The sequence below is a fragment of the Manis javanica genome, chromosome 6 (genome assembly GCF_040802235.1).
Source record: "Manis javanica isolate MJ-LG chromosome 6, MJ_LKY, whole genome shotgun sequence".
Taxonomy (NCBI): Eukaryota; Metazoa; Chordata; class Mammalia; order Pholidota; family Manidae; genus Manis; species Manis javanica.
The window spans coordinates 23,550,468-24,703,900 of record NC_133161.1 but is presented as its reverse complement, the minus strand read 5'-3'; the positions used below and the strand labels follow the sequence as shown (position 1 = coordinate 24,703,900).

The window sequence follows — 1,153,433 nt, the reverse complement described above, 5'->3', positions numbered from 1 at the left end:
GCTTACGTCAGGATGCCTTCCGTCTAGGAAGTTCAGCAGACCTCCTAGCCACTGGCTGCCATACTCTGGCCTTGATAATGTCTCTTTTTGCTTTTATTATTATATTACATAAAGTGATGTCTGCAAAGTAAATGCTGGGTTTTACTTTATGTAAAATTTATCAGTTTTCCATAATAGTAATAAAACTAGAAGAACCTAGCATGCCCACATAAACATACCTATGCATTATTCAGTGGAAACTCAAGTACAGTGTTCTTTTCAAGCTCAAAAGCCCTATCAACTTTGTTTCTTTAGAAAGATATTTAAGGCTTCCAAATTGATGGAGTTGTTTGATAGCAACCTAAACACTACCTTGGAGATTTTAACACCATTGTCATAGCAAGAAATGAAAAGTAGAGGGTTTAGCAAGGAGGGATAGTAGTGGCTTGTCAACATGTGATGTGCTTCTGAAATAGCACTCTCCAAGGTAGCATTTCCAAATGGGTTTGAGAGAAATAATATATTCCTGAGAATTTACTTTGGCAAATAAGCAAAGGCTATTTTCAATCAAAATATCTAAGAAATGTCATTTTACCCCCCTCTCGAAGAGATTTTTTTGATGTACCATACCTATTTGCATTTTTAGATACAAAAAGAAAAATAAGAGTAAATTGGCAACTTAGTTTGAAAAGAAATTGCAAACACATAGTGACATCTCAAGTTAGAGCTTTGATAAAAAATGCAATTTTGATTGTTTACCATGGTCTTCTAAATTAGATAAAATAATACCAAATTTATTTTAATTTGGACAGTTCTAGAATGAGTTGATTGACCCCCCCATCAAGCTTAGTTCCAATGTATAAAGATGTAAAGCACATTTGTCCTAGTCAGTGATTAGCTTTCTTAATCTTTTTAATTTAAGTTACAGAAAATAAAGTATAACTTTTTGTTGATAAAATAAACATGTGTTTCAGATCTCCTTGTTTTTAATTCTGGACTACAGCTTTGTCTGCCCTTCCCTCAATTCTGTCATCCTCTCTAGTAATCACTACACTTTTTAATGATCTTTCTTCCATATTTCCCAAAACAGATTACATAAACAGGTTACCAAATTTCTGCACCTGAATCTGAACTTGAGATGTTTTTTTTCCTTCTACATGATATAGTGAGAAAAATAATTAAAAATTCAAATTATGTTTTCAACAAATAAATAATCTTCCACTATATTAAGTACCTAACATTTGATTTTATTGAGCAATTGATTAGATAACAGAAATCAATAATATTATAGGTACATTTTGGATTCCAGACACCACAGATTTTTTTTTTTCAGAATAGAAGAAAGTATTGTTACAAGAAAAATAGCTGCCAGGCCTCAGTCTTGAGAGATACCTAGAGCTCACGTCTAATTTTTCCTGGTAACAGAGAATAGCCAACAATCACCTCTCATATGTTACTTCATACCTATTACTTGTGGAACTTTTCTTCTGGAGCAAAAGCTACAAGCCATGGCTAGAGGATTACTGGGCATTTTTGGGGTGATAGTCTGAGCAGCCCCACAATGGTTTGGTTTATGTGGTGTGTGTGCTTGCCCTGTGTGGATTGGGTAGGGGAGGCAAGGTGGCTAGTCAGTCACATGAAAGAAAGAGGACTAGCCCTAACACTTATTAAACCAAACTCTGTGCTAGATACTCTCTTTACTTATTACCCTCATGTACTCCCCTCCATTAGCTTACAAAATAAGTTTAATTCGTGAGCATGTGTCATGTTTTAGTTCCCACAGAAGATGGTAGATGTCAGAACTGGAATATAAACGCAAGACCGAATTCTCTCCGTTAAGCTGCAAGTGTCTCCTTCAAATTAAAGGGTCATGTTCTACAGAAGTGCACTCATATTCCCTGATTGAAGAACTCTTGAGTCATCAATGCTGTGAATATGATAAGCAAATGAGATAAATATGTTGTCACTTTATACTGAGATGTTATAGAATATATATACCTTGGATTAGAAAAAGTTCAGCTCTTAAAGTGTAAAGACTTAAGATTTATTCCCTGCTTTATCATTAGTTGCTTGCACTTTACACAAATCAGCCTCTCTCACTGTCCCTTCATCTTCAATTCTCCCCTCTTGGCAATGTTGTGAGAATCAAAGGAGATAATGTGTTTAATGGGATTTTTAAACCATAAAACATTATGCACATCTTTATTATGGATAGAGAATTACTATTGGAGTGGTAGTCCCATACTCAAATACCTGGAGTCCAGGTATTATAATGGCACCTTAAATTTTATTATCTCAACTATGGATGCTTTGATCTTGAATATTAAATATATAGTAATATTATTCACTTACAAAGAGATATATAGTTTCCTTCAACTTGTTTTAAAATCATGCTCTGCTTTAGATGTATTTTACTTTATTTTTTTTGTTAGAGATGGGTTTGTTGTACAGGAAACATTTTTCTTTCTTCTTGACTTTTTACCATGAGAAAAACAGCAGCATACATATAAAGAAGGAAAATTGGCAGCTGATGCTTGTCCTCAGTTAGGACACCACAGTGAAGGCTTGACACATTGGCAGCCTAAAAAGCACATGCCCTGGGGCTGTGTGTTAAGATGGATCCGGTGTAGTCAAATTTCCAGATTGTTAAAAAGGAGTTTCTGATCCAGAACTTTGCAGTTAAATCTAATAATGAAAGATCTCCAACTAATAATATACATTACGTATGTCCATATGTTTGTATATGTTGCATATGTGTGTTTTAATAATGTAAAAAATGTTATTTTATGTATATATAAAGGGTAGCTAACAGCAACAATGGAAATCCAGATCAAAGGTTCAGCAATCATGTTATAGTCAGATGATAGTGACCCAGGCACTAAAGTGAGAAAGTAAAGGAAGGAAGAATCACATGGATCTGAGATATTTCAGGAGTAGAATTCATGCAATTGACTGATTAAATGCAAGGTGAAGGAAAAGATTGCTTAAAACGTGTCTGTAAGGCTTTTGACTTGAACATCTGTATAGATAATAGGTTTTACCAACACGGGGAACACTGAGGAAAAGCTGATTTAGAGCAATGGGATCAATTGTTTGTTTTGGCTGGCTTAAATTTAAATGTTTATTTGTTACACAACTGCAGATTTCAAGTGTGTGTGTGTGTGTGTGTGTGTGTGTGTGTGTGTGTGTGTGTGTGTGTGTATGTATTTCTAGTAAATACCAAAACATGTACTGAACTGGGTCTCCCATCACATGTAATCTGAAAAGAATTTCTACCATTATTAAAATGGGACAGGAAAGGTCATTTAAAGGTATTTAGGCTTATGAGTCAAGTTTCAGTCAGCTCTGCAGCATCACTAAGCTCCAACTGAAGACGGCTGCAGAGTTCTGTGTGGATTTCAGAGGCCTAACTCTGTGTCTAACGACTGTAGAGATGGCACATTTTTGGCATGTGTTTGACCAGCAGGAACTCTGCATGAGAACATATTCTTCCCTGCTGGCCAAAGGGAAGACAGTGGTTGAATGGCCTGCTGGGCAGTCTCTCCAGGAGCCAGAACAGAGCTTTTTGGTGCTAACGAAAATCTCCCTGTTTTGAGTAAACAAAGCCTGCAGAGGCTGTTTAGCCAGGAAAATGGTGACTTACAGGTTTTTTTATGTAAAGAAAATCATACAATAAATTGGAGGCTGAAAAAGTTGAAACTATTAATAGAGGGTCAGGGAGGACTCTGTAGTACCCTTTCACACAAGAAGTGCTAACATCATCAGAAACTGGTACCAGTGATGTCAGGTGCCTGCAGACCCAAGGTAGGTGATGTACAAAGGGACTGTCTGAACCTGCTGGCAAGAGTTCTCCTTGCTTGTCCACCAAAGCCTGAGTCCTGTCCACTTCTGGGGCAGAAACAGTTCTGGCTTCTGCTTCCCTTCTCCTTCCCCAATATCAGCACTAGTCTATTTGGCAAATCCTAAGCTGGAACTCAGGTTGTAAGGGGGTTTGGTAAGTGGTAGACACAGAGAAAATCACAAGAGAGTTGTTAATTAATTAATAGGCAAATTAATATGAAATATTATGCATACATGAGTGCTATCAATAAAACAGAGGAAGATAAGAAGAGAGAGATAGTCTGGGAGTGGGGATGTGCTTCATTAGTTCAGGTGTCAGAGAAGACTTCTTTCTCTGATTTGCTGACTGCTACAGACTGAATGTTTGTATGTCCACAAAATTCATTGAAAGCAGTCTTCTAGTGTCTCCTAACCTTCAGTGTAATAGTATTAGGAGATGGAACCTTTAGGAAGTGGTGAGGTCATGAGGATGGAGCCCTTGTGTAGGATTACTGCCACTATAATAGAGATCCTAGAGAGCTCTCTTGCCTACTTCTGCCCTATGAGGACACAGCAAAATGACTACATCAGCGAAACAGGAAATGATTTCTCACCAGGTTCACATGGTCTGCTGGATCTCTCGATATTATGTTTCTAGCCTCTAGAAATGTGAGAAAGAAATTTCTGTTATATATAAACCAGCCAATCTATGGTATTTTGTTACAGCAACCCAAATGGACCAAGACAGTAACTTTTTTAAAGTATGTTCCAAATATTTTCTCCCACTCTGCTCTTTTTATTTGAACTTTATCATGAATTTACATATATACTTATTATCATTTTGATATTGTCTAAAGTCAAAATCAATTTCTATAGTTTTGTTCTAAAGAATTTCTATCCCTCAACATCATAAATGCATCCTATTATGTGTTTTTAAATTCTGTGTGAATAGCAAAAAGTAGGGTTGTAACTTAATTTTTTTGGATTTGAAATTTTTTTTCAAATTATTTTTTAATTAATTCTTACTTCCCTACATATTTTAATGCCAGTTCAATCATTAAGTTTCCATATGCAAATGCTTCCCTAGTGTATTTGTTTTCAAGCTTGGAATAAGGAGTGGGAAGGTGTAGAAGATGAAGAGCCTGAACTTCCCTGGACCATGTTTATTTGAGGGCATGCAGTGTCATCAAAACTCTATAAATAAAGGCTTTTCTGAAGGTATACCCATGAGGCTGATAAACACTTTGAAAAAAGGATGTGTTTTATATTTTTTGAATAAGAGGCAATTTGACCATTAGGACTAAGTATCTACAATTTGCTTTGTAAATTTAAAATAAGATTTTCCCAATTTCTTTCTTACTGTGTTTTTTCTATGACAATTTATTAGTATGTGGGACTTATTTTGATTATTTAGTGTATGTAAATCATTGCTAATAATTACTCTCCTCACCCTCCCTTCCATGGAAAAAGAGAATATTTCTTTACATATAATGCTATCTGTTCACTGGATTCAGCAGTAAATATTATTTTACATGAAAATAGAGTTGAATATCTTTATAATGTGTTTCTTCTAAACCTAAGTTCTAGGGAAAAATTACATCTCTGGAACCAATATGTTCATTAAAAAAAGAATTCTCCCTTAGTTGACAATGTAAAATTTGTATTTAATGATATTTTTTCCTTTGAGCACAAGAAAATACTGAACCAATGTGTAGCCCAATTTTAAAAACTGTATTTGACTCATATTTGCATATTTGCTTAATTCATACTCATATTGCTCATAATGTTCCCTTTGCTCTGATTTTTTTTACTACACTGACTGTATGCTAAGAAAACTGCCTCAAATTTTCTGTTAAATGAATCTGAACAAGCTTATATTTATGACACATCTAGGCAGCTTAAAACACAAACAGCACAACAGTGTAAATATCTGTGGAAATAGGATTGAAGTGTATTAATGGTAAAATGAAGCCAGGGATTGAAACACATGCCTTAACATTCAACACACTTGTTAGAGCTGAGCCACAAATTTGCTCTGAACTTCAAGCAATCATAATCAAAGGAGAAATATCCTCAGATCCTCAGTTACATGATTCAATTACAGTGCCCAAAGTTAAGACAAAGTTTGGAAAGTCTATTCCTGTTTCTAAGACCTCAGTGAATCTTGTTCCATAAATTCTCAAAAGGACCATACATTATGTTGTATAGAACACTATCATCAACAATATACCTACAATAAATAACTCCAACTCCTCTTCTCTGGCAAATACCCAGGGAGCAGAGATTTTATGTTGCTAACCTAGAGAATTTCATACATTTTTTACAGTAAGCTAATAGTGGAGAAAGTTGATTCTCAGTATAAGCTGTGAAGCCAAATGAAGATTCATGCCTGAAGAGCAGGCTGCTCTGCCTACATATAATTAAAAATGGATGGCATAAATATACAAACAAATAAATAAAAATTCCAGTGTTAGGAATATGTACAAGAGTCTCTTTAGAGACTGTTTTAGAGAACTTGCATGTACATGGCCTTCCTTACACAGTGGGGGCATATCCAATGTATTATCACTCTATATGCAGTAGAGCAAGATATTTTCTGATAAGGTTTAACTGTGATTAGAAATGAGTAAGCCATTTAAATTTTTCTAAATGAAAAATAGAATTTATAGCACTTACCCAAGAGATATTATAAAAATAAGGGTAGTGAGTGCTTGAGAGGCATTACATATGTAGTTTCTGTAAACTTTCTCTGCAGTGCATGTATTTGATGTAAAACAAAAATATTGACAAATTTTAAGATTGCTGGAGTTATTTTTAATTACTTAACTTCTGTATTATAATACATATTTATTATGCTTTTAAAATTGCATCTTGCGCTTCAGTGCCTTTGAACCAAGGCCTTGTAAGATATATAATAAAACTACCAAAGACATTAACAGCTAGAAATCACATCTCCATACAATACCTTTTTAAGGAGACAGTATATCATTGCTGCCTTGCTTGAGTAGGCACTCATATAATTGTGTATTTTGCACAGCAAGTACTTAAAATATTTCCTCTGAGTTAAAACTATCTCTGGACAGCATAGGAAGTGAATTGGTGTGAAGAATATTGTTCTGTATTCAAGAGGCACATGTATATAAGGTCTTTGAACTATGATAATATTGCCGAAAGTCCAGCATCATTGTATCTTGACATGTTTTTGTAGAGTCTGTTTTGCTTTGATTCAAACACTTCTTTCGTATGGCTAATTAAACATATTGGCCCAACCCTAAATTTGAATTTATAATCTGTGACTAATTAAATAAGAATTAAAACTGCATTGATTAAGATTACGTATACAACTATCTTAGTTTGGTTAGCATAATTAACTAATCAACTTATGTAATCAGGCAGGACAAAATATAATTCTGCCAAAAAAAAATACTACTGTATTTCTGCATTTCATATTATGGGAAGTAATTTCCCCTAATTTTCTTAATAAGAATCTGTATTCATTAATATTCTAAATACCCAAAGTTCAATAATCATTTTAGTTGTCTATTTGATGTTAAAAAATACAAAAATATATTTCTTAGATATTTCAAAGAAATTGAGGATCATTATTCTGATATAAGAAGTTCATACTATAGTCCTGTTTATCTTATATCACATAAGTGCTACATTAATTTTAGTATTGCTTCAGATGTTAGTATTTTGTGGGAGTTCTTTGAAATTATTTTCAATACAGTTGAAGAACTCATATTTTTATGTAATACAAATTATTACAGAAGCAAAAGACATCAATTTTTTTCACTTTTGAAATAAAGTTGAACCCTACTTTTCTTTTCAGAGACTACATACTTTCAAAATTTTCCTTCTCTTATATTTTAGTAAACTGAATTTTAAAATTACTCATATTTACCTCTTGCATAATTAACCTTGTTTCAAATCTTATAATTTAATAATTAAATCATATTTTCAACTATAGATGTGAGGAAATAACTGATAAAGTCAATAATTCTTACTCAGAACATAAATTGATAAAGACTTTTGTTTTATTAAAGCTTAGGGAATTTCTAATTACTTCAATGTAATTTTGACACTAACTTTTGTTCCCAAGAAGGATAAATACCAACTGCAATTGTATAGAGGATTATCAACATTCTGTTGTCAACATCTGGAATGATCACAGAGGACTTGTGAACATAACATTGAAATAAAAATTGGGTACAGAAACTCATTGGTCACTAAGCCTCAGGAAGGAAGGAAGATTATCTCAACTTGAGTTTACTAGAAGTAAGAGTAAGTACTATTCCAGGAGTTTACGCTTTATTTTTTTTAAAGCAGCACTTAGTTTATCTTTACAATTAAATTATTTCAAGTAAAATTCACTATACAATATACTGTCAGATTAAATTTTCTAACATATCACTTTCAGTTGGTCAAGCCCTGTAATGTTTCCCAATGAAACATTTGTAACAAGTTGAAGTTGATATTTGTATCTTCTTTTTGTTAAGTGATATTCCTCACTGTCTTACTAATAGACTTTTATTTCATTTGAGTAATATATTCTGAGTGAATAATATGTTTCAGGAACACACCAGGGGACAGCTCTGACAAGATTCTATTAACCATGTTAAAGAGTATATAGGGAGTCGGAAAAAGATGGCAGCATGAGAAGTGAGGCAGAAACCTCCTTCCAAAACCACATAAAACATGAAAATACAGCAAATAGAAATAATCCTGAATGGGTAACCTGAAGACTGCAGAACAGACTGACTACATGTGGGGAAAAAGAAGAACTCACAGAAAAGAGTTAGTAGCAAAGCTGGGATCCGGAGGGACTCAAGCCCTTCCACACTCCAGCCCACAAGCAGGAGGAAGAGAAGCAGAGGATGGAGGGAGTAGAAGCCCAGGACTGCTGAACACCCAGCCCTGGAGATCTGCTCTGGGAATACAAATCCACATTACACAGTGCTCTGGAGATTAGTGTGGTTGGAAAGTAAAGATGGGCAGAATCCTGGGAGAGACTGAGGTTCTAGCTGTTTGTGGAGAACAGGTGTGCACAACCAGCCCTCTGAGACAAAAGAAAGGCAGGTATTTTGAAAAACTACCCAACAGCAAGAGGGGTGTTAAAGGAGCATAGCTTACTGTTTAGGAGAAAAGGCAGGTGGACAGATTGTCCCAGGACACTCAGGCCAATAGGTTGGAAACTCTCAGGTGCTTCAGGCATTCCATCCCCTGGGAGGCAATGTATCCCTGAGGATCCCCACTGTGGTAAGCAGCCTGCCACTCCTGCCACCCTGCCATTGCCACAGGTAACTGGAAGATCCAGAGAGTAGAGCTGGGCACTGGAGGGTGCTGCCTACACAAAGTTATTATTCCATAGTAATCATTAGAAATATGAAACAGCAAAAGAATCTTGAACAAGTGCAAATCCCTCAAACAACATAAAGAGGGCTAAGTGAAACTGAAATCCCCAATATTCTTCAAAAAGACTTCAAAAGAAAAATCACAAACATGCTCATGGAGCCACAGAAAAATATTCAAGATCTCAGGGAGGACTTGAAGAAAGAAAGAGAAACTTAAAAAATACAGTATCTGAAATGAAACATACAATGGAGGGATTTAAAAGCAGATGAGGTAGAGGAGATGGTAAATGAAATAGAAATTAAAGAACAGGAAAGAAAGAAGCTGAGGCACAGAGAGAAAAAAGGATCTCTAGGAATGAAAGAATAATAGGAGAATTGTGTGACCAATCCAAATGGAACAATATTAGCATTATAGGAATCCCAGAAGAAGAAGAGAGAAAAAAATGAATAGAAACTCTCTTTGAAGAAAAAATTGCTGAAAACTTCTCCAATCTATAGAAGAAAATAGTCTCTCTCATGTCATAGAAGTTCAGGGATCTCCCAACACAAGGGACCCAAGGAAGATAACACCAAGACATATAATAATTAAAATGGCAAAGATCAAGGACAAGGAGAGAGTATTAAAAGTAGCCAGAGAGAGAAGAAAGATCACATACAAAGGAAAGCCCTCCAGGCTATCAAAAGACTTCTCAGCAGAAACCTTACAGGCCAGAAGGGAGTGATATATTTAATGCAATGAAACAGAAGGGACTCAGACCAAGAATACTCTCCCTAGTAAGATTATCATTTAAATTTGAAGGAAGGATTAAACAATTTCCACATAAGCAAAACTTGAGGGAATTAACCTCCCACAAACCATCTATTCAGTCTGTTTTAAAGGAACTGTCATAGATGGAAGTGCTCCTCAGGCTAAATAGCTGTCACCAGAAAAAATAAAACCACAGTAAATGAATTTGACCAATTAAATATTAAGCAAATGCAAAATTATACCAACTACTTACAAAATCAGTCAAGGGATATACAAAGAATACAGAATATGACACTTAGTCTATAAAGACTGGAGGAGGAAGAATAAGAAAGGAGAAAGAAAGAACAGTTAGACTGTGTTTGAAGTAATGTGAAAAGCAAGTTAAGTTAGACAGATAGTAAGGAAGCTGCCCTTGAACCTTTGGTGAACACAGATCTAAAGCCTGCAATGTCAATAAGTACACATCTGTTGATAATCCCTAAATGTAAATGGTCTGAATGCACTAATCAAAAGGCATAGAGTTATAGAATGGATAAAACAAAAGACATACCTATATGCTGCCTACAAGAGATGTACTTCAAACCCAAAGACATACACAGAGTAAAAGTGAAGGGATGGAAAAAGATATTTCATGCAAATGATAGGGACAGAAAACAGGAGTAGTAGTGCTTATATCAGACAAAATTTGACTTCAAAACAAAGAAAGTTAAAGAGTCAAAGAAAGACATTACATAATGATAAAGCGGTCAGTCCAACAAGAGGACATAACCAATATAAATATCTATGCCCCCAATATAGTACTGCCGACACATGTGAAAGAAATGCTAACAGAATTAAAGGGGGAAATAGAATGCAATGCATTCGTTTTAGGAGACTTTACACATCAACCACACCAAAAGACATATCAACCAGACAGAAAATAAGAAAAGAGACAGAGGCACTGAAGTATACATTAGAACAGATGAACTGAACAGACATCTATAGAATCTCCACCCAAATGCAGCAGGATACACATTTTGTCAAGTGTACATGGAACCTTTTCCAGAGTAGATCACACACTAGGGCACAAAAAGAGCTTCAGTAAATTCAAAAAGATTGAAATTGTACCAGCCAGCTTCTCAGATCACAAAGGTATGAAACTACAAATAATTATGCAAAGAAAATAAAAAGACCACAGACACACGGAGGGTTAACAACATGCTCCTAAATAATCAATAGATCAATGACCAAATGAAAACAGAGATCAAGCAATATGGAGACAAGTGAAGGCAACAGCTCAACAGTTCAAAAACTGTGGGATGAGGCAAAGGCAGTTCTAAGAAGAAAGTATACAGCAATATAGGCTTACTTCAAGAAAGCAGAATAATCCCAAATGAACAGTCTAAACTCACAATTAGTGAAACTAGAAAAAGAAGAACAACTGAGGCCCAAAGTCATTAGAAAGAGGGACATAATAAAGACCAGAACAGAAATAAATAAAATTGAGAAGAATAAAACAATAGATAATAATCAATGAAACCAGGAGCTGGTTTTTGAGAAAATAAACAAAATAGATAAATCCCTACCCAGGCTTATCAAGAAAGAAGGAGAGTGTATACACATAAACAGAATCAGAAATGAGAAAGGAAAAATCACTGTGGACTCCACAGAAATACAAAGAATTATTAGAGAATACTATGAAAAATTATATGCTAACAAATTGGATAACCTAGAATAAATAGACTATTTCATAGAAAAATAAAACCTCCCAAGACCAATTTCCAGCAATGAAGTTGAATTGGTAATCAAAAAACTACCTAAGAACAAAACTCCTGTACCAGATGGCTTCATCTCTAAATTTTATCAAACATTTAGTGAAGATCTATTACCCATTCTCCTTAAAGTTTTCCAAAAAGTAGAAGAGGAAGGAATACTTCCAAACTCATTCTATGAGGCCAGCATCACTCTAAAACCAAAACCAGCCAAAGACACCACAAAAAAAAGAAAATTATAGACCAATTTCCCTGATGAACAAAGATGAAAAAATCTTCAACAAAATTTTAGCAAACCAAATTCAAAAGTACATCAAAAAGATCATCCATCATAATAAAGTGGTATTTATTCTAGGAATGCAAGGATGGTGCAGTATTCGAAATCCATCATCATCCACCACATCAGTAAAAAGAAGGACAAAATCAGATGATCATCTCCATAGATACTGAAAAAGCATTTGACAAAAGTCAACATCCATTCATGATAAAAACTCAACAAAATGGATATAGAGGGTAAGTACCTCAACATAATAAAGGCCATATACAACAAACCCACAGCCAGCATCATACTTAACAGCAAATAGCTTAAAGCTTTTCCTGTAAGATTGGTAACAAGACTAGGATGCCCACTCTCCCCACTGTTATTCAACATAGTACTGGAGGTCCTAGCCACAGCAATCAGACAATACAAAGAAATAAAAGGCATCCAGATTGGTAAGGAAGAAGTTAAATTGTCCCTGTTTACAGATAACCTAAAAATGCCTAAAGAATCCACCCCAAAACTACTGGAAATTATAACTGAATTCAGCAAAGTTGCAGGATAAAAAATTAATGCACAGAAATTTGTTGCATTCCTATGTAGTAATGATGAAGTAGCAGAAAGAAATCAGGAAACCAACTCCTTTTACAATTGAATCAAAAGAATAAAATACCTAGAAATAAACCTAACCAAGGAGGTAAAAGACCTATACCCTGAAAATTGCAGGACATTGATAAGAGAAATTAAAGAAGATACCAATAAATGGAAATACATCCCATGCTCATGGATAGGAAGAATTAATATTGTCAAAATGGCTATGCTGCCTAAAGCAATCTACAGATTCAGTGCAATCCCTGTCAAAATACCAATGGCATTCTTCAATGAACTAGGATAAATAGTTCAAAAATTCTATGGAACCACAAAAGACCCCAAATAGCCAAAGCAATCCTGAGAAGGAAGAATAAAGTTGGGGGGATTACACTCTCTTACTTCAAGTTCTACTACAAAGCCATGGTAATCAAAACAATTTGGTACTGGCACAAGAGCAGACCCATGGATCAATGGAACAGAATAGAGAGACTAGATAAAAACCCATACATATATGGCCAATTAATATATGATAAAGGAGTCATGGATATACAAAGGGGAAATGATAGCCTCTTCAACAAATGGTGTTGGCAAAATGGAACAGCTACATGTAAGAGAATGAAACTGGATAATTGTCTAACTCCATACACAAAAGTAAACTTGAAATGGATCAAAGACCTGAATGTAAGTCATGCAATTATTAAACTATGAGAAGAAAAAACACAGGCAAAAATCTCTGGAACATAAACATGAGCAACTTTTTCCTGAACACATTTCCTTGTGCAAGGAAAGCAAAAGAGAAAATGAACAAATGGAACTACATCAAACTAAAAACCTTCTGTACAGCAAAGGACACCATCAATAGAGCAAAAATCCATCCTGTAATATGGGAGAATATATTTGTAAATGACTTATCCAATAAAGGGTTAATATCCAAAATATATAAAGACCTCATACATCAACAACCAACAAACAAATAACCTGATTAAAAAGTGAACAAAGGATATGAACAGACACTTCTCCAAAGAAGAAATTTGAATAGCCAAGAGGCACATGAAAAGATGCTCCATATTGCTAATCATTAGGAAAATGCAAATTAAAACCACAATGAAGTTTCACCTCACACCAGTTAGGATGACCAACATCCGAAAGTCAAGAAACAACAAATGCCAGTGAGGATGCGGAGAAAGGGGAACCCTCCTATACTGTTGGTGGGAATGTAAATTAGTTCAACCATTGTAGAAAGTGATATGGAGGTTCCTCAAAAAACTAAAAACAGAAATACTGTTTGACCCAGGAATTCTACTCCTAGGAATTTACCTAAAGAAAACAAGTTTTCAGATTCAAAAAGACTTATGCACCCCTGTGTTTATCACAGTATTACTTACCATAGACAAGATATGGAAACAAACTAAGTGTCCATTAGTAGATAAATGGATAAAGAAGATGTGGTATATATACACAATGGAATATTATTTAGTCATAAGAAGAAAACAAATCCTACCATTTGCAACAACATGGGGGGAGCTAGAGGGTATTATGCTCAGTGAAATAAGCTAGGCTGAGAAATGCAAATACCAAATGATTTCCCTCATTTGTGGAGATTAACTATGAAGCAAAACTGAAGGAACAAAGCAGCAGCAGACTCACAGACTCCAAGAAGGGACTAGCGATTACCAAAAGGAAGAGGTTGGGGAGGGTGGGTTGGGAGAGAGGGAGAAGGGCATTAAGGGGCACTATAATTAGCACACACAATATAGGTAGGTCACAGGGAACGCAGTATAGCACAGAGAAGACAAATGATGACTCTAAATCATCTTAGTACACTGATAGACAGTGACTGCATTGGGGTGTGTGGGGGGGACTTGAGAATATGGGTGAATGTTGAAACCACAATGTTTCCTTCACATGAAACCTTCATAAGATTATATATCAATGATACTTTAATTTAAAAAAAAAAGAATATATACACTACCTTAAGTGCACTCATATTCTATTGATTTCTTCTGAGGGAAGTAATTATTTGCTTTTTAGAATGATCTTTCTGATTGAGGAAAAATGATTTGAAGGAAGACAAGTCTAATTTTGTTGCTACTTATTGAATCATTATTCTTCTCATCTCATCTAATCTACTATGCCCAGTTTTCTGGCAAATCTATTCATTGGGTTCTCAATTTAATATACTATAGTTCAGAGTATCTATATAATTGTTTTTTATAGATTCTAATTCCCTATTGAATATATTTATCCTTTCATTTATTCTAGCTATCTTTTCATATATTTTGTTTACCATATTAATTATACTTATTTTCGAGCCCTTCTATATAGACTCCTATATCTACATTAATTATTTATGTGTTTTCTTTTTTTTGTAAAAATAAACAAGGAATTAATGGGCCAGAACTAGTCAAACTGATTATCTGTGGATGAAACTGATATGGAAATCATATGTCAGCATATGGTGAAAGTCAACATACAAAGAGAAAAGGCTTCTCTGCCTACACCTTTTGTTTTACATATTCAAAAAAATAATACAGTAAAGATTCAAGTTTTTCAGTATGATGATCTCTATTCAGAACAGCTGAGAAGAGAAAAAATAATGGTAGCATGGGGCAAAATGCTTCATGGGTAGCAAGCAGAAGATAATTCCATCAAGGAGATAGAAGCCAATAAGAAAGAGACAGAAAGGAAGTAGAAAGATAGTGGCTGACTTTTATGATGGAAATCAATAAAGGGAGGGCATTGTCCATTCAGTGCTACAGGAGAGTAGATGACAGATATTAGGATTGTCCATTGGACTTGGCAATTAGGAAATTACTAGCTAAAAGACAGGAGGGAATTGGGGGAGGGGAGGAGGACAGGGGAGGAAAAACTATGAATCAAAGCAGCTCAAAATGTCCCTCAAAGGCAAGTATTTCTATGTTATTTTGCATAAGGCTCATTCCAGAATTAATATATTTGCTGTACTTGTTGAAGTCCATTCTTTGATGTTAATATAAATGAGGGAGGAGAAAGTAAAACAAAACAAAAAAACAAAACAAAGAAAGCAAATAAGAAACTTTCAGATAATTGCTTAAATCAATCTCCTACAACAGGATTTGTTTGAGGTTTTCTGTGCTTCTCTGTGTTCAGATCTGAGCCTTTGCAGGAAAGTGTGTTCAGGGTTAGAACAATTCTCCAAAGGCCTGGCACTGGAAATCCTTTCAGGATGCTTTAGTCATCTTCCTGTGCATAGTGCGCTTTGCCTCTGAGCCCATTGTTTGAAAACGTCTATTGCTCTTTGGGTCACAGAAGAGCAAATCTTCCAAAATGGACATGCTGGCTTAGCCCATGGAGAGAAGAGTTGGCATACAAGACATTCAATTACTGTGAATTTAAAACAGAAAAATGTCTTTCTAAAGTCACAGTTATCTTTAACTAGAATGTATCCACATCTCAAAAATGGCACTTTTCTGTTTTAAATTTACCAGCGTTGCTATCCTGCTGCTCTCCCAGCAGCTAAGTCGGCTCTACCAGTTGCATTCCTGTTCTCTGCTGTGGCCAGAGTAGTCACGGTGACTTCACATGTGAAATAAAAATATCTGCATACACGAACCCCCAGGAAACACCGCTGAGGATATACAGAAAATAGATGATAGATAAATACATACATATGTAAATGGACAGATAGGATGGAGAGGAAATTAATGCTATCTGAAGCCATCATAGGAGTGGAAACTATAAGGTCTTTTGGTTTTTGTTTTTATGAAATCAGGAGCATCTCTTAATAGAGGAAGCAAAATCTAACCCTGAAAACAAAAAAACACACATCATATTCTAGTTGGAGCTTAATCATGGACCTCACACTCATGACATTTAAAGAAACAAAGAAATCTATGGGTCCTAGTGGCAATATCCCAGATTTATAGTTCTGGACCTAATCCTTAGCATTGCCAAATATCCTAACAGTCTCAGTGATGTCCACAGAAGGAAGTATAGGTTCAAAAGTGAAAATCTTCGTTCAGTCTTGACTAAATGTCATTCTATGCTAGCTTTATATAGTTAGAATGCCCATGTAACTTACTCTCAAATTTAGCCCCTTTTGAGAAAGAGTGAGCTGGAAGGAACAAATTGTAAAAAAGGCAGGATTCCAAAAAGACAAAGATAAATCAGAATGCAGAACGTGTCCTATGTAAACCAGAATATATGTAGTTATGTAATCTATAGTCTATGATCTGTGCACACAAACTTAATTGGGAAATTTGTTAAGAAGTTTGATTTTTAACTGTTTTACCATACCTAGAATGGGCTTGGGTACTGGGTAGAAATCTACCTATGCCTATGGTCTGTGTCATTGAAAATTACAAGTCTCTTGCAGATATTATCTATTTATAGTTGTAGCATTTCAAGTTACACATCTTATTTGAAAATAAGAATTTTCTAAATCTTCTACTTTCCATTTCTAGCTTGTTTGAGCCTTTAGCTATTTGTGAGAAACATCTTAAATCTTGACCTGTAGTGGCCCTGTCACCTACCTCTTGCAAGGAGGAATGGCTTAGACCACTAAAGCCTCTTTCCTTGGGAAGAATTTCTCCTTGGTTTGTTCCAAAGGAAGTATCTCCATTAGTAGATTAATGAAATGAAACTTCTTAAAATGTGCCTTAAGCCCGTATCCCTAGAGTCTAAGGAAAGGACTTATTCTTATGACATAAACCTTTCAAAAGAATGTCTTTGTCTGGAGACTTGAAGATGCCAGTCTGTAAGTAGCGCATCTTTCTGGAAGGCCTTCACTTCCCCTCCATTCCCTTTCTCTCCTTTCCTGTCCTTATTCATAATCCTTGGAGGTTCAGGTTAATCTATCTTCCCTGTCTGGTAATATGTGCTCTTCCTTCTCCTTAATATTGTATCACCTTGAAGTTCACTCAGTAGTTCTTTGAGTATTTTGTATTAGTTTTCTCAATATTTTTCTCTTGAAACTTCCAAATTTCCTTCTATTTGGTTTTTCTATTAAAACCTACAAGAAATATTAATTGAGTCTGCCTGCTGTTGGGACTCTATCTGCAAAGGTAAGAGGTATATCCCAATAGGTTCACTGCTTCCAACTCATTCTTGAACAGTGATATCAGGATGAGCTCTAAGATACTGTCTCTCTTCCTCTTTTAATTGTTCTGGCCTCTGCCATTATATAAGTCAGGATACCCATAGCAAATAGAGATCAGACCCAAATTAGGATAATTCAGTAAGGACTAACAAGGGACCATCTACAACAGTTTGGGCACAAACTGCACCACAAGGGACAGTGTGGTACCCCAGGACCAGGAACGGCAGACAGTTACCACATTTAGCCCTAAATGGAGGAGGAGACAGAGTGATTAATAGAGATTGGAAAGGTAGAGTAGTGCCATCAGTACCCTGAAGCCCAGGGAGATGAGGGCAGGGAGCAATTACCTAAAGCCAGTAGAAGCTGTCGTATAGAAAAGGCCCACTTGAGAGGAGATGTGACCTTCAGCAAAGGGCTACAGCCAACTTAAGGGAGCAAAAGAGAAAAAAATCAAGGTAGGATAATTCCCAGTGCCACCCAATGATGATTCTCCCTCCATCTGGTCTCTTCAGAGAGCTCACTATTGTCTGCATCAAAACTGAAGCCGGATGGCAGGGGAGCCCTTTCCTGCAGCCTTTGCAGGTCAGTTTCTCAAGACAGAGCAGGAGGAGGTGGAGGGTGGTCCTGAGGGACAGTTGGAAGATAATTGCAACAGTCTACATCTTTCACCCTTCAGCAGCCAGCCACTCTCTTTTCTGTAATGAATCATTTGTGCCTCAGTCACAGAAGATCCACAAATTGCCATCACATTATGGCATCATCTCAGGGTGGTATTATACTCAAATAATGAACAATACAGTATCAGTCATGGTGGGTATTCTCACTTTCTTTTATTAAAAAGTATGTCCTGGTAGAAGGCAATATTGTAAGAGATGCCATGGCTGTGTGTAAATTATTAAGTGAAAAACCAATAGTAGTGGCAGAACCACTGCAGAGGGGAAAAGCAAAGCCAAGCCTGGAATATACATGTGTTCTGGTAACAGAAGTGCCATGTCTCGGTGAGAGGAGGGGTCAGACATAAAGAACTCATCCCTAGGAGGCCAGTTGGGTTCCCCAGAGAATGGTGATATATTAGGGATTAGCACTTGTCTCTGCTGCTGGCCAGTTGGGTAATCAAGCAGTCTCTCTTTTCATGTTAGATGACTAATCAGACTTCCCACCAACATGTGCCGACTGGGAAATTTTCCCTTCAGTGTGTAAGATAAGATCATTGCTAAATGTGGTGGTGGTGTGAAAGCCATTGACTTTACCTGGGCTGTATACCATGAAGGTTTACCCATAACCATGCCACTGCTTTATTCTCCTACGTTAACTGACTGTGAGACCAAAGATGTGTCTTGAGATAGAAGCAGTGAAGTAGTAACTCTAGGAGTTTTTGCTCTGATTCTTCATTGGGGTTTTCCAGATGCTTTTACAGTGTAACTCTCAGCCTTAAATCTTCAAGTATTTTTGAACCTGTGTAGTCTTATGATCCAAGTGGTAGGGCATCTCATACTACAGCCTGGACCTGCTGCAGAACTTTGTGCTCCAGGTCTCAATCATAGTCGTCCTCCACAGGGGTTGTCTAAAAAATGGGCAGAGCAGGACACACAAATGTAGCCTGTGTTGCTGCTTAAATCTCAGTGGCCTCACCAAGTTCTGTGCCTCTTTCTTTCGGTGGTGGTGCAAAACAAAGCAAGGTTTCTCTTACTTTAATTGGCAGTATCCCTAAATGCTCCATACAACTGGATCCCTGGAAACTTCACCAATAGAGTAGGTCTTAAGTTTTTGAGGGTTTTTTTAACCACCCTCCTGGAAATATAACTAATAGGACCTCTAGAATTCCTGCTTCATATTGCCTGCTAGATTCAACTGGCATAATGTCAATGTAATGGATCAGCAAGATATGAGGAGGGATATCAAGATGACCAAAAGTCCTCTAAATCATATTATAACAGAAAGAAAGAACAAGGCAACAAAGGTATACTCCTGTCCTTGCTACATAAATGCAAACTGTTTCTGATTCTCTTTACTTATGGAATGTAACTGACAACATTTGGCAGGTGCCCAGATTCTGAGTATTTTCCCCAGTAAAATATTGTTCCAGTATGGCAGCTGCAGTTGGTATTGCCATCTCACTAAGTTTATGAAAACCTATCTTCCCAAGCATATTGGAGTTTGCATAGGCCAAGCAGGTGATATAAATGGGGATGTGACAAGATTCAGCATCCCTGCATCTTTCAGATATATGGTGGCAGTTCTATACATGACACTTGTCTTCATGAGGCTGTACTGTATTTGATTTACTATTTTGATAGGGATTGATGGCACTTCCAGGGTTTTTACTTGCCCCTTCCTGCCATAATGACTCTCACTTAACAAGCCAGGAAAACAACACAAGGAATCTGACAGTTTATATTTTTTCTCCTGTTCAATCTGAAATAACCACGGGGTGGATACAAAATAACACTGTCTCCTCTTGAAGCTGGACTTTCTTTCGCTTCAGGTTATGATAGGAACTGAGGTGAACACAGCCCAAAGAGACCTCCAATAAGCCACGCCTCTGTATAATTCCCTCCCCATAAAGGGTGGTGGAATCTGTAACCTGCTTCTAACTAATTGAATATGGCAAAGGAGATGGGATACCACTTTCATGGTTATCTCATGCTCTGTGGTCTAGGAGAAGGGGTTTTACAGATGTAATTAGGGTCTTTGATCATTTATTGATTTCTGGTTACCAAAAGGAGAGATTATCCTGGGTGGGTCTGTCCTGAGTGAGCCCTTTACAAGAGGACACAGGTCTTCCTTAGTTAGAGATTTGAGGAAGAAGCTCTTTCTCTTTCTCTCCCTCCATTTTCTCAATGAGTTCTGCAGCCATCATGAAATGAATTCGGCCAACGACCTGAGGGAACTTGGAAGCAGGTCCTTCTCTGGTGGAGCATCCATATGAGAATGCAGCCAAGCCAGCGCCTTGAGTGTAGCACTGTGAAACCCGGAGCAGAGACCTCAGAACCCAGCCGATCCACGTCCAGACTCCTATAGAAACTGCAAGACAGTGTGTTCACAGCCTAGACACAGGAACTGCTACTGTGGTCCTAGAACAGGTCCAACCGACTTCAGTGCTCTGGGATTTTTGCCAAATAATTGTTTCGTTTTGTTTTGTTCTGTTTTTCAGGGATTGTCCTATGCATAGTGGGATGTTTGGAAGCATCTCTAGACTCTATTTATTAGATGTCAGGAGCACCTACCTTCCCAGTTGTGACAACCAAAAATGTCTCTAGACATTACCAAATATCCCCTGGGGAACAAAAATAATTCCCAAAGCTTTCTAAACAGATAAAAACAAATAAGTCCCTCTTTATTCAAATTAGAAAGTTTGACTTCAGTTCAACAGGTTCTACCTGTGTGTGTGCGTATGTGCATGTGTATGTATTCAGTAATAGAACATTCAAACAAACCCTTACTATTTTTTACTCACTTGAAAACTTTCCAGTGAGAATATATGCAGCATTTACAAAGAAAAGAACATCGTAGACTACTACGTGCTACATATATGACATATATGTACATGCACTACATTATATAATATATTGTACTATGAAGATAAGTACACCTTAGCAGGCTAAGCTATGAAGACATCTTTAATTTTGCCAGCATAATATTTACAAATCAGAAACACAATTGTAATTCTACAGGTTCTAAACTTAGCAACTTAAAAATGAATTGTTCTTTATTCATTGATGGGAAATTAGTCCTAATAAATGAAATGTACAGATTCAAAAAAATGAGTATGGTTTTTACAGTGTCAACTCTCTTCTGTGTCTCTTTGTATAAATAGCCTGAGGCAGGCCTGAATATTTTACTTTCATTTGAAATCAACCAGTGATTTTGTATTGTGCATTCCCTGGTGCCACCAGCAGCAACACCAATACCGCTACATACAAATGTATGTGCGCATGTATGCATGTATGTGCATATGCATGTGTGTGCTTGTAGCATGTGTATGTGTGTGTATATGTGTATGCACATGTGCATGTTTGTATGTATTTGTATGTATGCATGTGTGTATGCATGCATGTATTTGTAATTTAAACTCTGTGTCTTTAACCTAGTGGTGGAAGCACAGTTCTCACAAATCAGAGCATTGAAATTATCTACATTTCAAGCATGAGATGTAGGGAAAACAAATGAAAAAGAGATAAATCAGAATCACCCTACAAACAATCTCATAATTCCCATCTTAGCCCTGAAGCATAAGTTCTTGCAAACTCCAGTGTTAAATGCACACTCTCTTCCATCTCCATCTTTATCAGGTATTTACCTCACATACCTGCACAGGACCCTGGCTTTCTACCTTGTATACTGCTCTTGCTACATATGGCCCCAAAACAGAGGAAGGAATGAACATTGATAACAATATAGCTATATTTGCAAACATATTTTAGGAATCTGCGACCTTTTGTGTTTTCTTGCTCTTTGGGGACTGTCCTTTGTGAACAAGTAGGTACTCAGTACTTGAGGATACCGATCAGCCAGTACATTCTGTTCTCCCAGTGCTCTGATTTGGTGCCAGAGTGTGCATGTGGCTCAAGTAGAGTGAATTAGGGATCTTTTGAGGAAATTGATGTAAGGCATGGTTGATAGATTGTCTCTTTCCTTTACAGAGGGTGAGTTCTAAGGGCCATATAAGCCTGAGTGGCCACAGAATTATTTCTAGCACGGGCAGACCTCTCATTGGGAATGGAGCCAGATAACTGAAAGCAGAGTTAAAAAGGTGAGTAAAACACACAGTGACACCAATTAATTGCTAAGAAAGCTGATATATTTAATTTTTAATTTGTATTTATTTTTTGGACAGAATATTTTTTTTATGAAGCTATCATTCATATACAAGCTTATGACAGTTTCACATGAGCAACATTGTGGTTATGACATTCCCCCATATTATCAGGCCCCACCCCCAGCCCATTGCAGTCACTGTCCATCAGCATAGTTAGATGCTATAGAGTCACTACTTGTCTTCTCTGTGCTGTACTGCCTTCCTGGTGACCTACCTATGTGTGCTAATTATAATATTTTATTTTTTATTTTGTTATGTTTTATTGTGGTTTTCAAAGTCTCTTTGAGTTGTTTTATGACATTTGAAACTGAAAGACTTCTGATTAATATAGCTGCTCTGTGTAACTTAGTGTATATTTCCTCCCTACAAATCAGTATTACATTTTGGCCTAGTCATTTTTTAAGAGATATGAAGTACATTAATAACACTCCTGGCAGGAAACAAATTTGGTATTCCCAGTGGGTACACTGAAAATAATTATTGAAGATACTACTTAATAATGGTGTGGGCAGAGTCAGAGAAACCAGAAAAATATGATGAAGGTAAAGTAAAAAATTATTCTGTAGGTCATAATATCTTAAAAATTAGCATATTGTTTGGCATATGCAAGATATTTGAGGCATTTTTCCTCTCACTAGTGAAAATTTTATAGAAAGAATGTAATGATAAAATTTTTATACAGTTTTGTATACTCTTCCTAAAATTTCAAATGCGATAAATTGAAATATTTACTAAAATACATTTTTCTTCTCAAGAAAATGCATTTGCCAAATCTGGGGGGGGGAAAGTGAAACAGAAGTCCGCATGTATGATATTCCTTAGCCAAATTAGAATCTTTACAACATTAATGATTTTTCATTTCATAATATCTGCACAGGAAGAATAAGTGAATATTTAGAAAGTTTTTGTGAAGATATAATACATATTTCAGACAGGTTTCTTAGACAATGAAAATTGCCAGATTTTCCTTAAGCTTATTAGAAATCTCTATTGTACCTTGCATGAAAAAGAATCCTCCTAATTAAATAATATCCATTTACTTTAGGTGTAAATCACAAGTGGTTGAATCATTTATGGAAAATAAACACTTAAATTATGAAACCTGTTTTGTAAATAAAATGAATGATTTATTTTGTTGTAAGTTATATTTACAACTTGATGCTAGCTTGGGATGGAAATAGTCTAAATTATCCTAGGTAAGTTATTTTCTTTTTTTTAATTTTATTTTGGTATCATTAATCTACAATTACATGAAGGACATTATGTTTACTAGGCTCCCCCCTTCACCAAGTCCCCCCCACATCCCCATTCACAGTCACTGTCCATCAACATAGTAAGATGCTGTAAAATCACTACTTGTCTTCTCTGTGTTGCACAGCCCTCCCCATGCCCCACCCACACTATACATGCTAATCGTAATGCCCCCTTTCTTTTTTTCCCACCCTTATCCCTCCCTTCCCACCCGTCCTCCCCAGTCCCTTTCCCTTTGATAACTATTAGTCCATTCTTGGGTTCTGTGCTTCTGCTGCTGTTTTGTTCCTTCAGTTTTCTTTTGTTGTTATACTCCACATATGAGTGAAATCATTTGGTGCTTGTCTTTCTCCGCCTGGCTTATTTCACTGAGCATAATACCCTCTAGCTCCATCCATGTTGTTGCGAATGGTAGGATTTGTTTTTTTTCTTATGGCTGAGTAATATTCCATTGTGTATATGTACCATATCATCTTTATCCATTCATCTACTGATGGACATTTAGGTTGCTTCCATATCTTGGCTATTGTAAATAGTGTAGCGATAAATATAGGGGTGCATCTGTCTTTTTCAACCTGGAGTGCTGCATTCTTGGGGTAAATTCCTAAAAGTGTAATTCCTAGGTCAAATGGTATTTCTATTTTGAGCATTTTGAGGAACCTCCATACTGCTTTCCACAATGGTTGAACTAATTTACATTCCCACCAGCAGTGTAAGAGGGTTCCCTTTTCTCCACAACCTCGCCAACATTTGTTGTTGTTTGTCTTTTCGATGATGGTGATCCTTATTGGTGTGAGATGATACCTCATTGTGGTTTTTATTTGCATTTCTCTGATGACAGGCGATGTGGAGCATCTTTTCATGTGTCTGTTGGCCATCTGAATTTCTTCTTTAGAGAACTGTCTATTCAGCTCCTCTGCCCATTTTTTAATTGGATTATTTGCTTTTTGTTTGTTGAGGTGTGAGAGCTCTTTATATATTTTGGATGTCAACCCTTTATAGGATCTTTCATTTATGAATATATTCTCCCATACTGTAGGATACGTTTTTGTTCTATTCATGGTGTCCTTTGCTGTACAGAAGCTTTTCAGCTTGATGTAGTCCCACTTGTTCATTTTTGCTTTTGTTTCCCTTGCCTGGGGAGATATGTTCAAGAAGAGGTCACTCATGTTTATGTCTAAGAGATTTTTGCCTATGTTTTTTTCTAAGAGTTTTATGGTTTTATGACTTACATTCAAGTCTTTGATCGATTTTGAATTTACTTTTGTGTATGGGGTTAGACATTGATCCAGTTTCATTCTCTTACATGTAGCTGTCCAGTTTTGCCAGCACGATCTGTTGAAGAGACTGTCATTTCCCCATTGTATGTCCATGGCCCCTTTATCGAATATTAGTTGACCATATATGTTTGGGTTAATGTTTGGAGTCTCTATTCTGTTCCATTGGTCTGTGGCTCTGTTCTTGTGCCAGTACCAAATTGTCTTGATTACTGTGGCTTTGTAGCAGAGCTTGAAGTTGGGGAGTGAGATCCCCTCCACTTTATTCTTCCTTCTCAGGATTGCTTTAGCTATTCGGGGTCTTTGGTGTTTCCATATGAATTTTTGAACTATTTGTTCCAGTTCATTGAAGAATGCTGTTGGTAGTTTGATAGGGATTGCATTGAATCTGTATATTGCTTTGGGTAGGATGGCCATTTTGATGATATTAATTCTTTCTAGCCAGGAGCATTGGATGAGTTTCCATTTGTTAGTGACCTCTTTAATTTCTCTTAAGAGTGTCTTATAGTTTTCAGGGTATAGGTCTTTCACTTCCTTGGTTAGATTTATTCCTAGGTATTTTATTCTTTTTGATGCTATTGTGAATGGAATTGTCTTCCTGATTTCTCTTTCTATTAGTTTATTGTTACTGTATAGGAAAGCCACAGATTTCTGTGTGTTAATTTGCTGAATTCCAATATTAGCTCTAGTAGTTTCGGAGTGGAGTCTTTAGGGTTTTTTATGTAAAATATCGTGTCATCTGCAAATAGTGACAGTTTAACTTCTTTACCAATCTGGATTCCTTGTATTTCTTTGTTTTGTCTAATTGCCATGGCTAGGACCTCCAGTACTATGTTGAATAACAGTGGGGAGAGTGGGCATCCCTGTCTTGTTCCCGATTTCAGAGGAAAAGCTTTCAGCTTCTCACTGTTCAGTATGATGTTGGCTGTGGGTTTATCATATATGGCCTTTATTATGTTGAGGTACTTGCCCTCTTTTGGGGCAAGTACCCATTTTGCTGAGAGTTTTTATCATGAATGGATGTTGAATTTTATCGAATGCTTTTTCAGCATCTATGGAGATGATCATGTGGTTTTTGTCTTTCTTTTCGTTGATGTGGTGGATGATATTGATGGATTTTCGAATGTTGTACCATCCTTGCATCCCTAGGATGAATCCCACTTGGTCATGGTGTATGATCCTTTTGATGTATTTTTGAATTAGGTTTACTAATATTTTGTTGAGTATTTTTCCTTCTATGTTCATCAGGCATATTGTTCTGTAGTTTTCTCTTTTGGTGGGGTCTTTGCCTGGTTTGGGCATTAAGGTGATGTTGGCTTCATAGAATGAGATTGGAAGTATTCCCTCCTCTTCTATTTTTTGGAAAACTTTAAGGAGAATGGGTAATATATCTTCTCTGTATGTCTGATAAAATTCTGAGGTAAATCCATCTGGCCTGGGTGTTTTGTTCTTTGGTAGTTTTTTGATTCCTGCTTCAATTTCGTTGCTGGTAATTGGTCTGTTTAGATTTTCTGTTTCTTTCTGAGTCAGTCTTGGATGGTTGTATTTTTCTAGGAAGTTGTCCATTTTTCCTAGGTTTCCCAGCTTGTTAGCATATAGGTTTTCATGGTACTCTCTAATAATTCTTTGTATTTCTGTGGGGTCCATTGTGATTTTTCCTTTCTTGTTTCTGATTCTGTTGATTTGTGTTGACTCTCTTTTCCTCTTAATAAGTCTGGCTAGAAGCTTATCTATTTTGTTTATTTTCTCGAAAGACCTGCTCTTGGTTTCATTTATTTTTGCTATTGTTTTATTCTTCTCAATTTTATTTATTTCTTCTCTGATCTTTATTATGTCCGTCCTTCTGCTGACCTTAGGCTTCATTTGTTCTTCTTTTTCTAATTTCGATAATTGTGACATTAGACCATTCATTTTAGATTGTTCTTCCTTCTTTAAATATGCGTGAATTGCTGTATACTTTCCTCATAAGACTACTTTTGCTCTATCCCACAGTAGTTCGGGCTTTGTGTTGTTGTTGTCATTTGTTTCCACATATTGCTGGATCTCCATTTGGATTTGGTCATTGATCCATTGATTAATTAGGAGCGTGTTGTTAAGCCTCCTTGTGTTTGTGAGCCTTTTTGCTTTCTTTGTACAATTTATTTCTAGTTTTATGCCTTTGTAGTCTGAAAAGTTGGTTGGTAGGATTTCAATCTTTTGGAATTTACTGAGGCTCTTTTTGTGACCTAGTATGTGGTCTATTCTGGAGAATGTTCCATTTGCACTTGAGAAAAATGTGTATCCTGTTGATTTTGGATGTAGAGTTCTGTAGATGTCTACTAGGTCCATCTGTTCTAGTGTGTTTTTCAGTGCCTCTGTGTCCTTACTTATTTTCTGTCTGGTTCATCTGTCCTTTGGAGTGAGTGATGTGTTGAAGTCTCCGAGAATGAATGCATTGCATTCTATTTCCTCCTTTAGTTCTGTTAGTATTTGTTTCACATATGTTGGTGCTCCTGTATTGGGTGCATATATATTTATAATGGTTATATCCTCTTGTTGGACTGAGCCTTTTATAATTGTGTAATGTCCTTCTTTCTCTTTTGTTACTTTCTTTATTTTGAAGTCTGTTTTATCTGATACTAGTATTGCAACACCTGCTCTTTTATCTCTGTTGTTTGCATGAAATATCTTTTTCCATCCCTTGACTTTAAGTCTGTGCATGTCTTTGGGTTTGAGGTGAGTCTCTTGTAAGCAGCATATGGATGGGTCTTGCTTTTTTATCCATTGTATTACTCTGTGTCTTTTGATTGGTGCATTCAGTCCATTTACATTTAGGGTGATTATTGAAAGGTATGTACTTATTGCCATTGCAGGCTTTAGATGTGTGGTGACCAAAGGTTCAAGGTTAGCTTCTTTACTATCTTACTGTCTAACTTAACTTGCTTATTAAGCTATTATAAACACGGTCTGATGATTCTTTATTTCTCTCCCTTTTTATTCTTACTCCTCCCTTCTTCATATGTTGGGTGTTTTGTTCTGTGCTCTTTTTAGGAGTGCTCCAATCTAGAGCAGTCCCTGTAAGATGCCCTGTAGAAGTGGTTTGTGGGAGGCAAATTCCCTCAACTTTTGCTTGTCTGGTAATTGTTTAATCCCTCCTTCATATTTAAATGATAATTGTGCTGGATACAGTATTCTTGGTTTGAGATCCTTCTGTTTCATTGCATTAAGTATATTGTGCCATTCTCTTCTGGCCTGTAATGTTTCTGTTGAGAAGTCTGATGATAGCCTGATGGGTTTTCCTTTGTAGGTGACCTTTTTTTTCTCTCTGGCTGCCTTTAATACTTTTTCCTTGTCTTTGATCTTTGCCATTTTAATTATTATTTGTCTTGGTGTTTCCCTCCTTGGATCCCTTGTCATGGGAGTTCTGTGTACCTCTGTGGTATGAGAGGCCATTTCCTCCCCTAGTTTGGGGAAGTTTTCAGCAATTAGTTCTTCAAAGACACTTTCTATCCCTTTGTCTCTCTCTTCTTCTTCTGGTACCCCTATAATGTGTATATTGTTCCATTTCGATTGGTCACACAGTACCCTTAAAATTCTTTCATTCCTGGAGATCCTTTTATCTCTCTCTGCATCAGCTTCTCTGAATTCCTGTTCTCTGTTTTCTAGTCCATTAATGGTCTCTTTTATCTCATCCATTCTGTTTTGAAGTCCTTCCAGAGCTTGTTTTATTTCTGTATTCTCATTCCCTAGTTCTTGCATATTTCTCTGCAAGGCCATCAGCATGGTTATGACTTTTGTTTTGAATTCTTTTTGAGGAAGACTGGTTAAATCTATCTCCCCAGGTTCCTTCTCAGGGGAAAATGTAGAAGATTCAAAGCTGTCTGGGTTAGTCTTGTCTGGATCAAATTTTTTTGCCTTTTCATGTTGATTGGTTCAGTGGAGTGCTATTGTCGCATCAAGTAGATGGGAGAGTCAAGCCTCTTTCCACTTGGCTACTGGCCTTTCTTTACTGGGACAACTGCGACCCCTAGTGGCTTGTTTTGGGCAAGTGCGTGTAGACTGGTTCTCTGTATCTTGCCTAGCCGGTATGGTTGAAGCTTCCTTGCTGAGGGCGTGGCCAGCCTCAGGCTGTTGCTCTGCTATTGCTGGGTCCCAGATGGGTAATGGATGGGGGGGGCTGCTTGGCTGTTTACCTCTGTGAGGGGTCTCAGAACTGTTGCCCAGGGGGTTAGTGTGCCCGGAGTTCCCTGGAATTTCCAGCTGCTGGACTGTGACCCGAGATGCTTCTGTCCAGCGTTGGGGTCCCTTTCCCTTTAAGACTTTCAAAAAGCACTTGCTTTTCTTTGTCCCAGGGGTGCCGCTCATCGGTCTTACTGTCCTGCTTCCCTAGTTTCCAGCATCCTATGCATGCATGCACTGTGTGTGTGCTCTGGTGCGGATGGCTAGGGCTGGGTGTTCAGCAGTCTTGGGCTCCCTCTCCCTCCCCTCTCCACCTCCTTTCCTCCCGCCGGGAGCTGGGGTGAGGGGCCTCAGGTCCCTCCGGGCTGTGGCTTGTATCTTACCCCTTTCACCAGGCACTGGGTTCTTGCAGGTGTGGATGTAGTCTGGCTGTTGTCCTGTGTCTTCCGGTCTCTCTTTTAGGATTAGTTGTATTTGTTGTATTTTCAAAAATATATATGTTTTTGGGAGGAGATTCCCACTGTCCTACTCACACCGCCATCTTGGCTTTGCCCTATGCTAGGTAATTTTTAAAGATATATTCTAAGAAACAAGAAAAAACAAAATTCTATTACTTGTGTTTCCTAAATATGCAGAATGTACTAGATTCACATTTTAATCATGTTAGAGGAGAAACTTCTGCATTATTAGAATATTTGATTGGCTTCATTTGCTTTATTCACTCAATTTTCCTAAATGAAAAGTAATAATACCATCTGATAGTAACAAAAACAAATGAATCTCCAGAAACTTGGTTCAGCATATTTGAGTATTGCTGTCTTATAGGGACTAGCACGTAAGTGTCAAAGTGGATTCTTATTGTGTCCACATATACTCCTGGCATTCAGTTAATACTGAGTTCTATGTCAAGATTAGAACTGGGTATGTTAGACTTAAGAGAACACTAGGAGACTGCTTGATTTTAACATTTATTAAACTGAAGTACAGTTTAATAAATATTAAGTCCAGATAGCTTAAGGAACTTGTTTAAGAGCACATAGCTGCTTAAGAATAAACCAGGTATGAATTAGGAGTATGTTTTTGGGTACTTGGTAGAGATGTCACCAAAAAGTAATTAGACCTATCACAGTACAAATGGCTTGATCCCTGTAATTAACAAGTGACTGAGAATCATTAAGTTATTATAGTTTCCCTGGTGAATTTAATCATTTGTATTAGTCTCTATATGCTGGCTTTAAGAATGTTCCATGTGGTGCCCATCTAGGATCTCCTTAGTACCTCTTACAGTGGGCTGGACCTTGTAAGTACTGAATAAGAAGCTATACTATGCATCAATGTCAGCCTTTCCCAAACTCAGAAGTCATGGCTGTAACTGTTGGGTCCATTTTTACCACAGATCTCTATCCTTGAAGCACAGATAATTGAATCTTAAAGTTAACAGTGCCTACTATCTTTTTCCCTAAACCAGGGAACCATTACATGTAGGTAATAATTTACTTTGGTAGGATGTTGATTTCTAAATATTTTGAACTGTGATTTCCTAACAGATGCTAGTGAATATATATATATTTTTAATGACAAGGAACATACAACTATGCTTATGAGACAAAAAGACTTCATTCATAGTGGTAATAAAATGATGTTGAATATTTCATAGTATAAACTGAAAATTCTGGGTCAAGTTGATATAATTCATATTGCTGAAAATTCTGAAATGATAGCTAATATGAAAGTTCAGCTTTTCTAAAAAGCCCTTTAGAAGTTGAGGAACTGAGAGTTCCCCATTAACTCAGAGATATTGGTGCAGCAGGAAATTTAGCTGATGGCTTGAATTAAACTTCTTTTTCATGAAAAGAGATTAGAAATTCAATATAATTGTAGAATAGAGATCTGCTTATTTCTTTTTACTGAATGCAGGGGAGCAGAGGAAAATTCAATGAAAGACTATTTTAAAAAGAGCTTCACAGTTATGAGGAAATTGTTTAAGTGTCATTTAAGTTGCATTAGAATTAAGATGTAAAAGCAATAACAGAGATGGTAATACACAAAAATAATTGTTTAGTGAGGACTGGAACATCAGGAAATGTTTCAAGGAAAACATATGAATGAAGCTGGTATTTGAGGAATAGTTACAATTAAAGTATATATACTTAATTATGTAAAATAAAAATATATGTAATAGTTATTTTATAATGATAAAATGGTTACGGTTTGAGCTTGGTTTGGCTAAGGGTGACCCAGATAAAAAAATATTATACTGATTATCCTTTTAGTTCCCCAAGAACAAACATGCCATTTTGTATCCTTTTTTTTAACTTGTGGATTTCTTAGACATTATCAGTTGAAAACAAATTAAGCAACACTTATTAAAGCAATAAGTGGTTATATATATGTTTTTCTACAATTAAATGCAGTTTGAAGGATTTTTGACCCAGGGCACTTCCTAAGTCCCCAGAGCAGTAATATGAAAGATGAGCTTCTGGACCAGTTGTATTTAATCAACTACATAGGCAGGTATAATTTTTTTTGGCTCTTACATTAAAATCAGAATGATTTTATATCATTAAGGTACAATATGATTTTAGGAGCTCATGGACTATGCCCAGGGACATCTATGTCATCTATTTCTGTCAAGTAGGGAAATCCACGTAACTGAATTATATTGCAGCATATGTAAAAATAAAAACTGAGCAAAGTGACTACACTGGCTGTTTGGCTTCTATGAGAAAAGTTAATATAACTCTTTAAAGAAGAACTATATTTGCTTAGATGATTGAAACCTGGTTTACCTCTCATGGTAACACTCAGCTAAGAATTATTAAGTGATGCTTCCCAATTCCATCTTAGGAGGTGCATAGAGTTGTGACTGATGCATTTGCTTCTCTCCATAATGTTTCTAATAAATATGGCTTATTCAAAAGCAACTGAGCTGGCCTCTGAAGCTGGGGAACAAAGCTTTTGGATCAGTCATTCTTAAAAGGCCCAGTAACTTTGTATAAAACCCCAAAGCCCTCAATATGGCTTCATTTCACATTCTTTTTTGTGCATGCTATTCTCAGCATGTATCAGTTCCTAAAGACATTACAACTGTGAGATCCAGGAAACCTTTGGATCAAATAATTATTATTTCCTTCATTATATATTAATTCAGGATGGTTTCCCTTTTGTTTCTTAAGCATAAATGGTGCTGTATTTTTTTCTGAAACAGTTGGAATGTGCTTTTGTTCAAGGTTGATGTGCAGCTGCTTAGGCAACCAATTCCTTTTGGGTGTTTTCCTTGAATAAATGCTAAAGGACATTGTTTGGGAATGAGAAGATAGGAGCAGGTGATTTCCAAATATTCTTCTTTTCAAGAATGTCATTTATTATCTCAATATCTCTAGAAAATTGATATCCAGTACTCCCATTTTCACATAATGTTTCCTACAAGGTCACAATAATATATTAAGACATATGTACACATATACATGCACATATGCACCTTGCTCGTTGGGACAATAGAGCAGACACCTACATGATGACAGGTCAGATTTTATTACGACAGTTTTTAAGCAAAAAAAGATTTATAATTTAAGATTTAAGCAGTCAACAGACATGCCTGCTGATGTAATATAGACCTATTATTGTGCCTTCGTGTGAAGTAATTAGGAAAGGATACAAAGTAAAAAGCACCATCCCTGCTCTTGAGGATAAAACAATCCAATGTGTGAAAGAGAAGTAAACAGTCATAACACAATGAACTGAAAGCTCTCATGGAGGCATGCAGGAGAGGAGGCTGGCTCTGCCAGAGGCAAGTGAGTTGCGGTTAAACTAAACCTTGAAAAGTGTGTGAGAATTTCATTATCTGACAACGAGGGGAGGTATTTTAAATACGGCTACCACTACATGTAAAGTCCTATAGACATGAAGAAAAGTGTGTGAGAATCCCGTTATCTGGCAGGGAGGGGAGGTATTTTAAATACGGCTACCACTACATGTAAAGTCCTGTAGACATGCAGAAAATAGAAGGACCTTCCTTTAAAAGAAATACCAAGCAAGTAGAAATCAGAGTGGAAAATGAGGAAATTAAGCACTGATTAAAGATAGGAAAGATGATTATGGCTGTTTTTTAAAAATAAGTAAACTTGCACTTAGAATGTTAGAAAGATGAAAACAAGATTCAGGTCCAGACCACGAAGATAAATATCACAGCACTCAAGTAAGGAATTTTCTCAACTAGAACCAGAGTAAAAAACATGTGGCAGAGGTAGCTTTACTAATAAGCTATTGAGACATAAGGTCTAGTAGTCTTCATTTTCTGGGCCCTTGCCAGGAATCCACTAAGTAAAATGTTATCACTCTGAATAGATATCCACTTACATACTTATTTTTTATTTGTCATTTCGTAGTATATATTTTTAGAGAGTGCCTCTGGGTTGTGTAAATTTTGGACCCCACAAATCCTGGATTCACCCTTACCCAGAGGATAAATCCAAGTCCAAAATAAAAAATAACTGGAAGTCAGCAGGTTGAAGTAAGTGGCTTAATTTTGGAAATTAATTAAATTATAAAGAAATGTTATTGCTATTAGCAATCCATAGTTGACAGAACAGAGATATGTTTTTATCCTCACTTCCAAACAGGAAGTATTTCTTTCTTCTTACCAACTAGGATTTACATGTTGCCTTCAACCACACATCCCAGCCCCAACTTGGGGAAAAATCTGCCTCTGATCACAAGAGTTCCTATTTCCTGATTCCTCAGAGATGTGAGTTATAGAAACTTCAAGCTCAGGAATTTTGAAATGTGGTCCATGACAAAATTATGCAGAACATACAGGAAGGAAGCAAAATCAGTTGGTAAAGTCTCTAGTATTAAAAAAACTGTATAAACAGGAATTAATTTTAGTGAGAAAGGTCCTGAGAAATGGGGATAGTAGTGCAGAATAGACAATATAAGATAATAGCAGTGAAAAATCCACAAGAAGGAAAAAAAGATCAGATGACTCCAAAAGGTTCAGGATCCAGATGTCAGGGAATTGTACCAAGGATGCTTTACAGATTTTTAAAAATACTCAATGTCCTGAATTTTCTATGCTTGTAAGAGTTGTTTATTGTATTTAATTATTAAAATCAATGTATACAAAGTTGGAATAATCGAACCTATTCAATGTTGAATGTAAAATAAACGATGGCACTTACTAACAGATTGTAACTAGAGCATATATACAGATAAGTGGCATATGTCTTCATATATGTAACCTCTTTATATACATACATATATATAACCATATGTAAAACCATTAATTTTCATAAACAGGATGCTCCTGTGTAATCAGCACCCACAATTAAAGTGCAATATTACTAGCACCTCAAAAAAATATCCTGCGTCCCCTCCCAGACATCATTCTGACCCAAAGTAATCACTCTCCTAACTAGTTGGGAATAATTTAAGAGATTAGTTTTGTCTAATTTGGAATAATACATCCTCCTCTTTAATATCTGATATATTTGTTTAATACTATATGAATAAGATCCATCTCTGTTGAATACACTGGTGGTTTATTTATGTCCATTGCTGTATTAATTCCATTGTATAAGTAAATATTTCAAAATGTATTCTTTTCCATGTTGACTGACATTTGGGTTGTTTCCAGTGTGGGGCTATATGAAACCTCTGCTATGAATATTCTTGGTTATTACTGTGACTGTATCTAAAATTTCTGTTGTGTATATTGCTAGCAGTGAAATTTTTGGGTTATAAAATAAGCATATATTCCATTTTAGTAAATAATGTGGAACAGAATGCTTATCAAATTTATATTTCCAGTATCAGTGTATATGAATTTTAGTGGTTCTGCACATCTTAATTATTGTCATTGTTTGGTAGAATCACATTGTTTTAATTTTCATCCCTCAATAACAGTTGAAGTTGAGCCCATATCCATATGTTTATTGGTCATTTGGATATCCTCTTTTTTAATGTGGCTCTTGTTAGTTCATTTCCCTATTGTGTTATCTGTTTCTTCTTTTTGATTTGAAAGAACTCTCTATATATTCTGGATCAAAGTCTGTCAGGTAAGGGACAGTAAATATCCTCTGGAGCCTTGTATATATCACCCTCATAGAAATACCTTTTGATGAAGAAACAGTTTTAATTTTAATACATTGTGATTACATTTCTCTGATTTTTATGACTTTCAAGTAAACATTTTGTTTAAGGTAAAGGATATGTTGTCCTACATGCATAACATAGCATCAGTTAATTCTTTTTAGAGACTAACATGTAGTCAAGAGAAAATGTTTGGGTTCTGTATGGCAAAACAACAGATAAGTAACCATTTTTTAAAGATAATTTAAGTTCCCCTTAAATAACATTATTACTTATTATTTACTTAAAAAGGAGGAGCACACAATGGAAACAAACTATTTTTTACCATATGTATCTCTGCATGCTTTATATGTTTTTATTTATTTGCTTTTATATTATGTACCTATGCATAAACATGTAAAAGTATATTTGTAATTTGTGAGAGATAATTCTCTTCAATTTTCTGACTAAAGGTAAAAGTATGTCAAAACTCTTAAGTGAATTTCCAGTCAGCAGTTACTTTTTAGTGTATACATGATAAAAATACCAAAAACAAAAACAAAAAAAAGGAGGAGGAGGAGAGAGAAGGGAAGGGGAAGAAGAAAGGAAAGAAACAAGGGGAAAATCATATAGGCTCTTGATTTGAGAGAACAGGGAAAACAGTATGTGTACAACAATGAGAATCCCCTTCCTATAGTGATGTAGTCACATTATCATAAAATATGTATTCCACCATCTGCTTGATGAATAGAAAGATGTGCTTGATCCACAGCTGCTGCAATAAATGCTATTTGTGAATTGAATTGGACCAGTTGTATTGTTCTCAAATTAAACATATAGTTCCAGGTGACATGAACCACTTTATGGACATGCTGCAGAAAATATTAAGTAATTATATGGCAGAATGTTATCTCCAGGTTTTTCTTCCACCATTCACAAACATAATGCCTTCTTTTTAATACTTGAAACAATCATTCCAATAACAATCCTGATAGAAGAACTCTGGCTTTCATGCAATGTGGAAAGATGCTTAGAGTCTCTATTCCATCGTTATAACAGATTATAGGGATATGTTAATTAGCTTGATTGTGGTGATCATTTCACAGTATGTACATACATAAAATATCCAGTTATACACCTTAAATATATACAATTTTTGTATGTCAGTGATATCTCAGTGAAGCTGATTTAAAAAGGAAAGAAATCTCATCAAATCCTAATATTTTCCTTGAAGCAGATGAATGACTAAATTCTCAAAGTCGGAGGGTTGTCATTCTCTGCTTAATGAACTCTAGCAGTACATCCCCTCAAGCTCTGTCAGTAGAACCTCCAGGGTTTTATTTTTCTTATTATCTAAAATGGCTTTTCCTAGTGTTTAATGGAAATGACTCTGGTTGTAGAAATTTCATGAATGTGGTTATATATTCATAAAATCCCCTATTTTACTTGTAGCCAATAATTAAGTCAGTCCCTAGTCTTAAATTTTTTCCTTGCTTTAAGGTAGATAGATCTAAATTAAGCTAGATAGATCTACTGTGACCTTTCTTCATAATATTTGAATTCCATTCATTTGTCTTTTTTTTTTAAGTATTGTGAATCATGATAATTATCACTGTTCTCTTTTCTGGATTAGCTGAAATATTTTCATTCATTTCTTAAACCGGTTATTGCACCAAGAGCAAAAAAAAAGAAATTCTAATAAAAAGAATAGTACTAGTACTCAATATTCCTACTGTTTTTCCCCATTGTATGACTTATGCCGTATAATTTTCAGTGCTTAACGAGCCTCTCACCATTGCTTTCGTTTTTGTTTTCATTTTCACTAGGGGTCAACCTTCAAACTCATCTAAATTGAATTTAACTCTTTAAATGATAAATGGAGTGAGTATATATGAATAGTAATGCTTTATTTTCAGGTTCAATGACTTTGAAAAAAGATGCCCGCAATAGTTATACAAGGATCAAGGAGCCAGAATACTGTGTGCTCTGCAGTGACCCTCACTATATCTTATGTCTCCTTAGCAGTGTTAGGAAAAGATCTTAGCATCTTACATTCTTGGATTCAAATGGCACCCCACAACTCAGGGAGCTCTTGATGAGTTTCCCCACCCCAGATCATTAGACGTCTAAGTCAGTCCTCTCCATCTCTGTGGTCTTCATACTTCCATAACCCTGGCCCCTAGCAAAAACCTACACCTCCTCCAATAAGCTCAACTCCCCCATATGCCTATAATATTAAGGATTATTATTATAGGGCCTTTATCTCTGTTTATCTCTGTTCACCCCAAGAAGGCAAAAATTGCCACCCATTTGTCCCTCATTCTCTGATTCTAATATATATAAGTCTGTGTTAGCAATGAGTAAGTAACCTTTATACCATACTCCATCACAATTTCCTACTTAATATCATCTTGACAAATTATATGTTTTACTTAATTATTTGCTTTTCTCTCTTTACTTGAATGTGAGGTCTAGGAGGCCAGAGGTTCTAACATGTTTTATTCACTAAAGTATCCCGAACAAGTAGCACAGTGCCTGACACTTAGTAGGTAAATATATGTTAACTTTCTGTATGGGTTTAATGAATATCTGTCATTGCCAAGGCACACTATAATTATGTTCAGGCATAGATAAATTTTGTAATAATTTGCTTGTATTTGTTACACAGCACTGGAAGACCAATGCAACTATAAAGTCTCTAAGAACTATGTTGTTTCATCTACTAACAACAACAACAATTTGCTTAAATTAATACATGTATGCCAAAACATATACGTATAAGAACAGTCATTTTACCTAATGAAAAATACATCACAACATGTTAATAGTATTTTTTTTCCCATGGAACAAGCTAATTGTGTAATAAGAGTGCATAATCCTCCTGTTAACATTGCTTGTATCCCGTTTCCTGCTAAGACACTCCTGGCTTTGTGACAGTCAAGAGATCCACCTTTTTTCTGGGAGTATTTTCATTTTAAAATGTCTCCATAAATGAGAACATTTTTTCCTGAGCCATACCAGATGATGGCACCACCCCAGAATCTTTTCCTCTGATCCTCTTATTGATAGAGAAAGAGAAGGATGGTAGGGGTGGGAAGGAGATAAGAGAGAGAGAAAGAAAGGGGGGGCAGAGAGAGAAGGGAAAGGAGAAAGAGCAGGAGGTGAGAGGAAGAGGGGGAACAGGAACAACAATATGTCATGAATGGTTACATTGGGTGGAATGGGGAGACTAAAAATTTTTACATAGTATTTCCATTATTTTTTTTTATTCTTATCACATTTTTTTCTTTGTAAGAAGAAAACATTATAAAGGGAAAAATGTAGCAGCATGCCCAACTGGAATCATAGAGGAAGGATAGCTGTACCGGGATTTAGAATACATATCACCACAAAAAACAGCTATATATCTTGATTTTCACACTGGGGATTCCCTGAAAGAATTTGAACACCTTCAATTACAGTTACGGTTCTGTCCTAAAGAAATATGATAGATCCAGTTTGTGATTTTGGATGATTGGAGTCAGATTATAGGAAAGGACAATGGACACTTGAAAATTAAAATAAATAAGCATTGAGGAATAAGTTATGATACAAGAGATTCAGCAGTTGTCACGTACATGAATAGAGTATGTTTTATTTATCAGAAAACACAAAGGGAAGCCTGGAGTTGGTAGACACTGAGAGGATTATGGAGTCGGTACTACTAAGCTGTAGAAGAATAGAAATGAATATATGGGAAGGGAAAAAAATGCAGGATATAAAGGTAACTAGGTGAACCAGATGTGGAGGACCATGTAGATCACATTACGGATTTTTGAAACATATCTGAATGGTTTAATGAACCATCTGAAACAATCTGATTTTTATTTTATGAAGATTATCTGACAGCAAGGTGGGAAATGGGTAGGAGAAGTAGAAGACTGAATGCCAGGAGACTGACTTAGAGGTCTGAGTTTGTTCTCCATCCTTGTTCCACAAAGAATTGAAAGGCAGAGACAAAAGCAAAGCAGAGCGCAAGTGTTAGTTGAACACACTCCAAGGGAGGAGCGGGCCAGAGTCAAGGTAGACAGAGGCCCCGGTCCATTAGGCGGGAGGCTTTTTTATTACATTCTGGCTAGCAGGCGCCTCTTTGATTGACAGGTTGGGTTATTTGATTGACAGACCCGTCTATATAGTCATGCCTCCCAGTGAGCATGTCCTTCCAGTGATGAGGTGTGGTTTGGGCAGTTCTTAGTTCTGTCCAGGTGTGCCCACATCAGGATGTGACTGGGCAGGAAGTTACCTCTCTGCAAAGCCTTTATTGTCTTCACATGGGATCCCCTACCTGGGCAGAGTTTGGGCTTTTCTTTCTTCGAACCTGATCTTCCCCCTCCCAGGATGCTCATGTCTCTCTCTCCCTAACACTCCTAACGTTGAGAAGACGTGTGTGTCTGTGGTTCAAACTCATGTGATGATGATGATGATGGGGTTTGAAAGATGTAAAATTTTTAGATAATTTCTAAGAGCATGGTCTTACTCTTGTGATACCATAGTTTAGTCAGATTGTCATGGTTTTGTTATGTTAAAACTCAAGAATAAATTATTACTAAGCTATGATATTATAAACTTTCGTATTTTAAAACTTGACTGTGTTGCCAGTTTTCCAACACCAGGATCGAAAAATGCTAATTTCTGATTGCCACTGTCTGGCAGAGTGAAAGCACAGTCCCTATGCCAGAAATTTAATCGTCTGCCTTTGTTTTTACAAGAGGACAGTAAAAAATACCAATTTGAATATCCTTGGAATTATTATTCATTATCTTCATTCAGGTGAATAATACACAGTTTTGAAAGTACACGGTACATATTTTACGGTAGCATTTTATAAGCTTCCACAGGGCAAGGATATTGTATTTTTTATTAGTTTATACACCCCTTCACAAATGCGGGTAGTGTTGTTCACCTCTTTAAATGCTTCCCTTTTCCTATCCTCCCTTGTGTGTCAAGACGACAGAACAGTGAGGCCGGGGAAGGAAAAACTGTGGTATTTCATCCTACTGTATTTTGGGAATAGAATAGTTCCAAATTTTTTAGAAGCCTGATTATCAAGGTCATCAAACCAAGGTCAACATATTTGGATGTTAATTTCTAGAATGTAAAATTTCCAGGTTAACTTTGATTTTATAAAAGCATGTGAACACATTTTTCAAGGAAAAAAATGCAGATGTTCCAATATACACCCAAGGAGAGACAAGTTGCCCTTTTTGACAGAGAGGTGGAAGAAACAAGGACAGAATCACCAGAAGTGTATCTAGGACTAACTGTAGCAAGGAGGAAGGAGAAGGGACAGGTGAAACCAGTTGTAGGGTACAATTTAGAAGGGCCAACTTGGCATGGATGGTGGATATAATGAAAAGAATGGGTTTAACTTCAATTGTATTGTGTTTGAAGTTGCTTGGGTGGGGGGTCTGTAATTCAGGAGAGATTTCTTGGGAGAAATGTGTATAGGAATACTTACTGCCAGCTATAGTAAATAGGTTTCATTATTACTTCTAAACTCTCCCATACAAAGTATAATACAGGATGGCGAAGAATTGAAAATGTCAAATCCAAAATCTGATTCTTCTGTATAGGGTTCTACCTACGTAAGAGAAAAACATGCTGTTCAGCATAATCCATAAATTCTACCGCTCAAGTTTAACTTATTGTAAAGGCCGTTTACAGTTTCATCTCTGTGAAGACATCTCATCTTCAACTGTCTGTCCCCATCTGAGCTCATTGTCATTTTCTAAAATTCTCCATAAGATAAACATGACACTCTTTGTATAGTTATTTAAAATGTAAGCAGTTTTTGAAAAGATAAAATCTTTGAGTTATTAGCACCTTTTTACATGTTACTTTTTCCTAATTTTTTCTTTATTAAGAATGTTTTATAGACTATTTTAGATGCACAATTATATGACAAAAATCAGGTATCTACAACACACATGAAGAAATAAGTAATTATGCAAATATGGCTAATTCCTTCTATGCATCCCTACCTAATCATCCATCCTTTCCACCCTCCCCCAACACACACACACCCTTCAGGTAACATCTTAACTTTGTAGTTACCATTGTTCTGAATGTCTTTACATTTTTATGAAATTGATACACATTCTTACACAATATGCATGATAAGATTTTACCTCTTTATACTTCTATAATAAATGATATCCTATTTATCTTACATGTATTTCATATTTCAGTACTGTATTTGTCACATCATATGCAATGATAAATTGGTAACAATTCTGTACATTTCATTATGTGAGTATACTAAAATTATTTACTGATTTTACTTCAAATTGGCATATATGTGAGTTCCTATTGTTGGTATTGCACATTACACTGGTATAAACACTTTTATATATTACCATGAGGATTTATCTAGGTATATCCTGTGAATAGAATTATTGTGTCTTAGATATTGCCAAATGGCTGTCAAAAATCTTTATAACAAATAGCACTCTTACTAGCAGTGCATAAAAATTCACACTGTTCCATATTAAAAAAAAACTCAACCAAATATTTTTCCAGTTTGATGGTATGACAGGGTAACTATGATTTTTATTTCGCTAACATACAGCTAGAAAATAGCTTTTTGTCTATATAGTTCTAACAGATTGATAGATTCATGTAACTGCCATCTTAATAAGGATAGAAAATAATCCCATCTCCCCATCTCCCCAAATTCTCTCCTGCTGCCCCAGCAGAGCCAAACTGTCCTCCCACCTCAACACCTGGCAACCACAGATATGTTCTCTGTCCCTCAAATTTTTCCTTTTACAAAATTTCATATAAGTGGAATTATATAGTAAATATACTTTGAAACTGGCTTCTTTAACTCAACAGAGTGTCTTTGAGATTCATCCATGTTGTTTGGTTATGAATAGTTTATCTTTTTAAATTTCTGAGTGGTATTCCACTTTATAGATGTACTATAGTTCATTTATCCATTTACCCATTGAAGGGCATTTAAGCTGTTTGAGTTTAGGAGCAGTTATTAATAAAGCTGCTAAAAAAAAGTTATGTACAGCTATTTACATGAATACAAGTTGTCTTTATTCTAAGGAAAAAACCTAGTAATGTGATTTCTGAGTATTATGTTTAGTGTGCCAAGAAATTATAGAACTATTTTCCAAAGAGGCTGTATCATGTTTGCATTCCCACCAGCAGGCTGAGAGTTCCAGCAGCCTTACACTTTTGTCAGCACTTGGTGTTGTCAATTTTGTTCATTATAGCCATTCTAATAGGTGTGTAGGTATTATTATCTCTCCTTGGTTTCATTTTCAGTTTTCTTAGAATAAGTGTGTTGACCATCTTTCCTGAACATATTTGTCATCTGCTTCTTTGGTGAAACAACTATTCAAATTTTTATCTATTTTAAATATTAAATTGTTTTCTTATTGTTTTGTTAAAGTCCTACTTGTCTCTAATTTTAGGATTTTGCTTTACTCTCATATATAAGAACTTTTTGCATAAACCAAGGTCATTGAGTTTTGTTCCTTTGATTTCTTTAAATGTTTAAAATTTTTATATTACATCTTTAGATACATGATCTATTTCCAGTTATTTTTTGTAAAGGTGTGAAGAACACATTTTCATCTGTATATCCAATTGTTCAAACATCATTTGCTCCAGATGTTGTTTTTTCCTCCATTGAATTTCCTTTGCAACTTTGTAAAAAATCAGTCAGCAATATTTTTTCAATTCTTTCTTACTATTCTATGGTCTATCCTTGCCCTGGTATCAAAAAGTCTTCATTATTGTAGTTATATTGTAATCCTTAAAATTATATAGTATAAGCTCTCCCAACTTTATTTTACATTATCAAAATAGTTTTGACAATTATTTGTGTTTCTCTTATAAATTTAGAGCAGATTTTCCATATTTACAAAAAATACTGCCATAGTAGTTTTTGGGGGTGTCATTTGTTTGGTAGTGCAGCAGTATACTTTAATAAAATAAATTGAGTTGTTTTCCATATATTTCTATTTTCTGAAAATATTATATATCATGTTCCTTAAATTTGTTTTAGTAATCCATTTGTTTTGAAGACTCTGGTTGTGTTTCCACATTCTTTTAATTGCATTAAATCTATACATAAATTTGGAGGATTGCCTTTATAACTATGCTGGGTCTTCTAGTTCATGAGCTTGGTATGTCTTCTTTGATAGTAAACCTTTGATTCTTTTATGTGCATTTTTTCTTTTTAGCCTGCAGATATTGCATATTTTATTAGATTTATACATTAGTATTTCAGCATTTTGGAGATACAGTAAAAGGTATGATAGATAAATTGGATTCTAATTGTTGATTTTCCAACATACAGATATAAACTCAATTTTTATATGACTTTGTACTCTGCAACATTTTATACTCATCTGCCTTAAGGAGATTTCTTATAGATCATTGGACTTTTTATTTGAACAGGCATGTTGTCTGAAAACAGGATCAGTTTCATTACTTTATTTCTAACCTTTCTCACCTTATTTTCTTACCTTAATTCATTAGCCAGGACTTCTGGTCCATGTTGAATAGGAGCAATATTCCCAATTTCAGGGGAAATGATCTCAGACATTCACAATTAGTAATAATGTTAGTTTTGATAGATGCCATTTATCAGGCACTTCAATGTGGCAGAGTTTTGAACATAAGTAATGTTGAATTTTTTCAAATGCATTTTACAGAACTGATAGGATTTTTTTCCTGATTTACTTTCTTGCAATGGTGAATTAAATTTATTTATTTTCAAATAATGAACAATCTATTCATTCCTGGAATAAACTCCAATTGATCATAATGCATTTTCTAATTTTTGTTTCTTTGGTTATTTGTTTTAAATAGTATACATCACAAATTTAATTTGTTAAATACATTCATTCATAAATGTTTATCTGCCCTACCTATAGAATATAAGCCTTTGAAAGCATGAATAATTTTCAATTCATTTTACGTACTGTATTTATCCCAGTACTTGGGACAGACTTGGCAGTCTACGCATATCTGAAGGAAGGGAAGACAGAATGTATGAAAAAAGAAAAAGCAAGGAAATTTGTGTTTCCATGAAAGTATATCCCCATTGGGCCCCGTGATCAATATTCTGTGCCCTAAATTTTATGTAAAAATCATTTGTTGGAAGTGAAGTTAAAGTTCAGTCAATTTAAACAACCAGTTAACGTTGTGATATCTAATAACTCAACAATAACTGAATATCACAGAAAATCATGTTCTAAGACATCCAAAAAATTATCTTAGGAAAAAAGTCTTATACATTTTCTAGAATGCCACATACTCAACATAAAAGCAGTATGAAATAGTAAATAGTATGAGAATTACAATCTTTCTTTTTTACAGTTAGAAAAAAATAAAGTGGGTAGTTAATAAAAATATAATGCATTATTAATTCATCAGTGAAGTATCATTTTAACATTATTGTAAGAATATGTGTCACATAGATGTGTTCATGCATACATTACACACAGATATTAAAACACACATAGTGTGTATGTAATATGAAGTTCAGACTATATAAATGCTGATTATTAATCATTAGTTGTTAATTATTGTAAATGTGATGTTAAATTACTATAACTTTCTTATTAATCTTATAATACCCTCCTCTATTTCATGATTATATGGGACTTGTCCTGACACTTAAAAAATGTTGCCCATCTTATGTAATAATCACATCTACATTGTATCTAATGTTTTACATGATCTCCAATCCCACCTGATTATCCTTTATCATAAAACAAAACCACTCTCTATTATTAAGGATGCTTTTCCTTAGTGCAATATCATAGAAACACCAATGACATGTAATTACATTTCTTTGCATATGTTACGTGGGATTGAATCAAAGTAGTACTACAAAATATTCTTATGGCTTTGAACACTGGGTCTGTATAGTACAAAATTTTGTTTGAGAATATTCTACACACTGAGAGTGCTCTCTGGATCCATAATGGCACTCAACCTGATTTTCTGAAGACTAAACTGCCACACTTAGAATTTTGTTTCTTTGGTTACATTCTCTATCTATAAATGAAAATACTCAGTAAAAAATGTATTAAGTATTTTCTATCATTTATACAACAATATTTTAATGGATAAATACCTTCACCTGATAAAAAGATTAATCAAAATTGGAAGGGAGCAAGAAGGTCACTGACAATTGAGCCAAGTATCACTACCAAAAAATGGTTCTGGAACTTTCTAAGTTTAATGTTTTCTGTGTCAAAGTCTGGTCTTATCCAGGGTGGTAGGTGGCCCAAATGTTCCTAATGGGGGAATAACTGTAATCCAGCATTGCTAGAATCATATGGAAATCCTTTATGAAGTATTAAATTCACTTTTAAGAATCCTCTCACTGAGATTTTCAGATGAATAGTTGTGGGTGACTTTCATTTTTCCACTTGGGACCAGATGGAATGGGATGCACTTTTAAAATCCATCTGTCATGCACCACCTTAATCTTCTTACATCAAATAAAGGAGAATAAGAACATCTGACTTTGCAGAGGTAAACTTAACATGACAAGATGTCAACCACACTCTTTTATATGGTGCTTCCAACATTCTGTCATGTCATTCTGAGATCTTTTCCGTAGCTGTCTTATGGGCTTCAGAAAACAGAGAACACAATGCTTATTTTAGAAACTGAAAATGTCATTGCTTCCTTGCCAATATGTTTTTTTGTTGTTGTTGTTGTATTCATTTAATTCTCCAGAAGTTCAATCTGAACTGAATTTTCCCCCTTTGGTGGGGATATCACCTAGACTACATTTATTTGAGTATCACCAACTTCAAAGTCATCTTTACATCCTTCACTTAAACCATTGAGTAATTCAGTGTCCCAAAGGTAAAAGTAGTACTACTAAAGTAATTGAGGGAATTTTAATGAAGGGACTTTATTTTCAAAAATGAGAGTAGGATTATGAGAAAACGTCAAAGCAAACGACCCAGAGCTAGCAAGAGCCAAGAGGGTTCCCCACTCGTAGTCCTGAAGAAACCAGGGAGGGATAGGCCTCCAGATTTTAGTGAGACCTAGAACTGAATTAAAGGGGCCACTTAAAAAGGAGCTGTGTTTTTAGGGAGAGGAAAGTAGTCACTTCCTGTTTAAACCTATCAGGAAAGGAACTAGAGGAAAATGTACACCGACCTCTCTTTTCCCCTCTCTCTCATCTTACTGCAGCCCCCTTTTAACTAAAACCACACAGAAGCTAGAGGACAATAAGCCTAGTTGATGAAAGACAAGTAAGTCATCTTGTTCCATCATATTAAATTATAAGGAATGGTAGAGAGTGGATCTATAGTGAGAATTAGAAAACATATCTAGCATAGTAATCTACTACAGGCATTGTATTCCCTTTTTCATCACCTTTACATGCACCAAAATATTAAGGACAGAGTGGGGGAATTATTCAGTCAATTTACAACTGGAATACAGAAAAAATTTAATCATATGGATGTCTGCTGAGTAGATGCATCAAAATCTCAATCTTGAGGATACTGGTAGCGTTTTCTAATGTAACAACGACATATAAGTGTTCATTGAGCTTATACTAGATCACAATATTGGGCTCTACATTTTGAGGATATTGGAGATACCGTATATAATACCTGTCCTCAAGAAGCATATTCTCTCGCTGGAGGAAAATAACATAAAAAATAATTAAGGATACAAGAACAAATATAGATCAGTCTTTGTATGGTCTAGACTTTAAATATCAAGAGGCAATAAGTACACATATTAGTGGAAGAAAGTTTACTGAAACATCTGTTTCTCTAATTGAACTTAAGACTATGAAGCAAAAAGAAGACATTCCAGAAAATTTTAAGAAGCAAACATTAAATATATGTAATTAGAAATTGGAATACATTGATTCAAACATGTTGAGAAATTTTGGAAAAATACTTTTGGGTAAGTTGTTTAGGTTCATAGGGGGAAAAAAGACTGCTTTGTGTTTTTAATTGATACATATCCAGAAATATTTAGCTCTTCATGGCATATTAAAAAAGCCCTAATAAATATTTAGGGAAGGGGGAGCTGAAAGGGAAATCTGTCAAAGTCTAGGAAAAGTACTACTTCCCTCCCCATGAAAGATCTACACAAAAACAAATAGATCACCAAACTAATGCAATTATTTTTTCATAAATTCACTTTCCCAGGGCATATGTATCTGAACTTGCATCAATTCTTCAAAATAATCCTGAAGGAAAATTTCAGTTAAGCAGTGAACATCCATATGACTACATCAGTCAATTATTATCAATCATCAAGTCCCTTTTCTTTAAGTTACTAATGTCATTATAAATATAAATTAGTGGATGAATCATGCTGTACCAGATAAGAATTAAAATCTGCTTGAATAAGAATTATTTTCTTATTTACAGTCTGACCATGAAGCTACAGAGGTGTCTGTTTGCACATTAAGATGTCCAGAAGTCTGAAATTCACAAACCTTATATATAATATTAGTTTTCATTATTCAATTTTAATCCTCAGGGAGAAATTATCCATAAAGTGAAATGTGAAAATGGTTCTTATCTGGCCATATTTGAAATCCGAGTTAGAGATGCTACAGCTAAGATCAGAAAAAAAAAGGGGAGAGAGCTACTAATATGGCAATTTTAAGATTCTTCTGGTATTCAATCACTTTTATTTCACTTTTTCAATCAGAAGTTGTAAATTTGAAGAAAAATTAGAAAAATAGTTCTAGACCAAGGGAACCCAACAGATATAACAATAATTTCAGCATATATTATCTACAATTGTTTTTTCTAAGTTGTTAGCTATGATAATGTAAGATGTGAATAGCAATAATATGTATGTCACTACCTTTCCTTTATTAGAAATATGAACAAGTCCCAGAAAAGTAGCTAAGATCATGAATTATACTTAGAAGCCATTGAAGAAGAACCATAAAAATCTCAAAATCCTTTCAGTTTGTTTATGCTTTGGTGGCAATAGTTGTACTGAACAATTAGTTCACTAAAAGCAATCAATCAGTTGCCCTTCAAGTTGGTTATTTATTTTAGCTTATTCCTAGTGATGAAAATTTCATTTCATTTTTCATATAATAAAGATGATCTCTGTTACACAGTACATGTTGTTAAATAGTTAGAAAATAAAGGCATCTGATACTATGTATAATCAAATTGTAAGATAGTAAGATATGCTTTAAATGAAAATGTCCCTATGTTTTATTATCATTTTTGATACATTTGTAGTAAAGATTAATGATGCATACAAAGTCTGGATGTAAACATTTGAATATTGATAATGGATTGACAATTTTAACATTTTGAGTGTCCCTTGTACTCACAGGAAATATTCTTTAGTTTGAAGTCTATTTTATCTGACGTAAGTACAGTAACTTCAGACTTCTTCTGTTTTACTGTTTGTGTGGTTTCTTTTTCCAACCACCTATTTTCAGCCAATCTATATAACTATATTTAACATATATCCTTGAAGACAGCACATAGTTGAGTATTCTTTTTAAATGTTTTGTTGGTCTTGGCCTTTTAATGTTTATTGAATGTATTTATTTCATTAAAATTTAATAAAGATCATATCTGCAATTATATTGTTTTAATGAAATAAATAAAACATAAAATGGGTCTACCATCTTATTGTTTGTTTTCTGTTGGTCCCTGAATTTTTCCTTTGTACTTTCTACCCTGCCTGCTCTTGAATTATTGAATGTTAAATATAATTTCATTGTAATCTGTATATTAAATTTCTAAATATTTTTGCCTTTATTTTTAGCAATTTTTCTAGTTATTACAATAGACTTAAAATTTCACATTAAGAGGTAATGTTTCACTTTTTAATGTAAAATGTATAGACCTTTCAACTGGGTAGTCCTTTTTTGCTATGCCCTTCTTTATGCTCTATTTGTCATGTGCATTACATTATATATATCAGACAAACTACATATGACAATATTATAACTGTTGCTTTAAGCAGTACTCCATATTTTAAAGAATTAAGAATAAAATATCTTTTATATCTGTTGAGGTATTTAGCATTTTCAAAGCTCTTCATTTCTCTTTGGAGAAACAAGTTTCCAAATGGTAACATCTTCCTTCAGCTTCAAGGAGTTCCTTTATTATTTCTTGTACTGTGAGTCTGCTGGTAAGTTTTTTTCAGTTTTATTTTATTTGAAATAGTAATTCTTGAAATAATTAATTCTTGAAAAACATTGCTGACATGTTATTCTCGTGGTTCCTGATGAGAAGTCTGTAAACAATGAAGTTGTTGGTAGCTGAGGTGTAGCGTGTCCTATTTCTCTGGCTGCTTTCAAGATTTTCTCTTTGATTGTGGTTTTCAGTAGTTTGATTATACAAACATTCCTGACTTAAGATTTTTCAAATTTACAGTGATGTGTGAAAGCACTATGCATTTACTAGAAACCATACTTCAAATTTTGAACTTTGATAGTTTCCTGGGCTAGCAGTATGTGGTAGTAACTTACTAGAGATTCTGGGCAGCAACGGTTGGCTGCAGCTCCTAGTCAGCTGCGAGCACAGGGCAAACATCCTGTACAGGTAACAACCATTCTGTACCCATACAACCATCTGATTTTCATTTTCAGTGTATTCAATAAATTACATTAGATATGCTACACGTTATTATAAAATAGGCATTGCGTTAGATGTTTTTTTCCCACCTGTAGGCTAATGTAAGTGTTTTGAGCACATTTAAGGTAGACTTGGCTAAGCTGTCATGTTCAGTAGGTTAGGTGTATTAAATGCATTTTTGACTTAATGATATTTCAGTTTATGGAGGGTTTATCCAAATGTAAGTTTACCCATTGTATGTCAAGGAAGACCTGTAATACTCCTAATTACGATATTTTTTTTCATATTTATCCTGTTTGGAGTGCCCTGAAATTCTTGAACTTGTAAATTTATATTTTTCACCAAATTTAAGGAATTTTTGACATTATATCTTCAAATGATTTCTTCCTCTTTTGTTTATCCTCTTTGACTCCAGTCATACACATGCTAGAATTTTTTATGTTGCTTCACAGGTCCCAGAGGTTTTGTTCATGTTTCCTTTGATATTTTTCTCTTTATTCTTCAGTTAAAATCTATTGAAGTAATTTAACACATTACTGACTCTTTGTCATCTCTTTTTTGTTAATCTCATGAAGATACTTTTTATTTAAGATATTTTATTCTATATTTTACATTTGATTTTTTTTAGTTTCTATTTTTTGCTGAAATGTCCTACCTTTTCATTGATAGCATATTTTAATTTACTCTATTGGCCGTAGTAGTAATAGCTGCCTCAAATTCTTGCCTATTGATTCCAATATCTGTGTAACCTTGGAGATAATCTTGACTTGATTGTCTTTACTCTTCTGAGTGTGTTATGTTTGCTTGGATTTTCATTTGGATTGTATCCTGGGCATTGTGGGCAATGTCTTTGGAAATCTTGGATTTGTTATGCTCCTCTAAGGAGTGCTGATATTTTTGATGTGGCATGGAATTAATCAGGTTAGACTCAAACTCCAACCTCTATCTCTAGCTCCATATCCCAAATCACATTGCCCTTAAACACAAACACAAATTAAGCAAATTGTGTTTAACTGTGCTTCTTTGAGTCTCCCTATGCATGTGTGAGTCATGGGTCAGTCAGTGACTAAGGCAAGTTTCATTCACAGCATTTGAGTGAAAGACCAACTGTGAGGCCAAAGGATCTCTTTCAAGCTTAAATAGAGTCCCTCAGACCAACAGTGGAAGAACAGTTTCAGCTGAACATCAGACTGAAGCACTGATAGAGTCAAAGAGCTACAAAATGCTGAAATACATCATGCAAGGGTGCTGGACTCATCCAAGGCAAGATCAGGCCTTGATTGAGAAAACCTGGACCCTCAAACATGGCTTGGAGCCATGTAGATGGATACCCCTGATGATATGGTTTTATAGATCTGTCTTAACCAATAGTTTGCGGAAGTCATCTTTTACTCCTCTCCAGTAGAGATAATACTTCCACCATGTGAAAAAATGTACAGAGGCCTCTCCCCACAAGGCAGAAGATGCCCTCAATTGTTCCTCCTCTCTCCTCTTTTGGATGCCACAGTAATAATTAGGGTTAAATGCAAGCATATGCTAGCTGGATCTGATAAGGGAAGAAAAGAGATACTACAAGTGCTAGAAGAATTACTTACCATATATTGTCAGGAATAAGAACATTATTCCTAGAATTGGAGTTAAGGACACTTGTTCAAGGAGGTTGAAATATAATTCTGGATAAACAAGGATTCACTGATTTGGGGCATTCTCTCAAGACAAAGGGTTTAATATCCTGGAAAGACCAGAAAATGGAGCAGATTTGCTGATAGGCTCTTAGAAGCCTGGTGAAAATAATGGTCACTGCTGAAAGAAGTGCAAATGCCTGTTCCCTGAAATGTAGTAATGGGCCCTATAAGGTGGCTATGAGAAGTGGTCACACTTAAATGGAATGTAATATAATACCAGAAGAACCACTAGGGGGTTGTTTCTTATAGGAGGGTGCAGAAAACATAATTCACTAGGCCACCTGAGACGTGCTGGTCAGGGGAGAACCAGCATCATTAAGAAGTTCAGTGGTCACTCTCTTCAGACCAAGGGAGATAGTAGGAGAGACTGTAACACAGTTGGACTTCTTAATTACCAGAGGATGATGAGACTCTAAAAACAATAAAAGGCAAGTGGTGTTGCTTAATCACCAAAAAGCCACAACTGCATAATTACCAGCAAGTTTGGAGGGGCATCCAAGGGGACTTGACCCAGTGAGAATAGTGGGAATGGCTTTTAGAGCATGACACACATAGCAGTAAAATAGAGGTCAAGCAGCAACAAGGGAGCTAATTAATATATACAACTAGGAAAAAAAATAAGAATGGATAATAGGATGATGAAGATGGGCAGTTCAGTAAAATGTTAGAATCCTTTGCTCAGTTCTCAGACAGGAGCCAGTTTTTAAATCACCAAAGAGGTGGCTGGGTCCTAGGAGAAAGGATGCTGCAGCATCGCATCAAGTATGTCGTGATGTGATGGTTCTGCCCTCACCTGTGCCCGTGTGATGGAGTGACTATAGACATGTTGAAGAACTGTTGAGCATAAGATCTGAGTCAATACCGATATCCAGATAACCAAACTATTGCCATGCAGACCATGTTAGCATTAGGGTTTATTGAGGCCAAGTAAAGAGTCCTGGCTAAAGTCTGCCTAACAGTATGACCATTTGTGAACAAAGTAGTAATACTCGTTTTCAGTCTTCCTGTGTAATTGGAATCCGACCTTTTGGTTGTGGGATAAAATCTGTCCTAGTGGGAAAGGCCAATAAGAAGCCTGTGAAGCAGCTCTTCTCACTTAAGGAAGTATATTCCTGCCAATACTGCATGTGGGAGGAGGGGGTAATAGGGGTTAGCAATCATTAAATAATTAAAACATGGAGAGTTGATGTTCTTATCATATGTCTCTTTAATTTGCCAGAATGGTCCCTTAAGAAACTGGATGTATGATTCCTGAAGAATGACTGTTGACCACTGCAGGCTCAATGGACTTGTAGCCTTCAGTATAGCTATTCGGCCAGATGTACTTTTGCTAGAATGGATTAATAAGGCATGAAGATCATTGTTTACTTGGTAAATTCTTTATTTTTTTTCTGTTCTGGTTAGAAAAAGGATCAGAGGCAATTTACATTCATGTTGGATGAACCACAATATTCATTTGTACTTTGCCTGAGGGCAATGTTAACTCTGCTGCCCTCTGCCCAGATACAGCCTGAAGAGGTCAGGACCACCCGAACAACCCACAAACATTACACTGATGTACAATGCTCAAATGCTATTCAGACAGGATCAATACGATGTGGGGAGTATGCCGGAGACCTTGATATGACACCGACATTCCACAAGGAGAGAGAGAAACCTACCACTCTGAAGTTGGGAGGGATCTAGCAGTCGGGGATATCCCTTGCAAAGTGAAAGCAATGGATCCATCTAAGCCTCCACTACCACAAAGAAGTAAGGGCAGCAGGTGAAAGGGCCTTTTTAGGTTCTGGAGATAAAACATTTCACCTCCAAGAAGATGTTCGAACTCAGGTATCCAGTGATATGGAATGCTGAAAGTTTTGAGTGAGACCCAGAATACGAAGGGGAGTAGAGCAGGTTAAGGCTATGATATGAGAAATTTTTTTAAAAATATTTTGCTAACATATTGCCATAATTACTGCATTTTATAATTTACAGAGCATTTATATCAATCATGAGTTTTTTCATTCCTATTACTTTGCTCTGTGATAATGTCTTAATGCAGTGTATCATAACGGCAAAATTTCCGTAACACAATAATTGATAATATTTACCATCCTACTCCCAAAAGAGATTTGATAAAAATATACTTAGCTAATATACATATTAACAATCGGGCAAAAGATTGATAGAAAGTAATATGATGTTTTGTATTCATATCATTATTAGCATCTAAGAATCTGAGCTATTCCTTTTAAGTTTTAGAAGATGGTTTCACTCTCATCGTCTCCCACTGATTTCAGAATTCTATTAATATTGATATATTTTAATTACTTCTAGACAAAATAGAACTAATATTTTTTCCATTTGTCTCTTCCAAAAGGAATTCAGTTTGCCTGCATTAGAAAGTTTCTTTGACCAAGTCATGAATTATATCATGGTTTAGTAATTTAAACATAATAATATAATAAAGTTGGCAGGCAGGAAAAAATAATTGCTCATCTCACATTAGGAAAACCGAACATTTTTATCTAAGCCTGGCAATCCATAAGTAGATATTTTGAAATATAAATTGAACTTATAAAAGTAACCTCTAAAAATGATAAAATAATTTTAAGTTGAAAAATTATGAAAAAAAGAAGTCAAGAAAGTGGGAAGTCATGAAGTACATTTTTCTGCTTCCACTCAGGCATTAAGAGATATCAAAGGTTTTCAAACAGAAAATAAATGTACTCATTTATTGTTTAAACAGTTTTCATCCATATTAAAGCCACAACAGAAATAGATAATATTGTTTAATTCTGGGAAGGAAGGCTGAAAAATAACTTGATGTTGCATTTTATACTGAAGTACCTGGAGAAATAATTTTATGTTGCATTTTATACTCTGTTTATTTTACTATGCACTTACATTAATTTTGTATTTCAAAATATATTTTAAAAGGAAATTCTTTGTTAAGAAAAACATATATTCGATTTATTTAAACCTCTTAATTACAGAAGAATAAAATTGATATACTGCACAGAGCAATCTATTTTAGTACAATAAAAAAGGACTACTGCCCTGAAATCTAAGAGCAAATCTTTGAAAATCCTAACTATTTAAAAGAAGTATCCCACTTTCTTAGTCTTTACATCAACTCTGTAAGAGTTATCGTTAAAGAACTTGCCCAAGACCCCATAGCCTGTAGTAGGGGATGACAGCAGACTTTAAGGTCTTAAAAGGATAAAGGCAGATGTGCAGAGGGAAGTTGCATAAAATAAGAAAAGAATGGCAAAATTAGAATCTATATTGCTAGTAATAAAATACACAACTGACAGTGGTTCTAAAACTATTTATGTGGAGGGCATTATTTAAGGCTCTTGCAATAATACAAAATAAAACAATCAAAGAACAAGTAGGGAAGAGGAACCAAACTTGCAAAACCAATTTAATGTTACTTTACTGAAAAAAAGTACCCCTCCAAATAATTATTTTACTGAAAGAGAGATAGTAAAATAGATTAAAATGGTTCATAGAGTTCTAAGCATATATAATAAGAAAAGTAATCTAGAAATATCATGGAAAGAATGTGAGCACGTGTGCACTCATGCACACAATCATTTGTGTAAACTGCTTTATTTTATAAGCCATATTGAAATATAACTTATAGGCAATATATTATGGACGTCTAGAGAGTATCTTTTGATGAGGTTCAACAAAATATATACAAATACATAACCCAAACACAAGAGATTAACTCAGAAGTTTTTTTGTGCACCCTATGCCAATCATAACTACAGGCATGTACCTGCTGTCATTATAAATTAGCTTTATCTTTTCTAGAGACTCATATAAATGGAATACCACATACTTGCTCTTTTCTCTTTGCCTGCTTCTGCTCAGCATAACTGCTTTTGAGTTTCATCTATGTTGTATGCATCTGAAAAGTATTGCTTTTTATTGCTGAAAAGAAATTCCATTCAAGTAGTAGAGTACATAAAAATGCTTTTATCCATTCACTTACATTGGGGCTTCAATGAATAAAATTGGTAGGAACGTTCATGTGCAAGTCTTTCTGAACACGTATGTTGTTCACATCTCCTGATAAGTACATAGGAGTGTAACAGCCAAGTCATATGTTAAGAGTATGTTTAATTTCAAAAAAAAATTGTCCAGCTGTTTTCTAAAGTGGCTGCATCAATTTGTAGCACAAAAAGCAATGTATGAGCTTCAGTTGCTCCACAGTCTGGCCAATGCGTAATATTGTCATGATTTTATGATGTTAGCCATTCTGAGAAATGTTAAGTACTACCTCATTATGTATTTAATATGGAGTTCTGGTAGGCTAACAATGTTGGACATGTTATTCGCTGTTTGTGTACCTTATGAAGTATGATTTCAAATATTTCACACATTTTAATTTATCTTCTCACTAATGAGTTGTAGGGCTTCTTTGTATTGTGAATAGATGCTCTTTATTAGATATATCCATTTCAAAATTTCCCCCATTTTTGGCTTGCTTTTCATTTCAAAGTATTTCAAAATGCAAAAACTTTTAGTTTTGTTAAAAAACATATTATCCATTTTTTTGGGTGTCTTCCTTTTTTTAAATTTTTTGTTCTACATAAGGAAAATTTGTTCACCTCCAAGTCACGAATATGTTTGTATTTTCTTTTAGAAGTTTTATACTTAGAGAATATCCTTTCCAGTTGATAATACAATTAAACCAATTTTTCTGTGTTACATGTTGTAAAGGTCGTTTCATTTTTCCAATCAAATATTCAATTGCTCCAATACCTTTTATTGAAGTATTTTATTTTACTTATTAATCTTTTATCCTTTCTATCTCACATTATCTTAGAAGCTTTGTTACATAGATTGATTATACAAGTATAGGTCAATAGGACGACCCCCATTCAGTACCATTGATCTTTATGTCTTTCATTAAGCTAAGAATATATTAGGATAATTTACATGGCTTCATATTAAAAAATAAGTAATTTAAGGTCTATAATCATGTCTTTCTTTTTGTTTTGGTCATGATTGATCCTTTGCATTTCCACCTAAGTTTAAGAATCAGTTTATCAATTTCTAAAAGAAAAATCCATTGTGTTTTCAGTTGGGAATGGTCTGGATCTATAGGCAAAGAGAGGGATAATTGATATCTTAATAATACTGAGTCTTCCAACTCACAAATATATTTCTTATTAATGTAGGTCTTTAATTTCTCTCAAAAAAGTTTTGTTCCTCTCATTGAATAGATCTAAAATGTATTTCTTATATTTATTCTTATTTCTGCTTTATGATGTTATATAAACAGTATTATTTTAATTTTACTATCCAACTGCATATTGATAGTATATAGCAATCAAATTGATTTTGTATATTAGCCTTGTTTTCTCCAATCTTACTATGTTTACTTATTAGTTCTAGAAGCTTTTCCTAGATTCCATATTTTTATCTGTAGAGTAGCACATCGTCAAATAAGGAGAATATTACTTCTTTCTTATCTTTATGTATGTCCTTTTATTTCTGGCCTTATACCAATAGCTATGACCTCTTTCACATTTTTTAGAAGTAGTAAGACTGGCCTTGTTCCAAATTTAGGGTGAAAACATTTAGTATTTTTTCATTGACTATGTTGCTCGCAATAGATTTTCATAGACATCCTTTATCAAATCGGTAAAGTAACTTAATTTGATGAGACTTATTGAAATAAGTAGTATAGACTTGTATCTTTGTTCTTCTGTAGATAATGTGCCTTTTTTTCCTATAGCTGCTTTAAAACTTTTATCTTCATCAGTACTTTCCAGCAATTTAGCTTGTTATAGTATTTTAATACTTATTATTGAGCTTCTTAAATATATGGGTTTATAGTTTTAATTGAATTTATGGTATTTTTCCTTACTTTTCACATCCCTACATTTAAAGACTATAATTTAATGTTTAATATGATCTCATAGTTCACCAAGGTTCTGTTCATTTTTTTCATCTTTTCCTTCTTTGTGCTTAATTACAATGTCTTGAAATCCATCAGTCTCTTCTTTTTAGAGTCCAATATGTTGCTGAAACATCTAGTGATATTTTTGTTACAGATAATTATGTTTTTTATAGCTAGACTTTAAATTTGGTTCTTTGTTATAACTTCCATTTTACTTTTCATTGTGTTCATGCTTTTATTTACATCCTTGAATTTATGGACATATTTATAATATCTTTTTTAATATATTGGTCTGGTAATTCTATCATTCCTATAATTTGTGAGTCTTTTTCTGTTGACTGGTTTACCTTTTAATTATGTGTAAAATTTTTCCCTTTTTAAAAAATATCTATCCAGTTATAATTGAATGCCAGATACTGTGACTTTTACATAGTTATTTTCTGGAGTTTGTTTTATTCCTTCAGAAAGTGTTGGTCTTTGGTCTGTAAGCCAAATAAGATTCATATTATTTCTGCTGCAACTTCATCAATCTCTAATCACTAGAATAAGCAGGATAGTTGGACTCTACTTGGGTATCTTTTCTTGAATCACAGCCCAGATTTTAAAAGCTGAGACACCCAACTCCTTTGCTTTGAATTTCAAAGTTATTAAAATGACTTAATTATTGGGTTAACTCAGGCCTGGAACAGCTGATGTTCTAGATAGTGATCAACAAGCTCCCTATGATAAAATTAACTAGGAAGTTATAAAAACTGATCTAAAAGTCTATCCTCTATGCCAAGGACCAAAATTTGGGGGAAATGTGTTTTCTGGTTTGTGACGCAGCTTGTAGAGAATTCATTATCATGGTGGAAATTTTATATTCCAAGTAGGTGGCTATGCAACATGATAGAGCTGTGAGTGTGAATTCTACCAATACTTTATTTTTCCTCCAATTGTTTCTTTAACCTTTTGGGTCTCATGATAATGATACATGTGTTTCTCACTTTAATCATTCTTTACAAAATACAAATAAAAGTTCAACAAAAAAATTTCTGAGCCTTAGTAGAATTTCCTAGTGGACTATTTTATTGAGGAAAAGGATTTTATTATGTGAATATTAATAATAGTATATGTTTTACTACTTTCTGTTTTTGCAAGGAAATATCTTATTCAAAACAAAGCTCTTTTAAGAAAACAAATATACAAAAAACTCCAAACAACAATAAAAACAATGTGACCCAGTGCTGACTACAACTACAAAAAAAAAAAAAGTACAATTGATTAATTTTACTCTCAACAAGAAACTCTTACTGCATAGCATGTATCCAATGAATTTAGGTTCATTTCTACTTTAGTTTCATTGCATAATTAAGTAGCAAAGTCAGTGCTCTGAGGAATTGACCTCTGCTTACTCCCATTGGCCTACAATACATTTTCTGTGCACTTACTCCTGCTATTTCTGGTTCTACCATGTACAGAAAATCATATCTATTTAAACTCCTAGGACAGGAAGTCTTCTCTAAAATCCGAAAGTCCAGTAATAACAAGACAAAAACATCAACTTGAAATGTGGAAACATCTTACTGCTGTATCATTGTGTAATAAAAGAGGGAGTGAACTCAATTTAGTCCAATCCTGAACATTGAAGATAAGGGAACTTAAAATCTGTACTAAAGAAGATTGCAGTGAGAAAATTAGGCAACTTAAGATAAAATCTTCAGAAAACTAAGAGCTCCCCAATAGGGAGAAAAATGATGAAGGTTAATAAAGCATAACTTCATCTAAAACTGTAAATACCATTATCCTTTACGGATACAAATAGAACTATGGGTTAGCATCAAGTGACATCTAACCCATTATATGGAGATTATAATTCCTCTTTTAATTCTTTCAGTATCAATGATAAATTACTGAACTGTAAACTCCGTGAGGTTTTCAACCTTTTAACATATTGCTAGCAGAGTGTTTAGCTTTTTCAGTACAAAAGCAGCTTGTCAATACATATTCAATCGGTGTAAGAATGAATTAATGCATTGATGGAAGTACTTGTGTTTACAGATTTCTGTATGCATGTTGATGTTACAAGAGAAACAAACTATTAAGTCTTTCCCTTTTCCAGGTTTATGGATAATTTTGCTCACTTGATATATCAGTAGAAGCTTTAGATTAATTCTTCAGTTCTTCAGTATATTCGCCTTTTCAAAATCCGTACATGTTCAAAAATACTGTTGTCTGCCTCTCAAGTTGTTCAAAGTATTTGCCTCAGGTTTTCTATTTTAGCCACTCTTCAAAAATAGAATGAAACCTGCATTAATATTAGTGAAATATTGTTAAATGTGGAGCAAAGTATAGACGTTGTGGCATGGCATTCACTATTAAACTACAACAAACGAACCCAGTGACCAATGAGCATCACTTGTTTAGAGACACTGCGTCCTACCCCTCCTCTGCTGAAATCCTTAGAGCAGTCACCGCAGGAGTTTGCTGAATGCAGCCTCATTGCCAAATGCTAGATGATCTTTAAGCAAATATTTAAATCCATCACAAACTGGCTAACTAATGAGACCTTAAAAAAGCAAATTATTTTTGTCTGTGAAACACCATTTGTCTATAGATTTAAACTAAGAATTTCATAATAATGGATTTATAGTAATGCTTCCATTATACTATGTTGACAAAGACCAACGTTGAATTTAGCAATACTAGGGGAAATATATATTTAGTCTTTTTGGCTTTACTGGAAAAGGGTTTTATTTTTGTTTTCCTCAGTTGTTTCTTTATTCAAGACACTTAGCTCATCTCCACTTTTCAGAAACATGCTTGAACTAATTAAAATACAATTTTATATCTTATAATGTGTGCATAAATTATTTGACCCCTAAGAAATATTTTTATATTTCATATTATCTATAATTTTTGTAAGTTTACAATTTTATTTTGAATACATCATACAAGAAATGTTTAAAAAGTCTTGTTTTCTTTGCTTGCCAGAAAAGGGGCAAGAGCCATTTGACCTTTCAAGAGTACTAGTAAACCACAGTGACTCTAGTTATATCATAACTTAGGATGTTAACAGCTATATTCTGGTGTACAGGGGCTATGTGTTAGAAAAAGTATGTAAATAAGTTAGAGATGTTGAAGTCCACAGTCAGCTAGGATTCCACACCTTCCTGTTATGATTTATACTAAACTCCAGTTAACATAAATGATTCTTGAAGTGTTACCTCGGATCTGGTTTAAGCAAGTAGAAAGTACAGTAGCCAATACAAAAAGAATCATTAAAAAAAATTCAGGTGTAGCCGGTCCAGTAATTACATTTTATAAACAACTTTCCAGTGGCTATCTTAATATGAACTCTTCCCGTGTATAAAAGACTGTTGTACAAGCATTTCAAAGGCCAAAACCACATGAGATATACAGCTCACTCCTCTATATGAAACACTCCATTAAGATGTCTGATGATACTGCCAAACCTACTGCTAGCATAGTTCTATTTACCCCCCTGTAATGTCTATGCCAAAGACTTAAATTTGCAGTAACAAGTATTGAAGTATGGGATGCTTAAAGCACAGTTAACAAAACCAGTTTTATACTAGTCCATGTAATAAAAATTCTGTAAGTGCCCTTATATTAGGTTGCAAGGGCTAGCATAACAACGTACCACAGACTGGGTGGCTTAACAACAACAGTTCATTGTCATGTAGTCCTGGAAGCTAGAAGCCCAAAATCAAGGTGTCAGTATTCCTTTAGATTGCTGTGAGGGAGAATCTGTTACAGGCTTCTTTTCTTGAATTCTGTATCTCCTTCCTATGTCTGTCCACATTTTCTTCTCTCTAAATGTGTCTCTGTGTCCATATTACCTGTTAGTAATGACATCAGTCATGTTGAGTCATACATGTGGAAATCATTATTTCATTCATTCTGTTCAGTTTCCCCTTGTGCTAAGATAATTGTGACAATGTAGTCCCTATTACTCCCTGTGGCTGAAAGCAAAAGTCTTGCGATTGAATCTGCCAAGCATTTCCTCATTTATCTTCTCTTCTTATGTACCACCATTTATTATTGTATGTAATTAGCTCTTTGTTATGATTACTGTGCTGCCTAGCGTATTCATCTTTATAAATATATATAAAGCTGATAATTTTTTTGTCTATGGTGAAACCCTGAAATAGCAGAGACACTGTCATGTCAAACACTTTTTATGACTGTCTACATATTTGTAATTGGCTGTCACAAACTGACAAAAGCCAATTTTTCATTAGGTAAATGACAAGTCCTTTTGGTAAATATCAGGAGCCTTTGATGATTGAATGCAGGTGGGTCTGAATGTACTTATCTCTGAATGTTGCTACTAGGTTGTGCATCACAATGAAAGCAAGTGCATATTTTGCAATTCTGCCAAAAGCAGAGAAACACGGTTTTGCATATTGTCTGTAGTTCATGATAATCTCTCTCCCCCTTTCTTTGACCTCAGAGTCACAGACTAACACCTTGGGTGATATGACAATGTTGTTACATTAGCAACAACACTGTAGCTGAACTAGATGACATATTCTTCCATGAAATGGAGGCATTTAGAGACCAATGTGGTCTAGACCCCAACTGCTAAAATAACAGAATGTTTGCTTTCTGTAATATTATGACTAATTTAAGTCATGATAATTTTACCAATCACAAGCTAATTTTGTAATTTCTCATGGTAAATTTATCAAAGTCTATAGTGTTATTACAAATTTAGATCGAATTGTTTACCAAACACCCAGCTTATAATACTCATACTGAGGTATTTACCAATAAATCATCATTAGTAAAATAAAGCATTGCCCTGTCATCAAGTAGAAAACTATTAATGATAATTTTACATGAATTTCCTCATTCTAAATATTGTTTTTCAATAAAGTTCTTTACTGAGCTGAAATATATGGATTTAGGGAACCTGTACTATATACCTGCCCTAACTGCAACTTTTCAAAAATTGAAGCACAAATAAAAATTGTGCATTTTCTTTCTCGGAGTGATTTATGTAGATATAGTTTTGCTAAATTTTATTTATATCTACTCATTTTATTAATGTTTGGGAATGAGGATTTTGTAATTAGAACTAACTTTCCCACCCTGTTCTGAGAATAGGCGATAAACTCTGGTGATTGATAAAGCAGGAGTAATTTTCTCTGTGTAACTAACTCTCAGACTATTAAAAAAAAAAGTTACAACAAATGTATAATTGTTTTTTTGTAGCCTTCATATCTCAGACATGTGCATTTCATACAGTTCTGGCCGAGCACCTTATAAAATAGTATTAGAGCCCTTATAAAAATGGTATTAGAGCCCTTATAAAAAGACCCAGAGAGACCCCATATCCTTCCCACCTTCGGAGTTTACAGCGAAGAGGCAGCTATATATGATGTGGTTGGATTTACATTTCTCACTTTGCTGTCATTTCCTACAAATCCCTGCCTTTCTCTGTTGTCTTTTATTCCTCTATGACTGTCTTATTATGTGTTAAATAATTGTGCTTTAGTTATTCCTCTATTGATATTTCAACTGCAGTTTTTGAGGTACTTTCTTAGTAGTTGCTCTAGATGGATAGGTAGGTAGGTAGGTAGGTCAATCGATCAACTGATCACACACACACATATGTACCATAGCTCCATTGAGTTATAATTGACATACCTAATTTACCTTTTCTAAAGGAAACAACTTGACAAGTTTTGACATAGTTACATAGCCATGAAACCATCACCACAAAAAAAGGTAATATTCATCACCCGTGAAGTTTCTTAAGGTCTCTTTGTAGTTCCTCTATTTTGACACTCCTAACCCACCTCCCCAGACAATGCAGTACTGATGTGATTTCTGTTACAACAGACTTTTTTTTTTCATTTTCAATAATTTTCTATACATGGACTCATTCAGTATGTACTTTTTTTTGGTCTGACATCTTTCACGAAGCAAAAGTACTTTAAGAATCATCCAGATCGTTGTTGGCATTACGTTGAGTAGTACTGCTGTCCATAATATAGATATAAAACAATTTTTTTAGATGTTACTCCTGATGACACACACACACACACACACCAAGAGGTGATGTAAAGGTTTATTATGTGCACGATTGAGGATTTCTGGAAAGAATAGTGTGGGCCTCCCAAGATGGCCCAAAAATGGCTTGAGAGAACAAAGAAATGGTGCTGGATTGGGTTTTATTGTGGCTTGACAGGAGGACCAGGGTGAAGGCTCCCAGGTGCAGGTGGGAGCTTGTGGGGCTTGGCCTCCTGCCAGCACCAAACAAGGCAACATGTAGGCTTCCTATCAGCGTTTCCAAACATGAGGCAGAAAGGGCAGAGAAGGGACTGGGCATAAAGGCTCTCAGCCATCAGACATGAGAAAATAAGGCCTGACTCTTCAGAATAATCGACTAAAGAATAATATACTAAATTAATTCTAATTTGATGAAATAAATGAACTACAGGTTTTTGGGTATATAGGTTAATATTTTTCATCAAGTTAGAGAAATTTTAGCTATTCTTTTTTGGAACTTCTGGAAGCTGAATGCTTACTACAAGACACAGACCCTGCCAGCCTGACCGCCTGAGTGGCTGACTGTGCGTGTCCAGCCCGTGCCAATGGCCCCTCCTGAGCTCTGCGTGCAGGCAGCTCATCCACCCTGTACGACAGTCTCATCACCAGGCCCTCACGACCACCACCAAGATGCTCCAGACTGGGACTCATCATTCCCCACACAGGATCTGGAGACCTGGAGTAGCTCTCTCGTAAGGATCTCTTCAATTCCACTGTGAGGCCTGTTCTCTCCAATGCTGGGAGAGTTGCCAGAGGTGGAGACTTTGGTTTTCTAGACATGCTCTCCTCAGGTCAGTCGCTGAGCTCTGCAAGGCCTCTACCCTGAGAGGAGCACTAAGGCAGTGGCGGAAAGGGAGATGGAGGTTTGACAAGGAACCTCTCTTCTTCCACAACTGGGGCTGAAATAGGAGGTGGAGCCAGGAATTGGGGCCATCCACTTTTAAGCCCCTGAAGGGAAATGGTGAGTTCCTTTCTTGTGCCCAGGCCAGGCCTTTAAACAAAGCTTCTGCTCTTGGAGGGACAATGTCTGGGGACGACAAGACAGTTTGATACACAGCTGACTCTGTTTACCCACCACCCACTACAGGGACAGTACCAGCAGGGCCCAGAGCCTCCTCTTGGAAGAAGGCAGACCTCCCAGGCCTCAGACCTTACTCCAGGCCACTGCAATGCCACCATCTGCCCCTCTGCTGGCTCCCCTGGCTCTTAGGAGTCACCCACCTGCTGGCTCCCCTGGCTCTTAGGAGTCAAGGCACTACGGGAACCTCTGGAGACTCAAATCTCGGCTGCTTTCCTCTGGGAAGCACTGATTCTCCCTGACATAGTCACTGACCCCACCAGCCTACGTCTGCTAGTTCCTACTTTCAGGACATACATTACCCAGAACTCTCAGAAGATAAACAAGTATTTAAATACATACTATATTCAGTGTAGATGTACACTATAAAGAAGTAAAAGGGGGTGAGTAGTGCATATAACACCACCAAAAATATTGTGGTCCACAGTAATGTGTCCTTTCTGCCCATCAGCAAGGAACTGCCTGTTCATTAAGGGTAAGAATGTTTCAAGTCTCAGTTCTTTCATGGGCAACTCATACTTTACCACAGCAACTCAGCAAGTAAAATGATAATGTTTTTTGTTTTTTTTTATTTTGGTATCATTAATCTACAATTACATGAAGAACATTATGTTTACTAGGCTCCCCCCTTCACCAAGTCCCCCCCACATATCCCTTCACAGTCACTGTCCATCAGCGTAGTAAGATGCTGTAAAATCACTACTTGTCTTCTCTGTGTTGCACAGCCCTCCCCATGCCCCACCCACACTATACATGCTAATCGTAATGCCCCCTTTCTTTTTCCCTGCCCTTATCCCTCGCTTCCCACCCATCCTCCCCAGTCCCTTTCCGTTTGGCAACTGTTAGTCCATTCTTGGGTTCTGTGATTCTGCTGCTGTTTTGTTCCTTCAGTTTTCCTTTGTTCTTATACACCACATATGAGTGAAATCATTTGGTACTTGTTTTTCTCCACCTGGCTTATTTCACTGAGCATAATACCCTCTAGCTCCATCCATGTTGTTGCAAATGGTAGGATTTGTTTTTTTTCTTATGGCTGAGTAATATTCCATTGTGTATATGTACCACATCTTCTTTATCCATTCATCTAGTGATGGACATTTAGGTTGCTTCCATATCTTGGCTATCGTAAATAGTGCAGCAGTAAAATAGGGGTGCATCTCTCTTTTTCAAACTTGAGTGCTGCATTCTTAAGGTAAATTACTAGAAGTGGAATTCCTGGGTCAAATGGTATTTCTATTTTGAGCATTTTGAGGAGCCTCCATACTGCTTTCCACATGGTTGAACTAATTTACATTCCCACCAGCAGTGTAGGAGGGTTCCCCTTTCTCCACAACCTCGCCAACATTTGTTGTTGTTTGTCTTTTTGATGATGGTGATCCTTACTGGTGTGAGGTGATATCTCATTGTGGTTTTAATTTGCATTTCTCTGATGACAAGCGATGTGGAGCATCTTTTCCTATGTCTGTTGGCCATCTGAATTTCTTCTTTAGAGAACTGTCTATTCAGCTCCTCTGCCCATTTTTTAATTGGATTATTTGTTTTTTGTTTGTTGAAGTATGTGAGCTCTTTATATATTTTGGATGTCAGTCCTTTATTGGATCTATCATTCATAAATATATTCTCCCATACTGTAGGGTAACTTTTTGTTCTATTGATGGTGTCCTTTGCTGTACAGAAGCTTTTCAGCTTGATATAGTCCCACATGTTCATTTTTGCTTTTGTTTCCCTGGCCTGGGGAGATATGTTTATGAAGAAGTCACTCATGTTTATGTGCATGAGATTTTTGCCTATGTTTTCTCTAAGAGTTTTATAGTTTCATGACTTACATTCAGGTCTTTGATCCATTTTGAATTTACTTTTGTGTATGGGGTTAGACAGTGATCCAGTTTCATTCTCTTACATATAGCTGTCCAGTTTTGCCAGCACCATCTGTTGAAGAGACTGTCATTTCCCCATTGTATGTCCGTGGCTCCTTTATCATATATCAATTGGCCATATATGATTGGGTCAATGTCTGGAGTCTCTATTCTGTTCCACTGGTCTGTGGCTCTGTTCTTGTGCCAGTACCAAATTGTCTTGATTACTGTGGCTTTGTAGTAGAGCTTGAAGTTGGGGAGCGAGATCCACCCCCACTTTATTCTTCCTTCTCAGGATTGCTTCAGCTATTCGGGGTCATTGGTGGTTCCATATGAATTTTTGAACTATTTGTTTCAGTTCATTGAAGAATGCTGTTGGTAATTTGATAGGGATTGCATCGAATCTGTATATTGCTTTGGGCAGGATGGCCATTTTAACTATATTAATTCTTCCTAGCCAGGAGCATGGGATGAGTTTCCATTTGTTAGTGACCCCTTTAATTTCTCTTAAGAGTGTCTTACAGTTTTCAGGGTATAGGTCTTTCACTTCCTTAGTTAGGTTTATTCCTATGTATTTTATTCTCTATGATGCTATTGTAAATGGAATTATTTTCCTCATTTCTCTGTCTATTAGTTCATTGTTAGTGTATTGGAAAGCCACCGATTTCTGGGTGTTAATTTTGTACCCTGAAAATTTGCTGAATTCCGATATTAGCTCTAGTAGTTTCGTAGTGGAATCTTTAGGGTTTTTTATGTACAATATCGTGTCATCTGCAAATAGTGACAGTTTAACCTCTTCCTTACCAATCTGGATTCCTTGTATTTCTTTGTTTTGTCTAATTGCCATGGCTAGGACCCCCAGTACTATGTTAAATAACAGTGAGGGGAGTGGGCATCCCTACCTTGTTCCTGATCTCAGAGGAAAAGCTTTCAGCCTCTTGCTGTTCAGTATGATGTTAGCTGTGGGTTTATCATATATGGCCTTTATTATGTTGAGGTACATGCCCTCTAAGCCCACTTTGTTGAGAGTTTTCATCATGAATGGATGTTGAGTTTTGTCGAATGCTTCTTCAGCATCTATGGAGATGATCATGTGGTTTTTGTCCTTCTTTTTGTTGATGTGGTAGATGATGTTGATGAATTTTCGAATGTTGTACCATCCTTGCATCCCTGGGATGAATCCCACTTGGTCATGGTGTATGATCCTTTTGATGTATTTTTGAATTTGGTTTGCTAATATTTTGTTGAGTATTTTTGCATCAATGCTCATCAGGAATATTGGTCTGTAGTTTTCTTTTTTGGTGGAGTCTGCCTGGTTTTGGTATTGGGGTGATGTTGGCTTCATAGAATGAGTTTGGAAGTATTCCCTCCTCTTCTATTTTTTGGAAAACTTTAAGGAGAATGGGTATTATGTCTTCTCTGTATGTCTGATAAAATTTCAGTGTAAATCCATCTGTCCCAGGGGTTTTGTTCTTGGGTAGTTTTTTGATTACCGCTTCAATTTCTTTGCTGGTAATTGTTCTGTTTAGATTCTCTGTTTCTTTCTGGGTCAGTCTTGGAAGGTTGTATTTTTCTAGGAAGTAGTCCTTTTCTCCTAGGTTTTCCAGCTTGTTAGCATATAGGTTTTCATAGTATTCTCTAATAATTCTTTGTATTTCTGTGGGGTCTGTCATGATTTTTCCTTTCTCGTTTCTAATTCTGTTGATGTGTTTTGACTCTCTTTTCCTCTTAATAAGTCTGGCTAGAGGCTTATCTATTTTGTTTATTTTCTCAAAGAACCAGCTCTGGTTTCATTGATTTTTTCTATTGTTTTATTCTTCTCAATTTTATTTCTTCTCTGATCTTTATTATGTCTCTCCATCTGCTGACCTTAGGCCTCATTTGTTCTTCTTTTTCCAATTTCCATAATTTTGACATTAGGCTATCCATTTGGGATTGTTCTTCCTTCTTTAAATATGCCTGGATTGCTATATACTTTCCTCTTAAGAATGCTTTTGCTGCGTCCCACAGAAGTTGTGGCTTTTTGTTGTTGTTGTCATTTGTTTCCATATATTGCTGGATCTCCATTTTAATTTGGTCATTGATCCATTGATTGTTTAGGAGCATGTTGTTAAGCCTCCATGTGTTTGTGAGCCTTTTTGCTTTCTTTGTACAATTTATTTCTAGTTTTATACCTTTGTGATCTGAAAAGTTGGTTGTTAGGATTTCAATCTTCTGGAATTTACTGAGGCTCTTTTTGTGGCCTAGTATGTGGTCTATTCTGGACAATGTTGTATGTGCACTTGAGAAGAATGTGTATCCTGTTGTTTTTGGATGTAGAGTTCTATAGATGTCTGTTAGGTCCATCTGTTCTAGTGTGTTGTTCAGTGCCTCTGTGTCCTTACTTATTTTCTGTCTGGTGGATCTGTCATTTGGAGTGAGTGGTGTGTTAAAGTCTCCCAAAATGAATGCATTGCATTCTATTTCCTCCTTTAATTCTGTTAGGATTTGTTTCACATATATTGGTGCTCCTGAATTGGGTACATATATGTTTATAATGGTTATATCCTCTTGTTGGACTGAGCCCTTTATCATCATGTAATGTCCTTCTTTATCTCTTGTTACTTTCTTTATTTTGAGGTCTATTTTGTCTGATACTGGTATTGCAACACCTGCTTTTTTCTCTCTGTTGTTTGCATGAAATATCTTTCTCCAACCCTTGACTTTTAATCTGTGCATGTCTTTGGGTTTGAGGTGAGTCTCTTGTAAGCAGCATATAGATGGCTCTTGCTTTTTTATCCATTCTATTACTCTGTGTCTTTTGATTGGTGCATTCAGTCCATTTACATTTAGGGTGATTATTGAAAGATATGTACTTATTGCCACTGCAGGCCTTAGATTCATGGTTACCAAAGGTTCAAGTTTAGCTTCTTTGCTACCTTACTCTCTAACTTAACTCGCTTATTTAGCTATTATAAACACAGTCTGATGATTATTTCTCTCCCTTCTTATTCCTCCTCCTCCATTCTTCATATGTTGGGTGTTTTGTTCTGTGCTCTTTTTAGGAGTCCTTCAATCTAGAGCAGTCCCTCTAAGATACCCTGTAGTGGTGGTTTGTGGGAGGCAAATTCCCACAACTTTTGCTTGTCTGGAAATTTTTTAATCCCTCCTTCATATTAAATGATAATAGTGCTGGATACAGTATCCTCGGTTCAAGGCCCTTCTGTTTCATTGCATTAAATATATCATGCCATTCTCTTCTGGCCTGTAAGGTTTCTGTTGAGAAGTCTGATAATAGCCTGATGGGTTTTCCTTTGTATGTGACCTTTTTTCTCTCTCTGGCTGCCTTTAATACTCTGTCTTTGTTCTTGATCTTTGTCATTTTAATTATTATGTATCTTGGTGTTGTTGTCTTTAGGTCCCTTCTCTCGGGAGTTCTGTGTGCTTCCGTAGTCTGAGCAACTATTTCCTCCCCCAGTTTGGGGAAGTTCTCAGCAATTATTTCTTCAAGGACACTTTCTATCCCTTTTTCTTTCTCTTCTTCTTCTTGTGTTCCTGTTCTCTGGTTTCTATTCCATCAATGGCCTCTTGTATCTTATCCTTTCTGCTTTAAATCCTTCCAGAAATTGTTTCACTTCTGTAATCTCCCTCCGGACATCATCCCTTAGCTCTTGTGTATTTCTCTGTAGCTCTATCAGCATGTTTATGATTTTTATTTTGAATTCTTTTTCGGGGAGACTGGTTAGGTCTGTCTCTGCAGGTCCTCTCTCAGGTGTTGTATGAACTATCTTGGTCTGGACTAAAATTTTTTGCATTTTCATGGTGATAGCGGTGGCTGTAGGCAGGTTGTGGGTTGTCAGCTGGGAGAAGAAAGTCCTTTCCTGCTTGCTGGATGCCTTGCCCTTCTCCGCTGTCTGTGTCAGTTGCCCACACTCCTGGAGCAGCCACCGGGTTAATCCCCTAAACTGCTGTGGGCGGGGTTTCCGTCAGAGCAGCGCAGAGCCCTGCGGGGAGTGTCAGGCACATCAGGTGTACTCCTCCGCAACAGTGGCGCCCCTGCCAGGCAGTTGTGTGCCAGCAGCGGCCTTTGGGTCTGGCTTGGGTGTCTGTGCATTGGGCTTGGATTCTGGTCGGCTGCTGGGAGCATGAATGCTCCCTCTGGCACTGCTGCAGGTGCACACAGGCCTCTCCCATGCGGACATCTCCCAGGCTCCTCTGGCACCACTGCCACCGGCGTGCACGGGCCACACCTGGGTTGTTCGGCCACTGCTGCGGTGGGCTCACATGAGCTGCTCCCGGTCCCCTCTGGTGCCACCGGCACATGCAATCCTCTCCTGGTCCCCTCAAGCGCTGCCGCCCCCGGCGGGCACTGCCTCTCTCCCACTACTGGGCCAGTGTGTCGGGGTCTGCTCCAGTTGGAGGAATGACTGGCAGGCTGCTTAGTGCCATGAGGCGCTTCAGAGCTATGCTGCCTTCCCAGTGTTTAGGGTGCCTAAAGTTCCCCAGGATTCCCAGCTGCTGGCTAAGTGTGCCAGGATGACTTCATCCATCTGTGGGGTTCCTATCTCTTTAAGACTTGCAGAAAACACTTGCTTTTCTTTTGTCTCAGGGGTGCCGGTTGTGTGGACCTGCCCACAGGTTTTGCTTTTCCATTTCTCTAATATCCAGCACCCCATGCATCTTGTGTCTGCGCTCCGGGTGCGGATTTCTAGAGCTGGTTGTTTAGCAGTCTTGGGCTTTCACTCCCTCCCCATTCTGAGTCCTTTTTTCCTGCAGAGCTTTGGGGTGGGGAAGCATTCGGGTCCTACCTGGCCATGGCTTGTATCTTACCCCCTTCACGTGATGCTGAGTTCTCGCAGATGTAGATGTATCCTGGCTGTTGCACTGCATCCACTGGTGTCTCTTTTAGGAATAGTTGTATTTATTGCATTTTCATAAATATATATGTTTTGGGGAGGAGATTTCCACTGAACTACTGAAGCTGCCATCTTCCCATGATCCCCAAAATGATAATGTTTTATCTCCTTAGATTCCCAAACATTTGTACAGACACTGCCAAGTTCCCCTGGGATGGCTGGAAGTGGCCCCTGATTGAGAACCATTGACCCATAGCTATATATTTGAAAAAAAAGAAAAAAAGAAAAAAGAAACTCAGAATAACCAAAACATTCACATGCGATCCTCTCCTGGTCCCCTCAGGAGCTGCCGCCCCCGGCGGGCACTGCCTCTCTCCCACTACTGGGCCAGTGTGTCGGGGTTTGCTCCAGTTGGAGGAATTCCCAAACGTGTACACTTTCTGATTTCAAAACTGAATACAAAGGCTTAGTAATTAAAACAGTGTAGTTCTGGCATAAGAATAGACACAGACCAATAGAATATGGAATGAACATTCAGAGTGAACCCTCAAAATTCCATCCAATTGATCTGTGATAAGGGTGCCAAGATAATTCAATGAGAAAAGAATAGTCTCTTCAACAGATGTTGCTGGAGCAACTGGAAACCACATGCAAAAGAACTAAGTTGAATCCCTGCCTCACACCTTTACAAAATTAACTGAATATGGATTAAATATCTAAACAGCAAAACCTACAAAACTCTTAGAAGAAAACTTGAGGGAAAATTTTCATGACCTTGTATTAGGTAATGGTTTCTTTTTAAAATTTTAAATCCTTATTTAATTTTAGAAAATACAGAATGTATTGCAAACAATTGCTCCAGCAAGATTAAAAGTACCTGTTTAGATTGATGTTTTGCTCACCAAGATAGCAAAACATTCCTGGATTGTGTTCATGCTTTTGAAACTGGAAGCCACCTGAGATGTCCAGTTCCCATTTTTCGTCCTCATAAATGAAAGGATGTTGAGGACCTCTGGCTGGTATCAGCTCTCTCTCCCATGGTTTGGCCCTGTGATGCCTGGATGCAGGTAATCTTTGGGCCTACTGACTCACCTGAAGCAGGTACTAGAGAGCTGAGAAGTAAGTTCAAATTCAAAGCCACACTGCTGGGAACAGAGCCGAAACTTGGGCTTTTGTCTCCATCGCAGTACAAACCCTTCACCTTCCAAGCAAGGAAAGATGAGAAGTGGCATGAACACATTCTGAGTAGCTATTAATCACTTTAATTTGACACCCGACAATAGCTTTTGAGTCTCGTGCTGAGTTTCTGTATTCTACGAGGATAGCAGATATGAATGTCAGCTCTGAGAAATTGTGAGGAAACTTTGCATTTAAAGATGAACTAAGTACACAAAGGAGCACAGATGGGTTTAAACTTAAATTACCAAAGAGCCTTTTTTGATGCATATGTCCATTCATATGACATTAGATCTCTAGGACAAAAGAAAGTGATAAGAAAAATCACTAAGTGATTTCCTGTGTTATTTCTACCCTGGCCTGTCCTTAGCAAAGATTCTAATTTTTTCTAATTCTAGCTTTATTGAGGTCTGATAGATAAACATCATATATACTTATGGCGTAAACAAAAAAAACTGTCCTGCCTCTTTCTCTCTCCTCCCATCCTTTGTTTCTTATTTCGTGTCTGTTGGTTCCATGGGTCTCTGAGCCTCTGTTTATATTTCTCCATTTACTTTTCTCAAAAGTTTGAAAAGTATCTCAGACTGTAAGCTGGGGAAAATGTGAAACTTATCTTTTTTAGTCCTTTTCCCTTAGTAATTCACTACCTGTTGCCTAATAACAGAAAACTGTCATTTCTTCATTTCACATATATTGTCCTATTTTATATGTGTGGATGGTGAGAGGAGAAATCTTATAGCAGTTAATAATACTTCAGTCCATTTTTTTATTATGTGAATATTCTAAGTTTATATCCCCATTTCTCTATTACAAAACAGGGTAGCTATATTATTTCTCTATGAATTAAAAAAGTGTACTAGCTTCCAGTTGCTTCTAGAAATAAGAAAAAAAATAACTTCTGCATTTAAAACATAGATAACACAACATTCACAGAAATAAGTATTTTGTATGTAATTTAAGTGGATTTTTAACTTGTTCCTTATGGAAAATTAAGGGTCTAGGTATTATATAAAGGCAAAATTGGCACCTGTGAAATAGGCCCATTCAAATTCATCAGTTCTTCAAGTGAAAAGCACACATTAAAAATAACTGGTGCAAATGATATGTTTTTTTTTTTCCTAATGATTTGTGATCCTGTGGCTTCATTGACTTTCCTACTATCTGATGTTACCACTCTAACTTAATCCACCTACCGTAATGATGTTGGTAGTGATTATGTCCCACTGGCTTCTCTCACAATGCTTTCATATGGCTAGTCTTTTATTGCTCTTCCTTGCTGAGCTTTTTTCTCAGCCTTTTAAATTCCCTGCTGCCTTTATTTAAAGTTACTGAAGCATGTAAGCAAAAAATAATCACTTTCTTTGAAAACAGCTTTTTGAGACTAGTAAAAGTTCCAAACTTTTCATTCATTTTTGGGAAGAAAACTCAAACTAACTCAGTATTATTCGCATAAATCTTATAATAAAGGACTTGTTCATAGAATATATATAGCAATTTGAAGGACTACCTAGAGCTTTGGAAAACTAAGCTCTGGGTAGGTATTATCTTATATTGTGGATAAAATACTACTGCAGAGAGCACACTAGAATGGTTTAAGATATTTGCACAGCAACAACAACAAAAAACTAGTGTTGGTTTTATCACTATCCAATTTCAAGTCCAGTTTTGGAGATTTATATTCTTATATTCTTAAATCAAATAAAATATTGTCTATAGGACAAATCACAAAAGGCCATAAGTCCTCTTGAAGACATCTCTGAAAAGGACAGCTTTCAACAGAATATGTTCAAGATCCAGAGATTTTATGTTCTTAAGAGTTATTTGGTGATATTACTGGAAAATCAGCAGGCACAAATGATATAGTTGTCCTTAAAATATATTCAAATAATAATATTTAAACATTTACTTTTTATAACAGCTTCATTGAGATATAATTTGCATATTAAAGTACACATTTTTAAAGTTTACAATTCAGTATTTTTTACCATAATCACAAAGTTTTGCATCATTACCACCATGTAAATTTAGAACCTTTAGTCACTCCTAAAAGAAATCCCATACCCATTAGCTGTCACACTCCATGTCTTCCTCCCCAACAGCCAGTGGAAATGACTAATCTACTTTCTCTCTTTATGGATTTTCCTATTATGGACATTTCATAAAAATAGAATCATACAATATATAGTCTCTTGTGTCTGGATTCTTACTTCCAATTTGTCCCTATGTCACAAAACTTCTAATTCCCAAGTCCTCCTCCAATATATTCATATCCCTCCAATATTATTACTAGAGATCTATTTCAAAACATCATAATTTCTTATACAATTTCCTATATTCATCTATGAGTTTATTTTTTGATTATCTGTGTTTACAATCACTTTGCACTTCTCAATAAGCTCATTAAGAGAGAGGGAGCGAAGAAGAGTAGGGTGAACAGGAAGAGAATGAATGCTCATTTTGTTTTTATGTGCCTGCGTCATTGATCAACACACAAGAGGTGATAGCATGTTGAATAGATATGTGAGTGAGTGAATGAATGAATGAATGAATGAATGGTTGTATGAGTGACTAGAAGGGTCTATACAGGCTTTCTCCTGTAGTATGTTACCATAGTGATTTTTCTAAGTGTAAGTCTAGCCATACCACTCTCAAGCTTAAAATCTTTGACCCATGACCTTAAATATGAAACCCACGATATGCAATCTAAGAACATCTATTGGCATTGCTTTCACCAATCTTCCACATCACCAATATTTAGCTTACACTCAACCCTTTGATTTTTTTCATTCTCTAAAACCACTGTCTCTATGCACAATACACATACAGCACTTCTTTAGGCATTCGCTTCCTGAAGGAAGCCGAGATGTTGCTTACCTCTATTATGGGACTACAGAGTTCTACTCTGATTTTTGTTTCCAGTATTTGGTGCCTCTGCTTCCCATTAGAAGGAGAAACTTCCCAGGTAAAGACGGAATCTGTGTAAGCCCCGGGTCTTATAGATGCCTCTACACTCACTATACACATGATATGTACTATTGAAATTTTAAAAAAATTAGTGAGCAAACAAAGTATTCTAGTGCATTCAGGTATTTGCACAAGGTTTAATTTGGGCTAGACATCCTTGTATTAAAGGCCATTTTCTTTCTTTTTTTCAGGTATCCTGGCAATTAAATTGTAGACTTAAAGTAAGATAGCTGATAATTGAGACCTGAGGAAGTTAAGGATTAATATTTCTTCTTCTATGTTGATAAAAATAAAAATTACCAGAATATCCAACAAAGGTTGAGGAAAGCATGGCCAGAGTTCTCTAAGAAAATAGTACTTATTGTCCTCATATACTTGAAATATGCATATCTTACTCAAAAAATACCGCTTATAATTTTGATACATATTCAGACATTATTATCTCTGTTTTAATTCAAGGAAATTGAGGCCTGAGACATTAAGTTGTCCAATTTTACACATATAAAAAGAAAAAAACACCAGCCAATGCTTCGTTATCCTTCTAGACCCAGAATAGTGGAACAGCCACTATTTTAATTTTGATGGTCTCTATAACACAAAAGTGAGATGTCTGGAAACTTTTACACCAACAATTAATCTTTTGTCTGGGAATAACTCATATTACTTCCATTAACAACTCATTGACTGGAATATGGCTACATTTAGAAGCATATATGCTTGTAATTATTATATTTTCCTAAAGATTTGACCCTTTTTAGCATTATAAGAGCTCCTTTTTTGACTTTAATAAAAATTTCTGTCATAAAGTCTATGATATTAATAAAGTCTGATACTAGCAGAGCTCTGTCAGCCATCTTTTGGTTACTGTTTATATGGCATATCTTTATCTATCTTATGACTCTTAATCTAATGTATCCTTGAATCTAAGCTATGTCTCTGAAAGACAGTATATTTATATAATATTTCTAACTATTCTGCCAGTCTCCAGCCTTTCTCTGGGGAGTTTATTCCATTGACATTTACTTACTGAAACGGTTGTACTTGTCATTCATTTGCTATATATTTTCTATGTACTTCATATCATTTTTGTTCTTCTATCCCTCCATTCCTACCTTCTTTTGTGTTAAATAGATGTTTTATAGTATATCTGTGTGAAAAAGAATTAACTTTACTCAAAGAAAAATCTGGCCTTTGCCCCCAGTTCCTGGTATATAATATCTAAACCTTTGGAATGTCATACTGATAAGAGTATCTGTGTTTATGTGGCATCTCTGAGCCCAACAGGTAGTAACAAGGTGATTTATTGTGAAGATTTTGGGTTGTGAAGTATCAGCTTGACCTTTAGTGGGGCTAGAGGATAAGATCAGCCACACATATGGTCAGCCATTATCTACATGCCAAACACCAGCAAACCCTGGGTACCCAGGCTCTGGCGAGCTCACCGGTTGGCAGTGATCATGCAGATTGTCACACATTGTTGCCAATAGAGTCGACTGACCCTGCTGGAAGAGGACAGCTGGAAGTTTCATGTTTTTAATTATTCTGGACTCTGGCTAGTGTCTCTTCCCTTGGCTAATTTTAATCTATATCCTTTCACTGTTAATAAACTGTAACAGTAAGTTTAACAGCATTGGTGATTTCTGTGAGGACTTCTACTTTAATTGTCAACTCTGAGAGTAGTCCTATGGATTACTGAATTTGCAAGTGGTGTCAGGAATGAGGGTGGTCTGTGGGACTATCTCCTAACGTTACCATTTTAATTCCCATGTTGTTGTCCCTCTTAATGTAATCTAGTTTGAACTGACACCAACTTAATTTCAATAGTGTAAAAAATTTTGCTGCAGTATAGCTATGCTCTCCATTTTTATGCTATCAGTGTCATACAAATTACATCTTCAAGCACTATAAAGCTATTAAACAATTTTACACTTATTGCTTTATATAAGTGTCCTTTATATAAGAGAGAAGAAAATTACAAACAAAATGTTCATCCTCTTTTTCATAGCTACCTACTTAGTTGAACAGTACTCTTTTTGTGTAGATTTGAATTATGGTCTAGTGTTCATTTTTTGTTTTTAATTCAAGCTAAAGAAATCTATTACTTATTATGGAAAGTGTATGCTAATGACTATTTCTGTCTATTGTTGAACTGAAAATAGATTAATTTCTCCTTCATATTTAAAAAAAGTTTTGCTGGATATGGAATTCTTGACTCTGACTATGCCATCCAACTGCCTCTGGTTCTCATGATATCTGAAAAAAATTAAACTGTTCATCTTATTAAAGATCTCTTGTATGTAATGAGTATCTTTCTCCTGCTTCTTTCAAGTTTTCTCTGTCTTTTGTTTTCCATAGTACAACTCTGATGTGATTTAGGTGTACTATACTTTGAGTGTATCCCAGTTGGAATTTAAGATTTGTGGATGTGCAGATTAATTATATTCACTAAATGTGTGAACCTTATTGGCTATAATTTTTTTCAAATAAACTTTATGCTTCTTTCTCTCTTCTAAGACTCCCATTGTAAATATATTGGTGTGATTAATGGTGTCTCTTAGGTCTCTGAGACTATTTATTTCTTTTTTATTTCTGTATTCAGTTAGGTAATGTCAATCAGCCTATCTTCATGTTAACTGATTCTTTCTTCTACCAGTTCAAATCTGCTCTTGAGTTCCTCTAATGAATTTTTTTAATGTCAGTTATACTTTTCAACATTATTATTCTTTCTTTTAGTCTTATATCTTTATTGCTAATCTCTATTTGCTGAAACATTATTCTCATATTCCTTTTATTTTCAGTTTTATTTCCTTTAGTTATTTGAATATATTTATAGAAGTTTATTTAAAATCTTTCTGTAGTAAGTCCTGAATCTGGACTTCTTCAGTAACAGTTTGCTTGTTTTTTGTTATTGTTTGTTTGGGCTTTCGTTGTTGCTTATGTATAGGCCATACTTTACTGTTTCTTTATGTGCCTCATAATTTTTTTGTTGAAAATTGGACATCTTGAATGATGGAATGAGTCACTCACCCCTGGAATCAGATTTTATCTAATTTATTTGGGTTTGCAGTTGTTGCTGCTTGTTATAATCATAATAGTTCTTGATTATGATAATGTAGCACTTTTTCTGTACTAATTCTTTTTATTTTATTTTATTTTATTTTTTATTTTGGTATCATTAATCTATAATTACAGAAAGAACATTATGTTTACTAGGTCCCCCCCTTCACCAAGTCCCCCCCACATACCCCTTCACAGTCACTGTCCATCTGTGTAGTAAGATGCTGTAAAATCACTACTTGCCTTCTCTGTGTTGTGCAGCCCTCCCCGTGTCCCCCATGCACTATACATGCTAATTGTAATGCCCTCTTTCTTTTTCCCTGCCCTTATACCTCCCTTCCCACCCATCATCCCCAGTCCCTTTCCCTTTGGTAACTATTAGTCCATTCTTGGGTTCTGTAATTCTGCTGCTGTTTTGTTCCTTCAGTTTTCCTTTGTTCTTATACTCCACATATGAGTGAAATCATTTTGTACTTGTCCTTCTCCACTTGGCTTATTTCACTGAGCATAATACCCTCTAGCTCCATCCATGTTGTTGCGAATGGTAGGATCTCTTTTTTTCTTATGGCTGCATAATATTCCATTGTGTATATGTACCACATCTTTATCCATTCATCTACTGATGGACATTTAGGTTGCTTCCATATCTTGGCTATTGTAAACAGTGCAGCAATAAACATAGGGGTGCATCTGTCTTTTTCAAACTGGAGTGCTGCATTCTTAGGGTAAATTCCTAGAAGTGGAATTCCTGGGTCAAATGGTATTTCTATTTTGAGCATTCTGAGGAACCTCCATACTGCTTTCCACAATGGTTGAACTAGTTTACATTCCCATCAGCAGTGTAGGAGGGTTCCCCTTTCTCTACAACCTCGCCAACATTTGTTGTTGTTTGTCTTTTCAATGATTGCTATCCTTACTGGTGTGAGGTGATATCTCATTGTGGTTTTAATTTGCATTTCTCCGATGATTAGTGATGTGGAGCATCTTTTCATGTGCCTGTTGGCCATCAGGATTTCCTCTTTAGAGAACAGTCTATTCAGCCTCTCTGCCCATTTTTTAATTGGATTATTTGCTTTTTGTTTGTTGAGGTGTGTGAGCTCTTTATATATTTTGGATGTCAATCCTTTATTGGATCTGTCATTTATGAATATGTTCTCCCATACTGTAGGATACCTTTTTGTCCTATTCGTGGTGTCCTTTGCTGTACAGAAGCTTTTCAGCTTGATATAGTCCCACTTGTTCATTTTTGCCTTTGTTTCCCTTGCCTGGGGAGATATGTTTATGAAGAAGTCACTCATGTTATTGTCCATGAGATTTTTGCCTATATATTTTTCTAAGAATTTTATGGTTTCATTACTTACATTCAGGTCTTTGATCCATTTGGAGTTTACTTTTGTATATGGGGTTAGACAGTGATCCAGTTTCATTCTCTTACATGTAGCTGTCAAGTTTTGCCAGCACCATCTGTTGAAGAGACTGTCATTTCCCCATTGTATGTCCATGGCTCCTTTATCAAATATTAATTGGCCATATATGTTTGGGTTAATGTCTGGGGTCTCTATTCTGTTCCACTGGTCTGTGGCTCTGTTTTTGTGCCAGTACCAAATTTTCTTAATTACTGTGGCTTTGTACTAGAGCTAGAAGTTGGGGAGCCAGATCCCCCCCACTTTATTCTTCCTTCTCAGGATTGCGTTGGCTATTCAGGGTCTTTGATGGTTCCATATGAATTTTTGAACTATTTGTTCCAGTTCATTAAAGAATGCTATTGGTAATTTGATAGGGATTGCATCAAATCTGTATATTGCTTTGGGTAGGATGGCCATTTTGATGATATTAATTCTTCCTAGCCAGGAGCATGGGATGAGTTTCTATTTGTTGGTGAGTGACCTCTTTAATTTCTCTTAAGAGTGTCTCGTAGTTTTCAGGATATAGGTCTTTCACTTCCTTAGTTAGGTTTATTCCTATGTATTTTATTCTTTTTGATGCTATGGTGAATGTAATTATTTTCCTAATTTCTCTTCATATTAGTTCATTTTTAGTGTATAGGAAAGCTACAGATTTCTGTGTGTTAATTTTGTATCCTGCAACTTTGCTGAATTCCAGTATTAGTTCTAGTAGTTTTTCAGTGGAGTCTTTAGGGTTTGTTATGTACAGTATCATGTCATCTGCAAATAGTGACAGTCTGACTTCTTCTTTACCAATCTGGATTCCTTGTATTTCTTTGTTTTGTCTGATTGCTGTGGCTAGGACTTCCAGTATAATGTTGAATAACAGTGGGGAGAGTGGGCATCCCTGTCTTATTCCCAATCTCAGAGGAAAAGCTTTCAGCCTCTCGCTGTTCAGTATGATGTTAGCTATGGGTTTATCATATATGGCCTTTATTATGTTGAGGTACTTGCCATCTATGCCCATTTTGTTGAGAGTTTTTATCATGAATAGATGTTAAATTTTGTTGAATGCTTTTTCAGCATCTATGGAGATGATCATGTGGTTTTTGTCCTTCTTTTTGTTGATGTGGTAGATGATTTTGATGAATTTTTGAATGTTGTACCATCCTTGCATCCCTGGGATGAATCCCACTTGGTCATGGTGTATGATCCTCTTGATTTATTTTTGAATTCAGTTTGCTAATATTTTGTTGAGTATTTTTGCATCTATGTTCTTCAGGGATATTGGTCTGTAGTTTTCTTTTTGGTGGGGTTTTTGCCTGGTTTTGGTATTAGGGTAATGTTGGCTTCATAGAATGAGTTTGGGAGTATTCCCTCCTCTTCTATTTTTTGGAAAGCTTTAAGGAGAATGGGTGTTATATCCTCTCTGTATGTTTGATAATATTTCGAGGTAAATCCGTCTGGCCCAGGGGTTTTGTTCTTGGGTAGTTTTTTGATTACTGATTAAATTTCTTCACTGGCAATTGGTCTGTTTAGATGTTCTGTTTCTCTCTGGGTCAGTCTTGGAAGGTTGTATTTCTCTAAGAAGTTGTCCATTTCTCCTAGGTTTTCCAGCTTGTTAGCATATAGGTTTTCTTAGTATTCTCTAATAATTCTTTGTATTTCTGTGGGGTCTGTTGTGATTTTTCCTTTCTCGTTTCTAATTCTGTTGATGTGTGTTGACTCTCTTTTTCTCTTAATAAATCTGGCTAGAGGCTTATCTATTTTGTTTATTTTCTCAAAGAACCAGCTCTGGTTTCATTTATATTTTCTATTGTTTTATTCTTCTCAATTTTGTTTATTTCTTCTCTGATCTTTATTATGTCCCTCCATCTGCTGACCTTAGGCCTCATTTGTTCTTCTTTTTCCAATTTTGATAATTGTGACATTAGACTATTCATTTGGGTTTGTTCTTCCTTCTTTAAATATGCCTGGATAGCTATATACTTTCCTCTTAAGACTGTTTTCGCTGTGTCCCACAGAAGTTGGGGCTTTGTATTATTGTTGTCATTTGTTTCCATATGTTGCTGAATCTCCATTTTAATTTGGTCATTGATCCATTGATTATTTAGGAGCATGTTGTTAAGCCTCCATGTGTTTGTGAGCCTTTTTGCTTTCTTTGTACATTTTATTTCTAGTTTTATACCTTTGTGGTCTGAAAAGTTGGTTGGTAGGATTTCAACCTTTTGAAATTTACTGAGGTTCTTTTTGTTGCCTAGTATGTGGTCTATTCTGGAGAATGTTCCATGTCACTTGAGAAGAATGTATATCCTCTTTCTTTTGGATGTAAGTTCTATAGATGTCTATTAAGTCCATCTGTTCTAGCATGTTGTTCAGTGCCTCTGTGTCCTTACTTATTTTCTGTCTGGTGGATCTGTCCTTTGGGGTGAGTGGTGTGTTAAAGTCTCCCAAAATGAATGCATTGCATTCTATTTCCTCCTTTAATTCTGTTATTTGGTTCACATATATTGGTGCTCCTGTATTTTGTGCATATATGTTTATAATGGTTATATCCTCTTGTTGGACTGAGCCCTTTATGATTATGTAATGTCCTTCTTTATTTCTTGTTACTTTCTTTATTTTGAGATCTATTTAGTCTGATACTAGTATTGTAACACCTGCTTTTTTCTCTCTGTTGCTTGCATGAAATATCTTTCTCCAACCCTTGTATTTTAATCTGTGCATGTCTTTGGGTTTGAGGTGAGTCTCTTGTAAGCAGCATATAGACGGGTCTTGCTTTTTTATCCATTCTATTACTCTGTGTCTTTTGATTGGTGCATTCAGTCCATTTACATTTATGGTGATCATTGAAGGATATGTACTTATTGCCACTGCAGGCATTAGATTTGTGGTTACCAAAGGTTCAAGGTTAGCTTGTTTACTACCTTACTGTCTGACCTCACTCACTTATTGAGCTGTTATAAACACAGTCTGATGATCATTTCTTTCCCTTTTTTCCTCCTCCTCCATTCTTCATATTTTGGGTGTTTTGTTCTGTGCTCTTTTTAGGAGTGCTCCCATCTAGAGCAGTTCCTCTAAGATACCCTGTAGAGGTGGTTTGTGGAAGGCAAATTCCCTCAACTTGTGCTTGTCTGGGAATTGTTTAATCCCTCCTTCATATTTAATTGATAATCGTGCTGGATACAGTATCCTTGGTTCAACGCCCTTCTGTTTCATTGCATCAAATATATCATGCCATTCTCTTCTGGCCTGTAAGGTTTCTGTTGAGAAGTCTGATGATAGCCTGATGGGTTTTCCTTTGTAAGTGACCTTTTTACTCTCTCTGGCTCACTTTAATACTCTCTCCCTGACCTTGATCTTTGCCATCTTAATTATTATGTGTCTTGGTGTTGACCTCTTTGGATCCCATCTCTCAGGAGTTCTGTTTGCCTCCGTACTCTGTGCAACTATTTCCTCCCCCAGTTTGGGGAAGTTTTCAGCAATTATTTATTCAAAGACTCTTTCTATCCCTTTTTCTCTCTCTTCTTCCTCTGGTACCCCTATAATGCGGATATTGTTCCTTTTGGATTGGTCACACAGTTCTCTTAATATTATTTCATTCCTGGAGATCCTTTTATCTCTCTCTGCATCAGCTTCTATCCATTCCTGTTCTCTGGTTTCTATTCCATCAATGTCCTCTTGTATCTTATCCATGCTGCTTGTAAATCCTTCCAGAGTTTGTTTCATTTCTGTAATCTCCCTCCAGACATCTGTGATCTCCCTCCAGATGTCTGCAGTCTCCCTCCGGACTTCATGCCTTAGGTCTTGCATATTTCTCTGCAGCTCTGTCTGCATGTTTATGATTTTTATTTTGAATTCTTGTTCAGGGAGTCTGATTACATCTGGCTCTGAAGATCCTTCCTCAGGTGTAACTATCTTGTCTGGACCAGACTTTTTTGCCTTTTCATGGTGATTGCAGTGGCTGTAGGCAGCTTGTGGGTGTGTCAGCTGGGAGAATAAAGTCCTTTCCTGCTTGCTGGCTGCCTTGCCCTTCTCTGCTGCCTGTGATGGTTACCCGCATTCCTGGAGCAGCCACTGGGTTAATCTCCTAAGCTGCTGTGGGCAGGGTGTCCATCAGAGCAGCACAGAGCCTTGCGGGGAGTGGCAGGCACACCAGGTATGCTCCTTTGTGCTAGTGGCAACCCTGCTGGGCAGCTGTGTGGCAGCAGTGGCCTTTGGGTCTTGCCCGGGTGGCTGTGCTTTGGGCTGGGATTCTGGTTGGCTCCTGGGAGCGTGCCTGCTCCCTCTGGCTCCGTGCTGGTGTGTGCAGGGCTTTTCTGCGCAGGCTTCTCCCAGGTTCTGGCTTCACTGCCGCTGGTGCACACGAGCCACGCCCGGGCTGTTCGGTCGCGCTGCTGCAGGCTAGCCCTGCAGCGCACAGATCTGCTCTCAGTTCCTTCTAGTACTTCTGCCCCCAGCACACACTCCCACTCTCCTGCTACTGGTCCCATGTGTCGGGGTCTGCGCCAGTTGGAGGAATGACTGGCAGGCTGTCTAGTTCTGTGAGGGGCTTCAGAACTGCACTGCCTCTGTTTAGGGCGCCTAAGTTTCCCCGGTACTCCCACCTGCTGGGACAACTTTATCCAGCTATGGGGTCCCTGTCTCTTTAAGACTTGCAGAAAGCACTCGCCTTTCTTTTGTCTCGGGCACTGGTTGTGGGGACCTGCCCCCAGGTTTTGCTTTTCCGTTTCTCTAATATCCAACACTCCATGCAGCTTGTGTCTGTGTTCTGGGTGCGGATTTCTAGAGCTGGTTGTTTAGCAGTCCTGGGCTTTCACTCCCTCCCTGTTCTGACTCCTTTTTTCCCCACAGAGTTTTGGGGTGGGGGAGCATTCGGGTCCCACCTGGCCACGGCTTGTATCTTACCCCCTTCATGTGATGCAGAGTTCTCACAGATGTAGATATATCCTGGCTGTTGTACTGCATCCACTGGTATCTCTTTTAGGAATAGTTGTATTTATTGTATTTTCATAAATATATATGTTTTGGGGAGGAGATTTCCACTGAACTACTCACACCACTATCTTCCCGTGATCCTCCTGTACTAATTCTTTATAACCTGTATTCTTTGTCAAGTGCAGCCACTAAAATCTCTGCCTCATGAATTCAGTGGTCAGATAATTAGGAAGGGATATCCTTAAATACTTTAAACTAATAAATCTCCCAGTCTTTGCCTGTGAACTCTGCATGATGTGTGGAATGCTTTTAATGCTCCACTAGGAAGTTTAAAACTCTAACTTAACCTTCATCTTCTGCTTGTACAAACCTCAAGGTCAGCCATGAGTAAGCACTTCTGAAGACTTCCTTATACATGCACACAGTCCAGCACCTATGTGTGGCCATTATGTCCTTGAGAGTACATCAGCTCTGTGCCAAGCTACACATGAATATCTCTTTCTCAGTTAGTCCTTTTAAGACTTTTGGTCAAACTGTTATTAGCTGCTGATTATATTAACAAGTGTCTTAAAGATGGGGCTACTCACAGAGTTATTTCTCAGTCAGATCAAGTAAAAACAAATCCTGATAATGGAACTTGTCAGGGAACTGCCAGACATTTTAAATAGTGACAGTTCTCTCCAAATCCAAATTGCTAATTCTGATGACTGAAAGGTTTCTTGTTTACACACTGCCTTACTTGCAGTGCCTTTGGTTTTCAAGGATACCCCAAAGCTGAGAAGGAAAGTATGGAAATTAGATAAGTGAAAATGTCACAAAGTTCACTTTCTAACCAAGATTCAGCTATTCTTCCTGAATTAACTCTCCTGGGATTGTTATAAGTCTTTGGCTCATTTCCAAAATTCTGAAAAGTATTGATTTTGATTCTTGTTGCCAGTGTTCTCATTATATTTATGGAGGAATGGACTACCTCTCTACCTCTACCATTCTGAAAGTGCTTTCCCAGAGCAATTTTTTTAAATTGACTACTTTTGAATATTAAATAATTTGACCCAATATAAAACATGAGATTGGCATCATACACTATGATGCAGACTGGAAAATAATCAAAATAGGAAGAAAAGTAAGTGAACAGTTAGATTTTGATGGCTCATTTTAATTTTTATTGCCAATTCCAAAATGAGTGACTCTGTGTATGTGTGTGTGTGTGTGTGTGTGTGTGTGTGTGTTTGATTCACCAGGCTTTGAACTTTGTGAAATAGGTCTTGATGAAAAATGAGATCAATATCCTTCATCATCTCATTATCCTGAAACTTTCAGGGGTTAATGAGATGTTTGTAATAAGAAACCATTTTGGTCATGTTTATACTGACCCATATAATATCTGCCAGTCTAATAGAAATACACCATGGCAGGTTCCCCTGTAGTCTGCCGATAGCCAACAATGCAGTGGAATTTCAATTAGTCAAGTGACAGCAGCAACCTCAGAGGAATGAGATCAGATAATATGCAGGATGATATCCTTTCATTTGGTCTAAAAAGCTTAGTTGTGAATTGTAATTAAAAGTGAATACATTCACTATTTAGTAACTGTATTATTAGTGTACATGCTGCTTTGTTAGTGAATTCTGGAAATATCCTTTTCTTCCATTGAATATTAATGACCTTGCATCTCAGAGTGTGGTTCAAACAGCCCAGGATTCTATTGGAAATGAGAGAGAGCGAGCGAACGAGAGATCACAACAAGCAAAACAGTTTATGCCAGCAATTCTGAGACTCTTTAGGGAAAGAAGTCTCCTTTCATTTCCTATGTAATAACTATAATTTTCATTTTGAAACACAGTATTTAATTCACCTGGTGGTTCTGGCTCTAATCCAATCTGTGACTAAACTACTAACTTGATAAGGCAAGGTAAAAGAAGTTAGAAAAAGAAAACCTAGATTGCTATAATTTACGAATGTTTAACGAGATATCTCAAAGGGGAATTTTTTTTTCTCTAAGGAAAAGCATAATTTATTATGGTGACTTTGATATTTTTAAATGTAATGTTTGCTTGGCCTACATTTGATACTGTGTACTAAATGAAGATAAATGATACAGCTATGTATAATTATATTATGTTCTCTCCACAATGGCCCAAGTAATTTTGATGAATTTACTGTTATCATTATATAATCTTAAGATACAAATAAGTATGTGAAAATGTAACCAAATAATTTAGATTTATAGGGACTGGTTTTCAGTTGTTCTGCTTTAAGAATCCTAATATTCCTTACATGCCTAAATTAAATCAGACACATTTCAAGAATGCCATGTATACCAGCAATGGTGGCAATATAAATCTCAAAGTGAAATCCAAAAGTCCTTTATTTCAAAATAGCTTGTTTTATCCAATTAAATGTAAAATGGTGTTGAAACCAGGAACACAAGACACCTGCTACTAACCACATTCAGGAGCTTCATCTCTACCACTCTTCTCATTTACAGTTTACATGTTTATTGTCCATGGTCTCTTCAGATTTCTTACTTGAACTCATAGTGTGGCTATGATGAATCTAAAAATATTGATGTAGCATAGTAGCTTTGAAGAATAATTTGCATTATTAAGTGTGTTACAGAAAACCTGGACTGGATTGCTGACAGAAGAACCAAGTGGCACTCGGAGGTCTTGGAGGGTGGAGGTTTATTTCACACCAGTGGGCTAAGAGAGTGATTTCCAAAGGTCTGAGCCCTGAGCACAGCAAGGCCATGCCTTTTATACATTTACTATAAAGCTAGGGGGGAGTGAGCTGCAGTGGGACCATTGCACTGGGAACTATTAGGCCACTATAGGTGTATTCAGGATGCTAGTCATATTTTAATCTATTTCTGTAAAGGTTACCCAGATACCGTATTATATAAACTAATGGGCTTCCATGACTGATCGACAAGCTGTTCCACACCACTGAGTCCCGGTTTTCAGGGGAGAATACATTGTCACATTGTTGTAATCCCAAGCATCGAAGCACCTTGTGATTCCTCCACATTACTGAAGTCTTAACAGAAACCCTGTTTCCTTGGCTTCCTTGGCTTCCCACCACACCTGCCAAGAGAGGGAGGGATTTGAGAACTTTCTGAGTATTTCCTCCTCAAATGTATTACTTAAATTCACTGAGAAGATAATTTGTTTCAGCAAAATATCCTATAAAGAGTGCTCCTCTCCCTGTTTAGTATACATTTAATGATGTACCTTGTATTTTTGTGTTTTTTTTACCAACACAAATCAACATAAGCCACATTCTTCTATTATCAGGTAAAGAAATTTGCTTTTGAGTCAACACAAAGTGCACTTGCCTTCATAGTAACCTACATATAATCCTTGAATTTGAACTCCAAATAGGACAATAATTCTTCTTGTAACTGGCAGCAGTATTTTCATAAATATGGAAAATGCTGTATATTCTCCATGGTTAGAACTGGATATCAATAACTAATTGTATTTTGTGTATTATGGTCAGGTACTTAAATTCAATAAACTTGTGTCTTTACAGTGGGAAATTAATATACTTTGAAATTAATAAGTAGCAAAGCATCCTTTATTCACTACATTGCTTGCTTTATTCCCTACATTGCTTGTGTAGTGTATGCACATATGTTTCTGTTTTTGCATGTTTATGTTAAATTTCGTATTAGTTAAATAATTTACCAGGCATTCTATGATGATTTTAGACCTATGTTTTACTCTAGATTAACTAGTAAACAAATCAGACAGATGTTTAAGAAGTCCTAAAAAAATTTACTTAAATTACCTTATATAATAAGGGATTTAATGAGAAGTTATTTCATATTAGTTCCCAAATACCCATAATTATTTTGATTTTACATATATACACACATGAATGCATAATCTCAAAGCATATTTGTATGTATATATATTCCTTCAAATTATCCACAACTAAACTGTAGATATTTATCAAATATTGACAAATGCAAACTGTAAAGATTATCAAATTGCTGCTAAATCATTAAATTTATTGAAAATAAATTTTACCTATTAGGTCATTAAATTTATTGAAAATAAATTTTACCTATTAGGTTTAGGATCCAAAAAGGAAAAAAAAACTCATTTGAAAATATTTTAATTTTTCTACAAGTGGAAATGCTACCTAAATCATTTCTATAGTACAATTTAAAATTTTCCCTATTTGTTTAAATAACAGTTGGTATACTAGACATTTTTAAATTTCATTTGTACCGTTAAGATACCTGATCAAGTATTAATATCAGAGTTCTCTAGAGAATCAGAATCGATAGGATATTAATGTGTGTGTGTGTGTGTGTGTGAGAGAGAGAGAGAGAGAGAGAGAAAGAGAGAGAGAGAGAGAGAGTATAATCACATCTATTCATACTATATAGATACAGGTATGGACATAAATATGGATAGATAGATTTATTCAAGTAATTGCATGCAAAGTAGTAGCTGGTAAGTTTGAAATTTCTAGAGTAGGCTACAATTCCACAGAAATTGATGTTGCTGTATTGTGGTAGAATTTCTTCTTTTCCTGACAGCCTCAGGTTTTGCTTTTGAGACCTTCAACTGATTGGATAAGGACCACTCACATTACTGAGGGTAATACTCTTTACTCAGAATCAACTGATTTCATTAGCACACACCCACATATTAATCACATCAAGAAACAACCTTCACAGCAATGCTTAGTGTTAGATTATACCGCTAGATATGATGGTATAGACAAGTTGACATATAAAACTACGTACCATAGGTATTTATCTATAAAATGTAGCAAGTTGAGGTCTAATTACCTTTGGTATATATACTTTTCCAATCTCAATAAATTACACCCATTAGATGCTAAATATTTTCTGCAAGAAAAGAAGTTAAGTACACAGAAAAGAAATTTGTAACTAGTGGTTAATGCGTAGGTATCTGATTTTGGGGTAGCCAAGCATACTATAAAGCATAATATTCAAAAACAACTTTGGATCAGATATGTGTTCAAAAGTCAATTCTGTCACTTACTAGTAATGTATCTTTGAACAATATGTGTAAACTTTCTAAACTCATTATCTTCAACTGGAAATAGAGATAATAATACATTTGCACATAGTATGTCCAGCACACCATAAGCGCTCCCTAGATAATTAGTTTTAATAGAAGAGGAAAATATTTTTTTATTTCATTCAAGATCAAAAAAAGATGTTTTTACTTCTGTCATTTTAACCTATAGCCCTTCTACTACTGTTCCACCATCATCCCCTCTACTCTGTCTTTTCTAAATCAGGTGGATATTAATAATTGGAACATCTATTTCCTGAACACAAATTAATTCACAGTATAAGAACTTTCACATTCTTAGAGGATGTTAATTGTTGGTTTTGAAAAATCCAGGGCAGAACTAAATAAATTTACATGCAAAATGAAGGACCAAGAATAAAATGTTTGAAGAGGCTTAAGGCTGGAGCCAACAAGCTGGAGGCTGGGGAAGTTGACTGAGAATCCAGAAGGAGAAAGAATTAGAGGAAAGCAGTTTTGATAGAGGAGCAATATTTAAGGCAAATTGTTAACCATTATTACTGAATATTGCCCCTTCCTCTGAAACACATTCTCAGTACTAATTCACTATTTGCTTTGTCTTCTGGAATATATTTAATTTTAGAGAAATAAAAATACCTGTTGAATCCTGCTGCCTACTTGGTGCCAGGTGATAATAATGGTCATAATAGCAGCTGCTCCAGGAGCAGAGGCACACCGGCATTTTTATGGTAATCATTTGGTCCTGTAATGAGAGGAAGAGGAACCAATAAAAGAAAAGAGATGGAGTGTCTAGAAATAAACTTGATTATGTTTGTAGAAATAGTATAGGGGGCAGGAGGCATTTCAAATAAGTGGAGGATTTATTCACTACTGTCAGATGAAATGGGGAACATTTTGAGGAGGGGGAATACATTACACCCAATAATTTAAAAATAGATTATGATTTTCAATATATTTCTTAAATGCCATAATTATGCTGGAAACAATCCAAGCGTTTATGAGGGCAGGGATTTTTTTTTTTTTTGGTCCTGTTTATTGACATACACTTCACATTTCATTCCTAAAACAATATCAGGCACATGGCTTGGTATTTAGCAAATATTTCTAAAATGAATGAATAAACACAGTGAGAAATACCTTACAGCCTACTTTTTTACTTTGCCAGATTGTTTATCCTAAAATTGATTAAGTAAGGACTAGCCAAAATGTCTCCAGCAATTTTCTTCTAATAGTTCTAGATGTGAACTAAGTGCCCTTTGAACCATTTCAGCCGTTAGAGTCCGCCTCTTTCCCACTGTTCCCAGGAATAATGCTTCTTTACTTTCACAGTCAGTATGTCTAAACAATCCTGGAAAAAATTACAGACTCTTCAGTAAAACCTAAAGAAATATTTCAAAATTTGTCGAGTGCAAAGGGAAATTTTGTTAACTAATTTTAATTGGTAGCATTCCCCATTATCAGACAACTAGTCTAGCTTTTAGTCTAAACTTAATAAGCATGTTTAAAATTAAAGGATGGTCCAGAGTTGATGCAGTTTTCCAAGGTGTGCTTCATGGAGGCAGTAAATTCAAAATCTCAAAGAAAATGAGACAGTCCTTGGTGGAGAGAAGAGAACAGAGCCTTTCAACTAGTGGCAGTGAAATGAGACATAGGTAATTAAGGATTGAGTTTAAGTTAGAATGTTGAGCCATCCCCATGCACTTCAGTGGGGGAAGTAATGCTGAGCCTTCAAGACCTGACACCACTTTCTGGGAGCCTCAGGGGACCCAGCTGGCATGCAGTAGCAGCAGGTTGGCCTGCCACTATGAGATGGAATCGTTTTTGGAGTGTGCCAGGGTGACCTTAAGCTTTGTGAATGTGTCAGTGAGGTGCTGAAACTATAGATTTACAAATGGATTAGTCTAATCAAGAAATTCAGATTGAGAAAATGGAAAATCATCTCTCATGACCAAGTTAACTAAGCATAAAGATATAATTGAAAGTGAAAGTATAAAGTATAGAACTACCTGTTAAACATCTCTGTTATTCCCTAAAATTGCAATGCAAGAGGGTTTTCTTACAATATAGAAGTTCATTAAGATAGTATAGAGTTTGGGGCTTGGCAAACATTTGTATAGCCTCCTTAAGCTAGCTTTTGTGATGTTATTGTTTCTGAATTAACTAGAATAAAGTGATTATCTTCCAAGCATCAAGAGCCCAGTTGGTTGGTTTGCTTGTCTGTCTCTGTATCTCTGTGAGGGCTTCTTGTTATTAATCATATGAAATATCTATATCCTTCACAAATGATTTGTGTTTATATTTTATGAATTATATATATTCATAATTATAATTATGAATAATTTATAGAGAATTTTGAACCTCAGGATTTTTAAAAGTAATATGCTATGGATAATACAGAAGACCCAAAACAACTAAAAGTCCCCAGATAATAATTTATCCCATTGTTCTGTACTGGTGAGGAGGTCTTCTCCATCACAAGGGAAATTGCTGACACATAGCAACATATAAGTCAGATTAGCATTGTTCATGTGACTTCATAAAAAATACAGATATAACTGTTGAAGATACTATCACTTTAATATTTCTAATATTCTAATATAAAATGTTATTTTGAAACTCACTTAGCATAATAAATTTCAGTTTTATTATTGTCTAGAAACAATAGAAAGACTATCATATTTTTCCTTTTAGCTTTCTCAGTTATAAGTTTATATTTTTTAAGCAAATTTCTTTACTCCTTCAAGAAGCCATAATTTCATATTCTCTTGTTACTGGAAACTGTCATCCTCTATGAGCTTATTTTGTTGTCCTTTAATGTCAGTTGATTTTCTTTTCTATTGATTAAACTGAACATTTTCTCCCAGGGCAGCATGCTTACTAGTGATTTTATTTTCACTTTGTATTATCATATTAAATTCAATATTTCAGAAGAACTAAATGAGGTAATTTTCTAAATCAAAGACTTTATTCCCAATAAATTGAGTAGTAGCCACAGAAATTTTGCCTAGGCCACACAGAAATTGATTTAAAATTTTTGTTTTAATTATGAAAAGGTTCATGAATACAAAAGAAAACAGTTACATGATAAGTATAAATATTAGGAAAGACATACACATCCAGTTACCCAACAGCAAACATGGAATAGAACAGAGCTCATATTTTGAAGATTCCAGGAGCCTCTTCAGGATATTATTAGCCCTCCTTGATATAAATAATATTTCTAACTTTGAACTGACTGTTCGATTTATATATATATATATATATTATTGAAATATAACATTAGCTTTGTCTATGTTGAAATTTTATATGCATGAGCCCTACTGTGTTTGGGTATGAGATGTACTAAATAGTGTTTATCTTGCTATAAATATTTTTTTAATGGAAAAGATCTTTTGACAACTTTATCATTGATCTAAATTGATGCTAATATTTGGAGAAAATTTTCTCTCATTAGTCCACACAAATGTTTGCCAAAGTGCCACACTTGGTGTCATGGGACAGCAAGTGTTTAGTCTGATATGTATCTCTAGTCTTACAATCTTGAATTTTTCAGTTATATTTTAAAAGCATAAGAACACTGTAAGTTAGTTTAGACGGAGACTGTAAGTCACAGTGAGAGGTGAAAAAATGTTAAGAGGTAATGAGAAGTATTTCAGCCCTAGTATGACTGAACTGGTTCTGTGAGATAAACAAACTGGGCAAAATGATTTAATTCTGTGACCATATTCTAACCTAACCTGAAAGTGTTTACCATTACTGCTTTTATTCCAGAATTTAATTGAATTTGAATTATCTATTAATTGACAATTTTAATATTTTTGAGTGCCCCTTACCTACTAGGTCCTGTGGGTAGACACTGAGACAATCAAACATGAGCCTGAGTCAAAATAGAGTTCATCATAGATCTTGTAAATTAGTATAAGAAAAATAAATTAATCAAACAATTATGTAAGTAATTGTATGCATATAAACCATGTTTGGGTTCTGAACAAAATCTTATTTGAAGTAGTGATGTAGCAATATAATGTATATCACTGAAGATTGACAATAAGAGGAGAAAACCATAATTTAAGGTTAGCTTTTGATTCTCACCTACAGTTTTCTTTGTTACCAAAAGATAAACAAACAAAAACACCTAAAACCAGCTATATATAGTCTCAGTTATTTCCTGTAAGATGAATTTACAATAATTTTCACTATTGAAATAATCCCACAGAAAGAAAGAGAGAGAGAGAAAGAGGAAGGGAGAGAGAGGAAGGGAGGGAGGAGGAGAGAGAGACAGGAAGGAGGGAGGGAGGGAGGGAGGGAAGGGGAGAGGAGAGAGAAAAAGAAAGAGCTCTTAGATCTTCATCAGACAATAAAAGGGAACTATTAATTTTGCAATTCTATCACTCAAGACTGCATTTTTTTTTGAGAGGGCATCTCTCATATTTATTGATGAAATGGTTGTTAACAACAATAAAATTCTGTATAGGGGACTCAATGCACAGTCATTAATCAACCCCAAGCCTAATTCTCAGCAGTCTCCAATCTTCTGAAGCATAACGAACAAGTTCTTACATGGTGAACAAGTTCTTACATAGTGAATAAGTTCTTACATAGTGAACAGTGCAAGGGCAGTCATATCACAGAAACTTTCGGTTTTGATCATGCATTATGAACTATAAATAATCAGGTCAAATATGAATATTTGTTTGATTTTTATACTTGATTTATATGTGAATCCCACATTTCTCCCTTATTGTTATTATTATTATTTTTTAATAAAATGCTGAAGTGGTAGGTAGATGCAAGATAAAGGTAGAAAACATAGTGCTATAAGAGAGCAAATGTAGATGATCAGGTGTGTGCCTGTAGACTATGTGCTAATTGGAGCTAGACAAGGGCAATAAAACATCCACGGATATAGCCACGGATATAGGGGGTGAGGTTCTAAGCCTCCCCTCTGTTGGTCCCCAATTTCTCTCCTGATGGCCCCCCTGCGACTGTGCCTATCTTAAGTTGTTCCTCCCTTGAGGAATCTTACCCATCTCTGGCTAACCAGCCATCTTCCAGGGCCATACAGGGAAAGCAATATTCTTTGAAAAGGTTAGCTTTTTACTTCTTTGCAGATTTATGCCCTGTGGCTTCTATGCCCAGCATTTGTCTTGAGGTATCTTTACAACTTGGAAGAATTACAATACTCGGTAATTTTTGATATGAGACACTAATTCTACTAAAGGGTTGTAATTAGGAAGGAAGAAGAAAAGCTATAGAAGTAGCAGATGGAAGAAAACATGGGAAGATTATTTCTTTGACATATCTTTTTGTAGAGTAACATAAGCATTTATAGTTATTAAACTACTAATTAAATTGTGCACATACATTAACATAATAAGAATACAGCTACATAACTAAAGCAGACCTACAATTACCAGCCATATCCAGTGAAACCAAGAAAACCAGTTAGGTACCCTAGGCATTTGTGAAAACTTATCAATGATATGATGGATATTGCCTAACTGAATTTGAATAGTTTGAGAAAAATTAGACAAATTAAAACAACACATTCCTGGGAACTGTTCACATCCCATGTATTCTTTTAACAGTAGATAGTCTATAGTCGCACGATTTTGGAGCGCTACAACTTGCACTTTTCCTAATTCTTGGTTGAGTTCCAACAGTATAGATCCAGTCAAATTTGTTGTTTTACTGTATGTACAGACCCGCTTGGATATCTCCTTCATTCCAATTGCAAGTCCAGGAACCGGTGGAATGACTGCAGCTACAACTGCAGCACCGCCAGGATCTTTGTGAAGTTTTTTGATGTTGATCTTCTGGAATGACTCTTCCGGAGGATGTTGATGTTGGAAGTTCTTCTTCATATCGTATCTTAATTCATTTTCTGTGTAGCCAAATTAGGCTTTGATCCTCCGTATAAACACAAACAAACCCTTTGCCCACACTTTGATATGACCTTTATACCATTGTGAAGAACCTATTGGAGATCACCACACAGGAACTGCTTTTTTTATTCTTTAAGAGAAAGGAATATTATCAGAAAAATGAACTTCCATAGCTGATCATCTGACACCCTTTGAAAGATCAAAATTAACAATATGTAAAGCATGCATTAATAATTGATTTGTGGTTAGTTTTATCCTATCAGGGAGTAATATGCCTTTTCTTTCTCTTTTTTTTTGTTATCATTAATCTACAATTACGTGAAGAATATTATTTTTACTAGGCTCTCCCCTATACCAAGTCCCTCCCACAAATCCCATTACAGTCACTGTCCATCAGCATAGCAAAATGTTGTAGAATCACTACTTGTCTTCTCTGTGTTGTACAGCCCTCCCCTTTCTCCCACTCCCACATTATGCCTGCTAATCATAATACCCCCTTTCTTCTTCCCCACCCTTATCCCTCCCTACCCACCCATCCTCCCCAGTCCCTTTCCCGTTGGTACCTGTTAGTCCATTCTTCGGTTCTGTGATTCTGCTGCTGTTTTGTTCCTTCAGTTTTTCCTTTGTTCTTCTACTCTACAGATGAGTGAAATCATTTGGTATTTCTCTTTCTCCACTTGGCTTATTTCACTGAGCATAATACCCTCTAGCTGCATTCATGTTGTTGCAAATGGTAGGATTTGTTTTCTTCTTATGGCTGAATAATGTTCCATTGTGTATATGTACCACATCTTCTTTATCCATTCATCTACTGATGGACACTTAGGTTGCTTCCAATTCTTGGCTATTGTAAATAGTGCTGCGATAAACATAGGGGTGCATCTGTCTTTTTCAAACTGGAATGCTGCATTCTTAGGATAAATTCCTAGGAGTGGAATTCCTGGGTCAAATGGTAAGTCTGTTTTGAGCATTTGAGGAACCTCCATACTGCTTTCCACAATGGTTGAACTAATTTACATTCCCACCAGCAGTGTAGGAGGGTTCCCCTTTCTCCACAACCTCGCCAACATTTGTTGTTGTTTGTCTTTTCGATGGTAGCCATCCTAACTGGTGGGAGGTGATACCTCATTGTAGTTTTAATTTGCATTTCTCTGATAATTAGCAATGTGGAGCATCTTTTCATGTGTCTGTTGGCCATCTGAATTTCTTTTTAGGAGAACTGTCTGTTCAGTTCGTATGCCATTTTTAAGTGGATTTTTTGTTTTTTGTTTGTTGAGGTGGGTGAGCACTTTATATATTTTGGACGTCAAGCCTTTATCAGATCTGTCATTTTCAAATATATTCTCCCATACTGTAGGGTTCCTTTTTGTTCTATTGATGGTGTCTTTTGCTGTACAGAAGCTTTTCAGCTTAATATAGTCCCACTTGTTCATTTTTGCTTTTATTTTTCTTGCCCAGATATGTTCAAGAAGAGCTCATTCATGTTTATGTCTAAGAGATTTTTGCCTATGTTTTTTTCTAAGAGTTTTATGGTTTCATGACTTACATTCAGGTCTTTGATCCATTTCGAATTTACTTTTGTGTATGGGGTTAGACAGTAGTCCAGTTTCATTCTCTTATATGTAGCTGTCCAGTTTTGCCAGCACCGTCTGTTGAAGAGACTGTCATTTCGCCATTGTATGTCCATGGCTCCTTTATCAAATATTAATTGACCACATATGTTTGGGTTAATGTCTGGAGTCTCTATTCTGTTCCACTGGTCTGTGGCTCTGTTCTTGTGCCAGTACCAAATTGTCTTGATTACTATGGCTTTGCAGTAGAGCTTGAAGTTGGGGAGCGAGATCCCCCCCACTTTATTCTTCCTTCTCAGGATTGCTTTGGCTATTCGGGGTCTTTGGTGTTTCCATATGAATTTTTGAACTATTTGTTCCAGTTCATTGAAGAATGCTGTTGGTAATTCGATAGGGATTGTATCGAATCTGTATATTGCTTTGGGCAGGATGGCCATTTTGACGATATTAATTCTTCTCAGCCAGGAGCTTGGGATGAGTTTCCATTTGTTAGTGACCTCTTTAATTTCTCTTAAGAGTGTCTTGTGGTTTTCAGGATATAAGTCTTTCACTTCCTTGGTTAGGTTTATTCCTAGGTATTTTATTCTTTTTGATGCTATTCTGAATGGAATTGTTTTCCTGATTTCTCTTTCTATTGGCTCATTGTTAGTGTATAGGAAAGACACAGATTTCTGTGTGTCAATTTTGTATCCTGCAACTTTGCTGTATTCTGATATCAGTTCTAGTAGTTTTGGAGTGGAGTCTTTAGGGTTTTTTATGTACAGTATCATGTCATCTGCAAGTAGTGACAATTTAACTTCTTCTTTACCAATCTGGATTCCTTGTATTTCTTTGTTTTGTCTGATTGCCATGGCTAGGACCTCCAGTACTATGTTAAATAACAGTGGGGAGAGTGGGCATCCCTGTCTTGTTCCCGATCACTGAGGAAAAGCTTTCATCTTCTCACTGTTCAGTATGATGTTGGCTGTGGGTTTATCATATATGGTCTTTATTATGTTGAGGTACTTGCCCTCTATTCCCATTTTGCTGAGAGTTTTTATCATGAATAGATGTTGAACTTTGTCAAATGCTTTTTCAGCATCTATGGAGATGATCATGTGGTTTTTGTCTTTCTTTTCGTTGATGTGGTGGCATATAGGTTTTCATAGTAGTCTTTAATAATTCTTTGTATTTCTGTGGATCCTGTCGTTATTTTTCCATTCTCATTTATGATTCTGTTGATGTGTGTTGATTCTCTTTTTCTCTTAATAAGTTTGACTAGGAGCTTATCTATTTTATTTATTTTCTCAAAGAACCAGCTCTTGGTTTCATTGATATTTTCTATTGTTTTATTCTTCCCAATTTTGTTTATTTCTTCTCTAATCTTTATTATGTCCCTCCTTCTGCTGACTTTAGGCCTCATTTGTTCTTCTTTTTCCAGTTTCAATAATTGTGATGTTAAACTATTCATTTGGGATTGTTCTTCCTTCTTCAAGTGTGCCTGGATAGCTATATACTTTCCTCTTAAGACTGCTTTCGCTGTGTCCCACAGAAGTTGTGGCTTTGTGTTGTTGTTGTCATTTGTTTCCATATATTCCTTGATCTCTATCTTAATTTGTTTGTTGATCCATTGATTATTTAGGAGCATGTTGTTAAGCTTCCTTGTGTTTGTGAGCCTTTTTGTTTCCTTTGTAGAATTTATTTCTAGTTTTATACCTTTGTGGTCTGAAAAGTTGGTTGGCAGAATTTCAATATTTTGGAATTTACTGAGGCTCTTTTTGTGAGCTAGTATGTGGTCTATTCTGGAGAATGTTCCATGTGCACTTGAGAAGAATGTGTATCCTATTTCTTTGGGATGTAGAGTTCTATAGATGTCTATTAGATCCATCTGTTCTAGTGTTTTGTTCAGTGCCTCGTGTCTTACTTATTTTCTGCCCAGTGGATCTATCCTTTGGAGTGAGTTGTGTCTTTAAGTCTCCTAAAACGAATACATTGCATTCTATTTCCTTTTTTAGTTCTGTTAGTATTTATTTCGCATATGCTGGTGCTCCTGTGTTGGGTACATATATATTTAGAATGGTTATATCCTCTTGTTGGACTGAGCCCTTTAACATTATGTAATGTCCTTCTTTATCTCATTACTTTCTTTGTTTTGAAGTCTATTTTGTCTGATATTAGTACTGCAGCCCCTGCTTTCTTCTCGCTGTTGTTTGCCTGAAATATGTTTTTCCATCCCTTGACTTTTAGTCTGTACATGTCTTTGGGTTTGAGGTGAGTTTCTTGTAAGCAGCATAAAGATGGGTCTTGCTTTTTTATCCATTCTATTACTCTGTGTCTTTTGATTGGTGCATTCAGTCCATTTACATTTAGGGTGATTATTGAAAGATATGTACTTATTACCATTGCAGGCTTTAGATTCGTGGTTACCAAAGGTTCAAGGTTAGCTTCTTTAGTATCTTACTGCCTAGCTTAGCTCATTTATTGAGCTGTTATATATACTGTCTGGAGATTCTTTTTTTCTCTCCCTTCTTATTCCTCCTCCTCCATTCTTTATATGTTGGTTGTTTTATTCTGTGTTCTTTCGTGTTTCCTTTAACTGCTTTTAGTGGGTAGTTGATTTTATTTTTTGCTTTTAGTTAGTATTTGGTTGGTCTCCTTTCTTTGCTGTGATTTTATTTTCTCTGGTGACATTTGTTTAGTCTTAGGAGTGCTCCCATCTAGAACAGTCCCTCTAAAATACCCTGTAGAGGTGGTTTTTGGGAAGCAAATTCCCTCAACTTGTGCTTGTCTGGGAATTGTTTAATCCCTCCTTCATATTTAAATGATAATCATGCTGGATACAGTATCCTTGGTTTAAGGTCCTTCTGTTTCATTGCTTTAAATATATCATGCCATTCTCTTCTAGCCTGTATGTTTTCTGTTGAGAAGTCTGATGATAGCCTAATGGATTTTCCTTTATAGGTGTCCTTTTTCTCTCTAGCTGCCTTTAAAACTCTTTCCTTGTCCTTGATCTTTACCATTTTAATTATTATGTATCTTGGTGTTGTCCTCCTTGGGTCCTTTCTGTTGGGAGTTCTGTGTATTTCTGTGGTCTGTTCGATTATTTCCTCCCCCAGTTTGGGGAAGTTTTCAGCAATTATTTCTTCAAAGACACTTTCTATCCCTTTCTCTCTCTTCTTCTTCTTGTACCCCTATAATACAGATATTCCTTTTGGATTGGTCACACAGTTCTCTTAATATTGTTTCATTCCTGGAGATCCTTTTATCTCTCTCTGTGTCAGCTTCTATGCATTCCTATTCTCTGGTTTCTATTCCATCAATGGCCTCTTGCATCTTATATATTCTGCTTATAAATCCTTCCAGAGTTTGTTTCACATCTGTAATCTCTTTCCTGGCATCTGTAATCTCCCTCCAGACTTCATCCTTTAGCTCTTGTATATTTCTCTGCATCTCCATCAGCATGTTTATGATTTTTATTTTGCATTCTTTTTCAGGAAGACTGGTTAGATCTGTCTCCTTCTCTGGTGTTGAGTCTGTGATCTTGGTCTGCCTGTAATTTTGCCTTTTCATGGTGATAGAGATAGTTTGCAGAGCTGGCACGAGTGACGTTTGGAAGAACTTCCCTTCTTGTTGGTTTGTGGCGTTCCTCTCCTGGGAGAACAGCGACCTCTGGTGGCTTGTGCTGGGCAGCTGCACACAGAAAGGGCTTCTGATTCCTGCCCGGCTGCTATGGAGTTTATCTCCGCTGTTTCTCTGAGCATGGCCTGCCTTGGGCTGCTACTCCAATATGGTGGAGCCGCGTTGGAGGGGGAACAGTCAGGACGCTATTTATCTCTGTGAGGGGTCTCCATGCTCCCTGCTTCCCAGGGGGTTGGGGTGCCCAGAGATCCCCAGATTCTCTGCTGCTGGACTAAGTGTCCCAGGACACTTCTGTCCAGCTGTGTGGTCCCTGTCCCTTTAAGACTTCCAAAAAGCACTCACTTTTCTTTGTCCCGGGTGCAATGTCTTCAGGGACCTGCTCACAGGTCTTACCGTCCTTTTTCCCTAGTTTCCAGCACCTCACGCATGCACTGTGTCTGTGCTCTGGTGTGGATTGCCAGGGCTGGGTATTTAGCCATCCTGGGCTCCCTCTTCCTCCCAGCTCCAACTCCTCTCCTCCCCCCAGGAGCTGTTGTGAGGGGCGCTCGGGTCCCGCCAGGCCGGGGCTTGTATCTTACCCCCTCATGAGGCGCTGGGTTCTCACATGTGTGTATGTGGTCTAGCTGTTGTCCTGTGTCTTCTGGTCTCTCTTTTAGGAAGAGTTTTCTTTGTTGTATTTTCAAAAAAATATGTGGTTTTGGGAGGAGATTTCCGCTGCTCTACTCACGCCACCCTCTTGGCTCCACCCCCATCAAGACTACATTTTTATTCAGACTTTCACTTCTAATAAACTTCCATCTAGTTAGTTTCTGTTTATGTCTAACTAAGCATTATGTGGTATGCAAAATCAAGTAGAAATCTGTAATTTCGAGACAATGATGGTAATGAAAAGTGTGTTTGTAAGACAATACTAATTGTAGATTTTCTAGATGCCATAATTTCTTAATAGCAGTTGCAAGCTGGACTTACAATACATAAACTGAAAACAGTTTATGGACCTCTCATTCTATGATCAACACTCCAGAGATGATCTTTTTTCCCATTTTCCAATTATTTTCTATTCCCCTCCCACATTGCTCATGAAGATTCTTTAAGAATTTAACAATAAAACATCTTTTAAAATTACCACAGAATGATTTATAGAAGTACTACTTTCTTTCTTGTATTACATGATTATAAAATCAATAGAAGCATGTCTTTCTCTTGCAGATTGTAATGATAATTGTTCAGATGTCTTCAGTATCAGTATATAATCTTATACGTTCATAAGGATAAATATGATTCCATTTAATTTAGCATTGACTTATTAGTTTCACAGTCTATTCTCAATTTTCTCTTTTCTCTAACAGCAGTAATTTTGCAAAGATATAAATGAGGATAACCAGCATTCAATATTCTGATGATTTTTAAATGTATACTTGTGAGTATATTAATAAAATTTTACATTAATTCTAGGATACAATTTGTCTGATTACCCTGATGATAATCAAAACAAGACAGACATCTTTGTAACTAATCCTTGCCCTGTGTATGAAAAAGAGAGTTTCTTCAAGGTATATGACTTGGTAATATTTTCAACACTCTAAATTAACAATAATAATAATAAATTAAAACGAGTGTTATCAGGTGGTATTTTCTAAAGGCTTTCCCATATTGCCTACAAAATTTTTCTCTGGGTGATAAAAAGGAAAGTGCATAAAAAGGTTGGCCTCACTTGCTGTAATAGTTCCTGCCCATGAAAATAAATGGAATGGACTGCAGTTACACATACTAAAGGCAATATAGATAATTAAATTAATATCTTTATAAAATACTGGAGCTGCACATATCAGTTCATAATAGGAAAATTTGTTTTAGTGTAAATCAATTCAAAACAATATGGTTATGGGAATTCTGCATTTTTCAAATTAGAATTTGGTTGACAAAATATTTATCAACTATCTACTAATGTGAAAGATCCCAAGCCAAGGGCTATAAGAAGAAAAACCATAAAATTCAAGTATTTTTCACCAAGTAACCTATAGTTGCAACATTATATGTGAATAAATAAAATAAAATAAAATTTATTTTTGGATTAAATATGCACATGAAGATCAAAATACATAATCAGTTTTTATTCTGTGAAGTCAGGTAAAGTTGGCATTACAATGCACTGCATTTATTGTCATATTTCTATTTAATAAGCAGTAACTGCATGTTACTTTAAAATAAGAAATATGTATAATTAGGAAACTAAAAGAAAATATAAACATAATTGTACCATCTAATGATATAAAACAGAAGTGTGGAATAAAATATTTGTATTCATTAATAAAAATAACTTTATATTACCCATGATTAAGAAAGAGCAGAAATAATGCAATATAGGTTTGATAAACTCTCCTATATATAAAAGATTAAGAACAGAGGTAAGGAAAAGATTAATGGCAAGAAATAGAATTAAATTGTTCACATTTATTGTGCTGTTTCAACAAAATTATTCCTAAGAATAAGTGGATGGTGAAAAGAAAAAAAAAATCAGATAACAAAAGGAATGCAGAGATCAAGGGAATAAATATATATAACTTGACAAGTTTTTAAATGTTAGTTTTAGCATTAAGAAAGTTAACTTCAAAGATCAGCTCTGAGATGTATAGAGATGGAAGTCATCAACCTCATCCTTAAAACAAAAAAAAACATAATCTGAATGAGTGAAAATCGATGACTTTTCTTGGATCCATCAGTTCACGAAGTCACAAGGCAAACTACCAACCAAAAGCCAAAAGTCTGAAGAGACAGGCGCAAGCAGAGACACGGCTGAGGTCTGTTGGAGCCAACATCCCTAGAGCCATACACTGGGAGGAACGATTGAATGGTAACTTCACTGAATTTCTGGAGCCTGAGTGTGGACCACGGTGAGGGTGAGAAACCCCTGGGGGGACTTTAAGGGGAATTCCACAATTTCATGAGTTTTCCTTCCAGGATATCTACTAGGTTCCCAAACAATAGATCCCAGAAAAATCCCTTCTTGGCTCTGAAAAGAGAGAATTGCTCTGTATGAAGGGGTACCTCTTACTACCCCTGAAGCCATCAGATGGGCTAATTGACCTTCTATGTTTCCATCTCTCAGCAGGCTCTTCTCATTTGTGTGTAGTTATCCATTCTTGTTATTTTCCTTTTGTTTAAAATTCACCTTCCACTATTGTTTTAATTTATTGAGGATTCTGAAGAGATGCCAAGTGAATGCTATGCCCATTTGCCATTTTAACCTTGAAGCTTGATTGTTTTTCTTTAAAATGTAATTGGGTTAGTAAATACCAAATACTCATATAAATTATGTACTTGAAGTGGATAAATTTTATGATATGTAAGTTATATTCATAAAGTTCATTAAAATAATCAGGTAACAACAAGCTTAGTAGGCCAATTATTATTAGTTTTTTATGATAATTCACCAATATGAACAAATTGGTTTGGAAATAAGTTTGATAAAATAATTACCTTTTTCTAACTTCTCAGAAAGACCAGAGTGATGGAGAAAACGGGCTTTCTCCTTCTCTCTCAGAATTAATAAATAATTTTCTCTTCGAGGTCTGCAAAGAAGGGTAACTTAGTTTAGATGGATGCAAGGTCCTTCATCTATCACAGAACTACACATTCAGGGCTCTGCCAACATAACTCAGTAAGGAAATGATAAAAGTAAACCAGTTGGCTTTATTAAAAAAACATAATCCAGCATGCATTGTTCCAACATCAAATAGGTAACTTCAAATTGCTTAGGAAGAGGCATACTTTATTAAATTAAATTTTTGCGAAACATGTAACAACAGAAAAACCTTCAGCCTTTAAAATATATATCATCTTTTCACAAAAGTTATAAAATTTTCTCCCAATTTATTTTATAACAGAAAGCTCCTCCTCTTTTCTCTTATAACAGAACCCCTTTTAAAAAATGCCTAATGCATTCAATATTGTTTTGTTTTGTTTTTCATATATGGTTTGTTTGGAGTTGATGTTTTCATCCACAGGGGAAGGTATATGACTCAGATCTGATCAGTTAGAATACAGCATCTGGGTAGCCACCTTTGCCACCAATTTGAAAATATCAGACTGAAAATCAGAAAAAAAGGTCGTAAAAGGACAATTTCTTAAATCATTTGAACTATTAAATCATCAGGTACCGGAAAGCCCTTGGGACCTCCCAGTTACATGAGTTAATACATCCTTACTGCTTTAACCTACTTTGAGTTGGGGTTTCTTACAAATTCCAACAAAAAATAATATAATAGATAGAATTGGCTGCTTTGTCAATTAACATTGTGCAGACTATATATGTCATAACCATTTGGAACATTCATAGTAAACACATTAGTAATTATCTGAGCAATCCAGCTTCATTTTGTTTTACCCAAATACATTTGACAAAAAGTTACCCCACCTCTGTTTTCTCCCCCAAAATGTATTTATGTCTACCTTTCTACAAGACATTCTTTCAGAATTAATATATTTTAAGTGGTAAATTTTTATTTAGCCAGTGACAAGAAAAAATTATGTAATAAAATAAAAATATATTACTTTATGCTAATAGTTATTAATTGATAGGGTAGAATGAAAAGGGAGTTGCTCTATTCCCCAGTATAAAACCTTGGAAATATTTATACTTAGAAACGTTACTAAAGCCCACATATCAGAGAGAAAATTAAGTATCTTTAATAGTAACCTAGCTACAGAATTTGTGGCTTATCTAAATCTCCACCCGAGATAACTAGGGAACTTTATGAAAATAAAACTGAAATAAGATTAGATTCAATATGCTAATATTTTGTTGAGGATTTTTTGTCCATGTTCATAAGGGATATTAGTCTATAGTTTCTTGTAATCTGTGGTTTTAATGATGCCTTCATATTTTCTGAAAACATCTGTGTAGAGATTGTATTATTTCTTTAAATCGTTAGTGAAATTCACTTGTTAAGAGACATTGAAGGACTGGAGATTTCATTTTCTGGAAATTTAGTGGTGAATTCAGTTTCTGTAGTAGGTGTAAAATAATCCAGATTCTTCTTCCTGAGTGGAATTTGCTAGTTTTCCTCAAGGAATTGGTCCATTTCATCCAACTCGTCAAAGTTTTTGACAAGAGAGTCCTTTAGTAATATCCTCTTATTTTTCCTTTCATATCTGTGGAGTCTGAAGTGATGCCCTCACTTGCAGTACTGCCTTAGCCATTTTTGTCCAGTCCTCTTTCTTTCTGGATTATGTGTCTGGAAGTTTATCAATTTCAGTGGTCTTTTTAAAAAGCCAGCTTTTGGGTTCACTGGTTTTCTACACTATTTTCTTGCTTTTAATTATTGATTTATCCTCTTATCTTTGATATTTCCTTCCTTTTGCTTTCTTTGGGTTAAATTTGCTCTTAATATTGTAGGTTCTTAAGGTGAAGTTTAGATTATTGATTTGAGACCACTGTTCTTTTATAAGAATTTAATTCTACAAATTTATCCATAAGCATTGCTTAATTGTGTCATTGTTTTATTTTCATCAGTTCCAAATAGGTTTTAATTTCTCTTGCCAAGTCCTCTATGAACCATGTATTATTTAATAGTGTGCTGTTTAATGTCCAAATACTGGTGGTTTCCAGATGTTTTTCTTTGTTATTAATATTTTAGTTTAATTCTATCCTGACATGACAACATATTTTATATGATTTTTACTCTTAAACTTCCAATGTTTTCTTTTATGGCCCAAAAGATGATCTATCTTCGTGAATGTTCCATGTGCACTTAAAAATTTTGACTATTCTCCTGCTGTATGAAATTTTTCTATAAATGCCAATTAGGTCAGGTTGAATGGTAATGCTGCTCAGATCTTCTAAGTACTTACTGATTTCATGCTGATTTGTTCTGTCAATTACTGAGAGATGGGTGTTGAAGTCTCCAAATGTAATTGTAGTTTTTGTCTATGTATATGAACATTCTGTTGTGAGATACATACATGTTTATGATTGTTATATCTTGTTGGATGATTGATCCCTTTAACATTATATAACATCCCTCATTATTTCATATAACCTTCCTTGTTCTGAAGATTTGTCCAAAATTGATACAGCCACTCCAACTTTCTCTTAGTTAGTATTTGCATGGTGTATCTTTCTTGACTTCTTAACTTTTAACCAATTGCTACTTTTAAATTTAATATGTAGGCAACAAGGATAGAGGGGTTTATTTTATATACAATCTATCAATCTTTTAATTAGTGTGTAGGGACTTTATATTTAAGGTGATTATTATAACAATTGAATTAAAATCTAGCTACTTTCTGTTACATTTTTTTTGTTTCTATTACCCTTTTTTTCTATTTTAGGTTAATTTGCTATTTTTATGATTACATTTTAGCTCCATTTTTTAATTTATTATTGCTACCTTCAAAATTGTAATATTTGTACTAAGATTTCTGATAGATAGACCTCTTTAGTCAGATTATACCTTCAAATATTATTGTACTGATTCACACGTAGTATTTCTTACAACAGCATAATCTCAGTTCTTTTCTCCCATCTTTTATGCTACCATTGCTATACATTTTAACTTACTTATGCTGTAACACACAGCACAGTGCTGCTTTTTTTTGTTCTAGGTAGTTATTTTTAGAGCAAATAAATTTTACCTTCATTTATTTAATTTTCATTAATTTTTCATTGTATGTGTATAGATTCAAGTTTCTGTATATATCATATTTCTCCTGCCTTAAGAAGAAAGAATTCCTTTAAAAATTTTTAATGTTGATCTATTGGAAATCAGTTATCTCCATTTTTGTTCAATTAGGAAAGTCTATCTTGCAACTTCATTTTTAAAATCTTAGTTTCACTGGGTAATGAATTCTGTGTTGGTACATTTTTTATTCCTTTCATCACTTTAAAGGATTCCTCCAGAGTCTTCTGGCTTGCATGGCTGCTGACAAGACGTCAAATCCTCACCACGTTGTTTTGTGAAGGCACCTGGTTTAGTCTGTAACAGGAAAGCCTGGTGGAGTGGGTAAATTCTGCTCTATCTTTGGCTTCTAGATTTTTTCATTTACTAATTCACAATTGGCCTCCACTAATTTGTTAATTATTGTATCTAAATTCTTCCTATCAGTGCCCAACTATGTCTCCCCAGTTGAGCAGCCATCTCCTGCCTCTCCCCGCATGTGATTGTCTCATACTTTGAGCCACTTGCTTGCCCTGCATCCTCTGTTCTCAGAAAACATGTACTAGTTTGTACATGTGGAAAAGTCTATATAAACATAAAGTAGGACTGTTAGGTGTCACTTAGCAGTCAAAGTTTTAGCAAATAAGTCATTAGTTCTATATGCTCTCTTGGATGAAGGGGGGATGGTGTTCTTTGTTAGCACAATATAAATGTATGATTCTTATTTGGCCGGGGGAGGGTTCGTATTGTTATCATATGACAAAAAAATTCTTTATTGCATGCTTCTACATTCTAACTAGAAGTTAAAGTTCAAATTCCTTAAAAAGAAATAAACAGAGAGCTCTAAGCAGATGGTTACTAGCTAGATAACAGAATTTACTTTTTCTGATTCCTTGGAAAGTGCTTTTTCATACACTGATAACTTTTTAAAAACCTAAACAACTTCAGGAACTCCAGAAACATTGAAAAACAAAACAGTCATTTGCTCAGATAGAGCTAAACAAAAATATCTGAGTGCTATGTTCTCCAGAATTTTATTTCTTAACGGTATATAGAGCAGCTAACATACTGAGGACTCTAAACCACTCTCAATCATATAGGAACTCTTTGACAAGCTTAGCTAGCTGTCACCTCAGTCTCACGATGAATAATGTTGTCAATCAAAACAGAGATTGCTTTTTAAATTGTCTCTTTAAACATTGCTACTGAAAAGAGGAATTGGAAGAAAGCAAGCTCTGGATAACAGATATCTTTATTCTTTTCTGAATGAAAGAAATCTTACTAATACCTTTCAAAAAGAACATATAGGCATATCTGATACATAGCTCATCATAGCCTACTTGACAATTCAAGAAGAGTGAAGCCAACACTTGATGGGAATAAAATCTTGCAGGATTGCTCATTTGAAACAATTAGGAATATGATAATACTTTTTCAATTAACTGATCTTTCACTTTGATGGGCAAAATAAATGTACCACTTATTAACACAGTATTAGTGTTCTCAGTACTGTTTAGACAATGATTCATCCACTGAATTCTCCGAGATAAAATGAAAATATGTTCTATGCTGAATGCTGAGAACTAGATTTGATTACAAATTAATTATGGGGTGTTTTAGAAAAAGACTTGTTTCTCACATTCCCAAATGAAAGAATAATCTTGCTTTATACATTTAAGTTATCTAGGTAAAATATGCTGGGAATAAGGAATTGGGAAAAGTGAGGCAGTATGACTATTATTAATTTGTTTTGTACTTATTCTAATGCCTTGAAAGAAATAAGATTTGATTATTCCGGATGCTATTCTAGAGTTCAGTGTTTTGGAAAAGAAACTAAGAAGTCAAAGTCATGTGCAGAATTTAAGAATTATTATCATTTATTAGTTTTTACTATGTACCAGGCACCATTTGAAGTGTTTTACATGCATTATCTCATTTATGTAAAAGGTGTGATAGCAGTTAATTACTGTTCAAAGGGGCTAAGGTCCTGGGAAAGGAAAAGTTCTGTGCCATAGGGAGATAACAGGTAGGTGGGTTTGAAGATAAAAGTTAAGAAGGCCAGCTTTCTTTTGAGATGCTTAAAGAATTCACTTGCTGCTTTTATGTAAAAATGTAGATTGTTAGGGGAAATTGTCATCATATAAAAGGAAAAGATACTTCTTAAAAGATGATTGCATAAGTAACCTAAGGTAAAAGAAATTCTCAAGTATTTTTGAAAAAATTTAAGGCTATATCTGACTTTCACATAATGGTAATTTAAACAGCTTAGAATTTGATTTCAAAACTAACCTCTTTTTTTTTTAATGAAATGGATCATGTAGAGAAAGGAGTTATTTTTTGAGATAGGAAAATATCATGAAAGTACTGTAGCTCTTTCAAAACAAACTTATTACCTCAACAGCTCTTTGAGAGGAATTTTGATGGGTTCTGAGGGGTTATAAGAGTGGTCTCAAGAAATGTGTGTTCCAGTTGGTAAAACAGAGCTTCACATGATGAATTTATGAAACATCCTTTTAACACTCAAGATATGTCACAAGTAAGAAAATAAGAATACTGAATGCAAATGTCTGAGCAGAGGGTGTTGTGGGTACTTCACAGGATAAGGAGTCAAAATAGATTTCAAGGACAGATAAGAGGAGAAAGAAAGATCCTTCTGGTGCAGGGAACCCTGGCAAGGACAGAAGGGTATAGCATTTTATTTTGTTTTTCTCAAGATTATTCGTTATAGTAAACATGTAATTTTGTAAGCTACTTAATTTACTTGAAAATTAAATTGAGCTCTATATATTTACTGTAAATACTTAATTTTAAATGAAGAACTTTTTTGGTATATCTCATTATCATTTCTAATGGGTTATTTTGTTTCATAAAAAATCATCAGGGGAGAACTCAATTTAAATTATACCAGCTTTCTTGTTTTAAAAGAAATGTGACTTTTATATACAAGGTACAGTTTGATAGTTATCTTCCATCTTTAATAATTACAATAGTCCATAAAATTTGACCTATCATTCTTATTCTATGATTTAGTATTTCTGTATTTGTAAGATTTCCAGCTTTGATTATTAGCTGTTTTTGCGACTTCCATTTAATATTCTATAACTGCATAAAGCATGAAGTTTGAAACAACATATAAGCTAAAGTAGGAAAATTCTTTTAGCTATAAAGTAATGAGAAAGACCTGATTAAGAACATGTTCAGATTGATTTATAGGTACACTAGGCTTGAGAGCTCTGTCCAATTAGAGTAGAAAACTGGATATATACATTTTTTTTCTCTTTTGCAATCCCTTGGACATCAGAATCATCTTATATGATAGAGAATTATTTTTCTCTCCCTTTTTGTAGTTGAGAACTGAGATTCAGAAAAATTCCTGCATAGTCCATATCAGCAAGGAAAGAAAACAAATGAATAAAGTTAAAATTTCCTACTAGAAGGAATCAAATCATATTCATGCCAACCAAAATTCCACATTTCTAGATTAACCAGTGAAATGATTAAAATAAAAGAGATAATATGCAATCCAATTCTAGTTTCCTGAGCCAGGAGCCAATGCTAATACAAAGAAAGGACATTGCACCTGAAGCCATAGCACTTCAGTTTGAGGACTGGTTTTACCATTTCCTCGTTTTTGTTAGTCACTAGAGCTCTGAGTTTGTTTTTTTATTTGCATAATTATACATCTCATCATTTGATACCTTCTTAATAATTTCATTGCAGATATTAAATGAGATAATGTATATGAATTTAAAGCATGAGGTACCGAGATAAACTTGTCTTTAAGGCCATTTGTGTAGGTAAATGAGCATAATCTTTTTTAGTATTTCTGTTATTAAAATTCAGCTTTGGTTTCCAAAGTTGTTCTTATATTAAGCCTTCAGAATTGGAATTACAGTATTTTGTTGTGCTTATTTTTTTCTCTTATTTTGTATGAGTTATGTATTCATTATATTGTTTTCCTCTTAGAATATTTTCAAACTCAGCTAGTGAAAAGTTCAATGTGAATAATCTATCTATAACAGTTTGTTTTTATATTGCACTGATAGGAAGATGTGACTTACCACCTCCTTTATGAAAGATGATGATTTAGCATTCTCGCACTACCATATTAATCATGGATGTACTCAGCAAATGAAATTAAAGGAGAATGGCTAAAAAAGGTTTCATCTGGAAATGGGCCTAAAGGTGGGAAGAGAGGATATGAGTATGCATTGTCTTAAATTATAAATATCTCTGTGTTTTTTAAAATATTTTTCCATCTGCTTATGTTACTTTGGCATAAATAAAATTTTAAAATCATACGATAAAGAGAAAATACTTCCTGGTTAAAGAACATGAGTCAATAATCAGATGGCTTGGACCCAGCACTTGAAATATAATGGTATGAAAGGCTTGTTATTCCAAGACACTTGGTGTGTATGGGGAGAAAGGAGAAACATTCTATTTGGGGCATTTATTTGCGAAAGGACAGAAAGTGTTGTGTAGCTTCACTGTTTGGTCTTACCTATTTTTTACCTTAATCTATTCAAAAATAGGTGAAGGTGAAAGTATATACAGGGAAACTTAATTCAACTAATGATTTATTTATTACCTACTCTATGCTGTGCATTGTATTGTACTGGATATTATGGATACAAAGATGAAAAGATATGGTACACTGCCCCTAGGAAGTGGAGAGAGAAAAATATGGGAAGCTGTACAAGTTGCTGTTTTATCATCTATATTTCCTGTCAACTGTAGAATTCCACAGAAAATTATAACTGCTGCATGGCAGGAAGAATAGGGTGGAGGGAAACCAGATTAGATGAGGTGGTCACAGAAAGGAGAGAGTGGGTATTGGGAGCAGAGTAATGCCAGAAAAATGAGAAACTGACAGCCATGTGAAGAACTGAGAGAATTATCGAGAACAGGGAGGCCAGAGGCCCTCATTCGGTAACACTTTTATCATATCCAGAGAGGGAATGATGTCCAGCATAGCAAGCGGTCATTCAGCCAAGAGTGGAGTGAGAGGAGGTCAGAGAGGTGGTGGGGGCCAGACTTTGCAAGACTGTGGAAGCCATGGGAAGGAGTCTGGGTATCATTCTAGGCACAACACAAGGCACTGGGGGAGAAGGGGCTAAAGCTCAGCATTCTCTGAAAAGATGACACCAGCTGCAGTGAGGGGAACGGAGGGTGAGAGGAGTGGGGAGGCAGAGCTCTCGGCAGAAGGCATGTTGCTCTGTTGGCCAGGACAGCACGACTCATCCTTTGATAACACCACCACCATCTCCATGACTCACAGCAGCAGAGGTTCATTCTTTATTCACACATCATGTCCACTGTGGGTGCAGAGTTCTCAGCTAATGCTGTCACCATCCTCAGGCGGGACTCAAGCTTGCTGAAGCGTGTATTCTCTGGAATATTGTCACTGTTTCAGAGGAGTAAGAGTAGGTAAAGCATAGAGTTATATCTCAAAGTTTCTGCTGGGAAGCGGCAAGTCTCACCTCTGCTCATATATCACGTGCTAAAGCAACCACATGGGCAGACGTGCCTCCACTGGGCAGGGATGTAGAATTCTCCCTCCGGTGAGGGAGCTAGTGACCGACATTATTACTATGTACTGCACCAAAAAGGAGATGGCGGTGGCTTTGATTAACGTAATGACAATGTGATAGAAATAAGTGGAAATACTCCAGGCTAGAACCAACAGGATTTGATGAAGAATCAAATGTGACAGGGCAAGGAAAGGGCAGACTCAAGGATATGTTTTTTGGCTTGAATATCTATATAGATAATAGTGAGCCCATTAACCGAGATGTGGAAAACCAAGGGGACCAAAATTAGGAGAAGGCAGAAAATATGAATTAGATACCAAGATGTCTATAAGACATATTATCTGAAAAGATCATTTTATATCTATATATCTCTATATCTATGTCTATCTATCTGTCATCTACCTGTATGTTTATGTATATCTTCAATTCTGATGCCCTTTTTAGCTCCACACTTAATATCCTACTATAAGCAGGGGTCCCTGCTATGATATATATGTCTTATTAGAATATAAGATTTAAGGCCATGAGACTGGTGAAGATCACTGAAGAAGACAGTTCATATAGACAAGAAAAAAGGGCCCAGAAGAAATTCCCAAAGTATGCACGATTTACCAGTAAGGCACAGGAAGAACAAAGAGAATAGAAAGCTGTGTTGTAGCTGTCAGTTAAAATCGTGTACAGATGGTGACTGTAGTTAAGAATACTGGATTGCATATTTGAAGTTGCTAGGAGATAGGTCTTCAAAGTTCTCTTTACAAGAAAAAAAAATGTGTACTTATGTATGGTGACAGGTGCTCACCAGACTTGTGATGGTCATTTTGCAACGCATACAAATATCAAATCTTATGTTGTATACCTGAAACTAGTATAATGTTAGAGATCAGCTAATCTCACTTTTTGAAAAAGATGAAAACCAAGAGGAAAGTGTGTCACAAATACAGGATAAAGCCACTGAGTGAAAATGCTGTTGTGAAACCCATAGGGATTAAAACAGAAAAAAAGCCGCTGCATTTGGCAGCATAGTTAAGGTGTTAGCGACCCAGCCAAAGGCAATTTCAGTGGGTGGAGAGAAAGGTTTGATTTAAATAATGTGGATACACCGGATGTTAGAGCACATAAACCTGCAGGTGATATTTGAATCCATGAGATTGGATTAACTCATCCATAAAAATATATTTAGAGCAAGTGGGGAGGAGTTCAGGAAGCTAACAAACACCAGTGTTTAAAAGGAAAGAAGAGGGAGATGAAGAGACAACCAACGCGAAAATAGAAGATAGGGAAGAATTAAGAAAATTAACATAATATGCTGGCATAAAAATCAAGAGAGTAGAAAGGTTCAACACAAAAAGAATAAATGAATCTGTCAGACGTGAAGCTCCCTCAGATTATCAGTGAACTGAACTGATTATTAATGCAATCTCCCCTTAGAGTAGTTTCAAGAATGAGGCATAGGTCTACTCGTCTGTGTGCGAGAGTAGGTGAGAATCAGCTCCCTGGACAGACAAAACAAGGAGCAGGCCAGCAATGGCTACCTTAATATTACCTGGCTTGGGAATATAGGGTAGAGTTTAAGATGGAACCAGCCCCAAATGCCAGAATAAGTTTTAAAAACAAACAAAACCCCCACAGTATGGGTGACAACATTGAAGATGCCAGACCACACGTCAGTTTGGGATGGAGGTGTAGGTGGAGGCAGATGAGTTTGCAAAGCGGCAGTGTTAGGGTGAGTGACTGCTGAGTGAGAGTGCTTCCTGTACTGCATTTTCCTAGTATTTTTGTCCTGCTGCTGCTCAAAACCCCTCACATGGCACTAATTCCCTGCCTCCCTCTGTTCATCCTATATGTCTTTTTCCTTCCTGAAATGGACCTTACACATCTAGAGGCTCACTGAATTACACCCAAAGTAGAGCATAGGATGGGAGAGGATTGGGCTATAATTGCAAATAGTAAATTGAGGTCATAATGAAAAAGAACTGAAGAAATAAAATAGGTATTAATTTGAGGGATTAGGTATATCCTAAGTGGATAGGAAGATGACATCTTTGTGGAGCAGGAAAGATTTAAAAATAGAGATAACAGAGAAGGAAGTAAGTAAAGACTAACTATAATGAGAGATAAAGGTAAAAGGAATGAATAGAAGTTAAAAATAAAAATGAAATCAAATTTTTAGTCACTGAAATTGAGTAAAAATGTTAAAAGATAGACCTTGAAACTTGTATGCATGTGATTAGACACAGAAGATATGTGAAGAGAGAATAGGACAGTGTAAGAACAGAAATCCAGCTACCGTGAAAATAAGTTAATTGCATTCTGAAACCTAGTGCTGTTAGAATAAAGGGATCATATAGTTTCTCACAGTGGTATAGGTTTTAACAAATGCAAAATGTTTTAAGAATTTAGTTTAAGCAGAAGAATGCAAAAAGTAGCAGAAAACTTCACATTCCCCCAGCATTGGTTAAAACCTAGTAAAATGCATTTGCTTTATTCCACCCAGTTCTCCAAATAGTTACCTAATGAGAAATGATTATGTATAAATGTCCCTATCATACATAATCTAATACCTTAAACTCATACTCAGAATCAATTTGTAAATTTCAGAGAAAGTATTTTTGCTGGCATGGGAATTTTTTTTATCATTAAACATACTTGAAAGACTGAATCTGGTAGGGCATGTTGTTACTTCTATCCCTTCTGGGCTCTTTCTTGTTGTGCTATTTCATGTGCTAAAATTCCTTGATGTCAGAATAAAATCAGACTGATTCCAAAACACTATGCAATCGTTCAGCTAACTTCTCTGGAAGTAATCTGTTGCTTTTTGTCTCTGAAAGTCCTGATATTAGTGTAGCATATGTTCCGAGTTCCCTTTCTGGCAGTGGAGGTGGAATTGCACTCTACTGCCAACTCTCACTTCAGCTATTTATTATGAAAAATCACTGCTTTAAAGGTTAGCTTGTGAAAAGTCCAAGACCGAGGAATAGGACCAAATTAGTTTTCATGGGGATTAAATGCATAGCTCTATTTTTCTCTTGGTATATTCTAATTGAGCCACATAATGTAAGAACAGTCATAAATTATTTAATTGAGGTAGTGTGCTACAGCTAGCCCAGGTTTAAAAAGATGAAGTGTAACTATGGAAGTGAGATGGATTTGGAATAATATTTTATCCATTTACATAATATATCATAGAAATAGTGACAAGCTCATGAGTCATTGGAGTATATTATTTGAGTACATGAGAAAGCCATTAAATAAGTTACTATGTTCTGAGACTTGGTGCGTTTAGAACAGGGATCATATAGTTTCTCAGAATACAAGGCAAATAAATCAAAATCATTATTTAACTACTTCAGTATTGTGCTTATATAAAAATTGGAAATTAAACCAATTAAAGTGCCTTTTATTGGAAAGTAACAAATTTCTTTTGTTTGAGAAATGAGAAAGACAATCATATTTGCTGAACAAAATAGAATGTAAACTTTCCATTTGAGATTTTCATTGCATTTGTAGTCAGTCAATAACTATTAGTATTTTTATTTCTGCACCCAATTCCAGTGTGTGCGTGTGGCTTGGGGGCAAGGGGGTGTTTCCTCCACACCACCAAGCAAGGTTCAGGACACCTGCTGGGTGTTCTACAATTCAACTCAATTTTGGCACTACCTACCTGAAGTTAGCATCAGGGTCCAGGTAATGGCTCCATCCCACAAAACAGCCCTCAACTTCAGACACCAGCTGCAGTCCCATGTTGTTAGCCATGCTTCTGACTGACCAGCTACAAAATCAGACGTTCCTGTGACCGCCCCCCACCACCACTCCCCAGTGCCTGGAGCTCCATTAATTTACTAGAGTACCTCACATAACTCAGGAAATCCATTTACTCACTAGATTACTGATTCATTGTAAAGGATATTAAAGGAGACAAATCAACAGCCACATGAAGAGATATGTAAGGAAAGCCTTGAACAAAAGAGCCCCTGTCATCCTGGCGTTCAGGGCCCCAGTAGAGTGGTGGGTGGAATCATTCTGATTCCCCAGCTTTTCCTCATGCTTTTAAGAAAAGGAAGAAACAGCACTCCCTGCCACAACCTCAAACTCTTCTCCTCCAATAAACTCTTGTACCGAACAGCCCTCTTCAATTTCCTCCTAAAGCCCAGTAAAACCTGGCTTCCTCTTTGTCTCTTTAGACTTGTCTTTAGTTCCATATAGCTTGCATGTCCAGAATTGCAATTCCTCTGCTATTCCTGAAAACTCTCTTTTTTTACTTAAATAAAATTTCTCTTTGTTCTATTTAAGGTTAACACCAGTAAAGCTAAACTGTGTAGAAGTGTTTGTTCACAATCTATTAAGTACTCATGCATACAGCTTCCATTGTACAGTTTTGGTATTTAAGTCTGACCTTATCTGATGCAACTAGGGAAAAGAAAACAGAACAGATATACAGAAGATTCTATGATCCCTGCCCACTTGTATCAGTTATTGCACTTTATCTAAAACAGACCCTCAGCCTTCATTATTTTTATATACTTATAGTGCAGAAATAACTCGTAAGTATAGGCCATGGCACTAGTAATTAAGCAAAGCTTGCAATATTATTTTGGTGAGTCTATGGCTTGGATAGATGGGTTCTAGCTTTCAAAATGAATTTGATTTTTTATAATACAATACTTATTTCATCTTAGCTTCCATTGTGGTGTCCAGTGTTTTAACTGCTGCAGTTTCAGTGAAAATTGAGTATATTATCTGCACAAGGATTCTCATTTTCAAATAAAGCAAACATCACCTAGATAAAACCAGTCCCTTCACTTACCAGAAGCCTCCAGAGAATAAAAACAAAAAAAAGTATGGAAGGATGATTTGATATTTTGATATCCTGCTTTACTCAAGATACAAGGACTGAAAATATGACAGAAAATAAAGCAGTTTTGAAAAGTTGGATAAGGTGAAAAAATCGAATCAGATGATGACAGTTTTAGAAAGTACCACCTTCTGTGAAAGACCACTTATCGAAATGGATTGACTAAGTTTAGTGAGCATGTCCAGAATATAAAACAATGAAACAGTAGTAAATGCACATAATAATAATTCTTCACCAAAAAAAAACCAGAATGATCTTTGGAAATAATTTTCAATATGCTATTTCTTTCAGCATATTGGAAAAGGAGTATATCAGAAACAAGCATCAATGTTGTTACTACTTAAAAAACAGTGATCGTGTTATTTTCCTATACTTGCCAGAATCAGCTGAACTTAATCAGAAAAAAATACATTTATCCCCCCTTATCCATGGTTTCAGTTACCCATGGTCAACCACAGTCTGGAACCAGATGACCCTCCTGATATACTGTCAGAAGGCCACTAGTAGCCTAATGCTAAATCACAATGCCTATGTCATTCACCTCATTTCATCTCATCACATAGGCATTTTATCATCTAACGTCATCACAAGAAGGGTAAGTACAGTACCATAAGATATTTTGAGAGAGAGACTACATTCACATAATTTCTGTTACAGTATATTTTTATGATTGTTCTATTTCATTATTATTGTTGATCTCTAATTGTACCTAATTTATAAGTTAAACTTTATCACAGATATGTATGTATAGGAAAAAAACATAGTATATGCAGTGTTAGTACTGTCTCTGTTTTCAGGCATCCACTAAGGGTCTTGGAACATAAAGCCATGAATAAGGAGGGACTATGGTATATTTCATTTCCCATTTTACCATGCAGCTGGTGGAAGTGAAGCCATCTGTTCAAAGATTTTAAACTTATGTCTTCGGTCAATAAGTTTTTCTACACGCACTGTGTATCCAACATTGAAGAAACACACACACACACAATCACTAAAAGATGATTTCTCTAAATATCAACTTTTACAATTCTAGGAATATAAATGTATAAGCTGCCTTGATTAAATAGAACTTAATAATGATGATTACATTGTTTTGCATTACTTGTTTCTTATAAGTCAGGAAAAAATACAATAAAAATGACTAAGTCCTGTCCAGACCAAATGACAAAAACCAGAAGAGTTCCTCAAGAAATTTGCATTTTGCACAGATTTTTTAATAAGTGGACAGTAGAGAAATTATACAAGAACAGGAATGGTTTCACAGAAGAATGTGTAGATGTTAAAAATTATTCTTGGTTCTCTAGAACCTGCTATGATAACACCCATTTCCTTTTTCTCGATATGCTTCTTTTTTTAATCAATAGACTTCAGGTTGTTCATATTTTTTTCTAAAACTACTTTCAGTTGAACTTGATGTAGTGATAACAGAAAGTAAGGCTCCTTCTGAGTGTGTCTGCATTTAATAAAAATGCCTCAAAAAGATTGACAGGCTTCCAGAACCACCAGAATAAAACAATAACAATGATGGAATGAAAGGATGTGACAGAAATTCAGGAAGAAAGAGTCCTGTCTATTATCTCTTCAAATCACTCAAATTAAATCTGCTGTCAGGACAGATTCCTTTAGGAAATAATCTTCAGCAAACTAGAAAGAATATGATCTATTTGTTAAATGCAAGGGCAATGTAGAAAATAAATCAATCATATATTTCCAGTGTAGAGGGAAAACTTTATAAATACTTGGTATATAAAGGATGTCTAGTGTGTCTTCACCTCCAAAAATCAAAATGATGTAGTTTTTGGCTTCTGAGCCTTTGAGGCAGGAATAGCTTGATCCCAGTCTGTTTGGATGGGAATTTTCACCTAAGGCAAAGGCTATACATGCTGCCCCTTCTGAGCACTTTGAGAAACTGCGTGAGATCTTCTGTGGCCTTCAGAAGGATCTTCAAGAAGTGTTTTGAGTGGCTACAAAAGACCACAGAAACTGAAAAGAATCAGGGACTTTAAGAAAAAAGGAAGAGAAAGTGATGATGACAAATAAGGAATTTTTTCAGGAATTCCATGAATGACAAGTTGCATACCCAACAGAGGGATCTAATGTGCAAATGGCCTGTACATCCTTTATAGGTGTGGCCGGAGCCGGAGCGAACATGACGTGCAGGGAAGCCACAACAAGCACATAAATGGGCTTGAGTCTCAAAGACACTATTGGCCTGAGTTGGCTTCCCAGATGATTTTGTGGTTTAATCAGCAAGCTGTAAAACGATTGGCTCAGAGTTCTCAAAAGTCATGGCAAATATGTTGATGTCTCCTACTGTTATCTTCTGAAGCTGCTCATCTTAGTGACCTTATTTATTATGAATTATTTTCCTAGAATTAAGCTATGTGTCACTGGGTAAAGTCAGATCTCCATATCTCATCCTTTTTAAGGCTGGGTTGGTGTTAAGGAATTAAGGCAAAAAGAATGTGGGTTCATAACTCAGAGGCTCACCGCAGAGCAAGAGGCAAAGGACGGGGGGTGAAAGGTAGACCTTCATAACATATGAAGTACTGACCAATGAGGTAACAAAGGCTGTGTTCATGCATTTCAAGAACAAAGAGGAGAAGAGGAAGAGGAAAAGGATTGAAAAGAAGAGGAGGATGGAAAGGGAGCGGGGGAGGAGAAGACGGAGGAGAAGAGATCTGAGCTGTCAGAAGAAAAATGGTACAAGCGTGAACCAAGCACAGATACTGGACAAAGCACTGGGTAAGCGGGGAGGCCATAATGATTTGCTTAACGGAGAATGGCAGCTCAAACTCGGGAGCAGGGCTAAGGGTAGGTCATAGTAAAGCTACTCACTGCCATTCCCTGAGTGGGTAGTGTGACAAATGCAAGGAACAGTCACGGGATAATAGCTTTTCAGTGTGAATTGGAAACTTAGAAGTTGGCAAATTTACCCTCCAGTTAGATGCTATGGTACCTGTCAAAGATTAATCTTTCATCCTAGCTACTGGAATGAAGAAAAGTCTGAGGTTTATTAATATTAATTTCTTAATGATTAATTTAACAAAATGATTAATTCAAACAAAAGAAGGCTCCTCCCTTGTGAAAGTCTCAAGTTTCATAAGTTAGAAAAATCGTGGTAAAATGAGAAATATTTGATTAAGTTCGTTGTCTGTCTAAATAACCAAGACCTCATTCATTTGTTATTAGGTTGATTTTTCATTAATTATCTTCATAGAAAATTCACCTACACCAGCCTAAATGATCATTTAGAGAAACCCCAGCTCAACATAACATATGTCTTAGCAGTGCTCTGGAAAGGATACTCTACTCTCTAGGCTGGAGATGTGCTTCTGCAGTGTAGACAAACTGAAGGAGGATACTGAGGCTGAGCAAGTCATGCAGCAGTGACACAAAAGGCATAGTTAGAATACCATGGGAATGCAATGTGATTGACGCTGTCAGAATTTAACTTTACAAGAGAACATAGTTCTGAACTTAATACCTCCAAATGTCTGTTAAAACTTAAAGGGAAAAAAGTAGCTATATTTGGGAGTCTCTTCTGAAGGATAGTCAATGCATCCACTCTGCTAGACTCTTACTCCTGGAATGGCAAAGCACACAAGACTGGGTGCTGTACATCGGCACTGTTTGATTAGCCCCCTCTGCCACACCCCATTCCCATTACACCCTAACCAAAGCCACACATTCAGGTGCATGCACCACACACACTACATCCGCATGGCCATGCACTGAACTGTTTTTACTGATTGTCCTTTGGTATGAGGACGTGAGGAACTGTATTAAGGGTCAGAGTGAATCTTGCTACTAGAATTATTGTGCAAAAGCCACTGAAGTTGAACTGCATATTAAATTATTTACTTTATGAGATTCTCAGGAGAAGCTTCTTTATGTTCTTAGTATCATGAATATTTGTGCCTTTTCCAGTTAATTACTATACTTTCTGTTTTGGACACTTGTGGAGTTATATAGCTGGTCAACTTTGTCTCAGTATTGGTTAAAAGAAAGCTGAAGGTTTATTAAGGTTCTACTGTCAACAAATATAAAGTAGTAGTGGCATGCATCAATTCTGGCTTCATGTAATATTTCAAGCTGTGTTTCTTTCCTAACTAGTTATTTTCATCTATTTGCAATGGTTGGCACTGCTTCATTTTATCTACATTTTATGGACATTAAAACACTTTTATAAATCCACTTCTATCAAGAACACTCACCTAAACTGAGAGATAGAAAGAAGGTAGCTTTTCTAAAAGCAAATTTCTGTTTTTCCATCAGCCAGGTATTTGAGGATGGAGGATGGGAATAATACTATAAAAATTTAAATAGGCAATACTTTCAGAAAAGCAAAATATAAGTCGTTAGAAAAACATACTCAATTGAGAGCCTTCTATTACTTCATAAACAAACTAGCTACTGAAGAGTTTCAGTCAACAAACACTTTTGGAATCTGATTTTTACTTAAGATAGTTAAGCTAGAAGTAAACCTATAGACTTAATTAACATAAGGGTAGACCTATTTTTAATAATTTAAATACAGTTGAATAAAACCTTGCATCTTTTCTTCTCTGCAAAGCCCTGATCAAATCCATAAGGAGCTAAGGTTCACTTTTCTTCATTCTGAGTACACACAAAGACGAAGTATATGTTTCTTCTGCAACTGGCTAGATTTTTAAAAGTACCAGGTTATACAAAATACTGGTATATTAATGTTTGGTCCTATTAATATCATATGAATGGGATGATTTTCAAATGATATTAGGGAAAACAGTGAATCTAGCCCTCCTCTGGTTATATAGATAGAACAAGTGTTCTAGTTTTATCAGCACTATCTAACAATCACATTCCCTAAAAGAAATTAAAACATAGTTTTACCAAGATAATTTAAAATTATATTTTAAAGAAAAATCTGTGAGGATACTCATGTATCACTTTGCTAAATAAAGTATATGTGATTATTCAAAGAGATTTTCAAGAAACATAGGAAAATATGATAATCCATCAATTAGCCCTCAGAGTCTCATAGTGTAGTAAATCATCATTTTGTAGCATCATATACCTCCTTTAGGCCACTAGAATGCCATTTATAAATTTTATTAAGCTAAAATACATACTCAGATCTCATTCACCTTACATATTAAAGTATTTACTGTATATCTCTAGGATTATAAGTTTCACCCATGTGAAACACATCCTAGTTTCACCCATGTGAAAAAGCCACCAGAAAACATCTTTCTATCTCATAAGGGAATTGTGGCAGTAATTTCATGAATTTTTACTGAGGAAAAATGGAAGATATGATTTATGAATTTATTAATTGTCCACTAGTAGAACCATTTGTCCTACCTGACATATAAAACTTGTGGCTTTGTAATTCTTTGCAAGGAAACTTCTTGTAGATACGAAGATTGACCTTCCTACTTTGCTTGCTGCATTTTCCACCCTTGATAGAGCGAAATCATTGTATGACCTTGTGAAATGATGTATTAAAGAAAAATTGTTTCCAAATAATACTGTTATTATTACATGGCAGCTATGATTCTCTAAAATTACTTTTTCAAACTTTAAATAAGGAATGAGAATCTGGCCAAGAGTTGATGCTGACCAGGGTTACAAAAATTTAAATGAACAGACTTATGCTTTAAGACTAGGGTTGAAACAGTTACATTTACTAAAGAATCTGCAGTATAATCTATGTATTTCAGGCTCCCTTTTTTCCTGGAATTATACTTGCTCTTTGAAAGTACCAAATTTATTTCACTTCTTGAAGTGTCTTACCAATAATTACTTGACCAGTGTGTGAAATTTGTCTAAAAGAAATACCCAGAAAGTTCAGAGAGTTGACTTACTATGAAAATTGTAATAAGAAATCTAGATGTCAGTGTTAGGATTTCATATTAAAATAGCATTACAGATAATATGGGTAAATGTAGTAACCACATTGCTTTTTCATGTGAAACCTTCATAAGAGTGTATATCACTAATACCTTAATAAAAAATTAAAATAAGATAAGATAAAATAGCATTACAAACTCTTACTCTTAGACTAATGTGAAAGATGAGAAAAATAAATGAACCTGCCTATAGAAAATATATATATATAAAGTAATCAAACAAGAAAAGGAGTGTAATTTAAAAAATGGATCTCAAAAATCAGTGAAATAAGGAAAAAGGAAAATAGAGTTTAGGAATGGAGCAGAGAGTGGCAGCTCACCTCAGCTCTTTAAATCACTCCTATTTCCCAAAGCCATACTGAAAAGGTGACAAAATTCTTAAAATTCTTTTTTTTATAATGAAGTTTCATTGATACACAATCTTCTGTTGGTCTCAAACGTGCAACACAGTCATTCAGCCGTTACCCATATGATTGAATCCTCACCCCCTCTAGTGTGGTTACCATCTATCAATGTAGAAATATGTTACAGAACCGACTATATTCTCCATGCTGTACTACCATCCCTTGACCAACTAATATTGAGATTGCAAATTATTGTGCCCCTTTATCCCCTTCACCCTCTCCCCACACAAACCCCAACCGCTCCCCCTTGGTAACTACTAGTCACTTCTCAGTGTCATTCTGTTTTGTTTTGTTTTTATACTCCACAAATAAGTGAATCCATATGGTATTTGTCTTTCTCTGCCTGGCGTATTTCACTGAGCATAATACCCTCTAGATCCATTTCTATTGTACCAAATGGCAGGATTTCCTTTTTTTTAATGGCTGAATAATACTACATTGTGCATATGTACCACATCTTCTTTATCCATTCATCTACTGATAGACACTAAGATTTCTTCCATATCTGGGCTTTTGCAAATAGTGCTGTGATAAACATAGGGGTACATATGTCTTTTCAAATCAGAGATGTTGTTTTCTTTGGGTAAATTCCTAGGAGTTGAATTACTGGGTCGAATGGTATTTCTACTTTTAGATTTTTGAGGGACCTCCAAAGGGTTTTCACGGCAGTTGAACCAATTTACATTCCCACTAACAGTATAGGAGGGTTCCGCTTTCATTGTGGTTTTAGTTTTCATTTCCTTGGTGGTTAGCGATGTGGAGCATCTTTTCATATGCGTTTTGGCCATTTGTATTTCTTCTCTGGAGAAATGTCTGTTCAGGTTCTCTGCCCATTTTTTAATCAGGTTATTTTTTGGGGGGGTGTAGCGGCATATGAGTTCTTTATATATTTTGAATGTTAACTCATTATTGGATAGATCATTTACAAATATATTTTCCCTTATTATAGGGTGACCTTTTGTTCTGCTGATGGTGTCCTTTGCTGTAAAGAAGCTTTGTAGTTTGATATAGTCCCACTTGTTCATCTTTGCTTTTGTTTCCTTTGCCTGAGGATATGTGTTCAGAAAAAAAGTTGTTCATGCTTATATTCAAGAGATTTTTGCCTGTGTTTTCTTCTAAGAGTCCTATGGTTTCAGGACTTACATTCAGGTTTTTGATCCATTTTGAGTTTACTTTTGTATATGGAATTAGACAGTAATACAGTTTCATTCTCTTACATGTAGCTGTCCAATTTTGGCAACACCAGTTGTTGAAGAGGCTGTCTTCTCCCCATTGTAATTTCATGGCTCCTTTATCATATATTAACTGACCATATATGCATGGTTTATATCTGGGCTCTCTATTCTGTTGCATTGATCTATGAGTCTGTTCTTGTGCCAGTACCAAACTGTTTTGATTACTGTGGCTTTGTAGTAGAGCTTGAATTCAGACAGCATAATCCCCCCAGCTTTGTTCTTCTTTCTCAGTATTTCTTTGACTATTTGGGGTCTTTTGTGGTTCCCTATGAATTTTAGAACTATTTGTTCATTGAAAAATGATCTTGGTATTTTGATAGGGACTGCATTGAATCTCTAAATTGTTTTGGGCAGGATGGCCATTGTGACAATGTTAATTCTTCCTATCCATGAACAGGGAATGGTTTCTTCTTTAATGTCCCTCATGAGTGTCTTACAGTTTTCAGAGTAAAGGTCCTAAGTATTTTGTTCTTTCAATTCTAATATTGTATTAGTTTCATGTGGCTTCTATAATAAAACCTGGTATCTTAAAACAACAGAAACTTATCTTTTCAAAGCTCTGGAGACCAGAAGTGTGAATCAGGAGGGTGAACCAAGGAGTCAGCAGAGCTTTGCTCCCTCTGCAGGCTCTGGAGAGAATCCATTCCTTGTCTTTTCCAGCTCTGGGCATCTGTTGGCATTCCTTGGCTTATGGCTGCATCACTCAGATCCCTGCTTCCATCTCCACTTATCTTCATGTCTTCTACTCTTATGTCTATGTGAACTCTTCTGCTTTTCTCTGGTAAGGACACTTGTGATGGCACTTAGGGCTCAAACTGATAATCCAGCATAATCTAATCATCACAAGATGCTTCATCACATTTGCAAAGATCCTTTTCTAAATAAGTTAGCATTTGTTCCAGGGTCTAGGACTTCATATCTACAAGAGGCTATGTTTGATTTTACACTGACTATAAAATTTAGAGGGAAGCAAAGTAATTTATTTTCTTTAGAAAAAGAACAAGGAATGATTGCTAAGGAGAAACTGACAACATATGGAAAGTAAACATGTCTGAGAGAAGTGAAGTTCAATGACAACATATTGGGTTGAAGATACATCCCACAGTGTAAAGACCTTATTGTTACTATACCTCTCTAAACAAGATGGATACTAGTACACACAGCATTTAACAAATGCCTTGGAAGAGAGAGCAGATCCTGTGCTTTTTATAGGCAATACACTCCAACTTTTTAAGCTCTTTCCATGCCTGGCCCTGCCTTCCACACCTTCATTCCATCAAGCTTCAGGATGGTGTAAAGGACACAAAATTTTTAGTCTCAATCACTCTCAGATGAGAAAACAAATTGTTTTAAATGCAAAGAAAAGAAATGCAAGATTCGCCCATATTTTATCAGATTTAACAGAATTGCCAAAATATTAGTAAGTTAAAATAAAATAGCATTGCAAATATAACAATGAAAGGTAAGTCGGGAAGTAGGAAGGAAGAAAGGAGAGAAGAAGGGAAAGAAATGAAGAAGGAAGGAACAAAAGAATAGTACCTGCTAGTGGGAAAACACTGTTATGAAAAGATGGAGTCTAATGTATTAGGTCAAAAAATAAAATCCAACTACATGTTATTTACAAGACACCAATCTAAAGAAATTTAAATAAAGCAACACATAAATCAAGTAGGCCAATACATTTTAAGTATACAATAGTCAGCAATTCATTTATACCAAGCAATAAATAATTTAAAAATATAATGGAGATAAACCATTCCTGTTGACAGTAAGAATATACTGACTAGGAATAAATTTAATATGAATTATATAAGAGATATCTGAAAAGTATACATAAAATAATACTAGCTTATACTGGAAGCATTTACCAGCAGCCAGTAAAAAGTTCAGTGTTGATCTTGACTAAGGATGGTATCATGAGAAAAGACATTTTCTCACCTTTACCCTTCCTGTTTTAGAAATTCTGATTTGATTATAAAGATAAGTAAGCCTCTAGCTAGATAGCGGGGAATTACTACAAGACTGTAGGTAAAACCAAGGAGATTAGTTAACAAAACCATATAAATTAAAGAATGGAAAAGTTGATACTTTCCTAAAACTAAAATATAAAGACTTTTGTGACCAAGTTGTACAACATAACTTTGTAAATTATAAGAAAGATTAATTTAAAAGGCATAAGTTGAATTCAGTCCAACTAACTTTTCTTTTGATATGTTTGTAATATGATAAATGAAAAAATGTCATAGGCAAAGCATCTGAATCTTCAATAGACATTAGAAAGGTTCATTATTATATCTTAACACAATGAGGAAATGAGGAACTGTTAAGTAGACTGGCATATAAGTATATGGACTCATACATTTGAATGACCACACCTGAAAGAAATTATTTATTTAATGTTAAACTGGAGTGAAGTCTTAGAGAAAAGTAAAGTTTACCCTTTTCAGTTATTGTTCTAAATTTTAATATTGCACTGAAAAAAATATGTAGAAGGCCTTCTTATTATATATCAGAAATACCATCTTATAACATTTATCATATATAATCTTTCATCAAATATAATTTTTAATCATATGATTATTTTGAAATTAAAATAGAACATGAAGTATATTATTCTTCATGTGTTTGAGTCAACATTTGAGGTAATAGGAAATTTTGCTAAGTCAGCATGACCTAAAGAGTCAATTCTAAGCCTAAGTCTCAGTAGGGGATTCTCCAATTTTTCTTAAATATTGCTATGTAATTTAATCACTTATAGAGGTGAATATGCCATGGGTCACCTGTCTATACTAAAATAGGCAGCATAGCATAACTCTAAGAAAGAAAGGACATGAAATTGTAGAGAAGGAGGACTTTTATTTTTAGTTTATTTTTTTATTATTTTTATCGCTATACTTCACATAAAACTGTATAAATTTAAGGCGCACTTGTTACTTCTCGCATGTATATATTGTAATACGATTGTTACTGTACTGTAATTAGCACCTCTATCCCAGTACATAATTGTCCTTTCATAATGAAGATTTTAGATGGATGACAGGGAGGCACCACCAACAAGCTTCACAAATACATTGTTTGCCTTCTTCAATTTGACTACCATTATTGAAAAGACATTGTCTGTTCCCATTAATTTGGGCTGGACAATTGTTGGAATGAAACAGTATACACAGATACATATATTTAACTAATATTTATATTACGTATGTTCAGAATATAATAATTTTGATACAATATTTGCAATACAATATTCACAATAAAATATTTATAATTCATGTATCTGACAAAAGATTTATTTCCAAATATATAAATAGCTTTTGTCTCTCAAAAGGCAACAAACAATCTAAAACATGAAGAAAATATTAGAAAAGACACAGCAAAAGAACATACAGACTAGGATACAAGCATATCAATTTATGCTCAACATCATTAATCATTAAGAGAATTACACATTAAAAGCTCAGTGAAGGACTAAGGTCAAACTGTTGACATATGTAACAACATGGAGTAACCTCAAAACATTATAAAAAGTAAGCCAGACACAAAGTAGCATGTACTGTATTATTCCATTAATATGAAACTTGAGAAGAAACCTATAATGTGTCAGAAATCAGATCAGTGGTTGCTTGGGTCTAGGATTTAGAGTGATGACTGGAAGAGGATACAAGGGAACATTTTTTGGTGATGAATATGTTTTAAATCTAAATTGCAGCTGTAGTTATGTGTGGTGTAAATTTGCCCAAACTCACTGAAATACACAATTATGTGTAGCTTATTGTATGTAAAATATACACAAAGTTGACATAAAACATTTTATAATAGCATCAAAAATGGAAATACTTAAAGGATAAATTTCACACAAGATGTGAAAGACCTCCACACTGAACACATGTAAAAACATAACTGAAAGAGATTAATGAAGAGCAAAATAAGTGGGAAAAAAATAACATGTTAATGTTTTAGAAGACTCAAGATTGTTAAGATTTAGATTGTTTTAAAAAATGTTCTATAAATTCAGTATAATCTGAAACAAAATGCCAATGTGATTTTGGGTAGAAATTGAGCTGAAGTTAATTCAAATAGGGATACAAAAGACTTAGCATAGCCAAATAATCATGGAAAAAAGAACAATGTTGGAGAATTATACTACCTGTTTTCAGGATGTACTCTACAGCTACTTTAATTAAGAGAGCATGCTATTGGGCAAAAATAAATAGAGCAGTGGAAATAAATTGAATTCAGAAATAAACCCATATATAATTCAGCAAACTGGTTTTTGACAAATGTGCTTAAGTAATTCAATAGGGAAAAGAATGACCCTGAATTCAGTTCAAAACATGGTGTTGATACAACTAGATATCCATACAGAGGTAAAATGAATTTGATCCCGTTTCTCACACCATACATAAAATGTAATTTAGGAAGATTATTATAGATCTAAATCTAAAATCTAATTTAAATCTATAAAGCTTCTACCAGAAAACACAGGAGAATATCTTTGAGACTTTGTGGCAGGCAAACATTTTTTGTCTTTATACATAAAGAACAAAATATTAAAGAAATAGTCAATAAATTTGACTTCATCAGAATTAAAAATGTCTTCTCATCAAAAGTCACTATTTAGAAAATAAATAAAATACTGATAGAGGATTTTCCCATAAATGTATCTGATGAAAGCCTTGTAATCCTAATAAAAGGGGTATAATATAAAAGCAAATGATTTAATTAAAACTGGGCAAAATACTCGAAGAGATATGTCAAATGAATAATTAATATGCACATGAAAAAGTGTTCAATGTTAGTCATCAGATAAATGCTAATTAAAACTACAGGGAGATGCCTTTACATTGTCACTACAATATCTAAAACTTAAAAAGACATTCGTGTGGACAGAGATGTGGAACAACCAAAAGTCAGACACAGACATCCACTGAAAGAGCTCCCAAAGCTGGAACAATTTGAGCAACCAAATGAATAAAGCACTACTCGATTAATACCCAAAGGATAAAATAAATAGCCATGAGTTCAGGCTGATACAAATGAATAATTGAATAAATAAAGGGGAGAGAAGAGGCAAGTCTCTGCTGAGAATTCCAAATAATTTATCTAAGTACACTACCTCCAGGAAGAAGGAGCAATAGGGAAAGAAGGAGAAGAAAGTAACCTCACAGTAAAGAAAGATGACGGACACTCCTCTGAGCAAGGTGATCAAGGTGCACATGAACAGTGATGAGCCGTGTAGCTAGTACGTACCCTTGGTAGGACGTGATGGAACTGGTATGTTGCCTCTGTGGTCTTCCTCCCAAGAAAACATAACCCAAGTTTAAAAAAGAAAATCAGGTAAAACCCAATTCAGGAACATTCTGCAATATATACTTGACCAGTACTCCTCAAAACTGCCAAGGTCATCAAAAAACTGTTACAGACACGAGGGGCCTAAGGACACATGGCAACAGAATGTGGTGTCCTGGATGGGATCTTGGAACATAAAAAAGAATATTAGGTGGAAATGAAGCCTATCTAAATAAAATATGGATTTCAATAATAAAGGATTAATATTGGTCGATTAATGGAAACAAATGTGCCTTACTAATGTAATATGGTAGAATGAAGGAAAATGGGTGCAGAGTATATCTCTACTATCTTTGCAGTTTTTCTGCAAATCTGAAACTGTGTTAAAACAAAAAGGTTATTTCAAAAAAAAAAAAAAGAAATACTGGGAGAGCTGCCTCATACAACCCTTCACTTCTCAGCACTTTTTTCTGGTTTTGCGATGGGGGGATTGGTTGGTTGGCTTGGGCCAGCTGTGGTTCAGTGGTAATTGCCCAAAAACAGGTTTTGCTTGAAATTTATTGCAACTGTGTATATGCTTTTCTCAATTCCTGAAACTGCCTTTAGGCAGAGGTTTGATTAAAAGTTCATGACTGGTGAAGTGTAAATTTTCAGTGTCCAAACTGAAAATCCAGTGTTCGTTCAAGCAGCAGGAATTCATATCATGCATAAGTGTATTAAATACTCTCAGGCATTTTATTAATGATCACTGCATGCTCAGCATCTGTGGGAGAAGAAATACTTATGTATGTCATACATTGAGGGTAAATTCATTTTAGGTATTGAAAGAATTGTGCAAACCATGAAGGCATGTGGGATTGGACTGTTTTAACCTATTTCATACTGAAAGAGATCTGGTGCCATGGAAATTCTAAATGACTGGGTTCTCCCAGAGGACGCTCTGCCTGCATGCTTGCTGGGAATAAGAAATGTCCTGGTGTGCGGTACTTTGCGAACAAGGAGCGTGGAGGCCGTGAAAACAATTTCCTAATCTGTAAAGTGGAAAAGTAATGATAGTGCGTGTCTCATAGGGTCATCGTGACCATGAAATGGAATCTGTATCGGAAACAAATTAAACACTTAGTAAAAGCTGCTATTATTATATTCAATGGCAGGGCCAGGTTTTCAAAACAGGAATACTCAAGGGTGGTAATTTCTCTGCAGGTAGACGAAACCAGTTTGAGACTCTATTTGTAAAGCAATTTAAGATTGAGAAAATGTCCAAGTACGTATCAAAGAATGGGGCAGAAAACTGATGCAGCTTGTCGGGTATTTAAACTCCACCAAACCCTGGCTGCTGTCACCATTATTATCTGTTATTTTATGTTACCACTTCATGAGGCATGAGGAAAATATGTCATGCTAAATTCTGGTAGTTGCCAAATTTTCCAGCTTTTTAGTATTGTGAAAAGAGAACTGATGATGAATGTAAAATGACTCCCCTCAAACTCCTGACTGATTTAAATGAAAATACTGAGAAAAAAGAGAAGCCTTAGTAGGAAATCTCACTGCCATCACTTATTCATTCATGCATTCATTTATACACTCACCCATTTGTATGTCTATGAGGGACATTAACGGAGAAGCACACATTTCTATCTCAAACTAGCGCTATTATAATGATCAACTTAAAAGCTAATTTCTGAAAAACCAAGTTCTCTTTAACCTCATGCCAGGGCAGGAAAGAAAAACAGGTTGCTGAGCAAGTTGTGTCCTGAGAAATAGAAAAAGACAATGCTAAGTCTGTGTCAGTCAGAGGGCGACTCTGTCAGGGAGTTTGTGTGATTGAGTGCAGTGGGGAGAAGTAGCAGGATAGAATTCTAAATTAAACCCGGGTTGATTTTCTTGAGCATTTTAGAACATTCTCCATAATTAAATCTGAATGAGGAGGAGAGTGGAAAAGGCAAAACTGTCAGAAACTATAAATTGCTATTTAAAATTGTTAACTGCATTTATATATAATTGAAGGCTCAAATGTGGTCTGTGTAACTTCCTTGTAGCATAGGAATATCTCTCATGAGGTCACATCACTGTAACAGTAAACTTCTTTTCCCTCTGTAGTTGTAGAATTATTATTTTGCCACAATGTCTATTTGTTTGTTTAATTTTAACTTGTCAATGTTACCTCATCATTCATTTCTGAGCCCTATCAGTCAGGCAATGAATTACTCAGAATCGTCAGCTTAGCCACCAATACCAAGCACGAGTGTACCCTGAGTTTCCCAACCATTCCAAACTCTGTACTCTTCTGGGGGTTCACTTGCACTATGAGGTCCCCACTTGGAAATGGTAAGATCTGAGCACAAGGGGAGCAGTGTTTGTGAAGCTCTGCATTCTTCTGTGACTATTTCTCCCTATTGCCGGTGCATCTTGTTAGTGCTGTGCTTGAAGCCACACCATTAGGACAGTAACATGGCTGCTGTCATTCTCAGTTGTAGGGCTCCTTTCTCAGAGATCCACTCTGAGAAAATGCCTCTGCCCCCATTTTATTACCCAGAGACAAAAACTCAAACACTTACAACCAATTATTTGAAGTCTTCCCAAGGCGCATAGGATAGGGTGGGTCAATTGCCCTTCCAAACTCAGAAAAAGAGCTGAATGGAGGAGGATAGGAAGGTCAGGGCTGATCAAAACTAACATTCAGACAGGAAGGACCAATTAAGAAGAATACTGGAAGGGAGGGCAAGAGACCAGAAAAGTAGGTGTTCTGTTTTCAATTTGAGAAAATTACAAGTAAAATTTCCATTAAATCCACAATTCAGTGAGTTTTATAATTTTGAATATATATCCCCTGTATATTGCAGGCAACAAAAGAAAGATTATTCCCAATATGTGTGCAATGAATTAAAATGTTGATAAGAATTTCTTTATATTAGGAAGAAAAATATGGAAATAACTTTTCATGGATTTAACTACACTTTTGTTAATGAGAGTTTTTAGATAATTTAGAGCCTTGTTTTGAAATTCAGTAAAGATAATTTGAATGTTTATATTTTGGTAATGAAGCTAAAATTACTCTAAATATTATTTCTCAACCATGGCTGCACTTTGGAATCCCTGGGGAGGTTTACCAACTACTTTACACCAGTATAAGAGTAAAACACTATTCAATTCAATTATTACTCATAATTAATTATATGATGCACCCCAATATCAGAGAAATTAAATACAGAAAAAATAGTGAGGGCCAGAACTGATAATAATTGTAATGTTGGCTTTGAAGGTTAACAGCTAGGGGAGATACCTAATCAAACTATTCCTGACTTTGGGAAAATGGGTACAGGAATGGTGAATAAAAAGCCAAAATAATTGTGAATAATTTTCTCTCTCAAATTATGATGTTTTAGGGAAAAATACTCATAGTTGGCTAAAGTTTAAGGGGTTTTATGACATATGACATTAACTGGAAAAATAGTTATATAATCATATAAGCAGTGTGATTATGTTGTGTGATTAGTGTTCTTTTCCTTCCAAAAATCTCCCTTTAGCATTTTTTGTAAAGCAGGTCTGGTGGTAGTAAACTCCCTCAGCTTTTGTTTAGTCAGGAAAGTCTTTATCCCGCATTTGTTTCTGAAGCACAGCTTCTCCAGGTATAGAATTCTTGGTTAACAGTTATTTTCTTTCATATTTGCATATGTCATCGCATTCTCTCCTGGCCTAAAAAGTTCCTGTTGAGAGATTCACCCATAGTCTTATGGGGATTCTCTTGTATGTAACTTCTCTCTTTTCTCTTGTTTTCTAAAAAAATTTTTCTTGTCTTTGACTTTTGACAATTCAAGTATATTGTGATTTGGTATAGCCCTATGCTGGTTCAACTTATTTAGGGATCCTTTGGACTTTATGGGTCTGTATGTCCATTTATTTCCCCAGGTTCAAGAATTTTTCAGCCATTATTGCTTTAAATATGCTTTCTGCCCCTTTCTCTTTTTCTTCTCCTTCTGGAATTCCCATAATGTGAATATTGTCCTTTTTCCTTATTTCCCACAATTCCTATAGGCTTTCTCCTCTTTTTCTCATTCTTTTTTCTTTTCACTCCTCTGACTGGGTAATTTCCATGTCCTATCCTCCAGGCCACTGATTATTTCTTCTACATGTTCAGGTCTACTTTTGAAACTCTCTGTTGAATTCTCCAGTTCAGTTACTGTCTTTCTCAAGTCTAGGATTTAGCCTTTATGTTTTTGTTTGTTTTTGATGGTTGCTATTTCCTTTTCTAACTTTCTGTTTTATTCATGCATTGTTTTCCTAATTTCATTTAGTTGTCTGTTTTCTTGTAATTCACTAAACTTTCCTAAGAGGATTATTTTGAATTCTTTGTTTGACAGTTTATAGATCTCCATCTTTTTAGGGTCAGTTTTTGAAGCTCTATTAGTTTCCTTTGATAGTGTCATATTTACCTGATTTTTCATAATCCTTGATTCCTTACAGTGATTAGTTTCTGCACATTCAAGTAATCAAGCTCCTCTTCCAGACTTTACATGTTCACTTTGACAGAGACAGTTTTTTACCAGTCAACTCAGTTTTAGTTTCTGGTTTGTCTGCTGGCAATATCCTTGGACAGTGGTGCCTGCTTTAAGGTCTGTTTTGGGGTAAGGCAAAGGTTTGAGCTCTGAGGACAACGATTTGAGAGGGGAGGATGCCTGACTCAGAATAGTTAGATAGGACTGTGGCTTTGTCACATAAGTGAGGCTGTAGGACAGGCTCCAAGGCTGCCTGGATTCTCTGGTCAGGTTTACTAGATGGTCAGTAATGGGTACTATATTTCTTAATAGCTGGGGCTATGAATTAGCTTCTCTGCCCTGGCAGGACAGGACTCAGAGCCTGTACCACTTGTTGTCTGGGGACTTGAATCAGACCAAATGTGCACTGAATTCCCTGGTCAGAGAAGCAACCAGTTTTGCTCTGCAGATGGAAAATACCAACTATACTCTGTGTTCACATGCCACTAGTTGAATGGTCTATGCAACTTCCTGTGTGCTCTAGTTAGGTCCCTGCTTAGACAGGATGAAGGCTGTATTTGGCAATGATTAGGGCTACAATTTAGATTCCCTGCCTGAGAGCAGTGGGAGAAAATAGCTCTAAAGCTGGTAAAACTCTTTGTTTGTTTTTCTTAATTCAAGCCAACCCACACCCCAAATTGCCAGACTAAACAGAACCATGACTTTGCTATGTAAACTATTGGCTCTACTCACCTGTCTCAGCTTTAGTGCCATTGGTCAGATAGAGCTGAGGATACTTTTCACAGTGGGTGGCACTATGTCTCAGCCCCCTTGCTTAGTGTGGAGGGAGGGGGCTGCTCTAGGGTACTCTCAATTTCTAAACTGGCTCTGTGTTTGGGAGGGGCCAGGAGCTATGCTCAGGCTCGGCGATGAGTTAATCCTCCTCCCTGAGCATAACCCAGGAATGTTCTACCCCTAGTACTGCCTTCGCTCTGGTGCACTCAGCTCTGCTCACATGCCTCTCAGCTGCAGCACCACTGGGACACACAGCTTCCAGGAGTTGTCACCAGCCCTTAAGGTCAGATAAGGCATGAAGACACTTGCTATAGCAGATGGGGCTGTGATTCAGCTCCTTGCCTGGGCATGGGTAAACCAGGCTCTAGGGCAGCAAAACTCCGTGCGTGGATCCAGTCAGGCAGATCTGTACCCCGTCATGTTCTCTGGTCAGGGTGTGCCCCCAACTTGGTTCTGCAGATGAGCAAAGTCACTCACTGGTTAAGATACCGTATGAGCAGTGTAGGTATGACCTCGGTCTACCAAGATCCGTGTGCTGATTGTTGCAAGCCCCCTCTGCCTTCCCTATCACAGACTAGTGGCTGAGCCTTGCAGATTCTCCTGCAATCCTCCTGCAAAGGCCTGAGATCAGAATAGGGGCTTCCACTATTCTGGGAGGTGCTGGTTGTCTCCCTAGGTTCTCTTTTCCCACTGGAGGAATCAGTGGCTCAGGGGAGATCTCTCTCTCTGACTTTTTGATGGCCTGGGGGAGGGACAATGCAGTCAACATGTAGCTGCTTCTCTTACCCTCTGATGCAGTCTGACTTGGTCTCTGTGGCAGAGGGGAGATGCTTCAGCCTCACCCAAAGTTGTAGGATTCTTCTTGAACAGATGTTCTACTTGTGAGGGTAAGCGAAGTCAGGAATGACCTATGTCATCCTCTTGGTGATATCACTCCCTTTTAAAAATATAAATGTTTTGAACTTTATGTGCTGATAAATTCTCACATATTGTGGGACAGTTTTCACAGCCAAATAAATATGTCAGGCAAAAATGTCAAGACTATGTGTTACATTATGATCCATTTTTAGTTTTTCTAAAAAAATGTGACATTGACAGCTTCTCAGAACAGGTGTCCTGTCGGTATACATCTTCCCCATCACCAGTTCACCTCTTCTGTTTACATGGCGTTTCTTCATTAGAGAAAATATTTGTGCTGTGTAAAAAAGCAAGGAAGCTATTATGTATAAATTTTCAAGATAAATATTTACCATGTACTTCATATACATACATATTCAGTTATTTATCCAAATCCATTCTGTGATTTTAAAATGTTGGAAAAAGTAAATATAAAGTTTATTTTAAAATTTCTGTAAGCTTCGACTGAAGATTTTCACAAGTAGGAATTTATGCATTCATTTATTACATATTTACTCTCCACCAGGTATTCTAGTACATGTAGGTGTATATAGCAAAGGAGAAAAACTAATTCCCTGTTCTTGAGATTTCTTGATCCTGCACCTCATATAGTGTGGTTAACCATGAGTCTTGGTTTTTATCTGTAAATAACAGCACACTCTATTCAAGGGAAATGAGCTTGCTCACACAATGGGAATTCAGAGGTAGTGTCAGTGTCCCATGAAACATACTGTGGCTATAGCTCAAGTTCACTCTTGGCTGTGTCCTCTTCCATGTGTGGCTATAGCAATTCTGGGCCTCATATAATGATAGAAAAGTCCAGAGAAAGAGAGAAAGAAAGAAAATGGTCTCTGGAACTCTCTCAGAAAATTGCTTCTCACATCTCAGTGTGCCCAAATGGTTCTACTCGTTGGCCAATTACTAGCAAAGTGGGCAGGATTACTTTTAAACCAATTGTATGTACTTCAGGTGATGAATATCATCATTTTTTACTGAAACCGAAAAGTCTCATAGGAGAGTAATGGATTCCTGAATGTAATTATTCTTTTAGGAAGGCAGATGGGAGAATGGATGTTGGGTGGGCAAAAAACAATGTCCGGTATAAGAAATGATCACGACACCAGGATTTGTAATATGGAAAAACTGCAAACTTACATGCTCATCAGGGGAGGTTTTTAAAAGAATATTATATCCATATGATGAACTATATGTACTAATAGGAAGATGACTACTAGATGCTGAATAAAAAGCAACATGTTTATGTTTTTATGAAAAAAAATATGTATGTGTCTAGACATATATCAGTACATGTGTATGGTATCTACTACACACAGAAACAGAGAGATATTGTTATTTAGGGATAGAATAAGGATTATTTTTTAAATATTAGTAATATATCATAGAGTGAAAAGTCTAGGTAATTTATATGTCAATAGATAATTGAGCTTCATTGTGTACACTTAATATTGAAAAAGCAAAGTGTCACAATAGTTTAATAATTATAAAAGCTGTTAATTTTTATAAAAATGACTAAGAACTAAAATAACTAAATAGAAAAATAGATTTACTGCTAAAATGAACATTATAAAAGCACCTTTACTAGGTAACTACAAAGAACACTATGTCCCTTTCAAGTCAATAAATCGAGTAAATTATTTAAATAATAATACAATGCTGAAAAATAGGTATTAAACATATCAATTTTATAATGTTACATGATATAAATATGTTACTAAAAATAATAAATCTTATAACTGTACTTAATATATCTAGTTGTTTAATTCAACATAAGATATACATTATATGGGAGAAAATCTCCAAAATCATGCATATCAACATCATAAAAAAATCACAATTACAATAATAATGTGAAGAGTTGAAGAAAGCAAGTATTTGAAAAAAATGAAATTGTTCCCATATCTATTAAAATCTTTCAGTTCCACTAACATCTAGTAAAACTGAGCCTCTATTTAGTTTTGTAAATGGAAGATGTAAGAACCACAGGATCACTCTGGCATAGAATAGTGCTGAGAATTTATTGTACCAGCATTATAATTTCAAATGTGGAATGTGTATAAGTAAAAACATTAGTAATAAAGTTAAAATAAATATTTTAAGTAAAACATCAGATTTATCCTTTATTATAGAAGTCCACTATACAGTGATGATACTTCGCTTTGACCTTGGTTTGGTCAAATATTTATGCTCATATTTGACTGTATCACCTGGGACCAAATGGTACTTGGAGGGACCTCTCATATTTGTATGTGTCTGTGTGTGTATGCATATATATATATACACACACACACGTATTTTTATGTATTTACATATATGTATATATCTTTACATATGACATGTGAGTACATAACTTTTGTGTGTATATGTTACATATATATCTAGCGAGAGAGAGAAAGAGAAAAATTCTGAAAAGCTTTATGAACTTTTAATGGTAAATATGTCTTCAGGGTGTCATCAGTGGAACTTTTATATCCAGCACATATATTTCTATATTGAATGTTTATGTCTAACATTTATACATCTCTAATGAGGACAATTTGACTAAGGGAAGGCACAGTAGACTTTAGTTTTACAAGGTAAAGGCTAAATTCTTCTTAAGAGATCTTATTAGAGTATGTTCACACTGGAGCAATCATCCATTTAAGTCTGAGAGTAAGGTTAAATCCCATTAGGGCAATTACTCAGTTAATTACTCTGGTGTGAGTATAGCCTTAGTTTAAGAAATGTAGAACATGAGCCTGTATCTAAAGGGGAAGGAGGTCAGGGCCATATCCCCAGTAAACCAATTTAGAAGATTTACGTGAGCTGTTCCATAAGCCAAGAAAGAATTACTTTTTGAAAAATTAGCATTTAAAAGGAGGGCACACTTAATTAGTACTGGGCACAAACCCCAGACACAGATTTATCACCAGAGAGAAATGTCAGAAGTGGAGTATTTTTACAGTAGAATGGCCATTGGAGCATTTCTGCCTCCTTATCAAGCTAAGCACAAATTAATTTCATAAATCATTCATTCACTTTCTGTTTTCTTTATGCATGATGTAAATATTTACTGGTGTTCTATAGTGCAGATAAAAGGTTTATCTGCGGTGTGAGGTGCTGGTCAGTCATGAGGAGAGAGTCAAAGAAGCCTAAGAGACAGAGTGGGTATTTCCCGCAGCCACGTGAACTGTAAGGACCCAAAATGCTATATGCATCATCCTGGATTCACAACCAATCTTGAGTAACGACTCACAATCACTTCCTTTATTCCAAGGACCTTCTTTTTACCTGTGCTTACTGAGTTTTTGTTTACCTTTGTGATGCCTATCTGTGGTCCTTTATATGGCAAAACCAAGCCACTACTCACTCAGTCATGATGCAAAACTCCAGACATTTGTTCCCATATACCACAAGCAGGGTTATACAGCTAAAGTCTAGGAATACTTGCTTTGCCTCTGTAGTGATTTTAAGTCTTAAAACAAGCCAGACTACTAGAGTTTCATCCTCTTTTCTCCTTCCTTCTCCCCACCCCCACCTGGTTAGTCTGGAATTGGATTTGCAAGAATAAGAAAGTACGGCCTTTTTTTTTTTTTTTTTTTGTCTTACAATTTCTGCTTGGCAAAGTTCATGGAATGAAATGGATTTGTTTCCCAAAAAGGGGAAATCAGATTTTTTTGTTTTCTAGCATTTGGAAAGCTGCTCAAGGGTGCATCTTACATTTAAAAAGAGACTCTGGGTTTATTCAGCTTTTTGAGATTCAGAACAGGAGGAGAAACATGCTGTCTTTTAAGAAAACTACAGGAGTGATTCAGTTTTTAGCCACTATAATCATTGCTTTAGAGATTGAAATAAAGTTTATTTCCAAATTATATAATTTGTCATGTTTTTCATTAGCATTAACTGCAAATTTGAGTTTCATTGTATCTAGCTAAAAATACTACTGCACTGTTGTTTATTATATTACTTATAAAGTTACTGAAAACACTGTAAGTCATTCCTTCTCTGAGAAAAGGAAATAATTAGCAAATTGCTAGGCTCTGTATTGATCTGCTTAGCTTCATGCCTCTTAACCCTGTGGAGTTTGAACTGCTCGCAGAATTTTGGTCCTGCCCCAACCCCTAGAAGCAATCCTGTTTCTAGACAGGAAGAAGAATAGGACTCTTTCATCAGTAACCCATGAGATTAAAATCAAATCAGAATTGCTTCTCCTAGTCTGAAGTTTTAGCTTCTTCCTAGTCAAATATTTCCCTTTCATTGACCTGTATCAAAGAGAGTTATTTAACCTCATTTTCAATAATATTTTTGTTTTCCTTATCTCCTTTTGAGTAGAGTGGAATATCATATATGTGATTAATTCATATAATTTTGATTATGTAATTTTAAAAAGTAGCTGAATATGTACTTTATATTTTGCATATTTATTTTTCATGTATATATTGCCCATAATATATATATGCTGTATACTATTTTACATATTGTGTATTTATAGATAAAGGTTAATATACAGGGCCATATAAACCAGGTCATTTTTTCACTATACTTTATGGACCACATATATATCAATGTTGAATTTTTTAAATTGAATTGAAGTCAATTATTAAATTTTGCCTTGTGGGCTGAATTTAGAACTTAACTTCTAACATATACCTTCTGTATCTTTCATATTAATTTTCTGTTATTGTGGTAATAAATTACCATAAACTTTAATGGCTTAAAATAACATAAATTTTCTATCTTAACAATTCTGTAGGTCAGAAGTATAACAAGGGTCTCACTAGGCTAAAATAAATAGTACTGGGGAGGGCTGTGTTCCTAGCAGCATGCTCTGTAAAGGATCGAATACCTTGTCTTTTCCAGCTTTGAGAGGTCACTGACATTGTTCAGCTCACAGCCTTTCCTTATCTTCAAAACCAGTGATGACAAGTGGAGTCTTTCTCGTATTGCATCACTCTGACCTTCTCTTCTACACCCCTCTTCTACTCTGAAGGACCATTGTATTTACACTGCGCTTACCCATATAATCAGTGATCACCTCCCTATGTCAAGGTTCATACCTTTAATCATATCTGCAAAGTCCCTTTTGCTGTCTAAGATAACGTATTTACAGGTTCTGGGAATTAGGACATGGGTCTCTTCAGAAACCATTATTCTGCCTACCATACCTCCATTTAAAGTTTCTAGCAATATAACTGCTGTGGAAATTGCCTCTCCCAAGAGCTAATAGGGTTCATTGCCCATCAGCTGAAGACACATTCTTACAGTTATGTTCTCCTCTGTTTAACTTTTCTACCATCCTGAACCACTTCCCAAGGTCTTCCATACTAAAATTTATTTCTATAGCCCTTGTAAGTTTCAGCCCAGATATTCCTTTCTCTTTAAGGTCTTCCATAATTCCTGCAGGCAAACTGAGTTATTCTTTCCATTCTCCTCCATATTCTAGAACATAAGACCTTGATCATAAGTTTAAGTACTAAATTGGTAAATATTATTGTTTCTCTTTACCTACCATAAAGTGTGTTCTCTGAGAATAAGCACTGTATCTCTTTTGTGTTAGCTCTCTTATGTCTAACACAAAGCTTGACATAAAGATGCTTAATAAATATTTTTAACGATTGTATGAACAAGTAGATGGTCTCTTCTGCATCCACTGAAATCCCAATTTAGTTAGGATTCATCGCATTATTAGGATGGCACAGCATATCAAATCCTCTTTGCTCTAAGCATGTACTCCATTCATACCCTACCCCCATCCAGTCATGCTTTCCTACATAATTCAGGAAAATGAAGAGCCCACAAGCATGCTAGGTCGGTTAAACTTCTACCATTTAGAATGCTCTTGCAGTTCTTCCTAGTTGTTTCCTTACAGGTTTCCCCCTAGTTCTCAATCACATTGTCTTTCCTGTCTATCTGGCTATGTAGATTGCCCCTCGCCAGGGTCTTATTATCCGGAGATGGTCAAATCTGTAATACAAAATATGTAATAGAAAAATGGCAGTGAGAATTACCTACCTATGAATGGAACCAGAGTTCTTTACCTTATTAATGGGAGTGCTTCTTTGGCAAGGAATTGTCTGTATTCAAAGAATGGAATACCAGTGGGAGCTCGTCTTGCCCTCTCAAAACAGTTTTCAACCCTTTAGTTCACAATAATTTTTCTCTCTTTATTTCAGTTGCTAAGAATTGGGAATTATCTTCTGTTATGTTATATAGTGTTGACAACACATAGAAATAATCGCAAGAAAAAATCTAGTGAAATTGATCACGATAAAATCCTCCCTTTCTTATCACATTTTTCACTCCACTGCATTACTTATTTCCTTCTCCTTTGGCATGATTATCTTATTTCACAGTACTGCTAACACGTGATGCACTTACCTGTTTTGTAATCTTTAAAAGGTGAGTGTGCTGGGATCAGAGAGGTGCAGAAACAGCTTTAGATCCCCCAGGACCTGTTATTTATAAACCTGATATCCATACTGAATTTCTTCATTCATGATTCCATGTTATGACCTCTCCTGATTGGGCTTTCATCATACTTCCTTCTCAGTTTTACAAGTTTAATCCAGAACATCAAAAAAAAAAAAAGTCAAGACAAGGCTCAGAATCACATCTAAGAAGTATATGTTTCATGGGCTCTCATGTCAATGGTCTCATGGTAGAGCTGCCATATTTCAGTCAACCTGATATCTACCTAGATTGTAGGTGGTTATACTAGACTAATAATCTTCAATTCCATTAAAAGTGATAGCATTTTTCTCTTCACATTATCCCCAGAGTTCAAGAATGTTGTATTTAAACTTATCTGTACATGGGCATATTTTAAAATATAAATTATCAAACTAAGGAAATCATAAAAAAGTACTCATATAGCATGAAAATAAGAACTGTGATCTACAAAATTATGAAAGTTTATTTATTGACTTGAGGTATCACCCTATAAAGTAACATGTGAAGTCAGAGCTACAGGGAGATAAACAAGTATAAAGCTGGATGATCGTATGAACAAGTACACGGCCTCTTCTGCATCCTAATAATGGAATCGACTTAGATAGAAAAACACTGAATTATTAAGAGAAATGGCAATCAGAACTAATTTGCAAGATTGAGGGTCCCTCCATTTGAACATGAAATTATTTCTGTAACATTCACAGAATGTTTGGACAGAGAAATAATCTGTTGTGGAATGAGATAGAGATGATGATGAGGCTGGTAATGAATGATGTGGAGAAATCATATTTTTTCCTATTTAAAGATGGTGCTGCAGATGGTATTATTGACTTCTGAATATAATTAGGATGGTCAAAAATAAGCATTGGTGACCTAAAGTTCTTAACATGCTGAGTACAAATCTGTCTTTCTTGGTCTGTTCATAAAGACCTTGCTATTGGTAACTTTCTCTATTGGACTCAGAAGCTACATGACACCTCTCCAAAGCAGGTGCCTCATGTATGGATTGTGCATTTTAGAGCCACCCACTTATAGCTGTTCCTGAATTATTGCCTTAAGGATATTCAAGGATATTCTTCTAACTGTATGAAATAATTTTTTAGGATAACTAAAATTTTAAAAGACAGAAATATATCCTCATATATTTGTTTTTGGATTCCGTATATCATCTTCCAGCTGACTTGAGCACACATCCTAGATTTACTGCAATACATCAACATACTACTGATTTAAGGTAAATTAGTTTAACACAACTAATCTTATTTGGTAACAACCTAGTTAATTGTATCTCTTTCAACCACTCAAAAGCAAACGTCTTAGGAAATAATATAGTAAACTGTCTTGAAGAATCACATTTAAAGACTTTAGAAAAAAATTCAGGATTCACTTTAAAAGATGTGCATCTTTTTATTTTGTCCTCTTAGGATAATAGCAAGCAGTGGAAATTTAAGATCAAATGATCTGTGAAATGTTCGGCATTAGAGCAGGTGCAAAGAAACAATGGTGCTCTTCCGCAGTGTCCCAAAGCGGGTAACATTTATAATTAAGGAAGTGAAAATTAGATCATGCTTAACAGTACAATAACATACAGAGATCACTATATTTAATTGGAAATTACAGGACAGAATCAAGACAGGAAATTTTCCTGCACATTTGAATAAAGGGAAACACCTCAGGTCCTAGTCTAGGACAGAGGTAGAGATTAAAGAGCCTAGAAAGATGGTCATTTGGACAAAGAGTAGTTTCTAAATATTAATTGTTTAACCAAATTCCTTACTAACTTCCAAGAAATACTCTAACCATAAAAATTATAGTTTCAAATTACAGAAACTAGTCTTGATTAAGGAAATAAAGGATATATATTTTAGTATAGATGTATTCTCATTGTAATCTGCAGACAACAAAAGACTTAAATTTTATCATTGTTTCCCAAATTATTATCAAGCATTGCCTAGGTCCCTTTGTTTTACCAATTCACCTTTTACTTATATTTCTAATCATACTTTATTATTAAATAAATCTACTTCTCATAGACTCTTAAACTTTTCTTACCCATGTGACATTTTAGAGAAAGCTTTCCCCACTTTCATTGTATTCTGTTTTAATAGAATCATTAGAAATAATTTTGAGCTTTATGTATCTCTGTAATCCCCACCACTTCCTTCAATTCCACTCCGCGAACCCCTCCTGAGTCCCAGCTGGTCCCTGGGTGTGCCGCAGAGCACCAGAAGGGAAATCACGAGCAGAGTCCTTCAAGTCGAGCAACTTCAAATATGTAATAGGATTATTGGTTCCTGTCAGTGGAAGGTTTAGTTACTAGAAATACATTTGTTTAAAAAAAAATGAATGAGTAAATATCTGGTAAAATGTTACACTGTGAAAGTGAGCACAGAAAACATCAACCCACGTGACAGCATGCATTAAAGTTTAGCCATAATGATGGAAATTTTACCAGATTTTGAGAACTTGAATTGTATTATCCTTATTATTTATTATAACAATATTATGAGTTTGGCACTGTTATCCACCCTCTCATATAAAATGGTAACAACTGAGGCTCTCAGAGCCTGGGCAGTGTGTTCAGGGTTGAACTGCTCGGGAGCAGTAGTGCTGTCGTAGGAACAGGCCATGCTCTTTGCCCCAGGGAGCACTTGCCAGTTTGCTTTGAAACCATCGATGAACCTGACAGTTTCATTGCATAAATGCCTTAATTGTCCTTTTATAGTGCATTTCCTCACCCTCACCTAATCTCTACACAGTGTCCTTAAGGCAAACTAGATAGTGGTTAGGCTTACACTCTTAGAGCATTTCCTCCACAAGGAAATATTTCCAGTGAGGTTCAGAAGTGTGGGCTGCCAGCACAAACTAGGCCAGGAGTAAGGAAAATGGATATAATGTGTACAAATTTATAACATTGGAAATGCCAAGATAAAATGAAGGTTGGTTCATTTAATAACTTCAATTCAAAATACTAATGAGTTTCTAACATCACCAAGGATCAAGAAATAGAGTGAGTAAGAAAAGGAAATGAAATGCAGTAATAGAATTTAGAACTTTTGCCTGTCTGGGACAGTTGTGGACACTTCTGTGATATTACCAACTAATGTGCTAGGGTTCTATTTTGCAACACTATTTCAAATGAATTATTAGAATTCTATCCTGTAATGTAATTATTATTAAGAAATAGAAAGGATATATACATTATTCATACTACATTGTCTGAAGATATTTTTAAGCTTCATACTTTTATTGAATCTTAGTATACTTGTGGAGTTTTTAAGAGATAATCCGTTACAACCCCATTTTTAATATGGTAATTAATTATGTTCTATAATTATAATAATATATTTTACTAACCTACTTATCAAGTACTTAGTGAAAGCTACTAGGAAAAGGATTGGACACAATAATATAATCAATCTTCTAAAGAAGTTTATAGTCTAGTAGGTGAAACGGCATGGATATACTGAGAGAGAGAAAGAGCAGGATACCAGGACCTGAGACAGGGTAGAAGGCCTAAGTATAGTTAAAGAAGTGCTCCTGGCTGTTTCATGGAGTTTCAGCATATCCTTGAACAGTGTGTACTGTTCTAACATACAAAGATGAAGATCATGTAAGTCAATGAGAGTTCACAACACAAATGAAAGCATTAAGCATGTTCAGGGAAAACCAAGTAATGTGATTTTGGTATAGGATACATGATAAACAGCCTTATAAGATGGGACAGTTTAACATCATATTTTTCAAAAACTTCAAATGAACATTTATTATGAAACAGAGAATTGGTGAAGAGCTATAAAAAGGGATTGAGTATATAATCAGAATGGTAATTTGGGAAAGATTATTGTGGCCATTTCCTGAAAGTCTGACTAATGAGTGGAATGGACAGAAGACAAGGAACCGTTTCAGCAATAATCCAGGCATGCAGAAATGAGAGACCAGAGTGGTGACACTAGGTGTCACAAGTCAGGGACTAATGCAGAGCCCAGAGGTAAATGTGGCATACATATTAAAAATTTATAAATAAAACAAGACTTGCAAATGACTGGATTAGGAGTTAGTTCCAGGTGTGAAGGAGTAATTAATGAATCATGTGAATTTTCAAGAACAATAATAATAATAAAATTTAGAAGCCACAGGAGGAGTTACTTTGTAACTGAAATTTGAACATGGTATTCAGTAGTCAGTAAGCAAATTGAAATGTGTGACTTGAGCTTGGGAGGGTAATTGGGAATGAAAGTCCTAATTTGGGAATTTAAAGGGAGATGGTAACTAAGCCAGTCCAATTAAAACAACAGCTGTAAAATATCCACAAAGCATGGGAAGATTACCTCAGGGGAGGTAAGAAGCAGTAGCTTGGAAGGTAAGATGGAAAAAGAGAGATCAGGGAATCAAGGGAACCTAGGTGAACATTGTTTCATGTAAGAAGAGTGCACTTAAGGGTGACCCAGTGAATAATATGAAATGGTGTCTATAGATATGGGGGCAGCGTGAGCACAGGGCATCGGTGCAGCAACCTTAGTGTGCCTTGACTCCAGGGCTGCTTTACTCCCTCCACGTTGAGACTGTGCACTGTCTTCCCTTGTGGCCTCTCCCAACTCCAGCCTCCATTACCACATTCAAAAAGTTTAGAGACTAGGAGACCAGATTTTAAACCAGGCAAGAATACACGGGTGTGTATATTTTTTTCACTTAATGGGCAAATATCATCATTTTACTCTAAATACAAAAAAAAAGGAATTATTTCCTATTTCTTATCCAAGTAGCCTATGCAGGCTTTCTTACCCTAGCACTGCTTTAATATTGTAAGATCAACACAGACTTGTCTACCAAATAATGGAATACACAATAAAGGGCAGTCTGGTAACTGAATGAGAGATTTTCAGGATAGGGAAAAAGAGGTATGGAGTTTTCAATAGGTGGTAAACTAAGGGATCTTGCTTTTTGTTTATTTGTGTAAGAGGCAGTCTTACAAGATACTTAGCTAAACTCGGATTCACAGTGAGCAATAGTAGTAGACAATACAAAGCACCCTGGCATTTTTAAGCATTTAAGTAGCTCTTATTTTCCCCATAAGTCCCAGAATCAGTTTGTATTGGTATGCAGTGCCAGCTGAATCAAGGTGCATGTTGAGAAGATGTGTGTGAGAGAGAGAGAAAGAGAGTGGGAGAGAGAGAGAGAGAGAGAGAGAGAGAGAGAGAGAGAGAGAGAGAAAGGTATAAGAGCGAGACTGAGACCAAGAGGTCTAGAGAGACAAAAGAATAAGAGAGTAAAAAAGAGAGACGGCAGAGTAAGGCACTCTACTGTTATCTCAATATTACTTATTTCAGAATGATATAGCTCTGACAAGTAGAACTGTGATTTCTTAAAGTCTCCTCGGCTTTACAAATTTTCTGGGTATTTAATGCAAAAGAAAACTCACTTCTAACAAAGTCTAGCTGCCCCAGTACTCACAGAGTGGAGGCTATTTATGTTGCCATTTCCTTCCTTCAACACTTTCTGTAATAAAATAAGGCAAAGAGGGTGGCTGGCCTGATCCTCAGGGTGCCCTGCTGGGTGCTACGTCCTGCCCACTCTCATTCCAGGCCTCTGGCTCTGAGCCACGGCTCCGCCTCCTTGCCTATGTCCTGGCTTTTACGGAGCAGTGATAAGTGACCAAGTAGTAAGCTGCATTTCTTTTGGCTTGTGAAAAGATCATTTATTCATTCATTTAATCACTACTTTTGTAAGTCACATAATTGGAAGAAGACAGACAAAAGTCTGAACAAGCTACTTAGGCTAGACCTCTGAATGTGATTATTTATGATTTCTTGATTATGGCTGTTCTTTTTCCATCTGTATCCCTTCTTTTCTATTGGCCTGGCACACAAAAGAAATCCAATTACATTTCAGATAATTGATACCTCTACTTATCTTGGCAAAAGAAGGAGGGCATATTATGGGTCTCATTACAATGCGGAAAAAGTGTAATATGACTGAGGATGTGGAAACCGTCTTAGCTCAGCTTTCTGTAACTAGTCTGGTGATCTGAAAGCCTGTTATTAAGAGCATTCACTTTTTCGAAATACACACACACACACATTCATACTTTCAACAATCTTATATCCAATACTATATACCTGATCACCATATGTTAAAGCACATTGTTATTATTAGTTATCAGGATAATTCAGTTTTAATGGAAAACCTAAGACCTCAATGTGAGAGTAAACAAACTCATGGGACAGACCCTGGGGTCATATGAGATATAAATCCTACAATAAGATATCTATACTCTGAAGAGAAAGATAGCTGTATTCCTTGCTACCTTTGTATGCATTTCCTGATCTCATAATAGCACATCAGGGACTTGTTCTTTCGTCAGTGTCAGATGTCTTCTGGCTAAATCCAAGTTGATATGCAGGAAGCATTGAATGCATGTTTTGAGAAACACTGGTTTTTTTACATGGAGATTTTTTAAATTAAAAAGCTCCCTACAGTTCCTGGAAATTCTACTATTTCAGATCCTTTCCTTAGGATTAGAGAGCTTTATAAATATACAGCTAGAGGCATGGGTCAAATAATAGATTAGGGGGTAACAGACCATGGCTTCAAATTTCATCTGCACTGGGGCAACTCACTGTATGCCTGTAGGCAAGTCACTTCTATCAATGCCAAGTATCTTCTGAACATGCTTTCAATATTTTGTTGATTTTCGATTTGATGATTCCCACTGCACCGAAGTAGAAGCTGAAATGTGCCTCTCCTGCCTTGCTTAGAGATGCAGTATAGGTATGTGACCTAGATCCCTTCAAAGGGTCTTGCAAGAAAAGAACAGCAGTACGGTGGTGCTGAGCAGGTTCAGTATTGCAGGAGAGGGTCGTGGAAAAGCTCTCCGCAGCAGTACCAGAAGCCCAGGGTCGCTGCCTTGTTATGCCTGCAGTGGAGCCTGTGTGGCAGGCAACGGAACACTGATCAGCACATGGCTGGGATTTGGCTGTTGTTTTCGACAGCTTAGCTTCCCAGCCAGATGTCCTGCTCCTTGGACAGCTTACATAAACTATCTGCTACCCTTTATCAAATTGCTTTTGTTAGATTTGTTAGACTAGGTTCTAATGTTTATAAATAAGCACCCTAACTGAAATACATGTTAAGGAACTTGTAGTTTCTCATGCCTGTAGGCTAGCATTAAAATCTCAAATGCCAATGAAAGACACATCTTCTAAGCAAAGCAAGCCTGGTGTGATCTATTAGTGAGTGACAGGGAACTCAGAGGGGACAGCAGAACCTAGCTCCAGCCATTGGGTCATACAGATACACTGGCCCAGGGACAGTGGGTCTCCTAACTTATGAAATAAACTGGAAGTCCCTTCTGTTACTGAAAATCTCACAACTTTATATTGACAATTAATAAAAATGTTTTAAAACATAGTGGGATCAGAGAAAACATACCTATATTCTAGAGGAGGCCTGTGGGCTGCCAGTTTTATAAGCATAAAATGGTTCCTCATGCTACTCCCTCTCTCTGAGATATTATTAAGCTGAAAAGGCTCCTCTCTCAGTATTTCCATCACCCCACCTCTTGGCAGCAGGCAGTGAGTAGGGAGGGAGATGTGACAGGAAGACTGAAGAATCAGACACAGGACTCGAAGGAGGGTATGGGTCGGATAAGCACTATAGTGGAAGAGAAACTGTAATTTTGATTTAGATATCACTAGACATTTTGAACATGAAAAAGAAAAGTCTGGGTCATACTAAACTTTTTCTGTAAACATGAAAATGTTAAAGTAACAAGGAAAAAGTCCCTGGAGGATAGATATATATGTATTTAGGTGAAGATAGATATATATACATACATGCACACATGCAAGAGGTAGGTTTTTTCTTCTGGGGTTAAAGATAGAGATTGAAGAAAAAATAAATTTACGAGTTTCTTATACCTCAAACAGTACACCAATAAAGAAACAGAATCCATGTTTCCTGTTGACCATTGCATCCCTAATGCCCCAGCTGAGTAGAAACTCAATACTTGTTAAAACAATTATCATAAATTTATGAATTCACACTAGAGAATAAAAAGTGTGTGCTCTGTTGGAAGAGCTATTTGTTTAGGTAGAATTATTGAACAACAGCCATTCAGAACCAGAGGGAATTTTAGACATAATCCACTATAGCTGCAGTAGTTCATCTATAAGAAACAGATGTAGTGAAATAAATGAACTTGCCAAAGTCACAGACATTTCCTTAGTGGAACTGGGACAAAGTCCCTCAGACCCTCTATCAGAGCCCTTACCTGGCAATAGAGCTGAAGTTTATTAGATAGCCTATAAAAAGTAAGTTCTTTTATTTATTTTTTAAGTTATCATTGATATACAATCTTATGTTCAGGTTTCACATAAGCAGCATAGTGGTTACTATATTCCCCCCTATTATCAGGTCCCCACCACATACCCTATTACAGTCACTGTCCATCAGCATAGTAGGATGTTATAGAGTCACTACTTGTCTTCTCTATGCTATACTGCCTTCCCTGTGCCCCCCCTATATTATGTGCACTAACCATAATAACCCTTAATTTCCTTATCCCTCCCTTCCCACCCACCCTCCCAAGCCCCTTTCCCTTTGGCAACTATTAGTCCATTCTTGGGTTCTGTGAATCTGCTGCTGTTTTGTTCCTTCAGTTTTTCTTTGTTCTTATACTCCACATATAAGTGAAATCATTTGGTACTTGTCTTTCTCCACCTGGCTTATTTTACTGAGCATAATACCCACTAGCTCCATCCATGTTGCAAATGGTAGGATTTGTTTTCTTTCTATGGCTGAATAATATTCCATTGTGTGTATGTACCACATCTTTTTTATCTATTTATCTACTGATAGACAGGTTGCTTCCATTTCTTGGCTATTGTAAATAATGCTGTAATAAACATAGGGGTGCATATGTCTTTTTAAATCTGTGATCCTCTTTTCTTAGGGTAAATTCCTAGGAGTAGAATTCCTGGGTCAAATGGTGTTTCTATTTTTAGTTTTATGAGGAACCTCCATACTGCTTTCCACAATGGTTGAACTAATTTACATTCCCACCAGCAGTGTAGGACAGTTCCCCTTTCTCTGCATCCTCACCAGCGTTTGTTGTTCCTAGTCTTTTCTATGTTGGCCATCCTAACTGGTGTGAGGTGGTATCTCATTGTGGTTTCAATGTGCATTTCTCTGATGTTTAGCAATGTGGAGCATCTTTTCATGTGCCTGTTGGCCATCTGAATTTCTTCTTTGGAGAAGTGTCTGTTCAGATCCTCTGCCCATTTTTTAATTGGGTTATTTGCTTTTTGGGTGTGGAGGCGTGTGAGCTCTTTATGTATTTTAGATGTCAACCCCTTGTCAGATATGTCATTTATGAATATATTCTCCCATGCTGTAGGATACCTTTTTGTTCTGTTGATGGTGCCCTTTTCTGTACAGAAGCTTTTTAGTTTAATGTAGTCCCACTTGTTCATTTTGGCTAAATATAAGTTATTTTTTAACAAGCATATATGTGTATCTTGAAATTAATGGCTTCTAATGGAGAACATGCAAGTCCAGACACTTCACATATGTGCAGCACGTTGAAATAAACACATGCATAACCACATACCTTGCATTTGATTTAGCCTCAATTAAATATTTTTTACAGTTATTCTAAGTGTAATGTAAAATATTAAGAGTTCCTTAACATCAATTTTGAAAATATTTTTTTGAGTATATCCTATTGGTAAGAACATCTCATAGATGTTCTGGAATGCTCTTTAGTTATGTTTCCATGCCAGCATTTTCATAGTTTTGCCATGTCCTTTCCTGTTGATTGCTTCCCTTCCAAATGGCAGGAGGCAATCTCCAGCCATGCCCTTGCTGCACACTCATGCATGGGATGCCAGGACACACAGCCAGAACCCATGACTACTTCCTGCGGGCATTTATTATTGGAATCCCCACATTCCTCAGCCTCTCTAGAGACATACTCCACCTCCCACATTCATTCTCTTCACATAAGTCTTACAACTCATTTTAAATTATGTTTTATATTTCTTCCCATGTTGTTAAAAATCTAGAAAATGTCCTTAATTTAATAATAAAACGTTTATTCAAGAAGTTTGTTAAAAATAAATCACTTTATGACTGCTTACTTCTAACACCAGTGAGGAAGTATTATGAACCAAAGAATTTAGAGTTAAAACTAGTTTAAAATGCCAATGACTATAACCTGGAGCAAATTAATTCTACTCAATAAGCCTCAGTGTTCCCCTTTGGAAAATGTTGATAATGGTGATAGTTTTGCTACATTTCTAATAAGATAAAAAAACAGTTTCATTTGATCTTTATTTTCTCTGAAACTTTGCATGCTAATCATAAAATCATATTTATATATTTTTTCTACAAAATCCCAACTAGTACCACCCCTTTCTACAACCAAAGGTAACAGAACTTACGTTTTCCTCTTCATTTTTAGGAATGTCTTGCAAGCAACTGAGTCATTCCCTCAAAATAAATTTGATGGAATATAGGTTTAATTCTAAAATTGATATTTCTGGGTTTTATGAGGACGTTTTCTCTCTCTCTCTCTCTCTTACTCTTGCTCTCATTGTCTTGCATATGCTCTTTCTCTCCCCAAATAGACCATTTGTAAGAGAATTTAAATTGCATGAATTCATATCTGCAAAATCCCCCTCGCTAGGTGATGGGGCATTTCTGGCAGCACAGAGAGTAAAGGTTCTGAGAAAGAAGGGTAGTGAAGCGCATTCTTGTTAGTGTACATGATTGTCCATGTGTTGTTAATCTCAAAACTGAAGAGATGGCAGTTATTTCAGGAAAACCTACATAGAGCCAGTTAGGAGTATAATTTCAACAGTTAGTTTAGAATACTTAACTCTATCCACATTTTGACTGTTACCAGGGCTCCCTGACTACATTGCAGGTCAGCACACTGAGTTGTCCTCATTTGAAGAGGAGAACAAGAGATGTAGCTGCTAGTGGAACTTGTCATATAAGACTCTGGGAGGCCTTAGTCCTTTAGTTATGTATAAGAAGCCTGTATTTTCTAAACAAGAACACACTGAAAACTCAAAAGATTAAAATACTTCATATTTCGCACTCTTTTTCCGAAGATAACATTTCCCTTGGGCAAGTTTACAAATTTGAAATGATTGGGATGGATCCTTTCCATTTCTAATTAGCAACATAAACCTCTGTTAAGGTTATATTTAATAAATTGTTTCTAATTTTTTTATATGATACATTTCCCAGGTAATACTAAGGAGAAACCTTTAAGGAATCCACCATTTTTTTTTTTTTTGCTGAATTAAGTGAATAAATACCTTATAGACATGAGTCTGAAATCATAGATATATTTTTATATAAAAACTACATTTTACTTATGATCAGTTTAATCATATTCAAGTAGTAAGCATAAATAAACCATACAGAAATGTTTTTTCTTTATATATATAGCCCAAGAGTTAAGCATATATATCATGACTCCAAAATTAATGTACATCATCATATGAGGAGAAATTATTTGGAAAGATAAAACTAGCAGGAAAGAACACCAAAAAAAAATAAATCTAGCCCAATCTACCAAGTGTATAGCAAATGTTCAGTGGTGAATAAAGAACATGCAAGAGAAGAGAAAGAAAGGTCAAGAATATTGCTCAACTTGTGATCTGAAAAGTGAAACACAATCATATTCTTTGTAATTTTTAATAACACCACTCAAAATGCACAGAAAACTCCACACATATAATCTAGTATCTATGTGCTTAGGTTTGCTTTTGTTTTCTTCCCAAGTATTTCCTACATTTAATATTGACATTTTTTGAAGTATACTTTATTAGTGTAAAATGCTGCTAATTCTGCGATATCATCTTCTTTTTATTTTGTCAATATGTAGCCTAGTTATAAAACAGAGACAAAGAGAATTGTTATAAGGTTAAAATTACATGGCTTAAAAATCATCCCTTTGTGAGCTTTTATTCATGCTTTCATTTTCCTCTGCTTGAGCTTGTCACCTTCTACAGCACTCAAAACCTTATTTCTATATAATTACAATGAATAGCCAATAGAAAGGAATCCTTTAGAAGAAATTCTTGGTTCTGAAATTTCCAGTATATTATTTGAAATAAATCACCAGCTGAGTTTATCATTAAGATTAAAAATTCATCTAGATCTTACATATTTTATTATACATGATCTTATTTCCTCATCAGAGTAATAGCACAAATATTTATTTTTTATATTTCATTAAACACAAACACCAACCCAATTAGAGCACATGTTGTCATATCTTTAATATTTCTGAATGTCAAAATCTAAAACTATGCAGCTATTTTTTTTCTGGCCCTAGGAAATTTCTAAATGACTACTCCATCACCATTGATAGAAAAATCAAAAAATTATTAGATTTACCAAGTCTAATAATTCAGTAAATATTACTGTGTTTTAGCTATATCAATTTTCCATTTTAAATACATTTATTTAAAAATCTCAAAAAACAAAATGGCTATTTTAATATGTGCAGGAAAATTCTTACGGCCTGTTGCAATTAAGAGGGATTTATTAAAACATTCTTTGTATAATGCGTCACAATCAAAATTCTTAATGTAAGAATTGAATGGAGAGGAAACTTTTTCTAACATATCTCAAAGTACATGTTGCTTAATTTAAAAAATCACATAACTGTATTAAATCTGCTATGTAAGAAATATCTATGTGTGTGTATATATTCATTTTATGCAAATTTATATGTAATTGACTTGCATGATAACTTCTTACATATGTCAAGAGGCTTAGCTCCCTGCAATCTAAATTACCTTCTTATTTAGTAGTACACACATATGTATACACACAGGTATGAAATACAGAATATCCTTCTGAATCCAGAATTTTGGAACTTCAAAATTGAATTTACAGATGATTGTGCTTAGTGAAGTATAAGAGAAAAAAATTTGCAAGTTCATGTAGCATTCTTAATCTGTGATTAAAAAAAAAAATCTCTGGGCTACATTTGCCCCAATTAACTACAGTCCAGAACAACAGAAATTAAAGTGCTTAAGCACAAACACTAAAAAAAGTGACAGTGATGCTCTTGAACATAACACCAAACCCTATATTGACACTGTTGCTTTGTCTTGGTATATACATTGCTGAGAGAGGAAAGTAAGTATCTGGCAAGTGGATGGCACTCCCAGGCTGACCTTGGTGGTCCCCCAAAGAGCATAAAACATCTCTACAAAATATTAACATCAGTCAAGGACCACTCTGCGACCATGGTGGATTAAGACAAAAACAAGACCCCTCAGAAATCACATCTAAAAACAGAAAAAAACAAAAAGAAAAAAAGAACAATGTTCATACCACAAAAACAACCAAATATTCTCCTATCTTGGCAAATATGAGTGACTGTTGCTTCTTAACCAGTTACAACTTTAGCCTTATTCTATTGTTTCCACCTTCTAGAAAAGATTTATTATGATAATCAATCATAGAACTAGCCCTGCTTTCTGACAGCCAATTCAGAGCAAAGCCTCACTTCTTTAAGACCTCCCCAAAACCACCAAAACAAGCCCCCATCTTACCATAATCCCCCCATAATACGCCCTTCACTATGACATCCAGTGGTTCCCCATGGAATTTGATTTTCCTTGATGCATAGATTAATAAACCCAATTTGTTCAACTGGGAATCTTTGGCTAAAGGGCATTGACATGTCATATCAAATAATCAAATAGATATTTTCATGTATTTATGTTTATGCCTGATATCAAATTTATTATTTCTAATCCTCTTGCTATTTATTTTTCATATATTTTATGGTGCTAAAATATGAAAGTATCCATAATACAGCTGCTATTTTTGATTGAGAAGTGGTTGCATCATACTTATTCACAGAGATTTGTTAAGCTTGTTGCATAACAGGTTTAGGGTATAAATATATAAAACCACATGTTAGAAGTAAAGTTAGAAAAAAGTAAATGATTATTGTTTGTATATGGCATGTCAATATAAATAATTAGTATTATGACCATATGTTTGGTAAGTTAGAAAATGAAACAGAATCTATTGGAACTAAGGAGATAATTCAATGGATTAGAGAAAAAGCAAACATTCAAAAGTCAGCAGTCTCCTGTGTATCCAGGAGTTTAGATAGTAGAACAATATTCTCATATGCAACAATAATAACAAATACATAAAAATGCACTCAACAAGATATATTTGGAACATATTTGGTGGAAATTTTTAAATTTTATACCCATGTGTTTATAAAGAATGAATGGAGATATGCGTGTAGGAGGGGTGTTAGTTTCCCTTTGACTAATTTATAGGATCTGTGCAATTGAAATTAAATATCTAAAGAATGTTTCTTGAACTTATTAGTTCTAAAGCAGTTTCTATAATAAATAAATACCAAGAACATTTTAAAAAATAGAAGTTACGAGGAAACACTAGGCCTGCCAGAAATCAGAGTATGACATAAATCAGAAAGAAAATGTCACAGCATGATAGCAGGACCAGACGTAACAAACCAGTAGAACAGAATGAAAGCCTCAGTGACAGATCATGGCATGCAAAACAGTCTAACAGAATATAGTTGGTAGAATAATAGTCTCACTCCCAAAGATATCTATGTCCTTCTCCCTAGAATGGATGAACATGTTCCCTTATGTCACAAAAGACACTTTGCAGATGTGATTAAGACTATGGACCCTGAGATGGGAAAATTAGTATAGATTATCCAGGCAGATCCAATCTTATCACACGAATCCTTAGAAACAGAGAACCTTACCTGGCCATGGAGATAAAGAGAATCAATGGTAGTAGAAAGGTCAGTTCAATGTGACATCAGAGGAGGACTTGACTCACTCTTGCTTTGAAGACAGAGGAAAGGAATCATGAAATAAAAAGCCTTCTAAAAGCTGGGAAAGGTAGGGGTGGGGGACAGATTATACCTGGAGAATCTAGAAACAAATGCAGCCTTGAAGATACCTTGATGTTTATCCAGTGGACCTGTGTTGGACTTCTGATTTACAGAATTTAGAAGCTGAGTGTGTGATAATTTAATCCACTGAATTTGTGTTAATTTCCTATAGCAGCAAAAGAAAAGTAATGCACAGAAGATATTGCATCTTCATGAATCCATATGCCAAAAGTGTTACCTGATAAATGGCATTGAGACAATAGGTTAAATTATCTTAAAGGAAGCAAAATTCTAGATTTCTATCTTATACCTTATATTGACAAAACCAATATCAGTTATGAAATTAAACAAAAAAAGAAACCGTACTAATCAGATGATGTAAGGACCCATTTATTTACTCTTAGGATGGATAGATTCTTTAAAACACAACAGCAACTGAAAAGCAATAAAAGAATAGAATAATAGTCCATGAAAGTTATAATGGCTGAACATCGAGAAACACTGAGAAATACTAAAAGGCAAAGGGAAATGCTAGGGGAAATAACTTTAAAATAAATACAACAAAGGGTTAGCTTTCCTAATAGACCAAGAGCTTATATAAACGAATAACATCAATATTCCTGATTTTGCATGGTCAGACCCATAAATAATTATTGAAAAAGTAGAAAAATATTATGAAAAACAGTTAATCCTTCTTATTTGTCGATTCCTTTATTTGTGACTTCAACTGCTTGCTAAACTTTATTTGTAACCCTGAAATTGACATCTGTGGCATTTCCACAGTTGTTTATAGACATATACAGAGCAACAGCAAATTTTTAACCAGATGCACAATTTCCCAACTGAGATCAAACAAGGAGTCATTCTGCCTTCCTGTGTAGCTGTCATACTGTAAACAAGTGTCCTTGTCATGGTCTGTTTAGGGCCACATTTTTCACATTTTGTGCTTTTGCTGATTTGACCGTTTGCCCCAAGCAGAGAAGGGCCCCCAAGTGCTGCAGTGCTGTGTTGTGTTCCTAAGCACAAGACTTGATGGACCTTTCACAGAGAAAATACATGTTAAATAAGCTTCATGCAGGCATGAGTTACAGCACCATTGGCCATTTTGAGTTCAGTGTTAGTGAATCAATAATGTATAAGGTATCTGTAAACAGAAACATACTTTTTTTCTGTATGTTTTAGAAAAGATTATGTAACAAAGATTATGTAACAATCAGCTGATACAAATGGCTTGACCACAGGCTTGCAGGAACCTAGTTCTCTATTTTCCCTGGGAGCAAGGGTCAGTATTCACTATTTCAGTATTTACAACCATTGTATAGAATTAACTACCATGAAGAATGAAAATTGACTATAATTAACACTATCAAAAATATCCACTCTCACTAGTACAGAAAATACCATTCATACAAATTACATATATTTTAAAATTTCCAAGTGGATGAAATGGTCTCTTCTTAAATACTTAAACTTAATATAAAAAATAAGATATGCAGACATACATTGTGTGTGGAATTTAGTAAAATCATCACATAAAAAAATGTCTTAAAATCCCTAGTCACCTTGATATGTCTAATAATTAATTCTAAGGATTTAATCCAAACATGCAGATTCATATAGGCTCCTCTTTATTCCAACAATACTTGCAAAAGTAAAAAAATCACAACTTAAATAAATGTTTCACAGGAGGGCAGTATGGTACATCTATATATTACAAATTTTGGAAATGAATAGAAGATACCCATTTTATCATTTTATTAGAAAAGCAAAATATAGAACTATGTTCAACATTATCCAATTTTTTAAAAAGCATACATGTAATGTACATATATATTTTATGTGTTTTATATATAATCTAAAAAAGGAAAATATCACAAATACTGATACTTTAAAAATTAACAGTATTGTGGGTTAAAATGACTATCGGTGATTTGATATTTTTCTTTCTAAATATGTTTTCTAAATTTTCTTCAATATGTGCATATTTTGGAAGATATTCCAAACACCTGTCCGATCCTTAATGATCTGAACATCAGCTGTCATAACAATCTGAGGATTCATTAACCTGCTGTGGCACAGGCAGAGCGAGAGCCCATCCACCATGTTTTTGACCTGTTCCAAGAACTGAAAAGGCCTAAGTAAAGGTGGCTATGCTGTTCTTTCCATTTAAGTATTTTGAGTAAAATTCCATACCATAGATTGTTGGTTTTGTTTCAGTGGTCGCTTTTGCCCATCTTCCCACTTTCAGTCTTTGGGAATCACTTTGATTTCAGTCTGTCTGCCTCCTAGAACTGGTTTTGCTTTGTGGTCCACCTTGAAAATTGTTTTTCTTGTAATAGGCAAGTTTCACACATACATTTATTAACCTTACTGGCAGTTTACTTAGCACTAACATTAATTGATACTATGTATCTTCATTTATACAAGAAAGTTTGTATTTTTGTTTCAGTCATTGGCTTTCATGGAGTATTTGAGCCCTTTGTTTTTAAACAGTACCTATTTCTTGCCTATTACCTAAATAATTATGATTTAGCCTGTCTTTTCCTTCCCATCCCCCTTTCACATCCAGTTTAAACAGTATGATTATCTCCATGTTTGCCATTGTACTGTTAATGTACTTACATGTCTACAACTAGATTTGTGAACTAGCACAAATGAGGCCATCAGCACAATTCCTGACCACCTTCTTCTGCAGACTCCATGCCCCAGCCCCCATTGTTATTATTTATATCACTTCTATACTTGATGGATACATAATATAATATCTACATTATATTCAGTTAGCTTTCTGTGTACCTTTGTTTTGTATTAGATTTGCAGTAAAATATGTTTGGACCTTTTGCTGAGATTTCCCTGAGGGACTTCTGTTTTGAAGTTTAACTTCTAGTTATTTCCTAAGAAGAACTCATGCGGACAATATCCCATGAGGTCTTACATGTTCAAAACTCTAGTTGTAGCATTCATACTGTAAGCACTGCTTGATATAAAATGCTTGGCTTGTGCATTCTTTCCTTGAGTATATTGTAAGTGTTCTCTTCTGGTTTTGAAGTTAATATACAGGAGTGTTAAATATACAGGAGTGATTCTGATGCATGTTGCCTATATACAAGCTATGTACAGAAATGTTTAATTTAATAAATTTTATGCTCAAAATAAGGAACTACCTCCTACCTCTGTAGGAGAAATGTCACAAGGAGAAACTATACCTCTAATAAGATAATTGCCCTAAAGCCTATTTTTTTCTGAGGAATGGCTTCACACCATGCTATCAAAAATCATACAATCGCAACATTCAGAGATGTCAACTAAAATCATGCTGTATTTTCCTATATTTAGATATTTAGCATAAAATAACATTATCAAAAGAATCTCAGTTGTAAAATTTGGCCATAAAGTGAAAATTTTGTCTGTATCGTCATGTGAATTGTCTTTAAATAAAATGCACCAGCAACGGATATTTCTGCTGTAGCAAATAAGTTGTTTAATTACTTTGTGGCATTGGACATTCCGATAAAAAATGAAAGGCTTCTGTTAGGAACATGTGTTTATATAGATAAATTAGCAGGCCAATTGACATCTACCCAAGAGTTTTGAAAGAACTCAAGGGTAAAATTAGGAAACCACTGGCCAAGATCTATAAACTGTATTATAAAAACTATACTGTGGAAATAGATAATTTTTTATCAGATTATCCATATACAGCAAGGTTGCAAAAACCCTGAGAGGATTGCTATGACTTTCTTATTAATCTCCCAGCCTCTAGATGACATTCCTATAATTCAGCCTATACACAACAGTTCTTATTCCCAAAATATCGTTTTGTGTATCAATCCCTGGCTCAGCAACCACTTACTGAATAAAAGTTAAACTCCTGAGTATTTAACACCCTATTCAGTATGATACCAATCTGTTCTTCCAATTAAGTTCCTAATCATTTTTCTCTTAAATTAGACCTCTTTGAAAGGTGTAATCATTACTTATGGAACATATAAAACACAGTTACTGCTTTGCTTATATCCTTTCGTGTTTCCTATCCCTAAAGCACCCTTTAGGATGTCCCCATCTCCTTCCCTTCTCTCTGAATATTGATCATTTCACTGAACAGCCAGTACAAACCCTACAACTTCTGTGAAGCTTTACATACGTTCTGCCACTCTCCATTGAAATTCTCTAAGTCTTGTTGTAATGGAAACCAATAAACACTAGATTTGGAAGAGACTTACTGAAAATAGGGCATACTTAACAGTACAGCTTGAACTTAATAAATCATGTTTTTAAATTTAGAGGAAAAGAAGGATAAAATATAATTTCCAAGATTCTGCACTTTTAATTTAGCACCATATAAATTGAATAATGACCAAATAGGGTTAAATTTAAGAATCAAAGGATGTTTAAGTTAAGACGTCCATTTTTATATTTTACCAATTCAACAGGCCAATGGCTGAATCAGTTATACCCAGAGATACCAACATACTTTATAAGCATGTAAATTCTGATAATTGCTGTTAATAAACTAGGAATAGAAGATACTTTATCAGCATTTATCTCAAAGCACCTGTAAAGTCATCAGTGATTTTCTGAAGGTATTTCAGTTAGGTGAGGGACAAGATAAGAATGCTGCTAGCATAACTTTTAAAAACATTTCCTGGAAGACCTAGGCAATAATATAAAAAGAATAAAAATTAAAAAATTATTGTATCCTAAAGGAGATGATAAACACAACTGTTTGTAGGTGATAGAATTTTCTGCCTAGGAATCCCAATAATACTAACAATATAATACATATTTAAAATGAATAAATAAAATATAATAGGTTTCCTTTTTATTAGTGAAAAAATAGTTTCAAAATAGAGGTTACAATTATAATCTGATAATGATTTAATGCAATTGAAATGAAAATCAATAAGGAAACAGTAAATGCTCCAATAGAAAAATGTGTAATGACATGAAAAAAAATACCCACTCAATTTTAAATAACAAAATATCAGCATAATCAAAGAAACACCATTGTCTTTTTTAGAGGGTGAAATGAAGGTGATTATGCTCAGTGTGGAAATAAAGGCCACCCCCATAAGAATAAGTCTATTTACTCAGAGCTTCTATAGCAAGAGAGTCAGCCACCATCTCTTGAATTTGGCAGAGAATCAAAGGCAGGCAGAGGACAGGGAAAACTCTATAGTGAAAGGAGGAAAAGGCCTCAGGTGTGCTGACAGGAGGCTATTGGCCTGGGGAAGTTGTAGGCAGGTTTAACTAGAAGCAGGACTTCCTGTGCCATTGGTGGGGGTGCATATTTTGCTTTCTCTGGTTGATCCTAAACTGGAAACAGGGGCCAAGCCGTCAGTTATTCGAAGTCTTGGTCATTGGGGTCAGATTGTACAGGAGGAGTTTGGCTTCCTAGACTGGTTCCAAGGGATAGGGATTGGCTTTTTGCATGTTTGGGTAATAAATAGTAGCTTGGCTCCTGGGATGACTGCTGCAGACTGTGGGTCAGAATTCTCTTTTTGTATATTGTCTGGACATTGTCTCTGTGTATTTAGTCTCTCACTATATTTTATAAGGAATAGGACACGGATACTCTATCAGCAGGCATGCAAACCAGGAAAGACAATTTGGTATTAAACATTGAAAGCCTTAAAACAATGCATACACTTTGACATGGTAATTCCACACCCAAATTATGCTAAAGAATTTATGGGCAATACATATACAGGGATACTTACTGCAACAATGTTTAAAATAATTTAAAATTAAAAAGAAAAAGCTAATATTCAACAATGGGGGGAGGGAGGAATAGATTGAATAAATTAAGTTAATCTATAATGAAAATACTAAATACTAACTCATTTACTTATAATCAAATAAAACTATTGATTGGCAGAATTATTTATTGGAGAACTTTTTGAAGAATGTACATAAAGTTTATAAGCAGTCTAAAAAAGCAAACTGCAAAATGTCATTATAGATAAAAAGTGAAGAGAGAGAAAGAATCGGAAAGAAAGAGGAAAAGGAGGGAGGGAGGAAAGAAGGACAAAGATTAAGATAGATTCTAGAAGGAAAGTAATAATTTTTGGTTCCTCATAGCTGAAGTAGAGTTTTATTATTTACCAGGTACTTTTCTAAGCACTTTACCTGTATTAACTCATTAAATTTTTATTTCAACCTTATAAGGAAGGTTCTTATTTTACAGATGGGGAAACTGGAACTCCCCAAAAAAGATTTAAAACTTGCCAAAATGACAGAACAAAGAAATATTGGAATTGAAATTTGAACTTACTTTATCTGACTCTATATTCCAGCAAGTAATTTTCTCCTTTAGGTGTTTTGATGTTGACCAAGTGTTCTGCAGCTGTTTTTTAGTTTCATCCTTCTTTAGAGGGTATTTTTTGAGTGAGCATAAAGCCTTTTTTCATTTCAAATATATAACACTGATGTTTCCCCTGTATTTCCAATGAATAGGTGTCCCTCTAGAAATATATTTCTCCAGACTGCCATAGTGCCTTTAGCATAAATAAGAGCAGTAAAAATTTGAGAATTTATAGCAACTACTTTTAATAATTGTAAATGTGTTTAAAACTAAAGGACATTGCCCCCAGTACACAGTAAGTACAAAGATTGTAATAAATGATAAATAATGATTAAATAATAAATGAATAAGTTGAAGTATCGATTAATTAATAATAAGTAAGTAATAACCAATGCCTATGGGGTGCTATTACATTAACAGTATATAATTGATATTTAGAGTTTCTGGTGGTATTTTGAAGTGTAAATTGTTAGAATATTCACATATACAATGGTCTATACTCGCTAAATAGGAAAAAAGAAAAGAAAAGCACAAGACCCTTGTCCTTGACTTACACTTTTTTACTGATAAATTGAGCAACAGGGGGATGACTAGCAGTGACTTTTTTCTTTATGCTAATTTTATTTAAACATAGACATTTTATGCCATTGTATAAAGATACAAAATTAACTTTTTCTCAGTTTTGTAATTAATATCAAAGATAGTATTCTAAAGAAATACTATTGCATGCTCTGGGGATTGTGTAAAGGTTAGAAAAATATTACACATGACAAAATAATTATTCTAAAAAATGATGGCATTTTGGGAAGAGGGAAAACATGCATTCCCAAATGCACTTAAAAACATACATTAAGTTTTGTGATCTTGATAGCTTTAGGTTAGCATAATAATTTTAATATGGTGTTAATGATTTTATGAACTGATAAAATTTCTGTAGTTCAAAATATTATATTTTCTTACATTATCTAAAGAATCTTGAGATGAAATTTTTAATTATAAGAGTGTTTATACTAAATAAGTTACTTAATTTTAAAAATGGAATATTCTAACACAAAAGGATGGGAGTTCTGTAGAAAATAATATAAAGAAATAACTAATGAAAATGAGCAATTAAATACAACTCTGCACCGCCAATTCACTATTATAATATTGTCTTACCGGCTTAGGATTTTATGAAAAAAACTGGACATAAATAGGACCTTTAAATTAATCTTGGAATAAACAAGTCAATGATACTTGAAATAATGAACAACTTACTGTTTCAAATCACATAAAAATGGCTCTAGTAGGTGGTATGAATTTCAGTCTATAAATGTAAATTTTAAGTATTCTGACTCCTAGCTCCTCTCCCAGTCAGGTGGAAGGAAATTCCATCTTCCACATTTTAGTGTTCTCCACAATTACAAGGATCACCTAGTCCCAGAAAATAGTGAAGGTAGGTAATACAATATTTTTCAAACTACTTAAACAAGAGTGAAATAAAATATTTATGAAATAATGTTAATCCCACTAGAGTTGTTAATATCTATTAATTTAGCTTTTTCTAATTTAATGAAAAATTCTGCATGCAGCCCTATGCAATGCATATGGCCTACTGAAAGTTGGTGACCCACAATTTGAAAGTCACTGCTCAAATGGGGGTATTTCCCCCACTGATATTTCCAACAACCTACCCCATAGTGATCCCTTGCCATCCTATGGCATTGTGCTTCCTTCACTTCTGTTGGATAAATGTGTATTTACTGAGGCAGGACACCCCATTGCTTAAGGTTCAATCCCCTGAGATATATCATATAACTAACATACCTGACTGCCTATTGCCTAATTTCTCAGAAATGTAATCAAATATTTTATTTCATGTCACTCACCGGATCAGGCGAAGTGCCTTTCCCTCTTCTCGCATAACCACCTTCCACTACACATTAACAGAACCTTTAACAGACTCTCTTCTTGGAGTTTGCCTTTTATAAAACAAGTGAAACATGAGTTTCACATGTGCAAAATTCCTGAGGCAAAATTTATTATCAAGTAGCTTCCCTTCTGGAAGAGGAGTTATGAGAAAACATGGAATGAATAATTTTACCAGCATTTGTGCAATTCAGTCATTTGAATTTTCTAGCTCTTAGTCCCCACTTTCATTAATAAGTTTTGTGAATGTTTTAGTGATCCAATTTAGCAATTTTGCATGATCCCAGCAGTCTAGGTAGCTTAAGACCATATATTTAAGTGTATATACACACACAGACTCAGTTCCCTTCCATTTACTCACTTATTGAATGGTTATATAGCAGCTAAAAATGCTCATAAATTATAGAAGCAGCCATAATATACAGAAAATATTGCTACTGTCCATGTAACTTTGAGCCGGTTACTGAGGCATATATGCTAGGTTTTTGTATATGTATTTTGGGAAAATATACCTATGCCAAGGGGGTAGTAATTTAGAAGATTAACTAATACATTACATGCAAGATTCCTACTGAGGTATTTGTGAACTAAATGAATGATAACCTCTTCCTCCTGCTCATCACCCATATTTATTATTATCCTCATCATAATCATAAACATCACTATTTTTACAATCAATGTACATTTATTTTTTCTTAACACATGATCAGGGATGGTACTGGGTTAAAACTAGTGGCTACAATGTGAGTGAAATTATACCCCAAAACCAAATCTACAATCACAAGTCAAAATATCTGTCTATCCAGAAAAGATAAACTGTATTTCAGAATAATGGAACAACATGCTAAGGCTAATATCAATTATTTAAAGAATTCACTCTCAGGATCTAACCTCTGAATATCTGGCCATAAGCCTGGATGGCCATTTTTCAAATAGTGTTTGAAAAAACTCACAGTCACAGAAGATGTGCCTGGGGAATAAGAGCAGGATTCCATGATAAAATAAATTGGGAAACATTATATTGTATTTCCTTTGGAAATTCACAATGCCTACTAGCATATTAACATCTCTGTTTTCAGTGAAAAACTGTACAACTGTATTTATACACAAAGCATTAAAAAAATTACTTGACTGGCAATCTTTTTACATTATGACTTCTGACATCCTTTGGAGCTACTGTTCTGTATAGATACCTAATTGTTACCCAACAAATTATCAGTAAAATAAATTAGATCCTTTCTATAAGACCTATATGAACTTCAAAACATCAAGTCAGTAAAGAAGTTTCACTAGCATAAGAAGTATTTGTGGGCATTTGTGTATATGTTCATCTATATACATATTTCAAAGTGGTAGATCAGTCTTATTAAGATTTTATTTTATTTTTTATTTTTTATTTTTTGGAGGGGGCATCTCATATTTATTGATCAAATGGTTGTTAACAACAATAAAATTCTGTATAGGGGAGTCAATACTCAATACACAATCATTAATCCATCTCAAGCCTAATTCTCGTCAGTCTACAATCTTCTGAAGCATAACAAACAAGTTCTTACATGGTGAATGAATTCTTACATAGTGAATAAGTTCTTACATGGTGAACAGTACAAGGGCAGTCATCACAGAAACTTTCGGTTTTGATCACGCATTATGAACTATAAACAATCAGGTCAAATATGAACATTTGTTTGATTTTTATACTTGATTTATATGTAGATCCCACATTTCTCCCTTTATTATTATTGTTATTTTTATTTTTAATAAAATGCTGAAATGGTAAGTAGATGCAAGATAAAGGTAGAAAACATAGTTTAGTGTTGTAAGAGAGCAATTGTAGATGATCAGGTGTGTGCCTGTACACTATGTGTTAATCCAAGCTAGACAAGGGCAGCAAAACATCCACGGATGCAGAAGATTTCTCTCAAAACAGGGGGTGTGAGGTTCTAAGCCTCACCACTGTTGATCCCCAATTTCTCACCTGATGGCCCCCCTGCAACTGTGCCTGTCTTAGGTTGTTCCTCCCTTGAGGAATCTTACCCATCTCTGGCTAACCAGTCATCTTCCAGGGCCATACAGGGAGATGTAAAGTTGGTAAGTGAGAGAGAAGCCATAGTTTGAAAAGGTTAGCTTTTTACTTCTTTGCAGATTTATGCTCTGTGGCTTCTATGCCCAGCATTTGCTTGAGGTATCTTTACCACTTGGAGGAATTATGATACTCGGTAAATTCGATACGAGGCATGAATTCTATTTAAGGGTTGTAATTAGGAAGGAATAAGAAAAGCTATAAAGGTAGCAGATGGAAGAAAACATGGGAGGATTGATTATTTCTTTAACATATCTTCTTGTAGAGTAACTTAAGCATATATAGGTTTTAACTACTAATTAAATTGTGCACACACATTAACATAATAGGAATACAGTTACATAACCAAAGCAGATCTATAATTACCAGCCATCTCCAGTGAAGCCAAGAAAACCAGTTAGGCATCCTAGGCATTTGTGAAAATTAGTCTATAATATGATGAATATTGCCCAACTGAACTTGAAAAGTCTGAGAGAAATCAGACAAATTAAAACAACCCATTCCTGGGAACTGTTCACATCCCATATGTTCTTTTAACAGTAGATAGTCTGTAGTTGTAAGATTTTGGAGCGCTACAACTTGCACTTCTCCTAATTCGTGGTTGAGTTCTAACAGTATAGATCCAGTCAAATTTGTTGCTTTAATGAAAGCACAGGCCAGCTTAGATATCTCCTTCTTCATTCCAATGGCAAGTCCAGGAACCGGTGGGATGGATGCAGCTACAACTGCAGCATTGCCTGGATCTTTGTGGAGGTTTTTTGATGATCATCTTCTGGTATGACTCTTCCAGAGGGTGCTGATGTTGGAAGTTCTTCTTCATATCGTAACTTAGTTCATTTTCTGGGTAGCCAAATTAGGCTTTGATCCTCTGTATAAACACAAACAGACCCTTTGCCCTCACTTTGATATGCCCTTTATACCATCGTGTAGAACTCGTTGGAGGTCACCACACAGGAACTGCTTTTTATTTTTTTGTTATCATTAATCTACACTTACATGATGAATATTATGTTTACTAGGCTCTCCCCTATACCAGGTCCCCCCTATAAACCCCTTTACAGTCACTGTCAATCAGCATAGCAAAATGTTGTAGAATCACTATTTGTCTTTGTGTTATACAGCCCTCCCCTTTCTCCCAACCCCCCATGCATGCTAATCTTAATAACCCCTTCTTCTTCCCCCTCCTTATCCCTATCTACCCACCCATCCTCCCCAGTCCCTTTCCCTTTGGTACCTGTTAGTCCATTCTTGAGTTCTGTAATTCTGCTGCTGTTTTGTTCCTTCAGTTTTCCTTTGTTCTTATAATCCACAGATGAGTGAAATCATTTGGTATTTCTCTTTCTCCACTTGGCTTATTTTGCTGAGTATAATACCCTCCAGCTCCATCCATGTTGCTCCAAATGGTAGGATTTGCCCTCTACTTATGGCTGAGTAGTATTCCATTGTGTATATGTACCACATCTTCTTTATCCATTCATCTACCGATGGACATTTAGGTTGCTTCCAATTCTTGGCTATTGTAAATAGTGCTGCAATAAACAGAGGGGTGCATCTATCTTTCTCAAACTTGATTGCTGCATTCCTAGGGTAAATTCCTAGGAGTGGAATTCCTGGGTCAAATGGTAAGTCTTTTTTGAGCATTTTGATGTACCTCCATACTGCTTTCCACAATGGTTGAACTAATTTACATTCCCACCAGCAGTGTAGGAGGGTTCCCCTTTCTCCACAGCCTCACCAACATTTGTTGTTGTTTGTCTTTTGGATGGCAGCCATCCTTACTGGTGTGAGGTGATACCTCATTGTAGTTTTAATTTGCATTTCTCTGATAATTAGTGATGTGGAGCATCTTTTCATGTGTCTGTTGGCCATCTGTATTTCTTTTTTAGAGAACTGTCTGTTCAGTTCCTCTGCCCAATTTTTAATTGAGTTGTTTGTTTTTTGTTTGTTGAGGCATGTAAGCTCTTTATATATTCTGGACGTCAAGCCTTTATCGGATCTGTCATTTTCAAATATATCCTCCCATACTGTAGGGTTCCTTTTTGTTCTATTGATGGTGTCTTTTGCTGTAGAGAGGCTTTTCAGCTTAATATAGTCCCACTTGTTCATTTCTGCTGTTGTTTTCCTTACCCAGGAAGATATGTTCAAGAAGAGGTCACTCATGTTTATGTCTAAGAGGCTTTTGCCTATGTTTTTTTCCAAGAGTTTAATGGTTTCATGACTTACATTCAGGTCTTTGATCCATTTTGAATTTACTTTTGTATATGGAGTTAGGCAATGGTCCAGTTTCATTCTCCTACATGTAGCTGTCAAGTTTTGCCAACACCATCTGTTGAAGAGACTGTCATTTTGCCATTGTATGTCCATGGCTCCTTTATCAAATATTAATTGACCATATATGTCTGGGTTAATGTCTGGATTCTCTAGTCTGTTCCATTGGTCTGTGGCTCTGTTCTTGTGCCAGTACCAAATTGTCTTGATTACTATGGCTTTGTAGTAGAGCTTGAAGTTGGGGAGTGAGATCCCCCTACTTTATTCTTCTTTTTCAGGATTGTGTTGGCTATTCGGGGTCTTTGGTGTTTCCATATGAATTTTTGAATTATTTGTTCCATTTCATTGAAGAATGTTGCTGGTAATTTGAGAGGGATTGCATCAAATCTGTATATTGCTTTGGGCAGGATGGCCATTTTGACGATATTAATTCTTCCTAGCTATGAGCATGGGATGAGTTTCCATTTATTAGTGTCCCCTTTAATTTCTCTTAAGGGTGACTTGTAGTTTCAGAGTATAAGTCTTTCACTTCTTTGGTTAGGTTTATTCCTAGGTATTTTATTCTTTTTGATGCAATGGTGAATGGAATTGTTTTCCTGATTTCTCTTTCTATTGATTCGTTGTTAGTGTATAGGAAAGCTACAGATTTCTGTGTGTTAATTTTGTATCCTGCAACTTTGCTGTATTCCGATATCAGTTCTAGTAGTTTTGGAGTGGAGTCTTTAGGGTTTTTTATGTACAATATCATGTCATCTGCAAATAGTGACAATTTAACCTCTTCTTTACCAATCTGTATTCCTTGTATTTCTTTGTTTTGTCTGATTGCCGTGGCTAGGACCTCTAGTACTATGTTAAATAACAGTGGGGAGAGTGGGCATCCCTGTCTAGTTCCCAATCTCAGAGGAAATGCTTTCAACTTCTCGCTGTTCAGTATAATGTGGGCTGTGGGTTTATTATATATGGCCTTTATTATGTTGAGGTACTTGCCCTCTATACCCATTTTGCTGAGAGTTTTTATCATGAATGGATGTTGAATTTTGTCAAATGCTTTTTCAGCATCTATGGAGATGATCATGTGGTTTTTGTCCTTCTTTTTGTTGATGTGGTGGATGATGTTGATGGATTTTCGAATGTTGTACCATCCTTGCATCCCTGGGATGAATCCCACTTGGTCCTGGTGTATGATCCTTTTGATATGCTGTTGAATTCTGTTTGCTAATATTTTATTGAGTATTTTTGCATCTACATTCATCAGGTATATTGGTCTGTAATTTTCTTTTTTGGTGGGGTCTTTGCCTGGTTTTGGTATTAGGGTGATGTTGGCTTCATAGAATGGGTTTGGGAATATTCCCTCCTCTTCTATTCTTTGGAACACTTTAATGAGAATGGATATTATGTCTTCTCTGTGTGTCTGATAAAATTCCGAGGTAAATCTGTCCAGCCCTGGGGTTTTGTTCTTGGGTAGTTTTTTTTTATTACCGTTTCAATTTCGTTGCTCGTAATTGGTTTGTTTAACTTTTCTGTTTCTTCCTTGGTCAGTCTTGGGAGGTTGTATTTTTCTAAGAAGTTGTCCATTTCTTCTAGGTTTTCCAGCTTGTTGGCATATAGGTTTTCATAGTAGTCTTTAATAATTCTTTGTATTTCTCTGGAGTCTATCGTGATTTTTCTATTCTCATTTCTGATTCTGTTGATTTGTGTTGATTCTCTTTTTCTTTTAACAAGTTTGGCTAGAGGCTTATCTATTTTGTTTATTTTCTCAAAGAACCAGCTCTTGGTTTCATTGATTTTTGCTATTGTTTTATTCTTCTCAATTGTGTTTATTTCTTCTCTGATCTTTATTATGTCCCTCCTTCTTCTGACTTTAGGCCTCATTTGTTCTTTTTTTTCCAATTTTGATAATTGTGACATTAGGCTATTCATTTGGGATTGTTCTTCCTTCTTTAAATATGCCTGGATAGCTATATACTTTCCTCTTAAGACTGCTTTCGCTGCGTCCCACAGAAGTTGGGGCTTTGTGTTGTTGTTGTCATTTGTTTCTATATATTCCTTGATCTCTATTTTAATTTGTTCATTGATCCATTGATTATTTAGGAGCATGTTGTTAAGCCTCCATGTGTTTGTGAGCCTTTTTGTTTTCTTTGTAGAATTTATTTCTACTTTTATACCTTTGTGGTCTGAAAAATTGGTTGGTAGAATTTCAATATTTTGGATTTTGCTGAGGCTCTTTTTGTGGGCTAGTATGTGGTCTATTCTGCAGAATGTTCCATGTGCACTTGAGAAGAATGTATATCCTGTTGCTTTTGGATGTAGAGTTCTATAGATGTCTATTAGGTCCATCTGCTCTACTGTGTTGTTCAGTGCCTCTGTGTCCTTACTTATTTTCTGCCCGGTGCATCTATCTTTTGGGGTGAGTGGTGTGTTGAAGTCTCCTATAATGAATGCATTGCAGTCTATTTCCCCCTTTAGTTCTGTTAGTATTTGTTTCACATATGCTGGTGCTCCTGTGTTGGGTGCATATATATTTAGAATGGTTCTATCCTCTTGTTGGACTGAGCCCTTTATCATTATGTAGTGTCCTTCTTTATCTCTTGTTACTTTCTTTGTTTTGAAGTCTATTTTGTCTGATATTAGTACTGCAACCCCTGCTCTCTTCTCGCTCTTGTTTGCCTGAAATATGTTTTTCCATCCCTTGACTTTTAGTCTGTACATGTCTTTGGGTTTGAGGTGAGTTTCTTGTAAGCAGCATATAGATGGGTCTTGCTTTTTTATCCATTCTATTACTCTGTGTCTTTTGGTTGGTGCATTCAGTCCATTTACATTTAGGGTGACTATTGAGAGATATGTACTTATTGCCATTGCAGGCTTTAAATTTGTGGTTACCAAAGGTTCAGGGTTAGCCTCTTTAGTATCTTGCTGCCAAACTTAGCTTGCTTATTGAGCTGTTATATACACTGTCTGGAGATTCTTTTCTTCTCTCCCTTCTTATTCCTCCTCCTCCATTCTTCATATGTTGTGTGTTTTGTTCTGTGCTCTTTTAGGAGTGCTCCCATCTAGAGCAGTCCCTGTAAGATGCCTTGTAGAGGTGGTTTGTGGGAAGCAAATTCCCTCAGCTTTTGCTTATCTGGGAATTATTTAATCCCGCTATCATATTTAAATGATAGTCGTGCTGGATACAGTATCCTTGGTTCAAGGCCTTTCTGTTTCATTGTATTAACTATATCATGCCATTCTCTTCTGGCCTGTTGGGTTTCTGTCGAGAAGTCTGATGATAGCCTGATGGGTTTTCCTTTATAGGTGACCTTTTTCTCTCTAGCTGCCTTTAAAACTCTTTCGTTGTCCTTGATCTTTGCCATTTTAATTATTATGTGTCTTGGTTTTGTCCTCCTTGGATCCTTTGTGTTGGGGGTTCTGTGTATTTCCGTGGTCTGTTTGATTATTTCCTCCCCCAGTTTGGGGAAGTTTTCAGCAATTATTTCTTCAAAGACACTTTCTATCCCTTTTCCTCTCTCTTCTTCTTCTGGTACCCCTATAATACGGATATTGTTCCTTTTGGGTTGGTCACATAGTTCTCTTAGTATTGTTGCATTCCTGGAGATCCTTCTATCTCTCTCCATGTCAGCTTCTATACCATTCTCTTGTCTGGTTTCTATTCCTTCAATGGCCACTTGCATCTTATCCATTCTGCTTATAAATCCTTCCAGGGTTTGTTTCACTCCTCTAATCTCCTTCCTGGCATCTGTGATCTCCCTCCGGACTTCATCCCTTAGCCCTTGCATATTTCTCTGCATCTCTGTCAGCATGTTTATGATTTTTATTTTGAATTCTTTTTCAGGAAGACTGGTTAGGTCTTTCTCCTTCTCAGGTGTTGACTCTGTGATCTTTGTCTGCCTGTAGTTTTGCCTTTTCATCGTGATAGAAATAGTTTGCAAAGGTGGTACGAGTGACAGCTGAAAGAGCTTTTCTTCTTGTTGGTTTGTGGCCTTCTTTTCCTGAGAGAATAGCGACCTCTAGTGGCTTGTGCTGGGCAGCTGTGCGCAGACAGGGTTTCTGCTTCCTGACCGGCTGCTATGGAGTTTATCTCCGCTGTAGCTGTGGGCTTGCCCTGGCTCAGGCTGCTGCTCCAAAATGGTGGAGCCCCGTTGGAGGGGGAGTGGCCAGGAGTCTGTTTATCTCCGTAAGGGGCCTCTGTGCTCCCTGCTGCCCATGGGGTTAGCGTGCCCAGAGAACCCGAGATTCCCTGCCTCTGGACTAAGTGTCCTGCCCTGCCCCTTTAAGACTTCCAAAAAGCACTCTCCAAATCAAAACAACAACAGCAACAAAAAAAAATGAATGAATGAATGAATAAATAAATAAATAATTTTTTTTAAAAAAGAAAAAAGCACGATTTTCTTTGTCCTCAGGTGCCGGTCTCAGACACTCGCTCACCAGTCTTGCTTCCCTGTTTCCCTAGTATTGGGGTCCCTGTCCCTTTAAGACTTCCAAAAAGTACTCGCCAAAAAAAAAAAACAATGGCTGCTCCCATTTCTTTGTTCTCCGGCATCGGCCTTAGGCACCTGCTCACCTGTCCTGCCACCCTGTTTCTCTAGTATCCAGGATCCCATGCATGCACTCTGTCTGCGCTCTGGTCTGGAATCCTGGGGCTGCATGTTCAGCAGTCCTGGGCTCCTTCTACCTCCCTGCTGACTTCTCTCCTCCCTCCAGGAGCTGAGGGGCGCTTGGGTCCCGCAGGGCCGGGGCTTGTATCTTACCCCATTCGTGAAGCGCTGGGTTCTCTCAGGTGTGGATGTGGTCTGGATGTTGTCCTGGATCCTCTGGTCTCTATTTTAGGAAGTGTTGTCTTTGTTATATTTTCATAGATATATGTGGTTTTGGGAGGAGATTTCTGCTGCTCTACTCACGCCGTCATCTTGGCTCCACCTCTATTAAGATTTTATTTTAAAATACTTTTCTCAGTTATCCTGATTTTCTATATTGAATAAACATTTCTTAAATAAATCAGGAAAATGATTAAATAAGTTATGAACTTATAATTTAACTGAATATTACAAATTAAAATCTAATTTAGTAATTATACATGTGCTAGTATGAGAATTGATAGATAACAAAAAATTAACTTCATAAATGAGTGATAATCATTGAAATGTTCATATTCAGTAGTTGTATAATAAAGAGTTAATACATTTTATTATTTGTTCTTCACAGAAAGATATACTTTTCTAATGAATCCCACATTCTAGACACTATACAATTCAAAGGCAACTTAAAGTACTGATCCACAGGTCTCAAATAGTTACCTTTTAACTGTAACACTGGCTTAATAACATAAAGTAAAATTGCCAACTTAAATATGAGACAACCATGAGGTACACCGTATCATGATACAATAAACACATTGACTACATTGATTACTGTAATTTAAATATATTTCTTGTGCCAAGAGAACAAAAATAGAAAATCATTCACTTTTATATTAATTAAGATTTAACTCATTAAAAAACCATTTGATTCAATATTATTTTAATTAGTTTCATGGTATCTTTAGTAGAAATTAAATAGAGCTGGTTATTTCTCACTAGAAAAGAAAATTTACAGCAACTTTGTGGTGCTTAAACATAAAAATAACAAAAAGCTAACTATAATAAAAAAAGATTTAAACGTAATCTATCTTTTTATATAGCTTGGTAAATCAAATGAAATGGACTATGTTGCCAGCCATTGATAGAAATTCACTATCTATTCATAATCAATGATATTTATGGAGTGCCCCAAATTTTTCAGTTTCCAAAGTATATAGGGCAATAGCAATGTTTATATTTATTTGCCTGTAATTCTTTCACATCTTCTCTCTTTAAGAATGTGATCACTCTAGGAAGGATATGAGAGTTTTCATAGCTATTCAATACACATGCACACACATACACACACACACACACATATACATATACATATACATATACATATACATATGTATATAAGCTAAGTCATGACACAGGCATAAAGGTATGTCTTACATATTCAAAGCCATCAAGATCTTGAACTGATATTCTTAATCAGGGGCACTTCTTACCTCAGCAGTGTGCTAGCTCTTTTTGTCAAAGCCTTGAAACTGAAGCAAAATCAAAGGAAAAAGTAGCACTCTGCTGCTCTGAGAAATTTTAGAATTACCATTAATGGGGAAAGATATTTGAGAAGGTTGTCTTCTATTATTCTTCTTTTCTCCAATATGTAGGACTCAGTGAATCTGAGTGTGTGTTTGTGTGTGTGTATGTATCATTGTTAGGGAAAGAAGTCAGAGTGCGTCATTTCTACAAAACAGGAATTAGAATCTATCTTCTTTGTGAGGGGCTTGGTCTTTGGACTAACGTGTAAATCAAGATTGACCAAAAATAATTGAAATCTAAGAAGTAAAGAAACTTTGCAAGACCACTTCCCTGACCTAAATGAATTGAAGTTCTGCTGTCAAAAGAAATTGACTCCAGAGCACTATGGTAATACACACAAGAGAAGATGTCACTTACTCTTAAGAAATTATGTATTTTTCATAAGAATGAGGCCAGAGAAAAGTTTAGTTTACAATTTACAGAAAGAATAAAAAGATGGGTTCTGAAAAAAAAAGAAGCAAGCCAATAATATTCGGTACTATTTCTGAATACTATTTTATTAATCTATTTTTCATTGTGGTGAGAATATTTAACATGAGATCTACCCTCTTAACAAATTTTAAGTGTATAATACAGCGTTGTTAACAACAGTATGCACAGTATTGTACAATGGAGTCCTATAATATATTCATCTTTTATAACTGAAACTAAGATTTTTAAATGAATTAGTAAAACGATAGGTTGTGAGCATTTTGCAAGCAGTAAAATTCATGAAGACCAAAAGACATACTCACTAGAATAAGTGAGTTCAGAGGAGGCTTATTTCCTTTTTCTGCCAGGGTTTCTAGATTAATGGATGAAAGAAGAATGTTACAACCAGGCCGACGATTTCATATGATTCTTGAAATAAGGGAGAAGATTTGATTGAATAACCATTTTCAGAGAGGTGGATTGATGGACTGATTTATTAGAAATGGGGCATCTTTGGGCATTATGTAAGCCTTTCTTGATTCATTATCATGCATACATTATCACATGACTGCAGTATGCCAACCAATATGCTAAAGTCCTAGACAAAAGGGGTTTACCATCAACAGGGGAGACTTGTGCATATAAAGAAATTACAGTGTTGAGCATGACTACAGGTGAAAGTGGAGGGGATTCAAGGGAAGATCTACAAGAGTCAGTTCCCAAACTGAGTTGCTGAGTAAAAGCAAAGTTAAGATTACTTGGAAACTGACAATGATGCCAGGGGAAGGGCAAGTAGCAAATACAAATAAAGTAGGGCAAGAGGATGCAGAGTTCACTCAGGAGGTTGCAAGTATGGGAGAGTCGGTAAAGATGTGAGCCTAATAGTGTGGTAGTAAGGATTCAGAAAAAAGAGGGAAACCTGAGCCATGCTAAAAAGTTTACACTTCATCTTGAAAGCTATAAGAAAATATTTAAATGATGATACAGATGATATTTGTCGACTTGAAAGATTACTCTAAGTAGTTGGAAGGGGACTTGAAGGTGGGAAGTAGGAAAAACAGTAAAGAAGTTATTGCAATTATTGAGGTAGGAGACAAAAGTCATGGCATTAAGGATGGAGGGAAGGAGACATCTTTTAAAAAGAGTATTTGATGATTCTTTCAACAATAATTTATTAAGAATTTACTCTGTACACTGAGCGAGGCACTAGGGCTTCAGTGCTGAGTATCACTGATTGAATTTTTGCCGGGTAGTGAGTGCTTGCCAGTTTCCCAGTACTGTGCTTAAGGCACATTCTAAGATCATCTAATTCTATTTTAATCTTCATACCAACCCGTGAGGCAGATATATACTTCCCAGACATTGAGATGAGAAACAAGAGGCTCAGAGAGTTGTAAAGGATCGGTCCCAGATCACCAGTGATTTTGGAGATGAGACATGTCAATCCAAAGACTCCATATATTTTTTCTTAATTGTTGAGATAAGTTTGAGTTGCTAACACAAGGACTTTATTAATCAGGCTTCAGAAAGTAAAAGTAAATTCATTCCAGTTTGTTAAATGGGAATAACAAATGGTTGTTGGTTTGGAAAATACTAAGTTAAAGTATTCTGAAGGAGAACTGCAGAGTAGAGAGTCTTAGCTGAAGAGTTCTTAGAGGGGAACGTTTCTCTTTGAGAGTCTTTGGTTGATGTAGATGGTAGTTGAAGCCATGGGCATGTTTGAGACAATTTAGAGAGAAAAGAAAAATATAATGTCAAGATGTCCTCAGAATTATATCATCAATTCTAACTAGTGTAAGGAACAGCAAGTAATAAACCACTCTGTAACATTTTGTGAAAATACAGCTTCTATGGATCAATAGGCATAGAGCAATGGAGGTGAGCTAAGTGGTCTGTGAAGGGCCCTCTTTTGTCCATTTAGTGCCACTAATGTTCAGTGAGGTAAGTAAAAGCAGGAAGCACAAGGGAATGGATGAAGTCTCGGCCTTTTAAAACAGTTACAGAGTAGCTATCAAATGCGAAGAGTGTGTGAAATACCAATCCTAAAAAACAAATTCCCCTCTGAAATTTCAGATTTTACTGATTCAACAGATTCGTATTTCTGTAAACTAGCTAATGCTTGCACTTTGACTTACAAATAACCAACCTGTATATTTTAATTCATATCTTGATAAAATTAGTTTATACAAAAGTAATTTTATTGAAGAGATTGTATATATATACACACATATATGTAACAGGTGTTAATATATAATATTAAAGAAGTTTACCTAAAACAATAATAGGTACTAATTTGAAACCCCCCACAATAATCTGAAGCAAATACATGATACATGCAAAAAGTTACAGAGGGAACATTTCTCAGTTCAAAACATTTTAAATATCTCATACAAGCAACACCTGAAAATTAGTGAAAAAAGATGTAGGAAGCTATATATTCATAATCACAATAGTGAAAACCAGAAACTTTTCAGATTACTTGATGAATCACAGAACATTTTAAAAATAACTGGGAAATCATCAGCCAAAGAAAATACCCTTCCCATCAGAGCAGTTCTAAAATATACTAATATGCAAGTTATTTATACACACTCACCCATTTATGTATTTTAAGAACTACTCAATATCTTAAAAGCAATCATAAAATCAGTCTTTAGCTTAATCCTCATCTGCATTTTAATGATTTCAAAATATAACCACATTCTAGAGCTTGAGGTTGCATTTGCTACATTCCTAGTTTCATAACATTGTGACTTTCCAGCTTGGTAGCAATAAATTCTAGTAAACAGAGCCATTAATAGCATTTTTATAGGGTCAAATGGAGCTATGGCCCTACAAGTGTGGTGCTAAGTAAAATTTGAAGGCTACTATGTTACATTCAACTATTTATTAAGGCATTAAAGTCAGGTCTTCTCAGGGGTGTTTGAAAGTTTTTCGTGATCTTGTCTCCCCTTGATAGTTCTAGCTTTTATGAGGCAATTTTGGAAGAAATGATTACCTAAGGTTTCACAGAGTTTGAAGTTCTCATTAAAATATGAGCTTTATAAAAGCATACAGTACTTTGAATAGAAGTAATTAAAGCTAGGGGGTGAGTAAAAATGTTCATGATCATATTTAGAAATATCTCTTTTAATGATTTGAATAATGGTAATAAGGACTTTGAATATGAATAACACATGGAGCGTCTTTAGTAAAATTCAACGAAACTGATTTCCTAGTTCTCCAAAATGCATCAAAGATTAGTTTTGTCTTTCTAAAATGAAATACCAATACAATCTTGCACTATAAAACCATCCTTTAGTTCAGAAAATTGTTCCCTACTTACTAAGGCATCTTTTTAAAAAAATTTTTTTTTTGGTATCATTAATCTACAATTAGATGAAGAACATTATGTTTACTATGCTCTGCCCTTCATCAAGTCCCCCCCACATACCCTTTCACAGTCACTGTCCATCTGCGTAGTAAGATGCTATAAAATCACTACTTGTCTTCTCTGTGTTGCACAGCCCTCCCCGTGCCCCACCCACACTATACATGCTAATTGTAATTTTTTTCCCCTTTCTTTTTTTTCCCCTTTCCCCTTTCTTTTTCCCCGCCCTTATCCCTCCCTTCCCACCCATCCTCCCCAGTCCCACCCATCCTCCCCAGTCCCTTTCCCTTTGGTAACTGTTAGTCCATTCTTGGGTTCTGTGATTCCGCTGCCATTTTGTTCCTTCAGTTTTCCTTTGTTCTTATACTCCACATATGAGTGAAATCATTTGGTACTTGTCTTTCTCTGCCTGGCTTATTTCTCTGAGCATAATACTCTCTAGCTCCATCCATGTTGTTGCGAATGGTAGGATTTGTTGTTTTCTTATGGCTGAGTAATATTCCATTGTGTGTATGTACCACATCTTCTTTATCCATTTCATCTACTGATGGACATTTAGGTTGCTTCCATATCTTGGCTATTGTAAATAGTGCTGCAATAAACATAGGGGTGCATCTCTCTTTTTCAGACTGGAGTGCTGCATTCTTAGGGTAAATTCCTAGAAGTGGAATTCCTGGGTCAAACGGTATTTCTATTTTGAGCATTCTGAGGAACCTCCATACTGCTTTCCACAATGGTTGAATTAATTTACATTCCCACCAGCAGTGTAGGAGGGTTCCCTTTTCTCCACAACCTCGCCAACATTTGTTGTTGTTTGTCTTTTCGATGATGGTGATTAAGGCATCTTTTTAAGTTGTAAAAAATATAACAAGCTTTATTACACACAAGTAATTTCACATGAGCCTAAAAAACTGGAAAAAACGATGTAAACAAGTTTTTGATTTTGACTCTCACTTTGAACACAGAAAAATGACTTACTCCTTGAAATAATAGAGTATACAATCATATCCTAAATATCTTGCAGTATCTTTTAGGTTTTAACATAATTTGGAAAGATCACTGGGGTTGAAAACAAACCTGATGTTGTATCACTTGTGACATGACAGATTATTTTAGTTTGGGCACAGGAACACATGTTTTATATAAGCAAAATATGTTTATTTTAATGGAAATTAGAAAAAATATGAGTCAAACTTTACACACATGATATCATAGCTTCTATTACTTGGAATGAGAATGAAGTTAGAATGTAAGTTCTAGAAACTGAGTTGACTTAAAATAATATTCATTGAGTGTAACCAAAAATGTCACATTAGATGAATAAAACCTTGAAGATCACATGTGAATAACTCAGTATGAATAACTAAATAACATGTGAATAACTGATATCAGAAAGATATGGATGTCATCCATTTGGTCTGCATTGTTATATAAGAAACTAAGGACCAGAGAGATTAAATAACTCACATAATTTGACGAAACTCTTAAATACAAGAACAAGTCGTAATACCTGCCTTGTAGTACAAGTACCTTTGCTTCAACGATAAACTGCCTCCTCTCTACTGTCCCCTTCACAACTGCACCAATTGGAATAAAATTAAGTGGACAAATTATGAGTGCACTCCTAATCCTTTTAAGAAAAATTTTAGACACTGCTCCAAGCAATCAACTCAAACTCAAACTATCCATATGTACGTAATACATATGGTGGTACTTTCTAGAAGTAAAAGGAGTGATACATTGTCTTATCTGTGTGGGTTTTCAGTGTAAGAGTGCATGATCATTTTTACCAAATTTTGACACAATTGTTCTTGCATTAATTTTCTTACTAAGTTAAACTTTTAAACAAGCATTTGTTTAAAAACTGACCTCCCAACTTTGTTCCTGGTTTTTTTTTTTCCTGGTACTTTGTATGCCATTCCATACATAATTATGCATAAAATGCATTCCTTAATTCAAACAATGATCAACCTGAATTTAATTTACATATACTCCTTCCTTAAATGTGTTAATTAAGCAGAGCAATTTGGGTTGTGCCTACATTATTGATGTGTTCTCTCCAAAATGAATACAAGAGTGAAAATTCAGTAGGTGGCTAGTAGCATTTATCCTGCTTTTTCTATAAAACTTCTCCCATTGGATCCTAGAGGTATTCTTTATAAGATAATTTTTAAAGTATTTTGCTGTTTGTATTCCATTCCAGAGAATTTATAATGAGTTATGCTTTCATAAGATGTCTCTCAGGATGAGCAACCCTTTTACATAACCAGAAATTTTGATTATTGATTGATTCCCGCATAGTAGAAATCAGCAGATTTCAATATAAATAACTTGCTCTCCTTTTTAAAGTCCATAAAAATAGAAACTTTTAATGGGTATTCTTTTATGTGTCGAAGTCTGTTCTAAGGTCTGTTACCTAAGTCTGTTCCTCATTATCAGGGAAAACATTCTTAGTTTACACATACATACTTTCATATGTGTGTGTGAAGCGTATAAAGAAAATCTGCAACCTGTGTGGCAATTTCCTGAACATTCAAAATCCAGCTATGTAAGCTTTTTATGGGATGAGAATGTGCCCTAATCTTTCCCCACCTCCTTCTACTCCTTCAATTCTATAACCATTTTATGTTTGACACACCCATAGCAGTGGGAAGGAAAAGACAGATGGAATAAAAATGTAATCATATTATTTGATTACTGTCTGATTTAGCATTTAACCAAACTTTCCCAAACTGAAATGAAGGATTTTAATGTAAGAATTCCATATGTGAACTATCCACAGCCTCTTTCAGGAGGCCAATTAAAATTTTATAGTAACTAATTAAAATTCTAAGATACTACCACATACCTTTTAGAATGGCTTTAAAGATAAAATGACCATAGCAAGTGCTGACAAAGATGTAGATAACTAGAATTCACCTACCTCGTTGATGGGATATAAAGAGGTATAGCCACTTTAAACAAGTTTTTCAGTCTCTTGTGACATTAAACACACATTTGCCATATTACCCCGAAATTTCCTTCCTACATGTGGACCCAACTGAGAGGAAAAATTCTTCACTAAAAAGCAGTATATGAACATTTATAGCATACGACTCCACTTAGGAATGGATAGACATATGGGTAAATACTCAATGATGGAATACTACTCAGCAATAACATTAGTATAGCACAGATGTCATACCAGCACTATAGGTGGATATCAGATGTGCCATGAAAGTGAAAGAAACCAGCCTTAAAAGGCTGGGTTTTAATAATTTTATCTCATAGGCTTATTATGAAGATGATAATGACATCACAGATATGAAAGTGCCTTACAAAAAGAAGCAGACACTCAATAAAGTTGATTTCCTAAAATAGTAGGGTGATGAAGCTATTCCACTCTCTGCATCTATGAAATGCAAACAACTCTAGCATTTCTACAAAAAATTATGGCCTGATAATAGATGACAACTGGTAAATAATGTTTCAGTGAAATCACCTACATTTTATTCAAGAGCACCAACTATGTGAACACTGAGGTCTACTTAGCACAGGAAATAAGGAGGGACAGCGTACTTTAGGCTTAGACTAAAACTAACCTACAAGATTTGAATTTTTATTGCAGAAAATGATTCTGCTTTATGTTCCCACAGAATAGGACACATGTTTTATAATATTTAGCAGCCTGTCCAGAAAGAAATGTCTTATATTCTTACCACATGGAAATTTACCCAATATACTAAGTAATTTGTCACTAAATAAATGAATTGGGCACTAATTTAAGTTTTTAACTGCACTATGTGGTAAACTTTGAATCTCCGTATTTACATCACTGTCTACATTTGTGACGCCATTCATTCCATCTGCCATGCTTAAAGGGAAAGTAAAAAAGAACTTTGAATTTTATTTTGAACTTTCTACAAAAAACATTTTTGGTGCTCTCCTGCAACAGGAGAGTGTATTTCACAACCCAACAAGTGGTCTTCCACTGGACTAAATGCAGTGTGATCCGTGTATTGAATTTAATACTGAACAAGTAAAACATTTTACAGCTCCAAAATCAAGTGAGACAATGTAGCCAAGGCAACATCCAGGTTTTGGGAATTTTTTAAATTAGCATACTTCTCCCAGTGAGGTAGTTTTATAACTATAAGACTTTACATTATTGTTCCAAATCAGAGCAATAAATGTATCTAACAATTTCTTAGGATACAAATTCAATGTATAAAATGTATCATGTTTTTATATTCTAACAATTTAGAAATTGCAACATTTAAGAGAAAAGTACCATAAACAGCATTAAAATGATATTTTTAAAGGGATAACTTTAGCAAAATATGCACCAGACTTGATCAATAAGACATACAAAATATTTCTGAGAGAAATTTCAAAAAACATGAATAAATGAAACAACATTAAAAACATAAGTGAAAGACTCACTATTGTTAAGATAGCCTTTCCCAAAATGAACTGTATATTAAACAAAACCCAATTAAAATCACTTTTTTGTAGAAATTCACAAACTAATTAAGACTTCATATATAAATGCAGTGCATTTAAAACCAAATAATTGCAAAAAAAATAATAAAGTTGGAAAATGTATACATATGAGTTTAAAACTTACTGATAAGCTATAGTAATCAAGATAATGTCTTTGAGGTAAAGAAAACATATAGCCAAGTGGAAAAGAAAAGTATTGACTAAACAAAAATAATTGCTTAAGAACATAAAGTGTATATCATGTTAAGATCAGATTAAAGACAGGCAAAACTGAATAAAATAGTGTTTAGGGATATACACAGATGTTATAACTGATAATTGCAGACAGTAAGTGATAAGGAAACAAAGTTATAAGTGCCTCTTGGAAGGCATGAAGATGGAATTGGAGAAGAGAATATAGTACCTTCAACAAAAAAGTAATGTTTTATTTTTAAAGTTGGTATTTGTTATTAATTAGAATTATGATTCACAATTGCATATGTTTTAGGTATATTATCTATGTCCATGAGTAAGATTCTTTTAATAGGTTCATTTAATCTTGAGCTAAGCCTGACATACTACATTGTCTGCTGCCATAATGATACATTTCCCAAAGATTTTTGAGCAGAGGACTTCGCATCTTCTTTATATTCTGCTGAGACTGCATATAGTCACACTTATTTAAAGTGGGAGGTATCATGAGGCAGTATTATATATGGTAAGAGTTCCCTAATAGTATGATCAGAGAAGAGCCCATATTGGAACCATATTGGATCCATAGTAGGTGTAGGTGATTCTTCAAAAACCAACATAATATACGTAACTGTAATATATGCCACACAATTGTCTGTGGCTCTTAGTACATTAGACTGAACCATTGAACCCACATTATTTCTTTCCACTGTTCTATCAGTCTCTTCTCTAAGCAAACACAAGCAGTGGCTTACATGAAATATGCCCAGAAATTACACCACCAACATCCATTTTTGTGGGGGGAAAAATCAGAAGCAAATTAAATTTATCATTCTACTTCTCTCATTTAGGCTTCCAAGTGGTACTTTTTAGACCCTTGCAGATTCATTTAAGCTCTGGTGATGCAGTGCAGGATTTATTTTCATGACTGCCCTGTCAAATTTAACAATCAGGCAGTAACAAGAGACTATATATTTTCATGGCATTCTTTCAGGATATTGAAATATAATAACTTTCAATTCTGACCTTATTTTCAAGGTCAGATATACAGTTCATGAAAGCATCTTTATGGTTCTGTAATAGAATATTTGATGTTAAGCACAAATAAAATACTCTGTAGATTTAAAAAGGTATCATCATGGGTGTATTTTAATTTCATAAGATCCATTGTTGGGTGCAGAGTGATATAAAGACTATTATTTGATATTCAGCCTCAGGGGAATGATCACAATTGAAATTTTGGCAACATTAGTGATGTTCTTTATTATTTTCTAATTACCTAGCCCTTAATTTTAATTTGTATTGGATTTAATGTCTTTCAAGCTTAAGACAGCTTTGTAAAAGAGTTAATACACTCCACCCTTATTATTAAAGGAACCTGTAGGAGTCATATATTTTGATTGTAATAAGTAGGGTGTGTTATGTTAAAGACAATTATCATTGACAATTTAACATGTTTGGAAGCCAGTAAAGAACGAGTGGTTTTATATGATATAAATGCTCTAAAAGGAAAAGAAATATGTTCTCTTTAGTTGATAGGACAACTTCCTTGAGTCTCAATAATAAAATAAAATAAAATAAGAAGAATTATAGCTTAAAATGTGCTTGGGCTTTTTTTTGTGTGCCATCAATAGAATAAACCTACTACCTATGATAAATCTACTGTTACTTTATGTTTTTATAATAAAAACAAAGGAAATATATATAAAATAACAATTTCATATCAAAATACCATACTTAAAACACTGTATCATTAAGAAGAATACTATTATTAATTACAGGATATCCCCATATTTATTTTACCTTCCATGGATACAGATAGTAATAACAAATGATGAATTTAAAAAATTACTTTTATGTTCTAAATACTCAAAAGAATCATCCATATATGTAAAATGTCTCTAATAGTAATTATTTAAGAGTTATAAACATGTGGTCCTTTGGGATGTAATGTTCATAGGACATTACCTAGAAGACCAAGGGTCTCTAAAGTTTAGAGATGCCTGACTATGTTCTATAATTCTGGTTCACGGAGAAAAGTTATTATAAAAATAACCCTTCCACAAATATTGCAGTTACTTCAAATAGGAAAAGATAACAAACACCCCACACTTAGATGCTAAAAATCTAAAATGGTGAAGAATGGATCATTTTCTTACTAATACAATAATCTCAGCACTTTCAAGTTAGGGACCCTGAACTCCACTCTCCATTTCTTCCGTGATGTGTCTGCAGTTTGTAAAAAATGATATGGAATCCCCTAGCCTTGTTGGAATGATGTTTTTCACCCAATCACTAGTGTCCACCAGTCACATAGATGACAATTTGAAAATTAGATTGCAGTTATATCCTAGAGTTACATAAGCTAAAATGAAATCGAAGAAAGTAAGAGGGATCAGGGTTGGAGTGTAAAATGACAGCACCGGAAGTTTCAAACTTACGCCTGTTGCAACTACTCTATTCTAGGTCTCAGTGAAGCAATTGTCTCCCACTCTTGTACCTCAAAAATATTATCCAAAAAATACAGCTTCACTGGTTAATAAATATGCACACAATTGAAAATGAACAATTCGATCCTACCTTTTTCTAATTGGTATTTCTAATTTGAATAAAATAAGAGGGTAGCACATATAATGCCAAGTACAAAGGTTCTATCTGAGCTCAATTGAAAAAATAAAAATTTTAGGGTAAAGGCACTAGGAAGACAGTTTCCTGGGTGTTCACCTTAATTACAGCTTTCTTGATTCCTCACCTTCCCCTCTCCTCCCAACTTGCCCCACTTGTGACAGGACAAACCAGGAACTTCAAGGTTTTCCTGTAAGTACATGATGGGGCACAAAAGTGGTGGCCCTGTCATCTCTGAATTGAAATCATTTTCCCTGGCAGCAGAACAAGTCCAATATCAGGCATGCGGTCTGAAGGCACGCAGATAATTATTTTCAAAGTAGACTTACTCCTAAATAAGCTTTTGGAGGCTTGCCTCTCTGAAGGGTACAATATGAAAAACCCTAAATTAAGAGCATGGCATGGGAAGAAAAATAAATAACTTGTGTCCAATTCCTCTTTCATGTTTTGATTGTTTTATTTAAGAAAGGTAAATATACTTTAAAACTTCTACTTTAAAAATTAAAATTTAAATAATATTGAAAAGTACCTGTCTTATTAGGAATTTTCTAAGTTTGAAGACTTGCATGATAATGTTTCATCTACCCATTTTTGTGCAACTTTTATAAAGAGTATAAACTTGGAAGAGTCAGGTGCATTTTGTGAAAAAGTAAGTAATACACATTCAGATCTTATTATAGATATCTTATGATGAATAACAACTACAGGGTAAATAACCAGATATCTAAAAGCCTTGTTGGAAAAGTCATCACAATTATTAAAAATTAAAAAAAAGAAAATAGAACTACCCTAGATCTGCTTGTCTTTTGCAAAAAAAAAATTAATCAAATTCATCTGATAATGTACCATACCACAGCAGGTATTTCTGGAAGAGTCTATATAAAACTGGGCACAGAAAGATTTTTGTTGCTCCAAGGCACATTAAAACAAAATTTAATACATCAGTAGAATCTATTTTTCATTGTACTTACTGTATCTCCCCTAAGATAATGAACATTTTGATAGCTTAAATTCGAAAGCGTGGATGAGCTCCAAGGTGGGAGGACATAGGAAGGCAAGATGTAGGACGAATGTCTTTGTAGGTTAATATCCTGCCAAAATCTTACAGAACTGTCTCACGGATTTTAGGGTATCAGAGCCAGTTCTCCTGATGCTGACAGAAATCTCTGTGTCTCTAATTGTTATATAATTGTAGAGGAATAGTATCTCCCTGCTTTGATTTAGCCAATGGAGTTTTCTCCAGCAAACTCTGTATCAAGGTTCAAACAGCTCTACAGCTCTTCCATGAACCAAATAGAGGCAGGCCATTAAAGCACAGACAAAATTCCACACTTTCTAAGCTCCTTTGAAACAGAAAAGAAGCACTTTCTTCCTAGTGTGAATCATGTGATGTCCTCTCAAGGTCATTTTCAGTAGAATCAAAAAATCAAGTTACAGGGGGATTTCTTCATTTTTCTCTTATGATGGTCAGCATATAAATGACTAAAACTAAGCTGAGAACAACAGTCATCTCCAGTGTTTTAAACCCACTCTGCCCACAGTGCCTCATGTATTATGAATTTATAAAGCCCTCAGTCAGCCAACACAGACCCCAGCAGAGAGGAGCCCTCAGTAAATGTGTTGACTTCTTCTTGGACTTCTTTTTTTTTCTTAATCACACTTGCTGAACTAATTTTCAGCACAAGTAAGAATTTTTTTAAACTACATTTTAAAATTTTGGACGGTAGTGAATGACTTTCAACAAAAATGTAGAAAATATTAGCACTCCCCTGCCCTACCTAATGTCTCCAAGATTCTTGATTTTTTTAAATTATGGCTTTGGTATTAAAAGTAGGTCTCAATTAAATAAGAACTCAAGTCACAAGTTGTACATTTCTCAGGATTACAGAAAGAGATGTAATGCAGCACTTTAGCTCCAAGAGCCTCATGTGGAGGAAAACAAGTAGATCACAACAGCACACGACCAGGACCGGCTGAGGTGATGCAGGGCTGGTCAGCTTGTGGAGTGTGTGAGACTTTCCACCCCAAGATGCAGAACGCTGTGTTGCCATGGCAAATAGGGCTGCATAATCCTAATTATTGGTATGAAATGAGAACATGTCAGTTCTAACCTGTGCTCTTTTTGAGGCTGTAACTCCCAACTTTAGAATTTCCAACCTCTCTATGAATCTTTTTGATGAAAAATGTGTGAAGAACTTGGAAACTTACAGGGCCGGGAGACTAACTTTTAAGTCAGTCATGTTTATAGATGTGGAATTTATCCTCACACATGTCTACTTGCATGGGATTCTTTGTATGGCCAGAAGGGCACCTGAGAGAAGGGAGTTCTCTACATATCTGGGAGACGGGGTGAGAGCATATTAGTGAATGGATAGTTTTCCACTCTGTACAGCATAGAGAACCCTCTAGGATTTAAGTAACAATGGAAGCATTGAAAATGCAGCAGCAGTGAGCTGGAGTTTGGGGGAGGAATGCCCACTGAAAGGTGGCAGTGGCTGTCTTTTGCTGATCAGAAATTTTTGTAAAAAGTTACCTTGTTGAAAAGAATGCATGAGAATACTCAGACATACTTGTGAGTGGGGATGCGGAAACTTCTCTAGTGGCCAAAAGTCCTAGAGTTGAGCTGGTTAGAAGGAGGAGCTGAGAAGATAATAGTCTGAAAGTAAATGCAACCTCATTTGTACCCACAGGCTAGCGGTAGCTGGGGAAATTCGAGTTACTTTAGAAAGAGTCAGGTAAAGCTTTCTTTCTTTGATCAATTTACCCAGGGACTTAATTAGGTGACTAAAATATGCAGTTGCCTAAAATGATATCTGGATACTAGAGGAAGTACAAGTGGCCTCATTTCACTAACTCCAGGGAGCTCCAAGAGAATACTTTCCAGGAGTACATATGTATGGAAATATCAGCCAAAGAATCAATAAAGTACCTTGAAAATTAACTTTCAAAACTTTTTGCTGTAGGATGTGCAAAAATAACCTTCCATAATTCCTTTAATTGGTGGATCTAGATTTTCAACTTGAAAGGGCTCTTAGCTCTTTCATTTATCTTCAAAGTAAGACTTTAGGTATAATAGGTATCATGTTTTAATAGTATATCTTTTTTTTGGTATTTTGTTAAAACAGACTTCACAGTCACAAAGCATTTATTGAAAACCACTGGAAACTACACCTGGAAAAATACTATAATGCTTTTAGTAGCAAACTTACAAAGGGAAAATTCTCTAGTGCAGTAAACAGCCAATAAAGATCAATGCAATTTGCCTTTTGGAAAAATAAATCGCATGGAAAACCTCCCTTTTTCTACTTTCCCTTGTGCATTTTTATAAGAGTGTTTCATTGAATTTAATCAAGAGGATGAGGTGCAGGTGAGATGAGACTGTTTAAACAACTTTGTTACAAAAGATCAATTGATGTCAGTTTGTGAAATAATTTTAACATTGTGAAGGGAATTAAGGATGAGAAAGGATGTTTGCCTATATTGCATGTATCCTAAAGAATTGGGAGAAGTTTTGAAGGGACAGCCTTTCTTTATTAATGGATGAATTCACTCTAGTAACATTACTGAAGCCATATAATGTGTTTGATGAAAATGTGTTAAGTGATAAGGTTTTAGATGAGTATTGTTTTGGATGAGATGTACTTAAAAGAAATGGAGCACTGGGTGGAAATGGCATTCTGTCACAGAAGGAGTTAATTTCTCACTGGCCTTAGTATATTTTTCAAAATGGTCCTGCAAATAAATTCAGAGTCAGAGGCTTGCCTCTTTCCAGAAACAGAAATATTACATCTCATGCAACAGAGATCACCATCACCCTTCTCTTATTCCTCTTCCTCATCTTAACATCTACCATTTATTGACTATCAAGGGAGCCGGCAGCATGCTAAAGAGATATCGTACATTGTTTTAGTTTTTTAGTTCATTTTTACAACATTAAGCCAATACTGTCATCTTCAAAATATCTTTTCCTTAATTTCCTCCAAAGATAATAGAGCTGGTCATTGGGGATAATCATGGCTCCTATAAGGAAGGGTTAACTTACAGGTTGACTTAGAATGATAAATGGAGATTCTGAATTTTGTAACCAGGTAAAATATGACTGAACACTGGCAGTTCAACATTTTACAAATTAGCCAACAAGGCATGGCAATAGAGATTTGTATTTAGAGTTTTTATATAGTTAACTAATATTCACAAGATCAAAGTACCTGGTGCATATTGGAGACTTCCATTGCTTAGCTTAAAAATATTATTCCTATTCTCAGGTATAAAATATATAGTTTATACAAGGAGTGTGGAAAAACGAAGACTATCTCAGAGTCTACAGGCAGAACCTTTATGACCAGAGATGTAATCTGTTCTCTTGAGTATATGGTAGACACTAGTCACACGTGACTATTAAGCTCTTGAAATGTGGCCAGTCTAAATGCAGATGCACAAGTATACAATGTACACTAAATTTTGAAAAATTATTATAAAAATATAATGAAATATCTCAATAATTTTATATTGATTATACACTGAATGATAATATTTTGGCTATACAAGTTAAATATATTTAAAATTAATCTCATCTGTTTATTTTTACTTTTTAATGTAGCTGATAAAATGTTTAAAGTTTTATATATCATTCACATTCGTGGCTTACATTCAAATTCTCTTGGACAGAACTGTAAATACAGAGATAGAAGATTCTGGAATGAAAATGATGCCAATGAAGTTGGATTAATGAAAATCCTAGTTGTCCTGGGGAATACTTTAGAGTGAGACTGTCTAGTTCAAATGAGAATGTGAAACATGACATACTAAGTCAGAAGTATTTTAATAAATCCAACTTAAGAGCATATAAATAATGAATCTTTATTTAGTCTGTACACTTTTTAGGTGGTATTAACAGTAGCTATTAACACTGGTCTTCATTCTGTGATTTCTTGCACCAGCCAGCCATTTCATAGACATATGTCATAAACAGGAAAGAGCACATATACATATATATACATAATTATATGTACATACATATATGTATTGTGCATACACATATAATTTATTAAATACATATTTATTACTTATTGAATATATAATGCAAATATTAAATGTGGCATAAAATATGTATATCTTACAATATTTATTTATTTACTTATTTGGACTGACTCAGGTTGTAAGGAATTTCTGTACCTTAAGAAAGAGCTTGGATTTTACCACGTAAACAGTAAGAAGAACATTGAAGGACTTAAAACACAGCAGCAGCATGATTAGATTTTATTTTATCTTGTAAAGATCAACATTGCAAAATACTGACTTCATAGAGAACCATAACCAAGAAGACAACATTTTGTAATGGTAAAAAAAATAAAATAAAAAAGAGACACACAAACACACACACACACAAACACACATATATATATATGTATGTATATATGTATGTATCACTGTTAACCCTCCAGAGATTTTGAGCCCAGCTGTTTAATCTCCCATTCACCACCCCCACTGCTTCAGCCTCAGATCTTGCAAATATCTTGTGTGGAGAGCAGTTGTGTATTAGAGGCACACCCCCTCGTTCTAGATGGGCTTGGTCTCCTGAGAGCAATATGGCTTGGAAAGATTTAAGTCTTCCTTTTGGGAGCTGTAGGCTAGATTTGAGCCTCTCAGAAATAGCACCAAACATAAAATATCCCACGGGAAAAGTGGCTTTAGTTGGAGGCTCCCGAAGTTTCCAGTCTGTCTTGCCATTCTGTGTAACAGCCAGAAGCCTTGATGGATTTTTCTGTCCCAGAGACCCCCCCACCCTATGTATGTATCAAGCCTTCATATTAGGATTTAAAAGAAACAAAAAAAGGCAAATGGTGGTCAGCTTATCTTAAAAGGATCCCCTGTTTCTGGAATTTCAACTCATCTTGTGATCATTGTTTCCATAACTCTTTGCTGTCTTTAAAAATATGATTTTTGTAATTTTCCAGCTCATTCGAGCTGTCCCAGAGGAATATTGGCCACCATGGCCTCTTTTATCCCACCTAGAAGCAAAAGTTTTAACCATCTTTTGTTTTTATACTTCCTGCACAAAGAATGTCAAACTGACTTCATTCTCTTTGAAATCAGAGACTGTCATGTCTTTTTTGTTGGGCATCTGGCAGATATTTACTAAAGTTTGATAAATTAATGAATGACTATAGAAACACATAAAGAAATGGGTGACCTGTTTGGCTAGAACACTAGAATAAAACTGATTTGGAATCTGTATCATCCCTAAGGAGGGTTGGACTTTGGATACTAATATAGCCTCAAATATTTCAACTGTATTATTACCTTTGTTAAAGTAGCTCTTTTGTGAACTAAATGAGATCATGGCATGTTAAAGATTTAGCAGATAGCTTGGCATATCATAGATGCTCATTATTTGGTAGTCATTCTTACTATGAAAATATGTGCCACTCACTAAACATCCCAAAAAAAAAAACATGAATCTTAACAGAATTTTTTAGATGAGATTCACCAGGTCCAATAATTCTCTTAAAATATTCTGACTTTCTTTAACCTAGAACTTAAAAACAACAAATGAGGATAATATAGAGTGCTAAAATCTCTGTTACTAAATTTAATATTAGTTAAAGAGTTCATCTAGCCAATGTTATATGCAATAAATCATAAATAGTACATGATTTACCACATTTCCGCATTTACCACATTGCCAGTTCCACGTTATACTCTAGAGAATAACGACCCAAGTATGAGTAAGGAAAATGTTTCTCTTCTGGTCTAGTTTGTGTCTACTTCTTCCCTCATCACCCATTCCTCTTTTTAGTCACACACTGTAACTAACTCATGCAGTCTGACCAAACAGTCATTCCGGTTCATCAGTTTTGGTATCAGTTAAGGTGAACTCTCAGTCTCTATTCTCTCCTTTCATATTTCCAGTGCACATCAACTGGCTACTCTGTCCTGATTTGTCCTCACACAGAAGTCTTCCTTTTTTACAATATGCCTGTAATTGCTGGCTGCAGAGTAGTGGTCAGAAACTAGAGTGCAGGAGGCAGAGCGTGTGGAGTTTAAGATCCTCTCTAAATTGTATGGCTCCTCAGAAGTTACGTAACTTCTCTGTAGTTGAGTTGCTCCATATGAAAGATGAGTTTAAAAATAGTACCAGGAAATGCCAATCAATTTGTGGTTACCATGGGGCAGGGGTTGAGGTGGGAGGGCGGGGAGGGGAAGGGGGATAAAGAGGCACAAAAATCTCAATCATAATATAAGTTGGTCACAGGAATAGTAAGTACAGCATGGAGAATGTTGTCAGTGATTCTGTAACATCTTCCTATGTTGACAGATGGTGATGTTATGTGTTTTTTACCACACTAAAAAATAACTTTAAAAAATAGTACCCAGGGAGTGGGGGGACAAATAATAATAACAATAACAATAATAAATAAAAATATTATCTAGCTCATGGGGCTAATGTGAATGTTCAATAATACATATAAATGTTATATTTAAGAAAAATGCCTGACATGGTATTAGTATCCACTAATTCTCAATTATTATTACTACTTTAGAACTGAATTTCTGCTTTGTCTGCCGTTTTTCTTTTGTCAATGCTGTAATTTGCTGAACAACATGGCTTATTGAGGCAATGGAAGAATTTTATACATATTTGCTTTTATAATGGAAGAATGCTTCCAGGTTACTCCATCTAAGAAATATACCCAAAACAAGCGTAATTTATGTCTTAATTCCCACTATCAGGAATTTCTGGCTCCCCCACACTTGGATTTTTGCTGTAGAACCATTTCATTTCTCTTAAATATAGGCTACAAAAATTCAACTACACAAAATAAAAATGTAACTCATAATACATATTTTCTGTGTGATATTTTCCAAACTCACAGTTTAGAATGGGACTTAAATAGGTCACTTCCTTAAAATTACCTGAATATTACTATAGCAATATGTGGACAAGGGGTGTTTTTATTTTCACTCTTTATTTTTCCTTTGAGATATATTGTTCTTGACCACCTTCTGTCTCTTCACTTATAATTTATGGGAAAAATGGATAAAATCAAGATGAGAGTCTTTTTCATGTGTGTAGAGATTTGAGAAAAAATTGCAACTATCAGACATAGGTGTGATTTCTATCATAATCTATGTCTATATGTAATGGCAGAATTTGCAGTTTTGCCTTACATGTAAGCTTACCAAGATCGCTCTTTGCATATGATTGAGAATTGCTTTGAAATCAGTCGCTGTGCTACAGTTTCCTGAAGCCTGTATTAGCCTGTCACTCTCTAGTCTGTTGCTCTGAGCAAAATACATACATAGCTCTGAGACACGAATCTTCATCTTCAGTGGTGTAATGGGCTACAGATGAGTAATCTAAATTTTTAAGATGAAAAAAGCAAGTAAAAACCTATTCCACAAAATGTCATAACATGCCGTATACCTGAGAAAGAACTCTTATGGAAACCCTTCATCATTGTAGCAGCTGTGATTGTAATCATTTTCAAATGTGTTCCACTGAAAGGAGTTGATCACATACTTTATGCAAAGTTAGAGTACCCGAATATATCTCCTTGTCTTGTTTTGTCATCAGATGAATGAAAGCTTATCTTCTACTCTTTATAACGTCTAAAAAAATTTCTGTACACCTCATCAATGTAAAACAGCTTCTACCCTTGAAACCTAGCCCTGAATTACTCAGCTGTGATCTATGTGTTTGATGTGTTTCTTAGAATAACAAGCTATAAATACACACAAATGACATATGGCTTTTTAAAAAATGTATAATAACTCTAAAGCTTCCTAACTAATTACAGCAATATCCTGCTGTTAATAAATTTGAATTAATATGTGGATGTGGTATCTTCTTTTAAAATGTTTCTAGAGAGTACCAGATAGTCTCTTTTATCCATAAATTGGAATAAATTAAATAATTTTTGTCATGGTAAGGACACCACCATTGTGTCATTTTGAAAACTGTAATGGGGAAATAAAGGTAGCATGTCTACTACATGTCTATTCTATAGATCTGGAGTGTATAACTTCACCAGAGAAATTCTTGATGCATCCATAGAATCATAGATATTTTTTCTGTAAGTGTTCACACAAGATCTACCCCTATAAGAATGGTCCACACCTTTGCCTCGAGAAAGTTAAATGTACCCACTTATGGGTTTCAGCACTTCCTACACTCAGCCTTCTTTTGGCACCAGCCACAGAGGTTATAATGTGGCTATCTTTAACCACATGTCACAGGACATCTAATTCTAGATATACCAGAACACCCTCCTCAAGTACCTATAGCTTCCCTTTTGGTCATCCCCTGTAGCCTATTTGGTTGGAACCCAGAGTCAGCACTAACTTACGTTATTTTCCTTCTCTTTGATGTGGACTCTGATTTAAATTTGCTTTCTACACACTCCTGACAGCCAATTTTCCATTAGCAGAGAAATCGTGGTAAGAAAATCCATGTAAGACAATTATCACTCACAAAACTCTCAAACTTTCAACTGTCACCCAACTGCCTACTAAACCCTACTTATCTGCTTACCTGCTCTGCATAACACATCTCCCTGTGTGCTGAACCACCTGACTCTGTTCTTCTGCTGTGCTTCAGAGTCTTAGTAGGTTATTTCAGTCTATTCCTAGAAGCAGGTTTCCACCATCATCTCTAATCATTTCTTCTTGATGGAGTTGTATTGATATGAATACTCTCCATACCTCATGCTTACACCTGTCCTGTGGCATGAACCATAGGAATAACAAATTGTTTAAATTGTGCAGTTCAAATTGTTGCAGATCTCCAAGAAACTCTCCAATGTATTTATTGAAAAATTTTCACATGTAAGTGGACCAGAGCAATTCAAACCCATGTTTTGCAAGGGTCAACTGTATGTTTGGTCTTGTCCCTGTTTCTGGCACAGAGCTCCTAAACCACTGGAATTTCCCAAATGCTGAGAGCTGTAAAGGTGTCTTTTGTAATATTAATGAGGTAACTTTTGGAAAGAATGAGGGCCAGTTGCCAAAGTAATTTTGTGAATGGAGGGTTGAAATGATCAGTTCCACCCCTAGAACCTCCCAAGGAGGGAAGAGAACATGTCAAATCAATCACTAATGGCCAATTATTTAATAAATCATGCCAATGTAATGAAACTTCCATAAGAAAAACAAACAAAAAGGACAGAGTTCAGAGAGCTTCTGAGTTGGTGAAGATATGGAGATTAAGAGTGACATGCTTGGAAAGGTCAAGGAAGCTTCCCACCTTTTCACACATACCTTGCCTTCTTCTATCTGGCTGTTGATTCATATCCTTTAATATTCTTTGTAATAAACTGGTAATCTAGTGAGTAAACTGGTTTCCTGAGTCCTGTGAGCCACTCCAGCAAATTAACAGAATTCATGGAAGGGGTCATGAGAACCTCTGATTTGAAGTCAGTCAGTAGCACAGGTAACAATCTTGACTTGCAGTTGGCATCTGAAGTGGAGGATGGTCTTACTCTGTAAGATCTGTCACTACATCCAGGTGGAAAGTCTCAGAAATTAGCTGAACAGTAATGTTGGGATGAAACTTGGTTTGGAGCTGCAGGGAAGTCAGAGTAAGACATGAAACCAAAGTCAAGAAAGCAAAGCAAGTCTTACTAAACTCTGTAACAGTGGGCCTGCCTAGGTCAGACAGGCCCTGACTGTTTACTGTGAGGCTTCTTTTATGGGGTTTTTGGCAGAGAAAAAGAAAAGTCCTTAATTGACAATACCTGGCCTTGGAGGCCAGATCTAATTGGTGAAACGAAAACAGGCTGTGCTCTGAAGTTTCTCATCTGGGGTGTGCCTGTGCTCTGATGTTTTTCTTTATCTGAGGAGGGGTTTTTCATCTGAGGAGTGTCTGGACATGTCAAGTCACTCTTGGACCTTGAAACTTCATCTCATTAACTCTGTGAGTCCTTTCCAGCTTGGTTTTATCTGATTACCTCTTTAAGTCTTTTACTCTCTTTCCACCCCACTCATGTCTGTCTTTGTGTCTAAAGTAGGACACCCAGCTAGTGTTGGAGAGTTGCTTGTTGGTATGGGGAAAAAACACACTCACACATATTGGCATTAGTATCAGATTCTTTAGCAACTATATGTGATTTTTACTTGAATTAATTATTAATATGGAAGTAGCAAAATGGTTTTTCTCACTGTTAATTCTCCCATATTTGTTTTTAGCATTGTATTATTAAAAAAATACAAGTTTTCTCCTTCCCCTACATAAATGTGTTTGTATACAGTATTTTAATGACACTATAGATTCATAGATTATACTTTAAATCAATATAGTATAATCCATTTGCATTACTCATTTTGATTCTTTCTCTCTTTGTCACCCAGATTGCCTACTACATCCTGCTTACCTGTTCTGCTTATCACAGTTGCCTGCCATTGTAAAGATTTTCTGTCACTATTTTTTTCTTTCCTGTTTTTTTTTGGTATAATGTATATAAGATAAAATGCAAAAATCTTAAATATTAGTTCAATATGTTTTTAAAAATTGTATGCCATTATCCAACACAGAATATAAAACATTTCCATCAAGCTAGAGATTTCACTCATGTCCTTCTGGGAAATTTACCCCTTCCAGAGGTAGCCACTTTCACACTTTGCTTAGCATGGTGTTTGGATAGAGCTAGCTGTGTTAGTGTGTGTGTGTATATACATATTATATCCCTTTTCATTCAACAGGGTGTTTCCATGTTGCTATGTGGATCACTAATAAATTCCTTTTCATTGTCAAGTATAGTTTTATTATATGAATATAACATAATTTGTTGAATTATTTTCTAGATGAAAGATATTTGTGTTGTGTTTTGGCTACCATATGTAAGGCTAGTATGACCATTCATGGGTAAATACATAGAAGTGGACATGTAATTGTTATATAATAGAATGTGTTTCATTTACAAAAAATTGCCTATTTTCAAAAATGATGTGCCAATTTATGCTCTTGCTAGCTTTGTATGGGGTTCTAGCTATTTCATTTTTGCCAGCATTTGCTATTGGTACTCTTTGATTTTAACCAATTTTATGTATTTTGATTTGTTGCCCCTAATTAATGATAAACATCTTTTTCATGTGCCTATTGGTTTTTGTGTATCTTATTCTTTTAAATATCTATTCAAATTTAATGTTTCTTTGTGGGTGTGGTTGATCTTTTGATGTTGATCTGTAAGAGTTCACTATATAGACTAGATATAAATCCTTCTCAGAGAAATGTAATGTGAATCTTTTTTTCCAGTCTGTGACTTGTCTATATATTTTCTTAATGGTGTATTTTAGTTCAATTGCTCACTTTATCTCTGAAAACCTGGTTTTAGGTTTTTCCCCAGAGAGTATTACATAGTGCAAAGATCTCGGCAGGTTCTTAGGAAAAAAAGAAGGGCAGGTGAGGGCAGCCTGAGCACTTCCACTCCTGATTGAACCTGGAGGTGCAGAATCACTTCCACTCAAGCAGCCTTGGCTTGAAGTAAGTGCTGACCTAGAACTGCCCAAGATCCACAGTATGACAAAAGAATGTGCCTAGCCTTTTTTACTCATGAATTGCTAAAATAAACTTCCTAGTTTCAAAGCACTGTTTCTGCAATTGCAATATTTAATATTAAATAATATTTGTGACCATATACTGCATATCATCAAAATAAATAAAATTATATGGAGGTTTGTTTTTCATTAAGTTTATTCCTTTCAAGTAACCAAAAAGAATAAAGGAGTATTAGGCATGTGCTAGTGAGTTGTTGGGTTTCTGTGAGATCAGCTTTAGCCATAGGAGTGACTTTCTTCCTTTTTTTTAATCACTAAACTTTTTCTTATATAGCCCTGGTCACAGGTGAATTTGCCCTTTGTGTCCTCCAAGCAGGACTACTGTGAGGAATTCTAATCAAGGGTTTCTAGAAAAGCTTCCTGTAAGTTTCCTGAGTTGCAACCTGGGGAAAACACCATGTAGAGCTTGTTAACTGCCTCGGATCCCTAACAATGTGTGTTCTGAAGGAACACTGAGGAGTCAGCCTCTGAATAATGCCTCCAGCTATGTAAACCTCCCCAGGAGCTTCATTTGATATTAATGGCTGAATCAAAACTCCTGTTTACTGGAAATCCTCTTTTAGTCACTTAAAAATGGAGAATTTAAAAGCATTATTAAAAAAAAAACATTTTTTTAAAAGCTCCTACTTTAGGGCTGTTCCATTTTCCGTATTTTATCCATTTCAATTTGAAAGTCAAAGTCAGGTCAGCCTGAAAAGAAAAGGTAAGCCTGCATATTCCACCCCCCTCCACTCTCTTTTTTTAAACCACAGGACTGCTTAGTATTATGTTACTCTTAAGACAGAACAAGCAAACAGAATATATTCTTAGAACAATTAACCTTAAATATCCATCTCTTTGAAATATATATATGTGAAGAATATACATACTTATGTTTATGTATAATATGTAAATATATAGTATCTTAAATACACACAAATGGCAAAGATTTAACAATCAAAATTGTAGCCCCAAGTGGCAGAAATTAATGGTGTTAGTTATAGCACATTTTGGCACAGCTATCCTGAAGCCATTTGATGTTGGAGTACACAGACCATAAAGTTAAGTATTTATAGCCTATGCCTTGCTTAGCTTCCATGAATGAGGAGAGGATAAATGGGAAAGTAAAGCTTGTTCCCTAACAGATACTTTACAGGGCTGCTAACAAGAAGTCACATACAGAATGGACTTTTATCCCAGCTCACATCCCTCCTTCCTGCTCACACTCTGATGCTAATAAGCACTGCAGTGGCCAAAAGGTCTGTTGTAAGAGCCAGAATAAAAAACTAGGATCCTAGATGATGGAAAAATTTGAATAAATGGTTCTTGAACCAGTCAAATCATTACTTAGGTTGTCGTATATGAGCCACGTTCTGTTTACAACAAAGAATGTAGCTCAAGCTAACAAGGTAGTTTATTAATCCAAATTCACAAGGTTGTTAATCTTGTTTGTGCTTTTGTAGGAAACAAGGCATTCTAGCCCTCTGAAGACTACTAAATAGTACATCTTTGATGTTTTATATTTGTAAAATACACCAACATATAGAAATGTCGTTCGATCTGTTTGGCAGTGTTTTTTTCTTTTGTAATTCAGGGAACTGAAGCTTAGAGAAGTTCTGTAGTTCTTAATCTTACACAACTGTTAAATATCTGGTTATTAATTCAAACATTCTTTTTAATCTGCATTTATAGTAACTATTTATATAGACAAACTTTATTTATAATATCCATATAACAACAGTGCCAAAAATTGGATCTTTAATAGTTAAGATATTGGCAAAAGGAAAACAGAGATCAAAGGATTGGGGGTTGTAACTCCAGGGGGGAAATTTATTCCCAGCCTGGAGCAAATAACCTTTGAAGCCAAAGTCATTCAAAGGGAGAAATAAAGTGGGAGAAACCTGTTTATTGCCTACAAGCAGTTGTCCACTTCTGCTCACCTATGTCTCTCACAACCAGGCTGCAAAAAGGGGACCCCACCCAACCTCTCTGGTCCAGATATGCCCTTGCTGGCCCTTGTAATTACCTACTGATACAGAGATGGAGCACTTGGAAACGCCTATTGATATGGAGATGCACTAAGGCCAGGCAAGAGATTCTGACAATATTGCAATTTTGCCACACAGAGAACTGTGCAAGCAATTGCACTAGAAAGGAATGATGAATGCACTTAAATTCCTGAATCTGATTTAGAAGATAGAGCCCCAAACTGGGATTTCTAAGAATGTGCATCATGCAGCAGGGCTAGATTCTAAAGAGAGGAGTGTGAAGGGACAGAGATGTAGGTAGGTAGGTGTCTGGGCCTCATCACACGTTTTGGGCCTAAGGACAGGTTTCAGCCTAACTGGTATTAATTGAAAAAAAAATCGGAAGCCAATGTCTATGAAAGCTGACAATGGATTGTTACGAGAACATACTCCACATGCTTAGGTATAAATAGTTGGGAAATGTGAAAGGACTGAATTTCAGATATACTGATGTGGCAGAGATACACCATGTAGATACTTAGTTCTCAATTGTTGACTCCTCAAAAGGGCCACCAGAAAAACTTGATGATCAAAGTTAAATTATTAGATATACTACAGTAAGTGAGAACACAACTTCGGTAGTCTTAATAGTATTGAAATGGGGAATTAAGGGAAGATATTTGCAGAGATTTACAGACTGAACTGGGTCACTTTAAGAGCGGTCTTCCAAGACTAGAAATTAGTCAGAATTTGGTAGCATTTAAGACATCCTAACTTTGGACTGGTGGGTACATAGAGAGGCAAGGGTCTTAAAGCAAGTTTTGATTAGGAATCTGTTAGCTTTGATAAGTAATCCATTTAGTTGGTTCATACTCTTATCTTCTAGAAGCAGGTATTTCCTGGAGCATGCAGCTAAATTAATTCTGCTTGGTTCCAGCATAGTTAACACAAGGCAGGGAATTATCTTAGATTCAGTTCTTATAGCCTAGAAGAATTGAATTCCAGTGGCTATGTGTGTATGTGTGTGACTGAGAAAGAGAGAGAAAGGAAAGGGAGGAAAAAATAGTACCTAAACCTTGAGGACAGAGTGAAAGACAGACTAAGGAAAGATTATAATTTAATGAATATTGATAATCATCATCCCCCTAATTGTTGCTGAGTTGCTGAGAAGCAAATCATAATTCTGATATTCCTTCAATTATCTCAGTCCTGTACGCTGAGCATATGATTCACATATCTAAAGTGTTTTTTCATAAATTATGATTTATAAACATAAAAACTGATGGATCTGGTGAATCAGTTGAAGTAAAAGTGAAGGAATGGAAATATCTTTCAATCCTGGAAGGCTTAAGGAATTTTCAAAGATCAGTTTCCTGTTGTAATTTTCACCTCACATGTTGATCATAGAAACCCAGCCTGCATTAGTTATCATTCAGTGCACCAAAGCCAATGGCATTGGGCTCTGATGTACTGCCTTCTGCAGTCTAAGGAAGCCCAGAAAGAAAGTAGGTATATGGCCTTAGCGAGTCCAGCTAATAGATGCAGAAGGGAAAGCTCACACCTGATTATTTATAACCATCACTAAGTCTTACACAAAGAGGCAGACAGAGGTAAGGATGGTAATGCTTCCTGGGCAGAGGAAGTTTATTGGAAGGTGTGGTAAGCCCCAGCAGAGTACATTACGGATGACTATAGTGATTATACATCTCTATCAAATATTTGACACTCCTACGCAAATGGTCAGTGTCTCATATATCATTCCAAGCCTAGAGAAACAAAATCAAATATTGTAAGCATTATGAAAGCTTTTATTCACAGTTGCTTCATGTGCCCCCAAAATATATACTACCAAATTTAGATAAGCTTCTTCTTGCTTCTAGGTCTCTGACCTCCCTTTCCTTAGATCATTTATTTTAAAAACCAGTACTTATAAATTCTGATCCCTTTGAAATATAAAATTTTAAAAGCTTCCTATCAGTTTTACAGTCCAAGGGAGATGAGGGTAACAGGGCCACCAGTGTCTCCTTATCCATCAGGCTAGTCCAGGGTTGACTATATGCAGGTGGCAGAGTTCTGACAGCAGAAACAAACATGACATCTGGACATGTCACACTTGCTACATTCTGTAAACATAAGTGTATCTTAAGACTAGCCCAGAATGGAGAGGTCAGGATGTTTACTCTAACCTCTTTATATGAAATGTTGCAAGGTCATATTTCAAGAAGCATGAACACAGAGAAGGAAAGAATTGTGGTCACTGTATGGTCGGCCACAGTGGTGATACAGAAGGCTTCTCTGAGATTTCAGAGTGACGCTTCTTTAAAAAGAATACTCTTGCAGGAGCAGGTAGGTTCTATCAGTGGAAAGACAGTCCAGGGTGTGGTGAGTAATGAAATGTTTAGTCTATTGTGGTTGGTCAAGTGTAGAAAAAAGAGTAGAGGCCACCAAAGAAGAAAGAATGTACAAGATGGGATAAATTATGGGTAATAGGAAGAGTAAGGTTCCTACTAAAATTCATTGGAGCTGAATTTTATTTAAATATGGATTTTATTCAAATTCATTTTTATTGGTCAATTAATCTGTATTTAAATTTGGCTGTTATTATGGATTCAAAGAAGCATTGAATATTAGTCTTTGAAAAAGGCTTCAAGGCCATCTAATCCAGTACCCTTATGTAACAGATAAAAAAATAGAATATATTGCTCAATTATACATTGAAGTGATGTCTTTTTAATCCATAAATAAGAGCATTTGGCATAACATAGGCTATAACTCAAAGAAGTCTACAGGTATTATAAAATCCAATTTTCATCATTAACTTCAACCACTTTCTTTTTCAAGTCTTTAATAACTGATCTACATATTACCCTAAATCATAATATTTGAGAATGGATGCAACCTTGGAGAAAAATCTAATTCAGTGGTAAAACTGTGTTTTCAGGGCTTTACAGTTAACACCCTATGTTCTGCTGAGAGGACAGGACGTAGACTCAGTCTAGAACCCAGAGCAGTTCTCCTGGTAGCTGCCTTACACAGAGGAGTTTATAGTAGGTTTTTTTAGGAAAGTTTTTTGAGGGTATATCTGCTTTTTAAAAAATTAAACCACACAACTATATCAAGCTGAAAAGCTTCTGTACAGCAAAGGACACCATCAATAGAACAAAAACATATCCTACAGTATGGGAGAATATATTCAAAAATGACAGATCCGATAAAGGGTTGACATCCAAAATATACAAAGAGCTCACACACCTCAACAAACAAAAAGCAAATAATCCAATTAAAAAATGGGCAGAGGAGCTGAACAGACAGTTCTCTAAAGAAGAAATTCAGATGGCCAACAGACACATGAAAAGATGCTCCACATCACTTGTCATCAGAGAAATGCAAATTAAAACCACAATGAGATATCATCTCACACCAGTAAGGATGGCTACCACCCAAAAGACAAACAACAACAAATGTTGGCAAGGTTGTGGAGAAAGGGGAACCCTCCTACACTGCTGGTGGAAATGTAAATTAGTTCAACCATTATGGAAAGCAGTATGGAGGTTCCTCAAAATGCTCAAAATAGAAATACCATTTGACCCAGAAATTCCACTCCCAGGAATTTACCCTAAGAATGCAGCACTCCAGTTTGAAAAAGACAGATCCACCCCTATGTTTATCGCTGCACTATTTACAATAGCCAAGATATGGAAGCAACCTAAATGTCCATCAGTAGATGAATGGATAAAGAAGATGTGGTACATATACACAATGGAATATTACTCAGCCATAAGAAAAAAACAAATCCTACCATTTGCAACAACATGGATGGAGCTAGAGGGTATTATGCTCAGAGAAATAAGCCAGGTGGAGAAAGACAAGTACCAAATGATTTCACTCATATGTGGAGTATAAGAACAAAAGAAAACTGAAGGAACAAAACAGCAGCAGAAGCACAGAACCCAAGAATGGACTAATAGTTACCAAAGGGAAAGGGACTGGGGAGGTCGGGTGGGAAGGGAGGGATAAGGGCAGGAAGAAAAGAAAGGGGGCATTACGATCAGCATGTATAGTGTTGGGAGGGCACAGGGAGGGCTGTGAAACACAGAGGAGACAAGTAGTGATTTTACAGCATCTTAATATGTTGAAGGACAGTGACTGTGAACTTGGTGACAAGTAGGATTTTACAGCATCTTACTATGTTGATGGACAGTGACTGTGAATGGGGATGTGGGAGGGACTTGGTGAAGTGGGGAGCCTAGTAAACATAATGTCCTTCATTTAATTGTAGATTAATGATACCAAAATTAAAAAATTAAAAAATTAAACCACACAGTGGTGTAGTCCAACACACTTTTATATGGGCATGTTAGACAGAAATATAAGTAGTCACTTGCTGAAGGTAATAGAGCTGGCTGTTGGCAAAGCTGGGGCAAGGATGCATTTTACCCAACTCCCCAACTCTGCCGCCTTCCTCTGCTTGAAGAGAGCAGAGGAGCAATAGCAGGGAAAGAAGGAAAATAATAAATGGTACTCAGAGGCAGAACATGAACCCCAGAAGATTGCCTGGGATATTTGGAAATAACTGCAGCGAGAACATACATTTGTCATGTAAATACAGTGATATGTGCAGTTATAAACACAAGCACATATTGTGTGTGAATGTCACTGACCATTGTCTGTGCTTTCTCATCATAGAATGCAGACCTTCAGATTCATAGATGCATGGAAAGAATCCCTGTAAATCTTTTATCATACCCATTTTTGCCTTATTTTCTTCCACAGATAGTAGGTGGCTAATCAGAGTTCTGTTTAATCAGGTATTCTGATTAATAGTAGCTGTGCATATTTTACAGATAATTAAATTTCCAAACATTAGAATTCAAGTAAATACCTTTGACATTAAGCTTAAACCAAACAAAATATAATTTTTCCTTGTTGAATCAACAGCCCTAATAGTTCAGGGTAATTATGATGAGCATCATTATCATCTCATTGCTGAATTGCAAAAGGGTCTGTCCACCAAGTTCACTGAGCTCCAGAGTACCACACAATAGGCAGATGGTGCATAAAAGAAAAAGAGAAAGAAATTTCCCTTTCTGTACATCCTGCATAGAGTTTTCTGTTTCTGTTTATAAATTTTACACATTTCCAAATGTTCATTTTGGATTGTATATAAAGACTGAGGGAGAAGCAGCCTACAGATCTCGGTAGTTAACAACAGATGGCGTTAGCCATGTGGGAATGCTTGGAACACAGAAAAATAAATTGTTACATAGTGGGGGCTCAATTCTTGGTATAATTCTTGATGTCATGCAGATAAATTACTTCTTGTACTATTCTTGATATAATGCAAATTCTTGACATTATGGAAATCAACTACTTCTTGTAGTATTTTAAGATGAAAATCTTGGTTACTAAGAAGTAGGAAATAGTATAACAAAATTAAGTAATAAGCATGTAAAATTAAGTATTCATTCCAGATGTAAACAGAATAATAGAATTTAGTAATTCTCAGTCTTTAAATATCTTTGGAAGGTACATTTGAAAAGCAATATGATCTCCAAAGCAGGTAGTTTCTATTAAAACAATAATTTTATTCAAAGAAGTGAAATTTCCCTGTGATTAGAGTATAAGCAGCTAGAAAAACCACAAGCCAAAAAGATTATTGAAGACCAGTTTCCCTCACAAGGCAGATACAGGAATAAGAGGAAGAATGTCTGAAGGTTGAAAAACAGGAGTTATATATATATATATCATTTTCAAAAATGAAAAATAAAATTATAATGGGATCTTTCTAAATTGAAAAATAAGGCTATTTTTAAGAACGTGTTTTTGCTTATTTCCAAGAATAAGGGTTTTTCTGTACATTAAAAATTGTCAAATTTTATATCAACAAGCTAGGACTACTTACTCATTCAAAGAACATTTACTCCATGCCCTCATTGCATCAGGCACCATACTGAGCAAGAGTATAGCACAGAAGGATGGTCTCTGTGCATGGGTCAGTGTTGGGGGTTAGGTGTAAGGGAGGGCTGGATTGCCTTGTGATTTGGGAGAACTTTATGTTTTTTTGTTCCTTTTAATCCACCAGTCATTATTAAAGCTAAATATTTAAAATAAGTATGATAATTTTAGGTTACCCAGATCAGACATTTTTGTTAGTCATCCTCCAGGTAAAGTACCAATAGAAATAATAAATACCTGATGTCCTCTGCACATAAACTCAACTTACAAATTCCATAAATGGAGTGCTGGTTATTTGGTCTGTCCATTGGTCTTCAAAAACTTTGTTTATATGCCTTTTCTTAAAAAGATTTTTAAGCCCGTGAATTCTAATTCTATATCCCCAATTTCTGATCTCCCAGGGCCCTCCTGTGGCTCCCACAAAACTCCTAAGATCCCACAAATTCAGGCATCCCCTGGGAAGAGCGGGTTGGGGCAGCTGCTCCTCAGGTCTGATTCTGCCATTCTCTCAGCTGACCCAGCATTCCATATGTCCGAGTCCCTGCTCTCCCTACCCCTCCATCAAGACCCATTTATTCCCCTACCACCCAAAGCCACATAGCACAGCCCATGGGATCCAACTGCCCCCTGCTTGTCTACCTGGGAAACCCAACACTACAGTCACCCAGACCAGGCATCTGCCTGGCAGGTGGCCATCTGCCAGGGTGTGTGCAAAAGAAAATAATTACTTCCTGATGCAGGGACTTGGGTGAAGAGGCCAATCCTCCATGGCAGGTTAAAAAGAAGTTACAAAAATGTAATTTCTTTAGAATCATAAAGATATGTGTCCAATGGTCCCTAGTACCCACAGAGAATTGACACCCATCACCAAATATTTTAAAATACACATGATCAAGGTTACTTTTAATGGTCAGAAATTACATCATTCTTTTTCTCCTTTAACTCATATTTCTGTTCCACTTCCTTCACAGACTTAACGTAATATGAATGCAGTACATTTTTATTTTTAGGTATTTTTCATTGATCACCTTATTAGGCCACTGTATTGCCTAAACCAGAGGGCATCATTCACATAATACACATTATTTCTTAATTCTCTGAAAATAAAGTATATTAATTTATATTTATTTCTTTAAATTTCCTGTGACTGTGGGCCCTAAGATTTTAAAAAGTTTCTTTAGAGGTTATGATTACAGCAATGACTAGTACACAAATCATAAAAACAGTTACATTGCATATTATGATAATTTGAAATAAAAACAAAATTATATTGAAAATTAATTTTAAGCCAACTGGGCTTTCTTTTATAATTAATTACATGCCATTGACTAGTAACATAATTGCTAGGATATGCAAGAGTTCAGTAGCTGTTCTGGCCTTCCCTCTTCTCACCTTCAAATGTGAGAGCTGAGGTATCTTGTTTGTGTAAATATGTTGATGTGTCTTGGAAGAATTTTGCAACTAAATTCTCTAAAGTACCGAGTTACATGCCCAATAGCAACTGGACAATTTTCATCAGACCTAACTTTAATATCTGTTAGTGGATAGTTGATTGGTTCCCCCTTTAATTTTGTAGGGACACATGAAGTAAACACGCCTGAAATGGAACATTATTGTTCCCCATCATGAGACTCATTCACTTTTTCAAAACCAATTCTTTACTTTAGTGCCTCCAAGATATTCTTTTATTCCTTGAGAGACACCCTTATCTTTTGTACAGTGTGAGATGAATATCTCAGTTTGACCAGAAGACTAGTCTCAGCTGTTCTCTGCCCCCTTTGCCAGTAATGTGCTGAGAAGGTATTGCTATATAGGCCCTATTAACCTCACCCATTCCAATATGTGCAAAGGCAGTGAGGATATGATTACAATGGGAATGAAGAAGTAATGAAAGTGTTTTCAGAGAATGATGAATGTTGCATGAGATAAACAGGATAAAACATTCCATGATAGGAACCATTCTAAAAAGCAGAGTGCAAATCATTCAAGAAGATAGCTGTGCCTTATTTTAAAATAACCAGGGACAAAATGTATAAACTTTTCCTTAACAATTGAGAACTTATGAATAATTTTTTTGGAACCTAAGCCACTATTGGTATAAAAGCTTCTGTATCTCCACAAAATAGGGAAAAAGAAACTGTTCATTTTATGATAGCCAGTGCCTATTATTCCCATATTGACTCTTTAGTAATCTGAACTGGAACAAATGGCTTAAAAAACAGCTAATGGGCTTGTACCATTTCTCAGATTTAAATATTAATGCCAATAACTCCCAAGTATCTAACAACTTGTGTGAGAGGAGAAAGAAAATATAAACTGGCTCAAACTATGCCCAATGAGACAAATCTAGGCTCAGCTTTGCCCATTTGCTGTATGAGTGTGGAGAAAGACTCTGAGGTCACCATACTCATCTATGGCATCATTTAATGTGGAATAACCCTGCTAACATAAAGTTGAGCTAGCAAGTGTTTAAAATATGACCAAATTAGATATTTCATTCTATTAAGTAGGAATGAGAAGATGTAGAGAGAATCACCCCAATAATACAGGACAGTAGATTGATATGTCTACAAAGAATGACCAACCACTTTCATTCCAGGCATTATAGATGGCTGCCCAAAATGCTAACTAATAGCCAAATGTGGGTGTTTAAGTTTAAATTAATTAAAAGTAAATAAACTTAAATGTTCAGTTCTTGAGTCACACTAACCTCATCTCAAGTGCTTCATAGCTGCATGTGGCTAGTGGGTAACACATGGGATAATGTAGGTATAGAACATGTCCCTCCCTGGACAGGGCAGGTAGAGAACACATTCCTTCCTGGACAGTGAAGGTATAGAACATGGCCCTCTTTGGACAGTGCAGGTATAAAGCATGGCCCTCATGGCAGGAATATTGCACTAGGCAATCATGAAATGGGTGGAAAGCCAGTTTCAAATTTTTGTACAACAGACACATGGGTTCTTTGTAATGTAAATATTATATGACTAATATATGACTCATCCCAAATAGAAAGGAATAGATAATATTTTAATGGATGTTATCATCTTTAAAATCAGATGAATATCAATCACTTGAAGTATGGAAAGATGAGATTTTAACTCTACCCCAATGGCCAGCCAGTTAATAAGCTTCCAAAATTGAGCAATTTACACTCTTGCAAATAAGAAAAGCTCAGATCTCTTGTGTTTAAACCAATCTTATTATGTGAAAATAATTTGTACTAAGCCCTTCATGTAATATAGGGAAATGGAAAATTAAAACAGATCATTGTATAAATAATAATTTTAATCTTGACTTTAAGGCTTTAAACATATGATTATGATATCATAGTATAGATGTATGTGTGTGTATGCATGTATGTGTGTGGTTGTGTATCTGTGTGTGTTAGGTTTTTTTTAATCAAACTTTACGCTTTACAGTCTTTAAGTGAAGGCTTGGTGAATTTTGATAAGTGCATGACTGTGTAATCATACCACAATCAGTTAAAAATATTTCCATCGCTCCTAAAGCTCCAGTGAGCTGCTTTGAAGCAAGTCCCAGGCCAACACCAGTCCCTGGAGAGCACTGATCCACTTTATATCACTGTAGATTAAATACATCTTTTCTGAAATTCCATAAACATAGAATCATACAGTAAATACTCTTTTGTGTTTGGCTTCTTTCATTTAGCATAATATTTGAAAGAATAAATCATGTGGTTTTGTGTATTATCAGGTGATGCCTTTTAATACTGAGCAGTGTACATTGTATGCCATAATTTGTTAATCATGACAGGGTGATTGACAGAGTGTTGTTTCTGTTTTTTGGCTCATACTGAATAAAGCTGTTATGAACACTTGCACACAAGTTTTTAAGTGGACATATGTTTTCACAACTCTTGGGTAAATAATGGAGAGTGAAATTTCAGGATTATGTAATAAGATTAACATTAAAGACTATTCCAAACTATTTAAAAAATTGTACTATTTTCATTTTCAACAGCATTATGTAAGACTTCTGTGCAATGGTATGTCTTCAGATTGTCATTTGCATTTCCGTGATGACAATAGAAGGGTCCTTTTGTAAGTCCGTGGTCATTTGTAAACCTTATGTGAAGTATGTGTTGAAACTTTCTTGGATTCTCTTATAACTCAGTCATAAATATTCCTTATTCTTCACATATTCTGGATACAAAAATATGTTCATTGTATAAATATTTCCTCACCGTCTGTGGTCTTCTTTTTTTTTTTGCATTTTCTTAAACGTGTCTTTCAAAGAGCAGACCTGCAGACTGTCGAGAACTCAGCCTGAGCCACCTTGCTTTTTACTGATGCCGATGGGGGTACAGGCTCAGCTCATTGCTAGAATCCACTGACTCCACCTGGGGAGGTATTGGAGCATTCCCTGTTCCTTCCAGGAGGTGAATGGAAGATTAGCTCTTGTTTAGCTTTGGAGATACCACCCGGCAGGGGAATCTGAACAGATGTTTCACAAAAGTTGTGTTCAAATGGTCCATAGTATACAAAAAGGTAATGCAATACAGCGAAACACCCACCATAAAAAGTAAGGTTAAAGAAAAAATGGACAATGACTAAGTATTGAGAAAGTTATTCAGCAAGTGGAACTCTCATTCACTTCTCTGAGAAGTTTGCATACACCACTTTGGAAAACTCTGTTTATCATTATCCATGAGCATGCACGTTGTCTGTGATGCAGCAATTCCATCCTATGATATATATCTCTCAAAATATGTGCACTTCTTTATCAAAACATATATAAAAGAAAATTCATAGGAACACTATTTTTAATAGCCTAAAATCAGGATCAAGAACTCGCATACATATTGTGCTATCCATACAAATACATGCTGTACAGAAGTGAATTAAAACTACAGATACACCAAACAACATGACTTAATCTCACAAATAGGCTGAGCCAAAATGCATACTGTAGACTCCATTTACACAAAATTTTAAAACAAGCATACTGATCTGTGGTGTTAAAATTCAAGATGATGGTTTATAATGTGCTAGCGAGATTTTATGAGCAGAGAAATGTAAGGAAGTCTTCTTTGCACTGATAATGTTTTATTTCTTTATTCAGGAGCTCGTTATGTGGTTGTGTTCAGTTCTGATTTACGTGTGCTTATGCTATACTTTAGTACATTTGTTTGTGAATAGGTGTGTGTATATGAATTTGGTCACCCCAACATTGATACTATCTTTGTGGTTCAAGCTGTCGTTATCCATTGCCTAAACATCTCTGTCATTCTACCCCTACCCCATCCCACACTGTATCATTACTTCTATCCCAGCTTCTCTTTGGTCTAGTGCCTATGAGCAGACAGATAGATCCTTTGAAGCACAATTAGATCATTCAATTTCTCTGCTCAAAGCTCTTCAACAGCTGCCCATTCTACTACAAGAAATAAAATTAGGCTAAATGTTCCTTACATATTTCTACAAGATAATTTCCTTCCAATTTCTTCACTCAGGCCCCAGCTATTTAGACTTCCTTGCTACTCCTCGACCACACTTAGCTGTACTCCTGCTTCAAGGCACTTACACTAGCTGACTTCTGCCCGCCATGTCCTTCTTCCATATATCTGAGTGGTACACTCTCTCACCTCCTGCAGGTTTCTGCTTAAATATCACCTTAGCAGAAATGCTTTTCTTAATCATGCAATAAAATTACCACCTCATTCCTCCCAGCTTTCCTTACCATCCTTAGACTGATTTACCTACTACTCAGCAATACCTAATATATCGCATCTAAATTGGTTCATGAATTTATTGTTAGTTCCCCATGACTAAAAAGTTTTATGGGGGAGAGAGTTTTTGGTATTTTCATTCATGCTTTATCCCCAGAGAAAGAACATTTAAAATAGCACTGGGCTCAGAATAAGAACTAAATAAATATTTGTTGACTTAACGAATCAATATCTTTATATGGATAGGTAAGTGAACAATGTTTAGACTTTTTTCTCCCTGGATTGAGGTTATAAACTTGGAATACATATTCAAGAATCCTAGGCATATTTTTCTTCATCTTGTCTCCTTCAAAACCTCAATTGCTATTAAGTTTGCTAACTTAGTCACCACAATTCTAAGATTCACACAGCCTTTCAAACTCTGACTGGAAGGTAGAATGGTTAGCAGCAGGAAAGGAGAACATTGCCTAATACTAGGTGACCAGAGTCCACCTATTTAATTGACTTCTTCTTTCATTTGCCTGGTGTGCTTATTGGAATTGCATTGAAGAGCATTGAATTACAGGGATTCAATAGATGTAAAGCATTAAAAAGAATCAAAGTAATTCTTAAACCAATCACCATGTCAGATTTTAGATTAGAAGAATCAAAAAAAAAATCAAAGAAAATTTCAGATTTTAGATTAGAAGAATCAAAAGAAAATTTCAAATTGTACACCTTTTTGTGAAACACAAAAGAAGGAAAAGGAAAAATATAGTGCCAAAAGTTACACTGTCTAGGTTTGTAGCCTGGCCAATCTGAGAGAATAGTAAAAATCAGGCACCGTGGAATGTAAATTGGTGCAGCCACTAAGAAAAGCAGTATGGAAGTTTCTCAAAAAAATGAAACATAGAAATACCACAGGACCCAGAAATTCTACTTCTGGGAATCTACCTAAAGAAAACAAACTCACTAAATTGAAAAGATATATGCACACCTTTATGTTTGCAACATTATTTATGTTAGCCAAGATATGGAAGCAACTGAAATATCAATTGATAGATGGATAAAGAAGATGTGATACATATAAGCAACGGAATATTACTCAGCCATAAAAAGATTGAAATCTTGTCATTTATGACAACATGGATGGACCTAGAGAGCATTACACTAAGTGAAATAAGTCAGTCAGAGAAAGACAAATACTGTATGACTCCCCTTACATGTGGAATCAGAAAAGCAAAAGAAACAGAACAGAAATAGACTCATAAACACAGAGAATGGACTATTGGTTACCATGGGGGAGGCAGAGGTACTGGTGAAAAAAGGTGAAGGAGATAAAGCGGTACAAACTTCAAATTGTAAAATACATGAGTCAGAGTGATGAAAGTACAGCATAGGGAATCTAGCCAGTAATATTACACATTGTCTGTGTAATATCTTCGTATGTTAACAGATGGTAATTATACTTACTGTGGTGAGCATTTAGTAATGTGGAATGGTGAAACCACTGTGTTGTATATATATCTGAAACCAACATAATATTGTATATCAACTATATTTTATTTATAATTTTTAAAAAAGAAAAAGAAGTGCCTCCATAAAGAGTGATGAGCCACTGTGACAACATGAATGCAAGAAGCTCTACTATGTTCACCTTGCTTTTCTGGTATCTGTGCTGTTCCAAGCAACCACAACCATGTTAACCAACATTTCTATAAGGGGCATATGGAAACTTTTAGTTCAGCGTGTCTCATACAGACAGAAATTAAGTCATATTTGGCCCATAGATGTGTGTGTATATGTACATGTATGTGTGTATGGTGTGTGTACATGTGTTTTGGAAGGGGGAGATAGTCAATATATCCTTATGTGTGTATCATTTTTTAATTGTCCTAATAACTAACACTAAAAATTGGATGGTTTTGCATAAAAGTTTGATTTCTAAGTTGGTTTCAAAAATCAGAATATTTTCAAAGCATATTTCTACTTGGAAAAAATAGGCTGTAATTGACTAGCAGTCGTCCTTAGAGAAATATGTTTTTGCTAAGTTCCTACACATTCCTCACTCCTTCACCCCTGTTTCTGTTATAACCAGTTTGCTTTGCTCAGTTGCTTTTTCCTGCTTGATACTGATAGGACTTTTTGTTTGAGAACTTCAAGTGAATATATATTTCAAGTAATATATTATCTTCAAATATAACTAACCTACTTTCTCTTTTTTTTTCTTTAACCTCTTTTTAGACAACTCTGGTTTATGATACAGATAGAATTACTCTTAAAACAAAACAAAATAATAAAACAGTCATTCAGTGGTCATGTGGAGTTTGCAAAATTTAAACAGTTATGTATCAAGAACTTGAATGTAGATCTCCTCCTTGCAATTTATAAATATCCTTTTTTAATATGAGACAACTCTTAAGAACCCCAGCATCTGGCAGAACTTGATATTCTCCATATCTTCAAGAAAGAATTTTAACAAATAAATCAATTTTCTGTAACAAAGTATTTCTGTAAAATGTTCGCCATCCAGTTTCCTGAAATTCTATACTTTAATAGAATGCCCTTTATACTTTTAAACCATTACATCCTCATAACTGGGTCAGTTTCTTAGTTCTTCATCCAGAAGAATTGTGAATGACTTATATTTATAAATTCACCATTAGGAACAATTACACATTACAGTGGATCTGAAAATTATTGGATTTTCAGTAAGATACAACAGGCACTAGATTTTAAACATCCCTTAATGCTCATCATATAAAGCAAAATAACAATTTACAAAAACTTTAGTTGTTCTTATGACTTGTTAAAATTCAAGTCTTACTAAAACTAATTTCTTGCAAATATTTGCAGAGCATCGGTTTATAAGGATGGCCATACTCTACAACTATTAAACTTCATTAAGAAGATATTAAGGTCTCTTTCACAGAGGTAATTAAATTCAGTTCTCACTAGTATACATTTGTTTTGCAAGATTGATTAAGATTTGATAACTGAAATGCTTTTTGGAGAGGCTTAATCAACTCTAAAAGGTCACCAAGAGACAGGCCCTGAGCACATGTGAGTAAAATCAATAGTTTCCCACGTTGTGTGATTTGAAATGCTCAGCAAAATCAGTGCATACAAACCCATCCCCCATTGATTCTACCAGCAGAGTTGCAATCCAGAATCCCCAGATATTCAAAGACTGGAGTTCTGTGTGTTAAGGTATAAATGTTGCCTGAGATGATATTATTTTAAGTCAGTTTTCAGCTGTTTACTTCTTATTACATTGATTAATTAAGCACTTGGCAAGAACCCAGAGACTTGCCCTTAGAAGTAATAGATTTTGGTAGGGATAGAAGAGGTCCAGAGTATAACATAACAGGCATCTTTGGGCATTGTAGCCATGAGGCTGAGCACGCAGAAGCAACCTCAGACCAACAGGCAGAAAACGTAGAGTAGAAAATAGGATATAGAAGAATGGAAATAGAGACTTAAAAGTTAAGTCCATATGCTTCAATGCTGGGATGTATTTTACTATTACACTGATGTTGCAGGATCTTTTTTAGAGATGTTTATGGATTCATCTTTTCAGGCTATATATGCAGGTCAATATTCGTTGAGCAGTTTAATGTTGTATTTATCCCATTTTTGAATCTATGAAATTTGCCATATCATAGGAGGAATACTAGTTTGTTGTTTCACACAACAGGTTGGTTGTCAGACTCTACTGGATGGGGGAGTCTTCTGATTCATCTCTGTGTATTACACAGATATGTTTGTGTGCTTGATGTCAATTAACAGACATACACAACTGTATGGAACTTATTATTTATCATGGCATACATATATCGGTATTTGGATTAAAAAAATGAGACAAATAAATCCAAAGTTTGTTTTTAGGATCATCATTTCTTTTTCCCAACCAAATAATTTTTCTCCCCTTTGTGTTCTATAGATAGTTAAAAATGTGGCCTTTGGTTCAAAGGAGAGGCAAGGAGATACTGCCATGTCTGCTTCATCTCCTTTCTCACAGTGCCATCAGTTAAGAAGAAACTCAAACCATATTGACTGCTGCCAGGAATGCCCTAGGAAAAATAATTTCATTAACAGCATTAACATGCGCAAGCTGACTGTTCAATGCTCATTCTTGGCCATATCATTCTCTATGCATAGTAAAATCAAAGCAATTAAAGTCTCTATGTCACATTCAAAGTATGTGTTGTGCTAGTGTGAGGACCAGTGTGCCTTCCTCCCAGCTTCATGGAGATCGATAGAGCCAGAAATATTTTTGTGGGGAGTGAGGGTTGGTAGTACTTAGTATGGTTCAATAATAATATTGATTATTCTTAAAATTTCATATAAATTACAAAGCTACTTACTACTTGTATATACAGTCAGGGGGTAAAAGAAGAATGTTTCTGATCTTCTGTTCTTGAAGCAGACTCTTACTATCTGCAAAGTGAATAGCAGAGAATGGGATGCTCTAAATCACTGGGAGGGAAGGGATAACTTTAAAGGAAATGTGTTAATCTGTAGACAATGTTCTCAAGTACCCATGCAAGCTATTGTTATATACGGAATTAATACTAAAAAGATGAAAATGTACTCTGCTTGGCTTGGGCATGAAGTTTTCACAGTCAGTGGGGGTTTTCTTTCAGGGTGGGGCCCTAAATCAACAGAACAAATGTTATTCATAGAACCACAAGGGCAAGAAAAAGCTGTCAGCTGTACAAGCGAAACTTCATGCCAATAAAGCTGCCAGCCTATCTGCAAATGAATGTTTATTGAGAATGTTTATTTAGGAAATACTTATTTAGAATACTTATTTAGCAACTCTCAAGGTACTGTAGACACTGCCACTTGTACTCAAAATCTGATCCCAAAGTTGCTGCTACTCCATCTTGACATGAAGTCCACCCACAGATAAATGACTCCTGTCTACTCATTTGTCTTCCTTTCTGTGGCACTATCAGAGCTGTGCCAAATTTTATGGTTAATATTTTTATTTAGTATTTACCATGTAATGTTTTACTTTGAAAAGTTTACCCTCATTACTCAATTAATTGCCATAACAATCTTATTAGACAGATATGGTTGTTACACTCATTTTATACAGAAGGATAAACAACAAAAGAGTAATTTTCCCAAAGTCACACAGTTCATAAGTATGAATCTGGGTGTAGAATCCAAGGAATGTTTGACCTAAACTGCCATGTCTTGCTGCCTCTTTAGTACCAGCCTATGATGTATCAAAGATGAGTGAAAAGTAGAAATATTATTGTAGTAAATTCTAAGATCCTTACTGAATATGAATGTTATTTGTTCATCTGATAATATCCTCAAAGGATATGTCTAATAGGGACTCTACCTGACAAAGATAAAATACTGTGTTTCTTCAGGATAAAAACATTGCATGTTTTCCCAATAAGGACACAAATTCTCAAAAAATATTTGCAGTGAAGAAATTAATGACAGGGTTTCTAGTCCACAATCTAAAAACCTTGCAGGTCACCAAAGTAAAAAATAAAAAGCTGAATGCATTGAAAAACCAACAATTCTTTGAATGTGTAAGAGAAGTGAAATCTCAGGGCAAACTGCTGCCCCCTAAATTGGAGCAACCCATAGGTGAATGCAGAGAATCACAACTTACTTGGAGCAGAAACCCATGAATAGGAACTGGTGCTGGGGAATTAAAACACGGACTGTAATTAATGAGTTGCTGGAACCTCAGTGTGGACAACTCTGTGATTTAAAAATTCCAAGGGGACCCACTCATAGGAGGCCCCACACTTTTCTTAGTTTAACCTCCAGGATCTTCCCTATGTCTTCACAGAAAGTACATTCCCTTATACTGTTGGGAGGAGGAGGGGGAAAGGAACACTTTTAATATGGTAGAACATTCCGTTCTTCTTGACAAGGTCCGCCTCCAAGAGAAACTATTTAATTAAAGCCTAGCCTCCTGGGGTGAGAAGGTAAATAAATACCCAACTCCAGCCACTGCTGGCCTTCTGTGCCACTAAGGAGTGGGAGTACTGAAAAGCACGTGTGAAGTTTGCAGCCCAGAAGCACAGATTCACTAAAAGACTAAGACCTAATTAATCAAAGAACTATAGAGTGATTCCCCTCTCTTCACTTAACGAACACATTACCAAAGTCTATTTATAGTAGTTCATTTTACCCAGTACATCATGCCTGACTTGGCTATCAGGAAAAAAATTACACTACTTGAAGACAAAAAATACAGCTTGAAGAGACAGAGCAAGCATCACCACCAGACTCTGATATGCAAGAATGTTAGAATGATCAGATGAGGCATTTAAAACAACTATGCTTAATGTGCTAAGGAACTCTAATGAGTAAATTAGCTTGCAAGAACAGATGGGCAATGTAAGCAGTAAGTTCGAAATTCTACGAAAGAACCAAAAAGAAATGCTAGAGCCTAAAATGTTTTAATGGTAATGAAGAATGACTTTAATGGGCTTATTAGACTGTAGATGGCTGAGGAGAGAACGTCTGAGCTTGAGGATATCTCAAAAGACACCTCCAGAACTGAAAAATAAACAGAAAAAAAGACTGCAAAAATCAGAACAGAATATTCAAGAACTGTGGGAAAGCTGCAGAAGGTGTAACATACATGGAATGAGAATACCAGATGGAGAATGAAGGAACACTAAAAATATTTGAAAAATAATGACTGAGTATTCCACAAATTAATGTTAACACTAAACCACAGAGCCAGGAAGCCCAGAGAAAACCAACCAGGAAGAGTACCCAGCAAAGAAATGCTACATCAAGGTATATCATTTTCAAACTACAGAAATTCAAAGATTTAAAAAAATCATGAAAGAAATCAGAAGAAAAAGACATATGAGAGAAAAGAAGACCAGAATTACATCCAACTTCTCAGAAACAATGAACACAAGACAGTACAGTGAAATATTTAATGTTGAAAAAAGAAACATCAACCTAGAATTCTCTACCCTATGAAATTACCTTCCAAAAGGGGAGACTTTCCTAAACAAGCAAAAATCAAGGGAATTAGTTGTCAATAGACCTAACTTGCAAAAAATGTTAACATAATATCTTTAGGTAGAAGGAAATGATATTAGTCAAACTCCGATCTTCATAAAGAAAAGAAAAACATTGAAGAAGAAATAAGTAAGTTAGAAAGGTAAACTTAAAACATTTTTTAATATTTGATTGATTAATTATATAACAGTTGAGCCATGGAGAACAACCTTCAGAAATTGAAAAGTTTTAAAACTGAAATGGAAAAGAACACAGAGATTAAAAATATTAGATTGATAACAATAAAGACACCAGATAGTCAACTTATACATAACAGGTGTCATTAAGGGAGAAAAGTAAACAAAATGGAAAAAAAATATTCAAAGGTAAAATTAGGTAAATTTTTCTCAAGTTTAGATTTAAAAAATGGAAAGAATGTAACATATCCAAAGGAAAAAATAATACAATCAAGTCAAACCAAGGTATAAATTAATAAAGATATGGGAATTCAGTGATTCAAAAAAGTCTTTGGATGTCTAGATAAATATATTAAATCATCTAAATGAGCAATAATCACATTTTTCTGAAGAGTTGGAAAATGGTAGGATAATTATTTCAAAGTCCTAAAGGAAGAAAGTATGAACCTCTCAGAATTTTATATCTAGACAGTAAGGAAAAGGGCAACAGACAAATATTTTTACTCATTCAAAACACCTTGAATTCTAGAAAAGACTATAAGGGGACACACCACCTGAATAAGAGATGAACAGAAAGGCTGTGCTGAAGGATGCATAGTAAACATTGAATTCATTTAAATACAGTTAAGTCTATACATATTATGGGAATTTTTCTTACATAAGATAAAATTTTAAAATTCATAAATTTATAACATTCTGCAGTTTACACTCTGAAAATAAAAAGCATGAGAAGGAGGGAGTGTAAGAAGAGACTAACAAATATGACACTTGGACATGATAAACTGAGCATTACAAATACAAATGTGCATTTTAAATATAAAGGAAACCACTAGAGGACTAGAATTGTAACAACTTAAGAATATAAATACCAGTCTCAGGAAGGGGAGGAAGGGAGGTAAAAGGTACTGTAAGTACTAATTATACCATTACATGGAATGGAGAATCAATACATACTTTTTAAAAGTGAAAAATTATACCCTGTAATATTTCTGTTATAAAGTTAACCACAAAAAGGATTAACTGAAGTTCTCCGAAAGGGCACATAAGCACAAAGCAAGCAAAGCAAACACCATCTCATACAGCGAAAGAAAGAAGAAAGGAAAGAGTAAGAGGAGAAAAACAATAAAAGCAAGAAACAGCAGCATAAAAAGGATAACAAAAAAGGAAGATAACACTTAGGCCAAATGCATCTGTAATAAATAAATAAATAAATAAGGTAAATTCATTGCCATAATATGTAAATGGCCAGATTGCGCTTAACTCACAGAACAAAACCAAGCTCTGTGTTTATGTAAGAAAGGATCATGATATGGACATGGACACACACACACGCAGTCCTAGTGCTACATCCTGTAAATGTGAAATAAAATATGCATTGTCAGGAAAACTCACAAAGAAAAAACAATGTGCTTTGGACCTCATTCTCTTCCCATGCTCAGGCAAGAAATACATCGGTATCTGGGCACCATGCAAGGGGCTTCAGGAGAGCGCACTTGCCCTAGAGCATGTTCCTATTTATAGAGAGAGGAGGGAAGAAACAATGGGGAACTTCTAATCAAAAGTGGCCTTATTACCAGAGGCCTCCAGAGCACTACCCTGACATCAACTTATTTGTTCAGTCGGATAAATTGAGTATTAGAAAACATAAATAATTATTTTAACTCAGCTTGAACTAACTCAGAGCTGCTGAGCCCCTGTGTGCTCAGCTCAGCTGCCTAAACATGGAAGGGAATGAGCTTACAGGGCATCTGGGTTTGTCTCCCCTCAAACCCATCTAAAATAAAATCAGGCAAAATAGTTACAAATCAAAGGATAGACCTAGTGAACAGATACTGAGAGCAAAGTCCAATACCACAAACCTTGGTACAAAACCATGGTTTAAACTCAGAGGAAAACACACTAGGAAACAGTTTGTAAAATTTATAAAAGTAAGAGTATTATCCACAACAAATTTTTCTTACACGTATGTTCAGGTGTCCTAAAACATTTGCCAATATCAACCACATGTTAAGGTGTAAATAAGTCATCAATTAATTCAGCAAAGTAGAAATAATACAGATGCCATTATGTGCTCATCTAAGGAAACTGGAAGTTAATTACAATTATAGGTCAAAGAAAATGAACATGTAGAAACCCTACCATCTGGAAATAATGATGATAATGATGATGATGATGATGTAAACCCTAAAAATTATAAAATATTTAGAAACTTTTTGCTTCAGTTGGGTATATGAATTTTATGTAAGGAAATACAGGTAAAGTACTCAAAAAATACCTGGCATTTAGTATTTCTTCATAGATGCTAGTTTTTATTATAAATTGATGATGATATAGATGATTAGCACTGTGAGATAGTTGACATTTTTTTGTAAAGTTTGGGTTGGCAGCTCATTTCACAATTTTTCATCATTGTTAGAGATCATAAGTATTTTGATAATTTTTCCAGAATCCTGAATATGCCCAGGAACAGAGTCCTGCCCAGAGTGGCCGACTGCTGGACAATAACATGTGGGCTAAAACAGAGTAATTGGTAGTAAATTTATTTCTCCTCCTGCATTGTGTTTTAATTACCTCATTAGAATATTTTTTAGTTATGCATACATATCATTTTAGATATGAATTTGTGCATTGAGTGAAGCCCATGAGAACAAAGACAGTTAATTTTTAATCTTTTTATCTCCAAAAGTTAATTCAGTATTCAATGGGTCAGAAGGAAATGTTAAAATATACAATAAATAATGAATAGAGCATTTTAGTCAAAAAAACCACTCTAACTTGAGAAAATTGTTTGCTGTCCATAAAGAAGATATTGACTTACATTTGTTCTGTTGGTTTAGACTCTACATGTAGGGGAAAGTGGGGCAATAATACCATAGATATAATTGAGAAGGGCACAACTCCAGACTCCCAGCTCCCCACTCCCACTACAGGGCATATAGTGAGCCAGGGAGATCAGACTGCCAGATGCTTTTGTGTTTTGGTCTTTGTGACCTAGTACAATGACAGGGACCTAACAAGAGCTTGACAAATATTAATATAAACAAATTTTTTTAAAAAAGAATAAGTGTTGACATTGATACATGCATTCTGATTCTCAGGTGTCAAACTAGGTATGTGTCATCGACTCTTTTACGTAAGAAGCTGAGCCTAATTAACTTAGGTTTGGAAATGCATCTAATAGTTAAAGTAGAAATTTACATTAAACTCATAAATAAAATAAATTTATTCATCTGCTTTTGTATACTCTAAAACCAACTTTTTTGGTTGAGTAATTTGCCTACTTTAGACTATTTAATAGTTCCCTCATGCCTCTCCGCCTTGACCTGACTCCAAAGGTCATCCTATAACGGGGCCAATGCTTACCTCTCTGGCTTCTGTTTACCAAACTCACTTTAGTTCTTGCAACTGGTGTTCTCTCTGGCAGGAATTAAAACAAATATTTGTTGAATGAGTGAATGAATGAGTGGGCTTCTAAGAAGTCTATTTTCTGTTTAAAATATAAAATTTGGATCATTCTTTAGGTTTTTTAAATGCCCATCTCTTGAGTTTTGTTTATTAACTATCTCATTGTGCACAAACCAGCTTAGAACTTTTTTAAGGTAATATTGCAAACTCCAATTCTAGTCATTATATCACCATGCAATTGTCTGTCTTTTTCACATAAGTGAGTGATATTTCAATGCAATTATCAGGTAATGTGAGAAAAAAAGACAACTGTCTGACGGGGCAGCAGTGTGGGATAGAAGGGATCTCTTGGGATCTGGACTGTGACAAGCCTTTTCTGGAATATGGCAAAGGGCATCATCATGCAACTTTCTTCAATGTTTTTAAGGCAGAAATATTTGAATAATTAGGACAGCAAAAGACTGAAACAGAAACATTTTGACTTAAACTTTCCACTTAGAGAAGAAATGAGTTAATTTTGCAAAACATTGGAATGCATTTTTTGGCATTATATTGAGATAAACACCGTTACTGAAAGCTTGGACTATAGAACAGCCCCTTAATTGCCATAAATTAAAGCAAATTGTCTGCATTTTTACTGTGATAAAATACTCAGCAAGTGCCAGTCTCATGGAAGTGACCCCAGATTGTAATACAATAAGCTTACTTTTTCTTGCTTCACTTTAATTACTATTCTAATTGTAAGAAAGAAATATGGTATTTATGGGTGACACAAAAGAACATGGAATACTATTCAGCCATAAGAAAGAAACAAATCCTACCATTTACAACAACATGGATGGAGCTAGAGGGTGTTACGCTCAGTGAAATAAGCCTGGTGGAGAAAGACAAATACCGAATGATTTCAGTCATCTGTGGAGTATAACAACAAAGGAAAACTGAAGGAACAAAATAGCAGCAGACTCACAGACTCCAAGAAGGGTCTAGTGGTTACCAAAGGGGAGGTGTAGGGGAGGGAGGGAGAAGGGGATTGTGGGATATCATGATTGGTGCACAAGGTGTGTGTGGGGTCACAGGGAAGAGAGTGTAGCTCAGAGAAGACAAATAGGGACTCTGTGGCATCTTACTACATTGATGGACAGTGACTGCAATGGGGTATGCAGGAACACTCGATAATAAGGGTGAATGTAATAACCACATTGTTTTTCTTGTGAAACCTTCATAAGAGTATATATCAGTGATACCTTAATAAAAGCATATTAAAAAATAAACATGTATTAATTAAAAGCTTAGGTTATAGAATAAAAAGCATATATCACTAAATGATTAATCACTAGAGTAAGAGGTGAATGTGTCTCTATTTATAATTATTTAAACTTGATCTGAGCAAAACACTTAAAAACTGTCTGAACAGCAAAACCTCTTACATAATTGGTTTTATCAAAGTGTAGATCTTACTCCACACCGAATTCCACCTATTTTGTATTGGTAAGACTAATGGGCTATTTAAGCTGAGCATCATCAAATCAATTTATATATTCTGGTTATAGTAAGCAGGTAAACAAGTTTAAATGATGGTCGTATTAGTAGCAGAGCAACAGTTAATGTTTATTAAGCACTTACCATGTGCTGCTTTATTAAGAATTTTATATCTACTAATTTACTTCTCCTGTTATATTCTTCTCACACATGCCTTGCCATACATATTATTATCCCTCTTTTCCAGGTAAAGGAACTGTCTCCTAATGTGCCCAAGCTCATGTAGCTAGTAAATAGGCTACTAATACAGAGTGTCAGACCGAAAAGCTGCCCTCTTAACCACCACACTGTACTTAATTGCACAGTGTATATACGTGTGAAGTAGTCATGAGAAGCTAACTTATTATAGGCAAACTCATAAGAGAATGATTTGCAATCCAGTGCTAATTCATTTATTGATAACCTGCCAGCACACTTGGTTAATTGCACCTGCGCATGGCTCTTTCTGGTGGAGTGTTTGACAAAACCCCAAATTAGGTTGGATCCTAATTGTTTTGTGAATATAGCATCAAAACAAGGGAGGCTAAACATCATTAAGGGACATTTCTATCAAGTTTCATTAGTCTGATGAACTGGTCATTCATCCTTGGGATGTTTTTAAAAGAAATAGTGCCCTTAAATCTATGGTTATTTCTGGGTAATACCCTTGTTCTTGATATCATATCAGTATTTTTCCCCTGACAGAGATACACTTATCACTTCTTTAAAATAAGTGATGAAGGATTTTTTTTCTTTTCTTTCTTTAAAACTTTCCACTTCTGGCAATAGAATATGAATTCACTTTTATTAACAATAGTTTTAAGTATCATTATCTTTGACTCTAATTTTCATGGTACAAAAACTGGAATTGTGCTCCCTCATACCTTAGAAAGAAATATAATTCTATAGACTATGGATGAAATTCAGAAAATAATGAATCTGAAGAATGGAGTGAAGAATTTCCTGAATTACCAAACTAAACATCTATTAATGACTCAATCTCCAAACTTATCTCAAAAGTTAACAGAGATTATGGGAATGCAGAATTCCAAAAAAAAAAAAAAAAAAGCAGAAACACAGACAATTCTATTTAGTAGAATAAATCAAATGATATAAGGAGTTCAAAATACCATGCCAAATTCTGAATCACCTATGACATAGCATGTGGTCTCCTAAGAGGAATGGGAGCAATAGCCAGAGAAGGGTAAAATTAAGTAGCATTGGTAAGATTACCACTAATTTTTCTTCCTTCTAAATTTAGATGCACTTTCAAGAAAAACCATGAGCTTCCAGGAACATCTATTAATACTTTCCCTATTCCCTACAAGAATCCTCTCAGCAATGGCTTCTAGTCGTTAACTTCAATGTATCTTATTACCATTGTCAAAACTGTACTTTCTATTTTAACCATTTTTTTTCATGTTATAAAAAATGAAAACTAGAGGTTTGGGGAAATTTTAAAGTGGAAAATTTAAAGCACTTATATTTCTTTAACCAACATAAAACAAATTCAAAATTTTAATGTACTTCCTTTTTTATATTTAAATGAATGCTTGGCTTATACTTCATATGTTTTATTATAATTTGCTATTTTTCATTTTAACCTAATTTTCTAAATAACTTTCTATGCTACAAATCTTCACAAACAACCTGTAGGGTTTTCACTGAATGAAAAGATCATTCTTTGAGCATTTTCTTTTTGTTAGGTATTTTTGTTGAGTACAATTTTCGTATCTGAAACTAATAATACAGCGATCGTGTTTTATATCCATAGTTGTACACATCTCAGATTATTACCTTAAAATGGATTCTTAGAGATGTAACTAGTGAAACAAAGGATATGCATTTTTTTTTTCCCCACACAAGAGATTTTATTATCTGAAAGAGAAAGTGGCTGCCCCCAGAGAGAGGGAGCAGCAGCTCGGGGGTGAGGAAGCGCGTTTTTAAGGAGTAGGGGTGGGTTGTGTTCTGCGTTGGGGATTGGATCTTAAGGGGTGGGGGTCTTAGGGCGCCAGAATTTGCCTTCATTCTCATCTTTTTCTATTCTTAATTGGGCCTCTGGGGAACTGGGCGTAGCATCTCATTCTCTAGCTACTTCCTGCTGGAAGGGGGCGCAGATTCTGGGGTTAGCCAGGCCGTTGCTGTAGAGTTGGGGAAGGGTGGGCATCCTGAGATGATTCGTGATGTCATCTTGCTGGTTTCATTATTCTTCATGAAAACGCCTTGATAGCTCTCAGAACCTCAGGAGACATGTCCACGCAAGAGATTTTATTATCTGAAGGAGAAAATGGCTGCCCCCAAAGAGAGGGAGCAGCTGCATATTTTTTGAAATCCAGTTTTTTTTTATTATTACATGAGAGTTGTTTTATTCCACACTCCTTCCTGCATTATATGAAAGTTCCCACACCACACCTTAACTAGCATTGAATATTTGTATTAGAGTTGTCCAAAGAAATGAAATACATACACATACATAGTTATTGTAAGATAAAGAGATTTATTGTAAGAAATTGACTTACGTGATTATGAAGGCTGAAAAGTCCCGTACTCTGCCCTTTGCAAGCTGGAATCCTGGGAAAACCAGGGGTGCATTTCTAGTCCAAATGTGAAAATTGATGGTATAAGTCACAGTCCTAATCTGGGGGCAGCAGAATACTAATATTCTAACTCAGGCAGGCAGCATGAACTCTCCCGTCCTCGGTTTTCTTGTTCTATTCAAGCCCAACAAATTGGATGACGCCCAACCACGCCGGCCGGAGAGGGCAATTTGCTTTACTTAGTCTATCTGTTCAAATGCTAACCTCACCAGGGAACACCCTCACAGACGCAGCCAGAAATAATGTTTACCCCATGATCAGTCAAGTTGACACATAACATGGACCATGATAGCATTATTTCTATTTTCCTCTTTTCTACTTCATGGGTAAAAGCTGGTCTTCTATTTTTTTTCAGTTTGATTTTATTTTATTATCGATCATATTTTAGTTATTAGCATTGTGTTTCTCTTAGTTCAGTCTGTACTCTTTTCTTTCTATAAAGGTGTTAATGTTCTGCTTATTTTCATTAATTCTTTGGATTATAAATGCAATGCATAACTATGTGCGTCTAAATATTACTTTCAGTTTGACATCTCAAATAATTTTTATATGTAATTTTAATCGATTATATTTTAAGCATGTCTGCTCCCAAGGAAGAGTTAATCTTTGTTTCACCTGAACATTCCAGAATAAGTAATGTCTGGTAACTTCTGAGAGTAGTTAACTATATTTGGAGAGTGTGGATCTGTGTTCATTTCAGTGTTATTTTGTGGCACCTGTTGACTTTGTATCTCCATTTTTCTTTAATTCAGCTTTGATAGTTTTAGCCTCTTATTTGTATTCTATGAAATCCATGCCACAGAGGCTACTTTCAGTTTAGACATAGTCACAAAAGGCAAAGAAAATCTTCACACACAAAAGTGTGTAGAGAAAAGAGGATGCTCATTGGTGGATGTAGACTAAAAAAGCTGACAATGGACTAACTGACCTGAGGCCAGTTCAGTCTACCTCTGAGAAATGATCCATGGATAAACTCAGGCTTCCGGTGTCCGCTATAACATTACCCTGCCTTCTCTTCACTCTCTTTCTTCTTCTCAAGGAACAGTCAGAAATTCTCTTAAAATATCGTGTGTCTTCATTTCACTGCAAAGCATTTATGTAAAAAAATAAAACATAATATGTATTTTGTAGAAGAAAATTAAAGCTTGTGCCTGAGAGGACAATGGAGTTCTATAATCATACCCAAAGAAAGAAAAACACACATCAGTCTTACTCTTCCCCCTAATTATGAGCTCTAAATTTCTTCATGTGTTTGTGGCTTTCTATTCTTCCTGCTTGTGTTGGTTGTCTATGCACATAAGTGTAATTTGTTGTTCGTGCAGCAAAATTGCTGGCATGGCTCAGCAGACTGTGTTTATTTAATTCCAACATGTAGTCGGTGAGACATGCCCAGAATTATTACAAAATGGCCAGTGAGACATTCCCAGAATTATTATGAAATGGCCAGTACTACTTGACATTTATGCCATTCATTTCCACAGCTTGCACTAAACCCTCTGGGGTCACTTGGAAGGAGGCATTTTCCACGGCAGAACCTTAATGAAATCCAGGGAAGGATGGATCTCTGCCCAGGTGACCAAGGATGCCTGATTTCAGGGCACCTGTAGGCTTCCATGACAGGTACCTGCATAATGTTATTTTGGAGGAAGAAAAGAAAATCTTGAGAGTGAGCTTTAACTTCTCCCCCTATTTTAAATATTTTCATTTTCTCAAAGTAAATTGTATAACATACCCCATAGCTGTTTAATCAATCACTAATGCTCTTTAAGACTTCCTGAGATAATCTTTTCCATAATATAGCTGAAAGCATACACAAAAAGCTTTTATTTAGTAGATCATTCAAGAAAAATTTTGTTTACATTGATGTTTAAAATAGTAAAGCCAATTGCTAAGCTATCAGGCTTTAATGTTTATATATGAAGATAGATACAGCTATAGGAAAGCCAGTATTTAAAATGAGAGGTGAGTTATGTGGTATGAATTGATGTTATCAGGAAGTGATCCAATAATACCTCCCCCCTTACCCCCATTCTACAAATGCTTGATGCTTTACTATTAGACCTCTGTTTTGTTTTTCTGTTTAATTTAGATGAAATAGAAGCTTCCTGCTGCCTTCATATAAAGTGCAAACATGTTGCTTTGACATATGATATACCCATAATAGAGTCCCTGCTTACCTTTTTAGCATCATCATCCATTTCTTTCACATTTTTTTCTAGGCTCAGAGTGATCATGTAATATCCAGACACGGACATTTGGGACCAAAAGTTAGTACTGTTACTAATTATGCCAGGGTAACAAGTGTGAACTAAAAACCTTGTCACTTGCTCCAGACTTCATGCATCACTTGCACTTTCCCGAATGGATCACAGCATCCTCACCCCTGTATCTCTAGCTGATCCCAGGCTGCTCCTTCTGACTGAATTGCATCCCTCCTCCCTCAATTCAGTACACCCATATGGCAAATCTCCTTCTATTCCTAGTTCAAGTGAAGCCCTTCCTGTGCCACTGCTGTGCCCAGTACGTGACATCTCAATGCACACGTGATATGGGGAGTAGATGGTAAGGTGTTTGTCCAATAAATAGTGTTTGTATAGAGGAGCCCAACAAATAAATGGATTGAAACACATTCCATGCATTTAGAATCATGAGTCATCTATCTCAGAGTATTGATAAATTTACCTGGTCTCCCTGAGAGAATACTTTAATGAAGAGAAGGAGAAGAAATGTAGGTGCTGGGTGCCTTGTAGAAAAAAGAAAAAGTGGCATCAATTTAAAATGGAAGAATGTTCAGTCAAACAGTAAGCACAGTGAGGCTTTGCCTCCTTCCGTTTCACAAAGGTCCAGCCCCATCTGAAGCTAATCATCCTAGTTTATTGTTAGAATGAAGTATTTTGTTTTAATTGAATGAGCCTAGTACTCATTTTGCATTTTAGAATAGATTCTAAATTAATTTTTTCACTCCCTCTTGACATCCGAAAGCATCTAAGGTAATGCAATTTCCAACAATTTAAAAACAAATGCTTCAATCCAACTGGCCATATTTTATGCCTTTTAAAAAATTAACTGTTATCACAGCTCAGTGTGCCAAGTGTCAACCTTATCAAATTTCTCAGTGCCCAAGAAAATGAATGTAATTGCTTCCTCTCTATGATCTATTGTATATAATTGGCTTCCTATCACATGGCAGTTGGAAAATATTCACAGACTCTGAAAGAAGTCTGCGTCTGCATACAGATCATAGGCTCGTATGTACATTTTCACTTCAATGTAAGTTGTGACAAAAGCAAAAATAAAGTTTTGGTTGATATAAGGGAATGAACAGAAACAAATAGAAAAATCCATTCATACTATTGAAGAGTTCTATTTTTATACATAAATAAAGCTGTTGAGGTTAACCCTATAATGTCTCTGACATTTTATATTCCTATGAATGTAACTGAAATTGCATGTCACTTCAGATGTTTTAACCCAAATAGGAGGACTCCTATGAAGATTTAGATGTTTTCTATAGTACTTGGAAACCTGTATGGAACCTTGATGTCAATAATGACATTTTTTCAGCTGTAATTTGTGGAGCACTTGTAGTTTGTGAAGGCTGCTGGCTGAGAGCTTGTACCCCTTATTTGCTTGATTGTGCCCCCAATTAACTTGCATGCTAATGTGTGTTTTGAAGTCTGTTTTCCTGGAAACCCAACCTGCTGCAGTTGGATCTGGAAGTGGTTGAGGAGAGCAGATTCTAGGGTGAGATTCTGGAGCTGCATCGCACACTGCCCGCCTGGCAATGAGGACCGCTGGCAGTAGGTGGCACACCAACATACACTGGAACAAGGCAGTGATATGATTCTTAAAATTATCATTAATGGTAAACTCGGATGGTGTCCTGAAGGAAGGAAATGCACTGGTTAGTAAAATGTATCCGATGGCTGAAAAACTAGTAAGCTGACCAGAGACAAGCCAGCTCTGCCGAGGGAGGGAGGGAGTGGGGGACACAACGCTGAAGGCGCTGTGGCCCCCAGCCATCTCATAGGGGCGGGAATCATGGAGTACACAGGGGACTGGATTCTGAAGGTGCTGGAGGAAGAGGGAAGGAAAAAGATGGAAGTTAGATGAGGGAGAGTTTATCAAGGTGGAAACTCTCTCCTAAGATCTGGATTCAACCTCCTGACATGGACCCTAGGAGACACCGTGAACGTGCTGTGAGAACGGCTCCTAGAAGCTTGGAGAAAGTGATGGCCGCACCAAGTGACGGAGAAATGCCAGAGCCGCGTGACAGCCAGGGTGGGGCGGGAGCAGACCAGTCTCTGGCTTTTCTTCTTTTGGTTGTTCAAGTACACAAAGAAGCCATGAATTCTGGAAAGAATATGGAGATAAGTCAGTCCAACATCTTCCCAAACGGAGGTATTGTATATACATCACATACATTTGTTCCTGAGAATCTACTTAACAGTAAACTTAGAAAGTATTATTTATACTGAAATGTGTGTGTTACAGTGAAGCAAAACCAGTCTCTGTCTTACAAATGATGTTTCTTTGTAGTGAATGTATATTAATAATCTGCTGGTAAATCAGATAACTAACCAACACCAGTCTTCTAAGTCAGGATTTACCTCTGATACACACACACACACACACACACACACACACCCCACACACGAGGGTGCTTCTCCAGAAGTTAAACCTATTATTCTTCTGGAAAAAAGAAATAGAGTGTTCCTGTGGCAAAGTGCCTTCTCCATGCAGTTTGCCAGCCCGAAAATTACAGGTATCACTTTCTTCTTATTGGCAAGATTAGTCTGAACACAAACAGAACCAAGGATTCTCCATTTCCGTGATACATGCACATATCTTATCTTGGTGACATTTAGGAGCTCTTTAGTAATGCTTGGAATGTGAAAGTGAAGGTAATGATTGAAGGGCCAAAGTACAATGATGGTGCCTGACATAAAGGACAGCTATGGAGTGCGAGATGATAAGGGATCCGAGGACACTCAGTGTAGGGGTTGTCCTTTGTCTTGCCCCATGTCTGAATGCAGAATGGGGAAGCACCAGCTAGAGAACAACCGGTGCAGTCCTTGGAAGTTATCTGCCAACAAAAGCATATCTTGTCCTCGAAGACGAACCAAGATGCCTCACGCTGAAAATAGGGAGACTTTGAGGACGTGTGAAAACACCACCCCTGCTTACTAAGCAGATTCTAAGAAAATTAACAAGATGTTCTGGCCTGTCCCCCTGAGAAGGGAAAGATGAGTATAGCACTTGGCTGAGGTCCGAGAAAGGCAGTATAAAAATAAAGGTGCTGCACCACATTGGGGCTGCAGCCATTGTCTGTCTATTTGTCTGTGTTGCCTGTGTTTTTTGTACACTCCCATTTCACCTGAGAAAACACTGAAATGAGAGGCATGCAACACTCAGCTCTCACCTCTAGTAGCTTACTGGACACAAATACAATCAATCATCAGAATCATCAGCCACATCAGAGAGAAATTTGTTGAGGCCAATGCCTGGAGAAGTCTTGTGAGAATCACCAGATCTAACTGGGCTTAAAGAACTTCACAACCAATCCTCTTTACCTCCAACCATCACACGTGCATGTTTGTGCATGTGTGCACTTGTGCGTGCATGCGCACACACACACACACACACACACAATGTCACACATCTCTCCAACTATAAGAAGGTGGATGGTTACTACTCAGAGTAAATAATTATCTATCCTCATTGCCAAAAACCTGATATATTAGAATCTTCATCTGCCTTTATTTTCTTTAATATATTTAAATTTCTTATTTTGAAAAGTGTGTCCTTCTACCTAAAAGAAGATATAATTATCTTTAAGTCTTAATGAAATAGTCATATGCTTAGTATCATTTCAAATAAAATCACTTATTTAATATCAAAATAATTCGGAAATACTGAGATTAATTCAGTAATTAAGCATGTCCAAATAAAGAGATGCAGGGGATTGGAGAAAGTAGATCACAGCTGAACAGTCACTGACATTTGGTAGTCTGGAGATTAATTCAGTTTCAGTGTTCTTATCAGAACTCAGGGTTTTTCATGTATCTCTTGAATTAACCCTTTTTTATAGCCCATCTTATAGTCCCTTCCAACAATGTACTGCACAGGATAGGAATATTTTAATTAACTGCTTTATTGTTTTAGTTGGAAATACTTCCTTAAAATTTTATATAATATTAATTTGAAAGATGAGATGGAAAAGCCAAACTCCAGGCGTCTGGTTTTCAACCTCAGACAGATTACTGCAACTCGACATGCCTCATTTTCCTTGACTATAAATTAGAGATAGTAATAGTTCCTAGTTTATGAAGTTGTAACAAGAATAAAATGGATCAGTGTATGAAAGCATGTAGCCCAGTGCCTGAAACATACTAAGTTTTCACTAAATGTTATCTTTTATTCCTTAGTTTAAAGCATGAGAAAAGATCATGTGCATACCTGCTCAATAGGAAGGAACAAATAATTATTTAAAAGTCATTCTTTGTTAAATACACTCTACTCCTGTCTCTTCTATAGCTAAGATTCATTAGCTCCATAATACTGATAAAGAAACTGATAGCTATAGAGGCTCAGACGTCTTCGGAAGAATCACAGAGAATACGTAGAGCAATAAGGGTTCAAGCCCAGGTCTTCCACACCGAGAAGTTTTTACCTTTTCACCATCTCTCATCGCCTTTCACATTATGTTGGCAATGGGGATGAAAATCACCATGGACTGAGAATATTTAAGTGCTGTATTTTCTGGGATATGAATTTCGAACTCATAAATATGGTTCTTTACGTCCTCTCCACAGCAGACAGTTTACCCTAAGGATCAATTCATATTTAACAAAGATCCCAGGCAAATGGTTTGTAGCTTCTGTAATGTGTCATGATTATTTCTTCCCCCTTTCTCCCTTTCTGCCCCAGAAGAAAACATTAAAAGAAGAAAGGTGGGACAGGGAGGTATAAAGAATCTATAAATCACTCTCTGCTGGCATTGGAGAAAGACAGCCTTCACCAGGATTGGCTGGACCCAGGCAGTGCCAGACTGCTGGCAAGAGGACTGGATGCTAGCATCCTCCTCGGGGAATTTCAGCATGAAAATGGTTGTGATACTGTGCCATCCTCTAGAGGCCTGGAAAAGCATTAGAGCCAGCTGGACTCAGTCCTGTCTTCTTAGTGAAAAATGCCAGCTTATCTGATCCTCCACACCCTTAGGAATACCCCAGCCATCTCCTCAGTAATGTGGATGTCCTGCATGAACAGATGGTTCTTGTTGTCCTCACATCCATCTGCCAGGAGTGAACGCTTTATACAGATTAGTTGACTAAATAAACAGTGATGGAAATAATTGATGTATTTTGTGAATGCCACCCCCCACACACATGCATACATTCTGAGAGCATACAGTAAGGTATATCTGTGTGTATATTTGTTAAAAACACATCAGTTCTAAAAACACATCAGTTCACGTAAGTATGTCATTCCGAACATTACCAATAGGAATGACATTCTGAAAATTCTTTGTACGTTTTTTGGGTTTTAAGCATAATGAAATATATCTCAAAATAAAAACAAAATTAAATTTCTGCCTGTCTTTTTAAAGATGTTGAATCAACTTGAAACATCTGGATGGCTAATTAACCAAATTTGCATGATGTTTATAGAACAGGACACGTAGGGTGCTCATGATTCTGTTCCAAGTATTCTAACTGAGCACCTCAGAGAAAGAAGCAGTCATTTTTCAGAAAATGAAAAATATGCTAGTAAGGTGTATCTTCTCACCTGAGGTGACACCCTATAAATCATGACTAACTGTGGTTTCAACTACAAACTCCAAGCCTTGATGGCTGGCTGATCCTCCAAACATGGTTGCTGGTTTGTAATCAAGCCTCTTCTGACATGGACAGCTCTATATATTGCACTCCTGGCAGCCCAGGCTTATGGTGGTTAACAATAGTCTCACAAAACACTAAGGATTCCAGGTAAGTGGGGAATCAAATTAAATTATAAATAAAATAGATCATGGTATTTACAAGTTCTTTATCTTCCATGTAATATAAAATATAATTTCTGTCTGACACTTTTCTAATTCCTTGAATAACTCCCTCCTTCTCTCTTCTCTTAGGATCAATGTTTGGTTTGCCCATTTCATAGACGATACTTGGGAAAATAACATCAGGAAGAAAAAGAAGGAATCTGTGAGTACAGGTAAAGTTTGGGATTCTGTGATTGTAAATAAAATAAAGGCACTGTCTAACTCCATTGCAGGCCTAGGGCTTTACAGTTTTGCACTGATGCAACAAGAGTTATTGACTCCTCTAGAATCCTAGAGGATTTGTGAAGAAGAATGGAAATTGTCGATGTAGGTTTCCTCAAAATGGCAGCATGTATTTGACAAGAAAACTGGAAATTCCTCCTTAAACTCTCCTTCTCCAAAAAGTTTCTCACTCATTGTAGCTGTTTAAAATTGTTCACAGTATCTCCCTTCTTTCAGCGCTGCTGTCTGGAATACAGACTGTCTCGAGGCGCGCTCCCTCCTTCCCTGTGCCCTCGCTTTGGTAAGTACACAGTTCTTATGCTTTCCCCCCGGGAAAGAGCTCCTCTCCCTCTCATGATCCTCTGAGATGACTCTTTCTCTCATGGTAATCAGTCTTCTGCTGTCAAACCACATGTCTCCACCCACATACTGCAGAGTCATTTATTTTCACAGCCCTAAGCAATATTTCCTTTGATTCCTCTTGAGTTGTGTTATGAAGAAAACGCTTTTGGAGTATGTAACATGCTTTCTCTCTCTCTCTTTTTTAATTTTTAATTTTATTGTAGTCATAAGACTTATGAGACCCATCATCTTAACAGGTTTTTGAGTGTACAATACAGTATTCTTAACTAAAGGCACAGTATTATATAATAGGAACTCAATCTGGTCTAACTGAAACTTTGTACCTTGTACCTGTTAATTAGCAATTCCCTATTTCTCCCTCCTCCCATCTCCTAGCAACTACCATTCTATTTTCTGCTTCTATTAGTTTGACTATTTTGTATACCTCATATAAGTGGAATCATGCAACGTTTCTCTTTCTGTGACTGGTGTATTTCACTTAGCATAATGACTTCAAGGTTCATCTACATTGTCACATTACAAGAGTTCTTTCCTTTTTGAGACTGAATAGTATTCCATCAAGTATGTATGCCACATTTTCTTTATTAACTGAAACAATCTTTAGGTTGTTCCCACCTCTTGGCTATTGTAAATAATGATGCAATGAACATGATGTGCTAATATCTCTTCGAGATCCTGATTTCATTTCTTTTGGATAAATACCCAAAAGTGGAATTGCTGGGTCAAATGGTAGTTTTATTTTTTAATTTTTTAATTTTTGAGGATCCACCATACTGTTTTCTGTAGTGACTTACATTCTCTCTATCTCTCCTACCTTTAAAAAAAAAATGTATGTCATGTGACAGTTTTACCAATAAGCTACTAACAGCAAAATGAACATAAATATGTATTATGATATTATACTGCATGTATTTTTATACATCATTCATTACATTTATTTATTAAACATATGTTTATTGAGTGTTAAATATGTACTTGGCATGATGTAAGGCTCTGGAAAAACATGCGTGAAAATAATAACAAAAATCTGTGTTTGTGGAACTTCCATTCAGTTGGGGAGAGTGAGGGGAACACTGGTAATAAAATAAAAAAGGGAATTTATAGTATATTAGAAAGTGAAAAGTGCTTTGGGGGGAAAATGAAAAATAGAGTAATGCAAAGATAGAAATTTTTTATTCTAATGAGGGTAGTTAGGGCAGGTTTTACTGAGAAAGAATCACTTTAGCAATGATTTGAAGGTGGTGAGGAAACTCTTTGGAGGGATCGTATTAGAGACAGAAATAACAACTTGTATGAAGTCCCAAAACAGGGCCACATCCCAGGGACAATAAGGTGGCTCGTGTCACTGGTTCAGGGTAGTGGGAAGAGGGTAAGAAATGTGATCAGAGAGGAAACATGTTACTGGCAGGGTAAGGCGTGGCGATGCGCATCAGGACCTCATAGGCCCTTAGATAGACTTTGGTTTTCACTCCAGGTGGAATGGAGTGCCACTGGCTGGTTCGTAGGGAGGCGGGCAGGATCTGATTTATGTCTCAATTAAGTCATTCTGGGTCTGGTTTGAAAAGAAACTGTAGTAGCAAGAACGTAAGTTGTGAGCTCAGTTGAGACTGTGCTGCAATAATGGATGTGAGAGATGGAAATGATGGTGACTGGCCCCCCGATGGTAACAGTAGCGGAAGTGAGAAGAGCTCATGGTACAGGTTTTGGCCTAACAGCAGGAAGTATGCAATTGCCATGATCTGCAGTGGGGATCACTGCAAGTAGAGCAAGTTTGGGGGAGAGTATCAGGAGTTCAGTTTTAGAAATGTCATAGAGGCGCCCTCTCTTCACATGGTGGTCTGGGTCTGTAAAATGACCATGCAAGCTGGAACAAGGCAAAACGATTGAAAAAAACAATGGGAAAATTAAAATTGTGTCAAGTTTTTATCAAAACATTTAAAAACTCTCACTGTTATAAATGTAAAGGGAAATGACAAAAGTAGTGAAAATCATATTTAGTGCACTAATTAGAAACATTGAAAATTAAAATGTTCTGTAATATAAAACATTAGAAACACTGAAAATTAAAATGTTTATTTTCTATAGAAAAATACTTACCAAGAGTGCTTACTTTCTCTCAGCATGTAACTTATATGCTGACTTGGAAAATTGTCATGTTCTTTTCCAAATTTGGACCCTTTGAGCTTGCAGTGTTGTGACATTTCTGTGAGAATTTCCTTAATATGAATTTCTTTGGGGACATCATTTCTTCTGAGACATCTTACTCTTTCCGATTACAATCACTTCCCTCATTTTTGTCAGTAGGTTTCCCTTTATGAAGCTCCTCTGGCTGCATACCTAGAGTCTCCCAAAGGCAGATAATGTTAACATTCACGAGGTCAACTCTTTTTTCTATAAGTCCATTTATGTTCTTTTCTGGTTTCACTTCTAGTGTTACCAGCTATGATTTTCTTTGCTATGATTCCTTCTTTGTCAGCCAATTTCTTTTCTCCATTACCCCTTTTTGTAAAATAGAGTGTGGGTTTATCATTGTGAGACAAGAAGTTAACACAACCACATGCTTTGCTGTCTGTGCATGAGATGAATAACGAATGCACAGTGCCCAGTCACTAAAAGACTCTGAAAGAAGTGGCATGATTGGTCACTGATAATGAAACATGCCTCTTATTTATATGCCTATTTGTGGCCAGATGAGCTAGCAGCAAAGTCTGTACTTTACGTCATCATTTACAGTGAGTATACTATGGTAAGTGGAATTTGAACTGTGTTGTTAGGAGAGTGACATAATTTAACTAAAATGTGGTGAGTGAAATTTGGATATACTGGGACCACACAAAGCAAGGACTGCATTATTTATGACATCTCTTAGATAGCCTCATACATATGTCAAGATAAACAAGTCTGAAATTCAGGAAAGTAATCTTGGAAAGGGATGAAAATTTGGAGTCATTGAAAGCAGGAAGCAGATGATGTTCCAAAACAATATTAGGATTTTCTATTATGTATATGCTGCATTCCAAATACATATACTTGATGTTTTATTCCCAACTTTAGATGCTACGGTTCTTTATCTAATTTGAAAACTATCATTTCCCAGTTTACATACTTAATACAGCACTTAATGATTTCTAGCCAAGCAGTTAGTGGGGAGCCTCACAGCTCCTAGATTTATACCTTCTTAATTGATTCGACCATAAACCATCCTATGATTGTCTAGGGTGATACTGATATGAAATATGTATTAACTCATTTTGGGTCATTTTATTTGTTGGCATAACACCTCATTTGAAGAAGTTACATTTAATTTATTTATTCCCTCAAGGTAAAATCCAAGAACTTAATTGAAATACTCTAAAAACTTTTATCCAAATGTGTCACTGAGGAGAAATCCTTCATATCTCCATAGCATATTAATTCCAAGAAACATAGTCCAAAAATCATGTCACACTACCTGTGTGTAATAATTTTCATAAGAACTATTTACTGTAAGATATAGGGAAGAGTAAAACCAGATATAAGAAACTACTTTACCTTAATTTCTGGTGGGCATAACTACTTAAAACTCCCTATTTGAATTCTTTGATTCAAAAATTAGGAGTAAGTTTCCTGTAGGTAGGCTGATACTAAGCTAAATTAATATTGAAAGGTATCCTTATTCTTATACTAAGAAATTTGCTTATTTTATCTTAATAAGTTAATTCTTAGGGATCAGAGTATATTGAGACCATGCTCTGTAAGACCTTCAGTTAGAGAAAAAAATATTCTGGCTTTATAGACAAGGAACTCTGTTATTCTCCCTACTACCTGCCCCATTTATAGAGCATGTAGATTCTGGGCACCACTGCCCAGTACACTCTCTGCAGCATCCTCCTACTTCCAATGTTACCATGTCTCCGTCCTCATGAGGGTGCCTCTTTCCCCTGGATTCCCTAAGATCTTTATAAACCACGCCCCTTCCTGTGAAGCTATAACTGGTCTTTCTGCTCCCATATTCTGTATCTTCCCTCCTTCATCTGCTCTCCTCAAAATGTACCTTACTTGTCCCAACACTTGAAAATTGGTGTAATAAATTGATAATACCTAATAATAGATTAGTACCTCTATGGAGATTTACATTTTAATCAGAAACCACTATATATACACTTCAATCAAAAGGAATTTTGCTCGGATGGTGGTATTTCCACCACCATGCCTGACTACTTGAGAAGATATTACTGATTAATAACCTGAATCACTGTGCAGCAGGTTTCCTTGGCAACCACTGCAGTAAGTTCTTCCTTGAAGTTTTTTTTTTTCTCCCCATCTAAACTCTGACAGGGATCTTGAACAATATTTGCTTTTATAAGGACACTGGTGGAATTTTTCCCTGAATCTGAAATCATAGATTTCAGAGCTTCAAGGCAACTTTAAGGTCACCACCCTTTAATTTTACAGGTATAGAACTTGAGACCCAGATAGACTAGATGATTTACACAGGGCCCCAAAATTTCCTAATAGAACTGCTTCTTAAATTCTTGGTCTCTCTCTACTGTGCCTTTCTCAAATGCAGAAATGATTTTAAATATGTGGTTTAGATACAGAGCTTTAAACAATGCCTCCGTCGCTGCCAGAGGAGTATGGAATGCTGTAGGTTCTTAACAAGTGGTTTTTGAGCAGTTATCTGGGCACCACAGCTTCAGCGATGGCTTAGGATGGATTGTCCCTGTAGTGGAGAGCTGCCACCGCTCAGCATTGCTTTAGGCTGCACAAAGAGTAAGACATTTCGGTCAGAATTTTCATTTTCAACAGTTAATAGCCTGAGCTCTGTCTTTAACCACAAAGTATAGGAGATGAGTGAACCAAGGGTAGATTCCTGAAGAGTGAGGAAGACGCTGAAGGCAGGTTGGTATTGGGATCAAGAGCCCATCCACACAAAGAATGGCAGCAAACACCTTCCCACATCTAGCAGTGAGCAATGAAAGACAAGACTATTTATTTTTCCTGAAATGCAAAACACACTGAAGATATTTGTAGCATGTGAATGCAATTCTAAATTGTTTAGGCTACAACTTGTTAACTCAGAGCATACCATACAACTAATGAGGTCCAGGTCGCAAATTCACGCCTTTCAGGACAAGTTTAATTTTATTCCATTCATGCCCTCTGACTGCCAACTGCTATGGCTCTTAGGGAGCCAGAGGAGCGCTCTGCTACCGGGAAAAATAACTTGAGACTGCATTCCTGTCAGAAAAAAAACACAGGATCATTTACATATTGGCATTGGGTTCTTTTCTTTTGCTGAATAAACCATTTAATTTATACCCAAACTCCTATGAGCAGGATGTTTAGTTTCACTTCCTTTGAGTCAGTCAACCTAGTTGTATAATGTAAACTGTATGCAATAATTAGAAGGAAAAATCAAATTCTAGTTTTTAAGACTAAACGAATAGATAGGCACTTATAAATATCTTACTTCTGACTCCAGGATCACCTCAGCACATTTATTTGACTCATCAAAAGTGCAGTCAAGACTGACATTGCAACTGGATTTAACAAGTGTTTTAAGTTCTCTTTTTAAATGGCTTAAATCAATTGCCGAATGAGGAAGATAAAGAGGATTAGAATCAAAACAAGGATGAGAAAGAAGGGGAAAAGAAGAGATGAAAATCCCAAATACAGTCTTCTACATTTTCTTCTATTAACTTCGTAGTTTCATCTTGCTTACCTGCAGATGCCTTAAAGGGTATTCAGTCTAGAGCCTACTTACGTTAGTTTAGGTAGGAAACCAGTGATAACTCATGAGCCAGTCCCCCACCAACATCGAGCGAACTCTCCTGCTAACGTTTTAGTTAACTGTTCACATACTCTTCACTCTTCCATATACATTTTATGGATCTCACAAAACAATCTCACTGAAAATCTTAAATGTATGGAACAGGAATCTTTATAAAGTCAAATGGTACCGTCCAAGAGCATGACTGTCTGCATTTGTTCAGACCATCGCCTATATCCTTTACCATAGTTTTGAAGTTTTCTTCATTCTGTAAGATAATTCCCTGTGGTTTGCTTTATATAAATATTTAGGCTTTAATATTTTAATATGAAAATACATTTTCTATCACCCTTATATTGCTTTCCAAACTCCTGCAAGCTGTTGGTATAATTATTAAGCCAAACAAAGTTGGAACATTCTTTGAATAATTATTTTAAGGCCTTACTACATAGACTGAGCCCGAATGTAGGCTGTACTCTTTGGGATACAATGCCTAAGACATAAATCCAGTACAAAATCCTGAAACCTTCACTGACTGCCATTTGCACTGCATTTGAGTTGCATCAAATCCCTGGTTAGGGTGGATACTTTATTGCCAATGAAGAGCAAATATAGTTCCTGATAAAATTAGCATAATATAAACCTTCATGCATCTGTACAACTGATGTGAAGATGGCTAATTATAGGCTTGGATTGGGGAAAACATATGCATCTAAATATATTAGAAAATACACAAATAAACATAACTGAAGTGTAAATCCAGTCAGAGAATTGAAAGGCAGGTGCTTGAAATAAGACCTATATTTGATACCTTAATACTTTCAAAAGTAAACAGACAAAAAGTGCCTACTAACTGTTATTGGGAGTAAAAAATAAGGATACTTTACAAAAATCAGTGCAACTAAATCCCTGAGTTGAGCTAGTAAATCTCCAATGAGAGGGCCACATAGCCATTTACTTCAGTATTTTACAAAGTACTTGGCATCATAAAATAAGCAAAATAAGTGATTACTAAATTTCTTGAAATAAAGCAAAAAATAAAAATGCTAAATAATGTTTTGTAGGGTAATAAGGTAATTATAGAGATGTTGGCCTTTAACCTCCAGAATTCTAAGATACTTTCCTTTAACTGCAATTTTCTTCCTTGCCCCAGTTCTCCTCCATTCAGTTTTCTAATTAACTCCTACTCCTTTATCAGATATCAGCTGAGGTTTAATTCCAACATATAATTCTTACTAAGAACTCTTGCTTGATGGCTAACCTTCAATCAAGATTTGTTGAATAAATGAATGAATGAATGAATAAATAAATACCAAGAATGGAAAAGCCCAGGAACAGAATCATATTTCTTTTTCTCCCCTTCCTTCTCTATCTCTCTTATCAATACACAAATAAAATTATCTAGTATTATGATTGATCTCATCCAGGTTATGTCAAGACTATTTTACAAACATAATTAACTATATTAACATCATTTAAAGATCCCATTATGAAGCATGGAAAAATTATGGGTGCACTTTATCATTCACCTTGTAAAGGTATATGAGACTCAGAAGAAAATAATGCATATGTCAAAATAAATGAAAAATGAATAGGGAGCAGAAAGTAAGCATGGTAAACTGGGAATAATATTTCAGTGGATTACTTCCCAATATCAGGGCCAGGAGGCAAGTTTTGGACTGATCCAAGTTGGGAAGTGGAAAAAGTTGCTCACCTAAAGCCTGAATTCTCAAAATAATGATCTCAGTAAAAGAGTAAACTGTAAATAAACAGCTTAAAAACATATTAATGGGGGTGCAGGAAATGGGGTGATATTGGTCAAAGGGGACAGTTTCAGTTATGCAGGATAAATAAGTTCTTGAGAGCCAATATAGCATAGGGACTATAGTTAATACTGTATTGAATACTGGAAATTTGCTATGAGAGTAGATCCTGAGGGTTCTCACCACACATACACAAAAATGGTAACTATGTGAGGTAACGGATATGTTGATTAACTTGACTCTAATAGTCATTTCACGACATACATGTATATCCACAACTCATGTTGTACACCTTTAAAATATACAGATGTATAATTAACGAATGAAAACTCAATATTGTAAAGAAACATTCTGTCCAAATTAACCTACAAAATCAATTGAATTGCCATAAAAATTCTGTTAGTCTTCTTTATAGAATTGACCGTGGTGATTTTAATTTTATGTAGATGCAACAAAGGACCAAGAATCACTAAGGTAATTTCGATGAAGTGGAACAAAATAGGAATATTTGCCCAAGCAGATATCAAAACCTCTTGTATAATTACTGTGAAGGCAGTGTGGCATTGATAGAAACAGAGGTATATTGTCCAGTGGATAAATAAAGATCTCAAGGAGAGAACCATAGGTAAAGTTGATATGTGATTGAGATAACTGCATTAATAGGGAAAGAATGAATTATTATATAAATGCCTCTAGGCAATTGGATGTTCATGCATAAACTTTTAAAATTGAATGTCTTATAAAACTTGTAAAAGTCATTTCCAAGTAGATTAAAGCATAGTTTTGTCTTACTTAGTAATACTGAATACTGAATGGTATAGGACCCAAAAATACTATTGTAAATTATATACTCAAGAAGAAAATATTGCACAAATGTATACAACTAGTTGCAAGAGAGTATGTTTTTGTAATGCTCAAAATAGGAAAAAAGGGAAATATCTATGAACAGAAAACTGGATAAATGAAATGGTCTATTTAGAGAATGAAATGATTTGTAACAATGAAAATGAACAAATATGAGCTACAAGTAACATTTTGAATAGTAACGTAAGTATAAATATAACTAAACCAGAAAACACCTTTCAGGAAGGATAATGCAGTAAAATGAAATTTATATAAAGTTTTAAAAACTTATAAACCATAAAATATATTTGGGGAGGTGGTAAATATGCATGCATATATGCATGAGAAAGATAAACAGCAACATCAGGATAAAACAGTCATTGCTGCTGTTCACTAATATTTCTGGTTCCTGTGCCTTCCAAGTACATGGTGAGTCGGCTCTTTCTTGTGCGTTTTTGCTAACGGGATCACATAATTTGTTCCAGCAAATGATCTGTGAGTGGAAGTAACAATTTCTTTTCTGGAAAAGCATTGAGTTGGGTGTGAGTCTCTCCAGAAATCTCACTTTTCTATCATGTGTCTTTAGAAGTTCAAAATGGTGACTGTTCTGTCATTTGGGGTTCCTGAGTGCCTACTCACATGGACTTTTACCAGGAGTAAGAAATAAACTGCAGTTGTGTTATGTGAATAGGACTGGGGAGATAGTTTATTATCTAGTCTATCCTGACTCATGTACAGGTGTTGTTAGCTCTGATATGACTGTAGAGAGATGTAAGATTCAACTATATGTTTTATTCCTTTAATCAAATAGTTTTGATTATTTTTCTCAATTATATCTGATTTGATTAAAACATTTATGGCAAAATAGCAAAGTGAAATATTTGATAAAGCTAGCTGTTAAAAAAAAAGTTGATAAGAGGTAGGCTGTGTAGTGAAGTGAAGAATGCCCATGGTTTTGGAATTAGCATTTCTGACATACATTAGAACCTTATTCTGCTTTTTCCTTCATCTGTCTCATTTTCCTTTCTGTTTCATGCAGTCCCTTCACTTCCCTCCCCCATACCATTTCCTGGGTTCAAGAAAATTTAGACTGAGCATTGCCCTGCACCAATGGGGAGCATGTTCTTTCAATAGCTCCTTGTACAGGAATATGTGTGGGTCAACTACTCATCTGGAATCCACACAATTTCAAAAACAAAATGATAAGGTAGATGATGATGATTCATAGACATAAACATGGTAAAATTTTAATGTATCTCATAGAGACCCTAAGGAGGTATTAGTCTTATTCTTGAATAACATTACTTAACTAGATCCCTTATTGTGGGTAGAAAAACAACCAACTTAAAAGTGCTTCAAGAAATAACAAAAGCAGAGAAAATATGTGAATAACACAACTGCATTTCATAAAATGAATAGATCTTAAAAATCAAAAGCATTTTTAAGTCATGAAACTCCTTTCTTAACTCTGGGAACACAGCTGAAACAATGTTAATTACTTGCTTTCTACTCAGAATACTTCCAATTTATTTTATAGTATCACGTTATTGTGGTATCTGAGCTGAATAAACAATTGAATGTTAATTCCCCATGGTCATTCAAGAAATCAGTGAAGCAATCCTCTTCAAGAAGAAACAATAAAAACAGTTATCCAATCCATTAATGAATCATATTTATCCGTTTCTCAGGAGGGACTTCTATTTAAAAATCAATAGTTTCTTCTCAATGTGCACAGTTACCTAGAACTTAGGTATTTTGTGCATGAAGATTTTGTCATAGAAATAATGTAGTAGTTAAGTGCATAATTTTGGGATCTAACTAACATATACTCTTCCTATCACTCATTTGCTATAAAATCTGAAGCAATAATCTTTGTATACTCAAATAAGCAAGTCAATAATTCATGTATTTTGCAGGTTAAATGGATTATACAACATGTTAATCATAAAAGCTGCCACAAAATGGCTAAATAAGTGACATCAGCATCATTGACAGTGAATTAGACATTATTATCAGGAGCTTACATTCGAGGACATTGAGGCTCTGAACAGTTAATTAACTGGTCCAATTTCATACAGATGTACAGAGAAAACACTGGAGTTGCCAAATTCTTCTAGGTCCTTATAGAGCCAGATCATTAGTTTGTAGTGTGAATACTCATCTAAAACTGTCCATAGTACTTCTAAATATGCAAATTCAAATATATACAAATGAGCACATTAAGTATCATTTTCTGAGGAAAAAACATCTGTGTCCATTTAATCCCAAACTTTGGTTGGAAAAACCTGTAATTCTTACTTAGCAATCTAAATCAAGGTTGAAATATTAAGTTTCCGCTTCTTCAAGTCTTCCTTACTTTTAAACTACCATTTAAATAACTGGATACCAGGGGGAAAAAAAAGAGCACCTTCAATCCAATGATAGAAGTCTATCCCAAATTAAAACTTATCCAAGTGCCTGGAAGCACCCATGTAACCTTTTGTGGTATGTGTCATGGTTCATTCATTTTTTTTTCCATTCAGTAAATATATATAAGAAGTCTACAAAAAACATGACAGTCTGTAAGGCGCTGGGCACACAGAGACTACCCTTCCTTGGACACGATCCTTACCTTTCCAAAGTGGGAGGGCAATCCTGAATCGGAAAGCACAATATACTCAGTAGCCCCATAACAGAGGTAAGTGCGCGCTTTACTTCCTTCATGAAGTAAATGTCTAAAGTTCTATGAATGTATTTGAACAAAAAGAATATTATGTATGAAGGCATGGAGGTGGGAAACAGAACAGTACTTTTAGAGGAGGACAAAAAGTCAAATGGTTGAAAATAAGCTAGGCACTATGTGAAAGAATGGTGAAAACTGACATAAAAGGTGTTCCTAAATCCCACATCAGGCAGGCTTCATGTTTAAGGCCACAGAGTTAAAAAAAAAAAAGCAAGGATAAAAGTGACATGTTCAAATTGACATTTCAAAAAATAACTATGACTAACCCTGAAGGATGGCAACTTAAATACATCTTTCCAGTCATACATACAGCCTTTTATTCACTCATTCATATGCATATTACTCAAACATGTTTTGCTCACCTATGACACATGGAACAGCAGAACTACATTGGAGGTACAGTGAAAACAAGCATTCATTCTCTTTCTCTCATCTTTCCTCTTTGTCTCCCTCCTTCCTCTCTCTTGCAAAGTTTATTGAGAAATGTTGGAGACTGATAGTAAACAAAGATGGATAATAAACAAAATAATCTACTAGATTAATATAATTATGTCCTGATTTAATAGTGAATGGTGATGAAACAAATTATGAGGGTTTGAAATAAATCTGTACTAATAGGATTCGAGGGGCCTGAATAGATCAGAAAAGTATTTAGAAGGTAGAATTTGTGGGACCTGGAAGCAAATTGAAAAAGGTAGAGGAAAGAAAAGTTAAAAGGACTCTAAGGTCTCAATTCAGTCATTTTGATGAAGCCAAGACACTGGCCTATTTTATTCCTTTACTAGATAATCTAAGTAAAATTGTTTGGTGCAATTTAAGACACCATTCTGAGTTTCAGGTATTTATTTACAGGTAGCCCTTCACTCATTTGGCAGGATTAGAATCATTAGCTCATGCTGTTGACCATTGCTTACGGAGGTATATTAAGAAAGGAAGTGAATGCATTTGAGTTTCTTGTACCAACTCTTACTGGCTCACATTTTTCTGAAGATACGATGGACCCAGCACACAACTTGCAAGTCTAAGACCACTCCTTAGCCCAAGGCGAGGAAATGAGACTCCTATGTCAGGATCAAGTTTGTGGTGGCCAGGGGCAGTAGGGAGAGTGGGAATTACAGAGCATTTAAGAATATCAAGTAGGTGAAAGGAACAACCTTGGTGGAAGCCCAGAGCATGGTCTATGCTCATAGGCATTCATACAGGTGTGGGTTTGTAAAGTGGATATCTCTTCTTAAATAAACACAGCCTGGAAGCCAGGAATCTTCAAATCGGCCCACATGGTCATGTATGTTAGTAAATATTTAAGTTACAAGTGATAGGCTTAAATGCGGCACCTTTGTGCAGTGTACGCATCCCTGAGGTGTAGTCCTAGAACCAGATACAACTTCTAACTTTCTGATTTCCTTCATAACTTGTACTGTAAATTGTTTTCTTAAGAAAAATCTTTCTTACTGAACTAAAAAAAAATCTTTGACAAGCTCAAATTTTGGACCCAGCTTTCATCCTTTTTTAATAACTGTGACTTTCACATCAGCCGCTTACTCCCAAGCCAAAGAAGCAGAGATGTACAATTGTGCGGCTTGCCTTTCCCCTCCTCTTCACTTCTCCCCTGTCCCGCATACCACCTTAGGTAAAGTGCACCCAGGTCCTGAGCTGCTATCTGTGTAGAGCCAGGAGAGTGCAAAGGTCTTTGAGTTCCTGTCTGAGGTCATTCAGGCCACTTTGAATGGTGCACGCTGCTCTAGAGCCCACTGTCTGTCCATCATGGTCTCCTTGCTTCCCTCCCACTTCCGTCTTCAACCTCTCCTGCCTTCCACAGAGCCCTGAAAGCAGATTGTCGGGGAGCCAAAGGACATACTGCTACGTTGGTACCGCACGTATTGTGGGATTCTTTCACTCAACCCCCTCTTCCAAGGAAGAGCAAATAGCCATCTGTCTCAGTTCTTTGGCACGGAGATATTCAAGAGCACAAGTTGCTAGTGCAGTTTCCAGAATGCATGTTCAGAGTTTGGCTACCATTTCTGAATGGTCAGGAAAAGTCCTTAGAAAGAAAAAAAATAGTGACAGAAATATCTGAGAATAAGATACAACAGTACCCAATTTTTGAACTTGAGAATTAAGGACTTTTTATAGAGAAATTATTGACTTTGTAGCCTAAATGAGGGGTAGAAACATGCAGAAATCATATATGCAAATATAAGCAGGAGACACAACCTTTATGGGTGCATCCTAGCTATGATAATTAATACCTTCAAGGTAAATGGCCATCAATATGGGAACCAATTTCCTAAATAGAATTTTAGAAGTAACTGATCTACATTTACCATAAAAATGATTTATTCAGGTTCAATGCACACTTTTATACTTTCATAACCTGTTTAATATATGGTCAAAGACAGCCAAACACCGTAAAATGAAGTGACCAAATGCTGATAAAGTGAGCACACCGGACAGAGTCTACAGGGGGTATTATCTCCCTAAGACCTTCCCTACTCTGTTCTAGACCCGGCTAACATTTCAGTCAACCTGGGTTGCTTTGGGTCACAGTAATTACATTAATTAACAAAAGCTAGCTACTGCAGCCTTTCAAATATGTGAAAACAATGTATCAGCTCACAGAACATTTTTCAGCACTCTGGCAGCAGACAGAGCACATAAATAAAACAATGTAACAGTACCCCGCAGCAGTGTGGCGGGTTGGGGTGGGGGCAGATGCCTTTTCGCTTATCATCTACTTAGAACCACTCTTTAAAGTGAGCCTGACCCCACATAAAGCTTGCAGGGTTTTCTGTTTGTATTTCTTCACAGAAACCTAAGAATAGTTGTCTAAAAATATTATTGAGTCACTTTGAGAGAACTTTTATTAGGAGCATGCGTGACTTCTTGTGGGTATCCGTGCATTTAACAATTACACAGGGGTGTCTACTTTGCTGAGAATACTATGTATTGGGGCTATGTAAAGGAATGTAACACATTAAAATTCTGCCAGAATGCATTTCTTTCCTATGTACTAGTAAGTACACCAAAGACTATACAAGCTATAAGAAAGATACCAACATGTGAACATTAAAAATACAAAATAAATATTGAAGAAATGTAATAAGGCATGTATTTAAATGGTATTAAAGGAACTAAATTCAGAAAAGGAGAGATTAAAGCAGTAGAGGGCAATCAAGAAAACTTAAATCAACAAATATATATATAACTGTAACCAAGTGAGTGTAAAGGATTATGCCAGATAACATTGATTGTAGAAAAATTTTATACAGGATATAATCAGTGTCAATGAACAAAAACACAATCAATGTATGATAAATGCATAATGAGTGCAAGGGACATAATTTCTACAAAATTTATAAGAGACAGGTCAGCAGTTATAATAATGAAAATTTTTATGTAGGAGGTAGGTTTGGTTTAAACTCTGAATAATGGTTATAATTTGATAGAAATTGGACATTTTAGTTATAAGGACTGTTTCCAGCAAAAGCTTGTTGTTGCATTTGAATGAAAGTTCTGTAAAGCTAGCATTTGCCTTGGAGATGACACCAGTAGTAGTGACTAGAGCCTAGGCTTGGTTCCACATGTTCAGATATTTGATTTTGTCAGCCTTCCAAGAGTAGGTCAGCTGCTGAGGATGAGACTCACATTAATCAAATTTTGAGAGCCTGAAGTATAAATGAGGTTATCAATTTATTAATTTACAACACAAGCAGAAGAACTTGGGAAACCAACTTATAGGAAGTTTGCTTGGTAAGCAAGAAGCCAGAGCAAGAATATAAAAGGATTTTGTAAATAGTCAACACTGGGTTATGTTAATCACTTACCTCCATCTCCAGAAGAAATAAATTCCTGACAAAATTAATTGAGTCTTGGAGCCTGCAGGTCAGCCTTGAGTGGGGAGGGGCTGCTTGTGGAATCGCACAGCTGGGCTGTGTTAGTCTTTGTCTTCCTCAGTCCCGTTTATCTGTGCCTCCACATGTCCACTCAGCCGCCTACTGAAACACATTCTTTAATGGGGAGGAAATGTGTCTAATTTTATTCCAAATTTGATAATGCTAGGCAATTCAGTTAGAACTGTAGAATATTACAGCGCTCAATTCACCACTATATAGTAAGTAGTCTTAACAGCAATACACGTTCATTACAAAAAATTTCAGGAAATATTTAAGTATTCAAAATAAAAAATGAAAATCTCCTATCTCTACTCACTGCTGCCTTAATTCCTCTCCAGCTGTAACCATTGTTAGCGACTGGGGATATTTTTTCCAAACCTTCTTTGCATGCAAATGCAAATAAAAGAGCATGTGCATATGCTATTTTTAATGTAATCAGACTACATATACTGATCTCTAACTCGCTTCTTTCACTTAAAAATATAATTATGCATAATGTTCCTATGGTAAAACAGCCATAACTCGCTCTTCATTGATCGCTCCACAGTATTGCATTGTAAGTATGTAACCTTATGCACACAATCCAATATCATTCCTATTGCAGTGAAAATCCTTGTATATTTAATGAGCACTTATTGGAGTAAATCTTATCATAGACTTAATTCCAACTGACATATGTGTTTTATATTTTGAAAATTCACAAAGTTTCCCTACAAAACTTGGTATGAAGCATCTATACACTTCATACACTTCTGGCAAAGGGGGAAACAGGGATGGCAGTACTGATTTCTCATGTTTTAAATAGCCTGGAATTTTATAAATGTTTACAATATTTTCCCAGTCTAGTTGGTGAAAAGGCAACTAAACTTGTTTTAATTGACATAATTTAGTTAAGTGAGGTGAGCATTTATACCTACTATTACTCATTTATATGATGTGTGGGGGTGGGGTGTGGGTGTGAGAGAGAATGAGAGCAAGAGAACTGACTTTCCAGATCCTGTGCCCATTTTATGCAGTTCATATTTTAAAATAAATCATTAATACTTTTTTATAGATTTAAGAATTTATGCTATGTGTATTATAAGCATTTTTAAGAGTTTATTTTCTGTTTTCAAATTTTGCTGACATGCATCATTTGGAATTTTTTGCTTAAGAAAGGTAAGAGTTCAGCTCTTATTCTGCAAAACATAGCTAGCTACCCTAATCCAATATATTGAGTAATCTGTTTTTCCATCACTGAGGTTTGAAAACCTGTAATTATCATGTACTAAATATCACATATAAATGGTTCTATTTTTGTCCTCTCTATTGATTTGTCAGCCCCTAAGCCATTATTGCCTGGTTTTAATTAGTACAACTTAGTATATACTTAACAGGAGTAATTCTCTACCATTAAAAAATCTTCTTTGGCTTTTTCTAATTCTTACGTATTTATTTATATGCAAAAATTTTAGAAAGTTTTTTTTCAAGACTGAAACCAAGAAGTAGAATGAAGAGGAGGGAGAAGATAATGGAGACTTATAATAGTAATTGTTTAGGTATATTCAATTTACATTTGCATTTACAATGAATTGATGTGCCTATTTCTATGCAAGAACAAGATACACTCTCTAGTTTTTAAAGTTGTCTTTCATGTACCAATAAAAAAATTGAATTGCATTTACATACATTCAGCAAATTAATTAGGTTTCTTTCTAGGTGTTTTGTGCTTTATTATCATTTTAAAAGGCATCTTTTCTATGTAGGAAAGCCACTTTTTGGTTAAATTGACTTGGTCACACTACTTACTGCTTTCAGCTAATGGCCACCATTAACGCCACTCTTTCCCCATACCTCCCGAATCCATGACTTTGCTAGTTTTCCTACAAATGCCTTCTAAAATTGAAACTCGTTGTCATGTATTCTCTGGACTACCTCATGTTCAATTTCATCCTTGACTGAAGTGTTGAATCTGTGTATTTCAGTTCCATCCTTAACATTCTTCAGTAGTTTCCTATAACATATATAAAGGAAAAAAAACCCAGGTTTCTTAAGCTTGTATCAGAGTCATCCTCACTCTTGACTTTCCTTAATTCATATTTCCTATGCCATAAACACCCAATCAGGCTCCGTGAAGTTTCTGGGTACTCGGAACTTCCTAGAACACACTGTCTGTCTGTCACCTCTCTCTTCACCTAACTAGCTCTACACCTCCCCCTCTAGAGTAAGCAAGGACCTTCTTCAAAGTTGCCCCAGCCCCAGACTGAGCTGTATACATTTTCTCAGTGTTCCCATCCATCACCATGCACAAATTTATTTCATATTACACTTTGCATTATAGAATTATTTGTTCAAATGGTGTCAGCTAGCTACATAGAATCTTTGAAAACAGATTCTGTTTCTCATTTCTCTGAGAATTTTTTGTATATGAATTTATTTAAGCAACAGATGAATGAATATAAAGATCAAATAATACTGAAGGCCTATTATGTTAGGCACTCAGTTCTGGGTTCTGTATATACAACAGTGAGCAAAACACAAAAATGCCTGTCCACATTGATGTTGCATTCTAGTGGATAAAGGCAGTCAATCAAAAGTAATTAAGTAAGTATATAGTATATCAGGGATTTGTACAGCTGAAATAAATGGAGAATATAACATCATGGAGAGAAAGTTTCCATTTTGTAATGATCAGATTATCTCAAAACTGATCAGTACATTTTCATTTCAATTTTTAAAAATCCAACACTTTTAAGAATTGAGAAATTGATTATATTTTATAATAAAAATAAAATTGAAAATTTCAAAAGGTCGTGTAATTAATGGATTGTGGATCTTGGGGATTTGAAAAAATTGTCTTAGTATAGGTAGTAGTGATCTGGAAAAGGGTACAAAACACAAGTTCAGTTTTTTTTTATTATTGCTAGATTTAATGGGTGTTTAAAAATGGTTCTGTCTAATTGCTACAGAAGTGTGTAAATGGCCGCTCTCAATTTCTACTCTCCTCTCTGTGGACGAGATAAACGAAGCAGTGAGGTAGGAAGATCATCTGTGTTTGCCTGGGACCTTCCGGGAGGGCAGAGAATGGGATAATTACAGATACTGGTGATGATAGATTTTAGAACATATCCACAGAGTTGGAAGTCTCAGGAAGAGTCAAGAGCAAGATCATTAGAGGTCAAGTATCTGAGAGTCCCATTTCTCAGGAGAATCACCTACATAGATACTAAAATCACTAAGAACCATGACAGGAGCAATTGTAGAGAAAAATAACAGAGAACCAGGAGGCTAAAATCTTTAAAGGATGAGGAAGAACACGCTGAAGTTGTGTGAAAAAAATGTCCCTGGAAATGATGGTCCACAGCTTTGTGCTACTCACCCACACTAAGGGAAGAACAGAATTTGAGAGCAGCCATTTACACACTTTTGTAGCAATTTGACAGGTTTGTTTTTTAAAACTCATTAAATCTGATAATAATCTGAAAAACTTACATGTTTTATGCCTACTTTATTTCATTATCTGTACTTTATTATTTTTTATTTTGATTGATCCAACATTGATTGAGGTGGAAAAAGCCTGGTCCTTCCCCACAGGTTGTTTGCTAAGCACTGGCGATTTGACTGCAATAAGAAGAGGTTTTGGTTAGTATTCTAGGAAAACATGAGAAAGCTGGTGGTATATATGAAGTATGGTGAATGGTCCAAACGTGGCAGTGAGGTAGCATTTTCACCTCATCCAGATTTGCCTGGGGACTTTCCTGGTTACAGCTCTGAAAATCCCAGGTCCCAGGAAACTCCTAGGTCCCAGGAAAACCTAGACAAAAGCAGGTGACATCTACTCTACCTCCCTACTCAATGGTACCATTAATCACGGAGAAAGCACAGCCACCCCCTACAACCTTCTAATGCTATTACTAGTAGTGCTTGTATCCAGCTGAGACTCGTGATGGGGATGGTCTCATCTGGGAAGCCAGGAACTGTGTGACTCCCTTTCTAAGGCTGTGCACAAGTTCTTCCTTCCTGTATCACAGAGACAGGGGAATGGCTTCCCCACATCCGGAGTGCCCTGCTCCCTTCCCACTGCTGCCAAGGACAGGGTGGAAGTTGGGGAGGCAGTTTTACCTGCAGCATATACAACAAAATTTCTCTCTTAAAGATGGCACAGATCAAGCACAATAGTCATTTGAAGTTCTACATTATTATTGACCAACAAATAGTTGAGTTGGTTAAGGAGTTAACGCTAATAGGTTATTTTAGGCCAGCTCTTTTAGAATGTTCAGCTTGATCTCAGCTACTCCTCATCCATTGTCCAGTGTCTTAACTTTAGCAATTTCTAAACCTATAGGTCAGCATGATAAAAATTCACACCACCCACATTTGCCCAAAGAGATTTGCAACAGAAAGCCATTTAAATAATTTATAACAAGGACTGAATTGATGTACCATCTGGTTAAATACATCTTACCAGTTGGGAAACTGACCTGAGAAGGTGAATTAAAGTAAGAAAAGGTTGCCTGATGAATTTGGGATCAGAACATGGGTAGTAAAATGGCCTTAAGCAGCTGTTCATCAAACAGTGATTTGGTGAGACATTGTCTATTCTAAATAGGTATTGCTCTCCGGTGCAGGGAATATTTCTGGTGACTGGTGATGACACCTTCTCCTCTGGATGGTGCTAAAGAGACAAAGATAGATTCTTACTTTCAAACTCCTGTTTTTTTAGGGTCCATGGGTACTATCACCTTTCAGTTTGCATTAGTCATTAGAGCATTCCATATTCTAACCTACAAGTTCCAAGTTAGTAGATTATTTCTCATCGATTGCATTTTAGGATGGCTGCTGCATGGTGACATATAGAGGATGCACTTAATCTTACCTCTAAGTTGCCTTAGAATGGCACCATGCTATCAGCTGCCTGTGAGAAGCTTTTCAATAGACAGAATTGAACCTCATAGATTGGCAGCTACTTTCACACATGCGATACACAAGCAGTCTTATAAATTCCTATCATGACAGTAGCACTGTCTGCCTTGTCCCTAAATGAAATGTCCTATTGTAATACCAATGTAATTACCTCTCCATAAATAATAAATCCCCATATGTGCAATTCCCACCTCCAGTTCATCTTGTTAAATTGAAAGTAAAGCTGTCGCGTCCTGTCTCAGGTTGCACCCTACAGTACTTCAATGCTGATATGTTGGCAGTGCTTCTCAAACTTTAATTCATAGGTAAATTATCTCAAGATCTTACACAGATTCATAAGACTTGTTATAATGCAGATTCAGTGGAAATGGGGTTGGCCCTGAAATTCCACATTTATAACAAGCATTGGTAATGCTAGTCTGCAGACAATACCTTGAGTAGCAAATATTCAGGGGCTTTAGAATCAGCATCTCTCAATAATACTTTTATGCAGGTTTCATACTAGCAGGCTTCCTCCAGGGGCTTGTAGTCGTGATGGTTCTCAGCAGCTCAGTCTCTCTGTAGCTCTCTCCTGCTTTCAGTTTTCTCTGTCAGGTGCTTCACGTCTCTTGCCTCTATGATAAGTGCCTTTAAGCAGATGGGTTGTTCAGGGCAGCACAGTTGTTAAGTGCCTGGCACTGCGATTTAAATGTAAAGTAACTTTAGGCAGTTGTCTTAATATGTATAAAGTCTCAGTTTCCTCAGTTATAAAGTGGATGAAATAGTAATGTGATAATAATAATCATCATATACTTCCCAGGAGTGTTAGTTATCAAGATCAATGAGATGATGCATATAAAATTCCAAATATGTAGCTCTCAATACATATACATTTCATTGTTACTGATATTATTATCACTGTTATCTGATTTTGTATTATCTCATGGAATCAGTATCACAGCTGCCTTTTGATTCTCCTCTGAATTCTGAGGCATCATATCCAGCCTACCTTAGCCTAATGTGAGGTCTCATTCCCTCACTGGGCTGTACAGCAGGCATATACTGTAGTATCATCCATACACCTTAGCAATATCAGAACTCAGACTTCAACAAAACAAGTTACAGAATCTCCTTCATTTTCTTGTCCCACTTAAAAGCTTAGGGTATCCCTACACATTAAATTTGAGACATCCCCTAATTTTCCAAGGTACAGCTACTACATTTAGTGATAATTAGGAAAAACAATTCTTTACTTAGAGCAGAAGCCATCATTCGATGTACACATTTGGCAGCTGCTGGGTGAATGTTAAGTGAGAGAGATGAGTGAGCATAATTCTTTTTCTTAGAGTGTTTGCCTATGATTAGTTTGATCTTTTTCTGTATTTAGCAACTAAAAGAGAACTTCAGGAATGGCTTAATTAATCTTTAAGTCATGTCAATTTTACCCTCCACTGGATAGGCACTAAGAATTTGTATTTAATAAAACTCTTTCTCATATATCACCTGCTGATTTCTGCAGGAGACCTACCTAACCCGGTAATTAGTATTCCTATTTTTAAATTATGTATAGCCAACATTAGGTGACTCCTGTTAATAGACATCTCCAGGTGCGGGAACAAAGGGTGTCTTTCCATTTAGCCGCAATGCACACTTCTGCTCTCACCACTTGTGTGCAGTCTGGAGTTCATCGGTTTGCTTATCTGTGTACTTCCTGAAGGGCTCCCCTTTTTATCCTAAGTGAGGCACATCATCTGGGATTCGCAGTGTTTTAGATAGTACAGCATTAAGTTTTTCTCAAGTTCCATCACTTTTGGTCACAGCTGTTCCTGGCAAGGACAGTGGTCATTTTCCTAAATAAGCAATAAATTACCAGATACTCTGAGATATCCCACACTGTCTCAACTAATAACCTACATCAGAGTTCTTTACTTTCTGTGGTGAATGAATAAATCAATACCATTAAACGAGAGATTTTAGAATTTAGGCTGGGAGAGATGCAACTGGCTCGATTCACAGAATGACTGAGGTAGCCCTAAGGCAAGTGTCACGGGGGTTACAAGTCCTCTCAGACTTTGCATGCAACCGATGGAATGCAGAGAGCAATCCAACAAATGCTCACACGTAAGATCAAGTGCCCTTTATTCGGTCCTCATCTCCCAGCCAAATTTATAGTCAAATTAGTCAGCCAGTGAACCTATGGAAAGGAATTTTACAGAGGTGGGACCGTGGTGTGATAGCTAAGCAGGGAGGCCTTGCAGATGTGAACCTTGTGTTTCAATCTTACCGAGAGTCAGCATCCCATGTGTCAGGGCTGGAAAGACGAGGTTAGTGCTGGTCCAAAACTACTGTCATTGTATTTTCTCAACTCTAAGCCCATAAGCTTTAGTCAACGGACCTCCTCAGTGCTACTTAGAACATTTTCTTTACTAAGGAAATTGTGGAGTCATTTTAGAACACTGTGCAACAATAAGTACCACATTTATCACAACTGGATACTCAGCATCTAAAAGGGAGTGTTTTTCTGAAACAAAATTATTTTTAGTGAACTAGCCATTCATTGTAGCTGTTCCAATCATTTAACTAAAAACACATTTTTTTCCAGAAAACTGTTACTGGGTTTTAGGATGTTTTGACCAGCACATCTTTTTAAGCCTGCTATAAATATCAGTATTCTCTTCCAGAGAGACAGGAGCCGAGCATCCTGAAAAAAAATGCCAGTCACGCCTATGACTGTGTAGGTTACACATACAAACTGGTTGACTTTTTTGAAAGATTTGTCTACTGGAAGGGTTCAGAATGATCCAGCTGGTACAGTCGTCAACCTAAGTATCAAATGTTGTCAGGCTTAGTTAAAAATTAGCATACTTTCTTAGCATCACTAACAGCTTCTTACTACAGCTGCTACACCGCCAAATATACCTCCCTGGTGTCTGAGATGCTGATGTGCTGGAAGGACTTATGTTATATACCTAGAAGAAATGAGAGAAATACCACATGGGACATTAATGGAATTTGCTGTTTTCTGACTGGTACTTGATAAATAAGCTATAAGTAATCTCAGTCCTTGTTCTACCCTTTTATGAGGAAGATGTTTGTGTTAACCCTGTAAGGGGTGGATGTATGTGTGTGTGTGCTCAGAACTTTGGAATTAAAGTTGTACTTTCTTGAGTTCTACATGAATTGTGTGATTCACACAGTTTCTTCAAAGTACACACAGACACATTTGCTTTAGGTGAGAGGTTTTGTTTGATAGAGCCATTTCTCCCAAATCTGATAACACAGAGTTCATCACTAATTAGGCAGATTTTATCATTTCAGCAGCACTTGTTCATATACTGTCTCTAATTATTTTCTAAAATTACTTCAAATATCTATTTTTCTAATCAACAATGAGATTTTAAGTCTATAGTAATAACTGTCTGCCACATTTTTTTGTATTCCACAAGCACTGAAAAATGTGTTGAGCACAGAGTAAATTCTGAGCTTGATAAATAATAAATACATACAAATGTATTTATTGAATGTTCCTATATGTCACATATGGGCATATGCTTCACCAAAATGAACCTACATATTCTTTCATATTAGTATCCTACATATTCTTTCTTCAAACACACACATACACACACACCTGTAGAAAAATTATCTAACAAGACCACTTAATATACAGTTATGCTTCTTGATTTAAATAAATAGATTGTCTTCCCATGTCACTATGTACATATCAACTTCATTCTATTTGATGGCTGAGGAGTGTTATATTGTGGCAGTGTTCTGTGAATGACTGAACCAGTTCCCTGTCACTGCCATTATTTCCAAACAAAGTTATAATAAAGATCCTAAAACAAATATAATGGCATAGTATAGCAGGTGTATCTATAGATAATTCCTATCCATAGAATTGTTGTCGCAAAGAGTGTGACCATTTTTCAATCTGATAAATATGGACTGTCTGCCCTCCACGCCATTTATACTGATTTAAGTGCTCAAGGTGCATCTCTACTCCCCAGTGTTCACATTCTGATTAACTGTAGCCCAACTGATAAATTTAAACTGTCAGGGAATTTCTGTCAAGATATTTCTGGATAGCTCAAATCAAGATTTTATAGAGACCCCACAGCAGAAGGCTTTAACTCTGCACCCAGGATCCCTGGACACTGCTCATGTGGGCACTTTCATTTTTACCCAAGAAAAAGCCCATAGTTTTTATTAGCCTTTTGGATGTGTTTATGACCCTCTCCCACCTACACTCACAAAAGTCTACCTATTTCCAGAAAAAAAAATTAAGAAATGCTATAATTTGATTCATTTCTATTAACTCAATCTAATTGTGACAGTGACTAATTTTTACTTTTTCTAAATTCTTGATTCTTTAGTCTTACTAGTAGGAAGACAATGCACCCCCCAAAAAAGAATGTGACATCATTTTGCTCATTATGTTAGGCCTTTTTAAATCTTAGAAAATGCCTCACTGATTCCAACAATAACTAGACCACACTGACTCCCATGCAGGTGCCCCCTCTTCCCCCTCTTACCACCCCCACAAGCCTGTCCTCACAACCACCTGTGTCATCCCTCCGGCCTTTGCTGGCAATGATGCGTTTGCTGTTCCCAAGTACTCACTTAGGTGATATAAGTGTCAAATGGGACAGTCATCTTGTGGTGTGACTTCAGGGTAATCCTGATTAGTTGGGATAATTACTATGCTCAGTAGCGATAACCCTAATATCTCAGTTGTTAGAAAATGCTCAGTTCATTCAGGCTGCCTGAGCTGCACGCCCCACCCCACCATCTTAGCATATGTCTTGCAATCTCTGGAGAAGGACCGCAGAGAGTGCGGAGAATCAGATGCCAGCTCTTCAGTTATAGCTGATTGGTCAGAACTCAGCATGTGCTCCTGCCTGACTGTCAAGATATTGGAAAGTACAAGATGCAAATGTAATATTTGAACGTAATTACTGCCTCTTCCACAAGCCTCCTTCCAAGGGATTTTTAGTTACAAATACCTAGCATTTAGGATTAGCATGTGTCCGATGCTGTTCTAAGATACTTGCATGGATTATCTCATTTAATCCTCATGGAAATCCTACCTTAAATCTGAAAATTGAATCTGAAAATTGCTCAATACCATCCAGAGAGTACGTGGAAGATACAGAAATCAAAACCCAGTAGCATGCCTCTAGAGCTCCTGATTTTACCCACAATTCATACCGCCTTTTTCAATTTTTCAAATATTTTCAAAATATACAGTATTTCTACAAATACTTCCTAAGAACCTGTGGTGTATATGGTTCCACAGTGTGTGCTAATGATACAGCTGGTCCTGGTCCTGGGGAGCTCAGATCCTTGTGGGGCACACAGGTCAGTGGGGGTGGGGAGGCCTTCAAGGTGAAGAGACTGGAGTATGTCAAGGTGAAGAGAAGGAGGAGTATGTTGGGGGCCTAGGGGAGCCTGAGGTGCAGTGTGAGGGGAGGAGTGACAAGACAAATGAATGGAAAGATAGGACCAGAACATAAGAGCTGCTATTGCCTGCTCTTTTTTGCATTGCTCAGTTAAATTCAAACTTCCTTAAGGAGTAGCCTCTCTAGGACAATCGTGTTCACTGTCCCCCGGCCTTGTTTTTCTCGAGGCACCTTCCCTTAGAGAAAACCCTTCTTACTACTTCTCCGTGGTTTGGGGAAACTCATTTATGTCTTCCGATAGACTGCCATGATTGAAGGACTTGTGGCCATGTTCATCCATGCATCTCCAACGGAAAAGCCAAAATGACATGAAAGCTCCTTATTTTTACTCTCTCCCTTCTCCTAAATGACAGGATATTTCCCAAGGCCTCAGTTGCCTTAGTCTAATCATAAAACACACTTGGCCCTTGAACAACATGGGTTTGAACTACCTGGGTCCACTTAGATGAGAATTTTTTTCAATAAATATATTGGAAAATATTTTGGAGATTTGTGAAAATGTGAAAAAAAATTTCTTTTCTCTAGGTTACTTTATTGTAAGAATATGGTATATAATACATATAACATACAAAATATGTGTTATTCAATTGTTTATGTTATTGGCAAGGCTTCCACTCAACAGTAGGCTATTAGTGTTGGAGAAGTTAAATGTTATCTGCTGATTCTCAACTGCATAGAAGTCAGTGCCCCTAACCTGTGCATTGTTCAAAGATCAACTGTACTGTTTTAGCAAGAAAAACGTCTTTCTTGCTGCTAGAATTTGGTATCATAGAAAATATTAATGAGTAAAAATATCCAATGTATTAGCTAGTCTTCAATCATGGAAAGAAAGAGTAAGATAAATAGAGGCCAAGAAAAATTCACACTGCCTAAAATACCTATCTCTGAATTTAATGAGATTTTTTTACTCTTCATATATAAAAGAGAGAGCCTTGTCAAGTTATTCACCAAATAAATATTTTGTGAGAAAACTGAAGTTGTAGGTGCTTCTCTGAAAGATCATCTCCTGGTACATCATTAACCAGGTATATCTCTTACTACTCATCAATTCCTAACCTGAAAACCTTACCCCAAATAATTGGGATAAGGAGAAAAAGATTCTCCCTTAGATATCAGCACCTATTATGTTCTGAAATATCAATAAATGTCAAATAAATTCAAGGTTGCAATTTAAATTACTTAACTTGTCTGTTGGCCAGAATGAGCGATTACATTTTCAGGTACTATGAACAAATACAATTTTAAATCATCTTCTTCTGCCTTTTAGGTTTAATCTAATTTTCTTCTCCAGTGTATTTATTAAACCATCAAAGACTTAAAAATAATTCTAAAAAATAAAGCACCTGATCCCTGATACTATACTCTTCGGTCTTCAGTGACCATGTCACAGAGGTGACGGCTGCCTCATGTGTGGTCTGTGCCCATCTTTACTCAGCTTCTGACTTTGGAGACATCTCTGTGGAACAGAAACCTGAATTGTATTGAGCCTGTTACCTCCAGCTGATTTTTGTGTTAACGTGACATATCCTGCCTTTTATATCGTTTTGTTTTCCCAGTTTCTGTTGAACTGTTTGAGAGAGAAATCTGTTCCCCTTGGCATCTCTTTTTATCAGAAGCATAAACATAACCACAGTGTGGGCACCTTGTTTCTCTCAGTCTCACTTCAGTTCATCTGAACAGTGTCTATGTGCCTGACCTTTGCCTCTTCTCATTTATACTCTTGTACCTTTATAAAACCTAGTGAAGATATTCCAATTTATGTTACCCCCTAAGGGTTTTCCAAGAAGGATCGTAAGGGATAAAATGCTGGAAACTTGGCTATAACTTGGTTTATTGATAGGTTTCTTTAGTGATAAGCTGCTAACTAGAGATTCTCAGCAGTGGAAATGGCTAGCAAATGTGGAAACAGCAGCTTCATTTTGCAGATAAGTGATCAATGCCCTGGAGAGTTTGGATGACTGTACACAGTCCCGTAGTGATGCAAGGCAGAGCTGTGAATGAGAGCCCAGGGAGGCAGTCACTGCCACCCCCACACCACACAGCTTTCCTCTTCTGGAATTGCCTCTGGTAGATATTTAAGTTTTATGATGGCCAGGATTCATTGTCATGTGCGTGGGAACCTAAAGGTAAACAAGAAGCCGATCCTGTCTTGATTGAGTCTTGAGGGTGTGAGACAAAAGGAAGGGTCCGTGAAGGATCTGTTATGGCCCACAGGGGACTGGAGGCTCTGTGGTGGTGTGACAGGAGCTGAAAGCACAGGAGTCCAGCAGCAAAAGGGTAAGTGGAGGGGATGCCAGTTGCAATGGCAACCGGCCCCTGTTGGTGTCCGGGTAGTCTGGGCTCTGCCTTGCTTGGCTCTTGCCATAGCCTGTGTCTGGTCTTCCTGTAGGCTCTGTAAGATTCCCCAGCAATTCCAACACCCGTTTTATATTCAAGTCAAACAGATTCCTTTCTGTGTTTTGTGACTACCAGGGCAGATATAAAAAGCCCAGTAGGGATACTGCCGCTAATTTCATTGGAACAAAGACAATTTCTCTGCCCTCTTGTGTATTGTAAGATCTTGCTTTTTGTTTTTATTCAGATTAAACCCCCTGCCTATTTCACAGCACCTGATACTATAGAAATACTAAAACAGCAGCTGTAGAAGGAGGAATGAAAGGAATAAAAAGGGAGGAAGGCAAGAAAGGATGAGAGGGAAATGAAGGGAAGGAAGCAGGAGGAATGGAAGGTAAGAGAACAGGAGGCCCCGTGTTCTCCCTGTTCGAGGCTGACCCTTAAGTTAGGACCAGCGGCTCTGATCCAGCGGCTCCTGACTGTTTTAGGATCGTGTCTCATCCTTGATCCTTTTTTTAATCTCTTGCTTCAGTGGTCCCTTCCCGTAAACTTCACATGGATTCAGTTCTTTCCCATTCCTAAAAATAAAGTCTTCTTTAGTTTATCACCTTCTTAAATTTCCACTGTATTGTTTTTTTTCTCCCTTTCACGTGCAGAGTCTTGAGATATTAATCAGTATTTCTGACATAACCATTAAATCTCTACAGACTGCCTTTGATCTCTACTATTCATCCATTCTTTCATTCACATAACATATGTATCAGACATTTACTGTGCCTCGGACATTGTTCTAGACACTGAGAACCCAGTATCACTGCTTTTTTATAGATGACCCTGGAGAGAATAAATAAATAAAAAATACTAGTAATACACAGGAAAATACAATGACTATACAGACAAATAAAACTGGGTGGCCACTCCTGTCCGAGTGGTCAGAAGAAGTCTGTATGATATGATGACAGATTAGCTGTAAAAGATCTAAAAGGTGAGGAGTTGCTTGTGGAAGCCATAAAAGTATGAATAAGGATATTGAAGTCATCCATGCAAGATACTGTGGGGTGTTTTGGACCAGGAGGATAGTACATGAGACAGTAAGTAATAGAGGAATTTAGAAGATATTTCAGATATGAAGGCCTCAGGACCTAATGTGGGATCTATTGGATAACATAAAGTAGGAGTGGTGCAACCAAAATTACTCATGGACTTTTGGCTTCAGGAACTGGATGGATATTGGCTGAAACTGAACTAAGGGGAGACTCTGAGAGAAAAAAATTATAGGTGGCAGACAGGACACAAGCAAATCAAAGTTCTGTTTGGGGTGTGGTAAGTCTGGTTTGCCTACTTGCCATCCTTCTAGCTCCATCAGGTTAGTGCTTGGGTAACTTTTTATTACAGACAGAGTTTAGAAGTCATCAGCCCATTGATAACATTCTAAACCAAGGTAGTGGACAGTATTACCTAAGAATAAAGATAAGACAGGAGTGGAAGGGCGGCCAAGACCAAATCCTGGGAACATTCCTACGTCCACATTCCAGGCAGGGGAGGCAGGTCCCATAAAGAAGACGGAGAAAGAGAAACTACAGGGGACACTTCCAAGATGTGTTTGCAAAGAGAAACTCAGGCAGGGTGGTAACCACACACGCGTTGTTAGTGTGCCCCCTGGGGGCTGAGATCTTTGTGTGTCCCTAACCCTCAGGCTTCTTCTGTCATTACTTCAGTGTCAGTGGGCCCCAGTATTTTATTTGCAGACTCTTTATGATCGATTTTACTCACTTTGATTGCTTTGATGAATTCATACACTGAATTCCAGTTGCTTCCTTTCATCTAAATACAAAAGTCTCCAAACCCCTCAACTGTAACAGCCTACAGTGTCAGGAGAGCCTCACACCGGCTCTTTCATGGGGTCCCTACCTTGCCGACAGGAAATGCTCAAATCTTTTGTCCTGACAAATCCTGGGGGTGGAATGATGATCATTCATTCCCATCTGAGCAATTTCTCCTTTGCCCTGTTGGTTACAGTTAGCCAGCTCATCTCTCAGCTTCTATGTATATTTTATACAATAGGAATAAGACACCCGTCCAGCAGGTCTACCTTCCGCATCTTCAGGAGACACTATCACAGTCTCCTCGTGGTCTCAGGGAAGCACCTCTCTACAGTCTTGAGGCGAGTTGCTGGAACTCTCCACATGCAGCACGTTTTCCTCCTTCATGGCAGTGATGAGGGTAGAGGGCTTACAACACATTTCAGAAATCATCCTCAAAAATACTCTTTCCCTACAGACTCTGGAGCTTTATATCTAAGATGGCAGAATGTTCTCAAAAGCCCTGTATCCTTTTTATAGCTAAAGCCTTAGAAAATGTCAGTTATTTGGGAAGGAGAACCTCTTAAAACAATAAGAAAATAAATCTGTGTTATGAAATATGATACAAAATTACCACACACCCAGAGACACATAATAACATTAGAACTATTATGTGGCATCTATTGCATTTCTCATTGTTACAGAATTATTGAAGCTTTAACCAAAAGTGACTGAGGGAAATGTATGTTCTTATTTGTTTCTCCCTCAGCTAGGTACCATATTGTTATGTATATACCATTTAATCTATAACAAGATGACCTCATTGACTTAGAATTTCCTTTTATTCATTAAAGTGTTAGTCTCCTATCTATTGTTGCTCAAAGAGCATATTTGAATTATCTTCAAATTCTGTTTGTCATTCTATCTCTGTGTCTTATTTATTGCCAATTAATTGATGCAATACTCTACTTCAAAAAAAAAAAGCAAAATTCTTCAAAAAGGAAAGAAAGATTTGGACCAGGCACCAAACTGAGGAAGAAGAATCTCTCTTTCTAGGCTGAAGCTTTCTGGGATGATCTGTGAATGCCATTCATGACTCACTGTTTCTGCTCTGAGCTGCAGCAGGGGGATGGCAAATATAGGCATTCTTGGCTTGTGATATTAAGATTTTTAGTCTGAATCCCCCTGAAGTTATTGCTCCTATACTGTTTCCTGTGTCACACTGCGAAATGAAGTCCTCTGTGAGGGAGCCTAAGATTTTTCCATTAATCACCAGCAATGGCTGCAATAATTGCTGCTTCTTTGCTTAGATGGAAAATAAGAAGGCAAGTTTTCCTTCCAGCCTTCTACCCTTTTCAGGAATGAAGGGGCTTGGGACTACTGCTTGGTAAGATGATGGGCTTTGAAGTAAATTCTCCAACCTGAAGCAAGAGTAAGAAATCAGGAAAAGGCTTCTGAATTCATCTTTTAGAAGGACAGGAACTATTAGACTCTGCACAAAATAAATAGCAGTTACAGAATGTATGGAGGACTGGAGGTTGGATTCGAGATGTCAGAAATAACTAAGGTGTTCATTTAAGGGCTACCAGAGGGGAAAAAAAGGATTTGAGTTGTTTGTCTTAGCTGAAAGCACTTTAAATGGAGAAAAGCAACTTGAACACTTATTTATAAGTTTAGGTAAAGAACTAAATTGAATTTCATTGGGTCCTGTGATAGCTCTTTCCATGGACTTAGCCTATATTTTGTTGGATTTCATTCTAAGACCACTTTTTGACTAAATGAGCTTTTCCAGAATAAAATATTTTAAAGTAGCATCATCCCTACCTTTCTCTAGAAGATGTTTTATTCCTGTTTACTACTGTAATGAATAGATCCATTTTTCATCAACTCCCTAGAAACAAGTCACACTGCTTAATTACATAATAGTAATATTTTTTTTTTATTGAATGCCCATGTGTTATGCCCTGCAGATGCATTATGTCATTTAATCTTCACAGACATTTGGGAAAGGTACAATATTTTCTGTAGTTTATTAGTGAGGGTCAGAAAGATTAAGGGAATTGTCTGTGGATAGAAAACTCCTTGCAGGCAGTACCAATGCCTGAAGTCAGGACTGTTTGATTCATGGCGATTAGCACCCGGGAGTAAGATTTAACCAGGCATGTATGTCAGAATTGCGTGAGAGGATTTACAAAATGTATAGCTCAGGCTCCACTGCAGACTGAGGACTAGAACTTTAGGAAAGCTGCTTGTATGGCTAAAATGTCTTCTCTATGGGAGGAAGCCAAGTCTCATCCGTGCAATATCCTTGCTCACAAATCATTCTGAAGGTGGCACTCTAGGCCACGCATACATACACAGAATATGTGACAGGACCTCTGGCTTACGTCCTATTGGTCTTATCACAGTTGAGTGCCTAATGAGTGTAAATCAAGCAACAATTTCCTTTACCACTGAAGAGTGGGCAGGGCCAAAGTGCTGGGGCCAAGTTTTATTTACTCCATCCAAGAAGGGAACCAACAGCTTGTGTGAAAGGGAAGTCTCAGAAGAGACTGAAAAAGTTATTTTTTGAATAGCATTCTGGGAAATAAGAAAATGCTATACTGGTCTTTCTTTCTGGAACCATAGTTTCTGATTAAAGTGGCCCAAGATGGCTTGAATAGCATGGTCTGGAATGATCACTGGGGCCGTAACATTGGGGAGAGGACACAAGTGAATCATCACAGGGGAGCACCGTGTAGTTGAAATCCCCAGGGGTGTACTTTAGTAGCAAAGAATGATATGAAAAATTACTTAAGCAAAAGACAGTGAGTCATCTTTGGTAGCTTCTCCCAGAGGAAACAGTTCCAAGTAGGGGCAGTTTATGCATTTATTCATGTATTAAGCAAGCATTTACTAAATATCTTTGTGCTTATACTAGATGCCTAGGTTGCAAAGCTGATTAATGAGCCCGATTTTCAGGGAGGGAAAAAAAGCCTTTTAACAAATAGGTGTGTTAGGAAGGAAGCAAGGAACTCGGCTCAGTGTCACAGGGAAGTCAGATGTAGTGAGACGAGAGTCCAACATAAAGAAAGCAAAGAAAGTTTTAATACACTCTGTAAATAATAACAAAGTGAGCCTGCCTAAGGTGAGACAGGCCCTGTGCTGATTCTGAGGCTCCTTTTAGGTGATTTTGGCAGAACATGGAAGTCCCTGATTGACAGGTACTAGCCCTCTAGGCTTGTTGTGGTTGGTGAAATGAGGACATGGGCTGAGTTGGGCCTGTGCTTCTAATGTTTCTTATATGGGGAGACCCGGACATTTCCTGAGTCACTTTTGGACCCTGTGGCTTCATCTGATTAGCTCTCTGAGTCATTTCTGGCTCTCAGGTTCTATCTGATCAACTCCCTGAGTCATCTTTGGGGGGCCCCCTCTCCTTTTCATCCTGCTCTTTCCTATCTTTCTGCCTAACAGGTGTGGCCAGTTTTTGAATTGCTGATAATTCATTTGTACTTTTGTAGTTGCTGTGTTGGCTTTGAAAAGAAGCTCTCCTGCACATTTGTGGGGGTGGGAAATGTATCAGGAAGTAACAAAATAATGCCCACTTCCCTCTAGGGTGGGAGTCCAATCTTTCTGCTTCTCAAAACTAGCTGATTAAGGCTTTGTGCTCTAAAAGCTGTGGTATCTTTATTATGGTTGATCAAGTTTTGTTCTTTTATTTTGGATGAATCATCAAGCCCAATTAAGGGAAGGAACAGAATTATGGGAGGAAGGTACTTTTTTCCCCATTTGCTCTTGCAATATACTGGGAAAAAATTATAGGGAAAATAATCTTGGGTCCTTGAATTTAAATATGTGGGTGCCATTTCTGTAATAGCTCAGCCGGTCTGGGAGTGGGATTAGGAAGAATTTATCAGGAAGATAGATTACTCTCAGTGACGGGGCTGGGGTAAATCATATTTTCTACTGTGTCTGGAGTGGTAAGGTACCATGACTGTCAATACAATCAGACAATGACTAGAACAGGGGGAAGAGGAATGGTTTCCCAAATAAAGGTCTGTAGGGCAAATATGGATACTGGATAAACTGGTGTTAGGTAGACAGTGAACTCAGTTGGAATCCCCTACATTTATTGCCAAGGTATTTGAAATTATCTGTCCATTCATAAAAATACAGAAAAAATATTAGTCCTTGATAATAGCTTAATAAATATTAATACACTTAGTGTAAATTGAAGCTAAAATATTTTAGATATATGCAATGTGTCCCTTCTTAAACTTGAAAACTTTGGTTTGAGGAAATTGATTTTTAAGTAGCATATTAAAAGCAGACATAGAGTGTTCAATAAGTGGTGTTAGAACACCATGACCTGTAATCACACCTATAAAGTCTCCTTTCCACGGTAAATTAACATAGTCACAGGGTCCAAGAATTAAGGGTAACTCTTCGGCAGCCATTATTCTGCCTACCAAATACATATCCATGTAACTGGAGTACTAATGTTTCCTCAAAAATTAGGATACATACTTACGATAAAAAAAGAAAAGTAGTGCCAGAATGATATGTAAAATCATCAATATTGATTGCCTGAAGGGAGGAGGAATACCCAAAACGAGCCAGGCCATATTTTCCCTGCATTCTCTTTTGTACCATTTGAATTTTGAATCATGTAATTTATTATCATACAAAACCTAGATGTTTTTCAAAGGATAAAATCCAGCCTCTTTGCAAAGCATAAAATGGAGATACACGTAGACTGATTTCAGTCCAATCAGGAACTGTGAACTCTAGTATTTGATTCCTAATACTTGTGGCTTAGAAACCCTCCAGGGCCCTCATGGAGGAGCGCCCAGTGGTGAATGAGCTCAGGGAGCAGCAGGAGGATGTGGCCGCCGGAAGAAGGCAGGAAGAGCGGGGGTTGCCTCACTGATCTGGTCCTGCTGCTCAGCTCTCCCTGTATTTTTATGTCAGCAATTCCATAAGAGCTTGAAGAAAAACTTGCATTACATCTGGTGGCAAGAGAGAAAGAGAAAAGGCGGAGGGAGATTCCTCTCATTTTATTAGCATTTTCGCATTCAGACTCTGTGCTGCTGGGTGGTCTGATTACAAGAGAAGACTATGGGGGCTGGGTTAGGAAAGTTGGGCCCTCTCTCTAGTTCTTAATACTTAACAGGGTACTGTTCAGTGTATTTCTCTCATGAAAGAAAAATAGGATGTATGTTAGCTTATACAGAAGAGTCTTTAAAATATTATTGAACATTTGCAGCCACGTGAAGTGAAAAAGGAATTCCTCGTTCTTTTATTAGTAACATTTGTATTCTCTGCTTTGCTACTAGTAATCTTGTTTCAAAGAAATAGTATCATATATCATATTTAATAGTAATCTCTGTTTATATGAAAGTGAAGATTCATGTTTGTGACTTGCATAAGGGTATATATGTGAAGAGGAGAAATTAAAGAGTAGTGTCACTGCTATTATGTACTATTTCAGGAATGACTGGGTTTGGCGTTTTTCCTGAAAGCTTTGAGTGCCACATGAGAGCGTGGGTCAAAAGAACTGGAAGCCAGGAACTCTAGAGCTGATCAAAGTTATGGTGCCATCTTCTCTTTGGTATTTTTCACTTGTGTTATAAAATAAGGACTTTTATCTTATTGGTGAATGAGCTTTTGCCTAATTGTGAAAAACATCTTAATAAAGTATTTTTAAAAAAGAAAAAGGAAAAGAAAAAAAATCCCTAAGGGCTGGAGACACAGTTTTTTATATAGGAAGCTAAATACCAGTGATATTATAGCAAAAGGTCTTCTGGAAATTTGGTTTGTTAACATTGACTAGAGATATTTTCAAAGTAAAGAATGTAGTAAAAAATAACAAATAATTACAACAATGACAAATAGAAAGTTAGGCGAAAATGACAAGAGGAAATTCAAAGTTGTGAGAACCTGAATGGCTAAAAGACACATGAAAAATTTAGCTACAATTTTAGTGAAAATTAAATGAAAATCCAGGTAGAAAGACCATTTCACACTCAGTAATCTGGCAGTTTTGAAAATTTGGCAATGCTAAGTGTTGCCATGGATGTGGAAAACTTTAAACTTTATAGTGGAATTTGGCAGAAACTAGTAAAGGTGAACACACATATACACTATGACATAGAAATTCTACTACCAGCTACTTAGTAATGAACTTGTCCTTTGTCTACAAAAAGATGTGTCAAGGTTGTTCATAACATTGATTTTTATGTGAAAAAATAGAAATAATATGCATGACCATCAAAGTGAAAACAGGTAAATGAAGTAATATAGTACCTACTGGAGTACTGTAGCATAGTGAAAACTCAGGAACAAGAGGAAGGAATGTCATCAAGGATTAATCTCAAACAATCATAAATTAGAGAAAAACCTGGAGAAGACTACATACAGTTGGGTGCCTGTCCTTTTGTAACAAAACACTATACACTGTGACCTAAATAGTAGACATTCATTTCTCACAGTTTTTTAAAAGCCTTTAAAAGGCTGGGATATACAAGATAAGGGTCCTGGCAGATTCAGTTCCTGGTAAGAAACCTCTTCCTGGCTTGCAGATGGTGTTTTTTCATGGTGTCCCCCATGGTGGAGAAAGAAAGAGAGGAAGCGGACTCTTTGGTGTCTCTTTTTATAAGGGAACTAATAGCCATGATGAGGGCCCCACCCTCATGACCTTATCTAGAGTTAAGATCTCCATAAGGCCACATATCCAAATGCAATCACACTGGGGATTACAACCTCAAGATATGAAGTGGGGCAAGGTGGGGAACCCTGTTCAGGCTATGGTTGTGCTCGACCTATTAAATTTAAAAATCTGAAACAAACAAACAAACAAGCCCATATTATCTAACTTTGTCATAAAAGTATGATCACATGCATGGGAATGAGGAACATCAAAGTCAGAATAGTTATTCTTCCTTGGAGACTGGGGCATGTCAGATGGGCAGGGACAAAGAAATCAGTAAGTGATAAAGGAGCAAATTCAAAAGCAGTTGAAATATCTTACTCTAAGTTTGGTGGTTGTTTTGAGTATTTGTCATATTCTTAATATCTATTATTATTTACAGCTATGTCTCATATTCTAATTTTAGTAAAACTTTATGGAACCAAACACAAGTGTTTCACTGAAAAAGGAAACTAAAACATGCTCCTTCTGTTTCTTTGCTCTACCACCAGAAGGAGCTTATCATGTGATACCACCCTTCTTCTGTCTGGACTGTCTAACCTTCCCAGTAGCATAGAAAACACACAAGACTGTGACTTAACCAAGACTAAGATATCAGTTTGTTTTTTCTCACTGAATGATAAACTTAAGCTCAGTATATTTTTTAGTTTCTTCTTTCAAGTGAAACTGAGAGTTATGTTTGGTTCCATAGATTTTTACTAAAATTAGAATGTGGCTGAAAAAGTGCAAGCCAAATATGTCTTCAAGATATTTTTCCACTTCTTCAGCCAAGTCAGCTGATCCAGCTTCAATGCTACATCTACATTTCAGCCAGTTACTAGAAGGAAAACAGAAGACATGACCACATTACTACTACTTGCATCCCATTGGTCAGAACTGTCACATGATTTTCCCCACCTGCAAGATAGTCTGGGAATAGTTTATTCAAGGGTAGTTGTGTGCATTGGTCTCAAATGTTACTTGCTGTTGCTGTTATGAACTTTATAAAAAGATTTATTATATATATTTATTATATATTATATGTATTATATGCAATAAAATATGCATAATATTACAGTGACTATGCATATTAATACAGTGAAAATGCATAGTATATTTTAACCATCTAATATGTAACATATTTTTATCTTCCTGTCAAATATTTATTTGTTCTTCTAGATGAAGTTTACAATCATATTACAAGTCTTTCCGTCCAACCCTCCCTAGAAATTTTCATGTACTTTGGGGGGTTGCATATATTTTGGGGCTAAGTTTTTGCATCATTTATTACAGATGATATAGCCCAGTACCTATTAAAATATATTAGTATATATCAAAAAAATGTTTTTCCTTAAAAAATCCTTGATATCTCTTTTTCAACTTTAAAAGAACATTAAAATTTTCTATCTTACTCACTTTGAACATCTGTCAAAGGCTAAGATCCATGCTAATATTTGTCTTCCACAGCAATATTTTGCTGTATTCCTTATATTACTATGTGGTCTATATAATTTGATTTTTTAGCACATAAAAGTTCATTAAATGGATTTTTACTTTAATCAAAGTGAAACAAACTGCTGTCACTTTTTATGCAGTTTGCCTTGAATTCAACTTTTTCATAAATAACAATCATTATTTATGTGTTTTATTTGTAGGTTCCTGATTAACCTCTCTGCATCCTTAATTTCCAACCTCTAATTTTAATAACAATCATTATTTATGTATTTTATTTATAGGTTCCTGATTAACCTCTCTGTATCCTTAATTTCCAACCTCTAATTTTTCTAGATGTGTTTCTTATGAGCAGCCTATAGTGAAATATGTTTTTAAATATTACATTTGTAGAAATATTTCCATAACCTATGTAGGTGGTTATATTTCTCTCACCTAATTTTATTTCTTGCTAATTTCCTTTGTTTTCTATACTTTGCTCTATGAACTATGCCTTGATTCCACAGTGATTTGGAATTCACGCACTTAAAATTCTTTAAGTGACTTCCTTATACTTTTCTCAAAAACATTATTCAGTATATACTTGTCAAATTAATCAATCAATAATAAGTCATCTTTTGCCTATTGTTTACAAAAGAATATAAATCTAAAGCCCTTTATTTTTATCCATTTCACCTCTTTTTTCTCCTTTCTGCCAATCCAAACTTAATCTTCTTTGTAACAGAATAATCACTTATACACAAATAATTCCTATTAAATGATACCAAGTGACATTTTTTCTTTTTAGTTATCCCATTTTCATAACTATACATTATTATTTAAACTTATTATTTATATTATAAATAATTATTATATATAAAATTATTATTTAACAATAATTTTAACCTTATTTTTATCAGTTTCAATATCCAGCTGCCTTTTATCTCACTGTATTCCTATTCCTGTGCTTTTAATCTTGGTTCATGTTTTGGTTGGCTGAAGTAAGTTTTTTCAAGGTCACTGAAGCCATGTATTTCTGAAATATTTTATGTCTAGGATTGTCTTCTATTTCTATCTTACATGAAAGCAATCCTCCAAAATATAAAACTTTTTGCTCATAATCTTTTTATCTTGAATTCGTACCTGATCTGTGGTTCTTAACCTTTTTTGGTTTCAAACATCTTTAAGAATTTGATGAAAAGTACAAGCCTCTACCTAGAAAAAATTGAAAAAAGGATTTATCTATTCACAATATTTTTATATAGGATTTTTATCATTCAAGAGCTGCCTGAAGCTGATTAATTAATCTTCAAGTTAAGAATTTCTTAAACAGATGTTTCTAAGGGACATTGCAAACTAATCTTCCAGTCTTTGTGGGTAACATACTTTACCTACCAAATTGTTTATTTATAAGATCAGAAAAGGTCATATTTTCTCATTGTTTTTGTTCAAGTTGTAATTTGGTTAATTTTAATTTCTTCCACCCTGTATTTTAGAGGCTGATCTAACTTACGGGCACTATACCAATAGCTCCCTTGCCCTCCTGATTTTCAGCTGGATTTTACCTAAGGGTACACCAATAGGAGATTGGAGAACAGGAGCAAATGGCTATGAGAAAGTACCCCCCAAGCTCACTGACCCATGCTGTGTGGCTGTAGGTCGGCAACATCCCTCACTACAGGCAGCTCAGGACAGTGGTCCTTCTTCAGAAAGCTACTCTCTTTGGGTTCTGATAGCCACTCCCTCCCTTTCCTTCAGGCTTAAGGCAACTACTCTCCTGTTACCACCCAATGTTCTTGGTTTTATCTCATGATTTCTGCTACTTTGTGCCCTCTGTTGATGCTTGCTTTCTATTGACTACATTTACTCTGCCTTTTCCTTCCGTCCTTCCCTCTGACTGCTTTGTTCTCTGTGTATTTCATAAGGGAGAACTTGAGCTATCCATAGATATATCCACCATGGAGCAACCTCCTATCCCCACCAGCCTACAAACGGATGATAGGGAGACAGCAGTCACTGACGCCGTCTCATAAAGGGTGGTGAGCAGAGTCATGTAATAGAGTGAAACACTGAATAAGCAGCTTCTCAGAGGTAGCCTAAAAGCATGGTGGAAGCACTGCAAATGAAAAGAATAGAGCACATGAATATCAGATGTCCAGATCCGCTTAAATTACTCTTTTGATTTCCGATATTAATCTGAGACTCCTGATTTAGAGTTGGATTTCTGTGTTACTTTTGCATTCTCTAAGGTTCTGACCACTCCTGCAGTGACCCTCCCTGTTGCACCCATGCTCACACACATATACATGAGTGCACATATCACCCCAAACAGAAAAGCCTCCTCTCTTTATTTATTTCTATGTCCTAAATTTTGAAATGTTGTATTTAATCTGTTTTTTTTCCCCTATCTTAAGGAACGTAGCATTTGGATTGTAGCCAGAGATATATGAGGGTTTTTTCCCCCATTGTTTTTACGTAGAAATCAGAGAAAAAATTTTTTAAGTATTTGAGTGATTATGGCTTGTCTTTGTTGTGATTCATATTAGGATTTTTCCAAGTACAACTTGATTATTGCTCCTGTTCCAAATTTTGGATTTTTCTTCCTTCAGAAAATGTATTCTTCTTAGTTCTGATCTCTGTCCTCCAAAGTGAAATTTGTCTTTCTCATTATTTTCTTCTTTCCATCTTTGGTGAATTTATAGATCAGTTATGTTGCTTACAGCTCCCAGTGAAGATTTCAAGCCCATCATCACATTTTCAGTTCCTTTCTGTCTTCTCTTTCTATTCCTTTTTAATCTCAGCTTTGCTGCCTTTTCATCTTATTTTGTGCATTTTTTTAAAGTTCATTCTACTGTATTTCATCTCAGTAATTCTTTTCCTAATGACTTTCTACTCCAACTTCATGGGTGCCTCATCTTAATTAACTTAAACTTTGTTCTAATTACTGATGGACTAATAATTTTTAGACTTACATTTTTCTTGTTCACTATGTAATATAATATTTTTCCCAAAACTTCACACATTTAGTTGCTGTTGTTTCTGTTTGCTTTTCTTCAAAAGAGACGTCATCTGATTCAGAATTTGCCAACCTGGAGAAAATTTAGATTGTTTCGTCCCTACTCCTTTTCCACTTAGATGCTGATCAGATCTTGTTCTTAGAGTTGGGCATGGATATTATTTCCTTAGCCCAGTTCTAGTGTCTTGCCAGCTCTCATCTCCTGCAGGTCTGGTGGACCATGATGGAGTCTTTCTGGAAGCTTCAGTCTCCACTTTGATGCAGGCAACTGGGGAAACGTGGCCGTCTTAGATGGCAACAGATGTTGAGAGAGAGGGACATCGAAGTCGAAAGAAAGACAGCAGCATAGAAATATTTCCCGTGTAATAAAGAGAGGACCACCCCATTTTCCCATGGGTACAATTCTGCCCTTATGAGTAACTAGGCAGAAAGTGGAAGAAGGCTAAATTGTCCTCTCCTATATTCTTTATAGATGGACAGATTGCTCTTTTTATGAGGTCAAGCCTAGGCAAAATTGCTTTTCTCCAACAACATCTATCATTTATATTTAGTAAAAGTCCTATGAGAGTTGAGGCATTTGGTTAATTTCCAGAGTTAGTTGATATTTGATTTTTGCTTTTCTTATCTTGAGTTTCAGATGAAATTTTAGTGTTTTCAAATGCAAGTCAAGGTCTAATAGCGAGGCACAATTTTAGAAGCAACTGAACTGGAATTCTTACATAAAAACAATATATTTGTGCTGGACAAGTTAGATGATAGTCGACAGATGGATAGATAGCTAAATAAATAGATGAGAGATACAGAGGTATAGATATTCTCCTTTCTACCAATCACTTTAATTTCAATTGTATTTGTCTTATAAACTTTTATTATCTTAAAGAGTAGACTTGAAATTTCGGCCAGGACATGTTATCATGTCAGTAGAGCTAGTGATTTTTAGAGTGCCATGGTATAGGTATAGACATAGGCCACTAATGTTGCTGCTGTGTAGCAGTAAGTTTTACATATAAAGATAATTTTAACAGTTATAAAAAAATTGCATGAGATTTGTACTAAGTGATCTGAAGATACATGTTTTCACTCTGGTTTTGTCAGCAACTAGCTGTATCAGCTTGGGAAGATTGCTTCACTTACAAATTTATCAATTTCTCCCCTCTTAAAAGTAAAAGTACCTCCCAAAGTTATTTTCCAGAATTATGATCATATAAAACAAAGTACAAAGTGGTTAATAACTGGGAACTAAAAGTATTGACTGAATAGTGATTTATTTCAGATATCTCTAAGTGCCATTATGTACCATTTGTTTATCTGTGTAGTGCTTATTTCTCCTAACTAGAATCTATACTCTATAACGACAATCTTTTACTGTCTTGGTCCCTTCTGTATCTCAAGACCTAAGGATAGTTCCTGTCCGATAGCAGGCACTGAGTAACTGTTGAATAAATAAATGAATGAGTCAGCAGGGCACTGGTGACATAAACATAGTTTATAGTTCTTGACCTGTTGAGTCTCACATATAATTTATTGTAAGTTTAGAACTTTTCATGTAAATGTATCCAAATGAAAGTTCACAAACATAGCAATATGCTCATTAAGAACAAGTCCAAATTCTGAGAATAACAACGTGAGCTACTGGACCAATTCCTCTTTTTTCTTTGGAATAATTTTATTTTGATTACCATTTCTCACTTAAAAGTCCAAGTCAACTACTAACTACTCCTTATTTAAAAGAAATATATTACCTGCTTCTTGAAAATTTTATTTACCATATTTATATTACTTCTGTGCATGATTCTTTCATGTTGTATATCCAAGAAAGGCTTGAAGATGAATATCAGGCCTACTATTATATTATTTCATTCTGAGTCCATATTTAATAGAATGTTTTTGATCTGAATCTAACTTTCCTTAAGTGTAAACAGCTCAGTCATTATTATGTTGTGAATTTTACAGTTGTTCCACCTCTTCCAAATCCTATCAGGTCTTTGAGAGAACTCAGCTTGTTTCATATCTAAAGGTTTGTCAGTTTGAAGTGGAAAATCAACCTCAAATTTTGAAAAAAAAATCATTCTCAATTAATTATGAATAATATATCATCCAAATATATACTGTAAACCAGCATGTCCTAGAGCCAAATTGCTCGGTTTCCAAATCCTGACCTTCAATTCATACAGTTATTTATCCTCTCTAAACCTCAATTCCTCATCTGCAATTGGAAATAACATTAATACTTCCCTCACAGTGTTTTGTAAGGCTCAAATGAGAAAATGCAGATAAAGAACAATAGTTCACAGTAATTGCATTTTGGAGCACTTACTTATTGCAAGGCACTCTTCTGTGTCTCTCTCTGTCATTCATTTAATCCTCACAACCTTCCTTTTAAGTAGGTACAGCTCCTATACTCCCCAGTTTACACATGAAGAGCTTGAAGCACACAGGGTTGCACAGCACATAGTAAGGTCAGGGTGTGGGCATCTTGGAGGGAACAGTATTCCATCTACTGCACATACTGAAGGTAAAATGCAAAGTACTTGGTGACTGATGAGGTGAGAAAGGAGAGAGTGAAGGAAATGGAAGATGATTCCTAGGTTTTTAGCTAGTGGAAATATTAAATAAGTTATGACAAGGGTCTAAAAATGCTATACACAGAGCAATGGGCCAAAGACCATGGTAGCTTAGAGAAAGAAACCATTAACTGCTGGTGAGACCTGGAGAAAGATTCCCAGAGGAAATGGAATTCTTCCTGGCTCTTGAAGGGTTACTAGAAACTTACCAGGCAGAGAAGTGTGGGAAGGGTACATTAGAAACCAACTGGGTAATGCCAGGGAACATAATGCGAGGTACCAATCCCCTATGCAATTCCAATTTTATGTTTAATCTGGTTATTCGTGAACTTTGTTAAAATGGAGTTTCCCTGAATCCTGAATTCATACCCGAAGCAAATAGTGAGCTATTCCAGGGACACCAAGACCAACATTACATATTCCATATGCTCCATTTCACTACAAATGAGCAGCTTTACAACCAGGCTCCCTTGAGAGTCTTCAAATAGAGATTTAATTAGAAAGCATTAGAGAAACTCATCCTATAATAACAAAGGCAGTGGTAGCCATAGGAAGACATTACCCTGGTGAGAACTTGAAGCACTCACTGAAGATTCTATTAAGAAAATTAACAAACGAGAAGATAACCTCCCAAGACAGTGATTGTGATCTTGCCATATCACGAGAGGGATTGGCATATGTAATTTACCTTAGGATGATACGTATTTTTAAAATGTATTTCATTCAGGAAAACTTAGTTTAATTAAATTCTGCATTTTCTATGGAAACACATCAAAAAGAAGACTAGGACAGAGTAAAACAGAAGCAAGCGCTCTGAAAATGATGATTTCTTTCTTTAATTATGAGTACTTTATCACAATTAAAAATATGCATTATATTAAATTACCAGCATTATAGTAAATACTTATAAATATGATCTAAGTTTTTTGATTGATAAATGACTGATACAGCTATCGATTTTATCCTTACTTCAATACAGTTGATCTAATTTCTAAGTTTAAATGATCTCTTCAGAGGCAAGTATTCATTATGCAAACAGGGCTAAAATACATATATGCATGAGGTTGTAATTGCTATCTATTCCAGAATCATAGATAAGCTCTATTTGGGGAATAACTGATTTTTTTAATCTAACACAGGAAATAAGGGATAATTATCTTAAATCACTTATCCTCACTTATATGGTGAAACTTACCTGTGGGCCATACCATTTTTGAAATCCTGCTCTAAACAACAGTTGCCAAGAGTTTTTAATTCCTAAGCATATTTATGTGAATGTCTGGGGATGATGAACCCATATTTGAAGTGAAAGTATTTCTTACCTACTGAGCCATCAGTACAACCTAGGGTTTGGTAGGAGAGCTAATGGAATAATACATGGTAAAAAATAAGGTAGGTGAGAGTGGTTCTGAAGATGGATGATAATCATGGGAAGGAAAGGAAAAAGAGGGAAGGGGGGAGAAAAAGGGGCAGCGGTGCACAGACCTATTAATAATGAGGAATTATATTATAATTATCGTCACAGTTCTAAGTGAGCTTTCACATTAAACCAGTGCGTGAGCATCCACTCTGTGCCAGGCGCTGAGGATGCAGCAGTGAACATATGTCCATGAACTCACGGTGCTTACAGTGTGTGTGGGGAGACAGAGGAAACAGGAGGGAATCTGTATCAGGAGAAAACAACCCGGATAAAGATCACAGGGAAGTGAGAAGCGAGGAGCAATGTCCCGGAGGCTCCTCCAGGATAAGGGAGCATCACGATAGGGACACATCAGCAAAGATGGAAAACAGTGATAGTGACCCAGGAGGATATTTGAGGACAGAGCATTTTGGCTGCCACGGAGTAGCTACCCCAAAAGTGCCCAGATGTTCCGTAGCTACAGGGCTGGCGGCGAGTAGGTAAGGTGGAGAATGGTAGAGATGAGGTCAAGGCATTTATGGGAAGCAAGGTCATGGACAGTCTTGCTGACTGGACTAAGGGCCTGGGCCATAGGTACTACAGTCACTGACCAAATGTCCCTAGGGAGCACTTGAAATGTGGTGAGCATGACTGAATTTTCATTTGCTTTAATAATTGATAGTGCATTTAGTTATTGGGAAACTTCTCAATTTGTTTCAAACAACTTGGGTATGTGAATATATTTTTTTAATTGTAAATTTAATAGATTCTAAACAGAAGCAAGTTTGATGATTAAAATTCAGTGTCTGAATTGAGATGTAGTGAGTGCATAAAACACACACTGATTCAAAATTTAATACCAAAAGAAGGACTTTAAAATATCTCAATTTTTATATTAGTTATATGTTTAAATGACAATAGGTATAGTATGATTATAAAGCATCCTAATAGGCAGAGGAGTATTATTGTGGAGAAATGAATACTGATAAACTTCTGTTGGGAGTGTATACTAAAGCACATTCCGCAAAATAATTTTTGAGAAAATATAGCAAAAAACTAAACCATGAGCCTAACTTATTTATCAAGCAATATCAAATGTAGAGATGTATATACAGAAATAAATATTATAAAAATGAAGCTGTAAATTTGATCCTTACAACTTATTTGAGATAAACCATACTACATAGCCCCAAATAGGTGACCTGTTACATTGTGTTATATTCATACAGTGAAATGCTAGGAGTCATTTAAATGATAAGTATATATGTATCATATGCAGCCATAAAATCAAATTGAAGAAGCTTATTACCAAACAGTCTGTACATACAACATACTATAAAATCTCATAAACTATTAATAATTTCATAGAAACACATATTCAACTTAATTTCTATCTATCTTCTGAGGGGTACATGCCAAAATTTTAACAGTGGTTTTTTATGTGTAGTAATAATACTGGTAGTTTTTATTTTCTACAGTTTCTTATACTCTAAAACTGAATACATTTCATAAAGATCTTAAGACTGTCATAAGACCTCAATGATAATTAATGATAAAAACTACTTATTCTTATTATTTTGCTGAGGGACTTCAGGAGTACAATTTTTTAAAAAATGAAAATATGTCTCAAAATCATAGATGATTGTTGAAGTTTAATGGTCTCCTTTTAGTCATGGAGATGAAATTTTAATAGGTGCCATCACTGGTAATGATCCCATTTTTTATAGCTGAATGAGTTTTAAAACACATATTGTTAAATAGCCTTTGTATGTATCAATGAAGTACTAAGGGAACACTTCTAACACAATAAAATATAAGCTATTGTATAATAACGTAATATAGGTTATATAAAAAAAGAAATAAAAATAACAAAAAAGAATCAGTTTTTAGTTTAGGAGAATTCCATGGTGTCATAAGCTCGATTTTAAGTGACTGTTGTAGGCTCCAGTAGACTCTGCTTTATTTATGGCCCATTTTGAAGTTTCGCTGACCATACTAAATGCAATTTTCAGATGAGTAAAATATCATTGCAACTTTTTTAGTGGGGAAGAAAAGGGAAAATTCATTCAAAGTATAGAGAATATGATTAAAGGTAACAAGAGGCAGAAATGCACAGAATACAAGGAAATGACATTAATGTGGCCTGCACAATTTAGAGTGGGAGAAAAAGCATGGGCAGATCAAAATGGTTGATGGAGGTCCTTGAGGACCAGCGCTGAGGAACCTGAGTGTGAAGAGTCCAATATAACTATTACAGAAACCCCTGAAGACTCCTGATCAGGGGTAGAATATTGACAGTCTCTGACAGTCTTTGGAGGTGGACGCTACCACTATTAGAGTCACTGAAATTAATAATGCCTGACTTGGAGTCTATGTTTTTTAGGTATTAACATATGGGCACATGCTCATGCTCTATCCAGTTCCACAAACCTGACAGTTGTACAATATGATAAGCCAGGGGTTAAATAAAATGCTATATTTTATTTGCAATAAAGCCCTTCTATTGTATGGTAATACAGGCCAAGGATTATAAATGTAGTGATAGGCCTTCCATAAAAGAAATACATATTTTGTACACACAAAGCTTATGCAGTTGACCTTCAGCTTAACCCAAACAACAGGACAATGAAATTGCTTTTATTAGGATATGTCTTTCTGATTTTCCTTAGGTAAACGCTAATGTCTATCTTCTAGGGAAAATCCTTCAAGATTCTACTTAAGCTCTCTTGATCTCCTTTACCTTGGTGATCTTTAAAAAAAAAAAATCACTCTCTTTGAACCACTCCCAGTGAATTATGTAAACCACATTTACAGTGTAGGACCAGATTCAGAATTCATAAACGACACTTAAGAACACATCTTAATCTCAAATTTACTAAATTGTGTTGAAGTTTAATAAGGGTACTAACATAGATATCAGTCAAGTCAGCAAAAATGTTTAATCAGAAAGAATACATAGTTTAAATTACAGTCTTGTCCCATGAAAGTTTTCTACATTTTTCTTTAAGGCAGAGCCAAGAGAGAGGAGTGAAAAAGGAACTTAGACCTTTCAATCCTGAATGTGGCTATGTCATTTGCATGTAAAAATGTAGAATAAACTTGGGGTATTTTCTATAGTTTTGTTTATGACATGGCAAGGCATCAAACTGAACGACCTTGCTCAAAGACTGGATGAGCCATAGCAAGGTGCTCACAAAAGAAAACACAGGAAATCACTAAAAAATGGAAAGGCTCAAGCATGAAGGATCCCTGAAAGGCAAGCCAAAGCCTTCAGAAGGGCTAAGGAGAAGCTTCGGCTCTAAGTCTCTGATATTAAAATGACCTCTGTCCTTGCAAGCTCCAAAAAGCTATGGGTTCAATTCTGTGGCGGAATGACTTCATTAGCGGCTTGAGTCAGGCCAGAATTCTCACCAAATCCACAATTAACTTTTACCATCACCATCCCAACTAGTGCTGGTTAAAAGGGCTCCAAAGGCCTGTTAGCAGAAAATTAAGATAATGAGTTTTTCATTTTCCACGTTGAAGTAGTTCCTAATCGCTTCTCTCAGCTGTGACCACTCAATCATAATATAGATTAAAATAGACTGGCTGTCTCACTCAGTAGCAAATGGGAGTTCAAATGGACTCTATTCCTGTTTGGCCCATTAATAATAATAATAAATCCACTGCAGTAGCAGAGACGTTATGTAGATACTTCTTGTGGAGGAGCACAATGCATTTCACATTTACTGAAAAACGTATCAGCTAGAAGTTTGCTCAGAAGTAGCTAAGAAGCAGTGTCATCAACATGGCATCGCTTCACATGATTATTTCATATGTACATTCTCCATTATCTGTCTCATTTAGTGCCTTATTTCAAAGCATGTCAAATACATTCTCAGTTTCAACTCTATTCAAATTTTTATCAAGTGAAATTTTACTAAATATTATTTATCAATGTATATAGATAATTTTACTCCTCTTCCCCCTCCCCCCTGAGAAATTCTGATACAGTCTATTAGCAGATTGTACCTTTTATATGTGAACCAACTATATGTAGAATCTAAAAATGCCAAACTCGAGAAACAAGGGAGTAGAAAGATGGCTACCAGGGGCTGGGGGTGCAGGGTGATGGTGGTGGAGGGATTAGGGAGATGTTCCTCAAAAAGTGCAAACTTCCGGTTAGCAGATGAATACATTTTGAGGATCTAATGCACAGCATTGTAACTGTAGTTAACAGAATTGTATTGTATACTTGAAAATTGTTGAGAATAGAGCTTTAATGTTGTCACCAAAAAGAGAAAAAAAGAAATGATGGTTATGTGATGTGAGGGAGATAATCATATTGCAATATTTAAGTAATACTATGTTGGTAATCATATTGTCATATGTAAGTGTATCAAATAGGTATGTCGTAGACCTTAAACTTGTACAGTGTTATATGTCAGTTACCTCTTAGAAGGAAAAAAGAATCACCCTTTATATCTACTCTATCATTTTTTGATAACTCATCTGCTCTAAGTCAATGATCTCTTTAAACTAAATTCTCTGATCTTCTCTCATTAGATTCCCTTCCCACTAGGTGTAGCAAGATTTCTCATTTACTTCATAAATGTTTTTATCCTGAGCACAACTTTTCTCCTGCACTCCGTCCCCACCGTGGGTTCTGTCTTGTACTTGCTCAGCTCTGCCTGCACCCCTGCTGAGAGCTGACTGCAGTCCTCTCTTGGACCAGCACACCAACCCATTTACAATATTCTATCTCTTTTTGGGCCATCTCAACAGTTTTATGCTTGAAGCCTTCTGACTGTCAGCCAGGCAATAGTTTCTCTGGACAGAGTTTTAGGTACAGCTTCCCAAGGTGTAACAATTAAAAACATCCAAACTGTTTCACTGGTTTACAGATAATTGGCAATATAATATAACCTCCAAATTCAAGGAAATTATGTGCTTGCTTTGAAATATAAACTTCCCAATACATTCTTCTATCTTTATATCTACATATGATTCTAGAAGTGTATGCATAAATGTAAAATCCCCTTTATAGCTATTTATTCTTTGATATAAACTGGAAATACATAGGACTAAAAATGTCAAATATATTTAAAGGCAAATAGTCTGCCAAACCAGCAATATTACATTCAAGGAAGATAATATGTTTGCTTGTTTAAAAATACTGTCGTCCCCTCTTATCCATAGTTTTGCTTTCCACCATTTCAGCCACCTGCAGTCCACGCTGGTCCAGAAATAGGTGACCCTCCTCCTGATGAATCTCAGAAGGTCAATAGTAGCCTGACCTCACTTTATCTCATCACGTAGGCATTTTATCATCTCGCATTATCACAAGAAGAAAAAGAAGGGTGAGTACAGTACAATAAGGTATTTTGAGAGAGAGAGATACCACATTCCTGTAACTGTCATTACCGTCTATTGCTAGAAATGTTCTAATTTTTTATTAGTTATTGTTAATCTCTTCCTGGGCCTAATTTATAAATTAAACTTTATGATAAGTATGTATGTATAGGAAAAAACACTGTATATATAGGGTTCACTACTACCTGTGGTTCAGGCATCCCCTGGGGGCTTCTGTAAATCAGTACTTACCTCACATACATATGCTTGAATAAATAAAATCAATTATTCAGCAACTCTCTGGGTATCTAAACATTTTTTGAAAGCTAATTGTCAAGTTTCCCCTAGTATTCCCAGCTATTTCTTAATTTCCAAGAATTACGAATTATTGAGTCTAAGATTTTTATAGATATGTATGTTGTAAGAGTATGTGTTGAGGGAGCAGAGAAAAACCTCCAAAACACAGATTTCTTTCGTATGGAAAAGCATAGAAACTATAAAACTAATTTTTGTTTTGTTTGTTAACATTGCTTTGAGAGTCAGGCCACACAGCTTGGCTATTGAAGGAATTCAATTATAGTTGGTATTTTTATATGATGCTGACAGATATTTATCAACTCAGAACAGAACTGCACTTAGTTATAATTCAGCCTTCCATTAAAATTTTAGAGGAGCTGAAGCTCATTTTTAGCATTACCATTCCTCACAACCTGTATTTTTTTTTCCCTTCTCGGTAATCAACCATTATCTGTTTCCTTCCACAAATACTTACTCCCCTGACAAGTACTCTCAATCCATTCCAGACCCTTGGATTTATACATATTTATTTATTCAGAAACTATAATTTGTTAAGTTTTAAATACTCTGACTTACTGGTAACAGTCTCTGTGTTACCTTCTGCTATATGCTACTGAATTTAACAAATGAACAAAGATTTCAACTAAAATAATGTAGCTCTGAGAGAGAACTCTCATGTTTTAGTAAAGGGTTTGGGGATGGGATAGTAAATTAAGTTATTTTCCTACATCCTTGGAATAAGGAACTCTACTATGTATGTACCTAAAGCCAATTTCTATCTTACAACCTGAGGCACAAAAGACTGTTTTATGGTAATACTTTAAGGAAATTCTTTCCCTCCAAGCACATTTTTCATATCTCATGAAAAGATATAGATCATTAAAACCATGTCAAGATTTTAAATCTTTCAATTTCATATTAAATCATTTTTTTCATTTGTGAGACAAGGGTAAACACACAGGCATAAAGTATATATTATGGTGCTATGAACATTTAATAAGTGACTTTGAAGTGCCGTGTTGCATAAATGGTAACAAAGCATTATTCACCTGTGTTAACCATCATATCAGCCTTAAGTTTATTTGCTTAATTAAGAAACCATTTCTCTTTTCAAACATTTTCTTCCTTTTTTAAAAAAAACTTCTTTTCCTTACTGTAGCACAATTTCATAAAATAGAAGTGTGTTTGCCATAAAATGAAAGCAAATTTCCTATGATAGAGAATGGAAAATAATGAAATAAAAAGATAAATTAGGGACTTCAGGTTTCTTTACTGATATAGCATTTTACATCAGTCTAGGCAAACCCGGTAAACTCATTTCGGATTGCTTTCATGAGTGCAGAGGAAAATTCCCAGGTGCCTCTTCCAGCTTCCGGTGACTTTCAGCATTTCTTGGCTTATTATGACCACAGCCCTACCTCGGTAGTCACAGTGCCTTCTCTCTCCTCTTGCGCGTGTGTGCGTGTGCGTGTGTGATCTCTTTCCGCCTCATTCTTATAAGGATTTAGGACTTAGGGCATCTCTTCTCAGCAGTCATTCTGACTTCCTCTGATAGGAAGAGGCAAGGGATAAAAGAACCACCTTCATCTCTTATTCTAATTAGGAGAAAGTATGTGTGATAGAAACAGAGTTACACACCTCCGTGCCCCGCCCGAGCCCCACTAATCTAGTCCCTCTTCTTTACTAAAAGAATCTCAGTTTGATTCTAGAGATGATACACCTCGTCCCAGATGGAGAATCATGGTTTGTCAAAGCCAAAGCCACCCACGGGGCTGCTGGTCCTCGCCCACTTCCCCAGGCTTCCTGCAGCCACATTAGACCCCTGCATATTAAGGGGGTCTGCAACAGGTCCTCCGGGAGAGGATTGTGCTTTCCTAATAACAACTTCAAGCTCAGAATGTGCATGTCAGGAGAGACAAGAGGTAGGCAGAGGGGAAAGTCAAACATTTTGACCTAAATTGCTGCTTTTCACTGGTTAACACTTCAGAAGTTTATGGTGTAGGAATATATAATTTATTGCCAAAGAATTGCTTTTGCTTGTGTTCCTAATTGATAAGTTTCGTGAGGTAATTGAATTAAGAGATTTTTATGGTTTTACCTCACTCCTCCGCAGTGACCCTGGATATTCTACCTTGATTTGAAATAAATGTGTTTTGTACTGCATATATTGAGGGCAAAAAAAAAAAAGTATATCTGTGATTTTCCACCTCATCCAGCTTTGGAAATATACCTATATGAACACATGTAACTATGATCCATGATAAAGGAGATAAAGCAAGTTGATTCTGATGCTCAAAGAATTTTTAAAATATTAAATCTTACTGAAATCTAAAGATGGTGCTAAAAATTGAAATGCTGACCAAACAGAAAGTTAAGTTTCTAAATTATGATATAATGTCTGGATGTTCATAAGGAAATGTGTTCTGGATTTTCACTCTCAGAAATAAAGTCAAACAATAGTAAACTAAAAGGTAAACAAAGTTAAATGCTGCAATGGAGCTGTATGCAGATAACCTAAAGGGTATGTGTAGTATCTAAATGTGTATATATATATATATATATATATATATATATATATATATATATATATACACACACACACACACACATGCATTCTCTTTTCATGTTCTCTTCCCAAAATTGGGTATAAAAAATTATTTTATACTGTCTGACACAGGGTAGTGAAGTCTTAGTGATCTACAGTGGTGCTTTTAAAATATAAGTGCTTTAGTTGTGTAACACTGAAGAAACATGCGTAACAGAACCTGTTTCTTTAAAACAATAAAAAAAAATCACTGAGAACTGTTCCTAATGGCAAAAACTCAAATGATGCTCAGAAAGTAAAACTGAAATGACTTGGGAAGTCTAGAAATCGCAACTGAAATTCAGAAGGATTTGTATTTGCTGCATAAATTGGCTGATGTGGCAAATCATGTTTAATGCTGACAACTGTTAAAAATAATGATAAATGAAGACCAAAAATAAGCAGATAAATGAAGCAAGGAAACCAGAATCACTGAGCTCCATGACACAAAGCTCTGACATGGGTTGAAATCATTTGAATGGTAAGAAATGTGGGAGGGTGGAGGAAGCCGATTTACAAGTCTCATGAGTTTGAGTTGTGAGTGTGTATATTGTCTTCACATTAATATTTTATCCATCTACTCTGCCTCAAGTCATGGCTGAAGTGGTACTAAAATACAGATCATATACCTTTTTAGATAAAGAAATATTCATATTTATAAACTTATAGACAAAAACTAGTTCAAAAGGACAATTGTTCAGTCATATTTTTAAAAACAAGTTTTCCAGCAAAGGTTCCAGAGTAATTGGCAAACCTTAATGCTGCTTCCCACTCCATCCTAAAATACCTAATGTTGCCAAATACTGCAGTTAGAAATCTTGTCTTGCAGTTCTTAAGATTAAAAGAGCATTCCAAACTTGATTCATATTGAGGTGAGTACTACACCTGGCTGAACATTGCCTTTCATATACATGGCCAAAGGAAGATGTTTTGAGGGTGCAAATGGTTTTATGAGTTAACTGAGCATTATAACAGGAATTACCTGTAAGCTTTTTCAATTAGTTCTACATAGGATATGTTGCCAAGAGAGTGTATCAGATGATGGGTAAACGTGGTAGAATAACTGCAGGTCTATTCAAAAATAATTTCATTGGAGAAGACTGCATATTTCTACCTGCTAGATCAAATATCTTAAATGTCTATGAAAGTGCTTTACAAGGTTCCAGTTGGTTATCACTGTGACAGAGCATATGCCACAAATGATTCTGGGATGGTTCCTTCCAGCCAAGAAAAGCCTTGCCCATTTACCCTAGGTTGCTAAACAAATATGATCATTTCTACATATGCTATAATGTCAAAATTGGAGAAACAACAGATAATCTAATACAGGATTGTATAATTGATTGGCTTCATCAACAGAATACTTAGTCACAAGCCCAAGATTTGGCTGACAGTACAAGATTGATCATTGCTGCTAATAGATAGCAATATAATTTATCTCTGCATTTTGATCCTATATCCTGCCACCCTGCCAAACATGTTAATTTTAGCAATGTTCTGTAACTGAATCTTATTTCTATGAAAATAATTCTATCATATGTGATAATGGCAATTTTGTTTTTTCCTTGACTAATCACATATCTTTTTTTGTCTGCTTAACTGTTATTAGTATGTTTGTTGACCCCTCCAGTAAAATATGAAATAGATGTGGTTATAGTTGATATCTTTGCTTGGCCTGAGTGAATGAAAAAGCCTTCAGCAATAAACAGAATTTTGCTGTAGAAGATTGGTCCAGAGTTTAACAAGTTAAGAAGTTTCTTTTCTTCCTAAGTTACTAGCCATTTTTATCATGAATGTGTGCTGAGATCTATCAAATGCTTTTTCTATACTTTTTGAGGTAACAGATGATTTTCCTTTCATCTGTTTCAATGATGAAATGTCATTTATAGTTTTTTTAAAACCACTTTTGAATTCCTATAATATACCCATTTCAGTCATGATTCTTGATTATGTTTTCTGTAAGTCCCTAGATTTAATGTTTTCCTATTTTGCTAAGGAGTCTTCAAACAAGTTAAGGTGTTTATTGCTCACCTTTCATATATCATCCTTACCTGCTTTTAAGGTTCTAGGTTAAGCCAGCTCACAATTGAGTAATGTTTTTTTTCTATTTTCTGTATTTTGTCACAGTCTGTATGATACTAATCTCTGACATTGTTGACACTTGCATTATGGCCATGTGCACAGTTTTTGTGTGTGTTTCTTGCATATTCGACAAGAATATGGCTTGTCTAATAGTTGCATGCAAGGCTCTATATTGGTCTATTAAATTAAGCTTACAGATTGTCCTGGTGAACTAAAAGAAACACTTTATTATTTGGTTTACCTCTTACTCATACACATTAGGCCCCACACTTGGGTGTATGGCGACTTAAAGATACAGATGGCTACAATACAGTACCGACTTCTCATTATAAAACTTCATTGCCATTTCTTGAAGAAGCAGTAGAGAAGGAAGGAGAAGGTTCACTAGTATCAGCTGGAGGGGGCTCATGCCATTTCTGCTCATACTTCATTGACCAGGGTGAGTAACATGGCCACTGAGGGTCAATGAGGGGCTTAGCACCATGTTATTCTCCCTGGACCTGGTGGAGGGAAGCTCTGTTTCTAAGCTTCTTTAACTGTGAAGGTATAAAAATGAAAGATGGAAAACTATGTATTAACTTTGAAAGCTTTCACCTGGAAGTAACACATTTTCCACTCACATTCTATTGGCTAAAAAAAGTCACATGGCTATGCCTAAATTCAAATGGGGTAGGGAAATACATTCTTAATATGCCCAGGGAGGCAGACAGCTCAAAATACTTATTGAGCATAACTATTGATTCACATTACTTAACAAATAATGATTATATGGACTGAGGAAACGGCAGAGATGGGCATAAATGAATTTATTTTAATATATTTGCATGTACAAGCAACAAAATGTGCTAAGTGATTAGATAATGACATAAGTGACTCTTCCAACTGAGTGGGTGGTTAATGTCAGTTAGAGTTTGCAGTGTGGAAGAATGGAGAGAAACAGGTTTTATTTTCACGGAGGCAGGGGAGAGAATCAACATTATTTTTAATTATAGAACTAAAGTTAAAAAATGTATATAACCTTGTATCTACTTTTTTTCTTTATTCACATTGAGGCAAAGGGAAAATTAGACTCATCTTTAATTATAGAAAGTAAGAGCAAAATAACAGATTGTATAGCTATCCATGTTCTTATTTGATTGCATCTACTTTTATGAATTTGGATACCCAAAGCTCTCTAAGAAATTATAACTAAAAGGAAAAACCTGAATTCTTTAAGTAGCTATAGGATGAAGGAGGTTTTTTAAAAATGAAAATCTCCCATATTATGCCCAAGGCCACATCAATGTCTTGGTTGTTCTCCTAGTTCAAAGTCCACTTTTTCTATGCCTCTTTAGGAGGCACTTGTCAGTTTAAATTTCTTGGCTGTCAGATACAGTGGTGATGTGTTTCATCTGACTGTGTCAAGCACATCACTTTATTCTTGTTCACAATGAGAAGATTTTAGCTGGAAAGGCATGCTTTGGCAAAGACTTCAAACCAACTAAAACCAGACTCACCTTTTACAAAGATTCAAATTAAGTTTGATATGAAGTATAGCATCCTGGACCATTCAGATCACAATTAATTTTGACACTGTTCAGTTGATTACATTTTCCATTATGATTGTACATATTAAAACTTTCAGAATGTTAGCTATCCAAAATTTAGGTCTTCTTTATCTCTAACTGCAAGGGCATATAATTTGACATTTGTCATAAAAATTATTTGTTCCTCACATAAAAAATCCTAGATGTCTCCAGAATGTTTAGAGGAAAACTTTTAGCAATTCAAAATTAATCATTTTCTTAGCTCAAAACATACTTTCCAGCCTTTTTTTTTCTCCCAACCACCACACATGCAGACACACATCCACATATAAACCCTCTTAATTTCAGTTTAGCAAGCCTTAAAAAGACAAATAAGTTCAGAGTGTTATCAGAGTTCCAGTTCTGTCTCTTCTCTCATCCTTTCAGCAACACCTCCCTTCCTCTAGGGACTCCAGTCAAGCCGTCCCTACTCAGGGTAGCATTGCAACGTACCACCCAGAAGAGAAATATCACTTCCAGTAGCTCCTATAGAAAGGAAATGAAGCTCATATAAGCCAAATATCTAGAGAACATCTCCTTTAGTTTATTTTGCCCAAGCTGGGTTGCATGTTTACATACCCTGAGGCATTCTCTGCATTTGGAGCATGAGTTTGGCTTTACTCAAAGTCACTGTCAACAGAAAGTGGGCATGACTGAGGTCCGTCTGTATCAAATGTGAATAAGGAGAAAAGGCTAGAGATTTTTTAAGAAATTATGGTCAAACCCTTCCCCAAATTGATGAAAAACATTAACATACACATTTAAGAAGCTCAACAGTCCCAGTAAAATGAGCTCAAAGAGATCCACGTGCACCATAATCAACTTGAGAAAAGCCAACGACAAAGAGAGAGTCCGGAAAGTAGCAAGAGAGAAACAACTCATGTGCAGGGAGCCTCAATAAGATTAACAGCTGACCTCTCATGAAAAACCGTGGTGACCTGCAGGTAGTTTTTTTAATCAGTTCAAGCTGCTATAATAGAATACCATTATTCTATTACAGTGGCTTACGAACAACAGAAATTTATTTCTTACAGTTCTGAAGGCTGGAAAGTCCAAGGTCAAGGTGCTGGCAGATTTGGGGTCTGGTGAGAGCTGTCTTCCTGATTCCCAGACAGACAGCTTCTCACTAGGTCCTCCTATGGTGGAAGGATGGGAAGTACTCTCTGGGGTCTCTTTTATAAGGGTGCTAGTTGCATAATTAAGAGCTCCACTCTCATAACCTAATCATCTCCCAAAGGCCCTACCTCCTAACACCATCACACTGGGGATTAGAATCTCTGCATATGAATTTGGAGAGAGGGGCGGGGCACAAGCATTCAGTCCATAACAACAGCAGGATGACATATTCAAAATGCTGAAAGGAAAAAGTGGCCAACCATGACTTCCTAAGCTCAGCAACTTTCTCTCAAATATAAAGGACAAAATAAGCATTTGCAGAAAAACAAAAATTTCAAATGATTTTTAGACAAAATATAATTCAATGGGGAAAGAGAAGTTTTTTCAACAAATGGCACTGAGACAACTAGATATCCAGATTCAAAATAATGAATTTACACCCTTACCTTATATCATGAAAAATGAGCTCAAAATGGATCAAAGACTCAATATAAGAACTAAATTAAAAACTCTTAGAAGGGCACATAGGCTTAAGTCTTCATGTTTTAGAATTAGGCAATGATTTCTTAAATGTGACATCAAAACCTTAAGAATATTAAAAGACAGCCTATAGAATGGGAGAAAATAATTGCAAATTGTATATCTAAGAAGGGCCAAGTATCCCAAATGTATACAGAATTCTTATAGCTGAATAAAAAAATAATAACCCAATTTAAAAATGGGAAAATGACTTGAATAGACATTTCTCCAAAGAAGATATAGTATGGCTAAAAAGCACATGAATCAATACTATAAAAAAAAAAAAACAGACGATAACAAGTGTTGGTAGTGTTACTGAGTATGTGGAAAAAATGGAACCCTCAGACATTGCTGGTGAGAATGTAAAATGGACAGTAACTATGGAAAACAGTTCATCAGTTTCTCAATAAATTAAACACAAAATTACCATACAACCCAGTAATATCACTCTTAGGTTTATACTGAAGAATATTGAAAAAATATTCACTTAAAACTTGTGCAGGAATGTTCATAGCAGCATTATTAATAATAATCCCATAGTGAAAATAATCTAAATGTCTATCATCTCTGATGAATGGCTTAACAAAAATGTGGTATTGTCCACACAATGGAATATCATTCAGTCATAAAAAAGGAAGGAAGATAGCACTGATACATGCTGGGTGAACTTTGATGCCATGCTAATAGAAAGAAGCCAGACACAAAAGACCATAAATTGTATGAATGCATTTACATGAAATGCCCAGAACAGAAAAATCCATAGACAGAAAGAATAGTGTTTGCCACAAAATGAGGCAAGGCTGTGAATTGGGAGGTTAGTGTTTCTTTTTGGGGGTGTTAGAAAATGTCCAAAATCAGATAGTGGTGATGGTTTCATTACATTGTGACTATACTAGAAATCACTGAACTGTGCAGTTTAACATGCTCAAAAAATTTGCCCTCAGATGATCAACCCCCACACCCTAAAATGCATTTATGGTCATGTTTGGGAGTTATCCTTGTCCAGAAGGATGCTGTTGCAATGAAAGATGCTCCTGTGTAGGCTGGTGCGTTAAGTCCCACCATGGCAAATACAATTAATCAACTGCCCAGAGTAAGGCAGCTGTACAATAGCAGCTGTGTGGATAGTGAAATGGCAATGAGGTCAGCTCCCAGACACATGATCAGTTAACTTCTGCACAAGGAAAACATTAAATGAACGCAGGGGTAGAGTCAAAGGCAAAGTGCTGCAGAAAGAAGCAACATCTCTTAATAGAGCATTTTAAAGGAATCTTGAAATTTAAGGAAAATGAAATTATGAAGTAAAGAGGGAAGGACATTAAGAGTAGAGGCAACAGCATGAAGACACATGGGAGAATGAAGCAGTGTGACCAAAGGAAATGACACAAAGAAGGTACAGTGAGAGGAAGCTGGTTAGATCAGCTCCTCAGAAGGGACCGTGAATTTAAAGGACCATGAAAAACTCAAACCATAAATTTAGATTACATTTCTTATTACTAGTGTTATTCATATTGTTGTTATTATTATTACTAACATAATTACTATTTTAAGCAAAGAATACAAAATACTTTTACAATCGCTTCATTTTCCTAGTGGAATGTCACTCTCATCTCTAGGATGTGGTGGGCGATGAGAGTCATTTGCCAATGACTGTACCAGAAAAGTCGGAATTTTTTAGGTCTGAGAATCTTAAATTTTTGCTGTATCCCAGTACATTTATAATTTGGATTCTCATCAGTTTTCAGGAAAAAAATTGTATTCAATCATTTTATGCTTTCAATAGAAAAAATTACAGGCAGCTGGGCTTTCTTACCCTATGCTCAACTTAACATTGACAGGATCAGATTCTATTTCAGGGTAAAAGCGATTTCAGTGCCTGGCATTCCTGGTTTCCCTTCTACACTCCACAGCCGTCCAACCTTCCAGAAAACTATTTGCCTTCAAAGTAAGGATGAAACCAAATGACTGAACACCTTGAAAGTTACCCTGGGAAGTTAAATTCCTTAAGTAATGGTAATTGGGAAGATTGAAGAAGGGGGTACTATGGCTCTACATGTGGATCTGAGTACACTGACTTTTTAAAAAGCTGTGAGTATGTGTTTCAAACGGAGTCCCAGACCACATGGTATTAGAGATATTGCACTGGATTTGCTCCTTATAATAAAATCATTACGATTAAGTACGTACTTCTTTGGGCCCTTTGATTCTCACTACCCAGCTGGAGAAACTAGGTGACTGGAAATGTAGGAATATCTGAGGCAAGCTGGTCAGCCGAAAGTCAGGTAAAGTCTCTTGCCGGGACAAAAATATTACTGCACTGTTTTTGTATCTGCTCATCAAACAAATCACATTTTGTTTGATCAGGTACTTCAGATTATATATTATTCAAAGATCCTGTTACAACACAAACCAGTCATTTTGAGATAGAGGAAGCAAATGACATTGTAATTCAACACAGGCTGACAGGTTTTAGATCAAAGACTGGTTCCTGGCAATTTTTGTAATTAAGAAAGTATCTATAAACATGAGGCTTGCAATACTTAATTTGAATTCAGCATGGACCCCTTTCTCTTGGTGCATACAGAAATGTGTCACTTACTTTTAAATGAATAAACATGAACTTTAGTAACTTAATTATTGCATCAAAGAAGATATGCTGATTATTCTTTTAAAATTACTTTTATTTCACTACGTTCAGCTGGTTAGGTCATGGCGCTCATGAGAGTCAGACACCTAGTGTGGGCCAGTTGGTTTCTCTTTACTCCATGGTTTTACACAGCATGCCTAAGCCTGGCTTGTTACTGCAGAAACATTATGACTGGTCCCAAGGAGGAACAGGTTAAATAAAACCTTACATCTTTTAGTGAAAGTTCAGCCTTTGGAAAGGAAAAAAAGAGCAGTTTACTATGGAAAACCAGTTTATGTCCCTAACCCAAATAAATTTCCCCTATTGCCCTGTCATGTTTTACATACTTTGTTTTCATGTTTTACTGGAATTGAACTTTAACTGAGCGAACATCGTGAAATGTTGCACTGGGAACAGATTTTTTTCTTCCTTATGCATTCTTTAATTGAAACAAATACTGAGCAGCAAGGTTAGAGAAAGTCATGTCGTATTCCTATTTCGTTCACCTGGGAAATACAGTATCAGCCATTTCCTGAGATGCTGGTACCCAGACCAGTTTTTATCCTCTTTTATTACACTTCCAAATGCCAAAGGAACCTGCACAGTGTCAATAATAACCCGGAGTGATTCTTATTGGGCATTTAGTTCCCAATGCTTTAGGCTACTGGGAAGAAAGCTGCTATGAGTAATGCATCTGTAATCAATACTTAGGTGTTCATTTTTTTTTCAATCAAGACAACAGAATCTTACTTCAAAAGAATAGTTTGTGAGGCTGACTTGAAGAATTAACTTATGAGGTGGGAAATGACAGGTTTAGTTGACTTTGGGCTGAGGGTAGAGGACGAAATGAAGGAGTTGAGAAAACAAAAAAATGAGGCAGGGGAGTGAGTCTGAAAAAAAGCATGGTGGACGTGCTGTATTGTCTGTGAATCTCCCTAAAATTCTTTGTAACCAACTAACAAAACCCCAAAGTTAATGTACAGCATTTAGAATTAGTGACATGCCTCTTCTCCGTGAACTCCAGAACACAAGAGAGAGGGAAAACGTCACCAACAGACTCAAGACATGGTGGTGTTGGCCTCTGCGTGGGACGGAGCAGAAAGAAGCAGAAGTAAGCAAGAGCCTGAGAACAGGAGAACGCCGTGTTAGCCGACATGCCTGCCCCGGGCAGCTCATCAGGGCAGACTAAGGCCAGCAGGCTAGACAGGAACTGTTAGATAGATGAAGGATGCACGGGGCTCACTGTGGAGTGGGGAGCTGAACACTTAACATCCTGTGAGCTCTCAAAACTGACCAGCCAGGGCTCCCTTGGCAGGGACGGATGGTGGAAAGTCATTTCTGGGAATATGATTAACATTAAGCAGGTTTGGAACATGGAGAGGAAGGGAGGGATGATCCAGGTAAAAGTAGAGAAGGGAAAATCCTAGAGAGTCAGGAAATCTCAGAAAGCTATTGTAAACAACACTTCTCTCTGAAACTTCAGGAGGACTAGTTTTTCACACACAAAAAAATGAGAAAGAGAAAGGATTTGAAGTCAAATCCCATACAAAGTCATTAAAAGAAAAAATAAAATAAGGAACACACCCACAAAAAAATTAAAATAATCTAATGTTTTCCAAAATGAAATAATAAAATGTTAAGAAATGATACCAAATATAAGAGAATCACATAAATCAAAATTTCAAAACTCAGAAATAACAACTCAGTACAGGATTACAAATAAAAGGACAAACTTCAGAAATGAAGTATAAATTAGGAAGAATGCATTAAACATTCTTTAATTAAAAATAGAAAGCAAATAATTATTTCAGAGAAATAAAACCATGAAAAGTAACAAAATACTAAAATTTAAAATGAATAGATGCAAGTGTTTCAAAAGAAAAAAATATATCTAGAAGGTATACACATACACACACACACACACAAAAGATTTGGCATATTTATAATTAGGATACCTGAAGAAAACTAAAGAAAAATAATAATAAAAATTATAACTAAAGAAAACTTGCCTAAAATTAACAATAAATAATTTTGCAATTGCATATTCTCTGCATAAAGAGATCAATGGGTTCTAGAAAAAGTAAAATTGCTGGGTTCTGCAGAAAAGGGAAAACAATGCTTTAGGAATCTAAACAAAAAGAGCAAGTGATGTGTAAGAGACCAGGAATTAGATATGTGATACTTTCCAAAAAAGGCCCAATAATTCCTGTCCTCAGTCCCCACCCTTAACTTCAGACTTCCTATACTTGTACGTTGAAGCATGCCATCTCTTACTGCTCTTGAGAACCCTATGACAGTTGGGATGAAGCCTGGGCGAGCCTGCTGGGTGATGAGGCACATGGCCCAGTCATCCTCATCATCTAGAACCAAAAGCCAGACACCTGACTGAAGTTGCAAGTAGCCAAATACGGGGCAGCGCGAACTCCAGTAAGGATACTGATTGCAATGAACTAAAACCACTGTTACGGACTGAATGTTCCTGTACTCCAAAATTCATATGTTGAAATCCTAACCAACCTGCAATGTAATGATATCAGGAAGTGAGGCTTTGGGAGGTTAGGTCATAAGAGTGAAGCTCTGATGAACGGAAATTGTGTCCTTCCTTATAAAAGAAACTACGGAGACCTCTCTTGCCTCTCCCACCTTGTGAGAAGTCCTCAGTCTACAAGCTGGAAAAGGGCTCTCCCCAAAACTGACCCCCTGATCTTAGACGTCCCACATACAGCACTGTGAGAAATAAATTTCTGTTGTTTATAAACCACCAAGTCTGTAGTATTTTGTTAAAGCAGCACAGTCAAGGACTAAGACACCCATCAACTAGGTTAAAATCAGAGTTGATAACGGTGCAAAAAAGAAAGATATCTGCTAGTTTACTTACAGATAGTGGTTGGGTACAAATTCATTATTGTGATAAATGGGAAAATAAAAGGAAAGAATAAAACATGTATCCAGCCTTACCAGTATTATTGGGTACCAAAATAGTAGTTGAGGGAGAGTGTCTGTGTATAGAATTATTCCAGCCAGTATAGAGAAACAAAGGACAGCAATAGGCTATCACCACTTTACAACTCCCATCAAATCCATGGATCTAGTCATAGCTGCTCACATCACAGAAAGAAGGACAACAAAACAGCATGTTCTCCTAATAAAAGAACACAATGCAATTTGCACTGTTGCCAAAGGCACTGAGCCTCAGTCTAATCAGACCTCTGCACCAGCTACCAAAATGTGGGAAATACAGAGGACAAAGGAGTATTCAAAACTACAGGTCAAATGGACCTCATTCTTCAAAAACTAAATTGTATGAAGTAAGGGATGGAAGGAAAAACTATGGAGTCATAATAACTTAGGAGACACATCCAAAATATCATCAAAGGGGAAAAAAAAACAAAAAAATACAGAAAATGGTTGAGATTAAATAATAGTTTCAGGATGCACATGTGAGAATACATCATTAATAACTTACCTTGTTGAGAAACTTACTGAATACATGAAATTGGCAAGGTCTGGCTTAGTCACTAAAATGATTAGGTGATAAAACAATAAAGAAAATGCAAAGATGTAATAACTATAAAAGTAAAGAATTTAGCTACTTGAGGGGTGGTGATTGTGATGGATGGAGCATGTGCAGGGCCTCCTGGGGCTCTAGGCAGAGTTCTGTTTCTTGACATGAGTAATAAGTACTAGGTGTTGGTCTTATGATAATTCTTTAAGCTGTATGGGTTTTTTTTGTATTTTTCTGTATCTGTGTCATACTGACATTTCAGAAGTCAAAAAAAAAGACTATAGGCTAGGAAAAGTAACTCTATGGTCAGATACAGAAATAAAGCAGGAAGCTGCCATTTTTACTGCTTTGACCTTTTCTGGTCCTGGATGACATGGTCCCTCTGCTGGTACCCAGAATTGAACTCTCATTTCTTGGGTGATTACCTGCTTTAGTTTTCCTGCTCTATCTCTAGTGACCATTACAAAGACTAGCACATAGTAGGTGCTCAATAAATACTGGATTAATTAGTATTTAGGTTTGAAGTTTTTAAAAACCCCTTAAAATTTTTAAATCTGAGAAAGGATGCTCTTTTGATGCCAGCTGAGAAAAAAACTGTCCTTTGCAAGATTTAAGAGGAGCTGGACTTTAATTTGAACTCTTCATCACAATAAGATATCTATTAAGATGCTTTCATGAATGTGCAGTTCCTATTTTCCTGATAAGTTTCCACATCATCTTTATTACATTACCTTTTGCTTACATAAGTAAAAAAAACTAAATCATTGTTTTTGTAAGTTAGGTTCATCAAATGAATCATGGTACAAAATGTCCCTTTTTCAAAGCTAAACAAATTATAGCTGAAATCCTGGCAAATATACACATCAGAGGGTCAGAAAACATTGAGCCAGTGACCAATGGTGTGCCATTATCTAATTTTTAAAGTCATCTTATTTTCAATTTTATGATGGAAAGATTTACTGTCAAATAAGTATTTTTTGTTATCATTTTCCAATATCACTTCATATACATAGATATGAGGTTTCTTTTTAATCCAAGTGGCATTAAGATTATAGCCAGTATTTCCAGGCTATTAATAGTAAATAAAAACAAAAGGCCAATATGCCCTGGTAAACATTAACTATTTTCTTTTATATTCCCACACTGAAGCCTGTACCCAGAACAAAATGGTAAGTGATTTCAACAGAAGTACATACATTTTTAATAGCTTTGATCATATCCAGAGTTTCAATTTCCCATCTCCTAGAAATAATGGAGCAAGGGCATAAATGGAAATTAAATGAAAAAAGTCCAAGCAGATGTCAGAAGCATCTTTTCATAAGAGATCAGTAACAGTTAAAAAAAAAACAAAAATCAACAACAACAACAAAAAAAACAACCTCCAGGCAAGGTTGTTAAAATCTCTCTAACTATTCAAAACACAGCTGTACTAGCTGGAACCCTGAGGGGATCAAGGAACCCCAACACTGAAGGATAAGCCTCTACAGGCTGAGTGATCCTTGCACTATCAAGCCTTTCTTTGTTCTCCCAAAGATTCTCTTGTGTTTACATCCTTGTGTGTCATTGTGTGTCAGTCCACAGATTGGGCAGTCAAATTTGCTTCCTGCCTGAAAAGTACACAGCATAGGAAAACAATTAAAGCATACGTAAAAGCCTTCAAATGGCATTGATGACTTGCAGTTGCTGAAAGGACAAGATGGGGTGAGGCCAAGCTCTGACTTCCCTGAGCAATTTCTGGCCTTTGACTTTTCATCTAAGTGGATGCATTTCTCTTACAATTTGTCTCCACTTGTCATAAAGTTGACAGGCTCATGGAATGACAGAAAAATCATTCAGGCCCCCCCAATGGCGACCCATTTAGTGGGTTTCCACTCTCTGTACAAGGTTATGCAACTTCCGAGGTACAAAGACACTTCTCAGTCTCCCCAGATACATAACCTGTTTCAAATCTATTGAATAAAACTCCAGTAGCAATGTAATCTGAGTCCAAATGTATCCTCAGTGAGGTTATTGTAACTTCTGATTGATGGGATTTAGAGAGTCTACTCGGTTTTTGTCACAATTTAGCAACTGCTAGCACTATTGCATTAGGTATAGACCACTCCTTAGTGATTTCATCCTGAATTATTTGTTTACTTAGAAAATAAGTGTGATCAGAATTCTATTTTGTAAATCATTAATGTGCTTTCTTTACTGCATTTCTCTTTGACCTTCACCTAAGGCATCCATCTTTCTGGGGCAAGATTAGGTTTTTCGGAATGCTTAGATAAAGAAATGAAATAATATTTCTTTTTTGGCATTACAGATAAGATTTGCAGTGAGACAATGACCCTGCAAACAAGGACATTTTCTTAAGAGATGAGTTAGTTTCCAGTTTCTTTTATCCTATTCAATACACCAAGGGTTAAATCTGGGGGACTTACTTCACAGAGTTCTCCAGTAATGAAGTGGTGGGCTCTGAGACCAGGAGGTCACCAGGCCTGGAGATCAAAGGGCAGAGAAGGCTGAGGCACAGGTGAAAGGCAGAGAAGAAAAAGGATAAAACTGGCCCTAAGGCAGAGTACAGAGGAAGGTTAGAAAGTCTGATGTGATGGTATAGACTTTTCACGCACACGTGTCTGCAGCTTGGACTGGGAGAAGTAACAATTAAATAACTAAGGGGGGAAGGAGGCATCTTGACTTCACTCCTCATTTGGAACCTTGAAAGGAGGCTGTTCTCATTGACCTTAAGTTCAGGTTGAAATGTAACATGCAACAAGATGTATCCCAGTCCTCACCCTTCTACAGCTAAGCCTCAGGTCTGGCCAATACCTTATAGCTGATTCCCAAGAATTCTCCCAAGAATTCATCACACCTCACTATCACTTTGAGCAAAAATTCACCACAATCTTAGGGATAATGGAAAGATAAATGCAAAAGTAGATTAAGGGAAAAAAACATGGATAGTCCTAGTCATGCACCTCACAGGTTCTCCTACTGGATGGAGGTGGCTCTTGACCACACACGCCTACTCTGATCCAACAGCTTGGGACAAGTATTTTATTTCTGAGCTTCAGCTCCAAGATTAGTAAAGATTGTGCAAAATTCTTTTTAATATCCCCTGCAGATTTAAAATCTGATGATGGGTTTACTTAAAAAAAAATTATGTGACTTCAGTTTGCTATTGAAAAAGACGCTTCTGCTAAACCTATACATTTTATTCTGTTGTATCCCCCTATTACTTGCACTTATCTTTTAACAAACAATGGAAGTTCGCTGAATATATTTTGCAAGAAAGAAAATATTTATGAAAGTTAAAGAATCACAATTTTTAATAATAAAAGAAACATTTCTTCAGGAGTCTTATGAAGTTCAAAAGTAGAAATGGGTCAACAAATCACATAGATTACAGAGAAAATAAAATAGGATCTGAACAAAATTAAATAGATTATGTAAAGTTATAAATGTGAACATCTCAATTCTGTCTATGTCTTACCATCAAAAATGTTTTTCCTCTAGAAACCACATATTTTGGGGGAAATTTCTCTTTGAAGAGCTTTATGACCATAGTTGGGAGAAATTGAGTTTCTACTTTTTCTTCATATTACTCTCTCCGTGCAAACAAGAGATGAAAATCACACACTATTAGGTGTTGGGTTATTTTCCTCCAGTTTAACACATTTTCTTAACTAGAGCAGCAACTCTCTTTTTCTTAAATTTCCGCATGATTGAATTGTCCAAAGTCTACCTTGTGATCTACTCAAAATAAGTGATATATCTTACCAAAATCTAAAGCATTCCTACATAAATATCTCACTTCATTTAAATTATTTAAACATTTGATTTATTATTAACAGCAACAGATGACTTTCCTAATGGCCACTGCAATGAACTTGAAGACCAACTCTGACCTTGCCTTTACTAGGAAGGTCCAACTCTCATTCTAATAAAGATGTCCTTCTCCCGGTCCTTGGACTTTCAAGGAGGAGAAAAAGACATAGCTTTCCTAGGGCTACACTTGTCTGACTCATACCTACTTAAAATAGCACTTTCATCCACCACTTGTTCTGGTCAGAACAAACAGTATTAGGGATATACTTAGTTAAAGAAGCTAAAGGCTAATTAGGATATGTATAGACAAAGTAAATGAAAATTTTATGGAGAAGATAAAGTGTGATTTAAGACAGGAAAATCAAGGTCACAATCCATGGCTGGTTATCATTGAACTTATTTATACAAATCAGAGGAAGAAAGGGGAAAATATCAGATCATTAAAATGATACATATTTTATGGGAAAAATCACCTCCCAAGAACAACAATTTTTGAATGAGCACCAACAAAGTTAGGGCATATGGTAGAAAACCTTTAGAAATTAAATATTAGATATTTAGAAATTGAAAATATAGATAAAAAATTAAATAAGTCAAGAAAAGTAGAGTAAAACAGTTAATTCAATTATTTGATGATTAAGAACAATTACAGACAAAAATACGTGCTGTTGAGGAAAATAAAAAGATTTCCCCATATTATCCAAGTTGACTGGCTACATTAATCTAATTCATTGGATTGATTAATCACTTAGCTTTGTTTTTACCAGCACAGCCTGGGTGTCCTAAAGCCTTACCCTGTGGGTATACTTTAGTCTCATTCTCTTCAAACTGAATCTTTGAATCGATTAATCACAAAATGCTATAGTGCTCCATGGACTCGTGTCTTACAAATAATACATTTGCAATTAAGATGTATTTTTCACATAAAATCAGCACACCAAAAGAACTATTTCTTTTTTGAAAACTTTTGGCTCCATAAACAATAACATTTATTAAACATCTACTAATTATACACTAGCTCTTTATTCATTTAAGTAATGACCTTTTTGAAACAAACAATGCAGTTCAATTTAAATAATGTATCTGTTTAACCAGATATTCCTTCATAAGCCATCTTCAACTTCAACTTCTCCAGCCTTTGAAGTTTACCCTTTTACTACCCAAATTGCCTCTGTTATATTTGGTCAGAGGAAGCCAAGTCTTTGTGCCTTTCTATTTTTGGGAAATCCCAATAAATGCATTTATTTTGTGCAGCTTGATGTTCCCGTACTCCCTCTTTTCTCATGGTCCTCTGCTCTGCTGGCCAAGTTCAGATATCCACTCCCTCCCATGCTGTGTCATTCTGAAGGACACACACACAAACCCTTCTGTTAGGTCTCCCAAGAATTCATCACACCTCACTATCACTTTGAGCAAAAATTCACCACAATCTTAGGGATAATGGAAAGATAAATGCAAAAGTAGATTAAGGGAAAAAAACATGGATAGTCCTAGTCATGCACCTCACAGGTTCTCCTACTGGATGGAGGGGGCTCTTGACCACACACGCCTACTATCATTTCAAGAAGCCACTTCACCAAACCCAAAAGAGCAACCCCTCTCCCATGCTACCTGCCTGAAATCTAGACCCGCATTCCAGTTCCTATTGAGAAAGCAAGAGCCTCCCTCTGTTATTTTATGTTATTTCATTGTTTTTATTTCCCAGAATGTAACCCATCTAAAAGATGAAACTTCATATAAAAGAAAACAAACTTACCATTATTGTGCATTTTTTTCATTAATATTTAGCTTTTCCTTACCTCAAAATATTCCCTTCCAGACTAGGACATTGGCTTTCACATTAGAAAATCAAGAAACCTACAAAGGCTGTTCTCTTCTCCCCCAAAGTTAAGATGCAGACTGCTTTCGAAATTGGATTCAAATTGTCATATTCTAGAGAATATGGGGGGAAAATTAACAGTTTCGAAGCTGCTGTTTTTCCGCCACAACTAACCACTTAGCCTTCAATGAATATTTGGGTCCTGTCCCAGCTACAGTTCTCATACCACATTAGAAATTACTTACTAGGTAGTTAGTATCCAGTTATTCCTAAAATTAATAGTTGTACATACGAATGAATCAGAGAATTTCTAAGCCAGTTTGCATGTGGAGTTCAGTAATATTTTTGAATTTATGGATGTTTATGGAGTTTTTTGACAATGTCTGTTATTGGCCCCATATGTTGGAAACTTGAAAAACGCAGGATGGATATTGACTTTAGCTGAATATTGCTGGTTATATATGGAGCTGTTAGGTCATTTATTATCTAGCTTAATCTCACCTTTATAAAAGCACCATGTGGGAATTTTTCAGAGCACATTAATTATTTTACAGAATAGAAAAAGCTCTATACACATAAGACATTGAATTGTTCATTTAATTTCCTTTCCCCAAGGAAGAAAAAGATAAATCATCCACAACTTTCTATGTAAGGCAGAGAAGTACAATTCTTTTAAAACCTTAGATACTTTTGGAAAAGTATCAAACATGTTGTCTTGTTCCCTGAAAATAGCATGCATCCCACACAATATAAAATTCTTCAATTTACATAAAAATGAAGTATGAATTATTCTGTGCATAAAAGGCAGAATCTAATTGGACCCTAATCCAAAACTTGAAAATAGTTTTTGGTTGGAAATTCTTTTACAATTAGCACAGAATATGATGGTCAACTCCTCAAAACTCCTGAATAAAATCCATAATTTGTGAGTGCCCTGAATAGATCAGGTGCAAACATAATAGAATTTATAGAGCTATTTCTTTCTGTGTCATGACTGTTAGAAATTTCTTAAGAATCACATTGGGAAAATGAAGAGACTAAGGAAAACAAGAAGGAAAATTATACAAAGAGCAGTTTAACAATGAGGAGTTAAGAATGTTTGATTCTTTTAAAAGTACAAATATGTACTTTCCAAATACCCAATTATTTGTTTTACTTGATTTCCTCAAATTAGTTTTTGTTTGCACATAAGCCCAATGCAAGCTTTTCTTCTCTGGCAATCTGTTTAGATTTATGATAAATTTATAATTTTTCTCACCATGACTTGTTCTTTCATCTCTCCATACCCAATTTCCCTGGAAAGTACTTATCCAACCTTGCTCCAACCCTGTGCTGTATTTAGTAGTTTATTATTCTGTAAAAGGCATGGAGGGATTAGAGCTAGCTTGGCAACAAGGGGCAAGCTTCTAACACCACCATTTATTTTCTTCATACATACATTTATTTATTCACTCAATGAACATTCAATGAATGAGAATGGCGGTACCACTGAGTTTATTTTCTGTGTTCAAAAAATAAACATGGGAAGAACAGGACCATATCTGTTAGATGAGTGTCATCATTTGTCAAGGGATTCTTAGTGGTCTAAGTATTGAAATTTCTACATATTAATTATACAGAGAATATTGACATCCTATCACTAACAGTACTACTAATATAACTAAGTAATGGGGCAAATTAAATCTTTTCTCTTTGTTCTCTTTATGATTGTCTTTCTTGTATTTCATCATAACTAAAACAGGTTAAAAAATAGACATGACTTTTAGGTAGCTGTATTTTGTTTGATAGGTGAAGAACTTAATACTTAATTGGAATAATCATAATGTCTTGTGCTGTGAGGACATATTAATCCATTCATTGGAATGGATTACATCTTCTATGATCCTTACATTTTCTAAAGAAACTGCTCTATTAGTTAAGCAATACATCCAGAATTAAGTTGGATGTAGGGGTACAATATAACATCCTATACTCCAGAACTATGTGATAAATACTTAAAAGATATTTAATGTAAAAACCTTAATTTGGGAGTCATATATAATTCTAATTAAGAGGAATGAAATGTGATATAGATAAAGGGATGAAATCTGCATGGTGTGAAATGATAATCACAAACCACCGACCCTTACCACGAAAGATGATGCTGTGAGTGTCCGTGAGAGGAGAACACAGCGGGGCAGCTTTTGGGGACCAGCGGTACTCCTGAGAGGGCCACTTTGTATTGTAAAATACACCACCAAGGATTTTACCCTAAACACAAGTGTATTGATAGGACAGTCTTTTGAACAAGATCAATTTGTTAAATTACACTTCTGTAAAAGGAAAAGGATGGGGTATCAATTATAAGGTGTATATTAAATTTTTAAATGTGTAAAGGGGAATGTATGAAAGAGGACGCTCTGGGATCTGGATGCAATATCAAATCAAAGCCACTCAGCACTCCCAAACATTGTCTTAGTCCAGAGCCAGACAGTTGCACAGCTCAGGGGGAGGTGAGTTTCCATAGCATGGGTAAGAATCCGTGGGCTCTTGAAATTAACTCTTCTCATCCCAATTACACTCTCATGTTAAAGAGAGAAAATCACATAGTGTATATATTAGTATTACAAGTATGATAATGAAATTTTTTTTGAGGTTCTAAGACTTTATTCAAGAAATACAATGACAGGTACATCAGAAGCAGGATTAGAATCTGAACTAATTTAACTCCAAAATTACCATGGGATATAGGATGAATTCTATTTTAAAATCTATACTAAGGATAAACATATATAAGTGGACAGCCACTTACCTGACCTGCCTCATAGAATCTTTTTTTTGGCATAATTAATAGACAGTTACATGAGCAACATTGCAGTTACTAGATTCCCCCGATTATCAAGTCCCCACCACATATCCCATTACAGTCACTGTCCATCAGAATAGTAAGATGCTACAGAATCACTACTTGCCTTCTCTGTGCTACACAGCCCTCCCCATATCCACCCCCCTACATTATGTGTGCTAATCATAATGCCCCTTTTCCCCTTCTCCCTCCCTTACCCCCCACCCTCCCCAGTCCCTTTCCCTTTGGTAACTGTTAGTCCATTCCTGGGATCTGTGAGTCTGCTGCTGTTTTGTTCCTTCAGTTTTTTCTTTGTTCTTATGTTCCACAGATGAGTGAAATCATTTGGTACTTGTCTTTCTCTACTTGCCTTATTTCACTGAGCATAATAAAATATTCTCTAGCTCCATCCATGTTGTTGCAAATGGTAAGATTTGTTTTCTTCTTATGGCTGAATAATATTTCATTGTATATATGTACCACATCTTTATCCATTCATCTACTGATGGACACTTAGGTTGCTTCCATTTCTTGGCTATTGTAAATAGTGCTGCAATAAACATAGGGGTGCATATGGCTTTTTGAAATTGGGCTCCTGCATTCTTAGGGTAATTCTAGGAGTGGAATTTCTGGGTCAGATAATATTTCTGTTTTTAGTTTTTTGAGGAACATCCATACTGCTTTCTACAGTGGTTGAACTAGTTTATATTCCCACCAGCAGTGTAGGAGGGTTCCCCTTTCTCCACATCCTTGTCAACATTTGTTGTTGTTTGTCTTTTGGATGGTGGCCATGCTAACTGGCATGAGGTGATATCTTATTGTGGTTTTAACTTGCATTTCTCTGATGATTAGCAATGTGGAGCATCTTTTCGTGTACCTGTTGGCCATCTGAATTTCTTTTTGGGGAACTGTCTGTTCAGATCCTCTGCCCATTTATTAACTGGATTTCTTGCTTTCTGTTTGTTGAGGTATGTGAGCTCTTTGTATATTTTGTATGTCAACCCCTTATCAGATATCATTTATGAATATATTCTCCCATACTGTAGGATGCCTTTTTGTTCTACTGATGGTATTCTTTGCTGTACAGAAGCTTTTTAGTTTGATATAGTCCCACTTGTTCATTTTTGCTTTTGTTTCCCTTGCCTGTGGAAATTTGTTCATGTTTATATTAAGGAGGGTTTTGTCTATATTTTCTTCTAAGAGTTTTATGGTTTCATGACTTACATTCAGGTCTTTGATCCATTTTGAGTTTACTTTTGTGTATGGAGTTAGGCAGTAATCCAGTTTCATTCTCTTACATATTTTTGCCATACTTTGTCCAGTTTTTCCAACACCAGCTGTTGAAGAGGCTGTCATTTCCCCATTGTATATCAATGGCTCCTTTATTGCATATGATTGACTATATATATGCTTCGGTTAATATCTGGCTCTCTATTCTGTTCCACTGATCTATGGGTCTGTTCTTGTGCCAGTACCAAATTGTCTTGATTACTGTGGCTTTGTAGTAGAACTTGAAGTTGGGAAGCAAGATCCCCCTGCTTTATTCTTCCTTCTCAGGATTGCTTGGCTATTCGGGGTCTTTTTGGTTCCATATGAATTTTAGAACAATGTTTTTCCAGTTCATTGAAGAATGCTGTTGGTATTTTTATAGGAATTGCACTGAATCTGTAGATCGCTTTAGGCAGGATGGCCATTTTGACAATATTAATTCTTCCTATCCAAGAGCATAGGATGAATTTCCATTTATTAGTGTACTCTTTAATTTCTCTTAAGAGCATCTTGTAGTTTTCAGGGTATAGGTCTTTCACTTACTTGGTTAGGTTTATTCCTAGGTATTTTATTCTTTTTGATGCAATTGTGAATGGAATTGTTTTGCTGATTTCTCTTTCTGCTAGTACATCATTAGTGTATAGTAATGCAACAGATTTCTTTGTATTAATTTTTTATCCTGCAACTTTGCTGAACTGAATTCAGATATTAGTTCTAGTAGTTTTGGAGTGGATTCTTTAGGGTTTTTTATGTTCAATATCATGTCATCTGCATACAGTGACAGTTTGACTTCTTTACCAATCTGGATGCCTTTTATTTCTTTGTGTTGTCTGATTGCCATGGCTAGTACCTCCAGTACTATGTTAAATAGAAATGGGGAGAGTGGGCATCCTTGTTTTGTTACCAATCTTAGGGGGAAAAGCTTTCAGCTTCTCACTGTTAAGTATGATGTTGGCTGTGGGTTTGTCATATATGGCCTTTATTATGTTGAGGTACTTGCCCTCTATACCCATTGTGTTGAGAGAGTTTATCATGAATGGATGTTGAATTTTGTCAAATGCTTTTTCAGCATCTATGGAGATGATCATATGGTTTTTGTCCTTCTTTTTATTGACGTGGTGGATGATGTTAATGCATTTTTAAATGTTGTACCATCCTTGCATCCCTGGTTTGAATCCCTCTTGATCATGGTGTATGATCCTCTTGATGCATTTTTTAATTCTGTTTGCTAATGTTTTGTTGGGTATTTTTGCATCTATGTTCATCAGGGATATTGGTCTGTAGTTTTCAGTTTTTGTGGTGTCTTTGCCTGGTTTTGGTATTAGAGTGATACTGGCTTCATAAAATAAGTTTGAAAGTAATTTCCTCCTCTTATGCTTTTAGGAAAACTTTAAGTGTCTGATAAAATTCAGTGGTGAATCCATCTCGTCTGGGGCTTTTGCTCTTGGATAGTTTTTTGATTACCAATTCAATCTCATTGCTGGTAATTGGTCTGTTTAGATATTCTCTTTCCTTCTGGGTCAGCCTTGGAAGGTTGTACTTTTCTAGAAAGTTGTCCATTTCTTTTAGGTTATCCTGTTTCTTAGCTTATAGATTTTCATAGTATTGTCTAATAATTCTTTGTATTTCTGTGGTGTCCATACTGATTTTTCCTTTCTCATTTCTGATTCTGTCGACATGTGTAGATTCTTTTTCTTTTAATAATTCTGGCTAGGGGTTTATCTATTTTGTTTATTTTCTCAAAGACCCAGCTCTTGGTTTCATTAATTTTTTCCTTTGTTTTATTCTTCTCAATTTTATTTATTTCTCCTCTCATCTTTATTATGTCCCTCCTTCTGCTGACGTTGGACCTCATTTGTTCTTTTTTTTCCAGTTTCAGTAATTGTGAATTTAGATTATTTGTTTCTGATTTTTCTTCCTTCTTTAAATAGGCCTGGGTTGCTCTATACTTTCCTCTTAGGACTGCCTTCCCTGCATCCCACAGAAGTTGGGACATTGTGCCTGTTGCTTTCATTTGCCTCCATATATTGCTTAATCTCTGTTTTAATTTGTTCATTGATCCATTGGTTATTTAGAAGCTTGCTGTTAAGCCTCCATGTGTTTGTGAGCCTTTTTGTTTCCTTTGTACAATTTATTTCTAGTTTTACCTTTGTGATCTGAGAAGTGGTTGGTACAATTTCAATCTTTTTGAATTTACTGAGGCTCTTTGTGGCCTAGTATGTGATCTATTCTGGAAAATGTTTCATGTTCACTTGAGGAGAATGTGTATCCTGTTGCTTTTGGGTGTAAAGTTCTGTAGATGTCTGTTAGGTCCATTTGTTCTAGTGTGTTGTTCAGTGCCTCTGTGTCCTTGCTTATTTTCTGTCTGGTTGATCTGTCCTTTGGAGTGAGTGGTCTGTTGAAGTCTGTTAAAATGAATGCATTGGATTCTATTTCCTCCTTTAATTCTATTAGTATTTGTTTCACATATGTAGGTACTTCTCTGTTGGGTGCATAGATATTTATAATGCTTATATCCTCTTGTTTTACTGACCCCTTTATCATTATGTAATGTCCTTCTTTGTCTCTTGTTACTTTCTTTGTTTTGAAGTCTATTCTGTCTGATACAAGTACTGCAACACCTGCTTTTTTCTCCCTATTGTTTGGATGAAATATCTTTTTACATCCCTTCACTGTTAGTCTGTGTATGTCTTTGGGTTTGAAGTGAGTCTCTTGTAAGCAGCATATAAATGGGTCTTGCTTTTTTATCCATTCTGTTATTCTGTGTCTTCTGATTGTTGCATTCAGTCCATTTACATTTAGGGTGATTTTCAATAGGTATGTACTTATTGCCATTGCAGGCTTTGGATTCTTGGATACCAAAGGTTCAAGGGCAGCTTCTTTCTATCTAACCATCTAAATTAACTCACTCATTATGCTATTATAAACACACTGTGATGATTCTTTATTTCTCTCCCTTCTTTTTCTTCCTCCTCCATTTTTTATATGTTAGGTGTTTTATTCTGTACTCTCTGTGTTTACCTTGACTGACTTTGTGGATAGCTGATTTTATTTTGCATTTGCTTAGTAATTAATTGGTCTACTTCCTTTACTGTGGTTTTATTTTCTCTGGTGACAGCTATTTAGCCTTAGGAGCAGTTCCATCTAGAGCAGTCCCTTTAAAATACACTGTAGAGATAGTTTGTGGGAGGTAAATTCCCTCAACTTTTGCTTATCTGGGGATTGTTTAATTCTTCCTTCAAATTTAAATGATAGTCTTGCTGGATAGAGTTCTTGGTTCAAGGCCCTTCTGTTTCATTGTGTTAAATATATCATACTATTGCCTTCTGGCCTGTAACGTTTCTGCTCAAAAGTCTGATGATAGCCTGATGGGTTTTCCTTTGTAGGTGATATTTTTTCTCTCTCTGCCTGCTTTTAATACTCTTTCCTTGTCTTTGATCCTTGCCATTTTTATTTTTATATGTCCTGGTGTTGTCCTCCTTGGGTCCTTTTTGTTGGGAGATCTGTGGACTTCCATGGTCTGAGAGACTGTTTCCTCCCCCAGATTGGGGAAGTTTTCAGCAATTATTTCTTCAAAGACACTTTCTATTCCTTTTTCTCTCTCTTCTTTTTCTGGTACCCCTGCAATGCAAATACTGTTCCATTTTGGTTGGTCACACAGTTCTCTTAATATTCTTTCATTCCTAGAAGTTCTTTTATCTCTCTCTGCCTCAGCTTCTCTGTATTCCTGTTCTCTGATTTCTATTCCATTAAAAGTCTCTTCTACCTCATCCAGGCTGCTCTTAAATCCTTCCATTGTTTGTTTCATTTCTGTTATCTCCCTCTTGAATTCATCCCTTACCTCTTGAATATTTCTCTGTAGCTCCATCAGCATGCTTATGACTTTTATTTTGAATTCTTTTTCAGAAAGATTGATGGTTTCAGTCTCACCAAGCTCTCTGTCTGGTGTTTGAGGGATTTTGGACTGAACAAGGTTCTTCTGCCTTTTCATGGTGATGGGAGTGGTCACCAGTGAGTGGTGCATGTTTCAGCTGGGGAAACAATCTCCCTTCCTGCTTGCCATTCACCTTGCCTGTCTCTGCTGTCTGTGCCTGTCATCCCCTGCAGGGAGCAGCCTCTGGGATAATCCCCTGAGCTGCTGTGGGTGGGGCAGCCCTCAGGATGGCCTAGGCACTGGCAGGGGTCACAGGCGAGTGACGTATGTTCTGCTATGAAAACAAAGACCCTTTGTACCTCCCGGACTGTGCAGCAGTCTCCACTGTCTGTGCCAGTCTGCCACGCACAGGGAGCAGCCTCTGTGTCTGAACCGGTTAGCCACACACAGAGAAGCCTCTGTGTTAAGTTGTGTGGTTGCTGTATGCAGGGCTGCTCTCCAGCTATTCTGCAGCAATGGCATGTCAGCCAGTTTGCTTGCAGCGCCAGCGGGGGGGAAGGAATGGCAGTTTGCTTATCGATGTGTGGGGTTTGGAGCTGTGCTGCCACCCACGGGGTTAGGGTGCCTGAAGTTCCTTAATGATCTCAGCCTGCTGGGCTGAGTGTACCAGGACAATTTAAATCCTTTTCCCTTTAAGACTTTCAAAGCACCTGCTTTTCTTTTGTCCCAGAGCAGCCGGTTGTGGGAACCTGTTTGCAGTCTATTTCAGATTTTGCTTTTCCACTTCTCTAATATCCAGTGTATCATGCAATGTGTGTCTGTGCTTCTAGGGCAGATTACTAGGGCTGGTTATTTAGCAGTCCTGTGCTTCCACTCCCTCCCCATCTGATTCTTTTCCTCCCACCAGTGAGCTGGGGTGGGGGGAGTGCTTGGGTCCTGCCAGGTCACAACTTTGTATCTTACCCTTTTCATGAGATGTTGAGTTCTCACAGATGTAGCCTGGCTCATGTACTGTATCTTCTGGTCACCCTTTTAGGAATGGTTGTATTTGCTGTATTTTCCAAATATATATGGTTTTAGGAGGAGATTTCCACCACTGTACTCTTGCCGCCATCTTGAGAATCTCCTGATAATGGAAATTAATCATGCATTTAATTTTTTATGATTTGTTTTTGTCACTCCATGACCAGGAATGTTTTATTTCAACTTTTAAATTTTTGAAATAATTGTAGCCTCAGACTCACAAGAAGTTGCAACACTAGAGTAAGGAGGTCTTGTGTATCTATCACCCAACTGCCCCCAATGTTGACAACTTACATAAATACAGAGCATTATCAAATCCAGGAAATTAATTTAAAAGTACAATTAAGTAAACTGTAGACTTAGGTTTCACCTTGTTTTGCACTCATTTTTTGTATGTCTTTATGATTAATTCTATGACAATTTATCACATACATAGATTTGTTTAACCATCACTATAATGAAGATAACATCAGTTTCCATCACTAGAGTGCTTCCCTCTGTCACACTCTACCTCCTCCTCCCTATCCACAGGCAACACTAGTCTGTCCTCCATCTCCATGATTTGCCATGTCAAGAATGCTTTATCAATGGAGTCATACAATATGTATATTTTTGAGACTGGCTTTTTTCTGGCAACATAGTGCCCTTAAGATTGAGCCAATATGCCTCAAGTTCTCTGTTCTTCATTCCTTTTTTTCCAGGTAGCAGTCCATTGTCTGGATACACATAATTTGTGTAACTAACTACTCATATTGAAGGACATTTGGGTCATTTCCAGTTTTGGGCTATCACAAATAAAGCTGTAATAAATATTTATGTACAGACTTTTATATAAACATAAGTTTCATTTTCTAGGATAAATGCCCAAAAGTACAAGTGCTGGGTCATATGGTAAGTATATGTTTAACTTTGAAGAAACTGCCAGATTAATTTCCAGAGTTGCTGTGTCATTTCTATTTCCACCAGCAATATATGAGACATCCAGTTTTTCTTCACAACATCATCAGCATTTGATATTATCTGTCTATATTTTTAGTTTTTTTAGCTATTCCAATAGATCTGTAATAATATCTGATAGTGGCTTTAATTTGCATTTCCTAGTGACCAATGTTGAACATCTTTTCCTATGTTTATTTGCCATCTGTATATATTCTTTGATGACATGTCTATTGAGGTCTTTTGCTTATTTTCTAATTGGATTATTTGTTTTCTTATTGTTGAGTTCAGAGAGATTTTTATATATTTTGTGTGTGAGTCATATGTCAGCTAGGAGATTTGCAAAAGCTTTCTCTAAATCAGTGGCTTGTCTTTTCATTTCCTTATAATTTTTCAGAGCAAAAGTATTTAACTTTGATGGAGTCTAATAATGTCATTTTTCTTTTATGGATCATGCCTTTGGTGTCCTATCTAAGAATTTGTCACCTAACTGTTGGTCTTGAAGATTTTCTCCTATATTATTTTTTTAAAGTCTTAACAGTTTTACCTTTTACACTTATACCTATGATCCATTTTGAGTGAAATTTTGTGTGAAGTGTGGACTTTAGGTCAAAGGTTATGTTTTCTTTATCGATGCCAGTTGTTTCAGCATCATTTGTTAAGAATATTCTCTATTTTCATTGAATTGGTTTTCTTCTTTATCAGAAATCAGCCAAGCATATTTTTTCACATCTGTTTTAAGCAGCAAAAAGGTAAAGAAAAGAAAATAAGGTCCATGCTAACATGAGTTACAAGGAGATAAGAATTACAGTCTTTATTATAAGTGGGCATGTATCCAACTGAGAATTGGGGTGTCTATTACTGTAAAAGAGGATAAAAAATATTCAGGGACAATTACAAGTCTCAGCCAGAGCAGCCAACACTTAAAATCAAAAACAAAGTTTAGCAGGTTTTCCTTCTCATGGAAGCCTGGCAGAGAAGTGCCATGGCTGATGACGTTGGGGGCCAAAGGTCCCCAGGTCCTTTCTGCTGCCTCACCATGCAAACTTCAATATTTAATTCCAGCCCTGTGCCTCCCTCTCACCTTAATTATATGCTGACTGCAGTATCCAGACCCAAGCCTGGTAAACCAATCTTCATTTCTTTCCGGGGACTGTTTCACTCATGGTTTGTGATCTATTTCTGCCTCGATTCTGCTCAAGTTTATATGACATATTATCTCACAACTTGTCCTTAAAGTCCAATATTTTTGTACTTGAGATTACTTGGTTCAGATAAAACACCATAAAACTACTCAAACGGAAGAGCCATGGTCCCTGTCCCTGAACATTGACAGTTACGAGAGAAATGAGAGGTATAGTTGGAAAGTAGACCTGTACTGAATCAGAGGGCAAGCACACACTTACCCCAAGAAACCTTGGGCTGAGGCTATGGGAGGCTGAGAGAGCGGGATTTGATCTTTCTCGTTTTTATTGGTACTGCTTGTGCACCGCTTCATGTTTAAAAGGTGCTGAGGGATCCCACATTTTTCACTCAGGTGAGGAGCAACTGAACATTATTAGTAAATCTTCCCTGTTTAATCATATGTTAAGTCCTCTTTGGTACCAGGAAAGGATTTGGCTGCTCAGCATCCAGTTAGTTTGGCACCAAGGTGCAGCTGGAATGGGAGCCTAGAACAAGGAATGAATGTTATCAAAAGATGAACCTGATTGCCTGAGACCCACTGTGTGAAAATTGATACTCCTGTTTCTTTATTATGTGTTTTCCTTCTAAAAGGGTTACATTTTGTAAATGTATGCTAAGCTTTCACATGAGTGACAAATGGAGAGGTAGATTGACACGAGAATTCCCAAAGGTGCCCTGGAAAGATGACTGTAGCTCTTTTTTAGTAAGGCAAGAAGGAATATTTATAGACCCAAGTCCTTTTTAAATTGCAGAAAACTGAGAAGTTAGATCATCCAATAATAACTATATCAGCTTTAATGCTGGTTTATATGAATATGTCAAAAAAACTCACATACATATCAATATCAAGTAGCATATCTTATCATTAATGACAGATGCATTTTGACACATTTGTCATTGAGCTTTGACACATATCTAGGGAAGATGTTTCACTATCAACTTTTATTTACACTTCACTATACTAAAAAGATGAGTGTTAGGTAAAGGGAAATGACATAATCTGTGGATGTTATGTGGTTATGAGTGTGGGCTTTGAAGTCAGAAGGACTGAGTTCTAATATTGGTGTCACTATTTAAAAGATGGTCACCTTCACACAGTTTACAACAGTCAAGACAACCTAAGCGTCCATCAATAGATGAATGGATAAAGATGTGAGATATATATATATACAATGGTATATTACTCAGCCATAAAAGAAAAGAGATCTTACTGTCTTCAGCAACATGGATGAGCTTCAATGGTATTATGCTAAGTAAAGTAAGTCAGACTGAGAGAGGCAAATCCCTTACATGATTCCAAGTGTGGTGGAATCTAAAAAAAAAAAAAGACAAATGATCAAACAAAATAACAGAAATATAAATCTACAGAACAAACTGATTGTTACCAGAGGGGATGGATGTTGAGGGATGGACAAAATAGGTGAAGAGGATTAAGAGGTACAGTCTTCCAGTTACAAACTAAGTAAGACATAGGGATGTAATGCACAGCATAGGAATTTAGTCAATATTGTTAACAGCTTTGTATAGTGACAGATGGTAACTAGACTTATTGTGGTGACCATTTCATGATGTATATAAATGCCGAATCACTATATCGTACACCTGAAACCAATATAATATTGCATGAGAATTGTTCAATAATAAAAATGATAACCTTAAATGAATTACTTAATCACTTGTGCCTCACTTTTTTCACATGCAAATGAGAGTTATATTATTAAATACCAAGTGCAATAGTTACAGAAAAGTAGATAATCCATATAAGTTGTTTGGACAATTGTAGACTATTTTATTTTTATGCTCCGATATTTCATAAATATTTATTCATTCATTCATTCACTCAATAAATAGGTAAGTACCTAAGTACTTGCCATGTACTTCTTGATCTCATAGGTTAGAATTTATCTGTGAATAAAACAGAAGTAAACCTTTGCCCTTGGGAAGTTTTTTAGTATTCTTTCTTTCAATACTTGGAGTTCCACTGAATATCCAAAATTTTGCTTGACTTAACTGATTTATTATAAAATGGCTCATTTTCACTGCATCTGAAACAGTTGAACTTCAACTTGCACATTATCATTTGCACTTAATCACAGTCTTCGTTTTTCAGAGATGATCCAGAGCAGTTAGTCTCAATTCTAATACTGACTCTACTTAATGGCACTCTCCCCACCCCCACCACCCTACCCGCTTGCAAAAGAAAGCCTTTAGAAAGGTGCTGATCTCAGGACAGAGGCATGTAGTGACACCAACTTTCATTCCTTTGCCCTTGACTCCACAATAACTTTTTTCTTCATGCAGCATGTTTTTAAAGAGAATGGAACAGTGTGTCCCTAGCTGCATTCTGTGCTGTCACTTATGTCATGATGGATGAGAGTCAATAAACCTGCAACTTGTCTTGAAGAATATAAGAAAAAAAGTTAAGATTAAAAGGTTAAGAGAAGATTAAAAGCCCTCAGATGTGCAATGGTAACTGCATAGAACTGTTTTTCATCAAGAGACCTATTTTTAGAGAAAACCATATGTTGTTTATTTTTTATAGAAACGAGTCTTTTTTAGCAGTTATTTAATTATACTGCCAAAACCTGACAACTGCATAGGACTTTTATTTCTATAGCACCATCTTAGTTTCCCTTTTAACATGTATAAATAATCACTTCTTTTATAAAAATTAAAAAGTCATTTTATCACCAGTTTTAACATATTAATGTAAGATTTTTCACACCTTTAATCAGTGTTCCTTTTCACAAAAAATTTCAGTGACCCACTGAAATTTTCAAAGTATTTGCCAGCAGATCCCTCTCTCTTTATTGTACTGCACATGTATTTTGAAATCGGGTAAAAAGTATAGAAATTAGTTCTAGGGTCTTATTATAATGTTTTAGTTTCTCCAGATAGAGTAAAATTATTCAAAGTGGCTCCTCACTTTCTCATGTCCTCTTGCCAGATCTATTTTCACTAAATTTTTCTTCTTTCTCTTTCCCATGCCTCTCTACTGCCGACTCTCTAATACAACATGACTGAAGAGCCAGGCACATTTAATTCAGGCAGTAAGCAGAGGAGAAAGCTTCATGTCCCTCGTCTCAGGCCCACAATGTAGATATATATGTAACAGTCAATCAGTTTTAAAATTGCTTTGTGAAATACTTCAGTTTTTCTATGATAATACGTTACCCAACACAAAAAACTACCTCCTACAACTCACAATCATTTATTCATAATTAATTTGCCCAGCCACTTCTTGATAGCTTCAAGAATCCTATTACTATTCCCAAAAGCAATGTAACATTTTGCCTCTCACTAGCAAAGCAGAATATACTGAATTCACTAAGTCAGGTATGTTTGATCCAAGACTTTTTTGGGGTTTTTTTGGCCAAGGCCATCTAGACTGGCTGTATCCATAGCTCAAAGGTGGCTGGGAAACTGGACAGCCCTCTGCTTTTTGACAGAGTAAATATTGACAGTGTTAGCATCACTGGTAGTTCTAGATGTTTTCTTTTCGCAGGGGACAGGAAAGATGGTGGTTCGGTGGAGTCTGTCATTTGGTGCTTAATCAGATTGCCAAAATATTTGCACTGAACTTGGATAATTTAGTTTTAAACCAATCACACCAATCTCTACGTATTTTCTTCTGTCATAGATGAATAGGGATTAAGCTGACACATGTGGCTGACTCCCTAAAGCCAGATTTTGTAGGTTAACAGAGCCACCTTGAGCATTTGGGGCTTCTTCTTTAACTCACAAACCCACATACAAGGAAAAATGGTCAGGTGACCCACTGTTACATTTTAACATTGAGAAGATTCTCCACAGCAGTATTTTCCTTTAGGTCAGACGGTATCATTGTCACACTGTAAGTTATAGTCAAAGACGAGGTTTGACCAAAATATTCAAGTCATTATGACCATCTTTGGCTCATTTGCCTCCTATTGCCACTGCTCAGTTCAGCCCAAGTCCAAGAAACGGGTGTCTTATTTGGTAACTTCATATTTAAGTATCTGAATCTCCACTTTCTTAGGCTCCGTCCCACAGCTCCCCTTCATAAACACCGAGTATTTAGTATTATAATGGGCCTCAACAGTGGATGCTAATATATTTCAAACATATTAGTTTTCTGCAATTGTGTTTGAATTTCTGTCATTTGCAAAAGTAAAGCAGAAGTAGGCTTTAAAAATATTTTTCCATCTAAAAACAAAGGAACATAACTTTGTACTATTGTCAAGGGTTACTGATGTGAAGAGAAATATACAGTCTAATTTACTTGAATTTATTTTGACCCTGCTATTTTGTGTAGTGTTTTATTCTTCCTTTTTTGGTCTTACGCCATTTTCATGCAACATTTCATTTTCTTAAATGCAGAAAGAGATTCAGAGAAGCAGTCATTCCAAACAGTCTCCAGAACACAATTTCAAGCTACTGGCCCAAAGTATTTGACACTGTAGGCAATAATTTATAATCCTCCATTAGGCTATGCCATTTGAAGTAATCACAGTTTTGTTATTTTATCTTGAGAATTGTGTTCCCTGGGACTGCCATTCAAAGAAAAATGTACCAAAATGTAGATAAAACCAATCATTCTGTCATTCCCTGCTCTGCATCTTAGTGGAGATGGTAGTGACAGATGAAAATTCTTTGAAAGAAGGATTGCCTCTGTATATCATCAACTCAAATGTAACTTGTTTTGCATTGTCAGATAACAATGCTGACTGGAGTAAAGAAAAAATAAACATGGGCAGGGGCATCAGTGGAAAAGTCCATCACTCAATTTCTCCCAATAATAAATAAATGGAGAAAAAAAAATATATTCATTACATGGTTGAAAGATCCCAAGCCCATAACATTTAGAAATGCAATTTCCAAACATCCTGTGAGCGTTTTCAGACACTGTAGCTGAATATCAATAGGATTCGTTCGCCCCCAAAGTCATGTTGCTATTTTTTTCCCCCATGTTTCAGTATGGCACGCTTCCTTTACTGATCCCGTTAGACATAAACCTTTACAAGGTGTGGATCAGAACTACCATAAAACTGACAGGCCTGTTGGAGAAGAGAGAACTGGTGAAACAAAGTATCTATCATGGAGAGATGACGATATTAAAGTTAAGGCAATTTCAAACCTTTCAAATTAAACAAGTTTTACTATTGGTCAGCTGACAAAAAGTCAAGGCTCCAAAAGTTTTGCAGCCATGTTAGCAAGATGCACTGAAGTGTCCTGGAATGACAAATGTCAGACAAAAAGTCATAAAATCATTGGCAATCCTATGTTGTATTTTGAGGATTGTATTCTGGAACTAAATATAAACATTAACTGCATTTTTTGACTGATGTGACTGGGCTGACCAGTAAGTAGTCAGACCAGTACTTGAAATGGAGAAGTCAGCCTTTGTAAATGAGATCCAGTCTTCTTCAAAATCTGGCAATCGAGTGACACATGAGGGCAGAATTCTTAATAGACAGTTGGTACATTTTCAATTCTAGCTAAAATGAATTTATTTTCTCTACCTACTGTTTCATTTTCCTCAAAATGAAAACAGTCATCTGACTTCCCGGATATCCATTGAGTATATACATTTTGCTACTTAATGTTTACAATATCATTCTCACAATTTCTTTCTACACCTTCCCTGTTTTATAACATGGAGCAAAACAAAACTTGTCTCAAGGTATAGAAGCTCCTGAGAAGTCAATTGAATCTGGAAATAGGTTGCTGCTTTTCAGCTCCCTGACTTTGTTTATAAGTACCCCATGATATCCGGCCATCCAAGGACTAGCTCTGCCTCCCACAAATGTTGGAGAGACTCCACTTTGGGACAATATAACAAATTCCACCAGGTCACCTGTCATTAACATTTTCACAGGAAATTCAGTTAGGAGCGTTCAAGCTTAACAATGCAGGCTGAAAAGCACAGGCTTCTTATCTTGTTCTTGCCAAGAAACGTCTCCAGGTCAACAACAAGACAATGGGAATTGAGAGTACTGAAGAATTTTTGTGTGTGTTATTTTCTTGAGGTATAAAATTTAAAAAGCAATATGAAAGATTTCAGGTTAGATATAAAACTAATCATTATCAGAGAGATTTTCAGTCACTTCAAATGATAGAAAGCAAAACACAAGAATTTTGCTCATTTTAGGTTTGAAGAAACGAACTCAAAAAGAAAAGGGCTCTAATATCTAAATTCCTCTGGGTTGATGTCATATGTTATGTATAGATTACAAGGAAACTAAACCTACACATGCAACAGCATTAGAGAAGGCAGGCCCCTCAGAGAAAGAAAGTTTGAAGCTCCTTACTGGAGGTCGGAGAGGTTGTAAAAGTCACTTGAGACAGAACTGGGACCCAACCATGTATCTTTCAAGTATTCAGACTGAAGATATTTATCAGAGAAGAGTGGTATTAATTCAGGTTCTGCTAATGTGAAATGCTATCCTTTGACCTGGTCTTTATGCAGTTCAGGTTTATGCTCTCTCTTAAAAAGCAAAACATAAAGAATATTATAGAAAATATGTTTGACCCATTTGAAAGAATTGTATTTAACTACTTTATCACATTAATTAGTATTATGTAACTAGATGCTGCTACTATAGGTCAGGATCTGGAAAGATCCTCAAAGATCATCTGGTCTAGCCCTCTGCCTCCTAACTGGTGAAATACTCTTCTATTCATTTTGCTGGAAAAATCTGTTGATTTAAAGAAATCACTCAGTACCTGGAAAGATCTCATGAACAGTTAGTTTTGTTTGTCATCGCTTTGTTCTGAGTATAACATGACCATGTTCTCAACTTTTTCAATAATTCAGATTTTTCTCCCAGATTAATTATCTTGCTTCCCAATTCATAGTTTGGAGGAGTCCTTCTCTGTCTGTGCTTGTTTTTACTCAATTGTTATGTACAGAATTAGACCCTAACTTAGATAAGTCATTGTTGCTGTGTTTTGCCTATTGCATTTAGAGCTGTAGTCGATTATTGTTTTATAAACGATCAAGGCATTTTAATTTTTACCTGATATCTTCCTGGCCCATGCTGTGACATTACATTGTATGCTATATGAATGACAAGTAACATAAATCTGACATGGAAAATGTGTGTAGTTACAAGATACTGCTGTAAGTTAATGATATTGATTAGATATGTAACTTAGGAATCGAGTTCTATAATTTTATAACTATCGTTTATATGGTTATAGATTCATTTTTCCCCAAACAGTTAATATTTACAGGGAAAACTGCCCTTCAGTCTCCTCAGAAACAGAGTTGCTGATAAGTAAATTCAGAAATACAGCACTGCTGACACTTTGCAATCATCCTATTCCGGGAGCAGATCATGTAAATTGGACTGGACTGGTGGAGCTCATAAAGGCCTTCAAGCCAAATAAGCAAAGCCAAAAAAAAAAAAAAAAAAGCTGTCAGGGCAGCTGCTGGTATTTGCTAAATGATCTTCACTTACTATTCTATTTATTAAAACTGACCCCCTTACTCAGGCGCAGCTCTCTTTATCCCACGCTCATCCGAGAGAATGATAATACAGAAACTGGGAAGATAGGCTGACCTTCCATACCTATTAGGCAAATGGCCCCTGCTTTGCAGAGTGAATCGGTACAATGACCAGGAAGGAGAGACAGTGCAGTAAGTACAATAAGCTCAAGGGACAAAGGAGTTTAAGGCTGTTGCCTAGTTATGTTTGCTTAATGGAGTTCGCTTATGACTGCGGTCTTGGATTACAAAGTGAAGGAAGGAACCAAGTAGAGACTAGCAGGTAGCTTGGTGGGAAGGGGCGTCAGTGGCTCTCTGGGTGATGGTGAGGCAGAAGCTGACAGCAGAGAGAAGCAGTTATTATGGAGAAGTCTGTGATTATAAAGCTGTGTCCCTGAAACACCTGAAGGCCAATGGGGCAGGATTCCTTTCACCTTCTAATTGACCTTCAACTCAGAAGCAGGCATTCTGTGTCTGAGTCCGCTAGTCGGCATCTATAGGTGACAGCATCACTTCCCTGTTAAGGGATTTATTCTTGCTAATATTAGATTATCACCGCTCCCTCCCTGCTAACTCTGGTACCTCCAGCTGTGTGAGAGTGCTTTACGTTTGCATTGTCCTGGATTGCAGCCCCTGGGCCACATGTGACTCCTGAGCACTTCAAATGTGGCTAGTGCAACTGAAGAACTGAAATTTTAATTTTAATTGATTTAAAGCTGAATAGCAACCTATGGCTATGGATTGAAAATAGCATTGATTTGGCTATATTACTTTGCACAATTTATTAGGGCGTACCGAACCTCAGTTTACTCTCCTGTACAAGGGTGACAAGGTGCAACCCTCGAAAATAGACAGCCTGAGTAGCAAGAGGTGACCACCTCTAGGGGGAGCTCGAGCCCTTCTCTCATAACTCTCACTTCCAGGCAAGGATAAAACCATTTCCTAGTTAGATTCCCTACCAGATGGCATCAAATATTAATCAGGGTTGAAAACACAGATGTAAGCATGACCAGTGAATATGGAGCAAAAAGATAATGGTGGCAGCGTCTTTCTTTGCTAATATCCTCAGAACTTGAACAGTAAGGATTCAGCTGATGCTCGATGGCCAGAAGGGAGGAGACCTGCCCTCTACCTCTCTTTGCTGCCCTGTTCCCTATATTCTTGGACAACAGAAGATATTGAGAAACCCTACACACTTAAACATTATGGCGTTTCATTCATGTATCATTATAAATGAAACGACATTGGAGAGTAAAATAAATGTGAAGAGGGTCCTCAAAGGTTTTCCCAAAATACTGGCACGCTAAGCTCAATGGGGCGTCTGCCCTGCAGGTAATCAGGGATTGCCTGTCTCCATCCCAAGCACTTTTTTTTTTGTCAACCCAACAGTTACTGCCCTCCTAGAAAGACCTCTTGGTCTTCTGGGCAGGCAGCCCAGACCAGCAACAGCTTTCTCCCATTCCCTCTCTCACTCCTTTACCTCCAACTTGGGATCTGTGCCTTCCCCCTTTCTGATTGAACACTAACGACCTGGGATAGACTTTGTACAGAGTGGGGAGGGAAGACCTTGTGGCTGGTGGCCATTGTTCTTGTTGGTCCTTTAAGTCGGGGGTTCTTAACCTCATGCAGTACTTCACAGTCACCCGGAGGGCTTGTCAAAACACAGACCGCTAGACTCCGCTCCAGAACGCCAGACTTAGGAGGCCTGGGGTGAGTCCTGACAATGTGCATTTCTAACAAGTTACCGGGCGATGCTTATGCTGGTCTGAGGACCATACTTTGAGAACAACTGCTTTAGGTTTTGCTTTAGAATTTAGGGTTCAAATGCCAGCTGGTTGGTGAGTTGCCTCTACCCCTTTGCCAGCTCTGCCACGCCTGTTTGTATGTGCATGTCTGTATTCCCCGGGAACTCTTACAGGAACAGCTGTGGCTGTGGGCAAGATCCAGTATTTCTGATTCTCTAACCAAACGCAGCCTTTAAAATAATTTTTTAATGACGCCCAAGCAGGACCCAAATATTGCTTGTATTTTCTATTCGCTCTTCTTTCATGTTGCCATCTTTCATTAACTCTGCTTTGGTAGTCCTTTGACTCTGAGATACTGCACAGGAAATTAAAAGTCAGGGATATGGGCTAAAAAAAACCAACAAGTCAACCGATTGCTTCTGTTTCAGTGCGCCTGTAAGAGACAGGAAAACCGAACTGGCCCCCAGGACATCGCCATTTTTTTCAGAGCCTGAGACAGCAGTTGCTGTGTTGATGATAGCTCTTTACTACCAAACTTCTTTCTTTGGTTTGAAAGGGTAAAGGTTTAATTGGAGGTTTTAAGTAGTTATGGAAAAAAAAATATGAGGTCACCTAAGACCATTTCCTAAGAGGAAGAATTATCACTGGGAAATCACCTGCTCCACCGAAGCTCATCTGTGAATGGGCTGCTCTCTGGAGTGCCCTGTGGGGCTTTCTGAAAACACAGCAGCCTGGGCCTCTCTCCTGGAGGGTCTGATTCAGTGGTCTCATTTCTTACACAAGGGGCCTGAGAAAATTTATTTAATTTCACACGTACTGGCATTGTTGAGTCTGAAATTCAGTTGTCTGAAACAACCTGTGCTTTTTCCACATCTGCTGCCTCTCTTTAAACTGGATGACACGAATGATTCTCCCAAAACAGAAAAATCTGTCTCCATCCCCTCACTTTATACTGGCTGCATCGCTGGCGGCTGGCACTGCTGGGAAAGAGGAATTTTAGCTTTCTGAGCCTACCACAATGTCACAAAGCTATAGAAACAAGAAGAGTGTACTATGCTCACCTCTTCTGAGTATTCCACTTTTGTAAGTAGTCCACATATCTTAGGGCTCCAAAGGCACACTTTATAAAAGTCCAGATGTTCACAGACACTCAGCAATCAATTTCAACCTTGGATAATTGCACTCTTCCGGTCCAAGGGCCGCTTCAACAGGATGTGATATATTTTGTTTTGGCTGTCGGAAGTACCAATAGCTCACGAAGTGCTGTTATAATAACCCACTTTACCCCAGCTAGTGCTGATCTCCAGGGAGCTAAAAACATTTTATCATTAATTCCGTATTAGTTATCAAAATTGAGGTCTCTCTGAAGGAGATGAAAGCCCCATTACTTCCATTTCACAGATAAAGCAGGCAAGACCCAAAGGCCAAATGCTTGTTTTGTAGCCTCACAGAATCCGGAGCCCTTGTGATTTTGGGATCAGAGGTCTAAGATCTGGAGATAAAAACAAAAACAAAATCCTGTATGAAATAGCTTGTCTGGTCATCGCCTAAGCCTAAAAAAGAGTGAAACTAACCTTCTAGAAAATTCATCATAACTTATACTTAATTCATGGATAACAAAAGCATTTTTCTTTCTCTCATTTTTTGCTATGTTTTAAAAAGTAGGTTTAGGCATGTGATGTTGTTAAATTTCAACTTTAAATAAAGTTTAACTTTTATTTTTCTTTTGTATTAATCATCAGTTATATTTAGATAACTCTCCCTGGATCTGGAACTTTGTGAAAGCCTATGTGGGACTTGGAAACCCAATGCTTCTCCATCTTTATTCTGTCCTATCTTTGTGACAAGTGTGACCATATGTAAATATTGACAGTCCAAGAAGAAACTGCAGGTTGGGCGCCTCCTATTTGTGCCCAGAGCTCCTCATTCTGGCTTCTAACACAGTGCCCATGTGAAGCTCATTTTTTACTTGTCCAAGTTTCTGGAGGCAAGAATCATTCCCTTTATCTCTGCCCCAAATACACAGAAGAAAACCTTGTACACAGAAGGCCCGTGTGCCTCATCTCTGGAAGCACTTTCTATCTTTACACACTGTGGTGGGAGCCTGGTGGCGGGCCTGCGTGGAAGCCGCCAAGGAGCTCCCTTGGGTTCAGGAGCAGGAGAGCCACGGGCGGAAGGACAGTGGGGTTGAAGCGGGTCTTCCGCTATCCCCCGCTCTTCTGGGTTGCGTGGGTTGGTGTTAGCCAGCGGCTCCAAGCCACACGACAGCATTCAGAAACATTTCATGATTCTTTGTTTAGAAATGACAGCCATGGACTTTTAAGAAAAGGAAAAAAGGATAACAAAACAAAAACACATACTACTTAAATGATCTTCTTTCTAGAAACTTGAAATTTGTCCTAGACTGAGTCAGAAAACCTTTTAAGGCAATTGATACAGTTTTCTGTTAAAATACAGATTGAGACTTTTAAATAAGTTCTCATGTACTCATAGTTGCATTTTCACAAAATTTATTATCAGTGAATTATACACGTGTACCTGAAAGAGACCAGCTTCAGACTGATATATGATGAGCCATTCTGAGCAGATCATTTTTTAATTGTTCTTTCAAGACACCCTACAACCTCCCATTCTGCCTGTACCAGTCTGTGTGGTCAGGGCATACTTTTAAAGTCCTAGGGGACTTCTCTGCTGTCGAAGATGATTTGGTTCTAGGTTACTTATCGTTGACAGTTTTGGAATCCTTGTTTTATTTTACTCAGTGTCACAGTATCAACTGCATGACAAATCTCAAAAGGCACACATGAATCAGAGATTCTTAGAGATGAAATATTTCCCAACTTTGAAACTCCATAGGATTTTTTAGTTTTTCCTTTCATATCTGTCACAGTTCAGGACACAGATCATGTGTTTATTCCTCTGGGTCCTTTGCAGCCCTTGGCAGAGTGACTGGCACATTATAGATACTCAGCCCAAAATTGCTGGAATAATCTCAGGGGGTAATCTGGTCACACCTTATAATATAAAGCAAGAAACTTAATTTCTTAGAGATGGTTATATAGCGTCCATCTGGAATTTTGTTACACTGCCAGGCAGTTCAGTCCTTCTTCTAAGGGCAGCTCATGTACCTGGAGCCAGTTATCTTGCTTTTTCTCTTTACTTAAGTTGACTTTTCTAACTTATCACACTCGTTTGTTTTTTTTTTCAAAACTTCCTACAGTATAATGATTTCAATTTATAGTCATCTCATTGTACTTCGGTTTCTCACTCCCTCTCTTCAACTAGGATCCTAAATATAACTGACAGATTTGGTCTGATTACTATAGGTTGTGGCAAACCCCTCCTTTCATGTTCTGAACACTGTGTGCATTTTAATGCTGAATGAGATTCCATTGCCCCCAAAGGGTGAGTCATGCATTATAGTCACCTCAATGAAAAGGCAACTGTTAGCATTCCTGAGAAAAGGCAGTGGTAAGCTCAATCACACACCATTATCCAACTGTTCCGCCAGAGAAGAGGTGCCTCTTCAAGAGGGTTTACTAAGGTCTGAATTCTCAATAGAGAGAGCATCTGTTGTCAAAATAACTTGTAGCCTGTGTCACTAAGAGGCAAGGTGCTGAAAAAACACATCGTGAGTACATTAGTTTCTTTTTTATTTGTGCAAAAATGCATTCCATAGACCACTGAAAAAAGATTGGGGACACGAGGCAGTAAATATGGACCAAGAAGAGAGATGACATTAAACCTACATTTGCACACAGGTCAACATTTTTAGAATTCTTAAAGATTAATTTGTAATTTCCATAAAGTGGACTCACTATCTATTACTATTGTAGCCAATAGTTAGAATTGAACAGGTTTTGCATGCCATATTTATTCCCTAGGAACTCACAACAAGACAAATTATATCTATTTAGTTTTTACTGCTTGCTTGAGATAGAAGACCATAATATTGGTGGGAGGAGGAACTCTATTTTTCTTGTGATTTTTTAAATGCAGTTTACTGGTGGGAGGGTAGGTAGAGTAAGACCAGAAGAAAGTCTTCTCTCATTTGCCAGACTGAGAAGTCAATGCTATTGGCCCTAGGATATAGTAAGAGAAAGGTAAGTTACTACTGCAAAGACTTTTCATTAGAACAAGAGAAAAGCCAAGATAGAGTCTTCATATCAGATAGGAAATATAAATAGTCATGGCCATTGAAAACTCTACTATAATTTCACAGTCAGTGTAAAATTATAAAGTTAAATAGAGGAAAACATCACTTCACACCAGTCAGAATGGCCACTATCCAAAAGACAAGAAATAACAAGTCTTGGCGAGGATGTGAAGAAAAGGGAACCCTCCTATACTGTTGGTGGGAATGTAAGTTGGTGCAGCCACTGTGGAAAACAGCATGGACATTCCTCAAAAAACTAAAAATAGAAATACCAGATGACCCAGTAATTCTACTTCTAGGAATTTACCCAAAGAAAATAAAATACCTGATTTGAAAAAATGTACACAGCCCTATGTTTGTTGCTGCATTATTTACAGCAGCCAAGTAGAAGCAACCAAAGTGTTCATCAGTAGATGAACAGAGAAAGAAGATATGGTACATATACATGGTGGAATATTATTCCGCCATAAAAAAGAAAGAAACCCTGCCATTTTTGACAACTTGGATGGACCAACAGGGTATTATGCTAAGTGAAATAAGCCAGGCAAAGACAAATATGATTTCACTTATTTGTGGTATATAAAAACAAAACAAAGCAAAATGAACAAAATAGCAATAGACCCACAGACACTGAGAAGTGACTGGTGGTTATCATGAGGGAGGGGTTGGGATAGGTGGGTGCAGAGGGTGAGTAGGATAAAGTTGCACAAAAACCTCAATCCTAATATAAGTTGATCACAGGGATGGGAGTGGAGAATTTAGCCAATGGTTCTGTAGTATCTATCTTTCTATGCTGACAGATAATAACTGCACTAGTTGGGGTGCAGATTTAACAATATGTGTAACTGTGGAACCACTGTTTTGTATGCTTGAAACAAATATAATATTGTGTGTCAACTGTACTTCAATAAAGAAATTGCATGTAGATATGCTAGTGACCTTTGCTCAACCTCTGTACAGAATATCTCCATTAAACACGTCAGTTCCATAGTATGGCTGAACTTTGTCATTCCTTCACTTTCAAAGTGATTTAAAATATTTATTTAGCTTAATTCAGCATGGGTCATTTCATTCTGGGTTTCAATGCTAACCTCAAAACATATAATAATTGAAAGAAGAAATCATTATGTATTAGTGGTTAAAAAGAAGTTAAAATATATTTAACACACAAATTTCTAATGCTGACAGCAATAAGGAATATAGTAAGACATTTTCTCTTTATTATCCATATTAAATATGCCACTTTTATGTTCTGTAGGCAGAATGAGGTCCATAAATGTGGTAATTATATTTGAATACTGTGAGGTCAATATACTTAGAAATTAGTTTGAAGCAGCTGAATTCTTCTCTTACTGGTTACTAGTAAAAATAAATAAATAAATACCCCCTCCATTGGGGACAGCTGTGTTTGTTAGTTAAAAATCCCAACTGTATAAATTGCTACTTAGGTACTTTCTGACAAGTAAGGTTTTGGCTACAATAGGCTATTATAGCTTCTTCATAACAGTTAAGGGCTATCACATAAACCCTTCTGTGTTCTGGTTCACTGACATACTTCGTAAAGTCATTATGGACCCAGCAGCCCCAGGGACCCATTAAAGATCCATTTCAGATCTCAGATAACCTGCTGATGAAGACACATGTTCTCAAACACCAGCTACAAAGCACAAATATGCATGATGACTTTCAAATTTAAAAATTTTACTCCAGCTGGTCTCATTTTTTTTTCTTAAAAATCATCACAAATGTTAGAGTGTATGTTGGTCAGGATAGTGGAAGAGGACTGGCTAGGATTCAGACTGTCACAATGTCAAAACACCTGGAAATCTTCCTGAACTGGCTGCTAGATTACATATAGCAGCAATGGCGATTGTCAGAATATAGATGACTTCTGATAGCAGCAATTCTACGCTGTGGGCCCCATAAATAGTTATTACATAATAGTAACATTCGGTCATAACAGCGTTCAAGACAGAATGATGACGACTGGGGTCACTGTGGTCTAAGAGAGGAGGTATTAGCCCGGCATTGAGGATCACAAGGTTCTATTCTTGGCTCAATGACTGGTGGCTGATTTGACACTAAACTTTAACAATCTTCAGCCCTGATTTTCTGTCTGGATAATGTCTATATCTTATGAAGGTGATCATGCACCAGTTACCAAAGAAACTATTTGTGCACGAAAGAAGCAATCATGGCTTGCCATCTTAAGGGTATAATAAGAACACATTTGCAAATGATTTGAACAAACTTCTGAATAAAGTTACTTTAAATATAGCAAATTATAAAACTAGGTGTGACTTTAACACTAAGTTGTAAATAAGTCCCTCAAGTAGTCTTGCCATTGTTTTTTCTTTCATGGGATTGGTGGATGAGGGGGATAAAGAGGCATAAAAATCTCAATCCTAATATAAGTTGGTACAGGGATGAAAGTGCTGCATGGTGAATACAGCCAATGATTCTGTAACATCTTGTGTTGACAGATAGTAACTGTACTAGTTGGGGTGAGAACTTAATAATGTGGGTAACTGAATCACTGTGCTGTATACTTGAAACTAACATAATATTGTATATCAACTATGGTTTGTTTAAAAAAAGAGAAAAATTTTAAATGAGATAAATCATGAACCATGGGGGAAAAGGCTTATATTCTGTAACTGGTCTGGTGATATGCATGGAAAACTTTAAAAACTGCACATCAGAGGCAACTCAAAATTAAAATGAAAATTCAATCAAATGAAAAAGTTGGCACTAACTACCATATATCCAAAGACTATCCCTCCACCTAAGTATTTTTCCCAAAATTTCCCAAGTATATAAGAAGTTTAATAGCTGTCCTAGACAGGAGGTAATGCATGATATGCTGATACCAGAAATCAAAGCAGGATTTCAGGAACTTTTATAGACTTGTGCCTAATTTTCCAGCTGACCCAGATAGTATTTTGTCCTGCCTCTCAGCTGACACATTCTATCTGATGCTGCAGGTCTGCCCAAGTTCCCGACATATGTGTTGTACAATCTCCAGCAAGCTAGCTAGCCAATCTTTGTCTCCATTTCAACAACTATAAACAGGGTAATTACCTGTCCCACAAGGCAGTTGCAAGATTTACTCCAGTTTAGCACTTAGCAAGCTGTCTGACATAAAATAAGAACCCTATAATCTTAACTATTATAATTTTTATTATTATTGTTATTGTAGTTGCTATCATTATTAGGTGTCTTACCATCTCAACCAGCTCTTTGAATCTCTACACTGCTACACTACACTACACTACATCTCTACATTGCTCTTATTGAAAGAACGAATAAACAAATGATTGAGCGAAATAACAAAAAAAAGGCAAACCCATGAGTGACAGGGAGCTTGTGTACTAGAAGGCAACATAACGAAAATAGTGTATTCCTGCAGTCCCTTATTGTTTATGATTTCAGGCCCTATCTCCTTTCTTTACTTATTCTGTTTCAGGCAGATGGTTTCATATGCCTCTTGAGAAGGCAACTGACCTTCTTGGACATAAGAGAGTCTTGATTGAGATAAAAGATTGGGGGTAAAGAATAATTTTTCTGGGGTTGATTCTGAGAAGCACCATTCTCTTTTAAGTAACTCAGAAGCCAAGGAAATAAAAAGGGATTAAAGTTGACACAAGGACTCAAAGTCCATTCCTTGGGGGAAAAAACAACACAATATCAGCAACAACTACAACAATAATAAAAATTTTTAAAATAACCACAAAAAGTGGGTTAGGCCTCAGGAGGTCGGTAAGTGCTACAAAGAGAAGCTAGGAAGAAAAAATATATAAACTCAGGACTTAGTCTGCAAGAGAGGGGAAATGATTTGAGACCTTGCTGAAAATACCTCAGGAGAAAGAAAGGCTCATTTTCATAGTATTTCTTATCCCTAAATTTATCCTGGAATTCCAGGGTTATTCCAACTAGTGATCTGTATCTTTAAAAATGCAAAGTAAGAAGCCTGAGGGGGAAAAGATACTGAACATTCACACTTCAGTATGAATTATATTTCTCTCAACTCTTTCTTCTCCATCTCCCCCATCGCAGTACAGAGCAGCACCATTCGTTCAGTTGCTCACATCAAAAGCCCTGGAATCACCCTTGTCTCTCAATGCACATATAATCCATCAGCAAACTAGTAGGCTCTTCTGTCAAAATATAGTTTAACCACTTTTCATCACCTCTTCTAGTGATTTTAGTCAGCCTAATCTGCATCATCTCTTCTCTGGATCATCCGTCTTCTAACTGCTGTCTGTGCTTCTGCCATTGTCTCCTGGAGGCTAATCTCATCTCACTACAGCAGTCAGAAAGACTTGGCTAAAATTAAGACCCATTATGTCACTCCTTTGCTCAAAATCCTGTGATGCCTCCTTCACCTAGAATAAAAGTTAGTCCTTTCACTGACCTATAAATAGGGGCCTACAAGGTCTTGTCCTCCAGCCCACCCTACACCCTTCACTTTACCCTGGTCTAGATATACACCTGCCTCAGAACCCACCTCCTTGCTGTTCCCTTTGCTTAGAATTCTCTTCCAGTCAAGCCCTTGTTTTTTTTGTTTTTGTTTTCAGGTCTTTAATCAAAGCCACTCCTCCTAAAATTTCAACATTTTATTCTACAAATACTACTTCTTAACATTTCCTATTGACATTCTCTGATTTTTGTTTCTTCTCAGCGTTTATCACTAACACACTTTTGATATTTATATATTTATCTTGTTGACTATTCATCTCTCTTACAAAAATAAATGCTATGAGGGCCAGAGCTTTTTTTTTTCCTCCTGTTTTGTTCTCAGCACCTACAACATCTGCTACATAGCTGCTGGTCCTCAATAAGTTTCTAAATAAAATGAATGATTAAGGTATCTTAATTATATGGTTGTTACTTAAAACCCAGATGCAGTAGCTTCCCTAGGGGCCTTTATATGCCTCATTGATATCTGTGTGTGTGTCGGTGTGTGGGGAAAACTTTGACAAAGAAAAGTAGCTGGGGTTTGAGGCATTGGAGCACAGCAAAGTATGAGTCCAAAGGTGGAAAATGGGAAAAGAGGGTCTCTGAATACCTAGAATGTACCCCGAAAATACTAGTCAACTGGGTGATATCTTCCAGAGGTATAAAGCTCAAGGGTATTATGAGAAAAATAAAAACAGAGCAATCAGTAAGCCACATTTCATCTATTTCATAATTTTGCCTCACACAGGCTGCCTCTGCTTCCTTCTTCCAGATTCGTAAATATTCTCAGAAGAGACAGTTGAGCTGACTTGCTTCTAGCTCCATTCAGAAAGTGGATTCCCTGTGAGAAGAGAGCCCCATGGCTGTACTCAACATCGACCAACTCTGTAGAACCTAGGGTGCCAGGGAGAAGTGAAGGGCGTGCTTAAACTCTAGGGTATTTCTGGAAAAGCAGAGCTCTATTCTGTCCCCTTCCTGCTCTGCCTTTGAGAATTCATTCTTGCTTCCCCTGCTTGCAAGATGCCAGGGGCAGGATGTGAGAGGGGCCAGGTTTCCTAACCACTGACACATGGAAGCTATGCATGGATATAGGGTAAATTATCCATGGCTTGTCATCTGCAGGGATATTCTTGAAAGTGTAGCTTCCCCTTTCAGGGAGAGAAGATGCCTGTTAGAGCTGACAGCACCTGGGAGGCAGAAGACGCCACACTTCCTCCAATTATTCGTGGAACTGCCAGAGAGGGAGCTGTTGGCTAAAAGCAGCTACCCATTTTTTCACATTTATCCTCCGTAGCATCTTCTTCATTCCAGCCTGTGACTTGGAGCTTTGGTAAAAAGTAAAGATAGGAAAGAGTAATTAAAACCTTACTCCATCCCAGAGCCACCTTGGATTATCTTAATATGATTTTAGGTGTATTTGTGACTTTTGTGACTTGTATTCAAATACTGGTAATGTAATGCTTGAAATGAAGGGAAGTAGAACAAGGAAGTATCATTTACCAGAAAAATTATCTAAAACTTGGAAATAGGCAACAGATATTAATGGCTATTCTTTGTGTACAGTGCTGCATTTCAATTTCTGTCAACATGGCTACTTTATAGTTGTGTAAGTATAGGGGTTAACTTGTCATTATTTATCCAGTAAATTAAAATAGTATCTGTCCAATGGAATAGGTAATCTCAGTGTTTATGGTTTATTATATGGTGAGACACTAAAGTAGTTTTGTATCCAACCTTCTGATTTATCCAATACTTATTTATTAGTTAAAGAGTTGAATAAAATCCTTGACTTTTTCATTTTACCTGTATGAGACTTATATTTTTAACTCTTTAAAAATTATTAACACTCTATATTTTATATTTTTATAATAATTTTCACTAGCTCTCAAATATCACCCTATGTTCTAGTATATTTACCTAAGTGGACATAATTCATTGGTAAATAATTTCTTATATTTGCTTCAAAAACTGAAAAATATTACACTGATGATTTTCCTTTCCTGTTTTCTGTAACCACATCACCTACCTCCCATCCAAGTCATTACACAATCAGTACTTATTTTTTCACAGGTCCCAAACCATGCTTAACCTTCATGACTCTGTAACAAGTCATTTGTCTCTTAGCTTTGCCTAAGCTATCTGATTAAGAAGGCAATCAGAGAAAAGTATTTAATAAATCAGTCCTTTTTCCCTATCCTTATCACTCTGAAAACAGATATGTAAGTCAAAATATGATATGAGATGTTACACTGGTAATACACTGAGTTCAACTGGCAGAAACATATTCTCAATGTCCTAATGAAGGGTTGAGTTAAATGGGAAATAATGGCCACCCAAATTAATAACACCATTAAAGGTTATGTTGGAAAAAAAATTAAAAAGGAAAAGAACTGAAGTTGAACAGACATAAAAAGTAGTTTTTAAAAACAACTCTTGTTCAGCTTTTTGCTACTACACCTATAATATGACACTTTCCAAGAGTGACAGCGAGTTTCTGAACATTCATAGCCATCATTTCTTCTTACAGAAAGCTTTTCTTCTCGCTGTGGTCTGGCTTTTCTTCGTCATTCAGATCTTCATTAAAGGGAACCACAACAAAGGCAAAAGAAACATTTCTAAAGATAATTATATGTGATTAGAATATTCTAGAATTTGGTACTATTTCTTACTCATCCTTTCATGCAACCTAATTCTTTTTAGTAATTTTACTCTAAAAGATGATGAAAATACTAACATTAAGGGAAGTTAAATAAATGAAATGAGAAAAATAGGTAAGGTTGTATAATAGAGCTTCAAATGCCATTTTGTTCCACTTGCTGGTTGAATAAATGTCAGTGTTGGCTAATACCATTTAGAAAATTGTTACTATTCTTTTTATGCTGTCATTGGTAAATAATGGAGAATATAGAGTTAATAGGGGGAGAAAATATAAATAATACAAATGCTGCTCCTAGTGAGATTTCCTGTAACATGGTATTTAAATTAAAAAAGTAAAATCCTGTTCACCTGAGATGCCAAATTTTCTCTAAAAATTTCTGATAAACTTTAAAAATTAAGTTAGCCATTCAATTACTATTCATGTCCCAAAGGACATCCTTCAAGTTTAAATTAGTTTTCCTTAAAAATTAGTTTATGATAAATCAACCATCTCTGATTTAGATACCTTTAAATATGAACTGGTAATAACCTAATTTTTTTTTAATGAGGTCAGATTTGGCTCAAGGTCACACTAATGCACCTCTCATTGTCTTCTAGTGACATTTGCTGAATATTACCTTGAGCTACATTTTTAGCATTCCTTCTGGCAAACTAAGATTAGATGTGACATTTCTTGGTCAGAATGAAACACAAGGACGATTCTAAAGAATCTAATACAATATTTTTTCCATGCAACTTTGCATTTGCTTATCTAGAGTACACAGGCAGTTCATTTTAAAGTATGGATTTAGGAACCACTGCTAGCACATGCTAAACCGTTCTCCTCACAGGATGCCTCCCCACATTGTCCCAGACTGTTTCACCACCCCCTGAACCCTCAACAAAATCCCTGAGAAAATAACCACAGTTGAGGTCAGAATTCTCCAATGCCTACTGTACTAGATTGAGGGAGTTTATCCTCCCACTGCCAGGTTCACCAAGGAGAAAGTTTCCCACCGAGATAATGTTGTAAAGGATGATTGGGAAATGTAAGTCCACAAGAACTATTATTCAGCTTACAATGAGTTTCAATTTTGTAGAACACCAAACAAGTATCAATTATTTATAAAAGTAATTAGAGAGAAAAATTCCATTGGTAAGTTTGTAATAGAGTAACGATTCTGACATGTCATAAATTATGCTTAATATTTCATTTTTCTTCCTAAAGCCTTAAAAGAAAAAAAGTTATCATTGTCGTAACCCACCTTTAGCCTCAGCACCAGCTCTGCTCTCATTATTACCCTGTTGCATCCTTACCCTGATTAGAGTCAATGAATAATGAAAATATAAAAATATACCTGAATTTTGCTCTCTGAGTAAAAAGCAACGCTTCTAAAATTCAAGCATTTTTTTCAACTAAACATATGAATACTAATTAAAAAGTCAAAAAACTTAAAAACCACTAACAATCCCCAATATGAAGAGAACTATTAACTTAAAAATTACACTATGCATAATTACTTCTCTTGGTAGTATGGCTATTAGTTCTGAGCTATATGTCACAGGAAAATATACTGAATATGCAGTGATGAGTTTATGTTGTTTTAAACTAGTTTTTATCTAGAAAGGCACATCTAGAGGTGGGATTAAGGTCCTGACTACAGGATTGTATTTATCAATAATTCAGATTATCTGAAATTTTGAGTATTTGATTTAAACATTATCTATAAACAACAAATACTATTAGGAGGAACCCAACCAAAAGCCAATAAAGCACACATTTCCCTCTGTGTGCGGCTTTCTGTCTGTGTAGGTCCCTAGGAAATGTTACCATATGCTACAGAACTCTGAGCTATGCTACTTCAACCCTCTCTATTAAATAAAGTGACTGTCAATATCGGGGTTGAAGTTACAGAGCACAGATAGCTCTTTATATCTATAAGGAGTGTAATGAGGCATCCACGCTAACTCAGCAGAGAGAACATTTACTAACAAAATGATTGTAGAGACCCATTGACTTGATGGATGACTGGGATTGTACAGAATAGAGGAGCCCATGACGAAAATGCTAACAGATCTGAAAGCCTTTCGCAGGCACCTTTTATCTCTCCTAGTGTGGGTTCTTAGCATGACGCAGGCTCCCTGTTTTCTCTCTTTAATGATACTGTTCTATGAACCAGTGAATGTTTTCACTTGGAAAATAAGAAAGCATTGACATGTTATCTGAACTGTGATTTCTTTAGTGATGCCAAGGGAATAAATATTCTAATTCTGGGCTTTGAGGAATGTACTGGGTAAGGCCCATTACTCCACTGATTTCAGTAAATACTAGGTCCAGGTGAGAAAAGGCTAATAGTGCATACCTTGGAATATTTGATTATGCGAAACTTTTGACTTAGAAAATGAAGAGTTTCAGCAACACTGTATATACCCTTAGATGCTGATTTGCATATTACATGCTCCCAAGTGAAGTTTACCTCATCATTTGTTAATTTTAATACCTGAAGCAATTTACCTCAAGCTATTGCTTGATTCTTCATAAAAAAGCAATTACTATGAAAAGTTACCACATAAATTTTGAAATATTCGCAAAATCTTACACACATAATGCTCTTTCATATAGGAAAAACAGACAATCTTCTTCATATACACATGAATCTCTAATCTACAAAAACAGATTCCTCAAGGAAAACCAATTTCCCTGGAACATTAGGGCTTTTACATAAAGAGTTAAGTAACAGCAGAAGTGCCAAATGGAAAGAGTTTTCCCTGGCTTTAAAACTGGAACGAAACAACTCTCAACATTTGCAAAACATTCCTTTATTATTAGAAATAAATTATTTGTATAAAAAATTGCATGCGTCAACCATTGCATTTATTTTTAGCACAACCCAGGGCTTCAATCCAGTCAGCCATTACAAGAAACAGATCCATTGTCTTATACAAGTTGAACAATGTGGGACAGGAACGGGAGTTCTCACAATCACAGAAAAGTACTTACAAGAATAACATCAGACATGGTTTATTTCAACAGTATTTTTTTTCACAAGCTAGCATTAGTTTTCCTTTTGTGATTTTTTTTTTAACTGCTCACAAGTAAGCAATACTTTAGCTTGACACTCATTGGTTGTAGTGTATGATACGGGATTCTTCACTCTGTTCTTGATACTTTTGGCTCATGGCTCCTTTTTGTTCCTTATAAGACTGAGTATTGATTTGATTGATTGTAGTCTACAGAGATCTCCAGGAGTGCATTTTTTGGCTGTGTCATGTTCATTGTTTAAGATCACACTCCAGATTTCTTCATATTGTGTCATTTCGTTGTTTCAGATTGAATGATTGCTGTAACTGATATATGTTGTCTTGGTAGATGAAGCTGTTAAGACAAATTAAGACAAATTAACAGTATATAATAAATTATTTTGTGAAGATGATTTTATAATTCAAGTCCTGTAATGACTTTTTATGAGTCAGTTCTTATAACATTGTAACATTATTTTTTAAACTGTGTAGTAGGGATTCGGTGCTCATAGGAATGAAATTGCCATAGCAGTTTTAATCTGTAAAACCAGTAGTCTCATTTATAGTATAGGGATTTGACAGAACATTGAATATTTTCAAGTTCTAATCTTTAATAAAATTAGGTGAAATTCAGTTTAAATGTGTGCTTTGAGTAACAAAGATTTACAATATGAAAAATGGAAGAGCAGATAAATTATGTATCCTAAAAATACAAGAAAAAATTTACAACCTAACTTGATGCCTCAATTATTTGAGTCTGACTGGATGACCAAAAAAAGGGTCAGTAATTAATAACTAGCTGTGCCTTGAGAATGAATGTATCCTCCACTTAAAAATAAAGAATACTTTTAGATTCTAGAAGTGAACATAGTAAAATATCAAATATACAGAATTTTTGTTAATATTAAAATAAATATAATATTGCCAATACATATTTATGGTCTGTTTTCAATCAAAGGACACAAATGGAAGTGTTTAAAAATAAAGACTCAAAGAAGGAAATAAATATTAAATTATTCTGGTGCCAACTTACTATGAAGTAAAACCCATTATTGTAAGATGATTAGAAAGATAAGAATAACAAAATATTCTAAGTCAAGTTTATATTCATGCTTAAATTTTCAGAGAATATAAATCAATACAAATAATTCCTTTGGTTTTTTGAAAGGTGTGACAGACTAAATCACATCTTTTCTAAATTTTAAATACGATGGCCTATTTTTCAGTGGAATTCTGAAGTGAATAGTCATAACACAAAAGATATGAAAGTAATATTAAGTACATATGTATCTCACTACATAAATCCAATTCAGAGTGAAACAGATTTTTAGAGAATTATTTACTTTTTGAACATTATACAAGGAAATTGTATTTCCATTATATAAAGAAAACTCCTCCTCTGAAATAACTCATAATCAGACTCATTCAGTTTTAGTTAACATCAACACTGGGATTCACCAGACAAGTTTTCACCAGAAACCAAGAGCATACAAAGTTTGTGATCATGAAAATAAATGCAGATAGCCCAAGAAAGTGCTAATTATATATGCTTTTGCTATTTTTTATTTCATTGAATATTAGGAGTTTTATGACAAAAAACAGTGACATCCTGGCTCACATTATCTCACTGCTCATAGGTTATAATTGTGGCCCAGTGAAAAGGAAGTAGAGGTTTTAGATTACATTCAGTTCCCTACAAAGTGGGTGAGAAAAGGTTACTGAACCAGGTCACTGGGCCTCAGTTTCACCATTAGTCCAAAATCCACAATCTTGGGTTTTGTGAGGATGAAGACAGAGTAGATTTGTTGCGGAATGACTGCTGTTTGGAAGAACTAATATACAGCCTCGTTTTCTGTTTACCCCTTCCAAAAGGTTAGATGTCTGTTATATTTGGTTTGGTGTGAAGTGAACTACAATAACTTTTATGCCCATTTTTATTTTTTTATTTCTAATTTATATAATGCTCTCATACACCTCTACATTTCCTCAAAGAAAATAAAAACTGTACTTCAACTATGTTTCTGAAGGACTTTCATATAATCTTTAGAGACAAGATCAAAACAATTTCTCATGATAGAAAAATTATCCCTAAAAGTTGCTCAACTTTCTGCCTGATTATCTTCAATAGTAAGTAAAGATGGGGAGATAGCTGTCAAATGTGTAAATAGCTAGAAAGAAAAGGTATGAAATGATTTTGAAATATAGGAACAAGAGCCAAAAAGACCTTGAAGATGATATTGAGAAGATCTTCACTCAACAGAAGGTGATTTGGATCATACCATCTTCAAGGATCATTCCAACTTTGAGACTCTATAGGTAATTCAAGATTCAAATTTCTTTTTTTTAACTCTTAGAGGTAACTTCCAGGGAAAAAGATGGGAGCATTCTATTGAGACTTGAGACCATAATTCACGAGAGGAAAGTAATCTTAATTTTTCAGTGGTTACCAGAGGGAGTACAGGGTTGCCAATATGGATGAATTAGCCAACGTGAAAACATGGATGAGAGGAAACTGTAAATGGCAGACATCTTGCAAGAACCTTTATCCTGGAAATATTAACAACAAAATGGATCACAGATGTACATATAAGCTACTAAGGAGTTTTTACAGGGGCAATGAATATGCTTATGTGAAAATCAGTTTCTGAACACAGCAGCAGTACATTTCCTGTGCACACCACACTGTTCATAAGCCCTAGAAAGCAGAGCTACCTCCTGCAGCAGCTGTCTTTATGAATTATTCATGAACATAGCTTAAGGAATACCATGTCACAGCATTTGTTAATTGGTACAGGTGATAAATTCATACATTTCAATTTTGTTTCTAACTCCCTTACCACACTTACGTGAAACGACCCTTGACCATTTTTTGTGTGAAGTGTAGTATTCTGCAAATTCAGTAATTAATCTGGTCTCATTGCTCTCCCAACTTCATGTTACTTATTTTTATTCTCTGTTTCTTTTGAAGCTCTAAAACCTTAAATGTGTGACCAGAATTTCTGCTGTTAACAAGTCATCTTTAAGATGAAGTTTCTGAGTATAATGGACTTGTAGCGCTCCATGGTCATGAGGAAAATTAGGTACCTCAAATATACAGCTAAGTGGTCAGGAAAAAAATAATCCAACATGGAGTAGTGACCATAGTCTTTAAAAACCCCCAACTATTAAAAAAAAGAAGAAAGAAAGGGATACTAAAAAAATAGCTTTTGAATTTTAAGCCTTTTCTAGTACAGACCAATCTATATTTTTATGGCAGCAATGCTACATTTGCCTTCATACAGTGATTGATAATTTATAGAACACTTCCATGTATGCCATTGCCATTTCCTCATAGTAATGGGGATTTATCAAAAGCCTGGTAGTGGAAAGTATGAGAACACAGTAATGTGGGTATGTTCCAATGGGTTAACCAGCCCTCCAATTATTGAGAATAGACTCCACCCATTTTGAGAGGTGTTTCAAATCTGAGTTACAGGTAGCTGAATGAATGACAAAGGCTTTTCTAATATGCAATTACACCTTTGAAGATATAAGATACTCATTTAGAAGAAAAATATTGCATTTAGGTTATTAAGGTCAATGGTACTCTTTTTGACTCAATTATAGCCACTGTACATGTCCTAAAGGTAATAGAGACACAAGGAGTCCGCCATACCCAGTCGTGTGCACCGCAACAAGTCGGCAGCAGTTACCTGGAGTGGGGCTGTGGAAGGACGTGTCAAATTTTCATACATTTTCTCTCCTGCATGTGTAAACTATAATCACTTCATCTGTGCCCAATTTATTAAAATCCAAACTACTCTTGTAAAAGATGAATACACCAAAATCTCCAGAATAAGATTTAACATTCTTTCAAGTAGTAATTGACTTTGTCTGGATGCCCCTTTTTAACTTTCTTTTCCTTTTCAAAAGTGAGCACCTGACTCTTCCAGAATATCATAGACTTACCCTCCATAAAGCCCCACATTTATAATTCTTCTTATAGAATAAGAATAAATTCATTTTTATTTCAGACAAAACAGGGAAATGCATGCTTGCAACATGACTTCTTTTTCAACATCAACAGAAAATGATAGAAGGAACACAGAAAATGTATGAGACATTTCTATAATATAGAATTAGCCTTTATCAATACTGGGAATATCCCTCTTCAGGGAACCTATTTATTTTTTAAAGGGATGGAAAAACTCTATTAAATTTTTTTCCTCACAACTTTCCAGAGATGAGTCTGGGATGACTGGTATTTGTTTTACTACATATTTGGTTCTTCCCATTTGCAATCATATTAATGTGAAGTTTTCTGGATGGCTGCTAAAAAACAAGTACAACTATAGACTCTGGTGAGTTACACTGAGAAATGCCAGTGTTCAAAGTATATCACTGGCCAATAGCACTTCATTGGCATCCCACTGTAGGTTATAACTGCCTGCACTGATGCTTTCAAGGTAGAAAAATACAGATGAAACTATGGCCTCAAATCCAAGCATTCCACTCTGATGCCTTTTATGGTGGTTATAGTCCATCTTTTGCTAAGAGCCCAAAATAGGCCCATAATTACTAAGTTGCTTATCTATAATCAGAGATGATTATAACGATTTGTTACCAAAACCTGTCCTTTTCATTTCTTTTCTTACAATTCAAGGGCTCCATGGTTGCAGAAAGGTGAATATGTGGGGTGTGTTTGTGAATTCTTAAAGGGCTGAAGGTAATCTTCCTAGAGGATCTAATCAATAATTTCAAGAAGTCTGAGAGTAATTGTAGCCAATTAAGTTTAATTAATCAATACTTCTATTCTAAGGATGTTCCTGCATACAGGGCATTAGAGTAGACAGTGTTCATCAGGAAATCTTGATTTGTAAATCTAGTGAAAGTTTGTAAATCTAGTGAAAGCTGTAAGTTGTTATAATAAATAAGTTAGACAAAGAAAACCTCTTAATCTTTCCTGTATTTTGTGTCAAAAGTACAGAGAATGGGGGATAGCACTTGCTAGAGGAATCTGAGAGGAAGAGAATATTTTTGCATAAGGTTTTATCCTTAATTACTAAGTATCTGTGTTATGTTCCTAATGGACAGGAAACCTAATGTCTAAGACAAGGATCTTAGCTTTTATTTATTTTTAATCCATGTACAGAACCTAGTAAAGGTTGTATTTCTTTTTGTTACTATACTCAGCTTTCTGTTATTTTACAATATGAATCTTCAACCAATTTTCTACTCTTGCACAAATGCCAGGATAGACTCGAATAGATCAATTAAACTCTACTGGATTAGGTGGGTGCCAGTGTATCATGATCATTGGTTCCTCAGGATAATTATAGAGAAGAGGAAAATAGGTGAGAAAAGGCAAAGTGGGATGGTGGCTGTGGAAAGGATCCCATTTTTGGGGTCATGAGGTTTTCACAGAAGAGCTCTAATTATCTTTTATCTAATGTATCCGAGAAGGAAAAATCCAGGGAAGCCAAAGAAGGGGCCATTTGAGGGAAACAAGTATTAACTATGACTTCAACTAAATGTTAGCTAACTAGTTTTCTCATTTCCCTAAATACCTAAATAACATATCATTTATTGGTGTGAGTTTGACAGCATGCTCCATAAATATTAGTTAACTATTCATTCTATAAAAAGCAACCAATATTGAACGACCACAGATTGGAGAGCAGTTCCTTAGTGTTAAGGTTTTATAAATGGAAGGACAGTTCCAAGCTTCAAGCTCTATAATGCCTCAAGAGAGAGACCTGAGTGCGACACTTGGTAAAAGAGATTTGTGTGTGCACGGGTATGCTGTGGAGAAGAGCGACTCGCCTTGTGGTCGTCTGGTAAGAACCAAATGCTCCCACTGCTGTGATGGCCTCGTGGTGTGCGAGTGCCACCGCGCCCCTGGAACCAGGCAGCACAGTCCCCAAGACTAAGAGAAGAATGTTCAACGTACATCCATTAGGAAGCGCTCCCGCTCTCGACCATCGCAAAGTCTATGGATGACTTACTGTTGGTTTCAAGACTCTCACAGAGTTCGCTTTTCACCTCTCCGTTTGGTCTGTCATTTCCTTTTTGGATCAGTTTGCTTTGCATGGTGGCCGCTGTCACCACAGCCTTGAAGCTCCTCTTGCGTTTTTGAACGTTCTGCTCTGGATGAAAAATTATAATATAAACCTTGGGCATATAGAGCATGCCCAGAGACACCGAAGCACTTAAACTCATGGAGACAGTAAGTGTTGTTGTCTGGATGTACATCTGAGGTGAGGGGGAGAAAAAAAAGAAGAATCAGTGTTGGTGCCTGATTGGAGAGAAAGCAAATCATATAACCATTTTCTAAAATTATTTCAGCTTCTCTTCTCCAGGTGTATTAGAAGCTACTGTTAGAAATCGCCCTTAATCACAATGAAGCATTCCTTTATCCCCCTGCAAATCCAGGTAAGGTCATATTGTTTATGAAGCCCAATGCTTTAAAAAAAAAAACAAATAAAGCTGACAGAACTTCAGTTCCCATTTTTAGATTATCATTAAACATATATAAAGAAGGAAGCAAAACCCATCTGGCAAGACTAACTTTATGCCGCACAGCCCTTCTTCAGGGAGGTATCACAGTGTCAGTTGAAATTCTTTTAACAATAAAGTTAACCTAGAAGATAAGTTATACATAGTGGAAGTAGAGGAAGAATGAAATATCCCAGAACATCACTAGTGCACACCATTGGGTGGAGAATGCTTTTGTTTGCATTTTCACATCATTAAGTAAATTCCAGCTATCAAACCTGATAAATTATGAGCATGCCGTGTGGGTTTTCTTTTTTTGACAGCCCTCCTAAAGAACAATTCCTGACCATTTCTCGATGGTCATGTCCAATCAAAATAAATATGGGTGCTTTTATAAAATATGCAAGGCCTCCTACCTCCAAGATTTAAATATGCTCTCTGGAGATAGGGTCCTGGCATCTGCACCTTGAAAATTCTCCCCCTCTGCTCATTCCTTACCCTCATTGCACTGAATTGACTGCTCTGGTAGGTACAGAGAGAGGGCTCTCTGCTTTCTAGAGCTTAACAAGCTGAAAACGCTGAACTTCGAAAAGCTTTTGGCTTTTATGATATGAAAACAGGATAGTATTTTAATCTTTTTTTCTTCCTCAGTGTTACTGAGGTATAATTGAAAAACAGAAATTGTATATATGTATATATATATGGGATAGAACTTCATGTTTTGATAAACATATAGTGAAATGATCATCACAATCAAGTAACTAACATATCCATCAGCTCACAGTTACCATTTTCTTTCATTATTTTTTTTTGTGATGATAATGCTTCAGATCTACGCTCTTGGCAAATTTCAAGTACACTATACAGTATTGTTAACTCCAGTATTGCTAACACCATGCTGAGCATTAGATGTCCAGATTTATTCATCCTGCATAATTGAAACTTTGTACCTTTTGGCCAACAGATCCACGTTTCCCCCCCCCCCCCCCCCCCCCCCCCCCCGGCGGCCACCTTTCTACTCTCTGCTTCTGTGAGTCTGAGTATTCCACACGTAAGAGCATGCCATCCTTGTCTTGCTGTGTTTGGCTAATTTCATGTAACACAATAATTCTTACAGGTCCATCCATGCTGTCACAAATGGAAGGATTGCCTTCTTTTTAAAAGATGAATAGTATTCCATTGTATGTATATATCATAGCTTTAAAAATAAAAACCTTTGCTCTCTTTCCATTTTTCATGTTCTGAGTTCAAAATATAATTTCTCCCAAATAACATAGAAGACTGAGGCCACAAAGAAGCCATGTATTACATTATGAAGAGCTCCCCTTTATCACTTCTAATTTTCGCTGATACCTACCTGTTCACTCATATACCTCTGGAGATGTTAAGTTGTCAATTTGTATCTGGTAATCCTCAGGGCCCAAAGTTAAGTGCGTCTTTTTAAATGATGGACTGAAAATCATTCACTTTCAAAAGTTGATACCTGAATCAGCCTCAGGTTGCCTTTTCCTAGGAAAGGTGTTTCTCTTAGATGACAAAGAGAACTGTCCAAACCAGGAGGAGAACTTCAGGCACCAGCAAAGAGACTGTCCTTGTCTGTGAAATCATACCATGTAGGATATGGGGTTTTCTGTTCAATTCATCTACCACTAAGGCTGTCCTTCACATCGTGAGCATGGGAATACCCTTTCTCAAGATGATAAAAGATTGCTTTGTTCCATAGTTCACCTCCTCCAGGATGCTTTCCATGATAAATCCTATCTAAATTATGTTTTTTTATTTTGCTTCTAAGCACTATGCATCAAAAATGAACACAATGAAGCACTTGCTAATGTTTACCAATGTGATTATAACCACTTATGTGAACTGTGTAGTAAATTATATTAAATATACAACTGGGGTATAAACTTCCCTAGAGTGTATGACCTACATGTTTTTCCTGTATACCTCTATAAAACTACATAAGATACTAGACACAATAGTTACTCAGAAACTGCTCATTACTTTTAAGTATATGATGGTTTTTAAGAACATCTGATTTAGATAAAATTTGATTTATAGATTCAAATCTTATAGAATATATGTTCCATAATTTTCCACCTTATCAAATGGATGTCAGTAATTATTATGACACAGGGTTGATAATGTTTTAAGTAAGAAACACAAAATGAAGAAATATAAATCCAGATTCTAAATTGAGGTCATGTATAGTGGGCTCATGCATATCAGCCTTAAAAGAGACATGATTCAAATACATTGCTCAGTAAAGTGATGTCACCACATGTCATGACCTTTTATGCTACCTGCTGGTAAATGAAATTCCATGTTAAATTTGAGAGAACTGAGGATTTACTACAATTAAGAAGGTGCTGATAAAATGAAGATATGTGCCTTTAAGTCTCATAAATCTCCCTAAGCTTTGCCACCTACTTTTAAGCAACTTCTTATTATGAATACTGTAAGCTTCTCATGTTTTGGTTAATCTCTCTGAATTCCTACTTACTCTCCAGCTAGCGCTGTTGTGGAAAGCCTGAACGGAAAATGGCCTTCAGGGAAAGGACATAAAGATAAAGAAAGCACACAGCTGTATGCCAACCACACACATAAATATTCCAAAGTCACTCAGATACGTAACCATCAGTTTTGTCCCAGTCAGACTCTGCCAAGTAAATTTAGCTTAAAAAACAAGCAAACAACAAACAAAAAACCTCCAGAGGTCAAACAGCCATGAAATAATGAATACCCACACTGATCGGTTGGATTGTTTTATATGTCTTAATCTGTTGATTTTGTTAAAATGTATAGTATTAGTCCATATAATACATAAATACCTTTTGATTTTGTAAATCTCGTAAATCTTCTCTGGTACCATAAATATTATTGATATTTTCTTCCCTTATTCAGAATACTTTCTGTATTATATAGTAAGCTCAATCTTGCTAAATATTAGGCAAGAAGATTCTGGAATATTAGTTTCCATATTAATATTAAACATATTAGTGCAGTTTATCCTTTTGGCAAACCAACTCAATAGAAGATGTGATAAACATAGACATGGGATTAAACAGTACCATGCTTGGTGTGACAAACTGTCCATTAGACACTATGCTTTCAAATTACACCAAAACGCTGGCCTTACTTGTGTGCTCTCTAAACAGCTTCTGAAAATTTTTAATGTAAATTTAATACAGGATAAACATCTATACAAAATTATACCCTAAAATCCAAAACCTTACAGTGGCCTGCAGTGTGAATAGACTAAGTTTTTGGACTTTGTCTTTGAATATTTGTCATATAGATCATAACCCCAATGAAAGCAACAGCAGAAAAACAAGCGTAAAAATAAAAATGCCATCCACTTTCATTCTAAGAGAAACTAAATGTTTAGCATCGTGGATTATAAGATTCTGACTATCTCCCACATTTAGGAAGAAATAGGAGATTATATTAAAAGATTAAAAATGAGTATTTGAGTCCAAAAACCACCACTTACAATGTTGTTTTATGTTGCTTTTTAAGATAAGAAGTTTACAGAGACTAAGGAGTTGTCTGTAGGGTAATAAAAGTTCCAAGTTGACTTACTAGGTGACAGTCCAAACTCTAAGAAAATTCCCCTGGCTATTGGACGATGGTATGATCTTTTCCTCTCTGACTTTAATTTCTTACCTGTGATGTAGGGGGAAATAATATTTTTCTCATGGAAGATTTATAGGGTGGAATGAACATAATATTTATAAAATATCTCATAGGCACAAAATAGCAGTAGCTCCATAGAGATTTTTGCCCTACAACTTTGAATCTAAAAGGACACTAACAAAGCATCCTTCCAGGTACAGAGGATAAGAGAAGGGCCTATGAGCCAGTTATCCAAAGAAGTTTTGTTCACTGGATAGCTGGCAGCTATGCTCCAACTATATGATGTCAAGGAAAAGGACTTGGTAATCTTACATCAAAGCGGACAGAATAAAATTTTGCCCAAAGTCAACTCTATTTTCTGGTGTCAGGGTCATAGTCAGTGTCTGTGCTACACTCCTAGAATAATACACTGGCTCTCTGTATCCAAGTTACAGCCCACCAGGTATGGGAGGGAACAATATTAACGTCCTTTAGACAACACAAATCTATGGAGAAACGCTGACAATAGGATCAGCTATGTTAATGTAACCTTCTTTCTTGCAACCATTTTTTATGCACCACCTTCTGCCCCCGGTCACTCCAAAATAATAGTATCTGGAGGAAGAGGAGTATCTTTCCTATGACATCTATTGATAGTCTGTCACTTCCTCTACCTCCACGCCCCATGGCCACTTTGAACCTGAAGCGGTCAGATGCACCGAAGCAGACTTAAATGATCTCTGGGTAAGACAGGGAGGAGGTGGCACAACAGAGTATACTAACATGACATCTTTTCTGGGACCTGTCACGGCTCCTTCTTCACTTTCTGAAGGGGTCATTTGTGTATGTCCAGGGTCTACTGAACATAGGCCATGGCCTGGAATCATTAAAGACTCCAGGAAGGGTTAAGGGGGGAGGAGATTGTGTTGGTCCAGGAGAAAGGTCAGTCTTTTACTTTTAACCAGCTATCTGCACACAGAGCTCCACAGACTCTGAAACCCAACTTGGTAAATTTCCAACCCCTTAGTAATGAAGGTACCCTGTTATTAGACCTACCACCCAAGGCAGACTTCTGTCATGTAATAAGAAACAAATTCATTATTTACTCCTGAATATTTCTGCCTTGCCCTGATGGTCAAATCTCCCATTTTGCTAGAGTCAGCCAGATTCTGTTTGGCTGCTTTGCACACTGACCAGTTAGAAAGCTACATTAACACTTAAAGCCTGCTTTTTTTCCTTCTGTTACCTATTCCCTCATTTTTCTGCAGGGTTCCAGCCAATGGACTCCAACATCTCATTAATGGCTGGAAGTGATTTAAAATGTTTTTAAAAATAGAGAAGTTAACAGATAAACTCTGGAGTTGCCTTGTGGGTGGTAAAAGCCCCAAATCAACCCTTCAGGCAACAATCCAAACTCTAATCAAACTCCCCTGGCAGCCGGACACAGCGAACACCAGAGGCAACAACGCAGGTCTTTTGGCTGAGCCTGGACAACAGCGAACGGCCAGCAAGTCCCTATCAAACATTTGACTGTTGCCTGTTTTGCTTAGTTCAAACACCTTGCTGGTTTCTTGTCGGTTCTGAGGGATCCTCCTCCTCTCTCTAACATTTGTACACTGACGTACCCTAGAACTCATTCCTTAGACATCCATCACCTGTCGGTCCACCCATCCAACCACGTTAGTCTCTCAATCATCACATTTGGAACTGTGGCCTGAAACCAGGACTAGCATCCTGTGTGTGCTGCCTCTCCCCAGGTCCCTTGCCCCAGAAGGGCCTCACACCTGTCTGCTGTTGCTGATTTGAAATTTTTAATAATTTTTAAACAAGTCATCTTGCTTTTTCATTTTTCTCTGAGCCCCACTAATTATGTAGACAGTCTTGCCTTAAAAACCATTTACATGCTGACAAACTCCAGGCTCCTGGCAGGAAATCCATTTGCCCTCTGGATAGCTCCCCTCGGATGCCTGATGCATACCTACAGCTGAAAGCATCTGAATCGCATCTTCATTTCTAAACCTGCTCGTTCAGTGGTCTTCCTTGTCTTATTAATTCCATTTTTCCAGTTGTTGGGACAAAAACCTTGCAATTATCCTTGAGTCCTCTCTTACCTTCCTCATCTATGAAGAATCTTGTAGGTTCTATTTTCAAAATTTGTTAGGCCATTTTCCAGTATCCCCACTGGTACTGCACTGGTCTAGGCAAAATCATCTCTCATGTGGATCATTGCTACAGCTGTCCTACTTATTTCTCTTCTTCTGTCCTTGTTCTCTGTGCCGGATCATCTGATGGATCTTAACATGGCAGTCAGAATAATCTCATTATTCATGCACTGGGTTAGGCCACCCCTACTTTCAAATTTCTCCAATGACTCTCTATCGATGGTGACCCTCCAGCGGCCTCTGATCTGATCTGGCTTTACTCTTTCCCTCATTCATTCTCTCCCCCACATGCTGCTCTCCTGGCTGATCCGGGAACCTACCAAGCATGCTTCCACTTTGCAGCTTTTCCATTTGGAGGCTTGTTCCTTCACTTCCTTCAGGTCTATCCTCAACTGTTCTTTCTCAGTGGAACTTCCCTAAACATGCCATTAAATGTTGTACCCCCCACCCCTCCACCAGCATTCCCTAGCTTTGTTTTACTCCTCAGTATTTAACATTTTCTAGAATAAAAGTTTCTGTATTTTACACATGTAACTTAAGTATTGTCTATTTCCCCTAACTAGAATAAAACTTCCATGAGTATAGGGCTTTTTACCTGTTTTTTTTTTTACCACTGTAAACTCAACACTTAGAACATTGCCTGGATGACATAAATTTCCTATATTCTTTGAGGTGGTGTAGGCCCTACACTTGATTTGACATTTTAAGGAAATAGCCCATCAGTTTCAAGAGGGAAACAATAAATCAGATTCTAAAACTAGAAAAGAGAAAATTTGAATTCCCCCCCCCCCATATCAACATCTAGGCTGGAACATAAACTCTTGGACAGATAAACATGATGCTCTTTTAAACTGTAAATATGACAATAATGGGCTGTTTTGTTCTCTCAACCTAGCAATAGAAAATGTAAATAATAAGTCAACTGTCCTCACTCAGGGAATTTGAGAGCTCTGGGCTGGCCCTGGATCCCACTCCCACACAGGAACTGTGTAACTAAGAATACCGCACTCACACAATTTATGAACTTCCATAGACTTAATTCACAGGGTTTAAAGAGACAGTATGTGCAAAATGTTGGCAGAGCACCTGGCATATGTTAATCAATAGCCAATACCTATTACTGTCACCCCTTGATCCTGTACCCCATTCATCCTCCTCATGCCTCACACAGTACCACTTCACAGCATTACTCTCTCCAAATCAGCCTCGAGTATTTTGGGTTTTTTTTTTTTTTTAGCATTTTTAAGGAATACACATACAGATAGAGGCACAAAATATTTATTCAAAGGAAATATGTTTTGTGCTTGTGGGAAGCTCTAGGGTCAACACATTTAAAGAATCATAATCTAGTTTCATTCTGGGAAAAATTACCATCCTGAGTGTAGTATTTTTCTTGTTAGGTAGAAATCATAGTGTTGCAGAATCCATAGGTCAGAGACATTACATTGGGTTTTCTTTGAAAGACATACAGGTGGGTTTGCTGCGATCCATTTGCAGCCTCTCGTTACATTACTTTTCAGTCAGGACACATGCTAGCAAAATGAAGAGTCAGATCAATGGATACAGAGCTAGGCTGGTTAACCCTTGGAGTCTGAATCTTTGACCTTGGACTTGCGGGGTATGGTGGGAACCAGATGCAGAAAATAATAAAGCATCACCCAACAGGAAGAACCCTTAGGTAGGAAAGGGCAGATTTTAGGAAACTCAAGATCCTCTAAAGAGGAAGAACAGATATTGGCTTTATAATGAGTGTTTATGATTAAATATACATGATATTTAATATTTGGATGATAAATCATTTATTAAAGCCTGATAGACATTTCATAAAGTACAGCATTATTAAATAAAGTATGGTCTTTAATTTTCAATTACTCTATGTAAGTATTATTTATAGAGCACAATAAAAAACAACTTCTCAAACAATGGTGTTGCATTTTCCACCGTGACATGCAAATGAATAGGAGACATCTACTTGCTGGGTGTTTATTGATTTCTTCTTTAAAGGTATTTTTCTCCATATTTCTCTCTGGGAACTCCTGCTTCCATGCTGCCTTTTAGCACCTTTAATTTATTATTTTGCACAGCATGGTCAGAACTGAGAATCAGAGTAATGGAGATACACCTTTAATTATTATGATTTGAACAGATACAAACATAATAAACATAATATGTACCTGAAGAGAACAAATGAATAAAAGTTATAAAAATGTTCAAAAGAAGCAAGGGAGAGGAAATAATTACTGCAAGAACAAAATTTACCTGTAAGCTACGTATTACATAGCAATCAGGGAAAAAGTAAAATATTTTGAATGTTATAAGTTCCAGTCTGGAGATAGAAGCTTTGCTGGAATTTAAATTTTAGAAGAAATTTGTTATTTAGATTATATTATTGAAGGAAATTTGGTCAAATAATAGAAATGCTTTCAACTATAATTTTGTAAAGGGCATTAGTAACTCATTGCTCAGCTAAATACTTCCTGTATAACCCTTGCTAAGGACAAAAGAATTGGATCAGTGAGGCACTGATGCAGGAGCTTCTGTGGAGGCATAAGATGTTACAGAAATACTATTTTTCTCCTGGTAGCATTACTTAATAGAAGAAGAACCAGGAGGAATAGTATTGTGGGATGATTCTGTCCCCCCTCCAAATTCACATGTCAAAGTTCTAACCCTCATACCTCAGAATGTGACTGTTGGAGATGGGGTCTTTAAAGAGGTAATTAAATTAAAAAGAAGCCTTTGGGTGGTCCCAAGCCAGTCTGGCGTCTTTATAAGAAGAGTAGATAAGGGCACAGAGAGTCATAGCAGTGAGGTGTGTGCACAGAGGAAGGACCTTGTGAGAACTCCGAGAGGTGGCCATCTGAAAGCCAGAAAGGGAGGCCTCAGAGGGAGCCAATGCTATTGACACCTTGATCTTGACTTCCAGTCTCCAGAAGCATGAGAAAATAACTTTATACTGGTTAAGTCGTCTAGTCTATGGTACCCCGTTATGGCAGCCCTAACAGGTTAACACAAGTAGAGAGTTCATATCACTCAGGGTTCTAAAAGTTCTGTGACTGTAATTGGTTTGTGCTTAAACATACTGATAGTATCTCAAAGATGTTTATGTTAATTAAAGAGATGTATTTAGGTTCTGTATTATAATTATAACCATAATATCAGTTATTGAGGATGAGATATCAGCATACTGTAGAGGTAACAATATCCTCTAACAATAATCCTCTAAGTTAGAAATGTGTCTATTTTGGAGGATTTAAATAACATTTTCAAAGTTACGCAATTCATGAAGATAAAGCCAAGATTTAAAACTGAGTTCGTCTGACTTGAAAGCCCATGTCCTTACCACACACAGGTGGCCCCCACAGATACCCAGAGATGCGAAAGAGCAGGACTGCTCTGACTTGAATCCTCACCAAATCGGCATATCATCCTTTAGCTAAGAGAGTTGGCCAAATTTCTTAAAAATAACCAAGACTCAGTTAAAGCACTTTAGTTAAAATTTAATTGAGAATTCAAAAGTTCGTGTTTTTTTTTAAGATTGCTCTCATCAACCAGCTACTCCACTCATAAAAACCTTCACTGTGGATCCTAAAGGAGCTCTTAGAACTGTAATTTGTTGTGGTTGACAGAAACACCTAGCTGGAAATATTGACTCAAACAGCTGGATAAATACATATTTTTAAAGGAAGATATTTGGCATTGAATTTCCACTGACCAGAGCAGTGAAGGAGCTGATAGAACTGGTGACAAGCAAAGGACAAGGATTCCTTTCACTCGGAGGACCCGTGGCCAGCACACGGTTCCTGCATGGGGAGCAATCCAGGTCCACAGCCACCAGAGGCAGGCAAACTGGGAATCACAGCTACAGATGATCAGAAGAATAATTAGCAAATACTTACGGAGACCCAGTACTATGAGAGGGAAACATAACATTTCACAAAGAGAATGACAAAACCCAAGGTAATAGATCCAGTCAAGTTAACGGAAGAAGACCTCAGAGATAAAAATAATTATCATCTTTGTAAATTTTAAAAGAGTAACACATCCAGAAAAAGTATCAAATAAGTACTGTGGGAGTTAACATTTTTATTGTTAAAATTAAAATCTCAATAGATGAAGGACTTCTGATTTTGGCTATGAAGGAGTAGCTATAATCAAATCAGCCCACCCACTGAGAATACACTGAGAATATTTTATAAAGTATTGGGTTATAAAAGAATCATAGTTACAAAAAATAAAAGCATATTTGGAGGCATGAGAGAGGAATGAAGGCAACAAAGATCACGAAGCCAAGATCCCAGGAAGAAAAAAAAAAAACACCTTCCTGATATGATCCAGGCATTTCATCCACTGCTTTCATCCGCAGGGAGTGCACTCGTTTCAATGTACGAGCATTAGAATGCCAAATGTGCAGGCAAACGGCAGCCTCGTGGGACTGGGGAGACAAAATGCTGTCGTTTGGGGTTACCAATGCAACCAGGACTTAAGGATCCAAGATTCCAGGGTACTACAGAGACATGAACCTGGTATTATAGACCAGGTTTTTTTTTTTCTTGAGTTTTTGCTGAATTTCAAGCGTGAGGAACAACAGAAAAAGCAAAAATAATAGGAATCAAACATAATTGAAATTCAGAGGCTAAAAAAAGCCAAGTATGCAGCAGTATTGCAGTGCTTGGGATATAAAAGTTGGAATTTAGGTCCATTAAGGAAGATGGGTAATGATAAACATCTTGGACTTTTAGCTAATATAAATTGACTAATAATTTTCTTTTGATAAAAGAAATATCAAAAACAGACAAACTCATAGAATGCCTGAAACCTGGTCTCAAATTATCCCAATTCTCAATTATATCAAGGTGAACTGCCTCTACTTTAACTGCTGATTAGTAGACATTTGAAGCTTCTCTGGAGGAAAATAAAACATCCATGACATCTGTATTTTTTTTTATGTACAGTGTCAGGTATTCAATTAAAGATTACCAACCAGGCATGCCAGGACACAGGAACATAACCAAAACCGAAAGAAAAAAGTCAGGATGTAGAAACGGTGCCACTAGATATGGGACTTTTTAGACAAAAGTTTACAGAAACTTGAACATAAATGTGTTGAAAAAATATGTAGTAAGACAAGAGAATTTCATCAGAAAACTGGAATGTATATATTTTAAAAGTCTAATAAAAATAATAACACTAAAAAAATACACTAACTGAATTCAATGGTGAGCTTAACAACAGATTAGACACAGTAGAGGACATGACTAATGAACTGAATGGTAAGTCAGTAGTAAACATCCAGGCAGATAGCGAAGCATGCAGAGAGTAAAGAATTCAAAAATACTGGAAAAAATGGTATAAAAAATGATACAAAATTTGAATATAGGTCAATTCGGAGTCTCAGAAAGAGAAGAGAGATATAATAGGTAAAAAGAAAAACTTCAAGAGATACTGGTTAAGGATTTTCAAAACTGATGAAAGATAGTCTGCTAAATTGCAGAAAGAAAATTGAGTAAACTAAAGTCAGAGACATAACTAATAAAACCAAGTCATATTTGATAATATTTGATTCAAAATGAGCAATGAGACACTATTAATATATAAATTGTAGAGGATATAAATATCGATACAAATTAGATTTTCAAATTATGAGAACATATTATTCATAAATCTATGCCACTAAATATGCACATCCAGAAAAAAGGCAGTATTGCCCAGGGAATAGATTTCAGAGTTGAGTGAAAAAAAAAAAAAAAATAACTTGATAGACGGAAACAATGGGGGGAAAAATCAAAAAGATAGTACGTGATTGACAGTATAATGCTTCCAATATAGCTTGGAGTCAAGACAAGGGAAGCGCCCCCTCCCCGCTTCCATTCCGGCCCCACCTCCCACCCAGTGATGTATTTACATCAGCATTTTTATGGTGCTTTGACCTTGTAATAGCTAAGGCCTAAGAACTTAGGAAATTTACAGTCCTTTTCATCATTGGAGATCCAAGTGCTCAGAAAATACATTGGCAGGGACAACTTTTCTTATACTCAGTCTCCTCCTTTGGTCTCCTGTAGGCCTCATGGCTGTTTGGAAAGGAAGAAATGGTGAGCACATCTTCCAGAGTTGCTGAGGAGACCAGTTACAGTAAGAAGATCTGCCATCACCCATTATCCACAGACTATCTCTGGGGAGCCTGAATATTAAGACTGGCCCCTTTATGAAGATGGTCCTAAGAGAAGGTGATTGTGGAAGATAAAAATGGAGTTCCTCTGAAAGGATGGAACTCCACACCCAGCTCGGCCTCAAAGCCACATAAGCCCCTCTGGGTCCCAGGCCCCAATGAGTGGCATCTGTCAGAACTCAGGGATCACGACTCCCTTGTCTCACCATTATTTTTACCTATTCCTGTCATGTGCATGCCTAAATCCTGGCAGTTCTGGACTGATTACACCACCATTTCTGAGACAATCTATAGAAGGATGTCTTTAGGTGTCAGGAAATCTTATTCCTAGAACTGGTGCTTCCAGAAGATACAAATGATGGTAGAAGCGGCCAGATTTCTATGGAGGAAAAACCTCAGACCTAACATTGTTTTAGACTCTGTATAACTACCCCCTATACTGCCTGATACAGAGACATGGATCTGCATGCATATCAGCTAAAACTGAAATATTCAGGAGAATTAAAATTTTACCCACACATACAGTGTCCTCCCTCAGTAACCTCATGTTGGAGATTCAGTTCTTTGTGGTAACAACAGCTTTCAGGAAAACGGGATTATTTCAAATGGGTCCAAGAAATTGAAACACTCAGCAATCAGACCCTAAAGAAGTGTGGGGGTCAAGTAAGAACCAGTGAATGGTGGAGAATGCATTCAGTAGGCTCACATTTCTGGGACACACCTGAAGGTCCTCTTCTCACAGATTATTCCAGAACCTCTACAATTTGAAAGAGAGCGTGGCTGTTTGGCAATCTCACCTAAAGCTGAAAGCTCCCACAGCTGTAACAAAGGCATATACTCTGAATGAAGCATCCAGAGGTGCTAAGATTACCACAACCAGGCACCTGAAGAGGCCAACACAGAGGGTGAAGGAGAGGAGCCTCCTTACAGTCTTCCATGAGAAACTAACCCAAGGTCCCTCCCACAATGCTTTGAGCCAGCCACCAGGACCCTTTCTGGACATTCACGTAACACTCCTGGCAGTTCTGCAAATGAAAAAGAGGCTTGTGAAGTATGAGTTAGAACCAAGAAACCTGTAAAACATACTCTAGAGCCAAGAATCAGCCAGAAACCCAAGCATCTAAATCTCCTGGGAGAGTGAACCCAGAGGTCATCTCAGATTTCCCTCCTTCCAAAGAGTGTAGCTCCAGTGGCCTCACTGATACACTGGATGCACCTGTCCCATTTTGTCCCCCATTCAGGTCAGTTGGGCCACTGCCTAGGTCCTGAATGGCCTGACCCATTGGTAGCTGACCATGCCCTCTCAAATCGAGGTCCTAGGTTGTTCTGTGGAGACTAAAGCCATTAGATTACTCTATGATCCTCCATCAGCTTCCAAAGTGATGCAGCTTGGCATTCAATGTTCTACGGAACCGTCAAACGAAGACTGAATGTTCTTGAAGTCCATCCAGCTCTTTCCCCTTCCCTAACCTGTATGCCAGCTATAGCCTGTCTGTAACACTGTGCTGTTCTGCACACACTTCATCCGCAGCCTCTTCTTCCTGCCCCCACCCTGTGGTTCTAACTGAAACCTGTCCACTCTGAATAACGTATTGTTTCCCCTCCAGTCTCTCAAGTGATGGCAGTTTTTATTCTCGTCAGCCATATCCCTCGGGGAAGACGATAAGGTTGGAACATTCCTTCTTCCCCATTGCTGCTTTTAGGTCATTACAGACTCATCCTTTTCCTCAAATATCCTATCTTATAGGCTATCTTAACATTCAACTGCATATCTTCTCTCATCGTTGTTTCAATAAACAATCTGCCATTATTTGCCCTCATTCACTGGGGTATCTAGTCTTGCTCTCACAAACAATGTGATTATTTTGGATGAAGTCTAGATCCATGTAAATGATTGTTCCACCCCCTCACCTGTCATGTCCTTAACCTCCTCATTTCCAATGATGTTGTCCTTTCCTCCCATCTCAGCCACTCACAGTCATGATCACAGTGCAGATCTTAAATATTCTTTGCAGTTTCTTGTAATAAATTATATAAAATACTTTTGGTTTAATCTAATGGTAAGAGATTATTTATATTACGTTATATTTTCCTTTAGTCATTCCATCTTTCACTCAGAATAAATATAGAGCTATGTTCACAGGCTTCAGTGATGTGAGCACTGTTGCCCAGGAGTGACAAGTAGCTAATATCCAGAAGGCTTGGGTATTTCTCATTTCTCATAGTGCAAGTTTCTGTATGAAAATGGCTTGCCAGGCAGCTTATTAAGGTACCAGAATTAATGTAAATGTGTATAGGGACGTTTTGCAATAAAGCTGATTATGATTTGTTTCAAGTATTTTAAAATCGGGGCTGTTAACTTTGACGGTACTTCACTATGATGGAATGTGGACTTTGCCAAGTGTAAAAGCACAAGTATTAAATGGTATAACTTGTATTTTCCTCAGTAATAAAAATGAAAACCCAGCTATTATCAAATAAGGTATGTGTAGTTATAATAGCTGTTATATGCATTATAGCATCAAGATAATTAAATATTTATATTCAGAAAATGACTTCTCATTTCTAGCTTTTTTAATGTTAATTACAAGCTTCACAACAAAATATTTACTACAGTTTCATTGCAAAGTTCCTGCATCTTAGTTAGGTGATAGGTTAAATAGACTATTATGGATAGCATGAAGATAATTGCCATATGCACTACTGTATGTAAAAAACAGTATCTCAAAGACTACAAATCGATTATAAACAGAATTTTAGAACACAAATTATCCTTAAGTTGGAGGACCATCTGGATGCTATTATTAAAACTGTGTTCCTCTAAGTAGGAGTACAGAATTATGTGGACAAATTATTCCATTGGTAAATCTGATAGACTAAATTTCAGGTATGTTCAATTTACTGAAGACTGAAATTTTCATAATAACTGCACTCAAGTGAAACCTTTAATGACCACAGAAGAAACAGCATTGAGTACTCTTTCTTTTAATGTTATGGAAAAAATGGTCTTGTACTTTTTTTCCCTTTTATTATCTTTGCCAAGCAACTTCAGGTCTGAAGTTATAAATATAGAAGCTTATCAAGGAGAAAATTATCGGGAAGAAGACATTTTTAATTGGGAAAATGGGTGTAGCATAGGTATGAAACTGTGCCCTCCTCCTCCCATTTTATGGAATTGTTTCTGGAGAATGCCTGACCAGACAAGGACTATTCTGGCTAGAACTAGTATAGCCATCTGACTAGTTTACAACCAACATAATGGGAACAAAAATGCCAAATGGCATAAAAGTGGTTTGCAAAATTTATTACAAGAAACAAAGAAGTGTGTATACATTCTCCATAAACACTTTCCCCTTTTTGCTGACCGGGTGTTTATGATAATGAGGCACTAGAGGATGGCCCAAGTATCACATACAAGAAACAGCGTTCCTGAATCACTACATGGAGGGGAGTGGTCGGTCAGCCAGAAATAGTCTCAGATGTTATATGAGTGGAAAATAACATTGTGTACAAAAGAGCATATACTTTGAATTATTTTCTACAGGCGGTTTTGTATTGAACAACTGGTTAGTCAGCCCCTCTGGCTAATGTGTGATGGCTGAGCAAGGAGAAGGTTAAGGTATACAGCTATGGAAGAAAAACAGTTATAATATCCTCAGATGGATTGTAACAACTGACCTTGTTCACGTCATTACTAAATTCCAAAGGAATTGTCATCTAGTCTGTCAAATATAATCCTAAACCATTAAATTTATTCCTAGGTTCAGCGACCTTGGTCTTTGGTTAGGGAAAGAAAAAACAAAGCTAGATTTTCTATTAAACTTTCAAGAAATGTTCAGTTCAGGCACTTTATGTAGGCTTCAGTACCTGAGGGAGTTTATAGGAAAGCAAGCCTATATAACTCTGCACTTCCAAAAGGAAGCTGAGCTGTCAAATTAATAGTCTAAAATTCCGAGTCAGCAATTTAGCACCACCTGATGTACAGCTTTCTCTTTTGACCTCTTTCCCTTAGCTAGTTCCTATCTGACACTGCCTCTAACCAACTTCTTTGTCACTGGAAACAACTCTGGCCAATCTCAGGATACCTAAAAAAAAAAAAAATTGAGCTACAGAATTTTCATTGAGAGTTCTTTCATAGAGTAAACTTTTGCCAAATTCCATAACTTTTTATTTCTTTGAACATTAGTACTTCTTTGTTTCTGCTGTAAAGACATTCCCTTGTGTCCTTTTAAATTCATAAATTTCTGTTGTATATTAGATTATTGCCCTAAATTATTTATTATATCTAATTATCTATTAAATTATTTATTAGATTATTTAATTATCTGCCTTCCCCTGTAACATCATTACACATCTTTGCCCATTGTCATATGATTTCCAGAACCATTCTTAGGGGAAGAGCTTTCTTCTCCACCCCAGCCTTGTCATGGTTTAGCATGTGGTACATTTTAAACAGTGAGCCATAGACAGATATAATGGATACTATGCCTGAGCAGAAGCATTAGGCATCAGTGAGTGGTTGCTGCTTGCTCTTTCTCAATGCCAAGAGAATGGTATACCCACATGGAGGTTATCCCTCAGGAGTACAGCTGTCATCACTGACAGGTAATGCAGGTGAGAAACAAGCCATTATGGTTTGCAAGTCCCTGATTTTTTGAGTTGCTCATTGTAGCAGCATGCACTAATGAAGGCTAACATAGTCTGGAGTCTTAATTTGGTGCAATTGAAAGATCATTTGATTGAGAGCATCAGAAAGTCAAAATTAAATGCTTAACTTTGCACCCGCCCTCCCACCCCAGTTATGGTAACTCCAGGCCAATAAATTAGCTTCTATGAGTCTCTTTCCCCCATATGTAAAATAGGAAAAAGTATTCCTGACCACACAAACTAACAGGGTTTAATATGACAAATGTATAAAAAACAAAGTGTGTTGAAGGTAGTGAAGTAATATATGCCAGCTGGGTATTAATACATGCAGTATTGCCATCTTCCCTCAAGTGTGTGTCTGCTTCCAGGCTTTCTGTCAAAATATAAGGGATATAGGAACCTCTGGCTTTCCTCAAGTGTTGATGTGGGGCAAGAAGACTACAAAACAAAGCCAAGTCAATAAGGTAATAAGGGGTAAAGAGCAGGTAGGTCATCTGGCCAAGACCATGATCCATTTAGGACCTCAGAAAACCCTATCAGGGTGGGGAAAGCAAGACTTTTCTGGCATACACACTGGGACAAAAACCCTAAGTCAGAGTGAGTACCAGAAGGGAGAAGAATCTAGAAATCTAAGATTATAATATCTATTTGCAACAGTGTTAATTATGTGGCAGGCTCTTTGTAAGCATTTTATATGCATTTTTACTTAATATGAATTCATACAACTTTTTCAAGGAACTATGTTTATTTGCACTTCACAGATGAAGAAATGAGACACAGAAATGTTAGGCCACTTGCCCAAGGTCAGAGGGTGAGAGAGTGGCACAGCTGGGATTCCAGCCCAGATAGTCTGGCTCCAGTCTGTTTACTTCCCTTTGACCAGATCAGTGATTCCATGGCTCTGAAAGGGAAAGGGAGCAATGGCCCATAAATTCTGAAAATAATTGGACTCCAGGGAAGAGTATGAAAGAAACTTGGTAATAAGTAAGGTAAACCTATCCATTCCTTGCTAAGGAAACCTTCCTGCCATCAATGTTTACAATATGAGGAGAAATGAAAAATGCTAACCTGATTATTTATCATTAGTCAAGTCAGTAATTTCCCATTGGGAATATATCCTATTAAAACAAATAATAGATCAGATTTGTGGACAAAGATTTATTCACAAAGATGTTCATTAGTAATTATTTATAAAAAATTAAAAATTAGCATAACCTAGTGACCAAAAATAGAATGGATACATAATAATGGCACAGCCATGGGAAACAATATAATTTAAAGAATAATATTTGTTTAGACAGAACTGCATCTATGCTATGAGCCCAAGACATATTTATCTCTAAGGCCAAAGTTAGAAGGAAATAAATCAAAACATTAGCCCTGACTGTTCTTATGAGGTGGAATTATGGGTGATGTTTATTTCTTTCTGTTTTTTGATGTAAATTTTTCAAATTTTCTACAATGAATATAAATTGCTTTTACAAAATGAAAAAAAAATAGCACCTAAACAAGGGAGATATGCTCTTCCTTTTACAGGTGTGCATGTGTGTTTTGTGAAAAGCAGTTAAGAGGACCTAAGGATAAGGATATAAATGAGGCCATCTTTCAGTAGCTCCTTCTTGCCCCTGTGGAAGTGAGATGACGTAAACAAAGCAAGCCACATTCACTCAATATCCTTTTTTAATCAGACAAATATAAATAAATGCGATTGTATTAGAATTTGTGTGACTCTTTGAACATGACAAAGAGTAAAGTTAATTGCCCTCAAAGAGAATTATTCCTGTATTTGATATAGGGGTTATCTTAATGAATTCTAAGACAAACTTTTTAAATCTGTAGTTCTCTATTTAGGAATGTATTAAATAGCTCTTTGAAAATAGATACTTATGGACATATGTATTGTTAATTTTGCACTCTTTGAACATTAGTTTGCATTTATCAGTGTATTTCCATAAGGTCAATAAACATTTCTTTATAAAATGTCTCTTGCTTCAAAGAACTATACATTATATGCATTTGGTCCATTAATATGTATGTGACCTATTTCATATACTTATTTACATTTACTGCAAGACTAGGCAATATGAACTTAGAGTTCTACAACATTCACTTTCTGATGAATTTTGGTGTGCCAAAAGATATAGTTTGTTACCATATGTTTTCCTTTTATTTTAGGAAATCATGATCTTTTCATGAGTCTAATTTCCATTTTAACTAACTCATTTTTAGCAAAATACTTTCAGTTGTCACACTTTATATAATTATGTATATTTTATACTATATTTTAAATGAATATATGTTTTACATAATTAGAATACTGTGGATATTAAGTATTTGGCTGCAGACATTTAAAAGTACACCTTAAATATTTTCCATGTTTATTAATCTAATTTTAATAGCTGCATAATTTAACCAGATTGACAACATACATTTTTTAAAAATCTTGATGTTATATATTTAGATTTTTGTTTCTAACTTGGGGCTGTATTACCTAAAATTGTACTCCTCATCAATCTCTATCCTTATTTCAAAGCCTGAACTTTCAACCCCTCGTTCTTTCCTGCTTACTACATACCTTATACTTCAGCCACATTTTTATAGATTTTTTTTCAGTATTTTTATTTCAAATACAAAATTTCTTTAGAATTATTCCTAGGAATGGATTCATAGTTAAAAATATGTGTGGATTGTATCAGCTAGGATTCAAGCATAGCAGCAGAACCAACTCCTAAGATACAGATAGAAGATACATGGAATAGGTAGATAGATAAGTTGACAGATAAATAGAAAGCCTTGGCTATCCTTGCTTCTTTACAATTTCATATCAATTTTCATACACAGGGCACACACACGCACACCCCTACTGGGATTTTGATTGGGATTGTAGTCATGTATACATCAGTTTGGGTATCTGATACCTTTACAAAATTGAGTCTTCCCATCCAGGAATGGGCATGTTATATATTTCCTTTTATTTAGGTCCTTTTAATATATATCTATGTTATTTTGTAGTTTCAGTGTAGAGGTCATGTATTTCTTTTCTCAGATTTATTTCTAAGTATTTGCTACTTGTGTTATTATACATGATTTCTTTTTAAAATTTCATTTTCTATTAATTGTTTTTATATACAAATACAATTAATTTCATATATTGTATCTTATTAAATTTAATTATTAATTCTAGCTTTTCTTTGAATACCTATATATACAATTCATGTCATCTGTAAATAATGAGTTATTTTTTTCCACTCTAAACTTTATGCCTTTTATTTTTCTTTCTTGTTATCTTGCAACGGATAGGAACACTAGTATGACAGAGAGCAACAGTGATAAGGGACACTTGGTTTTTTTTCCAAATTCAGGAGAAAATTTTCAATCATTCACCATTAAGCATGACATTTGCTGCATGTTTTGAAGTCACTAGCAGATTAGGAATGTTCTATTCTTAGTTTGATAATAGTTTGTAAGTTACAAATGGATATTGATTTTAATGAATTTCAGCTAATTTATGAATTGGCATTTTTATACTTTTTCAAAAGTCTTCATGTCTAAACAAATACATTGTTTATCTAAATCTTGCTTTCAATGGAGTCCTGTAATTTTCTTAAAACAGGAACTATATTTTCCTGTTAGAATTATTCTCAGGATTTAATGACTGTTATAAAAAGGGTGTGTTTTACTCTGTTACATTTTCTAACTGATTACAGATAGGCTATAAGAAAGATGTTGAGTTTTGTTGGTTTTTGTGTTTTTTTTTTTTGCTATTTATAATGTACCTGGTCATGGTATTGCACCCTAAATTTCTTATTAACTTAAGAAACATTTATTTGACATGTTTTAATACTCTAGGGATATGACAGTTGAAAAAAAGTATTTTCCTCCTTCCTAGTCAAGAACTAGAACTCTTAATTATATTTAATGTCTAATTACACTGGCTTAAATTTATGGAAAAGTTCTGAATAAAATTGATGGTAATAAGTACTCTTATTTTGCTGCTAATATTGTAAAGAATGACTCTAGAATCTCATCATTATGAATGATGCTAATTTTTTGAGGTACATATGCTTCATTATAAAGTGGGAGTGTTTCCCTCTTACTTTTCTCACAGATTTTTTCCGTTAAAAAAGAACAGGTATTGAAAGTTTCATGTTTTTTTTCATAATCCATTGATAGGATATTAAGGGTTTTATGATTTGATCAGTTAATTGGATACTCTGGTATATATATTATCTTCTTATTTTGAAAGGGTTGTAATGTTCTGTTAAATTGTTGTTCTCTGTATTTTATTTACTCTTTTATATCTACATTCATAAGAACAATTACTCTTACACCTTTTAAATAACACATGCATTTTTAATAACATATTGCCTTACTAAGGCATCATAAGAATTATTATATGTTCTTAAAAAATAAAAACATGTAGTGTTTAAGGACAAGACAGAAAAAAATGAAAGTGTATTTTATAACCAAACCAAAGTGTGTTATAGAATTTAAAAACAATACATGTTTTTATCATAAATTCCCACTGCATAAAAATGTGTATGTAATGACAAGGCTTTTATAAAACATCAAAGAATGGAGTGTGTATGTTTGGTTTTGATACTTCATAAATTTTTCCATTTAACATTTTCAAAACATATCCATGTGGAATATGTTTCCATGGAAGACTTTGTCATTTCCTAACCACTCCAACTTTAGTAAATGATTTAATATCATCAAACTTCAATTTCTTCATCTATAAAACTGTTATAACAATACTATCTCTAATTGCCTCACTAGATAACCATGAAAATAAAATGAGTTAATGCATGTGAAATTGCCTCATAAACCATAAAGGCCATAAAGTGCTGTAGGATATTTTGGATATGTGATGTTGCCCATAAAATTTCAATATCTGCCCTTGCCACTTGTCTAAAATCAAAAGACACAACTGTTGCAAATAGAATTAAAATGCTGAATAACAAGAAAAGAGATAATGTACCATTTATGTAATATTGAATATTTACCAGACAAATTATTTCTCTCTTCCATTATTGTTGTTGACGTCAATATCTAAATTTACATTGACCCAATTCCATGGCTTCTCCATTTCTTGCATTCCTCACTTGCAATAAAAGAAAATTCTTCATTCCATTTGTCATAATAATAACTGCACACTTGCCAAAGTTTCAATTTCAAGAATCCTAGGTTCTGACCACTAACCCTCTTTCAAGCCTATTCCTTCTGTACCAATGTCAATAACTCTTCAACTTGACGATTTCCTCCAATACACCATACCTGCCCTCTCCTATTCCTCTACTCTTTCCATCTGTCTTAGATTTCATCATCTATCATTAAAAACATGGCTTTGTTAATACCCTCTACTTACTTATTCCTCTCTCCTGTCATTGCTTATGCCCAGAAATTAGAATTCAAACCTGGTTTAAATATAATTCACTGCTGCTTTTATGCTTGGGCCCACTAAAAAGCTAAGCAAGCTTGTTGTAAATTAGCCTCATTTCAAATTGTTAATCATAAGCCTTAACCAGCTTCAGCCTTCAATTCTATTAGATTGTCCTCCTCAATTCACTATCTCATGCTTCAAGAACGTGACTAATTCACACCTCTTTCCTCAAAACTACAATACCCACTCTTCTGTCTTTCATCTGATAAGCGGTTCTTTTTCACTCAGAAAACAGAAAAGATAATTAGAGAATCCCCACACACTTCCATATCACTTTTAGTAACCTCCTAAGTTCTGCAGTAAGGACTTCCACCTTTCCTCTCAGTACTCTGTCTGGCTCACCATTTGGGCACAAAATTCCATCTCTTTGACCTGCTAAAGGACAGCACTTCTGATTTTCTCTCTCTTCCCTACATTTTCTCTTTTGTCAGTTTTCCCATTTCTAGTGGATTATTCCCCTCATAATAGAAACAGGCTACCATAACCCATCTAACGAAAAGCCTTCTGTGATCGCCTAATTTTCAAACATTGAAAAAAATATTTTCACCATTTTACAGTAAAATTCAGTGAAGTTGTCACCATTTGCTGAATCCACTTGCCTTCTTCCCATTCTCTCCTGAATTCCCTCCAATCAGGCTCTATGAAAACTGCTTTTTGTCAAGTTCACCTCCATGTTGCCAAATCCAAATGACCAGTTCTCAGTCTTTACCTTGATTTATCTCTCAGCGACATGCAACACATTTAATCAGTCCAAACAGTTTAAGTGCAGTTATTGTCCTCAATTAGCAATATTCTATTTTTCACATTCCAAAGTGAAGTATAGACCTCCAACTAAACAGGATTTTCAAAGGAAGTGTTCAATAATTGTATATATTTTTAATCCTTAGCTGACTACTCACCTTCATCCTCAAAAGGAGTTTAAGGAGGCCTAGAGATGGGCCAGAGGTTGGACAGAGAATTTTCTTGGAGAAAGCTATTGTGCCTCCACAGGTTTTTCCCTACTAGCTTTGTTGACAAGGGATTTTTCCCCTCATGTAAGACCAGTATAAGAGATACACAGAAGAATTACGTCTCTCTTGCAGTTTGTGAGACACAGAACAGAGTAGAGTTGTGCCAGACTTACACCTTAAGGGGCAAGAGGATGATTGAATTGGCCTTGGAAACCAGAGAAAAGGTTTGGGATTCAAGAAGTTATTAAACTCCCACCAAAAATAGTCAAGAGTACACATTTTCTGTGAACCAGATATGGGCAAAGAGAGAGAGAATAAAGAAATAGAAGAGAGAAAGCAAGTTTCTTTGGAGCATCCTTAAAGGCATTTTGTCCAAAAGGGATGCCTAAGGAAGAAATGGGACTCCAAGGAAAGAAAGTCTACATGGAGAATGCCTGCACACACATATGGGTCTACAAAAGAGTTATAGTCATCAGCCAAAGAGGGCATCCCCTATGACAAAAAGTCCAGATGAGATATTCCAGTGATAGAGAACTCTGGAGATTCCACATAAATGCCCCATGGAAAATTAGTCAGTGCAGAGTAGGAATAATAGCTCATAACAGTATCAGCCAAGTAAGACTTCTCCTGCCCCAGCACCTCCATTCAATCCTCTTTGGACCTATAAGCATCAAAAATGAGGCACTATAAACAAAGTGGGAGGAGTGGGAGAGGAACTCCATTTAAGTGTTCTCAGTCATGGCATCAATCACTAAAATACGCAATGAAAACCAATTTTTTTTTCTCCATTCATTAACATCATACTTGAGCTAGCATGTGGCTGTAGAACATAGTGCAGAAGAGCATGAACTCCATGGATAGATATACATACCTAAATAAATAAATAAATGGAGGAGAAAGGACAGCTCTTCCTTACAGAAGAATTCTAACTAATGAATGGAAAAGGAATGAAGGAAATAGAAAATCACTTTTAGAACATCATAGTAAAAATTGCTGCAGGCAACATTAGTTATGGGTGCAAAATATTTATTTGGGGAGATCTTTAAGACTGTGAAAATACATTTAAGAAAAGTATCTCCCCCCAAAAAAAATCAAATACAGTGAGAAAAAACCATACCTTTATAGTGGGGAAACCTAGAAGAAACCACCTTAACCAAATGATCAAGGCTGATTCACCAGGCATAAGACATATTACATAAGACTCAGGTCCCTACTATGATGCAACAATAAGAGCATATTACCCATGTGATATTACTCCCAATAATGCATAAATTCAGTATAATCCTGAGAAAACTGAGGACATTTTACATAAATAACTGGTAAGTATACTATTCAAATTTCTCAAGGTCATGAAAATTGAAATAAGGAACTGACACAGATTGAAAGAGACTAAAGAAGTGTTACAGCTAAAGACAAGTGGGATCCTGGATCAGAAAGTAGAAAAACTGTTGAAATCTGAACAAAACTGTAGTTTACTTAGTATGTTAATTTGTTACTTGTGATAATTTTACTGTAGTTATATAAGATGTTCACATAGGGAAAAAGCATATGGGAACTCTCTGTGCTGATTCCACAACTCCTCTAGAAGTCTAAAATTATCTCAAATTAGAACCTTAGAGGGAAAAACAAAACAAAAACAAAAAACAACCTGATTCAAAAATGGGCAAATCCCTTGAATAGACATTTTTCCAAAGATGTACAAATGGTCAGTAAGCATGTGAAAAGCTGTTCAACATCACTGATTATTAGGAAAATGCAGATCAAAACCAGAATGAGATGCCACCTCACTCCTTTAGGATGGCTACCATCAAAAAATACAAAAAAAGGCATCATGGGAAGATGGCGGTGAGAGTAGTTCAGAGGAAATCTCCTCCCCAAAATATATATATTTATGAAAATACAATAAATACAACTATTCCTAAAAGAGACACCAGTGGATGCAGTACAACAGCCAGGATACAACTACATCTGTGAGAACTCAACATCACATGAAGGGGGTAAGATACAAGCCGTGGCCAGGCAGGACCTGAACGCTCCCCCACCCCAAAACCTGGAGTGAAGAAAGGAGTTGGAATGGGAGTGAAAGCCCAGGACTGCTAAACAACCAGCTCTAGAAATCTGCACACAGAACGCACACACAAGGTGCTGGATATTAGAGAAACAGAAAAGCAAAACCTGTGGGCAGGTCCCAGCAACTGGCACCCCTGAGACAAAAGAAAAGCGAGTGCTTCCTGCAAGTCTTAAAGAGACAGGGACCCCCATGGCTGGATGAAGTTGTCCTGGCACACATAGCCAGCAGCTGGGAATCCCGGGGAAACTTTGGTGCCCTAAACCCCAGGGAGGCAGTGCATCTCTGAAGCCCCTCATGGCATTAAGCAGCCTGCCAGTCATTACTCTAACTGGCATGGACCCCAATACACCAGCCCATTAGCGGAAGAGTGGCAGTGCCTGCTGGGGATGGCAGTGCCGTAAGGGACCAGGAGTAGATCTGTGCGCTAGTGGCACCAGACCAGAACAGAGAGGCTTGTGCGAGCCTGCAGTGGCACGACCGAACAGCCCGGGTGTGGCTCACGCACACCGGTGGCAGTAAAGCCAGAGGAGCCTGGTAGAGGACCGCACGGGACAGCCCCATGTGCACCTGCAGCGGAGCCAGAGGGAGCAGGAGCGCTCCCAGCAGCTGACCGGAATACCAGCCCGATGCACAGCTGCCCCGGCCAGGCACAAAGGCCACTGCTGCCACACAGCTGCCCAGCAGGGGTGCTGCTAGCAGGGAGGAGCACACCTGGCATGCCTGCCACTCCCCGCAGGGCTCCATGCTGCTCTGACAAAAACCACGCCCACAGCAGCCTAGGGGACTAACCTGGTGGCTGCTCCAGTAGTGCGGGTAATCGTCACAGGCAGCGGAGAAGGGCAAGGCATCCAGCAAGCAGGAAAGGACTTTCTTCTCCCAGCTGACACACCCACAACCTGCCTACAGCCACCACCATCACCATGAAAAGGCAAAAAAATTTAGTCCAGTCCAAGACAGTTCAAATAACACCTGAGAAAGAATCTGCAGAGGCAGATCTAACCAGTCTCCCTGTAAAAGAATTCAAAATAAAAATCATAAACATGCTGACAGAGCTGCAGAGCAATATGCAAGAGCTAACGGATGAAGTCTGGAGGGAGATTACAGATGTCCGGAGGGAGATTACAGAAGGGAAATAAACTCTGGAAGGATTTACAAGCAGAATGGATAAGATGCAAGAGGCCATTGATGTTATAGAAACCAGAGAACAGGAACACATAGAAGCTGACACAGAGAGAGATAAAAGGATCTCCAGGAATGAAACAATATTAAGAGAACTGTGTGACCAATCCAAAAGGAACAATATCCGCATTATAGGGGTACCAGAGGAAGAAGAGAGAGAGAAAAAGGGATAGAAAGTATCTTTGAAGAAATAATTGCTGAGAAATTCCCCAAACTGGGGGAGGAAATAGTTGCTAAGACTACAGAGGCACATAGAACTTCCTAGAGATGGGACCCAAAGAGGACAACACCAAGACACATAATAATTAAAATGGCAAAGATCAAGGACAAGGACAGAGTATTAAAGGCAGCCAGAGAGAGAAAAAGGTCACTTACAAAGGAAAACCCATCAGGCTATCATCAGACTTCTCAACAGAAACCTTACAGGCCAGAAGAGAATGGCATGATATATTTAATGCAATGAAACAGTAGGGCCTTGAACCAAGGATACTGTATCCAGCACGATTATCATTTAAATATGAAGGAGGGATTAAACAATTCCCAGACAAGCACAAGTAGAGGGAATTTGCCTCCCACAAACCACCTCTACAGGGTATCTTAGAGGAACTGCTCTAGATGGGAGCACTACTAAAAAGAGCACAGAACAAAACACCCAACATATGAAGAATGGAGGAGGAGGAAAAAGAAGGGAAAGAAATAATCATCAGACTATGTTTATAATAGATCAATAAGTGAGTTAAGTCAGACAGTAAGGTAGTAAACAAGCTAACCTTGAACCTTTGGTAACCACAAATCTAAAGCCTGCAATGGCAATAAATACATATCTTTCAGTAATCACCCTAAATGTAAATGGACTGAATGCACCAATCAAAAGACACAGAGTAATAGAATGGATAAAAAAGCAAGAACCATCTATATTCTGCTTACAAGAGACTCACCTCAAACCCAAAGACATTCACAGATTAAAAGTCAAGGGATGGAGAAAGATCTTTCATGCAAACAACAGAGAGAAAAAAGCAGGTGTTGCAATACTAGTATCAGACAAAATAGACTTCAAAATAAAGAAAGTAACAAGAGATAAAGAAGGACATTACATAATGATAAAGGTCTCAGTCCAACAAGAGGATATAACCATTATAAACATAAATATAACATGTATTGCACCCAATACAGGAGCAACAACATATGTGAAACAAATACTAACAGAATTAAAGGTGGAAATAGAATGCAATGCATTCATATTGGGACACTTCAACACACCACTCACTCCAAAGGACAGACCCACCAGACAGAAAATAAGTAAGGACACAGAGGCACTGAACAACACACTAGAACAGATGGACCTAATAGACATCTGTAGAACTCTACATCCAAAAGCAACAGGATACACATTCTTCTCAAGTGCACATGGAACATTCTCCAGAATAGACCACATACTAGGCCACAAAAAGAACCTCAGTAAATTCCAAAAGGTTGAAATCCTACCAACCAACTTTTCAGACCACAAAGGTATAAAACTAGAAATAAATTGTACAAAGAAAGCAAAAGGGCTCACAAACACATGGAGGCTTAACAACATGCTCCTAAATAATCAATGGATCAATGACCAAATTAAAATGGAGATCCAGCAATATATGGAAACAAATGACAACAACAACACAAAGCCCCAACTTCCATGGGGTGCAGCGAAAGCAGTCTTAAGAGGAAAGTATATAGCAATCCAGGCATATTTAAAGAAGGAAGAACAATCCCAAATGAATAGTCTAATGTCACAATTATTGAAATTGGAAAAAGAAGAACAAATGAGGCCTAAAGTCAGCAGATGGAGGGACATAATAAAGATCAGAGAAGAAATAAATAAAATTGAGAAGAACAAAACAATAGAAAAAAATCAATGAAACCAAGAGCTGGTTCTTCAAGAAAATAAACACAATAGATAAGCCTCTAGCCAGACTTATTAAGAGAAAAAGAGAGTCAACACATATCAACAGAATCAGAAAAAAGAAAGGAAAAATCAACAGACACCACAGAAATACAAAGAATTATTAGAGAATACTATGAAAACCTATATGCTAACAAGCTGGAAAACCTAGAAGAAATGGACAACTTCCTAGAAAAATACAACCTTCCAAGACTGACCCAGAAAGAAACAGAAAATCTAAACAGACCAATTACCAGCAATGAAATTGAATCGGTACTCAAAAAATTACCCAAGAACAAATCCCCCAGGACAGATGGATTTACCTCACAATTTTATCAGACATACAGAGAAGACATAGTACCCATTCTCCTTAAAGTTTTCCAAAAAATAGAAGAGGGGGGAATACTCCCAAACTCATTCTATGAAGCCAACATCACCCTAATACCAAAACCAGGCAAAGACCCCACCAAAAAAGAAAATTACAGACCAATATCCCTGATGAATGTAGATGCAAAAATACTCAACAAATTATTAGCAAACAGAATTCAAAAATACATCAAGAGGATCATACACCATGGCCAAGTGGGATTCATACCAGGGATGCAAGGATGGTACAACATTCGAAAATCCATCAACATCATCCACCACATCAACAAAAAGGACATGATCATCTCCATACATGCTGAAAAAGCATTCGACAAAATTCAACATCTGTTCATGATGAAAAGTCTCAACAAAATGGGCATAGCAGGGAAGTACCTCAACATAATAAAGGCCATTTACGATAGACCCACAGCTAACATCATACTGAACAGCAAGAGGCTGAAAGCTTTTCCTCTGAGATCGGGAACAAGACAGGGATGCCCATTCTCCCCACTGTTATTCAATGTGGTACTGGAGGTCCTAGCCACGGCAATCAGACAAAAAAAGAAATACAAGGAATTCAGATTGGTAAAGAAGAAGTTAAACTGTCACTATTTGCAGATGACATGATATTGTACATAAAAAAAACCTAAAGACTCTGCTCCAAAACTACTAGAACTAATATCAGAATTCAGCAAAGTTGCATAATGCAAAATTAACACACAGAAATGTGTAGCTTTCCTATACACTAACAATGAACCAATAGAAAGAGAAATTAGGAAGACAATTCCATTCACAACAGCATCAAAAAGAATAAAATACCTAGGAATAAACCTAACCAAGGAAATGAAAGACCTATACCCTGAAAACTACAAGACACTCTTAAGAGAAATTAAAAGGGACACTAACAAATGGAAACTCATCCCATGCTCCTGGTTGGGAAGAATTAATATCGTCAAAATGGCTATCCTGCCCAAAGCAATATAAAGATTTGATGCAATCCCTATCATTCTTCAATGAACTGGAACAAATAGTTCAAAAATTCATATGAAACTGCCAAAGACCCTGAATAGCCAAAGCAATCCTGAGAAGGAAGGATAAAGTGGGGGGGATCTCACTCCCCAACTTCAAGCTCTACTACAAAGCCACAGTAATCAAGACAATTTGGTACTGGCACAAGAACGGAGCCACAGACCAGTGGAACAGAATAGAGACTCTAGACATTAACCCAAACATATACGGCCAATTAATATACAATAAAGGAGCCATGGACATACAATGGGAAAAGGACAGTCTCTTCAACAGATGATGCTGGAAAAACTGGACAGCTACATGTAAGAGAATGAAACTGGATCACTGTCTAACACCATACACAAAAGTAAACTCCAAATGGATCAAAGACCTGAATGTAAGTCATGAAACCATAAAACTCTTAGAAAAAAACATAGGCAAAAATCTCATGGACATAAACATGAATGACCTCTTCTTGAACATATCTCCCTGGGCAAGGGAAACAAAGGCAAAAATGAACAAGTGGGACTACATCAAGCTAAAAAGCTTCTGTACAGCAAAGGACATCATCAATAGAACAAAAAGGTATCCTACAGTATGGGAGAATATATTCATAAATGACAGATCCAATAAAGGATTGACATCCAAAATATATAAAGAGCTCACACACCTCAACAAACAAAAAGCAAATAATCCAATTAAAAAATGGGCAGAGGAGCTGAATAGACAGTTCTCTAAAGAAAAAATTCAGATGGCCAACAGGCACATGAAAAGATGCTCCACATCACTAATCATCAGAGAAATGCAAATTAAAACCACAATGAGATATCACCTCACACCAGTAAGGATGGCCACCATCCAAAAGACAAACAACAACAAATGTTGGTGAGGTTGCGGAGAAAGGTGAACCCTCCTACACTGCTGGTGGGAATGTAAATTAGTTCAACCATTGTGGAAAGCAGTATGGAGGTTCCTCAAAATGCTCAAAATAGAAATACCATTTGACCCAGGAATTCCACTTCTAGGAATTTACCCCAAGAATGCAGCACTCCCATTTGAAAAAGACAGATGCACCCCTATGTTTATCGCTGCACTATTTACAATAGCCAAGATATGGAAGCAACCTAACTGTCCATCAGTAGATGAATGGATAAAGAAGATGTGGTACATATACACAATGGAATATTACTCAGCCATAAGAAAAAATCAAATCCTACCATTCGCAGCAACATGGATGGAGCTAGAGGGTATTATGCTCAGTGAAATAAGCCAGGCAGAGAAAGACAAGTGCCAAATGATTTCACTCATATGTGGAGTATAAGAACAAAAGAATACTGAAGGAACAAAACAGCAGCAGAAGCACAGAACCCAAGAATGGACTAATAGTTACCAAAGGGAAAGGGACTGGGGAGGATGGGTGGGAAGGGAGGGATAAGGGTGGGGGAAAAAGAAAGAGGGCATTATGATTAGCATGTATAGTGCATGGGGGGCACAGGGAGGGCTGTGCAACACAGAGAAGACAAGTAGTGATTTTACATCATCTTACTATGCAGATGGACAGTGACTGTGAAGGGGTATGTGGGGGGGACTTGGTGAAGGGGGGAGCCTAGTAAACATAATATTCTTCATGTCATTGTAGATTAATGATACCAAAATAAAAAATAAATAAATTTTAAAAAAAAGGAAAACAGAAAAATAAATGTTAACAAGTATGTGGAAAAATTTAAACCCTTGCATACTGCTGGTAGGGATATAAACTGCAACAGTTACTTTGAAAAACAGTATGGCATCTCCTCAGAAAATTAACAATAGGATTACTATATTGTCCACCAATTCTATTTCTGGTTATATGCCCAAAAAAATTGAAAGCAGGCCTTAAAGAGATATTTGTCTATCTATGTTCATATTAGCATTATTCATATTAGCTAAAACATGGAAATAACCAGAGGCCATCCACAGGTGAATAGATACACAGAAAGTGGTATATTCATATCATGGAATATTATTCAGTCTTAAAAAGGAAGGAAATTCTGATATCTGCTACAACATAGGTGACACTTAGGACATCATGCTAAGTGAAATCAGTCAGCCACAGAAACATAAATACTGTGATTCCACTTACAATATAATAAAGCAAAATGATGATTGCCATGCACTGCGGTACAGAGTTTCCATTCTGGAATATGTCCATGACCAAGGGCAGATACTTGTGAGATTATAAGGGTGTTTAGGAGTTTAATCTCAGAATAAAGTTTTAGTAAGTTCTATGAAAGGCTTATGTGGCAATTGGTCTCATAACTTTGCTCTTCAAATATTTTTTGACAGGGCTCACAGTAAGAAAAATATTAATATTTGATGTATACACATAATTAAAATTTCATGAAACAAAACTTACCCTTGCACTCACTAAACATTCTTTTCCATCTTCTTCCTTCCTCCCTCCCTCCTTTATTCTTCTCTCCCTCCCTCTTTCCTCTGCCCACCCCTTTCAATGCTAATCAAGACTCTTTACTGAAAGAGATTTACGATCAACTAAAGGAATTACAACAACCAGTAATGTGACCCTATCCAAAATGTGGTCCACAGTGTAAGTAACTACTACTCATTATCTATTTATCAAATTTTCATTTTTCTAAAACCCTTTTATACAGACTGGGGCATCAGCCTAGCACAGTGTTTTATCTCAGGTACTTGAAGAGCGCTCTGCCTCAACAATAATTACTCTATCAGAAAACCTCAATTTATAAAGCATTCAGTTACTCAGTGCTTATGACGTAAATGCCACAGTTCAAGTACCTGATGGAGAAAAATATTAAACGAAGTGCACTTGTTTTGAAGATAATTTCATTTAACATCTCCAAAGCAGGGCATAATTAAGTTAGCCTGTCATACAAAATGATGGAGGCTTTAAATAAGTAACAGCTGGTTACCCCAGTGATGCGCAATAGGAGGGCAGTCCTTGGCAAGAAAGCTGTGCACACTCCTCTCCTGTAGCATGCTAATAGAACCATATTATGACTACAGAAATAGACAAAATAGAAGGAAACCTGGAAAAGCAATCAAATAAGTCCCTGTAGCTCTAGCATGCACTTCACTCATTACACATTCCTTCTACACATTCACGTGTAGAAATACTAATAATAAATACTTATCTGTCATTGCTTTTTTGTTTTTTAATTGGAATAAAGTTGATATACAATATTCACTGGTTTTAGGCGTACAACATGGTGACTTGATAATTATATACATTACTAGATGCTTGCCATGATATGCAGTTATGCCATTACCGAACCAAGATACTACAGTGCTATTGGTTATATTCTCTATGTTGTACTTCCATTTCTGTGACTTATTTTACAATTTGCAGTTTGTACTGCTTTACCCCTTTGCCTACTTCACCCTCTCATTCCTATGGTCGAATGTGTTTCTTCTGTCCAGATAAATTTAAAGTGGTACGGCAATGAGTCCATTTGTTAGAAAGCGCCCTCATTTAAAAATGTAACTACTATTTAAGACCATATTCAATCCAAATAAGAAATTTAATTTATTCATTACTTTAATATTAGTACAGTGATGTTTTAAAGTGTTATGTGATAACCCTATTCCAATCCAGTCTGATTTTTATTTCCTTAAAATGTCTTGCACAGGTTTTTGTGAAATCAAATTTGCAACAATGACCTAAAAATGTCAGAGTTGGCCTTCATAATAAAACAAATGTGCTATTAAAAATGTTAAGTAATCGCTTCCCTTTTTGAAAAGCTGAGTGTAGTTTGGTTTCCCTGAATCTGCTGTTCAATTTTTTTTACAAAACTTGTTATTGTCACTTGATGCATGCTGGCAAGTTGAAAAAGGTGAGTTTGATTTATGTACTTGTTTTGTCTGTTTATCAGAATTATTTTTAAATATTATTGACCTTTCTGACTTGAAATCATTTCATAGCCAGTTACCAGATTAACTCTTCTAATTAATATTTTTATTGTACCATTTTTAGCAAGAATGTATTATCATTTATTAAGCAAGCCTTATTAAATAAAGCAAGCATTTTTAGATGACAAGCATGTATTAGTCACAAGGACTCTGTCCTCAAGAAGCTTACCAACCATGAGAGAAAGCAGGTGCAGAAGCAAGAAATGTCACAGCAATACATCAAGGGCTAAAATTAAGATATAAGGGCATGAAAAGAACCAGAGGACCCTGACAGGGAGTTTACTTGAACTTTCCTGTGGAATATGGGTCCAGTGGAGATCTTGACAGACAGTCAGACAGAGAAGGGAAAACCTGGGCAGGTGGGGGGAACATGAAGGGTTTTCCAGGCCAGGGACACAGCAGGAGCAAAGGCACAGGGCTGTGAGACAATGCAGTAGGGCTTGTCCTTGGTCCCCATTAGTCATTCTAATATGTAACAGTAATAATGATGTTACTAGGTAAACAGTAATATGTAATATTTGAAATGGTTAGTAGTATCTGGGGGAGAAGCTAAGGGATTTTCATAGGGGCCTTTCTTTAAGGGGATTTAAAAGAAATTGAAACCACAGTTCTCGACCACTCTATAGGCTGGGTGTTAAGGAAGACAAAATGGAAGACTCAGAGATCTTCTGTGGTTGCCCATCTGCCAAAGCCGAGGTTCTTAACCTTTTGGTTTCAAGAGTTCTTTAAAATCTTACAAATTATTGAGGATACCTAAGTGCTTTTGTTTATTTGGGTTCTATCTGTCAATGTTTATAATATTTGAAATGAAAACAGAATCTTAAAAAATATATATTTATGAATGAACTTAAAAATAGCAATGTTTAAGCCATTGTTTGTTAAAAAATAAATATTTTTAAAGAAATCTTTATTCATATTTATTTAAAAATCAATAAGTAAATATGTATTTACTTAAAAACAGTATTTAGCACTGACTTTTTGTTTTTTATATTTTTGCAAATATCTTTCATTCCTGGCTTAAAGAAGACAACTAAATTCTATTTACTTCTATATTCAAACGATGGTCAAATGTTGTTTAGGTTATTAAACTATGTAAATAAAACAGTTTCACACAGTTAATGTAGTTGGAACATGCAAGTGTGTTTTAATAATTATCTTTCAGATAATTATAGATATTCTTCTTTGATAATTTATTACTTGACTGTAGTAGTTTCTTTAAGATTAGTTGTAATGTAGACTGGGAAACAATGTCAACAAACTTTCCATAAACTCTTACAAAAATCCATTGGTCTGTTTTGCACTTTGAATGGATCTTTCATCCAAGCATGATTTGGTAACACCATGTAAATATCATTGGGTAAATATTGGTTCACTGTTATTCAAGTCTTTCATAATGACACATTTTATTATACAATATCAAAAAATTACATTTGTTAATATCACCATTGATCTCATTAGAAAATCTTTAAGAACTGAAAAGCTATCAAGCTCATGGTGATAGTATACATTTTCCAAAATTCTTTTTCCTTGAAAGCTCAAATTTTTATCTCTGACAACAAATGCTATCAGTTGTGTTCCTTGAAGTGACAAGCTTTCCCCATTCATTTCCAAGGAGGTATCTGTCACATACCCAAGTTTGAATAACCATAATTTATCTCTCAGTCATTCCTTCAAGTAAAATGGCATGCCATGAGAAATGCAACTCAGCTTGCAACTCAGTATCATAAGAGTCTTTCCCTGAGACAACCATCATAATTTGGTAAGTATTAGAAGTGCTTCTTTTTCCACCATGTAGAATTTTGGTTAGTTGAAACTGAATAATTCTGACTGCTTTATCAATGCCATTAATAGTGCTCAGTTGAAACTGTTTTGTCCTGTTTTTTTTTCCCTAAATGTAAGTGCATGGTGGCAAAGAATACAATGACCAATATACATGGTTTTGGTGTCAATATCTCATCATGCTAAGATACCAGCACTTTCACCCAAAAGTGCTTTAGTATCAATAGTGTAAATAGCATCCCAGTGAAAAAGACAAATGATATTTTATCATTATTATAAAAATAATTTTTACTTGGCAGGCACCTAAACTGTTCTGGTGGGCCTCCAGGAGTCTTCAGGCCACACTTGGAAAAATGCTATGCTGAAGTCTTAGTCTCAATTCCTGTGACTAACATCCACATGTAATCTGGTTCCACTCAACTATTGAATTAAACCAATTTTTCACTTCTGAAAAACAATGTTTTTTTCTCACCTCTTAATTTCATGTCCTTTCCCAGTCTTCATCATATATAAACCTTTCTAGCTTTCAAGGTCTAGCCCAATTCATTTCCTTTTCACATTCCAGAATACATTTCTATGTTATCACACTAGGCAAATGATTGTACACCATGATTGCTAATTTTATGCATCAACTTGACAGGCTAAAGAATGCCCAGATAGCTGGCAAAACATTTCTGGATATGTTTGTGAGTGTGTATCTGGAAAATATTAGCATTTTACTCATTAGACAGAGTAAAGATCTCCCTCACCAATACATATGGACATCATCCAGTCTGTTAAGACCTGAATAGAGCAAAAAGGCAGAGGAAGGATGAATTTCTATTTCTTCTCTTTGCTTCAGCTGGGACATCTGCCCTTACATATCAGAGCTCCTCGTTCTTGGACCTGAGGATTCAGGACAGGACTTGAATCCTGCCCCTTCCCCATTCTTGGGTTTTGGATTTGGACTTACACCATTGGCTCACCTTTATTCTAGGCCTTCAGACTAGAACTGAATTAAATCACTGAACTTCCTGGTTCTCCAACTTGTAGATGGTAGATCATGGGACTTCAAGGCTTCATAATCAGATTAGCCAATTCCCATAATAAATCCCTTCATATATAGATATAGATTAGATATATAGATATCCTATTGATTCTGTCTGTCTCATCTCTCACCTGGCCTTAGTGCATCTCCATATCAATAGGTGTTTCCAAAGGATGGAGAGGAAAGTCTGTCTCCATAACAACAGATGATTACAAGGGGTTGGGGGTGGGGTGGGGGGTGGAGCCAGGGCATCTCTGGACCCAGGAGGTGTGGTGGGGCCTTTCTGCAGCCAGGTTGCAAGAGACATGGGCGAGTAGTAGAAAACTGCTTGTAAGCAATAAATTGGTTTCTCCCACTTTATTTCTCCCTTTGACTGATTTCGACTTCAAAGATTATTTGTCCTGGGGTGGGAACATATTCCACCCCCAGCCCCAGAGTTACATTGGGCAATCAATAAATATCAAAGATGTACTTAGTTAATATGGAATACTGGTTTATAAAACAATGCACAACTTATATAAATATTATGATAATGTGGCTATATATAGTGGAAAGAAAAGGATTAGCAGATAGAAAATCCACATTTACATGTCCACACAATATAGAGATAGAAAATCACATGGACTTAGAGCAGCTATAGAACTTAACTTGAGTCCCAGTGGCTATAACAGTGAAATGCTCCTATTTACTGTGATATTTAAACAGAAATTTAACAAGAAAGGTTTTTTTTTTGTCAACAAAAGTAGTATACAAATGCAGTCTTCTAATGTAAGTATTACTCTGAAACTTGCATATTAATTGCAAACCACTATCAGAAGATGACAAGATGCACAGCATGGCAATTAGGAGAACTTTAGACCCATAAATGAGATCTTTGAGCATTCAATCCAAAAAGAGCTGAGGCATACAGAGGATGACTTGAATATTGTTTAAGTACTGTGTGTGTACGCATCTCATATGTAACCCATGCAAAGCTGAGAGGATTTAAGATCCTGTATAACTTTGAAAGCTTGGAGAAATAACAAGTCTCTGAAGAGATGATGCAGCTCTATACAGTGCACCACCCAGGAAGATTTCATAGAAATTGTTGGATTTTGCTTTTTCCCTTTAAATTTTATCCTCATCCTTTACAACCCTCATGTCTCTGAACATTACTCTTGCCAGCATGATGTGTCCTATTTGATTCCTTTTTCTCATCCTCCCTAAGTTTTCTAATGTGACCACTCCCTTCATCTCAGCCTGGTCCCTGGTAAAAACATTTTCCCCCCATGAAGACTATTATTCTCTTGAAAATGGCAGCAGCATTCTGCTGAATGAAGTCTTCCATCTTGTACAGAAACCTCTGAAGACTCAACAGTGGAAGCTGAGCCTTAGAGAGTTTTGCAGTCACTAACACAGCACCTTGACCAAAAAATGTATAAGCATGTGACATTTCTAAAAATGTTAGGAAAAGGAAATCCTCACAGAACATAAACTGTGCTGTGGACAAATGATTTGGCTCTTCTGTTATGCAAATGGACACTCAGGGGAGACAGTTCACAGTCTCAGAGTTCTTAGTGGGAATGAGGCCCTCAGGGACTCTGGACAGACCCATTTGTACCTCTGCTCCGTTGTTGTCTCAGTCATCAAGCTCCCTCACCCCTACCTCCTGATATTTCATTTCCAACAAACTTCTTGCTCTCAAGGCTTTGTCCTAGCCTTCTGCTTTCTGGGAAATCCATACTCAGACAAGCACTATCTTTCATGGAGCATGTGCTACATTCTAGATTCCTCACATAGATGATCTCTAATCCTGCAATCATGCTGCTCGAACTAGATCTGCATTTTAAAGATAAAGAAATAATGATTTAGAGAGATTAAGTAATATGTTCAGGGCCCCATACCTAACAGATAACAGAACCGAGACATGAGTATGTCTTTGGACCACTGAATTCCAAAGTTATACTATTTCTTCTATACTACTGCGATTTTGTCACTAATCACAATATGAATTGAATAACTCTTATATGCAGTATCCTTAGGAAGGACAGTTCAGATGATTAGGGAAGTTTGTTTAATTCAAAGTCTGATGTTGGAAGTTTCTAACCACATTGACTTATCTTGAGATTTCAAAACTAAATGTTGCTCTCAAGCACTAGTACCGTTTTATGGGTTCATGAAATTATAGACCATTTCACAGAAACACAATTTCCCTTTTCACACACAATTTTCTCAATGTAGCCCTTCTTCTTGTTTTATTTTAATGAAACTTAATCCATCACAGTTATAAATGTTCAAAAAGAAACAAGTCTTAAAAGTGTGTTTCTATTATCTTCATACTACAGACAGTATATTGAAGTGAATATTGGTGTTTGTCATTTAAGTTTTCATAAGTACTTTATGTGCTTCTTCGTGGAGCTTCAGTTTAAGAAAGGACTTACAAATTTTGAGTACTTGCATTTTATAAGTATGTAAATGTAAATGTACAGAACTTAACAACTTTTATACAGTTTCATTGTGTTAGAAGTAATGGGGCATCATACAAACAATGAACTGGAAGTGAAGAGCCTGTGAATTTGCCTTCTTACCCCTTTCCTATAAAGTCCATAAACCATTGGTCAATTTATTTTATTTAGTCTTAGCCTCAGGTATCTTATTTGTAAAATAAAGTTAACCAAAAGAACTGTTGGAAGATTAAAATAAGGTTGGAAATAACCTTAGAAATATGAGAAAATAATAAATCAATGGATATGGAAATATTCCCAGTGTTTCCAGCCTAGACTTCAAGAACATTTTTAATCATTCATGCAGATGTTTCTATGAGACTTGATGCCTTGTTTGTCTACCTGAATTGATGTCTAAATAGGGAAGCTGACTTCAGAGAGGAATAATAAAACAAGATACCCTTTCTTTCATTTATAGTATTAATTATGCTGGCTTTCCACAAGCCTTAAAAATACAGTAATTGCATAACCATCATTTATGAAGCACTTTTAATGTGCCAGGAACTGTGCTAAGAACTTCACATTCATTAATCTTCTTCTAATTTAATCAAAGCACAACGGATGAATCACATCTTATTATTCACATTTTACACATGAAGAATTTGTACTACAAAGGGGATAACTGATTTGTGCAAAGCTGGGGTCCCATGGTGAATCATGCGGCTGGCTTCCATCCCAGGCTTTCTGTCTCCTGAAGTTTTGTTCCTGCTACTTCATCTCATGCCAGTTCTTTATCAGTATGGTTGGGTCTTAGGAACTATAGGGTAATCTTTAATCAAATAAAATTATTTTCCATAAAATTTAGATTGAATTCATATATAGAACTTAGGTAGTTTAATTATACAATGATCCTTGATTTTATAGATCAAGATGTAGATTTATAGGTAAGTATTCCTTATACATAAATCTCAAAATTGAGTAATTCTGCCATTATGTAAACTAAACATCATTTCAAAAATGCTCTTTTCCTTGTCAAATCTGATGTACATATACTAGAATTCTGAATATCTGGTAATCAAAATAATAACATAAGCAGAAATCACAAATGAGTGCTTTAAAATCCATTTAAATACTTCCTGAAATACTTCTCAAAGTCCATAAAAATATTTTTGCTCGGAGAAGTGTAAAGCACATCAGAATAGGCACCAGCGTGAATGGGGAAGGAAAGGGGGAACTAGGAAGGTCTGTTTGTTCACTGATTTTGCTGGGGAATGTTGTGAAGCATTTTGTTCGGTTGTTCAGTTGGTGTTTATTAGAGAATGGATAAACTATTTTCTTAATATACAATAGCCTGCTACGAAATCCCCTTTATTTTTATTTTATTTTATTTATTTTTTGGTTATCTTAATATATTTAAGGAAGAAACTGAGGGTTAAAAACATTTGACTTTAAGAAACCAGGGGCTACATTACAGAATGCAACTGGAGTGGTAACAGGAGAGACAGGGAGCCAGTGCAGAAGCACGGAACACAGAATGTGTGCCACGTGGTGAGAGAGGGCAGAGCGGGAGGCAAGGAGCAGGGTGGAGGACAGTGACCACCCGGAAGACTAAGGAGACCCTGGCTGAGAGACCATGAGGGAAGTTTCAACCAGACCAGGGAAGCATAGCGTGCACCAAAAGACTGATAGGGATATGCTGTTCTTTCCCAAAAGAGCAGATTTTAGCAGAAGATAGGTCTAAGCTGTGGAGAAACTTCTGTGGCAGCTTCTGTGTGTGGAATGAGCAGATGTGTGCATTAGCACAGGTTTGGAGCTGTGCTACTTCTAAGGCAGTCTTGCTGAGTGGAACCACTAAAGCTTTGCTCCACCAGCTACTCCATCTGTGACTTTGACTGAGTCCCTAATCGCCAAGAGGCTGCTTTCTCATTTTCTAAATTGGAATAATAAAGGCCATCTTGGAGTTTTCATCTACCAACCTGTATGGATTCTCCCTCATCCATCTCTAGCCCAGACACCTCCCCTATGGTTCCCTGCGGAAGGGGAGTGATTTATGTGTATGGTGAGATTAGGTAAAGACACTAAGAATGCACAACTCAGCTCTTTCCAGGCTCTCTTTTGGAGTCAGCTGACTGTGGAAGGCACATTCCTCTCTCTGTGGCTGCTGTTGTGAGGAACTGCTTCGCACAGCATGACTGACAGGGGAAGTCTCAGTACTACAGGCCTGCTAGCTCTTTCACAATGAATCCCAAGATCCAAGACTTGATGGCCACTGGGGAAGGGCAGGGCATTAGGAAGCCAGCATTCAGCTCTCACATCCAGGCTGTATTTTCCAATCTACATTTACCAGTAATGAAGGTGATCATTTCCTTATTTATTTATAACTGTATTCATTTTGCAACTGGTTTAGCATCTACAGGAAGAGAGGAGCATGACTGTTATTCTCACTCACACATTAACAAGTCTTTTGATGTAAACAAACTAGTGTAAGTCTGTCATCACTTTTTAAAGCAATCTAACCACTACCTCAAATGGATGGGCACACTACTTAGCATTAGGTAAACTAAGCATCATTTCAAAGACTTTGAAAGTCTGCAAATCATGTGTGGCTTAACTGTCAATGTCATGCACTTGCTTCTAAAGATTTTTAAGACACCTTTAATAGCTCCTTCCTTTTACCGCATCATGAATACTCAGGTCTTTGTGCACATAATTTATAGTTGCATCTCTTTAAACAAACAAAATCAGAAAAAACATAAAGCAGTAGTATGGTAGCAGTAGTAAATGTCTGCAAGCACTTAGATAAGCCCACCTGAGGAAAATGCTGGGGGAAGATAGGTAAATGCACACTTTACTTTGTTTTCCTTTTTTTCAAAGAGACCCTAGCATTTCCTAAGGCATCACCAAAAAAATAAAAGAAAGAGGAAAACAACTCAAGTGTTCAAAAATAGAATTGTACCTTTGAATGCCACTGCCATTGACTGAAAATGCAGAATTGCAAATTGCACTTTTCTTGAGAATATGTTGCCGTTCTGCTGGCCCAAGTGACAAAAAAATCACGAAATGCAATGTTTAAGAATGTACAAAATACAGTCCCTCCAAAGAAAGCTGAACACAGGAAAATGTTACCTACTTGGTTAAAAAAGATGACTGCTGATGAAAAATACACTCAATTAAGCTCACAGCATAAATAATTTCCTGTGAACATTTACTAATGGACTTTTTAGAAAAACAAAAACATTAAGTTAAAAATCAATTGAACAGAAAAACACAATCTTTATATGTTATATAACTGTTTATTCTTTCAAGTGGATATGGCCCATTAATCATAAAAACATTTGCAAATTGTGCTACAGCACTAGGGCAGAGTCTGTGGCTTGAGTCAAAAGGCCAGGAATGAAATGAGAATATGACAGTGCCACCAGCAGGACTCAGTGAGACATCTGAAACAGTGTCTGAAACCTCCAAATCTGAAACCCTCCAAAGCAGGGGTCAGTCGGTGGAGGGCTTTAGAACAGAAAGCTGGGCGAGAGGCAGCTCAGCAAGCCAAAGTCATAAGCAAATGGCAAAGTCAGAGACCAAAAATGTAGGTAGAAATGAATAAGACCTAAATATTATAGAATTAAGTGAGGTAAGTAGATTAAAGCCATTACTAGGGGTACACTACTAAAACCACATCAATGATAGTTCAACAGTCAGAATAGATGTGACATGAGGAAAAGGATCAGAAGGTCTTGATAATTTTTCATTCTAAGTTTAATAATTGACTGTATTTTAAGTAGAGACCAGCTATGCAGGAACTTAAATGTGGAATAATATTTGGTATCTCCAGATTGAAGAAAGCATATGAATAGCCAGGGCTTGCTGAGTAATAAAAATTTAAAACTACCTTGTCATTCAGTCTCCTTCATTAGGGGTTCTTAAAATACCAAAAGTTGTGTTAGCAAAGAGAGCAACCATCAGTTAAATCATGATACTGAGAACTGATGTGTGAAGATGGGCCCAGCTTATTCATGTGACAACTGTTGACAAACATCTTGTTAATGAATATTGGCAAATGCACCTAGATTTGTCTACTTCATAAGATAGTATTTAGATGTACATAGAGGTGTCTGTGTGTGTGTGTGCGCGTTGTTGCTAAAAACTCACTCACGAGGTGACCAGGGATTAAAATATCCTCTCTCTGACTAGGCATATATGCACAGTAGCAAAACTGCACAATAACTTCTGGTCAATTCAGTCATCCCTTCAAAGTGGAAGTTCCAAGTCAAAGACTTTAAAACTTGGGAGGGAATGAGCTCAGTGGTATTCTAAGTGGGTTCCACAGGGCTCCTTAATGATTGCTATGGGACAGGGGGAGTAGGAAGCTGGAGTGGTCCTGTGGCCAGAGCCATGCCTCTTCCCACTGCAGATGGCATGAATGAGAGTGCCCTCTCCTAAACGGGGGGAGCCCTGAACACCCAAACCAGCCATAAAGGAGAACCACCAAGGGGGCATTTGCCAGTAGAGCTTAGATGGGGACCTCCTGCTTCTTGACTGGAACACAAAGGTCAGGGGAGTGACCTTTCTGAGTGAGGAACAGGAGATCATGGCTAAGACAAAGAAATGTGTCCTAGAGGTGACAGGAGACAGATTGGAAAATTTACAGAACTTAGGCACATGGTTAGAGGATTTCATGATGAGAGGTGGGCTCTGAGGCCATAAACATGCTCGGCATTTCCCACAGGGCAAGGGACTGCTGTGTGTAGTGAGGGACAGCTTTGCATATTGAGGCTGCAGCTACTTTAAGAAACTCACTTGTTCTGATGCTATATTCTCACCTAGAATATTTTCTCTTATATAAAAAAAAAGCCTTGACTCTTCATCATGCTTGAAGTAAAAGGAAAATGGTATCTGGGGCCAAAGAGAAGCCCGATCTCCTGATCAAGACCACAAAGCAGAGTTATCAGCCTCTTGACCTCTGAGCGTCGCTGGGGGCCTCAGGAGCTCAGCTTCCAGTGGGGTTCCATCTTGCTAGACCTCACCTTTCTGGCACACCACCAGGGCAACTGAAAGCCAGTTTCCAGAAAACACTCAGCCACACAGGAGACACTGTGTCTCCAGAAAGGTGGGGGGGAATGAGCCTGCTGGCTGGCTCTATTGCTTTTGTCTGATTAATGAGTTGGCAATTAATATTAAATATTTTATAGCATAATTTACTTCTTCACTTTTTCCACCTTACTTCTGTGCTGTTCTATCCCAATACTTCCAAGCTTCACTTTGGCAGTACCTGTAAAAGCTGAGCTCTAATGGACAAAATGTAGCTGTGGTGTCAAATTAGGCCTTTTATTACACAAAATTTGATTATGGGTCATAAATTATGTATTTATCTTGCATTAAGTGATGAAAGTAACTTGCTAATTAGGAGAAATCAAAGTTATTGACCTATAGTGAACCTCTTCTACATTTACTGTTGGCATAAAACAGGATATTATGACATGAATACAAATGCATATTTATTTTGTTACTAGTCATATATCTTTTTTTTTAAGACTCTGGAGAAACAAATGTAGACCTCTCCTCTTTGCGAGAGCATATGAGAGATTTACTCAGAATTTAGATTTATCATCTTTGCAAGTCATGATGTTGGCACTCCAGCTCCAAGTCCATCCTTATATACACTCTGGTTTCTGATGTTGGGGCAGGGTCCTGGTAAACTACGTTCCTTCTTGTTAGCTGGATTTCTGCTTTCCTGTGCTCCCCCCTCAGAGGTCTGAGTCCCAGCTCAAAAGGCACCTCCCTGAAGCCTGCACTGCAAACCCCTCCTGCACCCCAACACCTGATGTAGATCCACAGGGCCCCTCCTTCCACTGCTAGCTTCTGATAACCCTAGTTGTTTCTCTTTTATTTCTCCAGCCCTAGGGAGTAGTAGCTGCTTCCTGAATGCATTACTGTATTACCTTTAAACTTTTTCTCTCTTAAATATTTTCTGTGTTACAGTACCCACTTTTTCTATTTTCCTTGCACAGACCCAAACTGAGCAGAGCATGCGTGTATCAAAAAGCTCTGTCAGATAATTAGATAAAAAGGGCCCCAAATGAACAACTTTGATCTATCCAATATTTAACAGCTTTGTTTTTGCTGATTGTCTTGTTTTGAATGGAACAGAGCACAGGACGAGGGTTGCCATCTTTAATAACTGGCTTCTCTACATCTCGGAACTGATTGGAATCTTCGACTTTATTTCTTTTGGTTTTGTTACTTTTTATGGGTGTTTAAGATAGATGGGTTAATTGATGTATAAGATAAACACCAAACATGCACAGAAAGTATTAATCTTAGATTTACAGCTCAGTTAATTTTATATAGGTAGACATCCAGATTCAAATGTAGCACATTTTCAGCACCAGTGCCTTCATATTTCGTAAGACTTCTCAATAGCAGATGATTCTTTATAAGGAGACAACAAAGGAGAACACACTCAGGTTAATGTCCAAGACAGAGCATAAAATATTTAGTGGTGTCAATGTGAGGCTAGTTGTTTGACCATTTTAGTAAAAATTATAACTGATATGACTGTCCTTCCCTCCCCACTGTAAGTTAAACAACCTTGTTCCTGTCTTAAAGCCATAGTGTTTAGGTACATTAAACTGTATTATCAAGGGAACTCACGAAACATCATCCATTCTTTCATTCAGGAAAAACTTTTAAAAATCCCCCTTTGTGCCAAGCATCAGGCTAAATATTAAGGACATCAAGATAAATCTAACATGGTCCTTGTACTGAATATAGCTCCAGTCAATGGCAAATACATATTCCTAAAGAGTGGTACAGACTAAGTTTGACAAGGATAAGAAGAATGAAAATAAGGAGTCTCTAGAACATAGGTTTGGTGGTCTCCAAAGAGAAGAGAGAACATGTTTTTTACTGAAAACATGTTCAGTAGCAATAAAAATTTGAGAATGGCTGAAGAATAAGGAGCGATGTGGACTTAGGAGGGATATAGTACCAGGAAGTTTGGACCTTGGGAAATACATGAAAATTTTTCATTCAGAAGGCTTTTCTTTCTTTCTCTCTTGTTTGATTTTTAGGAACATAACACTGGATGCAGAGTGCACAACAGACTTTAGGGGGCTGAGGGGACGAGTGTGGTTAGGAGACTGATAGATTTTTATTAGTTTAGGTAAGAGAGAAGGAAGCCTTGAACCTGCTGGGGCAGTAATAATGGAGAAATAATGAGATTTAAGAGGTTTCTAGAGAATTTGGAACTCAGAGATTTCAGTGACAGAATCCACGTGGGGAATGAAGGAGACAGGGTCAAGGGCCCCTGGGGTCTGAGATTAAGCCATTAACAGATACTAAAGACTGAAGGAAAGGTGGTCATTTCCATTTTTGATTTGTTCTCTTTGAAATACCTTCCAGATGTTTGTGTCGATAACTCAGTGGTAACTGGAGATGCAGTTCTGGTGCTCAGAGGATAGGCCAGAGATCAAAATGACAGGTTTGGGAAACAACATCAGGAAAGGGGATAAAGGAGTTCACCCAAAGAAAGAATACTGTGCTTGAAAAGTTGAGATCCAAGAGCAAGAATATAAAAATCTCCAACTAAGGATAGGAGAGAAGAGCCAGCAGAGACACAGAGAAGGAATTTTCATAGAGGTTGGGAAAGAACCAGGTGAGTGTGATGCTCTACGTCAGACAGAGACAGCATGGCAGGATGATTAAGAGTGTGAATCGTGGTGTCACCCTCCCCCATGGGCTTGACTCTGTGCTTTACCACCTAAGACTGTGTGACTCTGGACCAGCTGCACTCAGATTCCTCAGTATAGTATGGCATAGTGCTAACTACCTCCTAGGAGATTGGGAGGAATCAGTAAGTTACTGCATGAAGAATACTCTGAACAATGTTTGGCACATAGTAGTAAGTGTGAATAAGCATCAGCAATTGTTATGTACCAGAGGGTCCTTTTTTGCTAGTCATCTCAGAAGGTCTTCCTTATGTAGCTTTCAAGGCATTATAATATAAATTATGAGGTGCTACATCAAGCCAAAGGGTATTAGGCTTACTTTCATTGCATTATATCAAAGTACCATTGTGTGAATGTTTGCCTATTTTCTAGACCATTAAGTTATATGTCATCTGTTATGCTCTCCTTAGCTTTTGTTTATCAAACTATATTTAATTTTTCTGACCTTTCAAAAATAAATCATTTTTAGTACTGTACTTTATTCTCATAATTCCTTTCTGAATGCTTTCTATTCTGTTTACATCCAACCAGTAATAATAGACTAATTTGAATAACGGTAAGACTGTACTCACATCACATACTTTATGAAAGGAATGTTCTGCATGAGTTGTTTATTTTTAAGGCAGGATAGTTAGGGAAGTAAATGTTTAAGCATTTCCATCTTACAGATTTTAAAAATGAGTTCAGAGCTGGAAAATGATGCTTTAAAACTCATAGAATAGTTGAGGGAGCATGGCTTCATTACGGAGGTGCAGAGAAACGAACCTTCAAAAGCCATAGAGTTTCCAGAGAAAGAAAAAGTTGATCAAGGGAACAGAAGTGCTCATTCCATACCAGACTACCCGTATGCTCACAGCTGAGGAGATCTGAGGCTCCAAAAGTAACACTCGGTGTGCTGAGATTCGATAACCATGCGAAGCTGAAGAAGAGCGCGGAAAATGGCAGCCAGTCAAAACAAAACAGGAAGAGCAAGCAGAAAGGAGAAAGGAAGGCTGCTAAGTCAGCAGCCATGGCAGAGACCATATTTATTAGAAACAACATTGAGTAAAGGGCATATTTAATAAAAGGGCAAGCACTTATTATGGGGTCGGGAGGACTCTGGACCGGATTCGGTCAGGTCGAACAAGTGCTAGAGCCCCGTAAGCTCATCACGCGGTCCAAACTCCAGGCCCGGAAGCAGGTAAGGCAGCAAGCGGGTGTCAGAGAGAAACAGTCAGTGACGGCCAGCACAGGAAGGGGCAGTGCGGTGCCCTGGGGCCCAGGAGCGGTCAGTGCTTGGCCGATGACAAGTGTTCAGAAAGTGCTTTTAGGATTTGATCACTAGAACAGGTTAACTTTTCAGAGCAAGGCTGGATGGATTAGAGTTACCATATGAACTGGTGAGATTAGTTATAAACTGTCTTAATGGTGAAAAACCTGCCATTATAAAAGTAAGTGACATTCTTTTTAAATATTTGGGCAGCAGGAGCTGGGAATGTTCATTCCAAGAATGAAAAAAAAGGAAAGAAAAGAAAAAAAACGTTTTTATAATTTGTCCATCAGTGGGGAATGGAAGAAAATGGAAAACAGCTCACTGCCCTTTAATTCGATAGTGGTGGGATGCACAATCAGCCTCCTCTATGGTAACAGCCGAAGGAACAACATAGTGTGGTAGCCTGTTTGCTAAGCACCCAAGCGTAGTGCAACCAAGCTGAACATAGTTTAGAAATCTTCCTACAGAATTTGTTTACAGGAGAGGAGAGAAAGAAATTCCCAAAATTATCTACTTAAAATGTCATGGGTAGACCCCATTCTGGTTATTCTCTTTTTAATATACAAAACTGCTTACTATAGCATGTACCAAAAAACTCCAGTTTTAAGGAGAACAATGAACATTAATACTTGAAGCAAAATACAAAGTTTGATAAAATGTTGACAGAAAAAGAAAACATTGGTTCATGTTCCAATCAGACTCTTAGTGAAACTCTGCTGATTCTTAGTGTTCTAAAATTATTATGTGTACATATATATACATATGACATATATAGATATATATGTATACACACGTATAGTGAAATAGTCCAAAATAGAGCTTCAGATTATTCTTCTTTATGAGTTATTCTTGGTAAAGAATTTGAGAATGCTCTCTCCAATTTATTGCTTAATTAATACATTTGAGAAGTTAGAGACATAAAATGCTATTGAGTGAAGGTATACTTTATAATAGGGGGTTTAGAGTGTCTAATATGGACTCGGAGTTAGAAGAATAGATATAATTATCAAACATGATGCAGAGGAAATAGGTTGAAGGCACCTACTGGTTCCTCTGGGAACAGGCCTGCTCCGCGTTCCAGGTTGCTCCTGGTGCTGTCAAGCAATGAGCCCTCCCAGCCGGCCACCAGAGGATGATCCTGGGTCCCAAGTCCTTCATTATTCTTCTGGTCAGTGGGACTTGCTGCAAGTCAGGGAGTGAGCCTCAAGCAAGACCAAACAGAGTGGTTCACAGGAACATATATTATCAGATAAAGAATTTCTCTTTCTGCTGGCATTGCTAAACTGAGAGGATGTGATCTGGGATCATAAACCCTCATCTCCTCCATGAAGAGGAAGCGCAGCTGCCACCTGAAGCCCACAAGAAGAAAAGCGGGAATACAGCGAAGAGGGACAAGGTGCAGGACGGGGTCAGAGCGCAGGAATGTGAGGTGAGGCTGTGGCTCTGACCAACTGACCAGAGATGAGGCTGTCATACAACTGATTAGTCTAATATTTCCTTAACAAACAAAAATTTGAGAAAGCAAAAGATGTCGACCAAATTACTTAGGTTTTTGGCACATCAAATATTGACATGCATCGCATCTAGCACTGAAAAGCTAGAATATCTGGCCAGGAAACAATGACCAAATCATGATTTTTCTTTTTTATGAAAGAGTTCCTTTTAGCAACCAAATACGGAGGTACTTTATCAGTAAATATTCCAAACCTGGCTTTTGTACAAACTAGACTTTAAAATATTTTAGTTTGACATGTACTTCAGAAATATGAAGTATATATTTAATTGAAAACATAAACTATACATTAAGAAACTTTGAAATTAACCACCATGGCAAGAGACGGTTACTACTCAGCACAGAGCCTGTGGTCCCCCACCATCCCCAGGCTCCAGGCAGATGGCGGAGGATACGAATAGGCCAGACTCGTGACGGGGGGAGGGGGGGGGGCACAGGCGGAGCACTGAAGAACCAGTGCTTGACCCTCCTGCTGTCTCTTCCTCTGCCACGGTGACTGGGGAGGTTACACTCTGAGGCAGTGCATCCAGCAGGTAGGAGCACTTTTCATTGCAGAGCCACCATACAGAGGACAGTGGCTCTGGAGTCCCAGCAGGCTCTGCATGAATGAAAAATAAACCTCTGTTCTGATAAGCCGCTGAGATTTGGTGTTCTTCTGATGACTCAGTCTATCTTTACTAGTATTTCCCTTTTGAGTTCCCATTTCATTTTACTCATGGGGCTTCATTGACAATATCTGAGTAAGGCGTTTCCAAAAAAAAATATCCAAAAACTCTTTACATAAGTAGCATTTTGGAAATGTAGATGTGATTTATGGAAATTCTATTTTCAAAGAATCATATAGATGCTTAAGAGTTGTCAAATGTTTCATAATTAATTACTGATCAATCTATGCATATTACATTTGAACAAGGCACATCTTATTAAATTTAAAATGAAATTTAAAAGTTTCATATTTCCACATTAATTCAGGTTTTATTTTGGTAGTATAAGTCAAAACTTTTCTTTCATTGGGAACATGGACTTTCTGCCCACTGATTTATCTTTTCTTATTCACTGCATTTATAATGATGATATGTATATACAGCATCAGTGTACTGATTTTACAGCTAATAACTGTTTTAACTTTTCATGTTTCAGTAGACACAAAATATTATCCTTTTCATCAATCATTTCACCAATTATTTTCCAATTATTCTGCTAAAACTACACATTTATGTAATAAAAATAAATTAACTATGGCATCAATTGATTGTCCCTAGTTCTCCTTTTTTTCCCAATAAATATTTACCAGTGTTTACCAAGATTATATGGTTTTGTGCCTGAAATCTTACAAGTGTGCTGAAACAGAACTTCTTGCCCACTAATTTTCAAATAACTAAGTTTTTGTTACTAACTATAGTACAAAAATATCAAGTTCACAAGCTAGTGAGTAATGGGAACTAGTAGTGGAGTGAAATTATAGCGGTTTTTCATACGAAGAAGGAAAAACTAAAGGTCTTCAATTGTTCAGGTGGAGTCATTTTTCAGTTTCAAAGTGGAATAATGAACAGGAAAAGCAACTCTTGTCACCAGTTTGATTTCAGATTGATGGATGTTAAGCAAACCCTTACTAGGAGTAAAACTGATTGTGTATAAGCAGACTTGGAGACATATAAAAACCATAACTATTCTGCTCTCCTCCTCTCGCCACCTCAGTTTCCTAAAGTGTCTTAACTGTGTAGGCTTACTAATTAATCTAACCACTAATTAACATGAACATCAACTAGAGTGGCCCCAATTCAAAATCTTCAGTGTCTTCTGGGATATCCATAGGGCAGATTTTTCCATGAAATTCCTTATAGAAGTTAAATATTGATAGTTTTCCCCTCATATACCCCCAATCTAAAAATGGTTCCTATTCCGTGGAGACAGTCCAGGCTAGCTCTCAGAGCCTTGGCTAAGACAAGTGTTCCCAAAAATAATGAGAGCAAGAAAGGAGAAATTGCTCATCTCTGCAAACTGTGTTAATCTGTAGTTGAAGGTAAATAGAGTCAAACCAGGAAAAATTAAGTAAGCAGAGCTTCAGTCTTAGTCTGTTCTTCCTGTGTCCTCTGCCCCACTTCATAATGTCTCTTTCAAATGCGTCCCTTGGAAAACTCTTGACTTGGCAATATGGACCTTATATCTGCCTGGAATCTCCCTGAAGAGACTCTCCTATAAGCCCCTTTCCATCTCTGAAAGCCATACTCATCATTGATAGCCTCACTAATTCATTTATTCAAGCAACATTTCTTGAATGTGTTTCTGTGTGGCATCTACTAGGTAACAAGGATAAATAAGTGGAAGGCAAGTCCTCCCTTCAAAGAAATAACCTATGGTGAAGAAAGATGCAAACTGATTATAAGATACAATGCAGTACATTACATGGGCACGATATACAAAAGCACAAGGACAGGGAGGTAATGCGACCTGAAGAGATTCTCAAAGAACTCTGCCAAATGACCCGTAAGTCAGGTGTAAGTCAGGTAAGTGTTTGTCCCTCTTCTACTTTCCCCATGTTATTCCTTGTGCAGTGTACATTGTGACTAAGAAACTGGTTCTGAAGCCAGACAGCATGGCTTCAGATCCCAGCTGTGCCACCTATCTAGCTTTGTGACTTCATGCAAGTTACCTCCCCTCTCTATACATAACTTTCTCAACCATCTCATCTATAAAATGGAATAACAACAGCACAAACCTTATGGCATCAGTGTGAGGTCTAATTGGGTTAATACATTTAGAACATTTTGTTAGATCAGTGCCTGGCCTTTAGTGAATACTCAACAAATATTGGCTATAAATATATCATTTTCCTCTGTAATCAATTAGACATTGTTATTAGTATAACTATAACATTTAATAAACTGTCATTTCCTTTGGGGAACTTCTCTACATTGCCAAAATGTAAAAGCAGGAACTCACTACTTTTGATTGGTACTTTTTCTGCCGACACTCCTGGATTCTTCTCTTTCCTGAAGTCTAATTTGTATTTGTCCTTGACTCCAGCAGTACTAAAGTAGAAACTTTCGTTTGAGCAAGTCAGAGATGATGGCCCAGGCCTGGAGGAAGCATCTGTTCCTATTAACTGTTTTTTTTGTTGGGGCCTGTTCCAGCTTTGCAAGACAGGCGTAGAGTGGCAACATGCGAGCATGCTTAACAAACCCTCATCCTAGAGTAATTAGTTAGGACTGAGGAAGAAAACTAAAGATAACATATATAAGGGACAGTTAAAGAAAATTTTATAACCCTAGAATGGAATGAAGTATATGAATAAACTCAATGAATATATGTCCCACTGAATAAAGTAGGACCATTAGTAAATAAATACCAGACAATAATTGTATTTGCAAGTGCCATCATCATAATGAACGGAGGGCATCAATGGAGGTGACTCTACGTAGACCCGACTGAGGTGATCTATGTATGATTGTCTCTCTGTAACACAAACCTGGATGTTGGGACTTAACAAATTTGCTCATTTTCTAATGACTCCTAATTATCCTAGGAAATAGGTGTGGGGACAAACTGATCACAGAATAAATTTGGGAAGCATATTGGAACTCTGAGGACAGGGTCAGGAAAGTGAATATTTGAGTATAAAAGTTATTTTTAATAGTATTTTCCTTCTAATTTATGGTTAAAATACTGGAATAGATATGTGACTGCTGGAAGAGAATGGTTGGCTGCATAGATAATGTGATATTATGGGATTGTGATTTCTGGGAAGTTGTTATGATACCAGAAAGACAGACCCTTAGGAGGACAAAGTACATCATTTTGGAAGATTCAGAAAGTATGTATTTGTCCAGAGAATGGCTGATAAGATAATAAATAATTTAAATTCAACCTGGAGGAGAGAGATGAATAAAAGCCCACATTAGGTTGTGAAATCAATTACAAATCAAGCACATTATGAAGATAAATGCAATGTAGAAACCACAATATAAACAAGTAATAATAAGAATAAGTATTATTGCCACTTATTGAGTGTTTGATAATTCCCAGGCACTTGGAAGATATCTAATTCAATGTTCCAATGTCCCTTTGAGGTAGGTAATTATTGTCTCCAGTACACAGTTTTAAATGAGGCTTAATTAATTTAAGTCAACTACTAAAAAATCAAATGGTAGAGATAGTATTTGTTTTAGGGGAAAAAAATTCCTTTAGAAGGAATGCATACAGTCACCATCCTGAGGCTTTGAAGAACCGCAGCACCAGTCTGTGTAGAGGTAGAAACAGGAAATACCGCGTGGGGATTTCATCAAAGGCTGATGAAACTCAGGATCCCCAACTCAGAAGTTTTACCTTCCATCACTGGCTCTACCTGCTCCATTTCAGTATTAGCATTTGTTAAAGCAGGACTTGTTTGGAAAGTTCAGTGGGGCACTAACAAATCTGAACCAGTCCGGGGGAACACCCTGCTCACACAGCCGCTGCACAGTTTGCACTGACTCTGTTGTATACGTGCGTTCATTCTCCACTTCAAGTTCCTCTACTGACTGTTACTGTCCTATTGTCACAGCCTGCTTTTTCCTTCATTCTCACTGCTCTTCCCCTCTCCGTACTTTCATCCTTAGAAAACTGGATCTCCAGTGAAACCTGTTTTTCATGGTTATGAAATATAGATACACACTGAGAAAGTGGGCAGTGAGAAAAGGAAGATTAGAGACCTGCTGGTCCTCATTACTTCACCATCAACCTACATAATTTAATACTCTCAAATCCATCAGTCAGATGCATATATTATGGAACATACAAAAACTCTCTTCGTAAATTAAAAGTGCCCACACATTGCTTTGTTCAACGTTCACTTTGGGTGTTTCAAGATCAAAATTTCAACCACCAGTTTCTAAAAGTAAACAATGGAGAGAAAGAGTTGTTCATGCACTCATGCACTGGCTTATTCCTTCTAGAAAAGTTCCCTGGGTACGTATTATGTGTCAAGCCCTGTGCTGGGTACAGGAAACACAGAGATGAAGAAAATAGTCCCCCACCCCCAAGGAGCTCAGTATCCAGCAATCTAACCAGCCCCAAAAAGTGCTGCAGGTGCTGGAGTTGTGGTCCATCTGCTGTTTTTCTCTGGTGGACCTGGAATCGGAATACCAAAAAGTAATTGGATTGCACCCTATACAGGGGTAGGTGCATTTCAACTTCTCTCTGGTTTTATGTAGCCCAGTTCAATAAAGGTGTAGTGAATGCTACAATGAAGAAGTCCAGAACAGTTTAAACAGTTCAGACTTTGGAAACGGCAGGCTTAAAAGCCACATCTGTTTTTAAATCCCAGATTCACATCTCACAAAGTTCTGTGAAATGAAGTTTTACTATGGGTAAAATAAGGGAACATTTATGATATGACTTTTGTAAACTGTGATCATTTAAACCATGTATAGAGCAAGTCCTGAGCTCAGTATCATAGGCACTCAATAAATGCTAGCAATTTTCTTCTCTGACTGCATGCTTCTACTCAATACCTTGAAGACAGAGAATGAAAAGTTAAATGAGATCAGGAATGTAGGAAAATGATATATAGCAATGGGAGCTTTGAGTATGACTTTAAAAGTTTTTAGACTAGAGAAAAAAATCTATTCATATAATTAAATAAAAATGTATATGAAGATATAAATGAGGATACATATTTAGAAAATAAATTTTAAAGAAAAATTTGTATCTTTAGCCATCATACAATTTTCATTATACTAAATAAAATTCTAAATACTATTGGAAAAGGATAATAGTTCTGTGTCAACTGGATTCTAAGAATTTTTTAGCATTACATGCAATATTTGATAATATTTGATAGTACTTTTTAAAACAGGCTTAGAGATGAGCAAGAAAATTCAATATATACTGAACTAGCAACAAACATAATACTTAACATCTATTTTATTCACCTCATTATGGTCATTATATGAAAGTCTTTAAAATTTGCCCATTATTGCTCATTTTAAGTCTGTGACATATATATCATTTACAGCTTTCATTTCACCTATATTTTGGATTTGTTTTTTGTTTGTTTTTGCAGTGACTGTATATCATTGTATATCAATTAAAGCTGGTTTTAAATTTTCCTTCAAAGTTATGTGGCTTACTAATCCATATCAGAGTTTTAAAGATCACCCTGTTCTCCAAAGTCAGTACAAATTGTAGTATTTGTTTTTCAGTTACAAGTTAGTGTGTGTATGTGTATCCAAAGGCTTACAAGAATGCATGAAACCTGGAACTTTCTACAGTGTTGATCTGAATTTGGTTTGGTATCAGTAATCACTAAATCACATGTCACTTTGAGAATGCATATCATGATCCATAAAAATGTCCTATTTTTGATTGTATAGTTATTCAGGGAACTTACTCCGAAGTAACAATGAAAATTGTGGAAATGACTAAAATAAAGAATGTATTGCAAAACTATTTATAATAGTAAATATTCAGAAGAAACAATGTCCAATAACAGGAAAATGTTTAAATATACCTGGTATACCACTGTTATGCCTATTTGATATATTACATAATCTTTTTAAAAAAGTAGTTGAAGAGCACTTTAGGAAGAAAACATTCTCAAAATATAGGAGTTGCTTTAGATGGGTAGGATTATAAATGCTTTGTTTTCCTTTTTTCTATTTTACAGTTTTTCTGTAATGTGGATGTTTTATATTTATAATTAAAATATATACTTTAAAATAAAAGAGTATCACACTAAAGAACTTAGAAAATATGGCAGGCAATTCATATTTAATTGTAGTTTTCTTCTTGTTGTTATATAAATTTGTTGAATAAACACATTTTTAAAATTTAGTATTTCTTTACCACTCAAGAAAGTGGGCCAATAAAGAATATAAGCAAATCTTGTGTGTATTAAATAAAAGATTGATATATGAAAAAGAATGAAAAGATGGAACAGCTTCATTCACTATGCATGTGATTACATGTAAATTCAGATGTTTAATGTACAGCATATCAGCTTAATACACTTTCAAATTGCACATTCTTATAAAAATATTTTAATATTAAACATTCATATAACCATTATTATTATTATTATTATAAGAAAATTAGTTTAAGGAATGGTATGCCATGTCTGAAAATGGCAGAAAATCACACAAGAGTCACCCGAAGTAATAATGTACATAGTACTTACCTATTAATTAGTTCCTTATTGCTGTTATAACAAATGACCAGACTCAGTGGTTTAAGACAACATAAATGTATCTTGCAGTCCTAGAGGTCAAAAATTGGCAAGATATTTTTCATGCATAAATCAAGATGTTGGCAGGTTGTTTTCCTTCTGGAGGCCTTAGGGATAATCCCCCCTTTTTTAATTTTTAAATTTTTTTTGCCTTTTCCAGCTTCTAGAGGCTGCCTGCATTCTTTGGCTCAAGAACCTCTTTCAGTATGCAAAGCTGGCAATTGCCAGTGGAACTGTCGGTGGTGGCATTACTCTGACACTGCCTTCCTCTCCCACATTTAAGGTCCCTTGTAGTTACAGCGGACCCACTCAGATAATCCAAGATAATCTACCTACTTAGAGTGAGCTGATTAGCAATCTTAATTCCTCTTTTCCATGTAACATAACATATTCACAAATTCAGGGATTAAAGTATTCTTATCTTTGGGAGGCTTTTATTCTGCTTACCACAACTATTAATCATCAAATTTTATCCCATCTACTTAATGAAGACTAGTCTGTTTTAATATATCTTCTCTTGTTATTTAAATTTGTATTTATACTGTTAATGTTTCCGTGCCTTAAATCCTTAAATGTATATATATATATATATATATATATATATATATATATATATATATATATATATATATATATAAAGTTCTATAAAATTCTTATAGCAAATAATTTTGAAGATTTTAACTTTGTGTTTACATTCATCTCATAAATCTAGTCTCATCAACTGAGTCTAGAGTTGCCTGACAAAATGCAGGACACCTAGTTAAATTTTAACTTTAGATAAACAACAGATAATATTTGGGAATGTCACAGATATGCACAAAGCATATTTATACAAAATAGTCATTGCCTGAAATAAAAATTTAACTGATCATCTGCAATTTTATTTAATGAATTTGGCAACTTTAACCTAATATTTTCTTAGAAGTAAGTTTGGGAAATGATGACTTAATATATACTGAGTTGAGATGTTAAATGGAATATTTTTTGGTTATTAGCCCTCCATACAAAAACAGAATATTTTTCAATTAAGAGTACTAGTAATTTTCCTTCTATACATATTAATAATTTGCTCTACTATTCAAGGACACTGTGATTTCAGGATGTTATGATATAATTATATTTTAAAATACAGTTATTTAACCCTTCTTTTGATGTTATGATATATATAGTATTTAATTTCAATAACAGGAGAGACAACTTGAAATGGACCAACTGTTCCAAAATAAGTAAAGTAGTGAAATTGTGGAATAAGATATGAAAAAGGGAATTTAAACTATTGAGAAAAATATGCAATTAGTTCCTTTGTTAAGTTGCTCTTCACTGAAAAGAGAACTAATAGAGGGAACTCTAGACATTGTTCCTCTGGGGAACTGAAGGAGAACTTGTGGGACCCCTCCAGGGACCCAATCCCAGTGTGTGTGTTGGGGTAAGGGGGTTTTCCAATGCATGACACCATGCAATTCTCAAACACCAGCAGGGTGTCTGAGAATCCAACTCAATTCTGACACTATCTGCCCAGAGACAGCACCAAATTCCTCAGGTTAAGAACTCCGTCCACAAGACTACCTTCCAGCCCCTACTCCAGACACCAGTCTCAAGCACCAGTCTGTTACCTGTGCTTCTGACCTTCTCACCAATGGCAACAGATTGGAGGTTCCAACGACCTCCCCCTTAGACTCGATTATTTTGCTAGAATGGCTCACAGAACTCAGAAGAACACATATTTACTGGCTTAATAAAGGACACTGTAAAGCATTAAAAGTTAATAGCAGATGAACAGACACATAGGGCAAGGTCCCAAATAAAGGAGCTTCTGTCCTTGTAGAGCTTGGGGCCTGGCTCCGTGGCACATGGAAGTGTTCTGGGTCGCCAAGCATGGAAGCTCTCTCAGACAGGGAAGCAGGATCCAAAAAAGGAAGAGAGGCAGAGCAAAATGCTCTTCTCATGGGTTTTTGTGAGGGCTTCACTGCATAGGTATGATTGACTGATTGACTAAATCACTGGCCACTGGCTGATTCAATCTCCAGCATGCCTGTAGAGGTTGGGGGCTGGAGCTGAGTTCCCACCCTCTAATCACCTGATTGGTCCCCCTGACAACCAGCCTCTCCTCTTGGGTGGGGTCAGAAAGTGTCTCTGTTAACATAACAAGACACCCATTTGAACTTTATGGCCCTTTTCAGGAACTATGCATGAAATATATGTGAGAATCTATTTTGGTCACCTGAATGACCAAATATATATTTATTATAACTCATTATATCACAAGGATCATCTTGTAAGACCTCTTATGGGAAACTAAGACACAAATATGAATGCAACTGGTGATGGAATAGTTTCAAATAAAAGCCAACATTTATATTTTTAAATGACTGGAAATAAATATTTGGCTACTAGGATTCAGAAGGAAGCAGGCTGCTATGGCACAGGGGACTAAACTAAACAAACACCTCTGCCTTCCTGATACAGAGCATGAAGCCAGTGGTAGAGTGGTGAGAAAAGGAACCCTTTGGTGTAATACCAGATCATATAGAACAGCTTGAAATTATGGTAGTAGTCTGAAAAGAGAACATATGAAGCAACTTGAAAAAGAAGGCATGCTTTAGGAATTTATAACATGAGGGGTTTACACTGAAAAATGCTGGGACTTACATAAACCTTACTTTATCTAAGATACGCTCCAGAAGTTATGTCAAAGTGAACTTCACTATGTTGGAATACATTTTTTGCATGGATTGACATTAAATTGAGGTTGTTTTCCTCTAGAAAACATATTGTTCATGCCTTTTAATCATATATTCCAAATGAAGCAATTTCTTTTGAAAAATCACAGTTAAAGGTTATTTCCTGATAGAATATATTATTAGAGTGCGGAGAACAGGAAAAACAAAACAAAACAAAATTTACACACAAATTGTGCTATAATAGCTCTTTTCTTTGATATTAAATACTTAGAATCTAGTCTATTCAGCCTGATGAAAATGTGAAGCATTTAGAGACTGTTTGGGCTAAGTCTATACTAAAAGAATAGGATACTACATTTAGGGCAAGTGTATGTAGAAAGAATATAAACTGAAAAAGTCTGATGTACCCAATACACCAGCACAGATGGTAAGGAGCGAAGAGGATGGAGAAAGTCAAAGCAATTCAGGCTGGTTGGCCGAGGGGAATGAGCTCACCATCATCACCATCATAGGCATGGAAGTAAGAGCAGTCATCCCGAGGTAGAGAGAGGAATGGCAGGGTGAGGCAGACAGGAAGTCGGAGGTAGCTTAACCAGCCAGACATGGGAACAATGGGCAGAGCCCCCTGAGACTGATAAACAAGATGTGACAGAAACTGGCTGGTACAAGAGCGAACCAAGATGGTGTCCACTTTGACCCAGAATAGAGCTTTAACATCATTAAAATCTCATTTACATAATAAAAATCATGCCCATCAGCTCCATGACAGTTTATAATCGTCATGACAAGCCCCAGAAGAGACCTAATAGGAAAAGCCCCCACTCCCCTCTGTGGCCAGCAAAGTCCTCTAGGAATCTTCCCAGAGAAATCATAACTGTTCCACACCGCTTTACATACTCATTCTACTTCCCAGCAAGAGCTAACAAACCACCAGGGAGGGCCGCTCTGCCAGCGGAGTGCTCGGCTTCACTTTGCTGCCTAATCTGTATCTTCAGTAAATCTGCCTCATGCTGTACCTGGCTTGTGTTTGATTTCTAACCTGTGAGTAACCAGGAACCTTCCCATTGCCATGGAGGCCAAAGGGCTATGGCCTCCTGCTCTCTCCTTCAACGGTCTCACTTAACTCTAGCCAATTGTGTCTGCTAAAGACTGTTGTTACCCTCATTTTTCAGATGAGAGCTGAGACTTACAGTAGTAACCTATGCAGCATATAGCACATGGCTGAACCAGGATTTATAATCCAGCAGCCAGGCTTGATATCCATGCTTGTATCTGCTACACCATGCTGCCTCCATGCAATTAGACTGAATGCAATTTCATCCAGGGTATTGTTTAAATTTTTTAATTAGTGTATGATTTATAACTATTGTACATGGTGGCCAGCTAGAATTAACTCTAAAATATGCCCTTTATTTTTCTAAGTAAATGTATATTTCTCTGTTTTCCCTATAAGGTTTTCAACCAACAGGAAGAAAACTCTTGCCACCTACATGGCTGCCATATTTGAGTTAAGTCTTAAACTATCAAGAATTTCTTTTCAAGAAAGAAAATAACAGCTTTTCTTTTTTCTAGTTACAGAAGAACTTTAAAGTACCATCTTTCTCCCAGGTCAACAGGATGAGTGGAATTAGGGGGAAAAAAATCAAATAAGAGGAAAATTCAAAGATGTACAAGGAACTTCACTGGTTTTTGCTACCAACACTGCAATTCATCATGAAAGGGCTGCTTAGTAGACATAATTTCCTTCTCTCTTCCTAAGGCATTGTGGCAGAGCGATTTATGATATTGCATTAACTGGAAGTACAAGGAAAATGTGGTAGAAGGGGATAAGGAACTCACTCACATGAGGTGAAATCAAAATCAATCTCTAACCAGAGATTACTTAACACATTAACTTCTCTGGGGTCACATCACAGTCTTCCAGCCAGTGGCTCAGCTCGGGTACTTCTAGCAAGGGAAAAATGGTTTGAATAATAATCAAGGAGTAATGATGGGCAGAATGTGCCAAAGAAAAGCCAGGTAGCACTAAACTAGCAAAACCTGATGAACTTGGAGATGTCTACAGACAGCTAACACCTTAGAGCTCACCCTTTTTTTTTTTTCAATTACAGAGCAAAGGCATTTAGAAATTAATATGAAGTATTGAATACTAAGTGCTTTTTTCATTTTCCTGCCCAGGATATCTCAGTAAAACTGAAAGAAACATATGGTGTGAGTACATGCCCCAAAGGGCTTTTGGAAAAGTAATTCAGATTCTGGATCACATGTTTGTATCATGCTATGTTAATGTGAATACACTTGATTAAGGTTTATGAGACTGATGACTGCCTCAAGCACATTTATGTCCTAAAATGCTTTGTGCATTAATTTGCATCCTCCACTACATATGCATAATAATCTTCATGTGCATTTGCTTAAAAATTAGGTCACTCCTCTCAGTGGTTGACCATTTCCTATATAACTGGCAATCTTCTTTACAATGAGAACATCTTAGAATTAGCCAGGGCCTTAGAGAAGTGCGATGAAAACAAAAAAGGGGGCAATTTCATCCCTAGGCTCTAACATTCCAAATGAGATTTGAAGAGAGACTGCCTAGTCAAGAGTTCACTGTATTGGTGAGAGGACTGCAATTCAGAGATGATAACTTGTTTTACCAAGGTCACAGAAATGTGGAGACAAGAACCATTCAGTTCAAACATTTTCCCCACTTTTGCCTAACTCACTTTCTGGCACACACTGACTCAGAATTGGTTTAAAAATATTTACCACTTTCCTGTCCATCTAATTCAACAAAAACCTTTTAGCTGAAAACTATTCGCAATATACTTAGACAGGCATTGTGGGGCTAGCAAGGAGTGAGAATGAGGGAAAACACAAAAGAATTAGGATTATTATCTCTTCCTGAAGAGTCTCTGAATGGGGATACAACCACAGATACAACCATGGATGCACAAGAGCCCCGAGAACAACATGTAACATAAATCTGGAGGTGTAAAATAATGGGTACCTAGATACAGCATGTAACTGTTCAGACTCTGTAATGTTTTGTAAATTAGAGAAGACTTTATGGGTTAGTTGATTTGGTAGAAAATTGATTTTGCTGAAATGAATGGCTATAGTAGAAAGACAAAATTTGAAAAGTTTAGGTTTAAACGAATAGTCAAGAGGAAACAGTTTTAGTTTAAGAATGCCTCGTAGCATCTTTGATAACACTTATAACAATTTTTATTAAGTAATGATTCTATAATTATCACTTTAAAGTCAGTCTCCTCCAGTAGAATTCAAGCTCCATGAAGGCAGGCCACATCTAGATCAACTGACACTCTCAGCATTGAACAGTGTGAAGGCATTAAATAAAAATGGTTTTTTTAAAAAGTGAAAGAGTAGAAGTGTGTGGAATAACTTAAGGCAGGACTCTGGAAACCACTCCCAAGGACCAAATCTAGAACTTTGGCTCTTGTGTCACCATGAAGCCCAGATTTAGACTAAGGATTTGACCTTGGAAGTGGAATGAAAAGATGGATCTAGGAGGAGTTTCAAATGAATAATATAATACGTTGACAGAGTACCAATGGGGGTGAAGGGAAGAGGAAGTCTGTGTTAACTCTCAAGTTTGGACCTCTGAAAAACAGATAACATTGACAGAAAGGAGGAATTAAAATAAAGAGTAAGTGCAGTGCAGAAAGATAAAGTAGCAGCTAAAAGCATAAGACTTTAAGTCAAAGGCAATTGGTTAGCCCCAGGTATATCTCATAGTAGCAGTATGGTTGTAAAAATTTTTGACTTAACCTCTCTGCATTTGTAAAATCTATCTGTTACAGATGAAAAGAGACTGTTCATACACCAAGCGCTTAGCCTGGTTTTTGGCACAAAGGAGACATTCAGTAAATAGCGACCATTTCAAATACAATATATTTTGGTTTTAGGTATTTGAATTTTACAATTTGGGTTTCAGATTGCTTTCAGATTTTGGTTTTGAATTGTTTAATTTCACAGTTTTGTATATGTGAAAAAGCAGGGATTGAGAAAGAAGTTCAGAAGCATGAATATAGCTTTTATAGCAGGTGAATGATGAGTGCTTCAAGGGAACAGTGTCTGAGGGAAAGGCCAAAATCAGGGGCAAGTTGAGCAGAAGGAAGATGAGATCAAAAAGACTAAGAAACAAAAAGATTCAAAGCAATATCATTTCCCATGGTGTAGGAGAGGGGAAAAATGAGATGGGGGTGTCGTGAGTAATCATGAATATATGCATAAAATACACTATAAAATAATAAATGGGAGAGAAGTAAGTAAACTGAGGGCCTTCTTTGGAGACAAGTACTTTATAATCCTGTGGTACTGACTGACTCTATTCATTGCTGTTTTCTTGCCACCTTGTACACATATTTTTCTTTTTCATTCCAAACATAATTATTTATTTCATGCTTGTCATTGTCACTTTAAACAAAAAGTAGGCAATATAACCAAATGTTCAAAGCATTGCAGTTTGATTGGACATTTTAGCAGTGGGAAAATGTTTTGTTGAAGAAAGGGCAGTACTACAGTGATAAGCTGCCTGCTGATGTAAACACTTTATGGTTTTACGACAGCCTCTCAATTCAATTCATGTGGATGAGGATTTTAGAGAAAACAGATGGCAGGAGAAACATATGACATTTAATCTTGCCGGAGAACACAAAATCTTGCATAAAACTATATGTATGTGTGTGTATGAAATGTCTGTGTTTGTATATACACAGGCTATATATGGAGCTGTATTCTACAGGTTTTAGGCCAACAGACAGCAGAAAACATTACATGCCTTTGTATTTTTCCAGAGATATACTTGAATGAACAAAAATTCAGTGAGTCTATAATTCTGATGAAATCATTCAACTGACTGCAATTGTTGAACTAAAAATATTCTTTAAAAGAAGAATTACCTTAAATCATCTTAAAAACAAACAAAACATACAATTAGTGTTGTAGGTTTTGGTTGATTTAAAACTACTTCTGCTGTGAACAACATTCAAAACATTGCCAAAAGGCAGAGCCTGGTAGATTACCTTCAAGGTACTAAATACATGACTTTTTATAAATTATTTCAAAGATAAACAATATAATTCAAAATTAATTTATTCAGATTTTATATGCAAGGTTCCCAAAGTTACTCAAAAGTAAGTTGCAAGGAAAAAATATTGAAAGAATTTGGTCATGACCATGACAAACAGAGAAAGCCAATATTATCCTAAAATTTGCTCAAGATCACTAGAATATAACATCCATTTAACATCCAAACTTATATAATGACAATGGTGATTATAAATTTAAATTGGATTTGTAATCATTTAGAAATAATACGCAGTTTATTCTTAACAGATTGACTTCATTTCAACTACCAAAATCCATTTGAATTTTATTTAGCAAATTTGTTTGCTGAAAACCATAGTCTACCAAACAGTCTTGTCCTTGTATTCTTACTTTTGCTTTTAACCACACAAACTGATTTTTACCCCAGTGTTAAGATTTTGGGCCCAAATACCCTTCTCCATGCTTAGCTAGGTGCAGTCATCAGCAATTAAGATGAATTGCTTTCTCTACTTTAGCCTAGACCAGAGGGAAAGCTATGAGCTCTTTCTCGAAGTCTGATTAGATAAAGTCTTTATGGCAGCCACAGAGACGTTTCAGAATCACACACACAGCCGCAGACTGTATGGGGCTAGTGCCTCACCTCCCACTCAGTCTTCTGTTCCCATTTCAATTGGAAATGCATCTCTTCTTTCCACGTCGACTGCCACATGTCAGGCCCCCAATATTTCTTGCCTGGATTTCTTCAAATAATTGTGTTATTGTCTTTTTTCTTTTCCTTGCACACTACATCTACATCTGACTCCCCACTGGCAGAGGAATCTCACAAAATGTAACCACATTGAGAATGCATCCATGCTCAGAAAGGTTCAACACATATTCACATCAGTACAAATGTGGCCTAAGTCCCACCACAGATGGCTGCCAGCTATCTGACTAGTGTTATTTTGTGAGTAGCCATATAATTTACTGGTTATTCCCACTCTGGGAAATTCATTTTCAGAGAATAAGGAACTCTTATTAACAACAGGGCAAATAGGGACATATGGTCACCCAGCTCTTCTTGTAAGTGAGCTAAATTCCAAACAGCTCTTCGGTCACAGGCTTTACACACAATGTCCTCATTCTGTCTTTCTGAAAGTTTAAACTCCTATTGCCTAGAAGGCTGCCTCTATCGTATTTCCCCACCTTCAAGGTCTGTTTAATTCTTACCTCCTACATGGAGACTTTCTTGACCCCTCAGAAAGACATGCTACCTTCCTCCTTCCACCATCCCTGGCCCCAAGAGCTCATAGCAGGAACTTTGCCTCCATTCATTACTCGCCCTCATATCAGTCATCTGCGTGCTTGGTTTGGCTCCTGCTTAACTTGAACAACTTGATAGAAATTGTCTTACTTTGCATTTTTCCTAAATACCAAAGATCCTTGCATACAGCAAACATTTAATTAATATTTTTGATGAAATGCAATCACCAGCTATAAGCTGATACTCAAAGTGGCCCTTAAAAAATTTTTACTTAGTAATGGCATTGGCTCTGAAGAAAAAGAAATCCTTAAACCATTTGTGACAGCCAAAGATCATAAATCATTTGACAAGTTCAGAGTCACAAGTTCCCAAAGAAATGGGTGCATTTCTGCATCTCAAAGATTTTCTCAAAATACATATTATACATCAAAAGTATGTGACTATTCATTTATGTTGACTTACTGAGTTTTCTTAGAGACTTTCACTTAAACCCTTCTGCATGCAGTGATTTCTATTTTTACCATAAAAATTTATTAAATAAAATAAAATATGAGTATTTATTAAATACAATCAAAACCCTCCATCACCTGTCTCCGCCTAGCCTGATGCTATTCTATAGAATTAACATGTTTAAGTAGATTTTGTTGTTTTTGCTTATTTAAATAATGCACTTTTGTCTCTAGGGTCATCTGTTTAGATTGTGCCTGTTGACTACTCACAGTCTCTTAGGCTGTCCCTTCCCTCTTATGATTTCTATGCAAATCAGACCCATCTGACTTTTATTTTTCAGGATTTTCTCAAATGGTTTTACCTAATGTTGGCTCTAAAAATATAATGACCTCATTCTCCCTCTTTTATCATCCTTTACTTCCCATTTTTCTTTTCTTTTCCTTTCCTTCTTTTTTCTTATTTTTTTCATTTCATTTTCACCTCAGAGGGAAGGGATATGTGTGCTTGTGTCGACCCCTATCTTGAACCAGAAGCCAGACTAAATTTCTTCTTTTATATTTAATGATGCAAATAAGTCTGCTTTAGATTTATTCTAAATAGACTGGAATTTATCCTAATATTTGGTCAACTATTTTTCTCCACTTTGGGATGGGTGGTATTGAGACAGGGACCATGGGTGTAGTCAGAGTAGGGTGAGGGCCTCTGAAAAAAACAAGGCAGGATATTTGCAGTCAGAGCAATCTAGGTACATGCAAGGAAACTCCCTACCAAAACTCTGTGTTAAACATTAAACTCTAGAGTCATACTTCAGTGAGATCAGTTAATATTCCACAGATAAAGGAAGGTAGCCCATGTTTTTATTATGCTAATCATTTGTGATCATGTGTAACATTCACTTTAACATGCTAAAAGGCCCAGGCCTAGGTGCTGTCTTTCCTCCTTCAGACCTGATGAGGTAATCTGCAATCTGGGCAATTAATAATGGAAAGCAAGTCCTGCCATAAACAATATAGTAAAAGGCAGGAAGGATTCCACCTTAAAGATAAGATTGCATTTTAATACCCAGGAAGTATGAAGATTCTTAACTTACTCTTTAGCAAACAGTCAATACCTCAGCCCACGGTGGGGACTGGGCAGGTAGTGTTTGATATGCTCCTAGACCAAGATACTGTATCTCAGGGAGAAATCAGAGCAGGAAGTTCCTTGTGTTAGGTTAATTCTAAATATTCAGGGACCACTTAACAAGTCCACACCCTTAAGCCTTTTTAAGTACCTTAAAATCCTCAACTGTCCATAAAACCCCTAGACAACGCACAACTATGGGCTCTCTTGTCCCCCCCCTGGCATGAGCCAGGAGCGCTGTCCTCTCACTTTCTAAATAAAAGCCTCCCCCTGGCTCTACTACCTTGAGTGTTTGCTACATTCATTCTTTGACTCCACAAACAAGAACCCAGAATCAGTACTGCATACAGAGATTTAAAAAATTTCTCAACATAAAAATGTGTATTTGGTTATAGCACAAAGAACTATTTACTTTCAATCCGCTCTTCCTGTCTGTCACCCTGTGTGCTCCATGAGATATAAGCATCTACTGAATCATGGAAAATGCAATTTCAAGTTACACAAGTAAATTAGTCACTGCATTTTGTACTATCACCAGTCTAGGTCGTCATTAAAGTTCTGTCTATATAGAAAAAAATTAAGTCTATTTATATGGCATTCCTCTTAAACATTTTGAAATAAAGTCATGGTTACTATGACTGAAAATATTCACATTTTAGTCTTAATCAAATCTAGTATTCTAGCATTTCAAATATATGAAGAAAGCTAAACCATTTTAATGAGATGTGTTAGCTCTAGGACTAGGTCCCTAGGTTGTCGATCTAATTGTCTAGTTAACTAACTTTTTATAACTTCAGCCTAGAAAATCCAAACCCTTTGTAAACTCTATTTCAATAAAAAAAAATGAATGTGTAAATACCACAGTCTCATTAACAATCAAATGTTTAAGTTAAGTAGCTCTGGACCTCACAGCTTCCTCAGAACCCAACAAAGTGCAATCATCGAATCTAAGCAAGGTTCACTGAGCAAATATTTCTTTGTGCTGTCAAATCAGATAGGCATGCCCCAAAGACTGCCCTCTGTGTGTAAGCTGGTAGTTCTCTACAGCGATAATACATAGCACAACCAAAAAGAATAATAATAAAATAAGTCTGGCTAAGGCAGCATTCCCAAGGAGAGCTGCTTAACAGGTGCCTAAACTGTGCCCTAGAATCTTACTTCATTTTTTTCTTCTATATCATCACAAGCATATCATTTTAACTGAGTGCGTAAATCCAATTATGTAAGTGTTTCTTTCCTAGCTGTTTTTCCTTTCCCTTGTTGTATTTGCTTTTACCCTTCCAGAGTTTATCTCAACAATCTGATATGACTGATCTTTTCCAGACACAATCTACCACAATACCTGAAATAGTTCTATAACTTGGGGCACTGTGAAGCTTCCAAAGGGATCAGCTTCAAATGACTCTAAGTTGACAAGAACACACTGTACTGTTTGCAACAACACTCAAGAAGGATACTGATCACCGTTGTCACTTGTCTCCTCTCTAAGGAGAAGGAGAAATGTTAGGAGACAGGTGTGGCTGGAGAACAACTACCTCTGGTCTGATCTCTTGTGAAACCTCCTTCCATTGTTGTTGTGGTGATGCTGACACTCTTAGCCCAGGTTTCCCAGACTGTTCTTTCCTCACCTGGACTATTCCTTAAAGGAGGAATATTATTGTTCTTTTGAGCATGACCTCTCACAACTCTTGTTGGAGTTGTTTATGTTCACTTTTCAAATTTTAACATGAGCCTTTCAGCAACTGCTTTCTGATGATACTTTGCTTTCTTCAGTATTTTCTGCTAAATGAATGAAGTCAGTTACCTACTGCCTCAGGAGGAACTCTGTTCTCTTTCTTCTAGTCCTACAGATTTTTACAGCCCTCTTTAACTGTAATCTATATGATCGACACCCTCAGGCAGGTCCCTGTGTTTGAGAAAACCCCTCCAGATGAGGTGTCACACAGATAAGATCTAAGTGGCCAGAAAAGTGGAGGCAATTATCTGGATAAGTTTGAGTATAGTTAGTCATTAAACAAATATTTTGGGGGAAACTTTTCTGGGCCCAGGCCTCAGTTAGGGCCATAGATATGATGGTGAGCAAGACCAAATGAGGTCTTTGCCCTTGTGACTTATAGTATAATAGTAATAATAGCTAACATTTATTGATTGCTTATTATTTATTCAATATTTTTCATGACTCATATCATGTAATTCAACAAAACTAGCATGGGGTATCTACTGGGACCAAAACATACCATAATGGGAAGAGGAGTGGTCTTTTATTTCAATTAAGAAAGGAATATTATCATCTTTCTGTCTTATGAACTCTAGTCTGTAATAGATTGAGAGTAGGGCTGGCCTCAGATGGCAGCTGACTGCCTTATATTGTTTTCTATCTCACTTTGCATTCTCCAGGAGAATTTATTACTGTGTTCCGAAGTATAGCACTTGCCCACATTTTCTCAGCTACTGTAGCACAGTCAAGTTTGAACCCAAGTCCTCCTCCACCAGAGCTTATGCTTGTCCACTCCTCTATCTCTGCACCATTCACTATACTCTCTGCCCATCAATAGACACATACAGTAAAGAAAAAAGGGGAGTCATGACACGGCAAAAGATCCAGACAAGCCCATCAGTTGTTCTTTGCTTATGTACTTGAGACAGAACTATAATTCCTTTTTGCCTTTCTCCCTAAATATTTAGCAGTCCTATTTCAGAATAAGTGACAATGACAAAATTTTAAAAATAAATATTCATGGCCCATCACGGAGATGGGACAACTTGTTTTTCAGAAAACAAAATTGTTAGGATCACAATAAGATGCATATTTAAGATTCCTGTTATGCCACAGTGTAGCTTAAATTGTAAATAATATTATTATATTATATATTATTGTGCAAGGTACTCCATACATCATTGAGAATGTACTACATGAAAGGCTCTATGTTAAGAAACACAATCATTCAGATATACATCAGACACATACTGCTTACCCTCCATGTATTTATAAAGGATGGCATTTGAAGGAGAAAAAAGGAAATTAAGTGGTGGGAATGTGTGGAGGGAAGACTCTAAGATGACTCCCATGTTTCTGACTTGAGCTACAAGAAATGCTGTGCTATTCATCCAGAGGGTGAAGAAGAAAGGCTGGTTCAGATGGATATATGGGGTTTTTTACATTTTTCAGTTTTATTTTCTCTTCTGCTTTGAGGGTGCTTTGTTTTGTTTCCCTCGAATGCTCTGGTTGAAGCACTCTGCTCCTTGGAGCTCGGCAGTGTCATAAGCCTTGTCTGATTATCTTGGTTTTGTGAGCCCAATTAAGGATGGTAAAAGATATATTTAAGAGATTTCTGCCATCCTAACAACTCCTGGGAACCCCTGAGGATTCTTTTCCTATTACAATAATTATATGCTAATGTTTTGTCTTTTCAGCACAGTTATGAGAATTTGTGTGAGTCCATGCCCACGCCTTGGCAGGCCCTCTCTCTCTTCACACCACTTTTCTATGGGGAAAAAACTGCATTTATACTGTGATATAGTAGAATGCAACAATTAAATGATGTCATTGAAACTTTTTGGAAAAAACATTCATCTTTATTTCAAAATTTGAAAAGAAAATAAATGTGGGGAAATTGAACAGTGTTTTATCATTGAATGAAGACATACTTTAGAGAACGTCTTCATGGATACCCTAACTGCCCTTTTACAACTTGATTTTACTCAGAGGTGCTCCAAAACATCTAAATTATTCAACTAGTTTTACTTTTTATTCCAACTTCTCATGTAATTTCAGAGAGATCTATGTGGTTAAATGAGGTTTCTTGTATAGCCATTACTTTAAGAAGCATAATTAAACTCATATTAGAAGAAATTTTGCTCTTCCACCGTCTTCCTTATAAATTCTATGCCACTGATGTACAGTTACAGGATAGAAAGCTCTCTTCTTTGTTTTCTCATCTCAGATCTGACTCCTAACCGTCATCCCCCTGCTCTTGAGCCTAATCTTCTCCTGCCCTTGAACCTAACACCTTGCTGGTACTGGCAAGTGTCAGGCCGGCACCGGCTGGAAGCCATACCGAGCCTTAGAAGGCAGGCTCGGGGACCAAACTGACATGGGCTCAACAGTTAGCGCGATGCTGCACACAATGCTCAATAAGGATCTACTGAATTAATGGATGTGTGTGCTACCTAACTGTTGTAAACCCTTCAAGTTGAAAATGTGGGGCTAACTGGCTGACATTATAAATGAGAACGGAGGACTGACCAGTTCTTTAGTCTTCCAAAGTCAATAGAACTTACTGAAAGCCTTGTTTTAGAGATATAAAGTTTTATTCACTCTTAATATCTGTGTCAATAATTTTACCAATGTGAAAAAACATTCTCAAACATTCTGTGCATTATCCTCAATAATAAGATACTTTGACAGAACATGACAGGCAGCAAATTTAAATGTGAAGTGTTAGGATGACACATAATTGTGTTACATAAAGTATGTAAACAGCAAAATGTTAGCTACTCAAAATAGGCTTTTGATGCAGGGCTGGTCTAAATTCAGCAACTCTGAAATTAACTAAATAATATGACGATTTAAAAATGTTCTGAAAATTCCTCAGATTAGTGTTTTTCATTGATTTCTTCAGGTTTTTCCACACTGAATCCTTTCATGAAGATAAAATAAATCTCAATTGACATATTTTATAACTTGTCTTAGCATGTGCTTCTTTGACTTACTTTGATTCTATAAAGTTGAGAAGGAAAACAGAATTTTGTCTAGCATTCAGTCATATCACAGTAGGCAAGGATATATCCACACCCATAAGTATATGCATAAACTCCAGGTCTTCAGCTGGATGATCAGCTGCAACAAGCTCAACAGCACCCGGCAGCTTGTACCCCCGAGCACATTCATGTGTCCACTTCATCCTGAACTCTTACTACCTCTACCACTGCTTCTAGGGGGCAGCTGCAACTCTGCAGAGTTCTTGTACTGACAGATGTTGATCATTTTTTTCTATTACTTGAAAAAAACTTATTAGTATGGTGCATGTTTGAATGCTACAGCTTGAGGATTTTATTGATTCTAAAAACAGAGGCACTGAAAGAATTATCTGACTAGAAACAGTGTCTTTTTAGCATTTGTATTTGCCCCCACACACACCCTTGAAAGTCACATTATGAAAAGAGTAGGCTATCATTCATAAAATGTAAAGGAAGAGAAAGACAAAAAAGGAAGTTAGATGTCAGAACTCAGGAGATTTTGTTTGGGTCAATATTTATCATCCACAAGAAAGCAAAATAAACAAACTACTTATGGCCCTTTTCAGATAAAACAGTATTAAAAGGAGGCAGTTCCTAGGTTCAAATTCAAATACAAGTACTACTTAAGTTCATGTTATTAATAATTCACATTCTGAATTCAGTCTGAAAAGCATTGTTTTGCCCCGACCAGTCCAACTAACCAAATCAAAACAGACCCAAAAGTCTTTGAGAGAGGTCTTTTCTGGCTCACACATTCTCACCTAGGTTAAACTTATGAATCTAATCCTAATAAATTCCTGTGTGCATATGTCAAAATGTAATGTTATCTAGTTAATAGGTTTAGAGTCACAAACTGTCTTATTTAACTTTCCTGCCATGTGCTTGATCTACATAAAATATTCATGGACTTTCATCAGGCCATCCAAGTCACGAAAGGGCACAAGTCTGGAACCCATGGCAAGTTTGCTCTATTCAGCAGAAAGTTGGCTGAAGTACATTTTTATCCAAATGTGGTGAAAGCCACATTGATCTAACAGAGGATGAATGCTCAGACAAATGAGCTCTCCATGCCCTTCCTGAGTACCCTTTCCTCTGAATCAGCCGGGATTTTAAGAGTCATGCAAGACCTCACTTGGAATGTTAGAGGCCAGGGAATGTAATCGTCCCCAAGATGCTTGATTTCATGACTTCTGATGATGGAGGTTAGAGCAATCTTGAAATCCTCAGGTGGAGAGAAACACTTTCTTATATATGTTCATGAGGGCTATCTATCCATTACAGAAAGACAGCATTTGCCTTTGTTTTATAAGTTGGCCTGTGTCCATCACACTACCCAAATTCTGAAATTCAGTTAACATTAGTTCTTTGCTTTCTGGTACCTAGAACTTCACATATCTGGTTCAGCACATATTCCCTTTCACATAAAAATGTTCTTTACCTGCAGTGTTTTATGTGGGAAAGGTTAATGGAAGATCAGCAACAAAAGAAAATTATTTGGATTCAATTGATCTTCACTTTTTAAAATATTATAAACTGCTTTTATAACTTTTATATCACTTGAATCCCTCACCATCATCTTCCACAAATGGAAAAAGAAGAAGAATGGGGGCTGAGAGATAGTAAGAGAGAGCAGACTGAACTAGTCCATTTCAGTTTCTTTTTGTTGTTGCTGTTTTACTATAAACTCTGCTTGCATGATGAAAACCATCATAATTCTTAAGGAATAGCTTTTTTATGCAGAGTTATATTAGAACCAGAAGAGGAGGCATTTGCCACTCATTGGGATATCTCTGGGCTAGTTCACCCTTGTGAGTTATGTGGGCCATCTCTCCCTTCCTTTTTTAATTCATATTTGGAAAAGAACAGTTACATTAGTAAACAAAAGAACTAGGAGGAGAGACCCAGAAAGTCATGTAAACCCTGTCAATCTTGAAACCTCACCAAGGAGGACACACTAAAGTGTGCTTCATGGAAAATCAACCTCAGTCAATGCATATTCAAAGCAAAGTGGTGTGAGGGTATATATGTGCATGCGTGTGTGTGTGTGTGTGTATATATTTCTAAATAAGAATGACACATACTGAATCATCTTGAGAGGATGTAAGTGAACCAGAGAGAAAGGCAGGAAATCATCCTAAAGAAAGATGTTAAATTCAGGAAAAGGGCTGGCAAATACATTCCTCCTGCTTACCTTTTCTGCTGACTGGGCTGTACCAAAAAAGATGGGGATGAAAGCTAACCAAATGATGCAGGTGGTGTACATGGTAAATCCAATAGGTTTGGCTTCATTGAAAGTCTCCGGGACTCCTCTTGTTTTAATGGCATACACAGTACAAGTGACCATCAAGAGGATACTGTACCCCAGCGAACAAATGAGCGAGAGATCGGAAATGTCGCACTTGAGCACCCCCCTGGCGCTCTCTGGGTCCAGAGTCCGCTGCTCTCCATAGTCGATGATAATGTGCGGCGGGTCCACCACAAACCAGACACACACTCCCAGGAGCTGGATGGAGATGAGGCTGAAGGTGATCACCAGCTGGGATGCTGGACTGATAAACTTGGGTGCCGTGACGGATTTCTTGCCCTGCTCAAATATCCGGTGGATGCGGTTTGTCTTGGTAAGAAGGGCTGCGTAGCTGAAGCACATGCCAAGTCCCAAGAAGATCCGGCGGAAGGAGCAGATGATGGTATCTGGTGCTGCGATCATTAAAAAGGTGATTGAATAACAGAGAAAAATCCCTGTCAGGAGCACATAACTAAGTTCGCGTCCTGAAGCCCTCACAATAGGCGTGTCGTTATAGCGGACAAAGGTCACGATCACAAAGGAGGTGGCGATAATTCCCAGTATTGCCACGAACACTGGCACCACAGCCCAGGGAGAATGCCATTCCAGTTTGATGATGGGGATAAGCTGGCAGCCTGTGCGGTTGCTGTTTGGTCTCTGATCCAAAGGGCAGAGTTCACAGGAGAGCTCATCCACCTGGAAGTTGTAGCCTTCACAGCGCTCACAGTGCCAGCAGCAAGGGACTCCTTTCACCGTCTTCTTCCTCTCCCCGGGCTTGCAGGGCAGACTGCAGACAGACGCTGGGTGAGTGTGTTCTCTCTTAGCCCACTGCATGTCTCCTACCTGTGGGCATAAAAAATTAATGAGCCTTCCATTTTTCCCCCATTTATAATACCCTAATCCTAGCCACAGGTTTGTAATAAATTACTGAATGTTGACAGTACAAATACAGTTTACCATAATAAGAACCCAGTTTCTTTCCCTGATATTGACTTTATGAAAGTGTTAAATGATTGGATCCAATAAATCATTCACATCATCGACTTGATGAGTGTCATTAGTTTCCATTTACCTCCTCAGTGTTGACCAATCTGACATTTGGAGAAAGATTTATTGGCCCAAACAGTCTTAAAACTAAAAAAGAAAAAAAAAAGTCCACATGGAAATATGTTTTAGAGCTAATTATAGGCATAAATGCCAGAGTCCCTGACACACTGGCTCAGAGTATAAACATACATAGAAATGGTGATCCAGGTCTTTCCACCATATTTGGGGAAATTCATATCAAATTGTGTCAATTTTGAAAGGAAATGACAAAACTAGCTACTTTAATCTCTGATACTCCTCATGTGTTCATGGTGATAGCTATGTAATGTTTTCAACCTCTGTTTAAGTTTGAAATAGACTTTTTTCCCCCCAGTCTTGCATTTCCACAATAGGAAAAAGCTGAATGAGAGAGCTTGATGGTAATGTTTCCCATTAAACAAAAGTTGTTTAGGTGACCTGAAGCAGTGAAACTGGTACAAATGAGGGAGTTTCCCTTCTTGCTTAGAATCTGCTTCAAGGCCTTAAAGTTCCACCTCACTCTCTTAGATTAAATTACAGAATACCTCTATTAAAATAAAAATGCTATTTTAAGGGAATTCTGAATAGCATTGACCTCTTACCTTGAATTTGTTTACTAAAGTACTGGACTCAATGTGTTTTGGTGGGAAGAGAGGTTTTCCCACACCACCAAGCAATTCTTGGATACCAGCCAGGAGTTCTACAAATCAACTCAATTCTGACACTATCTACCTGGAAATAACACTAGATCCCACAGGTTAGGCTCAGTCCTACAACACTGTCCCTCTCACTTTAGATGCCAGCTGCAAGTCCAGGTTATCACATGTGCTTCAGATTGACTGGTTATAGACTGGAAGTTCCAGTGACATCTGCCTTGGGTTCATTAATTTGAGAGAGCAGTTTACAGAACCCAGAGAAACATTATACTTACTAGATTATCAGTTTATTATAAAAGGATTATAACTCAGGAACAACCAGATCAAAGAAATGCATAGGATAGGTGCAGAGCTTCCATACTCTAAGCACCACTGTCCCCAAATCCCCACCTGTTCAGCATCCTGGAAGCTCTTCAAACCCCACCCCTTTGGGTTTATACAGAGGCTTCATTATATTCAAATAAGTGTGGCTATTTAAATTATTGGCCATGAGTGATTGATTCAACCTCCAGCTCCTCAAGTCTTCCTGAGGTCTGAGGTGAGACTGAACATTCCAACCCTCTAATCATGTGGTTGGCTTCCCTGGCAATCAGCATCCAGCCAGAGAGCTTTCCAAAAGTTGCCTCATTAACATAAAAAAGAGACCTTTATAGCTGTTACCACAGAAAATTCCAAGGTGTTTAGGAGCAGTGTGGTCGGAACAGGGCCAAACACTAAATTCATATTTCTTATTATAAATCACAATGCCACATTTACCTTATTAGAAACACAAACACTTTAACAGAATATTAATAGGACAAATCTGGAAATTATGGATCATAGGAGATGACTTATTGTGAAAAGCAGCTACTATCAAAGCTAAGCTCTATGAAGGGACGGATTTCTGTTCACCAGATGTGAACAGTGATTGACACACAATTTGCCTTCAAATATTTGTTGCATTTGTGAGAAAGTTAGGATGGGAAGGACACCACAGCAGAGCCCTGAGGGAGAAGGGGCCAACTTAAAAGTACTGGAATCTGGAAATCAAGGGTTGCTCTAAGTGTCACAGAAAGCGAAGTTAAACGAATGTTTAAAAAACTAAACATAAAAAACCTTATTTTCCCAAGATCAGCTTTACTAAGAACCCAAAAGAAGAATGACCATATTCTGTGGTAGTCTGGCACCATGATGGCCACCAATAGCCTCACCTCCTGTAATTTGTGGCTCATGTAGTGCTCTCCCACTTTTAAATGGGCTGATTTATGGAAACAATGGTATATTCCAGAAATGAGTGCATATTTCTGAGGCTACATCATAAAAGGCTTTGGCTTCTGCCTTGCTCTCTTTTGGATCACTCACTCCAAGAGAAGAACCACAGTGTCATGAGAACTCTCAAACAGTGCTCTGGTAGGGAACTGAGGCCCTCTGCCAACAGCCAGTACCCACTTGCCATCCGTGTGAGGGAGCCACCTAGAAGCTGAATTGTCTGGCCCCATTCAGTCCTTCAGATGACTGTGGCCCCAGCTGACATCCGACTATAACCTCATGGGAGAGCCTGAGCCGGGACAACCCAGCTAAGCTGCTTCTGAATTTCTAATTTACCAAACTGTATGAGATAATAAATGTTTATTTAAGCTGCTAAATTTCAGAGTTGTTAGGCAGCAATAGAAAACTAACATAGCTTAAATTAAGCTTACCTACCCATTCCGTGACCACTACCAGTGAAGTCATCTATTGAGAATCTACTGAGAAGGCAGTGATGACTATCATGAAGCCCCCCAAAATGTTGCAAAATGTCTAGTGTCAGCAATATCCTTTCATCACTGTAGGGGTTGCTTCCTTTTTGGGAACTGTATGACCGAGATGGTTTTCATAAATAGATCTATTACTTAAGGATGCTTTCCTTTCTTAAGTGTGGTGTGAATGGGTGAGGGCGGAGAATTGTAGTCCCCAAGTTCAATACTTGCAAAGGGCTGTCAAATCTCCCCAAGGTGGAGTACAGAATTCATGCATGTTTAATTTGAGTATCCTCCCTTGACAAAGTAGATGGTAGTTCATGTGTCATAAGGGCACTCAAAACTATTAGGTCTATCCTATTTGTTCTCTACAAAGGAAAAGTAATCTGTCAAAACCCTGTTATTTTGCTGTTAGGTTTTAATGATTAGAAAAGTTACTTTATTTATGTATAGGGCTCCATTAGGAAAGTAAAAAAGATCTAAGTTAGAAGCATATAGGGGCTTCTCTCAAAAATATTGAGAAAAATTAAATGTTCCACTGAATGATTAAATTATTGATTTTAGACCCTAATGGACTCTTATAATGCAATAAAATACTCTTTGTGAAGGTTATGTTTCAAAGCTAATTATTATAAAACCAAAACTGCATTTTGTTTAGACCTTCCATAGATTTATGATGTTACTGTAAAAAAAAAAGTAGCAAAAAACCTCAGAAATATCAAACTTCAAGATTGGTAGAGACCTTAAAGGTCAGCTTGTCTAACCACATGTCTAATTCTTTAATTCTCAGTAAACTTTATTTTCCAGAAGGAAATAAGACTTAACAAAGAAATATACCTATACCAGATAAGCCTCATTATATAATATAAGTATTTATCATTACAAGCTAAATACCAAATTTTCCTTGGTTTGTTTTCAGTGTACTGAATTAAATGGAAAAATATTTTTTATAAATAAAAAATGAAGTTATAAGATAATGGAAAATATCACAATTTTTAAAATATTTCTGAATATTCTTTAAGTAAAAAATATATTCAAGCAATGCATGTGACTTTTATTTTAATGGAGAAAACATTAAGTATGTTTTAATAAATATATAAATATACATGATCCCATTTTCTCAAGGAGTCTATTTATATATAACTATACTGTGTTTTGATGCCATAGTGGAAGTCTGGGAACCAACTGATATTTACCTCAAGGAAAGAGAAACAGCAAATATTTGTATCAGTATCTTGTAAATACATTAATATTTGAGACAAGTAATTTATTTTACATACATTGCTAAATGCAATTAAAAACAATACTACTTGTGAGTAGACTAAACTGCCTAGTTTCACAACAGTGCTATAAAGCACAAGCAAGGATCATTTAGCCCTTCTGCATTGCTATGTTAACAAGTTATAGATCTTTCATGAGTATAGAGAAGCCTTACCATAGAACTTCTCTCCCTCACCTTTGACATTATTCTGGTATTAGGATTTTTCTTACCAAAATATGTAGTCAAATAAAAGGCTGATAGTTACATAGTTAGATCTCCCAGGGACAAAACCATAGCCCATCCCTGTCTTGACAGTGTTTACCAGCAGTGATTCATTTTGTTGGCTCTGATCCAGTACATTGCATAGAATGTGAGCCATCAACTACTTTCTGCTGTCAAATCCTGTTATTACTGCAGACAAACCAACAACCACAAAACCAAAACTTTCTGAGTGAATGTGCTTTCTGTAATCTTTAATCTTTCCTGAACAATCTAGAGGAATGCTTCATAAATTTTTTAAATAGACATTATTTTTATAGAATAATTTTCTTCTGTGTAGTTTTAGTAAATCCTGAAAAAATGATTACAATGTTTCCTAATTAAAGGCCTACTTATAATTAATTATTTCCAGTTTTCATTACAAAATTCTCAATATAATTCTACTTAGTGTTTTGTCCACATATTAAGTGGTATCTTCATTGATGTAACTACTATACATGTAGAAGAATTTTAAATATAAAACTTAAAAGACAACTCATATCTAGTCATATTTCATAATTAGTTCTTTTCATCTTGCTCTATAAAAAGGCATAAATTAATAATCATTTTGTTGACTAGTTTGCCATGCCAGTATTCAAAAACACAACTCTTCATTGATTTCTATAATGACAGATTATGTGTAAACATTTCTGTGAAACTGGGCAATTTTTGAAAGCTTTACTAAGTGTGGGTAAAATTGTAATATATCCAGAATCTCTTGCCAGGCCTTAGTGCATCTCATTTACCAATAATATTGATAGGTGTTTCCAAGGCATGGGGAGAAGTAGTCTATCTGCATATCAGTAGGTAATTACAAGGGGGAGCAAGGGCATATCTGGACTAGAGAGGCTGGGTGGGGCCCTTCTTTTTGCAGCCAGGTCACAAGGGACACAGTTGAGCAGAAGTGGATGACTGCTTGTTGGCAATAAACGGGTTTCTTCCACTTTATTTCTTCCTTTGACTGATTTTGGTTTCAAAGGTATTTTGCCCCAGACTGGGAAAATATTTTCCCTCTGGATTTACTTCCGGTGGTTGTCAGCAGGACCTCTGAACATGAAATGTGTCTTCATGGGTGTGACCCTTGGGCAGGCTGCCCCTAGAGATGGTGGGGAGATACCTCGAACCCCCATGGATGGTGAGGAGGCCCCAGTGGCTGCAATGGTAGAGGGTGTAGCTTCACCCGGGAACCCCCTATCTGTGGGGCTTCCAACTGGGGAGCCCCTAGTGGGGAACTGGTCTAGGGTAAAGCACCTCCTAGAGGGTGGGGCCTTCCCCAGAACTGGGGAAGAGTGGAGATAGTGGAAGCTGTGGAATTAGCCCTCCATAAGATAGAAGACTACTTAGAGGCCCTGAGTGGCAGTGTAGCAGCCAGGATTGTGGGATGCCTGTTTCTTGAGATAGTGGAAAGGGTTACTGAGTAAAAAGACACACTGCGGCATCACCTGAAGGAGCTGTGCAATGACCTATGGGATGCCCTTAAGAAAGAGACCATTATCGAAAAGACAGGTTGTGCTCCTGGAAGATACATTAGCAGCAAGAGAGGAGGCAGCTGGAGAATCCACATTGCAGGAGGTTGTGGGGAAGGGGGGGAGGGGAAGAGCAGCGCTTTCAGTCCTGGAGATGGTAGAGGAGATGTTGGGAGAGGATGAGGGGGTGTGGCAGTGGGCTGATCTGTTGCCCAGGACACCGCCCTAGGCATCAGATTCTCCCGCATTAAAGGCCTGCCTGGTTGTAATTAAGAAAATAAAAACTCAACAACTGTGGGCTCCTCAGGGGGAGGAGATGCCTCCTCCCCAGGTTGTGGAGCACTCCGTGCTCCACGCCAATACCCAGGTTGAGCTGGTGGACCTGAGCAACCAGTTTCTTCAGAAGCTGTTGGAACCTCTGTCTACATGGCTTCTGCGTCTCTGGGGTATGGGGGTGGAAAACATTGTTATACCAGGTTCTGAAATGGTAGACTGACTTCTCTGACAACTCGCCCTTCCTTCTGGCAGGGTTGCAAAGTGCCCACCACACCTCAGGGAACCAGGCACTTCTGGATTGGCTGACAGCAGACATCTGGGCAGTTTGACCTAATCAGGGTGATTTACCATACTTACCCACTAGCTGGAAAACGTAAGCAGACCTCCAGCAGGTGTTGTAGGAGTTGGGCATGAAAAATAACATCTATAATATGAACCCCTATGATAATGAGTTGTTCACCATAGGAATGAGAAATGTGGTGCTCCATACAGCTCCCCCATCTCTCTTTGGGTCCCTAGTGACTATTCTTGTCCCCTACATGTGGCAACCTATAAGTGAGGCTACTTGTACCTTAGCAGATGTAGGGGAGTTTGAAACAATAGAGCACGGAAGGAAGTACGGGCTATGATTGAAAGGAGAGGTGCAAAGGGCCCCATGAATGTCTTGAGGACCCAGATGTAGGTTGATTTGATAAAGGCCGTGGTAGTAAAAGAAAAATTTGATGGGAAGCCCAATAGGATCTTGTTGGAACTGTGCCACCAATTAAAGCCAGAGCAGCAGTTCCAGCCACTGAGGTCCAGGACACGGAAGCCAGAGGCAAAGCCCCATGTCTGGCCTGTGTCCCTTCAAAACTTCCTGGGGGACAGTACTCAGGGTCTGCCTGGGACCCCACCCCCACAAGAGGATGATTGGGCATTGTGGTTCAACTGAGGGAGGGTCAAGCCCCCCACTTTGGGGAAAGTGATGGGGACTGGATGCCACATGTAGGATTAGCAATTCATTGTTCACCCATGAGTTTACAATGTGTCCTGGCAGTGGTGGACACAGGAACTGAATGTTCTCTGATTTATGGCAACCCTCAGCATTTTCCTAGGACTCCTGCTGTGACAGATGGCCATGGGGGTAAGGCAATTAGAGTGAAGAAACCCAAAATCCCATTGGGGATAGGTCGTTTACGCCCAAAGGAGTATATGTGTACATTTCTCCCAACCCTGAATATATTTGGGGTAGATATCCTGCAGGGCCTGTGGTTACAGACCACCACAGGTGGGTTCAGATGGAAGTTACATGTGGTAAAGGCAGTTCTGAGGGGACATGCTGAGCATCTGCCTGTAGCTCTGTCTGTACCTTGGTGGGTGACAAATACTAAGCAGTTTAAATTGCCTGGGGGACACAAGGAAATTGGAGAAACTCTACAGGAGTTGGAGAAGGTGGGCATCATAAAGCCTATTCATGGTCCTTTTAATTCCCTAATGTGGCCAGTGAGAAAGCCAGATGGCTCTTGGTGTATGACTGTGAGTTACAGGGAATTGAAGAAAGTCACAACCCCTTTTCATGCTGCTGCCCCTCTATAGCAGCCCTTATGAACACCCTCAGTCATGAACTAGGGAAGTATCATTATGTAGTAGACCATGCTAATGCTTTCTCCTCTATTGACATAGCACAGGAAAGTCAGGGACAGTTTGCCTTCACATGGGAAGGCCGGCAGTGGACATTCGGTATCCTTCCACAGGGATACCTTCACAGTCCCACCATTTGTTACAGACTTGTAGTCCAGGACTTGGCCACATGGAAGAAAACACAAATGGTGCAGTTATATCACTACATTGATAACATCATGCTCACATCCGATTCTATTGCAGATTTAGAAGGGGCAGCTGCTAGACTGCTACAACATATAAAGGAGAAAGGATGGGCTGTGAGAAGCACCAAGGTTCAGGAACTGGTGTAAAGTTCTTGGGGGTTGTCTGGTCAGGTAAAACTAAAGTATGCCAGAAGCAGTCATAGACAAGGTCCAGGTTTCCCTATCCCAAACTGTGGCAGTATTACAGGAGTTTTGGGATATTTGGGGCCCTTTATCATTTGGCACAAATTCTGAAGCCCTTATACCAATCAACACAAAAGGGCATTAGGTGGGACTGGGATTACACTTCTGCAGATGCTTTTACTGCTGCTAAGTGAGCAGTCAAGGCCATACAGGCCTTTAGTGTAATGGACTCAACAAGGCCCTGTGAGCTAGATGTTCATGTAACCAAAGATCATTACGGATGGGACCTTTGGCCACAGCTTGAACAGAGATGCCAACCTATTGGATTCTGGTCACAACTCTGGAAAGAAGCAGAGGTCTGGTACACCTTGATAGAGAACCAACTGGCTACTGTGTACCATACCTTACTGGCTAAGGAGCCCATTACCGGAACATCTCCGATCAAGGTAATAACTACCTATCCCTTTGTAAAGTGGGTACAAGACAGGATCCAAAGGCCATGGAGTGACATGGCACAGATGCCTACACAGACCAAATGGGGTGCATACTTATAGCAGCATAGCACCCTCTCCAATAGCCCCTTAAGTGGAGAACTCCAATGCTTATTGGAGCCAGTGACATATACGAGTGGAAAGCAGGAAGAAATTGCTTTTGAGCCATGGGTTTAACACAGTTGAGTGGATGTGGCTTGGGAGCACGTAAGAGCATATTATGGGGGAGTTCTGTTTTATCTTTATGGCCAGTGCACATACCTTCCGTAGCTTAGAGTCCTTATCAGAAGGGAGAAGCCCCTATATCTGAAGATGCTTGGTACACCGACAGCTCCAGTCGTGGGCAGACCCCAAGTGGAGGGCTGTGGCTTTCCATCCTAAGACTGAGACAATATGGATGGAGGATCGAGAGGCGAAGAGCAGTCTAGTGGCTGAATTGTGGGCAGTATGACTCGTGATCACCCAGGAGCCCTCCCTTATAGTTGTCAGTGCTGACAGCTGGGCCATCTATCAGGGCTTTACCCTGTGATGACTGACATGATACCATGCCAACTGGATGGTTGGTCACTGACCCCTTTGGGACAAGTGCTGTAGCAAGACCTATGGGCCTCTGGTCGGACTAATACTGTTACTGTATATCATGTGACTGGCCATTTACCTTTGGTATCCCCAGGGTATGATGAAGCAGACACATTGGCCCAGGTGCGTTGGCTAGAAGGAAAGCCTACCTCTGATGTAGTCCAATGGTTGCATCAGCATTTGTTGCACATGGGGCAAAAGACAATGTGGGCTGTAGCCCATTGGTAGGGCTTGCCATTGACCTTTGAAGAATGGGCGTAGCAATTGGGAATAAAATGAAAGTTTTATCTACCATATAATCCTACTGAAGCAGTCATAATAGAACGGTACAATGGTTTGTTGAAATCTGGCCTGAATTCGGACACCAATAGTCTATGGGGCTGGTCAGTTCGTTTATGGACAGTGCTACAGCATTTGAATGAGAAGCCCCAAAAAGGAGCTGTAAGCCCTGTGGACATGCTAACACACATTGCTGCCTCTCCTATACAACTGTATGTGCAAACCAAAGAGGAGTTATTGAAGCCAGGATATGGCCAGCAGAGCAACATCCTGCTGCCAGCCCCAACTTCATTAAACCCTGGACATGGCCCTGGACATTTTGACACATGGACCAGCAATGGTTGGTCCTTTGGCACCTTGGGAAAAGACCTGGAAGCTGCTGGCCTCCTGTGTGTTCCTGGAGTAACATCAGAGTGGCCCCCAAAGATCATGGTAGTGTACCCAAGACATCCGGGAGGTAAGAGCATCTTACAGGGAAGTTTTGTTTTATCTTTAAGGCCAGTGCATGTACCTTCCATAGCCCCATATATTGGCCCATCTGTAAATCCTACACAGAGGGGTGTGAAAGTCTGGTACAATAAACTAGGACACTGACACTGTCCTACCACAGGACCACTATCTTGCATGCACCTTACCTGATGGACAGGATTTGCCTATGCTGATGTCATTCAAACATGTATCTTCTCACCCTTAAAGTTATTTTCTTCTACAGTGATCTGGACCCTTCCCCTGGCTGCAGCTGCCTTATGATGATTACTCTGAACTCCCTACCAATTCAGCTACTGGCACCTGTGGAATGGGCGAGCCATGGATTTAATCTGCATAGGACTTTGAACCTAGTGGAATCCTTTGGCTAGGATTGAGGATTATCATGATTTTATTGCTGTTGCTATTGTATGTTATTAGTCTGATTACAATGCTACAGTTATCTTGCACAAGGGCCATTGCATAAGATGGAAAGCAAGTAGATTGTGAGGCAAGATTTCTGGAAGGGTGGGCTGTGGGTAAAATTGCAATTTTCCAGAATCTCTCACCTGCCTTTAATTCATCTCCATACAATAGGTGTTTCCAGGGGGTGGAGAGGAGTAGTCCATCTTCATATCAATAGGTAATTACAAAGGAAATTGAATGCATATCTGGACCAGAGGGGTTGGGTCTAGCCCTTTTCTTTGCAGATGGGTCACAAGAGGCACAGGTGCGTAGAGGTGCATGACTGTAAGCAATAAATGGGTTTCTCCCACTTTATTTCTCCCTTTTACTGATTTTGGTTTCAAAGGTATTTTGCCCCAGGCTGGGAAAATATTTTCCCTCCGGAGTTGCACTCACTAAATTACATATAATCAGCAAGTCTAACAAGTGTACTTAATCAGCATGACTATTTAAAATGTCCAAATTTGGTATCATATTTTACGAACCATGATTCACATATGAATGAATATACATTGCACAGTTCATTTTATAAAGAAACTCAAAATTTCTTGATATAATATATACATATTCATATATTTTAAAGAAATTAATAAATACATATATTCATATATAAATATATATTGCCTCCATAATATTCATCCATTTGCTTTAGGTCATGCACAGCTTTCTACTCCTATTCATGATGGCAAGTGGGCTTAGTGTCCTTTGAAAATCTACTATGTGTGAGATGATATATAGATTGAAGCCCTGGTTTTATGTGGTTTCACAATTCTACATAACCTTTAATAAAGCAAAGACTTCTCCTACATAAAATGACAATTTAAAATGAAATTAAGAAGATTTTGCTTTCAATAGGATCAAAAAATAAAATACTTAGGAATAAACAGGTGAAGTGCAAGATTTTTTTCACTAAAAAACTATAAAGTATTACTTTAAAAAATGAAAGAAGATCTAAATAAGCAAAAAGAAATCCCATTTTAATGGATCAGAAGATTTAATATTGGAAAGACAGAAATACCCTGTAAGATTCAATATAATCCCTGCTCCAATCCCATCTGGCTTCTTTGCAGAAGTTGACAAACTGATCCTAAAATTCATATGGAAATGGAAAGGACTCAGAATAGACAAAACAATCTTGAAAGCAAAGAATGAAGTTGGAAGGTTCATGTCTCATGATTTTAAAACTTAGTACAAAGCTATAGTAATGAAGACAGCATGATACTGGCATAGTAATAGACAAATCAGTTAAGAAAAATTGAGATCCCAGAAACAACCTCTTACATGTCTGCTCAATTGGTTTTTGACAAGGATGCCAAGAAAGTTTATAGAGAAAGAATAATCTTTTTAACAAATGATTTTGGGACAAGACATGGCACCAAAAGAATAAGCAACAAAATAAAATAGATAAACGAGCCTTCATCAATATTAAATACTTTTGTGACTGAACAGATGTCATTAGGAGAGTGAAAAGACAACTCACACAGACTGGGAAAGAATATTTTCAAATTCTATATCTGATAAGGAACTTGTACCCAGAATGTATACCTAAAAACTCGTAGCTTTAAACAGTTAAAAGAGAAATACTCTAATTAAAATGGGCATAAGAATTGAAGAGACATTTCTTCAAAGAAGATGTATGAATGGCCAATATGTACATGAAAACATGCCCAACATGGTCAGTCATCAGAGAAATGCAAATCAAAACCACAGTACCCACTAGGACAGTTATAATAAAAGATACAGATATTATCTAGTGTTATTGAAGATGTGGAGAAATTAAAATCTTTACATTGTTGGGGGCAATGTAAAATAGTGCAATTATTTCAGAAAACGGTTTTTCAGTTCCATGAAAAATTAAATATGCAGTTGCCATATGACCCAGGATTTCCATTCCTCAGTAATTTCCATCCAAGAAAACTGAAAACATATGTTCACACAAAAATTTGTACATGATTGTTCAGAGCAGCCATTTTCATAGTAGCCAACAAATGGAAACAACCCAAATGCCCATTACCTGATGAATAGATAGACAAAATGTGCCATATCTATACAACTGAATATTAAAAAGAAATAAAGGATTAATATGTGCTATAAAATGTATGGACCTTGAAAATATGCTAAGTGAAAGAAATCAATCACAAAGAGCACATATTATGTAATTTTATTTTATATGAAATGTCCAGAATAGGTAAATCCATAGACAGACAGTAGATTGGTGACTGCCAGAGGATAAAGGGAGAAGGGAATGGAGCTACTGTTCAAGGGTACAGGATTTCCTGGGTAGTAGTTAAAATGGCCTAAAATTAGATAGTGGTGATGGATGCACAATTTTATGAATATACTAAAAACCATATATTCACTTTTTTAAAAGGTCAAATTTACAGCATGCTCAATATCTCCATAAATCTGTTGTTTTTAAAATATGTAAATTATTAAAGTTGATACATTCAGGAAGTATTAACACTCCATTCTTTATTTGCTGTAAAAATTAAAAAACTGCATGTCAACTCTGTTCAAGACATAAGGTTCAATGTGGCAATTCAGCAGTGGTCACGACATGGTCCCTGGCCTCCAGAGATAGTGTAGGTGGTAAAGAGATCAGCAAAGAGCCAATCACAGCTCAGCTTTAGATGCCCTAAAATGTGGTGAGGAAGCGGTGATGCTAGAGGGGCATCTAGCAGGGCCACCGAGCCCATTCTTCATGGATATGTCAACAGCAGCCTGAAAGACATGTAGGCGATAAGTCAGGGAAAATGGTCTCAAGGGTGCAACAGGCAAAAGGAAAAAGAAAAAAGAAAAAAAAAAAGACATTAAGACCTAGGGGCAAGAAGCTATGAAAATGGAGAAACTAAAGATATAAAGAATGCAGAAGTGTAGCTTAAAGCACTGGAGTTTGGATGTTATCTTGGGAGCTGGAATCCTCTGAAGGGTTATAACAAGGACAGGGATGATGAATTTCATTGTTTACAAGAATCTATGGGCTGCAGGGTATAGAGAAAACTAAAGGAGACCAAGACTACACACGTCAGTCCCTGGAGATCACTGTGGCGACCGATCAGGGAAGAGGGTGCTATAGAAGGATAAGCATTAGGGGAATAATGTGATTCCATGCAAGAGTCTATGAACTATGTTAAAAGCAGAGGCTGCTGCAGAATTCCAAATGAAAGATGACAACAGGAATCTGAGGAATGACAGTGGGCATGAAGGACTTGGTAAACAGCACCGGGTTGTCAGGCTTTATTCTCAAGGTCATAGAGAGTGATTAAGGATTTTAGTGCAAATATGTGACACGATTTTATCTATACCTATATATAATATACTTTATTTTGGAGATCAGTGTGGTGACTGATCAAGGAAAAGGGTAATATAGAAGCAAGGATAAGAATTAGGGGACTAATGTCATAATTTCATGCCAGACAAGAGCCTATGAACTATGTTAAAAGCAGTGGTGATGAGGATGGGATGGATTTGAGATATATCATAGAAAATAGAGAAAAGGGTGGAGTGAGGGAAAGAGAGGAACCAAAAGATGGCATTGAGACCTCTGATGTGAGAGTCAGCTTAGCATTTCACTTACTTCCACCCGTCATGTCTAACTAGTCACCACCTACATGGCCATGCATGCATGACCTTGTCCCTGTCTAACTTCCAGGAAATGGCTGATGGTTACATATCAGCCCTCCTTACCCCCATTATATATTTAACAGCACCTTGTACTGTTGACACTTTTACAGCATGTAATTATATATTTATTTGCTTGATTTTCTTTTTATTTAAATAAGTGGTTTCATGAATTCTAGGTTATGTTCCTCAGAATCATGTAAGTGGTTTCCTTAAAATATACATCCCTGGGCCCCAGTTCTTCGAGATTACAACTCAATAGATCCGGGAAAGAACCTCAACTTGACGTTTTTAAAAGAGCCTCTTTTTCCAGGAATTCTGACCCACAGAATTAGTAAACCATACCTTGTTAAGCACTGATTCAAATTTATTTTTCTCAGGAGAGTAAAAGCCAGGTCTGTTTTTCCATGGTTGCATCCAAGAAAGAGCCTAACTAACCTCTATCAGACATCAATGAATAGTTGTTGAATAAAGAAGGAATGAAAGGTCACAGGTGCTGGTGTTCTGCACTGAACAGGGGCACATAAGGTTTTGAAAGGTAAATTATGACTTGGTGCCCTCTGGGCCCTGTGGAGCTCAGAGTCCCAGTGAGGTTTCCAATCCAAGAGCTCATTAATTAGACGAACACATGAGCTGTATTCAGGAGCCAAGTTTGTCAGAGGCAATGATTTCAAAGGCACATGCAAGGCAGTTGAGACCATGAATATTAGTGAATTCTCACCCACAAAAATGATGGAAAGTGCAAAGGGGAAGTGGCACAAATGGCACCCTGGAAAGGGCAACTTTAAGGAGCAGATTCAGGAAGATCAGTAAAGAAGGAAAAAAAAAATATGGCCCTGATGGAAACTAGGGAAGGATTCAGTTCTAAGTCCAAGAAGCCAAGCATGAATGAGGAAATGGTCCATGATGGCCAAAGACACAGTAAAATTTCACCTTGACAGAATTTGAAAATTGAGAGTCCTCAGTTACCTTCATGTAAGAAAAGTTAGCTTTTCTGTGAAGCCTTTTCTGATCTACCCCAAAGCAGTCAGGTAGGTATCTTCCCTGTATTTTGTTATATTTCATTATGTATTTTATTATATCTTCTTGGCATTGTACTGTGATTATCTGCCCATGTATCCATTTCCTCACTCTCAGGGACAGATAGTTTTACCTCTCATTACCTGTCTTAAAGCCTAGGATGCAGGAAGAATTCTATGCTTGATACATACATAAATTGATTAATAAATAGAATGTGTAGTAATCTACGTTGCATGGCATGACTATTCCAAATTTATAATTACCCTCTATTTAGTGTTTGGAGAAGGTAGGGCCTTAGTCAGTAGGTAGATGTGACTAGTAAACGTGTTCTTTACTGAATCCGTGTGCTCTCCAGATTGTTTCAGCCATACCTCAGAGAAACTAATTCTGGGGAGACCATGCACTCTGACACATACCTCACAGATAGGTTGGAAAGATCTAACAAGTTAGTATCTGTGAAAGTGTTTTGTGAACAGAACATGTGTGTGTAAGACAGGTAGAAAACCCTGCATATACCCTGATTTATGACTGAAAGGCAGACCTGGGAAGAAGATAATCACTCTCCATCTATAATTAAATATAGCTGCTCTTCCAAAAATTGTTAGGAACAAAAAGCAAAAATCCTCTGTCTTTAGGATTTCAGGCAGATCTGCTATTTCTTACTTTTTATTTTCCTATAATCTCAGCTCTTAATGTCAGTTCCTGATAATTGCCACATGGATATGCAAAGAAAACCAGTCAGGTGAGTGCCTTTTGCCACAGCTGTGAGGTTGGAGAGGGTGGCACCTGTGAATGCATGTTGGGGTATGTTTGTGGGTGGGCAGCTTCAGTTAAGAGGGCAGAAAGTGAAACCTACAATACTTTGGATGAACAGGATGCCCTGTGATAGAGTTTCACCCCAACATGATGCATATACAAATAACCAGGGAGTGTGAGGTATTTGTAGCAATAGTATTGAAGCAGGGAAGTTATTTTTTCCTTAATTCTAAATCTATGATAAAGTTTGGGTTTCCATTCAGTAAAAATGGTCATTTTTAATCACAAGCCACTGAGTTACAATTGTGTTACTATGTCCTTGATTATATTCTAAATGACCAAAGTTAGAGTTTCAGATAATTTCCTTAGATAAAATCTTTCCACTTAGGATTGATTCATCTGAATATTTACTTTAAAAATGACAATTTTAACCTCTCAGGATGATTGGGTATGATAGATCTTTTAAAAATATATTTAAAAGCATTCATATTTTTAATTTAAAAGTTAGTTAAATCTTAAAATATGGTATAAATGAAATACATGATAGCTACATTAAACACATTATGCCAGTATTGTGTGATGACTAAATTCAACTGAGCAGATCCTTCATTGCTAATAATAACTAGAAGCAGGTAGTATGAAAATCAGCTCAGGACAAATACTCTGTAATACAATAGGCAATTCTGTAAACTCTTAGAATATTCCTTTTAATTATTCACATTCCTTATTTTTCCAGCACTAAGTCGATTGATAATGCATGCAGAAACTAAGATTCTTCATTATAAAACATTCTGTAATATTTTGAAAAAAATAAAATAGACGTTCAGTGCAGTAACACTGCTCCATTTCGATGTCAGCACCTGTCAGTCCACGTGCATTTAACTCAGTCCCTGGCAAGGTGCAGGAGCTTAATGCCGTCAGAATGTGAAAAGGTAGACTGAGGGGTTTGGCATGGTGAGCCACTTTATATTGTTAAGCAAACAAAACATGAAAGTGATGATGACGATGATGACAGCTAACATTTATTGAAGGTGTACTGGGACTTAGGTTCCCCCACCCATGCGCCACTCCTCTGCCATTTTGTTTAAAGGGATGTGGAGCACTAGGTAACGTGCCCCACCTCACCCAGTTATTCAGTTGCAGAGGGGGACTGCAGGCACACACTCAGTCTTAGCATTTTGCTGCCTCCACATAATGGCTCGCAAAAGCACCACATGGCATGTGAAAGCTGGTCAAAAAAAATTTTACATTTTTTATTTAAAACTGTATGGACATCCAGAACAGGGAGCAGATGAGAAAGGAGACAGTGGAGCAGATACAAGGCATCTGAAATAACAGTCCAGGGAGGAAGTGTGTGGACTAGAGAGGAGAGGCCCTGGACAAGAGCAGAAAAGTGAGTCCATGGCAGGTGGTTTACTGGAAATGGAAAAGAAAGGGTAAGTCTAAAACAGATTTAGAAAGGAGAACCAAATTAATTTAATGACGATTTACTTAAGGGATTTGTTCACACCCAATGCAATGCAAAGACCTTAAGATAAACATTTGCTTCATGGTGAGTATGCTAAGTCGAGTGATTCCTCTCCCCTCATAGCCATTACAGCGGAACGTTTCCAGCTAAGAGTCTTCTAGCTATTTCGTTCCATATAAGAACATCATAAAGGTAATTTTATCAGTTTTAGTATGCTTTATTCAGAGTAACCTTAAACTGTACTCTTCCTGACTGAAAGGTGTATATAACAATCCTGAATGAATGCATGCAAAATATGATACTTTATTTGAATTAAAAAGAGAAGACACCAATTTTAAAAAAAAGCTCTATTCCACATTGAATTCTTAGGGATTGCATGACTCTCTCTATATTCTATCCACTTAGAGATAGACATGAACTGCTAAACATCAACAAAAAGGCTCCTGGAGCCAGGAATAGAGCTATCACAACCGAGACACATCATAAAAAGAAATGACTTCTGAAAAATGGCAAGAACCTGATGTTGCCTTTCAGCCTGAAACCTAGAGACTAATGACTCTCCCCACGGAGTGCAGTACAGAATAGAAAAACAGAGAGATGGAGACAGAGCTCACTTGGATTCCACATGAGCAAGTGACCAAGCAGAAAAGAACAAATGAGAGAGAAATTGAATGGCAGGATGGGGGACTATGGCTGGCACTTTGGGGGAATATGGTTCACAAAGATGCACTTTAATATTTTCTGAAATTGTTTGTATCTATGCTGCAGTTATTAGGATGAGTGGTAACTAGAGCTATGGAAATACAGTGCAAAGACTTGCTTAGAATGTGAACACTGAACAGCAGACATAAAAGTAAAATTGTCTGGAACTTGTAGGAAAAACCTCCATGATATTAAGATACGTTTATTCTGATACAGAAATGACAATGTATCTAAACAAAGGCAACAAAATAAGAAAAGGAGATCTAGGACCTCAGAAGAGAAACATTTCCAGTAAGCCATATCTGGCTAAGGGTTTCATCAATTTATGAAATAATCATTTGCTCAAAAACATAAACTTTCATAACAGCATGATCAGCAAGGTATGTTCTAGGATATAAAGGTGAATGTAGCAACATTTGTGCACAGAAAGAGCTCAGCCAATTTAGAGGGGATTGGAATTCAACACTAAAATCATGTGATCAAATTTTGATGTTTGTGAAGCTGGGCTACTTCCTTTCTCCTTGCCTGGCAGAAGACTAGAGATTGACTATCTGGAGAAGATTAAAATATAAGGTCCCTTGGAGGCAGGACAGCTGAAACAATGGATCGGAGAACTACACTGAAATTAGTTGTGGTAAGCAAAAATATGAATATCTAACTGTGAGTTTTCCATTCCTCTTCTCCTACTTGGCACACAGAGTACTATCCCCCAACCAAAGGATTTGAAGATTCAGCTTTGGGAAACTTTTAGATCTATAAGCCTAAAAGAAATGCTCTAAACATTCTGACAACAGGTGATTTCTCAATGATGTCTACTGTCACTAACACATCCATGCAGGGTTCTCATTAACCTTTATAGTGCACCCTTAAATATGAGTGAAATCCAGGGATCACTAGGCATGAAGAAATTTTCTACCTTGCAAAATAGATAGTAAATCAAACAAATAAGAGAATAAAATCAATTTAAATAAACTGGGTGTATGCCTGGGGGAGAAAGCCATCTAAGAATTATTAAGTTCAGAGATTTTTTAAAAATGCGTGCATAAAACAAGAATTTGTTTCTTTAAAAAATGGAACATTCAGAGAGCACTGAAAGCATTTATAAACCAATCAAAACAATAATTATAATTAATACAACTACATTAATTATAATACGTAACTATTTATAGTTCTAGATAATGGAATTCATTATAATTCTGAATTATAATTTCAGAAATGGAAATCAATAGAAGAATTAGAAGGTAAAGTTGAGGTAATCACTCAGAAAGTGGATAAAAGAGACATAAGGAAAGAAATGAGGAGAGAATTTTAAGATCAGTCCAGGAAGCCCAAGATCTAAACAATAAGAATGCCAGAAGAGGAAAATGAAGAGTTGGGATTATCAAAAAAAAAAAATTTTTCCAGAAGGAAAGGATATGAAATTCTAGATTAAAAGGTTTTACAGAGTGCCCAGCGCAAAAAAATAAAATGTGCACGTATTGGGATATGCTATGTTCAGTTTCTGAATAATGAGGCTAGGAGGAGATCTTAAAAGATTCTGGAGATGGAAAAAAAAAAAGTTACAAAGAATCAGGAATCAGAATGGCCTGGGAGCTGGAAAACAAGGAAGCAGTGACTTCCAATTCTAAAGGAAAATGATATACAAACTAGACTTTGGCAATCTTGTTTAAACATAATACTAAAATGAAAGGCATATATATATATGCAAGTTCTTCAAAATATCTTATCTTCCATTTTCAGCCTAAGGAAGATATCGTTTGACGTGCTATACCTAAACAAGAGAACAAATGAAGGGAGATGGGGGAGCAGGGTTACAGGAAACAGGAAATGCAACACAAAAGAGATGTGAAGAAATCCCCAGAATTATGGTAAAAGGAAAAGGGCGGTGGTTCTGGGATGCAGGCTGTATACTGCACAGAGTACACTACTGTACCAATCAAAATCACAGAAGCTGGAGGGATGTCTCTAAGATCATAAATACAGCTGACTGTATTTTCCCCTAGACAAAGTTTGAGAGTAAATTGGTTTTAAGTAAAACAAAACAAAACACAGAGCAACCAACAATTTTCTCATTGTTGAGTATTAGCTACAAGAACAACAAAAAACTTTCCAGAAAAGCAAAGGTCATTAAGGCATGCTCGATGACACATTGCTTACATGTAAGCTATGCAGAACAGGAAGTGTAAATAGCAGAGAAAGACAGGTGTGTAGTAGATAACTCCTCATATTCAGTAGAAACTGACATAGCAGAAACATAAGTAGAAATTAAGCGTGAGCAAGTTATTTAGAAATGCAGAGTAAAACACATCGAGGAACAATTAAAGAGTTAAATGTAGCCATCTTTGGTCATCTGAAAATAGGGACAGATATACTGGGGGGCTGTAATCTTCCAAATAAGAGAGTTGTAGGACTAATGCGCTTTTACAAATCTTATGTACAAATAAATTTAATAAACGTTTAAAATAAGAACAGGTTGAAATTAAAATTAACTAGCCTAATTGTAAAGGAAGAAGGTTAGATACAGGGAAGTGCAGGAGAGCTAAAAATCAAATGCCAACTGAAAATCCATATAGGAAACAAGGAAGTGAGGGTTGAGTTTGCTTAAAATAGAATTACTGATGTAGAGACCAACTTGTAAAGTTTCTCATTCCAATGAGGAAAAAACAAATACAGAGATGGAAACAATGGTAGAAAATATGGAAGGAAATAGTAGAAAGAGACTATGAGAAAAAAATGTGGGTAACTAACATATCTAAAGGTGAAACCAAAGCACTTGTTATAGGAAAATGTAATCAAAGAGATGAGGAAAGAAAACATTTCTCTGCTGAAGAAACATCTGTGTGAATGTACTGAAAGGCAAAAATCAAGACAAGGGACTGATGATACAAAAGACTTTTTGGAAGGAGGTACAAGGTTAAAGAAAAACTCAATATAAATCAAATGACTAAAAAAGCTTATCTAATAAAAAAATAAAAATGAGGATAGTTTCAAATATTTCCACCACAACACAAATGCAGAATAAAAAGAAGTATACTATTTTTTAGGAGAAACACTTATGATTACCTAATTATATAAATAACTGCCTAATTTTCTTTCACATTTGAGGACTAGAGGAAAACTTTGTCAGATATGCCATCACTGAGAAAACATAAAATTTTTAAAAGACTTTACTGGAAAATATTTGCTTGAGTATGTAATCCACTCTGCTGAAAATTAAAGCAAACTTGAGAAGTCCAGAAAAGGAATCATAATATCAAAGATATGACCCTGATCATTGAGGTATGTGAGAAATCTATATAAAACCCATAGTTATAAAACTGGACACAGCAATCAAGAATTGCTTAAAAGTATATACAGCATAAACCCTGCAAATATACAATTACAATAATCTGGATCCCTAATACCCAGTTTTGAATGAAAATATAACTTGTATTTGCTTTTATAGGCAACAAAGCAAATGATGAGAAGAAAAAAAAAGTATTAGAAAAATTATAAATTGACAAATTTTAGAGCTGAGAGAAAATGCATTTTAAAAATGGATCATGAAGATATTCTTAATAAATTAAAATAAAATGAAACAACCTTGTTTAGATTACATTTTCTGATGACAGTTTCTAGTAAGGCTAGCAATAAACTCATAAACATAATGGCAACCACTTAGAAATTAAACAGTAACTCTCTTCAGAAAGTCAAGTCAAAACTGCAATTAGGGCTATTTAGACATAAAAGATAATGAGAATGCTGCATACAATGTTTTGTACTTTTAAAAAAATTGTATTCTTAATGTTTTTATTATAAAATAAATAATAAAAATAAATGAACTTAGTATTCAACTCTAGAAGCCAGGCAAAAATAACAACATAAAACTGAGAAAAGTAGAAGGAAGAATTAATAATAATAAAAGCATGCATTAAAGACTTAGATGACAGAATAATGGTGAATTAATTAAAAACAACATACAAGAATAGTTTTCATGGAATAACCAAGACAGTTTACAGACAGCTGGTAAATCTAAGCTGTGAGGATTAAAAATGTTCACGGGCTTCATTGTGAAATTGTAGATGTAATCACAGATATCAAACAAGGGGGGGAAATAACAAAATACTGTGTAATCTATAATAATGTAATATATCATATTGCTTTATAAACATACCCTGAATCTCCCAGATGTGGAAAACAGTCTGTGACATAGTGGTATTCTTTAGTGGCTGCTTGCTTTCTCTTTCTTGACCTATCCTGTAGAAACAATGTTTTCTGCCCTCTGCAGCATCATCCCCCATGCAAACCAGCTTTTGCAATGTACTCATCTCAAACATCCTGAGAAAACATCAGCATTCAAATTCAATGACCTCTCTTCAATTTCTCTCTTTTATGAAACCTCCTTCCTGGCATCTTGAACGCTGTCACTACTGTTTCTCTCCTACTGTCATGACTGCCAGTTCTCCCTTCTTCTCGGCCCCCCTCTCTGTCCATGGTTCTAGCCTTAATGTTTTTGGACTTACCTTTCTGTATTAGACATCCCAACCATTTCCTGGCTTCAATTATCATTGCTCTATTTCAATCCTAATCTTGTTATTTGCCAACTAGTACAACATCTCCAATGGCCTGCTGACCAAGCAAAGTGAGACAGAGCCAAAATACAAGAAATGAAGTTCATCCTGCCTAAAAACGTGTTCACCACCTACTGTAAGTAGTTTTCTTCTTGATTTCTCTAATTCTGTTCACTGAATTTCATCCCCAGTATCAGCCACTATATAATTTTTTTTCTTTTATCTACCCATTGTTTTGTCCAGCCCCACTGCAGTTATTTATCATAATGTCACCCTTGACCACCATAAAGAGCTTGCAACTGGTGCCCTTTCTCTTCTAATCCATCTTGCACATATAAATTAGGACCAGATAAAAATATACTAAATATCCTCTTTTACTTGTTTTCTTTCCTGAGAGAAAATTACAATACCTTCGCACTGATAAAGAGCAAAAATAAAAATTGTTAACATAACTGTAAGCCCTCAAAGCCTCCACCCCAATCTGCCTTTTGATTGTTACATAAAATAAGCATTCAGGAATTATATGCCTCACTCAATTTTTTTAACTCATCTTCCTTAAATATATACTTTGGCTTTCTTCCTCTGACTACTTACTCCTGTTTTGCCTTTGCCTAGAATATCATCTTTCCATTTTTGGCTATCAGAACACTATTCAGTTCTACATGTGAGGAACTGGGAAGTCACCACTCCATCCTAACAGGTAAAAGCTTAACAGAGAAATTAACACCGCTCCTGAGATCCATAGACAGATGAGGACCTAGGACAGACCACTGCCCCCAAGATCAGAGAGACAAAAAGGCAAACAGAGGAGCCTTAAAGGAGCAGGATTCCCTCGCAGAAATCACTTCGGGAACCAGTGCTGGGTAGGAAAACCTCAACTGTACTTGCTGGAGGCTCAGTGTGGACAACTATGAGTTATTCAAACTCCAGCGGGACCTAGTCTTAGGCGGGGGGGGCAAAATTTTGTGAGATTTATTTTCAGGAGTTCAAATAGGTTCTTGCAGTAACTATCAGAGAAAAATTCTCTTCCACTTCCTGCAGCAGGAGGGGAAAAGGAAGCATTTTGAAACATGTCAAGTACCCTGTTTTTCTTCACAAGGTCTGCCCTCAGGAGAAACTGGTTAATGAGAGCCTGACCTGCCGGGTGGCTGAGCCTAATTGACCTGGAGGACAGGGAACACCAACCGCAGCCCATTCCAGCCATTCTGTCCCACTGAAGCGGGGAGAGAAAACCTGAGAGACACTTGTCAAGTTCAGCGTCCAGAGGCACAGACCCACTAAGGGCTGGCGCAATCATGGGACTACACAACACTGTCCCCCGCCCACATTACTAAAGGCCTATTTACAACAGTTCCTTTTACCCATTCCATTTTGTCCAGCTATCAAAAAAAATTAGCAGGCATACTGTCTCACCTGAGGGTGTCAGTCCCGGACAAGTTCACTGCGGATTTGGTGAGACTGAAAAGTGACAATGGAACATTCTTGGGGTAAAAGTAATTATACCTGGCTTTATTCTCATGGCAGTGTGTCAAGCATTAGAATCACGTCTGCATCCGAAGTCTGCACGTCTGTGATCCTCCTCCATCTCTGCCTCCATCCAGAGCCCTGGGCAGAGCCCTTCCTATGAGTGACTCAGTCAAGGATAGCTTATTGCCTACGGGTGTGGAAGCAGTAGCCTAGCAGCAGGCCAGTTACATCATCTGATAGTTTGGGGTCAGGTGAAGGTACTGGCCATAGAAACTTTCATTTTCCCCACACATACCAAAAGGCAAGAAACACAACTTGAAGAGACACAGCAAGCATGAGAACCCAATGTGGCAGGGATGTTGACATAGATTCAACAGTAGTTTTGGGGATAAGATCATGATTTAAATCTGCTTTATAACTTACTAATGCATTTCTTCGACCTTTAGTTTCCCCATCTGTGAAAACAGGTCACTAATACCTTACTTCAAATGAGCTTTTGAGGCCTGTGTGAATGAATTCCAGAACAGGTAAGTCTGACCGGCACAGTGCACTCCATCACCAGCCAGCACCTCCATTCTGCATCCCCTTCACTTACCTACTTGCTTTGCCAGTCATTCTGGCTGCTGTGATTCCGTCTCCCAAAACACATTTGATATCTCCCCTACTCCCTGCTTGAATAATGTTCGATTCCCTACTCTAAAATAACTATAATGAACAACAGATAAATTATTTGAAAAAAACTCAAATATTCTGTTCTTTCTATAAATTTTTTCCAGAAAATGTATAGCTACAGTATATCATTGCTATAGTCTCATTACTGTGTGGTTGACAGTTTCTATGTACTGTTTTCTTTTTGGTGTATTAATTAAATAAGCACAGTGATACTTCTACTTTATGTCAAATAGTTTCTGTTATTCAGAGATCTCTGTACACCTGTTAAGTTAATGATGCAGCTCTAAAAATACCTTTCAAAATTGGATATATATAGAATACTGAAATGTCAGCTTTGTTATTTTGTGTTCTCTGAAACAATATTTTGTTGGGCCAAAATCAATTCAGAAAGATGAATTTATCATATGAATAAATGAGAGCCTCCATTGATTAGAATGTGTCTCTGTTTGCTGAAGCATGACATGGACTTCTTACTACATTCAGTCTAGCCTAGTAATCTGAACTCAGACTCAGATATTAAGGTCTTAGAGATTAACCCAATTGTATTTATTACAATATGTGAAATGACTCCTTTGATTCCAGCATATAAACTTGTTTTACTGTCTCCAGAGGTTTGTTAGATGATTACCTTCATGAAAATTACACACATATAACTGTGGATATAGCTGGAAAGCAAATCAATGACAGCTTACAGATCAAAATATAAGAGTACACATAACTTAAGATAAAAGCTGAATGCATTTTGGGTTGTCAGTGGTGGGGTAGTTATATTTCTTATACCCAACTACAGATTATGTGAAACTGGTATTAATCTCCCTGCTCCTAAGTCTCATGGTACCCTTCTGTTGTTTATTTTTTTTCAATTTCAAAAGCTATCTTGGGCATGCACATATATCATTATTTATCAATGTTTTATATTTATAGAAATATATCATATATTTTCTCAAATAAAGAAGATTCAAATGAGTTAAATTAAATAGGGCTTTCCAAAAATGTTTAAGATTTTGATTTCAGTTTGAAGGAATACAGAGTTGCATCCCTGTAATCAGTAAATGTAAGAGTTCAGACATAGGACTATGAAAAAATTTTGTGTATGAAATCAAACATGTAAAGTTAACTACTAAAGAGTAAATCAAACAAAAAAGTGGTATAGAAGAAAAGAACAAGCAGAGGACAAAGAACATTGGTGTAACAGAACCTAGAAATAATTTTCTGGTTTTAAGAGGAAATAGAATAAAAAGTAGCTAACAGAGTGAAAAGCTTTGACATCTCTACTTCATATTGTATCTGTCTCCTTTGCTGCCTTAATGTTTGGGTCAAAAAGCTTCTGCTCAGCCCTGCAGCCCTGCATGTAGGGCTGTTAATCATCAAAGGAAATTCTGCTCATGACTTAAGATTAATGCAACCAGACCCTTACCTGAAATTCATCTCCCCTGAGGAGATCAAGAAATATGTATAAAAATGACAACTGGATTGTCAAGGACTTATAGGATCATGGCCAGACCCATGTCAACAAAATGATCAGCCAACTAACCAAGGACAAGGAGTTTCACAACTCTCCTCAGACTCCTGCTGATGTCCAGATGTCTGAGGTCAATTGTCATTTACTGGCCTCAACCCCTTCCTGATCCCCCCCTTCCCTAACACAAAAGAGGCTTGACATTACCCTAAGTTAAGATGGTTCTTTAGGATATGAGTCCACCATCTTCTCAATCTGCTGGCTTTCTGAATAAAGTCACTTTCCTTGTCCCAACACCTTGTCTCTGGATTTACTGGCCTGTCATACAGTGAGTGAATCAAGCTTGGACTCAGTAACAAGTAGAGCTAGTTAAAATTATATTTTATAATTCTTTAGAAGTAGTTTTTCTTTTTTTTTTTGTCTGATTTTTTCCGGTCTTCCTGTGAGGAAAATTGAAGCTCCTATGGCCAGAATCCCCACCTGAACCTAAACTACTTGATGATGTAATTGGTCTACTGCTAGGCTAATGCTTCCACACCCTACCTAGGCAGTAAGCTCTTATTGACTGAGTCACTATATAAAGAGCTCTGCCCAGTACTCTGGGTGGAGGCAGAGACAAAGGGGGATTACAGACCTGCAGATTGTTGGATGTAGACAGAATCCTGGTGATTGACCTGCCATCGCTGGGAAATGAACCCTTTTACCCCAGGAATGTTCCATTGTCATTCCTTGGTCCACAGTGAATTTGTCCAGGGTTGAAACCCTCAGACAAGACAACTGGCACAGTTGGCAGGATTCACTGTAGACTGAAGAATGGAATAGGCTGCCCTCATGGGCTTGATACTTCAGCAGGCTACCCCTAGAATGGGGAGACATTCGAGTGTCCCCAAGTGGGTATACGGTCTGAGGTGGCTTGGTTCCTAGAGGGCTGGGCCCTGAACCAGGACTCAAGGCAGTGGAGATGACACCTGAGGCAGTATAGGTGTCTCTTGGCATAATAGGAGGTCCTTTGAGAAACAGATTGCACATGAGACAGCAGGAACCATGGGTTGGCTATTTCTCACAGTATTAAAAAAGTCTACAGATGAGAAGAACATGCCTCTGAGAGAGACATGAGAAATGGCAGCATGAGAATGTGAGCAGCAAAATGCTGTGAATTCATGGAAAAATGAAAGAGCATTGATACAAGAGGAGGCAGCATAAGAATGCAAGCTATGCGGTGCTGTGGAGGAAGTAAAAGATTTGTTTAAAAAGTGAAATGGTGTTCCTCTAGGCACTGTGAAAGAGATAAAGGTCATGAAGGAAAAGGATGCACCCCTGTGAAAAGCACAAGAAGAGGCAGCATGAGAATGTGAGCTGCGAGGTGCAGTGGAGGAGGTAATAGAATCTTTGCAGGATGGGACAGCAGCACTGCAAGGTGCTGTGAAGGAGGCCAAGGCCATACTCTAGCAAGAAGCACAGGAAGAGGCAGCATGAGAATGTCAACTGAGAGGTATTGAGGTGAAGGTAAGAGAGCTGTTGAAGACTGAGCTAGCATTGCTGTGAGGCACTGTAGCAAAGGTAAAGGGTATAGCAGAGGGTGCACTCAGGGGAGTGGAGAGAAAGGTGCCATCAGCTGGGGAAGGATGAATGGGTGGTGCTGGAGACACCAACTCCATCTCTATTGAAAGCATGCCCTGTGATTTCAAAGAAAATAAAGACACAGCAATTAAGGGTTTCTCTGAAAGAGGTGCAGCCTCCTCCCCAGGTCATGAAGCACTCTATGCTCTGCCCCTATACTCAGGCTGAGCTAGTGGATTTGGGCTCCCAGTTTTGGCAGAAGCTCTTGGAGTCATTATTAGCTTGGCTCCTGCATCTTTGGGATATGAGGGATGAAACTGCTCTGTCTGGCTGAGAAATGGGAAAGCTGGCTTCCCTGACAGTTCATCCTACCTTGAGGCAGTAATTACAAAAGCACACCAGACCCCAGGAAACCACTCCCTCTTTGATTGGCTTATGGCTTCACTTTTTGCTGTGTGGCCCAATCACAGTGATTTGCCATCCCCCCCCTGCTAGATGGCAGACATATGCTGCACTCCAACAGCTATTAAGGGAGCTAGGTAAGAAAAATGCCACCTATAGTCCAGAGAATTATGGCCCAGGTGAGGAGCCTTTTACTGCAGGGATGGGAAATATGCTTCAAATAGCTCCCACATTCCTCTTTGGGCCCCTAGTGGCCATTCGTGCCCCTCACTTGGGGCAGCCCATAAGTGAGGTTACCCATAGGGTAGCAGACTTGGGAGAGACTGAAGCAATGGAAAAAAATAAGGTATGCTACTCAGAGGAAAAATTTAAAGGGCCCTGTGAAGGTTACAAGGACTGAGATATGGGTTGATTTAATAGGGGCAGGAGCAGGCAGAAGGAAATTAGATGGTAAATCAAATAGAATCTTAATGTAGCTGTGGCAACAACTGAAACCAGAGCAGCAGTTCCAGCCACTAAGAATGAAGAGGCAGATGCCAGAGATAGAGCCACAAGTCTGGCCTGTGTGTTTCTAAGACTTCCTGCTGTAGAGTGAGCCCACCTCACCTGAACTCACACAGGAAAATGATTGGGGGAGACAATTTGACTGAGGTCAACGTAACTGCCCTGAGGACCAGGGGTTACTGGAGGCCACATGTCGAAATATCTATCCACTGGTCCCCAGTGAACATACAATGTATTCTGGCTCTGGTAGACACAGAAGCTGAATATTCATAGATTTATGGTGACCCTGAGTGGTTCCCAGGACCCCTGCTATTATAGATGGATGTGGGGTAAGGCTATGAGACTCAAACAAGCCCAGATCCATTTGGGAATAGGACTTCTACCCCCAAAGGAGTATACTGTATATATATCTCTCATCCCTGAATATATTTTGGGGATAGATACCCTGCAGGGCCTATGGTTGCAGACCACTGCAGGTGAGCTCAGACTGAGGATATTTGTGGTGAAGGCAGTTCTGAGGGGACAAGCTAAGCACCCACCCATTGCCTTGCCTGTGCCTCAGAAGGTGACTAATACTGAACAATACAAATTGCCTGGATGGCATAAAGAAATTGGAGAAACCCTACAGGAACTGGAAAGGGTGGGTTTTATAAAGACCACCCATAGTCCTTTCAATTCCCCACTGTGGCCAGTAAAAAAGCCAGATGGCTCCTGGTATAATGCTGTGGATTACAAAGAATTGAATAAAGCCATACCTCCTGTGCATGCTGCCATCCCCTGTATTGCAGACCTGATGGATAACCCTTAATCAAGAACTAGGAACATATCATTATGTTGTAGATCTTGCTAATGCCTTCTTTTCCATTGACATAGAACCAGAAAGTCAGGAACAAGTTGCCTTCATGTGGGAAGGACAGCAATGGATTTTTACTGTCCTTCCACAAGGATACCTCCACAGTCTCACCGTCTGTCATGGACTTGTAGTTCAGGACTTGGCAGTATGGGAGAAACCACCAATGGTGCAGCTGTACCATTATATTGATGATGTCATGCTCACATCTGATTCTCTTGCAGATTTACAAGGGGCAGTTCCTAGACTACTGCAATGTCTACAGGAGAAAGGATGGGCTGTGAACAGCACCAAGGTCAGGGACCTGGTTTTGTCAGTAAAGTTCTTGTGGATTGTCTGTTTGGGTAAAACTAAAGTTATCCCAGAAGCAGTCACAGACAACGTCCAGGTCTTTCCTACCTCTACCACTGTGGCAGTATTATAAGAGTTTTGGTCTTTGGGGCTACTGAAAAGTGTTTATCCTGCATTTGGCACAAATTCTGAAGCCCTTATACCAGTTGGTATGAAAGGGCATCAGGTGAGACTGGGATAAGACATGTTCATCTGCCCCTTTACTACAGCAAAACAGGCAGTCAAGGTCGTGCAGGCCTTGAATGAGATATACCAATCAAGGCCCTGGGTATGGGTATGGCTCATGTCTCTGGCAGTGGCTTGAATGAACTTGCCAACCTATTGGATTCTGGTCGCAACTCTGCAAAGGGCAGAGGTACAGTACACCTTAACAGAGAAACAACTAGCTCCCATTTACTACACCATGCTGGCTATGGAGCCTATCACCGGAATGGCCCTGATGAAGAAATAACCAACTATCCCATAGTAGGGTGGGTATGAGACTGAAACCAAGAGCCTCAGAGTTGTGCAGCACATATACCTACATTGTCTAAATGAGGTGCATATTTATAGCAGCATAGTGCCCTCTCTACTAGCCCCTTGAGTGAAGAACTCCAATGCTTATTGGGGCCAGTGACACATACTAGTGAAAGGCAGGAAGAATTTACTTTAGAACGATTAGTAGCAGGGTCCTTATTGGAAGGGAAGAGCCCCTATACCTGAAGATGCATGGTACACAGATGGCTCTAGCCATGGGCAGCCCCCAAAATGGAGGGCCATAGCTTTCCATCCTAAGACTGATACAATATGGACAGAGGATAGAGAGGGGAAGAGCAGTTAATGGGCAGAGTTGTGGGCAATGTGGCTTGTGATCAGCCAGGAGTCCTCCCCAATAACTGTCTGCATTGACATCTGGGCTGTCTGTTGAGGCTCGACTCTGGCTACTGACATGGTACCATGCCAGCTGGTTGGTTGGTCACCAACCCCTTTTGGGGGCAAGAAGTGTGACAAGACTTATGGGCCTTTGGTCAGAATAAAACAGTTACAGTATGTCATGTGACAGGTCATGTGACAGGTCATTTGCAGATGAATTGGCCCAGGTACATTGGTTAGAACGAAAGCCTGCCTCTGATTTAGCTCACTGGTTACAAAATTGTTTGTTGCATGTGAGGCAAAAGATGATGTGGGCTGTAGCTCATCAGTGGGGCTTGCTCTTGACTTTTGAAGAAGTCAGCAGAGCCCAGCAGCAGTGCACCGTATGCTCTAAAAGGGACTTACACCAAGTTCCACAGCAACATGGGACAATAGCTAAGGGGCCAATACCCCTTGTCAGGTGGCAGATAGACTATACTGGGCCTCTACCCATGTCAGATGGGTACCAATATGCCATGACTTGTGTGGACACAGCTAATGGACCTCTGGTTGCTTTTCCTACACATTTTGCAGACCAACGTGTGACCAAAGGATGCCTGGAGCATCTCTTTACAGCCTATGGTCCACCACAGGTAATTGAGAGTGATCATGGCACCCACTTTACTGGACATGTACTACAAGAATGGGTGCAATACAGAAATCAAATGGGAGTTTCATGCACCATACAATCCTACCATGGCAGGCATGATAGAGAGGTACAATGGTTTGTTAGAATCTGGCCTGAAGTCAGATACCAATTGTCTGTGGGGATGGCCAGCCCACTTATAGACAGTGCTATGGCATTTGAATGAGAAGCCCCGAAGGGAACACTGAGCCCCACAGACATGCTAACACATATTGCTGCCTTCCCTATACAACTGCAAGTACAAATCAAGGAGGAATCACTGAAGCCAAGGTTTGGCCACCAGAATACTATCTTGCTGCCAGCACAACTGCACTAAACCCTGGAGACTTCATTGAGTGGATGTGGCCTTGGACATTTTGACACATGGACCAATGATGCTGGCTGGCATCTTGGGAACAAGGCCTGGAGGTTGGCTTCTTGTGTATTCCTGGAGTAACAGCAGAGTAGCCCCCAAAGATCATGGTAGTAAATCCTAAATAGCTGGAAGGTAGGAACATCTTACCAGGGAAATTTGTTTTATCATTTGGCCAGTGCATGCACCTCCAGTAACACTGTATATAGCCTCCTCAGTAATTCCCATGGGGAGAGGAGAGGGGTAAAGGTATGGTATACTAGACCTGGATGAGACCCCCTTCCTGCTACAGTTCTATCAGGGGACCACTCTCTTGCATGCATTCAACTTGATGGACAAGATTTGCCTATGTTGGTGTCATTAAAACATGTGTCTTATTGCCTTTAAGGGCCTTATGGATTGGGAACACACCCTAGAAAATAATAATAATAAAATAACTGCTACCCTCTGTGGTGCATGGAGCTCCCTATCTGTACCACTACTAAGTGTGAGTCATGAATGCATCTGAATAGAACTGGTTTTGAATATAGCTGAAATAACCTCCTCAGGCTTGAGAATTATTATAATTTTTGTTACCTGCATCACATTTTTGTTATTATCTCTATGTTGTTGTCATCCTCTGTGGCTGTTGTGGAATCTTGTTACAATGCTCCAGCTTTCTTGCACAGGGACCATCGCAGAAGTTTGAGAACATGAAGGTTGTGAGGTGAGAATCCTGGAAGGGTGGAGTGTGGGAAAAATTGAAGTTCCTATGGCCAGAATCCTCATCTGAACCTAAACTACTTGATGATGTAGCTGGCCTGCTGTTAGGCTACTGCTTCCACACCCATAGGCAATAAGCTATTAACTGAGTCACTATATGAAGAGCTCTGCCCAGTGCTCTGGGTGCAGGCAGAGACAAAGGAGAATTACAGACCTGCAGACTGTTGGATGCAGATGCAATTCTAGTGCTTGACTTACTGCCGGGAGAACAAAGCTGAAAAATAAACCTTTTTACCCCAGAACATTCCATTGTCATTCCTCAGTCTCACTGACTCTGCAGTGACCTTGTCCAGGGCCAAAACCCTCAGGCAAGACACTTCCTTTTTATTGTCATGTGTGCCATTTTCCAAGGCATTAAATTATATAACTTTGTTTAGAATACTTTATGAATATCACATCAATAATATTTGAGATTCTTAAACAATTTTCTATCTCCTATTTGGATAGTAATAGAATAAATGCAAGAAGAAAATATTAAAATGAACATGAGATTCCAGTTTGTGGATATAAGTTCCTCTTATCTTTAGAAGAGCATCATGGAAATGAAGAACGGGTTGCCTATAACTCAAAATGAAGGGGTAAGAGCAGTTAGAATAAATTATGATCTCAAAACTCAAGGAAACACTTAAAACCAAAACAACTACAATGAACATAAATAAAATTATTTAGAAGAGAGACAGCAACAGAACAAAAGAGATGCAATTTATCTTCTTGCTAGATTCATTGAAAGCCCAATCTGGCCCATGTGAATAGAGCAGAGTGAGGTGTAATTTACAGCCTAATCCCATGACACTGTGCCAAGTTGCAAACAGGGCATCCATAGCTAGAAGTGAGGGAGCAAAGTGTGCAAATGACAAAAGGAGCTCAGATGAATCGCTCAGGCCAAGATACATTCTGCATAGCTTGGGTTAAGAGCTAGGCAGAATCCAGAAGGGTCCGGCTAGGTTTACCTTATTTCACTATTACCCCTTTACACACTGCTGCAACACCTGTGAACCAGAATCCCTGCCTTGTCATGCAGAAACCACTCTGTAGGACTATATTAATTAGCAGAAAATGAACCATTATCACAAACACCAGCACTTACTGTACTTGCTGTATTCCACATTCTTGTCAGTTGTTCAAATTATCAATTTATTTATAATTGTCTCCTAATTATTATAACTATAATTGATTATTACATTAATTTGAACACAAATCATTTATTCTGAGGGTTTCTGTATTTGACACTCCAGATCATTAAATGAAGACCCCACTAGCATTTTGTTACGATTGTTCAGTTTTTATAGCTTTGTTTTGTTTTTATGTTTGGTGTTTATTTGCATAGCTGTGAATGCCCTCATACTTTATTCTTCCTACAGTAAAACAGGGGTGGAATACAAATGCTCTCAGAACGCATTCCTCTTTGAACACTACATTTGAGTTTTCTCTGCTTAAAATTTGGTAATGTCCATGAAAAGCAATTTGATTTGCTGTAAAAGGACATGCCAAGGAAAAGTCATATCTCAGAATACTAACATAAAGTACAATGGCTCTGCCTATAAAACACCAAACATCCAGTTGAAAAGTGAACATACTCTCATCTCTGGAATGCCAAGAAAACAGCTTGAGTGCTTTCTTGCCCTTTATTTCCCTAAATAATTAGTTATTCTGAGACTAGATATATATAGCTAGACAATATCCCCCTTTGTCTAAAGTTATTTGACTGAGAGACAAAACACTTTGTGTCCATGAAATGTAATTATTCATGAGAGAGATGCATGTTTGAATAATTTCAGTTCTTAAAGGGAGGCAAGCAGTTAAAAACAAAGTTATTGTTTTGCATTTTTCAGATTGGCACCTATATTGCAAAGCTTTCAAAATATGGCTCAGGGATGACAATGAAGCTAGAGCCACAATGGAGAAGCAGTCCTCTTCAGAATTAAAAAAAAATGTACATGCTTTTATAAATTTCAGTTAGAAACTTTTCCTCATTTTCAGAGGGAACCTCCAGACTTGCAAACATCAATCATGCTTAGACTATTCAAAAAAAGAAAAAAAAATACAAAGAAAAGACTCTGGATGTAATGTATTTTTTGACCCAAAAAGTATTTTGCCTCTGAAGAGATTGTTCCTTCCATTGCATTGTCCTCAGTGTCTTTCTCTAATCAGGTATAAATGACAAGGCTTCTTCACTGGTGTCTCATTTTACTTAGAATCCATAAGTATGTATTAAAATATATGGATATAATAAGTACTGTTTTGAAGAGAGCAGTTAGAGAACAGCATAAAGAAGAAATATAAAGAAAAATACAAAATAGAGCCCTGTGCTGGCCCTGGTAAATGAGCGGTCTGCAGGGGGGCTGCTCCCTAAAGAAGGGGTGAGGCATCTTTTCCTGACATTCACTGGAACTCTGTCTCCTGGCAGACTTGCAAGTGCAGACCTTACCAGCGCCTCACTGGTGGCTTCCTTCTCATCAAGATATTTCTAAGAAGAAAACTTAAACATTTTAAGACAGTCGTATTGAGGTAAGACTTGGTAATGTTCAGGGTCCAGTGTTACAGGGATGGCAAATACATAGGCAATCTAACACTCCCATGTGACAAAACCAGACTCAGGTGTCCTGCTGCCTTCTTAGGGAAGAGAGACTGGGACTGGTGCATTTTGCCACAGCAAACCCTGGTGTGTAAGTGGTGCGGGTAAGGTGCATGAGAGGAAGGGCTGCAGGTAGCTGGAGAGGCAAAATAAGCCCAGCACTGACCTTGAAAGAACCATCATCTACTCGTAATTTCAACACCAGTTGAAGAGCTTCAACTTTAACGAGATTCAAACCTCATCTCAATTACTGTCATGCTGGATAATTCTTGAACGGGTCACATTGTCTCGTTGTGCCTCAGTTCCTTCTAAAATGCCATTTTAATGGTCTAATAATTTATAATGAGACAAGAGTGGGGAGAAATGTGTTTAGAATCAGAACTAAAAAAATGCTCAATTGATTTGGGGAATTCTCCCAAATGTATAGGAATATTTGAGGAGAAATTGGAACATTCAGAGTCCCACATAGTATGAATGTAAACCATTATTTTAAATTGGAACTGAAAATTTCAATCTTATGTTTTCTGTTGTGCAGGCTCAGTGTAAGAGTAGTGAGTTTAATGCCTCTAAAAGTGACATGTGCTTCCATTTGCAACTGAGTATATTACATTTTCTCTTTGAAATTTTATACAAGGCTCTCTGGTCTTGAATAACAGCATCCGTAATTGTGTCAACAGACATGATCATTCTGTGATCTGAGAAAGCTGGAGTGACAAATACATTGCCACTGAAATCCGGCTCAAAGAGAGAAAGCTGCGTTGTCAGAAGGGAAGGCTAAGCTGTGCACATTTATCAGCAGCGCCACTTACACCCTGTTCTGCCTTTGCTTCATTTTTTAAAGGCATGACTGAATTTCTGTTTCAGATGAAAGACCATAAAAATGTTGAACAGTGAGGTTTTCAAACCCATATAATTTTTAGTCTGTACTAGTGATGATATAAGTCATGGCTTTTTAACCAGAAGTCAAGTTAGTAGCAATTCTTCTAATTATCATGAATTGCTAATATTCCATCTGACTAAAACAACCCCAAAATAATATTGATCTATTTAATGGAAAGGTAGCAAAGTATAGAGAAAAAAATTATATAAAAACTATTATAGTCTTGATTCAGAAATTGTAAACAGATGTTTACATCTCGAGATTTCAAACAGCAGGGGCAAGTATTTTTAGTCAGCCTTCCATTGCTACTTATAAAGGAGTCAATAAATAAGTGGAAATCTCTGCACAGAGATGAAATGAACCAGCAAACTACCGAAGAGTAGAGTTTAAAAAAGAAACACCACAGATAAGATTTACTGGTCAAAATATGTCCCTTTTGGATAAGAACACAGTGTAATGAGTAGTTAGGTCTTATGTAATAAAGACATTACTTTCTAATGGGTTTCTCCAAAGAGACCAAAAATATTATTAAGAAGTGCTGTCATAATTCTATGAGTGCCACTTTGAAATATTAGCATTCCAGTTTTGAGATAGGATTAAACAATTCTGGGATGATGGCATTTAGGAATAGGATGAGGAGAGTACTGCTCTTCAATAAAGATGGATAAAAGGTCTATTTACCAAGTTGGCTAAATAGAAATGTTAACACAATGCAGCAATGAACGACAATCCTGTGTTTAATTAAATTACTATAGTAACCTGTGAGGTATGAGAGTTTCTTCAAGGCCTCTCTTTAATGTGAGTTATTTTAAGAAAATGGAAGCTCACTACTAGAAATCAGCTTTATCTAAAACTTTGCTAATCAGCTTTTCCCTCCTGTGACAGACTCATTATATGATCTACTGATTCCACCAGCTGTCCATGTATTGGAATATATATTCTATTATTTATTTCACCTGGCTCACCATAATTACTATTATTGGCTCCCTCCATCTTGTACCTCTTTAGAAAAGAAAGTTAAAAAAGTAATAATACCAACACCAACTCAAGATGCTATACCACTGAATTACCAAAATGAAAATGTAATATAATGGTCTATAGATTCTTCCTTATTCATCCATGATTTTTTTTTCACTGTCTTTAAAGATGGGTATGTGATATAGAAGGCATTTTCTTTTATACTTTCAAATCATATATCCGGGTTTGGCCTTACACAAAAAAAATATTTTCTGAAGTCCTAAAATTTGGCAGTGTGATCTAGAGGGTACATATAAGTCATAGATGATAAAGTCATAAAAAGACTGAACTAAGACTGAAAGGTGAGGCATCGCTGCCCAAAGCAGAGTATGGGAGAAACAGGAATGATACTCTTTGCATCAAAGGCATCCCCCAGACCCTGCCATTTTCTTCTGGTAAAAAGAATGTGCTCACCCTCCATTTATCCCAGACTACTTCCCATGGGTGACTGGTGATGACTAGCTAGTCTTTTAATCAATTTTGTTAGTCTTAATTGATCAGGAAATTCTGGCATGAGGAATATTTGCTGTATTGAGTAGCATCCAAAGACATGCAATACTAGGCGTTAATTGTTGAAGAGACGCTCAGTTAATGTAAACTAAAAAAAGAAGTTGAAATGTGACACTGGTTCAAGAATTTAAATTGAGAAATGAAACTTAGGTATAACTAACCTTAAAAATGAGAAAAGATTTTAAATAAATGAACTCTAAAAGTAAAAAAGGTGACTAAAACAATTACTACAGAAATGTATGTTAAGGGGTTAACATATATTTAAAACATTTCAGTACTTTCCACTGTACATTATGTAGATAGTGTTTTTAAGCTTAAAAGCCCATCATAAATGATGTAGCAATCCCATAGCCCTCTCGGCACTTACATATACAGCTGAACTTTAAACAGCATGGATTTGAATTACACATGTCCATATACAGATTTAAAAAAAGAAACACTTTACAGTAAACATATTTTCTCTTTTGTATGATTTTTTTCATATTTCCTTTTTCTCTTACTTTTATTATAAGAATACAATATATAATACACATAAGACACAACACATGTGTTAATCAACCGTTTATGTTATTGGTCAAGCTTCCAGTCAACAGTAGGCTATTAGTAGTTAAGTTTCTGGGAAGTCAAAAGTTCTACATGGATTTTCGACTTCACTAGGGGTCAGCACTTCTAACCCTGCATTGTTCAGGGGTCTACTGTACCTCCACTTGTTATATCACAGTTAGTAAGGCATTTGATCCTGTAGACTACACAGGCACTCCACTCCACTCTCAGTTAGTTATGACATTAGAGGTATTTTTCAATTCTGATGTTTTGAACCATTCTTCTTAAGTTCCTGGTTATAATACCAGAACTTCTGCTTGTCTATGAAGTTAAAAGAAGCATATTTAGCCATCAACATTCAGTGCACCTCATGTCACCAGTGAAAATACTAAGAAATCATAGTGTAACAGAATGTTGAGTGGGTCTTTTACTTTGCCCTGGAAATCCAACTAAGACTCAAAGCTGAAAGATATAAGAAAAGCTGCTCCAAAACCCTCTGATTTACATTCTTAGGAGGAATCAGTGAGCTATCCTGACAGCCATCTAAGATGTTCCAGATGCACCCCACGTCAAGGATGGATGCCCTCACCACACCCTAACCCTCACCTCTCATCTACACAGGGAGAAAACTGATGGGCAGGAGATCCACCTGAGACTCACCAGCTTGGAGAGAAGGGCAATACTCATGGTAGAGGCTATGGGCTCCCTTCCTCAGAATGAGGGCTCTCCAACCAAACCTCATGTAGACATTACTGGTATTGGCATGAAAAGATGTTCTGAGTGGTTGTTTGTCAAGCACCAGAACCTACAGGTCCACTTGATGTTACCACTAGACAGAGGATGGTGAGATGGTTTTTTAGAATCTCTTGATGTATGTCCTGATGTGTGTGAGAGTGTCAGCAGAGGAGGCCTTATTGCCAGAGGTCACTGAAGGCTAGAGATCTCTCGGAGGATCCTGAACCAGTGGGATAAAAATGATGAAAACAGGATTTCTCATCCAGTCCAGAGTAGAAAGTTAGGATGATGGGTATGGTTATGGTTACCGTTAGGGAAGGTAAGTGGCTTCCAGGACCACGGAGATGGGACAAAGATTTTAGTAGTTCATGGCTCCACCTTTAGGTGAAAAAATACAAAACTTAGGTAATGGGCAGTTATCACAGGCTTTTCCAGCAGCTTCTGAGTCAATAAGACATCTCTCCTAGTCAAAGAGCTTTGATTGGATATTTTGATGAATAGCAAGGGTCAAGGAATATCATGGCTACTGTTTTCTAAAAGGTTCCTCATCAAAGAAGCTGTGGAGTTGGAGCTGAACTCCAGGAAAATCATGCACTCTACTGATTCGGAAACTACCTGTTAGCCAAGGTCACCAACAAATGAGACCAGACGGAAACATAATGCCATCAAAGATATTTCTCCACTACTGACAAGACTCCAGTAAAATAAGATGAACTAAGTCTCACCTATTGCTCCTCCTTGTCCCCAACCAGCTATAGAAAGAAGTAAATAAGATGCTGAAAAACACCAACTCTGGACACCACCCTCAACCCCTGCCCACAAGCCCTCTCTCACACTTCAGTTGGCCAAAACGACAGCTCTAGCCTATGCTCGGAATGCAAGGGGTAGAGCTTTGAATAGGATATGAGATTGCAGTCCTAAATGATGCTGAATTCATTTTGACAGCCAAAAATGATCAGAAAGCTATGGAATCTGCACTGGACTTTTCTAAAGGGCAGGAAAAGAAGAAATAAACATGTTTTATTTATAGCCCCAGTAAATCAAAATTATTTAATAAATGAGTTATAACAATAAAGGAAAATATTTGGCTACTGTTTTACATTAGTTTGAGGGTCTCAACATTGGAGTGAAGAACAGAACAGAGATGAGTGAGGAGGCAAAAAAGGAGGAAAGCTTCATCTCTTTATATCTCCTCTTGACTCGAGACGTTTCCAATATGAATTCATTACTCTATTCAAAGTTTAGTGAATTTTCATGACATCCAAATATATTCACATTTACATTGATGGTAACAGGGAAAAAAAGATATCTATTCCAAGAAACAAAATATTTCTAAATGAATCATTTAAAAATTTTTTCTGTTAACATAGGTAATTCAGAGCTGATGTTAATCTTAAAAACTAACAAGTTAGGGTTATCTGATTAGCATACAAAGCATACAGTTTTATGATGTACATTTCTCCATGTAAACTGCATGGCTTGATCTCTCTGTGCCTCATGTCTCTCTGTGGACTATCATTTTAACTTCATATAATTGCAAATGTTAGGAGTTTTAAAAAATGACTTTGAAAAAAAATGACTGACTTTGGGTAAATGATTACTCTCTTAAATTTATATGCAGTCTTCTGAGAAGTAGTATAAAAATGTACAATGTTTCCCTCATTTCAGTTAATGTCTACCTTAAAGTTAAAAATGTTGATTGAATTAAAAAATAAATGGAGCTATGTTTCCATTGTTTTTTTACAACATAACAATTAAATTTTAAAAAGCGTGATGCTAGATCCTAGATGGTGGCTTCGATATTGTGAGAATATCTGTAGCTCTTTAACCAGTTAGAAATCATGACTAAGGGATTTGGATCTAGCTTGGATGAAACATGCCAAGCAAAGGTGAAATCACTCTCAAGGCTAACAGTTTTGAAAGGGAAGTCAAGGAAAAGTAAGAGCAAATCAAGACACTTTCCCCTCTGAAAATAAAACCAGAGAAGAACAACGCCTTTGCAAATAAACAGCTAAACAGTAATGACTTAGCTCCATTTTCAGGATTCTTCAAAATTCCAATTTATCATACCTAAGCCATATTTTTTAAAATTTATACCCAAAAGTTAAATTTATAGTCCAAATGAACACAGAAAAGATTCACAAGTATCTAATAAGGAAAACGTTGTTTCTTCTCTCAAAACAGTGGGCCATCTAAAGACTGAATAGCTTCTAAATCCGGTATTGTTTTGTGTTTTACATAATGGAGCCACAAGCCAATGTTTCCCCAATTTGTTCCCTACAATGAAGCTGGCAGAAGTGCCAAGGAGCTATTGTTTGCTAAGAGGTACTTTCCAACTTGAGTATTTAACAACTGTGACATCTCCTTGTAACAAAAGTTTTGTTCTGCCAAGATATATTGAAGTTCTCCAAAATGCTGAAACTGAATTTTATTTTTAATTTTATTCTACTACAAGAAGAAAGGGACACTTTGTTTTTAGATCAGAGCTGCCAGTCAAATACTGACAGACTGATACTTTGCAGGTAGTGTTAACATGTTGTCTCCAAAAATTGAATGAAACCAGATGGAGAATTCTCAAGGAAGCTTTCCTTGGCTGGTGTCAGTCAGTTGTGCTGTAACCATGGAAGGGGACAAGCCGCTTCTCCTGGTATTATGTGGTAACGTGTGTCTTCTCCTACACCTCTCCAAAAATGTGTTATCCAAAAACACAGCCTCATCTGTGTTTAGAAAGGAAACTCTATGATCGGCTGCAGTGTTATGACTCTAAGCTGAATGTTGAAAGGCAAATTATAGGTGCCCATATGAATACCACCAGCTCTGTCAGTTTTTCAGATCTAGACAGTATCAATCTTAGACATCATTCCTTTTCAAAAATTCTTAGAGTTTTCATTCAGGGCTTCAAGAATAACTTATCCTGGTAAGATAAAATTTTCACCCTCTGCAGTCACCTGACATGTGAGTTGATTGCTTATTCTCTTAGATTTCAAGTCCAGAACTTTCTGATTTTACTCTTAACCCTTCACTGGCTGCAGACTGCATCACGTTTTTCCAAACTTCTTGATTCCTAAGGTAATTTGATATTTCCTTTTGGTTTCTCTTGGCCTCTTTTTTCCCCCTTTGCTTCTTCTTTCTCATCTCATTTCTTCTCAATCAAAACTTTACCACATACCCATTCTCTACATCATATATTCATACTCTATGGCCTTCAATCACTTTATATTTGATTTCATTTCACTTGCACTCTCCCACGGGAAGACAGTATGAAATAATGTTGGATGAAAAATCCTTGCATCAGTGAGCTTGAAGTGGCGTATGGGTCCTAGACCTCTGTCAGGTAGGATATTTCTTGAATTATCACTTTAGGGCTCAAAGTATTAATTCTCTCTAGCTGCACCAGCCAACTTCATTGTATGAATATCATAAACTAGAAATCAGAAATTCAAAATATCTCCTAAGCTCCTAGTAAACGGGCCCACTGACAAGGACTAGAAGTTTCTAAAGAAGTTTTTATAAGTGGTAACAATGAAAAATTTAGTTTAGAACTATTCCTAGTACCCATTTATAGGAAAGTTGAAGATCTTCTGACAAACACCTTCTCTTGCCTCAGTGCCTCTGATGCTAAATTATAAAGCTATTAAAAACTTTAGGATCATTTTCTGACATTCCCCCTAATGCCCCCACCCTTAAAAGTTACCATAACAACACTTCCTATGCTACCTCATTCTAGGAAAACCAGACAGGTGGAAAAGCAAAAACACCATCCAGAACTTTCTGGAAAGTATTTGTCCAGATAATTCATATATTCATTCATACTATCCCAACCAAAAGCTTGCCTTAAGGACATATATTTGGAATGTTGGCAGTATACATTCTAACAAGACTCAAATATCATTCCTGTGACTTATGACACTTCTTTTCTAAATTTAATAATATACACAACTAATAGGCAATGTCTCTCTTCACAATTAAGACATTTCATATGGTTACTTTCAAAACCACATTCCCACCACTGCTTTAGGATAGTCTAGAATGGAATCTGCTCGCCAGTACTACAAGACCCAGCTGTAGTAATAATACTCTAGCTGTAAAACAATCAGTCACTAGAGACTATGTAATTACACAAAATGTAAAAGTAGTTGTTACCAAAAGATCTTTGGTGAATAGCAGAAATACAGAAAATGGAGACTCATAGGTTGCCAGATAAAAATAAGTAGAAAATTCATAACCTAAAATATACTGTTAGGGGGCTTCAAAGGAAACCAATTTGCCCAAAGCAAATCCTGTGAAGACATAATACTCAAACACAAGTAACTAGAATTTTATGAAATGTAAATGATATTAAAACATTGTGCTGAAATAGTAGATATGGAAGATCATTGATAGTCTATCTTACAGAACCAGGGTGGGACATCCATCCCACTCAACTGGCATTTACCCCTAGGCAAGAAACCAGTGGGCTCTTCTTAGAGAAACTGAACACAAACCTGGGAATACTAAGACTTCTGGTGTGTATGATGGCCCTTCTTAGGAAAAAATTCCCTTCTCTGTTCAAAAGATATGCCCCACCCTCCCCTCATTGCCCTGAGTTCCTGGTCTGATCTTTGGCTCAGAGGTTCAAGGGGAAAAACGTCAATCATCTTTTCTAGCAGCAAAGAAAACTTGTTCCAACTATCTAGGAATTTCGTAAACCAAGCATCACCAGAGGAGAGTAAAGGGAAAGAGAAAATAAAAGTTAAACAAACTGAAAACTCTGATCTTGGAGGAAACTGTGGTACTCCACAGAATGAAGAGGAACTTTAAAAAACTGTAAAGAATGTATTTATAGAGTTTCAAATAGAAAACCTATAATATAGGTTATAGTATTATAATATAGTATAATACCTATAAATACAAAATAAGATGCTATTAAAGGTGAACATCAGAGATAGAAAATGCTACTACTAGAGATTAAAGATATAATTGCTGAAATGAAAAGTTGGCAAGACTAGAAAATAAAACTGAGAACATTCAGAATGTATAAAGAAAAAAGACCAATATGAGAGAAAATGTAAGAGAGATAAAGGATCATCCCACAGGGTATGATACTTAGTTAACAGAATTTCAGAAAGAAGTATCAGAGAAGATTGAAGAGTGGCATAGTATCTAATAAATAATGATATGAACAAAGAAAAAATAAAGAAATATTCCAGTGCTTAGGACATGGGCCTTTACATTGAAAGGGCCCACTGAGACTCCTGAACAGGAATGACAGATGACACCAACTTACCCCTAGTTTCTTACAAAGGTGTTTCTTGCTAGCAATACTGGGTATTAAAAACAACCAAGTAATTCCTTCAAAATTTGGATGGAAAATAATTTTCCATCAATGCTTTCAAATCCAATCAAACTATCAATTAAGTATAAACCAGATTAAGCTATTTTTTAGATATACTGAGATACTTTTCTTTCCTTGCATCCTAGCTGGGAATGGGAAGAAAGACATTCTCCCTTCCTTTGTCCCTAGATTGACTGAACTCGGAAACATGAATTTATTTTCCAGGTTAATGGGTGATCATAACAGTGTCATTTAAAATGTTTTAGGTTTTACTTTTGAGTTTCTTTTGAAGCTTTTATTTTAGAAAATTCCTTGAAATGGAAAGTAAGAATATCTGATTGCACTTCTCAGACCATGGACCCAATGTACAGAGTCGATCTGTACAGAAAGGATATGTCCAAGGGGGTTGAAAGACCCATGAGGATAACGAAGACAGAGAGAGAGAGAGAGAGAGAGAGAAAGAGAGAGAGAGAGAGAGAGAGAGAGAGAGAGAGAGAGAGAGAGAGAGAGGGAGAGAATGTTAAACTGTGCAAGAAGAAAAACAAACAGAACAGTGATAGGAAAAATCAGGACAAATTTTTTCTAAAGTCTCAATACAAGACAAAATGCATTTGAATGTTCAGCAATAGTGTAAGAAAAGAGAATCCATTTGACCTTGATGCCAGCAACATTCTCCCTTGGGTGGCCCAGATTTATGTCATCAAATCTTTTGGAGTAGGAAATGAAGCCCAGAACTTAAATGATGTTTACATAGTAATACTAATGTAATTATCTGTGTTCTAGAGTCAATCTAGGGACAAAGGAAGGGGAGAAGCGGTTGTCCTTATAGGACAGAATGTCAATGTTACCAAGTTAATATGTAAAAGCTAAAGTGTGGTTCCAAAAAATACAGCTGTATACATGGGAGGAAAGAGCATAACATGTTATGTTTTAATATGTTTTTCTTCGAAAACATGGCGTTGAGATACATGCCATAAGGTACATGTCTAAAGGTTGGAGCTAGAAATAGAAGCTTAAGTATATTCTTCCACTGTCATGAAATTTACAATAAGAAAAAAATAGAATCTCAAAACAATACCATAAAATAAAATAAAATAACAATACTGGGAGGAAGAGAGTGAAGGGTAGCAAAAGTGAACTAAACCTCTATTTTTCTTACCATAATGTCAGTAAGTGATTTGACATATGAAGAGTTCAAGACATAAAAATATCTAGAGGAGGGCGGGAGCCAAGATGGCGGCGTGAGTAGAGCAGTGGAAATCTCCTCCCAAAAACACATAGAGCTATGAAAATATAACAAAGAAAAATCTTCCTAAAATAGAGACCACAGGACACAGGACAACATCCAGACCACATCCACACCTGCAAGAACCCAGCGCCTTGTGAAGGGGGTAAGATACAAGCCCCAGCCCGGCGGGACCCGAGCGCCCCTCCCCCCGGCTCCCGGCGGGTGGAGAGAAACCGGAGCAGTTTTTTTTTTGGCGAGCGCTTTTTGGAAGCCTTAGAGGGACGGGCCCCCGTTGCTGGGGAGGCAGGGTGGCGGGACCGGTGAGGAGGTGCCTGGGAACAGCGCCGGAGGACAAAGAATATCCCGCGTTTCTCCCTGCGAGACCTGGGGGCGGGTGCCTGAGACCGGTGCCTGAGGACGGAGGAGGTCGCGCGTTTTTCCCCTTTTTTTTTTTTCTCTTTTTGGCAAGTGCTTTTTGGAAGCCTTGAAGGGACGGGGACCCCAGTGCTAGGGAGGCACGGTGGCGGGACTGGTGAGCGGGTGGCTGGGACCGGCGCCTGAGGACAAAGAATATCCCCCGTTTTTCCCTGCGGGACCGGTGGGCGGGTGCCTGAGACCGGCACTTGAGGACAGAGGAAATCGCGCGTTTTTCCCCTTTTTTTTTTCTCTTTTCTGCGAGTGCTTTTTGGAAGCCTAAAAGGGACAGGGACCCCGGTGCTAGGGAGGCAGGGCGGCGGGACTGGTGAGCGGGTGCCTGGGACCGGCACCTGAGGACAAAGAATATCCCGCATTTTTCCCTGTGGGACCGGTGGGTGGGTGCCTGAGACCAGCACCTGAGGACGGAAGAAATCGCGCGTTTTTCCCCTTTTTTTTCTCTCTTTTTGCCAAGTGCTTTTTGGAAGCCTTGAAGGGACAGGGACCCCGGTGCTAGGGAGGCAGGGCGGCAGGACTGGTGAGCGGGTGCGTGGGACCAGTGCCTGAGGAGAAAGAATATTGAGCGTTCCTTCCCTGCGGGACCGGTGGGTGGGTGCTTTTTGGAAGCCTTGAAAGGACAGGGACCCTGGTGCTAGGGAGACAGGGCAGCAGGACCAGTGCGCGGGTGCCTGGGACCGGCACCTGAGGAAAAAAAAAAAAAATCGCGTGTTTTTTCTTTTTTTTTTCCTTTCTGTTCCCTCTCTCATTGTTGCTGTTGTTGTTTTGGTTTGGAGAGTGCTTTTTGGAAATCTTAAAGGGGCAGGACAGGTCACTTAGACCAGAAGCAGGGAATCTGGGGATCTCTGGGCACTCTAACCCCCTGGGCAGCAGGGAGCACAGAGGCCCCTTACGGAGATAAATAGTCTCCTGGCTGCTCCCCCTCTAACGGGGCTCCACCATTTTGGAGGAACAGCCCCAGCCAGGCCAAGCCCACAGCAACAGTGGAGATAAACCCCAAAGCAACTGGGCAGGAAGCAGAAGCCCTGTCTGCGCACAGCTGCCCAGCACAAGCCACTAGAGGTCGCTATTCTCCCAGGAAAAGGCTACAAACCAACAAGAAGGGAAGCTCTTCCAGCGGTCACTTGTACCAGCTCTGCAGACTATCTCTATCACCATGAAAAGGCAAAACTACAGGCAGACAAAGATCACAGAGACAACACCTGAGAAGGAGACAGACCTAACTAGTCCTCCTGAAAAAGAATTCAAAATAAAAATCATGAACATGCTGACAGAGATGCAGAAAAAAATGCAAGAGCAATGGGATGAGATGCAGAGAAAAATGCAAGAGCAGTGGGATGAGATGCAGAGAAAAATGCAAGAGCAGTGGGATGAAGTCCGGAAGGAGATCACAGATGTCAGGAAAGAGATCACAGAAGTGAAACAATCCCTGGAAGGATTTATAAGCAGAATGGATAAGATGCAAGAGGCCATTGAAGGAATAGAAGCCAGAGAACAGGAACGTATAGAAGCTGACATAGAGAGAGATAAAAGGATCTCCAGGAATGAAACAACACTAAGAGAAATATGTGACCAATACAAAAGGAAAAACATTCGTATTATAGGGATACCAGAAGAGGAAGAAAGAGGAAAAGGGATAGAAAGGGTCTTTGAAGAAATAATTGCTGAAAACTTCCCCAAACTGGGGGAGGAAATAATCGAACAGACCATGGAATTATACAGAACCCCCAACAGAAAGGATCCAAGGAGGACAACACCAAGACACATAATAATTAAAATGGCAAGGATCAAGGACAAGGAAAGAGTTTTAAAGGCAGCTAGAGAGAAAAAGGTCACCTATAAAGGAAAACCAATCAGGCTAACATCAGACTTCTCAACAGAAACCCTACAGGCCAGAAGAGAATGGCATGATATACTTAATGCAATGAAACAGAAGGGCCTTGAACCAAGGATACTGTATCCAGCACGACTATCATTTAAATATGATGGTGGGATCAAACAATTCCCAGACAAGCAAAAGCTGAGGGAATTTGCCTCCCACAAACCACCTCTACAGGGCATCCTACAGGGACTGCTCTAGATGGGAGCACCCCTAAAAAGAGCACAGAACAAAACACACAACATATGAAGAAGGGAGGAGGAGGAATAAGAAGGGAGAGAAGAAAAGACTCTCCAGACAGTGTATATAACAGCTCAATAAGCGAGCTAAGTTAGGCAGTAAGATACTAAAGAAGCTAACCTTGAACCTTTGGTAACCACGAATCTAAAGCCTGCAATGGCAATAAGTACATATCTTTCAATAGTCACCCTAAATGTAAATGGACTTAATGCACCAATCAAAAGACATAGAGTAATAGAATGGATAAAAAAGCAAGACCCATCTATATGCTGCTTACAAGAAACTCACCTTAAACCCAAAGATAAGCATAGACTAAAAGTCAAGGGATGGAAAAACATATTTCAGGCAAACAACAGTGAGAAGAAAGCAGGGGTTGCAGTACTAATATCAGACAAAATAGACTTCAAAACAAAGAAAGTAACAAGAGATAAAGAAGGCCACTACATAATGATAAAGGGCTTAGTCCAACAAGAGGATATAACCATTCTAAATATATATGCACCCAATACAGGAGCACCAGCATATGTGAAGCAAATACTAACAGAACTAAAGAGGGAAATAGACTGCAATGCATTCATTGTAGGAGACTTCAACACACCACTCACCCCAAAGGATAGATCCACCGGGCAGAAAATAAGTAAAGACACACAGGCACTGAACAACACACTAGAACAGATGGACCTAATAGACATCTATAGAACTTTACATCCAAAAGCAACAGGATATACATTCTTCTCAAGTGCACATGGAACATTCTCTAGAATAGACCACATACTAGCTCACAAAAAGAGCCTCAGTAAATTCCACAATATTGAAATTCTACCAACCAATTTTTCAGACCACAAAGGTATGAAAGTAGAAATAAATTCTACAAAGAAAACAAAAAGGCTCACAAACACATGGAGGCTTAACAACATGCTACTAAATAATCAATGGATCAATGAACAAATCAAAATAGAGATCAAGGAATATATAGAAACAAATGACAACAACAACACTAAGCCCCAACTTCTGTGGGATGCAGCGAAAGCAGTCTTAAGAGGAAAGTATATAGCAATCCAGGCACACTTGAAGAAGGAAGAACAATCCCAAATGAATAGTCTAACATCACAATTATTAAAACTGGAAAAAGAAGAACAAATGAGGCCTAAAGTCAGCAGAAGGAGGGACATAATAAAGATCAGAGAAGAAATAAACAAAATTGAGAAGAATAAAACAATAGCAAAAATCAACGAAACCAAGAGCTGGTTCTTTGAGAAAATAAACAAAATAGATAAGCCTCTAGCCCAACTTAGTAAGAGAAAAAGAGAGTCAACACAAATCAACATAATCAGAAATGAGAATGGAAAAATCACGACAGACTCCACAGAAATACAAAGAATTATTAAAGACTACTATGAAAACCTATATGCCAACAAGCTGGAAAACCTAGAAGAAATGGACAACTTCCTAGAAAAATACAACCTCCCAAGACTGACCAAGGAAGAAACACAAAAGTTAAACAAACCAATTACAAGCAAAGAAATTGAAACAGTAATCAAAAAACTACCCAAGAACAAAACCCCGGGGCCGGACGGATTTACCTCGGAATTTTATCAGACACACAGAGAAGACATAATACCCATTCTCCTTAAAGTGTTCCACAAAATAGAAGAAGAGGGAATACTCCCAAACTCATTCTATGAAGCCAACATCACCCTAATACCAAAACCAGGCAAAGACCCCACCAAAAAAGAAAATTACAGACCAATATCCCTGATGAACGTAGATGCAAAAATACTCAATAAAATATTAGCAAACAGAATTCAACAGTATATCAAAAGGATCATACACCATGACCAAGTGGGGTTCATCCCAGGGATGCAAGGATGGTACAACATTCGAAAATCCATCAACATCATCCACCACATCAACAAAAAGAAAGACAAAAACCACATGATCATCTCCATAGATGCTGAAAAAGCATTTGACAAAATTCAACATCCATTCATGATAAAAACTCTCAGCAAAATGGGAATAGAGGGCAAGTACCTCAACATAATAAAGGCCATATATGATAAACCCACAGCCAGCATTATACTGAACAGCGAGAAGCTGAAAGCATTTCCACTGAGATCGGGAACCAGACAGGGATGCCCACTCTCCCCACTGTTATTTAACATAGTACTGGAGGTCCTAGCCACGGCAATCAGACAAAACAAAGAAATACAAGGAATCCAGATTGGTAAAGAAGAAGTTAAACTGTCACTATTTGCAGATGATATGATACTGTACATAAAAAACCCTAAAGACTCCACTCCAAAACTACTAGAACTGATATCGGAATACAGCAAAGTTGCAGGATACAAAATCAACACACAGAAATCTGTAGCTTTCCTATACACTAACAACGAATCAATAGAAAGAGAAATCAGGAAAACAATTCCATTCACCATTGCATCAAAAAGAATAAAATACCTAGGAATAAACCTAACCAAGGAAGTGAAAGACTTATACTCTGAAAACTACAAGTCACTCTTAAGAGAAATTAAAGGGGACACTAATAAATGGAAACTCATCCCATGCTCATGGCTAGGAAGAATTAATATCGTCAAAATGGCCATCCTGCCGAAAGCAATATACAAATTTGATGCAATCCCTCTCAAATTACCAGCAACATTCTTCAATGAATTGGAACAAATAATTCAAAAATTCATATGGAAACACCAAAGACCCCGAATAGCCAAAGCAATCCTGAAAAAGAAGAATAAAGTAGGGGGGATCTCACTCCCCAACTTCAAGCTCTACTACAAAGCCATAGTAATCAAGACAATTTGGTACTGGCACAAGAACAGAGCCACAGACCAGTGGAACAGATTAGAGACCCCAGAAATTAACCCAAACATATATGGTCAATTAATATTTGATAAAGGAGCCATGGACATACAATGGCAAAATGACAGTCTCTTCAACAGATGGTGCTGGCAAAACTGGACAGCTACATGTAGGAGAATGAAACTGGACCATTGTCTAACCCCATATACAAAGGTAAACTCAAAATGGATCAAAGACCTGAATGTAAGTCACGAAACCATTAAACTCTTGGAAAAAAACATAGGCAAAAACCTCTTAGACATAAACATGAGTGATCTCTTCTTGAACATATCTCCCCTGGCAAGGAAAACAACAGCAAAAATGAGCAAGTGGGACTACATTAAGCTGAAAAGCTTCTGTACAGCGAAAGACACCATCAATAGAACAAAAAGGAACCCTACAGTATGGGAGAATATATTTGAAAATGACAGATCTGATAAAGGCTTGACGTCCAGAATATATAAAGAGCTCACACGCCTCAACAAACAAAAAACAAATAACCCAATTAAAAAATGGGCAGAGGAACTGAACAGACAGTTCTCCAAAAAAGAAATACAGATGGCCAAGAGACACATGAAAAGATGCTCCACATCGCTAATTATCAGAGAAATGCAAATTAAAACTACAATGAGGTATCACCTCACACCAGTAAGGATAGCTGCCATCCAAAAGACAAACAACAACAAATGTTGGCGAGGCTGTGGAGAAAGGGGAACCCTCCTACACTGCTGGTGGGAATGTAAATTAGTTCAACCATTGTGGAAAGCAGTATGGAGGTGCATCAAAATGCTCAAAACAGACCTACCATTTGACCCAGGAATTCCACTCCTAGGAATTTACCCTAAGAACGCAGCAATCAAGTTTGAGAAAGACAGATGCACTCCTATGTTTATCGCAGCACTATTTACAATAGCCAAGAATTGGAAGCAACCTAAATGTCCATCTGTAGATGAATGGATAAAGAAGATGTGGTACATATACACAATGGAATACTACTCAGCCATAAGAAGTGGAAAAATCCAACCATTTGCAGCAACATGGATGGAGCTGGAGAGTATTATGCTCAGTGAAATAAGCCAAGCGGAGAAAGAGAAATACCAAATGATTTCACTCATCTGAGGAGTATAGGAACAAAGGAAAAACTGAAGGAACAAAACAGCAGCAGAATTACAGAACCCAAAAATGGACTAACAGGTACCAAAGGGAAAGGAACTGGGGAGGATGGGTGGGCAGGGAGGGATAAGGGGGGGGAAGAAGAAGGGGGGTATTAAGATTAGCATGCATGGGGGGGAGGGAGAAAGGGTAGGGTGGGCTGCACAACACAGAGAGGACAAGTAGTGACTCTACAACATTTTGCTAAGCTGATGGACAGTAACCGTAATGTGGTTGTTAGGGGGGACCTGATATAGGGGAGAGCATAGTAAACATAGTATTCTTCAGGTAAGTGTAGATTAAAAATTTAAAAAAAAAAGAAAGAAAGAAAGAAAGAAAAGGGGGATTACTCCTTAACAGGATAAAACTATTGGTAAATCAAAGATCAACGCATGCTTTAAATATCCTTAATGTTGATCACTTAAAGGGTGTCAGATGATCAGCTATGGAGGTACTCTTTTCTGATAATATTCCTTTCTCTTAATTAAAAAAAAAAAAAAAAAAAGCAGTTACTGTGTGCTGACCTCCAATGAGTTCTGCACAGTGGTATAGAGGGCATGTCAAAGTGTGGGCAAAGGGTCTGTTTGTTTCTACGCAGAAGATCAAGGCCTAGCTTGGATACCCAGAAAATGAACTAAGATACGATATGAGGAGGAGCTTCCGGCATCAGCACTCTCTGGAGGACTCGTGCCGGGGGATGATCATCAAAAAGCCTCCACAGGGATCCGGACGATGCTGCGGTTGTGGCTGCATCCAGCCCACCATCTCCTGGACTTGCCATGAGAAGGAGGAGGGAGATGTCTAGGCTGGCATGTGCATACAGTGAGACAACGAATTTGACTGGATCTGTACTGTTGGAACTCAACCAGGAGTTGGGAGGGGTGCAAGTTGTAGCACCCCAAAATCTCATGACTATAGACTATCTATGGTTAAAAGAACATATGGGATGTGAACAGATCCCAGAAATGGGCTGCTTTAATTTGTCTGATGGTTCAAGTACAGTTGGAAAATATCCATCATATCATAGATAAATTTTCACAAATGCCTAGGGTGCCTAAATGGTTTTCTTGGCTTCACTGGAGATGGCTGGTGATTATAGATTTGCTTTGTTTATGTCACCGTATTCCTATTATGTCAATATGTGTGTGCAAATTAGTAGTTTAAAACCTATACATACTTAAGGTACTACACAAGAAGATATGTCAAAGAAATAATCAATCCTCCCAAGTTTCCTTCATATGCTACATCTATAGCTTTTCTTCTTCCTTCCTAATTACAAACTTTAAATAGAATTCGTGCCTCATATCGAATTTACCGAGTATCATAATTCCTCCAGGTGGTAAAGATACCTCGAGACAAGTGCTGGGCATAGAAGCCACAGGGCATAAATCTGCAAAGAAGTAAAAAGCTAACCTTTGCAAACAATATGGCTTCTCTCTCACTTACCAGCTTTACATTTCCCTGTATGGCCCCGGAAGATGACTGGTTAGCCAGAGACGGGTAAGATTCCTCAAGGGAGGAACAACCTAAGACAGGCACAGTCGCAGGGGGGCCATCAGGTGAGAATTTGGGGATCAACAGAGGTGAGGCTCAGAACCTCACCCCCCCTGCTTTGAGAGAAATCTTCTGCATCCGTGGATGTCTTGCTGCCCTTGTCTAGCCTGGATTAATACTTAGTCCATAGGCACACACCTGATCATCTGATCATCTACATTTGCCTTCTTACAGCACTAAACTATGTTTTCTACCTTTATCTTGCATCTACCTACCACTTCAGCATTTTATTAAAAATAAAAATAATAATAATAATAGGAGAAATGTGGGATCAACATATAAATCAAGTACAAAAATCAAATGAATATTCATATTTGACCTGATGGTTTATAGGTCATATTGCATGATCAAAACCGAAAGTTTCTGTGATGACTGCCCTTGTACTGTTCACCATGTAAGAATTTATTCACTCTGTAAGAATTCGTTCACCATGTAAGAACTTGTTCGTTATGCTTCAGAAGATTGGAGACTGACGAGAATTAGGCTTGAGATGGATTAATGATTGTACATTGAGCATTGACCCCCCTATACTGAATTTTATTGTTGTTAACAACCATTTGGTCAATAAATATGAGAGATGCCCTCTCAAAAAAAAAAAAAAAAAAAAAAAAAAAAAAAAAATATCTAGAGTTACCTCACACACACAAAACCTTATAAACAAACAATTAAGAGATAGACTCTGTACATTGGGTCCATGGTCTGAGAAGTGCAATCAGATATTCTTGCCTTCCATTTCAAGAAATTTTCTCAAATAAAAGCTTCAAAAAAATTCAAAAGTAAAACCTTAAACACCATTTTAAATGACACTGTTATGATCACCCATTAACCTGGAAAATAAATTCCTATTTCTGGGTTCAGTCAATGATGCTGCTTAATGTGCTAACACTGAACATTAACTATGGGCTTAGTAAATAAACCATTACATCAAAAACTTACTATTTTTACTGGCAGAATAGTAAACTCCTCATCATTGCTGGACATAGGCAAATTCACTGATTTCAGCTGGGGTAATAGCTGTTTAACAGGTAACCATGGAGCTTATTATGGTTGAGTGGAGGCTTTGGCAGCAGTCAAGTAACCTGGAGCACTGACTGAGGGGACATAAGAAAGGGATGTGATGACTCTGGAAAGCCACATATTCATTATGAACACATTCTGATACTGGTTGTAAAAGTGTCTTTTCTTGGGAGCTAAGGATTTTACCACCTATCATATGGTCCTTGATAAAGCTATGCCTTCAAGACTGGGCCTTTATTTGAAATCTTAACCTAAATTTTCAGATGAGTTTTCCAGCTCTGTTCTCACTGTTTTTCTCCTACAAAGTTAAGTCTTTAAGTGCTTCCAGATCTGAAATCCCTCAGGGCAAATAGAGCTCCATTTCTTTCATTTTCATTTTTCATTTTTTTTTTTAATTAGACACTCACAAAGTGCAGTACACTATTTTTTTTTTAAACAGGCTCCTTTTTTTTGGATTGTTTTGCAGACTAGCCCAAAGACTACCTCTACTGTCTGGTGCTATCGATTAACCTGGCTGTTAAGGCATGAAATCAACACTTCCTGTGCAGAACTCCCCTGATGAATACTGACTCTATTAGGCAAGGACAGCATGAGATGACTTACACTCTTCTGTCAGCCCTATTGAATTTGAAATTCTGTCTCAGAACTGGCTTATTTGCTATCCTCCTAAATTCTCTGGTGGCTCTTTTCCCCCTGGTGAAAAAGGTTTGAACTACCATACGCTGTAAGAGTAGACAACAAATCCTTTAGAGAGTGAAATAAAATCTGCTACTTGACCTATGAGTCTTGTCTTCAAATCCAAGGAAAGAAAGAAAAACATTAACCAAACCGCCATGCTTGAATAATCAGATGTCACTGTGAGAGTCAGGAACACTCTATTTGTTTAAATACATTGTATTTTTTTACTTTGTAAGCCTTGATACTTTTATATTTATGAGGTACCAAACCCTTAAAAGAACATTCTGTGCCCTAAGGCACTATGTGGATTATACTTTCTTGTATTTATGTCTCCCTTACTTTGGCAACTCAATTTCCAAGTGGAATTTTAGGTCTTATAGCCAAATGTGTTTCTCTCACACCCAATTATTAGCCCCCCACCCTCGGGCTTTCATCCACTTTTCTCCCAGAATGACTAATAACAAGGACCACTGTGGAGGCCAGTGGAGGCAGCCACTGTATGATGCGAGCAACTTAAGTCTTGGCCAAGTGCTAGAGCTGGAGGATCATGGGTAAGCCATTTCTATTTTCTGAGCTTTGGTGTCCTCATCTGTAAATGTGTTTCACACTTGCAAAGCCAGTGCACCGTGCAAACTGGGTCCACTATTACATCATATTTAAAAACTAAATTCCCACCAGAATTTTGAAAAATGATTAAAATACTTACTGATGTCACAAATACCAAAAAAGGACTGAAATCATAGAACAAGAGTAAAATTTGTGAAAAGCCATCTGCTGCCATTTTTTTAATGTTTTCTAATACTTGGAACTGTCTCCAAGCCTCTTCCTTCTTTCAAAACTGCAGAAATGCCTCCAGAATCCAGCTCACATTGTTTCTTTCCTTCTTTTTTGGCTTTCTTACCTATCTTTATTAGATGTAGATGAAAACAATGTTAGTAGCTCTTTGGGGACCATCTGGAATTCCAATTCTTAGGATTTGTTTCTTAAAAAGATTACTGTAAAATATGCAGCTATTTAAAGTAGTAATTAACAGTAGATATCCCCTCTACCATCATCTACTATATTTTTTATTAAGGTACCATTGATATACAATCTTATGAAGGTTTTACATGGGCAACATTGTGGTTACTGCATTCACCCATATCCTCAAGTCTTCCCACCCACCCCATTGCAGTCACTGTCCATCTTAGAGAGTTTCTTATCTCTTTTTCTCTCCTTTTATCTTTTTTGATATTTTTATTTTCTATTCCTCAAAAAGAGTGAAGAGTCTGACTTCACAGACCCAGGGTATAAATTCTCTTCTCTCTGAATGCAGAGCAGAGACTTCTTCCCTTATTATTAAAGCCCAATTGTAGATTAAATTTACACTCCCAGCCCCGATTAACTCTGCCATTGCCTTTGTAGGCCAGGGAGGCAGTGTTCTTCAGAAGCACTGCTTGTGGAATCTTTCTACCCAGGAAAACATTCTAGAGCCAAAACCTGCAGTTTCTGACTGCGGTCTCCAAGGCTTATCACAGCTATCCTGTGTCCGTAGGAAACCCTCTCCATAACTCAGAGGCCTATTTTTCTGTCCTTGGCCATCAAGTCTTTAAATTCCTAGTGTCACTGCTAGTTTCCAAGCCTAGGAGTAAAACATCAGTCAGGGGAATAGGGCTTTAAGCCACAAACCAATCCAGACTGGGGTGTCAGACCTCCTGCTCCATTCCAAATGATGACTCATTTCTTAAGATATTTGATATCTTAGGAGGTAAGGTTAAAAAGCCAATTTCCAATCTGTAGTTATCTAAAGGAACTTCCTTGGCCATCTTAATTTAGTGAATTCACTTAATACCAAATCAAATAGCAGATTATCATCCCAAACCATTATTCTAATCTCAGAGTAGTACCTAAAGGTTCCCTCTAGCTTCCATATAGTATTCCAAGAGCAACCACAAAAAACATCTAGTCAGCTGGAAGTTTCTGTGAAATTTCTGTAAAACACTGAAATTCCACTCTAATCTACATTCTAGGTGATGACTTACTCCAAAAAAAAACACTAGATGACAGTTTACATTCAAATGCTATAACCAAAGAAAACTAAGCTGCCTCACGGCACTTCAGCAAAGTGACTAAATACCCCTAAAATAATTTGAAGCAATTTAAATATTCATTGAAGTTTATCCACAATTCCAAAGATTCATCTTTGTGAAACCTGGTTAACCAAGCACAATTTCTTAAAATCCTTTTTGCATCCCTCTTGAACATGTGTTCTTCCATAGAGGGTCTCTTGATCTCAAGTATTCATTTCCTTTTTCTCTGTTTTGCACTTTGCAGCTGCCTGAGAGACTCTTTCTTCTTTCTTTACTCTCACAATCCCCCACCTAACCAGCCCATGCTCCTTGCTGTATGCCTCTCCCTCCCAGATGCTAGCTACATTCATTTCCTTCTCTAATCTTCACAATGTAAATCAGTCAAGCATATTTCAGTGATTCCGGATTTCTCCTCTCATTCACAGATCTCATTATGGACAACAAAGAAGTTTCTCCTTAAATAGAAGACTAGAGTAAGAAACTTCTATATTCACATTGTTCCTGTTAGATACAAACAGCAAGCTCATCATAGAGGGCTGATCTGAAGTCAAATGAAATGATGCATTTACATCTATTTCTGACATAGGAAGAACTTTGAGTTAAAGAAATAAAAGTAGAGAGATGGGAAGCACAATAAGATTTGTCCAGAATCCTGCACGCCCCTGGGTACAGCAGCCCTCTCCCTATCCTAGTCCCACTGAGCATCCTGAAGAAAGATGCAAATAAGAGGAGAAGGATAAAGGAGGGCAGAGAAGAGCAGTGATTTGTCTGAGGAATGAGCAACTGGTGCTGGAATACAGCTTGGCTTGGGGTGCCTGCTGCTCCATGAGTCGAACTGTGTATTTGCAAGGTGGTGAGGAGGGCTGAGCAGCCAGGACACTCCAGAACAGCTGTTCTGTCTCCTCTCGCACTCCAGTTGGATGGTCTGCGCAGTTGAGGGGCAGCCACCAGGGAGCAGCAGCAGATGGCTGCCTTGCTCCAGAGTCCTACTCTTGCACGGCAAGTGCTCCAGTTACAAAAAGCAACTATATCTTTTACATGCCAATAAATATGATCTCCTAAAGGGCTGCAAAAAGGCAGATACGCAGAAAATTACTGTTTTTAATTTTGCTCTTTTGTTCTCTAATTTTACTAGCATTTTATTTTATATATCAGCTATAGGACACTTAGTAAAACTTAAAAAAATTAAAAGAAAGAACGTATTTTCTCTTCCCATCTGGCTTTACCCATGTGAAGTAAGAGCAAAGTAGTTGAGTGACAGACCTACAAGGGAGTTTTTCAGATTCAAGCCACATTTCCTGAGAACCTACTCTGTCTGCCAATTATGGTACCAGAATTGTCCATGGGCATTATTTTATGCAAGGTGGATATGAAAAGTTCTTTTTCTAAGTAGGGGGTAAAAGATTCCAATTCATACACACACCAAAAAAAGACACAAAAATCGGACAAAATTAAACATTAGAAGTTCAGTTGTGTTGAAATGTATGCAAATCCAATTCCAACTAAATTTTTACAATATATGTCAAAAATCTCCCAACTGAGAAAATGACAAAGTTAAGTGTTTTTTTTTTGTTAATATGACTTTGTGTGGCTGTTATTCTCTATACAGAATGCTTATGGCCCTCACAAATAATAGCTAAAAATTCTACAGCATTTTGAAGTTTACAAGGTATTTTCACAGACAAAACTCTTCTGATCTTTAAGAAGATTCTATAAAATAGGAACCTTCAATTTCTAGCTGAGGAAAGATTTCAGAGCTATACTGTGCTGACTGGAGTTGGCTTTTATTCTGGTGACATTTTCATAAGCTTGTGGCAGGCAACAGACATCTTAACAAGGCTTCGCTCTCATGCTGGTAGAACATGTCACCATTGGCCATCCAGTTTTATAGCATTTTTATGGAAAGAGCAAAAACAGTTGCTATTTTGGGAAAGTAAATTTTACCTGCTTGTCTTCTGGAGGGCTCCAAGAGTGTCCATAATTTGTCACCTGAACTAAACCCTCAGCCCCAATGTTTCTGAATGTGTTACTAAATCATTCACTTATATATGTGGCATTTAAAGGCTTAAAAAAGATAATACAAACTGTAATATATCTACTTAGTCCCCTGTTATTAACCAATATTACAGAAATTGTGACTAAATAAATTGTTGCTATCCTTAACTTAAAATTCCCTAAATTCCTTAAAGTAAGATCACTTCAAGTTCAAGAAAAACACCTCAGAATAGACGGATGTGCTTTGTAAAAAGAACATTTGCTTGTCCCATTTGAAAAACAAACAGAAAGTTGTGCTTAGAATAAAGGAGAATTTTAAAGTAAATAAGCCATACATTCAAAGCATCCTATACACAAATAATTTAAATGATCAAGTGGCACCGTTAAATTATGATTGTCTCTAAAAGCAATCTTTCTATAGACTGATAAAAATTAATTTTTCTAATGTCCAGTTGTGATCATTTCTTTACAGTGACTGATGCCAGTTGTAAGAGGATATCCACACTCAAGCTGAGATCCAAATTCCGCAAGCCATTTTTTAAACAGATCTTCCATAATTCCCCTTCCTATTCATTCCGTTCTTCATGAAAATTCTGAGACACCCTGTCTCTGCCTCTGTGCAGTTCATTCCCTACCCTTGGTAAGCCCTGCCTTTATGGCCCTTGTCCAGAACATTCAAAATCCATCTGGCTTACATGTGACTTCCTCCTTGAAGCTTTCTGAGATCTTTTTCCTAAAATATTTCTCCTGCATTCTCATCTACTGAAGAGTTTTCATGAGCTCCACCTTTTCCTGGTTTCCCATATCCAATCATTAACCAATTTCTTCAGTATTCCTAAAAGTATGCACACTGGAGTGGGATCTATAAGCCCATGAATTTCCTATGTTTCCACTAGATAAGTGAATTTAAATAAGCAATGTACTGCTAATCTCAGTTTCCTCATCTATAAAGCTCCAGTCTCAGAGTGTCAAACTCACAGGGTTATGACGAACATTAAATGAGTTAATAAACATAAAATTCAACTTAGGGGGAAAATTCAACATAAGCTGACATTTCTTAAAGTGAGTTTCGAAGAATACTAGTTTCACACAAGGCTCTTCAAATAAAAAGGGAGTCATAGTTAAATCAATTTATTAAATAGTATATTCATTGCCTACTTCTCAGTCAGCTATGATGTACATTAGCATATTAAAGACTTCACAAAGTCTTGCAGAAAAACAAAAGAAAATAAAAACAGTTGTCCTAATATTCCCTAAACTTATTTTATTTGAACAGAGTCTTTGTATATTTAGCAGCCTTTTAAAATCCTGCAGAACCAGTGTCCTGAGGAAGGCGTTTGAGAAAATGCTGACTTGGAACCACAGTTATCATTTTGGAAGTTATTTCAGCCTCAGGTGTCCAACAGTTTTAGAAAAAGAAATTGTTTTTGTGAAAGAGACTATCTCCTAATGTTGAAAGTCAACATAAACTCTGAGAAAAATAAACCAAATTGTCCTGTGGGAAGCTGTGTCAGAAGGTAGTAGAATGGTATTGACTTTCTAGGGCCAATTATTTCTTAACAATCTCTTAAAGGATATGAAAAAGCTCTGTTTTTCCATGCAATGACCAATAATTGCTTATCTAGCTAGTAACAGATGTGAAACTTCATCTCAGGAGAAAAACTTAACATACAAAAATGTGAAAATCTGATAAAGAATAGGAAGAACACTGGAGAGACTCGGGAAATGGATAAGCGCATGCCTGTGATGAAGGCACAACAGAGATGTGATCACTATGCCTGAATCCTAGTACATCTACCTCCAAACATAAAACTTTCCTGAGTATGAGATAAAAGGGCAATAAATGCCTATGGACTGATTTTCTCAATGTCACAAGCCGAATGCAACCAAATTGTAGATGGCACAGCGGGAATTCTAAAATCATTTTACTTTTCTCTTTTTATGGGAGCCAAAACAAGCCTCGCTCACATTTATTGCACATGTGTGGCCTGTTCTTCTCCACCATGACATCCCCTAATTCTTCACATAGAACCTAGCTTTCCTTTTATCATCATCCAAAAGTGTTTTTCACATAAACTAGCATAACTCAAATCACATTAGTCTTTCCTACTTAGCCGTATTTGAATAGTCTGTTGAATAGGATCAACTTAGCTTCCCTGTAGCACAGTACTGTTTTATAAAGTATATTATAAAAACCTGCTGGTGTAAGAGCAAAACTAATATAATAGCTATTTTTAACAATCTTTGCATTTTTATGAAACCAGGGTAAGCAAAATAACTATGTTGTCATGTGTTAACCTCTCCCATTTGTCTTAGTTTGGGTAGGCTCTAAGCAGCCATGCTTCTTTAAAATAAATACCCCAAACTGAAAATAATCACATAAGGAAGACCTCTGATTAGTGAGGTTTACACTGTACCATCATTTCTGGAGCAATGAGTGATTGAAACTTCACACTTATTAGGGTACCTTTTAAATCTAAAGCACAGTAAGTAAACAGGGAAACACATCTAACGTAACTCACTACCTGAAGCATCCAATTAGAGAATTAATAGATCTGAAAGAAATTTTAATGGATAACTATAATAAATTCCTAATTCTATCAACATGGAAACCAAGGACCCAAATATTAAGTAATAAAGCACAAATGTATCTCAGGATTAGTGAGAGCTCAGGCTAAAAACAAGGCTCCTCATTTCCCACTATGCTTTCCACACCATCACAGAGCTTCCCAGGGTCTGTCCATTAAATCCATTCATACCTTAAACACCATGAAATCACACCCCTATCATGTATTTTATGGAGACCATTTATAAAAATCAGCTGATTTTTGATAAACTAAGGCTAGGATGATTAGTTACTCAACTGTAAGGAATTTAATTCACAGTTGCCAAGCTTAATGTTCTTACTGGGAAATTTATATTGCACATGCCAACTGCGGTGTCCTTGTGGGTTCCCTTGAAAATACTTTACAAAGAGAATTTTACAAAGAGGTTAGATCAGTAGTCTCAAAGGTCATATAGTGGCTTAAACTAGAAGTCATGTCTGATTATTGGAATCTAATAAAAATGGTCTGAATGCAGAAAAACACATTACTGATGGATCTGACAGCTACAAAAGCAGTCAAATAGAGAACTAATTATAGCAAAGCCTAGCAGAGTGTTAGAATAGCCTAAGAAATGGAGCAGGGACAACTTTGAGGAAATCTTAGAAATTCAGTTAAGACTTTGGTTTTAGTACGACAGACGCCAATTTTTGTGTAATAGAAGGGTCAGAAGTCCCTACAAGAAGAAAGAACGCAGGTCTCTTCCACAACCTACATGCTATGTTAAAAGGAGCTAGGCCTGGGTGCTATTACTTTCAATGAGAACTTTTTCTCTTTAGGTATTTTTGTGGCAATTGTAAGTGTGCCACAGCCAAGGTCAGGACGTCAGTTACACAGGAGCTGAGGTGCATGCTGTAGCAATGGTTTCCCTTCCTCATCTCCTAAAAAGTATCCTACATTGAAGGGCCAAATCTAACTTCTAAAACTGTCATGTAAAAATGATTCACTTCAGTTCTGAGATAAGACATCACTCTTCCCTGCTGTTTCTCCCTACATACAACTCAACAAATTGACTCATAGCAAGTTTGTTCATAATTATTTTGCAGGTGTTCTTCAAAGGGTAAATGGTTAAACACAATTTGGTTCATCCATACCATGGAACAATACTCAGCAATTAAAAAGAACACAACAACTTGGATAAATTTTGAGGGAATTAGACTGAGTGAAAAAAATCCAAACGCAAAGCATTATATACAGAATTTCATTTACATTCTTGAAATGACAAATTTATAGAAATAGCATACTGCTTGTTGTTAGGTACTGGGGGAGGCATATGGGAGGAAAGCAGGTGTGGCTATAAATAGGCAATACAGGGGATCTTTGCCATGAGATAGTCTGTATCTTGTCTATAGTAGTAAATTCTGCAATATACACAGGTAACAAAACTGCACAGAACTAAACACACGCACACTTTTAGTTTACGCTAGTACAGTAAAACTGGGCAAATTTGAACAGGATTGGTGGGCTGTATAAAGGTCATTATTCTGGTTGTGATATTACGCTATAGTTTTGCAAGATGTTATCATTGGAAGTACCTGAGTAAATGGGACACAGAATCTTTACTATTTCTTACAACTGCATGTGAATCTGCAATTATCTCAAAATAATTAGTAATAAGAGTTAAAAATGATTTGGGAACAAATAAAAGCAACCAAATACTAGTAAAATGTATTTCTTTGCTATGTCCTTATTTCATCCCTCTGTCATTTATTTACAGATTGAAGAAAAAAAACATTATTTTACATCTCAACCCCTGAGATTACACACAATCACCCATCTTGGGGAAGTCAATTGGAGATAAGGATCCATAACCTCATTAAAATTGTATAGGGACGTGGGGAGGAATCCAGCTTCCGCCCCTATTTTCCTTCCTTAAATAGTGGACGCTTTGAGGAAAAAGGTATGTTAAACTTTTGATTCAGTCAAAAGAGGTATTGACATTATTCTTTTAAAGTTTCATGCTCTTATCAGCTGGGGGCTACATATTTTGTTCGTATATAATACTTCTCAGTTCTTGTAATTTTCTTGTATGCTGTAGATTTTACATAATACTGATGTGTCCATTGAGCTTTTTAGAAATACCCTAGGATACAGGGTTCATTATATTGTAGTAGATCTACCATAAGAAAATGATTTTTACCAGTTATTCCTCTATTCTACATTATCATTTTATGTTTATAACCTTATTTTAACCTTACTTATTCTACTTGTCATGTTAAAACTGCACTTACTTTACTCCTCCCAAAGTTAAAATAAATTTTAAAGTGTCATTTGTTATTAATATTATTCCTTTATTATCCCCATAAATGTCTAGAGTCACCATCTTCCTTTGCTCTTCTTTGGTGTTGGTATAAAGAGGCATTTTCTGTTTTATTATGTCCTTCCAATTGCATCATATTCTCTCTAAATTGCCTTTTCTAGTTTGACCTCTGTCATTTTTTAGCTTTCCTTCCCTTTCCTATGCCACTTTCAGAATTACTTATTGAAACAACTAATTAAGCACTTGTGACCTTTCCTATTTTTCATTAATAATGAAAGTTTTTTTAAATGCCCTACTTATAGTTTCACTGATAAACTGCTAGATTCCCTGGACACTGTTAGATTACTCCAGAAACCTGTCTCCAACTAGATCCAGATAATGAATCCAGCCTCTCAATTCTAACTTTATTATACCGTATTTTATATGGCATCTTTTTGTATGGTCTTATTTCTTATGCTACTGAGCAACCTAAATGAATCTATTGGCTATCATTATTGATAAGAGAGTCAAACATGACTACTAAAATTTAGTAACTCTTATTTCTTTCTAATTTACTCATTCGTTTATCCTGCTATGACAAAACTATTTTAGTAAGTTCCTTTAAATATCTTACAGAACAAGGCTCAAAACAAGTAGATAGACAAACCAGAGAGAATCTGTCAGACAATCAGGTAAAATAGAAAAGAAGTTAATTCCTAATTATGGCTCTACTAAGTAATGGAACAACCTCTTCTCCAGCCAACCTACACTTTGCTGCCAAAGACATTTCCCTGAAGTTTAAAGCTGAGAATATCTCTGCTGAAAAGTTCACTATAGCCTAAAGAGAATCAACTTGTGTTCTCATAGTATTAGAGATGCTATAAAATTTAGCTTCAAGCCATCTTTCTTCATTCCCCATAATGTCCTTTGCTCACACTGTCATCTGTTCTGGCAGTGCAGATCACATTCATTTCCCTCAATAAAATGTTTTTCTTTTCTACCTCCCTATGAAAGCCTAGGCATCAGTCCTCATTTCCATCAATGCACTTAAAATGTGCATTTTGAAGTCCTTGTGCACGCAGGGTAGGCCTGCACATCCAATAGATATTGCTCCTCAGAGGTAGGCATCAGAAGCCACTCAGCAAGCCACTCAGCAAATGGCCTGGCCGGAATAGAAGGCAGCCATAATAGCAACGATGAGTCCTGTAGAATTTTATCTGGGCCCCACACAGGCTACTCTCCTTGCTCCTGTGTGTGATTTTGGATTTTCTCAGTTTTTATGGAGCTTGATTACACAGATCCTGTGAGTAGATTCTTCATTCCAGTTTTTGTGTTTGAGTTCATCCTTGGCTATTGTGACAACAGCACCTAGCTTTACCCCTGAGGGTGTCAGGGTTATATCTTATCTCAGGATGAGTATCTTAGGGTGGCTCTCCTTTACGGTCTTATGAAGAGAGCAGTGCTTTTTATTCTTGGTTCATTAATTTATTCAGTGAATATTTGGTGAGACCACATTGTGCTAATTGTCCAAGATTTAGAGACAAGTAGAGTAGTTCCATTGCTCTAAATTATCAGTGCTGCTCTGAGAATGAATGGTAAGGGGCTGCTGAATGTCAGCTTCCCCCATCAGGCCATCCAAACATTAAGGTCTTCCCAAACTACCTTCGTGGGGATATTGCAAACCAGTTAGATTAAAACAGTTGCTAATTGCCCTATCTCCAGACCAAGAGAGAACATGCCTCTTTGTGAACTCTGATCCTAATGACAAGGTAATAAGAACATGTGTTTCATATTGACAAAAATAAAGGAACACAGCTGGATGCATTGTGGACTCGTGAAAAGGCGTATCCTGGGATGCTGCTCCTGCAAAACGCCACGCCCTCAGGGGAGGCACTCAGGACTGAACCTGAACCGCCTCCAAATCATTCCACATATAGCACAGCAACGGCACATCAGAGGCACTTTTTTCTGGAATGGATGGATAACTAAATGGATAGATAGAAGGATGATGTTTTTTTCCATAGCCTATGCACTCTTCTGACCATTTGTGGACACCAAAGTAATTAAAGATCCAGTTTGAATCGCATCTATCAAGACACTTTATCCAGCCCCCCTAGTTGGAAGTAATCATTACATCTTGTGAATTCATAGTTTATTCTTTAATCTGTACCTGTCTAATTATGCTTTCGCTGTAGTTATTTAAGTGTATGATTTGCCTTCAATGGACTGCAAATCCTTTGCTCTCTGGAAGTTTATTTTATTGAACCTTATATTCATCAATGGCTTAGCATCTTACCTGGCAGGGAGCAGTCACTGAATAAATAATCTGTGCACAAGTCCACTTCTTAACCAGTAATCTTGGATCATTGCTCCATATTCAATTAGTATTTAGAAAATATCAGCATATTATTCAAGACATAGCCAGCAAATACTTATTGAGCACCTACTCTGGTTAGCAAGAACACAGTTAAAATTTAATCACCCTGACATTTGCTCCACATGTCAAAAACATAAACCTATTAAATGCTTGTTTTCTTATTAACAGAGATGAAAGTACTAACACAAAAAATGGCTTTTTTTGGGAAAAGAGTAAATTTGCACCTAATAAACAAAAATATGGTTTTGAAAATTGATCATCTCATTGCAGGAAAGGAAGCAGAATAGTCTTGTGGAATAGAGGAAAAAGGCAGGAACTAGAGTGGCACTTAAAGTCCTATTGGAATGTATTGAAAGGTCTTAGAGAATGGGCTTCACATTCATGTTTTGGAGATGAGGGAGAGCTATATATATAATGCTTGTCTCACAGGGTAAACTATCTTTTCTATGAACTGACAATAATATGAAAGAGCATTTTTAAATGCAGGCAACTTTGCAAACGGGGAAATAGAGGCAAAGAGAAAATGTGTGACTCCTAAGGGTCAAAGCAAACAGAGGGTCAAGTCTCTCTTCCAACACTTTCAAGGGCATTCAGTCCACTGCTACTTCAAGATTGTTTTGGTATCCTTCATACAGAAAAGTAATTCCTCTATGATATTAATGAATCTAATGCTTTTGCTGAAAAACTTTTCATGTTTATCAACAGTAGTAAATCCATGAGGTGAATGAGGAGACTCAGGAATTCCCCCTTTCTATATGTATTTGACTTAACATCTACAGGCAAAGATACATATTCAATTAAAATATCATGCTATAAATACTACTACAGTACACAGCAAAGATGGACTTAATTGGGCTAAATTCCACCAGATATTTGACAATCATGGAGCCTGGCAATCATGCAGCCTGCTTATTTTCATACCAAAACAAACATTTTGGGTTTATCATAAAGGCAGACAAGTTGTCATGGGGTGCACCTCTTCTTACAATGACTCCCTACTCAGAACATCAAGAAAAAGGCAGAAAAGGCTTTTCTTTTCCGCATATATGGGGTTTCAGATTGAAATATTCTTTATAGGCCCTCTTTAATCGGCTGGTTCTACTAGCAAAACAAAACAGAATAGTTATTACCATACAACACTGACTATGTGGGCATGCAGTGTGCTATCTAGGACATCGGTATACGCAATTTCCTTAATTATCTCAAGAACTCTCTGAAGTAGTAATGATTATTTCCTTGCAGAGGAAGAATCCAAGACTAAAAGAGGTAAAATAATGTGCTCTAAGACTATGAATGGAAGGTTCAAACACCTTTCTAACCTTTCTTACTCTAACTACTATATTCCATTGAAATTTAATCTTCATAGTAAACCTGTTGATTATCACCACTTAACAGATGAGAAAACTGAGGCTCAGAATTCTGCACATTGTCAAGAGCTACTTTCTTATGTGGAGTGGGTCACTCAAAATTAAACCAAGGTTAATGAAGCCCTTCTTCGAACTGCCCTTTCCAATTGACGCTGTGCTGCTACTCTGAGACACTCTTATGAAAATCACTGTTCTTTACTATGGTTTTCTTCAAATTATCCACTTGAATAAAAAGAGAAGAGAAAACAAGCAAAAATGTGTCCCTCATTCTTATAGTAATCTGAAAAAGTAGCTCTGGTTGGAAATATAAAAAAGTGAGCCTTGAGTTATTTTAGGCCCATCCAGTAATCCCCAGATACCTTCCCCCTGTGGACTTGAAGCAGCATATGTCTGTTCTTTTCTCAGTTCAGGCTCTGCTCTTTACTCTGGACCTCTGGGTTACAGTATGTTTTGTAATCATTAATACGGACCACCTGCCTCTGGAGGGATTCAGCCTAACAGGATGGAGAGGCCTAATTGTTCAAATTTGCTCTCAGGTAGACAATTTGACCTTCAGGCATGGATTGAGATTACTGAATAGAAACCTTAAATCAAAATAAATAATTATACTAACTCAATCTAACTGATAAATTAAGAACACATGTCCATTCCATAACAACAAAAAAGAAAACAATAATATTTAGAACAATAAAGACAATACCTTTGAGGAAATAAAATACCTCATAATCATCCAGGAAAAAGAAAAGAATAACCTAAGTGTTTTAAAAATTCTTTCACTCCACTAACCTATATTCAGGGCCAATTTGTTGCACCCATACATGCTTAATCATACACTACCTGTGTGCAAAAAAGTATCCTATGGGTGAATTCAGTGAGAAAAACAGGCTCTTTGAAAATAAGCAAAATTCAGCCAATAACTGGCTGATAAATGCTTACCACTGAGAGTGGGACATCTGTTGTAAATCTGCTTGGTCAGATAAAGGAGAGCTGGAGCACATGGGGAAGAGTGCCTTCCCCTGCTCTTCAACACACCCCCATAGGCATTCAGGCCAGATTAGAAACCACTGTGTAGGCTGCCACTGCAAAGCCAGGGACATGCTTCCATCTGGACACCTGTCCGGTGGCACCAGAATTACTGGTTTGCGTATCTGCCTATCCTTGCAGTCAGCGGGTGCCCTAAGACTATCCCCCTCTAGTCCCAACATGGCACAGAGGGCACACAAGATTGTTTTATCAAATTCATTCAAAAATAACTGCTCAGGTAACAAGACCTAGTCATAGGTTGCCACAGGAAAAGAAACTATGTATTTATCTTATATAAAGTTTACTTTTTAAATGCAGATGGGTGTTTTATAGTATTAAGGCCAATATAAAAGACAGGCAAAAACAATGGGCTATGGGAACAAACAGCATTTTAAGTGAGGAGGTTCTTTCAGAACTTTCTAAAGCCAACTCGAGCGCCTCTTCTCACAGGACCTCCAGTTTTCTATTCACCGCACTCACTATCAGATCTCCCGCTGTCCATGTAGAATCATGAGACACTGGATTAACATCAGGTAAAGTCTGTGGGTTTCATGTGTGCAGGCTCTGCACTAAATGCTTTATTGCATTATTTCATTTCATTCTTATTGCAGCCATTTATAAGATAAGTGCTACTATGTTTCCATATTACAGATGATGAAACTGAAACAAAGCATTTGTTTATGTCTTACCTAAGATCTAAGCAGAACTTTCAGACATTGGTTGCTGTCCAAACACCCTGTATTTCCTTCAAACAGGTGACTGACCCAATGCCGAAGGAGCAACCATCATTTTGTTTGTTCTGACAAACTCTAGAATTCAGCCCTTGACTTACACTCTCTCCCCACAGTCTAATCACTCTCTCTTCTTCTGAGATGCATTCTGTTTCAGTAAAGCTAGCACCGCTATCCACTCATAAGCATTCATAACCATGCATGAGAAATAATTCTTACAAATTGTTTTGATATAGTTTATGAACAATAACACAATAATAAACATAAAACTTTCACGCGCCATTAAGTGTACATAAAAGAGCAGCTTGAGATTCAATATGAGGTTTTATAATAAATATATCATGCATATATATACAGAGATTGTGTATGTGTGTATTTGTGGGTATAATTATTTTATATTTTTTACAGTATTTATATCCAAGTATTCCATGTTAGTGCACATATTTTTCAACCATTGAATTTTTTTATGTAAATCTTTAATCATAAGTCTATAATAGACAGTTTGGCATTAATATAGATCAGATTAAAAGAAGCTTCTGTTTTAACCCTTATCAAATTTTCTTTGTTGTGCTTATTTCATTTCCCATAGGTCCATTTCCAAAAGGTCTTTTATCAAAAAAGCCACTGATTTTCAGATTGGCATCAATAACCTGTAGAGTTATCGAAGCTATGTTCAGTACATGTCATCTTGGGTTGCACAACAATAGATAAAATTTCTTCTGGCTGCTACATGTGGTAACCTGCAGATACGTGGTCTTACATAGCACAGTAGTTGGAAATATAAGCTGTCTTTGGGCATTACTGAACACAGAACTGTGATAATTATCAGGAAGTCAATTCAGAAATAATAAATCATAAATATCTTAGTTTTGTTACTTCTCACCATCTGCTTCTTTGCTGAGAACTTTGTGACCAATGCTGCATAAACACACCACTTCAGGGGCTACATTTGGATATACAGAAGTGAACATGTATTAAAAATACCAAATTGATCTCTTTTAAGTGGGTTCAAACCCAGGAAAGAACATGCATACCCTGTTACACACATACAGACGAGTATGTTCTCTCTCCCCACCCTCACGTATGTCCTAAGCTTCTACCTCCTGGCTAGGATAAGCTGTAGCTAAGAAGTAAACTTAATTACTCATTTAGGAAATGAACTCAACTCCCACAATGTTATAATAGTTTTGAGAATCAAAATTAGGAGATAAGCTCATTAGAGGAAAGAGTGCAATACACATTAGAATAATAGAACAGTAGTGGAATATGTTTCTAGTTTATTTGAAGCATTTTAAAAGCACCTTACTATCTACAGAGGATTCCTCAGCCACCCAGTTCTGTAAATCATCTGTGTTACAGACAAACAGATGCTGTATGAATGAACTCCAATCCTTAGCTGAGACTACAGGGCACACTCCTTACTTTTCTATACCTGAAGAAACATGTGCACTGATGTGGCACCATGTGAAATAATTCTTCACCCAGGGGTAAGCAGATGCTGCTCCAACAACCCTTCCACCCTCCCCAGATAGCCACTGCCAGCCCCGTGCCCTGCAACTTCCTAGCCCTTCCTTATCCTTCAAGTTCAGGACTGGCTTCCTGCTCCAGAGTCCCTTACGATTGGTGGGTGTCAGTACCAGGTAGCTCTCGTCAATGTCCCTTGAAAACCTTTTCCATAGAAGAGCAGTTTTGGAGTGCTACCTGCCAGCCAGGTACATCTGACGAAGCTCATCTCTCAGCCTCCTTCCCATGTGCTACCCCCACTTGTCCCACTGGCCCAGCAGGAGGAGACAGTCCTCAGTGGCAGCATGGTACCGAAGCAAATGCCCAACCACCTCTGGCACCACCCCTGGCCTGTGACCTCTCTTCAGGCTGGGACTTCCAAGTTGGGATCTCCAAATCATCCTCACATGGCCACTTTGCAAGAACTGCAAAATCTATAGACTTTGGGCCCTGAGAGCACCTCATGCAGACAGGGACAGCAAGCAGCCCTAGAGCTTCCGAGTAACGTGAACATCACCTCTGGGAACATTAACTTTCTCTGGTGTTGCGATTCAAAGAGGTGTTGTAAATACAGATCATGATTCACTTTCATCAGTCAAATGTAGGCATATGGAAGGTGTCAACTTACTATGTAGCAAGAGTGAAATATACCATATTTAAGCCCAAACTTTATCATTCATGACACACTGTGTCACTTGTCCCAGGTGCACACACAGTGTCCAAACACTTGAACAAGTATTTCAGAAAAGGGCAAAATTTCCCTAAGTGTATATGCAGTCACTTAAGAAGAAGTTAGATCTTTCATTAAATGCCTACTGATATCAGATTTCTCTACAGACATTTAAGACTTTCTGTAACATTTTAAAGTTGAAGGAAGGATTAAATCATAGTTTCTAAAAACATTTGCAAGAAAACCAATTCTAAAAGCAGTTATATTATATACTTAAAAATAAAGCATTCCTCCTTAAAAACTAGATACATTCATATAAGTTTATATTGATACTTGCTTTTAGATGGAGTTTATTGGTCCAGTGCCCAATGACTTTGTATTCGGTACTTTTGTTGGTTATTTGATACTGGAAGATATCATAACGTCCAGGGGCGTCTCCATTTTCATTAAAAGTAACGGGTGTCCCAGCACTACCTATAAACGTTTAGAAAAAATGTTAATAAAGCTTTAGTAAGGTAGTACACTGGGCTTATTTTTCCCTGAGAAAAAGTGGTAGATAAAAATAAATTGTGTTGTAAGAGATACGAAGATTGTAATCTATACAAGGTCATTTTTAATAGCAAAATATCTTTTACAGGAAAAGAAGCCCAGAAGTACATACAGGAAAAAGACATGCTTTATTATGCACATTAGAAAGTAAATGATGAGTATCAAAGCTAGGCAATGTACATAACAGTTAAGCAAATAAAAGCTGATTGGCCAAATATTCGGTACTGGCTACAGAGAGTGACAGTTAATAGAGAAGAGTGTAAATGCCTTGAAATGTAACAGCTATTGTGCAGTATGAACTACAAACAGCAATTCAAAATGTGGCAGGAGAACATCCGAGCCAGATTCCCTAGAGTTTGGCTTTATTCAGACTTGAACTCCACTCTGAAGCAGTTGCCCTGTTCAATTTCTCTTGTCAGTGTCTGCTTCTGCTTCCTCTGTCCCAAGGTATGTCAATGTGGGCTACTGGTAGGGACCCCTCAATTGCCACAAGCAGTGATCACTGCGAAGTCCCAACTCTACTCAGATCATAAAAGTTCCCCCAGTTCCCTGTCACAAGTGTGATGGTGGCAGGGCAGCAGGGCGCAAGAAATGTAGTCTTTTCGGAACTCCTGTTTTTCTCAGAAGCTTTCATTTTTTTTCTCTTAAAGCTTCTTCTCACTTTAATTTTCCCTCTTATTAAAACTTGTATATAATCACAGGTTCAAGAGTAGAAATGTATCACCACTCCCAAAGTTCTCTTTTCCCATCGACCCTATGTATATAGCCCTTCCTTTTCTGTAACAGCCTTTAGATCCCCCACTACTCCCACCGCACCGCTTCATCTTCTTGGATTACTCTTTGCTATCTTGACAAATTCACCTGACACCAGTCTCTTTGCTTTGTGTCTGTCTTCTTTCTGCAGTTCCCCTTCCCTGAATCTCTTCTCACAGCATATCAGATTTAATTTCTGTACTATACCAGAAACTGGCCCCTGCTTGCTATTTCTTCCACATCATACTCTCCAAAAATATATACTATTAATAGTTACTCTATGTCAACTCTATATACTTCCATCTTATAATGAGTTTCTCATACCATTTTTATAGTTTTTAACTAAAATGGATAATCACAACACTCTAAAACAGTTAACTTATCAAACAAAATAGATGATTTCAGACAACTTGCACATAAATTAGGGCACTTTTCTAGTAATTAGTGGAAAGATGTCTAATATCCTCTGATCTCTGGAATCATCCTAAAATTTGAACATGGTGTGAAGTTTCTAATGAACAACAGATACAATTTTTCTGCAAAAACTGCTAGGGCCACAAGAGATGGTACACGGTGGGGGGAGAGCACCAGTCTGAGCCAAGAGCTGCCTGTCCACACCCAGTCCACTTCCCTAATTATCTTCACAACTTGTGTATGTCTCCTTCACTTGTCACTAGAGACTTAACAATGAATATGAACATATTTTGAAGTCCTAAAAGAGCTGTGTGCATTTAAATTATTAAACTATTAGTAGCTCATGTGGGAAATAACTATACATCACTCCAGAAACAAATGAAGAGTTAGGGAATAAAATAGGGGCTCTCTAATCAACTGGTACTATCTTAACTACTCCTAGATACTTAAGTGAAAACCCATTTGCCATTCCTGACCAACCTTTTCTAACTCCTAGTGACCCTGAGCAGGTTAACCTTTAAATCTTCAGTTTCCACATCTATAAAATAGATGACATTTTCTTATAGAGCTTTTGGTGAGAATTAAATGAGCAAATACTTGTCAAGTGCATAGCATAACACATGGGATAATTAGATGTCACATTAGGATGATTATTATTCACCCTATATGGATTTTCAGTACACGCCAATTCAGAATAATAAATAGGGTGTTAAATGATATCTAGGCAAAGGATTATAGAACTTCAAATGGGAAAGGGATTCCTGGGTGGAAAAAAATGTGTATCAGTTGTGAATTACACATTAACAGCATCAACAATTCTTGACATTTATATGCCACTTCAATAAATTCTGATGTCATGTTCTTCGTGAATACAGGGATATCCAGTTTTCTCAAACTAAAATCCCCAGTGCTGCCACATCCTTCCCTGAGTGGCTCCTTACCTCCTGCACTAGCAGTCCCAATATGTTTTTTACCAGAATGATTCCCGAGATAGAAGAATGCCACTCATGTAACTGAAGATTCTCATGTATGTACTCTGAGTTACATCTAATTCCTAGTGTGCCAGCTGTTTCTACATCTCTTTCCTCCAACTCAAGAAAGTATATTGGAAAGCAAGGAATGAGAGCTGTATTATCACAAAAATAGTAGCTGTCCAACTTAAACACTTCAAACACTGTTATTAATAGCAAGTGACAACAAATTCGACACTGAATTAAGAGGCAATACACTAAAGTGGTTAGGAATGTGGGGGTTTGGAGCCAGATTGTTTGGTTCAAATCCCAGCTCTGTCACTTATTAGATGTGTGATCTCAGGCAAGTTACTTAATTTCTCTGTACCTCACTTGTCTTGTTTATAAAATGGCTACTATCAATTCCCAACTCAGAGGGCTGTATGAGGATTAAATGAATTAATATATGTAAAACATTTAGGACATGGTAAACATTAGGTAAGCATTAACTATTGTTTTCTTTATTGTTTAATGGTAATGCTGTGTGTGAGTTCCAGTGTTTATACAAAAACATAAGAACTTTCAGGAAGCACATACAGCTTCCGTGAAGTCACCCTTACTAATCTTCTCCTTTAATACAATGCCACATATACTTACAATCCAATTCTCTAAATTCTCCAGGCTCTTTCTCACCATCTTGTCTTTGCATTTGTTATTTTTTTGTAAGATCCTTTCCTCCCTCTTCTTAACCCTTCTTCTCTCTAAAATATGCCTTCAGGATGTGGCTCAAAGGTTACACCTTTAGAAACTTGATCTTTCAAACTGGAGCCGGGGCCCCAGTGCCCCATCATGTCCTATCCTGTCCACCAGGGCACTCACTACCTTCCACACACACACTATTCATCCCCAGACCTGATCACAACATTTAGCCATCAGATACTGAGAGCTCATTACGTGTTCAACATTAGGTGGACACTCCGTCTTCCTCACAGAATGATGGCCTCCTTAATAAAGGCAAAATGTAGCTCTTTATCTTTGTAAGCACTGCACCAAGGACAATGTGATCAATAAATTACAGTAAAGCAGGAAAGAGGCACCCATTAATGATCCCAAGCAAATCCAAGCTCCCTCTCTTCATGACATCATGAACTTCTTCCATCACCTCTCATCTTTATATTCACCAGTGAGGGAACCAAATCAATCCCTTTCACATTACTATCAGTGTGATGCTAGAAACTACTCTAACAGAGCTGCTTCCTAATCTAATTTCTGATCTGGGGCTAAGCATGCAGCTTAGGTACTTCAACCACTTCACACGAAGACTTAACTCATTGTACACTGGCTCATGTCTAACGACTGCCCGGTACCGTGGTCTGTGTGGCAAAAGGCATCCTTCAGTAGCCAGGAGGGGCCATGCTGTTCATTAATTTCTACAAATAGAAATTTAAAATATCCTCCATAAGATACCGAATCTGGTCACCCTGAAAAACAGAATTAAGTGGCACTTTTTCAGGAAAAAAAAAGTCTCAATATACCCATCACTTTATTATGTTTATTAACAACACAGGTAAGAAATAGAAAAATATTTGATTAGGCTAAATTCACATATATATAACTGATGTATATATGTGATTTTATTTATATATATATATATATATATATATATATATATAATTTATTATGCTCCAGCAAATTTTCTTGTTTTGTTTCTTTCCATCCTAATTTTAGCTATTTCAGAAATTTTGAAGTGCATTAATTTTTTCAAAAAAACTTTTTCATCAACGTGCATGAGTAGAGAAATGGAAATAACATGGAGTTTGAAGTAAGCTTTACTTGTCAAGTACTGCTCTCAGAGTTCACACATCTTGACTATTTTCTGTCCAATAAGAAACGCATAGAATAACTAGATTTTTATTAGTAGGCATATCAAGCATTTCAACATGTGTTTGTGGAAAAATGACAGACCCAATGAATATTTTATTGGAAAATGTTGGCTATGTTGAATATTGTTTGGGGAAGAGTATGGCTTGGGATTCAGGGTTTGGAGTTTTGATTTGTGGCTCTGCCAATAACCTGTGTGATCTGGGCAAGTTACCCTCCCTAAACTTGTTTTCTCAACTGTCGAGGGAGCATAATAGCCTAACCTTCCTGACTTTTACCAAGGTCATATGAGATGATGCATGTCAAGTCTTCAGAGTGTGACTGGCACACAGTAGGTGTGCAATAAATGAAAACTATCATCATCATTACCCATTCCTTTGCCTACATTTACGCTCCCTTGATTTGCCCTTTCTTGTTTCCACAATGCAAAGAGCAATACAATAATTATTCATTTACCTTTATGGGAAAATGTATAAAAAAGTGTTAGCTACTCAGTTTGTCATGTTTACTACTTTCCTTCCTTCCTCTTGCTATGAAACTTTACCCATTTTCCTCATCAGAACCACCTACAATATTGGGTAAGCAGGAAAAAATGAGAAAGCAAGAAATGAAATCATTTAATTTAGCAATTTTTAGCACCTTTAAAAGATGAATGAATATATGACATCTAAGTCACTGACCAAATGCCATAGGAAATAACAATTTTCAGCAGAATCTCATTTATTTATGCTCTCCCTTTCCTTATCTAATTTATTTTATCAAGTATTTATTACAGTCAATAAACAGAACTATATATTTGAATTAGAATCATGCTATAGTTTAATTATGTAGGAATCAGTCAGAATAATCTTACAGATATCAGTTACTACACCTTCGTTTGTCGAAGACTTTAGAATATGACCCATGTACTCTTCTCCCTCTGAAGTCTTGTCTTTATTTCTGGTGGCCTCATCATCCTCCTGGATGACTCAACATCCTGGCCTTGCAGTAGCTGACTTCCTCACTCTCAATGATACCTCTCCTGCATCTCACCACCCACCATGCTCACACTCTAAAAACTGTCCTGTCAATGAACTACATCATCTCTTAAATTTTACTCTCTGGATACACCTTCCACCCAATTGCAACAGTTCTATGAGTCCCTAAATTTACTGATGCATTTGTCTCCCCAGTTTGTCATACTTTACCCCCATCACAGTTTCTCTCCCCCTACATCCTCATGATGGTCCTTGAAAATGCTCTCTGTCCTCTTGTACTTCTCCGTCTGCCCAATTTTATTCCTCTGCCAAATCACAATCACTATTAAGCTCAGTTGTACATCTTCTTTGCCTCTAATCAAGGAGGTGAACCTTGTTGGAGAATGTGAATGTCTAGTAAGGCCAGGATGAGGCTGAGGTAGGTGAGGGCCTGACCGAGAACGAGCACCTCCCTAACTTTTGCATGTCAGGCTCCTCCCTTGCTGCAACTAGTCCCAACCCTGCTGTCTGGTGTAACTGTAAATTCATGACCTTAGATTTCAAATGCGTAGTCAGCACCGCTCTGCAATTCTACCACACTTCCGCAGCTAGTCTGCTCTTCCCCTTCCTGGATAACTGACTGCTTCCTGTCTCACACATCCAACATCTTCCTCCCCTGTCATTTCAGTTTGTCTCATGCTTTCTTATTGAGAAATAGCAGCAACAAGACAAAAAAATCCGTCTCTCCACCACAAAACCTACAGCATACTCACATCTACACTTTGATTATCTCTTTCCTCCTATTTAAACACATGTCTCTGCTCCAACTGAAGACATAATGTTCCACTAGTACTAGGACCCTATTTGTTTACTTTCTTCATAGCACTTAAAGTATCTAAAATATGTGGCTTATTTAAATGCCTGCTGTTTATTAGATTTTAAGCTCATGACTATGAAACATTTTTCCATTATGTTTGCCACTATATTGTAGAAAAGACCATTGGCTGAACACCGAAGTCCATATTCTTTTTTTCCTGGGCATATAGCTAAGCTATATTTCTAGTCTTCTCTGTAGTTAGGTTTGGCCAAGCAATTAGCTCTGGCCAATGAAACGTGAACAGAAGTGACAGGTACTGCTTCTGGGCCTTGCTCATTAAAAGTTTGTTAAGTGGACTTCTCTGGTCTTTTCTACTTCTGGTCTGCTAGAATGGAAATGGCACGCTGTGCAACTGGGTAAGCTACACGTTAAAGAGGGCAGAGCTTGCATCAGCCTGGATTCATTTGTCTGTGCCTGGAGGAAATCTGTGCTAGTAACCTGTTCATCCATCCCATCCATCTAGTACTATTACCTGAGGAAAACAACAACTTCTATCCTTTTTGAGCCATTATAGGTTGTGAGTCTACTTCTTATAGTAGACAATTATAATACACCAGTATCTAGAAAAGTAGGTTATCAATTAATAGTTATTAAATGAAATTTTTAAATTATATTAAATTTGGAAATGAATGCTTCACTTCATATCATAGTACAAAGCTTTAAGAATAGTATATAGAGTTTTATAACTGAGTTTTAAAGACATTTGCATGGATCAATGACTACTTTTAGATTCTTCTTTAGGGTTAATACTGACTAATGCAATGTGGTTACATGTAAAATGAAGGTGGAATCCAGAACGTGTAACCATACTCCAAAATTTTACTGTATAGTCTCCATATTTACCTTGGCTAAAGTATTCACTCAATTTGATGTTCTCATAAAAACTAAATATAAAATTATTAAAAATATGTGCCTGCTTTTAGGAATTATGGGTTGAAATGTTTTTCCTTTAACTGATTGTTTTTAGTATATGAACTAAATAGGACAAAGAATGTAGTCAAATGGTATTTTTAATTCTCTGTCAACCCTCTTCGATTTTTCCATTAAGAAATGGAACTGATGATACTTTCTCTTGTGTAAATGTCTTTATGACCCTTGCATTAAAGGTGCTTTAAGATGCAAAGCCTCATTATCTAACCACTGAACACTATTTGATAAATACAAACTATAATTGCATTAATAGTACTCAAATGAGTTTGATTGACCTTTTAAAATAAGAAAAGAGCCATTATTTAGTGATACACAGTTCAGAGAAGCAAATGAATTAGGAGGTTTAGAATAAAAGCTATTATTAAAAAAGTGACCAGAAAGATTATTAAAATATCAAATGTTCAGTTAAAGGAAAGAAACAGAAATGAATATGTAATAATTATGCCAGATTAAGTAACAGATCATAAGAGGAACTTGGCAACAAACTGAAGTGTGTTACAATATTCTGAATCCAGAATATTTTCATTCTCTGGCAGAAGACCTCTCTTTATCTCAAGCAATTTAAGCCCATTACTATTTCTTTTGGGGGAGGTACTTAACACTATATATATATTTATTTGTACACATGACTTCCATTATAATTGATTAATCATTCTATCTGTAGCAGTGTTGAGCACAGTTATGAAAGAGAAGTGTTTGTGTATATGCATGCGTGTGTGTATTTATAGAGAGAGGTTTATAGATGTAGATATTGTGCTGTTAGATTCAGTTAGCTAAGATTTTGTTTAGAATCTTTACATTCATACTCTTGAGTGAGATAGAGCTATAATTTTTGTTTCTTACAATACATTTTCTGGTTTGATTTCAGGTTATACTGACTGCAGAGAATAAATTGGAAAATATTCCTTTTTTTCCATTCACTGCAAGAGTTTGTATACAATTGTGTAAATCTTTCTTGAAAGTCCTGTAGAACCCACCTGGAATCATCCCAGATACCCTCAGACACTTAATAAATCAGTTGTGGTATATAGATTTACACAATGGAATATTATACTACAGTTAAAATGAATGAATTACAGAGATAGCCATAAATATGGATGAGTCATAGCAATATAATATTAAGTGGAAAAAGTAAATATTAAAAATACATTTTCCAAAGGTATAAATGATTAAAATTTTGTAAATTTTGTGCTTGGGGGACACAATAAAAATCTGTTTTAAAAGGTAAGAATGTTGATTTTCAGGACAGATTGGGGGACGGTTTGGTGATAGGAACATATGTTTGGATATATCTTTTTGTCAAATTCTTAGCTTTTGGGGGCAGGGGATTATTTTCATAGGTGCTTATTATAGTCTATGAATAACCAACTAGCTAACTAAATGAAAGTGGACTTTGTATAGACCAATGATGAGCAGGTCATTAGCAAAGGAGCCGAGAGGAAGAAAGGAAAAGAGAGACAAAGAGAGGGGAGCGAGAGAGACAGGGGGCAAGAGAGTGGGATGAAGGAAAAGTAGACATAATGGACAGAAGAATGAAAGAAAAGAAAAGGGAGAGAACCACATTAAAAACTATAGAAAAGGAAGGGTATATTGAAAGACAGTTCTGTAAATCTGTGAATTGACTGAATGCTATTCTCAGCCTTGTAATTGTGCCTTTGGAGGACGGGAATCCTCTCTACAGGTGTATGGACCCAAACAAAATAGGTCACGTGCAGAACTGCCTTCACCCAACTCTCTAAAGCATCTTTTCTATAGATTTTTTTGATTAGTCAATCTTCTATCAGAATTCCCAGCTTTTTGTATAACTGTCTGGAATTAGAATCACAGTATATTATTAAGCTAAAAATCCTAATTCACTTTATCATAAAGAATATTTTTCTGAAGGGTAAGATAAGGTTAACATTGACTTCTTACCCATTGAATCATTACATCATTTCTCGCTGAATGTCAAACTACTCTTTTGTCTTGGGTTTTGCATGCCTTTCTAGTATTTCATTGTATGACCTATCTTTAAGGTCTTTCCACGTATTTCAGAATTAATATTTTGTTAAAATTGGCAGAATTACTGTGAGAAAATTAAACACAGATGACTCTATGGGACTAGATGCCAAAATGTCTAAAGAAATGAGTAAAATATCAAATTAGGAGAGGTTTACTCATTTCTGACAATAATTTGTGTTGAATTTACAAAAGGATATCAGATCATTTCTTTATAATGGAAGTGATTTTCTATAATCACACAAACTGTCACTGTGTATTAGGTCCCTGTGTAAATGTGTATTGTCTATGTTAGCAAGGAGATCTGAGGTGTTACCCTTCCATCCTATATGCATGACAATTTGGAACATAATTACAAGAAGGTGCAATATATAAGTAAAAATCTGTCAAAAATTTAAAAATAAAAGCATAGTCTGACTTTTGCATATCTCTTTAAGAAGCTGATGTAAACAGTATTAAATGTTTTATTCTCAAATATTTATGAAACATTTACCAAAAAAATTTTATTCTGCCAAAAACAAAATCCAAATAATTGTCATAAAGTAAAAATCGTAATTCATTTTTTTCTGACCAGTATTCAATAAAACTTGAACTTTTTGGTTTTTTATTAGTAGATATATAGTTATTTATTACCACAATGATGTGCTGTGTAACAACCAACCACAAAAATCTCGGTGGCCTGTAGCAATAAATGCTTATTTTTGCTTATGAGCTTATAAATTGGATGGGTGTTTCTGCTAATATTTTATTTTCATTGAAGTATACTTGATATACAATATTCTTTTGGTTTCAGGTATACAAAATGATGATTCAACAATTATATACATTATGCAATATTCACCATGGTAAATGTAGTTACCATTTGTCACCACACAAAGATGTTATAATATTATTGACTATATTCCCTATGCTGCATATTTCATCCCTGTGACTTATTCTTAACTGGCAGTTTTTAACCTCTTTATTCTCTTCATCTACTTTGCTCATTCCCACACACCTCTCCCTTATGGCAACCACCAGTTTGTTCTCTATGTTTATGAATCTATTTCTATTTTGCATCTTTGTGTTTATTATTATATCTTAGATTCCACATATAAGGGAAATCATATCATACTTGTCTTTCTCTGGCTGAGTGATTTCACTTGACAAAATGCCATCTAAGTCCATCTATGTTGTTGCAAATGGCAAGATTTTATTTTTTATGGCTGAATAATATTCCATTGTATATAGTACTACATCTTCTTTGTCCATTCGGGCTCTTAGGATGCTTCCATACCTTGACTCCTCGAAATAATGCTGCAGCAAATACAGAGATTCATATAGTTTTTCAAAATGGTGATTTTGTTTTCTTCAGTTAAATACCCTGAAGTGGAATTACTTGGCTGTATGGTATTTCTATTTTTAATTTTGTGAGGAACCTCCATACTGCTTTCCATAAGGGGTGGGTCAATTTGCAGTCTCACCAGTGGAGCACAAGTGTTCTCTTTTCTCCACATCCTCACCAACACTTGTTATTTCTTGTGCTTTGGTACTAGCTATTCTGACTAGTGAGGTGATAACTCATTGTGGCTTTGATTTACATCGTCCTGATGATTAGTAAAACTTGAACTTTTTAATGACAGCTTTTAAAAGATTGAAAATTTAAACCATCAAGGAAAAAGAAAGATCAAAAACTCCTAAAGAGTTATGAAAATCAATTAAACACTCATGTCAATTGATTCTTGAGTCAATGAGAAAACTAAAACTAAAATTACAGATTATTACTTAATAAATAACAATATATTTAAAGGATATGGCCAAAGCTGCCCTCAGAAGAAAACTTAGAGAATTAAAGGTTTTTATTGTTACACAAAATCTTATATATATATTTTTGGAAAAATATTTTATAATCTTGAAATAATAAGTGGCTTTAAAGCACAATATCAAGTATAAAATATTAATGAAATGATAACTTTAACATAAAATTAAAAGTATCTAAATTTCAAAAACATCTTAAAAAGAATCAATCTAAGAACATGTAACAGGAGATTAGCATTCTTAATATTCAAGAAGCTACTGGAAATAATGAGAAAAATTTAACACTTCACCTAGGAAAAAACAGAAAATTACAAAAATAAAACAATTGCAGTAAGCATATATGCAATGTTCCATTTAGCTAGGAATAAAATCATCGATGAGATATGAATGTTCACATTTGATCCAAGAATAAATATAGGTGAATACAGGGTAAAATTGACACTTTCATGATCTGATAAAAATCCAAATTGATAAAACTACTCTGAAGGCAATTTTCAAGATTTAAAGCACACTTATTCTTTGACCCAATAAAAGAAATTCATGCTATGAAAACAGGTAGTGGACTGTACAAAAGACATATGTAGAACCATGTTAATTATACTATTGTTTCTGTATTAGAATAATGGAAAAAATGTGACAATCTAAATAGACACATATATTAATCTTAGTCTAGTGTACTTTATTAGAGGGAAAATTGAAACAATATAAACAAGTCAGGGCATGGATAAATAAGGACACATCCATATAATGGAATACAATGTAGCCATTACAATTATAATATAAATACATATTAATAATATGGAGAGATGGCATGGTGTATTTTTACTTTAAAAGGGATTACACACATTCACTAGGGTGGATATATTTTTAAAAATGGAAAATAACATTGCTAGTGAGAATATAAAATGGTATAGCCACTGTGGAAAAAGATTTGTGTTATTTTTCAAAAAGTTAAACATGGAGTTACCATATGATCCAGCAATTTTCCTAGGTACATACCCAAAAAAACTGAAAATGTACATTCACACAAAAACTTGTACATACATATTTATAGCAGCATTATTATTATAGACAAAGGGTGGAAACAATTCAAAAAACATGAAATGATGAATGGATAAATAAAATACATTTATTCAATATTCAACTATGAAAAGCATGATATATGCTACAACATGTGTGAACCTTGAAAGTACAGTCACAAAAGCCTGCATGTTGAATGATTCCACTTATATAAAATATCCAAAATAAGTAAATCCATAAAATCAGAAAGTAAATTAGTGTTTTCAGGGGCTAAAGGGGGGAGAAAAGAGGGAAGAGTTTGTTAGTAGGCATGGAGTTTCTTTCTGGGATGATGAAAATATTCTGGTATTAGATAATGATGATGGTTAAACTATTCTATGGACAAAGAAAGCTTTAAGTTGTATAGTTCAAAATAGTGAATTTTATGGTAAGTTAATTATGTCTCAATTTTTAAAATTACAGATTAACATATAACATCACCTCATTTTATATTATATACATGCAATATAGGTAGATTCATGGATTATGGACAGATGACAGATAGATAGGTAAAGAGCTAGAAAGAATAGGATATAGATATGTATTTTGAAATACAGGCACCAAAAATAAGTTATCTCTGGTTAGTGAAATGAAAACTGACCTCCATTTTCTTCTTTATTATTTCCTGCAATAAATGCCTTATATTCATTTTCAAAAAAGAAAAAAGAAAGGAAAAAAATGTGTTTTTGTTAAAATACAGGAGAGACAGAAGACCTAGTAGACAGAAGTACAGATGCCTTTTGGAAAATGCTACACTTCATATCAATGGCTAACATGCACACAGATACTAGCAGTTAGAGATAAGAAGGACCTCTCAGATCCTGCTGAAAGCAATGTTCTCCTTACACAGTTGAGAAAAAGTTTGGGAGAATCCAGTTCAGTTACTCTGGTTCTGTAAAAAGAATTGCATTTGACCAATGAGTTCAATTCAGGTCGGTCAGGTGGCCAACCTCCTAGAAGAACCCCAATAGTATTCCCGTATATTTGTCTAAAAGATGTTAGCACCTGGAAAATAAAAAGATGTATGTTTCATAATTAATGATAGCTAGCACTGACATTCCTGAAGACCTTGGTATTATATGCTCTGGGTCTGGGTCTGCAAATATAAGCTACTTGGAACGTTGGAGTAACAAAATCCTTTTGATTAAGATGAAAACAATTTATGTACCAAGACAAGTTGTTGAGATAGTATTCATAACACTGATATTCTTGTATAATTTAATTGTAGATTTGGAGCTTTAAATAGCGAAAAGTTTTTTTTTTCCCAAAAAGCATAAGGAATTGAGTCCCATATCCAAAACGAATGTATATTAAAACAACCTCTTCCTCTTAATAGCTATATGGTACATACAGAGTATCCATATTAACCAGCAATTTAAGTCTCCATTTTACAATTCAGTTTAGCCTTTATGTCAGCTCCAAGAGAATGATCAATTTCTCTTATTTTTAGTACACTTATCACAAGTGTAGGAAAGAATAACTTTGATTAAAACAGAGATGCTTTAAATCTATGTTTATAGAGTTTTTTTCCCAGTATATTTATTATAGTTTTATACTGAATTGCTACATAGAAATTGGCTTTATTAAGAATAAATTTCTTGGTACCATTTAAAATGAGAAGTGGGTATATTATTCATAATCATTAGAAAACAACCTGTTGCCATTTTAAAGTTTTGTTTTATGGAAACACACTGGATTTAAATACTAATCAAGGAATTAAGAGCAAGTAGACATGTTTTAAATCGGTTCTGAATATGTCTGTGAAAATAAAAAGTCAGTTCTATACCCATTCCATCATCAGCTCTCTCTCTTTTTAACTAATCCTAGCATTCTCATATCCAGTTCCACAAAATATAAGTCATGCGGAATATCTGACCTCACCATGGGAAATTTCTCTAGGCTTTGCCTACTTCCTCCTCATTTATCAACTAAATGGGTTTCCTAATCCCACAGGCTGTGAATCTTGGTTGCTCATTTCCCTTGTTTCCTTTGCATTTCAAAACTCATCTCCAGACACCTGAATCTCAGTGTGGACCTGAACCACACTTACGTAGGAGGGATCTGCCCCTCGTGATTGCTACTGACTACAAGCTCAAAATCAGTACAGCAGTCAGTATAGCTGGAGTGCTTTCTTAACCCAGCTTTAGTGCTCCCCGACACCTAGAACCAGGCCCCCATCAGCCTGCTCCCCTAGGCCTTCCTGCCCTTCCAGGGAGTTTGAACACTATCATCATCCCATTGACATTATCACCAACATTATCAAACCACTACTGCAGCAGTTCTTGCTGGACGTTGTGCACCAACATAAGGCTATCCTTTACTGAAGATGATCCCTGTGACCTAGTAATTTTATCTGTAAAACATGATGTTAATGCTGACTTCTAATAATGGCATGTTCAATGATGAATAAGAGGGTCTAGACAGCTACCCAAAGGGAGAAGGGTCCTGTGGCAGAAACAGCAAAGGCTTTGGAATCAAACCCACCATCACTATGAGATCTCTGAAAAACTTGTACTGTGAATGTTCCCTCTTCTGAGTGAAGTGAGTATCACCTACATCATAAGGGGGCTGGAGGATTAAAAGATACAACATTTGAAAAACATAGAATATTATCAGTAATTATTATCATCTCTGTCCCTCAGTGTTATGTCTATGAATGTAAAAAAATCAATAATGTTGTTCAGCCAAATTGCAGTTAACTAAAAAAATTATCTTCTTCCCCATTGATTTAATCAATGTTGTAAAAAAAAAATTGACCAAGTTGACATTTCATTTTTGTCAACATGAATTCCCAACTGAAAAGAGTTAATGCCTTAAAGCTATTTATATTCTTATTGGTGATTAATACTGCATTTCACACTATATTTAGCTAGTTGAGAAATGTATCTGTTGAATCCTACCAAATTTAAGAAAATGGAATAATCAAAAGCCTTAAACCCACCTGACCCTTTACTTTGAGCTTTACTGCTTTCTGTTGAGACCCATGTTTAACCAAGGTTCAATAAAATTATTCGTTCTTGAAAATAAAACTGAAATTTCAGTCCACTGAAGAACATACCCTCTCAAAAACAGAATTTTTACACCAGATAAACTCTGAGGAGTCTATTTTCTTTTAATTTGCTGTTATGAATCTCCCATTTTAAAAATACCTCTACTGAAGAAGTCTGGCATATTACTAGAATTAGAGCAGTAGGTACAGCAGCATATCCAAATGCATAAGACATGTGATGTACCTGCTGATCATGTCACACGCAGAGAGGAAACCAGCCCCCTGCATTGAATGCGCTGAACCGGGACTGCAGAGAACCTGTGAGAGTCCTGGACCAGCGTCATCCGCTCAACCACCAGTGCTCACTCAATGGAATAATTAACTTCTGCCTTACTGAAATACTAGATTTCCTAAATACATACAAGCATTTACATATCATAAACTCATAAAAGAAGACACTTGAGAATAGTGGCTATTAGGGGTTGGGGGGAGGGAAATAGGGAGGTGTTGGTCAAAGGGTACAAATTTCAGTTACACAAGATAAAGTTCTAGAGATGTACCACACAACATATGGGCTACAGTTAATGATCCTGCATTGTACACTTAAAAATCTGCTAAGAGCGTAGTTCTTATAAGTGTCCTTACCACAAAAGAAAAAAATATTAAAAAAATAAAAGGTACAGGAGGAAATTTTTGGAGGTGGTAAGTTTATGGCCTTGATTATGGTGATGTCTTTACCAGTGTATACTTTTCTCCAAACTCAATGAATCACATACATTAAATATGCCAGCTTTTTGTATATCAGTCATCTCAATAAAGTGTTCTAAAAAATCCACTACCAAAACCATAAGCATTCTTCTTTTAGAAAGTTGATATCCCAGGTTAATGGGGATAGCATTGCAAATTTTTTTTATTCATAATGTGAAGTTCTGTATGTTCCAAAACAAATGTCTGAAAAGAATAATAAAATATTCTTTGGAATTTTTATGAAGCTGTTTTTCTTTATCTGAAATTGCTCAATGCTTTATGCTTTCTGAACTAAATGTCTTCTGAAATTGAGCTCCTACAGAAGTTGATAGAAGCACTTAACTTTATGACTAAAAACCCTCAGAGACATATGTAAAAATATACATTTTGTATTTTTAAATCCTGAGAACAGCCTAGGGGAATAGTGTATATAATATATATTAGAATGCAAACCCTGCAACTCCCTTTTATCTAAAGGAAAACAAAATCACGGACCATACGTTTGTTTTTTTCTGTCATCTGAGAGCTTGTAGAAATTGTATCTATATCTGTTAACCACTTCATAATTAATTTGTTATTATATGCTAATTAAATTCAAATACAAAATGGGGAGTTAGAATAAAATAAAACACACTAAAGCAGTTTTAAAAATTTGAGTTCCTTACAGTCTTTATCTTTGAACAATATGTGACTTTTGAAACTATCTTTTCACTCATTTCCTATTACATTTCATTTCTGTCACACTAGTTTCTAAGGTTCCCTATTTTTTCAGTGATAATGACATTATTGAAACAGTTATACCAAATTTAAAGGATAGGTTGTGATGGTACCTTGGAACAACAAATAATCAGATTATCTCACTGGGGAAAGGGAAAATTTATGCTCACATTTTCTTGCTCCATAGTTTAGTCTGTTGTTTATCATAAGAAGAAAACTATATCCAAGGGCCAATATCCAATAGGATACACTCCACCTATTTATTGCTCTTTCAAGACCAAAATCATGTAATTGTCTATCTTTATCACTGAAAATAGGAAGAGGCAGAATATTGTCAAACTTGAGATAAAAGGAGTTGAATATTTAGTCTTAGAGAACATGCTGGGTTTTTTTAACTTAAAACATTCATTATAGAGACATTCATATTATTGTAAAGAAAGAAAGCAGAGATAAGCAAAAGGAAGATAGGAGAAAAAAAGGGGAAAGAGAATATTTGACCACCATCCTATTACTATTTAGTGATAGTCATGGTTATTTTATGAACTATAGTCTTTCTCATTACATCTACACTATCTAAAAAGACAGTGAGACTGAACGAACTGTGCAGTTTTAAATCCTTGCTTTTTTCAATTAATGCTAATTATGGAAAACTGTATGCCAACACATAAAGATCATTAATATAACTTTATTGTCTATACATTACTCTCATATATATATATATATATATATATATATATATATATATATATATATACACACACACCATAATTAAGTTTACTGGTCCCATAATGGTAGATAACTACATCATTGCCAATTATTTGATCATATAACAATATTACCAAAAAATCTCATGCTTATTTCTTTGTATAATCATCTGGTTTTTTAAAATTATTCTTCTGGATTTTCTGTGTAAAAGTATTTCAATGTCTGATACAACTAACTTCTTTTTAAGAATTTTACCTCTAAATATATCAATGTCTATGAATAATGACTAATATTATATAATATGACAAAGCCTTAAGAATTATTCTAGGTCAAAAGGGAGCCAAGATGGCAGTGTGAGTAGAGCAAAGGAAATCTCCTCCCAAAACCACATATATTTATGAAACTATAACAAAGACAACTCCTCCAAGAATAGAGACCAGAGGACATAGGACAACATCCAGACCACATCCACACCTGTGAGAACACAGAGCCTCACGTAGGGGGTAAGATACAAGCCCCAGCCCGGCGGGAACCGAGCGCCCCTCACATCAGCTCCTAGCGGGAGGAGAGGAGTCAGCAGGGAGGGAGAGGGAGCCCAGGACTGCTAAACACCCAGCCCTAGCCATACGGACCAGAGCGCAGACACAGTGCATACATGGGGTCCTGGATACTAGGGAAACAGGACAGCAAGACCAGTGAGCGGTTCCCTGAGGCCGGCGCCCGGGGACAAAGAAAAGCAAGCAGCTTTTTATTTTTTTTAATTATTTAATTAATTAATCAATTAATTTTTTGCAAGTGCTTTTTGGAAGTCTTAAAGGGACAGGGACCCCAAAACTGGACAGAAGCATCCTGGGACACTTAGTCCAGAGGCAGGGAATCTGGGGATCTCTGGGCAATCTAACCTCCTGGGCAGCAGGGAGCACGGAGGCCCCTCAAAGAGATAAATAGCCTCCCGGCCGCTCCCTCTCCAATGCGGTTCCACCATATCAGAGCAGAGGCCCGAGGCAAGCCACGCCCACAGCAACAGTGGAGATAAACTCCATAGCCACTGGCAGGAATCAGAAGCCCTGTTTGCGCACAGCTGCCCAGCACAAGCCACTAGAGGTCGCTGTTCTCCCAGGAGAGGAAGGCCACAAACCAACAAGAAGAAAAGTACTTCCAGTCGTCACTCGTGCCAGCTCTGCAAACTATCCCTATCACCATGAAAAGGCAAAATTACAGACAGACAAAGAACACAGAGTCAACACCTGAGAAGGAGACAGACCTAACCAGTCTTCCTGAAAAAGAATTCAAAGTAAAAATCATAAACATGCTGATGGAGATGCAGAGAAATATACAAGAGCTAAGGGATGAAGTCCAGAGGGACATTACAGATGCCTGGAAAGAGATTACAGAAGTGAAACAAACTCTGGAAGGATTTATGAGCAGAATGGATAAGATGCAAGAGGCCACTGATGGACTAGAAACCAGAGAACAAGAACACATAGAAGCTGACATAGAGAGAGAGAAAAGGATCTCCAGGAATGAAACAATATTAGGAGAACTGTGTGACCAATCCAAAAGGAACAATATCCGTATGATAGGGGTACCAGAAGAAGATGAGAGAGAAAAAGGGATAGAAAGTATATTTAAAGAAATAATTGCTGAAAACTTCCCCAAACTGGGGGAGGAAATAATCTAACAGACCATGGAAATACACAGAACTCCCAACAGAAAGGACCCAAGGAGGACAACACCAAGACACATAATAATTAAAATGGCAAAGATCAAGGACAAGGAAAGAGATTTAAAGGCAGCTAGAGAGAAAAAGGTCACCTATAAAGGAAAACCCATCAGGCTATCATCAGACTTCATGACAGAAACCTTACAGGCAAGAAGAGAATCGCATGATACATTTAATGCAATGAAACAGAAGGGCCTTGAACCAAGGATACTGTATCCAGCATGATTATCACTTAAATATGATGGAGGGATTAAACAATTCCCAGACAAACAAAAGTTGGGGGAATTTGCCTCCCACAAACCACCTCTACAGGGCATCTTACAGGGACTGCTTTAGATGGGAGCACTCCTAAAACTAAACAGATGTCACAAGAGAAAATAAAATCACAGCAAATATATCAGACCAACCAAATACTAACTACAGGCAAAAAAATTAAATCAACTACCCACTAAAAGCAGTTAAAGGAAACACGAAAGGGCACAGAATAAAACAACCAACATATAAAGAATGGAGGAAAAGGAATAAGAAGGGAGAGAATAAAAGAATCTCCAGACAGTGCATATAATACCTCAATAAGCAAGCTAAGTTAAGCAGTAAGTTACTAAAGAGGCTAAACTTGAACCTTTGGTAACCATGAATCTAAAGCCTGCAATTGCAATAAGTACATACCTTTCAATAGTCACCCTGAATGTAAATGGACTGAATGCACCAATCAAAAGACACAGAGTAACAGAATGGATAAAAAAGCAAGACGCATCTATATGGTGCTTACAAAAAACTCACCTCAAACCCAAAGACATGCAAAGACTAAAAGTCAAGGGATGGAAAAACATATTTCAGGCAAACAACAGATAGAAGAAAGCAGGGTTTACAGTACTAATATCAGACAAAATAGACTTCAAAACAAAGAAAGTAACAAGAGATAAAGAAGGACATTACATAACGATAAAGGGCTCAGTCCAACAAGAGGATATAACCATTCTAAATATATATGCACACAAAACAGGAGCACCAGCATATGTTAAACAAATACTAAGAAAACTAAAGGAGGAAATAGAATGCAATGCATTCATTTTAGGAGACTTCAACACACCATTCACTCCAAAGGATAGATTCACCAGACAGAAAATAAGTAAGGACATGGAGGCACTGAACAACACACTAGAACAGATGGACCTAATAGACATCTATAGAACTCTACATCCAAAAGCAACAGGATACACATTCTTCTCAAGTCCACATGGAACATTCTCCAGAGTAGACCACATACTAGGCCACAAAAAGAGTCTCAGTAAATTCAAAAATATTGAAATTCTACCAACCAACATTTCAGATCACAAAGGTATAAAACTAGAAATAAATTGTATAAAGAAAGCAAAAAGGCTCACAAACACATGGAGGCTTAACAACATGCTTCTAAATAGTCAATGGATCAACAACCAAATTAAAATGGAGATCCAGCAGTATATGGAAACAAATGACAACAAGAACACAAAGCCCTAACTTCTGTGGGACACAGCAAAAGCAGTCTTAAGAGGAAAGTATATAGCGATCCAGGCACACTTGAAGAAGGAAGAACAATCCCAAATGAATAGTCTAACATCACAATTATCAAAACTGGAAAAAGAAGAACAAATGAGGCCTAAGTCAGCAGAAGGAGGGACATAATAAAGATCAAAGAAGAAATAAATAAAATTGAGAAGAATAAAACAATAGCAAAAATCAATGAAACCAAGAGCTGGTTCTTTGAGAAAATAAACAAAATAGATAAGCCTCTAGCCAAACTTATTAAGAGAAAAACAGAATCAACACAAATCAACACAATCAGAAATGAGAATGGAAAAATCATTACAGACTCCACAGAAATACAAAGAATTATTAAAGATTACTATGAAAACCTATATGCCAACAAGCAGGAAAACCTAGAAGAAATGGACAACTTCCTAGAAAAATACAACCTTCCAAGACTAACCAAGGAAGAAAAACAAAAGTTAAACAAACCAATTACGAGCAAAGAAATTGAAACGGTAATCAAAAAACTACCCAAGAACAAAACCCCCGGGCCGGACAGATTTACCTCGGAATTTTATCAGACACACAGAGAAGACATAATACCCATTCTCCTTAAAGTTTTCCATAAAATAGAAGAGGAGGGAATACTCCCAAACTCATTCTATGAAGCCAACATCACCCTAATACCAAAACCAGGCAAAGGCCCCACCAAAAAAGAAAACTACAGACCAATATCCCTGATGAACATAGATGCAAAAATACTCAATAAAATATTAGCAAACTGAATTCAAAAATATATAAAAAGGATCATACACCATGACCAAGTGGGATTCATCCCAGGGATGCAAGGATGGTACAACATTCGAAAATCCATCAACATCATCCACCACATAAAAAAAAAGAAAGACAAAAACCACATGATCATCTCCATAGATGCTGTAAAAGCATTTGACAAAATTCAATATTCATTCATGATAAACCTCTCAGCAAAATGGGTACAGAAGGCAAGTACCTCAACATAATAAAGGCTATATATGATAAACCCACAGCCAACATTATATTGAACAGCGAGAAGCTGAAAGCTTTTCCTCTGAAACAGGGAACAAGACAGGGATGCCCACTCTCCTCACTGTTATTTAACATAGTACTGGAGGTCCTAGCCATGGCAATCAGACAAAACAAAGAAATACAAGGAATCCAGATTGGTAAAGAAGAAGTTAAACTGTCACTATTTGCAGATGACATGATATTGTACATAAAAAACCCTAAGGACTCCACTCCAAAACTACTAGAACTGATATCGGAATACAGCAAAGTTACAGGATACAAAATGAACACACAGAAATCTGTGGCTTTTCTATACACCAACAATGAACCAATAGAAAGAGAAATCAGGAAAACAACTCCATTTCACAACTGCATCAAAAAGAATAAAATACCTAGGAATAAACCTAAGCAAGGAAGTGAAAGACCTATACCCTGAAAACTACAAGTCACTCTTAAGAGAAATTAAAGGGGACACTAACAAATGGAAACTCATCCCATGCTCATGGCTGGGAAGAATTAATATTGTCAAAATGGCCGTCCTGCCCAAAGCAATATACAGATTTGATGCAATCCCTATCTATTACCAGCAACATTCTTCAATGAACTGGAACAAATAATTCAAAAATTCATATGGAAACACCAAAGACACCGAATAGCAAAGCAATCCTGAGAAGGAAGAATTAAGTGGGGGGAATCTCACTCCCCAAATTCAAGCTATACTACAAAGCCATAGTAATCAAGACAATTTGGTACTGGCACAAGAACAGAGCCACAGACCAGTGGAACAGACTAGAGACTCCAGACATTAACCCAAACATATATGGTCAATTAATATTTGATAAAGGAGCCATGGACATACAATGGGGAAATGACAGTATCTTCAACAGATGGTGCTGGCAAAACTGGACAGCTACATTTAAGAGAATGAAACTGGACTATTGTCTAACCCAATACACAAAAGTAAATTCAAAATAGATCAAAGACCTGGATGTAAGTCATGAAACCATAAAACTCTTAGAAAAAAATATAGGCAAAAACATTTTAGACATAAACATGAGTCACCTCTTCTTAAACATATCTCCATGGGCAAGGAAAACAACAGCAAAAATGAACAAGTGGGACTATATTAAGCTGAAAAGCTTCTGTACAGCAAAAGACACCATCAATAGAACAAAAAGGAACCCTACAGTATGGGAGAATATATTTGTAAATGACGGATCCGATAAAGGCTTGATGTCCAAAATATATAAAGAGCTCACACACCTCAACAAACAAAAAACAAATAATCCAATTTAAAAATGGGTAGAGGAACTGAACAGACAGTTCTCCAAAAAAGAAATACAGATGGCCAACAGACACATGAAAAGATGCTCCACATTGCTAATTATCAGAGAAATACAAATTAAAACCACAATGAGGTATCACCTCACACCAGTAAGGATGGCTACCATCCAAAAGTTAAACAACAACAAATGTTGGCGAGGCTGTGGAGAAAGGGGAACCCTCCTACACTGCTGGTGGGAATGTAAATTAGTTCAATCATTGTGGAAAGCAGTATGGAGGATCCTCAAAATGCTCAAAATAGACTTACCATTTGACCCAGGAATTCCACTTCTAGGAATTTACCCCAAGAATGCAACAGCCCAGTTTGAAAAAGACAGATGCACCCCTATGTTTATCGCAGCACTATTTACAAGAGCCAAGAATTGGAAGCTACCTAAGTGTCCGTCAGTAGATGAATATGTTGTACATATACACAATGGAATATTATTCAGCCATAAGAAGAAAACAAATCCTACCATTTGCAGCAACACGGATGGAGCTAGAGGGTATTATGCTCAGTGAAATAAGCCAAGTGGAGAAGAGAAATACCAAATGATTTCACTCATCTGTGGAGTATAAGAACAAAGGAAAAACTGAAGGAACAAAACAGCAGCAGAATCATAGAACCCAAGAATGGACTAACAGGTACCAAAGGGAAAGGGACTGGGGAGGATGGGTGGGTAGGGAGGGATAAGGGAGGTGGGAGAAGAAAGGGGGTATTATGATTATCATGCATAATGGTGGGGATGGGAGAAAGGGGAGGGATGTACAACACACAGAAGACAAGTAGTGATTCTACAACATTTTGCTATGCTCATGGACAGTGACTGTAAAGGGGTTTGTGAGGGGGACGTGGTATAGGGGAGAGCCTAGTAAACATAATATTCTTCATGTAATTGTAGATTAATGATAATGAAAAAAAAAAAGAAAGAAAACGGGGTTACTCCCTGATAGGATAAAGCTAACTGCAAATCACCAATTAATGCATGCTTTAAATATCCTTAATTTTGATGATTTAAAGGGTGTCAGATAATCAGCTGTGGAAGTATTTTCTGATACTATTCCTTTCTCTTAAAAAAAAAAAGCAGTTCCTGTGTGGTGATCTCCAATAAGTTCTTCACAATGGTATAAAGGGCATATCAAAGTGTGGGCAAAGGGTTTTTTTGTGTTTATACAGAGGATCAAAGCCTAATTTGGCTACCCAGAAAACAAATTAAGATACAATATGAAGAAGAACTTGCAACATCAACATTCTCTGGAAGAGTCATTCCAGAAGATGATCATCAAAAAACTTCAACAAAGATTCTGGTGCTGTTGCAGTTGTAGCTGCATTCATCCCATCAGTTCCTGGACTTGCCATTGGAATGAAGAAGGAGATATCTAAGCTGGCCTGTGCATACAGTAAAACAACAAATTTGACTTTATCTATACTGTCGGAACTCAACCAAGAATTAGGAGAAGTGCAAGTTGCAGCGCTCCAAAATCTTGCAACTATAGACTATCTACTGTTAAAAGAACATATGGGATGTGAACAGTTCCCAGGAATGTGGTGTTTTAATTTGTCTGATTTTTCTCAAACTATTCAAATTCAATTAGACAATATCCATCATATCATTGATAAGTTTTCACAAATGCCTAGGGTGCCTAACAGGTTTTCTTGGTTTCACTGGAGATGGCTGGTAATTGTAGGTCTGCTTTGGTTATGTAGCTGTATTCCTATTATGTTAATGTGTGCATGCAATTTAATTAGTAATTTAAAACCTATACATGCTTATATTACACTACAAAAAGATATGTCAAAGAAATAATCAATCTTCCCATGTTTTCTTCCGTCTGCTACTTCCATAGCTTCTCTTCTTCCTTCATAATTACAACCCCTAAGTAGAATTCGTGCCTCATATTGAAATTACCGAGTATCATAATTCTTCCAAGTGGTAAAGACACCTCAAGACAAATGCTGGGCATAGAAGCCACACAGCATAAATCTGCAAAGAAGTAAAAAACTAACCTTTTCAAACAATATTGCTTCTCTATCACTTACCAACTTTACATTTCCCTGTATGGCCCCAGAAGATGACTGGTTAGCCAGAGATGGGTAAGATTCCTCAAGGGAGGAACAACCTAAGACAGGCACAGTCGCAGGGGGGCCATCAGGTGAGAAATTGGGGATCAACAGAGGTGAGGCTCAGAACCTCACCACCCCCCTGTTTTGAGAGAAATCTTCTACATGTGTGGATGTTTTATTGCCCTTGTCTAGCTTGGATTAATACTTAGTCTATAGGCACACACCTGAACATCTACATTTGCCCTCTTACAGCACTAAACTATGTTTTCTACCTTTATCTTGCATCTACCTACCACTTCAGCATTTTATTAAAAATAATAATAATAATAATAATAATAACAATAATAATAATGGAGAAATGTGGGATTCACATGTAAATCAAGTATAAAAATCCAACGAATAATCATAATTGACCTGACTGTTTATAGTTCATGATGCGTGATCAAAACCAAAAGTTTCGGTGATGACTGCCCTTGTACTGTTTACCATGTAAGAACTTATTCACTATGGAAGAATTTGTTCACCATGTAAGAACTTGTTCATTATGCTTCAGAAGATTGGAGACTGACGAGAATTAGGCTTGGGGTTGATTAATGATTGTGCATTGAGTCCCCTATACAGAATTTTATTGTTGTTAACAACCATATGATCAATAAACATGAGAGATGCCCTCTCAAAAAAAAAAAGAATTATTCTAGGATGCAAATACACACACACTTTGTTCTCTGGCCTATTTGTGTGTAGTTCTAGTGTGCACACAAATCACCTGGGAGAATTTTAAAAGGCAAATTCTAACTCAGGGGGTCTGGCCTGGAGTCTGTGCCTCTACTTCTAGCAAACTCCCAGGTGATGACAGTTTTGCTGATCTGCAGACCACGCTTTGAGTAGCAAGCCTCCAGGTCTATGTATCGTTATAAGATCATCAAGGAAAGTTTTCACCTCCACATCTGCACATCACTGATTCCTAAATTCCATTGACTCCTGAGGGGTCTATAAGTAAGCTTTTTGTAATTTTTACACCATCTGTAATGGTTAGTAAACAGCATGCATGTGAAAATGCATTATTCTGGAGGGAACAAATACTTTAATCCAATATTCAAAAGGGTTATGACATCAAAAGGTTTGTTGATATTTTATTGTGTCTTAAGGAATGGATGGAAGTACTGATCAAGTTATGTTTCACTTTCCCTTCTATACACCAGATCCTTTCTGCAAAAGTCTTTTCCAAAGAAACATATGGTAATGAACTCACTGCGAGTCCATGCACAGCAGCCTTCTCTCATAGTGCATTTGTGTGGCACAAAACAGATAATCTAAAGACAGGTATTTGTTGGCTTAAGGAATAAATGAATTTTTAAAACATTTGGGAAAATTTAAATCACTCCTAAAGTACTTCCCTCTGAAGCTGCTATGAAACATGCAGATATCAACTCCATACTGTTGACTAGGAATGGCCATAATTACAACCACTTCACAGTGAAATTATTAGCAGCACAGTCCTGGAGAGGCCCAGCAGTCCTGTGTTTCTCAAATCAGGATGTCAATTCTATTGTGCTTAGTGGAATGTGTGATTTATTTTTCTCAAAGGAACACATTTTGAATTGAAAACCCATTTGGAAACAGTCACAAAATTTGGTGGGAGAAGGCTGTGAGAACCATAGTTCTTTAAGTATACACAATCATATGAACAAAACTGACTATGAAACAAAAATAAGGACTCTTATTCTGGAGCTAGATGGTGGTGATGGTTGCACAACTGTGCATATATACTTAATGCTACTGTTCACGTAAAAATGATTAAAATGATAAATTTGGTTATGTATATTTTATCACAATTTTAAATGAGTAAATAAATTAAACAAATAAATGATGAATAAAAAATAAATAAATAAGGACTCTGGACATTTCCAGATACCAAACAACTAAAAAACAAACACAATAATGGCTTAGAAACTGTTGATCCATTCAAAAATGCCTGTTTCTCCTCGTCCAGAAAATTACAATGTAGAACATTAATGTCTCCCTGAAACATGTGGCTAGAAAAGAAGCATTAACTTGTTGTTTAGGCCACATTCGATTTGGGTAATTATGTTCTAGTTGCCTCAAAGTCCCCTAAAGTCTCTCATAATCTGTGTCACTTCTACACTTAACCTGTTTACAGCAGTCTATCTCTTTCAAGTGGTCATTACCATCTGCCCCTAAGGTGGCTGCATTTCAGCAGGAGGGGACTTGATTCCTGTATCACAGAGAAGTGCCAGCATGAATAATTATTGCTCTGAAAGTTGATGATGCAAATTTACCTGTGAAAGACATGGAAAATATTCATAAAGATAGGTCACTGTTAGCAGTTACAATACCGGCCCCCTGTTCCTCATAACTCCTGAAGTTTGGTTTAAGCAACACTTTTTCATGATGGAAGTACACTTTGAAAAAAACAAAAGCATGTATACCATACTTCCCTGTAATATGAGTGTCTTTTGTATCATATAAAGGAAAGACATTTACATTTTAAAAATAAACTTTTATCAGGTGCTCAAGTATATTTTTTGTTTTATTTTGCAATCCTGGGTTGCCTAAATATCATAGTTAGACTTTAATAATGCTTTCCTTTTTTCCCCATTACCTCTCTTTAAAGAGCTAACTCCATCCAGAAACAGAAGAGATTCACCTTATATGACCCAGAGACCTCCAGATATCTTTCTACCTGCTCTAGCACAAAGCAGAGAATTCCCACTATTAGCATAACTATTTGGATTAGGCAGAAGGTTATGTGTAAAATGTGACAGGATTGCTCTGGGAGGTTAACTCACTAACTTGTTAATATATCAACATGAATGATTTTATCTTTACCTCAGCACAGCATCCTGGTGGTAGGATGCATATGGACAAGTAGGTTTCTGTACAAAGGCAGTTTGGAGTATTACAAGTGCAGCCTGGGTGGGCAAGTAAGGACAGACAGCCAAAAGGCACTGCAGAATGAGATAGAGAGCCCTAAATAGTGCCATCGGAATCAAAAAACAATTGCTAAGTACAGATCACCAGCATGTGCTTAAGATGACATTTACCTGCTTTATAACTTAGTCTCTCTTGCTTCTCTGCTGTATTTACAGGGGCTAGTCCACTTCAGAATAAATCAGCAACAACCCTCCCAGTCTAGATGCACTGGAGTTCTCATTGTCTCTGAATGTTCGTCTCAGTTTCTCCACCAAGTATGATTTTCCTTCTTTCCAATCCCATGACTTCAGCGCTTAAAACCTGATCTTACTACTCAACCTCTGATGCCTCCCTACTGCCAAAAGGACAAACGTCAGTTTTGTTTGGCTGGCACTGTGAGCACCCTCGGGCCCTTGTACTCCAGTCTGGCCTCACTGCCATTTCTACGGCACTTGTCACTGAATCTTACTGCACGAACTACACTAGCCACACTGTCTGCAGACTACACACTAGATTCCCACGGCACAGCATCTGCTCTCCCACGATTGTGCATGCTCTTCAAACGGCCTGAAATGCATGTCTGTCTTTTCTGTCAACAACTCCTAATCCCATTTCAAGTTCTTGTCCCAGTGCCATGTCCTTTGTGCTTTCTTCCTTCCTCACATTTGGTAAGAACTTCAGCAGTTTGCTTGCATCCTCTTGACTGCACCTACTTTATTTTGCATGGAAGTACATCTACAGCCTAATCTACTATCTCACACACTATGCACCATATGAAGTTAGGATATGTCATCTCATCACACAGCATAGTGCCTCCTATGTCCTCTCATCACGTGGTATAGTGCCTTATACGATGCAGATGCTTAATAGTCATTTATTTGAATTCATTTCCAGCAGTGTAATTTATATCCAAAGGCCCAGAGAAAAGCAATCTGACAAGAGTAAAGGGGCAAATAAATAGAAGGGACTTAGAGACAAGGCCTCACAGGTTTTCCATAGGTTTATCTCTTGGTTTCATTGTACCTTCCACAATGGTTTTCTCAGTAATCTCATTACATTAGTAGGGGTTCCATAAAACTTCTGGAAGTCAGTCTCCAGAAGGACTAGCTAATTTTGGAGTTATAGCCAAGCAAGAGGAGGCACTGGCAGGGGGCATGCCTTCCTTCCAAGCCTAAGAAGGATGGCATTGCAAAAGCAAAAGGTAACTCTGGGCTAAATTAAAGTAGCATGAGAGAATATTAATACCCATCATGACAAAGTGAATAACATAGCAATACGTAAATTTTCATTAGCCAGTTCCTACAGTAATAACCTCATGTTGAGCAGGCTCAGAAGCTGTGATGTGAATGCGACCTTACGCCAGGAAGCCAGCACTCTCTGGTCGGATGATGTGAAGGATCATTAACCACATCTTGCTGAAGAACATTACAGGTTATAAAAATGTCATCTAGACCATGCCGACAAGCCCATCTGTATTTAAAGCTGAATCCCTTTGAGATAAAAGCATTCTGTGTGGCTCAAATGGGGCTGTGATTTCAGATGTCAGAACACTATTAACACGCAACTGGAGCACACAAGCTATAATCGAGCAGTTGAAGGAAATGTGGGATATGATATCTTTCCAATTGCCTCACTTAGAGCCTAAGTACTCATCAGAAGACTACATCTTAGTCAAGAAAAAAAAACTTTAAAAATATTTAGCAACATATCAATAATATTAATCAGAACCTAAGACAGTCTTTTGTGCAATTAATGGCTGAGGTTCTATTTTACAGGATGGTGAGCAGGAGAGCAAAAGATATTTATGATGGGCATTGTCTACCATCTGCCATGGGGTAAAAATGTTTTTGTGAGAATCAGCTGGAATAACTAAGAAGAAAATATAATTTCAAAGTGGGATAACACCAAACTGTTCTTCTTCTAGAGTAACATCAAAGGGATAGATTGATGTCTGGGAGGAATGAATGATTCTAGTATCTGTGCATATTGACATACACACGCACACACACATATACATAGCTGTGTATTTATATTGCGTCCTTCTGTCTGTCTCTCAAGGTGGTCCTATAAGAACATGGATTAAGATATGCACGCACATACTTGCTGGTTTTTGAGCCTCAAGGAAATCAGTAGTAAACTCTCCGATCTACCTTCTTGCCAGTTTATTACTCCCATCCTGTCACTCTGCCTACTGTCCCTGTCCTCTTTTGAAACTAGGGAGCTGTTCTGGAACAACTTTCCTACACTTCTTTCCTCCTACCGTGTTTTCCCCTCCCTTCTCCTGCTCCCACCATCCTTATTTCAGGTACATGCAGGTGGGAAGGCTCACGATGAAAAGAGCGGCCCTGGGTTGTATTTCAGTTCCCTTCCTACTGTAACAACCTCATAATAACTAGAAGAATAAACTTCTGGGGAATGTGTCCTCACAAAGCTTAATTACTTCTAACCGAGACCGTTTTACATTTTACAATATTGATCAATATATCCTATTATTACTAGCAAATTAAAAAGTAACTTGGTGTAAATGCACCATAAAATATCATATCAACTGCTTTATTCCTTGTGACTTTTGGCACTGCAAAAAGACCACATAGTCAACATCAACTTATATTTAATTTTGAATCATACTTTCATAGTGCTCTGTTAGCAAGGAAAACTCATTATCAGTGTCTCTAGCCTAGATCTGTTTACTTGCTCTTTGTCCCTAGTGCAATGATCTGTGAGTATTCAATAAAACCTTTTAAATTGCCCATTTACTATTCTGAACTCCCAAAAATATCGGTCTCCAAATCTGTGAAATAAATTAAGATGGGCTTAACCTCTTAAAAATATATATTTATATATATATATATATATATATTTGATTATGTATGTTTATGTATATAGTGTATGTATGTGTGTACACATAAGACACCTATCTAGTACACATATTTTATACACATATACACATATTATATATATATATACATAATAGAATACATTGTCACTATCATTATTTTAAAGAAACATCATCACTTAGATCAATTAAGAATATGAAAGAGTTTTTAATTTATCTTCACTTATCCCTTTTTCAATGCACTTCCTTTCTTTATGTGAATAGAGCTTCTGAGACCTATACTATTTTCCTTCCCTCTGAAGAACTCCTTTCAATATTTCTTGCAAGGCTAGTCTACTGATAACACATGCCCTCAATCTTTGAGAAAGTTTTTATTTCCTTCACTTTTGAAGAATAACTTCTCAGAGTACAGAATTCTAAGTTAGTGGGGATTTTTTCTTTCTCTCAATACTTTAAATATTTCACCCCTGTCTCTTCTTGCTTGCATGGTTTCTGAGAAGTCAGATATAATTCTTATCTTTGTTCCTCACAGTAAAGATGTTTTTATTTTTTGGCCTCTTTCACTAGTGTTTATTTATCTTTACTTTTCTGCAGTTTGAAAACACTATGCCTAGGAGTAGTATTTTTGGCATTTATCCTTCCTTGTATTCTCTGAGCTTCCGGGACCTGTGGTTTGGAGTCTGATATTAATTTGGAGAAATTCTCTGTCATTATTGTTTCAAGTATTCCTTCTGTTCCTTTCCCTTTCTTCTCCTCGAATTCCCATTACACAGATGTTACACTATTTGGATATTCTGTTCTGCTTAGCCAGTCCTCGGGTATTCTATTCTGTTTTTGTCAGTGTTTGTTGTCTCTGCTTTTCAGTTTTGGATGTTTCTATTGATATATCCTCTATTCAAATATTCTTTCTTCTGTTGTCTCCAGTCTACTACTGAGCCCATGAAAAGTGTAATTCATTTGTGTTACAGTGTTTTTTATCTCTAGCACTTCTTTCTGGTTATTTCTTAGGATTGCTGTCTCTCTTCTACATTACCCTTCTCTTCTCGCATGCAGTCTACTTTACCCATTAGAGCCCTTAGCATATTAGTCAGAGTTGTTTTAATTCCCTGTCTGCTGATTCCAGTATCCCTGTCATGTCTGATTCTGATACTTTCTCTGTCTCTTCAAATTGTGTTTTTATTGCCTTGTGGCATAGTATATGTGGTGTATATATAGGCACTGTATATGTGGTATATATATCTTGATAGCTAGATAAGCCTTTCATAATGTGGCAGTGAGGTTTGGGGTCGGGAAATGTCTTGTAGTCCTATGATCAGTTCTCAGTTTCTTAGTGAGCCTATGCCTTTGGACTGTAAACTTCACAGTGTTTCTTAGTTTCCTTCCTTCCCCTCTAGATGGTACAGGTAGTTGGAGGGGCCTAAGGCTGGGTACTTCCCTTCCCCAGGTGAGTTAGGCTCTGATGATACCACAGCAGCTTAGGCTCCAGTGTACTTGTTTCCTCTGAGGACAGGCCTTGTTAAGAACAGTGTTGCAACATATTTTGAAATGGTTCTTTATCCCCTCCCTGTGCCAGAAGCACAAGGGGATTTTTCTCTGACATTTACTATAGGAACCTGGTTGAACTCTTGGAGGTAAATCTCACAAAACTGTGGGATCCCCTTTATGTCAGGTACTCCTTAAACTTTCAGCTTTTCACACTGAACCTCCAGCAATTCAACAACCGCAGTTAGTTGGTCCGGCCCTGGCCTGGCTCCTGCAGTGGTTTCCAATTCTGAGTCTCTGCTCCTCTAGGCCACGACTCCCTGCATCTGCCTGTCTGTCTCTCCGCTTTTGGGACCACGGTTTACTCTGTGGCCTCCTTATCTCTAATGGGTTGCAGAAGCACTGTTAATTTTCAGTCTGTTCAGCTTTTTAATTGTTAGGGCAGAATACTAACTTCCAAGCTCTTTATATGTGGAACTGGAAACCTGAAGTCTCACAACATGTATTTTAAGTGCAGGGAAAACATAAATACTATGAGCAAGGGACTTTGGCTTCAAGAAGCATCCTTTATTTGTTAAACATACAGATATTGTTAATCAAAATAAAGAAAAAATAGTAAGAGGCATGGAATAAGCATGGTACAAAGTAGCCCTCATAGGAAAAAGACCAAGGTCACTTCCGCTGAGTATCTAAAAAAGCTTTGAGAAGCTGATATTTAGCTCCAGGTACCACATGAGGCAGTTTTCATACATTATTCCATTTAATCTTCACATTCCTGACAAGAAGTAGGTAGTTTTAATCTCTCTTTTACTGGAGGAAAAAAAAAAGCTTAGAAAAATTAATTGATTTGATAAACAAACAAACCAACAAACAAAAACCCTTGGTCATTTTTTCACAAGACCTCTTTCTACCACACCCTGAGATACCATAGCTGAGTCAGAAAGGTAGGTGACATCTGGGGAGGTGAAACTAGCAGAGTATACAGAATGAGCGGAGGCACATACATCCAGGACATGTTCAAGGAATCAGAAAATATGTCTCTTGTTGCAAAATTGTTCTTTTCTATATACAGAAAAAATCTTCCCTAGACTACCAGCTATACTTCACTGGCTAGAACTGTTATAGGACCACTTTTAGACAGAGGTCGGGCGAGCACATTGCCACCTCAGAGGTGAACTGAATTGTATTAGAATCGACATGATGAGTGGCTATTGGGTAGAATTATCTGCCACATATAAGAAGCACTGACAAAACGGTAGCTCTTAATTATTATTATTGTGTTTTGTTGAGGCTAAGTCACACACCTCCCACTTATTAATATTTCTTAAATCAGTATATGTTCTATGATTGGTGTTGGAAGAAACTCAGGCAACTTGGCTCTCTGTTAAAGATATTTGATACTCATCCATGCATCACCAAAGTGAGGGTATTTTCACTGTCAGCACCACATGTAATTGAACTTTAAAATTTTATTTGTAACTGTGATTAAAATGTCAATAGAAAGATGACGTCATGATACAGAAATCAAGCAAAGGACTGTCATCCCAAAGAAGACAGAGATAAAGCTGAAGAAAATAAATTTTAAGAGGCAGTATTGTTAGTGGTCAAGAACACAGGTACTGGAATCAGAAGGTTGTTCTGGTTCTAGCCCTTAGGAACTGTGTGACCTTGAGAAATCTGCTTTATTTCCTGAGGTCTAACCGTAAAATGGGGTGACAAGAAACTCAGTATGAAGATTAAATGGGTTAATGCTGATGAGACTGCTAAGGATGATGTCTGACACAAAGTAATGCTCAATAAATGTTAGCTATCATTATTTAATTAAAACTGAAGCAATGAATCACCACAGAGGAATACATGTCCTGTTCAAAATTAAGTGCTTCTTAATTTCTAAGAAAGAACACATACACATGTAAATGATACTGTGTGTATATGTATATGTGTAAGTACATACATCTATGTATATGTACAGTTATTCAAACGAAAAATCACCTAATTGATATAAGGAAGAATAACAAAAGATAATAAAATTGTCAATTGTCTTGGAATATATCATAGGATTTAAAAAACTAAGAGAAGTTCCAGACACCCATAGAATTTCATTAGAGACTAAGACTCAGTGTAGCCAAAAGCTTTCAACTGATATTCAGGAGAAACTGTTTAATACCCAGCAATACATACTTCCATTATGGAAAAATCAAAACTGTGAATTCCACCAAATAGGAAATGCAAATAAAACCTAGCATTCTTAGGGATGGTTCAAAATTATTCTGTCACTCCTAAGGCAAGTAAAACAGTCAAGGCCATACATACAAGCTTTAGGAAGCAGCTTGTCACTGTGCTGCCAAAGGCCGAAGGTCACAAAATATGTAGACCATGAATATGATGAAGACTTAGACTCAACTGTTGATGGTGATACAGAAAAATCAAGTCAAATGAAATCATTTGAATGAATGTATAGAAAAGTGAGATAGTTTAAAGAACTGTAAAAATTAATTAAAGGGAAATCTCCTTAAGGAGGAGTCAGGAGGCTAGAAGGGGGAGCCATACAACTCCATGTCAGTTACAGGAAGGACTGTCATTACAGACCCACGGAGAAGAATCCTTAACAGGAAGGAATCATCAATTACATGCCCCAAAAGGGAAAATGTAGGTTGCATCTCCTACAAGAAATTGACTATACCTGCAACTCAGCCAATGAGAAACTGTCATCACCCTGACCTCTTGCCTTTCTCAGATGGACTTTCCTTCAAAACAACCCTTCCCAGCTTCTTCCTTCTCCATAAAGTGGTATTCTTCTCCTTCATTGGATTTGCGTATGGTTTTGCTGTAGTTTGCATGTCCCTAATTGCAATTCTCCACTATTTCCAAATAAACACATTTTTGCTGGTAAAATAAATGACACTAACAAAACATAATGTACATTTAATATAGTGTTCCTTCTTTTCCAGAAATATGCTTATTATTGTGAACCTTACATTATACGGTATCTTGGAACAATGTTATAATTCCAAGATTTGTCCACTTTAAGGGCTAACTGTAAATAAATCAGACTGAACTTTCTTTTTAGAACCAAATTCAGTATTAATACATATTTTATGTTGTCAATTTAAAAATTTTAATCATAGATCACTCCCAGATTGCATGAGTGGCAGCCTTATTCTTCATAGATAAATGTTCTTTTTTCATATAATCTGGTTGAGTTTTTGGAAAGAATATAGACAAAGTGTGAGAACCCATATCATCCCTTGGCTTCTCTACTTTAAGATCCAATTTTCAAAGATTAAAAACATCTGATGCCATGGCCATATGGCAGTGTTTCCCATGGACAAAAATGACATATCCCCAAGCATCCTAGTCATACTGCAAAAGAGGATGATTTTTCTTCTTTTGAAAATTAGTCTGTTCAATCAAAATCTCATGGAAACAATTATTTTGTGTATATAGCCCACACTTCACTTAGAGTAGACTGTTGCCTGAAAATTTCTTATTCTGCAACATTATATATGCCACACAAGTATAATGTGTTACACTCAATATCATTGTAACTCCCAGAGTGGGGAAAGAAAAACTGATAACACAGTGAGTTATTTCAGTTTAACATTCAGTTCTCAAGACAAATTGCCGGTTGTTAAAGGCAAGTATTATGCACTGGTGATGGTCTTCAGTAAATGAAAATGTTAACAGATTTCAGAGTTATTTTCTGTTTCACAGGTACTTTATAGGTATTTTTTCTAATGCTAAACACTTAAATCAAGGCAAAATGTCCTGTTTAATTATCTTGGGGAAGGAAAATTATCACAGTGATAATGTTTACTTATCTTTCTTATTCTTTCTCCACTAAGAATATAAGCGATCACTATTTATTTAGCTATATGTTTACATTACATGGAGTACCGAGTATTTAATGTACCTTTAAAATATACCTCTATACATTCAAAGTAAATGAATTCCTCAAAGACGTGAGGGAATCAGCCTGGATGATTGGCTAATTGGGTGTCTCAGTAGATAGATGATGAAGTAAATGAGGGAAAAATTTCAGAAAGAGAGCTCACTCAGCCCTCTCTACTGAGATACATTAATTTATTATACTGTAATTACCTGTGTATGTTTCTGTTTCTGTCATTTAACTGGGAGCGTCTATCTCAATGCCTGAACTATATGTTTTGTACAATAGTCATGACCCAGGTCCATAGGATCACACTCAGACAATGTCACAATAGCCATTTTCCAAAGGGAGGAATCTTTCTCTGCAAGGATGGTAATGTCTCTCAATCTAGTCTCCACACTCTACCCAGCATTATACTTTAGAACTGTCTTTCTGGGGATGGGAGGGATAAGGCAACATTTTCAATTAGTATCACTTTAATTTCATGATCATTAACATTCAAAAGACTTCAACACTGCCTGGAAATCTTGCTACAATTCTCTGTCAGCTGGCTTTCTATTACTCCTGCTCTACAAATACTGCCTGCCTTCACCCCTTTACTAAGTCTCCAACCACTCCCCCACTTCCTCTTACCTCAGCTGATGATCTCACCCCACATTCCATAGGGGAAAACTAGAGAGGTCGTGAAGCACAGCCCTACGTTTATCCAACAACTGAGTTTTCAAGGCCTTTTACCCCTTCCCCATCTCCATCTCTCTAGCTGAAGTAATGTCCTCCTCTCCACGTAGGCTGGTCATGACCTCCCCCACCTGCTTTGGGGTCTCTCCTCACACGTTATCCGTCTCTTACTGCCTCCTTAACCTCTTCTTCATTAAGGCTTCCCTATCAGCATTCAAATGTACACTAGTTCATTTTATGATTTGGGGAAGTAAGAGACAATGAGAGGGAGGGAGGGAGGACAGAAAGAAGGAAGGATATCTGCCTTTGATAGCTGGCTCTTCCTTCACCTACTACCTTATCTTTCCACTTCTCTTCTCAGCCAGAGTTCTTGAAAGTTACCTAAAAAGTCTCTCTGCGCTCCTTACCCTATCTTCCCTGACTCTTCAGCCCTCTGTGGTTCCCTCCCTTCCTGAGAACTGAAGCTTCCCTTTCAAAGTTACCAATTGCATGAATGTTCCTAAAAACCAGGAGACACCTATCAAATCTCACTTTCCATGGCCTCCCAACTGTATGTAACACCACCCTGCTTAAGGAAATGAGTTCTTCAGTCTTAGGTGGGTTGGAATCCAGTTCCACCGCATACTGGATGCGTGATTCCTTTAAGCTTTCTCGTCTATAAATGAGGCTAGCAATTATTTCCCTCTCATGGTTTCTTTGTGGTGATTACATGATAAAATCCATGTGAAGTATTTGATCTGGTACCTGGCACAGAGAAAGGATTCTATAGCTGTTGGTTGTATAATGGTGATAGTATAGGTGCTAATTCGTCCTTAATCAAGGCTGGTGCTCTCTGTACTTCAAGTGCCATGACTTTTCCTACAGGTGGAAGCATTGCTGTCTTTCCTGAACAACTTCTGTGGGGTGATTTTGGGGCCTCTTCCCATGGATACACCTGGAAAGTCTGTGAAGTTTCCCATATCCTTCAAGAAATCTCTTTTTGAGTGAATTAGCCATATTTGGTTTTTTATTGCTGCAACTGAAACTCCTGATAAAATAATCAAATTTCTAACTAAGGTTATTCTTCTCTTCAAATTTTAGATTCATATGTTCAACTATGCTCTTGACATTCCCCTTAAGATATTTCAGAGCCATCTCAAATTTAACATGTTCTCTCTCCCCACCTCAAACTGCTGACTCCTAGCACACAGCAACATATCAAGAACCTGGAGCTATCAGCGAATATTCTCTGTGACCCTCTGCATTTTCCAAGTGGTCAATTTTGCCTACAAAAACACATTTTTAATTTGTCTGCTCATTTCTGTCTCCATTTGTTACTGCCTGATATCAAATCACTATTGTCTCACAAGTGAACCAAAACACGAGATTCTAAAATTCCTCACTCTTTCCCTACCATTCCAATGCATTCTCCTCAAACAAAATTTCCCAAAACAAAAATCATGTTATCCCCCTACTGAAAATTTCTCAGTGGTGTCCCCTTGTTTGCATAGGAAAAAATTCAAAATCCTTACCATCTCTCCCCAAAGCCCTGAAACTATTTAAATTCTGGCAACTTCTTTAGCTGCATACCCCTGTTGCCATTTATTTCACTAAGATCCTCCTCCAGACCTCATTTCACTTCTTTAAAATAGATCGGCTTTCCTGTTACAGGACCTTTACACATGCTGTTTCCTCTGCCAGGAAGCCTCTGCCCACCCAGCGGGGCCTCACCCTGACTTCAGAGAGATCTTCTTATCATGGCAAAGTTAATGAAGTGTTCTTAACATACTCTCTGGAGCCATACTCTGCTTTTCCTTCAAAGCACTTAGCATACTCGGAAAATAACTATCTCTTGATATACTTTTTCATAAGGATAACTGGTATATTTTGTTGATCTCTAATACTTCATGTCTAGGGTAGTGCCTGGTGCACAGATTTTCTGTTCAAAAATATCTATCCGATGTTTGAATTAATCATTCCCAGTGATAACACCCCATGATTGCTCTGCAGTCTGTGGTGATTCTTTTCTATGGTTTCCTGTCACAATTAAATAGAAGGGTAGGAATGATGAGACCATCTGACAGGACAGTTTCTATAGCTGAACACCCAAAACCAAAAGCCCAATCTGGTTATTTTCTCAGATGACTGGATACAATCATGCTCCTGGACCAGGATGAATGTGTTTGGTAGATGCCAACAAGCTGGTTATTTCAAAGTTCTTATTATCTCAAACATACAACTAATGCCTTAAACAGAAAAAAAAAACTACTATGATTTAAACAATATGTTTAAATTAACAAATGGTGAACAATGACTATAATGTTATTATTAGGATGCGAAATTTAGAAGGAAAATACTCTATTTCCACCATAGTTATTAGAGGAGTTACTTTTATTCCTGTGTTACCCACAAGGTGACAGTATAATCTGGGGACTTCGTTTACAAGTCACTTGCAAAATGATTGTGGGAAGACACCTTCAGGGTGATAGGTTCAGGCTTTTAGAAATCATGATGGCTCGGTGCATTTTTTTATTTAACTAAATCATTCTATCTTCAACTGTGTATAAAAATGTAGATTCCAAATGTGACTAATCTAGAAGCAATGACAGAGACAAAGGAGGGAGAACAACTGAAGAGGGCTTATGTTCTTTATTGTACATGTTTGAGATCAATCCTATGTATCTCTCTTTTCCCAATGTCAGCAACCACTTTAGCTTTGAAGAACAGTTTTCCTAGTGCATATGCACTATGGTTGGTGATAGTCACAGGAACACTGACCTCACCCCAACGCAGTGGGGATCCTTAAGGACAGAAAGGACTCCCTGAAGAATGGAGAGCTGTGCACCTTAGGGAGAATTCTCTAAAATGTGTAAAGATAAAGGTTCAAAAGTGGTCAAGAGAGATAAGTGATGTCAATGTGGCTTTAGTCCATACCTGTCCACCTAAATGCCTTACACTCACTCATAAGGGAGATACATATGGAAGGTAGGAGGGTGAACCCAACCAAAACAGGTAATTCCATTAGGATGAAGGTCATTCAAATCACTTGTTTGACCACAATGGCCAAATAAGTGGCTTTGTCAAATAAGAAGATAAAACTCTTTTCCACTTGCATCAAAATAGCTAAGTACATCTCAAATTATACTAAATGAGGAAACTCCAAACAGATACAAGGAGACAATTACATTGATTACATAGATAAGAATTAGTTCATAAAAGCATGAAATCTTACCATTGAATATACTTATCCATATTAAAGTGGTTCACTTTTCAGCTGCCTCTATGGCTTACAATAAAAAAAGGATTATGTTATATGTGGAAAACCTCAAAAACCACAAACCCAAATAAAAATTACAGTCCAGGGCAAGTAATCTGTAACAAGAATACCCATGAATACTCTTGGTATTTATTTTTATATAGTTCAGTGCAATAGGGTTGTTTGCTTTCTAATCAAAGAGCAATCTGTATTTCTATTTATTTTCCTCAAAAGTAGTAACGGAGCTTATCTTGGTTATATCCACTGTGGGGAGAAAGGGAAAGTAATTGGACCCAGGCCTATCTCAGATGATCCAAAACATATACTCTGATATTTCTCAGTAGCTCTCAGAACACAGACTATAAACAACTGCCAGATTTAAAAGTCACAGTGGCATAGTCCTTGAGCTCATGTAGCAGGATAAGAGGGTCACAACTTTCCCTAGAGTGATGAGAAAATGCCATCCATTAGAATTACAGTGACCTCTGTCTATAACCATTTTTAGAAATAACCAGAGCTGCAAGCAGGTACATGCATATTCTAATACTTCCTCTACATCTAGATTTGATTTTTGACATGAGGTGATGAGGTTTATTTTCAGATCAATTGGTAGGACTATACAGCTTATGATCAGAGTAAATGCCTGGTGTCCAGTGTGTGGACAGATCTCCAAACAGTCAAATCCCTGGGTTCTGATCTGGCTTTGTTACTGTCCAGTTCTGCAAACTTAAGCTCTCTTGGTTTCAGTTTCTGTAAATTGAAGAGAAAAGGAATACTTTAACCTTAAGATCAACTTCCAGTTCTTTAATCAGAAAAATTACTGTAATAATTTTTGAGAAAAATTATTCTCTTAAGAAACTAATTAATGGTCTACAGAATTAAAATCAAAGAGATTTGCTGAGGTAAACAACAAAATTTGCAAGGGATAATGTAAGGTTCATTTTCTTTAGCCTGGGTGAACTTGTACCCAGTATTTATGTGGACTTGAAAACTAGAAGTGTTTTTAATAAATTGAATCTAAAATGAAGGCATTTAAAATTATTAGCTGCTTATCAGCATGAAACACTAAGAGCACTGAAGTGTGAGATTTTTCCAGCGAAACTCATCATTAAACTTTCACTAACAATGCCATCATCTCTTTTCCCCACAGCAATCACACCATCTCCTGGGTACAATCTTAGGTTTAAAAGTCTTAAAACTAGGCAAGACTAGAAAGCTGAGCAGGCAAATCAAATGATTAAGTTTTTAAAAGTTTTACAGGTATTTAAGCCTTGGGAGAGCTTAATTAAAGTTAATGAAGAATTTTAAACAGGAGTGAAAATTAAAGCAGTAGGAAATGTTAAAGAAAAAAATTACTGTTCAGTTGAAAAAAAATCCAGGTGGAACCACAGGGAACTGATGCTAATTCTCATTGGTTGGAGGAACTGGCTCTGGCAAATGCAGGAAGTGACCAGAAGAGGAAATGTGGGCAGAAAAGGACAAGTCAGGGAGATACATAAAATGGAGGGTGCAACAGAGATTTTATTTTTCAGACAGAATATTGATTTTGCTTAAATGTGCTTTTCCTAACTTTCATATTATCACACAGACAATCAGAATATCCTCAGCACTTCATATTCATTCACTGATTTATTCATGCAACATCACATTCAGAGTTCAGTCTATCAGGATGCTGGCTGAGTCCTGTCTCACCAAATTCATTACCAACTTATCCTACGAGAATAGATCCCAATTGCATCCCAAATCCTATGAAATAAAATGTAAAACTTAAAAGATCACATCCTTTTTGGTTCCAGTTACTGGTTACTCATCTTGAACCAGGCTTAGTCCTGACTGATACTATCTATAAATAAAGACATAGTATCAATACGACATTTTCTGGAATATCTTATTGCAAACATATATTAGGCATTTGAATCAGTGGTATTGTTTCAATTCATCAAATAATATACAAAATATACAGATAATAGATACTAAGTAGCTGATCCAAAGTTAAAGAAGGCACTCTTTTGTGTTCAATCACAATAGGAATTATCAAACCATCTATATGGGATTTAACTGAATCCCAGGATATAGATATATTTCCAAAGCATGACTTATGGGAGAAATACAGCATTGAAATCACCTTACAGGGTAACTATGTTTATAGAAATGTACAGAAAATGGGCTTTCCTTGGCATTCTTTCCTGTTGCAGGAAATACCGAGTTCAGCCATTTCTTTATGGTTGGCAATGTGACATGAATAATGAAAGTTGTCTTAAATAGTCCACCAGTTATCAAAATCAAGAACTGCCCACTGAACTTTTAGTATTACTTCTTTTTTTAGGAGGTAGGTGGAGGTTACAGAATAGAAACTAGAAATAATAACCATAAAATAATACTAACAGGCATTAAATGCCAACATTTTGGGGGATCTTACCTTGTCTCTTCTGATAGTCAAAGCAGTGAGGAATGTGAGGGGTGGGCACAGTCAAAGGCCTGCCTTGATCTCCTGGAGCATCTCTTGGTGTGCCGACTGGGGAGGAATCTAACAACAGTGACTTCTCCTCATCTTGCCATCTTGGAAGCAAGGCCCACCAGGCAGAATTACAGCCATGAGATGGGGGTCACAGTTAATAGCTGAGACGAGGTGGGATATCCTTGGTTGTGGGAAATGCTTGCTTTCACAGACAAGCTATGTTTACTATTAAAAATTAAAAACTTAAAATGTACTGTTTCTCACCATAGCATTGCCTTGAAGACTACGTGTACTTAGGGAAACAAATTCATCCACATCTGACATCATTTACAGGGTTACCGTTGGCAATAAATCAACGCATTAGCTAGGAACCCAAATGAACAGTGCTTATGCACATAGTACAACGGCGATGATTTAGTAAAGTTCACACAACAATTTATATTTACTGAGTGCTACCATGGTTTCCATTATTTATTCTTCAAGACAGATCCATGAGGTACATGAGGTATTATATCCATTTTTAGATGAGAAAGATAATGCATCAACTAGTTACTATGGAATCATAGAGATTGAGTCAGGCTGTATCCGTACACAAAAAGAACAAGTTTTTGGAAAATAAAAATGAGCCTAAAATGCTTGCTTGACATTAAGCAGACCAGTGGCATTCAAACATTTTCTTATTAGTGAAACTTTTTTTTTCAAAATACTGTTACATACAATTCTAATTTATAAACAAAATAACAACTACATTGCATGAGTAGAAATTTTAAGCATAAATTTCTGACATTTACATTTTTTACATTACATTAATTAGGACAATTACATTACATTAATTAGGACAATTAATGTTTTTGTGAATATTAAATTTAAAATCAAAGATAATAGTTCCAGGCTTCTATCAACCTCAACATCTGTAGGAGCTGTCCAGCTGGGGATGGGGTGAGACGGAAGGGCCACTAGGAGAGGCACCAGCCCAGCGTGATTGAAAGGGTGCAGGAGAGGAGGCTGTGGCCCATGGGAAAAACTCCTCCCTGGTGCTCATCATAGATCTGTGCTCTCTCAGGGAAGAAACGAAACCAAAATGAGGTAGAGATGCAAATGGTTCTATTAATGTTTGAAGAAGAAACAAGCTGATGACCTGGAGGCTAGAACTGTCTCAGTCTGCTAAGAAAGAATGTAATGGAACTAGAGCTTTAAGGGGCACACGAGTTCAAAGGGAGGAAAAGGGGGCAATGAATAAAGAGAAGCAGGCAGAAAGAACAGGTGAGATTCAGCTCATGGAGCTGATGGCATCGTGTGCGCTGAGACCACACACTTTCTGAGGGCAGCTCATGAGCCGAGGCTGAGTGACGCTTCACCGAGTCACAAAAGACAGTTCTCAGTGGAAGCTAAATGTGGGGAATCCAAATTCCAGAAAGATAGGCCATTCATCTCCAGCCACCAAAGGCTTGGCCTTGCACATGAGGCCTTGCACCATGGCCTTGCACATGAGGGAGGAAATAAAATGGATTACAAAGAAGGACAGGAACCAGTGAGCAGGGCTGCATGAGCAGAGAACAGGATCCAAAACCGTCAGACTTTCAAGGGGCCCGACAGAGCATCATTAATCCAAGAAATATGGGGATGATACATTGGGGCATACATATGGCCTTTTAGCTCTGTCCACAGTCTATTAAATGCTTCACACCTGGACCAAGGTGAGTAATGTGGCCCTGGGTTACTACGCTGCTTTGTATGTAGGCTTTCAGACCAAGTTTGGTTCTTTTCGAAAGGGGAGGCATGGTTGATGCGCTCTAAGGAATTAGAAGGGAAGAATCATTTAAATAAGGGTGACTAGGAATTCCAAAAATGAATTCTATGGAAAAGAACTCTCTTATTCCCCAAATCTGTGGAATAGAAAATTCAGCTACTACAAGTGGTAGCAGAAACCCACCTGGGTTAGTGTTTCTATTAAACAAGAAAGTATATGTGATTGAGCCTTGTAAACTAAAAATAACTAGAAAAGGAAAATAATACTGTGAGGTGGCTCTGGATTTGAATCCTTATTTCACCAAGTGTGTGTGTATATTTTTCCTGCACATAAATGTGACAGATGTACATTTTAGAACATTTGGAAAATTGGGATGGGAAGGAATACTAAAAAAAAAAAAAAAGAAAGAGAAATATTTAACTTTAAACCTTCCACTTAGAGATGACCACTGTTAACTGGTGCATTATATGCCAGGTTTATTCATATGTACACCTGTGTCTTGTTTATAAATAAAGTTGGGAACTTAATTTTTTTTTACTTGCCCATACATTGTGTACTTCGCCATTTCATTATAATCTTAAAATCTTATTTTAAAGGCTACAGGACGTTCTATTACTTCTAAAAAACCCCTAAAGCTAAAAAACTAGGTCCTCAAATTAACAGTATTTCAAATAAAGTTATGGATTAATGTCCTTGATTTTACTTGCATTTATTTGGTCACTGGTAATATTGATCATTTTTCATGTTTTGGGCTATTTGCATTTCTTTTGTGTATTGCCTTCAAGTCTACTATCCATTTTTCTTCTGAGGTATTAAATTTTTATTAAGAGCTCTCTACATATTACGTGTATTAATCTATCCTCTGTTGTACATATTTAAAATATCATGGATTTGCCTCGTTTCATTTATGGTATTTTTCTACTTTTAGGACGCTTTACAGGTTTATATAGCTAAATTTTTTCCCCCATGGTTTTTGTTTTTCATGTCAAGTTTTCAATGCTCTCCTCTGTGCCACAAGCACACATACTTACTCTCAGGTCATCTCTTCCAGTTCTTGCAAGGTGCAAACAGTTTGGATTTTGGAGGCTGGAAGCCACTCCTAACTCTCACCTTAATGCTGTGCTCTATCATTCTGAGGGTTAATCCACTAAACTCAGGGTTAATCTGATCTGTGCTTTAACTTCCTTATTATAAACTATTATTAACATGAGAATCTACCTTACAGGACAGTTAAAAATAATAAATGGGATAATCCATGTAAAGTACATGGCATACATGAAAGCCAGCAAATAATACTCAATGAACCTTAGAGATTACTTAACTCCCTACCACAAGGGAATATTATTTTGCAGAACATGATAAAAATAAACCTAAACTTAAATTTTTTCAAATTTGTTCTAGCACTACATTTTGAATAATACATATTATGCCCCACTACTTTGAAATTCCACCACCATTGCATACTAAATGTGTACAGGTGTTTGGATATATTTCTAGAGGTTTTATTGAAGTCCATTGATCTGTCTGACTAGTAATGCAATACTGCTACAATATTAAAATCAGTGGCTCAATAATATTTTAATTACTTTTAGGGCAATTATCCCTCCATAATTATTCTTTCTTTAGAAAATGCCCTTGACTAATCAGGCTGCCAAAATTCCTGGTTAAAGGTCCAAAAGGGGAATTAACAAAAGTATATGAAAATATTATTCCTCTTAAAGACCACTGGAAGTGCTCCCTCTAAATAATTAAGGTGAACTTTTCTGTCTGCCTTAATCCTATGTTAACCCTAATTACTGCCTAAATTCTGTTCAGTAGAATAGAACTGTACAAACGTCACACCAACTGTGGGAAAAAAATCAAGTTTTTAAAGTTTCTTTGTAACAACCAGATTAAAGACACCTAACTCTAGCGGCAAGGCCCCAAGGGACTTTCATTCATCACAGGATGGTGGTCAGCCAGCCCAAGCAGCCCCTACCTACTTCATCCATTACCACAAGGAGGAAGAAAGCAAAGCCCTGCAGAGCCTGAGAATGGGCAGTCCAATTGCCAGCTCTTTCTTGTAATCCTCTGTCCTACGGGAAATGCCTTGGGGGCGTGGGGTTCTTACCTGCCTCATTCATTCAGTCAGCCATCATTCCTGCCGACTGGGAAGCTAATGAAGTGGGAAGATAGGGGCCCCAGAAGTACTGTCATACTACTCCTTGCAAGAGATGAGATTTGAAAATCCCCTCATAGAAATGTAAGGGAAAAAAGGAGCTCTTTAGCAACTGGTTTCAAATCAATATGTGCCGTTTTAATGAGAGAAAGTTTCCACATCTTCACATTGGCTTGATTTCTGTACTGCTTCTGTTTTAATGATTCTAAGGATCTGTGCACAATGCCTGTGTTTTGATAGATCACTCGTCATTGACTATTAAAACCCCATGTCCACATTCCTATTCCACTCAGTTCTTATTTCAGTTTCCGAATTACTCTGAATTTCCATTTTCTAACAGGTTCTTTTACCTTCTCCAGGGTCTAGGAGACTTTAAAGGAAAATAAAACTGAAAAAGGATCTCTTAATAGAAATGTGTAAATTATGCTTAAGGTAGAATAAGCAGTGAGAAAAACTGCTATTTTTCGAATTAATTCTGGCCACCAAATAGGTGGGAGTGTGAAATGACGAAATCCACAGGAGAAGTGTCTTGTGACACCTTTAGGCTCAGGAGAGCGAGCAAGAGGCATGCTAAGTCTGATCAGAGGTATAGAAGTCAGGAAGGGAGCTTTCAAAAAGCCCTGATAAAGGGAAGAATGAAAGTCCAGCTGAGATTCTGGCATGGAGGAAAGCACAGGAGGTTTATTAGGCTATTCAGAAAGAAACTTCAGTTTTTCTTTTGCAGATAATTCAGAAAACAAAGAAAAGAGTAGAAGATACATGTAAAGAAGTCAACAGAGCCTGCGATGACCTCAAATTTCATGAGAATTTGTGCATGGACAGAATGGCAAATAGTAAAAAGGAGAATATTGCAAAATACAGCATTGGGAAAGCTAATGTATAGAATAAACTAAGGCTTGAAAAATACATATGTCAGGAAATATATCCTCCTTCTCACCTACCTCATCATGTTCTTCCTTCATTCGCTTCAGGAAGGGCCAAAGGCAAATGCCTTTTGTTGCTCACAGAGGAAATGATTAACAAAGGTTTAGGGGTGAGGAGTGGGGTGCTACTCTGCTCATTCTCCTCTGCAGCAGAGTATAAGTGTTGAACAGAGATGGTTGGGGCCAATATCAGCATGAAGCTGCCAGACAAGGAGACTGACTGCCCAAGGCACTTCCTAATTCTGAATGAACTGAAGACTCTCAACCATGGTCCCTTATGGGCGACCACACATCCTGGTTTACCTGAAATAGTTCCAGTTCATGCCTACCTTTCTGGCATCCTTATTAACAAACACCCTTTCTCTTCTACAGATATCTTTTTTTGCATGATAAACGATATGAACATCTTCAACATATATCAGAACGCTAAGGGGATTTCACATTTAATTGTTTCAGTAATCTTTGAGAATCAATGGAGAAGTGGTACTATGCAAGTTGAGATGAGCAGATGTTTTAATTTTCCAAAGCGGTAGGAACAAATGTGTTGCTATATCTAGACAAAGAATATAGACTTGTTAATCTGAGTGGCAGGTTTTTGTGATGATTTTGAGAGAAAGCAACCACTAAGAGGGAACATGGGCTTATAAAGACTAATTAGTGAGCTCCACCTTAATTCTTTCTTTATTCAGGTGGCTGTAGTACGTGTCACGGGATTTCTGTAGACAGATCGAATGTGGAATTTAGTAAGACCTCAGACAAAGATCTTCTTGACATACTTAGAGACAAAGATAGAAATCGGAATTGTCATACAGTTTGATGGATTTTAATTGGTTGAGTGACTATTCCAAATAGTGTTGACTAATGTTCACTAATGAGCAACATTAACTCTGCCCTTGGCACTGTCCTTTTCAATATTTTTCCTCACCAAATTGCATTAAGACATGCTGATCAAAGTTACATCTGATGCATGGCAATAGCAGATACCGAGATGACAGAGTCAGAAGCCAGAGTCAGTCTCATCAGACTGGAAAAATGAGCCAGGATTTAAAAATTAAATTTCATGGGGAGAAACAATTTTCATAGGAATAAATTAATTTTTCCAAAACCAGTTGGACAATAACAAGAGAGGACATGAGATTATATAGTAGCACATGCAAATAAGAAATAAATGTTTTGTTGACTGAAAATCATAGTATGATGAGTTGGCCACATTAATATCAACATCAAGAGGGTGATATATCAAATCTACGTTTAGCCCAGCATGTCACACCCAAAATAATATGTTCCATTCTGGGAACTCCAGCTTAAGCAAGATTGTGTCAAACTGGGAACCATACAGAAAATAATCAGGACAGTAAATTGCAATAATTATTTTAAAAAAGAATGAAAATAATACCACTAATAATAATACAGATTTGTAATCCCTCATCTACAGTTCTAAAATCTCAAAAGTTAGAAAACCAAAAGTGTTTAACTCAAATGTTGCCAAATCCTTACCTGGAATAAGAACAGAGAGGCTGTCTATAGTCTTTATCTATTCCCACTTAGTATACATATTCATATGTTTATTTTCAGAAATATTAATTTTTTTATGGCATTCTGCCCTATGCCCTATTGGAAACATTACATAAGATCACCATTTATCTCTGTATTGTCTTTTAAATAAAAGTCCAATAATAAAAATTTCAAGATACATCTGATCTCAAAGGTTTGGGGTAAAGAGTTGTGAACTAATAAAAATGATAATAACAACAATGTAATAACTGCTGATATAATAATTATAATATCAATATAATATAATAGTATATATTATAAATAATATAATATCATTAAAATCATAATAACAGCTAACATGTAAATGGTGTTATGTATAACTGAGGTGCTCACAACATACAGACCAGCAAGGGCATCACTGTGGCAGAAGTCAGGACCAAAGAGCAACATGAAAGGCCATGAAAGCAATGAGTGCAGACTGTCAGACCTCTGCCTCCCTTCACTTGTTGTTGAAAACAGAATCCACACCCTCTGTGGACTGCGTGTACCCCCAACATACTTGGAAAGTTTAGGGAAAAGACCTCAACTGGGAAATAAAGGATTTATAAGGCATACAGGGGTATCTTGCAAGGTGGGTTCCTTCAAAGTAGCCATGGTATGCACCAAGGTTTGGGACAAATTCTACTGTGCCACACAGAGGAAAAGGGAACTTATAAAGACAGGATCAGCCAAGCAGAGGACACATGGCTCTGCCAGCATCCTACTGACTGTCTTTAGAGGGGTGTGTGGTGCCTGAGTGAGCTGCTAGTCACAGTGTGGCTTGTTATTGTTTTTCCTTTTAAAAGGCAAGCTCATACTTCTCAAATTTGTTATGGCACATGCTGAGTTTTAATAACTGCTAACTTATTAGTAGTTATTTTGAGTGCTTTAATCCCTGCAAATGTGCTGTTCCAAATTCTAACATTTAGAAGTATGTCTTGAACATAAAAGTTTACAGAGACATTAGTGGGAAAAGTAGACTATGTGACCTCTAAGACACTTTCCAACTCAGAGTGTCTTTGGTTTTATGAGATGCTCTGGAGAAGTATTTCCTATTATTAATATTTCCCCTAATCTTAGTTGGCATTCTATTAGCCTTCTTCACTGATACTGCACTGTGAACAGAGAACATAAATGTATCAATATAGACCTTTGTCCTCAATTCTATTAACTGATTCAGTACAGTATAAACTACACTCAGGTTGAACATCATTCCTAAGTAACTCAAACACTACAAGTCAATCTCTTCTGATTCTTATTCCATCTTTCAACCTTCCAGCTTCTTTCCATTTATTTCCTTCCCCCACTCATGTTTCAGACTCAACAAAATCCATATTCTAGCTCTACTATACTGCTTCCAGAGATTTGATAATCCCCAGATAGCAACACAGTAGATTTATAGCTGTCTGACAACTGAGGGATATAAAAGGTAGTGTGTTTTTCCCCTAGTCATAATCCTAAAATGCAGGTGATAACATTTCCTGTGATATATTTGGTATTCTTTACCCCTTAAATAAGAGAGTACATTGTCTTCTTGCAATGGGTGCTCATACCCCCAAATCTGTATCTAGAGAAACACTCAGGAAGTTTGTGTCTATATTCAAAGCATCTCAATGGTGCCAGCTTCACAGTAGCTATGTTCAGTCTGACTGCTGAAGGGGCAAACTTAGATTTCTAGGAAACCTAACAGATGCTGTGCACTGTGTTAGATATTGTGGAAAAATTAGATGTAGTTTCTGGCCCCCAAGAACTACCAATATAAAAATTTTTTTAAACTATAATTTAATGTAATAAGTATAATGAAGGAGAGAGTTGCAATTGACCAGCCAGAGGGTCATTTAACCCCCAGACAGGAGGAAAGATCCTTTGTTCTAAGCAAGTTACCATGGCAACAAGAACAGCTGCTGACCATTTAGTCAGATTACATAGGTGAAAGTCATCTAGCAACTGCCATAAAGTTTGTACACACCTGAGCACAAAACCTGGGTGTGGAGAAATAATTGAAAAAAAAAAAGTAAGTGAATCAGAGTTCTGGTCAAATTTCTAGGCAGAGACCTAAAGTACACTGATGTGCCATAACTGAATGGATTGATGTGGGTCAAGCCTTCAGTCTTCAGAGTGATGATACACGGTGAGGAAAGGAACTTCCAGGCTTATCACTTCAGGCTCAAACAGCCTCTTTGTTTTACTCCATGGTAAAGCCATGTAAATTAGCCAAGTAAAGGTTTGTGTTTTCTATGTGTGCCATAAGATGGATGTGGGAAATGGGAGGCACTGGAAGGATAAGTAAGCCTTAGAAGTTTAGGAATAATTAAAGTTAAACTGATTAGTTGATTCACCAATTTATTGTTTCCTTGATAAATGCATTAGTGGGTGTTCTTGGTTTGAAGCAGCAACACTGATGAAACTGAAATGTAAGCAGCACTAAGATTTGATATTTAACATTGTAATTTTATCATATCCCTTTTTAAACTGCTTCTGGGGATAGGATTTACATAGATCTAAAAAAATACTGACTTCTGATCTTTGATTTTGTTTTTTATATGCAAGACATATCTATTATAGTTATAGTTAATAATTAGATATAGGCTAGTATTCTGAATTCAAGGAAAATAATCAAATAACAATGCAAAGGAGTCTGATTTTTAAGTATCCTTGGTCCTATTGCAATGGTTGAGTAGCTCAAGAATTTCATTCATAAAAAGCCATCTAGTGTGAAGTTGGGAATCTTATGAAAGATTCTCTGGGCAAAGAAAAAATAGCAATTCAGTAAAAGGGAAATATCTTTATCTGAGCTGCTTAAAGCACTTTCACAGCATTAGTTCTACTCTTTCCAATAAACTAGGTGCACTCCTTGGAAGTAATCTATCAATCAATCAATCAATAAAAAACTTTTATTTTGTAAATGATCTTCTGTTAAGAAGTACTGAACTATTTCCTCTAGGATCAGGAACAAGACAAGGATGTTCACCCTCATCATTTTATTGAACATATTACTAGAGGTCCTAGCCGTGGCAATCAGACAAAAGGCATAAAAATTGGTAAAGGAGAAGTTAAACTGTCAGTATTTGCAGATGACAATGAAAACCCTGAAGACTCCACCAAAAAACTATTAGAACTAATTACTGGATTCAGCAAAGTTGCAACATACAAACCAATATACAGAACTCTGTTGCATTCCTATATACTAACAATGAATTAGCAGAAAGAGAAATCAGGAAAATAACTACACTTAAAATTGCATCAGAAAGAAGAAAATACCTAGGAATAAACCTAACCAAGAAGGTGAAAGACCTATACCCTGAAAACTATAAGACATTCATGAGAGAAATTAAAGAAGAAACCAATAAATGGAAATATATCCCATGCTCATGGATAGGAAGAATTAATATTGTCAAAATGGCCATCCTCCCTAAAACAATCTATAGATTCAATTCAATCCTATCAAAATATTGACAACATTCTTCAACAAACTAGAATAGTTCTAAAATTCATATGGAACCTCAAAAGACACTGATAACCCAAGCAATCCTTAGAAGGAAGAGCAAAGCTTGGGGTTACACTCCCTAATTTTGAGCTCTACTACAAAGCCATAGTAATCAAAACAATTTGGTACTGGCACATGAATACATCCATAAATCAATGGAACAGAATAGAGAGCCCAGATATAAACCCACACATATATGGCCAATTAATATACAATGGATATACAATGGGAAAATGACAGTCTCTTCAACAAATGGTGTTGGCCAAACTGGACAGCTACATGTTAGAAAATGAAACTGGATTATTATCTAACTCCATACACAAAGTAAACTCGAAATGGATCAAAGGCCTGAATGTAAGTCATGAAACCATAAAACTCTTAGAAGAAAACAGAGGCAAAAATATCTTGAATATAAACATGAGCAACTTTTTCCTGAACACATTTCCTCAGGGAAGCAAAACAAAAGCAAAAATGAACAAATGGAACTACATCAAACTAAAAAGCTTCTATACAGCAAAGGACACCATCAACAAAACAAAATGTCATCCTAGAGTATGGAGACCATATTCATAAATTGCCTATCCAATAAAGGGTTAACATCCAAAATACATATGCTTCAACACCCAGAAAGCAAATAACCCAATGACAAAATAGGTGGAGGATCTGAACAGATACTTTTCAAAAAAACTCAGATGACCAACAAGCACACAAAAAGGTGCTCCACATCACTAATTGTCAGAGAAATGTAAATTAAAAATCACAATGAGATATCACCTCACACCAGTTAGGAAGGCCAACATCCAAAAGATAAGAAACAACAAATGCTGGAGAGAATGAGGAGAAAGGGGAACCCTCCTACACTGTTGGTGAGAATGTAAATTAGTTCAATCATTGTAGAAAGCACTATGGAGGTTCCTCAAAAAACTAAAAATAGAAATACCATTTGACCCTATAATTCCACTCCTAGAAATTTACCCAAAGAAAACAAGATCCCTGATTCAAAAAGACTTATGCACTCCTATGTTTATTGCTGTACTAATTACAATAGCTAAGATACGGAAGCAACCTAAGTGTCCATCAATAGAGAGATGGATAAAGAAGTGGTACATATACACAATAGAATATTATTCAGCCATAAAAAGAAAACAAATCCTACCATTTGCAACAACATGGATGGAGCTAAGAGGGTATTATACTCAGTGAAATAAGCCAGGCAGAGAAAGACAAATACCAAATGACTTCACTCACTTGTGGAGTATAACAACAAAGCAAAACTGAAGGAACAAAGTAGCAGCAGACTCACACAGACACTGAGAAGGGACTAGTTACCAGAGGGAAGGGAGGGTGGGGAGGAAGAAGGGAATTAAGGGGAACTATAATTTCCAATCACAATGTAGGTAGGTCACCTGGAAGGCAGTACAGCACAGAAAAGACAAGTAAAGACTCTATAGCATCTAGCTACGCTGATGAACATGACTGCAATAGAAGGGGTGAGGACTTGATAATATGGGTCAATGTTGAAACCACAGTGTTGTTTATGTGAAACCATCATAAGATTGTATATCAATGATACTTTGATTTTAAATATACACTATGAAAAAAAAAGAATCATTGGCTGCATTTTCCATGCTGCACTTCCATCCCCGTGACCAACCTGCTGCCTTCTTTTTGACTGATAACTCGGGTGGTGGCTACAGTTGCATATAATATATCATTTTCAGGAAGATAGGGAGTTTTTTCAAAATTGACTCATGGTGGGGGTAGGGAGGCCTGCAATCAATCACTCTGTCTCCCCCATTGTTTTAAATTTGGATGATAAAAGATACTATTATAACTAACAATGTGAAAACTATTTTTAAAGTCAGAAATGTCTGTCTGAACCTCTGTAAATCTTTCTTATTAAAGCTTCCCACCTGAGTACCTTTTTCTAATCCTGTTTTTCCTTCAAATTCCTGAGGCTTCTGTCTATAAAGCACTCCATTACATGGTTTGTTTCTTACTGGTTCCTCCTACTTATTCCCTCAACCTCCCTTATTAATTCAATAAACATGCTGTGCTGGGATCTATGCTAGAAACTAGAATGAAAAATATGAGTAAAGCATGGTCCCTCTCCTGAAGGGACTTAAAAATCCAGTGGAGGACACTCTGCTAGCCTATTTTTTTTATTAGTTCACTCGTTAATTTTTATACTCCTAAAATTGTTGTGTGAAATGTACACACTACAGGAAATCTTTCCCAAATTGATACTCCACCTACTATTATTCTTGAATGCATGGACAATTTACAATTAAAACCTGGAATTTCCTCTGATATAAAACCTTAATTGAGGATACATTAAAATAAATTTAATCACAGAATTTTAGGGCTCTGTAGAGATCTTTTAGTGTAATGTTCTCTTACTGATGGAAACACTGATGCCTGGAGAATGAAATAATTTTATTTACTCAATAAGTATAATTGGAGCATCAACCATATGCCAGGCACTGAGGTGAAAGCTGGAAATACAGTGATAAATGATATCCACACTACCTGACTGTGTAATTAATAAACAATTACACAAATAATTTAATTACAATTGTAATAATTGCTATAAATAATTGTTATAAATAGCAGTAGTTGATGCTGAAACAGTACAAAACAGCATGATGAAACCCAATCTGTACATTCATGGGCTCCTTTTCTCAGGGGTCTCACTAAAGTTGGGACTTAATGAGTAGGAGGCTCTCTCCAGTGCGCATAGCTAGTGAGATGCATAACTATACCCGGTACCAAAATTTCTTAAGGCGTAAGTGGCATATCCTCTGCTATGAATTGTGAAGTCCCCTACTGGTGGTTATCTGTTGTGCACTGACAATGAGATTGTCAGTAGGAGATTGTTTACTTAGTTTATAAACTCACCTCTAGTCCTGACTGACCCATCTACTCATCCTTCAACAAATTGTTGACAATAGGTATATATATATAAATCCACATTTCTTTGATCAAAACACTTACTGCCACATGTTACAGTCTCCAAAGAACTGGAACTTGATCTTTAGTTGTTATATATCTTGAATGCCTTTTATATCCAGAAAAAAATGATTATTAAATCATTTTGTTTTGTAATAGATGAGAACAGAATTGAGGGAATGTAGTATATGTACATGCATGCAGTAGTTGTATGTGTATTGGTCCAATTATTCCTTTCTGATAATGAGGTCTTGCCCCTCTGTGCCATGCAATACAATCCATTTATCATGCCAAGTAAGAAAGAAGCATTTTAGATTTATAAGTCCTATAATTATCACTATTTATTTATCACTATTATACCCATTTTATCATTGTCTAACTAACATTACTGGTGTACTGCTTACTAACATTATTCATAGTGTACTTTGCTTAGGTGGATGCAAGGATAACCAATTTTGTGCTCTTCACCCAAATATTTGTTACCTCCCACTTCTTGGTGATATTCAGGTGCCATTCATGGTAATAATGAGCAAATGCTCTCAGTGCTTTTCAAAAGCAGCCAGTCATCTGACATCTCAAATGTTTGTTGCTCTTCATGTTATCAATTTAATCTTACTAATTCCTACAAACACACACACACCTCCATGCGTCTAAATTACACTACCATCTTTTCTCTCTTCCCTCTGCTAAAGACAAGAAAAAAAAACCTATTTATTTTTAGAATTTAATGAGAAGTGATTCTGGAACTTATAAATAAGTACTTCAAAAATATATGAAGGAATGGTGAGCAGGTAGAGAAAACAAATGGTTAGGTAGGCACCCTGTTCTTTGACTCCTTAATCCCTGAATTTATTATGTCTCATCTTCAGCAGATTCTTGAGCAGAACAGCCAGAACCTAACAAATTCCCCTCGTTATTTTAGGATTCCCAAACAAGCATCTCATTATTTAACAAAAGTTGCTCTTCAATGGCTCTAGTGCCCTTCAGATATGGACAGCTCTCTGTCCATCCTTTATATCCACAATCCCCCCAGAGCTGGTCACGCTACTAGTTATCCTATCAGAAGAGCTGAATCTACCAAAGGTGCTTTCCCAAAGATCCCAAAGCTACCTCCTCACAATGACAGATTAACACAAGATTGCAAAGTAGCTGGAAAGTACCATGCATAATTTTATTCCAGCATCTATTCCTTATCAGGAAAAAAAAAGCTAGGCTGAAGTTCAAAGATTTGGAGATTTGAGGGGTTTCCTCCAAACTGAACCAATCACGTGGGGGAACCCTGTCTCATTCCCAAGTATACAGACTTCTAGTTGTCATGCTGACTTGCGTTTACTTTCAGTCGCTAGATACACATTTTTTAGAGGCAGATACTGGAAGATCATTCTCAAATGGCAAGTTCAGAGGCACATTAGCTTGAATGATCACCCCTTTCCTAAATCCATATTTCTAATCGAAAATGATTGTGTATCCAGGTAGGTATTCCATGAAGACAGAGTTTTTTTAAACTCTGGAAATTATTTTTCCTTTCTCCTTTATTCACTGTATTCATGATTTTTAGGCAATTCTCATAAATAATCCGCCCCCTTGACTGTACAAATGTGTTTTACTTCATTTTATAGCTATCCCAAACTCAATATATAGAAATAAACTAGAAACTGCTCTTTAGGTATAATGAGCCTCATTCAAAGCCAGGAAGCTTCAAGACTACACTGATTTTACTCTTACTAGTTCCAAAGCATTTTTTAATTAAATCTTTCTTAGCACTCATCTCACCCTATAGCTGTACATATGTTCATTTTCCCTCCTATACTATGTGAATCTCTTGATCATAGATAGACATTATGGTTTGTTGTATGTTCACCCAACAAAGTAACTGACTCATAATAGGCACTCATCAAATGTCCGCCCAATGACTAACTGAATGAATTAATGAACAAATGAATGAGTGACTAATAACAACAGCTTTCCTTTATTGAAGATAGATACAAACCAGGAACTATGTTGGACAATTTTTATAAATGATGTGGTTTAATTCTCATGATACTATGGAGCAGGCATTATTACCCCCAGTTTGCAGATGAGAAAACCGCTGCTTAGAAAGGTTAAGTGGCTTGGCAAAGGTTACAAATCTTGCAAATATTGAGTTTGATTAGAACTCAAGGCTGTACTCCTACTCACCAGGACGGGGGTTAGCAGAGTAGGTATGGCCTATATGCTTTTTGCCTGCCACTGTTTTGACAAATCAGTTTTTGTTGCCACACAGTCTTACATATTCCTTCACATACTGTTTCTGGCTACTTTGGGCCACAGTGCAAAATTTGAGTTAGTTACAATGGAAACTGTCAAGCCTTCTAGCCTGAAAGACTAAGAGCTGTATTAGCTGGCCTTTTCCTGGAAGGGAGTGTGATCCCTTCCTTAAGATATACTGAAGGAGCCGACAACAGAGGCAAGAGGCATGGAGAAAGCAAAGCAGGGAATCCTGTCCAAGTGAGAGACTTGGTTTCCATACTGGCAGAATCTATAATTTTCTCCTGCTCTCCACTCTAATGCACCTGGGCTATTGTGGGATTGAAAAACACCCAGGCAAGGACCTAATTTAAACTTAACCAGCTTTAGGTTAACATTGGTCTCGTCTCCTGCTGCCTTATCTCAAATTTGCCCCTGTGCGGTGCTGCGTCTAACTCATCCCCAATGAAGCCTCTGAGATATTTCAAAATGAGAGCAGTAGAGAGCTGAAACTCTTGTTAGACAATAAATTAGACTTTAGACTTTCAAAGGGCAGAGATAACGTAATCACATTCTTCAGCTCTCCATGTATAGTATGAAAATATCTCAGAACTTGGTAAGCTTTTTCCTTCTTCTCTTTTTTCTCCTGGGTGTCCCTTTCTCCCTTCCTTATGTCTTCTCTTCCCTCCCTCTACTTAGCTGTCTATATATAGAACTTATTGAATATCAAGTGTTGGTTCTATTAAATAAAAGTCAATGCTCCTGTCTTAAAATTAAACCAGACATTTAAATTTGTTACATGATACATGTTACACAGACAAGATGTTTTTTGCCCAGGCAAGGGACTAAAGATCAGTTCCTTTTGTTGGAAAGACTTAACGGTCTGTGGATAATAGGCAGATCCTTCTCTCTCATTGTTCTTTGTGTCCATGAATGATGAGTTAATTGTAGATTAAAGGCCCCTGGGAGGAAATTAGTTTGGACTGCGTTCCCTTTTCTGTGAGACAGTTATTAAAACATTGCTGAGGTTCTTGGATAACCCAAAATAAGGACAGAAAGCAGAAAATTGAAATCTCTATGACAGAAGGAACATGTTGATTTTTTTCACTGCTCTATTTTACATTGCCTGGCACAGTCCTTGGCATGTGGATATTTGTGGGTGAAGGGAGGTGAGCAGGAGGGAGGTAAGGGGAGGGGAAGGGAAGTTGGGAAGTGGAGAGAGGGAAGGAAGATGAAGAGAAGATCAGAGACAAAAACAGAGGGCAGTTCTTTAGAGCAGCACCCATGGTAATGGGGGGATGGTCTTGGCTGAGATTCTGGACCTGGCATCTCATTCCTAGGAGGGAAAAACTGGTAAAAGTCATAGTAGACTGTGGCTGATGCTAGAATCCCCCCTGGAACCCTGCCATCAGCTTGGGGAAATACCCATTCTGTGTATCATCACACTTGGCCTCCAGTGATTTTTGGTATGACTTGTTTCTTTCTGATGTGAAACTATGGAAAAGAATATTCTCCTCCACATTTTGATGGATGAAATTTTAGGGAGAGTGGCAGAACCCTGCACCTGGGGCAAAGGTTTTCTCAAGCAACACACTGAAATGATCAGGAGACAGGGACTTAAGTGTTCCCATATCTATAAGCCAGTCAGACCTTAACTGCCCTGAGACTCCACGAGGAGCAGCCTGAACCAGTAAGCGGCCTGTCCGGCGTCAGTGTCACAGAGTCTGGCCTGGAGAGGTTTTGGTGCTTTTCAGCACATGGAAACAGATCCATAACAAGAGGGACAGGTTTATTGTGAAATCCAACCAATCCCTCAAATTCTCAGGATTGTCTGGGTAGAGCCTGGATTTTCTGCTAGTTTGAGAATTGGGAGTCCATGCACCTTGTGCTTTCTGTGTTTTGTTGGCCTTATTGTGTTAGTTACAGGTTGCTGAAATCTAAAGCTCGGTTTTCATGTCACCCTTCATTGCCTTTCTACACTGTGATCTCAGTGGAAAACAATACACCAACATCTGGACTATGTTACCAGTTCCTCCAGCCCAAAGATATCTGACAAACTGGCCAAGAAATCATTGGCTTGTCTCATCCTCCTCAGGGTGCCCATCACTCAAGTAGTTCACCTGCCCATTTTTATCCTTTAATTTATATAACTGCACATATACAGAAAACTGAACAAAATCTAATCATACACCTTAATGAATTATTACTAAACAAACCTCTGTGTAGCCCCCACATGGGTCAGGAAGCAGAGCACGGGTGGCACTTTCAGGTGACCACCCCACTCCCTGTGCTCCCTGATGGCGTCCCATACCTTTTCCCAATCGCAAATCTCTCCTCCTCTCCAAAGACAGTCACTCAAACCTCTAAGGCAATATTTCCCTTGAGTTGCTTTTATCATTTCCACCTAACTGTGCTCAGGTGCATCCCTAAACTTTTCAGTTTCATTTTGGCTGTTTTTTTTTACCTTTATGTAAATAAAACCAAATTTTATTTTCCTGTTTGAACTTTATATAATGGACTCAGTTTAATCAGCTCAGCTATTTTTCATTTTGGCTGTGAGAATCACCTTCACTGTTATGGTTATATGTAATTTATTTCTGTTCGTTGATGAATAGTATTCCATTATACAAGCACACTAAAATCTGTATATCAATTCTAGTGTTAATGAACATATGAGCTATTTCTAGTTTGGCTATTATGCACATTAATACTGCAACCATTATTCTTTTATATGTATCCTAATACAAATGAAAATATAACTAAAAATGAAATTGGTAGATCAGCTGTTATGTCCATTTTTAAACATAATTGATAATACCTATCTGGTTTACAGAATGGTTAAGCCAGTTACATTCTTATGAGCAGTTTATAAGACTTCTGACAGCTTCAGATGCTTGCCAGTATTTTTTTTTATCTAGCTCCTCTTATAGATAGATATTGCTACCTTATTGTGGTTTCAACTTTCATATCCAAGATATTAAATGGGATTTAAAATAACTTTAACTTCTGTGTGTGTGTTTATGAAATATACATTCAAATAACATATTCAATTTTTTTTTCTATTGGGTGGTCTGTTTTTTTTTCTCATTGATTTGCAGGATTTTTTAATAGGTAACCTGGAATATATATAATCACTTCAATTATTATGTATTTTGAAGATATTCTGTTGCATTCTGTGGCTTGCCTTTTTTCTGTCTAAATGCTCTAAATCCAATAGCAGAAGACATATGTTAAGGATTTGTGGCAAGTTCTCTGATAAGCATATGTTCAGAATACTGTTGAATACAGAAGAGTTGTAAATTAAACCTAGGAGGCACAGGAACTCAAAAAAATCATATGAAGGTAAATGTTAAAACTATACATTCAAAATTTCCAGGAAATTAATGGGGCTTCCATGAATAGACAGAAATGAGAACAAAGCAAAAAAGAATGGTCTGAGCTTCACAGATGATACTTGGGGAGGAAATGAGGTTGTGAAGGAAGAATGGGTAATAGAAAAGAAAGGATCAAACCTTAGCAGTTATACACAGAGGAGCTGCCCAAAAAAATTCACAAAGGAGCAATAAGACAAGAAAGTTGGTGAGTGGTCCCTGAAGCAGGAATAAAATCAAGTCAGGAGAGTATCAGTAACAATCTGAATGGCAGAACCGCACTAGATATGACATTTACTTTTGTGTACCAACTTGGCTAGCCTATAGGGTCCAGTTGTTCAGTCAAACATTTGTCTAAATGTTGCTATGAGATATTTTTTAGTTGTGGTTAACATTTAAATCAGTAGAATTCAAGTAAATAGGGCTCTGCTTCACGATGCGTATAGGTCTCATCCAATCAGTTGGAGGCCTGAAGTGGAAACACTAAGATCCCCGGAGAAGAAAGGAATTCTGCCTCATGACTGGCTTTGGACTGCAGATCACAAATCAACTCTTTCTTCAGGCCCAACCTCCTGCTTGCTGGCCTGTCTGGCAGATTTTGGACTTGGCAACCCCCTACAATAGTATGCGCCAATTCCTTGAAATAAATGTCTCTATAAGTCTGTGTACTCTATTGGTGCTGTTTCTCTGAAGAGCACAGACCAATACTCCAGATGATCTAGAAGTCCTAAGTATGCTCATGCCAATGTGCAGTTAAACAGAGGTGGAAGCAAGGTTTATTGGAATTAAGAAAATTGAGGCAGTATGATGTGTGGGTTAATTTCAAAACCAGTGAGGATAATGAGAAATCATGTGTTTAGCATTGAAGTTGGGGAGAAAAATAAGTGCTCTAAATGGGATAAATGATACCAACAAGAACTGGGGAAGAACAGTATGTAAGGACGGCAGGGACTTTTGAAGAGGAGTAATGGTTGAGTGATACTGGAACAGGGTTCTCAGTGCAAACAAATACGAAGATTCCTCCATCTTGTCTTATTAATGCAGCTGAGAGAGCAGGGCTTTGGCTGAAGAAAGTTTCCAAGAAAGGTCTATTCATCATCTATTCAGTGATCAATAACAGCCTTGGCATAATTAAGGAATGGTAAAAGGAGCCTTTAAGTTTCAGAACCATATTTTCACTTACAAATAAATATTCCTGTGGTTTAAAAAAAGGTATGAGAACAGGAGTGGGTTGTCCTGTTGTGGAGTATAACTGAGCTGGATGGCAATGAAAGTGAGTCCTGGAAGCTGTGGATAGAAAATAAGAAAATAGAAGCCTGACAGGTGTTATAGGCAATGAATAGCATATCAGCATTGGAGTCACAGAGATTTGGGTATCGATTCCTCACTTCTCCCCCAGACCCCTACAACACACAAATGCTTACAACCTGTAGGACTATGGTATGTGAAGCAGAATTTTCAAAAGTGACCCTGAATGCTCTCTCAGTCATGTGAACAATAGAGTAGCTGGAGTTGGGACCTTAACTTCTCCCAAGGATTGGGGTCACTGTGTTCTCCCCATCCCCAGGAGAGGGGCTGCATCTTTCCCCTGGGTTCTAAAGTCCCCAGATTCACATAACCACGGTGAACAGCTGACAACTAAATGCAAAATATCTATCACCCAAAAAAATCTATTTGTACTATCTTGACAGGTTGCTCACCCACTGACCCCAAAAAAGAGAGAGCAGTTCGAGCCACCATTCCTCCACTGGAACATGAACCCACTATGTGGGTACCCAGCAGTGGGCTAGCCCTTATCCACCCCTCTGTGGGATATTGAGAGGCTCCAGGAATGTGGTCCTCTCTTACTGACATCGGTTTGCCAGATTCCCAAATAAAGCCTTTTCCTTAACCACGTGATTCTATAGAATTCATCTTGAGCCCTGTTGTACAACAGCAACCTGAGACAGGCAACAACCATCCTCAGCTTTGTTATATTCTTCTTTAAAATAGGAATTATGCCAACTACAATGATGAATTATTGTGAAGACTGAACAAGATAATCTGTTTAGACGCTTAGCACAGGGCCTGTTTTATACAGCTAACAGAAAAAAATTTAGTTACAGCTAAAATAATTAAAATCAAGTAAGACTCAATTTCCCAATTGAATAATAATGCCATGGTTCTGGCCTCAACAAAATCACCCTGCAGATAATTGAGCAGAGAGCACCAACAGAGTGTGAGGGGGGTTCCCCTGGGAGCAGGGTGCCTGGAGAAGGTATTTACAAAAATGGGGGGCCTGGCCATAAGCAGACTGACCTCTGCAAACTTATCCAGCTAACAATTGTAGATTTCATTATCACTTGTAATCATGACACAGTGATTACTTTCTTTGTGTTTATATATATACATACAATTTATATACATACCAAATATATAAGTAGAAATCTTCGGAATGACCATGGATAAATCTGTTGCCTGTGCTGTATGACCAAACTCCAAGAGGACGTATGTGTCTATAAGTTGTTGGATTGACTGACTACCATTTGGAGGGCTCTGTTTTCTTCTAGATGACATGGAAAGACAACTAAGAGGTGGGAGATTCTCTATTATAAGGAAGCAGTCCAGAGGAAAATAAAAAAATATGCTGTAATTGTGTAAATACACTAATCAAAGCAAAGACGAATTCTTGTGTTGGAGCTACTTCTGAATTTATTGCTACTACTACTTGGGCTGGCCACAAGAACAAAGCTTGAGATTTGAGTTCAGGAAATACTAGAGTAATGAGATTTCCCTTGGGCCGGTGAGATGCAGTCCATGTGCCTGTATAGAGGACACTGGGGCCCAGGAAGAAGGAGGTGAGCACATGACCGGGGGAGTGAGAGTGGAGCCAGTGGTTCCACAGCTTCACTGTGTGTGTGTTGCCTTTGTTCAAGAACAGAGCTGTCTGGGTAGGAAGAGGGGACACCAACCACCATAAGACCACCTTCAGACAATGCAAGAGGGTCTACTCAGTCAGAGCTTAATCAGTAGGCTACTCAGATCTTGGAAAGTTTTAGATGTAAACGGGATCAAGAGTGATTGAAATACTAGATGAACTGTATTTAGGTCTGGATGTAAAGGAGTGTAACAAAGCTTTTTCTCAAAGGAGGTTGAGGAATGAGATGGAGAGAAGACGAGTTCTGGAATTCTGAAGGAGAGAGAAACAGGCTGGGAGGAGAGGGAACTGGAAATGAAAAGACAAAAATGAAAAAGACATTACCTACTCCGAGCATGGAGCCAGGCTTTTCCCATGAGGAGGACTTTGACAGTAATGGGAAAGCTAAGAGTCACTATTTGAACAGTAGTCAGTCCTACCCTGTATCACTAACATCAGAAAAACATCCATGATACCAGAATTTTAATTTTCACATCACAATCTTTTAAGTTCTGCTGTAATTGGGTCAAACTCCAGAATAATGGTAGGTATATAGACATGCTGTAGGATGGGAGGTCCCAAAGGCCTCTAGTTGTCAGCCACCAAGAGTGACAGCTAAGGCCACTCTCTGTGTCCCTGCTGTCAACACTCAGTGATGTGTGTTAAAGGTGCTGAGAAGGGAGGTGTCAGTCTTCACAACAAAGCACTACTCTCCACTTGGAAGGTGTGTTCAATATGCCATCCTGGGAAGATGGAACTTGCTCAGAAGCACATAATGGAGAAATACTATGGCACTGAGCAATAAACTGAGGATATTTTAGAACCCCAAAGACTACACCCAGTATTGCTTTTCCTAAATGAATAATACAGAATTGTACACTATTCTAACTGGAAAACAAAACAAAACTGCAATTTTCCCTCTTCCCCACCATGGAAGACCTCCTTGCTAACTTTGAGTTTAGTTAAGGTTACTTTAACTGAGTAATTTCTTCAAGAGTTGATTCCTACCAAATGTCAAATCCTGAAAAAGTAAAATAATCATCTTCCAAATACCAATCATGTAAAACAGATGCAAGAGGAGAAAATTAGCAGGTCATACTTTATAAGCAAATTATTGTCACAGCTTAATGTTTTGTTTATTGAACTATCCTCATTAAATTATCGTAGCACAAATAATGGCGTTCCTCGCTCCCTGCCCCACCACTCAAGCCTCAACAGGGAAGAGTTGGCTGGAGAAGTAAATAGTAACCACCTCAAATTTCACTGACTTTGATTAGATATGGACCTCCCCTAAAGATCACCGTAGTCATTTACTGAAATAACAAGGGACAAGACAGAAAACCAAACTGTCAACATGGATACCAAGAATTTGCTAACTTACTGGGGGTTAGTAGATAATAGGGAGTGTTATATTAACATTATTCCTTTGTGATCCATTATCAGCCAAATCCTTTTATTAGCAATGTTTATCCTCCTGAATTTTCAAAGTAATAAATGCCCCTTTGGAAAAGCAAGGGGGTAGAGAAAAATGCAAGAAAACAATAACAATTACCAATAAAGCTGCTAACCATTTGCACCCATTGGAGTGGGTCAGATTCTCCTTTCAGTCTTTTTGTATGTATAAGACTACACATCATAGCACATATATGCTTTGCATTTTATACTTATAAGGGTGTTCTCTTTTCATTACATTATTGTAATCTTAATGCATGTATTCTATTCCACTTTAATGTCATTTTGTGTATCCTTTTATTCTAATATAAAAAGATTTAATAAAAATCTTTATGCACAAACACTTTTTTAATTTCAGATTACTTGTTAAAGTAAAATTCCTGGAAGCAGTATTCCTACCCAAAGGTTAAGAAGAGAATGACTGATGAGTTATTTTCCAGAAAATTTTCTTTATTCAACCTTTGCATTTTAACTTATTTAATCTTTTACCAGCTATAAAAATGAACACTCTCATCAACCCACAATATTTCTTCTGAATCTATTTTCTAATTTAATAGAGGGAAAATTATGTTGCAAGTTATACTATGTTTAATCAGTTGTTTCTAAAGCTTAATAGTTTACATAAATAGATAAATGCAGTTTCTTCTGTGAATGTTTTGAATATGTTCTATGTTGATTTATATTTTAGGATTTTGAGGGATGTTGGTAGAAATTTGTAAGACATTGTAAATATTCAATATATTAATTTTCTCATATTTGAAGCAATTATTTCTCTTACTTGTTCTTTAAATTTATTCATAGTGTCTAAAACTTTTGTTTAGTTAAACCTATTTTTATTTCCCTTTATGATTTTATTCTCAGTTCCTTTAAGTTTAGAAAACTCCTTCCCTTCTACAGATTAGATATGCACATCTACATTTTTTTAAATAACTGATTTATGTTTTGCTATTGCACACAAGACCCTGATCTTATCCTACTGGAATCATATTGGTTTATGGCTTGAGGTGAGAGTTAAACTTGAGTCTGTTTCAAATAGGAAAATGCATTATTTTCCCCACTTATTGGTGATACCACTTTTTTCCCCAGAAATTCAATTCTAGTGTATTCCAGGATCTATTTCTGTATAAGCCAGTATGATTTTATTTTTAATGTTGCCTATAGATTTAAAAAAAAATACTGCACTTGCTTTTTGTTATTAAAATTAAATGAAACTGAAACTTGTTAATGAAATTAGCTAACAAAATTTTCCACTGCTGACCAGATATTATAAAAAACATTGAACCTATCATGTTTAATGGTGCATAGATTTTCCCAAGCTGGGTAACTGTGAAATAGAGTGTAACCAATGATTTGAGTTGTAACTGTGATTAAACTTTCCAATGTTGGAAGACACTTTTAATGGAAGCTATTATCTACATTTATAGCAGTTTCATTTTTTACTTCAGCTGTTTCTTACTCAGTTTTTTCCTCTTTTTTTTGTAATCAATTTGCAAAAGTATTCCATTAATTACTTTGTAACTGTCATATCTATGGAAAATTCTTAGCATACCTTAAAGTGATCAAGAAAACTCCTGAGTGTTAAATATACTGTCTTATTTTAGACCTCCATTTCCACCCAGGTTCTTCTTAGACAAACCTAGTTAGATTTAATGATGCTATCATGAATTTGCAATTAAATTATATCAGTCATTCAGACCCTTGATATATGTTTGCTCTCTGGATTACTTGGCTGGACTAGATGTGCATGCAATTCTTGTTAAGCTCCAAAGTCCAGCCAGAGGCACTTAATCTGGCCAACAATGATGTCTTGACTTGGTTGAAAGGGCAAGCTCCCAGATTCTATTTCAGCCAATTGGGACCCAGATCCTACCTCAGCCAATCAGGACCTGGATCCTATTTCACCCAATCGGAGCTTGGTCTCTCTCCTCTCCATTCAGCAAAGAGCTCATCCCTAGATCCAGCCAATCCACCAGAGCCACGACCATCACCAACTGCCCTAGAACCCCATAAAATCTTTGTGGTATTGAAACTCGCTCTCTTTCTCTGGCATCTTGCCACTGCATTGGTGTGGATGAGAGATTGAGCTCAAGCTAGCTCAAATAAAATAAAGGCTCTTTGCTTTTGCATCGGTGTTGGCTACTTGGTGGTCTTCTGGGATTCACGACTTTGGGCACAACATGGTGATGTCATGTATCTAGAGTTCTAGGCTTAAGGATGAGGAACAGAATCTGTGCAGCCCTATCTGATGCTGAATAGCTTTTGCCTGAATCCCTATTCTTGCCTTATCGATCTCCTGTGAAAAACATCATGATTTGTAAGGATCTGTCTGTGTTCTTACTAGGATTGCCTGAATAGGGTGACTATGCTGGGACAAGTATGGTATAGGGATGGGAGGGATTGAGATATCTATATTCAAGAACAACAAGTTCTAGGCAGATAGACACATCATGATCCATACAATACTAGATTAATAATATATGAAGATATTTTAAAGAATTTTTTGTTTTTATTATAAAGAAAAATGATATCCAGATTAATGTCTTCTAGAATTTGGGATATAACTACTTTGTGCCAAGAACATATTATGCACTAGAGATACAGCACTAAAAGATACAGTCCCTGTTCCCAAGTAGCTAACAGCACGACTAAGAAGCAGTATAAGAGCTGGGAAAGGGAATATATAGGAAGCAGATGGAATGGATGTCTTCCTTGAACTGTAAACACCTGAAAGACTTCCTGGAGACTGTAATCCATGAACAGAATTTTAAAGGAAGAGAACTTCAGGCAGATGAAATAGCACCTTGGAATGCTCAAAGCTGTGAGACAATAGCCCGTTTAGGGCCCTGCAAATACTCCAGCAAAGGTCCTAATGGGTCAGTGGTATGAGATGAAAACAAAGGGTTAAACAGGGCCAAATGATTACGGTTCTCATACATCTTGCTAAGGATTTTGGATTCTAGTTTAGACCAAAAGGAGATACTTAAGGATTTTAAGTAGTCAAGGGGTATGATTGGACTTGCTTTAGAAAGTTTTCTCTGGCAGCAACCGTGTGACTGGAGAAAATTAGGGGAACATACTGGCCCAAAAAGAAAAGATGATCCTAGCCATTCAGAAAAGAAATGATGAGGGTCTAATTTTACTCTGAAGAAAGATATTAAAGAACTAAAGGGGACAAAATGTGGTTGTTGACTATATGATTGAGGAGTTAAGGATGAGGGAAAGAGTTAAATCATGTCCAGGATGTCACAGATTTCTGGCTTGGACCCCCAGGTAAAATGTGATGACAGTCACAGAAATAAGGAGCAACAGCATGAGAGGAGATGGGGCTGACGGTGGATACAGTAGCTTGAGTGACCTCCCGAATGTTCAAGAGGACATGCAGGGCCCAGAGTGGGGTGAGACGACTGAGGCTGGTGAGACATTCAATTGGATGCAAATGCAAGGTGCAGAAAATGCTCAGTAATCAGGATAAAAACTCATTCCATGAAAAAATCTTTAAGAATCAAAGCTAAGGCAAAAATCCAAATACAAAATATCAAAATATTAAATAAAGGTGGGATCCGTCACACTGTCCTGCCAGGCCATGGTGGAGCAAAAGAAAGATGAGGATCACCTATCCTGGTATCAATGCCGTGGCAACAGCTGGCAGCCTGCACTCCTTCCTTCAAGGACGCTGTGATGGAGAGAGATCCCAGTACCTGGCTAGGCAGAAGGTTTAAAGAACCTGGGGTTCTTTGTGGCATTTTCTTTTTCAGCTTCACTGAGGTATCACTGAGAAATAAAATGGTAAGATAGTTAAAGTGTACATTGGATGATTTGATGTACATAAACACTGTGAAAGAATTCACTCCATCTAAATAACGCAAGTGAGGTGTTTTCATTTCTTTTTATTTTTCTTTCATTAGAGAAGAAATTTGAACATGTTTATTTTCTAAAGTTAAAAAGGGTTGGTGACAGAGGAAGGGCATTGAGAGCAAGAAGCCAGAGAAGCCCAGGGAGCGAAGGAGGCTAGAGGGAAGGAGGCAGAGATGGGGACAGGTGCAGACAAGCCAGTGAGTAACCGTTTCCACTTAGGAACTGAAAGAGAAGGAAAGAGCTTTTGTTGTCTGAGTAACACATCAGCACTTCTCCCGTGTTTTTGCTTTTGAAATGTTTATAACATTTACTCACGTCTTTCTGCATTTCTCCCCATCCTTAAATTTAAAGGAATTAGTACGAGTCCTACTTAACTCCTGAACCCCTCCCCCGGACTCTTTTGAGCATCAGTGAGCAGTTGCTAATGAGAGCTTCAGCAAGGGAAAAACAAAGCAGCACAGAAAACACTGTTTGAGGGAAATAAAAGAAGTGGTGCTTAAGTGCCACTCTCGTGGCTTCAAAAATGCTCTTACCCAACCTTCAGGTGGAAATTATACTCAAGGCGCAGTGGCTGGATCCTCAAGTTTACCACAGCTCTGTACCTCAAAGCAGTTTTTCCATACAACAGTTCTTTTGTTTTAGTGATAAAATATCTACTAAAAAAGGTGAAAAACAACACAAGGAAATGCAGTAAATGTTTGTGATTCGGGAAAGCGAGTTATCCCTTTGTGCTCTGCTATTGTTTGAGAGACGTTCCAGAGGTTTATACCAATGCAAGAGAGTGCACGGGGAACTGCTCTCCAACAGGCTAAGTATCCAGGCTGCCAGGTTAAAGGAGTCTCCGAGGCTGGCGCTTCACTGGTCAATTTTAATTAGGCAATACTCTAGTGAAATCCTCACAATTAATCTTAAGAGTTGTTTTCCCCTACCGCATATGGAAGGGGAATTTTTAAAGTGTGGGTAGTAGCTTGCTCTTTGTTACAATTTTATTTAGAGAAGTGTTAGAAGGATTGAAATGTAACAAAATTGTTCCCTTCCATTTAGGAAAAACTAAACAAATCCAAATCTGAAGGAAAATGAACAAAACAGATGCTTATCTTCTATAACACAGTTTTATCAATATTTCACTTACATTAGATTTTTTTCAATTGCATTCATGTCACAAAATCAGGCATATCAGTGTATATACTACTCACTAAATAGATACTATGCCTTTCTACCTCCAGTATTTATTTGAACGAAAGAACATCATATTTCTTAAACCTGCAATGACCCAGACTTCTCTGCCTGTTAACGCTTTATCCATCCAATGCTACTTACAACATAAACCTTTCCTGATCAGGCTATTTTTCATTAACTTAAGAGTAACTGACTGCCATAAATCCATGAGTAAAACAATAAAGCAATGAATCAATCAATAAATGTGGCAAAGTCTATGAACTACATGTTTGTAATCCCAGTAGAGCCTATTGTAGTACCTGGAACATAAGCACGCCAACTAAATATTTACTGAGTTATTAATTATATGTGTATTACACAAATTAAAATACATTTATATTTACTTCAAGAAATTCTCCCTAAATTATCATTTTAGCTTCTGAGGAGAAAAGCATATATTTCTAGCAAACAGGTCTTTAAAATCTTCATAGGCATTTTTTCTATAAAGGTCAATAACTTTTCTTTTGAATGTGGTGGAAGAAGCTGGTAGATGATTTCTGAATGACTGGTTTTATCATAAGGCTGGTCACTGTTTTCAAGGTTTAGCAATCACTAGAACCCGAGGGACTTTTATCTAATCTTAACCCTGCACCTGACTGCCAAGCAGAGCTAATCACTTAACTGCCAATGAATTAATGGGTTCATCTGTAATACACGATTGCCATCACAGGATTGAGAGGAAAAGATAGAATGAAGGTAGATTTAAAGATTGAACAATGTTATCAAAATCCACGGCAAAGACATTTTCCATACTTTCCCTCAATTGTAACCACATTGCTTTTATGAAGATTGAATTCAATAAGAATAAGCTTATTAAAGCTCTGCAGTGCTACTTTGTATCTGCTGGGTTGATACCAAAAGCAAATCCCCTTGCCTTCAAAAACAAAACGTATCACTTTGAAAACTTATGATATTTTCATTAGATGCCCAAGGACTCTGGACTCTCATAGACAAAACACATCCCCTATGACTTTGATAAGACTGCAAAGAAAAAAAGCAACTCACACATTTCTTTTTATCACCTTCTTCCTCATCTCTTTCCTCTTTCATTTTTCTATTACATTTGAATTTGACTTTCATGTTTCTTTGTATTTGCATTTTCCACCCTGAAGCAACTGGAAGAGTTTTGCAGGCTTCAGGAGGCCATTTTCAGTGTCTGATGAGGTTCTCCCTTTGGTGTGTGTCAAAGAATCATTTCCAGATGCCAGATAAAGAACTAGACTGCCCCAGAAATGCCCGAAGCCCACTGGAAGCTCACTTGCCTGAGCTGGCTGCATCTTGCTAGCTGCAGGGCATAGTTTTCAGGGCAATGATAAATATTGGCTCAAAGGAGAATGATGGAAAGTATTTCTCAATTACATAAGATCTAGGTCTAGTGAAAAACTGATTTTTTTCCAAGGCACTATCACATCTGTTCAAGGTAAGTAAGCATCACTCAGAGAGGAGGGAAAATGGTAACTGAACTGGTGTTTTGTCCACAATGAGATGGAAGAACAGCAGAACCAAAGCACACATCATTCAGGTAGTTAGTAGGGTTATTTTCATCATGCACTTAACTTTACACAGCAATTGGCATATGTGAGAGATTGGAACAACTGGAAATTCACAATTTGTAGGCCACTAATGAACATAAAAAAGCTGTTTCATGTGCCAGTATCTGAAATAAAGCATGTTGGACCTAAATGAAATCAAGAATTCAGTTGAATGAAAATAAGGCTGAAGACTGTAACAGAACTGACTACAGCATGCTTCTCCATTCTAGCAATTAATGATTGGTTTTTAAAGAAAACCTGTTTCTGTGAGAATGCCAAGCAATGGCTTTGTATCTCACTTTCAAATAGTCCTTAGCATTTTCTCACTCATTGTCTCACTCGGTTCTCTTGACAACCCTATAATAAAAAAGTTATTATAATCTACATTTTAGAGTTTAAAAGGTTGAAAGAAACAAATTACATAATTTGATAAGCATTGTGAAAGGGCCTCTAGAACTCCAGTCCAAGTTTAGTTCACACTGCCAAAGACCATTATTACATCAACCTGTTATATCATTTGATGAAATAAAAATGTCTACTAAATTTAATTCTAAGTTATGTTCACCAACCTAAGCTCTCAGATACCTAAAAGCCAGCTCAACAAAATTAAAATTTTGACCAGTCACAATACAGTGGAGGACATAATGCTCTCTTTCTTCTTCCCAAGAGACTTTAAATGTTTATGTTCCTAAGTGAAAACTGCATCCCGAACTAAGAACAACCTATGTGTGCCTATGCTGTATTCCCAAATTATTTCAAAACTCGGTTTCTTTCTTCCCTCCTTCTTTCCTTTCTTCCACCCTCCCTCCTTCTCTTTCTTCTTTTAATAAATATGTTTGAACAACGAATAATTACCAAGCACTTACAACACACAGGGCAGCATGTGGGGCTCCGCATTACGAACATGTAAAATACAGTAAGAGCAACAGGAAGCAATGAAACGAGTCAGCTATTCTTGGCGTCAGGTTAGTCACGGTGGGTCCGGGCTGCAGGCCCAGCATGCTGGGTAGGGCCCCTTGTGTTGCAACCACATGCAGTACAGATGCATAGGGGGCCTGTGGCCCGTAAATCCACGCAGCTGGCCTGTTTACAGCTGTTACCTTTGTTGTGCCAGTGATTATATATGGAAGAGGTAGTTACTAATCCCACACCAAATATGGAAAAGATTTCTGAGACTCCCAGCCTCAAAAAAATTTTTTCACCACCTAATATAGTTACTATCTGTCACATAGAAAGATGTTACCGAATTACTGAATATATTCCTCATGTTGTATTTTCATCCCCATGACTAATTTATATTATGACTGAGATTTTGTGCCTTTTTATCCCTTTCACCTAGTTTAGCCACCCACCCCAATCCCTCCCCCGTGGCAACCACCAGTCACTTCTCATTGCCTATGAATCTAATGCTGTTTTGTTCATTTTATTTTGTTTTAGACTCCACATATAAGTGAAATTATATGGTATAAATGGTAGTTTTATAATGAATCTATTCTTGAGCTTCACCAAGGAAATCAGTAAGTACAGAAAGGAAGTTAAAAAAAAATCTGTGTTTCTGGTAAACTCTCCCAGTGATTGCTGAGTGGCCTCTTCAAAGTGGCATTGGAAAACCCTAGATTATAACCCTGGTCTTAATTTTTATTATTACAAGAGCTAGAATCAAGTCAAAGTAGTCACGTTTTATGAAAGATGGTTTAGCCTTAGAAATACCACATCAATATCATTGTAGTGGTACTTGTTTCTGTGGCTGCTATATATTGAAAACTGGCTGTATCAGTCATTCTTTGAACATATACTTTCTCCCCACCTAAATATGTTAGTGTATCTGAAACCTTTACAGAGAGAATGTACATGGGTATATGTGACACACCTATCTCTACATTTATATGTATGTTACAGACAATCTGTGCATGTGCCTAATCAAACACATATATATGTGTGTTAAACTAACATCTTGTTATGAATGTGTTACTCGAATTCATAGCAATTGAAAAATGCAAAACTTTTAAGATTTCACTATCTGAAAATATTGGACTGCCTCAACAAGTTTAAATGTCCAATTTCTACAAGAAAATTTTTCACTATAAAGAAAAAGAAATATCTTGGCATATTTATTCAGGAATAGCAGTAACAGAGGAAATGTTTCCTTCAGGAGTTTTCACTCTATTAACTTCAAACTACTTCTTACTTTACAGGATGTCTGGTTTGTTAAAACCTAATGTAAGTAAAGAAAGCCCAAATAATCATTAAATAAATCACTAGGAAATGAATTTTAGATAAAACTTCCATTATTTTAAGATAGGAAAAAAACACATAATTCATATTCATTTTAATGTCACTGACACTATATTTGATAGGAAGAAGATATATGCAAGTAACATCTGAATGATGTTTTTTCTTTTTTTTCAAATCTGTGTGAACCTGAGAGAAACTGCCTATTAAACTGGGAGAATTTATACAAAGGAGGGGTGTTAGTCAGGGTTCTCCATAGAAACAGAACCGATAGGATATCTATATATGTATTTCAATATATACATATATTGAAAGAGATTTATTAGAAGAGATTGGCTCATGTGATTAGGAAAGCTGACCCAAGATCTGCAGGGTGCAAGTCAGCAAGGTGAAGACACAGGAGAGCCCATGGCTCCCCAGAGAGACCTCGCACAAGGCTGAGAACTAGAGAGTCAGGAGAACTGATGGTTTAGCTCCAGTACAAAGGCCACCAGACTCCAAATACGGGAAGAATAAGTATTTCAGATCAAGTCTGAAGGCAGGAGAAAGCCAATGTCCCGGGAGAAACCAGTCAGGCAGGAGAAATCCTTTTTGCCTCAGGGGAAAGTCAGCTTTTGTGCCAAGCAGGCCTTCAACTGATTAGACAAGGCCCACCCACATTGGGGAGCAATCTAGTTTTTTCATCCTACCAGTTTAAAAGTTAATTTCATCCAAACACCCTCATGGAAACACCCATAATAATGGTTGACCAAATACCTGGGCACCTCATGGTCCAGTCAAGTCAACACATAAAGCAGATCACAGTAAGTCAACATACTCTCAGGATGCAGTACCCTTTTTGTCTTTACTCAAACTACATATTAAAAGAAAAAGTGAGCACAAGTATTCACTGCCATAACAGTATAAACTAAGTCTGGTTTTAAAAGTATTATATGTATTCTCCTCATATCTTTATCATTATCAAGGGCCCCAATTTTTCAATATGCTTAACTCCAACCCAACATCTGCCATGTCTACTGCAAAAGTGGATGAAACACTCACTAATACCTTGGTCCTCGTCACCTCATACATAGCCCTATCACCAATCTTTTCATAATAATCCATTTCTACATAATTATTAGATAAATCTTCACAAAACACTGCTATCACCATAACCTTCCCCTAATCAAGAACCTACCATAGCTCACCAGAACAGCAAGGCAGATTAACTTTCACCCCTACAAAGAGGCTATAATGATTATTAAATAGTAGACAATTTTTTTTAAATTAAGAGTCGTTAAGTTCCTATAGTCACTTTCAGCATCTGAAAGAGGAGTTGGAATTGTAAGCAAATTGGAAACAAGATAACTCCTCTAATGACACAGAAGGTGCGCTTTTGAAACAGCCTGAGTCTGCCACAGGGGTGTGGCAGGGGGCAGGTGGAGTATCAGGAAATACTTTATTTAAGTGATCTTTCTTGCCTTCATCAAACATATATTTAATCTATGCCTAGGTCTATGCTGTGGATTAGGGTTTCAAAACGTTAAAGACATAGCCCCTAACCTTATGGAGCTCAGGAACTAGCAGATGATTCAGTAGTGACACATCCACTTACAGAGCGCTAACTTTTTGCCAGACGTGCTCATCATTTTACCTGTATTATTAAGTCATTTAATTTTCACAATAGCCCTATCAAGTAGGTTCTCTTATGACCTCCATTTCACACATGATAAACAACTAAGAGACAGAAAAATTGAATAACTACCCCAACATTACTCATTAAGTGGTGTAACCAGGTTTTGAACCCAGACAGTCTTACCCCAGAGCCCATGCTTTGGATCACAAAACTCTACTGTGGAATGGACTAAAGAAAGGTTTGCCCAAAAGTGTACGGAATCCCAAGTGCAGAGTGTCCCTAGAAGTGACTTCAAGGAAAAGTGACTTTCCCTCTTTAAGTATTTTGTCTCCATCCTTATCTCCCCAACACCAGTATTGAAAATTAATTAGGACAGGCCCCTATCCATACTCTCACAGCCAAGTTTCACCCTCCAGGCCAAGACACACTAGCTCCCCTCTATTCTGATACCCTTTCCAATCCCTCCTTTGGCTTTTCTTTTCCATTTCCTTTACAGATAATTCCAGCCAACACTTTCTCTTTCCTGACCACCCTTACATGTTACTAACTGAGCACATATTTCACAGATGGTTGTACTCCGACTCTGTTCTCTAATTTCTTTCACATAAATTTTTAACATACTGCATAAATCCTATCACCTGGAACAAATTTTATATCACTTTGTCATAAATATATTTGCATTCTCTAGAATAGCTAAGTCTATAATAGGTTTTGAATAATAATCTTTTGATATGTTGAATTGGATTAGAAAACCCTTAAATTTAGGCATGCACACTTAATAAACATCAATTTTTTTCCCTTCTAAAATGCTAGCCTGATTTCTTTTTCGAACACTTTTTTTTTCTTCCTTACATATAGTCAGTTTGAGACTCCTGACTTTTCAGTCTAATTGGCCTAATTTAAAAATCATGTTGGCAGCAACATTTCTCTAACTTCCTGGAATTATGGAGCAGTTAACCAGAGAAGTATATTTGAAAGCTAAGTTATTTTTCTACAAAAATGCACTGAAATATATGTTATCAGTTAGACTTGTAATATCTACTGTTTTTCTGTTATACCCTTTGTTCCCCTGTGACATCTGCTTATGTCATTCTCCCAGAGTCCCAAAGGTGAGTGCTTCTAGAAAGTATGATCTCATGATGCATCACACCCAATATTCTAGCAATCCTTTCCTGAATGCCCCTATAGAATGTCGGTTCTCACCTGTACTCTCCAGTCACACACCTTCTTTGTCCAAAACTCCAATTCACCTTCTATTCCATCTGTGTCTGTGCCCAGAAACTTCAAGAGCTAAGAACTTTCAGTCTCGCTAGGGGTGTTTTTAAGGACCACTCTGCTCTCGTGCATAGACAGAATATTTGTAGACAGAAGGTAAAGTATCAGTGGAGAGGGAAAGCCTGAAGAAATGGGAGCCATAGAAAGCATGAGAGAAGAGGAAGGATTATGAGCATGATGGAAGATTTATTCTTCAAACAAGGACAGCGAGCTCCTCCGTCATCGATGCAGAAGGTGGTGAACATCTCAGGGGAGCAGGAAGAGGGTAAGAGTTTCTTAAAATTTTTCTGAGGTGGAGCAAAGTAACTGCATGAGACCATAGAGTGCCCAAACATTTCCCTTAAAGAAGCAGGGAGTAAGATCATTTGCTTGGGAAATGCAGCAGAGTACGTAAAAGACTTCAGGCCACCTCCACCAGAAGTACCTTGGGCATCTATAAAAAGTGACTAATTGTGATGCAGGCTAAAATTGAAGTGGACAGCACAAACGTGTGAAGGTGCAGTCACTGGAAGCCTGTAGCTCTGAGGCATTTCTGGACTGGGAAGAGGAAGAAAACATGAACAATTGAGCTGATCTTAGAGGCACATAATTTAGAGACTGGAAATGGAAAGCATGAGTGTGACTAACTCGGAAGTCCAGGCTTGGGATAATGGAGGGGGATGCAGGAGTCTGCTGGGTCCGCACACGCTGTGTGTGAGCCATCCAGGGACTTGAGTGGTGGTAGTGACAGAGCTCAGCAGACACAGCCATCTGTTGCTGCCCTTTTGCAAGGAGAGTGGGTGAAACTTGGCTGAGACAAACAATTATGGACAAGTTTCCCCAAAAGAGACAATGAAGAAAAACACAGTAGGTTAATAGCTATGCTTTCTCTACATACAATTTCCAGAGGTTTTGTTTTTACCTCCACTTCAAAGGATTGTGACACCTAATATTTAAAAATACATGTTACCCTATATTACCTATTACTGATTTACCTATTTGTAAAAAAATGAAATTTACAAAACAATTAATTTAATCAAAATAGCAATAAATCTTAAGTTTCCAGTTCTTTTGGTTAATATCTGAATAATTTTGGAGAAAAATTTATACTTAGAAACTGCTGAGAATATGAATTTAAGATTAAACTATTTTCTTATTTCCAGAAGTAATTCTTCCATAAGAATACAGTTGAATAGATGGCTTAATTTGAACTGTTAAGCCTTTCAGAATTTTAACAGATTATTTCTATTTTCTCATTTTTTCCAAAGGGAAGGCTAAGCTTGCCCCATCTTGGGAAGCATTCTTCAGAGACCAAGTGTGTTTATACCTGACTATTTCAGGATCAAGTTCTAAACAGGGGATAAGATCTGATTCACAGAGTTTTTGTTTTTTGATCAAGGAATTCCACAGCCTGGGGTGAGTCAGGTAAAAGAATTTGCAGTAACAAGCTTTGCCTCTGTGCTGTTGAGTTCATTTGCTGGCTTGACATAGGGTCTAGGACTTGGTAGAATCCTCACTCCTCTACTTTGTAAGAGCATCGTGGCCAAGGCAGGGTCAGAGGCAGATGGAACTAGATTGGAACTTTAAATTTTCCATTCGCTTTCCATTTCCAGTCTCTAAATGATGTGCCTCTAAGATCAGCTCCATTGTTCATGTTTTCTTCCTCTTCCCAGTCCAGAAATACTTCAGAGCTACAGGCTTCCAGCGACTGAGCCTTCACACATTTGTGCTGCCCACTTCAATTTTAGCCCTAATCACAATTAGTCACTTTTTATAGATGCCCAAAGACACTTCTCATGGAGGCAGCCTTAAATCTTTTTCATAATCTTCCCAACCAAACAACTTTACTCCCTACTTGTTTAAGGAAAATGTTTAGGTTCTCTATGGTCATCTTTCATGTAGTTATTTTCTCCACATCAAAAGAAAATCAATGTATAATCAGTATTATCCATCATGAGGGAATGGAAATACCTGGCTTTTGCAATCAAACAGATGTGAGTTCAGTTTCTAAATTAGCCACTTAAGAGACAGGAGTTCTTAGGAAAGTTATTTAGCCTCTGTGAAACTCAGATTTCTTACCTATAAAGTGACTAATATGTACTTGACACAGTTATTGTGAAGAATAAATCAATAAATGAGATAATATATTTAGGCATGTTGCATAATTCTTACCACACAGTCAAAGTCACTTATTTTAAACTTATTGAGTCCTTGCAATAGAGAAGCATATTCTGAAAGTATTTCTTTTTAACATAAAGTAAAACAGATTTTATTTTCTAAACTTTATTAAGAGATCAAAGTTGAAATGTTTACTCAATAAAATATTCATCACTGTAACTCATTTTAAACCCACAGGAATTCTGCTGCAATCAAACACCAATAACTGGGAGGCATAGTTCAGGTATTGTACTAAAAGTTATCATAAAGTAGGTTGTAAATGATTTTGTCAAGCCTTCAGTTCATTCCCACGAAAGTACATTACTGTAGTCTGACAGTCAACATGTGTGAAAGATGCCAATACAGGGTCTTGTGACCACTGAGCCCTCTTGCAGAGGTGTATTATTGGAAAGCTTTGTGATAGCTGGAGTTTACTCAGGCTGTGATCCACTATACTTCTTAGCTGGGTAATCTTTCTCTAGAAAAAATGCCACACAATTCACCAGACCTCCAGGGAACTGGGAAATTACAAATAGATAGAGCCTTGAGGAGTGGGTGGGTTTTTTTCTTCAAAGCAGCAGCTGTTAGGATAAAAGGCAATCTTGAGTCTTTAAAAAAGAAATCAAGAAATACAAGGTGTTTACTGACTTCTATAGCAAGTTCTATTTTTTCTCTTCCTTAATGTCTTCCTTCTAAATTCCAAAGTTGTATTTTTAAAGCAACATTCATAACTTGCACTTCTCCCCAATTTATAATGTCCCTAGAAAATGAGCATTTATGTCTATGCCTCAGAAACCTGTCCTTCCTCACCTTGACAACACTCTCTATTGCTCAGCCCTCCCTTCTTTCCTTCTCTCTTCCTTTTCTTCTTTCTGATATCTGCTTAACTCATTTGATCCTCAAAAGTCATCTCTGAAATAAGTAGGTGGCTAGTAGAGCCATTGTCACTGTCACAACAGATCACCTCTCTGACAAGGACACAATACGTGACTATAAAGAAAGGAAAATTTGATTTTTAATCAAAACTGCTACTGTACGACCATTTTTAAGAGATGACATAGGAAGAATAACTAAATGACTTTTGAGACCCTCTACCATCTTTAAAATTCTAAGATTTCATAATTCTAAGGAATGTAGTGGCAAAATACAAAACTTTTCATGTTAAAATATAAATTAGGAAAAACATGGATAGCATTAATAAACTGAATTTAATAGAATATAGTCACACTGCCTTGATCAAAACTATTGCCTTATAATTCCTGCCTTATTTTTACGAATAAGGGGAAAGAACACTTTGGATGGGGAGGGGTTTTCATCGGCATCTCTAAAACGTTTAAGGAGACTCAAAGCTTACAGATGGCTTCTTGGTAAACTGCCTTGTGACTGTTTTGGTGCCTCCCTTCACTTTTTCCTTCTAGCAAACACAGGGATTAAAGATCAGTGTGTTGGCCATTCTACTGTCATCAAAACATGAAACGTTTTCTGCTTTCTTGAGCTGCCATCTCATCAGCACTAACAGTTTGACCTTACACCCCAGCGGTATACAGGATACACCTGACTTTAAAATGTGTGAACCGAATTGTATCTGCAGTGATTTTTCTTTTTATCCTTTGATCTGTCAGTTTTTCTTCACAGTGTCAAAAGCCTCAGAGCTTGGCTTGAATAGTGATCCAATTCAAAGGCCCACAATTTGGGGTCTGATCCTGAATCTACACAATCAAAAATCTTTTCAATTCAGACTGAAACTCTGCCCTATGCCTTACAATAGTGAAGCGCACTCATTCACTGAAGCACTGCTTTCTCCTTTAAGCTTGCAAAAACTGAACATAAGGAGGTTATAAAGAAATGAAACAGGTTCTTGTACCAATTGTACTATTATACATGCATCTAAAGAAACACTGTCCTTTTGTGACCCCCTTGGATTTGAACACTTGTCTTGGTGCTGTTGTCATAGCCGAGAACACTACTTTGGAATTCCTCTTTGGAAATGACTTGAAAGATGGTTTCCTAGGTTCCTTGGAAAATCAACATCACCAGTTTATTTTCACGGGACATTCAATTGACCTAATACATTTTCTTCCTCTCATTCTTTTTTTCTGTCTCTCTCCACTTAGACTTGTCTGCTCACACACTCCTCTGCCTATTGATTCACTTTCATTTAATGAACATTCATTGGAAGATAAACTGTCTGTGAGCAGGGTTTCCCTACACCATGTTAAATTGCACTGTCATATAATATTTCTTCTTCCTACCTCCACCACATTCTCCAGTTTCTGAAGAGGAAATACTGGTAGGGAAACCTCTTTTCTTTTCTAAGCCTAATCCTTACCTCATTTTGTAGATTTTACTGTTTTGATTTTTTGTTGTCACTGTTTGCTTTTTTTCAGGAATGAACTAGGACCAAACCTCTATAATACTAGACTTGAAAGGCTGAGTTGTATCAATGGACATCTTTGGAGATGCACATTAGAGGTGGCTAATGGATACCTGTGGTCTGACAACATTATGCCCCGGGCAGAAGTCAATGGACCATCAAATCTGCATTTAAACTATATTTTCTTAACTCTGCTCCTGAACTTCATGTTTACTTACTTTCCAACTGGACCTCTACCTGACTTCCCCAAGGTAAATTCAATTCAACATATCCAAAGCTGATATCTGTATCAGCTTTGTATCTCTGTAGATCCACTCTTCCTTTTACACTTATTTTAATTATAACACTTACATCACCTAAAAAAAAAAATGAGTTATCCTGTCCCCTATTTTGTTTCTCCTTCCTCTTTCAAGCATTACCAAGTGCCATAAAATCTGTTTCCCATGTAGTCCTTGAATCTGCCCCTGGCTCCAGCTCTCATCATCACTCACTGGGCATTTGTCATAGAATTTTAGATCTCCTTACTTCCAGGCTTATCCCTCTCCAATCAATCCTCCAAAGAGCTCTAAAGAAGATCTTTCTAAAAGACAAACTATTCATGTCACTCTATAGTCTAAAAGGTCTTTGTTGCTTCTCATAGCCCTCGAGATAATTTTCAAACTCTTTGCCATTGCTCATGGTTAGCTAATCCTACCCTTTTCTCACTAAATCAATCAAACTCAATGAAGAACGCACCCATGACAATATCCTCTCTCTTCCAGCCCTTCACCTGTTTTCACTGTCTTAGTATTATAATACTTTGTGATTCGTCTCCATCACAGTATTGTCACTCCATAAATGGTTCTCTTGAGTAGATGTTATAAGCCTTAAGGACAGGGCTATCACCAATGTACTTTTGGTAAAGTGCTTGTGGTAGGCAGAATAATGGCCCCCTCCCAAAGGTGTCCGCATTCTAATTCCCAGAAACTGTGACTACATTACATCATATGGCAAAGGGCAACTAAAGCAGCAGATGGAATTAAGGTAGCAACCTTAATTTTAAACAGCTACCCTGAAAATAGAGTGATTAGCGTGGATTACCCAGGTGGGCCCAATGTAAGCACAGGGTACTCAAAAAGTGAAAGGAGGCGGCAGAAGAGGAGGTCAGAGTGATTTGAAGTAAAAGGATTCCATTGTTGCTGGATCAAGAATGAAGGCTTGGAGCCAAAGAATGTGCATGGACTCTAAGAGCTGTAAAAGGCAAGAAAACAGAATTTTCCTAGAGCCTCCAGAAAATAATGCAAGTCTATTAATACTTTAATTTTAGTCCAGTGAGACTAATTTGGACTTCAGACCTCAGGAACTACAAACACTGTTTTAACCACTAAATGTGTGGTAATCTATTACAGCAGCAATAGAAAATGAATACAGGACTCATTCAACTACCCTGTTGATTCAGAAAATAATACATATTATAAATATTAATTATTAATAAATAATAATGTGCTATAAATATATGCAACTACTACACATTTTGTATGACTAACACTTCCTTTCTTTAACTTTGTTCATTTGTCTTGTCAATGGGTTTCAGCCCCAGGCAAGTTCGCTATGGATTCAATGTGACCAAAAAAGTTGACAGCAAAACGTTCTTTGGGGTGAAAGGGTTTATTACTCGGCTTGTTCTCCTGGCGGTAGGGTGAGCAGTAGCATCTCTGCCTCTGTCCAAAGCAGTGGGCCGAGCCCTCTATATAGCGCAATAATAGCTTATTGCCTAAAGGTGTGGAAGCGGTAGCCTAGCAACAGGCCAGTTACATCATCAGGGTGTTTAAGTTTAGTGAGGATCCTGGTCTTAGGAACCCCAACTTCCCCACATCATTTTATAAGTTTCAGGTTTACATAAAGCATAAGATATGAGAGACAAGATATACAGATATATATAAGATTCAAGAGTGGAAGTGCTTATAAATACATTTCTCAGTGATATTTTTAAAGTTGCAAACAGACAGCTATGCTACATGGGCAACAAATAAAGAAGACAGAAAAACACAAATAAATAATAAACAGTGGCATGAAAATGGATCGCAAATAACCTGTCCATTCAATCACTTCAATCCCTAAGATGCAAATCCATCTTAAAACCCACACAAGCCAAAATATACAGGTTAGTTCTAGAAGAACTACAGCTAATCTAGGCCATTTCCTAATTTCAAAATCACCTTTTGAGGCCTAGTCCAATCCCTCTGAGTCAAGGCAGCCTTGTTGAAAAAAAAATAGACCCTCCAGTCTTTTTGTTTGAAAGAACAAGAAGAATTTTTCCACATGTAATAGTTCAAGGCTAGGGCAACGGGGTGACTCTTCTCCACACAGCCATTCAGACTCAGAATGACGATTTTTTGCCTTTTTTAGTATGTGACTCCAAGGTCATGTTGGTGTTCAATTTGTCAGTCAGCTGGAAAGAGAAGCTGAAGGTGTGCATGGGACAGGCTGCTAGGCGTCACGTGGCCCACACCCACTCCCATGCACGGAACCTGGAGCAGGGGCACACTTACACACAGGCAGGCTGCAGGATGTAATCTGGACTGTGCTCATGAAGACGGAAGACGTTGGTGGACAACTAGTGGTTCCTGACACAGCCTCACAGCATGAAAGAAGGTTAAGGATGGGGACGGCTGGGAGAGATGAGGGTCTGAAGAAATTTGAGTGATGGAGCAATTTCTGAATTAGTTTCAGGAAGCATGAAGTATGACTAATAATCTCTGACATCTCTCTGAAGATTTCCAGGGCACATAGGGGCTAGACTTCTTCCATTTTCCAGCAAAAGGCTCGAATAACCAAGTATATTCACTTCTCCTCTTGGCAAGAATACTTCCCCTGGAAGTAGTGACTGAAATTGGGATGATACATGGATGAGTAAAGCTACATCAGGCTGCCCATCTTACAGGTGCTGCTTGGAGAGCTCTTGCCCCACTATTAAAATGACCAATTCCCTTGTTTTCTCAGAAAGAGGTGGAAATCGAAGGGTTTTAAGAACTCTCCTGCCCCTGCTCCCGTATCTAGGGCTGCAGATGTGTTAGATGCAGGCAAGAATATGGTTGGAATATCTTCTTCACAATTATGCTCCTTCATGAAATTTCCTACATTTCTTCATTTACATATATTTTTAATTCTGTTAGTGATTCCCTTTTGCTGTTAACCTTTAGCTTCATTTGAAAAGTTACTCCAAATCTGGTCTGGCAACCAAAAGAATAGGCCATGGGTGGGAATGGAGCCCCCAAACTAATCTGGGTTAAAGAGTGAGTCAGGCAAGCATTGAGGAGCCCCATGGGTACTGGAAATCGGAATACCGTGGAATCACCACAAAGGCCTGGGAATTTGTGGTTATCAATGCTCAGAGGTAAACTGAAAGAGCTTCACTTTAGACAAGAGAATAACAGCAGATCAATGAGATCAAGGGAATCAGTGTTTATATTAACAGCAACACTGGGCAGCGGAAAGAACAGTTACACTAAAAACAGCAGGTCAGCAGAGGCACTTTCAACCTGTCTGGGTGAGAAGTAAGGGTGTGACTGTCAGGGGGATTTTAGATTTGGGAGTTTAAGAGAATTTTACAATTAACTGTATCTTAGTGGAAATCATCTAATCAAATTGTTTTTCTCCTAACTTGTACACACCCTGGGGAGTAGGTGAAAAGTGAGAGCACTGCAGAAACTGGGATCAGGGTTAAAAAGCACAAGTGATCAGAAATGGCGATGAGAAGGAAAAAACCAAAAACCGTTATTTTCCCAAAGTGGAAAGGCCTATGGATACTATCCTGGGCCTCCAGGAGTTCATGCTCAAATGGAGGGAAAACATGTTTAAACAGGTGTTTATGCCAGGTCATTAACTAAATGTGTTCTGTTTCCTCTGCTTGGGGATAGCACACATTCACTAGAGACCTACTCTTCAGGGGATAGAGAGAGGGAACGAACTAAGCTACTGAACGAGTTCTCTTTAATTAGACATATCAAGGGAGCTTATTTTCCTCTTTGAGTGAGGGGCCGGGCAGTTATGTTTCCCAGCATCCCTTGTAGTTACGTGTGGCCATGGCTAAGTTCGGGCAATGAAATGTGAACAGGAATGTTGTGTGAACCTTCCAGTCCTGCCTCTGAAAGACATTCTGCTGGATCTCCCATCGTTGCTCTCCTCCCTTGATGACTAACCAGATCTAGTCAGACTAGCAAAGATCCAGTAGGAAACTACAAGGCCCTAGGGGCTGGCAAAGTGACTATGTCAAAGGAATCTGAGTCCCTGAATGACTGCATGGAGTCAGTCACACACCCTCCCTCAGCCTCACTAACCTACACAGGACTGTGACATTTATAAAAAAAAAAAAATCAACCTTCCTCACATTAGTCCACTGAGATTCTGGCATTGCCTATTACAACAATGATCTACCCTAGCAAATATGTGTATCTTAGGGAGGCTTCTTGATGATCGCTTCTATTGCCCCCTTTACAGGTGGAAATCCTATGATTTAAAGGCATATTGGCTTAAAGCACATTTTAAAATATGGGCCTGGAGAAAAAGAAGTTGGAAGAATGCATAATAAGCTTCTATTTGATAAAAAAAAAAAGAGAGAGATTTGAGACTCTGGTTGTTTTAATACAAGTCTCCTGTAATCATCTTCAAAACTGATGTTAAGCAGCACTTTAAAAGACTGAAAAATTGATGGCAGCTTATAATGGGACTTGGGAAAGAAAAGGAATGAAATAAAAAGATGTCCAAAGTTACTTAAATTGACGCACGTTCTTACATGTAGCTAGAAATGGATAGTACCTTCTGTCAGTCTTTATAGTCTGTGGGTTCTCTCAGATGAGGTACATGCTGTGAAAAAGAATTGCAAAGAAAATGACAAGAGCAGATGTTTGCTCAAGACACTGGAGATTTTCTGAAAGCATCAAAGCACACAGTCCACAAGTTAACAAACAGACAGGCAAATGGTTGCTAGTCACAAACCTCCAGATTTGCATCTTCAACAAAGTTGACTTCTCTAAAAATAATCTCATTATACTGAATAATGAAAGAAAGTGATCTGTTCTCTGTGCCACCTTTAACTTAGATTGTAAATTGCCACATGCATAAATACAGGTAAATGCACACACATTTCAGTCCAGGACATCTTGCTTTACAATTTGCAGTGCAAGGCACATGCAATAGGCAGGACCCTGATTGTGAAGCTCAGGACCTCACGAATAGCAGGAGGCCCTGTCTGCCCCTTCCAAGACTCACTCCTCCCCTGCTAAAGGTCCACAATCCCTATGCTGCTTAATAATAGGGCTAGGAGTGGGGAGTATATAGGAGAATTGGTCCACAACTAGTTTAAGACACTGACTGCAACAGAAGGTCCACCGGCTTCTGAAAAGAGAGAGCATAACCGAGAAGTTCAGAATATAAACTGGAGATACAGTTCCTCCAACTGACACATCAGACATTTAAATGTACCTCTCTGTGCCTCAAGTTTCTTCATCTTTTAAATGGAAATAGTAATGCTTCCTCATAGCATTTTTATGAGAATATAATAAATGCACATTAAGCACTTTTGAAAGAGTGTCTGACACTTGGTAGACTCTGTGCCAATGACTGTCATCGTCATCATCATCATCATTAGTGGATCATGTAAAAAAACAGTAGGGTAGGCCAGTCCCTGATTTTAGCGGCGATCACAGATACCTTGCTCTGTGATTCTTAGAGTGGCAGGGAAGAGAGCAGGCACGGGAGATCTCCATGGCTTGCCTGCTAGACTGGCCAAGCCACACACAGTCAGCGGTTCTTCGTTCTTCCAAACCAGAACCTCTCACAGGCATATGGATCCAGACTCTGAAGTGCATCTGGCATCTCTGTGCCCATGTAGATGAGAAGTTACCTGCTCTGGCCATTACTCTTTGAGGTATAAGGCTTTTCCCAGTCCCCCACACAATCAGCTCTTTCTGTCGTTTCTCCTGTATTTGGCCTAGAACCAGGCTTAGGACCTAGTCCTATGGTCATATCACTATTGCCTTCCTGGAACCTTCTCTCTGGAAGGTTCTGATAGCCCTTCCCTGCTACTGGATCTAAGTCCATTCTGATTCAGAACAAGGAGGAGGAGTTTGAAAGCATCTGCCCCTGCCTCCCAGAAAAATCCACGGGTTTATATGAAAGTCAGTAAATCCCATGGCAGAGCTCTACAAAGATGAAATCAGTTAAAATAAACTGTAAGTGTAAATCAGGCAAATTTCCCACTCTGTCTGAAGAAAATTCTGATGAAACCAAGATTTGTCATCCAAAATTTGCTACAAAAGGGTTGATAAAGTTTCTGGTTTGCATGAATAATGTATCACCTCTCAAAGGATATTGTCAAGCACTTAAACACATAAATTTGTATTTCTCTATATATCATCTTTCCTCTTTAATAAAATAAGATTTCCCCAAAGTATATCACAGTATTTAATTACCTATGTTCCAATTACTGTACAATATAAAGCCTATAAAAGAGTATTTTAAATATTGAATATACTATTAGTAGGCATATGAACATATTTAAACAATCTGTAATTTAATAATATAACTATACAAATATATGTATGCATATATAATTTTAGCTAGTATCTAAATATATTCAAGTAAAATATTGAATTAGTTAAATGTAATATAAATATATATTAGTAAGTAGCAATATAAAAAATCAACAAGACAATATTTAAAATATTCTATAAACCTCAGTGGGTTTGGGTAATAGGTATATGAGTACATTAAGAACATGTTTTTAAAAAAGCTCTTGATACTCACAAATTAATACATGAGAGCTATATAAATACAGAAATAATATTCAGATATTTGTTGCCTCAGAATAATATGGATTTTTAAATGCAGTTTTTGAATCTGAAGCAATATAAATGAAAAATCTAGCTTTATTGAATTGGCTCAATGAGTTAAAAATGAAAACTCAGTGAAATAAATTGTCATCTAGGTAGATGTCTTTGAATACAGACTTTTACAATTTCCCACTAAAATAACTAAAAACACTGGGAAAAAGTGAAAAACAAATAGATTATCTAAAGAAAGTACTAACAGTAAGACTAATCCCAGGATCCAGAGAGAATTTTAAGATGGCTTAAAGTAGGTTTAAAAGTATATGTGGCGGAGTGCCCAGGAAAGAAAACACCTCCTCACCTGCAATGATACCAAATGATAGGTCCTCCCACTGCTGTTGGCCATCCCAGACCCCACAGCACCCCCCACAATCTTTACAACATGATCAATTTTTGCAACCTGAAAACAAGAGTAGCTGGGCATTCACTGAGAAAAGCTGTGAGGTGTGTACCAAGTAGTTTCTTAATAATATTATTACATACACGAGCACAATTACATCTAAGATTACATTAGTGTGTCACTTACTAAATTGGTAAAAAAGGGCTGGCGTTCCCGCTAGTTCATTAAGAACTGTACAAATGCCTATAGACCATTAAGGAAGTAGGTTGTGCATGAGAAAATCATTTTAAGAAATTCCAGGGAGAAAATAATTGTTATGAACCCATCAACTGCACAGCCGCTTTTGAGGCAGAAAGTGTAATGTAGGCCCACCACTACTGTCCTGCATGTCCACCCACTGCCTCGGCCCTGCCCCCTATCACCACTCCTCTTCACAAACCCGGTGCCCTGCCAGGGCACTCCTCCTGACCGTGCCCTTTCCTACGGCACTGCTCTGAGGCTGGCTGTGCATAACCACTAATTTACCTTTACTTACTGAAGGAACATGGACCCTAGCTGGCTGGCTCACAGTGGCAGAGATGAAAAGATCTCACTACAGAGCAGTATTGTTGCAGGAAAGGAAAGCCTCCCAGAGGCTGGGACACAGGCTTGGAGCTCTGTGCATTCCCCTGCTGTTTCTCAGTCTGCAAAAGACCAGACAGAGGAGCAGAGAAAGATCACAGAGAAGCAACATACCTACACAGGCTCTGGTCAGGATGCCCCTGCTACACAAATGCACAAACAAGAAAATAAAAACATGGAGGGCCTCTGGGAAACATTCCAAAATAAGGGAAAATAACTTGTTTCTGAACAGTCATACAAAGAGAAGACCTCTGAAAACATTTCAGTAGAGGAACCAGATGAACATCTTAGAAAACCAATACACTCAAAGGACGATGAGAAGGAACAGCATCAATGGTGTTGCCCTAAAACACAGGAAGTCTTATATGAGCTTCTGGGCCTTTATGATATGGCCCCTGGCTGCCTGCAATATTTCTGTACCTTAAAGATGCCAGATACTCTCTGAGCTGGAAGGTTCTTTCCTGAGGTTACCCCTAGGATCCCCTCCTCACTGCAGTTCTCTGTTCACAGGTGCCCTCTGCAGAGAGGCTTTCCTATTGAACAGCAGCTTCCTTCACTCTTTGTTGCTTTATCCTGCTTTAAAGTAGATAGACTCTTCACAGCACTTGAACACAAAGGCAGCCAATCGTAGTGATTATGGGCCTGAATTCAGTCCTGGATCTATGACTTCCCAGCTGTGTGACTTTAAACAAGTTATTTACCCTCTCTTTGCTCCACTTTTCTAATTTGCTATTAAGTGTAACCCATGTTACTGGTGCCCCACTCCCTCAGCACTCACCAGTCTTGTGCCCTCAGATGGCTCCACACTGCAGCACTGTGGGTAAAATTGTAATATTTCCAGAATCTCTCACCTGGCCTTAGTGCATCTCCATATCAGTAGGTGTTTCCAAGGGGTAGAGAGAAGTAGTCCATCTCCATATCAATAGGTGATTACAAAAGGGGTGGAAAGTGAGCACATATGGGGACCAGAGAGTTTTGGTGGGGTCCTTTTTGCATCCAGGTCACAAGAGACATGGGCAAGCAGGAATAGACAATTGCTTGTAAACAATAAATGGATTTCTCCTACTTTATTTCTCCCTTTCACTGATTTTGGCTTCAAAGGTTATTTGTCCAGGGTGGGAACATATTTTCCCCCCAGAGTTATTCCTGGCAATAGTTGGCACGATCTCTGAACCTGAAATCTGTCTTCATGGGTGCGATGCTTAGGTGGGCTGCCCCTAGAGATGGTGGGGAGATATCCAGAAACCCCCCTGTGGATGGTAGGAGGCCACAGTGGCTGCTGTGGTGGGGAGTGATGACTTACCCTTCCCTCCTACAGCAGTGGTTCATGAGGCTTCACTCAGGAGCCTCTGTAGGTGGGGTTTCCACTTGGGGAGCCCCTAGTGGGAAATTGGTCAAGGGTAAAGCACCTCCTAGATGGGTGGGCACATCCCCATAACTGGGGAAGGGTGGAGACACCTGAAGCTGTGGAATTAGCCCTCCATGAGATAGAAGACTACTTAGAGGCTCTAAGTGGCTGTGTAGAAGCTGGGACTGTGGGATGTTTGCTTCTTGAGATACTGGAAAGGGTTATATGGAGAGAGACACACTTTGACATTGCTTGGAGGAGCTGGGCAATGACCTAGGCCCTTAAGAAAGAAAGACCATTATTGAGAAGACAGGTCATGCTCCTGGAAGATACATTAGCAGTGAGGGAGGAGGCAGCAGGGGAACCAGAGTTACAGGGGGTCATGCAGGAGGGGGAGAAAGGAGCAGTGCCTTCATCCCCAGAGATGTTAAAAGAGATAACAGGGGAAGATGAGGGGGTGGGGCTGAGGCTGGAACTGTTGCCAAGGCCCTGTGAGCTAGATGTTCATGTAACTGAAGATGATTATGGATGGGGCCTTAGGCAGTGACTTGAATGGACCCACCAATGTATTGGATTCTGGTGAAAACTATGGAAAGAAGCAGAGGTCTTGTACACCTTGATAGAGAAACAACTGGCTGCTGTGTACCATGCCTTGCTGGCTATGGAACAGCTCATCACCAGAATAGCTCTGACCAAGGTAATAAGCACCTATCCCATCACAGGGTGGATGCAAGACTGGACCCACAGACCATAGAGTGGTGTGGCACAGATGCCGATACTGGCCAAGTGAGGCACATATTTACAGCAGCATAGCACCTCCACTAGCCCCTTAAGTAGAGAACTCCAATGCTTATTGGGGGAAGAATTTGCTTTTGAGGGGAAAGCCCCTGTACCTGAAGATACTTTGTATACAGACAGCTCCAGTTGTGGGCAGCCCCTGAAGTGGAGGGCTGTGGTTTTCCATCCTAAGACTGAGACAGTATGGATGGAGGATGGAGAGGGGAAGAGCAGCCAATGGGCTGAGTTTTAGGCATGATGGCTCATGACCACCCAGGAGCCTTCCCCTATAGTTGTCTGCACAGACAGCTGGGCTGTTATCAGGCTTGACCCTGTGGCTACTGACATGGTACCATGCCAACTGGATGGTTAGTCACCGGTCCCCTTGGGGGCAAGAGTTGTGGCAAGACCTATTGGCCTCCAGTCAGACTAAGACTGTTACCATGTATTATGTAACTGGCCATTTACCTTTGGCATCCCCAGGGAATGATGAAGTGGACACACTGGCCCAGGTGCATTGGCTAGAAGAAAAGCCTGCCTCTAATGTAGCCTAATGGTTATGTCAGCATTTGTTGCACATGGGGCAAAAGACAATGTGGGCTGTAATCCATTGGTGGGGCTTGCCATTGACCTTTGAAGAAGTCAGCAGAGCCCAGAAGGAGTGACTTGTGTGCTCTAAGGACTTATACCGAGTCCCACAGTAACATGGTACAACAGTAAGGGGGAAAATACCCCTTGTCAGGTGGCAGATAGACTGTACTGGGCCTCTGTCTATATCAGAAGGATACTGGTATGCCATAAGTTGTGTGGACACAGCTACTGGACTGTTAGTTTTTCTCCTGCACATTGTGCAGATCAGCAAATGACCAAAAGGGGCCTAGAGTGTCTCTTTGCAGCCCATGGCTGACTGCAGGTGATTGAGAGTGATCAATGCACCCACTTTACTGGACATACATTACAAGAATGGGTGCAACAATTAGGAATGAAGTGGAAATTTCATGTACCATATAACCCTACCAGGGCAGGCATGACAGAGAGGTACAAAGGTTTGTTGAAATCTGGCCTGAAGTTGGACACCAATAGTCTACCAGGCCGGTCAGTTTGCTTATGGACAGTACTATGGTGTTTGAATAAGAAGCCCAAAAAAGGAGCCTTGAGCCCTGTGGACATGCTAACACACATTGCTGCCTCTCTCATACAACTGTATGTGCAAACCAAAGAGGAGTTACTAAAGCCAGGATATGGCCAGCCAAACAACATCCTGCTGCCAGCCCCAACTATGTTAAACCCTGGAGACTCTGTTGAGTGGACATGACCCTGGACATCCTGACACATGGACCAGCGATGGCTGGCCTTTCTGGCATGTTGGGGAAAAGGCTAGTGTCTGGCCTCCTGTGTATTCCTGGAGTAACAGCAGAATGACCTCCAAAGATCACAGTAGTATACTCAAAATGACCAGGAAGCAAGAGTATCTTACAGGGAAGTTTGTTTTACCTTTATGGCCAGTGTATGTACCACCTCCCATAGCCCTATATATTGACCCATCTGTAACTCCCATGGGGGGAGGGGGTGTGAAAGTTTGGTGTACTAGACCAGGATGAAATCCCATTCCTGCCACTGTCCTAACACAAGACCACTCTCTTTCATGCATCCTACCTGATGGACAAGATTTGCCTATGCTGGTGTCATTAAAACATGTATCTTATTGCCCTTAAGGTTATTTTCTTCTACAGTCCCTGTGGCCAGGACCTGCCCCTTGGCTGCAGCTGACATGTGATGATTGCTCTGAACTCCCTACCTGTTCAGCTACTGACCACTTGTAGAATGAGTGAGCTATGGACTAAGTCCTTATAAGACTTTGAACCTAGCTGAATCCTCTGGCTTGAGGATTATTATGGTTTTATTGCTGTTGCTATTGTATGTTAGAAGTCTGGTTACAATGCTCCCATTTTCTCACACAGGGGTCATTGTGGAAGATGTGGAGTGAGTAGATTGTGAGGTGAGATTTCTGGAGGGGTGGGCTCTGGGTAAAATTGCAATATTTCCAGAATCTCTTGCTTGGTCTTAGTGCATCTCCATATCAATAGCTGTTTCCAAGGGTTGGAGAGAAGTAGTCCATCTCCATATCAATAGGTGATTACAAGTGGAGTGGAGAGCAAATGGGCACTGGGACCAGAGAGTTTTGGTGGGGTCCTTTTTGCAGCCAGGTCATGAGAGACATGGGCAAGCAAAGTAGATGACTGCTTGTAAGGTTTCTTCCACCATATTTCTCCCTTTGACTGATTTCAGCTTCAAAGGTTTTTTGCCCTGGAACATATTTTCCTCCCGTAGTTACACATACCTACAATCTTCAGCCAGAAGACAACCTATGTACAAGGCAGGCCAGTAGTACCAAGGAGTTAAAACTCAGGGAAGGGCCTCCAGACTATGTTGAATGAAGAATCTAAAGATATATAGCTTCACTTCCTCACTCCTTGGGTGGAACAACAGAGGCTAGCTCTATACCAGAGGTCGACAACTGAACAGAATCCACACCCGTGTAGTGGCTTTCTTCTTCTCCTTTCCTTCCCATATCATTTCTCCATGCCCTTACCAGTCACCAGTCCTTCCTGAGATCCCTTCCCACTTAAACTTGTTGCACTCAAATGGTGGTCTCAGGGTTTGGCTCTGAGGCAACCCAACCTATGACACCTACATTATAAGGTAATTGCATAGATTAAATGAGCTGATAAGCAAGTACTTCAAATAGTACCTGGGACAGAGGAAGCATTCAGCAAGGATTCACTTTATTATTCCTTGTTATATCTCAGTGTCTAGAGCAATGCCCGGTAAAAAAGTACATGAATATTTCGTGGAATGAATAAAAAGAAAATAGAAAGACAACAGTATGAGAGAAAAGGGAGATAAAAGAAATAAAGAACCATAAGGAAAACAAATATATGTGGTGACTCTATTATAATTCAAATTAAAGGATAGTAAGGGTCTGAATCGACATGAAGAAATATTATGTTTGGAATATAGAAGTAGATTTAAGAGGCTATTCCAGAATATAAAGAAAGGGGACAAAGAGGTGTAAGTGACTAGACTGAATATGATGAATGGGAAGGACAAAGAATGAAATGCAAGCTAAGAATTTTAGGAATTTCTAAGGAAAAAATCAAAGTTCTCCATATGAATAATAATAACCAATGGAGGAATAGGCTCAGTATTTTTTTTAAAAAAGGAATGGGAGAGGGCCACATGTGCAAAGGGCCATTTCTACTTTCTTCATCCACTTTGCTGCTTTCCACAAAAGCTTTGAACTCATCTGTTTGGATGGAGCCCAGTACAGTCTTTGGCTACATTTTACTAATGGGAGAAGGAGGTTGGTTCCTGTGCCTTAAAAGAGAGGAGCCTGCCCAAACGCTCATTCCCCACTTGCACGTACTAGGAGACTCCTGGAGCTTGGCCTCTGGGCAAGCTGCCCTCATCTGTGTGGCTGGCTGGATCTGTGAGCTCAGTAAGCAGGTAGCTTCACTAAGCCATATAGAGTAAGTTGTTCTTGGCAGTTTAGAAATAACACATTTGGGGGATGCTGAGTGATGGAGGAGCCCAAAATAAAGTGGGGCATCATTTTGCATGTGATGACCTTGTTTCTTCTGGGATTTTTACCTCATCCAAATTCTCAGAAAGAATTCAAGTCCTGACAACTCACACCTCAATACATTTTAGCAATTATTTTTGGAATTACAAAGATAAGGAAATCAATGTCCCTCAAGCTTTGTGGCAAAAATGAATGAGTTTTTCCTTAGTGCAATGCTGTAAAGGCTTCCTCTAAATAAGAGATAACATTTATTTCCTATTTGGGACCTAACTTCTTTTGATATCAGAAGAATTGCCATGGGGTATACACTCTGGGAAGCTACCATAAGGACTAGCAGCCCTCAGAATAAAAGTACCAGCAAATCCTAATTAGTTAAATGTGTCGGCAGTTTTTCCTTTTATACAGTCATTAACCAAATTTAGTTTGTGGCTAAAACAAATATCACCCTAAAAAAAAATTTAACATAATTCAAAATAAGGTAAATCAAAATGTAACTGAAAAACAGCAGGCAGGTTATTATGGATGATAAAAGGTAAGTAGTAAAAGAACATCTGTTGTAAAAATTAAAAGCTCCATTAAGAAATCTAAGAAATTATGTAATTAACTCTTCTACATTTATTCAGAGCAGTAGGATCTCTAAATTATCTAAGAAAATTCAAAGTCTCCAATGAACAACCTTTTCCTATTCTCTTAAATTTTACATCTTGTATGAGTTTCTACTTTGAAAGTTAGTAGTAAAATCTACCCATATCCTAATTTAAAGGAAAATGTATTAGTGAAGTCATCCTCTCTAGCTGGCTACAATGACCTAAATCATGAAAGAAAAAAGAATATTTTTATTGTTTCGTCAAAAATGTTAATATATCAGATAGAGTACTTTATATTATGTATTTTTAAGATTTATCCATCCTACTTTGTACAGTTCGAGTTAGTAATTTATGCTTAGTTGAAAGCCGGTTCAAATGTGCTAATAGCAAATCTATCCATGAAAAATAGTAGTGTGACAAAAGTACCTTCTTTGCCTTACCATTGTTAATATTTTTTAAAACAATGATTTATTATGTTTTCACATAGCAGTTTTCTAATTTCTACTGAATCACTCTCTTCTGTACCAAAATTTCAAGGGATGGAAAATAAGAATTTTCTTAATAAAGAGTAAAGAATAATCCAGTTCACTTTAAAGGCATACTGAAGCTAAAGCAATTATTCATCTTAGAGATTGTCTTTCTTTTTTTCTCTTTTCCCTAACTCACCTAAATGGGCAATATCCTTTCTGATAAATTAAGTGAAATAAAAACATTAGAATTATTAAGGCACATTTTTACACTGACTGATGAAATAAAGATTAGCAAAGCAAAGATTTTCTTTTTTATTATTTTCTTCATTTTATTGTATAACATACGACATTGACAACATCATATAATAATGTATTATGATGTCAAGCTATATGTTTGGCAATGAGCAGTATTCTTTCTTCCTAACTAAAAAAATAACTTGCTATGGAGATAAAAAAAGAAGCCCTACAACTAAATCTTATTTATACATATGAATGAAAAATTCTTTAATAAAATACTACATATAAACAACATTGATATAGCATTATATTAAAAGAACAATACACTATCTCTAAAAAGTGTTTATTCCACAAATAAGTTCATATTTAGACATTAGTGGAAAAAAGTTACTCTAATAAATTCATTAATAAATTAAGGGACAAAAATATATTGTCATGTCAATAGTTGACAAAAAAGCACTTGACAAAATTCATATTGACCATGTTTTCAGAAAAACTCTGAATTAGTAATAGTTTTTAGAATACTTAACAGTAACTATCAGAGATCAATAGTAAGCTTTATACCCCCCAAAATATGTAGTATTAAAGGCAGTGTCATTAATGTGTGGGTCAAAACAAGGATGCCCAGTATTATAATCAATATTTCAGTCATTCTGGATATCAGAACCAATGCAATAAGACAAGTAATAAAGAAAAGATAAATATATGGAAGGAAGATAAAAAAAATCATACTCATTTTCAGATGTAAATGGTTACTTGATAAAATAATTGAATCATCTGAAATTCCATTAGAATTAAATAGTAAATAAAAAAGCTTTTTACAAAATCCTTATTTTAAAAATAATAATAACTTTCCAATATACCTACAATAATTACCTTAAAATATTATGGGACAAAGATCCCATTAATAATTACATCAGCAAATATAAAATAGTCATAAATAAATGAGAATTTTTCAGAACTATATTAAAAACTGTTGATATATCACTGAGAGCCACAGACAAATTGAAAAAAATTTTATATCACTGCCCAGCATTCTCTCCAAGCTGATTTATTAATTCAGCCTTTTTCTAAAGAAAATCCCAATTCATTTTGGGGGGAACTTCATAAATTACACCTGATGTACAAGAATAAAGCCAAGAAAAATGTGAATACTTATGGTGGCAACTTGTTCTAGTCAATATTAACATATACTATGTAACTACAATATTTGAAACAGTGTTCTATTAGCACAAAAAATGGATAGTCAGATCACTAGAATAGAAAATTCATAACAGATCCCAGAAATGTAGTAAAGTAGTACAAGATTAAAATGGCATCAAATAACTGAAAAAATGTATGGCTTTTTCTTTAAATAATGTTGGATGCTGGTTATAAATAATGTTGGATACATAAATTTAAACATTAAATGTTTACTTTGTATCTTACAGTATAAAATGAAGATAAATACAGTATTTATTGTGAAACAATGACATGTAAAAGTTACAAGAAAATATATTTTTAAAGAAATAGTAAATAATTAAATGAGTTTCGATATTGTGATATTCTATGTAAGGGTATTTTTTTTAACTGAAGTATAATTGATATATAATCTTATATCAATTTCAAGTATGCAGTACAGTGGTTCACCAGTTACACACATTATTAAATCCTCACCCCAACTAGTGCAGTTACTATCTGTCAACAGAGAAAGATGTTACAAAATCATTGACTATATTCTCCATGCTCTACTACCATCCTTGTGACCAACTTATGATTAAGAATTAAGAAAAATATATTTTTAAAATAATTCTGAAAGCACAGTATATCTGTCTTAGTCTAATTTAAAACTAATTTCCTGGTTGAATGATCTCACTGTGGACAGGACATAATAGAGTACATAAACTCATTAGATATGAGTAAAACAAAAGGGTTTAGTTGACAGTTGCCCCCCTAGAGGCAGTGGTGAGAAAGGTGAAGTGTCTCCAGCACCAGCAAAGAGAAAGATTTTTGGTAATTAACCTATAGGAAGTGATTGCTGTATACTAGCTGAAAAATGTGGGAAAAACAGGAAAGGCATGGAAGTAGCCATCAGGTAATTGTAGGTCTAGGAGAAAGTTGGGTCCATCTCAATAGATCAGAAGAGAAACAGCATCTTGTAATAGTAATAGCAGGGATCAGAATACACGGTGTGTGTGTGTGTGTGTGTGTGTGTGTGTGTGTGTGTGTGTGTGTATGCATGCATGTATGTTTGTTTCAGAGAAAAGAACAGAGGACAGTTTCCTCACCTCCTGGAGTTAACTTGGAGTATCCATGCCTCCTGTGAGTGATCAAACATTCACAGGCTAGCCTGCATATGCACAAGTGACACATGATCCTCTGAAATTGCTTCACTAAAATCAAATTACATCCTTGTAACAAATATAAAGAAAATTTCATTTAAAAGTAATATTTTGGGAGGCGGAGCCAAGATGGCGGCATGAGTAGAGCAGTGGAAATCTCCTCCCAAAAACACATAGAGCTATGAAAATATAACAAAGAAAAATCTTCCTAAAATAGAGACCACAGGACACAGGACAACATCCAGACCACATCCACACCTGCAAGAACCCAGCGCCTTGCGAAGGGAGTAAGATACAAGCCCCGGCCCAGTGGAACCCGAGCGCCCCTCCCCCCGGCTCCCGGTGGGTGGAAAGAAACCGGAGCGGTTTTTTTTTTTTTTTTGGCGAGTGCTTTTTGGAAGCCTTAAAGGGACAGGGACCCCATTGCTAGGGAGGCAGGGTGGCAGGACCGGTGAGCGGGGGCCTGGGACCGGCACTTGAGGACGGAGGAAATCGCGCGTTTTTCCCCGTTTTTGTTCTCTTTTTGGCGAGTGCTTTTTGGAAGCCTTAAAGGGACAGGGACCCCGGTGCTAGGGAGGCAGGGCGGTGGGACTGGTGAGAGCTTGTCTGGGACCGGCGCCTGAGGACAAAGAATATCCCGCATTTTTCCCTGCGGGACCGGTGGGCAGGTGCCTGAGACCGGCACCTGAGGATGGAGGAAATCGCGCGTTTTTCCCCTTTTTTTTTCTCTTTTTGGTGAGTGCTTTTTGGAAGCCTTAAAGGGACAGGGACCCCGGTGCTAGGGAGGCAGGGTGATGGGACCGGAGAGCGGGTGCCTGGGAATGGTGCCTGAGGACAAAAAATATCCCGCATTTTTCCCTGCGGGACCGGTGGGCGGGTGCCTGAGACCGGCACCTGAGGACGGAGGAAATCGCGCATTTTTCCCTTTTTTTCTCTCTTTTTGGCAAGTGCTTTTTGGAAGCCTTAAAGGGACAGGGACCCCGGTGCTAGGGAGGCAGGGTGGTGGGACTGGTGAGAGGGTGCCTGGGAATGGTGCCTGAGGACAAAGAATATCCTGCGTTTTTCCCTGTGGGACCGGTGGGCGGGTGCCTGAGACCGGCACCTGAGGATGGAGGAAATCACGCGTTTTTCCCCTTTTTTTTTCTCTTTTTGGCGAGTGCTTTTTGGAAGCCTTAAAGGGCCAGGGACCCTGGTGTTCGGGAGGCAGGGCAGTGGGACTGGTGAGCGGATGCCTGGGACCGGCACCTGAGGACAAAGAATATCGCACGTTTTCCCCTGCGGGACCAGTGGGCGGGTGCTTTTTGGAAGCCTTGAAGAGACAGGGACCCTGGTGCTAGGGAGGCAGGGCAGCAGGACCAGTGAGTGGGTGGGTGCCTGGGACCGGCGCCTGAGGACAAAAAAAAAAATCACATGTTTTTTCCTTTTTTTTTTTTTTTTTTCTGTTCCCTCTCTCATTGTTGCTGCTGTTGTTTTGGTTTGGAGAGTGCCTTTTGGAAGTCTTAAAGGGGCAGGACAGGTCACTTAGACCAGAGGCAGGGAATCTGGGGATCTCTGGGCACTCTAACCCCCTGGGCAGCAGGGAGCACAGAGGCCCCTTACAGAGATAAATAGCCTCCCAGCCACTCCCCCTCCAACGGGGCTCTACCATTTTGGAGGAGCAGCCCCAGCCAGGCCACGCCCACAGCAACAGCGGAGATAAACCCCATAGCAATCGGGCAGGAAGCAAAAGCCCTGTCTGCACACAGCTGCCTAGCACAAGCCACTAGAGGTCGCTATTCTCCCAGGTGAGGAAGGCCACAAACCAACAAGAAGGGAAGCTCTTCCAGCGGTCACTTGTACCAGGTCTGCACACTATCTCTATCACCATGAAAAGACAAAACTACAGGCAGACAAAGATCACAGAGACAACACCTGAGAAGGAGACAGACCTAACCAGTCCTCCTGAAAAAGAATTCAAAATAAAAATCATGAACATGCTGACAGAGATGCAGACAAAAATGCAAAAGCAATGGGATGAGATGCAGAGAAAAATGCAAGAGCAGTGGGATGAAGTCCGGAGAGAGATCACAGATGTCAGGAAGGAGATCACAGAAGTGAAACAATCCCTGGAAGGATTTATAAGCAGAATGGATAAGATGCAAGAGGCCATTGAAGGAATAGAAGCCAGAGAACAGGAACGTATAGAAGCTGACATAAGAGAGATAAAAGGATCTCCAGGAATGAAACAACACTAAGAGAACTATGTGACCAAGCCAAAAGGAATAATATTCGTATTATAGGGATACTGGAAGAAGAAAAAAGAGGAAAAGGGATAGAAAGTCTCTTTGAAGAAATAACTGCTGAAAACTTCCCCAAACTGGGGGAGGAAATAATCGAACAGACCATGGAAATACACAGAACCCCCAACAGAAAGGATCCAAGGAGAACAACACCAAGACACATAGTAATTAAAATGGCAAGGATCAAGGACAAGGAAAGAGTTTTAAAGGCAGCTAGAGAGAAAAAGGTCACCTATAAAGGAAAACCCATCAGGCTAACATCAGACTTCTCGACAGAAACCCTACAGGCCAGAAGAGAATGGCATGATATACTTAATACAATGAAACAGAAGGGCCTTGAACAAGGATACTGTGTCCAGCACGACTATCATTTAAATATGATGGCGGGATTAAACAACTCCCAGACAAGCAAAAGCTGAGGGATTTTGCTTCCCACAAACCACCTCTACAGGGCATACTACAGGGACTGCTCTAGATGGGAGCACTCCTAAAAAGAGCCCAGAACAAAAAACACAACATATGAAGAATGGAGGAGGAGGAATAAGAAGGGAGAGAAGAAAAGAATCTCCAGACAGTGTATATAACAGCTCAATAAGCAAGCCAAGTTAGGCAGTAAGGTACTAAAGAAGCTAACCTTGAACCTTTGGTAACCACGAATCTAAAGCCTGGAATGGCAATAAGTACATATCTTTCAATAGTCACCCTAAATGTAAATGGACTTAATGCACCAATCAAAAGACACAGAGGAATAGAATGGATAAAAAAGCAAGACCCATCTATATGCTGCTTACAAGAAACTCACCTTAAACCCAAAGATAAGCATAGACTAAAAGTCAAGGGATGGAAAAACATATTTCAGGCAAACAACAGTGAGAAGAAAGCAGGGGTTGCAGTACTAATATCAGACAAAATAGACTTCAAAACAAAGAAAGTAACAAGAGATAAAGAAGGACACTACATAATGATAAAGGGCTCAGTCCAACAAGAGGATATAACCATTCTAAATATATATGCACCCAATACAGGAGCACCAGCATATGTGAAGCAAATACTAACAGAACTAAAGAGGGAAATAGACTGCAATGCATTCATTTTAGGAGACTTCAACACACCACTCACCCCGAAGGATGGATCTACCGGGCAGAAAATAAGTAAGGACACAGAGGCACTGAACAACACGCTAGAACAGATGGACCTAATAGACATCTATAGAACTCTACATCCAAAAGCAACAGGATATACATTCTTCTCAAGTGCACATGGAACATTCACCAGAATAGACCACATACTAGCTCACAAAAAGAGCCTCAGTAAACTCCAAAATATTGAAATTCTACCAACCAATTTTTCAGACCACAAAGGTATAAAAGTAGAAATAAATTCTACAAAGAAAACAAAAAGGCTCACAAACACATGGAGGCTTAACAACATGCTACTGAATAATCAATGGATCAATGAAGAAATCAAAATAGAGATCAAGAAATATATAGAAACAAATGAAAACAACAACACTAAGCCCCAACTTCTGTGGGATGCAGCGAAAGCAGTCTTAAGAGGAAAGTATATAGCAATCCAGGCACACTTGAAGAAGGAAGAACAATCCCAAATGAATAGTCTAACATCACAATTATCAAAACTGGAAAAAGAAGAACAAATGAGGCCTAAAGTCAGCAGAAGGAGGGACATAATAAAGATCAGAGAAGAAATAAACAAAATTGAGAAGAATAAAACAATAGAAAAAATCAACAAAACCAAGAGCTGGTTCTTTGAGAAAATTAACAAAATAGATAAGCCTCTAGCCCAACTTATTAAGAGAAAAAGAGAATCAACACAAATCAACATAATCAGAAATGAGAATGGAAAAATCACGACAGACTCCACAGAAATACAAAGAATTATTAAAGACTACTATGAAAACCTATATGCCAACAAGCTGGAAAACCTAGAAGAAATGGACAACTTCCTAGAAAAATACAATCTCCCAAGACTGACCAAGGAAGAAACACAAAAGTTAAACAAACCAATTACGAACAAAGAAATTGAAACGGTAATCAAAAAGCTACCCAAGAACAAAACCCCGGGGCCGGACGGATTTACCTCGGAATTTTATGAGACACACAGAGAAGACATAATACCCATTCTCCTTAAAGTGTTCCAAAAAATAGAAGAAGAGGGAATACTCCCAAACTCATTCTATGAAGCCAAAATCACCCTAATACCAAAACCAGGCAAAGACCCCACCAAAAAAGAACATTACAGACCAATACCCCTGATGAATGTAGATGCAAAAATACTCAATAAAATATTAGCAAACAGAATTCAACAGTATATCAAAAGGATCATACACCATGACCAAGTGGGGGTCATCCCAGGGATGCAAGGATGGTATACCATTCGAACACCATCCATCAACATCATCCACCACATCAACAAAAAGAAAGACAAAAACCACATGATCATCTCCATAGATGCTGAAAAAGCATTTGACAAAATTCAACATCCATTCATGATAAAAACTCTCATCAAAATGGGAATAGAGGGCACGTACATCAACATAATAAAGGCCATATATGAGAAACCCACAGCCAGCATTATACTGAACAGCGAGAAGCTGAAAGCATTTCCTCTGAGATCGGGAACCAGACAGGGATGCCCACTCTCCCCACTGTTATTTAACATAGTACTGGAGGTCCTAGCCACGGCAATCAGACAAAACAAAGAAATACAAGGAATCCAGATTGGTAAAGAAGAAGTTAAACTGTCACTATTTGCAGATGATATGATACTGTACATAAAAAACCCTAAAGACTCCACTCCAAAACTACTAGAACTGATATCGGAATACAGCAAAGTTGCAGGATACAAAATTAACACACAGAAATCTGTAGCTTTCCTATACACTAACAATGAATCAATAGAAAGAGAAATCAGGAAAACAATTCCATTCACCATTGCATCAAAAAGAATAAAATACCTAGGAATAAACCTAACCAAAGAAGTGAAAGACCTATACCCTGAAAACTACAAGTCACTCTTAAGAGAAATTAAAGGAGACACTAATAAATGGAAACTCATCCCATGCTCATGGCTAGGAAGAATTAGTATCGTCAAAATGGCCATCCTGCCCAAAGCAATATACAGATTTGATGCAATCCCTCTCAAATTACCAGCAACATTCTTCAATGAATTGGAAAAAATAATTCAAAAATTCATATGGAAACACCAAAGATCCCGAATAGCCAAAGCAATCCTGAAAAAGAAGAATAAAGTAGGGGGGATCTCACTCCCCAACTTCAAGCTCTACTACAAAGCCATAGTAATCAAGACAATTTGGTACTGGCACAAGAACAGAGCCACAGACCAGTGGAACAGATTAGAGACTCCAGACATTAACCCAAACATATATGGTCAATTAATATTTGATAAAGGAGCCATGGACATACAATGGCAAAATGACAGTCTCTTCAACAGATGGTGCTGGCAAAACTGGACAGCTACATGTAGGAGAATGAAACTGGACCATTGTCTAACCCCATATACAAAGGTAAACTCAAAATGGATCAAAGACCTGAATGTAGGTCATGAAACCATTAAACTTTTGGAAAAAAACATAGGCAAAAACCTCTTAGACATAACATGAGTGACCTCTTCTTGAACATATCTCCCCGGGCAAGGAAAACAACAGCAAAAATGAGCAAGTGGGACTACATTAAGCTGAAAAGCTTCTGTACAGCAAAAGACACCATCAATAGAACAAAAAGGAACCCTACAGTATGGGAGAATATATTTGAAAATGACACATCCGATAAAGGCTTGACGTCCAGAATATATAAAGAGCTCACACGCTTCAACAAACAAAAAACAAATAACCCAATTAAAAAATGGGCAGAGGAACTGAACAGACAGTTCTCTAAAAAAGAAATACAGATGGCCAAGAGACACATGAAAAGATGCTCCACATCGCTAATTATCAGAGAAATACAAATTAAAACCACAATGAGGTACCACCTCACACCAGTAAGGATAGCTGCCATCCAAAAGACAAACAACAACAAATGTTGGCGAGGCTGTGGAGAAAGGGGAACCCTCCTACCCTGCTGGTGGGAATGTAAATTAGTTCAACCATTGTGGAAAGCAGTATGGAGGTTCAACAAAATGCTCAAAACAGACCTACCATTTGACCCAGGAATTCCACTCCTAGGAATTTACCCTAAGAACGCAGCAATCAAGTTTGAGAAAGACAGATGCACCCCTATGTTTACTGCAGCACTATTTACAATAGCCAAGAATTGGAAGCAACCTCAATGTCCATCGGTAGATGAATGGATAAAGAAAATGTGGTACATATACACAATGGAATACTACTCAGCCATAAGAAGTGGAAAAATCCAACCATTTGCAGCAACATGGATGGAGCTGGAGAGTATTATGCTCTGTGAAATAAGCCAAGTGGAGAAAGAGAAATACCAAATGACTTCACTCATCTGAGGAGTATAGGAACAAAGGAAAAGTTGAAGGAACAAAACAGCAGCGGAATTACAGAACCCAAAAATGGACTAACAGGTACCAAAGGGAAAGGAACTGGGGAGGGTGGGTGGGCAGGGAGGGATAAGTGAGGGGGGAAGAAGAAGGGGGGTATTAAGATTAGCATGCATGGGGGGGAGGGAGAAAGGGGAGGGTGGGCTGCACAACACAGAGAGGACAAGTAGTGACTCTACAACATTTTGCTAAGCTGATGGACAGTAACCGTAATGTGGTTGTTAGGGGGGACCTGATATAGGGGAGAGCATAGTAAACATAGTATTCTTCATGTAAGTATAGATTAAAAATTAAAAAAAAAAAAAAGAAAGAAAGAAAGAAAGAAAAGGGGGATTACTCCTTGATAGTATAAAACTATTGGTAAATCAAAGATCAATGCATGCTTTAAATATCCTTAATGTTGATCACTTAAAGGGTGTCAGATGATCAGCTATGGAGGTACTCTTTTCTGATAATATTCCTCTCTTTTAATAAAAAAAAAAAAAAAAGCAGTTACTGTGTGCTGACCTCCAATGAGTTCTGCACAGTGGTATAGAGGGCATGTCAAAGTGTGGGCAAAGGGTCTGTTTGTTTCTATGCAGAAGATCAAGGCCTAGCTTGGATACCCAGAAAATGAACTAAGATATGATATGAGGAGGAGCTTCCGGCATCAGCACTCTCTGGAGGACTTGTGCCGGGGGATGATCATCAAAAAGCCTCCACAGGGATCCGGACGATGCTGCGGTTGTGGCTGCATCCAGCCCACCGTCTCCTGGACTTGCCATAGGAATGAGGAGGGAGATGTCTAGGCTGGCATGTGCATACAGTGAGACAACGAATTTGACCGGATCTGTACTGTTGGAACTCAACCAGGAGTTGGGAGGGGTGCAAGGTGTAGCACTCCAAAATCTTATGACTATAGACTATCTACGGTTAAAAGAACATGTGGGATGTGAACAGATTCCAGAAATGGGCTGCTTTAATTTGTCTGATTTCTCTCAGACTGTTCAAGTACAGTTGGACAATATCCATCATATCATAGACAAATTTTCACAAATGCCTAGAGTGCCTAAATGGTTTTCTTGGCTTCACTGGAGATGGCTGGTAATTATAGATTTGCTTTGTTTATGTCACCGTATTCCTATTATGTTAATATGTGTGTGCAAATTAGTTAGTAGTTTAAAACCTATACATACTTAAGGTACTCTACAAGAAGATATGTCAAAGAAATAATCAATCCTCCCATGTTTCCTTCCATATGCTACATCTGTAGCTTTTCTTCTTTCTTCCTAATTACAACCCTTAAATAGAATTCGTGCCTCATATCGAATTTACCGAGTATCATAATTCCTCCAGGTGGTAAAGATACCTCGAGACAAGTGCTGGGCATAGAAGCCACAGGGCATAAATCTGCAAAGAAGTAAAAAGCTAACCTTTTCAAACAATATGGCTTCTCTCTCACTTACCAACTTTACATTTCCCTGTATGGCCCCGGAAGATGACTGGTTAGCCAGAGACGGGTAAGATTCCTCAAGGGAGGAACAACCTAAGACAGGCACAGTCGCAGGGGGACCATCAGGTGAGAATTTGGGGATCAACAGAGGTGAGGCTCAGAACCCCACCCCCCCTGCTTTGAGAGAAATCTTCTGCATCCGTGGATGTTTTGCTGCCCTTGTCTAGCCTGGATTAATACTTAGTCCATAGGCACACACCTGATCATCTGATCATCTACATTTGCCCTCTTACAGCACTAAACTATGTTTTCTACCTTTATCTTGCATCTACCTACCACTTCAGCATTTTATTAAAAATAAAAATAATAATAATAATAAAGGGAGAAATGTGGGATCAACATATAAATCAAGTACAAAAATCAAATGAATATTCATATTTGACCTGATTGTTTATAGGTCATAATGCGTGATCAAAACCGAAAGTTTCTGTGATGAATGCCCCTGTACTGTTCACCATGTAAGAATTTATTCACTATGTAAGAATTCATTCACCATGTAAGAACTTGTTCGTTCTTCAGAAGATTGGAGACTGACGAGAATTAGACTTGAGATGGATTAATGATTGTACATTGAGCATTGACCCCCCTATACTGAATTTTATTGTTGTTAACAACCATTTGATCAATAAATATGAGAGATGCCCTCTCAAAAAAAAAAGTAATATTTTGGAGACCCAGGTCTTTAAAAAGAGAATTTTCTGTTGAACTATCAACACACACTTCTGGGCGTAACACAATGACAAAAAGTATAAAGAAAAATCTTGATGGATGTGACCTCATAATTTGTTTACATTGCTATAGGCCAAATAACACCATACTTAAAAAAATGAAATACAGAAATGACTTTGTAAAATATATACTAGATGAAGGGTTGGTATACTCAGTCTCAACAGGAAACAGGGGAATACCCCAAAAGAAAACTAGGCAAAATAGTTAACAAGCAATTTGCAAAAGAATAAATACAAATGGCTAATTAGCATATAAAAATTTCAAAGCTCATTAGGAATCAAAGATATGCAACTAAAATAATAAAATAGATTTTATACCTCTGGTATTGATAAAGATGAAGTAATATCTATTTTGGTGAATACATAAGAAGACAGGTAAACTTACCCACTACTACTGTGTGTATGAATATGAAGGGCAATTTGATAACATCTATCATGTGTGGTGGGGACTTGATAATGGGGGGAATCTAGTAACCACAATGTTGCTCATGCAAGTGTATATTAATGATACCAAAATAAATTTTTAAAAAAAAGAAACACAGTTGAATAATACCCTCCTTGAAGGTGGAAATTTGTAAAAGAAAAAAAAAGAATCTCAAAGGCAGTAATTACACATCTAAGAAGTTTTCCTAAGAAAATAATTAAACAAGTAAACAGATTGTTGTCATCTTCTTCATATATAAAAGACCCTGTGTTATTACCAAGATACTGATGAATTATTTATTTTTCATAATGAAAAACTGCTCAGTATTATAAAACCCCTGTCCTCACAGTAAACTCAAATCAAGAAAACACAAAAATTCTTTTTTAGATGGTACCCACAATTCAAATGCTCTAATCACAAGAACAAAGAGAGACATAGGATAAAGAGACAGATGGAGACAATGCGGGTCCCACTGGTGCACCTGTGGGGAAATGGCTTCTCTGGGACACTGAAGAGCTGAAGGCAGAGACAGGGACACCTGGGCACTAACTATTTTTCTTTCCCTGGACGGCAATGAAGCCTTGCTAATGCTAAATTTGATTCAAGAACCAGAAGAGTCCAATATTTGTATACAATACCTTAAACAGAAGTGCACAGATTGCTAATGTTAAGTTCTTCCAGAAGGCTGATGTAAGCTCTGGGTACAGAATACTTGTGGCTCAGCACAAAATGAGCATTTTCACACACTGAGTACCATACCACTCCACTTAGCACGGGCACTATCAACAATTCTGTGATCTATTCAGGAAGCAGGGGCTAGGAGGGAGGCCTCCTCCCCAATGTACTGTGTGAAGTCAAAACAGCCTAATTTACAACATCTATGCCTGTATAATCTCTTCTAATTGGAAATGCGCAACACATTTACAACTATATACCTATTGAAATTCTAGCTTCTTTTCAGTCACTTAAACTGTTACTAAACATAAATCCCCAAAATAGGGATCAGAAATGTCCTGCACTTTTTAAACATGACCTACTGAACCAAGCAAAAACATTTCCATTTGCCATGCTTGATATAATTTAGCCCATCCTGTAATTTGGACAAGGTCATTCATTAATTATGTATGTCAATGTTATGAGTCTTTAAATTACAATCTGGATGTTTTTATGTCCCTTTTATCATATTTTGGGGATAAAGTGCCTTAAATATTTCTAACCTTTACTACTGTTTATCCTCTGAAGCTATCTATCTAAATTATCTTAATAGAAATGAAAAACTGCCTTCCGTCCACTACTCTAAATAACTTTTCAATAAGAAACCAATAATGCTCATATTTCTAACATACCCAACTATATGACTGATTGGAAAATGCTGTCATTACAGCAACCTGTCAAGTTTCTTGGAGATTCAGAATTACATCCCACCTTAGTACCATTTCAATAAAATACAGTCTTTCTTGTTTTCCCTCTGAAAATAACTGCTCACATGATATTAGTGTTAGATAAAATATTCACTAGCATGTAATTCTTCCATTCTCTGCTTGACCATTGGCCAGACTTACAAAAAAGCCATTCCCAACACCCATTAATTTCTTCATTCATTCAACAAATAGTTATTGAACAGTACCTAAGTACTGAACCAAGCCATGAGAATATGAAATCAAATAAGTCATGACTCCTGCCCTCAAGAAAGCTGTGGTCTAGGAAGAGGCAGATAAGTAAATAGCAGTTCAGTTGCAGGACAGTGAGTGTTACATAGAGACTAAGGGGCACGGAGGAAGAGCACTGAAATCAGGCTAAAGCGAATGGGGATGCGCTCCGGGCAGGGAAGGCTGTCTAGAAGTGACCCTTGAACTGAGTTTGGAAATGAGGAGGAAAAAGTAGATATGTCTAAGACAGGAGGGAGAATTCTCCAGAAAAAAAAAGAGAACAACATAGGAATTATCACAAAGATATGCCATAACATAATTCATTCACAGAATCATAAGTCTAGCATAGCCAGAAGAAGGGGTATGATTGGTAGAAAGAAAATAAGAACTTCTTTTTAGGAAAAACATGATGTTCTAAGCCAAGTATTTGGGACATGATGCTAAAAGTTGGCAGGGAGACATTTCATGACTTTAAACAAGACAAAAACATGGGATGAATGCTTTGAAAACAAGCCCTCTGGCTGTTCTACAGAAGATACCTGAAAGAAGAGCCCACTTGAGAGAGGGAAATGGGATGTTACTGCAGTAATCCAGGCAAGAAATTTTACTAGCTTCACTTAAGTTAGGAGAGAAGTAGAGGAGAGAACAGATTTGGAATGCATTTCATACTCATGAAATACTTATACAGGGAAGGAGTCTAAACTGGATTTAGATTTTTGACTTGGAGAACTAGGTGGAGTTTGTTTAACTCACTAAGATGAGAAACTCAAATAAAGGAATAGCTTTGAAGTAAGAGATGGTAAACTTAAGTATGACTTGATAAATTCAAGGTCCAAGTGGATTAGTGCTAAAGACAGTTGGATAATAGGTCATATGTGACGTCAGTGTATCGAAGAGGTAACTGAAGCCATGAGAGTAGTCAAGGTGGTGGGGGGTGGGTTATGCAGAAGGAAGAACAGAGGTACCGGCATTGAACACAGGGAAACTCTAAATTGAGGGGAGACCAGTAAGCAGACTGCAAATACTTAATTGCCAGAGGAGCAGATGAGGAGAAGGAGGAAGAGAAAAAGAAGAGATCCGAAGAAGAATTCCAAATAGGTAAAGTGTTGCAGAGGCTTCAAAGAGGTCAACAGGATGAACAAGACAAATGTCTTTAGCAATGTACAAATTAGATCTGAAGGAAACAGCCATATTGGAGAAAGAAAAGGAAAAGCAACCAAATTCCAAAAGGTTAAGGGAAGAACTGAGCAGTGTGGACATAGTGTGGATCAGTTTTCCAAGGAGTTTATCAAACAAAGGAAAGAAGGATGCAGACATGCTCTGTATCAACCACTAATTATAAAATAACTTTTATCATATCTAATTCTTCCACAATGCATATTTTGGTAACATCTTTTTCAAATAGATATGAAGTCTTTTGGAAACAGTTTTAATGGAACAGAAGATAATCTGTTGTGGGGTTTTTTTTGTCCTTTATATTCTGAAGACCAAAGTTCTAATAAAATAGTAACAATAGCAGAAGTGGCAACTGGGAATCAGACTGAATCACCCCAAAGTTTCCTTCCAAAGTTATTCAAAATTGTGTTTATATACACATATATTCTATTCACATAAAATACAATTTATCCTACTAGAAAGTAAATAATTATGTAATACCCACTTCGCTGCATCTTATGTTTTCTTTTAAGACCATGATGTTCTGTTTAGTCATCTAATATTTAACACTAGTGTTTTAGATTCTTTCCAAGAGATTTATATCGTTGCTCTCAATTTTCTTGGGGAAGTCTCCTCTCGCTATTCCTTTTTCAGACTGGTAATTCTCCCACAAACTCTTTGTATAATTAGTTTCAGTTCTTACTGATTTGAGTTCTTACTGATACTTGTTTCTAACTCTAATATCAGCTGTACATTTTTAATAATTATGGTGACTTACATTTTTATAGCATTGTTCACTCGGAGAGATCCTAAAGCACCTTTCCAAACTATACACTGCTCACATAAATAAATGACAGGCAACGTTAAGGATGATGGAAACAACCAGTCACACAATTAACATGCTGTTTACCTAGCTCCCGAACAATAAAGATGCTTCACAAGACTCCAGCTAATACCAATCAAAAGGAATGCTCCACTGAACACCATTCCACAAGCTGATATCATCACTGACTATTCACATGGGCCATTTTTTATTCACTACGATATAACTCCTATCAAGTCAAACCAAATTTGTTTTACCAAAAAGATCAATGGCCACTTTAAAATGCTTAAATAAAATACAAGTACTTTATGCATACTTTAAAGAAAAAAAAGACCTTTTTTTTCTTAAATTAAGCTAATATTGCTAACAGGGAATCCAGTGCTAACAGTTGACACTAACGATGGCTCCTAAGATTCAAATAAGCACTCCTTCTATGACTTGAAACAAATAATTTATACTACTTAGTTTCATAAGTGTGGAAGGAAAACTATTATTTCTGACTTGAACTCAGCAATTCTTGATTTGAAAGATCGTGAACGTGTTTGGAAAGATTCCTCTAGCCACGGATGAATTTTGCAGAGGAGCCCTGTCCTGAAGCCTTACATTATTTCAGATATGTATATCAACTAGGCATAATAGTTGGTAACTTAAAATTTTAAGATAATACTAAGGCTAAGCTTTGACCACCTTAACATCTTCCTATAGTACAGCACAGGAGATCTTAAGTTTTACTATGAAAATGAGAAGTTAGAAATGGAAAAAGTTAGGAGTTAGTGACCAATAAAACCAATAAGGGCAATTGATTAACCCTTTATATAGAAAACAGTAGCAAGTAGAAAACTTAACTTGTCAATATGGTAAAACTTTATTTGTACAGAAGTAATAATTTTTATATTGAGGACAAAGTATATACTTGATAATGTGCCAAATGTATTATATTCTTTTTATCTCATGTGATCCTCAGAACTATTAAGTAGTTATAGTAGTCTCAACATTTGTTAGCAATATATTCCATGCTTTTGCAAATTGCTAAATTTTCAAATTTGAAAATTTCATGCAGGCTTCTGGTCTTTAAAAGCACATTCATGTTTAATTCAATTGTTTCTTGTACGTGTCTTCACAGTGTAACCTACATTTCAATTTGCACTAAAACTTGATTTTCTTTGTTTACAAAGATGACAGCATTTGCTGAAGCCATTTCAAGAATCACTTTCTCTAGTTTCTGTGTATGGAACTTAGGGCAGAACTAGTCATATCTTGAATCTGAACCAGTACAGAATTTGACATTTTACTCTTTATTATATCCCACCTTCTATCCACTATGAAACATCACTTTATTAGATCCCTTCTCATTTCTTTTCTTTTCCATCATCATCACCAGCAGTTGGCTTTCTTTTCAAGCTCACTCTTTTATAAAGATATAGAGATATTTATAGCTTCAACAGAAAATCTGCATAGTTAATTATACTCACTCATTAGCTAAGGAATTCACTGCTCTGAGGCATGTGGTTTGTTAGATATCATGGAATTTGAAACTTGCTATCCAACATGGAACTTGCTCTCAGTAATAGAAACATATATGCTAGACCCATGAATGACAAGGGCCAACTCTATTGTAATCTATATTTTCAAAAAATAGGAAGGTAAAACTCAGTAAAGTCTAAGTAATATACTCTAACCTACACAACCAGTAAATGAGAGAGACTTTCAACTGGGGTATGAAAAATTCCAAAGCCTGTTTTCTTTCTTTCACAATCCAGCATCTCCCAGCCAGTTTGACATAGTGCATGGTCTGAATTATTGAAACTACTTTAATGAAAACTAGTTTTACTACGGTTTTGATTAGAACAAAAAATTTAAAAATCTAACTCCTAGCCTTGATTTGGCAACTAATCAGTTGTGAGGTTTTTAGATAGTCATCTAACCTGTCTAGTATTCGATTACTTCAACTATAAAAATGAACAAGTTATCAAGTTTAACGAGCTCCAAGGTCCTAGTAGTCCATAAAATCATTGCTAAATAGATCCACTGCCAGGAAAAGCTGTGTGTGTAATTGTGTACAAGCATATGCTGCAAGGTAATTAAGAATTGTTGTGTTGTTTTTCATCTCATTAGGTCAAATGCTCTACATCAATTGGATTACAATATTAATGTGCTTGCTAAGCACTTGTGTTGTAAACATTTTAAGAATGAACTTCAGTTTATTCTACATCTAAATCTCCCTGATCTTAATTTAATAGGCCTAAACCTAGTCTGTTTTACTGTAATATTTGAACAATGAATATAAGTGAGATCCACAATAGGAATATCCTGCATATATTTATAATTAACTTTGCCTTCATATAATTAGAGAAATAACGCCTAGGATTCACAGAATTTTCTCACCCATCTCTTGATATCTGTTCAGTTTATTGGATCTCCTAGACCAGTGTTTCTCAAGCCAGAAGGTACATAATAACCACAGCATATGGAAAATTCAAATATAGATGATGAATTGAGACACAGAGAAGCTACCTAACTTGCTAAAGTTATATACCTGGGAATAAAGCCAATGAGATCTGGCTCCAGAAACCCAGCTTTTTACCATTGCACTGTACTGCCTCAACCAAGAAGCTGGTAGAAAACAGTCTACAGGGCACCACATGATACCTACTGAATCAAAATTCCAGAACATGTTTGTGTGTGTCTGTGTGTTCAGCATTTTCAAGTTGATTCTACCAGGGTTGCTTCCAATGCATAGGAATCACCAAACTAGACTACCTGCAAATAAGATAAAAACTCTGCAAATGGAAGAAATCAGTTTCTAAGCATTTGGTCTTCTGTTGAGGAAGCTATGTCGTATAATAGCTTTGCTTAATTCAGAGATGCATTTAATATGCCTGCAAGGGCAAACAATTGTATAAGCATCATTTGCTCTCCTTTCTGCTTACCGTAAGAGCAGGCCAGGGTTTTTTCTTGCAAATCTAGTCGCAAGAACTGAATATCCTCAGGAAGTAAAATCAGTCCAACACAATCTGAAAGCATGGTATCATGTAAAGAACAAAGGTTTAAAAGACACAGCAAACAGAAGCTGAAACCCTAGCTTTGCATGTGTGAAAGTATATGAATACAGGCAAATTATTTAATGGCACTGTGCCTTAGTTTCCTTATTTATAAATAAGGAATATAATAATAAGAGCCACTTCCACAGACTGTGAGAGGCAGTACAATGTGATGGTTAAGAGTGGATTCAAATACCAACTCTGCCACCTATTTCTGATTTTTTCACCTGTACAATGGGGAGTCCAAGACTGTCAACCTCAGGGAGTGGTGTGGAGCACTAGAAAAGAAACTGCATGCATTATTGCTAATATTAGGATTGCTGTGAGGATTAAATTAAGTCTTTGTAATGAAACTAACCCAATAAAGGATTTTTCAACATTACTTTCTTATTTTTTAATCTCATCTCTAGATAGAATGCTGAGAGATGCCATCCACACTGGATATGTTCAGAAACCTATACACCAGCAGAGAGACTGTAAAAACAAGGAGAGCAGTTTGAAGACATGCTTCAGGACTGAAAAATTGCTGTAAAACAATATCCTTTGGTTTCCCTCAATTTGTGATTTTAAAAGGACCTAAATAGAAAACAGTATGGAGGTCCCTCAAAAATTTAAAAATGAAGCTACTATATGATCTAGCAATTTCCCTTCTGGGTATATATCTGAGGAAATGAAATCACAGCCTCAAAGAAATACCTACACCCCCATGTTCACTGCAGAATTATTTACAACAACCAAGACAGAGGAAACAACCAGAGAGTCCACTGACAGATGATGGAGAGAGAAAATGTGGTATATACATACAATGGAATATTATTTAGTATTTAAAAAGGAGATCCTGTCATTTCCAATAACATGGATGAAACCTGATACTACATGGACCAAGTCAGAGAAAGACCAAAAAATATTCTAGATCTCACTTACACATGGAATCTTACAAAAGGACACTCATCGATACAGAGTAGATGGGCAGTTACTGAGAGAGGAAGGGTACTGGGCGAAGATGGTCAAAGGGTACTGACTTCCAGTTAGAAGATATATAAGTTCTGGGGATGAAATGTACAAGGTGACTTTAGGTAATAATACTGTATTGTACGTTTTAAAGTTGCTGAGAGACCAGATCTAACAAGTTTTCAACACACACACACACACAAACTCTATGTGTGCTCACTGGCCTTACTGCAGTCACCATTTCATAGTAGATCCATATATCAAATCATGACAGTGTACATCTTAAATTTACACAATTACATCTTAATAAATCTGGGGAGAAAATGGCCTAGAACAAGAATCTCAAAGACTAACTTCTGGTCTTTATCACATTTTCCATCACAACCACACGTCACCATTTAAAAGACCACCCTCCCACCAGCTACCTGTCCCACTGTGTCCCACTGCCAACTCACCACTAATCACACATGCTGAGTGCTTTGATTCTCATTGCCTGCACTCTTTCCCTTCCTTCTGCCTGGAATGTAACTCCCAAACCTCATCTTTACCCAGCAAAGTCCTATTCCCACAGACCTGACCAAATGCTATTTCCCCTTTCCCTATGTTTCTCAGCCAGAACGCATCACTCCCTCCACTGGGCTGCTTTAGAACAACCCTGCATATACCTCCATTACTAATTCTAGTCATGAATTCATTTGGATATATCTTAATAATTGATAATTTAAAGGACTTGGCTTTCCACCAGATTTTAAGTTTCCTGATGGAAGGGAGCTTACGTTACATACCTTCGTTTTTTCCCCCACAGAATCTGAACTGCATAAATTAGGTATCAACCCAAATTTGCTGAAGTAACATGTGTGCACTGCAGGCTGCTTGGCCATGGATGGAGCCCAAAGCAAACTATTCTCAATCATGTGATTCCTGCCAGGCTGCCTTTAACTTGGTGTATGGCAGACTCTAAGGACAGTGTGCTGTGACAAATACAGCATAAAGTCTTTAACATCTGAAATACAGACTAGTGTAAATTGAACCTGGGGCATATGTCATAAGACTTCAGTGAAAGGATGCAACTAATTGGCAGTTTAACAAGTCATTCTCCCATATAAAGATATTATAGTTCAATGTACTGTAATGCAGATCCAATAAAAACTCAACCATTTTCATTTTTAAATATTTGAATATATACTGGGAAATGTCCCAGGAACAAAGATTGATTTTCAGTGTATGTGCTATTAAAATTATTCACTTTTCATATCATACCCTACTCTAACCTTCTTGACATATTTTTAGAATTATATTAAATTATATTTCAATTATAATCCTACAGTAAAAAAAATAAATTAAAAAGAAAGAAAGAAAAGAAAAGGAAAAGAATATGTACCTGGAATGAAAATAGAGGAAATTCCACCACAGCGAAACATAACATTTTCTCCAACTTGGTATTCCGTAAAGAAATTATACCAAATATGGGTACTGAAAGTTTCAAATGAAATCATATTTTAGATGCTTCTCTAAAAATATAGTTTGCCTTCATGTTATTACAATAGTCTTTTCCTCCTCCTTCATGCTATGAAGAGGTATCATCTTAAAGAATAGATCTCCATGTAGCCTACAGGCCCCTTGGGGTCCCCTCTCAGGTGATCTGCCAGGTGAAACCATTGTCATAGTACTATTATATTTGTATTTGCCTCTTCCACTGTGTTGATATCTTCACTCACAGTAACAAAAAGGCAACAATGGGTGAAACTGCTGACAGCGTACTAGCAGGAGGCACTGGAGCCACACTACACTGCTGTCAGTCAGTATATTCTTCACTGCCACCCCCCTGCAGTAAAATAACAATTGCTAGTTTCACTTAAGAATGACCTTGATGAAGTAGTAACATTTATTGATTTTTTAAATCTTTACTGGAGTAATAATCTTAATATCCAGTACAGTGAGATGTAAAGTATAAATAAAATACTCTGTCACAGACTGAAGGATGATGTCTGACTCCCAGAGGAGTTGGAGGAAGTATTTCTTTGCAGCTGTGGATTGAACTAGCCACCTTCTTTATGGCACATCATTTTTACTTGAAAAAAACTCCTGACAGGTAAATGCCAACTAAGACTTGGATGTTGGGAAGATTTTTCTCAAAAGTGAAACAAAGCAAACCTGTTAGCTCATGAAGAACTGACGGAAATTCTGGCCAATGATAAAATGTGAGCTTTCAAGAGAAAATTAATATTTTGCAAAACTGGAATCCTCCACAAATCTAATCAGGATTTTTGGATCAGACATTTCTGATCATATTTTTGGTGATAGTAACATACGTAATATTTTGTTATTGTATAATAAATTGTTCCAACTTTTGAAACAGATATACAATTCCATGAAATAGCATTATCCAAAATTTCAAAATCTCCCATAGTTAAAGATTAATTCAAAACACAACATAGACCAGTGGATTTTAACTTCACTGATACAGTCACAGAGTCTATACTGAAATTAACCTTTAGGAAGCAATATTTATCAAGTTGTGGTGTAGTGTCAAAGATAATCTGGAAAAGGTATTAAAATAATCTTCCCTTTCACTACATATCCATGGGAGAATATCTGGATATGTTCTTCATTCAGAACTTTATATTACAACAGACTGAACGCAGAAGATAGGAGAATGCAAGCCATGTTCTATGAATCCACAGTTAAAGAGATGTATAAAAATGTAAAACAACATCACTCTTTTCATAATTTTTCTTCTTTTAGAAAAGCTGTTTTCTCAAAAATGTTATTTATGTCAACATGTAATTGCTGTATTATAATTTGTAAATGAATTAATAAATACATATTTTAATTCTTACCAGTTTTAATGTCTAATGTTGATAATTAGTAGATAAAATGCATACAAAAAAAAGCTTTTTTGGGGTCTTAATAATTTTAAGTGTGAAAGGTGTGGGGACCAAAATGAGAACTTCTGATTTAGAAAATGTATGGCACGAATCTATGTAATTGGTTAGAAAAAAGACAAATTCTCTGGCAATGCTATTTTTAATTCTGTTGAGTTTGGAATCTTTTGCAATACAAATTCAATGATCTATATGTCCTTTGTCCAAGAATCATTCCTCAGTCTCTGCTATGGGCCAGGTGCAATGCGAAAAAACAAAAAAACAAACATAAGACATGGGTCCTGTCATCATATTTACAATTTCCATTACTATCTATATAATGATATATTCATGTATTTATTCCCATCTTTCTTCTGCATGTATCTCTGTGTCTGTGTGTACCTAGGTGTGTGTTCAGTCGCCCCATAAATATCTTCTTGTTCCATAAGAAACTTTGATGTTCCACAGAGAGTCTTACAGGTCTAAAACTGAAATCACTCACTAAGTTGTATATGCTCAATTAATGTTACTTACCCCCTTATGCCCTGTTTTTCCCCCTAATATTAACGCTAGGCATAAAACATGAAGAGATTGTTTGGTTTTACTTCTGTGGTGAAAAATCATAGCTGTGGAATTTTATTCTTTTGATTCTGTTCCATGGTACAACTCTGCTTGTCGACTTACTCCCCCTAACTCGTGACCGTTACGTTGCTGCCTGTACACTGAATTCACACAAGATGCTTCCTATTCTTCTGGGTTTCTCTCCTTTCAAATATTAAATGTCACCCTCATAACAAAAAGCAATTCAGAATATTCCCATACATTTGATATATAGTCCACCTAATACTTCATTGTAATTCATTAACAACTCAGAAACAGATAAATAGTTAATTGACATCTGAAAACTCTCATATTGATTTGCACATACTCATTCCTCTAAAGAAAGCCAAGGGAGTATTGCTCCTTAAAGTGGCAGAGTCCCTTCTCATAAAACACTACAATCAGAGTTTTAATGTGGTTATTTAACATAGATGACGTACATGTTTTTTTTAAACTCACCATGAAAAACATCAAAAGGAACACCTAAAGGACTTGAGTCATATTTTTAAAATATCACATTCCCTGTGAATTAAGACAAAAATAACAAAGGGTACCTTCAAAGTATGACCATTCTGTAGTCACAGAAAGCTAATTTTAAGTTTGTGATCCCTAAAATTGTTCAACAAGATAAGAAATACTGATAAATATTTATTTCTCACACAAAGCATATGTAATCTAAATTATGTCTCTATTTTTCAATTTTACACTTCTTCGTATTTTGTAATGACAAAATAGAAAAGAAATAGAAAACGCAGGAGACCATTGGAGAGCTGCTGTGCTGTCTGTGTCAATATTTCCATAGCACTTTGTGAAAGGAAAGGAGCGACACACAGCAGCAATTCACCGAAGAGTTCCGCTTTATTAGGGAAAGGTGCTGGGTTATATAGGAAGGGGCATGAATTGATTGAGGTGTCACTTCTACGGGGCTGGTGGCTGTTGGCTAGGTGCTGGGATTGGGAGGGGGGGTGAGAGGTGATTGGGCTTCAGGTGGCGCCGGCAGGAACCAAGGACCCCGAAAAGAAGCCGGAAGTTTGCCATCTTACTGGTGGGGACCCTTCATTCCCCCCTTTCTCCTCTATGGGTTTGTGGACGTTGCTTTCTCTCTGACTGCTTCCTGCTGAACAGGGGCAGAGAAAGGAGTGAGGGTTTGAGGATTGGGAGGAAAGGGTTGATAGGACTCCCCACAGTAAGGATGAGTAGATGTGGACTTCTTCAGGTTGGAAATCAATGAAGGTTCCCTGTAACTATAGGTCGAGGACCTGTTGATTCCAATGGTGCCAAGAGGATATGGGTGTCAGGAGCCAGGCGTCTGCGGCCATTGTTTCCAGGAACAGTTTCCAGCGGAGAGAGGGGTCCATCTCAGCATGTGGTGAGGAGGTCACGTGAGGGTGAGGGATCTTCTGTGGCCAGAAGCTAGTAGTTCCTGAGTAAAAGCTGGTTGAAAGCTTGATTAGAGATTTTTCCGACTTGGGATTTGATGAACTTTATTATACAGGGTAAGAAGAGACAGACGAGAAGAATGACTATTATGGGGCCTGCAATGGGCCAGAGTCAGGTGAGGAGGGGGTTTGTTAGTATTGAAGAGAATGGGTTGGAATTGGAAGCAGAGTGGAGGCTGGAGGCAAGGTCGGTGAGTTTGGTGATGTCAGTTTCTACAATGCCGGATTCGTTGATGTAATATCAGCACTCTTCCCGGAGGAAGACGCAGGTGCCGCCCTTCTCGGCTGTAAGCAGATCTAGGGCCTGCCGGTTTTGAAGGGTGACTTTAGCTAGCGAAGTGACCTGTCTTTGGAGAGAGGCTAGGGAATCGGCAGTGGATGTCAGGGCTCCCTCAAGTTTGGCGTCAATATCTCTAACTGCCCATAGAGAGTGACCCAAGGCTCCTCCTGAAAACCCCACCCCAATGGCTGAGGTGATTAAAGAGATACCGACCATGATGGTAAGGAAAGCAGCCCTTTTTGTGCACGAGTGCAAGGGAGGTTGGAGCTCAAGGAATTCTGCCATGCTGTAAAGTGTAAGCTGTGGGATTAGGGTGACGAGAATGCAGGGTGTATTGGAGTTGAGAGGTAGTGAGTTGAAAAGGCTGCCATTACACCAAAAGAAGTGTCCCGGTTGTGTAAAAGTCTTAGAGCCGGAGGTAGGGGTGTAGATAGAGAGGCAGTGAAGTGCACTGGAGGGGGGTGGAGTTGGGCCTACACAGTGGTGGATGGTGAGATTATCTGGGTATTCTGGTTCCCATAGGGGTATGTATGCCAGGGGACGGAGGGGTTGTCCTTCTGCATGGAAGGAGTAGTTGGAAATATTAAGGGGCAAGGCGGCCAGCAGTGGGTGCTGTAGTGATGCGCACAAGAAACAATTGGCGGTGTTGAGGGTGTGGTTGAGAAAGATGGTGGTGTCTTGAATGAGCTGTAACCAAGAGTAGGAGGAATAAGAAGATGAAGAGGCGCCATCAAGAGTTTGGATAATGACTTTCTCGGAATGTCTGATATCTAATGCAACTTGAGAGATCTGGGAGCGAGAGGGAACATACTCTCGAGAGATATGAAGGGTACTGTGGGGGGTCGAGGACCCCTTGTAGTAAACTGAGGCTGTTACTCCAGCAGCCCATCGAGAGTCCCAGGGATCTGGGATTGATAAGGAGAATGAGCCGTTGGGATATTTCATGAAACGGTTGTAGGAGTAATACTGTGGGTACTGGAAGTCACCCATGTAGTGAATGGTGCAAGACCAGTAGGGGCATCCCCCATAGGTGTCTTGCCATCGCCTGCAATAGGCTTGTCTTTGGTCATAGAGGAAGCAGAGGTAGGGAGAATAAAGGTAGCTGTAAATGAATACTTCGGTGGAGGGAGGAAAGTGGAGGTACAAAGGCTCAGAGCAGCCTTTCAGAGGGCAGTCTGATGTGGCAATGAGGGCAGTAACTTTTGTTTGATGCTGTGTGTAAGTCTGCTTGACTTTGAATCGCCATACAAAGGAGGATGGGGCAGCAGGGAAGACAATAGGAATGAGGGAAAAAAGTGAGAGAGCAGTAAAGGAGGAAAAAGTCATGATTCGGGTATGGATGGCAAAGGGGGTGCACGGGAGATGTGGAGCTTCAAGGGATCAGAGGGATGAGGCATGGTAGAGTAGACAGCGTCTTGGGCTGTATCCAACGGACTCTGGATTGTGACTGATGGGTCTTGGGTGTCCAGAGAAGGTGGGTCTTGGGTATTTGGTTTCAACCTGGAGATATGAATCCAAGGGGTGACAGAGTTATCAGGCAGTGAGAGCTTGGCGGCCGAGGGGGTGCAGAGAATAACTGGGTGTGGACCTTCCCATTTCCAGGTGAGAGAGGGCTGATCCTCTGGTGGCTTATAAAACACTAGTTGGCCGGGCTGTAAGACAGGAGGATTTTGGGAGGCGGATGGATCAGGAAGGAGCCAATCCTGATATTTCCACAATTCAGTGAGGAGGAGAGACAGTAGTGGAAGGGCTATATTGGGAGGAATTGGTCCTTTGTGGGAAGGGAGCCCCGGGGGTAGAATCGGGTGGCTGTACATGATCTCAAAGGGCGACAAGAAGGAAGGTTTCTTTGGGAGGGCTCGAATGCGGAGTAGAGCTAAGGGAAGTAAGCGAACCCAGTCAAGGTGTAGTTCTAGAGATAGTTTGATCAGGATGTCTTTTAGAGTCCTATTGGCTCTTTCTACTTTTCCTGAAGCTTGTGGTCGATAAGGACAATGTAAATGCCAGGGGAGCGAGAGCGACTTGGAGAGGTTCTGGATAATTTGGGCAGTGAACTCAGGGCCGTTATCTGATTGGAGGGAAGTGGGCATCCCAAACTTAGGAAAGATCTGGGTGAGGAGGATAGAGGCAACTACAGATGCTCGTTTGTTAGTGGTGGGGAAAGCTTCGACCCATCCTGAAAATGTATCTACTAGCACGAGTAGGTATCTGGTACGTCGTACAGGGGGCATGTTAGTGAAGTCTATTTGCCAATCTGCAGCGGGGACATTACCCCTTGCTTGATGAGCCGGGAAGGGTCGGGCTTTGAGGGGGGTATTAGGGTTAGTGCGTTGGCAGATGGTGCACTTGCAGGTGATTTGGTTAAGTAGGGTTTTGTCTTCAGGAGAGAGAGGAAAAGAAGATTGTAAAAAATGGATCAAGGACTGGGGGCTGGATGGAACAGGTCATGTAAGAGGCGGAAGAGAGACTCTTTGTCCTGAGAGCAGAGGGCGTCTTGTGATAAGGCTAAAACTGCAAGGGCAGACGGATTGTTGTCTGGTGCGTTTTCTGATAGGGCAACTGACCAGGCTACTCTGTCGGCTTTGTTGTTACCTCTTGCAATGGGGGAATTATCTTTTTGATGTGATTTGCAGTGGACTATGTAGTCGGTGTGGGAGTTGTGAAGCCTCTAGAAGTTTAGTAATTAAGGCTGAATTAGTTATGGAATTCCCTTTTGTGGTGAGGAGGCCTCGTTCTTTCCATACTGCCGCATGGGACAAGAGAATGTGGAATACGTACTTGGAGTCAGTGTACAATGTGAGAGATGTGTCCCGGGCCAGAGTGCAAGCTCTGGTGGCTGCAATGAGTTCAGCCTGCTGATTGGTTGTACCAGGGGGTAGGGCTCGTGCTTCAATGACATCTTCGAGGGAGACTACTGCATATCCTGAGTAGTGGATGCCCTCATGTTTAAAGGAGGACCCATCAGTAAACCAGATGAGGTCGGAGTGTGAGAGGGCTCCTTCGGAGATCGTGGAGTGGCACGGAAGGAAGTTGTGAAGGGCTTCCAGGCAATCATGCAAGGGAGTATGAGGAGAGTAGGGCAGAGGAAGAAGAGTGGCCGGATTCAGGGGCTGGCAGGGGAGGAAAGAAATGTTTGGATTTTGGAGGAAAGAGGACAGTAAGGTCAGGAGTCTGGAGGGAGGGAGAGTCTGTAAACTTTTGTAGGTTAAGAGATCTTTTAGGTGATGTGGGGACAGAATGGTAAGGGGCGCTCCGAATGTCAGTTTATGAGCTTCTTTCTGCAAGAGCTGTCCAGCGGCTAATGCCCGTAGGCAGGGGGCCCATCCCCGAACTGTGGGGTCTAATTGCTTGGAGAGATAAGCTACTGGGGCAAAGGATGGGCCATAATATTGGCCTAGGACTCCTAGAGCTTGACTGGACCTCTCATGAATGTATAATGAGAAGGGTTTTGACAAATCAGGGAGATGGAGAGCTGGAGCTTCTACAAGGGCTTGGCGGAGCTTAATGAAGGAGTGTTGGGGTGAGGATGATAATGGTTCTTCAGGGGGGCCCTTGCTGAGGTCGTATAGGGGTCTTGCCAACAGGGAGAAGTTAGGGATCCACGCTCTAAAATACCCAGCCAGGCCTAGAAAGGAAAGGATTTCTGTCTTGGTTTTGGGAACGGGCAGGTCAGAGAGGAGTCGTTTTCTGTCTAAGGTAATGGACTTTCTTTGTTGAGACAGAAGGAATCCAAGGTAAGTGACAGAAGGGGAAGAGATTTGAGCTTTGACGGGGGATACTCGGTAACCTCTGGAAGCTAGAAGGTTAAGTAGAGACGCAGTGTCAAGTTGAGACTGTTCCCACGAGGGACTGCAGAGCAGAAGATCATCTACATATTGTAATAAAGTGGACTCGGGGTGATCATGGTGAAACTGTTTGAGGTCTTGAGCTAGGACTTGTCCAAAAATATGGGGACTATCTCGGAAGCCTTGTGGTAAAACTGTCCAAGTAAGTTGTACAGAATGTTGAGTGTATGGGTCCGTCCAGGTGAAGGCAAAAAAATCTTGGGAGGAGGGGTCTAGAGGGATAGAATAAAATGCGTCCTTGAGATCTAGGACTGAGAAGTGGGATGCAGAAGCAGGGATCTGCGATAAAAGGGTGTATGGATTTGGAACTAAGGGATGGATAGGGACAACGGCTATGCTGATAAGGCGAAGGTCTTGGACAAGGCGGAAAGATCCGTTGTTTTTTTTAACAGCTAATATGGGGGTATTAAATGGGGAGTGAGTGGGTCTGAGGTAGTTTTTGTTTAAGAGATCTTGAATGATGGGTTGGACGCCTATGAGGGCTGAAGTGGTTAGGGGGTATTGGGCCTGACAGATATACTGAGAGGGGTCACGTAATTTGATAGAGGCAGGGGGACATAGGGCCATGGAGGGGCTTGTAATGTCCCAAACTTTGGGATTTACAGGGTGTATAAGGGCGGAACCGGAGCTTTCATTGGGTAGAGGGGGGTTTTCGGCTATGAGGGCCATCAGAAAGGGAGTACTGGGGGCTGTGGGATTGGATATAGTTATGGAAACGTGGAGGAGGGAAAGGATGTCCCATCCTAGTAAAGGGATGGGACACTGGGGCATAACTAGGAAGGAGTGGGAGAAAGGTATGGGACTGTCTAGGATTGTGCATAAAAGGGGGGGGGTTTTAATGGGAAAATCTGCTTACCTCCTACCCCGAGTATAGGAGTAATGGCTGGCGTGGTAGGGCCCCGGTATTCTCGCAAGACTGAGAAGGTGGCTCCTGTATCTAGGAGGAAGGAGATGGGGCGACCATCTACTGTTAAAGTAACCCTGGGCTCCTGTTTGGTGATGGAAATGGTCGGGTGAGAAGCCCCCGGGCCCCATCAATCTTCTTCTGCCAGCCCCACTACGGCGGGCTTAGGATGGGGGTTGTTCGTCCAGCTTCCCCTTTGGGTGGTTGGGCAATCAGACCCCCAGTGGCCCTTTTTGTGGCATCTGGGGCATGGGGTGGTAGGAGATCTGGGAGAGGGGCACGCCCTTGACCAATGTCCCTCTTTTCCGCACTTGAAACAAGCTCCTGGGGGGGGCTTGTCTGTAGAGGGGCGCCCAGGTTGTGGTTTTATCAGCTGGGCCAACATCTGGAAATTGGCCTGATCAGCTTTTTGTTTACGGCGTTCTTTCTCCTCCTCCCGGTTATGGAAGACTTTAAAGGCCACTGTTAGGATCTCAGTCTGTGGGGTAGCGGGGCCCTGTTCTAACTTTTTGAGTTTAGCTTTAATGTCGGGGTAGCTTTGAGCTAGGAAGTATGTCATAAGGACCTGTCTTCCTTCAGGTGTTTCTGGGTCCAGGCTGGTATACTGTAATAGGGCTTGAGTGAGTCTATCTAAGAACTCGGAGGGGGTTTCGTCTCTCTTTTGAATTATGTCTTGGAGCTTTTGTAAATTGACTACGAGCTGCCTTTTTTAGACCTGCTATTAAGCAGGAGGCAAAAATATCTCGAGAGTGGAGACCCACGGCGGTGTTATAATCCCAGTGTGGGTCTTGTTCGGGGACAGCAGTGGGACCAGGGGGACAGGTGGGGTCAGTCCTGTGGGTTTCGGTAGCATGCGTTTGGGCAAAGTCCCAAGCTCGTCTACGCTCCTCAGGGAGGAGAGTATTGGCCAGGAGCATGAAAATGTCATGATGCGTGAGGCTGTAAGACTGGAGGGTCCATTGAAACTCCCTGATGTATGTCATGGGATCAGTGGAAAAGGAACCTAGGCGTTTCTCTAGTTGGGCTAAATCTCCTAAGGAGAAAGGGACGTGAACGCGCACGATGCCTTCGGATCCTGCTACTTCCCGGAGCGGGGCAATAATTTTGGGAGGCCCTCGGGACCGAGTCTGAGGGGGACTGAAGGGTTCTGGCTCAGTCTGTGGGGGGGAAACAGGTGATGGGGGCAAAGCCGCGATAATTTTGGGAGGCCCTCGGGACCGAATCTGAGGGGGCAAAGACAGACGAGGCTCTTGGAACTTAGTTAGAGGGGGGATGAAAGGCTCAGGCTCGATTTGCGGGAGGGGGGAAGGTGAGGGGGACGGAGGAGGAGGTGGTGAGGTGCAGGAGGAGATGGTGGAGGAGGGGGAAGGGAGAGGATGGGAGGCTTCTGCGGGGGTGGGGGTGGGGGCAGCGATAAAGGAAGGTGATGGGGCTGTTGTAGGAAAAGAAGGGGAAGGGAGAGGATGGGAAGCTTCTGCCGCGGGGAAAGAGGCAGCGGTGGTGGCGGTAGAGGAAGGGGGAGGGGCTGTTGTAGGAGAAGAAGGGGAAGGGAGAGGATGGGAAGCTTCTGCCCCGGGGAAAGCGGCAGCGGTGGCCGTAGTAGAGGAAGGGGGAGGGGCTGTTGTAGGAGAAGAAGGGGAAGGGAGAGGACGGGAGGCTTCTGCCGCAGGGAAAGAGGCACAGCGGCCGCGGAGGGTGGAGGGGTTGTAGGAGGGGGAGGGGCCGAAGGGGGAAGTCTGTATGGCGGAGGCTGGTCAGCCGGGTCAAAGGTAATTGAAGAGGGACTGGGAGTGTGTGGAGGGGAGGGAGACGGCTTGCAGGCTAGGAGAACTTGGGGCGGGGAGCAGGTGGTGCAGAGGCTGGGATTTTGAGCTAGGAGGCGAAAAGCTTCGATATAGGGAATCTCCTTCCATTTTTTCAGGCGCTGGCAGTAGTTAAAGAGATTGCGAGTGATGTTAGGATCAAGAGTTCCCCCTGCAGGCCATTGGTTGTTATTGTCTAGGGGGTATGTCGGCCAATCTTGGGAGCAATATTTACGGAGAAGTTTTGGTTTTATATCAGGCGTCAGGGAGAGGGTAGCCAGATGCTTAAGCAGGCATTCAAGAGGTGAACTTTCAGGGAGGGATGAGGAGGCTCCCATGGCTAAAGGACAGAGAAGGAGACAAACAGGGGAAGACAAACGGAGATCCTCGGACTGGAGGCAGACCACAAGGAGACAAAGGGCGTCCCCGATGATCCTTGGTGGTCTGCGGAAACTCGTATACGAGTCGGAATTTCTTGGGAAGTGTGGGTCATCACCCAGACTTCCCTAAGAAGGCAGAGTGCTGGAGTCACGAGGTACCTAGCGCTAGGCGTTTTTGGCAGACCGAACAGGTTTCGGCGGACGGAACAGAAGGAGGAGGGGGCGGGAAAGGGAGCGTTCTCATCTGCAAAGGAGTCACCTTGTTTATGGCTGTTGGAGGGAGGGGGGGGCCTGAGAGTCTGCTGCAGCTGTGAAGGCCTGAGGCAGGGGTTTATGGCTTTTGGAGGAGGGGCCTGAGGGTCTGCCGTACCCGTGAAGGCCTGAGGCGGGGAGCGTTCCCTCCTCGTCCCCGAGCGTCAGGGCCCTGCCAGACAATCACGGTCAACGGCACTGCGATAGCTCGGAGAAGAGTGGCCCACCCCGGGGAAATTTTGCTTAAAAAGTTTCAGCTGAGGCAGGGGTTTATGGCTTTTGGAGGAGGGGCCTGAGGGTCCGCCGCAGCCATGAAGGCCTGAGGCGGGGAGCGTTCCCTCCTCATCCCCGAGCGTCAGGGCCTTGCCAGACGATCACGGTCAATGGCACTGCGATAGCTCAGGGAAGAGTGGCCCACCCCGGGGGGAAAACTTACCTAAAAGCCAGAGAGGAGTGGTGAGTGTGATGAGCCAGCGCCGGAAAAAGAGGACGAGGGCAAGCTGCTGCTGGTGTTGGGGGAAGACGGGGCCCAGTTGGGGTGTCCCGTCTCCCGGGTTTCGGCACCAATGAAAGGAAAGGAGCGACACACAGCAACAATTCACTGGAGAGTTCCGCTTTATTAGGGAAAGGTGCTGGGTTATATAGGAAGGGGCATAGGGTGATTGTGGTGTTACTTCTATGGGGCTGGTGGCTGTTGGCTAGGTGCTGGGATTGGGAGAGGGGCGAGAGGTGATTGGGCTTCAGGTGGCACCAGCGGGAACCGAGGACCCCGAAAAGAAGCCGGAAGTTTGCCATCTTACTGGTGGGGACCCTTCACTTTGTTTTGCTTGTTCTGTTTTAATGCATGTATCTCAACTCTTAATTGGGATGTAAGGTTTTATAGGACAATGTGTTAGTCAAACTATACCTTTGACACCTCCGGATACCTTGTTCACTATTTTCTACATAGTATACATTCAGTATGATTAAATGCCAAATCACACTTCAATTTACCTTGGTTACAAGAAGATAGTCGTGTATATTAATGCTACTTTTTCAAGACAGATTACTTGTCTGTAGTTTGCTGTGACTGTTTTCACTCTTTAACTCCACCTGTAGGAATGTTTTGTTGGGCAAACAAAACATTTACATTTGAATTTCAAAACACTGAAAGGCATACATTCCTAGCTGCCAGCCTCATCTGCTTCTGTGGTCTTGTGTCCTACCAGTTTTATACATTTATGTTACCTGTTTAGGTAGTCCTTTAAGAAGATCAAATCCCTTGGTATGGATAAAGATTTCATATGAAGACCAAATAATCTATTTGATGGCTACTTACTAGAAATATAGTCTTATTAACACAGCAACAAACTACAATGCCCCCCCTCCACTGTCTACACCATGAAATCTAAACTGTTCTACTCGGTTTTCACTAGCATCCATATTCTGATGCCAACATATCAACCAATCTTATTTTTTCATTACTTAGCAACAAAAATATATACAGTACTCTCTCTAGATTCTTTATGCTTCCTGAAAGGAAAGGAGCGACACATAGCAGCAATTCACCAGAGAGTTCCGCTTTATTAGGGAAAGGTGTTGGGTTATATAGGAAGGGGCATGAATTGATTGAAGTGTCACTTCTACGGGGCTGGTGGCTGTTGGCTAGGTGCTGGGATTGGGAGGGGGCGAGAGGTGATTGGGCTTCAGGTGGTGCCGGCGGGAACCGAGGACCCCGAAGAGAAGCCGGAAGTTTGCCATCTTACTGGTGGGGGCCCTTCACTTCCTTTTTCATGATGCTAATTAAAGACCATTGAGGTTCTTCCTATTTTCTCTACTTGTGTAAACACTACTCATTCTTCTCTCATTCCTTCAGTTTTGTTTCAAGTAATAAAACCAGAAAAATACAATTGAAGAATTATGAATTTTTCCTAATCCCTCTCCCTTTCTTCCCAGAGATAACCAATATCCTAAGTATTTTTCGTTTCCATGGATTTTTTATTCATTTTAATATGTGTTTGTATCTATAAATATATAGTATCAATTAACATTTATATAAAATTGTTATATTTTATAACATTTTATTGTATCACATACACTATTGTGTGGCTGGATAATATCACTCACATTACTCATATTAACATACACTTTCTAGATCTATCCAGGTTGGCATATATTATAGTAAATAGTAAAAGATAGAATTCCTTCTGACTATGACAGGGAAAAAGCAAAGGTGCCTGCTGTGTCCGCCTTTACTCAACATTGTACTGCAGGCCGCAGCCAGGGCACAAAGCCGCAAGAACTGAACAGTGTACAACTAGGAAAGGGAGAAGTAATACTGTTGTAATTTGAAGACAACATGGCCTAAGGAACATACAGAAAAAAAAGTAAAACATGAGTTAATAAGTATATTATGTATTAAAAAAGCAGTTGAAGTATGAGGTTTCCAGGGAGTGGGATTACAGAGAGGGCCTGATGGAAAAGAGACAGGAAGGAACATTTTGGGGGGTGGAACTGTTCTGTAGCATGATAGTGGTAGTGGTTATACAATTGCACATATTCACAAAACCACATCAAATTGCACAGTTAAAACTAGTTGGTTTTATTGTATATACATTTTTGCCTCAATGAAGCTCATTAAGAAAACTTTGGAGGCAAGAAGGAACTTTGATGCCCATTCCTCAGCCTCCAGAAAGCTGTGGATGTTAATATCCAAGACTCATATATGAGTGCAATGAGCTTTCAGAAGATTCACCTTGATTTTGTATTTGTTGTATTTATCTGCCAATTGAAAACAACCCTTTTTTTTTTGGTTTTTGCTGCTCAGTTGGTTTTCACTTTGTTTCACATTATCTGTGTGGTCACAGAGAACTAAGCTGCCTCCATTAGTCCCAGTGACCTATTAAAATTATAAAGGTTCTCTGTTCTTTTTTTAAGCACATGGCTTTTACACTTCTACAAAACCAGTTAACATTAGAGGTGGTACACCTTAATTACCATATTAATAACCACAATCACCACAGTAATTAGGACTGCAAGTCTAGGCTAAATAAACCTTTAAGGTCTCAAATCCTGGCTCTATCACTTGACTAGTAAGTAAACTAGATAATACAGACTTCAGTTTCCTCATCTGCAGAAATACGGATAAAAACAGTTCCTACTTTATAAGATTATTTTATGGATTAAATGAGATACTACACAGTGCTTAGAAATATACCTGGCACATCATAAGGACTCAATCAATGTTAGCATTTGTATCAGCCTCATATTTTTCACAGGAAATTCCAGAAGGAAGAAATGAAAATAATGCTATTGAATAAAGTACCAAACCAAAATTTTTAAACCCAGGAATTGTACCCAACAGTAACTTCAAAAGTCAATAGAATGTCATGTGTTTCTCTGTTTTGTATGGCTTCTTTATTTTTGTTGTTATCACCGCATTCTTAATTTTCTGGTTTACATTACAATGGAGAGGGAGAAATTAAGCATTGTCTTAAAAGGATATTCCTTATACCTTCTATATCATGTATGTCTGTTGTTCCATTATCCATGTGTATATATGTGTGTATGAACTTTATTTTAGCCTAAATTTCATTTCAGACTCTATAAAGGACTTGCATTGAAGATATTATTTCAATAGAAAAACTAGGAATACCTGAATTCTTCCTTGGCTTAACCAATTCTCTTCCTATGGAGGCCTCCAGGGAAACAAATACATGCAAAAAGGAGGCAAAGGAAGTCAGTTTTTATTACTAGATTAGATTAGATTAGATTTTATTATTAGCTGTCACTTCAGCTTCAAATTCTAGAGTAGAACTTCATATAATAAGGAGAGACAGTATGAGGCCTCCTTATCCCTATGTTAGTTAACAAAATGAGCCAGTCACACAAGCAAGGCTCGAGTTTGAGCTGAACTAGGCCTGCGTGCCCCAGGTCTTCTCAGAACAGGCCAGTGGTATTTTGTCCTCAGGCACATGTGAGAAACCACTTCCAGAGAACAAAAGCGAGATGGCCCTGGCCTGCTGAGAGAGCACGTCCCTGCACCGCATTACCACTGTTTCTTCAGGGAATCCTCCAATCAGTGTCCTGTTCACTTGTTTTTAGCCGGAAGATGATGCAACTCTGGCACACAAGGGCTCATACCTCAAATCTGACCCACCTAAACTACCTCTTCCTCCTTGGGTGGGAGACTCAGTCATGAACATACAGAGTTTAATTTCCCTGACTTCTGTCAAGATTATAATGTTTCTAGTTAGATCTGATATAGTTTTCTATATTATACTTCCCAACTACTGATACCATAATCTGAGAAACAGTTGCAAGACAAAATACTTTTTCAGTATTCAGTAATATCATGTTCACAGCATGAACTTCAAAGAAAATATTTTTAAAACTGTATTTCTCAACTACTGCAGGATGTAGTTCAGGCTAGTGTGGAGAACATGCATGGACCATAAACACCATAAGAATAGCATCCATGGGTTTCCACAAAGCATTTACTATATGATGGGCTATTTTTAAAACTTTGGGAAAATAATATACTTTTCAGTAAAAAGGGGCTGATCCCAGTGATAGAAGAGAAGAATTTAGGACGTTAGTGACAAAAATCTCTTTTCTGTCTTACGGCTTTGGTCCCAGGTTTTTCCTAAGTTCCTAAGCTCTTGTCTTTCTCATAATGCAGGTCTCAGTTTAAATGGGTCACCACCTTACTGATGACTTCACCAACTTTCCCATCCAATCAGCCCCATCCTTCTCCTCCCACACTGTTCTATAGCTCAGCACTGTAATACTTCACACTGTGTAGTTGTTTGCTAACTGACTGCTTGCCCTACTACACGGCACCCTCCCAAGGGCAGGGACTGCCCTTTGCTTACCACTGCTGGTCAGTTCTTAAATAAGACTGGTACATAGCAGACATCCGTTTATAATCTGTTGAATGAATAGCTTGATGAACAAATGCAGGTTTAGCAATTTTAATAGGCTTATCTTCAGAACAATGCCCTACTTCAGCTCCTTCAACATTTGCAGGATTAAACATAGAATTGAAAATTCTGGGTCTAGTCCTAATTCTTTGACTTAGTATCTGTGAGTCCTAAATATATTATTTAACTTTTAGCTAATGAGAGACTATAGTATACACATAAAAGTTCTTTAAAATGAAAAGCATTAAGATGCCTGGAAGTATCATTGTAATATGGTGAAATTCAAGGACATTAGCACTAAAATGACAATATGGATAAATTTAGAATTTATCATCCAAAGAAATCTTTCACTGAGACACAAAATAGAAATCCTGGGGAATTATTATTAGTGACTTACGATCTTTATACATACATGTTTGTCTGAATATAAATCCCAAATAACAAGATTATTTTTCACCTCAATACTAACAGAACTGTGACAATTCAAGGTCTATGATGAAGAAAGAAAATAATACACAAGCTTTTATCAATTGATTTTTCCCCTAAACAGTATGTAGCTAATTTTATTTGACCCCCTCCTACTCTACATTTCAAGTGATCTGAACATGTACTGGAATTAACCAATTTTATGTAATTGTGACATTATTGTCTTTGCCAGGAAACTATGAAAAGGCTTTTTAATCACAGTGATTAAGTAACCATGTTTCTCTCTCTATAAAGGGAAGCATTTAAAATATTTAAGAACGATCAAAGTATATTATTCATTTTTATTTTATTTTATTCCTAATTTGAATCAAATGATAGAGATGGATAAACTGATCAGGTATTATTCTTTCAAGTAAGTCTTCACATGTGCCATGTTAATTTTTTATGTTAGGTTAACTCTCTAAGCAGAGTCCCTGTACTTTCAAATGAGACTATAAATCACCTAAGCTTGCATATAGACTGTTGAGAATGGAGTATCTAATGCATGCAGTAGAGTGCTAAAATTTTTAAATAGGGCATCCCACTAATCTGTGAACACACCATGCCTAAATTATGATGGATGTTGATCACAGTACTCTGAACATTTCTGACTCTTGTGGTGGTCAATTCTTAAAATTAAAAAAAAAAAACTAATATAGGTAGCAAACTGGCTCTGGAAACATTTTCTGTAAATGCCAACCAAAGTTAACAAAACTCAAATGTCATTTGGTTTTATCCAAGTCCCCATTTAAAAATAAGAAGCAATGCAAAAATTCTACTCCTACGCAATCTCTATGTAATTAGAAAATTTATCTTGACATTCACAAGGAAACATATCCTTTCTTACTATTATGTTATCGTTTTTTATTCACTTCCTCTATTTCTATATAAAGAGAGGTGTGTGTATGTGTGTGTGTGTGTGTGTGTGTGTGTGTGTGTGTGTGCATGCACACATGCCTCACACACACACACACTCCAAGGTAAACTTAAAAGCTCTTGGTATTAGAAATTTGCTGTCAAGTTAGGTCTGTTGCAGGACTTAAGCTGATTAGCTGAAATCATCCTTGAGTTTGCTAAGTGTGTTATTTTATTTTCATAAACATTTTGTGTGTGGAAGTTGCTAGGAAAGTTATGGACCGGTTATTTGCTGCTTCACTACCAGTGAAGTACATTGCTATCATTTTCCAAAGCCACAAGATGACTTCAAGTAAAGCTAAAAAGAAAAAAAATCCAACATGAAATGGTATTTCTTTATTCATATATTTGGATATAATTTTCCAAAATAGTATCATTTCAATTTTGTATCTGTAGCCCACTTTAATGGCTCAAATGGTTCAAACTGATGAAGCACACAACCCGTGAAGGTATAAAAAGAAACTATTATGCAAGTATTGCAATAAAAATCTCATTTTTAACAATATCTGATAGTTTGTGCCTATGTGGATAGACCATGTTTAAGAAGAAAAGAAAAACTTCTTCACCCAAATCTACTAGTTAATTACAGGTTTTAACAGTGGGAAAATGATGTTCTCCTTCCTCAGCCCAAATTAGTTCCTCTATATATAAAGTATCTGTTCTTTTTTTGGTTTTGGTTGAAGTATATGGAATAAAATCAGAAAGATATACCTACCTAATTCTTATTTAAGTGCTACCTAGAAAAAAAATGTCCTTAAATGTCAGTCTGAAGGTTTCACAAAGAGCTAGTCTCATTTCAAAAGAAGGACATGGGGACAGAAAAATCAGAGAGCACTTTTTTCTGGAAATGGGTGTACTATGCAATAGAACCCTGAAGTCTTATCAAATGCCTCTGATCACTCTAGAATTTAGTGACTCAAGAATTTGTAACAACTCTCATATGTCATTAATAGCTAAATTAGGAAAAGCACATGTGTTTTCTGATATTTATTTTGTAAAGTAAAAGGATTACATACTAAAGAGAAAAAAATTTTGGCTAAGCCCTACACTGTGTTTTGGATATTTAGGAATGAACCTACAGAACTACCTAGAAGAGTATAGTTTCCTTCTTTTCAGTGCCCAGAACAGAGACTGATGGAATTGGGCAATTAAGGAGCATTTTTTTTTCATGATGCTGGTTAAAACTGAAACAGTCATGAGAATGGTTTTTTCTGGAAGGTGGAATATACTTCGGAAGTTCTATTTAATGTACATATGCATTAACCAAGTGCCCAACACCTGGCCACTATTTTTACATCTTAGGTAGCAATACTTTTACTGGGTAATTTTTCAAATCAATCTTATTAATTTTATTTCTTTCACCATTTAAAAAATATTATATATATATATATATGCACCTTCAACCCCAAAATTACAAAACCAACCACAAGAGTGATAACACACATAACTGTATACAAAGAATGTTTGACTTTACTTTTAATGACACTCGAACAGTTAAGTCTGATCAAAAGTCTTTGAGAAGTTACCGAAACTGTTTTCTATAACCACTTTCTCCGATTCCTGAAAAAAGTAATATTTTAGAGCCCTAATTGTGGCCAATGGCAATACTGGATAAGACCTCTAACATTTATAAGAGTGACAAGTTCAACATATGATGCTAGGACAATTGGACATGCACATGAAAAAAAGTGAATCCAGATACAGACCTTATATTCTTCATAAAAATTAACTCAAAATGGATCATAGATATAAATGCAAAATATAAAACTATAAAACTCCTAAAACATAACATAGGAGAAAACCAAGATGACCTGTATACGGCTATGGCTTTTTAGATATAACACCAAAAGCACAATCCAAGAAAGAAACAATTGATATGCTTTACTTCATTAAATTAAAAACTTCTGCTCTGCATAAGACTATATCAAGAGAATGAGAGAAAAGCCATAGACTGGGGGAAAATATTTGCAAAAGACATGCTTGATAAAGGATTGTTAAGACTCTCGAAAATCAACAATATGAAAATGAACAATCCATTTTAAAAAATGGGCAAAAGATCTGAACAGACACCTCAACACATAAGAAATACAAATGACAAATAATCATGTGAAAAGACATTCAACATTTGAAGTCATTAGAGAATTTCAAATTATAAAAAATTGAAATATAGTTGATATACAATATTCTATTGGTTTCACATGTACAACACAGTGAATCAACAGAGAATTGCAAATTAATATGACTGCATTCCTATTGGAACAGCCAGAATGCAGAATACTGACACCACCAAATGTGGGCAAGAATGTGTAGCAATAGGAACTCCCATTCATTGCTGGTAGGAAGACAGTTTGGCAGTTTCTTACAAAACATCAATATATCAGAAATGACAAATTTAAGAAAACTTAAAACATATTCTTACTAAATGACATAGCAGCCTCACTCCTTGGTATTTATCCAAATGAACTGAAAACCTATATCCACATAAAAAACTGCCAGTGGATGTTTATAACAGCTTTAGTAATGTTTGCCAAAGCCTGGAAGCAACCAAGATGTCCTTTAGTAGGTGAATAAATAAATACACTGTACTACCTCCAGACAGTGGAATATTATGCAGTACTAAAAAAGAAATGAGCTATCAAGTGATGAAAAGCAAGGAAGGAGCTCAAATACAGGTTACTAAGTGAAAGAAGCCAATCTGAAAAGGCTACATACTGTATCATTCCAATTATGTGACATTCTGGAAAAGGCAGAACTTTTCCAGAGGTAGAAAGATCAGTGGTGGTCACGAGCTCGGAAAGGGGATGAACAGACAGAGCCCTGAGGACTTACTTTTGTACCAGTGAAGCTATTCCTTTATGATGCTATGTTGGTGGATATGTTATTATACATTTGTCAAAACCCCTAGAATGCACATTAAGAGTGAACCCTACAGCCTTCAGGTGATAATGATGCATCAGTGTAAGTTTACTATAACTGATGTGCCGCTCAGATTCCAGATGCTGATGGTGTAGGAGTCTGTGCATGGGTAAGAGCAGGTGGTAAGTGGTAACTCCATACTTTCTATTCAATTTTCCTGTGAACCTAACCCCACTCTAAAAAAAAGTTTATTATTTTAAAAAATGATAAGACCATAACCAAGATGAGAAGATTCTTCAAGGTAATATTTTCTTTACCACTTTCTAAGAAATTGTAGGTATTGTATTAAAATTTTAATTTCCCATTTATTTAAAACTTCATTAAAAGATACTGAATGTTATTATTTCACAAAATAATTCATTGTGCTTTAAAATAAAACACTGAATATTTTACAAAGTAAATTTACATAATTGAATCTAATGTTAATAGAGAGAGATAATGTGGGAATGCATTTCATTTCCCCTTTGTCAAAACTTGGAGTGAAATGAAACCAGACAGAAAAGAGTACAGATTCTGTAGTTGCACTTATATGAGTACAAAAGCAGGTGATCCCACCCTATCCTGTCAGAAGCCAGGAAAGTGACTAGGACAGAGCTCCAGATGCCTTCTAGAGCTCTGAGATGCCAGCTGCGGATCTGGGCTTTGGAGGTTTGGGGGTTTGGGAGATCTGGATGTCAGTCTGGGTGCTTTCAGTTTGTGAAAATGGAGATGTAGACTTTTGCACTTTCCTGTATGTATGTTAAACCTTTTTAAAAGTTAAAAAAAGGGGAAGGCAGCGAACATCGTTCTTCATTAGGTTTTGATTGAAGCAAAGAAGGGACAGAGATGAGGGTATACAAATTTTTACATAAACCTACAGTTTATATAAGGTTAGAGAAGAACTAAAAGCAAGTGAAAAGACACTCAAGGAGCTGAGAGGAATGGCTTTTGGGATGTATTGCTAAACTGGTTAGAGTTTCTCAGTGTTACTCATGAGCTAATATAAATCAGAGAGACATCTCTATAACCTAGACTTCAGCTAGCAAAGAAAAACATAAGATTTGGAGAAAGTTAGAGCTTTTATAAGCAGGATTAAGAGTCAGTTAGAAATTTATAAATATCTTTCTGGGGGACTTGAACCACATCCCTTCTATCTGCCTGAATGTGTGTTTTCATTTATATTTGGATTACTTTAAAGAAAGAATAGGGCTTATTACTTTAGCTCATTCTGTCATGTGGTGTCCACTTACCTCTGTTCTGTGGGTATGGACAACTGCATGGGATATGCACTGGTGTAACCGTTTTCTCCAATTGAGTTAGGTGAGACCAGTGACCTCCTGCTCAATTCTTTGCACAGGTCATATGTGTCTCCTTCACAGCCTTAAAGTCTGAGTAAGTTTCTGAGGAGTTCCCTGAAATAAGAGGTGTATTGTCTTCTAGTACACATTCTCTGGTCACTACTCCAAGCAAGAGCCTCCACCTCTTTACCTCAGGGCATTTTACTCCAGGCAAATGGGATGAGTATGGGCTTTATGTCCTCTTATTCCCATATCTGACCTGAAGGCAAAATGAAGGGCTCAAAAGGGGAGTACAAGGGAGGAGAGAAAAGGGAGAGAAAAAGTGACTTTGAAAGCCTAGTCGCCCTTTAGAAGAGATGAATGAAGCCTCAAGAAGTAAGGAACTGATTTCAGACAACTCAGTATTACTGAATATAAGAGATTTATCAGGTGCTTTTTAATCTAAGGTATATAGGGAATGTGTGTGGATGGGTGTGTACTGGGGGAGGGTGTTCATGTGTGTACGTTTGAAATTTAGTAAACAAAACAGAGCTTTACTATTGTCAGAGGGCAGAAAGAAAAAATAAGAGTTACCATTTGTTGATTATTCACAATGTGCTAAGCCCTTAAGCATTAATTATCTCATTAAATGCTCACAATAACACTACAAGGGAGGTATGATTATTAGTCCCTCCCAAAGATAATAATATAGAGGTTTGTGAAACATAAATGACTGATACAAGGTCTTATAACATAAGTGGGAAAGTTAGAATTTTAGTTCATCTCTATCTCAACTCGAAAGCTCATGCTCTTAGCCAACTTGCCACTATCTTGCTTATGAATGATTACAAGAGTAAACAGAGGAATTCTGGGGAGGAAAGAGGACAACAGGAGTGGAAAATAAGTTTAAGATGTAAAAGAAGATGAAATAAGGAAAAGAAGAAATAAGGAATAGAAGAGAGATGAAACACGAGTAGCACAGCACAGTTTAGCCACATAGGCATTCTTCAATGTTAAATTCATGTGTGTATCAGCAAATAAATGCCATAAATACACACTCCCTATTTTCTTTTTAAAGTTAAAATTTGGTAATTGTTCCCTTAGCTTAGCTAGAGACAAAGGTATTTACATGGCTCAAAAGAAAAAGTATTTTACAGTCATGGTTTGTGAACACATTCAGGAGACTGAGAAAACCCAAATCCCCAAAGCGTAACAATATGGTGCCTGAATTAAAAAGAATTTTCACATTCATATCCCTCACTTTCAAACTAACTTCTTGATTAAACTTTACTGTAATTATAAGAGTTAATAACCTTAAAGAGAAAAATAATCAAATCTCCATTATAATTTTCAGGTAGATTATTTCTGAAGCAAAATATCACTAGAAAATAATTACCCCTAATAACATGGGAGCTATTCCATTAAACACCTTCCTTCATTGAAAAATAAAAGTATGCGAAGATGGCGGCATGAGTAGAGCAGCGGAAATCTCCTCCCAAAACCACATATATCTATGAAAATATAACAAAGACAATTCTCCCTAAAATAGAGACCAGAGGACACAGGACAACATCCAGACCACATCCACACCTGCAAGAACCCAGCGCCTCAAAAAGGGGGTAAGATACAAGCCCCAGCCATGTGGGACTCGAGCGCCTCTCCCCCCAACTCCCGGTGGGAGGAGAGGAGTAAGAGTGGGGAGGGGAGGGAGCCCAGAACTGCTGAACACCCAGCCGCAGTCATCTGCACCAGAGCGCACACACAGTGCATGCGTGGGGTCCTGGATACTAGGGAAACAGGGCAGCAAGATTGGTGAGCGGGTGCCTAAGGCTGATGCCGGAGAAGAAAGAAACGGGAGCAGCCATTTTTTTTTTTTTTTTGGCGAGTGCTTTTTGGAAGTCTTAAAGGGACAGGGACCCCAATACTAGGGAAACAGGGCAGCAAGACCGGTGAGTGGGTGCCTGAGCCAGCACACAAGGACAAAGAAAATCATGCGTTTTTCTTTTTGTTGTTGTTGTTGTTGTTGTTGTTTTGGTTTGGCGAGTGCTTTTTGGAAGTCTTAAAAGGGCAGGGTGGGACACTTAGTCCAGAGGCAGGGTATCTACAGATCTCTGGGCACACTAACCCCCTGGGCAGCAGGGAGCACAGAGGCCCCTTACAGAGATAAATAGCCTCCAGGCCACTACCCCTCCAACAGGGCTCCACCATTTTGGAGCAGCAGCCCGAGCCAGGCCATGACCACAGCTACACTGGAGATAAACTCCATAGCATCCGGGCAGGAAGCAGAAGCCCTGTCTGCATGCAGCTGCCCAGCACAAGCTACTAGAGGTTACTGTTCTCCCAGAAGAGGAAGGCCACAAACCAACAAGAAGGAAAGCTCTTCCAGCCATCACTCGTACCAACTCTGCAAACTATCTCCATCACCATGAAAAGGCAAAACTACAGGCAGACAAAGATCACAGAGAGTCAACACCTGAGAAGGAGACAGACCTAACCAGTCTTCCTGAAAAAGAATTCAAAATAAAAATCATGAACATGCTGAAGGAAATGCAGAGAAAAATGCAAGAGCAATGGGATGAAGTCTGGAGGGAGATCACAGATGCCAGGAAGGAGATTACAGAAGTGAAACAAACTGTGGAAGGATTTATAAGCAGAATGGATAAGATGCAAGAGGCCATTGAAGGAATAGAAACCAGAGAACAGGAACGTATAGGAGCTGACATAGAGAGAGATAAAAGGATCTCCAGGAATGAAACAATACTAAGAGAACTGTGTGACCAATCCAAAAGGAACAATAATCGTATTATAGGGGTACCAGAAGAAGAAGAGAGAGGAAAAGGGATAGAAAGTATCTTTGAAGAAATAATTGCTGAAAACTTCCCCGAATTAGGGGAGGAAATAATCGAACAGACCACGGAAATACACAGAACCCCCAACAGAAAGGATCCAAGGAGGACAACACCAAGACACAAAAAAAATTAAAATGGCAAGGATCAAGGGCAAGGAAAGAGTTTTAAAGGCAGCTAGAGAGAAAAAGGTCACCTGTAAAGGAAAACCCATCAGGTTATCATCAGATTTCTCGACAGAAACCCTACAGGTCAGAAGAGAATGGCATGATATATTTAATACAATGAAACAGAAGGGCCTTGAACCAAGGATACTGTATCCAGCATGACTATAATTTAAATATGATGGCGGGGTTAAACAATTCCCAGACAAGCAAAAGCTGAGGGAATTTGCTTCCCACAAATCACCTCTACAGGGCATCGTACAGGGACTGCTCTAGGTGGGAGCACTCCTAAAAAGAGCACAGAACAAAACACACAACATACGAAGAAAGGAGGAGAAGGTATAAGAAGGGAGAGAAGAAAAGAATCTGCAGAGAGTGTATATAACAGCTCAATAAGCTGGCTAAGTTAGGCAGTACGATACTAAAAAGGCTAACCTTGAACCTTTGGTAACCACGAATTTAAAGCCTGCAATGGCAATAAGCACATATGTCTCAATACTCACCCTAAATGTAAATGGACTGAATGCACCAATCAAAAGACACAGAGTAATAGAATGGATAAAAAAGCAAGACCCATCTATATGTGGCTTACAAGAAACTCAACTCAAACCCAAAGACATGCACAGACTAAAAGTCAAGGGATGGAAAAACATATTTCAGGCAAACAACAGCGAGAAAAAAGCAGGGGTTGCAGGACTAATATCAGACAAAATAGACTTCAAAACAAAGAAAGTAACAAGAGATAAAGAAGGACACTACATAATGATAAAGGGCTCAGTCCAACAAGAGGATATAACCATTCTAAATACATATGCAACTAACACAGGAGCACCAGCATATGTGAAACAAATACTAACAGAACTAAAGGGGGAAATAGACTGCAATGCATTCATTTTAGGAGACTTCAACACACCACTCACTCCAAAGGATAGATCCACTGGGCAAAAAATAAGTAAGGACACAGAGGCACTGAACAACACACTACAACAGATGGACCTAATAGACATCTATAGAACTCTACATCCAAAAGCAACAGGATATACATTCTTCTCAAGTGCACATGGAATATTCACCAGAATAGACCACATACTAGCCCACAAAAAGAGCCTCAGTAAATTCCAAATAATTGAAATTCTACCAACCAATTTTTCAGACCACAAAGGTATAAAACCAGAAATAAATTCCACAAAGAAAACAAAAAGGCTCACAAACACATGGAGGCTTAACAACATGCTTTTAAATAGTCAATGGATCAAAGAACAAATCAAAATAGAGATCAAGGAATCTATAGAAACAAATGACAACAACACAAAGCCCCAACTTCTATGGGATGCAGCGAAAGCAGTCTTAAGAGGAAAGTATATAGCGATCCAATACAGGCACATTTGAAGAAGGAAGAACAATCCCAAATGAATAGTCTAACATCACAATTATAGAAACTGGAAAAAGAAGAACAAATGAGGCCTAAAGTCAGCAGAAGGAGGGACATAATAAAGATCAGAGAAGAAATAAACACAATTGAGAAGAATAAAACAATAGCAAAAATCAATGAAAATAAACAAAATAGATAAGCCTCTAGCCAAACTTATTAAGAGAAAAAGAGAATCAACACAAATCAACAAAATCAGAAATGAGGATGGAAAAATCATGACAGACTCCACAGAAATACAAAGAATTATTAAAGACTACTATGAAAACCTATATGCCAACAAGCTGGAAAACTTAGAAGAAATAGACAACTTCCTAGAAAAATACAACCTTCCTTGACTGACCAAGGAAGAAACACAAAAGTTAAACAAACCAATCACGAGCAAAGAAATTGAAATGGTAATCAAAAAACTACCCAAGAACAAAATCCCCGGGCTGGACGGATTTACCTCGGAATTTTATCAGACACACAGAGAAGACATAATACCCATTCTCCTTAAAGTGTTCCAAAAAATAGAAGAAGAGGGAATACTCCCAAACTCATTCTATGAAGCCAGCATCACCCTAATATCAAAACCAGGCAAAGACCCCACCAAAAAAGAAAATTACAGACCAATATCCCTGATGAATGTAGATGCAAAAAGACTCAATAAAATATTAGCAAACCGAATTCAAAAGTATATCAAAAGGATCATACACCATGACCAAGTGGGATTCATCCCAGGGATGCAAGGATGGTACAACATTCGAAAATCCATCAGCATCATCCACCACATCAACAAAAAGAAAGACAAAAACCACATGATCATCTCCATAGATGCTGAAAAAGCATTTGACAAAATTCAACATCCATTCATGATAAAAACTCTCAGCAAAATGGGAATAGAGGGCAAGTACCTCAACATAATAAAGGTCATCTATGAAAAACCCACAGCCAACATTATATTGAACAGCAAGAAACTGAAAGCTTTTCCTCTGAGATCGGGAACTAGACAGGGATGCCCACTCTCCCCACTGTTATTTAACATAGTACTGGAGGTCCTAGCCATGGCAATTAGACAAAATGAACAAGTGGGACTATATTAAGCTGAAAAGTTTCTGTACAGCAAAAGACAACATCAATAGAACAAAAAGGAACCCTACAGTATGGGAGAATATATTTGAAAATGACAGATCCAATAAAGGCTTGACGTCCAGAATATATAAAGAGCTCACATGCCTCAACAAACAAAAAACAAATAATCCAATTAAAAAATGGGCAGAGAAACTGAACAGACAGTTCTCCAATAAAGAAATACAGATGGCCAACAGACACATGAAAAGATGCTCCACATCGCTAGTCATCAGAGAAATGCAAATTAAAACTACAATGAGGTGTCACCTCACACCAGTAAGGATGGCTGCCATCCAAAAGACAAACAACAACAAATGTTGGCGAGTTTGTGGAGAAAGGGGAACCCTCCTACACTGCTGGTGGGAATGTAAATTAGTTCAACCATTGTGGAAAGCAGTATGGAGGTTCATCAAAATGCTCAAAACAGACTTACCATTTGACCCAGGAATTCCACTCCTACGAATTTACCCTAAGAATGCAGCGATCATGTTTGAGAAAGACAGATGCACCCCTATGTTTATCACAGCACTATTTACAATAGCCAAGAATTGGAAGCAACCTAAATGTCCATCGGTATATGAATGGATGGAGAAGATGTGGTACATATACACAATGGAATACTACTCAGCCATAAGAAGAGAGCAAATCCTACCATTTGCAGCAACATGGATGGAGCTGGAGGGTATTATGCTCAGTGAAATAAGCTAAGCAGAGAAAGAGAAATACCAAATGATTTCACTCATCTGTGGAGTATAAGAACAAAGGAAAAACTGAAGGAACAAAACAGCAGCAGAATCACAGAACCCAAGAAATGACTAATAGGTACCAAAGGGAAAGGGACTGGGGAAATGGGTGGGTAGGGAGGGATAAGGGGGGGAAAGAAAAAGGGGAGTATTAAGACTAGCATGCATAAAGGGGGGTTGGGAGAAAGGGGAGGGCTGTACAACACAGAGAAGGCAAGTAGTGATTCTACAACATTTTGCTATGCTGATGGACAGTGACTGTAAAGTGGTTTATGGGGGGACCTGGTATAGGGGAGAGCCTAGTGAACATAATATTCTTCATGTAAGTGTAGATTAATGATAAAAAAAAGAAAGAAAACGGGGATTACTCCTTGACAGGATAAAACTAACTGTAAATCAATGATTAATACATGCTTTAAATATCCTTAATTTTGATCACTTAAAGGGTGTCAGATGATTGGCTATGGAGGTACATTTTTCTGATAATATTCCTTCTCTTAAAAAAAAAAATCAGTTCCTGTGTGGTGACCTCCAATGAGTTCTACACAATGGTATAAAGGGCATATCAAAGTGTGGGCAAAGGGTCTGTTTGTGTTTATACAGAGGATCAAAGCCTAATTTGGCTACCCAGAATATGAACTAAGGTACAGTATGAAGAAGAACTTCCAACATCAGCACTCTCTGGAAGACTCATACCAGAAGATGATCATCAAAAAACCTCAACAAAGATCCAGGCGATGCTGCAGTTGTAGCTGCATTCATCCCACCGGTTCCTGGATTTGCCATTGGAATGAAGAAGGAGATATCTAAGCTGGCCTGTGCATACAGTAAAACAACAAATTTGACTGGATCTATACTGTTGGAACTCAACCAAGAATTAGGAGAAGTGCAAGTTGTAGTGCTCCAAAATCTTACAACTACAGACTATCTACTGTTAAAAGAACATATGGGATGTGAACAGTCCCCAGGAATGGGTTGTTTTAATTTGTCTGATTTCTCTCAGACTGTTCAAGTTCAGTTGGACAATATCCACCATATCATAGATAAGTTTTCACAAATTCCTAGGGTGCCTAACCGTTTTTCTTGGTTTCACTGGAGATAGCTGGTAATTATAGGTCTGCTTTGGTTATGTAACTGTATTCCTATTATGTTAATGTGTATACACAATTTAATTAGTAGTTTAAAACCTATACATGCTTAAGTTACTCTACAAGAAGATATGTCAAAGAAATAATCTATCTTCCCATGTTATGTTCCATCTGCTACTCCTATAGCTTTTCTTCTTCCTTCCTAATTACAACCCTTAAATAGAATTCGTGCCTCATACCGAATTTACCGAGTATCATAATTCTTCCAAGTGGTAAAGACACCTCAAGACAAATGCTTGGCATAGAAGCCACACAGCATAAATCTGCAAAGAAGTAAAAAACTAACCTTTTCAAACAATAAGGCTTCTCTCTCACTTACCAACTTTACATTTCCCTGTATGGCCCCGGAAGATGACTGGTTAGCCAGAGACGGGTAAGATTCCTCAAGGGAGGAACAACCTAAGACAGGCACAGTCACAGGGGGGCCATCAGGTAAGAAATTGGGGATCAACAGAGGTGAGGCTTAGAACCTCACCCCCCCTGTTTTGAGATAAATCTTCTGCATCCATGGATGTTTTATTGGCCTTGTCTAGCTTGGATTAACACTTAGTCTACAGGCACACACCTGATCATCTAAATTTGCTCTCTTACAACACTAAACTATGTTTTCTACCTTTATCTTGCATCTACCTACCACTTCAGCATTTTATTAAAAAATAACAATAATAATAATAATAATAATAATAATAATAATAAGGGAGAAATGTGGGATTCACATATAAATCAAGTATAAAAATCAAACAAATGTTCATATTTGACCTGATTGTTTGTAGTTCATGATGTGTGATCAAAACGAAGTTTCTGTGATGACTGACCTTGTACTGTTCACCATGTAAGAACTTATTTACTATGTAGGAACTTGTTCACCATGTAAGAACTTGTTTGTTATGCTTCAGAAGATTGGAGACTGATGAGAATTGGGCTTGGGGTGGATTGATGATTGTACATTGAGCATTGAGTCCGCTATACAGAATTTTGTTGTTGTTAGCAACCATTTGATCAATAAATGTGAGAGATGCCCTCTCAAAAAAAAAAATTAAAAAAAAAGATAAAATAAAAACCTTGATTTAAAAAATAAATAAATAAATATAAAAGTATGCAATTTTGAAGGAAGCAGAAGAAATAATGAAAGAATAAGCCCCATTTGAACTACTCTAGACTCATCAGATGCCTTTGTCAGCAGTAATGTATTTCCCATTTATTTTGATAATGCTGTTAAAACATTTCCCATTTCTGTTCTTATATTCAAGTGCTGACACTGTTGTGAAGACCTTGCTGATTGGTGCCATGACAGACGCAGCCTTCCTAATGCCTGCCTTGTTTTCATTCACAGTAGTCATCCTCATACGGAATGTTTTTTAATTCTGCATCTTAACGATTCCCAAGTCCTCAGTCTCAACCCACCCATTTCATCATTTCTTTACAGTCCAAGTACTAATGTCATTATATCTCCATTGATAAGATAGTCTTCATATATCATACAGGATATCTATCTCTTTATTAAGCACTTTCTATAATTAGATTTCATAGGAACCCTAAAATGCGTATACCATTATCAACCTCATGTTACTGATGAGTAAACATATTTAAAAAGGTTTTGTTACCTAAGATCACAAAGTAGTGAGTGGTGAAACCGGATTCAAATTCCATGAGGATAAAACTTGTGCTTCTGATCACTGTGAAAAATACAAACCATTAAGTGTCAACGCCTTCAGAAACTCCCACCACCTTGAATCCTCTCTTCTGCTTCATCTATTTCCTCATCCTTCATTGGAAGCTCACTGCTGCATCCCTGTTCAGACCCAAGGCTAAGTCCTTAACCCTCAATTACTGAGCCCACGACCGACCATCTGTTTCTGAGCTTGCTTATCATTTATTCCAATTTTTTTTAGCACATGATGAAGAGGTTCCGGAATTATAAGAATAAAAAATGAGTAAAAGAAGCCCAATGCAGTGGGTAAAGTTTAGAAGTAAGGCAACTCCATCGATTTGCCTCAAGCTTTATTTACATGCTGGCTCCATCTTGGCCCACAGTTAAAGCTCATGCATTAAGGGAAGAAATGAGAGATTAATAAACCTTAACCTTTATGACTAAACAAGAAATTAGACTTAAAAAAAAACCCACACTTTATCACCTTAGTCAGTTAGAAAACAGAGGCAGGTACAATTACATTACACAATTTCATGATGACTTAATTTGCAAGATTAATATTTTATAATCAGCCTGAAGTTTCCTTAATCAGAAAGAGAAAAATTACCTGATTTCAAATCAGCTTGTTTATTTACCTCTACATATTCAATATTGCCATATGTATATCTCATTCACTTTTTAAAAAATATATAAGCATTTTCAGGAATTACTTCACTACCTGCAAACCTTTAGGCTCAAAAATAAATTACATAGTGTACTTACAAATTACTAATGTGTTTCTCAGTTTTATTTCAAATGAGATAATTACCAAAAAGGTTATTTATATTTAAGGTCAACAGATAATCACTTCATCACATTTGACTTTATCTCTATTTCTAAATAAGTAATATTTAGGAAATATAAGGAAATAATGCATCACAATTTGGAGATGACATTTTATGTCAATTTTTCCCTATATTGACATTTTCTATCTCATTTTCTACTTACAGAGTCGATAAACCATAAAGTAGTGTCAAGCTGAGTTTCTCAATAGCACATACACTAAAATACTGCGTTAGCTCTAGCAATGGAGTTGTCACAAGCAGTTACCAAGGAAGATCATTTGGGGAAGCGAAGATATTTCTCAAAACCTCTTGTTTCCCAGTCAGATCACCATACCTAGGGAAGAGCCAGCATTCAAAGAGTCTGTGTTCCCTTCCTCCCTCTTTCCCTTCCTTCCGTTCCTTTGTACTTACATTTCCCCATGTCAGGTACTATTCTCTCATGAGGATTATTGAAACAGTCTCTGTTCATCCCTGTCTTCAATCTCACTTGCTCCAGTCTGCAAACTGCTGCCATACTAATTTTTCTAAAAGACAAATCCTAGCACTTCACCATCCTGCTCAAAAACTTCAGTTCCCTGTATCTTTCCATGTTGCATTCAAACACCAGAGCTTGGAGGGATTTCTAACCAGGCCCAAGCACATCCGGCCAATCTCATCTCCAGGCCACTCCCACGCCACTATTTTGAAAATTCTTACCCTGTGGATGCTCAGATTTCTTAGAATGCATTTTCTTCCCTGTTTCCAGCTTATATTAGATGGCTCTGTCTGCCATCAATACCTTTTCCCCATCTTGTCCACCTAAAGAAATCTCACTTCCATTTGTAATTTAAATTAGATGTCTCCTGCTCCCTGTGTTGCATTCCTTGAGCCTCCCTTTGTAGTTTCCTAATCTCAGCCTTATTTTGTGTTTGCATATGCCCCTACCTCTATTACATCACTTATCAAATTGAATTATTATTGGTAAAATGTTTGTGTCCCTCCTCTGTGAAGATATGACATTGGACAACTCATAGAATCATTTTATTAATCTTCATATTTTTTATGTCTAGCACACAGCCCTTTTATTAGGTACCTTATAAAACTTCTAATAAAATGTATATGGGATGAGATTCATAAAAGATAAAATGAATATGAACAATTAAAAAAACAATAATGAGAACACTGACAGCCATCTATGTTTTAAAAATTTACCTCTCTGTTTAAAAAAATTTGAAGAGAACTTAGAGCTGGAAGAGACTTCAGAGTTTAGATCATTCTACTACAATCCTTTCAGGTAAAAGACAAACATGAGAGGTCAAGATGGGCTCACAGCACAGAGGAAAGCAGTGGCGGTGCTGGGGTGAAAGCCCAGGGTTCCAAGACGCAGCCAAGGTGTTCTGCCACCATATGACATATTGTTCACAAGGTTTAATTAAAAATGGAAAATTGTGGTTTTGCTTGCTTTATTTATTTATTTATTTATTTATTTATTTATTTATTTATTTATTTTGTTATGATTAATCTACAATTACATGAAGAATATTATGTTTACTAGGGACCCCCTTCACCAAGTACCCCCCACAAACCCCATTACAGTCACTGTCCATCAGTGTAGTAAGATGCTGTAGAATCACTACTTGTCTTCTCTGTGTTGCTCAACTCTCCCCTTTCCCCCACCCTACATTATACATGCTAATTGTAATACTCCCTTTCTCCTTCAACACCCTTATCCCTCCCTTCCCTCCCATTCTCCCCAGTTCCTTTCCCTTTGGTAACTGTTAGTCCATTCTTGAGTTCTGTGATTGTGCTGCTGTTTTGTTCCTTCAGTTTTTCTTTGTTCTTACACTCCACAAATGAGTGAAATCATTTCGTATTTGTTTTTCTCTGCTTGGCTTATTTCACTGAGCATAATACCCTCCAGCTCCATCCATGTTGCTGCAAATGGTAGGATTTGCTCTCTTCTTATGGCTGAGTAGTATTCCATTGTGTATATGTACCACATCTTCTCCATCCATTCATATACCGATGGACATTTAGGTTGCTTCCAATTCTTGGCTATTGTAAATAGTGCTGTGATAAACATAGGGGTGCATCTGTCTTTCTCAAACATGATCGCTGCATTCTTAGGGTAAATTCGTAGGAGTGGAATTCCTGGGTCAAATGGTAAGTCTGTTTTGAGCATTTTGATGAACCTCCATACTGCTTTCCACAATGGTTGAACTAATTTACATTCCCACCAGCAGTGTAGGAGGGTCCCCCTTTCTCCACAAACTCGCCAACATTTGTTGTTGTTTGTCTTTTGGATGGCAGCCATCCTTACTGGTGTGAGGTGACACCTCATTGTAGTTTTAATTTGCATTTCTCTGATGACCAGCGATGTGGAGCATCTTTTCATGTGCCTGTTGGCCATCTGAATTTTTCTTTGGAGAACTGTCTGTTCAGCTCCTCTGCCCATTTTTTAATTGGATTATTTGCTTTTTGCTTGTTGAGGTGCATGAGCTCTTTATATATTTTGGATGTCAAGCCTTTATTGGATCTGTCATTTACAAATATATTCTCCCATACTGTAGGGTACCTTTTTGTTCTATTGATGGTGTCCTTTGCTGTACAGAAGCTTTTCAGCTTGATGTAGTCCCACTTGTTCATTTTTGCTTTTGTTTTCCTTGCCTGGGGAGATATGTTCATGAAGAAGTCACTCAAGTTTATGTCCAAGACATTTTTGCCTATGTTTTTTTCTGAGAGTTTTATGGTTTCATGACTTACATTCAGGTCTTTAATCCATTATGAATTTACTTTTGTATATGGGGTTAGACAGTGATCCAGTTTCATTCTCTTACATGTAGCTGTCCAGTTTTTTCAGCACCATCTGTTGAAGAGACTGTCATTTCCCTATTGTATGTCCATGGCTCCTTTATCATATATTAATTGATCATATATGTTTGGGTTAATGTCTGGAGTCTCTATTCTGTTCCACTGGTCTGTGGCTCTGTTCTTGTGCCAGTACCAAATTGTCTTGATTACTAGGCTTTGTAGTAGAGCTTGAAGTTGGGGAGTGAGATTCCCCCTACTTAATTCTTCCTTCTCAGGATTGCTTTGCTATTCAGGGTCTTTGGTGTTTCCATATGAATTTTTGAACTATTTGTTCCAGTTTGTTGAAGAATGTTGTTGGTAATTTGATAGGGATTGCACCAAATCTGTATATTGCTTTGGGCAGGATGGCCATTTTGATGATATTAATTCTTCCTAGCCAAGAGCATGGGATGAGTTTCCATTTGTTAGTGTCCTCTTTAATTTCTCTTAGGAGTGTCTTATAGTTTTCAGGGTATAGGTCTTTCACTTCTTTGGTTAGGTTTATTCCTAGATATTTTATTCTTTTTGATGCTATTGTTAATGGAATTGTTTTCCTGATTTCTCTTTCTATTGCTTCATTGTTAGTGTATAGGAAAGCCACAGATTTCTGTGTGTTAATTTTGTATCCTGCAACTTTGCCTGTATTCCGATATCAGTTCTAGTAGTTTTGGAGTGGAATCTTTGGGGTTTTTTATGTACAATATCATGTCATCTGCAAATAGTGCCAGTTTAACTTCTTCTGTACCAATTTGGATTCCTTGTATTTCTTTGTTTTGTCTAGTTGCCATGGCTAGGACCTCCAGTACTATGTTAAATAACAGTGAGGAGAGTGGGCATCCCTGTATTGTTCCTGATATCAGAGGAAAAGCTTTCAGCTTCTCACCATTCAGTATGATGTTAGCTGTGGGTTTATCATATATGGCCTTTATTATGTTGAGGTACTTTCCCTGTATGCCCATTTTGTTGAGAGTTCTTATTATGAATGGATTTTGAATCTTGTCGAATGCTTTTTCAGCATCTATGTAGATGATCACGTGGTTTTTGTCCCTCTTTTTGTTGATGTGGATGATGTTGATGGATTTTCGAATGTTGTACCATCCTTGCATCCTTGGGATAAATTCCACTTGGTCGTGGTGTATGATCCTTTTGATACATTTTTGAATTCAGTTTGCTAATATTTTGTTGAGTATTTTTGCATCTACATTCATCAGGGATATTGGTCTGTAATTTTCTTTTTTATTGGGGTCCTTGCCTGGTTTTGGTATTAGGGTGATGTTGGCTTCATAGAATGAGTTTGGGAGTATTCCCTCCTCTTCTATTTTTTGGAAAACTTTTAGGAGAATGGGTATTATGTCTTCTCTGTGTGTCTGATAAAATTACGAGGTAAATCCATCTGGCCCGGGGGTTTTGTTTTTGGGTAGTTTTTTGATTACCACTTCAATTTCTTTGCTGGTAATTGGTCTGTTTAAATTTTGTGTTTTTTCCTTGGTCAGTCATGGAAGGTTGTATTTTTCTAGGAAGTTGTCCATTTCTTCTAGGTTTTCCAGCTTGTCATATAGGTTTTCATAGTAGTCTCTAATAGTTCTTTGTATTTCTGTGGAGACTGTAGTGATTTTTCCTTTCTCGTTTCTGATTCTGTTGATGTGTGTTGATTCTCTTTTTCTCTTAATAAGTCTGGCTAGAGGCTTATCTATTTTGTTTATTTTCTCAAAGAATCAGCTCTTGGTTTCATTGATTTTTTCTATTGTTTTATTCTTCTCAATTTTGTTTATTTCTTCTCTTATCTTTATGTTGTCTCTCCTTCTGCTGACAGGCCTCATTTGCTCTACTTTTTCCAATTTTGATAATTGTGACATTAGACTATTCATTTGGGTTTGTTCTTCCTTCTTTAAATATGCCTGGATTGCTATGTACTTTCCTCTTAAGACTGCTTTCGCTGCGTCCCACAGAAGTTGGGGCTTTGTGTTATTGTTGTTATTTGTTCCCATAAATTTCTTGATCTCTATTTTAATTTGGTTGTTGATCCACTGATTATTTAGGAGCATGTTGTTAAGCCTCCATGTGTTTGTGAGCCTTTTTGCTTTCTTTGTACAATTTATTTCTAGTTTTATACCTTTGTGGTCTGAAAAGTTGGTTGGTAGGATTTCAATATTTTGGAATTTACTAAGGCTCTTTTTGTGGGCTAGTATGTGGTCTACTCTGGAGAATGTTCCATGTGGACTTGAGAAGAATGTGTATCCTGTTGCTTTTGGATGTAGAGTTCTATAGATGTCTATTAGGTCCATCTGTTCTAGTGTGTTGTTCAGTGCCTCCATGTCCTTACTTATTTTCTGTCTGGTGAATCTATCCTTTGGAGTGAATGGTGTGTTGAAGTCTCCTAAAATGAATGCATTGCATTCTATTTCCTCCTTTAGTTTTCTTAGTATTTGTTTCACATATGCTGGTGCTCCTGTGTTGGGTGCATATATATTTAGAATGGTTATATCCTCTTGTTGGACTGAGCCCTTTATCATTATGTAATGTCCTTCTTTATCTCTTGTTACTTCCTTTGTTTTGAAGTCTAATTTGTCTGATACAGGTACTGCAACACCTGGTTTTTTCTCCCTGTTGTTTGCACGAAATATCTTTTTCCATCCCTTGACTTTTAGTCTGTGCATGTCTTTGGGTTTGAGTTGAGTTTCTTGTAAGCCACATATAGATGGGTCTTGCTTTTTTATCCATTCTATTACTCTGTGTCTTTTGGTTGGTGCATTCAGTCCATTTACATTTAGGGTGATTATTGAGAGATATGTACTTATTGCCATTGCAGGCTTTAGATTCGTGGTTACCAAAGGTTCAAGGTTAGCTTCTTTACTATCTTACTGTCTAACTTAACTCACTTATTGAGCTGTTATAAACACTGTCTGGTGATTCTTTATTTCTCTCCCTTCTTATTCCTCCTCCTCCATTCTTTATATGTTGGTTATTTTATTCTGTGCTCTTTTGTGTTTCCTTTAACTGTTTTTGTGGGTAGTTGATTTTATTTTTTACCTTTAGTTAGTATTTGGTTGGTCTGCTTTCTTTGCTATGATTTTATTTTCTCTGGTAACATCTATTTAGTCTTAGGAGTGCTCCCATCTAGAGAAGTCCCTCTAAAATACCCTGTAGACATGGTTTGTGGGAGGCAAATTCCCTCAACTTTTGCTTGTCTGGGAATTGTTTAATCCCTCCTTCATATTTAAATGATAATCGTGCTGGATACAGTATTCTTGGTTCAAGGCCCTTCTTTTTCATTGCATTAAATAAATCATGCCATTCTCTTCTGGCCTGTAAGGTTTATGTTGAGAAGTCTGATGATAGCCTGATGGGTTTTCCTTTGTAGGTGACCTTTTTCCTTTCTCTAGCTGCCTTTAAAACTCTGTCTTTGTCCTTGATCTTTGCTATTTTAATTATTATGTGTCTTGGTGTTGTCCTCCTTGGGTCCCTTCTGTTGGGAGTTCTGTGTACTTCCACGGTGTAATCGATTATTTCCTACCCCAGTTTGGGGAAGTTTTCAGCAATTATTTCTTCAAAGGCACTTTCTATCCCTTTTCCTCTCTCTTCTTCTTCTGGTACCCCTATAATATGGCAATTGTTCCTTTTGGATTGGTCACACATTTCTCTTAGTATTGTTTCATTCCTGGAGATCCTTTTATCTCTCTCTGCATCAGCTTCTATGCATTCCTGTTCTGTGGTTTCTATTCCATCAATGGCCTCTTGCATCTTATCCATTCTGCTTATAAATCCTTCTAGAGATTGTTTCATTTCTGTAATCTCCCTCCGGACATCATCCCTTAGCTCTTGCATATTTCTGTGCAGCTCTGTCAGCATGGTTATGACCTTTATTTTGAATCTTTTTCAGGGAGATTGGTTAGGTCTATCTCCCAATATTCCTTCTCAGGGGAGACTGTCTGGGTTAATCTGGTCTGTATCAAATTTTTCTGCCTTTTCATAGTGATAGAGGTAGTTGTTGGAAAATGGCATGTGTGTTGGTTGGGAGAACATCCCTTCTTACTGGTTTGTGGCCTTCCTCTCCTGGGAGAACAGCGACCTCTAGCAGCTTTTGCTGGGCAGCTGCACGCAGATTGGGCCTCTGATTCTCGCCCAGCCACTGTGGAGTTAAGCTCCACGATTGCTATGGGCATGGCAGACCTTAGTCTGCTGCTCCAATATGGCGGAGCCTCATCTGAGGGGAAACAGGTGGGAGGCTGTCTGTCGCTGTGAGGGGCCTCCGAGCTGCACCGCCACCCAGGGGTTTAGGGTGCTCGGAGCTCCCTGGGACTCCCAGTTGCTGTGCCAAGTGTCCTGGGACACCTCCGTCCAAGTGTGGGGCCCCTGTCCCTCTAAGACCCCCAAAAAGCACTTGCCTTTCATTGTTCCAGGGGCACTGGCTGCGGGGACCTGCCCGCAGGTCTCACTGTCCTGCTTCCTCAGCATCCAGCACCCCACGCACTGTGCATCTATGCTCCGGTGCGGATGGCCAGAGCTGGGCGTCTAGCAGTCCTGGGCTCCTTCTCCTTCCCTGCCCCCCAACATCCCCCCCACTGGGAGCTGGGGTGAGGGGTGCTCGAGTCCTGCTGGGCCGTGGCTTGCATCCTACCCTCTTTGCGAGGCGCTGGGCCCTCGCAGGCACAGATGCAGTCCGGCTGCTGTCCTGTGCCTTCCGGTCTCTCCCCTAGGAATAGTTGCACTTGTTGTACTTTCAAAAATATATATGGTCTCGGGAGGAGACTTCTGCCTCTCCACTCATGCCACCATCCTGGCTCCGCCTCCTCTGCTTTATTTTTTAAATAAATTTTTGTAAATACAATTATTTCAAATAATTTCTTTGATATGTACTAAGTAATAGTCTTAAAAAATCATACCAATACCTATTTTCACCAAGCATATTTGGAAGAACCAATATAATTACCTTGTAATAATTACTGTCATCATTTTTAAGTCTGTAAATTTGGTAGGTGAAGAACAGTCTTTCATGATTATTTATATTGTCTTTCTTTGATTATTAGCAAGGTTTACCATGGTTTTTCCAAATGTTTATTAACATTTATAAGTTTTGCCAATTGATCTCTTGGAGGTATCATAATTTATATCAGTTTGGTGGCTCTCTGTATATTTATGATACTTTGATGCAACAGCCCAAGTATATCCCTTACTTCATATTCTATTTTAAAACTTTTTGTGAGGATTTTTAATGTTCAGAAGTGTTAAATTTTATTAAATCAAATATGTCTTTTATTGTTATAATTTTTTTTACTGATTTTAAACTTCCACTTAAAAATCTGAAAAACCTTCTGTATTTTATTCTTTTTTTCTTCTGCTTCTTCTTTTTTACTTGACTCTAAAATAAGTTCCAAATGGATACTATTATCATATTTGGAAGAATCATCTCACTTGGTTTTACTGTAATTTGATAATCACCTAATAAAATGTCCTTTCCCACGGTTCTAACTGCACTTTTACAACATCATATATTCATAAAAATATGTGCATGTACATGTGCATGTATAAACTGATTTATTGATTATCATCATACAGTATATTTCTGGCTATTTCATCTGGTTCTATTTACCATGTTTCTATTCTGGCACTAGTTCCAAACTGGATTGATTTATTGAAGCTTAACATTATCTTAAATGTTAGATGTTTGGTAGGGATATTTTTTTCAAAATTATTTTAGTTATTTTTACTCATTTATTCACATAATTAAAATTTGAAATATTATTTCAAGTTTCAGAAAATACTCCTTTGTCATTTTGGTTCAAATTATACTAAGCCTGAATATAGTTTTACTCAGAAAAGATCAATGTTTTTCCTATAATTAGTTTTTCTGTCTACGAAGAAGGAATGTCTCTCAATAAAGTTGTCTTCATATAGGTCTTTTGTTTTTTTGGTTCAGTTTATTCCAAGATATTTTAAATATTTTTGCAAAGGAAACAGATTTTCATTTCCCATATATTAGTCAATGATTTTTAATTAGATGTAGGAAAGCTCTTGATGTTTTAACATTATTTTTATATTTGATCATCCTAAAGTACTTCTAAAATATTTTTCCAATTTATTGTCTTGAGATTACATCATTTGAAAATAATCATAATACTTCTTTTTCCTTTTCAGTAGCAATCTCCATTATTTTTGTTTCCTGTTTCATCACATCGGTTAAAATTTACAGAATATTAATAGTGTTAGTAATAGGTCTAATCTATCTGTTTAATAGGAATAAGTATAAATACATAATTGGTTATTGGCTGAGAGAGATGTGATTTACCATGCTAAACACTGATTTGATTTTTAGTTTGTTTATGCTTTTATACTTGAACTGATATGAGTGTTATATTTTAATCAAATGGCCTTACAGAATCTTATGAGATATGTACCATTGTCTTATTTGACTTATTAGTGTGTTTGTAGTACATTTCCTAGTATTAAACCATATTTACTTTTTTTAAATAGCTTAAAGGTATTTTATGCAAACAAATTTGCTTCAAAATCAGACTATAGTGTTCTGAGACTCTTGAAATTATATATTTGGAAATATTGTAGTAAGTCCCTAAAATCAATAAGGTCTCCAAAGAAAAGGAGATGCTGATAAATTTCATCTTTACACCAGTCTCGGTGCTCAGGCAAGTGTTTACATACTTTCCCTAGAATACTGAGCATTGAAATGCTTACACCACTGCCTCACTACTGGATTTAGGGAATTAGGATTCCTCTGGGTGTCAGGGAAATCAGCCACACTCTGAAGGCTTACATTAAAAAATCGAAAGTTGATTCCTCTTTCTGATGCTATATGATTCCATTTTTATTATTATTGAAGTATAACTAATATATAATATCCCACTTTTCAGGTGGCCATCATAGTGATTCAATAGTTGTATACATTACATAGTGATCCCCACAGTGTCTAGTTACCATCTACCACCATACGAAGTTATTACAGTATTATTGACTGTATTCCCTATGCCATACATGATATCCCCATGACTATTCTTAATTGTGTCTCCTCTAGCCTAACAAAACCTCATCTACCTAAAAAAGGAATAATATTCAGAGACAGATCATCCCTTCCTCAGGATTTTATCTCTTCTCACTTTGTTTAAAACTTCCCCATAAATCACTTCTAGAAACATCCTAAATGTCCCTTTCACCCACAGGTGCTCGTGACAACCAAGTTGCTCTTTGCCACTGATTATTTGGAATAGAACTGACATCCATTCTAAGTTTGGTTAATGAGACTCATTTCCAAGAAGTTGTAAGTTGTAGTTGGAATATATGTGTGTGTATACACACACATATATATATGCATATACATATATATACACACATATATACATGTGTATATATATACACACACACACACACATATACATGTGTATATATATATATATAGTATATGTATGTATACATATGATAATCTTAGCTGGTGTCCTGAAGAAATAGCAGCTAAACTCTAGAAATGTAGATCACCTTCTGCTACTGACCCTGCAGACCCAGAAGTAGAGAAAAACAATATAAAGAGATTCAAACAGAGCAGATAGCAAGATGTTTGAATTTCTGTCAGATGTTTAGTTCTTATACCAGTTCTTTCCATAGACCCTTTTATATTCTGCCATAGGGTTCCTTGACACACCCTCATAAATTCTTTCTTTTAGCTTAAGCAAGTTTAAGTTGGCTTCTGTTACGTACAATCAAACCATCCTGATTTGTATGCTGCTATAGCTGCCCTACCCCTGATGTGAGCTCAGCTATAGAGAAAAGGAGTGAAGAGATATATCTGGAATTCTACCCAACATTTTTTCTTTATGATAAATAATGCTCTCATGGCCACAGAAAAATCTTTGATTCTATACAAGAAGTACAGTTTTAATATTTTATTGCCTATAGACCAGAGTAAGGAATTGACATTGTTGCTTAAGCTCCTGAACTCTTCTAATTTTATGTCTTTCTTTTGATAAATCTTTGGACTTAAAAATTTATAGAAAGAGCATTTTGTTTGAATGGTAGTAATAAAAGTAATCCTAAAAGGCAGGTCTTTGTTTCCTCTTGGCTCCCCAAATAGAGAGGAGAGGTTGAGAAAACTTAAAAGGAACACATGAGTAATCCCAGATATGCTATAACTCAGAATGAATGTCCTTAAAATACACAAGTAGACTATGGTTCAGATCATTTTTCCATTGATGAGGAAATACCAGTTTGAGTGATTAAATTCAATCAAACCACACTGTTGTTTACATGTGATGCCAAATAGAACATTGTAGTTTTGTAGTTTGACTAAGTGTTTCACCTTTAACTAGTTGTTCTGTTATAGAACAATTCTGTCCTGAAGTACTAATCATACATCCTTCTAAATTCTAATATGGTCATTATGCTGTCAATTAAACAAACTGGAGGAAGCATGACCTTCTAAACCAAGTATATTTAAACCATTGTTTAATTAGGCATACCACACACAAGATTACAATCTCAGCAAGATTGAGTTTTAAACAGCTCTCTTTAATTTTGTACCAATGGTCTGTGCAGCACCCAGCTGCCCTGGCTGCTTCACCTCCTGCTACTACAAACTAGAAGAATGTCCCTCCACACCAATGAAATGCTTTTACTATCTCAAACTTAAAGAGACCACATAGAGCAATTTGTCCTGATATCTCATGAATGTCAGAATGAACCCATTTAACAACAATTTCTTTCTAAATAGAAACTACACTTTGAGGCAGACAGTATCCAATATTTAAATGGACATTACTAAATAATTCCATCCAATGGGTCAATTTTTTAAAATACCTGAGAGTACATTTTGTAGCTCACTGACACGAATCCGGAAGGCAACACTGTACAAAATTGACAGTTGCCTTACAAAGCTCATTCTTTGAAAACTGTTAATAGGTGCACTAAGAAAACTTCTATTTTAGTATGCAATAATTTTTTTGTCATCCTGTACAGTAAGCAGCTCTGAGTCAAGTCAAGCACGTTCTTAAATCTTCAGGAGATTCAAAACTGGTCCTGAGAAAACTGCAGCTCGGCCCGTGGCTCCCTTGCACTTCCAGTCTTTGGGAAGTGGGTCAGGGGTTTCACTAGGGGAGAACACTGGCCATTACCACACAGCCCACTCGGCTGGCAGTAACAACATGTAAGAGCTGTTAGCCAGGTTCCCAAGACAGAACACAAATTCCAAATGTCTACTTTCAGTTTCTATGAAAGCTCTGCTGTGATGGGCAAAGATATTGAAGTCTGTAGATTTGATATGTGCTCCATACGAGCATTGGGACCTTTCAAGGTACCTCCAGGACTGGCAAGTAGCATTTGAAGAGGTGGAGTGTCCAAGATTATGGCCAGCCACCCCTTCAACCCAGCAGTTCTTATTTTAACTAACAGAAATGTTAGATTTCTGAGTAGGATTCTTTTGAAGATAGAGTTTGAAAAGCAGAGTATAAGGGATATGGTCTTCATTTATTCTTAATAGAGTATGGTAATCCCTGTAGTATCAGAGCTCAAAAGGGTTGTACATCTAAACCAAGGAAGATCATCTCCCTCCTGAAAATGCTTTGATTATATGTACATGTACAAAACAACTTAGAGAAGGTGTCTGCTTTTGCTGTACAATTTTGTTAGATAATATTGCTTATTAGGCTGTCAAAATCCCACATGACACATTTCTTTTAGAATAATTTCCAAGAAAATTCAACTTCTCCTGGAAAATAGGTAGGCTTCCTTCTCTCATATAATGAAACATGTACCCCATTGAAGGTCCCTTTACATTTTGGCTGCTTAGGAAGCTCAGAACTTAGTGTTTCTTCTTCCTTCAAGAGTTTTGATAGTGTACTTCTATTTAAACAGCCCTATTTGTAAACAGGCCAAGTTAATAATGAAAGAACACTACTGGATAAGCCAATCATGAAATTTAAAAATTGATGAACATGCAGAAAGTTACTAGAAATCAAGAGAATTCCACAATAATTTTCTTATGCTCGTCTCTTACTCTGCATCACCAGCTTTAGAACACAGCCAAGTTTCAAACCATTAGCAAAATAAATTTCCAAGGAGCTCAAAGAGATTCTCTTTTAAGTTCCTACACTAAAATGTATGTATCTTATGTGATCCCCATCTGGAGAATACTTACTCTTCTATCAGACACAGTTCTGTTATGGTTCAGGGGGTTCCTGCTGCTTTCAAGATGAAGAACAAATATTAACAATGACCTATAAAACCTCTCATGATCTATCTGGCCCTGCTCCCTGCTTCACCCTTTTCTCTGACATGCACCTTCTTCAGATTCCACCTGTCCCTAATTCCCTAGAGTAGGGACATTTCCCTATTATAAATTCTCAGTCCAGCACACCTCTCCTTCCAGCTGTCATGGCAAATTATATAATTCTATCTTTGTGTGCTTATTTGATTAATATCTAAGTTGTCACCCCAAACTCTAAATCTCATGTCTATTTTGACTGTTTTCACCAGTAATGTATCTTTAGCAACTATCACAATGCTTAACACATTCTACATACTCAAATATCTCTTGGCTAAATTGATGAAAATTGAAATTTTGTGTGCTTCTCTAGTCATAATAGATTCAAAGGAGCAAATTATGGAGGAGATCAGCCCTAAAAACTAACACAGCCACAGCAGTCTGATAATGCAGAAAGAGGGGGGAGAAACCTATAAAAAGCAGACAGAAGAACTCAGAAATCATTATAGACTAGAGGCAAATTGTCCTAATAATTCTTAGAAATTAAGACATTTTTAAATAGTCTTTTATAGCATCATTATATCACAGTATGGTATAACAATTGAAGTCATCAAGGAGAGGTTTTTACCTATGATTAAGATAAGAAAGAAATTGGCAATTCACCTTTAAAATACCTTAATTCAGTGTTTCTGTAAAGATTTCCCTATCTTCTGGAAGTGAGCTTTAGTTATTAAGAAAATACATTTCATTTACATTCGTCTCCCCACTTCCTAACAATTTGGATAAATGAAGTGTTCCCCAACCCCACATTAGGATAAAGAACCTTGTGTTGTAACACTCCTCTTTTGCTCAATTTGGTAATTGCAAAAAATTTATTTGAAAATTCTCCGTAGTGTTTATATTCTTAACAAAAGGATTAATGTTATGCAATGCTTCACAAAGACTGCTGGAAAAAAAGGATGCTCTGTGTTGAATGCAAACCAAATTTTGCCTCATGTTGCCCAAACAAAGCAAAAGAAGAAGTTTTCACTTGGATTCTAAATTGAAGATGACCTTGTGCTTTTTTGAGAAAGGCTGGCAGCTGAGGTCACTGGAGTGTATTATCATGGCCAGTGTGGCACTGTGCATGGCTCGGAGGCATGTCCACTGTGTGGAATACAGCCAAACAGAAAGAATTAGACAGCTCAGAGCATTCTATCATTTCATTTGAAAATAATGGTCAAAGTCGTGGCCAGCAACCATTATAACTTTCATGAAAAAACAGCAGTATTCAATAATTTCATCACTTCAGACAGGCAGTTCAGCTATTCTCTGCCAATACTATGAATCCAGCATATTCTGTATTAGTTTCCTGTGACACTTCACAGAAACAACATTTCTGCTTCAGCAATAGGCAAATCCCATCTACACTGCATTGTATGTAATTCTGTTTTACATGATGCAGCTCATTGCTTCAAGCTGACCAAATCATTGGAAGTAATACAAGGAAAGAGAAGATGCAAAAACTTAACACAGCACTTGTAGAATGTAAATATACAGTAACTCCCAATTATCCACATTCCTCAAGTCAACTTACTGTTTAAAAAGCTTAAAATCAGTTTCAAAACAAAATGTCTATAATTTCTTCTTTAATAAAGGCATGAACAAAACATCTCTTAAAAATTTAATTTGTTGTCAACAGTTCCAAATGAGCCTCCTAAGTTATTTCTGATATTTAAGTAGAATATTTTGATTGACAGAGGCTTATTTTTAACTTCTGCTTCTTTCAGGAGCAGATTAATGGTAGCACACAAAAAAATATATTTTGTGATTTAAAAGCAGGTGGGAAAACTCACACTTCTGGTTAAAAGGGGAACAGCTTCTAATCTTGTGCTTTCCAGTCTGTTTGAGTATCTTCTATATATAGGAGGAAAAGAAACACACCCTGTCACTTCTAAAGTATTTACTGACAAAAAAAAAAAAGTTGTAACTTACCATTAAAATTTACAGCCCGAATATAACCAAGTAGTTCTTTCCCATCAATGGTACTCATTCGTGGGCAAAGGCCAAGGTATCCAGGGCAGAGATCTCTGTGCATATTGTGCAGGGCATAAGCCATGGAATACACCGCATCAATAACAAATTGGACCTTTCCTTCCTGTTCATAAGATGAATCCCTCGCGATTCGCTCCAGCCCTGCAAAATAAACAGGAAAGCCATCAATTAGCATTGCTGGAGCCTACTAAAAGATGGCAGTAGGGCTAAGATTTCCATCATTTGAGGCCCACTTAATGAGACAAAACTATATGATTTTATTCCTAATGTTTTTAATCCTGTGCTTAGTGAGTCAGGTTTTTAAACTGAATACTGAATTTTTATTTGGAAAGAACAGAAACTATTTCATTAGCAACAAAAAGATATAAAGTAAATGAAAGACAAATAGCTTCGTTATCTTTATTTCCACCTTATTAAGTCCTCTTATACTGTACATTTTAGAGTTCATATAACATTTTGGAAGTGACTTAAGCTTTTAAGTAAAATGTATAGATTGCTGTTCTTTTCATCTAACGTAACCTCAGCTTCAGGAGAATCATTTAATTAGTGGCCCCAACTAAGGTCTTTTTTCCCCTCCCAGATCTATTCTTATTTTGAATGTGCTCTATTTGGGAACCCTTTTTATAAATATTAAATGATAATATTTCCTTAAGTGAACCTGGTTGCCTTATAGGAATCATTCAACTTAATTTCTTCTTGAACTCAATTTCTTATTTTTTAATTTTTTCCAACTTTACTGAGATATAATTGACATAGAACATTGTGTCAGTTTAAAATAAACAACATGATGACTTGATATATGTAGCATATATTGAAATGATTACCACAGTTATGGCTAGTTAATATATTTATCACTTCACAGTTACCATTTTCTTTCTTTTTTGTGGTGAGAACTTTTAAGATTTACTGTCTTAGCAACTTTCAAGTATACAATACAGTATTATTAACTATAGTCACCATGCTGTGCAAAATATCCCTACCAATTTTCTATTTTAATTTTCTATTAAAAAAACATAAAGCTCTCAAAATGAACATCACTTGGAATAACTGTCCTTGGGTTTAGGCACATTTAGGCCTGAGAACCACTGAGGATTACCTTTAGCTTGGTGTTTATCATTTAATATGTACTAAAAGCAGAGAATTAAAAATGGAAGATAAATTTGATTCCAAAATTAAGTGGTGTTACAGTTAGTCAAAACCCAACATTCTCATTCTGAATATGACAGAACTGTGATTCATAGAGGTGAATTTCACTTGGGGCAAATAGAGCAGATAAGTGAGACACACACACACCCCTCTCAGACATGAAGTCCAACATTCTTGCAATTCCCAGAAAAATGCAGTAAACATAAGGAAAATTACAGAAAGGACATTGAGGTCTTATTAGGAGACTAAAAAGGATCTCCTATCAATTCCACAGCTCCCCAAATGTTATACATCTGGTCATACTTGGAGAAACCAAAAGTAAACACCTGAAACTTGCCCAAGAGGTCAGTTAGCAACCTTTAACAAACAGCCCTCACATTCAAGAAGTAATTCTTTTTTTCACACTAATGCCTATTTCTTCTAAATTTAGAGAGTTAAATTAAAATGGTCATTTTACATTTGGGTTTTTATATATAATAAAGCCAGTTTGATAAAACCAGTGACTTTCTTTTAGATAAATGTAGTGGTCAATTCATTTATTTTTATTCATCCAATGATTGAACATTTTTTTCCTCTAATCTCAGTCACTTATTTTGTTCTGATCCTTTGTATGCTGTTGGTTGGTACTCTATTCTCTGTAGTCTGTGCTGATGTTGAATTCTGCTCCTCCCTTTAGGACATGTCTTTCTGGATTTTTTTTTTTGATGGCTGTACTTTCCATTCCCCAAGATCAAGTCTGCTTTTGTCCCTGCAACCTCAGAGTCCATTCATTCTCAACACCATCAACTATCACTATTTCTGGTCTAGAAATATAAACTGGAATCCAAAATGTTGGTTATAGAGTCTAAAACATTAGATCAACTTATAGTAATCAAATTAATTCATTTTGGAATCTAGCTGTCTGGTAAATTAGTTTTCTAGGACTTTCCTGTCACCTAGCTGCCAGCCCACATTTCCAATTGCCTATGTAATCTGCTTCCATGTCAAACTCAGTAGATCTAAAACCAGGCTATCATTGTAAGGAATGACATCATTATTTCCCTAAAACCTTCTATTGAGGATTTTTCAGGCTTTAGAGCACAAAGAGATAGGAAAGAAAAGTTCTCCTCAAAGAGCACTTTCAAGGTGCCAAAAGATATACTGTTCCTCCAATCTGCCTTAGCTGCATAATCGAAGCTAAGGTCCATCAATAGGGGCACAATCCTCTCCTTATCTCTATGTGGCACCTGTCTGCAGGGTCCTAAGATAGTACTGTTTATGTCCAGATTGTCACCAAGTGACATGAGAAAACAACCCTTTCAGCCTCTGCCTAAAATTTCTCTCCCATAGTTTTAACTGCAAAGTAAGTAATTCGTAAATAAATATTAAAGAAGGGTCACAGCAACCCAAAAGAGTTCATTATTTGTTCACACCTTATCTGGTGACCAACTTCTCTGGTGAGTCTAGGATTAAGGGGTATCTCTGGACACGGGACCAGAACCCAGATAGCACGGGGCAGATCAGCATTGCTGCTCATGTAAAAGAGACAAGTGACAAGGCAGTTTAGTGATGTGAGACTGAAGTGACTACTTTTAGGATAGGTGCCTGGGTCTAAATGGAGACCCCTGTTTCATTTATTTGGCATCACTGAATTTGTTTACTGAAAATGAAGGCTATGCATCACAGAGCTGTTGTTGCATTTGTGAAGATTTCTTAGAGATGCCTCCGTGCCACTCCAGGTTGATTGAATCAGAATCTCCCAGTTTGGGGACATGATGAATCTGTAATTTCAAATCACAGATATCTAGTTGTCTTAGTCAGTTTGGGCTGCTATAACAAAACCCCATAGACTGGCTGGCTTGTAAACAATAGAAATTTATTTCTCACAGTTCTGGAGGCTTTCAAGTCCAGACTCGGGGTGTCAGATGGTTGGGGTCTAGTGAAGGCACTCTCCCAGGTTGCAGGCAGCTGTTTCCTTGCTGTATCCTCACGTGGCACAGAGCAGAGAGAAAGTAAGCTCTCTGGCCACTCTTGTAAGGGCACTAATCCCATTCATGAGGGCTCCACCCTCATCTAATCCTAATTACTTCCCAAAGGCCCCACCTCCTAAGACCATAATCATGTTAGGGTACAGGGTTTCAACATGAATTTGGAGGGAACACCAACATTCAGTCTAGATCACCAACATTTAGGTTAGGTTATCTGTATTGCTACTCTGTAAATCCCTCTGTTAGGCAAGAAAATAGATACGAGCAGGGTGGCAAGAGAATAAGGCTAGGAAAACCCAGAGTTAATCAGTTAAAGCTCAAAAAGACAGGAGCAACTTGGCCTGGAATGTTTGAATATTCCCCAGATAAAGGAGGGTACCTCAGCATAGCCTATGTCTTTATTGTGTTAATCATGCAGGCACAGCTTATTTTTTAACTTTACCTATATGCTGATTTTTTTTCTCCTTCAGCCCTACTCAAGTAATTTGCAACCAAGGCAACTAATTCAGCATGTAGGCCCAGCTGTGAACAACATAGTAAAAGGCAGGAAGGATTCCATCTTAAAGATTGCATTTTAATACCCAGGAAGTGGAGAAGTAAGATTCTTAACTTACTCTTTAGCAAACACACAATAATTCAGTCCACCTTGGGGGTGGGCGGGCAGACAGTCTTGTTTGATATGCTCCCAGACCAAGAATGTTGGTATCCCAAGGAGAAATCAGAGCAGGAAGTTCTTTGTGTTAAGTTAATTTTAAGTATTCGAAGACCACTTCACAAATCTGCATCCCCAGCCCTTAGTCACATTCCTAAAGAATCCTTAAAAGGGGGAATCTCCAACCTTTCAGGGCACTCCTCTCTCTGAGGTCACCTGCACTTTCTAAGTGTGTAACCTTTAAACTTTAAACTTTCTCTTTCTAACCTTTCAGGGCACCTCTCCTCTCTGAGGTGGCCTGCACTTTTTCTCTCTTTAAATAACTTCAAATAATCAACTTTTACTTTGCTTTACTACTGTGTCTCTGCCCTTCAATTCTTTGTTGCAGCAGGGACAAGGACCAAGGAAAATACACAACACTTCCCCAACACCTCTACTATAAACACATACACACAGACACATACATACACACTTCTGTGAACATTATTCTTTATCTGATTTTGTTTTCCATTGTGAACTTTAAAGAGAAGAGAGAATTTCTATGTCCCCATTACTACAGGATGGAAATGGACAGCAGCTACAGAATTGGCAGAAAATACATGAGCCAAATTGATTCAAAGAAAATAATGACCATGAGAACATTAAGGAATTTGGAAAATTTTTCACAATCTATGGAATATATGTAAGAGCTAGATGTGTAGGATACTTCATATTTTAAAATTGACTATCCCAAAATGTTCTGTATTTAACATTTGATGATTTTATTTTAATGTTACTATAACATCTCTATCAACCTATAAAGATATTTCTAAGCATTCTATAACTAAAATACAGTTATGTACAACACTTTCCTGATAAATTTTAATAGAAGTGCCTCAATTTAATAGATGTATTTTTCCTTGTCTTTCCCTAAAAAATTTTTCAACTTCATATGTAATGAATTTATATTGATTCTCAAATACCACACCATCTTACTAAGGGAAATATTTAAATTTTTACTTGTTGTACTATTTATTTCTTTGAGTAGTTATAAATTCCCAGTAGTCTGAGTGAAGATTAAAAATATCCAACATTTTGTACTATTATTTGCTTTTAAAGAGTTCTGAAGGCTGTCTAGTGAATGCTACCACATGATCAATGGGCACTATAGGATTTTTCCATAAGTCAATGTAAGTACGTGAGAGAAAGAAAGACTGAACACTATTACCATTTCTAAATTTAAAAAGAAATCATTTGATCTCTTTACAGTCTGTTTAGACATTGTATTTTTCAATTCCATAGCACTTCTATTTCATGATGACACTTGTGATTTTACAGAAGCTATACTTTGCTCCTCACTTCTTCTATGTATTTCTCTCATTCATCTAAAAGAGGAATTCAGAAGGCTAACAATGACTCATCAACTTCATTGGCTGTAAAATTCATTATGCTATAATTTCTAAAGTTAGTGTTAATATAGTGCTATAAAGTGCTAAATATTGTCAAAGCCTGTATGTCAGCCATCCATGTAAAACACCGAGTGAAAATTGTGATGTGTTTTAGTGTATAGTTTAAAATTAACAACATATAACAAAGCATTTGTGTGGTGGGAGATGAAGTAAGTCAGCCTCATAAATTTTATAGCAAGATTGTGTTATGTTTTCATTAATGAAATCTAAAACTTCTCACTACATCTCACATTCCTGGACAACACAATAAATTCTTACTGGTCTAAGCAATACCACCACATATGCCATAGGCTAAAGTCTTTCCCACATCAGAGTGTATCTTTTCATTTTTCTTCCTTTTTAGTAAAAAGGCAAATCTGCTCAAGTTTACAAAGTGCTGTATACATTAAAATGTGAGTTTCTAAGATGAGCCTGACTTGAATTTTAAATTTTTTGGATGACAGATTGTTGTTGAGCTTTGCTTTCTAAGAATTTCTTATTTCTCAGGATATAATTTAGTTTTGTAAATTGAGAGGTCAAGGGTTATTTTCTTATACTTGAAATTATGCATATAAAGCTTCTAATGTTAATGTAATGATGATCCAATAAACAGCTAGTCAATTCAGTGTAAAAAACAAATAGAAGACATATCAGTCCTCTTGTTCCCAGGAAACTAAAATTCAACTGGTTGAAATTTTTATGACACTCTTAGCATGTAGTAGAAATAATCCCACACTCTAAATTTGCAGGTTAAAAAGTATTTATTTGGTTCCTCTCTGACTTTTTCTTAAGTATCAAATCTTAAGCAGCAAGTCTTTTAAATAATGAAACCATTCTCTTGGCAGTTGTGGAGAGGATGGCAAGGGGGAAAAAGGGACTTTGTGAACTGCTATGAATAAATACATTTATGCAGATAGGACCAAACTGAGAAGTCATTCTGAACACCACAAGATCTCCACCCTCCTGGCTCCCTGACAGGCCAGGGACGAGACTCTCCTGCTGTACGAGGTGCTTTCTGCACCCCACACATGTACGTAGTCACCGCATAGTGGCTGAAACCAGTGAGAACCCCTGACAGCCAGAAAGAACTGCACCACTTACCAAAAAGGAATCACTATCAAGTCAGCAAACCGAAGTTGTCTTTTACTGAATATAAACTGATTTGGTTTCAAGGATATACAGGGCAAGGATGGGAAAGAAATATAAGCATGCTCAGTTATACAGGAATATCTCCTAAGCACTAGGATATGCAAATGATATGTATATACCTCCCAAACTGCAAAGATGAAAACAATGGGCCCTGCAGTAAGGCAGAGAGACAAATTGACTGAGGGATGCTGCAGGAGAAAGAGGACTGACCAGTCAGAGAGACCTGGGTTCAGGGCCAGCTACACAGCTCAAGGCATGTGGGCTTGGACACACTCCTGAACCTCACGAATCCTGGGATTGCAGTTGGGAAGTTTGCCCACAGGGACCTCTGTGACGGTGTTCCCGTCTCTCCAGCCGCATCTGCTCGGACTACCCCACCTCTCTCTATCCCACCTTCAAGCCCTTGAATACAGCATGAGATCTCCAAACCAAAGGCCTTCACCTGGATGTTTCCTCTGTAACTCTCTTCATCCTTTCCCAGATCCTCCTTCTTAGCCTCCAACCTTCAAGTTCAACATAGTCAAATCAAGGTAGGCTTGAGTAGTGATACTTAATCAACTAACAGATCATAGGTCATTTTATATGTTAGGCTTAAATATTTAATATTGTCCAGTTGGAAACAGAGAGCCAAGATCATTACTTAAAATTATTTGGGGGAATGATGTGTAAAGTAAATTAAGGAAAACATAGGTTGAAGATAGATACAAATTGGGAGACAGTGTGTATAAAAAGCAAAACAGATTGAAACAGTGGAAAAGATAAACAGTAAGAGAACATATATTTCAGAAGTCAAGTTGTCAGTATTTGAAAACCTGATCAAATATAGGAGTCAGGGTTGGTGGCAATCAACTACTCAGGGGTGTCGAAGCCAGGCAGTAGCACCCTGGCACCAGTAAGAGAATTTGGAAAATCAAGTAAACAAAAAGGGCTGCACTTAGGCCAACAGCTCCCCAGGGGCACCAAGACCTGTTCAAAGGACTGGTTTTTAATATTCTGTGTTTTTATTACATCCTCTAACATAAAGACTTTATATAAATCTGCTGAATTATTTAAAGACCAAAAGGTCCAAATGTTTAGAGAAATCATGTAACACACTTACATAACCCTGCAATAGGTTAAGCCACCTTGGAATAAAGTACCTTAGACAGAGCTGCCCTAAGATCAGTGGCTTGAGAAGTCAGACTCACATTCCAGTTCTAACACAGTGACTAGCCGACTTCGGGTCAAAGTCTTATTAAGTCATGATCTTACGGGCACTTGTTTACTTCTCAGTGGGAATGAGAAGGTTGAATATGATAGTCAGGGGCCCTTCAATCCTGAAATTATGAATTCTAGGACATGTTCTCTTATTTCTATTTCCATGTTATACTCTTTCAGATCACGTGAAGACTGCATAAGGGTATGACAGAGAAAATACCACACACTCAGTTCTCCAAAATAGTTTGGAATTTCCAGTAACTGGTCTACTGTTGAGACCTGGAAATTCCACACTAACAAAACAATACCCAATGTCAGCCTGGATTTTTTTTTTTCCTCCATTTTCAGTCTGGTCAACTGAATTGCTACATTTTCATTATTCTTAGACTTGAGCTACATATAAAATCTGGTTCTTCACAAAGGAGAAAAGTTATTTTTATTTTGATCCAATGATTAAAGGAATCAATTATGGAAAATAAGGTCAGAGAAGTGAAAGGTGACAATTACTATAGACAGGGCCTTTCACAAAGAGCACTCCTTTAGTCCTAAATTATTATTACTCTTTGTTTTACAGATAAAAGGAGCTAATGTTAGGCAGAAAAACAAAAATGAGCGGGATGAAAAGGAAAGAGGGACCCCCAAAGATGACTCAGGGAGTTGATCAGATACAGCCAGAGAGCCAGAAATGACTCAGAGAGTTAATCAGATGAAGCCACAGGGTTCAAGAGTGACTGAGGAAATGTCCAGGGTCCCCCCAGATAAGAAACATCAGAGGCACAGGCACAGCACAGCCCTGACCCCATTTCACCAATCAGAACAAGCCTAGAGAGCTGACAGCTCTCAATCAAAGGCCTCTCTGCCCTGCCAAAACCACATAAAAGAAGGCTCAGAATGAGCATCCAGGCCTGTCTCACCCTAGGCAGGCCCACTCTGCTACTGTACACAGAGTGTATTAAAACTTACTTTGCTTTCTTGACTCTGGCCTCTCGTCTCTCTATGTCTGACTTCCCTATGACACCAAGCCGAATCCTTTCCTTCCTAACTCTAAGGCTCAAAAAATTGAATAACTGGCCCACGATCACACAGTTATGGCAGTAAAAGGTAAAGTTAGGTCTGACTCAGTATCTCTGCCATTTACTATACTTTCTCCTCCTCTGTGAAATTTTCTTTGATTTTCCAACTCAGATTAAACTTTCACCTCTCTGAACTCCTGTTTAACTTTCAGTCATTCGATCCACGGCAGGACTGCTTATCCTCCTAAATTAGGCAGTGAATAGAGATGGTGTGTTTATGTGTGTGTGTGTGTGTCTGTATGAATCTTTACACAGAGTAGTGGGGCAAGAATTAAGAATATTATAAAATACTCAGATTGTTACACAAATACTAATAAATATTAATGACAATATTTATATTGAAATGTATGAAAAAGGAGAAGTACATTTCTATAACATTTTAAGCATTTTTCTGAATTACAAAAAATTCATCTTGCCTGTGAAGTTCAGCCATACACCTGAAATAAAACTGGTATAAAATGGGTGAATTCATAAGCAAGGTGATGAATGGTTGTGGTGAAAGGCAAAGTTAATAAAGATTATAAATTTATATTTATAAAAATAAATACAGCATTTTAGCTTTGGAAGTTGAGAGAGAGAGAGAGAGAGAGAGAGAGAGAGAGAGAGTGTGTGTGTGTGTGTGTGTGTGTGTGTGTATGTGTATAAGATTTCTCTAAGAAAATAAATATCAAGCTCAAAAGAGAATTCCACAGAAAGATTCTGCACTGTGAATGCTACAGCAGGCTTTGTCAAGAAGCTGTATAAGCAGATGTATCAGAATAACAAACTAATTTGAGTTTTAGCCTTAGATATTTACAAAGGGCATAGAAAATGAGAAGGTGCCTGTGCTGAAAATCACCTGTTCTATATCTTCTGTCATTTAAATGGAGTCTAAGAGCTGAAGGCTCTTTGCTGCCTGAGTACACATGAGGAGACACTTGTAAATCAACCCCTGAAGAGCACTAGAGTAGCCCAGAGTAACTTCTCTCCTTTGTGCCTGGCAGGAAATGGAAAGGGCTTCAGGCAGGTGCCAGGTGTCCCCTTCAGGTGTTACATTTTCCATGCAATGTCCTAGGGTTTTAAAAATACTGAAAAACCTAAGGTAAGAGCAAACAAGATAAAGAGTTATCTTCAGGCAAAACAACCAGTTAAAAGAAGGCATTCCGAAGAGGAGGGTATTTCATAAATATATCCCTAAGTCCCCAAACAAAGAAAAAGCATTGATTATCTCAAAATTGTGCTTTTCTATATAATTACCTTAGATCATGCACTTTAGAGACAAATTTTGATTCAAAACAGTGTTTAAAACTTTGATAACAACAGAGTTAACTCAGTAGTTAAAAGTAGAGTTTCTCTCTTTGAAGCATTTTAAGTCTTCACAATTGAGGACTCCAAATTTTCCCTTTGTTATTCCCCTTGCAGGAGAGAGGACTTGTAATGCTGTCCCCACTGCACCCCACAATATGTCATAGTCATTGCAGAGCTTGTGACAAGCATAGGATTTGTCTTTGTCTCTAACAGATTGTCCAAATTACAGAGCTAAATCAGTCTTAGTAGAAATGGAAGGGAAAAGTATAACCTCCACTCACATAATGATCTATTGCCTTATGGCATTTCTATCTTTCCCTCTTTATTTTTTAAAAATAAGGTGATTCTGTGTATACTTTCTTACATATGCTATATTCACTTTGACTATAGTAAGAATTTCCCTATATTACAAGAAAGGATATTTTTCATACTAGTAGTTCATTTAATGGATTCTGGTTTTTGCATGTAACTGTTTCCTGATGCTAAGTGAGATATTTGGTGCATGTTAAGGACCTAACTTTATGTTTTCCAAATTATGAACCAGTTTTCCAGACTGTTTATTGAGTGAACATTCTTTTCCCCATTAAGTCATTTACAACACATATCAAACTCTTTCATATTCTTGAATATATATCTGGAGTTTCTGTTCTAGGCTACTTATCTCTTAATATGCCAATACTACCTTTTTTACAATTATCATAATTTTAGAAAAAGTTGTACCATCCATTCATGTGAATTCTATCCAACTCTTATGATTAAAAATTCTTCATTATTCATACAAATAAACTTCAGAATTATTTAAACTAGTTCCTGAAACTGGAGCTTTTATTAGAATTGCATCAAGTTTTAAATTAGTTGCAGAAGACTTGACATAGCTTCAGTTCTAAGTGTTCCCATTTGGGAACACAAGATCTCCATTTATTCAAGCCTTCTTTTGGAATCCTCAGTAAAGACATATCACTCACACATTTCTTTTTAAGTAACTTCTTGATGTTTTGTGTTTTCAAGGTTTGTGAAATAGAATTTGTTTTTCATTTTAACTGGTTATTCATACAATAATTCATAAATTTCAAAACATTCTTAATGCTCAACATTTTCCTCTCTCTCATTTAAACTCAATGCATCATAGAAGGTCTAGACTAAGTCCTTTCTCTTTTAAAAAATAAGGAAAATGCATAAAAGCATGGGCTCTGAGATCAGACAGATCAAGATTTGAGACCCTGTGTCTGAGTCTCTGATTCCTTATTCATAAAATGGGAATTTATACCTATGTTGCATCATTGTTGTGAGGATTCATTGAGACAGTGTAGGGCATTTGGCCAATTAAATAATGAATAAATGGACATTATTTATAACATGGGGCTATAAAATACTTATGCTTCTATAATGTGCAACATTTTTCAGTTACACAAACAAAAAGAATCAAAATATAAATCCAGGATATGTGAAGGAGGGGAAGAAGATGGCAGCATGAGAAGTGAGGCAGAAACCTCCTCCCCAAACCACATGTAACACAGAAATAAAGCAAGTACAACTAATCCTGAAAGAAAGACCTGAAGACTGCAAAACAGACTGCCTACATTTGGGGAAAAGAGAAGACCTCACAGAAAAGGGAAAAGTAGCAAAGCTGCAATCCAGTGGAACACAAGGCCTCCCCCCATCCCAGCTCACAAATGGAGGGAGAGAAATGGAGTGGGGAGAGAGTAGAAGCCCAGGACTGCTAAACACCCAGCCCTGGAGATCTGCTCTGGGAGCATTTACCCATATTGTATGGTGCTCTGGAGATTAGTGGGGTTGGAAAGCAAAGACAGAGAGACTACTTGGGCAGACTGAGATTCCAGCTGCTTGTGGAGAACAGGTATCCACAATGAGCCACTCTGAGACAAAAGAAAGGCAGGTACTTTGAAAGACTTCCCAGCAGCAAGAGCACTGCCAAAGGGGGAAGGATTACACACTACTTGCTACTCAGGAGAAAGGACAGGTGTGGACAAATCAGCCCAGCACACTCAGCCAGCAGGTTGGGAAATTTCAGGGACTTCAGATGCTCCATTACCCTGGCTGTCAATGCAACGACCAAGACCCCCACTGTGATCCACAGATTACTGCTCCTGCTTCCCTGCAAGTACCTGCTCACAAACCTGCTGCCCCCACAATCATACCAAGCCAGTCAGAGGGTGGCCCTGCCTATTGCAGCTACAGGGGAATAATGCAGAGGGTCCTGCCTGTGCACTCGGCAAACTGAATTTGGCAGTGGAGGGAGGCACTACAGCTGGGAAGCAGGAAAGAGCTCTTGCATCCTGGCAGGCACAGGTGGTGCAGCTCACCAGTGGCCCCCGCCAGCACTCCAGGTGCTGGACAGCTACACAGAGTAGAGCTTCTGGGCACTGGAGGGCATTTCCTACACAAAGTTATTCCATAGTAATCATTAGAAACAAGAAATGGCAAAAAATTTTGGTTCAAACAAAAATCCACCAAACACCAGAAAGAGAGCTAAGTGAAATTGAAATCATCAATCTTCTTGATAAAGAGTATAAAATAAAAACCATGAAAATGCTATTGAACTACAAAAAAATTCAATATTTCAGGGAAAACTTCAAGAAAAAGATAGAAACTTTGAAAAATACATAATCTTAAGTGAAACATACAATGGAGGAATTTATAAGTAGATTTGATGAGGTGAAGGAGATGGTAAATGAAATAGAAATTAGAGAACAGGAAAAGAAAGAAGCTGTGGTAAAGAAAGAAAAAAGGATTTATAGGAATGAAAGATTACTGAGAGAACTGTGCAACAAATCTAAATGGGACAATATTCACATTATAGGTGTACCAGAAGAAGAAGAGAGAGAGAACAGGATGGCAAGTCTCTTTGAGGAAATAATTGCTGAAAAATTCCCAAATCTGGGGAAGGAAATAGTTTCTCAGGCCATGGAAGTCCACAGATCTCCCAACACAAGGGACACAAGGAAGACAACACCAAGACATAAAATAATTAAAATAGCAAATCATGAACAAGCATAGAGTATTTAAGACAGCCATAGAGAGAAAAAAGACCACATACAAAACAAAACCCATGAGGCTATCATCAGACTTCTCAGCAGAAACCTTATAAGCCAGATGGGAGTGGCATGATATATTTGGTGCAATGAAACAGAAAGGACTCCATCCAAGAATACTCTACCAAGAAAAATTATCATTTAAATTTGAAGTATGGATTAAACAATTCCCAGATAAGCAAAATTTCAGGGAATTTACCTCCCACAAACCATCTCTATAGCGTATTTTAAAGGGACTGCTCTGGATGGAAGTGCTCCTGAGGCTAAATAGCTGCCATCAGAGACAACAAAACCACAGTAAAGGAAGTAGAACATGTAATTACTAAGCAAATGCAAAATAAAATGAACTGTCCCCAAAGCAGTTAAGGGATACACAAAGAGTACAGAATATGACACCTAATATATAAAAAGTGGAGGAGAAAGAAAAGAAAGTAGAAAAAAAACCTTTACATTGTGTTTGAAAAAGCATAATAAGTGAGTTAAGTTAGACTGGTAGATAATAAAGTAGCTGCCCTTGAACCTTTGGTAATCACGAATCTAAAACCTGCAGTGGCAGTAAGTACATATCTACTGATAATCACCTTAAATGTAAATGGACTGAATACACCATTCAAAAGACATAGAGTTACAGAATGGATAAAGAAGCAAGACCCATCTATATGCTGCCTACAAGCAATGCACTTCAAACTCAAAAACCTACACAGACTAAAAGTGAAGAGATGGAAAAAGATATTCCATGCAAATAATAGGGAGAAAAAAGCAGGAATTGCAGTACTTGTATCAGACAAAATAGACTTCAAACCAAAGAAAGTAACAAGAGACAATAAGGATAGAGGGGTCAGTCCAACAAGAGGATATAACCATTATAAATATCTATGCACCCAACACAGGAACACCTACATATGTGAAACAAATACAACATAATTAAAGGGGAAATAGAATGCAATGCACTCATTTTAGGAGACTTCAACATGCCACTCACTCCAAAGAACAGATCAACCAGGCAGAAATAAGTAAGGAGACAGAGGCACTTAACAACACATTACAACAGATGGACCTAATAGACATCTACAGAACATTCCACCCAAAAGCAGCAGGATACATAGTCTTCTCAAGTACAATGGAACATTTTCCAGAATATATTACATATTAGGTCACAAAAAGAGCTTCAATAAATTCCAGAAGATTGAAATTGTGCCAACCAGCTTGTCAGACCACAAAGGTATGAAACTAGAAATAAATTATGCAAAGGAAACAAAGAAGCCCACAAACACATGGAGGCTTAACAACATGCTCCTTAATAATCAATGGATCAATGACCAAATAAGAACAGAGACAAGCAATATATGGAGACAAAAGAAAACAACACAAGAGCTCAAAAATGTGGGATACAGCAAAACCAGTTCTAAGAGGAAAGTATATTAGAATACAGGCTTACCTCAAGAAAGAAGAACAATCCCAAATGAGCAGTCTAAACTCACAATTAATGAAAATAGAAAAAGAAGAAATGAGACCCAAACTCAATACAAGATGGGACATAATAAAAATCAGACCATAAATAAATAAAATTGAGAAGAATAAAAAACTAGAATGAATCAATAAAATCAGGAGCTGTTTCTTTGAGAAAATAAACAAAATAGATAAACCCCTACCCAGACTTATCACATAAACACAAAGAATTATTAGAGAATACTGTGAAAAACTATATGCTAACAAATTGGATAACCTAGATGAAATGGTAAACTTTCTAGAAAAATAAAACCTTGGAAGATTGACCCAGGAAGAAACAAAATCTGAACAGACCAATTACCAAAAATGAAATTGAATTGGTAATCAAAAAGCTACCTAAGAATAAAACCTGGTCCAGATGACTTCACTGCTGAATTTTATCAAACATTTAGAGAAGACCTAATACCCATCCTCCTTAAAGTTTTCCAAAAAAGTAGAAGAGGGAATACTTCTAACCTCATTCCATGAGTCCAGCATCACTCTAATACCAAAGCAAGGCAAAGACACCACAAAAAAAGAAAAGTATAGACCAGTATCTCTGATGAACATAGATGCAAAAATGCTCAACAAAATATTGGCAAACCAAATTCAAAAATACATCAAAAAGATAATCCAGACTCCACCCAAAAATGGCTACGTGAGTAGGGTGTCAGAAATCTCCTCCCAAAACCATATATATTTTGAAAATACAGCAAATACAACTACTCCTAAAAGTGCAACCAGAAGATACAGTACACCAGCCAGGCTACATCTGCGAGAACGCAACATCTCATGGAAAAGGGCAAGGTCTGGAACCGTGACCCAGTGGGACCCGAGCACTCCCCCAACCCCAGCTTACCAGCTGGAGGAATAGAATCAGAGTGAGGAGGGAGTGGAAGCACAGGACTGCTAAATAACCAGCCCTCGTAATCTGTCCCAGAAGCACAGACACACATTGCATGATGCACTGGATATTAGAGTGGAAAAGCAAAATCCGAGATTAAGACTGTGAACAGGTTCCCACAGCTGGCTGCCTTGGGACAAAAGAAAATCAGGTAAAGTCTTAAAGGGACAACAGTTTAACAGGTGGACAATACCATCCTGGCACACTCAGCTCAGCAGGCTGGGAACTTTAAGGAACTTCTGGCACCCTATGCCCATGGGTGGTAACACAGCACTAAGGCCACTCACAGCTATAAGCAACCTGCTGTTCCTTCTTCCCTGCCAGCACCTGCGAGCAAGTCAGCTGTCCCCGCCATTGCTGCAGACCAGCTGGAGAGCAGCCACACCTACAGCAACCACACAGCTTAACACAGAGACTTCTCCCTGCATGCAGCTAATGGGCCCAGACCCAGAGGCTACTCCCTGCATGCAGTTGACTGACACAGACAGATGAGATAGGTGCAAAGACCGAGAGGCATGAAGGGGCTTTGTTCTCACAGCAGAACACACGCCACTCACCTGCAATCTGCGCCAGTGCCCTAGGCAATCTTGAGGGCCACAGTGCCCATAGCAGCTTAGGGGATTAACCAAGAGTCTGCTCACTGCAAGCAGTTGACTGGCACAGACAGAGGAGACAGGCAAGGTGACTGGAAAGCAGGAAGGGACTTGGTTTTCCCAGCTGACATATGCACCACTCACAGCCAACCACTCCCATCTCCATGAAAAGGCAGAAGAACCTTGTTCAACATAAAATCCCTCAAAGACCATAGACAGGGCTTAGTGAGACTGAAATCACCAATCTTCCTGAAAAAGAATTCAAAATAAAAGTCATAAGCATGCTGATGGAGCTACAGAGAAATATTCAAGAGCTAAGGGATGAATTCAGGAGGGAGATAACAGAAATGAAACAAACAATGGAAGGATTTAAGAGCAGACTGGATGAGGTGGAAGAGACTATTATTGGAATAGAAATCAGAGAACAGGAATACAGAGAAGCTGAGGCACAGACAGAAAAAAGAAATTCTGGGAATAAAAGAACAGTAAGAGAACTGCGTGACCAATACAAATGGAAAAATATTCACATTCTAGGGGTACCAGAAGAAGAGAGAGAAAAAGGGATAGCAAGTCTCTTTGAAGAAATAATTGCTGACTATTGGGAAGGAAATAGTCTCTCAGGCCATGGAAGTCCACAGATCTCCCAACACAAGGGACCCATGGAGAACAACACCAAGACATAAAATAATTAAAATGGCAAAGATCAAAGACAAGGACAGAGAATTAAAAGCAGCCAGAGAGAGAAAAAAGATTACCTACAAAGGAAAACCCATCAGGCTATCATCAGACTTCTCAGCAGAAACCTTACAGGCCAAAGAGAATTGCATGATATATTCAGTGCAATGAAACAGAAGGGCCTCAAACCAAGAATACTCTTTCCAGCAAGACTGTCATTTAAATTAGGGATTAAACAATTACCAGATAAGTAAAAGTTGAGGGAATTTACCTACCACAAACCATCCCTACAGTGTATTTTAAAGGGACTACTCTAGATGTTGGTATGCCTTAGGCTAAATAGCTGTCATTAGAGAAAATAAAACCACAATAAAGGAAGTAGACCATTTAATTAATAAGCAAATTCAAATAAAATCAGCTCTCCACAAAGTCAGTCAAGGGAAACACAAAGAGTACAGAATAAAGCACCTATCATATAAAGAGTGGAGGAGGAGGAACAAGAAGGATGAGAAATAATCATCAGACTGTGTTTATAATAGCAAAATAAGTGAGTTAAGTTAGACGGTTAGTAAAGAAGCTGCCCTTGAACCTTTGGTAACCACGAATCTAAAGCCTGCAATGGCAATAAATACATATCTATCGATAATCACCCTAAATGTAAATAGACTCAATGCAAAAATCAAAGGCACAGAGAATAGATAAAAAAGCAATATTCAACTATATACTGCCTACAAAAGACTTACTACAAACCCAAAGACATACACAGACTAAAAGTGAAGGGATGGAAAAGATATTTCATGCAAACAAAAGAGAGAAAAAAGCAGGTGTTGCAGCACTTGTATCAAAACAAAGAAAGTAACAAGAGACAAAGAAGGACATTACCTAATGATAAAGGGATCAGTCCAAGGATATAACCATAATAAGTATCTATGCTCCCAAGACAGGCACCTACACATGTGAAACAAATACTAACAGAATTAAAAGAGGAAATACAATGCAAAGCATTCATTTTAGAAGACTTCAACATACACTCCAAAGGAGAGATCAACCAAACAGAAAATAAGAAAGGACACAGAGGCACTGAACAACACATTAGAACAAATGGACCTAACAGACATCTACAGAACATTCCACCAAAAAGCAGCAGGATATACAGTCTTCTAAAGTGCACATAGAACATTTTCCAGAAGAGACCACATACTAGGTCACAAAAAGAACCTCAGTAAATTCAAATAGATTGAAATTGTACCAACCAACCTCTCAGATCAAAAAGGTATAAAACTAGAAATAAAGTGTACAAAGAAAACAAAAAGGCCCACAAACACCTGGAGGCTTAACAACATGCTCCTAAATAATCAATGGAACAATGACCAAATTATAACAGAGATCAAGCAATATATGGAAACAAATGAAAACAACAGCATAAAGCCCCAACTTCTGTGGGACGCAGCAAAGGCTGTTCTAAGAGGAAAGTATATAGGAATCCAGGGCTATTTAAAGAAAGCAGAACAATCCCAAATGAACTGTCTAAAGTCACAATTATTGAAATTGGAAAAAGAAGAACAAATAAGGCCCAAACTCAGTAGGAGGAGACACATAATAAAGATCAGAGAAGAAATAAATAAAATTTAGAAGAATAAAACAATGGGAAAATCAATGAAACCAAGAGCTGGTTCACTGAAAAAATAAACAAAATAGATAAACCCCTATCCAGACTTATTAAGAAAAAAAGAGAATCTACACACATAAACAGAATCAGAAATGAGAAAGGAAAAATCACTACAGACACCACAGAAATACAAAGAATTATTAGAGAATACTATGAAAAACTACATGATGGCAAACTGGATAACCTAGAAGAAATGGACAAATTTCTAGAAAAATACAACCTTCCAAGACTGACCCAGGAAGAAACAGAAAATTTAAACAGACCAATTACCAGCAACAAATTGAATTGGTAATCAAATAAGTACCCAAGAACAAAACCCCCGGGCCAGATGGATTCACCGCTGAATTTTATCAAACATTTAGAGAAGACATAACACCTATTCTCCTTAAATTTTCAAAAATATAGAAGAAGAGGGAATATGTCAACTCATTCTATGAAGCCAGCATCACTCTAATATCAAAACCAGGGAAAGACATCACAAAAAAAAAACTACAGACCAATATCCCTGATGAACATAGATGCAAAAATACTCAACAAAATATTAGCAAACTGAATTCAAAAATACATCAAGAGGATCATACACCATGATCAAGTGGGATTCATCTAAGGGATGCAAGGATGGTACAACATTTGAAGATCCATCAACATCAACAAAAAGAAGGAAAAAAGCACATGATTGATTATCTCCATAGATGCAGAAAAAATATTTGACAAAATTCAACATCCATTCATGATAAAAACTCTCAACAAAATGGGTATAGAGGGCAAGTACCTCAACATAACAAAAGCCATAAAAGACAAATCCACTGCCAATATCATACTTAACAGCAAGAAGCTGAAAGCTTTTCCTCTAAGATCAGGAACAAGACAAGGATGCCCACTCTCTCTGCTTCTATTCAACATAGTACTGGAGGTCCTAGCCATGGCAATCAGACAACACAAGGAAATAAAAGGCATCCAGATTGGTAAGGAAGAAGTCAAACTCACTGTGTGCATATGACATGACATTGTACATAAAAAACCCCAAAGAATCCACTCCAAAACTACTAGATCAAATAACTGAATTCAGCAAAGTTGCAGGATACCAAATTAATACACCGAATCTGTTGCATTCCTATATACTAATGATGAACTAGCAGAAAGAGAAATCAGGAAAACAATTCCATTCACAATTGCATTAAAAAGAATAAAATATCTAGGAGTAAACCTAACCAAGGAAGTAAAAGACCTATTTATACCCTGAAAACTATAAGACACTCTTAAGAGAAATTAAAGAGGACACTAATAAATGGAAATTCATCTGGTGTTCTTGGTAGGAAGAATTAATATTGTTAAAATGGCCATCCTGCCTAAAGCAATATACAGATTCAATGCAATCCCTATCAAAATCCAAACAGCATTCTTCAATGAACTGGAACAAATAGTTATAAAATTCATACAGGAACACAAAAGACCCCAAATAGCCAAAGCAATCTTGAGAAGGAAGAATAAAGCAGGGGGATCTCACTTCCCAACTTCAAGCTCTACTACAAAGCCACAGTAATCAAGACAATTTGGTACTGTCACAGGAACAGACCCATAAACCAGTGGAACAGAGTAGAGAGTCCAGATATTAACCCAAGCATAGATGGTCAATTAATATAGGATAAAGGAGCCATGGATATACAATGGGGAAATGACAGCCTCTTAAACAGCTGGTGTTGGCAAAACTGGACAGCTACATGTGAGAGAATGAAACTGGATTACTGTTTAACACCGTATACAAAAATAAATTCAAAATAGATCAAAGACCTGAATTTAAGTCATGAAACCATAAAACTCTTGGAAAAAAACATAGGTAAAACTCTCTTGAACATAAACATGAGCAACTTCTTCATGAACATGAAGGGGGGAATGAAAATTCCCCCCAGGCAAGGGAAACAAAAGCAAAAATGAGTAAGAGGGACTATATCAAACTAAAAAGCTTCTGTATAGCAAAGGACACCATCAGTAGAACAAAAAGGCATCCTACAGTAAGGGAGAATATATTCATAAATGACATATCTGACAAGGGGTTGACATCCAAAATATATAAAGAGCCATGTGCCTCAACAAACAAAAAGCAAAAAATCCAATTAAAAAATGGGCAGAGAATCTGAACAGACAATTCTCCAAAGAAGAAATTCAGATGGCCAACAGGACATGAAAAGATGCTCCACATTGCTAATCATCAGAGAAATGCAAATTAAAGCCACAATTAGACATCACCTCACACCAGTCAGGATGGCCAGCATCCAAAAGACAAGGAACAACAAATGCTGGCAAGGATGAGGAGAAAGGGGAACCCTCCTACACTGTTGGTGGGAATGAAAATTGGTTTAACTGTTGTGGAAAGTGATATGGAGATTCCTCAATAACTAAAATTAGAAACACCATTTGACCCCAGAATTCCACTGTTACAAATTTACCTGAAGAAAACAAAATCTCTGATTCAAGAAGACACATGCACCCCTATGTTTATCACAGCACTATTTACAATAGCCAAGAAATGGAAGCAACCTAAGTGTCCATCAGTAAATGAATGGATAAAGAAGATGTGGTACATACACACAAAGGAATATTATTCAGCCATAAGAAGAAAACAAATCCTACCATTTGCAACAACATGGATGTAGCTAGAGTGTATTATGCTCAGTGAAATAAATCAGGCAAAGAAAGACAAGTGCCAAATGATTTCACTCATTTGTGAAGTGCAACAACAAAGCAAAACTGAAGGAACAAAACAACAAGAAATTCACAGACTCCAAGAAGGGACTAGTGGTTCCCAAAGGGAAGGGGTTGGTGGGGATGGGTTGGGAGGGAGGTTGAAGGGGATTAAGGGGCATTATAATTAGCACACACAATATGGATTGGTCATGAGAAGGCAGTACAGCATGGAGAAGACAAGTAAAGACTCTATAGCATCTTACCATGCTGATCGACAGTGACTGCAGTAGGGTGTGGGAGGGGACTTAAAAATATGGGTGAATGTTGTAACTACAATGTTGCTCATGTGAAACCTTCATACGACTGCATATCATGATACATTAATATAAATAAATAAATAAACAAACAAACCCAGGATATATATTGATATACTCATTCAGTAAATATGAACAAGGCAGTTTAGCTCAATGATTAGGAGCAACCATCCTGCAGGCAATCTGCCTGGGTCCAAATCTCAGCACCACCACTTACTCGTTATGGGACTTCAAGTCCCTTAATGGCTTATGCCTCAGTTACCTTATCTATAAAATGGAAATAATAATAGGATGTCTCCCATAGGGATGCTGTCATAATTAACTTAGCTAATATACATAAGGCAGTCTGAGGCATGAGCTGAAACAGTTGGAACTATATAAGGCAATACTGTTTTTATTATCTTATTATTGTCACTCACTAAGCTTGTAATGTGTTAACCACTAAACTGGATACAATGCTAAACTAACACTCACCCAGTCTCAGAGTGACACCAGGGCTAAGATGGAAAAGGAGTGTCCATGGAAGCCAACAACATTCAGAGAACCAGGAACGAGGTGAATTAGGCAAGAGAGGTCAGCGGGGCACCCAGGAAGCAGGTGCTGTAGTGGTGACAGCCCAGTGGTAGAAGAGGCAGAAGAATATGAGGGGCAGAAATAAAGTCAGTAAAGCTGAAGCTGAGCAGGCGTGTGGCACAGGTAAGGTATGAGAGGTGGCTGGGCCAGATTGTGAAACCCTGCAGGCTCCCTCGAGTCAATTCTTCTTCCTAAAAGCAGTCAGAAGTCAGTAAAGGTGAAATAATCAGAGTCCCAGTTCAAAATGGGCCTGGGTTCAGAAGGAGATGATAGAAAGGAGGAAAGAGTTGATGGAGTAGGCTGGTTGGGAGGTTATTTCACAGTTCGGACAAGGGCAAATGGTGGGATGGGCTAAGGTGATGATGAAGATAAACAAATGTAAATGAACTTGAAACATATTAGGAGATAAAATTAACAGAATTTGGATGGAACTGAAGCAAAGGCTATTGCCAAGTAGGATTTCTAGATTCCTGTCTTATGTATCTGGGCAGACCATGCTACTCAGTGAGATGAACAATACTGTCGAGGCCAGAAATACACAGCCTACCACATATTCAGCTAATGGGTGATCAATATGGTGCACTTATTCCTGTTAAGATAGGCCAGGGAAACCCCATCTGCCTGGACCTGAAAACTCTTGGCTGCTCCCTTGGCACGAGGCGCATGCTCCCTACCTGATTTGGGGCATAACTCTGTTCAAGTCAAAGATAGAACACTGGATTTCACTATTTTTATTTTTACTTACAAACACTCTGAATGTAAATTGCAACCCAGAAACTGGGGAAAGAGATGGCACAGGCACTGTTTCCAAGACTATGCTATCACACAGCAACAGATATTCATTCATTCAATTTGCAAGGGACTAACAGTATTTTCTCAGCTAGTCTCTTTTGGACAACAAACTGAACAGTAAGTATCAACCTGAATTAAATACACACACAAGAAAGTAAAACTCTTCGTCTTTCCACTCTCTCTAGTTCCACCTTCCTACTCCCCTATTTCTCACTCTTTTTGTCTTGAGATTTTTTTGTCAGCAGTGAAGTAATATTACTGTAAGGACCCATGTAATGAGCCCCTAGAACTTGTAATTCATAAAATGGGAATGCTCATGCTATTCCATCGAGGATAAGTAAAACTTGAGGGAATCACTAAATGAGTTTGCCTGTGAGGAATTAAAAGCCATGAAAGAATTAATTAAATAAATTTTGGGAAGAAAGAAGTGTGCATTATGATAAGGTTCTTTGTCATGCCAACAGAAAAGGAATGTCAGTGGAAATGAGCAACATTCAAAGAACCATATTGTTTCACTGAAAGTGCCAGAAATAACGCAAACTGATTTTATAACAGAAACTTAAGTTCAAAAAGGAAAACCAGGACTGCTTTAAGTATAAGGGGCAAATTCTTTCAATGAAAATTTTAGGTTATCTGTGTATAAGACTGGACCACCCTGATGAGAAAGGATCACTCTCACTGCCTCTGTGCACTGTGGTCAGTCCTCTGAGTGACTTGCTGGGTCTTTTCACTTTTCTTCCCAAGTTTAGGGATCACAGCACAGGCGTAGGTATAATGCCAGTAGCTGATTAAAGCAGGCCACAATCTGTCTGGGAGAGTTTCTGTGCCATCCTTCACAGGGACAGGCACAGACAAGATGACCTCTCTTGTTGCCTTCCAATTAATTCAATCGGCCTCTGCTTCTATCAGACACCATCAGGGATGCAAACCGTCCACTCATTCCAAGTCCTCCCTGGGAATCAGTAAACACAGAGGCTGCAGGCTGCGTTTAATGAATAAGCAGGAGTCATCTTTCAGTCATCACTTCTGATTTACAGCTTGTTTCTAAATATTGTTTTCTTGCCCAATGATCTGAAATCTCCTGAAGGACAGGAGCTGGATCTGCCGCTTCTGAGTACCCACTGGGCTGAGTACGGTGCCCAAGCCTGTCTTATGCTAATATCAATGTTTGTTAAACCAACCTGAACTGAGTTTCATTCTCAAGAAGGGCATATCAATAAGAAAATCCCAATTAGTTGTGCATAAAGCCTCCGTCCTTTTTGCTTTAATTTTATGAAGGGCCCCTCTAGGAAACTACTATGAGATATAATAAAGTACAGCTGGGAAAACTTTTTTTCCAATAAACTAAAGCTATGCCTTCTATTTTTACGTTAAAATAAATGTACATAAAAGGTAGAGCCAGTAGGGGTGTTTTGTTTTTGGACTCTCTCCACATGGACTGGTAGGATTATTTCCATAATAGAGGAAATAGACCATCTGAGACTAACCACATCAGACAGTCTGAAACAACAGATCCATGATGAGGTAAGTGCTCATTGCAAACCCCTCATAATTCAGGAACCTGTGGCTGTACCTCATCATTTCCGAAACAATAAAACATCAGTATTCATTAAACAAAACTCATACACGCTGTTGCCTAAGATCAAAAACTGTAGGTTTTGACTAGGAACTTAGCTTACAATGAGAAGGGCATAGATTTTTTTAACAAGCCTTTTTAAAAAATCTAACTGACATAAACTGTGATGTCCTTCAGCATTACCTATAAACTAAATTACAGCTCATGATTTAGAGTGAGTCCTATCTGGACCTAGGATATTTTCCAAGACAAAAGTTGGAATTCTGGCCCTGTTAGGACTTAATTAACCACCAAGTGTCTGTTCTGGCAACAAGTCCTAGTTTCACCATGAGAGATGGAACATGACCCACTGGGATCTCCCATTATTACCCCTGTGTGCAAATGCAAAAAAAAAATTGAAAATATTTTCATCTTTAAACTTTCAATGCATGCAAACACAAAAAGAATTACAAATATTTTCATCTTTAAACTTTCATTGCATGCTTTGAATATCAAAGCACATTTTATGAGAAGAATTATAAATAGAAATTTGATGTACTTAGAACCATGTGAAAATCATAGCCTGAAATGCACTTTACATTTATTTCTAAGATATCTGTTTTTTGGATCCTGCTCTTAGTGGTTTATTTTTACTCCCCAAATTATGTTACTAGCATCAAGAATTTGGATAGAAAATGGGGAGATATGATAAAGGAAATATTTAGACATAATGGCTCAAGTGTACAAATGTTCATCAACAGCCTTCTTTTTAGGAGCTGACAGGAAGAGACCCACCATTTATCGGGAGCTATCATGAGCCAACCACCACGCTCGGCAAGTTGGATATGTACTTACATAATCCTTGCAATAACTCTATGAGGTTGTTTCATATTCCTATTCTTTAGATAAGTGAACCTCAGATAGATTAAATAACCTGTTCTTTATCACAGACACCGTCATCTCCAAAGACTCCAAAGCATGTCTGTCTATTCAAACTGACTTGCTTTTTCCATTATAACTCAAATCTGAGCATAAAGAGTGCACCCAGATATTGAGTATGATGGATTTATTAAGATATAAATCTGTTACCATGTTCTCAGATAGACCTGTCTCATTCAACACCACTAAGCACCTGGTAAACATCTGGCCTTTGGCTTTCTATGACGGTCATGTGTGTTCAGCTTCTGTATGAAGTAGTGATTTTTAATATGTGAGTTTTCCAGTAGTCTCTCAATCAAATGCTCTCAGGAATGAGAGAGACTCAAGTGTAGGAGTTACCTGGTAAATTACCCTCTCTTTCAAAGCTTCTTAGATGAGCATTTTGTTTCCACTCCCTCATTGCCATTCACATCTTACTGCATGTAATTTGTCTTCTAGCCCAACCACACATCAAGGCTATCTGGGCAGAGAGTTCTAGCAGTAGCTCAATACTAATTCAATGCTTTTTCCACAGTATTAGAACTCACGATGTTAATTTAAGCAGGGCACATGGCTTATCAGAACAAAGACTTAATATTCCAACTCATTTGCATCTATATATAGCTGCCAGTATGATGTAAACAAGAACAGGGTGGCAACTTTTAGGAAGCTTTCTCAAAAGACAGGGTCATGTGACCTTGTCCCTGTCATTTTTCACTTTTTCCTCCACCCTGCCACCTAAAAGGCAACTGTGATAACTGGAGCCCTACCTGCCATCGGGAACCAGGAGAAATTAGAACCACACCCCAGAGATGGCAGAGTTGTAAACTAGAATCATAGGTTCCTGAAGCCTGAGTAAAGCAGAGGCACTGCCCAGTTTCTGGACTGCCTCCTCTGGGTTTTACGAGAGAGGAAAAAAAGCTCTATCTTGTTTAAACAAATGTTATCTTCCCTTTCTGTTACTTATAGCTGGGCATGATCCAAAATGATATACAACCACGATTCCTTTGTGTCTAAATCCAAGGACAGTAACGCAGCCACCACATTTGACTTTTAATTGTACCAGTCTTTATGAGGTAGCATGGAATGTTAGGAAAAATAGGAAAGTGTTCATAGTAATTCTTCTACTTACCAGCTCTGCAAATGACTTTAACCTCTCCTGGTCTCAGTATCTTTATTGGTCAATGAGGGGAAAGTGACCTCCTATCTCTAAGTGTTGTTATAAGTAGTTGATGAAATGCAAACTACAATTTCTTATGTCCTCTTTTACAGGCTACGAGTCATTTAGGATTATGGAAAAGAAAAGGGTTTGAAGGCATCCTCTTTTTTGTTGTTTCTAAAAGCATCTCTGTATCGTATCTGATTTTAAGACAATGTCATTAGGGGTCCACAGGGCAGGGGCCATGTTTATTTTCATTTGTCATTTTATTTCCACACACATAGTAACAGCTCAGTGTGTATCCTCCATCCCACTTACTTTCCATGCTAGCATTTCTATATTGAAGGAATCCTTTCCTCTGCCCTGGATAGTTATGGATAAATTTAGGCCACATCTTGTCTTTTATTTTCTAAGTACAATCCTATAGCCAGTTATATTCCTTGCTAAGAACTAGTCATTCTATTCCACACTCTTATAGCCTACTAATAAATAAGATAAATAAATAAAACAGACTCAAGCTTTCTAAAGTTATTATAATTAGCATGCATTGACTTTTTTGTTGATCAACTGGGTGTCTTGGACTAATTTAGAAGATCAGATTAATCTGACAAAATGTTTTTGAACAGCATGACTGTTTTCAACTCTTTTCCTCAGTTAAGTTCTCAGGGTAATTTTCAATGCTGTACCCTTTTTATTTTGCAGATGCTATTTTGCTCACAGTATTGGTTCTTTCTGCCTTCACAGTTAGGACTCTGTTTAACCAAGTTGTGAGGGACACTGAGGTAGTGTCCAGTGCCTTTGCTTCTGCAGATCTAGATCACTGTTCTCTTCTAAAGCACCATCCTTCTTTCTCCTCAACCCTGCTCAGCAAGTGTCTGATACCAGCAAGATAAACTGCTGTGCAAAAAGACATTAATGGCTGATAATGTTCAAGGTGTTACCACCCTGAGTGTATTTATTGACATGTCATCACTTCTATAATGCATGTCATCAGCATGTTGCATGTAGGAAAGAATCACCAAATGACCATTTAACTCAGTTATCCCAATGACAATCCTCTTCTCAGGTGTCCAGAAGTCAACAGAAAGAGGGGAAAGGGTGATAATTTCAGCCAAATTCTACATGATTCCTTTTTTATTCAATACTAGGTATTTTTTATTAAATATGTAAATATGTCTACCTTTTAAATGCATTTTATGTTAATAAAAATTAGTATGCTAATAAAAATTCTACCTTCCTTCAAAAGCAAAACCTCACTATTAATACAGAAAAAATTTATCAAATCAATTATAAACTTCCCCTCCCAATTTAATTAAAAGAAACTGCCCTTTGAGATGTTTTATTCCTGTTCTATTTACCAAGTGATAAATAAGGAGAATTATCTATTCTCTTTGATCAATTTCCAAGTGGTATCTCATCTTCTTTATTAGTTAGCTTGCTATTTAGTATGTTTTTGCTCTTTTTCAAATTCTTCATAATCACCCCTAGTTTTTACTCACTGTGGCATATCCTCCAGTGCTTTGATAATTTGGTAGACCTTTTAGTTCTATTTTTGGACATTCAATCTCTTCTCTTCTACATATTTGTGGGTTTACCATATGTCAGTTATGCCACTTCCTCAACTAAGGTAAATTCTACTGAAATATAATTCTTAGTAACTTCACTAATTTTCAGAGATGTTCCTATAACTTTTAATTTGTGATCAATGTCATTCTCTTAGACAAAAGATGTCAGCTGAAAATAAAAGGCAAATGACTAGAGATAAGGGGATAATCTCTACCTAATTCCTTCTATATGAAAGTATTATTTTAGAAAATGCATTTGCCTTTTTTACTTTCTTCAGTGAATCTTTGGCGAAATCCAACAACAACAGCAAAAGACACATGAAAAATGGAGTTATTCTAGCATTCAAAAATCTCCTTAAGATATCCTTTACCTATATTTTATTCCTTATTCCCAAAACTGTATGTGCTTTTTAGTATCTTCCATTCTACTTACACTCCATCTTTCTGAATATTCCTCTTATTTCAGAATCACTCAAATATCTCTTATGCCCCCAGAATGAAGGAAAAAATTGACTTCTCCCCATCTACCACAATGATAAAATAAAATACAATCCCATTAAGTGAAATGAAGAATGAGTTGTATTTTACCCCTCAAATGGGCTTTATCATACCTCTGCAGTTAAACATAACAATTAGTACCAAAACAAGAAAGCATTTAGACTAATGAGACCTAGACTCTAAGGAATGAGTTCACAGATTATATCTGCAAGATACCAACCAGGTCAATTCCATCAAATTAAAACAAACAAAAATAAGTAAATCAACTCAGAGATAGAAAAAAAAAACTGTCAATAGTTTTGCTTTTCAGCTGATGGAAATGCAGCCTTAATGAAAGATAAGCTATTCATCACATAGGAATAGATCTTATAATGTCCAGCTCGTATTACAAATCTTGTAACATATGGCATTTCAACTTTGAAACAGCCTTTTCTGTACTACCTATATCACCAAGGAGAGAGAGAGGAGAAATAGAACAAAGAGCAAAGAGGAACAGCATCAACCATGGTACAAATGACTACAGAGAGGAAAACAATATTTTTGCTTCTAGTATATACTTAATTTTTCTACATTATGATTTATAACACACAATAAGATGATCACTGTAAACATCTTACATATACTGCACTTATGTTGCATTTCTTGCTTTCCAGAAGCCACACTGAAATCTAAGTCTAATAATGTTCAAAAGATGACAACAAATGGCAGTGAAACACAGTAACAGAGTAATTACTATTCAGGGGGGAGAACAAGGGGAGCATTTTTTCTCTCGCTGTAATCAGTTTATAATTATGGCCCTGCAAACAAGGCAACACAGAAAGAAACAGCAAGAAACTCCTAGTCAACTTCCATGTGATACATGTATGGTATCTTCAAGCGTTTTGATCTTTAATGCCCTGACAACTGAGTGGACTCCACAGCTTTTAGGCGGCTGCTTCCTTCATCCGCTTCAGTAGCCACACCAGATGTACAGGTTAACGTTCCACAGAAACTAACTAAATTTTTTAATGTTAAAACCCCTCTGAGCATAACAAATAACACAGGTTTAAAATATAAAGAACTAAAACTAAGCATCGGGACAAAGTAGTTTCTTATTTATAACAAGTAACAAGTAAAGAAATATGAAAAATGCTCTCTCTAAAACAGTATGGATATTGTTTGATGTTATGTGGTATTGTTGATGTTACGTGATATCATGACTTGTTTAAATTATTTCAGTTTAGCGGAATAGAAAGTGTAAGTTGCCTTCTGCTACTCTACCCATTTACATTTTCTATAGGGTGACTTTCTAGGGAAGGTTTGCTATGTAGATTATGTCATATAGACTCAGAAATCAATTTATCTGGGGAAGGAGGAATATGAAGACTTAATTTATTCAAAGAGTTAAATAGTCTCTTTTCTAACCGGCAGTTTGGGGTATGGAATTCATTCTTTATTTAATTCCAAAATGGGTCTGTGAAGACCATATGCTTAAAGACATTGTTAATGATATTCTACCTCTTTTTGAAAAAGCAAACAAAAAATGCACATCACTGGCATAATCAAATTACATCTTCAAATTTCTTTTTATTTAATATGCAGATACTATATTTCCTCAAGAGAAATCTGCCTTTATGTATTCTCATAGAGAGAATAATAGATAATATGTCCATTCACACTAACATTTTCAATTAAATATTGGATACTGGGGCTTTGCACTAGCATTTATTCATGCAGTTGTATTAGTCATTGTACTAAACCATCACATCAGCATTTTATTTAAAAGATTGCTTCTCTTTTCATTAAGACTTACGGTTATAAGTCCTAGAGGTGAATCAGCTATGCTTTCCCATGGTGATGCCAAGGCGATCAGAGGGTTGAAAAGAAACTTGCCAAGTCAGAGACCACCTCTGGAGCCATGGCTGCACTAACAGCAGCAGGAACATATGGTAAGAATGGTTCACAGTCCAAACGGGGTGAATGGGGAACAACAACAGTGATGCCCCATAAAGTGTCATGGGGACAGGAAGACAGAAATGAATGGCACCTCAGTATGTGAGAATGACTTGACATGAATATCAGGGGGTGCCAACTGCTTTGCTAGACTGCATAATGAGTCAGATGCCTTTCCTGTTGGGGAGTAAGTAGGAAATTTGAGATTCTCATTAACTCTTTGGGAACACTAGGGTGCCATTTGATAAATGACAGTGCCAGTGTTCTAAAAGGAGCCCAAGCATCTGTTGGAATAAATGTACATCCTAAAGTGCCCAGCTTCCTAATGTAGAGTGTTACCCCCACCCAAAGAATGTGTCTGAGTAATAATGACTCATATATCTTGTACATGCAGTTATTACATTACAAAGAGAAAAAGGCAGAAAGAGGGAAGAAATCTCTTCAGACATAGCACATAGTTTTAAGAATACTTCATTACTATATTCTCACTTTGAAAACAAAAAGACTTAATTCGAGATGCCACAGTTAGATCTGAATATCTTGTTACCAGCTTTCTTTGTCTACATTTACTTTGATTTGCATTCACAACACAGACTTTCTTTTAAGAGTCATTATTATCTTCCTACCTTTTTTACTATTTTCATATTTTTAATGCAAAGCACTGTCTGTATTGTTTTACATAAGGCAGATTTCCAGACCAGATTTTTTTCTAAAGACCTGCTATAACCAGGGAGGCTGCCAACTCGAGATGGTGACTCACACATTGAGTTCTGCATACATTCAGTTTAAGTACAGATTCAAGGAAGAGGCAGTCTATTTTCTCCTTGTTTAGGAGCTCTGAAGGAGAAACTGACTTACAATGTCTGTTGTCAGTTCATGGGATTGTGATCAAAAGCATAGCCTTTAGATGATCATTCAAAGTATTTTATTCATAATTATTATTTGTTGCCATCAGGTGAAAAATAGCTTCCTGGGTACAACTCACAGGTAAAAGAACCACAGGGGTGATTAATGGGATTCAATATAAAAAAAAACCCTCTTAAACAGATACACATCAGTTTTAATCAGGCTATCAATCACATGCTGAAACTGAACATGTAATTGAGGAGAAACTGGTTTTTCGGGAAAATGGAGAGAGATACTGACTAGGGTCACCTGAGCTTTTCATGTTCTCCAACATGGGTACTGGTTTGCTGATGCTCTTTGCTTCAGAAATCAAGACTGCCTAGTATTTGCAAATATGCTTTCAAAGGAAGCTTGTAGATTAGAAGTGAAATGTTTCCAGACTGGTGATTGGAAAGACCTGTATAAAATGCTGCTCTTATATTCAGTATTGGCCAGTATGGACCCTGGAGGGCCAGATTCATGGCCACTGTGTTCCCTTCAGGAACAAGGAACTAGAAGAGGACAGGGGGAAGATGTCAGAGTCCCAAGGCCCGGGGTCTGATCAGTAATTGTTTTCTTGATGGGAATTTAAAAGAACTTCACAGTGAATGGCTGTGTTCTCTTTTAACTGATATCCACTGCCCCTGGAAACCCAGAGTAATACAAGCAATGTATAAATCAGTGGTTCAAAGTGATGGGTCCTTGGACCACCAACAGCAGGATTGCTTTGAGAATCTGTTAGAAAAGTGAATCCTCAGGTCTCACCCTAATTCTAGAATCAGAAATTCCGGGCTGGGGCCAGCAACCTGTGTTTTAACAAAGTTACTGGTGCACTGAAATGTTAGAGCCACTGGTTTAAACTGTGAGCAGCTGGGTGCAGCCATTCTACATTACTCTCAGCTTTATTCATTAATTAATCTGAATCTGGTTGTCTCCCCTCACTTTAGTGCCACAACCCTTACGTGTCAAGCAGTTTCAGTCTGCAACTCATCCACAATTTTAGAAAATAAAGCCACTTTTCTGACTTACAAAAAAAAAAGCCTTCTATGGAAGTTACCAGGTGATTTTTCCATCCCAGCCACTAATAGTATAATCACTCTGTCGAAGTTGTTACAGTGACTGAGGGAAACAGAGCAATATTTGCTAAATGTCAACACGATGTTCGGCCACAGCCTGTGCCCTCTTCCTGTTTGGCCCTGAGTGCACTGTCCTTCGGCTACAGAAGATGCAAGTGCCTTCCCCATTCCTCATTCTCTCTCTCATCTTCTTCCGTGTTGAGGTCCACTCTATAAAATTTACAGCATACTCTTCCCTGCAATAATCTCTGAACTAAAAAACATTTTTTCCTGTTCATGCTAATCCCCCTGCACCTTCTTTTCTTTCCCAGAAACAGAAGCAAGTTAGGAAGTGTGTGTTGTTACATGATCATGCTCCTATGAAGTTTTTTTAATAACAGTTTTCCTATCATCTTGATCACCAATCTTTGTCTCCTTTTTCTACTTGTAATAAAGCATGTCCTTTTTTCTACTTCCTTTCTGATCAATACTTTAAAAATTAAAGTAACAAGTTTCCTTAGTAACAGCTACCTAGCTGCCCTTTCCCATTCTTTGGCCTGCTTCAGTCTGTTCTGATGATATGATAGACTGGAAAGGTCACTGCAGGTTAGAAGGTCTATGCTCAGGGATGCTTCTAGCACTTACAGACTTTATCAGCACAGAGCTCTTCAAACACTGAGCCGTAGTCCCCTGACCTGGAAAGCCAGATTAGTAATTTCTCATGCCCTGCATGCTCCATACATCTCTGGAGAAGACCATATTTTAAAATGTACATAAAGTCATTGTGAACACTGGGGAGAGCTGTAGGAACCTGAGTTAATAGCACCTGGGAGAGAGCTTGGTAGCCTCAAAATGAACACAGATAGGATGAGGACTTGAAAGCCATCACAGGTCTCCCTAGAATAACAGTGGCCTTTTAATCATAGAGTCAGAATGCCACACTTCAGACAGGTTGAGCCAATTGACTATAGCTAGTAAATGTTTGTAGTGAAAAGCAAGTAGTAACTGTTCAATTTTGCTGAAACAGTTCTTAGTAGAGAAACTTGGAAAAATACTGCCTAAGATATTTCCATATTTGGAGGAACAGTGGGACAAAAGGAATCCACCTACCCAAGACCATACCACCTAAAAGAGCCATGGAAACAGACTTGGGGCCAGTGATGCCATATGGAAATGTTTAGAAATATAAAATGGGCTTTGTGGTTAATCAATAATGCATTAATAGATCATGGGGTGGGGGGGGGACTCACACCCATAAGAAATTACTCTGGATCATTAACAGCAGTATAGATTTCTATCAACTTAAATGGCCCTTGAAAATAAAGCATAATATTTACTTCCCTGGGTTTTCTTTAAGTCTTAGAAAAAAATATTGATTTGGAACTCAGAAATCACCAAAACAAACAGGCTAAAATAAAACAGAATGTCTTATTACTGAAACCACATAAGAAATAAAAAACAGCTCTTGGTACCAGCAGTGTTAATTATGTACATTATTTTTGCTTGTATATAATCTTGAAAATATCAGCCTATTAACCTTGTAAAGTGCATTCTAATAGTTATTTTGCTCAGTGTGAGCTTACAACCAGTCCCACATCATTAGTGTCAGTTCCCCAGGTTCAGTGTCTTCTAAGGTCATTTCCTTCTGTTAGAGAAAATTAGAGTCTTTATGGTTAAAATATTGTCCTCACAAAGACCTATTTTCCAATACAGAAGATAAAAGTTTTCTTTTTGATTCGTTACATAAGAAATGATGGCAAACAAGAGAACACAATTCACACTGATTTTTATTTTTCTTCTGAAAAACATCTTTCTAATCCATATCAGTTATTCTAATATATGAAAATAGTGTTCATTCCTAACCAGTGTGTTACGGTCTCAATTCATGGTCCAAAAATCACCTGCAACAGAATAAACTAAGATACTTATTGAAGTTCCTCAACTCCATCCTAGTGGATTAGGCTGAGAAGTTGCATTTTCATAAACCCTGTTGACTCCTGTGTACCCCAGAGTTTGGGAAACACTGCAAATCTTAGCCATTAGTTCCCAGATGGCTGGGGTATTTATAAAAACACCAAAGGCCAGACCTCACCCCAGACCAATTAAATCAGAATCATTGGACTATGGGTAAAGTTTCCAGAAAAAAATATAGGACATGCTTATTTAACAAATTTATACTAAAGAATTGTTGTTCACCTGAAATTAAAATTTAACTAGGCATCTTGTATTTTTGTTATTAAATATGGAAATTTGAGTTATGAAGTACCAGCACAAGATTTTTTTAAAGTTTCCCCCTTCGAGTCAACTAGGCAATTGAGATAGAAAACAATTGATTCTAAACAAAGGCGCTAAAGAAGTTGGAATATATAATTCTACAGCAGCACTGAGACAGAAGGGACAGAACTGAGATGACCTAGTTCAGAAGCAGGCAAATAAAGTGAAGTATCTGTCCCACCTTAACTATTTCATATACTCGTTTGTTTTCCCAAAAATGTCATAGGAGTTAAGTAATTTTAAATTAGGCACATAATAAATGAAAGGCCTCAACGTAAGACTTAGATTTTATTTATGGAACAGTCTATCTTTCTAAAATGAAATATCCCCTTAGAAAAGACTAAAAATATATTAAATAAAATGGAGGCCTCCAAAAGGTTGGTTTCCATGGTCCACTAAACTCATAATTGGCAAATTGGCTTCTACAGCCACAAAGCCCTCTCTGAATCACCAGGATTCCCAGCAGGAGAGAAGGTGTGAATATAACCATCTCTCTTAATGATATTCACTCTTGGCCTCAGAGCATTTGTAAAGCAGCAGAAAATGAATGTATATCCACCTCAGAAAAAGGTTGGGAGCCTTAAGACATTCCCAGTTGCCCAAATGAATAGTGACCCAGATGAACTAAATACAGGTATAGAATCATCCACAGATTTACTTAGTGAGGGAGAAGATGGTATGAACATATATTGCTGTAACTGCTGAAGGCCAGACAAAATAAGACTGACAAATAACAACCTCCAAAAATTTCTGGAAATGTAGAGCTCCCTCATTATAGTCACCCTAAATTTACAACATCAGTATCATCCACAAATAAACAATTTAAAATAAATAAAATGACCAATATGTTATCATTAAACTGAGAGCATCCTCTGAAAAAGAATTTCAGCTTGCAAGTTTTCTCAACATGAATAAGATTTTGAAGATCAAAGTTTACCTGAAGCTGAATTCTAATCACATGACAGAGTTCAGGGGCTAATAAACAAATTTCAGCAGATTCTGTCTTTGTTATGTACCTTTGTAAATGAAGGAAGACAGAACATGAATGGGTCCAGGTAGGAAAGGCACATTCCCATTTTAAGCTTTCTTCACTCATAATTTATGACTTTGTCCCACATATCAAATTTCATGGAAATATCCTGAGAAATATAAGTCCAGGAAACACTTTATGTCAATCATCTTACTTCCCAAAACAAAAACGGAATTTTAATATCCTGCTATCTGTTCAAACAGCTCCATATTTGGTAATAATTTATCCACCCTTTCAAAATGTGCTCCTAAAAGGAGGAAATATAAATAAATGACCAATGACCAACAGATGATTGAAATGGCCTCACTGAGTTGGATATGTGACAATAATGATACACTGGGCAAGTCAATAATCACACTGACCTACATGTCTCACAGGATTTGGTGGTATTTACAATGGCAATACTAAAGATGATCATGTATCAAGGCTCCTGGTAAATTATTTGCCATTAGTAATTATAAAAGACTGTCTAATAGGAGCCTAGTGACTTAGGGTTTACACACCAACTTCCTTTAAGTTAAAAATAAACTATATATAAGATGCCACCTCACCTGAGGCTCACAGTGTGACCATTTATCCATTTCAGGTTTAGGACGGCACCAACATGTTGATGTCTGTGAATACACAGCATAACTTCAGTTGGCTAAGATTCGCCTTTGAAAGTGCTCTTCAAAAAGAGTTAGTCTCCTATCATGGACATTTTATTCATTATCAGCAAAGACACATTCAATTCATCATTCCAAGAAATATTTTTGGAGGGCCGACAGGAGTCTGGCTCAGTTCTACACTCTGTCCTGCCCTGAGCTCGCCGTCTGGCCTCTCTTCAAGGCACGTCTTCAGGGAAGGAAGTGCTCTGTTCTCTCCCCTTGAGTGGAAGAGTTAAATCAGACATTGTAAAATTAAAATTTGCTTACTGAAAAAAATAAATAAAACTGAAATCTAGGCTATAGAAATGGTCTTTAAATCTGAAGGTTTCCTACCCCAACCCTCTGAGTTATTATCAGAATCACAGGTCATTAATTCTTGAGATAGTCACAATTTTTATAATTATCCTAGCTTTTCTATCAGTATAAAGGTTATAATTTATTCAGTTACCACACTAAACCTCTTAATTTTTATAAACACTTCATCTGTGTTGTGATTAGCATTAGTAAAGATGGCTTAAAACCCAATGGCCCGAGAACATCATTTGTGATTTGTCATTGATTGTTTACATTTTTTTACATTTATTATTTTATATTTTTTACATTTAATCTGGAATTAAAAGTACAATGGCACATGTTCTTAATTTTTAACTGCTTATTTTAAATATTCAATCATAAGCAACATTCTCAACTCAATTTAGGTTTTTTTGAAAAATCATATTTTGGATTCCTCTAAATACCAAACCATGTTCCATGGTCCATGAATATATTCATTAGGTCTGCAGCCAGTAGAGTGAAAATTTATCAATAACTCGCAAGTAACAGAACTGAAAGACTGCTCCAATTTGAAGTCTACTGACAACTCTCTGATGCTAAAACCTTTCAGTCTACCAAGCATGGATTTCTTCATGAATTTTGACCTTAACAGATTCAAGGGAAAAAGGTTGAAAAATTGAAGGTCTAATAATTGGATAAAAACTACTCCTAGAACATGAAATATTATTCCAAAATCCATAAATAGCACTGAGATAGAATAAAACAACAAAGGAACTCAAAATTTGCTGCCTCTTCCCTTCTCCCTTAAATAGTGACATGAAGACATGAAATTGTGTCTGACTTAAGCCTGGTACTAACTAAAGATTCATTTTTATGTCTACATTAAAAGAAGGAATTAGGAGATAACAAATATTGGACAAGTCTATTTAATGCATAAAAGTATATCTAAACACTGATAGCATTTCAAAGAGATTCAGGACTGTCTTCCTTGGGGATAAATTTACAGTTCCAGAAAAAGTACAAGAAGAACCAGATGACATCATGATACTAAGAGTTCTGTATTAAAGAATGCCTCAGAACGTTTTTTTCCAGATTTACACAATGCCAAGTCCACTGCATGCAACTTGTTATGCATTATATTGGGGTTAATATTTTATTGCATTGTCTCCCATTGCATAGTGGTCATCACCTTAGATACAAAAAGAATGACCAAGGAAGGATTCAAAATATTTAGCTAAGGGTTAAGGGAAAAGACTTTGGTGTTTTCATCCTACCAAGATAGAATGAAGACCTCAAGGAAAGTTCTGATGGAGAAAATTCAGATACAGAGAAGTTAGTCTGGAAGTGCAAGGCAAAGGAAAACAGCAAAAAATAAGAACTTTTCTACTTTGGAGAGAGGAGCAGATGTGGTTATGTCTACCTCGTAGGGATAGGGTCACTTTAGTATGTCCCCCATGCCCACTCCTAGGATTAATGTGAATGATCAGTTCACATCAGAGGTACCTAAGGGATGGCCATTCAGTTCATCAGCAGAGATGGTAACAAGAGCTTTAGCTTTGGAAATAGGGCTGTGCTGGCTCTATATAAACTCTTGGCTCCTGCCTAGTACCACACCTGTACAGAACAGGGGAAATTAAAGCAGTTCACTTCAACAAGACTACCTTGACTTAACTCCTCATATATTCAAGGGTTCAGGTGCAGGGCTTGCTGCCACTGATTCAATACCAAGGACAGACAATTGGCATTTGTACAGAGGCCAGGGGACTTTGGAAGGCCTTCCCCATGAGGTGAGACTGGGGAAGTCCGCCAAGAAGGATCTGTTTTTGACAAGTGGGGATGAGAAAGAACGGCTGTGATGATAACTTGGAGCAGAAGTTCACTCTACAGAGCCCTATTAGAGAACATTCCAGAGACTGATTTGACTACATCAGAGATGCTGGTTAGGGAGCTAGAAGGAGTCATCTGGAGAGCTGCAAGGGGGTCAAAAATACAAAGACTAAAATGCCAGAATAACTAATCTGGATACTCTGGCCCTTTGCTACCCAATGTGTGATCTGTAAACAAGCACCATATGGGAGCTCATGGACATGTACCTTAGGGACCCCCTCAGACCTCTTGAGCAATAACCTGCATTTTGACAAGATCCTCTATGACTTTTATGCACACTGATAATGAAGTACTGCTCCAGTACTTGACTGAGTCAATGGGGCACAAGTTGAAAGCAAGCTCAGCAATCTCCATTTCCAGCAGATATCCCAGGTGAGACAACTAAGAAAATGGCAGTAGCTTAGGAACATTAATCTGATGAAGATTAGTAGGATGGATGTAAGGATATAAGGACAAGCATCAATCCTTTAAAAGACAGTAACAACCATGTAGACACAATTATACACATGCAGTAGGGTCAGCCAACCAACTTAAAACCTATCTCTTTGATTCCCAGATTGATGCACAAGAACACAGGATGGATGAAGCATCAAGGAGCCCTCCATGTACTTAAAAATTTCATTCCAGATACAGCAACTCCAGCTGTCTTCTTCCTACCCTTGACTGCGGGAGGCTGATCCATACCCCCAGCTGGGAGAGTCAGTCCTGGTAGCTGGGATGTTGTTTATATAGTGTACAAGGAACACTATCTGTCACGTAGCAGGTGTTCATAAATGTGGTGGCAGTTGTTGTTATTATAGTAAGAACAATTATTACTAATACCTTGGCTGTGGCCCCTCACTTACCCAACCTGCTCCCTGTAGGTTGGGTTCACTTAGCTCACTGGGATTTCAGAACCTGAGTAAGACAGACTTGGATTTGAGGCAAACCAGCCCAAAGCCTCAGAATCCAGTCATTTCTTCCTTCCCAGCCTAATGAAATAGAAGCCAGGGAAAAGAACAGACTGAGTCCTAATGTCTCTTACATACAGATATATCCGAAGATATATCCAGAATCTCTTGGAAGATTGATCTCATGTTACAAAATCAGAAAGTAAAGACGTCCCCTTTTTTCAAGTTCAATGACATGGTCATCCTCAAATACAGATTCTAACTGCCAAATTCTGTGGGGGGTTTTGTCTGGTTTTTTTTGGTAGATGATGACAATGGTGATAATGATGACTAATGCTGCTAAAAATATTCTACCTCACCAAATTACTTTGTGGTACCTTAAAAACTATAAACTCTACAAATCTCATCATATCCTAATGCATTGCTCTGTACAGATCCAGGAAAGCAACCAGACTCTGCCATTTATCAGTGTCCTTCCTAATGTCTTCTAGGTTCCCCTTAGAAGTGCCTCATCTACACACCAGGCAGGCTTGTTCCTCACTCCTCTCGTAAGAAATCACCACCTTTAGTAGATTTTCTCCTATTTTTCTCATTTAAATATAAGTGTAATCTAGCCATGCCCCTGTTCATCAATAGTAATTCCTCTTTAATGACAGAGAAATGTGGACCATTAAATACTGAGTTAATGCTTCTGTTTCTCTCACTACATGCCTATTTGTTTTTTAAACTAGCCTCTGAGTTTGTTGTTCACGTCATCCCAAACCTGCCACCAGAGCACAGTCAATACTTGGAGGGTGTGAAGCTTTATAGAATATCCAGCTCTCTGGGCTTATTTAAGTGGTGTCTCAGCCAATGATTGAGAGAGAAAAAAGTACACCAATTATACACTAAAATAAATTCTAGATGAATTAATAATTTTAATATAAAAATAAATAAAATTGTTTGTAAAAAGACAGAGTGCTAATATAACCTTCACTTGAAGAAGAACTTTTAAAGCATTATACCAAAGCCAGAAACTTCAAAGAGAACAATTGATACTTACCTGAATAAAAAAACAAAACTTGTGAAATACTAAAAGTCACATTTTATTAGTGGTAATAAAAGGCAAATTTAGGGGGTAAATATATGTAATATGATAAGCAAAAGAGAACATTACATATGGAAAAAGCTGAAATAAATAAGAAAAAAATGAGAAAGGTCTGAAATAAATTTTTTTTAATTAAGTGGTGAAGGCTATAAAAACAATATTCAAAAAAGAAATACCATCAGTCAAGATGCATACAAAAAGCGTTCAACGTCATATATGTCAAATACAATTCAGAACCACACTATAACCTTATATGGCTCACCTATTAACAACCCATTCACTACTAATGTTAGTGTATATGCAGCACCCAGCAATGACACATGTAAAAATTCATCTTAATTAGATATAAAGTTATTGTTTATTAAAGCATCCAACAATAAGGAATATACGTATAATGGATTATTTGTGGCCATGAAAATTTATGATCTAAATCTCTAATTATTAACTTAGATGTCAGTCATGATATATTCCTATATCAGAAAAAACAAGTTAATGCATGGTATTTTATCTTATAATTTATTTTGTTCAAATGAAAATAATAATACACATATGTTTGCATAGGACACTGAAGTGTTCAGCATTAATACCTAAGCAGTATTTAATGAGTTATTAAATTTTTCATCTCTATTATATAATTTTCTGTAATACATATGTGTTAGTTACTATAATACATGTTAACATTGAAAATAAATAAATATTTACATTTTGGGGAGAGGAGGGAGCAGGAACCAAGATACAAAATATTCTGATGCTCCCTCTTTTTCTGTTGTGTAGAGAGGGCCCATCTCTTCAGAGTGACTAGCTACAGAGAAAGACGGGCCACAGTGGTATTGTTTCCTTTGCTCCCACTCTGACTCCATGGCTTGGTCACTTTCTCAACTAGTCAAGGAAATACAGGCAGTTAAATGTCAACATGGGTTATAATGGGTTATTTGGTTAACACAAGCAATGTGTGTCAATATACTATTCATGTGAGATTTCCAAGGACTGTGATAGCTCTGATTTCCCTTAGAATTATATTAGATGGGCCTCAGCCCTGTGATTTCTCTGGCCAGCCTCTTCATTTGGCCTGCCTATAGGAGGAATTCATAATTTCTACCCTATCCCTTCCTGTAGGAATTCAAAACTCCTACCCTAACCCCTTCAACTATAGCCCCTCCTAAATATAGCCTGTTTTCCTCCAAAACGGGAGCAGAAATACCAGTATCACTACAACTCATGAAGCAAAGATAAAAATCATAAAATTAAAATTTTAAATTGGAAAAGGAAAACCTTTGTCATCTGAAGTCACAAGATTCAAAATGTGCAGAAAATATAATGGCAAGAGTGACTTCTCACTTCAAGGAATAACGGTGTCTGTTGATATAATCAAAGCATCATGGGAATTAAACTCAGACTGTAGACCATGAACTTGAGGAACAGGCATAAATTTTCATGTTGTTCTTGGCAGGATTTACTGACCTTGAAAGAGAAATCAGGTAGATATTTATAGAGGCAGGTCAAAGAGACAGGTTTCAAAATGGCCAATTTCCTGTGACTAAATGAAAATCCTCTTTGAACAGACTGGTGGTTCTCTTGGTGCCCATGAGGTCCAAAATTACTTTGGCTTTTCATCGTGAATTTTTGGGGTGCCATGATTCATTTCTCTTTAAGATGTCATCCCTGAGGAACCAACTAACTAGTAAGGACCCTAGAACCTTGTGTCTGCAGTTCAAGGAAGCTACCAGCAGATGGAAACACTGGCTTATTAAGTAATTCAGCCAGTAAACTCACTCCAGGCACAAACTGTAGGTAGCCCCAAAAATATTCTCCCTAATATGTTATTGTGAACACAGGTTCACAAATGTACCTATTTGTGAACATTCCACTGTAAGAACAAAGGAGGGACCTCTAACAGTAAATGAATATAAGTACTTAGAAAGTTTTTAAGAAGTGAGTTTCCATTTTCAAAGATAAATCAAAGTTGAAAAAAATATGTAGGTATTTTTGGGTCTCCTAGTTACCTCATATCTTATCAATTTTTTTCAGAAACTCCATAGTCATAATTTATATTCTTCTGCATTAAACTGCTTTTCTTCCAGCACTGCCTGCTAGGTATTGAGAATTTAAACATCATTCTATGAGTGCTACAACCATGTAAACTGATGTCCTTAGTTATCCCTAAGTGAGGATGTAACCACTATGGTCAAGAGCTATGGCCCTGGCATCAAAGAGTCATGGATTTCAATCATTCACTATTTACTTGGGAAGATTATTTAATCTTGCTAAGCCTCAGTGTTGCCATCTATACAATGGTGTTAACAGTATGCCTGACTCATAAGATTAAATGAGAAATACATGTTTGGAGTGCTTCTATGTATACTCATTAAAGCACTATGCCTGGCACATAGTAAGCCCTCATTAATGGTCTCTATTGGCATGACTCACAGTAAGTCCTTGGTTGGGTACCTTTTTCTCTGTTTGAACATTCAGATGGAAAAATGATAGCAACTGACCTACCTTAGTTTCCTACCTTTAAATCGTAAAGGATGCAGGACAAGGCTGCCAGCTGCTTTAGCAAGGGGACTCACTCTCCCTTTTACAACTGATTTCAATCTCTTCTCTGTCCTCTCAGTCCGCACTCTTTGCAATTACAACTCTTATCAATGTTGCTTTCCCCTAGCCTAGCTTACCAGTCCCATGGCTTTCCTGAAGCTGTCTGGCAACTTTAGTGCTGTTTCCCTGTATTTCCATTTCTAATACTTTTGCAAAATTCTTACTTAGAAAGGGTCACTTCTTTTAGTTATCTTTCCAAACATATTCCAAATATGACCAAGACTTACAGCAACAATTATACATAAGCATTTTATACTCCACAAACCCCTCCAACTCTATTCCTTTTCATTGCCTCTTTCCTCAGTTTATTCTCCTGCCAGAGTTGGCCAGGGTAGTCATCCAACTGAAGTAAACATTATGTCATTAACCTATTGATCTCAGAACCTTTCCCTGCCCTTTTAATATAATGGTCACAGCTTAAAGGAAAATATAGCTATAATTCCATTTCACGATCCATTCAACAATGATGCCTACATTTACTCCTCATTGTGAATGTGCTGCTCTGTTTTATAAACCATAAATGTTGCAGCCTGAACTAGAAATAGTGACCCTCTCTTTGGGTCTGCATTACAGCAACTTGGCTGTGCTAGCTGAATTGCCTGTATATGCTTATAACAAGGGAGTGGAGACAGAATTGACTGAATCAAGTTTCTATCAAGATCTACCCTTCCTATGCTAATTTATTAACAGTTTGCAGGTCTTTTAGGACAGAAACCAGCTCTATCCTGCCCTGCTAGAAATTATTCTGTAAGGAACACCCACCTCCAATCAATCAATCCGTCAATCAATAAAAGGCAGGAGGGAATTCTCTGCCCAGATTATGGTCCTCTCACCATTTGATAGTCTGCAGTGAACCCGTTATGACACTGCCCCTTTTCCACCTGAGAGCCTGAGCACACAAACTGAAAACGGCTAGACTACAAATGACAATAGAACTCTGGCCCATGCCTGCTGTGGTATTCAGCCTGGGGAGCCAAACCACAGCCTCTGCAGGAATTGGCCGGAAAGATCAGAACTTGACCAAGTCAGTGACTGCCAGTTTCCTATTTTTTGTGCCTGCTCCACTTCCAACTCAGAGCCAGAGACAGGCAAATCTGCCTCCAGACCAGTCCCATAAGATGTCTGGCCTCTAGTGTGCCTATCTTTAGCTTCTCCAGACCAATAATGTCCAATCAGAGCATACCTAGAACTTTTGTTTTTTAAGTATAAAGCTTTCTCATTCTCCTTCCTGTCTTTGAGTCTCTGACAAACGCAAGTGATTGCGACTGACTCCCTTGCTTTGGAAAGCTCTGAGAAATTACCTATTTGCTCTCATGTGATGGTCTTTGTCATTTCTACAGCCTTCCTGGCGGTTCCACTGATGCCGCCTGCACTCCCATTGCTGCTGACCCTAGGTGTCTGTCAGGGGTGGAACCCGTGGATTCCCCTGTGCCTTGCTGCCTGTGGTTTGTTGAGTCCACACAGATGTGGTAAGTAAGATGTGAACCCTGAACTCTGCCCTTTTCGCATTGAGGTCCTCAGCTATTTATCTTGTTTGGTACCCAAGTTTGTTATGGGTTCCCATTTGCTTGACATCTTCAGCAGGCCATTCCTATTCATCCTTTTTTGCTCTCTTTTATGCTTCTGTTTGTGTTGTGCTGTCTAAAAGTGTTGATTATCATAATACTTAACAACACTTTAACACTGTTAAGGATTATCATGGAGTAGCACACAGGCCTAGGGCCTGTAAGCCTGTTGTTCAAGCCAGCATCACAGACCAGAGAGTCTGTGCTTTTTACTAGGCCATCTATTTGGACAAACTTTGCTGTGGGTCAACCGATAAAACTGGATGAGGTCTTGCTTCCATTTCAACTTTTTGTCCTGGAAGTTTGGCTTTGATCCACAGAGTGTTCACCTGCTCTTCTGCCTGCCAGAGGCACAGACTGTCAGATCTGCTTCTATAGGGTAGCCAACAGGTTGGGGGTCTGAAACATGAACTATGTAAGCAACAGCTGTCAGGGCTCACAGAATCGAGTCTAAACCCTCTCTTCCAAGAAAAACTCCTGCTGGAGCTTCTACGTACACTCATTACAACCCTAATTCATGGCCATCTCTCTCACTGGCATGACTTCACCAAGGATTGCTTGAGCCTTCGGAGGCCACCATAGGCAATATTTGACTTGAATAAAATTGTTCATTTGAAAGTGACTTAGACCTAAGCAACAAACTAGACTCATTTCCCTGCGGAATCCATCCCTCCTTGGCCTGCATCATTCCCTCTTCCTCCTCATTGCTCTGCCCTCTCCTTCCACCGCTCTGTCATCTCCTACCTCCTTTTCCCCTTGTTCAGATCCCTGACACTCCCCATGTTTCTCTCAAGATCCTAAAAGGCCAGTTGCCTCTAAAAATCTACTCCTTCCAGAAACAGGGGTGTGGGCAGCATGAGAATTTATACTGCAGATATGAGCTGAATTAAAGGCAATAGCTAAGGATTTCCCTAAACCCAGAAAAGACCAGCAATTATTCATAGAAGAATTTAGCATTCTTTTCAGTATATAGGATCCATGGATACTTGGCTTATATCAACTTAAACACATGTTGGTGGGAACTTCACATGCTAAATCCTAAATGTCAAAAGCTGATTGGACTGACCCCAAAAGAGACTAACAGGATTCTCTTTCCACAATAAGCCTGAGAACCAAAAAAGGATGAAAGAAATAGAGCTAAGTCTCATAAAAGTCATACCTGAACATTTCCAATAAAAATTGATTGAACCATAATTCAATCACGCAGGGAAAAGATGAAACTTCAAGACATTTCAAGATAAACTAGACAACATCTTTGGCAACATTTGAGAGTTTAAAAAGGTATTGATGGAACAGCAATACTTCCATCTAATTTTGTCACTAGAGTTACATTTGAAATTGGAGACCCAATTTACAAACAGAAATTAGAATGGGAAATACTCCTTTATCTGAATTACAGCATCTACAGACATTTTGAAAGGGTTCAGAGCAAAAATAAGCAGAATCCAAAATAAACTATAGGTCCCGGTCCTGTAGAGCCAACAGCTAGGTGGCCCACTTTCTGACTGATCACCTCCTGACAAGGACACTGAGAGAAATATTGTCCCATCTCACAAAAGAAACACCAAGTCAAAGAAAAGTCCCCCTATGCAGATAAGTTAAGGGGAAGGAAAGGGTACCCAATACTCTGTCTCACATGTACACACTCAAGATGAATTAACTATAAATATAGATGGTCAACCCCCTAGTAGATACAAGAGTTACTCTTTCTTCATTAAACCCCTTACCTTTGTGCAACATCTTCCTTAGAATAAATATGTGGGTGGTAGGCATTGCAAATAACGTGCAGGCATTCCCTCTCTTTCAGTCTGTAACTGTAATCCTTGGACCCTTGAATGAAAAATATTTCTTCCTGCTCTGTGACACGACCTCACCAATTTAAAAGGGAGAGGTTTACATTGAAAATGAAATTGTGATATTAAGTGGAAGCCAGAGGGACTGTTTCTTGAGGTCCCAGAGGACGCTCTATTTGTGATCTGCTCTAGGTATATCTTTGGTCTCCCATGATATTTGATGCATATACCAGATAGAGGTCTTGGCACATGGATTATTTCAATTTCCAATTGTTACTATAACATACTACCACAAACTTAGTGACTTAAAATGACATACATTTATTATTTTACAGTTCTGGAGGTCATAAATCCAAAACAGCCTTCCTGGGCTAAAATAAGGGGTTGGCAGAGCCAAATTCCTTATAGAGGCTTTAGGGGCAAATCCATTGCTTTGTATTTTCCAGCTTTTAAAGGTCACATAAATTTCTTGGCTCATTGACCCTTCCTCCACCTTCAAAATGAGCAGTGTGGCATCTTCAAATCTCCTTCTAACACTGACTTTTTTCTACTCATAGGTACTCTGGTGATTACACTGGACTTAGCAACAAACTAGACTCATTTCCCTGCGGAATCCATCCCTCCTTGGCCTGCATCATTCCCTCTTCCTCCTCGTAGCTCTGCAGGGGATAATCTTAGTTAATCCCCCCCTTGTCAAGGCCAGATGATGAGTAATCTTGAATTCCACCTGCAAATTTGATTTCCCCTTGCCATAAAGCCTAACATTTCTGTGAGTTCAAGAGATTAGGATCTGGCCACTTTTGGGGACCTATGATTCTGCTTAGTCACAACCTGGTACCTGATACTCTATGGGCTAAAATTTCCACTGACATAGGAAAAATGATCGGAGGAGAACCTGCCAACATTCAGACAGATCCCACCAAATGGTGACCCAAACTTCAAAATCCCTCGGAGCCAGAAGCAAAGAAAAGCCTCAAGGGTACAGATAAAAGTCTTACATCCAAACGCCTTCTCATATCCAGCACTAGCTTATGTAATACTTGTCCTGCCAGTAAAGGAACCAAACAAGAGAAGATATTGATTTGCTCAAGACCTCAGGGCCACCAACAAAATCATTATCCCCTGCTTCAGAGCAGTCCTGCCCCCAAACCATCGCACCATCAGTTTCAAAGGAAGCCACTTGCTGCACTGTGGCAGACCTCTGCTCTTCTCCAGATGCCTCTAGACCAGCAAGTCAATACCTTTATACCTTCACCTTGGGATGACGACAAGATACCTGGACAGTTTAGCAAAACTTTAGGGGTTTTACCAAAGCCCCCTCCTATTTTTCACAAATTCTCAATTAAGACTAAAAAGATCTAAATTCCTGTTGTGATTCAATTCTGATAGAGTATGTAGATGATCTCTTACATTTTTCAGAAGATAATGAGGCCTATAAAAAGGATTCCTTTTACTTGCTCTTAGCAGAAAGGACATAATATTTTGAAAAATAAGAGTCTATTATTTAGGGTACGAGTTATCTAAGAAGGGGAAAACCTCTCCTGATACAGTAAAGACTATCCAGACTCCTACAAGCCCCCTCACAAAATGAGACTTTAGGGGATTTATATGTTTAACTGACATTGTAGATAATAGGTGCTGCATTTTTCTGGGACTACAACATCTCTCAGTGAACTGACTAAGGTCTCAGAAAGAGAGAAGCTCCTCAGAGCAGCCAAACACAAAAAAAGCCTTCTGTAACCTGACGAAGGCTCTTAAAAAGTCCCCTTCCCTAGGCATCCTTTATTGCAAAAAGCTCTTTTATCTGTTTGTGCATGAGAGATCTGGACAAGTTGAGGTTTTAACTAGACTTCATGAGAATCATCAAAAAGCCATTGCTTACTCTACCCTCACCTTAGGCCTGGTTGCAAAGACTTAATCTCCTTGTCTCAGGGCAATAGCTGCCACTGCAAAACTCGTCCGTGCTTTTGGGAATTTGTTCTAGGATTCCAGCTCGACCTCATGCCTCCTCACACCACACAGACCTTCCTACTGAGAGCAAACCACATTCTAGCCAGTCAACTTCTTATGAGACTTTATGACTCTCTCTTTCTCACATTACTATTCACCACTGTGACATCCTAATCCTGCCACTCTCCTGCCCCTGCCAGAAGAAGGGAAACTTTATGATTATCTTATTTAAGTTAAGGAACATTCTGTACCTCACTGAGATTTAGCTAGAGACTGCCACTGAGAATCCTGACCTATTATTATTTTTTGATGGATTATATCTCAAAACAAAAACCACAGCTTAAAAAGCAGGACATATTATCACTAATCTAAGTTCTCCTTTAGAATGCAGTCCTCTAACTGACGTAGAATGAGCTCAGTGACAGAATGTATTACGCTTACCAGAGCTTGTCATCCAGCCAAAGACCAGAGGATGAACACACATGCAGAATGCAGGTAGCTTCTGGAATAATACATGACTTTTGAATCTCTAGAACAAAGAGGTTTCTCACTACTGCTGGAACTTCATCAAAATTAGGCAAGTTAAGGAACTTCTGGATGCTTCCTAGAGAGACGGCTATTATAAAGGCGGAGGCCAATGCAAAAGGAGATAACATGGAAGCTAAAGGAAATGCCTCCAAACAGGCAGGCTTCACCAAAGTTACGATCCTAGTTAAACCCTCAAAGGATAAATCCCCTGAGGGATTCAAAAAGGTCACTACAAAGTATCAATGTTGAGTCCCTGAAAAGGATGAAAGGAAAAAATCTGATCATTCCTTTAACTCGGATCATCTCTGGCACTCCCAGTAAAGAAGCTGGAGGCACAGGGTAATTTCAAATGGATATCAGCTAAATTTCCCTATAAAACTACTCATCACGGTAGAGACAAACAGGTTATGACCATAAATCAACATCATTGAGGAAAATGTGTAAAGTCTGCTAAGGCTATTTTCAGATCCTGTGTCATTTGATAACACAATCCAAGAAAAACTATGAAGGTGGGACATGACTAGCAATCAAATCCTCACAAACCTTTTAAATGCCTTCAGATGGGTTTTATCCAGTTTCCATTCTCCATGGGATTTGAATATATTTTAGTTAATGTATGAATGCATGCCTATGTGTAGCATGAGTTGAAACGTTTTCTTAATGAAGAGCTACAGTCTTCACAGTCTCTAAGAAGCTCTTTGAGTATGTTTCTAACCTGGGGTATACCAACCTTGATGTGAGTGACCAAGGCACAATTTTTATGGAAACATTATAAAAGAAATCTGTAAAATTTCTTAAAAACTATACTGCCCTTACCATAACACTCTTTTAGAAAGGTTGAAAGAACCAATGGCATCTTTAAATTAAAATTAATGAAATTTTCAAGATTCCATGAGCCTCCTTTGGGAACCTCCTTACTTACACAAGTGTTTATGGCCAAATACTCCCTTCCCTCCCTCTGGGATATATCCCTTTCTACTTAGAAACTGGAAAGTTGAAGAACCATTCATACAGGGATCTCTAATACTATACTTTCCTGCTGCACAAAGATATGACAAAATATTGCAAGGGATTCATGAAGTATACCCGGTCTTATAGCCAGCAACTTAAGGTTGCCTTCCTGAAATGTTTTCCTAAACAGCCTCTTCATGATTTCAATCAGAAAATTCTGACTACTCAAACAGAGATCAGAAAAAAAGTGTTCTTGATCCTCATTAGAGGGGACTCATCAGATACTTCAACAAAAAATACAACAGTGAAACTCCAGGGAAACAATCCTTGGGTTCATGTTTTACAGCTGCAGAAGCAATTATTAGTTGCTTCTCGGGAACACAATTGGAAGGCTACCCCAATAAAGGATCTTAAAGTGAACATTCTCAGAGATCTTACAGAAGTAGCTGGTCTTCAGATGGGAAGAGCTGACCCAAAACCTTCAGAGAAAGAATATGATCTCAGATAGTAGACAGCTTCTGCCTAAAACGTCAGACCAAGGACCCTGTCGAATTCTTATTTTATCTTCTTGCCTATAACCATTCTTCTTCTCATTTGCTATAGAGACACTTGTCACCCACTTCTAACGGCCCTTCTTTCTCTTCTATTTTCTAATTATTAAATTAAAATATAGTTATTCTAATGTCATTCTTAGATTCTCCCAAACAGATGAGGACTGCCCTCATCTGTAGGTTATCATATAGGTCATCCATAACCTGATCCCCTGATAAAAACCCTGGGCAGTTTTTGTCTCATCAAAGGAGACCATAAGGGATTACAGCTGATGATGTTTCCATTTGTACCTACAAGGAAAAATAAACTTAAATCAACCTGTGATTTTGCTATTGTCCCTCTATCCAAGAAAAAGAAACTATTGTTATCATCTATTAATCAGATCCTAGATAATTCTAAATTTGAATTCTATTATCTTCAGTGGACAATGAACCAATTACTTTCTATCTGGAAAAGAGTAATAGGGATTTGAATACATAAATCAGCTAATGTAAGGTCTAGGTTCCAAGCTCACGTGATGAAAAATTCTTTTTTTCATGGTTCTCCATGTGCCCCTAATGATTACTACTTCATTTGTGACCAGAATACTCTGTTTGCCTCAGAGTAACACCTCATACACATTAAGATTAATATTCCAAGACTTTTCTGTACATGGTGACCCTAATCCTAAAATCCATGAAGGCTTGAAATTCCACCTCAATCATAAACTCCAAATGAGGCCATTTTGGTTCTTTAGGCATTCTACCTAGGAAAAGTACTGATTCATTGCTTACATGAACAATCAGAGCAGTGTTCCCATAGTAGGAATCATATAAAAAGAAAAGACTGTGAGATACTTATTATTAACAATATCATCTTTGCCCTGGATGGAATACACATCAGTCTTAACTCACTGGAAGCACTAATGGACAATTTCTTTGCTTTAGATTTCCTGTTTGCCAATCATGGCGGCCTCCATGCCATTGCTAATATGTCTTGCTGCCCATGTATCAGTGAAGCAGGCAAGGTAGGACAGCCTACACTTTGCATTCAGGGAAAGCTGCCTGGATCTCTAATGTGATCCTCATGCCCTTTGGAATGTCTTTTTATGGCCTTAGTTGGGCAATTAGGGTTCCTGGTTTCAGAATATCCTACAGGGACTATTAATTGTTCTTTCTTTTGTCTTAGTGATCACAATGCTGCTCTGTTGCATAATGTCAATAGAGTCTTAAATGCATCTGTGCAGCCAGTCTATCATCAGATGATAGCCAGGATGGCACAACAATAAGTTAAAGACCTTGGGATACAATGACTGTAGAGACACCCAAACAATCTCTGAATGGTGAAGATCTGGATCTCTAGCTTTCCATGAATTGGTCAACCTCTGGCACATGAAAGAAACCCAAAGGGTATACTAAGAGAATGAATATCCAAACAGATAATGGCCACACCATATATGACAACAGAACTCTGACCCCCAATCCCTGCAACCAACATACTGGGAATCAAACCACAATTTCTACAGAAACTTCAGGCAGCTGCCCTATTCTTGTTCTCACTTCCAACTCAGGACCAATGAAATAAAATCAAATCTGCTCCCCAAACCAATCACATACAATGCCCCACTTCTAGTTAACCTCTCTTTCACTTCTCCATGCAGTGTCCAATAAGAGACTACCTAGAGCCTTCCTTTTTTTCCCTTAAGAATAAAGTTTAACCACTTTCTGCCTGTCTCTGAATCTCTGACAAACACAAGTGGTGAAAGCTGGACCCATAACAAGCTCTGCATAAACAGCTTCTGTTTGTTCTCATTTGCATGGTCTTCTTTTATTTTCACATATTTGTACATGTTCACACACAACCCAGCACACTGAACTTTAGCAAGTGTATCTATAATGTAGAAAAGACAATATAGCTTAGTAATGATTAGTTCTGCCATTCAGGATATGTGCATTCTTGGAAAAGTTAATCTTTCTAAGCCTCAATTTTCTCATCTTGTAAATGAGCATAATAATATACCCTAAATAGACGTGGTGTGATGATTAAATCTGATAAAACATGGAACATGCTTATCGTATCATCTGGCACAAAGGTGGCCAAGAAGCAGTGGCTGTGATGACGATGAAACTGATGTTTGGTGCAGCTGCTATATTGTGCGATCTGGGTTGCAATCATATCTTGCCATTTGCCACCTTACAGTGATGCATCTACAGTGGATAATATATATTTTGTAATTATTTATATATGTTTATATATTCATATATATTTTTAAATATATGCAGAAGTACACAGACAGTATGATAGGCCTCCATGCATTAATTATCCAGGTTCACCAATTACCAACTCATGGGCATTCTTTCTCATCCATAGTCCCCCAATTCTCCCTCCCACTTTATTTTACTTGAAGCAAATCCCATCATATCATTTTTTAAAAGTATTAAATTACATATCTCTGAAGAATAAGTACTTTCCTCTAAAATATAATCATAATACCATTATCATCCCTAAAAATTCTTACTATTATCCAATACCAGTTTCATGTACTTGGACTCTAATATGAGGAAAAGTTCAACATTGATTTATACACACTTCAATTGTTTCCACAGATTTATGCCTCCTTTTCTCATTTTTACTTTTGTTTAAAATGGTGTTCATAAAAATGAATGGTTAGTAATTGAATTACTTCTATATTTGTGTTAAGAGGGAAATTTGGAATAAAACTGAATTTTGTCTTTATTAATACCTATCTTCACTACCTTGGGTGAGTTTTCTTTACAATTTCTTAGTATTTTAACATCTAAGTAACCCATAGAAGGCTGTGTAATATTTAGTATTTAGTTTGCTTTTTAATACAGTAAAAAGAAATATAGGGAGATGATACCAGGCAGAATATGTATAAGGATTCACTTAGTGCCATAAATACACAGTTTAAATATTCTAAGAATATCTACCAATTCCTTTAGAAATAATTTACCTGAGTGATGATGAGTTTTTGTTTGTGTGGTTCATTTGTAAGGTTCAGTTTATTTACTGAAGGTTGTCGATGTACAGTTACCCGTAAATTGAGAAAATGTCCTGTAGGTTGCATATTTACGAAAAGTCCTTCCCTATCATTTATCATCCTCTAAACACATCCTGACCACTTTTGCCATCATCAGTTTTTGAGCTATTGATTTTCAGAAGCAAATATTTGAAGGGAGTGGATGAAGGGGAGGTCGTTAGAGCATTCCTGTCTTTATGAGTCAATAATTCACCTCAATGAAAAAGATTTAATTTCACCAAAGTAAGAAAAGTCTCCTTTTAAAAGAATAAAGAGAAAATATATTAGATTAATTAATATAATTATTAGATGTTCTTTTCCTTTCTCTTCCTCCTGACACACATTTTCTCCCACACTATAGTAAATGCTATAGTATCCCAAATCTTCACAAGCCTTATGGAATAAAAAAAAAACAGAATCAAAAGTATTCCAACTAGTGAACTGTACTCTTAAACTCCGTCTAGGAAATAGCAATGATGATGATTCAAAACAAAAAATCCTTAAGACTTTCTTTTTTCCATCAGAAAAATGAATGGTAAAAAGAGAAGGATATTCTAAGAAAACTATGCCATTTTTAACCTCGACAGAAAATACACTATTCAAATGTAATATTAACAGAAGTGTCTTATTGTCAGCTATCAAACAATAAAACTGGCTTCTAGTTATTCTCCTTCCACAAATCTTAAGAGACATAATGTGAGATCCTTAGTGTAATCATACCCTGAAACAGTTTAATCTAAATTTAATTTTCTGCAGTATTGACTTAGGGGTCAGTTATCTTCTTTAAGCGAACAACATCAACTGTTCTGTTAAATATTTTCCAGGAAGAAAAACCAGAAGATATAATTGAAGGATGCAAAGATAATCCCTCTGGCTTGTTGCCATAAAGCTAACTTTTAGAGCCTCAATGCCAATGGAAAATATGAAATGTCAAATCTCTCAACTATAACAATTCCATTTTCTTGGCTTACTCAGTCTGCCTCAAATAAGTTCTGTGAAAGGGAAGATGCTCTCAATCATTCATTTAAAACTATAAGAGTTGTAAATTTTCACAATTCTTATTAGAATTAGTCTCAGCACTATGATGAACCAAAGTACAATTCTCCATCATTAAGATACTCGCTCTTATAAGCTAAATTCCACCCATATTCAAACTGAAGGATATCACATCCAGTTATTGAGAACTGACAAGAAAAAGACAGCAATAAGGTAAGTGGCATATTGCCTAATATTCAGCTTTCCTGTGTCTGGAAACCAGTTCACTTCTGGCAGAACCTGAGGTGTGCTTTATAGGTATACCCTGGAATACCAATCCTTGATCCCCTCCACATCTAGTTATTACCTACTCCCGTCACTCCAACCTTCTACAAGTCTCTCTAATCCACCCCACTGCTAATGCCTTGGTTCAGGCTCTCCTCAGCTCTTGCCTGAATTATAACTAAAGTATCCATCTGAGGGAGCTCCCTGCTTTTGTGTCCACCCACCCAATAACTGACCCTTAGCTGAATAACCAAGAGATCTGTCCTCCAACAGAAAAAATCCTAGGCTCAACAAGCTAGAGTGTCACACATAAAAGAGTTCACAATTTAGCATTCTCTCCCCTTACTCCTCCACTTCTTTCCCATCCCCTCCTTTCTGCACATGCACACATGCACAGAGACAAACATACACACACACACACACACACACACACATATCACAGCAACCCTGATCTCACAGCTTCCCAAATACACAGTCCACATGAATAACCTTTGGTACTACACTGGATTTTCTCATATTCCTATGAATAAACTCACATAGTATTATAACTATTTATTCTGTTTACAGCCTCCCTGCTAGACTATGAATCACATCTTAGTCTTCATCATTATTAATCTCCTTGATAAATCCTTGATTCTAATAGACATATCAATGTAATATAAAAGATATTCAATCAATAAACTATGATTTTTTAAATGTTCATTAAATGATAAAGATGTCATTTCAACTTCATTTAACTTTATTGGTATTTGTGGCAAAAAATTTGAAGAGAATATGAGTTAGACTATAATTCAATTCAAGATCCAGATACATTAATAATATAAGCAGTTTTTTTAAAAAACTATAGAAATACTAGATGAAATAAAAATTAACATTTATATTATGTCACAGGATAAAAAAGACCTTTCTATGTATGACTCCAAAAGCAGATGTCAACCAGGAAAGCAATGTTCACTTTTCAGAAAAAAAAAAGGAAAGATTTTATAGCAGTGTTGTCCAGTATAAGTTTCAGCATTGATGAAATGTTCCACAGCTACACTGTCCAGCACAATATCCACTAGCCACACATAGTTATAAGACACTAAAAATTTATCTAGTGAGACTGAATTTTTAATTTTATTTACTTTTAGTCAACTCAAATTCAATTCATATTACATTTAAATAGTCTCTTGTGGCTAATGGCTGCTATTTTGAATGGTATGGATCTATAGGTTCAAATAAAATCCTATAGAAAAAACAATAAAAATACAAAACACAAAACTGAAAGAAAAAACATGAAACACATCTGTTAGTTGATAAATACATTATATCCTTAAAACATACATTGTTCTTACATGTAAGACAAAAATAAAAATTCCCTATGGAAAAAAAATATAGTTACAGACAATATACAAAAAGGAGAAATAAAAATGGCCAATACATCTGGAAAAGCATTCACCGCTTACTAGTTATCAGAGAAATGCAAACTGTAAACTGACAACTCTAACTTCTCCCTCTCAGCTCCCTCTTACCTTCACCTCATTCCCATTAGTCAGATTTGAGTCCTTCCATTTCACTCTTTATTAACATCTCTCTCTTCCTTGATCAACTGTTTTTGTGGTGCTCACCTGGCAAAAACTCAGTCTTGGATAAATTCAACAGTCCACAGCACGGACTACTGAACATGTTCTAGAAAACAATACCACTGCAGAGAGAGTGGAGCCTGGATTCGTGGTCTTACCAGCTCCTTCTCTGCACACCTTGGCCATCCTGCACATTTCCTTTACCAGCTCTGTTCCCTTTTTCCTACACTGGTTCTTCCCCCCCTCTCACATGTCCAGGCCTGCCACCTTCCTATCAGCTGGTTGTCTCAGCTCCTACTTCACAAAGAAATGAAAGACCAGGGAAGAACTTTCTCGAACTCCAACAGGTATAACCTATGCATTTCTATTTATTACTACCATTCTACTTATACTCTTTGCTTGCCCTTCTATTCCTCTTCAGGTCTGGGTGTATAGTCCACCCACTTTCTGTATTTCACCCTCTATCTTTTATCCCTCTTTTCCTTGTCTTTTCTGTTTCTCCCCATCTAACATCTATCCTGAAGCACTTAGACACAACTAATTCTCTCAGATTTTGAAGAGAATATATAATGCCTTGGCTTACAGAATCAGCTCCAAATCCCAGCTCTGCCACTTGCTGCTGAGTGATCACGTTTAACCACATTCGCGTCTCTTTTCCTTATCTGCAAAGGAGAGTAACGACCTCAACAAAAAGCAACATTTCCTCCATAGTAGAGTTAGGACCACTGAATGAGAAAAGTCCACAGAGCACTTAGCACAGCACCCAGCATACTGTAAGCTCTCAGAAAATATTATCATTTTCACTACTATTGCTAATGGTTAATCTTTTCAGCCTCATATTCTTTCCAGCCATTCCCCACCCACTCCTTCTCTTCAGAGCAAAACTTTTAAAGCTTTTTGTCTGAACTTATTTTAGACTTAGAGAAAGTTGCAAAAGTGGTACAGAGTTCCACGTGCTCCTCACCCAGCTTCATCTAATATAAACTATGTAGCAAAATCATGGAGCAATGATCAAAAGAAGGAAATTATTATTAATGCAATTCTTTATTTTTTTTTAGCAGTGAGGAAGCTTTATTTAAAGTTATGCACTCAAAGAGAGAAAAAGTATGGACATCCTCAGAGAGGAGGCATCATTAGTGCAATTCTATGAAACTACAGACTTTGCACAAGGTTTACCAGTTATTTCACTAATGTTATTTTTCTCTTTCACCATCCAATCTGGGATCCCACATAGCAACCAGCTGTTATTTCTCCTTAGTTTCCTCTAATCTTCCTTTGTCTTTCCTAATTATGACTTTAAAGAACTTTTGAAGAGAATTAATCAGTTATTTTGTAGAATGTCCTTCAGTTTTGGTTTATCTGTTAGTTTCTCATGATTGCAACTTGAAGAATTCTTGCATTTTCAGCAAGAATAACACAGAAATGATATTGTGTCCTTCTCAGGACATCATATCAAGAGATTCATGACAGCAACATGTCAGAGAAAAACTCTCTGTAAGAATTACCTCCTCTCACTGATCTCACTTCATCTCTTCCCTCCTGCTTATCAACCCACTGTCCACAAGCTTCAGTCCCCATCAGCCTACTGAAACTGCTGTTGTCAAGGATGCCAAGAACTCTCTAGTCATTCAATTTAATGGCTGCTTTACTGCTGGTCCTTTACTGCTGGACCACATAGCAGCCTCAACATCGCTGAGACCTCTCTCCTTTCCTCAGCCGCAGCAATGCTCCCATTGCCTGATTTGTTGCTAACAGTTCTGAGGGTTTTTCTCAATCCTCTTTACTAGCTCCTTTTCCAATACCCTTCCTCTACATCTCAAAGTGCTTATTTCTAACTGCATACTCTCCCTAGAAGAATGCATCTACGTCCCTGGTGTTACTTGCCATGCATATGCAGCAATTACCACATCTATACCTTGGACACATTTCTTCCTCCTAATTTTCAAACCCATATATACGACTGTATCCCAAATGTTCCCAGAGGATACCCTACAGGGATCATAAACTGAACATATTCCCACAACCAACCCTAAAGTTTAGCTTTATGAAATATGACTTGTTTTACACTCAGGAGAACCCTGCCCCCATCCCAAACCTACTAAAACACTACAGATATAAACTCAACCAAGCAGAGAGGTCAAGGTTGTCATCTGTTCTTTGAAATAAATTTATATTAATGCAGTCTAGGATTGCATTAGATTTTGTGGCCACATCATATAATTGACACATATTGAGCTGACTACAAAAGGAAAGTACCTGCTTTTTTAAAAAATATATTGCTGTAGCTATTTTCTCAGTCCTGTAGTTGTACAGATGAAATTTAGGACTCACTATGTCACTTGGTCAAATTTGGCCCATCACTCAAGTCTGATTTACTCTGGGATCCAAACACAGGGATTCAATTATTTGTTAAATCAAAATACACTGAGCAAGCACCAAATGCCCAACATTTTGTGAGACACTAGAAGTGCAATAGTAGGACAGACTTCTCATCATAACCTTCGTCTCTTAGTCTGCAGTATTGCAGTTTGATCTGGGTTCCTGGCCATTAGCTGAATGCAATGCTGTCCTACAGAAATAGAATGGGGAGCCACATATGCGTTGTTAGATTCTTAGTAACCACATTAAATGAAGTAAAAAGAAAGAGGTGAAATTCGTTTTATTAAAAATATCTTATTTAGCCACCTATGTTTAAAATATTATTTTAATGTAATTAATATAAAGAGTATTAATAAGATACCATGCATTCTTTTTTCATTCAAAGGCTCTTGAAATCATGTGTATACTATATTCACAGCACATCTCAACTCAGACCAGCCACATGTCAAGAGCTCCACAGCCTCATGCGGTCACTGCTACCTTACTGGATGGTTTAGAGCTGGAGAGCTATAGTCACGCTCTTGTCGAGGCAATGAGAAGGGAAGTTACACTGCAACTTACACTTCATTTGCTTGAAAGAAGACTATAGTACTTATATATCTGTCTCTGGTACAGCAGCTTAAACCGTATTCTAAAGAATACAACAGTTGAACATGCAACCATATTCCAGGCCCCGAGTCTGCCATCCTTCCCATCTGAAAATTCAATGAGCATGTCTTCTTAATCTTCATCTAAAACATGGGACCCAAATACAATGAAATGATAGGAAAAGCAAGGATAGAGCTCTGTCATACACACCAGAGACTTACATAGTCTATAAAAATCCATTAGTCAGTGGCTGTCTGGTAACAGTCATTCAACTAGTTATCAATCTTCTTGTCTCTGTACCCAACCCACAGTTTTCCAAACTGTGCTATCATAATGGCTGAGGAATTCAGAGACATTTGTTTGGCCCTACAGCCTTCCAGCCCATCTCTTCACATTTCTGGACTTACTCTGCTACCTATCAAGGAGTCCACACATAGAAACTCCTCGATGTCATTTTGGTATCCCCCACCCTCAGCTAAGGAAATGTAATAGTGACTAACTACTGGGTCACTGTCATGCCTACTTAGAGTCAGGTGCAGATTAACCAAGAATGCCACATTTCTTATCACTAATGGTTGCTGGATTTCCAGGATTTCTGCACATTTATCATTTATTTATATCCTTTGTGTGTGTTTAGAGCAGAGGATGGGGGATACAGGGCATCTGCCTTAACTTTTTATGTGCATAAAAGAACATTGTTTCTTTTTTAGACTTTATGTTACAAATAAGAAAAATACAATTTCTAAAAAGTATATTCGCTTTTACAGAAGACAAGATTTTATTCACATTAAAAATATTTTTATAACTGTTATTATTATTATTTCCTAGGTAGGGGTAGTCAGTGCTCCTCCCTTTGCGAGTCACTCTATGTCCTCCAATGGCTGACAGTCTGGGTGAATTAATAGCAAGGGGAGGCTCTAGAGGTCATTTCAGTCATTGCCTTAGTATTATGTTATGAATTAAAAAAAATGTATTTTTAATGTGTACATCACAAGTACACGTGAGGAAATAAAGATTCAAAGTTAATGGCAAATAACAAATCAATAAATAACACATGCTCTATTCTAAAAGTTCATCAATCCCACCTTGCAGGAAATCATTATTGTCTAATGATGGCAGCTTTCTCTCTCACCCCCCTGCCCCTGCCTTGTTGTTGTTTGGGAGAAGGGTACCTTGGGAATGGGAGGAGAGGATAAGCTACATAAGGGATTATACCTGTTTACATGCTGATGTATCTCATTAAAGAGCTACATCTGGCCACAGATCATGGCTTTGCCTCGACAGGCTGGAAGATGTGGGTCATTCATTCTTTCTATTTGGCATGTGACAATAATGACCACTAAAGGCACCTGTCCCAAATGTATAGAACTTATCATGAAATAATAGCTAGAGATATTCATCACAAGAGTGGTAGTATCTTTTTTAGTGAAAACAAGAATATAAGATGTTTTATTATTTTACCTTCTTGGTTGGTAACTAAGAAATATTTTGAAATATTTCAGCCTTCATGAACTTTCAGCAGTTGCATTATATTGGCTAAAGAACTCTCACAAAGAAACCCTTCTTCCTCAGGAGAGTAGTTTAAAAACAGCAGAACTTGGGAAGACCACTCTGTCTGTTGCTGCATCAGAGTTTACAAAGCAATTACCCAAACATGATCTTCTTTAAAATGTGCACAGTTCAATGAGGCATTATTTTTTTCTTTACTACTATTAGTAAGCTTGACTATTAAAAAGAAAATCTAAGGTTTAGAGACATTAAACAACTTGTCCAGGGTCAAACAGCTAATACGTGGCAGATTACCAGATTTCTCTTCAAATCCAGAGTTCTTGCCACAAATGGCCTCCTGAGATTACAAAAAGGCTATACTCTTTTAAGTATACTTAAATACACAGGAACTACTTGTAAAGTAAGAAAACTAGGCCAAAAACAAACTGAATTTGTACTTTTAAATAAAGTGAAAACCTAAACATTGAAACTTTTAAATTGTTACACACAAATGAAATGTCCATAGATAAAAGTGATCCTTTGCATGTTATATATTTGCATGGTTCAACTTATTTTCTATTTCACTTTAAGAGTTTACATCTCTGGAAATTCAGTAGAATAGATGTTCTATTTTCTTTTGCAGATGAGAAAGCCACCTCAATAAGTAAGTGAAGATTTGTATAACTGCACAAATCCACATTCAAGCATTTGTTGTACACCTACTATGTGCCAAACGGCCAGTGAACCTCAAGGCTGGGGCAGAGTCATAACTAAAATCAAGGTCATTGCCTCTTTTTGTCCAGAAGCTGGTAAATACACCATGCTACACTCCCAAAAATGACATAGTATAGATCAGATCCCTGATATACTCAGGTGTGTACTCCATCATGACAATGGAACATACTGGAAGGGATCATTGTAGCATATCAATCTCATAAAGCTAGGAATGAGCATCTAAACATATTCCATTTATCTTAGTAATTTGTAATGAATGCATTTTCTTGAATCTACTTAGGTCATTCTTAAACCCATTTGTATATTCATTATCTGAACTCAATCTCCATTCAGTTAAGGCAAAAAGAAATGTAGTACATACAATCAAACATCACACAGTGGAACAGTAACTTATTTTTTCTTTACTTACTATTCAATAATCTGTTTGCCTACAGTTTTCACTTGCTCATCTAGATTTACATGCTATGTATCAGCTATAGCCATTGATATTAACTAAGAAGCTATGTAAAACCTTTATTACAGGAAAGAGTGTGAAGGTGGCCGCAGACCTTCAGTTTTCCAAACCACACCACTATAATTCCCAATAAAACTTAGGAAGAAACATTCATTTTGTGTATGTTCATTTTAAGAAAATGCTCTTCTATCAATTCCTTTTCTCAAGCATCTTGCAGTGATTCCCCAGCTAATGATAATAACCAAGAATTAAAAGCTAAGCATATGTCGAATGGCTATATCACCCCATAAATCATATTTATTGCCATTTGTTAACATGCTGTTTTAATTTCGTAAAATTAAATGACAGCTCATGAATTTTGCAGAATCTAAAAAAACTGCCACGATTTTATGTTGAACACTGAAAGGATGTTAATTTTAATGTATACTGGGAGGTCATGTGATATTCTCAAATTTAATAGTAAGGTAAATTCAGTTAACTCTGCAGAAACATAAGGAGTCTTACACAGTCTCTTGGATAGCCCAGAGCAGAGTAGGAATCAGGACATTTAGGATTTAAATCCAACACCTAAGATGTGCTGTGAAAACTTTTCTGTACCAAATGCAGCTGGCAGAAGGAACAGCTTGAGAGAAAAGGAAGGAAAGATATAAAGACACCTGAAATAGACAATGGTTAACATGGTAGAAAAATTGATACAACCACTCTATTCAAAAACTAATCTCTAAGTAATCATTCTTCGTACCCCAGTCTTCATTCTCATACTAAGTGATAAAGTAACCTCTATGCCCACATGTAGGGAGTTTCCCATAGGCCTCTGGTTGTCTTAGTTTGCTTGGGGTGCTATTACAAAATACCACAGACTGGGTGGCTTAAACAACAGATAATTATTCCTCACATTTCTCGGGACTAGGAAGTCAGAGACCAGGGAGCCAGCGTGGTCTGGTTCTGGTTAGAGTCTCCTCCTGGCTTGCAAATGGCTGCCTTCTTGCTATATCCTCACATGACAGAGAAAGGAAGTTCTGGTGTCTAGTCCTCTCATAAGGGCATTAACCCTATTATGGGGGCTGTATCCTAGTGACCCCATCTAAACCTAATTACCTCTTAATATCATCACATTGGGAGTTATGTCTATATGTATAAAATGGAGCAGCACAGAAAAGTTACATTCAATTCATAACAACTTGTCATTTAACTTTAGTGTGCCTAAGAATCACTTGGGGAGACACGGGGAACATGCAGGTACCAGTCCTGTAACACTTGAGATTCTGATTCATTCCAGCTGGGAGTCCAGGGTATACTTTCAAAAGCAGTCCAGGGAATTCTGATGCAAGGGTCCACTGGCCACACTGTGCAGGATCCTGCCCCAGGTTAGCTTGGGGAGAAAGGATTGCTCACAAGTCCCTGCGCTACACCTGGGGGAGTGAGAGGAAATGTTCTGAGATCAGACTGTACTCCAGATGGTAAGAACCAGAACCAGGAAGCATACCAACACAGACACATCTGCATAAATGTCAGCGAAATGGTGCTTGACCTGAGCAATGTATATGCACTCACTGTCTAATCCACACCACCGTCCTCCATTTCCATGACCTTTGGAAAACTATTTTTGAGCAAAAGAGAAATAAAGATGTAAAACCTGGAATCTGTATCCTCATATCCAATCTAAAGATCAGTTTGATCAGTTTTTAAAATGGATTTCGAGAAGGGCTGATTGCCAATTGGGAAAATACAGCCATGCATAAGCTAATGGAGTCACTCTGGCCAAAGAGAGCTCACCCTGAGCAAGAAGTCATCTTTCTTACAGTGTAATACCAAGAAAAATTCTCTTGGAAGAGAAACAACAACAAAAAACTTGTGAGGATTATGTTTAAGTACATACAATATTTTTTTAATTTATTGGCTTATTTTGTCTTCTGTGTTACACATGAAAGGAAATCTATGGTCATAAATGGTTCAAACACACAAACAAAAAAACAACATTCAGAAAAAGTCACAAGGAGTACTGATCATTCAACTGTCTGAAAGATAATACAGTATGATCAGATAAAAACCTGGAATGGACAAGTCTTTAATAGAACTAACTGCTGAGGATTAATTTTTAAAACACTGAAATCAGAACCTTAACAGCTTCAAAGTATTTTGTAACACACATATTATGATAATATTTAACACTATTATTGTTCATAAGCAAAAGAGAGAAGCCTCAAAAGAAACAGAATCATAATGCTGAGAAAACTAAAATTAATTTTAGTGTGTGCATATTTCCCTACAGAAGTTCAAGAGGTCCTTCAAATATGAACATATGCCACTATTGATGCTTCAAATAAAAGAAAAATGAATGCTTTAATAGTGCTGCTTATTATTAAATTATGTGTATACTGGTTTTGTGCAAGCTGTGTTTTAGGAAAAAGACAAGAAAGACAACTACTGTATGATCTCACTTATACATGTAATCTAAAAAAAAACTCCAAAACCAGACCTGTGATTACCAGAGGTGGAGGGTGGACATAGGGGGAGGGCAACGGGGGAAAGTGGCTGAAAGATACAAACTTCCAGTTATAAGATACACAAGCACTAGGGATGCGATGTACAACATGATGAATGTAGCTGACACTGCTGTATGATACACAGGAAAGTTGCTAAGACAGTAAATTCTGTCACAAAGAGAGAGCCTTTTTCCTTATTTCTTTCTTTTTATTTTATCTGTATGAGAAGATGGAATGTAAGCTGAACCTATTGTAGTAATTATTTCATAATAAATGTAAAACAAATCATGCTCTTTACCTTAATTATGTCTGTCAATTATTTTTCAATAAAACTGGGTAAATTGCCCCTATTGATGATTCTGGTGAAATATTTCAGGATAAAGGTAGAACTCAAAAATACAATTAAAAAATCTATTCGCCAACTTAAATTGCCCCTATTGATGATTCTGGTGAAATATTTCAGGATAAAGGTAGAACTCAAAAATACAATTAAAAAATCTATTCGCCAAGTTCTAAATACCTAGAAACTTGTTATCACTGGCACATTGGGGAGCATGTGACAAACAAAAAGACTTGTAATGATAAATGACTAACTTTGTTGAAATTAAATTGAATACTTTTACCTGAAAAAGATCCATTTAATATTTTTGAAAATGTGAAATTTCTTAGTTCAGATTTATTACAGATTTTGATCTCAAGTGATTTGTAAGTACTGGTCTCAAAAATACCATTTGGCAAAGAAACTGATACCCTCAGGAAAACAAAAATTATGAGGATGATCCCATCTATGTGTCCTAAATACCTCTCCAAAAACTTTAGGAAATTAATTCAAAGGACAGAAATGTAGGTTGTTTTAAAGTAAACAGTTTCAAAGTGAATACATTTATCTGCTTTAAAACACACAGACAAACTCATCTCTAAAAAGGTTAGGCCATCTTTAAGGCCAGAATACTTGTTCAACCTCTACATACCGGCTGCTAAGACTGACAAATGAGTGGAAGCAAGCAAAAACGTTGACCATCAGTCAAGGGCACCTTCCCATGTTTAAAAATATTCCTTCTTTGGTCAGCTCATTCCGTTTTGATCTAAAGCATTATGCAACCACTTGATTCATATAATGAAGAAATTATGCCAAAATCTAAACTGAATTCTATATTACTGAAGTTCACAGAGAATGAAACACAGTCTTCCTAGAACCCTGTATTAATTTCTTGGCCAGTAAAATGTCCTTGCCAAAGTTAAAAAAAAAAAAAAAGCAGAAGCCACCAATTATGGCAGCCAACAGATCAAATGCTCATATACTGATCCTATATAAGAAAAATAGTGTATTTAAACATTAGACAAATAAAAAGACAGTAAAGCAAGAATCCCATGGAGTCATCACCAGAAAAAAGATGGTGTGTGTAGAAATAGCCACTAAACATGGAAGTAGATATTCCAACTGGTTCAAGTTGGACTGTGGCATTCCCCTACTGCCCGTGTAATCAGGGAAATGAAAAGTCCATGACATGGCCTGCGCCCTCCGGGAGCGGCCTGCTGCCTTTCTCTCCAGTCTCTAACACTTTGCAGCCTCCACCCCAGCCTCTGCACACATTGTCTCCCCAGTCACGTGTTCCAGACCACACACATAGCACTCCTTAAATTTAGTGCTTGCCTTACCCACATTCTTAATCCAACCCTCATTCTTTCAGAGCCCATTTTACATTTCCTTTGAAACATTTATCAATGTGGGTGATCATACATTTGTATAATTATTTATTTATTTTTCCTCTCTCTCATTAGAACACAAGATTTCTGAGGGCTTTCATATGGGGATAGCATATAGTAGACACTCAACAAACGATGTTAAATTAATGAAATCCCAGCTCTGACATTTATTCATTATATTATTCTGGACAAGTCATCTAACTCCAATGGGGTTCAGTTTTCTATCAATAAAGATAGGCAATAACCTCATACACTCTACATATTTTATCTGGGTTATATTTACAAAAATATTTTGCAAATCAGAAAGTATAATTCAAATTTAAAGCATATTATATTTGTGATATCATGATTATAAGACAAAGAACTGTTTGAGTATTATAGCCTCCATTCAGTTGCTACAATACTGTATAGACATATCCAGAAAAGCATCACACTTAGTATTAACAAAGCTTTATATTTAAGGACTTTTGTCGGCAATGAATAACAAACAATGATTCTTTGCAACTTAAAGCTAAAGTTGATGCCATGTTAGGAATATCAAAATCTTTATTAACATTATTTCTTTAACACAGTTTATGCCAAGATATCACATAAAGTAAAAATGGTACCACTTACTCTATTTATTTGCATTATGTTAGCAGTTCAGAAAACAATGTAGGGCATATGCCATTTTATAGTTTAAATACACCTTGACATGAATAATTATTTGAATGAACATGAAAACTGGAAATGTACTTTAAACATCAAAATGATAATATGACCAGCCAATCATGAGTGGAGCTAGAGTCTGAGCTATTGTTCTAAGAGTTGAGATTCATGTATGATAATGTCTACAGAATTCTCACATTGTTCTCTCTTTGATGGCGAGATGAGAGGCTCTGTGGTCCTAGGGCACTTTTTATCAGACTGAAGGGAACCAACAACCATTGGTGTAATGGCCCCAGACAGCAGAAGATTTGTGATGCTGGAAGAATTTACTTCTGTCTGGATATTTTGGGGATTTGACTCCTGTCAGGTATTGCAACAAAGTCAAGTGATTTCAATTTACCAAGCAAGGACAAGAAATGGTTTCAGGAAAACCCAAGGTGATGAACTATTGAGCATTCAGTTCATTAGCTGTCATCCATCTTGACATCTTCATCTTTCAAGCAGTACTGCAGAAAATCAAAGGCCTGTAGTGCTTCCCTTAAAAAAACCCAAGAAGAAAGCCAGACCCTCTTAAAGTGAAAGGGAGTGTGAAGGCTGTTTCAAATGGATGAGGAAAGATAATCATTGCTGCGGAAGTGAAAATTTTGATGGATACTCAATCATAAAGACTACCTATGTCCTTAAGTATACTAATCTTAAAAATAATATCATTAAAAATATGTACTGAGTGAATTGCTGGAGCTTTATGTTTTTGGGGGTTTTTTTGCTTACTCTTATTTGATGGATTCTGCATTTTAATATGCAAAAGTAGTGATACGCTAAATAATTGACCTTTTAGAAATAACATCTTGAAGGGAAAAAAAAAAAAAAGACCCAGGAGAAAAAAGTATTTTCTTGAAAAATCAGCCAATAAAACATGGACAGTGAAACTCCAGAGACACAGCCAAGTCTCAGTAATATCACCTTTCTTCTTTTGTTTCTCTGCTCTGCTTGTTCAGCATTGAGGCACTGAAACTCCAGTCTTTCTGCACTTACATGCAGAGTTTTCTGGAATTACAGAGTAATGTAAGCAACCGAAGACATTAAAGAAGTGGTTCATAAACTTCCCTAGACACTATCCCTTGCCAAGGGGAAAGAAACTGCTCCATTTCAAGTTCTCAGAGACCGCCAGAGACCGAGTTGATGAACGTCACGCTGTCCTTCTATTTCCCACATAGAATTTTACTTATGTTAAGAGGCATGGTAATGTTGCACTTTAATTGTCCCTTTCCTGAAATACTCACAGAAGAGTCCTCCTGACTTGTAGATACTAACAAACAACATAAAACAAAACAAAAACCCTCTCCCATGTGTCACCCTCCTGAAATCTCCACTTAAAACATCTTATGTCAGGCTATGAGAGAAAATGTTAATTCCACTAGTACCTTCTATTGGCTGGACCACAGAATTTAAAACAGGGAACTTTCAGAAGGCTTAGAAGGTTTTAAAAGTTATCAGAGAGATGAGGGACTATCCAGGTGCAGGTGGTTTGCTGGGCTGCATCTGAAGACAATGCTTGGTATCCAAGTACGTTTCTACAATTAAAAATGATTTCCACGGTTTTCACCTTCATCCTGAAACTCTTCAGTATGTTATTAAAACTCTTCTTTATCATCATAGCACTATCACCACTCCCACCATACATTGCCTGATTCTTGGCCAGGAAACTGCACCAGGCACTTGCATATACAACTCATATAACACTGCAACAACTCTGTGAATTTGGCATTATTTTCAACTGATAAGTGAGGAAACAGAGGCAGGCAACATGCTCTAAGATTTTGCTACTTAAACTGTGGTCCATGGCATAGCCACTATAGCATCTCTTAGGAACTTGTTGGAAAAAAAGAATCTCAGGCCCAACCCCAGAGACTGAATAAGAATGTGCATTTTAGTAAGATATCCAGGTGACTTACATGCATATGAATATTGAAAGTACTGCCTTAGGTAAATGGAATCACTGAGATTCAAACTTAAGTGACTCTAGCTCAAAAAACCAGATATTAAAAGAGTCTGCTCTTCTTCATGACGTAATTATAGCTAAAGGATGAAAAACATTGAGTACATTTATACTTAGGCATGAGCTAATGAGTTTTCATTAGCTGACAGAACCTGATACTGAGAATTTTATGAATTTTGGAAGAGAAAAGGGTACTCTGGGGATCACAGAGGTAGTAGATACCCTTGGTAGTGGAGTAGGAGAGAACCACTGGGAAAGCTAATTGGTCTTAAAACACACTTTGTCCATTTCACAGTTCGGCTAAGGACTCTTGCTAAAACTGTTCCAGCTCACCTAAGTGGTCTCTGATACTCAATGACTTCATGGGGAAATCCCTAACTGAATCATGCCCAGTATCACTTTGTCATGAACCAAGGCATCCCACAGCCTACGCATAAGAATCCAGAAACATGCGTGTAGCAAACATACATACTTATCCTTCAGGTTCTTGTACCAGAAAATCAACCCAATATCGAGCTTTCTAGAGATATCAACTATTTACTTCACTAAGTCTGATAAATCGAAATATCTGTATGAGTGAGAAATATTTACAAATACAATTTCAGCATTTTTTTCTACCACATATAATAAATCAAAATACATTAACCAATCAAGAACCCACCTGGGATATGCTTTGATGGAATTCCAGCCTAAGAAGTAATCAAAAAATATACTCTTATGTGAACTAGCATCTGATCTTGGAAGCAGTTTCCTATAACCTTAAGCTGGTCAAGCATTTCTGCTGCAGTCTTCCTTACACTATCAAATTCTCTAAGCAAATCCTTTTGTTTCCCAAAATAGAAAGGTAAACTGCAGGTCATCCAAAACACATGTTATCATTATTAATTAGGTTTATTTCTATTGCCTTTTCATTAAAAACTAACTGGATCCTATTATTTTTCCTCCCTCTTGTACTATTTTATTAAGTGACTTTCATAGTATCTACTCTAGTTTTTTTTAAGACACTTTACTGAGACAGAATTTTCATCTTCTCTTGGAAGAGAATTTAGTGTCATTTTTTAGTGTATTTTTTTCTTGTTCATTATATTGTGTTATTATAACCATGTGTCTCAAGGAGACCTTCATGTTGTGCCAATATCCATGCTTTTGAGCTTCTTTATTTAAAAGTGAATTTTTGGCCACATGGTTTTGCATTTTGAAAAATTTTCCAAATTCCGTATCATAGCATGACTTGCTAGTGAATACATTTCACAGAGAAAAAAAATTAGCTCTGTGTCTGGTTTTCATTTAACAAAAGGAAATACAGGGCAACTCATTTTTGAAAGGAAGATTATAATATTTCATCAAATTTTCATTTTAATAGTGGAAAGTATACACTAATTTTATGTCATAGATGAGATTAGAGCTTCTGTTTTTATAATCAATATTTGTTATCTTACTCCAGTTCCTATCAGAGGAAGATCTGAGAATTTAATAAAGAAGATATATTTCATTTTGGATAAGTAACTGTGTATGCAAAGATTAAAGGCTCTGGCATTGCCTGAAAATGAAGTTCTTTATTTTCTGCAAAAGAATAATGCATGCATTGACATTGTGACTGCTTTAAAACCTCACAGAATGAGCCTTAACATATACCTTGTGATTCACTTTCAGACTCAGAAAACCATTGGATACTATTCTGGTCATCTCTTGCAAGCTAACAAACTGCCCTAAAGTTTCATGGCTTACAACAAGCATTTTATCATCTATTACAGTTTTATGAGTCAAGAATTCACAAAGGACCAGTTTGAGTAATTCTTCTGTGCCATGAGACATTGGCATAAGTTACTAGATGGCATTCAGCTGTTGGCTGGGCTGTTTCAGAGAGCCCAAGCCAACTTCACTTACATTTCTGGAATCTTGGTGAGAATGGCTAAAAGACCAGGCTCAGCTGGCAGTTGACTGCAGCTCCTAAACATGGCCTCTCCAATTCGGTGGCCTCAGAGTAATCAGGTATCTTACTTAGCAACCGGTGTTCCCAGAGAAGATGTCCTAAGAGTCCTGGACAGAAGGTATAAGGCTTCTTCTATCCAAGAATGTTACTTCCACTGCATTTACTGGTCAAGCAAGTCACTAAAAGCCAGACCAAAATCAAGAGAAATAAAATTAGTTTCCATTTCTCAATGAGAAAATAGAAAAACAAGTGCAGCCATCTTTAATTCACCACAGCTAACCATACAGGTGTTTTTGCCTTCCTTTGCCCAACCTAATAAGTGGAGTTGGATGTGTAGACATATATATATAGCTATATAGGTAAAGAAAGATGAAAAACATATATATATGTGTAACATAGTAAATCTCCAATTTAGTATGATTCAAAGAGGCTCCACTTTTCTTAATATAATTTGTTCATTGAGTCCAGGCTTGGAAAATAATTTGAATAAAGAATACAATGTAGAAAATTTGATTGCCCCAAAACTAATCATCTACATTAAAAGCATATAATTCAGAAGCACCATCTTTTTTTTCTTTATTTCTCTTTTGACCATTTATAGCTTTTTGGAACATCTTTCAGATGCTGCTAAGGAGAACAATAATGAGATACTACTGCACACCTATCAGAATGGCTAAAATAAAAAAATGATAATACCAATTGCTAAAAAGAATACGAAACAACAGAAACTCTGATTCATTACTGGTGGGAATGCAAAATGGTACAGCCACTTTGGAAGACATTTTTCTGCCATACTATAATGCTAAAAATAGTCTAACCATATGATTTGGCAACTGCTGGATTTACCATGATGCTCTGAAAACTATGTACACAAAAACAAACATGAATGTATGTTTATACCAACTTCAGTCATTACCATCAAAAACTGAAGTACACAGATGTCATTAATTAAAAAGGCATTGGATAAACATGCTATAGTACATCCATAGCATGGAATACCCTTCAGTGATAAAACTGAATGAATTATCAACCCATACACAGCATGGATGAATCTTGAATGCACATTGCTAAGTGAAAGAAGCTAGTCTGTAAAGGCCACATACTATATGACTCAATTTACATGACACTTGGAAAAAGCAATCAGTGGTTGCCAGTGGTTTGGAAAGGGGGAAGGATTGAATAGGCAAAATACAGAACATGTTTTTAAGGCTGTATAACTATTCTGTGTGATAATGAGATAGTAAACACATGACTCTATTCATTTGCCCAAACTGATATAATTTTATAGCACAAAGAATGAACCTTAATGTATTAATTTTTTAAAAAATCAGTTTGGGGGTCAGGGCATCCCAGTATGGAATGCAGACCATGGGAAAACAAAAACTAATTGTATTACAAACGTATGACATAACCTCCCTGAAGGGGGTGAGGATAAGTGGTGCTGGCCAAAGTAACTTCAGAAACGACTAAAGATAAAAGGGCCATACCTAAGCACTGTTTTCTAGTTGATAAGGTTGGTTTTCATAGGGTATATAGGTTAACAATTCTGAAGCCATTGTATATGGATAGCAGACGGCAGAAGTTCTCTGTTAGAGTCGAAGATTACAGATAAGCAAGAGGAGGAGGCTAGAATGATCCAGGTGGTGATTGGAATCTGAGACATCAGTATGGACTCATGTTCAGTTCACTATAGATACAGGCTAAAGAATACAGAAATAATCACAGATATATGAGTGTACACAGGTTAGTATATACCCATGTAGTTCCGAGCTCTGTCCTCTTACTAAGAGGATTTAGAAGCAACAAAACCCCAGTAACAATAAGCACCCGAAGCTCCCAGATCTTGGTTTCTAATTTCATTCTCCAATGAAAAGAACCAGAGCTCTTTGGAGAGATGGCTGATTCTAGTGAAGGAAGGACACTTAACCTCCATGATCTCCCTCTTAAAAGTCCATAACTCCAGTCTAATAATGACAAAACATCAGGCAAACCCAAATTGAAGAACATTCTACAAAATACCTTCTCAACAGTCATCAAACTGCCAAGGTCATCAAAAACAAGGAAAGCCTGAGAAATTGTTATCATCTAGAGATGTCTAAGAGAACATGATGACTAATGTAATATGGAACCCAGAAGAGAAAACAGACGAGGTAAAACCAAAGATATAGGAATGAAGTGTGGGCTTTAGCTTTAAAAAAATGTTGCTGGAAGGAATAAATAAGATACTTAATATAAAAAGGAAGCTCCCACACCTATGTGATATAAAAAAGATTAGACATGACCAACAAATTGTTTAACCATTAAGCATTTTTGTGATGTATTGGTAAAAAGAAAGAACACACTAATTTAGAGAAAAACTTTAAATGTAGTTTATCTGCCTATATTGAAATGGAATAGAAAAAAGTATGCTCTCTGAAAAGAGCAAAAGTTCTAAACGGCAAAGAGAGACTACAAAGGCACAGTAACAGACTCGGGAATAAAAGCAGGCCAGTCTTATGAAGAAGGATGCTAGAAAAAGAAATGAGGATGAAATTAGTCAAAAAGATGTTTAAGAGGCTATAGGATACTAAAAACCAAGATGGTCCTTTTATAATCTATTTAACTGACTGTGGAAGCAGGTGATTTGCAAATCACAAACTGCTGAAAAGAAGAGGTATTCCCACCCAAAACAATGCGATAAAAGGAAAAAGATTTAGTAAGTAACACTTACCCTCTGGAAGCAGAGAGAGACTGAAAGTAAACTATACCTATTGTTGTAAGCAGAATAATGCCCCTCCAAAGATGTCACAATTTACTCCCTGGAACCTGTAAATGTTATGTTATAAAAGGGAATTAAAGTTACAGATGGAACTAAAATTGCTATTCCACTGAATTTAAAAAGAAGATTATTGTGGATTATCTGGGGGATGCCAACATAATCACAAGTGTCCGTAAGCAGGGAAGATGGAGGCAGAAAGCCAGAACCAGAGAGACGGTGTATTAAGCTACTCAGGCTGCTGTAACAAAATACCAACATAGCCTTTCAACCTCATTTACCCTTAATCATCTCCTTAGAGGACCCACCTCCATACACAGTCACATCCAAGGCTAAGGCTTCAACATATGCATTTTGAGGTGGCACATTCAGTCCAGAACAGATGGCACCGTGAGAAAGCCCTGACCGGTCACTGCTGGCTTTGAAGATGTAAGCCCATGAACCAAGTAATGCCAGGAGACCCTAGAAACTAGAAAAGGCAAAACACGGGTTTTCCCTTGAAGCCTCCAGATCAGAACACAGCCCTGTGGACACCTGACTTTAGCCCAGTGAGACCCATTTCACACTTCTGGCCTCCAGAACTATAAGTCTATACATTGATGTTGGTTTAAGACACTAAGTTTGTGGTAATTTGTTACAGCAAGAATAGGATCACACAATTATGAAAAATGTATGGGGTCTTGGAAGAGAAAATTAAAAGCATTTAATTTGCAAACAGTTGTTCAAGGATGACAAAATGACTTACAGATACATTATAAAAACAGAGAAGTGTTCATCACGCATAATGCTTGATGCAACCCTGCCATGTTCTTAACAAATGTTTGGAGTATCAGCCCCACTCCTGCTTTGTTTAATGCCTATGTTGGCAGATCTGGACTTTAGTAACTAGCATGGCTCCTGGTACACAATAGAAGCTCAATAAGGAATAAATTCATTGTATAAACTAACAGAGTCTTTAAAATAACAAAACTCACTATCACATATGGCTTGTGAGATTGGGTACATTAGTAAAGGAAGGAAGAGAGAAGAGACCTAAAATTAATTGGAATAAAAATAGAAGTCAAATTGAGATCCAAGTGAAAATGCTAATACATTCCAAGTGAGACATTTTTAACCATTGACAAAGCTTCTGAGCTTCACTTGGGTCTTCATAACATCTTGCAAAAAAAAAAATGCATGGCAAAGATACAGCTGAACGCCCACCAGCTAAAGCTGGGCTATGATTGTTCTGGCAAACACATAACCCAGAGTAAATATTGTCTTGCACGAAGATGTGAGGAGGTGGATTAGGCATTGTAATTACCATTTGCTGGGTATTTGGCATTCTTTTTAAAGATTTAATCATTTCAATGAGACTCAGTATCACTAAAAAAGAAGTCAATATTTCTGTGAGCTGGGGAGGGAACAGCACTGATGTTGGTTTCCCTTCTGCTCAGCTGTTACATGTTGCCAACCAGAAATCAACTTCACCTGCTAGTTATTAATTCAAGACAGTACAGAAGAATCATAAGCAGTAACTTTCTTCAGTTCCTTTTCTCAAACACACTATGTTGTCATATATTATTGATCAAAAAGTGATATTTAAAGTGGGTAGCAATTTGTAAAATTACACAGTAATCTTGTTATAGTATCTTAATTAATTTTACAACCAGTACTCATCCATTGTCCTTGCTGGTCCATGTAAAGCATTCATGTGCAGATTAACGGCAGCCAAGACAGACTCTGTTGGCAGCTTTCAGAACGAGACCTCCCTGTAGACTGGCATCTACTGACATAAATTCCTTTAATCTGAGTTCCTGGCATTAAGCATTTGTTGAACAACATTTTGAGACACTGATTAGCATATCATTCCTCTGAGGTAGTGCCCCTAAAGTTTGGTGTACAGAAGATCACCTGGAATTCTGGATTCTTGGGCCTCATCAGAGATACTCTGATTCTTTACTTCAAATGTGGGGTCCAGCAACCTGTATTTTTAACAAGCATTCTGGGAGACTCTTTTCCATAGGATCAGATATATGTAACCAGATCTGTTTTACAATCATAAAAATATGGACAATAATGTTGTTCAGACTCCTTTCTTCCCTTCTTTGAATTTCCAAGCCCTCATGCACATGACCTTTTTTAGTCCTCACAGTAATTTTGTGATTTAGGTACATCATTAGGCCCATTCTGACGAAGAGATAAGGTATTAAGTCACTTGCTATACTGGTGTGCTCAGACTGCCGTAACAAAACACCATAAACTGGGTGGCCTAAACAACAGACATTTATTTTCTCACAGTTCTGGAAGGTGGAAGCCTGAGGTCAGGGCACCAGCAAGGTCACATTCTGGTGAGAGCTCTCTTCCTGGCTGGTAGAGAGCGGCCTTCCCAGTGTGTTTTCTATGACCTTTGGTCAGTGCATCTTCTCCTCCCCTTATAAGGCCACCAATCCTATCTGATAAGGACCCCATCCCTATGACCTCATTTAACCTTAATTGTCTTCTAAAAACCCTACCTCTAAAAAGTCATACTGGGGGTTAGGGTTTCAGCATATGAAATTGGTAGGGGTGGTGGGCACAGTTCATCCATAGCTCTGGAGCAGCTGGGAACCCTTGGGCATCTCTATTTCTATGTGGTCTCTTCACATGACCTCTCCTGCATGATTGCTTCAGGATAGCTGGACTTTTCATATGTTGGCTCAGGGGTCTCAAGACATGTGTCCAAGAAAGATGACCAGGTGGGAACCATACTTTTTTTTGACTAAGTCAAAAAGTTATGCATCATTTTTGTTGTGTTCACAAGCCTCCCAGTTTCAAGGGAAAGAACATGGACCTCACCTGTAAGTGGAGAAGTTATCAAACTCATATCATTTGAAGAGCATATGGGATTGGATATACTGATGGGCCCATCTTTGGAAAAATCTGCACAGATATCCTTCCAGCAACTCTTAGGATCAGGGCCAAGGGGACCATCAGAGGTTTTCAGACTTGGGAAGCTCTCATTCTCTGCCCACCAAAATGCTCACTGAACCAACAGAATTACAGTGGACATAGTAAATGGTTTCACAGTTCCTCTCTCTGAGAAGCATTCACACGCACCCCTCCCCAGTCCTCTCCCTACACCATCCACACAACAGCACCAGCTTTACAGTTGTGCGCTGCTGACAATTCTGTTTGTTTGCCCAGTTAGCCACAACCAGCTGGTAGTCAAGCACGGGCACCTGCTCAACCAGAGCCAATATGGATCCACTCCTTTTTATTATAATAGGGAAAAGAGATTTCATAATTGCAAGAAAGCAAGGGAGAGGGGGGGGAAAGGGGAAAAAACAAAGGACCCAACACAAATAACAGACAGCAGGGGAGCTGAGGGGGACAGGCGAGAATAGGAGTGCTGCCTGCAGGCACCTCTGGTTCTTGCCCATCCTTGCGGCCCAGTGCCATCCTTAAGCTCAATATACCACCATTGTGTTCTTACACTAAGTTCCCTTCTTCACTTAAGCTACTAGAGACTCACTCACCAAGGCACAATTATAACATGTTAAATATATATATATTAAATATATATATATGTGCATATGTGTATATATGTGTGTGTGTGTGTGTGTGTGTGTGTGTATATATATATATATGTATATCAAATCTTAGGTGAAAGTTAGTTCTGAAGAATGGATTATGCATGAAAGTGGTTGGTCACCTTAAAAGTTTTTCTCGCTCCAGAAAGAGTCCTAACTAATAATAGGTCAAGTCACAAAGGCTTCCTGTCTTTAGAAAGTGGGCCTCTGCAAATCTAGCCTACCAGAGGTTCATGTTTTCTTCCTGTGACCTGAGGCCTCTTAAAAGTACAAATCAGGCAGCTAGCCATTGACCACAGTAAAATAAAGGGAACAATTTTTTTTAATCCATCATCTGTTATTACATGTTACGTATCAAACAAAACACCGGTAACTGATGACAAAGAGAAAAGCTGGCGCCAAGTCCAGCATATGCACCAGCTCCAGGGATCTGATTTTCTCACCCTCTAAGGCCGGTCAGGTAACATCACTGTCAACCTGAAACAGCTGAGAGACACAGAGGAGCCTGTAGTACTGGTATCACTCCAGGTAAGTCACCCTTTTACAAAACCCAGCCTCGAGGTCTAGATTTATAAAACATTCCATCTATTGGAAAATTGTTTTCTCTGATATTTTGACTTTGAAAAAAAATGCAGATGCTAACAAAATTAACTCAGTTTACTTCTCAACTGTTTAGAGCAACATCAGGTCATTTGAAGAAAATTAAATATAAAATGCTGATCAATCATTATTGGGGTCAACTCCAAATTTAAAAAAATACCCAACATGGTGTAATTTTATCTAATTTTTTCTTAATGTAAGTGTTTAAATATATAAGTGTGTAAATATAAACATATACAAATAGAAATGTTAAAATATATATAAGTATAATTATATAATGGACAAAAGTCCTGATTCAAAGATTTGTTATGCAAGCTGGACTGGGTGAGGATGTCACATGTCACTACAGTTTACAAAACCGTACATTTCAAAAAAAAAGTAAATTTCCAAATAACTGGAAATTCTTTCAAAGAAAATACTCTCAATACACTTTTAGATCTCTAAAAAGGTTTATTAAATGACACCGTTTAGTACAAAAGCAAGGTCTACTCTTTCCAGTTTGGTTCTATAAATCTATTTAAGATCTCCCTTGTCAATTTTTTCCTTTTGTTAATGAGTAACTGGGATAATTTAGTGTGGGATAAAAAGAGATCAGTAGTTCTTACTCATACGTCACCCTGCCCCTATCAACTGTAGCCCTTCAAGCTACTGACAGAGAAATTGCTACAATCTTAGACTTTTTTTTCTCCCTTGTGGTATACTCTGATATTTCCCTAGCTAAACTTCTGTCTAATGATATCTAAGAAAGGGAAAACAAAATGCCATGCACCAACGACGAACTCAAAAAGAAGTACTGTGTGTCCTGTTGGGCCATGCTGCCTAGGATCTGTGATGCTCAGAAACAAGCACACAGGGTGGCCAGAGCAGGCCACTCTCCACTGTCAACCATCCTTGGCATGTCAGCACTCATGCAACAAATACTTCCTGACAACTCTCTATACAGCAATAAACAAAACAACCCAAAATTCCTGTCCCTGGGGACATTTTAGTCTAGTGAGAAAAGAAGCAACGAATGAATAAAAACAGATAGTAAAATATACAGTTATTAGAGAGTGATAAGTGCTGAGGAGAAGAAATAAAGCAAGAAATGCAGGGAAGAAATGTCAGGTGTGAAAGCTTAAGCTTTCAGATAGAAAGGAAGGGAACACCCTAATATAACATTGCAGTAAAATCCTGTGGGAAATGAGGAAGCAATATGTGGAGATAGCTGGGGGAAGAACATGCCAGGTGGAGAGACAGCTGCAAAGCCCTGAACAATGAATGAATGACTCTCAAATATGTTTAATGGATAGCGTGGAGTCCAGTGCAGCTGAAGCACGGTGAGCAAGGGGTGGTAGGAGGTGAGCTCAGATAGAAGAGCCAGATCACCCAAGTTCATAGAAAAGATCTTGGGATTTACTTGTGGGAGCCAGTAGGAGAGGAGAATGCTCAACTGTGTCAAGGACTTTTGAGCAGTCAAATAAGGTGAAGACTGAGAACGGACCGATGGATTTGGCACTGGAAGTTATTAGTGACCTGATACACAGTTGAATGGTAGGAATCACGGTTGTAGATGCAGGAGAGAATCAGCAAGAGGAACTGGAAGCGGCATGTACAGTCAACTCTTTCAAGATACTCTGATGGGAAGGGAACAAGAATAAAGGAGCAATAACTGGAAGATGAAATGGGATCAAGAGAAGGTTTTTTTTTAAGGTGGGAGAAATGGCAATTTTTCTGTATTAACTAGAAACGATCCACCGAAAAGGGGGAAATTATGATGCAGGAGAGAAAGAACTTCTGGAGCCATGTTCTTGGGTGAGTGGGCAGTGACCTGGCGCCCCAGTAGAGGGCTGGCTGGGCAGGAGCTTGGAGAGTTCCTCCTGCAGAAAGGGAGAGGAGACGCTCTGCAGGGTGCAAACCAGGTGAGGTGGGCGGGGATGAGGGCCAGAAGGGATGGGGTTCAGAGCCTGGGAAAGAGAGTTCTTCTCTTCCCGTTGCTTCTAGTTCTCAGTGCAAAGGGAAGAAAGGTCATCAGGTGACAGCTCAGAGTGAGGTTAAGAGAGAAAAGACCAGAGGTTAGAGGTTTGAAGAGAGAGAAGGAAACAGCGGTCTGAAAGAAAGAGAGTAAACAGGATCTAAACAGCATAAAGAGTCCACTTGAAGTAAGTAAACATTAACCCATTCATTCATCCACGTACTTATTCTTTCAGCAAATATTTATGTAAACATAACATATTGTAACAGTAAATGTAGGAGATGAAGCCATAAACTATGCCTCTTGTCTGGCTCTTCTGTAATCAAGAGTTCCCTAAGTTTCTCTCCTCACCTTCCCTTCTTTCCCCCTCTAAATTCTCCTCCTCTGGGGTGTCATCTAATTCCGTACTTTCAAGTGGAGTTAGGGTAAAGTACCCCTGAAGACAGACTGTCACTGAAACACTCAAATTGTACACCAACTGTCCGATAAAATTATGATGAGAGAAATGTGTCACTTTAAATATTCTAGTCATCACATTAATAAAAGTAAAAAGACACAAGATAAAATTAATTTTAATAATACATTTTGTTTAACCCAACATATATTTAGTATTATCATCTCAAGGAATAATGTAAAGATTATTGAGATATATTTTTTGCACTAAGTCTTCAAAATTCGGTGTGTATTTTATACTTACAGCATATATCATTTTCAGCCAGCCACATTTCAAGTGCTCAATAGCCCTTTGCGATCCTATTGCAGAGTGTAGACTCGCATTTTCAACTGCCTCCTGACACCCCGACCTCGATATCTGTAAGGTCCACTTAAAAATTTCCTAATCCAAATTAATGATATCAACTTGTATCTGTTCTCTTTACTGTCTTTATTTCATTTCTATTTTCTTTCCTCTCTTCCTTATTCCCCACTGACAAAGGGGTCACAACAGATTCTCCTTGGAGTCCCTTTCTTTCATTCCTGTATCACACTAGTTCTCACCATAATTGAATTTCTACCTAGACAAATGCAATAATCTCCTAAACAATCGGTCCTAAATGGCCTCTCTGTTTGCAATCTCTTCCACATCTAAACTCTGCTGTCAGAAAAATCCTTGAATTCAAGTTTGATGTCACTCTCCTACTCAACAGCCTTCAATGGCTCCCCTCTGACAATGGAATAAAACCAAAACTCCAAAGCATAACATGGAAAACCCTAACCTAGTTTACACCAAGAAATCTTTTTCTTTCACTATTGTCATAAAAGCAACAGTGAAAGAAAGCCCAGAAAAGCAGAGGTATCTTCAGTATCTTCCATCCCTGAAATGGCTTTATCTTTTCCACCTTACTTTCACTTGAATAGATCCAGTGCTTCTCAGTGTTAGCAAGCATCAGAATCATCTGGAATACTTATTAGAACACAGATCACCAGAACCAATCTCAGAGTCTCTGATTTGTCAGGCCTCGGGCAAAGCCCAAGATTTTATATGTCTAACAAATTCCCGGGGGCTGCTGAGGCAGTGGGTCCTGGGGTTAATGTGGAGAGCCACTGGTTTAATCTCTCAGGAATGCTCATTTACTCACCTGCACTTGGGCAAATGATACCCTTACTTCATTCTGAATTGCTGTGTCTTTTACGAAGTCTTCCCTAGTTGTTAAACCAAAAATAATTTCTCTCTCTTCTAGTGTTCTTTAGCTAGCCAGACTTCTCTTGGACCATCCCCTACCTACCTCGCATTAATCTGTAAGTGAATATTCTTTAAGAAGAATGACAGTGATTCACTTATGTTTGCATCCCCCATGGTGCATGTCAAAGATGTTTAATAAATATTTTAATTGATTTAAAGATGCAGACTTTGACCTCAAGAAATGTAAAACATTTCACAATAAGAGGATGGAGAGTCTTCCTTTAAAGGAGAAAAATGGCCCTAATGATTAAGAAGCATGGGCTTTCTCCAGGTTTTATTTGTTCTCCAGTATTGCTAAAGACCACTTTTTTCAAAAGTAAATTCCCTCATTTTTTTTTTCCTGAACTCACATAATTAATGAAAGATCAGGCTAATATACAAAATGTTACAGCTATGGGCCTTACTCATTTGAGTAATTACTTTAAGAAATATCATATCTTAAAATATTTCCAGCCAGTGCATCCTTTTTATTAGCACTCTATAAATTTGCTGTCACTGTGATATCTGCAGGGAATGCCTGTAAATTTAAAAAATCAAGTGATGAAAATAACATTGCCACGATTTTTTTTTAGCAATCTGTTCCAAAGGATCTGAGTAGATGCAGTTGAAAATATGGACTTGGAGATCAGGTGATTAAAACTTACAGGGGAAACAATGCTATTTCTACTTGCCTTTCTTTTGCACTTATTTGCTATTCTCCTAATTTTGCATGGGGTAGTTTCAGGTTTGAGTCCTGTTATGTGGTGATCTCTTCTGCATACCAGTAAGTTTAGAGGTCCATCAGATCAGTGAATAAATTCATAATGCCTAGTCCCCTGATGTAGATGGACTTGGAAACATTTTAGTGAATTCATTTTGTTTAGCTAATTCATTCACTTCTTTATACAAGGATTTAGAAATGGGAGCAAATATAAATGCTTAGTCACTGCCTACAACAGGCAATGATGAAATTTCAAAGCCCTCAGATCAGAGAAAATTTCTCAAGTTCCACACTGCTGTATAATTCTTGTTAGGAGGAACACCCATCAGACATGACATACTATCCACTGTAGGAAGCATGCTTTCTTCCTCTCTGCCCTGAAGGAAGCAGTCTTCTTGCTTGGGCCAGTGAGCTCTTGTCTCAGGATATCTGGGGATGAAGCATGTTTTTCTTTCCCTCCTTTGAGAAAGTTCTGTCCAACTAGATGCCTGATGCATGGGTCTTAATGACAGGCAAGTTCTTTGTAACTGCATGGCACATTTACTCTGTAGCAACAGGAAACTTTCTCTGTGAGCAGGGAGATCTTTACTCGAAGGATTCTGAAAATGTACCTAATTACTCACCAAAGAGAAACTACACCTTTTCTAGAAGAAGGAACAAGGCATTCATAAGCCACCATTTCCACTTATATGTCAAGATGTTGGGTGTGTAAAATATACAGCAGGAAAAAAAAGGAGGTGCACTATGTGACCCACTGACAAAGGAAATGCCTCAATACTGTCAATAGTAATAAGCGATCTCTCAGCCCATCATTTACTCCCTATAAACTGATCATTTCCAACCACATACAAGAATGTTCTAATATAGTTCATCTTTAAAAAAAACAAACAAATAAACCAAAATCTTCCAGGCTTGACTCTATACCTACTTCTACCGACAACACTATTTCTGTTCGACCTGTCAGAGCAAAACTCATCAGGTGAGAGGTACTACACAGCTCCTCTTTGCTCCTCTCCCTTTAGTCTCATGGCTTAAATAAGATTGTATGCTGTTGATTCTCAACTTTTATTTCCAGGTCACACATTTCCTCTGCACTTGAGACTCCTGTATGCAATATGCAATATACTCCTGTATGCATCACTTCATGGATGTTTAATAGGTACCTACAACTTAGATGTTCAAAACAGAATTTCCCACCTTTCACATGCTCAAATCTGAGCCAGCCTAGTCTTTTCCATTAAAGAAAATGATATTCCCTCTCACCCAGTTATTAAAGCCAAAAGCTTGGTAATTAACCCTTTCCTTCTGCCTCCACTGCCAAAGAAGAGGCTGGATCTATTATATACTCAGTGGTGATAGAATTTACATGGTATCTTGGTGGTTTGGACATGGGGGTTCACCCTGCATCTCTTACTGGCTACTACAACTCATTTTCCACTGGGAGTCATAGTTTCAACACTTAAATCACATCACTGCTCTACTCAGACTTCTTTAATTTGTTCCTATTACCTTTTTAGCAGAACCCAGATTCCTAATCCTGGCCTGTAAGTATTTGCACGATCTGACTTCACCTGCCTCGCAACTTTACCTCTTACCTGTCTCCCTCTCATTCAGGATGGTCAAACCACACTGGCTTTTTCTGATCATTCAACATGGCACCCAATTCCCCATGTACCCAAGGCCAATGGTGTGTCCTCTGCCTTGGGTGTACTTCCCTGTTTTTGCATGGCAGGTAGTCTAACGTCCCTCCTTAGAGAAAAGCCTTCCCTGATTTCACATCATAAAAGGCCCCTCCCATGGCAGCCTCACGGGCTTCCATCGTGGCACACACACCTACCCCAACACACTCTCACTTCCCACCAAGCCCCCCACACCTGTGATTTAAAGTCTTTTTGTTGGCTTGTGTGCTTACTTCTCTCGCTGGGGCACCACAGTAGCTCCAGTGCCCACCACAGATTTTGGCACATAGCAGGTTTTCAATTAAAATTCACTAAATGAATAAATAAAAGCTGGGCTTGTCCCAACCTAATTTGACAAAGTGAAACCAGCTCAATGTCATAAATCCTTTATCACGCCATGTCACACTCCTGCTGAATTAACTAACACCAAAAATCGATTGCCCAAGGTAAGTGGTACTTTCCCCAGGCTATCTGCACTTTCACGGTGGGGAGGGTGAGACAGGGTTTTTCATATATGTTCGATTAACATTTTTGAGTTGAAGCCTTTGTTTATCCCAATGAGAAAGGTATCAGATTATCCTCAGTAGCTCACTCTTTATTTTATAAGGGATATTCCATTCATGCTGAAGAGCCAGCATGTACTATTAATATTTTAGGAGATCATGGGCACTTTGAGAGTCTGATGCAAGTTTGGATGGAAACCTCTGGAGAAAAATTCATCAGTGCAAAAATATACATACAATTCGAGAGTTACATGGGGGCCTGAAGTCTATCCATTAAGTCTGAAGACTACAGGTCCTAAATAAACAGTCCTCCTACTTACTTGAATAACAAGATTCCATGTTTCTCCCATTATAAATCTTGGGCTGTTGTTGGTTTTGTTTATAATTCTTCCTTAAGCAATTTGAACTTCCCTGTTGCCCTTATAGATTGAAGAGAAAGAACACATAAACTGGGGGAAGGAGTGAAAGGAAGTAATGTTGACGTTTATAAGACACTAACGTGTGTCCAGCTGTAATGTGAGCCCTACCAATTGGGATTTCTCTTTTTTGTAATGCGAGTGCCTAACAAGTTTGATTGCTGATACATCCACTTCAAAGATGGCTATCTCTAGATAAACACATTGCCAGCCATACCCCTGGATAAAGAGTCAGGCCTCACCACCTCCACCTCCAGGCTCCTTAATTTTAGGTATCTTGGTTGATTTCCATAACTGACCATTTGGGCTGCTTGTTTTTTCTCTTCCTGTGCTTGAAATTCCCCCTCTTATGTTTCTACTTCACCAATAAAAAATGAGCCTGCAAAACCCTAGACCCCTACCCTCAACCCAAATTAAAGCAGAAACCCAGGCCTGCTCTTCTCCCATCTGTCTCTCTCTCCGTCTGTCTCTCTCTGTCCATCCCCTCCTCTCACTCAGTCCCCTCCAGGACCTTCCTGTGTGGCCCCAGGAGTACTGTCTAATATCCAAAGCCTGTAAGTAATAAACCTTGTGGATTTTTTTTCCAAAATGTGCCGATGGTTATTGCTGAAAGGTGCCTTGCAATCATAGTAAGAACCATAAGGGCCGCTCCAGCCACAACACGGGTTGTCAGCAGGCTGAGACGAGCATATGACACTAGCACTCAGCAATATACCTTCCATGGGCTCCTACATTTAATTCTCGAAACTACCCTGTGAAGTTAAGGAACTCCATTTTGCAGACGTGAAACCTGTGGAAAAGTGAGGTCAAGCCACTTCCATGTAAGAAGTCCCAAGATGGAACCTAGATTCATAACCAGATTATAAATTCCTATTCTCTCTGCTGCATCATATATTCATATTTCAAAAACTGCACATTAATTCTTTCATTTAGCTAATGATCTGGACACTCCCTTTAACTCTCTGACTTCATCTTCTGTTCCTCTCACCTTTGCTCACTTCATCTAAGCTGCCCAAGCTTCCTTGCTACTCCCTAAACTTTTAAGTTCCTTAAATACAAGTCAGCATAAAAAGTCATTAATAGACTTGGTAGCACTACTCTGAAACCTAATTATGTATATGAGTAAGAATCTGTGCCTTCTTTATGAATGTATTTTGGTAACAATTTTATTTAGAAGATGATTACTTCAACTAAGATACTTGCAATACAGATATTTGTGAAATTAAAGTAAATTATCAATTATGGAGAAATGATTACAACCTTAAATGACTATATAACAAATAGTGTTATAATAAAAGCATAAACATAACCTCATTAAAAATGTGCTAATATCCTACCCACTTCGTAGATATTAGCTCCAATTCTTTTAAACTATAACACATTTATTTATGGAACTTACATGCATACTGGCTTCAAATATTCTAGCACATTTTACAAAAACATTTACTGGCCAAAACACGAATCTTAAGATGGAAACATTGGAAAAATACTGCACTTTTTGAAATACATTTGTGCCCTTTGCTTTTTTTAAATGTTTTTTTATACATTGATATCCTTTTGCTTTTCTGAAAATAAAATCACTGTTAGTCCCCATGACCTGTGAACATTAGCATATAACCAAAAAGACTTACAAATAATGAATAATCCATTTGATATGGTGGATGTGTTAAGATTGTTCTATGGTCTATGACTGCAGTGATTATTATAAATTTTTTATTGGTGAATTTTCGTCTGTGGCCTTCAGTCACTCTCAGACATGTCTTTCTCATTCTATACCAGCCAGCTATTCTCCTGCTGTTTGAGCTCAGGAGTTCATAAGGATGCCATGCTAGCTAGGACTTTGTTAATATGAAATATTTCTAACATGCAAAAATAAAGAGAAGGTTATATGAAATACATTCCCACCACCAAGTATTTATAATCCCCCCTTCCTCCCTAGACAGACATAACCACAATATTCAACTTGCTATGTATCCTTCTCTACCCATATTTTTATTTTCCCTCCTATCTAATCATAAAGAATATAAGAATCAAACTTTTATTTTTTCCATCACTGTTAACACTTTCAAGATTTGGCCAATGTTGGTACATGAAGATCTCGCTCATTTATCTTGTCTTATATAAAATAGCACAATTTATGTATCCTTTCCTCTATACACGATGATTTATATTGTTTCCAACTTTTCACTACTAGAAGCAATGCAGCAGTGAATATTCATGGGCACATATAGAGAAATTCCCTACAGTGTCTACAAGTAGAGTTGCTAGTATAGAATGCAAATTTTCAGCACTACTGGATATTACAAAATTGCCCTCTAATGTAGTTTAACAATACATTCTCCCATCAATAGTGTGTGAGAGTTTCCAATTCCTACAACCTCTTCTATATTTGGTATTGCCAATTTTTTTTTAATTCTTATCTGATGGGTAAAAAAGTATGTGTCCTTGATTTTTAAAAATTTGTATTATCTTGATTACTGGTAAGCTTGAGCACTTTCATGTTTATTAGCTATTTACTTATCCACTTTATGAACTGCCTGTTCCTATTCTTGTGTTTTTATTCTACTCAGTGAGTTGTTTTTTATTTCTCACCGATGCTCCTCTGTCTTATTACAAAGGCTAGGACCTAGCTACAATAAAAGCGGACAGCAGGCATCCTTGAGGAAGAGGGCACATCTTTACTATCAAGTTTTAAATTAGTAATAGTATTTTCAGGTTTTCTCTTTCTTCCTATGTTGATATTGGACACTTATATTTTCTTAGAAAATTCTTCAGTTAATCTATGCACATTTGGCATAACATGTTCAGAATAGCCTCTCAGGATTTAAAAATCTTCACTAGATCTGAAATTATAACCTTTTTTATTGCTCATATAGAATATGTGTTTATGTGCACCTTTTTTAATTGATCAGTTTTGCCATGGGCTTTTTTTAACATCCTTTCCAAAAAACCATCCTTTGTATTTTGTTAGTAATCTCTGTATTGTTCTTGTTTGCTATTTTACCACTTTGTGCACCTTTTCATATGACAACCACTTCTTTGTAGGTTCTCTGCTGTGCCTTTTCTAAGGGCTTAAGTTAAATCAACTCACACTGGTCACATATTTGCCATGTGTTATGCACTATTCTAAACAGTTTAAGTTTACATGTTTTAAAACTCACAAAAGTCCCAGATACTATTATTACCTATAGTTTATGAATGAAGAATCTGAGCCACAGCAAGATAAAGTAACTTAACCACATAGCAGAACCAGTATGTGGCAATGCTAAAATTCTGCACTTATAACCTCCACAACAGACCGCCTTGAATGCAGCATGCTTAAAGAGAACAGATGTTCACCTTTGTTGACTGCAGTGTATATATATGACAATGTTATATATGTTGACCTTGTTATCTGAGTTATCCAAATCTTCTATATCCTTTCTAAATATTTTAGTCTGATTAATTTTTTAATTTCTCAGAGCTGTGTTAATATCTCCCATTTGAATTATAGTTTTGTTAATTTTATTTTATTGTTTTTGCTCTTTAAATTCATTGAGTTCATAATTGCCATACCTTTTGATGAATGATTTTTTTATTAATTTATATCTATGTTTATCTGCACTAATACTTTCAATAAATTCTATTTTTTTCTGATATTAATTTACCATACCACCTTTCTTTTTTCTTTTTCAAATTTGCCTGGTATGTCACTTTTCATTTTTAATTACATGATACATATACATGTTTACATATGCATACATACATATACATATATACCTATATGTATATGTATGTATAATAAACTATTTTTTGCTGGATTTTGCATTTTACCCAGTCTGAGATTTTCTATGTTTTAATCGGTTGAGTTTTACTGTAACTATTGATATTTTATACCTATTTCTGCCAACTTATTTTATATTACCTACTTAACATCCTTTTGGCTGTTTCTCTTTTTTCTCCTTTCCTCCCTTTGGATAATCAGCTTTTTAACATAGCACACACCTTTTGCTTCCAGTGATTTCCAAGCTACAGATTGTACTTCCATTCTTTTAATTGTTAACTTTAAATTTTTAACATGCACAATTATGTAATGATGTGTTAGGATAGTTAATATTTTTATTTCTTCTGAGCAATGCAAGGAGTTTAGGAAAGCTTAATTCCAGCCCCTCAAACACATCATTGTTGTCTAGAGCTTTATTTCCACCTTACTAAAACCAATGCTAGACACTTTATGAAAATCATTGCTTCTTACATTCAAGTGCTGATATCTAGAATAGATGTCTTCTTAAAGTTAGCAGTTCCTTCAGAAAGAGTCTGTAAGAGGCAAACTCTGATTCTTTATATGACATAAAATATCTTAATTTCCCTTTATTTTTAAATGATATTTTGAGTATAGATCTATAACTATTGTTATTTTCCCCTCAACATCTAAAAAATATTTTTCTGCTATCTTCTGGCATCTATTTGACTAATTAGAAATCTATTTGTTTTATTGCTCTAGCATCATGCACCATGTCTTTTGTCTCTGGCATCTTTAAAGATTTCCTTTCACCTCTGCATTTCAGTTTTACTATGACATGTCTAAGTGGGCCTGGTTGTTCTTTCAGTCTGAGGACCCAGTTTATTCTCTGTATCTGGATTATTCTCTATTGCTATTTATTGGCTATTGCCTTTCCTCCATTCTTTCTATTCTCTCCCTCGGGAACTCCCTGCTTTAGAGTTTGATCATGTTAGAACTTACATTTCAGTCTTTGGTCATCTTGAATTACCTTTGTATATGCTGTCACCACAATGCTCTTTGTTAAGGAGGCTATCACCTGGGAAGTTCTTCCATAAGCATTAGAAGTCTGATGAAACAATGGTATAATTGAGAGTTGCTATGCATTATTGATATCACAGCAATATTAGGTGATACTAGATACCAGACTCCTTGATACTGTGATCTAAAAAGCATGGAATTATAAATCTTAGCTCAGAGATATTGATTATTTTACATATTTTAGGGGTGTATGTTTTTCTATGGTTAACAGAACTAAAAGTCACCATTGCTACAGTTTCAATACAAAATAAGGAGTCAGTACTGAAGCACCAGATACTTAACAGTTCAGTGAGCTTTGATCCACTTGAGTCACTAATGTGATGGGTTCTAAGGAAATAAAAAATTCATTTACACTGGCTGATTTCTTAAGTGTCCTGATGCAGCCTTGTTCCAAACTCTCACAGCTTTGATTTATAAGAAATGAAGGAGTAATAAATTGGGTACTTTCTTACTAAAACCACTGGAGGTTTATTTGAAATTTAGATGTATTGACTGGAGACTTTTACGAATTTCTGGAAATTGATGTCAATATTTTCAAATAATGAATCACTGGCAAAGGAGAAAGAACAGAAATTCTTTATAATATGGTAAATCCTAGTGCATATTTCTTCCATGCACTTCTCTTTATATTGCAGTATCAGAAAACATGAGATATTTAAGGGTGAAGTGAGAAAAAAGACTGTCAAAAGCGTCAGTGGTAACAAAGACTGGTAAGAATGCTAACAGAAATGAGAAGAGTGAAAGGAAGAGAGAAAAGCCAGAGCACAGAGATGAGAGGTCATGGGGACCCAGGTGAAAGGAATCCAAGACAGGAAACCAAGGGGACAAAATATTATCATACACCCGTTATTGGAAAGGATGCAGTTTGCTAATCAGGGACACGATCTTCAATGGAATTCAAGATAAGTAATCAATCAACAATATATCCAAAAGTATTTATACAGTTTCTCAATCTTAGCAAAAGTTTTGCAGCAGAAGAAACATACATTCAGGACCTAAAGGATACTTATCCATCTTAAAATGTTAATAAGAGGGGGAAAAATGTGAAAATAAAGGAGCTCTGCAGAGAGCATGGTAGGTAGCGACGCCCTGCCCGGAGCCTGTGGCCCTCCTGGCCTCTGTGAGCAGAGGACCCTGGAAGGCTAGGTCAGGCCCAGGCCCTAAGACAGCTCCCCCAACCCCAGCCCCTCCCACCTGTGACTTGCCCGCAGCCTTAGCCTGGCAGCGTCCTAGGCTCCTGCTCCACCCCAGCTCTACAGGCAGCCGCCGAGCACCCCAGGCCCACAGGAAACGGCGCTGCCACCAGGAGAGTGGCCCATGCTGGTGGGTGGTGAGGGGCCTCAGGCCACGAGCCATGCAGATCCTGAACCTGGTGGGACACCTGGCCCTAGATGCCCCCTGAACCGCCCCTAAGGGGTGCAGAAGGCGCGCAGAGCCGAGAGTTGGAGACTTCATCGCGCCAGACCTTCAGAGGGGCAGAGAAACGCTAGCGCAGCTCCCCACCTTTGGGTGACAGGGAGAGCCCACCAGGCTTTGGGAAGAATTACTGCCCACTGACAGAAGGCCTGTGTACACAATATGAAACCGCTACTCCCAAGTTTCCCTCTCCTTTTTAAAAGAAAAAACTGTATTGTGTAATTGAAACTTGCGAAGAAAGTAGTATTTAAATGTTCTCATCAAACACAAAATAACAACCACAGCAACAGCAAAAAAACTCAGACAAGATAAATAAGTGAGGTGATGGCTGTGTTAACTCGACTGGGGGAGAATCTTTCAAAATGTATAGGTATATCAAAGCCTCATGATGTACATTCTAAATATAATACAATTTAATCTGTCAATTACACTACCATAAAGCTGAAATTTTTTTTAAGTTTTATTTTGCTACATCTGGGCCTTCTACATGGAATGAAATTCTGGTGTATGCTAGAAAATCCCCTACCTGAAAAATGCCCTTTTAAAAGAAGAAATCATAGGAAAGAAATGTCTTCTGAAAATGATTTCTGGAAATGAAATTTTTAGACCACCTCTAGAAAGGACGCCAAGAGCCACACAGATGCACGTTTGTTCAACAGGTCACAGGAGACAAGTCAAAAACCATGAGGAGCAATGAAATGGTTCATCAGGCCAAACTGGTCATACTGAGGAGACATTTTCCTATTATTTCCATTGTTCTTTGTGTGCATTTTATTCTCCACAACTGTATGGAGAGTTAACAATGCTAAGGACTTTTTAAAAACCTCTTTCTAGATGTCCTGAAGTGCCTGGTTTATGTTTAAAATAGAGATAATAAAATGACAGGTTTTATAAATACCGTTGTATTAAAATTCATATGAAATATGTTATTTGGAAAGGGAATGACCAGACCACCACTTGGAGCAGTACACACTGTGTGCACTGGCTCAGGGACAGGGGAGACGGGAGCACAAAGGCCCCCTGCCAGGGGCTTTACAGTCCAACTAACCGTTGTTCTTTATGTTCTGTTCATTTTGTTTTACTTTGCGGTGTATCTAATGGACAAACAAGTCCTAATAGGACAATATCTAGTCCTTCTAGATTTTAAAGACTTTGCCAGCATATGATGAGAGTTGGTAAACTATTTTGGACGTTTTGTGTTAAAATTTATAGGAGCCACTCTTCAGAAAACAACTTGTAAAAGTGATACTAAATTCATCCCTAAGTATTATAGATACTTAGACTTGTCCATGCAGTAAATACTAGGAGTATTAATTAAAGGGGGAACTGTTAAGTAAAAGAGATAATTTCGTAATAAACTAAAATACTTCTCATACATATGATTTATAAGGAGTGTTATGTTCATGTATCCAAATTATTTTTTATGCTTTATCCTGTGCATGAAGCACAGGCCACACCAAAGGACATTTCCCAGAGTAAATAAATCTGTTTGTCTTTAAGTGACTTGGGTGCCCCGCCTATCACTTGGCATGAGCATAGCTTCTGCTCCTGGCCTTTGTGTTTGTGGAAGATGCAGGGAAAGAAAGCAACTCTCTTGTTCTAGGGGAACTTCACTCTGTGTCTTTAGTTTTGAAGATGAGCAAACTCTTCTAAGTGCTGTTCTGCCCTATCTCTTCTTCCCTCCTTCCCTTTTTCCCTCTTTATTCTGAAAAGCCAGGGAGGCTTGGGAAGTAGGCGATCACATGGTTAGGATCATGGAGGAAGAAAGCCATTCTCATTCCGTATTCTTCAGCCTAGAGCTGGTTTGTCTTCCATGGAGGCTATTTCCCAACACCAAAAGAAGTATTAGAAGCATTAACTCTTTAACTGTTATGATGCTGTTGAGATCACCCAAGCAGCGGTACTCCCTACATTTTAAAATTACGGTGATACTCTTTCTTTAACCTGTTTAGTATTGTGCAGTATTATTAAAGTTGTATGGGAAAAAAAAACCAAAAAACCTCACCTTCTTTTGGGATCATGTTAACATTTTTGAAACTGTGCATTGTTCTTTTCAGTAGATAAAACATTTAAGGTCGGAACTGTGCTACAAAACCCAGATTCCCTGCAGTTGGTTTTCTGCCACTGAAACCTCAACAACCAGATATTCTCAGCAGTGTGCTGCATATATTACACAGGTGCATCAGAGATTTATTGCTCTTCTTGGTCCACCTCCTGGGAGCATTTCATCATTGAAGAAAATAACTAAACTCACTCAGGCCCCTCTTTAATTTTTAAAATGAAAATCTATATCCATCAGGTATATGTCAGAGTTTTCAGAGGGAGGAAACTAAGATAACTTTTGAAAAATTCCTTTTTTCTTAAATGCAAAGTACTTAAATCGTAAAAAACTTAAAATTCATTTCATATTGATAGAATCTACCAAGTAATTACCAAGTACCTACCTACTATTATGCTAGATATTTAGACTCTCTACTACAGTGTAAAACACACCCATGCACATTCATGCACATACACAGGTACAGTTTACACATGTATTTTCCCTTTTCTAACATGTATTCCTATTGCTTCATCTTTGATAACTTTCATTGAAAAACACTTTTCAATCTAAAGTGTGTCTGCACAGTGTACTTAATTTGGCTTTTTGATGAAATTGACAAGTCAATTCAAAAACAACCACAATCACTAGTATTTTTTTATTCTGTACATGAGCATATTAGCTTCCTTTATGATAGAGAACCTTCTAATTTCAGCTTGACAAAAGCAAAAGTTATTTTAATAACTGAGGGAAGAAAACCAGCTGATGCTTCAAAACTGCATATTAGGTATTAGCCTAAGTGTTTATGCATTTAATTTAATTCTCACACAACTTCTAAGGTAGGTACTATTATTAACTCCATTTCCCATCTGGAAAAACTAACATTCAAGGAGTGACATAACTTTCCCTATGTCACAGAGCTGGGACTTGAACCTAGGAAGTCTAGATCTAGAATCAAGTGCCCAGCCACTATATGATGTACTTCACCTTCTCTACGACTGAGCACACATATAGGATTATAAACAGAAAAATATCATTAACTCACATTAGCTACATGTAACTGAGAGCAAATAAGCCAAAAATGAGAATCTCTCAGTTCCTGACTCTACCTTTTCCAGACCTGTGTTTTGTCTTGAGTAGTGGTCTATGTCCAGGTCTCAACATGGCAACCTAGCTGACTGAAACACATACAAAATGCATCCATGTTCTCAAAAAACAATTAGCCTCACCTACTCCAAATATGTCAGACATTTGTTAATTATCATGACAGAAATAAATGGAAATTCAAACTGTTTTCAAACATTTATATTCCTTCTAAGTCTATTTTGTAAAAATTTTGCAAATAATAGTTTTACATAAGCACTGATTTCCTAATGGGCTACCCCTAATATGATTAATAGAAACTAATTAACTAATTAATTAATTAAAATGTGAAATTTGCCCGCATACACTATTGTTTCTAAGGAAGTGTCCCTTTCATTCCTTAAATATCATTTGCATTGTTAAATTCCCATGTTTTTTTTAAGCTCTGGCCTTTCCCTGAATATCACCTCTAACTGCCTCAGAGAATACTTTATCTGAATACCTAGCATGCTTTCAAAATCAACATGTCACCATTTATGATGCTTCTAAATCTGTTTAGATTAAATATATTATCAGTGCTCATACAGGAGGGCATGACTCAGGGTAAAATACAACTTTTTAAATGATACACTTTCTGACAAAAATTCAGATGTGACTCATAGTACTTATCACATCCTAACCTTGACCATCAAAGTTAGAGCTCATTCAACCTACCTCCTCCTTTTACTGATAAGGAGGCTCAGACCCTGAGAAAAATGTGACTTGTCCAAGATCGTCATGAATTTGTAGCTGAATGGCAACCAGAATCTTGAATCCTGATTTTTTTGGTAATTGTTATTATTTTTATAATGAGCAGACAATGAGTCAGCCACCATACTCAGTGTTTTATTTGCAGTATCTCATTTAATCATCAAAACAACCCTGTAAGGTAAGCATTATTATTCCACATTACAAATAAGGAAAGACAAGGTCAGAGAGGTAAACTCATTCATCCAGGTTTATGCACTGGAAGAGTGAGAATCTCAGCATGAGAGACACGGAACACATGTTTGTTTCACTACAAATTCCCTGGCTTTAGAGAGCTTGTCTAGACTAATGTTCCTTCTGTGCCACCCGCTTCCCTCCTATGAAGGCAAACTGTATAAACATAGAAACACATGTGACCATTTTAACCACTCAACACTTCATATTACAGGACTTTCCATAATAGAATCAATGTGTTAAATTGTGTTAACAACCACATATTTTACACAAATATTTTGAATCCTCAGATAGTTCCAACTTGTAAAATATGTCTGCAAATCATAAGGTAGCCAAGCATTTTATCATGCTTTCTTTATATTCTATTTGTCAGTAATTGGATGTCATCTATTCGGATTCTATGAACCTGTTTATTTAAGATGTCTAGTGCCTCTTTTCTTGAGTCACTGCAGATATCATCCCTATAAATCAGTGCTTTTCAAACTTACTTTCATGATAACTCAAAATATATTAAAATATTTTACTGTATATCAAAAAACTAAAAAAAATTAATTTAGTTCACTAACAACATTTTGGATATCTGCATATTCTATATATTTATTTAAATTTGGAATGGGTCAGGAAGAGATAGATATAACTTTTAAAACAGTATTAAAACAGTATTGCAACTGTAAGCAATCTTAAAGGAAAAAAAGATAGGACAACATATTAAAGGGCCAGAATACTAGGAAGAATTTAAATAGGCAGTAAGCAATATGAGCTTCCTCACCTTCAAAAAAATCAAAGTTTGAGATGCCCCCAGAGGCAACTGTGAAAACCTCTATAGCATCCTCTGTACTGGTACAGTACTGAACCAATGGGATAATACTGGAAACTTGTCCAATAGTAGTCCAATTTAAGCTATGCACAAGCAATCAGATGTTCCAATCACAGACCAAATGCATCACGTGGGCCAGCTACACTATCAATTATTCAGCAATCCAATTCACCTCATTAACACAATCTTAATAAAAGAATCAGATAAACTATTATCTGGTTATGTCATGCATAATAATTTCACCAACTATTTCTTAAAAATATCCTTTCCATTCTTACTCTACAGCTTACTGCCTTAGGTCAGACAATATCACCTCTCACCAGAATTATTGTATTAAGGTTTTAATGGGTCTCCCTATCTCCAATCTTATCAACGAACATTACCCTTTAATGACTTGTCTTCTCCTTGAGAATAACTAGAAACTCCTTTTTTGTGCTCTGGCCAATGCCTTGTCTCTAGTCACACCAGCCACTCTCTCATGGGAAACTTGTTTTTCAGCCACACTGAATTCATTGCTATTTCTGGACACAACATACACGCTCTCCTTCCTTTTAATGAGACACTTCCCCTAAACAGAATACTTGTTTTTCTTTCATTTGGTTGACTTCTCCTTTAACGTCCTACCCATACTTTATGTCCCTCAAGTAAAGCTTTCCATGACTGAGTGTTTTACTTGCATTATCTCATTTAATCCTCAAAACAACCTGGAAAGCTGAGCTGCTGCTCTATGCTGTCTTTGCAACATGTAGCAAACCATTTAGTCTACAATGGCATTTACTATCTCCCTAACCAGAAAAATTATTTGAGCCCAGAGACTGTATCTTATTCATCTGCACGTCCTAGTATCTAGTGAAGTTGCCTGGAACACGAAAATGCTCAATGGCTATTTGTTGAAATGATGAATAAATTAAATAGATTAATATTTCCCAGATGTTCTTGATCTTAAAAATCACTTGGATGCTAATTAAAAATGCAGATCCCCAAGCTAATCCCTTGGAGATTCATACTGACCAGTTTGGATTAGGGGAAAAGATTTTGTATGTTTATCAAGTATTCCAAGTGATTTTCATTACGAATGAGGAAATGGGAAAATTACTGTAGTTGTTTAATCATGAGAGATAAGATCTCTGTCTTTTACAAAATGTCTCTGTCCTTGGTTTGCCTCTCTTTGGTATCATGGGGACACACCTCCTCTTTACCTGGTACCTATTTGTGTTTTGCAAGTAATTAACAAACAAACAGATTTTCATCATATAAAAATAAAGGCATAAGGACAATCTCTCCTTAGGCTCAGAATACAAACTCAGCAAGAGGCTTGGTTATGATTTCAACATTGTATTTGTTCAGTCAGTGTTTTCAATGTGGCCTAAAAATGTCGTGAGTCAGAGTGGTTATTTACAGAATTGCCTTGAAATTTTATCTAAACCACTGTAATTTCACACCTGGCATTGAAGCTACCTAGCTTGCCCGCGAGAAGTCCACTCACTTACTTGTTGATTATACAGTACTTGCTGAAACTAGCTTGGTGTGTAATGTTTTATTATTTAACTCCAGGAACACAAACTTGCTCAAAGAGAAAGCTGTGCTCCATGTTGCCACCTACTCAACATACCTCACTCCTTCATCCTTACAATGTCTTTTCACCTCCACTACTCAATGGGAACTTTCCTTTTGAAAATCACTAATAATCTCTGTATTGCCAAATCTAGCAAACTCTTCAGCATGTGTTGGCCTGTAGATTAAGAGCGCAAGGCAAGCATTTCTTCAATACTCATTCCTCACTGGTTCTCCACTCCTTTCTCTGCTACTTTTGGTCTCCTTGGCTAATTTATTCTTTTGCTTCTCCTGTTTCTAAATATCTTGGGTTCCATTTTGGAATCTAAACTTGTTGGTCTAGCAGTTAAGTTCTTCCAAATTTGGTAAGCTATTTGGTCTTATCACACAAAACTCCTCTCCGCCTATCCTTTGGTCTAGATCAGCACTAGTCCTATGTGGATTTTAAATTAATTAAAATCAAATTAAATTAAAAATTCTGTTTCTCAGGCAAGCTATCCACATGCCAAGCGCTCAGTAGCCACATGTGGCTGGTGGCTACCATACTGTCTGACACATTTACATAACATTTCCACTATGGCAGAAAGTTTCACTATGCAGCACTAGAAAGGTGGACTACTGACTTTCTCACCCCTGAATTTTAGCTCATTCCATTCCCTCTGCCTGGAATGTTGTCCACCAATTGTATGTCTTCCTATCAAAATATGACCTTTCAAGATTCATTCTACATATTTGCCTTTCCAAAATCTTAGTTCTTTGTACCACTTTGTATTCATGTTGCTTTGTTGTGTCATTTTCAGTATGAGTCTGCTCTCCCTGACTACAGATCAAAGTGTCTGAAGAGCTGATATTTGCCAGTTATCACTGAGTGCTTTCAGTGCTAAGCTAAGTGACTGGTATTTCTCAGATCCTCATAATTCCTGTGAAGTGTATGATGTTTTACATATTAATATTAAGGACACCTATTTGAAATGATGAAGTTATTGGCCAAATGAAGGTTTTGAAATGTGAGGTGATTGCCCAGGGTCACAAAGTGATGAGCCCTGAATCACCCCAAGTGGGTCTACCTTCAAAATCCAAACACTTAATCACAGGGACATACTGATTCCCACATTTCATTCACTATATTAATGCTCACCCCACGTGCCATTGATAAATGAGCAAATAGATGAATAATGCATATTCATCTATGATGATTATATGGATAAGGTAATTTATAGTTCATAAAACTTGTTATTGATAGTCATAATTTATTTATATATGGTTTTCACAATAGTCTGATGCCCCTCTGCAGGAAACATTATCACCACAACAGAGGCTGACAGAGGTCAGAGGCTTCCTAAAGCTCACATTGCAACTTAGTGAAAAGGATGGGACTCCAGCTCATCTTCTGCCTCCATATTTCACCAGCCTTTCTTTCAAACTCACCAATAATCAACAAAAACTCAAAGCATTATACCTCAATATCTGTTTTGTATTTACCCTTTTTGTTCTTTACAAAACATACTGATGAGGCTTCATTGTTTATGTCTACATACGGGGAGAGGCAGGTTAGTCAAGTTTTCAGTGTTGGTTAAACAGCCCAAATTTAGAACTGTATCATATTGTTTTTGCCCTAACCCCATTAAAATAACTTGCTTATATTAAATAAAATCTGGGAATGTTAATTAGCAACTTAGCTATGAATATGCATGATTATTTTTAAGTCCACTAATAATATGCATGGGTCTTATCTGTAATTATATCTGCGTGATCTTTTTTTTCTCTCTCTCCTTCAGGAAAGCCGTTTAAAACACATTTGTGAAATGTTTGGAAAAAATTAATTCTATTACTCTTATTTTCCAGAATTTAAAAAAATGTTTTAGAGCTATAATTATTTTTTCCTCTCAGGGCAAAGTAATATATCACAACATACATTATCATATTTGTTAGCAAAATGTATGATATAAGGAATTAAATTATTTTAATTTTTTTAATTTGTTATCATTAATCTACAATTACATGAAGAACATCAAGTCTACTAGGCTCTCCCCTACCCCAAGTCCCCCCCACAAACCCCATTACACTCACTGTCCATCAGCATAGTAAGATGTTGTAGAGGAACTACTTGTCTTCTCTGTGTTGCAAAGCCCTCCCCTTTCCCCTACCCCCCACATTATACATGCTAATCATAATACCCCCTTTCTTCTTCCCTGCCCTTATGCCTCCCTACTCTCCCATTCTCCACAGTCTCTTTCCCTTTGGTAACTGTTAGCCCATTCTTGGGTTCTGTGATACTGCTGCTGTTTTGTTCCTTCAGTTTTACTTTTGTTCTTATACTCCACAGATGGGTAAAACCATTTGGTATTTGTCTTTCTCCGCCTGGCTTATTTCACTGAGCATAATACTCTCTAGCTCCATCCATGTTATTGCAAATGGTAGGATTTGTTTTCTTCTTATGGCTGAATAATATTCCATTGTGTATATGTACCACATCTTCTTTGTCCATTCATCTACTGATGGACACTTAGGTCACTTCCATTTCTTGGCTATTGTAAATAGTGCTGCTATAAACATAGGGGTGCATCTGTCTTTTTCAAACTGGAGTGCTGCATGCTTAGGGTAAATTCCTAGAAGTGGAATTCCTGGGTCAAATGGTAAGTCTATTTTGAGCATTTTGAGGAACCTCCACATTGCTTTCCACAATGGTTGAAATAATTTACATTCCCACCAGCAGTGTAGGAAGGTTCCCCTTTCTCCACAACCTCGCCAACATTTGTTGTTGTTTGTCTTTTGGATGGTAGCCATCCTTACTGGTGTGAGGTCATATCTCATTGTGGTTTTAATTTGCATTTCTCTTGATAACTAGTGACGTGGAGCATCTTTTCATGTGTCTGTTGGCCATCTGAATTTCTTCTTTGAAGAACTGTCTGTTCAGCTCCTCTGCCCATTTTTTTAATTGGATTATTTGCTTTTTGTTTATTGAGGTGTGTAAGCTCTTTATATATTTTGGATGTCAAGCCTTTATCGGATCTGTCATTTACGAATATATTCTCCCATACTGTAAGGTACCTCTTTGTTCTATTGATGGTGTCCTTTGCTGTACAGAAGCTTTTCAGCTTGATATAGTCCCACTTGTTCATTTTTGCTTTTGTTTTCCTTGCCTGGGGAGATATATTCATGAAGAAGTGACTCATGTTTATGTCCAAGAGATTTTTGCCTATGTTTTTTTCTAAGAGTTTCATGGTTTCATGACATACATTCAGGTCTTTGATCCATTTTGAATTTACTTTTGTGTATGGGGTTAGACAGTGATCCAGTTTCATTCTCTTACATGTAGCTGTCCAGTTTTGCCAGCACCATCTGTTGAAGAGACTGTCATTTCCCCATTGTATGTCCATGGCTCCTTTATCGAATATTAATTGACCATATATGTTTGGGTTAATGTCTGGACACTCTAATCTGTTCCAAAGGTCTGTGGCTCTGTTCTTGTGCCACTACCAAATTGTCTTGATTACTATGGCTTTGTAATAGAGCTTGAAGTTGGGGAGTGAGATCCCTGCCACTTTATTCTTCTTTCTCAGGATCGCTTTGGCTATTCGGGGTCTTTGGTGTTTCCATATGAATTTTTTAACTATTTGTTCCAGTTCATTAAAGAATGTTGTTGGTAATTTGATAGGGATTGCATCAAATATGTATATTGCTTTGGGCAGGATGGCCATTTTGATGATATTAATTCTTCCTAGCCAAGAGCATGGGATGAGTTTCCATTTGTTAGTGTCCTCTTTAATTTCTCTTAAGAGTGTATTATAGTTTTCAGGGTATAGGTCTTTCACATCTTTGGTTAGGTTTATTCCTAGGTATTTTGTTCTTTTTGATGCAATTGTGAATGGAATTGTTTTCCTGATTTCTCTTTCTATTGGCTCATTGTTAGTGCATTGAAAGCCACAGATTTGTGTGTGTTAATTTAGTATCCTGCAACTTTACTGTATTCCGATATCAGTTCTAGTAGTTTTGGAGTGGAGTCGTTAGGGTTTTTTATGTACAATATCATGTCATCTGCAAATAGTGACAGTTTAACTTCTTCTTTACCAATCTGGATTCCTTGTATTTCTTTGTTTTGTCTAATTGCTGTGGCTAGGACCTCCAGTAGTATGTTGAATAACAGTGGGAAGAGTGGTCATCCCTGTCTTGTTCCCGATCTCAGAGGAAAAGCTTTCAGCTTCTTGCTGTTCAGTATGATGTTGGCTGTGTGTTTATCATATATGGCCTTTATTATGTTGAGGTACTTGCCCTCTATACACATTTTTCTGAGAGTTTTTATCATGAATGGATGTTGAATTTTCTCGAATGCTTTTTCAGCATCTGTGGAGATGATCATGTGGTTTTTGTCTTTCTTTTTTTTTATGTAGTGGATGATGTTGATGGATTTTCAAATGTTGTACCATCCTTGCATCCCTGGGATGAATCCCACTTGGTCATGGTGTATGATCCTTTTGATATATTTTTGAATTCGGTTTGCTAATATTTTATTGAGTATTTTTGCATCTATGTTCATCAGGGATATTGGTCTGTAATTTTCTTTTTTGGTGGGGTCTTTGCCTGGTTTTGGTATTAGGATGATGTTGGCTTCATAGAATGAGTTTGGGAGTATTCCCTCCTCTTCTACTTTTTGGAAAACTTTAAGGAGAACGGGTATTATGTCTTCTCTGTGTGTCTGATAAAATTCCGAGGTAAATCCATCTGGCCCGGGTGTTTTTTTCTTGGCTAGTTTTTTGATTACTGCTTCAATTTCTTTGCTCGTAATTCATTTGTTTAGATTTTGTGTTTCTTCCTTGGTCAGGTTTGGAAGGTTGTATTTTTCTAGGAAGTTGTCCATTTCTTCTAGGTTTTCTAGCTTCTTAGCATATAGGTTTTCATAGTAGTCTCAAATAATTCTTTGTATTTCTGTTGGGTCTATCGTGATGTTTTCTTTCTCATTTCTGATTCTGTTGATGTGTGTTGATTCTCTTTTTCTCTTAATAAGTCTGGCTAGAGGCTTATCTATTTTGTTTATTTTCTCAAAGAACCAGCTCTTGGTTTCATAGATTTTTTCTATTGTTTTATTCTTCTCTATTTTGTTTATTTCTTCTCTGATCTTTATTATGTCCCTCCTTCTGCTGACTTTAGGCCACATTTCTTCTCTTTTTCCAATTTTGATAATTGTGATATTAGACTATTCATTTGGGTTTGTTCTTCCTTCTCTAAATATGCCTGGATTGCTATATACTTTCCTCTTAAGACTGCTTTCGCTGTGTCCCACAAAAGTTGGGGCTTTGTGTTGTTGTTGTCATTTATTTCTATATATTGCTGGATCTCCATTTTAATTTGGTCATTGATCCATTGACTATTTAGAAGTGTGTTGTTAAGCCTCCATGTGTGTGTGAGCCTTTTTGATTTCTTGTTACAATTGATTTCTAGTTTTATACCTTTGTGGTCTGAAAAGTTGGTTGGTAGGATTTCAATCTTTTGGAATTTACTAAGGCTCTTTTTGTGGCCTAGTATGTGGTCTATTCTGGAGAATGTTCCATGTGGACTTGAGAAGAATGTGTATCCTGTTGCTTTTGGATGTAGAGTTCTATAGATGTCTATTAGGTCCATCTGTTCTAGTGTGTTGTTTAGTGCCTCTGTGTCCTTACTTATTTTCTGTCTGGTGGATCTGTCCTTTGGAGTGAATGGTGTGTTGAAGTTTCCTAAAATGAATGCATTGCAGTCTATTTCCTCCTTTAGTTCTCTTAGTACTTGTTTCACATATGCTGGTGCTCCTGTGTTGGGTGCATATATATTTATAATGGTTATATCCTCTTGTTGGACTGAGCCCTTTATCATTATGTAATATCCTTCTTCATCTCTTGTTACTTTCTTTGTTTTGAAGTCTATTTTGTCTGATCCTAGTACTGCAACACCTGCTTTTTTCTCCCTATTGTTTGCATGAAATATCTTTTTACATCCCTTGACTTTTAGTCTGTGCATGTCTTTAGGTTTAAGGTGAGTCTCTTGTAAGCAGCATATAGATGGGTCTTGTTTTTTTATCCATTCAGTGACTCTATGTCTTTTGATTGGTGCATACAGTCCATTTACATTTAGGGTGATTATCGATAGGTATGTACTTATTGCCATTTCAGGCTTTAGATTCATGGTTACCAAAGAGATTACTTTCCTTACTATCTAAGAGTCTAACTTAACTCACTTAGTATGCTGTTACAAACATAATCTAAAGGTTTTTTTCTATTTCTCCTCCTTGTTCTTCCTCCTTCATTTTTTATACATTAGGTATCAAATTCTGTACTTTTTGTCTATCCCTTGATTGACTTTGGGTATAGTCAATTTAATTTTGCATTTGTCTTGCAATCAGCTGCTCCACCCTCCCTACTGTGATTTTACTACCTCTGGTGACAGCTATCCAACCCTAGGAACACTTCCATCTATAGCAGTCCCTCCAAAATAGACTGCAGAGATGGTTTGTGGGAGGTAAACTCTCTCAGCTTTTGCTTATCTGGAAATTGTTTAATCCCTCCTTCAAATTTAAATGATAATCTTGCTGGATAAAGTAATCTTGGTTCCATGCCCTTCTGCTTCATGGCGTTTAATACATCATGCCATTCCCTTCTGGCCTGTAAGGTTTCTGCTGAGAAGTCTGATGTTAGTCTGATGTTAATCTGATGGGCTTTCCTTTGTATATGATCTTATTTCTGCCTCTGGCTGCTTTTAACAGTCTGTCCTTATCCTTGATCTTTCCCATTTTAATTACTATGTGTCTTGCTGTTGTCTTCCTTGGGTCCCTTGTGTTGGGGGATCTGTGGATCTCCATGGCCTGACAGACTATGTCCTTCCCCAGATTGGGGAAGTTTTCAGCAACTACCTCCTCAAAGACACTTTCTATCCCTTTCTCTCTCTCTTCTTCTTCTGGTATCCCTATAATGCGAATATTTTTCTGCTTGGATTGGTCACACAGTTCTCTCAATATTCTTTCATTTTTAGAGATCCTTTTTTCTCTCTGTGCCTCAGCTTCTTTGTATTCCTCTTCTCTAGTTTCTATTTCATTTATTGCCTCCTCCACCATATCCAACCTGCTTTTAATACCCTCCATCGTGTTCTTTAACGATTGGATCTCTGACCTGAATTCATTCCTGAATTCTTGGATGTCTTTCCGTACCTCCATTAGGATGTTGATGGTTTTTATTTTGAACTCCCTTTCAGGAAGAGTCACTAGGTACATATCATTTAAATCTTTCTCGGGAGTTGTATTAACAATTTTACTCTGGACAAGGTTCTTTTGGCGTTTCATGTTTGTATATGGTGCCCTCTAGTGTCCAGAAGCCCTATTCTGGAGCTGTTGAGCCCTTGAAGCAATGTCGGGGGTTGCAGGGGAGCGGTACTGGTGCCAGGGGGTAGGAAAGAGCTGTTCCCCGCCTCCTGGCTGCTGTGCCTGTCTCCACTGCCTGAGCCAGTGGGCCGGTCACACAGGTATAAGTTTTTGTCCTACAGCAGCCAGATATGGATCCCTGCTTTCCACAAGCAGCTGGAATCCCAGTCTCCCCAGGAACTCTGCCTGTATTAACTTTCCAACCCAGTAGTCATGCGAGTCTCATGAAAGCACCACGAAATGTAGGTTTGTGCTCCCAGAGCAGATCTCCGGAGCTAGGTATTCAGCAGTCCCAAGCCTTCCACTCCCTCCCTGCTCCGTTTCTCTTCCTCCTGCTGGTGAGCTGGGGTGGGGGAAGGGCTAGGGTCCCACGGAGCCACAGCTCTGGTATGTTACCCCGTTCGCTGAGGTCTGCTCTTTTCTCCAGGTGTGTGCAGTCTGATGCCGTCCTCTTTCCTGTTTCTCTCTCAGGATTAGTTGTACCAATTAAATTTTCTAATTGTATCCAGTTTTAGGAGGAAGCCTCTGTCTCTCCTCTCACACCACCATCTTTAATCCCCTCCCATAAGGAATTAATTTTATACCAGTTAAATAAAAGAAGTTACACTGTATTTTCTTCTTTATTGTATTAATTTTCTCATATACTTAAACAGTTTTGGATTTTGTCTTCTTTTTTGCAGTTACACTCAAGAGTGAATAACACACCTACATTTATTTCTCATTTACCTTGGAGCCTTGTATATTTTTGTTTTATACATAAGGTTAGTTGGGGGTGAGATAGTAGGATTAAACTCACCTATTTTGAGTGCCTTTTTTCAATCATGATGAAGATTCTTCACAAAAATTATTTTATCTAATCTGCATAGGAGATTAAAAAAATAACTTGCCTAAAGACAACCCTGCCAGGATGTCGCAAAGGTCAGTTGCAAACCCAGGCCTGACTCATTCCAAAGCCTATAACCTTTTTCATTATAAATGACCAAATGGTTGAATCACTGAATATTAAATGAAAGATCTCTTGGGTAAAACATAAATGTGCCTGATACCTAATGTTTATTAGATGAATAAATAAATAAACAAATAAATGGGTAGATGAGCTCAAGAAGCATCACCTCATTTATCTCCCCACCAAAAGAGAACATTTTCAAAAAAACATTCAGGAATACAAGATTAGGAAAGCATTTCAGCAATGATAGGGCTTTTATAGGATTACCCTTCCCAAGTTCAATAGTCTTAATGCATAAGCAATTTGCTTGAAGTCTATAATGCCCTTGGATTTCAAGTTGAGGAATCTGATCATCTGGAAACAGAAAATTAAGGGCCTGAAATATTGTTAATAAATAGATTGAAGTAAAATTAGCCTCTTAGGACTTTAAGTGTTTCCACATAAAGTCCACGAGATAGAAACAGGAATGATGTTCACTACAACCAAATAATGCCTTACTTCCAAATTTAACTTTCGCAATTTGATCTAATGTTACATCAAGGCACATGGGCCCTGCACATGTTATGTGCTTACCCCAGTTTAAAGCAAATTCATCAAATGGCAAGAATGCCAGCTTAAGCAGTAGCAACATTTCTCTTGCTATGTTTCATTCTGTGTTTTCCATTCCTGCAGCCACTGTAGGAACCTGTCTCCAGTCACTTTAATACTGGCTGATTTTAAAAGCCATGTAATTCTTCTCCCTGCCATCAACCTTCCTACAAATGGCTGCTGGAAACATCTTCCCCAAAGATACCTCTTATCACTAGCTCAAAGCCTATCACAATTCTCTAAGGCCTGATAGATAACAGACTCTTAAAGTGTTTACCCCTCTCACCATCCCAGTCCCTTATATCTCCCTGAGGCGTATTTGTCATTAGTTAAAAAACAACCCTCTGCTATGAACTCTATGAAATAAACTTATTTTCTTATCTATGCTTTTTGGCATGCTAGTAATCCTAATTTAGAGCTTCTTTGCAGCTAATCTTTGACATCTTCATGTGGGTGTATTATCACTCTCTGTATTAGTCAGGGTCCCAGAAGAAAACAGAATTCATTCCAGGTGGTTCAAATGAGGAAATTTTATTGAAGGACTTATTTACCAAACTGTAGACAGAACTAAGGAACAAACAAGATGGTAAGACATCCAGAGTCCAGCAACAGTGAGAAGACAATACTACTGGCAGAGATGAACAGAGTAGGAGAAGGAATAGCATTTCTCCAGGAACCCAGTTAAATCTGGAAGCATGGAAGAGGGCAGCGTGGAGAGAGTGATAGCCTGAGAGAACACCACCGCAGCCAGAACACAGGTCAGAGCAGGTCAGGGCGAAGAAATGTCCTGACCCCTTTCTCCTCCCACCCTCCCTCCAGTATCCCGCTACTGCCTCCTGCTGGCCAAGCCCCAGATGAAGACAGAAGGGAAGGGAGCCCTCCTGGTGCAACCTACAAGGCTCAGCTTCCCAGGGCAAAGGTGGAGAATGGATGGGGTGTGGCAAGTGGAGAAAAACTTGCACCAAACCGAGCTAAGCTTTAGCCCTCTGGAGGGTGGTAGCTTCTGAGGTCACCCAGATTAGGAGTGAGAAAACAGCTACAGATCTCACTGAAATCACAGCTACGTGTCACCTGAGCAACTTTACTTACTTAGAGATTCAACTTCTTTACTTTTAATACAAGAATGATACTCAGTTTATAGAATTATTCTGAATATTAAATTTAAAAATGGTATACAATATCTAGCACAGTAAACACTAAATAAATGGTTAACTACTATTACTGACTAAATGAAAAATAGTCAGTATAATAAAACTGACTCTTACATAATAAAACCTTATAATAAAATAATGAACCATCAAAGATAAGAACCAGTGAATGTTAGTGATCACCTTTGCAGCTCACCTCTACCCCCATTCTCCCTTGCCTTAAAAGATATGGCAGGACATCTTTCGGACTTGGCAGGCAGACTATTTTATTTTACACTTGTGACTTGGATGCCATTTCTCTTCCTTCCACTCAGTAACAGACGGTGCCCTGGACAGCAGTGACATCTGCAGCCCCAAGGGACAAGGGTCAGCACAAATTTTAATTTTGCTTTTGGTTTGGGGCTTTAAATACACAAACAGATTTTTTTTCTCCCTGTCAGTTTGCATCTAGCTTTGTATCTGATGTTTTTTAATGCTTCATGTATTTGAATTAACCCAGAAATTTATAGCTCCAGGTTTTTGCTTATTTTACTTTATGTCTCTAATTCAACCTCCTTGACTTGAAAAAAGGGCAAAAGAAAAGTGAAAAAGTATTCTAGCTGTCATTTCTGTATCACTAGGGAAGTCAGGAGGAGGTTATTCTTCTCTTTTTGAGCTCCTCATTACAAAATGTTAACATTTGAATATTTTAAGTAACAAGAAACAATAATTCTAGGGATAGCCTGTACAATTCTGTGGGCAATTTGACTCAACTAGAAAAAGGAACTTAAAGGCTAAGAGGAGAACATTTATGAAATCTGTTTGTCATGTTCATTGGAAAACAATGAAGTTCTACATTGATCTCTGCTATGAGAGCAAAAATGAATGAATGAATGAATGAATGAATGAATGAAGAAAGAAAGGCTTTATTCTTAGAAGGTCAAGTGTCTCTTGTGGGACCAGTTTGATCCTCCTGAGTTTAATTTCAGGGGAATTTCTGTAATAGGAGACTGCCTTTTTAGTGTTTTGGCCATATTTGGGGCCATAAAATCTTCCTACTTAGGCATCCCACAGAGAGAAAGCATTTATCCCTAAATATATAAAATAGTATCCTCATTACTGAGACACTATACAACCTGAGTAGTATTTGTCATTTCCGTATGCCCCAGGACAGTCTTCAAAGGTCAAAGAGAACACTAAAGGCTATGTCTCCAAGATAATTAGATCAAAATAAAACTGAAGGCTGGCCTCAGGTAGCTATTGCTAATGGGAGTCAGTCACAGAACAATTAAAAACTATGGTTCTTGCCCAAATGTTCTCCTTGGTCAAGGAGAGACTGACTAGATAGAATCAGAACTCAGGGGTCATTTCTGATTGGCCACAATCCAAAACAACAAAATTCAAGAAGCCTCACAAACAATTACACAAATAATTTAGGTGTTTGGATTAGACAGATGATTCAAAGTCCCTTTCTTCATAGATTTGATTGTTCCAGACCAGACAGACTTTCTGAATTTACAACAGAATATTAAGCCTCACATCAGCTATGCAATGGGTGGAAGAAGAAAGTAATACAAACTGGGCCTTCTTTTATTTTGATGCCAGAAAGACAAATAGAATGGCATACATAAATCATTCAGACTGGTAGATCACATTTACAGCAAGTCACTGTAAGATAAGGAGATATATGGGATTTCTGGTCCTGGCTCCTTTCTTTGGCCCTTAGACAAGTTAATCATTTCAACTGATTTTGGCTTCCTAATGTGTAAAAAAAAAAAAGATAAAGGATAAATAATCTCTAATATTTCTTTCAACTCTACAAAAAAGCTATTATATTAAATACCAAGAAGGATAATTACAGACCTGTATTCTGATAAGGTTGCATTTCAGGTGAATCTGAAGCAGCCAAATGCATATTCAAAAACTCTCTAACACAAGACAGAAGAAGGACTCAGCCAGAATTGTGCCAAATTGAAGAATACAAGACAAATACAGAGACAAAATAAATCATTTAGCCAAAGAAAAGCTCACATCTGAAATTATATTGTTGCTGTATTCCACATCCATGTGTTGGATATGTACAAAAAAAAAGTGGTTTAAAGATAGATAGATACATAGCCAATAGATGGGAAAATAACATTTTTCAACAATATTTTCTAAAAACAGTTGTATAAAAATATGAATATCCAATGAAAAAATTAAAATCAGACTAGAGACAATATAGAGAGTTCAGTAAGAAATGATCAAGGGTGAATAACAGTATTCAAATATATCTGTCATAAGATCCCATACAATAATAAAGTGAGCTCTGATTTTTTCTTTTTAGCTCCCTAGAATTAAGTTTAAAAATCATCATCCTCATGAGCACCAGTTGACAATATGATAAATCATTTACCATGTGCTATACACTAAAAACACTGCTGTATTCAAAATGACTGAGCTGTACAGGAGCATTTCCTTAAGAGATGGAGACATGGGAGCACTTTCCACAGCCAAAAACGGAATGCCATTCACCAGTGCACCAAATAAAGAAAATCAGAAGGAAAAAAATGGGTAGCTAGATTGATGGCATAAACCTTCATCAAAGATAAAAATATTTATATAGGAATTTCATAACTAAACAAGATACAAATGACCCAAATACTTTTTTCAACCAAAAATAGGTATCAGTAGTTCAATAAATCTTTCACATTTTTCTGTCTTTTTTCATCCCTCTCTTTTGACTTGAAAAAAAAAGTAAAGCACATTATTTGAATAATTTATGCACATATTGAGTCACAGCCCAGTCTTGCAACCTCACAGTGAATGTTGCAACAAGAAATGACGTAGGAGAAAAAAGGAGATGATGTTCTATTTGGGAGAGCTGTCTTTCATCGTGGGGTAAACTTAATGAAGGCATCACATTTCAAGTCATTATTCATTCAACAAATATTTATCCAGCATCTTCTAAGTGGCAAACCCAGTGGACACAAAGATAAGCAATGAAGATGACACACTCCTTTTACTCATGGTGCTTACAATTTAATAGGTAAACACCAAATAACCCCACAAATAATTGTACAATTGAGTGATTATGTAAAAGTGAGTATAGGGCTCTACAGGCACATAGAAAGGATGTCTAACCTAGTCAGAGAGGTAAGACAAATTGGGGGCTTTGTATCCTGTTCCTGGAGTCTCATTCATCTGCCAACAGGTAAGGGAAGTATTTCCAAGAATAGAATGTACTTGTGGAAACCCCAAAGTCCTGGCTGTGGGTAGCCACCAACTATATACCTCTGTGACCAAAGCCAATTCTATTTTTCAGCTGGCCCTGCTAAGAATGACAGGTCGTGAGAGATGAGCCACACTCCAGCACAGACCCCACATCATCCAGTATCTTCTTCAAACCATAGCAGCTCAGCCTTGGTCCTCATTCATGAATGATGGTGCAGCACCATGGGTGGCTCTGCAAGGACACTGGTCAGGCAGTGGCCCACTGCTCCTCCCCCAGCATGTTACTACCGTGAAGTGACATGCTATGTAGTTTAAAAGCCTCAGTAAATAAGTCTAGGGAAGAATTGGATAAACTCAGGACTTCCTAGAGTTGAGAAGCCCACATCCAACCACAAACTATGTCCTAACTTCTAAAAATATAAGTTCCTAACAAGAGGTAGCTATCAACATGGGAAGAAGTACAAAATCAATTCAAGATTAACCCCAGTCCCATCCTGCTCTTTTCTATACCCTTGGAATAGTCAGAAGAGTACCCTGGCCATACCGGTCTTACTTAGTACTTGAATGTCTTTGGCAGATCTGGGAGATAAAGAGCTGGAAAAAGAGTCCATGTCTTTTGCACCTCCAGGGGTATCTACTGTTGTGTTCTGCAGCAGGAAATCACAGGAGATTTAAGCATAAGAAACAGCAAGTGAACTTAAAATAGCCTTAGTAGAGATATAAAATTTAGATGATTTTGTAAACAAATCTGATTATCAATTTTGTACCACATTTACCAATTCAAAAATGGTTTTAAACCCTCAGGGAGCAAGAGGGTGTGGGGGGTCAGGGGGGGTCTTCTAACTTCAAAACTAACTTTCCTGAAATAAAATGAGGAAACCGAATTTGTAATCATAATAAAGGTTCTTCTCTGAATCTGAAGGCAACCTTGTATTTCTCCTTGGCAGTGTAAGCTCCTGAAGGGCAGGAGACTACATTCTCTTGTTCTTTGTGACACTTGGCATACTATCATTTCTATCAGGTGGCTTAAAAATAGTATGGGGCGATTATAGTGGTATACTTTTCATCCTACTCTTTATAACTGCAAATAACCCAGGTAATTCTGTGCTGGTGCAATAATGTTCTGCTTCACTTAAGTTGGCTTGTTCTGAAACAAGGTCTCTATCTTGATGATAAAGAAGGTGTTGTAACACAGAGACATTGATTATAGGGTCAATCTGCATACTAAACATGAACTGCAATTTTTTTTTTTACCCTTGCCTGCCTTCTACCCAAGAACTCAAAATTTAATCTGAGCTTCCCCACATTACTGTCAGCAATTTCATATACACTTTCATACCCATTCACACATCCTGAGTGTGTGAACAAAGTACTTAAACCAGCAAATGAAGAAAACAGAGCAGCAAAATTCCAGATACAAATTATACCTATTTCTCTTTATTAAGATTGTGTTTAAATAAAAAAAAAATCCTTGCCTACTTCTTCAGTTTCCTCCTGTACATTTTGTATTACAATTTAAAAATAACTAGACCAGAGATTTAGTACTATACAGGTCCCTGAATGTGTAATGATCAGTAAGAAGCTTGCAAACCCTGTAGCAGTAGGATGTGCAACATCCTTTAGATGCCAACAGTGATGCCAAGAAGACAAAAAGAGAGACAAGGAGTGAATGAAAAGACCTATGGGATAAAAAGACATTGTTAATTTCTGAGCAGGCTGCATGAATTCATTAATGCCTACCCGTTAATAAGATGGTAATACAAGCGAAAGTCACTGAATACATATTTTTCTTTAAAAAAAACTCATGGTTAATTTAAATTTTGTTATCCAAAATATATACATGTGGAGACTTTATTGAGAAACACCCCCATACCTAAGTTACAATAGTGTGTATGTAGCCAGTTTCCCAGATAAAATATGAAGTTTAAATTTCAATGTTCATTCAGTGTTGATTCTAAGTAGCAATGAATGAACATATTAGGGCGTCAGAGTAAAGGGAAGGGAAGGCTGCATTTGGAAAGGACAGAGAAGCATTTTTCTGAAAATATGTCCAGAAGAGGTAGATTCATTCAAGGGATTCAGATGTTAAGAGCCAGGTAGACTGTGATGTGGTCCACCTGAGTATCTCAAAAGGAAGTTTTCAATCTGGAAAACGAAATGAGCATGGGATGTACCTGAAAATCAAACCAAAAGAGATTATTTTTTCAAGAACTAGTATTAAATGAAAAAGAATCAACTGGGAAAAGATACCCAACACCTAGGAAGCCACACCTGTAGCCAACTTGGACGATCCCATGTGGACAAACTGAATAATGAGATCCTGTGTAGTTTACAAATGCATGCACGCTGTATATTCCTGATGATCCCCTCGGAGTAAATCTACTCTCGAATTATACTTGCCATGTTAAATATAGAACTGAGCTGCCCAAAGAGCCAGCAAGGGGAAAAGCTCCCTGGCCACAGGGTTGTGGTCCTTGACAAACAATGGAGCTTGTGTGTGGTTAGAAAGTCACCAGTCACAGAACTTGCTATGTGTGTTTGCCTTTGAGAGGAAGAGGAATGAACTGGCAATGAGAAACTGTGTTGAGTTTGCCCCTCTTTTGGTAAGTCTTAGTCTCCGCTTATTTATACCAAAATTATCATCATCATCATGACCCTCATCTTCAGTGATTACCTGAGTGTCTGGTTCAAAATCCTCCCAACTCTGTCCACACTTACTCCAAACATAAACCAAAGATATTAAGAATCAGAAGAACAATTGTTTGCCCATCCTCATAATCATCCGTCCTAAAAGGTCATTTAAACATTTAATCAAACCTGCAGCCCTCCAGGGAAGAATGTGAGTCATGCAGCCAGCACAGCACACTGAAGCCAGGCGTTGTGTCAGCCTCAGGCATGATGCAGACGGGTCCCACAGAGAAATCAGTTACAGGGACATTTTCTGTCACTGGTCAGGGGGCAAAAAGCTAAAGTTTTCTGGATTCTACTGAATTAAACCTTCATACCAATTAATGAAACCCCTCTGGGAAGCATCAAGCTGGAATTCCCAGAATGTTGGCCATGTATTGAAGTGTAAACTAACACCTCTGAGAAAGAGAGGGCAGGTGGGCATCCTAAACCATTATGATTTATTTGTTTTTCTGCTTCTTTGTATCAGCTACACCACTGTTCCCTTTTATAAGTACAAATACACAAAAGAGGGTTTCTATTTCATAAAAGTAGCTCCTCAGGATGCTGAACCTGAAGCTGGCAAGCAGCCCATTCTCTGTGCCCTGGGCTGCTGGTACTTTTTACTTCCACAGCTATCAGCCATTTTAGACCGACGCCTTCATTCTGACTAGGGACAAAGAGAAGGACCACAGTGGAAATCCTTCTGTGTGCTGCTAATAAGCCTATTTAGAGTCATGAGAAAGCCTCATTTTTGCACCAATAAAAGGCTTCATGGGTTCTACTGAATCAGTAAAACTGAAATGTTTCTGTGTACTCCCTGTCCTCGTTTTACATCAGTCTGAGAGGTGAAGCTCAGCAAAACATTGAATGCAATGACCTCCAAGTTTGCTTCTTTCTCTAATGTCCCTGATTCTCTGTTGGCTAGTGGGATTTAAAATTTACTAAAATTATCACCTATTCTGATGGATTCCTGAGTCCTTCTTTAGCTTTAAATAATCTCACTGTGGTCTACTAAATCTTGGCTCTTTCTTGGCAAAGAACTGAATATTGTTCCCATCTAAGTGCTTAGGTAACTGCTTATATTGTATCTGAAATAGATCTGGGTAGGAGACAGAGTATATTCCCACCTCCCACAGCAAAACTAGGGAAAGTTTTAGTGCTTCATGAACCATGAACAAAAGGAAATTCAAACCAGCATTTTAATGTCCTTAATGAAAGATCGTTTTAAATGAAAATCTACAATTCTAACCATTTGACCAGAGTGATGTTAGCAAATGAATTTACAGATAAAAGATTCTGTATGGGTCAAATGTTTAATGGTAAGTTAACACAGGGGTGGAATGATAACACCTAGTGGTCAGATACTAACTCCTTTCTCTACAAGCAGCCACATTCCAAGTCAGCTCAGTGTTAGGACATAGTGGAGAGGAAGAATAAAGAATCCATACCATTTCTAAAAACAATACAAATTCTATATGTAAGCTCAATGTTTTGGCCACAGAGCATTTTGATAACATAAAGGAGAACAAAGATGAATGGCAGGTTCACTGACCACAACTGTCACCATCAAAATTCAGAGATCAGAAAAATTAACATTAAGCAAGAATTCTTAGAGATTAATCTTAGAGATTAAGTTACTTGCCCAAGATCACACAGCTAAGATGCAGTGTTTGAGTGTCTACCCATGAAGCTGAGGATTTTACTATACACAGAATTTTACTAGAAGTACCTTCTCTTAGTTCTTATGATTTATTTGATAAACTTATAAGCATTTTGAACAGGTTTTCACTTACACTGCAAAGAAAAATGGATAGCTAAATTATTGTCTGGGTGGTGCATAGCATACTACCACCACCTGTAAAGTAATATTTTCAGACTAGAGGGCATGTTGCTGAAAGGGACTCAGAGGTGAATTATTTTGATAAATTAAGGAGCTTTCTTTAATACATGTGTTTTATAATTCTGTACCTTATATAGAAACATGTGTCAGTGAAATATTGCTGAAAAGCTGTATATCATTTAATTTTAAAAAGTCAAATCACATTTTATATTCATTGACTGAGAAATCATATTTAAGAAACCTATGGTGAATCTGTTTAATATAAACAATTTGTCTGTATTACAAATATTAACCACCTGATCTTAGAATATTAAGTTTTTCATATCTTCTAAATGAATCATGTTAATGTCATATCAAATAAGTCATTTCCACTTACTGATAATACATTGCATTAGTTAGGAGGCTTTCAGCGGCCAATAACAGAAAATCCAATGGAAAATGGCTTTAAAATTCAGAATCTGTATTAATATCTCATATCACAAGAATAGAAAGGCATTCCAGAGCTGGTAAATCCAGAGGTTCCAAGATATCTGCAGGGACTGAGGTCCCTTCTAGTTTCCTACTATGCTGTCATCAGCATGATACAGTGCCAGACATGAGTTGCAAATACGAAAATAACCAGAACAAAAAGACTCCCCACCCCCTCATTCCCCAAAGGGGCCCACAGGACTTTTCCATCTATATCCCTGAGCAGAACTGGACTACAAGTTACCCTTTCAACCAAACACTGGCAATCAGGATAGGACCACCATAATGGGATCCAACCTATCAGAATTTGCGGTTACCTACGGTATACACTAAAATAAACCTGTTGCACTTTAGGTCTGCCAGGCTTTCCCTCTGCTGTCCAATATGATAACCACACTGCAGCTATTTACACTTAAATGTAAACTGATTAAAATGAAATAAAATTTAAATTCAGTTTCTCAGCTGCATTAGCCACATTTAAAGTGACCCATAGTCATATGTGGCTAGGGCTACTCCAGTGGACAACACAGATCTAGAACACTGTCCTCATCACAGAAAGTTCTAATGGATGCTGCTGGCCTAGAAGAAAGGGAAATTGCTATTGGATAAGTAAGCCACTTATATTATAACTTGCTGTATTCCGCGTGTAGCAGGTAATGAATTTTATGCATATTATCTCTTCTAATTTACCCCAGTATTATATGCTAGTTTGGACACTAGGTTGCTAGTTAAGGGTATGAAAACTTTATTAGAAGCATCTTAAACTGTCTCACTATCTGCAGGAAGGGCATAGTTAAGGTCCGGATCACAGTCAGAACCCTTTCCATTTGTCATCTCTGCCGGTCCACACTGTATCATTCTTCTAGGCCAACCTCCTTCTGCAGAGGAGACCTTGACACTCTCCCCAGCCTCAAAGCTCCCTCCCACTCCCCGCCCCATCCCTCAGGAGGGACCTGTGTTCCTCTTTCAGTTCCAGTTTTAAGTATCTCTTGGATAGATTCTGATGGTCCTACTTGGATCAAGCACCCAAATTTAAACCAAACAGACTGACATTGAGAAAAGAACAAGGTTGTAGATCAGAGATATGTCCTTAAGGGGCCCACCCATGGATTTGAGGACAACTCCCAGAAAAACAGAAATTCCAGGATATTCTCTTTCTCACATTTCCTAAAGACTGAGCTGCTAAAGTTCTGACTCAGGCCCTTTGCAATTTGTTCTCTTCATACTTCCTGGATCCATCTCAGACATATTTATAGGCTAGTGAGTCCCAGCTTTCTCAACAGCAAGACTCTTTGCTCAGCTGCAGACTCACAGAACCTACTAATCAGATACCTTGGATATCCACCTACTTCTCTCATTCCCAGTGCGGTACAGCCATCACAGCCTGGGCCAGAACCACTGTAATACCTGACTGGCCTCCCCTCCTCAGTGTTACGCCTCACCAGTGTTAGGCTATAGCCAGAATAATCTTGCTAAAATGGAAATCCGATTATGTCACTGGTCTGCTTAAAACTTTTTAGTGCCTGTTCACTGCCTTCCAAAAACAAATTTTGGCTCCCTCATGAGGCATATAAAATCTTATATAATCTGTCTTTTGCCTCCGTCCCTATATCCTTTCTTATTGTTCCCCAACTTACTCCTACCACAGCCATACTGAACTTGCTCGTTTCCTCAAACTGCTCTCCTTTCCTTTGTCTACCAGCCTTTGTGCTTTCCTATATTTGAAATAATAAGGCTTTACTGATCACCCATTCATCTCGTCTAACGTCTGCTCACAGTACAGTCTCAACTTCAATGACATCACTTTTCTCCCCTACACCACATTAGGTCTCCGATATACGCTCCCATTCACAAACCATAACACGTTTCATTGCGAAGACATGACTCAGTTACTCATTTCCTGGATTAAACTGTAAGCCCCGTGAGGCAAAGACCATTTCTCTTTAATCCACTGACATGCCCTTGACATCTTCTAGAGAGTACCTGACAAAAAGTAGGTAATAAATAAGCTCAACCAAATTCATATCTTCATTCAACAATACCTCAAGGAAGCCTATTTGTACCCAATGCCATCCTATGCACCGGGATGCAGCTGAGAACAAAACAAAGAAGTCCCAGCTCTCGTGAAGCCTGTGTTCTTGTGGGGAAAGAAAACCAACCGACTAATAAACAAACATGTTTAAATTGAATGAATGAGCACATTCTTGGCTGATATTTTCTATCATATTTTCCAACTTGTCTTTTCATTATTCTGTTACCTCATTAGAGGTAGTATGAATGTATAGTACTTTTCCCCCAGATAGTGTAAATGTAATTTTTTAAAACACAACACTACAGTCATGACATTTATAATCAGGGAACTAAATATTCTAATTAGAATTTGACTGATGGACACAGGTCGTATGTGTTTCTAGAATCACATTCTCATCTCCATATTAGCAAACAGTAAGGAACTTAAAGGCACAGAAACTATCAGAAAAGTTAGTTTCATTCTTAACTTATAGTATTGATATATCCATTTACATTGGGCTTTTTCTTTCATTAAAAATACATGAAATATTAATTCCAACCATTAAAATACTTGTCAAATGCATGCCAAACTAGGCCCCATGCATCAGATCTACATGATTAGAATGGAGAGTAAACAGTTTGGCCATTATTTTTTACCAATTAACTTAACAAACATACAATGCTAAGCATATTCCAAGTCCTGAAGATACAGGACCTGCCTTCTAGACACTTACAGACTAATCACTTCATTTTTCTATTGTCTTTTTCATAAAAATATAGGCTCCAGGAGAGGGACTGGAGAGGTTTGCTCTGATACAGAATTTTAACAAATGCCACAAGTGAGCAAAAAATTAGGCTCTCCAGGTATTCTCAATAAGCCTTAATAAGCTATGATCACACTTCATTTTATGTCTTGTCTTAATGTATTCAATTTTTTGTTCAGCTAGATAGGAACACATCCAAACAAAAAGAACTAAGAGTTTGTGGTAAGTCTCATTTTTATTTCATCAAGTTGAAGCCATGGGATTCCCTCAAACCTCATGCACTGAAAGGAATCCCAAGTAAAAGTAAAGCTTCTTGGAAAATAAATATTCCTTTTGTAATCCAAATAATTATTCTTTCACATGTAACTATTTTGCACTCTTTTTTGGGGGGTAGGGATATCAAATTTTCATAAAGTTAAGCCATCTATATATTCTTTCTTTGTTTTGTTTTGCTTTATTTTAATGAACTGATTCCTTCATTGAGGGAAAGAGTTTCTTCTAGAATTTCTATACTTTTGTACCCTCTCCATTTTCACTGGCCTAAGACTTACTGTGATTTTCAAATAATTGGTTCTCAAAAATGCTTAACTGCATTTGCCCATATTCACTTTTCCATTTCTGAGTCCTTCAGTGTAATACTCCAGAAATCATGTTCATCCAGATGTGTCTCCCAATCAATCAAGCTAATGCCAAAGTCCATTGTATGCTTTGCAGAAAGGGATTCCTAGATTTCTAAATTCATTTTGGCTATGTAGAATAGGTGTTTCTTCATTTGAAGTTATTGCTTGAAAAACTGGAGAGTTTATGAACACTTAAAGTTCACTTTAATCGGAGGGCACTTTCTTCTGCTTCCATAATTCCATCAGTATTAGAGCTTTTCAGACCAAGAGCATCAATGCGATTCCCTTGTTAGTTAGGAAGTTTCACGAAGAGATTTGTAATCTTAGATGTCCACTGGGAAAACCTCCAGGCCATATCAGGGAATAGCTAAGGAATGGCTGAGTGCAACCCAGCTCCTCACTGGGAAAGGCCTTCAGAGCAGGAAAGTACTGAGGAAAGAATTAAGTGTCAAATTTGATTGCAGTTCTACTTCCCCTTTTCAGATAGTGATAGGGTTTTAGACAACTCACTTATACCAGATAGGCCTCAATTTCCTTTTAAGCAAAATGAAAAAATTGAGCAAAATAATCTCTATGGACTTTTCTAACTCCTTTACTCTATGTACATTTATGACTGATAGTGCAGTTTTATAAGTTTTCAGAATATTTTTGGTTCTGACATGGCAAAGAGCAATCCATCTGCTTTGCAGATTTTGGAGATACAAGTGCATCTGTGTAAATTTCTTTAAATTTAGTCATTAGGCTTCCCACTTTCAAATTTCCTAATGAGCAGACACACACATAAATTACTCTATCTTTACACTTTACTAATCTAAATTCTTTTTAACAATTATATAGACAATAGACTTTGACTGTAAAATTTTTGCATTTGACAATTTGAAGTCATACTTAGATGATCTTAGGTTTATCAGCAATTTTTAACACAGATGAATATTTATTCTGCTAATTCAACATCAGGTGCTATTGCTCTCTCTATACCAGCTTTATACCCCTTGTAACTCAAAGGGTGGCCCAGAGCCCATTGTTGACCACATCACCTGGGACTGGTCAGAAATCTAGAATGCCTCACCCCAGATCTACGAAATCAAAACCTACATTTAAGCAGGTACTCAGGTAATTTGTGTGCACACTAAATTTCTAGAAGTGCTCTTATACATTATAATGCTTCTCTCACTGCTTTAAAATAAGTGGACTTTTTTCTATAAGGAAATGAATAAATGAGCAGACTATAATTTAGCCAAGTGACTTGTTTTAATTTAGTTGCCACTGGATTCAGATTCATAGAAACTTACAGTTGTTAGTTTCTCTTTTTTGAAAAAACAACATAAAAATATATAGTCCTTGTCTACTCTTATCAAATATCAGGAGGCCAAGGAACTGGAGGAAAAAGTATATTCTTGTCAAGACTCACTCATAAATACTGCATATATCACTGAAAATCAGTATGAAGAATACTAAAATACATACTTCTTTCTATAGGATTAGGCAACAACCAATATATTTTTGTTTCACTTTGTAGCTGATGATTTTAAAATCCCATAATGCATTGCTGTCATACATAAAGTACCACAAAGAGAAAACATACTTTTCAACTGTGTGGATAAAAACTCTGAAATAAATAAATAATAAAATAAACCAAGGATATAAAAGTCAACAACAAAGTCAAATAAAACAGAGCAGGATTCTAATTGTGTCTCTGAGACTACAATTTTTCAACAGTTCACTTAATTTCTCTGGTTTCGAGGTTCTTCCTCTAGAAAATGAGTGAATGAGCTTGATTTTACATCTCAGCTCTAAAATTCTACAGTCTACTATGTCTGAAATCAATGCCTGTTATCTCACATGCATCCATTGAAATTCAATATGGAATCTCAGAAATGGCTTAAATAAGTCACTGTGGGATTTCTGCTATTTTACTTGCTAAGACCAGGAGCATATGCACTAATGGCCACCTCGTGGTGCTAATGTAAAGACACTGTTCCCCAGAGTCTTACTCTAGGCAGGGGCAAATAAAGATGGCAGAACACATTTTAACAGAGGGAAAGTTATCTTAGTTTATTTTCATTCTAAATCACCAAATCCAATTGTATAAATTCATCTCCCTTGCTAACTACCCAATTCACTCGTATGGTCTCCATGAATCCTGCGTGAACAGACAAAACTCCTGCCTTCCAGAGCCTCTCAATGCAAACAAAGGACTGTTGAGAGGCAGTAACACCTGAAAAGTTACCTCGTTACTCTGGCACAAGAAAATAAACTGACAGGTCTTTCAGAGAGCTAATTATTGAGGCTGCTGTTTGGTTCACTGACAGAATTGCTGTTTGTGGGAAGTCACACATTTGTGCATTGCTTTCTCCATTACCACTGTTTCTATCATCATAAATAAGAATCAATAGGCCATTTCAAGTAGCATATGCTCACCACCATTTAGCATCTGAATGTCAGCTGTATGCAGGCTAGGCCGCAGTGCCCCAACCTCCTGGCTGAAGAGTAAAACCTAATAGACAAGAGAAACGTTTCAAATTCAAGAAGACAGTGTATATGTTTGTGTGAGTGATTAAAGACAAGAGGGGTCTGTTCTTTGTTTGTCTCTGTATCTGTGGCACAGTGTCTGGCACAAGGTGGGCTATCCGAAATAAACATGTGGATGAATGATGAGTGAATGAGTGAATGGACGACTGAGACAAAAGGTTTTAGGATGTCACAGGGAACTGACTGGATTTACTGGGTTGGTCAGGGGATGTTCTCTTGATAAGGGCAGAGCTATTCACAATTCACAGCAGAGAAATGAAGGCCAAGCCACGGTGTGAGCTGAGAGGGAGCCTCCCTTTGATGAGCAGCTCAACTGCACATACTCCAGTGCCTGCAGTATTCACTCTCAGGCCTCACGAAAGAAGGCAAGAAATCAGAAGGACAGTCATTAAAAATGTCAAGTGAGACTTTAAAAGCAAATTCCCCACTGGCAGTCAGAGTCTGGCTGGACAAAGCCTTGTCAGATAAGGGACTGACCTGAGAAAGATAAGGAGGAAAAAATGAGGTAGTGGAGGGAAACAGTGGAAGAAGGGTTCAGGCAGAGGCCTGAGTGGGGAAATGGGTGTGTAAAAAGTGTGCCAAGACAGGGAGAGATGATGCAGACCCACAATTCTCGAAGGAGAGTAGGGTGTCTGGTTATAAGAGTGGAAAGGCATTAAGTCTGAGAGTAGAAGGGAGGGAGAAAGGGAGGGAGAGGTCAGATAAATGTCTATAAAATAACACCCATCACCACTGATAACAAGTATAAAAGAAGCCTTTTTCCTTCTTGAGAGAGACAAAGGGAATTTTAAGTAGGATTAAGTAGTAGTAGCTTTCAGAACTCAGCAGCTCTCAGAAGCAATAATAACTACATAAATAGCTAAGTGGATGGTAGGAATTACTTCACTTGGAATTTGGCCAGCATATCAAAGTTAACAGTAGTATCACATCTTTCTGAAAGCTTTCCTGAGATTCCAGGGGGGAAAATCAACTCAGAAAACTGTTTGCACCAAGTTAATTTTAGGAAAAGGATGCTCCTCACTGCTGGAAGATACTCTATCTCCTGAAAATTGGTAAGACAGAAGCCCTATCCTGCTGGGAAGCACTCTTTTATCCATGCAAATACATTGCCAGTATCATCCCCAATGGATGCAAATAATTACATTCACAGATTACCATCAACTAATGTAAAATGCTACTCAAAACATAATCCACAAATGACGCTCTAAATGCAGCAAAAAAGACCTTTTAGAAATCCCACTTTCAGTTTCCCAGTTATAAGGCCAAATTTTGAAACATGCACAACTATATACATTCATTTCTGAATTAAATGGAACTGGACAAATTGGAAATACAAATGCAATTGGGCTTTGAACAACACAGGGTTGAACTGTGCAGGTCTACTTATACATGGATTTTTTTCCAATAAATATATTGGTAAAATTTTTGGAGATTGGCAATAATTTGAGAAAACACTTTCCTTTCTCCAGCTTACTTTATTGTTAGGATACAGTATAAAATTCATTTAACGTACAAGATATGTGTTAATTGCCTGTTTATGTTATCAGTAAGGCTTCCAATCAACAGTAGGCTATCAGTAGTTAAATTTTGGGGGAGTCAAAAGTTATATAGGGAGTTTCAACTTGTGGGAGATCAGTTTCCCTAACCCCAATGTTGTTCAAGGGTCAACTGTAATTTTTGAGACCTGGACACCTCTACTCATGCGTATCCTGTGGATTTTTCCTAAGTATATTTGACCACTAACATGCTAGATCATCTTCTTTCCTTCTTCAAAACAGAGATGAAAACTGGGTTTTATGTTAATTTGGGGCACAAATATCTTCCCTCACCATCTGGAAGCATTCATGAGTTACTGTTTTTTTAAAACCTAAGTTAGAACATTGCATTACTTACTTATTTTCTACCCAGAGACAACTTATTTCAATATCACCCACAATGGAATTTGCATGAAAATCTGTTTACTGACCTTGTTCCGTAAGGGTGCACTTGTCCTAGTGCTTGGAGTAAACACCATTTTCATTGCACTAGAAATAGTTCTGATTGGATAGATTTTTACCATTTTAGCAACACCCAAATATCTCAAAGGAAACTGAAGAAGACCTGCCACTAAGTCTGGATTCGAAGCCAACCCAGTTGAGGATGTATGTCTGAAATAAGTATTTGTATACACCATCTACAGATGCTGAAGGACATCTACATACATCAACATTTCGGGAAAAATGAGTTTAAAGAAACTGGTTATTCAGAAAACAATCTGTTAAAAAGTTACATGATTAGGAGAAAGACAAGTATCAAATGATTTCACTCATTTGTGGAGTATAACAACAAAGCAAAACTGATGGAACAAAACAGCAGCAGACTCACAGACTTCAAGAAGGGACCAGCAGTCACCAAAGGGGAGAGTTTGGGGAGGGTGGATGGGGAGAGAGGGAGAAGGGGATTAAGGGGCATTATAATTAGTACACATAATATAGGTAGGTCACTGGGAAAGCAGTACAGCATGGAGAAGACAAGTAATGACTCTATATCATCTTAATACACTGATGGACAGTGACTGCAATGGGGTGGGGTGGGGACTTGTTATATGGGTGACTGTTGAAACCACAACATTGCTCATGTGAAACCTTCATATGATCATGTATCAGTAACACCTTTAAAAAAAATACATATCACCAAGATAAAAAAGTTACATGATTAGTTCATAACTAATTCCCTATAGATTTTTTTACATATGTAAACTGAGTTCATTTTATAATATAGTATAATTTTATTATATATAAAGAACTGAGTTCATCCATTTCATTAACTAGTAGATTTTCAGTAATATGGTCTAACAACAAGAGGATATGGATCTCTATACAACCAAACAATAACATTCAGAATTCAGTATTAAGCAGTGTAAAATGTATCTGAATGAAAAACTGAAGGTACTCAGTATGTAAACTCCTTTCAAATCCTTCTATAAACAGGCTCCTCTCTTCCCATTATTCCTTACCATGCCCCGCCTCCAATAAGGGGACCTCTTCCCTGCTCCTCACATCGATCTCCACACCATGTCCTACTCCAAGCCTTTACCCTGCAGGCCCCCCTTTTTCCCCCCAGTAGATGCACTTTCTTTGATCTTCCTTGTTATCAAATTCTCCCCTTCTCCGTGAAGCTTTGAATTTACAACCTGAACTTACCATCATATATTTTCTGAATACCCTTAATACTTATACCCAAATTTAGCATTTAATTTTAGGATTTCCCCCCTCTGCTTAATGTGTGTTTATGTGTGTCTATTTCTTCCAATTAAATTACATTATTAAATTCTCCTTAAGTTTGTTAAAATCCTATTCCATATTTAACTTCTCTTTATTTAATCGTTCTGAACACTATGTTTCTCTGAAAACATGCTTCAGTGTGCCCTATCCTAAAGAAAACCTTTGCAACCCTGCTTCTTTCTCATTTCTCCTGCCATATCTACTTTCTTTGTCAAACTTCTTGAAAAGGCATTCTTTCCTCCCCTTCCTCTATTCTGGGTTTGTTTCCACTCCTCACAATCTGAGTCTGTCTGTAACACTTCTTAGCCCTCAGCCATTCCTCCCTGCAGCCCTGAAACTGCGTGCACCCCCTTTTCTCTTGTGGAGACCAAGATACAGACTCCCAGTTCACCTCCTTCCCTAAACCCACCCTGATGTTTCCCTCCCTGGCTCCTCCCCTAGAGTCTTCAGTTGTCATCCCTCATCGCTGTTCTGTCTCCTGTGGCAATTGCAGCTCTGCCCTTATCTTTTACTCCCCAGTCTGTATTTTTAGTGCTGAGCTCTCTGTGGGGTCCCAGACCTTATGCTGCCACCTGCTGGGCAGTTCCGTGTGGCCATCTCGAAACCAAATTGAAGTTAGTCCCTCCAAATCTACCATTCTGTCTCCTCTGTCAATTTCACCATCGTTTTCCTAGACCCAGCTGGCAGAGATTTAGTATTCACAACCTCCATCACTTACCACCCTCTCCCCCACAGTTAACCACTCAACACTACCTACTAGGACTTCAATGCTCTGGGCTTCTAACACACATGTCTTTATTTAGGCTGTGACAGCCCATCACCAGGAGCACTGGAGAGGCCCCAACTGTCCTTTCTCCTTTCTCTCCCCTGACCTCCAATCCTCCTTCTTCTGTCAGAGACATCTTCTTCAAACAGGTATCTGAGCAATGTCTTAGATGAAAAGCCTAAGGTAATTCTACCCTACAGGTAGGATAAAGCCCAAACACCTCAGCTCTAGAGCTTCTAGAAAAACTTGAAGACTTTGCACGACAGGGCCCCAACCTCCACGGCCACTGCTCACCCCTCTCATTCACTCCAGCCTCCCTGAACTTATTTTTTTCTGTACCTTAAACAAAAGAGGTTTGCCCTAGATACTCAATGGGCTGCTGTCCTCTCTGCACGTGGCTGACAACTTCTTGCCATTGGTGAGCACCCTGACCACACAAACTGCCACGTCTCTGCCAGTACCATCAGGGCATCCTCTCACATTCACTCTCCTGTATTTCCCATGAGCACATCTCAGCATCTGGAAGTCTCTGCTCATTTATTTGTTTACTTATTTAGTGTCTTGTCTCCTCACACTCAAGTCTAAGTCCCATGAACACAGACCTGGTCTCCCTTCATGCACCCCAGGTGCTGGAACGGTGTCTAGCACCCAGGAACCCCAAAGCCAGATCCCTCCACAGTGTGGCACCTATTTTTACATGTTCACTCTGTTTATAGGTCTGCTCTGGCATTTATCATATTTTATTTTTTATTTGATTAGCTACTTCCAAAATAAATAAGTAGAAGGGAAGAAGGATATATGGGGGAAAAGGGATTGGCAAGGGAGGGGTGTACGGTTATGAAATGTTCTTTCAGGTCTGTAGCATTTGGTGAAGAGGAGTTACACATCTTTTTTGGAACTACCCCTGATTTATGTTTTCTTGATCCTTCTATAAACAGTATTCTTTAAATATCATTGCCCATGTTAGTCTCTAACATATAAAATATATTACAGCATGGATTTAAAAAAGGATGTTTATATTGACCCTATATCTGTGAACTTGCTAAATTTACTACTTAGTTCTAAGTAATTTGAAAAATTATGTTTTTCTATGTAATCATGTTATCTGCAAAAAAAAATAGTTTCATTCTTACATTAAAAAATGCACTTAATATCACTATTACGTTGAAGCACAAAGTACAGAAAGTTAAACATCAAAAAACCATAGCTCCTTGAGCTATGCAAGATACAGAGGACAATAGTATTACAGGGGACATGGATTGAAATGGTTAAAAAAAGAAAACCTGTCTTACAGAAATTTATTATGATCCACCATCTTCACTACATTTTGAACTCCCGGAAAGCAGTATCCTGTCTTGCTTATTTGTCTATATCCCACCAAACCTATTAAAGCACTTTGCCCAAAGTACAAGATACCCTCAGTATTATCAATCTAAAAAACTCTCATTCATCAGGTAATGATAATACAGATGCACCAAGGAAAACATTTAAGTGCCTACCTGTGCACTTCTTTATATGACTGTTCCTTTTTCCATGCGATCCTAACTTGCATCCAAAATTCTCCTCCCAAAATTCTGCAAACCACACATTTCTTCGATTATTGGCAAGAGTTCGGCTTCTAAAGTATCGATCAAATCCTATTTTAAAGAAGAAAGGTATGACTTTAATATTCTTTCAAAATCAAAGCCAAATACTCTCAGAGCTTTTGAACGGATACTATGTTGCGATCTTTGCATAAAAAAAAAAAAACACCAGAAAACATATTAACAAGAGCGAATAACCCAGAAATAAGGCTTCCCTTATGGCAAAAGCCAAGGATAATCAGTAGACAATCCCTCCCCCACCATTCAGGCACCTGGCTGAAGGGATGAACATAACAGGAAAGCCTGTTGGGGTGTCATTTTCACAACCTCTTCCTCTCCTCTCCTTTACATCTCCAGTGGCAGTGACCAGTGACTCCATGCTGAATATTCAACCAACTGACTTTTGTCATTTCTCTCTCTCTCTCTCTCTCTCTCTCTCTCTCTCTCTCTCTCTCTCTCTCTCTCTCTCTCTCTCTCTCTCTCCTAACAGGGGTCAATGTTGCAGGTTTCTATGCTTCTACTACCTCAAAATCTATATATCCTATATGTCCCTTTTCAGCTAATTCAATAAACTAATCAGTGCCAAATAATCTTATGGAGTCATGGGTAATGAGCTAAAACAAGCGTCAGCCTGCTCAGGTAACCACCTCATTGAAGGGAGACCACCTGCAAAGAGAATGCCTTACTCCAAAAGATACGGGACAGGTAGGGATTTCAGTTAATGTCAAAACCAGTGGAAAATTGACTGCTTTCAGGGATGCTCCACATCTTTGATGTTGCATTTATTTACTCAAAGGTCAGCCCAACTTCCTGTCTCCACTGTCTATAATAAATCAAGCACTGCCTCCAACAATGGTATAACTGTGATATATCCCCATGGAAATATGCAAACTTAGAGGGCAACATTGTGGAAATGGCTAACATCATGAAAATATCTAAGGCCAACTCTAATATACTCTTTCTTAAAAAAAATCAAATGTGTACTTTTTTCTAATAAAAATACATGCTGAGTTAAATAGGTGTTACTATCTTAGCCATAAGAGCCAAAATTCTGCCATCAGAGCTAAAAATTCTATCGAAAGTCACCAATAATGAATGCATTTGATCATATACTGGTACTCTGGTTTTACCTTTGAGTTTTGATTCAATTGGAATGAATCAAATTCTCTATGATGCATCCTTACCATCGATTGATGCTCTTTTGGGCAGAATTGTCACAGCCCCTTCTGCAATCTCCTCCTGCTGATAAACAGGTGCTATTTTGGATCCCCAACTATCTGAGCCAATCCAGAGAAAATGCCCACTTTGGTTTAATTTTTTCGCAGCTTCCAATATCCTCCTATGGGAATAAATAGAAAACATTCCACATTTATGAAGAAACAGTACACTTACAAAATGTTATAAGACCAGATACATCGAGTTATAGGCACTCAGTAGGTGACTATTAAGCAATTATTCAGTCATTCTAACTGCCTGATTCTTATCTCCTAAAGGAAATACATTGGTGACTTAAGCTCCAGCACCTGTTATTCAGTCTTATCCATAACCTCATTCACATCATTCTGTTATCATCCTTATTTGTGTCATTTCTTTCAGTCCCCATGTTTTACTCTATAGGCATTTCAGACTTAATAATAGAAGGCTGTTGTGCCATAGAAGGCAGTCTGTAATTACATGAGAATGTTGCCATTCCTGTGAAATCTCACAAGATTTTATACTGCATATGAAATACATTAGAAAAAGGATGTGTGTTGCAAATCTGATCCTACATTAAGGAAGAAAAGTAACCAGCACCTGATGTCATCTTCATTGGCGAACATAATCACTGCACGGGCATTAGGTGTTTCTAGCAGGCGTTTGATAATTTTTTCAAATTCTCCAGGTCTTGGTTCACGTGGGATTTTCTGTGATTGAGCAATGCAAACACCACCTATTTTTTAAAAAAAGAGTATTTCAGGAAGGGCATTTATTTATCCAACTAAATGACATTACCTACTTTATAAAAACATATGATTCAGTATAAAATATTGTTTCTCAAGACATCTGTCATTCTAACCTATTAAAAGCAATCATTTGCATTATAATATATGTATAAATAAAATACATCAATTACTTAATCATACAGCAGAGTTGGGTTTTTCCCCCCAAGTTTTAACATTAGTTTTGCAGATCTCTGTAAGAACACCAAAGTGTACAAAACGTGTGGCCAGAGTCAAGGAATGGAAAGGACTGTTTCAATGCATTTAACATAAGTCACAGACCAAGTGCCTGGGTTAGTGAAAGGTATGAGTAGGTCTTGTAGGTGAGACCACCTATTAAGTAGGAAGGTCCTCTTGCCACTTTTACTTCTTAATAGACTTTTAAATGAACTTCATTTTATAGCTCAGTGTATTGCAGGAAGATTCTCATGCATCAGCATACTGATGTGTTATGAGACAGGTTGTCTTCAAGACTATTTGAGACACAGGCAAGTCCCAAAGATGCAAAACCTCAGTTAACATATGTCTCTACCATGAAAATAAAAATGGCAGAAATCTGATCCCACTATAACAGCAAAAAAGGAAAGAACTCTTCTTTTGGACACTCCTTCTAAGGCAATGAGAGACCAAAGAGAAAAGTTTAGAAAATATCTCTGCCACTGGTTTCCTCAGTTACACTGAAGCAGAGTGACAACATATTCTAATACTGGGGGGAAAAACCATTATAAGCCATATTTTCAATTGCATTATGGTTTAAACAGTCTTTCTTAAGTCAATTGAGAATTAAACCAACATTTACAGTATTGTTTCAGTAGGCAAAGGCATTTTTACTTCCAAACAGTTGGTGATGCATTCAGTCACCCAAACATAATGGGGGCCATTATATTCTGTGTATTCATTGGGCTGGACACTGGGAACACACAATCTAACCCAGGAGTTACCTTCTAGTCTGGGAGATAAGCAATCCCATAAATTATCATGCAATGTGCGGTGAATTGTAGAATCAAGAAGGTGTACCACACAGTGGGAGCACAGAGGAAGGAGTAACAAAGGGCTTGAGAGAGCTGGGCTTTAAAGGGCAAATATACATCCATGAAGGGACAAAAGTGGGACATTTCCAGCAGAGGCCAAGGTACGAAATAATCTAAGGTAAAGTCCTACTAGAGCTGAGGTTGGAAAGAATGGCCAGGCCCAGCAGGAGAATGACTTTGTCAGACATGAAGTAATTAGAATTTTCTCTTGAAAACACTGAGAACCCACTGAAAATTCATAAGTAGGAGAATAACAGAATTCTTTAAGAAGTGTCTTGCCAATGGGTTTCAGCCCCAGGTAAATTCACTATGGACTCAATGTGACCAAAGAAATGAAAGTAGAGCATTCTTGGGATGAAAGGGTTATACCCAACTTGATTCCCACGGTGGCAGGTCAGTCACTAGAATCCTGTCCACTCAGAGCGAGTCTGAATGCAGCAAGCTAGTCTCTGCCTCTGGGCCTCCCTGCCCTCCTGCAGCCTTGCAGCTGTGCCACTGTGTTACCCAGAGCACTGGGCAGGGCTCTTTGTATGGAGTCAATAATGATGCATTGCCCACACATGTGTAGTGAGCCAGCCAACCAGGCCACCTGAGAATCCTGGCCACAGGAACCTTCATTTTATCCACAAAAAAAAACCTCAGGGAGCCAAAGAGAAAACGAATGGTAGCCAAAGAATGAATGTACACTGTTTGTGATCAGACTTAACATGACTGATTAACAGTGCTAGAGTACTGAAGATTGTTTTTCTTATTTTTCCTTGAGCACCGTCAAAATTATCCCTGCAATACCCATCCTCTTGCTAATGCTCTTCAGGTGTGGAAATTTCCCATAATCCACAGACTGAGCCTGTTGTTAGCTAACCTACCAATATGCCATTAATAATGGTGAAAATTGATTCATTCCTTCAGTAAATATTTATTGAGAGCCCACTATCTACCAGAAACTGTACAGGGACTGCAGACACAATAGTGAACAAAATAGACACTGTCTCTAATATTAAAATTAGAAATGTTGTAGGTGAAACAGGCTTAATGCAAAACCAAACCAAACCAAAATATAAGCATATAATTATAAATTATGACAAGTCCTATGAGGAAGAGCAAGGGGATTTAATTTGGATTGAGGCATGTTTGGGAAAAGCCTCCCTAAAGTGCTATTACTTAGTTGAGATCAGAAAGAAGGGAGAATAGGAGAGAACAGCACAAGAAAGAGCAGGAAAGAACCAGAGGAGGTAATGAAGGAAGGGAGAGATGTGCAAGGCAAAGAATGAAAAGTAGACAGGGACCAGATTATGCAAGGCTGGGCAGGGCCTATGGAAGATGATGAATAATTTAAGTGCTTAACTTCCTCACTAAATGTTTCTGTTTCTTCTAGCTTTTAGTAGTCCACAGGCATATGTCTCATCTATGAACATCGCACTCCTGGAAGAAACATGGATGAGGATTGCTGATGTAGAGGGCAACCTGGAGTGGAAAGGCCAGGAGGCACTGAGCCCATAGGGGGTTACTGGGCTAGGCAACAGGAAATGATGACTAAGGTGATGTTCCAGGTGCTGATGAGGAGCAGATGGAGCTGTTAGAATCTGAGTTAGAATCGATGGGGCTTTGTGCTGTTTTTCCTTCTCACTGTACTGAGGTATGATTTACAAATAAAAATTGTATATATTTAGGTCATATTGATTTGATCTAAGGTGTAAGGTAGTGGGAAACCACTAAGCGTGACTCTGAAATGTTGACCTTAGACCAGTTTACGTGAGGCCACCATGAAACAAGTGGACAATGCCGGAGGGAGAGCAGGCACGCAGAGGAGAAACATGGTTTTGATTCAGGATAGGTTGCCTTTGAAGGACCCATGGCACATCGAGCTGAGACATGGGTAAGGAGAGAGAAAGGAAATGTAATTACAGTTTTGTTGGGTACTGAGATGGTAGTAGGTAGTTGTGGTGACAGTTCACTCAGAAGGAATATTTAAATCAAAAGGAAAAGGTCAATGATGGAGCTCTGAAAAACCACGAGCTTTGGAGGGGGGGCTAGTGAATGAGACTGGAAAGAATGCTCACTTATTTTGAGGAGAAAACTTTTGGTATAAAGTATGACAGTAAGTTGAAGACTACACATACGTCTTTAGAAACCAAACAAGCAAATAAAACACTGCGGTGAGTGGAAGCATTAAGTAGCAAAAAGACAAGACCAAAACTGTAACACTCTCTAGGGAACAATAGCTGTTCCAAAATATGACTGCACTTTTAATTAAAGTGCTGTGATCACTTAGGCATCCCAAAGACATACCATATCCTAACTATCATTCTGAGATTACTACTGACTCCATAGTCAGCAGAAATGAAGGCTGGAAAATTTTTATCATGACTAATCCAGACATACGATTCAGCCTGAATTCATTCATTTATTCATTCACTAAATACCTACTCAATATTTTTGTTTGTAAAAAGCTGAGTTAGGTTGGATTTGTACATAGTGTAAATCCATTTCATAATTTTTTTATTCCACTACTTCACCTTTTATTTGTCATCCTGATCAAGTTGTATTTTCCTGGAAAGAGGGACTGCACAATTAACTTATTTCAGCTGAACAAATACTTACGAAGAACCCACTGCACATGGCATTTTGTTGTTCAATGCCTTACAGATATTTTATAAAATCTTAGACTGTATTACTCCTCAAGTGACTGGAGTTAGAAGATTAAGATTCTTTTCTTAGCCCTGAAACTCCTTCACACTTTCTATTTCACATCAGTCAAAAAGCCAGTTAATCCATTCATAAGCATTTGTGGTGTACTATGTTTCAGGAGCTACAGACATTCAAAGACTACCTGTCCCAGCATCTTTTAATATAATGGAATGACAAGATGTACACATAAACCAGATAAGAGTGTAAAATTATCTAATGATGAGAGATAACAGAAGATGTATCAAAATGTGGTAATAAACAAGCCATCTTCCAAAATAGTCAAATCATTATACACTGTTACAGGGCAGTTAAAATGCCAGTGAAATTTAGTCAAATATTCAGGCTTAGTCAAAGACATGTTTTCCTTTGATACTCATTATCTACTGTTTTAATATTTGAAGTTGCTCTCTGACTTGATTTAGCCTCCTAGAGGGGGAAGGAGGAAGAGAAGTTGCCCTCCCTTAAAGGATATGTCTATTGCATCTTGTTTTTCCATGTCTCCCACTGAAAGAGTACTGATTGTGCACAATTCAAGGGACACCAATTTTCCTATTCTGCAGGTGTGCTCAATTCTGCAGGAAATAATTTTTAAAGCTTAGCACTTTCCTAAAACTTAGGAAAAGAGTGTTGCATGGAACTTCTAATTGGATGTTTTCTAGAATTTCCTGTCTGATTTCCTAGCCTGGATAGAATGTTTCCCTTTAATGAATGATCATTTGTTGAATTAAACACTTGAAGTATACTCTACAACACAAATGAGCATTCCTTCCCAGTCTCCCTCACTCTATGGGACCTCACTAGCTCTAATGGAAGCATACTAAGGTTGGTACCATCACCATATTTCATATAAGGAAACTGAGAAACAGGGGCATCAACAGCTAGCAAGAGGCTAGAACCCAGGTTCAGAGCCAGATCCATTAGCCTCTAAGTCTAAACTTTTTCTTCATCTAGTTGGTCCATAATCAGTGGACAAACGATTGGTGTGGTGGATACAGATGACTGATGAATAAGATTAAGCAAATTTAAAGCCTCATTTAAAAAGCTTAGCAGGTTTCCCCTTATAAGTCTAGTTGATAGCTACACAAAAACCATACTTTTATTGAATATTAAAAATCTAATTAAGAGACTTAGAATTTATGCAGATTATAGAACTGATTTTTTTTCTCTCACCCTAGATTATAAACTCCATAATTAAAAACTTGTCTTTCAAATTTACCACCACACCCCCAGTATTTATGTTTGATACATAGAGACTTCTGCAAATATTTGTTGAATGAATAAATGTAAGACTTGTAATAGGCACTGCTGGTATAGAGAAACAGAAACAAAGCAGGCCTGCCTTCAAATAGGGAAATGAAAGGATCCAGGTAAATATATGCTTAAAAATAAGTGGCATAAGAGAAGTGAAAAAAAATAAACCATGGTAACTCAGAGGAAGTTACCACTGAAATGGGCTCTTCCCCCCAAACTAGTTTTTATCAGTGTGCAATAATTTGCTGTCATTGAAACAAGAGAAAATTGTTAAACAACTCCCCTTCATAATTTTTATCTCTTTATTATCTCATGGATGAGTGGCCTAAAGTCTCAGGTCTGAGAGTTGAAATTCGCATCCCCATGTGCTCATTCGCCGGTGCAGAAGGATGTTGCAGGGAGGAAGGAAATAGATGTGTCAAGGGAAGGCCTGAATGGGTCCTCTGTGACCTCAAGTCTCTCATCTCTCAATTTCCTCAGCTCTGCAACAAGGTCAAAGTAACTATCTCCCAGAGATGACAAGAGAACCAAATTTACAAGGGTAAAATGAGAAAGTTCTATACAAATGTGGTACATTATTATCATCCTGACTGCATAAGCATTATCGCCAAACCTGAGAGGGAAAGTAGAGCATATTCAAACCTAAAATATGGGATTGTTAACAGATCATATTCTTGAACCCTTCACCATTTTTATACTTTCAAACATCCTAAATTCTGAGAAGTGACACTTGCCCATTTGTCTATACCAAAAAAAAAAAATGACTAGATTTCACTTTTCGCATGTTAGTGGCCGTCACAATATGACTGGGGCAATTTTAATGTGAGAAAATGGGAAAAGTTACTTATATTCTCCTCCCCAACCCATAGTGCCTCCCCTAAGGATCCAAGTCTCCTTTTGAAGGGAGTCCATAAGCATGTTGAAGATCAGGGTTGAGAATTACAATTTAACTCTTTAAAAGAATAATAGAATGCTAAAAACTATTAAATTTTTTAATAGTTGTAACTGGCAAAAACTATTTTAAATGGTAAAAACTACGAATAGTACCAACTATTAAGAAGCAAAATTGTGTAAACAACCACCTGTTCAGTTTCATTTAAATGTCTGTCTATAGATTCTTGAGAAGCGGGAATATAAACTGTTTAGACAATACTGTCACTAGGCTGGGCGCCCCAGGAAATGAACCCTTAGAAGGAGTTTGAAATACATTTTTACCCTTGGCCTCCATGCTATGGAGTGCCAAGACAGGACTGGGCAGAAGGGAAGTCCGGCTGGATATGGTCCAGTGCCAGGCTCCCAAAACTACAGAAAGCTGAGGCTACATGGCCTCCAGAGTTGTTTCAAATTAGGTTGGGAAGGATAAGCCTTTATATCTTCCCATCAGTCAATCACTGGATGTGGACCCTCCTGAAATGGGGCAGAGACTTGGGGAAAGGCAGTTCTCTGCAGCTGGGCAATCCTTCAAGGGCCAGTAGAGAAGTCCTAGTGGCAAGAGCCATGGGTACTTCCTGAGTGGGGATCACCATATAGATTGGAATTTATGGGAAATGAAGATATTATATCTATGAAATAAGAATATAACTCAGATAACAAAATTTTATTGTTTAATTTCAAAATTTTTCTTCAAAGAGGTCTTACGCACAAAGAAAAGCAATCGATACAAACAGGATAAAACTGGAATTGTAGGCCAACGTGGATAAGAGAACTAGAATCATTAGACTGCCTGGAATTTCAATAGAGAAATTTTGTTACAGCAATCTGATAGGATAAAGAATTGCCTTTTCCGGTGTTGCTTATTTTTAAGAAGAAAATCTCTATTAATAATGTAGAAGAAAAAAATAAGAAACAATGTCACAAATTCCAACTGTGATGGAAATCAAGGATTAAATTAATAAGAATGAAATTACTTACAGCTGTGTATAGGACATTAAATGGATTTTTTTTAAAACAACATGATTATTACCAGGGTCTCAAGTTGGTTCAGAGTTTCTGTCAACTTGAGTTCTCAGTAAATAAGATCAAGTCTCTGGTTATATAACCTGTGAGACCTGCATGACAGATGTTGGCTTTGGTGCATAAACTAATCACCAAAATTACCATTTTGTCAGTTGTTACAGAGAATGACTGGACTACTGGTTAAAAAAAAAAAAGATTGGTCAAAATTTTTAGTTGACCATAAGAAATTCCCTATAACTGACCACTTCTGACCTAATAAAAATGTGATGTAGTCAGTCAACCATTATTTAGTTTTCTCTTATGAATGCACCTTAAGATAGTAATGAGCAAAAACAAATAACAGGTTTTTGGTAAAGACAATAGAAACAATAAACTCCTAAAACTGTTCAGATCCCAATTCCAATTCCTGGTGGGGAGGAGTTTCCCCACTACCCCCAAGCAATCCTTAGGACACCAAGTGGTATCCTAAAATTCAGCTCAATTTTGACACTATCTACTCAGAGAGAGAGCATCAGAGCCACAGGTTTAGGGCTCAGTCCTGTAAGAGTTCCCATCCTCCTTCAGACATCAGTCACAAGCCCAGATGGTTACCTATACTTCTGACCAACTGGTTTTAAATCAGAGGTTCCCAAGACCCCTCTTTGGGTTCAATTAATTTTCTAGAGTAGCTTACAGAACTCAGAGAAACCTTTCACTTACTATATTACTGCTTGATTATAAAAGGATATAACTCAGGAACAGCTGAATGGAAGAGATGCATTGGACAAGATATAGGGAAAGGGTGCAGGGTCTCCGAGCTCCCTCTAAGAGAGCCAGTCTCCCCATGTAACCAAATGGTCACCAGCCTGGAAGCTCTTGGGACCCTGTCCTTCTGGGTTTTTATGAAGGCTTCATTACTAGGCATGATTGATTAAATCACTGGCCACTGGTGATTGGTTCAACAGCCCTCCCCTCTTCCTCTCCCTGGAGGTTGGGGGTCAGGACTGGAAGTTCCAACCCTCTAATTGCCTGGTTGATTCTTCTGGCAACCAGTATCCAACCTTAGGTCACCTAAGAGCCTTCCCTAAGTCACCTGATAATATAAGACAAGGCACCTTCATCGTGCTTGTAATTTAGGAAATTCCAAGAGTTCAGGAGTTCTATGCCAGAAGTGGGGACAAAGACCAAATAAATATTTGTTATTATAAATCACAATATTACAACTCTCCACCCTAGTTGAACTTGGCATCATTGCTTCCCATCTTTCCGGAGACAAGTAAAATAACAATTTGGCCTAATGTAATTGGTCCTTTAGAGATAGTTGAGTAAAATTTGTTCAATCAAATAAGTGTAATCACACCTCTTGTAACAATGTTTTCACCTCCTTATGTGGTGTACAACTGGGACTTAACAGAAAAGTGCACCACATGATGAAAGCATGTATGTGTGTCAACTTAGTGTGCACTTTGTGAAGATTTATCTTGAACATCACAGTAAAGAAAAAGTGTTATCTTTAACAACATAGATTGAAAAAGCAAAATTACATTTCAACCTGTGCTCATTCTCTCTCTTGCTCTTTCTCACTCTCACAAACACTTTATGCTTTGTCCTCTATCAAATACCATGTGGACTCTTAAAGGGATTCTGAAAAGCAATGAAATGAGGGCATAAAGCTCCTGGTACAGAAAAGGCATGAATCAATGCTACTTCTCTATGTGTCCCATGAAGAGCAGCAATAGGGACAATTCACTATGAAAAGAACTGACACAGAGAGTCCCCTCTTGTCTTTCTCCATGGGGACCCTCAGAGGGATGCTGATGCTTTGGAGGTAGATGGGGCTGGGATAGGCCTATAGGGTCACAGTCCATACTATGCTTTCTAACTCAGCCACAACTCATCACAGACCCAGATGCCTGCTCAGAGGAACAGAGTGGTAGAATGGTTGTGAATCTTTTCTCTGGGGCTGGACTTCCTGGCTGCAAACCCTGGCCCTCCTCTAACTGGCCATGTGGCACTGGGTGAGTTACGTGACTTCTTAGCACCTCTGTCCCTCTTCTAAAGATTGAATGGATGCTAGTTTCTTCCAGATGGGTTACTGAGATTAAATAAAGGATTAAATAAGCATCAACCAATTAGTTCTTTCCTCAGAAATTGTATGTGTTGTAAATCGCTAAAAATCAAAATGGACAAACCCCAAAAAGAAATGCTAACTCACTTCTATCAAGCAATATGCAGCTATAACATTCTTTCTAAACACCTCGAATTTCATTCCCCAAATGCACACAGAATAATAACCCCTACTACATATTCCAGCCAATGGGGATGTTCACTGCAGAAATGTCTACAGTTGGAAGGGAAATTCATGCCCACCCACAAGCTAGAGATAAACTTCTGAGTGTTGTCTCTTCCCAGCTCTGAAAAGTGGAAATACAGAGGAGACATGGGTACAGTAGGTGGGAAAGACAGAAAGTAGGGGAAGAAGGAAGCCAGGAAGGTGTCAGTGTAAGAGACATGACATGGGGGAAGAGAGGGAAGAGGAAAGAGAACAAGAGTGGAAGGAAGAGAGGCAAGAGAGAGGGCCATGCAGACCGGCCGTCTTTGGAGCTGGGTTCTCTGTAGGGTCAAAACAGCACATGTCAAGTTAGGAACGGTTGGTGAAGGAGCACTTGACTAGTTTTAAATAAGTTTTACCAAAGTGTTGTATGCATTTGTATTTCTTTGGATAATTTTCTGAGTACTATTTTTGGAGTGTTTGGGAATTTTTTTTTTTTTTGCCATTTCAAAGTAGATTCCCAGACATTGGGCCAACAATGTGACAGGAAGGTTTCAAAAGATAAAACCAACTCCCTGAAAATCCTCAAATGCCCAACATGAACTGGCTCTCTGAGAGAAAAAAAATTTCATCTTTTCCAGCCCACTGCCTGGAAAAACTTTTATGCCATTGGGATCAAAGCGAACACTGCTTAAATTTCTTATCCATTCTGGTCTAGAAAAAAAATTAGCATTGGACTTTGAATTAAGCAGTTACAGATTATAAAGTAGTAATTCAGTTATAGATTAGGAATTCATTCCAGGTTTAAATCCATTAAATTAAATTAGTGAGGAAAGGCAGGGCATTTGTGGCATCCACCCTTCCTCAATCATTCAACAAATATTGATCGAATACCTACTACATGTCAGATGCTTTTTAGACACAAAGCATCAGCAGTGAGCAATATAGGGAAGGCCCCACCCTTCATAGAGCTCATATCTCCATATATCTCTAGGGTCTAGTGAAGCCTGATACCTGTGGGTATTCATGGGATGTGTGATGAATAAGTGAATAAACGAGATGCTCCTACTTTATGATACAGTGGGATGATCTAATAAAGAGATAAGAAGAACATCTGTGTATTAAAAATACCACCAATCAGAAAAAGGCAACACATCTCTGCATCTATTGTGTGTATGTATAACATAAAGTCATTTCCAAATATCTTCTGCAGATAGTACACTCTCAGTGGTACCTCAGTGGTAGCTATCAGAGCTTGCAAACCATGAAAGTTCTTCTGTCAGCACCCAGGTAATGTCTTATTCTACTTATCAGCATTACCTGAATTCTACTATATATTGGCTTTCAATTACTGGTTTGCTCAAAGTAGCATTTTCAATAGATACTTAAAGGGGGCTGACAGTCTCACTTGAAGGAATAAGGATAACTAAAAGATAGAGCTGATAGCTAAAAAGTCATTATTATGTTAACTAAGTAACTCTTTAGACCAAGGGTTGCACCACAACCAATGTACAGTGACCAAACCAAAAAATGGACTTCCAAGAACAAAAATAAGCACCAAAGGCATTTATAAACTCAGTCTTTAAGCAAATGCAAGTACTTGTGGTGTTTCTCTTCATAACACAAGATCATTTTGCACAGCAGGATTTGATCTGTTTGAGATATAAAAAGGTTGATATATAGTTATATATTTAACTTCTTGGATTCAAATGGAACTAAAAGGAGAGAAAATGAATAGACATGTTTTTGATAGCAAGCCATCTTACATTTTCATTATTCCAAGGACCTTTAAAAAAATGTTGACAGCTTTATTGAAGTGTAATTGATATACAAAAGAACTAAGTATGCTTAAATGAACACAATCTGATGAGTCTGGAGATACACATATGCCTAGGATAGTATGACCAAAATCAAGGTAATAAATGTATCCATCCTCCCCAAAAGTTTCCTTGTGCTCCACCCTTTTTTGGTAGGAACACTTGAGATCTTTCATCTTGACAAATTTTAAAGTGCATAATAGTATGTGTTAACTACAGACACAATGCTGTAGAACAGAGCTCTTATTACTCATTCATCTTCTGTAACTGAAACTTTATATCCATGAATGACCACTCCCCATTTCCCCTCCTCCCAGCCCCTGACAACCATGATCCTACTCTCTACATCTATGAGTTTGACTAATTTAGTGACCTCATACAAGTAGAATCATATAGTATTGGTTATTCTGAGACTGGCTTATTTCACTTAGCATAATGTTCACCAGGCTAGTCTATGTCTGGACTATGCATACACCTAGGATAGTATGAAAGTAGGATTTACTTCTTCTTTAAGCCTGAATAATATTTCATTGTATGTATAGTCTACATTTTCTCTATCTACTCATCTGTTAATGGATATTTACTTTATTTCCATATCTTGGCTATTGTGAAAAATGTCACAGTGAACATGGAAACCAGGTACCTCTTTGATATTCTGAATTCAATTCTTTTGGACAAATACCCAGAAGTGAGATTACTAGCATATATGGTAGTTCTATTTTTAATTTTTTGAGAAACCTCCACACACATTATTTTCTGTAATGGCTATACCATTTATGTCCTACTAACAGTGTACAAGGGGTCCAATTTCTCCACATCTTTGCCAACACTCATTATACTTACGTATTGTCTTTTTTGTTTTGTTTTGTTTGATAATTGCCATACTAACAGGTATGAAGTGATATTTCATTTCAGTTTTGATTTGCATTTCCCTGATTATTAATGATGTTGAACACCTTTTCACATACATGGTGGTCATTTGTTTTCTTGGGAGGAATATCTATTCAAGTTCTTTGACCGCTTTTTAAATTGGGTCATTTAGTTTTTTTTCTGTTGAGTTGTAGAAGTCTAAAGGACTCTTGTTAAAATAAAATTTCGACTGGATCTTACTCAAAATAGAAGACAATTAGTAATTTAAGAAGGAAGACCTCCACTCACACACACAAAGGAAATTAACTATTACCTTTCTCATAATGAAAAGCTCATGGGAGAACAAATGGAAATTAATAATGATGATGACATATTGAACACTAGTTCACCATGCTTTACTATCTCACGCTACCCTCACAATATTCCAGTGTTTTGGGGTGAGTAAGGTAAACATTATAAACTTTTTTTGTATTGAAGAAACTCTCCCCAGGATCACATGCTAGGAAGGATTCAAGTGCAGATCTCATGAACCTAATCCTATTAGTTAAGTATACGCATTGTACTTTACTATTGTCTCTCAATAATTGTCTGCTTGATTATGAAATCTCAATTTACATAATTAAACACAGCATTAACAGGTAAGGTAGTATAATCAAAATGTGAACTCCAAAGTTTCACACTGTCAGGACTGAGTAATTTTAGAAAAATGCTGCATAGTCTTGTATAGGTTTGGCAGAAATTTAATTTGTTAAAAACCTTTCAAAAGAGTGTCCCACAGGTTTCTATTACCCACAAACCCAGGTATGCCTACCATCACTTGTGGAGCATTAACTGAGCTCTTACTACATGCTGAGAGCTCTGTTGCAATCTGGAGTTACAAAAAGGAGTAAAAAGACATGGTCCCTGATCTTGAAGCACTAACAGTAAATAATACATTAAGCAAACAAACATTACAATTTGATGTGAAAAATTCTATAATACAGGGTAGCCTAAGGACAAGGAACAAAAACAATGGAATCTAGTAACTGTGAATAAGATACACTGGTTCCTGCCAATGATCATGAGAATATGTGGTCAGGGAAATACAAAAAAGCAGCTATATAGTACATTGATACACACCTGGATCAACAAGTCAGAAACCATTTCAGAAGTGAGCTTATGACTGATTTAGCCAGCCAGAAATGGGCAAAATCTATTTCTAATGGATACTACCAGTCAGCAGACATGTTTGGTATTTTCCATGAAAATGTGATTGCCATTCATAATTTAAATGTGATATAATAATAACCCTGCTTTTATGTACAAAAGGAGACTTAATTTCACTTTTCCACAATAAGAAACAGACAGATCACTTCAAGGTAGAAGGAACACAGGGAAAATAAAAGTTAGATGACCATTAAAATGTCCACGTGAAGGAGAAACAAAGCACCAAACCAAAGAACCAAGGAATTTTGATTGGGTTCCATAAACTTTAATCACAGCCAATCAAACAGCTATATATATGGTATTATTTATTTCAGTGTTAAAACATGTCAGAACTGGTGAGAATAGTTTTTTTTTTTAATTTTATTCCTATTTTTGCAAATGGTGAAAATGTATAAGCCAGGGCAAAACTGTACCATTTAGGGAATCACTATGAAACACTCGCACTGAAGCTTCTATGTCCTCAGGGTTATAGGAAATTTGGCAGGTGTGTTATAATATTTTGCATTAAATTATATAGCTCATCGAAGGGGATTCTTAGAAAAGAACATTAAACTTTCAATAATCCCAACATCATCCAGGCACAAAAATGAAAACTGATCAGAACCATAAATGACCAAAGAATAACAATTTGTTACCTCGTAAATTTCTGTGATATGATTTCTACAATTTCTGTTCATGCAGTGACTCTCATATAAACTTATTCTCTTAACAAATGCATTATATCTTAACCATAAATAGCATGGGACTATCCAAAAAATGTAAAGCAGTTTGGCTTGTGAAAGAAAAACCCTGAAATATGAATAGAATGACAGAAGCACTGGCTCTAACATTATAACAGCAAGTGCACCCGTGACATGATATCATTTTCTCATTCCTGCACCAGAGTATGCCCGTGTTGTCTCTCTATGACCCTGGGCAGACTTTAAGCCTCTCCAGCTATCAGTTTCCTCGCTTGTAAAAAAGGAAGGTGCCTGACAGGATGATCTCCAGATTCCACTGAATTTCCACATTTTGTGCTTCTATGAATAGACCACATACACTGCTTCCCATGAGTACTGTGAATCATGTAAATTCTAATATGGAAATGGAACATCAACGAAAATACGAAACTGCAAGAAACTTTTTTAAAAGCCTGCAAAAGACGGACTAGAAAACTTGTCCAATTCAAAATTAGGAAGCCTGGCTTCATGAGTCAGAGCATGACTAGGTAATTTAACAACTAATCTTTACAAGTGTGTTAAAGCCTCGGCCAGGTGCTTGGGTTCTGGAGACCAGTCTGCAGCTGGTCGAAGCTCTATAATTCCTTGTCAGTTCAATAAAACTGGAATGGACAGCAAAAGCATGGAAAAATAGAACACATTCGTTTATCTCCACTTCCCCCCAACACCCAACTGAATTTTTGAGTAGCAAACGGGGCACACGGGAGAGAAATGTCATCACTGTTCTGAAAGGTGAAAAGCAGATGATGACTAAGCTGTAATTGACTTCCTAGAGTAGGAAAAACCAACAACAAAAGCCCACGAGGCATGAGGTGGGGGAAACAAGGCAGTCACGCCACCCGACCCCAGGGAGGCCTGGAAACAGACGCTCCAGACGCTCCAGAAGGTGGGATTCACAGTAGAATTGGGTGAAAAATCCTTGTAAGTCCCTTCAACTCAATTCCCTCCTCACACATGACCAGAGGGCCACTTTCTGTAGAAGATGAACTCAGGGTTACCATTCAAAGCTGAGCACTGAGCAAATTTCTGCAACGTAAAAGCTTGCATGCTGAGTGGGGATCCCCTTGTCGCCCTTTCCAGCTTAGCATCCAGGCTTCAGCAACCTAACTTTCATCTACCAGATAGGAAATTGGAAGATTCTTCTCTGGAGAAACTGGCCAAAGGGAAACGACATACCGATACTCATATACAGATATTTCCTAACTAAATAACCATGCTACCAGCACACATTAAGTAAAGCCACCAATCAGTGCACCTTGCTGCACTTCCCAAGATTCCAAGCAGCAAGTCAGCACCATATTCTTAATGTCGCACCAAACAGAAGAGATGAACTCAGAGGACACAGAAACACAGCAAAAGTAGAAAATGACCTCAAGGATATTAACATCCTCAGAGAGGAGCATTAGGTCCATGCAACAAGACCAGGTGGCTATAACAAAGAGCTTCTGGAAATTAAAAAAGTAATATAGAAATGTGCTAATAGATAAGATATAAGGGAAAACTGAGGAAATATTTTGAAAATAAGACAAATGAAAAAATCATCATGAAATTAGAGGATGCATTCAGGAAGGTCAACATTCAAATTCTGAGGTCTCAAAAAGACAATAAAGGGAGGCCATAACCAAAGAAATAAAAGAACATTTCTGAGAACTGAAGAACATGAGTTATTTAATTGAAAATGCCAAGCAAATGCCAGCAAAGAGAAAAGAGAAGAGGAGGGGGAAAGATCCACATGAAAGAACAGTAACACAAAATTTTAAAACACTTGAGAGTAAAAACAGATTATAGAAAAGGGATTAGGACTTGGAATGACTTCAGGATTCTTAATGGCAGTACTGCTAGTCAGAAGAAAACAGAGCAACACCTTCAAAAAGATGAGGAGAGATGAATTTTACTCTAGAAAAACATAAAACAAGCCAAACTATAAATCAAGTGTGTGGGTAAAATTGTCTATTTGGACATGCAGAAATCTCAAAAAAATATTTACCTCCCATGCACCCTTTTTAGGAAGTTTCTGAAGGATGTACACCATCGAAACAAGGAAGGAAATAAGAAAGAAGACTCGGAACCAGGTAACAGGCAATCCCTCACAGCAAAGGTAAAGGGATTTCTCAAAGGGATGATGAAGGAAGATCAGAGTTAACAGCCATGCAACTGGTCTATAGATTATCCAGTCCAGATTAGAGCAGGAAAATGGGAGATTCCAGAAGTATCTCCTAGGAAAAAGAAACGGAATTGATGGACTGTTTGATGGACTGGATACAGTTCTGCCAAGTGAGGATGAATTAAATTTCATATAGAAAACCAAGCTCATGATTAGGCAAGGGATTATTAATTCCAGAAGAAAACGTAAATAAGAAGAGAAATGCTATTTTTAGATCTCCGTCTAGATCAATTGTGACATCATGTGCACAGTCATGATAATACACTCCGTGAATATTTATTGGGCCAAAATTGTGATACAGTCCTACTGGAAGGACTGGAGGTGAAGCATATATGTGTGTCTTTGGGCACACGCATGTACACTTTGTGTATGCATAGTGAAGAGTTGTCATCCTTTTCCACAGTAGGAAGACAATAAAGATGAAAGCTAAAAATATCAAAATAGTAGCATAAACATGCTATGGGGAAATATGGAGACAAATTCAGAAAAACAACTGAAGGAATGGAAAGCAAATGTTCTGAGGATCAAGATTCAAAAGTGGGAGGACTGGGTGGCCGACTGCTGCTTGGTAAACCTAGTTGCCCTAATATGGTATCAATTAGATAAAATACATGCTTGGGGCTCTGCTTTTTAAAGTCAAAAAGTAGAAAGAACATAAAAAGTTTAAAGATGGTAATATGATTTTAATCCTATCTGTTAAGGGAAGCATCTTCTGTAACTGGGTTTTTCTTAAAAACTTTTTTTCCTCTTTACACATGCACCTGTATTATCTTATCTAATTGAGGGTTTTGTCTGTTTTGAGGTTTTTTTGGTGGCATAACAGATACTTATTTAATCTTCTTAGGACCAAAACTCAGAAAACAATGTATATTGACAAAAGTAACAATTCATAAGAACAACATGAAAACCCACAATGCCAGGGTTTAAAGCGTTAGCTTTCATTTCAAAGCTAACCTGTCCGTAAATTGTTTCATACACAAATTCCAAAGATTCTTCTCAGATACATCAATAAATTCTTAATGACATAAAAGATCTATCATTTAAACAAAACCACAACTGACACTTTAACAGGATAACTGGACACTGCAACTTCATGTTTGCTGTTATGAAAAAGACAATGAGAGTTCTCTCACAAAAGGACATGATTATCACCCAGGTTAGCTTATTGAGCATTTCAAGGACCACAAAGGACTGAAGCTCTCTGGGCAAAGTGGCTGCAGGGGACAGGGGACAGGGACACAGGATGCCCAGAGGTGGGCATTTGCAGCCGTGGCTGTTGGTGAATACACTGGGAAGACTCTAGCATTCTAGTTATCAGGTATAGGTAGGTAACTTTGGTAGGTGTTCAATAGCATTTCATAAGAGAAGGGGGTGGGGTGGAAATATCCAATGGCTGTCATCCAAGCCCCTCCCGACTGGGATCGAAGCCCCAGCTAGGGTGCTTTCAGGAAGACATGAGAAGCTATGAAAGAGCTTCTTGGCAAAATTTTAGCTGATCTGTCCAGAATTGAAACTTGATGAATCCTATGGGGGAAATAAATCACAGATTTCAATAATCTGTGATTCAAATACATCTACATGTATTTTTAAATATATGTTGTATATTGAAGCACTGGGAATTTGTTTGTACCTCATAGTTCTCCAGAAAAATTTGCAGCAATTTCTTTTCCAACAACCAATGGGCTGCCTACCTTTAGACTGTGTGGTGAATGAAGAGGCCCCGTGCCTCAGCACATGCACAGGTGAAGGCCAGTCAGATGTCAGCGATGGGGAGAAAGGTCTCATGCTGAGCATGGCACAAGGCATGGGAGATGAGAAACCAGTCCTGATTTTCAGAGAATTTGGGATCCAAGGGGTGAAAGAAATTAGAAGTACTGTATATCTAGAAGTCATTTCTTCATTTTAATACCAAATAATAAATAGTCATTTTAAATTTCATAGATTTTGTAATTATACCACTTGGGCATAAAATTGGGAACAAACATGTAACTCAGAAAATGTAACTCAAAAAATGTTATGTTCTTTTCCTGCATTATGTCACTGTCCAACAGCGATTACACTGTATAATCCTTCTGGGTCTCGTGGGTGTCCCAGATATAGTGATTTATGTCAAATCAGGTTGTTACATTGTTTTCTAGTAACAGGCTTTTTTCTCACCTTACAACTCAGCCAAATCCCCACAAGGGTGATATTACCTTCCTTTCCTTCTTTGTTTTTGGTTTTTTTGTCCTATTGAAAGGACATCTGTGTTATTCATCTTTTTTTTTTAAGGAATAAAAATATAATAATCTTCTTAGACACTGATGGTGTCAATAAGAAAAGGTTCTTATTAGGCTCTAATTGGACATTGACATTGTGCAAAGGAAACGAATGGGCCTGGGAGCCTCTCAGAGCTTACCATTTATGTGAGAAGTTTAATGAGGAAAAAGAGGGAGAGAGAGGTCAATGCCTTTTATGAGGGCCAAATCCATAGCCAAAAATGCTATTTCCCAGTATTCAAGGAAAATAAGTCTGAGGCAAATGTCTGTGGGACCCAGATAGGCAAGATCAGAATTTATGTGAGAAAAGGAGAAAAGTAGGCACAGGGGAGAGAGAAGGAAAGGGGAGAGACTACAGCATCTGGAAGAAAAGGAGGTGGTTCTCAGTTTCAGGTGGTGTGTGATAGAACAGCCAGCCCTCAAGAACAGAAACTTTTTCTTCCTGTTTTCCTTATTATTAGGCATGAAAAATATCCCAAATAACACTTGGTTTGTCATTTTTAGAGCTCATAGCATATAGTTCATCTATTTTTCTACAAAATGGTTGCATTCAATTTATTTCTGCATGGGTGCTACAGTGCAACTTGGGCATAAAACTGTGAAAAACGAAATAGCTCAAAAAGTGTAGGTGGGCTTCTGTGAAATTTGTGCTGAATGAATTTTTAGAAAGCAGAATGCAGTACTAGAATTGCTGCATATGTGTTCTATTATTAAATATCTAACTCTTCTAAATTGGGAAGGATAATAACAAGCAGTCGTGTGGAAGAGCTGAAGACCTAAACAATACAATTCTAAAACTAAAATAAAACTGTTTGGTTATTTTTTTCTTTGATAAATGTTAAAATATCAGTGTGGCATTATAGCACAAAAACATAGAGAATGACGTTTAAAGAGAAAAGTGGAAAAGGGTGTTGCTCATAACTTACCATTCTAGCATTAAAAAAGTTTATGATTTATTTCAGTCTTTATATAAACCCATAAATATAAGTTTTTATTAGTGCACCTATAATTTTTGTGCTTGGTCTTCCACTGAGCATTGTACTGTTAGTATTCTTCCATGCTATTTCATTTCAGGAGAAGTAGCAGAAAGAACATGGGGTTTTGAGCAAGATGTGGTTTAAGTCTTAGCACATATTAGTTCCTGGTGAAGTCCTGATGGTCATCATTTTCTTAGGCTACCCAATCTTCCATGGAATTCATATAAGCAACATTGCCTACTCTTCTTGTTCTTGGATATTTAGGTCATGAACAATATCTCACAGGTCTAAACTCCACTACAATGCATGCTTTTTTGATACAACTCCTTTCTTCTTTTGAAGAAGAATATCCTTGATATAACTTTGTAGCAAGGTGAACATATTTATATATGCTTCATACCTTTTGGTACACACTACCAAATTGTTTTCCAAAAGATTTATACCAACTTATACTGTTACTGGCAACCTATGATTGTACAGTAGTAGCCTTGCCAATATTGGATATTATGTTTGATGGTTTCTAACATAATAGCTGGAAAAGAATAACCCACCATATTATGTAGATGTTAAGTGTTAGTTTTATTATATTTTATGATAATTAATGGAAGTTGTCAGGAGTCCTAAAAGTTAATAAAATTTTAAATTATGACCCAAAGGCTGTGAAGGACTATAGATATGATTTAACCTAGTCTTTCACCCAGGGAGACATTTTTGTAGCAATATCTTTGATGGAAACCTGGCAATTATCCTAGACTCCTCACTGTGCTTAATTGCCCTCTTTCAATGTGTTGCTAAATCCTGCTGTTTCAAACCCCAAATCCCTCTTAATTCTGCCTACCCTTCTCTGTCTCCCCTGCATGGCCTTAGTTCAAACCCTCCTTTGCCCTCACCTGGATTACTACCTCTTCTCCAGGATTTCTGCCTCCAGTTCAATAGTTGGCATTGTGTACGATCTAAAATATTAATCTAACAGTTAACCTTACTCTTCTACTTAAATATTCCAACAGCATGCCATTTTTTTAGGACAAAATCTGAACTTTATGACGTAGCATACAAGGCTCTTTACAATCTAGTTTAGCCATTAGTCTCATCTCTCTTATCTCTCACCATTAACCTCATACCCTTTCAATACCCACTAAAATCATGTTCTTTGCCTAGACAACTACTGTCTTGCAAGATTCATCTCAGGGGTCCACTCCTCCAGAAGACTGTCCTAATTCTACATCCTCCCAGGATTTGTTGGTTGTTCACAATTCTTTCAACAGAGACTCAAAAGCTTGAGTTGGAGCACTTATTCCACTGTTTTGTGGTTGCCTATTGGTTGCTATTCCCAACTAGCCTACTGGCTCCTTAAAGCTAAAGATGTGCCTTTAATTCTGAATCCTCAGTGGCCCTTCAGAAGTGTGAGCTCTTAGTGATGGTGAATAAATGTCTGTGTGGTCAATAACTAAATGAATGAATGGTCCAGTCTGTGTTCAATGTATTCCAGTGACAGTACCTAACAACCAGCCCATGCCATTTGTGGTGACCTTTAAAAACTAGAGTACTACTATTTTCTGCTACAAGTGACTGGGCAAAGGGTCTGTTGAAATGCACCAGGCACTATAAAGTATTTGTTGGCCTGAAAGATACATGAAATTGGTTACCTGGAATGATTTACTAAATAGAATGCTGGATACTATCTTTGACATATGCATTAAATATAAGGTCTACCCTAATATAGACAAGTACATAGTAGGACAAACTATAAAAAATAAAAATAAAATAAAATATAAAGTATGAATGCCTTTAAGGAAAAACTGAATTCAAAGGTGATGCAGAGCCTCAGGTCCAATCCGGCCATTTCAGAGGGTCCTCCTGCAGGTCTGGAAAGGCTGTCTGAACGGAGCGAGTCTGGAAGGGGACTGCCCAGAAGCAAACGTGGTGATGCATTTAATGGGCTCTGGCAACTGCGTTCACACATATTTGGCATGGAAGAAGGAGTTGAAGCAAGAGAAAGAGGAAAAGAAAGGAACACAGCCAACTGCATTTGTTTCAAAGAGAAAGTAAGCAAGCAAGAGGGATGAAGGGAAGAGACACCATTTCCTATTTATTCTATAAGCATGAAGACTCTGATTTAAAAATACGATGGTCCAAAACCAAAGTGATTTAATGACTATGTTGCCTCATTTGGAAAGGAATACTACCTTTTATAATCTGCCTAATAGAATGTTCCGTTCCGCAATGACAAACATGGTCTACTGCTGCCCCTCCCAGTAGAGTAGCCACTGGCAACATGTGGCCACTAAACACATGAATGAGGCTAGTGTAACTAAGCAACCGCACTTTCTGTTGTATTTGATTCAAACATGTGACTAGTACCTTTTGGGCAGAGCAGAATTCTGTACCCCCACAAGTTTTAAAACATAAAAAACTTAAATTTAAAGGAGGGAAGAGGACTTCAGGGTAAATGACCTATTTTGGAGATAAGAAAATATTACTGTTCTTTGCAATTTATAATGGACTTCTGTGTATTTATTTAACAAGCCTATAGAAGATGAAGATGGATTTGAAGTCTCTATCATTCTAGACAACAAGGATTCAGGGCCTGTGTCCTCCCTTAAGTAGAACGTGGCTCCTGTGTAGCAAAAACCTTACTGAACCATATTGGATAGGCAGGGGACAATAGTAATTAGGAATGCAGATTCTGGAATCAAACTACTTGTGCTTGAAAACCAGTTCTTATTTACTTGTTGTGTGACCTTAGTAAAATTACTTAACTTCTCTGTGCCTCATTTTTCTCCCCACCTTAATGGGAATAGCAGTAGTATTGACCTTGTAAGACTGATACCAGTTAACACATGCAAAACACTTAGAACAGTGCCTGACATACGTAGCAAATTGCTCACAATGGGTCAGCAGTTAAAGTTCTGTGGCCCCACAAAAGCACAGAGCGACCTCTTTTGGAAAGACATACTGCTCTCATCTTGATGGGTCCTTCTAACTGTGATATATCTTTGCCTCACAAATGTCAGATGAGGTCTCAGATGAGATCCCCAACAAAGGAAAACACAATATGAAATGAATGGAAATAGAGGGTCTCCCACCAAATTTTCACTTTTCCTGATAATACAAGTCCATAACCTTATCAGCCAGCCAGTTTTTATTCTGTTTTCCTTGCATGACTGCTTTTCCTTCCAACTTCTAACAGGTTACAAACTATAGTTAAGATTCTGAGCTGACAATTCCTATCAATTTTTAAATGTTTTCATATAAACATAGTATTGTAAATGATATTCACAGTCAGAATTCTTGAAGGTCCCTTGCTTTTCAACGTGCGCCTGGGATGTACCTTGTATTGCTAGTCTTGCTCTTGGTTACTCCCAGCCTGTTTCTGAACTCTCTCTGCTTTTCTGAGCTTCTGCCATCCCCTACCATCTGTCACTCATGCACTCCTCACCTCTCCTTCCTCCTCTGTCAGCTCACTGCTTGGTGCAGGTGAGAGAAGCTTTAAAGTTTTATGGAAAGCTCTCAAAAGCAGTACAATAATTTGTCTTTAAATGAGTATGAGTAGATGTTGAACATATTAAAATGGAGGGGAAATCTAGAATACCTAAGAAGAAAATCATTAGTTAAACTAGTGAATGATTTTTAAAGAATAATAATAATTTTCAGAAACTGTGAAATAAATTGAAGGTTTTCAAGGTGATAAAGAACTAACAAACCACAGCATATGACAAGGCCTCCTATATAGTTGGTAGGAATGAAAATGCAAGAATATTTTTCTATTTTCCTCTGAATAACCAATTCAATGATGGGCTTTGAACCAGTAGAAGAAAACACTTAGGTGGTAAGGATGCTATGAAAATCAGTCATCTCTAGAGGTTTATGAATTAATCCTCACCTGAGGCATGCTTTTGCATGCTTAGTATAAGTTATTCTTTATAAAATTAAATGAGCAGAATAAAAAATGTAGCTTGTAACTAGGTTAACACATAGATTAATAGCATTTCATGTCAGTCATAGATAACCGAAAAGTCAAAAGTCCAAATATATATTTATCAAGAATTCATAAAACATTTATTTTAAATAGAAAGAACTATGTTCTGTCCTTCATTTTTATAGTTGAAACACACTGGCAATTATCCCAATAATTTCAGAGGGCAGACACTTAACCAGGACACTAGAATAATATAAATATGGCTTCGCGATCTTCCATTTTCTAGTTGGAAATTGAAAAACTGGTAAGTATGAAAACACAGTCTCCTGCAATAATCTGAGTTACTAATGAGTCCATTGCTCTTCAGTCTTGTGCAGTATCTAGACAAAGGCTTCAGCCAGTGCTGCTCCGTGGCATCAGCTCACATTGCATTATATTATTCCCTGATGTGTGTAATAAATTACAAATAGTTAATAATTTATCATGGTTGCTTTGAAAGCATCACACAGCACTTAGCATCTAACTCAACAGAAAGTAACTACTGACCTCACAAAAGTTCAAAGGCCTAATTTTTATACTCACTTCGCTAACATTCCTTTTAATCCTCTTCTTTAATTTTTCCTCAAAATTTTTAAATAACATCTTAACTGGAACGAAACCTCAGGTTTTCTAGGGTCAACCCTCCCAATGTAGAAATCTCTCCAACATCTGCAATGGATGGCTATAAATAATTTTTTATTTTCCTCAGCATCTCTGAAACACTAATTTGTCCATTGGTAGATTGGGTACTTTGGTTTGACTTTCTTGTGAGTTTTTCCTTAACAATCTGTTATGTTCATTGTAGCCTTTGGACTTTTATTTTAAGGGCAGTGGAAATCCAATGTATATAAAGGCTAACACTCCTCAATGCTAACACTACAGATTGGGAGGTAAGAAAGTCAGTAAGTGAACAAATTGTTTATCCTTAGTTCATACCAAATCAAGGGTGTATTTTTAGCAGACACGCAGAAAATCATAAAGAAACAACATAGTTATCACCCTTGAAGAGTATATAATCTAGCCGGGGCACATAAACAGGTATGCATATAAAGATGCACTACTGAGTTCAAAGGATATGTAAATAGCATTCCTGGAGACTTAGAAACAAAATTTAATGAACTGATTAAATCAAAGAAGATTTTCATGAGAGGTATAGGTCTTACAAATTAGAATGTATTTTTAAAAAGAATGAGAATGTCCTGTGTCCAGGAAGGAAGGAATATTATCAGGTCCTATTATGAAGAAAAATTCAAAAGGACTATCAAAAATGAATTTGTCCAGTTCAGACTAGGGAGCTGAGAAGCAGAGGTAGAGTTGGATTCCTCAAATGTTTGACAAAGACTAGACTTGCTATGAGATGAGAGAAAAAGTCCGGGTTCTGGAGTTGTACAATATTGAAAAGTAGTTAAGAGGTCTGTCGGGGTTCTGGGAACCCCTTTTTCTATTCAGGAAAGGGTTAGAACCAGGATGAAGATAAATCGAGTCATGGAAAGCCCAGGATTCTTTCCTTAAGGAACCTGTCCAGTGACCTCTTAGAAAGACCCTTCCTCTCATGGGTGCAAGGATGACACCCTCAGAATCATATCTGGATAGGAAGCACAACTGCCACGTATACTTTTGTTTAATCAAGTAAGATTTTCCCAGATGAGCCCCAGCAGAATGCAATTAATGGAAACATACTTCCTTACCTCTTCTCAAGAAAACATTGTAAAACGGTAAAGCTTCAAAAGCTTTTCAATGAAAGAAAATGGAGGGTTTGATTATGTTTACACAGTCATATAGGTGTAAAGGGCAATACGGGCAAATACAGATCTTCCTCTGCTTACGATGGGGTTATAGCCTGACAAACCCATTAATTTCATAAATTGAAATGCTTTTAATATACACCTAACCCCAAAATCATAGCTTAGTCTAGCCTATCTTAAATGTGCTCAGAACACTTAACATTAGCCTATAGTTGGGCAAAATCATCTAACACAAAGCCTATTTTATAATAAAATGTTGACTGTATAGTGTATTTTATTGAAAACTACTGGAAGCGAAAAACAGAATGGATGTACGGTACAGAACATTTATAAATGTATCAGTTGTTTATTCCATGGCTGACTGGGAGCTGTGGTTCACTGCTGCTGGCCAGCATCATGAGAGAATATTGTACCACGTATCACTAACATGGGAAAAAGATCAAAATTCAAAATTTGAAGTATGGTTTCTACTGAATGTGTGTCTCTTTCACTCCATCATAAAGCCAAAAAATCATGAATTGAACCTGGTAAATCAGGGACCATCTTTACTGCATCCTGGAAATAGCTAAAAGCATAGAGATTAATAACTAGATCGAGGTTATTCGGAAACATACTACAGCTGGGTAAAATTTCTTTCACTTGAGCCGATCTCTTCTATTCACACCTAACTGGTGACTTTTAACATCTCTTCATGTGTTCTTCTCTAAACCCACATCCCTTATTACTCTCAATTAGCATTCTGTACTCTTATTGGCCTTTATCAACTTATGGGTTGATAAAACTGTACTTGTTGATTGATTATGTAAGAAGACAGTGTGGAAGCCAAGACCCTGTGCTATGGAGATAGTTGCTAGGGTTCAAATCTTGGCTCCAACACTTGCTAGTTGTAAATAAATACATACCAGACCTCACAACGATTACTGTAAAAGGGAAGAGTTAGTATGTGTGAACGTGGTAGTACAATGTCTGGCATGTAATAACTTTTCAATAAATATGGAACCACCCCCATTGGAGCAATGAGGACAGAGACCTTGTCTATTTATCCAGCACCACCTCTCTGGGACATAGCACAGTGCTTAAAGGAAGATCTTAATGAATATATGTGAAGTAAAGGAATAAGTAATCATTCCATACTTTATTACTCATTAAGCCCCTCATATACATGTTAGTACACATTCATTCAGTCCCCAAGTTCCTAGGGGGAAGGCCATTCCTTTTGTATGCCTTGTATAACTGCTCATGACAATCATATTTAAACATAACTGGTACTCTCCCAATATTTAAGAAACCAAATTTAGAGATGTGAATAGAGGCAAAATCCTTCAGAGTTCTCAACTCTGACATCAAAATGCTTTTACATTATAAATACATCTATAATTCATAATTCTAGTATATATTTAAGAAAGGCAAAGAAATATTGACAACCTCTAACTTATCAACTGAGAGTCTTTCAGCTATGAAATGTAATTATTTAGCCTCTCTAAATCATTCATAAAATGTTGTAATGGGTCTCCATAGAATTCTTGTGACTTTTTAAAATTGATTTTAATAATGGTATACACAGAGGTTAAACCACAGAGATAAAAATGAACATACCAGTACTTGCTAGGCCAGAGAAAGGAGCAATACAAAAATCTTTGAAAGGTGGCACATAAAATGTCTCTTCAAATGACCAGAGATATTCAGGCAAGCAGACCACTAAACAGAATGAGGTTACTCTTGAGATCACAGAGAGAAATCTCATGTCCTCTGTGCCTCCAGTTAGGGTCAAGAAGAGGCAATTACACTTATGTGGGTCACACAAAACATGGGAAGAGACCAAAACTATTTGTTGGACTGGGCCTATGAGTCATCTTTTCTGTGGTATGATTCTTAAGCTTCTGAGACAACAATGATGTTTACAATAGCCAAAATATGGAAACAATCTGAATATCCATCAATCGATAAATGTATAAAGACATACACACACACAATGGAATATTATTCAGCCTTATAAAATAAGGAAATCCTGCCATTTGCAGTAACATGGATAAACCTGGAGGACATCATGCTAAGTGAAATAAAGACACATAAAGACAAATACTGCATGATCTCACTTGTGTGTGGAATCTAAAATAATCAAACTCAGGGAAATAGAAAATAGAATGGTGGTTGCCGATAGCTGGAAGGAAGGGGAAATGGGAAGATGTCAGTTAAAGGGCACAGAGTTTCAGCTGTGCAAGAAAGTAAACTGTGGAGATCTAATGCACAGCAATGGAACTATAGGTAATAATACTGTACTGTATACTTGAAATTTGCTGAGGAGGTAGATCTTAAGTGTTCTCACCACAAGAAAAGAAAGGAAGGAAGGAAGGAAGGGAGAGAAAGAGAGAAAGAAAGAGAGAGAGGGAGGGAGGGAAGATTGAAGGGAGGCAGGAAGGACAGGAAAAGGAAAGGAAGAAAACTGGTAACTATGAGGTGATGGATATGTTAATTACATTTATTGTAGTAATTATTTTACAATGTATATGTATATCAAAACATTACATTGTATACCACAAATATATACAGTTTTTATTTTTAATTTTATAATTAATTTTTATTTGTCAGGTACAGCTGGAAAAATAAAAAATAAAATACATATATGTGTGTGTGTATGTATGTGTGTGTGTGTGTGTGTATGTGTGTGTGTGTGTGTGTATACCTTAACTCAAATTTGACAATTAGAGCTCAGTTTCTTTGGCTAACAAAATATATGTTTCTCAAACTAGAACACTTTTTGACTCCATGATGTTTGGAGCCATGTGCCAAAACATTGTGCAAAGCCACAGGATAAACACAGCTTAATTTCCTGCTTCCTGAAAATTAGGTTTTACTTGAAGATTTGAGACAGAAGAAGATGAATGTTTTAACTAGTAGTAATTTAACTCATTTGTTTATTTAAACAAATGGATAAATTGTGCTGTAAAATGCAAGATTTTCATGCACTTTCAAACCAAATATGAAACTACAAAGAAGCACTATGTTTGTGTTAGATCATTTTAAGCTACCCAGGAGTTTATGCTGAGAAGAAGACTTCACTGGAAAAGATTCAGAAAGAAGAGGGAAAGGAAGAGAGGTCATAAAGGCAAAATTCACAATTTGCCTGAGACCCAGCTCTGCTCAGGAGGAAGGGAGCCTTGGAAACCCAGCCATCCCAGGACCAGGAATCCTCAACACCCCAGAAGGAGGGCAACAGCTGAAACCGACAGAACCCCAGCAAAGGGTATCGTCAGAGCGACAGAGATGCTGGGTAGGAAGGGAGAGGGCACCACTTGCAAGGTTGGGGTGGGACAAGAGCCAGAGCATAAAAACTGCAGGTACTTGTTGACTCAGTGAATGGAGAGGGAAACAAACGCGCACGCACGCACACTCACACAGACTCAGAAAAGCATTTTGACAATTGTGTGCCTAGGGGATGAAAACAGAGTTCAATCAACATAAACAGGAAATTGCTTACAGGTGAACTTAACCATAGCAGAAAACAACACATATGCATAGCTTTCAAATTATACTTTCCAGTGCACTAACTTCCCCAGGTATTATGACTCTTCTGTGTTTTCCTTTTCCTCTCATCTTAAATAAATCTTCCCCATATAAACTTGGGAAGCAGTTTGTCTATAGGGTCAGTGTATTTAGGCACAACAGAGATTCAGACTGAGTAAGCTGGCTGCCCAAGACTGTATTTACATCTTCACCCAACAGTAGCAAGCGTGCCTGCTTTCGTGCACATGTGATAGCTACGGAGTCTAATTACCCCATCCGTGCTGGCAACAGTGTCAGCATTAAGATAAAAACCACCTAAATTATACTGTTTGGAATTAGTTATAACCACACATTCCCAGACACACAAATAGGATTCAGTGGTGGAATTAAAATGTGGTTGGCCAAAAGGAACTCAACAAATGATGGATAGTTGAACTTAACAGTCGATCACTTGTCTTACGATACTCTTTTCTTAAAACTCCATTCCCATTATATTTGTAAGAACACAGGTAGAGAGTTAAATGAGCAGCCCAGGAGGACCTTTTCCTTTCCTATCATTTTCCGCAATGGATAAGCTCCTTGTGAAGGAGAAAGTGTCTATGAGCAGCCTAAGAAACGTATCTAAGAAAGTATCCGAAATGCAGTTGCATTTTAACCTCATTTTATATTTAGTCAGCAGGGTTGTGGTAGAGACTTTCTGACTTTCCAGTATCTATTCTCCCTTCTTCCTTCTTACTGTAGAACCCCTTAAACTTAATTTAGGGGGATATGGTTTCCATCCCCTTTGCCCCAGGTTTCCTGCTGGTCTCCCATACCCTGGAGGCAAGCTTTTAAAACAAAAAAGAAATCTCAATACACCTCACATAAAGGAGGAGAGCTTGAATTCTGGCCAGTGGCACCCAGAGACTTAAAGTGTACTTCATTTTATACAGTTGATAACACTGTATTATATAACTGAGATTTGCTAAGAGAGTAGAATTTAAATGCTCTCACTAAAAAAATTTAAAAAGATAAAAATGTGAGTTTATGGATGTGTTAATTAACTAGATGGGAGGAATCCTTTCACAATGTATACATATACTGAATCACCATGATGTATACTTCAAATATCTCATGATTTTATACATCAACTACACCTCAGTAAAGCTGACTTTTAAATATATTCGTTTTATACATGGTGCGTATATGTATTCAAGGGGGCAGAATCCTTAAAAAAAGTTCCAGAAAAAAAATTGTGGCTGCCCCACTAGAGATTATTACCTTCTCCTGCCTGCCGCCTGCTTCCTTTGTATCTGGATAAGGCTACAGGACTAAGGTTTTGGCCAGTGAGCTGTGACTGGGAAGGTCTGTGAAACTTCCAGCTCATGCTTCCATAAGGACACTGTTTACCCTCCACACTGTCTCCCACTCTCACACCTCCTACAGTCTGGAAGGGGGACATGATGGTGTGTGCCAGCCTCACTATTGTAGCTGAGGGCATCCCCCTGGGACAGGACAGAATAACAAGCAGAAGAACCCGGTCTCTGGTTGGTATTGTACAGCAGAAGGCCTGATCCATCCTGGATTACCTGCCTACCTCAAGACCATTAGGTGAAAAAGAAATAAACTTTTATCTTGTTTAAGCCAATATATTTTTGGTCCCTCTGTTACAGCAACTTAGCCTGAAACCTAATATAAAGTTGCTACCTAGATGTATGGTATTGACCCTAACAAAACCAAAAATATCTGGCAGTGGCTTAGTTACCGGGTGGCAGGTGGTGAGGACACCTATACTGCAGGCTGCAAAGTTATTGATCCCTGCTAGTAAAGCCAACGTCTTCTCCAAGCAAAAGAAAATGAGATTTTCACTCAGAACTAACTTCAGTTCTGAGTGAAACCTCCTCTGGGACCTCCTCTGGGGCATTCTCCCTGGCCACACTATGAGAACCAGCCCAGCTACAAAGATGCAGATGGTGCAGTGTAGCTTTCCCATTCAGGTTCATTGCTTCAGATGACCTCAAGGTAGACACCCCTAAACTGAGGGAGAGAGTTAAGAGTAAGCTGTTCACTGAAGCCAATCAATTAAAAGGTGGAATCTGCAAGCATAATAACTATAGCCAAAGATTACTTTCATATGGAGCATCCTAGAAGCAAAGAGACTAGAGTTTTTGAGCAAGTTGCATTACCAAAGAAACAGCTTCTCTGACAAAGCCAGAGATTGTTCAATCACTAAACCAAACCTCAGGTCCCCAAAACTGCACCCATAAGAAGCAGGCTGTAAAGAAGGGCTGCTCCCAATGAGGGAACCCTCTCCAACATGCACCACAGATGTGGCCACAAAAGACAGGGGCCACCAAGAACAATGGACAAAGATGTTGCCCAGAAGCAAGTGCAGAGAGGCCAAGAAGATCTAACCAGCAGTTCCTGCCCAGCAAAATGTGATAACTGCTACTGACCATACTTATCTGGGTGCTTCCAATTTTCCCCCTTTTCAATGCAGACTTTGAAGTACAGAACTCATCCTTTAGTGCAGCAGTCACTGGACTGGATCAGGAGGCTGAAACTCTCCCAGAGATCCTAGACTCCCAGCTAGGTGTGATAATTGGATGGACTTCAATTTGTCTCCTTTGGGAAGGAAGGAAGCATGTCTTCCAAGCAGGATGAAGGATGAGAAGGGACACTTGGAGTCTAGAAAGACAAACTGGCAGAGACTGTAATTACTTCCAGGGTTCATTCTCCTCTTGTTCTTTTAGTCAGGAACTCCCAAAGAACTGTGAACTCCCCCAGCCTAAACCTGTACTCTGCAGCCTTTCTTACAGCTGACTAGGCATGGCCATATGACTAGATTTTGGCTAGTGCGATGTGAATTTTCATGATTGGAATTATAAGGGAAACTGCTTGTCCTCAACTTTCTTGCCCCTTGCCATGAGCTAGAATGCAGTGTGTGGTGTGTGCCTCTGTTTAGCACACAGAGAGAACGGTGCCCTGGGGGTGCAGAGCAACAGAACGGGAGGAGCCTGTGTCTGCAGGGGATCTCTGGGAGCCAAGCCTCCTACTCTTCCAAAAACGACATCTTAAATCACATACATATTGTTTGAGGCACTATAAAAATCTAGTCTCATTTTATAGCAGCTATACAGGGGAGATTAATTAATACAAGGGAAAATTGGGAATCAAAGTAATGTAAGTACAAAGTATATGTTATATATCCATATACATGAGCTAAAAGTGAGGAAATAGAAAATGGCACTTTAAAAATAAGAGGATGTCATAAGACAAAATAGTGAGTGCAATCCAGTAGCCCTCATGAAAGCACAACTAATGAAATCAGGCAAATTAGTAAAACATTCAGTTTGAAAATACTCTATTTAAAAAAATAAAAGGAATTTTAAAATTAAGTCATTGTTCTTTTATTTCAATAGTTTAGAAATAGGTTACTTGATCTACTCAAGAAAATCCCATAAAGAAAGGGTAACTCATTTCAAAAATACCCAAACCTTTGGTATCAAATACCAGAAAAGAAAATCAGACAGCAGAGGGCTAGAAATCTTGTGGTTAACAGCTCTACTCCTTAAGACAGATGGACTGATTATGCATCTTAACTCCCCAGTTACTAGCTGTCTGACCTTGAACTCTGACCTAGACTCTCCATGACTCAACTGTCGATGGCTCAGCTTCCTGTGGAATAAATTTGACAAAACACAAAGCCCTTGGGGCAATACCCAGTTCATTGTGAGATTTTAATGAATGCTGTCTAAAATAATTACCGCTTGATTGTAAAAAGGTCACTATTAGAAGCCAGGCATCTTAACTTTCAGTCTTCTATGAGACTGACTGCTTTCACAGGTTAGCAGGTCACAAAATGTTCAGTGCCTTGGGTTTCAAGAAAGGTAGGAATTCAGGCAGGAAATGATTTATTTACCAACTGTATTTATACTTTGGCATGAAATACCTAATCGTGTAATAAAATAAATATACTGGTAAAAAATTCAGTTCAAGGGTTTTCTTAAAAGCAGCTTCCAGGTTTGAGAAGCCAACTCTCATTTCCCTATGCTTACACCCACCTAAATAAGGAACATCAGGTCTTTGAACTATTGTTTCCTAGTTATGTGATATTGGGCAAATTCCCAGACACCTTTGAGACAAGGTTTCCTCATCTGTAACATGGAGACAATAATGTCTACCTCATGATTGCTGAGTATTAAATGAGATAAAGCACACAAGATGCTTAATACAATGCCTGGCATACAGGAAGCATTCAGATAATGGACAATGGAAACCTTATTATTGGTATAGTTAATGTTTCACAAAATAGTAAAATACTGTCCATATCATAAGATAATGATGTTCTCACATGAGTTTGAGACCCACTGGCAGTAAGGCATCGTGTTGTTAATGGGTCACATGACCACCCAAGCGCATCCTCTCTCCTCTCCCAATCTCTATCGATGCCAAAACATTATTTTTGCAAGCCTGTTGTCCAGGGATGGGATGCATTCCTCAAACATAGAAACTCTCCTTGCGAAGTGAGATGCCTCCCATGAGACTGTATCCACAGTGTTGTTTCTTATTAGTGCTCCATTTAATCCAACAAAGCTGACCAGTCCATGCTTGGCTAAATAATAATTCCAGCAATATATGTCACCCAGATACTCCAAAACTTAATGATTTCACAAAACTAAATTAAGGTTACATGGAAAATGACCTCTTAGCCTTCAGAGAGCTGATTGGGACAATTAGTGTCATTGGCTAACATAACATCCAGGACCGTTGCTCTTTCACCCATAACATGAAGATGAACCTGAAACATAAAAACAAGTTTGAAACTGAAGGGAAAATGAGCCTTTTCTTTTCAGGATTAAAATAGAACCTTTTCTCCCCCATCTACAACTCCAATTCCTATTCCATTTCTACCAAGGCAGGAAATATTTAGCATCACTTCTTTTAACCCATTGTTTCAACTTTATTTTTTTTTAGATAATTATTTTTTATTGAAGGGTAGTTGACACACAGTATTACATTAGTTTCAGGTGTACAACACAGTGATTGAACATTTATATACATGATAATTCTAGGTACCAGCTATCACCATACCAAGTTGTTACAATATTTCGACTATATTCCTTATGCTATACATTACATCCCAGTTACTTATTTATTTTACAATTGGAAGTGTGTACTTTTTTTTTTTGAGGGCATCTCTCCTGTTTTTTTTGATTAAATGGTTGTTAACAACAATAAAATTCTGTATAGGGGACTCAATGCTCAATGTATAATCATTAATCCACCCCAAGCCTAATTTTCGTCAGTCTCCAATCTTCTGAAGCATAACGAACAAGTTCTTACATGGAGAACAAATTCTTACATAGTGAATAAGTTACATGGTGAACATTACAAGGGCAGTCATCACAGAAACTTTTGGTTTTGGTCATGCATTATGAACTATAAACAGTCAGTTCAAATATGAATATTCGTTTGATTTTTATACTTGATTTATATGTGGATACTACATTTCTCTCTTTATTATTATTATTTTTAATAAAATGCTGAAGTGGTAGGTAGATGCAAGATAAAGGTAGAAAACATAGTTTAGTGTTGTAAGAAAGTAAATGTAGATGATCAGGTGTGTGCCTGTAGACTATGTGCTGATCCAAGCTAGACAAGGGCAATAAAACATCCACGGATGCAGCAGATTTCTCTCTCAACTTTATTTTTAAAACAATCAATTTTGCGCAGGCAAACATGTTTACAGTGTTTCCTCTTGCAGGTTTCTGATTACTGTCACCACCCCGGTCTGACCCAGTTTTCTAAGCTGATTTTTCTCAGCTTTAGAGCTGCTTGCTGAGAAGCTTCCTAGTTTGTCTGCTTCCATTCCTTAATGCCATAGTCCCCAGAACCAGCTTGGAAAGTGGTACTGGGCATTTCATGAAGTGTTCAATACTGCTGCCTTCTTCGCTCAGGCCCCAGGGGAGTCTGGACACCCAGGTCACACTGCTCACTGGTGGGAACTAAGACCAGAACCCATCACCTTTCTTGTCACTACACAGACAAGAAATTAAAGAACTTCAACTGAAGGTTCTATTGGGTGACCTCATGTAGACACAGTCTTATTCTAGGACTCCTGGCTATACTGTTATATCCCCTTGTAAAGTCTTGGCTGTCTTCTATGAATTGTCTTTTGGGGTCTTTTTCATTTTTGCCCTTTCTCTTCCTTTCAGGATGTTTTTTACTTTGTCTGCTGAGATTCTTTGTTGCTTGGCTAGTTGTGCCAGCTAAGAGCCCAGGTTAGAGTCAGTGCCCACTGTGTAATCATTGCAGATTATGTGATTGAAAAGGAGCTTTGTGTATCATTATTTGTTTGGTTGGCTAGTTTTCAGGCTATTTGTTTGCATCTACCTTGAAACAAAGACAATGATAATGAGGTGTACAGATTTACACATATTAGTTCATCTGCCAAGCAGGTTTTTTATACAGGAATGTGGTCCATGTTCAAGTGCTACCTATCCATCCGAACTGAGCCTACTTGTCCCTACTCCACTGTGGATAAAATGAGAGTTCCTGTGGCCAGGATTCTCATGTGGCCATGGTTGACTAGCTCACTGCACACCTGTGGACAATACATAGCTGCTGACTCTATAAAAAGAGCTCTGCCCAGTAGTCTGGGTGCGACACAGTGGCATGACTGCAAAGCTGCAGGAGAGCAGAGCAGAGGCTCTAGTGGTGGCAGCACCGAGGACAGAGGCCCAGAGGATGGCTGTGCGGCTCGACTGTGCAGAGAGGCCCAGAGGATGGCTGTGCCGACAGAGGGGCCCAGAGGCAGAGACTGGCTTGCTGTATGCAGACTCGCTCTGAGTGAATGGGATTCTAGTGACTGACCTACCACCTGGAAATAAAGTTGGGTATAACTCTTTCACCCCAAGAACGTTTTGCTGTCAATTTCTTTGGTCACATTGAATCCATAGTAAACTTACCTGGGGCTGAAACCCATTGGCAGGACATCCACTGAACCTTCCGTCACCCCCTCACTCCTGTTTCTTCCCTAAATAGTCACAGCACTTCTCTGTAAACCTCGTATGACAGTTGTTTCCAGCCACATATTACAATGGTTCACATAATATTTTGTCTCCCCTGCTCCTCACAAGCACTTCACCAGTGGACCCCACCCCGGGCACTAGACTGCCTTTACCACATGCCCAGGAAACACTGGGCCAAAGGACACATACACCCAGTAGATCTCTTCTGTCTGAACAGGAAAAATTCTAATTCTTCACTTCCTGAAATAGAATCTTGCTATAACCAAAGCAAATAAATTAAAGCCCTTCTTAGAATGCAATTAATTTATGTTTATTTGAATCTGAACTATTAGCAGGACAAGGTCACATAATTCTTATGATAATTAATTTTTATTTCCAGAAAAATAGCAAACAATATAGCATTCAAATGCAACAGTGCTGGCAAAATATATAAACTCCAAAGTTTGTTTGACTTACAAATAATATTAAAAATGAAAATTTCATCTACCTAGAAACAGTTCTTCAAAAAAAAATCTGTTGGCATGTCTCTCTAATCTTTCATGAGATAGGATATAGATATTTTCTTCCAAATGTATAGGATAAATGAAAATTTCCCTTTCTTCAAAAACTCAAAATTTGATTTACAATTAAAATGCACTTTATTGTACCTTTCTGAAATCTTTTTCCTCATATGGGTTGGAATAAAAATTTTAGAGAATTAGTAAAGCCTGTTAACCTCATGAATTGTTTCCTAGGTACAATTAAGGCAGTGATTTCTCTAAACTTTAATAAAATTAAGTTAGAAAACTACTTTCTAGATGGCCTGATTATATGAGCAAACAAATCTCCAAACACGTACATTCCCAACTAAAGATAATAACATGGAGGCCCATCTTACTATATTGAGAAAGTGTCTATTTTATAAATTCAGAGTTTCCTGATAATGAAGTAGTCACACTGTGGTCAAGATAGTCACCTCAAGGCCTATATGCTTTTATTTTTTTCATTCTGCATGTCTTTTGTCCTTCCTTCCTTTTATCATTTCCCCACTTCAGACTGTAAAAGCCGCTTGAGGGCTGAGACCATTTTACCAATAGTTCACTATAATTGGAAGCTTAGGTGCTTAGATGCTCATTATCTGATGAGGGATGCAGCAATAACAAGCTCGGTTTGTAGGTCAGGGCTAATAAGGCCAAGGTCCCGGACCTGACCTGGGTGGATGTTGGCTCTGCCCCGCGGCAGCAAGCCAGACGCCCCGATCTGTGTTGTTGCTCACCCACTGCGGTGAGGAGGGGGGCAGATGGGCCACGAGGAGCAGGTGGATGTTCTGGTTCAGGTGCCCTGGTTCACAGCCAGGGCTGGGAGGTGCAGTCAAACATTGTTGTGGTCAAGGTGCGAAACAGGCTCCGTAAAGACAGGACTCATTGGTTCTCACCTGTTTTTTTCTCCAACATACCGATGTGAGAGCCATGCTTCCATCAGGAACACAGAGCCCTAAGCAATGATCATCAAATAGAGAATACATTCTCATTGGTCAGAGGAAGGGGCCTAGCACTATCATTTAGTGGGGTACATATTTTGAAGAAAGGACTCTGGTTGATAACAATACCCAGTACCAAACTGAAATTCAGTCAAGTGGAGCGGTGCGTGTAAATCACTTCAGGATCCTATTAAAATACAATTTCTGATTCAGTAGGTCTTGGGTGGGACCTGAGATTCTGTATTTGTAGTGAACTTGCAAGTGATGCTAAAGCTGCTGGATCCTTGGACTTCACTTTAAGAAGTGAGATTTGAGAGATTATCAGATTGAAGTGTGCAAAGGAATTGTGGACCTCAGGAATCCAGACAGCCAGGAAAGTTTTAAAGAAACTGACTAATACTAGTGGTCAGGATCACCAAGTTTCCAAGCATCCAGATATCAGACCACCACAATCACTCAAAAGCAAAGTCAGAACTAAGTCTCAACAAATGCTAAGAACTCTGAATCAAGCGCTCCCCTGTCTCCACTTCTCAGAGGAGGCAGCCAAGGACTGTGAGACCCAGGGCAGGCACCTGATCTTGTGGGCACTGGCAGAGAGAAGTCACTGCAGCTGATGCTAGAGAGAGGTAGGGGGGTACTGACAGGAGGCTGGAAGCTGAAGTAAAAGGTACTCAAATCTCAGATCCCTACTGTGAGGCTATTATTGTACAGCTATTGGCCAAAGTTTGGTACAAGGCTCACAGATCATTTTACAAAGTTGGTGGATGTTTGAGGCAGTTTTCTCCATTTAAATACATTGAATCATTGCCCCAGACTCCATTTGATTTTCACAGGGTAGAATAGCACTTGGGGTAATCAAAGCTGAAATCTTCTCCATTTTCCCTGTCTCCTGTTGAGGTCTCATATGAAAAAGTTGCCAAGGCCATTGAAATTAGGGTTATTAAGTCCTGTTCACAGAAGTGCTGCATATGAGGTGAGTCAGCTGTCTGAACTCAGTAGAGAGTAAAAGAGAGATAAATTTACATTCAAATATGGATTCACTTAAACATTTGTCAAGTATTTGCCAAAAGAGTTTTTCCCGTCTCTAAGGAGGCATTTTTTGTTTCTAAAGCACTCACTTCACGTGTGAGTTTGATAAAAGTTTAAAATATTAAATGCGCTGAAAATATACAGTAATACTTTCTGTATCTTTCCAGATAGCTCAGCTGACCCCCTTCCTGGGCCGAATGCTTTACTATGCAAATAAAACTGAGGTCCTTAAGTTAGTATTGTGCCCAAGAGACATTAATAGTCCCCATCAGAATCAGGAAGTCTCTACAGAGAACACCCAGCAACATGACAGACTAAGCTGACACAGACCTTCTTCTAAGTACAAACACAAGTTGAATCAAACATAAATAATATTATAATGCATTTTCGACCTGAAGGAAGGATAGAATATTCTCAGGGGTCATAAACAAATAGGGAAGTCAAAGTCAGGGAGGTGAGCTGGAGATGAGACTGGGGTATCCAAAGGTGTATTGTTTGTGAATATGGGCTCTAAAGATTGTGCCAAAGGCCGGGCCTTGGACCTTAGCCTAGTGGAGAGATAGAACTGAGCAGGCCGTGGCCCAGGTCTTTCCAGGCCCTGAGGAAAAGAACAGGAAAAACCCTACCCTTACCCAGGGAGGCTGAAGCAAAGCTTAGTCTCCACCCTAAATGGAACTAAATTATTAAAGATATTAAAACAATCATAAAAAATAAATTTAGAAGTGATATATGCCATTACCATTAAATTGAAACTGTTCCAAGAAATAGAAGAAAAAATTAGCCGAACTTTTTATTACCTTGATACCCAAAGGATAACATAAACAAAGCAAAAAGATAAACCACAGACTGAAAGAAGTATATGTACATAAAACACAGACTATCAAGAATATATAAAGTACTTATGAAAATGAATAAGAAAAAAAACAATCTCATGGGAACGTGAACAAAAGATATATATTGGTATTTCACCAAAATCAGACCCCAAATTCCAATAAATACATTTGCTCAACTTCAATAATAATCAGAAAAGGGTAAAATGCCTAATAACAAGATGTTATTTCACATCTATCAGGATGACAAATATTAAAAGATCTGATAACAATTGTGGGTTGAGATATGGGAAAACTTTCATATACTGTGGTGGAAGAGGAAGTTGGTACCAACGCTTTTGGGAACAAATCGACAATATCTAGTAAAGGTGAAGATTCACATGCCCCAAAACCCAGCAATGTGTGTCTAGGTAGTTATCCCAGCTACACACTGACATGTGGACAGGGAGATGTGGCTAGGATGTTCCCTGCAAATTTGTCTGCAACAGTGAAAAGTAGAAAACCTAACTGTTAATAACAAGAAGCACTTAATAAATAAATACTGGTATATTTTATTTGTAATGTTTTACTTCTTTCCCTTTATAAGAAAAGATCTGACATAATCATGTTATAGATATTTATATTGCCCAGTCATGGAGATGGGCATGTAGGTTTTTATTTTTATATTTCTGTGTTTTCTATATTTTTGAAGTATTTTATGATTAACTTTTAAATGAAAGTATATTATAAACTCTATCCAGAGCTATACATATTGTCAAGGGAGGATATACATACCTAAAACATAGTCAAGCTTATGACTTATGACATAGTCAAAGTTAGTTACATTAAAAATTTTAACTATAATTAGTTAAATTTATATTTTTTTATAAATTTTTTATAAACTAAATAAACTAATTAAATTTAATTTATTAGTTAAATATAATATTTAATTACTTAAATACATATATATATGTACACACACAATAGGTATATGTATATACATATATATCCTATACGGAAATGCATACATTATATATGTAGCCTGGAAGAATACAGCGAATTTTTAATAGTGTTAATCTTGGGAAGAAAGTAGAATGGAAAAGAAGATCAAGAGGAAATTTTTCCCTTTTACCCTACCTAATTTTGTGCCATTCACATATGTATGAACATGTATTCACATGCTGTAGTACTTCAAATGCATTGAGGCCCAAATTCGTGACCTTTGCCTACCACAGGCTTTGCTCAGTGACTTTGAAGTCTCCTTCCATCTGACTCGGACTGGCCTTGCGACTTGCTTCGGCCTAATGAATGCAAAGGAAATGAAGTTCCGAGTCCAAGAGTAGGTCTCAAGGGACTGGCATGTTTCTCCTTGATCCCTCTCTTGCGCAGTTGGGCTTACCGTCTTGGGAAAAGCCTTAACTAGCCTGTTGGGGGATGATAAATGAGGTGGAGCAGAGTATAGTTATCCCAGACAAAGTTAATCTACACCTGCCTACAGACAGTTAACCCCAAAACATGTAAGTGTACTCCCAGTCAAAATCAGCAAATCTGCCTGCCGAAGCCTAGCTGAGTCCAGCAGAAATGTCCAGCTGACCCATAAACTCATGAACAATAATAAATTCTTGTAATTCTAAGCCTCTGAGTTTTGGAGTGGTTTTGTTATACCTTAAAAACTAATACATGCATTCACCATACATGAGGTTTTTAAGAGTGGAGAAAGGGTCCATCTGTACTGGCAAGATGGCTTGCCTGTTCATACTTAGACACAACATGTAAAACTCCAAGCGTCTATTATTGTTGTTATCATTAGGGTCTGACATCAGAACTTGTTCTGTTTTGCCCACAGACTGTTTAGCTTCTTATTTAGAAGCTGTTTAGCTTCTTATTTAGTTCATCTTTCACGAAGGTGGAGCCCCACCAACCTAGTCTCAGGTGGAATCTGTTGGCATATTTTCTAGCATGGTGTGTGCTATTTGCCTCTATTTACCCATTGCTGCTCACAAGTAGATTGGTGAGTAACTAAAGGCTGTGCTGATCCTAAGAGAAGCATGACCCAGGGTATCCCGGAGACTCACAATACTCAATCACAGGCAGCATTGAGGTAGTAAAGAGCCCCACAGACCTGGTTAGATCTCAGCAGGTGGCTTACTAACTTAAGAGCCATGTGACTTTGACAAGGTTATTTCATTAACCTAAGACTCAGGTTCCTCATCCAAAAATGGAGATACAATAACATCTGCTTCCTATCATGGATACATTAAATGAAATAATGCATGTAAGGCACTTACACAGATCTGGCACATGGTAAGAACCCAATAATCCATCACTATGATTATTATCATTTATCACCATGCAGTCAAGCATCTTGCCTATTCCCAAAGAAGTTCAGAAACTGACAGATGGCCCTGGAAGCACTGTCCTCAATGTCGCACCCCTATTCTTTCCCTCTAGAGATCTCAGGAGGCAAAACATTGCATGTAAAGGGCCTCTCCTCTGCTCTATAGCAGCATTGGTTACATTCTTATGAAGCAGATTTAGTCTAAGCTTAATAAAAGATGAACACTACCCTTGGAGTAGCTAATAAAATTTTTTTTTAATTATTTTCTTCCTTCTACCACTGAGTAGGCCCACTTCTAAAAGGTGCAAAGAATACTAGAATTCAAATATACATTATAGGCTTACATTTCATATGAAAAGAAGAGTATGCTTATCACTATCCCTCCTACCTCATAGTGATTTTGTGAGCTAGAGGTGGGGTTAAGATTAAGAATGTCCGTTTAGATGGGAACTTGGCTGAATTTTCATCCACTCACATCTTGCTTTCATGAGTACAGAGATGAAAATAAAGCTCTGTCTTCTACATTGCTAGAAACTTTCAAGTCTCAGCACTATCTAAAATGTTGGCAATATTAAGAAACCAGCAACACTTCCTGTATAACGGAGCTGGAGCAATGAGGAGGGGTGGGAAGGAGGAAGGTCATAGGGGAGACCTTGGGGATGGCATCTACCTAAGTACTTCAAAACTCTGAAACTTTACTTAAGACTTTCAAAAACTATATTCATGATAGAAGTACTTCTTTTAGACCTGCAGCTTAGGGGAAGCCTGGAGACTTCTGTGGTGCTTTTTAGATCAAAGATTTGTGTTTGAAGTTGAGGTTAATTCCCTAGCTTTGTAGTATCATTAAAATGAACATCACAAACAAGTCTAAAAAGCAAGGGACCAATTTCTTGAATTAACTAGATCTTTGCTAGGTAAGTATTTTATAAATACTATTCTTACAGAAATATATCATTGGTTGAATTAAGACCCAAACACCCAAATTTACTGAGCTTTTTTAGTTAGTTTGTCCATCTGCTTGTTCAATTTGTTTCACATTTGATGAATTAGACTGAAATGACCAAATGATCTGGTTGAGCCTTCTAGTAGGAAGAATAATAAATATTGTAGAAGAATATTCACAACAAAATTTTAAATTAATGACTCAGGTATGTGGAAGAATTTATACTAAGATATTTGCAGTGATTTTCTGTAGTTAGTAAAATTAGGGATAATTTTCATTTTCTTTTTCTGTATTCTCTCTCTTTCTTTGCCTCTCTTTCCCCTTCTCCCTTCCTTCTTGTTCTCCCAGCATCACTTTAATATAAAAACAGATATTAATTACTAAAACATCAAGTGTTATCAATTGTGATGGTTTGGTTTATCCATCAAAAACTTTTACTTAGAGTTTAGTAGGTTTGTATAACATGTAAGAGCAACTGGCAACAATAATGATTATAACTACAGTTTTTGGCTTACCATGTTCTATACACTGTACAATTTCCCACTGTATAACTTTAGCTGTGTGGGGTAGGCATTCTTATTATTCCAATTCTACAGGTAAGAGAAACTAAGTCCTGAGGATGTTAAATAACTTGCCAAAACTCATACCACTACTAAGTTATAAAACTCCAAACTTCTGATGGTTCAAACCAATAACGGCAGAGACTACTCTTAATCACAGAGCTAAGGTGTGACAGAAAGTCACAGGCATGTGCAAAGACTTAGCTCTAACAATGTTAATCCAGTAAATTATTATTATTTCTGCTTTGTTCCACATGGAGAGCATAAGCACCGATCTAACAAAACTCCTAATAGCCAAAACTGAAACAGGTTGAGCAAGAAACTAAATAATGTTAATAATGGATTATGACCCACAGAATCATATAAATATCCATGAATTCATACTCATGAATATAAATAATCAATTATCTAGATAGATGGGAGAGAAAGGTAGCTCTTCTTTGCTATAAAATTCCAATTAATAACTTTTGAAGGAAAGAGAGAAAGAGACAATCATCATTAAGCAGACACCAAAGCAACAATAGCTACAAAACAAAGGTCCACTGATGTATGCTAAAAGCAATAGGTGGAAGTTTGAAGGACTTGCACAGTCTCAAATCATTCCCCCAAAGATATTTGTTAATGACAAGGGAATAGATAGTAACTGTCAAGTGAAGAAATTCAGCAGAAACCATCTTAACCAAGTGATGAAGGTCAATAACCAGCCATAAAACATATTGGCATCTTGAACACCATTATACAATGCTTTGAGAAGGACACAACATCATTTCAGTGGTAGAATTGCCAAAAATTCATAACCACAATTCATCTTGGGAAAACAGAAGACAAACCCAAATTGAGGGATATTTGGCAAAATAATTGTTCTGTACTCTCAAAAATGTCAAGACTACAAAGGTTAAAGAAAGCTGAATAACTGTTACAGATTTTAGGAGACTGAAGAGAAATAACAAAATGCAATGTGGTTTGCAATTCAGGATTCCATTCCTGAATGGAATCCCAGGAAAAAACAAAACAAAACAAGAAGACATTAATGAAAAAAACTGGTGAAATTTGAGTAAGGTCTTTGGTTTAGTTATTGCTATTATGTTAGTATTAATTTCTTGGTTCTAATAATTGCACTAAGGTTAAGTAGAGTTTCAATCTTGAGGGAAGGGGGTCAATGGAGACTAGTTAGGCTGGGATACATGGAAACCCTCTGTACTGGTTTTGCAACTTTTCTCTACATCTAAAAGCAGTTCAAAATCAAAAGTTAAAAGAAAAGGGATTGTCTTTATTCCAAGAGAACTGATAATGCTTTTGAAGAAGTAAAATTTTTTTGAGGAGAAGAGCCAAATTTGGGGGGAAAAATACTCTCAGGTGAAAATAATACCAAGGAAACTACATCTGGTTAAAAATTCCTACTTTTTGACAACTATAATTTAAGAATCTGGATCAATAATCCTATCCCTTGTGTTCAACACACGTACGAATTTTTATTCTTGAACTATAATCAATCCTAATTTTCTGATTTCAGCAGAGGCATCTTTCCCTTTCCCAAAGATGGAATCTCAAGAAGATTTTGTCATTGTGAAAAATTTCTAGTACGTTTGATTTTTGGCCTAAAGGAAGCCTATGGGTAAGATGGACAACTCAGTCAGTTTATTTCACTTCTGTCTGCTGAGGTGTTGCGTTTATTTGCTTTCTCACATCATTAAAAGAGCCAGGTTTGTTTTGTTTTTTTCTTTTTTCTACTCCTTTATCCCATTCTCCCCTCCTTAACAGTGTCTGTCAGGAGAGCTATCGAGATGCAGCTCTGCAAGGTAATCAGTCAGGGCCCAAGCGCCCAGGAACTGTGTGTTACAAGAGCAAAGGGAATGAAGCATATATAATGAAGCCTCCAAGCAACAGCCTAATTAATACCTCTCTCTTCTTTGAAGAAAATGACCCACTATTGAACTCCAGTGGATTATACAACATTTTAATTTGCTATCTGCAAATGTAAAAGGATGACTACTTTGTAAAATGCATTCCTATTTATTCACTCTCTGATAAGAGTAGTCATTCAGATTGGACCCCCTGGCCAAGGTCCTTCAAGAAACTTGACTAGGACAAGTAGATATTAAATATACGTCGTAATACTCATGCCTCTGTTACTACCACCAGAAAGCATGTTGTGTGGTGCCAGCACAGAAGAGCTGCCAGAACCTTTTACTTGTTACGTCCTCCTCCCCTGACTCCACTTTTCTTCATGTTGTTACCGGTAAGTGTTCGCAAGGATTTGCTTTCCAGGCAATTCAGAAAATAGGCGGGGGATAAAACACCCTTAGAAATAACAGGGGGAATCTCACTTGGTAGTTGATTGAAAAATTGCTGAAGAATTAAGGGAAGCAGCATGGCAAATTCCTAAACATTACTTTGTTGCCAGTCATGGGAACATGAACATCTTAAGATTCCTGAACCCTTCCTCACCTGTATACTAAGACACTAGAGCTAGATAGCCTCAAATGAACTTTCAAAATGATTCTGCAAATAATCAAAACAATTCTTTGGCTCAAAATGGCTCAAAAATGATCCTGCAAGTCAAATCTAGCAAATAGAAATATAGGATGTCCATGTCCCACGCAATATTGGGGATATACTCTAAAAATGCTTCATTTGTTGTTTATCTGGATTTCAAATTTAACAAGGTATCCTGTATTTTATCTGGAAGCTCCTCTCCTCTTTCTGAGAAACAGGTAAGTAATGTTATAATTTACCTTCCAGGCCAAGGTTTTCTACAGATCCACCACTTCCTCACTATGGTGCTCAAGTAATTTATTTGATGTCCCTATTTCCTCACCTATAAAATGGAACAATAATAATAACTTCCACATAGGGTTGTTGTGAGAAGTAAATCAAATATGTCTATGCAGTATTTACTACAGAACCCTGCCTCCAATAAACACTCTTATTATTGTAATTACTGTGTTATTACTGCATGCACTGAGTTAAAATATTTGTTGGAAGAACAAACACATCAATAAGCAAAGTTTAGGTTTTATCAGAAACATAGAAAATGTCTTTGCTAAGGAAGGTAGAGAGAGAAGAGTTTGTGAATAAGTTGAGAATCCCTAAATTTGCTGTAAGATTTTCCAGTAATCCCTTAATAATAACTACTTTCAGGTTTCAGAATGAAGAACATTTACAGAATTTTCTTGCAATGCTTTGTAAATTTCATTTTTCATTCCAATTCAGAATAAAAGGCAAAAGAATTGGAGTGAAACAACTGAGATAAGCCCAAACAAATATTAGGAAAAGGAATAAATGTAAATTAAGAACACACTTACTACTAGCCCTTAAAACAAAGAATTGACAGTGACCTCTAGTAAAATATTTGTCTTGAGGCTGGTTTACAATCCCTTTTCAAGATTACCTATTCCTGGACAATGACCAATACTTAAGCCCTTCTCTTGGAAGAGTCCTATCTGCCTCTTCCACCTTCAATTCCTCAAGAAGTCCCCTAAGAATCCATCAACACCAATACAAAGGCTGTAAAATAACATTTTCCTCTTGGCTGGATGCAAAAACGAGAACAGCAGAAAGGTTCTCAATGAAAACGGTTCAAATCATTATCATCTCATTCTTTCTGCTGACTAGTGGGGTAAAAATAAATAACAGGGCTCAAAGTCTCCAGTTACACCAGCTGTTTCCAAAGACCATTCCCTCCTTTCCAGGAGGCAGGATCAACATAAATGATTCATTTTCTTTATAGCTCATATTCAGAAATATCGAGGGTGTTCCACAAACCCAAATGGGTTCTTTATCTTTATCTGGCCTCAAAAGATTAATTATTCCTGTCAGTTTAAGGCTGTCTTCCTGTTAACAAATTCCAGAGGGCCTCTCCCAGGCAGATAAACTCTAGTTTCCAACATTTTAAGGAAATTTTTTTTCTGCATTACATTGCTGCTTAATTGTGCTGCCTCTAAATATGTAGATTCTATAAAGTTTCTATTTTTTTCCTAATTTCCTTAATAGAGACCAATCTGACAACTTTATTAATTTCATAAGCACACACTGATGTTTGCTGTAGGGGATTTTCCCAGTGAGTATTGGGACTCTGTTCTTGTCATCACATTTCCACTTTGAATAGTAATTTTAAAAAGGATCTTGAGCTGGTCAGGTTGATAGCTGAGTAAATTAAATGGCAGCCTTTGCCCATGTACATGCAATGTGCTCAGGAGAGAGGACCAAGTTCAGTCAATTATGGTATATTATCAACTACCTAAAATTAAATGGCACTTTCAAGGTATGGGAACAAAAATGTGCATGTGAAAATATTTCATAAAATGTAACTTTATCACTATAAAATTAGGGTATTATTTATTTCACTTTGAGAAGAAAGAGGAAGATGCATAGGTAGCCACCTGTGAGGCTTGAATGTTTCCTAAGAAGAAATACGTTGAGAAAAAATAAAATGCATTTTGGAGTTAGAAGGACCCCACTCTATTACTATTATTTTATCTCCTAAGCCTCAGTTTCATCTACAAAAGGCAAACAACATGCCTACTTCAGAATGTGTTGCTTTATTAAGCATAATAGAGTAGACAGCACCACCAAGAATAGTATCTGACAGTTAATAAGTGTTCAGTAGATGCTAATTCCCATTATGCTCTCCAACATTCAAACAACTTGGTTTTTTTTTTTTTACTACTTCGTAACATTTTTCTTAATTAGCCGGGCAGGAACAGGAACAGCGAAAAACAACAAGCACATGATAGGAAGGATCAATACCTTGTGATGAGGAGAGATGAAATCTTGTCAGAATTAACCATAGAATATACTAGAAGCAAAGTTTATTCTTAGGCCTAATAAAACTTGTAAAATTTACCTTTTCTTCTCTCTCATAAGGGAATTCTTCACTCAAGTCCGAACCTACTATAACTGTGAAAATGAATCATTTAGCTAGATTTAGAAAAAGAAAAATAATCTATGCAGTGGAAGACCTTCTAATGAATACATGCATCTTTTTCAACCCTGAGTGACAAATCACAGAATCAGACGCACAGGGGTGGGACCATCATGTGAACACTTGTTAAAGGTTCCACAGATGATTCCGGTGCCTGAGAAGGGTTAGACCACTGCACTGATGTAGGAGGGATCTTATGCCTGGAAGATAAGGAAGCTCTCAGACTGCTGAACAAAAGCAGTAGGCATTAAAACATGTTAGCTGGAAAAAAGTAGAAAACCTGTAATGGAAAACTCCCTCGTCTTTCCCCAAAGAATCAGATAATCTCTTCCTTTAAAGAGAAGTATACATGGAAAAGAGCCATGTCTTTTGCATTAAGGGTTTTCTCTACCTGTCCCCTCACACTCAACTTCATGTACTTAAATACCAAATAGTACACAACCCAGTGTGTTTCACAAAGAAGGGCATTCAGTAAAGTTGTCCAATGTCATCAAAACTGTGAGGGAAGGACCTGCATGAAGAATACACTTATTAGAGATTTACTTTACTGAGTCATTAACAAGCTTCTGAAACACAAAGCAATTTAATGTGGGCAGATGGAAGGAGCGAGATGAAAGATGAAAGAAAATGAGGGCAATGAGCTTGTAAGAGTAACTCCGAGGAAAGACTCCAAAGGAGAGAGCAGGCTGTTCACTGAAATTCACAGGGTCTTGAGAATCCACAGAGCTTTACAACTGACTTAAACAAGAGAGAAAATGCTACAACAATAACAAGCAGCAAGGATAGAGAGTAATGCCAGATGCTGGAAGAAGGAAGACACAGTTGACTAGAGCAGAGACGGAAACTACCCAAGCTGAAGTCTCATCAGAATCCTGGAAGAGTGGGGAAGATAAGTGTTTACATGCAAAATTTGACAAAAGTGAACTTGAGGAATGAAGGAAATCATTTAAAGATTACTTTTTATTCCTTATTTGAAAGATGACAACATTGTCTTAAAACTGGGAGAAACTCTTCATTATATTCCACATTATATCTCCATTATCTTCCACGCGAATGAATGGACATGGGACTACATTTTGGAGGGAAAGGGTATTATTTTGGGGGCTGAAAGATCCAGAGACTTCCAGAAAATAGGAAAAGCCTGAAGTTCACCAGTAAAACTTGTTTACAATTACTTTTTTTTTATTTTGGTATCATTAATCTACAATTACATGAAGGACATTATGTTTACTAGGCTCCCCCCTTCACCAAGTCCCCCCCACATCCCTGTTCACAGTCACTGTCCATCAACATAGTAAGATGCTGTAAAATCACTACTTGTCACCAAGTTTACAGTCACTGTCCTTCAACATAGTAAGATGCTGTAAAATCACTATTTGTCTTCTCTGTGTTGCACAGCCCTCCCCATGCCCCCTCCCAACACTATACATGCTAATCATAATGCCCCCTTTCTTTTCTTCCCGCCCTTATCCCTCCCTTCCCACCCATCCTCCCCAGTCCCTTGCCCTTTGGTAACTATTAGTCCATTCTTGGGTTCTGTGCTTCTGCTGCTGTTTTGTTCCTTCAGTTTTCTTTTGTTCTTATACTCCACAGATGAGTTAAATCATTTGGTACTTGTCTTTCTCCGCTTGGCTTATTTCACTGAGCATAATACGCTCTAGCTCCATCCATGTTGTGGCGAATGGTAGGATTTGTTTTTTTCTTATGGCTAAGTAATATTCCATTGTGTATATGTACCACATCTTCTTTATCCATTCATCTACTCATGGACATTTAGGTTGCTTCCATATCTTGGCTTTTGTAAATAGTGCAGTGATAAACATAGGGGTGCATCTGTCTTTTTCAAACTGGAGTGCTGCATTCTTAGGGTAAATTCCTAGAAGTGGAATTCCTAGGTCAAATGGTATTTCTATTTTGAGCATTTTGAGGAACCTCCATACTGCTTTCCACAATGGTTGAACTAATTTACATTCCCACCAGCAGTGTAGGAGGGTTCCCCTTTGTCCACACCCTCGCCAACATTTGTTGTTGTTTGTCTTTTGGATGGTAGCCATCCTTCCTGGTGTGAGATGATATCTCATTGTGGTTTTAATTTGCATTTCTCTGATGACAAGCGATGTGGAGCATCTTTTCATATGTCTGTTGGCCATCTGAATTTCTTCTTTAGAGAACTGTCTATTCAGCTCCTCTGCCCATTTTTTAATTGGATTATTTGCTTTTTGTTCATTTAGGTATGTGAGCTCTTTATATGTTTTGGATGTCAACCTTTTATTGGATCTGTCATTTTCGAATATATTCTCCCATACTGTAAGATACCTTTTCATTCTATTGATGGTGTCCTATGCTGTACAGAAGCTTTTGAGCTTGATATAGTCCCATTTGTTCATTTTTGCATTTGTTTTCCTTGCCAGGGGAGATATGTTCAATAAGAGGTCACTCACGATTATGTCTAAGAGATTTCTGCCTATGTTTTTTTCTAAGAGTTTTATGGTTTCATGACTTACATTCAAGTCTTTGATCCATTTTGAATTTACTTTTGTGTATGGGGTTAAACAGTGATCCAGTTTCATTCTCTTACATGTAGCTGTCCAGTTTTGCCAGCATCATCTGTTGAAGAGACTGTCATTTCCCCATTGTATGTCCATGGCCACTTTATCGAATATTAGTTGACCATATATGTTTGGGTTAATGTGTGGAGTCTCTATTCTGTTCCATTGGTCTGTGGCTCTGTTCTTGTGCCAGTACCAAATTGTCTTAATTACTGTGGCTTTGTAGTAGAGCTTGAAGTTGGGGAGTGAGATCCCCCTCACTTTATTCTTCCTTCTCAGGATTGCTTTGGCTATTCGGGGTTTTTGGTGTTTCCATATGAATTTTTGAACTATTTGTTCCAGTTCATTGAAGAAAGCTGTTGGTAATTTGATAGGGATTGCATCGAATCTGTATATTGCTTTAGGCAGGATGGCAATTTTGACGATATTAATTCTTCCTAGCCAAGAGCACGGGATGAGTTTCCATTTGTTAGTGACCTCTTTAATTTCTCTTAAGAGTGTCTTATAGTTTTCAGGGTATAGGTCTTTCACTTCCTTGGTTAGGTTTATTCCTAGGTATTTTATTCTTTTTGATGCTATTGTGAATGGAATTGTCTTCCTGATTTCTCTTTCTATTAATTTATTGTTAGTGCATAGGAAAGCCACAGATTTCTGTGTGTTAATTTTGTATCCTGCAACTTTGCTCAATTCTGATATTAGCTCTCGTAGTTTTGGAGTGGAGTCTTTAGGGCTTTTTATGTACAATATCATGTCATCTACAAATAGTCACAGTTTAACTTCTTCTTTACCAATCTGGATTCCTTGTATTTCTTTGTTTTGTCTAATTGCCATGGCTAGGAACTCCAGTACTATGTTGAATAGCAGTGGGGAGAGTGGGCATCCCTGTCTTGTTCCTGATCATAGAGGAAAAGCTTTCAGCTTCTCGCTGTTCAGTATGATGTTAGCTGTAGGTTTATCCTATATGGCCTTTATTATGTTGAGGTACTTGCCCTCTATACCCATTTTGTTGAGAGTTTTTATCATGAATGGGTGTTGAATTTTATAGAACGCTTTTTCAGCATCTATGGAGATGATCATGTGGTTTTTGTCTTTCTTTTTGTTGATGTGGTGGATGATGTTGATGGACTTTCGAATGTTGTTGAATCCTTGCATCCCTGGGATGAATCCCACTTGGTCATGGTGTACAATCCCTTTGATGTATTTTTGAATTCGGTTTGCTAATATTTTGTTGAGTATTTTTGCATCTACATTCATCAGGGATATTGGTCTGTAGTTTTCTTTTTTGGTGGGGTCTTTGCCTGGTTTTGGTATTAGGGTGATGTTGGCTTCATAGAATGAGTTTGGAAGTATTCCTTCCTCTTCTATTTTTTGGAAAACTTTAAGGAGAATGGGTATTATATCTTCTCTGTGTGTCTGATAAAATTCCGAGGTAAATCCATCTGGTCCAGGGGTTTTGTTCTTTGGTAGTTTTTTGCTTACTGCTTCAATTTCGTTGCTGGTAGTTGGTCTGTTTAGATTTTCTGTTTCTTTCTGGGTCAGTCTTGGAAGGTTGTATTTTTCTAGGAAGTTGTCCATTTCTCCTAGGTTTCCCAGCTTGTTAGCATATAGGTTTTCATAGTACTCTCTATTAATTCTTTGTATTTCTGTGGGGTCCATCGTGATTTTTCCTTTCTCGTTTCTGATTCTGTTGATTTGTGTTGACTCTCTTTACCTCTTAAAAAGTCTGGCTAGAGGCTTATCTATTTTGTTTATTTTCTCGAAGAACCAGCTCTTGGTTTCATTGATTTTTGCTATTGTTTTATTCTTCTCAATTTTATTTATTTCTTCTCTGATCTTTATTATGTCCCTCCTTCTGCTGACCTTAGGCCTCATTTGTTCTTCTTTTTCCAATTTCGATAATTGTGACATTAGACCATTTATTTGGGATTGTTCTTTCTTTTTTAAATATGCCTGGATTGCTATATACTTTCCTCTTGAGACTGCTTTTGCTGTGTCCCACAGTAGTTCGGGCTTAGTGTTGTTGTTGTCATTTGTTTCCATATATTGCTGGATCTCCCTTTTGATATTTGGTCATTGATCCATTGATTATTTAGAGTGTGTTGTTACACCTCCATGTGTTTGTGAGCCTTTTTGCTTTCTTTGTACAGTTTATTTCTAGTTTTATGCCTTTGTGGTCTGAAAAGTTTGTAGGATTTCAATCTTTTGGAATTTACTGAGGCTCTTTTTGTGGCCTAGTATGTGCTCTATTCTGGAGAATGTTCCATGTGCACTTGAGAAGAATGTGTATCCTGTTGCTTTTGGATGTAGAGTTCTATAGATGTCTATTAGGTCCATCTGTTCTACTGTGTTGTTCAGTGCCTCTGTGTCCTCACTTATTTTCTGTCTGGTAGATCTGTCCTTTGGAGTGAGTGGTGTGTTGAAGTCTCCCAGAATGAAAGCATTGCATTCTATTTCCTCCTTTAGTTCTGTTAGTATTTGTTTCACATATGCTGGTGCTCCTGTATTGGGTGCATATATATTTATAATGGTTATATCCTCTTGTTGGACTGAGCCCTTTATCATTATGTAATGTCCTTCTTTATCTTTTGTTATTTTCTTTATTTTGAAGTCTATTTTGTCTGATACTAGTATTGTAACACCTGCTTTTTTCTCTGTGTTGTTTGCATGAAATATCTTTTTCCATTCCTTGACTTCAAGTCTGTGCATGTCTTTGGGTTTGAGGTGAGTCTCTTGTAAGCAGCATATGGATGGGTCTTGCTTTTTTATCCATTCTATTACTGTGTGTCTTTTGGTTGGTGCATTCAGTCCATTTACATTTAGGGTGATTATTGAAAGGTATGTACTTATTGTCATTGCAGGCTTTAAGTATGTAGTGACCAAAGGTTCAAGGTTAGCTTCTTTACTATCTTACTATCTAACTTAACTCTCTTATTGAGCTACTATAAACACGGTCTGATGATTCTTTATTTCTCTCCCTTCTTATTCCTTCTCCTCCCTTCTTCATATGTTGGGTGTTTTGTTCTGTGCTCTTTTTAGGAGTGCTCCCATCTAGAGCAGTCCCTGTAAGATGCCCTGTAGAGGTGGTTTGTGGGAGGCAAATTCCCTCAACTTTTGTTTGTCTGGGAATTGTTTAATCCCTCCTTCATATTTAAATGATAATCATGCTGGATACAGTAATCTTGGTTCGAGGCCCTTCTGTTTCATTGCATTAAGTATATCATGCCATTCTCTTCTGGCCTGTAGGGTTTCTGTTGAGAAGTCTGATGATAGCCTGATGGGTTTTCCTTTGTAGGTGACCTTTTTTTTCTCTCTGGCTCCCTTTAATACTCTGTCCTTGTCTTTGATCTTTGCCGTTTTAATTATTATGTGTCTTGGTGTTGCCCTCCTTGGATCCCTTGTCATGGGAGTTCTGTGTACCTCTGTGGTCTGAGAGGCCATTTCCTCCCCTAGTTTGGGAAAGTTTTCAGCAATTATTTTTTCAAAGACACTTTCTATCCCTTTTTTTCTCTCTTCTTCTTCTGGTGCCCCTATAACGCGGATATTGTTCTATTTCGATTGGTCACTCAGCTCTCTTAAAATTCTTTCATTCCTGGAGATCCTTTTATCTCTCTCTGCATCAGCTTCTCTGCGTTCCTGTTCTCTGTTTTCTAGTCCATTAATGGTCTCTTGCATCTCGTCCATTCTGCTTTGAAGTCCTTCCAGAGCTTGTTTTATTTCTGTATTCTCCCTCCTTATTTCTTGCATATTTCTCTGCAAGTCCATCAGCATGGTTATGACTTTTGTTTTGAATTCTTTTTCAGGAAGACTGGTTAAATCTATCTCCCCAGGTTCCTTCTCAGGGGAAGATGTAGCAGATGTCAAAGCTGTCTGGGTTAGTCTTGTCTGGATCAGATTATTTTGCCTTTTCATGTTGATAGGTGCAATGGTGAGCTATTGACTTTCTGTCAGCTGGGAAAGCCAAGGCTTTCCACTTGGTCCTGGCCTTTCTTTACTGGGACAACTGCAACCCCTAGCGGCTTGTCTTGGGCAATTGCGTGTGGACTGGGTCTTTGTGTCTTGGCCGGCCAGTATGGGGGAAGCTCCCTTGCTGTGGGCGTGGCTAGCCTCAGGCCCCTGCTCAGCTATGGTGCAGCCCCGGAGGGGTAATGGACGGGGGGCTCTTTGGCTGTTTACCTCTGTGAGGGGTCTCAGAGCTGTTGCCCAGGGGGTTAGTGCGCCCGGAGTTCCCTGGAATTTCCAACTGCTGGATTGTGACCTGGGATGCTTCCGTCCAGCTATGACGTCCCTGTCCCTTTAAGATTTTCAAAAAGCACTCGCTTTTCTGTGTCACAGGGACACCGGTTTTGGGACCCGCTCAAAGGTCTTGCTGTCCTATTTCCCTAGTTTCCAGCACTCCACGCATGCACTGTGTCTGCGCTCTGGTGCGGATGGGTAGGGCTGGGTGTTTAGCAGTCCTGGGGTCCCTCTCCCTCCCCACTCCGACTCCTCTCCTCCCGCCAGGAGCTGGGGTGAGGGGCACTCGGGTCCTGCCGGGCCAGGGCTTGTATCTTACCCCTTTCACCAGGCGCTGGGTTCTCGCAGGTGTGGATGTAGTCTGGCTGTTGTCCTGTGTCTTCTGGTCTCTCTTTTAGGATTAGTTGTATTTGTTGTATTTTCAAAAATATATATGTTTTTGGGAGGAGATTCCCACTGTCCTACTCACGCCGCCATCTTGGCTCTGCCCCGTTTACAATTACTTTTTAATTATTAGTGAATGTGTCTTTTTCCTCTAAAATACACTTAACTTCTGGTCTTCGCATCTTCCATGATGACTACTAAAATGCCCATCTCAACTATCTTGAATTTAATTTGATCGTAAGTCATAATCTGATGAGAAGCTATCTGGTCTGAGTTCTAAAGTCAGATAAACCAAGGCTGAAGTCAGCTTCATCACTTATTAGCTGTGTGACCCTGAATAAATTAATTATCTTCTTTATACTCAGCTTCCTCATCTGAAAGATCCAATTGTTGAGGAGATGAAAAATGATGTGTATAGAGCACTTACCACAGTGCCTAGCAAACTGCAAGCATATAACAAATGGTAGTCCTTATGACCTTTATTCCTGAGCTCTTTATTTTTTCTTCTCACACACATAACCCATGGTACCCAGTGCTATGCATACATCAGTCAGCCAGAAACCCAAGCAAATCAATGAATAAGAAAAGAACAATGATCCCTCTTCCAAGTTTTCTACTATGACAAGGTCCTGGCAAGTGGTGATAAGAAAAAAAATCTGCTGCAAAGATGCATCATCATTGTTATTAAAGCAGTCAGATGATGTAACAATTAGCAGATTAACAATTAGAAGACCACTCTATTAATACAGTGCTATTTCATTCAGCCTTCTTCAAAGACTCAGCAAAATCAATAAATACATGAAAAGTACCACCTCCCCCACTCCTCCGATAAATACTCAGTAAAAATAATTGAGCTGTCCTGGCTTTTGAAGAAATGCAGAAAACAAAAAGAATAGTTTTCATCATAAAAAGTAGACAATGTTTTATTAAAACAAGAATGAAAAAATTAATAAGCTAATTAATAACATTATTCCAGCCCAAAGACAGCTCTTTTCTTCTAAAGTTGGCAAAGAATTGAAAATGGAATTATATCATAGTTTATGAAATTATATATTTCATATTATCCTCTTTATACTCAGAGAAGTAGGCTATAAGGGGAGAAGTAGAGGCAATCATCTTAATACATTATGGGCAGACCCAAGGAAATGTTGGAACTTTAGATGGGGCCCTAACTTTGGTTTTGTTCTAGACTCAGAAAAATTATTCGGACATATTTCCCAGATACACATAAAAATGAATTAAACTGAAATGTGTAAATGGCACTGGACTCTTTCACTTTCAAGCAGATAAACTTCAAAATCCAAACTACTCCTACTTCTAAAACAGTGCCATTTAATTTTATACTTTTCCTGCTATTTTCCCTTTCTATATGAATTGAGTAATGTTCCAACACCCTCCTGAATGGTTAGGCAATAATTAAGATTCAGCAAAGAACATTCCCACCTCCAAGAGATAACTCTCCTTTATCATTATGGATAACTCACACATACACAAATGTGATGCCTAAAATCGAAGCCAGTTTCTCTCTTGCAAATATTCAAACTTCAAACAATTCCCTTTCTTCATTTTCATAAAGACAGTTCTGACCATATTATCATAGCTACAGGACAAAGTATATAGCTCTCAAAACTCAATTGATCTTAGTTATTTAAGTCCTACTTTAAATGAAGATAACAAATCCTTTCTCTATGTAAAAAGGCTAAGATTACAAAAAAAAAGTGAAAGATTTTCTGGTTCATTCTAAATAGGCTTTAGAGAAAGAATTGCTAAGTGTGAAACTCCTCACTGACTGCATTTCATTGATCAAAGCATTTTGTAAAACAAGCAAATGCAGAATTTTGAGAGGCATTTAAAGGGCTTGCCTTTTGGAAGCTAATACCCTTTGCTTAATTTATCATTGATTTCCATTCTCTTTTCCTCTCTTATACCATTACCATGTAAGGGAATATAACAAGATTCCCATTTGTATAGAATTTTGCTTGAATTGTTCATGCTCCAGATACTCATGCAGCTTTAAAGTGTAGGATGCATGCATTAACTGCAATCCTATCAACACTGTGGCATCCCTACTATGTGCCAGGTTCTGGTTACACAGGCTGATGCTGGCTTTACTCCTGCCTCTGAACACACACAGCAGGTGCTTCTGATGTGCCTCAGACTCTGCAGACCCCAGGGATGGAGGCTTTGTTATGTTCTGCTCACAATCTGTCAGGCAGCACATTAATAGAGTGCCAGAAGCCGAAAAGAAAGCACTTATCCCCAGACTTGTAGGAAAAAGAAAAGTGTTTCCCTCTACATGCTTTTTGCTGGGACATCTGCTGGTCAATCACAGCTGCGCCCTGTTCCCTTGTCAGAGGAGGACCTGCCAGCTCGGCTATGTCTCCTCACTTAACGGTTCTGGTCTTCAACACTATATGCCTCTCTATCCACTGCAGAGGAGGTTTAACTCTCAATGACCCCAACTGCAAATGGGGAAGCTCTCTTGCTGACCCCATGCGCGCACTTTCTGCCTTCCCCAACCCTTCTCCTCTACATCCTTCCTCTCCTCCTTCCAAACTCTGTGGGCTAGAAGTAACAACAATGTTCACATATTTAAAAAAACAATTTTAATTGTAATTTTTGACTACACAAAAACTGCGCTACTCAGAATGCTTTCAACCTTATAATAATAATGATAATAATATTTATAGACTTACGATATGTTGGGCAATGCACTTTACATTTCCTCCCCTAAACAGTCTGGCAAGGTAAGTATTAGGGCCAAGCGAATTGAGGCTTGAGTGACTTGGTGGGGTCAAACAAGTGCTAGAAACAATATTCAAACCAGTTTCTGTTCAGATGGCAAAACCCAGCTTTTCAAATTTCCCTCATGCTGCCTCATAAGGTCAAGATGTGAGAAGCAAAGCAAAAATAAGATTACAGCCTTAGGAATTTGTTGAATACAAATTTGTTTTCCTTCAAGCTTATCAGAAATCAAACCAAAGGAGGTATGTCATTTTACTTCAACAGAAGGTAAACACCATACAATAAGTTAAAGTGGCCTAAACTTCTTACTTGTACCACTGGAAGTAGGACATACAGTAGTTAATGTTTAGATGAATGCAGGCAATGGAATAGAATATAATGCACCTTAATTGATTTATAGATACTGTGTCCCTTAATAACTCACAGTTAGCAGTTCCCAATTTTAAACAATCCCCTTCAATAAGAGCTTGCTCAAAACACTTAACATCATTTACTTTGAATACCTGTGGTCAAAGCAAATGTTGCCACCATAACCAATCACCTAGGCCTGCAGTGAATGTGTTACTCCTCCTACTCACATATTCGGTCTGTCCAGTAGTTTGTCCTATAGGTCAAGTTGTTCCTGTGTACTCTGCCCCAAAACTGAGTTTCATGCTCGGTATTCAAGACAGTTATGTTGTCTAATGTCTTCAATTCTGTACTCATCTACCCATTTGTGAAAACCTTAGACATCTTTGACCTTAACTTCTCTCCTTATGTATTACTTTCCAACCTTTGTAAGCGTACACATATGTTTACGTAAATCATTTATTTATCACTTCTACATGTAAATCAAATACTCAGGGTTCTCTTTTCTAAGACCAAGCAGATTCCAGTTAAAGAAAATATTTTTGCTTGTCCTGTAATGCAATTGTAATGACAGCAATAACACTCTACATTCTCAATTCCTCCTTATTTTGTTCAGTTTCAAATGACTCCTTCATTTTCAATAGGTCTATTTTATTTCTACATATCTTACACCAGATAGTCACTGGTTTATTTCTGTTTTATCATGAGCATTCTTTCTCTTCTTAGCATGGTAACTTCCACAACACATGTAGTCAATAAATATAATTGAATTTGAATTAGTTTAAATATGGACAGTTAGAAAGAGGAACTATTAGTACCAAGCATTATACAAAACATAAACACTATCAATTAATTTGCCAGAAAGCATTTATTAAGCATGTATCTGTTTGCTAACATCCCTGTCTGCCCTTTCCATTTAGATTAGCAACCAGATCAGCACTGCTCAGTAGAAATCTGGCGCAAGTCACAGACGTCATTTTAAATTTTCTAGTAACCACATTAAAAAAGTTAAAAAGAAACATGTGAAATTAAGTTAACTTTATTGTTAGTATTGTTAAAGTATTAATATTAATTAAATTAATATTGATTAAATGGATTTTATTTAACCCTATGTATCTGAAATATTTCAATATGTAACCATTTAAAAATTATTGAGATATTTTACTTTTTTATTAAATCTTCAGAATCTGGTGTATATATTCACACTGAGTTCAGACTAGCCATATTTAGAGTACTCAGTGCTATATGCAGCTAGTGGCTACTGTACTGGACAGCACAGGTCAAGATCAGTGGTTCTCATTGGAGTCACCTAGGGAGCTTTTAAAAATCTGTGATGCTCAGGTCCCCCCCTCGACCCATTAACTCAGTCTCTGGGAGTAAGACCCAAGTATCAATATTTTTTAGAGCTCCCAGGTGATTTAAATGAACAACCAAAGTTGACAACCACTTATCATAAACAGTATGGAAAGTTTTAACAAAACACAAATGTTTTCATTTGTTCATTTAAGGGTCAGAGGATACAATGGTGAATAACATCAAGGAACTCACAACTTATATAAAAGAGAAAGAGAGAGACATTACAACAAATATTTGCAATGCTGCGATAACTGCGCAAATAGAAATGTGAACAAGATAGGAGAGAGGGAAAGAACAATGCTTGATAAGGAGATACTACTTGTGAACTGCTGGTAGAGACCATTAAACGTCAAATCAGGACTGGGGAGTATTTTTTGAATAAGGCAGTAAGGAGGTTTTTATTGACCTAAGACAGCCATTTTATTTTAGACCATAAAAACTTTATTAATCAGAACCTAACTAAATTTAATAATTTCTAATAAACACTGGACCAGTTGTTTTTGTCCTATGTATGGGGAGAAAAGGGTTGCAAAGAAAAAGATTTTAACAGAAAATTTAAAATTCATAATACATTGTCTAAATAAATATAACTGGTATATTCACAAATGCTCTTAATCCAAGTTAACTTACTATACTGTATATATTAAAACATTATCAAAGCTATTTAATTATATTTTTACAGAATCTGTCCTCCCATTGACAAATATGCTTCTTATACATTAATTGAGGAAGTTTTCTACCATATATCTACATATAGTTGTAAAATAATAATAAGCCTCCTGCACCATCCCTACCTTCAGGTTTCATTTTTCAGACTAATATATCCTTATGCCTTATTTGCTCAAAAGTGGAGCTCAGAATGCTCCTTTGTGAAGCCTTCCCTGGCTATCCCCCACAGCCCTCCCTCTGTGTCATCTAGAACACTGTGGACAAGCTTCTCATGATGCTTATTCATATAAACAAATAAACACAAAACTGAGTGACTGCTTTCTTGAAATACTGTGAGCTACTTGGGAGCAGCTTCATGTGTTTTCATCTTCCTACCTCCAGCCCCGAGCACATGTGGCACATAGTAAGTATTCAAAAATATTGTTCAAGATAGCTAAGACAGAGAAAATAGAACTTCATGGAACCAGAGCAAGAGCCAAAATATATTTCCATAAGAGAAGAAGTATGCACTAAGCAAGAGTATATAGAGATTTCTTAAAGTTTGTGCCTATTTCACCTAAAAGGAAAAGGAAACAACAGCAAGTGTCAGCCTGTGCACTGGAAATTTTCTTACAAAATAACATTGTTTACCTCCCCATGAAAGAGAGAAACCTGTACATCATGATTTCTACACTGAGGGTTTGGGGAGTGAATTTGTTTTGTTCTAATAGCAAAATAATAGGAGATACTGATATACTGGTCAGCATGACCCAACCAGAAAAATCTGATTTGCTAAACTTGTGTTTCTAAGTAAAACAAAGCTAATTGGGTCAGTAGAAATAATAATGTGCTGCGTAAGGGTATTCCTGAATCTTCAGAATAAATACCACAATCAGAAATAGAATTGCCTTTGAGAGACAGACCAGTGTGGCTCTGGCCTGCTCTGAAGGACAGTGTCATGGCTTAGGACAAGGGTTGGGGAGAGGGATGAACAATGGGTGTTGTTCACAGACAGGGGCTGCAGGTGTCCACTGTAATGTTTTAACTTCACTCCTAGGAGCCAACCCTACCACCCCAATGTCCCCAAGACAGAAAAAAATGGAGACTCACAGAGTGGAGCCTTATTCCATGAGACTCCCTTACACATCTGCTGTTGTACTCATTCATCCTGAGACACAGAATTCCTGGCACTTAAGCACATCTTATACTGGGACCATGGGTGAGATGCCTCCTTTATCCACAATGCTCAAATACACACACACACACACACACACACACACACACACACACACACACAAGAAAACTAACCCAGATAATTCTTTAAGTTCAATGGGTAACAGTAACCTGTGCTGGAATAAGAAATTCACAAGCTAAGGTTATCTGCAAACCTCTTAAATCTACCATTCTTGGGAAGAAAAAAAAAAGCAGCAATCTTAGACACATTATGTGGACCTTGCTTCCTCATTTTTTTGAGTTTAGAAAATCATCTCTTGCTTTTACCCCCAAATACAAATGCATCCCTAAAAATGCCTGAAAGCATCTTAAAATGTTCACTTACAAAACAAAAAGCAGCCTTCATGTTTTCAAACTTGCAATATTTCATACACTATTTTTTAATCCAGTTCATCAAGTCTTAAATAGGTCTAAAACTTTAATATATAGTCCTAATAAGCTTGGAAATAATCATCCTCTCTTCAAAGAGAATAGTACTATTAATATACAGCTGGTTAAGTTTAAACTAATAAATCATAATCAAACAAAAGTAGGTCTTGAGGAAACTGCCTTAAGCCTCCATGACTTTACAACTCCATATTCAGTACTCATAATAAATCCCAATTCATGTGTGTGAATATATAAATATTCATGCATTGTTAAATATACACCTATAAATGCACAAGAAACATATGCAGATGTAAACATACTTTATAACTTCAGCTTATGAAAATGTCTTATAGACATATATTGGTCTTGGAGAAACTACCACTGTGATATCCATTCGATGTAATATATGAGTTTATCACTGTATCATCATCATGATGATGCCGTTGTCTAAGATTCATCTATTGGACAACTCAGAAATATGTAAATGCTCTAAAATGAAAAGAAAATTGTGAAGCCATTAAATCATGGCCAATAAAACATTTCTGTGCCTGTTATAATCTCATCATCCAACTCCACCAAGTTTTAGTTGCAGTAACGTCCAAACCCATTTACCACTTTTTGGTCTTCTTCTGTGTCCTTGTTCTATGATGACAAATTGCTTAGATTGCAAGACCCGATGATTAAACCTACAGACTTGCCCAAATTAACAAGTAGGCAAGGCTACGTCTTAAATGCTTAAGCGTTAGTACTCTCTGAGTCCTACTGCTTACTCAACCCAGGAATCCAGAACTATGAAATTAAACATTTGTTCTGTGCTACAGTTTCTCCCTTAAAAGTTGTCAATAATTTTAGGTCAAACCTCCTAAAAGGCTTTTCTTACTGCACAGATTGAGGAAATCAACCAATGCAATGGCTCAATGCTAATGAGCCTTAGTGACAACAATAAACTTCTCTAAATAAATTATTTACCTCTTAAAAAAAAATTATGTTGGCCTTATCAACGGTAAATTGTGGAAGACTGTGGGATCGAGGTAGCTAAGACTAGTCAACAGGATAGAACTCAGCTGGGCTGGGCTGGGCTGAGTTGGGCTGGGTTATATATATAATATATATAATATATTATATATATAAACACAGTTTATATAGACAGTGACTGGACTGTAACAATGCTAAAACCAAATAACTAAAGGATGGTGGGGAAAGCCATAATAATAATGGGAAATGCACTGAAAACTCAATCTATGTGTTAGACTTTGCTAAGTGTCATAAACATTTTATTTTTATCAGCTTCATTCAAACAAATATATATATATATATACACATACACAACATATGTATGAATATATACCTACACATACATACACATACCACAGCATATAAAGTAGATGAGGAAAGTGTGGCCCAGAGAGGAGTTAGTCCAGATCCTGCAATTACTGAAATACCGATGGGGCCTTGGTACAGGCCATCCTTAGAAGATGCACTTACCCAGTACACTACATTGCTCCCTCTCCCCCATAAATCTATGAAGAAGGCTAATTTCCAAGAAGCTAGTCAAACTGGGAGTCATCGGCAAAGTTCAAGGCTTGGACAGGTGATCTGGGGTCCCAGTGCTGAGATCCACAATGGACCGGTATACAGGTAGCCACAGGGTCAAGATACATATATATACACAGGAGTCTAGAGACTCATTTAAGGCATAAAGATGCAGGAGGAAACAGCTCTTGGGTATAAATCAGGGCCTATGTTGAAATTTAAGTTCACATATCAGAGAAAAGTTAGAGAGAGGTATTAAAAAGGGAGAATTTTAGGATTTAAAACAAGGCCCTGTATTCTTTTGCCCTATTTATAAGGCACCAATCTGTGTACTTAAAAAAGTATACAAGCCTGTGGAGGCAGAGACAGGGCTGGCAGGTCACTGCCACAGAACGTCACATCTTCTAGGCTGAGCACCACTCATGCTTCTAAAATCTCCACTCTCAAATTCCAAATGCCATGCTTTTCTCTTTTCCAATTATCACTATCTTCATCCCCATACATTTCTATTAGGAAAAAAAAACAACAATAAGACCTCTCCTTAGTTCAATCATCTGGGAAACGCCAGGGATAATACAGTTCTGTGGGTCGTATAATACATTCAAGTACCAGTCAATTTAGTGGAAAAAAGAAAAATCAGATTGCTTATTTTGCATCATGTAGAGCAAAAAAATTACTATTTGAATGTTGTGCTTTTCAAATAGTTGTACTGATACTGGATAAATGTAATCATATTCACCAGGCCTCTCTATACTTTGTCGCTTTGGTATATTATTTTTTAAACTGTCTTTTCTTCTTGGAGTCAAATTTATTTATCTTTTTGGGATGGATGCTTAATTCCTTAACGTCAATCAATTTTTTTTTCACTAAGCAAGCAAGTTCTTTGTTTTTTTCAACTAAATTCTTTAATCAGCTTTTGTTCAGATACTGTTTATTTCTATCTGCATTACAAATGCTAGATTTAACCAATTTATCAACCCAAGATAATACAAGGAGGAATCTTGTCAGTTCGCCCTTTCCTCTCAGGAACAAATATACTGTATTCTATACTTTTGAAGAAAGGGAATAATAGGATTAGACTAAGGCTGAGGACAAGAGGATGCCAGAACCAAGAAAGGCATGTGGTCCTCCTAGAGCTTTCCCATCCGATGTGAGGAAATGTGGGAAATTGTAATCCATTCGTGCTAAATGCTTTGACTATGCTCATTATGTAAAAAAAACATTAGAGCCTAGTGTATTTTGTTACCATAGTTCTACCTACTGGGAACTATAATTAAAGCACATTTGAGCAAATGTAATTTTATTTGTTATTAAGAAACTAAAAGCTTAGTCAACCTTGCAAATATGGCATTATTTTAGGATTACAATATGAGCCAGCCAGCATCCAATAAGCTTTATTAAGTCCTATCTTTATCAGCAATGCCTCCTATTCCTATTGCAGGAGATGTCTATGCTTTACAACAGTGGTTCTCAGACTTCAGGATATAGCAGAATAACATGGAGGGCTTGTTGAAACACATTACTGAGTTCTACTCCCAGAATTTCTCATTCCTTATCTGGGATAGGGTCCTGAAATTTGCATTGTAATATGTCCCAAGAGGGTTCTAATGCTACCAATCTGCAGAACACACTTGAAGAATCACTGCAATTTAATGTAATGGTCCAGGCTTTGGAGTCAAATCCACCTGGGTTTATATCCTGGCTTCTCCACTAACATCTGTACGTTCTTGGGTAAGTGATTTCATCTCTCTAGGCCTCAGTTTCTTAGTACATTTAGTGGGGATAATAATACCTACCCAACTGATTTGTTGTGAGATTAAATGAGATAAAAATATGGGAAATGTTAGCCCAGTGACTAGCGGGGGAAAAAAAATCAATGTATGGTAGTGATCAGTTTATTGTTTTTGTTGTTAACTGGAGAAATATAACAAGACCTAGTCTACAGTATTCATAGCCAGCTGTGTGCATCAGACTCACCTGGGTAACTTTTGTAAAATTCATACAATGAGCCACTGCCCATCTCAGAGATTCTGATATAGTCCATATTTGATTGACAGTAAAATGCCATTGATTTGAAGATGAACCATTGTTTTATGTACCACTAACAAAGAAAATTTAGTAATTATACCATGATTAAACTAACAGAAAGTGTGCCCAGATTTCAGAAAATGTGAAAAAATATGAATCCTGGAACTGATAAAAGGCAGTAGGTACAGATGAACTTGAGCTTGTTTCCCCAACTATTGTGATGTGCAATTCTGGTTAAAAAATGCTAACCTAGTCAATGTGATAGCTGCAAAGGGGACTCAAAGTTCAGATGCCTCAAAACCAGGAGAGTCGCATGTTGGAAGCTCCATCCTCAGAACCATTACATAGCCCAGTATCATAATCCATCACATACTTCCATAAACTGTTAGTGAAATGAAAATAGTTCCATTTGGTTTGAGAGCCTCCACCCTCTAAACTTGGAAGAGGCCTTCTCCCATTGAGCAGCAGCCCCTCACATGATGAGAACCAATCAGCCCACTGATAGAGCTAATCAGATCAGAAGGTAGCAGGAAGGTGTCGGTTGAACAGTTTTCTTTCTTCCTAAACCTGAATCCCAATCCTGGAATTTGAGGAGTCCTGGGGAAGATGTTTATGAAAGTCAAAACATGATTTGCATTTGGGGAGAAGAGAGACAGTGGAGGTCCCACACATTACCAGGACATGCTGTTGTAGGTCTTGATTTTTAAATTGTGGTTTGTAAAGTGTTAGAAAACAAGCACACAAACAAAAAAATAACTTGTTTTTGCATAATCCGGTTGTTTTTTCAAGTTTATAGTTACTGTAATTCCTCTTCACTCTAGGAATCATGGGTGCAAGCATCAGAAGCACATGACCTCCCTCAGCTTTAGTATGACACCCTTTCCCAGAGGAAATGCAGTGGTTCTGTAACTCATCACCAAAGAGGGCAATATCTTCTGAGGTTTTTATTTGGGAGCTGAAAATTTCTACAAAATTCAATTCATGGTCTCTGGTAGTCCCCATACACATGAGTTAATTATAACAAGAAAATAGAATAATATTCATTTTAGCTCCTGAAAATTCTATGAGTGTTAATCACTAAGGAAACATTGAAATAAATCATTGCTGTACTTGCAAATTTCCAAGTATGAAAATTCCATTTTAACTCTTTCCTCCCTAGTGACTACCCAGTCCTGCCTTCAGTGAATAAGATTACTAACAGCTATTAGTTTCCTAATTAGTACTTAATCCAGATAGACAAACATAAGACGTGTAAAGTGGGAGTGAAAAGAACAATTAAACATCCAAATAGTGACAAACTATAGCAATCATAATTAAAATTTTAAAATACTCAAGTATGGATGATTTTCTCATTCTTGTATTGGAAACACACATACACACACACAAACACACTATCACAAAATCTATTCTCCCAAAAATATTTTTTGTGTACCTTGGAAACCTCTTTGGGTCATATTAAATTCCTTTCTATAGTTATATATTCAAGATTTATCATAAAGTGTTTTTAAAACTGTGATGTTCTTAGGTTTTCATGTTTCTATTTACAGAAGAGGAAATACAAGATATTGTGAAACAACATAAATGTCTACATAATTTAAATGACTGCACATGTAGATTATAATTTAATATAAAACTCAGTCACCTGAAAAATAACATCTTAGACACGGTCACACTGGTCACAAAGAGTATCTGTCAACTTAAGTGAGGAGGAAGCAGCAATATTTTTATAGGAAATTAGTTCCTGTTTTACTATAAGTATAAAGGACAGAATTTTTTAAAACTGATTCTGTCTTAAGTTTTAGTTGCACAATGAATGTAACCTCCATTTTCCACATAAGAAGACAAAGATTAGTCTTGTAATTCTTCAGTTCCATCCACCACTGTAATATCTGACTGAGTCATGTGACCTTTCCACAGGGATCTATCTCTAGTGAGAGATTCTTTGTTCAGTATACCTATTTTGACCAAAATGTGCATAAGCTTCCTCCAGTTTCATGACATTGGTATTCTTAATGATTTAAATATTTTTGGTTCTTTGGAAGACATAAGAAAAACCTTAAGAAATAAGCATCAGCAGCGTTCAGAGATTCTGATTTGCTTTAACAAAAACATCAATTATTTCAAGTCGTCTGCTGATTAGAAAGTAGTGGACCTCACTTGATACATCAAAGCATTTTGATATGGTTTTGCACTGCTATGAAATGCCATTACAATCTCTAAATAATTATCTTTATGTTCAAATATTTTCAATATCCTTCTCTCAGTCTCATGCATGTATTAGGGAATCAAAGGGGACTGCTTGCCTAAGAAGCAGTACTCTAAAGAGAGGATGACTCAAAAACTGGTCACTCTTCTGCCAACAAATTTAATGACATTCAAATTTTATGAAACAAGGAGGAAAGAATAACAGTCAAATGCACTTACCTTATTTGGAATAATTCCTAAGTTCACAGAAAATGTAGTTAACTTTAGAAGATTTTTCAGCTTCTCCTTGTGGATAAAATGAAGTAAGCTGAGTGCATGAATAGTAAGGTGAGTTAATAACAGTTACAACAGCTATACCCAGAGGCTGCTATTCAATGGAGCAACATCAATCTGTTTCTAGATTTCAAGCATCATAGAAGGATACTTTCCCGGGTTCCACTTGTTTCAACATTTTACTCAGTGTCCTGGATGAGAATATAAAGAAGATATAATAACATCTGTTGGAGGGAGAGTGACCATAAGATGACTAAATTAGGGCTGAGAAAGAAACTGTTAGGTTAGAAACAAGGGCTAAATCTAACAAGATGAAGAGTAATAGAAGTAAATTTAAAATGAGATGATTAAGTCCAAAAGCACAGTTGTTTTGAATAGAATGGACAGTAGCAATAGCTTAGTAGCAATCCATGCAACTAAAGCTGAGATATTTTAGTCTATGCAAGGTTAATGTGAGTCAACAGTGAGTGGAATGTTTGTTGAATGAATGAATGAATGAATAAAGGTAATACAGAATCAAATCAATGGAAGAAGGGGAAAGGAAAGAGGGAAGGGAAAAAGAAAAAATGGGAGGAGGGGGCCAGAGAAAGGAGAAAGGAGGTGACGGAAGGAGGAAGGGGAGAGAATCTATATGAAAGGAAGCAAAAGCTCCACTTTTCTCTGTGCAACCCAGACCACTCTTGAAGTACTACTGTGTAAATATGGGCAAAATGGGTATATGCATGAGTGATCTGCGATGTAAAGTCAAATCAACAACATCCAAGAAATTATTGAAGGAATCAGGGGTATTTAGCCTTGGAGATATGATAATCATGTTCAAATATCTATCCTAAGAACTTTAATGGGAAAAAGAATCAGAGGTGTTGTTTGGCCCCAGTAGTCATGAGTAGGACAAATTACTGGAAGACACAAAGCAACAGAATTAGATTCTGTAAGAGTATCTCAGTGCCAAAATTCTCCAAGGATGGAATGGCTCAGTTCTCCAAGGACGGAGCTACCAACCACTCTCGCCAAGAGATGTTAGAGCCCTGATGGAAGATCCTTGGCAAGACTTTTGCAAAATTAATTCAAGCATAGGTGATAGGACTAGATAATTTTTAGCAGTCCCTCCCAACCTCTATTCATTTTCCTGTGGTGCAAGTTAGGTTATTACAAAAGACTTTCTCTTATAAAAACAATTAAAACAAATGGTTAGCCTTGGAGAGGTGAACCACATCTTCAAGAAACCATAAGAGAATCGTCTGTTTTCTTGCATGTTTGCTTTTTACAGAACTAATATCCTTCCCCAGGAATGTTAACATCTCTTTGTCCTCTGCTATACTGGCTGACTTGCAGGATTTGCACACAGCATGTTTTATCTTGCTAAATATAATAGTCCAGCATTTTTCCTTTGTGAGAAAACCCTATTCATTTTCGTAAATCAGGTGAATGGAGCTGAAGCATCCTTTTCTTTCTTCAATAGAGATGAATCCCAAAAGTAGCCTGAAACATGCCAAACATCTGCTCCTACACACAGGTCAGGACGTGATGCTGGCATGTAATACAGCTGGTGAATTTAGAATGTGAGGCCAATTTAACATACTCTTGAACAACTTCCTCCTCCTCCCATAACCCAACCAAGAAGCTCAAGGAAATCAGCATGATTCTCATATTTGCCTAAGTAAGCTGTAAATAACCAGGTAAATGTGCTGAAAGAAAAACCACAGGATAGCATTCCAAAATGTAATAAATTATAAATAAGATAAAGTATAAATATATATTTATAATATATATGTAAGTATAATTATAAATTAGGTAAATATAAGTATAAATACTACTCTAAATATTTTTAAATATGTATTTTTTTATTATCTTCCATATTTCAATATTGAAAGATATGACTTTTCCATGCTGTGAGTTCTGGGGTATCTGAGTGCTTGTTATGAGTTTATCATAGAGGCCTAGCCCATTTTAATAATCAAAAGCAACTACTGTCTTTATTATAGTACAAAGACAGGTGAACAAAATCCCTAAATCCTGGATTCTTTCTAGATATCCACAGAGACCGTTACCATGCCCAGAGAGATCCCTAACAGATACATATAAAGACCCTCAGAGTAATCACAACTTCCTTCCTAACAAAGGCCTTGGCCCCATTCCTCTCTGTTCTCCTTCCCTGGGAAAGTGACCTACACCTCATGCGGGGCTGGCAGACTCCTCCTGTCCATTGGGTGAAGATGTATAAAAAGAGCCCCAGCAGCTAATCCTTGATTCCCTTCCCAAGTCTCAGTCATTCTAGCCCCTGACAAAGCCCCTGCCCTGGCACGGATTACATCCTCCCAGAAGAGGCAGGTTTTCCTAACTGGCGAAGTCTTTAGATTCACCTGTGCTGTCCCGCACAATAACCACTGGCCATATGGGGCTCTTTAAATTAAATTTAATTAAAATGAAATAAAATGTAAAATTCAATTCCTCAGTTGTACTAGCCACAGTTTAAGTGCTCGGTAGCCACATGTGGCCAGTGACTAGCGCCTAGAACATTTCCGTCACGGTCTGTTGGCGAGTGCAGCTCTAGGATCCCATTTTGTTCTCAACCTGGACAAACCTTGTTCTTGGAGTTAGGCAGATTTATCTCCCACGAAAGGTCCGAGTCTGCAACTGTGTGCTCATTTACTCATTCAACAAATATTCATCAATTCTTTTTCTAGCCATTTGGTATATAAACATGAATACCTGCTCTTATACATCTTATGTCCTAGTTGGAAAACCAACAATAATAGGTAAACAAGCTAATGGAAAAAATAATTTAAATTATAATTTTCAGTGCTAGTGTGGCTCCCTTTTAGCTTCAGAGTAACAAGATGTTTTTGTTTCATTCAAGTGAGCCCATCTCTGTAGTACTCAGCCTGCTTTCTTTTGACATTCTTCAGATGGCAAACAGTGATGGATTTAGGATTTACTAGCCTAGTGTTTTTTTCAGGCTTCCTTTCTATAGAATCTCTACCCACAGTTTATTTCTTCCCTGTGTCCTTGATTCCCTCAGAAAGTGTTCTCTAGGCTTTCTAGTTTCAATTATCACATTTTTAAGTTTCACTACTCTTAATTATTCATATTCTCAAGTAGGACAACAAACTACTAGACATTCCCTCTTGGAGAACCCCAACCCCACCTTCTCAACCTTGTCATTACATCTTCAGAATGTCTCTTAAACTGACATATTTCCTCTCTTCTCAGTGAGCCATGTTGTCTAGACTATCACTATTCATACCTGAATTCCTAAAACAACCTCCCAAAAGGTTTAATGTCTCAATTTCTCTTCCTTACACACTAAAATTGATCATGCACACTAAATCCTGGTTACACTTAAAACAGTCTGCCCTTGACCCTCTCTTCTCTGCACCTGACCAGCTCTCTTGCTGTGGACCTCCACCCCTGAAAATGTATGCCGGTGCCAAGTTTGGTCGCCATTCCCTTCTGCTCAGGATCACCTCTCAGCTGCCAAGCCAACCACTCTAGAGTGCTGCCAAAATGCCCGACACTGACAGATGAGCACCTCAGTCCCAACACAGACAGATGAGCACCTCAGTCCCAACACAGACAGATGAGCACCTCAGTCCCGACACAGACAGATGAGCACCTCAGTCCCAACACAGACAGAGGAGCACCTCAGTCCCAACACAGACAGATGAGCACCTCAGTCCCGACACAGACAGATGAGCACCTCAGTCCCGACACAGACAGATGAGCACCTCAGTCCCGACACAGACAGAGGAGCACCTCAGTCCCGACACAGACAGATGAGCACCTCAGTCCCAACACAGACAGATGAGCACCTCAGTCCCAACACAGACAGAGGAGCACCTCAGTCCTGAGACAGACAGATGAGCACCTCAGTCCCAACACAGACAGATGAGCACCTCAGTCCCGACACAGAGAGATGAGCACCTCAGTCCTGACACAGACAGATGAGCACCTCAGTCCTGAGACAGACAGATGAGCACCTCAGTCCTGACACAGACAGATGAGCACCTCAGTCCCGACACAGAGAGATGAGCACCTCAGTCCTGACACAGACAGATGAGCACCTCAGTCCTGACACAGACAGATGAGCACCTCAGTCCCGACACAGACAGATGAGCACCTCAGTCCCAACACAGACAGAGGAGCACCTCAGTCCCAACACAGACAGATGAGCACCTCAGTCCCGACACAGAGAGATGAGCACCTCAGTCCCGACACAGATAGATGAGCACCTGTCCCGACACAGACAGATGAGCACCTCAGTCACGACACAGAGAGATGAGCACCTCAGTCTTGACACAGAGAGATGAGCACCTGTCCCGACACAGATAGATGAGCACCTGTCCCGACACAGACAGATGAGCACCTCAGTCACGACACAGAGAGATGAGCACCTCAGTCTTGACACAGAGAGATGAGCACCTGTCCCGACACAGATAGATGAGCACCTCAGTCCCAACACAGAGAGATGAGCACCTGTCCCGACACAGACAGATGAGCACCTCAGTCCCGACACAGACAGATGAGCACCTCAGTCCTGACACAGAGAGATGAGCACCTCAGTCCTGACACAGACAGATGAGCACCTCAGTCCTGACACAGACAGATGAGCACCTCAGTCTTGACACAGAGAGATGAGCACCTGTCCCAACACAGACAGATGAGCACCTCAGTCTCAACACAGACAGATGAGCACCTCAGTCCCAACACAGAGAGATGAGCACCTCAGTCTTGACACAGACAGATGAGCACCTCAGTCCCAACACAGAGAGATGAGCACCTCAGTCTTGACACAGAGAGATGAGCACCTCAGTCTTGACACTGAGAGATGAGCACCTGTCCTGACACAGATAGATGAGCACCTGTCCCGACACAGACAGATGAGCACCTCAGTCACGACACTGACAGGTGAGCACCTCAGTCACGACACTGACAGGTGAGCACCGCAGTCCCGACACAGACAGATGAGCACCTCAGTAGCTTGGCAGCCTCATGTTCCCTGACCTCACTTATTCCTAGAAGCAGCTTCTAAAACCCCACCATTCAAGGGACATTGACATAACAGTCACGTTTACTGGGATTTGCACTGGCACTGTCAGTGAGGCTGGCTCTGGGACTATGATTGGGACTGTCTTGGGCAGCTTCACCGTTGGTTATGCCAGGACCCCTTCTCTGAAGCAACAGCTCTTCTAAGCCATTCTGGGCTCTGCCCTCCAGGAGGCCAGGGGGCTGTTTTGCCTAATGGTGCCTTTCTTTTTTTCAGTAAGGTATCATTGATATACCATCCTATGAAAGTTTCACATGAGAAACATTGTAGTTACTACATTCACCCATATTATCGAATCCCCCCCACACACCTCACCACAGTTACTGTCCATCAGTGTAGCACGATGCCTAATGGTGCTTTTCCACTTTGCCATGTGAAAGAGCCATCTCCACCTCCCACAGTTCTTCCTTCCCTGTGGGCCCCATATCCTGTCTCATCTGCCTGTATGTTCCTTTCCCTATTGCTCCCCAAACAGCCTGGGAAAAGTGGTTGACTCAGGGTTCAACAGAGGGAAGGCAAATAAATACTGTATGAGTAAGAAAAAAAATAGCCCATCATTACCCTACCAAGCAACTATCATGGCTCCCTCTTAGCCATAAAATCAAGTTGGGTTTTTTTTCATGAACTTGTTATCTTGAAAAGATAAGGCTAAAGCTGAATAATGCTGTTATTAAAGTACTTGTTTCTTTTAAGACTAAGACTTATATAACCTGTTTGTTCTCTGAAAGTGATTTTAAGTTTTTCAGGCTGATGTATATGTGATTCATATGACATATATGTACCTGCATGTCTCCTCATTTTGTCTAGTTAAAGCTTCCCTAATCGTCTTCCTCCCACAGTTTCCACCCAAATTTTCATCCACAACACACACACACGCACACACACACACACACGGAGGAAAAAGGTTTCAGAAATGATTTACTGAGTTCACTGACACAGAAGAGAGTCTTAAGAAGCACAAGCAAATTATTTCAGCATTATTTTGTCCAATTTTACATACCTTTCCCATTTCCTCACCACCCCCAGGAAGCCTACACTGTGCCTTTTTCCATGGAGCCCTGAGTTCAATAGCTTAAGTTTAGTCACAGAATGGCTTTCTGCAGGCAACTTTTAGATCAACATCCACAAACTAAAATAGCTCAGCCTTTGACCAAAGCCTACTGCTGATTAATAATTTCACTACTGTTAAGGATGATAATAAATAAAAGAACAATGTGAGCTTACTAGTAATTGAAGCAGAACTAATAAAACATCATTCCTTATTAGAATGTTCTGGCTAACTTTTCAAAATATTTCCTTTCTTCATAAGAGTTAAATGTATAAAAGAAATTCAAGTCTCATTTTTTATTATCATAACCTGCTCTAGCAACCAAGGGAAAGGAAATTCTTCTTTTATCTTTCTGTCATATTTTACTGCAGTTGAATTAATTCTTGTAGTTATAGGATATCCTTAATACAACTATATGAGTTAACAGCCACTAAAGTTCAAATTCTGTAACTTTTTTCTGCACAGTTTCTTTCATCATACATGTACTAGACTCTGAGAAGCTATGTAGACTTTATAGTTGTTATTCAGATCCCTTGAAAAGTGTTCAAAATTATTAATATTCATATATGTATATACCATATAATATACATTAATATACATAAACAATTTCCTTAATATACATAACAAATTATTATCAAGTTATGACACCTACAATAAATAGATTTCTTCCTTTTACCCATGAGAGTAGGTACCCATCCCAATTTTTAAATTACCAAGTGTGAGGAATAGGCTTTTATTTTGAAGGAAATGATACTGCAGGAAAATAAGTTCATGGATGGTTCATCCCCATCTTTGCATAGAGCTTTCAAAATTTGGAGGATTTCAAACTTAAAGACACTTAAGTCCCCTATTTGAGAAAGTGCCAGGACAGCTATACTGTGCATTTCAAGCTAAAAGTCAAGGAATATATACCAAGCTACTATAACAAAACACTTCCATCAAAACCTCATAGCAAGTGAACAATTGCCACCCAGCACATTGCTCTCCACAAGAAATGACGTTTTGTCACTTTGTACAAAGGACATCAAAACAACTTGTCAGCTTAACAGGATTTAGATACACCATGAGAAGTCTTTCACGTACCACTTTAAGCATTTCAAGGAAAACTGCAGTAGAAGCTCCTATGGCACAATAATTTGAACCTAACTAGACTCATTAACCAAACTGTAACTTTTCTAAAATATCTACTTATTTATATGTGGGGAAAACTGTTAGAAAAGTCCTACTAACTCTTGGAAAATATAGTTTACAGAGAAATTGTGACTTATTTCCCTCATTCAGCAACATTCTCTCATCAAATTGTTAATTATCCACCTATTATGTGCTAGGTATTCTACAGAGTATAACTTACATGACTCATTTTTCAGGCAACAAAACCGTATTTTCAAATTGGGTTAATAATTCCCAGATTTTTATATCAAATTTAATAACATTGGATAGTGAGTTCTTACTATGGACAGAAAGGAAGAAGAGAATTTTAGTTGACATAAATAATTCATATTTTATCTTGGATGGCAGGTACATACATAGATATGTGTCTGCTTATAAATGTAGTTTAAGTGTTCTAATTAACTCTTCATTTTGCATTTCTGCCTAATTTGATCAGTCAATTCACTGAAATAGTCAAATTAGCCAGCCAGCGATAGGTTCATAAAATGAGAGGCCTGGTAGGCATTGGAAAACAACCCCCTCCAAGACCACAAGTTCCTGAGGGTAAGAAGCATGACTTCTGTAACTCTGGGGCTGGACGAATTTCCTAGCACAGTCTGTACATCAAAATATGATTGTTTGAATGAATAAATGATCCCATGTAACCTCTCTCAAACACATAAAATTATATCCCATTTATAAAAATTCCCAGACATGAAGATGGCCATTTGGTCCTTACCCTTATAATATTATCCTTCCTAAATGCAGGGATCATATTGAGACTCTTAAGGTAAAATAATTTGAAACTAACTAGGTTAATTAACCAAAACAAGTTATAACTTCACTAACAGCAGCTCATTTCAGTGAGATTTCCTTAGTTCTTCTTCAGCTTTTCATCACTGATTCTGTTTTGTTTCATTTTTACTTTTTTGTTATCTTTTATGCTACTTTGATCGTTAAGTTGGAGGTTATTATTAACAAAATAATAAATTATAACTGTGTTTCCTGGTGACCAGCTCAGATTTTGATAACAGTGCATGATTATTCAAGCTTATCTCCTTTTTATAGCTTTGATAGTAACAGGAAATCTGTACCTCCAGTCATGCTGTCCCGTACCCTCTCTACTACAATACCTGCTCGCCCTGTGTCCCACTTAAACTCTAAGCTAGACATGGGCCAGGTTCCCATCCCTCTTTACTGCCATCCTTACATCTTGACAGGATAAACATTACTGCATTCACCCTAGGGACATGTTTTGAGAAAAATAATAAAATACTGCAAAACTGGGAGACCAGAGGCAGAAAAAGGTATCCCAAAGCCTTCTGCTGGAAAATTTAATTAAGACTTCCAAGAGAAGTAAAACATTCTCTTTTACTCTGTATATCACTACCTCTAATTTACACATAATCAGATTCCACTAGTTCTAACCTTATAACCTATATATTATATAGGCATGATACAATATTCATTGTGACAGACACTGTTGTTTGGCCAACCAAAGGGCGATTCCTGGGTACAGCCACCTTCTTCTGTGGTTAAGAACACAAATGCTTACTCTCTCTGCTTCTCTTGCAGCCCGGAGCACCCGTGTGACCCAGTGCTGGCTGGCACTACCGTATCTCCCTTATTCCTGTCCTGAACATATGATGCCTGGGTTTGCACTGTGCTTTTTGCAACCATGAAGCCAAAAGTATGAAAAGCCAACTTGTTGGGAACAGTGAAACAGAGGATAAAATGGCATTATTAAGCAACTAAACAAATGCCAACAATGCCTTCAGATAGCTTGATGTGAGAACACAAAAGACTTTTTGTGAAACTACTGTCAACAGCCAAATGCCTTCCACCTGGAACACTGGTTAAGATAGTTATGGTTTAAATCCTGGTTCTGCCTTTTACTAAACTGTGTGGCCTTGAGCAAGTTACTAAACATCACTAAGCTCAGTTTCTCATCTGTAAAATGGGTGTAACTATAATTGCTACCACAGGATTGTTGTGAATTATTGTGAAAAATATAAAATAATGCACTTAAAGTAATTGTTATTGAACTTAATATATAGTTTATTCTCATACATTTAAGGTATAGTTTAATACCAAAATACAAATACTGAGGAATATTTTTTAAGTAAATATTGCTTCTTTCCTCCACCTAAAGAATTTCATATAAAAAATTTGAATGTTTAGGGTGGTAGAGCTTTCAATTCTTTATAAAATCTCACTCTACATATCTTTTCATTTAAAACATCTATAATTAGCATTAAAATGCACAAAATATACTAATGTGTAAGGTAGTATAAATACAAAACATTAATTACTATAATTAAAATTTTTTATTGTCCTAATTATTGTCACAGAAAAATAAACTATTTCCTCAAGCACAAAGGTAGACTGAAATGACTTGTGGTAATGACACAGCTTTCTTTCATCACTTTACCCAGAAACTCGAGGCACTGTGACTTTAGTGTTTCATTTATCAGGTTTATTCTTAGGACATTCCACCATTTCTCTTAGATCACTGAAAAAAACAACAGGTCTTTGGTTTTTGTTGTGTTTTAGTCATAAGCATTTTAGCTTCACTTCAACAAGATCAGCATTCCAACTGTTTTTTTTCTGGAAACTTCTCCTGCAAGGCCGATAAAAAACTGTTCCCAAGCCTAAAGATTTTCCATTTATAGCTCTCCATTAAGCTTCTTACAAGTAGGTATTTATTCCAATTAAATATTTAAAAGACAAGTCCTTTTATGAAGTGGCTTTTTTATTAATTTAAAAAGAGATAACTATTTATACTTCTAAATCCTTTCTAATAGGATTTGAGTTGAATAGATTAAAATTGTTAAAATAAATCAAAACATATCAAAGCATTGGAAAACATGATGCAAATATAAAAATCATTGTTGTGATTATACACAACACTTACCTCTGAGCTTCCATGAGACTAAGGTGAAATGGAAATACAGTTGACCAAGGAATTCTCATTAGTTTATAGAGCAGGTCTGTAATACCTTTATATTCTAATTCTAAGCGCGGTCTTGAACTAAATTCCAGCAGAAATTTATTTTATGAGACCTTCTTCAAGGAAAATTGAGTTTCATAATACATACTGTTTTCATCAATGAAATTCAGTGGCTACTTTGAATTTCAATAAACGTCAATAGTATGACGTTTATGCTGGTAATTTTTGAATTATTTTTAGCCATGAAACCTGGAAAGTAAAATATTATGCAGCTGCTCAATATATAAAATAGATAAGTAAGAACTCAAATTTAAACAGAGTTAAAGGGCCTGAAGCTACCATAATCACTAATATAGAATCTGAGAAAGGAAAAGGACTATGTAGTCAATAAACTAATCATATTAGTTACAAATATAAAAATGTAAATAAAATGTCCTACAGCTTTTATCATACTTAATAGTAAAAGATTGCATGCTCTCTCCATAAGATTGGGGACAAGACAAGGATGTCTTCTCACATTAGTTCCACTGAACATTATATGGGAGATCTGAAGATAGTGCAATAAAGCAAGAGGGAAAAAAGGAGATACGAGAAATACAGATAGGAAAGAAAGAAGCAAAACTATCTTTATAGACAGACAATCTGATTGAGTATGCAGAAATCTTATGATTCTATTTTTAGAATTCCACTAGAACTAAAAGTTCATTGAGCAAGAATGCAGGACACAACATCAATAGATGTTAGTAGACAAAAATTACATTTATTTCTATATACAAACATCAGAAAATTGGAAATGAAGCAAAAAAATACATTTACAATAGCCTCCAAAAAAAACCCATGAAATAATAGGGAATAAATTAAACAAATTATGTGTATGTGTAGCACACTTAAAACTACAACATATTACTGAGAAAAATTGTATTAGACTTAGACAAAGAAATTCTTTGGGCTGAATTGCGTCTTATGAAAATTCATATGTTGAGGCACTAACTCCCAGTGTGATGATATTTGGAAATGGAACGTTTGGGAAGTAATTAAGTTAATTTGAAATCATGAGGATGAGGCCCTCACAATGAGATTAGTGCCTTTATAAGAAGGAACTTGTTCTTTAAGAACTTACTCTATAAGAAAGAGCTTCTTTCTCTCTTTCCACCACACAAAGAAAAGATGATGAAGGTACACAGCAAGATAGTGACTGCCTCCAAGTCAAGAAAGAAGAAGCCTCAGTATGAAAGCTACTTTGCTGACACCTTGATCTTGGACTTCCAAGGCTCCAGAACTATAGAAAAATTAATTTCTGTTTTTTAAGCCATTCAATCTATGGCATTTTATTATGGCATCTCATAAGACAGAGATATACCATGTTCATGGATGAGAAGATTCAATATTGTTAGTATTAAAATATCTATTTAATCCAAACTGTTCTATAAATTCACCCCAATCCCAATTAAAATTCCAGAAGGCCCATACATCAATTCCACTCCTAGATATATTGTCAAAATACTTGAAACAGAGACTCAGACAGATACTTATATGCCAATGTTAACTGCAGGATTATTAACAACAGCCAAAAGGTAGAAACAACCAAAATTTCCATCAACAGATGAATGGATAAACAAAATGTAGTACATACATAGAATGGAACATTAGTCAGACATGAAAAGGAATGAAGTTTTCATACATGTTACAATATGAATGAATCTTGAAAATATTATACTAAGTGAAATAAGCCAGACACAAAAGGACAGATATTGTATGACTATAATTAGATGAAATACTGAGAGTAAGAAAATTCATAGAGACAGAAAGTAGATTAGAGATTACCAGGGGCTAGGGGATATTGGGTGTTATTGCTTAATGGGTCTGAAGTAATGGAAAATATTGGAAATGGTGGTGATGGTCTCACACCACTGTGGATGTAAGTAATGCCACTGAGCAATATACTTTAAAATGGTAAATGTTATGTTATATATTTCACTGCAGTAAAGAAAACTGTTTATTAAAAAAATTGCTAGGAAGATTTTTCATAGACATCTACAAGTTGATTATAAAATATACATGAAATGTAAAGGACCTAGAATAGCCAAAATCATTTTGAAAAGAAGAATTAAGTTGGAAGACTTATATTACCTGATTTGGAGACTGACTATAATGCTACAATAATCAAGTCAGTGTAGTATTGGTGTAAGGGTAGATATACAGATCAATAGAAGAGAATAGTATGTCCCTAAACAGATTCATATTTGATTAATTAATTTTTGAGAAAGTGCCAAGGTAATTCAAAAAGGAGGTAAGTCTTTTCAATGAGTGGTGGAAAACATCTGGATACACACATGAATAAATAAATTTTGAATTTTCTTCACATCATACACAAAATTAACCCAAAATGGATCATAGACCTAAGTGTAAAAACTAAAAGCTGTAAGTCTCCTAAAAAAGAACAGTTTGCAAAATTGATAATTGAACTTCACCAAAAATAAAATCTGATCTTCACAAAGTCCATTAAGAAAATGAAAAGATAAGCCAAAAACAAGAAAGAACTGGGATGAAATGTTTTTTACACACATACACATATGTATATATGAATGTGTGCATATACACATATACTTTATATATATAGTATGTATATTATATACACATATATACACACACATATATAGGTGTGTGAATGTGTGTGGATACAAGGAGTTATATTCCAGAATTTAATAACCCACAACTTAATAACAATAGGATAGAACCCCATTCTAAAAACTGTCAAATGATTTGAACAGACACTTCATAAAAGATATACATATGATCACTAAGTATATCAAAAATTGCACAACTACATTAGTCATTAATCAAATTTAAGCCATATTAGTCAAATTTAAACCATATTAAGACAACATTACAAACCCATTAGAATGACTAAAAATAAAAAGACTAGATCAAGTGGAAATCTCATACAATATTGTTGGGAAAGTAAAATGGTTTTTGTACCTTGTAAAGCAATATTTGGCAAATTCTTAAGAAAAGTTAAACATAATATTGTTATATGATCCAATAAGACTAATTAAATCATATACCAACTCTACAAGAATAACAATAGCAGATTTTTTCATAATAGCCAATAACTGAGTGGATAACCAAACTGGGATACATCCATTGAATGGGCTACTGATCAGAAATAAAAAATAGACTTTTTTACTACTGTTACATGGGTAAATTTCAAAAATATTTTACTGAGCAAAAGAAGACACGCATACTACATCTTTCCATTCATACAGAATTCTAAAACAAGCAAAGCTCACTTAGTATGACTGAAAACAAATCAGTGGCTACCTACGGTAGTGGCTGGTAGGAGAGAGGGGTAACTGCAAAGTGGCATGAGGGAAGCTGCTTTTTGGGTGACGGGAATGTTCTATATCTTGACTGTGGTGGAGGTTACATAAATGTATACATTTGTCAAAACTCGTCAAACTCTATACTTGGAATGGGTGCATTTTATTAAATGTAAGTCATACCTCAATAACGTTTTGAAAAGTGGAAATAAACACCTATACCCACTGAATAAATCCACATCATGTACTTGCTGAGGATGTGACAAAATGGATTGTGAAAGCAACACAGCCAAGCTCACCCACAGGTAATCTGAAGTGTGGGTATAAATTCAGTTTGATAATAAAAGAATTCTGAGTCAGGCAGCATCAGGAGCAATCTCTCCCGCATGCCCAGCTGGGAAATGTCCACGTTCTTTTCCACCACCAGTGCATCCCAGGTGAACAGCTTGAGAGCCGGGAGAATGTCTTTGCAGCACCTTTCTCCTAGAAAGTAGCTAATCTTGGCAGTGGGCACTTGAGACAGGACTCAGGAATCCTCTGTCATGGCCAGCTCTCCAGAAGGTATATTCTTTAATAAACTACTTTATCTGTAAGTGATAAGATGTTTGTGCCTTCTTGTCACTTCCATTGTTTCCCTAAACAGGACAGCCTACTAATTCTCAATCCTGCACCTCTAAGACAGTCCCTTAGGAATTTGTTCAAAAACCCTAGGTTTCAACAGAAATTATTTTAAAAGATTGAAAGCATAAGTAAAGTAGTGGTTTATATATTCTTGATTGCACAGACAAAAACTCATCCTGCAGCTTTTCTAAATTTCTTAATAAGGTTCATTATCTCTGATGATCTCATAGGCAACTTCTAACACTAATATTAATACTAATACTATGGCTTCAAATATTTCATGGTCTTGACCCAATTCCTCAGAGGTCTATGAGGAGCCTGGAATTAGGGCACATTTTAACACCTCCCAGTGATTTTAGTGCAGATAGCCTTCAAACATAGTCTGAAAAACACTGCTCTAAAGGGTTCACTGTTTCATTGCTCTGCCATCCTCCAGTTTGGTTAGAGTGAGTTGACAGGTTACATAATAATCAAATACATACTCAAAGTCAATTTAGTCATTATATACTTTCTTCAAACTGTCCCTCATGTAGATGTAGCATGATTACTTTTGCATGGGACAATTTATAATTGATTGTTGACCTTGCCTCTGTTAAACAAATTTTAAAAACAAGTGTCATTAAAAACAGCACCATTCTAAGAAAATCTTTACTCTTAACTCCTAGAAAATGGTGACGTGGATCACTTAAAAGAACACGAAATAACTCACTGTTATAGATTAAATTTATTCTGAGAAAAGGTGTGAACTCTTTCTTATAGGTGGCTTCCACATGGGAAATTAGTCCCTTCCCACCCACATAAAGAATGTCTATAAAACCTCTTCCACAACAGTAAAAGAAAGGGAAAACATTTTGTGCCAAGATATTTTGCATCTCGAAGATTGAAAGACTACTGCAACTCTTGGGTGCAGTCCACGTCATGTGTAGCTGTTGGCGTTAAGCAGAACAGATAACCAAACTACAGAAAGGGAGTTGATGGAAAAGGAATATGTCAAAGCCTAAACTTTGAGCAATGGTAAACAGACCGACAATTTTTCACGGTTCTGTCTGGTTTTGGTCTTGACAATGACCAATCCCACATAAGCCTGCAGGAGTCAGCATGGAATGTGGGAGAGCATCAGTAAATGGAAGGTACCTGGGACAATACAGGACAGGACTGACCACACCCAGCCAGAAACAACCTCCCTGACACTCTTGGTTAAAGGTTTCACGGAGGCCTTAATGAGTGGAATTGATAGCCCCAGAACAACATGTAGTTACATGTGTAATTAATAGATTTTTCTTTTATATACACCAAAGTTAATTAACTATTTAGTTCAGTTTAAACAGTCTATTTTGTTGTGTGTGGCCCTTCATTCTCAGTAAATCCTTTTAAGGACTTTATAATTACTTGCATTATTAAGAAACAATATTCAGAATAGGTGAATCCAATAGACATTTGCAATTATGGTAAGATAAGAGTACCTCACTTCAAAGGGGCTTTTAGCTTTTAAGAAAGATTTTTAAGAAAATTTACTCTCTGTGCTTTATTCTATAAAATAAATAAAATTTACTCTCAGTGCTTTATTCTATAAAATAAATTATTTGACTATGAACTCAATTAAACAAGCTTAAGAACCATATGATAGAACAACAAAATGAGACAGAAAGAACGACTGCAGAGGAGGTCAGCAAGATAGATGAAATAGGTAAAGGGGATTAAGAGGTATAAATTTCTAGTTATAAAATAACAAGTCATGGGGAAGAAAGATACAGCATGGAGAATATAGTAAAAAATATTGTAATGACTTGATATGGTGACAAATGGCAACTACACTTACTGTGGTGATCATTTTGTAGTGTATCTAAATGCTGGATCACTGTTTTGAACACCTTAAAATGAATATACTATTATGTCGACTACAGTTCAACTAAAAAAAAAAGAGAGATTGCAGAAATAAGGAAACAAAATGAGGGTCAACAAAACAAAAAATAAATTAGTAAGATCAAAGAACTGAAATAGACAATGTTGAAAATTGAATTATTCACTAGAGGAAACATATGAGGATATCACAGAGAATAAAGATGAAAACTATAGAAATTAAAACAATTATAAGAAAAGCAACATATATTGAAGGTAAAAAAAAGGTAGAAAACATAATAAATGCAAACATATAGTACAATTAAACTTCTCTAATATTAAGGGGAAAATAAATCTGTAAATTGTGAGGGCACATGAAATTCCAATAAATAAATAAATAAATAAACACATTTTATCACATTTTACTTTCACAAAAGCAAATACAGTCATTATTAATATGAAGGAAGAAAGGAAGGAAAGAAGGAACTGAGGGAGGAAGAAAGGGAGAGAGGAAGGAAATGCTAGATTTGCCAAGATACTATTTCATCTCTTTCCTAGTTACCTAATCATTACAAAAGAAGGAAGAGGAAAAATAATCATTCATTTTATGTTAATCACAAAATGATACATGTGAATTCTTGGGAATGTCTACTTACACCTGAATTCTTGGGAATGTCTACTTACACCTGATATACTAGAATTTTACTGTCAGTGATTTTGCCTGATATTTGTCTCTAATTTGAAGTATTTGAAAAGAGAACTCTGTATTTGTAGAGGCCCAACTGTGCCACTGATTAAAAGAGATCTGTATTCCATAAATATTTACATTCTTCACTACAAGAGCACAGAAACAACTTAGTGTGCCTGTTGCTTTCCCACTTAAACATACTGAACAAAACAACTGTGGATCATTTCCTACATCTCATTATCTTCTCTACCAGATCTCTGGTAGACTGTCAATCCCCCAAAGACACAGGATGTGCATTCTCTTTGTTTCAGATAATGTGTGGCTTTGCATGATGGAAGTGCTACAAATAAAAAGTAAAATTGTAAGTTAATTGATGGTTATGATGATGATATTGTTTTAAACCCCCTAAGGCCAGCTGTGAACTCTCTTGACCAGATGTAATTTCAACTAAATTGCAGATCTAAGTGACTTAGCCAACTACAATTCTATTTGCAATGAGTCTCTTTATATTATCTACTATCTTCTCAATCACTCCCTTGCATTTTATTTAAGGCTTTAGCAACTGCCTCACTGTAAACCACTCAACCACTGTTCCAGGCACTATTTTTAGTAACTCAAATATTCCTTGTCATTTTTTCCTCTACTTATATTCACCTAGCAAAACCCAAACTCTGTTAAAATCCCACTTTCTTTCTACACCCTACTTGTACCCCCAGCAGTTGAAAGTGGCTGGAGAAAAACACTCACTTGAATTATCTGACCTCATAGAAACATTTTAAGGATGAATTTTTTTTATTGTTCATACTCCTAAAATAAATTTCTGAGCACAAATCTTAAGGAAGACTGCATCACCATCCAGCATCCTTCTGTGCTCCCATAGTAAATTTATTTTCCCACTCTTCTACAAATCAGCTCCAGTCGGGCTCTGTCTCTACCACTACCAGGGGACTGATCAAATCAAGGTCACTAACAGCCTCTGCCTTGTCTACAATTATCTGTCTCCAAATTACTCAGCCTCTCAAAAATGTTAACTTCATGGATAACAGCTTTGTTCTTGAAATACTTCCTTCACTTGGCTTCCAATGAAGAGCACTTTACTTCCTTTCCTCTTAATTATTTGGCTTTTTTTTCCTCAGTTTCAGTTGCTGGCTCCTCCTATTCCTATAGCATTCTGCTGAGTTCAGTCCTTGGCTATCTTCCCACCTTTATTTCTTCCTAGATAATCTTATCTAGTTCCATGGCATTATATAATTACCAACATGTTGATTATTCCCAAACCATGTAAATATTGTATGGTCTCTGTATTCCGTGTTCTAATCCTTGTATCTTATTTCCAGGCTCCCATGTGTGCCCTAAACTCATGGCTCTTGATACCCCACTACTGACTATTTAAATGTCTACTCGGTTGTCTAACAGACCTCTCAAACTAATGGCCAAAGAAAGAAAAACTCTTCATTTCTATCTTCAAAAAATGTGAACCTTTCCCAATCACGCCCATCTCAGTTACCCATACCACCATTTACTGTTTTTCAGGTCAAAAGTCTAACTGCAATTATTTATCATTTTGATCATCAAATAATTTTAATTCTTTTTCCTCAACCCCTACCCAAACCATTAGCAAATCCTACGGGCTTTACCTTCAATATCACAATTTTATTGTCACTTCCAACGCTATCATGTTAGTCCAAACTACCTCATCTCTCACCTAGACAACGGCAATAGCCTAATAACTAGGCTCTGTATCCCATTCTTGCCTCCCTACAATCTGTTCTCCATTAAACAATCAAACTGACTTTTAAAAATATTGAATTAGATTGCATCACTCTCCTGCTGAGAACTACAGTAAGTACCCATTGATTCTTGTTAGAATTTAACTCCTCTGTGGCCCACAAGGTTCCACATAGGCTGGCCTTTCTCCACAGCTTCAACTGTATATCCAGCCTACTCCATTCCAGATTCCTACCTTCTACCCACCTTCTTGCCTCCAAAAACACAAAATTTCCATCCCTCTCAGGTCATTTATACATGCTGTTCCCTGTAATTCTCTCCCTTATTATTTTTACACAAATGGACCCCTTAGATCATTCAAATATCTTCAGCAACATTGCTGTTTCAGAGGCCTTGTCTGACCGGCCTATGTAAAACATTCCCCACCCCATCCTCATATCACTCTCTGTTCCTTTATTCTGCTTTCTTTTCTTCCTAACACTTTACAACGTCTGTAATTTATATACTTAGTTATTTGTTTCTTTATCTTTAACCCTTAACATAGGGACTGCTGTATTTACTGCTGCAACCCTATGCCTGCAAGAACTGGTACAGTCCCCACAAAGAGTGCTCAAGAGATATTTCCTGAATAAATGAATGACTAACTGTCCTTTGCCTACTGAAATGACCTGATTCAGTTCCCTGTTGACCTGGGGAAGGCAAGCTTTTGAAGGTGTTAAATCTATTTTGTCTTCTATGTGAGGACAGTGTAAACCAGGTGAAATTTCAATGTACGCAATGCTCAACCTGGTAAATTTTGAACCACCTTCCTATTTTCTAGCGTCCCTTCTCCCTTCACACCAGCATCCCGCATGTTCATGCTGCCTGGCAGGTGCCTACGTGTATACATAAGCCTCATCAGGGCCTCTGTTGCCTCTAAAGCAGCTCCTCCATGAGCACAAGCATATTGCAATCACACGATGCCATGGTGCTCAAAATGTAGCTGCTTCTAGGCCCTATCAGTTCAGCCTCCCCAAACCCTTCCCACTTTTCCCCTTTGACAGAGCTCTAGCAACTTATGGGTGCTAAAAATCTTCAAGACGTATTTAAATAAATGTTAAAGTGTTAACTGTGAGGTTAATTTACATATCAACCTAACTGGCTCACAGGGGGCCTAGATATTTAAACATTATTCTCGGTGTGACTGTGAAGTTGTTTCTGAATGAGATTGATATTTGAATTGACAGACTGAGTAAAGCGGATCACCTTCCCCAATGTGGGTAAGTCTCATCCAATGTGTTGAAGGCCAGAAAAGAACAAAAGGCTGAGGAATTGGGAATCCACTCTCCCTGTCTGACAATCTTAAACTGGATCTTACACCATACACTCCTGTGCTTCTCAGACTGCAGATCTTCTCATGAAGGCATTCAGATTGCAGATCTGGGGACTTCTCAGTTTCTATAACAATTGTGTGAGCCAATCCCTTATAATTAATCTAGATCGATAGATAGATAGATAGATAGATAGATAGATAGATAGATAGATAGATAGATTTGTTCTACTTCTCTGGAATACCTTGACTAACACGATAACCTTTGTTCTTTGCCCCCTCAAGAACTCTAGAATCAACTTTGCCAGTGTGGAAATGCCTCACCAGTGCCAGTTCTTTCCTTCTTTCTTAGCAACAGACTTTCATTGTGCTCAGCCAGCCTAAATCTGTCAACTAGAGTAGGATTGAGATCCTTGGTATCAAGTAGATCCTACCGCTCCCTAAGTTTCTGTCTCAGAAACAATTCCAACTCCTTCCTCTAGCAAAGATGGAGGGCTGAAAACTCTTCATTCCCTTCTTTTCAGGGCCACCACTTTCCCCAGATGATCTTAGAACTATCTGCATATGAAATTAATACAAATTGTGGGTTAGCATGATAGAGATAGCAGTTGTTTTCACTTAGAAGAATATGTTGCCATTTTGTTTAATTACCATGCACACCTTTAAAAAAACAGAGAAAACAGTGATCACTATTATAATTATAGTATAATTTTTATCTCAATGTGGATGGTAAAAATATAAGGGTTTCTAGTGCCATTTTATGCTTTATTTCTTTAAAAATGTTAATTCTCCCATAAGAAAACATTTTATCCCTTAGGGAAGAATTCTTGAGTCTTCCTATCACTGTGCTTTACTTTATATTAATAACTTTTTCATTAATTTTCCTATTAGTTTTTTACTTCTAGCAGTGTTTTATCTCTAGTGAATTCTTTGAAACAACTGTAGGGTAATATGGTAGGGATTAACATCTTAATAAAAGAGAATAGCTTTTTTGCATTCTTAGGAAGTTCAAGGCCAAGATAATTTTCTTATAGTCATACTTAGGAAAAGCTTTTTCATGGCTTTTATAAAGATGCCAAATGAAACTCTGTCTTAAAATATATTGTCAAGGATTTCTGCAACATAAATCCATACACATATCTATTCCTCAAGCAACTCCAGCAAGATTACAGGACTCAGAAGTCAAATAATCTAATCTAGAATTCCTCATAACAGAGATGCTGTTAAAGTCCCCAGCTTCCAGTAAATTCTGCAGATTTAACAAAGAATCTTCAGAGCATTGCCAGGCTTCTACGTTACTATAAAACATGATGTTATACCTCAAGGAGTAACTTTGCCAAATTCCTTTAAATTTAGGTAGGCACCCATTTTTTGAAGATCATCTACATTGCTTGTCAGGGTTAACTGTTTCTTTGAATTTGATCTGAAAATATAAAGACAATAAAGCAAAGAAAGACAAGCAAGCAAAGTCAAACAAAGAGGTACAGTCCCTACCAGTCCTCTCTATTTTTATCTTTCAGGAAGCTGTATTTGATTGTATGGTGCAGAGAGTAAATGACTTCTTTCTGGAACTGCTTATATAGGCCCAAATATCTAGCTAGGTTGAACATAACCTTCTAACATTAACATGATAAATAGAAAGAATTTTAACTATAACCCTCATCTTGCATCTGACTGATTCAAATAATGAGCTTCCTTCTAGAAAATCCTGGAAACACTTGGACATAAGTGCATGAAGGAAGAAGATAAACAGGCCAAAATTTCAACCAACCACATATTAAAGCAAATTCATGCTTATAAATACAGCACTATTAAAATTCTCCCTCACGCCTCAGGACCTGGGTACTAAATTGTCTGTGATATCTGTGGAAAGTATATGCTGTTCTCGAAATTATTTAAACAATTTCCATTTTTATGCTGCAATTTAATCTTTCAGTGTTTTTTCAGATTAACTATTAAAAGTAAAACATTTACCTAAGCCTTGTCTTTGTCTTATAATAGCATTTCTGCATGATTCAATTTAAATCTGTTACTTTTAAATCAATTAGTAGTACAAAAACAATATTCAGAAGTTCCAAGTCCACTTTAAAAACAGCCTCCATTTCCAGTTATTATAAAGCATCGATATTGGTCATAAGAGTATTTTCTATTTATTTGTAGTTTGCCTTGTTTAGAGCGTTAAGAAAAGCATATTTTCATTGCACATCCAACAAAGAAGCAATTGACTTTTCAGAATCTCAGATATATTTTTACCTGAATCAGTGGGATAAATCACTTCTAAAACTCCTTAGAAAGCATTACATAACACATGTTACCATCATATCTGAAATTTCTAAATCATATCTTTCATTTGTCTTCCTCATTGTTTTAATTTGCCAGGCTGAATTTAGAACCACATTGCTTTTCCTGAAGTGACAGGGAAGACCAACGATGTAGAACTTATAAGTTTTCTTTCCCATTTCTGCACAGAATCATTTTCACTTGTATAAAAGTGACTGACCACCAAGGGATTGACCAAATTGACAGATTATTACTTTACCTGTTAAGAAATCAATTCATTCAATCAAAAGGGTCGATCTGATTGTGTTTCAGATATGAGCTAAAATGATCTTTATCAATGTTGAGATAACCAGTCTAAAGTAGTTGCTAAAGAACGATGCATTTCAAACCTTATATATTAAAATTCATTATCTGTGACTATATTAACTTAGATTTCTGATCATTTAGACCTATTCTCCGCTGCATTAGTTCCATAGGACACAAAAGTATTAATAAAATTGTACTCACCCATATATCATAACTTCATGGGCACTACCTAGAATGACATTCCCTATCTAGAAGCATTCATGATACAGAAAGTACAGCCTGACTCATCATATGGTACCTTCATAGAAAACCTAAGCATTGCTTAAATGACCCATTGGGCAGGAAATAAATTCACAGAAGGAAAATGGAAGATTTACTCTAAATTATGTTCTTAATTTTGTATGTGCTAAATCAAGCGTTTTAAATGAAATTTAAAAAAGAATGTTTTTTCTTTATCACAAAAAGTATGGTGTACTAAAATTTCACAAATTACAGCCCCACTAATTTGGAATTGTGAAAAATCTGGATAGTTTTTCTTTGTTGAAGTTTGTATTTGGCTCAGTGTAGAGAAAGTTTTTCTTTGGATTCTTTTTCAACCCTTGTGACATGGCCAGAGACAAAGGCTCAGTTCAGTGCCTGTATGTCTTACCTTCTCTAACATTTGACAAATTCTCTTTTAAGAAATTTATCCCAAGCTTAGTCTTTCTCCAGGCAACAGAAGCTTGCCAAAATTTAATAACATCATTTTCTTCATATTATATTTATTTTTATAGTTGCCTTCTGCTTTCAGCAGAGGGTACTGGTTTTCTATTCACAGTCCTAATACAAAGTTTTCTTTTTAAATAAATTTAGATTACAAAGTGAATCAATTTAAAGAAAATATTGTGTAATAACTGTACAGGTGGTAAGCAAGTATGTCTTAAAATCGTGACAGTGGTAAAAATGGCTAGATATTGGAAAGTGAACATATATAAAACAAATACATAAAAAATTATGTACAAAACTGTAAAAGGAAAACCACGTACTTAGGTGAACAAATTTATTTCCATCTCTTCCCCAGCATTTATTTGCATACCAAGATGTTATTTCTAAATGACTCCTCTTCATTTACTGAAGTGGGTCCATCAAAACTTTTACTCAACATTGTGATAGCTACTTGTTTAGTACAGTACAAGCCCAAACATTTTAAGGCTAAACTCCTTAGAGAAAAAAAATCTATAATTTGAAAACTTCAATCAATAAAAGCTTATCACTCACTCAGTACATTTGACATGGTGAACCAATTTTGGGGACCGATAAAAAGGTTTATGTGTCCACTCATTATTCGAAAGCTATTTTTTGAGCAGCTATGATATTCAAAGCCATTTACTGTACAGGATTTAACTAAAGGAAGAGAAGAAGGAAATACAAAGGAATAGGAGAAGGAAGAAAAGATGGAGAGGGAAATAATCATTGAACAGGGATCCTGAACTCAAAGAGATTACTATCTAGCTATTATTACTTATTATTGTCCTTGAGTTTTACTTTTTGTCCTAGCAGCATTTCATTTTCTCACATACTGCCTTTAAAATATATACATATGTATTATTCAGTCAGAGGCAATATTTAAGAGACATTTCCTTTGAGTGTCAGATTCTATGAAACTCTATATCAAATTTATGGAATACAGCACAACCTGAAACCCAGAGCAATGTTTATAAAATTCTGCAGACTTGGCCTTTCACAGGTTTGCTGTGAAAGAAGTGATGCTGTCCTAGAAAGGAAAGGACTCAAAATTCAGTAAAATAAAGTCTCAGTACTAACTTGAACATTTGCATTTAATTTGAAAACCCACAGGCAAAGCATGACTTGAGGTTTAAGGAAGTTGCTATCTTTCACAAATGTGGTGCTTCCAATTCTTAGTAGATGTGCACATCTCACTTAGGATGAGTGGAGTTGTGATGCTATAATATGATATTTATTAACTACTTGCATTTATATGCTTCTCATCTTCCTCTTTACTCTGCCTGAAGCCTAAGAAGACTTCTCCTACAGAAAAAGTTAACATCTTTTGTGTTCTAAGGAAGGGTGGTAGTTTTTTGATATGAAACTGGATTTTGATGTGCAACGTTTAAAGGACATTTTCATTTCTGATGTACTGAAGGCAGATTTCCAAAAAAAGTTCTGTACCATATGTACCCACACATTACTATTTTAAAAAATAAAAATCTTCCAGAAAGATTGCAAGACTTTCCTCATACCCTAAATTCTGTGTAACAAGTGTTTTCTGTAACATCTTGGCATGGAATGCCTTCCCTATGCATTTTAAGCTGATGTGCAGTTGGCATGAATGTTATTAACTGCCCTCTCATGCAGCCTTACATTTGTACTGACTGCCCACCTTGACCTAAAGAGTAATAAAACAGCCAATCAAGCCAGTAAATACAAATATAGGCCAGCTTGGTATCAACTTTAATCATTTCATTGCTTCATTTCCACCAGTAGTATGGAAGGGGAGATACTATTCTGGTCTCAAAGATACTGAGCCAGGAAGCTGGCCTTCCAAAGGAACGTGGGGATAGTGATCCAGCCCTGCAGTCCTCTGTCCCTCATTGCCACTTCATCCAATTCTGGGGCCAATCCTGTTCTCGCTGCAGCAAATGAAGGAAATAGGATTCGGAACACTAGCAAGCCCCCAGCTCCACCTAGAGCCTATCTACCTCAGTTTCCATAATCTGGGCCTGGGCTTCTTCCACAGTGGCCACTCCCCTCCTGGTACCACAGTTCTATCTATAGCTTTTCTTGTTTTTCTTCTCAGTCGACACTCATATGGCGCACCCGGTCCTGTGTTTGGGATGGGAAACAAAGAACAACAAGTCCCTCGAGGCAGGGGTGTTCACCAATTCCTATGATTTTAGATATTCTGACTCCTGTGGCAGTTTGATCTAATTCTGCTTCCCATAAAAGGAAAAAACACTGTTATTTTTTTCTTAAGGTGAAAAATTTTGCAGTATTACCATAATTGTAGCCATTTGGGTCTTCAATTCCACTTAAATGGTATTTTACTGCCTCAGATGTTATTATGAAAGCTTTTGCTTATTCTTCTTGCAGTGTTTTTCCTATAGTTCTTATTACTACAGCTCCTACGATGGTCTTGGGTTGCTGGCTTCCTTAATTAACTTCTCATCACCTAAAATCACTGGAATTTCTCACCAAATGGAAATGACTACATCAAAATTATTCTTAACCATAAAGCTATCTTTAATATTCCGTAAAATGTGCCATTTTCCTCTTACTCTTTAAATACCTTAATTAAGGTAAAAGAATGCTATTATTTCAGGGAAAAAAAGGAGGGAGGGGCTTTCTATCACAAATCCAGGATATTCTTCAGAGTTTGGGTGGTGAATCATTTCCTATTGTTTAGATTTACTGCCGCCTTCTTGCAGCTAGAAGGGGAAACACTACACACACACTGAGAGTGGCAGAGAAAGAACACGAAACAGGATCATTGAGGCCATTGTTAAGATGGTGAATTAACTGTAGCCCTCTTAATTCTAGAGTTTCTGTTAAGTAAACATTAAAGATCCCTGTGGTTGAGAGCACTTTTGATCAGAAATTCTTTTACTGCAACCCAAAGCACGCTGCTCTGGTCTCTGAGGCCCCTATCAGCACAGCCTGACCAATTTACTGGTTCCATCAAAGATGGATGGAAAGAATCACCATCTGGAGCAGGGATGGAGGCAGACTTCTAAGGGTGCCTATTCTGGGCTTCCCGATCAAGTTTTCTCTGATAGTTTTCTACTGTGAACAGTAACTGTCATCTTCTGCTCAGAGTCTCAAGACAGCAAAGACATGGAGACTGATGTCACTGTGACCTCACCTCCACAAAGGAGAAATCAGGGCAGGGACCTGGAAACCAAAGGAAAATTTGTGAAAAGGGATCACCTGGTGAACTGGGTCTCTGAAGGTGAGAGTGGAGGGAGGGAGTCCTGATATATAGCCTTTGCCAGTTTCTATGGTATAAATAGTTCTTTCCAGCATAGATTTCAAACTACCAACAGTTAATAACCAGCTAACAAAAGTCTTAAATATTTAACAGTTAACTAGGGAAAGCCAGTGTCAGTTCTGTATCACTAGAAAGAACTGTTTCCTTGGTTCATATGTCAATTTTATGAGTTACTCTTTTTTGTTCCTGTTGTTCTGAGAAGTCACTGTGTACCAACAAAAGGCATTGTTTCAGGAAAGTCAAGCACATAAAATTCATTATCACTTATTCTCTTGATGGAGCTTACAGTCCAGCTGCAAGTTCAGCAACATTTGCAAAATAAAAACAAAAATAACTTCTAAGGCAACACGCTTACAAGTGCAAATTGACTTAAAGACAAATTGACATCTAAGCACTTAAGACAAAAGGAACATGAGCACACAGCCCATCTCATAGGGCAGTTGAAAGGCCCAAATGAGATCACAGATGAGAAAGCTCTTGTTGACTTACAAATGTAAGAATCACTCTTCATAGAGTAGAGTGAGGCTAATCAGACAAGGCCACATCTGGGTTCCCAAAATGTGGTAATTGATGATGACAAGGTCAGAGATGGAAAAACAGCATGCTTAGGGATACTAGGAAGATAGAGCAGCAAACAGAGCCCACTGACCTCAAAGACAGTAGAGCGAATTATGTTCACAGAGCCAAATTATTTCCTACCACACCACCACCACTTTTTTTTTATCCCATTTATCATACAACCATTACCAAGAACTGAATTCCTCTAATGTCTCAAAAGCTAAATCTGCAGAATTATCCTTGATGGGCTGTTTTTAGGATATTCTGGATAAAGACCTAAATGACCTTCGGAAAAGGCTTCTCCAAATTCAAGATCCACCCATGGATTTGTAAGTTAAAAGCATTGTCTTTGGGACTGAATTCCGACTGCTCTTTGCTTGCTGTGTGCCTTGTGCAAATAACTTAAATTCTTGATGCCTCAGTTTCCTCATCTGTAAATGGAGATGGTAATTTTTAACTCATACTATGGCTTTTCAAGCTAAATGAACTCAGACATATAATTTATCTGGTACAATGCCTAGCACATTGTAATAACTTGATAGCTGATCGGTGTTATCATTATTGATTTGAAAATCATCACATTCAAAACTTGGGTTAAAAGTCTTCTTAAATATATAGTAAAGAAATCACAGGCAAGTAAAGAAGTTTTACCACCTGTTTTTAAACTAAATGGTTTTAAATCAACTATGAGTCTTTCTGTCCACCACTTTTGTCAGCTTCACCTTACGATAAGCTTTCTTGTAAATGAAAGTCCATTGACCAGTATCAAGAAAGCTTAATTCTTCATGCACATCAAACATAGCAGAGGAGGATGGAGAAGAAGAGACAACAGAGGGTGATCAGGGAAAAGCATTTTTGATCCCCCAAGATGTGTCTTCTATCAAGTCACATGATCATGCTGAGACCAATTCCTGTAGTCAGATAGTTGGGATATGTTGAATGGGTGGAGCTGGGATATTTGGGAAATTAGACATCTAGAGGGAAGAGGGAAACAGGAGGTAGATATTTGGTGGGTAACATACAAATGACCCTGTGGTTTCAAAGCTATTTCCTCTACTCATTTGTTGACCTTGAACTATAAGATATAGGCCATTCAACAAAACATGACTTGAACTTTGCTTATAATACTGGTAAATACTAAATTACATTAGAAACATGATGTTGGCGGCCATTCACTCTTACCTTTGGATTTTCCACCTCCTTAAAAAGGGTAGAAAAGAGAAAGTTCCTTATAAACAGAATATCTTGCTAGCTTCAGTATTAGTTGTTACTGTGCTTTTTTGATCAAGCTGATTTTCCTATTTCATTATTGTGACATATATTGAGGTATAGAAGGTTAGTTGGATATATATATAAACACTAGCCCAACCAGCTAAAAGGGGAAGAACTTACTCATCTTTATTGCTGAGTAATAACAACCAATTTGAATGATTTTAGTTGAACTGAGTTATAAGCACTTGTTTTGAGACATCCTTGAAGATGAGATCCAAAGAAAAAGATTAGACATACATTTTTGTATGTCTTGCATACCTGTTTTTGTCATACAAACAGGCTTAGATTTTTCACTCAGCACTGCCCAGTTCTCAAACCTTAAGTTTCTCCTTGTGACAGTAGCTTTCTCTTACTATGATGGATGAAAACCCAAATAATATTTACTCTACCCTACCAGAAAAAAAAAAAAAAACACGAAACTGTCCAGAGAAGAAGAATCTCTAAGAGTAATAAATGAAATACATCCACCAATAAAGGGAAATAGAATCTTGGTCCCTGGTCTCCTTTTTGAGCAGTACTCCTCCCATGGGAGTAGGACTACAGCAGAATTCTAAACATGACCTTAATTCCTACATTCCAATGCTAGATACCTTAAAAGACCAGAAATAGCTGAAATAAATTTGAAAGGAAATGAATGCTTTGTGGATCTCATATGTAACACATTTCTCTGTGTGTAATGCCTAAAATCAAATGGATACTAAAACAATAATACAAAGGAAAAGGTATTAAATCAAGGAAATTGATTACCAGCTGTGTTTCTTTGCCTATATGCCTTTTTTAATCTAAACATCTATTTATCAAAAGAACATACTCTAAAGAACAACATGATGACAGAGATGAATTTCAAACCTACAAATGCTGTGAACTAAAAAATGAACTGTATCATAAACGATTGCTCTTTCTCAATCCAAACAGAAAACAAAAACATAAAGAAACTTAACATTCTCTATAAAAAATAACTATGGTAACATGGGAGGTGTCATTAAATTTTAGAAATACAGAATGGGTAATAAATCTAAAGCAATGCATAAATTATCCTCTCATAGAACGCTTTTAAAATTTTCATGTTGAGATTGATTCAAGATGGCGGTGTGAGATGTGAGACAGAGAACTCCTCCCAAAACCATATATACTATGAAAATACAGTCAATACAACTAATCCTAAAGCACCAACAGGAAAGAAAGCTGCACCAGACTGCATAAACCTGGAGAACAGAGCAGACCTCACAAAACATGGTAACGGACCAAAGCCTTGATCCAGCGGGACCCAAGCCCTTCCCTGACCCCAGCTCACTGATGGGAGGAAGAGAAACAGAGCAGGGGAGGGGGTGAACCCCCTGAACACCCAGCCCTGGAGGTCTGCTATGGAGCACAAACCTACATTGCATGGTGCTATGGAGATTAGTGAGGTTGGAAAGCTAAGACAGGCAAAAAACTTGAGAGACTGAGATTCTAGCTGTTTCTGGAGGACAGGGATCCACATATGACCATTCTAGGACAACAGAAAGGTGGGCAGTCTAAGAGGCTTCCTAGCACCAAAAGGGCCGCTGAAGGGGCGGGGATTGCATGGACCTTGCTAGGCGGGAGAAGGGATAGGTGGACAAGGTTGTCTGGGCATGCTCTGCACAGCAGGTTGGAAACTTTGAGGAGCTTCAGGTGGTCCATCCTCCTGGCTGGCTACTCAGCTACAGCTCCCCACTGTGACACGCAGTTTGCTGCGCCTTCCTCCTGGCCTGCCGGCACCAGCTCACAAACCAGCAGTCACTGCGCTGGCATCAGGCCAGCCAGAGCAAGGCCCCACCTACAACAGCTATAGATGCAAAGCACAGAGGCTTACACCTGTGTCCTCAGCCCACTGGCTCTGACACTGAAGATAGGCACTGCAGCCGGAAAGCAGGAAACATCTCTTTCCTCCACCTAGGCACCAGCATGCTCCCCTGCAATCCCCAACCTCATTCGAGGGGCTAAGAAGCTCCAGAGACTAGAGCTTCTGGGCACTAGAGAGTGCCACATAGAAATATGAAATATCAAAGGAACCTGGTTCAGACCAAAATCTCACAAACCCCAGAAAAAAGGCCAAATGAAACTGAATTCACCAATCTTCCTGAGAGTTCAAAATAAAAATCATAAACATGCTCATGGAGGTACAGAAAAATATTTAAAAACTCAGTAACAAATTTAAGATGGAGATTCAATCATTAAGAAGTTCCATATCTGAAATGAAACATACAGTGGAGGGATTTTGAAGCACATTAGATGTAGTAGAAGAGATGGTAAATGGAATAGAAATTAGAGAAGAGGAATACAAAGCAGCTGAGGCACACAGAGAAAAAAGAATCTCTAAGAATGAAAGAATATTGAAAGAACTGTGTGACCAATCCAAAAGAACAATACTCACATTATAGGGGTACCAGCAGAAGAAGAGAGATAAAAAGGAATAGAAAGTGTCATTGAGGAAGTAACTGCTGAAAACATCCCCAATCTGGGGAAGGAGATAGTCTTTCAGGCCATGGAGGTGCACAGATCTCCCAACACAAGGGATCCAAGAAAGACAACACCAAGACATAAAATAATTAAAATGGCAAAGGTCAGGGATAAAGACAAACTTTTAAAAGCAGCTAGTGAGAGAAAAAAGATCACATACAAAGGAAAACCCACCAGGCTATCATCAGATTTCTCAACAGAAACCTTACAGGCCAGAAGGGAGTGGCATGATATATTTAATGCAATGAAACAGAAGGGCCTCAGACTAAGAATACTCTACCCAGCAAGGTTATCATTTAAATTCAAAGGAGGGATTAAACAATTTTCAGATAAGCTGAAGCTGAGAGAATTAACCTCTACAGAACACCTCTATAGTGCATTGTGGAGGGACTGTTATCGACGGAAGTATTCCTAAGGGTAAATAGCTGTCACCAGGGTAAATAAAATCACAGAAAGTAGAACAATTAATTACTAAGCAGACACAAAATCAAATCAACTACCCCCAAAGTCAATCAAGGGATAGACAAAGAGTATAGAATATGACACCAAATATATAAAGAATGGAGGAGAAACAAAAAGGAGGTGAAAAAAGAAAAAGAACTTTTAGGTTGTGTTTGTAATAGCATACTAAGGGAGTTAAATTAGACTGTTAGATTGTAAGGGAATTACCTTGAACCTTTGGTAACCATGAATCTAAAGCCTGCAATGGCAATAAGTACATACCTATCAATAATCACCCTAAATGTAAATGGTCTGAATGTACCAATGAAAAGACATAGAGTCACTGAATGGATAGAAAAACAAGACACATCTATATGCTGCCTACAAAAAACTCACTTCAAACCCAAAGACATACACAGACTGAAAGTAAAGGGATGGAAAAAGATATTTCATGCAACTAACAGGGAGAAAAAGCAGGAGCTGCAGTACTTGTATCAGACAAAATAGACTTCAAAACAAAGAAAGTAACAAGAGACAAAGAAGGACATTACATAATGATAAAGGGGTCCATCCAACAAGAGGATATAACTATTGTAAATATCTATGCACTCAACACAGGATCACCTACATATGTGAAACAAATACTAACAGAATTAAAGGAGGAAATAGAATGCAATGCATTCATTTACAGAGAATTCAACACACCACTCATGCTGAAGGACAGATCAACAAGACAGAAAATAAGTAAAGAGACAGAGGCACTGAACAATGTATTAGAACAGACAGACCTAATGGATATCTACAGAACAATCCATCCAAAAGCAATAGGATACACATTCTTCTCAAGTGCACATGGAACATTTTCAAGAATAAATCATACACCAGGCTAAAAAAAGAGCCTCAGTAAATTCAAAAAGATTGAAATTGTACCAACCAGCTTCTCAAATCACAAAGGTATGAAACTAGAAATAAATTACACAAATAAAATGAAAACAGCTCACAAACACATACAGGCTTAATAACATGCTCCTAAATGGATTAATGGATCCATTGATTAATGGATCAATGACCAAATAAAAACAGAGATCAAGCAATATATGGAGAGAAATGACAACAATAATTCAACACCACAAACTCTGTGGGATACAGCGAAGGCTGTGCTAAGAGGACAGTATATGGCAATACAGGCCTACCTCAGAAAAGAAGAACAATCCCAAATGAACAGTCTAAACTCACAGTTGACGAAACTAGAAAAAGAAGAACAAATGAGGCCCAAAGTCAGTAGAAGGAGGGACATAATGAAGATTAGAGCAGAAATAAATAAAATCGAGAAGAATAAAACAATAGAAAGAATCAATGAAAGCAAGAGCTTGTTCTTCAAGAAAATAAACAAAATAGATAAACCCCTAGTCAGACTTAATCAAGAAAAAAAAGAGAGTCTACACACATAAACAGAATCAGAAAGGAGAAAGGAAAAATCACTACCAACATTACAGAAATGCAAAGAATTATGAGAGAATACTATAAAAATGATATGGTAACAAACTGGATAACCTAGAAGAAATGGACAACTTTCTAGAAAAATACAACCTTCCAAGGCTGACCCAGGAAGAAACAGAAAATCTGAACAGACCAATTACCAGCAAGGAAATTGAATTGGTACTGAAAAACCTACCTAAGAACCAAACCCCTGGACCAGGTGGTTTCACTGCTGAATTTTACCAAACATTTAGTGAAGACCTAATACCCATCCTCCTTAAAGTTTTCCAAAAAGTAGAAGAGGAGGGAATACTCCCAAACTCATTCTATGAGGCCAGCATCACTCTAATACCAAAACCAGGCAAAGACCCCACAAAAAAAGAAAATTACAGACCAATATCCCTGATGAACATAGATGCAAAAATATTCAACAAAATACAGCAAACCGAATTCAAAAATACATCAAAAAGATCATTCATCATTATCATGTAGGATTTATTCCAGGGATGCAAGGACGGTACAACATTTGAAAACCCATCAACATCTTCCACCAAATCAACAAAAAGAAGGACAAAAAACACATAATCATCTCCATAGATACTAAAAAAGCTTTAAACAAAATTCAACATCCATTCATGATAAAAACTCTCAACAAAATAGGTATAGAGAGCAAGTACCTCAACAAAATAAAGGCCATATATGACAAACCTACAGATAACATTATACTTAACAGTGAGAAGCTGAAAGCTTTTCCTTTAAAATCAGGAACAAGACAAGGATGCCCACTCTCCCTGCTTTTATTCAACGTAGTACTGGAGGTCCTAGCCATGGCAATCAGACAACACAAAAAATAAAAGGCATCCAGATTGGTAAGGAAAAAGTCAAACTGTCACTGTTTGCACATGACATGATATTGCAGATAAAAAACCCTAAAGAATCCACTCCAAAACTACTAGTAATAATATCTGAATTCAGCAAAGTTGCAGGATATAAAATTAATACACAGAAATCTGGTGCATTCCTATACACTAACAATGAACTAGCAGAAAGAGAAATCAGGAAAACAATTCCATTCACAATTGCATCAAAAAGAATAAAATACCTAGGAATAAAATAACTAGGAATAAACCTAACCAAGGAAGTGAAAGACCAATCTATACCTGAAAAACTACAAGACACTCTTAAGAGAAATTACAGAAGACACTAACAAATGGAAATTCATCCCATGCTGTTGGGTAGGAAGAATTAATATTGTCAAAATAGCCACCCTGGCTAAAGCAATCCACAGATCAATCCCTATCAAAATACCAACAGCATTCTTCAACAAATGGGAACAAATAGTCCCAAAATTCATATGGAACTACAAAAGACCCCGAGTAGCCAAAACTATCCTGAGAAGGAAGAATAAAGCAGGGGGGATCCCACTTCCCAACTTCAAGCTCTACTACAAAGCCAAAGTAATCAAGACAATTTGGTACTGGCACAAGAACAGAGCCACAGACCAGTGGAACAGAATAGAGACTCTAAACATTAACCCAAACATATATGGTCAATTAATATACAATAAAGGAGCCATAAACATACAATGGGGAAATGACAGTCTCTTCAACAGATGGTGCTGGCAAAACTGGACAGCTACATGTAGGAGAATGAAACTGGATTACTGTCTAACTCCATACACAAAAGTAAACTCAGAATGGATCAAAGATCTGAATGTAAGTCATGAAACCATAAAACTCTTAGAAGAAAACATAGGCAAAAATCTCTTGAATATAAATGGGCAACTTTTTCCTGAACGCATCTCCTCAGACAAGGGAAACAAAATCAAAAATGAACAAATGGGACTACATAATGCTAAAATTCTTCTGCACAGCAAAGGGCACTATCAGCAGAACAAAAAGGCATCCTACAATATGGGAGAATATATTTGTAAACGACATATCTGACAAGAGGTTATAATACAACATCCAAAATATATAAAGAGCTCACATGCCTCAACACCCAAAAAGCAAATAACCCTATTAAAAAATGGGCAGAGGATATGAACAATTCTCCAAAGAAGAAATTCAGATGGCCAACAGGCACATTAAAAGTTGCTCCACATCTCTAATCATCAGGGAAATGCAAATTAAAACCACAATGAGATATCATCTTACACCAGTTAGGATGGCCAACATAGAAAAGAATAGGAATAAGAAATGCTGGCAAGGATGTGGAGAAAGGGGAACCCTCCTACACTGCTGGTGGGAATGTAAATTAGTTCAACCATTGTGCTAAGCAGTATGGAAGTTCCTCAAAAACTAAAAATAGGAATACCATTTGACCCAGGAATTCCACTCCTTGGAATTTACCCTAAGAATGTAGAAGCCCACTTTCAAAAAGACATATGCACCCCTATGTTTATTGCAGCACTATTTACAATAGCCAAGAAATGGAAGCAACCTAAGTGTCCATCAGTAGATGAATGCATAAAGAAGATGTGGTACATATACACAATGGAATATTATTCAGCCATAAGAAGAAAACAAATCCTACCATTTGCAACAACATGGATCGAGCTAGAGGGTATCATGCTCAGTGAAATAAGCCAGGCAGAGAAAGACAAGTACAAATGATTTCACTCGTTGGTGGAGCATAAGAAAAAGCAAAAACTGAAGGAACAAAACAGCAGCAGACTCACAGAACCCAAGAATGGACTAACAGTTGCCAAACGGAAAGGGATGGGGAGGTGGGTGGGAAGGGAGGGAGAAGGAGAGTAAGGGACATTACGATTAGCACAATAACGTGAAGGGGGCACAGGGAAGGCAGTATAGCACAGAGAACACAAGTAGTGACTCTATAGCATCTTACTACACTGATGGACAGTGAGTGTAATGGGGTATGTGGTGGGGACTTGATAATGGGGGGAATCTAGTAACCACAATGTTGCTCATGTAATTGTATATTAATGATACCAAAATAAAAAAAAATTCATGTTAAAATGTGGCTTTCTTCACTCATTGTTTTTCAAGAAATAGTCCTTTTTTTTTCAACAACTAGTAGAGTTTTAGACTGCAAATACTAAATAGAAACTTCATACAAAATTTTCTAGAACCAGTTATTTGGGCATCATAGCGACACTGCCATATTCATTTATTCATCCAATCTATCCATATGATTCAGTCTTTTTCTGTAAAAGAAAAAATGCATATCTTGATTAATGAGATAATCTGTGAAGCAATTGTGCTAACTTTTCTAAATTTCATACCTATTAATTTCAATAAATTCCCACTAAATCTGCATTATGAAATTGAATGGCAACATCTAATCTGTCTTCACAAAATCCTTTATTATTGCAACTAATACTTCTACAGTTGTTTAATACCATTTTGGGATCTTTTACCAATACTGCAAAAGTTGTCCACGCCTACCATCACAAAATGTACCACCTATTTTAAAGTATCTAAATCCTCTCAAAGTTTACTGTTGAGTAATCCTGGGTTATCAAACTGACTGTGCCATGAGTCATGAGCACCAGAACATGGTGTTTAAATTGAGTGTACTGCAATATGAACTGGCAAACATCTCTGCCCCATGCTTGATGGGCAGCATTTGGTCAGCTGACTCCTGTCACCCTTGATCTTGCCACCTCACATGTGCCAGCACCCACAAGCCTGCACATTAGGTACGATGGTGACAGCAATAAGAATAGAGAGACAGAGCTATTTGCCAAGATAAAGAAAACAGCCACTTAATGATATAAATAAATGATGCCACAAATGACACCAAGATTTCAAGTTTAAGTCACTAGAAGGTGTTATCACTTTCAGAGACTAGAAAACTGAGAAGGGGAGCAGATGGGTGTCTTCTGTAACGTGCTGAGTGGGGAGTGATGGAGAGGCAATCCAGTTAATAGGTAGTAGGCAATTGGAAGCTGGATACTGAAACTTAAGTAAGAGAACTGGGTGGACATGTAGAGCTGTGAGTAAAGATAATACTCATTTGAGAAAGAGGAAGAATAATCTGAAGAGAGAGGCAGGGACATGGAGAAGAATTATAGATGAATGGATGAACACGAATGAGAGTATTTAGAGAATATTTAAAGTTAGAACACAGGATGAAGATGAAAAAGATTCATTAAAATAAAAGGAGTAAGAGCAGGTGACAGAAGAGCCTTAAAATATATTCATTCACTACTAATTCATTCAGCCAGTATTTACTGATACTCTGTCCTAAGCATTGGGAGATATCCAGATACAACTTAAATACAGTGTGCCCTCATGCAGTTTACAGTCTGGTGGAGCAGATAACAAGACATCAGACATGTAATACAATTCCCTCCCTCACACCCACCCCACCCCCACTGCCAAATAAGTATAATTGTGGTAAGTGCTCCAAAAAAAAGAAGAAAAAAACAAGGTCCAGTTGCTGGGGGCATACCTAAATAGGAGAGGCCCAATGTTGTCTGAAGTTTCAGGGAAGGTTACCCAAAGAAATGACATTACCTGGCAAATGAGCAATTTAAAAAGGAAAGAAAGGAGAGAGAGAAAGAAAAGCAATTAACAAAGTCATGGGGAGCAAAGATAACACAACATTAAGGAAGAGTACAATACTGTGCATAGCAATAACAAGGCCCCTGGCAACCTTTAAGAAGCCTCCTTTCCTTCTTTCATTCAGCCCTTTCTACCCAAAGCCAAGGATAAATAAGCAGTTCAGGGTTAGAATATGGACTGGAATGGACACTGCCAACTGTTTAGCCAGTATCTATTCACCAGCGCTACCTTACTAAACAGAACCCTAGGGTAGCAATGAGCTCAGCTAAAATGCTAACTCTGCCAGCCTGCCTTGCAGCTAAGGTGATGTTATGATAATTCTGACCAATAAGATGTAAACAGGATGCTGCTGGGGATTTCTGGAAAGTTTTGCTTTCCTAATAACAGTACAGCTCCTTCTTGCATGACATCTGTTTTTTTTTTTTTTCCTATCTGGATGACATTGTGAGGATGGAAGTGAAGCATCCATCTTGTAATGTGAGGCACCATAAGAATTAAAGCTGCATACTAAGGATGGCAGAACCGAAAAATAGAGGTCACCTGGAACTTTGATGACATCCTGGAGTCACTGCAGCAATTTCAGACTCTCTACCTATGGAATTTTTATTATATGAGAAAAGCTAATTCCTATTTGGTTAAGCTAACGTGGGCCAGTTTCTGTTATTCGCAATCAACTATCCCAAACTGATACACAGATATAGTGGAGGAGGAGGGGGAGTTATCATTTCAAGGATTATCAAAGTAGAGATGACATGGACAGAAATAGGAATGGAAAACTACTTCCATTCTCTTTTTTAGATACTGTTATTGCCACAAATACATGGGATAATCAAGCTACAAAATGAAATAAATGTTGCATTATTTAGGATAATGCTTTGGAATTTGAACAGCTATGCCCTGGAAGCTGTTAAGTTTTAAAACGCAGAAAACTGGTATATTTAAAAACATTTAGTTATCACAATAACATTTTCTTTTAAAAAACAAAGGCAACTTTCTCCATCATTGTACATTAATCAAGACCATCTGAGGGAGTAATGGAAGTGTTGTTCTGAGAACTCAGCCATGTGCTGTAGCAGGTGGTGGACATTTAAATGACATTATTTATCATAAGTAGCACATAAAGGATTATCTTAGAGTCTCTGATTCCAAAAATGTATGTCAATTTGGCCTGAGACCAGTACTTTTTTAGTTATTAAAGCATAAATAGGTTTCCAACATTTTCTTTTTCCTAATTATACACATTGATTTGCCATGACACTCTCATTTTGAAGGGGATGTAAAGTCAGCTTTGGCCAGCTTGACCAAGAATCATTACGCTGGCACATTTTATAATGTTATCCACTGTAGCATGAATTTCTCTGTAAAGTATGTCCAATCTGATACAGCTTTGAAGCCAAAAGCCTTGTGATTTGTATCCTATCTCTATTGCAGGCTAATTGTGTCACCTGAAGCAAGTTACTTAATCTTTCTGAGCTTGTTCCCTGAATACCTACATTTTGTATTAAATGAGATCCTTCATAAACAAGCCGGGTGCACGCAAAGGCCCATGCAGTCATAAGCTCTCTACAAGCCTTACCCCTTTTCTCTTTTGCCCATTTCCTATACTGACCTGCGCCTAAGGAATTTTCATTAAAGGCAACAGAAACAAAAACTGGTAAAATCTGTTCTTACAGAATAGATCCCAACCTAATTAAGTGCAACATGCAGAGAGGGTTTCCACTTAAATGCTGAAGCAAAGATTATAAACGTACAAAAGGTGGTAAAAATCAATTGTACCCATTATTGGAACATGATACAGATCATAAAAAGAATATTTTAATTATTGTTTCTGTTTTCAAAGGGCTAAATTAGTATTATGTAATCACAAAGCACAAAGCACAGAAAGGAATTTTGAGGACTCCCTCTGCTTGTCCCACAGTCACAGGGGTGCAGGCTATGCCTGAGCACAGACTGAGCAGAGACAGTTAAGGAGGGGGAATGATTCCTGAGAAGCCCTCTGCTCTCATCATCCTGTGACCCTTCCTTTCACGGCTATCTGCCTCCCTCACCTTGAACCAGCACAGCAAGTATCTCCCCAGGGAGAGCAGAGGGAAGCCCCTCACCAAGCACCACCTCCCTAATGAATCATCTCTCTGATTATTTCACTCCTGTTAGGGCAATTGCACAGGCAAGGGACAGTGAGAGCAAAACACTCATACGTAGGATCCTTGTGCTAAAACAGTGATACTATTTATGGGTACTGATAATTAATTTTTTTTCTTGCAAGAACTATGAATGGTAGCATTTCCTTGAGTAGTCTTAAAAATGTCAATCCATTTGTTTATTAATACAACTGTGTTGCCTTATTGGTTCTCTCCTGGGAAAATGTGGAGAAGAGGGAAGAGAGGAGAACCATCATTATTACCTTGTAATTATTCAGAGGATGTTTCATTTTATTTTATGTTTCGGTGACCAAATTTGTATTATTCCTATGTTGCCCTAATCATCATCATAAATCAGGAATTAAGAATCTCAATGTCCAATTACCATTCAGAGTAGATACAGGAAGGAAATTAGAGCTCTCTTTCTAAATGGAAGAAAGGGCAATTCCACAGAGCTTCCTAAGGGAATGTGCACTGTGCTGAACAGTACATTATTGAAAAAGAGATAAGCAATTGTGTGATGTACAATTGCCAACACTTTCTAGTCTTTCAACTTCAGTTCTAAATGCTTACGAGGAATAATATCTTCGCATTTTTTCAAAAGGCTACTACAGGAGAAAGCCACTTACGTTCACAAGTATTGCAAATACAGCAGATATTATTTAAAGGAGAGAGATTGAGGAAGAGGCAGAGATCAAGAGAAACAGAGAGACTGAAGTCTCAGCTTCCACACTGTAGAGTGCCATGGCTAGGAACATTTTCCAACAAAACTCTGCTCTCGCCACCAGTCTCAGAGGCCCTACACCTCACCAACTGCTTCCTTTAAGGACCTCAAACTAGAGAGCTACTACAGAGAGAGACAGAGTTTTTTGTACCATACAACTTTTAAGAAATAATAAGCCCAAACCTGTGCTGTCAAATTATTTTCTCTCCTTGGTAATTTTTATTTTTCTGTTAATAAAGGTAGCAACTAAGTGATACTAACTTTCAGCAAGTCAACTACATATTACTGGTTAATTACATAACCAGTACATAACATGGTAGCTATATAACTATTGGTGGTAAGAAAAAAAAAGGTGAATCAGTCCACTTGTTTGGACAGTTTGATCAATGATTTGAAGTGGTAGATCATCTCATTCTGTGAAATTATACCTGAATTAAATATCCCTACATAGACTTTATTTAGAAAATGTCAGCAGCCATCTATAATGTCACTAGAAAATCTATTACCCGTCATGGTATTTTAACACAGGGATCTCAGCTATTTACACAAAAATATTTTCAGAAAATAAATGAGTTCAGCCACAAAGTTAGTAATTTTTAGTTATGAAGTCTATCGGACTAAGTTCAGCCACTTTTAAAAGTGTTAAATACATTACAAGATTAGATGCAGGTTAGAAAGAACTCTACAAAATACAATGAAAAGACATGGGCAACTTTTATCTCTCTGGCATTTGGAGGATTTTAAAATTTTTGTTTTCTTCTTTTCCACCATTATAATTGAATCGAATTCTGATAAAACAATATGTCATTCAAACCTAAGTCTTGTGTTTTAGGAATGAATAATTGGCAGCAACATTAAAATTGTACTTATCAGTTCTAACTTTTCTATCTAGGAACTAACTGGCTCACAGCCCAAACATTCACAGTTAAAACTGTGTTTGGGTCTTCTTAGATTAATTCTTCTTATTATCTTTCTCTGCATTGATAGTGTTCTTTTTAGCAAAAATTTTATTTGGTCTTCATAGATGACTGCACAGTAAATATCTGAATTCTAAATAATCTTTGAAGCCATTGTTCTTCAAGTATAGTTCCACTGTAGCCTATATGGACCTTCTAAATGTTTTGAGGAGTAATCCAAACTTTAATTCATTCAAAAATAAAGAAATATTTAAGTATATAATGGAGTTTCTACTGCAAATGCCTATTTCTGATATAAAATACAAAAATATGAAAAACAAAGTGAATTACTATAGTGATTCTTACCCAGCTCAATCTTTACCCTGCTCCACAGACTGCTACCCTCACCTGCTCTCGGCAGGGGACGAGATATATAAAGGCATTAGGGGCATGAGGAATGGGGGGAAAGTAAAGGATTTAGTCACTGGCAAAAAGGTAAGTAGGACTAGATTGATACCTCAGTTCCCACGATTGTTTCTTCTATGAAGCAGCATGTGAACCAAGAAAGACATCAGTGACTGAGAATTATTTCATTAGTCAACAAAATCCCATTGATTTTGATGGGAGAATATTATACCATTCTCTACATTTTATTCCAACAATGGCCTAAATTTTATAGCTTTTTACAATGCCTAAAAGGCAGTATAACATAGTGACCTGAGTCTCCTGCTTAATTTCTCTAAGACTCAGTTTCTCTATCTATAAAATAGGAATAATAATATCTATATTATAATTTGTTTACATATTTTTAAGTGCCTTGAAAAAAGCCTACCACAAGAAAGTCACTCAATTTATGGTGGTAACACAATGTCTTGTATTTAAAAACATTAACTGATTTTTTAGAAAACCATCTGTGTTACTCGTGCAGGTGCTGCATTTGAGAGTAACTGCACACTTCCAATTAAAGGATACTTTTTCTCTCTAAACTCAGAGGGAATACTTCTGCATTTATGTTTTCAGTAATACTTGGCTTTTCAACCTATTTTTGTCCTAATAGATTTTCTTTGCTTTTATCATGGACATTTTTCTTTATTCGGAATGAAATTCAGATGTTCATAAATTTCATTTACTCATCCAGTTTATGGTTTCTCATTGTGGTAAATATGTTTTTAAGTCTTCATTATCAGTTAGTGCCAATAACCCTTGTGCTGTTGGTGGAACCACACAGTACCTATGCAAAAGGGACAAACACTGAGAACACATTCTACCCATACCAAAAAGAAATAAGCTAATTTCTAAACCTGGAACTTATTTTTAAAGAGAAATTTCTTTCCAAATATGTATGACAACTGATCATATTCTGAAACCTAAAACCATGCTTATTTCCCCCTTAAGTTTTAAACTATCAATTTTACATTTCAAAGGGATGTTAGCTCAGAAGCAAAAGGCTTTGATCATTTTATCAAGTAAAAACTATAAAATTGAATTCATGGAGACAGACCAAAAAAAAAATCTCCTTGGCTAACAAAAATTTCCAGTTTTAAATCCATGGTCAACCCTCATTCACCATTTGCACCACTCCATGGAATCTTGTTTGCTCATTAAAGTGAGGCTCTCCATAAATAGTGAGTTCCAATGTGGTATTTCTCTATGCCATAAAGCTTCAGAATACTACAAACCATAACATCTGAAGGGCATCTTAGAAAATGACATGGTGAATTTTCTAAGATGTATCCCTGACAGTGCCTGTGACCTCAAAATATCTCTGAATCTAGAGAACATTTCAAGTGTTCCTTTTGATATGAAAGTCTGTTCTCCATGGCTAACCCTGTAAATAAGGTTGTTTTAGAAAAGATAGAATTTAGTCAAATATGGAATTAGCTTTAAATCACTGCATGGCAATCATTTGCCTGACTAGATTGATAGCTTGTCAAGTCTTATATTTGGTTATTAACAGCTGCCACCTTTTCTACAGCATTTCTGGTGTATATTTTTGTGAGGATTGAATATGGTGAGATTAATGAGCAGGGCTACCCCAGGGTGGTGGCACACAGTAAGCATGCAATACATAGCAGCTGTTAATATTTTAATAGCCATTATTTCACAATTGCTATCAAACTGGGGTAGAAGGAAAATAACCTGGCCAGCATTTGCCAGCAGGAATTTCCACTGTTTTCTGGGGCATTTATCTATTCATCACTAATGATGACATAAACAGTTGAGACTTAATATATTTTTCTATTTTAATTGAGAAAATAGGGCTCATTACTGCTGAATTTGTCTCCCTGTTTCCACTCTCACCCTTATTTTCTCCATTCTCCACACCCAAAACCATCTGACACATACATCAGACCACAGACCTCTCCTGACTGAACCGTCCAAAGACTTAACTTCACAATGAGAACAAAATCCATATTTGCCCCATGGCCTGTGAGGCCTCCCAAGAACCAGTCTCTGACCTTGTTCCCTGCATGTCTTCCCTCCTAGTCCCACTGGCCTTGTTTATGTTCCTTGCCTTGGCCAAGCCTGTTCCCACCTCGGGGCGCCAGCACCTGCCACGCCACCTCCTTTGCCGGTGGAGCTCACCACCTGTGCCTTCGCATGGCTGGGGCCTTCTTTCCACAAAGATTTCAGCCCATAGGCTACTTCCTGAGGGCAACTCCTCCCACACCTAGAAAGCTCCTCCATCCTGCCATCACTGTCCCCCCATCTATAACCCATTCTATTTTATTTCCTTCTCCCTATGGCTTTTTTTTTATGTAGCCAATTTGTGGAGAGATCTCCTCTTATTGGGATATAAATACGAAACACTGCCCCTAATAGTACATGCCAACTCCCTTTCTCAAGAAGAAACAGGTCCCTTGTGGCATGTTAGCCAAATTCCATTGCTTTCCAGCCACTGTGGGCTGACAGCCTTCTCACTTTGGTTTTCAAGACTGAGCTCTCTTCATTTTCAAATACTCATCTCAAAGCCAATTCAAAGCTACTGTCTTCCCTTTCCCATCACAGACATGACCGTAGGGTCCTGTGGTGAAGAGGAGGGTGAAATCCACTCTTCTCCCCATCTTTCTGTCTCTCAGCATCCTCAGTCTTCTCCCCTCAGACCCTGGGCTCTCTGGAGCCTGATCTCACCCACCACAGCCCGGAGAAGAGCTGCATCAAGGAAGAGATTCCCCCCACCCATCTCCTATTTTGTTTGATTATTGGGATATGACAATATTTTCCCCTCACCCTCTCTCCCCAGTAAAGTGTGGTGTTATAGTTCTACGAGGTGCTAGTTTAGGGATCAGATGCTACCTCTTTTGAAGTTCACTAATTCATTTGTTCGTTCATTCATATGAGCAACCATGCATTAGGTACTTAGCATGTGGAGGTGCTGTGAAGACGTGTGCAAATGTGTCTTGGAATCTTCTGTATCTTCAATATTTACTTCATTTTTTCTCTTGCAAGTCATGTACAACTCACAGGCAGCCAATATCCTGTCCAAAGACAGTCTGTAATATAGCTGTCCAGCAGCAAGCTCTATTATCTGTTTAGCTACATCTTTATAATTCCAAAAAATAGAGGAGCCAGCCTTGCTCTCAATAGAAACATCTAGAGCTGCCTTAATTTAACAATAAAATCTTATCAATTCTAGACAACTCAAAAAAGAAGGACCCTCCTTATCAGGTAAACTACCATTTTTTTTAAATAGAGGTCATATTTTAGGTGCACAGTAAAATTCTGCAGAAAGTACAAAGAAATCGCATATACCCCTGCCTCCCCACACGTACAACTTCCCCCACTGTCATCAAAGAGAATCTTTTTATGTGCCTGAACACGTGTTGGTGGCCAAAAGGCTTTCCGTGTCTTGTTCTGATTCAAACAGGATCTGACTCAGGAACCCGCTGAGATGAGGAGTGGGGTTTCTGTGGGAAGCAGCCTGTCCCCAACCCTTCCAGGGAGCAGCCATGACACTCGTGCCTTTCCCTACATTAAGAACCCCAAGATTTGGGCCAGCTCCTGCCCTCAGCGACTCCCCAGATACCTGTGGGTGGAGTCACCCTGACAACTGGAGTCCTCTTGCCACCCCTTGAGAACTGCCAGGAGCAAAGATGGTGTAAGCATTACCCCATTGTCAAGCACAGCACACACGCCTGCCCTGGGTTCTGCCAGGGGGCAGCAGAGTTTGTTTAGCCATGCCTGCCTTAATCTTCAGAAGTTCATATCAAACACCACCTTGTTAGTGTCTTCGTGAAGAGGCAAGGATGGGAAAGAACAGCAAGCCTCTCTGCTAGGCTCCAAGATGCTTGTCTCCTTTCCCACGCTACCCCAGTGGCAGTATCAAAAAAGGCCTCCAGATTTGCCAGGGAGTGAGATGCTAGTCCACAGTTCCAGTGACACCCCCATAATCGGTTCACTCAGAGCCTTGCTCACCTGGCTCCAAGAGCACAAAGGACATCCCTTTTCTCGCTCGTGGGACGGAAGAGAATAACTAGGTTCTGAATATGCACTCCCCAAAACACTGACTCTGTTCCCCCTCAGTTTCCTCCTCACAGTGGCTGGTGAGAGCAGGTTCAGCGGCCAAGCTCATTCGTACGTGGCGCCTCTCAGTAAGCATCAGGAGAGCTATTCCAGTGGTCAGCAGCCCCTTGACTTGAGAGGCACACTTAGTTCTTCAGGTGAAGCCCCAGATCTAGGACAAAGGTGGGAAACACCATCGCCGTGTCCTGGTGCGTCCTCTGCCAAGCTGAACACATCCCCTACTTAATCTCCACCGCCTCACTCTTCCCTCAGCACCTAGGAGTGCCTGACACATAACGAGTGCTTATTAAAGACTTATTAAATCAATAGTACTTTGAACTCTTCTTAAACAAAAATCTAACTTCATAAGGAAGCTGATAACAGGCTGAAGAGCCCTTCGGGTTTGAAATCAAAAGAATCTAATTTTTATTTAGTTAAAATGTGCATCCATTACACAGCATTTCAGCCCAATACAACAGAATAACTTTTTTTCTACATGGCTTCCCTTTTAAATGTTCTCAGAGATGATGACACCAACCCCTTTTCCTCTCTAGGCTGCTCACATCACATGGTCTCTAGTGCCCCTGACCACCTTGGCTGTCCTTCTCTGAAATATTAATATTGTTTTTAAGATGTGGTCCACCAGTGAAGAGCAGTTGGACTATCACTTGCTGAGAGCTAGACATCCCTTTTCTATTCATGCAGCTCACACTGCATTAGAATTTGGGCATTGGTTGTGTGGGGTTAATTTTTCCAGCAAAGCGGCCACATAGTTGGTTCACATTAAATGTGTGGTCAAAAACCACTGGTTTTCTTTATAGGAACTACGTCATGTCAGACCCTTAGCTCCTGCACTGGCTTAAATGACTTCCTCAAATATAAATGTTAACTCGTATATTTAGCTCCACCACAATTTTTCCTTTTGTTTTTGTCCCTTTGTTCCAGTCTCAAGAGGTTTTTAAAATCTCAATACCAATACTGAGATACGCAATTTGTCATTATTTGCCAAGTTGACAACATATGTTTTATGTCCCTACTTAAGCCACAATTTCTTTTTCAATCATCTGGAGAATGGAGCCAGTCACAGAGCCGTGGCATGTTCTAGAGGCCTCCATCCGGACTGGCACTTTTGAATATGGCTGCTCACCCAACTGCAAATCTACCTCAGTCTACCTAATGTTGCCCTCATTCAGGCCACATTCTAGTTCATTCCCTCCCTCTCTCTCTTCCCCCTCTCTCTCTCTCTCTGTTTTTCTTTATTTTTTTTTATTTTGTTATCATTAATCTACAATTACAGGAAGAACATTATGTTTACTAGGCTCTCCCCTACCATAAGTCCCCCCCCACAAACCCCATTATAGACACTGTCCATCAGCATAGTAAGATGTTGTAGAATTACTACTTGTCTTCTCTGTGTTGCAAAGCCCTCCCCTTTCTCCCACCCCCAAAATTATACATGCTAATCATAATACCCCCTTTCTTCTTCCCTACCCTTATCCCTCCCTACCCTCCCATTCTTCCAGTCTCTTTCCCTTTGGTAACTGTTAGTCCATTCTTGGGTTCTGTGATTCTGCTGCTGCTTTGTTCCTTCAATTTTCCTTTTGTTCTTATACTCCACAGATGAGTTAAATCATTTGGTATTTGTCTTTCTCTGCTTGGCTTATTTCACTGAGCATAATACCCTCTAGCTCCATCCATGTTGTTGCAAATGGTAGGATTTGTTTTCTTCTTATGGCTGAATAATATTCCATTGTGTATATGTACCACATCTTCTTTATCCATTCATCTACTGATGTACACTTAGGTCGCTTCCATTTCTTGGCTATTGTAAATAGTGCTGCGATAAACATAGGAGTGCATCTGTCTTTTTCAAACCAGAGTGCTGCATCCTTAGGGTAAATTCCTAGAAGTGGAATTCCTGGGTCAAATGGTAAGTCTATTTTGAGCATTTTGAGGAACCTCCATACTGCTTTTCACAATGGTTGAACTAATTTACATTCCCACCAGCAGTGTAGGAGGGTTCCCCTTTCTCCACAACCTCGCCAACATTTGTTGCTGTTTGTCTTTTGGATGGTAGCCATCCTTACTGGTGTGAGGTCATATCTCATTGTGGTTTTAATTTGCATTTCTCTGATAACTAGCAATGTGGAGCATCTTTTCATGTGTCTGTTGGCCATGTGAATTTCTTCTTTGGAGAACTATCTGTTCAGCTCTTCTGCCCATTTTTTAATTGGATTCTTTGCTTTTTTGTTTGTTGAGGTGCGTGAGCTATTTATAGATTTTGGATGTCAAGCCTTTATCGGATCTGTCATTTACGAATATATTCTCCCATACTATAGGGTACCTTTTTGTTCTATTGATGGTGTCCTTCGCTGTACAGAAGCTTTTCAGCTTGATATAGTCCCATTTGTTCATTTTTCTTTTGTTTTCCTTGCCCGGGGAGATATATTCATGAAGAAATCACTCATATTTATGTCCAAGAGATTTTTGCCTATGTTTTTTTCTAAGAGTTTTATGGTTTCGTGACTTACATTCAGGTCTTTGAACCATTTTGAATTTACTTTAGTGTATGGGGTTAGACAGTGATCCAGTTTCATTCTCTTACATGTAGCTGTCCATTTTTGCCAGCACCATCTGTTGAAGAGACTGTCATTTCCCCATTGTATGTCCATGGCTCCTTTATTGAATATTAATTGACCATATATGTTTGGGTTAATGTCTGGAGTCTCTAATCTGTTCCACTGGTCTGTGGCTCTGTTCTTGTGCCAGTACCAAATTGTCTTGATTACTATGGCTTTGTAGTAGAGCTTGAAGTTGGGGAGTGAGATCCCCGCCACTTTATTCTTCTTTCTCAGGATTGCTTTGCTATTCGGGTTCTTTGGTGTTTCCATATGAATTTTTGAACTATTGGTTCCAGTTCGTTGAAGAATGTTGTTGGTAATTTGATAGGGATTGCATCAAATCTGTATATTGCTTTGGGCAGGATGGCCATTTTGACAATATTAATTCTTCCTAGCCAAGAGCATGGGATGAGTTTCCATTTGTTAGTGTCCTCTTTAATTTCTCTTAAGAGTGTCTTATAGTTTTCAGGGTATAGGTCTTTCACTTCTTTGGTTAGGTTTATTCCTAGGTATTTTATTCTTTTTGATGCAATTGTGAATGGAATTGTTTTCCTAATTTCTCTTTCTATTGGCTCATTGTTAGTATATAGGAAACCCACAGATTTGTGTGTGTTAATTTTGTATCCTGCAACTTTACTGTATTCCGATATCAGTTCTAGTAGTTTTGGAGTGGAGTCTTTAGGGTTTTTTATGTACAATATCATGTCATCTGCAAATAGTGATAGTTTAAATTCTTCTTCACCAATCTGGATTCCTTGTATTTCTTTGTTTTGTCTAATTGCTGTGGCTAGGACCTCCAGTACTATGTTAAACAACAGAGGGGAGAGTGGGCATCCCTGTCTTGTTCCCTATCTCAAAGGAAAAGCTTTCAGCTTCTTGCTGTTCAGTATGATGTTGGCTGTGGATTTATCATATATGGCCTTTATTATGTAGAGGTACTTGCCCTCTATATGCATTTTGCTGAGAGTTTTTATCATGAATGGATGTTGAATTTTGTCAAATGCTTTTTCAGCATCTATGGAGATGATCATGTGGATGTGGTTTTTGTCTTTCTTTTTGTTGATGTGGTGGATGATGTTGATGGATTTTCGAATGTTGTACCATCCTTGCATCCCTGGGATGAATCCCACTTCGTCATGGTGTATGATCCTTTTGATATATTTTTGAATTTGGTTTGCTAGTATTTAATTGACTATTTTTGAATCTACGTTCATCAGGAATATTGGTTTCTAATTTTCTTCTTTGGTGGGGTCTTTGCCTGGTTTTGGTATTAGGGTGATGTTGGCTTCATAGAATGAGTTTGGGAGTATTCCCTCCTCTTCTATTTTTTGGAAAACTTTAAGGAGAATGGGTATTATGTCTTCTCTGTGTGTCTGATAAAATTCCAAGGTAAATCCATCTGGCCTGGGTGTTTTTTTCTTGGGTTGTTTTTTGATTACCAATTCAATTTCTTTGCTGGTAATTGGTTTGTTTAGATTTTATCTTCCTCAGTCAGTTTTGGAAGGTTGTATTTTTCTAGGAAGTTCTCCATTTCTTCTAGGTTTTTCAGCTTCTTAGCATATAGGTTTTCATAGTATTCTCAAATAATTCTTTGTATTTCTATTGGGTCCGTCGTGATGTTTCCTTTCTCATTTCTGATTCTGTTGATGTGTGTTGATTCTCTTTTTCTCTTAATAAATCTGGCTAGAGGCTTATCTATTTTGTTTATTTTCTCAAAGAACCAGCTCTTGGTTTCATAGATTTTTTCTATTGTTTTATTCTTCTCAATTTTGTTTATTTCTTCTCTGATCTTTATTATGTCCCTCCTTCTGCTGACTTTAGGCCTCATTTCTTCTTCTTTTTCCAATTTTGATAATTGTGACACTGGACTGTTCATTTGGGTTTGTTCTTCCTTCTTTAAATATGGCTCAGTTGCTATATACTTTCCTCTTAAGACTGCTTTCGCTGCGTCCCACAGAAGCTGGGGTTTTGTGTTGTTATTTATTTCTATATATTGCTGGATCTCCATTTTAATCTGGTCGTTGATCCATTGACTATTTAGAAGCGTGTTGTTAAGCCTCCATGTGTTTGTGAGCCTTTTTGCTTTCTTGGTTTAATTTATTTCTAGTTTTATACATTTATATAAAGTTGATTGAAAAGCTGGTTGGTAGGATTTCAATCTTTTGGAATTTACTGAGGCTCTTTTGGTGGCCTAGTATGTGGTCTATTCTGGAGAATGTTCCATGTGCACCTGAGAAGAATATATCCTGTTGCTTTTGGGTGTAGAGTTCTATAGATGTCTATTAGGTCCATCTGTTCTAGTGTGTTGTTCAGTGCCTCTGTGTCCTTACTTATTTTCTGTCTGGTGGATCTGTCCTTTGGAGTGAATGGTGTGTTGAAGTCTCCTAAAATGAATGCATTGCAGTCTATTTCCTCCTTTAGTTCTCTTAGTATTTGTTTCACATATGCTGGTGCTCCTGTGTTGGGTGCATATATATTTATAATGGTTATATCCTCTTGTTGGACTGACACCTTTATCATTATGTAATGTCCTTCTTTATTTCTTGTTACTTTCTTTGTTTTGAAGTCTATTTTGTCTGATACTAGTACTGCAATACCTGCTTTTTTCTCCCTATTGTTTGCATGAAATATCTTTTTCCATCCCTTGACTTTTAGTCTGTGCATGTCTTTGGGTTTGAGGTGAGTCTCTTGTAAGCAGCATATAGATGGGTCTTGTTTTTTTATCCATTCAGTGCCTCTATGTCTTTTGATTGGTGCATTCAGTCCATTTACATTTAGGGTGGTTATCGATAGGTATGTACTTATTGACATTTCAGGCTTTAGATTCGTGGTTACCAAAGGTTCCAGGTTACTTTCCTTACTATCTAAGAGTCTAACTTAACTCACTTAGTATGCTGTTACAAACACAATCTAAAGGTTCTTTTCTATTTCTCCTCCTTTTTCTTCCTCCTTCATTCTTTATATATTAGGTATCAAATTCTGTACTTTTTGTCTATCCCTTGATTGACTTTGGATATAGTCAATTTAATTTTGCATTTGTCTCGCAATCAGCTACTCCACCCTCTCTACCGTGATTTTACTACCTCTAGTGACAGCTATCCAACCCTAGAAACGCTTCCATCTATAGCAGTCCCTCCACAATAGACTGCAGAGATGGTTTGTGGGAGGTAAACTCTCTCAGCTTTTGCTTATCTGGAAATTGTTTAATCCCTCCTTCAAATTTAAATGATAATCTTGCTGGATAAAGTAATCTTGGTTCCAGGCCCTTCTGCTTCATGGCATTTAATACATCATGCCACTCCCTTCTGGCCTGTAAGGTTTCTGCTGAGAAGTGTGATGTTAGCCTGATGGGCTTTCCTTTGTATGTGATCTTATTTCTGCCTCTGGCTGCTTTTAACAGTCTGTCCTTATCCTTGATCTTTCCCATTTTAATTACTATGTGTCTTGCTGTTGTGTTCCTTGGGTCCCTTGTGTTGGGGGAATCTGTGGCTCTCCATGGCCTGACAGACTATGTCCTTCCCCAGATTGGGGAAGTTTTCAGCAACTACCTCCTCAAAGACACTTTCTATCCATTTCTCTGTCTCTTCTTCTTCTGGTATCCCTATAATGCGAATATTTTTCTGCTTGGATTGGTCACACAGTTATCTCAATATTCTTTCATTTTTAGAGATCCTTTTTTCTCTCTGTGCCTCAGCTTCTTTGTATTCCTCTTCTCTAGTTTCTGTTTCATTTATTGCCTCCTCCACCATATCCAACCTGCTTTTAATACCCTCCATCGTGTTCTTTAACGATTGGATCCCTGACCTGAATTCATTCCTGCGTTCTTGGATATCTTTCCGTACCTCCATTAGGATGTTGATGATTTTTATTTTGAACTCCCTTTCAGGAAGAGTCACTAGGTCCATATCATTTAAATCTTTCTTGGGAGTTGTATTAACAATTTTACTCTGGACAAGGTTCCTTTGGCATTTCATGTTTGTATATGGCGCCCTCTAGTGTCCAGAAGCTCTATTCTGGAGCTGCTCAGCCCCTTAAGCAATGTCGGGAGTCGCAGGGGAGCGGTACTGGTGCCTGGGGGCAGGAAAGAGCTGTTCCCTGCCTCCTGGCTGCTGTGCCTGTCTCTACTGCCTGAGCCAGTGGCCAGGCACACAGGTATAAGTTTTTGTCCCAGAGCAGCCAGATATGGATCCCTGCTTTCCACAAGCAGCTGGAATCCCAGTCTCCCCAGGAACTCAGCCTGTATTAACTTTCCAACCCAGTAGTCATGCGAGTCTCACAAAAGCACCACGAAATGTAGGTTTGTGCTCCCAGAGCAGATCTCCAGAGCTAGGTATTCAGCAGTCCCATGCCTTCCACTCCCTCCCTGCTCTGTTTGTCTTCCTCCCACCAGTGATCTGGGGTGGGGGAGGGGCTCAGATCCCACAGAGCCACAGCTCTGGTACATTACCCCATTCGCTGAGGTCTGCTCTTTTCTCCAGGTGTGTGCGGTCTGACGCCATCCTCTTTCCTGTTGCTCTCTCAGGATTAGTTGTGCCAATCAAATTTTCTAATTTATCCAGTTTTAGGGGGAAGCCTCTGTCTCTCCTCTCACGCTGCCATCTTTCTCTCTCTCTCTGTTTTTATAAAACTCTGGGGCTTTTAAGAAATGCTCTGGTGAAATGCATATATGATGCATCTATAACAGTTCCATGGTCTATTCATAAGATCACCTTATCCTCAAATATATATTTAAGTTATATATTGAGATACACACACACACACACACACACATACTCATAGTTACCTTATTTTCCTTATTTAAAAAAGTTGAATTATTTTCTTAATTTCACAAACTATCCTGATTAATATCAGTATTGTTGTTCTGATGTTCCACATATCTCTGTACCTTTTCTGAATATCTGGGTATATGTCCATCTTCAGATTTCTCTTAAGCTCCGTAAATGCCCATAGAACCCCACCACTTCCAGGGCCAAATCTTCCCATTCCTTTAATTTTTAGAAAGTTCTATGTCTGAGCACTGACAGTGGCTAAACCTTCTTCTATTACCTCCTTGTGTACCTTAGGAATTATATTAGTCACCTTGGGCTGCCATGACAAAATATCACAGGCTATGTAACTTAAGCAACAGAAATTTATTCTCTCATAGTTCTGGAGGCTGGAAGTCCCGGATCAGGGTGCCAGCAGGGTTGGGTTTTGGTGAGAGTTCTCTTTCTAGCTTACAGATGCTGCCTTCTCAGTGTGTCCTCACATGGCAGAGAGAAAGAGAGCCAGACGTGGTCTCTGTTGTCTCTTATAAAGGTACTAATCCCATCATGAGGGCTCCAACCTGGGAACTTCATCTAAAACTATCTCCCAAAGGCGCCATCTTCAAATACTATCACACTGAGAGTGAGGTCTTCCATGTATGGATCTTGGAGGGACACAGTTCAGTCCACAGCAGAAATTAATTAGTTGTTCATATTATTTATATTGCTTGTCATGCCCTTTCCCATCTGAAGATTATTTATTTGCTCTACTGGAAAGGATATAATACAAGAAAACTAAGATTTGAGTTTTCTTCCTTTTCTCCATAATCTATCCTATTATATCATCATTTTTCCAAGTAGTGAGCCTGTCCTTTCATTACTCCTTATTCCAAATTCAAATCTTTAAAAAGACTCCTAGGCCCAGCATCTTTAAGAGTTACATTTTCTTCTCAGTGTGGGTGCTCCTGACACTACTGTGTTCATCCCAGGAATTTAGTCCTCAAGAGACACACTCCAACAGGTCTCACACTTCCTGCTTTGATGTCCCCAACCCTGCAACCCTGTCACTTTCAACTCATTCTCATTGCTGGCTGAGCGGCCCCTAGCAGCATTTCAGAAAGGACAGTGCTTCACCTCTACCCATACCCCGCCCAAGATGCACTCCCTGGGACATTTAAGTTCTGCAGTCCACCACCAAAAACTGTTCCTACCACTCCTCCAGCAATGCTCCTTATAGAAAATTGAAGCCCTGTACTTTGTAAAGGTTCATTTACTCCCTCAATTTGGGGTACTTAAAAAAATCAATAGCAATTTTAATTCCCACTGGAGGTAAATAGCCCAAATCTTTAGCTATGTATGAACAGAGGAAATTTAACAAAATATAAAAAGTCCACTCAGCCCTCATATCATCTGTCCCCTTCTCAGAAGTCTACTTTTCCCAATTTGGATGGCATTCAGGTTTCAGGAAGAGATGGGCTGAGAGAAAGACTTAAGTGATTTTTTTCTACATGATAAAGAGGATAAGAGTTCTCTATTTTACAGTTTTTGCTTTTATTGCTTTATTTCTACTGAGAGATGACTTGGGAAAGATATTTTGCTATACAACCTGGGGAGCTTTTTTCCAAAATTCTCTCAGAGGCCATTCTAAATATTCTTAATCAGTGAGCCTCTAGAAATTACCTTAAGGTCTTTCTTATCTTGATTTTTGTTAATACGGTATCTTGTTTTAATTATATTTTCTTGACCATAGTGAAGTTGAGCATTTTTTTCACATGTGAATTGTCTCTACATATATTTGTGCTTTTATCTGTTACATGTTGTTCTTTAATTGAATGTAGAAATAATTTTTCTATAAACAGTAATCCTCTGCTTGATACACACTCATGATTTTTGCCTCTTAGTCTGTTGTTTACCTTTTGACTTTTTAAAATAATGTCTCCCTATCCAAAAATTGTAAAAATATTCTTCAATATCAAGTTCTAATTCTTTTAACCTATAGAACTGAACAACATATGTTTTGACTGTATTGAAAAGCAATATTCTCCTTCTTCAGTCTCATCTCCCCTGGCCTAAAAATCTTTGACCTTTTTCCCCCAGCTTTTCCCAAGGTTCTATATTTTAAGTCTTACATCATCCTTGACACTTAATTCAAATAATTTCCATGGCCCTTATATTGGATTTTAATGCCTATGTCTCTAATAATATTAATTAGAGTTGTGTAATAGCAATATCTAAACATTTATCAAATACCTATTATGGACAACAGACTGATCTGGTTATTCTACCTGCACCATGTCATTTAGGCCTTACCAAAACTCTACTTTATAGATGAGGAAACTTAAGATTAAAGAGGTTAAGTAGTTTGCTCAAGGTTATACAAATCAGAAATGCTAGAACCAGAATTCAAACCTGAGAACTTGGATTTTCTGTCTCCAAAACCCATAATCGTGCATAATCATGGCATTTATTGACTATGAAAAAAATGTACACTTCTCTCACATATCTCTGGCTAGAAAGGACTTACCTAAACATTAAACCACAACTCCTAAGTTTCATAAAGTATAGTCCTGATGACCCACAGAACAATCCTCCCTCACATAAAATCTGGACACATACATTAAAAAGAATAGACTCCATTAATAATGAAAGCTAAAATCACATGTGTAAACACATTGCTTTTAATCTATTCAATTATTTCCCCATAAGCACTAACTGTGCATCACAAATTATGCTGTCTGGAAGACATACCACAAAACTTAAAGCTTGGAAGATTCATTGCCATGGTTTAATGGAATAGTTTTCTGAGAGAATGAAAGTTCTGAGTCTCCAAGATGGAATGTCCCCACTGTTTCCTCATTCTGTTAATCAAATTGGAGGTAGACATATAAGTCAAACTATACAGAGATAATACTGCATGATTAATTTGCACATATCTTCATCAGTTACATAGAAATATATTTTCTTTTCATGTACTTTAATTCAGGAGTTACAAACTGGTAATGCTCTGTGGCCAAAATCAGCCTGCAGAAAAGTCTTAATTTTTCTACATAAGTGAGTGTACATTCTCTATTTTGCCACAGGTGATAGTATTCCCTATTGTATGATACCTGGCCCAATGACATATATTTATATAACTAGCCCCACCTCTAAAGGCATTTGAGGGTTATGGTCCCTGAAAAGATCATGTGATTGGAAAGACAGTGAGACAGAAACCCATATTAGAAACCCTATAATCTAAATGTACTAAAGGCCCACTGCCCCCAATATAAACTTAAGAGGTAAAGCCACTATCCCACTGCACAATCAACCAACAGTCAGTCTGTTATCCCAACCCTTATTCTCACACTCCTTCCCTTTCCCCTCTCCATACCAAGCCCTAAATAGCAAAGTTTATAGTTGTGCCTGTGGTTGACTCAAGCTTAGACCGGGAGGCAGCAGAGTCAGATTACAATCTACGTCACAGAGGTACATCCCTGACCTTTCAGAAACCCAGTGTTTTCTCTGTGTGGTGAACAGTACAAGCTCCAGGGGATAAAAGCAAAATTGCTCTCACTCTATCCCTTGAATAACCTTGAACACTGCTATAGAGTAGACCATAGGGACAAAATTGGCTCTTTGGAAAAGAAAAGAACTGAATAGCTTGCTTGCCACCCTAAAAATAGCTCTACTATAGGAAAGCCCATTAAACTCTGAACTTTCAATCGAGTCATTTTAAAAGTCCTTGGTTAGTATGGGCATGGAGAAAAAAAAATATGTGCAGAGCTTTAAAAGCAGAACCTAGGAAAGTGGTTGTGGTCATAAACTAAAGTAGCTTGGTCTAGATCAGTTCCCCATAAATGGCCAGGCAAAAAATTTTAGCTTCAGAGATTTCAAATACATCTTTTTAAAATCATAGAAATCATGTCAGTGTTGGAAATATTTGCAAAGTTGTATTTTAGACAGTGTATGATATTCCATAAAACACAGTTCTTCTCTCACCAACAGGCAAAAAGTCAAAACAAGGTTACCAGATTCCTTGGAAAGTCCCATCAAATCATTTCAAAGGCAAGGGATTATAATAATATTAGCATTGTTAAGGCTGTGTCTATATGATACCAGCGAACACATGATTAGGTTGAAGCACTGTGAAACAGTTACTCAAGCCCACGTGGTCTGCCTACATTAACTAAGTGGCCAAACGGCTTGTTCGATTGGCTGGTCACTGTGCTGGGCCTTCTCTGTTCTCCCATGTCCCATTTGGCTACTTAAAGCAGTCATCTAAAGCACTCAATTCCCGTTTCTCTGCTCTGCGTGGTAATTACACCTTTACAACTCTAACTCCCTCACTAAACAGGGAACTCCTCAAAGGACAGCGCAGCTTCTTATCCATCTTCTCCGGTGTCAGGAAATGTAGAGTGTCCGCTCTCAGTCAATGGCATGGCTATTGACAAGCTGCCTTTGTGCTGTGGTGGGAATCTGTCACATTTCTTAATCCCTAAAGGGTGTTTCAACTGCCTAGAGGGCCCTATTAAAAAAAGGTTAGTTAAGTGTTTCCCCTAAAGGGCTGCAGTTTCCATTGTTAGAATGCCACACCTGCCTATCAGATGGCTTCTTCACTGGAGCCTTTCCCTCTTCCAATTTCATATGCCACACCCCCCATAAGGCATTCCATGACAACTGGATAGATATTTCCCCCTTCTGACTTCCTTTACTATTTATCCCAGATATATGAACATTTAATTACAAATGCTGGCTTACTCCATATTCATCAGTATATATTTTGTATCACCTATCACAAAATTAAGCTCTTTGATATTGGGACCAGTACGTCCATTAAGTTGAGTCCAGCTGGGGATTTTTTTGTGGTCAATTAAATAATAAATGATAACTAGCAGTTGTCCAGTGTTCTATACTTAGTTTCACTCAGTTGGAATAAAGGCAGTTCTAATACACCTAACATATTAGACAACTCAGGTCTACGGAGGTTAAGGAACTTGCTTATGATGATATAGTAAATCAATCTTGGAATAGGGTGACTTTCTGTTCAGGCACGTATTCTAAAATAGGCTCCTCAGTTTTCCTAAGAAGATGTTTGCCCTTTCCCCAGCATTGTTATTAAAGCCTATCAGTCTTAACAGTATCTACAATCTTAATATATATAGCTACCCAGTATGTCTCATCAACCAGCTGGAAGGAATCCTTTATCAGACAGGACTGCTTGAAGCTCAGGAAAATGTACTGGGCGCTAAACAAGCAAGAGGAGCAGAGAGCTGGGCAGCTGGAGCCCCAAACCAGCCCATGACAGAGCCCCAGACTTGGCTTTCTTGTTGAGCAAGACAATGGGAACTTACCCAGTACCAACTCTGCAGGATTTGACTAGGGGTCCATGGTTAGGACATTGTGAGGACACTGCAGAATCCTCTGGGGAGAGAGTCCTGGCTGGTCTTAGCACCAAGAACAGAACCTTTCCAAAGCAATTGTTCTCTTTCCCCATGGACCCTGTGGCATTTTTAACAAACCACGTTTCCCTTGTAGGAAAAAGCTAGTGGTTAAAACTGAATTTGTGACCCATCCTAAGCAAGTGAACAGATTTTATAGTCATTTTAGTCTTGTTCCTGATTCTATTTGATAACCCAAACTTACTCTTCCTTTTAGTTTTCCCCCTGCTTTTAACTTAAAATAAACAAAAGGATAAACTGTCAGTGGTGATGGAATCTGCTCATGCCACTGCTTCTTGAAAACTTCCCCAGCCCAAGTACAAGTGCAGACATGCCCTGCTCCACTGCTCCCCAGGGTCATCAGCTCAGAACAGATTTCGAAAAAATCAATGTACATGATGGTGAAATGGTTTTTAATCATTTTTTGAGTCATAGACCCCTTTGCCAAAGGCATAGATCTTCTCTCCACAAAAATATATACCCCCATCCAAAATATTTGAGCATATTTCCAGGACTCCTGAATATCTCCATTTGGACACTGGTGCATGAATTGTGGGGAACAAACACTGCTCACATAAATGCACAAGGTTTCTGGGGTCACCTCCCAGGACTTGCTGAAAGCACAGAAAAATGGGGGCTCAATGAATTTTTCAAGCCCAGTCAGCAAGGCAAAGGCCCAGGCCTCCCCCCATCTGAGTACCCCAACTCCACCACTTCTTCCCTCTCTGCCCAAAGACTACAAAATAATGGTCCCTTCAGTCCCTCTTGCTCTGTCCTTGCCCCACCTCATGCCACAACCTGACCTAGCATACTAACCACTCTACCCACATCCTTTTCTCAAAGCATGAATCTATGCTGGGGCAGCAGCCCAGGCATCAGGCCCCAAGGTTTGCTGCCTCACAGCTTCAGTGATGGACAGAAGTGAGCAAGGAGCAGGGGCTATCAGGACTGCATACCTGAGGAGATGGAGAGGCAGGCTGGGAGCTTCCAGAAGCAAGGATTCAAGCAGAAGTTACCTCAGCCCCATGGAGCACAAGGATCCTAAGGAACCATGGCTAGACAGATGCTGAATTCCAGCTGGGGTACGTGTGTGTGTGTGTGTTTCAAATTGCACTAAATAGAGTATCAAGAAAAAATGCCAACTCTGATGCTTTTAATTTATACCTAAGAATTAATGAAGGGAAGAAAAACTGAAAACATGGTTTTACTGTATAAAAGAAATAGCAATTACAGTTATAAATGAAATAGATTTGCCATTTATGGCTAATTACCATATGCATCATAGCATGGCAGTATACATATATATCATTAATTTTATTAAAAATTGCATTCGATTTGCATGCTAAAAGTTGTTTCCTGTCAACTGGGCCTCAAGATTTGCTGCTAACAATTTCTTACATTAAGAGAGACTTTGACAGGAACTGTATCTTATACTCTTTTTGTTTTTCCCTTATCGTCTAAATAACACAGCAAGAGATGCTTAGAAATTGATAATCTTGCTATTAGGACCAGAGTTTGAATACATATCTGAAACCACTAGAGAAAAATTCAAGACAGTATGTAAGAAGGATACAATATACATGATTTACAGAAAAATGGGAGAGGATTTTAACAATGTGCCAGAGAAAGAAGGCTACATGAAGAAAGTGGTTTTGAACTTAGCCATAAAAAACATCTAGGATGTGAATTTGGTGGAAGAGCATATCAGCCCAGGCAGAAATATTGTTTTCTGTGATATAGAAGATATTCAGGATTTTAAAGAACTCTTTATTTCATATTAATGTACCCATTACATTATAATGAAATCAGACAGGCTTTGAATGAACTCTTATAAAGAACTTTAAAACATTGTTTTTTATTTATTTACCTATAAAAACATATATTCACATCTTGACTGTTAGTTTTAAAAAAAATGAAAAACCAGAAGCCATAAAGCTGCTTATAAAGCTTAAACAATAAAAGTAATTCCCTGTAAAAAGGGAATACTAAAATCACCAACAGTGACGACACAACCAAACTTTATATTCCTTGCTTAAAAGCAGTAATAGATTAAAGAGAGCTATTTCTTCATCTTCTTGGTTTGAGTCTACTAAAATAATGACTATACTTTATCAGAGAACAACCAAAATTAATGACAGTTGTTAGTAAATTCATATGATAACCATTATAAAACTGGTAAAAGTAAATCAAATATTTGAAAGTCTTAGTTAAAACTAAAACTTTGGTAACTCACCAAAACAGCTAGTGGGCAAGCAGAGACCTCCCTCCACCTGCTCCAGTGCCCAAGGGCTTAGCAAATGCACCACATTGTAATCTGAACTCCAAACAGTCAGGGAGGGTGGGTGTGTTGGTCCATGTCCTCCAAAAAGCAAACATCAAGACAGGATTAAATGTGAAAGATATTTAGTAGTTGTTACGGGCTGAACTGTGTCCCCCACAAAATTCCTATGTTGAAATACTAAACCCCAGTACTTCAGAATGTGACTGTAATTGGACATAGGGCTTTTAAAGATATGAAAGGGTTTTAAAGAGGCTACAGGGTATATCCAAGTTAAAATGAGGTCATTAGGGTGGGCTCTAATCCAAAAGGACTGGTGTCCTTATAAAAACAGGAAAGTAGTACACAGATGGACATAAAGGGAAGACTATGTGAAGACACAGGGAGAAGATGGCCACCTCTCAGCCAAGAAGAGAAGGCTCAACAAAAAACAACCCTTCCTATACCTGCATCTTGGACTATAAGCCACCAGAATTGTGAGAAAACGAACTGCTGTCATTCAAGCTACCCAGTCTCTAGTATTTGTTATGGCAGTCCTAGCAAACTAATACATTACAGGAAACTCTTACGAGAGGAAATGAGGAGGAAGCAGGTAGAGGCTGGGAGAACCAGGGGCCCAAAAAGCTGGTCTGAGCCTGAATAAAGGAGAAAAGGATGGAAGGAAGGAAGAGTAGATAGAGAAGTCTGCGACTATAGTGCAGGTCTAAGGCAAGTTGGGCAAGTCCATGAAAGAGCCCTTTATCTCCTAGGAGTGGGCTGCCTTGGTACCCCTGCCGGGCTCAGTCACCGGCTGAGGACTGCTCATGGTCAACATCAGTTATGGATTTCAGAGCACAGCAGTTGGATTTTTTATTACACTACATTCAGAAAGCTGAGAAATGTGTTCTCATGACCATCCACACTGGAAGCCCTCCACAGCTCTGGACGATCCAAGAAGAACTTTACATTGAGACAACACAAATGCCCATAGAAATTTCCACTGATTTCCAATTTGGTTACCATATGAAATTACAACTTGTTCTCATTTCCCTGCAGACACAAATATTGTTGCGTTCTCTGTAGAGTAAAAGCCAGTGTAATCAGACTCTATGGACTGAAGAATTCTGGCCACATGTTTCCATCATCCTGCAAATTATCTCTGTATTCCTTATGAAGAAACAGGCTGGCTACCCCAATTAATAACGTAAATAATGGTAGTGATGACCCTGCTGAAGGCTTCCAAAGCAGAGAACTACAAGTGGTACAACCCACTATGACCGCCCCTGGAATGGGAAGATCAAAGGCGGTGTTTCAGATTTGGCCCCAAGATCCCAAAGACTCACTCAGCCCCACAACTTTTGAGGTTGCCTTTTTGTCTCTGAATGGAGAATCAAAATACATGCTACGTGAGGAAAGGAATATAAAAAACAAGGATGCATGAATAGATAATTTGTCAAATTCAAATCAACCCAAAAACAACCAGGTTAATCTGACATGCAGATTCAGTCCTTGCATCTCTAGTACCTAACAAAGTAGCTGAGAGTAGACATTCAGTTCATGTTAGAGGAAGAAGTAACGGCACATGTATGAATCAAAGAGCTTCATGGTTATTAATAATAGATGGAAGTAGTTCCTGTAAATGACTGCAATTCCCATGCCTGTAGTCAAATAAGGAGGGGATAAATTACCCAGACCAGAATGTTGCATGAGACTCCTTTGAAGTCCTCAGAATCCAAAGTCAATCGCAATAGCAGAGAAACACTGTGGAGCACAGACAGCGGACTGGCATCAACAGGTTTTAGAGCAGGTTTGCATCTGTAGGAGGGATGAGCCTGAGGCATTTCATTTCACTTCCCCGTATAATGCCAGTGTAGTGTAATATTAAGAGAGAGGGCTGAAATGACATGCAGGCTCCCCAAAACCAGCATTACCTCAGTTCAGAACATATCAGTGTCTTCCTGATACTGACAAAATGAGTTTCTTTCCTTCCTTTCTTTCTTTTCTTTCTTTCTTTCTTTCTTTGTTTCTTTCTTTCTTTCTCTCTCTCTCTCTCTCTCTCTCTCTCTCTCTCTCTCTCTCTCTCTTTCTTTCTTTCAGTGCCCATATTTAAGCAGTATGCTAACTGCTGGGGAAACACAAATTAATAAAATGTATTCTCTACAATGGAAGAGGTAGTTAAATATATCAAGAGCAATTATGGCACAATGTGGAAGATGCCAGTAGTTAAGTATAAAGAGCTTGCAGAGCAGAGACAGGGAAGAATAAGTGGCTTCAGGGTAAGTAATGGGATCTCAACAGGTTGACATTTGAGCCCCACAAGTGGAGCACCAGAACGCAAGGGAGTGTATTCTATCTAGACAGAAGAGCAGAAAGACAGCAGGCACAAAGGCTCAGAGGGGCAGTAGCTTTGTGAGATGAAGTGGAAAGGTGCAAGGAGTGATGAGGTTGTGGGGAGGGACAGAAAAGAAATCATTTGCAGGACAAAATTTATTACAAACAGATGGCTCTGGGGTCACCTGAAGGAGACGCTATTAGCCAGGGGCCCGTGAGGCTTGATATCTTTCCTTATCCTTTTCACATGTCATTTCAAAAAAATTTTTTTTTCAGTTCTTAGGACCTAACTTTCTCAAGCCATGCCCAAGCCTGCATTCAGAGTGGAGAGGCAAGCAGTGGCTCTGTGAGGATGGGATGGCGCCAGTGGGAAGAGTAAACTCAGAACTCACCAGACTGCCAGCAGTAGCTGCACCGGAGGGCATTTGTTTTGTTTCAGAGTCATTACTCTCTTCTGAAATCTCCCCCTAGGGTGCCATGCCATCAAACGCAGGCATGAGAGCCTGTGCATATGCGCGTGCGCGCGCACACACACACACACACTCACTCACTCACTCACTCACTCACTCACTCACTCACTCACTCACTCCTCTCTGAAGGGGAAGAAAGCTTGAGAGCTGGAGAATTCCTGTTCCCCAGCATCCAGTGGGCAGCCCACCCTCCTTCCAGCTCCACCTGCCCTCTGAATGGAAGGAAGATCAATCCGGACGGCTACCACACCTTGCCCTGGAATAATCAAGTTTAGAAAGACACATTTACCTCTCCACGTGGGACTTCAAATGGAATCCCCATTTAAAAGTCCTAGTACAATTTAGATATTAAAAGTAATTAAAACAAATCTTCTAGCAATTTATCCAAATAATGCATACAGTGTCTCTCAGTAGGTAACTCTTTAGAACTAGAGTTTAGCTAAAAATCAAGCAAGCACCATGGAATTTAATTTAAGTAATAAAGTTTGGCTCAAAACTCCAAATTTCTCCATGTCAAGCAGGGCAGCAGAGCTAATTCAGTGGAAAAGTCCAGCCAGAAATGGAGTCAGGCAGGCTGAGGGCTACTTAGGGCTGCTGTGGGCAGAGAATCAGACAGGAACGATACCGCAGCAGTGGAAGCAATGGCTAAAGATGACTGACCACTTCTGTGGGTCAGGCATTTTCTTATTTAATCATTTATTGTAATAGATGAAAAAGTACAAGGAAAATATAACAACACCTAAGTGTCCACCATCCAAGTCCACAAATGACATTTTGTCATACTTGCTTCAGATTTTTTTCATTTTAAATAGGAAGTTTACAGAGGAAGTAATTTGTATTTCCTAAATCCCATTTCTCTCTCTCCTCAGAGTCAGCCACTATGCCATGAATCTGGCGCATGTTCAGTAATATTCTCACACTTTACTACCTTTATATGTACCTGTAAACATTATAGAGTATTATTTTAGGTTTTTGTTTTATTTCCTGAAATCTTCCTTTATTCAGTCAAATGTATGACTTCAAAAATCTATTACTGTTAATTAATCCATTCCATAGTACTTATCAACTCTGAACATGCTATAAAATATACTCATTCATTTTGTTTATAATATATTGCCTTCTCACCATTAGACTGTATTAGAAATGGAAAGTTTCTTTCTGTTTTTTCAACAATGTATCCTGAACATATAAACAGTGCCTGCCATATAGCAGATGCATAACAAATATTTCCTGGAGTAATATAACTTCCATTAATTTACTTAACTTCTAGAATATTCTATTTTATGCATGTTTCAGAACTTATCCATTTCTTTACTAAGGTTTATTTGAATTATTCTTAACTCTTTGTTATTGTAAACAATATTGCATGAAATCCTTGTATACACATGCAAAAGTCCCTATAAGATATTTACCTAGAGCAGAATCACTAGGTCATGGGACAGGTATACTTTAAACTTTCCTAGATATTATCGAATTACTCACCAGACAGATTTACTGCCTTTCACTCTCACTGCTTTTCTACTTATTTTACTTAGCATTATCAGATTTTTTTTCCAATGGAATAAATGTAATTAATTAATTTACATTTTCCTGATTACTCACTAGCATAACTGAGTGTGTCTTCATACATGTTCTGGCTCTCTGGATTTCTTCTTCTATGTGGGACCTATTCATGCTCTTTGCCCATTTTCTATTTGATTATTATTTGCCTTTTAAAAAATAACTTATGTAATTGCAAATGTTAGCTCTATTAAATAATTAAATAATTAATTTGCAATAACTTGATTTTATATCTAGCAGCCTTGCAAGCTCTCTTGTTAATTCAAATAGTTTATAGATTATCTTAGATTTTCTTTTTAATAATGATATAATCCACAATAAAAACAAACTTTGCTTCTTCCTTCTTCTCCTTTATACATATAAATATTTCTCTTTCTTGTCTTACTATATTATCAAAACTAACAGTATTCTGTTAAGTGGAGCAGGAAATAGGAACATTCCTGTCTTACTCTCTTTAAAAGACATATTCTGAAGTTTCACCTTGAAGATTTATATTGTTAGAATTTTCTGTTAGATACTCTTCAGCAGGTTTAGGAAGGCCTATTGCCTTCCTAGTTTGATGTGAGTTTTTATCATGAATGAGTCTTGATGTAGATACAGACTTTCCTTAATTTAATCCCTACATTATAATTTACACTGAACATTTAGCAACAATACACACTGGGCTAGGAGTCAGCCAAACTAGATACAGTCTGTGTAACCTGTTTTGTAGAAAAATTTTTTAAATCTTTTTAAAGCTTATTAGAATATAGCCACACCCATGTGTTTACATATTATCCAAGGCTGCTTTCAGGCTGTAATGGCAGAGTTGAGTCGTTGACAGAGAGCAGACAAGGCTCAAAGCCTGAAATATTTACCATCTGGCCCTTTACAGAAAAAGTCTACCCACTAGATATACACCATATTAAATCCCTCTTCTTACAACTCACTCTACAGTGGGGGATTGGGAAACAAGCAGAAAAGCCGGTCAAAGAGGCTTTTAAAAAAATATCTTTTTTTGCTCCCTACTTTCTGTTCTTTCTACTTTCTCTCATGTCTGCGCTTCTCTTTTCTCTTCTTTCTTTCCCCGCTTCCCTCTTCCCCTTTTTCTTCTCTTCTTTTTTCCTTACTGTTCTATGTTTTTTAAAGATCAATGCAAAATCTCTCCCTCCAATTAAATAAAAAAGAAAACTGGTCAACACTTTCTCATATCTAGCTGTGTCACATGCTATACTAAATTATTTCTATTCAAAAATTTGAATTATTCAAAATTCATTCCTCAACAAACACATATTCAACACCATGCCAGATACTGTTTGAGGTGCTTGAAATACAGCAGGGAACCAGAAAAAGATTCTTGCTATCATGAAGCTTACAATTTAATGGAGGGAAACAAACAATAAAAAATAGAGCAAATAATAAGTGCTGGAGAAAGAGCAGATCGAGAAGGGCGACAGGGTTGTAGAGGAGCAGGGCACAGTGTCATACAGGGCAGTCAGCAAGTCTCATTGAGAAGGTGACATCTGAGCAAAGCCGAGAAGGAGGGAGTCCAGAGGCCCACGGCAACAGTGTTCCCGGTGTGTCCAGAGAGGGGCAAGGCGGCCAGTGTGGGGCAGAGTGAAGCAAAGCGAATAGGAAGTGAGATCAGAGAGATTATAGGGGCCAGGTTAGGAAAGCCCTGGTCAACTCTCCGTGAAGGAAATGAGGAGCCACTGGAGGGTCCTGAACAAAGGAGTTAAGGGATCTGGCAGATTTTTAAAAGGATCACGCTGGCTGTCAGGGTGAGGATCAGTTGCAGAAGCTGCAAGGCCATTCAGGAGTCTGTTGCAATGCTGAGGAAGAATTCATGCCATTTTAATCCCTCAATAGTTGGATGAAATGGAAACTAGTATTCTGTCCTTTTGATGAAAGAGGAAACTAAAACTTCCAAAGGATAACTTGCCAGGTTGTATAGCTACTAAAGGCAGACCTGGTTCAAACCCAAGTCTGTCCAGGGTGAAACGATGCTATCTGGAGTCAGATTGACTTGGATTCTACTATGTGCAAGTGCTTCGTAAATAATCTTCATTTAATGTATGATATAATTATTTCAAGAGTTTCATGATTTTAGATTGATCACATATCTATATGATATTTCATAGATTCTTAGATAAAAAATGTTTTAATAAAAACTACCTTTAAGAACACCTTTTTAATGACAATTTGGATGCTATAGGTTCAGTCTCTTGGATTTTATTCTTGAATCATTTATCAAAAAGAAATTAAATCTAGATTTTCAAACACTAGGTTTGCTTCAAATAAATCTAAAGACCTAAGAATTTATTTACTCTAATCCAAGAAATTAGAAGCTCAACTTTATGTATGTTCCTGCTCTCCTATAGTCTCAGATTGCATTCTTTAAAAGTCACTTCACCACTTGAGTGTGGAGTCTTCTTTTTAAAATCTGCTGACTTAGAGGCATATTCCCGAGTTCAAATTCCATCTTGCACACAAGAAATGCTGTCTTCTGTAATATTACTGGTAAGAAAGTCATATGGAAGGATTAACAAATGAAGTGTTTCTACTTACTTTTCAGTGACAAATTGAAGTCACTGGAGCCACCCAACATAAAATATAAACCACATAAATATAGGTCATGCAAATTTCATCTCTAGTCTGTTAGTGTTGAGATTTTAAACCGACCACAAACCCAGGTTTACAGGTAAATGATGTTGAGAAATTTGAGTATTTACATGTTATATATAATCAAAACATGGATATGCAGTCAAAAATTTAAAATCAATCACCCACAGATAAGTACTGAGTGTCCTCTAGGCACTCTCTTAAGTGAGTGCCACTGAGAAAAAAGAGCCCAGGTCCACTGCCCTCATAAGCTTGCCTCTAGCAGGGGAAACCAAACAATGAATATATAAGCAGAAGTTTTAGGGGAGCAGTGAAGGAGGAGGAAGGGCACCCAGCTGCTCTTACCACAGGACCAAACTCAGAATCATAAGGACAGGAAGGTCAGAGAAGCCTGCCCTGTGGAAGTGATGTTTCAGTTTGACTTGAAGGACAGGTACAAGTTATCAAGGAGAAGAACAAAGAGATGGAAGAGGAAATAACTTTTCAAGTAAAGGTAAGAACCTGTGCAAAGCGTTTCATATGGGTAAGAATCCAATGCATGGGGGAAGAAAAGAGAAGTCTGGTGTGCCTGACGGAAAGCAGGACAAGCGGGGGACTTAAGGTGAAGCTGGAGACAGGCAGGGGCCAGGTCTGGTGAGGCTAAAATGTTTGGATTTAACTCTAAGACCAAAGAGAAGCAACCAGCGGAGATTTTCAGCAGCGGAGTGTCATATCTACTTTTCATTTTTTAAAGGTCAGTCTGGCTACTATGTAAAGAATGGATCAGAAGGCAACAAGAGTGGGTGGCACTTAGGAGGCTGTCATAATGATCCAGAGGAGAGGAACAGGATGCGGACAGAGGTGGAGGCATTGGGGTGTATGAAGGAAGGCTAACAGGTTCAAATCAGTAGGGGATGTGTGTGGCGGGCAAGTGAGAAGCAAGGGCAGATGGTAACCCATCACTGGGAGGGACTTCCACATGGAGGAGGAGCTACTTCACACCTGGGGTGACTCCATGTCAAGTATGTTCCAGCAGGGGAGTAGGGCTGAAGGTCCATTCCAGCACCACTTCTCCCTACCAACCTGAGTGGTTGATTGCAAAAGATTTTATTTCATGGGTCTCTTTTTAGTTAAAGTGTAAGTAGAGCATCACCCTTGTAGAGAAACAGGTGTCTTGAGAAGGGCTGACTCCAAAACCACTTGGCACTTCCTAAATGTACAGGGCTATCAAGGTGTCTTTTTTAATGTTAATGAAGTAACTTTTGGAAAGGTCCTAAAGATAGGGGCTGGTGGCGATGTGATTAGAGAGCTGAAACTTCCAGTCCCACCCTCTGCCCTCAGAGGATGTGAGAGGGGCTGCAGATTGAGTTCAATCACCAATGGCCAGTGAGTTAATGAACCATGCCTATGTAATGGAGCCTCCATAAAAACCCAAAAGGATGGCGTTTGGAGAGCTTCCAGGCTGGTGAACACATGGAGGTGCTGGGAGAGTACACAAAAGCTTGGTACCCTTCCCCCATATCTTGCCTTGTGGATCTCTTCCATTTTACTGTTCCTGAGTTATATTCTTTTATAATAAGCCAGTGATCTAGTGAATAAACAGGTTCCCTGAGAACCACTCTGGCAAATTAATCAAATCCAGAGAGGTTTCTGGGGACCTCTGATCTATACAGCCAGTTGGTCAGAAGTACAGATAATAACCTAGACTTGCCACTGGTGTCTTAAGTGGGAAGAACTGAACACTAAATCTGAGGAATCTGATGCACTGGGTAGACAGTGTCTGAACTGACTTGAGTTGTAGGACACCAAACTGGAGTCCTGAAAATTGCCTGTGTTGTGTGGAAACCCCTGACAATGTCCACATTGAAATTAGATGCTCAGAACACCAAAACAGACAGGAACCAGAGTGGACCTCAGAAGAGTTCTGACTGACCCAAAGCAGGTACACATCAATGAACATTCTGATTACTTTACCAATCTGCTGAGGGCTGACAATGTTTTAATTGTAACATTTCCCTTTTTGCTTTCCTTCCTTGGTGAATGGGTAATGTGCCTATTGATTATGCCATATAGGTAAGTGGGTAAAATTGCAATATTTCTAGAATCTCTCACCTGGCTTTAGTGCATCTCCCATACGATGGGTGTTTCCAGAGGGTGGAGAGGAGTAGTCCATCTCCATCTCTATAGGTAATTACAAGGGCCAGTGAGGGCTTATCTGGACCAAAGAGGTTGGGTGGGGGCTTCTTCTTCTGCAGCCTGGTAGCGAGAGACACAGGGAAGCAGAAGTGGAGGACTGCTTGTAAGAAATAAACTTTATTTCTCCCTTTGACTGATGTCGGTTTCAAAGGTATTTTGCCCTGGAGTTACAAGGTGACTGAAGAAGGAAGGGAGGACTGCTTTTCTTATTTGACTGTCTTTTTAAAGCCTTCTTCCAGGTTCCAAATCCTCAAAAGGGAATTTACAATTATGGGGAAATTGCTTTCTGAGCATGACTAAATACTCTAAATCTTTCTGCACACAAAAGGTGGCAAACACCAAATTATAGACTCATATCATTTCTATTTTTAAATTTTATTCTAGATTCTAGTATATGCTAATTATGATAAAATGTTTTATATAATGCAGAGGCAGTTGAATAATCATTTGAAACTTCCTATTCAATTCCTAGATACCCTAGTAACTCCCAAATATGGTCCCCAGACCAGGAGCATTAATATCACTTGGGATTTTGTTAGAATGCAAATACATGGGCCCCACTCTAGACTTACTGAATCAGAAATTCTCAAGGTGGGGCCCAGCAATTTCTTTAGGAAGCCCTCTGAGTGCTTCTGATGGATGCTCATGTTTGAGAACCACTCCCTTAAAACAGTTCTTTCCAACCTTTTCACATCTTGGCATTCACAGAAAGTGACGGTGTTTGTACAGTGGCCCATGTTAAGAGGATGAAGCTGGTGGAGGCCTGGAGCCACCAGTCCAGGGCTCCAGCTGCCCCAGACGCTGTACAGTAATACTGGCCTGAGCACCTCAGTATTACCCTTTCACAGCCCGCCAGCAGAAACTGACCTGAAGAAACTCATACCAGTGCTAAAGGAAATACGTATGAATGTTCACTGTGGTGTTGTCTCCCATAATGAAAAACCAGGACTCACCTGAATACCTATGAGCAGAGAAGGATGGATAAACCATGGTATGTTTCTGCACTGAGATGACATTCACAGTTAAAAGGAATCCATTGGAGCTACATGTTTCAACACAGAAATCACAAAACATGCTAAGCAAAAACATGTTGTAAAAGCATACAGTTTGATAATGTTTATATAATATTTATAGTAAGCTGAACAATATTGAATATTGTCTGCAGCACGCCTGCATATAGTAAAATCATGCAGACAGGCCAAGAGCACAGTAAGCAGCCTACTTGGGGCAGTAAGCTCTGAAGGACGGCAAGAGGAAAGGGGCCAGGGAGGTGCATTAACAGGACATCACCAATTTTATTTCTTTAAAAAGCTAAGGAAAATAAAGCAACAAGATTTGACATGAAGGGAGATGGGTACACGGGTGTTTCTTATATTACTTTTTATACTTTCTTATACATGAAATAGTTCATTAAAATTTTTAAAAAATCAGCTGGAATCTGCTATTAAATTACCTGAGTTTTAAGGCCAACTCTGACAATAGACCTCTGGCATCGGGCATACTATTTTCTCTCTTGGGCCCTCAGTTTCCTCATTGGAAAAACAGAGGGCTTTGAATTCAGTGACCTCTGAAGGCTGTCTTCCTCTTTCAACCCATATGATCTATTTTGGTGCTCAAAGAGAAAACTCCCCAGCCTCTTGCCTCTTGCCTCCACATGCACAGCCTGCAGCCTCCTCGGCCAGTATCCCTTGCCCAGCTGTCCACCCTAATAGCCCCCTTGTTTATGATGGCCTCAGCAACTGGGACAGGGACTAATGACATACCACAAAGTAGGAATCATAGAACCTGTGTTCTAAGATATATTTTAAGGCAAAAAGAATAAAAATAAAACCAGAAAAGTTTGGCACATAGACAAGCTGTGTGGGATTTAGAAAATAACCTTGAATTTGTAAGCAACCTTTCCTTGAAATAGAATCTTATCCCTAAGCAGTGGATTTCATAAAGTAGAAGGGAATTTTGAGTCAGCATTACAGTCATGTCACTACTTTGTCCCTATTCTGTGGGCATCACCTCTACCTCTTTATCCCCTGCCTTGACATCAGATATGATTCAACACAATGAACTCGCTGACTTTTTCCATGAAAAAAAGCTTAAGTTCTCATTCCCCATAGATCCCTTTAAGCTTTCCTAAAATTATGCCCAACAAATAGGTTTGTTTGTTGATCCTCTAAATTTGATCAGTCATTCCAATAACAGGAACATCATAATATTAATGAACTATGCCTACGAAGGGTGATCAATTCTGCCTAATTTATTGTTTACCACAAAATATTTCAAATACATAAAAAGGTATACACACCACCAAAATCTGCCCTATTTTTTTGATTTTGCTAATTTGCATATTCAGATGAGCAAGCCTGGTTAGGATGGCATTTTCTACTTTGTGGTTTGTGATGCCATATCACAAGTTTGAGGGTTCCAGCCCCTTTTAGCAGCATTTATTCAGCATGAGATAACAGGAAATACATCTAATGTTGACTGACTAGGAATATGAGTTTAAAACAAACCAATCTGATTTCAGCTCTTAAATCGTCTTAGGAAATCATCTCTTGGCCTCAGTTTCCTAATCTATGAAATGTACAAATTGGATTTTGTTATATATAAGGTCTCTCCAATCTCTGGAATCCTTTGATCTTATGGAATGACCAAATAAAGCAATTATTCTGACCTTGTATATACAGTCTTAGTTTAAGTTATCAAGTTTTTTGGTCAAAAAATAAGAAATTAATTAATGAATCTTATAGACTCCATTTATATTCAATGCAGTGTGTATGGATATATATTTACATATTTATATATATATAAATATGTAAATATTTATATATAATGTGTTTATTTTAACAGCGAAAATACACAGTGCTCAGTTATAATACAAAAAAAAAATGCCCAGTATTTGATACAGAAAAACCTATAGTTAATGCTTGCTAAATTTATTAACAAGATTAATTATTAAGTTCATACCATGTCAGGAACTATGCTAGGTACTTATGACAATTTCTCATTCAACCTCATAGCAGCTCTGAGAGGCAGATACTTCCTACCTGGTACACATCATAGTACTGTTAAATTCCAATCAGGAGTCCAAGTCTGTCTTGGCCCATGTCAGTGACTATATTAATACCCAAAAAAGACACATGTTTTGTAAATGAAACTTTTTAAGAGCTTCACCCTTGTGACACTCTACCAGCTTCTAGCCTCTGTTCAACATTTACCTTCAACTTTATACTTCTTACTAAAGTACTCTCATGACATTTTCTATTATTCATTGTTATGAAAGTGTGATTAAAAACACTCTGGTGATTAAAACAAAGGTAAAATAATGGGGCCTAGAATGAGAATTAGATCCACTCAGATTTATTCACACACAGATTAATACAGTTGACTTTTACAACCTTATGGATAACCGACTTTGTGAACTATCTGTGGTACTTACTTTATCTTCACCGAACTTCTTAAGACATTATATTACATACGTCAACTTCATAACTTTCTTTGAGGGACTATTAGTCTAATCATAAAATGCAGGCAATAATGTACATTAAATTATAGCAACACATCTGACAGGGTCTCTCATACCCAAATGGAAAAGATGGAGAAATGCAGACTGGTTGCTACGACAACTATTAAATAATTGAACAGCTGTATTCAGAAGGCTAGTGATTAAGAATCTCAACATTAACAAAAAATTGTGCTACAGGGTCCTTGACCTTTTTCTGTTCCTAAATATTATTAATGACTTAGATTAACAGACAGCAAGGCCCTAAAATGTGAAAATGACAAAAAAATTGAGTGGGATAATATATGGATTATATAAACCAAAATAGACTTGACAGAGTGAAGAGATGAGTCAAGTCAAACAAATTGAAATTTAACAGAGATAAGTTTAAGATTCAAAAACAAACTTTCTAAGCACAGAAAATTTTTTTTGAAAAATGGCTTGGCAACTACCTTAAAAAAGACATAGGGTATTGGTTGAGAGTAAATTCAATATGAATCAATAATACAACTACCAAAAAACTGGTACCACCTTTTTGTACCAGTTTTAACAGAAATAAGAAAACTATCTCACTGAAGTGAGGCCATAGGCCTGCTCTTCTTGGCACTAGTTATTTACTGCCATATTGCATATGGTTTTTGTTATTGAACTTTAAAGATGCAAACAAACTGAACACCCAATTTCTGACACCAGAAAGTTCCTACGTCAGGTAAAGAGATACTTTTAAAAAATAAATACAATTTTTAGAAAAAGGTGTGTTTAGTCTGGAGGAAAGAAGACTAAAGGAAGACATGATAGCCATCTCTAAATGTTGTTAAAGTGGTTGTATGGGATCAAAAATAGTCTTATGCTGAAGAACCCAAAGAAGTCAAATGAGAATCAATAGGTTCAAAGAAAACAAATTTTAACTTGGCATAGCAAGGAAATTTTTGGTATAAGATCATGAGATTGTAAATCCCCCCATGTTTGAAAGGAGGATAATAGGCTGGACAATCTATTGGTGAGATATTGTTTAGAGGATTAATGCCATCAGTGGTAGTTTCATCTCAATTAATTTTGAGGTCCCTTGCAAACCTGAAAGAAAGCGAATTCATAATATATAAGCTGCCTAAAAAGAAGGTGACTGCTATAGACTTACTCATGTTACTAATGGTCTGGGCAAGGTATGGTCTGAAGTTAAATCTGCTATACACTCACTCCCCAAATATGCACACACACAGATGAAAAACAAACATGATTCTTGTCAAAGTGGAATAAACATCAAAGCCCCATTAGTTCAGGTTCTACTACTTGAAATTTGTAATAATTCACAGAGGAATAGGATCAGAGTTTGCCAACTCTAAGGGAAAAAAAGATGTTAGTTAAGTATTAGTCTAAACCAGATTCTGGAAAGAAAGCTTGGTCTTACATCTAAAGTTGAGAAAACGCTATTAAAAATAATTAGCTTATGATTTCTGTAAGTCTTTCCAGTTTCTTAATGATCCATTCTTTATCCCAAATCAAGTAGGACCTAACTGTTATGAGTACTTGTTAGCAGCACTTATTCTGCATGCTGTACAAACTTGAAAACAATAGTTTTTTTTTTTAATGTTAAGAAATTCAACATTCCAGTGAACTGGGCATTTCCCACATTTAAATTAGGTCTATTAGTTCAAGTTTTTAAAGGACTTTTTTGAGGATACGTTGCTTAAAGTCATTTTATTACAGATAAGCAAGAAATGATGGTCTTTAGTAACCAAAACAATGTAATTATAATCTAGAGAGAGACAGAAGTGAGTATTGTAAGCAGTCCAAAACTTAACCTTGAAAAATCCAACCAAAGCTAGAAATCACACAAACTGGCCATAAATTCTAGAAACTGTGAATCAGTACACAGGGCCCAAAGTTGTCAAATACATGACTGGCAGGGCCACATGGACATGTGCCCTGCACTTAGATTGGCCCTGCACTCAGAATGGTTGCAAACTTGGTTTAATGTGCTAATGTCTTGAATGTTAATTTTTTAACACTAGGCCCTATAGATTGTGTAGGTGGTCCTGGAGACTGCTGCATAATAGTGACTGAGATACAAGAGGCAAGCAAATGAAATGCATACCCACAGGCAAAAGCTAAAAATAGCTCCATTTATTAATGAGCAACAGTATCCTGTAATCAAGACACAGCCTGTTGGTTAAAGGTATAAAGAATGACTCTGCTTGTTGAATGTGTAAACCAAAGCTAATTCACAAATTTGCCAATTGTTCTTCTCTGCAGCAGATGTGAGCTGCCAGCCAGTGGAGCTTGAGTATTCAAAAGTAATCAGCCACCATTTCAGACTCCATCAAAAAGTCATGTATCACTTTCAGAAGGCATGAAATTTTGGTACATTTTTTTACTGGAGTTACAGCAAGAGGGATGAAGCAAGCGTAAATTTTAAGACAACAAACAATCTCTTCACTACACCACGGAAAATCAAAAGTAGCAACGAACCCTTGTAGCACTTGAGGCTCCTTCAGTGTTCTCTGGGCTGTGAACAGCTGAAGCTGCGTGTCAATGAGGGAATTTTGAACCTTTGCTCAAGTGAATCCACACTGATGTGGGCTGTAAAGTTCCTTTCACCAGTAAAAACTGTATACCTTTACATCTTCTGTTTACAGGACAGAAGGAGTTACCAAAACTTCAAATATCACAAATAAAATCTCGGGTATATCACTAACTTCTCTACTTCAGAATCAAATTCATTTCTGAACACACAAATCAAGAAATGTAGCCATCAGGATGAAGGAACAAATATGAAACACATCTCAGTTTTAACTTAACAAAATTTTCCCCATTTGGTTTCAAGTTCATAAGCAGAGTCTGTGTAGCTCTGAAGAAGACAGTTGGTAGCACTCTAGACTTATATATAAATATTTGCTATGAAAAGCCCAAAGAACGTTCATCTACAGCATATAATTTCCCCATACACTATCCCTATAAAAATCAGGGAAAAAATGCATTATACCCATTTTAAAAATGTAGAACTGAGGTACAAACTAGATAAAATCTTGCCCAAGACCACACACACACACACATACAGTAAACCATATCTTGCAAATCACTTTTCCTTTTTAACATGTTCATATTAGAATCAGTGAAAGGTTATTATGAAATGTATGCCTACAAAAGATATTGTTACAATGTAATTTCAGTTATAAATCATTTTACTTGGAGCTCTATGAGGTATTAATAATTTTTAACAAATATGCATATTAAGAGTATATTATATTTTCTTAATCTCATTCTGAGATTATATTTAAATTTAGCACCAGCTCATATTCCACAGACAAAGGAAAAGTAATATAGGGATAATCTGGCATAGGAGGAGTCTACTAAAACTGTATTTTGATTTCTAACCTGCCTTGCAAGAACAGGGATTACAATTTCTGGTGGGAGCCATACGCAAACAAAGATGAGCCGTGATTCATGCAAAGAAACATTTTTCTAATCTATAATTCACAGTTCGACTGCCTCGATACCTTATATCTGAACCCTTTAGCCAAATAATTGTTAATATTTGTTGCTCAATTTAAAAACCCTCCTGGAGTCACGTCCTTAATTGGCGCTGTGACGTCTTACGTCATGATGTTGCGTCACCACGTGATGACGCTGTGCCATCACACACATCATCGCATATTGACACAATGTCATGGCATAATATCATCAAATTAAATTCATCAGCACTCCCTCAGCCTGGCCCCAGGAAGGGCAAGGGATTATTTTCTTTGCTCCTGTCAACAACTCCTGGTCTGTAGGAGAGAACAGCAAACTTCACAAATTATTTCCTGGCCTCCTAAAACACTGAATCGCAAAGTAGAGGTATTTGAAGGTTACAAAGGAAAGTTTATGGGCATGTTCTTCATGGGGATTGTTTTGGTGGATTTTTACTTGCTTTGACCCCTAACTAGCAGTACCCGAGTCCCATTTTAGAGATAAATATTTACAAATGTTAGTCTCCAATTTTTCCTGGTCATAAGACAGGACAGCGTTTGGGCCTGTGGCAAAAAGAAACCTAATGCCTTGGCTTCCCATTTCTTGTCTTCATCATCCACCTTCTTCCAGTTCTTTTCCTTCTCTCCCATATTCTTCTATAAAATTCTGAAATAATGAGTAATGGGAGGTCAGGAGGCTGATGCCATCAATAGTTTTGACTCAAAATATTTATGTATGGTTGCAGGTAGTGTTGAAAGCTTTGAAAGGGGACCTTTTACCACCACAGCCTAGATGAGAAGCAGAGTGTCCATGTCAGCAGCCAGTATAAACATGGGGCAGGTGGATGAGACATCTCATCCAAATGTTACTTAAACAACATCTGAATGTTATCTGGATTTACTTATAAACTCGTCCACACTGCCAATTTGTTAAACATAACATGCAGCTTGTGCACACTGTCAGTGCATGACCTCTCTCTTTCATTAACTCAGTTGCTATCTGCCAGGCACTGTCCTAGGTACAAGGACTCAGGTTGAACAGATGAAACGGTATCACCTTGAGTTCAGAGAAGAAAGGGAGACAGGTGAGCAACAGATTTCAAGACAATCTAAGGGCTCTAGTGATAAGACAGTGTTCTGGAAACAGAAAAGGAAAGGAGTATCTGGAGTTGTAAGAGGATCTACAAGAGAGGAAACTTATTTTTGAATCTTGAAAAATCAATTGGCAGAGGAGAAAAAAATTCCAGATTCAAATGCAAATGCAAACATGGGCATATGGAATACCCCAAAGTATTAGACTAATTCATTCTTTTGTAGATGTTTTCTCAAAATAATATGTTAACATAAATGCTGCTTTGAAGGGTACTGACTCACACACTAACATTGCCATAATCCTTCATCATAATTACAAACCACTTCAAGCTGTTTCTTAAGTACACTATTACCAGTGCAGTACAGTTATCTTATAGGAGAGGTTTCTACCCATAAGGCTAAATATGCTATTCTCTCTCCATAATAAAATAAAAATTGGAAATCAAAGTCACTTGTGTTTTCTTGAAAGCATGGGACTAGCCACAGAGATATTGTTAACTTTTTTTCTGGTATGTATATAAAGATAGCTTAGAAAAATCTCAGCTGATCATTTACCTTTTTGAAATAGGCATTGAAGAGTATTTGTTTTTTAATATACTGTAGAAGAAACACTTCACCCCAGTAAATGGTAAGTGGTTATATATTCTGACATTTGGTCCCATATGAAAGCCACTGGTAGGTATTTTCTACTCTACCATAATCCTCAAGAGGTTTTTAAAAACTAGACAAGAGAATAAAAGCTCTGGAGGATCTCTACCCCCAAAGACTTACCTTTATCTTTCTAAGAATAATGTGATGTTGACAGGCAATGTTTCAAACATGTTTCTAAAATGTCATTTCTAATCTAGACATACACATAGATTCTTGGGCATCAACAATTATTTAATTAAAACTTGATGAAATCTTTACAATAGTTTTTAACCTATGCCAAATATGCATATATATATATATCGATTAACATATCTATTTTGTACAATAATAAAAAGAGAATTTGCACTTAGGCTTCCAAAGACATGCAATAAGTAATTAGTGGTGAGAGAAAGAAGAACATTTCCAAATACCAATTCTTTGCCACATACAGAACATATAGAATTTTATCATGAATAGGATAGCAAAGAAACAAGATGAATGAGAAATTTACTTCAATAAGTGATACCTTTAAGAAAATAAAATATAGAAAATATGAAGGGAAAAATCTGCAGAAGATGTAACCCAATGATATGCAACAGTGGGCTATGGAGTTACCAAACTTCTTTAGACTTCTTTCCTTGAGAATTTTAAATATATTTTTATTTTTAATTCCAAATCAAGAAGAAAAACAAGAATAGCAACATCAGAAATTCCTTGTTTTTGTACTTTATTCAAATGGATATTAATGTGCTTTTCATCCAGACAGAATTCATTTTTATGTAACTTTTGTGGCAAAATTGTTAACTCAATTTATGTTTTCCAGAGCAAAAAATCTTTTGTAGTAGTATAATAACTTGTCTGTGGTACAAGTTCAGAGTTCCAAACTGGGACTCATTTCTACAAATACACCTCAGTTACGTAGTGATGGAGTGGGCCTGGGAGTGGAGGCTGGAAATGTTCACATGGAATCTGTCTGCCTCCATATTCTACACCTACCTAGCGAAGTATAACTACACCTATACCTGAGACAGGTATAACAAACACCTGTATTCATTCTTCCTACCCCCATATCTTTCCTTCTACTTCTTATGGACTTTTCAGATCCCATTAACTAGAGCGGACCAGTCCACAGATTTTTAAATTTTAATTACCTCTGTGAATGATTTTCTTTAAATAATTGAATTCAAGGAGAGGGAAGGGTAAAAGCACTCCCATTTATTAAGGACCTGCTACCCTCTAGAAATTGTGTTAGGTGCTTTACATATGCTATTCAGTTCAGTCATATGTTCACTGACCTTGAAGAGGAACATGATTATTAACCAACACAAACTACAAAAATTCAGCTATTTGAATTAATCTGATAGTTTATGATTTTTTAACAATAGATACATTAAGATTTTTAAGTGCCTCTATAATCTGGGCACTGTTACCATAAAATTAACCCAATGTACTATCATTTTCCTGAAGGTTCTAGGTGAGTAAACAGGGATGAAGTTACCAAGTTCATTAATAATCTCTGTCTTTGGAACACTCAAGTGAAATACTCAGCCCCAGCTCCATCTTCCTCTCCCCCATACCCTTCATCCTCCTGCTAATGCTTGGGACCTTTAAGTTCTGCTGTGTTGCCCCAGACCCTACTCTCACATCTGGGGTATTTGCTATCAGTTCTCTGCTACCCTTATTGATGATATGGATTTTATCAATGCTATCCTGACTCCCACCTGGTCACTACCAGAGATCCAGGGCTGCAGATGCAAATATTGGAGGGAATGCTTCCCCTACCAGAATGGAAATGGTCTACTTCACTTCCATATAAGATGTACTTGCTTTTTCACAATAGGCAGGGAGGGTCCCAGACTGTTTCAGACTGAAGAAAGAAGTACAAACTGAAGTTGGGGGGGTGTGAACCTCAAGTTTTGAAACACTTTCTTGACCCCTTGCTTCTGGCCTTTCCTTTCCCAAGATCCCGCAGGGAAGACCAATCCCAAGGAGTTTAGGTAATCAGAGCTGCAAGGGCGAACAGGCTGGTGGCTGAACTGGCTAAGCCCAGGTGTGCAGGAGCAGGGTCCCAGCAAATCTGATAAAATATACATGACAATAAAAAGCTACACCAAGAGAAAAAGTGGACTGGATGCAGCAAGCAATAGAGACCCATTGCTATTTATACAAGAAGTAAAGGTGTAATGCAAATTACAGAAATATTACGGAAAAATTGGAGGAAGCCAACTGCTGGAATCAGAGGTGCCATGATACTGTATGCTTGAAAGCTGGGGTTAGGCTGGTGCTTGGAGTCAGGGTCCAACCAGAGACATTTTCAGCAGAATAAAAGTGAGGACTTGTGAACACACTTGATACAAGAAATATCGGAGGGTATCGGGAGACATATACAGTTCCAAAGAATTTTAGCATGAAAGATGGGAAGAATGTCAGGTTACTGACAGAAATGGGGATGTCAGGTGGTTGTGGTGATGAACATGGTAGAGAAGGAAATTAGTTTGATTTCAGATGTGAGCAGTCTGAGATGACAATAGGGTACCCAAGTAGAATTCTCATGCTGACTGTCACTGTCATGGTTCCAGAGCCCATCACAGAAAGAGGGGTGGGAGAAACCTATCTCCTAAGAAGAAGCTCAATGCAGACCTTTTTAACAACCATTTAAATTCCCAGCCAAAATGAACCAAATGCATTCATTCATTCATAACAAAAATTAATATATTTCCTCATGAGAAAGAAACAGGATTTTCTTTCTCACACAAAAACTGATCTTCAGAAAAAGGTTGAAATCATTCACCACTCTGAAACTTTTACTGAAAAGCTTTGATTTGTTGAAAGAAAAATTATCAAAAAAAGGATAATTACTTTAACAATCCAGACTATAAAGTGATGACATTTTTTGCAGAGATTCTATTAATTGGTTTTTCTTACTGTTTAATAGTAGCAAAGTCATCACACTGAAGAAACCTTATGTCGTTTATCAGCTTCCTCTCCAGAACCCTAAGAACACCTGATGATTATTTCAATCAAACTGATCATTCACTGAATACATAATCATGAATAATTTAGCAGAACAATAGATCTATTACTTAATATAGTGCTAACCTTTTATAATGCTTGTACCCAGGGAGAGGACTAATATCTGTGTTGCAGAATAACTTATACCAGATTAGCTTTTGGAGGTAACATTGTGACTCATGGAATACCTAAACACATGCAATTATAAGCCACATTATGGAAAAATAGTTAACCTTTGTGTAGCATTTAAGAGCTTACAAAGTACTTTCGCAGACATTATCTCATCTGATGTGCAAAACAACCCTGTGAGAGAGATATTAACTCAACCTATTTTATAGGTGAAGACAACAAGGCACAGAGAAGGGAAGTGATTTGCCTAAAGCTGCCTAGCTATTAAGTGAAGCTAAGATTCTCTGCACAAAATCTGTGCTGTGTCTTCTGCACCCACATTTCTCTTGTGGCATGATGAATACCTATGCTAAGAGGCCTTTTAAAGCAGGCTGTGTCCTTCTTACACAGTTCCAACAGCCCATCCCTGCTCTGGCTCTGCTCTCCTGACTTTCTTGGCCACCTCCTATTGGTGGCCAAGGGTTCTCACATGACACCCTACTAGAGGAGCATCTTAAGCTACCATTTCTAGGGCAAAAATGTTCTAGAAAACACTCTTCATTCCTCTCATGAACCGAATCACATGCAAACATTTCTGCAATGTATACCCAAGGAAGCCAGACATCAGTTGTAAGAGGTGTTATATTTATTCTGTTTAAAATGATTCCTGCCATGTGACAATTCATGTAAACAACAAACAGAACTCTACCCAATCAAGAATTACTCTTTATTTCAAATTCTTAAAGGAGACTTGCCTCACTGTAAACTAATTTTGTGAAAGTTTATTTTGCCCATTCCATAGTAGCTTGGTTCATAACTATCTGGAATATTCTTTATTAGGTTGCTCACGTTCTCACACACTCTCTCTCTGTCTTTAACCAAGACTATCTATGATGGATAAAAGCAATGCTTTAGTTCTACAATCTGCTCTTCAGAGTTCCTCATTACCCTTAAATGTCTCCCCTTTGTTTCAAAGGATAATATCCTGCACTAGATGCAAGCAATTAAAAGTGTCATTTAAATAAAACTGACATTCCTCTTACAACAAAAGTAAGCTCCAATTTGGAGTAATGTGTCAGGTCCCTTCTTTACTAGGTACATAATAAATCATTTTGTTATAATAATCTTTATTTTTGTCCCAATTGTTATCACTTAATTTTTTACTTTCAAGTAATAGCACTCTAAAGAACACATAAAACACACTCTGAGATAAAGGTCCAGCAGAAGTGTCTTGTTATTTAGAGAAAACAAAGAGAGAGATGATTTATAATTGCACATATTTAGGTAACTGTACAGGCCTGATCCCTTTGGACGAGTAAAAGCAAACAACAGAGCAGAATGACTTCCCACTAAACAAAATATTTACCATAATACAGTCAATTTTGAGTTTTCCCCACCCCACACACCCCTTCATATTTAGGCAATAGTAACTTCCAAAAATACCTGATATTAACCGAATTTTTTTGTGAATCGAAATTTTAATCACCTAGAATTCATGCTTAAAAGATGTGGGTGGTTTGGTAATCAAAATCACAGTCTTTAGGGAAACTTGCAGCCAGAATCCAAAATTCAACTATTAACCCACTCAGCAATAACTAAGGAGTATTTTAGCAATTTAGTCTGAGGTTTCAAACTTAACAAGAAATAAGAGGGCCAGGCTTCATGCTAAGGGGACTCCAGGCACATTATCCAGATCAGGGTTTATAGAGTGATTGATGATTCTGGCACACCTGGGACTTTGAGCTTTCCCAGGATGTGGGACTTTCGATGCTAAAACCAGGACAGTCCTGGGCAAACCAGGCTTGTTTCCCTAGATTCAGATTGAGGGAAAACCTTCAGGTGGAACTGGAGCATGTATCAAGGACTTGCTCCTAGAAACAGGGCAAAAATTGCATCACTGGACCCAGGGCACAGGGTAGGAGCTGGGCTAGAGGGCTTGTTGCAATGTCACAGGGCTATGAACTAAAGCTTTTACTGACCCCTCACTGAGGACAAGATTGGCCCCAGAGCTGGAGACAGGCTGAGTCTGCAGCTAGAGCACAGATGGCTGCACAACAGAGCTGGAAGCAATATGGGAAGGAGATACCCAGAAGACCTTTCCTCCTCACCTACCTTCTCTTTGTGCTCTTCCATTAGCCTGATCAGTCAGCTGTTCTTTTGTCTTCATTTAAGCCAGGATGCATCACTTTATACTTGAACACATGTGGGTAGAACAAAGCTTCCACAGCAACACTGACAGAAGGAGGTGAGGATCCCACCAGAGTTACAGGGCTTCCCTGCTTCCGTGAGGGAAAAGTCTCTACATATTATTAAAAACACATAAACTGAGTACTCAGTTTGAGTTTCTATTATACTGAAACACTTTTCATTGGAAGGTAACAGAAGTTCTTTACCACTCTCTCCATATATATTGCCGGTATACATTGCTACATCTATCATAATCAAGAAATCTCTCCCTTGTGCTCAGGAAATCCTTTTTTTTTCTGTAAAGACAGGTGGTGATTGTACAATTAGGGTAAGCAGAGGAGAGAACCCCAAAAGAAAACAGAAACTGTTAACATTCACTTCCTTGTGCCAGAAGGTTCCCCTCTCAGAACTACACATTAGTGATATTTGATACACTGGTTTATTTCCCAAAAGGAAACAATATTCCTCCACAAATAAGTAGCAACATGGTGTGTGACCAGTAGCACCCACTTATTCCACTTGTTAAATGCAGGATCTTGACTTATTTTGTATTCTTGCTGAGACAAATTTTCCTCATCTGAAAAATGGACAGCGTATAGTCCACAATTTGCAGGGTTTTGTGAGAATTACACAAAATAACAAATGTAGAATGCTATGTCTGACACTAGTAGAGATTCAACAAATGTCAGTTATTTTCCTTTCCTGTTTCCCTGCCTCTTTTCTGCCTGCAAATGAACAAACAGGTCACTCAAATTTGGAAAAAATGTTCATTATCACCATTTGTTGCCAATTTTAGCAGCAGCCTTATGGGAACTAATTGAGTTCATTTTCTTTGTCTTTTACACTTATCTTAGTCTTCAAAATCTAAATGTCTTTTTAAAATGCCATTTATCAGAATAGATGGATATCAGGTTGAGACAACCTGATATTTGTACTTGAAAGTTCTAAAATATACTTGGACAATCAATTCATCTTCTCACCTAAGTGTGTGTCTATCTACAAGCAAGCTTTTTTCTACACAAGAATCATTATATACAACAAGCCCCATTCTGAGCACCTCACTGGATTTGATTCTCCTCTAAGTAAAATCATGATTTCCAGGTACAAGGGTAAATACTATACTTAAAAACCTCTGAAGTTAGTTTTTACTTATATTATCAACACAAGCATCAAGTAGAAAGGGACAGAGTTCACCAACATTTTTGAACAACAGTAAATATGAATTCTTTCTGTAATATTTTATAAAAGTCAATACAGTCAGTAATTCTTCCCATAGCTTGTCCAGGTTTCAAGTCACTATAAACTGGGATACATCATAGGAGCTTGATGAAAAAAGGGATTTTGCACAGGGATATATAAATGGCAAATTGGTTCAATGCTCACAATTCTATGCTGTAGGGACTATGATTATCACCATGCTCCAGATGAGGAAACTAAGACTTAGAAAATAACCCAAGTTCCCAGAGCTGGTGACAGCACAGACTTGAACCTGTGTCTATCTGACTTCAGAGCCAATGCTCTTGAGCCATTAAAGTGTCTAAGAGAAGGAAGGGAATTTTTCTTCACTTTGGTAGCATTATTAATTCTAAACAAGAAAGACGTTGGACCAGTTAATTTCACCTCAAGATTCTAATAGCATTAAATGATGTATCATTATAAGTACTTTGGTTTCACCCTCCAAATTGTCCACAAACCAGAATCTATGGATTGCATCTTCTAGTTTCAGGCTCTGGATCACACTTACATCCTACATAAATCACCACTGCTAAAGAAGTTCTTTTTCCAAACTAACTTCTTAGACTTGGTGTAAGTCATTTAAGCAAATATTCTTTAATGTTCTCTCATCATGACTGGGGGGAATAAAACTAAAAGGCTCTGAGTTTTATTCACTTCAAAATCTGAATCCCAAAAGGTCTGAAAAAATGTTCTCATTTACAACTCAACTTTCAAAGGTTTTCAATGGTTAACTTGATAACCTAGAGTATTCAGCAGTATCTCTTAATGAGCTTAAAACTGGACTCTTACAGACTTGGTTTTCAGATAATGATTTAAGACCACCTCATCCTGCCTTCTTTGTGCATTGATGTCATTAGACTCAGTCAAAGTCAAACATGAAGGTGAAAAGATATTAAGACCACTTAGAGCTACATTCTCTGCATCACCCACAACAAGCCTCCTTTATTAGCCTCTGACGGAGCCTTCATTAGTTGGAACAGATCAAAAGCTGGCTGGAAATAACTCTGCCTGGTAACTCAGATGTCTTTCCTATTCCTCTTCTTATTTGTAGCAGTCAGTTCAGAGATAATGGGAAACACTGTAACTCAAAAGATAATGTCTCTGAATGTAAATCAAATTAACAGATTAAAAATATGGTGACACAGTTAAAATTCATGGTTGACTTTTTCTGTACTTTATTTTCTGGGCAGCAGTAGATCACATTGGCCTCCTCTCTGTTCAAGATATTTCAAATTGAGTAACAGATCCCCAACTGAAATGAAGTATGGTGATAATAGAAATACTTGTCTTTCCATTCAGGATTTTCCCTCTCTGTTCCCAAATGCCCAGCTTTGTCATAAGGGCAATGTCACTGATGCTGCTGATAAATATCTCCTAAATTGATCGATTTCTCTCCATTCCCTTGATCATTCGGTTCTTACTCAAGCTGTCTTCAGTGTTGCCACTCAAGCCACTGAGAAATAGTGAAGCTTATGTTCTGTTTCCTGGGCTTTTGCCCAGCTTCCCCTATTCTAACATACCCATGCCTCCCAGGCCATGCTCACCTACTCAACACCTGGTGCTCTGAAACATCACCCTGTATGATCCATGACTACCCAGTCAACCTGTGGTCTTAGCTAGGAAAGCATCTTCCCTTCCTTCATATCCGTCACACTTGCGTTTGAGACTCTTCAAAAGACTCACCCCCTCTCTGGACAGGCTCTTCATTCACACTTTATTGAGCCACTTCCTTCACACCCACAAAGAGTTCTTGTGTGCTCTTCTCTCCCAACATGATGCTTTGAGAGTGCTAAACAAAAACAATTTCCTATTATCTATAGAATAAAGTGCAATTCCCTGCCCCTGGCATCTAAAGCTCTCCAAGGTCTCACTGTGTGGATTGATCTTCCCAAACACTCCAGATTAAATTGATGCCCTTTTTTATGAAACTTTTTAGAATTTATATCTGTATTATTTGTTCTCGGACTGAATTATGTACTTTCCTGCACTATTTCACAAGGGTTTTGTGTGTTTTCTCACCTATCCTATCAGCAACTAAATGCTGAATCCTTATATTATATTTCTGTTGTAGCATCTGGCTCAACACCACACTATCAGAGGCACCCAGCAAATGATATTTCAGCAAGACTGAATGAATGAATGAATAAAAATATGGTGCTATCTCAAATCAAAACAAAAGAACCACAAAGAATGTCTATAGAAAGGTAAAAAGTACAGTTTAGGGTAGAAAGCTGTAGGTGTTTTTCCAGCCCACATGATAAATGTTAAACATTCTTTGTAGGCAGTTTTTGAAGAATGGTGAGATAAGGTCAGATGCTGTTCTAGATCTCTTCTGTTTTGGCAAGGGACCAGGGGAGGTGAAGCTAGCCACCAACTGCTTGCAAATAAGCCTCCTCTTTTCTGTCTCTTTCTTATTCCTTGGTTCCAAAAGTAGAATTCTATAGAGACAGCTCCTGGAGGAAGAGAGAAGAGGTGCAGGAGGAATAAGGAGAGAGAAGTCAGTCATTATTCATCACCACCACAGCAGGAGGAAGGCAGCCTTCCTCTGCCCAGAGGCAGGAACAAATATCCTTCCGCTCCAGGCCACTAAACAGAAACTTTGCAGAGAATAAAACTTCAGGGACTAGAGGGACCTGCTAGGGAAGAAATCACTTAACAGCTGAAGAGGGTCAGCTACACAAAAAGTCTTCAGGGTGGAAGCCCAAATACCTCTGGGTCGGTCTAACCACATGAACAGGAAGAAGGGAGTAACAGACAATGACTCAAAAGGGGACAGATGAGCAAGTCCAAGAAAAGATAGTCTATGTGTCATCAAGGAAATCCTGAAAATGGCTATTCAGGTTATGATGGGCACAGGCTTTGAGAAGATGAATACTTTCAAAGGGGTTCCTGGGTTGTTAGCTTAGAAGTTTCCACTTACTCTTTCAGAAGAGGCCAAAGTATGGGCCCAGGGATCCTATTTTGTCTGATTGCTCAGGGTGGATGGCTTGGCTTCCCCAAACTCAAGAAACTAAAGCTCACCCAGCAAAGAAAGATTTTAACAGAAGCAAGAGGAGAGAATTTTGAATTCAAGCTTTATGAGTCACCCAGGCTCTCAGCAGTCAAGGGGAGGAGGCAATCCATCAGTTCAGGGACTGCAGGAGAGACCCAGCCCAGATCCTTGAGCACAATTGAATTCTTCCCTCACACATTTTTTTATGCATGCAGTAACTCTGCTCCTCTAACTAGACAGAACATCCTGTTGAATATGAGTCACTAGCTCCTAAATAATTTGACGTTTCTATAACGAATTTTTGTCCTTGAAAAGAAAAGTCTTCTGCAGACAGGGCTGTGACATTAATAAAACCTTAGGTAACCAAAGGAGGAGGCTTTAATTTAACTCGTGTTTTCAGTATTACAGAATTTTTAGTAATGCTGGAATGTTTCACATACAAATTGCTGTAATGTGTTTGGTTTAATAAGACTTGGAAATGGAAGTAGTTGCAACTGATAAGCCCAGATGGCAATACAATAGTATGCTGAATTAATCTGATATTCCAAACAATACTGGACTCTTTAAATAATAGAAGGTAGCAATAAAATAGTATTCTGATTAATTATAACCCAGAGTACAGGCACCATTAATAGGGTGGGAGGGGGCTTTTAGGACTTCAGTGTAAAACTCAGTCTTTTTGCCATTTATGAAAATTTAATTTCCCAGAGTCCCTTTTTTTCACATTTCCAATTTTCATTCATGCATCACATCTGAGCGTGAAATTGTGCAATATAGGCAAAGGACAAGGACGGTAGAGGGTCACAGATGTGTGTATTGGAAGGAAATGAGGCAGAGTGCTGTTCTTCCTCTGAGGACAAAGCTTCTGGGATGTCCCCACTTGCCCTTTTCTGAGGGATGATCCTCAGCTTTGTACATCCAACAACTTTGTTAGGCACCTTGAAACTGGCTCACGCTCACCTAGTGCTCACACACTTCACTGTCATTTGCAGTGAGATGATTTGAGACATACCTCCTGAGATAACATAATGCATCCTTCCCCATTATACAAGTTGCCTTGACCATGGGGCCCTAAGATTCTGTCCAGTCAACTGGCCCTTTCTCCTAACAGTGTGGATGGACACCACTGCCTTATACATGCTCTCCTCCCTCCTTGCAAACGTTACACTAATTCTATCTTCTGTCAGCACCTTCTCTCGGATGTTAGAACCCTCAACCCTGCCACAGTTTTGAATTCACTGATACAGTCAAACTTTATTGAGGGCTACACTCTGATCTCTTGACTGGAAATTCTGGAATTTTAGATACTCTTCATGGGCTCTTCAGTGTCCCACTTACAAACACTCTCCTGTGTGAGGTGTTCCAACAGAAGCCCAAACTTTATGTATTCTTAAAATTCACTTCACTCTCAGCATTATAGGTATATTTCCTGTCCTCAGAGAGCTGCACCTTACTTGGGGCCCCTCTCATGTTGTATGCAGGCTTACTTTGTTCAAAGATTTCAGGGGTAGGAAATGCTGCCCACAGTCAAGTTCCTAGTAAAGAGTTAAGTGGTAGATGTGGGAGACTGAATAGTGGCCACCAGGATCTTACATTTCCACATGGTGAGACTTTAAGTTCTATCTATAGGTTGCCCAACTATGGACTGCAGACCCCTAATGTAGTAAATCATGGGCAACAAATACTATTTTCCACAACAAAATGCAGCATTACTTGGAGTTAAATCTTGGGTCCATAAGAATTAAACAGTCCCTACAATGGCACATCTAATGCGGCTATACTAGTAGTTCAGTACAATACTGCACAAAAGGTCACTGTGCTATTAGTTTAATAAAATAAAATTAATAGATTAAAATAAAATTGGTGGAAATACAGTGATGTATTTACTTGGTAAATGCATTCTTATTTTGTTTTAGTTGGAAAGCAATATGAGTGTGGGAAGTTTGATAACAACAGAGAAATCAGAAACAAAGAAGGCTATTTGTCTCATCATCCATGAGATAAATCCACCTTTTTGGTTCTGAGATGGGGTAAGGCAGAAGGGTTAGCAATGCCCTTACAGAGCCTTTCAAGAATTTGTTGAATCTATTTTATGAACATAATTCTGTTCTGGTTTTGAGGCAGTAGCCCAGTGGACTCTTCCCATTATCTAAGGAGAGAGCAGGGTGAAGGGGGTCATGGGAGCAGCCAGCATTGTCTGGGCCAGTACTCATCATGATCCTGAAAGAAGGAGGGCAAAACAACCCACTCACCTATTACCCACCTCCCAGGCTCCCACTGGAGTGCAAACAGAAGGGCAGCATAGACCTTATTCATTCTAATACAAACCAACAGCATCCTCAGAAGGCCTTATGCAGAGAAAGTGCTAAGATATTTATTGAGTTGAATTGTATGGTGGCAAATACCATGCTTTAAAAGTGTTAAAAGACTGTTTGATATGCGTAGTCTAGTCAAAAACATTGTATGTAAGAGACAGAAGCTTGGAAAAGGTGGTTGGTAGAAAGCCAGTTTGGCTAACAGACAGTTTGAGCGTCTGACAGCTGCATTAAAAGCAGAAATTGGTAAACAACTTCCTGAAGTATGGTAAAAGATTCATTAAGGCAGCTCTGAGTCCCCAACAGGGGTGGAAAAGCTGAAGAAAACTGAAAAAGAAAAGAAATAGACTTTTATAAAATAAACTTTATTTTTTATAGTAGTTTTAGCTCACAGCAAAATTGAACAGAAGGGACAGAGATTTCCCATATACCCTCTGCCCCCACCCTTACATGCCCATTATTAACATCTCCCACCAGAGTGATACATTTTTTTACACTTGATTCATCTACACTGACACATCCTAATCACCACAGTCCATAGTCTAGATTAGGGTTCATTCCTGGTGATATAATTCTATAGGTTTGGGAAAATTCATAATAACATGCAACCACCATTAAAATACCATATAGAGTAGTTTCATTGCCCTAAAAATAATCTGTGTTCTGGACACAAATAGACATTCAATGCTCTAATATGCAACAGGAACAGAAATCCTCTACTTCAGTTCCACATTCAGACCCATCTTGAAAACATAGCAAATAGGGAATCAATAGGATAAGGGCAGCTTTGAGTCATCATTATTAATAATAAATAAATACTAAAAGGGGAGGCTTTGAGCCCAGGAAAACAGAAAGAACAGAGAGAGAGTCCACAAGGTTGAAGTGAGGCAGAAGCAGCTTTAGGAAACTTCTGGGACACCCAGCTCAGGATGTTTAGCATCTGCTGTGAAAGCAGCTTTCAATCTTCTCTTTTATTCCTCCCATCTCCTCCTATGACAACACCCAGATTTAATGCCCTCTAAGGAGTCCCTGAAGTGCTAGATCTGACAGGGATCCTCCAGGCATCTGACGGCTGATTGACAGCTCAGACTGTAACAGAGCACCTCGCTCCATGCATGGCCATCATGTCCATCCCAAAGCTGGAGTTGGTGTCAGTCGAGCTGGTCTGGCTTAGGCACTGTAAACAAATGTCCTACCCAAGTGGAGAACAGGAGTCACATCAGTTATGCTTTAGGTTTCTCATGGATTCACAAGATGTTAGAGCAGGAAAGCTCTATGGTTAGATAACTCATTCCAACTGGAGTTTTTAAGGGAAAAGAACTAAAGTCCAGAGAGATGAAATGACTCGTAGGGTCACACAGAGAATTAGAGGGTGAACCAGAACAACAGCCCTGTCTCCTGAAGCCCTGTTGAGCTCCAGTCACTATTTGCACATGGTATGCACGCTGTTCTCCCTTTAGGTAGCCTTTATTGTTCTGAATTATTTTCTGTCCTTACTCTTTTTCCAGATCCAGATCTTTAATGGAGTGTGCATGTGTGTGTGTGTGTGTGTGTGTGTGTGTGTGTGTGTGTGTGTATGTGTGCTTGTCTTAAGCAGGGCAGCTGTGCATGTATAAGAGCACACAGAGGTCTTGGGAGCGTCCATGTGCTCACTCTGGCCCTCCGGTGTTCTGCCAAGCAAATGGCAGGGCCTTTCATAAGTTAATATTCCTCTAACTGATGCCTTCCCCCATATAACCCATATCTCAAAGAGAGGTGCTCCTCTTGAGATCTAAACTGTTTTAGCCTAAACCTCCATGTTATTCTCTGTTTACATTCATGGACTTCCCCCAAGTTGCTGTGATTTCCAGAGCAGACCCCAGCCTTGCATTTAGCTATGGCTCTAGCTTCTTCGCTAACTAACAGTTTCAGTAATGGAATTGCTGTGGAGGGAAAGTGATATGCCTGTTCTGCACCACATGTGAAAGTCAAACCTCTCTCATATACTCCCAACAAAAAGCAGAATCATCCACACAATACTACATGTGCACACGAAGCTTTGGGTGAGGCCATTTACATTAAACAATGCAAATCACTTCAAATTGTCTAGTAGATATGCCTGTTTTGTAATGTAAAAGTTTCCTCCTCCAGGAATTTTTTACTGGCCAGGTAATTAATCCTCCTTGTAACCTAGCTTTTTACCATCTCACTGACTCCTTTTACCATTCCTTCCATTTTCTTGTTCTCCCTTCCTCCCCCTTTTAGGATTACTTAGAATTCTGTATTCTTCTCATTCTACTATATAGAATAATGATTCTCAACTGGCGTAATTTTAATCCCCAAGGAACATTAGACAATGGCTGGAGATATTTTTGGTTGTCATAAGTGAGGGGGTGTTACTGGCATTTATTAAGTAGAGACCAGAGATACTGGTAAACATCTCACAGTGCACAGGAAGGCTCCCCCAACAGTAAATTATCCAGCCCCACAGTATCATTAAGTTGAGAATCCTGAGGGTTGAGAAATTCTTTAGCAAGAAGAACTTGATTCTAACCAGTTCCATTCCCTAATGCGGTTCTTGGCATATCCAGATTCCTTCTATCCTCCTTAGAAAGTGGCTATAGTTTAAAATAACACATGTTTTTATTTCAGCTGCACTACCAAGATTCAGAGCAAACACCACCTCCTCTTACAGCCTGCCCTGAATCCTCTTTTCTCTCCTCCATCTGAGCTTTCATGGCACTTTGGTGCACCACCCTAACATTCATCTATTTTGTTGGCCACAGCTGCTTAGCAACAGACACCATTCCCTTTTAGACCCCTAGCACAGACCCTAGCATAGAACATGCATTTAATAGCGTTTGTGGAATTGAGTTCAGTGTTCATAGAGCAGCTCCCCCAATCTCAGTACCAAGCCTGACAGAATGGTGGAGACTGTACTGGCAGCTGAGGGCAATCGTAACTTGTGTTAGATAGAGACAGCACCCATGTCTTGGGAAGGACTGTATGATGATGCAGGGTATGGTCTTAGTTGAAAAGACCACACACTGGTTCTCTTAGCAAAGAGATCCAAAGATGACTGAACACAGCTATCAGAAGTGCCCACTGTCAGCAGAGGATATCAGCCAGACAAGACTGCTGCCATTCCAGTTTTCAGGGATGGCATCACAGTTTGCAATTTGCATTGCAATTAGGACTATTTTAAAAGAGGAGGTGTAACAGCCTATCTAAATATTGCTAAAGCACACATAAATGCCCATTTTTCTTGGCTGAGTAATGATAAGTGTTACAATTACTTTAGAATTAGCAGTAATTTTCCAAAGCTTTGTGAGCAGTTCATGAAGTAATGGAATTTCAAATGGTAACTCCTAGATAAACAATTGACTAGTGGAACAAAAAATGATGGCCATATATAAAGAGCATATATAAAAGAAATAGGAAATTTCATTATAACATCCCTAATCAACATTTTGATTCCATCTTCCAAATATTGTTACATTAAGCCTTCCATCAATGGCATACATAAACCCAATCAAAGTATTATGATACAGTATCATTTACATTTTCTTAAAAAGTCAGTGACAAACTTTGATGCTTTCTAAGGATAGATACTTCATCGTTTTGCTTATTTAAAGGTAAAAACAGATAAAAAATAGTGGAGAGAAAAGAGCAAACAGTGACAGAAACCATCTGGGTTTTGCATGACTTCATCCCTGCCAAAGTTAACAGCTTTCTGCTGATTACCTGTTTACTGATTATTTCTCCTGCCCCAGCTTCAGACCACTCCACTGGAACCGATCCTGCTTACTTGTAGACTCAGCAGCTCTTTACCCTTTCTCCTTGTAGTGGATTGTTCCAGTAGCATTCGCCATCTGCCTTAGGGCACATCAGCCCCTTCATAGTCCCACTGGTAAATCCTGGCCTGTCTCATTCAGTATTGCTCAACCTTCCTTCCCTCACTGCCCCCATATGGATCCTTTGTACACATTCTTCCCCCAAATGCTCCCAACTCCTTCCCCAGGAAATTTTAATACATGGATATACTATATATCTGTCTATGTATTATGACCTTTGGAAGGCAAACAGACCACTATAACACCTAAGATTTTTTTGTCCCTGTGGTAGGCAGAAAAATGGTCCTCCAGACATTTCCATGTCCTAATCTCTGGAACCTGTGAATATGTTAGGTTGCATGGCAATGGGAATGGCAGCCATAGATGGAATTGAGGTTGCTGTTCTGCTGAATTTGAAATAGGAAGATGATCCCAGATTAGCCTGGCAAGTCCAATGTAATCAGAAAGGTCTTTAAGTGGGGAAAAGGGAAGCAGAAGATCAGAAAGAGAGAGGGGACCATGAAAAAGACTCAGTTGGTCATTGCTGGATTTAAAAATGGAGGAAGGAGGCCAAGAGCCAAGGAATGCAGTCTGTGTCCAGAAGCAAGAAAAGGCAAGGGAATGGATTCTCCCTTAGGGCCTCCAAAAAGAAGAGAGCCCTACTAACAATTTAGCTGCAGACTAGTAGGACCAGCTTCTGACTTACAGAACCATAAGTTAATATATCTGTGCTATTTTTAAGCCACTAAATTTATGGTAATTGTAATAGCAACATAGAAAACTAAACCTCTCCACACCTCAAACCAATCCTGCCACCACTGAGAATACATGGTCTAATGCTATCACTGTATTTCCATTTCCCTACCCATGTAACAATTTAAAAATAGGCATGTGACAAAATTCTGGCCAAGAAGACATGATATGGGGTCTTTCAGAAGTTTCCAGGAAAGGCTTTTCACATACACACACACACAAAAAAAAAAAAAAAAATGGAGCTTCCCATAAGAGAAATTTCCCTTTGTTGCTCTATAAATGTTGCCCTCTCCAGATGATACCTGGATCTACTACAATGAGACAATGAGAGCAGAAGGAGGAAGAGGGAGCCCCATGCCAAGGAGAACAGAGTAGGAAGCTGCCTTCATTGGGCACTAACATAAGCAACCCTGGAATTGACATACCTCCAGACTTCTTGTTATATAGGAAGAAAAATACACTTATTCTTTAAGCTAGTTTTGGATTGATTCCAAGTCTTCTTATCAAAAGCAGTCTTTCTTCCTTTACCAGAAATGAACTCATTCTGTAAACAAAACACCCACCACTAGGTATCCCCTCATTAGCTGAAATTTGATGTGGTAAACAGAAATATTTGAAGTAAAAGATCACTTCAGTCTGAGAGATTATAAGAATGAGATGCTAATTAAAATGCTGGCAGTCAGTACAGAAGGTTGTTTCTGAGTTGACCTTTGCCCATATTCTCAGCCCCTTCTCTCTTTACTTACCCCAGTTCCCCCAGCCTCTATCCTGAACTCCTTACATCCTGTACCCATCACACCAACAACTTGCCACACGTGAAAACACTTGCCTTTCACCCCTGTGCAATTGAGCAGGAAGGTCCCTAGACTACTTTTTACCTGACTAACACATTCTCGTTCTTCACAATTCAACTTACATTGGCTTCATGGAACCAGCCCTGGCATCACCCCATCCAGAGAGAATTATACACTAGTAACTTCCCTTTACCTGTGTTCTCACCGAACCTTGGGCGCCTCTGCATCTGTACTTCTCAAATTACTAGCAAGCTGTGACTGTGTGAGCCAACATCTGACTTTCCCCATCCCAACCCACCTGCACTAAGTTGGACTCTGCTGGCAAACCCTGTGGTTTCCCATGTAACCCCTGCTGGGAAGGAGGATGAATATCAGTGAAAGAGCCTGGGTCGGGAGCTGAGACAGGAGATCTGCACTGAAGATAACATTCAGGGCATCATCAGCACACAGATGACAGTTGAAAGTGAAAGCTTGGATGAGTTTGGCAGGAAGAGAACCTTCAGAAACATCCACCGCTGGCTGTAGGAAATAAAGGTGCCAAGAGGGAAGCACAGGAGAAGAACCTCTGTGTGCTGTTAAAGTGGGCAGTTTCCAGAAGGTATCAGCAGTGGTGGGTGAAGAAGAGGTGTTAAGAAGAAGGGAGGCTGGGGAAAGGCTTGGCCTCTGGGAGATAACCTCCAAGAAAGTAATTTCACCAGAATGAGTAGAAAAGAGCTCAAATGGCAGGGGATGAAGTAGAAAGTAAACAAAGACTCGGTGTGCCCACACTGAGCACACACTGCTTGTGCAAGTGCCTGACCAGAAAGGAAGAGAAGAATGTGAAATTCTTCGCCATCTCTATCTGACAATATTCATATAGGCCGATAATCCTGAAAACACTTTTGTTTAATAAAAAAATACTAATGCCTTTATAAAATACTTTATAAAAAATACTTTATAAAAAAATACTAATGCCTTTATAAACTTCAGGCCATTCAGGAATAATAGCCCTTGAAATGATTTTGCCAAACAGGATGTCAGATGACTACCCTGCACTTTGCTACACTAAGGAGAATATAAAATACAATCCATTCTGCCAGGGCTGTCTTAGCAGCCTGAAGATTGGTTGCACAGTATAGTTTCAGGAGTAGGTCCAAGAGAAAGGGCACTAGACAGAAGCCAGAACATCGGAGTTCTGGTACTGGATTTTCCACTAACCTACTCTGTGACTTGTACTAAGACATTTTTTTTCCTCTGGGCCTCAGTTTCTCCCTTTCTAACCTGTTCCAGTTCTCTGATCCCACTCACTGGTACCAGGAAATAATTCAACCTTTCAATGAATATTTACTTATTAGTTCAATGTGCAAAGCATTCAGCTGAGAGGCTAATTATTCTAATGGAAAACTCTGATCCCTACTATCACATAAATCCCTCCTGGGAAAGGTAACAATCTGAGTGTTATTAATCATTAACATTAATGTGGAAATGTTTCTTTGGTTATAATGATAATGGCAAACATTTATTAAGAGCTTACTGCATGCTAGACCCTAAATTTAAAACTTTAAATGAATTTTCTCTTCCCTCTTAATTGCTGCAGAAACCATAAAGGTGAAGACCATCATTATCCTCAGTTTACAGCTGAGGCAAGTGAGGCTTGAAGAAATCACATGCCTAATGTCATCACACAGTGATATCACTGGGCAATGACCAAACCAATAGCACTGTGGCCCCAAGGCCTTTGTATTGGTCAGGGTTCTCCAGAGAAACAGAGCTAATACAGTGTGTGCATACATATATAGAAAGAGATTTACTTTAAGGAATTGGCTCGAGCAATTATAGAAGCTGGCAGGTACAGAATTTGTAGGGTGGGCCAGCAGGCTGGAGACTCATGGAAGAGTGCAGTTCAATGCTGTAGTTCAAATTTGAAGACTGCTGCAGAATTCCCTCTTCCTTGGGGGAAACCAATCTTTTGAGCTATTCAGGTCTTCAACTGACTCAATGAGGTCCATCCACATTAAGGAGAGCAATCTGCTTTACTCAAAGTCCACTGATTTCAATGTTAATCTCATCCAAACAAAATGCTCACAGAAACATCCAGAATAATGTTTGACCATATAGCTGGGCACCATGGCCCAGCCAAGATGAAACATAAAATTGACCATCATACCTGTGTAGTTAACAGAATGAGGTACTCGATACTGTTTCTAATATTTAGTTCACTCCAAAACATTTTCTTTTTGCTTTTCTCATTTTGGTCAAAAACAAAATTAACCACCTAGGTACTCAAGCCAGTTTGAAAGTGTGGGAAAAATGGAACTTTCTAACCAGGATTCCTATCTGGCCTTAATAGCACCCATTATGTATGTAATAAAAGCATGTTTGCACATTTATGGGATATTTACCCATGGCAGAGCCACTGGTTAGTCATGGAATTGCCTGTCCAGGGGAGGGGTGGAGAGGACCCATCCATTCTCCCTTCACCTCCAGTCCTGGTATGTAATTGGTCAGGCACCCGCCAGTCACCAGACACCTGCCCACAGAGTTCCTCCCAGTGTAGTAGCATGGCAGAGCCTAGGTGGGGAGGAGAGAGCTGAGCAGCTGGGGTTCCAGTCTCAGCAAATTCACAAGGAACTTGCCCTAGACAGGGAACCCCCTCTTCCTGGAGCCACACAGAGTTATCCCTGATTCTTTCTTCTCCTTCACTCTCTACATCCAATTGCTTACAAAGACCAACTGATTGTACTTCCTAAAAGGCTCCTATTTGTCACCTTAACTATATCCTCACTACCACAGCTTTAATTAAGGTCCTGTCACTTGTTGCCTGGACTATTGCAATAACCTACTTAACTCATCTTTCTACCTACAGATAGATTGAATCTCTCTGCCCATCTTTCAACCCCCTGTCACAGGACCTCCCTAAAACACAAATCTGATCATGCGACTGCCCTGTTGTAAATCCTTCAATAGCCCTGTCTCTTTAGTTTGGTAAAAGGTCCTTTATAATCCTGTCCTCATTTATTTTCCAGTCTGATCTCCTGTCATCTACCCATAAACCCCCATACTCCTTGCATCCTGCCTTATAAAATTATTTGCACTCCATTAAAATTGTCAGACCTACTCTTGGCTCTAAACTTTTGCAAATGCTATTCCCCTCTTACTCAAATGACAACCTTCTTTCTTCCCAAATCAGTGCAAACATCACCATTTTGTGAATGTGTTTCCTGAGATCTCTGGGCAAAATAAAATACTTTTGTACATGCCCTCCCAGAGCCTCACTACAGAATTTTCCAACCACTGTAAGTGGCTGCTCCTCTAGAATATAAATGCCTGGATACAGTACTGTGTTCTGTTCATGTTGGTAATAAGGACACCTAACAACATAGTACCTGGATATATGAGACCGAGCACTCATAAATGTATTGGAGACCTTAGCAGAAATAAGATGTAGTGATTACATTTGCGGTTTCCCCAACCTTAGTGAAAAAAGAAATGCCTATCATCTCATAATAGGACTTAAAAAAAATCACTCAAGGTACCTAGAAATATCAAGTAGCCCCATTTTCCATTGGGAAGGGTTATATTTTTTTGTCTCTCCGGGGCTAAACATATGTTTCCCAACCTCTAAAGAAAGTTGGTATCCAAGAAAGAAATGAAAACCTACAGAGATAAACTGGACTGCACTTCAGAACACCTGCAAACACAAGAATCTTCAGAGACAAAACAGGTTAGAGGGGAATTTTTTAAGGAGATAGACTGAACTGTAGCTTCTTACTGTCTCCAGCAACTATGCACTTGAGTACCTGAATGGCAGGAGTAGATTGAATGGGGAACTTTAGGTGTACTCTAAACCATATTTGGTATAGTAAGCAACACATGAAACCACAAATCACCTTCATTATAGAGGAGATGAGACTTACAGTTCTCTGTGAACACAAAAGCATCAATAATCTGGGAACTTGAGGTTAGAATAAGCCCCAGATTCTGTAAGTCATTAAAATAAAGCAATGACATAGTTGAGTCACATCTACAAATTGCAAGTGAATGTAACTGTTGAGGGAGACAGTGATTGTAGGCCTTAGTTAACACAGCCAAGTCTGAGGATATTAAGAGAAGTTGTTGTCTAATTGCTAACACCCATCCGTCCTAGCTCCTGTTGAGGAATCACTGTTACTGAAAACTAGTGAAGGAAACACCACAGTTTCCATGCCAAGCACATTCAGATGACTGAATAGTTCAGGGCAACCCATCTTTATCACCACAAACATAGAAAAGATATGGGATAAAACTATGCATACCAAGAACACGGGGAAATCAGAAAAACAAATCTCATTGATGGAGCAGGTCCTTCTTGGTCATAAAATTGAAGTGAGACAAAAAAAGATAGGCATGCCAGAGAAAGCAAACTAATTTTTATTTTTATAATTGAGAATTCCAAAATGATCTTGCATGTTAATCAATGAAAACCTTTAACTCTGTGAAGCATGCACTGTTTGAAGTGCTAAGGCCTATTCTGCTGGTCTCCATCTGTGTGTATCTCCTGTTCCTTTAGTACCTAGCCCAATGCTTCCCCTGCTCACAGCTCTCCCTAACGTTCCTGGTTGAAAGCAATCACCTCATCCTCTGCATTTACACAGCTCGTGAGTGCACCTCTCTCCAGCAATTACTGTCTCTCATCTCAGCACTAACGGTCTGGGAGTCTTAGAGTTGAATCACATCCACCTTTGTGTCCCTCTTTGGTGCCTAGCACAGTGCGTTACCCACAGCCAGTGTGCAATACATCATATCATGCGAACGAGGGACATGGCCTATTGTAGCATAAACAAAAGAAACCAGGGCCCTGCTCCTGTTCCACCTTCATTAATCAAGGCCTGCCTCCAGCTCTTTGTATACAAGCAAGGGAGAAAAAAAGCTGAACTCATACGTTCATGCTCCTGAGATCAAGACCCAAAGCATATGTCGGCCCACATGGAGGGGCTAGTGCCAAAAGACAGGGAGAAAAACCGTTTCTCCAAGGGAAAAGAGGAGAAAACACCCTTAATTAAGAAGAAGTACTGTAGCCATCCTACACCAGGAATACCTCTCACTGGTGCTTCCTTAACTGCTACAGGATGTTAAAGCAGGGCAGTGTAGCTGGGGCAGGGGGTGAAAGGGCACAGAGGGCCGTCAGGGACACCAGCCGCAGCCCCACCCCCTTCTGCACTACAGGGTTCCAGCTGAGAGCGGCCCCAAGCTGTGGGAGGGGAGAAACTTTCGGTGTGGTTGAATTTCAAAATTTTACTACACTGGAATGAACATTTTAATAACTGCAATGAAATGTTTCATACATTTAAAAGTGACTAGAGGACTGAGCATGAGGCCAAGATACCCTCCAGAGGGGAGTGGGAGGGAATCAGACCTTCATGTGTGAAGAATCAGTAGGAAGAACTAAAATTAAGGAGTTTAAAATAAAGGAGTTATGATTTTAAAATGAAGAAGTGGCACCAAAGTATATTCAACATGCCAATGATATTTCCATTTTAAGTCAATTCTCAATAATAGGGCTTTTTCCCAGATTGCCTTTCTCCCTTCAAGACTCACAGGACACATAAGGCTTCCATGCTTCCTGACAGTCCCACATCTGTCAAGAATCATCTGATTCTTTTCTTATATAAATGGAGAAATTAAAGTTATTGATTTAGAAACCATAAGAAAACTAAAATATCTTCCTTGAAAATAGAAGAGTCAGCCATGTGTATTATAGTTCAAACAAAATGTTTTAGTTCTTTTCACCTAACCCGGGCTCCTCTGATTTCTGTCCAGTTAGCCAGTGGTCGGAACTAGCCCATGGCAGGGAAGCCTTATTCAGGCAGCTCTTTGGCCGTTGCATGATTTCTCATATTTTCACAGATTGGACCCCACTGGTGGTGGTGGTGGTGGTGGGCAGAGTCAGCATCTTGCCACAGATAACTCTGGTTATATAGACATGGCTCCCATCAAAGAGTACGAAGCCCCTAAGTTAATTCCTTTGGTTCCTAATAAATGAGGCCTGAGAGAGGCAGGACAGAATCTAAATTCTTTTCAAAGTAGAGGAGAGCACCCCAACAGAAGCCTTTTCTTGTCCTTTAAACTGCTTTGCTCACTGTCATTTAGATGGAGGCCAAACCTATTTTTGACAAATATTGTGAGTCACAATTACATTTAAATCCTATTTTTTCAGGGAAATTTTAGCTACTGTAACTTCATCTAACATATGTTGATAGCGCTTTATCATGCCCCAGGCAGTGATGAATAAGACCAGGTTGCAGATACCCCTGAGAAGGTCACTGTCTAGGTGGGAGGCAGAGATGTCAGCAGATGGACAAATGTGTGCAGTAGACATCTGTGTGGTTTGCCCTCCTGGCAGCCTTTTCTCCTTGTTCTAGAAGAGCACCCCGATTTAGCTTTGAAGAATGACCCACTTCCTGTGGCTCCGACCATGTGTTTCAAGTAGTGCTCTCTCCATCTTCTCTCCCCAGCTCCAGATGGGCATGTGTCCCAAGCCTGGCCAAAGGGAACAGTGCCTTGCCTAGACTGCAGTAACTGTTTGACTGACTAATGGACTGTAATACACCATGGTGGGGCCAAGCCTGGACCTCTGCTGAAAACTAATGGGAGCAAAGCACATGGTTTCCACTAACATTGCCGGAGTGGGTTGAAACATGGCATTCCCTGCAGAAGATACGTCCATCTGGAACCTCAGAATGTTGGAACCTTACTTGGAATAAGGATTTGCAGATACAATTAAAGGAGGGAAGTCAAGGGGAGATCATTCTGGATTAGAGTGGACCCTAAATCCAATGACAAGTGTCCTTAAAAAAGGAAAAGCAAACACACAGAGAGATAGGCAAAGTGACAATGGAGACAGAGATTAGAATTACACAGCCACAAATCGAGGAATGCCACAAACTGCTGGCAGTCACCAAAAGCTAGGAGGCAGGCATGGAACAGAATATTCCTCAGAGCTTCCAGAAGGAGCCAACACCTTGATTTCAGACTTCTGGCTCCACAGCTGTGGGAGTATAAATTTCTGTGACTTTAAGCCACACAGTGTGTGGTAATTTGTTAAGGCAGCCCTAGGAAAGTAATATAGTTGCTAAGCTGGCAGTATGCAAGCCCATGGCTACAGTGGCCATCTTCCCACCATCTGGAAGAAACCTGAAGATAAAGCCAACACACAAGAAAGCAGGGCCCAGAACGGAACAAGACTTATTCCTGCTGGCCTCCTTTTAAAAGGTGGAGCTAAGCTTACCTGAAGTCAGATTTATTCTAGGCTTTTTAAGTTTTAAACCCTTAATTTCCTCATTGGTTTAAATTGGAGTCCTTTCTGAGATAGTGAAGTAAATGCTTTCTTTGATAAAGGCTTATTACAAAGGGTTGAATAGCAGAAAAGAGCTCAACACTACTTAAAGGAACCCAGGCGGGCCAGCTAGTTAAGGGTGGGGCTCAAAAATGAAAATAGCTCCAGGGGCTGGCCATTGTGGGTGCCTCTCCAGAAAATGGAGGGAGATCTTCACAAACACAGTAGAAAATGCTCGGATTATAAAGCATGGTACAGAGCAAGGGGATGGGGACGGGAGAAGTTAGAAATAAGTCTGTTTAAAGGCCATTGTCTCTTTGTCCTCCCTGCAGCCCAGCAAGGCAAGGACGGAAACATGGCCACAGAAAAGGAAGTCTGCAACCTCAAAAGAGAGACAGCAAGTGTTAGTAAAGAGAACAGGAACTTTGGGGCTGGAGAACCCTGGGTTTGTACCTCATTACCATTTACTAATAGGTTATCTTGGGCTGTCACATACTTTTTTTGAGCTTCGATTTTCCCATAAATAAAATAGGTCTAAGATATGCCTCATGGTATACTGGAAACCCAATTAGATGGTAGACGTAATGTAAGCACTAATAAATATCAGTTCCCTTCTCAATGAATTATCTACGGAGAATTGTGGATTTGAGGACAATGAGACATAGAGAGAGGCCCCCAAACCTCCATTTTTCCATCTAAGCTTTATTGAGAATTTGGTAAGGAAACATTCATATTTAATACCATATGGTGCATGTGGAAATTTTCAAATCAGAAATCATTAAGCCAAATCATAATTTTACACACTTGAAAGGTGGACTAAACCTAATTTTTAGAGAACAAAGTGTCAAATAATCCATTTCTATGACCCCTGACTATGTGGACCCAGAGCGTTTCCAAAAGCACCATTGTATTATGAGAGTACAAAAATGTTAAACTGCATAATGATTAATGAGCCTTAATATGAATCAGTAATGCAAGAGAGTAGAAAAACAAGAAATATTAAGAGGAAAATGGTTACAACTGTGAACAAGAACACTAAATTTCAGGTCCTCCCAGCACCCAAGTAAAATAGCAATAAAGATCTATAACTGGATTTTGTTAAAAAAAAAAAAAAAAGCAACAGCAATCTGGGAGGCTCCTACCTTTTATGCTATTTTTTATTGAAGTATTTTGCCAGGAAATAATTCACTTGATTTCCCACCCCTGACTCATCCTTTTAAGGGAGCCACATAGTCACTTGGCTCAGTAGAGAGCCCGATCTAGAAGCTCCAGGGCACAGCCTGATATGGGCCAAAAAGCCTTAAAGGAGTTTTGTTTCAAGGGAACTCACACCCCTCCCTTCCTTTATGCCTACTCTAGTCCAAGCCAACCCCAGGCCTTGCCTGCAATAAGTTTCTAACTCATCTTGTTTCCATCTTCCCCCTGCAATCCAGTTTCTGCTGAGCATTCCCTTAAAATATCAATGATACAGTGCCACTCTCCAAATCAAAGGCCTTCAAAGGCTTTCTGTTGCTTGAGCATAAAATCATTTCCTGCCATGGTTCACACCACCAGTCAATCATGCCTTTGACTGCTCTTCCTCTCATGTGCTGCTCCCCTCTTCCTTGCTGGGTCCTAGCTACACTGGCTTCCTGGATATTCTCAGATAAACCATAAACACACATTTGTTTCTTTCTTATTAAGACACAGTTTATAATTATTAACTTGAATTTATCATTATTAGCTTGTTTACCTTTTTACTTTTTAAATCAGTCTCCTCACTAAAATCTAAGCCCCTTGAGGCCAAAGACCAGACTGTGAATTCCCAGCACTTAGCATAGTTCTTGAAACTTCATATGGGCTTCAATCATTTGTTGAACAAATCATAAATAAACAAGTTTCCCAGGGCCTGGAGTCATAGCTCCAAATGTCAAAAGCCCTGTACCTTTAGGACATCTCGCAGTTGTGAATCCAGTCACGTTTATTTACCTAAAACACTCAAAGCCAATTGAAAAAGGAGTAACACATTCAGCATACTTACCTACATTCTGATTTTGCATCCACCCTATTTGTCAGACCTAGCAGTTCCAGGCCTTAACTCAATTGGAGATCCACCAAACTTGCTGTCATCCACTTAAGCCGCTGCCTCTGTTTCCCAACTTAAACCTGGTCTTAAATTCTGATTATCTGGTTCTTCCTCCTTCCCATGAACCTTCCTGTGGCCAACCTATCCATGCCCTTGGACCTCAGTCTCCCAAGTGCCAGCAGGTAGGGCGTGATGCTGAATCCTAACCCTGGGCAGGGTTCCATCCCCTTCCACAGGGCACTTTCCTGTGGCCTGCTATCCTGTCCACCTACCTACTTCTTCCTCCAAACTACATCCTTCTTGACATCCTGTCACCAGGATAAACTCACCTACCATGTGCTCATGTATTCACTGATGCAACAAACATTCTTAGAGCATTGGGAGCATCTTAGACCCTGCAACTATAGCACCAAACAAAGATAAATAAGGTCTGTATGCTCTCTCCCTCTAAAGGGACAGAGAGAAGTAAATAAAATACAGTAGCAAGAGATCTGCATGGTATCACAGACACTGACCAAGTGCTCAGAGTTACTACTTGCCACCTTCTGTTTTGTCTTGGTAGAACTTTAGTCACCCTTCTCTCCTTCCTACAGGTCCCAAATTCTGTCTCTCCCCAAATCTGAGCAAGCACTGAAAATGGAACATGTCTCCTTATTAGCTTCCCCAGGAACCAGCTGGCCAAAGCAGGACACTTTCCTGTCAAACCTCACTGGTCATTTCCCCTTTGTTTCCTTATCTACATCTTGATTTGCTTTATTTGGCAGAACCCACAGAAGAGAAATCTAGCTTAGCTGGGAGAAGAAGATGGAGATCAGAGAAGGCTTTCTGGAAATAATCTGAAAACAGAACAAGGAAATGTTAACCAGATCAGTGTGGGGAATGGCAGGAATTCCAGGATGAGAGGCAGTGTGGGTGAATCTGCTGAATCACGATAATTTCTTGATCTATGCTCTGCATACCTACCTGGCATTCTTCACCCTACTTGCATCTGGTGCTGTTCCTGAACATCTGCATCTGGTGAGGCTGGCCTGTCTCCTTTTTGGTCCTGGTCTATCCCTCTGTGTATGCCCACACAAACATATGCACATGTACTTTTTCCTTCAAATATGTATCCCTTCCCAACTAGCATACCATAGACACCTCAGTTGAGCTCTGGCATTTCCAGAACACTGAAGGAGTCAAGTTAAGGGAACAGATCCAGGTCCTATCTCAGTATTTTCAAGGACTCTCAGTCTGAGGCATGTCACACTGTAGACTTAGCCTGATTTCCTGTAGCCAAGAGATAGGAGACTAAAGGACATAAGAAATATAAAGACAGTAAGCTTGACTGGAAAACCTACAAGGGCAGGAATCAGGTCTGAACTCGTCCAGTGCCATATCCCTAACCTCTTAGAACAGAGCCCAAGCATGCAGTAGGCACTCAAACATTTGTTGAATGAAATGTTGTATCAGCTCACATGAATAGCTCCATCTACCAGTACAAATAACATCAAGCGTCATTTTAAAGGGAACACAATGGGCACCCTCTGTGATATCAAATGCAAAAGGCTGCACATCCCACGTCCCTTAATAGTCCATGTGTGCATACCAGCCATGATACATGATGCAAATGTGACCCCAGAGTCGCATGACCCTGAGTACCACAGCCTTGGAAGTGTAGCTGAGCTGCTACAGAGGCATTTTTTTTTCCCATTGCTACAACTGCCAGAAAATATGCTTAAATCATTACTTAAAATTCCTTTTCCAACCAAACCTTTTCCCAGAACTGTTAACAAGAAACAAAAATGCGCTGACTTGAGTTTCACTTTCTCTCCGTTCCCTTGCCTGCCCTGTGTGGGGTCTCCAATGAATCATGAAATAGCTCTGGTCAGGTAACATTGAAAGAAGCAAAAAAGAACCCCAGTATCTATCAAACATGCAGGTGTTAGGGAATAAAGGCTGTGTAGCACAGTTTTGCCAAGGGACATAACCCTTGAAATAATTGGCCCTTATTTCAATAAACGATTCATCTTAAAGCTTTCTGATCATACTATCCTTGAGTCATTTGTTTTCAAGAAAACCATAATCATTGCTTAGTTGGTAAGTTATAATGTAAACCAGGAAAACACATTCCTAATTCTCAGACCAACTCTTTCAGGGCCTACAAAAATGACATAGATTCTGATGTTGCTTCATTTCTGTAGAAGGGTGTTTTTGTATTTTGTTCTCTGTCAACACAGTATAGTACAGATTGCACCTTAAAGCTCTCAGCTAGTGCTGGAGTTTCCAAACAGAATGGCTTTAATGAGGAAATAACTTTGGAAAGGGAAAATAAAAGAATGTGATTTCTTCAGGGCTTCGAAAAGGAGAAGTACACTCCAGCATTCACTTGTGAGGCATCTCGGACCAGCTGGAAAGGAGAAAGGGAAATAGGGTTGGCTAACCTGCTTACAGAAGCTGCAGGAGAAACTCGGTAGCCTGAGACCCAAAATTCTTCCAGAGGACCAGGACAAATGTGGGTTTGGTTCAGACAGAACTCCATAAATCAGGGCTCAATCTAGCAACCATGGTTGGTGTTATGAATTGAATTGTATCACCTCCTGGAAGTCATATGGTGAAGTCCTAACTCCCAGTACTCAGAATATGGCCTTATTTTCATTGCAGATGTAATTATTTAAAGGTCATTACAGCTGTGATTAAGTCAAGAGGAGGTCATGTTCACATGAGGTCATATTGGTTTAGGGGCCCCCCTTTCTCTTGTGGGGCCTCAGTGAATCATGAAATGGCTCTGGTCAGGTAACATTGAAAGAAGCAAAGAAAGAAGCCCAGTATCTGTCAAACATGCAGGTGTTAGAGAATACAGCCTGTGCTCTTCAGTTTTTTAGCCCTTCAAGCTCCCCCTAACCCAGTATGACTGGTGTCCTTTGGACACAGACTTACATACACACATGCATGCACAAACATTACACACACAGGGAGAATGCCATGTGAAGGTGAAGGCAGAGTTTTGAGATGATACCTATATGTACCAAAGAACACCAAAGATTGCCTGAAAACCACCAGAACCTTGAGGAGAGACACAGAACAGATTCTTATTCACAGATCTCAGAAGGAAACTAACCCTATAGACACTTTGATCTAGGACTTCTAGCCTCCAGACCATAAGACAATAGATTTGTGTTGTTTAAGCCACCAAGTGTGTTGTTCTTTGTTACAGTACCCTAGGAAACTAATACAGTTGGCAATGAGAGGTAGGTACCAGGAAAAAAAATAGCTCATCACAGAGATCACACTGTTTAGACAGATACTAGCCCTTTCTAAGCATCTGCATGGGAATCTCTGAGAAAGAAACTCAGACCATCACCTGAGGCTGAATTCTCTTATTCTAAGGATACAACACTAAAAGATACATGAGAAATGTCAAGACAACAAGCTAAATAGGATCAGGACCCCAGCACATAACAGGACCCAATACATAGGCAGGGCTCTGCTCAATGGCTTCATGCAAAGTCAGGCTTGACCTGCTGTGAGAACATAGGCAGAGGGCCAGATAGCTTCATCCAGTCTGGTGAAAGAGTTGACAGGAATAGATAAGCAGTGTGGATTCCCAGGAATCCCAAGTGTAAGTCAAGAGTGCGCCAACTCTGCAGGTTTGCAGTGACCTACAGAGGGGTTCAGGGCTCATCCCAAGACTACCAGGTACAGGGTCCTTCATGGCCAAACCATTCCAAACCCTGGAAACCTGTGGGCTAAGGCTGAGGATAAACTATTGGTCCTGGCTCAGACTCAGGAACCAAATAAAATCCGGTTTTATTTTATAAATAAAATAAGACCAAAGGCACGGGGATGCTGGGTGGGAGGGAGCAGGGAGGGCAGCACCTAACGCTGTAGGGCAAGTCACACACTGCTTGTCATGATGGATCCATCTGAGTAATCATCAATAGACCAAGAAATAAGAATTGTCAAAAACTATACATACATTTTACACATATTAGACATTTCACAAATATACATATTACAAAGTTGACATCATAATCTACATTCAATTTTTTGTGCTGTCTCCTTTTCTCAGGAAACTATGTTTCTGTTAAAGTTATCTAAATTAATTTCACTCACATCACACAGTGTACTCTCTTTGAGCTTGGGGTCCACCAAATGCCACCTCTACTGTCATATGCCAGGTCATGTTACATGAACAGCAGATGCCTTCTCTTGGGCACAGTGCTCTTGGGGCAGTGCCTCTAAATGATGCCTCCATTAAGGCAATGATCACATCCATTTGTAGTTGTTTCTTTGCATCTCGTCATCCTCTGATACACAGTGGCCAGCTAAGAAGCAGAGGCCACAATTCATCTCTGTAACCTGAGAGACTAGCACAAGTACAACTTGACGCATGGTGGGTACACAATAAATACTGGCTGAATAGATGAATATGTGGCTTAGAAAGGAAGAGGAACAAGCAGATTTGGTGAACCAATGTTGACTGATATTTAATTAATTCATGCATTTAACTATGTGCCTACACTATTCTAGGTAGTTTATTAAGCTAAGAAGAAATAATAATAGAATCGGTCACTGCTAGCAGGTAAAAAGCAAGCTTCAGGAATGATGAGTAATGGCTGCCTTTAACTGAGCATTTGTTTATGCCTCCCTCTGCCTTCTTATTTGTTCACTGAGCAAACTGGATACAGGCTCAGGGCAATGAGACCACCCCTCCATCACCCATTGGTTAGCACAAGCCCCTAACGATATAAGCTGACAGTTACTGAGCATTTACCAAGAGCCACATAGAGTTATCTAAGATCTCACTCAGTTTGGGTACAATCCTTATTCCCATTCCACAGGTGAGGAATGTGAGGCACAAGATTAGGTTGCCAGGGTCCCATAGCTAGGATACAACAGTTCTAGAACTTGGACCCAGCCAGTGAGAAGCATTTAATCACTCCCCAGTACCGTTTGGCCTGAGGGATTAGTTGTTGCCAGTAATGAAAAACTGAATTCTCAGTGGCTTAACAGTATGGAAGCCCCTGAAATTTCCCAGATAGGTTACACATTAGCAAACAAAATGTGTAAGTCATTGTTGGAAACATCTCTGCCTTTCAGTTTGCAGAGCCTGAGTGAGGCTGACCTCTAGGCTCACCATGCCAGCATGATCATGAATCTGGTGACAATGACCATTCAACAGAGATTCATGAAGCACTGGTTATGTGCCAGGCACTCTTTTGGGTATTGGGGGTGGGAAGTGGGGATGGGGGGCTCTTCCCTTGAGAAAAACACATTCTGGGGAAGATGTTTACAGAGAAGTTTGCACTACAAGCAGAGTGGCAAGTGGTGTCCCAGAGCTAAGCTCAGGGATTTCAGAAAGCACATTCCCAAGGATGAGGCAAACTTGTCTTGATATCTCAACCGTTACACGTGGTAAACTGAACAACCAGATCCTAAATTTGACAGCCAGGGGGAGCAAGAGTAAAACTTCCGGTGGAATATCTACCAAAGCAGTTGTAAAGCAGAAATAGTAAGTACAACATAGAGAGGATGAGTGGTCAGGAGCCACTCAAAATGCTCCTCTCTCATCTAGCAGGCAGAATAGAATAAGTTTGAAGGTAATTAACAAATCATGCAAAGCCCTCCCTGGCTCTTTATCCTACACACCAGGCAATACATCTATGACCCTCCTAATAATTTGCCACACATTGGGGAAAAAGCCCAAATTATCCCAAATCTTTCCCTAGTAATACCTGATTTCAAATAGCACTTTAGAGAATATGAAGAACATGCAGAAGTATTATTTCATTTGATGACCACTGAGCAGAGGGCTCCCATTTTACAGACAAGGTTATTAATCCTCAAAGTTTCATAATCGAAGAAGAGGGATTTAACAGGTTCTCGACTCTAAGGAGGGTTCTACTGCATCAAACTGCCATTATTTACTAAACACTGAACAATATTAAATCATAGTTTTGAAAATGCTTATTGAACACTGTTTTCTTTTTCACATTAACAGCAGCTGTTGCTACTTAGCAGTTCCAAAACCCTAAATATTAAGAAAGGCCAGGGTGAAGAACAGCTTTGAAATGACACTCTATTTGATCAGGTTCTGCAGTAATTGTTAAAACCATATACACTTTCTTTGGATCCCTGTAAAGCTTCTGCAGGATCACTGAACCTGCAGTTCCAATTTGCAATTTCCTCTGCCATCCTTTGAAGTTATTCTTGCCAATTACCTGGTGTTAATATTAATTAAATATGATTTGCAACTTGAAATGTGGTGTTATCAATGGAACTCAGCTGTAAGAACATAAAGCAAAAATTCAATTGAATTAAAATGTTTCCTTTCATTCATAGTATTTTATAACATTAATACTTCTGTCAAATTGATTTTTGCCTGCTGGAAGTCGTTTTTCCAAAGCAATGAACATCTGAGGGAAAAAGCTGCTCTTTATGAATTCTTTTCTTCCTACCATTGAAGATATTTTGTTTTAATGTTGAAGTAAATCCTTTTCAGTTAATAAAACTTACCTCTTGTTTATAATCCAAAAGGGAAAATATGTTTTCTTTTAAAATTGTACTGAAACAGGTTAAAAATACAATTGGTGGGCACTTCTGTATTGTATACTAGGAATGCTATTTCCCTTACTATATTGTTTGACCCCCACCAAAAATAAATTACTATCAAACATTTTGGCAAGTGTCAGTCATTTTATATACAAAAGAGGAATTAATTAAATGAGCTGATTGCATTAACATTTCAAATAGATTATGCCAACCCAGTGACCTCTGTGGTCCCTTCCAACTCTGAGATTTTAAGATTCTGAACACATGTCAAACAATAGTCAGAAGCTTCCAGTTTTGCATATTAGGGAAAAAAGTCACATATGGCAGAAGATTTGACAGAATCAGATTTATTCTGCCCCGTGTAATACGTGTGATGACTCACAGGCCTGTCATCTTCAATAGGCCATTCATAAATATGATGACTGATTAAAGGAGATGTGTTGCCACACTGTGCAAATCCACAGTGAAAAGATATAATGCTTTCACAAATTCCTTTTATCTTCAAAGATAAAGCTTTAGCTTCCTTGTCCCTTATAATAATAGTGGTAGCATTAACATTTATTATCCTGTCTTCTTCTTAAAAACAATATAATAAGGTTAGACAAGCAAAAGAACCCATCTAAAGACTCAAGGAAGTCATATAATGAGTTGTCACGGGCCACAAGCACCACACGTGATGATGGAAAAGCATGAGCTTATATTATGAACCTCTTTATTATAATATCAATGAAACACTTCATATCAAATAATTAAAAGACAGAAATAGAGGACTATGGTCCTAACAAATGAGGGTATATAACATGATGGGTAAGTCTTACCAATGAACAGCAAATAAGCTGTTTCCTTCCCTTAAGTCAAAAGATCCCAAAGGAGAAAATGAAAATACATTAGAAAATTTTTTTAAAACTCTGTGGATGTCCATAATTTTCCAGATATCATCAAAAGGAACATCTTGCAATTACACAGAGCAGGGAGGCTGAAGAGGCGGTACACCGCTGTATACGGAGTGCCCACCGTAATCCTACAGGGAAGCTCTGACTGCCCGGAAGCATAGGAGAGACAGGCACTAGAATCCCACTACTTACCCCAGTCCAGAGCCCCGAATTACCTATCCAGTAGATCACCCCATCTACCCAAGTAATCAGGATTGGAAGAGTAAAATTCTGTAACATTCCAAAAGGAACTTCTGAGCTGGCTACATTATAGGCTTTTCCATGAACCAGTTCTGTCTACTTAGCAGCCCTTTCATCCTTGTCACTAACCTGGTCTGCCGCCTATCCCTGTCACTGCAAGTTATCTCCCTAACAATACCCTTTCATTATTACCCCCTATTATGGGTATTAAATTGTATCTCCTAATAAGATTTGTTGAAATCCTAACCTCAGTACCTCAGAATATGACCTTACTTGGAAATAGGGTCATCACACATGTAATTTTAATCAAGATGAGGTCATACTGAAGTAGGTTTGGCCTTTAATCCAATATGACTAGCATCTTTATAAGAAGCGAAGACAGAGACAGACACAGGAGGGGAAAGATGGAGAGCTGATGACAGAAGCAGAGAGTAGAGCGATGCATCTACAGAACAATGAGCACCAATTACTAGCAAACACCAGAAGATACATGAAGGCTACAAGAAGTTACAAGAGGCAAGGAAGGATTCTCCCCTACAGTTTTCAGAAGCGGTATGGCCCTGCTAACACTTTGATTTCAGATTTCTAGCGTCCAAAACTCAGAGACAATAAATTTCTATTTTAAGCCACCCAGTTTGTGATATTTCATTATGACAGCCCCAGAGAACTACTGCTACTCCCTCTGGAGGACACTTCTTGGTTCTCTGTCACTGTACCACACACACACACACACACACGCACGCACGTTCAGCTATGCCCTCTGGCAAAAGTGCCTGTTCTCTTATGAAAATATGCTCAATATCCTTGAATCTTCCTAAAGAACTCCTACCATTTCCCATCATGGAAATCTTCAAAGGAGACCAGGAGTCCTCCCATGGCCACAAGCCAATCTAGAGAACACTGCCGTATCTTAGCTTTCTATTTGCTAAATCTAGGCCATTATTCCCACACTTTTTTTCCATTTACACCAACTTTATTCCAGCTTTATTAAGGCATAATTGGCAAACAAAAAAATATTGTATATATTTAAGGTGTACATGATGTTTTCATATACGTATACATTATGGAATGATTTCCACAATCCACAATCAAGCTAGTTAACATATCCATCACCTTACATAGTTACTGTTTGTGTGTGTGTGTGTGTGTGTGTGTGTGTGTGTGTGTGTGTGTGGTAACACTCAAGATCAACTGTCTTAGCAAATTTCAATTATACAGTACAGTAGCCTTAATTATGGTTCCCACATGTACATTAGATCTCCAGTACTTAGTCATTCTGCATAACTAAAACTTTGTACACTTTGGCTAACATCTCCCCATTTCTCCTAGCCCCAGCCCCTGGCAACTACTGTTCTACTCTCTGCCTTTATGAATTTGACATTTTTAAGATTCTACATATAAGTGAGATCATGCTGTATGTGTCTTTCTATATATGGCTTATTTCACTTAGCATAATGTCCTCCAGGCTCATCCATGCTATCACAAATAGCAGGATTTCCTTTTCTTTAAAGGCTAAATAATATATCATTGTATATAAATTTTCTTCATTCATCTGTTGATGGAGACAGGTTGTTTCCATTTCTTGGTGATGGTGAATAAATGCTGCAGTGAACATGAGAATATAGATATCTTTCTCTTCAAGCTACTGATTTCATTTTTTTTTTTTTTGGATATATACCCAGAAGTGGGATTGATCAATCATACTGTAGTTCTATTTTTAATTTTTGAGGAACCTTCATATATTTTCCATAATGACTTTTCCCATTTACTTTCCTAATGACAGTGTACAGGGCTCCCTTTTTTTCACACCCTCACCAATACCTGTTATTCTATACCTTTAGATAAAGCTCTTCCCCAGGAATCTATTTTCAGCCTCCTTCAATTCTCACTCTACATGTTCTACCCTCAGCAATTACCTTTCCTACCTATCACCAATTTTCTAAGAATGAGCTTCAGATCTATATCTCAATTCCTGCCTTGGCTCTGGACAAATGTTCTTTGCTGCTCGTTGAAAAGGTATGTACTAGTAACTACAATTTATTGTGTTTATGGCCAAACCATGCTTTTCATCCTAACCCAACCTTTCTGTTTTACTGTCTCTTTTCTATTCTTGGCATTTGCATTCTCCCAATTGCCTGGGTTCAGAATTTCAAGCTCAATTTTAACTTATTTCTTACCCCCAACCTCTTCTTCCAAGCAGTTGCTAAGCTTCACAGAACCCACCTTGCCAATGTCTCTTAAGTCTGTTCCCTCTTCCACTTCTCCTATCACTGCCCTGTATCAGGCTAAGACTGATACTGAAAAGGATTCTCAACGAGTTGTCACATCTTCCACTTCTCAGTAGTACAATCTTAAATGCACATCCTGATAGATCCCTCTCTCCTCAATGGTCTCCTTTGCAGTCTAGGAAATGAAGGATAAAGTTACCATCCTATGAGGTGAAATACTCAGCTATGTGTCATGTCCATTCAAGCTTTCCAATTTTGTCTCCTGCACTCCACCACACAAACTGTGCCCTAATCAAATTGTGTTATTTGTTGATCTCAAACATGCTTTTAGCCTTCTCCAGTAAAAACTCTAAAGGCAAGGATGCTTTGGGCTGAGACTTAACAGCTAAGATATTGAGGGTCTAGTTGTCTTTATTTTATCAAAAGAATTCCTGTTCTGCTCTCCCTCCGAAGGGTCTTGACTACAGAAGAGCCATCACTTATGTTTGTGTTCATCACTATCATTCCCTCATAAACTTTGTTCTCCAAAATTCATAAAGGACATTTCCCCAAGTCTCAGATTTTGTTAAAATGAAAAATGTCTTAATCAAACTATACAAAAAATTTATCACTAAACAGATTTTCATTTCACTATCATTCCATTATGATCTGTCTGAATTAATCAAAGATAAAACATAGGAAGCCTCAATTTACACTGAAATTTCTTAGCAATAAAAGTTCTGAGAGAGATTCAGAACAGAATATGAGAAAATTTATAACAGTTGGAAAAATATATAGTTTTATACAATAAACAGACACTCCAAAATAGTGATTTATACATCCCTTCTCAGTCAGGATCCTAAGATTTTTAAAAACACACTACTAACACGATGACAGAGATGTCATCAATGTTGTAGTAGGAGGAGCAAATGTTACAGAATTAACGAATTTTCATCAGTCATCAGATTATTTCAGAATGAGTTAAGTTGCTACCATTCGCTATTCCCATTAATATCATTGTCATGTAAAAGGTTTAATTTTCAGCTATTTTTGTTCAAGATAAAATCTTTGTCATTAAAATGAGGAATAATTTTGATATTTAATATATTCCATGGCATACTCTAGTGTGGTACTAATTTGGCCTTTTCAATATTCTGCATATTAATTGACAATCCAACCCTCCCTCCATTCCCCAGATAAGTGAGAACTGAAATAGAATGGACAGCCAATCAAGTCACAGAATACTAAAAGGCTCAACATAGAAGAAACATGTTGCTTTAATCAGGAGCATCCACAGGGCACTAAAATTATTTTCTCCCATAGTAATGACTAAAATAGAAACAGGAATAATGAATGGAACCATCTGAATCCTTTATGTGATAGTATTACCAAAGTATACCAACACTTCCTAAAAGTGAAAACTAAGTATTTCTTTTTTTAGCCAAAAGAATAAAATTGAGATCTCACTTAACTTAGAACAATGCATTTTAACAGATTCTGCAACAACTGGTAAATTATGTCCTGTATTGACTTTTTCACAGTAATCTGTTTCATGCACACAAAATGTGTTCCATAGTTGAAGAATGTACAGGGTCACTGCAGAAAACCTATAATTTCAATTAATACCCCTGTTCGTTTCCTTCTCTTGTTGAATTATCACTCTGTTGAGAACTGACAAGAACTGCTTAAATCATGCATTAACCCTGCTTCCAGAAGCTATTGTCTTCATTTCAGTGAGCATTTCCTTTAAGGATAAACTGAGGATTCTTATCCAAGAAGATAATATAATTTTTCATCAATTAAAATTCAATGCAATATTTTGAATCTTTTCTACAGTAATAGTGATATAATTTAAAATTCCAAGGAGCAAAGATTATGGTAGCATGAACACTTACAACAGATGTGAATAATTGTCTAAACCAATTAACCTGATCTAGGTTACATTTTCTATATTCTGGAACAAATGTTAAGCACACTAAATATTGTATATAATAAACCACCATGCCATGTTATGTGCAGAAGAACCTATTCCAAGCATATTAAAGTCTTTCTAGAGAAAACCTCATTCTGATAACGTTAGGCCCTAAATATAATTTTAGGCTCTTCATCCTTGTGCATTATGGATAAGTCCAAATCACTCCCATGGTCTTTTCCTGAGGTGAAGTCTCCAAGGAAGGCAATAAATTATCAATATAATTTTTTTCTTCAAGTTCAAAATTACCCTAAAACAGCCAATGGACACTTTAATTTTTCCACAAAATGTTGTTTTTACTCTTAGAGAAGAACATTAAGTTTTATTCAGAAATTCTTAATAAGAATAATAGTATTTGTTGAGTAACAGCAAGATGTCTCCTTTCATCCACAAAGTTATTTGTTGACCAATCAACAATAAGATTTGTGCTTTAAATTTTTTGTTTTGTTTTGTTCTGTTTTTTTTCCACATAGTGGAATGGATACAACCTAAACATATACATGGTAAAATGCCTACAGAGCTTTGGATAAAGCCCAGGACAGAGCTCATCAGCCCAGTTCAACCAGATTTTTACATCTTGCCCCTCATTCCATTGTACGCTTCAGAGTTTAAGGTAAGGATAAAACTGTAAGAAGTCAAATATGACAATAAGAACATTGCTTAAGTATGGCCTTGGGGGCTACTTCAGTATTGTTTTAAAATGATTACCAGTCTTAATCCCTCTAGTGTAGGATGTTAAATTCCACTGCCTTTTTTTTAAATTTAATGACTTGCTAATGTAAACTTCCATCCAGAACAATCAAATAGTATGTCATTTATTCAAATTTACAGTGGCTCTAAAGTGCAAAAAAAACTCCCTTGTCAAAACAGACAAATCTAAAAAATATTTGCCTAAGTGAGGAGTTCTATTTTCTGAATTAGCACCAAAGGGTCACCTTGATAGACCATGAACAACAGAATCATTTATAATAAACCCAGCTCCCCCCAGGGTGCCCAGCCTAGGTCATGCATCTGTAGGAGCTCTAATTATGCCATACAAATCAGAGAGCACTTGGATGCTCAGACTTCCACAACCTGTCGCCTCCAAACACAGTCATCTGATAAATACATGCTTACCGATCTCCCTCGAGATCTGAGTGAAGGCCTCCACACCACTCTCTCCGTAGTTGCCCTCCGACGCCAGTGTTGACACATAATTCCACCCCAGTGCCGTCACAATGTCCACCATCGCTTGTGCTTGATAGGAGTCAGGCGGGACCACCCGAGAGAAGAAGTCATACCTGGTATTATCACTTAGCTCTGGGGCTGTGGATGCATAGCTGATTTGAGGTATCTGCACAACAAACGACAGGTCATTTCAACCCATGAGGAATCTAGTGAAATGATGGATTGTCACACAAGAGACTAAACAGCCAAAGTCATACCAGAAAACTAGACCTAGCAGCCTGAAGCCAAAATATCATTTTATGACCACCAATTTAATTTAGAAAGTATTTTATAATGGTCTGTGGGTCTTTCAAAGCACATTTCTAAACAGCAAGAAATAAATTAGTTTTGCTTCAGGTTCCATGGTGTCTGAAGCCAAAGCAAAACATTTGTTCTTTTTTATTCTGTACATGATAAGTTCTGGTGCAGAAATGAAGTTATAATACATACATCAGAAAAGGTCACCTCTGAAATTGTCTTTGGCCTTAGGGCATAAAGGCTACACAAGGACAAACAGATATAAATACTTAAAAATGTAAAATTTTTTTACACTTGATACCATTTCAGTCTTAAGATTATATTTTTGGTAAACTGTTTTAACTATATAGTAATTATTTTAAATACATAGTTTTGCAAATCTATTCACTGCGTACTGATATACTAGTTGAGTACCACAAAAAAATATGGGAATAGCCAACTATGTATCTTCTAATAAAAAATCTCTTTCCAGCCCCCATCCCTAAAAAAATCACAAAACAGGAATCCATACCACAATTTCTTTAGGAAAAGAGACTCTTTTCTGACATAGTGTGAGTTGCTAGAAGATTTTTTAAGCTAAGAATCCTATGTCATTTCTTCTAAAAAAAATCCAAACTATTGAATAAGAAATTAACTACATGCCACAAATCTCTCCCTTAAAACCTTTTAAATTGTAACATCCACTTATACATCCAAATGAGGACCCTTACTCTATCAGTGAAGTGGTAGGGTTGAAGAACACACAGATGCTGAACAACTACTGCAGAAGGACATACAGACTAGATGGGGCACAGAAGGTACAGAAAATCTGGCAGGTGCAGCAGGGAAGGACGTTTCAGCCACAGAGAACTGCATGCCCAAAGGCACAGAGTCAAGAAAGGGCATGGCAGGTTCCAGGAATTGCAGTGTTTTTCACATGCAGGATACCAAGGAAGGAGTATCAGGAAATAAAACTGCAAAGCTGGACAGAAACCAGATGACAAAGGGCTAGTCAGGTATGACAAAGAATATGGATTTCATCACAAAGGCACAGAGAAGTGGAGTAAACATAATCACGGGAGTGGCAGAATCGGATGTTGCTTTAGAAAGATCACACTGGCAGCAGTACAAAGAGCAGTGGCCCTTAAGTTTCAGTGTACACTGAGGTAGCCCTGGTCATGAAAACTCTGACTCAGTTCATCTAAAGGCCTGATAATCTGCATTTCAGTATGCCCTCCAGAAGAACCTGGTGCAAGTGGACCCACACTACACCTAGAGATACACTTAAAGAAAGGAAAACCATACTAGATGCAGGACAACCAAAAATAAAACTACTACAGAAATCTAAGTAAGAAAGCATGAAAATGGAACTAAGGCAGTAGAATGGGAGATAAAAGAAAGGTGTAGAACCTATAAGTATCTAAAAGACAAGGTAAGGTATAGGTGATGAGGAGAAATGTGGAATGACTCAGTTCTACAGCTTTGGTAGTAAGTAGATCTATTTACCAAGACAAGAAGAAGAGAAGATTTGGAAGACAAAAATGATGTTTAATTTTTGATTTGCTTCTTTTTGAGTTTCTTGTGAGGTGAGTGAAAGCAACTAAAAAGTGGACAATAATAATGGGTATCTGGGGTTTTAAGATAGTCTTCAGGACTAGAGATAAAGAATGGTGGGAGCATTATGGTAGTGGTAATTTAAGCCAAGGGAGGGCATGTGGTCACCCATGAAAAGTAAAAAGAGGAGGGCAATTTGGGAGAGAGAACTGTGCAGCAGTACATCTTATCACTCGTCTGCTGCCATGCTGCGGTGTGAAAGTTCAGAGAGCAAAATGACATGATGTCCTAACTCAGGTTGCTTGGTTGAAGATGCAGGTTTGACTGACACATAAAATAATTAACTTTGCTCTCCATCAGATCCTGCAGCTAAGGTCTGTGCTCTGATGTCAAAAGAGGATGCAGGTCCATCTTCTCACACAAAGCTGTACATTATGGAATCCACCATACACTGGCCAGGTGGTTTCCAATCCTCATAAAGGTTTTAACTTTCCTCTTGACATCTTTGAAAAGCCCTCAACTTCTGGATAACCTTTCTTAGGTCTAGAGAATCCCTAATCCACATTAGTAGCCAGCAAAGTGACCCTGAACTTCCTACAATATGAAAGCCATGTCACCCAGGGAGCAACAGACCAACGTGCTAAGAGCTCTCCATGGTGCTGCAGGATCCATTCAGCTTCTGTGTAACCTGTATCTATCTACAATGATTGTAACAATGACTTAGCCTGTGTAACCCCCAACTTTTCCTGGTGCTGTTCTCATAGTATGACCACATTAATGTGCTTATTAACACTGGAGAACCATGAAAACCAGTCTGACCTGCCTTCTTCTTGCCCCTTTGCTTTCTTTGCCAGATGCACTGGTCCTATCTTGGCAGATTGTTCCTATGATTAGATTTTGTGCCTTTGTAGAACATAACTGCTCATAAAGGACACCCCTGCAAATGTCAAACCACACATCAAACTTGGACTTGTTTTACCTTTTCTTGCTTTCTTCTGGAGTACCTGGGAGAGAGACAATGGATAACTCAGTAAGATCTACCCCTTACTAGGTATAACTTTACCAAAGATCAAGAGCATGTACATTTCTATATCCTGATAAAAGAGATTCAGCAGACTGACCTTCACTTTGGAAGGAATTCTGTGCATGTGTGACTGTGGGGTGTGCATGTGTGTAGGAGGGGATAGTGGAGGATTCAATAGCAAATTCTATAGTATTATGCCATTTCCTTGTCCTATTTGGATATATAATAATCCTCCCACTTCCTCAGCTAGTTAGAGTCCAGCAGTAAAATGCCTTACACAACCCCCACCCTGCCTATAATAATGAGCCACCCCTTTCTAAAAATGAGCACAAAGTGTGAAAATTGAGTGTTTGAAACTAAAACTAATTATCTCAAATTACTACCTTCAGTCAGTCACTTTCAGGGCTGTTTAATTAGCAGTCAGCATCATGTTTAGGATTAATTAAACAGGTGTAAAGGGTATATAAAATAAAAGAGCAGATAGAAAATGGTTTTTTTTAAATAATTAGGTAAAGGACTTTCTCCCCAAATCTTGTAGAGTTTTCTCTTTGCAGATCAATGTGTGGAAAAGAAATGTGAGATATATATTTGTATTTTCATTTGTTCAATTTTTGCTATGTTGCAGTCTATACAAATAAACATCAGGGTATACTGATTGTATTTCAAGATAACTTTTTAAGTTGTCATCAAGTCACACCTTATTTTTACCTTACTATGGTAGGCCACTAAGCATTGCCTCATTAAGCATTTTAATTTCTGTGCCAGCATCCCCAGTATTCCACCATCCTCAAATTAAACTCCTACTGGCAACTAAAGTGGGAATTTTTAAAAACCTGGAATGATTCTTTTTATTGTCTTTATACAAATCCATCCTAACTAATCCCTTTACCCAGGAGTTTCATCCCGGAAACAACAATTAAAAAGGTGGCAGGTCGGGTACAGAAGCAAAGAAGGACATGAAAGGGGAAAAAGGAGAATGCACCAAGAAGAGAAGGTATTAAAGAAAGCATTCTGGAGGGTGGGAGCCAAGATGGCAGCGTGAGTAGAGCAGCAGAAATCTCCTCCCAAAACCACATATATCTATGAAAATATAACAAAGACAATTCTTCCTAAAATAAAGACCAGAGGACACAGGACAACATCCAGACCACATCCACACCTGAGAGAACCCAGCGCCTCACGAAGGGGGCAAGATACAAGCCCCGGACCAGCGGCATCCGAGTGCCCCTCACCCCAGCTCCCAGCAGGAGGAGAGGAGTCAGCAGGGAGGGAGAAGGAGCTCAGGACTGCTGAACAACCAGCCCCAGGATTCCGGACCAGAGCACAGACACAGTGCATGCGTGGGGTCCAGGATACTAGGGAAACAGGGTGTCAGGAGAGGTGAGCGGGTGCCTAAGGCCAATGCCGGAAAACAAAGAAACTGGAGCAGCCATTGTTTTTTTTTTTTTTTTTGGCGAGTGCTTTTTGGGAGTCTTAAAGGGACAGGGACCCCAATACTAGGTGAACAGAGAAGCAAGACCAGTGAGTGGGTGCCTGAGACCAGCACCTGACCTGAGGACAAAGAAAATCATGCTTTTTTCTTTTTTTAAAAATTATTTATTTAATTTAGTTTTTTTTTTTTGGTTGTTGTTGCTGTTGTTGTTTTGGTTTGGAGAGTGCTTTTTGGAAGTCTTAAAGGGGCAGGGCAGGACACTTAGTCCAGAGGCAGGGAATCTCAGGTTCTCTGGGCACTCTAACCCCCTGGGCAGCAGGAAGCACAGAGGCCCCTTACAGAGATAAATAGCCTCCCGGCTGCTCCCCCTTCAACTGGGCTCCATCATTTTGGAGGAGCAGCCAGAGCCAGGTCACGCCTACAGCTACAGCAGAGACAAACTCCATCGCAGCCAGGCAGGAAGCAGAAGCCCTGTCTGCGCACAGCTGCCCAGCACAAGCCACTAGAGGTCGCTATTCTCCCAGGAGAGGAAGGCCACAAACCAACAAGAAGGAAAGCTCTTCCAGCTGTCACTCATACCAGCTCTGCAAACTATCACTATCACAATGAAAAGGCAAAACTACAGGCAGACAAAGATCACAGAGTCAACATCTGAGAAGGAGAGAGACCTAACCAGTCTTCCTGAAAAAGAATTCAAAATAAAAATCATAAACATGCTGACACAGAGGCACAGAAATATGCAAGAGCTAAGGGATGAAGTCCGGAGGGAGATCACAGATGCCAGGAAGGAGATTACAGAAGTGAAACAAACCCTGGAAGGATTTATAAGCAGAATGGATAAGATGCAAGAGGCCATTGAAGGAATAGAAAACAGAGAACAGGAACATATAGAAGCTGACATAGAGAGAGATAAAAGGAGCTCCAGGAACAAAATAATACTAAGAGAACTATATGACCAATCCAAAAGGAACAATATCCATATTATAAGGGTACCAGAAGAAGAAGAGAGAGGAAAAGGGATAGAAAGTCTCTTTGAAGAAATAGTTGCTGAAAACTTCCCCAAACTGGGGGAGGAAATAATCGAACAGAACACGGAAATACACAGAACACCCAACAGAAAGGATCCAAGGAGGACAACACCAAGACACATAATAATTAAAATGGCAAAGATCAAGGACAAGGAAAGACTTTTAAAGGGAGCTAGAGAGAAAAAGGTCACCTATAAAGGAAAACCCATCAGGCTAACATCAGACTTCTCGACAGAAACCCTGCAGGCCAGAGGCATGATATATTTAATGCAATGAAACAGAAGGGCCTTGAATCAAGGACACTGTATCCAGCACGACTATCATTTAAATATAATGGCAGGATTAAACAATTCCCAGATAAGCAAAAGCTGAGGGAATTTGCTTCCCACAAACCACCTATACGGGGCATCTTATAGGGACTGCTCTAGATGGGAGAACTCCTAAAAAGAGCACAGAACAAAACACACAACATATGAAGAATGGAGGAGGAGGAATAAGAAAGGAGAGAAGAAAAGAATCTCCAGACAGTGTATATAACAGCTCAATAAGCGAGCTAAGTTAGGCAGTAAGATACTAAAGAGGCTAACCCTGAACCTTTGGTAACCACAAATTTAAAGCCTCCAATGGTAATAAGTACATATCTCTCAATAGTCACCCTGAATGTAAATGGATTTAATGCACCAATCAAAAGACATAGAGTAATAGAATGGATAAAAAAGCAAGACCCATCTATATGCTGCTTACAAGAAACTCACCTCCAACCCAAAGACATGCACAGACAAAAAGTCAAGGGATGGAAAAAACATATTTCAGGCAAACAAGAGTGAGTAGAAAGCAGGGGTTGCAGTACTAACATCAGACAAAATAGACTTCAAAACAAAGAAAGTAACAAGAGATAAAGAAGGACACTACATAATGATAAAGGGCTCAGTCCAACAAGAGGATATAACTGTTCTAAATATATATGCACCCAACACAGGAGCACCAGCATACGTGAAACAAATACTAACAGAACTAAAGAGGGAAATAGACTGTAATGCATTCATTTTAGGAGACTTCAACACACCACTCACCCCAAAGTATACAACCACTGGGCAGAAAATAAGTAAGGACACAGAGGCACTGAACAACACAGTAGAACAGATGGACCTAATAGACAGAAGAACTCTACATCCAAAAGCAACAGGATATACATTCTTCTCAGGTGCACATGGAACATTCTCCAGAATAGACCACATACTAGCTCACAAAAAGAGCCTCAGCAAATTCCAAATTATTGAAATTCTACCAACCAACTTTTCAGACCACAAAGGTATAAAACTAGAAATAAATTCTACAAGGAAAAAAAAAAGCTCACAAACACATGGAGGCTTAACAACATGCTTCTAAATAATCAATGGATCAATGAACAAATCAAAATAGAGATCAAGGAATATATAGAAACAAATGACAACAACAACACAAAGCCCCAACTTCTGTGGGATGCAGCGAAAGCAGTCTTAAGAGGAAAGTATATAGCGATCCAGGCACTTGAAGAAGGAAGAACAATCCCAAATGAATAGTCTAACATCACAATTATCGAAACTGGAAAAAGAAGAACAAATGAGGCCTAAAGTCAGCAGAAGGAGGGACATAATAAAGATCAGAGAAGAAATAAATAAAATTGAGAAGAATAAAACAATAGCAAAAATCAATGAAAACAAGAGCTGGTTCTTTGGGAAAATAAACAAAATAGATAAGCCTCTAGTCAAATTTATTAAGAGAAAAAGAGAATCAACACAAATCAACAGAATCAGAAATGAGAACAGAAAAATCACAACAGACTCCACAGAAATACAAAGAATTATTAAAGACTACTATGAAAACCTATATGCCAACAAGCTGGAAAACCTAGAAGAAATGGACAACTTCCTAGAAAAATACAACCTCCCAAGACTAACTAAGGAAGAAACACGAAAGTTAAACAAACCAATTATGAGCAAAGAAATTGAAATGGTAATCAAAAAACTACCCAAGAACAAAACCCCGGGGCTGGACAGATTTACCTTGGAATTTTATCAGACACACAGAGAATACATAATACCCATTCTCCTTAAAGTGTTCCAAAAAATAGAAGAGGAGGGAATACTCCCAAACTCATTCTATGAAGCCAACATCACCCTAATACCAAAACCAGGCAAAGACCCCACCAAAGAAGAAAATTAGAAACCAATATTCCTGATGAACGTAGATTCAAAAATAGTCAATTAAATACTAGCAAACCAAATTCAAAAATATATCAAAAGGATCATACACCATGACGAAGTGGGATTCATCCCAGGGATGCAAGGATGGTACAACATTCGAAAATCCATCAACATCATCCACCACATCAACAAAAAGAAAGACAAAAACCACATCCACATCTCCATAGATGCTGAAAAAGCATTTGACAAAATTCAACATCCATTCATGATAAAAACTCTCAGCAAAATGGGCATACAGGGCAAGTACCTCAACATAATAAAGATCATATATGATAAAACCACAGTCCACATTATACTGAACAGTGAGAAGCTGAAAGCATTTCCTCTGAGATTGGGAACTAGACAGGGATGCCCACTCTCCCCACTGTTATTTAACATAGTACTGGAGGTCCTAGCCACGGCAATCAGACAAAACAAAGAAATACAAGGAATCCAGATTGGTAAAGAAGAAGTTAAACTGTCACTATTTGCAGATGATATGATATTGTACATAAAAAATCCTAAGGACTCCACTCCAAAACTACTAGAACTGATATCGGAATACAGCAAAGTTGCAGGATACAAAATTAACACACAGAAATCTGTAGCTTTCCTATACACTAACAATGAACCAATAGAAAGAGAAATCAGGAAAACAATTCCATTCACAATTGCATCAGAAAGAATAAAATACCTAGGAATAAACCTAACCAAAGAAGTGAAAGACCTATACCCTGAAAACTACAAGTCACTCTTAAGAGAAATTAAAGGGGACACTAACAAATGGAAACTCATCCCATGCTCATGGCTAGGAAGAATTAATATCATCAAAATGGCCATCCTTCCCAAAGCAATACACAGATTTGATGCAATCCCTATCAAATTACCAGCAACATTCTTCAATGAACTGGAACAAATAATTCAAAAATTCATATGGAAACACCAAAGACCCTGAATAGCCAAAGCAATCCTGAGAAAGAAGAATAAAGTAGGGGGGATCTCACTCCTCAACTTCAAGCTCTACTACAATGCCATAGTAATCAAGACAATTTGGTACTGGCACAAGAACAGAGCCACAGACCAGTGGAACAGATTAGAGACTCCAGACATCAACCCAAAAATATATGGTCCAATAATATTTGATAAAGGAGCCATGGAAATACAATGGGGAAATGACAGTCTCTTCAACAGATGGTGCTGGCAAAACTGGACAGCTACATGTAGGAGAATGAAACTGGACCATTGTCTAACCCCATACACAAAAGTAAATTCAAAATGGATCAAAGAACTGAATGTAAGTCATGAAACCATAAAACTCTTAGGAAAAAACATAGGCAAAAACCTTTTAGACATAAACATGAGTGACCTCTTCTTCAACATATCTCTCCGGGCAAGGAAAACAACATCAAAAATGAACAAGTGGGACTATATTAAGCTGAAAAGCTTCTGTACAGCAAAAGACAACATCAATAGAACAAAAAGGAACCCTACAGTATGGGAGAATATATTTGAAAATGACAGATCCAATAAAGGCTTGACGTCCAGAATATATAAAGAGCTCACATGCCTCAACAAACAAAAAACAAATAACCCAATTAAAAAATGGGCAGAGGAACTGAACAGACAGTTCTCTAAAAAAGAAATACAGATGGCCAACAGACACATGAAAAGATGCTCCACATCGCTAATTATCAGAGAAATGCAAATTAAAACTACAATGAGGTATCACCTCACACCAGTAAGGATGGCTGCCATCCAAAAGACAAACAACAACAAATGTTGGCGAGGCTGTGGAGAAAGGGGAACCCTCCTACACTGCAGGTGGGAATGTAAATTAGTTCAACCGTTGTGGAAAGCAGTATGGAGGTTCATCAAAATGCTCAAAACAGACTTACCATTTGACCCAGGAATTCCACTTCTAGGAATTTACCCTAAGGATGCAGCACTCCAGTTTGAAAAAGACAGATGCACCCCTATGTTTATAGCAGCACTATTTACAATAGCCAAGAAATGGAAGTGTCCATCAGTAGATGAATGGATAAAGAAGATGTGGTACATATACACAATGGAATATTATTCAGCCATAAGAAGAAAACAAATCTTACCATTTGCAACAACATGGATGGAGCTAGAGGGTATTATGCTCAGTGAAATAAGCCAAGCAGAGAAAGACAAATACCAAATGATTTCACTCATCTGTGGAGTATAAGAACAAAGGAAAAACTGAAGGAACAAAACAGCAGCAGAATCGCAGAACTCAAGAATGGACTAACAGGTACCAAAGGGACAGGGACTGGGAAGGATGGGTGGGTAGGGAGGGATAGGGGTGGGAAGAAGGGTGGTATTAAGATTAGCAGGCATGGGGGTGGTGGGAGAAAGGGGAGGGCTGTACAACACAGAGAAGACAAGTAGTGATTCTACAACATTTTGCTATACTGATTGACAGTGACTGTAAAGGGGTTTATAGGGGGGACCTGGTATAGGGGAGAGCCTAGTAAACATAATATTTGTCATGTAAGTGTAGATTAATGATAACAAAAAAAAAAAAAAAGCAGTTCCTGTGTGGTGACCGCCAATGAGTTCTACACAAAGATATAAAGGGCATATCAAAGTGAGGGCAAAGGGTCTGTTTGTGTTTATACAGAGGATCAAAGCCTAATTTAGCTACCCAGAAAATGAACTAAGATACGATATGAAGAAGAACTTCCAACATCAGCACCCTCTGCAAGAGTCATACCAGAAGATGATCATCAAGAAACCTCCACAAAGATCCAGGCAATGCTGCAGTTGTAGCTGCATCCATCCCACCGGTTCCTGGACTTGCCATTGGAATGAAGAAGAAGAAATCTAAGCTGGCCTGTGCTTTCATTAAAGCAACAAATTTGACTGGATCTATACTGTTGGAATTCAACCAATAATTAGGAGAAGTGCAAGTTGTAGCACTCCAAAAGCTTACGACTATAGACTATCTACTGTTAAAAGAACATATGGGATGTAAACAGTTCCCAGGAATGGGTTGTTTTAATTTGTCTGATTTCTCTCAGACTGTTTAAGTACAGTTGGATAATATCCATCATATCATAGACAAATTTTCACAAATGCCTAGGATGCCTAACTGGTTTTCTTGGCTTCACTGGAGATGGCTGGTAATTATAGATCTGCTTTGGTTATGTAACTGTATTCCTATTATGTTAATGTGTGTGTGCAATTTAATTAGTAGTTAAAACCTATACATGCTTAAGTTACTCTACAAGAAGATATGTCAAAGAAATAATCAATCCTCCCATGTTTTCTTCCGTCTGCTACCTCTATAGCTTTTCTTCTTCCTTCCTAATTACAACCGTTAAATAGAATTCGTGCCTCATATCGAATTTACCGAGTATCATAAATCCTCCAAGTGGTGAAGATACCTCAAGACAAATGCTGGGCATAGAAGCCACAGGGCATAAATCTGCAAAGAAGTAAAAAGCTAACCTTTTCAAACAATATGGCTTCTCTCTCACTTAGCAACTTTACATCTCCCTGTATGGCCCCGGAAGATGACTGGTTAGCCAGAGACGGATAAGATTCCTCAAGGGAGGAACAACCTAAGACAGGCACAGTCGCAGGGGGGCCATCAGGTGAGAAATTGGGGATCAACAGTGGTGAGACTCAGAACCTCACCCCCCCCCCTGTTTTGAGAGAAATCTTCTGCATCCGTGGATGTTTTAATGCCCTTGTCTAGCTTGGATTAACACATAGTCTTCAGGCACACACCTGATCATCTACAATTGCTCTCTTACAACACTAAACTATGTTTTCTACCTTTATCTTGCATCTACCTACCACTTCAGCATTTTATTACAAATAAAAATAATAATAATTAAGGGAGAAATGTGGGATCCACATACAAATCAAGTATAAAAATCAAACAAATATTCATATTTGACCTCATTGTTTACAGTTCATAATGCGTGATCAAAACCAAAAGTTTCTGTGATGACTGCCCTTGTACTGTTCACCATGTAAGAACTTATTCACTATGAAAGAATTTGTTCACCATGTAAGAACTTGTTCATTATGCTTCAGAAGATTGGAGACTGACGAGAATTAGGCTTGAGATGGATTAATGATTGTGCATTGAGCATTGACTCCCCTATACAGAATTTTATTGTTGTTAACAACCATTTGATCAATAAATATGAGAAATGCCCTCTCAAAAAAAAAAAAAGTACAGACTTCCAATTGTAAAATAAATAAGTAACCGGGATGTAATGTATAGCATAAGGAATATAGTCAAAATCTTGTAACAACTTTGTATGGTGATAGCTGGTAGCTAGAATTATCATGTATATAAATGTTGAATCACTGGGTTGTATACCTGAAACTAATGTAATACTGTGTGTCAACTACCCTTCAATAAAAAATAATTTAAAAAAAAAAAAGCATTCTGCATCAGCTCACCCTTTGTTAGAAGTATGCATTCTGAGCCTCTGTGAACTCCCACTTGGCCATTCGAAGGCTAATCTCCAAACTCTTCAGTCAGACTCACAAAGTGCTGATACTAGGCTCTGCCCCATCCTCCTTCCAACTTCACGTCTTCACCACCATACCCTGGCAGAGTCGGCACGCCTGCCCATGCTGTTCCCTGTGTGGCTAGATGCTTCTCTGCACCTGGTGATCTTCTGCCCAAATTCCATACCCAGGTCAAAAGTCACCTCCCCCTGCAAGCTGTCACTACCTGTCTTAGGCAGAGATGTCTTTTGCCACTTATTGCTCAGTCCCTCAGGCCTTCCCCACCCAGTGTTGGGTCCTTGATTGTGCCCGTACCTCACAGTCATTTTGTTGATCTCTCTTCCATTACCCCACTGAGTGTGCCAAAAGCCTGACTAATACACCCCTCCCCCAGGTCTCTATTGAAGGGGCATCCTCTGCTCTGCACCCACCCTCAGCCCTTCCCTAACCTCTTAGCCCTTCTCCTTCTACCTTCCCTTCAGGGTTCTCTAACCACTGCCCTTACATAGACTTTTCATTTCCTTTCTCTTTCAGTACCTGAAGGCATCAAGTTGCATCATTTGAAAACACTGCCATTTTGCTTTTTTTTCCATTTCTTATTTTCCTTGTGCTGAGGTTTCATGAGGATATGATGTGTGCTTAAACTCAGGCCATATTTCCACTACCCAAAAAAGCATATTTGAGGCAGTTAATTGCACAACTCAAGATACTCATCACCATACCTCCTTAAAAAATTGCCTTGACTTCTACTTTTCTGTTTAACTGGTTTGGAGAAAGAAGTCTTAATTTCCCACTGCATTTTCACTTCAGCCCACAGAATAGGAAATTCCTTCCCCTACCTCATCCCCTTAGGGAATTACAGAATGCGTATGTCCTACCTCAGTCTCCCCTTGTACTTGCTGCCCCTGAAGGGGAGGGGAAACTAATAGGGAGGCCAGAGTTCTACATTTATCAGACAAGAGTAGACATAGCCTCTGCCTTTATTCTCTGACCTGCCTATGCACATACCAGGCTTTTTTCTCTGTATGGTAAGGAGACTGGAGGGCTCCCTTCTTGGGTAGGAATCCCACCGTATTTCACTGACAACCAGGCGTGTGAGAGAAGCCTGAAGTCCATGCCACTGGTTGAATAAGCAGACTTCAAGTCTTCTGTGCAGGCAGAAGCAGCATTGAGCTCTGGTGTGGGAGCAGAAGGCACCATTTGGGCCTCAAGTCCATGCTGAATTTCGTCCAGTCTGGTTCTTAAGAGATAACCATGCATCTGAGGAGCTATTAGGGATTTGCCCAGCTGTTAATAAAACTAATTACTTGACCCACATTTAGCTAGTTACTCTGTGAATCTTGGACTTACAAACTCTAACAAAGTCCAAAAGTCTGACTTAGAGCTCAAGGAAGTAAAAGTTCTATTTCAAAAGAAATTCATCTTCTACTTCAATTCTTGCCCCTCTCAAATTCAATCTATACAAGTAACCAAATTGATCTTTAAAAAAAAAAACTCAGATAATATTAAACTCATGCTCAAAGCCCTTCAATCATTTCCTCATTGCACTTAAAATAAAGCCAAAACCTCTTGCTGGAGGGTTTCTGCTGTTTGGCGTCTAATGACCTTTCCCCTCACTGAGCTGATCCAGCTGTACCGACTTCCTTTTTGTTCCCTGACCTAGTCAAGCCCTTTCTCCTCTCCAGGCCTCAGGCCCATTGCTTCATATGCTTTTCCAAATCCTTCCAGGCTTTTCTCATCCTACGGCATCAGCTCCAATGTCTACTCCTCAAACAGACCTCCACTAACCACCCCATCTCTGGTGGTCACTCAACCCCTATTAGTACCTCATCACTTTATTTATGTCTGTCATCACAGTAATCATAATCTATATTAATTTGTGTACACTGTTTCTCCTACTAAAATTCAAATTCTACAGAGATCTTCGGTGTGTTTTTTACAAGTGTAATATGCTGATAGCACATTATAGGGGGTTCAGTAAATATTCATTGAAAGAAAAGTTGATCCATCCATCAATCCATCAAGGATCCCTTTTATTATTTTCCTCCATGCATTGTAATTTTGAAAGCTTTTTCTATAAAACTATTTAAGTAAAAGTCACCCATTCCCCGTTTTCTTTATCGCTCAAAGATCTGTTCATCTGCTAAAGCTACTGATCATCATGAGATATCTGCTGTTACCAAGCTGAGGTGATAGAATTCTAATCCAAATCAACTAAGTGCTATTTCAGTCATAGCTATGCAGACTTATCATAGTGAAGCATACAATTGCCACTGAGCTTTTTGAAATGGTAAGGATGACCATGAACACTTCATAACCATCTTGGCAAACCCTTTTACAGTCCATGGACTTCAATCTGTCATTAAAGAAGAATCAAAATTACATTGGTCATCAAGGACCAGAGTCACAGGGTTTTTTAGACATGTGCCCCTTCTTGTTTATCTTTACCTATATGATGGATATTCTAGACATGGCTGAGAACCTTGTAATTCCCTCAAATGGACCATATTCCTCCTTGTTGCTATCAATTAGTTTGACTGCGTATGGCTGAGAGGTTAAGACAGGGTGTGACTCAGGGGCTTTCAGGCACCATAAATACTCTTTCCCAGCCCAAGAAGGTCTCAATTCCACTCCAGCTGCCTTTTTAAGGTTTCCCTCTGTTTGCATTTCATGAGAAGTTTGAAACTTGCTTTGTCTGCTTAGAACAGTATGAATCCTGCATCCATTTCCTTCAACTTCCGGTTTGCAAAGATCCCTCAGAAGCCAAGCCACCCCTGAACAAGCTGGCAACAAGCCACCTACAGCATAGCCTGGAGAGATCCCCTCAGAGTCAGAGTAAATTTAAGTCTTCCTGAAAGAAGCTAACACACATCTGAGGACACGTTTGCAGACAGAAGAAAATTTAAGACCTGAGTCACATACTTGGCTGCCCTCAATTTCTGCCAGAGTTTTGTTTTTATCTCTACAAAAAAACTTGTCCATTGATTGTCAAATTAAATGGTAGAGAAGGTTAGCGGGGTGGGTTCCTAATGCTGATCAATAGCATCACTGATTTTCTCCAGCAGAAGATCATCTTGCTTGAAGCTCTGCCGTGTCCTCAGGGGGTAGTGCTTGCCTGAGCACTGCTTCAGCGAAGCTGGCCTTAGCAACAGCAGCCATTCCAGCAACAGCTTCCTGCCACCTGGTCTTAGGATGGATTTGTTGTTGCTGCAGAACCAGGTCCAGTAAAGCATAATGACCACAGCCATTAGCTTTGTCTTTTCAGACATGACTGCTCTCTGGTATCAAAACTACTAGTTGCTTGTGGCAAAACATGAGTATATAATTAGAAAGAAGAGAAAAATAAGGAGTCAGGGCTCGAAGCCAGTGTCCATCACTGATCGTCCCTTCCTCACACTGTCCCGAGTTTTCATGGTCCTCTCAGCTTCATGGAAATGGAAAAAGGACACACAGGGCCCAGGGAAGGAATAATAAAGAAGAGTGATGACTTCCCTATGCTCACTTCCCAAAACATGAAGAAGCACTATTCTCCTCCCAGCCCAAGACCTGCTCAAAGCAATCCCGCCTGCACAGTGGACAGACAGGAAGCTTCCTCTCTGTACAATTTAGGGCCAAATGTGAAACTCAGTCCCTGTCTTTCTTCTCAGTTGAATTCCCACAGCTGATTCAGAAGAGGACACAAACTTTTGTATTTTGATACAGAACGGAGCTTAGCAAAAGAAAAGGACAGAGGCCTAATTGAAATGGGAAATTGTGGAGGCCTTGGAGGGGAAAGGGGAGAGATTTTATCATCCTGTGTTTTTATCCTTCTCCATATACTCCTCCAGAGTAAGCAGCCTCTAGCTACACACTCCCACTGAAAGGGCCTGTGGGTTGACTGAGTACACCGTGATGTTAGGAGGTTTAAGGGCACAAGTTAAATTCCATTATGGGCCAAGATGCAGACCATACTCCGCACCAGAACTATCCTCACAAATGCACAGCACCAATAACAAAGCTGATCAGAAAGAGGAGGGTATGGTCAATTCATTCTCACTACTAGATAATAACTCAAAGATGGCTTGCTACTGGTGGTGAATCTGAAATTTTAGCAGCAAATATGAAGATCGGTCATAAGAGGTATACTTTCTTCAAAACATAGAGAGTGCACTTTTGTACATATATATGCCTGAAAGTAAATACATATATTACACTTACGAAGTCATTTCTTGGTTTCAGTTAATCCATTTGGCTATTCTACTGAATTGTAAAAGAGTATTTTTTTAACCACTTTTTCAAGGGTATTACATGAGTGTGGGGTAAATGTAAGTTATCACCCAGAGTGCCCAGAATTTCCCACTTGGTGTTAGTCCATTTACATACCAATAGATGTTTACCACAGCAGAGTCTCTGGCCCATCAGGGAAAGGGGTAGAGAGAAAACAGCCATTCTCTCCTCCCCTCCATTCCTAGTACCTAATTGATCTGGCTCTAGCCAGTCACCAAGAACCTGTGCATGGAGTTCCTGCTGGAAGGAGTGGTCAGGGGAGTAGAGCACGTGCCATGGCTGGAGAGGATGCAAGGTAGAGCCTGGCTGGCAAACCCAAGCAAGCCGTGAAAAAACAAAACCCCTTAACCCAACCTGCCCTTCCCTTTTTACTTCTGTTTCACCGGATTCATAGGGAATTTGTCCCCGGAGGTACAGTGAGTCAGGGAAATGGCATACTCAAATTTGGTAACTCAAGGAGGGTCCACAAAGGGACTATTTTTAAGGCAGGGGCAGTATATAGGCAATGGCACTGGAAAGCCATCATCCAGTCGAACTCAGAGGGGAGCAGAAGCCACGACCAGGTTCTAAGGACCAGAAGAGGGAGCAGTTACAGGAAGCAGATGAAGTCATGAATAAAAGCAACCTTAAGAGAAGCTGTGACCTCCCTGGAGGGACACAGCCAGCCCCTGGCAACGCCAGAGGAAGGAATCCAAAAGAATTACATCCTGACTCCTGCTCGCTCCCCCTTGACCCTACACACTGGAAACCAAGAGGCAAAAGAACCTGTTGTTGTATGGATGAGGCTGCCCTTCAGGGCAACAAGCAGAAGGCAAAAGAGAAAAAGGTGGATTAGGGGCAAATGCCACCCACCCCAGGTATCATTCATCACTGATCATTAGACACTTTAAATAAATTTACACATGGCTGTGCAGATTTCCAGTTTCCTGTGTTATATTTCTTTTTTAGGATTTGATGCTTTCAGATACTTTTGGCAAAACATCTACACTAAGACTTTTTGGTTTAGCTATTAGAAATTCCAACCTGAAAACTAGGCCAATTAAGTTAGAATTCCTTAATAAGTAATTCCCTGTTTAAAAAGAACTGCAATGATTTTAGTCAACTTGGTAATGACATCTGACTTCTAACCAGTTTATTTAAAATGAAAGACAAACAACCCATGAACATGAAAGAATTTACATATAAACAACCATAATTATACCCTATAAGATTAATAAACTTTTTTTTACATCTGCTAATTACATTTTACAATGAGAAAACACAGCAGCTCCTAAGGGAAAGAGTTGTTATAATCTATCAAGTCACTAGCAGTGTGGGAATTCTTAAGCCTAACACCCTGTTCATCCAAAAGTTCTAATACCAGGTCGGATTTAAAACCCTCACTTGTTAAGGAAGGGACTTGAATATTCCAACTAGCTCTATAGTTCCCCTAGTTTATGGCTTCTTGATTTTCAATTTTTCCTTATTAAAAGAAGGTGAACACTGTATTTTTTTCTAATTTCCATACTTTTTGGTACACTGTGATTTCTAGAAAATAACCAATGCACATGCAATATTGCAAATTAAAAAGGTTAATTCAATACACACACTTTTTCTGATTAGCAGTTAAATTAAATTTAGTGTCTTTTTAATGGTTACTTTTTGATTAATTCCTTCAACAAATTAGCTCCCACTATGTGCCAGACACCATGAAAGACTCTGGGGATAGGGCAGTAAACAACACAGAGTCCTCTCACCCCCAAGAAGCATATGGTCAGATGGAAAAGACAGGCATTAAATAAACAATTACCCAAATAAACACTTAACAACTATTATAATGAACGCTGTGAAAGAGAAATACAAGATGCTAAGAGTCACAGGGAAACTCATCTCGTCCAGGGGTACTGGGAAGGCTTCCCTGAGGAAATGACACTCAGCTGACACATGAAAAATGGGGAAGAAAAGGGAGTGAACACTGAACACCAGCCACAGATCGCCTCTCACTTCAGACTTCCTTCAGACGTGTAAAACAGTCAATTTGTACAAGTGAGGACAAGGGGCAATCAACTGACATGTACTTAATTTTAGAAACTTGCCACAGGTTGGACAATATTAAACCAAAGACCACACTGCTCCCCATGCTTTTTACACATACTGTTATCAACCAATAAATGTATAAAATGGATTCCTATATCAGAACTACTTAAGAAAATAACTATTGGCAGGAAATTGCATTATGTTCTCAGAGATCCTGAGGTTTGTAAGGGTCAGAAATGAATGAACAAATGAAGGGACACGTAAAGGATGAAGAATGAATGAATCCAGCAGAAATTAAGCCCACAGAAGAAAAGCCAGTTTAAGGCAAGAGCCCAGAAAAAAAGAAAAAATGTATACTTTATATTGATTATAAGCTCTAACATTTGTTTCCTTAGGAAAGTAAAAAAAATGATTGAAAAGTGAAAAGAAACTCTTCATTTTTACTCAGACAGTGAAGGCTTTGGGATAGGATTTCAAAAGACATGAGAAGCAGGTTAGAAGTAACCCGGGAGGAGAATAACCTGGTCTTTTTTTTTTTCCCCTTACAAGATAATATACATTTTCAGCACCTCTCAGGAGAGGAAAGAAAAATAAATAGATCTGTCCACCTCTGAAAATTCTGCTCAGTGACCCAGTATCCCAGGGAGATAAGGAGAATGTCATTCCCTGATTTCATTATTTCTAACTAATACTGCCAGGATTCCACACACTCCAGTATTCTGGAGTAAAAGACACTTCTTAGATACCTTCTCCACAAAGTTTTCAAGCAGCTTGGGATTTTAAAATAAACTATCCCTAAAAACTCTTATTTTAAAATAGAAGTGGGGAAAATTTTGTAATGAGTTCTTTAGGACAAAAAAAATTTTCTGTAAAGAGGTTTTATATGAGTACAAAAAAAAAGACCAGTTATGATTTGTTATCTTTGAAAAAAAAAACCCAAAATGATGTTATGGCACTTTCTTAGCATCATTTGCTAAATCACTTAAAAATTTAACTCTCCCACCCACTCATTCCCATCACTGCTGACTTCCAACTATCACCTAGCATTTAATTTTCCTCTTCTGCTGATTTCCTTGCTGTACAATCACTGCTGCGCTTCAATTTTCCCCCCAAGCATGTCAGCACTAGAACATTAAAAAATAAAAAGTTAGTAATTATAACCAACAAATCGAAGTCAATAAACCTTAAGCTGGCAAATATTCCATTTAGACTGGCATTTTATCACTCAAGAATACATGATTTGAATCCTGAAAATAAGGAAGAATGTTGGTAAGCACATTTGTCCGTGCAAATAAGCTTCCTAGTTGACAATTTCTTAGATTTTCAGTGATTCTCCAATTCATTGATATCCTGGTCTTCAAATGATTATTTACCTCCCAGCTGGCATTTGGGTACTGATTCTGAACACCAAATACCACTGAAAATTTTCATTTCCTTTATGTTGCCTAAGCTGGGGAACTCAGTGTGTTCAAAGAAGGTACATATGGGGTAAAAAGTCTTAATTAGAGCCCCATTTACACAGGGAAAAAACTTCACTCCATTTCAAAGACTAACTAGCTAATTTCATAAATGTCCATCATTGAATAACAGGAAAAGTAGATGAAAGCAGGTAAATGTCAGAGTCTATTATTCCACTACATTTTGCCAAGCACAGGTGCCTCTGACGAGCATTATCTTATCATCTTAGTATCTAGAGGGCAACAAGTTTACCCAAAGGAAACTGATTAGCCCTTTCTGACCATCTCTTCTCCATCCATCATCTTTTTTTAAGGTTAGTTTCATTGCTCTTGATAAACCTCCTTTGTATGTCATGCCCATCTGTACACCTAAGTCATGAAACACTGTGTGTGCATGTGTGCACACACACTTATGCAGGTGTACATGTGTATGACTGGTTTTGTCAACAATGTTGTATTGGCCAAGTACCATGCTAAGTGTTCTATACACATTTTATGGATGAGGAACTGAGATCTGGAGAAGTTATATAACTTTCCTGAGGCTGAAAAATCTATAAATGCCAGAATGGAATTCAAATGGCAGTCTGACTCCTGATGCATCTATTAAACACCTCTACCTTCCACAGCCTCAGGTCTGTCTTTAAATGTTCATTCTTCAGTAGCTTTACCTTCCATGATTGTTCAGGTTCCTGAGGAAGCAACCACAATTCTGTTCCCACTTCTGGCCACATACACAACTCCTTTGGGGTCACAGGTTACAATTTAGTTAGAGCTTGGACACCACCAACCACCACCACGTATGACATCACAGTGAAAAGAAAACACTAACATCTACTATCAGGTATGATCTCTCTCCTTGATTTCTGTCAATTTCTATAGTCCCTGAAGGAAGGAGAGCTTCCTAGCCCAGCTGGGTACCAGCAGATTGGCCAGGAACAGGGTTGGCATGTACAGGGCTTGGGCAGATTGAGCAGCAATCACACAGGGCCACAAGGGCAGCCAGGAGCAAAAGGGGACAGTCAAGGTCCAAAGGACAAGAGAGCCTATGTAAACACAACAGGCGGTGGGTAGCAGAGGCAGAGATCAGGAAAGGTGGAAGGAAACTAAAGGGTATTCCAGGCAGAGAGGACAGCATTTGATAGACACAAACCCATGAAAGAACGTGCTTAGGAAAAGCAAACAGTTCAGTGGTTTTGGGCCGAGGTTTTCTGTTCCTTTGGTTTTTTGGTTTTCACTTTAACAAACATTCATTAAGCACCTACTATATGCCAACACTCTTACTTGGTTCTATGAGAATTTATTTTCCTGAATTTTCTCAGAAATATCTCCTTTTTTGGCTAGTATTCCTTTATTTCTTCCTTCAAATGTTAGTATTCCTTAGAACATGGCCCAGGTTCTCTTTTCACTTTATACCAACTCCAAATCTGTACAACCAGCATAAATCTCTTTACTGAGCCCCAAACCCAAGTCCCACTTATTTGAAATCTCCTTTTGAATGTCCATCTGGTACGTCAAAACAACGTGGCCTAAGCTTGTCACATCTTCCCCAGTATAAACCCAAAACCGACTGGTACACCAAAGGCCTCAAATCATAACAAGCCGGGCTCTACACTGATGTGAGGAACCCAGGAACATCATCTAAGAGGCCCCTTCCCTATGCTTGCTATGGAAGGAATGAAGTCGTCTCCTTTCAGGAGCCCACAAGAGCTTCTCTAGAGTAAAGATCTCAATAGTATTGGAAACTTTAGTATAAGTCCCAAATATGACACTGACTGAAATTCTTGGCATGCTAGTCAGTGTGATTCAGTGTTAGAGTTATTTGATACAGAAGAAACGTTTCTCGCACTTTAATTTTGAAGAACAAATCCATGCCTGATGCCTACTGCCCTATCAGAGGGTAGGCTTGAGAGCTAAGATTCTGGGATATACTGTTATGCATTAGCAGATGCTACGGAAGTCCTTTGTACATAGTAGATGGTCTATATATGTTGTTGAGTAACTGCCTAGTAGCGACTGTAAAACAACTCAGGATTCCTGACTTTTAATATCTGCACCCTATCTGGTAACATGGCTTCTCAAAAGATTCCCACATTTTTGGTGCTTAAATGAAAATACACTTTTCCTTTTTTATGAAGAGATAACTCCTTTTTCATAGACCATAACTTAGATATATGAAGACATTTATTGTCTTTCAATTCTCTCTGATTTTCTAAATAATCTAAATATGTAAATGTTTTCACAATGGTTTGCCAGAGACTGTATATACATATCATTGGGACCTCATTTTTAAGAAGCAAAACAGAAAACAAAACAAAAAACCTTTTAGGCACTTCTGTCTTTTAAAAAAATACTATTTCAATCTTTCAATCTCAAACTTGATGAGACTTACATGTTGCTTTTTAGACGCCCATTAATTTTTTAATTGTAAGGAATAAAATTTGAGAAAATTTAAAGCAGCTCACGACAGTGTTTAAGAATATAATCTACCTTAAATTAGGACTGAGAATACTGAAGATTCAGACTTTTTTCTTTCATAAACAAATAAATATTGTGGGACAAGTGGTAAACAAGGTGGCTAAAAGTAGAAAGCAGTAGGGCAAACACACAAGAAGAGGAGGAATTGGAAACACTGAGAAATGAGGAAAAAAGATTTTCAAGAAGTAATGAAAACACTTTTCAGGAGAGAGGTCAAAAAGAGTCAGAAAAGGTTAAATACTAGATGAGAAACCAGAATTTAAGGAATAAGTCTGGGGATTTAGAAGAAGATAGGTAGACACAGCAGTGGGGCTTGAGGATTGAACATAAGAAACACGCAAACAACCTGAAAAGAGGAGAAAGACGTGGGAGCCGTTAGCAAGGGAAGGGTCAGCAAAGAAGCCTCCATTTCTTTCCAGTCTTCCATCCTTGTTAAGGGGCTCCCATTGACCTGGTTGTCTGGCAGCCATCTTTCTAGGATGGTGTAGACTTGGTTCAGGGTATTAACATTCCATCCATGCTAGTGTCCCAGGTCACTGAGTCCCTTCATGACTAATCCTCAGCCAAATGTTATATTCAAATATATCTGGACCCACACAAACTTAACTGCTTTATTCTGTCCATGGTTTCTAATTAAATATTACCAAATTTTCATCAAAAATTATTCAGAGCTATGTCAATATGGATCAAGTATTTTTCAAACATTTTGTAGGATGCATCTTTTTCTTGCCCATAAGAAATAGAAGCCATCAATTAAAGATAGCTCTCAATATCCCACCACCAAACCAAAACATCTGACTTCCTGGGTACCCATTTTCTCTCCCTTCCTTCTGATAAAAGAAGATATATCACTTTTTCAATCTAAGATAGGGCCTCAATTCATGCTCTAAACAGCACATGCGGTAGGCTTTCCACTCTTGACACTATAGATTATCATCTCTCTCTCAAATTGTTAACCTCATACTTTCAACCAGGTTCTCCCTGGTGGCATTTCTATATATTCAAGTCTCTTCTAGTTAAAAAGAAAATATTTTTTAAAAGAAAAGAAATGAAACCATTTCTGAAATGCTCGTCCAGCTATAGCTCTTAAGCTAACTTTTGTCTTCCCTTTACAATGAAACTTTTAAAAGTTATCTAAACTTACATCTTACCTCTCAACCCTCCTCAGCACTGAATCTGACTACTGTTGCAATACTTTACTGAAACTGCTCTGGGTAAGGTCACTAAAACTTTTCATGTCATAAAATCCATTTTCAGTCCTCATCTCACTTGTGCCAGCATCATTAAAATTTGACAATACCTTCCTTGGCTCCTGCAACATGCTTTCTTGGTTTTCTCCTACCTCTCTAGATCTTCCTTCTTTGTCATCTCCTCTGCTTCATCTTTCTCTGACTGGAATTTAAAAGTGAAGTTCATTGACGCCCTGACCTGGAGCCCAGTTTTCCTAACATATTTCATTCTCACAAGGTGATAACATCCAAGCAAGCTTCTGACTTTGATTATCATCCATTTTCTATAATTTTCAAATTTATCTCTTCAACCCAGATTTCTTCTCTAAAATGCAAATCAAGCACCAGCTGGATAATGGACCTCCACTTAGAAATTTCAAATTTACCTTAAACTCAATATGATCAAAACTGAATGTACAGATTCATGCTTCTGGCCATGATGGAATAAATGGGAGGGGATGTACCCCCACGCAATACTGTAAACAACTAGAAAACTGGACAAAGTATATGAAATAACAACTTTTAGACAATAGGCAAACAAATGAGTTGAGCCCTATGTTTGTCCTGGCTTTCTGTCTGGAGGGGCCTTCTGGACTATGGAGTAGGAAGGGACATCTCAAGCAGAACAAGGTGATCCCACTGAATTGAGAAAATGGGAGTTCAAAGAAGCTGAAGTGACAGTAATCTGAAGGTCAAAGAACCAGTAAAGAGGAAGCTTTTACGCAGAGAAGGAGCTCCAGAAATCTGCATAGCTTTCCCCTTGACTCTATTGCTAAGGACTAAATGCATTGTATATATTAAATATGTTAGGATTTTATTTGTCAATTATACCTCAATAAAGATAAAATAAAGAAACTCACTTTACTATAAAACCACATAGAGGTTAAAAGTAAAAGTATAAAAAATATATACCATAGAAACACTAATTATAAGGAAGGTAAAATGGCTATAACTAGACAAAGGAGACTTCAGAACAAGGAATACTTTCTGAAATAAAGACAGACATCTCATAATGATACAAACATAACAACCTTACATGTATATGAAACTAGGTATAGAACGTTAAAATACATGAAGCAAAACCTGACAGACCTCAAAGAAGTATATAAATCTACAACAACAATAGATTGTTTTTCTCTTTGAATTGATAAAACAAGACAGAAAAATCAGTAAAAATACAAGAGATTTGAACAATACTATCAACAAAGATGACTTAATTCACATTTATAAAACTCTGCCCAACAATGGCAGAATACATATTCTTTTGAAGTACACATGAAATGTTCACTAAGACAGACTATATGCGGGGCCACAAAACATGTTTCAAAATTTTTTAAAGGAATGACATCAGATCAAGTTTATTATCTGATGACAATGATATTAAATTAGATATCAATAATGGACAGATATCTGGTAAATCCCTTAAATAACTGGATATTTAAATGCATACTTATAAAAAACCCATGAGACAAAGAAGAAATCTTTAAAATTTTAGAAAACATTTTGAATTGAATAAAAATGATAACAGATCATAATCCTAGGCATGCAGATACATCAGTCCTTAAGAAAAATTTAGAGTTTTAAATGCTTACATTAGAAAATAAAATAAAATAAATAAAGGTCTCAAATCAAGTAGATAAGTTTCACTTAAGTCGCCATAGGAAAGAAGAGACCTTTAAAACCAAAGTAAGATGGAAAGAAATTATAAATATATGAAAAGAAATCATAACTTCAGGTATGAAAATAATGAACAATAAAAATAATCAATGAATTCAAAACCTAATTCTTTCTAAAGCCCAATAAAATTGATAAACTCTAGCTATAATGATTAAGAAGAAAAAAGAAAATATCAATTACCAATATCAGGAATGAATAAGAGGATATCACTATAGATCCTACAGACATAATAAGGACAATAAAGAAATATTGCAAGCAACCTCATGCCAATAAATTAAACAATTTAGATGAAATGGACAAATTCATAAACTGAGGGCACAAATTATTTTAAAATTTAAATAGGAAACTTGAATATCACTATATATATTGAAGAAATTGAATTTGTAATTAAAAACTTTACCATAAAGAAAAGTTCAGGTACAAATGGCTTCACTGGTAAATTCTTTTAAACATTTAAGGAAGAAATAAAATAATTCTACACAAACTTCCAAAAAATGAAGAGGGCTCTCATTTTATGAAAACAGTATTTATCTTGACAACAAGAAAACCTAAACTATTCCCTAATATTCTTCATAAATACCACTTCAAAATTCCTTTAACAAAATATTATCAAATCAAATCCAGGAATATATAAAAAGAATAATAAACAATTGCCAACAGGGTTTATACCAGGAGTAAAATCAAGTCATCATATTAACATGATAAATAGAAAACCATAAAACCAAGTATCTTGGAGTCTTGATACATCTTATCTCCACTAGCACTTTTTAGTCCTTTACCTCATAATCTCTTACCCAGATCTCTTATGGCATCTCAGCATGCATTCTTGTGTTGTTCCAGTGTATCTCCCACACTTCAGCTACATGCAGGTCTGATTATGATCGCCCTCTATTTATAAAACTGCACAGTCCTTACCTTGACCTAGAAGGCTTTGCACAGCCTGGTCCCTGCATGCCTCTCCAACCTATCTCAGTCATCCTGTAGGTCTCCACACTCCAGTTGCTGTGGCCCTTCTTTCAGTCCTCAAAGAAATTATATTTCTCTTATCTCTAAGTTCTTCTCACTTGCTGTGTTCTATGCTCATACACCCCCCTTTACCTAAATATTTGCTTATCTTTCAAATCTCTGCTCAAGCATCATTTCCTCAGGGAAGCCTTGCTTGGCCCCTTCTCCCAGCAGATCAGAGCCCCTAACACATCACTATTAACACTCTTAAGTTTCTCTTCCATATTACCTCCTTCTCTTGGAATTGTATTACTATTTGTGTAATTTATTGTTTAATGTCTGTATCTCCTGTAGAATTTAAGCTTCACATAAACAGTAACTCTGTTCATCTTATTCATCACCATATCCCTAGTACTTAGTATTAAAAGGTTCAACAAACAAGAATAAATGAATGAATATAGGCTACAACAAGGAACATAGCTTACAACAATGAACAAAGAAAGACCAAGAGAGCCCCTGGTAACAATAAAATAAAGTTGCAGTGATGACCTTCTCTGAGAGTGAGTAGCTTCTTTAATCACTGACATTTTGTTGCTAAAATGAGTCCAGAGGGACCCAAAACTCAGCATAAAATAAACAAGGCTATAAAAGGTGAATGTCATTTTATCTTTAAGAACTTATTCATTGTGATCTCTGTATTTTAAAATCTGAAAGAGATGGACTCATTACCTGAGAGGGACAATGTGCATCAAGAAAAATAATAACTAAAATCAATGTAAGCATAGAATATATATAATGACACATGAATTCATAATAATGCTCAGAAGTTCATTGGTCACCACTGAAAATTGCTTGGGCACCAAATCATTATACTGAAAATCTAAAATGAATGGAAAAAAATCAAATAACTATCTTGCATTTTCAGGAGATCAGAGTAATTAAATAGTGAATGAGGGGAAGACCTTTATAGAAGAATTTCATCTAATAAATGCAGAAAGAATCATCTCTGTAATGGTGACTTCCAAATTTGTTTACTACCTTTAAGCCTTAACTTGGTCTCCCCACAAGACATTTCAAACAGCACATCCCATATGGAAAATCAGGGATATCTTTCTTACTTCCAAGACCTTCCTTGACAGTGGATCAGTAAGTAGGCTGAAGCATGGTTTATATGATGAGAGACTCAATGTAGAGTTAAGTTTTGAGATAGTTTGTCAAGAATATTGCAGGCCAGCACAAAGATTTTGCACTTAATTTGGTAGGTGATGGGGAACCACAGGAGATTTTCTTTCTAAGTGATACTGTGATGTTATCAGAGCTGTGCTTTATAAAAATAAATCTGGCAGCATATTTTAAAATAGAATGGAGAATGGAAGGACTGGAGGTGAGGAGAGAGTTGTGAAGTTATTGCAAAATTTAAGGAGACTGTCGTAATAGCCTTTAGTGAGGTGATAACAGTGGGAATAGCAGATTCAGGAGCCAGAGGAGAAGTATAATTAGACAAAGGCTAACAGTTGTGATTAAAGGGAAAAGCATTAAAGTATTAAATGATACACACAGTGTAATGATTGATAAATTACTTGTAATAATGATAATAGTGACTGTCAGGATTCAGTTTGTAAGCTCCAAACAGTCAAAAATTCACAACATTCTCTTTGTAAAATAAAATGTTAAATGATTAAGCAACATTATTTCATCAGAGTCTAGCCAAGTTACAGAAACTACTGAAGTATTTAAAACAGAAAGACTGTAATGTAGAGAATTCATTACATAGGTGACAAGAGAGGTGAAAGCCCAGGGGACAGTGAGACAACCCAAAGATGTACACCAAGAAGCCACTACCATGCCAAGAGAGGGAGGAGGTAGTATAACTAGAAGCAGGGGCTCAGGGAACCCAACAAAAGCTGAAACATTGGCAAGCCAACACAGTGGGAGCTGATACTTCAGAGAAGACACAGTCACTGTCACAGATGATTTTCAAGGCAAAGATGGAAAGGGAGAAATAATTTGAAATCTCTCTCCTTCCCATCTGCCAATCTCCTGTAAGTGCTCCCCACTGACAAACATCACATGGGAGCTAGCTCACGGGGAATTAAGGAAATGCAAAATGTAATACAGAGTAAACCAGAGGATGGTGAAGAATAGATATAAGAGCAAAAAGACCAAGGGCCAGCACAACTATACAGGTTAGAGTGAAAGCTTCAAAGTTCAAGCCTAAGATTAAAGAGATGCAAGTATAAAATCAAGGAAATTAAATGTTCTGTAACTATAAATTTGTATTGGAAATGTCCTTCTACACTCATTATTTCTTTTATTTTTAAGCAAGTATTTCATAAATCTATCTACTGAAAATGCTAAATGCAATGACAACCCAGTAACAGTGAACTCTTCTAGCACTCAGACTGTGGTTTCTAAACACCATTCCCACTGAAATGAAGCAAGGCTCACTCTAGGAATCAGTAATTCTAGATATGTAACTAAATGAACCTGGAACATCTACTTGTGCCAAAAAGCAAGATGGGAAAATTTTCATCAAAAAGAATAATTACTTAAAGGAATTAGAACACATTAAAAATATAATAATCCAAAAATAGATTAAATTTTAATCTAATCAAGCCTGTATATCAAATTACCAGTTTGTATTAAATACTAGGATAGAGTATCAAGTTAAATGGCACATGAGAGAGCAATCACTCAAATCCAAAATTCTGTACACTTTATTGTGTAAATGGCACAGTGTCTCCAACAAATCACTTGTACAAATAAAGGAGAGAAACTTAAGGGACATATCAACCAAGTGAAATGTGTGTACCTTGCTTGTATATATTATAATTATGAGACAATTTGGGCAATCTGAATATGGGTTGGGTTTTAGATGATATTAAGGAATTACATTAATTTTGTTCAGAGTAGAAAAGCATAATAGTTTTCTTTTAAGGATAAAATGTCTTAAGAATAATTTGTAGCTTCTTCCTCACTGGTGCCCAAAGTTAATCTGGAAGGACTGGGTCTGAATTTAAGAAATGATTCCCAAAGCTGACTTATTATCAGAATCACCTAGACAACTTTTAATGATTCATATTCCCTGTTCTGAGTGACACTAAACAATTCCTCCAACTATCCTAAAAATCATCCAGGTTTGGGCCTCATACTATAAAGTCTGTGGGGCTATTTTGGAGGAAATATGTCAAGACCTTCAAGCTTATACCACTGTTGCCATACAGCCCGGAAACCTGCTTTATCACCCGCTCTTACCAAAGTGATCAGTCTTTATCTGAAAACTCCTTTTAATGTAGTTAAGTACCAGTGATAATATTTACCATGTGTTGTAAGTATTCTAGGCACTTTATGTATACCATCTGTAACTTTTGCAACAATCTTAAGACAGATATCTCTATTTCATAGGTAAGAAAACTGAGACACAGAAGGTTAAATAATTCTTCATTGATTATATACAGATAATAATGAAGGGCTAAGGTTTAAGCTAAAATCTGCTGGATTTCAAAGACCATATTCTTTTCAGAATACCATATAACTTCCCTGGGAACAAGCAGAAAAAAATATTTCCTGCCTTATACACTGATTCCTTCACATCAACATTCAGAATTTGTTCTTCCCCAATCAGCTTGTGGATGGCAGCTGCCACAGCAGAAGACCTAGCAAAGGACTGAACAATAGCTAATACCTGAGTGGAATGAGAAAAAAAACTGATGGGAAGAAAAAAAAACCCACATAAATTAAGGTTCTATAATAACTGTATTATCAGCATTGATCATATGACTTCAAAACAACTCCTTCCACCATATCCAACCTGAAATATTGGAATTATTTCCTCCTACAAATAAATGATGTGTGTAAATGTCTATAAGTATGTCAGAACTTCATGTATGATATACTTCATAGCAGAAACCCAGGTAAAGTCAACATTTTCAAGTCATGACATCTTTAATAAATCTGTAAAAGCATAGATACGTATGCGCACACAAAAAAAGTATGCTTTCAGCCAAAGCACAAAAAAGACTTAACACTTCTATTTACCATTCCCTGTTGCAGCTATTAGCCAATAGCCACACTTTAATGAAAAAGATAATTATTTCCTTTGAACTGCTTTCCACACATCAAAGCAGAAGTATTTGGTATCTTTGAGAGACTAAATTGTTGTACATGAAACTAAACTCCCTATTTTTTTTATGTAATTTTAACCACCAATTATACAGTAAAAAAGATACATACTCCTTGTTGGTTCACAGCCCTGGGAGTTTCCTGGGGTAAAATCTGAAACTGGCCCCAGTACACAGAAAGCAGGGAGACTGAGACAGACCACTCCAGACTGGTGGAGACAGGCTTAAGCAAGAGAACTTACATACAAGGCTTGTCTTGGGCAGCCACAAGATAAGTGGATCTCTGCACCACCTGCCAGATTCTTAAAAGTTTATATAGAGGCCTTAACTGGGTTCAGCCACTTACTAAGTCCAGATGGGTTCAACACCATCTTACTCTCTCAAGGCTGTCCTTCAAACAGCTCCTAGTGTGGAAATGGTGGGCAGAATGTATATTCCAAGGCTTGGGATGGAGAGAGGAGCCTCCAATTGCCCAGGTCCAGTTCACAGGCCAACTAGTAGTCATAGCCTCTTGAAGACCACCTCCAACACTCATGTAAATTAAATATTCAAAATAACCAAAAATCAGATTCCCAGATGCTTGTGCTAAACTGCTAAAGATTTTGTTCCTCACTGTTATCCAGACACACCAAGGAACAGCTTGCCAAGAGACTAATCTCAATAAAATTGCACACATTCAGAGATTTAATTTCCAACCCATGGGAAGCTTAACCAATGATAGAATCAATTTGGAAGACTACCCTCAGCAGCCATGAGTAGAGTTATTTTGCCCTGTGCCAGAATCTTGATAGAGAGGTTTTTCTCTTCCTAAGCAACACTCTGGACATTTACCAAGCTGACAGAGATCCTATGTCCTTTGCATAGAGCTTCTCAGTGTAGCATGGAAACTAAAGATATTTTTTGTAATCCATATACTTAGCACAAATCAGAATATCCTTATAGACTAGTGCATGGGTTTGTGCATATCTTATTATTATTATTATTATCCCACAAGCAGAGCCTAAGACAAGGACTTGGGTGCAGGTAGTTTTCTCAAAGGTGGTTCCAGAAAATAGTAATGAGAGAATTGGGAAGGTGAGACAGAGAAGTTAAAGGATATATTATTACCCGGTTACCACTGTGGGGATCTGGGGCTCAACCCTGTGGGGACCCACAGGAACTATATAAATTGTACCTTGGAGTTGTCCCTCCTAAATGACAGAGGTCTGAAACACTTATTTTCCAACATCCTATCCCATGAGTTTGGAGTTCCCCCACAAGGCATTATTTCTCCCATACTTCCAGACCCTGTCTCTGCTAGACCATGCTCCTACAGCTTTGGAGAAAGTCCTGAGAATTATATTCTTAACAAGTTCCCAGGTGATGCTAATGGTGCTGATCCTAGGACCACACTCTGAGGAGTCCCCAGAGAAATGTCTCATGACCCAGTCTTTGAAGTAGCCCAAAGCAACTGCCCCATCTTCCTCTCAGTACTGGCTCTCATGTGAACATCCCCCCCCATGACCACTGGAATGAGGCTCACTTCAGAGGCACGCCCCTGTACTGGTGCCCACCTTGAGAAAACCAATGTCTCTGTTCTCCTGATACTCCCAAATCACCTTCTCAAGGTTCCAGGACCAACTCAGGGTCTCCTTGTGTTAGTTGGAGTCCCAAGGAGACATGTTTAATCATGTTTTTCTCCCTAAATCAATGAAGCTCTGGACTCTGAGATGCAAAAGAGTGATCTGAACAGTGTGAACTTAATTTTTAATTGTAATTATGATATTTTTCAAAATAAAGAACAGTATTTTAAACCATGTCATTAATTTTGAATTCTGCAGTTTTGAAGAGAAAAAGGGGTCAAACTAGAATCCATTATGCACCACAGATCAGTTTTCATTATCTACGGCAATGTGCAAATAGAGCCTTTTTTGAGATACAGTAAATCTGAAACCTGGATTTTTGATCAGGGTCTTGCTTAATAAAAAAAATTATCAGGGGGACAGTTATTTCTCAGAGGATGAAATTGACTCCATTATCCAGCTTCAAAGGGGAAAAGCAAGCCTGAGTTTCACATGCTAAGGGAAAAAGTCCCCCACCCCAACCACACCCTTTGGTGTTAACCATCCCAATTCACTGTGCTCAAAAAATAAATTAAAAAGTATTTTTGTTCCTTTTACTATTTCTTTTCCTTCTCAAAGCTCTCCATTCATTCATTCCTCAAATATTTACTGAGCACCTATTAAGTGCCTTTCTGCTCAATGCTAGAGATGCAATGATAAGATAGACAAGGTTAAAACTTAGAATCCAATGGGAACTACAGAAACAAATTGACAACAGCTAAGGAAAATGTGACACAGAAAACAGCACATGGGAGAGGTAGTAGTGAGGAGGAGTCTCACGTTAGTTGGAGGTCAGAAAGGACTTTCTTATGAGATGTGAAGACAAGAAGGAGCTTGGCTTTGCAAGCACCACAGAAAGAGTTGGTATAAAGGCCTTGAAGAAGGATAAGGTCTAGGTCCCCCAGGAAACTCTTCTGTGACTGTAGAGGATGTAGTGACAGAATGAACCCTAGATGCCCACTGGTGAAGGCAGAACACATGGCGTGATTTGTCCCCAGACCTATATTTCTGAAGGAAGACCCTTGTTCCTTCAGGGTCAAGTAGCTGGGATATTTTAAAACTTTAGTTAACTCCATAAATCTCCATCAAATTTTTAAAAAATCAAATAAACTGACATTTTGGTTTTACTTGTTGTTGTTTTTCTATTCTTTGATGCATATGCTAATGAATAACAACATAGTCAAAAAGTAAGAATTACCTTCTAATGCTGCAAAGAATTGAAGCCATTTTGCAATCCATATTGCATGACTTATTAGGACATAGGACTCCCTAAAAGTACTTTAAAACATGTCATTTATTTTGAATTCTGCATTCTTCAAATTCTGTAATCTCTTTAGCTGGCTAAGGCGGGAGAAATTCCAAGGCAAGTAGTTTTACTGAGGTACATGTGATTATTAAGCTCATGGACTTTGTCATCAGGCAAATTCTAGGTTTGTAACCTACTTCCATCTTGTATTACCTATGTGATGTGGATATTATCTCCACCTTCACAGGGTTATCTCTTAGCTCCTCCATCCAAAAAATAGGTTTAACTATGAAGGATAAGTGATAAAATATATGAAAATGTTATATATTAATATAAGTAATACAGTAATACAGAGCCAGACACATAAAAGTACTGACTGGGCATTAGCTGCTATTATTATAATTTCATTTTTTTATCACATAGCCACTCATGGGCTATGATATAACTTATGGGCAAATCAAAAACTCATCACTAAGGACATTTGTACTCAGAAAGTTTCCTTCCTAGAGAAAAAAATGGCAGAAATTACTGAGGGAAAAAAATGGGGGTAAGAAAATATCTACAATGTGGCAATAAAGTTGTTCAACACTTCAAAGATCAATTTAAAACATGGTTACATCTTGCTACAGATCTCACCTCCATTAAATACCACCTCAACTTGATAAACTATCATTACATAGATGCCAATGGGCCTGATTTTGCCTTTAAACCTGCTATAATTCAATAAAGGAAGTATGAGAACCAAGTGGGAACATTTCAAAAATTAAAACATTTTTATATCATAGGAAAATGGAGCCAAAATAGAATTTGAATTATAAGAAAGTCAGAATAATTTTAAAGAGAAAAAATAAAATACAACATTATTCAGCTTGCTACCATAAGATTTTGAAAGATGTTAATTGTCAGAACAATGCTTATGACATTTCCTAGTCTGTTAGCTAATACACATTTTCTTACATATGAAAAAAAACCTTTAAGCTCTTAACTATAAAATGAAAGCAAGACACATATCTTCTAGATATGAAGAGTCTATCCAAATTTCAGCTTGCTTTATTCTGGGTCCATTAAAAATAGGTCTGAATTTTCACAAAGATCTTGGAGCAAGCTAACATTTCTGCAAACTTCAGAAATAATTTTTTTAATATTAAATGTATGACCAAAGGAGAAATTTAATATGATGAAAATGTAATAGAAAAAGAGACTTTTATATTAAATCATCAATGATATTACCTATTATATTAAAGAAAATCACTGATTCACATTAAAGAAAACATTGAGTTGAGTTGGAGCTTATATTTGATCATCCATTTTTAAAAGACAAGTTTACTCAGTATATTAATAGGATGGGAACATTTTTAGAAAACAGTATTTAACCCATTGAAAAGAAGAAAAGTGATTTTGAGGAACCAAAGGATGCCAATTTCCATATAAATAAATGTGAACATTGAATAATTATAAATCAATTTTTTAGCTATTCATTAAAGCAAATTCACAGAAATTTCTAGCTGAATGTATTTCAAGCAACTCCTTTTAGGCATTGTTTGAGCTATTACAGAGGTTTGAAAATAATGAAACTACATTTTAAGATATTCCTAATAAAGACTTTACAAATTCCATCTGAGCTTTCCCTGTTCTTACCTCCAGAAGCAACTATGTACTGGAGCTCAGAATGGAACTGGGCCAGGGGAGTAGATGAAAAAAAAATTCAGTTTAGGATATCAAGAATTAATGGGTAATCCATTTTTTTTAATGAACCAGATATAAGACTATTAGAAGTAGCTGGGCAAAGATTCTATTTACATTCACCTAGAATTGTTGTTCTTATTCCCAAGGAGAATTTAAATATGATAAAATAGGTCATTTTATCTACCTGGTTAGCTCCAAGGAGGCTGCCCCTCTCTGACACATAACAGGGCAAATGCCCACTATAGTCTCCTGCCTGTTATTATCTCAGTAGACAGTTATTCCTAGTGAGGATTAGTTCCTTTTTCCTCTTCAAATGAACTACATCTTATGCAGTGCTGTGCACATCAAGGAATTCCTCAAATGTTCTCTGAATTCCATTGAAAAATGAGGATTATTCACTAATCTCAGATTCTTCAATGTCAAAGCATAAATACAGAATCAGACAAGAGCACTGAATTCTGAACTAATTCAGTAAGAGTCATAAATTATGAAATGCTTCTACCAAAATATGGTTAAGTATGGGTACCTAATTTTAAAATGACTTGGTTATTAAAGGACAAAAATAACACAAATGTCATAGCATTTTCAAAGAAGCTTTATAATTTGTGTAACTTGCTAGAATTGGGGTTATCAAATTTAATATGAACAGCTTTCATCAAATTTGGATTTAATGAATGCAGTTGTGAAATGGGCAAATCCAATATACTACAAACAGCCCAACTCTTAATTCATCCACAGATACGATTTACCCCCTAAGAGCCAGAAGCATCACTTCTAATCACTCATGCTGTGGCAGAATGGATAATGTATTCATTCTACCTCTAGGAAGGAAGCTAGCATCCATAATGCAGCATTTAACTCTGTTATAAAGCACAACCCAACAGAACCTTTATAACATAAAATGTGAAGATATTTAAAACATAAATTCAGTATCTTGTTCAGTGGGCAAGTCCGAGACTTCTCTCTTTCCACTAAAGTGATATATTTTTTATTCAAACATTTCAAATCCTAGTACCTGAGATCTTATCCAACTACAAAAGTACTGAGGAGTGTGGAAAATGTGTTAACCTCTGCTGCGTACTTCTGAGACTCAATTCACTATTTCTATAATCATGTATACGCTCAAGCAATGAATGTTTCTACAAAGAGCAAATTTATCATTCATTTAACATGAAAGATGTGTCTGCATTTGAGAATGTAATAGACATACACATTTCTTCCTCCAGAGAAATGTGTGTTATACTGCAAAACTCAAGTTGAAAGTGTTAGGAGTTCTAGCTCCCCTTTTCGGTAATTCACTCCTCAGAAAATTCCCCCTCACAGGTAAGCAATTTCTAAAATATTGGCAGTCTAAGGAGGCCTCCAGATCTACCAAGAAAAATGAACAATTGCATGTTAGCTTGACAGAAGATATACAGAATTAGATCAGAGGGTAAAAACCAGAGCATTATAATGCAAAGATGTTTAAAGCAATGGATGTTTCTACAAAGGGACTTCAGGACTCCAAGTTCAAATCTCAGTTCTGATAAATACTGTGTGATATTGGACAACTTAATCTCTCTAAGCCTTGATTTCTATATGTGGAAAGTGGGGATAAAAGTAGTACTGCAGTGGGAGTTGGAGTTTACACACACACACACACACCATATATATGTCAAGTCTCCAGCACAGTCCTGTAGATGAAACACTCTGTGAATTGTAGCTAGATGTGCATAATAACATGTGGACATCTCCACAGCCCCATTACCCACATTATACAGGCATTATCTGTTCATGTTCTCTCCTCCTCCCTACATTATGGGCCAATAAAGGCAGAAACTATGTCAGTTTCAATTCTGTAACCTCAGGATCTAATACACACCTGGCATATAGTAAAAACCAATCAACTGCTACTTATATGTGGTGATAGTAGTTGGCTCCTCCTATATGTTAGCATATTGTATCAAGTAGGTCAAACAGAAAATGATGAGTGTTCATTCTTAATCTATTAGATTTTCTCCCTCTGTTTTTTGTAAACTGATGTAGGTGGCAACTTATTTAGCTGTAACAATCAGCATTGTTTTTCTACTTAAAGTTTGGAATTTAAAATACCCCCATTGTTTTACCATCTTAGGGTTTGTCTGGGTACCTTTCCAAAAATTTAATTTGCTCTGTTGTTAAAAATAATGATAATAACAGAATTGTGGGCCTTGAATACCAGGTGAGTTTCTTTTTTGATTCAAAATGCAATTATTTTTCTGGGTCAAAATTAAAGTAACTGATTTCTGCCTAGTGGCAAGAGTCCCCATTCTTTGTTAAAAAGTAAGGAAGTGAAAATAATCTTTGCCGGATTGTAAACCCATAGGAAACATTCAGAGTAGAGTTTGTACTAATTGCTCAAGCTCAGTTCTGTTTAAAAAATTAGATTCTAATTTTTAACAACTTGCCAATATTACAGCAGCCTATTTGGCACAACTCAGATTATTTCCATATTTCCTCTTTCTCTCACTCTCCTCCTGACTAATAATAGCCAGATCCAAGATGCATAAGCAACACCTCCAGTTCACTGTCTGCAAAGTGTGCCCAAAACAAAAGCACAGAAGAGGTCCCATGACCCTTGAACCTCTATGATACCTTCAGTGCAGAGCTGCAGAGCCCCTCTTCCAAACAAATAAGGCATGTGATCTAATTCCTCCCCACGTACCCACTGTGGATAAAATTGCAATATTTCCAGATCTCTTTCCTGGGCTTAATCCATCTCCATATCAAGAGGTGATAACAAAGCGGTTGGAGAGCAAACGTGCACCAGGACCAGAGAGGTTTGGTGGGGCCTTGGCAACCAGGTCGCAAGAGACATGGGTGTGCAGGAGTAGAAGACTGTTTGTAAGCAATAAACCGGTTTCTCCCACTTTCTTTCTCCATTTGACTGATTTCAGCTTCAAAGGTTTATTTGCCCTGGGCTGGGAACTTATTTTTTCCCCCAGAGTTACACCACCCATTCTTTTGAAAATTTTTCTCTGCTTTTTTATTTGTTTATTTATATAAAGAGCCCCCCCCCCATATGCCCAGAGGCTTGAATATTTACTACTCAACTGCACCTATTAGAGTCAAATCAATTAGCAACTTGTAGACCCTCGATGTTCCCTACAAAGGAACCCAGAAACCTGAGATTTTACAAGCTCTGCAGAGGATCCTGATGTATGCTCAAGGCTGAAAACCTTTTCTCCAGTTCTCCAATATACAGCCCAAAAGGGTTTTCCATTTTTATAAACATGCTGAAGACTCCCAATAATCTGCGGATCCCAGGGCCAGGATTTGACTGATTTAGCATTTAAGCAAAACTCTGACTGAAATCACAACATTTCCATTTCATAATAACTGATGTTTGGATGAGCAAGTATTTGTCTTTTTTGAACTACCTCACTATAAATTTTTTCAATTTTATTTGTATCACACACATCCACATACACCAAATCAATTTGAAGGGAAAATCCCAAGGAAAAAAGCAAAACATCTATCTTTAGTGGGGAAAGCACTGAAGAAATGTCCAAAAGCCCCACCTACCTGAAACCCAGCTCCTAGCTCACACTCTGTCTGTAACAATAAGAAAATCAGAATGGAGAATGGGTGGTTCAATGTAACTAACAACCCTAATGATAACAAAAACATTTATTTTGTCCTTGCTGACAGAGGCACTTTGTCAGTGACCTATGTATATCATATAATCCTCACAACAATGTCGCCCACTTCACAGATAAAGAAACTAAAGAAGGGATGTTAAGCAGCATGCCCAAGATCTTACAGATCTTAGGTGGCACTGCTGCGACTCCAACTTAGGTGTGTCTGACCCTCAGCCCACAAACTCTAACTACTTTGCCATGCTGATTTCCAGTCCATCAAGCCAGACTTGGTAGACAGCAGGAAAGTAATATGTTCTCATAGTTTCTTGATAGAGTAAATTATCCAGAAACCTCTCCCATGAAGGAAGACACCATGGTTTGGATGCATAGTTTGTCAGGACCTTGAAAGTCTCACAAACATATTGACAGGCTCATTTTTCTTCCTTCCCAGGAAAAAGATTACAAAAGTTAACCTGAGGACATTAGGGCACAAGGCAAACTTTACCAGTCACTGTAACTCACAATAGTCACATTGGTATGATAACCATCTTAAATAGTGGAGCCACCAAAGCAACAATATCAGAAGGAAATGGTATTGAGCAAATTGCCTGATAATCAAGACTCAAAGACTTACTGGTTAAGAAATCATCCTGGATATATCCTTCAAGCAATATTTACCCACTCCAGAACAATGAATTAAGTTTCAACTTTGGAATTAGTTGCTTGTTTGAAAGTTACCAGACCATCTCAAGATAACTAACAACCCCTCCTCAGCCCTCTCCATTGCAAGTGCTTCACCATTATTATTTTCCTTTGTCTGCACTAAATCTCTGTTGCTGGTGGAAAGTGCATGTCAGGGTAGACCAAGTCTGGAGCATTAGGCAGAGGTTTGTGGAAAAAAAGAAACAAGTCCTTAGCTTTAGGTTCTTTCCATGGAAAATTAAAAAGACGGCAAAAGTCAGAGGGGCTGGAAAGTTCAAGTAACCTCTAATAAACACACTATACAAAATTCCAGAGACTCCAGGCCACAACTGGGGACAGCTCACCACCCATACTGGAAACACAAGTTCCCCTAAGGGCCCATATATAAAGGTTCAAATGCTGTCTAGGCTAGCCCCACTTTGCTTGCTGGTTAGGTGGCCCTGCACCTCAAGGGAGATGTACTCCACAGTGGCTACACTATTTCATACTCCTTCCAACAGTGTACCTGGGTTCTCTTTTCCCCATACCCTTGCCAACACTTGTTATTTCTTCTCTTTTGGATCGTAGTCATTCTGACTGGTGTGAGGTGATATCTCATCGTGGTTTTGATTTGCATTTTCCGGATGATTAGAGATTTGAGCATCTTTTCATGTGTCTCTTGACCATCTGTATGTCTTCTTTGGAAAAATGTCTCCTCGGTTCCTCTGCCCATTTTTTTAATTGGATTATTTATTTGTTTTGTTTTGTTTTGTTTTTGATATGGAGCTCTTTATATATTTCGAATATTAACTTCTTTTTAGACACATCATCTGCAAATATATTCTCCCGTTCAGTATGCTGTCTTTTCATTTTGTTTATGGTTTACTTTGCTATGCAGAAGCCTTTTAGTTTGATGTAGTCCCACTTGTTTATTTTTTATTTGTTTGTTTCCCTTGCTAGGAAGACATATCCAGAAAAAAAATTGCTAAGGCCAAAGAGTTTACTACAAATGTTTTCTTGGGAGCATTTCATGGTTTCATGTCTTACACTGAGGTCTTTAATCCACTCTGAGTTTATTTGGGGGTATGGGTTCTTACACATATAGTCAATCTCAGAAGCCGTGATCTTCTAAGATCAGGACCCTGAATCACTCTTAGCTATCTTGACACAGAATTTGTGACTGCCTGCAGCTGATGGAGCTGTTAGCCCAGCGTTATTTCGTCTGCTCCTTGGAATTCCATGTATCATCTGCTTTGTAGTTGGCCATCACTGAGTTCCCCAGACCAGTCAACACAATACTGTTATGCCTACAGGATGCCAAAGACTGTATCAGGCAACTACCTCCTGTGATTTCAACCTCTCTGGATGCCATCCTCAGCCTGTCAGTCTCATTTTGTACTCTGTCCCCTCCACAGTGCTCATCCTACCCATGCAACTGGGATGGTTTCCAAATTCAGGTTTTTATTCATGACATTGTAGTTACCTTGCTAGGCTGTGTCACTCAGACTTAAAGTAGACACTAGAATATCCACTTAGCTCTTCTAAATAGTCTACTAAATTTTTACTTACACTGTGAGCCACAATATTGCCTTTCTAGTTGGATCATCCAAAAAGGGGTGAAGAAAATTAACAGAAACAGGATCTCAAGTGTGCCTTTACAATGAGTGTAATATTTGAATCCTTTTTACTCCTACATATTTTCTTAGGAAAAGAAAGACTTTTGTAATTCCCCTATCAACACACTTAATTGCATCAATTTCTCTACCTTATCTCCTCCATTCTTCATAACTACAGTGAGAATAAAATTTAAGTACAGCTAACTCAGAAAGAAATCAGAAACAAAATTAAGACTTTAAAAGTGTCAAAATCCACCCAGTAATTAAGCTTAATGTCAGCATCTGCATGAACTAAAAGTATGTTCATTGTGAAAGGAACCTTATCAGGTCAATCCTTCCACTCTTCTACCTTTATGGAGAGCAGCACCCAAATCATTCTGGTCAGTCATAGGCACTGGCTAGGCTACAGCACTACCCAACAATTAGTAATTACGTGGGGCTTCACAAAAATAAGACCCATTAGTATGCAGCAAATACTGTCAGAACTCCCCAGAAGTTGATTAAGAAACCCTCAACACTACTCGACTTATTCTGCCAGCCCGCAGCATGGTGAGAGTGAATATCCAAGCTAGTGCTTGGAGTAGGAAAATGCATAAGCTAAATGAGGCATCCTGACAGCAAGAAGGATAAATCTCAATGACACAAGCCAATGTACACACAAAGCCAATTGCTCCCAAAGACACACAGGGCTTTTCAAATTGCAGATCATAATACAGAGAACTGGAAAGAATGAATGACCTATTAAGGCTTTATCCCCAGTGAATGTAAACAAATTAACTTAATAGGTCTTGACCGCATTCTTTTCTTTCTTTTTATGGAAGGGGATAGAAAATTTCAGAATGCATTGCTAGTAAATGGTAAGTGTAAGAATGTTCCATTAAACTTTGTACCTAGATAGATGATGATTGATACAGATATAGTCAACAACTGTTTATTGAACACATGAACAAAATACGTTTCTAGCCACTTAGCTGTATTAGTGACTACAACACATGAAAATCCCTGTACTCATAATGCTTATACACTAGTAGACTAGACTGAACTGCAAAATGTATTTCCTAGTGTGTCAATGATTTATTTTATTTTTTTATTTTTATGTTCTTATTTTTTCTAGTTTGTTTTACTTTTTTTTTCTTTTTTTCCTTTTGGTATCATTAATCTACAATTAAATGAAGAACATTATGTTTACTAGGCTCCCCCCTTCACCAAGTTCCCCCCACATACCCCTTCACAGTCACTGACCATCTGCGTAGTAAGATGCTGTAAAATCACTACTTGTCTGCTCTGTGTTGCACAGCCCTCCCCGTGCCCCCCATGTACTATACATGCTAATCATAATGCGCTCTTTCTTTTTCCCAACCCTTATCCCTCCCTTCCCACCCATTATCCCCAGTCCCTTTCCCTTTGGTAACTATTACCCCATTCTTGGGTTCTGTGATTCTGCTGCTGTTTTGTTCCTTCAGTTTTCCTTTGTTCTTACACTCCACATATGAGTGAAATCATTTGGTACTTGTCTTTCTCTGCCTGGCTTATTTCACTGAGCGTAATACCCTCTAGCTCCATCCATGTTGTTGCGAATGGTAGGATCTGTTTTTTTCTTATGGCTAAGTAATATTCCATTGTGTATATGTACCACATCTTCTTCACCCATTCATCTACTGATGGACATTTAGGTTGCTTCAATTTCTTGGCTATTGTAAATAGTGCAGCGATAATAAACATAGGGGTGCATCTGTCTTTTTCAAACTGGAGTGCAGCATTCTTAGGGTAAATTCCTAGAAGTGGGATTCCTGGGTCAAAAGGTATTTCTATTTTGAGCATTCTGAGGAACCTCCATACTGCTTTCCACAATGGTTGAACTGATTTATATTCCCACCAGCAGTGTAGGAGGGTTCCCCTTTCTCCACAACCTCGCCAACATTTGTTGTTGTTTGTCTTTTCAATGATGGCGATCCTTACTGGTATGAGGTGATATCTCATTGTGGTTTTAATTTGCATTTCTCTGATGACAAGCGATGTGGAGCATCTTTTCATGTGCCTGTTGGCCATCTGGATTTCTTCTTTAGAGAACTGTCTATTCAGCTCCTCTGCTCATTTTTTAATTGCATTATTTGTTTTTTGTTTGTTGAGGCATGTGAGCTCTTTGTATATTTTGGATGTCAATCCTTTATCGGATCTGTCATTTATGAATATGTTCTCCCATACTGTAGGATACCTTTTTGTTCTATTGATGGTGTCCTTTGCTGTACAGAAGTTTTTTAGCTTGATATAGTCCCACTTGTTCATTTTTGCCTTTGTTTCCCTTGCCCCAGGAAGATATGTTCATGAAGAAGTCACTCATGTTTATGTCCATGAGATTTTTGCCTGTTTTTTTCTAAGAGTTTTATGGTTTCATGACTTACATTCAGGTCTTTGATCCATTTGGAGTTTACTTTTTTGTATGGGGTTAGACAGTGATCCAGTTTCATTCTCTTACATGTAGCTGTCCAGTTTTGCCAGCACCATCTGTTGAAGAGACTGTCATTTCCCCATTGTATGTCCATGGCTCCTTTATCATATAATAATTGGCCATATATGTTTGGGTTGATGTCTGGAGTCTCTAATCTGTTCCACTGGTCTGTGGCTCTGTTCTTGTGCCAGTAACAAATTGTCTTGATTACTGTGGCTTTGTAATAGAGCTTGAACTTGGGGAGCGAGATCCCCCCCACTTTATTCTTCCTTCTCAGGATTGTGTTAGCTATTCGGGGTCTTTGACAGTTCCATATGAATTTTTGAACTATTTGTTCCAGTTCATTGAAGAAAGCTGTTGGTAATTTGATAGGGATTGCATCGAATCTGTATATTGCTTTGGGCAGGATGGCCATTTTGATGATATTAATTCTTCCTAGCCAGGAGCATGGGATGAGTTTCCATTTGTTAGTGACCTATTTAATTTCACTTAAGAGTGTCTTATAGTTTTCAGGGCATAGGTCTTTCATTTCCTTGGTTAGGTTTATTCCTATGTATTTTATTCTTTTTTATTCTATTGTGAATGGAATTGTTTTCCTGATTTCTCTTTCTATTAGTTCATTGTTAGTGTATAGGAAAGCTACAGATTTCTGTGTGTTAATTTTGTATCCTGCAACTTTGCTGAATTCCGATATTAGTTCTAGTAGTTTTGGAGTGGAGTCTGTAGGGTTTTTTATGTACAATATCATGTCATCTTCAAATAGTGACAGTTTGACTTCTTCTTTACCAATCTGGATTCCTTGTATTTCTTTGTTTTGTCTGATTGCTGTAGCTAGGACCTCCAGTACTACGTTGAATAACAGTGGGGAGAGTGGGCATCCCTGTCTTATTCCCAATCTCAGAGGAAAAGCTTTCAGCCTCTCGCTGTTCAGTATGATGTTAGCTATGGGTTTATCATATATGGCCTTTATTATGTTGAGGTACTTGCCCTCTATGCCCATTTTGTTGAGAGTTTTTATCATGAATGGATGTTAAATTTTGTCGAATGCTTTTTCAGCATCTATGGAGATTATCATGTAGTTTTTGTTCTTCTTTTTGTTGATGTGGTGGATAATGTTGATGGATTTTCAAATATTGTACCATCCCTAGGATGAATCCAACTTGGTCATGGTGTATGATCCTCTTGATGTACTTTTGAATTTGGTTTGCTAATATTTTGTTGAGTATTTTTGCATCTACATTCATCAGGGATATTGGTCTGTAGTTTTCTTTTTTGGTAGGGTCTTTGCCTGGTTTTGGTATTAGGGTGATGTTGGCTTAATAGAATGAGTTTAGGAGTATTCCCTCCTCTTCTATTTTTTGGAAAACTTTAAGGAGAATGGGTGTTATGTCTTCTCTGTATGTCTGGTAGAATTTCAAAGTAAGTCCATCTGGCCTGAGGGTTTTGTTCTTGGGTGGTTTTTTGATTACCGATTCAATTTCATTGCTGCTAATTGATCTGTTTAGATTTTTTGTTTCTTTCTGGGTCAGTCTTGGAAGGTTGTATTTTTCTAGGAAGTTGTCCATTTCTCCTAGGTTTTCCAGCTTGTTAGCATATAGGTTTTCATAGTATTCTGTAATAATTCTTTGTATTTCTGTGGAGTCCATTGTGATTTTTCCTTTCTCGTTTCTGATTCTGTTGATGTGTGTTGACTCTCTTTTTCTCTTAATAAGTCTGGCTAGAGGCTTATCTATTTTATTTATTTTTTCGAAGAACCAGCTCTTGGTTTCATTGATTTTTTCTATTGTTTTATTCTTCTCAATTTAATTTATTTCTTCTATGATCTTTATTATGTCCCTCTGTCTGCTGACCTTAGGCCTCATTTGTTCTTCTTTTTCCAATTTTGATAATTGTGACATTAGACTATTCATTTGGGATTGATCTTCCTTCTTTAAATATGCCTGGATTGCTATATGCTTTCCTCTTAAGACTGCTTTTGCTGCGTCCCACAGAAGTCGGGGCTTTGTGTTGTTGTTGTCATTTGTTTCCATATATTGCTGGATCTCCATTTTAATCTGGTCATTGATCCATTGACTATTTAGAAGCGTGTTGTTAAGCCTCCATGTGTTTGTGAGCCTTTTTGCTTTCTTTGCACAGTTTATTTCTACTTTCATGCCTTTGTGGTCTGAAAAGTTGGTTTGTAGGATTTCAATCTTTTGGAATTTACTGAGGCTCTTTTTGTGGCCTAGTATGTGGTCTATTCTGGAGAACGTTCCATGTGCACTTGAGAAGAATGTATATCCTGTTGCTTTTGGATGTAGAGTTCTGTAGATGTCTGTTAGGTCCATCTGTTCTAATGTGTTGTTCAGTGCCTCTGTGTCCTTACTTATTTTCTGTCTGGTGGGTCTGTCCTTTGGGGTGAGTGGTTTGTTAAAGTCTCCCAAAATGAATGCATTGCATTCTATTTCCTCCTTTAATTCTGTTAGTATTTGTTTCACATATATTGATGCTCCTGTATTGGGTACATATATGTTTATAATGGTTATATCCTCTTGTTGGACTGAGCCCTTTATCATTATGTAATGTCCTTCTTTATCTCTTGTTACTTTCTTTATTTTGAAGTCTATTTTGTCTGATACTAGTACTGCAACACCTGCTTTTGTCCCCCTGTTGTTTGCATGAAATATCTTTCTCCATTCCTTCACTTTTAATCTGTGCCTGTCTTTGGGTTTGAGGTGAGTCTCTTGTAAGCAGCATATAGATGGGTCTTGCTTTTTTATCCATTCTATTACTCTGTGTCTTTTGATTGGTGCATTCTGTCCATTTACATTTAGAGTGATTATTGAAAGATATGTACTGATTTTCATTGCAGTCTTTAGATTCGTGGTTACCACAGGTTGAAGGTTAGCTTGTTTACTACCTTACTGTCTGACTTAACTCGCTTATTGAGCTGTTATAAACACAGTCTGATGATTATTTCTTCCCTTCTTTTTCCTCCTCCTCCATTCTTCATATGTTAGGTGTTTTGTTCTGTGCTCTTTTTAGGAGTGCTCCCGTCTAGATCAGTCCCTCTAAGATACCCTGTAGAGGTGGTTTGTGGGAGGCAAATTCCCTCAACTTGTGCTTTTCTGGGAATTGTTTTATCCCTCCTTCATATTTAAATGATAATCATGCTGGATACGGTATCCTTGGTTCAACGCCTTTCTGTATCATTGCATTAAATATATCATGCCATTCTCTTCTGGCCTGTAAGGTTTCTGTTGAGAAGTCTGATGATAGCCTGATGGGTTTTCCTTTGTAAGTGACCTTTTTTCTCTCTCTGGCTGCCTTTAATACTCTGTCCTTGTCTTTGATCTTTGCCATTTTAATTATTATGTGTCTTGGTGTTGTCCTCTTTGGGTCCCATCTCTCGGGAGTTCTGTGTGCCTCTGTAGTCTGAGCAACTATTTCTTCCCCCAGTTTGGGGAAGTTCTCATTAATTATTTCTTCAAAGACACTTTCTATCCCTTTTTCTCTCTCTTCTTCCTCTGGTACCCCTATAATGTGGATATTGTTCCTTTTGGATTGGTCACACAGTTCTCTTAATATTGTTTCATTCCTGAGATCCTTTTATCTCTCTCTGCATCAGCTTCTATGCATTCCTTTTCTCTGGTTTCTATTCCTTCAATGGCCTCTTGCATCTTATCCATTCTGCTTATAAATCCTTCCAGTTTTTTTCATTTCTGTAATCTCCCTCCAGATGTCTGTAATCTCCCTCCATACTTCATCCCTTAGCTCTTGCATATTTCTCTGCCGCTCTGTCAGCATGTTTATGATTTTTATTTTGAATTCTTTTTCAGGGAGACTGGTTAGGTCTGCCTCTGCAGATCCTCTCTCAGGTGTTGTCTGAACTATCTTGGACTGGACTAAATATTTTTGCCTTTTCATGGTGATAGCGGTGGCTGTAGGCAGGTTGCGGGTGTGTCAGCTGGGAGAAGAAAGTCCTTTCCCGCTTTTTGGATGCCTTGCCCTTCTCCGGTGCCTGTGCCGGTTACCCGCACTCCTAGAGCAGCCACTGGGTTAGTCCCCTAAGCTGCTGTGAGCAGGGTCTCCGTCAGAGCAGCACGGAGCCCTGTGGGGAGCAGCAGGCACACCAGCTGCGCTCCTCCATGATAGCAGCACCCCTGCCAGGCAGCTGTGTGCCAACAGTGGCCTTTGGGTCTGGCCCGGGTGGCTGTGCATTGGGCTGGGATTCCGGTCGGCTACTGGGAGCACACCTGCTCCCTCTGGCTCTGCTGCAGGTGCACGCAGGGCTCTCCCGCGTGGGCCTCTACCGGGCTCCTCTGGCTCCACTGCCACCAGTGTGAGCGAGCCACGCCCAGGCTGTTCGGTTGCACCGCTGCAGGCTCGCACAAGCCTCTCCTGATCCCCTCCTGTGCCATTGGTGCACGGATCTGCTCCCGGTCCCTTCCAGCGCTGCCATCCCCTGCACACACTGCCACTCTCCCACTACTGGGCCGGTGTGTCGGGGTCTGCACCAGTTGGAGGACTGACTGGCAGGCTGCCTAGTGCCGTGAAGGGCTTCAGAGCTGCACTGCCTCCCCAGGGTTTTGGGTGTCTATGTTTCCCTGGGATTCCCAGCTGCTGGCTTCGTGTGCTGGCACAACTTCGTCCAGCCATGGGGTCCCTGTCTCTTTAAGACTTGCAGAAAGCACTCGCTTTTCTTTTGTCTCAGGGGCGCCAGTTGCAGGGACCTGCCCACAGGTTTTGCTTTTCCATTTCTCTAATATCCAGCACCCCATGCATCTTGTGTCTGCGTTCTGGGTGAGGATTTCTAGAGCTGGTTGTTCAGCAGTCCTGGGCTTTCACTCCCTCCCTGTTCTGACTCCTTTCTTCCCACCAGGTTCTGGGGTGGGGGAGCGTTCAGGTCCCGCCTGGCCGCGGCTTGTATCTTACCCACTTCGTGTGATGTTGAGTTCTCTCAGATGTAGATGTATTCTGGCTGTGGTACTGCATCCACTGGTGTCTCTTTTAGGAATAGTTGTATTTATTGTATTTTCATAAATATACATGTTTTGGGGAGGAGATTTCCTCTGAACTACTCACTCTGCCATCTTCCCATGATCCCAAAGATTGTTTTTTAAGTGTGAAAGACACTGATTATATTACAGAGATACCCAAGAATTCTCTCCACCCCTCTCAAGGCCAAACCCACCCAATAGTCACCCTGTCAAGTTGAAAAGCCCTGCAAAGGGCTAAGTGGAAAGAATAACCCAAGTCATTATTTCCCCCTCCCCTTCCAGGTCTGCCTTCAAGTTCAAGCATGGCTTCTTGAAGTCATTAGTCTCTTTGTCTCATTTTATATCTCCCCTTTAATTCTGTCTCTTTTCCACAGTTCTAATACCTAAAGTTGTTGAAAGGAAGGCAAAGAGAAAAATGAGCCAGCTCATGGTGGATATTCCCTAGTACTGTAACAGATGGAGAATTTTAATTTTAATTTTTAATAATTATTCACTGCTAATAACAGGCAAACCACCAAAATTGTGATAGCCTATTCTCTCAGGTCAGTTAAACAACATATCTGCATATATTCTCCCTAAATCTCTTCAGAGATAACCTAATAGGTATTAACTAATGTCCAATTCAATAATTATCAACATAATGATTTGCTTATTTAACTTGTAGCAGCTGTAACTCACATTTAGTGGGTCTCTAGTATGAGCCCAACATTTGCACTATCTGCTTGCCTTTAATCTTTACAATGACTCAGTGAGGCAGGAATCATTATCTGCATTTTGTAAAAGGAGACACTAAAGCTTATGAGGTTAAATAATCTCTCCATGATCATTTGACTAGTAAATGGCAGAGCTGAAATTTTAACAAATGCCTTGTACCTCCACAACATGACTATCCCATTAAGGGCAGAAGGTTCATTATGTATGAAACAATGATGAACTCTTAGAAAATTTACTACACAAGCCTATGCTTCCCCTTGCCTATTCTTAATCATTCTTTAATATTGTAATGGCCACTGATGAAGACTATAAATAAGGAAACCTTTAAGGTTAGAACTAAAGTGTCAACACAAGTACTTTCTCCTACCTTTTCTGCAACTAGTTTAAATATCTGGTTGTGCAAAACATTCTGATATTTCTTATACTAAATAAGGAGAGTGAGAGCATAAAAGGACAGAATCTGAGTCTAGAATGTCTAGTCTCGACTCTCAGCCCCACTGCTTATTAGCTTTATAGCCTTAGGAAAGCTGTGCCTCAGTTTTCTCATCTGTAAAATGATAATAATGATAGTACTTACATAGGGGATTGTTTTTGAGAATTAAATGAGATATTATAAGCAATGTCCCTAGAACACCGTGGGTACCAAATAAACAGTATATATTTGATATCCTTATGATTATTACTTCCTATGAAGTAGTAGCTCATCTCATTCTAGTAGGCATTAAAGTCTTAGACTTAACCAAGAGAAGAAACTTTGATATTCTGCAAGGACAGAGAAGTATGTAAATATCATCTGTCTCTTCAACTCCAGTTGCTGGGGTTGCTGATAGGTGCACAGTGAATGCTATTGCCTAACTGATGCTGTTTTTGGAAAGCACTACAGTTCATAAATTATTTGAAAAGGAATGATTTTGTTTTTATGCTGATATTCAAGAAATCTTTGCTCTGCAAAACACAACCAGCATGTTTATTTACTGAACAGAGGTCAGCACCATAGGTGTGCATGGAAAAGAGAAATCATAACCATTGTTAAAAGAAAATTGAAATTAGTTTTGCAGCCTAGGTCTACATGTTGTTTTAAACAAACGTCTGAAATGTTCATCAAGTGAAAAGGTCAAGTGTACATCAATATAAAAGAATATAAAGGTCCTCACCATCCTTTACCCTGTTCTGTCAGGGAGGCAAGAATATCTTATGTTTAAAGTGCATCTCTTCATAATCAGTTTCTTTACTTAAAAATGTCACTCTCAATGGACATTTTATAGCTGATTAATTTTCGTCCCCTTCTCTCATATGCAAATACAAGACCAAAATGCATACTTCTGGTAGATTTCCCTTCTGGGGATTAAGGACTGATTTCCTACAGATCTGCTATCTACAGCTCTAGCAGAAAAATGACCTTTCAATCTATTCTGCTATGTTGCCCAAATATATTTGTCTTTTCTACGAAATATTAAAGTTTAAGGAACAACTGAACATGTGAAAGTAGAAGGTGCAAAACATTGTCATTGCTATTATCAAAAAGTCAACCATTAAATATACTGCACACAGAATGTATTCAATTAACATTTTCATTAAGGGTAACAATGATTAAAAGATGACATTTTATTTAATTTTCTAACTGTAAATAACCTGATGGAAATTATTGTTAAAGCTGATATAAATATTTCTCCTTCCAAAAACAGTGACATCAAACTACCCATGATCAGAAACATTACCCTTTTATGTATTTACATAGCCATATTGTCAGATCCATAAATAAGTTCCCAAGTAAAGTTTCTCAGTGTTATGAGCTTTATTCTCTTCATGTGGTATGCAAGCAACACTGTAGTTGTGGAATAAATTACATGTTGTAAGGCATTTATGTCTTAGAACTAAGAATTCATACTTTCTTGTTAGATCTGGACAAGCCATTTTGCCAAGCTTAGCAACTCAATGCCATGATATCCAGTTTTCGTCTTGCCACTGGTATATGACACCTTTCCCTGGTTTTGCAACACAGTATAGGTAGCTAATCGTGCCCAGTGGCATTATTCAATTCTCAAAGCAAATTTTAATTTAATTTTTTATGGGGCATTTGACACTGGAAGCAGAGTGGAGTGACACTATGAAAAATAATGCATGACATATTAACACACAGTGAACTGTCAAGGAAACAGAATAAGCCTTGCTCTCAGGATGGCCAAATTTACATAAATAAGTAGATAAATAAATAATTTTTTGTTTTTTGTCCCATACTTCATGGATCATATCTACACTAAAAGTTTATTCATTATTTATCTAGAAATCAAATTTAACTAGGTATTAATTCAAATTATATCTGGCAAACCTACTTTTAAAAAAGGAGTGTCCATAAGCTAAATGACCTTGAGAAACAATTGTTTGGTCTCTGATACAGGGTGGGCTATGGTAAAAAGAGGAGAAATCTGGTGGTAGATGATGCCCTGGGATAGGCCCTGAGCCAGCATCATCAGGAGAGCATATCCAGGAGACAGACACTGTTTATTAAGTCATATCTGGAATTCAAAAGTTATTGATCTATTGTTTAATCTGTTCTGCTTCAATTGTGTTCTAATTGTGAGTAATAAATAGGTCTCAGAGGACAGCAGGCAGCATGGGGGCACTCTGCCACTGAGCACGGAGTGCCAGAGACACGCGGAGCACTATATTGTTTCTTGTGGCAAATCTCTGGAAGACAATGAAATTCCCAGAGCTACGGCTTGATGGGATTCATGACTGCTCTCCAGGGCAAAAGTGAGCCTCAGATAAAAGAGTGGATGTCTCATGGCTCAGGCAGAAGAACAAGGGGAGAGACATCCACAGGGTGAGAGAACAAGAGAGGAGAGAAGAAGGAAAACAAATTCCAGCTTGTGGAAGTGTAACTCTTTCTCCCTAGCTGAGAATTCTGAAGGTACAGGATGATCAGAACATATGGTCCCCTTGAACTCCCTATCTTTTAATCAACAGGATTAGAACAGAATATTATTTTTCAATTATCCAGATATTTCACCAAAGAGAAGTATCAGTTCCAGTAGGACATTAGCTAGGGCTACTAATCCCTTCTCTTTCAAAAACATCCTTCTGTTCACCTCCAATTACTCCAAAACCCCCTTATTGTTTGGGGGAATGCAGGAGCTCTCTGAGCCCACCCCACCTCTGCAGTCCCCACATCCCTTGAGAGAATCTTCCATGGCTTAAAAGGACTCTGGTGGCTCTTCAACTAAAAGAAAGGGTCTCCAGCTCAAAGAGGCGTTTGCTTGGGATATGAAAAGGAAATAGAAACTGAGCACCTAACACCATTGTCTACTCATAATGTGCAAAGGTCTTAGGTAGGCAAGGGAAAGCATCTGTCTCTAGGTTAGTTGATTTTTTTTTGTATCTACTGCTATTGTTGCTATTTAATTGCAAACAGGCAATTAGCACATCCTTAGCATGAAGTTCAAATGTAATAGGCACTCAGTTCAACAATATTATATGTACAAATGAATGGACCAATGAATGAAAGTTGGGAGGCCCACAGAAACCCTTAGAAAGAGCTTGATCAATGTTTCCCAAGAGGTCTGAGGGCCCCCTCCCCTCTACCAGGCAAAGCTGAAAGTTGAAGGATCCTGACAAAAGTGCAGAGAGTAAGGATCCTGCCTTACTATTGCAGTGGATGAAAATCCTAGGACAGATCCCATAACATAGGTTGGAAAAGTCAGGTTGACTTTAAAGAGATCTTGTTTCCTAATAAATATTGTTAAACTCTCTCAAGGCAAGCTTGGATGGCTACTTCTCTGGTAACAACAAATGAGCTGCACTTCTTCCTTGGTTTCTGCTTTGACCAAGTACCCCTCACCTTTCCCTAAGCATTCAGGGGTCCACCCTCTGCCCTTTACAATTCACTGACTTAGCATATTTCCAATATCCTCCAATTAATATCTGCCTATTTTTCAAGCTGGGCTCAAAATACCTCTTTCTAGAGGCCCTTTTGAATTAATTCACATCCAATTTTACAGTTTTCTCCTTTTATCTGTAATGCCATACACTCACTCACTTATATGTCAAGACATATCTTTCTGTCACTCAGAGAAAGATTGTCAGAGCTTTGCATATTACTGGTGCCCCAAATGTAGCTTTAAGTAATTTTTAAGTAAATGACAACTAGTAAGAAGGAACACAGAAAGCTCTGTGGTTCTATGACATAATGTGTCCACTCTTGATCTTAGAACTCAATCGTTGAACCCGTGAAGGGGCCCATCCACATGCAACTCAAAGGATTGTCTGTGAATCAGCATAACCTGAAATCTTGTGGGAGACATGGAGTTTGGGGCCCTGCCCTAGACCCACCCCATTGGAATCTGCATTTTAACAAAGATTCCTTGAGTGATTCCAATGCTCAATAAAGTCTGAGAAGGACTGACTTTCCCCATACCAGGCATGAAGTAATCTAGCAGGAATATCTCTTGAACAGCTGCAACAGATGAGTGTCTCCACTTCTGCCCAATCAAACCTACCAGTTAGGAAGCAACTCTTCTACCAAATGAGTTTAAAATCCTCTTCCAATGCCTCAGTGAAAACAGGGAGGAATAAAGACATGAACTAGAGAGCTCAGATGAGAAAAAAACAAGTCACCTCCTGGAAAACAATTGATAAAGAATCGGCATTTGACATTGAAGGCATTGCAATAGCGGGAACCACAAAGACAGGGGGTCCCTGAAGCCAGGGTGTGTCCTAGGGGAACAGGAGCACATGGATACACAAGAGCACCCAGCAGAGGCTGGGAGTCATCAGACCTAGACCAGAAAGAAGACAAAGGTGCAAATTGTCCCAGATTCCAATGGGGAACAACTGGAAATTTAAATCACAGCCCCACTGGCTGTTTTGTGCCTCTTGCTGGTATGCCAGAAACTAGACTAAGCACTCTACCTACATGACCTCATTTAATCACAACTATAATAGACAGGAAAGGAAGTGTTATTATGCCAGTTCACAGATGCAGTAACTAAGAAACCAGAAAGATTGTGAAATTCACCCAAGACACATCACTGAGAGTGAAAACACTGGAATCAAAACCAGCCTGACTCCGAGGCCTATACTTCAGCCTCTGTGCTCTTCTGCCCCCTTCTATTCAAGGTGAGTAAAGAGCACATGGTCTTCATTATATAGTGTGGACTTAATCATTCCCAGTTAACCCTTTGGTAGGCCTCATAAAGTTCAGAACTGAAGAAGCCATCCAAATATTATTGCATATTCATGTCTGAAATAGGTAGGTCCTACCTCAACACCAAGAACTACCATAACAGTGAGCCTAAGGAACTTGGCATTATGAAATGCTGTCTTAACAAGGTGGGGTAATTTGGTTTGTTTCCCAGTTGGTATGGGCTATATATTACAACGAACATCAGGTTTTAGCACAAATGAGTCACGTTTCCTTCCTTGGGGAGTAACATTCGCTGGCATGACTAAGTATGTGGCCATCTGGTCCCTTGGTACAGAAGGACTTTGGAGGAGACCGGGTCTCCTCCAGGTGGCACTGGAGACTATATTCTGAAAGTTTCTCAGCCTGGCCTGTAGGTTTATTTTAGTCATTGGAGTCTGTGCTCTCCCAGACCCTTCTCCAGCCTTGGCCTGCCTAGAGAAAATTATGTTTTACGTGCATCTACCATCAACTCAATCACCCAAGGGTTCTGCTCACCCCTGAGTTTATAGACAAAACACCTCCACAAAAATCCCCCACTAGGAGCCCCCTGGCAAGTGATTTATCCCTTCAAAGGATCTGCTTGCATCATAAAAGAAAAAACACCCAAAACCCAACTACAGGTGGTTGTGAAAAGCCACATGAAACTAAGGAGCCATCAACAACATTTTCAACAGTAAACCCATCAGGTGGTTTTCTGAAGGGTGTTCAGCTCTTTTGCAACCTTTTCCCCTCATCATCATCATTATCATCATCACCCCATATTCTCTGAGTCTCTAAGTTTTTAGCTCTCTATGGGACTTTTAAGAACTACACATAGAGACATATCAAAAGTTGAGCTTGCATATTTACAGAGAGGCTCAGAGAAGACTCGTCACTAAGATAAGAGGTCTAGAAGGCACATAGGAGGAATTGCTGCTTCCATTTAGTTTACAGATGACACACCTGAAGAAGGGGTAGCAAATGTTTAGAAAGTGTTTAGAAAGCTAGATGCTACCCTTTTCTTCTCATCATTGTATTAAATGTAGATTTGCATTTTATATTCTGAATGTTTATCTGTTTTTCATTTGCATCCCAAAACCTTTCATTTCTGCAGATCAAAAAAATGTTTAATATCAGATGTTTCAAGGCTACTTTTAAATTACTCTTACTGTTTATCAGTTGCTAATTGTTGAACTTTTGTGTTTATTTTTAATCTTGAAAACAGGGAAACTGTTATCTTTTCCACTTCCCATCATAGGAGAAAAGTGAACAAATACAGTGTAGAAACTACAGGATCAGGGAAGACTTGTGAGATACATGGAAGCACAAGAGAGGAACAAAGTAGATATTTTAAGTCATTCAGGCCCAAGTCCCCATGCAGGTTTCAACCACGTACTGAACAAGTTTCAACCACGTACTAAACTTGAACAAGTTTTGTCAGCCTCTATGAACCTGGTTTCCTTCATTTGTTAAATAAATATAATAGTCACCTTACAGGGCTGGTCTAAGGACAGGAAGCATTGGTAGTAAAGCACTTGTCACAGTGTAGAAATTCAAATTATGACAAAGTTGATGGCAGTGGTGGTGGTGATGGGCAAAGAGACAAGACAGGGCCGAGAGGGTGAAGGTAGCAAGGTGAGAAAAAATAGCAGATACAGATTACCCTAAAATCAAGAAATGATCATGACTGGGTTGCTGTGATAAAGGAAATCATCTGCCAACCTGATAAACAATTTCATTCTGTTTTGAAACACACTTGAGCGAGGTTGTAAATTCCACTGGGATCCACATATCATCTAATCTGACTTTGGTTTATCTCCTCATTCAAACTCCACAGTAATCAATAACTGATTGCAGGGGAGGGTTGGCCTAAAGGGTCCTTAGGTGACTGCTTCCTTTGCAAGCTTGTTTTTGAGTTCTTTTTATAAATGAGTGTAGGTATTACAAGACAGAAATCATTTCCTTATATTGGAAGCACAGCTGATGACACTTGGAGAAAACAATTAAAAGATCCCTGAAGAAATCTTTCATAGAGGGAAATCATGAATAAAATTATTTTTAAGACATGGTTTATAGAACTACAGTTCAAACGCTGTGTGATACTTATGTTCCTAATAGTGTGGAACCATTTGTCAGTCAAAATTAAATTGTAGGCATTCCATTTGTAGAATAACAAATTAGTCAGTCTTATTAGCCTGAATCACAAAATCTTCTTAAAGCTCTTGGGCTTCGTAAGGAGTTTAACACCTCCCATTTCCTCAACATGAACATCAGGTCACATTAATCACAAGACCATAACCCACTTACTTAAAGGGTATATTACATAAAAGCTCACACAACCTGCTGTGAAATACTGTAACTTTAGCATTTGGATCACTTGGGACATTGAAAGGAAGAATTCATTAATGAAGTGTGAGGCTCATTTTATTTATAGTCCATGGGAAAGGCATATTTCACAGCCATTAGAAGCACTTCTGCAGGCAAGAAGTCACAGTTAATCCAAGTGCCATGCAAACCTAGTGCAAGTCCAGTCCTGGTGTCCCTGGCAGTCAGAAACATGGTAAAGGAGAGAGAAATTCATTTTGTAAAGACTGATAGCAGGGAGACTAGGAGAATGTGGACAGTCAAATCTAGACCATAGCTAGAACTATCATGGGGGGTACACATTTACCATCATAACAGGAGGGAAAGAGCAAAAGTAGATTTGGCTATAGACTGGTTTAAAGGTTTGGTGGACACTGAGGTTATTCTGAGCAGATATCTCCTATTTTCTCTGTGAAGGAGAAAGTCATTTTTTGAGAGATGAGAGGTAGGGAGAGTGGTGGCTTGAATTAGTCACTATGGATATTGTGAACCAGTTAATTGAGACCACAGGATTATTAGGCACTTTGAAGTTGGTGAATATGAACTAACACAAGCCTTAAACTTCTTAATCCATTTCTGTCCATTTCTCCTAGTAGACTGGACTTCTGAAGGCCTTAATCGATTTTGTGTTGCCAGCACCTACCACAGCTCCTGTTATTTAAATTACAAAGTATTTATTTATATATGTTATTTCAATTCAATTAAATATGACAAATTTAAGCATAAACTTTAATACTAGAATGTTTTTAAGTTTGCAATATACAACGGATTTGTTAGAAAAGTCCAGTGTACACATGAAGAAAGCCCAGAGGCCTGGACTTTGCATTTAGAATTGTTAGTGGTACAGGTGGTACCAGGTAAGGAGAGGTCCAAATGCAGAGTACTTCGGGAGCATTAGATGGCTGCTCACCTCTGCTGAATGCCACCTTGAAGGCAGCAGGATTCCAGAAACAGGATCAAAGGAATCAGTGGTGGCACTACAAGACCCTGGTTCCCTAGGAAATTGCACTTTGCAGGCTAGAATTTGGAGAAAAGCTTTGAAGGAAACCCATCACTCTGATAAACCAACTTTCTAGTTTTGCAGTTTTGAAAAGGGCACTTTCCCCTCGAATTTAGAAGAATAACAGAGCATGCCCAGGTTTTTTCTCAGGACCCAGCTCCTGCCCCTGCCTACAGCACTTTTCGCTTCTTCTTCTTCTTTTTTTTTTTTCATTTTGGTTTCATCAATCTACAATTACATGAGCAACAGTATGGTTACTAGACTTCCCCCACCATCAAGTCCCCACCGCATACCCCATTACAGTCACTGTACATCAGCATAGTAAGATGCCATAGAGTCACTAGTCTTCTCTGTGTTATACAGCCCTCCTCATGACCTCTGCTACATTATGTCTGCTAATCATAATGCCTCTTTTTCCCCCTTATCCCTCCCTTCCCAGCCATCCTCCCTAGTCCCTTTCCCTTTCATAACTGTTAGTCCATTCTTGGGTTATCTGAGTCTGCTGCTGTTTTGTCCCTTCAGTTTTCTATTTTGTTCTTATACTCCACATATGAGTGAAATCATTTGATACTTGTCTTTCTCTGCCTGGCTTATTTCACTAAGCATATACCCTCTAGCTCCATCCATGTTGTTGCAAAAGGTAGGATTTGTTTTCTTCTTATAACTGAATAATATCCCATTGTGTATATGTACCATGTCTTCTTTATCCATTCCTCTACTGATGGACACTTAGGTTGCTTCCATTTCTTGGCTATTGTAAATAGTGCTGCAATAAACATAGGGGTGCATCTGTCTTTTTCAAACTGGGCTGCTGCCCAATTTAGGAATTTAGGTTAAATTCCTAGGAGTGAAATTCCTGCGTCAAATGGTATTTCTATTTTGAGTTTTTTGAGGAACCTCCATACTGCTTTCCACAATGGTTGAACTAATTTACATTCCCACCAGCAGTGTAGTAGGGTTTCCCTTTCTCCACATCCTCACCAACATTTGTTGTTGTTTGTCTTTTGGACGGTGGCAATCCTTACTGGAATTAGATGATATCTCATTGTGGTTTTAATGTGCATTCTCTGATGATTAGCAAAGTGGAGCATCTTTTCATGTGCCTGTTGGCCATTTGAATTTCTTCTTTGGAAAACTGTCTGTTCAGATCCTCTGTACATTTTTTAATTGTATCATTTGCTTTTCGTTTGTTGAGGTGCATGAGCTCTTTATATATTTTGGATATCAACCCTTTATCAGATCTGTCACTTATGAATATATTCTCCCATACTGTAGGATGCCTTTTTGTTCTATTGATGGTGTCCTTTGCTATACAGAAGCTTTTCAGCTTGATATAGTCCCACTTGTTCATTTTTGCTTTTCTTTCCCTTGCTTAGGGAGATATGTTCATGAAGAAGTTGCTCATGTTTATGTCCAAGAGATTTTTGCCTATGTTTTTTTCTAAGAGTTTTATGGTTTCATGACTTACATTCAGGTCTTTGATCCAATTCGAATTTACCTTTGTGTATGGGGTTAGGCAATAATCCAGTTTCATTCTCTTACATGTAGCTGTCCAGTTTTGCCAACACCAGTTGTTGAAGAGGCTGTCATTTCCCTATTGTATGTCCATGGCTCCTTTATCATATATTAATTGACTGTATATGTTTGGGTTAATATCTGGACTCTCTATTCTGTTCCACTGGTCTGTAAGTCTGTTCTTGTGCCAGTACCAAATTGTCTTGATTACTATGGCTTTGTAGTAGAGCTTGAAGTTTGGAAGCAAGATCCCCCCTGCTTTATTCTTCCTTCTCAGGATTGCTTTAGCTATTCAGGGTCTTTGGTGTTTCCATATGAATTTTAGAACTATTTGTTCCAGTTCGTTGAAGAATGCTGTTGATATTTTGATAGGGATTGCACTGAATCTGTAGATTGCTTTAGGCAGGATGGCCATTTTGACAATATTAATTCTTCCTAGCCAAGAGCATGGGATGAGTTCCCATTTGCTAGTGTCCTCTTTAATTTCTCTTAGGAGTGTCTTGTAGTTTTCAGGGTATAGGTCTTTCACTTCCTTGGTTAGGTTTATTTCTAGGTATTTTATTCTTTTTTATTCTATTGTGAATGGAGTTGTTTTCCTGATTTCTCTTTCTGCTAGTTTATCGTTAGTGTATAGGAAAGCAACAGATTTCTGTGTATTAATTTTGTATCCTGCAACTTTGCTGAATTCAGATATTAGTTCTAGTAGTTTTGGAGTGGAGCCTTTAGGGTTTTTTATGTGCAATATCATGTCATCTGCAAATAGTGACAGTTTGAATTATTCTTTACCAATCCGGATGCCTTGTATCTCTTTCTTTTGTCTGATTGCCATGGCTAGGACCTCCAGTACTATGTTGAATAACAGTGGGGAGAGTGGGCATCGCTATCTTGTTCCCAATCTTAGGTGAAAAGGTTTCAGCTTCTCACTGTTCAGTATGATGTTGGCTGTGGGTTTGTCATATATGGCCTGTATTTGTTGAGGTACTTGCCCTCTGTACCCCTTGTGTTGAGAGTTTTTATCATGAATGGATGTTTAATTTTGTCAAATGCTTTTTCAGCATCTATGGAGATGATCATGTGGTTTTTGTCTTTCTTTTTGTTGATGTGGTAGATGATGTTGATGGATTTTTGAATGTTGTACCATCCTTGAATCCCTGAGATGAATCTCACTTGATCAGGGTGTATAATCCTCTTGATGTATTTTTGAATTTGGTTTGCTAATATTTTGTTTATTTTTGCATCTCTGTTCATCAGGGATATTGGTCTGTAATTTTCTTTTTTTGTGGGGTCTTTGCCTGGTTTTGGTATTAGAGTAATGATGGTCCCGCTTCTTCCTGTTGCTTCCATCTCAGAACATTATGTTCCAGCTATTCCAAATCATTTCCTGATTTAAAATACTACATGTTGTTGTACGTTCCAAAGCTTTGTACAAGCTATCCTCATTTACGGGAGGGCTTCTCTACCCCCACCCCACCCTTATAAACTCCTACTTCTTCTCAGATGCCACCTCCTCTACAAAGTTTATCTTTACCAGTGTAGAGGAGTCCAATCTCACTTAGCCCTTGAATATATTTTAGACATGGATGAAACCACATTTGATTTAAATTCTGCTCCCAGGGACTTAAAAAGTGACTGGCACTTAGAAAGATGCTCAGTGCATGTTTTCAACTGAGTTTTATATTCATCTGCCTTGCAGACAAATTGATTTTAGGTATCAATTCATCTTGACATTTCCTTTTTCCAATCCATGGACCAAGTCTTTTTCTTTTTAAACTAATTTCAGGACCTCATACTACATATACACTATTGGGCTTTGAATAAAACTTTTAAAATATAGAAATACTTTAAATGAATACTGATACTTTACTTTGTTCTGTCAAGGGTTTTTTAACTCAATCTAGAAACACAAAGGTTGGTATTGATTTAAAGATGCTTGTAATACTACAAAAGACACTGCACGGGGAGAGGCTGTTTACAGATGTAAGACTCTGCTTGTTCTACAAATTCAGAAATATTGGAATTAGAGGCACCCTTCAAAGCCTGACGAAGGTAACTTTAGAATAAATAAATGGGCTTGCTATTTCACATAGCAGGTGGCAAACATGAAACTTTATTCTGAGAATCAGTACAGATTTGAAAATATAAGTAGGTTCCAAGAAGAATTTGGCTATAATCTAGGATGACGGTTCCAACATGTCATTGACTAGAAATTAGAGCTATTTACCTTGTCAGCAGGATGTACCTACCCCTCACTTACCCACAAAGTACCCCTTGTACCCTTGTCATAGCTGTAGCATTGAGCAGGACATATCCAGTGTGGTCTAAACTAAGCCAGCAGGGCATTTCTGGTACTTTCATACTCCAAAATCACAGCTCTGTTGTTTGGGGAAATTTACTTTCTTGAAATGTGATGCAGATCTTTCTTTGATTCATCCTAAATAACTTAACTGTCACCAATCATTTAAAATAGAATTGCTTCCAAAATAGTTACTTCATTGAACAAGTACATGCAGGTGATCAAAGAAGAGTTTATGCCAGTCACAAGCTAAATCTTTCTAGACCATCTGTACTTGGGGTGGGAAAAGCTGAGTCACCAAGTGCCTAAAGTTAGACACATGGTACACCAAGCCATTTGGGCCCATGTAAGAAGAAAAAAAGAAAAGCAGAAGGATGTTATCTAGGAGCAAATGGTAAGTTTGATTCACAAAAGTTTTATTCACAACTTTGTCATGTAGAGTCCTCAAAGTTCCACTCAATAAACATAATGTTTACAAATGTGCATACAAATGGGCTGGAATTACATGTCACAAGTAGAGAAAGACAATGAAACTAGACCTGTCCTTCTTGTGCTCATTCTAATTTAATGTAGGATCTATGCAATTGGAAGAAAAACAAGGGCTCTCTTAGCCTGATAACATGGGGAACAGTAGAAGGTAGAGCTTGTGGCTTTGCACAGAGGAAGGTGGCAGAACTAGGGGCTGAGGCACTCCTGATAACAGACTACATTTAATAACTACCAGTGCCCATTGTTATAGAATGTGGCTAATTCTAGCAGGGGTTACTTATGTTAATAGGATTGCCCTATCAAAAGGACTTCTGAGAAAACTAACCATTTACTAAGATCCTTCATCTCTCATTGACAAAATCATGTATTGGCACACAGATTTCAGGAATTCTATGAAATAATCGTTCCTGTATAATACTACTATGTGTAATCATTAAAGGGTTTTCTTCCAGCATGCAAGAGCTATTGAATTCCTCCCCTAGCTCAACCCTAGAGAAGCCACAAAGGAAAAGAAAAGCATATGAATCTGAAGACCTAATATAAAGACTATGAAGAGGCTCTGGGGAGCAAAAGATTGGTAATAACCAAGTAGGGAAGAAAAATAACAGTCAATATGGAGGAGAGGGGGCAATGTATGGACAGATCTGCTGGGGGTGTGCATATGAATTCTTTTTACTCTGCAGAACTTGCCTATTGCCACTGGGGCAGAACAGCAGCACCAGCCCACACTGAAGCTATCATTGCAGTAACTTGAGGCAGAGCTGGAATCTGGCTGGTTTGGGGAGAAGCTAAAAACAGGTGCAGGCTGATAAACAGGTTCATTCGGGCAGAGTTTCTTAGTGATGGGGAGCAAATGGGAAGCCCAAATCCAGGCCTTGGTGCTATGAACTGTCTATCCCAGGGCAGACAATCACCTTTCCTCCGTAAGTCCACCAGGCATGACACAGACTTTGGCCAGTAATATATGTTCATTAATTTTCATTAATGCATTACACAAGATATAGAGGAGGTCTGATAGCTACCATAATTTTGAGAAGAGCCACAGTCAACCCACAACAAGCGTGTAGCATGAATAAGAAAACCTGTGCTGTTGCTGACACTGAAATTTAGGGGATTGGTCATGACTGCAGCCTAATCAAATATTAATGATACATAGAGCTACATGGATAGAGCTGAGTGATAAAGGAGAAAACAGAGCAAGATATATAATACAATACCACTGATGAAAATTAAAAACATGTAAAACAACACTGCAGACTTAACAAGAATATATACATATTTAAGACACCATACATTTAAGACATACATGAAACACCTCAGAGTGAATGCTAAGGGGGAGAAAGGCATTGGAGTAGTGATCAAGGAAATGAAAGAGAGACAACATAGAACAGGAAGAGGGCTTTGCACCAATCAGTGATGATGATGCACTATGAACTGAGAATGATTACCTTAACTATCTGTACCTGAACTCTATTAAAACAACCACCACTATTACAGATGATTAGAAGCTGAAAATAAGTAATTGGCATTTATTAGAATAGATAGAAAAAAATTATAAGATAGCAACTGAAGAGTTTGTACAAATAAACACAGACTTTATAATGTCTATTAATCCTGAAATTGCTATTTTCAGAGATGCCCTTCCCCCATCTCAAGAGTGTATGCCACTGAGGCCAGGTCATGGATGAGAGCCTTTCAAACTGGAAAAGACAAGGCACAGACAGCACCCAGGGCTGGCCTCTGAAAGTCTAGTCATTTCTAGCTCAGATTTATAACAACCCAACGTCTATTATCTCGTCAGTGGGACCTAGCATAGACTCACCCATCCAGTGGTGGTCCAGACATTGGGATGAAGACATGACATTCCATCCATACGAATAGGTGGCTGAATATACTCTTCTGGTCCTTTCACTATGCCTGAGCTGTATGTGGTGGCAAAAAATAGCTAGTTGGTGCTCTCCCTCCTGTCCCTTTCTGGATCTGTGTGGCATTCTCTCTGAAACACCTGAACCAAAATTAGGTTAATTAAATTAAATTAATCAAAATTAGAGTGACAAACTCTCCAAACAAGTCCTCTTGGTCCCCAAACATGCCATAAAGCATATCTCACAATGGAAGGGTCATATGGAAATAATGCTGGCGAGCTTTCTTGAATTCAAGTTTGGTAAGAACAGACAAAAGACTGTGAGCAAGTGCACACAGCTGCATAGCTGGCGCAGGCCACAGAGAAGGAAAAAGTAGGCTTTGCTTTCAGCTCTCCTGGGTATTCTTCAAGTCATTTTTTGTGAACTAATAAAAATCTGATCTACATACAGGTTCTCTTGTCTAAAATTACTTATCTGAGTTAAGACTTTTAGTCACTGTTTAATAAGATGCAATATCAAGTACTTGTGAATACAGAAAATTGATGGAAAGGAAACACTGTTGAGTGTATGCTGAGTTTAGCCACCAGCATCTATTTTTAAAGATGGCCTAATTAATTGTTACATAGAATATGGGGAGAAAAGAAACACAGGGAAAGCTTTTAGAAAAGCCCACCACTAACTTTAAATGTATGACGGAGCTGGCTCAGGTCTATAAAAGCTTATGGCATGATCTTAACATAGTTGTCAAACATGCCAGGGTGAATACCTGAGGGTAGAATGTCTCTGGGATTGGAAAGTCACCTTGAATAAAGCTATTTACTAATTATTAATCTGTATATATCTCCTTAACATACTGTTCATCTAGTAAATCACATTCCAGTCAACTTGCCACAGGCTTTTTCCCCCCAACTGTACCTGTGTATAGAGCCATTGATCTTTAGGAGTTTTTTTCATGAGAGTGAATATTATTTTAATGGCAAGTAGACCAAAGATAAAAGAGACTTGCTTTTTATTCAATCAGAACATTCTAAATCTTAAACAAAATAATTCAAATGCTGGAGTTCCCCCATGAAGAACTGATATTTCACTTCAGTGCAATAAAACATGCTTGAAAGGCTGAAGCATACTATTGTGTTATTTTTGCAAATAAAAGATGATTCTGAAAATTGACTTTACTTCCACAGATGGAAAGCAAATCTCAACTAAAGAACAAGTACTCCAGTGCAATGTAAAAGAACAGATTTAACAGAGAGATTTTACAAAAGCTTTGGTTAAGCATGAGAAAACTAGAAAGCAGTATTTTAAAGCCTATTAACACACATCTCTTCCAAGAAAACACTAATCTGATACTATAAAAAACGAGAGGTAACATGCATATACTTCCTGCTTAGACAAAACCCCAGTCAACCTCACACTCTGGCAGATAGACACTCACAGCTCCTCCTTGCAGGACAAAGGTGGTTAGTCAGCTTTCCAGATGCCACTAAACTGGGCACAGGACCCATCAGGGGGAACCTCCAGATTTGGATGATGGAATAAACAGGCTCATGTAAATTCCATCTAAAAAACTTACATGAAACAAAAACTAGTAAGAAAAAAAACGTACAACAAAAATTGAACAACACATGTCAAACAAAGAAGAGTCTAGAAGCCAGCTATCTCAGAAAATAGTAAGGAAAAAAAGAAGATTTTGGAGCAGAGCAGAGAGGCACTGTCTTAGGAGGTTCAGTCACCCTCCAACACACAGACACTCACAGACATACAAACACACATACACACTCCCACATAGCCCTCAGCTGCAAAGTCCTGAGCCCTCACATCAGTAATAAGTCTGGAGAGAAGCATGCCTAGGGGTATGGTCTTATTTTCCCCCTCCTCTGGGGAGTTATGGAAAGGCTACCAGGAGAGAAATGGCAGTTCTCTGGCAAAAGAGAAGCCTCTGGTCACAGAATGAACGGAGGTAAGAATGGAATCCAGACAATTCAACAACTACACCCACCCTCTGCTAAGCCTGCCTGCTCCCTGTCATATTCTCAGGAATAAATATAATGGACCCAACTGAAAAAAAGCAAAGCCTCAGCTGTCTTGTCTTAGTAGAAACATGCAGGTCTCAGAGATGGAGGGAGAGAGTCAAGCATAGTGGTTATCTCTAGATGATAGGATTGAGGTCATTGTTTTTACTTCCTTCTCTATTCTTTTCTGATTTGCTTAAATAGTCTTTACAATGAACTTGAGGTTTTTGCATAAAACAAAAGACAATTTTGTTCTCGAAAAAATAATGAAAGCAAGAAATGTGACTGTGGCATTGAGCTCATCAAAGGTCTGTTTAAGAACCATGACCCTAAGATTGCGCTATAACCAAGTAATGCTTCCGTCTTCATCAAATAAACCCAACCCATTTGGCACTCTGACCTTTGAGAGAAGACAAATGAAGAAAGGAGGAAAATATCAAGACTTAGGGGAAAAAAAAAAAGAAGAGCAAAGGAGGAAACTGATGTGGGAGACATGGGGAGCCAGGCCAAGCCCAGTGCAGCTGGGGGAGACGGGCCGTCTTCCGGTCCTAGTGTTTCCTACCAGCCCACGTGCCTCCTAGTGGACTCTTCCACCATCCCAGTCATAACCAAGCCTGACACCCAGCTGCAGGCATCTCCAGCCAGGGCAGTAACTATAGGGAGCTGAAGTGAGAACTAAGTTATGTGAGAAGGCACACGTGTCCCTGTGTTTGTGTACGTTATGTGTGTGTGCGGTCTTGCTGCTTAAGCAGAACAGACTTATTCGAATGATCAGCTGATATCTGAAATAAAACATACAGTTATTTACTTGCATCTACTTTCTACCAAAAAAATCTATTAATAATTATAAATTAAATAACGAATCTAAGATGTGAATAAACAAGACAATCATAATGATGAGTAAGATTAAAAGGTAGCACAGCTGAAGGATGTACCATATTTTAATGGATCTAAGGAATCACTGATTAAATGAGGTACCATTATTTCATGTGCCATGATGAAAGAAAAAAATGTTACCAATTAAACTGTAACTAGGTGTCTTCGGATCACATCAACAGTAAGACAGCTCTGGTCACAAGGATGTTCAAATGTGTCTCTCCGAGTAGATGAGATGCCGCCTCTCAGCACTCCCATGCCATCATTAGCTGGGTGATGCCTGATGGATCCCTTAACCTTCCTGGTCTGTTTCTATAACTATAAAGGTGTTTGACTTTCATCATTTGTATCATCTGTAAGATTCCTTTAATGCTGTAGAAGTTCTGTCATTCCAGGTCTCTGATTTTTTTCCCAGAACTAAAATACTCTGATGCCCTGTGCCTGCCAGGCTGTGAAGAGTAGGAGCTCTGGGTGGGCTGTGCTGCTTGGAGAGCCTCAGGGGCTCCAAGCCTTTGGGACACCCCCACCTCAGCTCAAGCAGGGAGGCATCCTTCCTCAACACTCGCCCTCTGACACGTCCATTCAATAAGGTGGGGGGCGGGGGGTCCCCACTTGATTTGTCCCATGTGCTACTTCCTGCTCCCTTTTCTCCCAGGCCAGAAGAGAGATAGAGAAAGGAAGACCCAAGTCTCTTTCTTCCATCTAATGAAGACTCCAGATGGCTTTTTTCCTGTCAGGGAGTGGATGCCTGGGTGACCAAGTACTGACTGGAAGTAATTCCTATTACCTCTTGTTGCTAGACTAACCACTATTCTGGTTCTTTCCTCCTGTCTTACTAGGGAGTTGATAGTAAAAGGATTTATTTAACTAGACTCCGCATTTTATAACCCCTGCTGGCTTCCAACAGCAAACTCCAAACTGCGTCTTATTGGAGTCTTGTCTTAAATGAACCAGAACTACTTTTTCTCATCAAAATATTTTAAACCTACTTGGAACACAGCAAAGCAACGCAAGTTTGAAAGGCAGTTAGAGTAGCTAGCTCCCTTATGCTATGATTTATCAATGTCTGAGGCTGGGATATTAAAATATAGCTTTTGTTTATACCATCAAGATGAGCTGAAAATAGGAATACTTTTGGAAGGGAAAAGCAAAATATCTAACCCCACCAGCTTATCAATGTTGACAGAGTAGATTATTTTCCTTAGGCTTATGGGTGGTAGGTGGGGCCCAAAATAATAGATCCAGGGTCTAGGGTACAGTGTTGCAAAGATAAGCCTCAAAAGCCATCCTCAGAAGAAAGTGTATGGCATAGAAGGAAATGGATGACGCTAAGTAGGAATGAATGGCAGCTCCAAATCTACTCTCTATCCTTCTCCATGCTGCTGTGTACCTGGGAAGCTGACTTCTATGAACCAAACCAGCCTGCCCTTGCCTCTGGCTTCCTGTTGATTTTAGTCAATGGAATGGACTTGCCAGAGATGAGAAGGTAGGAAGAGAGTAAAGTTGGAATATTTATATATATATATATATATCTGCGAGGTTGGCAGCGGCTGTGTTTCAGGCATAGGCAGACCTCTCCTACAACTACAGGTCTCCATGGGTCTCAGTAATCTCATCATGCATAGAGAGAGGTGGTGCTAGCTTCCCACTGCAGCGAACCCTTGGGGGCTTTACCATCCCTTGGTGAATTCCCTCAGCCCTTAAGCCTTTGTAGATAAGCCCTTCCTCACAACTTCCTGCAGAATTATTCATTTCTTTGGGTATAATAATGATACTGTGACTATTCCTTAAAGTGGACTTTATCTTTTAGAGATACATCCTCACATATTCAGGGATAAAATAATATTTAAATGAAGCATGTTTAGCCATGAGTTGATAACTGTCGAAGCTAAGAGGTTGGTAAGTGAGTACATGAGTCTTCTTTATAATTTTCTCTCTACTTCTGTACATGCTTAAATTTTTCCATTATAAAAATATTTTTAATGGAAAAAAAACTCTTTCTAGTCACTGCTTTTGGGTATGCTGTTCCCCACAGAGACCTCACTGATACAGGAGAGGAGGAATGAAGAGAGAACATCAGTATGATGGGAAAGGCCTGTTATTTTGCCTGGAACTATGCTTAGAAAGCAAAGGTTCCAAATATATGTCTGTGGTCCTTTCTAAACTGGGACTGGGCAGTAAAACCTCACTAATTCACCTCAATTAATTAAGAGAACAATCCAACCTAACTCAGAAAAGAGCTAAGTAATAAGTTAATTTTTAATTTTTTTAAAATATTGAACGATTTATGTATTTTCATCCTCAGACTGGTCTTCCCACACTCTTGCATCTTATCTCTCAATGTACGTTTTCCCAAGTCTCTGTGGGAAACTGCTGTTACAGCTGTCGTAGACATGCTTTTCCTCATACTAACGGAGGTCCTAGCCCTCTCCTCTCTACTTCAAAACTCATCCATTTCAAAACTCAGCTTGCTTTCCCTGTTCTTGAAAGTCTGTCTTGACCAAATTGACCCAAACGAACACTCCTTCTCAGGGATTACTATCTCTGCTTCACCAGTCACTGGGTGGCTTTGAGCAAGTACTTAACCTCTCAGTACCTCAGTTCTACCATCTGTAAAATGGAGTTCGTGACAGTAGGTTTTTACTGGGATTTCTGTGAATATTAAGTGAGTCTCTTTGGGATTAGCTGATACTAGGTTTCAATCAATGTTAGCTACTATTATTATCATTTATTCTACAAACAACTAGTTAGCTTCCACTATGTGTCTGGTTTTTTCTAAGTCCTGAGGATACAAGAGTAAACACAGTTAAGCCCTTGCCCTCATGGAGCTTCCTTTTAGCAGGAGAGACAGACCATAAACACTAACAAATATATATTAAGATTTCAAACGGTGCTAAGTGCTTTGGAGAAACTAAAACAGAGTAAAAATGATGGAAGCTATTATTTTTAGATAAGATGGTCTAGAACGGCCTCTCTAAGAAGGTGACATTTTGATGAAAAGGCACATATTGAAATGAGTTTTTACACTAGTTCCACTGCCTAGGAAAAAAATTCTTCAATAAATATCAAAAACTGCAAATATTTGGGAATGATACCTTTTTCCAACTAAGTTGTAATGACAATCCAGATTCTCAACCCAGATCAGTAGATTCGACCATGGGCAAATTTGCATTCTAAACCTAAGCATCCAGTCCAAAGCTGTATTCATCACCAGTGTGAATGTTACCAACTTCCCTATATTGTCTTTTTCATACTGACCTAATTTTTTAAACACAGTGCTTTGTCATCACAACTTCTTCACACTGTTGACAGATTCTTCTCTTGCTGCTGTTTCACAGACTTGGCCTTTTAATTTCTTCACCTTTAATTGTTTCCTAAGAAATTGCCTTCAGCCTGAATTACACCTTCAAACTGCTTTCACGCTACCATTTACCTGTTTTCCTTTTATATCAGAGTCACTGGCACTGAATTCTTTCATCTTCTTCCACTTTTGTACGGTCTCTTCACTTCCATATATAGCCAAAGGGAGAGGAGATTCCAAAAGAAGCTGCTAACCCAGAGGAGGTGTGTGTTCAGAGGGAGAGGGAGGCGAGAGGCCAGAACAGTGGGAGGGAGGACTCAGAGAAAAAAGGGGGAGGGTGAGAAGTAACATGAGCTAAGAGCCCCACAATCATTTTTCTGACAATTTCAGAATCTGAGAAGTAATAAAATAAGGATTTGTGTTAACATCAGGAGATTCAGAAAGATAAGTATGATGCTTATTTCCACCAAAGGAAAAAAAATTCTAGTAATGAAAATTGTCACCTTATGACTGACTATTAAAATTAAACGAATTTTAAATATATGTACTTCCAGCTATAAAAAATAATAGTGGACAGTTTGACTCTCAGTCCCTGGGCTTTTCTCAATGTAAAGCAATCAATATAGGCAAATATCTTGGCTATCCAGACATTCTTCACCTCCTTCTTCTTTGGTCTTTTTTCCCCTTTTCTTCATACACAGGGACCAAAGTCACTCAAGATTAGAAAATCTAAAAAGCTTAGAAATTAAATTCTTAAGATTAACTTCTGAAGAATTCACCTAAGACCACATAAATTTAGAGCCTTTCTTTGCCAAGAATCAACAATTCAGACTAATGTTAGTGGTTTCTGAAGTTTTGATAAATGAGCCCACACAGAATCAGCCTACTTTTCATCTTTTTGCCTGTTCCATATGAGTTCTAGGATTGGGCCACTGTCCAAAGACTGGCTCATACCCAACACATTCCCAGGCACCAGAAAAGGGGGCAATGTAACTATGTGTGGGGGCAGTACTCTAGCACATGTAACACTGAAGGATCTAAATATGAAAAAAAAAAGGTAATATGAGAAACGACACTGCTTTCCTTTCAGTAATCACAAAAATACAATATCACAAGTTAAAATATCACAGAGAAGAAAAGATACCTGAGAATTCTAGCCTTTCTCTCTCACACACCCGTATATACAGATTTCCCTTATAAAAAATATCCTGTATTGTCCTAGTTTAAATTTTTTTAAAAAGGATCTTCATATTTCTTCTTAAATGACATGTTAAAATTAATATTGGTTCACCTTCAAGTTTGACCTCTTCAAGTGTGACACGTTTTAATCTTCCAGACAATAGTTTATGCTGATCAAAGGAAAAGATGTTTTTTCTACTTTTGGGTTTGGATTAAAAATTGTGATCGTCAGGCATGAGCTGAACAAAATTGAAAGTTTATTTTACTAAAAGAAGGCCATTACTAATTCCAAAACATCCTTTTAAAATCTGGGATTAAAGGTTTAAAAAAAGGTCTGGTGTTTCAAATGTCCAAAAGTGAAAAGAAGGAACATTTTCCCTGGAATGAAAGCAAAAAGGGGTGTGCTACCTGCAGAAAATTTAAAAACAATAGAAGTGACTAAGCACCAGTCTGCTTTTTAATTATCACCTCATGTCACCAACTATAAAATATTCCTCTCTGAAAAAAAAAATCTTTGTTATTCTCTAACAATTTCTGTGGTTACTATTGGGTTTGAATAATATATACAAGCAAACTTTAAATGAAAACATTTTTATTACTCATCTGCTTATATAATCTGCAAGTAAAATAATTCAGAGAACTCCCAGTTATCATAGCCGACTCAACACACACAGTATCAGATACACTTAGTCTATAAGTAAGTTCATGAAAATTCAGGATTCATTCCAGCTCACTTTGGGCAGTTTGTGTAGTCAGCCCTCTGACCCTTGTGATACTCCGTATTTTACATTTAAACAGTAGATTACAAACAATGATAGAATAGGAATTGTAAAAAAGAAACCAATTTGCATTAATTCATCGTTCAAAGTGAGCACGGGAATTATAATTTGAGTTTTAAAAAAGTAAAACAATGAAACAGAGTACAAAATGCAAGATGTAGCATTTTTGTTAGGTAAGTGTAAATTTAGTTCATACACGAATTATTTTACTGAATTTCAATAATATATATAAATTAAAATTTTCTTTTTATTATTGTTATTTAGCACTTAATTGATTTTAAAATCTAATATTATTCCTTACAGTCATAGACCAATGAATAAGTAAAGTTATTTCCCTTTTTTAAAATTTACATCAGTGTAATTAAAATCCATTATTTTTTTCCATTTTTTACACAAACCCTTATTTTATGTTTTTATACTTTTTACTGGCATAATTGTATATATGAAAGCCAATAAAAATATTTCCACCATCTGTATTTTATGGCCACTATTATCATACGTTTTATTTCATAGGAAAAAAATTTGAAGGTAATTTTGTCTCACAGAAGTTAGGGTTAAAACCTCTGGTTTTCTGGAGTCTTTTTACATTCTTTCTGACTTTCTAACATTTTGTCTGAGTCTCAGTTCTAACATAAATTTACATCAAAATTGTGATCTGACCTAAAGTGGTAGATTCTAGGGCAGCTAGAACAAAATACCTCCTAGGAAAAGTACAGAAAAGAGGAAAAATGACACCAAGATAAGACATTCACTCACTCATGAAGCAAAACATTTGACAAGTAGCTAGTAAGCATCCTGCATCCCACCGAGCACTGGTGGAAGCACTAGGGATACAGCTGAGATAAGCTTATATTGTCATGGAAAAACATAGACAATAAATAATAAACATAATAAACAGGTAAATTATATGTTTAGAAGGTGTAAAGTGCTGTGGAAAAAATGCAGCTGGTATGGGGGATTAGGAGTGCCAGGTTACAGTGTTAAATCACATTGCTCTTGGTCACTGGGAAGATAACTTTTGATCAAAGACTTAAAGGAGGTGAGAATTAGCCATGCAGACAACTGGGGAAAGAGTATTCTGGGCAAAGAAAACAGCCGCACACAGACCATGAGGAGGGAACATGCCTGGTCTGCTTCAGGAAGAGCAAGATGGCCAAGTGTGGCTGAACTAATATTTCAAGTAACCACCTTGAAAATTTCGCACCTTCCCGGAGGGATGTAGGGGTGATCCAGCTAAGACATCTGTCCCACATGCACCACCAAGATCGATCCACCTGATTTAACTGACTAGGAGTCTCATTCTTCCTTCTTGCATTGCAGCCCTCCTAAAGGCAAACATCTGATCAACTTTGCTGGATTCAGAAGAGATTTTCTTCAGGTAAGGATCTAGAGATGCTGCCCTGGTGCTGAAAGTTTACCATTTGAGGTTAATTATTTTGCAGTGAATATCTTCAAGAATCTTCTCTAAGACAATAAATTGCTCTTAGATGTGTAATTTATGAAAATTAACATCTTGATATAAATTAACTTATCCCTTGTTAACTGACAATTAACCAGTTAACTACAGTTTGGCAGGAATGAAGGTCAGAAACATGCACAGCAACACATAAATACACACATAGCCCTCAATTTTTAGATATTTATTATGAACACAGATTCTACCCACAATTGATTACAATGCCAACAGGTCCCAATGTATACCTCAAGATGTATATAATGTCCTGCCACAATGTTTTTTTCTGTTTGTGTTTCCCTTACTTCAGTATATCGGTACAGAATAGGGATGGTTTGAGAGGAGAGGGAGAGGAAAGAGAATCCCAAAAGATGTGCATGGCAGCTATTAAGTGGGAAAAGCAGAGGCAAGGAGACTTCTGGAGAAAGGTCTGTCTGATCAAAGCATGAGCCACAGTTCCTACCTCAGGCCAACCTGCTCTTAGAGGAGGAAGAAAAAAATTCCTCTCAGGCCCTGCTCTTGCCCCTGACCCTCACCCCCAGGACAGGGGACTAAAGAACACCCCTTGGTAGCCTAACTGGTCCTCCTGGTCCCTAAACTCTGTTTGTTTTTTTAAGACTATTATCACACTCATTCTGCTTAGATCTTCTGTCAGTAAAATTTCTTAACATATTTCTTTGTCATAATTCTAGGCTTTTAACTTCTGAATGTTTTTTATAGTCTCCTCCGAGGGTAGCCCTGTCAGAAGCAAGATGAAAAGCATCAAGGTGGGGGTACCAATTTTTACCCATACTTCCCACCGAAAGCTGAATGGGAGGCTAGGACTGAGCAAATATAAGACATGTTATTTCCTAACAGTGTAGAAAATGCTGTTTAAAAGTTTTCTCTGATATTTTCTGATACCAAGTATCTTGCCAGTTCTCACAGCTTTGAACTGGTTATTTCCCAGAGTGTTAGCTCATTCTTTGGAAGCCCAGATTTGAATGCTTGATTGCAAATGCCTCATTTTCCTAGAACAGTTAGCTATGGTCACACAGGGAGCATTGTATTGACTGTGATAGATTACCCTCTTTTCCACACTTGATAGCTTCCACCCAAGTGGGTCTCATGAGGAGATGGCAAATCACTATTCGATATAACTTAAGGACCCTAGAAAGCTTGCCTAGACTCCATCACCCACAAAGTTTCCCCACCAGAGCACAGATACCTTGACATCATTAACAAAAGGCAAAGATTGTATAATAAGAGTTGATTCTTAAAAATGTAAAAGTAATACACCCAGAGGAAAAGTTAACACATTTACGCTAGGGTGTAAATGACTAGTGTCCTACCTCTTCCTTAAAACAGATTTGTGTACAGCAGAGTACAAAGAGCCCATAAAGAGATGTACATTTCAAAAGAAAAGAAGAACACTGACAAAGAAGACCACAGGCCCTTAACAGCCTAACACCCACTGGGAAAGGCAGAGTGGAAGAAACCCTCCTGAGGCTATCTCCTGAGGATGCCCTTTGGTACCACAATCCACACTTAAATTCTAGAATACTCCCTATCTTATCCCCATTCCTATTCAAACTTTCCAAAAGATAAGGTATTTCTATTGTATTACTATTTACAGATTTCTAAATATTACTAAAAAGAAAAAATTCTTCCACAATTTCCAATGAAAAATCAGAAATGCAGCCCTGTAGGGAAAAATAGGTGAAATAAACTCATTGAGAAAAAAGGTAAGTCACATTAACCTTCACTACAACAGAAATATCAGGTTTGGTGGACAATAGAATCCCATCTAGTTTCACTTGCTGACACTAGCATGTGTTCTCTGCCATTAACCCATCTTCAGATTTTTGCTCCTTCAACTTCCCAAGTGTAATTTTCCCATTTGTAAATGTTCAAAGAAGCAAGGGTACAGTATAGAAATTCCTGTTTTTCAAGTCCCTTTATAAACTGAGCCTCAGGCTACTTTGACTCCAGCCATAACTCTACTCTACCTTACTACTCCTATTACTTCCCTACTTAACGAAACAAGAACATTAAGGTTTTTCACATCTCCCTCTTTCTTAATTCTTGACCTTTGTTATAATACTTTAATCCAGAGTACCACTCCTAACTCCACCTTACAAAACTACCCCAATGCTACCTGATGTCTTTCCTGATCCATCTGTCTTGATGGGAAATATTACAAACAGCCCAATCCCTAGCCATATTAACATAAAGCCACACACTATAAGTCTAATTACCTCAGTTCCCACTACCCAATATAACCTGTCTGGTGTACAACAAAAAATTACAAGGCATCCTAAGATGTAAGAAAAAAACAGTCTAAAGACATAAAACAAGATCAGAACAAGATTCAAATACAGCAAAGATTCTGGAATTATCACACAGGTAATTTAAAATAATTATGGTTAATATGTTAAGAGTTATAAAGAAAAAATTAGACAACGTGCAAGAACAAATGAGTAATGCAAGCAAAGCTATGGAAACTCTGAGAAAGAATCAAAAAGGAATGCTAGAAATAAAAAACTCTGTAACAGAAATAAAGAATACTTTTGATGGGCTCATTAGGAGATGGGACATGGCCCAGGAAAGGGCCAATAAGCTTGAAGATATGTCAATAGAAATTTCCCAAACTGATATTCAAAGAGAAAAATTGTACAGGAGGGAAAACACAACAGGATATCCAAGAACTTTACGTTAATTTCAAAAGGTGAAACATACATTTAATTGGGATACCAGAAGGAGAAGAAAGAATCAAAAAGAAGAAATATTTGATATAACAGTGGCTGAGAATTTTCCAAAATTAATGACAGACAGCAAACCACAGATCCATGAGGTTCAGAAGACACTAAGCAGAACAAACACCAAAAAACTCTCTGTGTAGGGGTTTCATATTCAAACCACAGAAAACCAAATCCAATGAGAAAATCTTCAAATAAGTTAGAGGGAAAAAAACACCTTACCTAGAGAGGAACAAGATTAAGAAATACAGCACATTTCTCATCAGGATCCATGTAAGCAAGAAGAGAGGAATGAAATATTTGAAGTACTGAAAGCCAAAAATCACCAACCTAGAATTCCATATCCAGCAAAATTATCCTTCAAAAGTGAAGGAAAAATAAAAATTTCCTCAAACAAACAAAAACTGAGGGACTTCATTACCAGCAGACTTATAGTGCAGAAATGTTCTTGAGGGAGAAAGTTAAAAACTCAAATCAATATAAACAAAGGAAAGAAACAGAGAAGGAATAAAAGATAAATAAAATAATTTACTTTTCTTATTCTTTATTGATTTAAAGATAACTATTTACTTAAAGTAATAATTGTAGCAATGTACTGGGTGACTGTAACATATGGATAAGTGAAATGAATGAAAGCAGTATTATAGGGAATGGGAAGAAGGAATTAGTAATAATGTTATAAGTCCTCATGAAGTGGAATAGTGTTATTAGAAGGTGGATTTAGATTAGTTTAAAATGCATATTACAAACTCTAGAAAAACACTTTAAAAAATCTTAAAAAGTATAACTGCTAAGAGAAGAACTAAAATGAAATCACATAAAATGTCCAACAGAAAAAATGGGAAAAAAGAAAAAAGAAAAATGAATAGAAAACAGTTCTAAACATAGTAAACATTAATACAACTATATCAATTTTAACCTTAAATGTGAGTGATTTAAATACACAAAGTAAAAGATAGGGATTATCAAAATGGATTAAAAAAAGATCAGTCATTGTCAGGGGCTTGAGGGCTTGGAAAAAGAGGATTAAATGGAAGAAAACTGAATAGGAGAAGCAGAGGGGATTTTTTTACATGGTAAAACTATTCTGTATGATCCTATTTTTGCGGGTATATGACATGAATTTGTCAAAACCCACTGAACTTTATAACAAAAAAAATCAAAATCAGGGACTACCTAAGGCACAATTGAGTAGCAACTGAGTTTAATTTTAGAATAACTGCCCTACCCAGCTCCAAGCATACAGTGCCCTCACGCTGTTTCCTGGTTGCCCAAACTCCTCCAACACACCACCTAATCCAGTCTTCTGTTATCAAGGCCAACTCTACTTACCTGCCCATGCATCAGAACTTTGTTTCTGTTCCATTTCTTCAGAACTCTATTTCTATGATGGCAAGAAATTCATACTTAACCATTAATTTGTTTGTTATTATTATTAACTGAGATGCAGAAACAAGGGGACTTCTAAACACAAAACTTTGACCAAAAGTGGTAATTCCTTAAAGGGCGGATTGATGGCAACAACACAGAATGGGAGAGTGTTAGAAGAGACATCCAGGGCCGAGTAGAAGCAAGGTGTCTTTCCATCTCATTCCTCATATTTTCATTACATGGGAGTAACAGGTTAGAATTCCCCCACAGTATTGTATATGTAGAGTCCTGCTGGTTTCACCTATTCCTTAGACATTTCATTGCCAGTTATCTTGGATCTCCTCTCTCTTGGCAATAGCAAGTTATCTTGAACAATGTTGGCACCTAAGCCATTCCCCACCCCATTCTACTACCCAAATGGTCCCCCATGTACTGGACTCAGGCAAGTTCAGCAGCTCAATAGCAGCCTTGTTCTAGAGACTTGTAATGGGAGGACCAAGAAGGAGAGGATCCTGGACCCCTAGCTAAGGCATAGGTGATCCCAACTAGAATCTAGGTACAGAATATAGTGTGGATATTTTAATCTTTCACTCCAGAACACATGAAAATGTCTATTAATTTAATCATCTTAACAAATTTCTGTCTCTTGTCATATATTTCATTATGTATGCATTACTATCTATATTACCAGGGTATTTTCAGGCTTAATAATGTGCACTGATTTGAGCCTTAAGGGGGGAACAAGCTAAAGAAAATGTCTTATGTATATATTTGTACTTGAAGAGAATATAGTATCCTGATAAATATGCTGTAACAGCATAAAACAAAATGAGCTCTGGGCCAGACAAGTGAAAGGAATGACATGGGGTACAGAGACATGGAAATTATAGAAACCAGGGCACATATCTAGGCAAGAAAAATCAATTAGATAAGTTAAAAGTCAGAAATACGTTGAATAATTATTGTCTTGGGGGGAAATGATCCTATATTTAAGTGGACATGGCTACGCATGAAGTTTCAAACCAAAAAATGCAACAGGTATCATGCTAGATATTTCCCATCTTCTCCATCCTTCACCAGAGGTCTGACCTTATGGTCTACATTAAAGAGGGCCTCCACTGTGGCCTATCACGAAGGCCACGTCACAGGAGATCAGAAGGCAGGAGGAGAGTGAGACAAGAATATTTATTTTCTTAGCTCTCTCTCTACTTTGCTGCCAAAGACTTTTAGTCTTAATGAAAACAATCTTACTTACACAAAAGAAATGTAAATAGGATTTACCTTTGGAGCTATCAACTCCCCCAAAGTTGGTTATGCCTTCCTCTTTGTTCTCCTTGCTCTATGGACACAGCATATAATTATTATGGGATTATGGTGGGCATTAAAGAAACTTATACAAGGGGGCCTTATTCAGGAAGAGCTTTATGAAGTGAGGGAATATGAGAAGTACAGGAATTCCAACAGGTCTGACAATTGGAGTTAATGTCAATTCAAACCTCTGTAGTTGGCTTCCACAGTTGTACACCACCAAGAATATCAATTGTTACACAATCCAGTGAGGTCTCTCTTAATACACCTGACTTTTCAGTCATCTGGTGAGCTCACGAGGGGAGTTTTACATGATTTCTTAGTCTCAGTTCTAGCCCATTGCTCAATAAACATCTGTTGATCTCCTACTCTAGTTGAAAATACACAATAAAGACACAACCAGCATTTATTAATGAACTCAGAACCACCTTCCAAGTTATATTTCCTGACAGAGACAAGTACAAGTTGTTAAAAAACATCATTTAATCTAGGTTATAATAAGAACATCAAAACATCTAGGTTATAATAACCCCAACATCATGTACCTTCAGATGTTATACACATATGCTTCTGTTTTTTTCCATTGCCAAGACCATACTATTTGAGAGAGGATTTCATTTTTAAAGAATACTCATGTCAAAGCGAGCAGGAGTGACTTTCACATGTAGTTTCAAAGAGGAACTGCTTGTCTGTTTGCAAAATCAAAGTGAGTCTCCAACCCTGAAAGTCAGAACATTAAATTTAAGGTTTACCATACAAATAGCAGCAGTCACCCAGATGATCTCCAAAGCCATCAGCTAATGGACCATAACTGGTTGCAACTACCTAGTCATAAACTGCACTTGGTGTTCTCTTCTTTTCTGAATCATGAACTCCTGGACCTTCTCACATGATTCTTGGGCATGTCCCTCCTTCACAGTCCCTTCTGTGTCAGGTCTCCCTGCCACAGGCCTCAGGGCTCGCAGATTCTGCTCTCACTTCCTTGAATTCCTCTCATCTTTACACTCAAGCCCAATTTTTCTCAAATGCAATTGCTTCATATCATTCTCCTGTCTGCCATAGTCAAATGGCTGAGATAAATGTGAATGTACTCAGACCTGTGGCTCCTCTGTGAAAATGATGGTAGAATGGGACAAAGCAGTATCAATGGGCTCTTTCGGCTCTGACATTATTCTTCCACTGAACTCACCTGATCTCACAGGAATCCTCTTTGGGCTTGGCCCCTTAGTGTCAGCCTTTCTCACATCTATCTAACATTTACTGAGTGCCTGCAATAGGAAGAGTACTGTGCTAGGTTCCAGGAGTGCAAAAATTGTCCCTGTCCTTGACATGTAATGGCAGTTAGCATTTCTGAGCATTCTACACAGGTTATTTAAGCAGGGCTTGTTGTATTCTCACAACCCTACAATGAGGCACAATTGATGACCCCGTTTCATAGATGAGAAAACTGAGACACAGAGATTATCATGGCCCAAGTCATATAACTAGTAAGTGGCAGAGGCCAGAATTAAAGCTAGATAGTTTGGTCCTAAATGATACTGCCCCTTCACTAATAACAGTGAAAAGATCTTATATGAAGATATGAATAAAACACTGACTAGGAAGGTCTTAGCTCTGCTAAGATTTCCAGAATCGAGGGGCTACCTGAGCTCCAACATGTTTTCCTCCCCCACCCAGTGTCAGTGTCATGGCTCCATTATCACATACTCTCAGCCAAGTAATATCCACCTCCGGCCAGCACTGCATGAAGGCCCAATACTCACTTCAAAAGAGCCACCCAAAGGGCCAATGAGTTGACTTCTATCTGTTCTTTATTATTTTGACCAGGATTGCTAGTTTGTACATATACTACAGCTGACATCACTTTTTCTAACTTATTCTCATTGCCGCATTTACTCTCCTTAACCATTCTATCAAGGGTACCTCCAGGAAAGCCTGATAGAGCACTTACCAATTATCAAGCAAAGTTTGTTAATTAATCAAACAATTCACTTTATACAGGGAGTCAAATCAAAACCATCCAGTCCATCCAGTCTGAGGACACCCATTCACCTTGACCTGGTGCAGCCTCCCCCATCAATCCATCAGGGCTAACTTGACAACAGTTCTCCAGTCTTCACTCCACACTCCCAACCCCTTTAGTTTTAACTTTTCTTTAATGACAATATAAACAACTGAGCCTCCAAAGTAGTGAAAGAAATTTTTATTTTCTCATGGTTTCCATTGCCCAGGTTTTTATATTATATTGTAAATCCAAAACCGTCGTAAAAGTTAGAAGCTTCAAAAATGCCTTTATAGGAGTTTGGATTGCAGTCAAACATCTACCGTCAATGTTCTCTTTCTAGTGCTGGAATTTCCTTCCCTACTACCTAACATAAGTACACTGGGTATGTTAGGAAGATCTGCAGACCTAAGCAGGTTTGAGCTATTTTCCATTACTCATCACTGTAAATGTGTTTGTGTTTTAACTGTGGGGTATTCTTAAACCCTGCTGCTGGTGATGCTTTCTGTAAACAACAGTAATTCTCAAGTGCCTTCTCATGAATGCAGTGATTCATCTTCAGTGCAGAGAAGTGGCTTTATTTAGAACTGACCAGAGGAGGAGGGGCATCATTATATTCTGTTTGATACAGGATCTGCAGAACTCTGTCTCATTTGCCCTGTGTAGCAATTTGCCCAGTTTATTCCTTTTTTTCTTTCTCCTGCTGCAAGAATTACATACCTAAATATTAAGTCAATATCCCCAAATTGATGCCTTACCTAAATTATTTCTTCTTAATTTGCAAACCCTACAATGACTGCCTGAGACATTGGAGACATTAAATAAATGTTTAATTAATATTTGTTGAGCAATAAAGGCAAAGAAAAATGAAGCAAGAAAGAGAGGGAGGTAAGTTTGTTAATTGCAGGTGAAAAGAAGTCAAGGTTATAGACTACATCTCTGTCTGATTCATGAGCCACTGAACCTTACAGAGTCTGTCTGATTCATGAGCCACTGAACCTTACAGAGTTTAACATCTTTTTTGTGATCTCAGGTGCCTAATGTTCCCTCTTGAATTTCACTACCAGGAGAACCTTTAGAAAGAGAGCAACCAGCCTGGAGAAACTCATCTCCACTGCTGGAAAAATACAAGTCAACATATTTTGCCCTCTGAAGGTAGGTCAACATTAAGTAACGGATCAGCTATTTACTGTAATAATAGTACTGCATTACCAACAGCCACAAAACCCTCAGTAGCACTCAGCAATAAGCACTTACTGTTTATGCCTGGTCAGCTAGATGGCTCTGCCAGGCTTGCCACATGTTTGCACTGGCTATTGCACTGGCTGATATCAGCTGGCCTTGATGGGACAGCCGGGATTATTCAGCTCTGTTCCACCGGTCCCTTATCATCCAGGAATACGCAAGGACTCTTGACACCTAAACTCAGAGCTTAGGCCACCGCTACCTCATTCTATTGGCCCTAGCAATCCATACCCCTGACACCAGGCACAGGAAATTATGTTCCACCATAAGTGGAAATGAACTATATATGGTTAAACAGCAAAGGGAGTGGTACAAGGGGAGATGGAGAATTGAGACCAATGATGCAGTCTACAAGTGTATTTACATAAAAATTTAAAAACAGTATTTTATTTACAGAAATGGAACCCAGGCATATTTACAAGTACTAAACTAGGAAACTAATCTGAAAGATGCTTATTTTTTCTAATAAAAATAAATATCTAGTTCAGACATTATTTTTGAACTCTAGTCTTATTAGCTAAATATTAGCTTGAATAGTAATAATTACTTAAATATTAACTTGAGTAACATTTATGCTGAGGCTGAATCTCTTCCCTCTCTAGGTATTTTTTATTCAAGAAGCCTGGTTTAAAGCTAATAAAAGCTTTAAACATTTTTGTAAGTCTATGACAATGGCAAATTTTTCTAATTTTTGGAAAGAGAATTGTACTATCCTATCTGATATGACAAAAGAATTGGAAATTTATTTCAAGTATTTTAAATTTAATAAATACTTCCATTTCACAGCTTGGATGAAACAAAGGCAAAAAGGTATCTGATTCCCAGATTTGTATTTCTAATCTGATTCAATTATGTAAGTTTTTATTTTGGAAATGCCAATTCACTCACATCAGGACCAAGACTAAATCACTCGGTGATATCAGAAGCTTCAGATTGAAAGAACATTGAAATTAAATTATATCTCTGCAGAAATCAGAATCTCTATTTCTGGGTTCAATGCATTTGACAGCTTAACTACCTACATTGTTTTTATCATATGAAAAAGGAGACTACTTTAATTTCACATCTCTTAACCTTCTAGCAATGAAATAGTTCTGGAGAATATAATGAATATAAAAGGGGTCAGTGTTCAAATTACATTCATTTATAGTTAATTGGAAAGTTTCTTTTGTTGGGGAAGACGGGCGCCTTTTCACCTGTCTATCTGCCAGCTAGTGGATATCACTCTGATGCCTTAATCTTCAAGTGGACATTCCCTTGATTCAATACAATTATGGTAACCCATAAGTTAATGTAGTCCTGTAAGAGACATGCCATCATTACCCAGATTTATGGGCAGAACCACATCCATAAAGTTTAGATAATTGCTTGCGTACTGCCAGCCTATTTTGCCTGTTAATATAAATAATATATTCAACATTAGCTACCAAGAGGACAAATTTCTCATAACTGACTCCATACTTAATTCTGTCAGATAATCTCCTCTGCAATTTGATGAAGAATATACTGTGAACAATTTCTGACAACCTTCGTTTTTCTAGTGTGTTTTGCTGAAGAGGCCCAATCTGTTGTTTGTTTGAGGTTGTTACCACATTAAATTGATTTAGGGACACTATTTTCCATTCTTCTGTCTTTCATGCTCTGGTAACTTATGTCACATTTATTAAAACTCATGGTTTTGCATGTATGTTTCAATTTGTGGTAGCAAAATGATGAAACAAGTTTCTCCCCTTTTTTGTAAAATAGTGTTTAACAACTGCTGCTGTCATTAATATATTGGCACATCATAAGTAAACCCAACAAGAAAAGGTCTGTACAATATTCTGATTAGGAAATATTACCTGGGGCACAGAATATGTGTGAAATTCCTTTTCAAATAAAAACTTGGAGGAAGTAAATAGAACAAATGCATAAAAGAGGAACATATGTTTTATGCTACCAAATTATGCACCATTATTTTGAATAGCTAACCAAAAGTATGTTATAGGTGCTAAAACTTCATTTAAATATTAGTCCATTTGCAGTTTTTGCAAATTCACAAGGCGGGGTGAAGGGTGAGGATGGAATGGTTTTTCTGGGGAGCTGAACTCTAAAGTCTGTTTCTGGGAGATACTGCAAACTGTGGTCTCAGATTCCAGGCTGTTCCAAACAAAGCTCTCTGAGCTCCTGTTCACTAATTTATGACATATCTGTTTTCACCCACTAGGTTTGTGCTCTATCACCAGTCTCACGGAGCCCATCAGGGCTTACAAAGGAAAGGAAGTTTAAGAGGCATAAAAAATATTTGACACCAAGCCAGAGAACATTTTACATTGTATGCAGAATACGAAGAACCCCTAGAAGCACTGAAAATGAAGGTCATGTTCTAAACAAGTATGGGAATAGGACTGCCATCCTCACATTCTTCTTGTTATTAAAACAAAATGTCTAATCATGCTTGAATTTTCCCAAAGCCTTGTGTTAGAGAAGAGGTATCAGATCTGGAGCACAGACAGTACACTTTCTGTGTACCTCCCACATTTACTCCCACCCTCCCTATGAACACAACACTGACGCTGCTCTGACCAGACTAACCTATATATCTTCTTGTGCTTTGAACCTTCAAGCTTCTCACACCTAAATTTTACCCATATTTTAAGGTCCAACTCATTTTCCACCTACTAGGCTTCTCTGAGTACTCTGATCTAAAATCAATGCTGCCTCTATAGAAAAATTACAGCTTTTAATTTTTTCTACCATCTACATGTCTACATATGACTTATGTAAATATTCACTGTCTCCCTAAGAGGTTATATAAAGATATATGAAGTATCATTGATATACAATCTTATTTATATTAGTTTCAAATGTATAACACAGTGGTTCAAAGTTATCCATATTATTAAATCCTCACCCCCTTTAGTGCAGTTACTATCTATCAACATGGAAAGATGTTACAGAATCATTGACTAATTGACTATGTTCTCCATGCTGTGTTACCATCCCCATGACCAACTTATATTGTGATTTTGAATTATTGTGCCCCTTTACCCACCTCCCCCTCCTCACTGACTTACCCCCACCTCTTAACCACCTGTCCCTTCTCATTGTCTATGAGTCTACTACTGTTTTGCTCCTTCTGTTTTGCTTTGTTTTTGTATTCCACAAATAAGTGAAATTATATGACATTTGTCTTTCTTTGCCTGGCTTATTTTACTCAGCATAATAGGTTACATATTTTATAAGGATAAAGCCATGTCAGAATGTTCAACTGTGCTTCCAAATGGCTATTACTGAGCCTTAAAGTAAATGCATGACACAACCTGTCTTTTGTGCTTTTAATATATTTTTATTTTTAATATTTTTTTCTTACATAAATAATATGTCATCATAAATACAACCTTCAAATATAAGTGAGACTATAAAAGCCGTAACTCCCATCAATGTTGATTCAAAATCAATGACAGAGGTAGAGTTGGGCACCCAGGTAGATGTTTCAAGCTTGAAATTTTCATGTCATGTGTTGGAAGACCCAATTCAATCAAAATCTACTTCCCATTATAGGGGTGCATCCTTGATAGGGTAAACTCCACAGGATAAAACTCCAACGTGAAAAATATGATAGAGTAAGTTCCCATGTCAACTCTAATTTGAAGCTACACTCCCAGGGCATTTCAAAGATCTCCATGTTTCCTGGGGCTTAAAGAGTGAGATAGGAGCTTTTTCTCAGCAATTGTTAATACTTTGGGTCAAGAACAATGATTATGGAACATATCTTCATAATCACTGTCTTAAATGTTATAGTCTTATAATTTTCAGAGAAGACGAGGGGAAAATACTATCATAGTTTAGGAAGCTGTTTCCATAAGCTTCTGCGTCTCTAAAAGTTAGAGTCTAGCCCATCTGAAAAACTCTTTCTGCAATATCTGTTTTCACGAAACATTTTCACAACTAATCTGAGAATCAGAAAACAGAAAACAGAGAAAGAATACAACTTAGTTAAAATCCCAAGAGCATGAACATCCATCCCTGTCACAATAGGACTTACACTTGAAGCACGATCAAGTGATGTGAGACCCCATCACAAAGATGAGCAGCTCCCACAGCTGTTTCTCCAAGGAATCTTAGTCCATAGATGTAGCTAACAAGTAGCAAGTAACTCAGCTCTGCAAGTAACAAGTCCTGTTCCTTCAGCAGTGTCATTAATTTTTCTCTGCCTCAATTTTCTCACTGTGTATAGCAGTAGAGGATACAGGGAAGAACGTGGGCTTTAGAAAGTGGGAGTTCAACAAATCCAGGTTCAAACATCATCTCTGACATTGACTTCTGTGTGACTGACAAGTTAATCAACCTCTATAAACTTTGGTTTCTTCAACTGCAAAATAAGAGTACTGTTCGTGGGATTACAGCAAAAATTAAGTAAGTTAATAAGTAGGTGGCAGTAAACTTCAGCTGTTATTATCATTATCAGCAGTGTTATTTTAAGGGACTTAGATTAGGTTATCTTCTAAATGTCCACTCCACTTCTAAGAGTTTGTGAACTAAATAGTAGAAAACTTTGAAGAAAGCCCCTGTTCAACCTCTAGCTTTCATTGCCATAGAGATTTGCCCCTTCTGCACCATAACGAAAAGGTGAGGCACCCTTCTTGACTTAGGGACATCCCTGCTCAAGCATCAGATACAGTTTATTTGTAAAATTAACATAAGTATCACTTGGAAAATGGCCCCATTTCAACAAAGTCCTTCATGGTTGATCTACAAAAAGTGATCCTAACTCACTCATTTAACTAGCTTTCTTGATAGACTGATTATATTGGATGTAGAAAATGTGAATACCAAGTAATGGGACTTATTTTGGCAAAGCACCCATGGAAATCAGCATAAATTACTCCCTATCACACATACATAAGGAAAATGATTTTTAAGAGACTTTATATCAAAGGGATTAATAAACACAAGTTAAGTCATGTTTTCCCGGTAGTATGATGCTTTTTACACAGGGATCTAAATCTCCTTCCAACCCAGATCCCAATTAAAATGATAAATAGAACATTAAAATGTCAAAATAAAGCTTCAACTGGACAGCTACATGCAAGAGAATGAAACTGGATTATTGTTTAACCCCATACACGAAAGTAAACTCAAAATGGATCACAGACCTGAATGTAAGTCATGAAACCATAAAACTCTTGGAAGACAACACAGGCAAAAATCTCCTGAATATAAGCATGAGGAACTTCTTCCTAAACGTATTTCCTTGAGCAAGGGAAACAAAAGCAAAAATGAACACATGGGACTACATCAAAATAAAAAGCTTCTGTACGGCAAAGGACACCATCAACAGAACAAAAACGTATGGGAGAATATATTTTTAAATAACATATCTGAGAAAATATATAAAGAACTCAAATGCCTCAACACCCAAAAGGCAAATAACCTGATTAAAAAATGGGCAGAGGATTTGAAGAGACACTTCTCCAAAGAAGAAATTCAGATGGCCAACAGACACATGAAAAGATGCTCCACATCATTAATCATCAGGGAAATGTAAATTAAAACCACAATGAGATATCACCTCACACCAGTTAGGATGGCCAGCATTGAAAAGACTAAGAACAACAAATGCTGGTGAGGATACGGAGAAAGGGGAACCCTCCTACACTGCTGGTGGGAATGTAAGCTAGTTCAACCATTATGGAAAGCAATAGAGAGGTTCTGCAAAAAACTAAAAATAGAAATACCCTTTGACCCAGGTATCCCACTCCTTGGAATTTACCCAAAGAATACAAGTCCTCAGATTCAAAAAGATATATGCACCCTTATGTTTATCACAGCACTATTTACAATAACCAAGATATGGAAGCAACCTAAGTGTCCATCAGTAGATGAATGGATAAAGAAGATGTGGTACATAAACACAATGGAATACTATTCAGCCATAAGAAAGAAACAAATCCTACCATTTGCAACAATATGGATGGAGCTGGAGGATATTATGCTCAGTGCAATAAGCCAGGCGGAGAAAGACAAGTGTCAAATGATTTCCCTCATTTGTGGAGTATAACAACAAAGCAAAACTGAAGGAACAAAATAGCAGCAGACTCAGAGACTCCAAGGAACTAGAGGTTACCATAGGGGAGGGTGTGGGAGGGTGGGTGGGGAGGGAGGGAGAAGGGGATTGAGGGGTATTATGTTTAGTACACATGGTGTGGGGGCTCATGAGGAAGCCAGTGTAGCACAGAGAAGGCAAATAATGAATCTGTGGTATCTTACTACACTGATGGAGAGTGCCTGTAATGGGCTATGGGGTGGGGACTTGATAAATGGGTAAACGTAGTAACCACATTGTTTTTCATGTGAAATCTTCATAAGAGTATATATCAATAATACCTTAATAAAAAAATATATTGCACAATTAAAAATTTGTTGAGGGTAGATATCATATTGTGTTCTTGCTACAGTGAAATAAAATGTAAAAAGTAAATTAATAACCTATATGCTGTGGAGATATGTATAAATTTAAGAATATTATTTATCCCCTGGAGGGAACTTAGATTTCAGAGGGGCACAAGGGGCCCCATAATGTTCTAATTTGTCAGGCTGGGTAGGTGAGGACACAGTATTGCTATTTGTCATATTTTACATATACATAATTTGTATTCTTGAGTAAGTGATATATTTCATATTTGAAAAAGGGGAACAACTGTGAGAAACAGCAAAGTTTGGGTTCAAATTTCAGATGTTGCATAGTGCACTGTGAGATTCACCTTTTTTCCAATCACGTATAAAACTGAAATAGAGGGTTAGAGACAACATGAACAATCACCAGCACAACGCATGACACACGGCACATATTAAATAAATATTGACTACTAATGGGGAAGGGTTCTTTGGTGGCTTCTCATGGCTTGTCTCCTTCTTTGCATGATGCAGGTGTTCGTCAACTTGAACTGGCCTCAGCTGGCTTCGCAGCTACATCTCCCGCCATTGCCTCTTTTCATTACCCCCAGCCACCAGCCATAGTTCCAATTCCTTTGCCTTCAGTACGAAGTCCCTTTATCTGCTGTTTTCCCTTAAATCTGAAGCCAAATGGCCCTCATCCTGTGAAGCAGACATCATCATAGCACTGACTCCTGTGTAGTAATCTGGAGCTCATGTGTCTGTCTCTCCAGGGTCTTGTCAACAACAGGAGGACAGGGACCTTTTCTTTTTTTTTGTCATTGTATCACAAAATATCATAAACATTTTAAAAAAATAAAATTAACAATTATCTACTGAAAAAAAAAAGCTTCACTTTAGACTTTCTTAACATTACTTAGGCATTCTATCTATTGGGATCAAATAGTGATCTCATTGTCAGTGGCTCGCAGTTCTGTCTTTGGCACATAGCACCCACATCAGCCTTGGTCTTTCTTGCCTATATCTCTTTGCTGTCCTTTTCAAAAAGAGTGTTTCAACTTCCATTCCATTCATTCATGTTTATTACTTTCTCTTTTTTTTCAGCTTTATTGAGGCATACTTAAATACCAAAAATTGCACATATTTAATGTGTACATTTTGATGAGTTTGGACATATGCATACACTTGTAATAGTGTTACCACAAACAAGGTAATAAACATATCCATCACCTTATTTATCATGTCCCCTTGACTTTGTGTGTATGTGTGTGTTAAGAACACTTAGCATGAGCTCTACCCTCTTAACAAGTTTTTAAGTGTACAATGTTGTACTGTTAACCAGAAGTACTGTTATACAGCAGATCTGTATAACTTATTCACCTTGGATACTATAATTTTATACCAATTGAACACCCCGTTTCACCCTCCTCCCACCCCCTGGTGCCATCTGTTCTCTGCTTCTATAAGTTTAATTATTATATATACCTCATATAAAGGGAATCATAGGGTGTATAATTCCTTTTGTAACTGACTTATTTCACTTAGCATAACATTTTCCTGGTCTATCCATGTTGTCACAAATGGCAGGATTTCCTTCTTTTTAAAGCTGAGTAATATTCCATTGTATATATATGCCATATTTTTCTTTATCTGTTTGTCTGTTGATGGACATTTGAGTTGTTTCCAAATCTTGGCCATCGTGAATAATGTTGCAATAAACATAGATGTGCAGATATCTCTTCCAAATCTGATTTCATTTCTTTGGATATATACCCAGAAGTTGGATTGTTATATCATATGGTAATTCTAAATCTGTAAAGAACCTCCATACTATTTTGCAGAGTGGCTACACCATTTTACATTCTCACCAACAGTACACAGGGTTCTAATTTCTCCATTACTTGCAATACTTGTTGTCTTTTGTTATTTTGATAATATCCATCCTAATTGTGTGAGGTGATCTCAATGTGGTTTTGATTTCAATTTCTCTGATTATTAATGATGTTGAGCACCTTTTCCTATACCATGGGCATTTGTTTATCTTTTCATATACCATGGCCATTTGTATACATTTTCTGGAGAAATGTCTATTCAAGTCCTTTGCCCATTTTTTAAATCTGGTAATTGTTTTTTTTACTATTGAGTTATAAGAGTTCCTTATATATTTTGGAGATTATCCCCTTATCATATCTATGATTTGAAAACATTTCTCCCATTCCATAGCTTGCTTTTTCATTCTGTTGATTGTTTCCTTTGCTGAGAAGCTTTTCAGTTTGATGTAATTTCATTTGTCTATTTTTGCTTTTGTTGCCTATGTCTTTGGTGTCAAATCCATGAAGTCATTGCCAAAACCAATGTCATGAGGATTTTCCCCTATATTTTATTCTAGGAGTTTTATGGTTTCAGTCTTATGTTTAAATATTTAATACATTCTGAGTTGATTTTCATATATGCTGTAAAATAAGAGTCCAGTTTCATCCTTTTGCTTGTTGATATCCAGTTTTCTCAACACTATCTGTTGAAGAGATTATGTTTACCCCATTATTGACATCCCTGTTGAAGTTAAGTTGCTCATATATGCATGGGTTTATTTTTGGAGTGTGTATTCTGTTCCATTTGTCTATATGTCTGTCATTATGCCTGTTCCATACAGTTTTAATTACTGTATCTTTGTAATATATTTTGAAGGAAGGAAATGTAATACACTTCCTTATTTCAAAATACATCACTTTCTTTGAGACCTAATTCAATGCTTCTCCCCTATAAAAGAGCTTGCCTTGCCCAACTAGCCTTACTGTCCTAGAATACTGTCCCACAGCATTTGAATTTCACAACAGTGAAACTTCACATAAGTGACTCTGTTCATATGTCCTTTCATTTACCATGTTTCAATGTGATTATCTCCCCTAACAGTACTATGCTTTCTATAGGATAAAAACTATTTGCTACTTCCTTGAAAGCTCCACAATGTTTCTGATGCTCTTCTGAGTTCTTCCTGAATAAAGTAATTAATTAATGAATTAGTCTAAGAACAGATGAGAGGGCTACATTTTTTCTTCTCAATAATAGGCAATTATCATGATGATGATAATGACACAATTTTCCTCAAGAAGATTAATTTTCCATGTGAAAACAAATAGTCCCAGAAGTGAGGTCAACTCTGTGGTCACTGAGTCACCAAATACCACATCCCAACATACCACATTCACTGAGCAGAGGCCAAAACCATCAGAGGGGGTATCTGAGGCTCTGCAATGTCGTAGGTCCTAAAGCCATCACTAAAGAACAGGTCGTATCCAAGGTGCTGGCCCCAAAAAAAGATGTACTCTTTAGAGGTAGGTGTTTTCAAGTTTGTGGTGAGCACCCAAAAAATTGAAATGGCCAATACATTGAGATAAATATGGAAGAAAATAGCTTCCAAACTAACAATCTCCTAAAGAGAAAAAAGTAAAGTCAATCATATTTTAAAAAGAAGAGAGTTTTTTTAGATTTTCAAATGTATAAAAGGGAAGGCAAACTATTCTTTAAGATTATATTTTATCTCACCCAAACTGGTAGTGTGTAATTTCTCTATTAATCTCAAGGGAATTATGCTAAGGGAAATAAATCAGACGGAGAAAGACAGATAGCATATGATCCTTCTTATATGTGGAATCTAAAACAAAATAAAAATTACAAGTTAATAAATACAAACAACAGAGGCAGGGAGGGAGGCAGGCAGAGAAATAGGTGAATGGGGGGAGGTCAAAAAAAAGGAAGAAAGAATTGGGAAATAGTGATACTGATAGAAAATCCCTTAATAATGTGCAGTTTGGAATTTTTTTATAGGTGATTTAAGAGACAAAGCAATAACGTTAAAATTAATACATAAGATACTAGAGCAGGGACAAAGACTTGTTTCATTGGTAAAAGTAATTGTAAATGATGCAATCTGATCTACTATAGATAATCAATGGAGTATTTCTCTTGAGAAGACAGGATTCCAAAAATATCTTTATGATACTATTCTTATATATATATATATATATATATATTAGTTTTCTATGCTACTATAACAAATTACCACAAACTTAGTAACTTACAACAGCACAAATTTATTATCTTACAGTTCTGGAGGTCAGAAGTCCAAAATGGATCTCACTGGGATTAAATCAAGGTACTGACAAGGCTGTGTTCCTCTCTGGAGTCTCCGGGAGAGAATCTACCTCCTTGCCTTTTCCAGCTTCCAGAGACACATTTTCTTTGACCTCCCACTTTCTCCATCCTACACAACACTGCACCTCCTATGCCACTCTCAGTCTCTCTCTGACCACAGCCAGGAAAAGTTCTCTGCTTTTAAGGACTCATGATTACACTGGGACTACCAGATAATCTCCCCATCTCAAAGTCCTTAACCTTACATCTGCAAAGTCCCTTTGCCATGTAAGATAAGATCCAGGGATTGGGGCATGCCCATCTCAGGGGGCCATTATTCTGTCTGATATGGTATGTGCAGAATTCATTAACCCTAATGGTTCCATTGTCTATTGCTTATGAATCCAAAATAAACTTCGAAAAACAGACCTTTGATGAAAATCAGAAATAAAAACTTAGGAAAGACTTAACTTTGACAAGACTTTAACACTTGGTAATAACAGCCCAAAAACAGAAAGTAGACAACAAATCAAAAGAAAAACAGGCTGTAACAGAAATATTTTCTTAACCACACTGGTGAAGTCTTATCACCAAAGTGTTAATAAAAAGGAAATGGAAACTGATATCATATCAAGATCTACTATGTATTCCTTAAGATTACATTGTCTTCTATTACTGTTTAAATATAGTGATAGATAAGATACATAAAGCAGGGTGGTGTATGTGTGTTTAAAATGTTATTTTATATGTAGTGTTCTTTATGGATCATAGGTTCAGCAATGCAAAACAAATAGTTTTGTCATCTCCAGATATTCCAAAGCCTATGGTTATAGATAAGTAACAGGACTGGGGAAAATCTTAACTATTAGTCAAGATTCCCATGTTCAGAATGGACAAAAATAATTAACCTTACAATTCTGTAAGGTTACAGAATCCTGCCCTTCGGAGACAAACCATTCTGGATCCAGCAACCCTAATTATGTACTTGGGACTTACCGAATTAAATAGTCCTCAACGTAGCAAATTCTGTCCCCCATGCACATTTGCACTTCCACTTCACCAGAAACTTCCCCACCATCTTCTTGTAACCACTTCCTACACCTTCTCCCACACGTAACTCAGGAACTATTTCTGGGACTGTCTCTATGAGCCAACCAGAAAAGGTGAGGTGCCCTTCACTGTGCTCCTGCCAAACTCAGAACCTCTCTCTTCCTAATATTCATACTACTATTTTGAGGGTTATTCATAAACCTGCTTGTCCACGCCTCCCTCCAAAAATTGGCTGATTTTCTCCTTGAAGGTAAGTATTTTGCTGATTTTATATATCTTTGTCTGCACTGGCACCTAAATAGGGCCTGGTACAAAAAAACCAACAATGGTAAATGTTGAATGAGTAAATGAGTGGATGGCAAATGAACAACAAGGCACGCTTCAGTTAAAAGAGACATTCATTTGCTAAGGCTATCTCTATATAATCATAAATTCTTAATTACTGGGGAATATATACAATGACATCTCCTACAGTATTAGCAGCAAAATAATAAATATGTGAATAATGAATACCTTAATTTAAATTACTTATTTATGAAGAAATAATATGACATTTATATTTTTTGTGAGGGGAGTCCTACCTTATGAAACCCACTACTTTATTGCACACTACTTTTCAATCCCTGTCCATAAAACACTGTTTATGAAGAGCATATGTATGGACATAACAGCTAAGTATCCTTTGGCTCTTAATATAGCATTTGGCATATGACCCATATTATTACACTTCCTTTATCATTACCATCTTTAATATTGCCTAATAACCTATTAATTTATTATAATTTGAAGGCAATAAAGTGAGTGCTTAATAGCACAGCATCAAGCAAGACTGCCTGGGTTTGAACCCTAACTCTATCATTTTTTAGCTGTTTGACATTGGACAAGTCACTTAACTTTTCTATGCCTGTTTTCTTATCTGCAACACAGAGATGGTAATAACAGTACCCTATTTATAAGATTTTTGAAGACTAAATGAGTTAACATAAAATGATTAGAAGAGTTTCCTGATCTACATAAACTATTTGCTTTATAATAATTATTATTATTGTAAATCTGAGTTCATATATTATTACTGCCCATTGAGGTTGTTTCTAGGCTATTTTAGCACCTCAAGCATATGGATTTGAGGATGGTTATTTGGTTAGGTGGGTTTTTTTGCTTCAATAGAATTATTTCTTTAGGACAAATTCCCAGGGTTTCTAGCCCCTTTCCAGAAGGGTTTCTAATTCAATTTTTAATTACTCAGATGAAAAATTACTTAATTTTATATATTTACCTGTAAACTACTTTTTAAGAAGATATTTTCACAAAGCTTCAACAAGCTGTTCAGATAGACAGTTGTCAAAGAAATTGGAAGGGCCCAAAACTTTGGTTTTTATTTTAAGCTTTTTATGTCAAAGGAGCCATTAATGAACCATCTCTATGCACATGCTAGTGAGAGAGAGAGGGTTGTGGCAAAAGAAACTACTTTTTTCCTAATTTGCTTCACAAACCAAAATTCATAGATTTATCTGTGTATTTTTGTTTTGCTTTGTCAGGTTTTTTTGATGTCACTATACAAAAACAGTTTCTCTCATCTTCCTGAATGAGAAAGAAAGCATGTCTGTTAGGAAACAAAAGGGAGGGGAAAAGAATAAAGGGAAAACATCCTCAGAAAAAAAGGGGCAAACAATAGGAAGGAAAACAATAAGACATGCCAAGAACCTTGATACTACCCATTTATTTGTGGAAACCAAGTACTGAACACTTAGGGAGAACAGAATAGAAAGTTGCCATAACTAAAGGAGACATTACTTATCATTGTTCTTAGTACAGGTGCATCTAATATTCAAAGATTTGGGACAGAAAGTGGGCAAAGGAAACATGTATTATTTACTTCCTCTGGGCAATAATACATACAGACAGGCTCTGTACCATTTCTTTAGCAGAAAACATCTGAAATCCAAACTCCAAATCATGTGCATATTATAGGTTTTTTGCTTTCTAGATGTGGAATCACCAAAAGAGAGATTTTCATTTATCTGGGCTTTATGAGATTTTCCTTGATTCTATCTGACTACCAAATTGAACTATTCGATTACCAAATAGTTAATTTGTTTAACCAACATTTATACTATTTCAGGCGTAGTTCACAGCATGATGCACGCAAACTGAACAAAAGTCAACAGGTGTTAAATACCATATGATTTCACTTATTTGCGGAATATAGAAACAAAGCAAAACAGCAGTAGACTCATAGACACTGAGAAGTGATTGACTAGTGGATACCAAGGGGGACAGATTGGGATGGGTGCAGTGGGGGAGATATGGAGAGGGATAAAGGGGCACAATAATTCACAGTCACAATACACGTTGATCACAGGGACTGTTGAATCACTGTCATGTACATTTGAAACCAACATAAGATCGTATATTAATGACTGATAAAAAAAGTCAGGAGGTCTTTATGTTACAACGAGCATAAGAGTGAGCATTAAGACAGTGCTGAATTTGAAACCCATAGCTGCTCTGTGGTCTTAGTCAAATTTTGAGCAAACTTGAGCAGCAGTTTCCTATAAAATAAAAATGATAGCAATTGTGGTACATGTCATTGCATAGCTTCTGAAAAGGTTCAGTGAGATAATTCATATAAAGCACCCAGTGCCTAGGTGCATAGTAAGTCCTTAATAAGTGTTAGCTATTGCTACTGTTGTTTTTGTCCATTTAGATACTATGGGGAGTTATTTGGGTCCGTTACCCTATTCTAGGATTTGACCTCTGGCCTATAGTGTCCAGTGCTAAAGAAGTATGCTGTCTTTCATTTCATATTCTCTAATGGATTTTCAACTCAATGCTGTTTAAAGATGATTTCTAATGCACAACCTGTTCAATGCTTATGAAGTACAAATTAAAATTGCTTTTGAATAAAGGGAGGACACATGTCACAGATGAAGAAAGTTGGGCCTATTGCAAGTTTACAAACATGACAAAGTACCTCGAAACCTCTGTTAATAGTCAGACAGTCCCTTCTTTCACAGACGGATCCCTCTGTGTCACATGCGAAGCAAGACCTTTTTAGTCTTTGCAGGGATTGCATGTGATAAAAGTCAGGTTCTGATGGTTTAGATGTTGATCTTTCCTTCAGGATGACAACCACCGGTAGTTTCACATCTTGGTTTTTAAAATATTGTGCCATATTATGAGAGAACAGAGGCACATGAGGATAGGATTTCTTTCCACTCTGTCCTGATACTATCCCTCCACCCCTCAGCAGCCTTGTCTGAAACCACACTGCCTATTGTTTAAAATGATGCAAATTGTGCCTTCATTTAGAAAAGCACAAACCATTCCCCTGTTTTCCTGGAGTCCAAACACTGCACAGGATCTTAATTTGCCAGAGGAACATGATGACAATGGCAGTGCCTATTTTAAGCAGAAAGATCCTCTAAACAAAAAAGCAAAAGAAGGCTTCAGAAAAATATTATGCAGTTCATTATGCTATTGATTTTTTAAATATCTAATTCAGTTTTGCTTTTTTTGTAGATGTAGGCCAAATAAGTAGGAGTGCTTTACGTTGCATACAGAAGTACCATATGTACATTTTTCTTAAAGAAGAGAAAGGAATAGCTTTGGTACCAACTAACCACAGGCACTGTGAGCCTGAGTTTGAGGGAACATGGAAAGACCACAGATTTAAACCTCACCAACACCAGTGCATTTCTTTGGTCTTCTACAGCAAGTTAAAACTGAACAGTAATTGAGATACTCTGGATGTGTGGTTCAATTCCCAGAGAAAGTATCAATGCAATTCAATTGTCCCCTACTCAACCACACATCAACTCAATGAAAGTTCACCAGAGGCCTGAGCGAGGCCCTAGGGACACCTGGTTTGGGCTATATGAAGAAAAAAATGGAATCCTTCCCTAGAAGAGCTCCTACAGACACAGGCTAAACTTTCCTAATTTCCTTGCCTTATAAAGACTATGTGATAGTCCAGATTTGTTTGGGAGGTGAAATAGAACTTTCAGATCAGTTATGGGGCCATGGTCAAAACACCCAACAGGATTTTAATTTTTAAAAGGAGAATTTCACAATGAAAATCTCCTCTCAAGTAGGCTCCCCACCAACTCAAAACCCTTTCTACCCTGTGTAAGTTTACCTTTTAGCAGATGGGTAGGACTACCTAACTGGAAGCTCAACGCTTTGCCCAATTCAGAGTTCATCCCAACTTCTATAGTGGATTTTCAAAAATAATCAATACTTTGATAGTTCTTACATGTAGATAATGACAGATTTAATTTCCACTTGCAGCAGGATTTCAGTAATGTCCAAAGCCTTCTTACTAATCTTTATTTCTAAGTTAAAGTAATGTCTTTATACCATTTTAAATTATACAAACTTCCAACCAATAAAAAGAGGGGAGGTATAGGATATCAGTTTCCTAGGGGGTGCTGTAGCAAAGGACCAAAACCAAGTGGCTTGAAACAACAGAAATTTATTCTTTCATAGTTTTGGAGGCCCGAAGTCTGAAATCAAGGTATCAACAGGGCCGTGTTTTTTCTGAAGGCTCTAGAGAAGGATCTCTCCTTGCTTCTTCCAGCTTCTGTGCATTGCTGGCAATTCCTGGCATTACTTGCCTCTCAGATGTATCACTCCCATCTCTGTCTATAGTCACATGGCCTTCTCCCCTGCGTGTATCCTCCTGTGTCTCTGTTTTCTCTTCTTACAAGGGTACAACTCATTGGATTAGAGGCCAACCTAATCCAGTGTGAGTTCACTTTAACAAATTAAATATAGAAAGACCCTATTTCCAAACAAAGTCATACTCTGAGGTTCCAGGTGGACATGAATTCTGGGGGACAATATTTGACCCATGACACATATGGTGCAAATCTACTCACCTCTCCATTATTAATGAATTACCAACTTCTCAAACAAAGCACAGCTTTGTTATATCTAGGATCATAAAATCTGTCATCTCCATTCCTTATGTTGATACAGTGCTTTGTACATGCAAATTGCTTTCATATTATCTCATTTGACATCACAGATACAAATATTCACCCTGAGACAGGGAGACAGGGTGACTAGTTTCTTTCTACAGTAATGCGAGGGAGAAGAGAAGGAAGTTTACCTTTTATCAAACTATTCTGCGCAACATATTGTTCTTAGTGCTCCATGAGTTATCTCATTTGATCCATATAAACTTTTAATGTAAGTGTAAGTGGTCTTACTGACATTATAAAGGTGAATAAAACAGTGCAAAATAACTTACCCAAGACCACATGGCTAGTAAGTGGCAGATCTGGGATTGCAACTCAAGTAAATCTGTGTTCTAAGTCCTTGCTTTTGATGCTCCCCTCTCCATAAAGCTTTCCCAATGAGTCTTTAACCTTATGCAGGGTCAGGATTTGCTAAAATATGTTCAGTGATCTTAACGCGTGACCCCTGACAACCAAGGCAGATTCCATGACCTGATAAGAGGAGTGACACAAAGGAACTCAGAGCCACTTATCATGACACACACATAGAGGCCATGGTTTCACTGATTTTTGCAGTTATTCTTTATGTTGCAATAAAATACATATATTTTCCCAACTATGAAAATGGAGGAAGCATTATGGTGGTAAGAACAAATATCTACCCAGACAGTTTTTTAATAGCCTCAAATATAGTAGCACTGTGGGACTTTCATTCTTTCTTTTCCATGAGTGCCAAAAGCTTGAAATGAGGAAATGGCCCCATCAGCCCTGTAAGAAGAGCAGAATGGGAAAGCCAACGGGGCCCCCAGGAGCCTGTTTTCCCCCTTCCTTTTCTGCTCAGTGTGTGCTTGAATGAAGCTAGAGAGAAAGACTGCCCCCAGCACATCTCTTTTTGAACCCCAACTCAAAAATGGAAGAAAAAGAAGTTGCCATAACCCCAACAAAGAATCATAGGAATAAATATTGTTCCAAATGTAGATTATTTGGGAACATACTTTATTCTTTCAATGCTTGTTAAGCATATTCTTTATATCTGATGAGGTATTAAAGAAGATATACACATGCTCCACATCACTAATCATCAGAGAAATGCAAATTAAAACCACAATGAGATATCACCGCACACCAGTTAGGATGGCCAACATCCAAAAGACAAACAACAACAAATGTTGGCAAGGATGTGGAGAAAGGGGAACCCTTCTACACTGCTGGTGGGAATGTAAATTAGTTCAACCTTTCTGGAAACCAGTATGGAGGTTCCTCAAAATGCTCAAAATAGAAATACCATTTGACCCAGGAATTCCACTTCTAGGAATTTACCCTAAGAATGCAGGAGCCCAGTTTGTAAAAGACATATGCACCCCTATGTTTATCGCAGCACTATTTACAATAGCCAAGAAATGTAAGCAACCTAAGTGTCCATCAGTAGATGAATGAAGAAGATGTGGTACATATACACAATAGAATATTATTCAGCCATAAGAAGAAAACAAATCCTACCTTTTGCAACAACATGGATGGAAGTAGAGGGTATTATGCTCAGTGAAATAAGCCAGGCAGAGAAAAACAAGTATCAAATTATTTCACTCATATGTGGAGTAAAAGAACAAAGTAAAAACTGAAGGAACAAAACAGCAGCAGACTCACAGAACCCAAGAATGGACTAACAGTTACCAAAGGGAAAGGGACTGGGGAGGATGGGTGGGAAGGGAGGGACAAGGGGGAAAAGGGGCATTATGATTAGCACACATAATGTAGGGAGACACAGGGAAGGTAGTATAGCATAGAGAAGACAAGTAGTGATTCTATAGCATCTTACTACACTGATGGACAGTGACTATAATGGCGTATGTGGTGGGGACTTGATAATGGGGGGAATCTAGTAACCACAATGTTGTTCATGTAAGTGTATATTAATAATACCAAAATTTAAAAAATGAAAAAATTAAAAAAGGAACATGTACACTTTGGACCCTGCCTTTAAAGGGTTGTACCTTTACTGGAAAGCCAAAATTTATTGCTGAAAGATGCCTTCTTGAATCTGATGTCTCAGGAACAAACTCTGGCTGAGAATGTTTCTGTATGTATGTGCTTGTGCATGTGAGTTGTGTGTGTATATTATAATCATGGCTCTATCTCATAAATAATATAAACATTACCACAGAAACAGAACTTTCCAAATTTTTTAATGCACTTGATGTTAGTTGTTTACAAACAAATATTGCTAATAGCTACCATCTATTAATGCCTACTGGGTGCCAAAAATGAAAGTACTTCCTTTCATATTCCTATTCCTTACAATAATACAGTACTTAACTACTAACCCCTATTTTACCAATAGAGACTCTGAGAAGTTTAAGTAGTTAGTTATTCAAGATCTGGTAAATGGGAGAGACAGAATTTAAACGCAAGTTCACATAACTCTGAAGCCGGCCCCACATAAATAAAATGTTCATTCATTCATTTACATAAGATCGTGAACTTAAGTATGCTCTTTCATTCCAACCTTCTTAAAATTAATCAGTCACTCTCTTCTTTTGAGATCCCTCTGACCTAATGGTGATTAACAGCAGTAGGGTCAAGAATCCTCATCTTCAGAATACATTTGTCTTTTTAGTGAAGCCAGAGCTTCTGGGTCTACACTATTTAGACAATTTCCTCACATTTAGTTAGAAAACAGACCCAGGATTTGTTTTAGAGGCCAAATGCTACATATCTGAGCTTCATGACAAGTGATGTTTTATTGATCCTTATTATAACTGGACATCTAATAATGACCAATGTTACAAATGAAATTATAATTATTTTATGGATAGGTAAATACTATCAAGAGTATCTCTCATTTTTATATTAGATAACAAACATTTAAGAAAACAGGTGATTGATATTGAGAATTTTAAGAGTTGAACTATGCATGAACTGGTTTAGGGAAGGAAGAAAAGGAGAGTAAGGGAGGCAGAAGAGGGAGAGAAGGATAAAGAAAGGAGAAACTCCTCATAACTAGAAAAGGAAAGTCCTAATTGTAGAATTTGTTTAATTTTGTTCTTGTAAAGTTGTTTAAATGTATGTCACTTCAAGTACAGAGGGACTAAACTGAAATATTTTTAAAATATAAAGTATGCCAAATATGAGTCATGGTCAAAATGCATTAGAGTTCTAATTGATTGTAGAGTTCATTAATTGACATTTTCATGGCATAAAAAAGAGGGTAGCCAAGCTGCACAGTTACAGTACATAACATTCACTGAATTGTAGGCAGAAACACCACAAACCCTAGAAAGCAGCTTTCACTATTCTATAATATTCTCTATCAAGCTGCAAGACTTTATGAAACAGTACATGGCATAACAATTTCCAATGCTGTATTATACGTATCTGACTCCCTCGTTTTTGCCTTCAGACACTCTCAGCAAAGCACAATGGCTTCAGTTTTATTGTACAGAAGCTGTGTGGTCAGGAAAGCAGCTTCCCCATTCTGCAGAAAGACACTAGAAGAGCTTAATATTGGAAAGCCAAGGGTTCCACTGAGGTTTCTGAAAGTGCAGCAGTTGCCATTAGAAACTTCCTAGCCCTCGAATGTGCATTTTACAGTGTTCGGAGGGTGATAAACAGATCTTTTACTTGATTTGCCATCTGTGAATTTTAAAGCTGTGAAGGCACTTTTCAGTCTTTATTTCCATGACGTTCCTGATCACATTTGCTAGTTAGATGTGCTCACTAATATATTGTTCAGTTCTATTGAGAAAACTGTACTGACGCATCTCTGATTTGGCATTAGTGTAGAGTTGCTTTTTCATTCTTATAACACATCAGGTAGAATAAACCATCTTGAAACTCTGGGCCTATTGTGAGTGTTTCAGGTAATTCTTTTCATTTCTTCATGACTGATAGTTTACATTAGAGAGCTGTTAATACATTTGAGTAGAATTTGTGTTCCCAACTCAACCCAGACTAGGAGTGAAAAGACATGGAGAAGAAACATGGCTTTGTTGGACAGCCTGAATCAATAAGTTGTTACTCCTTGTGAAATGTAGCTTACGTACAAATAAATGGCTTCATTTCCATTCCCCTTTGCAATCTGAGCCTAGACAACCACTGCTGTAGGAGCTATAGGATTACACTGACAGCTGTCACCCAGGCAGTACCTGCTCATTCTTAGTAACCTTTGTCTTTTTTCATTTGTAGGTTTTCTGAAAGACAAAATTGTGGTGATACTGATTGTATGAGACCAAAAAGAAAAAAGCCATTCCATTTTATGTGATGGTTTGTCTTGGTTTCTTTCATCAGTGAGAATGCTGCATCAATAGTATAGTGATGGCCTTGTATGTTCTTTTTCCGGTAGTAACTTATTCAATCAATTCAATTCATATTTATGGAGCACCTACTATGTGCCAAGTACTGTTCTAGAAGCTTATACAACAATGAACAAAGCCCAGTTCTTGGCCTTGCAAAGCTTTCATTCAAGATGGTGGGAAGGGAATAAACACACAAAAAGCATGTAAATAAATAAATAAGATTGTGGTATGGCCTTGGAAGAAACACAGGTAAGGCAAATGGGGTAGAGCAGGGTACCACTGACCTTGGCACTACTGACATTTTTTACTAGATAATTCTTTGTTGTGGGGAAGTTGTCCTGTGCATTACAGGACATTTAGCATCATCACTGGCGTCTATCCACTCAGACCCTTCATCCAGGTTGTAGCAGTCAAAAATGTTTCAGATATCCGTAAATGTTCCTTGGGGGACAAATCCCCCTTAGTTGCAAGCCACTGTGATGGAGAGAGCCAGCCTGGGAAGGGGATGTGATAAGGCAGAGTCTCTCAGAAGGGGTGACTCTTGAGCTGAGACACAGAAAATGAGAAGGAGACAGCTTTAGGATGATTTAGGGGAACAGGGTTTGAGGCAGAGGAGACAGCCAGAATGGAAGAAAGCCAGCATGTCTGAGGCCTGTGTTCCCTCCCACAGCAAAACCACCATCAGATTTCTCTCACAATAAAACCTAGCAAGGAGGAGATGCCAAACATAGTGATCAAAGACACAATTTATGGTGATACCTAATCATAGAACTGAAATTTCAGAACCTTTTTCTTAAACACACATTTTCATTCAGACTATTGCTGATGTGTTTGGTACATGAAACCAAGTCACACTTGGTATTTTTTAATCAATTTTTTTTAAATTTTGCCTCTTCTCTTTCTTTTTGTTTTAAAATGATTAGCTCTAGGGCCTAGAACCTCCAGACACAGTCCTAACTCTGCCACTAACATGCCTGGCATCACAGAGCTTACTCATTTCCATCTTTTGCTCTCTGATTCTAGTCTGTAAAACGTGGAGGTTGAAGTAGATTGTTCCTAAAGTTCCCTCCTGGGCTAAAAGTTCTGTGATTCATTTGTAAATTAGTGCTAAGTAATTTCTGTATCACATATGCGAATGCTGTAAAATATAACACAACTATAGCATTTTAGAATTGAAGCACTGTATATATTCCAAGCATCACAAGTTTCACCAGAACAACTATGAAGTGTAGTGACATTTCCATTAATGCCTGAATTATTAGGGATCAGGCTTCATTTGAAGCCCCCCTCAGTTATTTTGGGGGTACTATCAGCAGTTGTTTCACATCTAATAAGCACAAAACCAACCACTTACGTTCCTCCACTCTGGTCTCTTTGCTAGTCCTCTACTCTTGAGCCAGGTCACAGACCTGGCACACGGCCATGTCTCCAGGGATGCCATGAGACTACAGACTTTCTGGAGCTATCCTCTCCACTGCTGCTCTGCAGCTCTCCAGTGTGCTCTGCCTGGGGTGCCAGGAGCTCCCAGGGTGTCAAATATCCCCTGGAGTCCATGGCAGGTGAGAAGAGGAATACGGAGGCTCATCCACTTAGTAACATGAAAGTTGGTCACCGGGGCCCTACAGTTTTTTCCTACCCACACTTTCACATGGTCTTCCACAAACACTACTTCTTTCCTTTCTGACCTTTACCTCTCTCCATATAGATTCCATATATTCCCCTTTATTCTCACCTCTTTCTGCATCTCTCTCCAGGCACCTTTGCACAAAACAGGTCCTTCTTTATTGGTCAGAAACAGGTATTTATGACCATCATCTCATGCAACTACTTCCTCATAGAAGTGACTAACCTGATGTTCTGAAAGCTACAATCCATGCTGGACACCTTTAGGAAGCCCCGCCAAGTATGGGCACATGAAAAACCAGAGAGCCACTGGCAGCAAGGACACCAGCACCGGATCCTGTCTTTAAACCACTTGGCTTGATTTCCTAACAAATGTATTTTTCCACCCAACTACTGGATTCTAGCATATCCCTCAACCTCTACCTACAGAATTAGGATGCTTGGATCACATGGGTGAGGTGCAGCCACGCCTCTCCATCAAAGTGCTTTATGATTCCTTGCAAAGCTAGATTCCCTACCATTGTGGTAAGGCTGTCAATAATCTTGCCCAAATGTGGTAGAGCCATCATCTAGAATAGCTGATTTGAGACTATTAATCCACTTAACATGGGTTTTCCTAATCAACATAACAACTTTAAGCCTCTGAATTCTGAAAGATTGATTCTATAGTCCTGCATGACTTTTCCCTATCAACTGCCCTATGTAGGGTAGCTTCAAGATACATGTGAGCTCTGCTAAGTGAATTTGAATTAAAGAAGTTATGTTTTCCTAATATACACAAAAATTACTTTCCCATCTTTGTGAATTTTTCCATAGATAGATCATCTATAATCCTGATAAGTTTGATAAGTTTTATTTCCTTGGAATTAATATGCCTCTACGATGACAGCAAACTTCAGAACAACTTCAAGGCATGTGCACCTCAAATGCATGTCCAGCTAGCTTAGGCAGCAGTCTTGTTGTACATAATTCAGTAGGAGAGAAAGTAAACACCTCCAACATTCTGAAAATCCATGGAAATCCAAAATATTAAGTCCTTCATAAGTCCTATGTGCATGAACACTGGAGAGCTTGCCAGAGGGAAGTTCAAACATTGGTTGCCTTGCACATTCCTAGAAGACTTTTCCTTGGTTATCAGTCAGGGAACTATAATACTAATTAAAACAAGAGATGACAGACAGTAGCTGAATGAAGGCAATTAAAGCAGAGAAAACACAAAGGACAGATTCAGAAATTAATCAGGAGATTAAATGAATGTGGCTTGTATGTCCACAAACATGAATGGCGTGGGAATGACAGAAAGAGAAGCAATAATGACATCTAGGTTTCTGGCTTACATGTTGGAGAGAATGCTGCCATTGTTTTTATTAAAATAGGAAGAGAAGCAGAGCTGGAGAGAAATATGGTTAATTGCATACTATTATATATGCAAAATGATGAAGCACACAGAAAGGAATATATTTTTATTTATAAAATGCTTATTATATTCTTAAAAGAAAGTATTTGTTACTTATTATCTATGCCTTCGATCCTCCATTATGTTCAGAACCCTTATTCCAATGTGTTCTACATGTCTTAATAGGGCATCAAATAACATAAACCAGCAAGGGAGGGAAGTAACTAAACAACAATTAAACTGTTATTAAAACACTAATCATAAATGCTCACTTTATTCATTTAGTCAACAAACATTTATTCAATGTCAGCTATGAGCTAAGTACAGTTCTGGGCTATGGAAATACAGATGATGATAATAATAGCTGATATGTAAGAAAGGCCAGCCACCATGCTACCACTTGACGTGCCATTAACAATCCCCACCATGACTCTGAGAGGAAGATGCTATTGCAATGGCTGTTTTATAAATGATGAAATTGAGACAGCGACATGTTGAGTAATTTAGAAAACAAGTAGGGAGCTAGATTTGTACTCAACACTGATGTTCCAGAGTGGTCTCTGCTGTAGCACCTCCCTCACAGAACTCACGATCCCGTTGGGAGGCAGACCATAAACAAATCATTATAAAGCTTTTATAATCACCTTGCTTGTTCACCTCCAATCTCACAGATCAGCCATTCCCCAGGCCTCTAACCACTTGTTCAGCACACCTGACATGATCTATTGTTACCAGCCTCTCCTCCCCATCACTCTGCCTGTAATCATAGCAGTCACTTCTTTTCAGTCATTTCATTAGAGAGCAACATTGAGTTTCCCAACTTGTAAACTGCATGAATTTCTTTCCTTTTTTCCTGTTATTTGAGTTTTTGCCTTGAATGCCTGACTTTTCCTTGGGGATACATAGTTCCCAATTCCATTTCCCACAGAAGTTATCCCCTGGAATGTTTAATAGTGTGTGTGTGTGTTTCAACATCAGGGATATAAATGCTTAAAATACAGATCCTGCTTAGTGCTGCAAGAAACCAAGGGCCAGCCAACCATGAGCCAAGAGGCTTAACTGTATTTACTTAAATATAGTTCAGCTTTCTCCCCTCTTTCTACCCCCAGCAAGATTTAGCACCTCTAACAAAACACTGCACCTTCAGTTTGCACTCTGAGATTGCTGAGGAAGTAAATTCACCTAGAAACTTCATTTGAGAAGATGCAGGGATACATAGCAGCTGTTGGGGAAAAAATTAGAACCAGGGCCAAGTGCTAAATCAGAAAGGAAGCTTATTAAAACTCCACTTTTTCCAAAGCCAAGAATATACTGTCCAGTAAAAAGCCCAACCAGGATCTCAGCTGTCAAGGGTTCAGCGAAAGAGGATCATTGAGATGACAGAAGAGTACCCACCACTAGAAACCCTGAGAATTCAGCAGCCTCTTCCTGGCTCTGCCACTCTATTATTTGCTACACCCCTCCCTGCCGAAGTCTACATTCCAAAACTTCTGAGCTAGGTTCAGAGCTTCCAGGGTAGTAGAGTGAACCAAGGGGAACTCATGCATGTAATTTACCCACATTCTGGAGAAAGATACAAGATTCTGAGTCCTGGCAAGCAAACCCTTCAGTAGAAGGGAGAAATGTTTGAATATTAAGATTCTGAGGACAAGAATAAAACTTTTTTTTTTAATGTGAGTGTTCTTAGTCAACCTAAAGAGACAGAATTCTTTTCCCTAGTTTCAAGACAAAACCACAGCAGCCCAATACCTGGGTTATGAAGCCACACCACAAAGACGTTGATTCTTTCAGTTTGGGGAGTTGTTTAAAGAATTTAGGCATTACAATTTAGACTGCATCCATTCATGTAGGTCCACATCTGTAAACAATACCAATATAGATTTATAAACTGCCTTTTTGCTTTGCTTAAAAAAATTTTCACACTTACAATGTTTCACCTTCCAAGCCCTTTATGATTTGTGCATTGGCTTAAAAGGTTTGGGCTCAATACAAAGGAAAATGTTCTAACCCTGTGAAATATCAGGCAGTGGAGCAAACAGTGTTATAAGGGAGTAACCTCTGGTCCAGCATTCAAGCCAAAGCTAGATGGTTATTTGTCAGAGATGCTTTAGAGAGTCTAGTAATTTGGGTGTGAGGTAAGAATAAATGACCCTGAAGATTTATTCCCATCCTAATGTACAAGCAGAATCTTTATTATTGCAAAGGCACCAAAAAGTAAAGTGATCAGTGATTTTCCTCTAGTTGCACAACCAGACACTCCAACTTCTACTACACTGTCCAATGGATAATCTTCAGCACCACCAATAATTCAGTCTCATGACCCCAAGAGGACATTGGCAACTGCAATGAAAAGTTCCCTTTGGTTTCATAGGTAATGTACACAAATAAAAGGCTCAATATCTGATGGAGATGCTTTCACATATTTTGTCAGATGATCAACTTAGTATAGGTTCTACAGTAGACTGAGACCATTTCATAAACTTTTGAAAACCAATATAAAGAAGAATTTCAAAGTACAGTAGAATATTCCAGAATACTGTATTCCAGTATTTAGGATAATTGGATTAAACTAAAAATTTCACTGCTAGTCTCATAATCAAACATAATGGCAGCACTTATTTGGCTGAGTCAGTCTCAAACTTAGACTATGGGAAATAGAAGACATTTTTTCCATCATAAAGATCACGACCTTACATAATGGTCTCCCTTGCATAATAGTCACACCCCTATTTTTGGACTGGCAGAGCCAGCATAAAAGGTGTTATCATTACAAAAATAAATACAGCACTTTAAAGGTGTTTTTAAGGTCAAAAATACATTTCCTACTTTTCAAACAGCAGAGACTAGGCAGAGGTTCCAAGCACCTTGCTCCATGGCTTTTGAAGCTTTTGACCCAACTGACTACAGTCACATATGTTACCCAAACATAGAATTTTCTAGGAAGCCTGAGGTTATTTGGATCAAGTTCATAAGGTATTTAATTCACTGATAAGATAGCTTTAGTGTTGTATGAGCACACTAGGACATGGTGCTATCTTTTAACGGAGACAGAAAAACCAATGAAAAATATAACAGCCTACTTGTATTCATTGTCAAGTTTTCATATCATTACAGCCAAAGAAATGAAAACCACTCCAACCTGCCTGCTTCTATTAATACACACAGTGAACTTTGATGTAAATGTCAGACATGCTCACTTTAGGCTTCTGGTCAAATTTGCATGAGGATAATTAAATTCTGAGTTTCCAAATCCCCTCTGTAACTTCAACAGATATGATATATTTCTCTCCTTGTACTAAGCTATTGCTTACTGTTGCTCTAAACTACTCAACAGATGTAATTTTGCAATTCACTAGATGTTGCAGGGTATAATAAATGTACAGAGGCTCTGAATATGTATAAATTCAAAGCCTGGTGCCACCACTATGATGTTACACTAACTCACATTCCCCCCACCTTCACAACACAGCCCTCTGCTTCAACCCGCTCACTCCTCCATATCCTGACATTCAGTCAATTTCTCTTCCCTGTGCACCTTCATTGGCTAGATCTGCACTGTCTAATATGGTAGTCTCTAGCCATATGTGGCTATTGAGAACCTGAAGTGTAGCTAGTCTAAATGGAGATGTTCTATAAGTCTAAAATTACACACCAGATTTTGAAGATTTACTATGAAAAGAATATAAAATATCTCAATAATTTATATAGGGATTACCTGTTGAAATAAGAATGTTTTGTGCATATTGGGCTAAATAAAACATACATAGTAGAAATTTCAAAATTTCTACATGTGTGGCTCACTTCTTTCTATTGGGTAATGTTGAGTTAGTTTTAGGCTCTCACTAAATTCCACTGTGCCTTTGTCAGTTAGACATAAATTGAGTCTTCTAATTTTATCCTTTATGTCTCCTAATCTTTCTCTTTCAATCCTTTTACCTTTGTGAGCTACATCCTGTGTAACTTGTCAAATTTATTTTCCAAATTCTTTCTTCATTGGGTCTAATCTTTTGTTAGTCAATACATTCCATTAGATTAGGTTTATCTGAATTTCCACACAAGATTTCACCTGAGTTAGAAAAAGGATGGGAACAGTTAGGCAGTTTCTAGTAATGCTAAATACATGCATACCCTATGATGTAACAATTCTGATCCTAGATAATAAACCAATAGAAATGGATAAACAATTGCCAAAAAGTGGAAATTACCCAAACACCCATTAGTAGTAGGATGGTTAAATAAATTATGGTATTTTATACAATGCAATACTATATTAAATAATAAGCAAACTATAACTCCATAGAAAAATATAAATTTCATATTTTTTATTTTCTTATGTTGAAAGATAAAGGGCAGATAGAAAAGAGTATATAACATAAAAATCCACTTATAAAAAAAATTTTTTTTTAAACACGAACTAACTACGGTATTAGAATTCAGGATAGTGGTTGCCCTTGGAGTGGGGAGATTATCTGGAAGAACATACAAAGAGAGCTTCTGAGATGCTGACAATGTTCTGTTTTTTAAGCTGAATACTAGTTACACAGTGAAAATTCATCAGGGTTATTTATATACTTAATGATTTTTATACTTTTCTATGTGTAAGACTTTTTTGACAATATTATAAATTCAAACCCCTTAATTTTCAAAAAATGATTTCATGGTTCAACCTTTTTTTCACTGAGTTTTCAATTTCAAATATAATATTCTTTATTTCCATAATTTCACTTGGGTTGTTTTTCAAAATATAGTCATTTTTAATAGCCTCTTGTTCCTTGTTCATGTTTTAAATGTTCTATTTTGCTTCTATAAAAATTTTAAGAATACTTAATCTATATTCTGATTCTGATAATTTCCATATTGAAGTACTTGGGAAATCCAATTCTACTGGTTTCTGTTTCTACTTTACTTATGGCTTGTGTACTCTGTGTAATTGTCAAGTTTTTATTATGAGCACATATATGGCTGATCTCAATTTGTAGGAATCCAAAAAACTTCAGCTGTGGGTGCATTCCTCCAATGACAATTCTTATCTGATTTTGCAGGCATTTGGAGTCTCTCTCACACTAGAATCATCTTATCCAATTCCTCTATGTAAGGTTTCTTATGTGTATAATGTAAATCTAAACCCCAAATACTCATCAGGTCAGAAGTCTCAGTAGAAACTCTTTTTATTCCCTCATCCTCAGCCAAGGCTGGAACAACTTTTCATAGCAACTTTCTTCACCAGAAGGATTTTCTAGTCCATTTTTTCACTGCAGGTACAGACCTTTGGTACTTCTGGTTTTTGCAAGCTCTTATTCAGTTCTGACTCCACATTGTGTAGTGCCCAAGACCTTGTCTCCCATTCCACACCCCACCCCCACTCATCCCCTGTTGTATAGAAGTTAAAAACCAGGGTTCCAGGTTTCTGTTATGTTCAGACAGTCTCAAGGCAGCCCATAGCTTAGGTGCTCACTCACCATCCTAATGTCAGCTTTCTCTCTTCATGTTTAGCCCCAGAGGATTTACCTTAAATTTTTATGAGTTTAGCTAAACATTTTGTATGATACACAACATTTCTCAAAATATTGTCTGCCATAATACCAGTGGCAGAAGTCCACCAGACCTTGTCAATCTGACACGTAAAGGCTAATGAAGCAATATCGCTGTAACTTGAGGGGTTTCAGAGAGGCCACACTCTGTTACCTCCCAGCTTAGCTATATCTGAATTTTATAGAAAAAATGTTTGATGTGAACTGGGATAAGCTGGGTGTCAACCAATTAATTTTCAAAATATGCTACCACCTACCATTTAGTGAACTTATTTTTTTAAAAAAATCACCCAACAGAGAAAACCTTGCTCTCCATAGGATAAACTTTGTTTATCCAAAGGATAAAATAATTCAGAAACCATTCATCCGTACAACAAATATTCACCAAGAACCTACTCTTTGCCAGGCACTGAACAAAGTGGTAGGCATACAAAAGTGATTAAAACATGAACTTGGCCCTCAAAGTGTTTAGCTAGAATGTCTAAAAGGTTTCTTTTTTTCCTTAAGTACAAATTGATCGATAAGTGAAGATTGCCTGGTGTATTGTATTAATATAAGGACAAGTCAACAGTAGATAAAAGGGATCTGTGAAAATTACATGATTCTACATTACTGCTTAAGCACTTCTAACAGCTTCCCATCACCTCTAGACTGTGACCTAAGCTCCTCCATGGCCTAAAGGCTCTACAGGAAGTGGCCCTGCCTTATCTTCCACTCTTCAACTTAGGTCATTCTTGCTCACTCCATTGTCTGCAATGGCTTCCTTCCATTCTTCAAAGATGCCTAGTTCATTCGCATTTTAGCTTGTTTGCACATGTTGTTCCTTTCAATGAGAATACTCTTCTCGCAGATTTTTAGAGGGATGGCACATCTCATCACCTGGGTCTCAGCTCAAATGAGAGACCCTTTGGAAGGCCCCTTCCCTGACCACCCAGTCAAAAGGAGACCCCCACCACATAATTTATCTATTACATCACTCTTTTTTCCATGTGCTTCACAGTAATATCAGTATTTCACATTATCTAGTTTTATGTATTTTCTCATTTACTAAGCCCATACTTTGCTTTTCTATGTACTTGCCAAATGAAGCTGGTATACATAATGGGTGCCCATCACTGGTCCCAGAGATCTTTGGCAAGCCTGTATGAGAATAAATGAATAAACAGTCAATATGTCTGCAAGTGTGCAAAAGAAGAGAGTGGCTTCCACTTGTGCCACCTAATTGCATCCCAGGAAATAAAGACAAGTGGCAAAAATTTTCAATTAAGTGCAATAAATGCCATTAGTTTCAGTAGTCATTAAAGGGGGAGTAATGAACTCTGCTGGGAGCAAGTGGGAGAAGCAGGCAGAGAAACTGGAAAAAAAGCAGCTTACAAAAGACCCTAATGAGCAGGCAGTCACTGGCTAGCCGTGCTGGAGAAAAGCATCCAGACAGAAAAAGAGCACATGCAGCAGCAAGCAGGTGAGAGGCTCCTCCTCCCTGTATGCTGCCTGCCTAGACTCAGAGAATGTAGAACTCCCCAAAGGGTTCAATTTCTAACCCCTTGCCCAGAGGTGGCCAGGGTACCCAACATCGAAGTCTTATTGAAGACTTTGCTGCCAACTAATTGTGTGATTTTTTGAGCAACTTTTCTCACCCCTGCAGTCCCCCATTTCAGCATCTGTAAACCAGGATGTAACTGAGGATCTCTAAGATCCCTTCTTGTTCTCTAAGTATATTAGTTACTCCTGTGTTTGCTCCACCACACATTCTAAAAGTGCCAATACTGATACTGTGAAACAAATTCCTTTTGATGGCTCATTCTTTTTCTGGTTTACATTCATCTTTTAATGATTAAGAGAGAGTCTATAGAATATGTGTGTTCCACTCTGTTGCTTGATTATGGCTCAGTGCATAAATCAATTACAAAACACAGCTCTGAATGAGGTAAATTCTAAAGCCTGTGCACACTGCCTATGGCCAGTCAGCCTTGCTACCATGGGCACAGAGAAGAGAGGCTAACTAAAATTTAGATTACTACATCATAAACCTCAACATGGGATCTGCAGACCACCTACTCATATCACCTAAACTTCTTGTTAAAAATTCAGGTTCCTGTGTCCAACCATCCACCACTCCTCCAGACCTAGTTGCATCAGAATCTCTCATGAATGGAGTCCAGAAGTCTGCACTTTTAGTAAGAATGCCCAGGTAACTCTTTCTTACAACCCTCAAGTAGAAAACCACCACCTCTTAGCTTCATTCTGTTCTGTGGCAAAAAAAAATGCTAACAATAATAGGAGCTAGCATTTCATGAGTGCCTATTATGTGCCATGATCTTTAGCAGGCTTCTCTGGCTGATTTTCTTTTGCCCCAACAGTGTGATATAACTTACCCAAGCTCACATAGCAGTCAGTTGGGGGAGTCAAGATCTGAGTCCATGACATCACCCTGGATGAGTTCAAATTCCCACTGTACCATTTACTAGCTGTGTGCCCATAGGCAAATTCTTTAGCCTCAGAGTCCCCATTTGTTATATGAGACTAATAAGCATTCCAACCTCATAGGGTGGTTCGTTATGAAGAATAATTGAGGTGCTTCATGTAAAGTATTTAGAAGGGAACATTGCAAGCACTCAATAAGCATTAGCCATTAGGATCCAGCTTCCCCTTTCTCCAGCCCTTGGGCTCCTCAGTGCCCATCACTGGTCCCAGAGATCTTTGGCAAGCTTGAGAACACAGATCTGAAGGAAATCTATCCCCTCTGCTGGAGAACAACCCAGAGCACATGCTCCACCAACAGTGGGTCAGTCGTGTGGTCTTTAGAGATAAAGGAGCACACATTATTTGAACTTAAAATGTTCAAAGGGCATCAACTCTTTTCTAGTACAGAACACTTTCAGCCTTGCTGCTTCTTTTTCTTTCATGCCTCCTAATGATTCTGTCATTATAAACCTTTCAGTTCTGCTTCAGCAAAGCACAAAGGGATTCCATCCTTTAATCCTCAAAATAGTTTGTCTTTATAGTTTGACAGGTAAGAGTTGGTTCCAGCAGTAACTCCTGAAACCTGGCTCTCATTATGCCAAGAATGGCAATGTGTCGCTGCATCAAAGCACAAGTGATAACAAATGCTTTCAGATGGAGAAAACTGCTCTTTATAACCTGCCTTCCAAGTGCCCTCTTGACATAGAAGAACTTTTTTGACTACCATCAATCATCATTAGTAGTGAATAGTGATATCTGTCCAGGTGACATCTTAGCCAAGGAAGGAAGCTTCATCATTAGAATGTCAGCTACTGCAAGACTGAAATATAGAAATACAGTAGAGACTTTTTTCTTCCATGGAAAAATTATTTCATAAGTCATGTTTTCACTAAATCTCCTACAGAGGTACTTTATATTATTAATTTTTCTTTCTGAATGAAACTATTTCTACAGTCACATACAGAATTTTAAGTAAGCCACTATTTATGAACAGATATTTCAAGAGCCACACTATCTTCACACAAATCCAGTGATGTGCCGTAAGCTTCCATGTTGATACCAAAACCTCCATTCAGGGGATGAGGCATTTGAAATACACAGCCCCCAGCAGACCACTAAATAACCCCCATAAATGGCAGGAGCCATGCAAACAGGCAGCTCACCTTGGTCACCAAGCCATACAGCCAGTCTGCGCCTGGCCATAGGCCTGTGCAGGTCTAATTCTAGTCCTTAGGCCCCGAGATAAGCCTCTCCCCTTTCAGGCCTCTAAAGATGCATCTATGGGCGTCAAGCCATGTGGCAATAACCCCAAATTTGCCTCTTTCCCTTCTTGAAAGTCTCTATGGACCATAGACCAGGAAGCCCAGGTCTTAAAAAATCCAGTGTTCTCAATCAACTCACCTGAGTCGACCAGGCCTTAAGAGTCCACCTTTGCCAATCCTTTTTTTACATGAAAGGCAGAGATCAAATGATTTGCTCAAGGTCACACAGAAAGTCAGGAAGAAGTAGTCATGCCTTCTGCTACCTAAACCAATGGTTGTCACATGGTGCCGCTGATGAAGCCAGGGGCTGTAGACACGGTTGAACCCTGCCCATATTCCCGAGGATTCCTCTTTCAGCTGCTGCCAGTGCTACTGCCAATTCATACCTATAACCATCTCCAGAGAATTGCCACTGGGTGATAGGTCATCTTGTCCAAAAGTGCCTTGGAATTGTCCCTAACAGGGTGATGCTGTCTCTAGCTAAGGACCAATTGGTGCAAGATTAGAAGACAGAACAGACTCTGATGAGACTGATGCTACAGAGAATTCTACAGGATCAAGCTAACACTAGACTTCAACTGAAGCCCCCTCCTTTCTCTTAACACTACAATAAATCATTTGTATAAGAATCCCCCCATCTAGGGAACATGACCCAAAGCTGTGCTTCTCTATAAATGTTTCAAGCTGGCATATTGGCTCAATCATCACAATGGTCAAAAGGTCCCCATGGACTGTCTTTATCCAGAGCCCATCAACATTAAATGTGACTCAGATAGCCAGGAATAGTCCCCTTGTCCCTTCTAGATTAGCAGTTCACTCTTCTCCTGGGAAAAGCACCAAGTCCTTCCTTCCTGACTTCTCAGATCTCACCTGACTTATTAGTTAAGAGCTGAAAGACATATTCTGAATTCAGTGAACAATCAAGCCAAAGTTATCAGCAGAACATTGCCTAAAATACTATCAGTGACTCATTCTTCCAGTCCTCCTTAGGAAGCAAAGAAACCTTCCCCCATGGTCCTTTGGATTGCTAAATCTTTTAAGCAGCCAATGGGGGTCTCATCACAGAGTTAACATCAGCAACAGACATCCCACTTCCTTAGAGGAGTCACTGCTGACTCCATGTTTAACTGATATTCTTACCTAGATGAAGTATCTGGGATAGCAAGACATCATTTCTGGAGCTTACTATTTAATTATGACTTGTTTACATAAACAGCACCCTCACTGAATCTGGATTTGTTTCTTTCCTGGCAAAGGTCAGATTATTGGCAAAATATCTGGAGAATTATAACCTGCTTCATAACAATAATAGATATTCTTTTACAGCACCTAATAGAGTACACTAGGCACCAGAAACATGCCATTTCTAATTCTCACAACAGGTAGGGACAATGAGGCCTAGGAAGGTTAAATAACATAACAATGTTATATAACATTTATGTGGTGGAAACAGAATATGAACCCAGGTTCATCTAACCACAACATGTGATTCAGGCCTCTTCCCCAAGCCATCCTTTCCATCGCTCCTATGCTTGAGGCTGGCTCTATTCTGCAGCAATTCCTGTTCCAAACTAAGCTTCCTAATGGAATTATTGGATATTCTCAAAACCACATCATATTCTCTGACCTTGAAGTAACATCAAGGTGTCTGGTATGGATTAAGACAGGGATCAAAAGGGGCTTTGACAGAAAGATGGAGTAAATGTGATGTTCCCTATTCCTCCTCAAAGTATAGCTGAAAACCATGGACATTATATATAAAACAAATGTAAGAAAACTGCAAGGTAGAGGAAAGTACAAAAGGTTAAGGACCTCAGGACCCAAAGAATAACATGGTGGTGAGTTACTAGTCTTCCTTTTTTCCTTCATATATTCCCAACTAAACACAAGAGAAGCCAGCAACCTGGAAATTCCAACAGGCAGAGATAAAAAATGAGAATTCTTCTCTCTATCCAAAGAAACAGAAAAGAGGTAGCGTAGCCCCTTTTAGAATAAAAGAAACAAAAACTCTTAGGTAATAATCACTCTCCTCCAGCAAACACTGCAGAAGACACTGTGGTCCCACCCAGGAAAGGCCTAGAGGGGTGGCCTAGACCATAATAAGGTGTTCCAATTCCCCCACTAGGATGATTTCAGAGAAGTCTGAATGGGGAGCCTGGACTTTCATTTCTGCTGGGCGCTAGCCTTTGCTGAGGTGGTGTCAGAGGGCCCCAGGGGAAAGTCAGGGCCAATGCCCAGGGAAGTCAGTGGAGGTCACATTGGGGCAGTATCAGGGATGCCTCCTTCTCAGAGCCACAGTAGGTCAACTTCCATGAGCAATTACAAATATTCTTGAAACAAACAAAAAACTAGGAAGACTTGGCAAAGAAGTAGGAATTCTCAGCAAAGAGAAAGAAGACATAAAGAAGAACCAAGTGAAAATTTTGGACAACACAATGGAGAAGATAGAGGAAAGAGTCAGTGAATTTGAGGATGGAAAAATATGTTACCCAATCGAAGCAATAGAGAGAAAGTAGACTTAAAAATACATTAAATGAACAGAGACTCAGAAACCTGTGGGATTATAACAAAATATCTGAAGGTTAGATCACTGGACTTCCAGAAGAAGAGGGAAAAGAAGGTGGAGCTGAAAAAATAGTTATAGAAATAATGGCTGAAAACTTCCCAAACTTGGTAAAAGACCTATTAAAGAATTTCCATGAAAAGCAAACAGGATAAACCCAGAAATCCACACCAAGACAAATCAGTCACATTTCTGAAAACTAAAGACAAGGTCTTTTAGGTGGCCAGAGAGAAATGATACATTCTCTACAGGGGAAAAACAAAGTGAATAATAGAGGATTTCTCATAAGAAATCAAGAAGGACAAAAGGAAGAAGTACAATATTTTTCAAGTCCTTAAAGAAAAGAACTGTCAACCCAGGATTCTATGTCCAGAGAAAGTGTTCTTCAGGAATTCTCAATGAAGGAAAACTAAGAGATCTACCCTTAAAGAATGACTAAAGGAAGCTCTCTAAACTGAAAGGAAAAGATAAAAAGAAATCTAGAAACCTCAGGGAAGAAGACAGAACAACAGAGCAAAAATATGGTAAACACAACAGACTTCATCTCTTTAGTTTTCTAAATACGGCTTATGATTTTTTTATATTATTTAATGCTCAAATACGGGTTATGATTAAAGTAAAAATCCTAACACTGTCTATTATGGTTCTCAAGGTATGCAGAGGAAATATTTAAAAGAATCATAAAAGAGGGTGATGAAGGGAGGTAAGTTTCTACACTTCAGTGAAACTGGTAAAATGTCAACACCAATAGACAATGAAAAATTCTGTATATATAAATGTAATACATAAGAGCAACTACTAAAAACCTATTAAAAATATACACTAAAATACAAATCAAGTCAAAATCAACACCACTCTAAATCAAAATGGAATTCTATAAAACGTTCAAGCATCCCCCAGGAAAGCAGGAAAAGACCAAAGGACAGACTGAAGAGGAGGAGTGGGGGTGGGCAAGAGCATCCCCACCTCTGATACCAGGGTCACTCTGGAGCTAACTAGGCCTTTTTCAGAGGGGAGGCTCAGTATATCTACTTGGGTGGGGTCAAGGGGAGGAATCCCCTAGGCAATTCCACAGAGCTTTGCCCTGAGAAGGACAGGGGGCTGGTGAATGTTTGCACTGGCAATCATGGAAGGCTCTTGGCAAAGAGCCAGTAGGCTGACCTGCTAGTACACCCACAAGGGTTCCTTGCCAAGGCTTGGGTGCCTCAGCTAACCTTTAGCACAGTGGGGCCTCCCTCCTTGGAAAGGTGATACATTTACGATCCAATTACAGAAACTGAAAGCCCTACTTCGTGTGAAAGCCGTTATGCTGGAAAAAATGGAACTAAGATGACTTTGATGAAGGTCTGAGGAAGCTGGGGCAAAGAAACAAACGCGATCATTTGGAGTTTGGAGTCATGCCCCAAATACTTGAAGAAATGAGCTGGGTTCAAAAATCCGTCAGCACTGGTAAACTCTTCCTACCAGACATAAAGACCTGTATTAACAGACCATCTTCAGCTTTAGAATATTAAGAAGAAAATGAATACTGAGTAGTTCAACCTCCCTTTAATTTTATTAGAGGCAGAAGTCTTGAATCTTTCAAGTGGAGAGTCCCTAATCTTAGGATAAACCATATCATAGGACCTGCTGACCCTGTGTTTCTGACCCCCCCAACCCTGAGTCTCTTGGGAGAATGTTTCTGAAAACTTGCCATTACAGCTGTTAATAGTTTTTATGCTTTAAAAAAAGGAAAAAGGTGTCTAGGGAGGGTATTTGTACATTACATGTCATTCATTATTGCAAATGCAATTTTAATCAGTTAATATAAAAGCATCTTAATATCCTCAAAAATGGCATTGATAATTTTAAATATTAAAATCCACATTAGGAAAAAAAAGGCTCTGATTCATTTCCTCCTTCCAAATAAGCACAATCGACTGGGCACCCACCTCTAATCTTCCTTTCCTCTCTCCCTTCCTCTTTCCTTCCCTCTGCCTTTTCTCTTTCCTCTCACTCCTTTCCCTTACAAGACAACAAAGAGCAGGTTTGTAGAAAAAATCTGATTACTCTTTCTCCTTTCCAAAGAAACTTAAGCCTCTTTATAAAAGTAGTTCTATTTTTCCTAGAAAATCTCTGCTTTTTATGTTTGTCCTGTCTTTAGCCAGCTCTAACAGATTTTTCTATTGAGCTCTGATCTGTTCCCCAGATTTATTTGCAGACAATATCACATAGATTCTCTTGAGTTTTTGGAAACAATCTTCCTTTCACCAAAATGCAAACAACCTGAGGAAGGACCTACATCCTCCTCCAACTTCCCAAGAGCAGACTTGGCACTTGTAAAAACTCTTTGCTGAAGGTTGCTGAAAATTCAGGAACAGGATTCCATGGTTTCTTATATACAGTTAAATTTGAAATTAATGCCTCAAGTTAATTTGGCTCTTTCTGCCTTGAGCTGATTAGTGCACACTAAATTTCATGCTAATGCTCCCAAGCCATTTGCCTGCAATGCGGGACTTACTTCCCAAATTCCGCTGACTACTGTTGGAAAAAAAATTAAAAAGTATACACACACACACACACACACACATATATATTTATACACAAACATACATACTCATACCATCTGACTACTGTGGTTCTAAAGTGTTTCTGCCAGACATGCTCTCCTCTTAGAGGTGGACTGGTATTTACTGTGTTAGTCTATTAATGCTCCAACTTTCCACTGACACACAAAGCTAGCAGTTTTCTAAAGTAGTTCTGGAATCTATTACCATGGAAACAAAAGGTATAAAAAGCTGTTTTTATTTAATAGGAAAACTAGAGAAACTCTAAAAAGATCAAAAATGTTTTCAGAGAAGGTATAACCAAATGCAGTCTAGCTTGGGTTAAAGAAGCCTTGGAATAAATTAACAAAGCAGGTTAGCAGAGGAAGAATGGAGCAGTAAAGTGACAATGAATGCGTGGCAGCAGCAAAGGGAGGCTGGGAGACTGGAGAACTGATGGACAAGTGGGACTACTGACCAAGTCTGCCCCCAAGAGTGGCTAAACGAACCTGATTCTCTTCCTCTTCCAAGGTATGGGAAATGGGACCAGAAGTCTGGTCTCTCCCCAGATATAGGAAAATGAATTTTCTATTTTTCTGACATTGATAGTATCATCAAACTTTGGACCAAATATCTCTACCCAACCATTTTAGGCTAGACTCAGTGGAAATAAGGAGTAAATGAGGGAACATTAATACAAATATGCTCATTTTATCATCACTCCATTTCATCTAGAACTTGGTCCCATGTGTTGAGGAAATGCTGTCATGAGTCATATTTTAGTTTGGGAAAGAAGTAGGTGCAAATCACATGTATTTATTTAAATGCTCTCAATGTTTTCCTGAAGTCCAAGTAGTTTAACCACATTCTGCCATTAGCTTCAAAGAATAATTTTGGATATGTTAGTTCTTCCATGGAAAACTTCCTGATATATAAACTGCTCTGGCCATCTGTTATAATACAAATTATTCCCATCCAGTATCTTCCTCAGAAAACATCTGGAATAGGATGCTCCATCAACACTGCTAAAGTACATGTTTCCCAGCATTTCCTAGGGAGCTGTGCAGCCGGCCACTCCAGGAGCAGGGAGGGCACACGGAGTCATAAGCAGTCAGATTTGAGCCTTGTATGGAGGCCACTGCCCATTGAGGATGTGCTAGCCAGTCCATCTGCCATTTCAACCACTTCCACATTGAGAGTGTGAGGTTTACAGAGGCCAAGTCCTCTGTTAACTTTCCTACTCAAAGGAATTGTTTAAAATGATAAGGAAACATGGATTTAACTTACAATAGGGTTAAATTAACAGCAGGAGTATATTCAGGGGAAGGAAACCATAACAGAAAGGATTTGAAATCATACTGTATGAAAAGCTGATTAAAGCAGTAACTGAAAGCATGAACTTTTGCTTCTGTCAGACCAAGGTTTGAATATGGCTTGGCCACTTACTTTCTAAATAAGTTATCTAAGGAACCTCAGATAAGCCTCATATCCTCATCTGCAAACCATACCTCTCTGATGGAATTGTGGTGAGGATAAAACAAATCTGGCATGCTAAGTATTTAGCACAATGCCTGGCACATAGGAAACTCTCAAAAAACATTAGCTCTTGTGCTATTACAATTAAAAGCAGGTAAAGCAATAGGAACTTTTAGCATGGAGAACTGAAGGCTTGGTAGCAACAGGGATCTTCAAACACCTGAAGGACTATCTCATGAAAAAGAGATGCATCACATGACAGGAGCAGGGCCCATGGGTAGAAGTGATTGACCATGACATCTGCTCCCCTCTTGAGCACCAGGATTGCTTCACATGGTCCACCTTTCTGGAATTGAAGCCATTCCTAAAACTGTTCAAAAGAAATATTTTAATAAGAATAAAGAAAAATAATGGATGCCATTACAAAATAGAGAGGGTCCGTTTATGAGATTACTATGGTGTTTAAGTCAGTCAGTTCAGGTACATTCATCTGGCACCTACTATGTGCTAAGGACCACTCCAGGGACTCTCAGGGATATAAACACAAATAATGCGTGCTTCTTGCCATCAAGAGCATTGTAATCTAGAGGGCAGTTAGGTGGAGATATATGTTTAGCGCCAATAAGAGCAACAAAAGGCAACATTGAATCACTATGAATCAAGCAAGCATCTTGAGAGGTTAAATTCTGCTTTGGATAAAAGGCTTTAAGAGAAGATCTCAAAAACCCCTTCCATCTCTGAGGTTCCATTTGCCAGCTACTGGGGGAATTAGAAAAAACAACTTTAAAAAAATACTTTGTGTCAACCTTCCTAAAATATTTTTTAAATGTCCAATAGTGAGTATGATATTTGAAAACAGTGGAACTCTGCTACTGAGTTATATAAAACAAAGTACAATGCAAAACTGCATTCTTCTTCCTAAGAACCATTTCCTAGCTGGGTGTAGATTCTTTAAGGGTGATTCTCATCATACAGAAGTGATCAGCATTATTTGTAGGCTCTACATTTATTTTATTTCGCCTAAACTTCTGCCACTTTACCAGAATGAAATAATAATGCTATTTATTCAAAAATCATGAAAAATTTTAAATAAGGTGTTAAAGTAATATTTATTCATTAGCCCTGGACCACTACAGTATTTTAGATCACTGATTGAATATGAAACTTTTTTTATTCACATACTATGCCTAATACTGATCAGTAGAGGCTGAAATTTAACTGCAATTACAGTCCAAAAATACAGGTTTACATTTAAGCTTCCTTGTAATTCAAAAAAATACTTAAGGATAAATATAAGACTGAAGTTTAAAATCCTAATTCTCCCAAGATCTGCTTAAACCCATTCTGCTTCCCATGTACACCCTTGGCCCCACACTACTCCCAGGACAGTGTGGGCTCAGATCAGCACAGAGGTGACAGATGTGCTATTCAGTTAAGGAGTAGTGCTGTGTTATTTATTTTCTTTAGAGAATGAAGCTGTGGGAAAAATATTCTCCACTTAATCTATTTCATTTTCAGCAAGGTGTTACCTGTAAATATTAATTCATATACATACAAAACTCACTAGATACTTTGGTTGCATGAATATAAATGAAATAAAGTAATCCAAACTAAAAAATGAAATTTCCAGTATCTTCTTTCATCAGGCAGGGGTTGGTGGGGTGGGAGGGAAAATCCAAGGATTTAAAATTCCACCCCAGTGGTTTCAAAGACAACAGCACACTTCCCACTGAGCTCTCATTTAAATCGGTGGAGTTACAGGAGGAATTGCAAGTTAAAGTACCACAGCATTAGGAAAAATAATCATTTATGCAATTTTCAATACAGAACCTATTTCCAAATCACTCAAAACACTTTACACTTTAAATATTGTAAGTTCTCAAAATTTTTGCCTTACTGAGATCTGTGACCACTTTGTGAAACAGCAAAAGTACAGATAATCTCCCAGTTTACTCAAGGGTCAAGAAGACAGAAAAAACTGTGAGCCACTCAAGGATAGCAGCTTTCCTTATCAGAATGAAGCAAATAAAATCAATGCACTGATAATGTATTTAATTACTTTCTCAGCAACTAATTGTGTATCTATGCTTAATGAGAATAGTACAGTCAATATATGCATATGGCAAATGAAAAAAATTTGTTTTGATCTTAGTTACATGGGTTTCCAAAATGCAAAGAATGAAAATGGGGGTACAGCTTCTCCTGAGTCCCCTAGCTCCTTCTTTATTCCTTTATTCCTACTCCTGTCTGAGAGGGCTTAACATTCTGCCCTCTGCATGCTCTATACATGCTTGGTTGGATTTTAACTGAGGCCCCAAATTTTGTGTTCAGTGGTTGCTGGGAACACACCCTCCAATCTTTCTAATTTTGAATCCTCCTAGGAGACTATTAAAGTGATCCTTTGAAGTTTTGGCAGAGCAGAGAGATACTATGAGGAAGGAACAAGATTTTCTCTTAGTTGCATCTTCACACAGCTGACCAGGCATAGGGTCAAAGGTTCAGGGCATTCCCCACACCTGGAAGAGCCCTCCCCATCTCCTGGCCTCTGCATCTGATACTCCTACCCACCCCTCCAGGCCTAGCCCAAGCCCACATTCCTTAGTGAGGCGGACTGACTGCTACAGCTTCCTCTGGTGAAGTCTGCCTTTCTTCTAAACCCCAGGATCGCACTAGCCCTTATCCCATTGTTTCATATTGTTCATTGTTATTTTATTTGTTTTAGTGGTTGTGGTTTCTCCTCATGTAGATTCTAAAAATTGCGAAAGCTTAGAATCTTCTATTTCCTTCACAGTTATCATCCAGAGTTTCAAACACATGTATATACTTACTAGATGATGAATAAATACCTCCTGGGGAATTGATTTACTATTACTTGTTTCACCTTTAAGTTAAAGAGGGAGAATAAATGGGTAATATTCTGGCATTTATTCACCCTATTCTGCTTCCCTTGGTGGAAAAAAAGAGGATTTAGCATTTTTTTAGTTTAAAGAACAACACCAAGAATTATTCAACACTATATTACAATACCCTGATAGGATTCTCATTCCTAACTAAACCACAGAATTCTGCACTACAAAGATATAATTTCTTATTCCCTGTGAAGTCCTTTTACATTTAAGTAAATTATCCATGTTTGATTAAGAAGAAAACTTACCAGGGCACAATTGATATGTGTTTGACTGAACTCTTCACCTTTTAAAGTAGAGCAAGATAGGTCAAAATGTGAGTCAAAATTTAATATATTTTAGTTCTACTCTTTTTCTGGTTGCCCAAAACTGAATGTGACTTTTAGAGAAAGTACCTCTGAATTCTTCTAGTGCTTACATTTTTGACATTTGTATCAGAAGATGATAGATAGGTGTTATGTGGTCCCTTCCTAGGAGAAAGAAAAATTATTCCCTCGATAAAAAGGTAGTGCTCTTTGTCCTAAGTGGGCCTGTATTTGGGGCTACATAGGGGCATTGTGCCAAAGATGGTAATGAAAGGAAAGTCCAACCCAAAAGGCAGACTTAAAGGCTGCCATCCAGCTGTGGGGTTAGTGGGTTATTCATCCTCAACCACAACTCTACCTCTCATATCATCAAACTGGCAGTACTGGGAAAAAATCAAAAGAAGCCAGAATTCATTTTTGTTTTGTTTTTTCTCAACATTGAATCCTAGTCGCTTGGGTGCTGGAACAATATTTAAATTTATCTCAGCTAATCTTAGGTTCATCCCATCTTAACCTTCATTTTCTGTTCATTAAATAAAACTGACTTCTACCACCTAACACATGTGTTTGGAAAGATAGCAGTACATTATTTTCTCAGTTCAGTTAGATAGAGAATGGGGTTGGTGAAGTCCCAGTTTCATGTGTAGCCTTCAAGCAAACTAGAAAGCTTTGTTTCATGCCAGAGCCTATTTGGACATGTCAACTGTGTTTTTTCTTGGTCAATGACTACACCTTTAATGTAGTTCACAAAGCCATTGTTCACAAAACAAGGCAAGTTAGTATAAATGGTTGAGAAGTTGGAGGAGAGATATAACTTACAATGAATATGCTACTGATAGTGAGCATCAATTTCTTTCTCCTCATTATCATCATTGTAACATTAATGTGCTAACTACGTGACTGGGATCTTGCTTAGAACTCTACATGCTTTATCTTATTTATCTTCATTTAAAATCTTATGAAGGGGGTACTATTATTATCTACTCTTAAAATCTTATGAAGGAGGTACTATTATTATCTACTCTTTATGCATAAAAAAGCTAAGATTTAGAAAGTAAACTACCTTGCTTAAGGCAATATAGCTAATAAGTATTACATCAGAATTCGAAACCAGGCAGTCTGACTACAGAGCCTGACCTATTTCATATAATTTATATTAATCTGCTTTACTCAAGAGTATCAGCACCACTAGATAAGTACATTACAATAATCTATAATTTGAACAGACAATACCTGATCATAAATATCTAGAGACCACAAATATCTATACAACAGATTTGCATAAGTAGGATATGCCATTTGTTCTATAAACAATATAAATGCAAACATTCTCAGAGCTGAAATGATAAGTCACTTGGGAACTCTAATATGCAGAATTATCACAAGGTAAATTCTTAGCTTTAAAATACAAACACCAATCAAAGCTGAAGTTCACTCTCAATCCATATGAAAGGAAGCAAGAGTGAGATGCTGGAGCAAGACTACATCGCCATCCTCATACCCCGAGGAAGCCCAGTGTGGCACCAGGGGGACACAGAGGCAGACCCATGACTTTTCTACAGCTGGGCCTAACCAAGCACCCCAACCTGCCCAAGTGCTGAGAGGGCCTGGGTGAGTCTTGGAAGGACACTAATGGCCAACATTGAGCATACATGCCCATTAGCTTGCTGGGCCTTAATGGAATAAAGCAGCAGAGATAGGCCTTATTCTAGAAACAGATAATGGTGGCTTTGGAAAGATACTCCACTTGGACCTGTTCCCACCCACCAGCCTGGTGATCATTATATATTTGAAATAAAGATTACATGTGTATTTTTATGTTATTAAGAGTGCTTAAAGACAGGGAAAGCCCCCAATTACAGCTAAAAGAGCTGTCTCTGTCTTTTGCTAGAGAATTATGTTCTATCATTAAATGGGCAAAAAGACCTTTTCTCCAGTGTGAGGAAAGAAGAGCCTCTGTAACCCTCTACTGATGAAGACTGCTGCACAATGTTATTTGCGATCTTATTGCATAATCAAAATCAGGAGGTGGCTGTCATGGTTTCTGAAGACAAATTGCTGGTAGCTGAGACAAATCATAGCCTTTTTTGTCTTTTACTATTCTCAATTCCCAGTTAATGTGTATCATACAGTTTAAGTTTCTTAAATCAGTCTGCTCTACTGTCACAGATAGCAAAAATGAGTAAAAGCAGTAATCTGAGTGACCCTGCTTTAGGAATCGTGTTCATGTGACCATCATGCTGATCATTACTCCTGAGCTATGCATTATTTAGTAAGGAATACAACTTCCAAAAGGGCACACAATAAAAAATAGATCTATACAGCAGCTGCTCTGATTATGACCAATATGAACAGAAGTCCAACCAGGCATGAGTCAAAAGACAACAGGCTGCTGCCAGACACAACAGGGTTCAATCTCACTTTGGTTTAGTGTCTTTGATTTGCTAAGTCAGCCAGCAAGCCATTTGTATGGAACAGTGGTCCTCAAAGTGTGGTCTGAGAGACCAGCATCAGCATCATCTGGGAACTGAAATGCAAAGTCTCAAACACTAACCCGGATCGACTAACTCAGAAACTCTGAAGGTGGGCTCAGCAGTCTCTGTTTTAACAAGCCCTCTGGTTGATTCTGACACAAGCTGAAGTTTGAGTACTAATGGGCAGGGAACAGCTTTCAGATTGTGTGTCCTAGGAAGGTACAACTTTTGATTACAAAAAGCTATCTTCAGAAGAGTCTTGGAACACACCTGTCCTGAAACCAAATAAAACCACAGCAATCTTCAATTTTTCTACAAATCTAAAACTTGCTAAAAAAATTAAGTCTATAAACTTTTTTTTAAACTAACCATTGTGATCTTTGGGGTGAATGAGCACAGAGAAGAGCACAGGACTTTCCTTATGCAAATTTATTTATTTACTTACTTACTTCTACCTCAACTTGCTCTAAAAAGTTTTTCAAATAACTGGAACAAAAAATATATAGCATCCAGTCACAAGCCATTCTCTTAGAAAGACTCGTTACTTTCAAACTAGCCTCATTATTTAAAACACCCAAAAGATAGGCACTAATCACTATATAAACTCTTAAGATATCTTCAGTATTCACTGTAGGATTTCAGACCATTCAAGGCTAGGAACAAATGTAAGTGAGAAAGACTTTAAACTCACCAAGTTTAAAATCTCCTCCACTCAACAAGAGACATGATGTTCCTGTACTGGTCTGAGTATATGACCACTACACTGCTTCTAAGATACTTCATGTCATGAAAAGCCACAGCCTGTGATGTGTGCCTGTGTCCTGTGAGTCTGCCTTGCGGCAAGGTGTTTATGGTAATTCATTTATTCAGCCCCTTAGTTAGCCCAAGAAGAGGCTCTGTGATGCCAGAATTCATTCTAGAGGTAATAGTGCTTGGGTAAGCCTCTAGCATTGCTTTAACTTTTGTTCAAATGATAAATGATCTTAAGAAATCAAATGGAAGTACCAGTAAAGGATTTATTAAATAGATCATTGTTATTTATATAATCAAAAACCAAGCAGCTGTTAAAGAAAATAATTTTTCTAATTCTTAATCCTGCACAAATATCAGAATCATTTAAAATATAACAATGCCAGGGCTCTACTCCAATTTTGTTTGTCTTGGACAGGGTTTCAGCATCCACACCCATATTTTTTTTTGAAAGCTATCCAGGTGATGCTGACATGCAGCCACAGTTGAGAATCACTGAGGTAGAGTTATATTGAATAACACAGAAATCTCTCCCAGATATCTCATTATATGAAAAAAAATCCTTGGATATGATCTCCTTCTATTTTACACCATTTACTTACTCATTGCTTAAGCTTTTCAAAATGATAAGGTGCTCGTGTTTTTTACTTATTTAAATTTTAAAACTCTGTTTAGAGAAAATGTGAATTTGTAGGAAAATGAGGAAGTATGTGAAAATGGTAATTCCTAAAATATACCATGTCTTCCCTTCTCCCACCTTCTGTTCCTTTTTCTCAGAGTATAAAAAAAAAAAAGTAAAATAAACAAAATTCCATTTCTGTCCTATCTACCCAACACCTATTATTTCCAATACTTGGGACTGGGGTGAGGGAGGGGTTTAAAAATGGAAGAGTTAGAGAGATATGGTTCATTCATTCATTCAGCAAACATTTACTGGTTCCCAGACAGGTCAATGCTGTATGCTGGAAATACAGCAATAAACAAAATATACATGCCCTCATGTACATGGTGGATATCATCCTGCCCTCATGGAGCTTTGTTAAAGAAACTTAATCAAGTTTCCAGAGAAATGAGAAAAGACTACCAAAGAAGAGATGGGCATTCATCCTGGGGTCATATATACATACACACACACACACACACACACACACACACACTGTGTATGTGTGTGTGTGTGTGTGTGTGTGCATGGCTGTGAGTTTAAGTGCCAGTGACCAGAGACAGTGCCCATTTCTCCCAGTACCCCCACTTAGGGACACTATAAATGAGAGTACCCATCTCATCTGAGGAGAGCAGGCTCTTTGCAAAGTTAAATTAGAGCTTGCTACTGTAGCAAAAGATTGACTGAAGGAGTTAATCTTTTTTGATTTTCCATTATCTAGTTGCCACCAAATAAGATTTAACATGAAATGTTAACTCTTACACAGTTTATTGATCAGGCTCATGTATCTGTTCATCTAACTAGACGAGCCTGGATATGGCAGATTCACCTTTTCAGAGTTTACAGTTAATAAAGTCCATTGTATACAATAAGTAACTTGCAAAACACTAGGCTTTATGGAAGTGGTTGCTATGATTAATAGTCTCTTGGAAGAAAATATATCTTCACAACCACAGCAAGGTAGGCAAAGACTTCCAGGGTAATAGGATACTTTGCCATACTTCATTTACTTAACATGAAGGTCAGTTTTAGCCATTTATAACCAAGACATGGGAAGAAATTATCTAGCCCACCCACAAGTGGATTTCTATTTTTTAAAATCTCATTTGATTACTTTGGGAAATATACACTACAGACTATCTAAGCCCTAACCTGCAAAAGTAGAAAATTAACTCTATAGGTTAACTAGAAAAACAGAAGAGAGAGAAAGTTTATCTGATGCTGTCCTTTTATTACTCCAATGCATCTGTGTGGACATTAAGCATTGAGTAATTACCTCTAAGCACTGATGTGCTATTTTTAACTTAAAATGTTCAATCTTTGCTCAAAGTAAGACATAGGATTAGTGTTTTGAGGAACAGATTTGCTCTAATTTAAAGGAAAGGGGTGGAAATGTTCTGGAAAAGGAAAAAAATCTGAGCTCTTTATTCAGCATATGCAAATTCCTTGAAATTGCTTTATAAAACAAATTTAAATTATGGGCTTCCCAGTCAACATTTCCAAAAAGCACCCTCATTCTTTTTTAATTCTTTTCAAACTAGAGGATCTCTGAGAGCCAGGCCCCTCTTTTCATTGGTCTCTGTAATACAGGAGCCACTGAAGTGGTATTTTCACCTTTAGGTACAACGGAGCAATTTCAGGTTGGCTGTTCTGCTGTTACATGTCACATTATCCTAACTGATACTACTATTTAAAACCATTAGATTGCTATAGGGATTAAACAGTCACCTAGGTAACTACTCTGCCCCATGTTAATGTATATATGACGTGTGTATTTTAAGGCACTGTAGTGCTTCTAAAAAGTTCAGATCTCTCAGACTGGTTTTTTGCTCCCAAAACTCTAAGAAGTGTGAGACACTTCAAACAGTAAAAATGCCTCCCATGGAGGGGGTAGAGAGGCATACATTCACATTCTGAGTCCTGTCATTTGTAAAGCCCCTGAGGTAGTTTTGGTAAGCCAACACACACCCTTGGGGCATGAGGAGAACAATATGAAAGCCACCTTATGGGGTAGAGTCAGTGGTGTAGTAGAGCATTCAGTGTCCTAAGGCCCAAGGCCACAGGGCAGCTTCTATCCTCCCAACCCCACTCTGTGGTTTCTAGCTCCAGCTCCCTGTCCAACTTTCCTCTGAAGTTCAAGGGGCTAATTTTTTCATTTGTCTCTGAGCTTGATAGGAAAACAAACAAAGATAGGATTGACACCCCTTCCCTCTAGAGATGAGCTGTACTCCAGGACAGAGGAGATGGCCACCCACAAAGTGTAGTCTCTTGGCAGGTGGGCTAAACCTCCCCCACCAATGCCTGAATCCCCTTCACAAAGACAAATAATCTCGTTCCACAATTAGTGATTCTGCAGAAAGAGAGTCCTCCTCTGACTTAAACACAGACATACTATATGCAGATGACTGATAACACACAGCTCCTTTCCTGAAACGAGGCTCCAATTAGAACCTAGAGGAACACAGAAGATGGGAGAAGCTGCCCTAAGAGGGACAAGGCTGCAGAAGAAGATGGGGATGCCTGGAGGACTTTGAGTCCTTCACCACTTCGCCCAGGCAGATACTGCAGGTGAAGACAAGGCTTTTCAAGGGTTGTCCAAAAAACAAGAACTGAGACATATGGAGATTATTTCCAATTTTAGCACAAATGTTTTCTGTAAAATTTTAAACAGGTCGCAGCTATACTCTAAAAATCCCAAGACAATCAGTAAGTTATTAATTAAAATACGTTTACATCCTTTATGTCAACTGTAATTGTGTATTTTCAAACTAAGATGTTCTACCTTCTTTAACCCCACTAATCCAGGAATAAGTAGCAATATATTGATATTCATGCATCTTTTTAGAGTCTGTGGGTCTTACACAGGTCTGGGGGGGCCCAAGCTCCATAAAAATGTCCTATGTTCACCTTTATTTAAGTCATAGAACTCAATTTAATCAAGTTATTTTTTTTTCAAAATGGAATTGTAAGTCATCCCTAGTGTATTAATTCATTAATCATTCCTTTGCTAACTATTCTATTTCATGTCAGTACTAACATATGTGTTTAAACAGAATTTATTCACATATAAAGTGAAACATTTTCTATCCCAAGAGTGATCATCATATCATAATTAAAATCAATGTGGAGTGCTGGCTGAAGGTCTCATATAAGTCATCAAAGTAAATTAAAGCAACGCAACAATGATATGTTGTAATTATCAAATTTACATTCATGTGGTTACAGGTTCAGCAGGAAGATGGGCTGAACACCTATATCCTTTCACATACTTTTGAAGGACACAAATTTTTCAAACCCTGGTAGCTGGTTAATAAATACATTTGCTTCCACATAATAAACCCTTTAAACAAGCTTTAAAAACCTCAAATAAGCAATTATCACCTCCACCCTACTCCAATCCCTGCCTACATTTGTCTTGGCACCAGACTACAGGAAGGAGACAGGATCCACAGGAATTAGGACAGGATGGATGGGAACAAGAATTTGCATATAAGGGGAGGCCAGTAAAGGGAGGACAAAGATCCTCATAAAGGTCCCCCTCTTCTCTAAAAATGGGTGCTGTTGAGCCACAGTCACTAAGTTAAGAAAAGAAAAGAGATGCTTTAGAACAGGCAAGGAGAGAGAGATCAAGTCACAAAGGAGAAAAAGAATTAGGAAAACGGCTGGAGATGGACATGACCCCAGAGCAGAAAATGCCATGTGGCTCAGAATGGAGACCCCTGGGAGAAATCCTAGATCCCAGGATGTGGGAGGTGTGGAGGAACCTGGAAAATCCTGGTTCAGCATCTTGCCTCCAAGCAAGGAGTCAACTGGCCCAAGAGAAATGAGTTTAGATTGCCTTGAAGGTTCCCAGAGTAGAGAATGAGAGCACCTGTGGCTGCCTATTTTAATTTTGTGTCCTTATTGCCAAGAGAATCTTCCTAATGTCCTTCCAAATGTCTTGGGCATTCCCTGAAGCCTGTTTGTCCCTCCTCAATACTCCTAAAACACAGAGAGCTTCTGCTCAGCAGCATCCTCATCTGAGAAAATTTTACCAATCTGAAAACAGTCATTAAGTGCCCCTTAGCATTCTCAGCCCTAAACTAAGGGAATTCATAGAGAAGCTGAACAGCCACTTTGGGGTGGGGGGGGGTGTTACAGAGAAGATTCCAGCATATGAATGGTCCCCATAAACATCTTCCAAACCAGAAAGCCTTTGATTTGATTCATCTTTTCTATGAAGTTCTCCATCAATTTGTTAATTTTTGTCACTATATCTATCACCTGTCCAACTTCTCCATATTCTTTAAATATTTTTATATCTATATGCATAGGAACAGTTTCTTCAATATAAGACAAAACCTCATTAATTCAGAAAAAGTTGGAAAAGTCATGTCCCAGAGTAAGAAGTAAGAGCAAAAAGTATTTTCAGTTAAAAAATTGTCTGCTACAAAAGACTACATAATGGATATTAAACAAAAGGAGAGTGTTAAATACAGTGAGTTAACAATAACTTTGTTTTTATGGGACTCTACACTTGTCAAAATACTGTTCCATGTATTATTTTAATTTTCCAATTTTATTCAATATGTAACTACAATCTATAGGTAATAGATCAAAACCTAACGTCTTGAATTATCCTGCTAAACTTAATCTTTAAACTCAATAAGAATTATATATAATTATTCAAATCTGCATCAGGGCAGTCTGAATTAATGAGGTTCTGTTCTACTGTAGCTATAACATAACAAACCAGACAATTTTATGGGCATTTTATATCCCAGAGTGTAGTTCCCATCTACAAATTAGTAATAAATACTGTTTCTTCACACAAGAACTTTTGTCATAATGGAGCATCTCACTTTAAAGAAGTTTCACCAAGTAATATTATCTTATACCTCAAACACCATAGAAATGTTTTATATGATAAATGTGCTAAGGGTTCATTATACTCTAAAACTACTTGCCCTGATTTAAAATGAGCCTCAATAAAAAGAATATTCCAAGATGTTGAGGACTCAATGTTATCACAGATATCATCACCTTTCTGTTTGTTCAGAAAAAAAGATAGTCACAATTAACCCAATTAACTGTAAAAAATGGAACTAAATCAACACACGTAGAAACCCAGACATAGAATCCTCTATTCGAAGAACCTAGAGACCCTGAGAGAGCCTATAAGCATCTTCACCATCTTCACCTTCTCCTTAAACCTGCAGCTGGAGTCAGAACAATTTATTGCCTTTTCACAATGGTCAGAAAGACAATGCCTTTACCTACCTTAAAAAGTCTTAAAATGTTAGCAACCATGATGGACACGGAGCTGGCTGCAGCACCTATGACACCAGAAATCTTGTCGGGCTTGGTGAAAATGGGTGGATCTCCATTCGCACACTTCACATCAGAAGCGTCTTTCTCTATCAAGGCCTGCACGAACGTTAGTGACTGCTCCAAAGCATAGGTGTCCCTTGAGCACGTGTCAAGGATCCGGACACCCAGAGTGATATTGGAGAGGAGATCAGGGTCTTTATTAATCTGGTCGATTGCATAAAGCATGGCCTCCAGTCTGTGGATCCCCTTCTCCTTCTTCAGCTCCCCACAAGGCACTCCTCTCTCTCCCTTTGCATGGACTGGGAAGAGCCCCCCCAGAATGATGTCCCCATCCACTCGTATGGAATGGGCATACTCCTGGCTGTGAGTTCTTTGCATCATCGTGAGGATCCAGTAGAACTTGGCGGTCAGGAGGAAGAAACAAGGGCAAGAGGCTGATCGTTTTCCCTCGCATACCATTTTCTCCACAGGTGGTGTTACAATCCAAGACCCAAAGTTTATTTTTGCCGCAGAAGAAGAGGGACCACCAGAGCCTGTACCTTCTGGAGGCTACCATCAGGGCCCATGGGGAAAAGGCTCTGTGGGTTTCAGCGAGTTTTTTTTATTTGAATGTCACAGTGAATTTCCATCAGACCCCTAAGGTTCAATTTTATTTCCAATAAAGTCAACTTGCCTGGAATGGTGCAATAATTAAAATAACAGCTGAGGTTCTGATGGAGTGATGAGGTCAACAATTCACATCCTTGAAGTCAGCCCTGTAGCAGAATTACTCCTGGGGGACGGAGGGAGGAAAAAGAGGGTTCAGTTTAATAGGTCTACATCTTTCATATTTTTAAGTACTGTCTACACCAACATTTTTTGTTGTTAATTTTCCATATTCAGTAAGAAACTAATTTTTCCCCCTACCCCATAAGTCTGAACACCTGGCTGCACAGCATCTAAACAGAGAGATTAACGACTTTGGAGCAGGGGAAACAGAAAAGTATCAGAAACTAGGTTGGTTTTCCCAAGCCAGAAAGTATTTTTATTTACCATTTTATTTCAATAAATTCAATTTCTGTGAGAGGAAAAATTCTGTGATTGATGGCATTATTTCTTTTCAAATCTGTTTTTACTTTTTATGGCTCTCTGAATTTAGCATTTAAATTTTGTCCACAAAATCATAATGAAAGTTTATTCTCTGTGATGTATTCAACAAGCCAGTCATCTGTTAATGACATTTTCCAGTGCCTCTGATTTCCCAGTGGGAAAAGTGATTATTTAATCACAAAAAAAGGAAAGAAATCTACCAAAGAGCCCAAAATGTGCAAATTTTACAGCTTGTGAAAAGATTTAACATAGACTGTCAGATGTTTCATATAAATTATCTTACTGTTCTCTGATTACAAAACAAAGACTTGAAAATTAAACACATAGGGAGGGTTATGTGTGAATACATTCCTGTTATTACCCTTGTCAGTTTCCTATTAATTTGTCAGGGTGGAAGCAATGGGTATGCTTATAGTTCTCAAGTCAACACTCCTTGATCCTAGAATGGCTAGGAGCAAATCAGAGCTAGAGATCAAATCAGAGCTTAATTTTGTCTGACTCAGTGAGGAAAACAGTTATTTCATCAGGACTAGAAATAACCCTACAGTGAAAATGTCTACAAGCAAATCTATAGAAGAAGTTTATTCTTGGACCTTCACTCTTTAATTAAAGAATTCCATGAGACTTTTTCAAAGGACCTTTGAGGAGTTTTAACTGAAAACAAGAACTGACTTAACATACGGGAATCTGATATTTAACATGCACATATAATTAAGAGAATAAACAGCACTGACTTATTTTGGCAGGATGGTTAATCTAGCATTTATTTCTAACCTAGATATATATATGTGTGTGTGTGTGTGTGTGTGTGTGTGTGTGTGTGTGTGTGCTTGAATTCTTAAATTTGGACAATTCTCCTTTACCCTAGCCGACCAACATCTGGTTGTACTTACCATTTACTTGTTTAATTTCCAGTTCATAAAATTTTCATTCCATCCTGCCTGTCCCAAAGGAAAGGATGGTGCCTCCCTAGAGGACTACTGAACATATGTCCAAAAGCCTTCAGAGAAAGCTGCACTTTCTTCACTCTCATATTAGAAAAGGGGGCTTGTCATATCCCACTGCCCTGGGTTCTGGAGTACGCACCTCAAGTACACTCAGAAATACACCCATTGACCCACTCTGCTGAGACAGCTCCGTTCTGCCTAGGACAAGCATTCCTTGCTTCCTGGAACATGTTAAGCCCCGGATTTCTTCCATTCTGCCCCAAAATACTTAATCCTTTTGTGATTTTTCTCACCTCTTCACTGATATTCCCTCATAATACTCAATTCTCCTAGCAGCTGCTTCTTCCTCCAAAAATCCGTGATTTGGCAACGACCTGACCTTGGGCATTCTGTAAAAGGAAACACTTAGAAAGTCAACTTGACTTTCTGGATGAAACCATTTAAGTGATAGACCATAAATTACACTGACCACCCATTAAGAGAAGTAGGATTGTGTTTTACAGTTTCACAAGGAAGACCAGTTATAAGGCAGTAGAACCTTATTAACTCTGACCACTAATTCAGAGCTTGAGACCACATCCACACAGCTGGGCTGACCCTTAACATATCCGTGCTGACAGAGCACAGAATAAATGGCTACATAAAGGAGAAAAGTCTCAGGGGAAAAGGAAGGGAAGTATTGTTCTCCAAAGACCAGTCTTTCTTCATTACACCAAGTCACCTCCCAAGTACTTAACACACTTAAGAGAATAAATAGTTTTCAAATATAGACAGACATAAAAACAGTCCGTTATTTACAAATCATCCTTACCTACTCCTGTGGCATTAACCTAGTTCCACTTGCTGTACAGTCCTGGAAATAATAAAACTGAGCTGCTTTTAAAAGTCTTCATGTTTGTAATAATTTTTGGTCTCTTCATAGGTCTGTTGAGAGCTTTAAACTAAGGAAGTTTGAGGATAAGAAAGCAGTGAGGCAGGAGTTAGTTTTGTTTAGTGGAAGAATCCATGTAAGTGAAAAACAAGAGGTTTCAGTTTGGTTATTATTTATGGGACAGCTCACTTGAATTTTTGCTTAAGTTCCCTTGCCTGCAACATAGACTTAATGGCATGGAATCTCTCTAAAACTGGGTTTTCTTGTCTGTGAAGGGGTGACAGACCTGCCACACAGCACACACAAAAAGCATAGCATCTGTCACAGAGTAAGTGCTCAGTAAACAGAAGCAATGATTGCTTATCTGGTCTGTAACTCATTTTCCACTAAAGCAGAGCAATATTTGCCCAGTTGAAGTTTTTGCTGAATTTTGTCACTTTAAAATTAAAATCAGAGCTCCTCATAAAATATTGAAATATGGCAGTTGTTTCAAAATCTGATACGTTGTCATAAAAATCACAATCTCTTGACAGCAAGTAGAAGGTTTAGTGTCCCTTTTAAATACCCAAGAAAAATATATTTGAAAGTTTGTGAAAAACTATGTATATTGTTTCATTGTATAATGTTATTGCCTAATCTTGCTCTTATGCAATTCTTATAAACTTTAATCTAAACTCATCCTAATTGGAGTCAAGAGTTTTAAAGAAATAACCTTTTTGTGCTGTCGAGCCAAACAACAATACCTCATGTCCTGAGCTTGATTTAAAATAAGTAATCTTCTCAAACTGACCTTCCTCTGGAATTTGATACAAACCTCGCCTGTGCTGATAGACCTCCTCAAGGAGGTGTGAGGTCTGCACTCATGAAATCAACCTCTGAGGGGAGCAGGCGCCTTGTACTCTTTCTGAGGGACTCCCCAACCTTCCCGGAGACTTAACCATCAAACCTCTAAGCCCTTCCTGCTTCCTGGGATCACTCCCAGCTGATCGTAAGTACAGGGTACATCATACATCATTAGCACTTCCATCAACAGTCTCTTGCTGGCCTGGGTCAGCTGTGGAACAGGCCTGCCATCTGGAACTTGAGTCTATGACTCCTTCTACAGTGCTCTAGCTGTTTCTTGACAGGCCAGTAGTAAGGACAGCTCCCCAAGAGCCAGAGTCCTGAATTCTACTTTTTACTTTCTACATACTTTTTCTGGATCAAAGTGTCAGGTGCCTAACAGATTATCTCATTGAATTTTCATATACCAATCATTAGTTCTTATAAAAATGAGGAAAGAAGGCTCAGCGAGGTTAAACATGGCTCAAAGCCCTGGGCTAGTTAAATGGCACCACAGTCAAACTCCTCAGGCTCCAAGGTGGGTCCTGTCCTTTGAGAAAGCCCCCGATGCTGCAGAGAATGGCTGAACGCCCTTTCTTCACTGGAATCTTTCAGAAATGCATGTATCTTCAATGATTAGCTGCTTAAGAAAACTTGTGTGCTAATTAAGAAGGGACAATCTGGGGGCATTTCCAGGGCAGAGTACATTCTAAATCCCTCAGAATTGAGAATATCAAATACGGTTTGCCCAAACACCTCTGCTTCAAATCAGGTTTCCTGGACCACCTGATACCAATGAAAACAAACCCACCAACCACATAAGATCTATTAGGGTCTGTCGTCATGTCTCCCTCCAGCACTTGGCAAGTGCTCTTAAGACATGATATGGTAAAATCCAGAAGAATATCATTAGCCAAGAATGATAATTTTTTTCTCATACAAAGGCCAAACAGCATGCATATGCTGGATTCCATTCACACCTCTTTTAACAAAGGTGAAGCTGAATATTGTCATCAATTCACAAAATTGTAAATCCTGCAGCTTCACTTGAAACTGCCCACACTTGCAGCTCTTTCGGTTGTTTTAGAAAATGCACCACATCGCATCTGTCATCTCCTATGCAGTGACATGTATTCAAGGCCCTGGAATCTTCCTGAGGACAGTGTGAGGATGGGTCAGACAGAGCCCTCCTCTGGCAACAGAGGCGTGGAATTGGATCCCTATGTTACAGTCAGTGGCTGGTGACACTGAACATGTCACTTCACCTCTGTGTGCTTCCATTTCCTCATCTGTGAAACAAGTAAGATGGACCATATGCTCTCTAAGGTGTCTTTCAGCTTCCCATTCTGAGATTCTATTATTTTACAATAGGGGAATATGAGATTATGCTCAAATGCCAGAGCAAGGTTTTGCCAACTGAACACAATAACCTATTTTGTTTGCAAGCTGAGTGACTTTTTCCCATCAGTGTGAGAGGGTTGTGAAAACTCTTCTGTACAAACAAGCTTCATATTAAGGAAATCTGATACATGAAAAGCTCAATTTACTAAACAGATAAATAAGAAGGTGATTATTTGCATTTCAAAAGAATTCACCACAGGTTTCCTTTAAATAGCTAAATCTCCCTTGCATTTAAAATACAATCTGACTTAGTAGAATTCAATTTGCATAGGTTTTTTTCCAATAACATAGCAATTGCATAAAAAGACCACATTTAAAGTAATGAGAAGCCACTTTTATAGTATGTGTCACGTAAGACGAGGAGAAGGGGGCAAAACAACATTTACTGAGTATCCACAGTAAGCCTGAAGCCTCACACACATTATCTCATTTCCTCCCAAAATACACCTAGGAGATTGGTATAGTAGCCTCCACTTGGGATATGGGGAACCTAAAAGCAGAGAGATTATATGAATGTGACTATCTTGGGCCTAAATTCAAATGCAGACTGCTGCTACCCTCCTTGCCTTACTCCACACCTGCAGGGTGTAGGAGGCCATGATGGATATTGAGCTAACCCTGATTTGATAATGTGGACTGAGTGTGGCATCCTAGGGTCTAAAAACTCCCTGATTCTAATCTCACTTTCACCCCCCATTCACTAGATGGCATTGGGCAAGTCACTTAACCTGGGATCAATTTCCTGTTTCTAAACTGATGAATGCTTTCTGGTCACTTCTCAGGGATGGGAAATCAAGTGATATATTATATGTAAAAGTACTTTATAAACTGCCAAGTGCTATAAGAATGTATAAGGAAACTATTAGTTTAGCAATCAGTCCTATTTCAAATAATTTACTGGTAAATTGTGATTAGAAGACCTCACTTTCCCAACACACTTTGGGCTGGTCAAGTCTTGACAAGTCATATATTCAAGGAATCAAAGAAATCGAAGGAAAACTGGTAAGGAAGACCCAAGAGGGAAAAAAAAGGTAGTCAATATCTGACAGAGAGCTGAAGGTCACAAACACTTGGAGCATGCAAAGGGCTATTCTGGAGGAAGTAATGACAAGATATTCTTCTGCAGTAAAAAGAAAATAATAGGAAACCTTCCTAAGATGTATATGCAGGATAGAAGGCAGCCCTTCTACCACTAAGGGTCATTACCACTGGAAATGTTAGCCAATAAATAGCCAGCAGATTTCTATCTTTAGGCACAACCTTGCCTGGAAAATTAAATTGGCAACACATGTGTTTAATAATCTCCATATATTCATAGTGGGCCTCTCCTACATCTTCACACTTCTGCTCATCTGTTCCCTTCTTCCCCAGACCTGGAGCTCCTCCCTCCTCAGTGCTATGGGTCACAACCTCAAGATCCCATTTCTCATCACCTTGGCTTTCCTCAGGCAGTGAGTAGATTCATTAACAGATATCAAAACAGGAAGAGGCATTACTGTCATCCGCCAACCGGAATGTATTTATAAGACATTTTCCAGGAGACCCATAATTTCTTTACCAAACAAATGTCTCTAATAGTGGCTAAGACTAGAATGTTTAACAAATCAAAGCCCAGAGTTGTCATGAGTCATGAGCCTCTCAACAATGGCCCTCAAATCACACCAACAGCACCGCCTGCCACTCACAAAGCAGGGCCTGAGTAAGACTGCATTACACTCAAGGTCCTTAGTAAGTTCATCACAATTTGTCAAAGCACTAAGGAGACAAAAAGAAAAAGAAAACACCTCTCTGACAGAAGAGGAGAGAGAAAAATCAAATTAAATTCTCAGCAGACAGAAAACCTGCTCTTGAGATGTAAACAATATAAGGCAGCTGGCTCTCTGTTCACATCCTCTCCTGGAAAAACATGGAGTGACCATCCCTCCCAAGCAAATCACATGTGTGAGGCTGGTGATGTCCAGTCAGGTTCTATCAAGGAAACAGCAAGTTCCTGAACCTTGGAAACCCAACCTATTTAACAGGCATGGAGATAGGGCCAAGTCTTTGTTGCAGGGCTAGTTAAGAGAGAAATCCATACAGTATCTTATTTTTTTAAGACACAGGGAAAGAGTAACTCCACTCCCCACACTAAAGCAAAGTCCTCTTTATGTTGGGCATTCTAACTATAGGAGGAAGATAATGGGAAAGAAACCTGGAAAGAAAAACATCATTGCTACCATGAGCATATGTGCACAATATTCTGTGCTTCATGCCTGAAGACAATGAACACTCTTACTCAGAGACTGGCACGCAGTGATACCAACGTGAATGTCAGCTAGTTGTTTGCTACATAAAGGCCAATTAAACAAGCCCCACAGCAGCTCCAATCTGCCCAGCTAACTTTGAAAAGAGCACATCTCTCCAGACCTCTAACTTTCTCCTGCTCTCATTGGAGCTCAACTCTTCTTTTTATCTATTCCTTTTGGATTTAGATGTTTTCAGAATTATTCAAGTAGTCATAATTTGCAAAGGGAGCATGGCAGAGTTGCAAAGGGAGCACTAGCTGGTGCAAACCAAAGAGAACAAATCGAGCCTAAGTAACAGTACAGAGCTGTGTTCTCAGGATCTCTTTCTTTATTCAGGGTAAATCCTCTCCGAGAGAGCCTCCCCTCAGCTATTCCTCACAGCATCCCTGATTTAAAAGTAAGAATGCTCTGTCTTTATCTCAGGTATGATGCAACCTGCAGTTGACTCTAAAATGGGAAAATTGCACTTAAAAATGGTTACTTCATTTTCTGATGGATAGAGCTTTTCTCTTCAACATTATCAAACCACATATTTTCAAGAACCAGGCAATGAATAGCACACAGCTGATTCTGTCTCCTACAGAGATCTTTCAAGACATTATTCACAAGCAAGTGACCAAGGTAAACTAAAGTGGTTTCTGTAGCCACTTGCAATTATTGACAAACAATTTCATAAGGGAAAATGGAAATTACAGTCAAGTGCAATAAGCTGTTTATCCAAGATCTACCTGCTGGTGGCTCTTTTTCTTTTTTTTTTTTCTTTCAAGCAAAATACAAGCTATCATCAGAATGTGTTTCTCCCGTTTATGATTTTTCTTGTCAATATCTTCACAACCAACCCTGTTTTCTAGTTGTCAGTTGGCAGGATTTGTATTCAAACCGCGGTAGTGGCAAGAGGGCAACAGCGTATTCTTCGGTGTTCCCGAGACTACCACCTCATCGGGTCTTTGGGAAAGGCTCACCCCCGATGGCAAATAGGGCATTCCCTCCCGGGGCGGGCTAGCTTCAGGGACTGAAGGGTTTGGGCTTCTCCATCTGCCGGGGGGTCTGTTTTCACTCCCGCCATCCGGGGTGGGCAGACACCCTCTGACCCCGGGCTCAGCAATTTGAGGAAACAATTCTTCAGGGAAGCGTGTGGGTGCGGACTTGCGCAGTTGGGTGACTTGCACGCCCCTCTGCATTTCATTTGCACCAAGGGAGCGTGTCAGACAGAAGGTTTGGGTTTTTGCTTTTGTTCCTGGTTTTTTCATGACTGTTATATTTTCACCAACTGTACGGACCTCTAGGGATCTCCGAGCTGCTTGGCAGAGCAGATGGGCTCACTCTTTGGGTGGCTCAGAAGGTTCTCCACCTGTGTGGCTCTACCTCCATCTCAGCCCGCAGCGGGTCACCCAGCCCCCGCTCCCCTCTCCCCGCCGCATCTTTCTTTTCTTCTCAGTTCCTTTGGCCGCTGAACCCCGGCTCCGGGTAGAGCCCAGGGCCTCAGGACCAGTACCTGGTTCCTCTTGCCTGTCCCGCGCCTACGAGGTCCCCGGGTGCGGCGAGGCCTTGGGCGCCTCCGCCCCCGCCGCACCTGGCAGCAGCGACCTCCCACGCCCCGCGCGGGTCCGCCCGACTCTGTAGCCATGCTGGCCGCAGGTGCTTCCGAGGAGCAGTGGGGCGCATTTGCCTTGGCTTTTAAAACTCAAGATCCGCGAGACCAGTCCTCCCTCCTGCCCCCCGCCCCAAAGAGGACACGGAACTCCAGTGTTTTCCCCAAAGCCACAAAAGGGGGGCGCGGAAATCCCAGCCTCGCTGAGCTAACTCGGAGACGCAAACTCAAAGCAGATATGCGCTGCTGTGCGGATCTGGGGGCTCTTAGAGAATCCCCAAATCGCCCTGCTCCTCCCGAGGCCGCCGTTCGCCTGTATCCTCGTTATACATTCATGCGGCCCCACGCTCAGGAAGGCGGGGGTTACCCCAACTCATCCCAGAAGCCTCTAACTTCGGAAATCCCTCCCGTTAGATTCGCAGAACGGAGGTACCTCGTCATCTCGGCAGGGCAAGTCCGGCTTCCTCCAGGGCAGGTCCAGGAGGTCGCCCGGGCAGGCAATCCGAGGAGTGCTTTAAAATCCTGCCGCCGCACGCCCCATCCGAGCACCCTGGGCGCGCCGGCCCTCTTCCAGTCACCCTCAGTCTCCCATTCACCGACTAAACTTTTGGGGGATCATATCGCCAAGCCTTGGAGTTGCAGGCTTAGCGTCTTTTCTAAACCTCTTCACTGGAGTGTAATCATGGGAAGACTAGAGGGGTGGCTGCCTTGTCCTTTGCAACGTAAAATCAACAGATACCCAATCAAGCTCCAGTGCCCGGCCAGCCCCTCGCCCCCTGGTGCCCACTCTCCCTCGGCCCCCATTCCCGTCACCTCCGCCCACCAGTTCACTCCGGGTGTGCAAGGCCGTTTACTCGTTCCCAGGAAAGCAAATCACCAAAGTGATATGAGAAGAAACGGTGCGCCTGACTCTCTACTGAGCGGTTTTTGAGAAGAAAACGGAGTGGGGAATAAAATTGGGAAAATTCGCCTTTTTCCGCAAGCAGAGCCTGCGAGGGGAGCTTGGGGCAGGGGGCTTTTCTTCCTGTGGCTGGGCACTTGCTCTGCTCCTTTCCTCCTCCGGCCGCGCGGCGAGTCTTACCCTGCTCCCCGCAGAGGGCGCGGCGAGGAAGCCCGCGGGGGGCCCGCAGCTCCATGTCAGCGCCGCCGCCGCCGCCGCCGCGCCAGGCGAGCACCGCGGCCGCACTTGTGGCTGGTCTCGGGGCTGAGCGGGCTGAGCGGGCCCGGCCGGCGCCAAGTGTCTTCCATGTGAATAACAAATACTCCCACCGGCGGCCGCGATTGGTCTGCGTCCCGCGCACCCCGATCCTCCGCCCGCGGCCATTCACCCCGCGCGGCGCGGGGAGCCGCGGCCGGGCTCGCGCCCGGGATCGCCGATCGCTCGGCGCCCGCCGGTCACCTCGGGGAGCGGGAGGAGGCACCCCAGGGGCGGGAGCCCCCGAGTTTCGGTGTCGCCGAGCTGCCCCGGCGCGGGCGGGAGGGGGACACTCGGTCGGCGGATTCCGCCCCGCGCTACATCCCCTCAGCCCGCGGCGATGCCGGGACCAGAAATGTCGATAGTTCCGATTTTAAAAATCACCCCCGCGCGCCCCGCCCCCCGAAAAGGGAGGATCCAAAGCCTAGGGATGAGGGGCTGAGTGGCGGCGAGGAAAGGAGGCGCGGGCCGGCAGGACGAGGAACGTGGCCGGGAAAGAGCTGAGCGCCTCCGGCCGCCTGACGAGCCCGGGAGCCGCGCGCGAAGGCGCCGCACGACGGCCACGGAGCACGTCAGCAGGGCGGCGGGCCGGGGACCCCTCCGGAGCCCAGCTCCTGAAGGGTCGCCGTGAATAACACGTGGTCGGGGCAAGCGTCCCGCCACACGCCCCCCTTGCGGGGATGCTCAAAGCGCGCCGGCCGCGCGGTTCTCCTGTAAAGTTTACCTCAGCCATTTGTCCTGCCCCGCACCTCAGGCGAGGGTCTCCCCCACCCCGTCCCAGAGGGCCCCGGGGGACGCCTTCGAGCCCCAGGAGCTCGAGCATGGACGTAAGGCCGTCTCCTGCGAACACCGCGCCGAAGGGGGCGCGGACGCGCGCGGCGGCCGTCATTTTACTGAGCTGATTGAAGCGGCCGCAGCTGCGGGGCAGGAAAGTCCAGACAGCGCGCGCCGCGCCTCCTCGGTTTCTGAGAGGAAACCTCGGGATTTCCCTCTCCTCTCGCGGGTGGAAAGCGGCCGCATGCTAGGTGCACAGTCCCGCGGCCCTCCCCAGAGTTATCGCCCAGGCACCCCGCACCTGCCGAGCCCAGAGAGACCGAGCCGCGTCGTCGCCCGCGCTCGGGGAGCTGCCGCCCGCCCGTCAGTGTGTTGGTGAGAAAGTTCCATCTAGAGGCGGCCGCGCGCAACTGCAGCCGACGCCCCGGGCCGGCCTCCTGACCAGGCGGCCCGGTGAGCCAGGGAGCCCAGGGCGACGCCGGCGACGCCAGGGGACAGGGAGGCACGGAGGACAGACCCCAAGCAAAGCAGGCCCCCTTCCCCATCCGGCATCCGTGCAATGAATTTCAACTCCCTAAGCATCATGAACTTCATAAGCATCATGGTAGGTAGGGTACCTTGCATTATCCTTTCTATTCTTTATCCTGTTCGGGCTTCTCTAAATCACACACCGACTGTATGAGTTGATCCAAGTTATTAAGTCCACTCTATAGATGAAGGAAACCGAGGCTTAGAGGCACAGCTGAAAAGTACTAGAGCCGGAAATCAGAGCTGCCTGCCCTCCACGTGTGCCTACACCCACTTCCTCCCTGGGGTTGCCGGGTTTTCCCGAGGCTGGTGTTAGTGCCTGAAGTTCCATCGAGAAGAGAGCTGTCTATCCTCATTTCATAAAGCCACTTCCGCCATTTGTCACTTAGAAAATCCACCTCTTTCCTTTTTATTCCCTCCTCTTCCCATTCCCTTCCGTTCCCTCTCCCATCTCCATATGAGGGGCACTTTGATTGTAGAGTGATAATTGTATGGCTGGAGGAAGGAGAATTTGGAGAGAGAAAATAGGCTGGGTCCCCTTCCAAGTTTCTATATAGGAACCTCAATTCACTGTGTATGTACAGCATAGCCTGGGGCAGGGAGAGTTGCCTGGTGCAAAGAGAGGCGAACCCCTAATTGATAGAGATGGAGCTGGGTGGGCTCATTGGTCCCATGCATGCACATGAAGTTTAGAGGACTTTCCTACCTACTGGAAGAACTCACTCCTTCTCCCCCAGAAATGAGAAGGTATGCTCAATAGCCTAATTTCTACAACAGACAGCCTACCACATCCAGACTGCAGATGGGTGATGGCTGTCTCGGCAGAGTCAGCATAGGTAATGCAGGTTTCTGAATAAGTCCCTCTCTAAACCCTTTACTATGTGTGCATTAATACATTTGGGGGGGAAAGAGACATGAAGGAGGGGGCAGGCAGAGCAAGCCTGAAAATACCCTGAGTCCACAGAGCTGCTGACCATACCATAGTCTTCAGGGGCTGCTAGAGGCCCAGTAGGATTGTTGCCCAAGGGTGAACCGGGAGGGCAGGGAGGGGGCACCCTGGCACTCTGGTGGGCCCATTTCAGTAACGGGGACAGCACAGCTGCTGGGGCCTCTGGAGGCCTGACAAGGCTAACTGAATGGCTCAGGGGAGAAGCTCCTAATGAGCCTGCTTTTCTCCTTTCCCTATTGATCATTACCTGCAGAGACCTGGGGTCCTACAGGCAACTTCACTGCCTTTTTTGGTGCAGCCTTCTGAAAGATGCACAGAATTGATTTCTCCTAGGGAGAGTATAATTCTGATGTTTGGTTTTGTATTATCTTTAACTCTTGAAATTCAGAATGGAGCCATCATCCCAGTCCTACATAGAATCTGATCCATAGGGAATAGATCCATTCTACATGTTCTTGAATGTTTCCAGTGATTTTATCTGGTGGCCTGAGCAAGCTCAGACATAGGTTATAATCCACCCAGACTGATAGCACCTTCAGGTGCAGGAAGAGACATTGTCTCCACAAGTCATTGGTCCCTGTCAATACCAGTCACATGAAAAAGGCACAAGGCTGTCCAATCCCCATTCACCAAGCTCTAACCCCATGGCTCTGCTTGCCCTCTGCTGCAGCCTGTGTCCCAGGGGAGTGTCTAAAGCCCAGGCAGTTCAAATTGCAGGTGATTCCAGAGTCATCCACCTGGTATCAATGTGAAATGTGTCTTTGGGAAGTGTCAGAACTCACATCCATCCTACTCCAAATATTTATGCAAACAAATATATTTCCTGATGGTTAATCCTCCAGGAAGATTTGCCTATGATCTTCTCATTTTCAGTTGATTTAAAATGTGAGAAACTGCCCATGTGTTCGAAAATGCAAAAAACAATGCCATATGTTTGGGGTCCATTTAACTCAAGCTGTGATATGTATTCCACGCATGGAGATTTATGCCACAATTCCCGCTTCAGGGTAATCATTAAGACTCGGAACCTTTGCAGGCTACTCATCCAGGAGGAATACTGACAGCATGAAGCTTCCACATGGAGCAAAGCTGACAGGGGAATGCGGGAATGGGATTGGTTTCTTTTGGAAACTAAGAAAATATTTTTCTTGCTAGACCATCTGCAAGTTATGGTAAGTGTATATGTGGGTTTTGCTCAATTTATTAAAGCACTGGCTACTGTAAGCAAGAACAGACCTGTGAGAATGACAGAGCCAATGAAGTTCATGATAATGATGTGCCCCTCACCCCTACTCAGCTCACATCTACATTCCAGGAGTCAGGAATGGATTTCCTGAGAGGGTACATAGAGTACAGTGTACATACATCCCTGCCAGTTTAATTTGGGTTCCTCCAGAAACACAACCTGAGACAAGGATTCAAGGGCAGGTAGTTTTTTCAAGAGGTGAAGGAAGCCCCAGTAGTTGGGTGGGGAAGTGGGCCTAAAAAGGTACGTTATCAAGCCAGCTGCCACTGTGGACACCTGGAGCTTAATCCCAGTAGAGAACACACCACAGAGTTGTCCCAGACAAGGGCTGAGGGAGCTGAGGTATCTATACACCTACTCCTGTCAGTCTTTAGTAAGAAATGCTCCCAGATGGTGTTAATTTTCCAGCAATCACAGCCTACCACATGAGTGGCAGCTAGCCTCCAGAAGCCAGATAAAGCCCTCTGGCAAAGAAATGCAGGTGCTAACAGTTAGTAGACAGGTGGTCTGTAATGGAGTAGTAAGTCTGAGAAAATATGGGTAGGTGACTGGCTCTTAGGAAAACCATATAAAACATACTCTATCAAAGCAATGTCTCTTCTCATGTGTCCTGGGACCACCTGCTTCAGAATCACCAGGGGGCTGTTATAAGCAAATTCTTGGGCCCCACTCCAAAGCTGTTTGATCAAACTCTCTGGGATGGTGTCTGGGGATCTACAGGTTTTATAAACATTCCAGATGATTCTGATGATGTTCACTAAAATTTGAAATCCACTGTTTTCAGGAAATCATTCTCTCCACAGGCAATTAGCAGGCAGCACATTTAAATAAATTAAGACTTACTTGCAAAGCCTATGGAGGCAGAACTTAGGAGTCTAAGGAGGGGATGTCCATGCTGCCCATTATCTGTCTGTGGATAAAATGAGAGTTCCTGTGGCCAGGTTCCTCACCTGGCCCTGTTGAATAGCTCACTGCACACCTGTAGCCAATACATGGCTGTTGACTCTATATAAAGAGCTCCTCCCAGTGCTCTGGGCGACACAGTGGCAAGGCTGCAAGGCTGCAGGAGAGCAGAGCAGAGGCTAAAGTGGTGGCAGTGCCAAGGACAGAGGCCCAGAGGATGGCTGTGTGGGACAGCTGTGCAGAGAGGCCCAGAGGACAGCTGTGTGGACGACTATGCAGAGAAGCCCAGAGGATAGCTGTGCAGACAGAGGGGCCCAGAGGCAGAGACTGGCTTGCTGCATACGGACTCGCTCTGAGTGAATGGAATTCAAGTGACTGACCTGCCACCTGAAAATGAAGTTGGGTATAACCCTTTCACCCCAAAGAGCATTCTGCTGTCAATTTTCTTTGGTCACATTGAATCCATAGTGAACTTGCACGGGGCTGAAACCCATTGGCAAGACACTGTCCATGGCCACAGAAACTCCTTGTTCTCTCTTTTACAACTCTTTTCAAACTGCGATTCCATCCAGTGTTTTATGAGGATAAAAAGAGGCTGAGGTCCAGCCCTAACATTGCCATTCACCAGTCATATCATCTTGAACTTTCATTTTGAATATACACATCTTGAACATTTCTCCACCTGAATTTCTTACCTGTAATGTGGGTTTGGCAAAGACAATCACCTGTCTAGCCACAATTCATGCTCCCCTATCAATAGTGTAGAGTTGTTGCTCAAAAAGGGTTGCCAAACACACACACACACACAAAGGAATGCATTTCCCCACTTCCCGTGCATCTAGGTGCGCTCATATATTGAGTTCTTATAGAATAAACAAATGATGCATGTCATTTCTGGGCCAAGGAAATGTTCCTCCTTCTCAAAGAACAATTTGAGGTCAAGCTGAGCATGGTCATATGCCCTTCCCCAGCAACATTTATGCACCCCGAGACATAGGGCCAAGTGCATGTTCACATTCCCAAGCCCAGTTCCTACCTCTGGCATTGCCTGGCCTGTAAGACTCAGAAGGAAAAGACAGTGCAGCTCCTCCATATCCCTGTGGTATTGCCTCATCCATGAATAGCCACTAACTGGACCACAAGTATCTTCAAACCAGGGGGACTGTACTGATGAGAGAATTGCTTTGAACTTGTCATTTGACAGTCTTGCCAATGGGTTTCAGCCTCAGGCAAGTTCACTATGAATTCAATGTGACCAAAGAAATGACACTAGAACATTTTTGGGGTGAAAGAGTTATAGCAACATGGTGACAGGTCAATCACTAAAATCCCATTCACTCAGAGTGAGTCTGCATGCAGCAAGCAGGTCTCTGCCTCTGGGCCTCTTTGCCCGCATAGCCGTCCTCTGGGCCTCTGTCCTTGGCACTGCCACCACTCCAGCCTCTGCTCTGCTCTCCTGCAGCCTTGCAGCCATGCCACCGTGTAGCCCAGAGCACTGGGCAAAGCTCTTTATATAGAGTCAATAGCAACATATTGCCCACACGTGTGTAGGGAGCTAGCCAACCAGGGCCAGGTGAGAATCCTGGCCACAGGAACTTTGATTTTATCCACAATGACCTCCTTCAAGTATCCAAAAAAATTATTTTGCACTAGCTGGGAAAGAGAAACTGCTTCCCAGCACTGAAACACACTCATTATTTCTTCTCTACCCATCCTTCTCAGACCAGCTGAGTCCTATCGTCCCAAAACCTTCCCAAACTTCTAGAGCACCTTAACATGACCCACACAATCTAGCTGTTTGTTGTTTATTTTCTAATATTTTCTCTTACTGCACATCTGTCAGGCTGGACTGTGTTGCCTTATAGTGTTGCAGCAGGATTTCATTTGGGTCCCTGGGCATACAATAAGTAATAACGAGGTACCTGACAGTTACCTTTGGTCAGAATCAAACAACCACGTGACCACCACCACCATTCTTCACACACACAACTTAGCTCCCTCCAAGGCTGAAAGGTGACACTAGAGAAAACATATCATCTTTTTACTTTGTAGAAATTGCAGGATGTAACATAATCCCTAATGTGATTTCAAGCCCTATATTTCAGCTCATTAGGTTTAAAAATTATTTAAACCTTATCCTTTAATTATTCATTAGACTTTTAATCTGAATCTCAAAACCTGTATTCTTATAAGAAAAAAACATTTAAAACAATGTTTGGCAAATAGAAAGAATATAACTCTTAGCTACTAGTTACTATTGTCCATAAAACAATTTGTATTATATTTCATATGGTTTTTATAATTTATAACAGAATCTTTTTGTCATAATCTTGATGTCAGATGAGCACTGGTCTTCTGAGAACTCTAGGATGCTCTGGCTTTTGCTTTGCTACTTGTCATCCATGGGTCAGGTTGTAATAACCAAACAAAAGCATACAGATGAGTATGAACTCAATAATGGGTCCAGATTAGTTATTTCTTTCTTTCCACCTTTAATAATCAAGTAACTCATGAATGCCTACTTGGCCCAGAGAACTAAATGAAGTCACAGCTACTACATCACAAAATAATATAGTCCAGCCTGACAGATGTGTAATAATATAGAGAAAATGTAGAAAAATAACCAACAGCTAAAGTATATAGGTCAGAATAGGGTGCTCTAGGAATTTGCATAATTTGTAACAAATTACCTCCAAAATTTAGCAGCTTTAAATAGTGCATATTCACTAACTCACAATTTCTGTTGGTCAGAAATCCAGGCCTGGCTTACCTACGTCTGCAACACACATTCTCTCACAAGGCAGCAATGAAAATATTGGCTGGAACCTCAGCCATCTCAAGACTTGATTGGGACAAAAATCTGTTTCCAAGTTTACTCCATGGCTGTCGGTGGCATTTGGCTCCTTGCAGGATGTTGGGCTGGGAGGTTCAGTTCCCTTTGGCTGTTGTCCAGAGGCCACCCCTCATTTCTTGTCACATCAGCATCTGTATTATTTGGCTGATAACATGGCAACTGGCTTCACCAGTGTAAGCAAGTGAAAGAGAAAGCAAGAGAGTGCCAGCAAGATGGAAGGCACGTTCTTCTGGAACCCAATCTTGGAAATGACATCTCATCACTCTTGTTATATTCTGTTCATTAGAAGTAAGTCACTAGGTCCAACCCCTGCTCAAAAGAAAGGGGGAGATCACACAAGGGCATGAGCTCCAGGAAGCCGGGACCTTTGGGGCCCTTGTAGGAGGCTGTGTACTACAGGTAGGTCTGAAGTTACTGCTTTGATGATCCTGTTACAGGGAGGCTTGCAGAGCTCTACACATGCATATCTGTAGCTCAGTCAGGCACTCAGAGCAGTGAATAAGCATGGAACAGCATCCACTAGTTATAAAGCACTCTGCAACTGACAGAGCGTTAATATATTGTTGCATGTAAGGGGGAAAAATAAGTTTGTGAGGTAGAGAAGCTCAGTGGGCAGGCATTCCATTGCTTTTTAACAGCTTTAATTTTATTCTTTGCCTCTGCATGGTCACAAAGCACTCTAAAGGCTTTCTCGTGCCCATACCTGATGGCAGTCTTATTTCCCCCCTTTATCCTTTTTCCTTCTTCTGTATTTAGATACTTAATCATTGGAACAAAGAAGAGTGAGAAAGATGATCATCATTTAGGAGAACTACTGCACTTCTTTATTTTTCTTATTTCAAGCTGAGAGGAGGGAGGAGACAAGCAGAAAGGAAACAAAGAAGGAAGAAAAATGACAGTTCTGGGAAAGACTCTAGCTATCTGGGGTTTTATTGCCTTAAATTAGAAGTGAGGCAGGAATCCCCAGCTCATTTTTCTGAAACAGAGAAGCAGAATCCAGGATTTCCAGGGGCAAATTCTCGATGCAGTCTTTTGGGTGTGAAAGGAAGTAGTGGTAGAGGTGGGTGAGCAGGCTGGTGGGAATATTCAGGGGTTCTGATGGGGAAGGTTGCCAAAGAGCTGTGGGGAGTGGGGAGGCCGGGTGAGTGGGCAGATCAAGACAGTGGGACTGGGGAGGCAGGAGAGAGGAGCTGTGCCTCATCCAGCAGCTCTTGGGCAAGGCCAAATCTGAGAAGTGGAAATGAAAAGGGAGAACAAGAGGTGGAGAAGGAGTGATCTTTCCCTAAGGACATAGGAACAATTGTGCAGAACTGGGAGGGGTGTGCATATTGGACCATGAAAAGTCTCTATCTCTTCATCCAGAACCTACTCATTTCTCTCTCCTTTCCTTCTCCAGCCTTTTCTACCTTCCTTTCCTAACTATACCCTTTCTCTGTCCACATCTCTTTCCTCCCATCTTTCCTTTTCCCTTTTTTCCACTCCTGACTCTGTAAGTGAGCTTATTACAGAACAGAAGGATATTTATTATACGTTATACTTCCAGAAGAGAATTTCCTGTTCCCTTTTCTAAGTTAAAAGCCTTAACAGATGGTTCTTGTTAAAAATCCCAATACCTTCATTATTTTTAATCTGCATGACCCTCAATAGATTTTCCCCCTCTCTGTCCCTTGATAAAGTTTTCATGTCCATACTTCAAACTATAATGGTTGGACTGAGCTCTGTCTATGTTATGCTTAGTTATAAAATAGCATACTTGCTAGTAAATTCTTCCTTGATGAAAGGGTATTCTTAAAAGTCCAAGGTTTCCAATTATAAATTAGCATGACCTGTCAAATGTGAACTAAATTTAAAATCTTTGCATATCACCTGTGGATTGAAGATTTCTTAAAAGAGAAAATCAATACAATGAAAGATTTATATTAAGCTGGTTTCAGTAATCTATATTCCAAATCCATTGCTACATCCTGACAAATGACAGTACCTAGATTTATTGGCAATGATGAAAAAAAGTAACGATTTAACCTTAGACTTTTGGGTGGGGGTGGGGGAAGCCTAGCTCTCAGTAGCCTAAAATTAAACTTTTCACCTCCATTCTGATGCTATTTTAGCAGCATGTGTACAGCCTCCAGCTGCTTCACTCTGAGGTGTGATCCTGTCACTGTCACAGCTTAAGGAGGACTGCGTCACAGCAGTGCCTAGGAAAACTCCCAAATGCCTGAATGTTACTGGATGGTGCACCAACTGCACAGGTGAGGGGGGGCCTCACCCTTCCACTGTACAAAGCCAAAACCTCCCCTCAAGTCAGTAAACATGTCAGGTACTCACAGTATCTTGCCATGAAGACATTTAGATAGTTCACCAGGCCAAGTCCAAATTAATCAGATGAGGATTTTGTAAACTCCCCAGGAAACAGACAGTACTAACATGCCTTCAGGACAGCACCGTGCCCACCCAACAGTGGGTGGAGGTACCCAACTTACTACCTGACAAGACCAGCAATTCTGCCAGTGTGGCTCCTCCTAAGGAACTGTTTTCATACAAATACATTCTCACACATTCATCTAGGAGGGTAAAATTAAGCATATAAAGTCTAAGATTTTCTATTATAAAAGCTCATAAGTGCTGGGAGAGGAAATTTGCGTCTTTTCTTTATCAGTGACCACCACTCTCACTTGGGCTTTGAGAGGATACAGAGGAGTAAGAACATAAAAGGGAAGAGTAAAGAGAGGGTGACCAGGCAGGATGGAAAGCCTAAAGGTTTTTTGGTCAGAATGAAGATACAGAATTAGAGTCACCTGAAACAGAGGGACAGTATTTCTAAAGGATTCAAATTTTGACCAAACCTAGAATCGCTGAGATTGGAAAAACTGTTGAGATGATCTTGTTAAACCCTTCAAATCATGGTCAGAAAAAATGATGCCCAGAACAAGGCAGAAATTGCCCAAAGTCCCCTGGTGAGTCAGACAAAGAGATAAGAGTAGAAGGGCCAGAAGACTGACCCGGGACTTTGCATGACCAGGATCAACTTGGATCCAGAATTCACCACCCCAGAATTCATATAAGGAATATTTAGCTTTACACTTTTAGATATGCATATATGGTATAAAGGTTTATATTATCATAGGTTTCTGTCTCTGTGTTTATAGGTTACTCTATGCAATATACTTTCCAAATTAAGATAATAGATATCTTCTCAACTCAATCATGCTATAACACTTACTAGGTATTTAAAATTACTTGACCCAAAGTCTTAACTGCAAGTACATTCATATGAAGTAGATGGATAAAGAAAGTGAATATTGCAATTTATTTACATTTTCCATAAGCATGTATTAAGCATTACCTACTGTTGAACACAATATTATCCTAGCTACAGCTTTCACTATTCAATCACATTTTCAAACATGAATAAAAGGTAGGGAGCCTATAACAACCTAGACTCCTCCCTAAGTATAGGATTGATTCTGGGCAATGCCAACAAACTAGCAAAGATTGCTAAAGCTCATCTTGCCAAGCTAACCAGACCTTAGTCCCCAGCCTTCCTCCTCCCAGTCCACTGCATCCTCTCCCAAACCAGAGCAAAATTATGAGCATTTTAACTGAGGACTGATAATGGAAACTCTTAATGTTCAACATATGCAGGCTATCTTCATAAATGAGAACAGTTCAGATCACTAAACTGTGTCAACCAAATAAGCTAGGGCTGAAAGCAGCCATATGTTTGTTAATTGGGTAGACAAGGAAATATGACTTCCTATATTTTGCCCTCAACGAGGGTTAGGCTTCATGGGTTAAGCTTCTCAAGGATGTCTCCTAAGTGACTTATTTTGTAACCTCTGCCTCATGTTATGTTAGTACCTATTTATATTAAGACAATAAGACGCTCTACATCTCTAGAACTTGTTTCCTCCACCTTCCCTTCTCCCTTGACCCAACCAGAGCCCAGGTAACCAAATCAAGGTATGATGGAATTTCTGTAATGTCCTTGTCTTTCTTCTACTCCTTTTGCTGTCTCCTTAACCAACCAGCCAACCAACAAATATCAACTAACCCTCTTCCCTCCAAAAAACAACTTCACAACTAACTCCTTCAACCCTCCCAGAATAACTAAAATTCCATCATCTATTTTCTTCATCATTTTGTTTCAAGGGGAGTCCCTCTTTGTATCCCTTTGAGCCCATATGTTCTCACATTCTCTATCCCAATCAAAATATACTCTTAAAAGAAGATGGAAACCCTTATATTAAAATTAAAAGGACTATCAGCAGTTTTAAAATATATGTCTTTTAGGAGAGGATTTGCCTTTCAGCAAAGTTCTGTGAAGATTCTTACCCAGTGCCCACCTAGTTCCCTAGGCATCATTGATTCTCTAACTGAGTTTAATTCAAATTGAAACCCAATTTGAATTGAGTTGATATATAACTCAGTGGGCAAAATTAAAGATTTCCAAATCACACTGTGTTCGTTAGAGTACAACTTTCAGAGTGATAACTGTTTCTATTGACATTAGTTCATACATAAAAGTGCTAGAGCCTTGGATGACCAGGTGGGCATTTGAAAAATTTAATTGCAATATTATTCTTTTAATCTTGGCAGACAAAGTAACAAACTGTAATACAATTTTCATGGATGGGGGCTTATCTCACCAACTAGTTTATAAACTTGATATCTTATAGACTTATTCTCCACAGCTCCTAACACTTGTCTTACCTGTAATGGGAGTTCAGCAGACATTTTCTGAATAAATATGAGAACAAATGAATAAAAGTGGGATAGGAAAATGGATGAATACAAAGATGGTAGGATGGATGGTTGAATGGATGAAAGAAAAGAATATTAGTAGACAAGAAGGGATGGCACAGATTAAACACCACAATTCACCTTAACTCAAGAAAAAACTTATGTACAGTTTCAATTAGAAAGAAATATATGTATATGTTGGAGACAGAAAAAAGAGAAGAGGATCAATCCAAGAACATGGATAGCAAGAGAATGATGATGATAAGAAAACCTTGGTATACCAGGGTATCAGAAACTTGTGTGAATTTTGAAAATAGGCAAAAAGAGATTTCTAGGGACCCTTTCAGTAAAGTGCTAAACTTAGCTTTTATTATCTAAGCCAATTTACAACTCTGCAGGGGCAGAGGTTAATTTGTAGGTTTTTGCTTGGTGGAATAGATAGATTACAATTTATAACCCTGTTGGATATTAACCAGTTTTGTATCTAATCCCTCAATCTTACCTTAGTACTTCCTATAAATGCCTAGCTACTCAAATGTTCTTTAAACCAATTTTAACATCTTATTGGTTCCCTCATTAATTAACGAGTTAAATAAAATCTTTGACAAATGTTTATTTTATATTTGCCTAAGAGTCATGATTTTCTCTTTACAAAAAGTATCATAAATCTTCATGACACAGCATTAGGGAAACATCAGGTTTTTTAGGACCTAGAATACCTGCAGTTCTGCCTGGCCTCAGGCTCTGCAATACAACCAGACACTTGGCTAGCTAGTCCTTTGATGTTTGGCTCCTCATCTATAAGAGTCTTGTTATTTTCATCCAGTGCTACCAAAGAAGTGATAAGTAATATAACTTCATGTATTTATTTTTGATGACCAAAGTACCTATTTATTCATTAATTCCACAGTTTTTATTATGTCCCTATATTTTATATTCTCTGTCCTGAGAAATAGGGGAAGATGCACTTTTTTAAAAGATCAGGTGATTTCAAATTATAGGGACATGAAAATCCATTGTACAGTTTTTACCAATTAAAAAAAGAATGAACTTAGTGGTTCCCTTTCTGTCCGAAAGAGACTAAACTTGGAAATTCTATACCTACATTAAAAATATGCCTTCAAAGTGACCAATGCTTTTCTAAGATTGAAGGAAGAATTAATTCAAACCCAAGCAATTACTAATATTTGAAAATTTCAAGAAAATGGGCAATGAAAACTTTTGATAATTCTTAAATTTCTCTAGCTGTAGTAATTAGATTGAGGTCTACACAAAGAAGTATTGCTCCCTCTTTCCTCTAATAATTACAGTGAGCTAGTAATCTGGGATAACTCATAGGTTATCTGGTTAAGTTGGTTAAAGTACTGTGTTAAAGAGATAACGATGGTAAGTTCTCTTCCCAGGTGAGCTAGTTCATTGCACTCAATTCCACAACTGAAAGCTGTTCCCCTATATCCAGTTAATCATAGAACATGGGGCAGTGTGAATTAAAGAGTCCATAAGTAGAAATCAGAGGACTGGGTTTTCAGTCTGAGTCTACCACCACTAGACTAGATGAAGTTAGGTAAGTCACAGTTCACTCTGGTCCTCAGGATCATCCTCAAGTTGAGTCATATGTTGTCATTACTGCTGTGATTGACTTAGACAGAGTTTTCTAATAAACTTAGAGACCAGAAAGTAACTTGCTAAAATGTAGCAGTAAGATAAATTGTATTATGTTAAGAAGTGATATTGTAATAAATGTTTGAGGTAACTGATAGAGGGGTTATCAAAATAAATATTGCAACTTCAGTTTAGAAGAGAGTGTCCTAAATAAGATAATCACAGCTTATTTAGAAAAAAAAAATATTCTCAGCTTGGAAAAGCAAACCCAGCAACTAATATTAACCTAAATTGAATGTCATTTTAGCAACACTATTTCCCACCCTCTAAGTCAGTGTTCACCAAGCAGCATTCTAAGTAAAAGCTGCCACACCATCCAAAAATGGACTACTCATTCAACCAGCTAGGGGCTGAGGCCTTTCCACTGCAACTGGGTGAACTGGGATTGGATTCCTATTTGTTAACAAAGCATCATATGAATTCAGCTTTCTTTAATCAACCCAAGACCAGTGCAGCTTCATGAAATGACAAATTCAATTTCATGACTTTTAAAAACATGAGGATGTCACCCTAGGCTAGAGTAACATAATTCCAAAATTGCAACCCATGAGTTTCTGCCTGAAACAGGCAGCCAGCCATACCCTTACTGGCAATGGCAGTAAATGTGTGGGGCTTTGACCAGAGTTTAACTATAAATAGGGAAATACTATTAGCAAACTCATTGACTAGGCTTCATTTTAATCATGTCTTTGTTGAGGCACAACTCCCAACTACATGGTGGCAACACAAAGATTTCAAGAAAAAGGAGGAATTTTATATACATGAAAGGTACTAATTCAATACTCCTGCCACTTGGGAGAGCAGCCTAGGGGTACAGCTGCTTAAGACATTAACATTTAAACTTAACTACAGTAGTGAGTATAATTGTTACATTTCATTTCCAGAGATTTTTTTTTAAGGGACGTTGCAGAGCACTTGTATTTCAAAGTCAACGAATATTTTCAGAAGGCATATTTCACCTAAGAACTGTGCATTTTATTCACCACCCCTGTCAGTAGATTCCAATCACTAACCAGCCAAATGAAAAGGCCCCTTAAGGGAGCACTTAAGCCAATTTGAATGTCTGACTATGACAGAATCCTCATTTTTTTTAGAGAAAGAGATTAAAACTGAAATATTGAATATTTTCAGGACTTGACAGGTCTCTAAGTTACTTTTTTAAATTTCACTTACAAACCTTAGGGACAGCTTTCTGGCTGTGATCTCTGGGTCGCCTGCCTCAAACTCGCAGAACTCATTGAGAATTAACTAAACCAGTGTTTCTGGAGTGGAAACTAGAGATCTATATTTTTAATATACTCCCCAGGAAATCTCTAAGCACACTCAAGTTTGAGACACAATCTTTTAAGATATGTTAAGTAAATAGGACCCTAACAATAAAAACCAAACTGAACACCATAGTGATTCTCACAGATCTTTTCTGACCTACATCTACTGAATCATGCCCTTCTAGTCTTAGCTTACCTCACATGCAGTTCAAGAATGTTGTAAGTTAGCTTTCTGGAATCATCCCCTCTCGCTGATCTTCAATCTCCACCCACAAGACTTCAAAACTACATATAAGATCACAGTCAAGCCTAGAATGACAAAAACAGAAACAAAAAAACAAATTTCTTTCAATTTGCGTGGTGTTGCTCCATCATGTGTGACAAAGCATAATTCTGTTTTTATCAGCTGTAATCCTATTTCCGAGGATGCAAATGCTAGCACTGAAGAAGCACACAGGTTTTGGTGGCAAGAAGACCTGTCACAAGTACTGTCACTGGCTCTTGGTAACTCCTTTCATTTTGGACAAGCTACTTAACCTGTCTGAGCTCCAATTTTTTCATCTAGAAAACAGGAATCACAGTGCTTGGGACTGTTAAGAGAACTTAAGATCATTTCCATGATGTGGTTGTTCAATTAATTCAACCATTCATTCAACAATTATTTACTGTGCACCTGGCACTCCTCCTAGTAGGCCCTTGGGATCCATCCGAGAGAGAAATAAAGATCCCTGTTTTCACAGAGCTTGCAATATTAGAAAAAGGATATAAATGGTAAACAATAAATAAATAAGTGAGTTATACCATAGGGAATAAGCACTAAATATAATGGGAAAAAAGGTATGAGCAAGATAAACGGGATCAGGATAGCAGGGGTAGAGAAGTGAGTCAAGATACGTTTCTCTGAGAAAGTGAAATCTGAGCTGATTTGATGAAGGGGAGGGAGTAAGCAAGAGGAAGAGCATTCCACGCGGGGAACAGCTGACGCAATGATGCCAAGATGGGGGAATGAAGGAGGGTGCCCAGTAAACCACTGTGAGGACTCTGGCTTGTACCCTGGGAGAAGTGGAGAGTAGCTGGAGGGTTGTGAACAGAGGAATGGCAGGAGCATCATGATTCCTTACTTATCATTAGAAATTATATGCTTCAATTATATATTCTAATACCTTAAACCCCCCAAGATTTTAATAGATGAGCGCTTTTCAAGAGAAATAGATTCTGCTTGGGCTTATAGTGATTGTTCTTTGCAACAGAACTTAAAAACAGGATTAAACTGGCCCAAGAGCTCTCTTATGTTTGTATAACCATCTTTAAATCTCTCTGGAGAATCAGTGTGCGTGTGTGTGTGCGCGCGCGCGTGTTTGCTGAATGCTACTGTCAGCCCTACGTGAATCTCAGGCCAAGTCCCACCCTGTGTGTACAAACCTGTGTTCCTGCAGTAGGGTCTGAAGAAAAAGCAACAGCCCTAGACCTCTAGTCATGGACCATTATACCTCTGCAAGAAATGAAAAGTCAGCTCCAGATACACACAACTCAGGCCACTTGATAGTCTAGTGAAATATTTTATAAATTATGCATTTTCAATTCTGCCCAGTGAAAAAAGAGACGATACAATGTTAGATCTATGCATGAAGGAAATGGGCAAGCATTTAGAGGGAACCACATGATATTCAATAGATTCAGAAATAACCAGCAAGGGCAAAAGGATAGGCTTTCACACTTCATTTTTCCACAAAAGCCCTGTCCTGGAGCACCACATATTTCAAAGAAATTTTACTACTGGAACTGGTACATTTTAGGGTCCTAGTAGCAAGGGTAGTAATGCCCCATATTTTACTTCATTCCTGATATTTTTATTGAAAGTTAATATTTCTTTATTGGCCATTGTACTTGCTAATATTGCTTAAATAAAGTGTAACGGTGCAGTATGATAAAATTTGTCCCATGGCACAGATAAACATCAGGCTACAGAATGGGGACCCCGTGCTGACCACCCTTTGTTTGCTGTTCCCTGACACTTGTATGATTACTTCACAGATCCTTTAACTATTAAACCTTCATATCCAAAAGGGACAAAACTGCATTGTATTAACAAGTTTATCTAATAAGAGATGACTGCAATAAAATATTACCCTGTGTTAATTTCCTTTCTTTGATTCATCTGGAAAATTGAATTAAGCCAAGCCAAAACTTCTGATTGAACATACAAGCTAATAAACTTCCTTCTCCATCTCCCTTCTAATTACAATGTAATTTAAATGCTGGCACTTACTATTAAGTTATTTTTCTAAGGTGTTTATGTCAATTTTCAAGTTCAATGGAAATCCTTTGAGATGGAAAATAAAGAAGATTACATTTATTCTTTTGCCAGTGTAGTAAATAAGGGTATGGACTCTGGACCCATCCTATCTGGGTTTGAAATTCAACTCTGTGCCCACTAGCTATGTGATCAAGGGCATGTTATTTAACCTATGACTCAGTTTCATTGTCAGTGAAATGGGACTAGCAATAAGGATGTTTAGAGGATAAAATGAACTAATATATGAAAGCACTTGGAAAAGTACCTGACGTGATAAGTTGCTAAATAAATGGAAAAAAATATTAAAAATCAAATGACTCTCTTTACGACCTACTCAGGAGAAAGAAAATTTGTGGGGAGAGTGGGACAAGAAAATCACTATTGCAAGTGTCATTTTACAAGCTCTTTTCATAGTCCACCTGGTCTCATTAAATCTCTCCAAAATTTCCTACTTATGGGGACCATGCCCTTCCCCTGCAAAGGCAGCATCTATACAGGTAATTCTGAGCATGAGGCCCAAACTCTCATTTCTTCCCTTTCTTTTTGAATGTTCTCTCTGATTATTGGGAAGAATAGCTCAGGCTTGCCTCTGTGAGAGGAGACTTAATATGCTCCTTCCAGGTGGCACCTGTGGTGTTTATGGGGGATCCATGAGCCACAAACCCTGGGGGTGAGAAAAATAGAAACCAGAAATGGTTTTATAGTTCCACAGTTCTCTGGCACCCTGGTGAAGTGCTGACTCTGCCATCCCTGGGGCTGTGCGTCAGTGTTGAAGTGGACCAGAGTCGGAGGGATGGCATAGATACACATATGGCTAGAAATACACACACAGTCACCACTAACTCAGAAATGGTTTGTCCCTAGACTCCTTTCGCTCCTGGGGGTTCTGCACTAGCTCCTCTGCCTAGAACAATCTGGTCCAGCTCACACATTACCTCCTCCAAAGGTCTTCCGTGATCAACATAGTGCCTGCAACAATGGCTGGCATGTGATACACACCTAAAAAATAGTTACACATAAATGAATGAAAAATCTGTTTCACAAAAGAAAAAATCAACAGCCTAGCCAAAAAGCCACAAAATCAAAACAAGAGTTAATCATCTTTTTTGAGTAAATAGGTAACATGCCCACATAGTTCAAAATTCAAGAAATACAAAAGGACTTTCAGCAAAAACTTTTCTTTATCCTCATCCTCCCTTCACTTTATTCTCCTCCCAGAATCAACTGATCTCATCAGTTTCTGGTGAATCCTTCAGAGATATTTTGCATTTGTCAACCAATTATCATTATATAGCCTCCCTTAACCCCCATTTATGACCGTTTTAGACAATCTTCTGTTGTCTCACTCTCTTCCCAGAGCTCTTATAACTTTGATTTGTGTTTTGCCTAATTTAAAAATAATATAATTAAATTTATAGAATTATCAAAGCTAAGAACAATTATCTGAGTTACTTAAATTGAGAGCTCCTCTAGGGTTTTAAAAGGTATTTTTATAAAAAGTTCTTTTGCAACTCATCTTTCAATCTATTTGTTGCATAAAGCAAATAAATGTAAAATCTGTAGATAAGTTCATGAGCAGATAATTTTCCTTTGGCCTAGAATCTATTAGGGAAAAAATCTCAGAAATACACCTGTATTGAGCAGAGGGATATTTTTATATTTAACATTAGTACAAAAGTGATTCTGAAGCACAGAGGGTTTCTTGGAACCAATTAGCCACTTTTAACCTTTGATCTTCCCTGGAACTACTGATATGGGTGGACAATCTCAATGTCCTATGTGACTGAAATCTAATTACACTGTGTGGGCCTCTAATGCCAATATTTCTTTATTTCTACCCACTCAGTGGCTTTGAAGCCATGACTTCCCCTTTTCCTCCCTTTCCAGAACACTTTCTTCTACTTGTCCTTTCCTCTTCCCAGGGCAGCATCCCATTCTCTACCCAATATAGATCTCCACCTGTTTCTTTTATTACCATTTTCAGGTTTTCAGTTCTTAAAAAATTTCTTTGAGCCTTGCCCATGTTTTAAAGGGAATAACTGCAGAGCAAGTTAGGACCAGTGCTGTGTCTAGGGAAACAGGAATCATTTCTAAATTAACTGACTTAGAATCAATACTTTTCCACCATGAAGCCTATTATGAAAATGAATACAACTGTAGAATAATGAATTAAAGATAATTTTACATTTTGTGCCACGTGCCATATTTGACTCACAAATTTCATAGTTAAATAAAAGAAGTTGGGGTTGAAATAGAAAACTATTACATGACAATAAAAGAAAATTACTTAATAGAAATTAAATTAATTATCAAGGGCAGGTATATTTCTCTTAAAAGGAAAATAGATTACTTCTGACAAAAGTGTTCAAACAAGTGACTTATGACTATTAGTTATGCATTATAATATGATTGTTTAAAATAGACAGTAAATTTCCTTGGAAAACTCGGGCTTTTTTCCAACCTGTATCTACCTGAAATGAACAGAAAAAAGTACTGGGACCCAATTTCAATGGTGGCAGGGACGGTGGCAACCCATCTTGGACACCAGCAGGGTGGCCTACAATTCAACCTAATTATGACTATCTGGAGATCCCACAGATTAAGGACTCAGTCTTACAAAACTGCTCCCCTTCCCCCTCCCCCAGCTCTCTCCCCCTTCAGCAGCCAGTTGCAAAACCTGGTTGTTACATGTCTTTCTGACAGCCAACATTTGATCATCACTGTGCCAGGCACCGGATTAAGCACTTTGGCATTGCAGCTCAGGGAGGGGGAGAGGGGAAGCATGTTCCCAGCCTAGGGCGAATAAACCAGAGAAACCAGTGGAGCCAAAATCAGTCAAGTGAAAAGATAAAGTGGGAGAAACCCATTTATTTGTCCACAGGAAGCCTGGCTCCATTCACCGCTGCTTTTGCTCCCCGGTTTCTCCCTGTCCCAGCCCCAACTCACCTCTCCACTATCCCCTTCTGGGAGCAACTCTGCATGCAGAGCCCAGTGATCAACAGGCAGGCGCTGGACAAATTATGCAACAGAGGGGAGGAGAGAACAGCTTCTCTCCACCCCTTGGAAACACCTATTGATATGGAAATGGAATAAGGCCAAGGGAGAGATTCTGGAAATACTGCAGGTTTACCCATAGGCACCTCCTCTTTATTTCTCCCCTGACCCTGGATGTACACTATTAATACCTCCATTTTATGGGGAAGGGAGTGCATGCTTCAAAGTCTCACATAACTTACCAAGATCACATAGAGTGAACTCAAAGCCAATACTTAAAACAGAAATCCATGCTTTTAATCTTCTTACTTTACTTTACTGGGAAAAGCTGATTTTTGCCTCTCACTAAAACATTCCCATAATACCCTTGCTATATATGACTGTAATTATGTCAAATAGTCTCTTCTCTTGAACTATATCATGTCTTAAGAGCTTTGTTCCAAAATTATTTGGATATTCATCATAAACTAGTAGTCATAGGCTGATTATATTAGGATTCAGATTGTTGACCTACTGGCTCTGTACAAATTTGTTCTGTGGTGAGGTGTGTAATGGAAGCTCCTTTGTCTGATAGGAATAATAATACGGCTAATCATTAAAGAGTATCGTGTACTAAGTATTGTTCTGAGAGCTTATAAATTTGTTAATTAAACCTAATTTAATGTCCATAACAATCCTATGAGTAAGGTGCCATTAATGTATCCAATTTACAGAGAAAACTGAAAATATGCTTTTTGTGGACCTATGAAAATACGTGATCTCTAAAAAGATATGAAAAGAAAACTTCAAGATAAAACAAATGCTTAATAAAGTGTTTACCATATATAGCATTACATACGTTCTATTAATTATGGAATCTACTATCCTTAAAATCTGTATTCTATCTGAAAACAACTTGTAGGACAGATTTTTCTCACTTGCAGGAATTCCTAAGTATATCCACTGTGCTTGCTAAGACATCACAGCCAACCTTCAAATTAAACAAGTATTCACAGCCAAATAACTCAAAAGCAAAATAACAAAAATCTTAACATTCTCAACAACAAAAAAAAAAAGATAGGAAGAATGGCAGAGAAAAATGTTGGGGAACTTCCCAACAGACATGAAAGGCCTATTAAGGGGCCAAAATTGCCACAATGAGTGTAGTTGACAGCGGAAGGGGCCTGGGAAGAGCCAAGGACTTTACATTCACCTTGTTCAAGTTCACTGTACATTTAAGATGCACCAAAGAACCATGAAATAAGATCTGAAAGCTGATGACCCTGCTCTGCTCCCTGCTGTATGTGCGACCGTGGGCAAAGCCCTTAGCAGCCCTGTTCCCCTCACAAAACTGGGTTGTTGTAAAGACTAAACAAAACGTTATGTTGGAAAGTGCTTTGCTAACTATATATTTCTATAGAAATTAAGCAGTCACTCTTAATTCCAGCTATGCTGTTTATCTCTGATTGAGGGAAGGACAGTTACAATTCTAAGGTATTTTTAAAAGAAATTTTTTTCCTTACCGTTAAATAAACGCAATAACCCAACAAAATGCTATCAAGGAGATATCTGTTCTTGGGAGCCTTTAGAACAATTAGCCTACCGACTTTCCACAAATGAGCATTTCTTAGATGTTGGAGAAGTTTGTTTATTTAAGTAGTTTCAACATACCCTCTGAAATATTATTTGTAACCTGCTAGATCTCATCAAGGTGTCTTGAACAAGGCAAAATGGCCACTCTGTTTTCTGAAAAACCCAACTTGAGCAGCTGCCTGGTGGCTGACCTGGTCTGTGTGAGGGCCATGGCCTGCACCTACCTGCGCAGACGAGACGCAGACCTTCTTTCTCAGGTGAGGTGAGGAGACGCCTCACTCTGCCTGCCAGAGACTTTTCTCTGGTTTCCCTTGGCTTCAAAAATTGAAAGGGACCAACACAAGGGGCACCTACAGTCCTGCCTTAACACACAGGTCACAGGAGAGAAAATGAGGAGAAGCAAAGAGAAAGAATGATGGAATTCAGCAATTCTCCACCTATGTGCCAATTAATTTCAATGTTCGCACGTGGCTGAGCGGAGCATACGACCCCAAGTGCAGGCAAACCCCACTCCGCCTGCTCTTCACTAAGCTGTCTCCCCACCCCCAAACCTCTTCCACCCACGCATACCAGTTATGTTCTCTACCTGGGACGCAGGGATGAGGCTCATGGAAGGGGAGGAGAATCAAGAAGAGAAAAGGAGAGGAAGGAACAATGTGGAAGCCCTTGCTCCACCCTGCCTCTCGCCCGGCCCTCTCCGCTCTGCGAGAGGGAAAGCCAGACCTGGTGGAAGGGTTCATGAGAAATCTGGCGCCATCCAGACCAGCAGAGCTGCTTCCTCGCCCAGGAGACAAAGTGCAGAGAGCAGTGGGGGCCGTTCTATCAGCCCCTTTAAGAAGGCAGGAACGCCTGAACCCCAAAAGCAGTGAAAACACGTGGGACTTGGACTAGAGAAAATTTGAATGCAAGGCAGTGACCACAGCCGCCAGGCTAGTCCGAAGGCAGCCCTAGGGCAGCACCCGGAAACAACACAAGGGACCTTGAGAGGCCACTAGAGTCAGACAGGTGGGGGCTCCCGCTGCCACAGCTTATCACCTAATGACAAGTGTGGCCTGGGACATCTGGGTCACACCAATCCCATCACTCCTCTCACTGATCAGTATCTGTGTCTTGCGGTCCTGGCCGCTCCTCTCATGGACCTGGAGGGAGGAAGCCTTCCCCTCCCACCGGAGGTTCACTTGTGGGATCCACACAACCCCATCTTGTAGGTGATATAAAACTCAGTTCAGCTAGGTTCGTGGCTTTCACAGAAATTCAGAACAGGGGAAGAAGTTGATAGAATTTTCTCTCTCTCCAATGAGACAAAGATGATAGAAATCAGACGCCCAAACAAACTCATCTCATCCAACTCTAGCACCGGATCCAAGTTTCGGACAAGCGATCTGAACCTGCCATGTAACAGGCCTTCGTTGCTTCCTTCAGAGAAAGACAAGCAAGGGGTATAGACTCGCCGCTGAACCTAATTAGTTACTCTGGTGGTCTTCTCAGGCTTTGAAACATCTATTTCCATCTTCCCAGGACTGAAAATACTATAAATCACTGTGTCCATATTTAAATGTTTGATTTTTTATGTTACTAAAACATAAACATTGCTGTTTTAGCCTCTCTCAGATTTAGAAAATATGGATACATACCTAAAACGTGTGGCTGTGTTAGATACAAGATCCTTTCACAAAATCTTGCACATCGAACTACTTGCAAAAAGACACCTTTTCTGGTTGTATGACAAAGGAAGCCAGGGCCAAATTCCACATCCCCAAGATTGTTTCTCACTGTCTTCTCTGTTGAACCACGGGAGCAGAAAATTGAACTAATCATACTTCAGTGTTCATGGTACATTGTTTTCTCTGGCTGAAAGAAAAGTCTCTATTTTACTTTTGAATTTAGTCCATATTCCCTAATCCTCCTTCTGTTTGCCTCCCACCACTGGTCATGTTTCTATAGTGTTTTATGTCTATTTCTTTTATCGGACCACTGCTGTATGTACCCATGCCTCTGCATCTCAGCACCCTGTGTCCAGGGTCTTCATCCACTCTCACGTTTGATCACACCTTGATGCCAGCTTTGGTGCCCAGTTTACCTGTCTCTCTGTCTCCTCACTTGCCATTTCATTCCCTGCTGGCTTGATGGTACCGTGAGTGGTTAGGGGCATAGAGGGGGCTGGGGCCCTCCAATAAGGACAACCCTGATGGCAATGGCTTGGACCTTCCAGGGAGAACTTTGGGTTCTCAGTCTCTGCTGTCAGGGAACCTCTATGTAATGTATAACCAAAAAAAAAAAAAAAAAAAAACCTCATCTGGAAATCCAATGATGTGTCAGACAGACTCTAAATTCAGAGATAGGGGATAAAAATATCTTCATCAATGACATCAGGCTTGACTTGAGGGGAATCTGGAAAGTGCAAAAGGAAAGAAACACCTACCTGTGCCTGCTCTTTATCAATGGTGGTTTGCTCTTCAGCATTTAAGAGACAAGTGTAACTTTCAGGCATTGACTAGCTCTCCAGAATGTGACAGTATGCGCCCCCAGCTCTTAAAAATAATGGAAAAAATATTATTGTGCTTATAACACGCTAAAGGGATTGAAAGTGAGCCAGGGCCTGCCGAACAGAAAATGTTCAGATTTATGCTTTTTTGGGCCTGTTACTGGTCTGGGACTACAGTGGCCCCTGCTGTTGACTGATGGAGTCTCTACATGTCCAGGAACCTCTGGTCCCCACTAGATACACTGTTCTTTCGGTAGGATTTTCCATTAACAGGCATGACACAGAAGTAGCTTGGCAAATAGACTGTTAATAAGTGTGTCCTTAAGAAAATAATTTTGTGACTTTGTATGGTAACAGATGGGAATCAGACTTATTGTGGTGATCAGTGTATACAAATGTCAATTCATTATTTATACACCTGAAACTAATATAACATTGTATGTCCATTATATGTCAACTTAAAAAATTGTGTCCTTTATGAAGAAGGCTTCAAAATATGCAGTACCATGGAAATTCTCTGAAAAACTCATTTTAAATCTTCAGTCTGGCAATGTCAAGCAGACAAAATGTGGAGCAGCATATGTTTTTAAGTATCTCACAGCTGTTGCTTTAAAAGCTGTAGACAGCTCTAGTTCAGCCAACGTACTCATTTCCTGCAAATAAAGGGCTGAACAAATACTCCTATCTCTGCATTCACAATGCATGTGCCTGAGTGTTATTCTTTACTTATATGTAGCACTTTTTATTTGCAAAGGGCTTCGCGATCACCCTGGTTACTTACTCCATATGGTGGTCCTGTGAATTAACTTTTTCTAAATTGACAGGCAAGAGAACAAAAACACAGAGATACATCACTGGCTGAGGGCCTGCACCTCCTGAGTCCTGCAGCTCCCTGCATTAGGATGGAGACACAGTGAAAATGTGAGGTGTGTTCAGAGACCTGAGGATCACTACTGACCGATCTAAGTGGAGGTTGCTGGGGAGACCTGCTAGGTGGTGAAATCTCCCCTAGCTGGCAGCGTGGAAGTAATCCTGGTCTACGTTTCATGATTCTTTTCTCCTAAGATACTTAGGTCTTTTCAGATAATAACTCACAAATTACCCTAACATCTCTAGACATGTGTCTGCAGCAGCTATTATCTCCATCTTGGCAGTGAGAAAGAAACTGAAGCATAGAATCATAGAATGCTAAGAGCTTCTCCTGACTCCCAGACAGCAGGTTGAGTTAGCAAAGGACCATGCATGCAAGTTCAATGAATAGCATTTTGATGGAAGAAACTTCAAATGTGCTTATTTAATAGCAACAAAACTAAGACAAAATTACATGTTAAACCCAAAACAGAACTATTTGCATTGATAATTTTCAATAAATATTAAATGACTGTAATAACAATAAGAATTGGGCTATTCTTTGCTTAAGGGGCCATCCCAGACCCACTTTGGCCATTTAAACTTCTTTTCAAGGCCGGTAAATTCTTATTGACGTATCTCATTCACCTCTATTCAGAAAATAGTAGCCCCTTTTGCTTCTCTGACAAAAAAAAAGTCAACCCCTCCAAAAGAAAAAAAAAACTTTATGAAAGAAACAGAAAAAAATAAATGGAGCATGGTTCGTTTCTGAGACGCATAATTAACCAGGCACCTCTTTGATGTATGTTTATTCGTTTGCTTTTCCAGCTCTCTCAGGGATCCAAATGTAAAATAGAGCACTTGGTGGTAAAGATACATCAAGACAAATGCTGGGCATAGAAGCCACAGGGCATAAATACGCAAAGAAGTAAAAAACTAACCTTTTCAAACAATAAGGCTTCTCTCTCACTTACCAACTTTACATTTCCCTGTATGGCCCCGGAAGATGACTGGTTAGCCAGAGACAGGTAAGATTCCTCAAGGGAGGAACAACCTAAGACAGGCACAGTCGCAGGGGGGCCAACAGGTGAGAAATTGGGGATCAACAGAGGTGAGGCTTAGAACCTCCACCCCCACCCCCGTTCTGAGAGAAATCTGCTGCATCCGTGGATGTTTTATTGCCCTTGTCTAGCTTGAATTAACACTTAGTCTACAGGCACACACCTGATCATCTACATTTGCTCTCTTACAACACTAAACTATGTTTTCTACCTTTATCTTGCATCTACCTACCACTTCAGCATTTTATTAAAAATAATAATAATAAAGAGAGAAATGTGGTATCCACATATAAATCAAGTATAAAAATCAAACGAATATTCATATTTGAACTGTTTATAGTTCATAATGCATGATCAAAACCGAAATTTTCTGTGATGACTGCCTTTGTACTATTCACCATGTAACTTATTCACTATGTAAGAATTTGTTCTCCATGTAAGAACTTGTTCGTTATGCTTCAGAAGATTGGAGACTGATGAACATTAGGCTTGGGGTGGATTAGTGATTATACATTGAGCATTGAGTCCCCTATACAGAATGTTATTGTTGTTAACAACCATTTGATCAATAAATAGGAGAGATGCTCTCACCAAAAAAAAAAAAAAAGTACACACTTCCAATTGTAAAATAAATAAGTAACCGGGATGTAATGTATAGCATAAGGAATATAGTCAAAATATTGTAACAACTTGGTATGGTGATAGCTGGTACCTAGAATTATCATGTATATAAATGTTCAATCACTGTGTTGTACACCTGAGACTAATGTAATACTGTGTGTCAACTACCCTTCAATAAAAAATAATTATCTAAAAAAAAAAAAAAGATTAACATCACCAGGAAAAAAAAAAATAGAGCACTTGGGAACAACTCACCGATTTACAAGACACTCTAGGAAATACAAGGTCTATAAACTGACACAGCAGCCTCACCCATACAGGAGATGTGAAGTACTCTTACTGCCACAATATAGACCGCAGTGTTCCTAATCCAGAAATAATTTGGTTATCAGTAACCAATATAACATTGGCACCAAAATGTCCTTCATTTCCCTTCACTGCTGCCAACCCATGAAAAAGTAAATGCAATTGAGTGGAAATTGCTTTTCAAGGAGTTGTGTGTGTGTCTGCACTAGAAATGTGAAGTGAGGAACTGAGAGTCCATCTCATCAAACCAGGCCCAACACCAAGCACTGTCTACTTGAAAACAGGACAGAAAGTTCACAAGGTGGCTTCTTATGTTGAATTTATATGATTTCAGTAGAATTACTAGATGCAGTTTTTAAAAGCCTATAACCAGGGGTACAAAAATATAGCCTTTGCTTTCCTATAACTGAACTTCTTTCTCAAGCTCTCAGTCTTCTCCGTAGCAGGAAAGTTAATCTTCCTAACTTAATCCAAATTAGTAATTCTTCAGTCATTTTGCGGATAAAATCAGAGATATCCAAGGTCTCACCCTTTCCCTTTTGTTCTTTTGAAATGACAGTGAAATTCTATGGATCTGCATGTGTGACAGCATTGAGGGGTGAGGCAGTTCCTCCCGTGGTATCTGGTAAGGCACCTCCACCTTCTGCTCTTATCTGGTAATTGGCCTCTGGCTTTCCCATGCTGCTCCTGATGACAGTGAAGCCTCATCACAACCTCCCCCAGCCATGTCCACAGCCCACTCAGGGACACTCAAAACTCTTGTGGACTCATCTCTGGGCTGCAGGAAACTCAAAATTATCAGACTGCTTCTCTCCTAGACTTGCCCGGCTGACATCTCTGCTTCGCTGCAGCTCCAAAGCATCCGTGTGGTTTGCTGCACACTTGGGCTTCACCCAGGATGCAAGGCCCAGGCCACTTCTCTCTTGGAAGCCTACAAACCAGCCCAGGCTTTCCATCATCCTCACCCAGGGACTGGTCGCTGCTAACCAAGGACTGTGGAGCGAGACTGCCTGAGTGCAAACACTGGCTCTGCCACTTACTAACTGAGTGACATGCGGCCCATCACTCAGCCCCTCTGTGCCTCAGTTTTTCTCATCTGCAAAATGGTATTTATTTCATAAGGCTGTTAAGAGAAAATGAATTTAAATATGTAATCCACTTAGAATAATGCTCAGCGCATAGTAAGTACTAGATGTGTTGGGCAGTGTTATTTCTACTAGCCCATGATGGAGTCTGGAATGGGGCATCCTATCCCTAGAACCGTCTCTGCATCCCCTCACCTAGCCTCTTAGGAGAACTAGCTGTGGCTCTCACACTGTCTTTCTAAATCTACTCTCTAATTTATGAAGTTTGTGCTCTGAATCCTTCAGTCTCTTAGTCTTCTGAAATTCAAAAAAATTCTCTCAAAAACCTGGATTTCTGCTGTAGATATCAAGAAACTGTTGATCTACTAGAAGTTTAAAGTTAAGGATTTGTCTTCTGCACTTGCATGTCCCTTAAGGTAATAACTACCCTTAAGGAAAAAACGAGCCCCATGATCAGGTACATATATTAGGAAAATTGTAAGCTAAAAAGTTAGCGTTCCTCCTAACTGAACTGCTAGTCTGATTATTTTGTGAGAAGAATAACAAGGAGGCTAGGCTGGTCATGCCTGTCCCATGCTTCCAATATTTCCAGGACTCATGAGAGCAGTTCGACACTAGCCAAGGCAATATCCCACCAAACTCATTACTAGAGGAACTCATGGAAAAATGCAGAAGTACATGAAAACAGGTGCTCAATATCATCTCCAAAAGCACAAAACAACTCTTGCCACCAGGACTCAGCTGCTATCAGTACTGTTAAGGTAAAGAAGCTAATGGCTTTACTGAAAATTTTAAATTAGTAATCATTCTGTTTCTTCAAGAGCTTTGTACTGATCACAAATGGCATCAACTCTTTGGGAGCTAATGGTTAGCTGCTTTGAGGAAAATCCCCTAGAAATTTGTTTAAATCACAGATTTCCCATCAGGATTTTCATCTTAAGCTCTAAACATGTTTTTGGTCACTGAACCAGATCCTCTGGCATCAAAGTACATCCCCTGTGCATACTCAGAGATATATTGCTTCTTCCAGGCCACTAGAGCAATATCTGGTGAGTTATGACCCAGCCTACGGGAGGACATCACTCACACTGAGCCCCTGAAAGCATCCGTTTGGCTCTACAGGCTCTAAAGTCACAGCTTAAAGTAAAGTCTTCAGAAGCCTTTTTAAGAAACAGCTAAATGACACCACCAGGCATTTTAAATCAACCCACATTCCTTTGAACTTCAGGTGGTCAAACGTGTGAGAAAGGGTAACCCCATTTTCTCCACAGTTCTGCTCTACCCCTTCTTGCCAATAGGTTTCAGCCCCAGGCAAGTTCACTATGGATTCAATGTGACCAAAAAAATGATAGTATAACATTCTTGGGGTGAAAGGGTTATACCCAACTTTATTTCCACGGTGACAGGTAGCAGGTCAATCACCAGAATCCTGTCCACTCAGAGTGAGTCTGCATGCAGCAAGCCAGTCTCGGCCTCTGGGCCTCTCTGCCCACACAGCCATCCTCAGGGCCTCTGTCCTCAGCACTGCCACCACTCCAGCCTCTGCTCTGCTCTCCTGCAGCCTTGCAGCCATGCCACCATGTCACACAGAGCACTGGGCAGGGCTCTTTATATAGAGTCAATAATGACACGTTGCCCACATGTGTGTAGTGAGCTAGCCAACCAGAGCTAAGTGAGAATCCTGGCCACAGGAACCTTCATTTTATCCACAATCTCAATACAACATTCTTCCACTTTCTGCACATCTCCAAACACATGTTTTAAATGCTGGTTTTTCATGCACCAATGAATCCACAGCTTCAGCTCAGTGGTTACAACTGAGTTAATTATGATAGAGGAGAGGCAGGATCCTAGAGAATGTCCCAGGCAGGGAGCTTTTAAAATCTCGGATTCGTTTATATATGTAAATGGAGCCTGTTCCATGTTTCTGTAAAACCACAAAACTATTGATCGTTTTCACTGGCATCACTTTCATTCTAATCGTCTCAGACCACTATTAATGTATAATTGAATGACTGCTCAATTGTTTGGTCTCAGATAATGGTCATAGCTCACACTTGCAGATGGTTCATTATACTCTGCTCACAGTGCTAAGCTATTTATGAGGATTATCCGGTTTGGTCCTACAAACATTGCCATTTTACATAAGCCTCACCAAAGTTTGGGAGCTTGTTGAACATCACACAGCTCCTGACTGGTATTAGGACTAAACACAGGTCTGTGTGATGTCAGAGCCTGAACTCAACCCCACCAAGCCATACCAACATATATACTATATAATTTAATCCAAAATTGAGACTGCATTCTCTACTTCCAACACTAAGAAAATCAAATGTGATTTTGACTCTGAACAGATGTTAGATTTTCCTCTTTGGCATGTCTTTCCTTTTTCTCCTCTTTTCCCTATTAGCATATCTCTTTGCTTCTTTTCAAAACATCTGGCCGCTTTTAAATGCCAAGGGTCTCAATGTCCTCCATCACAGAACACCTCTAACCAAGACAACATATCCATTAGGATCTATAAGGCACTGTCTTGCCAATGGTTTCAGCCCCAGACAAGTTCACTATGAATTCAGTGTGGCCAAAGAAACGACACTAGAACATTCTTGGGGTGAAAGGGTTATAGCCAACTTTATTTCCACGGTGGCAGGTCAATCACTAAAATCCCATTCACTCAGAGTGAGCCTGCATACAGCAAGCCGGTCTCTGCCTCTGGGCCTCTCTGCCCCACAGCTGTCCTCTGGGCCTCTGTCCTTCGCACTGCCACCACTCCAGCCTCTGCTCTGCTCTTCTGCAGCTGTGCCACCATGTCACACAGAGCACTGGGCAGAGCTCTTTATATACAGTTAATAACAACGTATTGCCCACACGTGTGTAGTAAGCTAGCCAACCAGGGCCAGGTGAGAATCCTGGCCACAGGAACTTTCATTTTATCCACACTCCACCCCTCCAGGATTCTCTCCTCTCAATCTATGTGCCCTCAATCCTCTGCAATGGTCCCTGTGCGAGAAAGCTGGAGCATTGTAACCACACTCCATAATAACAACAGAGGCTACAACAATATACAAATAACAAAAATTACAACAAATTATAATAACCCTCAAACCCAGGGAGATCCATTGCAACCTGGCTGTATTCAAACTAGTTCTAACAAATTATAATAACCCTCAAGCCTGAGGAGATCCACTGCCACCAAATGGTCATCCTGGCTGTATTCAAACCAGTTCTACTCAGATGAGTTAGCCAAAGGACCATGGGTGGGCCTTACAGTACCCACCTCCTCCAGCCTCTCCAGCAGAAAGTCTTGCAGACACACAGGCCAATCTTGTTGCTTTATCTCTGCCCTCTGCTTCATCCTCAGCAGACAGAACCACTGCTCTGGTCTCAATTGCTACAGCTCCAGTCCAATTTCTTTCTATCTGCTCCTGCCTTTTCAACGAACCCACATCTGGGTCCTCATGACCTTCATGGGGCCCTTTAAATTCTTCCTTCGAGAAGCAGACCGTATTTCCTTTGCGCTTGAGCCTGAGGATAGGAGAGCATGGAGTGCTCCGTGACCTGGGGAGAGGGCTGCACCTCTCCTGGAAGAACCCATGGATGCTGAATCCTTCTGGCTTTCCACCAGCTTTCAACCAGGTGGGGTCTCAACTGAGGAGGGGCCAACGCCTCCAGCACCAGCAGGGCCTCCACCCCCACCTGTTCATTAAATCTCCGCTCCTCCATTTCTGGGGCTGACGGCTCCACTACGTCCTTCTCTTGCCCCAGGGCTCCTGGCAGCCTGCGTGCTGCTGCTTCTCCTGCTGCTTCTTCTCAGGCCTTTACTATTTCCACAGCACTTTGTAGTGACACCATTTCAGTCAGCAAAAAACTTTCTTCCTCTTGGGGTGGACCCCAGTCCTCCACCCCTTCACAGTCTATGTCCACAGGGGGACACTCGAGTGTCTCCCCGTCCACAGGTGCATCCTGCTGAAACCCTCCTTCCATGAGGCCAGCTGTTCTTTTTCCTTGGTCACCAATGAACACTGCCGATGTCACCAGTTATCTTGCCAATGGGTTTCTGCCCCAGGCAAGTTCACTATGGGTTCAGCGTGACCAAAGAAATGGCAGTAGAACATTCTTGGGGTGAAAGGGTTATACCCAACTTTATTTCCACGGTGGCAGGTCAATCACTAAAATCCCATTCACTCAGAGCGAGCCTGCACGCAGCAAGCTGGGCTCTGCCTCTGGGCCTCTGTTCTTGGCGCTGCCACCACTCCAGCCTCTGCTCTGCTCTCCTGCAGCCTTGCAGCCCTGCCACCGTGTCACACAAGAGCACTGGATGGAGCTCTTTATATAGAGTCAATAGCAATGTATTGCCTGCACATGTGTAGTGAGCTAGCCAACCAGGGCCAGTTGAGAATCCTGGCCACAGGAACCTTCACTTTATTCACAGGCACTTAAAAAATTAAAGCAAGTCTTTACAAAATATGAATAGTCTTAGGGTATTGTGAGCATATTATGAACAAACCTTACTTCTCAATTCTTAAAAAAGATCTCTCTTAAAAATAGTGAATTCCTATTATACAAACATTGAAAAGCTAAAAGCATTTAAATTGAACAAAACATTTCTTTATAGAAAGTGGTAAATTTATCATGATATTTGCTTATTAATAGCCCATGCTTAAAATAATTGAATTCAAAGTCTCCCAAACTGAATTTGGACTCAGTAATTTTTTCATTGTACATTGTATTTTGATTAATTGTTGACTTACTTTCATTTTCATCTATTTTTTACTCTTTCATAATATGCCTGAGTAGCAGTTCATTTTTATGCCATTAAAATGTAGAAATAGTATAAATCAGTGTATAATGTCACATATAACATTGCTCAAACTTTCACAGCTTAAGTCTAGTGAGGTACTTAAAATAATTTCATCATGGGGCAACTTTTTAATATTCTTTAAAATTGTTAAATGAATATATCTAAATGGTGGTATCTGCTGTGAAAACAGAGCATGGACACTACATGATGTAAATAAATGCAAAACAAGGATTTTTAGGAGAAACTTAAAGGCAAAGAAACAGCACAGATTATGAGCTCCACCCTCTTACTGTCCCACAAAAAAGCAATCTTGGGTTACACGTAGCCAGACACACCCTGGAAAGTACACCAAAGGAAGAACCCTGTACCTATGCCGCTTTACTTACAGAGGCATTGAAGAGGCCAGGAAAGGTCTAGACTCCTGTGAAACAATGGGAACTCTGTGAGGGATGGGATGGCCTTGTTAGAAAAGGGGACTCTCCTGAGGTCCGCTCCTCGGTTTGGCTCCTCTTCTGTGGAGAAGTCTTGGCCCCTGGAGCCAGTTTCTTTCTGTGCTATTAAAGGAGGGGCAGCAGTGAGCCTCTAGAAGTCTCTGAAATTGTATCTTCTCAGGATCTGAACAAATATTTTTAGCATTTTAGCTTCAAATAGGAATGACTTCAAATATATTCAAAGGACACAGTAGCCAAGAGATTCCCACTGATTAGACCTGAGATAATTTAAGCAACAACAAAAAGGAGAGTAGTAGATTATAACCCATAGACTAAAATAAGAATCCAAGACTTCACAGTGATCTAAATAAACAAAATGATTAGAAAACTCTTTCTTACAATAGATTTTCAACTAAAAAATGTCAGGTGAAGAAATCATGAAAATAGAAAATCTGTTTGGCAACACCACAATAATAATTGTTTCAGGCAAGAATCTTTGACAAGTGCTAACATTTGTGGGTGAAAATTCGATGAGAGGATAATTACAGAGTCCCAAACAAAGTATCTCTCCCTAAGATTCATATTAATTACAATGGGGATAAGAGTAACCCTTTGGAGAAATCTGACAGACATCTCCTTCAACAAGTGATTAAAGTCAACATCACCAATAATGGGATAAATTAATACCACGTGCCCCTCAATATGCTGCGCTGAAAAGGACACAGTATCATTTCTGTGGTAGTCTTGCCAAAAATGCACAGCCTAAATTAAATCATGAAGAAACATCAGAAAAATGCAAATTGAGTGACATTCTACAAAATAACAGGTCAATACTCTTCAAAAGTATTCAAATCAATGAAAGGGGAAAAAAAGATAAAAGAAAAATACCAAAGAACTGGATGAAGTGCCATCAGAGCAAAACTACTGGCCTTTCTTCCCAGCCCTTACTCCTCTGCTGTCCTGTGATGCAGGCCGACCCCACTCTGGGTGGGACGGGAGAGCTGTGGTGGCACGTTTGCTCAACGCTGCCTGTGGCTAGGTGGTAAATCTGCCTAATGCTGGACAAAAGTATTAGCAGGACCCAAAGCAACAGTCTGCAACAGCTTTATCAGTTATGAAGTTGATGTTTTGCTATCAGTCTGATTCCTGGACCATTTCTCAAAAGGTCTGAACCTAGACAGAAAAGAGAGAGTCTTATTTATTAGTAGAGTGACCATATACTTTACTGTCCAAACTGAGACATTTCTGAGAAAGAAAGGGAACAATATTGATAATTAGTCCAAGACCACAGGCAAATCTGGGACTTGTGATGGCAAACTGAGAGGTGTGATCACCCTATTTATTAGCCCACTTTATGTCCCAGCTGAGATGTTCAGAAATAGACACAGCATGGAATTTGAGGAGAAAAGTAACACTGAGATTGAGGGGCTGGCTTAGTCTTTAGTAAACATGGGCTATATGGAATTTCTTTCACCTTTTTCTTTTAAAAGGGAACATAAATAAAGAAAACTACACATAACAAATATATAACTGAATAAATATTATAAATAAAATATCTTGTAATTATCCTCCAGGTCAAGAAATTGCCCTTTGCCAGCCACTCCAGAATTCCATCCATTTGCCCTGCCCCAGTCATGGCCTCCTCCCTCCCTCCCTCCTAAAGTAATCTCTATCTTTCATTATATAGTTACCATTACCTTATATTTCCTTTTTTTTTATTGTCCATGTGTGTATCTTTAGACTCAATAGCCTAGTCTCGCCCATTTTCAAAATTTTTAAATGTGTCTTAAATCTCTTCTAGCTGCAGTTTTTCCCTTCTGTTTCTTTCTTTTCCTTGCATCTTCTCTGAGGAAGAATTCATACCATTTGGCCTGGTTTCACACAGTCTGGGTGTTGCTGGCTGCACACTCATGGTGCAGTTCAACGTGTTCCTCTGTCCTCTGTATGTCCCACAGATTGGCAGCTGGATCCTGAGGCTCGATCAGACGCAGGTTCCATCCCTTTGGTAAATCTATTGGTAATCATGTTGTCTCTCTTTCAGCAGCCACTGATGCTCATTGCCAGATGTACTAATTGATTGGAATAGTAAAATTGTGATATTCTACTTCTATATTGTATCTTCACTTATTAGCTGGAATATTTTTATAAATAGATGCTTAACTTACCTGCTATTTAGTTATCGAGTGTACCCACTGGTATAAATCATAGAGGAAATGTTTGTTTCTTTCCCTTAAAAAAAAATTCTAAGATGATAAATTAGTTCCTGTCATACTCTGAATATGACCAATAATTTTTTATTGTTATGAACTCACTAATTTAAAAATATTATACAGATTTCAACCCACTGAGTTTCTTATCCTTAGTAAAGCTCAAATTTTTCCATTTTTGGCCAGTGGCATCCTCTTCAAGTTGACTCTGAGTCTTTTTGATGATGCTACCATAGGAGTCTTTGATAGCCGTCTTACTATTTGGTATGACAGGAAACTCCAGACTGACCTTGTACATACGGGATTTGAACTAGATGACTTCTAAATATCTCTCCAGCTTTATAATTTTGAAACTATAACATCTTGAATCAACTGAAACATTTGTCTTTACCATAAATCATATAATCATTTTTCTATTATTTTTTACTTTCATTATGGCATTTGTCAAAACTTTCCTTGTATCAGAATTATTTTAGTAGCTGCACATCTGTCTTGCCTCCCAGACTACGAATCCCTGGAAGGCAAGGATATACCCTGATCATCTTTCATCCCCCTCAGCCTATAACACATTATAGATAATGGATAAATGGTCCCTGGATTAAACTGAACCTAAGACTTGTATAGTTTGTAATCTTAAAAAACTACACTATTGGATGAAATCTATTATAGAGATATAATTTGGGTATTATTACTGATAAGTCAAGATAATGAGTAGTTTACTTACTAATATGAGGGAAAGAACAGAAAACAAATCAATACCCCATTTCAAATTAAACATTTTTTTCTAAAGAAAGAGTTAACATGTCCTTTGCAGTTTCCTTTATTCTGAGAAGATTTCAGAAATATTTAACCACACCTTCTAACTGTTATTTTTGTAAGGATAGAAGAGTGGTGACAGGGTAAAGGAAGTTTCTGTCCAGAACATTATAAATCCAGGACCTATCAATTCCATAATCCTACTGCCATGCAGATGGACAGGAAGGCCAAGAACCAAGGATTCTTTTTACATTCCGGCATCTCCTTGTATGGGCAGCTAAAGGGGGAATGCTTTGTGTTATGAGGCTTTGCTGAAGAGTCAAAGAGTATGGACTATGAGTGGGGAAGATGCAGAGAAGCATATTTGGGAACTTTGACCTGCTCAGGTCTTTGCATTTATGAAGCCTGAAGAGCAAGAGCTCTTCTGTTATAAGAAAAAAAAGAAAACATGAATAATAATGTTAAAATTGCCATTGGTATGTTCAAGATGGACTCTAGCCATATGTTGTTATTTAAACAGGAGGGAATATAAGTACTTACCATTTCTTAATGAAATAGTTTATTACGGATATCCTACTGTTCTGTGGAAAGCTATGTAATTAATGGCTGTCTTGTCAAAAACTAGGGCTTTTCACTTCCTCGTATATGCTTTAAGAAACATGTTAACTATTTAGTGCATTAAACATATGATAACTGTTTTAAAAATAGTTTTTTGAAGGCTTCTGCTTCCAGGAATATGGAATACAGACTTTTCTCCAGTCTCTCAAGTAAGTACTCAGAAAAACCTAGACACTATATTTAAAATCAACACAAAAGGTGTATTGAAAGAATTTGCTTCTTCAGAGTAGGTAAAACTGACACCGAGTTTAAGTTCCAGCTTGCAGTATTTGGGGAGCGTCTCATTGTCAGACAGCTCGGTGGTAGACAGTTCACCACTGACCAATCCCACATTTTGCCCCTCTCCCTGGCAGAATTGAGCTAAGGAAAAACAGATAAGGTAAAGAAAAGGTTAACCTTGGCCTTCTAGCTACTCTTTTAAAATTACACCTTAGAAATCATATGATTTGTTTGTTTCCATAGCTTACAGAAATAAGCACAGCAGAAACAATAGTCAAAATATTAACATTTTCTGCTGGGTTTTTAAAAAATCTTTTCTCCTCAGAAAGACTGTTATGGTCAT

General features: G+C 37.7%; 1 protein-coding gene and 1 long non-coding RNA gene across 5 annotated transcripts; one reads left to right on the top strand and one right to left on the bottom strand.

Annotated features, from left to right (window-relative positions):
• Positions 1–341,640: 341,640 nt before the first annotated feature.
• On the bottom strand, positions 341,641–1,116,206 carry GRM8 (glutamate metabotropic receptor 8). 3 transcript variants are annotated; one of them, XM_073238492.1, is made up of 11 exons: positions 1,115,752–1,116,206; positions 1,105,614–1,106,436; positions 971,810–972,026; positions 786,577–786,712; positions 785,967–786,121; positions 784,699–784,836; positions 657,929–658,129; positions 494,801–494,941; positions 422,191–423,122; positions 347,824–348,070; positions 341,641–342,194 (listed from the first exon to the last, which is right to left on the bottom strand). In XM_073238492.1, exons 2-11 carry the CDS (start codon positions 1,106,121–1,106,123, stop codon positions 342,145–342,147), a joined length of 2,727 nt encoding a protein of 908 aa, XP_073094593.1. In that variant the 5' UTR covers positions 1,106,124–1,106,436; positions 1,115,752–1,116,206; the 3' UTR covers positions 341,641–342,144. The 3 variants fall into 3 exon arrangements, with proteins under 3 accessions (XP_073094593.1, XP_073094594.1, XP_036879407.1); XM_073238493.1 differs by lacking the exon at positions 1,115,752–1,116,206 and adding an exon at positions 1,115,104–1,115,370; XM_037023512.2 differs by lacking the exons at positions 341,641–342,194; positions 347,824–348,070; positions 422,191–423,122; positions 494,801–494,941 and adding an exon at positions 656,550–657,850.
• Positions 422,957–447,935, top strand: LOC140849863 (uncharacterized). 2 transcript variants are annotated; one of them, XR_012132152.1, is made up of 4 exons: positions 422,957–423,087; positions 445,405–445,503; positions 445,983–446,067; positions 446,467–447,935. It is a non-coding gene; the product is annotated as an uncharacterized lncRNA (long non-coding RNA). The 2 variants fall into 2 exon arrangements; XR_012132151.1 differs by lacking the exon at positions 422,957–423,087 and adding an exon at positions 442,337–442,685.
• Positions 1,116,207–1,153,433: the final 37,227 nt, after the last annotated feature.

Excerpts from the sequence above, each read along its gene's own strand:
- GRM8 (XM_073238492.1), bottom strand. The coding sequence starts at position 1,106,123 with ATGGTATGCGAGGGAAAACGATCAGCCTCTTGCCCTTGTTTCTTCCTC. Across the intron at positions 786,122-786,576 it reads GCCAATGAAGATGACATCAG|GAGGATATTGGAAGCTGCGA; the intron begins GTGCTGGTTACT and ends TTATTCCCATAG. Across the intron at positions 494,942-657,928 it reads TCGGGCTGTAAATTTTAATG|GTAGTGCTGGGACACCCGTT; the intron begins GTAAGTTACAAC and ends AAACGTTTATAG.